Genomic DNA, 1033117 nt, shown 5'->3' on the forward strand with positions numbered 1-1033117 from the left:
TCGAGGTAAAATTTTTGTCCTCATCGGAAAACTTTCATAAGTTACGATTGAAATTCGTTATAAATATGAATCATGTTGTGTAACTGTGTCTCAAGAATGTCAAGAAAGGATGATTCAATCGCGTCGACCATATTGAAATTAACAACTATTTTTTCAAGTTTTTCAGCATTTGACTTCAATATAAAAGGGTTAACAAAATAATCAGAATCCATCCATAGAGAGCCATTTCGAAAAATTCCGAAGGAAAAGAGATTCATTCCATTAAAAAAGTTTCCCTCGAGAAATTTGGCTATTTTTAAATTTCGGTATTCTTCTGGGATATTGATTTTGAATCCAAAGCGTTTAGTCCCATTCAAGTTCATCTTAATTGTCGAAATATGTTTTATTTTGCCAAGGGAGTAAAACCAAGAATCAGGAATGATCATTTTGTAAAATTTTACTCCCGTGAACAGGTTCATGCCTGGCGCCGGAAATTGCCCCTGTTCGTAAAGATTCTTTGAGAACTTCGGAAAAACGTCGTCGTGAAAAGAAAACTTAGGATTGCTTGTAACATGCATTTTCTTTTTCCATGGTTGTTGGACAAATTCAGTCTCGATATTTTCTTTTCGGAGGGTTTCAAAAGTACCTTTTTAAAAGCTTTGAATAGTCAATTTTTTAAAACCCTCTCCTTTATCATATTTGATTTCGAATATGATGTCAAAAACACTGTTTTGAATAAGTATTTTCTCGTCATGAATAAATCCATGCCCAAAATATTCGCATTCGTCATTGTTCAAACCTTTCTGATCAGTATAGTAAGGATCATCTGCTGCAAACATTGTCGAATAACATTCTGATTTTTCTTCGTATTCAATAAGTGAGCCGATCCACTCGCGCCCAAGAGTAAGAAATTTTCCTTCTGCCTCCAAATGCAAAGAATAAAGTGTGTTTGAGAGATCGATACTTCTTGTCACGATTATTAAAAGAAGTTTGCTCATGTCAATCTTAAAGGGGTCCAAATAAAGAATGAAATTATTTTAAGTAATTATAAGATTTCAACCCTTTTCAAAGAAATCACATGGACTGGGTTCAACTCGCTTAGTTCTATGGGAATTTGAATCTCGTTCTTTTTCCAACCTTTCTCAAATTCTTCGTCCTTTCGGATTCTGTTCAGGGCCATTGTGGTCGATAGTTTAATGTAATGATCGCCCAGCTTGACGCTCATCAAGTAGAATACTCCTTTGAAGCTGACTGAAGACACTTTCGCGTTAAAATGGTTGCTAGGTATGAAACCCTGCGCTAACTTTACAAGAGTTTTGAATACATAAGATAACAGATAAGTGACTGCTAATGATTTCACTTCTTCTTTGAACCCTTCCTCAAAACGCCTTAAATTGTAATCAGGAGCATAGTAGTAGCATTTGTCAATTTTTGCAGTTGGACGGCTTTTTATGGTTAAAAATGACATTTCGTCTATTTTAAAATTGATCATATTTTCGACCATTTTCAGATGACGACGACTGGAAAAACTTTTGTTCCTTTCTCTTCTCGACGGATTTCGATGTGATGAGTTCCGATTGATGATCCGAAGTGGAAGACGAAAAAACCTCTTCAACTTGAGCTTCACACAGTTGATATTCAGTTGTAAAGACTTACATTGTATTCAGTCGATTCGGAATAAAGATCGAAATGGCTCCAGTTTCTGTCAATCTTTGCAAGTTTCCGAGGGCATCGACCAAATAATGCTCGCCATTGAGAAAATTGGACCCGGTAGACTTTAACGATTTCATTGATATTCTTTTCATTTCTTATTGCAATTTTTTAATAAAAAAATTAAAAACTCAGAAAACCGTTCATAAGGGAAAAAAGAATTAGAAATATCTATTCGTTTCGAGATATCACCAAAATCCGAAAAAATAATCGGAAATGTTTCTTTTTGAATTCTGTCTCGATTCGCCAATCGACCGTGTAAATGTTTAGGATCATGATGGGATCCGGTAACAAATCGAACACCACTATGCCATGTATTGTCAGTAAAAATCGAGCCAGCTACTTCATCGGAAACTGAGAAGCCTGTGGAATTTTTATGCAGATTGAAAACAGGAACAAGTTTCTGGCGCGATTCAAATTTCTCACACTTGTAAAATTGGCAAGGACACCCGTTCAAACAGTGTTTCTGAAATGGACAGACTTCTCCGGCTCCCTTAGCTGATCTTGTCAGTTCGAAACACATTGATTCACATGGAGACACCGGATAAGTCCTTGTTGATTCCAAGACGAGCGTTTTCGAGCAAAGATGACGGCAGACGTTTTGATCGTAAAACTGTTTCTTCTGGCAGCGGAGAAGATTGACTTCATTTTCTTCTCTTGTGAAATTAAGACCCGCAGTTTTTGCGTGCTCGATCATAGAAACCGATTCGGGAAGGGTAAACTCTTGAGTTTCATAGCACTGCTTCAACAAATGTCCACAGAAGTCCATTGTTGCTGTTCTAACGCATATCTTATAGTTTCGATGACAAGTCGTCGTCAGAAAAGTTGTTACTCCGCGTGATCTCTCCAAGGAATACAGGCGTAATACAATTTTTGGAACTTCTTACCCTTGGACGAGGAAAAAAAGGAACTGTTAAGGGTGGACGAGGAAAAAAAGGAACTTTTAAGCTTGGACGAGGAAAAAAAGGAACTGTTAAGCTTGGACGAGGAAAAAAAGGAACTGTTAAGAGTGGACAAGGAAAAAAAAGGAACTTTTAAGCTTGGACGAGTAAAAAAAGGAACTGTTAAGCTTGGACGAGGAAAAAAAGGAACTTTTAAGGGTGGACGAGGGAAAAAAGAAAATTTGAAATTGTGAATTTCGGGAGTTCATTAGAGAAATTCAAGGACCTGAAAGTGTACCTTGGAAAATACAAGTGAAAAAATTCTAGGTTTTAAATGTCTCTGTTGGAAAATCCAAGAAGTGGAAAAAAAGGAAAAAATGGGTTTTCTTAGGCCGGCAGGCCATTGGCTGCTGTTTTAGATCTACTTCATTTTGTTTGTTTGTTTATTAGTTTGTGTTTCTCTTGGAATGCGGTTTTATGAATAATTGCCTCTTTGTTTTATTGCCGCGTCATTATTACAGTGATATTACTGTTTTTGTAGTCATGAATATTCCGTGTTGCTCGACGTTTCTTAATTTAGTGTTCATTTTTTTTTTTTGTCTATTTAGTTTACCTAAAGTAAGTTGATTTGATTGCTGTGGTCTGATTGGCTCGCGTAAATTATTTTGGCTCTTTGATTGGAACGTTGTATTTGGTTATTTTAGTTATCGTATAACGCCTTTATTCGTGCCGCTCTTCTTCGTCTTGCTTCTTCAAAGCGATTTGTGAAGAGAAAATATCCTGCGGACAATGTCAGATTTACTAGTTTTGTTTTGAATTTTATTTTTTTTACCTTGTATTTCATTGTTTGAGCTGTCTATCGTCTCTGCTTGCACCGGCGAGTCTTAAAATATTGTTGGTGGTTGTTGTTTATTACGCGTTGTGTTTTGGTTGTCATATATTGTGTTACCTGAGTTTTCTGTTGGAATGATGTCGTTCTCCCCTGTTGTAATGCTTGGTGCCGAGTGTTGAGTATGAATTCGTGTGATAAAAGTGATATCTGTTTTATGGAATTTTGTCAGCTGTAGGCAATTCGGTTCTGGACAGCGAAATAATGGCGGCTTTGTATTTTTTGGGTTGTAACCTCCTTGTTGGTGACCTTACTATGGTTCTATACTGCCATTGTAAATGTTTGTAATTGATTAAAGAACCTGGCCTATTATACAGGTTAAGCAGCAAATGTGCTTGCAATTGAGATTAAAAACTTCGCGTCGAAATTCATTGTCAAACTTTGTTTTGCACACGTTGCATATATTCAAATCAGTGTTATTTTCGCTCATAAGTGATCTGAATTATGTTCGTTTATATGTTAAAGTTCTCGCGACAATAAATGAGTAAATAATGTTTATCATATAAAAATAAAAGGATTCAGAATCGTTTTGAAGTTAATAAATTTACTAATCAAGGCGGTAATTTCTTTCCATTCGTTTTAAAAACGCGGGAATCTCATTTTCATCCTCTTTGCATTTCTTGATTAAATTGGCCGCGTGTTTTTGATCTTCCGATGTTATAAAGCTGATTATCTCACAATTTTTTGTCTTGTTTGCCAGTCGTTCTATCCTATTCAATATTTTCATTATGCTTGAGGAAATTCTAGTTACTGCTGGGTGTAGTGCATAAATTTTTTCGGAAAGTCAAAGTTGACAATTTTTTCTTCCTTGATTTCAAGACCTCGGCTGATTCCGTTCGTTGCAATGATGATGTTTTTTCGTTTTGTCTATTAATATTATTAAGAAACTGATTGTATATCCCTTTCTGCGTGATGACCGCGGACAACTCTCATATTTTGTGGATATGTTCCTTAGGTGGGATTTGTTAACCTGTCACATTTTGTGCCGTCAAACCCTTATCTTATTCCATTCTCGCTTGCGGACATTGAAATGCTTTCTGATGATTTCACCGACAATCTGCCAATCGACGACCTTAATGATTCTGTCCGAGAAAAACCGGCTGAAAACGAATCCGCTGCGGTCATAGTCAAAGGCAGAATCATCCCTCTTCCGTATTCGATTCGTAAATTGGCAACCGAACTCAAGATGGTAACCACTTTTCTTCTCCACAAAATATGAGAGTTGTCCGCGGTCATCACTTGAAAAGAGCCGACCCTATTTTAAATCCATTAGTTTCTTACGTGAATGTCTCGAAGTTTTCTTTCTCGATGTCGGTGATTTTGTCCTCCGTGTATTGCCGTGGCATTGAATCCGTGAGTGACAAGTATCGTCTCGACTAAGTCCGCATTATATCTTGTGTTTGTTTGGATGAGGATCTGGTTGCCTCTGTTTTGATCACAAAGTTGAATTGTTCGATAGAGTTTATATTGCTGCTCTACATGTTCAAAGGTTTCTACTATTCAGATCAGGGCTGACATTTGGATGATTCACTTACTTACTCACTTAGTTTCCGCCTTTTGCAATAAGACTGGGTTGTATTCTTTCGTACAGATATTCGACTTAAGAGTGTCGCAGCATTGTCTTTTTTAATTGGTTACTCGAAAAATTATCTTTGAAGCCAGTGAGACATTTTTGCCAGCCCTGATTCGTAGATTTTGATTCTTTTTTTCACCAATCGACAAAAAGATATATTGTTCGTGTAGGAATCTTCTTGCTCGCTTCTGCAATTGAATGTCGAATGTTGAGGAGAAAATTGCTGTTGTTCTGGAATGACTATTCTTCCGTAGATACCAGTTGATTTCGTCAAGACATCTGTCTAACCCGTCATTAATCATAAAGTTTGCATCATCCAGTATAAGAAATTGACATCTTTCTGCTGGGATTATCATTCTTGATAGTAAAGTTTTTATTTGACCCGGGGTGCCGATCACGATGTTGCATCCTTCATAGATTTGTCGCGCTGTTTCTTGAATACTTAATGCAGATTTTTATAATTTACTATTAATTGATATTATATCATACTCTTCTCCACCGCACGCGATAATTGGAACGATTCCGGTGTTTTCTCCACAAAACTTGAAGCAATCTGTATATAATCGGGAAGCAAGTTCTTTTGTTGGTGATACGATGATGCAGTCTATTTTTCCGCTCGGTCTTTTTTTTTGTTTTTCATCGTTGGTTGACTTTAAATAATTGATGATTGGAATCATCATTGCTGCGGTTTTTCCTGATCCCGTTTGTGCGGTGGCCATCAAATCTTTTCTCTCGCTTAATATTTTGATTGCGTACTGTTGTATTGGTGATGGCTTTGTGTACAACAGTTGTCGTATATTGATTTGCATTTCTGGACAGAGATGCATATCGTGAAATGTTGGTGTGTAGTACTTTTCCGCGACACATTTGATTTTTTTTTCATTGACATCATATTCTGTGACATTTACCGGGAGATTTTCGTTGATTGTGAGCTTTGTCATGCTTGCGGTTTGTGCGGGGTCTTTTTGCAACTTATTATGGTAAGTAGGTTTGTCAATCGTGCTTTTTACCTTTTGTTCCGAACCCACTGACATGGGTCGGGAATTATTCGTGGCCGACGCTATCAAAAGTCTATTCATCTGAATTATTAAAATAATTGTCATTTGTGATCTATCGCAATAATCTGCTGCAGCTAGCTAAACGTGGGTTTTCATAGGCCGGGAGGCCATGTGATTGCATCTGCTGCCTATTGCTATCTGCTTATGCGAAAATTGCATTTTGTTTATCCAGTTCTATATTTCCGCGGCATTTATTGACATTAATGTTTCAGTCTTTCATTCAGCATCGTTCGTCGTTCTGTAATTTTGCATTTACATGGGTTACTTACTAATGTTTACCTTTATCAGTTAGTACGCGGTGTGATTCTTGTGTAATGATGGAGGCGATTTTCAACTTCTTCCAATTTCGTTTTGAATTTGTTGATTTCCATCACTTGATCTTTACGCTCGTTTAATGCGGATTCCAATTCTTCTTGGCTCATACCATTGCTTGCTAACTGAAATTAGCTTATAGCTATTTAATATACATGGTTTTATTACCTCGATATATATCATCCATCCTGAATATGCCTCACGCAATGTCCTCTGAAGGTTGTCGAATATGTCCAATATGTCTCGTTGAACAACCATCTCAAGATCACTGTCTGTTCCGATTCTAAATTTAATAGTGGAATAGTTCTTTCTTCTATGGTACCCAAAATGGTTAAGTTGCAATATTGTATTGTCAGCATGCTGATGCCATCTCGCTAGAGTATCCATTGATGGGAGCCCCTCATGCAAGATTTCCTTGGGTGATGCCATTCTTGGAGATTTAATCTAAAAATATTAGTTGAATCCATGGTTAGCCGCGTCTTAGTGGGTGGGTTTGAACAGGCTCATAAATATCCCATTGTGAAGCAGTGAAATCATCTGGTGTTAGGTCTTGTGATGCCCACTTTGACGATACCTCCGATTCTATTTTCTTTGAAACACACGCACCCATCTGAAGTCGGAAAGTTTTAGAATTGCCCCACACTTGATTCAGTGTTTTAATAAAAATAACCGTGTCTTTTTATTCAGAATTTGAATTAAGAAATTCTTGAGCTTCTTTCTTCATTTTGTTTACTTTTTCCCAAGAAACGATGACTTCGTTGACAGGATGACCGCTTTCATGTACCATTTGTTTTACTTCACTAAATTTTTTGTGAATTTTTTTGTAACTTTGACCAGGGGTGACTTTTGACATCGGGGTTTCGAGCAAAATGGTCTATTTTCGGGCATAAAGCGTTTGGTCGGGCATTCAGACGGCTCAGTCCTTAAAATTTGGCTGGGCAATAGCGGGCATTTTTGGCATTTTGGCAATTTGGTTTTTCGCGTGATGGGCGTTATTTGCCTCTCAAAAGCCCTCCGAAACATATTTTCTAGCTCCTATTTATTGAAATCCAATCATTAGTCCGATTTTTTTACTTAAAAATCAAGAATTATTGCCCAGTTGGGCGTTTGATACATTTCGTTACCTGCCCGACCGGTCATTTTGGGCATTTTCGGTTATTTCGGGCAATCTGGCCATTGGCCCGACCAGGTGTTTTGGCAACTTTGCTTGGCTCGGCTCAGCCGGGCTTCCGGACGGCGCGACTCTTGATCTTGATTCCGGCCGGGCACTCGGACGGCCAACCGACGATTTTTGCCTAAATGGTCTCTCCTGTGTTGACTTACCGGTCTGTGTTCCTTGCCATTCCTTGGATGTAAGTATCCATGAAGCGTCCATTGTGCCTTATTTGTGATTTTTCTCTTTTAAGGCCGATCGTTAACCGGTCTAAGTGTTTGATTTTGTTTTATAAAAACATAATTACCGAGTATGTTTTTCATTCCTTCTTTTTTGACCGCGTCCGATTGGCATTCATACTTGTTCTTTATCTTTTCGATAAGTCCTTCTAGTTCGTTCACATCATTCGTTATCTTTCCATTATTGTATCCTTCTTGCGCACGCACGACGCGCTCCATTTTACTGAATCTAATATTTTGTTTGTGTTTCCTTTATTCAGTGCGGCAGTGAATATGTTTCGTGGCAATTAAAATTATATACGTTTTAACAGTATTTTTTTACGATGCTGTTCCAGCCTTTTGCGTCTTGTTGGGCTTTGATCGCTTCCATCTTCGCTTCATTCATTTCTGTAATTGGATTCTTTATAATATTTAATCTACGTTTCATGTGATTGAATCCGTTGACCTTCATACTCGTCAATGAGATTTTTCATTTGTCGACTAAAGGCGTCTTCATCGATGTTTTCTTTTTTTTTCGCGTCGCGGAACTTTATAACGGATATCCAGATAAGCGTGTGATTTTATATTAAGCTGGATTTGCTAACGGTGTGGCATATGATTTGATATCCTTGACCCGTATAAGCATCATTGTTACTCTTTTGCACTTTACTTTCCATATCTCAATTCTCAGACGTGCGTTCGTTAGCGTTTTCTTTCTTATTCTTCTTACTATTTCTTTCAATTCATAATCCATTCTAAATTTCAACTTTGGCAATTTTCAAAAACCATAATCATAGCACAAAATGTAGTTAACCGACTATTATTGTTGTTCGTTTGTTAAATTGCCGCTTTTAAATTTTTTATTAAGAGAATCGTCTTCGCTCACGTTGATTTGAAGTGATCGTCATCTATGGTGCTGTAGATATGTCCTTAATAATTACTTTTTTGGAGTTAAATTTTTGGATACCATTATTCGATAATTCGCTGAGGATTATTCGAAGGTCCATTTCGTCCAAATCAAGGGCTTTGAAATCATGGAAGACATTTGCCCCTTGTTCATTTTCGTTGCTTAAGTTAAATGATTTATTGATTTATTTTTTGAATGGGAATTACTTGATAACAACAGATAGAACTCCGCTCGTACGCTGGGAGAATTCATTGCTCGTGAATATTTTAGGCGGTGACTAAATTATCTTTATATATATTTTTTAAAGTTATCACCTTTTTTGGCTCCTCCTTCACTATTTTTTCTTCAAACATGACCGTATTTATCGCTTCCAACATGAAGCAACTCATCACCGAGGGAAATTGATTATCAATTTTTCGGATGACGTTCACAATCACGATTGTTTTGCCTATGATATATTTTTTTCTGGTGCTAAATTCTTGATTACCGTTTTTATTAAGTCGGATTTTTCCAAAAACTTTGACTTTGTGGCCGATTTCTACTTTTACTAGCCGGTTAACGTCGACGAAGTTATAAATCCCGGTACTGTCGTCTAGAGTGATTAACCGCACCGGTATTTCATTTCGAGTTTCTTCCTAAATTTGTTTAAACTCAGTTTATTAATTTCTTATTACCTTGACGGACAAGACTGTTCCGCAAAAAACCGCAATGCCTATTTTCACCGGACGTCCTGCAATCACGTGCTGTCCTTCCGCGTTAACCATTCCTTCGCTTTTTAAGGTAGCGATGGTAACATGAAATATTGTTTCGGGTATGCTTTTATTCATTCTAAATCATGCACTTTAGAATGCCTTTTTTTTTCTTTTCGGATGAAGATGTCGATATTCTAATAGACGAATTGAACGAAGAGATATCAGTTGAGAACATGAAATTTATTCGTCGTGTCAAAACATCCGATCCTTCTAACATCGCGGAGCTTCTTTCCGATGAATCGCGCGGCGTGTATCTTGGTATGAAGGCAAATGGATTTTCTGATAATGGTAACTTCTTTCAAAATATATTGATGAGTAGTTTAGGCGTTAATGCTGGTTTGCCCACTGCTGTTTCTCTTTGTTCTTCAGGAGTTGACGGTAATTGACGTGTTTTCTGAAAAAAATAAAGTATATTAATTTTTTTAGGTCAGTTAAGTTCTGAAAGCCCAAACGATTGTGCGGATATGAAGAGTGCGTCTAATGCCAACACACAGGGTTTGAACTTTATTTATCTTTCATGTTTTTATTTTATTTTAGCATCTTCTTTAAGTACTCCGCGTCAGTCACCTTGTTGTCGTGAATTCGAGTTCTCTATGATAAATGAGGGATTTCTTGGGCCCTGGGAGGATGGCAATGGACCATGTACTTTTCACTTTAATTACTATAAACATTGGCACGAGCAGATTAAGTTGGCCGAAGCAAAGAAGGCCCCGAATAGATCTGATTCGATCGAACCTGAAGTCAAAGCTCGTAGGCCCGCGCAGGAAGATTATTACGATGACTTTGATGCTTATATGGACGAATTTGGTGCCGCTTATTCCTAATCATCTTCAATTTGGTTAAAAATGCCACAATAAAGTTTATCTACTTGGCAACAAGTTTTTACCTTATCGATGTAATTTTCACAGCTGTGTATTAACGCGGCTAATTTCTTATTTGTTTCAAACAGGTGTCCATATAATGCAGGAAGTCGTAGTCTGAAGTGAATGATAAGTATGGGCGTATGTAAGGTGGCGTGAGTTGTGCCGTGAGCAAGTTACGGTCACTCTGTGCCTGATTTTTAAGGTCGGTGCACCATTCCGAAGCCCGGGGAGTATTCTCCCAACTTCCGTGGTAATCACCTCCCTGTGTTATATAAAAATCATTGATACGTACTCCCTGAAGTGCTATTTTTCGATTCATATAAATTCGACGCGTCTCTTCTGTGAGTTGTTCGTAGCCTGAAATGAATGATAAGTATGGGCGCATGAAAGGTGGCGTGAGTTATGCCGCGAGCAATTTACGGTTACTCTGTGCCTGATTTTTAAGGTCGGTGCACCATTCCGAAGCCCGGGGAGTATTCTCCCAACTTCCGTGGTAATCACCTCCTTGTGTTATATAATAATCATTTGATACGTACTCCCTGAAGTGCTATTTGTCGATTCGTATAAATTCGACGCGTCTTTTTTGTGAGTTTTTTCGTAGCCTGAAATGAATGATAAGTATGGGCGCATGAAAGGTGGCGTGAGTTGTGCCGCGAGCAATTTACGGTTACTCTGTGCCTGATTTTTAAGGTCGGTGCACCATTCCGAAGCCCGGGGAGTTTTCTCCCAACTTCCGTGGTAATCACCTCCCTGTGTTATATAAAATCATTGGATACGTACTCCCCGAAGTGCTATCTTATTGTTCGTTTAAATTCGACGCGTCTTTTTTGTGAATTGTTCGTAGCCTGAAATAGATGATTAGTATGGGCGTAGAAAGGTGGCGTGAGTTGTGCCGCGAGCAAGATACGGTTACTCTGTGCCTGATTTTTTAGGTCGGTGCACCATTCCGAAGCCCGGGGAGTATTCTCCCAACTTCCGTGGTAATCACCTCCCTGTGTTATATAAAAATCATTTGATACGTACTCCCTGAAGTGCTATCTTTGGCTCGTTTATATTTGACGTGTCTCTCCTGTGAGTTGCTGGTAGCCTGAAATGAATGATAAGTATGGCCGCATATAAGGTGGCGTGAGTTAGTAGTTTTCCCGAAAGATATTCTTCTATGATTTTTTCAAGGGTTTTCACGACTCACCTAAGTGTTGGGAACCGCGTTGGACAAGCTGACACTCTGAACGAAGCGATCTGAGGCGAAGTGTTACTTTTGATCATCCTAACCCTTAATTCCCCTTTAATGCTATTAAGAACGCATGTGGGATGCCATTCTAAAAAAATTATATATCAGGCAGAGCTTTGAGATCCGATTATTCATGATGCATATTGAATGGCTTTTCAGTTATGCAGTTTCTTTTTACGGCGTCTTTCATGCGTCATTCTGAAACGTATATTATATTTCATTAAATTCGTTGATTACCTTTAAAGGTGGTAAATTTTCTTTTTCTGAAGAGTATGATTCTGCAACCAATGGAACAGTGTGCACGGCTACAAAATGCCGTCTAAGGTCTGCCTTTCTATTTGTTTCCTTCGTACAGCCTTCAGCCTTGCATTTGAATTTTCTACTTTGTGATAATTTTAGAAAGCAAGTTTTTTATTTACCTTTCTGTTTTGTGCTTGTTGTCGATGTGTTCCAGTATATCTTTTTTCGCGTTCGTCTTATGTCCGCAATCGGGGTATCCGCACCCGTACGGCTTCCAGGTTAAATGCATTTTTGCGTGATCTGCGACTGCAGAGAGCTTTTTTTTATTGTTAACGCAGTTAACGTGAAGGCAATGCCATCGGTTTGTGTCAATACGTTTTTCAAAGTATACCTTCTTGCCATCCTATTTTATTTATAAGTATTTTTTGGCTTAAGATTGGTTACCCATTCTATTGACGCTTTGGTTTGATGTTCGTTTTTTTCGGTTTCTATTTTGTGAGAGTCGTTAATATGTTTTTTCAAAGCATCTATTTTTTGGAAATTCAATCCGCAGCACCCGCATTTGTACATATTTTCCTTGAATATGCGCGTCATTGTGTGTGACCATATTTTTTTACCTTCGATTCTGGTGCAATTTTTGTACCGTCGACTTTCTTCTCTTTTCTTTCATTCAACAATGTATTGATGCATATTTCTGTTGTATTATTTTGCTCGCCCAAAACAAATGCTCTTCTGACATACAGTTTTTCTCCGCGTTCTTCCTCTTCCATTCTTAATATTCTCGAGGTAACATAGAGTTTGTCAATTTTTACGCGTCAGGTATTGTTTTTAATGTATCCATGATTGTAGCGTACGCAGTGATTGACTATTTTTCAGTCTTCGTAAATACGAGAATTCTTTCTTGGCGGTTCAATGTTCATGTCGCAGTTTGATTCGTTTTCTCCGTCTAATTATCTATATTAATTTAGTTTTGCATGTAGTTTTTACCTTCAACATTTTCGATCACCGCTTTGTTATTTGGTTTTCGAACGGTGTTGCGTCTAGAAGAGAGTCGAACCGAGAGCAGACCGGGTACACCTGCAGGGACATTTTGAGTGCTTTGTCGTGGAAAGTGTTCATCTGCTGTGCTTCGTGAGATGATCGCTGCGCCATTTGCATCGAATGTTGTTTGTTTGTTGCATCTTGGCCAAGGGCAGAAAATGTAAGGTGTGGTGCCTTGCTGGGTTTCAAAAGGTTATCAAGCTTCGTTAAATTATCATTTATACTTTTTGTCAAATTAAACCCTGATGCCTTCGATTGGTTTCAATGAGCTGCGCATAGCACAGGTCAAGCAGCTTATATGATAACATTTCAAGTTGATAACCTCTTGCTTGAAGATATTGTCGTATTGTCCGTCACAGCTTGGGCAGCGGTTTCTATCCGTTAGGGCAAGGCTGTCGAATATTTACGATAGCATTTGGTATAGAACAGATCTTTATGCGGACAAGAGGTCCCACTTGGGACGCGGCTTGATAAAGCGTGCTGTTGAGTTTAATAATCGTATCTTTGTTATCGTTGCTCCGCGTTTATTTTTTGTTGTTGGTCGAAATAGACATTACTGATTTAAGCTGATAATTGATGATTAGTTTTGTTATCTTCAGATAATTTGTGAATTTTATCTAGATAGTCGCGGAGTTTTACTATTTTCGTATTCGACAGCCATGCGGAAATGGATTGCTCATTATCTTAAAGTGCTTGTGAATGTTTGTGGTTTTAGTTTTTGGTTTGAGTGATTCGATTGGTTTATTTTTCAGGCGTGAGTGGTTTCAGTTTCTGTAAATACAAAGGTAACTTTTTTTTGATGAACAGTTAAAATTTTATTGATTTGCTAAAGTTAACTCGACAATTTGTTTCCAGTCATTAATCTCATTTAGTAGAATTGAGACTAACTCTGACTCGTTCCAATTAATCGCGAAACTAAAAAAACTTAAATTAAAAGATATTTTACAAAAACTCTCAATTACTTAAGAAAGCGATTCGTTGCTGGATTGACCTTTTCACATGTCACCAATGCGATTGCACCATTCCATGTTATAATCTCCCTCATTTTTGTCATAGTGGCGGCCTTTTCGAGGTGAGTAAGGCCTTCTGCTTTTGTTGAAGCATCTAGCTTGCCGCATAAATCATAAGCTATGCCGTGGAGTAGTTCTGAAGAATTCCCTCACTTATTATTAACGAAAAATTACCTTTTACGTAGTGACGACAAAGACTAAGTTTCAAAGAGCTGTTGTTTACTTTGAATGAGCACCTTGCGCAATTTTTAAGATGATATTCTATCCCGGATCTTCTGCTCGGGTTATCATAATGCCCCTGAATTATTTAAAAATAAATTATGGCTTTATAGCAACACCTGTAGGTAAAGCGTGAGTTCTTCGTTGATTGCTCTTTTTGCAGTTTCCCAGTGCCATTTTGATACCTTGTCGCTTTTCTCCGTTAATGCAGCTTTTATGGAATCAGTAATCCGAAATCCAGAAGACTCTCGATATCTTTCACATTTTGCCGCCCTAATCTTGTTTCTTTTCTCATTTTGCGTTCACTTACGTTGATAAAACCGCATTCATAGGCCATTTTGCACAAGGAAGGTTGCAATTTCCGAAGTTGAAGGTGTGGTCTTTAATCAGCATTGAGTATTTGTCGTCGCTTTTGTTTTGTAGCAGAAGACTTCAATTAGGTAAAATTTCTTTCTTGAATTTTACCTCATGTAAATTTTTGCATTCACGTCATGTTTGACATCTATGATTTCCCATATGTTTCGTTTCACTATGTATGGTAAGTTTGCCAAAAATGGCGATGGTTTTGGCTTTTCCGCGGCATAATATTCGTGAAAACAGTATTTTTTGAAAACATCCCGGAATTCGTGTATCGCGCTTTTGATCGCTGTTGAACTCGATAATTGCTGATACAAAATTAAGCGCCTGTTTTACTTTTCCTACCTTAAATCTGGTTGTTGGAGGCGTTATAGTATCTAGAAGCTCGCACAGGATAATGTTGTCATTGCCCGCAAAATTTACTAAAAATTACTGATTATATGGTCAATAATAAATGTTCCATACTGTACAATGCTCTTTTAGCATATTTTACCGCGATTTCTTTACTATTTTTTACTCTGATAAAGTACCCCCATCGTCTTTTGTTATTTGCGTTCCACGTGGTTGAATGACGTCCTTGATTTTTTTTCCAATTTGCTATGGCTCTCTTTACGTCGATCCATACTCCTTCCATTCTATGAATCAATATATTTATCGCATATAATTTTTAATGTCTAGTTGTCTTGCTTCTTCAAGGTTTCAATTTCTCGTTTCAGAAATTGGTTTTCCGTTTTCTCTTCTTGCAACAGTTCCCGCAATCGCCCGTTTTCGACGGCAACTTGTTCGCCTTCACTATTTTTGAACTAACTTGTGTTTATGTCTCGTGAATATACCTTTTCAAAGCGTCGATTCGTCGCTGAAGACTACTTGCTTTGCTGTTAATCTCCTTTTCCGCTAATTTCCGTTTCTCGATTTCTTTCGATGCTTCTTCGGCCTCTTTTAGTAGCTTTTCTATCTTCTCTTCCGCGTCTTTAAGATCGGATTTTTGCATTTCAGTGCCTTTGATCTGCTGGTATTAATTTTAATTTGTCTTCTCTTTATCTCATTTACCTTTGGTTCGGTGGAGTTTTTACTAGCTGCGTTTTCCTTTTGAGCTTCATAAAGTGACCATATAAGCGCGTAGTTGTCTCTTTCAAGGTCCGCGTTTCTGTACATCGTCTCAATGATGAGTCCTTCAGCTTTGTTGTGGGTGCAGATCCGATCGAGTATTATTTTGATGTTCTGAACTATAATTATGGGAGTGAATGATAATAATTTGACCTTAACAATTCCTATTTTTAGCAATGGAATTTTCACGACCGCGTCATTTTTACAGCTACTGCAATTCGTTTCGCTTTAATAAGTGGTCGTCATTGAATTTAAGTGCAAACAATGCGCTTATGATTGCCACTGTCTTGTTTGTAAACATGTTCGGCAGTGGATTTCTACACAGCACGTCGAAAGCAATAAGTTATCCATGTTGTCATTCTTACACTTGACACAGTAGCCGCCGAACTTTCTATTGTCCATTCTAAATTTTTAAGGTTCAGAATACGAGATTCTATTCATTGAGTTCATTAAGAAATATCCAGATCGACCGCAGAATTATTATTTTTTTATCTATTTCATTCGCGAGTTCATCCTTTCTTTCCTCCCAATAATGACGCTCTGTGTCCATTCGAGTAATTACGTCTTCCTGGTCAGCATCTTTTTAAGATATAAATGTCTGTTTATTAAAAAATTGTTTTCAGACGCTTTTCTGGGTACGCCATAAGCATATCAATCATTTTGTCATCCCATTTATCCTTTTTCAGGTTTGTTAATGCAAATAAAATGAAATGACTTGTAAACCTTATATAGTGTGCGCATTCTTACCATAACTGTAAAAGTGGCGTTGCAATCAGAGCATGAGCAAAAATATCACCAATGCTTCATTAAGATCAACAAAAATTATTCCCTTACAATTAATTTCAATAATGGAAATCTTATCTTGGATCCGAAATCTGTCCAAGTCGTTGAGTGGTTTTGTGATGTCTTCCGTCTGTTAGCGCTTCGTGCATGAAAAGGTATTTTCGGTGATCGTCACCTGTTCTATGATTCATTTTGAGTGCCATTATATGTCCGAAAGGCCTATTCTCGTTCATTCTTAAGTTTTTGTGTTCAGACTCAATCAAGTTTTTTTCATTACAGTCTGTTTAGGCAAAACGATGTCAGGTAAGCCTGATAAATGATGTACAATGTGTTGCGTGAAAATGGAATGACAGACCGTATAAAATGACGCGGATTTTTGTTGCCGAGCTAGATTGTTAGTTTTGATTTACATACGCAAAGAAAATGATGAAGGGTTAGACGCGGATTTTTGTTGCCGAGCTAGATTGTTTGATGATTTACTAAAGCAGAGAAAATGATGAAGGGTTAGACGCGGATTTTTGTTGCCGAGCTAGATTGTTTGATGATTTACTAAAGCAGAGAAATTGATGAAGGGAAAGATAACTGATGTTCTTGATGAAAATGAGACACGTAATAAGCGCATAAAGAAAAAAAGAGGGAGCAGAAGTGGGTTTTCTTCGGCCGGCAGGCCGTTTACTCTTCTGTTTGTCGAACAACGTTGATTGGGACTTTTCGTGCCAGGTATTGTGAGTATTCAAGGATATTTTCAAAGTCTCGTTTGCGCTTAATTTTTTTTAGCTTTTGATTTGATGATAATGATTACTTCGTTTTGTGGATAAAGTGGTGGCAGGAGATATGTTGTGACGTGTCGTAGTGTGTTCATTTTACTGTTTTTTGCGAGAATTATTCGTCCGATGAATATTTCACAAAATCCTTTTAGGACTTGTGGGTATGAGACTGGAAGTTGATTAAATACTGTGGGTTGCGCAGTTTGTTGCCCTTTTGCGATTGCAGCTTGGTTGCCCCTTTGCCCGCGCTTTTTCCTTATTTTTTTCTAGACTTGCTCAAAGTGATTGTAGGATTGGTTGATCCTTCAACCGCTCTTTAGGGGGCAAATTCCTGTGCAACCCACTGTAATTGTTATAATTAATACCTTTGCGATCCCAGCTTACTGCTGGGAGTCTGAATAGGGGTTTTCTGCATGTTTCGATGTCAATGTCGACGTCCATGAATTTTGCTGATGGTAAGGCTATCTATTTTTTTTTAGCTAGGTTAAATTTTTGTTTTTCTACCTGATAGAATTGGTAGGAGAAAAAGCCTACTCGTAGCAGGTTCTGGAGTCCATACTGTTGAATCGTCATCAGACAATCGTAGGTCATGAACATTGCGTATTCCATTGCGTTTCCTATTAATCTTGAGTACCGGAAGCAACATAAGAAGAGAATCCTGGCAATCAGCGCTTGTCGTTTTTTTGGTCCAAGAACCATTCCGTCCTTTGTTTTTATCCACTCTTAATTATAATTATTATTATGACGATTTTTGCAGTATACTTCCAGCCCGTGAGTAATTTCGGCCATTCACTGTTACTGTGTCAGTGAGTTCGAAGTGGTCATCCAGGTCCATGCTGCATACGACGTGCCAGAAAAAAGAATTTGTCGTCTTTGTTGTCTCCCGATTCGCATCCAGCGCTCCAACGCTCATGTAGCAATTTTTTCCATTTTCCGCGATTTCGTTCTATGATAAAGTAAATCTTTTTTTTCATCAATTTACTACCTTTGTTATTGACATTACATAGAAAAGGCTGCAAATTGTTGGTTTGTGCAGCCTGTGACTGTCGATTCCACGTTCCGAGTGAACATCGTTGATCGTACATAGTTTTTCGTCAGTGAGTGTGAACCACCAATTGTATACGGTCAGAATTGGCATACGATGGAAGAGAAATAGCAGTACAAATTTGTCTGCCATGTTAGAATATGCCGACGCCCTCTCCTGCTTGTTTGCCTTATAACCTTCTTCGTATTTGTTCAATTCCTCCCATCCGTACATCTCGAGGTGTTTTTCTAGTCCTTCTTCACATGATTGCCATAGCTCTGACAGCGTAGGTTTTGGTGGCAGAACAACTTCGACTAGGTCTTTTGATCGTGTATCCTCTCCGCGTTCTGGTTTGCGGTATGGCTAGTATGATTTGTAACAGTTATTAATTTGTAGAGTTTACTTTTATTCGAATTTCAACTTCGATTGTGCCACCTTCTTCGAAGACTTTTGCTGGCGAGTGTTCTCCAATTTTCATCTTCTGGCATATTTCGATGTCCGCTTTCGTGTTGTCTAGTGTCGTGTGGTAGGGGTTACGGTAAATATCGTCGTGTTCTTTGTATTCGATGTTCAATGAATTCAAAAGACGATCATGGTCCTTCGTAAAAATGGAGTGTTGGTATATGTCGTCCACCTTTTGTTTGAAATCGTTGTAATTGAATTGATGAAATGAAACCGGGAATCTATAAGCATTTTGGCAATTCCGCGTCAAATCATTCCTATTTTCCGCGTCTACCAATTGTTTGTGGATTGCAGTTCCACTGTTATTTTCCGCGGGGTTATGGATATACGGAATACTATTCGTGATTTGCCCGCTGGGTGTTTGAATAATCGCACTTGTTTATTGGGTTTGTTCGAAAAGCAAAATTCTCTTTTTTAAATTAGAGAAAGCAACTTTTTAAATTGTTGTTCATGCTTTTATTCGACAATTGAGCTTTTTCTTCTGAAATAATGTTTAGATTGAATGAGTGCCGCGTCCGGTGTGACTACTCCTTCTACTTCTGGAGGTATTTTTTGTTAATGATTGTAATTCAATTATAATAAGTGAAGAAGTCTGATGTTGGCACTCTTAGCGACAATGATTACTCTAAGAAGGCTATAATGACTGGGTGCAATCCAAAGAAATTTATCGACTCTATCCTACGTGTTGACTTTATTGCTGATGAGTGCAAGAAATCTGCTGTCGTCCAAGATTATATTAACCGAATTATTTCGATTGTTTCTAATCTGATTGTTTGCAACGAATATCTTGCGGAAGAATATGATCCGGTGAGACTTACATTGACATTAATTTACCGTAGATCACCTCATCGTCGTCGTAATTTGCCATTCTGAATATTTTTTTTATAGGAACGTAGAATTAACCATTCTTTCGTCAGCGAGATAATATTGGCAAAAGTAACTGAAGAGTTGGTTACAGAAATGGATCGTTTTTCCGGTGGCCCACCCGCAACTAAGTGGAGATTTGAAGTTATACTTGAACGCGGCCTCGTCCTCAAGGTGTTAATTATATTCTTTCATATCAACCCGTTAAATCTCACTCTAATAAATTAATAATTAAGAATATGAACCCGATTAAAATCAAACTTTGGGTAACGTCGGACGCGTTTGGAGGCAGTGCGAAATTGTTTAACGAAAAGAAAATTTCTGCATTGTCCGTGGACTCGTTGGTGCAGAGGGCTTTACGCGACCTCGATGATATGAACCGTGAACTTGGAGTGGAGCTAGTTTCGCGCGATAAAATTCCTCAAGAACTAATTGCTAATAACGATTATCGGTCGACAATTGACACTTTATTGTCTTCGAACGAGAAAATTTGCCATCTGGTTATCTTGATGATGTTCAATGGTTAATAACTATTTTTAGTTCGAATCTACTCGTTCTCACTTGAACGACCTTATGGCTGCAAATACTAAGGATATTGCTGCATTACTGGAAAAGCACAAAATATCCTTTCAATTGATGTCACTTATTGACTCTCCTCAAGCGAAGTCATCTAATGTGGTTTTGTTATCAGCTGATGGCGGCCTGAGATGTTTTAAATTGGCTATGAATGGCTGTGCTCAACAAACTAAGGATTGGTGAATAAAATATGTTTTTTGAGTGACAGGCTTTACTTTTTTTCACTATCTAAGCTTCCACTCTGGGCAGCCAAGGCTTCTATAAAGCTTGATGACAAAAGAAGTAAAAGGCGTAACGATCAACGACAGGCGGGTTGAAATTATCTTAGGCGTAAATTTTCCGACTATTGTGCCATCCGCTACCAGTTGCCGCTACCAGTTGCCGCACTGATCGCGATGAGCGTGAGGGTTAATAGTTCGACCAGCTCGGCAATTTGTAGAAGCGAAATATGCCGACAACTAGTAGCAGAGGGCAATTTCCTTAGATTTCAGTCTATAAGAAACCCAATGAAAAGGACTACGACGGTCAGAAGAGACGTAAGTTTGAGAAGCAATAGACAATTTTTTAACTGTTTCACAAATACGTATTCAATAAATATATTGCCGCGTGTATTAAAGTGTACAGTGTGATAATTGCCGCATTTGAAAGATAAAGGGTTGGTCAGTTAATCGAATTATTCGTCAAGCAGAAGGTAATGTTTGTGACAGCGTGTAGGAAAATCAACTGAAAGGGAAACAGTGAATTCTTTGTTGTTTGCTCCTTTCAGCCGGTATGTCCGAAACAACGGCACCTCGGGAACCTTATGTTTCGATGCAACTGGGTCCGTGGCGTGACGAAACATCCCGAAGACTCGCACCGCAAAAGTTCGCAATATGCATTCCGCGTCGTGTGCTTCCCATCCCCGATAACTCAGATATGTTGAGAACTTGTTTGGGGTATTGTGGAGGTAGTCACAATTCTCGATCTTCATAATCTCTGAATTGGGCATTATAATTTTTCGATTAAATCAATCTAACCTTTTTCGTATTTGTGCATTTCTGCTGTTTCGAATGTGCCGCGTCCTTCTTCCAGAAATCGGTCGCCGGGGTTTGGGTTTCGATCGCTTTCCGCGTAATCTTCGACGATTTTAAAGAGTTCTTCCCGCACGTCTTGATTTTCTTTGCAGTCGGTCCGCGTGCAATAAGGTATTTTACAACCTAAAATGAAGTTTCTGGAGAATCTGAAATATCCGGAAAAATTGAGTCTCGGCCTAACGAGGGTCACACTTTTTTTCCTTCATATATATTACCTTTAACCGATCTTGTAATAAGGTCCTCGGGGAAAATATCCGAGATGTATTCTTTTATATCCGAGTTGTTTTTGTGGAGATCGACAACCAGCGCCTTAATCTGCCTGTAGAAGTCTTTTTTGCCGAGCGTTTCTTCATGGAAGCATTTGATGTTTTTTTCCAAGAGTTTTGTTCTGAAATATTTTTTAGTTAGTTTTAGTCCTAATGTGTTATTGCATTAAGTTACGCGGCAATTAATTGATTTATTGTTCACCTTAAGTCGTGTGCTCTTGACATCGTTGGATTTCCTGCTTGAAATCTTCCGATCGTGGGGTTACCATCCCGCATCCAATCATGAAATTTTTGATAGACCGCAGCCGATTGTTCTTCTGTGATGTTATTGAGAAGAAGTGCTTCTTCTGTTGGGGTTAATTCCGCTGGAAGTGGTTGCGCCACATCATCGACGAGAGGGAGGCTTGCGTAATCATATCCACCTCGTTGATACATTGGGTCCATTGCCGCGAGTATCATCGTATAGTGGTAAAAATGCTTTACATAGGCTTTATCAATCGTTTTTTTACTACATTAATTAAGGATTTGGAGCCTTTCCGTAGCGTCTTCGACAGAGACCGACAAGATGTCGATGCTTATATCACCGGACGCTGGTATGTAGGATGCCTTGATGTTGAATTTTTCTAGAAGGGCCATGCACACTCCTACTTCATCCGCGTATCTTTTGAATTCTTCTGAATTCTTGTCCGCATATTTGACGAGAGGTGACCACCACACGCGCGTGTATTTACCCACAGTCGGGAAAAGGGGATGAAGTGCTGATTGTATTGTTTCCGCCTGATGATGTTTTCTGAATGATGAGGTATGTTTCCAAAAAGTCGATCGATTGTCCAGCATTCCGATGCCCAATCTTTCTAATCTATTATGATCTTTTTAAGCGTTTATACAAGCTAATTCAAAAATGTTATTACTTAAACAGAATACGATTTATTATTGAAAAACGCTTTCCTTGTCTTCGCCAGCATCTTGTCGACGCGTGTTCGAACGCATATCGATGATTTCCATGGAGAACGTTTCTGTACAACCGCTCGGCAATTGCTTTGAAAGATCCGATTCTAAAATCATTTAATCTTTGCTATTTTTGGTTATTTTACCTTCCAAGTATGCCGAAACTGATACAATTATTCGCGAAGTGACATTTGCCGCTTGTTACGCACTTCGGAGACATGCAGTGAGTATTTTGATAAGAAGCTCGTCCAAGCATCGCGTTTGCTTCGCAGTAGAGGAGTGGTACGAAGCGATTCCATAAAAATTGTGCAACTTCCGCGTCATATTTTGTATGTGTATTTAAGAAATACATATATTTCACGAGCTAGGAAATATTATTTAGAAGTATTTTTTTCGGGTACTACTTACATTTGTCGCGTTTTGAAAGTGAGTTTGATCATTAATTTCGCCGTTGTTGATATTGGAAAGTATCACTGCCGAGTCCATTTGATTACGCTCGATTTCCGTGCTTGGCGCTTGATGTGTTGCGTTTCTTTCCCAAAGTGTAGGTGCGACGCCTTCAACAGTTAATGGCTGTCTGAGCGCATCTGCTTCTCTCGGGTTTTCTCGGAGATAAGTTTGGAGTTCTTGAAGATATTCTTCGAACGTTGGCTTATTATTTTTCAGCTTGTTTCGGAGTCCGCCTGCGAGTTTTCTTATTTTTGAGTAGTACTCACGGATCGCTGCTTCGACGTCTTCCACTAATGGACCTCTGATGCCATTGATCGTGTGCTTTTCCGTCGTGTCAATTATTTCTCCGATATCGAAAAAAACTCCGCCCAGATATTTGGTAGAAAGCGTTGTTGCTGTTGGAACCATAGTGTCCTTTTCGTATAACCTAAAAAAAAAAATCAGTCACTTTTCTTCGGCCGGAGGCCTATTATTATTACCGCTGGCACGCTTTGACTTTTGATCCGATTCTTCCTCTTTTGAATGGCACGTTGTCACCGAGAATTGGGCTGTCCGCTATGTCCAGGATTGAAGCTGGTCCGGGTTCGATTACTCGTTGGAATCCTTAAGTTTTTTTGTTAGTGTGATTTGTGTAATTTAATTACCTCTGTATCTGTTGTCTGTTGGTCTGTCCCGTGTTCTTTCTTGTTTTTTCGCTGTTCTTCGGTTAACATTGTACCCATATCGTACATAGTTGTTTTCTGAACTGTTTGCACTTGATGAGCTTGTGTCGATTTGCATGTCTAGGATTGCGTTGTTTAAGTCAATATTGGCATTTTCGTTTTCTTGGTTTCCTCCGCCTTGGTTCTCGTCGCCTTGGTTGTCGTTGCCTTGGTTGTCGTTGCCTTGGTTGTCGTTGTCTTGGTTGTCGTTGCCTTGGTTGTCGTTGCCTTGGTTGTTGTCTTGGTTGTCGTTGCCTTTGTCGTTGCCTTGGTCGTTGCCTTGGTCGTTGCCTTGGTTGGCGTTGTCCTCGTTGCCGTTGTGTTGGTTGACGTTATTTTGGTTGCCGTTGTTTTCGTTTCCGTTGTTTTGGTTGCCGTTGTTTCCGTTGGTGATTGTTATGTTTTGAGTTTGGTTGCCATTATAGACGGTTGTTGTATCTACTGTGTAACGGGATCTATCGTCAGACGCATTCGTCTCATCGATAATCAGGTTGTTTTTCGCGCTACTATGTTGACTAACGTGACTTTCACCATCACTGTCAAATTCCGCATTATCTGCAAATCCAATGTATGCTTCGAGGGGTAGGTCGTCGTGTTCATCGTCTTGGAGTCTACCTACTGTTATATCATTTCGCGTTTCCGTGTGTGATGTCCTTTGCATCTTTGATGGATTAGCTGATGTCGATGCTGTCGATGGCACTTGAAATTTTTTGTTATTAAAATATATGTAATAATAAAGTACCTCGTTCCCGCTTTCTATTTTTGGTTGTCATATCAAGAGGCTCCGCGCACTGTAGATGTGGTACCCTTGTTCCAGTTTTCTGCCGGAAATCGATTTGAGCCATTTGATGCAAGTGGACGGCCGGATGCGTATTGCTCAAACTAGATGTTCCGGGAGTATCCGCTTCGAGGTCGTCTTGGGTAAGGTCGACAAAAACTTGTGGTGCCTTTCGTCTCCGTTTATTCGTGGTCACTTCCGGTTTTTCTTCTTGATTGATGGCTTCGCTCGTTGTGTTGACTGCTGCCGCTCTACCAATGTCTACTACCGCTTTCATGTGTCCCGAGTTTTTTTTTCGCATCATTGTGAGGTATGCCCCGAATTGTCCGCTGTAGTCTGGCCCGTGTACACTTTTAACTTTCGAAATCAAATTTCTGAAAGAGGTGTAGCTCCTTGTGTTGAACTTTCTTCCATGGACAGTTATTCCGTGTTTCATCAGAAAGTCCGTCACCGAATCTTTTTTTGTGATTATGAGTTTGCCTTTTATATATAATTTATAAGTTATTATTTATAAGCATTCTATAATCATTCCTGATGCCGTAGTGGTGTGTGTTATCAAACACTCTCGCATGGGTGAATTCTGTTTGCCGTAAAATACTCCGAAGGTAGTTCCTAGACAGGCGATATCTAGTTCGCTTGGTTTTGTCTTCATGAAGTTATGAACCAACCGCAATCCATTGATAAGCTTCTTAGTGACGCTTGATTTCTTGGACATGACTTCTTTGTCGCAACCGCGGATTGTCGCCCGTAATCTATGTTGAATTTGAAAGTTTATAGATCTTTGATTGAGTCGCATGCCCATAGATTCTGGATTTGAATATTGTACTAATTAGCCTAAGGGTAACTGCTTTGTTGTATATTTGTTGTTTTATGACCCGCAGATATATCGGGTCGTCTGAGCTGGTCACGGTTTACCGCGATACTTATTGTTGCCGCGTAGCTAGCTTTTCCCCCGTCTTTAGTAAATTGTTAAAATCCATGGACTTAAAGGTGGCATGGATTGGTATTGGCATAAAACAATATTACTTACATGTTTTCGAGATCTGTCTCTTGGAGTATCTCGTTAATCTTTGATGTTTCGTTTGGCTTAACGCAGGCCATTTTCATCATGTAATTGCAAAAGCTATTAATTGCTTTATATTGCTTGTCTCGTATGTCATTGACCTCCGTTGGTGGGATCTGACAAGGAGTCATTGCCAGAAGGTTCCGCGTGTACATCGATGTTGAGAAGGCCAATCCTTCTGTTGTGTACGAGTTGAGCAGCGCTGAAAGAACACGGCTACCTTCGTTCACTTTTTTTTGTTAGTATTGTTTATTGTCGCCTTTTAGTTTTAGTTTCTAGAATATGTTGTTTTTGTGCGATTTATACTGACAATTCCTTGGATGCTTTTGATTTCTTCATTATCCGTGTTGATAACCGACGCTTCAGAAGTAACCGTGTTGAAATACTTGTTTCGTTCAATGTTATGTTTTATATGTGTCTTTTTACCTGATGGAGAATATTAATGGTTTTATAAGTTCCTTCGTACATGACGTGTGGCGTTCCCGTTTTTTTAGCTGCGGCGTATACCGGTCGGTCATGGATTTCGTCAGCTTCTTGTCGGCTTGCTGTTTCGTCGAGACTATAAACCGTTCGTAGAATTTCTTCCGTCTCCTTGGACCGATTGGCACGAGTCCGAGAATTTCCTGCTCCTGACACAGTAGGGTAGCTAATAAGAGTTAAATTTAATTTAATATGATTTTAAGTGAGGGGACGCGTTTCGGCACAAAAGTGCTCGTTGTTTTATCTGTACTTGGGCTGGTGCAGGCACTTTTTGCCGAAACGCGCCTCTGGATTAAAATAACAAAGCTATAAATTTAATTTCCGTAGCTGGTTGTATCAATCAACATCATTTAACCTTCCTTAAGAAATTCTTATGATCATCATTAGTGATGGATTGAGTTTGATGCTCTTCGCATGATTCGTCATGATCCGCGTCCTTGAATAGTTAGTTCTGTATTTTTTTTTTAATTTTACCTCGCCACGAAGAAGTACCGCAAACGATCGACCAAGTTTCATCGTCCTTTTTTTCCGCAAACGTGTGCTTGCGGCGTGTCCGAAAATTGAACTGACGAAAATTCGCATTTTTCGACAATATGAAAACACATTCTAGAAATTTTTTTTTATTTCTAAGGTGCTCGAGCAATGAAATCATTTTTATTTTTTGATTTTTACTCGGTCGTCTTATTATTCTTGTGCCTTAGTATATAGTTAAATCATTAAGTACTCATTAATGATTAATTCTATCCTTTAAATTTTCCGCGAACTTCGTATTAAGCCTTTTTTTTAAATGATTTCCTCTTTCTTTCGTTATAATTATTGTTTTAACCATTATTTTTTTTTCTTTTTTTTTATAAATAAGGTCTGGGTATTTGTCTGTTTCTTTTTGGCACGGTTACAGTATATGGCTATGTAATAAATGCCTAAAATATATCTTTTCGACAATTTTTTGAAGCTTTTTGTGCTTTGCGCATAAAGATTTTTTTTCTAGAACATGTTGTTTGTTTTTTTTAGAAACACGCGATTCGGATTTTTTGATTTATTATAGTCTTGCTTTCAGGCTTGTTCCAAACATGCATCGTAGAAAGCCGGAAATAATTTGTAATTGTTCTTCGCTGTACTGCCATTTCTTTATATGGGCAATAAATCGCAAATTGGCCATCGTTGGAGGATAATTATGGCTCGCTTCTTTTAATGAGCGGGCGATTTCTTCTATTTTGCCTTAAAGTGAAAGATTACTTGTCTGGCTTGTATTCTGAACTTTACACTGTAAATGATTACCTGGTGTCAATGTTTCGAGGCCGACATCTTCAAGCCTGATTGGTTTTCCGCAGGCAATACATTCTGACATGATTTCCGTCACTCTAGCTAGTGAGATATGCTCCTTCAATGCAATTTGATTGAGCGTTTCTCCGTCCAGGTATCGTTTGTAGATTATCCAACTGCGCAACCGCAAGTATTTGCCCGCTTAATTTAATAATACTCATTGCGTTGAAATGGTCATACGTTTTTTTTCTGCCCATGTCTGCTCTGGGTTGGTAATCATCGCATATGTAACGTCTTCTTCTTCGTACATATCTTTATTGACTTCCAGTTCCGGGTATTGTGCTTTATACTTAGCCGTCCATATGTAAAAACTTCGGTACATTTTCGCCGCGGCTACCGTCATTCGTGGAATTTTACACACTTAATAAAAGTTATATTAATGTATGTGTTTCTTGCTACTTGATTCTTCTGTTGTCGGTCGCCACAGTATCACTCGCTCCAAAAGTTCTCTACTGAAGGGAAATGTTGGTGTTTTAGATTTCGCATATTCCCGCGTCAGTTTTTCCATGATGGAGTACATCATCTTTCTATAACTTTCTTCGTACACATCTTCTTTCGGTTTTTCCTTTTGTTGAGTTTGCGCAATTTCAACTCCGTCGAACACTGCGAGCTCTTGTTCATCCTTCAGTTTAATCTCTGATTTCGGATCAATCAGAAAATCACGTTCTCCTTTCGAAACCACTCGGACTGCCTTCATATCTGTTGTGAGCACTTCAAATATCACGATTAAGGGTTTTTTTCTACTTTAATGATTTCTACCTGTAATGAAGGGTTCTGATGCATTCCTCATGAAACTAAATCCGCGATCCGATACGACCATCCTTACCGATCCTTCGCCTTTATAATCGGCGAGATTAAGGTAATCGCCGAGGATGAGGGCTCTCGCCACCGCATAGTAATGAGCTTTCTACAAAATCGTTAATTATCATTTCCTATCATCTTACTGTTTTGTTGGTAGATTTTTTCAACGCTCGTGCCAGAACATTGGTAAAATTTGATTTTCTATCGCATTCAATAACTGCTTCCATAACGATAAGTGCTTCGTTCCGAATGCTAACGTAATGCTTCAGTTCTGCCTTGTAGTCTTTTTAGGGATTTATGAGTTGATTATGTTAACTGGATCTCAGAAACAGAAAATGTCCTCATTATCCTTTCTTTGTTTCGTGCATATTCTTCATTTTCCCTGAAGCAATGATCGCAACAATGTGGGAGACCGGTTATCTCCGATTCCTCATCTCGGTTGAAAACGTGAAGCAAGACCTCTCGAAGACATCCTCGTCGCTTTAAAGCATATTCCGCGTGAAGAAGTTCCAGATACTTTTGGATCTTATTTTCCAAAAGCGGCTCTTTGGTTGCTGTCTGCCGGTGGAATGGGGTGAGCTTTTTGTCAACAAAGATAGTAGCCGAGGCTTGGTCTCCGTTTCGTCCGCATCGTCCGCTCATTTGTGAAAGTGCCGAGAGAGATAATGGCGTTCCCCATATTACTAAAAAGTATTTTCATGTCTATATCTCTATAATCTTACCTGTCTTCCGCAATGTTCGGTCGTCGTGGCCCATGCCGAAAGCCACTGTGGCAATTATTGCATCGAGTTTGCCTTCGGTGAAATCTTTCACTGTTTTCCGCCTTTGCTTTTCTTCGTTTACCCACGGCTTTGTTTTATCCTCGTTCTTTTTGATTCTAGATGTTCTATTTAGGTTTTTCAGATGCAAAATCTAAGAATTACCCGAAATATTTTCCTATCCTCCGCATATCGAAAAATCTTCCAAGGTTTTCGAATAGGAATTCGCCTTCTGACTTCACATTGATGTAAATAAGAACTCGCTCCTTGAATCGATACAGTTGTCTGTCGCTTAATTCGTTTAATTTAATTATTTCATGAATTACTTACTGTACGACCTCGCCGAGTTCGAGAAAATTGGCCCTCCTTAAATCGGTGAACAATGCTTCCGCCGAAGCATGCTTCGTATCGCTTTTCTTGTTGGTTTTATTGAGTATTCTGTACGTGATATTTTTCCGGTCTGTTGTTCCTTTGATCAGCTTTGCCTATATATCATTTTAACGTGTAAAGAAATAAGTAATGACTACCGTTTTCATTCGAAGAATTTTTCTTATCCCCTTTTCTACGTGTTGTGTCGCAGTGGCTGTGCACGCAAGGAAAGGTACATTTGAGATGTCTTTGGCAAAACCGAGAAATTTCATTTCTGCTCGAAAGGAACTCCACTCAACACTCGTATGGACTAGAACAGTGTTATAATTTGATTGCTTTTTGTTTTTATTACTTTCGTCGAAAATAACCGCGTTTAGGGGATTTACGGCGTTAAGCATCTGCAGTACAAGATGGTTTTTGTTCAGACTTTCGGGAGATGCAAAAAGGACGCGGTAGTTCTGGAGTCGTGTTTTTTCCTTCCTTGCCGCCCATTCAAGAAAGTCCGTGTCCTTCAATTTGGTATTGCTGATGCCGGCATTATCCAGAAAAGCCATTAAGTCCGCACGAATATTATTAACAGGGAGCACTATAAGAGTGTAACCCTTTTCTTGAAGTGCCGCGTAGGTGAGAAATACAGCCGATTTTCCGCTACCAGTGCTCATAACTAGAAGCACATCCTTCCCGTCCAACATTGTACTGATCGCGTCATATTGCCAAGGTTTGAGGTTTTTGTGTCCGATTATCTCCTTGAATTTTCGTTTGACAGTTATGTATCGTTCTTCGTTTGATAACGATTCGTTGCGGTAATTGATTTTTGCGGTATTGCTTCGATTCGACTCATTAACCCCATTTTCGTTCATTCTGAACATTTATCTATTGTTAACTTTAGTCTTCTCTATTCACTCTTCATTCTGTCGTTAAGTTGCGCTTTTATATCCTCCATAGCCATCTTGAAACTTTCTGAAAAATTTATTTATTAAGCGTCTTGATTTCTTTGTGATTACCTTCACATTCCTCGATATTTTTTTTAATATCAGTAAGACTGGACCGCATTTCGTTTCTTTCTTTCTCCAATCTCTCCTGGTTTTTTTCCGCAATTCGCAATTTTATTGCGTCTAAGAAAAAAAGGTTATCTTCATCGAATTTTGTTTGTCTTACCTTTTTTGATCTGAGCTCGGACGGCTTCGAACCAGCCAGGTGCCTCCATGAAATTATTTGCGATGATTTTTTTGCATGAAGGACACTCTCCGGGATTTTCGATAAATTTTTCAGAACATCCTTATATATGACATTTTTTTTCATAATTTTTCCTTACTTTTGCAAAAAATTAGAAAGCATTCTTTGCACGTTTTCGACCCTTTGTCCGGGTAGATTTCACAAGAACCGCATAGAAAGAAACGTGCATTTGGCGACCGTGGCATTCTTAACGAGAAGATGTTTAATTTTTTGTATTTTAAATGAATTTTCGTTCGTTTATAAAGTTAAATATTTCACGGTTAAGCGCGTCTAATTCACTTTTTCGGCGGGATTCCGTTTTAATTGTCTTCCCATCATCACGCGTTGAGTGTACATAAAAATCGACTGGGTGCCGGACTTCTATTTTATTAAGTTTGCGTTGCGTTTCGTTTTGTCCTTTACGTTTCGAAAGATAATATGCACAAACTCGCTGGGGCCCTCCATTTCGATAAAAGAAATCCGCGGTTCCTCTGTTCAAAAGGTGAGCGTTTTCGATATCCATCGAGGTAATGTCTACAAACGGGCATCGTAGTCTTTCATCGTCTTCTTTTATTTTCGAGATGCAGCCATACGCTTCCTATTCTATTATTTGTATAAGAATGCATTGTATATCATTTACCGTTGAGTGTTCTCTTGAGGAAATCCAGTTTATCAGGTGATGATCGCGTTTAGCTTCGTCTTTTGTCGTTTTTTTAAAAAGATTTTCGTAAAGGACTGTGAGTTTTTCAGGTTGTACCCTTTCTTTGAATCATGAAATTTCTCAAATATTGAGACGTGTTATTTCGATGATACCTTCCCAATATTTTTCGCGAATGAGATGATATGTAACTTCATATTATTCGTCGTGTTCGAAGTATCGTTTTTGATGGAGCCGAGTAATTTTTGAATGCTTAAAGTAAAACTCATTGTAATAAATAACGTCGTCATACCATGGTGGGAAACTGTTTGCCACGTCAAAGAAATTATTCACTTGAACGTTTTGAATGTTTCTTTTATCCGTAAAGATGACAGTCACTAGCATTTCGACAGCTGTGTATAATTCTTCTGAATAGTAACCATCCGCTATTGTTTTTGTTTGTGGAATGATTTTTCGCCCAAACAAAATTTTGGCGTACGCTGAGAGTTCTTTTTCTGTAATTATGAATGTTTCCTTTTTTTTTCGCACTCATTGATGGTAAAAATGGGGATGACGAGTGGCTGGCTAAAATTAAAGGATAAGAGTCGAGCCGTCCGATTTACGGCCGAGTGGGTCAGTTTAGTGATTTTGAAAATACCCGAAACTTTTCCTTCCGCTGTATTTTACCGATTCCTGCCGGAACATTGTTTTCTTGGATTTCATCATTGCTGACAGCAACTTCGTAGAGACTGTTCATGTGGCTGGCTTGGGTCAGCGTTTGCTCTCGACTGTTTATAATCTACGGGGACATTTGATTATCCGCATTATGTGAGCAAAGGCAGACCCAAGATGCCCATGAATTTTTTGAATGTCCGCAATGTGTTCTTCCTTTTGAATCTCGATCTCACATTCCTCTATTCTCCCGTCGAGATAATTTATTATTTGAATTTTCTTTTCTTTGCTCAGAGATGCTATGCGAAATCCAAAGAGGTTGATTTCCGCGGCAATCAATTTCTATAATTTACATTTTTAATCGTTGCTATTGAAAGATACCTTTTTGGTTGTTTCTTCTAACATTGCCCTTGCCCCTCGTAGCAACCAATACACATAAGCATCCACCATAAGTGCGTGACAGTCGTTCTTTAAATATGAAATTTTTTTTCTGGTAGTCATAAACTGTGCAGTCAGCTACTAGTTGCCACCGTGTCGCATTTTCTAACCCTCGTTCTTCCCGCTATCAGCCCGATAAGGCCCTGCCAAAGGGACTTTGGTCTTCATAACTGGCTGAGAATGTGCAACTTACGCACGAGCGCTGAAGAAAACGAGCTTTCTTACTGTTTTAAGTTGAAGCGAGGGTAGCGATCAGTGGCGGATGACACAGTTTCATACCGAAAGACACCAAATAATGTTTTTATCGGCGATGAGTTTTGACTGAATGTATTCCGCCTTATCTTCTTCCGCTGAAGTTTGCATCTGATTGCACGCGTCTATTTATTTTTTTTAAATAAAATTGATGAGACTTTCACCATTGATTTTCTTCATCATTTCAAGTCGTTCCGACGAGTATTTAAGCATTTCTTTTTCTTTTATATAAACGTTGAAATTGTGATAATTGAAGCCAGCGTTAAATAGAGTAAATCTTTTATTAAATTTCTATTTGATAAAAGTCTAACTATGAGCTTCTATTAAGTAAGAGCTCGCGTCGATGAATAATAATGGTTTACTCTGAAAAGAGCTCGGCATAATCGATTAAGGTATTGAAGGCATCCTCGAGTACTGAATAAATGCGAGTCCTTTCCTATGTAAAGATGATCTTCGTGATAAATATCTTTAAAGTCGATTTCTAACAGAGACAAATGCGGATTTAAAAAAGAATATTCCGAACAGAGATGAAATATTGTCATTCTAAAATGAAAATCATTGCTTTATTTTTTAGAGTGGATTTGATTGCAGGATAGGAAGGGTTTCCATGGGAAACTGAAAATTCGGATATTTTTCTTTTGATTGGAGAATACTGACTAGTCTTGCACTGGCTAATGTTGGCGCTTTGGTACCGATAAATTGAATGTTCTCCCCGAAAAATGCTTATAGAGATTATTAGTAAGGTTCTTTTACAGTCATTACCTAGAAAATTTCCGAAAATTAAATCCCCGTAATGATTTCCGGGTTTGATGGACCATTCTTCGATGTTTATCCGCGCAAGTGGATATCTTTTGTATTTCCAACCTTAATAAAAAAAAACGAAAGAGGGTTTTTGTCGGCCGGAGGCCTTACCGAAGCCGAGCAGTTTTCCGTCGTGTACATTATTGATGACCGCTGCAAATTTGATCGAATTTTTAAGGTAATTCTTGTCGTTTTCTATTATTTTAATATGGTTTTTCAATTATGGATTACCTTCCAATCTGTTGCATTTGAATATAATTTGTTCGCAGTTTTTTTTATTTAGTAGTATTTTTTTTCTTCTTGATATTTTTTGAGAAATAATTCAATTTTGTCGTCGGTATTCTTTTCGTTTATTTCATTCATTCTAAGTGGGTATAATTTTAGGTTCAGTCATATGAATTTTCTCAGTTTCATTATATTGGGTTTATTTACAGTGTTGTCCTCATCGTGTTTGCGTTTCATTCTTAATGTCTTGTCAAACATATATTGCGGTAAGGGGATATCAGTTTTCTGTACCTTCATTATTCCTCAAATGGAGGTTCAGTCTTGATGTCTTTCTCCAAATCTATATCTTTCGGTTCTTCTTTCATTTCTTTGTCAAGTTGTGCTTCAGTCTTTATATCGTTCGTCACATCCTCATCTTTCAATTCTTCTTTCTTGATCCGTTCGTTGTACTCCTCCGGCTCACATGTTGACATATCCTAGATATTTTTAATTGACATTCTATTCTTGATTTTACCGAGTCACTGTCGTATTCATAAAATCGTCGCTCTTCTTCTTCGATGGCTAGTTTCCGCTTTTGTTGTTTTTTAAGCGCCTTTTTTGCCGATATCTGTCTTGGGAAATGTTCAGCGATGACCAGTGGGTCTTTGAATTCTTCGAAAATTGCTTTTCGTGCAATCGCGTAGTCAATTTCTGGTAATAGAATCCTTTGTTTATGATGATGATTACCTTGATTCTCGGAATGCTCCATTTTTTTCGCTATATTCCTGGCGATTGTGTAGAGGAAGTTTGAGCTGGCTGTTTTGATTCTGATAACTTTGTCTATCATTTTATATTTATTAAAGAGAACCTTCCTTTAGTCAAACACTCTTTTGCTTCTCTTTTAAAATCCATCAGTGGACTCGCTATTTTCATAATTCTTTCAACGCTCCTAACCGATAGTTGCGTGTGAAAGTTATCGCTTTCGTTACGGTTCTTACTCATTCTAAATGATATTGAAAGTATTATGCTTTGTGAAAGTTAGTCTCCATAGGTGTAAATCTTGGTTCGTTATGTTCGACGTGTTTGGTAGGTTTATCGTTTCCTAAAACGAATGATTAGTTTTAGCGCATGTAAAATGGCGTGAGTTGTGCCGCAAGCAACTTACGGTTTCTCTGTGCCTGAATTTAAAGGTCGGTGCACCATTCCGAAGCCCTGGGAGTATTTTCCCAACTTCCGTGGTAATCACCTTCCTGTCTTATTTAAAAACCATTTGATACGTACTCCCTGGAGTGCTTTCTCCTTGTTCGTTTAAATTCGACGCGTCGTTTTGGTGAGATGGTAGTTGCCTGAAAGGAATGATTAGTTTGAGCGCATATAAAATGGCGTGAGTTGTGCCGCAAGCAAGTTACGGTTTCTCTGTGCCTGAATTTAAAGGTCGGTGCACCATTCCGAAGCCCTGGGAGTATTTTCCCAACTTCCGTGGTAATCACCTTCCTGTCTTATTTAAAAACCATTTGATACGTACTCCCTGGAGTGCTTTCTCATTGTTCGTTTAAATTCGACGCGTCGTTTTGGTGAGATGGTAGTTGCCTGAAAGGAATGATTAGTTTGAGCGCATATAAAATGGCGTGAGTTGTGCCGCAAGCAAGTTACGGTTACTCTGTGCCTGGAGTTAAAGGTCGGTGCACCATTCCGAAGCCCGGGGAGTATTTTCCCAACTTCCGTGGTAATCACCTTCCTGTTTTATACAAATACCATTTGATACGTACTCCCTGGAGTGTTTTTTTTTTGTTCGTTCAAATTCGACGCGTCGTTTTGGTGAGATGGTCGTTGCCTGAAAGGAATGATAAGTATGGGCGCATGAAAGGTGGCGTGAGTTGTGCCGCAAGCAAGTTACGGTTACTCAGTGCCTGAATTTAAAGGTCGGTGCACCATTCCGAAGCCCGGGGAGTATTTTCCCAACTTCCGTGGTAATCATCTTCCTGTCTTATTTAAAAATTATTCGATACGTACTCCCTGGAGTGTTTTTTTTGTTCGTTCAAATTCGACGCGTCGTTTGGTGAGATGGTCGTTGCCTGAAAGGAATGATAAGTATGGGCGCATGAAAGGTGGCGTGAGTTATGGTATGAGCAAGTAACGGTAACTCTGTGCCTGAATTTAAAGGTCGGTGCACCATTCCGAAGCCCGGGGAGTATTTTCCCAACTTCCGTGGTAATCGCCTTCCTGTCTTATTTAAAAACCATTTGATACGTACTCCCTGGAGTGCTTTCTTCTTTTTCGTTTAAATTCGACGCGTCGTTTTGGTGAGATGGTAGTTGCCTTAAAGAGATGATAAGTATGGGCGCATGAAAGTTGGCGTGAGTTGTGCCGCAAGCAAGTTACGGTTACTCTGTGCCTGAATTTAAAGGTCGGTGCACCATTCCGAAGCCCGGGGAGTATTTTCCCAACTTCCGTGGTAATCACCTCCCTGTCTTATTTAAAAATTATTCGATACGTACTCCCTGGAGTTCTTTCTTCTTGTTCATTTAACTTCGACGCGTCGTTTTGGTGAGATGGTCGTTGCCTGAAAGGAATGATAAGTATGGGCGCATGAAAGGTGGCGTGAGTTATGGTATGAGCAAGTAACGGTAACTCTGTGCCTCAATTTCCCTTCTGTATTTTAGATAATTAGCTTGATTTGTACTCACTTGAGTTTGATTCTTTCGTCTTGTTTTCATACTATGCGACATCAGTGAGTGGCATGTTTCTTAAAAAGTACGTTTATTCACTGTTTTTGAGAGGTTTGCCTGATAAAAGTTTGACGGCGCAAGCTAACATATGATGGTTGTGGTATGGTGTCAATTAATTTTGAGCTGGGATACAAGAGAGCTGGAACAAGAGATTATCGTTACACATACTTATGCGGGGGAGAATACAAGAGGCTCGGAGAAGGTGCGTGGCGTGCAAGCTGACATATGATGGTTCTGGTTTGGAGTCTATTAATTGAGCACGGAGAACAAATTTCGTTTGAACAATGGATACTTTCGCTTTACATATAATGCGAGGGAGAAAACAAGAGGCTTGGGGAAGGAGAAAGGCGTGGCGGATTTAAATGTTTTTTTTTACTCTGTTGAATGTGCCATTATAAAACAAGGAAGTATAGAGGATTAGCGTCTGGAGTGGAGAGTTTACTTATTTTCTTCCTCGTCTTCGTCAACTTCTGTGATCGCACTCAAGAGTGCTGCGTTGTTGATTTCTTCTTGATTTCCATCCAAATCAATTTGTTTATCATCACCGAAGTATGGCGTTTCGGGGGCTTCTGCGCGTCTCACTTCGGCGATAATTCTTCTTTCCTGCGCATTTTGTTCCTCCTCGGCCGCGTTCTGTTGTTCTTCGGGAGCATTATCTTGTTCCCTCTCGGCCGCGTTTTGTTGTTCTTCGGGAGCATTATCTTGTTCCCTCTCGGCCGCGTTTTGTTGTTCTTCGGGAGCATTTACTTGTTCCCTCTCGGCAATTTCATTCGTACCGCTAGGTAAAGTTCAACTTTCAACATTTTAAAAATAAGTGGATTACCGTTGTTTCTGTTCGCTGTTCATCTTTCCGCGAATCAGAGCGTTGCTTGTTCGAACTTGGAGGAGTTCTTGGTCTTCCGGTCGCAGAAGATCGATCGGATACTTATTCGATTGAATTATGTCTGTCTATTTTGAAATTTACCTTATTCATGCTGTTTTTCACAGAGCAGAGCTCCGGAAAAAGTACCACGAGGATGTTGAGTGCATCACTATCTTTGTTCAGAGCTGCGTGATGCAATACAGACTCATTATCAATGTCGAGCTTCTTTAGCACAGCTGAATATTTTGACTTCATTTTCCGCAAGACATTGAGCATTTTCATATCGATCAGAATATTTGCTGGCATCGATTGTTTTGGCCAGAACTGAAAGATGTCGAAACCGTCGTCTTCGAGAATGTAAGTCAATTTCCGCTCAATTTCCATTTTTCTTCATCGGAGAAGTCGGCAACATCGGTAAGCGCGTGGTAGCTCCAGTCATGGCCGTCTCGTGTTCGTGCAGGAAGAAGTTCTCGCGGAAAACGATCCGCAATACGGGTGAATTGGGCGTATGGTGCGTATTTGAGAGCAACTCCAAGAATGTTCCCCTCTGCCTCGCCTCTGTAGTTCCAGGTAACAGTTGCATTCATGATTGTCGAGAGCATCTCGATGAGCCGATTCTTTTAAGTTTAACCGCGCTAGAGTTTTATTTATATAATTTTGTATGTTATCTCAACATTACTTTTTGAAATTGAGAATAACATCATAAAAGAGATCCGCTGTTTCTCCATAGCTCAACCAATCAAGAGCATTCTTCGACTGAGTGTAGACCCTAAACGTGTCGATGTCCCCTGTCTTAATGGCAATTTTGAGAACATATGCCACATTGCTGCCGTTCTGATCGCATTCCATCAAGAAGCGCATGATCTGATCCTGCATTGGAGTCTCGTAGAGATATCCGAGCCTTAACATCCTGTGAATCAGTTAAAAGTAATGGAAACTACGTTTGATAGGACTCCAATTTTCTGTCCATTAGTGACTTGATAGGCCAACCGTCGCCGCCAGATGCTACCTTCATTTCCGTCTTCATGTCACTTAGCACACATTTTAGAAGATGGAGCCGCTCGTCGCTTTCCCAGAATTCTATGGTGAATTAATATAAAATTGTTCTAACTTCGCTTCTTACGATGAATCATTGACAGGACCGATGGCATTTCATCTTGCTTCAACTTGTATCCAAACTCCTGGAAAATATCAATCATTTTCGCAAGTAGATATGGACCGAGTTTTCTTCCAAAAATCATTCCTTGGCCGACCACATTAGCCGCGTATTCTCTCAGGCATCGGTGTAAAATCGACTCGCCGTTAAAATCAAATGACGATCTTTCACCTTGTGCACTTTTTAGGAGCTCTGAATAGTAATGGAACTTTACGAAACTAAATTAATCTTCGCTACCTTTAAGGCAGATCTTTTGGCCCATGAAAGCCATTTTCATCGGAACTGTCCAAGCAGTTTCGTCGAGGACCAAGCTGTTCATGGAATCTTGCTGCACCAGGAAAATTGTTATGTCTTTCGCGTTGGCCTCTTTTACGGATTACATTAATTATTTTATAGAAAATACTGCCTTGACTAATAGTATTTCATGACAGAATATGTACTAATAAGTGATCCGTTACAATGGCAATGTCAAGAAGACTATATGCCCGCTGAGGTGGAAATCCAAGCGTTTGGTTAAAAGGAGCGTCGAAGGTGAGGCTGCACCAGTTCGCATTGAAGATTTGTATAAACTTCGCCGCGTTATCATATGTCAAGATTCCACGCAATCGCTCATCGAGCGCGTCGATATTTCGAACCATTCTGAATCATTGTTTATACCCCTTGATAGCTTGTAGAAGGTGTAGAAAGGGGTGCAGAAAAATGCCGGAAAGGGCTGCGGCAACGAACTACTAATAAATGTAAGCAATTGTTAATCGATCTGCCTATACAAATACAAAATGTTGTTTTTTATTATTTTACATATTTTCTACAAATGGCGGTGAAAGAGCTAAGGTCTTGCAGTTAACTCAAGCTAATAATGAGGTTGAGAATCGCAGTGGATTTTTTTTGTTATTTTTTACAATTTTTTTTACAAATGGCGGTGAAAGAGCTAAGGTCTTGCAGTTTACTCAAGCTAATATTGAGATTGAGAATGGCAGTGGATATTTTTTTTTTGTTTTTTCTTTCTTACAAACTTGCTACAAAACCGGTGAGAATCTATGATGTAGCGGTGGACTCATGCTCATTTTTGAGGTTGATGAGTTCTGTGCGCATTTCGTAGAAGTCCTGCTTCGCTTGAAGGAAGTCGATGACGTTGAGAAGAGTCCGCATAGGTGACCAGTCGGAAGTATCCTCAAGCTCCTCAAATCTCTTCAGATCATCCAGCTCTTTTTCAAGACGATCCATGCGCGGGAAGAATCTTTGTCGTGTTAAAATAATTTAAATAATTTATAATAATATAGATGTATTAACACTTAACTGGTTATTTCGCCGACAAGTAATTGTTTTCCGCCGATCGTCAAGTAAAAGTCTTTCCGTTTGATAATCGCTCTTCCCCGCGCGGTGATGCTCTCAGCATACTCGCGCAACTCCTTCATCAGAATCGGGTAAATGTTTCTTTCATTCATTCTGAAATTTGTTTATGCAAATTACTTTTGCATATTTTAAATATCTTTTAGTTAAAATTCAAAGTATCAGACAAGCTAACTTTGACTTTCAGTTTAACAAGTTTGAATGTTTTTTCGTGCTCCTTTTTCGCAATCGAGGCCGCCTTTTCTGCTTGGCCGCGTTTTATTCTGTATACTATCTCATCATGCACGTTTACCGCTTTTTTATAGCTGCTGATTTTACTATTCATCTTATTTTTATGATTATTTGATAATAACAGCTAACCCTTGACATAATCGACCGCGATTTCACTGCTCTTCATCACCTCAAGGACCTTCAATGTAGTGATTTTAATCTGCTCTGTTGCGTTGCTTTGAATCACGGCATGAAAGGCTGAAGAAAATGGTTTAGTTTATCTCAAAGGACCTACTAGACACTTACCATGGAATCTGCGATGTTTATTGATAGACATTGAAGGCAAAGGCCTTCTTATCTCTCTTCCTTCTTCTGTGCAAATCATTTGATGCCGGTTAAAAGTTTGAATAACTTCACGCTTATAATCAACGAGATCTATTTCCTTAGGTAAAAAATAATTGTTTACGCGGTACCTTTAAATTTTGACAGCAGTGATTCGCGTAGAGCATTTGCGTGGAGTGTATCTATGTTAAGGTCGCGTGCCATTGAGAACAGACCTTGATCGTACATCCACTTGTAGATCAAATCTTTAATCACTTTTCGTTTATCCTCAGGAAATAAGCCAAATTTTTCTAGGAGTGATGAGTACTTTTCAAAAATGTCATCTTCTTTGTTGAATGTGTCCGCGAGAAAGGTACTCTTAATTTATTTTAAAAAGGCCATGTTATGCCACGTGTATTATTACGCCTGATAATCCAACAGCGATTGAATATTCGAATTGTTTGTAGTCAATGGTAAGAAAGATATGATCTTCACCCGCAAAAATAAATTGCCGTAAACTGAGAAGAAGGGATCGTTATTTGTCTGAGATAAAGTAATGGTAAATGAAGGATCCCTTTACCATATGTTTGTCCATCAAGAAGAATGCACTTAGGATAATATTAATCTCAGAAAAGGGAAAAAATTACCTTGGAGAGACCCTGCAAATTATAATTGGACATGTAGAGGCGACCAGTCGAACTCAAAAAATTAATTCGTTTGCAATGCAACTTTCCGTCTTTTGCAGATCTTCTAGCATTTTTCAGTTTTTTCAGTACTTTACTTTATAGGTTGCATCAACATATAATAAGATAATTTACTTAGTTTTTTAAGAGCAACAATCCTAAAGGTGTTGTACTCTGCCACGATTTTGGTGCGTTCGAATTCGTCGAAGAAAGGACGAAATTTTCCCGTGTTTATGGTAGCATGATCACTGAGCCGCCTTTTTATACCGTCAGGAACGTGACCAGAGGGAATGAAGAAATCGCAAATGATCTTTCTGAGAACATTTATCTTCGAGTAAATTTCAGCAACCTGACTATCAATGCCCAAAGTCGAAAGTTCGTAACCTTTATTCACTCCATCCAGATGTAATACTGTATGTCTATATTCTATTTGATACAATTTAAGAAAATCTGGATTCTTCAATGATGAGTTATATGTTATGTACAGCGCCTCTAGTTTCATAAAAATTGAAGACAAATGCAAGGAGCCGCCATTGAAACCGCAAGTTTTTGCCGCTGTGTCAAGAGTCAGCTTGGCAAAATTAAAGGCATTACTATTCACTATCCAAAGCATGATTTTTAAGACAAAAATATTGTCAAATAATTTAAAAACTACTGAGTTGATTGAATTAATTTCCCAGATAAATATAAATCTGACTCGAGAAAAAAGGGCTTGAATAAGTTGATGGTTATTTGACTTGAATAAATAAATATTCTTTCTCGACAAGAATTTTATGTAAAGCTTGTCCGCGGCGATATGAACGAACGCGCAGTCCGAATCTGTTGGTAAATCAACTGTTTTTAAGTGCGCGACGTCAAAACAGTCCGTGATCAAGAGGCGCTCTGCTTGTTCGCGGCATTCAGCAATAACAGCATCAACACGAGATTTTTGCAGTTGTTCCATCTTGACTTTTAACTTTTTTTAGATGCACATCACAAGAATATGATTTGACTTATAAGAGAGTGTAAATGTGTGCAACATAACGATGGCGATAGGATAGAAATCAACTGCTTAAATTCTTTCTCAGGCAAGACCATTCTTAATATAATAGGGATAAAAAAGGAAGAAAAGTGAAGTGTACAAAGCATAGGCTGGAATGCGAAAATCAATTATTCTAACTAAGTGCCGCGGCAATTAAAATCAAGTGAAAAGGCAGTCAAGGTTTAAACTCGAAAGTCGTAGAAACGAATTCTTCCGCATTATTGGTATTCTGTCGACAAACTTCCGCATGATGAGGAGAATCGTGAATGCTCACAACTTTATACATTGAGATATCATAGAACTTTCTGAGTTACATCAGGATTCAATGACAGTGAAAGACAATCTCAAATCATATGTAACATTCCTTGTCGATGCACTTGTCAAGAGCTGGGTTCAGAAGCAGTAGTTTGCCACGCCAGAAGCACTCGCATCTGCTCTGTTGACAGGTCGCGCATTGAAGAAAGATGGCATTTTGCTTCAAATCATGACGATACCTGAACTCATTTTATGCAGAAAAATTAAGATTTAAAACACTCACACAACAGCAATGAAGAATTTGCCGAAAATTCGTAAAATGTACTTAACCCCCTCGCCGAGATTGCGTCCGCCCGTAATCATGATCAAAATAGGCGTTCCACTGGATCCGTGTTCTGACACGGAATATTTCGAAGGAACATCGCCAGCGACAGTTCCGTATCTCGGCGAAGCTTCTCTCGCGTACTCTTCGCCAAATTGTAAGCTAATTAGAAATTGAAAGATGGTTTTCTTGCAATTAAAAACCTAAACTCCAAGCGTTTGCTTCTTTCGCGCAACTCTCGCTCGACAACTGTCCGCGTTTCGTCTTCAGTCCAAGCGATACCGGGGCAACTGTGAAACCCTCGTTCATCCATAATCGTGTAGCTGCTTGGATCGGTAAACTAAGTATTATGAGAGAACATATGTATCACTTAAATTACCATTTTTAAAGTGGAATTGTGATTTTCATAATCGTCAAGAAGGATATGAGGTTTCAACTTCAGTGAAATCCGCCATTTGCATCGAAGACCGCTTGAGATCCCGTAGTCGCAAAAAACCCGCATATGGTCGCATCCAGAAGATTTATATGTCTTCCATCTATAAATATTTAAATAATAAAAAATAATAATGATTCTAAACCTGCGCGCGCGATAATAAGATTGACCATCATGAAAGACGTAGATATGGCTTCGTTGATGCATGTGAGAAAAATAAGATTTAATCGCAACCAACTTCATCATGTTCTTATAAAAATTAACAAAAGTGAGATAATTAAATCTTACGAGTTCAGTATGTGCAGTTGCACTGGAGCCGTGAAAACGAGAGAGAAAATTGCCCGCATTGAAAAGGTGTACCACGTCTGATTTTCCAAAATTTTGTTTTCTTTTAACATCAGTCACCGTCAAGTCATTGTCAGGAACATAGCAGATACCATCTTCTCCGCCAGGCATTTTCTCGAGTAAAGACTAAAAGTGTATAACCCACGATGGCGAATTATGAATACCTTGGAAGCATTGCCCTGAGCTATGAATCTCCGCGAATTACTTGGGCAATGGGCATTAGTCTTCTTTGTTTGAATGAAAGACTGAGCGTTACACAAGTCATCTTCGTTTCCGGAAGGTATACCCCTGAGAGAAATGATATCATCGATATCAAGTATATGCTTCATCGCATTCTCAGCAGTCATTGTAACCATCTAAAAGGACATTAGGAACAGTCTTAAATAAAGAGTTTTTGAATTTACCATTGGGATGGTGGAGGTAGACAGCTCATGATTTACGGAATGGGTGAAAAGGTTATTTCTTTCGCTCTGTGTCTTGATAGTCACCATCTATATGCTTATGAGAGAGAGAAGAGACAAAGCTGGATTATACCATTGGAATGCAAACCTGGCCATGAGTAACTTCATCGCCACTTAACGAAGACCCTTGACGACGATCACCCCCATCGACTTCCATATTCAATCATTCGATTACTAAAAAATAAAAGAAAATACAAAAATGCACAAATATTCTGTTGAGACAGCGAATAATGAGACTTTTGGATAAGTTATTCATCATCAGAGAGGGACTGTTCTCCCGACTTATAATCATAGACGTATTCTTCATAGTCATCATCGGTTGCAAACGATTGACCGTCATATTGCAGCGGCTCATCAGATGAGTCGCTCACCGCATCAGATTTCCGCGGGGAGTCGTCTTCGTAGTCGGACTCACCGGAAACATATACCTCAGAGTCACGATAGCCGCCTAGAATTTCATCTCCCTCTGAGTGATTGTCACCTTCGTCGCTCAGATTGTTTGCCTGGGTAGAATCATTGCACTCATGGCGTTTGTTGGACCCCGCGTCATCTTGCAGCTGCTCATCGGAAGAATCGCTCACCACCACCGCAACAGATTTCCGCGGGGGGTAATCTTCGTAGTCAGACTCATCAGAATCATATACCTCGGAATCACGATAGCTGTCCGGCATTTCTTCTCTCTCTGCGTCACTATCACCTTCGTTATTCCGATTATTTGACTCGATAGGATCATGAGACTCATGGCGTTCGTTCAGCTCCGCGTCATTTGCATACTCATCACCCTCGCCATGATTGCTATCGTCGTATTCATCACCATCTTCAAAATATTCGTCGCTCTCATACTCTGACTCTCCACATTCATCACCACTGTTACCATTATAGCTTCTATCACTCTCGACAGCTTCATCTTGATCGATAAAATCACGAAGTGATCCTTCAGAATCGGAATCATAGGATCTTTCGCTATCATCGCCCAAAGGATGAACATCTTCAATTGGTGAATCGCTGAAAGGATGCGAAAGAACCGAATCCATACGCATAGGAGAGGAAACTGGGGCAGCATGCTCATCAGTACAAATTTCATCTTGAGTGGGACATTCTTCAGCAAGCGTTTTGGAAGCGCCAATCGATGAGCAAGCTAAACAAATTTTATACAAGCCGCGATAAACACAAACCTTTCGATAGTTGCGAATCATCATTTTCCACGGATCGAGCCAAAATAATGGGCGCATCAACCAGAGACGAATAGGGATCAGGCGAGGCAAGCGAAAATTCACTCATCTGCCTTGACAGCGGAGATAAGAAAGTAGTGGACGAACTGGAAGAAGCCACACAGGTAGATTCGGGAACAGTCTCTGGGCTCTTCTGACTGCATGTCAGCTTTTTTGTCGCGGAAATAGCTGGTACATCATCAATGTGATCGTGAGAAACTACCGCGGAGTTGGTTATCTGCGTCTTTGAGGTGCGAGTTTTCTTTTTAGCCGCGGAAACAGCTGGAATGAATAAGTCATTAATTTTCTCTGAGGTAGAAGGAACATCGGGATTGAAGTCATCAGCTGCGGAGTTAGCTGTCATTCGATCATTCGCAATAGAAGAAGCAAGTTTTTCCTGAAATCCCGGACCAAGGTCAATCTCAGCATCATCATTAACCGAATGAGATACAGAATTGATAAGTTCTTCGTCAATAAGTTCTGCAAATTGTGACGTATCAACAGAGTCTTCCGGGCCAAAGCATTCAAATTCTTCCATTGGAATAGGGTTGATAGTCGCATCAGGTTTAAAGAGATTTCCAAGAGATGGAGGGGGGACCACAAATTCTTCCAATGAACCGCCAACATCTTTGACAATGGTAAGATCGCGAAGAATAGATACAAATCGATCAAAATCTCCCGGGGTGATAGTCTTGTCCTCCCGCATTGCAATCTTTTTCGACCATTCAACAAGACAATAAATGGTGTTAACCGAGTTCAGTTCTTCTGTAGTTTCATTTCGATATGTAAATTTGCCGCATGAAGTCTCGGTAAAATGTTCCTTCAACCATCGCGAATTATTTTCGATGTACGGCGTGATGGTTTTCGCGCGTTTCACAACATACCGCATGTGCATCCGATTAATTGAGCTTAATACAACTTAGGATGGAAAAGATAATCACGAATACCTGTGCTTCGCCTCATTTGAATTCGTGGTCATATCGAAGCCGACGACAAAATTCTTGTCCTTCTCGACTTCGTTGTACCATGAATAACTAAAAACTAAAACGCTATTTCACATGATATAGTTCACCTTTCCAGAGTCTCTCCGCTGAACATCAAAGTCCAGTATTCCACAATTTCATCCACAAAGTCATCGACCGATTTAGTTTTTCCATCGGGAAAGTAATACGATTGATCATCGTTCTTCTTCTTCTTGCCGGTTATTGCGAGTTTATTCCGCCATGAAAAACGCGCATGTTCGCCGATTTTGTGAATCAAGTTGATAACGATTCCAGGGTGGACGAATTTCTAATTACACAAAATGTAACAAATAACAGCAGTTATAACTTACGCAAGCCATCAAATGATTCATCGTCTTGTAATGATAGTTGGATAATCGTTTACGACCGCTGTGACCAGATACAAATCGCCGTAGATTACACCAGCTGTGATAATTACACGACAAAACCGGTGAATTCACGCATACGCCATGCTTCGCCGCGGCTAACTTGAACCCATTTTTCGCCGCAAGCTCCCTGTGCAATATAAGTAACGTAAAAAGAATAAAAAACTTACATATCGATCTTTAATTTAACCCGCCCTATTTTCTTGCCGCAAGCTTTGACATCAGTGAAGAGTTTATCGAATACACGCTCATAGAAAATTTCATCCCGTTGATTTGAATAGCCGTGCCAGCCTAAACATTCGTAAACGTATACCGTCAAAGAATAGCTTACATAAGATAGAGGCACACTTCTCGTCAGACACCCAAAAATCCAGAGAAATCAGATAGTACTGCGTGTAAAGACCAGCGGATTTAAATGTACCGTCCGCGCTGATGACTATGAAAATAGATGAAATTCACATATGAACAAAAATAAACTACCTTGACAATCTTCATTCCAGTAGATTGCAACGTGATGACGAAAACATCCCAGAAGATACTCCTTATGCTTTTCTTCGTCGAAAACCGTGACTTCTTTCATAACTCTCGCAGGAGAAGACCGAAACGATATCTTCATGTGCTTAATAAATTAATAAAGAGAAAATAAATTATTCCATACTTCTAGATGAACCGAAGGGCAGACGGTAGATTTTGTCTTCCAATTCTTCTGATTGCGATACTGAATTTTATTCCGGATTTGCGTTACGAAATCACGCATGCCATTGGGAGGGTTAAAGTTGAAAGTATCACAAAGAGTTTCAACTTCACGGTAAACATCAACAGTGTAATGCATCTTCGCTAAATCGGACATAACCCCCATCACAGCCGGCCGCATATCATTATCCTCATTGAGAGGCCTAAATATAAATAAAATAGGAAAATGCATTAACACATACTTGCAACAATGGGGTTTCGTGACACGACGTCTCGGAATTGCGTAAAGTAAGCCACCAATTTCTTTAGTCCTCTCCTGGTAAATCGTCAGGGACGTATTGTTCTTCGACTTTTGATAGACAATGCTGTCATCAAGAATAGCAAATTTGTAAGTTTTATCGCATTTTTTCTTCGATTCGTCCGCGTTCAAAAGATTTTGAGATTCTACAAATTTCCATTCGGAGATAGTCTTCTGGTCTTTCGAAATATAATGTACATTTTCTGTCCACGTAGATTTAGGATCGTAGTTTCCATCAGGAGAAAATGGACGAGAAGCCTTAGTTACATCGTAAACTTTATCGCGTTTGCACCGTAAGATGAGATAATAGATATCATCGTCATGATCGAAGTAGACTTGTTTCACCGCGAAAAGTCTGTAGCCATCATGTTCGCGAAGAATAAAATTCATCAGCTTGGACCCGTCAGAATAAAAACGGATTATCTGCGGAGGGGAAGATAAATACATCGTGATATCAGAGAATTTTCCAGCGATGAATTCCCTCCACTTCATAGCCTTCAGATTGTAGCAAGGAACGGGGGGAAGTTTAACAAATTCGCATGTTTTTTTAGACGGTTCAGCCAGCTCAGTTTCAACAGCGCGACGCGCCTCAAAGTAATCAGCACGCTGGGTACGGTGCCTATCGAGAACATCTTGATGAAAAACTTCATCATCTTCCCCTTGAAGATCATCAGTGTCTTCATTTTGAGGAGCTACACTTTCTTCGCTTTCAGAAGAAATAAGCAGCTCAGAGATATCCGCATGGTGAATGATAGGAGGTAGACGATCAACGGGCTTTTGTCCAACGGAAGAATCTTTCTTGCTTTGAACAGCGATACAGTTACGTTTTTTTTTTCTTGATGGAGCAGGAGTTGTGGTTGTACTATCGCGCACTTTACCAATAGATGACTTGCCGCTAGTAGATGTTTTTGTAGAATTCAAGGATCTTTTCGAGCCGCTTGACACCGACTGACCGGAACTACTCAGTTGACCATCGCGCGCTTTAGCTACAGGTGGTTGACCGCGAGTAGATGTTTTTGTAGAATGCGGGGATCTTTTCGAGCCGCTGGATACCGACTGACCGGAACTACTCAGCTGACCATCGCGCACTTTACCAACAGGCTGTTGACCGCTAGTAGATGTTTTCATAGAATGCGGGGATCTTTTCGAGCCGCTAGACACCGACTGGCCGGAACTACTCAGCTCATTCTTACGTAAAGGTGCAGGGGTCTTCAATCGTTCTTTCTTATGAACAACCCGTTTACTAGCATTAGATGATTCATTGCGACGCCGTTTCATAGTTTTGTCAACAGGAGCAATATCAGGTCCATAAATAATCTCATCCATAATCTCACCATCGTCAGCCAGAGCAGCCACTTTCCGTTCCTTCTTTTTGAAAGCACCAGATACAGTAGCGCTGACCGTCTCACCGAAGCTCTTTACTCGGGAAAAGGCACGAGATGCGACACTGCCGGAACCTTTCGATTTCGGCTTCTTAAAAAGCTTGTTCTTAGTAGTTCGATCGAGCTCAGCCTCATCAATCTTCTCTTGCAATTTGTCAGCCATCTCAACTCGTTTCATGCTCTCTTTGACGGTAGGAAAATTCGAGTAAACCGGCAATTCATTACTCGAAACTTTCTTGGGAGGAAGTTTGATAAGTTCATTCTTCGCAACCGTTTTCTTCTTTTTCGGAATGAGTACAGAGGAAACCGCGCCATGAGTTTTTTTCTTTTCAGAAACGCGAGTGGTAGAGGACGCGGCAGCGGTAGTAGTACCAGCACTAACAGTCTTCAAAGGTCGAGACGAGGCAGAATCAGCAAGTTCGCGGGGTTTGTTCTTCGTTACCTTACCATCCTTGGAACGAGGAGGCATCTGAGGACAACGCTTATTATCAACGCTATCGATCGTAGAAGGCTTTTTAGACTTGGCAATACTTCGCGAGGGTTTCTTCTTCAGTGGCTTTGCATCCTTGGAACTAGAAACCTTCTGAGGAACACGCATATTGTCAGAAGCACGCTGAGTCGTAGAGGGCCCTTTAATTGACGAAGCAACAGGCGGAAATTTTCTGTGGTAATCGGGACTATCAGGATCGAACCGCATAGGGGACTGGGAGTCAGCACACGCACGTTTCAACACGGACGAGATTGTCTCACCCTTATCCGGATTACGCACTACGGGCTTGTTTTCGCCGCCAGACAACTTATGCGGAACTTGACGATCCTTATTATCGCTTCCAGAATCGTGACGCGACGAAACATTGGACTCCATCAAGACGCGGCTCTTCACAGGCTGGATATTCTTCTCATTGACCGACTTAGGCGGCTTGGGCAACACTTTCATGTTGGTATCAGGACCCCGCTTTGTAGTCATAGTAGAAGACGAGACCACATCCGAAGCGAGAGAATTCTCGTCCTTCTTTTTGTCCTTACGCGACCGAGAAGTTTTCCATTCACCAGCGCATTCGTCACCGGACATTGTGATTTCAGACTAAACAAACAAAATATAAATTATTCGCATAAATATGTAATCTATTGTGACCAGGTATAATAACCGAGAAGACCATTAAGGAATACTATATCATTAGCAGAAAATGAATAGTTGCAGTGCGGACATCTTCCGGTAGTTAATTCAACAAGACAGCGAAAACATAGAACATGACAGCAAGAACGAAACCGCATTGGAAAATGAAATTGATAATCAAATACACCCATACAAATAGCACAGGATAACCGATATCGAATTGGCATTCTACACATGATATGATTAAACAAATTTATAAAAATAGATGAACACAATCAAGCAGAAGGAACTAGTTATTAATAAACCTAAATAACTGTCTCATCGATTCAGTATTAGTAAGAAGAGAATCGCGGCGAATCCATTCAGCAATGTACAGACCATCCTTACAATGGGTTTTGTTCGAAAAGTTGATATAAACGCGAAATAATATAAACCCATAGCCATGTAGAATTCCGGAAATGAAGATCTCGTAGTCGGGCACGAACATCAGCACTAAATAGCTAAATAAACTTATTACATACAAATCAACTTGCCTCAGTTCGGAAGTATGATTAATGAAGTTAACAAAATCCTGCTGGCAGTAAAAAAGAAGAACAGGATCACTCGAAATGCACTGGAAAAGCACTGCCAGGAAACGTTCAACTAAAAATGAGAAAAATAACTACAGGGAAAAAAATACCTGACTCAGAATTAAAAAATGAAGGACGACCGCGGACAGGAGGAAGAGAAATCGTTGGTGAACCATTTTGACCAGAGCCGAACCTTATTCGAATACCAAAAAATAACTAACATTATCATACTGCATTCGCTGACAGGCTTGACCTAGGTATAAAGCATCAAAAACACCATTCAGAATTCCATGAAGAAAGTTTGAATCGCATTCGATCAATGATGCCTAACCACATTGAAACATTTAAATAAACAAAAGCGTGCCTGATAAGATTCAATACATTCCGAATCCGCATAAAAATAACTAAAAACAAGTAAATTCATCTTGACGAGAACGTCGTAGAAGTCACTATCAAGATAACAAAACCAATAAAAAAGAAATAAGGAAGACTATGTTATCATTCCTGTCATCATTGCTATCGTTGATCCTGACAGCAAAGTGCTTGCGTGAGGCATAAGAAAAATAACGAATACCACCAGCAAGTAAATCACAAAACATTGGTACCGTCTAAAATAAAAAAAATTAATACATAACACACTGACGCGGGACAGAGCAGATAAACTTCCCTAAAAGGCCTACCGGCCTAAGGAAACCCTTCTTTAATATATATTTTTTTTTTAACAGATGCGTGAGAAATTACCGAACCCTATACAGCGTTCAAAAGAAGCTCAACTAACTTTATTGGAGAAAAAGTCGGACTAGGGCGCGGGAACCCAACACTCACAAGAGTGGGGAACTCCCCACGGCACCGTTTTTTTTTCTTTTTCAAGGGTTTTCAGTATCTCACCGCTCTTATGATTGAAAAAGTAACCAAAATCATGTGATTAGCGTTCCTTAGGATGAGGTTCTGTAGATAATCCTCAAGTGAGTAGCGCACGCCAAATCCTGTAGTGGGTAGCGGAGCCCTATTTTGCCACTATTTTGCAGAAGGAGCGCGATGGGCAACAAATCCTATTATGGGTAGCGACGAGATAAAGTGACCTACCCACTAGAGGATTATCTACTGTTATTGATAAGGAAGATCACACCAAAAATCTGAAAGAATATCCCGCGTCTGTGTCGAAATAAATTATATACAGTGATATTTTTGAATATAAATCTTCGCGTCTCACGAAGTTGAAAATGAAGAAAAAAGAAAATGGCAGAGTGAGAGAACAGTAAAAAGGTAAGTTTGACTTTGAAATAACTTTGATAAGAAGGGAGATGTTGTGAAATCGCAAAAAAATACAGAAAATAGTGATAATTGGGATTAAAAACAATCAAAAGAAATAAAACTTGTTGATCATATTCTCAAAAGTGAAAATACGCGCATTAATGGCGGAGCATTGCGCTAGTCGTCGGATCATGTCGGGCAGAACGTCCACACGTGCTTTTCCATCACCAGTATCGAATGGAGACGATGACTTACATGAGGTAATTAACGTTCTCAAACATGAAAAACTATGCATTAAAATACCCATTCAGAGTAATGATCGTACGCGTTAACTGAAGTCGAATGCTATCCACACTCAGATGTAATCCTTCTAGCCGCGTTAGTAATTTATCTACTTGGGACGCCGAGTAAAATCTATATACTGTTTCATTATCGTCCCTGTGTAATTACAATAACCTGAAGTCCGATTCTTCAATCTTCCGTAAATTCTCTTTAACTCTTCGCATCTTTCTCTCAGGAGTTATAAGAGCAAGGCCAACCGCGTTAATTTCAAAACGATCCATAAAGCCTAAAATTGAGACATTATTTACCATGGAATTCTATTCTAGAAACAAAAAGAAAAAAGAAACAGATATAAGTGGATGGTAATTCGCCAATAATCTTCAAGAAAACTGACTGGGGTTCACCCCAGCCCGCGAATTCGAGCGCATGATTAATCGCGGAAATTAAGAGAAATATCCTCGCTTTGGGTTTGTCACAATGAATTCATCAAAAAATAAACTTGACAAGCCATAACAGAACCACCAAAAAATAATAATAATAAATGCTGCACATCAGGAAATCCAGTCATTCGTCACGTGCATAAATTTACCAATGATCGCCCGGCTGGGGTTCACCCCAGCCCTGAAATGAATCAGACAATACCGACAGTGTAGTGAATCACGCGATACTGCTTATCTCATCCTTTGATATTTGTCAACGCGTGTTTTTCAGATAGAATCATATTTTCATGTTGAAAATTTCAACAAAAATGTGCGAAAACAACTTTAAGTTCGTAGCGAAGATATTTAAAGATAAAATAATCAGTATGTCTATGGGTAAATCAAAGTCTAGTATTTTCGAGCGGGGGTTAAAATAAGCTATCAGGTAAAACAATAATTACATTGTCTTTTAAAAAGTAAAAAAAAATGCAGGAGGAAGATGAAGTCAGTCGAGACTTACACCAAACCTTACTTGTCGCGGCTAAAAATCCGAGAAAAATAAAGAAAATGAATGCAGCTCAATTAGATGAAGGTATTTAATTAGTTTCTACTTATTCTAAAGTGAAATGAGTTCAAATCGAGAACCAAATCGGTATAATTAAAAACGAAAATATTCGGCCAGCTGCCAATCTTCTCAAGGGAATCGCAGTTATTTCTTCGGAAAAAAACATAAAACATCTAACCGACTGCAGAATTTTTCATGAGCAAATAAAAATGGCATCAAGAGGACAAGAACAGGAATTCGAACTCAACAAAGGCGGCATAAACATCAAAAGCTACAAAGAAATAGAGGAAGATATTAAAAAATTTGAGAAAATGAAGAAACGAGAAGACGCGGACGATAAATACAAGGTCGATCCGTCAAAAATAACTCTACGTGAACAGCCGGATGAAGAAATAATCTTCAATTTAGACGAAGAAATACAGGAGATTGACGAACAGGCTATTGCAGGTAAAACGTAAAAGTGAACAACTAGTAACGAATTCTAGAATTGCTACAAGAAGATGAGAAGGACGATGATTTTGTCGCCAATGTCATCAAGTGGAGACGACGCGATACGACTGAAATCAATGAATCGGACAGAGAAAGTAACAGAAGCGAAACAATAACGACGGAGGAAATCGACGAGTTTGATTTAGATGCACGGCGTTCCATTCAAGAGCGATCGCACTCAGTTGAAGAAGGCGGCCAATTTATAGAATACGCGGAAAAAGAAGATAATAATGATTTTTCAACAGAAGAAAACTCAAAAGAAAAGAAAACGGCCACAACAGATGGAAATCAAGACGGAAACCAACAGTCAACTAAAAATGTCACAAAAATGACCGAAAACGCGAAAGAAGAGATATTGGACCTGAAGACTAAAAAGACAACCAAGAGAGAAATTCCAAAGCTTAAAAACTTCAAAAATTACGAAAACGAACGAAATTGGGGCCAGGGGAAACAAAAAAAAGCGCGAGGAGAATGCCGGGTTTCCTATTCTACCATATAAACAGAAAGGGAAACGAAAAGAAAAGAGGCGGAAGCTAATCATAGGTAACGCAATAAACAATAACCCCCCCCCCCCACGCCTTCTCCTCTTCCCCGCACTCCCTAACTGTTTTGCCAAAATGACGAAGATAATATAAATTTATTTGAGACACGGAAACGCAGATAACTGAGGAAGAGCACATATCGCGTATCCTTGGCAAGCATGATGATTACTGCAAGAAAATGGACGATGAAGAGAATGAATTCAAAATAGTTGAAGAAAACCCTGTTCAATTATTCACAAAACGATGCACGCGTTCAACAACCGCAAAAATCGAGACGACTGACTTTATGATGGAGGGTATAAAATTGAAAAAGAAATCCCCGAAAAGAGAAACCGTGACGAAAAACTTGAAAGAAACCGTCAATGATGATGAATGGCAAGAGAATTTTCTTTCCGGGAGTCCACTAAGAGAATTCGAGAATCAGTTAGGGTCCGAGACAGATACACATTGTAGAATGCGCCGGGTAGCCAATCAAAAAGCGTTATTCGATGAACAAAAAAAAAGAGATCTAAAATATCACATGGCAAAACGAACCATAGAAATCAGTAATTTGAGAGAATCACTCGGCACTTATTCAAAATGTAACAAATTTGACAATTGTTCTAGAACTTACGCGGACCCTAGGAAAAGCAAGAAAGCAATAGAATAACAAAAAAATCGGCTGACATCAAAATCGGCGGGAGCAAAGAAGACATAATTGACTGGCTAAAAAAGCAAAACGATGATAAGCAAACAATCCAGGAATGCTATGAAATAAAACTTTGCAAGGCGAACCTTAATTCTGAAAAATTTTAGCCATTTTAGCCCGTTAAAGAGAAATAGTTATTTTCATAACATAACAGAACTATATAAAAAAGAATACCGATGGTAAACGAAAGAGTGCCGCCCGTTCATTCCACAGTGTTCTGCAATTACTGAAAGAAGGAAAAGTAGATGGCAAACAGCCAAAAACAGAAGATGGAGACGAGATAACCCTACAACTAAAGTGATTTCGCCAACTGTTTAAAAAAGATATGTTTCTTTTACTGCGAATAACTTCCTTTTTGATCCCCACTTTTCAGCCACTTTTCAAGCACAACAATTGTAATAAAGTAATCAATTAAGACAGTGAAAATTATCGGTCGAAAAATGTTCTACTGCGTCGGACGAGGATGGGAGGTCGCTATATCGGGGATCACTGATTTTTATTATAAATTATTTTTTTAACATAAAAAATCCCTTTCGAAGGCATTTTTACAGATGAGAATCGCTTCAAAAAGTCAGTTAAATATTATCCCGCAATCGATAACTTCTTCATATCCGAAAATGAAACTGCGGCTCAAAATTGGATGAAAGAACACTGTAAATCGGTAGAAGAAATTCTCAGTGAACAAAACAAGGACGTAAACAATGGTTTTGTCGGAAAAGGAACGCGTTCAGTTAATAATAGAAAAAAAGATCCATAACTTTCTTTAACGCAAAAAAGTAGAGCAAACAATATCCCAAATAGAAATATTCGACGGGAAAATCAACTGGAAAATCGAGGTCGGCGACGCAACCGGAGTCGTTCAAGTAAAGGAATTCATGAAACAATAAACATTTTGTTAGGGTGAAGTTACTCATGAAGTGGTGGAATATATATTTGGGATTAATTTATTCAAAAAACAAATCAACCCTGCAATATTTCACGAGATAACCGAAAGAGAAAGAGAAAAAGCGGAAAAAAAACTTGAAGAATTTTATGGCCTGATTGAATTATTGAAACTACCAGAAAAAATACTTATAAAATCCTTCACCAAGTTCAGTGACACTGTATAAAAACCCAGTAACAACAGAATTCCTTACGAATAAAAAATTCAGAATTCGAAAGGTAGACGAATCAGGCAGTCCAAACGCGGAAAAAAAACAGACGAGAGCATCAAAAGACGCGGCAAACAACGCGGAAGAAGATAAAAAGGGAGTAAGTATCGTTAACCCATTCCCATAGGCGCGTGGTATCATGATAGCTGAGAAAGTACTCTCCGGGCTTAAGACTGATACCACCGCTTGTATTGAAGCGCAAAATTGCTGAAATGAAAATTTCAGCGAATCAGCGCGCCATTTTCTTCAGCGACCTAATTTCATTATTCAGACCCCGCAACATCAACTCCGCAGTCACAAACGCGGAAAAGAAGAGAGAAACGCACTAGAAGACGAGGCAAACAACGCGGAAGGAAGATAAAAAGGGAGTAAGTATCGTTAACCCATAGCCGAAGGCGCGTGGTATCACGATAGCTGAGAAAACACTCTCCGGGCTTAAGACTGATACCACCCCTTACATTAAAGCACAAAATTGCTGAAATGAAAATTTCAGCGAATCAGCGCGCCATTTTTTTCAGCGACCTAATTTCATTATTCAGATCCCGCGACATCAACTCCGCAGTCACAAACGCGAATAAGAAGAGAGAAACGCACTAAAAGACGCGGCAAACAACGCAGAAGGAAGATAAAAAGGGAGTAAGTATCGTTAACCCATAGCTAGGGTCCGCACGCAAAAATCGACCACCTGAAATCTCTTGATTTTCAAAAAACGGCTTGGATAGTATGATAGAGCAACTCAAACTGAACATTTTTCATATTGAAAGTTTTTCACCGCCGCTGACTTTTCTGCCGGAAATAGTCAGGTTTAACACCGGAAATCGGTACTTTTTCATGTTTCTGGCCGGCTCACCTTGATCTCGTCGTGATAAGATATCGATAAGAGGCTCAAAAGAAAGCTCGTCGTCTGGGCTTTCTTCTGGCACCAAAAAAAAAAGTAGTCACTTAATATAAATTTTTGGCGCTAGAAGCGATTGAAGGTGCCCAGGATGCCCAAAAATTGCTCAAAATCACCGGAACTAGCGGGTTTCGGTCTAAAACCTCATGAAACCCCTTACATATTGATATCTTTCGATCGGATTTTTTCTCTAGACGAAATATTGACCGGTTGAGAGCTCAACCAACCGGTTCTCAAGCCAAAACCAGCCGGTTTCTCTCCAAAACCACGTGTTTTCTAGTACATATGGATATCTATCGAAAGGATTTTCTTTTCTGAGTACAAATTGACCGGCTCGAAGCCGGTTGAAAAGTCAACTCTGGTCAAGTTCGGTCGGAGGACCTCCCTGGTGGAAGACCAACCGCTGGAAGACCAGTATTTAAAATTTTCAATATGTGGCTATGCTCGGTCAATATATGGCCACTTATGGTCAACATTGGTCGAGTTAAGCCGGAGGACCCTCGGAGGACCTCCCTGGTGGAAGAAAATAAGCTGGAAGACAAAAATTAAAAAAATGAAATAAAATGCCTTGCTGGGCTAAGAATCAACACTTTCGTCGAACTTTGGCCACTTTATGCCGGAGGACCACCTGAGGACCTCTTTTGCTGGAAGACAATCTACTGGATGACCAACCTTTAAAAAAATTAAAAATCAATCACAGTTAACTCAGTGATGAAAGGCGCCACGCCGACCGAAAGCTATCAGGCCACTAAATTCAGTGAGTGACAAGGCAAAACCGTCCAGGAGAGAAGACAACATCTTTTTATTCGGCTCAGAAAAGAACGAGCTGCCGCGGGCAAACATATGGATATCTATCATATTTCGACAGATTTTTCGCGGAAATTTTCAACCAATCGGAAACCTTGATTTTTCAAACCGGCCAATGAGCAGCCGAGTAGCCGCCCACTCAAAATTTGTCAAAATTTTTATGTTGGTTTCAGACACGACCCCTAAAAATTGACCGGTTTAGATCTAAACAGCATTCCAAATTATCAACTCAAAAGTCTTCGATAACGATTTTTATAAATTTATTTTTGAACATGTTTCATAATTCTGCAGGTTGTCTTCGAGAAGATGGTGTTCTAATATTTTTCCGCTTTCTATGAGCTTTGAGTTAGGGATTTCTTTCAATAGGTCTTCATCTGTATCAGAATTTTTACTGCTTGTTCACGCCTTAACGGCAACATCGCGTTTAGCAGCGAGACCTTTCCTGGTGGATAACTACAAGTACTGTAAACAGTCATTTTTGCTCTTCTCTCATAAATATAGGAGGGGTTTTCATAAATTTGTATTGTTTTTGAATCTTCTTTGTTCTTTCTGAATATCAGTTAAAATAACGCTTTCAGCTAGAAAGAAAAAAAACAACTTGCCTTTTATTATGTTGGACGGTGGAAAAATGAAATTTTTTGTTTTTAGCATCCCTGTGAGCTCTGAGAGTAACCCATTGCTCATATTTTCCACAATGAAGATCCATCGAATTGAAAAAACTATCTTTAACTGGGGTCGGAGAAAATGATGAAAATGATTGGTTGATAGATTGTAGGTTTTTTGCACCAGTTACTTGTTACCAGTGATCAACGACCCAAATAGCTCACCGCCACCAATCCATTAAAATTTGATTCTCGAATCAACCGACTCACCTCTACCGATTTAATGCCTTTCCGACCCCGATTCTTCAATTTTACAGTAGACATCGTTGCCCTCACGCCCAGCGGTGATAGTGTAGTTGAGTGAGCCAATGGTGATCCCATTAATAGTTGCTAGCTAGGTTTCGAAATTGCGTGTTTACAAATTTATTTTGAAAAAATCGATAAATTAAATTTTTTTTTTGCGTTATTTATTGACAATCTCTTAATGTTTGTCTTTTATTTTTTAACTTATTCATGAATAAGGAAAATAACCGAGAATAATAAAAGAGATTATAAGTATAAAATAATTCGAGTTATGTTTAGAATTCAAGCAGATAAAACGACGCAAATCGCAACCTAGATGGCTAACAAGAGCAAATGCCCTTCATTCAACTGCTCGATTCGTTTAGGTATTTGAAGTGTCTGTATGCGATTACATTAAAATTCTTCCATTTAAAAATTCAGAAAACGTAATCGAAAATCTTTTGTAAAACCTCCCCATACTAGCTTTAGAGACGTCATATCTGTCTCAAAAATTGGTAGTCCCTGTGAACTTTTTGCGTAGAAGCTTCTGTACTTCAATGGCTCGGGCTTCAAGATTGCTGTGTTTGGCGAAATGTAATTCTTCGATGATATTTTGAATTTTTCTTCAGCGGTGCCGAGACCAAACATACTAGGTTGTTCAGGAGCAAAGATACCATAAGGAAATGGTCTTTTTTCGAATCGAAATATTTGTTGTTTTTAAGAACTTAGTAAATTATTATTTTATAAGCAAATTTAGAATTCCTTTATCTCTAAGAATAATGAAAAATTCTCTTTTCAATTTTCCTGAGAAGTTGGATTTCATACGATTTGTCGATACTTTGGACAATCGATTGCTGAAATGAAAATTTCAGCGAATCAGCGCGCCATTTTCTTCAGCGACCTAATTTCATTATTCAGACCCCGCAACATCAACTCCACAGTCACAAACGCGAATAAGAAGAGAGAAACGCACTAGAAGACGCGGCAAACAACGCGGAAGAGAAGGTATAAAGGGAGTTAGTATCGTAAAACCCATAGCCGAAGGCGCGTGGTATCACGATAGCTGAGAAAACACTCTCCGGGCTTAAGACTGATACCACCCCTTGCATTGAAGCGTAAAAATTGCTGAAATGAAAATTTCAGCGAATCAGCGCGCCATTTTTTTCAGCGACCTAATATCATTATTCAGACCCCGCAACATCAACTCCGCAGTCACAAACGCGAATAAGAAGAGAGAAACGCACTAGAAGACGCGGCAAACAACGCGGAAGAGAAGGTATAAAGGGAGTTAGTATCGTAAAACCCATAGCCGAAGGCGCGTGGTATCACGATAGCTGAGAAAACACTCTCCGGGCTTAAGACTGATACCACCCCTTGCATTGAAGCGCAAAAATTGCTGAAATGAAAATTTCAGCGAATCAGCGCGCCATTTTCTTCGGCGACCTAATTACATTATTCAGACCCCGCGACATCAACCCCACAGACACCAACGCGGAAAATAAGAGAGAAAAGCACTAAAAGACGCGGCAAACAACGAAGAGGAGAAGGCATATAGGGAGTAAGTATCGTTAACCCATAGCCGAAGGCGCGTGGTATCACGATAGCTGAGAAAACACTCTCCGGGCTTAAGACTGATACCATTCCTTGCATTGAAGCGCAAAATTGCTGAAATAGAATGACAGCAAATCAGCGCGCTATTTTCTTCAAAGACCTAATTTAATTTTCAGACCCCGCGACTTCAACTCCACAATCCAAACGCGAATAAGAAGAGAGAAAAGCACTAAGACGCGGCAAAAAACGCTGAAAAAAAGGTAAAGAGCGATTTTAGCAAGATAACCATGAAGTACTATTTCGCCAAGTGAGAATAATAAACCATAACTTAATACAAAAATAAATAATTTAATTTTTTAATAAGAACTAGTAAAATGATAAAAAAGTGGAACTTCTAGAAAAGTTTTGAAGATGACCTTGATTTTAACCAGCATATACCACCTGTATGCATTTTAGCAAACTCAAATTTGCAGAAAAAGCTTTCAGCGAATCAGCGCACCATTTTCTTCAACAACCTTTTACAATATTCAGACCACCCAACGTCAGCAGCACAGTCAGATACGCAGAAAATAGACAAACGAAGCAAGTGACGAGACATATAACGCGGAACAATATCTCAACAGTACTTAAGTAACAAAACCCTTTATTACGCGAAAACAAGCTAATATTTTAGACACAAAGGATGACAGTACCAAATTATAACGACAGTGACCTAGTAATGAAAGCAGTTGAAATTCTATTTACGAACACAGAATGGGGAGAAATCATAGCAAAAAAATTTGAAGACGCGTCAATTTCAAAAGAAAAAGCGATTGAATTAATAGAAAAGCATTTGCTATCAATAAACGAGATTGAAGAAACCTTGCTTGGAAACATAGCAGACTTTATGATAAAAGAACAATTAGATTTTGTACCAGAAACAGGTAAATAGGTCAAATTAACACAAAACCATAAAAAAATCCACAAGATGCGATAGAATGCTTAAATGCTGCCATGAAAAAATTCACACAGATGCAAGAGAAAATTATCAACATCAAAAAACAAATAACAGAAGGTACGCCTGACCATTATACAGTGTGCAACATCAAAAACTATTTCATTCAGAAACAACAAAACAATGAAGACATAGGCCTCCCGGCCGAAGAAAACCCTTATCTTGTTTCTCATGTATTACTTTTCTAATGGTGCACTGTTTCAAAGATTATTTGCCGTCACTTTGTTTTTATTTCTTTATAATAGCCTTACAAGTAACAATTGTAGCCCATTGACAGCATTCGGTATTCAGCAATGGGTCGGAAAAAGAATAAGCTTTATCCCGACGAATATAAGAAGCGGGTTCAAGGAATGAACCACACGCTGAAGCTTCGTGACAAAGTCGAGTACATTGCCACAATTTACTCAAGAGAGAGTAAATATAAAAGGTGGAGGCCTTCATGCAGATTCGATCGAATTGAAGAAGAATCAGACAAAATTTTCGCTGAAACCAAAGCCCAACTTGCCAAATATGTCAACGAACGAAAAACTGCAGGAAGAGTAAGAATATTACAATCAAATCATCTTGAAAAATATTCTTTCACTCAAAACAGAAACAGAACGCGGCTCCCACCTTCTTGGTAAACTCTTGAGATTCTTCAGCAAAGATGAATTGCAGACGATACTTGCCATTTGCAACAATCACCCAAACTACATGGAATACACAACTGATCTCTTGAATCCGTATAAATTTCCGCCGCTCAATTCCATCACCGAGCCAGCTGAAGAATTGCCCCCGAGTGAGTCCGAGAAACCGCCAGAATCCTTCAAACAACGCGAACTCAACCACACTGACGATAGTAGACTACATAAGTTCGGACGTGCAGTGTCACTAGGTAAAAAATATCAATCATCAAGTATTAAACTTAAAAATAAGGATTGCCGAAAGCCGATGGGAGAATGAAACGCCCAGAAGAGGGAGAAATACGGCCCATTATTCTTTCCGAAGCTACCTCTTGGGTAAAAACGAAAAAAGGCGGACGAAAGGATCAAATCAAATATCTATTCGTGCAGACCTTCGATTCCCTCCTGGAGCAGAATGACCACTTTAAGAAACTTCAAGAGAACATTAAAGCCGTCAGAGACGATCAAACGATACAATTTCGGTTCCACTATAATAGAAAAATCCGGTACCTATTGGGAGGACAGGTCGCCCCAGACGTCATCAAACACGTGATCAAACTCTTCGAGCCATTGCTATTTATAACGAGGGAGAGGTTTAGCAAAGGAATACTTCTCCAAGGCGGCAAACCAATAATCAAATGGAAGACCGAGAAAGAATTTCAAGAAGAAGTTCAATGGGCAATTAGCGACTGGCTTCAGATTATTAAGAGGGGTCACAGTGGAACGATTGAAGGAGAAGAAGAATTAAGTGACATCAATTTCGCGGCCCGCTCGGATCAATCAGCACTTCTAAGAAGAGTGAAAAGACGGCACAAGGAAAAATTAAAGAAAATGCTGGAGAAGTCCAAAATTTCGTCGGCTTCTGAAAAATCGTACGTAACTCAATATAATTGATATCACCTTCGAACGAAGACTTAAAAAAAAATATCATTTAGGCAAACGCAAGAAAAGGATAAGGACTCGGAAATCGATTCGGAAAGTTCAGAAGAGGAGAGTGACGCGGAAGATAATTCAGACGAGAATTCTATGCCGATGTTGACTGATATGGAAACAAATAAAGCAAGCATGGAGAGAACAAGACTCTGGCTTTTGGATAACGAACCACCAAACCTCAATTCGATTCATAACTCAAATCATGATGGTAAAAATATCTAATAAACATTCTATTAAAATTGTTAGAATCGGCCAACGAGCATGAAGAACAGGACTCGCCAAGTCAATCAAATACGTCAACTCCACAATTATGGAAGGAAGTGGACCCTAAACTACGCGCAAAGCTTCTCAGTGGCACATTACCAGGCGCAGAACCTACTAGTAGCCGACCATATGCAAAAAAAGCGGTTAATCTTTTTGACTCCGACGACAGCCAAAAAACTACACTGCAAAAAGACGGTACACTTATTGCCATTGAAATTCGTTTTAATAAATTTTCAAGATGAAACTGCCGGCAGACATGAACCAAATTCATATCCCACAACTCAACAACAGAATGAACTGGTCAACGTCAATACGGAGAAAAGTAAAAACACTACGACTACTACAGATGAAACGGCAGATGAGGAAAGAAGAACTGAAAAGGAGGATGAAAACATTGATGAAACGAAAGGACACCCAGAAGAAGGTACACTTATTCCTAGTGAAAAAGCTTTAAAATATATTCCAGATGAGACGGTAGAAAATCATCCACAGGATGGACCAGTTGACGAGCGCCCGGAGAAAAATTCAAACGTTCAGCCGCATACAGATACAACGACAATTGATGCCCAACGTTCTGGCACCACGAAAAAGGATGAACAGAGTGCAGCCGTCCAAAGAAGCAATTCGAAGTACTCTGAAGTTGCAGTCGCAAACAAGACCAATAACAACGAATCTTTCTGTGCAGAATATGACGGGGATCAAAAATCAACAAGGTACTGTGCAAATATTTCTGCACCAAATACGAATATGAGCAGGAATCACATATTATGAATAAAAAATAAACTTATATTTAGTCAAAATGTTGAATCAACAAATCTCCCAAAGCTTCAGAAAGATGCGGATAACATAATTGAAGAAGGCACGGAGAAAACGAACAATGCTCTTCAAGAAAAGTAATTATTTACCGCGTCAAACATGTACAAATTATTATTCAGGAACATAACCACGGCAAATGATGCGCAAATTTCTGGCACCAGCAATAAGGATGAACAGGGTGCAGTCGTCCAAACAACTATTGCACCTGCAATCAGCAAGTCGAAGTCTTCTACAGATGAAGTCGAAAACAAGACCAAAAACGACGGAGATTTTGGCGCAGAAACTGTCGCGGACCAAAAATCAACAAGGTAATTGAAAAGTAGTGCGACGATATTTCTGCAACCAAAAATAATATGAGCAGGAATCACATGTAAACGAAACGGAAGTAATTTTTATATTTAGTCATCGTGTTGAACCAACAAATCACCCAGAACGCCCGGAAGATGCGAAGAGAATCGAAGAAGGCACGGAAAATACGAACAATGCCCTCCAAGAAAAGTAATTAAATACCGCGTCAATTATTATTATAATTATTTTTCAGGACCGCAACAACGAGGAACGGTGCGCAAAATTCTGGAGCCAGCAAAAAGGATGAACTGAGTACAGTCGTCCAAACAAGCATTGCACCTGCAAACAGCAAGTCGAAGTCTTCTGATGATGAAGTCGCAAACAAGACCAAGAACGGCGCAGATTTTGGCGCAGAAACTGACGCGGGCCAAAAAACAACAACAAGGTAATTAAAAAGTTGTGCGACGATATTTCTGCATCAATAAATAATATGAGCAGGAATCAAATGGAATCGAAACGGAAGTAATTTTTATATTAAGTCATCGGGATGAACCAACAAATCACCCAGAACGCCCGGAAGATGCGAAGAGAATCGAAGAAGGCACGGAGAAAACGAACAATGCTCTTCAAGAAAAGTAATTAAATACCGCGTCATCATTTATCAAATTATTTTTAGGACCGCAACAACGGGAAACGGTGCGCAAAATTCTGGAGCCAGCAAAAAGGATGAACAGAGTACAGTCGTCCAAACAAGACTTGCACCTGCAATCAACAAATCGAAGTCTTTTGATGATGAAGTCGCGAAGAAGACAAAGAACGACGGAGATTTTGGCGCGGAAACTGACGCGGACAAAAAATCAACAAGGTAATTAAAAACTTGTGCGAGGATATTTCTGCACCAAAAATAATATGAGCAGGAATTAGATGGAATCGAAACGGAAGTAATTTTTATATTTAGTCATCGTGATGAACCAACAAATCACCCAGAACGCCCGGAAGAAGCGGAGAACACAATTGAACAGGACGTGGGATATACGAACGATTCTCTTCAAGCAGGGTAATTGAATACCGCGTCAAATATTTATAAAATTGTTATTAAGGAACAAAACAGCGAACGAAACGAGCAAGCAGACAGTCACTCAACCAATATCGACGCCTAAATCTGATTCATCGACAGACGAAGACGATTCTTATGAAATTGCGAAAAGAAGCAGAGAAGTATGGAAGAAAACGGTTACTGGGTCATCATACAATGACCGAAATGTCAAACATATCAAGCTTTCCGATGCCAACAGAAGAAAGAAAGACAGAGAAAATGATAGAGCGAGAACAAAGGCGGATAAAGAAAAGATAGAGCGAAGGCAAAAAAACAAAAAGCAACTACGAAGGCAGCCATGAAAGATTGCAATAACAAAAAGGAAGAATCAAAACCAGAGAAGGAAGAGAAAGCCAACAGAAAGAGAGAAAGGGGTAACGACCCGAAGGAGCAGAAGCGAAATGGAGAGAAAAAAACAAAGACCTCAGACGGTCAGAACGATGATGTAATTAGAGATAATTCACGTCCTCAAAAGAAAGAAAAGAAAAAACAGCCAGCTCCAACTTTAAAAAGGAATGCAGACAGAATGGACGATGGAAGAACAAGCAAACCCGGCCCAAAGAGCAAAATAACACGCGTGAAGTCACCTGAACGCAATAGATCGCCTGACCCCAGATTTTCATGAATGATTTGGAATATCCTCAAAACTTATTATCGAAACATTTTCAAATCTAAAAAAGCAACTAAATTTAACTTGTCACCGAATTCAAGAGCGAAAAAACGGAAACAAGTCAATCCCAAGCAAAAACCCCCGCAAATCAGTGAGAGCCCTGCGTTCATAAAAGAAGTTGAAAGTTATGCGGAAGGACGAAAGCAGAAAAAATAAGGAAAAAAATGCCCAGCATTTAACATATTTAAGATTACCTCTGCCCTTAAACAATTTCTGTAATAAAGAAAATGATCATATTATAAAACGATGTAAAAACAATCATTTGTTTTTAAATCACGGACTCCATCAAATTCTTTCTCAAACAGTCAGCGTTCACAATAACTTACAGAAAAGCTTATTTGCATGCAATGGAATGTAAGCAAATGCTCAGAACTCAGTCATGGTGACCTCTTACTCAAACTCTTGCAAACCATCAACATTCAACTATGAACTTCTATGAGAGAATGAAAGCCCCTCCAAATGTCTCGCGCGTATACTGACCATAACAGCCATGAAAGACATTCCATCAGCAACAATCGCATCCGACAAACATGATGACCTCGGAATCAAATAGGCGGCCTGCAAACGTTAGGTAGCGGCGGCTCAGCACGAGATAAATAGAAGTTGTATAAATTAAATTATCACTAGATCTTAGGAAAAGAATCGAGTTTGTTAAAACTTCTCAAAGGACGTCGACGAAACTATAATGACAAACTAAATAAAAATGAAATAAAAATAATTATTATGGGTTCTTATTTTAATAATATTTTTTTATGCATTAAATCACGCGGTAAAAACAACTTTTTCAACAATCAAACTGCGTTATCTTCGTCGGCTTATTAAGTAGATGCTAATATGCTTAAAAATGAATGCTCACGATGCTTGAAAATGTAAGGATTAAAATATTCAAGCGCGGTGTATGGACGAAGTTTGAAGACAAATCAATCGCAATCAATGCCACTCAAAAGTAACATTTGAAAGGAGTTAGAGGCCTCCCGGCCTACTTATGCCCAGTTGATTTTGCGTTATTTTTAGTTCGCGTTGCGGCTACCGGCATTAACAACCATTTTTTTCAAAGCAGACACAAAGAGCCTTTTCTATTCTGTACACATCTTTAATCTCACCGAGTCACAGAAGCAACCTAATCCCGCCCCGGCGATTTCTAACGATTGAACCTGATTCAAGAATTCTCATGAAGCGAAATCAAGGAAGAAAACGAAATCGATATTAATTACAGTAGAACTTATGCGTCACTTTTGCTTTCGGTAAGTTTAAAAACACCCGCAGTTGACGCGCGCCTTTGATTGTTAATTGGCCCGACTGTCCCAAACCGGAAAGATTTATAGGTGTCCCGAACCAACGGCTTTTACTGTATATAAACAGAAACTGATCTATCAAATTGTAAAACTGACTAAGAGTGATTCGTATCCAGAAAACCGTAACTCTATTCTAATTGTTCTTGTTATGTATATTTTTACGAAACTTATTTGATCCCTAAATCTAATCCATAAGAAACTCGAATCCAATATCGATAGCTTAGTTCATAAAGCCTACTTTTGATTCAAAAGTCTTGATACACCAGTATTCAAAAGCCAAGCAAACTTATCATGTTCCTGCGATACCTGATGATCAATATCACATCACTTATTTTTGCCGCGAAAGTGCTATTTCAACCCCATTTTTTAGACTGTGAAAGGCCTCCCGACCCTCTAAAAACCCGGCTCAGGGCCCGGACTTTCTTTCGCCCCAGTCAGATACCCTTAATTATTACACTAACACCCTTAAAAATATAGTGTAATTTCTAAGGTTTTTTTATGGTTTCTATATCTTCGTATTTCCGCGTGTTTATTATGCTTTATTATCGTTATATTGTGCGGTTTTTATTTGTATAAGTTTTAATCATGAAGAGGTACAGACGGAGCTGGAGTAGCGAAGAAATTTCAGAAAAAGTCTCTGTAGAAAACCACATTCAGACTGCTCTTTCATCCACATTCTCATTGTGCAGTTTTCTTGGCGAAACATCTTTCCAAAGGCGCATACAAGTGAACAGATATAATTCCGCGACTTAGGACGGGCTCGATGTTTCACTAAAAAATATGGTCAATTTGAGCAATTAAAATTTCAATTATAGGATTAATGATTTAAACCTGTAGACAAAAAAATCAAATTCATTTCTAGTGGCGGAGTAGCGGTGGAGTTTTCTTATCTGCAAAGCACCACCAATATTCGACCCAAACGCGCCAAGAAATTTCTTACCTAACGCCAGTAAATAAATGAAAAAGAACCTCGTAGGTTAAATGCGTAGGTTTTGCCGACGATAATTAAGAAAAATTTTCATCCAAAGTCAAAATGAATACATTTAAATCAATTAATATATCTGGCGTGGATATCAAGTTTCCATATGAGGCATATCCAGAACAAAGAGAAATGATGAAAAGATGTATCGACTCACTGAAAAAGAGGTTAGAAAACTTACGTATTAAATTAACCAGTTCAAGATGCCACGCGGTCCTAGAGTCGCCGACTGGAACAGGAAAGACAATCACGCTACTTGCCTCGGTACTTGCGTTTAAAGAATGGGCAAAAAACCAAGATGACTTCGACGAGGATGATTTACCGAATATAATATATGCTTCAAGAAAGGGTATAAAAAATTTTCGAAAATATATAATAAATAAAAACACCCCAAAAACAGAACTCATTCACAACTAACGCAAGTCGTCGAAGAACTAAAAAAGCTCCGGGATATATGCAAGTATCAATTTACGATGACTGTCATCGGAGGACGAAAAAATTTATGCGTAAAAAATGATGTGCAAAATATTGCAGACACTACGGATCAGCAGATTAGCTGCAGAAAACTGCGTAGAAACAATCTTTGCCCATACAAAAAAAAGAAGCGGATAAACTTGTAACAATTGGAAAAGACACAACAGAAGAGGAGAGTTGTACTACAACTAACGCAGAATTACTGATTTCATCAATGAATGAAATAATGGACATCGAAGAGTTAGGTGAATGGTGTAAAAACCCACCAGATATCGCAAAAGAATATATAGGAACCGGTCGACAATTTTAAAAAGAATGATCAAAAATTCACAATGGAAACCGACAAAGCGAATTCAGCAGAAGGGAAAAAAGTATGCGGGTATTACCTTTCTCGAGGAAAAGCTCGCAGTGCAGACGTTCTTCTGATGCCATACAACTACATTCTTGAGAAGAAGATAAGAACGAATAGCAAAATTGAAACGGCGCAGAAAATAATCATCATCGACGAAGCTCATAACGTGGAAGCGGTCTGTGAAGAGAGCTCATCGCATAACCTCACGAGAAGAATTATTTCAATGGCTAGAGATGAACTCGGTGAAGCGAAAATAAAATTCGACAAGGAAAAAGAATCTATCGACATAATCACAACTCCACGAAAAATAGAAACAATAATAAATGGTAATTCATCAATCATTAGCCGCAAATAACAAATTTAGGAATGAAAAAATTGGAGTTGGTGTACGCGCAAAAATACAACGAGTACGGAAAACAAGAGGGAAAGAATTTCGATATATCAGAACTTATCAATGACGCGGAAAGAAACGGACTTATGAGAAACACAAATGAGATATGGAAAAACTTAACGAAAAATGTCAGTGCGTATTTTGCATCGTCACAAAGAAAAACACATCTTTCGGGTAATAAAATCAGTCTTAAAATACAAGCTTACGCATAATCAAGGAAAAAATTTCGAATTATTCGCCTATATGATGGAAGAATTGATTTCGATCCGCAACGAGAAAAGACATCATGAGTAAGACGTTATGATAATAATTATGCTTATTGATGATTTAAGTTACAGAGCGAGACTATGCAAAGATAATAACGATAGATTCGGTTACAATCTCAATATCTGGTGCTTCAACGCGAAATACGCAATAAAAGATTTATCAGAGGTAAGAAACCCTGAATAAGTTTATAATCAAGAAAAAAAATCTAGGAAGGAGCAATATATAATCTTATCCTCACGTCGGGTACACTCGCACCAATGCAAACTTATGTAGACGTTTTGGGCCTCGACGAATCCGGCAAAAAAACAATTCAGTTCCAGAATCAACACATCATCAAAAGCGAACAACTTTTAGCTGTCACAATAACAGGATACGAGAAGACAGAATTCAGAAATATATACAAAAACAGAAACAACGACGATATGTTTTTGAAATATGCGAAAATCATCAGTAAGAGAAATCATATAGATGTCTTCTTAACTTATTTAGGTAAAATTAAAGAAGTTGCGCCTGGAGGATGCCTGATTTTTCATCCAACGTATAAACTCATGCGGAAATCACTGAATATTTGGGGAATAAACGATTACAGCGCGACATTCAAAAACATGTTCAAAGTCCCGGTTTTTGTCGAGCCAGAAAACAAAGAAGAAACGATAAGAGTAATTGAAAATTATGAGCGCGAATTGGAACACGATGAAAAACAGGGCGCAATACTGAACGGTGTTTGCAGAGGAAAGCTTTCTGAGGGGATAGACTTTAAGGACAGTAGAGCACGAGTCGTTATTGTAACAGGTAACGAAAATCTAACAATAATATATAAAATCACATGAAGGAATACCGTATCCACCAGTAGAAGAGCCACGAATCAAGGAGAAAATGGATTATCTGGACAAAAGAATAAAAACAAAGAGTGGTGAGTTATCGGGAAGAGAGTGGTATAAACAAGGAAAGTCATTGAAATTATAACGCATAGAGTGATAGATATTACCATGACAAACTTAGAGGCAAACAGAGCGGTAAACCAAGCCGTTGGACGAATTATCCGACACAAAAACGATTTCGGCGCCATAATATATCTCGATGCGCGATTTACAAAATATGATGGAGACCGAATTTTCAAATATATGCCGGAATGGATAAAGTGCAGTCACTCGGTGGAGGTAGGAAAGCAAATAAAATTTGATACAAAAACAATTATAGAAAAGTGTTAATGCGCCAGGCAAAATAAGGCAATTTTTTAACAAAATGGAAGCCTTACAAATACGCGGAAAGATAACACCTCCATTGCCATTGCGACAAGAACGAAAAACACGTAAAGAATGCCGCGTTGTGAAAGTAAAAGAAACGACAAGGCAAAAGAATCGACGATTAGAACTCGAACAAGAGGCGGATGAAAATACCATCGAATCACCAAAACCAGAAACCGGCACAAATCAAACATTACAAATATTTTCAAACAAGAAATCAAAACGAAAATTTGCAATTGAATACGGACCAACAATTATGAACAACTGCAACCGCTGAATTATAAAAAATAAATGTCAAGTTCTAGTCATCATGCGATCATTCAATTTATTAATTCACATGAACGCGACCAACAAAGTTTCAGAGAACGTTTTCCGGGGCGATAAATTCATCCTCCTCGTTTCCTCCTCGTTATCATAAAGCCAATGGCAAAAGTGCCCGCTGTAACTTACTGTCCAGGAGTCGATTAAAAATATTCATTTCCGCATCCGTCAGCATTTCAGAAACAACAATTTCATCTTCGATTTCTGATTGCCCGGTGAGCTTTTCGTACAAATAACGCGGCTAAAACAACCACCTATTTTATCATTCTCCCAGATCATGTGATTACAGGTCTATTTGTAGATAAGGTAAATCGAAAAAATAATAATAAAAAACAAACAATAAAATACAAAAAAAATAAAAGTTATGGTGTTACAATTATTTACAAAAAATATTCAGTAATCTTAAAAAACCCGACACAGCAGCAGAGAGAGGATCAGCTCATCTTCACTGCCTTTTGTAATTAACACGAGCTTTGTTGTTTTTGCAAGCCTTTTGAGGCTCTGCGATGCCTTCGTCTGCACCTTCTTCGAAGCACCAGCGAGTCTTATTAACGGTCGAAATAGTAAAATTTCTTTTCCGGTAGCTCCATGAAAAGGTTATTATGTGGATGGCGTGAATGCCGTATTCAACGCGGATAATTCATAAAGGTTTAGACGACGCGGAAATTTATTACGTTCAGGAAGTGTTAGCTACATCAGAAGAAGATCATTTTTATCTACCGATTAGTTTTTGTTTAATTAAATTCATAAAGAGGCAAGTTTATTTACCATTATGGTTTTTCCATAAGTTCAGTCCTTATTGATTTTCTACCGAAGAGTCAATGTCTTCTATGAGTTAACAGTCATCCATGCTTTATTTCGTCCGAGCCTTGTGAGGTTCTGCAAGCCTTTGATAGCTACACAGTTCCGCGGCAAACAATTAAATTTATTTTATGATTATCTTTCGCTCAAATATCCAGAATATATATAAGAATTTGTAAACATATATGGCCAAAAAAAATTAAATAAAAAAATCAAAGGTCATACTAAAATATAAATTATTATGACGTTTAATTAAAACCTTGTAAAGAACGCATTAGCCAGTCAGAGATAAACGCGAAAAAACGTAATTGTTGGAAATTCGGATAGTCCTGAACGAAAAGATATGACGCGGTAATAAACACAAACAAACACAACACTTAACAAAAAAGTTTTAACCCAAACCTTAGATTCAGATGTCTTTGTCTGAACCTTCTTCGATACTCCAGCTCTAACTGAAATTGAAGTCTGCGTCTGAAATCTTTACTGAAGCCGCGTAATAACACAAAGGTCAGATTCGTAGCCTGTTTCAACGCCTGTTTCAACGGCTCAAAATCCATCGCCAAAACAATGCCTCAGAAGGAACTGTTATGGTTTTAGAGACAACGCGGCCAATAAATGCAATTTTATCTATGCCATTATTATAATAAAGCAAAAATCGGCAACCTTTAAAAAATAAATAATCTATAAAAACGCGAAACAGAGGCTCTGTAAATAAAATCAAAGCTAAATTTGCAGAAGAACGAAAGAATTTATACCTATTTCTGCTCCAGAGTCAAATCATCTAAAGAGTCTTGCCTCTTCTACGAAAATCTACGATATTTTTTTTGTATCGATTAATTTTTGTTTAATAAATATTATAAAGAGACAGGTTTATTAAATCTTATGGTTTTTATTATTTAAATTATTATTATAATTTAATTAAAGCGGCATTAAGAAAAGTGCGCGAAAAGGTCTACCAATGGTAGATATTTGAACCAGCACCCAATTTGAAAATAATTTGAACCAGCTGGTCAACAATATGAGACAATAAATTTCCGCGTCCATCAATGGCATCATGACAGGTGTTGAGTTTCCCTTTACCCATCGAAGAATTAAAGATACCGGGATAGCTTCTTTCATCAAACACCGCATACATAGCCAGAACAGCACAACCAAGCCCAAACAAGCACAAGAGCGCACAGAAAATGAAACAACACAAAGAAAAGACCGAAAAAAAAACCATAAAAGAATAGTATCAAATGAGAATATATATATATACAGAAATAAATAAAAATGAGAAAATAAAAATAAATTCGGTTAATCCCAAAAACCCACGACTGGAGCATTATGACGAGTAATTTAACACACATAAACACAAAAAAAGTCCCAATAACCAAGTCAATAACCTGTGAGATAACAAGATGTCAAACACCTTAGAAGAGGATAATTTTTTTGTATCGATTAATTTTTGTTTAATTTAAATCATATAGAGACAGATTTATTTATTCTTATGGCTTTAATAATTTATGTCGATTATGACGCAGTTCATCAAATGAGTCATTGTTGATTTCAAGTTTTGAAGCTTTTTCAAACCAGATGTCTTACATCCATATTAAAGCGGCATTAATACACTCACCTCTGTTCCATTGACGCGGTCGAGTCTCTTCAAATTCGTTGATCAGTGTGCTACTAAGAAAAGTGCGCCAACAGGTCAATTAATTTCCGCGTCCATCAATTGCATCATGACAGGTGTTGGGTTTCCCTAAACCCATCCTAAAATTTAAAATGCCGGGATAGCTTCTTTAATCAAGTAAACCGCACAATATAACAATAAAGAAGCCAAATAAACAAACGAATATACAAAGCAAAAACCATAACAAAACCTTAGAAATAAAACAATATATATAATCTTAAAAAAATACTTATGAAGGAATAATAACAATTTTGTTTATACTGTTTCCAATACCAATTCTAACTGAATGCCTCTTCTTAACTGCATATCGCCCCCGTCTGATCCAGAGATGGAGACTCGCAAAGGCAGTCGGAATGGACATAGTCCAAGTCTCATAGAACATCCATATCCCGCAAATAACAAAGTAAAATGGCCAATAACGCATATCAGACTTTCTATCGATTTAGATCTAGTTGGATCTGTTTGCCGGAAATCTCGTTGACCGACACGCGGCACTGGGCGGCGCTTCTCGTCGCTAGAATTTCCTCGACGAACGTTTTTCTTGATCGGGAGCGGCCAAAACCCTTCATGAGGATTTTTTCACGCTTGACTTTGAACTTCTCCTTTGCGATCAAACCTCCGGCGAGCTTCAGCACCCTAGAACAGGTAAAGAAAGAGCGGGAGCTACCATTTTGGACTACCTCTTTTTGCCTTGGTCCATGCTGTTGGATCTGATTTGTACGCAAATCTGCGAGCTGGTAATCCACTGAGGCCGTTTACAAAAAGTATAAATGGATTAAATTAGACGTAACTTACCTAAGGTTGAACTCTAAGTGGAGATAGGAGAATCTGAGCGTCTTAGGCGCCGTAACGCTCGATCTGAAGCGCGCCTAATTCAGCGCCAAAACTGGAGTTCGTCTTCTCGATTCAGTGATTGGCTGAATCCTTTCATTTCCGCAGAAATGCATTTCGAGATCCTTCTGAAGCGCAAAGGAAAATTTCTAGACTTCCCTACGAGTGATCTGCGCGGGAAACGGGAAAGGGAACCCGGGGGCTTTCTCCACTTAGAGCTCAACTCTATGGTAATTCCAAATAACAAGCCGCGAAAAATTATTACGAGTTTAAAAATCAAAAAACAGAAACCATAATAAAACTTTAAGAATTACACTATATATTATATATTTAAAAAAAAACATATGATAGAATAATAACAGTTTCGTTTATAATGCTTCCAATACCAATTCTAATTTAGTGCCTCATCATAACCGTGAATCGCCCCCGCCGCATCCTGACGATTTTCAATAAGGATTTCTGAGTGAAATCCTGACCCCCCTTTTTTATTAGCTCATTGAAAAGAGCGTAAAAAGTTATCCCAGATTTCCCCGGAAAAGGATGAAATTTCCGAAGAAATAGCGTCATGGCACGTGACTGAAGTCCCAAAAGTACCAAAACTTTCCCGCCCGGGCATTTTCGACTCGTCTGAGCTAATAAGGTTTGTAATAGCTCAAAATGATCGTCTCTGCGAGCTCTTGGTGGGCATCAAGTTTTCTTCCCTCTTCAACCCTTTTTCATCCCTTTATCTATTGCTCGAAAAATAGAAATTCAAAAAAAAGGGTTGAAAAGGGATGAAAACATGATGCCCAGCAAGAGCTCGCAGAGACGATCATCTTGAGCTATTACAAGCCATATTAGCTCAGACGAGTCGAAAATGCTCGAGCGGGAAAGTTTGAGTTTTTTGGGACTTCAGTCACGTGCCCTCACATCATTTTTTCGAAAATTTCATCATTTTCCGGGGGAATCTGGGATAACTTTTTACGCTCTTTCCAATGAGCAAATAAAATAGGGGGGTAAGGATTTCACTCAGAAATCCTTATTGAAAATCGTCCCTGGCTATTAGCTGGCGAAACAGTCGACAAAGGACGAAGAGCCGCTTCCGTCGGACTGCAAACCGGAGAAGCCCAAAACAACTTCGCATTCCAGAACCATAAATTCCGAAGATATTCATGCATTCCCCAATCATACTCTACATTACACCGCATACATAGCAAAACAGCACCACCGAGCCCAAAAACCAACCAAAACGGTTATTACTCGTATGCGGTCCATAATGACGTACCTTAATAATAAAAGCCGCGAAAAATTATTACGAGTTTAAAAAACAAAACAGAAACCATAATAAAACATTAAGAATTACACTTTAAATAGTATCTTAAAAAAAAAACATATGATAGAAACATAACATAGCCAGAACAGCAGAACCAAGCCGAAACAATAAACCAACGCGGTTAATGACGCGTATATAAATTGAACCAATAAAAGCGCACAGAAAATGAAACAACACAGAGAAAAGACCGAAATAAAAAACCATAAAAGAATAGTATGAAATGAGAATATATATAAACAGAAAAAAATAATGAGAAAACTAAAATATTTTCGATTAATCCCAAAAACCCACGACTGGACCATAATGACGCGTAATTTAACACACAAAAACTCAAAAAAAGTCCCAATAACACATTAGGCCTACCGGCCTGAGTAAACCCTGATTTTTCTTATTTTTTTCCACGAGTCGTATTCACACCCTTGATTTTTCTTATATTTTTTCCACGTCCCATTTTCACAACCTTGAATTTCTTTTTTCCAAGACCCATATTGAAATGCTAGAAAAACTCTTATGGCACTCGACAAAAAATCAAAAAACGTTTCCTTTTTTCCTCGTCCACTCTTAACAGTTCCTTTTTTCCTCGTCCACTCTTAACAGTTCCTTTTTTCCTCGTCCACTCTTAACAGTTCCTTTTTACCTCGTCCAAGCTTAAAAGTTCCTTTTTTACTCGTCCAAGCTTAAAAGTTCCTTTTTTACTCGTCCAAGCTTAAAAGTTCCTTTTTTCCTCGTCCAAGCTTAAAAGTTCCTTTTTTCCCCGTCCAAGGCTGAAAAGTTCCAAAATTTGTATTATGCCGGAATACAAATTCGCTTAAATTTTATAATTTTCAAGGGGGAACGGGCCCGAATTGTTTCTTTTATGTTTTACAAGATTAATTATTGAAAATTCTCAATATTTTTAATCGGCGGACAACCCCCTAAAGAAGAAGTGTAAATAAAAACCTATGATCATAACAGTGATCCAAAATATAGAACCAAGCGAAAGATAGCTGAAAAGCTGGCGATCTGTAGCGTTTCCATGTTTTGCCAGGCTCATTTTTGCAGTCATTTTTTTCTTCCATGTTTTCTCTTTTTCCAAATCTTCTTTTTGGGTACGAATGCTTCGAATGGTCAAAATTTCTTCAGGAAACAAATAAACTTTCTTCCCTTTTTGTCTTAAAACACCAACACAGTCGCAATCGAGACACTTTTAAACAAAGTTCTTTTATCTTTGTTATCGAAACTTAAATTACCTGGATTTTGCAATGAAATATTGCAATTTCCTTATTTGTTTCTTCTTCCATTACTAATGGATAGGTAAACTTGATGAAAAATGAGCTCTTTTAAGAGGTTTTCTGTACATATTCTGAACCGTTAGAGCCTCCTCTACAAGCTCATAAAGTGGGCTTTCTCCAGAAATGGGGAGAAGAAAAGTTATGAGCCCTTAACCCAGATTGGCCAAATTTCGGGACTTTGGAAGGCCTAAAACCCCTCAGGGCATGAGCAAAACCCCCAAGTATGAATAGTCAAAATGATCCCCAGCTTCTGAGGATTCTAAAACTGTATTATATTCCCTGATTTATAAGCTCTAAAAAGAGCTCATTTTTCATCAAGTTTACCTACTAATGGACCATTAGCGATTTCTTTCTTGCTTACCAAAAATTTTGAAAGAAAATTTTTTATCACGTACAGAAGTTTCTGAGGCATATTCAAGGCATTCAGTTTTGCCGAATCTTGTGACATTTAAAAGGGAACAAAGGGGGAACTCAACTGTCATTATGCCAGACAAGAAGTCGTGAGTTGAAGATGGTTTTGGGATATTCTTGCTAGAAAGGTTCGCTTTTTCAAGTATATTTGTGGAAAATTTGCGAATGGAGGAAAATAAAACGACAATAAATCCAATTTTTCGAAGAAGAATCCAGGTAGCCTAAGCTTTTTTTTAAACATCAAACGTATTTGCTCAAAAGTGTCTCGACTGCGACTGTATCGGTGTTTTGAGAGAGAAAGACAACCATGTTTATCTATTGCCAGAAGATGTTCTGACAACTCGGAGCATTCGCACTCAAAAAGAAGATTATGAAAAAGAGAAAACATGGAAGAAAAAAATCACTGCAAAAATGAGCCTGGCAAAACATGGAAACGCGACAGATCGTCAATTTTATAGTTATCTTTCGCTCGGTTCTGCGTTTTGGATCACTGTCATGATTATCGGTAAGTTCTTCGCCGTAAAGAAAAACCTAGAATTATCCTTTCAGAATTTTCTAACATTTTCTAGCAAATTTTTATTCTTTGGAGAAATCACGCGGGGTGACAACTTTTCTGACCACGACTTGTCACCGAAACTATAAAAAATGCGTTCGAATGGCATCCATGGATTTCTGTGGACATTTGTTGAAGCAGTGCTATGAAACCCAAAAGTTTATCCTTCCTGAACCAGTTTCCATGATCGAGGAAAAACTTTCATCGGAAAACTTTCATAAGTTACGATTGAAATTCGTTATAAATATGAATCATGTTGTGTAACTGTGTCTCAAGAATGTCAAGAAAGGATGATTCAATCGCGTCGACCATATTGAAATTAAGAACTATTTTTTCAAGTTTTTCAGCATTTGACTTCAATATAAAAGGGTTAACAAAATAATCAGAATCCATCCGTAGAGAGCCATTTCGAAAAATTCCGAAGGAAAAGAGATTCATTCCATTAAAAAAGTTTCCCTCGAGAAATTTGGCTATTTTTAAATTTCGGTATTCTTCTGGGATATTGATTTTGAATCCAAAACGCTTAGTCCCATTCAAGTTCATCTTAATTGTCGAAATATGTTTTATTTTGCCAAGGGAGTAAAACCAAGAATCAGGAATGATCATTTTGTAAAATTTTACTCCCGTGAACAGGTTCATGCCTGGCGCCGGAAATTGCCCCTGTTCGTAAAGATTCTTTGAGAACTTCGGAAAAACGTCGTCGTGAAAAGAAAACTTAGGATTGCTTGTAACATGCATTTTCTTTTTCAATGGTTGTTGGACAAATTCAGTCTCGATATTTTCTTTTCGGAGGGTTTCAAAAGTACCTTTTTAAAAGCTTTGAATAGTCAATTTTTTAAAACCCTCTCCTTTATTATATTTGATTTCGAATATGATGTCAAAAACACTGTTTTGAATAAGTATTTTCTCGTCATGAATAAATCCATGCCCAAAGTATTCGCATTCGTCATTGTTCAAACCTTTCTGATCAGTATAGTAAGGATCATCTGCTGCAAACATTGTCGAATAACATTCTGATTTTTCTTCGTATTCAATTAGTGAGCCGATCCACTCGCGCCCAAGAGTAAGAAATTTTCCTTCTGCCTCCAAATGCAAAGAATAAAGTGTGTTTGAGAGATCGATACTTCTTGTCACGATTATTAAAAGAAGTTTGCTCATGTCAATCTTAAAGGGGTCCAAATAAAGAATGAAATTATTTTAAGTAATTATAAGATTTCAACCCTTTTCAAAGAAATAACATGGACTGGGTTCAACTCGCTTAGTTCTATGGGAATTTGAATCTCGTTCTTTTTCCAACCTTTCTCAAATTCTTCGTCCTTTCGGATTCTGTTCAGGGCCATTGTGGTCGATAGTTTAATGTAATGATCGCCCAGCTTGACGCTCATCAAGTAGAATACTCCTTTGAAGCTGACTGAAGACACTTTCGCGTTAAAATGGTTGCTAGGTATGAAGCCCTGCGCTAACTTTACAAGAGTTTTGAATACATAAAATAACAGATAAGTGACTGTTAATGATTTCACTTCTTCTTTGAACTCTTCCTCAAAACGCCTTAAATTGTAATCAGGAGCATAGTAATAGCATTTGTCAATTTTTGCAGTTGGACGGCTTTTTATGGTTAAAAATGACATTTCTTCTATTTTAAAATGGATCATATTTTCGACCATTTTCAGATGACGACGACTGGAAAAACTTTTGTTCCTTTCTCTTCTCGACGGATTTCGATGTGATGAGTTCCGATTGATGATCCGAAGTGGAAGACGAAAAAACCTCTTCAACTTGAGCTTCACACAGTTGATATTCAATTGTAAAGACTTACATTGTATTCAGTCGATTCGGAATGAAGATTGAAATGGCTCCAGTTTCTGTCAATCTTTGCAAGTTTCCGAGGGCATCGACCAAATAATGCTCGCCATTGAGAAAAGTGGACCCGGTAGACTTTAACGATTTCATTGATATTCTTTTCATTTCTTATTGCAATTTTTTTAATCAAAAATAATTAAAAACTCAGAAAACCGTTCATAAGGGAAAAAAGAATGAGAAATATCTATTCGTTTCGAGATATCACCAAAATCCGAAAAAATAATCGGAAATGTTTCTTTTTGAATTTTGTCTCGATTCGCCAATCGACCATGTAAATGTTTAGGATCATGATGGGATCCGGTAACAAATCGAACACCACTATGCCATGTGTTGTCAGTAAAAATCGAGCCAGCTACTTCATCGGAAACTGAGAAGCCTGTGGAATTTTTATGCAGATTGAAAACAGGAACAAGTTTCTGGCGCGATTCAAATTTCTCACACTTGTAAAATTGGCAAGGACATCCGTTCAAACAGTGTTTCTGAAATGGACAGACTTCTCCGGCTCCCTTAGCTGATCTTGTCAGTTCGAAACACATTGAATCACATAGAGACACCGGATAAGTCCTTGTTGATTCCAAGACGAGCGTTTTCGAGCAAAGATGACGGCAGACGTTTTGGTCGTAAAACTGTTTCTTCTGGCAGCGGAGAAGATTGACTTCAGTTTCTTCTCTTGTGAACTTAAGACCCGCAGTTTTCGCGTGCTCGATCATAGAAACCGGTTCGGGAAGGGTAAACTCTTGAGTTTCATAGCACTGCTTCAACAAATGTCCACAGTAGTCCATTGTTGCTGTTCTAACGCATATCTTATAGTTTCGATGACAAGTCGTCGTCAGAACAGTTGTTACTCCGCGTGATCTCTCCAAGGAATACAAATTCGCTAAAATTTTATAATTTTCAAGGGGGAACGGGCCCGGTTCTTTTAAAATCGGCCTTTTATGAATAATTCATAATGAATTGTTTCTTTTATTTTTTACAAGATTAATTATTGAAAATTCTCAATATTTTTAATCGGCGGACAACCCCCTAAAGAAGAAGTGTAAATAAAAACCTATGATCATAACAGTGATCCAAAATATAGAACCAAGCGAAAGATAGCTGAAAAGCTGGCGATCTGTAGCGTTTCCATGTTTTGCCAGGCTCATTTTTGCAGTCATTTTTTTCTTCCATGTTTTCTCTTTTTCCAAATCTTCTTTTTGGGTACGAATGCTTCGAATGGTCATAATTTCTTCAGGAAACAAATAAACTTTCTTCCCTTTTTGTCTTAAAACACCAACACAGTCGCAATCGAGACACTTTTAAACAAAGTTCTTTTATCTTTGTTATCAAAACTTAAATTACCCGGATTTTGCAATGAAATATTGCAATATCCTTATTTGTTTCTTCTTCCATTACTAATGGACCATTAGCGATTTCTTTCTTGCTTACCAAAAATTTTGTAAGAAAAATTTTTATCACGTACAGAAGTTTCTGAGGCATATTCAAGGCATTCAGTTTTGCCGAATCTTGTGACATTTAAAAGGGAACAAAACGGGAACTCAACTGTCATTATGCCAGACAAGAAGTCGTGAGTTGAAGATCTTTTTGGGATATTCTTGCTAGAAAGGTTCGCTTTTTCAAGTATATTTGTCGTAAATTTGGAAATGGAAGAAAATAAAACGACAATAAATCCAATTTTTCGAAGAAGAATCCAGGTAACTTTAGTTTTTTTTAAACATCAAACGTCTTTACTCAATAGTGTCTCGACTGCGACTGTATCGGTGTTTTGAGAGAGAAAGACAACCATGTTTATCTATTGCCAGAAGATGTTCTGACAACTCGGAGCATTCGCACTCAAAAAGAAGATTATGAAAAAGAGAAAACATGGAAGAAAAAAATCACTGCAAAAATGAGCCTTGCAAAACATGGAAACGCGACAGATCGTCAATTTTATAGTTATCTTTCGCTCGGTTCTGCGTTTTGGATCACTGTCATGATTATCGGTAAGTTCTTCGCCGTAAAGAAAAACCTAGAATTATCCTTTCAGAATTTTCTAACATTTTCTAGCAAATTTTTATTCTTTGGAGAAATCACGCGGGGTGACAACTTTTCTGACCACGACTTGCCACCGAAACTATAAAAGATGCGTTCGAATGGCATCCATGGATTTCTGTGGACATTTGTTGAAGCAGTGCTATGAAACTCAAGAGTTTATCCTTCCTAAACCGGTTTCCATGATCGAGGACGCAAGGACTGCGCCTCTTTTGTTCACAACTGAGGAAAATGATGTGAATTTTCGCCGCTGCCAGAAGAAACAGTTTTACGACCAAAATGTCTGCCGTCATCTCTGTTCAGAAACACTGGTCTTGGAATCAAAAAGGTCTAATCCGATATCACCCTGTGAGTCAATGTGTTTTGATTTGACAAGATCTTCGAAAGGAGCTGGAGAAATCTGCCCATTTCAGAAATACTGCTCGAATGGATGTCCGTGCCCTTTTTATGATTGCGAGAAATTTGAATCTCGCCAGAAACTTGTCCCCGTTTTCGATCTTCAAATGGGCTCAATAAGCAACACAACTATTAATCAACAAATCGCTCATGCAATGAATACGAATTTATATCAGAATCATTTTAGAAAATTCATCGGATCTCATCAACCTAAAAATTTACAGAGTAGATGGATAATTAGAAAAGACATTAAAAACGTACATTTCCAATTATTCTTTCGGATCTTGGTGATACCGTAAAACGAACAAATGTATCAGATTCTTTTTTTCAATATGAACGGTTTTCTGAAAATCTTAGTTAAATGATTTATTATTTTTTATTTTGGTCTTTGTTATGTAAAATTGAATTAAAGTCGTAAGCAACGAGGGCTGGATTATTTGAAATCAATACAAATAAAAACCATCTAAACACCCATATTTCGGGAATTCGGCCATCCTTATTGCTGAATAATGTGGGGTTCGATAAGTCAATCCACAATCCTCTGGTCACCAGGGGCGTCTCTATGCATTACCATTAACGACCACCTTATAAGCTGTGCTCCAACTGAATCTCAACAAGCTTGACAATATTCGGAATATTCGGAATAAACCAAATTATCAAATTAACCAGAGAGTTTATACTTTTAACCATAAGGGTTCGATTTGTTCGAGCCCTACAAATGGTGACTGAAGCTTCGAGCTGATGTCCCGGTCAAAAAGAGAGCCATCCATCACAGCCGTCATAACACTTCTACACTAGAGACACCGAAAACAACAGAATATAACTGCAACACAACAACACGACCAGCAAAAACTCACCAACAAAACACATTACCAAACCGCATCAGTCTTAGCCAGAACAAGAACCTTCAATACACACCAAAGGACACCACAAGTGACAAACCTACAAGGACACTATCACATGGACTTGGAAACTCGGTTTCCCTGTTGAATGAACACCCTGCTCATCCAAAGACAAAACTTCGTAAACTTCACCGTCCAAAGATCAACGTTGCTATTTAGCGGTCACCGTCAGCGAACACCGATTAAATTAACAGCGTAATTATCCCGTTGGATACATCCGCAGAGCTGCACCAATTGATCTTTTGATAAATTGTGATAATTACCACCAAACATACGCAGCAGCTTCTCGGTAATAAACCGGAGACAGCCATCAACGAAATCTAGCCAGAGAGGGGAAAAACATGGAACTTACGAAATTTGAAAGAGAACACTTGGAATTCGCTCCGACATGGCATCGTCCCTACGACTGCACAGAAGAAGAGGATCTCATTTCTTTTCGACAATTTGTGAGAGAAATCGAGGTTTTCAAAGAAACCTACAAACTCAAAGCTGATGCAGCAATATATATTTCAATGCTCCGATAAGGAGGAGAGGCCCTAAACATCTGAGATTGACTGCTACTTATCTGCCTCAAGTGACACCGACTCGGAAGATGATTCAAACTCGTATGTGACTTACGATTCTGACTCAGAATAATGAATTGGCTTGATTAATAAGATGAGATAAATACGATCTGTGATGAAATAAAAAGGAGGGATGAAACTGAAAAAAAAGCAAAACATGATGCCGCTCTTTGAGAGAATATTGAAAAGAGAATGCAGCAATGATATGATGAGCATAAATCCGAGGAAGTCACCAGAAAATCAAAAGAATTCGAAGGAAAAACCCCGGCCGGGTTCGGAAAAGATGAGTTACGATACGACCGCAGCTGAGACGCTGCGAGGGACCTCATATCGTACAATCCGAGAAGCAGGAAACGATATGACGGAAACAAATCTACTTCACTGGATGATACCAAGAATATGCGAGGTACAACGAGTCTACTCCATCCAAGTCACAGGTTTCTGATTTGAACATCGTAGTATATGAATGCAAATTAGCCCATCTATCGGCGCAGCTTGAGGACTGCAAATATGAGCCTTGAGCAGATGCTTTTAACATAGAAAACCGAATGTGCCGATCCAGCCGCTAGAATTGTACTCGCCGAGCTCCCCGTGATCGGTTACTTTGATAAGGACGACCCCGAAATTGGCCAACGCTATCTTATAGTAGTTGAGTCGGTTGGCTTCGAGGGGAAGTATTTGAACTTCTTATACTACCTTGAAGGTTCCCTTGTCTGTCGATTCTTCTTCTAATGCTTGTTTTAGTAATCGCCGCTTTTCTAAAGTAATATGCGGATTGGAGTTGATTGGCCAACATCACATTACCCAGCGAAGAAGGAACAAAACTTGCTCTCACTCCCTATCGATGCCGGCTCGCAGACCTGCCAAGCTCACTAATTCGCCACTTCGCTATGAAGCCTCAAGAGTTTCGCCGGAAACAAAAGGAGCTTGAAAAAGCATTTCCTCAGTTTACTTTTGCACGTGATCAGCTTCATCTGCCACGCAAAGCGGCACAGCGGCTCGAGCTCGAGCGAATCTTCTCTTCCCATCTTGCTAAGAGTTACATGAACATTACTACCAAATATCAGGAGCAGCTCGAGTTGCGCTGCAATCTTTCTGAAAATTAGTCGAATTTCGATTTTATGAAATCTGTCCAATTAAGAGTAGAGTAAATTGCTGAATCCTTGTTTGCTTTTAGAATCATGTCCCGACGAAGTCCAAAGCTTTCTGATCTATCTGATGATCCATAAAACAACCGTATTCCGACCGGAATTGTGAGGCCCTCCCGAATTGACAACAGGCAGTCATCTTCTTCAACCAGTGATGATGATGAAACAGAGAGCGTCATTCCTACGCCGGCCCCACGACAGTTATCAATCACAATTGATAATCCACCCGAAAGAGCTAGTCCTCCGGTCTTGGTGACCTTCAATGATGATCGTTCATCTAGAACTACTGGCTTTCCACGACAAACAGTTGCTATCCAATGGCCATTAACCAGGAATCAATTCTCTTCCAACCGTTTTTTGACATCTCGTAGGTTCGTTTCTCCTCCACTTTATAACAATCTTAGGCGATGCTGAAACTTTCCACGGCATTTCGATCGAAACTTTGACTAACTCCAGCAACAAATTCATCGCAAACCAACTATCGGCTCTTGGTCGGCAGCTACTATTGGGCGAGTGCCGTACTGTCTTCGAGGACGAAGATTCGATTCTTCTTTCTAGAATATTGTACGCCGATCTTCCCATCCAAATTGTAACAACCTTGTCGGGCGTTTTGCACGGCTGCTCCTGTCGTTACAACGGCCGATTCGACACTCAGATAAGTGGAAAGTCGGTTCGAATGTCCGTGACCGTCAACTTGTCATCCCATTGCTAAAAACGGAGATGATTAGCGACATGAGTAGTAACAGGTCAGTCACTGTATCAAATTTATTACGACTTTTCCCTACTCGTCGATTTAAAGCCGAAAAATATTACACCGGCAACTGTTTTTGCGGTACTCTCATGCTTCCTGTCCATATTCAATAGATCAGTAATAAAAGTTTCTTTGTTGATGTCTTTTTCATGCTGGTTTGACGTATCTTGTAACCGCTCAATCTTCTTGTTCATCATTGACATTTCCCTTAAATGCACAAATATGATTATTATATACCTATGAAAAAACGACCGCTCGTGCCGTTGGAAGAGATGGATCGAAAATTTTTCCATCAACTTTTTTCTCCCATTTGTGCCACTTAACCATTAATTGACCGGATGTCCCTGGAGGTCCGAGAATTGTGGGGTTCGATAAGTCGATCCATTATTCTCTGGTCACCAGGGGCGTCTCTATGCACTACCATTTACGACCACCTTATAAGCTGTGCCTCGACTGTGCCTCTTGTCAACAAGCTTGACAAGATTCGGAATATTCGGAATAAACCAAATTATCAAATTAACCAGAGAGTTAATATTTTGACCATCAGGGTTCGACTTGCTCGAGCCCTACAATAGGGCCGTTTTGGGGTGTTGAGATTTGTGTTGATTTCAAATTATCTAGCCAACGTTGCCATTAAAGGCAGCGTCAATGATTCTTAAAATTTCAAGATCAAAAGAAAGGCCAATCGACAAAAATTGTACAGGTCCCGTTAGAGGGAGGTGCCTGGAACCGACAAAAAAATCCCGACAAAAATTTCATTATTTTCAAGTAAATTTCAGTAGCCCACCATTATCTGCTTGGCTAAGGAAAGTCTCTCAAAACTGCCTTGAAATGTCCATTAAAGCCTATAATTTATAGGCTTAAAAGGCCATTTCTTCATTGTTTTAAGAAAAAACACTTCTCAAAAAACTTAAGAGTTATTTTTCTGAAGTGTCTTTTTTGAAAATTTTGTCGGAATTTTTATGTCGATTCCAGAAAATATTCCCCGTAAGGGGTTTTTTTAAGCGCACTCCCGTAAAGGGGTTAAGAAATAGTCAGTAAAATCGTTTAAGTCTACCGGATCCACTTTTATCAATGGGGAACATTATTTGGTGGATGCCCTCGGAAATTTACAAATATTGACAGAAACAGGAATTCGCTCGCTCTTTATCGCAAATCGACTGGAATTAATGTAGGCTTTCTCAACTAAATATCACTGATTTTAATTTTAAGAGGTTTTTTCATCTTCCATTTTGGATCTTCAATCGGAACTCATCAAATTGAAATTCGCCGAGAAGAGAAAGATACAAAATTTTTTCCAGTTGTCGTCATCTGAAAAAGGTCGAAAGAAGGTAACATTTCTGTCATTCAAAATACTTTTGATCATAACAAGCCGTCCTTCTCGAAGAGAGGATAAGTGCTTTTACTATGCGCCCGATTATAATTTACAACGGTTCGAGGGAGAGTTTGAAAAGCAAGTCTTACATTCGTGAGTGGCCCTCAAATTTGGGGATCCCAGTTCTTCTATTAGTAAATGATTTATTTAAAAGGAGCCTTAGCAAGGCCCTCAAACTCTGTCTAAGTTAGCGCAGGGCTTCATAGCTAGCAACCACTTTAACGCAAAAGTGTCTTCTGTCAGCTTCAAAGGAGTATTCTACTTGATGAGCGTCAAGTTGGGTGATTATTACATCAAATTATCAACAACAATGGCCTTGAACAGAATCCGAAAAGACGAAGAATTGGAGAAAGGTTGGAAAAAGAACGAGATTCAAATTCCAAAAGAAATAAGGGACTTGAACCCAGTTCATGTCATTTCTTTGAGAGGGGTCATGAATCATCAACTTCTAGTCACAACGATAATTTAATAAAAATACTCGAAACCCCTAAAAGATTGATATGAAGAAACTTCTTTTAATAATAGTGACAAGAAGTACCGAGCTCTCAAACACACTTTATACTTTGCTCTTGGAGGCAGAAGGAAGATTTCTTACTCTAGGCCGCGAGTGGATCGGCTCTCTTATTGAATATGAAGAAAAATCAATCTGCTTTTCGGCTTTGTTTGCGGATGATCCCTTCTATACTGATCAAAGAGGATTTAATAATGACGAATGCGAGTACTTTGGACATGGAATCATTCATGACGAGAAGATTCTCATTCAAAATACTGTTTTTGATATTATTTTTGAAATCAAATATGACTTAGGAGAGGGTAAGCTAACAAAAATAGCTAACAAAATATAAGCCCGAACTGTATAGTGATTAATAACCCTTTGAAAAGCAAATATTGAGCTCGAATTTGTCCAACAAAGATCTAAAAAGACAATGCACGTGACCAGCAATCCTGACTTCGCCTTCCATGACGACGTCTTTCCAAATCAATTCTTTAAGAAAGATTTTATCCAAAATCCGTTTCCACGTCCAGGCCTATACACAGGGGGAAACTTATTCAAAATTATTATTCCCGATTCTTTATTTTCGTCGCTAGACGAGTTGAATCATATTTCGACGATAAAAATGCCATTGATTAAAAATGCCACAGTGGACCGTTTTGGATTTCAAATTAATGTCAAAGACGAGAAACGAAATTTCAAAGAAACAAAAATTCTTGAAGGAAATTTTTTGAATGGGAAAAATCTTTTCTCTTTTGGGATCTCTCAAAATGGCTCTCTTTGGATGAATTCTGATTTTGTTGAAAAACCTTATATTTTGAGGACGAATGCTGAAAAACTTACAGAAATAATTCTGAATTTCAATTTTGTTGGTACGAATGAATCGTCATTTATCCAAATTTTTGAGGAACAGTTACATTGCATAAATAATAAAACAAATAACCCTCGCAATTATTAGCTGATAAAAGTTTTCCGAAGGAGATCAAAATTTCTTCTCAGTGATCAATTTCACCAGCCATGAAAATGTCACTGATAGAACATTACGAATTTTCAAGATGGACGACTTCACAATAATGAAGAAATTTTTTTTCGAAGAAGTACTTCCGTGTGACAACGATCCATGTGATGGTCTCGAAAATTGCACAACCCTCGTCGGGGGATGCGGGCAAGCGCCTTCTCGAAACAATCTGATCGAAACGGTGCCCGCCGCCGTCAACTATAAATTTTCTGCGGACGTTTATTGCGACCATAGCATGCCTTTTACAAACACACTGGGACATGACTATGACTTTTTAAACATCTTTCATGTGAGCTTAGAAACCAACCTGGACCCTGCTGGTGATGGAACTTTCGCACTCTGGCGATATCCCCGCGAAAAAAAACAAGCTCTCCTTTACTTTCAATGATTGGAGCTATGGAATTCAATCAACAGATTACTTCTGCAAAGACGGTGAGTGGACTACCTACTCTGTTGTCCTAAAACAAAGGAATGACAACCCGAACTACTTGCAGTATAATGTCAGCATCGATGGTTTAACAAAGAATCAAGGGACGTTCTTTTACAATCCGGTGACAACTGGCGATCTTAAAGTCTTCGTCTCTGACAACTGGAACGAAGCTGGCTCGGCGTTTTTCGTCCGGAATTTCTACTATCAGACCTTCGCGTTTATTAATAATGACTGCGTGAGCATTTTTGATCCTTGCGATGGAGTTGGGAATTGCTTAAACATTGTTAACGACTGCGAAATCGTCCCTAGTAAAAATAATTTTCTCACAACCATTCCGGCTGCTTTGAGCTACAAAGCGTCAGCTGAGGTCTTCTGCGATCATCGCGCGCCAATAAGCTCGGCAGAAACGGCAGTGCTCCGGCTTGGTACTGGTCGAAATTACGGTGCACCCTCTGATCGAGCTTTTCTTATTTTAAGAGCAGCAGTAAGCAATACTTTGCAGTTTGCTATCAATCATCCAAATGTCGGTGCTCATCAAAGTTATGTGGACTTTGTCTGCACTGACGGTCAATGGAGCACCTTTACTGTTGAAGTTTCGGATGTTGGAAACGAGCACTTGCACTACGCCGCAAGTATCGACGGTGCGACTGTCATGTCAGGATATTATTCTTCGCGCGGATCGAAAACTAGCGGCACTCTCTCAGCATACGTCGCGGACAATTTCTACGACCCTGCTTCTGCCTTCAAAGTCCGAAATTTCTATTACCGAATTCTTTAAGTATAAGGTTTCATTTATTCATATCCTATGTCCCCATGCATCTTAGTCACTCTTACTCTAAGTATCCTTTTTTTAATGATATCGCTGATCAATGATAAATAAATCTACTCATACCTGGAAAAAAAGCTTTCTGATTTCTCTGAACCTATCGCTGATAATAAAATCTGACCGTCTGACAAGGTAGAACAGACAAAAGTTATCGTTCGGGAAGCCGCGAAACCAAAATAAAGCAGCTCATTTTTGCCGCTTCCTAGAGAAAAAGAACAAAATATCTTTCGCTTGTGTGTTTCAGGTTTATTTAAAGCAGGGCAAATTTATTTTTATACAATGTTCGTTTTCGTCCGTCTTCCATCTCCATTTGCATGAAAACCATCCAGAAGAAGTCGACTTTGAGCTTTGATCCTCGCAGATTTCGCGTGATCGAAAATTTAAAGCAAAAAAGGGCGCGATATTGAAATTCGACAATAATGAAAGAATATTTACAATTTTGAAAATAATTATTTAGCGCAAAAACTTTTCAATCTTTGGCAATTTCTTTTGAATTTTATGATAAATTTATTTCAATTCGACGAAGAAAATCTTCGGCGATTTTACTTTTGATTCGCTATTTATGAAAAAACAGGCTTCTTATTGGCTCGAATTTCTTAAATGAAAATTCTTAATGAAGATTCAAGCCCAATTAAGAGTTTTTTTCTTTTTTCTTCTTAGATCTGAAATAAATTATCATAAAATAAACAAAAACTTATTTGCAGCAGCAGCAGGAATTGAGCGATAATATTTGTCTGATTAATGGTTCAATTTTTATTCGTTTTATTTGGTTATTGATAATCTTTTGTGAACCCGAATCTTGAGTCTTTAGTAGTAACTGCCTTTTACTGTGCATTCTGCTTTGACAGTTTCAGGATGCTGCCGCTCGTAGATTTTCAACTCTTTGTAAATGCAGCGCTTGAATTTCTTTCGATTTCCTGAAACAGAACATTTTAGAAACTTTTTTTCTGCTTTATCATTAGCTTCGAAAATGAGTCATGACTCATGACGAAAGTTTTTCATAAAAAAGGTCTGTTTTTTACAAAAATTGACCATTTATCGTCGGTCAAAAACACCTTTACCCCGTTAAATAGAAATTAAGGTCGCTTAAATATATAATCCGGCCATTAAGCCCTCCCCGAAAACACTTTTATCGCTTTTAGCTGAAAATTGCCTTTATCGCTAATTTGCCAAAATCCGCCTCTGTCAGCAAGAACCTCATCCCAAAATCCTTTTTACGAAAACGTTTGTCCCGAAAGAGCTGTCTCAAGAAACACTTAGTTCAGTTTGCGGTTAGTGGGAAAGAATTTCTTTTCTTTAAAAATTTTAATTGACAATTTCTTCCTTCTAAAGTTGTCAATGCTACTAATTGATATTTGCACGAGTAATTTTGTTAGAATAGAAGAAAGTGACAATTTTGAAGTAATCGTGTTCTTTTTCGTTCTAGTAAAATAACAACCGAGTTCAAATAAGAAAACTTCCGAAAGAAAGATTTTTTCTCCAGAAAAAAAGGGTTTTTTTAATAAAAGCTCTCTAAAAGAACGATAACAATAATATCCATTCGTGAGTTTCTATTAGTCCGATTGCATCAATCTCAAGAGCCTCCACTTTCGCTGCTTCCTGCTGATTTCTCACCTCTGAGCTCGAATTTTGCATCGCAATCGCTTCTACAAAGCAAAACCGCCATTGCCCAGCACTCGCCGATTTCTGCCGGGCAAAAGGGATCCACGACGCTTCCACAGTGACTCTGCCACTGAGCAGCCCACTCTGAAGCCATCATGTCTTCTTGCTGTTTCGCTCTCAAAGGAGTTCGCTTCTTTTCTCGGAGACATTTCAAAACGCCGTTTGTAAAATCCGCCATTAATTCTTCGCCAATTGCGCGTTGCATCGGATGTGCTTCCTGAAAACAGTACGAAATTAATTCCAGTCCAAAGCTTTTACACCGGAAATGGATTTTTCAGGTCAAAAACGACTTTGAAGCTTCATTTTTGGAGGTCTCGACTCTTTTACCCTCAAAATCGGGGCGCACTGGTTATGTCGCCGAATGTCGCCGAATGTCGCCGAATGTCGCCGAATGTCGCCGAATGTCGCTGAATGTCGCCGAATGTCGCCGAATGTCGCCGAATGTCGCCACTTATTTTCAAAATATTGGGATTATGAAAGAAAAATTGTTTTTTTGGCCTAAATTTTCAAAACAAACTTGTTCTAGAAACGAAAAAGGCGGAAATAGTAGGAGGCGCGGCAATAGAAGTGAGTCCAGCCCGACGAGTGAGTTTCCTACCACAAATCGCGCGGAGCGCTTCCTGGTCTCGTAATTATGCCAAAACAATTCTAGAACAGGTTTGTTTTGAAATTTCTTGGTTAAAAACAAGTTTTCTCTTCAAAAATCCTGGTTTTAGAAAAAGGTGGCGACATTCGGCGACATTCGGCGACATTCGGCGACATTCGGCGACATTCGGCGACATTCAGCGACATTCGGCGACATAACCAGTGTCGACCTCAAAATCGGGAAGGATGCAATTAGCCTGGGTCTCAGACCCAGGATTCATTTCAAAAGTGACGCCTGGGTATGAGACCCAGGATTCGTTTCAGAAGGGACGCCTGGGTCCTATACCCAGGATTCCTCCAGAAAAGTGACGCCTGGGTACAAAATCAGTAAAAGAGCAATAGAATAAGAAAAAGAGTACCTACTCCAAAAAAAAATTCAAAGGGAGTCTAGTATTTACTAGAATTAGGGTTAGTGTTAGGGGGCACCTGCAAAAATGACCGTAGGTAACCCTAAGTAACCATAGACTAGACCCCGGCATTTTAGGGCCTAAGGGGCGAAGCCCCGTGGCAAAGGGCACTCAGATTTGAATGTATTTTCAAAGAATCAATCAAAAAGTCTGAATAAGTGCTTGTCATTTGATTCTGTACCCAGGCGTCACTTTTCTAGAGGAATCCTGGGTATTGGACCCAGGCGTCCCTTCTGAAACGAATCCTGGGTCTCATACCCAGGCGTCACTTTTGAAATGAATCCTGGGTCTGAGACCCAGGCTAATTGTATACTTCCCAAAATCGCTCTTCAAAATTGTGATTTTTGTCAAAAATGTGCGAAAAATCTTACCCTTTCTCCCATTCCAAATTTATTTGGTGCTCTTCTGAAAGCATTTGCGATATTCTCAGTTGTGCTCGTCACAATTTGACCAAAAATAGAACTGCTGGCATCTGAAGGGCTATTAGTCGGTGTGTTCTGACAGGCTCCTGAGAATCCAGCGAGAATTGATAGAAGTTTCATCTTTTTGTTTTCTGCCTCTCTCTTCTTCAAATTCTCTTATTCGCGAAACTTTCAATGGGCCCTAAAAAGAAACAACTCTTTCGATAAATCGACGGTCAACACGAAAAATACAGCGAGTCGAGGAGCGATGGGATTTTTTTTTCGCGAGGGCGCTCACGAGCAGGCCCGCGGAGGTTTCGCGATAGAGATCCCTTTTTTCGCGAAACAAGAGAAGAGGGTTGGGAGAAGTTCAAATTCACCAGCGATGCGTTAAATCGATGATTAATCGTTTAGAATTTCAAGCACCGACGAAATCAGAATCTTTTTTGAATCAAAAAATTAAAAGAAGATAAAATTTCTCGTTTTTCAATCGTCCCGAGTTCTTAATTAAATTGAGGGTGCCCTTGTTCATCCCTGACTCTGTGCAGGTATTCCCTTGTTAATTCTTGAGCCACGTAGCTAAAAGAATGAAAAACTGGGACCCCTTTTTAGTAATAACGAAAAGGAAAAACTCTTCAGCAAGATTAATGTTCTATTTCAACAAGAATTTTTGCAGATGTAAAACCCAGATTGAGGGTAAAACTTATTCAGTAAGATGGTTTGGAAGATGTTTTGTTTTGGCGAGGAAAAGTTTCTTGCTGCTTTATTCTTCGGAGTGCGGAGGATAAGGCGATAAGTGCCAGAGTGCTGCTCCGGATTTTACTTTTGCGACAGCTGCTTCCGTACTCTCAACAAAAGAACTTCGACGCGCGAAAATTGGGCATCCTCTGCGCTTTAGAAGAACGACTGAGGAATCGACTGAAGAACGAAGCCATTATCAGATGAACCCTCAAAACTTGGGAAAAAGTCGAGCACACGTGTTTACCTCTTATCAAATTCAAAAAATAAGCGATAAGGGAAAAGAACAATATTTCGCGCGAAAATTGACTTTCGCGTTAAAAATTAGAGCAATCTTGTTTCTCTTCCTTTTTTCGATAAGAACGTGAGTTCACTCTTGTTTTCTTTCCTTTCGAATTATCAAAAAACTGTGGAAACAAAAAAGCCACAATTTTGTTGCAATTGAAAATTTAACTCGGGCACAGCTGATATGATTCGATTGCGGAAGGAGTTTTCCGGAACGAGCATTTTTTGCGCTTTTCTGGTTTTGCGAGAGAAGCGTTTTTTAAAACCAGAATGGGAATATTGAGTTAAACCGTTCGTGGAGAAAAATAAGGAGAATCCGGGTCGAAAAGGGTTCAAGAAAGAATAAGGAGCAGGTTTTGAGTGGCTCATGAATCATGATTCAAAATAGACTAAATGGAAATTTTCAACCAATCAGAAGCCTGAATTCTAGAAACCGGCCAATTAGGAGCCGAGAAGCCGCCCACGCAAAAATTTTCGAGGTTTTTTCCATGCAAAAATTTTCGATTCGTGATGACTCCCCTAAAAATCATTTAAAATTTTCCTCTTTTTCTTCCTTAAATTTATTCAATTGGATTGATTTCTAATGAGCCGGTCCGGAAAAATTGGCTTTTCTGATAATCCGACCGGGCGAGCGTCACCAAACTCATTTTAAAATGAACGTAATCGTATCAGCAAAATTTTTGATTTTGATCCTAAGAGGGCTCTAGAATCATTCGGAAGTTCGGCATCAAACATACGGTCTAAGAACTTCGCAAACGCGAGGAAAGAGGGACTCGCGGTTTATTTTTGATGGTTTCTTTGAACTTGAAAATTTTTAACTGAAACTCGAATTGAGACTTACTGTCAAGCCCCCTTGTCAAAAAATGACGATGATAGTGAAGAGCACGTACGCTGGGTCTTAGGCGGAGTTTAAGACGAAAAGCCGCGGTCAAGTTGACGTGATCCACGCGAAAATGATTTTGCTCAATTTTCGCATTTTAGCAGTCTTCCGCGAAATGCATCTTTTTCTTCTTCGACCTGAATAAAATCGCTTTAGAGGGCCCTCCTTGTCGGGTATTCGAGAATAACAGAAGCGCTTTATAAGCCAAAATTTGACGGGAAACATTTCCGGATTAAATTTATAATTTCAGAAAGAAGCAGCTTTGTATTTTTGACACAAAACAAAAAATCCCTTCAAAGATTTTTCATCTTTTTTGGGTCCTTTTTAAATAGTGGATCGCCCAGTCTCCCCGGTAATTTAAAATTAAACGCGATAAGAGACGAAAGCGGGTGTCGAATAACCGGTGAAGCTGCTGGAGAGTACTTTACCCTTAGACTGTTAATGAGCCCAAACCTCCTCCGCCGAGGACCTCCTGCCCGATAAAACGACACGTTGTCGTAATCAACGGTGTGTATAGGAATTCTACGAGACTCACTCGGAGCGATTTTGCCTGTTAGAGATATCACTGATATCATATCGGAAATAATTGCGGTTAGGGTTGAGATTATTTATGGTTGACTGCCAGCCACTTTCGAGGAGGGAAAAGATTTAAATGAATTAAAAAAACAATTAAATAATTAATTATATACTTCATAAATTTATTAATTAAAATAATTTTAATTTTAAAAAAATTTATTTAAAAAATTTTTCATTTTTTTATTGGTAGAATTTTTTTTGTATTTTTCGGAAATCAGAGTTTTGAAGGGTAGACCCTTAAGATTAACATATTTTTTGAAGATTTTCATGAAAAAGAACTTTCACTTTCTCCTGATTTTTAGAGGCAAATGAAGAATTTCGTGGCGAATGAAAGGCGCTCTAAGAAACTTTTGAAAAGTTAGATAAACGCTGTGACGAGCCTAAATTGGCGGCTATTATAGGATGACGGAAAAGCTGACAAATCCGACATGTTCCGGAAGTGCCAGTCCACTGCTGCTTTTTAGGATTTAGAATATTTGCCTCGCACTCGACTCAAATCTCTTCCGACACTGGATTTTGACCTAAATAAGGGTTTTTATTAAATTTTTAGAAAAAAAAGGAGAAAAATTTTGGACGTGAACGTTTTTTCGAGTTTTTGCTTGAAAGGGCGAATTTTATCAAGTTTAAACTCGTTATAGAATATTTTGCTTTGGCTGAATAAGCCGCCGTCCGTTCGCCTCTGATCGCGCTCGGCTCCGATTTATTTCCAAACTGCGCTTAGCCACGTTACGCAGCCCAGCTTTGCAATTTAATCGCTGCTCGCTTATTTTCGCTTCGCACGTTTTCGAATATTTTTTGTTGTTTTCGATTTCCAGCGAATTGAATTGAGCTCAATTTAATCTCAAAGAAAGCGTTTTTTTGGCAGCATATTTTTTGAAAACTCAGGGCCCTGACTCAGGTTTTCCTTAAATTCCCGAGTCGATTTTTCAAGTTCTGGGCCACTTTTATTAGAGCCTTGTTTTTGAATTCTGAATTCAGCAAGCATCGTGTTTACAATCTAAATTCATGAAATACACTTCCATTCTGGAGCTTTTCTCCTTGAGTTTTGGGATTTTGCAATCTCGCAAAAGCTTTTTTTACATGAAAGAATGAAAAATCTCTTTTCGGAACAGAAAGCGCTGCAGCTTGGTTGGCGGCCACAATCTGGTTAGGGACGAGCTAACGACACCTTCCTTGGCAAATTATTCTACGCCCATGACGCCCTTGAATATCCTTTCGTCGCGTTCTGATTTTTCCCTCTTCAGCGAAAAATTTTTTGAAAAAGCGACCGGTGAATAAAATTGCCCGAAAAAATTAATCGTAAGCAGAAACTTTTATTAAATCAATTTAATGAGGAAAATAAATAAACGTAACTGATTTTTTCTTTAATTATTCTTCTGGAAATTAGGAGGCGCGAATCCGTTCAGTTCAGGATAATACGTACAACGGTCAGAAGTAATTGTTATTGAGTACGCTCTTTGAAGAAGATGCCATTCACCCTTTTCCATAAGTCCTTCATTTGTTTTTTCGTTGACAAGGCAACACGAGGCATTGTTTGGTCCAAAATATACGTAATCTTTATTTTCTTTAAAACGTTCCCGAATTTCGCTCTCGAATGTGTAGTAAGGTCGGTTTTTTGGAATTATCACGATGGAATTAGGATCATTGATCAAATTGTTCATAAGAATATATTCATTGCTATTTTCACGATCGATTACCATCTGATGTAAGACGGGAGGTCCCTTCTCATAAAGACAAGCGCAGGTAACAGTTAATGGACATTTGACTTGAAAATTGTCATGGAGCAAAACTGAAAGTTCCTATATAAGATTCAAATCGGTATATATACCTTCTTCATATTCAAATTTCAAATTATTCATGGCTTGTGGAGGATTCGCTATATGTTGGATTATATTCCATCCACTTTTATTCACATAAGTTGGAAATTCCAATCGTTTAAGGAGCAATTTTAACTCGTGTGGTTGAAAGCTTTGGCTGCCGATTTCCGTTTTAACTCATAAAATTTAATTCACTACAAGTTAAAAAGAACTTTGATAAAGTGAAACTGTACACGGTTTAATTTTTTAGATTTCGACTTTGGTCATTATAATATAAAAATAGGCTGCCTTCCTTTGGTAATCCTTTTCTTCATCATTCGGATTGAGATTGAAGCCTGCCAAGCTGCGCGGATAAATAACCATTGTCAAAGCGTAAAAAATATTCTCTATCGTAAGAAATTTGCCATCGTGGTGATAAAGCCGGTAATGTATCTCATTTTTTAAGATTGATCCAAGAAGCAAATAAGAAAAAGACAGTGGCACACAAAGCTCGGTATCATCTGGTTGCTCAATAATGGCCTTTGGTAAATTTTCAATATAACGTTCATAGAATTTATCCAAAGAGCGTTTTAAGTAGGAAACATCAGTTGATTTTGTCAAATTTCGATCGTTTAAGCAAAGCTCCGGGAGCTTATGTGTTATTGTTACGATTCCGGTAATGCTTTTAATTTCGGCTTCTGTCGGAATTTTTGATAGCCATTTTGCATTAAATGCCTTGAAAAATCAATTAAATAGACATTTATTCTTAGCTACCATTATTTCTCTATGAACACATTTATACTCATGAGAATCCAATGGACAAAAAAGAAGACTCCAAGCTGTGACCCAATCGCAAAAAATAAAAACATAAATACTGTTGTTCGCTTGACCAGACCGGGATATAATTTGAGAGAGTGAACAAAAAGCAGGTGATCCCGAATCTAAATTTAACATCAAATTTATGAACTCAAATCAAGACTAACAAAGATATGACGAGTATCTATATTTGCTACCCCTTCTCGCGTATCCCATGTCCCGATAGCTTTTCCTTCCGCTGCGTTCTTCAATTACCCCGAAGTCAGTTATTTTTGGCACTCCATTTTTCAGCAGCACGTTTTCTGGTTTCAAATCTTTATGAACAATGTGAGCTGTTTCTTCAAGATATTTGGTTCCTCGAAGAACACCTCGTGCAAAATCCTTGCGGTCTTTTAGTGGCGGATTTTTCTTTAAGGATATAGCCGTTCTCAAGGCACTTTCGTAGCGCCAAAAGGGGACGATAAATTTTTTTCATTTCAAAAAGAGCCCTACCTAAAATTGCCTAAGAAACCCGATTCTTGTGTTCTTTTTAATTTTTTAATGGAAAAATTTCTCTCTAGAGCAATTTTAAATCTTACGATCACTTTTTCTCGAGAATTTTTCATTAAATCGGTCGAGTTTTTTTGATAAATTAAAAATTTGGACCTTTCTCTACATTCCTAGGGTCTAAAGTTTAATATATTCCAATTATTTATGATTCTAGAGCCATTTTTATGAGGCTTACTTGAGTACGCCGAAGCGTCAGACAGCGCTTTGGTTTGCTGCGCTGGGCGCCCTCCTCCATCGCGGGGTGAGGCGCGCATGTGAAAGAGCGCGCTGATTGGCCGAGCGCTCTGAACGCAGCATTTATGAAAAAGAAGAGCCAAAAAGAAGAAGACGCTAGAATGAAAATTTGCTCGGGTTTTGTAATTTTGAGGCCCTAGGAAGATAGATTAGCAGTTATCTATAATAATACACGGTTTAGTTTTAGCGATTTAATTGAAAAATTTCGAGAAAAAGTGATCGTAAGATTTCAAATCGCTCCAGAGAGAAATTTTCTTCGAAAAAAATTTTAAAAAACATCAGAATCGAATTCTAGACATAATTTTAGGTAGGACCTGTCTTGAAATGATAAAATTTTATCGTCCCATCTCGGCGCTACGAAAGTGCCTTGAGAACGGCTATATCCTTAACCTCTTTCTAAGATCTTCATCGCATCTTTCCATAATTGTTATCCAACCAAGACAATCTTCGCAATCAACATCGTCGAAAAGAAAAATTTCAACATTAGCAAATATTTTCACAATATTTTCATGGCAAGGTATACATCCACTTTCTTGATAACAAAATGCTCCAACGTCCATATCGTCATAACACCGCTGCTCGATTTCAGTATACTCAGAGGCGACATTGATTTTAGTTCTAAGCTTTATCATTGATTTATCATCCTGATCATCAACATAATTTTGAATTTTAGGAAAAACAGTCGATTTAGTAAAGAGCGCTGGATCAAATGCTTGAACTCTGACTGCAACATCAGAACCTTCAATCTTTTCGGCAACCACTATTGCTTCTCCTCCTGTTGAAATTTTTCTTTCTTCTGTAAAATCATCAAGATTCCAATTTCCTTCTTCAGGCTGCAACTCGGATCGCTTGATTATTTTATCCCAAAGATCGGTATCTTTTTCGAGAATTTTTCTTTGAAATAAAGTTCTTTTCACTTCAACGCCATGGAAGCCGTATTTTTTCAATTCGTTGACGCCTTTTTCTCTTGTATAGCACTGTTTTCTATATTTTTCACTCTCCCTCTTTTCCCACAACCATCCTTCAGTATCATTTTTTCCGGTATCAAAATATCTCCATTGAGCATCAACAGGACTTTCGAAATCAACTCTCTCAACAGATAAAATTAATCTGTCCTTATCGTTTCTTGTGGTTTCTCGTTTAAGTTTCGGAATAAATGTCTCAAGCCATATTTTAACGCTATCTCGTGACAACGAGGTAGGACTCATTGAAGAAAAGAACAAAAATGATAGACGATTTTTAAAAAGCGCACTTCAAAATGGTATTTGTTCCTCGTAATTATTAACCTGAAGCATATTTGGAAACCATGATGATCAAATAGACCTTTCTTATTCTTCTTTGATGACCCTTTCCTTTCAGGACCTTTCTTGGGTGTAGTCCTTAGTTAAAATTTTTGAAACAACCTTCTGATTTTAGGCGCGTTCGAAATGGAAATAACGGTCGGCAAAAATTTTTTTTTGTAAATATGATGTTGATAATATGATATTATTTATTTCTTATTCGCATGAAATATTTTGGCTCAGCTGTTATTGTTGTCAGTGTTTTGCTCCATTCTTGGGCTAAACCTGTTGCTTATCTGATAACACCGCCGACGTGGAGCTTTTTTCTACAGGTTGAAGCACTTTCTTAAACAATAAGAAAATAAACTTTCTCCTGCTTGTTTCGAACAACTGTTGGCTGACTTCTACTGTAAAAGTTACACAGATATAAATAGGGTCTATTTAGGTTTTTCCGCGTAGACCCTAGATATAAATGAGAATAAACTTAAAAAATAAAATAAAAAAGGAAGATCGACAAAAAAGACCACTTTGAAATAAATTGAACTATTTATTCCACGAAAGAAGTCACACCGTTGTTAAAATTGGATCAAGCCTCGTAGAGGTATTCGTGTTCAACATGAAAGTTGTGTCAGCGCCCAGTGAATCCACATTGTTCGTTCTTAAAATAAAAGGATCGTAAAAACTCCTTCCCGGACTCTTTCGGAAAGGGCAGCGTTTATTTTCTTAATTTTAAAGGAAAAAGGGGTGCTAGGGCGTAATGAAATCGCCTTGCCGACGTGTTCGTGAAAATATTGAAAAAGCGGAAATTAAAAAATTTTCGACTTCGTGCAAAAAATGCAACGCGCCTGTTTGACCCTGAATAAATATTGATAAACCGTCTCATAAGAGCTCAAAATGCTGAATTTCCTTTTTTTCCTGAAAATAAGGGAAAAACATGAATTCTTGCTTTACCGCAAAAATACGTACCCAAAAATGCCTCTAAATTGAAAATTCTGATAAGGGAAGAAATATAAGCTGATAAAATATTTTCTCTCGAGCGAGGGAAAAACAGTCGGATAAAGCTCTAGAATTTGACGTGTTCTTTCCGGGTACACGTGATTGCCAAAAAAAGGATGACCTCTTTCAGCTGTGGGGATGATCAAACTTTCGTTCTGTTTCACGAAAAAAGAGCTTGGTTGAAAAACTGAAAGTCAGCACAATTTTTGCTTTTCTGTGAGGAGAAAAATTATCTTTCGGAAAAGATAGCTCAGGGGTTACCGCTTCAAGGGCAGTAATGGCCAAGCCAACGACATCCTTTTTTTATCTTTTGAGGATGATGATGAATGAGCTACAGTCGTTTTCCATCTTTAGAGCGTTTTTCGGATGACAAGGGTTGACCAAAACGCTCTTAAGTTGGAAAATTTACGATCAAGCAACGATGACAGTGGGAAAAAATGATGCTGAAAATGCATAAAATGAGCTCTTTCCAAAACTCTAACAATGCATCCGAAGTCATTTTTACCTATTTATGATAAAATATTTTCGATCTTTGAATCAGAGTCACTAATTTCAACTAAGAAAAAGCGTATGAACCAGCTTTTTTAAAGATTTTTTCAGGTTGAAATAGACGTTATTCTGATTTGATGATTTAAAATACCCAAAAACGCTCTAAAGTTGGAATTTTTGCAGATGACAAAATATGGAAAATATTGGCAAAAACGCTCTTAAGTTGGGCGCTCTTAAGATGGAAAACCACGGTACGTTTTTTCTGTCAACGATATTGACTCTTGAAAAAGACTCAGCTCTTGCTTTACCCCTTATCGTCATTTCTGAAGTAATACTTTTAATGAGATGGTGATATAAAATAATTTTAATAATTACAGCAATTATCATAATTTCCTTATGAAAGCATAACTTCTCCTCTGTATATATTTTCAGTGATAATCGCCAAGGAAACACGTGATCGGACACGTATTGAGGCGAACATCATCTTTTCGCGTCATTAGGCCACTTTAGCTGTCATTTCTTCAGATTTTGGTGAGCCACTTCGATAAACAAACTTTTCAAACTCAAATCGAGTCGATTTTTCGGACGTGGTGTATACATTTTTCTCCGCAAAGATCAATTCGTTTCGCGATCTTTCTTTTTCTGAAAGTCAAAAAGTCGGCTTATCTTAAAGAACGAGCATGTCCGGTAGCATGAGCCGTGTGCAATACCAGGCTAAGGATCGCTACTGCTCCACATTTTTGCGGGCAGAGGATTCTTTGAAGCCCCGAGTTTATGTAATTTTCTTCACAAGGAGAAAATCCGTGAACCTTGAAAAAGCTCGAATGATAAAATGAAGTCTTTCTTTCCAACGTGTCTGGTGCTATTACAGTAATCGGAAAAGTATACATACTTAGCTATAAAGATAAGATATGCTTGTCAAAACTCACTGGCGATTACGGCCAAGCCCGCTGTGCGAATTAATTTCGCTTTGATCTTTTGACAGTCAAGTCAAAAAATAATCATAGGCAGTGACCGCGGAATCGCAATAACGGAACCAGCACGTGACTGATTTTTATTCATTCAGACACGTTCGTAGGAAGAAGACATGCTGCTTCTTCAGGAAATGTGCTGTTAGAGGTCGAGGACAAGTTTAGACAGCGAATATTTCCGCTTTCAAGGGGCAATATGATGGAAAGAAAAGAAGGGTCGCCTAAGTCAGTTCAGGGCTGAACGCCGTTTGAATAAATTCGCAGATTACCACGTTCGAAGTGGCGCGATCGGGGAAAGTGCGACTAAGTCCAGGCATCTGGAGAATTAACGGCGGATGATGCTGGAGCACAAATCGCATCAATGACGCACTCTGTCTGGATCCAGCACGGGTTTGTCAAGTTCGATCCAATTCTCTTTTTCTAGAGTTCGAATCCCTGTCGAAGTTCTGCTCAAAAACCTGTGTAGAAACCTGAGTAGGGGCCTGACACAGGTGGAGGACCCTGACTCAGGTTTCTTCACAGGTTTCCGAGCCTAAAAAGACATCTTTTGAAAGCTTCGTTATTTTTGAATACAGAATGAATGTTGCGATTGTCAGCTTTAAAATGGTTTCCCCACGCGAGTTCGGAATCTGGCGTCTAAATAGTTTACCGGGGCATAAACCATTATCTCGAGGAACGGCGGGGGCTCACTAAATTGCCTTTGCCTACCTTGCTCAGTTTGTAAGTGACTGTTGTTATACATTTTCCATAAATATTTGACATTCACTCGGGCCGGAAAAAGCGATTTGCCAACACGAGCACTTCTAAAATAAAAGACAAGAATTTCTTTTCTACGAATGTAGACTTTTCTTAAGGCGAAATTCGAGATTTAAGTCGATCACGTGATAAACGACCGATTACAGTCGTTTTCCATCTTTAGAGCGTTTTTCGGATGACAAGGGTTGACCAAAACGCTCTTAAGTTGGAAAATTTACGATCAAGCAACGATGACAGTGGGAAAAATGATGCTGAAAATGCATAAAATGAGCTCTTTCCAAAACTCTAACAATGCATCCGAAGTCATTTTTACCTATTTATGATAAAATATTTTCGATCTTTGAATCAGAGTCACTAATTTCAACTAAGAAAAAGCGTATGAACCAGCTTTTTAAAGATTTTCAGGTTGAAATAGACGTTATTCTGATTTGATGATTTAAAATACCCAAAAACGCTCTAAAGTTGGAATTTTTGCAGATGACAAAATATGGAAAATATTGGCAAAAACGCTCTTAAGTTGGGCGCTCTTAAGATGGAAAACCACGGTATTTAATTCGATCGATCAGCCGCTACGAAGAGCCTCGGAAGCGACGGAAATGTTCTATTACGTTATTATGATTACATTACTTCAGAACATCAAGGTCAGAAAAGGAGACAAACTCGATCGGGTAATATTATTCGGGTTAGAGACCTTGCGGTTTCCAACTCACCGCCATCCGGCTCAAAGTTACGTGCTTCTCGGCCACGTATACTTGAAGACCAAATTGAAATTGAAGACAGGTACTACCGGTTCTATCTCTTTCCGGTTGTTGAAGAACTCAAGTTTATGAATTTCTCCGAAAACTTAAGCCCAAATAAGCGACATCAAGCGAGCATTTTTTCTTCCTTTCATTCCTGGAGGACCCTCCTACTGGAAGAATTAATTCTTGAAAGAAGAATAATGATGAATAGAGAAGATTACGCTGATTTCTTGAGAAGATCGAAAACGCTTCGAACAAGGGATTTTTTTTCGAAACATGGTTAAGCAAGTGTTGTGAGCAGAAAATTAGCGATTTTCGCAAACGTCGTGGAAGGCTAGAAAATGAACATCCTTAAACATTCGCCTACATCCTGCCCACGAAAGTCAATCTTTTTTATGCCTAATTAAAGTCACATTCTTCTTTGCCATTTTTTTTTTCTCTGAAGAAATACAGTGGCATTTGGGCTATTTTATCTGTTTTCCTAAAAAACCACGATACCAATTTTATCGAAAAATTTAAAATAAAGTGTGTATAAAACGTATGTCCCAAAATTTTTATCAACCCGATTAGACGTTGATAAAAACCAGCTAAGGGTTTACTATCTTCTTGTTTATACACACCTTAGGTGTTTAGTATCGACATTTTAAAGCGTGTTCTTTTTGAGCTTCTGGGAGATAATGGAGGGTTCCAAAATAAAAATCCTTGCCTCTTGGGACCAAAAAAGGCCCTTGAGAAACGTTCTCCCAAAAAGTTCCAAAATGGAAATTCTAGATTTCGTAATGAAAAGCCGCGCTTTGATATAACGAGCGAGTTGATCCGAACTTTGCGACCGCGAATCTCTAAATCGACTTTTGATGATCAGCGACCTTGAAGAACAGGGCGCGCGATGCCACCGAGATCGACCAAAATTTAATCGAGGCTGGAGTACAACACGATTTAGACGGCCAAAAGTTGATTTGGACACGCAGGAAGAAAATTGGATTCACGATTCTCTTTGCGCAATCTGAAAAATGTATAAAATAGAAAAAAAACTACCGAGTTACATTTCTTCCAGCAGAGGGGGTCCTCCAGGGCACTTTTGAAAACGAAATCCGCTCTCTTGGTGTCGCTTATTCGGGCTTTTGTTTTCAGGCCAATCATCAAAAATCACCGGTAGTGAACTCTTTAAATTACCCTTCTGAAAGAACACTACTGTATTTCAGGCGACTATCAGTGATAGTCTATCACTTCTAAGTCACGTGATTGTGCCTCACGTTGTTGCTCTCAGAGGAAACTAGACTTGTCGGAAGCACAGCGAACTTCCCCTCCTCGTTAAGTGTCTTCCTCATTAGCGAAAAGAGAGCATATTCTTACTGTATCTCTCGATCCCGTTTGAGCCGTTTTTTTAGAAACTTGCTTTATTCGCAATCTGAATTAAGTTTGACGCTGATGACCCGCTTTTTCGGTTTCTTTCTTGCATTTTTTTGAATTAATCATTTTCAATGGAACGAAAGCAAAAAATGCTAAAAGAAATTTTTTCAAAAAAAAAAGATAAATTTTATTCCCCAAGCCGAGATTCAACGGTAACAGCGGTTAGAAGTCGATATCCTTAATCATTCGAGTGTCCTTAATTAGCCAAACTGCGCCTGTGTAACTCAAACCGGGCCAAGGTCATTATTCCGATAAGAACACCCGGACGTGAAATCAGAATCGCTGTTTTTTCGCCGAAGCAAAATCGCCAAAGCAAGAATTTCACGATCCCTGTTTTCTCAAAAAACCCACTTTGAACTCAGGCTCACGAAGCGGCTTGTTCAAAATTTACGATATTCTAATTTTCCAATGCAAGAATTTAAAATTGAAACTCATCTTCGGAGAAATAAAAGTTCATTTTTTAAATTCTAAATTTTTTGAGATATATTTTTGGAAACGTCTCTCGCTAAGATGGTCAAAAAGATTAACATGCTTTTGACGCTTTGAGCACATTCCAAAGGTTGTCCGTTAATGTTAATTGCTGACGAAAGTTCTGCATTGATTAAGTCGTAGTTCGAAACTATGTTGACGAAGAATTCGAGCGATTAAGCGACGAATTCAACGATTTTGTTTTACGGAAGGTTGTTATGTTGAGCCACGTTTTATCCGTAGTGCCATTTTTTACGAACTAAAGAACCCCGATTCTTGTAATCGAAAAAAAACCACAGTAAGTGTACTTTCCTCGTCTCCTTGTTTTTTATCGTGTTCACGCTTATCATTAATATGTTCGCTTGTATACGGCTTCGTGAAGCACTTTTTTCGCCCGTCCTTCAATTTTGTATAGTCGTGGTTTCGCGATAAGCGGCCTCTGATTTTGGAGCCACTAGAATACGTCGTTACTTTGTTTGGACAGATTTCAGCGCAGAAATTTGGAAAAACGCACTGGCCACCATCCAGATACCGACCACGTCAAAATAACAAAGCTGCAACCCAGGAAAGCACTTTTCAATTTTCAGTTCTTCTTTTTTTCTCGAAATTCTGGATCATCAAATTTTTCGTTCAAATTCTGCTTTGCTCTTAGTTCTAACTTAAACTCCGCACCCCAATTTGGTCATGGTTATTTTTTGTAGTTAGCTTCCTCCGTCTGATAAAAAGTTGCAATTCTATGTTGAAATTTACGGTTTCAAGCGAAAGTCGTTCCTGAATATGTCATCACTTTTGACACTTAAAACTTTTGCGCCCGTAAACATCAATATGAACCACTGAGGGTTAGGTTACTCGCCGGCTTAATTGAACATAACAAGTTCGGAGGAAAATTAAAGTGAGGAATCTAAAACGTCTAAATTTCCAGCGTTTTTTTATTATAAAAATCATTTGGTTTTTAGAATGATTTTTGTCAAAATTCTGGCTTGTCCGCAGTTTTTATAATACAAAAACATTTATAGAGATCCTTATGTAAGCTCGTCGAAAATTCCAAGTTCAAATTCCTCCGCTCAATCAACCACCCTTGACGTAAACTTACAAGCAGCTGAGCCACAAAAAGTCGCCCTCAGTAGAAGCCCAAATAAACGCTGTTCCGGTAACCACCCGCGGGTTCACATATTTCGCTTCTGAACTTGAGCACTTTTCGGTCCATTCCGAATTCCATCGCTCGACCGCAGCGAAATCAGGAATTCTGCGCAATATGTTTTTTGTTCAATAAAAATATTATTTTTTTACATTAGTTTTTGGCAAAAATTCTTGCTAGAAATTGCAATTAAAACTTTTTTATTGTCAGAAAGAATACTTAGGAAATGACTGGTCGAAGTCGAATTGTTTGTTCAGGATCAGAGGCACTGGACTGAAGAGGGCGGGCATTTGGAAGGGGAGCGCTAGAAATGATTTGCACACATTAGTCTCATTTTTAGTGAACCTGATGATCAGCATTCCATCGTAAGTGAGAGTAGATTCAACAAGCTGAGGATCGAGGCCTTCGGGAAGATGATATTTTCTGTTGAATTCTCGGCTGAAAGAAAATTCAGAAATACTCTTCCTTGATATCATCGGTTTTCTCTTACACAATATTGCTGTCGTTCTCAGACGATTGAACAGTCTTAGCCCGAACTTCAACTGCGGCTCCGATCGTTCGAATTGAAATGTCTTCTGGATGGAAATTCTAAAAAATTCGAAAAGGTAGATTTTTAAGCTCATACTCGGCAATCCATGGTCACGACCCAACGAGAACCATCAGCAGAAATTCGCGATTGGGTTTTCTCAGGAGCAAAGTCGCCAAGAGAAAGATTCGGAACAGGTGCAGCGGAAGGAGTTGAGCCCCAGTCTCGAAAAGGATCCCAAATGTTGTTACAGTGCTTCCGGCGATGGAATTTTAAAGGGATTAAAAATGGAAATTTTTGATTAAAAAATATAGGAAGAACTATTTTCATCCCGAAATCTCCCGTATTTTGAATTATGAAATCTCTCAAAAGTGCTTTTCCAATTATCTTCGCTTAAATTTTCCATCGACTTTTTCTTTTTTTTTCCTTTTTCACATTTTTGAGGGTCCTTTCCTGATAGTTTTCGCGACATCTTTCTTTATCAGAGTCTCTGTGGTTTGATCAGTCCCTCTTTCTGATTGAGTCTTTTGGGACTGAGTCAGCTTGAGTAGATTAACGTGGTATGAAAACGCGAGAGTTACAATCAGAAGACCCAGAGCGCTCAACACCTACTTAAATTAAACGCGCACGGCGGCCAATCAATCTGATAACGTTTTCTCGCTGCTGTGGATTTCGAAAACGAAATCATGGAGGAGAATCTTCGGTCAAAATGCGTTGAGTAAAATTTTCTCTCGTTCATGACTGTAAAATGACTTAAAAACAAGCCAATTTGAAGCAAACTCGTTTTTCTTGAGTCCAATCGATTATCGTTACATTCAGAGTTGGTAGAATCGCACACTAGGCCCAACGAATCGGATCCGATGCTCCAGTCTACCTCATTTTGAAAAAAACAGATCAAGTAACTCTTGGTAATTCCCGAAATTCTTTCAGAATTATTTCGTTCACGCAATTGGTTTTCTTTACCCGAAGTATTCGTCAAAAAGATGATCCAAAGCCTCATCATTTGCTGAAAAAATTACAAATATTACAATAATCGCAGTTATTCTCGAAAAATAATTATTTTTCTTTTTTATTACCTGTAGAAGATTTCACTCTTGCAAGCCTCTTAAATTTGTTTGTCAGCTGATTGTTTTCTTCAAATCGTTTTGGTCGGAAGTGAGCCGGAAAGAGTTGGCAAGAAATCGAGTTGAAAAGCAAGACAGTTCCGATAAAAATTTCATTTTGACTCCTTTTTTCGAGATACTCACTCATTTCACATCTCTTTATACCTTTTTCGAGTGCATGAATATTAAAAAATTGATGGAGAGATAATAATGGCGCTAATTAGCCATTAAAATGCGGGAAATCGCTTTCTTGAGTGATATTTTCCGTTCTGCATTGACCGCAGTTTAATCTGCTAATCTGCTGCGAAAAATGCTTCTAACATAGGTCATCCCCTTGTTACCAGGATAAACGTTGGCGAAAATCTGAATTTAGCAGGATAAACCCCAGGCAAACTTGCCCCCATGTTAGCAGGATAAACTTTGGCAAAAGGGCTCATTGTTAGCAGGGTAAACTTTGGCACTCAATTAACAGGGTAGCGTGAATCATCAGCGCTCGCCCAGGGCGTGACGTAACAGTTAGCCCGAGGAGGACTCAACCTGCTGGAAGAAAATGCCAATGAAAAATATATTCATAAAATCTGCTTGATGATTTCAAAAACTTTTGTGGGGCCGGAAATCGTAAAAACTGCAAGTGCAGTTTTCTTCAGCTCCTCGAGACGAGTTGAATGATGGGTCTAACTCTTGATAACTCTAAGGATTTACCGGTTTACCGGCTAGTTACCGGAAAATACGTTGTCACCGGCCGTTTTTGTTCTAGAAGTGGTAAACAGATGATCGACCCAGAAAATTGTTCCTTATAGTCAGTTCTACTGCAGCCTAAAAGATGAAAGTCGTATCATTATTCCGAAGAGAGTTATCACTAAAATACTATTTTTGGCGGAAATGGGACTAGAAATCAGGAACGTGCAGCGACAACGAAATTTATGCAAAATTTACTGTTTTTAATGATAACTCTCTTCGGAATAATGATACGACTTTCATCTTTTAGGCTGCAGTAGAACTGACTATAAGGAACAATTTCCTGGGTCGATCATCTGTTTACCACTTCTAGAACAAAAACGGCCGGTGACAACGTATTTTCCGGTAACCAGCCGGTAAACCGGTAAATCCTTAGAGTTATCAAGAGTTAAACCCATCATTCAACTCGTCTCGAGAAGCTGAAGAAAACTGCACTTGCAGTTTTTACGATTTCCAGCCCCACAAAAAGTTTTTTGAAATCATCCTTGAAAATTTCAATATATATTTATAAATTCAGTATTTAATACAAGTTAACGATTTTATCATTATTAATTTTAATTTTGATATTTATTCATATTTTTAAATTATTTATTTTTAGGGCTTAGGAGGGTAGGCACCAGAGTTGCAAATTTGGCTTTATTTTCGCTGAGCTGAGTGAGCTGAGTTGAGCTATTTTTACTGTATTTTAGTAGTAAAATTGTGTTGAAATCATTGAGCTGAGCTGAATGATTATCGACGATAATTTATCGTCTGAGCTGAGGAGATCAGTTCACTTTTGAAAATCACTGAGCAGTCTCAGCTCACTTAACTCAGCAAATTTGAAACTCTGGTAGGCACATTATACAGTATTACTAATACTGTATTAGAAAGCTCAGAAGCTGAGCTTTATTTTGACTATTGATAACGGGGTGATCTCGTACCTGGCCCTTTTCGGACTCTAACCATCTTTCAAGAAGAAAAATCTCCAAAGTTGATCCCGAGTGATCCCAGGTAACCCCAACTTGACCTCAGGTCAGCAATGATGCAGATATTATATCCAATATTAGATATATAAGATATTAGTCCCTACATTCTATAATGATATGGGCTATACTTCACCGAAGTCGCTTGATCTAATGAATGGCCTCGGAATCCTGTAAACAGGAACAGAGACAGGAACAGGGATTTTATTTTTGGCCCATTTTAATTTAAAAAATTATATATTAAAATTAAAATTAATAACATAAAATTGTTCACTTGTATTTCAAGCAGATTTGCTTCATTGGCATTTTCTTCCAGCAGGTTGAGTCCTCCTCGGGCTAACAGTTACGTCACGCCCTGGGCGAGCGCTGATGATTCACGCAACCCTGTTATTTGAGTGCCAAAGTTTACCCTGCTAACAATGAGCCCTTTTGCCAAAGTTTATCCTGCTAACATGGGGGCAAGTTTGCCTGGGGTTTATCCTGCTAAATTCAGATTTTCGCCAACGTTTATCCTGGTAACAAGGGGATGACCTATGTTAGTGCACGTTAGGAATCGTATCTTATGATGTAATCCTTATGGAACGTGGAATTTTCTTATCGCATTTGCCATACTTTTACGTATGAAAGGTGAAGCATGTTATCATGCTCAAGAAGAATTAGAGAATTAGCAATTTTATTAATATTATATTAATCAAGTCGCAAAATTGATATCGCCGATTCTTATGATTTTTAATTATATTATAAAAATATAAAAATTGAAATTTTCAAGGGAAAAATTTCTATGAAAATAAATTTCCAAAAAATTGAGAGCAAGAAAAATTTATGAAAATTCCATGTTTGTAGGTATTTACGAAAGTGCCGTTGGCTGAAAAGGTTTGTCCCTTCGCTATTCGCCGCCTGCTGATTCTAGCGTTCTGAATCCGCTTCGGGCACCGTTCTGTGGGTCAATACGAATAGTACCGCGCCTATCACTAAGCCGCTTTTGAACAATCTAGATCTCTCTAACATATCATTTTCATTTCAATTCCCCCCAAAAAGAGCAAAAAAAAGAAGAAAAAGAGAAACTTGAATTGTTTTTGATTTGACGTAATCATAAATGCGCAAAAAAGTCGATTTATTTTTGGCGCTTCTAAATTTAGCAGCAGCGCAAAAAGAATTTGAAAGCTCCAATAATGAGGTGTTTATAAATGCTGACGGTCATCCCATTGGAATCAGGTGCACTTTTGAAGATGGCTGGTGCCCTGGATTTCATAATCAGCGAAATAGGGATCCGAAAAATCACGTGAGTAAACCTTTTTTCCCTTCTTTTAGTTTATTCTTCATTTTAGTATATGGACTGGACAGTAAGCAAGGGAGTATCAGACTCGCCAGTCACGGGGCCAGAAGTAGACCATACAATGGGAACGAAAGATGGCCACTTTTTGCATCTGAAGGCGGAAGGAAACAGATTTTTGGCGAAAGGAGAATTGCTTTCGATGAATTTCAAGTTGGAATATTCGAAATACTGCGTCGGAATGTGGTATCACATGATGGGCAAGCATGCTTTTTCGCTGAATATTTACGCGACCATTCCAAGAGAGTAAGTCCTTGAAGATGTAGCCGGTTGTCGGAATACCGGAGGATCTTTCCAAGATTCCTGTCTAGTAGACAAGGGCCCCTTGTAAATGTTTTAGAAAGTTATTCAAAAATCATATTGATTATTCTTTTAGCAAAAAGCAGCCTACCCAGCAACTCTTGAAGGCATCTGGCGCCAAATCAAGAAACAAGGTATGCACTCAATAATTTCTCTTATCAAAGCTAGAAAATTAAAGAACAAGGAGATTTTTACTCAAAAAAATTTTTTTCAGAGCAACTGGCTTTACACTCAAAATGAAGTTACTGTGCCGCTTTATTCGCCTGAATATGTTAATTTGACGATTCATGGAGTAAGAGGACTTTCTTATTCTTCTGATATCGCTATTGACGATTTCTTCTTTCTTCCAGGTAGATTTCTTTTCCTTCTTCTTCTTCTATTTCTTTCAAGGGCCTTGTCCACAAGTCACGACAACAAAAGCACCACTACCAACGACCCTCCCTTCCTACGAACGAACAACCCCTCCAACTCTCTCACCAACAACAACGACTACAGAAGATCCAACAGAAAATCGCGAGTACATGCCATATTTCGTCACTCAACTGGAAAAATGCACGGTCAACGGAGTAGTAGAAAGCTACCTGCCAACACTGAGCGTCTGCTGCGGCGGGAAAATCTTGAGAAGAAGTTCTGGATCGAAATGCTGTAATGGAGTCCAGTATTTTAACCGAAAACAGGATTGCTGCGAAGATCAAGTGATCAATCGCGCCGAGAAGAGTTGCTGCGGAGGAGTCATCACCGAAAAAGTTTTCGGCGAAATTTGCTGCGGCGGTGAGAAAAGAGCCGAAAAAGAAAATGAAAAATGCTGCGGAGACAAAACTTTCTTCGATACTACCCAGATGGGCTGTTGCGGAGGAGAGACTTTTGACAGGTAAAAATTGAATGGTAAACTTGGTCGTAGTGAATTTTAAGAGCAACGGATTATTGCTGCGGCGACAAGATAATTTCGCTCGCAGATGAAAGTACCAAGTGCTGTGGAACTGGGAAAAAAGGAAAAGGTTCGTTTTTCTTAAAGTTTTCTTCTTCTAGAGCCCTTTCTAGTGGTCGGCGGGCGAGAAGGCTGCTGCAATGGAAACACCTACATGACATTCGAATACTCCTGCTGCGTGGACAAATTCATCTACCACAAAAAAGACGAAAGATGTGACGCCGAAACTGGAGTCATTACTCAAGTCTACTCGAAAAAAACTCCAAGTATCCAGTTTGGAGAGCGACACTGGTTGTTTTAGACATTTTTTTTTAATTTTCTTTGATTTATATTTGTTATCTGCCTCTGTAAAGCTAAAGCTATTATTCAATAAAGTTAATTGCAGTTAAATGTTTCTTTTATATAAAATATGGAAAAGGAGAAATTCTGTCGATATATTTGAAGAAACGATAAAAACGATTTGAAGCGCTTTATTTTTAATGAACCCGCGACAAATATGCCGGTAGATTATCTTGATCTTACAATCTAGACGGCGATTAAAATACAAAATCAAATTCGAAAAGACTCGGAGAAAATTAATTGCTTAGTCGTCTTCATTGAATATGGAAAAGAAAGGTATTGACTGTGAAAATAGATGTGGTTTGAGAGAATAAAAAGAGGACACATGGGATCCGAAAGTGGAGACCTGAATTTCTGATTTTTAGTGAGAAGACAATCGAGAGCGATGGTACCTTTTGACGGGTCATTTTTGGTTATTCCGGAGAAAATTCTGTAAGTAGTCGGTCAGGCCCTCATTGTCAGGGGTAGGGTCAGGGTTTGAAATCTGAAAATTTTGAGTCAGAGAAAGAAAAGAATGCGGGTTTTCTTAGAAAATTTTTAAGAGCAAAAATCGGGTTTTGTTTATTTAAAGATGAATTAAGGGTATCACTTCGTATAATTAACATGTCATACTCTTCGTTGATTTCATTGATTTCAGTCTTTTTCGATCAAAATTGAAAACCTCGAATCAGCATAAAATTAATAGCCAATTAATCTCATTTCGACAGCCACAATTATACAGCCAGTGTCTCGATCAACAAGCAGTTCAGAGACTGAACTTATCGCACATTTAACACATTATTCTTTGATGCAAAATCTGCAGCTCTGAGATTGCCATAACCGCAGAGAGGATTCAGGACCTGAATTTCAGGTATAAGAGAGGGCCAAGAATATCGTCAACCTTTCAATAGTCCATTCATTAAACATTGAGCTACTGAATCAGTACTGTACTGTATCAGATTGGATATTTTCGTCTAAAATTACCGAAAGATAAATGAGTAAAGTTTGCATTTTCCTTTAACTGTAGGAACAGATTCGAAATGGAATCGATTCAATTGAATGTTGGAAGCAACTGTATAAACCCTAATTCGCTCAAATCTGTGAGGTGTGTTTTAACTCGCCCTTTAGAAAGAATAATTTGCTCGTTCTTTTAAAATCACGCGATTTATTTTCAATCGCTCAAGCCGTTTTAATTGAAAAAAGTTGTTAGGGGCAAAAAGGCCGTGATTATTTTTAATCGGTTTTTTAATGCTCAAGTTTTTAATCTAACTAGTTTCTTACCGATTTAAAAGCACCGACGTTTGACGAAAGCAAGGTGCATTAAGAACAAGTGAAAATAGAAATAGAAAATAAATATTTTTCCTGTAGTAAAGCGAAGGACATGTCGGAGATAGAAAATTTACCAAAGGAGCTTGTTGATGAGATTCGGACGACTTTCAAGATTTTTGATCAGGACGATGGTAGGTTTCTTCGTTGATTTTAATTGATACCAAGTTTAGATGGTAAAATAACGACGAAAGAACTTGGTACTGTTCTTCGATCCTTGGGCCAAAATCCGACAGACGGTGAGCTTCAAGAGCTGATTAATCAGGTAGCAAGAGGTTTTCTTTGATTTTTTCACTCATTTTTTATTAAATCTAGGTTGATTACAATCGAAATGGAGTCATTGAGTTTGATGAGTTTGTTGACCTTATGATGAGGTAACTTGACTCATACTTTCTTCCCTAGTTGATTTTAAGGGACTACGCAAAAGTCGACCACGAGTCCGAAATCTCCCATGCTTTTCGCCAATTCAGCCCGGATATAAACTTCACGATCCCGATCAAGGAAGTGATCGACACGCTAGAAATCATCGGTATACGAGAATCTGAAATTCGACAGTTTGAAACAGAATGTTCTACCGACACGAATCGTCTTGCCAGAAGAGATTTTCTCGAAATGATTCATCGCCAAAATGTAAAAGAATAAAACTTACCACTGAAATTCTCGATTTGAACAATCAAGGAAGAGAACGAGAAAAATTACGATTTTTAAGTTTTATTGAACATTCAATGTTGGCAGTGAACTTTACAGCTAACAGTTATTTTTTCTATAAACAATTAATTATCAATGTACAGTGTGCAGGATAGTCATTAAAAGAATCATCTCAGGCCGCCAGGAACGGTCGGCTGAGGGGTAGTTGGAATATTGAAGAAATTATTGTTCCCAAGTCGTTTTTTCTCGGCGATGCATTTGATATTGTATCGGTAGAACCATGTTCGGTCGATGAACTGAAGTTCCTCGTCTCCCGGCTCTCGGTATTTTTTGTAGTCGTCCGCTGCCTTTTGCGTTCGGAAGCAGCTGTGAGAGTGACCAACACTGATGTTATCGCAGAAAGCAATTTTGACGCGACCAAGAGCGTCGAGGAAGAATTCTTTGTGGCTGATTCGCTGGAAAATGCCGTCGAAGCCGATGGAACGGATGGAAAGTGTACGGGCCATGTAGAAGTTTTGAATTACATCAGCGATCTTGCAAGTTGGGTAGGAGTCCAGAACGCCGTAGGAGCCGAAGGTTCGGTAGAGGCAATCACCTTCGCTTCCTCCAGAAAGTCGGTCGAATGTCGATGTGTAGCTGAAGATAAATTGTGAAGAAAAAATATGATTTTTGAAACTTACCCCCAATTGGATGCTCCTGCTTTCCCACCAACCAAATCCAAATCAGTCGTTTCTAGCACTTCTTTCATCCATTCGAGATTCGTGTTTTCAGTGAAGAAGAAATCATCATCGACCCAGACGAAATACTCCGTCGTCACCTAAAGCAAAATTTTGAAGAAATTGATCAGATTCAAAAGAAGATTGAAATGGCCCATTGGAGATTGAAAACTCAATCTGTCATATTTGGCGGTCGAACATCTCCCAGTTAACCCATTTGCGGTCGAATTACAACGCTCTTAGCCGCGTTTTGTGCCGACCGCAGCTTCTAATTTTAACAAAACTAGAATTTTCAAAATTTTCTTTCTGAAACGAAATTTTCGTCCAGAAGGAGAAAAGTAGGCAAAATAGGATTTTGGCCGTGTAATTTTTTTTCGCCAGGGCCAGGTGAAGGGAGGCTCTTTTGACATTTGAGGACAGACCTGCGGTCGGACAGGCGGAATTTTCCAGCAATGCCACCAGGGCAGGCTAGTTAATGTCAAATGTCAAAATGTCCAAATGTCATTTAAGATAAGGATGAATTAAATTCTTATTAGAAAATTATGATGAATTTTATGCCAAAATAGAAAGGATTTTATCGCCCTCTAAAACCCTTAATTTGAAATTTTAGTGATTCAAAACTCATGTCGAAATGTCATTAATAATGACTCATTAAAAATAAGCTGCGTATCATAAGCATATATCTAATTCTAATTTGAAAATAATGATGATTTTTTTGCCAAAAAAAGACAGTTTTATCGCATTTTAAAACCCGAAATTCGAATTTTATGCGATTCAAAAAGCTGCGTTTTTGGAGCTGATACCCTTAATTTGTAAAACAACAAAATATTTATAAGAAGCAGTGATAGGAGCTGTGCTTTGTTATCAAATTCTCGGCAAGCTGAAAACTCTACGCGGGCGATAACAAAATAAGCCAACGGAAAGGGATTTGGTGGAGGCGAAAATTTGGTGCACGGCGTAATTGATTTGCGCTTAAAATTTTTAACCAAAAGCCAGTTTTACGCTGATCCAAAGATAGGAGAATTTTCTTGAAAAAAGGAAGACTTTAAAACCCTTTTTCAAGAAAAAAAATATAGCAGAAAAAATCGTAATTTAAAGTCTTGAAATTGCAAAAATGCCGGAAAAATTGGAGTCATAAATTTTTCCCGGGAAGATGTACCACTTATTTCGCTAATGATATATTTTCACAACTTGGCAACCCTGCCTGTGAATATTTTCGGCGGATGTATTCACAGCTTGCGCGGCGTTAGATGTTTAATTAACCCGAGAGATATGCGACCGCCCGGTTGGTATACACTTTTTTTCTCAGGCGAAATTTTGCAAATTTGCGCCAAATATCAAAAGAAAATTGAGAAAAGACTGTTATAAAATCAGGATTTTGCTGGTCTTATCAACCCTGGCCAACTTTTTTTATAAGAATTTGATCAAACCGCAAAAGTGTTTTAAATTTTCTACTTCCCTTGCGCCGGATTAGCTTCAAGTATCAAATCGCTGATAGCGGGCTTGATTTTAAAAAGTGTGTAATCTCAGCCACAAGTATGGCGGCCGAGCTCGGATCGCATGTCGCGAAAATTTGACGGATTAGAAATATCGCTAACGCCGGATAAGACGGCTAACTTCGCTGCTTTGCAAAGCCCGGCGAAAGTCGGCGAAGTGATAAGATTTCCCGCAGAGAGTAATCCGGGGCTTATCAAGCGAAAGTGAGAAATTTGGCATAGAAAAAGAACTGACAAGGAGCTTTTCCGAGGCAATATTTTGGAAATAATGATAAAAAAAGCGTCAGAAAAGGTGATAAAATTCGAAAAAATAAAAAAATTACACTCATCTCGTATCAAAATCTTTCAAAACCGCAAAACTAGTACTCGAATCCGACGAATATTTCTAAAATCATGGCATTTAGCGATTTTCCGAGCACCTGTTTTTCAGGGCGGCCGCGATAATCTCGCCATGTCGAACCAGAGTCGGGATCAAAGTTAGCCACCTTAGTTAACCACCTGGTAAAACAGATCTGTGAGATGAGCCGTCCGCGCGCCGTTTCTTTGGGAACCGGCGCTGACCCTTTTAACCGGATAAAGTGATAGCGCTCCGGTGCGGTTTTTAATCAGCCATCTTACTCGACTTTCTCACTGATTCTCTACTGCAGAGCCATCTTTTCTAGAGCCAGGAAGGCGGCTTTGAGGCACCGCAGGACATTGATAAGGAAAACGCTTTTTATTTCCTGTAATTATCGTTTTTTAGCTTATCAATTTTGGCTTCTCCCGGTCTGGACCCGGAAACCTGTGTAGAAAACCTGAGTCAGGGTTTTAAATATCTTTTTTAAAAAGCCGCAAAGCGGCTTTTAAAATACAAAGCCGCAAAGCGGCTTCGAAATTTGACTTTCTTATCAATTATAAAATTGTGGCGCTCCATTTGTTTTGAATTTCAACAATAAAATTGATTTCAATAGAAGAGGATTTGCTCTAGAAAGCGACTGTTGTAGAAGTTCTTAATTCAGAAGCGGCACAAACAAGAAGGCCGCTTGAAAATGCTCAAGTGTCAAGGAGCTAACGAGATAATGCACTTTTCAAAGCTCATAATTTGTTTTGCTTTCGATCCGCTTTGAAAGTCCACCGCCAGCAATTGGTGGTGCACATTAGCGGTAACGAGTTTGTGAAATGGGAATACCAGGCTGGGACTAGTTCCGTCCAACTGACGCCGGTCGGCTCTGGAATTCGGAAAATAGCATTTTTGGATATTCAGTCTTTCTTTTTATGTCAGCGTATATTTTTGAGCGAAAATGGATAAGATAAAAGGGAGACATAAAACTGCGCGAATGCGGAAATGTTCTGTCAAAATTTCATGTCCCGCCCAGCTTTGAACCAAAATTGGCGGGCGCTGCAAAAAGTTATCCGTCAAAGACCCTTGCTACTTGTCAAAAACAACATATACTTTGAATTCCAAAAGTAAGAGACGTCCATTTTAAATCTTCTATTTCCATAAAAATCAATAATAATTTCGATAAAAATTAAATTTTTTTTTGAAAATTGAAGATTCTTGTTTACATTTTTGCTCAAAAAATATCTCAAAATTTTCACCTCGGCGAAAATTTTTTGCGGCCGAAAAGGCCCGGCTGTGTACCAATTCTTATCAAGTGGAACTGAAATACCTAGCGGTCAGATAAGGGACCGCTGCGATCGATTTTTCAAAATCGCAAATCGGAATTTGCGACTTTCGATATTATATCTATCGCACGGAACGAGTGGACGTGCGAGCAGATAAGGTTGAGGGGTCATTAGCCGGCTGCGGACATTCTTCAGATGGATGCCCTTGAAGGCTCTTCGCCCGAGAGAGTATTGCCAAAATAACAATTTTATACCCACAGGAAGCGGGGCCATATGTACCAAAAACGCATACTTCAATTATTTCAATTACTTCTTCGTATTTTTGTGCGAAATAGAAGTATACAGTAGATTCGTATCCCATAATTCTTTTTCTGTTCTTCTGTTCTTGATAACTTATCAATGATGAGCCTTTTTCTTATCAGTATTTTTTCTTGAAACAAAAAAGCGGATTTCTTATAAATATTGGATAACATCGATGATTTTTTCAAAAAAAAAACTTTTCGAAGTTGATTTTATTTATTTTAAGCCAATTTTGCCTTCCGAAAAATCGTTTTGCAATAAGTACAATTGGGCATAGTAAAACGGGTGCTGGGTTGGTACCTAAATCCACATTTTGACAACAGATGATTATGCAACGGCGATAAATCGCAGGTGCACCGCTCAAGCAAAAGCCCAAATAAAAGACCCGCATTGATGGTTGAAAAATGTATTCATCAAAACAAACAAAGCCCATTTCGAATTTTCGGCCACTTTTTTACCTGCGAAATCGCCAAGTTCTTTCCATTGTTGAATCCGATGCCTCTGGGCATTTTGAACTGGTCGACTCCTTTGATCCCAAGATCTTCATAATTGATCGAATCATCCGCAACAATGATCCGAACGTCGGGATAGACTTCTTTGACGCTTTTAATCAAATTACGAAGGCAGGGATAGCGGTCGAATGTTTTCACGCAGATCGTGACCGTGTCCGCGATGGAGCCACTTTTCGGATCCATCAGAAGAGGTTGTTTTGGGTATTTGATGTCGAGTGGGATTTGGGCCTTGTGAGGACCGTAGCGGATGGTGATGACGTCGGTGGAGCCTTTTGGGTCGTATTTGGTGGATTTGAAGGTAATCGAAGCTGAAAAATGTAAGTTTATATTTTGTCGGAAATATCATTTTTAAAAATTCTAGAGAAAAAATTTGATTGACTAGGTGGTTTTTTGGCAATTCTGATTGGTTGAGGCCGAAATCGAAGTACCAATGTATGAACCAATCAGAATGCTCAAAACAGGCATTTGACCACTCAAAAACTGTTTTTTCAATAATAAGTGATGGATCTACGTAAGATTTATTTTTAGAATTTGGACTGGATTGCCTTTGTCATCCCTTTCTTTTTTTCCGAGATTTTGATTATTTGAGATGGTTTGGTCGAATATAAATTCGCCTGTCATATTCGTTTGGAGCCCGTTCAACATTCAAAATATTCAAACAAAGAATTCCCCCGATCCGCGAAACTTAACCCATGGCCGGAATTAAAACGTTTAACCCTCGCTCTTACCTAAAGCCTCGTTCATCTGCTGCAGCGTGTCGGCGAACAGCGTCACAGTTAAGCTCTCTTCTTCTTGTCGAACGCCGGGAGTTTCTTGCAGCTCGATTTTGCCGTAGTGCGAGTAAATCACCGCGCAGACGACCTCCTGGGACCGCGAGTGACCCGCCGGTCGGCAGGTGCTTGGACCTTCGCTCGAGTTTTTTTCGTCGTCGAAAAGTGGGAGAAGTTCAATTGGCGGAATGGACAGCTTTTTCAGGGGCATGACTTCGAGGCTTTTTTCGGTTCGAAAATTTGAATTGAGAATGAAAAAAGTGTATTTTTAGAAATTTGAAAGTCATCCAAAAAAGTCGAGTTTTTTGAAAATTTGAGTCGGAACTCGAAAATTCTAGAGAGGGACTTCAAAGAGAGAGGACCGGTGGCTATGTTTAGAATTGTCAAAACATCGAGTGAGTGGTCCCTAAGGGCGTAGAGATCGGACCCGGATGATGAAGACTTTTGAGTTTTCGAGTGACTTTTCATGCTTTTGATGTTTCTTTTTTTATAAATTTGTTCATCAGCAATGTTTTTTTTTATAATTTAATCGGGAGCGTCAATACTTGAGACGATCAAGTATTTCCCTGGACGGAAATATTTTCAAAACCGAACCCATAGTAAGGATAAATAATTGGAATGTTCGAAGTGTAAAGAATTGTTCCATCACGAATCGGCGACTTTTTCGACGTCCTAAGTTTCCATTTCTCCAGTTGCGCGCTAAAAATAAATTGAATTTACGAAAATATAGTTATCATTTATTTTGAGTCTTCATATTCGCTGGATTTACGTAAGCAAACGATCAAAAATCATTCATGCATCATAAAAATTCAAAAACTCCAGTTTGTCTGAGAGATGTGGCCTAAACCTGTGATCATCCGTCGCTCGGCCAGGCTAATCACGCAGTAGCGTCGGCGGATTACCAGATCCGGCCCGGAATATCTACGGCCAGCGAATTTACAGTTTTTCTCGAAAACATAGAATTTCGCATTTCCTTCCAGAATTATTTTTTGAAAATTTTCAATTAACGACCGTTTTGGAGGGCGCCCTTCGAAGTTTGGCGACAAATATTTTTTCTGGAATCTGATTGGTTTATCGCCAAAATATCAAAATCTAGTTGGTCTGAAAGTTAACCAAAAATTTGAAGAAAATTATCAATTTTTGAGTCAAAATTTTACGATTCGCGCCTCGCTTACAAAAATAAAAGCCGCCTGCGGCTTTGAAGAGAAAATCCGAAAAGAAAAATTTGCGGCTTTTTTAATCAGTTTGTTTTCATAAAAAATTCTCAATTTTAACTGTAACTTACTTTCTTCTTTTGATAGCATCATCATATGCATCCGCCGTCAGGAAAGAGTTTCCAAAGTAATTCACCTTCAGATCCTTGTTTCCCTTGAATTCGGTCTTACAATCGCAAGTCTCGTCGCCGAAAGATTGCGGGAAACTAAGGAGGCTTCGTGTATTGCGCCTGATGCTTTCATCCGCGGCTCGTCGAGCAGCGGGCTTTTCCGGGAAGTTTTCGAAGTGAAGATTTGCGCCTTTTGAGAAAGTTTGATCAGCAGAAGAATCCTGAAAGGAGATTTCATGGAGAGTTGAAATCGAAATCTCTTTGATTCAAAACTGCGCTTGTTTTTGTGAAAACAAGAATCAAATCGGAAAACACAGATTTTTCAGCCTCAGAACAATTGCCGAACAAGTCGTGTTCCGCTTCCCAAAAATAGATTTACCCGTTTTATGGAAATCCATTATTAAAACTGTTTTCGACTGGAAATAAGATAAGGAAACCGACGCTCGTAATAAGCACAAAACTTGTTTGACTGTAAAAAAAGAACAGTAAGTCTAAATGGCTGAATTCTAGCCGCTGAAATGTGTTACGACTGTTTATACATCTATTTAGTTTACTTTAGATTATAGGCTATAATTTATAGCCGAGACAGCCTTTTGAGGAAAATAAGCCAAAAAGAAATATGAAAATAAAAAATAACGTGTTTATAAACAGCCGCTCCCCCGATGCAGGTTGGAAAATCCTCGTGGGATCGGAATTTTTCACACAAAATCGGGCAACCTGGGAATTTAAGATAGAATTACAGTGAGTCCCTAATAACGCGTGAAGGAATCTCGGTATTAGATCTTGTTAATAAAGGATGATGGAATGTTTTGACTCGAGATTTTGAGAATGGTCATTTGTCAAATGAACAAAATTCTAGTTGAAAATTATTTTCCTTTTTTCACGACAAATTGTCGAATGAAAATGAGGAGGTGGCTCAAACCGAAAAAAGAAGAGAATTTTGACAAAAATGAACGTTAGATTTTTGACCAATCAAATTTCGGTTTTCAGCCGGAAAGCCAATAAGATTTTAAAACTAGAATTTTGATAAAAAACTTATTTTTCTTTTCAAGCTGCCCCCCTGTTTTCAGGAGAAACAATAAAGGCCTCTTGTTAAGGGTGTCACATTGATATTGTTCGCTTACATTAAGGGACGACCACGCAAACAAATAACCAATAATTCCAGGAATAAAAACGCCAATAAATCGTTGAATTATTCTTTCGATCATTTCTTCTTACTGTAGCTCTTCGTGTAGCTCTCTGTATGTTTATTTTGCTCTGTTTTAAAGTACTGTTTTGTTTCACGACAAGTTCGCTTTGGGCTGTGTCATTGTCGCAAAAAAGTGAGTTGATTCTGTTTACACAAAAGATTCAAAAGCGCAAGAAAAAAATCGAGCGGTTAGCGGAATTTTCAGCTTGAACGCGTCGATCGTTGCTCAGGGGCCCCATGAGCGCGCGCGATAATGCTCACCAGCGCCACCTGTTTAGCGCAGAATTTAGACTTGCATGATAACTGGTCGGTTTTGCCATTATTTCAAGCTTAAATTTAATGAAAAAAAAAAGATATTTCTTTTCTCAAAATTAAGGGTATCAACTCGATTTCATAAAAAAAATTTTTCATGGAAATATTGAATTTAGCATACCCTTGATTTTTGCCTTGTAATGATTGCATAACGCGGTTTATGAACTTGCCAAAGTACAAATTTTATAACCAAGGCGTGGTTTATGAAAAAAATTTTTTTCAAACTTTCTTCAAAATGTTTCGGCGAAAAGCGACAAGTGCAAACCGCAGAGGTGTTTTTCGGAATCGCCGCTCGTGATTTGAAAAAACGCTCGACAAATGCCAAAACGATAAACGGTTTAGAATTTTCGCGCAAATGGGATTAGAAAGAAAAAAACGCCGGTGGAAGTCGTTTTTTGAGGACTTTCAGCTTTTTCCAGATTTTTTGTAGCTATGAAAGTGACACCCTTATTTTTAAATGAATTGAATGGCCGAATCATCTGTCGAAAATAAGAAAGAGAGCCCCTTAAGATTCTTCTTCGATCGAATTTATTAAAAAGAAAAAGCCGCTGCTCCGAAAACCGAGCGTGGGACCGCGCGAGTACCGGACGGTAATAGCTGCCAATTACCGCTTTCGAGGCCGATCAATCATCAATTTCTTTCACTAAGCGGCTTTAAATTGATAAAAAAAGTCATTGGTCGACCGCTAGATTCACCGTTTTCCTTCAAAAGACCATTTAAAAAAGTATATTTTTGGGAAAAACACCTTTTCGACCCCTTAAAATCGATCTTTTCAAAACAAAGACTTAATAAAAAACATACAAAATGACATTTTAAACTTAAAAGTACCAGGATCAAAAAGGGCTCTTATCACTGAGTGAAGCACGATAATCTGCTTTCCGATAACAATAAATTTTGGCACTCTCGCTGCCAAAAGCAACCTGTTCCGGAAGCTGCGGAATATTTTTGAAACGCGCGGGAAAGTTTTTGTTCCGGCTAAAAGGAAAACTAAGGCCGCAAGAAAAAGACCGAGTTATTTTGATTTCAACCCAATTTTCTAGTTTTTCTTTTGTCCGAAAATCCGGCTAGATCTTCTCAAATCAACGAGAGAGATGCATATCTTCAATATTCAAGAGCATCGTGGAAATTCAGTTAATCTGGAAGTCGCCCTTAATTTTTGAATTTTACCATGTTTTTATTAAATTTCTGATGAAAATATCAACTGATTAGAACCAGAAAAGGGTGAGAGCGAGCTGCAATTTTCCGCCCTTCATAAGTGTATCGCTGTGACCTTTTTTCTAGCTTCGATAAATCGGTTCATCGCCTGAGAGCTGGGCCTGGCATTCACACGGGCCCGGCCCGTCAACAACTGACGTCCGGCGCATTTGCCTTGTGCTTATCAGATTGGTTTCCATTTCGATTTGGGGATCATTTACTGTTGTATACTCTCCATAAAACAATCTTGGATAAGAAATCGAGAAGCCGCTTGCGGCTTGGAGAAAAAAATTAAGCCGCGCAAAACGCGGCTTCTTATTTCATAGCTCGAAGCCGCAAGCGGCTTCTCGATTTCTTATCAAAGATTGCTTTGAAAAGAAGAAGAGAAACGGATCATTAATTTTCAGAAATAACTGTAATTCAAAAAAAGGAAGAAAGGATGAAATTTCGCGGTTGGGTCTGGTCATGGCCAGTTATCGCGGCGCCAAGATGATGCTTCTCGGGACAACGGCCACTCAAAGCGTGTTTTGACGGGAAGTCTTGTCAATGGCGCTCTCACCAAGTGCCGACCAAGATTCGAAAAATATGATAAATTGACATTTACCAGCAACAACTGCATTGCAAATCTCTTTCTCGCGGATTAACTTGTCTAGCGCTAGAATCTAAGAAAATAACTGCGAAAGATAACAGTGAGCTTAGCTCTCTTGGCCAGCTGGGTCCACTTGCAGGTGTTAGTTAGGCTCATAAAATCCTGCTTAGACGATGTTTTCATTTTTGAGCCCGAAAAATGAAGACTAAAAGTTAAAAAAATATTTTGAAAAATTGAAAAAAATAACCAAAAAAATCCGTATTGAAAATTTTTTGCTTCGCTATCTGTCAATTCTAGAGATAGCAAAGACAAAAGCTTCTTTCTTTGATTCTGTAAGCACGTGATAGCCTGATCAGTAGCTCGACCTGTGCGTTGCTGAATAAGTAGCTCTCAGATGTGCGCGGCGGCGCATAAAATAGGATGAATAATCCACCTGTGCCCGCTTCTTCTGCGGAATTATCCGGAAGAACTTGAAATTTCCGCTTTTTTTTCTTAATTCCAACTTTCGTTTTTCGCGAAATTGGCGTCGATTTTATCTCACGCTTGTTATGAGGACGATTCAGGAAGCGATAAGTGAAGGAACTTTCCCACAATTGGAATGTCCGGGAGAAGGGCTCGCTTCTTGGGCTGATAAAATGTAGCAGGAGGCAATTAAAATTTTGCAAAAAAATGGTCTCAGATGATTTTCTTTTTCACTTGAAAAAGAAGGTTTTCGGGAATGGAATGCAACACTTGAAATATTCGGGTTTTTGTAATATTCGTCCATTTGCTTGGCCGTGCATTATTTGAGCAATACCGAGCTGCGAGGAGGAATGCGCCTGTTTATCGCGTTGGGACAGGTTTGATTAATTGAGAAGCCCTTGCGTCGCGGCAGACCGCGGCATCAACACCACCAACGCCGGTAGCGAAAACGTTGCATTTTTCAACACTGATTGATTTTCAACAATGATTATGATCGAAACGCCCGGCTGCGGTTTTTCAAAAAGTATGGTTTAAGAAGCCTTCAATCAAATGAATTTTTTTTTAATAAAAAAAAGAGCTCAGGAAACCGCTTTTTTAATCAACATGGTCAGGTGATAGCAAGGAAGAGTACAGCATTGCAGATCTAATCGGTGAACGAGCAACTAAAAATAACAGTAAAAAAATCTGCTTTCAAGCGCTAGAATCAAACCTCGCTGTCGTTCGTATGGCAATAGCGTCATTAAATTTCTCCTGTAATTACTGTACATTGCCTCGGAAGCAGAAACGATCGCAAAAAGCTTGAAAAAGTTCATTTTTATTTTTTTTCTCTTCTTGATGATGGGTCTAAGTGAATATCTGGCGCAGCTGTGAGCTTTTATACGAGAAAAATTAATCAACCTTGCGGTTCTTGTTTTGTCAATTATTTTTTAATAAACGACAAAAGCCAAGAAGCGTCATTGAACTAGCACAATAAATTATTGTCAATAATTGCTTCTGTTGGAAACACTCTGACTTTCAAAATTGCAGTTTAATATTCATCAACTCTTGATTTGGAGGTCACAGTGGCAATTTTTCAATAACTGAATCTTGGTCAGAAAATAGAGCTCATCTTCCGAAGTATTTCAGTTATAAATCGCTAGTTACTCAAAATATTGAAATCATAAAATAAACCGATGCTTCATTTTATTGATTTGAACTTTTAAAAACTTAGTCTTTCTATTCAGAATTTACTTTCCGAAGCGAAGATGCCAGAGTTTTCTGTCCTTTTTGATTTCTGGCAAAGATTGTTCGACCAGATTGATGGAAATAAAGCTTCAGAGAATGACATAATTGCGCTTACTCCTGCTAGATTTCTTCTTTTTGATTCAATTGTGGCCAAAGAATCAACAGAAAAAATCTTTGCTTCTTTGGATTTGTATCGAAATGTCAACCAAATGATTGATTCTTTTCCTCAGATCAACTCGATGCTTAGCGGGGAAGAAAAAGATCTCTTCGACAATTTTAGAAAACTGGAAGATGAGCTGTTCAGTTTAGAAAACATCGAAGACATGACTTACGTTCCTGGTGGCTACTCAGGCCTTTATCTCGCCGTGAATATGCGAAATAAGCCAACGAGGTATTCGCATAAACAAGTCGATGAAAGACTCCTGGAAGAGCTCATGAGTGTAGACATGGATAGAGGAACTCCTGCCAGCCACATTTTTGTCGTCGCAGCCTTCAATCATCATTTGGATCTTTTAACAAGCTCCTTTTGGAATAAATGTAATTTCAAGCACGCAATATTTGATTCATCAATTTTTCAGTTTCAATCGACTGGAACTATTCCATCGGGCGGCACACCGTGTTCATGGCGCCAAACGAGTTCATTCGCCGGATTCTCGTCAACAATCCATATTCAAAGGAAGATATTTATCAGCTGGTTCATAAGATGGATGATACGTACTGCATTCTCCTTGATCAAGTGCTCGAAACTGTTCCTTGCTCGAAGGTGTGCGAGATAATTTCAAAGCCAAATCTCGTCGGATACACAAGCGTATTTTACGCAACCAGGATGTGCTATCGTTTTACGAAAATGCTCCTTGACCGGTTACCTGAGCTCGAATTTAATCAAACTTGCTTCTTTGGAAACACAGTTGGACTAATTTTCACGCCCCTCATCGGCCGTATTCTTGAGCGAGGCATGAACCCCTTCATCATTCCAAGATATCGCCGAGTCCCGGAGAACTTCAACTTTGAAATTAAAAATTCAATGTTTGAAAAATACCCAGAACTCAGAGATATTCACGATCAGATTTTGAATCAAAAGGAAAAGTATTTTCTTTCGAGCCAATACGATGTTTTCAAGAAAGAAGTTCATGCACAAGCAGATATGAAGAAGCTGGAGCAAAAATTGGTAACAGGTTATGATAATCAAGCAGAGTTGCAAATTTTGATTATTTTTTCTGAGCTGAGCTGAGCTGACCTGAGTAAAAATTTCTCTGAGCTGAGCTGAGCTGGCCTTTTTCAGAGGTCATTGAGTGGAGCTGAGCTGAGCAGACTTTTTGTTTAAGGATATAGCCTGTAAAATTCAACTTTCGTAGCGGCTAAACGCGAGGTCGGATCTTTTCATTTCAAGTACAATCCTACCTAAAAATGGACGGAGAATTCAATTTTGGTACTTTTTTAAAAAATTTTACTTGAATATTTCTCTCTAGAGCGATTTGAAATCTTACGATCGCGATTCCTCGAAAATTTTTCACTAAATCGGTCGAGTTTTTTGGATAGATTGGTTCTTTAGACCTTTATCTACAAAATTGACGGTTTAGTTTTCTCTAAGTCCGAAAGAAACCGATTTTACAGCCATTTCCATGAGGCTAACTCAGCGCGCAGAAGCTATGAAAAGCGCTGCGCTCGGTGCTCGCTCTCTCGCCTCCTCTTTTCCGGGAGAGCGCGCGTGTTTTTGCGAGCGCTCTGATTGGCTACACGCGATAAAGCGCGCAGGGAAGAAAATCAAAAGCAAGAAAGAGGAGAATACTAGAATGAAAACATGACCGAGTTTGAGAGTTTTATTCCCTCAATTTTCTAGCTTAGCATCATGACAACAGAGAACACGGTTTAATTTTAGCAAATTAATGGAAAAATTTTGAGAAATCGCGATCGTAAGATTTCAAGTCGCTCTAGAGAGAAAAATTTAGGTGAAATTTTTATAAAATATACCAGAATTAAGTTTTTCGTGCATTTTTAGGTAGGATTGCTTTTGAAATGAAAAAGATCCGACCTCGCGTTTAGCCGCTACGAAAGTTGAATTTTACAGGCTATATCCTTAAGAGAGTTGAGCTGAGCTGAGCTGAGCGGACCCTAATAAGAGCTGAGCTGAGCTGATTCAGCTGAGCTGGGATGTTTTTTACTGTCTTTTGGTAGTAAAATCGTATTCAAATTATTGAGCTGAGCTAAGCCAAATGAAAGTTTTCTGAGCTGAGCTGAGCAGAACAGATCAAATTCAAAAAGAATTGAGCTGTGCTGAGTGAAAATTCTCTGAGCTGAGCAGATCAGATCATTTTCCAAAATCACTGAGCTGAGCTGAGCGACTGTTCAGCTCACTCAGCCAGCTCAGCTCAACTCTCTCAGCTCAGCAAATTTGCAACTCTGTAATCAGGATTGCCTCTTACAACATTTTATTCTTCCTGGTACGACATTGATGGCGAAGAAGCAACGCAAAGGATAAAATCAATGCGCTATTTTCCCGGAAAACTTATTCAAAAACAGAAAAACTCGGAGAAGGAGGACAAGGCTCCGTTTTCAAATGTCTCTGGCACGGAAAAAATGCTGCGGCCAAGTTCATCAAAAGCAAAGACGTCGATTTGGGAAAGTATGTCATGCAAAAAGGATCAGGCGGGGATAAGAGCATGGAACAATTCTTCACAGGCCAAGCGTCGGAGTTTTATATAGGATTGAAAATTGACCACCGAAATGTTCTGAAAATGTACGACTTTTTTCTGCAGCATGAAAATGGACTGAATGAATTTGTCATCGTCAGTGAGCTTTGCGAGAAAACACTGCTGCAGGATGAGTTTTCCATGAAGTCATTTATCCGTTATTTTCGAGAGGTTAATAAGACGTATTCTTTGTTGATTTCAAAACAATTTTTTAGGTAAATGCGGCAATCAAAGCAATCGGAGAACAAGGACTTTGCCATCGAGATATCAAGCCGCAGAATATCTTGCTCAAGCGAAACGAACACGGGATATTGTCTGTAAAAGTCGCCGACTTTGGACTGAGTGGATTTTCCGGAGGAACTCCTCTTTACAATCCGCCCGAGTCGACGACAGGATCGATTCCCTTTGCCTCGGATATTTACTCCCTTGGAATAACGATGCTTTTCACGCTCTTTGAATCAGACCTGGCATTCAAGATGTATCTCATGCCAGGTTTGCAAAAAGAGAATAATTAAATCATAAGTTCTTTTTTCTTTAGGAAATCGACCAAATATAAAAAAGAAGTTGGCGAAATTCAACTCCATTTCTTTCATATCAAAGATGATTGCTGATGATTACAAAAAACGCCCAACTGTAGACGAAGTTGATGATTTTCTATGTACAACAGGGCTTTGGGAAATTACTGCAAGTGATAGCATGAAGATCACTAAGGAGGATCTCGGAATATCCAAAGAAATTAATGCCATAACCTCAACCACTGTATTTGATCATCATAATACCCAAAAGTAAAAATAATTAAGATCGGTGGCGATATTCAGCGAAGGGCAGCAAAATTCCAAAATGACGCGTTTTCTACCTTGTTGTTTCAAGAAACAGCTACTAATGCAAACTCCTATTCGACATTCTTTCAAGGAACAACTGAAGTTTCAAAGATGATAAGTCGAACAATCCATGACCAAGTAAGCGCAAGATTTTTTCAATTATTTCATAGTTCAAGGGCGACTCTTTCAAATGCTGGGCTTTTGCGACAGCAAGCATGATTCGTTCATCGCTCAGAGAAGCGATCTTAAATTCGAGGAGGATCGACAACTTTGAGAAGGAAGAACTTCTTGAATCGATAAAGTCAATCGATCATAAGGTACTTTTAGTATACCTAGATAATGATTATGCAGAGTGCTCAGCTTCTCCGTTCGGAATTGATGATGAATGTTATTCCTACAAAAGTCCATGCAAATTCCGAAGAAATTCAGTCGGCGATGCTTCATCACGTCATGAGAAGACTCACGGAGCCGACTCTGCTCCAGAAAGAAGGTCAGTAGACAGTCTACACACACACGTAGGATAATAAAATACCAAGGCATCTTCATGCTTGGCTGTCTGCGAGGAATATTCAAAAAGCTTGAGCCCTTCGAGGTGAAGCTGAATCTCTTTGCTCATCCAACCGACTACGATCGATTTCCGGTTTGATTTTCTGACCCGTATAGGATTTAATTTGTTCTCTAGAAGAGTTTATCAGAAAGTGGCGTGGTTGGCGACTTCATCAATGCGCTTGAGGAGAAAAAAGTCCTCGTTTGCCCTGTTAGGTAAAAAAACAACGCAGATAAAAAAGTACAAAAAACTTAGGATGGGAAAATCGTCAATCAAACACGCAATGTGTCTATATGGATTCAACGAAGACTCTGATTTTTTGTTCAAAAACACGTCAAATGAAACGAAGACCATTGCGATTCCACTGACAAAAGGCGAGCCTAAAATTGGATATCACATCTGTTTTCAAGAAACGGTGAGCAAAACTGCGCCGCAATAAATTTCCTCAATGAGTACCATATTTCATCCTTGGTTAGGGCAGTCTGCGTTGTCTTTTTCTTTGAATCTGCAGCCCAAATTATCATGTCTTTTCATCATATTTTTCCAGACAAGGTCATTTACTCCACTGCAGTTAATCGATGGTTTAATCAAACAACTAATCACCCTCCTTTCTTCCTTAACTACGACTTGATTATGAGGTGCTTAGAATAAGAGAATTTTAAAAAAGCAGCAACTGAGAAAAAGCATGAATTTTTCGGATTTGGATCCCTGCAGCGGTAACTTTTTGAGTTTTAAATCAAGGAAGACACTTTTTTAGGAAATGACATGGCCGTCATCGACTATGATTTCATCGCGAAATCGGTGATTTCTGTCCTCGGAATCGCAGCTTTTATTGGAATTGGCGGCAACTTCTTCATATTGATTGTTTTGAGCTATTCTAGTTCAAAGAACCCTATCAGCATTCTTCTCATTAACTTGGCCGTGGCAAATATCGTTTTTCAAATAATAGTTTTGCCTTGTCAAATTGCCGTTTACTGGTTCCCTTATTGGAAATTGGGCAGAGTGTTGTGCAGAGTCTCGTTTTTTACCGAAGATATGGCCTCATCTCAGGTACAAAATCTTGATTTTGCCTTATTATCGACAAACATCAAAAACCATAAGCAATGAAGGAATTCTTTTATAAATAATATTTTGCGACTCATTTCCCTTTTGATTCCTATCAACTAAGTTTTTTCGCAACAGTGTTAGTGTGAGCAGCAGTCGATTGTCATCTACATTTACCCATTTAATATCAGTCCGCATTCATCCTTGTCCTGATCGCGCTTGACCGGTTCTTATCAATCGTCGGCGTCAACGGAAAACATAGAAGACTCCCCAACCCAACACTCCTCGTCACAATTTGCTACATCGTCTCAATCTCCGGCGCTTTTCCAACCTTCCTCGGAGTCGATCAATTCGAATTTTCCCTCAACCAAACCTCCTCTGGGCAAAAGTACTGTGGTCCTGTTGTGGAATGGTTCGAACGAGTCAGACTCATCAGGACAATTTTTTGCTTCTTTTTGCCGGTCATTTTCATAATTATTTGCTATATTCCGGTTTTGAAGAAAGTGAGGGATCATTTTACGACGATGGAAAAGAAGAATGTTTCGGGCAATAATTCTAGACCGAGGAAAAAAGTGCTGAGACTCATTGTCGGACTGATGACCTGCTTCGTCTTATCATGGCTGCCTTATCACATCGGGAAGATCATCAGTCACGTGGTTGATCCAGAAAAACTCGTCTGTAGCTCCTTTCACCTTTACTTCGTCATTCTATCCCAATCAATGGCTCAGATCGGCGGCTGCTTCGACCCAATAATTTATGAACGGCTTCTCATAAACGCTCATCATGAACAAATTACTTTTTGCAATTGCTCTTTCTAAAAAGCCAGATGATTAGTTTTTCTCATCAACAGAGTTTCAAAAAGATATCAGGAAAATATTAACCTGTCAGCTGTCTGGAATATCTAATTTTTCATCTGGTAAAGAAAAAAATAATCAGTTCACGTGGAGAATCATTTCTTTTTAGAGTTGGAGAATGGTTGCTACGAAAAACGACGCCTCTTCAGTAGAATCCGGAGTAGCTTCAGTAAGGACATTCTTTTCTTTCGAATCTGACAGTTACTTCAAGATGCGATGATGTCCCCAATAATCACTCCCTTCCAAAGTCGAAGAGACTCTGCCCCAAAGAAAAAGCAAGAAACCCCGCAATATGGCAGAGTTCTCTCCCCAATCGGTAAGCTCATCCCGATAATTGGTCAACTTCATCATCCTTTCTCAAGATTGTCATTCTGCAAGAGCTTCTCCAGAGGGCCCTAGAACCCCACCAAGGCTCCTGTCGATCAAAAAGACTATCACGAGGACAGAAACAGAGGTCAAAGTCTATGAAGTACAAGCAGATGATCTTCAAAAATATGAACAGATTTTGAAATCTGATCTGTAAACCAAACACCATAAAATACGAATAAGTCGTTTCAATAAATTTTTTTATCACTGTGAATGATCGATAAATAAAACTAAGCGGCATTTGTACTCTAGGCGACCTTACCCGGGAACTACTTATGCTATTATAACTACTATTTATGGCTACTGTAACAGCTAAGATACATATCTTCAATTCGGAACGAAACCGTATAAAAGAAATTTGTAATTATTAAAACAGGATAAACTCTTTATTGTCCAATATTTACAGAAAAATGAAAGAGATAAGTCTTGTTCTATAGACAGAGAAATTAAGCATGAAAATATACAGAGACTAAGAGTATTCAGATTGGGGAATTATGTAACAGGGAGGGAAAAAAGCTTGAGGTTTGAAAGCATCTCACGTTTTGTCAGGGCGACTGAAGCAGGCTTTTCTTCTGACATCTTGCAACGTGCTTGAAATGGATAACATCCGGCCTTTTGACGATTTAAAAGGGATTACATAAAAGTCGATGAATTTTGACAAGGGATTTGAAGAAATCAAAGACCGTTTCTTCTACCACAAAAATTTTCATTTTGCATTTTATCCATTCCTGTTTTTGTTGAAAATCATTAAATTTACATCACCAGATTCTTGTTTTTCAAAGATTCGAGCTTTTCACTTCTCCAATTGAACCAAGTAAGCCATCTTTTCGGATGATCTGGGTTTCTTCGCCCGTCATTACGACAAAGGTCATCCTGTCGCTCGATAACTTTCATTAGAATCTCCATTATTTTCGAAGTCGTAGTCGCAGTTTCGATTTGAATTCGGTAGAGGGAGGGAATTTCGGATGATTCAAGGGCGGCTCCTTGCTCAATCGCGCATTTTCGAAGTTTTTCCTGAAGAATAATTTTTAGGGATCATAATTTGCTTCTAGATTGAGAAAATTTGTATTTTTCCAAATTAAACGAGACGGAAAAAATAAATTTGAAAGAAAAAAAATTTCATTACTAAGGGGAAAATCTTATTTTTATTGACCATGAAATTTTATAACATCGTCGGGGTAATTGAATTTCTAGAGCTCCTTCTAAGACGAAGCAAATAAATCCCCATCGTTTTCATTCACTTCAAAGAGCCAATTTTGATTCTCTGTTATAAACCCAATCTTAGAAAACGTACCCCCTTTTGAGAAAATGAAACGTGTTTATTATTAGTTAATTTTGAGGACCTCTCACTTTCTTAAGCGTTCTTTCTTTCTTTATTTCTTATCAGATTTGAATATTCCATTTTAATTGCCGATCGGACGGCTTTTTTCCCCGCATTTGTTTCTTCAGTTACGTTTTTTCTCGATCTTTTTTCTATCAGATTTTAATTGTTTTTAAGTTCGCTCGAGCCCCAGAAAGAAGTTTAGCAAAAAACACTGATTGACCAATAAGCGAAGTCGGAGTACAAGAATCCAATTATCCACCTGGGGCTGATCCGTTAATAACTTACCTGTCGATCTTTATTGTCGAACACGTTCTCCACAAGAGTCGCAAATTTGGCTATCAGTCGACTGAAAACAAACGTTAGTTTTGACTCAAAACTCAGATGGACACCTGTAGAGTTTATTCAGATAGATTTTCACTTTATATATATTTAATTGGCTATGATTTAATTTGCCTTTTAGATAATGCAGCTAATAACAGCAAAGAATTAAACTTTGGACAACAATACCTAGGCTCTAGAATTAATACAGTCACGTTTTTCGATTGGAAATTGAATCAGAATGGTTTAACCTTTGGAGCCTTTTTTCATCCTTGACCAATCGGCGGATCAAATTCTCGATCCCCGGTAATGCCAAAAATGATGTTTTATAAACCATCATTATTGGTCAAAAAAGGCGACGAATTCCATAAACTAATAGCCTTCTGAAAACCTTGTTCAACCAGCCCTACTGACTATCAATTAGTAGCTCAATTGAGGATTGAGAACCACTCTGAACAAATCCCCACTTTGAAAAACAGTCAAAGCCTGGCTTGACTCCTCAAGCTGTTAATAATCGAGAGAGATTTGTACTCTTACCTTCGAAACGTTTTGTTTCCAGCTTTTTGTTGTCTCGCGCTGATGAGTCTTTCGTACTTGTGATTGACCAGTTCGATGAAGCCGAGTTCGCTTAATCGGTTTCGTTGCTTACCTCGATTCTTACCTTTATTTTTCTGTCTTCTTCGGGGTTCTAGAGCGAGTTTTCGAGAGGAAGGATTCAGCGGTCCGAAATCTTCCGTTGTTGGATTTGAGGTAGTTGTCGTCGTCGTCGATGTCGTCGTCGTTGTCGTTGTGGTAGTCGTCGTTGTGCTTGTGGTCGTTGTTGTACTTACCGTAACAGGCCTCCAATGCATTTTAAAACCATAATGCCCGCCGCTAAATCCATCAAAAAACACTCCAAATTGCCGCGAATCAATCTTGGTCCACTCTTGATACGGATTCTCCCCGCAGAAGACGCTCAGCATATCGTGACCAGTGTAGACTTGAATATTGTCGTACAAGCAATCTTCTGTCACTTCGAGCTTTTGGGGGGATAGAGCGCGGTTAATGGAACATGAGATGAGGGAAAATGTTCACATTGGTAAGAGGATGAAAAAATGATGGGAAAAAACGGGAGTTTCTTTTGGTGACTTATTTTTCTAGAAAAAAAAGGATTCTGAAAGCTTTGAAAAACTCAACAGGCTCTATAAAAATCAGGGCTGATGTGGTTTAAATTAGGTAAAGAAATACGATTCGATTACGGGCAGAGCGGTTGCCGGATGAGCGGTCGGACTTGGTCAGATCGCAGCGGGAGCTTATCGGCCTGCATACGTTGCCGATGTGGTCATAAACTGATTAGAATACATCAAAACGAAAAGAACTTTCGTTTTTTGAAAGGTTTTTTGAGAATGATAAGAACCCGCCGCGGGATTATCTGTTCGACCAAAAGCTCTGGGTACTCACACACACAGGGGTAGAAACAGCTGGTTGTGGTACAATTAGGGGGTACTATCATGACTCATGCGTGGCGAGGGGGACGAAGATAAGGAAAGTTCAAGTTGTCATTAGGGGTTCAAGGGACATCAAATAATGAATTCAAAAAAATTAAGGCCTTCTCGATAGTTAACTCGATTTTTAGGGGTTCACTTACTAGGGGGTATCTTAAGAAATTGCTTCAGCTCTCAATTTTCACCCTGGAAATTTTCGAGGCGAAAATGCGAATTGAACCCTTTTCCCCGCCACAAACTGACTTGGAGCTGTCAGTCTTTGATTTGATGTCTCTCTGATAGCTTTGAAGCTTTCTTTTAACCTTGTTCCGCTAGTGTCACTTTTTTGTCACTTGGTCGGTTCTCTAACCTCTCCTGAAGTCTCGAAACGCGAATTTCGATCTCTTCGCTGGCCGTCACGTTGTACATGCAGCTTTTTCAATGGTCAAAAATCTGATCGAAAAATTAATTGAGAAATTAGCAAAATTAAGGGATGAGTGTGGAGGGCGGAGGGAAGAATGAGAAGTAATGAGATTCGAGGGCAGAACCTCTTGACCGGAAATTATGGAATCAGAATTCTAAAACACGTGGCTAAAAAGCCTTTTTAGAGGGGAACATAAGTTTCGAATTTTTGCAATTCAAAAATCGGAAGGGGGTTATTTTAACAAGTTGTTACTTGTTGGTAGTACCAACTTGGTACTGATAACTTTTTAGCAAGTAGCTTGTTTAGGAATTCGAATATTTAGGGGAAGTAGATAGAGGTTCAAACGTAATTCTAAGCTGATAAACTAGGGGTTTCAATTTCTAGAGCTCTAAAGAAGAGCCGAAGAATATCGATTTTCATGTTTTTTTTCAAACAATTAACACATTTGTTTCCTTATTGTTCTTGAAAAGAGGGTAACTTATATCGCCTTTTATTTTGAAATAAATAAGGGTGTCAATGCATTACTTTTCTTTTTGAAAAAAAAAACTTAAAAATCAATATTTTTTTTATATTTTACGAAATTTCAGAAAATAAAAAAAATATATCAAAAATGAAAATTTTCATTTTGACCACTTTCCTAGTTCTGGCCATATAAGGATGCTCGCTTTCAAAGTATCCTTCATCGTCAAAACTGAGTCCGCACTGCGTTGGAATCGCTCCGTAGTAATTGTAATTGTAGTACGAATCGTAGTTTGAAAATAAATCGTCGTAATCCACTGGAGCTGTTCACACGTTTAATCAAAATGCGCTTATTATCGAAACATGCGGCACGCGCGAAAAGTCCACCCAAATTCCACGTTTTTCGATGCAGTTCTAGGGGCTCTGCTGGGGCAGGAAAATAAACACGGGCGGGGATCGCTAGTATTTCTTTTTATTAAATTATTTGTGATGGAACTACTAATTTGATGCTTTTATAAAAGATAGACACGATGTTCAAATTGACGAGTGAATAATTAATTATCATTATTTTGGAAAAATAAATTTGACAGAGGATACGCAAACTGTGGCGAAAACTGTTATAAAAAAGGCTCTATGAAAAGCCGCGTAGCGGCTATTTTAAAATCGAAGCCGCGTAGCGGCTTTGCCTGATTCTCTCAAATTATTCAGAGAGTACTTTTTCAAAGCCGCTCTGCGGCTTTCTTCTCAATAAAGCCGCTACGCGGCTTTACAAAAAGCTTTTTCAGGACCCTGATTAAAGTTTTCTATACACGGTTTCGAGCCAAAAAGTTGACTTTCTGCTCTTACTGCAACTTTATAATTGACCCCTTCTTTAAATTTCAAATTGATAAAAAGAAAGAAGAAGAAAAGAAGAAAAAGTTTCTCAGCGCTAAAAAAGTCAGTGCGCCGAGTACGAGCTGGGATCAGGTCGCGATTATGCGTCATCGGCTGCTCCGGTTTTTAAAATAAACCACTTTCGACCGACTCGATGAAAATGAGCTTAGATCCTCAACGGAACCCACTCTAGTTCCTCAAATATTTTAATCATAAATCAAGCATCATTTTCGAAGACTCGAGTCAAAAAATCAAAACGTCAGCGATACCTTTTTTAGATTACAGATCATTTTAAGTAAATATAAAATTAAACTATTGGAGTCTTCCGTGAAAAATATGCAGCGCCACGTAAAAAACGGGCGATTTTATTTATTATAGCTTTCGTGAAACTAACCGCCCTGTTCAAAAGGTTATTTTTACGTAACTAAATGGCCAAATCATCTGTTCATTTATATCAACACACGTAAAGTGTTCATCTTCAAGCGATTACAGTCAAAATTTTTCGAATAAGGGTTGATCCTTCCTTCGACGTACCGGTCTAGGTTTTGAAAAAATTAAGGTTTTGAGGAAAACAAATTTTTAAATTTTAAGGTTCACCAGTTCCCTCGGAATAAAAGAAGAATTTTTCGAGTCGAAACTAGAAATTTTTTAGCTGGCCTCACATACCGACAAAAAAATCGATAAATTTTGCGTGGGCGGGTCTCGATCGCTGATTGGCCGATCAGCAGAATCCGGGCTTCTTATTGGTTGTAAATTTCGACGCAAAATTTGTCGAAATTTTGTCGGTTCTGACCACTCCCCATTTTTTCTAGTCAAAAATTTCTTTAGTCAAAAAAGTCAAAAATGAGTGGCTCCTTTAATTAATCCCTTTCGTTATTATTTTTTTGATAAACGCGTTCCTTCATTTGTCTTTCCACCTGTACTCCCGAGAGTAAAAGTCGGCACTGCTTCTGTCGATTTCAAGCCAATCAGTCCAAGCAGAAAATTCAGCGCTGCGGATCTCATCTTCTCTCTCTTTCAAAAAACAATGATCGAAATAAAATAATCTTCAATTTTTTTAATTTTTTTTTATATTCAAATTCTGAAAATTGTCAAGTCGATAAAATCGAAGAGGAAACTATCATGAGCACTCACGATCCCGCGCAGCAAATAGCGCCACCTGGACCCGATAGTGCGCGCACACTTAGCGCAATTTTCATGTTTTCGGGGTAGAAGTTTTTAAATAATTGGAATTATGGAACACTTTTTCTTGAAAAAAAATGGGTACCCAAAATGACGAGATGTTTTGTGCTGAAAATTCTTATGAAAGTAGTTAAAATAAGCTGACTAGATTCGGAAAATTAAGGTTTTTTCTTGAATTTTTTCTTAATTTCGGGAGTTCACATCATCTGAGAGGGAAGCCTGTGCAAAAAACCTGAGTCAGGATTTTGAAAGATTTTTTGACGCCGCGGAGCGGCTTTTTTTTTGTTTAGCCGCGAAACCGCTTCCCAAAAACTAACAAAATTTCTTGAAAGAACATTTTAATAAAGCCTGACTCAGGTTTTTACACAGGTTCGCGAGCCTATCTATCGATTTTTCGAGAAAGAAGGGGGTCTACCGCAAATTTTGGGATCCGTGAAAATGCAAGTTAGCTCTAAAAGAAGCCGTCGTGGAAAATCTGGAATTTCCGCACGTGGAAGAGAAAAACAAAACCGCCGGGAAATACGTAACATATATCGCAGAAGACGAGAGCAAAAATAAAATTAGCTTCGTGCTTCCGGATTCAAACTCGATTTCGAACTAAGATTCTTTCCAACTCGATTCTTCTTGAGTAACATAAGCTTGTTATAAAGCCTGTGAAATAACCTTTACTGCACCTTGAATTACAGTAATTTACTTTCGAGCAAGGCGAAATAATTTTCGAGAAAATTCGAGAAATTCGAAAAAAATTCGAGAAATTCGAGAAAATTCGAGAAATTCGAGAAAAAAGTTTTAATGAAAAATGAACAATTTGAACACTTTGTTCATTTTTCCTTTTAAAAGGAGGCGATAAGAACTTTAGACGACGCTAGAACACGTTTTGGCAAAACAATCGCTTCTGGCAGATCGGACGTGTACCCGGCACTATCGCACTTGTAGTCCATATTTCTTTTCGTCGAATATTTATTTTCTCAAAAAGATAAGCCGTAATGGACCCTCACTTTTATTCAATTTATTTTGTGACACGCAGGCTTCATGGTGAATGGCAACGAAAAGTACAATTAAACTCGCACTGTCTTCTCCACAAACATCTTCTTCAAAACATAAACTTAAAGAATAAACTCAATTTTTTGTACGACTTGAACTAACAGTAAGCTTGGGTTAGGGATAAGGTTAGAGTTAAGGTAAGAGTTAGGGTTTGTGTTAGGGTTAGGGTTAGGATTCTTTTTAGCCCATCAGAGTCAATGGTAAGCTTAACTTTTTTCAGCCAATCAGGGGCCAGAATTCGGCTTAAGTTATTTTCAACCAATCAGAGGCCAGTATTATTTCCATCAACCAATCCCAGGCAAGCTAACCCAAGCCTAACCCTTATCTTACCCTACTGACATCACCCCCTTAATTTTCGCCCCCCCCAATGAACTTACCTTGAATGAATGGAATGATTATCAGCAAAATGCTCTGAATAATGCTGAAATTATCAATGTACTCTGCATTTTGTTGAACCAAGTGCTCATCGTATCCATGCTTCGCTCTTAAAAAATATTTCTATTTCTAAAAAGCGATAACTCCATCTCTGAGAATATTCTTTTTCGCAATTTTGTGGCGTGGTGAAACACTTATCGCGGATTCTGAAGAATTTGGCATCATTATTTTTTGCATCGCTTACCTCGATGCTAGAATGATTTTGAAGCATTCAAGCCATTTGATTTTGAAATTCTTGCATCAATAGACACTCGGCTCAACATCGTGGCCTCAAGTAGAAAGAAAAATAAAAAAGGTAGAGGCATGCTGTACCGAGTAAATAATCCGAGTGCTATCGATTTCCTTGAGAAGGCTGAGGAAGGTTTCTGTCTCGTCTTCCGAGTCGGATAAATTTTCTTCGTTTCTGGATGGTTTTGCTGGGTTAAATCTTTATGGGCTCGACAAATTGACCATTTCAACTCGTTTCTTCACCAAAAAACATAGCCGATTTCAAGCCTCGGGGCCTGTTTCAGCACAAAAAGTGCCAAGCGATCGGCAACAGGTTAACTAATTCATTAACCTGTCAAAAAAATCATTTTTGAAGACGCTGTCTAGTAGACAGGGTGACTTTTATGGTCTATGTTTAAGGGGTTGGTGGTCGAGAAAAAGGATTTTTTCAGCCTAAAAAACTCAATTTTTTCAAGAAAAATTTTTTTTTGTTCTCAATCTTAATAAGTTGTAAAGGGTTGAAATTGTGTGGGTGGCTTGGTTTTAAAAGAAATTAAAAAGGAAAAATGACCAAATCTAGCGTCAAATCGACCTGAAATCGCGGTTCTTGCTATTTTAGTCGACATTTTTCGATTTTTGGTCATTTTTCGCCTTTTTTTGAAGCCGATTTCCCTGCACCATGATTTTGACGCTAAAAATAGGTTGTTCGAGAAAAAAAATTACTGTAAGTTCATAAAAAAACTATAAGTTAACGCCGAAAATTAAAATCATTTTATAATTCTCGACCAACACCCCCTTAATATATTTTCAGAATAATCGCCCTGTAAACATTTGTGTATATAAACAAATTTCTGCATAAAACTTGCCCTGTCAGTTTTTCTCACGTTTTTAAACACATAGCTATGAACCAAATTGCCGAGCCCGTGCATCTATCCGACTTGATTTCGATCGCCATTTCGATCATATTCCTCTTCATCGAGAAAGAATTGAGCACGCAGAGCGAATAGTACATCGGTTCGAGGCCCGTTTTGCTGAACTCCACCGCTTTGCCTTGTTTGTTTTGGGTAAGCACCTTCACGATTCCCCCTTTTTATTGCTTGAGAAAGAGAACGTTAATTGCTTTCATGTTAACACGCTTTGTTTTCATCCAGGTGTCCAAAGAACGGTTATCAAAAATAATAATAAAACAGGTTATTATTATAAATTGTTCTTCGATTTTTCGATTGAGCACTTGGCAATTACGCTATATAAAGAAAATCACCAAGCTATACAGCCCGACAAATCTCTTTTTCAAGCTTTCCTGCAACGTCTTTTCGCATAGTCACCATACTCGTCCCTTCAGACATCAGCTGAACATTTACTGAAACATGAAATTATGAACGCCCTGGTTTACAGAGAAAAAAAAAGAAGAAGAATTGAAAAATGTATTCAAAGCTGGAAAATGATTTGAAAATATATCGGGTCTGTTTTCTGAACAAAAAGACAAAATGAGATTTTTGTGAGATTTATGCAATTTAAGGGTGTGGCGGTCTAATTGAATAAAGAGAGAATTTTCGGAAAAAATATTTTATAAAAATATGCAGTGTAAAAATATGTTAATTTAAGGGGGGCAAAATTAAAATAAACCCTAACCCTAGAAATACCGGTTAAAATGGAGGCTTTCGATTTTAACCACGTGATTGAATGATAGAATACGTTTTAATTTTGTACGTGGAAGTCAATCAGAAAAATATAACTGTTCGTTAATTGTCATTTCCTAACGTGTTTGTAAAACAAGACTAGACAGTTTCGGAAATAGACTTACACTGATAGTCCGGCTCCAACCAAATATAGTGGCATTTTAGACCCTTGTCATCCGAGTTTATCAAATATACTCCCAATATTTATCATAAACTCTAATTAACTCTGAGAAACTCAGTGAACTTTCTTGATCGATAATCTTCTTTCCATCGGTGAAAAATGATCGGGTTCGATTTCGATAATTTGTCAAAATCATCAACAGATCCAGAAGCCGTAAATATCAAAAAATGAATGAAGACGCGCATACTTATTATTTCTCTTTTACAAAGCGTTGTATTTATCGAGCTCCTCATTCAAAATCCTGCCATTTAAACAGAATTACTACTCAAACAAAACGTTTGGAAACTGTTCCAGCGCCAGAAAAGCTCGTACAGACCATTTTTTTTTATTAAATGAAAACGGTTATTTTTAAGACTCGAAGAAAATAATTGTTCAAAATTATTCATTATAAGAACCTTTCTTACAAAGTGTTTTTTAAAATATTTTAATAATTATTTCGATGAAATAATAAGATTTATTTTAATAATTATTTTTTAATAAATAAATAAAGAATATTTTAACAATTTATTTAAATATTTTTAAATAACTATATTAAATAAACAATCAGAAAAAACACCTCTTATTTCTAAAAAAAATGAATACACTCTATTAATAGATCTACTTGTTAGCACGATGTCTCAAAACAATCCAACAAATCGACATCGTGTAAAAAAATCGAAATTGGACTTATTGAACGAGCTTCTCCACGTTTTTCCAAGCTCTTTCTGAGCGAGGGCCCTTTGCTCTGAGCGGAAAAACGTCCGAAACTCATCCCCAAATCCCTTTGTCGTAAACAAGGAGCGCACTTTGTGAGCCAGCTGAATTCAATTATTGGAAAACAATAAACCAAAATACGCTTTCGAACAATTGATATAAATTAATTCTTTTCCTGAGAAATTGACCCTGAACGGATGTTGCTAAGAAGCAAGAAACCTGACGATTTTGATCTTTGACAGCTTTTCGCAGGGTTTTGTCGTCATTTCTGGCCATGAATTCTACAAATATGAAAGCAGTCTTGGCGGGTAGCGGTCTGACCTGTTTTCAAATATTGAATTTTTGAATTATTTTGGCTCATGGGTCATGATAAATATTAAGTGCCGAATATATGTCCCCTCTCCTATAAAAACGTATCTGCACTTTGATTATGACAGTTATCCAAGATGGTATTAGCCTTTATTTTGACATTTTTCACTGCCTCAACGAGTTCAAAATTTGCAGATATGTGGCAAGGTAGTTCTGTTATTAATTTGAATGTGAGTTTTATTAAATCAAAATTAAGATTTGATTTGGGCTCGCGAGGAAACAGATCACTGGCTGAGAACAATGAATAATGCTGACGACTTTATCAACCGTAATTTAGATTAATTCGTTTTTAAATGAGATCTCATACTTAGTATTCAGATGATTCATCACAACGAGGAAATTTCTTACAGAACTCCGTTCCGAACCGATTCAAAAGAATAACCTATGAATAAAAAGAAAAAAAGCGTTTTGAAATTATTTTATGAGATGAAGCACCGATATTATCTCCGATATCCGACGCCGCTGAACCGACCTATCGAATTGAGATATTTTGTTGTCAGTCATTTATTTGAAAAAACAAAGAAAAACTCATTTTACGAGGCATAAACAAGGCTGTAATACAAAATGAAGATGTCTGGAAAATAATATCCCAGAAAGAGATTTGGTAAATGCTCCAGAGAAAGTTAGACAAGAACACGATTTTGATTCAAATTGGCGAAAATGGATTGGGAAGAAAGTATCACTCCTTTCTTCTGCGCAGAGTATTTTTGCTGTTAGCGATTTTATGCTTTATCTCGGTCGGCTGGTTCTTTGCCCGCGGAAAACTCATTGTCGGATTTCAAGTTCGACTTGAAACTGGTCCCGAAAAAGTATCTCCGAACGGAAACAAAGAATCAAATGAAATCGACTACGATGCGACCCCAGAACATTGCGTTCGACAAAAAGAAAGGGCATTCTTGCTTTTCTGGGCAAAAAAATTAGATTTATTTCGCAAAGCCCATTGAAGAACGACTCTACTTTTTGAAAACCCACAAAACAGCGTCATCTGTTATTGAAAATATCCTCTACAGATATGGACTGCGAACGAACAAGACCTTTGGCTTTCCGTTGAATGGGGCTCTTATCTTTGACTACCGAAAGCCTTTTTCAAAAAGCATGATGTTCCCCTTGCGTGACGGAAGTCGCCCAGATATCTTGCAGCAGCACACGAGATATTCAAAGGAGCTCGCGGATATCTTTCCAAAATCCGACTCTTTCAGAATAACGATTTTTAGGTTAGTGAAATTAATGCTTATTTTCATTCTTTATGCAACCAGAGACCCAGGGACACTTCTTCCATCGCTGTTCGAATACTTTCCTCGGAATCCGCCTTTCAAAGAAGCCAAGACTGTGGAGAACTTTATTTCGTCGCCTGAAAAATACAGGTAATCCCTTTTCTTTTGAAGGGAAATATATCTGATTTTAGTAGTGTTGGTGCTGCCGATTTCGTGACACGGAATTCGATGACTTTTCAAATGGGATTCGAAAATTTTTTGAAATCTGAACCGACCGATGAGCAAATCGCTGAAATCATTTCGACAGTAGAAAACGACTTCGACCTCGTCTTGCTTTCCGAGTATTTACCACAATCGCTGATTTTGCTGAGACATCTTTTGTGTCTGAAGTGGAGCGACATTGCAACCATGTCCAAGAATATTTCCAAACGAAAGCATATTGAGGAAAGTGTGAAGGAAAAAATCCGACGCTGGCAGAATGTGGATATGAGAGTTTACGAAGCGGCGAACAGAACACTTTGGCAAAAGATTAGAGATTTTGGCGAAGAGAAAATGGCCACGGAAATGAGCATTCTGGAGAAAATGAATAGCGAAAATGCCGAAAAGTGCGTCAAGGGATACCGCCCGGTGAAAGAACTGGCCGTCGAGTTCCGTGACTACGAGCCGCCAGGACTGACCATCGAGGGAATCGACCTGAAAGACGGCTACTCAGATGTTTGCTACGACATTGCTTTGTCACCTTTTGCTCTGGCGATTGATATACTTGATAAACAATGTCAAAGCTCTCACGTAAGAATACTTGCGACAATTTCATAAAAAATTTTAGTTCTTGCGAAAATACATGAATATGGAAGACAGACCAAAGCGATTCAAAACTGATTGTAAAAAATAAATCAAAAAAGGACTTTCGAATTGAAAAAAATGAACTTTGGACCTCGGTAGAGAAAGATGAGTGAATGCAGAAATTTAACCCTGGCTCGTCAGGCGCGCATTTTAACAAAAAACGTTGCGCCATAACGGCTGCATTCTAGTTAGAGAAAATGAAATCTGCGTTAATTAGGTTGTACCACCGTTATTCTTTTATTTTGGCAAATAAAAGGGAAGATGAAAATTATGATTATACGCTCTTATCGTTTGCAAATTATGAATCAAAAGCAAAATGCGTTTCATTTGAATAATTATGGAATAATGATTTGAACGAAATCGTTGTTGTCTCATTATTTCCTATTTATGGCCAATCAGTTGAGCTATTTTGTTATTTTGCTTGTCACAAAACATCTTTTACCTTCTACTTATTCCCTCAATAACTCATTAAAAGGTTGAATAACGGCAACTTCGAGTGGTTTCACGTTTTTTGTTTTCACCGAGCGCACTCTTTGTTTTTACTCAAGTCAGTTGAAATTAACTCCACGTTAACGCCTATTGTTACCGTAAATATGAATTAAACGAGGGAGAGGTTGAGTTCCGGTTCCATCAATCAAAAAATGAAAGCGAAAGTTTTTGAGATATTTTTATTCTATTATTCTCTCAAAAAGTCAGTCAGTCACTAGAATTAAGTCTATTTACAGTGAGTATAAAAGTGAGAAGAAAGATAAGGAAAAGGTTTTGTTTCGCTTGGTCTGTTCAAAGTGTTGTTCAAAAATCGGTCATCCAGTGCACGCGATAGATCATTTATCGTCGTCGTCGGGATTTCTTGGATTTGTCGGGCTTGTCAGCTGGGGCAGCATCGGGTCCGGCAGCGGCGTCGGGAGCTGGGGGACCTTGTCCGGGAGCGCCAAAAGCTTGGGGAGCTGGGCCAGGGCCGAATCCTCCTGGGCCACCTGGTCCTCCGAATCCAGGACCGCCGGGGCCGCCGGGGCCACCAAAGCCAGGGCCGCCGGGGCCACCAAAACCAGGGCCGCCTGGACCGCCAAGGCCTGGGCCGCCTGGACCACCGAGACCAGGGCCGCCGGGACCGCCAAAGTCAGCAGCATCCTCAGCTGGAGGAGGGCCAGCAGGGAAACCGCCAGGGAATCCACCTGGGAAGCCACCGGGGAAACCGCCGAAGTCAGTAGCATCACCCTGAGGAGGAGGGCCAGCGGGGAAACCACCAGCGGGGAATCCGCCAGGGAATCCACCGAATCCACCGGGACCGCCAAAGTCAGCAGCGTCTTCAGCTGGGGGAGGTCCTGCTGGGAATCCACCGGGGAATCCACCAGGGAATCCACCTGGGAAACCACCGAAGTCGGCAGCGTCACCTTGTGGGGGAGGTCCAGCAGGGAAGCCACCAGGGAATCCTCCTGCGGGGAATCCACCAGCAGGGAATCCACCGAAATCAGCGGCATCGGCGGCGGGTGGGGGGCCGAATCCTGGGAAGCCACCTGGGAATGGGAATGGAGATGGGCCGAATCCCTGAGGAGCTTTGGGAGCTTCTTCAGCGTTGTCGGTCTTGTCGCCTTCCTTTGGAGGAGCGGGGAAAGCGCCGGGGAAAGCACCAGGGAAAGCACCGGGGAATCCGCCGAAGAATGGCTGAGCAGCGGGAGCAGCGGCTTCAGCGTTATCTGTCTTGTCGCCTTCTTTGGGTGGCTGGGCGAAGGGGAAGGCTTAAATAAACGATAAAGATTTGCTCTCGAAGGATACTTGCTCACCTGGGAAACCTCCGGGTTGTCCGGGGAAGCCAAATGGCACTGGGGCTGCTGGTGGTGCTTTAGTCTCTTCTGACATATCTCAAGTTATGTGGAAATGGATAAATATCATCGAATTATATGTTATTTTCATTTCCTGGCTATATTTTTAAAGATGATAAAAATTCTTGATTTAGTGATTCAAAACGGAAACGATTTTGCTTGAAAAAAATAATAGAAAAAGGAAGCCATTGAGTCTAAATTTTATTATCTGACATAGATAGAACTTTTTAGACATACCGTACTTCCATCATAGAATTTTGATGTCGATTTTTATGGAGAAAAGGTGGTTGTTCAGAAATGGCTCTTTGAGAAATGTGCATATGCTCCGGCGGTCTACGAAATAAAATTTGTCCATTTCAAGTCTCTTAGATAATAAGTGAAAAATGAAGCTTTCTTTAGCTTTTGGTGCCGTTTCTGCTTTTGAGCTTGCTGCAGTTACTCCCCCTCCCGGATGCCCGTAAGTTTCAAGACTCTTTATATTTCTATTTTGATTCTAGAGACCTTGATAAATACGAGATTTGCACGGCAAAATGCTCAGCCGATCTCGACACTTGCAAAGAAGCTTGCAACCCCGACGACTTCACATGTGCCAGTCGTTGTGATGCCGCTGCTCTCGATTGCAACAACGACTGTCCCTGCAGCAACGGTTGTCCCAGCGGCTGCCTAGGCTGTGAAAACCCTATTTGCTCGACTGACGGAGAGCACCTTTTGATCCTCAATACATACGCCGGTATGGACAATCAGTCTTTCTTGATCGAACTTGCTACCGACATCCACAAAATGGGCAACTTCAACTACAACATGGAGATCCACGACATTGAGGACTCCTGTTACGCTTTCATGAAGGGCGAGCACTGGTTCCTCGGTGGTTACTACAACGAGCGAATGATCGCCAAAGTCAACCTTGGTGGCTGCGCAATCGAGCCTCAACAGAAACTTCTCGCCATCACCCACGTTGACGGCTTCTGGGGATCTTGCTCTGTCTATAATGACCTAACCCACATGTGTTTTGATGCCAATGGCGTTGGTGGCGATCGATGCCAGACTTTCGACGGTGAAGAGGGAGGTCAAGCTGTTCTTCCATCTCGATCAAATGCTCCTCATGACTACACTGCCATGGCCGTCTATGACAACAAAATGTGGGTTGTTGGAGGATGCGATCCTGACGGCTTTGACTGCCATAATGTCGTTGAGTCATTTGACGGGTCAAGCTGGACTGTTGCCCCTAACCTACCAGTAGCAGAAATTTATGCTCAGACTGTTCTTGGAGATGTGAATGGGCTCTACTCTATTTCTGGTCGACCAAGCTCTAATAGCCAGAATGTAAGAATCGAATTCAAAAAAATCGTGAATACTTTTCAAGGTGTACAAATTCAATGGAAGCTCCTGGAGCCTTCTCGGTCTGATGTCTTCCGCTCAAGCAGACGCATTCTACTTTACTTCTGGCAAAATTGTCAGCAATGGACTCGCATATGGCGGAGAAGAGTAAATAAGGTTACGATTTTCCGGTAATTTATTTTTCTTTAAGCTACATGGAAAAGATTCAATTGAGCGACACTGAATTTTCCTCCGTCAACATTGGAGTTGCAGCAAACGGTGAAGTGTTCGATCTCTACTACGCGGCGATGATCTTGGTTGATGGAGCAATCTGTATGTAAAACATCTTCTCTCTTGACAATTCTTATGCAGCATAAATTTTGCTTAACTTTTACTAAATAAATAAGATATTCATCAATGTATTTGTAAATAATGTGTCATGCGTTTGTTATTTTGTCGACAATAATCGTTCAAAATTGGTCTTTGGGAAAAAGCAGATGGCAAGCCCGTCTCAAGACATAAACCGTCAATCATAAGTTTGTTAGACAATTAGACAATAAATTATCGTTGATAATGATAATTTTTGAAGCAATGAGCGCCGTTTCCGCTTTTGAGCTTGCTGCAGTCACTCCTCCTCCTGGATGCCCGTAAGTAAAAATGGCGGATAAAGATAAAATAGTAAATTGAATAAGTGACCTTGACAAATTTGAAATTTGTACGGCGAAATGTTCAGCTGATCATGATGCTTGCAAAGCTGGCTGCAGCTCGGACGATTTCACATGCGTTAGCCGGTGCGATGCTGCTGCTCTTGATTGCAGCAACGCTTGTCCTTGTAACAATGGTTGCCCAAGTGGATGCCTTGGCTGCGAGAATCCGGTTTGCTCTAGCGAAGAAGAGCATCTCATGATTCTCAACGCTTATTCTGCAATAAGGGATCAGGCGTTTTTGATCGAGCTTGCTTCCGATACTCACAAGATTGCCAACTTCAACTACAACGACTTTTTATTTGAAATTGAGGACTCCTGCTATGCATTCATGAATGGCGAGCACTGGTTCCTCGGCGGTTACTACAATGAACGACTGGTCGCCAAGGTCAACCTCGGTGGCTGCTCAATCGAGCCTCAGCAAAGTCTTCTCGCCATCACTCATGTCGACGGCTACTATGGATCTTGTGCTGTCTACAACGAAATTACACACATGTGTTTCGACTCAAATGGCGTTGGTGCCAATCGTTGCCAAACTTTTGACGGAGAAGACGGTGGTCAAGCTGTGGTCCAAACTCAATCAAATGCTCCTCACGACTACGCTGCAATGGCCATCTACGACAATAAGATGTGGGTTGTTGGAGGATGCGATCCCGCCGGCTTCGATTGTCATAATATCGTTGAATCATATGACGGATCGACATGGACCGTCGCTCCGAACATTCCTGTCGAAGAAATTTACTCTCAGACTGTTCTTGGAGATGTTTATGGGCTCTACTCAATCTCTGGTCGCTTCAATGGCCGAAATGTAAGATGAAGATTGTAAATAATTCTTCACCATGTCACATGTTTCAGGTCTTCAAATTTGATGGAAATTCCTGGTCGCTCCTTGGTTTGATGTCTGAAGCTCAAGCCGGTGCATATTTCTTCACTTCTGGCAAAATTGTTAACAACGGACTTGCATATGCTGGAGAAGAGTAAGTATAAAGGATTTGAGTACAAATTTAGTCATTGGTTTTATTTTATATGACTCTATTGTCATCTTTAGCACCATGGAAAAGATCCAATTGAGCGACACAAATTTTTCTTCGATCAACATCGATCGATCATCAAAAAAAAACTCTCTCTGCATCCGTGCGGAGTAAGCAGTTTTTGGATTTTTTGAAGCTAGAGAACTAAGTCACCCCCTCTGCTGGGGGTGAGGAATTATAGAGAATAGAAGTTGAAGATCATCTTTGTAAGTACACCTAGTTGTCGGCTGCTCTCAATCAGGCGTTAATTGGCAATTAATTTTAGCTCATTAGCTAGCCTCAGGGCAAAATTGCGTGCGTGGCGCTGACGCAGCGCATTATCGCAGCCAATCACGTCTCTTGAGAGCAGAAGGGAGGTCACGTACCTGTCTAGCCGACCGTGTTCGCCTAACATCTTATGATCTTTTGCTTCCACTCGTAATCTCCTCGACTTAGTCTGATCATCCCTCAGCAATCACTTTTTCATTAGAGTGATTTCTTGGTCTCACTCTTCTCAACTACCACCGTCACCTTTACTTTGTATTATTTTCCCTTTCAACGTAAACCTTATTAGTTAAAATTTAAAATTCACAATATAGCTTACCCCCGTATCACTCACGCTACCTGCTTGTTACGCTATTCACTTATCACTACTCTCGCTTACTTTATTTTCTTAATTCTATTCCTATTACTGTTGGAAGAGCATGTTCTTTTCGCCCATTCGCAGATGTTGTAATGAGTACAGAAGATATGCTATTTCTTTTCCCAGCTACTTGTAGCTGAAGTGGGTAGGAGACTACCACAAAAGGGCGAGCTGGGTAATTTAAATGCCATCGTGATCCCCTTTTGAGCGAGTATCAGGAGCTGTCTGTTCACAGAAACGTGCTCTACTCTGCTCTGAGACAAATTGGAGCCAGGACTGAGCTGTCTTTTGTTAAGAATGTGATCGTCCCGCTCTTTGTCAATCCGTGCCATGTCAGCAGAATTGCCGCGCTGTGGGATGGACGGAAAATGCACGTGAGGTTCATCGACAGATGTAAGTCGCTCACCTCCATTGTGTTTGCGAACGCATTTTTAAGCACAATTCCGCATGGCAAAGCCAGGAAGACAGACAGCCACAAAACATCATTTAGCAAGTTTGTGGAGAAACTCATATGGTGCCTCAGCAGAATTATTTCAGTCAGATCTTGCAAGAGGACTTGCGCAATTCTAGACTGTTCTTTGAAACTGTCCAAAACTGTTAATAAATCCTACCCAGAAGGAAACTCTACGTCTGTCTCTCAAGTTCCCCTGGGAGTTGTTATTTGCGTCCCACTTCTTGCTGACCTTAAAAATTTGGTCCTTTCAGAAAGTGATAAAAGCCATCACGTGATGGCAAGGGTTTTCTCAGTAACTAACTTAGTTCAGGCCTTGGCTCGGATTGTCGTTACGGGAGGAAACTCGGTTGCTGCCGGCGCAGAATCTCTAGCAGAAGCCATGTTTAATGGATTTGAAATTACCACTCTTGGCTCAGCAAAGCCCGATAAGGTAGGTCATTTACCTCTCGCGGAACTGATCATGAGTGGTTTTCAGCCCAAAAAGCCCCGCCAAAATCTCAAGCGGCCCAAAACGCTAGCCAAGCTGAAAACTTGGAGAAGTCGATTACGAAAGTCATCGATGATCGCGGCAACAAAGGACCGGCTCCGTCAAAGAGTGCGGCAAAGAAACCCGCTGCTAACTCTGCCACATCCAATTCCCAGGATCAAAGGGGAAATCGCCCTGCCCGAGGCGGTGGAGCAAAGCGTGGTCGTGGTGGAAAAAGAAGAGGTAGTTGGAATACCAACCCTGATGGTGGTTCGCGAGGAGGGAAGCGAAATGTAGGTAGCAAACCTACGTCACGCCCTCCGCCCAATAATGGAAAAACGAAACAAAATCAGAACCCCCTCGACGCCGCCGAAGCCGATGTTCCGGTAGCTGAAACAGTATCGAAAGACAAGCTTAACAGGCGCAAAGCCACAAGAAATAAGCTGAAGCCTACTCTTCTTAAACCCAAAATGGATGAAATCGAAGAGGACGTTAAGTTGAATCTTAACGAAGATGACATCGGGAGAAGCGATGAAGAGAATCTCACTCCTTTTCCGCAAGGTGGAACACCGCTCAAAGCGATGCCGGGTGACTCTCAAGACCTCTCCCCGAACACAGGTTGAGGAAGGCTCCTGGTGGTGGTAAGTTCTACACCAACGAAAGTGATGCCATCGACAAAGTACCGTACGCCGACTCTTTCGTCGGCGACGATGCCGCTTCCTCCTACATGTCCCTTGAAACCCCTACGCCAGTGGGAGAAACCAAGCAATTGTTTTCCCAGAAGGACGAAGGGGTGAACTATATGCTGGAATCAATTAGCGATCTTCTCCAATTTAAACACACCGTCAAGACAATAACCACTGATGAGGTGGCGTTTCATGTGGACAATCGTTACAAGCGATTCCAGGGACTGGCCCTCAACTTCATCAAAGCTAGCTCGGCTGGAAACGATGAACTCCTAATGGATATCCCTGCAATTTATCCACCGCAATGGCGGGAAGAGAAGTATAACGGTCATATTCTCACCAAAGTTAGCCTTTTGGTCTTTTACAACACGCTAAAACGGCTCGCAATTCCAACTGAGAATATCCAGACCATTATTATCCAACGTACGGATGGCACGATGGTCGAAGATGGCGACACTGATTGGAAAAGAAACTCCGATGCAGTGGTGCGTGGAGTAAGGTTTAAATTCCTATTGGACTTCATCAAATACATCTTCTTCGCAGTTAAAACGCTGCAGCTTTTTGATCCTGCCAGACTCATGGCAAACACCACTGCTTGGGCAACTATCTTCTCCATGCGCGAGTTCGATGGTCAGGGAAAATTTGTGATCAATAATGCTGATGACAAAGGGCTCTACAAGAAGATAAAATATTTCTTCACTCGCTTCAAATCCTACGTGAATAGCTCTCAAGCGCCAAACTTCACCTTCAAGGAACACTCGATGACCGTAGGTATCTTACCTATGGCGGAGATTTTCTCCTCCGAGCTGAAGAAAATGAAGTTTGTTAACCCGAATGTTGAAAGCTGCAAAGAAGCACTCGGAGTTGCTTATGATAATCACCATAACCCTCTCTCCGAAGACAACCTGGTCAAAAAAGGTCGAGGAAACCTAGGGAAGGCCTATCAGCTCATCCTGGACGCAATTGATAACGAGATCTTTCGCGTGGAAGGAAATGAGCTCTACAAGCTTGACGCCCGTCAGCACTTTGATAATAAAATTGAAGAGCAACGAAGCGGCCTGATGCGCGTCACGTTAGGAGACGCCAAAACTCTGGTGGAAGGGCGAAGCGCCGCCAAAGTACAGAGAAGTAAGATCCGTTTCTTGGGCAGAACCCTGAAAGCCGGAGCTGGTTCCAAATTCATGAACGATGCCCTGTACACCGCGTCGACAGCAGCTGGAGTGGTGGAGTGCAACCCTGAGTTTAGAAAGGTTGCTAATACTACCGAAGCTTCTGCCTCGAAACTTCAGAAAATGGACGCAGCAGCCAAGAAGTTGCGAATTGATTTTGGAAATTCTCAAAAAGATATTCGTAAAACCCTTCGGCTAGCGCAGAGAAACCAGGTAGAATCGTCCACCCTGCATTATGGAGGTGCTCAGGCACTGAAAAGCATGCAAGAACAAATGGTAGCGATACTCCAGGGGAAAGAAAAGAGCGACATTCTGGAAGAGGCGGCAATCAACGACCGCAACGTCAATCAACTAATTGGTGGCGCCAAGTTCATGGCTTTCAATACTAAATTGGAAGACACTACAAATGAACCCTATCTTGTCCTCAAGGATAGAGTTATCGACCGCCACCAAACTGTTGACCTGATGGGGAAAGAAGCGAATGTTGGTACGATCTTGAAGTCAGTCTTCGAAGGTGTGCCTGAGAAGGAGATACCCCAAGGAGAAAAAGACCTCCAACTAGCCATTCATTTGGATTCAGCCGTTAAAAAGTCGGACCAGCAAGCGTCAGATGAAGAAGAAGTCGATATCGACATGACGGAACTCGAAGAGCCAGAAAAGGCAAAGCCGGGACCTACCTTCGTATCACCTCCGAGTTCGATCCCCGGAGCCATTAATTCCAACAATGTGTTCGAATCTGATGGCCTACCTAGGCCGGTCTTGGATAAGTCGAGCTCAACCCTCAACATGGACGACATGGACGACGATGATCCAGGTTCAAGCTTTTCCATCACGAGTACGCAATCTCTAGCGTTTGAAATTCCCAATAAGAGTGAATGGGAGGCGCTGGAGTCAATGACCGATATTCCATTGAAGCTAATTGCCTCCACCCCAGCTAGAAGGCAAGGAATTGTGGTACGCCGACTGGAAACGGCGGGGTCTACAAGCATGAAAGTCATCCCCTTGGACGAATTCGACAAGAGTGAAGTTGCCAGATATTCAAGTCCACAAGACTACGTTAAAAAACGTAAGCCGCCGATGTTTGAATCCTGGGACAAGCTCATGCAGCTGGAAAGTTCCGGCGAAAGAAGAGTGGCCGACATTGAAAATGTCATGATGAAGCTCGCTAAGGTTCCGAAAGGATCCAAACATCAGCAAGCTAGAAAATGGATCTTTGTCTTAGCCGACAACTCCATCAAAATCTTCAAGCAGTTTATCCAGCTCTTGAAAGAACCCTCGGGAACTTGGACTAGTCTTGGCTTGGACCAGGACGTGGAGCAGATCGAGGACGGCTTTAAATTCAAAGAAGGTTCCGCTTGGAAAGCCTTTTATGAAGAAGTGAAATATTTTATACGAGCTTATGAACGACCGCAGTAAAAACTCGCAGATGTTCAATGCTGCTACCAACTACACTGTGCTTAACTGGGTTCCTAAACCAAGTGTGAGGGGGCATATTACATTCATCAATGGAATCGACGGCCTGGTGTCTAACAAAGGGCTGAAGTTCTCTCACATTCCAATGAGAGCGCTGTGTAGGTCCTTTACCTACTTTGTCTGTCGAGGCGATGGTATGAGAGCCACTTTTGGGCAAATCGACCATGGCCTGGCGGGCAATCATATTACTGGAACACCCGACAACGTCATCGTTGAGCCGGTAAGCCCTCTTGAAAGAGAGACAAGAGTTGAAATGGTTAAAAATCTTATAAAGTGTAGATATATGAGAGATAACTGCTCGGAATGGAATATACCAGTTGACGTCATTCTTAAAAAGGCGGAAACTGACATTTACCTTAAAGATTTTGTCACCCAGGTCAACTCTTTTCTGCTCAAGGATGTCACATCGATAAATTTTCATCGATGGATGCATTCCCCTGATTGTTTTAAAAATTTCAATCCTAGGGGAATTCTTAAACCGTCGGTCCATGAAGATGAAATTTCACGCAGCAAAGAAAAAATTACAATCAAATCACTTGTTAGGGAAAAGCGAGAGGCAATACTCTTGGCGCGTACAAATGATCTGTTAAAAAAAGCAATCGTCCCCTTCTCACCCTTCATCTCTTACAATATTCTCTCACCAATGGACTTCATTCACGCCTGCAACCTGCCCCCTGAAGTTACTCAACTAATGGAGGTCACGGACCTATCTTACAGAGGTAAGGCGTTACCTTCGAATGAAGACCCTTGCGAACTTGAGCGAAAAGTCAATGAGCACAATAATGCGCTTATAACTAAATCCCCAAAACTCAAGATTGTTTTTGCCAACCTGGGCAAAGTGGGTTTGGCAAGAATTCATGAACTCACGAATGAGCTCTTTGACATCCCAATCATCGTGCTCAGTGAAATGTATGCCGACCATGATCTCCTGTCAAACCGTAAGCACTGGCCGAACGGTTACACCATTTTCCTTCCTGATCCCTCTCCGACGGGCAATTTAGTGTTCGTCTGCCTCATAGTAAGAAATGAGATTAAGCTCATCCAAAGGCACTCATTAGCACAAAATCTCCTGTGCAAGTTGGACTTTAAAGGCACGAACCTTTGGGTTTGCGGCATATATCACTTCATCGATAACAAATTCGACGGATACGCAACCAAGTTCAATTTGGACAGGAGCGTCTTTCTGGACAGCTTACAGGCAGTCAATAACATCTGCAAGGATGAGCCACAAATAATTGGGGGTGACTTTAATAACTCAATCTTAGACCCGAGGAATCCTAAGGAAGAAAGGGAGGCCAACCTTATCCTAAATTCACTTTCAAACCACCTTATCCACTCGGGTATGGTGAGCTTTAGGAAGACGGTTGGGGAGAAAAATAGACTGATCGAGTCGGCAATCGATCATGTCTTCAGTAAAAACATTGTTCATCTTACAACAACTAATTTGGATTTAGTCACGAGACTCAGGGCCGATGGGCACATTGGCCTCAAATCCACTTTCAATGTTCAAGGGCCGGACGATGTTTACTGGGAAATTAGAAGAGTGCGTCTTAAGCCTGATCCTGTGACGTTTTATCAAGAATCCATGAAGGTAGATCACTTACTTACCAAAAATAGGATTCTGCACGATAGAGGTCTCCTCCCAGACTTTTGTATCACAAATGCAGGTGTGGAAGCACTAAATGAGCTTTCTGAAAGAATGCAGCCATATGTCGAGAAAGTAATTGCGGTTAAACCCGACAATCCGCGCAGATCACCTCTCGCGTCCGACTATTTAAAACATACTTTCGCGTTACAAGCTGTTTTAGTGCAATTATTGGCTGCTAGTTTCAGAGTTAGGAATAAGAATAGGGTTATCAGGCGGGTGCGTGAATGTATTAAAAACTACAACTGATCACAGCCAAAGTCAGGCAACTTGATCGCAAAATGCTTGTAGTTGGAAATGACTGTATATCTACAATTATTTCCCAAAATCAAGCCTGGAAAATCGCGCGCAGATGGATGAAAAATGCCTCCCCGGGAACTTTCGAGAAACCGGTTAATCTGATCGCTGACGAACTTCTAGGCCTCCAGCTATCAACGGTCCCGCCGTCGAGCGACAGGGGTTTTAACGCTCACCCAGTCTTGCCGCCAGAGAAACGTTTTCGGCTAACTAAGGTGAGCTTTCGCAAAATTAGCCCAAATCCCGCCTTCTTAGACTTCTATAAAAGGAGCAAAGCGAAAACCGCCGACCTTAAGGGAATTTCTAGAGAAATGACGGAAAAGCTGCCGCTCCAGTCGTTCGTCAACCTCATCCTAGAGCCCTTCCGCGATGGCACCACTAACTGTAAGTTTGTTGATAGTTGGAGGGAAAATAAGGTGGTACCTATTCCTAAGCCAGACGGTCGCGCCAGACCAATTACTGTTGTGCCTTTTCACCTGGGGCACCAGGAGAAGGCACAATGCGAGCTCTTTGCCGCATTTGTCGAGCATTATGGGCTTGTACCACGTGAACAATTTGGTTTTCGACGCAGTAGAAGCTGCGGTGGTGCAGCCTTTGCCGCCAAATTCGCCATCGACTCGCTTTCAGGGGATTTGGACGATGATGGTAAGTCATTGACCTACCCTGCTTGGGCAATGGTCAGTTGTGATGCCAAAAACGCCTTCGGAGTTATTCCACATGATAAATTATTACTTGCGTTGAGCGGAATAGTCTCCGAGGCGTTTTTGGCATACATCAAAGAATTCCTCCCCCGGAGTTTTAGAGCGGTTATGAACGGGTTTGTCAGCGACAAAAAGGTCTTACCCCCTTGGGGCCTTCCACAAGGCTCAAGTTTAAGCCCTGTCTTTTACATCTACTACTGCTCGATCCTCAATAACAAAATGATTATAGATCCAATTGATGAGGAGGCGCAGGAAATGGATGCTGAAATCGACTCACAAGTCGCTGAAGAAGGTTGCAAACCTACCTCTCACCAGCTGCTTGGCCTAGCGCTAAGCTCAGGTGAGCAAAAAGTCAAAATGGGTACAAGGCTGTGCCCGCACGGCATCAGTACTCATGTTGGCTTATCAGTTTCATTCGCAGATGATTACATTGCTATAGTTGGTGGATTCACGAGAGCCGCCACGTTCCGAGCAATCAAAACCTCCAGCAACAATGTACTCTGCGAACTGCAAAGAAGCGGAATCCGCACTGCACCCCACAAATCCAGCTTGGTCATGTTCTGTAAGTCAACGTTTTCGGAGCGGGACAATGCCCTAACAGAAAAATACTTTACAGATAAATCCGGCCAAACAGGAATTTCACTTGGTGGGGTTTTTGTAAAAACTTCAGAGAAGGTTAAGTACTTAGGAATCTGGCTTGAATCAGTCAATGGAACGGTCTCTTTTGACCTTCACCATAAGACGATTCGAGGCAGATTTCGAAATGTGGTGGAACAAATTAGCATACTTTTCGGTGCAATGCCCCGAGAGCTTCTGGCCTGCATTGTCAGAGCGCAACTAGGGGGCCTAGCCTTACATGGTGCTGATTATATTAACCCTCCAAAAAAGCACATGATGATTGGAATGCAAAGCCTCTATTCGAACGCCCTCTGGCAACGTAGGTCAGTGCCCTATTTTCTGGAGAGTAAACGTCTTGAGCTGAAGTGGAAAGATGCCCAATTTTTTCAAAAATTCAAGGAATCATTTCATGAGAGATTTCATGGCCATTGCCCTGAACAGGAGTTTATGGCTGTTCGAATTTTTGGACAAATCCCCCTTCACCTTATGTATCTAAAGCAAGCCACCATGTCCATCTACAAAGCTTTTCGGTACAACACTCCAGAGTTGCCCGCCGAGCTTGTGCGCTCTGCACTAATGGTCTGTAATAGATTTGGTGAACCCATTTGTAAACTGCCGGAGTTATTTCTTGCTGAAAGACTGGAACGGACTTTCATCGACCGCTCGAGATTTACGGAAGGTAGAATACCTGGCCGTTTAACTCGAAGTGAGCAAGAAGCAATCTTCGCGGCAAAAACCTTTCACCTAAGATTCTCAGCACTAATCGACACTGATGTTGTCGAGATCAAGTTCATCACCCCCAAGTGTAGTGCCGATGACCATTATAAGATCGATAAAAAGGCCTGGCCGTGGTACCTAGAAGGATTCTTTAATAGCCTACCTACTGACATTAGGAAAGCTTTTATCACCTTTAGCTTCGGCTCGGAGCTGAAGGCAGCATTAGCAACAGCACACTTCCATAATGAAGACAGCTTTGTTTGTAATGTATGCGTTCGACCAGTCGGTGTTAAACATGATAACGGACTTAGGATACCCCTCGTATTACACAACCCAGATGAACATGATCGCAACGCTTACGACTTGCTTACCAAAAACCAGAGAGCAGCAGGGATCCAAGCTCTCATTGCGTGGTTCTTTGCCACAAAGCAAGAGAGATTGCGCATCTCATCTGCTCTGAAGTTTAACAGCTTTTTCCAGTTAATGGACAAGATCTCTCTGGTGGAAGGCCTTAACAATATCATTAAAGGGCTACTCTTTGACCCGAAATTTAGAGAAGGGGTTAGGAAGGTAATTTACCTACAGGACAATGAACTGTTCGGCCCTGTCAACAATAAGGATTACTGAACTAAAACCTCGTTGACTAACTCCCACCTTCCTCGTTCTTGTTTAAGGGCCACTCGCGGATACTTTTGGTGGACTCAGTTGTAATTCAACCTCTTTTAGGCACATATATCGGTGCGCAGAGGCTGATGGCAATGAAACTTCGAATTCCACCTATATTCGTGGATGAAATCGCTCTCTATTCTCCATCATCGCGAACCATTTCCCTGTGGCCGGTTTTCGTCCTTCGCAGTCCTATCTTCACGGAATTACTCCAAGGAAAGAATATAATCCCGTCCGGCATGATCGACTCTCCAGAAAGGTCTACTGCATCGATCAGGAGCTTCGCTTCAACAGACCAAAGAGAGCTTCATCTTTACGCGGGCGCCTTCCCGAACTTCTTCTCCTCGGAGTTCGACGTAGCCGAATGGATTGCAGGCAAACCTTTGCTAGCAGACGTGATCGATGAGGCACCGCTTGAACTCGTCGACGAGTGGTACAATATCTGGCGCTCGGGTAAGCTGCTCAAGCTGAAAAATGCCAACAACGGTCGTCCGCTGGGCGATGCTGATGCGACAGCTCTAATTGCAAGCATGCTTGCGAACCAGAAGGAAGGTCCGGTACCTACCTTCGACCGCCGGCTTGCGAAGATCGCTGGAAGACTTGTCACTGCGACTTATGATGCCGACTTTGGTTGCCAACTCATTGACTTTGCCCTCCAATCGAATGATTTCCGCTTTGTCGACAGTCTCGACGCGTTGTGGAGATCAAACGGCATTAGCTGGAAGACAACTGAAGCTGTACTGAGCCGACCACTCGGCTGGCTCTGCCTCGACTCAATCAACAAAGCCAACCTAATTGAACAGGCAACCTCCCTGGTAACGCCGCTGTCTAGTCAAGCCATCGAAGCCCTAATGCGCATTACCTGTCAGCCGACAGTGTACGAGATGATCAAAGCGCGAGACCTCATGGCGTCGTCGCTCTGGGAGGAAGGCTTATCCGAAATGCATCAATTTCTCGCCAATCCGCAAAACTTCACCGAGGAGTCGCGAATTGAGCGTTTAGCGGCCTTCACAAATTTCAACGAAGATACCCTCAAAGTAGTCTCAGATGTCTTTGAAGCTAACATCGGGATGTCAGCTGTGGACTTCTTCGATGAAGCCATAGTCTGGGCTACCAGAAATTTCTGTCAGTGTGGAAAGGTGATCAACTCGCACGAAGCAACTAATGGAGACGACTTGGCTGAAGCAGCCTTCATGGCCAAAATGTGGGCGATGGAGGTTTTCCAGATCTCGTATGACATCGAAAAGAAGGACAAAGAATTCGACCACAGAGTCTTCCACAGAATCGCCGCTAGACGTGAGTTTAAAAATGCCCACCTCAGCTGCTTCTCTTACTACATCACTCGTGGCCTGGGACTAGTTGGTTGCTTCGGTTCGATTATGAAGTGGTCGACCGAAATTATAGTTAAACATATGTTTATTACCTACTTTACTAAAGCCCAGGCAATTCTCTCTGAAAAACCTTTCGGCAACTTCTCCAAATGGGCAGCAATTGCCACACTCCGTTTCTCAACACCGTTCTACGGTTCACCATCTTCAACCGGATTAATTTCGCACACGGTTGAGGAATTGGCTGAATTGGGAGAGGGCGAGTTACTTGAATGGCTCACCAGTAATATCCAAGGCTTGACCGTTCTGGTTACTAATCGGTCCTCGAACGGTCCAACAGTGCTCAATAACTGCGCTTTCCCAACTAGCCCCACTTTCTCGTCTTTAGTTATCTACAATAATGCCAAAAATCTGATTACGAGGTGGATCTTTATATACAAGCTCCAAAGTCCTCCGAGCCTAATGGCCTGGGGAAAGGTCGATTCCCGCGTTCAGACATGTGAGCTTTTCTCATATCGCCATGAACACCCACGGTAAAATTACCGCCGGTGTTAACACAACCGTTTCAGAGTTCTTCCCGGTACCTTCGGAGGTCGCTGACCTACTCCGGCACCTTCGTGCAGTCAGTGCTCCGGGGTTTTCCCACTGTTTGAAGAAGAGAGCAATCGAGCGGATTCAATCCCACAGTTGGAACTCTTGTCTCCGTGAGTTTTGCCGGCTCTTCAGGCTCTGGTAATGGCGAAGATATCTTCAATCGTTTTATTTAATCCCAATACTCTACGTCATTAAAGAATTTTACCATCCTCCCTGAAAACCATCAAATCGCTCTCATCTCCTTTTCCTCTTTTCGGTCAGGGTGACGGAGTACATTGTAATTACCGTAGCCCTTTATAAACCCTCGCTCTTGCAGCTGGACCAGGAAATGTAGTCTAAGTTATGCTTTTGTCAACCGTATTTTATCTTAAAAATTGTTTTTTTACACGCCCTTTTGCGTCCTTCCCAGTTTATTTCATCGTCCGGCCTTAAACCAGCTCCCTGTGTTTTATTTTAGCTTCCAGATTCCATAACTAACTTATTCTTTTTCTAATTTATTACCAACTATAAATAGCAATCACCCTAAATCAGGGTTAGGCCCCTTTTGCGATCTCTCCGCTAACCTTAAATTAAAACCAAATACTTCTGCTTCGCCCCTTTTTGCTGCTCGTTCTATAATTTACTCTTATGCCGCGCTAACTCACTCAAATGCATAAATAAAATTTCTTTGCTCAATTTAAGTAATACTTCAACAAAACCGGCAGTCAAGATTTCTGACTGTTGGGACGGGGTTTGCTTTTATTTGCATTTATTGAGTTATACTGGAGATCTTGCAGGTTTGCAAGTAATCGCAGGCACAGCTTTTCTTTAGAACAGGAGATTAAACAGCAACTGAACTTCCATAGGAATATAATGGTAGGTCAGTGTCATACCTCAATCAAGTGGTTTTCAAGATGCTGGTTTCGAGTAGCATAAAGCGATCTGGCAACGCGAGGGGCACATCAGATGACAGGGACACTGTGTAGGTGCGCCCCTGGCCAGAATAGTAGAAAGTGTTGTCAGTCATGTCGGGTGCCGTTCGTGGTTTCCGGGAGCTGACGATTCCGCCCTTTCGGTAGAATCCGACGACGGTAAGAGCAAATATGCTCATCATGCGCTGAATGCTGCGCAGAGGCCAACCTCGTGATTTCAAGTGACGGAATAAGGTGCTTTCAGCCACGTCTTGAAACTCAACGCCGTCGGCAATGCAGGGACCATGGTGATCTTATAAAATGAATCAGTTCAGTGTGAGAATTATGTGCTGTCTTGTCTTTTGCCCGGAGGTGGAGCAGGTCGTACTGTAAACTAGGGTATTGCGGGGTAGGTAACTTACATCTCTTTAAGCGGTCGATAAAAAGACGGTCCAGCTCTTTAGTTGTTTTGAGGGCATCCGGGAATTTATTTTTCCACTGCGACGAAAGCTTAATAGAAATTTGACAATCTATCTGCTTCTCGTCGAATAAACCTATTGCTTCAGCGTACCTGTAGCCCGCCAGGACCAGTTTCTTGCTGGAGTCGACGATCGAGAAGTCCTAAGAGCTCCTGCATAGCGGCTTGATTGGCGGAGCAGGTGGAGCTGGAGCAGTAAGGCACGGGGCAACCCTTCGCCATTGTCTGATAAAGGTGGGGGGCAAATACTTTATGAGCGAATCGTCTGTATGGGGAGGCAGAATCGTGCAAACTTCTGGCCAACTGGCTTAATGCGCGTGCTCGATCTTCAGGATCCATACGGACGTAGAAGGGGTTGTGGCCTATGTCTAGTCTGCGATAGTCATCGTTCAATTCGGTCAGATATGGCATGTCTGGGCGCAAAGGCCCGTCACGAGATAGTCGCTGACATCGTGCCACAAACTGTTGGTAAAATGCGTCCCGGTTTCTAGCATGAGATGTGAAACCAAGTAGAGGTAGGGTACCTACGTGTTGTCGATTGTGGTGGCGTTAAAAGGGAATTCTTCGTTCTCCGGCGTTAGTCGGGAAGGAACAACCAGCTCGAGTCGTTTTGGTTCGACGGCATTTAGGCTTTGGAAGTCAAGGCCAGAGTAGAAAGGGTCGCAAGGGATGATCTTAACTATGTACAGTCCAAGGGTCTTTACTCGAATCTCGGTCATGCTGGTTAGGTCGATTAGTAGATCAAGGGTGACGGGATTCAGCTTCACTCGAAATCCAAAATCAATTAGCAGTCCAGCAAGTTGATTAAGTTCCTCGTGGAGTGTTGCGTAAGCCTAAAACATTAAAAGTTTAGATCCATCCCGCAAGCTAAGATAAGGAGATAAGTCGCAGACTAACGCAAAACTTGTAAAGATTCTGTCTGACGATACCTGGTTAGCTGAACCACTGCGCATCTTCTCTAAGAATCGTAAGCGAAGGTAGGTGCCGAAATAGGGGAATAGTGCGTCAGTTCCACTAACGACAGACCCTTCCAGCATCCCGTGTCTCACAAGGCTGGGGTGTACAGGGGCCGCAAATAGATTGTCGTTTGCTAAGTTGATTCCGAAAGGGCCAGTTCTAGCGTTAAGAAGGGACAGGCCTGGAGTGGTGACCAGTTCGCGACATATGCGCAACTGTCCAGTGGAATGAAGATGAAGCAGCCGTGTAGCGATCGCGTGCAAGGTTGCAAGGCTGAAAGGATTAAATTTCTTTTCAGTTGATGATGAGGGACAGGGGTATAGCCCCGTACTTACAGTGAGGGGTAAAGCCCGAGAACGACGGTGGAATTGCGAAAACCACAACCTCCAGTTAGCTGGCAGACTTGTGAAGCGCAAGAGGGAATTTGCAACCCCCCTCGTGACAAACACTCAGTTGGTTTTGTTGTGCACCAGCTGCTGCTCTCGGAGCGAAGGGCAAGAGTATTCACAACTTCTGGTTGAAATTGCGAGGTAGGATGGTGAAGGTAGAAATATTAAGCCATCTTAATTAAACCTCGTAAGTCTCTATTGACTATAGTAATTGAACTATGGTATGTCTCTTACCTGTCTTAACCCGTCGATGGTTTTATCAGAAGGCAAATCGCCGACGTACAGATTCTGTGTGTCGTGTTGTAACTGGCGATCAGTTCGAGGATCATCGCACAGGAAGTGGTCCAGATAAGCCTTTGGCGCAAACAAGGGGTTTGAGAGTAGAGGTACATCCAGAAAGCCAGGAGTGTCGTGCAATGCGCGAAGTCCATCGGTGAAAAGAAGCTCGAAAAGATGTGCGTCCTTGGCAGAGTTTCCGTTTGGCATTAGAATAGTGATGTCGTTCGGAAAAGATGTGGGCAATTCCCTTAGCCATTCCATTATTACGCGCTCCTGGCCTTGTTGTAGCAAGTCAGCGAGTTTCTCCCTTCGTGATCCCGAGCGACTGTAGTCAAGCTTTACTTGAGCTTCTTCTGCGGAAAGTCGGTCGAGTACATCCTTCTCTGGTCCGTCTTGTTTGAAAGCTGCGGAGCCCTTAAAGCGGAGTTCAGTCTGATTGGTGTCGATGAGTGGCCACTGCTGGTCGTGTTGGAACGGCTGATCCAGCTCTGGAAGGGCTATAGTGTCGTCGAGGAAAACAGGATCTCCAGTATAAGCAAGCTGAAAATGTTCAGAGCTTATTGTCTGTGACTGTCGCGTAGACAATTGGGCGAGGTCGACAGCGAGTGAGCTTCGGTTTCGAACGACACGACGTGCCGGCAGAGTACCACTATATTCAGGAAGTTGGTCGGCTGATTGGCGAGATCGTGGCTGATTTGTTCGGCGGAAAGTGCTGGAATCGGGTAACTGGGTTGGTTGAATCGATGATGGAGGACACACCCCGTGCCGCTGGAGATGTTGGACGAGACGGGTTAAGTCTAAATTATCAAATGATTAGCAACGCCCCTCCAACAGTAGGTCACTTACCTGTGTTCGGAATCTGGAAACTCAGGGGTTCACATCCTTCGGGGCCAGTGACAACTATAAACACTCGTAGTGATTCCCCGGCATCGGCGTTTCTCGATGTACGCGAAGTATCCGAACTTGGGGTTGAAGGTCGTGTCTCTCCAGGTTGGTCAACAGGAGGCATGTCTTCAAGGTTGGCCTGGGGGATGGTCTCATTCGGTTCTGCTGGTGGATTTGGTCCTGGCTGATCAGCGGAATTTCCGGGATCTTCAATCTGCTCAGACTGTTGTGCGGCGGCGGCAGCTGCTTCTTCTGCAGCCTTTTTCGCTTTGGCTTGAATCTCCGCTTGCCTCGCCTCCTCTGCCTGTCTGGCTCTGAAGGTCTTGTAACGAAAAATTACAGCCTGTACATCGGAGCCGGTAGGTATGTAGAAGTCGGGTGTTGACTCCGTGCGGTCGATCGCTTCCAAAGCATGGTCGTAAGTCGGATCTTAAAGTGGAAAGTTTTCGCTTGATGAAAAAGTTCGGTCGCAGCCGCTTGACAATTGTCGCTAATGTAGGTCCCGTACCTGTTAGGGGAATCTGTAGTATGAAATCAGTTAGACTGGAATCGGGTAGTAGAGATGCGGGAAGGTCGCACACTCCGATCTTAAGTTGGCCCATGGAAACTGTTAAAAGTCCGATGTCGATTAGATATGCTCGGGCGTCAGCAGGAATGGTCAGAAGCAGCCGTAAGAACCGAGAGATCTCCGGTTTTTGCTGTGTACCAATATTTACCATGGTCTGGTTGGGGCCTGCCTCTTCCTCGCACTGCTCCCTGGTAAGAGTGATTGTTGTAATCAAAATCTGCAGGTGCGCATGGGTCAAATGGGCAAAGCGGTTCACAAATCGTAGGCCAGTCAAAAATGGCGTCGCTACATCAAGATGATAAAATGGCTGGTCCAGGACTTTAAGGCTGAATAGGTAGCAATTTAGTCAAATGATGGTAGGTTCTGGACCTACCTTGATCTCAAGCGTTGCACTTGGGAAGAATCCAGCAACTTCGAGCTGTTCTCAGCTCGCTGAAGTGTCTGCTGTAAGCCAAAGTCAATTAGGCGTGCCAGGATCAATAACAGGTCATTCATCAGGTTTGAGAGCATGCGTTGTTCGTCACGTTCCTGCTTCTCTAAATCGGTGCATTCTTCGTACTTCAGGTCGAATTGAACAAAGAGGTTCAATACGCCCTGCGCCAAAGGTAGGAAATGGACATGTGCCTCGACCACCATCACTCCGTAAAGGCTGTAGATGCTCTGGAGTAAAACGTACACATCGCGGGCTGAGAACTCGGCCGCGGTAGATTGGTAGATGGCCCACTGTGAAAAAATCAGCTTAAAAATTAGTCATTATCAATGGTGTAAAGTCTAAACATACCAGCTGAAAGACCTCTAAGTATTGCTGTAAAGCAATGGCATCGGAGCTGCAAGTAGTCCATCCGAGTGGAAGTCCAGGCTCCCCCGCTGAGTCGGGTACTGGTGTTTCCAACAAGGTTGGTGGTGGTTTCACAGGCTCAGTGCGTGTCTTGTTGGCAACACCGGTGCTGATCAGAGCCTGAGTGCCTACTTCGTATCGAGCAGGATGAGAGTGGGTGGTCGCAACTTCGTTGTAGAGCTCCTTAATCTTCGCCAAAGGGTCCGGTGTAGGCTCGTCTTGTGAATCCTGCTCGCTCTCGGAAGGTGGGTCCTCGACCTCCCTTGGTTGGTTGGCTTGGTCTGAAATGAAAGGCAACTAGTAAATCAACCCTTAAAAACTCGAGGCCTGTTAAATCACTATAAGATATAGCTATCACGATCAGAAAGATCTTTTGACATTTGGCTAAACTTACCAGAGGTTTGGGCGGTTGCTTGACTGAGTCGGGCGCTGCGTCTCATCTTCGCTGGTACAGCCTTTGACGGTTTGCTCTCCCGCTTGCGATCAGGACGTCGTTGAGACACACGTCGGAGTTTTAAATTGCTGCGCTTAGTTGAGCGGACATTAGCTAAGGCGCGTCCGACAGTCTTCTCACACGCGGGCCGTTCGTCAATGACAAGCTCACTCTCACTTGATAAGGCGGTTGCGCTACTGGCTGTCTCGGGGTCGTCGGCGTTATGTCCGCCGGCGGAAACCTGTGGCATGCTGGAGTATCCGCCCTCTCGTGGAGAAAGTAGGTCACTTACCTCCTCCTCAGTTAACTCGCCGAGAACCTAAAGATAAGGAGAATATTACTTCCACTAAGCGAATATTCTGACAAGTCTAGCTCGTTAAATTCTCTATAACGGTGGGATTGGGTTGGTACTTGAAGATGGATCTCAAAAACTTAACAAACTGGTGGCTCAATTGCGCGTAGGAATAGCTATAACTGTCCCCAATTTCAAATTCCTGCTTGTTTAAATACAACAAAAACGTAAATCGGAATGGAAAATGTACTTAACTTATTTCTCTGTTCTTTGTTATAAAACAATTACCTCGTAGCGACTGGTAGTTGGGGGATCCCCAGGGATCACTTGCTCAAAAATGAGCCGAGCAGTCCGCCGCGGGGTGATAAACCCTGAATCATCAAAATTGTCAAAATCCATCTGCGTCAGCTATCAGTGCGTCACTGTGGGTGGCACTTTTGCAACTGATTGGATTTGTGATTACCCCAAAATGAAAACACATCCTTAGGGGTGTTCTAGAAACTAGGTCACGTGATATATACAATCCCAAGCTTGTAGTTGGGAGGGTGGAAGTTCTAAGCAATTTCCTCGCGATTATATAAACAACCAGTTCTAGAAGCCTATTAGTTTATGATGACACTTGAGTTATCATAATAGGACGAGCAGGGAGGTAACTTACCTACCTGGCTCTGGCTAGTGGACTCCGTTGGCAGCAGAAAATGTCAAAAGAACCCATCATGGAAACCGGCGGGAGAAATAACAAAATAAAACTTGATTTTAAAATCTTAGGATAAGGTTAACTTAGTTTAATGAATTATTTTCTTAAAATGTGAATGTTATTTCTCCGTTTTTCCTAAAACTCCTCTCCCTACGTTGAACGAAAAGAGAACATTTACTGTTTCAACCTTCGTCATTTTGTGTTTCTTCCTTTGTTTATCTGTTATTTTACTTTACTGTGCTCATAACTGTACAAGTTACTGTTATTTTGAAATAAACAATCAGAAAAAAAAAAAAAAAAATTGGTGCAGCAGCAAACGGCGAAGATTTCGACCTTTACTACGCTGCAATGATTTTGGTCGATGATGCGATCTGCATGTGAATTCGAAAGAAGATATTTCTTCTAGATATATTTTTCTAAATATGCTTGAATAAAACAAACGGTCAAAACTAACTTTGTCAATAATTACTGACGGGATCATCGTTTTGCCGTTTTGGTTTTTCTCTTGAGAATACAACAGATGGGACAAAAAACTAGATTTATTTGAAATCTATCCGCTCATTCTCAAGAGATGAAGCTATTTGTCACTTTTGGAGCTGTGGCAGCGCTTGAACTTATTCCTGTCACACCACCACCGACATGCCCGTAATTGACTTATGATTAAAAATTAACTATTCGAGCCAAGTGATCTAGACAAGAATGAGATTTGCAGCTCTGCCTGCGCTCAAGAGCTCAATAACTGCAAGGAAGAATGTGACCCTGAAAACATAACTTGCTCAACTCGATGTGATGCGGAGGCTCTTGACTGCACAACTGCCTGTCCCTGCAATTCGGGCTGTCCAGGTGGCTGTGATCAATGCTCTGACCATCCAACATGCGAGTCTGGTCTTGATGAGTACATCATGATCCTGAATCCTTATTCTGCTCCTTACGGAGACGTTTTTCTGGTTGAGCTTGCAAAAGATGAAGTTCATCTTGGATCTGTCAATTATAACCTCAATTTTTATGACATGGAAGACTCTTGCTATGCTTTCATGAAAGGTTTGAAATAATCAAAGAAAAAGAATCTCACAAAATTAAGGCGAGCACTGGTTTCTCGGAGGATACTACAATCCTCATATGATCGCAAAGCTCAGTCTTGATTCCTGTTCAATTTGGCCAGAACAAAACGTCTTAGAAGTGACACATATTGATGGAGTCTGGGGCTCGTGTGCTGTGTACAATGATGTGACCCACATGTGTTTTGACGAGGAAAGCACTGGTTTCACAAAATGCCAGACCTTCGATGGAGAGAAGCAAGCTTTGCTCGATGTAGAGTCAAACGAAGAACATGACTGGGCGGCTATGACTGTTTATAGCAACAAGATGTGGGTTGTCGGGGGCTGCAGCGAAACAACAAATCGTTGTCATAACTTTGTGGAATCATACGACGGACGAGAGTGGTCGCTAGACCCTGCTCACAATTTCCCTGTTCCTGAGATTTCCGGGCATGTCCTTGTTGCCGATGCACGTGGAATGTACTCGCTTTCCGGCCGACCATTTAACCTTTCCCAAAATGTATGAAGTCATATAAAAAGTTAATTAAGAAATTTAAGGTCTACATGTTTAACGGCACATCTTGAAAACTTCTCGGAAAGATGTCTGACGCTCAGGCTGGTGCAACATATTTTACCTCTGCAAAGATGGTCGATGGAGGTTATGCTTATGGCGGAGAAGAGTATGCGTTTTTTGACCTTTAGCATCACTTAGTTCATTTTTAGTACGTTGGAAAAGATAACTCTGAGCGAAGAAAATTTCGACTCCGTTAATCTCGGAGAATCTCCCCTTGGTGACGTGTACGATCTTTACTACGCAGCTATGATTCTCGTCGATGGACCTGTTTGTGGTTCCGGCTTTTTATTTTAATAAATGAGAATTCGTTCTTTGAATGTTATTTTTATGAATTTGTTTTCTCTAATTTTAATTTATTTTCCTTTATAAGGAAATTAAATTTACCTGAGTTAATTAAAGTACCTGATATTGTCTGAGACTCTGAGTGATTAAAAGATGATATCAGAAAAGATGACGCTTAGTCGAGCTTATTCGACGTTCAATTATGAGTAAAAAAGAACACCGATGAATTCAGAATGATTTCAGACTCTGAAAATTGAACGTGTAAGAGTACTCTCAAAGCCGGAAGCGTGGCTCGTTGGTCTAGGGGTATGATACTCGCTTAGGGTGCGAGTGGTCCCGGGTTCAAATCCCGGACGAGCCCTGTTTTGGCACTGAAGACAATTTATTCTTTGAGAATGAACTTCCATCAAAAAAATTTGTTTAATAAGTTTGATAAAGTTTTCGTATCATTAACAGAAATGTACATTTTCGCAGCTACAGCCTCTCGTTAACAGCTTTAAACTGATGATTTTGTCGGTAATGAAGCTTCTTACTCGTATCGTTTTCTTTCTTGATGGAACGCAGGCTTTCTTATATCCACTTGAGACAGTTTGAAAGTCAAGATATCTAAAGCCAAGAATAAGTTCACATGTAACGTTCAAGTAATTTACCTATCTGGAGCTTTACAATGTCCAGCACAAGCTCCAAAGTCCACGTACTCTTCCTTGATATCAACGAATTCTCCTCCGATCGCGTACTCCAATTTCTTAAAGGCATGTTAAGAGATGATGATCAAATCAATAGAAAAGATAAATGAGTACTATCAAGATCTTGTTGAGGATAAAATGTGAAAGTCCCTGATCCCGCTCCAATTACCGATACTTTTCATTCTTAGCGATATCATAAAATCTAACCATGATAAATTTTGTTAAAAAATGCTCCAGATTATGAGCATGGAGGAACTTTAAAAGACCGCTGTATCGAACGATCTCTTACCACTTTATCAACAAGCATAGGAATCCTCTGACATCTTTGGCTTTCGCATTTGATTGGGTCCAACATTCCAATAAAACCATTATTGAAATTTCTTGGCAATCTGCTCAAATGTCCGTCGGTTTTTCTTCTGAAGCAATCATTAGGAACCAACGAATTTCCTCTTTCTCTTCCACAATCGATGATCTTTTCGAGCTCATCTATATTAAGTGAAAATGCAGGAAAGACAAGCGTCTGTGAGAGGATAAAAGACAGCGTCTGCATCATCCGTACGATTAATTTTAATTATTTATAAATATTATAAATTTTGCGGTTTTTTGATGTTGTGTGGGTTTATTGCCGAACAGTAAGATGTTCTTAAAGCACAAAAAAATGGCGCCATCATCTGATGCTGATATTCTTAGTGAAGAATGTTACGTTAATTTACCGGCAACAGCGCCTTTAGATATTTTTTGAAAATAAACGAGATGGAAAAAATAATCCAAACCTGCGATATTAATAGTCAATCAAGTGCATTTTTGCCGAAAGTCGGGAATTTTTTAAAATTAAGCGTAGAAGTTAGAATTGTCAGCCATAAGAGCTGACTTCATATTTTGAGGGAATCTTCTCGATGTTTTTCGACATCTTTATCATATGGTCCCATGGACTGGATCGAGTCCACGATGTCATAAATTGAGGCGTGACCTCTTCACCTGAAGAGCGTTTTCAAGTGGAAATCATGGGTGTGTCAATTATTTCCTGCAATAAGACGCTTCTGCGTCAATTTTCACTTCAGTCGTTTTATCGCAATTAGCTACCATAATACAGTAGTTAAGCCAAAGGCAGATATTCTTTCTAGATAAATGATCATTTGAAAAACAGCATTAATGATTCAAATCAGTTTTCATCAAAGATTTTCTGGTAAGATGTCGCCTTCACATATTCGGAATATTCGTTGGCAAAGCCTATAAGTTATGGGTTTACCGGCGTTTTATAAATTATGGAACTAGGCCAAGGAGAGGGCCGGCATTTTATCGGAGATTTCCGTGGGGGGAATTTCCATTTGTTCCCCAAACAAGCCTTTTTTCCAACATTCCGTTTGGTCCCCAAACAATTAACAATAACAAGCCACTTTTTTCGAATTTTTCTTTCGAAGGAGGGGTCAAATAAGGCTGGCAAGACTAATCGATCGATTTTCCCATTTCAAATCGAGAAAGAGAGGGGGAGAGAGGGCGAGAGCCAAGGTCAAATAGAGAAATTTGTATTTCAATTGCCCCTTTTGAAGCTGTCTTTGTCCAGATCAATTTTAGAGGGTTAATCAGTGACAAAAATCTGAACTCTTATACCTGCAGTTTTTTCTCTTTTCCTCGACACAACTCTTTTTAAAAAGGACTTTTTAAGATTTCAAGATGCCTCCACAGAATACCAGTTTAGCCGAAGGAGCCGTGGATGATGATGTTTCTTCTCACAAGTTATCGGTAAGAATTCGGGGTTACCTAAGCCTTTAGTTAAAAAAAGATATGACGAACTTTCAGAAGAATATTAAGAAAATAGGGAAATTATAAGTTTTATATTTAGTTATTGAAAAGAAGACGGGATGTGATGACGTCTGCAAATATTCTCTTTTACGAGTCTAGCAAGCAAGAGCTTCTTGTCGAGCGGGCAGAGGGACAGTGGATGTTCGACGAAGAAGGCAACCGGTATCTTGATCTGATCAATAATGTTGCCCATGGTAAGGAAGCTCGGATTTTGAAAACCAGAATTTCATTTTTCATTTTTCAAGTATTGAATTTCAAGCGATAATATCAACGAAGCCAATTTAAATTGAGTATCTTTGAATCAACGATAATAATAATGATAACCAATAACACCCTTTATTTCAGTCGGCCACTGTAACCCAAAAGTAACCGCCGCCGTCACCGCCCAGATGCAAAAACAATACACCAACTCGCGCTACCTCAACTCTGCCGTCATCGAGGTGATTTGGGGCTTCTTTCTAATCCTCAATACCATTAGTACTCCGAGCACTTGCTCAAGCATTTCCCGCAAGAGCTAAATACAGTGCTTTTCTGTAATTCGGGCTCAGAAGCAACTGATTTGGCGCTCAGATTGTCCAGCTATTACAATGGGAAGAGCGAGTATATTTGCCTAAAAGGTTTTATTTTCAAGAAAAACATGTTTAAATTATGGTCGAAGGTGGGTACCACGGGCATGTTCAATCTGCTCTCGACGTTTCGCCGTATAAATGGAAAGGGGGCGCAGTTAAACAACCAGAACATGTGCATGCTGTTGACGCTCCTGATGCCTTTCGAGGAAAACATAAAGGTAAGATCTGGAAGAAACTCTGACTGATGTAAAAATAACTCAAAAAGGAAACTACGCCGGAGAAGAATACGCAAAAGATGTCGCGGAAGTAATTTCAAGACGAGAAGGGAAAATCAGCGCGTACATCGCTGAGTCTATTTTGAGTTGTGCTGGGCAGATTCTTCTACCACCAGGATATCTCAAGGTTTGATGATTCCATTGTCTTCTCATTGCTCAATTTAATTGATTGAAGGCAGTTTACAAATATTGCCGGGAAAACGGAGTGCTGACGATTGCTGACGAAGTTCAAGTCGGATTTGGTAGAGTTGGATCGAAAATGTGGGCTTTTGAGCTTCAAGATGTTGTGCCGGATATTGTCACTCTTGGAAAACCGATTGCGAATGGGTTCCCCATGGCAGCGGTTGTGACGAGGAGAGAAATCGCAGAAGCGTACTGGAAATCGGGAAGCCAGTATTTCAATACTTTCGGAGGAAATGCTGTTGCTGCTGCGGCTGGCCTTGCTGTTTTGAAAGTTAGTTAATTTAAAAAAAAGCAGCTCCTTATTTTGAGTACTAGGAAATCGAAGAATCCAATCTGCGTCAAAATGCACTAGAAGTTGGCGAGGTATTCCTGCGCGGGTTCGAAGACCTGAAGCAGAAAAACGACATTATCGCCGATGTCCGAGGATTCGGCCTCTTCCTCGGAATCGAGCTGATCAATAGTGAGGGTTTGCCGGCCATGGAAGAAGCTTACTTTGTCAGGTACATATTGTAATTTCAGAATTGGAGACATCTTGATAGATAAGGAACAGGGGGAAATGAACATCTTTATCATGATCGGATGAGATTGAATTAAATATTTAAGAAATCGTCTCTTGGAAGACCGGGTAATCATCTCAGTTGATGGACCAGATGAGAATATTCTCAAACTCAAGCCGCCAATGTGCATCACGAAAGAAAACGCAGAAATGGTTCTCGAAAAGATGAACGCTGTTTTCAACAAGTTGAAATAAAAATCTGATCTCATGAACTCAAAGTGCTTTTACTTGACCTTCTACGACTTTATTCAGCGCAAACATTCGACGACATATTCGAATAATCGTCGTTATTTTTGTATTATCGAATGTTCGAGCCTTGCGACTCGCATATTTAAATGGCCAAAGTTCGAATCGTCCAATTATTATTGTAAATTTTCATTATGCGAAAGATTTTTCTTTTCCTCTTTTTCTACGTTTCTTCATTGTCGACAAGGGATACGATTCAATGCTATCATTGGATTGAGGCTGTTGCCCCGAGTATTCTAGAGAAATTTACCGGAGCGAGAAAATATTTCGATTTTTGCTCAATTATGGAGACAATCCTCCACAGTCAACTAAAATCCGGCGTCCACTCGAGAATTATTGTTGATTCACCGGATGATCAACTGTTCGTCTTTGACTGAAATAAAGACGTACATAAGTTACCTTATTAACAGTGGGAAAGATGCTGACTAATCTTTTTCACCTTGAATGCCAATTGGATTTTTAATGAATATTCAGCAACCCGCTTCCATAAATCACTAAAAGACAGCAGAACGCAAAATGCAGATTTTTATGTATCAACTTGTTCTTTTTGCCAGCAGCATCAGCCTCGCAGAGAAAGGCACGTGTTATAACTGGATTCAAGCTGTGTCGTCAGATATTCTAGAGAGATTTTCGACCGTCAGAAATTATTTCGACTTTTGCTTGATTATGGAGACGATTTTACATAGTGAAATTCAGTCCGGATATCATTCAGGAAAGGATGTTCTTTACCAGCGAGCCGATTAACCGATATATTGTTACTTCCTTCCTAGGTCTACCGACCGTATCTCCTGATTATCAATACGTGGTGTTTGAATAAAAATATTCTTCCTTGATTTTCATCTCGATTTTTTCATTCATTTATCATGATTTCAACTATTTTTTCAGCTTGATCGAGTTCAGCATTGAAAAACGTAAGAAAAAAAGATAAAATCAATCAGTAACGAGGTACAGTAGGATCAAATTGTTGATATTGAAAGTCCAGATTTGGCGTAATTCCATGGCTTCTCATGAAACTCGTGACTTGTTTTGGGACTTCTTTGAGCACTTCTGAAGCTAACCCGGCCATGTCAGGCGGTGAGTTCGGTCGACAAAATCGAGAAAAGGGGACGAATTGGACAATGTCACGTGCAGCCCGATTTCTGTGGGAATCAACAAGGACTCCGTCATCGCCATCCAGGCATTCCATGGTTGAGAAGTCAGCTTTGCTCAGTCATAAAAGCAGTTCTGGATGGAAAAAAGAAGGTCTTATGACGGTTCCTGAGCCAACGCCGACGATAATTATCGAAAGAGGATGATTTGATGCTTGAACGATTGCGTTGATTGTTGAGTCTACGTCCGTTATCGCTCCATCTGTGAGAATCAGCAGAACAAAATAGCTGAAAATAGACATAATTGAAGAGTCTAATTTCCTACTTTTTCCGTTTATCTGCTTCTGCGGCCATTCTCGACGCTTCTCTGATCGTAGGCGCAAAGTTTGTAGGACCGTAAAGCTGAACGGCGCGGATACAATCACGATACGTCTGCAAAACGCCGGTAGTTCCCTGGACAAACGGATTCTGCGGGTTGAGATTGCAGGGGAACATGTGCGAAACGCCAAGATTTGGAACTTTCGCGCCAAAGCCGTAGACTGGAAAGAGCTTGTCAGAATCGTAGTCTTCGAGGATGGAATTGACGGACCAAATTGCTGACTCGTACTGATTGAATCGATTGCTGCCAGAATTGTCGACGAAGTGAAGGGAGTTTTGACTTTTTGGGTCGCCATTTGACCCGGTAAAATCGATCGAGGTCATGCAGTTGATCATCAATCCGTGACTGATGAAGTCGAAGAAGGTATAATCGACTGACTTCTTGAAGTTCTTGAGCTTCGCACAGGTCTTGTCTTTGATTCCTTTCTTCTCACCGGAAGATGCCCAGTTTTCTAGCTCGTGACCATCGAGAGAGATCTGTCCGATGAGTTCTTGAGCCATTTCGCTTTTGCGATATCTCCGGGCTCATCGTTAATTGAAGGGAAATGATGGGCTTACCGGTAGAGCTGGATAAGTATTTCTCGACTGGGATCGCCATTATTGAGTTTGGCACCGGGGATTTCGACTTGAAACTTTGGATCTTCGGATTTGAGTTCTTTAGATCTGTATGACTTCAATACTAAGTTTAAATTAGTGATCACTGGCACGAGAAAAAAATCTCAATATTTATTTAATATCTCCGGTAATTGACAGTCTTAAAATAAAAAATTGTGAATAAAATTTTACATTTTATGATTTTCAAATTTTGAATGTTCCTGAAAACAAGCGTGTTGTCCGCATCTCCTGCACCTCTTCTTATTTCAAGAATCGTTCTCACTGCTTCTTTTCCTGTAAAAAATCCTTTCTTCGTTGGAACATTCTCAACGGCGACTGTGAATTGAAAGAGATCTTTGCAGGTACTCCGGTTCTCAGCGGTGATAATGATTTCACCATCGCGGAGAGATGAGTTTTTAGAGCGCGACTTTTTAGTTTTTCAATTATTTTTCAATAAAAATATTAAATAAAAAGATTTGAAAACTTGGCAATCTTCTGATATGTCTTCCACTAGAAGCGCCAATAATCTCCCCAAGCGTCGTTTTGCACTCTCCAAGCTCATCATGCCGATCTTTTCCCCTGTTCGTCCCATCGTCCGAGTCCATAACTTCAAAAACGACATTTTGCTTCTTTTCAAAAAAGTAGTCGACATCGAACTTCGTCGAAAACTCCGGGTTGAGTGAGTCTCTGACAATTTCCGTCCGAGCGAATTCTGTTTTACGACCGTTTTCTTCGAAATACATGATGACGAAGGGATCGGACTTGCTGGAGAAATCTTTGTCGGGTAGATTTCTTTACCGCTGTCAAAAATGATTAAACAATGTCATTCAAAGCGTATAAATGTCATATGTTTCATATAAAGGATCAATTACTCAGCAGAACTATCAAGTTTTAAAACCAACCATAAAAACATAAATTCAAAGACAATTTTCTTGTCTTCTGGTCTTTTTTACAACAGGAAAAGAGCGAGAGACAAAGCTTTCCCGAGAAAAAAATATTCAAGAAAAGAATGGATGTTATGCTTTTACTTCTAATTCTAGCAGGAATAGCGATTTTCCTCATTTTTTGCGTCTGCTGTTTTTATTTGAGAAATTCAATTGCACCAGAAGATGGTGATTGAATTTTTATCGACTGTTTGTTAATTAAATAAATAATATATTTGACAAGTTCCTGCATTTTATTGAAAGCTCCACGGGCTCACACAAATTCATAACTTTTCTCTTCTCAATAAAAATGAGTCCTTTCTACGGGGTTTCTATTTTTGTTTGATTTCTTTTGAAAATCTGTAGGGGGTCAGCCGTGATCGGACCAAAGGGACGAGTGACTCACAAATTTAATGAGAAGGGGAGATGGACAAGGGACAATAAAAACCGACGAAGCGATCAATGGATTTTTCTGGTCCTTTTCGAAAGCATAGGCATAAAAATCAATGTAAAAGTACGACTTTTTTCTGAAACATTTTTTTTTTGAACATGAAAGCTATTTTATTTTCGATGATGCTAGCAGAATCGTCATCTTTGACTTTGAGACATAATCGTAAAAGTCAATAAAACATTGTGTTTGATTTCCACAGGATGGTTTCTATAAATTTTTGAATGACAGATCGCTTCCAAACGCTCTTAGCTTCCACTGAAATTTCTCGGGATTGTTGTTTTTCACGGCTGCAAATGTCTAAAAAACATCATCAGTTAGTAAAAAGCTTCCAAAAAAACTTACAATTAGGTATTTTCCAGGCTTCAGGCTGAACAAATATCCATTATGTTTGTAGTTCTCCAGCTCATAGCCTTTCGACAAAGGTATTACAGGCAAAACCTTCTTGTCTCTCATCCTCTTTAAATCCTCCTTGTCGAATTTTCGGTCTTCATTGATTTTGTACACATCAAGAATGACTTGACTTTTGGTGGAAATGCTTGATTCTAGCAAAAACTGAAGCCAGACATATCGTGACTTCTGATTTGGATCTCTGCTATTCGTGCCAACATTGAATACGACTTGAGCATTGTATTTTGAATCCAAGAAAGCTTTGAAAATATGATTTGAATCTCTTGGTGAATTAATTCCAGAAATGAATTCTCCTGAAACGATGATCTCCCGATCTCTCGCCTCTTCTTTCGTAAAGATCCCGTCCTCATCGTTGATATCAAGTCCGGGTAAAGCGCAAAAATTGAATATCTCCAATTCTTTCAGCCAGTCTTCATAGCTCATCCAAAACGCACCATCATTGGCCTTCGTAAAGCCGATTCGTTTCTTTTCTTTCTTTCTTACTCTTCGCCAGTTTTCGCGATCATCGTCCGACCAGTTCCCAGTCCATTCTGTCTTTCCCCACGGATTGCGAAGCTTGATCATTGTTTGATATTCGCCAGTTCGAAGGATCATTTTTTCAATTCGGAGGACGGCATAAGCATGAGAAGAGACGAGCCCCTTGATGATTGTTGAATTGTCTTCCTCGTCCAAGTTTGAGCAGCAGATAAGCGAATGATTCTTGATTGCGAGGAGGACGTTTTCCAGTTCGATCTTTTTGGCATCTTCAAGATTCGAGCTCGATGGAAGGTTTTAATTAGCTAGGGTCCTAGCCTAGGGTTGAAAAAAAGCTGAGAGGGTAAGGGTTAGAGTTAGAGTTGTTCGTCACTTATTGGCTAACGCGATGGATACTTGTTTTTGATTGGATGAGAACCTCTTCGGGATAAATATTGATCTTATTAAAACCTCTTCCCTAAGATTCTTCATCTCGCAGCAAATTCCACCGCAGAGCTCTGTCAGCGACCAATTAGTATTTCCTCCTTCAAGCCTGTCATAACCGCCGTGAAATTTCGCATAAGCCTTTTCAACCAAAGGCACCCACCATTCATGATCCTTCGATTGCTCCGCGATCTTTTGTGGCAGGTAATCGTCGATCATCACTTTTTGCCACCCGTGGACGTCGTAAAAATTAAAATGGTACTTTCCCAGGGCATGAGCTTTTTAAAAATGAGGTCGCGACATTTCAACGAATAAAGGTTACCTTCATCAGAAGAGTTTTTGTCAATTTGAAGGACTTTAGAGGCGATATCGTCTTTGACTTCATTTTGATGTTTGTTTTTTGGTCCTCCCTCTCCTTCGTCGACTTTTCTAGAGTTTCAAAAAATATGTTCCTTGGCAAATTGGGAATAAAAGAAACTCTTCCTAACGTCGACAATGCTGACAAAAACCAACAATCGCCAAGCCGTCCCTGAATCACATCATGAGCTTGAACTCCATCTGACTGAAATTTCTTCATTGAAGCTCGAATCTTCATCGACGAAAGCCTCTCGCCATCCTTGACCTTGAAATCTTCATCGACAAATTTTCCTTGGGGCACGTCAGATTTTTTCTCGAATATTTTGTCACTGAGTTTTCTGGCCGGCGTTGATAGAAAAACGATTGTTTCTCCTGCCAAAGGTATTTTCAAATGAAGGTCTTTCAGTTCTTCAGCCAAGAAACCAGACTCGACATGATGATTCTCTTCAACCTTGAGTCCAAAAGATTCTCCTGCAAGTGGAGGAAGGTCAAAATCGTCATCGCTCTCTGAAGTGGTGCTCATATTCGATCGAGAATTTTTCAATCTCTTTGCTTGAAAACACCGGATGACGAATCTTTTCAGCCAAAGATTTATTCAAATACGAGCTTTTCTTACCTTCGCTTTGAAAATTCTCCATTTTTTTCCGCTCTTCTTTCATGAATGTTCTTTAGAAGAAAACAACTTTGTTATATTATGATTGAAGATGTAGACATTTTTTTCTATATCTCTATAAAATCTAAGAAAAACTAAGGTCAACTTTTTCTCAGATCATAAAATTAACGATCTTATAGATTTTTTTAGAGTTGTAAAAACATATATTTTTAAAAGCATCAGAAAGATAATGGACAATGTCTGGGAACCTGTCTGCTAGACAGTGTCTAGAAAACCAGACTTTCCTAACGGAACGGAAGCTTAAATAAAACCCTTTCAGCGAACTTTCTGAGAAGGAGCTGCGTGCACCACTCGCTTGGTTATCTAATTTATTTTGATTCGTCTTCATAATTAGCGGCTGTGGCTGGGCGCAAAATTTTCCGCATCGGCTTTCTATGCACAATTACCCGGACACTTGTCGGCGCTCCCAAATCTACGCATCAGTCGATTATCATCAGAGGAATAATCAAAGAGAATACTTTTTCAAGAAGAATTCATTGATCGATTTGGAGATGAAGAATGCAGGGTTATTGGCGTCCTTGTTGATTTCAGATTCTCGAGTTCAAGATTGAATCATGTTCTAATTCCAATTTGTTTATCAAGATTTTATCAAGAGAAGTACTAAGAGACGACGGTCGCATAATATTCTCAAATTCAAATTTTACTCGTATTCTCTTTTTAACCAATTTATCAAGATTTTTACAGAAATTCGCTTTATTCCATGCCAGCAAAAATAATGAAAAATATTTTTGAACTCGTCATCAGACCAAGCCTCTGCCTCTCACTTTCGCGCTGGGTCCCTTAGCTATCTCCAGCGAGATTCAACTTCTTACACTGTCGTTCGAACCCAATCCTGGCGCCGCTCCAAAGCCGGGTACGGCAGTCGTGGCTGCACGGAGGAACATGTGCTCTCAGAAAAACTCACCGCCGTGCGGGCCGGTCAAAATTCAACGCTGATGGATATTTGCGAGCTTCAAAATCGCAGTTTTGTCGACACTTGCAAAGATCTCCAATCGAGCTACGTCGTGACGGATATTGAAGATAAACAGTCGCCGCTGAACAATTACTGTTATGGATATGGAAATGATGTTTTGCCGAAGCCGGCAGGGCCGTTCATGGTGAAAATTGAATCTTGCTGCTGGGTCAATTTTATGAACGACTTTGGAAGATTGATTGGAAGCGGAAGTCCGAAGAAAGAAAGAAATGAGCTGAAACTGATTGCGAAGATCAATGAATTAGAGAACAATACTCCCCTGGTGAAAGTTCCTCCAATTTGGCGAATCATGTCCGGCTGTCCCGATCAAATCCTCAACTTGAATCCAGTCGACCTCGATGGCGATCTGATCCGATGCCGCTGGGCGACCGCAGAAGAGGCGAAATCAGGAAGCTATTGGCTCAACAAATCTGACTTCGTTACTTCTATTAGATTTTTTGTTTTACCGCAGTAATTGAATAATGGTTGAGCCATGCAAAATTCATGATTTTGATGAGTTCGCAAGTTTGACGCTGGATAGAGATGGCTGCAGGGTGATTTATGATGGGACGAAGGATTCGGCGAAGATGGGATACAAGCCGATTGCGGTGATGGTGGAAGATATTGATGATTCTGGGCGGATCCTGTCTTCGATTCCAGTTCAGGTATGGCCTTGGAAAGATACTGTTTTCGACGGCTTTTAAGTTTCTTGCGGAAGTCTGGATCCCGCAGCCATCGAAATTCGGCGGCAATATCGGACGAAAAGGAGGCAAACAAATCCCAATCTACAAATACCCAGATCCATACGAAGGCTTCCTCGACTACGAAGATGGCGACGACCATGATGATCATGAAGATTACTTCGAAGTTGACAACATTCGGGTTCGACGGCAAGCTGAAATCGACAGAACAATCACCTTGAATAATCCCCAGCAAAGTGGCGGAATTCCTGGGTACTGCGATGCAAAGCCTGTTCTAGTCTTTCCAAGTCCACCTGCTGGCTCGACGATTGTTGTGAATAACATGGTCGAAATAAAGTTGAAAGCGGAGTCGAGAAATGGAGATATCAAACGATTTTTGTACAACAAGCCAAGAGGTTAGAAATTAAATCACCATAAATATCAAATTTGATGGATGAATTGGTTTTCACTTTTCAACATCAGTCTGAGGTGAAAACTAAATTGATATTAAATTGGGTATAATTATTGATAATATCCAATTCCGGTAGCGTCAAGTCTACAAACACTATTCGAAACTCAAGTTTTAAATAAATATTTTATTAAGGAATGGACTGCACACCTGTCACAAAAACCGGGACTGTTACGTGCACTTGGACCCCCGCTCAAAGTCAAAACGGCATTTTCAAGTTTGCCTGTCTTTTCGGTTTCATTTTACTAGTTATTCTAGCTTCTGCTTCTGGGCAGATGATGTTAGAGGATTGACAACTGAGCGACGATGCATCAATTTGCGAACAGAAATCAACGATATCTACTCAATGATCGACTTTTATTTCGACAAGAGTGAGTTCAACTCTAACAGTTTCAGAGACTACGGTTGCACGGGAAAGGGAAACATGAAGCCAGAAGCGCCATCAGCAGGAGTTCCACTCGACGAAATCGATCACATGATCAACAACTGGAAGCACTGTACCAAATGTGCTCTCAAGGTCGATTATTCCCGTGATTTTCATAACTATTCGTGCTCTAGAAAGAAACAAGAGTCGCTTATGACTTCGATGAAATGACAAAAGAATGCATCAATCAATTCGGATCACTAGAACATTCTCTCTGCTCATGCGACTTGGACTTTGTTGAAAACATGTCTTCGAACATTGGAGACTTCAATCCTGAGTTCCTTAGTAAGCAATTTTTTTTTTGAAAAAAAGACTTCATTTCATTAGATTTCCCAAAGAACGAATGCAAGCCTTTCCCTCCCGCCTTCAGAACAACTGCAAAAGGAGCCTGCTGCATGTCTTCTTCAGGGGTTTTTTCATGGTACAATACTGAGATCCGCGAATGCTGCTTCAACGGACTAGTTCGTGACATTGGCGAATGCTGAAATCAAGGAAGAGATTTTCCGGCAATGAGCCCCCTTTTTTTTATAATTTTCGTTGAATAAATTTTCACTGTCCTCTTTTCTCTTACGTAAATGGATTTATTAACAAAAGATGATGATCTTGTCCTCTGGAAAACGAAACAACTCTCACGCTTCCTCTTAGATTGACATATACATAATTTCACCCAGCAATTTTCTCCGTCACTGGTTTTAAAAGCGCTGCATTTTTATGACGCGACGCCTTAAAATTGAATCTCTGATGCAATTTTGACTTTCAGCTTTGTCTTGTTTTTTTCATAACAATAATGGCGATTGTAAAGAGAATAATTTTTCTTCTTCTTTTTGAGAGTATTGAGAGAAACGGGGTCTTCGGACAGTTGATAGTGGAGAATGTCGTTTGTGGATTGGAATATCTCAAGTTTGAAATGGAAGAACGGCCCTGGGCGACAGAGAAATTCAACATCTTCAATGGACAAGAACAATGCGACTTCTCCCTCAGCACTGTCGGCAGAAATCTAGCAATACGCGTGCCAGTGGAAGAGTCGAACTGTATCAGCTACAGTCTGGCGACTCTTTCTTTTGACGCTCAGTTCACTTTCAAGATGCAAAACAACCTCATTATTTTTGCTCAAACTGGATTTATTACCTGCACTCTGGCGGATTTTGAAACACAGCTGGATTCTTCGAGTATTTCCGTGACAAATGAAGACACAGGCAAGTGCCCTGCGCTGATGAAAGTCGGTGGAGACTGCTTGGAGATAAATGTAGAAAACCAATGTTCTTCCCGAACAGAAGGAAAATGTAAGGAAGACGCTTCGGCTCCACAATGTGAAGACATGGAGGAAAATGAGACGTTTATTTCTTACGAATGCGTGGAAAAACCAAATGATTTTGACCCATCAGATGTCAACAAGGGCGACCCTTTTACAATCTCTGCCTGCTGTATATCTCTCGTCACGCCGTACAATCCCAACTTTGCTGATCCAAAATCAGAAGAGTACCAAGAGCTCTTGCAAGAAGTTAAAACCGCGGGGAGGACAGACCTGAACATCGAAAGCATCGATGTCTACGAGACAGAAGATGGCAAAACAATTATCTCGATAGAATCTCAACGATATCCGTGTTTTGGAACAATGAGCTGTCCTGACGAACTCGAGGATCGGACAGCTTTTTTCAACGACATCATCAACGAAGTTTTGGTAAATCTAGAAACGGCAACAACAAAAGAAATCACAAAAATTGGTAAAACGACCGATGAGTTCAAAAAAGATCTGGAAGCAGCAATCATCAACGAAGGCGGTATTCCACCACCCCCGCCGCCGAAAGAAGAAGAAAAATTTGTCGAACCAAAGCTAGAAACCGTCGAAGAAATTGTTGATTTTCTCGAGGATCCTGACGTGGGAATCATTCCAATGGACATCACGGCGGAAACGGTCACTGAAGAAGGAACAACAGAAGTCGAAGTTCGCCCGACAAAGGCGCCATTTAGAGAGTTTAACACAGAAAAACTTAAAGAAAATCTTGGCGAGCCGATGATTCAAACCATCACTGGTTATTTGATCTCTATTGACATCTGCACCATCGAAGATAACAAATATGAAAACGAGAAGCTCGCGAAGATCAGTGGTAACCCGCCCTTCCGTCTGAAAATAGATGGACTCACAGATGCTCAACAGGATGTTTTGCAGATTTCTGAGCAAGAAGACGAGTTCGGCCAGTTATATCTCTCCATAAAGATAAGCGATTGGGAGATTTTCGAGGAGAACGCAAGAGATAAATCGACCCTTACCGTTGATATCGAAGACAATGATGGTCGGAAGGGAAAAGTCCCAATTCTATTCGAAGCGTCTTCTCAATGCACTTCTACAGTCACTACAGATGTCACGGAAGTAATCTCTCTTGGCAAAGTCAACGTCCAGTCTCAATTCGTGTTCGAACGATACAACGAACTGGAGGAATCTCAAGAAGAATTAGGAAGATTTCTCGTTGCTGAGTACAACTCAGTCTTTTCCGGCGTCAATTCCATCGAAAAAATCACCTTTTCTGGAACTCGGCCAGTCTCGCCAGCTGCTGACGCGAAAGTTTGCAACACAACGAATCCATGCAGCGCTGCTTCGACACAGTTACTCTTCAGTGCGTCTCAGACGATTATCGCGGGAGAAAGCTTCATTGACGTGGTGGATAGAGGAGTTATCATCGTTGAAGCGTCGTTCAAGAAATATATCGAAGCGAAGAAAAGGAATGAGCTTCCAGCTTCAAGGAGGGAACGATCGGCGGAAGATGTCCCGGAAGTTTTTGTCAACAGAGCCGAATCTATTGTAAATGAAGAATACTTGTACTACTATTCGTAAGATAAGACACAAGAAATCCTTTCATCATTCATTTTCTAGCATTCCAGGGGCGATTTTGACAATTTACATCGTTCTCATCGCCTTTTTCTGGTACAACTATCAGCTTACAATCAGAACTGCCCATGGCATCGTCTATAACAACGGCGACTCTCTATTCATCCGCTTGATCGTCGTCAAGGGCTGCCTCCTTCTTCTCATTTCCATCGTCACAATCGCGCTTGAATCTCTCCGCGCATTTGATTACATCAATGGAAAATCCGTGAATTTTCGACCGGTTTTTAGCATCAAAGTCCTTCTCATTCTCCTCTTGTTGATTTCTGCCTTGGTCTTCGCGCTGAAAATCAAGGCGTTTTTGGTCTTCTTGGACGAGATCAGCAGCTCTTACGAGAAATTCGGATGCTTTGTTCCCAAACCAAGAAATTTGATTCAAATCGTAAATATGGTGCTGGTAATTTTTCTTCATGATGGCCTGTATAAAGTTGTTTCGTACTTTTTCTTCGCGAGGTATTGTATTTATGAAAAATTTTGACAAAAAAAGGGTTAAGATTTAAACCGCCAAATATTTGCCTGACAGTCATATATTTCGTTCAAATTTGCTTTGATGTCCTTCTTGGTGAGTCGTTTCTTCCAATTTATTGTTCTACTAGCAATATTTACAGTCATCTTGCCGCTCTTCCTACAGACCGTCATGGCAGTTTATAACACACTTGTGGAGCCGGAATTCCCAGCTAGAGGTTTGTTCTATCAAAAAACAACATTCGCTTATGTAAATTCTAGTGCTGAAGGTTCATATCAAGAAGGTCATCAGAAACCTCCTGATTTTCATGCCACATGCGACGATTTTCAACATTCAAGATGAATTCTTCGAGAAAATCCTCTTCAAAATCAAGGCTTACTATGAAACAAAACTCATCGCGCAGCATTATCAAAAAAGCTGGCAGAAGATTTGGGACATTCTTTTTTTGATCGTCGTCTTTGTCATTATCATAGCTTGGAGAATCGTTGATATTTTTCTCACGTAAGTCATTTTTATCGGAAAAGGGTTGAATAAACTTTTTAAGAATCATCATCCAAATATCTGGAATCGTCGAATTTGCCGTCGACGACAGATTGCCTGTCGACAAGATCAGAAAAGGAGAAATAAAATGGCGCGCGGCAGAGTTTTACGAAAGATCGCAAAAGATACGGTCTCTTGGATTCTATCAGAGAAAAATCACTCCACGATCGGGAAATGCAACAGATGAGCCAGCATATGACTGTGGAACTCTTTGCGGAGACAAGTAAGTTACCAAATGAATCGAAATGCTCATTTTTATTTAGTTCGTTCGCGAATGGCCTGGTGAAATTTATGGTCAACGATACAACGCTGTATGACGATTTCAAGCCGAGGATGAACTGCGCTGATACAAATTTGCAACTCGATGATTTATCAGCAAATTCGACGACTTTGCCTAAACTAGAAACATTTCCCAATCCCCTTGTTCCCGACGTTCCTGGTTGCTTGAATGAATTGGAAATACTCTACCTGGTTTTCCTTTTTTTGATGTATGGCTCCTTCGCCCTTCTCTTTTTCTACAGAAAACGGGTTTGAAAACATTGAGTGAAAAAGGTGCTCAAATTGAATTTAGATTGGAAAGATATACAACCTGAAAACAACCGGAATAATCGGCAAAATCTTTGGCTCAACGCGAGAAAAACTCTCTGAACACGAAGCTTGCAGAGATGTCGATTACATCGGAAAGAACCTGGATTCATTGAGCTCTGAAAAGATTGTAGAAATAACGAAAAAGAGCTAAATGAAAATTGGCTTCCAGAAGAAGGTGATTTGGTGCTGTAATAATTCATGAATAAATTGCTGTATAAATGTCTGTTTGTTTCTATTTCGACACACTGTTGACCAAAAGTTCGCCAATAATTGATGTTTCACTATTATGTAAATTCGTCTCGAAAATGCCCGAGGCAACTTTGAGAACTTCTCTTATCAGCCGCACTTATAACCGCGGGTGGCGCTTGTGCTGGGTACCATAAGGTCAGCGTAAAACTCCTGACCCCGAGGCATTTCGAAAGTGTTTAGCGCATAATAACGCTTTCCCAGCGAAAACGCAAGATAAGGATGAGGCCCGCAAATTCCTAAATCAACCGAAAAGAGAAAAAAATAATGGCACGAAATTCAAGCACAACGACGATAGCAATCATTGTTTTCAGTGCATATATTTTTGTACATGTTATATTCGACTACGGACATGTTTTCTTCGGGTAAGAACTGTTTTGGCGACAATAGAGAAGGATCGTTTTGACAAAAATAATCGGGCAGGTCCCGTATTTTGCACGTGCGTTTATTCAATTTATGTCGCATTTATTACTTAACGTTTAGAGCTTGTTTTTTATTCAATTTTTAATTTTTTCTTTATGAAAAAAAATTTTATCTGAAAAAAATTATTTCTGAAAAAAAAATTTTCTGAAAAAATTTTTTTCAGAAAAAAAAATTCTTAAAAAAAATATTTCCTGAAAAATAATTTTCTGAAAAAAAATTTTCTAAAAAAAATTTTCTGAAAAAATAATTTTCAGAAAAAAATTTTCTGAAGAAAAATTTTCTGAAAAAAAAAATTTTCAGGCATAAAAGAGAAAGAGATATTACCGAAGAATTCATGATCGATGTTTCTACCAAAAAGATACGAAAAATATCCGCGCCATCAAAAAAGAAGAAAACCGCTAAGAAAACAACTAACCCTGGAAAAATGGAACTGTACCATAAAAAACTCATAAAACCTCTGACAAATGAAGATAAAGAGAGATGGATTAAAAAGATCTGGGAAACGAATCAACTAGAAAGTCATGAAAATCGAGAGGAAGTGAACATTCTTTGGTGGTTTACGAACACGGGCAAAAGTGGGAAGAAACGAGAAGCGAGGAATTTTGACGAGTTCAAGGTAAGGAAACGAGTTTTTCGGGAAAATTCAGTTTTTAGGATAAATGTGGTCCCTGCAATCTTGTCACTTCTCGTTCGTTCGAAAAAACTGCAGATGCCATCGTTGTCAGCAATACTGTCATGTCCCACTACACTGCTCCTCAAGTTGCGAGACGCAAATTTCCAGACATGACGAGTCGAAATCTTTCACAAATCTGGGTCTTCGAGAACAAAGAAAGTGGGATAAAACAGGAGCACGAACCGAGGTATGTTATTATTGCGACTTTCACGGTCGGATTTAATTTTGACGATGCGTCTTATCTTGGCTTTCTTTGATTTCACGCTTTTCGTTATAAAAAAAGAAATTCTTCAGGACTATCAACCCTGAAGTAGACGCCGCTTACAATGCCACAATGTCCTATCGGACCGATTCCGACATCACCAGACATTTCGGCGATGCTGAATCCGTCATCGCCCAACTTCGCTTCGACGCAGATGGCAATCTTGTTAGCTCAAACGAAGATTACGCGAAAAATCTTATGAAGAGAAAATTTCCTTATGGTTCCGAATACAACACGGCTTGGTTTGTCTCCAACTGCGACTACACATCTGGCGCTAGAAAGAGATTTGCCTTTGGGAAGGAAATGATTGAAAAGGGACTAAAGCTGTATTCGGAAGGTGAGGAAGTCAGCGCTTACTTAACATGCTGACGGAGTTTGATAAGGTGAGTGCTTCGGTCACAAAACTGAGCGGCAGTTCCATCGAGGAGGATCGGCAGAGTTTCCATTGCAACGAGTCAAGTTTTATCTCGCTTTTGAAAATGCTTACCATTGTAACGACTACATCAGGAACGTTTCCAACTCCCCAAATTCCATTTTCTTGTTTACAAAAATGTTGAAACCAATAAGCGAAAAATTTTGGCGGAATTCTTTCATGAACGAGCTTGTCCCAGTCGTTTTCGGCCCTCATCCTGATGATGTCAGACGCGTTGCTCCACCAAACTCGTACATTCACTCAGAAGACTTTGATTCCGTTGAGGATCTATTGGAATACATGGACTTTTTGGACAAGAACGACACTGCCTATCTCGAATTTCACAAATGGAAAAACTTGTATCCCTCTGGGAAAAATCCCCACAGCAAATGCTTGCAGCATCTCGGCACCGTAAACAGGTAAAACATACTACCAACCCCCATTCATCAACTTATCATCATCTCTAGAACCATTTGCCTACTCTGCCGGTTGATCAGAGATCGTCGAGCTAAAAAGAGCGCGTCTCTTACAAATCCGTAATGAACTACTGGAAATACGATGTGCATCCGGAGTGCAAAGAAGATGTCGTTTTCCAAGACTACCAAACAAAAATCAGGCGGAATCGACTTTCCTGGATCGATCCCTTTTAGAATCTTTCAATTGACGAAAAATGCAATTAATTCTTCAAATATACTCAAGTCTAAGCGTAAAGAAAGTGTATTAAATCAAAGTCATATGTTACAATATCGTGTTGAAATGACGATAGGGGGCGGCACGAAAGCAATAGAATGAGAATAGAAAATTAGAAGTTGTGAGTTGGCGTGTTTCAGGTTGTTGAAAACTGACAGTTGGGTTCTATCAGAAAACGGGCTTCCTATTCCAGAGCGTGTAGAGTTTTTAATTGCTTTTTTTACAAGTTGGCCATCATGAAGAGCATGTCCTGGTCGTTGATGACCCAACAGTTGTCGGTGTGGTGGAAGTTTTCTCGGGTGGCTTCGACAGACATACCGCTAGAAAATAAATTGAAATCAAGGAAGACAAAATCAGTTTTCTTGCGAATCGAAAAATGGGTGAAAAATGACTTACCCAGAGGTGACAAGAGCAGTTTCATCTCCGTTGTCCTGGATGAAGTAGGAGTCATCTCGGATGAATTGACCAATGATACCTCGAGATCGGCTTGAGATTCCGGTAGTATCAGAGACGGCGAAGGAGAGATTCCTTTCGGAGGTTGCCCTTGATGATGAACATTGGTCCATCCTCGATCTGGACCTTGGTGTGCTCGTGCATACCATCGACGGTCCACTTTTCGATGAAGTTGATGTCTCCGTAGGTCTGAGCGCCAGTGAGTGGGTGAGGGTCGCTGACGATTCTGTCACCAAGGCCGGCGAGGTGGACGCCATCGATGTCGAATTCGAGGTGAGCACCAGCGGGAGACTGGAAGTGGATGGAGTTCATGAAGACTTTTCCGTTGTCGCGGGCCTTAGCAGTGGCGGTGATGGCGAGAGCGCTCTCGGGGTCGACGAGGAGGTTCATGTCAGTGCCTTCGGTTGGGTTGAAGTCGAAGCAAAGAGGCTCCTGGGCTGGTGACTGAACCATGAAGTGGGGGTCACCGTAAGCGCCGCCAGCTCCACCGCCGTATGCGTTGGTTGGCTCGACGTAGGGATCCATGGTGGTCTCGGGAGCGTCAGTTGGGGCATCAGTGGTTGGAGCATAGTTGTTGTTTTTGTTGTTCTTGTTCTTTTTTCTCTGGGCGGTAGCGAGGGCAGCAAGAGTGAGGGCGAAGATCTTCATGGTTGGCTTTTATCTAAATTATACTGAGTTAAGTTGAAGATCTTTCTCTGGGATATCAATCAAGGAAGCTTTTAAAAAGCTCGCTAACTTACCAAGTTCTGACTATTCTTGTCCGAATATGCCCATATTCAGTATCACCGGGCCTTATATCCGGCAATTAGGCCGTGCGGTGGCGCGCTCGAGCCGCCGCCGCCAAATTTCATGAAAACCACAGCCGTGCCAATTTAATTGACGCCTGTGTCGTCAGTGAAGACCTTTATATACTCTTAATGAGAAAAGAATGGAGAGTTTTTTATAATGAGACCGTATTATTTCTACTAATTTTTCAACTTCTGTATTGAAATATTCTGTATCGAGGATAACACAATGATTAATTAATGAAAATAAAAAATATGATTTCATTTTTATGAACAACTTTATACAAAGATATATTTATTGAACATCCTGTGTATTTCCAGGTTTGAAAGTCAAAGAAAAACTGTTTACAGATTAGCCATGACGTGAAGAATATCATCCTCGCTGATGACGAAGCAATCATCAGTGTGGTGATAAGGACCCTCCACAGCTCGGACACGGGCGCCGCCGGAAACGACAAGGGCTGTGTTGTCGCCATCTTCATTGACGCCGAAGTTTCGGAGTCGGTAAGAGTTTGGTCGCATGAATTGACCGATGAGACCTCGGCATTTTTGGGAGATTCCGGTTGAATCAGTGACCATGACTAAAAAGATAGTGAGGATTAATTGAAGCTACTGTTATTACCAGAGAGATTCTTCTTGGTGATATTGCCTTTGATGACGAATTCTGGTCCATCTTCGCCGACCTGGATTTTGGTATGGTCGTGGTTGCCGTCGAAGCTCATTTTTTCGATGAAGATCAAATCACCATAAACCTACGATAAAAATGAAATTAAGATATTTATTGATGCTTTGAATTTTCCGTTAACCAATTTTATCAATTTGAAATGAGACTCATTTATTGACTCAGTCACTATCTGAAATCTTGATGTAGTAAGAGCTTGAGCTATCTCAGATGAGATAATATGAATATCTTCCCGAAATAATCACAATTTACCTGATGTCCTGTAATTGGATGAGGATCGGAAGCAGTCTCATCCCCAAGTCCGTCCAAATGGACTCCATCAACGTCGAAAAGAAGTCTTGCTCCTTCGGGAGACATAAAATGGACCTTTGTCATGTAGTTGAGTCCCTTTTCGTTTTCGCCAGTTTCAGCAGTAACAGCAAGGGAGCTGACGGGATCGATGAGGAGGTTGAGAGTGGCACCCGATGGAGGGTTGAAATCGAAGCAAATTGGTGGTTGGTCTTCGTTTTTGATCTTTGAGAAAGGATTTAGTTCTTGAAAAGAGGGTGAAACTCACCATAAAATGGGGATCGCCATAAGCGCTACCATAAGAATTTCCTCCGTAAGGATTTCCGCCGCTGTAGTTATTCTTGTTTCCTTTTTTCTTGTTGCCGAGATCGTCATATTCAGACTCTACGGCAGAATCTTCGTATTCCTGAAAGATTCTTTCTATTGAAAACAGGACAAATTTACTACCTGGGCAAGAGTAAAAGCAAAAAGTGACCACAAAAGCTTCATCTTTTCCCCTCTCTCGAAAACTGACAAGAAAGCTCAATTGAACAGCTTGATTCGATTTTAATTTCTACCAAATAGACGTGTCTTCCTCTCCACGAGTTTACCAGTGGCCATTTTCCGCCTGACTCGGACTAAACAACTGTGGTCGCTGCGGAAAATCCATTTTTGAGAAGCGATCTTTCTCAAACCAAACGTGTGCATCTTCTTCAGGAGCTTCGGTAATTGCTATGACGCCACACTTTGATTTTTTCTATTTCTAGAATTTTAAATAAAAATAAGGTCGAATAAATATAATGATCGCGCAACAACGGATCCTGAGATTTTTGGACGTGCATGTCTGTCAAAGCCGCAACACCGCTTTTTTGTCGAATCAATTACCGCCTCGACATCTCAAGAAAATGATTTCAGGAACTAGCTCAGCGTAAAATCTCCCAATTACTTCTATCCTCCAGCGAAGAGTTTACCATCAGAATCGATTCCCTCCTTTCAGAATCGCGAAAAAAGAAGGTTTTGTTTACAATGGGAAATTGCTTTGGCCCTCCCTTGAGATTGGGAGCCGATCGATTTATTCGCAGTCTTATTTTGGGGCATCTCACGTCTCACGTTTTTGAATATCCAAAGAAATGATAAGATTTATTCTCATCCAAAACAGAGCTGGTAAAACTCGACTTGCAAAATGGTACACTCATGTAAGTTCTTACCAATTATGGTAACCATAAAGTTGTTTTAAATCTTGTTTTTATAATTTTTTTAAGAAAAAATTAGCGTGTTCCTATTTCAAAACCAATGAATCCGTTTACATTCCAGTCGGTCTCGGTCATTTGACGTATTTTTAGTATGATGAAACAGAAAAGCAAAAACTCATTGAAGATGTACATGCTCTCATTACAGTCAGAGATGCCAAACACACCAATTTTGTCGAGTTCCGAGACTTCAAGGTAATCCCTACGGTAGAAGGGATAAATATTTCGGTACAGAAGGAAAAGACTTTTTATTTCTCCCTAAAACCTTACCGTAACCTAGGGGCTCCGCCCCCGGGACCTCCCTTTAGTACAAGTACTTAGTTCCTAACCCTAAAGCCTAACCTAAGGTGCTTCGCCCCCTTGGGACCCCCCAACACTAACCAGAAATAAGCTTACCAAAAAATTTTTCCATACTACGATCCCAACTCTGGTTTCAGAAGTATTATGCCTTTTAAGGTGGTTTACAGAAGATATGCAGGCCTCTTTTTCTGCTTTTGCGTCGACGTAGATGATAATAATCTGATGCATTTGGAAGGAATTCACAATTTCGTCGAGGTAAATTGACATTGGTCGATTTCGATAGCCTTTATTGCTCATTCTATGTCTCGAATTTTGAAAAATTCGGTATAAAAAGTCGATATTATTAAAATGTGAAGGAGAATTTTCCTTCCCAGAATATTCACTTATTCCACGTCTTTTTAAAACCCAAACTCAGCAGAGTTTTCGCGCAAGAGCTGTCAAATAGTCTGATCAAACCGGGCGCACTGGGCTAACCAGGTTTCCCTCAAAAATCTGGCGTAAACCAATCTTTCCGCGATATTGTTTAAGCTCGCCGCCTAACAAACATCAGCTCAAGCCTAACACAACCGACCGCGTTGATTTTCTTGACTTTGGGCGAAATCAAGTCAAATAAATAATATTTTTGCTAATTTGCATCTTGATCGCTTTATTCCGTGGCGCCAGATTGCTCGAAAAAAGTTGTTCAAAGCAGATTTTTCTCCTTCAAAAATTCTTCTATAAAAGTCCGAAATTGAACTTGACTAGGAGTCAAAAATCGCAATGGGCGCAAATTGACCGCAAAATAACTCCGCACGAAATCGAATTAGATGTCGAAACTCAAACTTGAGCTGGCGGCTGAAATTTTGAAATTATCTGAATTTCAGGCTTTCAATTTTTCTTCAATTTTCTTTTTCAGGTGCTGAATGAGTATTTCCACAATGTCTGCGAACTCGATTTGGTCTTTAATTTTCACAAAGTCTACTCCGGTAAATATTCTCTACTACAATCACCCTGTTACTGTAATTTTCAGTTGTCGACGAAGCATTTCTCGCCGGAGAGCTGCGAGAAACAAGCCAGCAAAAGTTGCTGAAAGAAATAAACACCCTTAATTCTCTCGAATAACAGCACATTCATATGTTCTTCTTGTACCCAGGGATGTACCGATGATTCATCAAATATACTCACCTCTTTCGAAGTTACTTCTGTAAATTCCTTCATTTACAATTACGCATTGCTTGAAGTTTGCATTCAGAATTGGCTTCATCTGTCTGGACTCTGTAGCTTATGTCACTTTTTCAAAAAAGTTGACATAAATGGAGCATCTCGATCTTATCCTCGAGTTTTCCGCCAAAGAAATCGAAAAAGTAGACATTCGTCTTATTTCATAGTTCGTTGAATTGAATCAAAGGCAGAAAAAGAGAGAGATAAAAAAGGCAATAAACTGAGGACCAGCTATCAATAATACTAATTATAAGTACCGTTTATCATTATTGGAGCTTGAGATCCTTATCGCTTGGTTGTAAACTACTCGCTGATGGATATATAATTCTGCTTTTCCGTCCTGAAATCAGAAAAAAAGAACGAGAAAATGGGAGCAAACAACGGAAAACTCAGCCAGAAAAAAGTCAAAAAGCTGTCAAAGAAAACCGGCTTCACAACCGACGAAATCGCTACTTGGTACACTGGCTTCATCTCCGACTGTCCCTCCGGAGAGCTCACAAAAAAGGAATTTTCAAAAGTCTACGCTGGCTTTTTTCCTCATGGAGATTCTCGCGCTTTTTCTGAGTAAGGCCTTTTTTCGTGAATTTTTTCAATCAACCATTTAGGTTCATTTTCAGCGCTTTTGACAGAAATGGCGACGGGTCAATTGAGTTCTCGGAGTTTTTAGAGGCTCTAGCGATTACATCAAAAGGAAACTTCGAGCAGAAACTTGAGTGTAAGCTCTCACAAGTCATTTTTCTGACCTTTTTCCTATCGTCGATTTAAGGGGCCTTCAATCTTTACGACCTGGACGGCAACGGACAAATCTCCAAAAACGAAATGCTCCAAATCATCTCGGCCGTTTTCGCCATGGTCGGGACGCAAGCGAAAGTGAACATGACTGCGGAGGAGAAGGTGGACCAGATGTTCAAGGGGATGGATGCTGATGGAAACGAGGAGATTTCGAAGGAAGAGTTCTTTGCGGGGGCACGATTGGACAAGACCATTGTCGAAGCTCTCGGTGGAATCATCTAAAAATCAGGACATAAATGACTTTTTTTCTTTAAAATTTTCATCATAATTCTTTTCAGAGCTAAAATTTACTTGTCTTCTATCCTATCTATATCTGCTTTATGATTTCGTCAATAAAAAGTTAAAATGAATCAGTGCAACCCAAAAACGTCTTGACTAGCGCCAACCACGTCATCCTGCTTCACAAACAATTTCCCTTTGACTGTCGGGCTAAATGCAATAGCCGCCGAGTGACAGCTGCTTTGAATATTAAATTGCGAAGGGGCAGGCAACAGAGACTCAGTTGTCTCCACCGCGAGTTGTTCCCAGCGCAAAATTTGCATCGGATAATCATTTTTTATTTTAATAAGGACAGCTCAACGGTTAAGGTGATTAACTTGCTGACTCGGGAAAAAATTTAAACGTGGATTTCTAATTCAGCCTCCAGAAAAGGAAAAAAGATGCTGTTTTACTTGGATATAAGAAATGCTACAATTCATATAAATTCATAAACTTGTATTTAACAGGGAGCGTTTTGAAAATTTTTCTATTGGTTATCATGCAGAGAAATTTAATGAAATTTGAGGAGAGCAGTCTTATGGTTCTAAGTCATTTTGAAGTCATTGTTTTCATTGAAAAAAGTCGAATCTATTCATTGACAGGTCGTGTCGCTGGCATAGCTAGGTAGTGTCTGTACAAAGCTGCCATTTGTCGCCGTGCTCGTGCCCGCTGCTGTCTCATTCGGACCGTTTCCCGAACTCGTTGATGGAGCACAGCTCTTGAATGATAGTTGACAGTGTTTTGGACCCGGTTGAAGCCGATCAGGTCTCGTCTTTGCCGAAGAACAGCCTGATGATGTTGATGAAGTGGTGCGGAGTAGGTCAAAGCGACCAATGTCCAGAGAAAGGAATTTTTCTTCATTTTGGTAAAAAGTTTGTTTGTGAGTTTGTTGCGAAAAAAGTTGTCGTTTTTATAGGAGTCTGGCTGATTATGCTGACCTCTAGCACCGCGAATATCCAAGAAACGACAGTCATTTTTGACATTCCTGACCTGCTCAAGGTCTTAAAGAAAGTGACACTTTTTGACACTTTTCCGGTACTTTTTTAAAGATTTAAAAGGTCAAAAAATGAGTCCTACTTGTGCTTGTTTAGCGAGACGTATTTTTTACGTCAAACTTTTACGTCGCTCTCTGCGTTGATCTTTTACTGGACGTAACATAGATAAAGGTGAAAGTCTGACTGAAAAATGACTCAATGCTGACCATTAATTGTTCGAAATTATATTATACATTTTTAACCTAAAGAAATTGCTTACAATCAAAATTTTAGACTGAACCAGTGAGTGTGACGTAGATAAAGCCCCAACCGGTTAGAACACGTTCCAAACAAACAACATTCTCCTTATAAAAGAAAGAGAAACCCGACATTCAATCATTATCGAGAAAAAACTGAAGATGAATTTCACCTTTTTAGCCACTGTTTTGGTCTCCCTTGCTTCTGCCTGGCCTGGCCCTTACTACAATGGAAACTACTATCCGTACCGTCCATCCAAAGAATATGAAGAAGGAAGCGGCTACTGGAGATAAATTTGTTGAAGAATAAATTCTGATCTAAATTTATTTTATAATAATTGTATTATAAGATGTCTCCAATAATTCAATAAATATAAGAAAGACTTTCAGACTTTTTTTTTCAGATATTCTCGAATATACTTAATAAATGATTCTGTTATAGACGTTATATCTTAGGCAGGTATCTAAGAATCAGGATATTATTCTTCAAACCTGCCAATAACTCAATTTTGGCGCACTGACATCGCATTTATAGTCTTTTAACATTTGCATATCACATTTGTATTCCAAGGAATTGAGGGGAAAATGAGATTTTCGCGCAAACCGATACTTTTTCTCGTCATTTTCAGGTACTTAGCCTTCAGTATATTTGAATTATATCCCAGGTTAAGCCCAAGAAGCCCCTTTTCAAACAGCAAAACAACGAAATCTCGAACGAACACCGCCATATTCAGCAACTCTCTTGACCCCATTGCCTACAACACCATTCTAGAGCACCCGCATCAACACACTGACATCAACTTCAACCCTTTTCTATTCCTTGTCAGCGAAAACTACTTCAAATAAACATCAAGTTTTTGCATTTTCGATACATTTTGTCGTGTTACAGGCAGTTTGATAAATGATCTGATTTTTCTAGAGAGATTTTGTCAATTATTTTCGTCGTTTTCCTCGGACAGGCTGTTTTTCTTCATCGGTGCCGTCTTCTCCGGCCTTGGATTTCTTGTATTTTTTGTATTTGTAGAAGGCGTACTGAAAAAGAAAAACAGGAAGAAATTTGGTAGAGCGATGATTTCTTACCATTCCGAGAGCAGAGGCAAGTCCCATGCCGATGTAATGAACAATTCCAGCTCCGCTCTGAACGATAACCACGTCGTCGTCGATGTAGTCGTAGATATCATCGTAGTAGTCTTCGTCGTAGTCGTCGTTTTCGTCATCGATTGTGTAGCCCATCGAGTCGTAGACGCTGTCTAAGTTGTCGTCCTCCTCCTCATCGTAATCGTATCCATCATCGCCATCGTCGTATTCTTCAACGTCGTCGTCAACTGTGACATCATCGATAAAGTCGTAACCTTGGTCATTAAAGTCGACCATTGGGTCGTAGAAATCGCCCTTTGGCTCAGCGTCATCTTCAAAATCATTTTTTTTGAGAAACTTTTTATGGAACTGTTTATTACCTTGAATGAATTCGTAGTTATCCAAGCCAATATCTCTCTTGGCGCGATTGAGAATCTGATCAGAAGGTCGGTCTGTCAGCCCAGCGTTGCTCAAGCATAAAAAAGCGGTAATAAGCTTCATTTTGATCTACTATCGATGGGTTATCTGATGCGACTGATTGGGATAAGAGCCAAACAGATGAGTGTTCTAGAAGTTCCAGAAGATAAACGCGGGGTTTCATGACAGCTCTATGAATTCCTGACTCAGGTTTTCTACACAGGCTGCCGAGCCAAGGATGGTTCATTCTGCCCCTTCTAGATACTGTTATTTAACTTGTTGGGTCAAAAAATTGACTGTCAAATTCGAAATGGCATACGGGACAATTTCTGATGCAGATTTTCGCCGAATATTCGTCCCTATCGGAAGTGGAGATGCTCAGAATTCCGAAGAGAGAAAAATCTTAGTCGACCCAGAAGGAGATAGCTCAAAAGTTTCGATTGAAAAACTGCATTTTTGGGAAGATCTGACAGTAATGGCTTATTAAATTGAAAAGTTTGAAAATGATTGATGAAATGAATGAACCATGAAATTTAATAAGCGAAAAATTAGCGTCGAAAGAAAAGTTGTCCGGACCATCGTGGAGGAAAACGATAATGATGATGATTTGGGCGATTTCTGGTGTTTATGTGAACGCTTTCGTGGAAATTTACTTGCACGAGACTGTGTTCGGCCCGAATCAACTTGAATATGAGCCGCTTTGGGATATCTACGGTATTTTTTCTATTCAAGTTTTTTGCTGAATTTCCCTTCAGAGCTATTTGGCGAGGAAAGAAATGGAATCGATGGACTGTTTTCTTTCACCGAGAGAGCGATGCTTTTCTTCCTGATTTGCTATATCTTTCTTCTTGCTCTTAGCCCGAATCGCCAAGTTATCATTCGAAGATTCTGCTTCCTCGGTGGACTCATCTATTTTTACAGGCACGTGTCATGAAGGCTTATGATATTCTATTTCATTTATTTTAAGAGCGCTTTTTATTTCGGTAACAACTTTGCCCCCTACAAGAAAACTAGTTGGAGAATGCTCAAGACCACAAACTTCAGGAACGATTGGAGAGCTCCTCATACGGACTTTCTTCTTTGTTTTGACGGGCGGGTTCAAAATGAATCAAGATGGAAACAACATTTGCGGGTAAACACATAATTTTTCTTCTCACCTACTTAGATTTGAAGGGGTTATCTTTTCTCCGGCCATACATCGATCATCATCCTGTTCTCCCGATTCGTTTGCAACTATTCTTCAAAAAAGCTGCCAAGGAGCTTCAAATATGGACTGAAGGTGTTGGAAGTTTTGTCAATCGTTTGCATCATTCTTGCACATGAGGTTATCCGTTTTCCGGAGAAAGAATACACTACTAAAAAATTCAGCATTATACAATCGACATCATAACTGCCTGGTTCTTGATGACAAGAGAAATGTGGATTTATACTTCTTTACTACAAACTCAAGGTAAATATTCCATTTCATAGAAACAGATCGCTAGTCGCAATTCTACAGAACTTCTATGATGATTTTTTGAGCTCGATTTTAAGCGATTGTTTAAGATCATACAGCTTCTTACTCTACTAAGATTATGGTTCCTTTTTTTAGACGAAAATTTGAACGAAAATATCGCTCTTACAAATGTCTGGTGGTCGAGTTTCTTCGAATGGATCGAAGAGGACTTGCCTCGAGATGAATTCTACCTGCCGAAAGAAAACTTCTAGTGTACACTTTCTTGCATCAATATATTTTTTTAATGAACTTTAAATTTACAGGATTTTAATTTTTTTTCGGACTTTTGGCAGGAACATGGTTTTGAACTTGAGAATCTCTCAATGGCTCGGGAAGAAAACGGACGAGTCGGACTAGAAATGGATGAGAAAATGAGTTGAAGGGAGTTTCTTACCACTCCTTTGGGGGTTATGGGGCCGAATTGGTCTCTAAGCTTGCTTGGAGTTCTTGGCACCATGGTTGGAGTCTGCGTCATGGAATCTTCCAACGGGACGTTTAAAGATTTTTTCGGGCTAATTAGATCTAGCCCTGGAACTGGGCGGGACTTCTTGCTTCTTTTGGGAGTGAGAACGGGTGGAGGCTGGATTTTGATTGTTGGAACTGGCGGGGACGGCGGGGATTCTAAAATTTCTGTGAGTAAAAATGAAATTATGATAAACTAACTTTGTTCTTTCTTGATATCAATATACGGAGGTGTTGTAAGCTGGGCGAAAAACTTCGGTGATTTCAGCGATCCATGATCTGAACTTGAGCATCTTCTTTCTTGATCTTTTTCCCCATCTTCTTGTATTTTTTCTAGGTGATCTTCTTTAATATCGTCTCCCGGTTCAGCTTTGATCGAGTCCAAACGGTCTCTAGCAGAGAAAGACGCGGTATTATGGAGATGTTGCTGGAGATAGAGCGATTCGTGGTGGCCAAGGAAGGGTGAAGGGCTGAGCTGGCTGAAAAAAGCGAGCGGCGAAGTTGGAGACAGAGGAGCTGGGCTATGTTGGGGGATGAAAAGGCTTGGCCGCTCGAAGGAAAAATGTGTTGCGCGGATCTACGAAACTAATTGAATTATGATCAGGGGGAAGCCGTTACCTTTGGAGAAAGAGGAGGATGAGTTGCCGGTCGCTTGAAGTTGTCAACAAGTGTGTTTGAAAAAACAGCAGGTGTGGATGGAGTTGTCGGGGTGCAAGGAGTCAGAGTCAGCGCCGGTGCAAGTGGCGTCGCTGGTGTTAGCGGTGTTGCTGGAGACATGAGTTCTCCTGTCGATCCGACCATGGCATGATGTTTCTTTTTCCCGTGCGCGCCATGAGGAACTCCTTCGTGTCGAGACTTGAGATGATGGAAATCAAAGAGGAGTTAAGAAATTCCGATTTTACCTTTGCTCTTAGATTATTGATTGTCGCCTTGCTGAGTTGGACGATTTCTCGTATCGCGTTGTCGCATGGCTGACTTGCATGGTCTCGCATATCATAATACAGCTACCAAATTTACTGATGATAGAACTCAAGAATATGATCTTACCTCCCGTCGCTCTTTTGAAGAACCAAGTGATCTTTGACGAAAGTCTTCCAGGACATCGGGATATCGACTTAGCAGAAGTCGGATGCAATTCTTAGCGCAACATTTCTAGAGCTTACTGTAACTGACTAGAAATCATATCTGGATCATACCAATTCGCTCAGTTTTTCGACGGAATGAAGAGCCCGCCTCGCCTTTGGAGCCGTATTTCGCGTGTACAAAAAGTTCAACGAGCAGCGCAGAATCTTGACAATCGCCTTTTTACAAAACCGCATACCCGTACTTCCCAATTTGTCCTTGCTCTCCTCGACAAAGGCGATGTAAGCCCTTGAATAGCGGCGGCCATTTTCGATTTCGCCCTCTTCTTGTCGGACGTTTTTCAGCCGTCGCGCTTCGCTCGTGATTCCGATAATTTCATGAAGCTGCTGCGTCCTTATTGAACAATGAGCGAGACAGATTTTGCGCAAAGCATAAAAAGAATGGGTAAAAAGTAGATTATGAAAAACGTGGTCAGTTTCGCTCTGCGGCTGACCCAATTTACGGCGCGAAAATCCGGAACGAAAAGTTCAAAACTTTAAGTTTCAACTCTTTTCTCTCTTTTGCAACTTGTTTACCTCTTGATGGCGCTCTTTTCTGTTCCCAAGATACTTTTCTGAATACAACGACACATGCCATTCATCCTTCGATCAGTGCATTCGAGGATCCGTCGCATTTCTGGTGTTATTTGATTCTAAATGGACAATCAAAAATTCAGATGAATATGACATTTTTACGTTTATGAGTAAATTTTCCCATTCTTCTGTATTGTTTGCTGGATCGTCAAATTCGCTCATTCTTAATTTTTACTGATAAACGCGAGAAAAGTACATATAACATCATTAGCGCGAATGGAATTAAGGGGACTAAGAAGCACTTTTGCGGCTCTCGGCTTTTTTGAATTCACGTTTGAAAATTTCAACGCTGTATTTCATAAGGCTATATGAGTTGGAGCGTTTACTTTTATGAAATATATATGAACGCTAGTATATAGAAGGAAATAGGAGCGAGGCGAACTTCTCAAATTTATTCTGTCGGAGAATATGATGATCCCAGCTCGCTTTAATATTTAATCATATTTTGATTTTATGTCAAACTCGGGTTACGGGAACGACTTGTTTCTTTGGCTTCCTATTTCACGGATTATTGGGGCTAGCTGTCTAATTTTTGACTGTTTCAATGTCAGATCTACTTTTGTTAAATCTCTGATAGATCTTCTTTGATGAGCAATCTGTCTTTTTAATTATGGCCATAATTTATTATGAATAATAAATATAAAAATAATTCATCATTATTTGACTTTGATTTTCATTCTTTTTCGATTGATTGAGATTTTTCATATTAAAAATACTTAATCAGAACCGGTTTGAATTCTGAAAATATGCCCAGGTGTAGAGTAATAGCAAGAAGAATATTTGTACTGTAGAAAAAGAAGTAGCAATCACTATTCTCTTTGGTTCTCCGGCCGTCCAGGAACGAAGATTCTTCGAGTTTATTAAAAGAAAACGACACGGAATTGTGAGGCGCCATGTAGCGGCAGATCCCCAAAATCTATCGATAATTGATCATTGTTACGCATCACATATACACACACACATATTTCCATGAAGTTTTATTTGCCCCTTTATAAAGCGATTTAGACTGGATCAAGTAAACCGATCGAACTCTCAAAAACTCTTAAGAATTAAGGATATCATGACTTATTCCTTGTTTACAAAATGAAATAAGGGTGTCACTTTCTTAATTTTTAGAGAAAATAGCCAGTTTTGAGATATGTCTTGAAAATTTAGTGAATTGTTTTCTCGCCCACACCCTTAAGATTCTTCTCAGAATTTGACCTTCAAGGTCGGGGAAGGCCCCTAAATTCGAAGAATAAATTTTCTTAAGCTTGCAAAACAACTTTTCCTGATTGAAAAAGCAAATAACCTTGAAAAGTTCTGCGCGCTCAAAGTCGTATTCTCTTTGGCTAAGTTTTAAGTAGATGGAGAATGTGGCCGTTCAGAGCGCAAATATTTGCGCTTTTACGACTCCTTGGTAAAACAGAACATGGAACTAAAAATTTCCACCTTGGAGCTTCTCACGAGGTGGCCCGATTCACGCCAAAATACGACGTAGTTTGTTTTATTTGGAAGCTGCTCAGGGGAAAGTTTTGTCTTTACAGTCGTTCCAAACTACAGTCAAAAATATAAAATTGGTCAAGTCATTTTCTAAAGATTCATTAACCCTAACCCTAACCCTAACCCTAACCAAAGACTTCTAACTAAAAATAGCTCGAAATTGATAGCAAGGAAGAGATTTCAAAAAAAATAAGTGAAGCGAAAATGAGCTTTTTTTTAATTATGTAAGCAGTTACGTTTTTCTATTGCTTTGGTTTGCAATTTGACTTCCCGGAACTCTGGGGAAGATCCCTTCCGCCGATTCGCGTAAAGCCGCCACAGCTGTGAAATTTCGACGGTGCTCAGAGGCTCCGCTCTAACAACCACAGGGCACCTAACGTGGTACATAAGCACGCCAATTTCTGTTGTTAGAACATAACTCCAGAAAGTAAAAGAAAAATTGAAAGTACAAAGCAAAGAGCGAGATGAAAGTTTTCAATATTTTATCTGCTTACTCGGCCGTGGATGCAGCAAGACAGAATCAAGATAGGCTCATTGGTGGGCGATCTCCTCTAAGGTACTAGAACCGTTCTTTTAAAGGGCTTCAGAAAATTTTTTTTGTAAAATAATTCGCAAAATACTGAGTGAAAAAGTTACCTTTGATTTTTCATATCTGCTTTTCGAAATTTCGACAGCGAGATTTTTCGGCGATATTCTCTTCTGATAATGAGAATCTCTCGTCAGCTTTGAGATTCTCAAATAAATCCCGCCCTCTTGCCTTTTTTGATCACCAATAAACATTTTCCTGGTGGCGCTTGATAGCAAATAATTATCAACCGTCAAGTTTGATAAAGCTTGTCTTGTATTTAATCGGTGTTTTCAGCGACCTTGAAGACAATTCTCAGGGAATTTTCGCTCTTCTGGATGCGCTTTATGGTGAAGATCATGTAATTGCGAATCACTGGAAGGCAAAACTTCGACGAAATCAAATTCGCTACGCAAGACAGTAAGTGTATCAAAATCTAGAAGGAAGATCCCTTCGAGGGACTTTTGAGAATTATATTCATTTTCCCTTCCTAGCTTCGAAAACTGCGGCTCACTAAATACCTCTCGTAAGCGCCGTTCTGCCACTGAACTTGACCTTACCGATCCCGCCATAGTCCAGCGCGATGGAGATGATCATAAAGGTACACTAAAGCTTTTCATCAGCATACTTGTTGCATCATTACATTTTATCATCAGAACTACATGTAACATGTTTTCAAGTCATAAAAAACTTCATGAACCGATTCAAACGATGGGCTGGTGATTACTTATCTGAGGTTTGGTCAGGCTTTGAGTTCCTTCTCATTGTTTCTAGTGCCCAAGAGGGATCGCTAAGCGGGAAAAAGCACGAGCTGCCTTTTGGATGGGGAAGTTGCAGCAGCGAATTACCAGATACAGAAACCGTCATGGATGAAAAAGGCCGATCCAAAAAGAAAAAAAAATATTATTTCTATTTCTGTATATATGTTTTCTTAAATAAACCTTTCCTGAAAATAAGAAGCTTGTTGCCAGTTATTCTGAGACTGCTACTAATATTCTCATGCGCTTGAAATTTCACTGTCACGTGATTGTGACTCCAAATCATCAAATTTTCACCCTCGGAAATGAATCAGTAGGACCACTCGATCATTTATACAACAACGTTTTATTTTTCATTCTACTAGAACCCTGCCAAAAATGGCGCTCAAGTGCAAAAGAGTATATTCTGAAATAAATGACCAAAAGATTACCACCTAGATCTAGGATATATAACAAAAAAATCCTAATTATTCCTACAAAATGACAAGTCTCCTTCTTCCTACTTTGTGGTTTTTATTAGCAGTTGAGGCATGTAAGAGGGGCGGAAATCCGATCATCTGTGGGCTCGTACCAACCCATTGTACGTCCTATCGAAGGGAAAAGCTCAAAGGACATAGGAATCTATGTGCGGTCATGTCACAGCTGCTCTTTTATCACCAGGCGGATATAAACGCGTGTAGAAATTTATTCAGCAACACTTTCACAGAGATGATTTTGGTAAAATTTTACTTTCAGAGATAAGTCCTTATTTCCATATTTTAGTTCGCCTCCCTCTTGGGTCTCGCTTTTTGCGGCGAATATTGCTCCAACCCCCGTGTCGATCACACTCTCACTCCAGAAGCAGTCGGAAAAGACATCGCCCATGCAACCTATCGAAAAGTCTGGAAAAAGATTTCCAAAATCGACGAGATTCACTTTCAAGATCGCGAATTTCTCATTCGCTACGCTCTCGCTACCACAAATTATGGAACAAACACCACTACTGGTCAAATCTGGCCACTGACTCAAGACCAATTCGATGATACCAAAAATTTGTATTCTTTCCACAAAACCTCCATTTTGAACGCATTTCACCTCGACTGGAACCACATGCAGTTCTCAGATCTCGACGTCCCGCAATACTCTCTCATCTCTCTCATCCTCTACCTTGAAATGCAATCTTTCTTCCCTGCCCCCTTCGCCCAAGCAGATCAAGCAGCAACATTCACTGCTGTTACTAAATCAACTGTTGGTACTTTCTACGATGCTGCTGATGAGATTGCTGTAGAAGTAGACGGATCCTGCCTCGATAAAGAAATGGACCTTGTCTTTGTTGTTGACGAGTCTGGAAGCGTTGGTCCCTATAATTTTGAGTTGACGAAGGATTTCATCTTGCATCTCACCCATTGCTTAGATATATCAGCAGAACACGCTCGTGTGTCAGTCATTACTTACGCTTCTGTGGAGCATATTGACTTTAACCTTCACGATTACACCAATAGAAACTTCAGTGATGTCATCTCGAGCTTGACATTTTCAGATGGAGGAACAGCAACATACAGTGGTTTGGACAAAGCTCTAGAAGTCTTCAAAAACAGCCCAGATAGCACAAGAACGAAGACAAGGAACGTTTTGATCACTATTACAGACGGAGCCAGTAATAACAACGTTCTTACTTGCGAAGCTGCCGAACGACTAAAAAATGATCCCCTAAATATTCAATCGATCGCAATCGGAGTCGGATACGCGTGGGAACATGAGCTTCAGTGCATTTCTTCCTCATCCGACCATATTCATCGGCTAAACAATTTCAACGACTTCGCTGACATCAAGAGCATGATAATGAACACCGCTTGCAATGCTGAAATCGATGTCGTCAACGGAACAACTGGTGGATTTCTTCGGACTGCTGACGCGTCATATGGATCCGAAAGTGTTAATTTGATCCTAAACGGAACTGATCGTTTCGAACTTAATTCTAACCAGCGATTGACTGTCTACGGCTCTTACGAGTTTGCGAAGCCCTCCAGTGTGAGCAACGACTTTTCATTCGAATTCGATCATCATGGTCTTCCTTGGAACGAGACATGGGTAGAATACAACCCTCAATTCAGTGGAAAACTATTCCTCACCCTTGAAAATCTAGAGCCAGCAACCGCCGATTCAAAATTCGAAATTCGAATCATAAAGGATCCACCTGTAAATACGACCATTCCAGAACCGATTGACGAATGCATCAAGAACGCGTTTTGCAACATGGACTCTGAATGCGAGTGTTTCAGCGACTACGTGACTGTCGAGGACAGATGGGGTTCCGGATGGGGTCTCGACCAAGGATCAGAAGACCCTGGCTATTCTTGTGAAGCTCCTTGCCCAGTTGCACTTGAAGAGTCCGAAATCATCTGCGAGCCGGGTACACGAGGCGTGAAGGTTCCACTTTGCGCGCTACGACACGCTCATGTTCATAAAAATAATCTCTATATGGGTAAATTGCGATTCTTAATCGCAATGATTTATGCTTTTTTGTAGGAACTGCAGGATGTATCGGAACGCTGAATGAAGAAGAGGGAACAATTGATTTTGAAGATGGCCTGAATGGCTGCTCAATGGTTGAGAACATCAACTCAACACATATCTATTTCACTGGATTGGTTTACTCTCAAGAGAATGGTCATTCAGGAAACGCTATCGTTTCATTCGGACACGCGTTGGTGAGAGACTGTCTCAATAATAGAAAAGCATTTATAATAAATATATTCAGAAAATTCATGCAACTTGTGCATTCGAAAAGTGTATTCGTGCGCATGTAGACCTTATCGTTAATATTGCGATTTGGAACATCAACCTCGGCAAGACTGGCCAATTTACCACATCTGTCGCTGTTTACGATCGACCAGATATGGAGAAACCAGTTCCGTAGGACTCAAATTACACGATTATATTTGCTTAAAATTTTCTAGGTCTGACAAAGTGTTCGAAGGATTTGACGATGTTTTCGTTAATATAACTCTTGACGATACGACCGACTTTTTCATCAGTTTCAAATCTTGCGAGGCATATGACGACACTCTTGCTTCTCGTCCAACTTGGCCGCTCATTTCTGGCGGCTCGGAAGTGCAAGACTCGGGCTCACAAATTCTCGATAATTTCGGTAATTTCTGCGAAAAGAACATGAAAATAAATTGTTTCTCTAGGTACTTCGATCGCCTTCAGCTTCAAAGCCTTCGCTTTCAATGATTTCGACGCCAATGGACCTCCTGACTTCGGAGAAAACATCAAAATCGAATGTACTGTCTGCGTTTGCGATCCGAACCTTGATCAAAACTGCACTCCTGGCGCTCGAAAACGAAGAAATGCTGAAAGCAACGATAAAAATGAGTTCATCGTCTCCACAACTTTCAATCTTAACCAGTAATTATTTGTCCCTTCAACTGAAAACTCATTTTTCTGACACACGTAATCACATGTTTATAAACTGATACTTATTACCAACTCATTGAAAAAGAACAATAAACAATCAATTCTCCAAAATAAGGCTTTTCTATACTTGTTTTTCAAAAAATTGCAATAAAAACTGATTTTAACTCAAGAATGAACCACTTGAAAAATTTCCCAGTCCAGAAAAGGCATTGAAATTGTTATTTGAGGAGAATAAAAATCCAAACAGAGTCGGATCGCTATTGACTGAGATAAAAATTATTTGAGAAAGACGATGATAAAAACGCTTCTGGTAATTTTTATTGAGAAATTATTGGTTGAATCGACTCCTTTGAGAGAAATAACAACAGGTTTTGTCGAGACGAGTCAAACTCAAACTGTTACAGATATATCAGAAGTTACAGGGATGCGTTTCATCGAGATTTTGCATAGTTTTAAATCTCGAATAAGTGAAGAATTTTTTAAGTCAATATATATTTCATGCACCGTATACGAAAAAACGCTGATAGAAACTCTTTAAGCATAATTCATTTCAAAAACTATGAATATTTTCTTCTCAAGTCGCTCTTTTATAGTTACCTTCGTTACGCTTTCTTTGCCCAAGCAGCCGGAACCGTTGATAAGATAGAACTGATAAGAAAAATAAATCATGAAGAAATCCTACTTTCTTAGCAAGATTGAACCATTTTTAAGTAAAAAACGCGTAAAAGACTCAACAACTGTCATTTTTTCTTCGAATGCCGAAGATTCAACAACGGCTCAGGCTTTTACATCATCATTTCTATCACTTACCAGCGATTTTTCATCATCATCAACCTCGTCAGATTCCCCTTTAACAAGTTCATCGTTGTTTCCAACGACAGAAGCCTTCAGCACTCTTCAAACCACCAGTGCTCAGACGATCTTCTCGACTTCTTCGCTGATACCAACAACTGCATCAATGTCAACAGTCACTGGAATCACTTCAGAAATCACTACTGGAGAATTTTCAACAGAAAAATTGGATTTTACAACTGCAAATGTCACAACTCTCCCGCCGGAGGAATATACAACTGTGGAGACAAAGCATTGTACAGGAATGCTTTCACAAAATTACAAAAAGAAATGACCTAGCTGTAAGTGCCTCGGCAATCTGTCTAAAAACCTGACTCAGGGATCTGAGTGAGCTTTTATAGAACGCCGCACAGCGGCTTTATTCCGAAAAAAGCCGGCCAGGGCTTTTTATAAAAGCTGATTCTTGACCCTGACTCAGGTTTTTACACAGGTTGCTGAGCAAAGATGTAGACCGAAATCATTTGTGAAAACATTTTCAAAGGTTACGGATGCATCATTGGAATTATGACGGCAGTTTTTGCAGCAATCGCTATTATTCTAGCGTTTTCAAGAATACGATGAACAGATGATCTTCTTTCTTATATTTTTTCTATATTGCAATAAAGATTTTATTTTCCTTTCTTGACAGTCAAAAATGCCTCTTTGAAGATGAGTAATTTCACGATTGAAGCGGCGTTTTATGTTATGAAGAGGGTTAATTAGCGCAAATGTCATCGCGTAGCTTAGCCGCGTTTTACGTTCCAAAGCGAAAACGATATTCAAATAGAACTAGAAAGAGACACAAAGAGAGACTCAGAAAAGAGCCTCTCGGAAGTTGAAAAAGAAACAAAAGAGAGAAGCGATCGCGAATTTTTGAAATTTCAAAATGATTCGCCAGAGAAACTCTTCTTTAAGAATATTTTGTTTGGATTGTTAAAATAGATATTATTAAAATTATTTATTAAAAAAATATTAATTATTATTTTTCTTAATATTTTTTTCACCATTTCGGGTTACTTTATTTTTCAACAGTTATTCGGAAAAAAGGATGATCCGGGCAGGTCGTTCCGATCTCAGTTTGGTTGTGGCGCCTTTTGTTCCAATTGGCGGCGGCGCGCGGAAAAAAATTGAGAAATTCGCGGCGGCCGCCCGAAACCCCAAAAACCGAAACCGACTGGTTCATCAATTTTTAACACTTCCAAAGCGGCCACTTTTGTCTAGAGAAAATGCCAATGACAGCGCGCCGAAATCGATAAACAAACAAAAGCCGACTTTTCCGTTTTTTTTGTCGTATTCTAGAGATTTTGACGAAAAAAGAAGCAAATAAAAACGAAGACAAAATACTTTTTTACTGTTATTCTAGAAATAGTTCTTTGTCAAGGAATTTTGATTGATTTTAATCTAGAAATCGGCTTTTAGAATTGAAAAGCCGCTTGCGGCTTCGAGAAAAATAGCCGCGCTTTGAGCGGCTCAATTGTACTTTTTCTCGAAGCCGCAAGCGGCTTCTCGCTTTTTAAAGCTGAAAATTTAATTCGAAACTACCGATTTGTATCAATTTTGAGGCCGAAAGATGATCCGAAAATGAGCGAGCTCGGGAATGTTTAATTACTTTTTCGTTGAAACGGATAAGTATCGAAAAAGAGCGTAATTTCTCTCGCTTTGCACTTGACAGCTTTGCCTTTGAAGAATTGTCAAGAGCTCTTCCGGCTCACTTTCACTCATTTTTAGGCAGATTTAGTGAGCAGTGAAAAGACAATCAAATTTTACTCTTCTGAAAAACCGGACTCAGGGTCCTGTTTTTTGGAAACTTAGGAAGAAAACCTGAGTCAGGGTCTGAAATTTTTCAGACCTCGAAATTAACGGGTTTTCTCAGGCTTTTACACAGGTTACCCTGATAAAAGTCAGTTTTCACTGATAACTTATCAGTAACTGTTGAAGATAAGAAAGTTCTTTCTTTTCCGGAAGTGAGAACCCGGAGAGCCCCTTGATCCGGCTGACGCGAGATTTGAGCTGTAAAGACCCGAAAGTCTGATTTTTAGCACTTTTCCATTTTTGGGTTATGTCAATTGACTTTCCGGGTGGACATTTGACGGCAGTCCGAAAGAACAAATCTCGTTGATATCGCGATTTCCCAAGCGAAGATTCGAAGATTTTGAAAAAAAAAATTAAAAATATTTTTTGTTATTGACTTTTTTACTTCGTCTTTTTGAAGCCCTAGACGAAGAAAATGGTTTCGTACACGCCATACAGAGGTAAAAAAATAACGATAGAAAGAGTTGAATAAGCGACCTTCGTAAAAACGATGAGTAAAAAACGATCAAAGCCGAGAATGACTCGTATTTCCCGAAAACTCATTTTTACAATTTTCGTGATTCTTTCTTGTTCAGTTAAATTATATATTCATAAACTGAGCTCAACTTTTCTTACTTTCGAGTTCCAGAGGCCGGTTAGAATCTTATCGTTTTGGGAATACATTTTTTCTCACGCCAAATTGAGAGAGTCCAGAATTCCCGACGAAAAAGAGAATGCAAGAGAAAAAATGGGGGTTTCTTTTTGAATCTTTTTTCATAGAAATTTATTGTTAATTTTTAACATAAAATAGTTTCTCCTGCAATAATGGGTCATTTACACCAAGGCGCGATTGCTCAGGGAGATATCAAAAAAAGGGATGACGAGGCGCCGCACTTGCTCCCGGGCAAGGCGACAGGACAGAGGGTACTCTTCACAATCTCCTCAATCCCTTTCTCCCTGTGTGCAAGTGGCAATGAGTAAGCTCTCTATTTTTGCGCGGCCGAGCATTAGCAGCTCCTCTCGCCCTTGTAGCCCAGTCAGATATGAAAGAGATATTTTTCTTTCTACTCATTTTATTTTCCTTTCTACCGAAGAGATTTGGGCACAACTCGAAATTTTCAACTTGCGCCGTGTTGAACTCAAAAATCGACGTTGAAAAGCTCACTCAACAACGAAAAAATGATGCAATGAAAAATTGAAGATATTTAACTCGTCAATAACCCCTCGGCCGCAAAGTGCCGGAAAATAGAAAATAGGGCAGAAGGGGCCAATAAGAAGTTTGCACGAAATTTGCTATTGCGCGCTAATGGGTTAAAATATAAAAGGGTGTTGAACTTTGAAAGTTCAAATATTATTGATAAACCTCTTCTGACAAATGAGTCAATTACTTGGTATTTCATTCATTTAATCAATATCCAGGAAACTAACAGATTTAATGCCAATAACTTGAAGTTTGAGAACTGTTCTATGGTTTCTGGTCATTTTATGAGGACTGAAAGTTATCATTTTCAATTATATCATTTTCAAAAGTATTTGGAGAATCCTTTCCTATTTTCTCCGAAATGCTAAATCTCCCGAAATCCACACCGGCTCCAAAAATCACGCAAGATCGGCTGCTTCGTTCAGCCTGAGTTCACCTCAATACGAGGCCACTTGTTTTAAGAATGTGATTTTTCTCGTGCAAAATCGCCACCTGAAAAAAGAAAGAAGAAAAAGAGTGAACTTTTTGTTTACAAAATTGCCCGAATTTCATTTTTTCCGAGCTTTTCTTTTTTGCTGATTTTGAGAAAGGTTTCTTTTACGAGAAGGTTCCTGCCGGGTTAAATTATGTAACGCTTTTTCCGAGAGCCAGCTGTTGTCGAAATTTTTAAAATTTTTAACCTGATTGAATCTAACAGTCGTTTTATTTCAGATCACTCGGATCGTGTGGGATTGGAATTGGAAATGGATCCCGTGAATGAATATGGTAAGTTTGCCTCTTTAATCTTCAAGTAACGGGGAACGATGTGTTGAAAATTGAAATTAAGGATACCCCGCTGAGGAAGATCGTAAGTAAAGATTTTACGCGTGATTCATATTTTTGAATTTAACCAAAAGTTTGATCTTGCAATTAACTCATTTTTTATTGAAGTGATAATTTTAAAATTAATTATTTGCCATATTTTTCTCATGCAACGAATATGAAATCAACCCGACAATCAAAATCTGTCATGATAAACTTTTAAAAGATTATTTCCGGGATCATTAACTCGCTACTATCTACCGGTATCTATTTATTCCGTCACTTATCTGAAGACACTTGCTCCTTTAGGAGCTGAAGCTCGATTATTATCTCAGATAATTTATCTGGCAATTACTATTACTCCTATCCGCCCGTGTTTTGAGCTTCAAGAGCGCTTTTTTTCTGAAAAGAGGATGATCCGCTACGAGCCCAGCTCAGGGCGAAATTGGACGCTTCAGAGAGAATCTTTAAATACTAGAAATTCGGGCTATAAACAGATAAAGGCTTCAAAATGAACTTCTGTTAATTCTTCATTTTGAACAAAATTGAACAAGAACAAAATGTCGATTTTTTGACAGACCGGAAACACGACAATAAAAACTTGACTTATTCATTTCCCCGTTCAAAGTTTGAAAGGTGCCAGTCTGGGCTCCTTTGAAAAGGTTTTCCGGTTTTTGAGAAAATCTATTTTTGTTCATTTTGAAACCTTTGTCGAGTCGAGTTATTATCGGAGCAGATCGCCCCATGCTGTTGTAGAGAGGACTAGAATTGTTCATTACTGCCAGAAAACAGAGAGTTTTCCCAAAAGAGGAAAAGTACCTGAAGGTTAGTTCTTTATATTGTTTTCTTTCTGAGCGAATAAGATTGCTCGATTTACGGGATAAACCAATAAGAATTGAGAAATTTTGGAAGGGCTGAATTCGAATCTGAATTTCATCAGAACTGACTAACAACTGAATTATTCGCGTTTTTTGTCGAAAAAATCACCTCTCCGGCTTAACGCGTGTGCCCAACAATGGCAGGAATGCGCCGCGGGCCCTTTGTCAGGACGCATCTTTCATGAACCGTTTCTAAGTGATGTCTGTCCATTCTGCTTCTTTTTTTTCTCCAGTTTGTGGACTAGAGTCTAGCCCTTCTAGTAGCCCCTTTTTTGAAAAATCAAATAGGGCGTGGGAAATTAGCAGAAAAGAAAATCACTTGATAGAAGGAAAACTTTTTCAAGAGGATTTTCTTTGTCTTCAAGAAAAACTTTTTTTACCGAAAACGAATTTCAACCAGATTTGTTCATAAGAGAAAGGAGTTTTCCGGAAAAATGAGACGAGGTAAATTTTCAATAGGGTTAGGGTTAGTGTTAATTTTTAATTGACTGTCAGACAGAGCCAGATATAATCAGAGGGGTTAAATATTTCTCCAGTTGATGGTCAGTAAAATTGAGCAGCGACAAGTAAATGACTCGATAATTGGATTTAAAATCGATCGAGCTCAGAATTCGCTGAGTTTTAACGGAAGAAGTAATTGACCTATGATGAGTTGACCACTTATGTTTTCGGTAGTAGCTCAATTAAGAGTATTCCTCTTTTATTTCAATGAGTCAAAATGATGAGTCTACTAGTTATAGTAGAAGCCAATTAGAATGTTCCTTTCTTCATATAAACCATAGTTTTTTCCTTGGTTTTCTCTCTTAGGCTCGTTTTTGAGTGATGCAAAAAGTATTTTTCACATGTCAGTGTGTCCAAGTTTCTTGTTTTCTGATGCCCCTGTTTGATGTGTAGTCGCCCCTTCCACTACTTTTTCGCCTCTACTAGACAACTCTCTATCTTGCGAATTATTTACTTATTAAAAAACTATTACTTTGAGCAGCAATTTTGAGCTAAAAGAGTAGAGAATCCTGGGAGCGCGGAGAAGTGACACACTTAGCCTCAAACAACTGAAGTGAGGCTTTCGCATTTTCAAGGAGCTGAGTTTCAAGACAAAAGACAAAAAGTCGTTGATTTCTTAAAGTTTTTAATTATCATCGCTTTTTGGATATTTTCGCCGGTTCGAAAATGGCGAGTCCGAAAAGTGAGAGACTTCAAAGACGCCGTTGGAGCTATGCTTACGGTAGGAGATGCCTAGGTCTCTTCCTTGTCTCCAAGGGGTTTACTTCGGTTTAACCCGTTCATTCAGTTGAAAAGGCTTGGAATTGTCGCTCAAAATTGATTTTCTTTTGAGAGTTTTTGTTGACAAAAGCATAGGAATCAGTGATAAGCCCTCTGACTTCTGATCTTTTGCAAATAGAATGAAGGATTTAATGGATTTCCAGCAGTTTGATTTTTTGTCAAATCAGCTTCAGATGATTGATAAGTTGATTTTTTCCGTTTCAAATGCAGTAAAATTATCATGGCCATCTTTAATTACCTTTTAACCTTTCATAAAATCCTCATTCAAGGATTTTGCTTTCATTTTTTATTGAATTTTTCATTGAGAAATCAATGTCTCTTAACATTTTTTCTTCCTCAATTAATCAAATTATTATTTTTTTTTTCTCTCACGTTTTGAAAAAAAACTCTCACTTTCATCTGCGCCGCGAAATCAGCGCCAAGTGCATTCATGGGGAAATAAAGCAAGTTTATGATGCGCTCTTATTGCGCGTCTGTGACTTGGTTTGTGTGACGATTTGCCACATTTTTCGGCTTCTCGAAATAACTTACCCCTTTTTCGCTTTGATTTATCTTTGCTTGTAGCTTACATGCAGCAGGAAGAGGACTGGGATCGAGAGGGCCTTCTCGACCCTGCATGGGAAAAGCAGCAGCGAAAGGTACAGTACCGAAGATTCAAGAGAAACACGCTGGCTCTTTTTAGACCTTCACAGCTTGGTGCAATTCCCACCTTCGAAAAGCTGGAACTGGCATCGAAGCCATCGATGTCGACTTCCGAAATGGCCTCAAATTGATGCTTCTCCTCGAGGTACGAATTTTGCTTCCCTTTTTTGACTTCAACTGCCGCTTTTTAGGTTATCTCTGGTGAGCGACTTGCCAAGCCCGACCGAGGAAAGATGCGATTCCACAAGATCGCCAACGTCAACAAGGCTCTTGACTTCATCGAATCCAAAGGTACCTCCTTCAAATAATCAATCACCACCTTCATCAATCAATCAGGTGTTCGATTGGTCTCCATCGGTGCCGAGGAAATCGTCGACGGCAACGTCAAGATGACCCTTGGTATGATCTGGACCATCATTCTCCGATTCGCCATCCAGGACATTTCTGTTGAAGAAACTTCCGCCAAGGAAGGTCTCCTTCTCTGGTGCCAGCGAAAGACTGCGCCATATAAGAACGTCAATGTACAGAACTTCCACATGAGGTACAAGAGTATTTCAATATGAAATGATATTTGCATGATACATTATTGCAGGCTATGGCAGGATTTTATACAATAAAAGCTGCACGCGGCTTTTTGTCCAAAAAGATGATAAAAACTTGAACAAGTTTCTTTCACAAAATTCTATCACCAAAGACTGTTGCATAACCACTTGATTTATAGCTGGAAGGACGGTTTGGCCTTCTGTGGTTTAATCCACCGCCACCGACCTGACCTCATCCCCAACTTCCACGAGTTGCGACGGGTAAACATATTTTTCACACACATTTTGCCTCTTTCACTTTGCTTTTCCACGATGCGTGAATATTGAAAAGAGTATTTTTTATATAAAACATGCACTCTTAACCTCACATTTAACCACGACCACATTTTATGCACGCAAAAACAGAACATCCCTTCTTCGTATTGCCAGAACAGAATACGGAGGGGATGCTCTGGATCCATGTTTTGTGTGTTCGATTTGCTAACCACCTCGTCTTTCTAGCTGGAAAGATGGACTCGCTTTCTGCGCCTTAATTCACAGACACAGACCTGACATTCTGCCGAATTATGATGACCTCAGAAAGGTACTACCAGAATCCGATGACCAAATAGTACCCTGAGGCCACCCTAATCAAATCAGCTCCATCACCTTTCATAAGAAAAATAAAGAGGGGTAACCTCTTTCAGTCACAATCTTTGCCGAATTTCTGAATATGTTTTCAAAATCGAGAAGCTGTTTGTGATTGCAAGTAAACTAAATACCGCGCTAACCGCGGCTATTCTCTTTGCTCGAAGCCGCAAGCAGCTTTTCGATTTTTAAAACTGCTTCGGAATTTCCGGCAAAGAAAATCAAAAGCGAAAAAGCTGAGTGAAAACTTTTGCGATTGGTTTGCTTCATCAAAAAGTGAAATTTTGATCGAAAAATCTCACCTATTCACCTTGCCTTTCTACAAATTTTACAAAAATCTCAGGATGATCCTATGACCAACCTTAACTTGGCCTTCGATATCGCTGAGAAGCACCTTGACATTCCAAAGATGTTGGACGCTGAAGGTAAGTTTCAAGTTTTTTCATGTTTTGGTCCCCTTTTGGACATTTTGTGCGAGCGTGAGTTAACATTCGATTTGCCGTGTAGATCTCGTCGAGGTCGCCAAGCCCGATGAGCGTGCTGTCATGACATACGTTTCCTGCTACTACCATGCTTTCAGTGGACAACAAAAGGTTAATCCCTCAATTTTAATACGTATTTTCATCGTTTGCTTCTCTTCTACTTATACTTTCCTCTCTATTTTCCCTTTTCTTTCTCAATCTTTCTTTCTCCGCCAGATCTCGTCGAAGTCGCTAAGCCCGACGAGCGATCTATCATGACCTACGTCGCTGCCTTCTACCACGCGTTTGCTGGTGACCAAAAGGTTCAGTTTTGATTTCTTTGATTTGAATTGAAAAACACAATCGTTTTGTGGATCATTCTTAAATTCTTAATAACGCAGCTCTTCTGCGTTTCGGTTCGATCTTTTCTCATCTTTAGCTTTCTTTCTTTTTCTTCATCTTTTTCTGTCTCTTTCTTCCAGTAGTAAACGGCTTTCTAGGCCGAGACCGCCGCCAACAGAATCCTCAAAGTCCTCGACGTCAACCAGGCCAATGAGAAGCTCATGGACGAGTACGAGCGATTGGCATCTGACCTCCTCGCCTGGATCGAGCGAACTCGACCCACCCTTGAGGACCGAACCGTTGAGAACCAGATGTCCGACGTCCAGGCTCGACTTGACCAGTTCCGCGACTACCGACGCAACCAGAAGCCCCCACGATCCGACCAGAAGGGTGAGCTCGAATCGAGCTACAACACTCTCCAGACTCGATTGAGACTTGCCAATCGACCCGCTTTCGTCCCCTCCGAGGGCAAAATGGTCTCCGACATCGCTTCCGCCTGGAAGGGACTCGAAGCCGCTGAGAAGGGCTACGAAGAGTGGCTCATCGCCGAGCTCCGACGACTCGAGCGACTCGACCATTTGGCCAAAAAGTTCTACCACAAATCGCAGATCCACCAGAGCTGGACCGCCGGCAAAGAAGAAACCCTCAAGTCCGAGGACTACCGATCCTGCACCCTTTCCGAGCTCAAGGCCCTCATCAAGAAACACGAAGCCTTCGAATCCGACCTCGCCGCTCACCAGGACCGAGTCGAGCAAATCGCCGCTATCGCCCAGGAATTGAACGATCTTGACTACCACGACTGCGCCACGATCAACCAGAAATGCCAGGACATTTGCGACGAGTGGGACAGATTGGGAGAAGTTACCCAGCGACGACGACAGTCCCTTGAAAATATGGAAAAGATCTTGGACACCATTGAACAGCTCTACCTCGGTAAGATTAGCCTCCTCTTGCACTAATTAGAGCTTTTCTTAGAATTTGCCAAGCGAGCCGCCCCATTCAACAACTGGATGGAAGGCGCCAAGGAAGATCTCGAAGACATGTTCATCGTCCACTCCATCGAAGAAATCAAGGGCCTTATCCAGGCTCACGAGCAGTTCAAGGCTACCCTCCCCGAGGCCCAGAAAGAAAAGGATAACATCATCGGCCTCATGCGGGAAGCTTCCAAGATCGCCCGACAGGTATTTTGACTCTTGGCTTGATCAGTTTTCTTACTTTTAAGAACGAAATGAAAACAGTGGTATGTTATAAGACATAGGTGTAGATCAATCGATCTGGTTAAAAAATGAATCAATTTTTATCATTTCTATAGAAATCAAAAAGTATAATTTATACTCATGTAGGTGATAAAAAACAAGAGGTTCAATCATTGTTAATCTTTTAAGATACGTCATATCTGTACGGTTCATGAGTTGGTACACACGCTTAAAACAGAGCTTACTCTCTATCTACTCTCGTAAATCCTTCTCACTAGCTCCTCATCCAAAGATTTACTCATCAAGATAGCTCATTGGCACCCTCTTCATTTTCCCTTCGATCATCATTTTTTCAGTACGGCGTTGAGCTCGGAGTCAACCCCTACACAACAGTCTCCGCCGACAGCATCGAAGCCGCATGGAACGCCGTCGTCAACTACATTCCCCGACGAGACAGCTCGCTCCAGCTCGAGCTCGCCAAGCAGCAGCACCACAACCAGCTCAGAATCAAGTTTGCCCAGCAGGCCAATGCCATCGGCCCATGGATCCAGCAGAAAACAGAAGAAATTGTCGGCGTCGCACTTGAGATGGACGGCACTCTTGAGCAGCAGATCCAGAAGTTGAAGTCCTATCAGACTGCCGTTGAAGGTTACAGGAATGGATTCAGATATGATTGATTCTTTAGAGTTTGCCTCTCTAAGGGGCTTCTCGATGTTCGCCGTCTCCTTCATTTTCAAATCCATTCAAAAGACCAAAGGTCGAGGAGCTCGCTCACCACCACCAGGAAATCCAGGAAGCCCTTGTCTTCGATAACCCACACACCAACTACACCATGGAGCACATCCACGTCGGTATGGAGCATCTCCGAACCACTATTGCTCGAACTATCAACGAAATCGAAAACCAGGTGCTTCACCCCTGCAAAAGCGGTTTTAACTCGACTACCATTTAGATCATGATGCGAGACGCCAAGGGTCTTTCCGCCGAACAGATGAACGAGTTCCGTGCTTCCTTCAACCACTTCGATCGCGTACGTATTCGTGGATTGCAAATGAACCCGTGTTACAACTTGCTTTTTATAGGACCAAGACGGTATTTGTACTATTGAGGAATTACAGGGCTGTCTGACCGCAATTGGACACATTGTCGAGTCCAATGACCCCGTCAAAGTAGGAGACTTTTCTCTCTATCTTGCTCCTCCTCTATTTCCTCCTCGCTTTTTCTTTCAAACTTCCCTTAAATTATTTCTCTAATATCTTTCTATAGAAGAAGAAGGGCTACCTCGAGCCCGATGACTTCGCTGCTGTCCTCATTTCTATGGGCTACCAGCTTGTAAGCTGCGTTTTTCGAGTGTTTGTGTGGATTTAAACCCATTCAAGAGCTGTTTGACGCGACTAACATAATATTTACTCATTGAATCTGCGGATATATTCGCATAAGAAAGCCGCTTGCGGCTTCTGGATTTTTTCTCCTTCTCATCATTTCTAACTCCATTCCTTCTTCACTTTGCTTTTCTACCTTCTTCGGCTTTCCCGAGCCCTTTTCTTTACCATTTTAAGGGTGAAGCTGAGTTCCAGAGAATCCTTGCCATTGTCGACCCCACTGGAACTGGCCAGGTAAGTTTCTATCCATCTTTCAATCTCTTCAAAAACCAACCAAGGTGACTTTCCGATCCTTCATCGAGTTCATGACTCGAGAAACGACAGACAACGACACCGCCGAGCAGGTCATTGAGTCCTTCCGTGTTCTTGCTGGTGACAAGGTATGCTAAACCCTACCAGAAGAAACGCTAACTGCCGTTCTTTTCAGCCCTACATTCTTGAAGAAGAACTCAGACGCGAACTTCCTCCAGACCAGGCTGAATACTGTATCCAGAGAATGAGCCCATACCGCGGAGCCGATGTTCCACAGGTACAATCCTTAGGCCGCACATTTTCTTATCCTATCAATTCTAGGGCGCTCTGGACTACGAATCCTTCTCCACGGCGCTGTATGGCGAGTCCGATCTGTAAAAATTGCCCCGTTCTGAAAAGAGTTCTCAAAAAAAAACAAAAAACATCAAAAAATTCACCAGATAAAGAAAGAGATGAGAAAAGCAACACGAAGAGAAAGAACACCTCATCCCTCCTTTTCGCCCTGTTCCACAACTACAAAAACTACGATCACAAAAAGAAAAAACTGACAATGACAGTGATTGCGTTACCTATTATTTTTATTAATAATAATTATTTACTATTCTACTTCTTGAACAAAAAAAGTATGGCCTTTGCCAGCATGTGCACATTCTTATTCTTATCATTATTTTTAGAACTTACCTAAACAAGAAAGAAAAAAAAAATAACTCACAACTCAAAAAACTGAAAGCTTCAAAATAGCACAAATACCCAACTTATCTCTTCTTTTTTATTTCTCACTGTACTTTAAATTTTACCTATTTACTGCAACTTCACATCGAAAACAAAGTCACTTCTTTTCACAAAAAGAACACACACACACTCTCACACACAATTTTCACGAAAAATACTCCTTCTTTACTTCTTGTTTTGTATAATTTATAAAGAAAAATATTAATGATAAAAAGTTACTTCTTGATTTCTTTCAATTGTTGAGTTTTGCATGCGTCTTGGAAGATTTTGAAAGCGTAAATTGATTTGGGAATCCCGAATTGGGATCCTCGAGCAAATGAAATTAGAATAAGAACTGGCATGTTCTCTGAAACGTTGTTTGAAATTTCTTATTTTTCTGAAACCGTAAAATGGTTTTTTCTTGGAAACATTTATCATTTCTCGTGTTGGGGAATGCAGTAGCGATGGTGGTCGTTGTTTTACTTTAGAAACTTAGAAGGAACAACATATATGATCATATTTTTTGCCGCCTCAAAGGAGGCCCTTTCCTTGAAATTCGACCATGTTAGCTGCAGCTTCTTTCCGCGGCTGTTTTCGCTTTCAAAATCTTTCCAAGACTAATCGACTAATTCATCTTTTATATTGTTATTTTCGTTACAATCAAACAACCAATTTTGTTTTTTATGCAACAAGCAGCATAAACTTCCCGTTTTAGTTAAATTCTAGTCACATTTTGTTGTTTCAAATATCTGATATCTTCTAGCATTGTTTCAAGCATCCAACTCCTTTCCCAGCATTCGACAATTCTTATCATTCATCCAGCTTATCACTTGAGGCCCCTTCACATGTTTCCAAGCATTTATTATTAATATTACCTAACTAAAACTAGTCCCCAGCAAGTTTAACCAGTTTCGCACATGTTTCCGATTATTCCTTGTCAACTTCTATTCCTAGTGCCAAAAATCAGGCAATATGAATGCCCCAAAGTAAGAATCCAACTTGAAAACAAAAATCAATATTCTACTTTACGAAAAAAGTATTTCGACAATTCCTTTTAAAAAATTGCTTCTTGACAATCAAAGATAATAAAATATTTTTTGGCTTCTTAAATTTCTTTTACCGATCAAAGCGCGGCTTTTTTGCTCTCAGCCGCAAGCGGCTTCTTGCTTTTCGTCTATGTAGAGACTTGTTTAACCATTTTCAGCGGTGTAAAAGATGTCGATAGCGGCGGGATCGATGTTTAAATGGCTGGATTTGTTGGAGAAGGAATTCGATAGAAGCTTCGTGCAGCTTGATTTGTTGCTGGGAGAGGTCGAGGAGGAGAATAAACAAGTGACGAATGAAGGTACTTGTGTATAATTATCAATGGATATTTTAACCAAGAATTTAGGACGCGACAAGCTCGGAATCATCTCATCGTGCTTCTCCCAGTTGTGCCACAAAGCACAAACTCTGGCGCAAATGAACTGCAAATTGGAAGCTGAAGTCGTCAATTTGCAGACAGACTATTTCTCCAGCTCCGCGAAAACGAAGACAGAAAATGAGGAAAACGAAAAACTGGTATTACAACTTCACGAAGCCCAGGTAAACAAATTTTGAAATTATAATGAGATATTCGGAATAATTCTCATATTCCGCATATCATACGCGGACGCCATAAATTGTGTTCGAACTCAACTCTCATCTAAACGATCGAGACTTTGAGGATGAGGAAATGTAACGAAATGATTAGGATGTTATGGGACAAAATTACAGCCATTTTGATATTTTTAGTAGTTGACGGGAGTAAGTATCCCTCAGAACCCCGAAAGTGTTGTGTCGAACATCTATCGGGCCAGCCACAAATTTAATCTTGACTTTAGTCATTATCTGGACCGGTTATCATCCTTGAGAAAAGTAATACTAACATGACTACCCGTAGGTAGTGCAAGTCAGGATTACCCGTACTGATAAACGACTCCGTCATCAAAAAAGTCCCATTTCATCAGTTTTTCGAAAATCTTATGGTTTCTTCCATCTCAAATGAGTTAAAATCGAGAAGCCGCTTGCGGCTTCGAGCCAAGGAAATTCAAAAAGCCGCAGTAAAATCTCTAAAAAACTATTTACGCGAAGTTTTTTCTCTATTTTCGACTTACTCGGCGCGGCTTTTAGGCTGTCTCTCTGCTCGAAGCCGCAAGCGGCTTCTTAATTTTGAAGAGAACCTTCATTTATTCAATTCTTTGAAGAAAGTTTTCAGCTCAAAAACGCGAAAAACGAGGGTTTGCCAGTGGAGGAGCTGCACGCGAAAATCTCATCGGAGCTTGAAGAATGGAAAATCGATCGGCAAGCACTCAACAGAGCACAAGTTTCGGCGTCTCTATTTGAAGAGGAGAATCGAAAACTACACAGAGAAATACTCTCGTTACAGGTACACGAGAGCGTAAATTCAATGAAATTTAATGATAAATTAAAAAAAGGATGATCTTTTTGGGGCCCGACTGGCTTCGAAATATTTGGATAAAGAACTCGCTGGGCGAATTCAACAAATTCAATTGCTCGGGCGCGAGATTAAAAATAACGACTACGAGCGGCTTTGGAATCAGTTGGAGGCGGAGATTCATCTGCACAGACACAAGACTGTAATTCGCGCTTGCCAGGCAACCCTTGGCGATGGTCCAGGAATGGGGATTTGCAGAATTGGAAGATTATGTCAGTTTATTTACTGTTAAAAAGGGTTACATAGAGGGGGACTTAAAACAAGCCTATTAACTCATTCTATACGAATCCCTCCTTCAAGCTTCTCTAAACATGCCTGGAGCAGTAGGCGTTGTCCGCAGAGTAGTCATCAACAAACACCCTGAAGATGGCCTTGGACTTGCCATCGTCGGAGGGAAGCAACTTGGAACTCCTATTTTAAGTAAGTGCAGAAAATCTGTGCGGTTCTACCACACTTTGATCTCGAATCAGAGCTTTTATAAATAGTTTTAATTTCTTTCTTGTTTCTAAAAAAAGAATTAAAATTTGCCAGGGCGGTTTTAATTAGAGATCGCCTTCAAAATTACTGTCGAAGATCTCTCTCAGCTCTATAAAAGCGTCGAAATAAACAAAAGATCAAGAGAAGAAGTTTCATGAATCATGATGCCTGGACAATTGAGAAACTCGATTTGTCAATATTTATACTTTGCCGCTTCTCGCTGATGATTCTTCTGTAATTCTGATTTTTAGTTTCTGAAATTTACGCTGGAAAACCCGCTGCCCAATCGAGAAATGTCTACGTTGGCGATGCAATTTTGTCCGTTAATGGAATTGATTTGAGAAATTTGAAACACAACGACGCGGTGAAGATTTTAACCGATCAAGAAGGACAGGTAAGGGGAGGAAAAAGTTCCTTCTTTCAGTTCTTTTATTAGGTCGAACTGGAGCTCCTCTTTATTTCGCCGGAAGAAAGTGCGTCTTCGTTGACGAGATTGGAATCGCACGACGTTTCTACCTCGATGGGGCCAGCTGCCATGGCCAAGATTTCCGAAGCAGAGGCCGATGAACTGCCGGAAGTACCTTTAGGCTCGGATATTCGAGGGAGTCATCTCTAGAACTATCAATCTGAAGCGGGTTTAAAAGATATTTTTTGTCGATATCCTTGAAAAGACGACCCTATCGAAGAAGCAAAATCAGCCCTGGAGAACGGCGAAAATGAAAACACTGAGAGCCTGGCTCTTACAAACGATCCCGAAGTTGCATCCCTAAAATCCGAAACTGCCCCGCTAGACTCGATCCGTTCCGAAATCAATGAGATCGAGTCGCACTCTGAAAAAGATACCACGCCTATAAAAGAAGACTTCTAAAAGAGAGTCAAAATGCGTTGAAAAATCCCTAGTCTATCAAGTTGCTTACAAATTGGGGACCTCTTTGCAATATGTTTTCATTTGATTTCACAATTTTCAGCTATATTTATGTATACATACCTTTCTTTTTCATAATTTTTAAACTGGTTCGGTTGGGCGAAGGGGGGTCTACTTATATCTTTAATGGGCCTGCTACTACTAGTGGGGGTTTATCCTTCGAACTGACCCTACCCCATCTTTAGTTTCAATAATAATTAATATTAGATAAATCAAACACTTCTTTTCTGTATCATCATTCTTTTTTATCAAAGTATACCGGTTGACAGTAACAGTCACTTCTTTTTGCCTTTACAGTACAGCGTGCCTGCCTTCATGTTCGAGATTTTTCACTATCTCTTGTTTCTTTTATGCTTTATTGAAAGCATTTCTTCCTATCCCAACTCTACGACAAGTAATAAACAAATTCAAAATTCAACATCCAGATTTCAAGATGATTTTCTTTATTACCGAGTTTCTCATTCCTGACTAAATATTTTCGTTTTTCAGAAATCGGGCTCAGATGGGCCAAAGGACGTCAAGGCCGCAGACAGCAAGTGCAGAGGAGACCGCGGCGAGGAGGGCAGAAACGCAGCATCAAAAATGGCTAAGAGAACAGAGGGTATGCGAACATAAATTATAGCGTCGATTTATTGAGATCTCCCTCGCGATAAAAATTATCGTTGAAATCAGCAAAAATAAAATTTCAGGAACTCGTGACCCAAACAATGCGATTCTCGCAAGTAGATCGCCCTTGTCCAAAATGTAAAAAGATGCAAAGAGCTGAAGAATTTGAAACGCATCTTGTTTGTTGCCTTACCAAGCCTGCACTTGAGGTACTTAACCAGCAATACTCAATCTTCAACACTTGTTCAGTTCAATACTGACGTACTAGAAGTTGATCAAGGAGAATGTATCATTTGCTACGAAGATCTTCTCTCGCAACAAGTGATTGCTAGACTACCTTGTCTGTGTATTTTCCACGAACACTGTCTGAAAGACTGGTTTAAAGTCAGAGGTACGTTCATCAGAAATTAAGGGGCCCGCTTTTAATCTCTTTTTTTCAGAGGAGTGTCCGAGCCATCCATCTTCAGATGACTAATTCTATTTTTCCCACGACCAACTCGACTCTGGCTGCCCTTTCCTCGGCTGTCTGGCAGACAGTTATCTTCTCCACCTTCAAAAAAGAGAAACATACACACATACCACTTGATTAATTCGCCATTCTGTTCAATAAAAACAACGAAAAAGCGCAAGACCTTCCTCATTTGAAATTTCAGAAAGGAAAATCGAATGGAACTGAAGATCACGCTCAAATCGATCGTCCTTTTTCAGTGGACAATGTCGCTACTCGCGCTTTCTACAAATTGGTTGCCACTTGGATATATGCTCACGCAGTTCAGCTTGATTATTCTTGGAGTTTGGTGCGTCGTACAAAGGGACGATTCGCTCCAAGTCTTTTTCTACGCCTCCTGTACTGGAATTTCTACAGTTACTGACTCGATTCTTGTCGGAGCAAATTATCCAGGTAATATCTTTTTCTTGGTATTCCCGCTCTTACAAATTATTAAAGATGAATTGTCGGGCTTGGGGAAATTCGCCGCAGCAATGGCCATAATTTTCATAATCACGAAGCCTTTCCAAGCCCTGTTTTTGCATCAAATTTACAAGGAGAGAGGGGGACAGACTTCTTTTGGTAAGACCGCGTGTAGTATTTTTCGGGATACATTTATCTCTTGACTTTGTCCCGGAATTCGCTAAAAATCCTGAAATTCGGTTACATTTAAATTCTTATTCAAATATTCGTCGCCAGTGGTAGTCTGTCTATTTTTTCATGGAAGTTCGGAAGTTAAAAATAGACGGAGAAAAGACATTGTTTTATAGGAAATTGCTCGCTTATGACACATGTTATTCTATTCTGCTCTAGCGGTCATAAAATGATTTTTCCCAATTGAAAACTCGAAAAATTAATCTCGAAATCTGCAGACAAACTGTTGTTAAAATATTTCTTATGCCTACAAAGAAAACATATCCCTTTTAGGAAATATTGGTCTACCGGGTCTTTCATCGGCGTACGAGGATTTAGGAAGGGACGAAAATCATTTACATTTTTAAGTTTGCGCTCATGCTTATATCTTACTATCCTTTATATTTCTCCTAAAAGATTCACTCTCGGAAGAAGGCAGAGGCCACTACAAACCAATGAGGACGGTGGAAGATATTCAAGACTTGCCTTCTTATCAATAACTCCTCAACTTTTCTTCTGGTACTTTCTTCACGATCATTCAAATTTCTTCATTGTTCCCTCCATTTTTTCTGTCAAAAAAAACACTGCATGACATGTTATTTTATTTTTCCTTCTGTCCGAATAAAATATTCAAAGTTCTTCAAACACACCATGCTGCCGGAATTCTTCAGACGCTCGGCAAAAATTCCAGGTGATATTGTTTTGAGTCAGTATATTTACAAATAGGCAGAAGGTACAAAAGACAGGTAAGAAAGATAAGAAATCTCCGCTCTTTGAGATTTTGGCCCAGCAAATATTTAATATTCAAAGTAATACTTTTTGAAATTGAAGTTTTGAGGAAGTCATATTTTTTGTTTGTTGGTAGGTTAAGAAAGAAACAGTTTTTATCTTTTTGAGAAAGGAAATATCAGGTTTTTTTTAACGCTTTAGACGGCTCTAGAACTCGGCATCCCAGCCCGAGGTTTCGTCGGGAATCTTGGATAAGTCTTCTTCCTTGATTTTCTCGAAGTTGGACATATCGAAGGCGTTCTGAAAGAATTTGTTGAAGACCTTGTTAATTACAAGTAGATAGGTAGCCAAATTAGGGCTTAAAAATTGTATTTTTTTATATTCAAATTGGGACTATAAATTTTTATATTCGGTTGGGACTGTTTTATACTTGCGTATAAAACAAAATCATGTTTGTCTTTTTTTTGAGAATCAGAATCAGAATACCACCTTTCGATTTGGAAAAAAGTCAATCTCTTTTGAAGGTCTTTGGTCTGACCCGTCGAGCTATAAATTTTAGTTGCTGATTTCGTTAGTTTGAGAACTACGGATAAGGCACTGTACTGCTTTGATTATTTACCTTGATATCAGGCACGTGGGGCGCAACGACCTTGACTTGTTGTAGTCCTTCCCAGTCGAAACCTGAAATTTATTTTATAACATGTGAGAACCCGTAAGGAGAGACTAAGAAATAATTAATAAATATGATGTCTTTCGATAAAACTACTATGGGAATACGATAAACTATGCGACGAGTCGATCTCAAATGTTCATCAGTCTCATAAATTCGCTGAATTTTTACATTCTTTTGAGCTTTCTGCGGCTTCAACTAGGCTTAGATACGCCTGAAAGCTTATGGATTTATGAACAATGAAATTAAAGCCGCTTACAATGAATTTTCTTTACAAATTGCTTCATCGGATAAGTAGATACAGAGTTGTGTATTTATGCGTACCTTGAAACCATCTGTGTTTGCGAATATCGCTGATTCCAGCCTTTTGGTAACCGATTCTCTCGGAGGGCTCTTGGCGGCAAAGCGCTTTGATAAGATTTTCTGCTTTTCTGGAGATTTTGTAAGGAAATTGCACACTAAACAGATCAAATAAGAACTCAGAAGGATGTTGATTTTCCCGGATAAAGAGCCATAATAACCAAAACTCCAATTGCAATCAATATTGACAGATCCTTATTTGGAGCATTTTGCAGTTCGTTGAACTTGTACTTTTGTTTGGCCAATTCGACTTGACGTTTGCTCTGTACCTGTGGATTCCACGAAGAATTCCTTCATAAATTGCAAGATCATCTTTCGCTCTAAAGGGGGTTCTTTTCGACAGCAGTTCGAAGACCAGAATTCCAAGGGACCAGTAATCAGCTGCAACGTTGTGTCCAGTGTTTGAGATGATTTCTGAAAGGAATTTTTAAGGGAAGAAAAGGTTTGACCGTTGATAATACAGTTAATTATGGAATTTTTGGACATTTTTTGTCCCAAGATTTTCGCAAAAATGTCCAAAAATTTGATGCATGCTGTCAAAAAAAATGTCCCATCCAAATCGCTTAAAAAGTTTTTTGAGGAAAATCTCCATCATCCTCTGTTTCATTTTTCTTCTAAAGACAAAAAATGATCTAGGAGTACGAGATCAACCTTAAATCTCATCATTTTCAAAGAAAAAGTAAGATTTTCGATAAGAAAAAACGCCATATCTGGCAAAAAACGGAAAATTTTAAACTTTGGTGCAGAAAATGTCCAAAAATTTGATACAGGCACTTTTGAAAAGTGTCCCAAGAAAACCCCTTAAGGTGGTAGAAACAGCTTTTGAAAAAGCCGATTTTTGAACGGCGCCCAAGCTCAGCCAACCTTAGATTATTTAATTATCTCTTCGAATCTAGTTAGATTTATCTTAGATCTAAGAACATCTTTTTCTAAAATTATTTTTTGTTTACCCAGTTTAGCGGTAGAGAGCGAAACATCAGCCCATCTCGTCGAAAATGCCGATTTTTGCCCATTTTCAAGCAAGATTATCTCGAGTCATGTGATTAATCGAGAATTTCTAATCTTATTTTAAGAAAGTTCAACCCTTTTTCTAGGAGCATCTATGATTGAAATTGCGTAATCATGAAAAATGATAATGTTGCGAGGCCGATTGAAACTTGTGTCTCAAATTTTCAAACTTTTGAGTTTTAAAGACCATTTTTTCGTGATACCCTTAAGTTATGGTCCTAACAAAATTACTCAAGATGATCATGTGATCCAAACAAATCTATCCTTTTCGCGTTTATCCCCTTATTAAACGATTTTAACTGTCGCTAAATTTCGAAAAACTCAAATTTGCGCCAAAACTTCAACTTTTAAGGCAATTTTAAGGGCGTTTCAATATAGTTAGAGCACAGTTTTTGTAAAAATTATATTCTTCATGCAATAAGCTATCAAAACCTTCAAAAAAATTTTTAAAATTCCATCTTTGGCAAAAGCTGTTTCTACCCCCTTAAAATTGCAAAAATGTCCAAAAATTTGATGTCCGAAAATTCCATAAAAAACTGTAGTGAGCAGGGTAGAATTTGTGTTTGATAACTCGTATAATTTTTAACAGCCAGTAAAACCTTGCTCGCGTCTTTTTATAACCTTATGTTTTGCCAATCGCCGATTGAAATCGGTGTTGTTACATTAAACTAACGTAACAAGGTCGTACAAATATGACCGCAGATTGCGGTCCGTTACGATCATCATCGAGTGTAGACAGAGGTTAAATCAACAGAACTTTCAGCTTTTGTCCTTCAGCAAGGCACGTCTTATAGTTTCAGTTATTCGCGGTCGAACATTCAACTCACTACCGCCAAATTTGTGGGACGCATAAAACCAGTGTTCGTCCGATCCACCCGCAGAAATAACAACTCTTCGAATACACGAAACTTCAGTTTAAAAAGTAACCGACGATGAAAAGCAGAAAACTCCTCTTTTTGCTCCCAATCCTTCTTCAACCCACCAGAGGAAATCTACTCGACAACTTTACAGAAACAAGCTTGAATGATCAGTTTGAAATTGAGATGTTCTTTTCTCTGCTGAAAATGGACTTCAGACGAGTCAAACCAGAGCTAGAAAATAGCAGAGAATTCCGGAAGTTCGAAAGAAAAACAGGTGAGAAAACCTTTGTTTATATTAAGTTAAAACTTTACTTTTAGATCTATCAAGAGATTCTTCCAGATTTGCGATACTGATGATGATGATTTTGTAACATTTGCCGAGTACGATAATTGCAACAAAAGATACGACGACGCTCTGAGTAAAGAATTTCCCGAAATTTACAAAAATCATCAAGGTAAAAAAAAACATTGTTTCGAGGAAAGGTTATCAAGTTTCTTTTAGATTTTCTGACGGAAGAAGTGAAAGTTGGCATCCAAAACTTCCTCGACACCAATAACGACAAAAAATTCACGGCAAAGGAGCTCGCCGGCAGCTACTATTATATAACTCGCAAGTTTCTCGAGATTTACTTGCACCATACCTCGGCAAACAGAGACGGTTGGCTCTTGAACGAGATCCAAAGAATATTTGAGGTCAAACTCGTTTATATAACTCCTTTGTTTAGTTTGTATTTTAGGCGTTTACCGTCCCGGACAACTTTGATATAGAAAAACATGTGCCAATCTACCGTTTTGTGCCGATGAGCTTCAAAATCGTCCTAAACTCTAACTCCCGCTTCCGTCTCAACCGACTCGTCTCTAGAATCGACCCAAACAACGACGGTGCACTTGACCCTGCAGAACTGACCAACTTCTTTTTGAAAATAACGGACAATTTTTCAAAAATCATGAAGAAATTTCTGTAAATTAACGCTTCAATACTACGCTTCTACCTCTCTGCTCAAATAAAAGAAACAAAAAAAAGGTATACCTGGTGGAATGTACTCGGGAGTACCGCAGAAGGTCCATGTCTTGTGGCCAGGGAGGACTTTTTTCGCGAACCCAAGATCGACGACTTTGACGTAACCCTTACTGTCGATCATTAAGTTTTCAGGCTTCAAATCTCGGTACACATATTGTCTAAAAATTCGATCGAAAAAAGTGGGAAAATGGAATTCTTTGTTACCGTTTATGAAGATAAGCAAAGGCCTCAACAACGCAACCAACATAGAATCGAGCATTTGTATCGTTAAATGGGCCTTTAGTATGCAACAGTCGCCATAAATCGCCGCCAAGGTAGGCATCAGTAAGGAGGTAGACGAACTTGTTGTCTTTGAAAGTTTTGTGGAGGCCCTAAAGACTCCATCAGGCTTTGATTCAGCGAGGAAAGCTTACGAGAAGAAATGGAGAGTCGATTTGCATGAGGATGTTCTTTTCGTCCATGATATGTCTTTGCTGGCCGTACTGGACAACGCGCGCTTTTTGAATGCACTTGAGGGCGAATGCTCTATCCGGGACGCCATTGACTTGGACCAGCTTGACCATTCCGAATCCACCGGCTCCGAGAGGCTTGATTGTGTTTATTTACTGATAGCAAGGAAGAGACCATTGATTCTTACCTTGATGACTTGAAGTTGATCGAGGGAGACTTTGGCAATGTGCTGGTTGATAATTTTCGTGGGTCGTAAATCCTCCTGAAGGGTTAACTTGAGAAAACGCATAAATCACTCTCTTTTACATTTCTTCGGTATCAATTAGCTGCGAAAAATGATCAGCGCGATTAGCACTTTTACAGTTTTTCTTACCTCTTTTTCGACGGTGCCATGATCCGGGTCCGTAATGTCACCAGAAGTGAGGGATGACTCAGCGATTTGTCCTGGTTTTATGAATTTACAGAAAAAGATTCGAAATTGAGGACATGATTATTCATAAAAAATAATTATAAAAATTAAATAGAATTTCATGCAGCATGCCGAAGCGCGGATCAAAGGCGCTTGTTCAAGTTTCGTAAAAATTTTTACAAACATGGAGTCTCTTTTTTTATCATTTCTTACACAGATATTCACTTTTTGAATATTTGTTTCTTATATTTTTTATCTAAGATTTAGCTCTTTAGAATTTGAAAGCTTCAAAATGCATTTTTCTTATCATTTTTGAAACGATTTCGACCTGACATCGCGAAAAAATTTTACAGAACAATATAATTATTTTTTGAATTTTTACCTCCAGTGCTTTTGCAAATGTCTAAAAGAAGATATGATATAAAAATGAAGGTGGATCAAGGATGCAATTTGAGAATCCCGTGAAATTTTGCTGCACGCTACTGTAAAATAATTTTCTTTCATTTTTTTTAGATTGAGTTTCCCCGTACCGACAAGGTTCGTAAACGCAGTTCGATCCAAAGTGTAGCACTGTCAACGGGCTCTAGAATATTTTTGAGGGGATTTTTCTGATGCGGAAATTCAATGGAAATATTGAAAAATAGGACGTCTAAAAGGGCCCGGTCCTTGACGACTCCAACAGCATAGACATTCGCCATTCGGACATCTTCTTTGATGAGGGCAATTTCACCAAAGTATCGTCCCTTGCCATATCTTGCCACTTCCTCTTCGCCACCAGCCGGCTTGTCTTTCGTGATTCGAACTTCGCCGCTTCGGATGATGTAGAAAAGATCGCCAGTGGTTCCCTTAAAATTTTCAATACAGTTTTTTCTCTCTATTCAAACCTGTTTGATGATGCACTGATTGGCGTCAAAAGTTTCTTCTTCCAAGCAGTCGGCAATTTTTCTCAATTTTTCCTCGGAAAGCGCGTTGAGATCTTTGACAGCAGAGAGGGTCTCGAATCGCTCTTGATCTTTGTTTCGTCCAGCTGATTTCACAACTGTCTGGAAGAGTGTTCGCTCAAGCGACCATAAAACAACTAGAAAAGAAGTAGCGAGGATTGGGAACTGGAAGTTCAACCTTTTTCTGTAGAGGTAATAGTGGCAGTTCTTCGGCAGTTATACAAAATCGCCAATTCTCCAAAAAGACTTCCTGGGCTGAGAGAACAGACATCGACTTTATCGGGTCCGCTTCCCTGAAATGATTTTCTAGCGGCAATACTGTATGCTAGACTGTACCTTAGTGACTTTGACAGAACCCTGCTGAAGAATGTACATGTGGGTCCCGTCCATACCCTCGCGGATAATGTCGATATTTTCTTTGTAAGTTTTCTTTTCCATAGCATCGATGATCTTATTCCAGGATTATTACGGAACCAAGACTAAGGGTTGTCTACCTGGGTTACTTGGTCGCGCTGCAAATTACGCATAAAGGCATTGTTGAGCAAAGCCGCTTCAATAGCTTCGCGCTCTTCGGCGGCTTTCGCAATTTTCGGCAGTTTTGTCGGACTTTTGGAGGATTTCATGCGCGATCTTACGATCTTAGCTCGGTAAATTATTAAAGAAATTAGTGGAAATCCTCGTTCCTTGCAACTTTTTTACTAGCTTCGGCTGAAATGGCCGTTCGGAGACCTCCATCACGGACGTCGGCTGGAGGACCTAATGCGTTCAGCCTCTAGAAAAAAATGTTCAATTGATTGAAAGAATTTGCGAAAAAAATTCTCTCTTTCTAGGAATCGAACTCGCGACTTCCTACTTAAAGTTTTTCACTGGGAAGTCTCACCTTGATCTGATGATCCTTCTCGTCCATGACCAGGGCCATCTTCTCGTTAATTCTAACCATCTCGGTTTCTTTCTCCATCGAAAGATTCTGCAGCTGCCTCGAGAGATCCAAAATCTTATCATCCCTGCTCTTCAGCTCCGCGTCAAATTTGCTCGCATCTTTGCTCACCGACGAGACAGCTTGATGCCGGGCGAGTTCGCTCTTCAGCGATTCGTTCTTAAAAAATACTCATAAGTTCAACGTTACACACGCAGAAGGTGATCGTACCTCGCTCTGGCATTTGGCCAACTTGTCCTCGACTGATTGGAGTTTTTGGACGAGCTCCTTCCGTTCGGCGTCAGCACGGGCTGAAGACTTTTCGGCTGCTTCCTGGCTGGAAGCCAAGGCCTTCTCCAAGTTTTTGAGCTAAAATGGCAAACTTTATTTTCAGACTTTATTTTGAAAGATGAATAAAACAAAAAGAAAAAAATTCAAAGTGGATTATGGGAATTTGAGAAAAACCGGTTTTTATGAAGAAGAATGACTCAAATAAATCGTAAAAGAATAATAAAATTAATTTCAATTAATGATTTGGACCGCTACCTTAATTGTCAAACAATCAACTTTATCTGCAAACCATTGGGTCTGACTATCCATGTCTCTCTCTCTTTCCTCCTTTTTTCCTCTTTCTCTATGTCTCCTTCTCTTTTCCCGTTTTCTCTTTGTAAATCACATTATTCCCGTCTTGATAAAATTAAAGTCCTCCGCTGAACTCTTTTTTTTCTAATAAAAAAATAAAACTGAGCACGTGAGAATCGAAAGAAAGCGCAATCTACTCTTTAATCATCAAATTGCTTTTTTCGAGTATTTCGGTCTGGACACACTTGAGTAAGGGTTAGGGGAGACTGGTGACTTGTCTGACTAATTTAACAAAAGATTTCTCGACCTTTTAACTGTCTGTTGTTTAAAAAAAAAGAATCCAGGGTGCGATTGTAGGCGGAATCGATGGATTAGAACGTAACGTAAAACATAAAAGAAAGAAAAAAAAGGCGGGGAAACAATGTAAAAATCAAAGGAGGAACACACGTGACCGGACAAAGCGAAGGTCAAAGGAGACATGGAAGAGAATCGAGAGACGATTTAAACCGGGCGGATATAAACATGATAAATATGTTTTTGAAAATAAGTTTTCTTAGCGATTTTTAAAATCATACTTATCATTTTCTGGGACGCACAATCAAAGTGACAGTGTCACCCTTATTTTCGATTTATAAGAAAACTGACATTATTCTGCATTTCTCGGTAAAATAAGGGTAGCACTTCACAATTTCTATTTGTAAATTTCTCAACAAAAAATTTATACTGTTACTGTTAATTGAATTCACGAAAGCTAAGCTGAGTAAACAAAAACGAAAAATAATGGTGATTGAAAAACGCCTTGGCTCCAGAAAAGTCGGATTATAAAAAAGCTGAATCGGGTTTTCTCACTCGCACACCGTGAATAAACTCAAAATGCTTTTGGATGAGCAAAAGCGGAATGATGAAGCAGCTTCCGTTTTACCTGATTTGCTATGCTGTTTGCTGCATTCTAACATTAGAAATTTAAATAGAAAATTTTTCCATGAAGGGAATTTTTTCATGGACGCGGGCTCATTTTGTATTTTTGCTAAGGGAATTAAGGTTATCGATCAAAGGATGTTGTGCCCTTGTAAGGAGTTTCCTCACGAAAAAGATCGAAGGGTATTTAATTAGGATTAATGAAAGGTCGACAAATGAGCCCGTGTCTCTCTTTTGGCGAATGAAAATAATAATTTATTAAACTGGAGGAACGGCCAGTGGTGAATTTTTTAAATAATTTATCCGATTACCTTTTCCTCCATTGATGTGGAGCTTCCCGAAGCTTTCGTTTCTTTTGATGAAGACTCGCCTGTTGTCTGAAGTTTTCCTGAAAATAAGCCATAAGATTAAGGGTCTTTCAATAGATCGTCGATAAGCTATGCGTATAAATTATACGGTATAATGCTCCACTAGTAAGTTCAAAAGAAGCATCGAAGTTATCAATCATAAATCTTCGTGAAAAAGCATAAAAACCTTTCCCTGACTGTTCAGAACAATAATCCGCCTATAAATTAATTTTGTCAAAAAGCATATCTGAGATCTCTTCAAAAAAGAAGCGCGAAAACGAAATCAATCATGGCCAGTTTGGTAACCTAATGAACCCTTTCGCGCACCGCGAAGCTATTCCCTTTCATCCCCTTTCTTCTCACTTCCCGAAACTTCAAAACTTGGAAGATAATTACAAAATTACCATGAGCTTGGAAATTTGAACTTGGAAATTCTCGATGAAATAATTTCGCGAATTGGCGTTGTTAATTTGACGCAATTAGAAGAAGGTGTTGAAAAAGAGTGGATGAATTGTTGAAAGATTTGGAAGTCGAATCATGCCTCTTTCGAGCTGTCTAGAAGATTTTGAATGATTTTTTGAAGTGATCAGTATTATTTCATTTGAAACTGATGAGTGGCATTTTTAAGTAATCTCATCCGAAATAATTATAAAAAAATCCATGAAAAAATGAGTTTTCCTACTGATATGGTTTTTTGAAATTACTTCCCGTATTTTAACCCCTTTTAAAATGAGGCAATCTTCGAGTAAATCAATAACCTTTTCGCCTTACAGTCCAAAGTAATCAAACTTGGCAATGACTTTCTCTCTCTCTCTTTCTCAAAAGCTATTTTCACAGTTTGCTCTTCTGACAAAGAAAAATAATGTTCTCGTTCCCTGTCATAATCCAGCGCACTTAACACAGAGAAAGAGTCTATCGAAGAAAAGGTCTGAAGTCGTTTTTTTACTGGGGATGAAAATAATGATCTCATCGATTTTCCATATTCAGTTATTTCTACTACTGTCTCACAGCCAGAGGGATACTCAATCACGGATTTACTGGCTGTTGTTCTATGATAACACAACTTTTATCTGAACATGAAGAATGGGGGATTTTTGGAATCAAGGAGGAAAGATAGAGTTTCCCAATTTTAAGGGTTTTACTCCTCTAATTAACGGATTTTCAACGTAAAAATCATTCGGATCGAAAATTCCTTAAAATGGAGACATTTTTGATCATTTGAAAACCAATTAAAATTTAACTTTTCTTGATTATTTTGCCCTTTGAAATGGTTATATCGAATTTTTCATGGGTATCCTTATTTCGGTCAAAATGAGTCAAAAATAATTTAAAAAATTTGATTCTTATTGCGGCAAAACAAGAAATATTCAAACTTTAGTAAACAACACCTCATCTTCTTTAATTATTTATGCCCTAAGGCATTGTTTTCTTTCCCCTCAGGCGCGTGTATATAAATTACCTTGTGAATCCTTTTTCGACTGTTTATCCTTTCCCAGCCCGAAGAATTTCATATTTTCAACCCTTCTCTAAATCTTCTGCAATATCTCTAACGATGGATTCTTTTGGTTTTCAATTTGGGCACACACGAGTTCGGGGCCAGCAGTTTTTGGCTTGCGGGCGAGGCGGGCGCGGCGCGGCGCAACAAGGTTAAAATTGAGTGCGAAGGAAGAAAAAAGAGCGTTCGATTCTTTAATTCTCGCTCGTTCCTTCAGGTTGTCCCATTTCGCGTTTGGCGCTTAACACCCACGCACACAAATTTGGGCACACGCAGTAATCGTCTGAAATGATTTCGCTTACAGTCACAGTCAATGTCACTTCGATCTTGCAGTAACAGTGATTTTTAAAAGAATAGTTTTGAATACTTTTGAAAAGAAAAAGTGAAATCAAGGAAGAATTTCCTTTAAAAATTTGAGTTAAATCTGACCAAAATTTTGAAAAAAATTATCACGATTTTTGTCGATTTTTGTCCTCTTTTGCGATTTTCGATCGCATTTTTACGCTCTTATGAAAGAAAAAATGCTGATCTTTGACTGAAGTGTTTTTCAATCAATTTCATGCTCAAAGATCTGGGCGACAGGTTGAGCCGACCCAGGGGAGTTATAATTCACACTCATTTGTTCTAATTTGGATGGATTCGCCTTGATTCCGCCTTTGGCCGCGCTTGTTTGCCGGTGGTTTTTGGTTTTTAGATATTTTTTTTCGAAGGTGGTTATTATTTTCTCTGTGGGTTTCTTCAGAATTCAGATAATGGCTAGATCCAAGCGTAAAAAAGAAGAGCGAGCGTAAGTCACAAGATCGTAAACTTCGTGATAATTACTAGCCAAAACCGCTAAGGTGGAAATTGTTAACTCTAGCATAGATACCTATTCTAGATATTTATACATTCGAATCCCTGAAAAATCATTCAGACACGAAATTTGACAGAAAAAAGACTCATTTTTTAACCCTAGAAAGCCAAAAACTCCGCTTCTTTTTTTTCACTGCATCTTTTTCTCTTCCTTTTTTCTTATAAAAAGTAATAATCTCCATTTAAAATGGACCATAAGAAAAGATAGCGCACCGAGATGATCCGGCCAGATCACTTTTGAAAAGGTCTCTCCTCTCTTTGTGCCGCTACACTCAACTAAAGGCGAATTATTTTTGAAGCTCTTTCACCGAAGTTGATGGAGGCTCAATTTAATTTAGCTCATCAGAAAAGATGGAGGTGTAATTTTCTTCTTTGATCATTTTTTAAATTGAAATACTGAAAAAATTTTTGATTTTTGTCGCATTTTCTTTTGTCGATTTTTTTTGAAATCAAGGAAGAAAAACAAGCCGCTCAGAAGCCCAAAACAATCGCCCGCTGAAAAAAATGTCTTTTCTTCAGCCAAAAAACCGCAACGCTTGAACTCACAAAAAATAACTCCGGAAGCCCGAAATCATTTTACAACTTGTCACCTCTCCCGTCAATTACCACCACGTGGTAATTAAGGCTCTGTCGCTTTAATTTACCTTTTTCCTTCTTTCTCTCTTTGTCCTTATCCTCCTTGTTAAAGTAGGAGAACTTTTCCCAAATGTCCTTCTTTGTCATTTTTCTAAATCCGCGTTTACGATAGCGTGCTTCTCTTGTTTAGCGAAAAATGCGAAAAATGGTTTTGCGATTTGAAAAGGTCACTTTGATGAAAATCGATCCGAGGGTGAAAATAATTACGCTTCGGAGCGGTACTTGAGCTTTACGAGGATGATTTATCGTTGGCTCAACTTGTACAAGAACCTAACATGTGTCTTTTTCCGTCTTGTGGTCGACAGGTTTTTTCCGAAAGCGATAAAAATTTGGAAAATTTTCTTTTCTTCATCGATTTCGAGGCAAAATCGAAAAAAATTTTAAAAATAAGGCTGAAAATTAAGCCTTTTTTGAGTCCTCCAAAAATTTTAACCGAAAATATTCAATTTTCGTCAATCATAAAAAAATCGTGATTTGATTTCGTTTTACGAGGCAGATTTATTATAATCTTCTTCTGTTGACCTTAATCACAAAAATATTAATAAAAACATGATGCTAAAACTTGCACTAGAATAACCAAAAATGGTACTGACCATAAAAAGGCGAGAAAATGTTCTTCATTGATCAGATCAAAATCTCTTTGAAACAAACTCGCGGTCACGTGACGTAAACGATTCAGCTGGTACTAGTTACTTACTGGATAATGGGCGTCGGTGTAAGTTATCCAAGGACCTGGATTTGAACTAATTTTCTGCTCGAAAAAAGCTCAATAGAAAGCTCACACCGCCTTTTTCTAATAAAAAAGTGATACGATGTTCATTGAAAAGGAAATCCAGGTGAGAATTTCGAGCCCAAACTGAAGCTTTTGAAAGTCAAACCCAAAGCCGGCTCTTTTTCTAGCGATCTAGCGGATCATGAAGATTATTTCTTCAGTTTCAGTCGGAAGTTCCAATAAAGAATGACCAATTTTTTGGCAAAAACGATAGGTTAAATTTTCATGATCCGATCCAAAGGCGAATGTTTCTCCCTAAATCGCCAGTTCATCTCTTTTTCTACGAAAAACTCAAGTTTCTCTTAAATTGAAAGTACTCTAATTGAGATTGGTGCTTCCGAAAAACGCCCAAGCTCAGTAGAATCCAGCCCATTTATCAAAATACTCAATCGAGCGCAAAATTAAAATAAAGATTTATGCGCCCTCGATGTGCGTCACCAGCGCGTTCCGTTTCGTTTTTTCTGAACTCGAGGACGTAGATTTTTACGTTATTTAGGTTGATGATGGTCAGCAACCAGTGTAGAAAACCTGACTCAGGAGCCGAGAGTCCATCATTGATAGGAAAAAATTTTCCTTGAAGCATGAGATAATTAATTTCTAGGAATAATATTCTTCTTAATAAAATGATAATAAAAATAATCTATTTCGTTTTAATCAACAATTTCATGAAACCGTTTGAATGATGAGCCCAATCATTGATAGAAAATTCTAATAAAAATATCAATTTTGGCTATGGTCAATTTCAGGAGTTAAGAAGGTTTGGAGTAAGCTAAAAGGAGCAACTTTATTTTCCGGAAATACTCCAAATCGGAGCAAAATTTCAAAGCCGATTTTAAGGGTGTTGCAGAAATATTTAAGGGTATCTGAATAGCTCAAAAGAAAGCCCGGGCCCCGAGGCGCGTTTTTGCCGGGGTTTGAAAGGGCCGGGAGGCCCTTAACACCATTAAAATCGGCTTTGAAATTTTGCTCCGATTTGGAGTATTTCCGGAAAATAAAGTTGCTCCTTTTAGCTTACTCCAAATCTTCTTAACTCCAAAAATTGTGTCGAGCCATCAATTTTTGGATTAAACTGGTAATTTCATTGATTCAGAATGAGTAAACAATAAATCGGGCAAACCTTTGGAAAGAGGTGGTTTCTGTTGAGTTTTTGAATTCTCTTGTGCCTTTTCTGGCTGGACCCTTCAATGGATGATCATCGACCAAGTGAAAATGATCCTTAATTAACGCTCGGAGTTGATCCTAATTAGATCCAGTTTCATGAACTTTGACTGCCGCGTTTTCTACTTGATTTTTCTAGCTATTTTTTGATCCTTTTTTTCCTGTTTATTTGTTTATAAAAAAAATTAAGAGCGTTTTTCAAAATTTTCTTGTACAAAAAAAGCTTATCAAAAGATTAAATCTCTAAAAATAAAATATCGAAAAAGCCAGGTCATCCAATTCCTTAATTTTTTACTCTGAGTGCATCCCATTAGGTGTCATTTGCTAGCTTTTCACTCTCTTAAAAAATGACTCTTCAAGTTCGCCAACTATCTCTTTATATCGTCTCTCCCTAATTTGCCCGTAATCGTTCCTTGAAATTACGCCAAAATCGAAAGAAAAAAAAACTTAAATTGATTTAAGTTGAACGAAAAAGTAAAATTGAAATTCAGAGTTGCGTAAAGTGAATAATAAAAGATTAAAAAAAGAAGTCGCGGTAGACTACTTTTTTGATGAATCGCTTTGTTTCATTATTTACCGGCGATTTTTTTTTGAGTTTTATCAGCTTTTGTGTTTTTAATTTTTGGCTCCTGTCTGATATTCAAGCTGATTTTTGTCTCTGAATTAGCATTGTGACACCCTAAAAAATTATCAAAAAAGAAAAAAAAAAGAAATAGAAGAAACAGAAATTAATATCTGTTTTCAAAATGCTGCGCTCCAAAATGATTTCTTGCTTCATTAATTTCGAACTAGGGGAACAGCCTTGCGAAAATGAATTTCGCCGCAACTCGTCGAGCATTGGTTTTCTGTTCAGACAAGCAAACTGACAATTTGTTCCCTGTTTAATTTTTCAAGCTACACAGAGAGGGTGAACTTGACTTAGCAACTTATTCCAGATTTTTTAGAAAATGGCTTTTTAACATTGTGACACCCTTTTTTTCGTTACCTTTGCAATACTCGAAGTATTCATTAAATTTCTCTTTTGCCCTTTCCATCGAGCTGTGTTCCTTGAAAACACCACTACTGTTGTTGGCGGCGTAGTTAGCCGAGCTCATTACTCTCTAATCGCAATCCAATTTAAAAAAAAAAGAGATCTGAAACCGATTTCAGCTCCAAATCCGCTTCTTTCCAAAAAAGCCTCTTATTCGGAGAACTGAGAAAAGAGAAGGAGTAAGGGGGACCTGTGAGGGTGTAAATGGACGTAGAATCGTCTCGTTAGTCATGATTAGCTGACGACTTCACGGCTCCAGTCGGCTAGGGATCGATAGAAAACCTCGAACTCTCGGGGTCAACAATCGAACTTGATTAGAATAAACCAAAAAGGGAATTTTCAAAAAAGCCTCAAAACAGACACAAAGAAGGAAGTTCAGAATTATAGAAAATTTTGGCCAATCAGAAGCCTTTATTTATCCATCCGTCCAATCAGAAGCGCAAAAACCGCTTTTGACTAATTCGACCCTTTTTCTATTAAATTATTTAAAATTTGAGAATTTGAAAAGCTCCTGAAACGGCACGCTTTTATGTTTGTCTAACGATGAAATAAATTTGTGTAGAAGCGACGTCCGGCGGGAGGAGACCGCCATGACAACGCTCGAAGAGCAGCAGGGTCTAATAAACTGTACTGTGTTTGATGAGCGCTTTACTAGGGGGGCTTTACTGTTTCTGTCTGATTTTATGGCCCAGGAAGACCAACATGCTGTAAATTACTGTTGCAAGGTTAGTAAAGCTGCGTTTTCTTCAACAAACCGGGGTACCCTTAATTAAGAAAAATGGTCAAAACTGCATAAATAATGTCTTGTAGATTACCCTTCAAATTGCCTTATCCGTCAATCATCAATGAATGAAATACGAGAATATCGCCTGTGTGACGAAAATTGCCCCGGAGGCAGATCATTATTTGCCCAAAAGTCTGGCCGTCTCCGTTCCCCCGGGGTAATTTGATTTTATGGAACCGGAAAATCAAATCCTTAGCTTTTACTTGCTGAAAAATGTCGCCCCACCACATTTTCATTTTCATCGGAAATATTACTGTATGTTGGAAAATTATTTCTGTGCGTCACCAAATTTCTTTTTTTCGGTTATCATTTTGAATGACCGTAAAATGACGTTTCATAAGGTCGGGTTAGAATATCTCGAGGAGAATTATGATTGTATCGGAAATGAGTGCCCTGTCTGGAAAAATGGGGCGAAATTGGAATTTTGAAAGGAAGGTTCTCAAGTTTTAGGCTCTCAAATCATACCTGATGATCTTTTGGAAAGAATGCTCTTGAGTTCAGGCGGCCTCTGCACGACAGAAATCGTCTTGGTTCTCTTGATTCCAGCGTCCAGCGCAGAAACTGTTTTCTTTCTCGTACTTTTCGTCGGTTGGAGAACAACTGCCTTCTCGCTACGCGACAAATCATTAAATTTTCAGAGGCACCTTATGACTTTATTTTTACTTAAGCTTTCTATAGATAGAATGCATCAATAAACAAGGAAATTATTTGTTAGAAATTTTCAACCTCAGAAACAGGACTTTTTTCTTCTTTTTAATCGCTGAGTTGTTCATTTTGTTTTATTTTCTATCTTGGATCTAATTGGATTCAGAATTGAAAAGAACAGAGCGGTTCTTTTTGAAAAGATCGGAAATCAAAAAGAGAAGACGACAAAAAGATGTTTGGACAGAGGTAAGTCCCCGCAGCTGCTTGTCACTTCGCTAGAAATCTGAATGTTTTGCGCCTCCGAAAATACTCAAAAAGATGGCTTTATTGCCCTTACTGTTGAGACTGACGAGTACTACTGTGCATTCTCACAGTCAGATGGGGTCGTTTTTACAGTCAAATACAGCTGGACTGATAAGGAGCTACCTCGACCAAACGACAAAGTAATCAAATAAAATCATCACTTTGGAAAATCGAAAAAGATCAAGATATATTTCTCAAATTCTAAGGGTATCCCTCTTTCAGGGTCAAGAGGGCAGCGAAGGATACGTAGCCCCCTAACCCTAACCCCAACCCATTACTATTCTCGTAACAGTAACTACAACCGATTCTTGGTTTTCTTGTCTTTTCGCTTCCATCTCCAACTGGGGTCGACTTCGTCTTTGAAACTTTTTCTCTTGATGGAGGCATTTTTACCGTCTTCTTTTAAAGTTTGAATCTCTTTGTTGATTTCAAAGGCTCCGAAGAAATTTCTCTTTGTTTTTTGGTAAAGGAATTCGATTTCACAAAAGTGCAAATGCGAAATTACGATTTGGTAGTGCTCTAGTGGTAAGAAGACATTTTGAAGTTAATGTGTTTGAGGAGGAGTGAAAATTGATATTTCCCGAGTGTCCAAACCAAAAATCTCCATTGCGCTATTTTTTTATTATCAATGTTTGCTTGCAGCGCAATTGGCGCAAAACCAAAATCTAAATAGAAACGTACTACTTCCACTGTCAGAAGAAAGCACAACTACTGGAAAGGTACGAGTCAAACTTTTATGCAGGAAGAGATTTGACACAGAAGATGTCAAGACAAATTATTTCTCGCCGTGTTGGCTACAAAAGATGTCGATTTTTCTAGGATCCATGATCTTGAGAAAAAAAGACAAAAAGAAGCTTGCTAAAAGAACGGTAGTAGGGGTTATGATTCGAGCTAACCCTAACCCTAAGCCACGGAACCCCCCAAGGCCAAATCCAGGGGCCTCGCCCCCCTACGGAGTTCTCAGACCCTAACCCTAACCACCTGGTTTTGCTGAAATTTTTGATCATGATCTTTTCCCTTTTAGGCTCTATAAGAAAAATCTTCTATTTCAAAGCAGAACTCTCAATTACAGGAAATGACAATCTCGAGATTCTCGCCTGTTTCTTGCCTTGAAAAGAAACAGAAATTGATCAAGCCTGGGAAAAGCACTCGAGCTGCTTCCAGCTTAGAAAGTGCGCGGAGGCACCTGCGCTCTGTCATAATTTCATAAATCCAGTTCAAACAACCACGCGCCAACTGTTGCTGACCTGTCTGCTCGTATTTGGAAACTGCAATCATGGAAGAAAAAAAGACTTTCAATGAATTTTTCTTTTATTTACAGATTATTTGAACTTTTTATTTTGAATAAATGTTGATTATATACCATCGATATATATTATTTAAAAAAAGGGATTGAGGAGGGATGAGTCATTTTTCTTCAGACTCTGGTGTTACGTCGAGCATTGCATGGAGTTGCTCAGCCGAATGGCCGATTAATTCACCGAGTTCGCAGACGAATTTGTAGACATACCTAGAAATGAATTTTTAAAACCATAAAATAGCTTATTGATAAGGCGATTGGACATTTGATAAATGAACCATGATGAAGAAAATAAGCTATCTTTTACTCTACCCTCATGCGGCCCATTCGCCTCAAATATATTCTGATTGAAAATTTAAATTTATTGCTCAAATATTTTCTCGTTTGCCTACCGTCTTCCAGGAGTCTTCTCAATAATATTCTTATCGTAGTAATATCTCAATCCTCTCGATAATTTTTCATAATTCATCTTTGGCTTATTCTTCCTCACTCCCCATCTTCTTGCAACCTCATCGGGATCAACTAGAATATCGTTACTTTCAACTTCGAACTTCAAGAAAAGCAAGCTTACCCATTCGAAACTCCCAATCTTTGCCTGTCCAAGTGATGCAGTTTTTGGATTGTCGGTCGAGAAGCATTTCGACCAAGAATTGCCAAAGTTGAATGGGTCCTCCGGACGCATTTAGGCGGTTTTGGATAGGGACAATCAGCTAAAACCAGAGTTAATGGCTTTTTTCTTCTAAGTTCTCATGAAAACTCATGAAAAAATCGCCGCTTGAATTTTTCAATCAGATAAAAACAGCGACTCTTGTAATCAGTTGTTTACGATGTTGCGCTAATGGAGTGCGAAATTACCTGACTCTCTTGATTAGCTTTATTGGTGAGGTACTGGAAATGTTCCCATCCGATTTCTCCGACGAAAGGAGGCCAATTAGAGAGGAACTCATTTCGGCTTAGTCGAGATAGCTAGAAGAATATTGTTAATTGCGTATTGTCGTCATTTTGTTCAAAGAATATGTTATGTTCCGATCTAGCCGTGAATGATGAAGCGGATCGGAATTAATCAAGCTAACCATGTGTAATTATAGCTTGATCGGATAAATAAATATTAAGCTAGAACAGAAGAATTTACCTGTAAGCCGTCATATCCATCAATATGCACATATCCATGAATTGAGAATTCCGCTCGTACCCAATCTACCCACTGGGCTACCTGAAAAGGCAAGTTTTACGATCGAATGGCTAGAAAAAAGCTATTACCTGGTAAGAAGACCAATTGACCGGGTCCCGCGGGTGGTCGAATTTTTCCAAGAAGCCGGCGAAAATGAGCGAGATCGAGTGATTGAATTTTGCGGAGGAGCGGGGTGTTATAACGGAGCCCATTTGAGATGAAATGGGATCATCGGAGAAGCTGGAATTTTCATCGCTCGATGAACAAGAGCTAATAAAAACATGTGTAAATTGACATTATAAACGATGCAAGAATCTAAGTATACAACAGTGATAAAAATAAAATTCATGCTTTGATAGTCAAGTTTTATCGGACCACTTATTCACACCTTTGTTTTTTTTCTTTTACATCTTTATTAATATACGGTCCATATAATATGGATAAAACGATATGACGAGAATATCATTTATGGCGTAAGAAAAAAGATTCTTCGTTTTATTCGACTCAAATTTTCCAATTTTATGATTCAAATAATTCAAGGACTTCTTCTTTTTTGCTATGTTTTATTGCTATATTCAAACTCAAATGAGTATACGGTATAATTTATAGCGATAGAAATAATTAACGTGAAAATTGTGGATAAGTCGTCCCTATCTTTTCGCCTATCACGGTCGGTATAAAACATATTATTCATAAATTTAAAACTTACTTGAAAGAACAATTTGGAACCTCGTGATCCGAAAAATCCGGGGATGTTTCATTCGAGCTGGAAAATGTCTCGAACGAGCTGCCCATCATCGAATTCTCCAATTTCAGCGGACTCGGTCTCTTCACTTTTCTAGTGCTGCTTTTGTTAATAGGCTGCTCGGGGAACGGGTCATCCATTCGTTCCTTTTTGATGAAACCTGCATCCATCATCCAGAAGTTTGATTCTGGCTCTTCTTTTGATGAAAACTCTGAGTCCCACGGGCAAGGGACTAAATCTCCCATTGAAAAAGAAATTGAGTTGAATGAAGCGCTAGAATGAAGCAAATTTGGATGGAGCAATCTCTTATGAGGGCGGCGACTAGAACCCTCTTTTGAATAATTGAGGACTTCCTTTTTCTTTTTTTCTGGTTTTGTAAGTGGCGGATCCGATTTTTAATTTTTGATGGGCGAGACGTTCCATCGATGGCGCACCGTGCACGGTGGCGACCTCCTCCCCTTAATTTTCGGAACGGAACTGCATGGGAAATTGGGAGCGGTTTATGGGGAGTTATGATGACCTCTGGAATATACAAGGGGATGAACTAGAACGGCAAGATCTTGGGAAGAATGGAACGCAAAAGAATCATGTTTATTGGATTGATTGGAGAGGTAGACGATTTTTCCTAGATAGTCATGTTTGCACCCATCAAGATAGCAAAGCGTTCCTGGTCAACCTAGGGAGATTTTTCAGAGTTCTCATCTGATCATTAAATCTATCTTGGTACATGCGGAGACATATGCTTCGACTGATACTATACAGAATTATTTGCTTCATTACTATTATTATTATTTATTATTATGATCAAAAATGAAGCAAAAAATAAATATGTTTTTAGAAAACGAAACAAATTTTTGTGGTTTTCATAAAATTAAATTTAATAAAGATTAAGCGAAAATGAAATACAAAATTCCCCTATTCTATATCATATATAGACTATATGAATTTTGAAAGCTGTTTTCTAGCGCTTCGATTTCTGCCCAGCTGCTCTTCAATATTTTTCCGGATCGGGGCGAATAAGTGCACCTGGAGCTGGCCTCGCCCGCTGAGTGAATAATTTGGTTACAATAATAAACGAAACTGTTGATGGCTGTTTTTGCTCCCCCGCTATGCGTATCACTAGTTCGGTTGCACCTTCAAAATCAAGATTAATGCTCCTCCTTTTGTTCGAGGGTTTTTTATGGCACTCGAAAATGGAAAATGAAGGAGTACATAAAATGAATAAAACAGGTGCATTTTGTGAGTAAATCTTTGATGCACACACGCGCTACTACTCATAAAACTTCATCAGCTGATTGTTACAATTTCGGCCCGTTTTTCTTTTACAAATCTTTAAAACTCGATTTAATTTTAAATTTATCATTTCATCAAAAAATTATTTTGTAAATTGAAGTCATCTGAGTTTACAGAATTAAATATTCATCCCGAAAATGCGGCTCTTTTTCATCCCTTCATTTTAATTAAAGTCAACTATGGGAGATCTTCAGAGTGAAACGAGAGGAAAAGTATTTTGGGTCTTATTTTTGTTTGCCGCTTTGGGCTGGTTGATTGGGCTTTGGGAGCTGACTTGCGAATATGGAAATGCTCTTTTGCCGGATGTTTTTAGAGAAATCCCGATTTGCTGATTTTCTGAAATTTATTGAATAAATGAAGCGAGTTCAGCAATTTTGCCAGAGACAATCAGTTCAGTTGCTTTTTCCATATCATCGGAAAGGTAGCGGTCCCGGTCCATGAAGGTGATGTGTTCCCGAACAAGATCACGGACATTTGTGAGAGTTTCGGTTGAGGAGAATTGACCGTCTTTTTCTTTCAGATCAAATGCTTGGCAAGCTGCTAGGAGCTCAATTCCTAAACAAATCATTTTAGGGTCGAAAAATGGCTAAATTTTCTTGTGGAAAGTTGACTTACCTAATACATGCTCTGCATTCTTGACAACCTGCAAGGCCTTCCTAGCTGCCCAACCTCCCATGCTCACGTGATCCTCGGTGCCCGCCGAAGTCGAAAGAGAATCTGTCGATGATGGGTGGCAAAGTACTTTGTTCTCCGAAACGAGCGCACTAGCCGTCACATGCGACATCATAAAACCAGAATTGATCCCGCCTCATCAAAATATTTTCGAGAAAATGAGATTGCTATTCTTACCTTCAGGAGCCAGAAAAGCAGGGAGACCAGAGCAACTTGGGTTGCAAAGTCGCTCGATTCGGCGCTCGGAAATGTTGGCAATGTCTTGCACGGCGATTGCTAGAATGTCCAGGGCCTGGTTACGTAATGAGTAATTAAAGGATATTTTCGATTTTTCGATTTTACCTTCGCTGGATATTCTCCATGAAAATTACCGCAGCTTATTGTTCGATCTCTTTTCGCGAGAATCATTGGGTTGTCGGTAGCAGAATTGAGCTCGACGGCTAGAATTGATCGGACAAACTTGATCGAGTCCAGGGCAATCCCATGAACGGTAGGGACGCATCGGAAAGTGTATGGATCCTGGTAGTTTGTGTGATCATCTGAGAAGCTGTTCCGGCGGCTACGGGCGGATCCTCGGCCAAGGAGGCTTCGGAGATTCTAGAATTCTGTGTCCCTTGGATCTAATTCAGAAAACCTACCGATGCAATGATTGATTGACCCTTGTGCTTCTTAGCTTTGCGGATGGTATCATCGAAAGCATAAACCTTTCCAGAAAGAGTATCAATCGTCATGGCAGCAATTATATCCGCGCTTTTTCGCAGATTCTCTGCTCGAACAAGCGCTTCTGATCCGATGGTTGAAATGAACTAGGAAAAATGTGATTATTTCAAGACATGATTTACGAACTTGAGTTCCGTTGATAAGAGCGAGTCCTTCTTTCGGCTTGAGTTCTAATTTTGAAACATTATTTGCTGTCAGGACTTCTTCAGCAGGAGCGATTCCGGTTTTTGGGGAGTACATTTTTCCATAGCTGAACCTGGCTGAAATTTAAAGTAGTGTCAATGTTCTACAAGTGTTACAATTTATAGCAACAGCCTCTCGACACACGTTTTTAAAGTTTTGTGTTTTTGATTCAAGTTTACTTTATTCGCTAAAAATACCATCCTTAAAAATTGAACAATCTTACGGTTTGCCAATGATAAGATCTAGAGAAAAAATCTATGATAAAAAACACCCAGGACCCAAGAAGACCGAGCGCAATATGCGCCAGTGGGGCCAGATCACCACTAGCACCAACAGTCCCTCTCGCCGGAACTTGAGAAACTACACCAGAATTGAAGGCTTTGATCATTCGGGAAATCGTTTCTTCGGAAATTCCGCTAAATCCTTTGGCAAGAATATTGATCCTCAGAGCCATTAGCCCACGAGCTTGGCCAACAGGGATGCATTCACCGACTCCGCATGCGTGAGAAGTGATGAGGTTGTTCTGGAGTTCGACGAGGCGCTCGGGCTCGACAAGGACCCGGCAAAATTTTCCAAAGCCTAAAAGATAGAAAAAGTGATTGGAAAGAGGCCTACCTGTATTGATTCCATAAACAGTTCTCTTTTCATCGAGCACCTTATCAATAACTTTTCTAGCGCTTCGAACCGCCTCCCAAGCGCTCTCCGACAAATCAATTTTGCTCTCAAAGCTCTGAAGACTCTTCAGAGTCTCTGGTGTCAAATCATTTCCATTAAGTAAAACTGTTTCCATTTTTAGTCAACTCAATTGAGCTTTGAAGATGTTTTTGGGCAGCGAATAATTTTCAAATCGGAGCACGCCCACTTAGTGAAATAACGAGATCGCGAAAATTATGGGCGTTGGAAAAAATGTTGACTAGGTTTTGATTTGAGAATTATTATTCATTGGAGTCAGACTCGGATGTCGAGGCTTCCTACGTTAAATTTTTGATCAAGTGGGGTTTAATTTTTAAAATAACGCTCAACTAATAAGCCGTTTTGAATTAAAAAAAAACCGTTTTAAAAAAATGTTTGAAATTACTCATCAATATAAAAAGCATCATTTCTTGTTACACAACCGAAAATCTTTTGAAATTCACGAAAATCCAAATATTTGCATCCGTATTCCGATCCCCGAAAAGCAATAATTGAGCAAAAATGATCATCGTTAGAGGATTGAGAAAAGAAGATGAAAAAGAAGCATTTAAAATCTGGCGAGAGGAAATGATTTTTCAGTGGCCGCGCGAAGAATGGAATTATAACAAAAACGGGTGCACGCTGTTTTTCACATCTTTGCTTTTCCTCGTTGTTTTCACCAAGTTTTTCGACCTTTTTCTTTCGCTAATGCTTGTTGCTGTCTGGATTTTGGTGGTTCATCTTCATGGCTACAACACTGTGCATGTTTATCTCCGCTCAAGAAAAGACATGGGCAATCTTTATGAAAATCACCGAGGTCGATTTTTCGTAGCTGAAAATAGCGCGACTGGAGAGCTTCTCGGAACGATTCTTTGGAAAAAGTGCAAAGAGATTCCTTCTTGTTTGAAATCGAGAAAAACCGCTGATGATTTTATAGAGCTTGGATCGTTGATGGTCAAAAGAAATTGCAGAAAACTTGGAGTCGGGTAACCTTTTTTCCTCAAAATCACTCAATTCACTCCTAATTAAGAAAAATGCTCGTCAACAAAATCAAGGAAGAAGCAATACGACTCGACAAAGATATTTTCCTCGTCACTTCAATTCACAACCAAACAGCTGATCGATTTTACCAGAGAAACGGTTTGAAAAGAATCGCTGGAGATATTTACAGTTTCACTCGTATTCTGTATTTTTTTGCTTGGGTTTTTGATCATCGATCATTGTTCTTTATTTATGAAACAAAATAAACGCTTGATAATTTTTAGGATCTTGATTTCATGACTAATGACGTTTCTTTTATGTATGTCGAATTTTCGAACAAAACAACTTCTTTCTGTTTTAGCTGTCTTCGTATTGCATTGTATCTAAATATCGATTTCATTAAATCGATAAAAATTACTGTTTCTTACTTTCTTTTACCCTCTTTCCCAGATCTTTTCTTGTGCCAGGCGGCATTGATCCCCATCGTAGTAAAGTACGCAATAAAAGCAATGAAGAGAAGCCAAAAAGGTTGAAAATTGAAGCGAATTACATCTTTCTTCGACTTTTGTTTTTCTCGAGCTTAAAAAATGAAGGCTGCTCCTGGATCGCGCGGAATCCTGGATTGCGCGGATCCCGGATCGCGCGAATTCCTTGATCACGCGGATCGGGTGATTCAGGATTCTGCGCGATCCAGGATTTCGAAAAAAATCAGAAATTCAATTTACAATTTTGCTTTTCTTATCAAAAATGGCCAGAACTGTTGGTAAACCATGTAATTCTTATCTTTTCAATTCAGAAATGTAAGAATATCAAATAAATAGAACCTTCAACGAAGTCATCATTCAACTATTTTTAGTTGTTTGATTTCCGGGACCTAGTAGGCTACTTTTATGCGCAGGGATTAGCAGCGCGCAGGTTCCATTTAGAGTTGACAAATGGATTGCAGTCCCTGATTTTCGTCGGGACAGATTAGGATAAAAATTGAGAGCTATTCTTATTTAAGATAAATACTTTATCATCATTAACGATTTCCTTGATTTCCTTCTCTTGATTCTTTTCAAAACATTTCTCAAATAACTGTCTGTCCCTGCGAAAATCTGGGACTACCTTCCATTTGTCACCTCCGAATGGAACTTGCGCGCTGCTAATCCCTGCGCATAAAAGTAGGTCCCGGAAATCACACAACTAAAAATAGTTGAATGATGACTTCGTTGAAGGTTCTATTTATTCGATATTCTTACATTTCTGAATTGAAAAGATAAGAATTACATGGTTTACCAACAGTTCTGGCCATTTTTGATAAGAATAGCAAAATTGTAAATTGAATTTCTGATTTTTTCGAAATCCTGGATCGCGCGGAATCCTGAATCCCCCGATCCGCGTGATCAAGGAATTCGCGCGATCCGGGATCCGCGCGACCCAGGATTCCGCGCGATCCAGGAGCAGCCAAAAATGAAAGCTATAATTTATAGCCTATAAATTCAGAAAACTCACTGATGCAGGGATTAAACGAGAAAATATTTTGCCGGTCGAGACAAAGCTCCAAAGCAATTCTGTCATTTTCGTCAGCTCTCAAGCTTTCGCATTCGCACCACCATCCGCCAAAAGCCTCCAGAGATGTAGCGCATTTTTGAGAAATTTTTCCTGGACATTGATTTTTCGCCCTTGCTTTGAAAATTCCGATCGGACAGACTTGTTCAATGTGCTCAAGTCGTTCGAAACAATCGTGTCTCTCTGTGCACTGAGCGTAGGCAACTGTAAGTACAGACATTCAAAAAAGAAACAACTGAATCTTAACCATTGCAATCGGAGAACATCTCTCGATTGAGACAATCCCATGGTTTAAATTCCAACTCTTCCGGTACTCCCTGGCAGTTCTTCTCATGATTGCAACACTGAAAAGCCTTTTGAGTGATGTTTTCAGGAAGATCTGCGTAGAAAAAGTTGACGATCGATTCAACACATTCGGATTGTTGATTTTTGTCGCAAGTAGTCACATGATTCTTTCAAGGGATTTTATGGCCAGATATAATCCTAGATATTCCTTTAATTTTAAATCCCTTTCACAAAAAGCAATGTTTGGAGATATCCTTTATTCGCCCGCCACATTTCTCGTCTGCCAGACATTCTTCGAAAAAATCTCTGCAAGACATATCCACCGCTTCCCATTTCACTAAACTATTTTACTTTTTCTGACAGCTATATTATTCGTTTTACATTTGAAGCACATTTTCGAAAACTATCAATTTTTGCTCATTTTTATACCTCAAAGAATCATTAATTCATTCAGGGTTGAGCCGGGTCATTCATTAATGGCCCTCATCATCGTCTACTTTACTGTATGTCTTCACGTCTCGAAATTCTACATGCATGATCTTATATAACAAAATATAACACTCAATAGAGCACTTGAATTCCCCCGCCGGAAATTTTTATCGCTTTGTAAATTTTAACACAGCCCCTTTTTATGGCATTGACCGCTTATAAATTGAAAAATCTCGGTAGAATAGTTCATTAGATCCTGACAGGATTTGAGAGAGAACTACAGAAATATGAAGCTTTTTGTTCCGATCGGAACCGCTGTTGCTTGGCACAGTACTTATCAAGATGTCGAGCTTGGATCAGAGTCTGGTAACGAACCGCTTCCTTTACGAACTAAGCGGTCTTTTAGCAAAATGCCAGCCTGACCCAGATCGAGATTCGATCACTTCTGGCGAGTTCCCTAAAGGCTTCAAATGGTCCTTCGCAACTGCTGCCTACCAGATTGAAGGAGCTTACGATAAGGATGGAAAGGGTCAAAATATTTGGGACAAGTTTTCAAACGAAAACAATCCATGCCACGTCGAGGACTGTCAAAATGGAAATGATGCATGCAAGAGCTATATGAACATGGATCGGGATGTCGGGGTGAGAGAGCCAATTGAAGCGTTTATTTTTGACTGAAGAAATTAAGAATATGGCGAAACTCGGGATTGAAAACTACCGATTTTCATTTTCCTGGGCTCGATTGTGCCCAAAAGGAAAATGTGGCGTCACAGGAGGTTAAAATCATGAAATGGGTTAGATCTTAAAAATTGTTTCAGAGCACAGTGCCGCTGGAATCAAACATTACCATGATTTTCTGGATAAGTTGCAGGCTGCGAATATCGAGCCATTCGTCACTCTCTACCACTGGGACCTTCCCCAAGCACTGCAAGACGAGTACGGTGGTTGGGCGAATGAAACCGTCGTCGATGATTTCGGAGATTACGCGCGATTCGTCTTTCAAGAATACGGCGACAAGGTGGATTACTTAATGCGTTTCATTATCTGCGCAGTGTCAGATTATTTTAAATAACTCGGTTTTGTCTAAAAATAACACGCCGAATGAGTGCATCCAAATTTGATGCCAAAAGTTCACAGCCTTTTTAACACTATTTTCAGGTTAAAAACTGGATAACGCTGAACGAGTCCGAAGTCGTCTGCGATCTCGGCTACGGAGCTGGTTTCTTTGCACCGGGTCTGACCGGTTGGGGACCCCAATTTCACTGTAGACATCATACAGTCCTCGCGCACGTGAAAGCTTATCATATTTATGATTCTGAATTTCGAGCAAGACAAGGCGGTAGAATTGGAATCACGATGAATACCAACTGGTACGAGCCAAATTCAGGAAATTATTTGAAAAGACAATTTTGATTAATGAATTAATGCGGATTTTTCAACTTGAATCAAGACTTGCAAGCTGACAAAGACGCTAGCCAGCGATGGATGGACGATCAGCTTGGCTTCTGGGCCGATCCGATCTACCGCACTGGAGATTATCCTCCATCGGTTTTGGCGCGCATCCCTGACTGGGCCCTTCCACGAATGACGGACGAGCAGAAGAAGCTAAATCTCGGAACAGCTGACTTTTTCGGACTCAATCATTACACCACTTCTTTGGTCAAAGACTGCGACAACAACGGGGTACTTTCACAAACCCCCTTTTTTGTATAACTTTTATAAAAGAACAACTGCGGTAGCTCCTGGACCGGACTTGGTTGCTCCGAATGGCCCCAAGCTGGGTCTGGCTGGCTCTTCAGCGTCCCTTGGGGATTCCGTCGCATTCTTTCTTACATTGACCAAACTTATGACTCGAATAAGTACCCAATTTTCGTCACTGAAAATGGCATCTCTTCCCGTGGAAATGGAACTGATTTGAACCCAGAGCTGGATGACGCTTGGAGAATTCACCACTACACAAATTACATCGGTACTTGACAATTTTGCTAGCGTAAGAAACTTCAACTCGAGTTCAAAGGTCAAATGAAACGAGCGATTGAAGAGGACAAGGTCAACGTTCAAGTCTACACGGCGTGGTCACTGATGGACAATTTCGAGTGGACAACCGGCTATCACGAGCGATTCGGACTCATGTGGACTAATTTTACGTCTGACGAACGGTCTGTTAAAAAGTGATTATTGTTTTGATGCTTATTTAAAGCCATACGTACTTCAAAGACTCGGCAAGATTCTTTGGCAGAACAGCGATGACCAACTGCTTGAGCGTGGAAGGAGATACCTCTACCTGTCCCAAAGCGTTTTTGAACCTTGAATAAATTAGAAAAACTCAATTTTTGGCAAAGAAAATCGCTTGATTCTCTTTTTCCATTCTTTCGGATGTTTCCATAAATGTATTTTGAGGATTGATAAAGAAGTTGGTCCGCAACAATGATGAGTAAAAAAAGATATTGATAGTAAAATGAGCATGATACCATACATAGCTTTTAATTGAAATTAGTTAGTTAACTTTTTATCATCTTGAAATTGAGTCGGTCAATATTTGACTTTGAAACGCCACTCGAGCAGTAGTAAAAGAATATTTGTTTAGATTGTCAGGTTTCTGAAAAATATGCATGAAAAGATAGAAAGTCAGAAGATAGTTTTTTTTTTGCGTTTTTATTATATAATAATAAGGCGGAGTTTTATACAGTGTGATTGTTGGTTGTTTGATGAATGGGGAGGCCTATGTTCACGGCGCTAGAATACCTTTGTTTGATTTTCAATAGTAAGTGCTGAAAAAGGGCCAATAATTCAGGATTCAGATTTTCAGAAAGTGACAGAATATGTTTAAAAAAAAAGTTATTTTTTCATGACAGTTTTTTTTCTTTTGAACAGTTTTTAGTTTTTTTTTATATTTTGATAAGTTCTGGAGGAAATAAAAAAATGTTCATCTCTTAGGAAGTAATCTGTGATTCAGTTCTTTGTTACTTTGAAGAGGTATTTCTTTGAAAAAAATAGAGAACTTGGTCTTTAGTTTATAAGTTTTTCAATTAGAAAATGCATAGACTCGACTTTGATAGTATGTTTTTTGAAAAGTTGAAACCGATAGTGATTGATACTGATAGAAAATTGTAGTAGATAGTTGTTGATAAACAGTATTTTTAAAATAGATAGAAAAAGGTTGAAGAACAATGGATGATGAGCACGAGAGGCTAGGAGACGATCGATGATCCGATCATTTTTGCCTAACGCTTATAAATAGAATGAACCAATGGAACAGTTACTTCCATGACAGGCTCGTTACTGCCCCGTATAACTTGTGTAAGACATAAATCGAAGCTACTAGCTATTGATGGAGAAATGAGCCCGTTCCTTTGAGGCGATGTCAGCCCAACGGCCCTGGATTGGAACTGGTGACGCTATGGCTGGAATTTGAGGAGGCGACTCGACCAGATTCGGGAAGAGCTCTAACGTATTGGCTGGTGGAGGAGTCGGTGGGTGTACGATTGTCTGAACAACCGATTCTAAAAGCATTCTCTTTCTATATTTTACCTTTTCTACATCTTGGTGTGCTTGATTGTTGTTTCTGTCGCGATCGCGGCGGTCTCTTTCTCGTCTGGGTCCACCTCGTGGACCGTCTCGGTCGGATCCTTCTCGTCGTGGCGCTCGATCGCCCGTGTATCTTCTCTCTCGTCGCTGGGGCGCGTCTCCATCCCTTCGTGATCCTCCATTACCTCGCTGAAATCTCAAGTAAACTTCATTTATCAAAAAGAGACCTTACTTTCTGCGGTCGATTTGAATCAACGTCAGTGTCGGAGGTCTCCGATCTGTTATCCTTCACTTTCTTCTTGAATTCTACCGTTACCCAGCCGGGTTCTTCTTCCGAGTTTTCAGTTGTGGCGTTTTCTTCAGTGGCTTTTGGCGCTTCTTTCTTTAAAAAGACTTCAAAAAGGCTCGTTTTCTAGCGCTCTTTACCGCTGGAGCAGGTTCAGCTGGTCTTGTCTTTGCGGGATGTTGACGGGCGGGTGCAGTTTGACGGGGTTGTGTCTTTCTCTCAGGAGCTACTGGTCGAGTAGTTTTAGCTGATCCTCCTTTTTGAGAGTCTTTGTCAGATGATATCGAAGCTGGCTTGGGAGGAGTCGGGATTGGCTTCTCGGATGGGGGAGGAGCGGCGGGCTGGGTCTTGAACACTTCGGCCAGCGTCTTGCCGGTATTTGGCCAGGTTGATTTTGCTACAAATCGATGAGGTGAGGTTGGTTGGGTGGTTTTACCAGTTGTTGATGGCAGTGGAGCATCCTGTGGCGTGGGCTTTAGGTCTTCTTTCTTTGGCGCGGGTGCCGGCTTGGGTGATTTTCTCGTCGTTGGTCCTGCTACTGATGAAGATGGCTGCTTCTTCGGACTTTCGTTCGATTTTAGTAGGTCAGCTAAGGGATTAGTTAGAAGGAGAATAAGCCGCACTAGTCAAAAATGTTGCGGAAAGGGCGTCTTTACCTAGTGGAGGAAGGGACGGAGTTTCGCTAGATTCTACCGATGGTGGCTGAACGGGAGATTTCGCAGCCGGTAATGATTGATTCGGAGACTGATTTCCCAGGGTCGGAAAGTCTTTTGCTTCCATCGCAAATTGCGGCGGGGGAACGGGCTGAAAAGTCGCGCTCACTGCTGCTTTTCGGGTAAATATTTATACCTTTGGCTGCACTTGGGGGAGCGGCGATTTGGAAGAGGCACCGCCAGTGCGTGATCGATTGTAGTCTACAATTGATCATTTTATAATGGATGCTCACTTCTGCAAAAGTAAGCTTACCTTCGGGTGCGTTTCGAGTTCCACGAGGTCGACGAGCTCCCCGGGTCGATCGGGTAAAATGAATCGGAATTTCGGTCGGTGGAGGTACTGGGAAATTGGTTAATTAGCTGAAGAAGGATGTAAATAGGTACCTGGATGGCCATTTTCGATTCCTTTGCGGATAAAGGGTTGGTACATCGTTCTGAAATATGCGTTAGGGGCTTGTTATGGATGGTTTTTTTTATTTGAAAACACGCTTATTTTTGATGGAGATGAAAATAAATGTATTTTCACGCATATCCATCCATTCTCAAATCCGAAATTTAAAGACGGACGCCCTTAAACTTGAAGTTTTCCAACTATGGACCAACCATCTGGTCCGATGGAGAATAAGGGCGTCCAATTAAAGAGAGATCATCACGCGAGAATTCGAAAAAAGAGATAACAGTAGAATAAGTGAAAATATGAGTGTTAACCTGCAGAACACCGGCAGCTTATTCGGGTTACTGAAATTTATATTCGTCGGTGAGGATCTTGTGAAGTTGATTGTTAAACGGAAATGCTTCTACTTTCAAATTGAATTGTTACATGGTTACCGAGCGCGAGGCACTCGTACTACTGAGTAACAATGTTACAAAGGAAACAAAGCAATCAATAGTATCAACATGTTTTAATTTTGATAAATGATTGGATAAATATTTTTGAAATAATACATATATGAAGGATACTTACTTGTCTGCGGCAGCTTTTTTCGACTTTTTCTGGCGCAGGTGAGGAGGGAACGGCTTTTGGTACTAAGAACAAAGGTTTTAGTGATAATTTGTGATATATTTTCTGACGAATACATGCTCAAAAGCAAAAAGCCGCTAGCGGTTTCGAGTAAACCGAAGCAGCTCGGCTTCTTGAGTTTTTTTTTAATGCAAAGAAGGCGAGCAAAATCAATAAAAGTTCAGTGACCGAGGAAAACTATCCCTTCTTCAAGGAGAAATGCATTTTGAAATGAAAACAACAAATTATTTATGCGCTTGATAAGTAGCAGGCATCCTCTCTTGAGCAGCCTGTGGACAATGACCGTGGTGCCAAATTATACCTGAAATGTGGCAAAGTTCTGTATCAAGTCGTCGTTTGCATGATGCTGTCCCTGGCTTGCTGGTGGTCCAGTTGTCGAAACTGGCGGCGCTGGCGAAGGATACATATTGAAACTACCGGCCGAGTAGCCTGTCCAGCCTGAAAAAATGGAGGATTAATTCGGCGTTGAAAAGGTTGATTATTGATTTACCTTCGTGAACTTGCCGAGGGTGCGCTTGCTTTTGATAGTGGCCGGCGGAGATCTTTTTCATATGAACCTGAAAAGAGAAGTAACGAAAACGACCTCTAGAATGAACTCGTACCTTGAAGGAAGGTTCAGTTTTGCGCAAGTGCTCCATCGACTTCTGCGCGTCCTCAGCATGCGCAAATCCGACGTACCAGGTGGCATGACTCTCGCTTGAAGTTGCTAGCTCAGCACGGATTACAGTCGACGCGCCCTGTTTGAATTTTAGCGCAAAAGAAAGGGGTCTCCAATATACCTCGATTTTGAAAAGATTGAGAACTCGTTCCTCATCAAAGCCGATGGGAACGTCGCGTACAACAAGACGGAACTTTTCGGGGCCAGATTTTGCTCGAATCTTGAGCCCATAATCGTCAACCTTGAATACACAATGTGTGGAAGGTGTAGGGATAGTGTTTCACCTGAAGAACAGCTGATTTGGTCTGGACAAGAGTGGCAATATGCTGCTCTGGGTCGGCGACGTCTTCGATGAATTTTTTCACTTGTGCGAAGTCACAGAGAGTCATGATTTTGACGTAGTTCTGGAAAAAAGAAGGGAGTTATTGATCTGTATTCGGACTTGTTTGCTGCCAGCCTGATAGTCAAAATTATGAGTATTTAGCATCAAAAAGATGGTCGAAAATACAGTAGTTATTGAATGGCATTGACGGCCAGGCTGACAGTATAATTGTTCGAAGATAGTAATCCTCTTTGGTTGAATGAGCGTATTACCTCGTCGTCCATCTGGCTGCGCAAGTAGTGGTCCTGCACCAAGTTGTCCTGGCTGAAGTAATATTCCAGCTGGGCAATGAGTTGATCATCGCTCGACGATGAGTACATACAAGCTGGACAAAAATGGTCATCTAGAATTGATCGTTAGACAAAAGGGTTCGACGCCAGGAAGCTACAGCTACTCAAGCTTCTTCCTAGAACTACTTACTTTAAAAACATAACAAGATGTGATGATAGAATGATGAGAGAAGTACAGCTACTTAAATGTGGCGAAATGGTGGATTGCTCCACCCAACTCTTGTTCGATTCTAGAGTTGGGCAGAACACTAGCTAACATTACAACAAAAACATTCAGTGTTCATTCAGAGTACAATTCGGTCGAACAATAATTCAACCTCGAGGATAACAAAGAAAATGAAAAATGACGTGAGCAATTATCGACTTTTAGAAATCCGAGAGGACAGTTTTTTACTCTGATATGGACACATTGAAGCAGAATTATCCGACTGTTCCAAAATGAAGGCCATTTTTGAGGTCAATGTTCATCAAAAAATATAGATACACGTCAAATATAATTACGGAAAAAGTCATTATTAATGATCAATAATCATCGTGACTATCGATTGTCACGGGCCTCCTCCTCTCGGGAAAACTAATTCTCTTTACGCAGAATCGCATATATTTTATATTCATATTTTCAAGCGCGTACGTCATTTCAGATTATTATTCCGCCTTCGCGGGATCGAAAAAGGGTTGATTCATTTCAAGAAGACAACGAGGAAAACGGCTACAACATGCCATGCATCTGGATTCATTCTATCTGACTAGGGCTAGGACTTACCATTGTTGGAAGAATGAGCATTCGAAGAGTGGAGTGAAGGGCTGAGCATGTCCGTTCCGCGATCAAGGAGGAAGGAGTAGACCGCTCAAACCCAAAACGCGCCCGGTCCCAAAAGCCGGTCCGAAAACGAAAGAAAACGTCTAAACTTCAACAAGTTATTTTCTTTCCGTTTTCAAATTATCTGGTTGTGCAAAGTAGAAGTTTTCGAGCTAAGACTTTCTCGATAAAAAAAGGTCGCAAGATCTTTTCTGTTATCACAAAAATTCAGCATAATTTTCTAAAATTCAATTTCCAGCGATAAAGCACTTGAAAAAGATAAATTTGCGCCGGCATACGGAAAATTCCCAGCGCTGCGAAAAGCAAAAAAAACGCTCGTTACTAAAAAAAATAAGGAAAAAAGAAAAGAAGAGCAAATGCGAGGCGACGTGATAACGTGCCAAATTTGTTGAATAGAAAATTAAGCCAGTTTCTTCTCGATTGTCAGGTTCAATTTGAAGTTTGAAAATTCAAGTAGATATAATTTTGAAGCGAAAATGCCAAGTCCAAGAAGTTCAAGCAGAAACCTAATTTCACGGTTCTCGGAGCATTATCGGACATTTTTAAACAAGCAGACAAACTCTAAAGCCTTTCATTGAGATACCCTTAATCAAATGGTAGGCCAATCAGATTTGAGAAGAAATTATCGCAAAAATTCGAGTTATTTTTCGCAATTTTCGTCGATCCGAGCCACAACCCTAGAATTAATCGTAATATTTCGATGATTTCTTGTTCCGAAATGATTCTCTTGAAGTCGAAAATTATTTTATTTACTGCTTCTCGAAATTGAGAGGTCAAAAAAAAAAGAGTAGTTGTTAGTTCCTGCTCGTACGTTTAGTTTACCAACGCACTTGAGCTTCTTTTTCCTCCTTTTTTTCTTGTCGCAGTAGGCGCAAATCGATTTTATAATACATTTTCGAACATGCACCGTAATGCATATAAATTAGTCATTAAGGAGAGCCTGCGAAAAAAGGGGAATGCATGAAGCATTAATTGGTCATATCTAGCCCCCTCCCCTCTCACCCCCACCTCAAAAATTTCAAGAGGGGTGGGGGTTCTTGAAATTTATTTTATAAAATAATTTTGCCCGAATTTCTTCGAACAGGAAATTAACCCGAGCTCTACGATTTTCTTCATCAAAAGGGGAAAACATGAACCCATAAAAAACCAAAGATGGCCCTAATAATTACCCTGGAAAGAACGGAAAAATAAAAATTGAGTGAGTAAATTTTTCATCGTAAAATACACCGGCCAGGGAAAGAACTAGTGTTTGGTCAGGCTGGCATCCGTCCAGCGTAATTTTCAAAGGAAAATTAACAATTTCGAAAAAGAAACAAAATCTCCAAGCAAAATTTCATCAAGTTCAAAAACTTTCTTTGTAGCAAAATTGTCTGAGAGACAAAAAGTGATAATAAGAATATCTAGAGCTACATGTTATTTTCTAGAATTCATCAAAGTCTAATTTTCTAGAGTCTAGCTCTAGAATTTCGTGAAATAATCAAAATTAAAAGATAAAGAAATAATAAATTCGACACAAAATTTTTTTTTCGCTATGAAAACAAATATTTTTAGGTCAAAAGCCCTTCGCGCGCGGGAATTTTCCTTTCAATTTGTATTTTGGAGCCGAAAGTTGTTGTTTTCTTCGCAAAAATCTCTGGCAGAAATGAAGGTGGGGCATTTTTGGGGAGGAGGAAAACGGTAGGGGACGGAAAAACAAGGGGAATGGAAAGAGAGGCCAGGAGTTCTCTTTTTTTTGTAACATTATCACGCGCATGCGGCCAATGTGGCGGGCGAAGTGCGTAGGTGGCCCAGCACGGACCTGGTCGATACCTCAACGCGCCCCAAAAGGATCATCCGGCCACGGCCATTTTTTCTAAAAAAAATGCGGGAAAACGGGCTTGAAAATTTAAAAAAAGGGAAATTGAAGCTCATTTGCCGAAATTTTCGAACTTCAGTTTTTATTAAAATTTTTGAAGAAATTCAAAGCTGCAAAAAAAAAAACCATTTTTCGGGGTAGCGGCTCAAATCGACAAAAAATTAAACAAGAATTTGATTTTTGCGACAAATTTTCTGTCATCTGATTGGTAGAATCGCAGATGTGGACATCTGACTTGTCTACAATTGTCGCAATTTTGACCAAATTTTAGACGAATCAGATGTCCGCATTCGGCTGGTAGGCCAATCAGATCGCAGAAAAATTAACGTAATTTTTCTGTGTGGGCAGCCAATTGCCAACCAATCAAAAGGGTGCTCTCGCCGAGTAAGCGAATCAGATTTTAGAACGAATCTTTGGGTTTGTTCCAGCTGAATGTTTTCTGAGATTTTCATTCCTATTCTGATCTCTAAAAAATTGTTTCATTTTTACTTGCAAATAAAGGTCACAAATAGAAGAATGGGTGAAGAAAGCTGCTAATCGAAATAGCTTCGTTTTTCATGCCTACGCTGTTTTCGAGTTATATTTTTAGCAGCAGAAAAAAGGAGGAGTATATTCTCAATACAAAGTAGACGGGATCAATAATTGTCCGCATGGAACACGTCAGAATCCAGGAGTGAAAGATTTGGGGAGAAAATGACGCGATTTGAAATTAATGATTCTGCCCTCATTCAGGACTCGTCGATTATGACTACAATCGTCAATTGTAGCACAAGATAAAATAAAATCTATTGGCGAAAAATGTATCTTTATTTGCGTCCAAAGTTCGCCAATTCTGCATTCTGCCCTTCGATCGTGAACTATTGGAGTCTAGCCAGGCAAATAAAATATTTTGGTAATTTGCTGCACTCATCTGAAAAATCTCTGCGCAGAATTCAGAAAACAAAAATAATTTATCCCGAAAATGAAGAGAACAGTTCCACGCGCCTTTTCGCGGCGACCGAGATTTTCGAAAGAGAAGCATCTTGAAAAGTCGGCGCTGCCAACGATGCACTTTCAGGATAGTCTTCCGAAGTTGGGAATTCCAGAGTTGAAGAAAACAGAAATGAGGGTGGTAAATGCGGTGGAAGCTTTGGCCGGACATCCGAATTTTTCGAAGACTGCGATTGAAGATTTTCGGACAAAATGGGATGATTACATGAAAACAGGTTAACTTAGATTTTAAGAAAATCGCTCAAAATTGAACTTTTTGATCTTATTTTGAGAAATAACAAAAAATGTGACTGAGTAAGAAAATTTTTGATTAAGACGCTCAGAAACTCGACAAAACTCTCCGAGAAAGCGACGCAAAACAACCTGACACGAACTATGTCAACAAGCCCTGGACTCAAATGTATTTGGCCGACAGAAGGCCACTCCCATTCAATTACAATCCAGGGGTCGCCATTTGTGACGTAACTGGTCCCAATGATCGGCCAAACCAACTCGTTCGCGCTGCTCAAGTCATTTGGGCAACGACAAAGTATCATTTGACGATGAAAGATGGTTACATGGAGCCGGAACTGGCCAATTTCGGCGGCCCTCCGACCAGCAAAATGAATCTTTTGTCCCGAGCGCTTCCGAATATTAGAATCTCAAAAGGAAAGATCAAAAATCAAAGCTTGAAATACCTTCCTTATGCTCAAAACAACGCTTTTCCACTTGACATGGCGCAGTATCCTGATTTGTTGTTCACAACTAGAATTCCACAAAAAGGACTGGACAGAATTTATCACACAAATTGTCCTTCAAACCGTCACGTGGTTGTCCTTCTCAAGGAATAGGGTGGGAAATACAAGGGTTTCTTAGGTTTACGAAATTTTGATTGGTCAAAGCATGTTATATTGGCCTCTTATTGGTTGAATAACCCTCTTTCTCCAATAAGCTCCTTTATTGAGAACTTTGCCCACCCTAGCCGAAGGGTCGATTCTACAAAATCGACGCAATCACTCCTTCTGGTTTTCCAAGAGACGAATTAGAAATCTACGCCGATTTGAAAGAAATCCTCGCGCATGGAGAAAACCTCGAAAATGATGAAGCTTCCATCGCTGCTTTCACTTCTGCTGAGCGAGACAGCTGGGCGGAGATCAGGGAAGAAATTCTAGAGAACGATAATAACAAGAAAGCAATGGAGATGATTGACAACTCGATGTTCGTTCTAGCGCTCGATTCTAGAGCGTACCAATCAGCTGACGAGCTTCTCAGAGAAGGAATCGGCGGTCCAGGTTTGTTGAAATCGAAGATTTTCTTACTTGATTTCATCTTTTCAGCAATCAATAGATACTATGACAAATCCCTTACCATCGTCATTGGAGAATGCGGCATGCCAGTCATAAATTTCGAACACGCCTGGGGCGATGGAGCAGCGGTCCTGTCTTTCATGACGAAAATGAATGCCTATGTCAAGGATTCGCTGAAAAATGGCGACTGTATTCTTACGAATGACAACTGCTCTAGTGTAAAGAACAGCGGAAATCTGGAACTTCTAAGTTTCGAGCTCGATGAGAAAATAAAGACTAAAGCGAGAGAAATCGCAAAAGAGCATGATGCGAAAAACTCTAGATTGGAAAGCAAGCATTTGTTGCTTGGAAATGCTCCATTGACAAATGTCGGACAGTACTGGAAGGAGGGAGAGTAAGGATCTCTTTACACTGGCAGATTGGTGATTTAGTTTTCAGAGCGGAGAAGATCAAGGCCTTCAACGATATCAACCGCGTTTGGATGAAAAAGTGAAGATCGGCGCTGATGGATTCCTTCAACTCGCACTCCAACTTGCTGGGCGAAAATACTATGGACACCCAGGTTCGCTTTCTTTACCAGAAAATTGGTTCATCGAAAGACTTCAGTTTCCGCTTATGAATCCGCTTCGACGTCTATGTTCAAAATGGGCCGAACAGAATGCATCCGACCAGCAACAAAAGAAGCACAAGCTTGTTGCGAAGAATATCTTAGAGAAAATATCGACAATCAAAAATTCGCAGAACTCATTAGAGCTGCTATTAAAAGGCACAATCAGCAGACAAAGGTATTGCAGTTTGTCCTGTTCTTGAGCTCTAGAATGATTTAGGATTGCCTCGGCGGAAACGGTTGGGATCGGCATATTTTTGGACTGAGAGTTCAACATGGAGAGCAGCAAGTTCCGATGCATGAGGTTTTCGGAACAGAAGTTTTCGCGGGACTCTATGACTTTCCGATTTCTACCTCAACTCTCAACTCGGTAACATTGTTGAAAATATGCCTTGAAAATGATCTAATAGGATAACATTTCAACTGGTGGTTTTGGTCCGGTGACGCAAAATGGCTTTGGAATTGGTTATATAATCAGAAAAGATTGGATTGCTGTCACTCTTTCCGGCTTCAAGGTAAAGAAAAAGCTTGGAAATAGAAAAAACGGACAAAATAAGGACCAGGGAGCTGATGTTCAAGAATTCGCAAAACTCGTCGAAGAAGCCTTTCTGACAATGAAAACCGCAATCGATTCAACAATGGAGAGTTAAATTAGAACAAATTTTCTGTCTTTATTCAAAAGCTAGAATTCATAAAAAATAAATTAGATCAGTATCTTTCAAATGATGATTTTGAACCTTCCCAGGAGCAAATCAAATACGGAGAATTCTCTTATCAGTTGAGCCGCTTGACTCGAGCCTCAATTTGAATCACTCAATCTCGACCTCAAAGAGAGAACGAAATAATGCAGAGAAAATCGAGAAAGTCGGTGAAGATAACGACGAATGTCGATAAAGCAAGCCTTGGCGCAAACCTTTGGGACATTTGCTGTGGAATCTATCTGACTCTTGTTGGGGTGGTCGTTTTCTTCCTTGTTTTTCTTGGTAAGATTTCATAAAATGACTTATCTGACAGTTTCTCAGCCGATGGAATATCCGAAATCACAATATGCCTCTTTGCTGGATTTCCGATCGCTGCTTTGGGTCTTCTTCGACTTGTAGTGCTGCTCCCACGACGAATAGGGAACAAAATCAGGGCGATGAAAACCGCTTACGAATTGAAAATAGCACTTTTCTCTTGCTTCATCATTTTCGCCAATGTCATTTTATGTGAGTTCCTTCCCTCGATCGCCTTATATAAATCGATTTAAGATTGTGGAGTCACATCTTGTGAGGACATTTCCAATAAGGAAAGAGGCAATATTCACACCGTCGACGATTGGGCTAAGAGCTTCTTTCACCAGTCCAAAAAGCATCAAGCGGAGCACAGTTTTTGCCAATTACGATCGAAAAGCCATTTCAAAGAAGATCACTTTATAAATTGTCGAAGGAACTTTCCGACAATACAGAAGGCTGCAATGAAGCTTCATCCGGGAAATTTCATCTTGAACTTTCGGTTGGAATTTCTAAATTGCGTCAATAATAAAGTGGTCGTGAATCAAGATGGAATCTTAGGAATGTGATTTTCAATATAAAGATATTTCATATATGTTAGTAGTTAATCTTATAAATCAATAAAAGACTCTCTTGCCTGCACAAAAATCTCGAAGTTCTGCAGAAAATCGCTTCTTGAAAAATACAACAGCACTGAAACGATGAGAAAGATTCTACCCCTGCACTCTCGATCCTCAATTCTCAGTTACTTAAAAGATTTGACTTACTCATTGAAGTTGCTAATGATATCATCAGAAAAGTGGGTCGTAGACGCAGAAGGCAAACAAATCGGTCATAGATTAAAAAATAAGAAAACGAGGATTTATCCGACACTATTGGATGCTTATCTTGAAGAATTCCCGGGGAACCAAGACACAACAGTAAAATTCGACTACGAGGGCGTTTTCGAATATCAGGTGAAACTATCACAGAAGTCGAAAGGTTATATCAAGTTTGAAGGATATTGACTCATTTCTCGATGCATGTATGTTCATCGAAATTTTCACTTTTATCATTTGCAATTCAATCGTCGCTAGGCTTGTTCTCGCTCACCTAAGAATCAAAGATGCCCAGAAAAAGAAACCTGCAAGAACAAAGCTAAACACTATTTATCCTGTGAGAAATTAGCGATAGCAATTCAAATGTCAAATAAAATTATTCCAATTCTTAATTCTCACTAATGAGTAATTACGCGATTAGAAATTACGTAAAATCCAAAAATGTCGTCTTTGCCAATCGAGAATCTTTATCGCTCCCATAAATCCGCCAAAATTTATTAAAAGTAATTGCTATAACTCGCCGGAGTTACTTCCCTTTGACGCAGCGCGGGTCATTTATCGTCATTTAGCGCATAAGCCGCGAACGAAATTATTTTTATGATCACCATTTATAAAGCGCCGCAATGGCTTCATTTTTCATATCAAAACTAAAAAACCAACCAACAACACGAAAAATGAAACTTTTGTCTTCCTTGCTATCAGCAGCGCTGGGCGACATCTACCTCCACTTTCCAAGAGGCTCCAACAATCGCCTAAACGAGCATACAGAAAATCGAGCAAATGCGAATCGCCTCTATGACTCGGAAAACAACAATCAGGGAGGATACAATGTCGGTGACAAGACTGATCTTGAGGCAGAAGATATGAGCGGCCAATCGAAAGCTGTCTACTTCCAGTCGGGATCATCACCATCGGAATTGACGCTAGAATGGACAAATCAACACGGCTGTGGGAGAAAAGGGGCCAACGATGCGAATTGGGTCGACTGTTCGTACACAATCCAGTACATGTGCCAGGTAAAAAAACACTTTGCTCTCTTCTTTTTCTTTATGTTTTTAGCCTGTCGGCTCCAGTAGCATCCAAAACGGATTCGACACCGAAACATCCACCTATACTCCTCCGCCAGACATGGGCATGGAAAGCGAACAAGCATATCTCGACCGAATGGTCTACGATGCCGAGCGATCAGCAGACAAGGGCATCCACGAGTCCTGGCACTACTACGACAACTGCTACAAACGAGAGCGAAATCGAGGTCTCTTCGTTGCCGATCAAAATCGAAATCGAGACCGAGGAGCCACGCGAACTCGGCAAAACCCAGCTGGAAATCAATATGGCTACGAGTGCCCTGAAGAACGGGATTACTATCCTTACTGGCACCCTTCACCGTGGGTCGACATTGCTTATCTGACCTCAGAAACCGGACAGTGTCCAGAAATTGCGGAAAACTCTGGAAATCGAGCGCCAAAGAATCTTTGCGTCCAGTATTATGAGGAATCCGACATCAGAATGCCTTCCATGGCTAACCACGAGGAAGCCTGCTTAGCCGTTGGAGGCGAGTGGACAAGCTTTTACAACTACCAAGAGATCATCAACGAGATCGAATCGGAACAAGAATGCATGGACAAAGCTGGAGACATTGGAAAAGTCTACGGAGATGACATGCTCTGGGCTTTTCCTTTCTTTGACAATGAAATGGTAGCACCTGAAGAGAAATGCCTCATTTTCGCACCAGAAATAATTTGTCAGAAAGCAGAGTACACGAGAGCCAATCATCTTGGAAACACAAAAGGTAAAATTTTTATAGAAATCAACGACGAAGCGTAAAATAAGCAAGTTTCTATATTCATTCTACTTTCTAGCCGTTGAATCACCATCCTTCACATGGACTCTTCCGAATTTCTACAGCGAAGAAACGCGCGACTGCGCTCTTCGAGTTCGATACAACATCACAACCAACGATTACCCCGATGAGTTTGACTCTCGAAACACGGAAAGCTACTATGACATTCTCAAGCTTGATAACGATCCAACCGTAACAATGTTTGACAACCTCGAGTTGCAGGTAATTTTGATCGATGATGATCGATCGGCCAAAATTATTCAAAATAAAGGACACTTTAATACTAACCCTTGTGAACAAAGATGGTTTTAATTAAGACTTTTCGATGGTGATTGATTTGATTCAGCACTAAATTAGAGGACTCATAAACTAAATGAACTTTTTTAGCTCGCCATCAACACCGCCCAAGTGTCTCGAGTCTTCCAAGACCGATCTCATTTGTTTCAAATCGCCCCCCGTCCGGCCGAAGTTGATGATGACCGAAAAATCGTCAACGTCGGTGTTCGAGGACGACGAGGGAATATTGTTCAAGCCTACCCATCTGTCGAATACGATTTCTCTCCTCAGAACTTGGAAGTTACATCCGAAGATCTTGTCCACATCCAATGGGAGGGCAGCAACACTAATCCCGCTTCAGATGGCGAAGGTCGAGAACATACCGATAGAAATAACTGGGTGCCAATGGTCGTTCCTGGCGCCAGTATTCCATTTGGCGAGCCAAACCCTGGCTCTCCTGAAACCTTTTCATTCGTTGAAAACGGCGAAACAATAACTTTGGAGGCGAACCGATTCAACAACGTCCAGGCGAAGGAATTGAAAACTCTCTGCGAGTCGATTGACTCAACGATCCCAGTACCGACGAGTCAAGAATACAATGACGCTCTTGAGGCATTCAACAGAAAAGCGAATGGAAACTCGAGAGGAAACTTCTTCCTCGGCATAAGCGATGAAGAAGAAGAAGGAGAATGGCTCGACATGCACTCAGGTACAAAACAGGAAAGCATATCGAGGCCTTATTTTTGTTCTAGGAAAGCCCATCAGCTATTTCAACTGGCGACGAAATCGACCCAACAACAAAGATGGCGCCGAGCACTATGCTTTCATGATCAGCAACGGACAATGGGAAGACGTCGAGGAGGGTCGAACCGTCAGCGGCGCCATCTGTGTCCGACCCTTTGTTCCTAAAGAATACCAGCTTCCGGATATGATCGAAGAATGGGTCTGGACAAGCGTCGATGGAGTAGACAAGTCTGAAACTGATAATTTTTACGTCCAAATGGCTTCATCCGGGTAATAATGACTCTCAAAAGACAAAGGATTACCCTCAATTTAGCTATTACGGATGTAAAGATGACGGAACCTGTGATCGAGCACTCAACGACGAAGATCTTACGAAAATGAACGCGAAGCTGAACAACGCTCCAGCTCAGTTCCTTGGAAATATCGTCCGATTCAAGTCAGGAAATCATCAAGCCATGTGCACAAGAAACAACAACTTTTCTAACCGTGCTCAGAAGACTGATATTACTGTCATTTAAAATCATTATCTCTTCACATTTTCAGACTGTAACATCTTTTATGAACTGTATTTTATGAAATAAAAACAAATATTATTTCAAATATTTTGGTTTATTTATCTTAACACTCAATGATTGAGTCGCAAATGGATTTCTGTCTCATTTTTCTTCCTCGTTGCAGCAAGCCCGACTCTGGAATATCCAAACGCGCTTGAGTTCCTCTCAAAATTGAAAACCGAAGAACAATAATTTATCAAGAAATCTTAGTTTTGTTTTTTCGACATCATGTGACCGTATCTGAGTAAAAAAAGGAAGATTCTAAAAAAATTAAAAAAAAAACATTTCCTTCCACAAAAACTTCCATCTCTTCGTCAGATTTTTCAGAGCTACTCTTGACAGATGTACTCGCTGTTTCAATTTCACTATTTTCGTTGCATAACTCAACATCGAGAACAACTATGAAAATGATGAAAACTCATTGCACTGATATGTTCTACCTGGATAAAGAAACTGAGACTTCCTTATCTCGTTGAAAATTTTCCAGCCTTTCAATTGCCAAGCTTTTATCCCTTTTTGGCGAAAAGCAGCTAGCTCGTTTTTATGGTTCAATATCTCAACTCTCTTCTGAGTATGATCTTTTATAATTTTTATAAGGTCGACCAAGGATTTCGTAGGATTAGAGCATTTTCTTCCATAGCTTCCTTTTACATTTCCGGCAGAGCGATATCGGTATGTTACGACATACCGATGCTTGCTAACAGCTGGATACTCAGTGTATTTCGCAAAACCGACTCCAAGTTTTGTTGAATCTTTCCAAATCAGTTGAGTATAATGGCCAATCTTTCGCTCTTGATCGCGATCTTCTCTCGGCTCCTTTGTATAAAAATTAAGACAGCCATAATAGTCATTGATCTCCTCATAAAATGCATCGATTCCATGAACAACATCATGAAAAGGATGGGAGCTATGATGAAGTAAGTTTTCCCCAGCACCATGTGTCTCAGTAACGTGGCCAGTTACGTTCAATTTCGACTGCTCATTTGCTCCAGTTTGTGCTTCTTGACAAAGAGTTTTGCTGATTTTATAAAATAAATCAATTAACTGCCTAAGATACATACCACAGAACCATTGGCGGGGTGTCTGGATGAAAAGAGCGATAAAAATTATGCCGAAAGAGGGCTTCGATTTGGTATTCTTTGAAGCCCTCTTTCAAGTACTTTTGCCTTTCTCCTGGGTTTTCGCCCAGTGATAAAAGCCTTCCTTTGTCAAATTTCAAATGACTATTTCCATTCGATTCAGTTTGACATAGTCGGTCATGAACGGCGATCGCTTCTGTTTGAGCCCTTCGGTCTTGAACCTCATTTTTTGTTTGAGTGGTTGTATTGCTGTTTTTATTTGAACAAATTTGAAAGACAAACAAATTTTTTCGTAAAAAAGTCAAGTTTTCCTGAAAAACTCATCGAAATCATATTGATCGATCCTAGTCCCGCATTCAGAACTTTTCTTAATCTCTGTCTGTGCCGCTGTATCAGCCAATTCTACGGGCTCTTCGTAGATTTTCGACTGATTGCAGCCCATCGTGAATAGGGGTCTGAGACTGTCAACGAGCTTCCTAGGAATATTGACATTCCACTTCCGTGTGCTCAATTTTTTAAAGATCAATAAACGAGGTGCATTTTTGCTCTCGTCTTTTATGACCGAGCTTTTTTCAGACTTGCAAATGTCAAGTTCAAGAAAGCTAAGCCACTCAAGGTTTTGTCTACCACCGGGTGCTCAAACGTTGCCTCTGTCTCTAGAATAAAAGATCGAGCAGTCAATAAAAATGACAGAAAAATCAGTTCCAAGAAATGAGTAAACAAAAAAGCGCCTCACTTCCCGAAACACCTGCTGGTCGATTTCTTCGGTACCATTCTTCAAATCTCATTTTGTTGAATAAAAAATTTAAAGAGAATACAAGAAGACGCAGAATAATTCGCAAGAGCTGATTTCCGATTTAAAACTCGCCATTGAAAATGAACAGCAAGAGCTCCAGAGCTTCCTGATCTGCGGCTCAGAGACAGATCTTCAACAAGTTTTGAAAACTGTCAGAGTTCAAGGATACAAAGGCCTTCAGCGACTTCAATTGATTCAAATCGACATGAGCTCAAAGTCTTCAAAAGCACTGCAAGACTACTTCGATACGAGGCTCTATCCGCTTCAGCATTTGGAAATCATCAATTGTACGTTTTCCTCTGAAGACTCGGCTCAGTGTGTGATCTACAGGAAAGATTTAAAACCGTTTCCAGCTTATTTTATTGATTAAAAATTGGTTTATCTTCGAAAGCCTTCAAAATCTCCCCCTCGAAACTCTTCAGATAAAATTTCAAGCTTCGTTGATGTCAGAACATCGAATCTTTTGGAAGTGTTTGAGCTCGATCCGGACACTTACCGAACTTTCGCTTGTTTACTCGAGATTGACGGCTGATTCCTGCATTCTGCTTGCGAATGAGCTCAAGAACTTCAAAAACCTGACGAAGCTCGATTTGGAAGGAAATCCAATTCTATCCGTTGGCGCTGGAATTTTAATGAAACGGCTCAAAAGTTTTTTTTTTCAATCAAAAAACGGACGCAAAATTGAGCTCTTGAAAGACTGAAGAAGTCAACTTGACCTACTGGGGCTTCAGAAATTGCCAGATCGACAGATATTGTGAGACAAAAGACAGGCTTGTTCAAGATTTCGTCGAGAAAATATGCAAACAAGTTGTGTATAATCCGTTTTTGGAGACCATTGACCTCAGGAAAAATTCCAAAAGCGTAAAATAGACAATTAATAATCAAAATTTGAGAATTTCTTGAAAGAGATAATTGCTTGAGTGCAAGTGATTATACCGAAATTCTGGTAAGTCTGGTAGTCGATATTTTTTAAAGAAATATCAAATTGAAAATTGATATTTTGAGTAGCTAACAATCCTTTCTACTAGAAAGCAAATACTCAGCTCGGCGACTTCAAACCTTGCAAAATTCTCATCTGTGAACGAAATTGCGATTCTGAAACGTTTTCCACGCTCTCGGGACTTTCGAAGGCCTCGAAAAAGAGCAAAGGAAAGGGCAAAGGAAAGAAGAAGAAGAAAACGTAGCTTTTTTGAGTCTGCTTTATTTGTCAATAATAAAATGTCTATTTATGACTTTCCTAATTGTTGATTCTTATAGCAGCGATTTCGCTATTGAATTTCGTTCGTCCTGTCGTGTCTATTTTTGATGATGGACCATTATTGATGGTTGACATTTACCAACTCTTCCGACTGCCTGAAAATGATTTTTATGCATTTTTGCATAAAGAATGCTCGTTTTTCTTCCAATAAGCGTTTTTGTTGGGTCTAATTCGATATATTTTGAGTGAGTTTTATTGCGTAAGAGATATTCCTGATTTTTAGTGACGAGTCCGAATGCCTTGGAGCTTGTAGAGCTGATTTTCTTAACTGTCGGGTTTTATGCGAAAGCGAGTATTGCCTCTCCATTTGCCAGGCAAATTATGATCAATGCAATCAACAATGCAAGTCGACGGTCACAACAAGAGCTGAAGGAATAACAACAGAAATAACAACGTAATTTTTATAAATTCTCTCAGAAAGCGACAAAATTCAGAACTCAAACAACTAAATGTCAGCAAAACATTGCGCTTTCGGCTCATAGGATGACATATGAAGATGCCAATCATTACTGTTATAACTTGGGATTGTCTTTGTTTAATCCGCACAGTGATGAAGATGTCCAGGCGATGTTTGACCTAGGTTTTCTTAAAATTTTCGGTACTTATACTATTTTAATATTGAAGGCACTCAGATTCATTCCTACGATGTTTGGCTAGGGCCAAAACGCAGTCAAACCCTTCCCAGAGTAAGTTTTGCATTATCTGTAGTTCTATATTTATTACTCTCTAAAGTCGCCGTACATAAATTCTGATGATGGACTGGAAGCGGGGAACTGGAACGATGATCCTTGGACAGAGTAGGCATTTGAAACAAATAAGCTGATTTTAACTATCTTCAAGCCAATGTGACGAATATTATGAAAATGGTGTTGATAAAAAACGACACTGTATGGTCCTTCACGAGGATTGCTACAAACACCGAGGATGTGGTTATTTTCATTTTGCTCTTTGCGTCGATCCAACTCGGCCCCCATTTGTCTGCTGAAAAAGGTGTTCTTTTTGCACTCAGTATCTGTTCAAGAAGACCAAATAAAACATCAAAAACTGACGTTTGAAATTTGTCACATTTCAAGTCCTGTTTGCTCTTTGCTCGAGTGGCGCGATAGTTAAAGTTCTCAAATAATTACAAATCTGCTCAGGCATTCGTCTGAGTTCATCGAAAAATGCAGAGAAAATGGATCTACATAGCGATTTTTATAGTTTGCGCGCTTGGATTGGGGCTTGGTCTTGGTCTTGGGCTTGGGTTGAAAGATGATGAAGAGGAGGAGAATAAAGGAAAGGTCGTTGTAAATATGAAATAAAAAATTCTTAAGATTTCATTGTAAGACCTAAAAAAGACCCTATCTTTGAATTTCCTCCAGATCGCCCTTGCCAATCCGACCCGAATACTGGTTGTTTCAAAGAACAAGCAGCAGCTACTGACGATTCTCGATGCTCAAAAATCGCCAATGACATTTTGAACAAAGGTGGTTCTGCCGTAGATTCTGCCATTGCGGCCATCGCCTGCGAAGGAGTTGTGAATAGCTACCACAGTGGAATCGGCGGTGCTAGCTTCATGACAGTCTACGACGAGAAAACTGGCAAAGCTGAATTTTTCAACTGTCGAGAAAGAGCTCCCCTTGCAGCGTGGGAGGACATGTTCAAGAACAAATCAAACGAAGCGATGCATGGTCCTTTAGCGATCGCAATTCCGGGCGAGGTCAAATGCATGAAAGAAGCTCATGCTCGATATGGAAGTCTTCCGTGGGCAGATCTCTTCCAACCATCCGTCGATCTCGCGAGAAATGGCTGGGAACTATGGAATTATACTTATTACGCGATGGAGGACAAGGCCGATTTTCTCCAGGGAGATTTCATCGAATGGGCGGGCAAGAACTGGTCGGGCAACTGGGAGCCGTATCTGGACAGCCAAGGAAAAATTAAGAAAGTCGGCGATCAAATTATAGATGAAGAACTTGCCAAAACACTGGAAATGATCCAAGATGAACCAGATTCTTTTTACAACGGGACGTTAGCGGATTTGATCATCGAAGATTTGACCGAACTTGGAGCGATTATAACGAAAGAAGATCTCGTTAATTATAAGGCGTTGATTGCTTCACCTCTAGAATCAACATTCGGCGATCTTCAATTTTTCTTCCCCAGGGCGCCCTCAAGCGGTCCGATTCTTCAATTAATGATGAACATCATCGAGGGCTACAATCTAACACCTAATGAGAGACTTGATCATTTGGCAAATCATCGGATCATCGAGTCGATGAAACATGGCTACGCTATTCGAACGGGTCTTGGTGATCCCGAGTTTTATCCATACGACCAAGCTGATCTTGAGAAGAAAATTTCAGGTACTCATCTTCAAGAATACTTTTCTTCGTAAAATCTAGATCCGGATTTTATCGCCGCTATTCGAGAAAATATAACATATCAAACTCACGAGATCGATTACTACAACCCGATTTTCCAGGGCAAAGATGACCACGGAACCCTTAGGTATTTTTTCATTCGGTTGTAAAACGAAAAAATTTCTAGTGTATCAACGCTTGACAAAACCGGCCAAGCAGTAGCAGTAACAACTACTGTCAACCTATATTTCGGCTCAAAGCTGCGAGGTCGCCGAACTGGCATAACTTTCAACGATGGAATGGATGATTTCTCAACAACTGGTTTTAATAATGATTTTGGAGTTCCACCAAGTCCGATGAATTTTGTAAAAGGGGGAAAAAGATGTGTCTCATCGATGGCTCCTACGATTGCTGTTGATAAAAACACAGGGAAGGCCAAGGTACAAGATAGTAAAAATGAGCAATGCTGACCATTCTAGATCGTTCTTGGCGCTGCGGGAGGAACGAAAATCACGACCGGAATCTATCAAGTGCTTTTGAACAAGCTTTGGTTTGGCTATTCCGGCTCCGATTCTGTTCGAAGACATCGATTCCACCACCAGCTCGACCCGAATGAAATCAACTGGTCAGATGCCGTGGATGGAATTGACGGACCTGGCTGGGAAGAAATGATTAAATCGCTCGAAAGAGATCATGGACACAAACTGCGGGAAAAGGGACGAATGTGGGCTAGTCCTGTTGTTCAAGCTATTTTCAGGTAAGCTCCTTCTTTTTGCAGAAATAAATTTTTCTTCAAGAAATTCCGACGAAATAATCGAAGCTGTTTCCGACTGGCGGCATGCTGGAGTCCCCGATGGCTCGTGAAAGTGAAAACTTTGTTCTTATAATAAAAAAATCAATATATCCAGTGCCTATTTTTATCTTCATCAATTGAGCCGCTTCAATTTTTTTTCTCATGAGAAATTTAACATTTTTTATACTTTTCCAAGAATCTTTTTGCACTGCGAATGAAAAAACATACCAATGCGGAGAATGCACTCGGTCCATTCTCACCACAACTGACGATGAAACCCAAGAAGAAGCAGCATTTGAAAGAGAATTGAACGCATCCATTTTTCGAAACTGCCCGCCAACTATTGTCTTTTGCCAAATTTGCTTCGTGAAAATGTCATTTCCGGAGACTCTTAATCAAACAGACACTCCGTTTATTTATGGAATGGGGTGTATAAAGGACAAGAATGGGGTCTTTAACATTGACTTGCTCAAAAATATCGTCAATATCTCCGCGATAACAATGCAGAAAAACCGCTCGGAAACGACCATTCTCGAAGGTAAAAAAGAATTTTTAGGTTTTTTCTCATTTTTTTTCAGAAATTCAACACATCAAGCAGCATACAAACATGGATTATGGCTACACAATCGGGCAGTCGAAAAAGGCAACACTGACAATATGCACGAGCGATTTCTGCAATTTAAAAAGACTAGGTCCAAAAGCCCTACCAGAACTTGAACAACTTGAGCTCGCTGCAATCAACCCGGTGGAATATGAAAATCTCGGACACAAGCAATCGTTTTTGAAAGAAAAGGAAATTTGCTTCAAAACTTCTCACTGCTCGAAGCTGATTTACCGCCCGATCTACTTTTGGAAGCAACGAGTAAGGATTTTTTCTGCAAAAAAGTCATTTTTGTTTTTAGAAAATGCTAGAATGGAAAGGAAAACGAGACGCGAAGCAACCAAATCGACCCTACTGCAATCACACAGGATTTTGTCCGCTCATTTAAAAATTTTCCTTCTGAAATTTTTTTACCAAATCCAATAAGCTTTCTCCATGCTCATCAATCAGCAAGAAATGAGACGAAAAACCACTTGGATTATGTCACGCTTTTTCTCGATGTAAGTCGCCCATTTTTTATAGATTTGATCTAATAACTTCCAGGACGTCAAATTAACACGTGACCCGCTCTCAAATATCAGTCAACTTGTTGCCGAAGGTATAAACTACATTTTCCATCATAAAATATTTCCTTCAGAAATTTTTTACAAATCGACCGGTTGCATCATGAATTTCGATGTTGGTCAAATCGCGGCAAAGTACCACCCTTCGCCAAAAAGCTCAGCTGACAAAATTACTTTTCAAGTGCTCCTCTTCTTTCTTTTTCTTATTGAACTTTGAATGTTTTATTTCAAGCTTAACTTTAATTTGCAGGGTATTTTCGAATGAGATCTTCCCAGAGAAGCATGTGTCGTCTTCTGAAATTCTCTTCCATAAAGTAATCTAAATAAATGATAGAATTTCAAAGGAAAAGTGGGAATAACCGTCTGGTCCATCAATAATCATAGAGTTCATTCCCGGTTGGGCTTTTGGCCAGCTCTCGCCAGTAGGAACTGCTGGTTCTCCTCGAGCAAATGCGCCAAGAATCGACATCATTTGATGACTCATCTCAATATCGCTTTCAGTTCCATTTCCAGAGTGCATCGGCCATCCAAAGTAGAACATGAGATCATCTCCGTGCCAGGGCTCATTCCAGTCTCCCTAAAATCGTTAAAGAAAAGAATGAAGTTGGTAACTTACAGGGACTCTGACAGGATCTTGAATGTCCTCGGAAGGATTGAATCGGAAATTCGCCATGTGGAAGTCAGTATTTGTCTGTCCTAGAGACCATCCGTATTCGAGAATATATCTAACATATGCAGTGTCCATGCCAACATAAATGTACGCAGATCGCCACATATCAGTTGAAGCGCTATCTGGGTCTCCGTTTTCGAGGTAGCCTTCTTCGAGTTCCTCCCAAAACTGAGGGCTATCTACGTCAACAGGAAGAGTGGCAGCGAAGACAGGGGCGAGAAGACGCTCAAAGCTCTCCTTTGTTCGGATACTTGCGGCTCCCATGGCAATTTCGCCAGTCGTGCAGGTGAGGAAGTGCTCGAAGCGGTCTAAGCGGCCAGGTTTGCCCATGTTTTCCTGAATAAAAGCTATTATTGAAGCATTTTTCAAAGGCTTACCTTTGTTGGGGGATCGAGTAAAAATTCGCCATCAATGACTGGAGACCAATTGAATTGAACTACGGGCTCTCGATCTGAAGCTGCGACCAGTTCCTCAGTCGTCTTCGTCTTCAAACACTCTAGAAATCTTCTCGAGCTGATGTTGAAGTCTGTCAGACAACGCGCGTGCTGAGCAAAACTTTGCGCCGTATCAACTGGATCCTCATTCCAAGTCATCAATTGGCCTGAAAATTATTGAATCGACTTTTGATTGAAGAAATTTTTACCAGAAACAACCCCGACTCGTTTGAATAAGGGGTTTTCAATCGTTCCCGACATTGGAGAAATTGCTTGGAATTTGACGGAAATTGCTCCTGCAGATTGACCAAAAATAGTGACATTGTCTGGATCACCGCCGAAATTGGCAATATTATCATGAACCCATTCAAGTGCCATATTTTGATCTCGGACTCCCATGTTTCCTAGAAAAAAAGGCTTGACCAAGACAATATAAGTTGTCTTACCGCTGATGACATTATCTTGCATGGACAAAAACCCAAAAGCCCCGAGTCTGTAGTTGAGAACAACAAGGACAACATCAGCAGTTGGGCAGAGATACTTTCCAGTGTACCAATCTGGATGCCAGTCGCCAGTAAAAGAGCCTCCGTGAATCCAAACAAGGACCGGTTTCTTGTCATTTTGATAGTCTTGACTAGCAGTGTACACATCGAGATACAGACAATCCTCGCTTGTTGGCAGTCCCCAGCTCTAGGATAGATGTAAAATAGACCTTTTGTCATTTGAACTTACATCGTCCTGTGCGCAAAGCGGCTTCTTCTTCTGCGTCTCTAGAACTGTCCATGGAGATGGCTTCTGAGGCGACTTGAATCTTAGATTCTCAACCGGTGGCTGAGCAAAGGGAATTCCCAAGTACTCGTCAACCTGTTTTCCTTGATAGTAATCACGGTTTCCGATGATTAAACCATCATTGATGCGAGTCTCTACCGACTCTGAAAGGGCAGAAGTGGCGAAAACAAGAGAAAGCTTCATTTCTTTCTCTTTCGCTGACTATCTTTAGGCGTTTTATAAAGAATCGAATGAACTCGGCATCTGCTAGCTTTCACAGAGAACAGAAGATTGCGAAAGAAAATGTAACAGAACTCTGAGAAAAAGAATATACTGAACATAGAACAGCAGCTTGATCAACCGTAAAAACCACTTGCTTGCCGTTAAAATGAAATATCCGGGAACAATTAAAATAGTAAGTTCATTGAAGCAGTTCAAAAATTTGAATATTCAAACGTCATATCTGAATTTTGTTAACTTCCATCATGAATAAATAAGTAAAAGTTTATTCAAATTCGCACATGGACAACTCCATTAAGTCTTTTTTTATAACTTTTAACAGCTTAATTTTACAAAATGAGAATTTAAACAAGAACCATGAGAATTTTCTCTCTTTTTTTGAAATGTCTTTTTGCATGGCATACAACCGTTGTTTATCAGCACTACCCAGATGTTTCAAAGAACTGGGCTGACGCAGTTAAATTTTGCAGAGAACTGGGAGGAGGTGCAGAGATAGCCACAATAATAGATAATACTCAATTTAACGAAGTAAGCCCTTTTTTATCATAAAAAAATATTCGCCTTAAGTTTCTAGGGCTCAATATTCCTCGGACATGGATTGGAGGAACGGATGCTGCTTCGGAGGGAGTTTGGGTGTCTGCTTGTGGAGGTGAGATTATACTGCACTATAGAAGCCTTTTCTTAATCATTGCAGGTACCATTATTGGGAAATGGCGGCCGAATCAACCAGACAACTCTGGAAACGAAGACTGCTTGGAAATGTACTACGGCTTGATGAATGACCAAAAATGCGGTCATACTAACAAAGTGACATGCCAATTTCCAGAAAACAATTCAAACAATTATATTCAAGTTATTGGTGTGACTGGTTATCAGACTACAATTGCCTGTCCTGCAAATGAAAATTACTCAAGGAATGGGATGAATATTCTTTCTCAAAATTTCAGGTTTTTCTGCCGTTTACGATTTCCGGAGAAAAGGAGTCATGAAAGATACATTTTCAGAAATGATATCTTCGACTTTTTTTTGAAATATTCAAATATATATTTATTGAAACTGAAAAAATATTGGTGTTAGGTAAAGGCTGGAAGATACAGAAAACTTTGAGAAGCAGGGTTTTTTAAAAAATAGATAATGAGTTTACAGAAAATAAGAAGAATATTGCACAATGCTTGATGAGATACCTTAGACTTTCAATGGCGTAAGAAATAATAAAATTTGAGAAGAGCTGAGAAAAAATCATCAAAAATTCAGACGCGGTTCCTTTACTGCCTAGTTTAAAATTCGCGAGGTCCATGTGTAGTTTGACGATTTTTCCTGGATCTTTTGAGTCTTCGCCCGAATCTTTTTCTACCACTGGTTTTTCACTATTCAGAAAAAATGATAAAAAAGGCATTTAATAAAACCAGTTCCTAAAGCTCTGATCTCATAAGCTCGTCGGATTTGATGGGCGACTCTATGAACGGGCATTCGTCCGATCATTCCGTGTCCCATGCCCGGTATCAGAACTGTTCTGATTCTTTGACCATCTCGATTTGTTGAGTTGTATCTACGAATAGCGTCGATACTCGCTCTCATCGCAAGGAAGGGATTGACTGTGTCGGCGATCATAATGGGAACCCGCATTATTGGAGCTGCAATAACAAATTTGCATCGTCTGGATAAAGATTTATAAAAGAAAAGAAAAAAAAAATCGACCTTTGTCTATCCTTCTTCCCCGGCAACAAGATACAGTTTCCAACTAGCAGTTCTCCTCCATGATTCAACTCGATCTGCGCTTGAAGCAAAGCCGGATCAGCCTTCGCTGCTTTCATGAATTCCTCCTCGGGATCGACATCTGTCCAACCGAAAGAGTTCGTCATCGGCATTATGACCGCGTCCCAGCGTTCCTCTTCGAAAAGAGGGCCGCATGCGATCTCTACTTCTGGGCACTCGCGGAATTCTTTCCGAAGCGCAGTGACCATTTGCGGGTCATCATCGCGAAGTTTAAATTGAACACGCGCGTCTTTGTAAAAAATTTAGGAAGCGTCAGAAAACTGAATAATTCTACCTGTATTTGGATGAACAGGAACCCCGGGTTTGACATATTTGATCTGCTTCTTTTCTAACTTGGAGCCAAGCTCTCCCTTCCCCGCAAAAATATCATCTTCATAGGGGTCCGATCCAGAATCTGATTCCGTCTCTTCTTCCTCTGATTCTTCGGACTCTTCCTCTTCAGATGATGACTCCTCAAGATTTTCAACGCGTCTTTGAAGTCGAGGAGTGTTGAATCCAGTCCCTTGGAGGGGCTCTTCGATCGAGGATTCTGATTTGAGAATCGGCCGTGGCTTCTCATCGGATTTCAGGGGCTCTTTTTTTGTTGTTCCGTCTGAGACTTCTACTTCAGCAGCGAAGCCCACGTGTTTTTGCTCCTGAGGAGGCTCTTCTTTCTTTGGCTGAAGAAAAAGTAAAAAAATGTCTATTATTGACTAAGATCTACCGGTTCTGGTTTGGGTTCCGGCGCTTGGGGCTTTTTCTTGAGCATTTCGCGCCTGTTTATTTCTCTGATATCATTTAACTCTGCTTGAATCAGTTCTTCTTCAGCAAATGCATCGAGAAGAGTAGACCCAAGCATCTTTTGAACATCATCCAAGCTTTTCCCTGGCGGCTCTTTCTTCTTTTCTACTGGAATTGATGAAACAAGCGAATCTGTGTCAGTAACAGTATCTTGAACTACGAGCGGAGGTTGTTGATCGCTTGAACCGTTGGCTTCCCAAGCCCATTTTCCTTCAACTGTGGATGAAGGAGGAGGTGGAAGTTCTTGCAGCTTTTCTTCGGTTTCGGTGATTGTATCAGATTTTTCCGGCTAGAAAGCATGGAACTGGAGATGGAGAGAAGATTAACATACCTTGCTAGGCGGGAGAGGCGTGAGAACATGCTCAAGCTTGTCGAGAGCGGCGATTTCGGCTTCTTCTTCGACTTTTTTGGGAATCTCTGCCCCAGATTTGAAGTTGACTCTCACTCCCTGAATCGTGGCTGAGTGAGAGTTGTCCGACTCCACGCCGGTGTGGTCCGATTCTTCGCCTAACAAAAGATTTTTTATAAATTACATTCAAATAAGTACTCACCAGAAGCTTCAACATTTGATTCTCGCTCAACTTCAGGAGGAGGGATGACGATTATTCGTTCATCTTCGTCAAGACCTCGAAGGACTCCGATATCGATTCCCATTTCAAGGGGATCTGCGGGCTGTTCTTGCTCTTTCTCTTCTTCAACTTCTGGATCAGCCATTCCAAGACGAGAAGAAAACTTGGAAACAACTGGGTCTCCTCGATTCGGTCTAGTTTTTTCGGAAGAAGCTTCTTCTTGTTTTTCTGGTTGAGCTTCTTGAGAAGTTTCTGCTTCTGGAGTTGATTGTTTTGGCTTTTTCGAGATCATTGACAATGCAGCTTCGAATGATATTTCAGGACGTTCTTCTGGAAGAGCAGAAGCGACTGGAGGGTCGGAAAAAGCCATTCTGGGAGCTTGAGTGCTTTGAGATTGGATGTTTTCTTGCTGACTTTCAACTGGCGCAGCTTCCTCTAACGCTGGCTCTTCGGTTGTTTCAATCTGTGGCTCAGATGGCGTAACGATTTCTGGCACTTCATTGTCGGCATTTTCTAGGCTGATCTCAATCTGGTCTTGTTCGCCTTCTTCAACTTCGATCTCTCCATTGCTTTCGCCTTCGCCTTCGCCTTCGCCTTCTTCTTCATCTTCTGAGCTCGTCCACTCAACAGGAGGTCCTGTCAGAGTTTTAACATTTGACTTGGAATTGATCTGTTCAGCTTCCTCTCTTGGTTCTTCGTTATTTGGCGTCTGAGAAGGACTTTCATCGATATCTTCAAGTGCTTGATTCGCAAGTCGACCCACAAACCCGCCGGTTTTTAGTCCCAAATTGGGCTTCAGCATCCCTCCCGTTCGTCTAGACATACTAAAATAGTATGACTATGAAAAGATGACTAGTTTAATTCATGTCTAATAAGTATTGGCACATGGATAAGCATAGATGGTAACTGCGGATTGAAATATTATAATAAAAAAGTTAGCACCACGATGCAAATAAAACTAAAAATAGGGAAAATTCGATCGAATAGAATATTCCAAATTGCGAAGAAAAAAGAAAGATGCTGGTATTGAAGAAAGTACTGAATAAATAATAATTTTCTAGGTACAGTAAAGGTCAGTTGAATACTGTAGAATCACAATGATAGGTTGTCATGTTGCACAGCGTTTAACGTTACAGTAGGTAAAACCACCACCATTTTTGGGAGTAATTGCATTGTAGGTAAAAAGTCTTTAGTCGCGTAATCGACCTTTTGAGTTGACTGCTCCAAGTTCGGACTTTGGATCAGGATAAAATGTGGACCAGTAGCTCTAAAAAGCATATTGACGATTGAAATTAAAAGAGGGTTAACCTTGGAGCAGTCGGGAAGAGGCGATGAAGAGCTAGTTGTGCAAGTAGAAGCGATCGTCCATCCTTTTGCAAGAATTTCATCCGTCCAAGCGTTCAGCTCATGAGAAACGAAGCTAGAATTCCGCGCAAGTTGAAGCTTGAATAATGAAGATTTATCTTCCGTAGGAACGCCTTCAATTATCTTCTCCCAGAGCTAGATTCATGATGAAATTGGCGCAATAGAAAGGTAAAGACAAACCCTGAGGTCTTTCTTTTTATTGTTCAGCTCTTTGGACCCGCCATTACTCCTAGCAGCGTCCGATGAATCGATGGGTTGCTGGCCAAACAAGCCAAGAGGTGATACTAGAATCTTTTAGCGAGAATGACGAGCGCGTTCTTTACCTGTGAAATGAGTTCTTGAGCCTTCGATAAACTTCATCGATCTAGTGCCGCGGACATAAACAGACACGGTCCAGACACCAGGTCTGAGGGGTAAGTTCAGCGCTAGCTTTTCGGCTGCTACGACTTCTCCGCCTACAGAAAATAAATAAAAAAATATTCTACAAGCACGATAAAGCACCACGTTAAAGGATCACCGATAAATGTTCAAAACTTACCAAGCTCTCCTTCACAATGAAAAGTAGACGTTTTCGCCCGTTTCTTTCGCTTTTCTTCATCTGTGTTAGAAAAAAATCTGGTTAGAACACATCGAGTTACGAGACAGAGGCAGAATGATGAATAATCAAGCCTATCGTTATACCTTCTGGAATGTCCATTTCAATTTGATCAGCTGGATGGCCTGATGGATCCTGGACGATGGCAATCGCATGAAATTTTTCTTGGACATTATGGAAGCGGAAAGAAGCGTGCATTGGAAGAAGGGTTGAGATCAGCCCTCCTGGGTCGCGGAAGACCAGTTCTTTAACATCCCATTTTGTCCCGATCTACGAAAATTACTATTTCACCTTTTCTAATTGACCAACCTGTATTGAAAGAGGGATTTCAGGCTCCTTTTCTTTCGCTTCTTCAATTTTCTTTACATAAATCTCCCTTGAATCGCCATTTTCCAGCTCATATTCCAGCACATAACCAACTTCGCTCCTCTTTCTTTCCATATAAATGTTAACATTTTTCAACTTCGCAGATTCATCGAGCTTGGCAAGGCGTTTCCAAGACTTAAAAATGCTGAGTTGACCGTCTCTTGTCGCGTCAGCTTTAGAGGAAGCGAAAAATTTTTCGGTTTCTTCTGCGTTGAAGATATTTTCCCAGTAGGAAGAAATTGAAGGGGTTCCAGCGCTGTATTCGCCGTATACATCGGCTTCTACTTTATGCACTGCCTCCTGAAGATATCATTAGGACTGAAAAAGGGAGTAGATGGATTTACCTGTGAGACGAATTCTTCGAACTTTCTCGCGAAGAAAATTGGCCTGGTTGTCTTCAATCGGGACAGATCTTTTGGCATAAAATCGTTAGGAGAGCAGCCGCACCAGTCGACAATCGCTTTGTACTGGCACTTACAGCCACTAGAATCCGTGAGCTTTGAACCTACGGGCAAAAACATACCGGGCTCGATTCCAATTTGTCACTCGTATGTTGTTGTCTACGTAGCTCTCGCACCAGTGAGTGTTTTGAACGGCAGTATGGAAGAAACTCTCCGCTGGGAGGAGGGTGTAGTTGAACCATGTTTTCAGCTGCTCTAAGTTTTCGTCCTTCGAAAAGACGAGCCACTCGGAAAACTCGCGGTTAAGCGCGATCCAGTCAGATCCACCGTCGATTTCGATGCCTAAAACGAAGATGAAAGGCTGAAAAGACTAATTTGATGCAAAAAAATAGACAGGAAATGGAGAGTTATTTTATGGCTTACTTCCGGCTTAAAATCTTCATAAACAAGGTTCATAGCTTCAACTATCACTTTACCCTGACGAAGTGAAAAGACGCCGATATGACACTAGAGAAAAACGATCAAATCGACGGGTAAAAATAACCACGACTTTATAGAATGAAACCTTTCACTCTTTTTAGTAAAAACCATACCAAGGACCATGACAAGGACCATGACAAGGACAATGACAAGGACCATGACAAGGACAAATATAATGGCAGCGACAAGAGCGGCAAGGACCATGACAAAGATCATGACAAGCATAGCAAGGACAAGGATGGAAAGGACCATGACAAGGATCACGACAAGGATGGAAAGCAGGGGTCGTCTTTTCAAAGCTATTTTGACTTTTGGGGTTTAACACAATAGTTGGAATTGGATTGGATCCAATCCAAAAAGAGCTCCTATCAAACAAACTCCCTGGTCAAGTTTGAAATTTAAAATCAAAACTCTGGAAATCATTTGCTCAGAATAAAATAATTCAAGAAATTATAAAAGGTTTATCTCTTTTCATTTGCTCAGGCATTAACAAACTCCTTTAATTTTCTTACCTATTGGCGTTTTTCGTTCAGAAATTCTGTACATGTGATTGTCGCACTCGAAGAAAACGCGATCTAAGCCCTGTTTCGTGATGAATTTTTCCGGCTCCCGACCATGCGATTTCATAAAGTTCTTGTCTCGGTACTTATACAAGAATTGAACTAGATCATCGTTGGATTTGACAGGAAAATCGGCGAAAGAAAGGTTGATGAAGAAGTCCCAATTGTACTGCTTTTCTACCATGTCCGTAAGGCCGCGAAAGATGGTAGTCAAGAGACTCGTTCCTCCCCAGATCGGTGTTTCTCTCCAATCAGCGAGATAGATATTTTCATATTCTAGCGTCAGTTTTTTCAGCTCCGAATGAAGCCAATGCGATCTGGAATCGACGTGGAAGTAAAGAATGTGGTCAGTATGGTAGATGTTTTTCACTAGTCGTTTAATCTGGCGAAGAGATCTTCCGTGGACGATTAAAAAGTAGCAGATGCGAATTTTTGCTTCAGGATTCCGGGTAGTCACGGCCGGGGCCTGGGCGACTTGGCGTTTTTTATGCGGACAGGTACGTTCGATTCTGGAAGGAAGGAGGAGACCGGCTTTGTGGTCGCAATAAGCTGAGAAAATTGATAGAAATGAGGCATTTTGAAGAATCTACCTTTCTGAACTTTTATTTTACACTCGTCAGAAGCTCGCTGAATCGCAGACTTGGCATCGTTGTGTGTTACTTCGCATAAATCCCTGTCAACTTTTAACAAGTTCTCCGGAGCTGGTTTCTCAATGATATTCACTCGCTTTTCCGGCTTCTTTTCAGCGGCGGGACTTTCTGTTGATCGAGGTTCTTTGGCCCGTTTGGATCGCTCATTTGGAGAGTTAGAATTCGAATTCGAGTTTGAGTTCGGATCGAGCTGGAAAAGAGCCCAAAGCTGCAACGAAATGAAAATGAGCACGAGGCCGAGAAGAAGCCGCCGCCAACGAAATCGCATGTCAAGTCATTTTTCTTGGATTTTCAATTGAGAGTTTTTTCTTTGTAAAAAGGGCTTTTATTCGCAGCGAATTAAAAATATAGCAACATGTACGTTTCTTTTGATAAAAGTGAAGACAAAATCAATTTTGAACTCTGATAAAGCTTTGGTTTCACCATAGTACTGAAAGATTAGAAAAATTGATGGTTTTTCTTCTATTTTTTACAAATATATAATTTCAATCGCGAAATTTATTCAACAACAACAAGAAATGAACGAATAGAAAGGATTGGAATTTGGCGACTCAGCGACGGACGGAAGTGGCATCGATTTGGGTGAGCTGGGGACAAGTGAGCATTACTTTCTTTCTGTACATTTGGTCCTTGTAGATTGGATTGCGCTCGAGGTAGACGGTTCGCAGTTGAGGCCGTTTGGTCTTTTACGGATAGAGATCTACTTCAAAGATGACCTAGAAAATGGACGATTTACGCCGATTATTTTACGATGAAAACAATCAAAGAAGTGGGCTTTTGGGGCGTTTGATTCTTATCAATTGACATAAATACACTTGTACTCGACACTCAATATCAAAAATTTTTAAATGAAATCATAAATCCATTTATTCGTTCTTGAGAATTGACCCACGAAAAGTTTTTTTGATCTTGCAGAAGAAATTCCTCACTGATTCAAAATCTGTATAATGCTCTGGGCCCTAAAGTGCGGAAGTCATTGAGGCAACTTGGACATCTTTAAAAAAGCGCGACATTTGAATTGTTTCGAATAAATCATGAAATGAAAATATTTCGATCCGTTCCAATTTCTCAACTTCTTTCCAATCCTCAATCTTGCAATCATTCATCCACAAGTCTTCAAGCTGATCCAACCCTTCAAGACCTCCAAGGGTCTTGATAGGATTGCCACTCAAATCGACGGTGTCTAGGTCCGTGTTTTTCTTCAAATTCTTGATTTCTGTTATTCCGTTGTGTGCAAGATGCAGGCTCGTTAAATTCGGAAGGCCCTCTAGTCCTTCAATCTCGAGGATTCGGCAGTTTTGAAGGTCGACAAGGGATAGTTCTGGGCAAACATGAAGGTTTTCCATTTTGGCGATTTTGTTCTTGCCAAGATAAAGCTCCTTCAGTCGAGTTGAAGACATACAAGAGACTTTTAAAGATGAGGATGCTCTTAAACTCAGTCCTGAAGACCCTGGATTGCTTCCAAGTTTTCTATTTTTCGAATTCGATTGGCACCAAGCTCAATCATCGTCAAATTCGTCAGAGTCTCGATGTTCTCAATCTTTGAAATTTTGTTTCCTGCCAAAAACAGTTTTCGCAGTTTCGTCAAGTTCTCGATATTTTCGATTTTTCTGATGTTATTATAACTTAAGAAACCTTTTAAAACTAATCTCCTGTTTTCTCAAACCTAAGATCCAAGATTTCAAGATTTACGAGAGTCTCGATTCCCTCAATTTTCTTGAGAATATTGTCGTAAAGATCAAGTTCCGTCAGCGTCGTCAGCATGCTCAGATTTTCCATTTTTCTGATAAGGTTGTTTCGCAAACTAGCGACATTCAATTACTCATAATCTCGCACCAGTTTTATCTTACCATAAACATTCAACTTGATGAAGTCCTTCTAGGCCCTGGATTGTGCCAAGACGCTCATGTTCCAGATTGACTTCGTAGTCATCAAGTGCTACACCGCATTCCGCAAGACTCCATTCCTCTATAACAGAAAGTTTAATGAACGGCTTGTGGTTTATTTCGCATTTGGTTCGATCATTGAGAAATATTGGTGAGATCTTAGGACTTCAATGAATTTTAGGGATTCTGAAAAATGAAGCGTAAAAAAGCTGCTCACTAGGAGGAGTAAGGTTCAAAACAAACGATACAAGCCGAAAATTTGATTCATTTTTCGATAAATAATATTTAAAATGTCCTGCGATTTCAGAAACAAATTGTTTTAAAAATTGATTGATAAATAACATATCATATATTGCTTTGTATAATAATAACAATGAACTAGTTTCTTGCTTATGATAATTTTACAATTATTAAGCTTTGAGAAAATCGTGAAAGTTTGTGCGTCTTACCTTTAGCCTCTCCTTTCTGCGTCTTCTCATCATCCTTATCCTCACCCAACTCAGGACTCGGCGGCCTCTGAACTACAGCTTTCTTCTCCTCAGCCTCATTAGCATCTCCTCCTCCCGATTTATTCACAGCAATTTCCTCTATCTTCTCGGCAACATCGGACATTGCCTTTTTCAACCCTTGAAAAAAATTCTCCATTGTTTTTGTTGAAAAAGATATTTTTATTGCTTTGTTGAGAAAATATATAAATTTGTTCTGTGAAATAGAAAAGGAAAAAAGAATAAGAAAAGAGGATGTTTTAGATGCAAAACGCACTTGGTGAATATTGAACAGTTTGGCTTCGAAGTCGCTAGGGACAGATTCATAATGAGGCGATTCACAAATCGCTTTCTTGCGACAAGAAAAACAGGCTACAGGAATGGAGTTATAAAAATAAACCAAATTGGTTTCAAGGTATAAAAATATTGACAAACTGCTTTTTCGAGGGTCATTTTTGGCGGGAAATCAAAAAGTTTTCTTTCAATTTAAAGCGTCAAAAGTGACCCTTTTCCTTTTTCTTCAATTCGCGCAAACAGCAGCTAGTTGTTTCTGAATCTTGTCTTCGTTTAGCTTTATCTGCTGTCTTGTGTTCATTATTTCATGTTCTCGTTGCTCTGTCTCGCGCTGGAAGCGGTTCAGTTGCGCGTAAAGCTGGTCCAAGTTCGCATGTTTCCGGCTGAGGTTGAATTTAAGTGATATAAAATGAAAAAGTGTCCTACTTTTGAGCTTCATTCAGTAAAGTCGTATTTTTTCTTAGTTCAGCGGACCATTGGTCGTATTCGGTTTGCATGGAGTCCAGATCTTCTTGGAATAGATCTAGGAAGATTCATTAGAATCGGGCATTTTGAGAGGATGGTAAATTTAAGGGGATTTGACCAGTCCTCTGCAGAATGTGTACAGATATAGGGCCTATATTATAGGCTCAAATTAATTGAATCAATAGAGGAGAGCCTCGAATTTGATCAGAGTTCTCGTTAAACTTCTTTTATTGAGGAATTTTTACCTAAGACATGCGCGACAGGAGGCAATTGAGCAGTGATAGCTTGTACGTCAGCCTTCATCTTTCCTATTTGCTTCTCAATTTTCTTTTGCTCTGCTTCGGAGATTTTATTCGTTTTATCCTACAACACTTTTATCCGAATGAAGATATAAACTTTTACTACCTTGACGTTGGCAGCCTTTGACATATTCTTGCTCGAGTCCATGATATCCTGAACTAGCGCGCCGTGATCCCTTTCGGCCACAACAGCGCCCTTGATAACGGAATTTTCGGCTTGTACTTCTTCGATCTCAATGTTGTCGTCTTCTTCATCATCATTATCACGAATCACTAGAATTATTTGTAATGGACTTTATTGTGACAAAAGAAAAGGATTATGCTGCATATTATTTGATTCACACTCTTTGCAGTAAGAAAACTCTTCCAGATAATGTAGATATTCATTTCAAAGGAACATTTTTCGAAGATGGAATGCGAAATCCATCGGTCAACTACTATTTATAAAATTCATGGAGCGACAGCTGTTTCTGAAACACCTGCTCAGGCCATCTGAATATAAAAGAAAAAAGAATTCTTTCTGATATTATCGTCCTCAACATCGAACCAAGTTTAGAAGATCGACCGGGAACATATAAAAACGGTTTTTCGAATGGATAGCCAACTTTTTTGAAATGAAAACCACGAATATTTTCTCCAAGTTTAAGAAAGTGTGATATATCGATTATCAATGATAATTCCGATTTGAAATAAAATGAATCACTAATGTGCTTAATTTCGCTTGTATTGAAAACAGTCGAATAAAAAATTCTCTAACTTCATTCCTCTGTTCTGGAATAATCACTTACCATTCGGATTAACCACTGGAGGACTTGTCGCTTCAGGAGGTGGCTGTGTTCTCCCCTTATTCGTCGGCCTGGCAGATCCCGGTCGCGCTCTGGAAGCACCCTTAGTTGTTGGTCGAGCTGGCTCTTCAACTTTTGGCGGTTTTGAGTGAGATGATCTCTTCTTTTCTTCTTTATCTGAAATCATCAAATATTGTTGAAAAATAGAGCGCTTGTTTTTCATTAGTAAAGGTAATTTCTACCAAAAGCGTTTCTATTCTAGCGTAAGCAATTTTCCTTCTATACTTAAAAATTGTGTAAAAAATCATTTCAAAACCGCTGATTCAGAGAAGAAAAGCCTCAAAAACCAGCGGTTTCGAAACTTGCGCGAGCTACACACCAGTCTCAGGCACAGGCGGAGGTCTGCGGCGTTCACCTTTCGCGCTAGTCGGCCTCGCTGGCCGAGATGAGCGTCTTTCTCCGCGTTCTTCGCCCCGTTCTTCAGCCTTCTTTCGCTCCTTCCGCTCGGCGCGTTCTTTTTCTTTTCGTTCAGCTCGTTCTTTTTCTACAAATTTCGTATTAATTTACCGCTGATCGATGTTTTTTTTCGAAAAATGTCAAAATTGTCGTAAGTTCCTTGCTCTAGGCAGCATTACTGAGTGTCTCCCCGTCAAAGAAGATATAGATACAATATTTAGATCGGTACTTAAATTGAGAGCGAACCTGTCTACTATCCGCATTTCGAAATAACAACTCACTTGATAAAGAAAATGTTTTTTGAAAATGAGAAAATCGTGGATTTCTATTTGTATTTTCTCGGCGGAAGAAGGAGAATCGGGCCGACTTTAGGAAGCTTTGATTGTTGGATTTTCTCTTCCATTCAAAATAGAGGGGAGAAAAGAGAAATAAATGAAAAGGTTGACTGGTTCAGCCTTGATGAAAAGAGAAATCCAGTGTTGGCTCCAGTTAGGATCATTGACCTCAAGCAAATGAAAAGCAAGAAAAAGGTATTTTAATTGTGTGAAATAAGAAACTAAACAACTTCAGCTTCAACAGTCTCTAATCTCTAATAATCGGATAAGAAGAATTCCCCCGCCAAAGAAGTTAGAAAGACACATGATGGACATTATCTTTCGTAAATCAATCATTAATATATATTAATGAATATATTCATCTGGTGACAGTAAATAAGTTCGAATCTTAACTTACTCCTGGCAGAAAAATATAAATGAACGATGGGAACTCTCACCCCCAAACCTCCAATAAAAGATTTCATCCAAAATGAACTCTCATTTTTGATTTACCTTTTCGAACCCGGCGTTCTTCTGAAGTCTCCCTTTTCTTTGACCTGTCCCTGTCTCTTCGCTCGCTTCTGTCTCTCCTATCCTTCGAATCTTTCTTTTCCTCCCTTGGCTTCGATTCCGACCGTTTCTCTGACTTCTTTTCGCGCTGTTTGGACTCGTCTCGTGGCTTCTTTTCTGCTTCTTTTTCTTTCGAAGATTTTGAGCTCTTTTTCTCGGCTTTTTCTGGATTTGCTGGTTTTCCACCGGCTTGAATCTGCGCGACAGCATCGTCAGAGCTCTTTTTGGTCAAAATCGCCATCGCGATTTCTTGCAGGAGTTTGTTGGTTTGTTCTGCTTCTTGTCCAGCTACGATTTTGGCAGCTTTGACATCTACGTTCTTGCCACTGACGAATGAAATACAGTCGATAACGAGCTGAAGGAACTTGAGTTTATCATTCTTATCCGTGATCGCTTTTCCGTCGAGGAGTTCTTTTGGGAATAAACCGGTGAAAAAGCCGGTTTTCTTCATAAGATTTGTGATGATGTCATGGAGGAATCGGAAAGGAGGACGGCTGAGCAGCTTTTCGCTGGAAACATTTTGAATAAAAAGCGTTAAAAAAGGTCTTTTTGACGTTTTTCTCAAACAACTTACGTTAGGGCAGGCTTTTGGATGATTTTGCCCAAGACTTGTTGCGTTTTTTCGACGAAATCGGCACCCATGCTATAATGAAGAGGTTCAATTGATTTGATTAGGTAAATGTTGATTTGTCGAATACAGACGCAAGACAGAAAAAGGATTCAAAGATTGTTCAAGACAGAAAGAAGGCGCTCAGCAGCTGATCCGGGAGTAATTTCTCTTCGTCGAAGAGCTCTATTTACTTCGGATAAATTATTCATGACTTTTGGGTTTTTCTTGAAAGAGTCGATCAGCGAGAATTCGATTTGCGACCACATTTGTTTTTCTCTTTCAGTAAGGGTCAATAAATATATTTTGAAGCTTTGACATTTCTTATCTAGAAACCATAAGACCTCGAAAAAATCGATGTTGATATTTGCCAACCGCAAAGTTAAACTGATAAATGAAATCTACTAGATAGAGCAATTTTAAATTCACCTTATTCTGTAATATTTCCAGTTTTCATTCATACCGTTAAAAATATTTGCAACATCAAAACACTTTCGAAAGTATTGAAAGATCGACAATAAAAGACCCAATCCTTTGCTTTATTCTTAACTCCTGAAGCTCTCCGGAATTGATCATCTCATGCCTAAACTCCTGTAACAGCTCCCAAAGGTCATCAATTCCAACATTATTGAGCGAAGAAATCCTCCTGACTCTCGGCCGCCAGCATTTATATTTAGGCGTCATGAATTTCAAAGCACTAGTGTACTCTGCCGCGATTCTGCGAACAGCAGGCTTCATGTCTCCGTCGTACTTGTTCACAGCGACGATGTCTACAAGTTCAACGATGCCCCTTTTTATTCCTTGAAGTTCGTCTCCAGCAGATGGTGGTAGAAGCAGGAGAAAGACATCTACCATATCGGCTACGGCAATTTCTGATTGACCAACTCCAACTGTTTCTATAACAAATCTTTGAATTTTGAACTCATAAGAAATTCTAGCAAAACATCCTTACCGATGATTATATTTTTATATCCAGCAGCCTCGCACAAAACAGCCGCTTCATGAGTATTTCTAGCAACTCCACCAAGCTCCCCTCCAGCTGGAGAAGGTCTGATAAAAGCTTCTGGCATCACTCCTAAATTTTGCATCCTCGTTTTGTCGCCCAAAAGACTGCCTCCAGTTCTAGAGCTACTAGGGTCTACTGCAAGAACAGCTTCACATGAATCGACAATCGTTTCAAATACCCATTCAAAAATCTTATGTTCAAAGATTTTTCGATCCAATTCCTAAATTACTTCCTTGATTGATAATATGCTGCCCGGCAGCTTCAATAAACGTCGATTTTCCCGCCCCAGGTGGCCCTGAAAGCCCAATACGAAAGGTCTTCGAAATGTCTTCCTCCACCACGCCATTCTGCAAAAGCCTAGTGAGAATTTCCTGCGCCATCGCTTTCTTTTGCGCATTTTTCGATTCAACAAGGGTGATGCTGGAACTCAAGGACGCGCGATTTCCGGCGACTATGAAAATTTAAGACCGTGGCTTCTTTTGATTATATTTGATTACCAATTCCAGAATAGAGTGAGTCAACTCTGGCAGATTGTTTCGAAGACAAAAGTCGTCTGCTTGCACAACGAATCATTTTTGAACGCGTTTTTGATAAGTCCGATTTCTTAAAGCTCGCATGTTTGAATGAAATAAGCTTTTAGTTTAGATATTTATTCGTTTTTCTGTTAATAAAATAGTGTTGTGCAGAAGTTTGTCAAACTTTTATAATAAAATTGAAGAACCGAAATTATGGTTTATCAAGGGACAGAAGCATTTTCGTGGTTTTGGCGATTGAATTTTCAACTTTCTTTTTGTAAGCGTCGGCAGTGGATCGCGTTTGCTCAAGTTCTTTTCGCGTCTTTAGACAGGTTAATTGACTGTGGCGACTTCAGATTTCTCTAGAGAATCATTTCTCAACCTTTTCCTGAGCAAGTTCTTTACAAATGCTGTCCTGCGCATCCTTCATTTCTTCGTATTTTATCCGAAGCTGCTGATTTTCTCCTTTTCTCGATTCAGATCGTCTTGAACTTTCTTGGAATTTGTGTCTTTTACTCCTTGTAGAGCTTTAAGAGCTCTCGAAAGGCGTTTATTGTCCGCCTGCAAGTCCTTAATTTGTTGCTGCTCTGCAAGCCGAGCTTCTTTTAATTCGTCAATGACGATTTCTTGCTCCAATAAACTGAAGAATTTTCTCAAAATGGGAGCCAGAAAACTAATCGAACCTGTTTTTCAGAGCTTTAATTTGATCTTCTTCATTTTCTTTTCCCATTTTTTCAAGCTCCAAATTGGCAACATCTCCCAAAAGATCCAACGGATTCGTACCTGCCTTCGAGTTTTTCTCCGTTGAATTTTGAGTTAAATTGATTGCCGCCCCGCTGTTCTTTCCCATTGTTTTGTAGGGATTGTCCCATTCGTACGGGTCCTCGCCATTATCGAATGGAATGAGTGGCATGAATACCCTGAATTTGTGATCAGAACCAAGTATTTTTTATTTATTTTGAGGTTATTTCTGGCTCTACTGATTGTACTCTATGTTGATGTTCTAGTGCAGCTAATACCTTGGGCCAAAATCACAATCCTCCAATGGCGGTGGAATCATGAGAAATCATTCTCCTTAACCATTTTTATTCAATTTAGGAGCTCTCTCGCAGACATTTTTAAACATATCTTACCCGTCGGATTTTCTGGATTTCTTCTTGTGATTCCGACTGCTTGATTGCGAAGTTGTTCTCTCTCTGGATCTTGCCCTTTGTGAAGACGTTGGTGAGCCTTCTACTTGAAGATCGATTGAAACATCATCGTTGAGCTCATCTTCGATACTTGCCCGATCTTCTTCGTCAGATGTTAACTCCAACAAGTCCAGAATCGATGAGTCTTGATTCCTCGGTGGGTTGTTTTTCTTGACAATTTTGACCTTCGGCCCCTTTTTTCTGAAAAGATTTTAAACGAGGGAAGGAAAGAAGAATCGCCTACTTGTTTTTGGTACCCTTCGGTCGACCTCGTTTCGATATTCTTCCATCGGAGCTTTTGGAAGCTTTCGCTTCCTTCGTTTTGGCGTTGAAACCAATTTTCGGCTTCTCCAGATTCCCATTTTGATCCTCACCGGGCCATGGATAGACGGGAATGTCCCCTACAGGTGGTTTTTTCGATGCTGGTCCGCGATAGATTTTTATCGAAAGGACATTTGTTTCACTGAATTCAAATATAAGATATTTAAAGAAGAGAGATCGCCTTACCGAAGCATTTCTAAGACGAGATTTTTCGAGTGCGTCTTCACATTCGTTCCGTTGACATGGGTGATGACATCGTAGAGCTCTAGTCCGCAATTGGCGGCGAGTGAGCCAGGCGTCAATCTCGTGACAACTGTTTCTCCGAAATTGTCTTTGATTGTGATTCCCCATCTTTGGTTAATGTCTTTTTTGGGTTTAGAGATAAGTTGTTTTCATTCAATTTTTTTTATCGAAATTCTCTAAAACCTTTCCTCGGCGGCACATGTTAACCTCCATTGTCTCAGCTCTCTAAACACACAGTTGTCGATATCCGAAAATAATTTCAAGAATTTCAAAGTTCGACTTTGAAAAAAAAGAGTTTATGTTACGCTATTTGGAAACACGCAATGCTGAGTAAATAGCATCGAGTTCAAATATTTGTCGTCGTTCAAAATCGTACTCAGCCGGTTTTGACGCTTTACGACATAGTTTAACGATGCTACTCAACGATCGTAAAAAGGGATAAAATCTGCTTTTTAATCATTTTTTCTAAGAAATTTCGTAACAAAACCTCAATTTTGACATCTTCAAGCTTGATATCCGCCATCGGAACCACTACTTTTCAACTGTTTGAATTTTAAAAGTAAAATTGCTTTTATATCGACCGATGATTTGTAATAACTTTTCGCAATAAAAAAGGATAAATCAAAAGCCCAGCTAGTCATTTTCCCTCTTTCCCTTTCTCTCTTTGAACATAAACCTGACTACGAGTTATCATCGTTGATCGCACCTGGAAAAATCAAGAAAAAACCAAAAAGACTATTTGAATTTCGTTTCGACGGGAGTTGGCCTTATGCCGATGCGGTGTCTTCAAATAAAAATGCTCGTTGTCTCTGAAACATCGGCTCAATTTGACCTTTGAGCTTTTTGGATGATACGATTTTTTTACCATTCTTGAGCGTTTTATTTAATAATGATGATTGAAATTTATTTTTTTTTTGGGACGCGTTTCGGTCTCAGTGGACCTTCGTCAGCCCTAAGTACAAATTTTAAATGAAAGTTCAAAAACAGGAAAAACAGTCTCTCACCTAGAGTGGACAATTTCGAATGAAGGCAGAGATTGAAAACATAAAAACATAATTCGCTTTCGCGGGCAGATGTAATGGAGCGCCAGAAGAAAGCGAATTACAAATGCTCCATTACAGAAATTTAACTTCAGCGAATTTGATCTGCTTATTCAAGCAAGGATCATTTAACTTGATCGAAAACGCTTCACAAAGGACACGGTCTTTGTAGTACGGTTGGTTGGAGATAACAGAAATAAAGTTCTTTTCGAAACAGAATTTGGTTTTGATTAACGCTCTCGATGTAGTAGGCTTGTATTTTGGAGTGTCTGGCTCACTAAGATATTTATCATATTCCTCTCTGAATTTTGGACACTTCAAAGAGTGGAAAAACATAGGACTACGATAACGTGGCTCAAAATGTTCACGAATTCTAGTTCCAAGCTGTCTTTTTGTCTCCCCCTGGTAATCCGTTTTCCCACATGGACATTGGAAATGGTACACCACTCCACTTTTCTGCTCAATTGGTACCGGGCGCTTCCAGGTTGGGTGCAAACATTGTTCTATTCTCACTGTTTTCCAACAAAGTCTCAGAAAGAACTTCGGGGTAACTTTTTTAAGAATAGCACGCATTTTGCCGCCAATACTGTCGCACCGGGGACCAGTAAAGCTTGCGCAAAAATTGTGAACTATTTCCCCTTCCACTTTTTTATCATTTTTGGGCTTCTCAAGGAGTTTTATTTTATCATCGACCAAACCTGGTGGATATCCATTGAGAATGAATTTCCTCTTGGCTTTTCGGAAACCTTCAGTTTTGGCCTCTTCGCAGGATGAAGCATTTTTCACCCTATGAAGATGCCCAACTAAGAGACTGATCTTTTGTGACTTAGGAGCTACATTTGTGCGAAAATTGGGAAGGAAATCCTTCGAGGATTTCTTTTCATAATGAAACATCTCAATTCCATTCTTATGAATTCTGAATTCAGTGTCTAAATATGCAAGTTTGCCATCAACCATCTCTTCCTTGGTAAATTGGATATTTTTGTGAAGTCTATTGGCCTTTTCAAAAATATACTGTATATCCGATTTTTGCACAATAAGGGCACAGTCGTCCACGTACCTCCGGATAAAAATGGCTCTACCTTCTCTTATCAATTGATCGAAAAACGGGGTCTCCAAAGTGTGCATGAAAATGTCTGCCAAAATAGGGGAAAGCTTCGACCCCATAGCTGATCCGTCTTTCTGTCTAAAGAATCCATCTGGCGTGCTAAAGCTTGTAAGCTTGAAAAGAACAGTATCTACTAAATTTTGAAAATCGGATCTTGCCGGGAACTCCGAAACATGTCCGTCTTCTAATTCCTCCGGACAAAAATATGACTGTGGGTTAGCATAAATAAGATCTACTACTATTTTGCTTATTTCTTTAATGGGAAGAGAAGGAAACATACTCTTTATGTCTAAAGAAATAATAGTATGTTTATCTAAATCAATTTTGTCACGAATTTTAAGAAAACTGTCTTTAAGCTCAGCAGTATTCTTTAAATTCGCTAAGTAATTCGCTTTCTTCTGGCGCTCCATTACATCTGCCCGCGAAAGCGAATTATGTTTTTATGTTTTCAATCTCTGCCTTCATTCGAAATTGTCCACTCTAGGTGAGAGACTGTTTTTCCTGTTTTTGAACTTTCATTTAAAATCTGTACTTAGGGCTGACGAAGGTCCACTGAGACCGAAACGCGTCCCAAAAAAAAAATAAATTTCAATCATCATTCATGAGAGGTCAACACCGACAAAGTTTTATTTAATAATTTATTAAATAGAAAGGTTTCAGAACTGAATTGACAGATAATCAATGGGTTGTCAGAGAATAAGCTAATTTGTAAGGCTAATAAATGATCATCATTGAGCGAAAGTTGAATAGAGCTGATAGAAATCTTCGAAGATCAGAAGAGAGGACCAAAAATCAAGGCAAGGTCGAGTGGAACTTCGAGAATTAGATGTGGATTAGGGAAACGAAGTTGTCAATGCCTTCTTTTCCCTTCAAAAAGTCGATTTCAATGAGGCACAAAGCGCCGACAAGTGTTGCTTCAGTAGAGCCGATGAGTTTGACGGCTGCTTTCATAGTGCCTCCGGTGGCGATCAGGTCGTCGATGAGGACGATTTTGTCTGAAAAAGTATAAAAACTTTTAGCCATTTAGGAATACTAATGCATATTATCGAAGTTTGTGAAAATAATATACCGAAATAGAGAATGTGACCGGTCTTTATCAATGATAGATGGAGACGAAAATCTGTATTTAAGTCAATGTAAAAGTCGTTCTGGTGTTTCATTGAGCTTACCAGTAGCTTCTAGAGACGCTTTCTCAATCTCAACCACATCAGTTCCGTATTCAAGCGTATATTCCTGTCGCACCACTTCCCCAGGGAGCTTGCCCTTTTTACGGATCGGGACAAAACCGACTCCTAATCTAGAAGCCACGGCCATCCCTGAAATCAACCGTTTAATCGTCCATTTCTTTTTCTAACTTGCCCATTAAAAATCCTCTCGATTCGAGGCCGACAAGCTTGGTGCATCCTGGGAACTTTTCCCTGATCGTTTCTTCCAACACATCTCCGAGAAGTTTCATTCTTTCCGGGTCGGAAAAGAGCGGCATGATATTTTTGAACACGATTCCTGGTTTCGGAAAATCGGGATGATCCGTCATACAGTCATTTAGCTGCTTTAGCTTTTCTTCCATTCTTGTTTTTACGAATTAAAAAGGTGGCCATGTTGTTTTCAATGATTGTTTTATTTTGTATTTGAAGCAAAAGCGTATTATTTGAACTTGATTTTTACAATTCAATATTGAAAATCTGCGCAAAGGTAAAAAAACGCTGGTTTAGTTATTAGGCGCTACTTTGAAGTTTTGAAGTTTCAGAATGCACAACTTGAAAGAAAGAAAAATTACGATTTGGAAAACGATTGTGAGTTAAAAAATGCTACAGGGTATAAATTTATGATCGTGATTCATGTGACCGTGAAAATGTGATAATGGCGAAGTTTTTTCCAGTTGACAGACGATTTGTGAAGTGATGAAAAAAGAATGAAAATAGGTTTTCGTCATTCTACATGTTTTATGCTGTCAATCTGGCGATGACATCTGCGTAATGTTCATTAAGCTGCTTTCTCTTCAACTAAAAGCAAATGTCAAAAAGGAAATAGAAGGCTCAAGAATTACCTTGAAAGCATCAGTAACGAGACCAGTGTCAGGAAGCCAGCCAGCCTCGAAGCTTCCATCGATGTGAACCTTGTTGGGAATTTCCAACTTTGACAAGCAAGCGGATTTAGCCGTGGCTTGAATCTCTTCCATCATCTTCTTCACGATTTTTTCATCGTTGCAGATTTCGACGAGATCGCCCTTGACGCCGATTTCATCCGCCCATTCTCGCACAACTGATAATGGAGTTAAAATGGAATAAGAGAGATGACTTCTACCTTTTTCGACAGGACAAGCGATGGCGATAGGCATGAGAATAGCGCCAGAGCCGTAGATGACAACATTTGCAATAGCGGCACTGGTTTTTAGGGCGGCTTCGACCTTTCCCAAAGCGACGTACTCACCGTGTCGCATTTTACTTTAATCGGGTTCACAACGAAATTACTCGATTAAATTCTATTCTAAGGAATCGATCCTGTAAAAATCGTGAAACCGTAACAAAGATCCTTCTTTCTGTCGATAATCTTGAGAGCGCCATCATGATCCCATTCTCCAATATCACCAGTTCGGAAATATCTCAATCCATCAATCTCGCAGTAATCCTCAGCTGTCTTTTCTGGCATCTTGAAATAGCCAGCGGTAACATGAGGGCCACCGATGAGAACTTCTCCTTGAGCGGGTTTGTTTTTGATGGTGTAATTGCCTTCTTCCCAGTCAATCAGTCGGATTTCAGCGCAACCAAGAGGGGGTCCAACTCGGCCATTAGAGGTATCGTACGCGTCCTGAAAACGGAGAATGTATCAATGAGAAATTGATGGTGTTCTTACCTGGACTGCTCCAGCGGCGCAAGTTTCAGTCAAGCCGTATCCGATGATCAAAGGACAGGACATGCAAATCGACATGAACTGCTGAGTCTTAGCTTCGACTGGAGCTCCACCAGCAATCATAGCTTTCAATCGACCACCGAGAAGATCTCTTGTCTTCTTGAAGACTAAAAAGCTCCATGAAAAAAGGGCTGTCAATGAAAAACGTACTGAGTCTGTTGAGGACAGGAGAGTCGCCACCGTTTTCAATTTGATCCAATTTGTAGTTGTAGGCGTAGTTGAAAATCGCTTGCTTGAGTGGAGAGCCCTGCTTTACAACTTGGTCGACATTCTTTCGAATTCGCTCCAAAATTTCAGGGACGGCGGCCATCAAGGTTGGTCGGAGAGCACGAGCGTCGCCCATGGTTCCGGTTTTGATCTTTGCGCTCTAGAATTTTGTTTGAAGAAGATTTAGGAGAAGACTCGAAGCTGACCTTGTCGGAGAGCGTGAGCGGGCTAGAATATCCAATTCTTGAGCCGTTAAGCAGGACGGTATTCTCCGCTGCGAGCTCAAGAACGTGAGCAAGAGGCAAATAACCAATGTAGACATCATCTTCGAAAGAAATGCCAGAAAGCTTGATTCGAGAAGTCAAGCCTCCAATTGCGGCGCAGAGGTTTCTGTGAAGAATCATGACGCCTTTAGCTTTTCCAGTCGTGCCAGAAGTGTACATAATAACGGCCAGATCGTCTCCCGTGACTTCTGGACCTTCGAAAGTTGAGGCATCAGTTAGTGAAAGGGCTCCAAAAGCTGTGATGGTTATGGAAGCGTCAAGGGATTCAAGAGCTTGGAAAATTGATAATTTAAAAGTTTTTTAAAAATCAGTTTTACCAGGGCAAGGCGCGTTGTTTTCATCTTTGCAGTTGATGATATGCTGGAGTTGTCCCTGCATAGCATCTGCTACGGGCTTGACACACTTGGAAAGAAGAGCGTTGGAAGAAACCAAGGCCTTCGCCTCCGATTCCTCAATAGCTTCAATAACTCGATCTTCTCCAAGCGAAGCGTAGACAGTAACTACAGTCAGGCCAGCGCGAAAAGCAGCATGGGCAGCGATCATCCACTCGGATCGAGTTTCCATGTAGAGGGCGACTTTATCGCCTTTCTTGAGCCCAAGAGCGGCGAAACCAGCAGCGGCATTGTTGACGAGCGTTTCCATTTCGGAAAAAGTCTTGAAGTGGTAGTCGCCGTAGGTGTTTTTCTTGAATGTTCGACCGTTTGGCTGGACTTCGTCGTCTTCGGAAAGAAGCTCTCGTCGGCCGATGGCGAGTCGGGCGCCGAATCTAGCAGTGGCAGCTCGGAAGGCGTCGACGAGATTGTCATGTTTCTGGTCAAAGTTGTGGATGAGCACGGTGTTTTCTACGGCTCGGCGGACAGCGGGCTTGATCTCCCGGGACTTCAGGCGGCGGTTCATGCTGAGCTTTTATCGGATACTTTTTATTCTCAAATTTTATATTGTTAGTTCGTTCCATTATTTTCGCCAGATGTGGCCACTGGGTGGCGATTCTTATCAAGACAGTATAAAACTCAATCATAACCTCAACCATTACAATAAATTTTAAAATGAAGCATTCACTGTTTTGTTTTTGAGTTCACTACCGTTGTCAAAATTAGAGATCACAGATCCTTTACCTAGACTTAATTAAAACTCTTCACAAAATATTGAATTCCAAATGCAAAAGATGAATCCGTGAGCTTGAAATTAGCTGTTTTTCTTCCCATGATTCTCTTGATATTAATAAAATAACGTCAAGCAAAAAAAACTTCAGTAGATCCATTCACTGTTACCCGAACAAAAGAAAAGGGAAAAGTTAATGAAAGTGAGACTACTGAAGCATCAATTTATCAAGATTTAGTATCCGTTCCTTGTAGCCAGCTCCGCTTACGACGAACCATGGAATGTAAGTGACGAATCCCCAAGCAAAAGCAATAAGGTCTGCTGTGTGATGGACGATCTCTCCTACAACTGTCATTTTTCGATTCTTTGTCTGAAAAAATGTGTTGGATAGCAAGAGAGCTCGAGAAAAATATGACCGAGCTGGTCATGTGACGACAATTTTGTCACCAGAACTTTTCAAAGACTCAGACAGACATTTTGTCTTTTCAGTCGTTATATTTCTGTTCAGATAACTGGCAGTGGAACTAAATGAAATTCGGATTATGTGGCGCTTTTTTCAATTATTTTACAAAGCACTTTTTTAATGAAAAAAATCTAAGCTTCCTGAAGAGCTGCTCGTTTAGCTGGTGGCTCATCGGATTCAGCAGCTTTCGTTTCATCCCCTTCCAGCTTGTGCTTCGCAACAGCGCTTTCGGGAAGATTGGTTGGAGCTGGAATTGCTCCAGAAACTGGCTTGTTCTCCTTTTCGGTAGGAGGAGTGGCTAGGGGAGAGCTCTCAGATGTTCCAGGTTCTCTAGAAAGATATTTTTAATAGAGGCATGGATGTCAAAAATGTGAGTAAATGAAAGATAAATGAGTGTGTTCATGCGCGTACTCATGCTCTTGGTTCTTTCCCAATTTAATTTTTCCTAACTGATAAGTAATCTGCTGATGGGGTAGGATATTCTTCTTCAGCAACAGTTCATCGAGCGCATCCTTGAAGTCTCTGAAGACCCTCTTGAACTGGATGCCACAGCCTCTGCATCGCTTGCAATCGAGCATGTAGATGTCGCCCGTCTTCATGATGCGCACTTCGAACTTGCTTTTGAGGCTTTCGAAGCGCCAGTACTTCTCAGGAATCTGCTCGTGGACGGTGTACTGAGAGAAGTGCTTGAGCATTTTCGCGATGATTTCTTTTTTCTTCGCCTTTTCAAACCAAACTCGCGTGATTCGAGGAACACGAATCTGGTCGCTCTCCAGCTCTTTTTTATCGCTCGATCCGGCGAGCATTTTCGATGAAATCCTGAAAAAACGGCTTGAAAGGTTATAAATAGGGAGGAGCGTACTCATCGAGGGGTTGGCTAACGCTCGGCGTGGAGTCTTGAGTGGAGCTTTGTATATCGTTGAATTTGACGATGTACTTGAATGTGCTCTCTTCTCCTTCTTTCTTGAATTCGTCGAATTCAGTCATGTTCTTTTCGTCGCCGAAATGTTTCAGCATCTCTGGCTGGCTAAAATCATCGTGCTAGAATCGGTAGAAAAGGGGAGATCGCTGTTTACCTGATTGATTTGTGCCCCAGAAACTCCTGAAATCTTTCTCCACGGAACATTTTAATGCGCTCTTGGAACTGATACTTGAACGCAATGTCCTCCTTGTGAGTTGTCGTTAGCCTGAAATAACAGTTTCAGTTCCATTCATGGACCATTCACTATTCTATTTCTTACCATTTCGGTCCATTGACTTCATCAGCGAGCCAGGAAATCTTGGGTCTATCGGCATCATTATGCGTGAGCATTTTGACGATCATTTTCATCGCTGAAATGGACATGTTTTGCCAACACGGATCTTCGGTGTAATTATGCCGGCGGAAATCGCGGTAATCTTCGTCTATCTCCTGATCGGCGATCGTCCATGGAAGCATACCGGAAAGCATCGCAACTGAAAAGAACGAATCAATTGAAAGAAACTCGAAACTTCTACACAGATTGTAGAGCACAGAAACAAGTCTTACCTAAACAAACGGCCATCGACCAAATATCCCCCCTCAGCGGGAAATAATGCCCATCAGGAACGAACAGCTCTGGCGCCATGTAACCCTCCGTCCCCTGACGATGTTCCCTAACAGAGAATGATCTTTCCGATCTGCCTTTGTTTATGCAGGCTGTGGCCGAGCCGAAGTCGATGATTTTCAATTGACCGTCTTTTTCAAGCTTTTCAAAAGAAAAAATACTACAAAATCGCGATCTCTGTCTCTATTTGAAAAGCTCATTTCTCGTGTAAGAAGCATGTTCTCTGGCTTGAGGTCTCGATGCGCGATTTGTTTTTTGTGAAGGAAATTCATCCCGCACACGAGCTGGGCGAAGTAAAACTTCGCCTGGGCTTCTGGCATGCCCACATCTGGCACAAGTTTATCAAATAATTCGCCACCTTCTGCGTATTCCATGAAGATGAACATTGCTTTCACCTCATGTTCGTATCTGAAAAATATGTCGAAGCCGAAGGGCGTAATAACTCACCGGCTGTTGATGTATCGAATGATGTTGACATGATCCTTGACAGCTCTGTGAATGTTCTTTTCTCGCGTGAGCATTTTCTTCTGATATTCAGTCATTGCGTCGCAATTGATGATTTTCACTGCGCATTTGATTTTGCTTTTGCGATTCAGGATCAGCCGAACATCGCCAAAAGCGCCTTTTTATGGTTGAAAATTCAGGAAAGAAATGAAGACGAACCAACATCAGGGTGGAACTTTCGGACCGGGCAAGTCGGGCAAAAAATCGGGCGGGCGGGCAAATCGGGCGGCGCAGGGCTCGATTTTACGAGGTAAAAATCGGGCAAAGTCGGGCAATCAGGCAAAAATCGGCGCCCGGAAATATAGTCGGCGCCCGGAAGAAAAAATGGCATCTAATGGGACATAAATACTGAAATTTTCATTAAAAACGTCCGGTTTCGGTTCTCCATGAGTGCCTTTCTTCCTTCGGGATACAAATTAATCCTGTTTCTTCAATAAATTTACAAATTTTTTGGATTGGGGGTTGCCAAAATTTCCGGGCAAAAGTCGGCGCCCGGGCAAATCGGGCGGGCAAAAAGCCGGGCGGCAATCGGGCGGCGCCGACAAAAAAATTCTAATCGGGCGGCCAAATTCAATTTTTTTGCCCGAACGTTCCACCCTGCCAACATCTGTATAAAATACTGTTAATATACAGTGTATACGAAAAGGAGAGTGCTTCATCGAAGCGCTGAAACTATGAACACAAATGTTAAAATAAAAATTACAAAAGTAATTACTAAAGTAAAGAAAACCTTTTTCAACCGATTCCTTCTCCTAACTTTCCAATAAAGTCCCAATCCTCCAGAAATGGAGTCGGAATCCCATCCTTTACCACGCCAAAAATGTCGTCCGCCTTCATTGTCTAAAACGAAAAGAAAGCTAAAATCTATTTCTATAAAATCAGGCGGTAATAGCAAGGTTTTCTACAGCAGGCATTTCGGAATCACTCTCATAATCAGCAAACTGATCTTCGTCGTAAATCACTCGTATCAGCAAGGAGCAACTGAACACGAGATTTTCTCAAGATCAACATGGAAATGGAAATATCTAGAAAAAAACTTGCAAAAGTCTAGAATCTCGTTCCTTGGGCAGGTCGCAACTTCTTCGCCAATTTTCAAGTCTTCCAAGCTGATTTCAAATTTATCTCCACAGGGACAAGGGTAAGTGTAGATTTCTAGCTCTTCGTCGAATTCCATATCTTCTATCTCTATTTCATCGTGGTACACCGTCATTCTGAGAAAAAATTGGTTTATAAGCGAAATGAAATTTTAGCAAAAAAACTTAAATATGTTTTCGCTTCTAGAGAAAAGCAGCTTGATAATTTTCTGCCTTCGTTTTCTCTTTTTATGATTATCCAAGCCATTTTTTGAAGCGGAGGTTTTTCGAGCGCGCGTGAGAAAATTGGTCGATCGAAGCGCGGAGGACTTTTTTGCTGGAAGCGAGCGAGAAGGAGGACGCGCCCTTCCCCACAACTTTGAGAGTCCAAGAATTTTTGAGATAACAACATAATGAAATGAATATTTTTATTTAAAAAGCGAGCAGAGGTAAATCAAACCATCTCTTCTGTAGATACTTCTTCTTGTGAGTGTGTAACAGTCTCTTCATTCGTTTGGCTTCTACTGGGACGAGAGGGCTAAAGATGGTCTATATTTCCTTTTGCCATAAATTATGGCCCATAATGATAAACCTGAAAACAAAGTGTTGTCGAAGCCAAAATGAGAAGGAGAAGGTTCAGGAAGATCAGCGAATGCTTCAATTTTTGAAAGGGCACTAAGAACTTCCAGTCACGACCAGAATTCCAGGGGGCTGACCGGACTGACCAGAGTGTAATATGGGCAACGTGAGGTGCTAAGTCCGAAAGAATGAGGCAAGTGCAGGTGGGTAGGATTAGACACCAAATGAAGACATGCGAGGAATATTGACATTGATTCTTCCGCTTCAGTCCGAAAGTTATGAAGATAGGCAAATTTATCCGTCTTATTCCAAAGGCCAAAATTAATGGTACCTAAGTTGAGAGTACAGTCTTTGAGGGTTAATTCTGATGAACTGGTGAATGCCGCAGTAGTCCTGAGCACCTTATTTGAATATAAGAGATACAGATAATTGTAGCTTCAATTATCACTGATAGTCTATCAGAGCCCTGAGGACCTCAAGTTCGGTGGGCCCGTTCCATCTCCGTGCATTCATGGTAGCGTGGTGTCTAATCCTCCTTCCTTGAAGCTTGTTCACCTGTATTCTTCCCGACTTAGCACCTTACATTGAACATATTACACTCTGGTCAGTACGGTCCACCCCAATTCCAGGAGGACCCGGTGACAGCAAAAATGATCAAACCATCAAAGATGATATTTCCGCAAAGAAGAAGGAGAAAGATCCCGGTCTAATTCATTTGTTAAATATTTGTTTCTTTGGCTTTTTACCAAAATATAGAAGACTTTCTTCTTGACGATCAAATTTTCTTCTTGAGCACTTTGTCGATAATAAGAAATAAAAATACTTGTTCCAAAGCCCGCAGAAATCATTCCGACAATGGCAGTAGCAATGTTTGAAACCATCAAAATTATTCGAGCGTTAAAAATTGCGAAATGGATGGATAAGTAACTTGGCCAAACAAGGCTGACTAAAATCAGTTCTCACTTTGACAACCCAAAAGAGTGGTACCTAATAGTAGAATCCATTCAAAAATCCATACCAACGCAAGGAACTCGCGAAAAACGCCCATTTTCTTGAGAAATCATAAAAAAAACTTAAAACAAGATATTCGTTTATTTATTTGAATGCTCTGAAAACCTTATTTTCTTATTTTATTTCATATTTTTCAGTTTGTCTGGAGTAACGTTGGAGTCGTTAAAGATAACGTATCCGTTATCAAAGGCACAGTTCATCGAAGCATGTACTTTAGCTTTAGCTTATTTTTCCCAGCTCAAATAAGTCTCCTGTCATGAAGATTTTTTATTATATTTGATAGGCAACTCAAATTGAAGAGCCTCGATTTCCTCTTTCCCGCCACCTTGAAATCACACTGTCTCATCTGCATTACATTTGTTAAAAAAAGCCCGCGCGTAATCATGAAGCATTGAGCGTTCCAATTATCCATTTTTCGCGGAAACTGCCCGCCGGCGTTCAATTTTAAACCCTTACGATTGAACTATTAAACTGCCACTGGGTCGAAACAATGCTGAGCAAAAAGAAGCTCAAAAGCATTATTTTGATTTTGGGCACTTGGGCGTTTTTGAATTTTTTGCATGAAGGAATAGTTTACAAATTAAAGGAGAGAAAGCTAAGGAAAGAAACAGAAGTTCAAAAAATCGATTCAAGCGAGAAGGAAAATAATGAAAAATCTACTGTTGTTTTATTTACCTACTATCGCTCCGGGAGTACATTTACTGGAGAATTATTTAATCAGCATCAAGGTAATGAAGATTCTGAGCTAGGCCTACTTGCGGATAACCCTAACCCTAACCCTAACCCTAACGGCTTTTTTTAATGAAGATTGATTTTTTTTTCTTTCAGATGTTTTTTATCTCTTCGAGCCACTCATCCTGGCTGGAATCGAGACAGGAGCAGAAGACGTCAAAAAAGAACTGCTGATGCGAATTTTCGACTGCGACTTGCCGAGATACAGCGACTACAGTTCTTCGAAATTGCCTTCTTACGTGAAGGATAGTTGTGGGAGGAAGAACTTTTGCTTTGCTCATGGAACAAAGGAATTTTGCAAAGAGCCGTTTTGCCCAAACGATTTCACGAAGGAAAGGAAAATGTGCTCAAGGGGACCGTGCAAAGGTTTGTTTTTACTTTTTGAGAAAATTGTTATTTGCGGTTTTTTAGCGTTTTCTCGTGATGGAGATTTGATTCAAGAAGCGAATCGAATTTGCCACTCGAAACCGGTCAAAGCGATCAAGACCATCAGAATAACGACGATTTCGCCGTTTCTTGAGTTTTTCAACGAATTCGACTTTTCGCAAAATTTCAAGTTTGTTCTTCTCATCAGGGATCCAAGAGGAATGCTCAACAGTAGACTTAGAATTTCAAGAGTTCAAAAACACGAGAAAGACAAGGTAAGGACCGAAATAATTTTCTCCTCACCGAATTCTAGGGCGCCGAAATATCGAAAAAAGTGATAAAAATATGCAATCAAATTGTCGAAAATATCAAGACCATCACCTCCAGTCACTTTATGCACTCACGAACGATCATTTTACGATACGAAGACGTAGCTTTGGACCCCAAAAACTATGCAAAGAAAATTTACGAAAAGTTCAACCTTGATTTCACCAAGAATATCGATTCTTGGATCGACGAAAATACCCATCTGGATGGAAAAACGTCAAAGATGAATTTTTACGATACACATAGGTACGGCAGGAGTCAATAGGGGGATCCTTACGTTATTTTAAGGGAATCTGCGAAAATAGCTTTTGACTGGCGAAACGCCCATTCAAACCGAAAAATGCCTTACGAGTTTCTTCAACCGCTTCAGACGGGATGTGCTGAAATGCTGAGCCTAACTGGCTACAACGTTTTTCTTCAAAGGAAGAAATGTATAACGATACTCTTCAACCGCTGGTGCCAAATGAAAGCATTGACTTTTTACTTCATCTGTAAATTATATTATTCAATTAAATATTTAAACAAATATTCGAATGAAAGACTGCATCATTTTCCCTCTTCAAGTGTCGTTGACGTGCGTATTGTAACGGCATCTTCTAAGATTTGCTTTTTCCTTTTCTCGTGCGTATAAAATGACCCTGACGGAGTGAACAGCTAGAAGTCTGCATAAAATGATACACGGGCAGAACTGCGTTGCCTTAGATATTGAAGGGGGTTCAGAAGACAAGCCAATACGTATTGGCATAGTTAATTGTAGGGGAAGAGTGATTCTCGACGAAGGTAAACATCATTATATTGACAGAGAATAAGGTGATCGATCAGAAAATGACGATGATGCTGTTTACTGCAATGTAATCTGACCAAGACTAGAAGCATTGGTTAAAGATGTCATCAAAGGTCGTTACGTGATCGGGCACAATATCAACTGTGATGAAAAATTTTTCGAGACGAAGAATTTCTTTTCGGGAAAGAAAATTGATACCGACAAGAACGGTTGGGCTCTAGGAGAAAGAAGACTGTCATCGAATAAATACGGTCATAATCCCGTCGAGGATGCACAACTTTAACTGAAACTGGCTGTAGGAGACTTACCTCTACCACTTTATAATTATACTTTTAAGATCGAACATGGTCTGATCATTCCTCCGAATCAAATGACTATATCAGCTGCCTTGGAAAAAATCGAAGAGAACAGAAGAGCCCATGAAAAAACTTATCGACTATAACTATCTACTGACAAAAATCAACATGATCATGATCCACAACTATTCAATTATTCTTCAGAGCGATTTCTCAAGTAACTGTATAAGTTTATTAGGACGTGTTTTTTTTTCATTATTGTAAGAATATTAAGGATTATTTTAAGAGTAAGGGTATAAAGATAGATAAATTAAAAGCAGGGCCTCTTCATGATATTTATACAATTTGCAGGGATTAAGTGCTTATACATAGGGATTTTGTTGTTTCGTTTATAGATTTTATTATTACTAGGAATAGGGACACAGTTTATTTAGAAGATAGAGAGCTTAATTTAGATATGGTTAGTAAAATAGATAAAATTTTAGCTACACTTAGGACTAGATTCTCTCAACACAAGGATTTTTTTTGTTGGGACGACGTTTTGCTTGACACAGATGTTTTTCTCGACAAAACGTCGAATTGCGTTGAGAGAATGAATGGCAGGATAAAGCAAGCATTGCAGGAATCAAGGAGGATCAGGGCAATCGACCGCATCAAGGTCATAATTAGTGAATTTTCATTAATTAATTTTGATTTTATGTGTAGTTTTAGGAATAAGAAGCGCCCCATTAGTGTTAGATCATTGAATCGTCATAAGCGATGTCTAAAGTTAATTCAATTATTTAGGTTTAGAGTAGGAAAGGATCCCAATTTTAGTAAAGTTGTAGATACTATCCTATATTCTAACAAGACGGAGTAGAGTTTACTAGGTAATCCACTCATTCATCCCATTTTTGACTTTTTTGGCTGTTTTTTGACTGTTTTGGCTGTTTTGACTGTTTCTGTTTTTATAAATTATTTTTCAAATAAATTTATTTATCAGAATATAATTAACAACTTACTCTTATAGGAGATGGTTGACTTCTTATTGTGACTTCAATTGTTGATGCGTTCCCTCCTCTAAGCTCAAGCAGCGTTTTCTTCACCAGGTTTTTCGAGCGCGCGTGAGAAAATTGGTCGATCGAAGCGCGGAGGACTTTTTTGCTGGAAGCGAGCGAGAAGGAGGACGCGCCCTTCCCCACAACTTTGAGAGTCCAAGAATTTTTGAGATAACAACATAATGAAATGAATATTTTTATTTAAAAAGCGAGCAGAGGTAAATCAAACCATCTCTTCTGTAGATACTTCTTCTTGTGAGTGTGTAACAGTCTCTTCATTCGTTTGGCTTCTACTGGGACGAGAGGGCTAAAGATGGTCTATATTTCCTTTTGCCATAAATTATGGCCCATAATGATAAACCTGAAAACAAAGTGTTGTCGAAGCCAAAATGAGAAGGAGAAGGTTCAGGAAGATCAGCGAATGCTTCAATTTTTGAAAGGGCACTAAGAACTTCCAGTCACGACCAGAATTCCAGGGGGCTGACCGGACTGACCAGAGTGTAATATGGGCAACGTGAGGTGCTAAGTCCGAAAGAATGAGGCAAGTGCAGGTGGGTAGGATTAGACACCAAATGAAGACATGCGAGGAATATTGACATTGATTCTTCCGCTTCAGTCCGAAAGTTATGAAGATAGGCAAATTTATCCGTCTTATTCCAAAGGCCAAAATTAATGGTACCTAAGTTGAGAGTACAGTCTTTGAGGGTTAATTCTGATGAACTGGTGAATGCCGCAGTAGTCCTGAGCACCTTATTTGAATATAAGAGATACAGATAATTGTAGCTTCAATTATCACTGATAGTCTATCAGAGCCCTGAGGACCTCAAGTTCGGTGGGCCCGTTCCATCTCCGTGCATTCATGGTAGCGTGGTGTCTAATCCTCCTTCCTTGAAGCTTGTTCACCTGTATTCTTCCCGACTTAGCACCTTACATTGAACATATTACACTCTGGTCAGTACGGTCCACCCCAATTCCAGGAGGACCCGGTGACAGCAAAAATGATCAAACCATCAAAGATGATATTTCCGCAAAGAAGAAGGAGAAAGATCCCGGTCTAATTCATTTGTTAAATATTTGTTTCTTTGGCTTTTTACCAAAATATAGAAGACTTTCTTCTTGACGATCAAATTTTCTTCTTGAGCACTTTGTCGATAATAAGAAATAAAAATACTTGTTCCAAAGCCCGCAGAAATCATTCCGACAATGGCAGTAGCAATGTTTGAAACCATCAAAATTATTCGAGCGTTAAAAATTGCGAAATGGATGGATAAGTAACTTGGCCAAACAAGGCTGACTAAAATCAGTTCTCACTTTGACAACCCAAAAGAGTGGTACCTAATAGTAGAATCCATTCAAAAATCCATACCAACGCAAGGAACTCGCGAAAAACGCCCATTTTCTTGAGAAATCATAAAAAAAACTTAAAACAAGATATTCGTTTATTTATTTGAATGCTCTGAAAACCTTATTTTCTTATTTTATTTCATATTTTTCAGTTTGTCTGGAGTAACGTTGGAGTCGTTAAAGATAACGTATCCGTTATCAAAGGCACAGTTCATCGAAGCATGTACTTTAGCTTTAGCTTATTTTTCCCAGCTCAAATAAGTCTCCTGTCATGAAGATTTTTTATTATATTTGATAGGCAACTCAAATTGAAGAGCCTCGATTTCCTCTTTCCCGCCACCTTGAAATCACACTGTCTCATCTGCATTACATTTGTTAAAAAAAGCCCGCGCGTAATCATGAAGCATTGAGCGTTCCAATTATCCATTTTTCGCGGAAACTGCCCGCCGGCGTTCAATTTTAAACCCTTACGATTGAACTATTAAACTGCCACTGGGTCGAAACAATGCTGAGCAAAAAGAAGCTCAAAAGCATTATTTTGATTTTGGGCACTTGGGCGTTTTTGAATTTTTTGCATGAAGGAATAGTTTACAAATTAAAGGAGAGAAAGCTAAGGAAAGAAACAGAAGTTCAAAAAATCGATTCAAGCGAGAAGGAAAATAATGAAAAATCTACTGTTGTTTTATTTACCTACTATCGCTCCGGGAGTACATTTACTGGAGAATTATTTAATCAGCATCAAGGTAATGAAGATTCTGAGCTAGGCCTACTTGCGGATAACCCTAACCCTAACCCTAACCCTAACGGCTTTTTTTAATGAAGATTGATTTTTTTTTCTTTCAGATGTTTTTTATCTCTTCGAGCCACTCATCCTGGCTGGAATCGAGACAGGAGCAGAAGACGTCAAAAAAGAACTGCTGATGCGAATTTTCGACTGCGACTTGCCGAGATACAGCGACTACAGTTCTTCGAAATTGCCTTCTTACGTGAAGGATAGTTGTGGGAGGAAGAACTTTTGCTTTGCTCATGGAACAAAGGAATTTTGCAAAGAGCCGTTTTGCCCAAACGATTTCACGAAGGAAAGGAAAATGTGCTCAAGGGGACCGTGCAAAGGTTTGTTTTTACTTTTTGAGAAAATTGTTATTTGCGGTTTTTTAGCGTTTTCTCGTGATGGAGATTTGATTCAAGAAGCGAATCGAATTTGCCACTCGAAACCGGTCAAAGCGATCAAGACCATCAGAATAACGACGATTTCGCCGTTTCTTGAGTTTTTCAACGAATTCGACTTTTCGCAAAATTTCAAGTTTGTTCTTCTCATCAGGGATCCAAGAGGAATGCTCAACAGTAGACTTAGAATTTCAAGAGTTCAAAAACACGAGAAAGACAAGGTAAGGACCGAAATAATTTTCTCCTCACCGAATTCTAGGGCGCCGAAATATCGAAAAAAGTGATAAAAATATGCAATCAAATTGTCGAAAATATCAAGACCATCACCTCCAGTCACTTTATGCACTCACGAACGATCATTTTACGATACGAAGACGTAGCTTTGGACCCCAAAAACTATGCAAAGAAAATTTACGAAAAGTTCAACCTTGATTTCACCAAGAATATCGATTCTTGGATCGACGAAAATACCCATCTGGATGGAAAAACGTCAAAGATGAATTTTTACGATACACATAGGTACGGCAGGAGTCAATAGGGGATCCTTACGTTATTTTAAGGGAATCTGCGAAAATAGCTTTTGACTGGCGAAACGCCCATTCAAACCGAAAAATGCCTTACGAGTTTCTTCAACCGCTTCAGACGGGATGTGCTGAAATGCTGAGCCTAACTGGCTACAACGTTTTTTCTTCAAAGGAAGAAATGTATAACGATACTCTTCAACCGCTGGTGCCAAATGAAAGCATTGACTTTTTACTTCATCTGTAAATTATATTATTCAATTAAATATTTAAACAAATATTCGAATGAAAGACTGCATCATTTTCCCTCTTCAAGTGTCGTTGACGTGCGTATTGTAACGGCATCTTCTAAGATTTGCTTTTTCCTTTTCTCGTGCGTATAAAATGACCCTGACGGAGTGAACAGCTAGAAGTCTGCATAAAATGATACACGGGCAGAACTGCGTTGCCTTAGATATTGAAGGGGTTCAGAAGACAAGCCAATACGTATTGGCATAGTTAATTGTAGGGGAAGAGTGATTCTCGACGAAGGTAAACATCATTATATTGACAGAGAATAAGGTGATCGATCAGAAAATGACGATGATGCTGTTTACTGCAATGTAATCTGACCAAGACTAGAAGCATTGGTTAAAGATGTCATCAAAGGTCGTTACGTGATCGGGCACAATATCAACTGTGATGAAAAATTTTTCGAGACGAAGAATTTCTTTTCGGGAAAGAAAATTGATACCGACAAGAACGGTTGGGCTCTAGGAGAAAGAAGACTGTCATCGAATAAATACGGTCATAATCCCGTCGAGGATGCACAACTTTAACTGAAACTGGCTGTAGGAGACTTACCTCTACCACTTTATAATTATACTTTTAAGATCGAACATGGTCTGATCATTCCTCCGAATCAAATGACTATATCAGCTGCCTTGGAAAAAATCGAAGAGAACAGAAGAGCCCATGAAAAAACTTATCGACTATAACTATCTACTGACAAAAATCAACATGATCATGATCCACAACTATTCAATTATTCTTCAGAGCGATTTCTCAAGTAACTGTATAAGTTTATTAGGACGTGTTTTTTTTTCATTATTGTAAGAATATTAAGGATTATTTTAAGAGTAAGGGTATAAAGATAGATAAATTAAAAGCAGGGCCTCTTCATGATATTTATACAATTTGCAGGGATTAAGTGCTTATACATAGGGATTTTGTTGTTTCGTTTATAGATTTTATTATTACTAGGAATAGGGACACAGTTTATTTAGAAGATAGAGAGCTTAATTTAGATATGGTTAGTAAAATAGATAAAATTTTAGCTACACTTAGGACTAGATTCTCTCAACACAAGGATTTTTTTTGTTGGGACGACGTTTTGCTTGACACAGATGTTTTTCTCGACAAAACGTCGAATTGCGTTGAGAGAATGAATGGCAGGATAAAGCAAGCATTGCAGGAATCAAGGAGGATCAGGGCAATCGACCGCATCAAGGTCATAATTAGTGAATTTTCATTAATTAATTTTGATTTTATGTGTAGTTTTAGGAATAAGAAGCGCCCCATTAGTGTTAGATCATTGAATCGTCATAAGCGATGTCTAAAGTTAATTCAATTATTTAGGTTTAGAGTAGGAAAGGATCCCAATTTTAGTAAAGTTGTAGATACTATCCTATATTCTAACAAGACGGAGTAGAGTTTACTAGGTAATCCACTCATTCATCCCATTTTTGACTTTTTTGGCTGTTTTTTGACTGTTTTGGCTGTTTTGACTGTTTCTGTTTTTATAAATTATTTTTCAAATAAATTTATTTATCAGAATATAATTAACAACTTACTCTTATAGGAGATGGTTGACTTCTTATTGTGACTTCAATTGTTGATGCGTTCCCTCCTCTAAGCTCAAGCAGCGTTTTCTTCACCTTGTTCGGAAAAAAGACGATTCCTTCGATCGTTTTCATCACTGTTCCGACACAGAGGCATTCCAAGCGTTTCACTTTTTCCAGGAGAAGAAGTTTTTAAAAATAAATTCTAGATACTCAAGTATTTTTTGTTGATTCTTGAGCAAAAAAAAATCCCACGAAAAGAATGGCCCGAAATGCGGTTTGGTGGGATTGAAAATCCCATGACAACCGAGGTGCCTGTCGTGGGATTTTGAAAAACCCACGACAGCATATTTCATTTCATGGGATTAAAAATCCCACGACAGACACTTCAGTGTTCGCAGGATTAAAATCCCACGAGACCGCATACCACCGATTTCTCGCTTGACTTGATTGTCTTATTTTATTGATTAAACAAGGTCCAAGAAAAAATGACATGTGTCGATTCAAATCTTAGCTTTAATATGCGCCTGGCGTTTGACAAATAATCAAAAAACGAGCATCTTTTAGAGACTTTTCAGCTCTTGAATATGTACGTTTTTGATCATGAACAGAACTTTGAAATGATTAGGTAAACTTGATGAAAAATGAGCTCTTTTTAGAGCTTATAAATCAGGGAGTATGGGTTAGGTGTCCGGTGGTTTTCTATACATATTCTGAACCGTCAGAGCCTCCTCTACAAGCTAATATAGTGGGCTTTCTCCAGAAGTGGGGAGAAGAAAAGTTACGACCCTCTAACCGAGATTGCCGAAATTTTGGGACTTTGGAAGGCCTAAAACCCCTCAGGGCATGAGCAAAACCCCCAAGTGTCAATAGTCAAAATGATCCCCAGCTTCTGAGGATTCTAAAGCTGTATTATACTCCCTGATTTATAAGCTCTAAAAAGAGCTCATTTTTCATCAAGTTTACCTAGAAATGATTCTTTCCGAATCTTTCATCAAACCAACTGTATTTCAGAGGATGACGGGTGCAAGCTTACGAATCTAGGGGGAGGAGTCGTCACAGAAGAGAAAGTCAAAAAAGGAACCAGGGAAATTCTGATTTCTTGCGAAAGCGGCAGTCCAAATATTTCAAAGCTCATCTGCAGAGATAATCAGTTGTTTTTGTCGAAAAAGGATAAGGAGCCAGTTTCGAGCGATATTGAAATCATATGCGGTAGGAATCACTTTTTCTTCAAAAATAATTTTCGTTTTAAAGGTTCTGGCTCGAGTAAAGCCTGTTCAACAATCAATGACTTTTCAAAGCTCTTCAAAAAAGTCCCCGAGGAAAATTTCCAAGTCCTCAATATCACTGAAACAGCAAGTGGATCAACTGCACAGCTAGAATGCAAACTAAGCGGATACAAGTACGAAGCCACCTGCCAACCATCGAAGAAAAAGCCAAAGGTCAAACTTGTCGGAAGCAAAGCTGAAAAGAAAAACTTCAATAATTGCAAATAAATGATCAATCTCAAAAATAAAGTCAAATATTGAAATGAGGCAAATAAGTCCAGTCTTTCCTTTCTTAATTTCCCTTCTAAAGAGCTGGGTCGTCAGACAAAGATACGCAAATCGAGCAAAGATGGATCGGTCGCAATCAGAGAGCCTCTTTACCGATTCTTCTGCGTCTTTTGAGGAGGTTCCAGTGCAACCAGAAGATGTTGAGGTACTCAAGAGGTAAAACAACGCCTTTGAAATCAAGGAAGAGACCACTGACCTTTCAGAAACCAACAGGAATCACGAGAGAAGATTAACTCAATCGAAGGTCTTCCCCATCATCTCCGAGATATTTTTCATACTGTTTCAAATCAGCATTTTGAAGCGAGAATCAATCAGTCGCAGCAAGCCGAGCGACTTTTGGTTCTAAATCGCCAAAATCAACAATTTTCGATCGAGAACCGAAAGTTGAAAACCGCTCTTGAGGAAACAAAGCAAAGCTTGGCGACAGCAACCGTCGATCGAGATCATTTTTCTCGACGAAAAGACGAGTACAAAGGTAACTTTCTCATGAGGCCCTTTTTTAAATTTTTCAAAGCGGAGCTGGCGAAGATGGAGAGAGAAGTTGATGAATACAAAGAAGAAGTCAACGCTACTTTCGAACAGCAAAACTTGAACCTTGAAGCCATGGAAGCCGACTTGATAAAATTCAAGGAGAAAGCCGAAAGACTGGAGCAAGAAAACAATAAACTCAATCGAAAAATCGCTCAATTCAATGCCCAAGTTGCTCAAATGCACAATCTGACCATTCAAGCAGACGATGATCTCTAATTCTGACTCCTGACCTTTCACAGTATTTACTTTTCCGCCCTTGTTAAGAAATCCTGGCTCTATTTCGCTGTAATAAAAAGAAATAAATTCAACATTGGATCGCGGTCTCGAGTTTATAAGATGTCATTCCTGATCTATAAAGAAACGGCTAAGCCCGCGAAAATTTGGAAAAAAAAAACAGTAAAATGGACCGATCAGAATCAGAGAGTTATTTGAGTGAGGCAGTTTTTGCTGGGGTTTCTACTGAGTCTGATGATATCGACCAGCTTGAGAGGTACCACATCAACTCGGTTGATGCATTTAAGGCCATTTAGCGATAAGAACCGGTCAAGAGAGCTGATTAATGCGATGGACAACACACCTTTTCGGAATATGTTTCAGATGCTTTCTGACTTTCAATTTCAATCAAGAATCGACATAGCAAAGCTATCCCAGGACAAAATCGTCTTATCCCAAAGAAATATTGAGCTAGAACGGCAGAACAGAAAGTTAAAAGAGCAACAACGAAATTCCGCTTCAAATCAGCAAATGGTCATTGAAAAACTAAAAAAAGACCTTGCTAGCCAGTCGGAAAAGGCAGAATACTTCAAGCATCAGACTGAATTGAAAAAAGAAGAAAACGCTCAGTTGAAGATCAAAGTCGCATCTGTTGAAGCAAATGCCAATCAAATGATCAATTACATTAATTCCATTCAAAAATCTAAAAAATAAATGACCAAACTATTTTGAAAAAGACATCATATGACCTCAAAATAAAAAAGAAAAGTGCCCACCCAAGCGACGCCAGAAAAATTGTCAGCCACATAATAATCGTAAATCATTAATCCTCATCAAAAAACACCTTTGGCCTCCTAGTAAAGCAGGTTCTGAGTTTTGCGTCAATAAGTAAATCACGGTTTGATTATTTATTTGTTTCGGGGAAGAATTTCAAACTCATGTCCGATTGATCGTCCATTTTCATCAGAGTATGTTTCGGAAGTGATCATTCGTACGATCGCTTTTTCTTTTGTGATTTTTACTGAGACGAAACCGCCATCTTCTTGCTTAGAGCTCTAGAAAGAAATGAGTTTTGTCGGTTTTGAGATTTTTACATTTTGATTCGCCCAATAATAGTAGCAGATAGCTTCTCCCATATCATTTCCTTGTTTCTCGAATTTTGGATGGCAGCCTGATCGAGTCGGAATATCCTGGCCCAAGTACTGCTCAAATAGCATTGTTTCTGTATCATAATGGGCTCCTGCTCCTGTGGTAATGTAATGCACAGACCCTGAAAACATAGAAGAGATTCTATAAGAGATCCTTCCCCTTACCTGGCAGCTCAAAGTCGAGACCTTCTGGTTGAATCTTTGGTGATCTCGTTGCATGTTCATGTGTATGCCGGTGCCCTTGAAAATACGCTTGAACTCCGTACTTCTCAAAAAGCGGGTCGAGATGACGGAAGAGCTGATAGTCCCAGATGCCACCAGTTTCGACAATTTGATAATGTCCCGCTGCGAACAGATAGTCAACATCGCCAGAACTCTCAAGCTCGTTTTCAACCCATTCCCAAGCCCATTCTACGAGCTCGGGAAAAAGTGGGTTCAGTCGTTTTAGCTCGCAGTCCAAGTTGTACGGGTTTTTGCAGTTTTGATCAGTCCGATCTGGGCCTGGTTTCTTGCTACTGTGAATGCCAGTAAGAGAAGTCGTCTCAATCATGATGATTTTGACCTTCGTATCATCGGACGTTGTGTATTCGATGGTGTAAAAGAGATCTGGAAAGGTCCATCTGCCAGAGCCATGAGCACTGTACTCAATCTGCGCCCATCCATTCCCTTTTCGATCCCCTTCAGTATCTGCCGGTAGCATCGCCCAATCATGATTTCCCAAAGTCGGGTACCAAGGAACCATCATTTCTTGCGAATCATAAACCAGCTCAAATGTCCGTTCCCATTGTCGATCCCGAATCGATTCGACCCCGTTGTGGTAGAAATTGTCTCCAAGAGGGATGATAAAAGATGGCTTACTGTAGAAAAACTCTAGAGGAAAGCACTTACAGGATTCTCAATTGCGTAGTCCATAAGAGCTCTAGCGCCATTTAGTTGAAGATTATTCGTGTAATAGGGCGCGGGAAGGCCTTTTTAAGGCTCTTTTTATGTTCTCATAAAACTTGGGAAGTGACTTTTTATCATAATTTCAAGAGCCCAAAACCTCCCCAGTCACCCATCACGACAAAATCCATTTCCTCCGTCGCAACATTTTTAACAATTCGAAAAGTCTCTCTTGTTAGTCCATCTGAGCTCGTGAAATTTCCAGAGGGCGGTATGACCTCTCCAAAGATCAAAGTGAGAAACGAAGTCTTCAGAATCATTTTCAACGACTAGACAACTGAGGAATTAAGATGGCAAGTTCAGAAAATAACATCTGATTCGGGTCTCATGATTTTCGCTGTTTTCTTCCTTGATTTCAAAGAGGACAGCTATTTTTAGAAGAAAAGGATTAATAATCAAAGAAATCAGCAGAGCATTTCGGCCATTAGTTGTCAAACATCAAGTCCAGCGCGTAAAAATGATTTACGCCGAAGAAGCTTGTCGTGTCATAAACCCGTGCTAAAAATAATTTAGCGCGATGCACATACATAGATCGTTTGTTTTAAACGATGCGCTTGATCCTTTTAGACCGTATAGTGGCAATAAGGACATGGATCGTGTTCTTTGTCGATAAAGATCGTACTCAAATGTGGTTTGATTTTTTTGTTTCTGGGGGAGAGACATTATCTTGTATCATGAAAAATTATTTTCATGAATGAAAATTTTTCGAATTTACTTTTGTAAAGAAGTCAAAATTCTTGCTTGTTTATTTTTCTTCTGAGTTTGTTGAACTTTCAGAATCCTGTTGTGGAATGTGGCAACAATAAGAAGGAAGCACCCTGTGTTTTTTCTAAGCTCAGCTGGCTTAGCGCTCGCTCCCATGGAATTTCTCGCTGTTACAAGTAAAGCGATACTGTCAATCGAACCTCGCACTCGGCTTTTCTTTTCAATCAGAATGCCTGACTGTCGGGGGAGTCTAGACAAAATGCAAAAAATGACCCAGTTTCGCAATTTTTTCTTCGATTTCTCCAAAAATGATCGTTTCCGGGGACCCAAATAACCCTCAAATAAACCGACCGGATCTATAATCAAAATATCATGAGCCTCTTAGGCGTCAAAGAAAAGGAAGAAACGACTTAGCTTGGTACTACGGCTGTCTACTTCCTCTGAGACCATCAATACTTCCGATAATACCTCCGTGGTTTCATCAGGTGCTGCAGCGAGTATATCTTGAAACAGAAACAGGTCTAGATGGTGATTTCCGACGAAGGATGTTTCTGACGCAAATAATATTTTGAACTTTGAAATTGAAAAATTCCAATTTTTCTTCAAGATTCACCCTGTCGACCTGGGGTAGACGAGATCAAGAGCTCGTTAGTGAAGGAGTTTTACTGTAGTCACTCGTGGATTATCGCGTCATCTGACGTTGTTGTGCGAATTCCACGTTTTCAGCCATGAGGGTTCAATACATATCAACCTTCATCACCTTTGTCGATCATCAATTTCCAAGCGTCAAAAATAAAGCACGAACCCACTGACAAAAATTATTTTTCAAAAAGTAGGGCCAAAAACTGGTAGCTTTTCTTTATATTTTTCTTTTCCATCGAACTTTATGGTCGATACTGAATTTGTAACGAATGTAACAAATGTAACGAATGTAACGAGTTTGCTGACAATGTAACGAAAACGGAGACATGTTGTTTTTTATTAGCTGATTCTAGAAACTTTTTCTAAAAAGCGATCTTGGGGAGTTTCACTTTCTACAATAATTTAACATATCCAAAAGAGCAAATACAATATTTTATTTCAAGAAAACAAAGAAATCAAATATTCAAAAATTGTATAAAATGACCAAATTTTGGTCAAAATTTTCGCATATTTTTGTTGATTCTAGTCGCCTCTTTCTTTATTTATATTTTTTTGATGCATTTTCTAGGAGATTCTTGATAGAAACGGCTAGAATAATTGAAAAACGAGACCTTTCATTCAAAAAATGAATCATACTTAACAAGTCCGAATAAAACTTCCATAAAGATTTGAATATAAAAAGGAGAACATACTCATAATTTGATGTCAGAATCGAACAACACTCAACAGAAAAGCCTGGCAAAGTCGCGAGGGCGCTCCAGAAGTACTTCCTGCGCGAGCGCTAATAGCTTCAATAATTACCCTCGCAGAAATTCCATTCTTGAGAAATAAATCAGAGCACGAAACATGAAAACTTTACTTTTTGCAATTTTACTTTTTGAGCAGATTTTGGCGGGCAGCGAAAAATGGAAGCGAGTTCCGAATACAGAAATTGAAGTCATGGATTTCGACGGTCTTTATGGAAAGAGAAAGGCCTGTGGAATTAATCCTGTAAAGAAAACCCCTCCCTGTAAGTCATTTTCTTCATTACAGCCAGTCGACTGTTTGTCAAACAAAGATGACTTTTGGGCTTGAAGGATTTTGAGCAGATTAAAAGCTAATCCGAGTCGTAACTTTGTGCTTTAGTATTTGCCGGTGAAATGCGCCAAGTTCATTGTCACATCTATTTCTGTCGCCAGTCGGATTTTGAAGATAAGCTGGAAAAATGGAAATGCACGAGTTGTGCGGAAAATACTCCTGAATGCAAGGTAAATAAAAGAAGGCTTTATGTTGTTTTTGGAAACCATAATTGTAGATTTGCCAAGATTAATATAAATTTTTAAAAATTCTACCTTCAGTGAATAACCAATCTCACGACCCTCATTTTTATAGCATCTGTTATCCATACCTCTCAGTATTTTTACCTAGGAGAATTTCATATTCTGAATATATATCAAAATCTTTTAGGACTATCAGCTCCGGCGTCAGCGCCGAAATCTTTCCAACTCATCCCAAGCCGATGATCCACGAGACCGCCGTCACATCGCCCGTCGTTCGCGAAAACTAGAATACCGTCGGATGAAGCGTCTGGCGCTGAAAAAGAAACGCACTGAAGAGCGCGATGCGATAAAGCGAAAACGTGCCGAAGAACGGGCTGCGCGACGACGTCAGAAGAAAATCCTACGGTCTGGCAAGAAAAAATCAGCCACACAAGAAGCTTGAAGATTGATGAGAATTCATTTGCTCGTGAGATTATACTTACATGTGAAATACTTGGCTAATGTATAAATTTAACTGAAGGATAAATTAAATTTTTATGAAAATGCTCTCATTTGCAGAATTTTACAGAGTGATACCTTTAATACTAAAATCGGATTTGTCGCTATACCTTGATAAGTAAGTCCTCTTTAAAAGAGCCCTCTTTTGTAATTTCGGAAGAAAGTAAAAAACGCGTTCAACCTTCCAAAAACACGCCACGGTTGATTTTTAAAGAGCTGGAATTAATTGTTTATGTCATGCTGACTTGACCGTTTTATTTTGATTTATGTTGGAGATCATCTGCGATGAAAGCTGAAAATGCTCAGGCAGAAATCAAAAAAATAATAACCGACCCAATCTGCGCAAATCCAGCTCATCCACTTGAACAACTGGCGGTCTAGTTTCGCGCTCCCAGGAACATAATTACCGGACACGCTCTCCGGCGCCCCCTGAGCTTTTCGTGATACAAATTAACGGTCCCGCCGAGATTAATTTATTCTGTTACTCTCGATTAGAGAAAAGATGATGGTCTCTGTTTTTGCAATTTTTGGACTCACAGCCGCTTTTCCAAAGAAATTAAGTAAGCTTCAGCAAATTTTTACTATAACTGACGGACTTTTTTAGGGTTCGAAGAGAACCAGCAGAAACTTAGCCCAGCTGACGATTGTGGTCACGTGGTCCTTAGAGAAAACAGCTCTTCTGGATTCATCGAGACCTCACACTATTTCATTCGAGAGGGGGAAGATAGATTGAAGTGCAAATGGGATGTAAAAACAAATTGCCACGGAGGACTTTTTAAATGGCGATTTGATCAGTTTGATACCAAAGGACGGGACAACGATAGTTTTGTACATGATCGAGAAACATTTTTTAATTTATCAGTATTTTCGGCTTCAAAAAAAATCATAAACAGATAAAAAAAATGGGTGTAGGGCGGCTTCGTTCGCAATTTGCGAACGCCGTTCGTAATCTTGCGAACGCCGTTCGCAACGAAAAAAAATCTTGTTGTGAGTGTGCGCTTTGCGCCTTTTCTGGTAGAGAACTCATTGGCTTGGCAGGATCAGTCTTTTTCTACCGCTGGGACACATTTTGAAAAAAGTTGTGAACGATTTTCGGCCAAAAATTTTTCGATTTTGCGAACGCCGTTCGTAATTTGCGAACGCCGTTCGCAAAATGGCCCTTGCGAACGAAGCCGCCCGCCACCCAAAAATCAGACTTATGGGAAGGGCTCTGGTTTTTTTTCTCGAGAATAACACAATTTTGACCTTAAAAAAGACCGATCAAACGAAGTCCTGTACGATTCTATCTTCGAGACTCAAAACTCGAAATCCCCAGCGACCTCAGAATCAGAATCATTTTGCGAATCTGATTTTGTCAACCTGCATTTCATCGAAAACAAAATTTACAACTTATGCTCTCAAAATGAAATCAAGGAAGAAAACACAACCGACCCGAGAGATTTTTCTAAATGGAAAGTCGCGTTTGGAAAGAGCTTCAAAATCGACTTTCAGACGAGCCATTTAGTCTATGGATTCAAGCTCTCGTGGGAATGTGTTTAATCCGCTCTCTTTTATAAAAAAAACTGTACAGATTCTTTTAATAAACTTAATTTATAAAGGTTTATTGATCGAGGTACCAGGCAATTCGATTTTTACGCATTTGGGTTTGATCTAGTTCCGTTTCCAGGCGATTCAGGGCGCGAGAATAGATTCCCGATTTGTCCGCTACTTCGTTATTGCTGTTGTTCATGTCTTAACAACAGTCAGATGCATGTTTCTGATTGAAATAAACCTGGCGATTGAAAAATAAACCGACTTCTTGATCTTCCTCTGTTCATTTCTGAGTTATCCGGCGGGACATCTTGCCTCGAGCGAATTTTTCCTGCGATCTTCGCCATTTCTTTCTGCGTATTTGGGCTTGAAATTGCTTCTTGCGTCGCGGTTTGAATCAAGGATCGCATCATCTTCGGACTGTTGGCGATCGTTCGTTGGATACTGGAAGCGACGGATGATGGAATTTTGCTTTGGCCGCTTTGTTTGTGCTTTCTTGTCGGTTTCTATGTGAAAGGCAATTGAAATCAACGAGAAAAAAGAGAAAAAACCTGAGGGCTAAGGCTTCCAACAGAGTTGATAAGGGTCGGTAAGCTGATTTTCCTCTCCGGAGTCGGCGTCGTTATAGGCGTAACAGATGGTGTTGAATTCTGAGAACCAAGACTTGCTCCACTAGAACCGACTGGAGGAACAGGCGACTTTTTCACCAGCATCGATCCGGTTCTAGAACTATATTTCAACTTGAAAGAAAAAGGAACTAACCGGAGAACAGGCTGTTTTCTCTTCGGATATTCTGGCAAGCTCATTTGACGAACAAAGGTCGGTGGGTGGCTTGAATTTTGAGGAAAGACCTTTGCAACGGGCTTCGGTTTCACCTAATTTGATGATGAAAAAATAGAATGGATTTGAATTGTTAGTTTCATGCAAAAAATTTAAGCGAAGCGAGCTATTTTAGACGTGGCTTTTAGCAAAATCTCGAGCGGAAATCGCATTTTACCATGGGCCGCTTAAATGATGGAACAAGAGCAGTTAGATTTTTGAAGCTCACTGGAGGAACTGTGCTCTTCAGGAAGATGGGGATTAAAAATGATGAAAGAATGGGGCGTACCTTTTCTTTTAGCTGACGATAAATTTCTGTCGACCCCCGTTTTTGTTTGTTTTCAACGGAAAGGCTCAAGTCATTAATGGAATTGCCGAGGGACGAAATTGAGTACGACGCTTGTTTTTGCGTCAAAATGCTTATAAATGGATTTATGTTTAGCGTTGCCAAAGGTTGAACCTGGTTTCAGGTGCTGTTGGTGATCGCTGAGGACCTCGTTTCAGCGGTGCTGGTTGAGAATGATGTCTGACCATTTTTCTCGGGTTGAAGGTCACGTGTCCGAGGGATTGAGTCGCAGTAAATCGACAATCCGGGTCCATTTTCAACATGCCCTCCATCAGCGCGAGCATGTTGTCTGCGATTACTCTTTGGTAGCGCTCTTTCAGACGACTTTGGGCGGGGAAGCGGATTTCGCGAAGATTGGCGCCGCGGAAAACGGGATTTTGTCTGAACTTGGCCATTTGATCTGGAGGGAGGGTGCCGAGGATTTTTTGGACGCAGACTAGTTGGTGGATCTCGTTGTCGCCGGGAAATAAGGGTTCGCCGTCGGAAAGCTCGCCAATGATACAACCAATCGACCAGACATCAACAGCTCGGCCGTACTTTGAACCAAGAAGAAGTTCTGGTGCACGGTACCATCTTGTGGCGACGTAATCTGTGTACCTACGGATAAACGAGAAAAAGAAAGAGAGAGAGACCAAAATACCTGGAGCTTTCACTACGAGCAGAAACAGGGCGAGCAAAACCAAAGTCACAAAGTTTTAGCTTTCCAGTAGTGGAGATTAGGAGATTTTCAGGCTTTATATCGCGATGGATGATGTCTCGAGCATGGCACTTTTTCAAGGTCACAAAAATACTTTCTTAGGAAAGCTAAGAAGATGCAATTCAGAATAGCCTATTCTGTAATCAATCCGGCCAAAACCGACCTCTTTTGATGATTCGAACGGAAAATTTTTCAATTTCCTATCTAGTGAATTTAAAATTTCAGGACCCTTCCCATGCAACAGCTTTAATCAATTGATGCGCGTAAGATTTCACTGTAGATTGGCTCATTCCTCTCGGATTTTCATTCAGAACTTCAAGCATATTTTTCTCCACGAATTCGAAGACAAGGAAGAGTTTTCTTTTCCTCTTGAAAAACTCCAACAACTAAAACCTTTCAGAACTAATCAAACAATCATCTCAGACCTGGACAATATTTTCTTGCCGTAAACTTCTCAAAACCCTCAGTTCTCGCATCGTCGTTCTTTTGACTTCTTCATTTTCTTCCGAATCCTTGAACTGCTTGATCGCAACGACTTCATTTGTCTCGCGGTTTCTCGCTTTCCAGACGATGCCATATGCACCTTCGCCTACTGTCTCCAGCATTTCGTATTTGTCTAGGCGGGTGCTCCGGCACTATGAGATTTAGTAGTCTCAATAGCCTATTTTGAATAAAGTACCGTCGGAGTGGGCACCATGTTTCACTCCAGCTTCTGTTTTCCTGGAAATTCTAGGAGGTTCTCAACTGAACTTTTGTTTCTTTTAAATCGTCAACAATCTTCGAATTTATCTCTATTCTCGAAAAATGAGGTCGTTCTTTTTTGTTTCTCTTCGAAAAAAATGCACAAGGGGTTTTCGCCTAAATCGTAAAGTACTGCGGCGCTAAGCCAAGTTGCTAATCGAGAGAGGGGAAAAATTGCGTGCCCAGCGGACGAGTCACTTGTCCCCTCGGGCGAGAGGTCGTCAGTCCTCGCAATTTTCGCGCTTCTTCGGTTCCGGTCGGTTCAAAATGGGCTAGGGTTAGGGTTAGAGTTAGGGGCAGCTCAAAAGAGCATTGGATTCATTGGTGAAAGGCCCAATCCTTCTGATTATTTATCATCGTCGATGAAAGAATTCAATGTCATTTATTTGTTCAAATTCGTAAGCTTTCCATCAAATCGCGCTAATCTTCCAGCGAGATCTTCCTCCGCGGCGGGAGAGTCCTCCGCGCTCGACTCCATGGGATCAGCCATAAAATGCCATTTTCCCCAAGATTTGAAACTTCTGAATTTTCTATTTTGCATAAACAAGCTTGAAGAGAAATAAAGAATAATTTTTAGAAAGTAAATGGCATGAGAAAATCAAGAACGAATGGGAACGAGTTTGCGAGGAAATGCTTTTGAGAAATCGTTCAAGGATGCCTTCAGGTATGATTATTACCGTATAAGAAAATTTCCTTTTCGTTGACTGGGTATGACGCTGGAATAAATTCAGAGGAAATTATATTACCGTCGGTTTCGTAAGGGTCGGTAGCTTTTATTTGCGAAAATTTATTGTAATTTATTTCAAATTTATTGTTCCGGTTCAAAAACCAATATGTGTGATGACGATTTTAATAAATTTCCTGTAAAATTTATTTAAAAAATAAATCTTCACGGTACTCGCGCCGCATATAAACGTTCAGTGGCTCACTTTGGGATCCGGCGTAGAGGACTGATTTTGGCACCATCCACTGTAAATTAACATGAGTTTAAAGGAGAATCTTTTTGTTTTGACCTTTTTATGCTAATATTTTTATTAATATATTCAATTTGAAATCGTCCGTCAAATTGTTTCGACTCATCGTTTTGAAATCGTAAATACCGCGGATTATATTGAAATTTTAAATTGAAAATTGCAAATTATCGCGAATTTCCGAAAATTTGAATTTGAATTATCAATTTTATGAAAATATCTCTTTCAGCGGCCCTGTTTAATTTATTCAATTTTGAAATTGGTTTATTTTTTCTGAAAAATTTATTCAGAAACGAGTTCGGAGATGAGCCAATTTTCAATTCCCGTTCGATGGTCAAAGTCACCTTTAAATTCGCCGAACTGATCAGAAAAGGTGAAAACTGCCGCGTAAACCCGCGTTTTTTACGTTTTTCTTTAGCCGCGATTCGCGATGAATTCGCAACTTTCGACGCCAACGACATTATTTCGGTCCTGGACGCGCATTCTAGCGTCATTCGCTACGTTTCTGTAATTATGCCGCGCCAGGATCGGACTTGCTTCAACACAGTAGATTTCAATTACCGCTGCGATTCGCTGCTTGCTGAGCTGTATCAGAATGAGATTTTTTATCCAGAAAAGATTCAAATGAAATGGAGAATGATTGTTAGAAACTTTGTCGAAATTAATGGAATTCAGGTAAAAGCTTGTTAAAGCTCGAAAGATAGTGCTTCCTGGCTGAAAATAAGGGCGCAGAAAAAGATAATTTTAAAAACGAAAATTATTCAGTTCTCGATTATTTACGATAGAAGATGGCTTTTCGCGATTTCTTTAATGAATTCGCTTTATAATTCTTCAAAAAGCGGAAACTGCGATTATTAGATCGCTTATAATCAAAATTCAAAATTTGACTTTCAAATTGAGTGGCTCTCAAACGGCCAAATGATGTGTTCGCTAGATCCGTCTGAAATAAAGAATTCCCGAATAATTAAAACGGTCGAAATCCGGGTCAGATAGCGGAATTATCCGATTCGAGAGCAATTCATGATGCCGAGGAGTCCAATTTTGAGTGGAATCGGCCAGATTTCAATTGCAATCGTCCATGAGCTGAATAATTTTCGAATAGACACTGCGTTGACAATCTGTTTTAGTACATTCGAAACGATCTGAATCAAAATGAGCAGCCGAAGCACACGATCGTAACGATCGACGAAATTCTCTGCGCACCATGCTTGAAAACGACCCAAAAGACATTCGACCATTTACCCGCTTTAATTGTGATCCTCTTCATGTGCCTTTTTATTTATACTGGACGGGCGCTTCTTCGTACTACAGAAGGTTGAACAAACTACAAAATAATTCTCTTGCTTCCAATTTCTCATTTATCACTTCATGAACTATCTTTACATCTGTAGCTTCTGAGATTCGACTGTACATACTTACATGCTATCATCATCGAGATTTTTACCATTCAGAAACTTCTTCTTTTGAAAATACATCCATTCTTTGCCAAATTAAGAGCCTCCCGAACAGAAAATCTCAAGAAAAATGGGCTAGGAAGCACCCTAAAATACTCCGAAAACAACTCTTTTTAGAGAAATCTCTGGACAATGGTCTTCGGAGTTTTAAATTCAGGAGAACCTCCGCCTCAAATTCCTCCGAAATTCTATGCAGGCGACCAGTTTCCATTTACAGAACTCTATGGCTTTGGCGCGACGAATCCGAGCAAATCTACTCATCTTGTCCTAAAAGAGTAAGTCTGTCTGGAGATATCTAGGGCTATTTTGATATCTAGAAGCTAGAAATTACCATTTCTCTCCGGCTTGTTATGGAATCATTGAATAAATTTGATGATGAAACCGGTGATAATTCCAGATTCCAAAATGCTCAAATAAAGGAATAAACTCGAATCCCATTTTCAGAATTCTCCAGGCGAAGGAACACCTTCCCCTAAATTGGTTCTCCGACATCTGGAGTTGTATCGCTTCGGATCGTTCTCTGTTGATTCTTCGTTTCCCGTCGCCAAGGAATTTCATCCTTGGGTTCACGTATGCAACGCTGGACTGGATCGTCGACAGACAATCATCGTTCGGAGAATATGGACATCTCTCGCCAATGCGACCCGTGGCGATTGTCGTTGTTGCGAGTTTGACGCACAAGCGCGATATAGGTAATACAACTAATCAACATATCACACGGAATGTAGACATAAACCGTTAATGATATACGTCAACAATTTTGAAATTTAGCGACTCTCATTAAAAAACGCCTCGAATACCTACCAATTTTCATCACCACCGCGGAAGATTTTCTTCACAAGACCGCTTCGAAATCTCTGCTTCTCGATTCCGTCGAGAAAATCATCATTCAAGACCCTGCCGAATTTCTTCATCTTGCACCGATTCATCAAGTTATCAAACAAGTTCAAAGCGCAGTCCAAACAACTGATGGAATTGGAATTGAAAGCCTCAATCTTTACCTCGACTCCACGCGCGCTTTTCCTGAGTTTTTACAGTACTTTAATGCGGACGACTCTCTGTACATAACCGACAATCTCGTGGAGTCCCACGCTCTTCAAGGGACGAAAATGGTCGTTTCCAATCATCCAGTCATTCCAAAAGTCGCGAAAGATGCGTTTTTCGGGAAAACTTTCCCGGTTGAAATGTCCGATTTTTCAAAATTCATCGCTGCGCCGAAGCTTTCTTCAATTTCCGTTACACAAATTCCTCCAAACAGCCTGTCCTTCTCTTCCATTCTTTCATCGTCCCTTTCCTGTCCATTCAATCATCGTGACAAAGTGACAATCGCCGTAACAATTCCTCCATTCCTCGAAGAAGGAAAGTCGATTGTTGGTTGGCAGAAGGTTCACGATCTATACCTTCAAATTATGCGCGAGTTTCCGGATCAAAAGCTCTTTCCTTCTGATGTGCTTGAAAAGTTCAGCAAGGTCAATCACTGCCCAATGATGATAAAAAGAGGTTTTTGTGATGCTCCTTTTTTCTGCAGGAGAAAAGCAGGAGGGAAGGGCCCCACTTATCACAATCATTTCCAACCTTCAGTCGACCAAACAGAAAAAGACGAAACTTACATCGTCACAAAAATCAACGATCTGAACGAAATCACTGCCATTGCCAGCTCAAGCGACCTGCCAAAACTTCTCAATCTCTCCCAGAAACTCAAAAGCATCATGCCAACCGACCAGAACGCGAAAAAATTCAACGTCGGAAAAGACTTCGGCATCGGGACGCTCGTTTCAGTAAGCCACATCTTCAACGGGCAAAAAATTAACGCAAGAGGAAGAGTTGAACAAGTGGACATCAAGAGGGATAGATTTCATAATCGCATTTGCGCGTTGCTTCTGCTTGATACTGAGGAGATTCTTGAAGTGAAAGATGATGATGTCGAAATTGCAGATGAAGAAGTTTTTGGACTGAAAGCTTTTCCGTTGATTTCCACGAAAATTATCATCCCAGGTTAGTGTTTGGCACAAAAACCCGTAAAAAAGCCACAGTCATGGTTCTGTTTACACCTAAAACTGGTTTTTAGGCATGAAAAAGGTCTCATTTGAGAAATCAAAGGAAGCATGTCTTTTCATGATGAAACTACTCGAGTACAAAAACGAAAAAGTAAAGCTCAAGAAAATCGGATCAATCGATAACGGCCGAGTGGTTTACGCAGAGGATGTGCTCTTCCGCAGTGGAATTTCACTTGTACTTCAACTTGTGGAAGAAGGATATGGAATGATCGATGAAAGGGACAAGAATCAAATTCTGCAGATGCTTCGGGTGAGCCTTGGCAAAGCATCTGTTGGAAAAATAGAGACGGGAACTGCCGAACAAATTCCTTTTTCGGAAATCAAGAAAGAAGTCTCCCCGCCAAATGAAGAGAAGACTGGCTTCTTTGATTTTCTAAATGATGATGGAAAAATGACACCAGAAGAACAAATGAACGAACTTCTTAGGACCTTACGTGAGAGAAGCAAAACGACTGAAGAGAAGACATCATTTGATGGAATGCTCGAAAAAGAGCTGCTGAGAGTCGACCAAAATGAGAGCAAAGATGAAGAAGAAAAAACTAACGAGGAGGAATCAGAGGAAATGTCCACTGAGACAAGAATGCTCTCGGAAGTAGTAGTCGAAGTGGAGACATTAAATTTAGAGGAAGAGGGACAAGAAGTCAGGGATTTTTTCGGTGCAAGTCCATCGAAAAATGATGAGCAACAAAGTAAAAAAGCGAATTCACAAGGAGAAATGTCCAATGAAGCACTGAATCAACCTGAAGAATCAAAAGAAATTATGCCAGTAGAGGAAGAAGGTCTTGAGAAATCATCATCATTCGAAGAGATCGAAGCGCCCCAGGATTCGCGCGATACGGCTCAATCTTCAGAGGAGGAAACAATCGAGCTGATTTCTTTGGAGCCTCGAGATCTACCCGTTGATATTGAAGATCTTATTCCGTTCTCGATATGTAAATTGAATTTTGCCAGTGTCACAATGGAAGGAGCTTTTTCCGCGGCTCTTTGCGACTTGTCAGACGCCGAAAAAAGTGTGATAAAAAGATTTGAAGAAATGGCGAAGCTCGGCGAGTTCTCCTCGATACTGGACATAGCGGTCGATCTTCAGACGATTCTTGAGGATGATGAAGAATACGAAAATCCTATAGTGAAGCACCTTTTTGTCCTTCTTAGCATCAGTTTGCCGAAATGGAAAATAAAGGATGAAGTGGTCTCTGGCTTTTATACTTACATGCTCTCGAGAACGAAAAGGTTGGACGCTCCGTTGCGGAAGAAAATACTCTTTGATCTTCGAGAAATCTATCGGGAAAAGCCGAATTCAATGCAGAAAAGATTCATTTGTGAAATTTTGAAAGGATTCGAAGTCTACGATTTCGTCAATCATGAAAACGAGCATTGGCAGCTTTTGCAGTCGTATCTTTGTGAAGAGCAATTTCCTGACTTTGAGTGTTTCTTCGAGCTCTGGAAAGTAGCCAGTGGCAGAAAGGATACGATAATTACGGCGGAGATTATAAGCTGTGTGAATAAAGTTTGTCTGCTTTTTGCGAACTTTGGTCGAGACTTCAGCGATGAGCAGAGAACCGGATTCGGAAAAGGTACATTTTTATCGAAAAAGAAACCCCTTCATAAATGATTTCAGGCTTTATCGAAGACTGGGTGCTTCCCGTCATCACTCAACTCCTCTCCCGACCTTCTCTCCCCGAAAGCATCACTCCGATCTACAAACACGTAATAATAGTAATGAAGGAAACTTTGAAACGCTGCTGCTTTGAGCCAGTCGTCGAATTACTTGTTCCAAAAATCGAGAAATTGAAAGAACTCAATCGTCAATTCTCCAATGCAGAAAGAAACAACGATTTTGCTTTGAAAAGTGAACAAGGACTCGGACTCAATGGGATCTTCGGCGCTGTGATAAAAAGTGCAGTTCAGGCGAAGAAGATGATCGGTTTTAGAAACATGTCTGGCGCGAGTCCGGATCCAAACTTGAGAGAAAGAGATGGAGGGAGAGCTCTGTCTCTCAAGTGGTTGGAGCATCGAGGCTGGATTCAGCTGAAAACAGATCTGCCAAGGGAAGTGGTGCAAATTGAGTCGTACGATTTCCAGCTGATAGATGCGAAGATCCTCAGAGTTTTTATCAGGGATTCGAAGGGTCAAAATTTTAGGAAGGTGTTGAAAATTTACGCTAAAAGACTTTATATGACTCTTGAATCAAACTTTTCACACCAGAAAGTCAAACGATCGAATTGCTAGAAGTAGTCAAGAATGTGCGAGTTGCACCAGTAAGTGCTCGAGTGCTCAAGTTCCGAATCAACAAGTTCAATCGAGATAAATGGGGAAAAGTGAGCTGGCTGAAGGGATCGTTCTTGAGCAGAGATATTGAAGGAGCTTGGTCAGGTAAAACAGCAGCTCTCCATTAGTGAATACATCTTTTTCAAAGATTTCGAGAATACTGATGACGAAGAAGAAGATCTCAATGATCAAGTCCCTCCAGACGACGAGGATGAATTTGATGAAATCGATGGAGATGTCTCCGAGTTGGACATAGTTGACTGATGTTCTATCGCTTTCAGGGACCTGTTTCATAACTGCCATTTTTGTTTCCAAATCACAGAAATAAAAGCATTCACGAAACAAAAAATGAAAATATGGCGAGTTTAAACCATCATATTTCTGAAAGCTTTACTGAAAGGGAATGATGTAACAGTGTTTGATCAGTATTTGCCCTAGAAACTGGTATATTCAAGATCGTAGTCGATCAACGATCGATTATTCCATAAATTATTTTTTTTACCTTTCAAGACAATTGTATAATAATTGTATTGATTCAAGCGCCTGAAGGAAGCCCTTCTCTCCAAAAAAATCTCAGCTGCTCTCTTACGCCTTCCGGATGTGACCTGTATAAAAATCGGAATCTTTAAGTGTCTTCATCATACCTAAACAATCGGCAAAAAAACGATGAAAATCTTCCTCCTTCTCATTCTTTTCTCCTCGACCGACGCTCGAAGGTCCCTTCTTCATTACAAAATCATGCGTCTGAGACGAAACCTTGCTCAATTTCATACAGACCCAGCTATACTCCGAACCAGACAGAATCAAATAGAAACTGTTGATTCTCCTCCATCGTTGGCGCAAATGTGGTTTTAAATATGTTTGACTTTTGCCTGTTTCATAAGAATATTAAAAACAGCTTCACACGTAAATGATCGTATTGAATGTTCTTTTCAAAACTAATAGCAGCGGGAAAAACCTGCCAAAGCATAAAAATCACCGACTGCACTTCACCTCTTCTGCAGCTCTCTCGCGCCTTCTGGGATCATATTTATAAATCGGGGTAATCAAGGCTGTCCTTCATAATCTAACAAAAACAAAAATGATGAAAAAATTTTTCTTGTTCTTTCTTTTCTTTTATTCCATCGATGCTCGACGACCTCGTCTTCATTACAAAATCATTCGGCTCCGACAAAACCTTGCTCAATTCCATGCAGACGAAAATTTGCTCGACCGAAAATATCAAGAAGAAAGTGTTGATTCCCCTCCGTCTTTCTCGCAAATGTGGTTTTAAACCTGTCTGTTTGATTAATAAAAAAGATAACTTTTCAAATAAACCATCGTGTCCAAATTTTCTTGGGAAAACTCGCAGTTGAGAGAAAGAACGAAAGAATGAAAATTGCCGCGTTTTTTGCCTCGTTTGTCTTTTCCGATAATTGCGGAGATTTCTGCGAAGTCGAGCATAATTCATGCGTTTCCAATGCTTTTTGCGATAATCTTGACTGCAATTCTCAGGTGCTCCGTCTTTTTCGATAAAAATGGCGAGTTTTAAGTGTTATCGCCAATTCGCAAATTGCTTGGACGAGTGTACAAACGACAAAACAATTTTGATTCTGAAAACTCACTCGGACCCAGTTTGGAATCATTCATTCAACTGGGGTGGACAAGCTACTGAAGTGGATTTCACGTTTGGCAGCGGATCCCAAGTTACGTATTCATGCTCACTGACTTTCAAAGACGAGTTTTTTGTATTCGGCGGGTTGAACAATTACCATCAGATCTCGAGGGTCGATGGATGCTCCCTCGGTTAGCATCTGTATTTTTTCGCTTAAAAAAGGCCTTTTCAGAGCAGACTGAAGATTTGCTTCCTTTCAGATTTGACAATGGAATTTGCACAGCTGATTTTTCACAAGTTTATTTATGCTTTGACTATGACGCAAAGTTTACCTGTCGAACATGGAGTGGTCAAGAGAAGGGTTCACATTTTTTCTTGTTTTTGATGACTGAATAACTAGTGATGAACTAAGAAGCAGAATGAATTTTGAACTCTTCTTAAAAGCAACGAATTCGGCCAACTCTCCGACTCTCAAGATGATCACTACATCGGAGGAGTCGACATTGTCGGAGGAGAGCTCGTCAGTTTTGGTGGAAAAGGAGTCGCAAGCACTGAAATCTACGACCGCGACTCTCGATCTTGGAGCTTCCTTGACAACATCGACGATGAAATTTCATATCTTTTCTACACCAGCTCCGTGGTCATCGACGGAGGAGCAGAAATGATCGTTTTTGGAGGCTACACGAATGAAGGCTTTACCTATCCGAAGAGTACAGATCTGACTTGGAGACTAAGAGTCGACTCATCCGGGCAATACATCTGGAGGCGAGGAGAGAGACTTCTTCAGCCCAGAGATTCTCATACAGCAATCAGGAACCAGGCGATGATCATTCTTTGAGGCGCTTCAATGCCGCCGCGGTCAAATGGGAATTTGCATGATTACATACACCGTAGATGTTAATGTAAGAATCTGATTCCTATCAAATGATTGGCATTAGTAAAAAGGTTATATAAATTTATATAATCAATTTGACGAGCTCAAATTGGAATTAACATGATTTCATACCCCGTTCCAAGATGTCTGTAAGAATCTTAGTCTTATACAATCATTTGAATTATTTATAAATTCATATAAATTGATGTAACGAAAAAAAATTTATGAAATCATATTGTATGAATTCGATTTCAAAAGTCATAGTCTTTTGAAAGGTCTGGCAATGACATCTTCTTGATTGGAGGAATGAATGATAAGGTCATCTCAAGAGAATACCATCTGTAAGTTCTATGTAAAGAATAACGTAAAAATATTTTTAAGGCCCTTTGAACGAATTTCCTTCGAGAAAATCGAAAATGAGTGGCAGACCGTGCAAAATCTAACCGAAGAAACGTACGGAACAATGGTCTGGTATCCTGCGTTGTTTTCTGTCGAACAAGATTTCTGTCAATATTGAAATAAAAATGAGTTTTGTCTTGCTTATTTGCGTTTCTTATCCGAACAGAAAATATTTGTCCAGCTTTAAGTTCTGAAAATATTGAATCTTAGATGCCTGTTTTAAATTCATAGATGCTGCTTTTATATCTTTTTCATTTTTCTAGCGGTGGTTCATTTAGTGAAGAGTACAATAGCTTCCCAGAGAGATTTTACAGAGACCCTTGCCCGGATTCGCGGCCGACTGATCTCTGCAATGCGCTTGATGAGTATGTTTGGCGAAAAGACGATGCTTGGGATTGGCACTTTGTCGAGACGACCAACCAATTCGAAGGTGTTACTGGTTATACCTACAAGATGTTCTCGCTAAAATGGCTTGATAATTCTTGGTGGGAGCACTATGCTGATGGTTCGCAAGTTTGGCGTCATCTTGTGACCATTTGGGTGCCCAAAGATCTTGATAGGAGTCAGAACCAAGCAATGTTAGCGATCGGGGGAGGAAATGACAGAAGTAGACCTGACTACAATGCAGTAGAGCAGCAAATGTCTCGATCTCTTGCAAGAAAAGGGCACTAGAATCGACTGTTACTGTCTTTGAATAAAAATATTTGAGCTCTTTCATAAAATGACAAAATCGATCGGAGTCTATATCAATGCCGTTCCTAACGGACCGATGAAATTCTACTAGTAAGAGTGATTTTTCGAAGAAAAAACCAAACTTTTTTAAGTGATTGGGTTGAAAAAAGAAATGCTGACAATATGGTCTCGTGGTCTTGGAGAATGTACATGGAGAACACTCATATTCCAGAGCTTCTTTGTTGGCTTCCGGTAAGAAGCGATTGTACGTATAAATGCATCGAAATTTGTAGATGACAAAGGCGGCTCTCCGGGCAATGGATATGGCCGAAATCATTGCAAAAGAAGAGTTTGAATACACCATCGAAAAATGGGCTGTTTCAGGCGGCTCAAAACGTGGCTGGACAACCTGGCTCGTCGGCTCTGTCGACCCAGAGCGCGTCAATTTGATCGTACCCGTCGTAGCGACTGTAGTTGACTACGGGAAAGTGATCCACGCCTGGCTTCGAAATCTTGGCGGCACAGCCCTTGCTCAACTTGAGTATTACCTCGACCAAGTTATTGAAAACATTGATCATCCAAATTTTGCGGATTTCGGCGACCCTATCATTTACAAAGAAAGATTGACGATGCCGAAGCTGGTCATTCCTGCGACGGCAGACTATTTCTTTCACATCGCAGATACCTGGGCATTTTTCGATCGACTTCCGGGAGAGACTTATTTGAGACTGTTGCCAAATGCTGAGCATTCGACTGCGATATCTGGGCTTTCTACTCAGCACTGGCTTCTGACACGGCTCATAAAGCTCTTCTTCATTTCACATCGAAAAACGGTTTTAGAGCCTCGAACAGACCTTTCGAAATCTAATGCTTGCACAAATGAAAAACTACTCGAAAACTCCAAAAATGAGCTGGACCCGATCTTCTGATCCCGAAAGAAAAACTGGAAAGATTGTCGTTACCGTTAGTTTTAAATGAGTAAAGATATGTTTTTACGACCATTTCAGACATCAGAAATGCCTGTGGAAATATTCGCCTGGGTGGGTGATACAAGGGCAAAGACGCGGAAGGATTGGCGAATTTTCGGAGTCCGGAATAACGAGAAGTTCACGAGCTCGGATGAAAATCTTCACATACCTTACCCAGAGGTTTGGGCTAAAGTTGCCATAGCTTGCCCTTTAATTGGTGCTATTTAGTACTCAAACTCAACATCGCGAAAGAACTATCCAGAGCTAGAAAAGCTCCTCGAAAATATCCCCTCATATTCTTCATTTCCAAACATCTCCATCCCCAACCCTTCAGTTGACCCGTTCGTAGATCCAGAAGACATCATCGTCGTGAAAAACGCTCAACTTCAAGGGAACTTCTGGCATAAACACGCTGTCATTCCTCTTGGAAACAACCAGTTTGAAATCGAGCTTCAAGAAGCGCCCGATGCAAATCGAGCGTTTTTCGTCGAGGTCCGATTTCCCGGTGTTGATGGAGTTGGGCATATTGAGCTCACGACGGAAGTTCAAATTATTCCAGGTTTGCTTTTTTGCTTTTGCATTTTCTTTATAATTATTTCTAGAGGCCTTTGCGTTCCCTGAGTGCCATGGATCAGAATGCGGTGCTCTTGGACTCGTCTAACAATCTTTAGAGATTGAATAAATAAATTTTGTCTGAAAGTCAATTTTCTTAGAGCGCAGAAATAAGAATTAAAAAGAATAAGAAATGATCACAACAAGAAGTCATCTTACTTGATTTCAACATTCAGATTCGTCTTCAGAATAATGAGAGGCTGACGCAGTCGGGAATTGCTTCTTCTTCATCGAATTTCGCGTAAAAAGGCCGGAGCTGATTTGAAAGATTGGAATTCTAGAGTCGATTACGGGCGGATCCCAGTCGAGCGAATTGATGATTTTTGTCTTTGATTCCCGGATTTCCCACGCTTCAAAAATGTCTATTTTGAAATTTCGAGCATTTTACCTGAATACTCTCGCATGTATTGTTCTCCGTGATCAATGTGCCTGTCTTGATATTTTTCACAGGCACTGGCCATATACACAGATGACACAAAGAGAAAGATCCCCATGAAGAGAAAATATACGATCAGGATGATCTCAACCTCCGACTGAAAATAATAAACAATCTGGATTGAAAAAAAAGCTATTTTTTCATACCTCAAAGTCATCCTTCTCCACAAAATAATCAAAGGGGACTTGAACTCTTTCAACTTCCAGCTCTACCAGGGGTTCGAAACCGGACGATTCAATGTAAAAATCTTGAATGTTATATTCCAACTTCATCTTTGTTTTTTCATTTCATTCTTTTCTGAAAAACAAAGACTGTCACGTTCTCAAAAAGCAATCAATTTCAAGGTAAAATACTGTCACGCTAATTCTCTTGCAATTACCGCCTAAAAATCGGCAGGTCAAGGGCAGAAAATACTAGAATTTGGCAGATCTCCCTTCTTGTCTCTCTAACTCGTATTGATCTTTTTCGACTGGACACAAGGTTTGACAGTTTTTGACCGACAAACTGGATAAATTTTTGATTGCATACATTACCGCCGAATGATCTTTCCAATTTGTGCTTTCAGGTTCAACAAGAAAATGCTGAATACTTGGAATTCTTGCCAATTTCTCCCTCAAAAAAGCTAGCTTACAAATTTATGCCTTTATTTACAGAATGATACATGTTTGAGAAGAAGTGCTACTGGGGGTATCTGTTCTTGGTGGCTGTATTGGCGGCTCTAGAATTTCCTCTTTTTTGTCTTCTTTGGGTTTCTCCGGGGCTTTTGAAGCCTTTGTCGGAGGCGGAAGTGGAATGTTTAGTATCATTGACAAGTCAGAAATAGACAGATTTGTGATTCCTTCCGAGTTGCTCTTTGCTATCAATTTTTCAATATCGCGGATTTTCTGTGAAGGACGAGCTTGAGTTTGTGGTGGTCGAGATTTGATGAAGTGTCGTTTGTGGGAAGAACATATTTCGAAACAAAGCGGTTCGGTTTCCAGCTTTTTGTATGACTCTTCTGTTATGACTCCCAAATCAACGGATAAATTGCTTGAAATGCGCTAGTTTTAAAATTGGATCTAGATCTGTACCTTTGAAATAATGGATTGAGGCCTGATTTAATTTTCGTCCTCAACTCGTTGCTCCCTAATAATCGCTATAAAAATGAAAGAAGAAAACCATACCGAGAAGAGAGTATTTGACGAAAGTCGAGTCAACAGAGCCAGGGAGACCTTTGGCAGATTTGATATCAACATGAACTGTCAACTCTGATCCAATAATTTTCTGCTTCGAACAGGCCGGCCAAATTTTCACATCCAAGTGGCCAATTTCTTGAGCTCTGAAATCAAATATCGGGAGTCTTTCTTATCCCGATTTAAACCAAAAAAATATCAAGCGAATTTTCTTGCTTGATTTCAACCGGTTCCTTCATGCTCAAGAAGAAAGCACAAACTGCTGAGAAAAACAGTCGCTACTCCCAAGGTGTTGTGTTCCAAGCTGGAGCAGTAAAATGGATCGAGTTCGTAAGGAGTCTCGCCTGCGAGGTTGTTTGTTTTTGTTCTGGATAATTCGAACATTTCTTGCATTTCGAACTTTCTGAAATCGAAATTTAGCTTTTCATAATTCATTAATTTTTAGCTTTGAAAAGTTTATTTTATAAAATTTTTCTGAATTATTGAGGGAGTACTGAAAAAAGAGCTTTAGCAAAAGTTCGGAGGCATGTTTACTCCCGCATCCATTTTTTATCAATTAAGATGTTCTTGAGTAAATACAAACTGTTTTCTCAAAATGGCAAACCTGCCAAAATACAGACGCCATGTTGAGCTGCGTATCTAGAGCAACAATGTGCCGAAAGAAACGTTGTTAGGGTCAGAGACATCCAGATTAAGGAGCGCATGAGGGCAAACAATTCCGACGCAATCAAAGATACTTGTCTCTTTTATCGAAAAAAATCATATTTTTGGAAGAAAAAATGACCCTGATGAGCAACTCAGTTATTATTTAATTGAGACATGTCACATGATTCAAAAACTACAAAAAAAATAAGCCTTGAATGCGTGTTTGAGTTGTCCAGGAAGTTAGAAAGAAAAGTGCGACACACCTGTTCATGAAGTTCTTTTCTCTCATGTAGAAAGGCGCCTTGTCTCCGGTGATAACTTGGACATAGATTTCTGGAATGCCTGATGATTCTCCACGAAGCTGGGGGCCAACGAGCACGATTTCAAATCTGACGTCTTTTTCCATTTGCTTAGCTTTTTGCAAGGTTCTCGAAACTCGAAATTTTTTATCCAAAATTGAGCATTCAGAAACCAGTGCCTAAGGAATTCGCTTCTTTGACATGTGGGAGAAGCTTAACAATATCCTCCCTGAGCATCAAGTCCTCAGCATTGAAATCAAACATCGAATTCGTCCCCAAAGAACTTTTCGCCGCATAACTTTCTTGCTCCAATCTTTGAATTTTTTGATCAAACGATTTTCTCATCTTCTCCATTTCTTTTTCGTTCTCAATCAATTGCGCCTCAAGCTTCTTTTTCGCCTCATCATCTGCTTTTGACTCTGTTTTCGACGAGTTATCCGACGATTTCTGACTTTTCGCCGAAGAATTTCCCATTTTCCCGCTCTTCTTTCAAACTCTCTGTGTTTTGAAAAATTCCAGAACTTGAAATGTTGATATCTCAGTTTTTTCGTATTTTCTATTGTCTTCTTAGTTCTTCAGTAGTTGTGTTTGAGTTTTGATTTTGTCCATTTTGTCAATTGAGACTACTCTTGAGCGCCCAGGCCGATTATCCGTTTTGAGGATTTACGAAGTTCCACTTTTGTTTGCTCGAGTTACTGAGATTATTTGCTGCAAATTATCCGGTTTCCACAATCGAAGATCTACCGTTTTTATTTGGAAGTAACGAAAACAGAAGGTAATCAAATATTTTAGCCTACTAAAAAGGGGGCGCTCTGCAGAAATCGCCGAATGTCGCCGAATGTCGCTTAATGTCGCCGAATGTCGCTGAATGTCGCTGAATGTCGCCGAATGTCGCCGAATGTCGCTGAATGTCGCCGAACGTCGCCGAATGTCACTGAATGTCGCCGAATGTCGCCAAATTTTGTAAGAAACTCCTTAGAAAAGAGTTTGATTATCTCAAATTCGACGTATTCAGAATACGGTATTCTGGTTTTTCAACAACAATCAAGAACTTAAAGCCGATTCGAAGAACTCAGGAGATAAAATGAGAAGCCTCCTGACAAGCTTTCTATGTTTAATAAACATCTGTTAGTCTCGCCCCTAATCCACGGTCTTTTTGTTTTATTTGCTCGTTTCCACGCAAGTTTCAAGCGCAAAATAGCATCGTTCATCGCGAACTTCCTTCGCCGGAATAATTATCGAAGTATTATCGTTTCAGCGCGGGGCAAAAGTAAAACGACAGCGCCGGAAACACTCGAATCGAATCTAGCAAATATTCCTAAATCAGCAAAGTGTCACAGCTCGAGTATTTACTGTCAGCATGCAAAACAGAGAGGAAAACACAGTTGCTACCAGTTTTCTTTTTCTTTTACGGGATGTTTTCGTAGCGGCTAAGGGTTAGGCCCTCGGGGCAGGATAAACCCTTACGACCCTTAATACAGTAGCTGATAGTGTTTGGAAAGGTTTATATGTATCGTGTCTCCTCGGCATTAAAACCAATTTAATCGGGAATCTGCCAATACAAGACCACTAAAAGCAATTCAATTTCTTTTTAAACGGATTTCAGAGAAACCCAGTTCACTCAGAAAATAAAAAAGATGAAGCCGCTGAATTTTTTCCTCTTTTTTATAAACGTTGCTTTTGCAAAATCAGCCGGACAACATGGCTATGATATGATGAATGATGAAAAGATGAATTCGAAAATGTTCGAGAAAAACTTGACACGGATTTTCGATCACGATTTTTTGTCCTTTTTTTCGAATTTTATGGAAAATCCGAGATCAGGCAAGGATGAAAATTCGCTACTTGAACAAGATGATCTTCAATCATTTGAATGGTGACGACTTGGGCTCAATCACTGGCCAATTTTTATGATTTCCGAAGCTTGCTTTAGTGCTCTCTTCCTTGATGGCAAAAGGGTTTCTTTATTTTTCTTTTTTATTCCGTTCTTCAACTTGCAGTCGAAAATAATCATGAAAATAAAAATTTATTCGTGCATTGTTCTCATGTCTTCTCGCTCAAGAATCGCTTGTTATGGGTTTATATCATTTTAATTATCCACATGACTTTAAAGAAAAGGTCCTTATCACAATAAATGGTTAACAATTTTCAAACCCATTCCTTCGATTGCTTTTGTGTTTGCTCGAGCCTGGTAGGTCATATCGTTAACGTAGGTTCCGAATGATTTGTAGTCCTGGAAAATTTTATTATAAGAGATTATGCGATAGATGTGAACACTAATGTCGAAAAACGCGATAATTCGATGAGCCCTACATTTAAAAATTTCTATTTTTTGACGGAATTAAAGATTATGGTCTTTTTAAAATACTTTCCTTTTGAAGAACCTTCAAGTTTCCATACAAGAAAGTCGACTTCTTGCCAATATCCAACGCTTCTTTTCGCATTTTCAAATCACTGAAAATAGGTGTCCTCATCAGCCGTTTTCACCTAACCCTAACCTGGCAAATTGCTCGTCCATTTTCTTGACGACAAGTTCCCGTTGCGCAAGAGTGATTGGCATATTTGCTGATTTTCTCTGTCAGAATTTCACTCAGAGTCCTTTTGATAAATGACTAACTTATCAACGGAAAAGTCTGCACCTTTGATATGAGAGACAGGTCAAATCGTTTGCAGCTCGTCAATTCGGTGTCATCGCCTCCGAGGGGGAAGCGGGCTTCTATTCTTGTCTTACTGTCACAAGCAGTAAAGAGTCCTTACTAAGGATGACTAATTGAACCTTTGAAAACTCAGAAGAACTAGAAAAAAGGCTCTTTATCAGTCCCCAGATTTGGAGACAAAAACCTTAACCGAAAGGTTTATTGCTGAGATGACATTAAAAAGGAGATAGAACAGAGGCAAAAGTGTCAACTTGACTAAACTCAGAAAAAGGCAAGTCCATCTGAACAGCATTTTAGACGACTCAAATGGAAAAAGAGAGCGAAAATGCAAATTTTCAAACTAGAATCAGGGTAATTCAAATGATATTCAATCACACGGAAATCAAATTTTGTGATAAACAATAAGCAATAATTAAAGTGCCTTGATTGCGACTGCATCGGTGTTTTGAGAAGAAAAGGGGAGAAGGCGTATCTTTTCCCCGAAGAAGTCTTGACAACGCGAAGCATTCATACTCAAGAAAGAGATGTAAAAAAGGAGAAATCATGGAAGAAAAAAGTGACTGAACAACTGAGCCTGGCGAAGCATGGAAGCTCAACTAACAAGCAGCTTCGCAGTTACGTATTTCTTGGCTCTTTATTTTGGATAACAGTCATTCTTATTGGTAATTCTTTTTCAAAATAAATTTTTCAATCAGATCTGCATTTAGCCAATATCAAATCTCTTGAAAAATCCCGAGGCGTCAAAACCTTCCTTACTTCGACTTGTCACCGCAATTACAAAAAATGCGTTCAAATAGCAAGCATGGACTTCTGTGGCTATTTGATGAAGCAATGTCATGAAACACAAGAGTTCATCCTTCCTGAGCCAGTTTCCATGATCGAAGCAACGAAAAAGAAGCTCGAAAGCTTTTCGTCCGAAGAAAATGAAGTGAATCTCCGCCGCTGCCAGAAGAAGCAGTTTTACGACCAAAAGGTCTGCCGCCATCTCTGTTCAAAAACGCTTGTTTTGGAATCAACGAGGAGGAATCCGATTTCGCCCTGTGAGCTGATTTGCTTTGAGCTGACTCGATCTTTTGATGCTTCTGGAGAGGTTTGCCCATTTCAAAAATATTGTAAAAATGGTTGCCCTTGTCCTTTTTACGAGTGTGAGAAAATACAGTCCCGGCAGACAATGATTCCTGTTTTCGATTTGCAGGAAAGAAGGGAAAAAGCGAGAGTCGGAAATATTGAATTAATTACTCGCCGGTGGGAAGATTTGAGGAGAGATAAATCGAAAAATTACGATTGGGAATTTCCGATTGTATTTTCCGATTTCAGTGAAAACAGTAAACAAATAAGAATAAATACTTCAGATTCATTATACGGTGATAATTTATACCACTATGAAAGTTTTTCTCAATTTCATTCATTATGATTACTTACTGAAGTTCTTAACCGGTAAATCACGAAAAACAAAAAAGTCAACCGGTGCGACTTTTCTCAATGGCGAGCACTACCTGGTCGATGCAATTGGTAATATGATGAAAGTGAAAGAAAATGGCGATGCACCGGTTTTTTTACCTAGTCAGCTAAAAAGCATGTAAGCTCAATAAAGCAAATGCTCAATGTATGTGCCATTTCAATCTTAATTTTTCAGAGGATTCTTTGTTTTCCACTTTGGATCGTCGATTGGAACTCATTTTATTGAGATTTTTCTTGAAGAAGATGAGAAAAAGATCTTTCCTGTCGTCGTTATTTGAAAACGGTCAACAGAGCATGATTCTTTGATACAATTCGTTGTTTTGACCACTTAAAAGTTCACCAACAGGAAGAGAGGATAAGTGCTACTACTACGCGCCAGAATACAACTTGGATCGTTTTGAGGAAGCGCAAGGATTTATTGCGAGCAAGCATTTCAACGCAAAAGTTTCTTCTATCAGCTTCAAAGGAGTGTTTAACTTGATGAGCGTCAAGCTTGGGGATCATTACATAAAGCTCTCGACGACCATTGCATTGAACAAAATAAGAAGGAGCGAAGAATTGGAGAAGGGGTGGAGGAAAAATGAGATTCACTTGCCAGCAGAATTCAGAGGCTTGGATCCTGTTCATATTATTCCTTTGAAAAGGGTTTAAGAGATTTCGCTGTTATAAAATTTTATTCACTTCAAACTCGAAAAAGACAGATTCAGGAAAGCTTCTTCTGATTCTTGTCACACGAAGCATTGCCCTCTCCAACACACTTTATTCAGTGTTGCTGGAAGCTGGGGGAAAATTTCTCACTCTCGGTAGCGAGTGGGTCGGGTCTCTTGTGAAATATGAGCAAGAGTCCATCTGTTACTCGGAATTGTTTGCCCGGGATGATCTGAACTACACCGACCATTTTGGCCATAACAACGACGAATGCGAGTATTTCGGAAACGGAATTATTTATGATGAGATGGTCTTTATTCAAAATTACGTTTTCGGCACCATTTTTCAAGTCGAATTCGATTTCGAAAAAGTCCAGCTCGAATTCTTTCAAAAGAACTTGACGGAGAAAATACACGTGACAAGCAATCCCTTCTTCGCTTTTCACGACGATGTTTTTCCCGCTTTCGCCAAGAACACAATCTTTCAACCAGAATTTTCACGCACGAGCTACTATCACAAAACAATCATTCCGGATAACTTCTTCTCTTCTCTTGAAGAGTTCAAGCATATCTCCACTCTTGAGTTGGAAATGGAAGGCAAAGAAAATTTCAATTTCATCTTACGCGCTCAAGATTCCAAAGAAACCAAGGTTTTTGAGCTGCAATTCTACGATGGAAAAGTTCTCATCCGCTCTGGAATTTTTCAAAATGGAACGGTTTGGTTCGAATCTGATTATTTTGTTGGGCGATTTATGTTCGAATCAGAGGGGGAAGAATCGGAGTTTCGGATCACTCTGCATCATTTGTTCAATTCTAGTGTTGTTGAACTTCTTGATAATCCAAAGAAATATGGTGGAAGAAAATCGAGAGTTGAAATAAGTGGGCTTGACAAAATCGAAGACAGGAGAGTCCGCGTTTTTAAAGTTGATCGCGAAGTGATGATTAAAAATATTATTTACTCCATTACCGATTTGAAATCAAGACAAATAAATGTTTTGCGTTCCGATACTTTTGACGAATACGCACCTTTTTCAATTTTACCTGCTGATGGATCTACAAATAGAAATTTCCGAATTAAAGCTCCTTTTGGCTATGCAGGAGATGCTTATTGGGAAGGCTCAAAACACGCGCTGGTAAGGGATCGACTCTATATTTTTGGAGGGCATCATGATGCGACTGTTGCAAAAGGGTGTATCACAAGTTCTGATTGGATAGTTGGCTGTGGTTCGTATAAAGTAAGATAAGACAATCAAGCAAGCCTTAAAATTATGTTTCAACAGATTGCTCGATTAGATGGATGCTTCTTTACGGAACTGAGTTTACAGCTTTCTTATGAGTACTCAGTTATTTTCGGAGGCCATGCTGCTTTAAGGATATAGCCGTTCTCAAGGCACTTTCGTAGCGCCGAAATGTGACGATAAAATTTTTTCATTTCAAGACAGGTCCTACCTAAAATTATGTCTAGAATTCGATTCTGATGTTTTTTAAAATTTTTTTCAAAGAAAATTTCTCTCTGGAGCGATTTGAAATCTTACGATCACTTTTTCTCGAAATTTTTCAATTAAATCGCTAAAACTAAACCGTGTCTTATTATAAATAACTGCTAATCTATCTTCCTAGGGCCTCGAAATTTCAAAACCCGAGCAAATTTTCATTCTAGCGTCTTCTTCTTTTTGGCTTTTCTTTTTCATAAATGCTGCGTTCAGGGCGCTCGACCAATCAGCGCGCTCTTTCACATGCGCGCCTCACCGCGCGATGGAGGAGGGCGCCCAGCGCAGCAAACCAGAGCGCTGTCTGACGCTTCGGCTTACTCAAGTAAGCCTCATAAAAATGGCTCTAGAATCATAAATAATTGGAATCTATTTAATTTTAGACCCTAGGAATGTAGTGAAAGGTCCAAATTTTTAATTTATCAAAAAAACTCGACTGATTTAATGGAAAATTCTCGAGAAAAAGTGATCGTAAGATTTAAAATTGGTCTAGAGAGAAATTTTTCCATTTAAAAAATAAAAAGAACACAAGAATCGGGTTTCTTAGGCAATTTTAGGTAGGGTTCCTTTTGAAATGAAAAAATTTTATCGTCCCCTTTTGGCGCTACGAAAGTGCCTTGAGAACGGCTATATCCTTAACTCTTGAAGGTGGCGATCAAGGTTCTCATGAAAAATTTGACGTTCAAAGTCAGTATAAAGAAATAAAGCTCGTTTTAGCTATTATTTGTTTTGGAAGACCAAAACCACCTAACCATTTGTCTGAGAAGGGGTACTGTGAAATATTCGACGAATTTACAGTAAAGAAGACATTTACCAAGATAAGACAAGTTACCGACAGCTCTCAATTGGCGCTTTACAACGGGCGTCCTACAGTGATCGGCGAATATGCAACTGAAGTGGAGACATATACAAAAAAAGGAAAATGGACTCGTTTGCCGAATCATCCGAGGTTGACCAGTAAAAAAAGTTTTTTATTAAATGTTAGAACGATTGCTTGTTTTTCTGCGATCGGGCTGCCTTCAGGAAGCCTTTTAACTATTAGTGGAGAGGATTATGAATCGCGGTACTATTCTAAAGAAATTTGGCGACTAAAGAATAACAAGTGGTCTTTGATGGGCTCTCTTTTATATGTAATTTAAACTTCTCTTTTTACCCTCTATATTTTTTATTTTTTAAGTCTGTAATTCAATCATCAGCAATATTAATGGACGATTCCGTCTTTGTTTTTCCTGGCTATTTCGATTACATGGACATTTATAATGGTCTTCTTGATCGGGGCTATTATCCTGTTCAAAAAGTCACTTTAGGAAGAGTTAGAATTGTTCAAAAATGTGCAAAATTCTCACATTTTATTTTGTTTCTGTTTTAATCCTCAATCAAGACTCAAATGAAAATTTCGTTTCAACGGAAATAATTACTGCTGGCAATGAGAATGGAGTCTTATATCCGATGGTATTTGAAACGCCTGTTGGTTATTGTAGTCTGTAGATTCTAAACCTTTTGAAGATGATATGAGCAAATAAAAGTCATCAATTTTAAGTTTTCCAATTTATTCAGAAATATGTTTCTTTAAATAGAATACAGATAAAGACAGGTAAACGAAAATAACTTTAGCTCGTAAATTTAAAAGAAGGATAACTGTGATCTAAAAGTAAAATGAAAAGCCAATGAAAATATTTCTAGGCGGCAATATTCATGTTCTTCATCCATTTCTGCAGCTCGATTCCTTCTTCCTTCGTTGGCTCCACCGAATTTCGGTCTTTCTCGTTAGCATATTTGGCCTTCATTTCCTCCAGTTCCTGTCGAAGAGAAGCGTTCGTCTTTTTCTCCTTCTCCAGTTGTTCCATCAAGCTTATTTCCGACTCACAAGCTTGCAGCTAAAAATCCATTTTTCCCTTCAAAAATCAGCTTCAATTCTACCTTTTTCTTCGTTGATTCCCGCGCGCCAAGAAGAGCGAATAGTTTCAGCTCTAGAATCTTGTCCTTCAGCAGCTTTTTCTGATCCTCGACGTTTTCTCGCGCCTTTTTGTACCTGTTTCTTTCTTCTTTGATTGTTTCGTTTTTAACCGAAAGCTGGGCGGTGACATCGATGAGTTTCTTTCGCATAAAAGTGTTGACTTCGCTCTCTTCCTCGAGTTTTTTGATCAGATCGGTTTCGCATTTCAAGGCGGCTTTCTTAATTTTACGATGAAAATTGAGCACCATTTTGAGTGTCATATTGTTTAATAAACCCTTTGGACTCACCTCTAAAGTCTTCACATGTTTGTCGAGCTTTGAAATGACTTCTTTGAGCTCTTTTATCGCAGCTGCGTGGTCCTTCTTCGTATCAGTGTAGAGCTTCTGGAAGTGGCGCATCATTTTGAGACAGCACTGAATGAAGATATTCCCTGTTTTCTGAAGATGCGCTAGTACCTTTTGATGCTGATCAATGATCGCGTTTTTACCGATGGATTTTTCTGCCAGAGTCATGCAATCGTCAATTGAACCAAGTGCCTTCTCGAGAATCGAAGTGATGAGGTCCTTTGACTCGGAATCTGGCACAGTATTGTTCACTCTTGCTGATCTGAGTTGAAAAACTGAAAGATTACGCTTTCTTCTCAATTTTGTCAACTCAGTTCCTAGTTCGAGGAATTCTTCCATCCTCTCTTTGTAAATTTCGATCGTATCTCTGAGGTTCTGCTCGTCCTGTTTCAATTGTTCCTTATGATCAAGATAGTCACTCTGCATTTTGTTTAAAGCCGCCTGCATCTTTCTTTCTTTTTCTCTCTTTTTTTCTCTAGCTGCGATAAAATAAAAATGAAGAAATGACGAAAGGTGAGAGAATCTTTTTAGCGGTTCTAGAAAAAATCTCAGAAGAAGAAACCTTTTGTGGTCCCGGAGATTCTAGAAATCAGGAGGCATTTTGAATGAATTGTTCGAGCTAACCGACTCTAGTCCTGACTTTATCAATAAACTTGCTCTTATTTATAAACACTTATTCATTAATTTGTTTTCGGAAGAAAAAGGTCAGTATTTTATTTAAGCATACAGAAAGTGCAAAATTATGGAAATGCATTTTTATAAATATAGATTTTTGAGCGGCGTAGTAATATTTTTGAGAATCATCGAGTGTTTATAGCGGCGCTGGAATTTGTATGTTGTTGCATAAATAACTCTTCATTGTGGAGCGAAATCTTTTCATACAGGGGACTCTAGAAATTCAGTTAAGAAATGGGGCAAAAAGGAGCCTCCTATTTAAGGATAAGCGTCTGTACGTACCTGCTTGATTCAAGTCCAATTTGAATCGAAAACTCTTTGGGTCGATGTACTCATCGTGAAGTACCAGAGTCGGTTGTTTTCTTACAGTAACGATGAGCTTGTAATCCGACTGTATAATCTCGAACGTCACTCCCGCTCGAATTCCGGAAAGAAGTGGCTCGTCGCAGGAAACCGACCAGGCGGCGTTGTCCAGCAGATGGCCGGGATAAGTTATCGAAGGCTGAGGGGAGAGATATTTCGCGAGAAAGCCGCGGGGGCCTATGCCGTGGCGGAAGCAGAAAGAAAGGTGGTCGAGGACGTCTTCGCGAGTGTAGTGCTGATGCTGCCTAAGGAGCAGGAATAATAAGGGGAAAATTGAGAGCTTTCTAGTACCTCGTCGTTCTAAGATATTTTTGCATGCTTCTCGCCATCGTTGGCCACAATTCTTCCGCGACTTCTCTGGCCGAGTGATTGCTGTTGATGTCTCGGTGGACAACGGTGAAGGCATCGTCGACGGCGCACTCAAGTCTTGAGCGGCGTTTTCTGATTCTTCGCTCTCGCTCCACCTAAAATTCATGATCAAAAAAGGAAAGAAGAGAAGGCCAACATCATGGAAGTATCGTTCATTCTGGCCAGCATCTCTTCTTCTAGCAGCGGCGGTTATGATCGCTTTTGCGTCTGCTTCTTCATCTAAAAGTCCTGATTAAGATTTTCTGTAGCCGCATGCGGCTTTTTTGGCCGAAAAACTTGATGAAAAAAGGCGAAAATAATCAATTTTTCATACCTGGATGATGATTTTCTCCCGTTTCGTCGATGTTGTAAACTTTGAAAGAGCTCGATCTGACCCTGTAGCTGCTTTTTGAGCGATACTGTAGCGCTGGATTGTACAGTGGAAAGTCTCGGTAGTATTTTTGAAGAACATAAGCGGCTGTAGCTTGAATAGAATTTGCCCCAGCGTTGTAATATCGTGTATCGCCATCTGTCGATCTATTTTTCGCGTTAAAACGACTGTAAATCGCTTGACCGTATCAAACCTGGTGACTTCTAGCAAGTAAACTGTATGTTTGCATCGCAGGTACAAAATCACCAGCCCGAGATAGTGAAGAAACAGGAGGACATCGACATAACAGCTGGTAAAGACGATGATGGGCGCGTAGTCCCACTGGTTCCAGTGAATCACTTTGAAAGCGTAGAAAAGCCAGAAGATTGAAATAACGGCGAAAGAAACTGCTGAAACGAGCAGGCGGTAGAGATTGATAGATGGTAGCCGCGCGATTCGCGTTTCTTTGAAAGGTTTCAGTTTCTATTCAAAAAAGTCGAGAAAGCCGCTTCTGGGATCAAATATAACAGTTATTTTATAGTTACTATAAAATCTTTCCTGAAGATAGATAAACTGCAGTAGCAAACATCAGAATCATCAGCTTCACCGCTATTGCTATTAGTTGCCCTTGAAAACCTAAAAAAAAACATGAATTTCTTGATCTGAAACGAACGAATTTACCAATATCGGTGAAGTTTTGAGAGATTGGCTCATAATCGCCCGGAATTTCCGTTTCAAAAAGCTGCGGGATGAATTTCGGCAGCGTCAGGAACAAAATCGGAGAAATGTAGACAAAAATCGTGAAGGTGACTGTCAAGAAGAACTGAAGCGAGCATCTGGAACAGGAACGCGTCGGAGCGGAGCGGTCGATTTGAAATTTTAGCAGGTCTTTGTTCGAAACGATGGAAGTGGCTTCCGATGTCGCAAATGTTTCATTTTCTCCGGGGTAACGAGAATCGGCCTCTTCATTTTCATTTTCTGGATTGAGGAGATTTTCGCAACTGTTTTCTTCAGATGCACTTTGATTTTCTCGATTTTTGGGCTTTCGGCGGGGCATTTCTTTTTCTTTCTTTCTCGAATTACATTTTTGAAATCTGAAAAGATGGAATTCTAATTCTAGCGCCAGGCGTTGCCTCAAATGCTCTTTTGTGGGTAAACACAGAGGTTAGTACAGACAAAAGGATAATTCAATACAGACTGACGTCATGGAGCTTTTCCATCACATTTCAGGGAAAGATAGCTGCATCTTCATTATTGAAATTTTAATCGTAATATCATTTTAGCAGAAATATATCTATTTCTTACTGAAAGGCTTTTCTTAAACTTTAACCCGAGGAATTTGTTTCATTTTTTTTATTTTCAATTGTTCTTCTTTTTCTTCATTCTGATTTTGTCTCTAGAAAAGCAGCGATAAGTGCAAAACACATCAATTTGAGAAATCTAACACGGCATTTCCCGCGGCCCTTGGCTGGCGGCGGAGGACTTTTCTTTCTTTGCGGTTCAAGCTCTCCCACCGCGCTTCGGAGGACTCTCTTCCGCTGCGTTAGCTCCTTAGTTGCTGGAAGAGCTTTTTCTTCGCCAAAATGTCATCGGTGGCGATGGTAATTTTGAGTATCCATACAGAACCGACGGGTTAGTTTTCTGTGCCGAAGATGTGAACGCAAATCATGTTGATTTTATCGAAGATGTAGTTGTAAATAATAGGCGGCTTAATGTAAGAGGAAGCGCTGCTTTTGTGCATGCTGACTATCCTACTCATCTTCAACGATTGTTATTTGGTGGTCAATTTAGCACAACGCATGTCTTATCGATAATCCCAAAAGAAGAAAATACCCTTGTACTTGAGCCACTCGTCGATCTTATTGAAGATGAACATGTGAAAGAAAAATGGATGATTCCAGCTTCTGCGAATGTCGATTATTATGGAAATCCTATTCTTGAATACGGAAAGAGCAAACACGAAGGCGTAACCTGTGCGGATTACACAATCTGTTCTGGGAGGAACTTTCTTATCGGAGGTGAAATTACCCGCAATACAAAGAGCAGATCTATTCTTGAGTGGACTGAAATAGGATTCTCTACCAGTAAGTCACCTTTCTATCGTTTATTTTTCGAAGAAATATATTAAAATAATTCGCCCTTATTTAAATAAATATGAAAAACGGTAAATTTCGAGTTTCAACAATATTTAAGTTCAATTTTATCTCATTTACGGTCGCGCAAATACCGCGGCAGTCAGTGGAGTGAACCATCTATGCAATGGAATATTTGTTATTGCTGGAGAAGGAAATACCCCTTTTGATACGGTTGACCCGTTCGGAAGAGTGACATCAACTGAATGCTTTGATGGACAGATTTCAACGATCATTCCAGAAATGGATATTTCGAACATTTTTTCTGGGCTACATCGACACACAGCTGTGATTGTCAGGAAAGATGATCAATCTGGAGATGATATTTATGTTCTAGGAGGTAGAATTCATGATACTCTTTGAGAAAATATTTTTAAAAGGGGTTGCAATGTCGAGAAATGGAGGAAGTGCCTCCTCGGTTGATAGAATTATTCGATTTCGAAATGATGAAAATCAATGGAATAATGCTGGACAGATGCTGAGAAAAATAGCTGGTCACAAATCATTTGCTTCTTATCCTCAATCTACTGGAGTCGATAGTTTTGGCTACTTCAACATTTTCACGATCGGTGGCGAAGGTGGCAATGATATTCCAATGCAAAGATGTGACGAGTACGGTTACTGCTATAAAGTCGAAACTGAAACTTTTGACAATCGAGTTGGAGCAAGTATCATGCTTTTCAACGCGAACGAATTTAATTTGAACTATCTTCCTCTCTACGAGGATCACTGTCCCTGAGTCTTTTCGAAAATCAATACAAATCAGAGTGATACAAAAATTTTCAATTAACGCAATTAGCCTCAACCTTCTTCAATTCGTTCAAAGCGATTTCAAAAAGAAGAAATGAAAGGCGCTCAGATTCTGTTTTTATTTTTCACTTCAATTTTCGCATATGAAAGAGAAAAAAGCAACACGGAACTCTTTTATGATCTCATGCAGGGTTACGACAAGAACATTCGCCCTTTCTATCTCCAGAAACCGGTGAAAGTCTCAATTGATATTTTCATGAATTCCTTTGGAAGTATCAAGGCTGATGATATGAGCTACGCAGTGAACTTGAATTTGCGCCAAAGATGGAATGATCCTCGACTTGATTTTAGCAAGTTGATTCGGGACAAAAGAGGTAAAAAAGAGCATTTGGCAGTTTTTTTGCGAAAAAATTTTTGCGAAATTATCTCTGCGAAAGTTTTTTTGTGAAACTTATTTTTGCAAAATTTTGATCAAAAATCTTCGTTGATTTCAATTTTTTCCATTACCAGAATCGATTCCCATTGATGCCTCGCTGCTGGACCGCTTGTGGATGCCCGACCTCATTTTCACTAATGAAAAATCGTCGCGTTTCCACAATGTGACCACTGAAAACAAATTGATGCGACTCTCCAAAAACGGCGATGTGTACACTTCTGTAAGTAGGTTCATATGGGATCATGGAGTTTCATATTTTGATAAGACAAGAATCAGTGTTGTGATGGCAAGTATGATGAGCTTGGAAAACTTTCCCATGGACTCGCAGACGTTATATGAAGGGGTCTTTTCAGTTCGAAGCAAAGAGGCTAAGAGGCCATTATCTCCTTTTCGCAGCATAGACCCGTTAAAAAGATGCAGCTAGAATGCTTCACGCGGCCGGATAAAGACATCCAGCTCGTCTGGTCGCCCCAAAATCCCTTCCAATTCAACGCGAATCTCTCCCTCCCCGATTTCGACTTCGGCTCGTGTTCGGAAAAGAAGCTTCAGCAAGATCTTTTCTGCCAAATTTTCAACACGCGATAAGACACGAAGAAAATAACTCTGACACGATGCGATAAGAGCTACGAGACGGGAACATACAGGTAAGCACATTCAAGAAGGAAGGACTTGCTCTTGAAATTCACGATGACGCAAAAGAATTGAAGAATTCTTTCGTAGTTGCATTGAAGCCAAGTTTCCACTCAAACGACTGCTTGGCTATTACATCATTGGTTTGTATGTTCCTACAGGCTTGGCTGTTGTTCTCTCTTATTTATGGTAAAAATCGACTGATTTTTCGGATCGAAAAGCCGCTTGCGGCTTCGAGCAAAAAAAAAGAAAGCCGCGCTTCGCGCGGCTAGGTTTGATTCTGACTCGAAGCCGCAAGCGGCTTCTCACTTACAGGATGTGATAACAATACTCAAAACTTTTGAGTCAAAACCATTTTTTACCAAAAACAGCTTTCTTTCTGGATCGATCCAAAAAATGCGCCCGCCAGAATCTGCATTGGAATATTCGCAAATTTGACGGTGAACAAAATGGTCGTTGCGGACAAAAACCTACCGGCCGTCTCATATATTAAAGGTGAGAATCAAGAAGAGGTTAAAGTCTGGAGAATAAAACAACCGAATTTGAAGCACTTGACATCTGGCTGTTCGCATGTCAGCTATTGACGTTTGTGGCTTTGGTAGAGTACGCCGTTGTGAATGTTCAGCTAAGGAAAGACCGCTTCAAATGAAGTAGATGGTTTATCTTTCATTGAAAAAGGGGATGAAGAGGGAATAAAAAGAGATGATCATTTATTGATCAAAAATATTCATTTTTAATTTTTTCTTTTTTGAAACTGAGTGAGGTTATGTCTGTGAATAAAAACCTGTCTGTATTGAGCAAAAAGTAGGATTGCCCTCATTAAAAAACAGACAGATTTAGCGCTTACATTTTCATTGAAAAAGTCGAAAAAAGAATGGAAGTCGAGGACCGCGCCAAAGCGAAAAAGCTGCAGGAAGAAGCTGATGAACGATGCCAACAAGAAGCGGAAGAGGAAGAACAGGGCCTGGATGATACGACGTTATGGCTCATGGACATGGTAATTTCCGGGTTGAGAGGGCCTTTCACTATTTTGATTTTTTAGGTCGGAGTTCGTCCCGAATCCACCCGTCGAAAAGCCACCCCGATTGTCTTTAAAATCACGGACGCTGAAAACATCGACCGAAAATTCAGAAAAATCTTTCCAGCTGCCTGTGGTCTATTCAACATCATCTACTGGGGATACTGCCTCAATCAAGACTAAAATACGCTGTTCAATAAACCTTTTATCGCAACTCGTGTTTATGTTTTACGTGTGTTACGTATTACGACTTGTGTCCGCTAATAACAATGTTAACAATAAAATAAATTTGCACGTTTTTCAAAGCTGTCATCCAAATGCTTCCTTTTCGCTATAAAGAATGTTACATACAGACGATTTTGGCTCCCTAGGGAAAAAGGGGTGGCAAAAAAGGAGAATCTGGATTAGAGGATCAAAGAAGAATCTTTCTATTCAGACCCAAAGCTTAAGGGGTACAACCTCTGATGATTCGTCATAAGCATTTTATAGGTACACCCTTATTTTTGATGAAAAGAAGAAGTAAGGGTGTGACCTTGTAAATTTTAATTGATAAAATTATTCCTTTTTAGGATAAGGAGATTGATGAAGGGATAAGAAAAAGAGTTTACGTCCGTCAATTTTTTTGTCTACTGTCTGACCTCCGGAGAAACGAAATCGCCGGGAGCTGTTCGGACGCGCCCTGGGTGGCACCCTTGACACAAGGTCAGCGGTGATCCGCACAGAATTGTTTTTCTAGTACGCGGCCCTGCCCTCGGGTCCGATACACAGAATCGCGTTATTTTTACGAAAATCAAAAATCATCAATGTAATATTTCCCCTCAAAATTTTTATAAAAAAAATTATCCTTCTGAAATCTCCAAAGGTCATTTTTCTTCCAACAGAAAAGCTCTCGAATTTAAGCACGGTAAATTAAAGGAAAATGAGCTTGACCTTGAGGGACCTTACGGTTCAAGAGGCATTTAGACGATTGCTGATCGTAAATCCGCCAAATAAACTTAACCCGACTAGACAAGGTTAAGCCTAGTTCATATTTCTTCAAAAAAGATATTCACATGTTGAAAGGCCGAATTGAGCATCAATTCAAGCTGCAAAAATGTTCATAATACCATTAAATAAATTTGGTACGGAATTTGCTCGTATACATAAATGGGTTAACTCAAGTCTTTTTTCGGGGAACCGAAAAGAATCCGATGATTTTGCCGAAATTTTGGACAAATTTCTCGACAAATCAAATGTCTGAATTCGATCGGCAGCCCAATCAGATTTCAGAAAATAATTGCTGCAAAAATTCAGATTTTTCGTCTCATTTTTCGTCGATTCGAGCCATCTACCCGGATTTCTCACGACCTAAAACGACATCCACCAATTCTATTTTCTTCAATTGAACCATCTCCTGAACCCTCTCACGTGGGTTAGAAGGGCGCGTTAACCCGCTGCCGCACGTTGAACTTGATTTGTGTGAGAATAGCGGGCGAGCGGGGTGCCGCGCGCTTTTTTTCTGTCAATTCCTTTCTTGGCCCGCTCTGGCGCCACCTGGCCCCATTTCGAGCTCGCGTCGCCAATTCAACGACTCGAAAAAAGAAACAAGCAGTAACAAAATTAGCGTCTTTCAAAGTCTTAGAGAAAATTCTGAAGCCAAAATTTATTTTCTTTTCGTTGAAAATTATTTTTTGAATCAGAGATTTGCCGATCGAATCTGCTTGGACAAAATCAACGACGAAAATTGACCGAAAATTATTAAGGGGACCCCCCGCGGAAATTAAAGAAGAAAAGTAGACAAGATCTGAACATCTAAACTGAAGGTAAGACACAATTTTGACACAAAAAATTTAATTTTTGCTTGACAAAAATAGGTGTGAAGGTTGGTTTCTATGGTTTTTATGGGGAACATAAAATTTTTTTTTGATTTTAAATATTTTAACGGATCAAATATTTTTCGAGAGGGACCTTTTTTAACGGATTTACACATCGAAATTTTCGATTCGAAAATAGGGTAAAAATTACTTTAAAAATTATTTGGTCGGCTGTTTTAAAATAATTTTAATAAATAATTTATTATTGATAATTATTATCAAATATTTGTATATTTTCAAGAAAAAAAATTGACTCTAGAATTTTTTTTATAATTTTTCTTTTGAATTTTAATTTTTGAATTGAACTCGGATAAATATTGCGAAGAAAAGCTGTTTTTACGCAAAAAGTTCAAAATCAAGATTATTCTGAATGGAAGCTCGAAATTGGAAAAATAAAGAATGGCGTTCTTGTTGAAACGACCGTCGGGCGCTCAACGAGGCGTCGGCTTTGAGTTTGTTTATCCAGTAAGACCGCATCCGCAGAACAACGAGAAAGCGAAAGAGAGCCACATAGATTATTAGTCTCAGCTCTTAGGTCTCTGGATCGACCCTATTTCTATTTTGCGGTTTCTTGAGAAAGGAATACTCAAAAAGAGCGCAAAGCAAACTTTTCATTTTCGTTCAATCGTGTTTTTTTGAAGAGAAAAATCGAAGAAAAAACGGTCAAAAAAGGTATTTTCTTAAACACAAAATGCTCGATTTAAGGGTGTCATTATCTTAAAATTTCGATTTTCGCAAAACCAATGGGTACCCCCTTAAAATGGAAGCAGTTTTGGTCGGATAATATTTCAATAAAAGCCGCCAAAAGTGCGGCTCTATTTTTGTTTCTCAAAGCCGCAAGCGGCTTTTCTATCATTTTTGAAAAATTATTCTTTGGCTTTTGTTTTGCTAGACTTTTGGTAGACATTTTGCATTGTATTTGTCTGTTGGTAGACAGTTGTTTACTTGCGGATTAAATACAGTACTTCCTTTAAGTACTTTTTCGCGTCATTGACACATTTAAACATCAGATTTTCGAGAAAAAGGAAGCGCGATTTTGAACTTTACAAGATCGGGAAGATCAACAAAGGTCAAAAATCAAGTGCACACCCTTAATTCCAAGAAGAAATCAAATATTCCAAAATCATTGCGATCTATCCATCTATTTGCAGAGTCTGAAATACAAAGAAAAAACAAATGTTTGAGAAATGAGAACATTAAATTTCTCTTTGCTTCCATCGTTCAGTGGAAGCCACAATTCGCACCTCGCGTAATCTCTCTTTTTAGTAGTTTTTTGCGCGTTGCGTTTTTTCTAGCATTCTCTTCTTTTCTACTATCACGCTCGAAAATCGCAACAGTCCAAAAAGGGAAAGTTGTGTCATAATCTCTCAAGAACAAGTTATAACTTATTGATCGTAATGAACAGTATTTTCTGTCATCGAAATCGAATTTGACCGCAAACAAGAGAATTGTTTGATAAACTTTCGTTCCTCAACTGAAAAAGAAAATGTTTTCGGTCAAATATTCTATCGCACTATTTTTACCGGGTTGATTCTTGGCTTTTTTTTTAAATTTTCTGCAAAACTTAAGAGAATAACTCCCTTATCTTGCATTTCTTTTTTTTTGTGAAAGAAATGAGGCATATAGTTACCGGTTTCACTCAGTCTGATACTTCCATGCTCTTTGCAAATCAGAAACCAATATTTTTGGTGGCAGCCAATCAGAAACGAACCTTACCTCTTAATCTTACTTTTACGGTAAGGGCCTTACTCCACCAAATAATTCTCCCGTTTTTTTCAAACTCAAAATCGAAATTGATGTCTCCTAAATTCTAACTCCTTAATTAGGTATTGTTCCCACTCAAATCTCCAAATTCATTTCACCGCGAAGGCACCCCTGTTTTCCTTGTCTAACTTATCTTCCCCAACCGATTGGCAGTACATTTCCATCTATCTGTAATAGAAGTGTTGTTTTCACCTGCACTCTGAATATTAAGATCTCACGCGAGCCCAGAGCCTCGGTACACAAGCATACAAGCATGTGGTCTGTATGTACAATTAATTTTTCAGGGAACGAATTGTTTTCATCAAACTTTCAGCGCTCTTTCTTAGCAATTGCTCTTTCTCCTTTTTGAGAACGAAGCGTCAAAGATAAATTATTCAATTTTTTTTCTTGAAATGAAAAAAAAAAGAATATTTGCCTAATGGAAGTGATCTTGAGTACTTCTATTGTAGACTTATTATTGTAAAATATTCTCAAGTTCTAATTTAAGAAGCTGATACCCTTAATCAACATTTTTCATTAGGTTTGGGTTCGGATTAAGACAAGGGTTCTCATAAGGGTAAGGGTTAGGATCAGGGTTCGACCGAAATTCTGGTCAAATTTTAGACCAATCAGATCTCTTCATTTTGCTGGTAGGCCAATCAGATTTCATGAAAAAGGGATTTTTTTCATTTTCTTTGTCAGGGTTAGGGTTAGGTTTTGACCAAATTTTGGTCGAATTTTAGACCAATCAGATTTCCTCAATTTGCTGGTAGGCCAATCAGATTTCATGAAAAAAAGAGATTTTCTTCCCATTTTCTTTAACTGAAAAATCCGTATCTCAAAAAAATGACCTCCCGTATTCTCACATGACCGTATCGCGCATAATCAAACATCCTATCACATGAGCCACTTAATTGACAATATTAGCTCTTCATTCAAAAACGGACTCGTTCACCAGAGTTCAAGATCATTTATCGCTTATTTTCAACTGTCAAATTTGGAGATTCAATTTCCTTTAGAGAACCGCAAGATTTTACTTTATAGCAAGCCGGGATGATTTTTTTTATTTCTAGCGGCGAATAATAAAACACTCAATTTTACGAGAATAATGATAATAAAAAGCTCAGCGGTAATCTTCGGAGAAATTAATGAATTTATCATGTTGTTGCTCTAAATAAGCGAAAAAAAGAAAGAGCGATCAAAGTTGATTGGATAAGTTTTTGGATTATTTGAAAGAGTAGACCTTTTCTTTGGCAAAAGAGGCTTGGATTAAAAGCATCGAATTTCAAGTTTTTTGAGATTCAAGGTCAGCTAAAGCCCGTCAAAGCTCGACGCCGATCTCATTTATTCTAACAATCGATTATCTTTCAAATAATGCTTTGTCTCTCAGTCAACTAAAATAATGAAAAAATACGGGATCGCCAATCTCGAATGGCGGCTCGAATCCTGAAAAAAATGTGACGAAAATTTTGAATTTTCTGAAATCTGATTGGCCTATGGGCCCAATGCGAAAATCTGATTTGTCAAAAATTTATTTTAAATTTTGCGTTCAGAGGAAATTGATTTCAGTTTTGGGTGTCATCTTATGACCTTAAATTAGGCTCTCCCTATGTTAAATATTAAGGGTGTCAAATCGTAAAGCGCAATTTTAGCTTTCTTTCTTTTCGATCTTTATGAAATTGAAAATTAAAAAATCACGAGATATTTAATAAAATCTGGTGTTTTCTCGACATTTGTCGTTTCGGAATTGTTGGTATAAGAAGAGATTGAATCTTTAGAAATATCATTGCGTCCGCTCTATTTTCACAACATATCGTCGGTGAAGCTCAAATATCCAAAAACATTTGCAAATATTAATTATGCGCTTCAGAGTTTTTGAAACAAACAGAAAAGATATTCTTTATTCTCCGCCTTTTTTTCTGTGTTTTTGGGCAAAATATAATCATCTTTTTCAAAATACCGAAAATGCTCAGAAAAGAATCTGAAATCGGCTTTTCGAAAATGGCCTGTTATGGCCTAGTATAATAAACTTACTTGAACAAAGGCGTGGTCTTTTAAAGAGGGAAAAGTCGATGATTTCTGAGCTTAGATCGAACCAAAGCGCTGTTATTTTACGACGGGACCGCGCGGGGCACCGTAAAAGGCATAAAATAGTTCTTGACAATGGTCAGCACAGAGCATTTTTTGACAGATTCGAATCATCCAAGAGAGAATAAGATTATACCGTTTCACATTTTCCTTTTTCATTTTCCGTTTACATCGTCAGAAGTTATAATAATAAGTTAAACAAATAGAGAATCTTATCTTTATCTTAATTTTTTCTGAAGTGATACCCTTATTTTTTCATGAAGAAAAATGATTTCTCAGAAATCATATTATATTTTTACATTTTCTTGGGAAAAATTAATTTTCCTTGAATCTGATTGGCCTACAAGCCGTATACGGGCATCTGATTGGTGTAAAATTCAAGTTCAAATTTTGAAATTAACAATTGAAATTAAACGACAACATTTCAAAAACGAAATCGAGAAAAAAATAACAAGATATGGATAATAGGGATAAGAAAATAATCCAACAGTCATAAATCCTTAAAAAACGTATGAAAGCAATAAAATCAGTCCAAAGTCGTCATCAATTTAATGAATTCAACGATTTGGCATTAGATTTCTCCAAATATTGTATTTTGCCAGATTCCAGAAAACACGTGACTTGCCCGAGAAAAGTGCAATGACGGCACTTTCAGTTGGAAAAGGAGAGCGAGTGCCCGTCTCAGCAGGGATCAGACTCTGCGAGAGGCTCTCGAGCAACAGATGTTCTTTTCAATATTTGAAAACCATCAAGAAAAATAGCGCGCTTTAAACGCCAGGCCCATACAACCACATACAAGTTCAGAGACATTCCCAATCCACAGAAATAATATCCAGAGAAAATAGACTCTCAGAAAATCCGGTTAAAATGGAATAAAGGCAGCGTTCAGTCCTTGAAAAAGAGCCAATTTCGACTAAAAAAGCCGCAAACACCGGTTTTTTGGGTTAAAAGAGTAAAAAAAAGCCAAGAATAGAGCATTTCTAGCCAAAAATTAGAAAAAATTTTTCTTGACTCTAAAATTTACGCTTTTTTTGTCCAAAAATTGGCCAAAATGAGACTTTTATAGACGAAAATTTTCAGTTGAAACCAACTCTACCAAAGTAACAAGGATTTCCTGTTATAAACAAGTAGAAAAACACATGTTAGCCAGTATAAAATAAACCCAAAAGTGGTCCAACCTTTCCTTTTTCACGAAACAAAAAGCCATTTTTTGGCATTTACGTATTTTTTTTGTTGAATACCTTTTTTACGAGCAAGCCTAATCATTACATAATCCAGTCTATTTCCCAAGTGCTTTTCTACAGGTAGTTATTACTCCTATTGTATCCTGTAACTTCTTGAGAATTCGACCATCTGCCCTTACTCGGCAATTTTCTAACTCTTCATTTTTTTCAGAAAAAAACCGGCAAGAAAAACAAATTCAATTCAAAAGCGAGAATAGAAGCGGCGAAAAATGAGCAATGGAACGGCAAAATTAAAATTTGGCGAAATAAAGAAGCTGCAGAAGATTCTGGACAAGAGCCACGAAATCCACGGAAAAGGGAATTTCCCGACCATCGAGGTGGAACCTACAGCGTTAATTAAGGTAATGGCATTTTTCGGCATCGTTAAAATTGCTGAGTACCGCGATCCTTGTGTTTTTGACGCGACAATAAACCTAAATTATGACAACGGGCAAGATTAATCTTGTCTATAATTCATTCTTTCTTTTACTTTTATTTTCAAGTAGAAAGATTAATTTTTAAGGGTCTTTCTCTTAGGCCGTTTTCGAAAGAATTTTCAATTAAAAGAATTGCACCTGTACGAATCGACAGAAAATCCGACAAAAAGTTCGAATTTTCGCCTCAATTTTTATCTCGAATCTGATTGGCCGACCGGCTGAATGTGGACATTTGATTGGTCAAAAATTTGACGCAATCTTCGGTCAAAATTTACGCATTTTTTGGTCAAAATTATCGCGTTTTTTTTCCATTCAAATCTTCAGTTACCCTTTTCACTTATTCTTTCATTTAGTAAATAATGTAATTAAGGATATTCATGCAAAACTGGGAGAAGCTGGCATCACGGTGGCGCACGTCAAACTGAACGGCTCCTGCGCATCGCACATCATCAGCCACGGTAATAACCGTTATTAATCCAGAAATAGGGGAACAGCTCGCATTCGACTTTGGATTGCGACCAGACTCATTTATATTCACTCGCTTTTCACTGCGCTTATTAGTACTGCTTTCAACTTTCTCGAATCAGGAAACAAGCGATTAGTTTTTGGATCAGCTCCCAAGCTCTCCCAAACCGCTTTCGTTCTCGGTAAAAAACTAAAAGATGTTTTAAGACGACGATATCGGCTTCAAGGACATTGACATAATTTTCAATTTGGCATCCACTATCGATCACCCCGCCCGGGACCGATTGAACGAATCGACCACCTGTCGAACCATCAAGAAACGTAAAAGGACGAAAGAAGAGGAGCAGCGATGGACAACAGTCCGGGTAAGAAAAGAACCCTTCAACTCCACCCTTTTCTAATTGATCTCCCGCGACCGCGAAATAATCGTTGACTTTTAACTTTCAATTTATTCCACGAGGCATTTTTCCAAATTCTCCAAAACTGCCCGGAAGTGGCATTTTTTGTCTTTAATGCTTCTGTTTAGGATACGGTGATGAGTGTGCTTTTGTCGTATTTGCCAAAGGATATTCGCCGCGATCGCCTGACGACGGACATTATGGTATCGGCATACGTCAACAAACTCATCAAAATCTCTAATGAAACCGACAAATGGTCATTGATATCGCTGTCGAATGAAAATGGTGAGTTAAAAGAAGAATAGACACCAAAAATAAACCTTTCTTCAGACATTCGTAAATTACCATAGTGACACCCTTAAGGAAAAAGAACGATTGGGTTTAAACTTAAATTGGGAAACCTAAAAATCGATTTTCGGAGTCAAAATTGTAAATTTCTAAAAAAGTTTAAACATCCCAATTCTTCAAAAACCGATTGCTATTTTTCCTTGCGCCCGAGAATCTAGTCATTTTCGCCGCCTCTTGTTATTTTGAACAAACAAGAGACAAGTTCAATCAACTCCTCAGTCCTTTCAGACCAGAGGGTTTTATTGGCCCAAGAATATATTTCTCGCGAACATTGTCTTTTGATATTTGAACCGCCACTAGCGGTTTTTAGGGCACATGAAAATGGGGTTGAAAATTGCGTTTTTCTTCAATTTTTGATAAAATTGTTTAGGGAGAAATTTGGAACTGAAATTTGTGGAATCAATGAGGAGGCAATTCGAATTTTCCGTCGACAGGTATTTCCTACAGTCCTTCTTTATTGTGAACTGGAATTCTAGCTTTCAAATCACGTTGGATTCGTATTTAACCTACACGTCTGTCACCGACAAAATGGACGCGAGTTTCTTTCCTCTCATCGAAGTCGAGTCCGTTTTTGGTTCTTTCGAAGAAGCAAGGTACGTTTTTCATCCCTTTTTGACCCATAAGATGGGTTCAAGTTGAATTGAGAGCTTCCAATCTATTGCAAAACCACTTTGCTAACACAAAGTCTGGGCAAAGTTTTCTGTGTATTGAATTTAATTCAAGAGCAGCTAGAATCAAGATCGACCATCGATCAAGTTGTTTCTGTCTCAAGTTTATGGCGCAGTTTCTTAGCCCCAAAGATCCGGACAAAGCTTTTCTTTTGAGTCAGGGTCAACCCTTTTTTATTGACATTTCGCGGTCAGGGCGAAAACAATTCACCCTCGTCAGGCTGGTGGAAGCGCTGATTCCGCGCTCCATTGAAATTATTTTTTGATTTTCTTGATTTTCAATTAATCATCGCCATGGCTCAAATAACTAACTTTTTCTCCTTTCAGAAGTCACTTAATAAACCGAAAAATTGTCACCCGATCGCCCGAAGAAATCCGCGGCGGCGGTCTGCTCAGATACTGTAATCTCCTCACCCGCGACTTCACCGTGGAAGAACCTGCTGATGTTCAAAAGCTCCAGTCAATTGTAAGATCGAATTATTCAAATTGGCGCTAGAATTGGCTTTTTTAGATGTGCTCGCGGTTTTTCATCGATTTCCCGGAAATTGAAACGCAAACCAGGAAGATTAAAAGCTATCTTGCCGCGCATTTCAACAGTGATGATGAACTGTCTCTAAGGTAAGCCAGAACTAGGCGGTTTTCAACCTCAAATGGAACCTGTTCTTGAGTCCTTATCACCATGCTCACTATGGTCTTATCAACTTAATTAGGTTCAACTTCATGCTGAGCTTGCAGGCGGTCGTCAACGATAGCACAATTTGTTTGATGTCGCAAGAACGCCAGGAAGTCCTTAATCTTATCATGAGTCTAGCTCAGCAGGTAATAAAACGCTTACTCTTCTCCCTCTTCATTTTTTTCTAGACGCTTTCGGACATTCTTATTCAAGAAGGCTTCACAGTTCAATTTCCGATTCCCGAGCCACCGCAATACGTTCCCGTTTCGACCCACGTGATCGCTCACGTGACAACTCAGGATGTGGCGGAACTTGTCTCGGATCCATCTTCTTCTGGCTTGTCGAGCATCAACTCAGATGACCTCGATCTTGTGAATGATCTTTCGCGCCCGTGCTCAATTTCATCCGTCACTTCTGAATCTTCAGGAATCGTCATGTCGGCAAGCTACTCGAATTACTCTTCTCCATCTCCTGTCGAGGTAAATTCCCATGTTGATACTGATGGCATAATTTTCAAAGTAGAAGGGATGGGTATGGCCCATACCGTATGGGTTCTATCAACCAATCAGAGGCCAGAGAGCTTAAAGAACCCCATACCCCCCATCTTTCACCTTTTGCCTATCTTCCTCCTTATGCTTCAATTTCTCCTAACCCTAACCCCTATTTCAGGAAAAACAAAAGCTCTTATCAGAAGAATGCTCCGCCGAAGTCAGTCCAAAAGTCCAAATCTCCGAAAAAATGACCTGTCCAGCTAGTAGTCAAAGTCAAACTCGCCCAGTCCAAGTCGCACCAGCGATCAGTCAAAACTAATTAACCCAAAATGTCTAAAATGTCAAGAAAAAAAAGTCTACTAGTTCGATTCTTTTTATTTAACCCATCAAAACTGCTGCTGCACTTTTTTCTTTAAAAAACAATTGAATGTCAAATATTTCAAAAACGAAAATAATCATAATTTAAAAGTTACTGTTGCGTGCCCACATTTCTTACTGTACAAATCAACTTTCTTTTTTCTCCTTTTCTTTTTTCAACCTTTCTTTTCTCTATATAAATACTGTAAAAATGACAAATAACTAACTTATTTAAAAAATGCTCCTTAACCATCTTTTTGGTGCCACAAAAACATAGATGCAGTTTCTCTAACCCACTTTCTCTCAATCTGTATTTTTATTTTCCAAAAATGTTCAATGTTGCATGAAAAATGAAAAATGAAAATATTACTTTTTTTTTTATTTTTCTTCAACTCGAGCTGTAGCGTTCAGAAAGTTCCCCAAGTTCAAAAATGAAACACATGAAACTTTGCGATTTTGAATTGTAAAGAAACATTGTGAAGAAAATCTAACTTACTTTTTATCAATTATTAACTTATTCTCGCCAAACAACAACCTTATGAATATACTTTTATTTAATACAGTTTTCGCTAGAAAAAAAACTCTGTAAAAACAAAACTGGCCCTGAATGTTGCTAAATAAACTACATAACTTGAATTATTCTCATGCTTATTATTGAATAATATTTTATTAATAAATAATGTTTGGGAAAATTATTCCAAGAAAGAGAAAAAGAAACATACATGATACAAAACAGAAAATTAAACAGACAAATTTCAAGTTGGTCATTCCTTCAGGTTTGTCTTTTTCGTCTTTTTTGTCAATTTCGTTTTTCTCCTCATCAAGAATTTCCTTCGGCAAAAACTGACTTTGTTCACAAGTCGAAGAATTGATTTTTCCGACCCGAGTCATCATGTGATCTTTATTTTTGCAATCTTGGGCTTTTTCGGCAAGTTTTTCATTTGCGTCTTTCAGTTGAGAAATTGTTGCCTTTTGCTTCTCACTCTCGATCGTCATTATTATGATCTTTTCTTCGAACGCTGAAATCGTCAAGTTTTGATTTTCTGCTTGATTTTGAAGTTCTTCAACTTTTTGAACTAATTCGTCGTTTTTAGTTTTTATCTCGAACTGCTCCTTTTTCTGATTCATCAATTCTGTCTTGTAAAATTGCAATTCGTTTTCGATCATCATTGAAATCTCTGATTTTGAAATGCCTAAATAAATAGTCTCAAATCGGCTGAATTTTCAGTCAAAGATGTCCGAAAAGGGAAGCGATCCCTTAAAATAAGATTTAAAAACAAATACCTTGAACATTTTGTGGGACTGTATCTTTTTCTTTTTCATAAGAAATGAAGCTCTCAGAGTATTGTGACGACTTTACCGACATCTCTTGGCTCGTATATCTCCTGGTCAAACGAGGCGAGAGAAAGTTTCTCTTGTTGCATTTACGATTTTTTGTATTTGCTTTTATGACTGGTTCTCTGAATAATTAACCTGCTGAATCACAGAAAATTTTGACTTGCTTGATTCTCTTTAAGTCCTTATCATCTGAAATTCTCTTTTACCGTCATCAAGTGTTTCTTGTATGGTTTATTCACAACATTTGATTTTTGATTTTAATGAGTAAATGAAATTGTGAGCAGAAAAATTACTAAACCTCTTATTTTTATTACGCCGACCTTATGTTATCAATTCTGAAAGTTAAATAATCTACCTTTTGATATAAAATGCTCAAAAGAACTATGAAAACAATCAGGGACACGATCAGTGAAAGAGCAAGAACAAGACAGATAATTGAATATTTGAGACCGTGGAAGTCACGGTTTCTAAAGCAGCTTTTTAGGCACAGCATCAACTTGTTGGACATCTTGGATGGTTTTTCAGTCTCAAGCTCGTCTTTCTGATCATCGAGAGCTCCTGCCGCGATCAGCCCAATCTCTTCCTGAGGAACACAGATCGCAACGTTATTTGGTTTCTTCGAATATTGGAGATTAATCGCTTCTTCAGTCAGTTTCTCATTTTTCTCCTCTAACTGCGTGATCTTTGATTGTTGATATTCGTTCTCAGTCGTCATCACTTCAATGTTCTCTTCGAAGGAAGCAATCGTTAGCCGTTGAGTGTCCACCTGATTTTCTAAATCGCCAATGGTCTTCGTCATACTAGCGATAGTCTGTGTCTGCTCGTATTGGTTTTTCTCGAAATTCACGAGCTTCGTAATGTAGAATTGTAACTCACTGTCGATCATCTTTGAGATATCAGACTTGCGAAAGCCAATCGCTTAAAAATAATATATTAATAAAGACACTTGTGATGCAGAATCTGAAAGAATTTGACTCCCAAAAGTTAATGTTGAAATTACCTTCAAGATTTTTGGAGACTCTATCTTTCTCTTTTTCGTAAGAAACAAGACTCTCAGTGAAGTGCGAAGTTCTCGTTGACATTGTTGTGATCGCGAATCTGCCGATTCCCTTATTTGGAGATTCGCCTCGTGCACCTGCTGTTCATAACTTTCGCCGGCGCAAGCCTCGTTTTCTGTTCACTCTTTAACTTGAAAACTAGCCTAATATACGCTTTTATAAAAACCGCGGATAATTGCTCTCCAATTCTCTTGCAAGGCAAATCGTTACCACAACATACTGTTACCAGGAAAAATCGACCCCACGGTCCTACAACACCCATTCCCAGCCAGCCATCTAGAGAAGCTAATTTGGGAAGAAAATCATCTTGGTGGACCAATTCGCCGAGAGGAAAACGCAAGTTGTGGTTTCAGCCAATCACGTGGATTAATCCTGAGCGGGAATCAAACCCTTCACGGAGGTCACTCAGCAATTTCGAAACCTATCGAAATTGAAATCTGAGTGCACCAATAAGGTAACGCCATTCAAAAGAGTCACCTAACTGCTTTTCGCCATGTCGCTCGAAACTCTCAAATGGATCCGAGAAACGATCGCTGAGCTAGATGAAGAAATAACGGCGCTCAATTCGCCAAATTCAGCAGCCACAAAAGAGAAAAAAGAATTACAGAAGAAACTCAAGGCAAAGCTGGACATCGCCATCGACGGGATCAAAGTGGAAGGTAACGAGTTAACAAGAGAGCAGGCAAGTGCGATCAAATCCGCGGAAAATGCCCTGAACGAATTAACATACAGCGGGCGAGATTTCGATGAAACATCGGTGTTCACTTCCAAAGTAACACAAATTTACGAAATTTATATCGCCGATGACCCAAAATTGCACGAAATCTTCGCGTCAAAGGTTAAGCTGCGCTTCAGCCCTTCAATTTACTCGCGGCTTAAAAACGCAACAAAATCGACGAAAACTTGGATTGAGCTGCGCGAGTGGTTAAATTTAACATACGATTCGGGATTATCAGCGCTGCAACTCTTAACAAGAGTAATGGAAACGCAATTCGACGAAAATTCACCGTGGAAAAAGTACGCGCAGGACATAGAAGATCGTATGGAGCCGGCTAAAGCCGCTATTTGCGCTCAAATCCGCCGAACCAAAATGAAAAAGAACCCGGGCACACAAGAAAACGACGATAGTAATGCTCCAACCGCGGATGACATATTCGACTTCGTTTCTGCGAGCATTATCGCGGGGCGATTGAAAGTCACGAAACCTTCGGTGCATGCACACATGGCCAATGAATGGGCTCAAATCTCAGATGCTCAAACAATCGCGACAAAAGTCGAATTCCTGATTTCTCAAACAACCAATCAGGGCGGATCAGTATTTTTCGCACGCCAGAGCCAGAAACCAAAGTCAAAAATGCCAATATGCAAATATTTTGCCGCGGGGAACTGCAGAGTCAAAAACTGCAGATTTCGTCACGAGAAACCTAAACGACAAGAAGACCGCGGTAAGAAGACCAACACTTTCGTTGCTCAAGCAAATGAAGAAGAACGTCTACCAGAGGAAAATGAAGCGTCGGTTTTTCTATAAATGCTGGTAATGAGTGCGAATTATCAGCATGCTTATCGTGCAGCACAAATATCACTAATTCTTTCTTCAACACAAAAATTACGCTTATGATGAATGGATTTACACTAAAAGTCACTGCATTGGTCGACAGCGGATCTGACAAATGTATTTTGCCAATGCATCTCCTTCCATCGTCACTTCACAAGTTTATCGAGCCAACTTCAATGGAATTCCGCGGATGTGGAAGAATAAAATCAATTGGTAGGATATCCGCAATAGTGAAAGCTCACCAATCAAATTACAAATTCCGCGGTGTATGCTTTTACATCGTGAGAGAAGGTTTGCCGGCAATCCTCGGCAAAGATTTTATCATAGGACACTCAAGCAGCGAGCACGGAAACTTCAAAATCGCCGGTTATGGAATGGAAATAATGATTCACTCTGGCCGAAGGGTCCTATTCCCTTGGTCAGAAGTCAACGCGCTGTTTAGGATGGAAGTCAGCAAATTAACGACGCAGCAAAAGGTGGAACTACTGGAGAAAACGAAAGAACTAAAACTCGACAACACTATCTTCAAAGGTGAAAATTTCGAACGATTCATCAACATCCTCTTCCGAAAGCAAAAGTTTTCAAAGGGCCAAACGATAAAGTAGGCCTGTTTTCGGAGCAAGTGAGGATCCCGACAATCCCTGGATTAACGAAAAGCGCTCGACCGCGGCCAATAGCCAAACATCTGCAACCGAAAGTAGATGGTAAGATGGAAACGATGCTCAATGGGAAGATAATCGAGGAGTGCCCCGACGGAAAGGGTTTTCACAGTCCACTAGTCATTGTCCCTAAAAAAGACGACGATATAAGAGTATGCTCCGATTTCAAGTCCGGGCTTAACCAGTGCCTCACAGAGGAGACGGACATCTGGAACGTGCCAAATATAGATTGTTTGTTTGCGGACATTGAGACTGGAAACCACATCTTCTCTGACATTGATATAAACGCGGCATATTGGAACATGGAAATCCACCCAGACGACCGACATAAAACGAATTTTTATTATAAGGACAAGCTGTATCAGTACATCAGAATGCCGTTTGGAATGAAACACAGCGGCGACGCATTTTGCAAATGTGTCGCAAAAATGCTAGGGACGGTGAAGCTACAAAACAACTTCAAAAGCTATGTGGATGATATATTGCTACATAGCCGTGACGAAGAAACGCATCTTCAGGTCTTGGAGCAGGTTTTGGATGCCTGCGAAAAATTCGGCGTCAAGCTGGGGGGAAAAAAGTGCAATTTCGGCCGGCGATCAACAAAATTCATGGGCCGACAAATTTCCGCGGAAGGGATAAGCATCCCAGAAGAAAACATGAAAGCAATAAAGGAATTGCAGCCACCGCGGAACAGGAAGGAATTAATGTCAGTCCTCGGAACCCTTGGTTGGTGGAAAAGCTGGATCTCATGCAACGTTGGTGACCGAGTGGCCATCAACTCATTCAGCTCAATCGTCAAAGAAATGTCTGTGCTGAACAGGCAAAATAAACCATTTCAGTGGAATGACGACGCTCAAGCGAGCTTCGATAACGCAAAAAGGATCTTGGCAAGTAATAAGGTATTTAGTCTCCTGATTTTTCTCGACCATTTGTGGTCGTTTGCGATGCATCCAAAGTGGCTATTGGAGGAGCCATTATGCAAAAATTCGGCAACAAACAAAAACTGATCGCCGTTTATTCGAAAACACTGTCGTCAACAGAATCGAAATGGTCAACGACGGAACGAGAAGCTTTCGCACTATTGATGACAATCGAGAAATTTTCATATTATTTGGAGGGAAAGCCATTCTTATGCCTCACCGATCACAAAGCTTTATGCGCCTTGGACAAGAAAATAATGGCAAACGACAAGCTCCAAAGATGGCAAGATCGACTCAGTAAGTTTCGATTTACAATTCAGTACATTAAAGGACAAGACAATTGCCTGGCAGATATATTGTCACGACCGTGGCACAAAGTCTGTGCGAAAAACGAAAACCAAGCGACGAACTGGCAGGAAAATTCTACAATCCGGCCGGAGAGAGCGACCTCATAATTTATATCCCGTCATGGTGCGGTGGTGAAAGTTTACCACAGAAAATGCTCCTCGAAAACAAAGAAGTCGCCGCGGAAATTTATGCTTTAAAATCAGCTGCCACAGGAGTTCTGAGCGAAAACGTACCTATCCTGGAGCTGCGGATAATTGAAAATGCTCAATCAGAAGATAAACTCATAGGTACAGTAAAAACTTTGTAGAAAACAAAATATCCGCGGAAAAATGGCAAGTCCCAGATAGTCTTTACGGCATAGAATCATACAAACGCTGGTCGAAAAATTGGAAATCCATCCGGAGAGTAAAGCCTTGACGATCAACTGGGGGGAAAAGAAGTGCCTTGTGCTTCCCAAAAGCCTTATTCCTCACTATTTAAAAGCTGCTCATCACAAAGCGCACACCGGAGTTGATCGAACAAGGGAATTGCTATCATGGTCGTGGTGGCCCGACCAATTGGACGATATCCGCGGATTTGTCTCAAGTTGCGACATTTGCCTGAAAAGAAAAGGCCAGGACATGCAGAAAGGTAAACCAGATATGCAGACCCTTTACCGTGCCAAGCGACCATGGGAAATCATTTATGTCGACTTTATACAACTCGAGCGATCGAAAACCGGTAAATCATACGCATTAACCATTATGGATGGATACAGTCGTTTCTTGTCAGTTTATCCGACTGCGAGGTGCCGAGCAAGTGACGCTGCTCGCCAAATTATGCGTCACATTCTATTGTACGATTTCCCGAAGATTATCAGCAGCGACCAAGGTAAACATTTCCGAAATGAAATGCTGAGTGAGCTTTGTCATTTGCTTGGAGTCAAGCAGAATTTACATGTTCCTTATCGCCCGGAAAGTACTGGATGCCTAGAGCGATCGCACCGTGTTCTCAAAAATGCGTTATATGGAATCGCCTTGGAACGAAATCTGTGTTGGGAATTAGTTCTACCATCAGTGGTGAGTACTATGAATAAATGCAAAAATGTGGCAACGCGCGTCTCGCCATTCGAAATTATTTACGGAAGAAAACCTTCGTTCGACGGAATACAAATGGCCGAAAACCCATCCGCGGATTCTCCAAAAACGTACGCCACTGAAATAGCCGCGACCCTAAGCCGCGTCCACAAGCTCGTCGATTTAGCTCAATCGGAAGCAGACCTCGTCGCTAAAAATAAGGGAAAATCTATAATTGAACCAATAACGATAACCAAAGGCGACAGAGTTCTGCTAAAAAGACCCATGTCCGCGGAAACGAAGGAGAGCAAGGGCGCTTGGAATGGACCCTTTGAAGTGGTGGACACTAATGGCGTTATAGTTCGACTGGACATTAGTGGAAAGCTCAGTTGGGTACACCGACATCACTGTATTCTCTACAAGGACCGTCCACAGCACCTGGACCCGGATTATTGCGGCCAAAATCAACCCGAGAACCCCGTTGTTAAGAAACGACCCGACGCTGAACCGGCCTCATCGTTCACCGAAAGATATCCGCGGCGCGCCCGGAAAAAGACTGTACCTTTCCAAGCAAGATCATAACAAATCATTTATTATCACTATTTGATCAGAAAAGACAACGAGGAGGCTTCAAGTCGACGAACCCGCTCTCGTCACCAACTTGGACTCTGCGTCGGTCAACCTTCACGCCAGTCGAATCTGGGGGATGTTGTGATCGCGAATCTGCCGATTCCCTTATTTGGAGATTCGCCTCGTGCACCTGCTGTTCATAACTTTCGCCGGCGCAAGCCTCGTTTTCTGTTCACTCTTTAACTTGAAAACTAGCCTAATATACGCTTTTATAAAAACCGCGGATAATTGCTCTCCAATTCTCTTGCAAGGCAAATCGTTACCACAACAACATCTCAAAAAAATTTCCTTTTTCTCGCGGATATGCTTCTTCAGAACCTGTTATACAATTATGAATTCACCACATTCGACAAAGTGCCGCCGTAATACGTACTATTTAATGACTTATGAGTAGGTTTCAGACTAATTGCCCAGGTATTTCATTTACATCGGAAGTGTTCGCTGACCTTTACCATGAAAAATAACAATTATTCTAGCTTATGGGGAGCCTTTTTCTGAATAAAAAATACAAATCAGGAGTAAGCGTTTCCTCAATCACGAAAAACGGAAGTTAAAAAATACTCACTCGCCTTCAAATTATGATTTTACAATGGCTTTCCCTTTTATTTACGAGAAAAGATGCGAAACCGGCTGAACCGGGGCCAAGAGAATTTGGAAAGATCTGGAATTTTCAGTGGAAATTTTCATTGAATAGGGATGAGAAATTTATTGGCAATAAATTATTCCTAAAAAATTGAGTTTTTCAATGATCATTCCTCTTTTTGCCAACAATAACAAAAGAACCTACGATTCCAGAACCAGTTATTACGGTGGGACCAAAAATCGAGAATCAAAAAGAAACTACTCCTCCTCCTCTTGCTACTCCTCCGCCTGTATTTTCGCCCGGTTTCTACCGCGGCTCCCAGAAAGCCTTCCCGTCATTTCCTGGTTGCAAGCGGCCCTGTTCGGGTGTCGGGGAATGTGCAGCGCATATTTGTGATGGGTACTGTTGTAAGAGAGACACGCAGGCATGTCCGGAACAGGCCCGTGCTCTTGTAGGAAACGGATCAATCTTTGTTTCTAGTTTTTAAAGTACAAGTTAACTAATTTTGATTGAATAACAGTGAAGTGTGTTATCAATATTTTGATCTCAACGGAAAGAAGGAACAACATATGAGTGTATTACGTGGTTTGGGAAAAGGCTTAAGAGATTTATGATGTTTTTTGACTTAGCGAGCAACCAATCTGAAAGCCTTTGAAAAGCGATCGCTCTGAAATGCCTGCTCCAGAGCTGACCTTTGTTCTTGGCCCAAAATCAAAACCATCTTGGGCAGAAGAGTCTGAGTCCTCTTCTAATGTTGCTGAAATCATAGAAGACTCCTGCGCCTGCTCCGTTGAAGACCTTCCCTCTGAAGCTGGACAAATGAAAGCCGAGTGCACCAGCTCTAGAAATGAGGGCGAATGCAAATGTTCATTTTCTTGCAAAAATTCTCCAGAAGCAAAGACAACTGTGGCGACCTGCAAGCTGACTCATTCGAGAGTTGGTGTTTCGCGATATTTGAACCTTGAATCAGAAACGGAACTGGTGCTTGATCAAATTTATGATTTCGACAAAAACAGCTCGATGGAAAAATTTGTCAGAGCGGAAAGACTGCAAAAGGCGGATTATATCTGGCAATATCCCAAGCTCGGCTTTATGGTAGGACATTCATCTGTAGAGATCGGCGTAAAAGGCGATTTCTAGTGCGATGAATTGGACTGCAAAATGCGAATTACTAGCAATCTTCCTGAATTCCGATCAAAAACGAGTTTTGTTGATTCTGACACTCCAAAGGCAGCCGCGACAAAGAACCCTGTTTTGTCAGAAGAACAAGGTTGGTACTTGACGTTTTCTGATGAGTTCAACAAAAAAGAGCTCAACAAGCTGAAATGGAGCGGGGTAGATCATCATCGAGGCTTTTTTGACGGAAAATCTGTGGGTCGTTACAGGCATTGTTTTTCATTTCCTCTTCCTTGATCTCACTAACAATGAAAATACAAAAACAGCTGGTACTGGCGCGAGAGAAATCTCAATTTTCGAGCTGGAAAGCTCTCCCTCGGCTTCGAACACGACTGGACAATGCATGATAAAATTGGTACTCCAGTTCTTTCCTCCGCCCATATCAATTCCGACTGCAAGTTTGCGCAGCAATACGGCTTTTTCGAAGCTCGAATCAAAGTTGTCTATCCAGAGGGCCGGCAATCTGCATTCTGGTTGAATTCGAATTACGTTAGAAGCTCTAGAATTGAAGGAAAATGAATGAAATTAAGGGAACGCTGGGAAAAGGCAATACTTTTGAAAATTTTGTACCAACTGGAAATGCGTCAAAAGGTGAGTTGCACCGAAAAACCGTCCTCCATGATTTCAGGCGCTGAGATCGACATTATGGAGGCGAACTATAAAACTGACGCGTACACAACCAACATTCACTGGGACGGATACCATGAGCATCATAAAACTTCTTTCGGAAAAGTGTGGACTTGGAATGACCAGGGAAAACGAACCCTTCTCACTGATCCGATAAAATATCACAACTTCGGGCTCAAATGGACTCCTGATGCTATTGGTAATGAATATAGTAAAGATAGTTGAGGTTCTTATTTTAAGAATTCTACTACGACGGGAAAAAGAAAAGAAGAGTGACTGATAAAAACGCGATTCCGCACACGCCGCTGTATGTAATTTTGTCAGGGGGAATTTTCGACTCAACCTGGAGCGATGGAGAAATCAAGGCTGCTGAGTTTCCGGATTATATGCTTGTAGGAACGAGTTTAAAAAAAGGGACCGGAGTTGATGATTGATTTTTCGACTCGTTGAAAGATTGGGTTCGGGTTTACCAGCATCCCGATTTCGAAGATGCTGTCGATCATAATAATCTTTAAAAACTATAAATTGTCATTTTTATCGAGTTTTCTTTTTTTATTCTGAAATTAACATGTTATAAAAGTTCAGATGAGAATAAAACCAGCATCATCAAACGAACGCTTCTTTTGTTTTTCTTTCCGCCACTTTTTGCCATTTTCCGTTCACTTTCACGCGTTTGATCGTGAAATTCTTCTCTAGAAGAATTTTATTCTTCTTCTTCTCTTTTTCTCTCTCCTCTTCCCTCTTCTTCGCTAATTTTTCTCGATGACGTCCATCTCGGATTGCGAGAATGCAAATTTTCAACCAGCCCCACAAAGCCAAGACCACAGAGCACAGACCACCCATCAGAAACATAAAGAGACAAAACCAAAGAAGCCATACGTAAACAAAAATAAGGTCCAAATCCAATTAAAAATTATTACCAAAACTACGAAAAAATCACTCGCGGAGGAATCATTTGAGAGACCTCGGAGACCTCTTGCTCTGAACCTCCCACCTCGAGCTGCCATTCCATTTATAAGAAGAAAAAATTTTATAACTTTCATCCTTTCGCTGCTCCACTCGTTTACGTTAGTTATCAAAGCCGCGTTCTCAGCCTCTCCAGCGATTTTGAATGACGAATGATTGGATTGAAGAAATGGAAAAAAGAAATTCTAATTGGGAGATTTTTTATTTGCTTTTTCTTATTACGTAACACTGCTTAATTTTAGGTTTAAATGCTCTGACAAAGCGATTTCAAAGAAAAAGCTTAAGGGGGTAGAAACAGCTTTTTTCGAAAAAAGGCGATTTTTGACTGGCTCTACAGACGAGAGAATCTTAGATTGTCAAAATTTCTCTTCGGGTTCGGACTGATACATCTTAGATCTAGAAACATCTCACTTGAAATTTATTTAAGTCATCCAATTATTGAGTAAGCGGGCTCGGAAGCAACTCATCTCTCCGAAATTCCCGATTTTCGCCAATTTTCAAACTCGAATAACTCGAGTCACGTTATAGCTAAACAAGTTTGATTCATATTTTTGTGAAGTTCAACCCCTTTTCTAGGAGCATTTACGAGTAAATTCCCTTAAAATAAGTAAATTTTATGTTTTCTTTTATGCGGCTACAGTCCTAAATCGAGAGAGCTGTTTCTACCCCCTTAAGGGTACCTGGGTCGAGATGGCCATCTTTGAGGGTAAATTACTATCCTCAATTCTTAACGAAAAAGCTCCTCAATAGCTCATTCAACAGATCTATCCTAGATCTCGGATCGTGACAGAGCAGTTTTTTCGATTTCAAAAATTTTTTTCAGAAAAAATGCCCTCAAAGTTGGCGTCTCGGCCTAAAATGGCCAACTTTGACGCTAAATTCAGGCGAAATTTTTCATACAAACATTTTTTTTCTTTATGGATACATAAAGTCTAAAGCCTCCTCTTCAATCGTGACAGAACAGATATTTGGATTTCAAAGATTTTTTTAACAAAATTTTCAGAAGATTGGTCTAATCTTCACAAATTCCGCATTTTTGCTCTGTAAGCTTCCATTTTCCCCGGTTTTGAACTGAATTTAATTTTCTTGGGAAATTTTAAGCTTCACTACGATGTTAACCAGGCCATAAGCTTTCATTTAAGCCCATAATCAGCAAAATTGGAGATGAAAAATTTTTCGTCAAAACTTGAGGCACTAGCATTTCCAATAGATTTTATACTTTACAGTGGTTTTTGACCGTGAAAACGTTTAGATAGCCATAGGGTCATTATAGAGTTTTTTGTTCCTCAGAACCTGAAGAATTCGATTCTTTGGTCAGAAAATGGTTTAAGGGGGTACCCAAACTCGACCTAGGGGTAAAAATAGGTTAAGGGGGTAGAACTAGGTTTTTCGAAAAAAGCCGATTCTAGACCGGCGCTCAAAGCCAGGAGAGCTTAGATTTTAAAATTCTCTCTTTGGCTGAAGATAGAACAAACCTAGATCTAACAACATTTTTCTTAATTTTTTTTTTCGTCAACATATTTTGGCGTTAGAGAGCGAAACTTCGACCCACCTCTTCGAAAGTTGAAATTTTTGCATATTCGCGTCCTCGAATTTCTCGAGTCACGTGACTACCCAAAATTTTTAAATCTCATTTTAAGATTATTTAACCCTTTATCTAGCAACATTTTTGAGGAAATTGCGTAATCATAAGTAAAAAAAGGTTTTTGTTATTAAAAGGTGCCTCCCAAAAATCACGATTTCTCGAAAAATCAAGTTCTACCCCCTTAATGCAGCAATAATGCTCGCGATTATTTTTATTGACCAGCTAAAGGAATATTCTCTCCGGACTCGTCTTCTTTCTCGTCGGTTTTATCAACGCTGCACCAGCAGCAACAGGCGATAAGAACGAAGACAGCAGCTATTCCAGCAATCCATTCCTAGAAATTTTTAACAATCATTTTCATTTGGGAGTCATAATTTACCCAAAATTCGGCGATAAAATAACCCGAACCGTTACCACCAGATCTTCCTCTTCCTCCTCGGCTACCTCCACCTCCTCTTCCTCCTTTGGCCGCCACAAAGTTCTGCGTAATAAAAAGAATGAAAATTTGAATGCTTTTTGTATTTTTTCTCATATTTGAATTCTCCTGTTTTTGATGGAAAAAGAAAGCTTCAGTTGACCGAGAAAATGAGTTTATACGGTATATTTGTTTGAAATCCCAAGGGTCAATAATAGACCGTCTATTAGGCGGTACTTTCAAATTCGTGCTTATTCATCAACTCATCCCTCTCTTCGAAAAGAACGTGAAATGATAGATGAGAAGCTCGTCAAAAAAGATCGAAGAATTTTGAAAAAATTATAATAAATTTATTTATTCACAAATTTGAAAAAAGTCGTTTTTTTATAAATTGGCTTCAAGAAGCATCTTGTTCCTCATTTTTCTTTCGTTGCTCTTTTCAGTAATTTCTATGACTCGTTTGATATTCGCGCATTTTCGACCGAGTCGCAAGAGTTTTTGGTTTTTTCGGCAAGACCCGTAGATGTGCTCGAAATAGTCGCCCAAGTTTTGGCAGAGTGAATCGATGTCGCTGATGTTCAAATCGCAGTTCGACCCAACCAACGACTAAAATAAGCAATTATTCACAAATGAAGATGATCTTACTTTATCCGGATTGACGAAATCCTTCAAGCACTCCCTCTCGTTCTCCGTCTCTTTCGCCGCTCTAGAACCATGCGCTGCATAAACTGCTTTGACCCGAACAGCCCACTTCTTCATCCTCGATCTGGCGGTCTTGTTGATTCTCCTCTTGATCGCGCCTTTGTGAAGATGCTGCTTTGTATATCGCGGGAGATCAGTTTCGAAAGCCTTGTCGATTGCCGCTAGAATTCCAGCGTTCAGTTGTGGGTTGGAACATTTGTCGTCGAATGTGTCATCGCATTCCCATTCAAGAGAGAAGCCGGATGAGTGGATTTGCTCGTCGGAGAGGAAGTTGATTTCCATTGTTGGGTAGGAGACTCGATTCCAGAGAAGATAGCCCAAAGACTGAACGACTATTTAGCCAATAAGATTCAAGAATAAAACACATAAAAAAGCTGAATCTATTCACTTTTCTCATTTTGGCGCTAGAAACATACCCTTGGGTTTCCGGCGTGTTTTCCATTGTCAACATAAACGTAGTCGTCGAAATCGCCCGTGATGAACTCCTCTCCTGGATGCCCCGGCTCCCTATCCGTGTCCCACTGGCACAGTCGCGGCGTTTTCTCACCTGTACTCTTGTCGCCGTAAAATACCTGAACATGATCAAAAGAGCACATCCACCACTTGACATTGTCCGACTCTTCCTGATTCTGATAATACTGCTCGTAATAATAGTCATTTTCATAAGTATCAGTATCATCTTCAATTGAGAAGGAAGTGAAGCGCCATTTCAGGGCTGAGCAGGAGGAGTCGATCTTCCAAGTGCACCTGAAATTTTCAGTAAGATAAGAGCTTTCATAGCAAAACAAGACTTCCAACCATCGTCCTGATTTTCGACCAGAAAAAAGCCAAATAAAAAATTTTGTTTGAAATTTTGAAATTCTAGCTTTACTTGGTATTCATCGGGTAGGGATTTTTTGTAGTGACTCTTCCAGCTGTTGAGTCTTCGTTGATTTCAACCTTTCCGCATCTTTTTGGCTTTGAAAGAGGCTCCAGGATGAAATCATTTTTCATAATATCACCTAAAAAGAGTCTTATTTCTTGGACACCATAATGATCATTAGTGTAAGAGGAGGCGGTAGATCGAAATCTATCTTCATTGAGAAATGATACTAACACTTTATTGAGACTACAATCCAAAGACTCATCAGTTTTCCTACCTATAAAATCTCTTTCATCAGTTGGTTCTCCCATTCTTCCGAGACTGATCGTCTTATTCGGCCTCGCGTCGGCATGACTGTACAAAATTGTATACAAAAATATCTTCATCTTAGTATCTTTAGTTCCCAAAAAAGGATGAAATTCAAATCTGTCAGCAACGACTTTTTGAATTTTCGACTAAAATTTTTTTTGATAAATCTTCTTTTTGGCTGCGACTTATATAGACGTGAGGATAAACCTAGCGGCGGCTTAGCTAGAGCGATTCTAGCGTCAAAAATTCGCGAATCCACAGTGCGAAATCGGCGGTTTGTAAGGGCAATCCGTTTTGAAAAGGCAGAAATTCAATTCATATGTTGAAAACTCGCACACGTGGAGTGATAAAAAGAAACCGCTAAAACGGAAATTCGGAAATTCAATAAATGTTTCTTGACCAACTTTCTTTAAAAAGTTGCATCTCTAGCCGGAATTTTTCCGGAAAATCGGAAATTCGAGAAAATGGCGAGAAGGAAAAGAAAAAAGGATGAATTTTAAGAAATGTTCAAGACAGATTCGTTCATTTCCGGCCTAAGGAGACAAAAAAAGACGATTTTCTTCGTTTTTTTTTGTAGAAAGACGCCCTTATTTTTTACGATTTCTGTAAAAAGAGACCTTTCTTAGCCCCCTAAAACGTTAATTATGAAATTTTGAAGGAAACAAGGGCCCAAATATATATTGTTATCCTCTTACCACGCAAGGGTGGCGAATTAAAAATTTTAACCGACAATGATCCTTCCGTTTTTGCATAAAAATCATCTTCACAACCTAAAATTGGACTCAAAAAGCAGCTTAGGAAGCTAGAAAAGAAGATTTACAACGAATTCAGGCCAAATTTGATCATTTCCGTTCAACAAAAAAAAAACATGGCAAAGGTTTTCAGAGTCTGTGCTGAAAAATACAGTATTTACTTTGCGATAAGAAAGAAGTCCAATTTGCCCCAACTACCGCCAAGAATTTGACTTTGAGACTCTGTGTGAGAAATCCCTGTGTTTGAATAATTGCTGGATTATTTGCACTGTGGGGGATTTTGAAGACCGAGTGATAACTATCGCCATCTCCCGCCGAGGCGAAGGCGATCTCAACAAGACAATAAACTGTTGAAATGGCGACGATTGGAGGGCAAATTCGTGGAAGTAGTTTCAAACTGATTTGGTGCTATATCCGGGTCTCGGCTCGAAAACCTGAGTCAGGGTCTGTTTTCCGGCTTATTTTACAAAAAAAGCCGCTACGAGGCTTTTCATGAAAGATTTCTCAGACCCTGACTCAGGCTTCTACACAGGTAACTGTGCAAAGATCCGAGAATTTTGCCTTTGAAAATTTATTGGATAAAATTTTCACACGTTAGCAAAACTTATTTCCAAAAGCGTATAAAATCTGAGCATACTAACGGGCAGCAGGTGCATAATTTGGTAACTTGCGCAATCAATTATCAAATGAACGGGTAAGCCACCATGGTAATTCGCGGTCCAGACCGGTTACCCTTCTTTTCTTTTAGTAGCAAGAAGGAAGTGTACAATATACATTGCATAAACAAACTAAATCTCAGTTTCAGAGGAAACGAAAAAATGAAAGATTGAACTTGAAGTTGGATCATCAAATGAGGCCCGAAATGCGAATTTTTGTTTAAAATTATTCGGTAGAACCGCTAAGGACTGGTTAACAAGATCCTTGACAATTTGGCGACCCAAATTGAACCTGAAAGAAGTTGTCTGCGATTTTCGAGTCAAAAATGTAAATCGAGAATGTCGTTTTTCCAAAAAGTTAATATGGTGACACCCTTATTTTCTTTTGCCAAAGGATAGGTTAGACCCTAAACTAGCTCCAAAAGAAATTTGATTCTGAAATTTCGACTCGAAAAAATACTGCTAGAATTTTCTGGGAAAGAGTAGTGTGAATTAACTACTGTATTTACATTATTACGACTGTCGCCAAATCTCAATCTGCTTCATTTCCGATCTAATCGAATTATCCGAAACGGTAGAATACGCATCTTCAGCTCGCTGCACCTGGCTCAGGTACCCACAGTTATGGTGACCCTAAAATTTTCGCGCGATTTTACGATAGCGAGCGCGATAAGAAACGACTGGGATCAGATTTTGGGCTTTATCCGAGAAAAGGTCGAATAAGGGGATCCGGTGCTTATTTTTGCAACTGTAGAAGGGAATCGACTGTAACTCAGAAAACTCTAGTGTATTGAAATTAGCTGAAGATCATTCTCATCGAAATATTTTCGAAATTTCACCGAAAGTTTTTTCGAAATTTTACCGAAAATTTTTTCGAAATTTCACTGAAAATTTTTTCGAAATTTTACCGAAAATTTTTTCGAAATTTTACCGAATAGTTTATCGAAATTTCGCCGAAAATTTTTTCGAAATTTCACCGAAAATTTTTTCTTAGATGAAAAAGCCTCAAGCGGCTTTTCGACTATGAATCCTTCTTTTAGTGTTTTCAAAGCTCAAAAATCATCAAATGAATTCAAGGGCCACTTTTATTCTTTTTCCTTTTTCAGAGAAAATTCTAGGAACTAAAATGCATCGACAAAAACTGAATCGAGATAAGAGAAGTCCGTGATGATCAAAAGCGTTTCAGGTCGGCGCCGCGGGGCAAGGTCAAAGGTCGCACACCTTGCGCGGCGCATCAAAACCCCGCTTACTAGCAAGGTTGAAATCAATTTGTACTTTTTCGGTTTTCTTTTGCTTTTGACACTAGCATAATGATGCCCTAGTTTTATAGTTTTTGATCTTGGCTCTTTTGAGTTTTAAATTCTTTGAAATAAATATGTTCAAATAAAATTTTATGAATACTTCGAATATACAGTCAAAAAAGGAGGGAGAAGACACCTGATCGCGGAAAGGGATGGATTTCCCCCAGTTGACTAGGGATTTTCTCCGAAGCAGACGCCACAAGTGCAAACTTCTGACAAGCCCGCATGATTTCAGGATTTGCACCTCCCGGAGAATTTTCTTTGATTACAGACTTCCTTTTTTCAATTGCAAATAACTATCACGAGAACTCTCTTAAATCTTTGTCAAAAGAAGAAAAAGATGATTAGATTTCAAAATGACATTTTTCTTGCATTCATACTTTCTTTATTCTAATTAATAATTAGTTATTATGCTTCGTTAAAATAAAATTGTGCGATTTTCATTTAAAAAAAGCATTATTTATTCGGTTCTGAAGAAAAAAATGATAATTTGAGAGTTGAAATGGCTAAAACCAGTTTTTAGGATGATCTTTTTACAAGTAGTTCGATTATCTCAGCATACACTATATTTTATGATTCATATTTTAGAAATTATGAATCTAAGAATAAATATTCGTAGTCAATAAAAATGTAGACGCTTATCGTATTAACAAATCTTTCCCCCACTTACCTTAGTGCACCTCCCTTCTTTCCAATCATCCTTCGCAATCTTTTCCCTCCAAGATGGCGCTGTGCCCCGCGCCGTGCCCAGAGGCGCGCTCCGAACTTGATAAAACTCAACCCTGAGCTTCTTGTCAGCATAACCTCAATTCACAATCCAACCATCAAAACAGAATAAAAACCTCAAAGTCAAAAACAATTTTTCAAAAAAACTCCACAGATACTCGAAAAACAGAAAAAATGCAGTATCAACAAGCACAGAGATATCCTCAGCCACACTCAGCTCAAGGCTACGGCCCAGAGATGAGCTTCAGAGAGAACTTTCGATCTATGCCAGCTAAAGGTAAGCTTCAGTCACTTTTCAATCCTCTTCTTGAATAAGATTTTTCAAGGAAAACTTTTTAAAAAAGCTGCTAGCGGCTTTTGAGTCAAAATTTTCTTCTAAAATTGAAGCTTATCAAAAAAGATTTTTTTGATTTCATTTTTTATCGTTCAAAATTTCGATCCATCTAACCCGATTTTTCAGCTCACATCGAGATCATCCCTTGCAAAGTCTGCGGCGACCGCTCCTCCGGAATCCACTACGGCATCATCACCTGCGAAGGCTGCAAAGGCTTCTTCCGCCGATCGCAGCAGAACAACGCCCGATACAACTGCCCTCGCACCGGAAATTGCGTCGTCGACAGAACCAACCGCAACCGCTGCCAAGCCTGCCGACTGAAGAAGTGCCTCGCCCTTGGCATGTCCCGAGACGCTGTCAAGTTCGGCCGAATGAGCAAGAAGCAACGAGATCAGCTGTACATGGAAGTTGTCAAGCACCAAAACGCCGAGGCTCAGCAGACTCCAATGCCAGACTACTCCAATGTTCCACAGCTCCAGATGCCTTACTCAGCTTCTCAAGGTAAAATAAAAAAAAATCAGCTTAAAAGAATTAAATCAGGAAAAAACCTAACCTTCTTATTCAGGCTCTTACCCAGCTCACCAGGCACACGCTCACGCTCAAATGGCTCAAGCTCACCAAATGGCTCAACTTCAAGCTTACCAGCAAGCCCAGCAACTCGCCGCCGCCCAGGGCCGATACTACCCAACTCCCACTCCTTCCTACCCGTCCCAGGCCGAGCTCGACGAACTCGTCAAGGACATCACCGCCGCTTTCGCCTCCTCCACCGAATTCGATCGACGTGAGATTTATGCTCTTTGCCAGGGATCTGTTTACACTGACAGCGAAATTGAGCACTACCAGGAACTCGCAGAGGTAAGACTCAAAGTCGATTTTAAGTAAAAAAAGGAAAAGCCGCTTGCGGCTTTTTCAATCTAAAGTTTATCCTCAAAAGCTTCCCTTTAAAATTTTCTAACCCTTCTTTTTCCAGGACGAGATGTGGGGCCTTTGGGCAAATACCCAAGTCGACACCCTCTTCCGCTGCTTGGAATTCGCCCGCGGCATCGGCGCCTTCAACTCGCTCGAGGAAGCCGACAAACTCAACCTCCTCCGATCCGGCGCGCTGGAGATGATCCTCGTCCGGATGAGCCGCGAGATCAACCTCGGAAACATGACTGCGATTTGGAACAAGAAGTTCGCCCCTGCCGCCATGTTCAACGCACTTGGTAAGCAAAGAAAAGAGTACTATCGACCCAGTTACAAATTCCCATCGAGCTTCAAGGGCGATTCCGATCTCGGTGGGCGTTCGCGACTCTATTATACAATATTGACTCAGGCTCCAGCCGAGATTTTCCACCGCACCGCGAGATTTTTATCATCGCCAAGGGAGGGCCGATTAGGGCGATTCCCAGAAAATTTCAAATTTATCAAAAGTCACCCGCTTCTTTCAAACACAAAATTGGTCCTTTTCCCAATCCTCAGAAAACCTCAAGAAAAAAACTTGACTTTCATTCTTGATTTCTAACCCTCCATTTTAGGCTGCGAAAAACTCATCGCTTCAATGTACGACGCTGCCGCAAATCTCGCCCGCCTCGCACTTTCTGATGACGAGTTGGCTCTCTTCTCCGCTGCGGTCCTCCTCTCATCCAGTAAGTCCCCACAAAGCCAACCAAGAGCTCTATTAACGCACCATCTAGATCGACGCGGACTCGTCGAAACCCACAAAATCGCCGAAAAGCAAACCCTGATCATCGCAGCTCTTCGATCGAAGCTCATGCAGCGCGGACAGAATCCCTTCCCCGTTGTTCAAAAGGTAAAACAAACTCGAAATCAAGGAAGACACTTTCGTCAAAAGAAAAACTCTCAAAATATTTTATCAACTTCTTCATTTCAGATCTCCGAGATTCTCCCCGAAATGGCTCGAATCAACCAACTTCATGCCCAGCAACTCTCTTCCCTCAAACTCGAGCACCCAACTCTAGAACTTCCTTCAATCTACACCGAGTTGTTTCTCCTCGAGCACGCCTCCGCCACCACCATCGCCGAGCTCACCAAGGTCACTCCCTCCGCCACCCCAGAAGCCCCAGAAGACTTCACTCCTCACACCATCTTCGCGGACTTGGGCGACCTCTCTGCTCAGCCCGGCAGCCACGTGACCTTCGAGAACCTCGCCCATCTGGCATCGGCATATGTCGGCGGACAGTTCGAGTTGGCCGAGATAACTGTAAGTTGAATTGAAAATATCGGTGGATAGATTTTTAACACTTGCTTTTTTAGTCCACTGGGTCAGGCAATAACGACTCGGACTACTCCAGCTGCAACTTGGCGAACTCGACTGGAATCGCTTCTTCTGACTCTGATTCCGGAACTCAAAGGTAGAAATGGCACATTTTATTCAGTATCTCATCCTTTCTTTCTAGCCCCGAGCGAAAGTACTCCACCGAGGACGAGCTCAACATCAAAACCGACTTCGACACCGACAGCACCAAGCTCTTCCACAGCTTAGAGACACTTTGCCAGTCGATCAACCCGGTAAGACCTCAACTTTTATTTACAAAATTCTAACTCTATCTTCTCAGTACACTCAGCAATAATGCTGCAATCCAACACGCGCTTCCAGTTAATTCAAATCCGCTCTTCAACTTTATTTTCTTCAACAGGATTGTTCCTGAAAAAAACTCTCTTTCGTTGTAAATTTTATCCTATTTTTGTACATACAATCACTGCCTGTAAATATCACAATAAAATTATAAAACAAAATCTCAGTCATGTGTTTTTTTCGACTTGTTTAGCCTCAGGACTGTTGCGCCTCGATTTAATGTGTCGATCTAATTCTTGCATACTAAGCATAAAATTCAGTCTTTAATCAAATTAAGTGATTGATTTTCTTCGTGCGGCCTCAGTGAATTTGCCAAGTCCCACCTCAATATTCGAAGATCAAGAAAAATGAGAGACAACTTGATACTCCTGCCATGTTACGCCATTTTTCACCCTGTGCAAGCTAAAGGTGGACCAAGGTGGACCAGGGTGGACGTGGAGGAAAGGGTGGAAAAATGGGGGTTAAGTGGGGCCTTTGGAGAATGGGTAATTACGAGTTGTAAATTATTCGTGAGTATTTAAGGAACCTGTTTAAAATGCCCTCAGGGTACGAAATCACCCCTCACTATCAATAGTCAAAATGATCCCCAGCTTCTGGGCTTTCTAAATCTGTATTATATGCCCACCCTACTAAGCTAGAAAAAAAGCTCAATTATTAGTGATTTCCCCTACAGATGACGAAGAAGACGACAAAAAAGACGATCAATCGGATGAAAAAATCTATGGTACTTTTGCAGAGCCTCAATAAAAATAAATTCTTTCCGATCGAAGACTTCATTTTCTTTTGCTTATCAAAGATTTGCTTATTCTATATTCGCTGTTATTTTGGCCTAGAAGACATGGAAGAAGAAAAAATGAGAGGTTCTCTAAAAATCACTGTATCTTTACTTCTCTACGTTGACTTTGTTCAAGCGAAAAGAGGACGAGGAGGAGGAAGAGGTGGAAATGGGACTTTTATATTTGTTGGAGATTTTGAAGGATGGGTAATTCACAGTTGAACTTAATTGCTGACACTTTTCTTCGTATAGGAAAGTGTTTTCTTTGTTTTGGCTACCTTGATTGTTGCTTGTTTGTTCAAATGTTGCTGGGATTGCTACGTCTCTGGTCTCGCAGACAACAAGGAAGAAGACGGAAAAGAACCCGAAGAATCGGCAGAAAATATTTTGCTGGAAGATCAATAAAGACTTTCAAATTGACCGCCAAAATGACGTTCTTGGAAAAAATTCCTTCTTCGAATAAAATTAATTACTATTACAATATTGCCAATTCTGCATAAAAATTCTTCGCCAAGCCTCGCTAAACCTGCAAAGCCGCGCGTCTTTGTACAAAAATCAACGAAAAATGAGATATTCTTTCAAGATCATTTCATTTTTCCTCTTCTTCAGTTTCGTTCAAGCAAAAGGAGGCCGAGGAGGAGGAAGAGGTGGAAAAGGTGCTATTCAACTTGCAGGAGCTCTCGAAGGATGGGTAATTCACAGTTGAAGTTTATTGCTGACGCTTTTTTATAAATAGGAAGATGTTTTCTTTGTCGTGGGTATTCTGAGTCTTGCTTGCTGTCTGCAATGCTGTTGGTATGGCTGCCTGAGTCTTGCAGAGGGAGTTTTGAAAAGTCTCGCAGAAAATAAAGAAGAAGGCGGACAAGGAGACGAAGAATCGGGGGAAAATATTTTGCTGGAAGATCAATAAAGACTTTTAAATTTGCCGCCAAAATTTAATTCTTGCACTCTCTGCAGAAAATTTCTTCTCTAAGACCCACAGGCTATGAATGAATAAAGAGGAATCGTGACCAAGAAAACTTGAAAAATCGATTTAGAATGAGAAATTCCAGCAAAATACTATTGCGACTATTTCTGCTTTTTCATTCAATTCATGCTACAGACTACAGAAGAGTGGATGCAAGAAAAGAAAGCTTATTCGGCCTCGGCGAAAATATGGCGTGGGTAAAGGAAAAGAAAGTTTGGTCATTTCTCTAAATTCTTTTATAAGGATGGTTTGATTATGGTTGCAATCATTTTGACAAGTGCGTGCTGCTGTCAGTGCTGCTGCTATGTTTGTGGTTTTCTAGTGGCTATTTTTGGCGACGAGGAAGAAAACGAAAACTCAGGAGAAAATATTCCGTTTACTGCTTGATAAAAAAATTAAACCAAATAAAAGTCTATTAATAAAATGATGAGTGAACCATCGATGATGATAATTTACATTTTTGGAAAGTCGGGTGTGCCCTTTATCGACTTAGAGGCGTCAACCTGGAAAAAGAGATATAAAATCAGAAATCTCAAGCTCTAAACTTCATCATCTGAAAATCAACGATGGCCGAAGCAAATCCAGAGCTAGTTTGTGCTTATAAAAATATCCTCAAAAATATCGGAGAGGATCCAGAAAGAGAAGGGCTCTTGAAAACCCCGGCGAGAGCGGCAAAAGCGATGGACTTTTTCACAAAGGGGTACAAAGAAGACATAAACGACATTCTCAACGGGGCGATTTTCACCGAGAAAAACGATGAAATGGTGATTGTCCGGGACATCCGACTCTACAGCCTTTGCGAGCATCATCTCGTCCCATTTTTCGGAAAAGCGCATGTTGGATACATTCCAAATGGGAAGATTATTGGTCTCAGGTGAGTTACTTTTTATGACTTGTTATTCTGATTGATTTTTTCGTGTTCAGCAAAATCGCCAGAATCGTCGACCATTTTGCCCGAAGACTTCAAGTTCAAGAGCGATTGACTCGTCAAATTGCTGAAACTCTTGAAAAAGCACTGAATACTAGTGGAGTCGCAGTCATGATCGAATGCGAGTAAGCCAAGAAAATATCTATATCAGACCCCTGCTCGATTGTATAATTATCTATTGAGAATTTATTTAAATCAATCATTTCAAAGGCATATGTGTATGACAATGCGCGGCGTGGAAAAAGAAGGCTCAAGTACAGTGACGTCCTGTATGCTCGGCTGCATCAGAGAGGACCAAAAATCTCGGCAAGAGTTTCTTTCACTTGTCAAACACAGATAACCACTTTTGTTTCCCAATTTTTTCTTTCTTTTGCTGGAAAAAAAAGTCTATTAATCGACCAAAACCAACTTTTTTCTTGATGAATGAGCATAAATTTACCAAATATGATTTCAAAAAGCAGCATTTTCTTTCTCTTCTGGACTTTTCTTCTCCCATTCGAGCACTTGAGATGTATCACGTGACGGTGAGAAGGCGCGGCTGTTCTGAGATCCTGGCGGAAGCGATGACCGGAAAGCACTTTTCACATATTTACAACTTGGCACAAAAACACAAAAAGTACTTCCAGACAGCAAATAAATCAAAAAATCAAAAACAACTCTTTCAGAATAGATAAAAATTCATTGACCAACAAATGATTATTTTTCTAAGCATTTTGATAAGTTTAACCAAAGCAGAGACACAAGAAAGAAGCCAGAAGGATGAGTGTCTTGATGGATTTAAAAAAGGGCCTTTTGGAAATTGCGAGAAAATGACCAAATGCGAGAAAAATGGTCAAGGTAAAAAGTACACTCCGAAATACTTCCTACTTTGATTTTCTAGTCTGCCAATGGAAATGCGAAGAAACGGAAATCGGAGCTCGATGCATTTGTCCACCCGGATATTGGCAGTTTCAAGACACTTGCCATGACGAAAATGAATGTTTTGGCCGCTCTCCTTGTGGCGAAAAAAGTTCCAACTGCTTGAATCTTCATGGCCGAAGCGAATGCCTACCTGAACTAGAGTGCCCTGATGATTTCAGGCTTATTTCTTACTCTCGAAATTCATGTGAGAAACCTCTCTTTTTGCCTCCAACTGTTTTTTTCCTTTTAAGATCCTGCAGGATGCGAGCAGATACAAGGAACGGGCAAAAATTGCACTGACGAATTTTTCTGTCAATTTTGGTATGTTTCTTTCTTATTTTAAATTCTCCATTTTCAGGCGAATTCGACAACAATCAGGGGAACTTCTCAACTATCCTTCTCCGCGAGACCAACTGGTTGCTCGAGTTGAATCCTCTGAAACATTTGGTCGGGGATCAAGATACAGGTAGAGTTTTTCTCGTTGATTTTTTCCGAGCATTTGTAGCTACGAAATTTTGGAAGTTGTTGATCGAGATGGAAACCAAGCATATGATTCCGCAGCGATTTTCATCAAACAAAGAAGTGAGAGAGTCGGTCGGGCGGAGATTCACTTTCTTGGTAAACCAGCTTTCGAGGTATGAACTGAGCGGAATTCTGGGGGCAATTTATATTCAGGGCCCGGGAGTTTCAAGGCGAATAAAGCTGAAATACACCGGCAGCAAACTCTACCGAGGGATCAGCAAAACAATGCGAGTGGAGCTCATTGAGATACTCGTTTATGTCTCCGAATTCGATTTTTGAACTCTTTTCCACTTTCTTTTTCTTTCAATAAAGTTCAACATTCGACCGGGCATAAAATTTCTGTATAATTGAATCAATGAGAGATGAAATTATGGTTTTCATAGGAATTTATTGAAGGAAAGCGTTCCACATGAGCATAGTGAATCGAGCAAGCTCGACCATGGAAGCAGAGAACGGATCGTCGTCGGTCTGAGATTGGGCCCAGGCGGCGGTGACAGCAGCAACATGCTCAGCGTTTGGCTGCCAGCCGTACTCGGAGAGCATCTCCTGCATCGCCAATCGCCAGGCTCGGAGTTCCTGGAAAAAAATAAAGGGAGAAGAAATTAATGCTACATACAGCGCTGTCCATCAGTCCATTTTCATCAGCGTCGAAAGCTTCCAAAACGACAAGGGAGTCGATCGCAGCAAAAGCAGATTGAGCGTATCGCCACTCGTCCCAGGAGAGATCATTGCTCTCGTCTTGATCGACGTAGTACCAGTACTAAAGCGGATAGAAAGGAAAGAAAAAGGGAAATAAACGCACCTTAGCGACGATGCCAGCGCCTTGGTCGAATCCAGAGTTGGAGGTGCCCAAGTATTCGGAGATTCGCTTACCACAGCTCTTGAATTCCGGGATGGAGATGACATCATCGCCGTTCTCGTTGCAGAAATTCCAGGCTGGCTCGAAGAAGCTAAATATCAGATTGATTCTGTCCATTCTTTGATAAGAATAGTTCTTACCTTTGTGGCTGAGCATTCACAGCAGATGAGAAATCCCCCCAGTTGCTCTCTGTGAATTGAAAGACCTCAACAGCCTTTTCCCACCAGGTATTGACCAGCCATTGTTCGGTGGCACCGGCAGCGGCGAAACTGGTCAAACCGAGAAGTCCAGAGGCAAGCTTCATTTTTCAAAAAGAAAGTTTTTATGACAGGAGTTCTCTCCAAGTGAAGAAAAAGGAGCGGCCGGCATGATTTTATAGGAAACTCAGGTTGTTTATTTGCTTCCAGAAGCTTCTGAGCAAACTTTTGGTAGATTCAATAAACTCGTTGAACTTGGTCCTAAGTACAGAACTCCAGGGTACAAACTCCTCTGACCGTTTCGAATGTGATTTATCAAATTCTGTCCAGAATTGTCTTTATTCTGTTCTGTTCGTTATCTGACCCTTTGGGGAAAATAGAAGAAAAATCGAAATTCTCATGATTATTTATTTGTTAAAACATGCTTTTCTGAATATAGGACAGGCAGGAAGATAAAATGCAAGCGAAGTTATAAATAGAAATTATTCTTTCGGGTTGTTGATGATTCCGAGGAAGAGATTCGTATCTGTAGCTCTGTCTGTAATGGCAAACACAAACGGTCTATCGATTGTTACTTCGGTGAGGGAGGAGAATCGGCCACCCCGAGCTGATGGAGCAATTCCGTTCTAGAGAATTTTTTAAGGGGGTTCATTTTCGGAAAAAATTTACCTTCAAAACTGCTCCGATTTGCAGTCCAGCTGATGCTCCTTCAATATCCCATCGTAATCGGTTTTCTTGGAAGACCTGAGAAAAAATCATTTCATTGTTATTTGCGTTTATCTTACAGTTGAGACGGAGAGTCCTTGTTGATCAGTGATTCTTGAAAAATCAGCGATGAGTGGCTGCGAAATTGTGGTCATGCCCAGGTCGAAGTAGGATTTGGTGAGATCGGTTTTCGTTGTTGTTGAAACTTAATTATTGACATTGGTCACTTTGACGCGCTTTTTTAGGAGTTTATTTTTGATGAAATTTGTTGATTTCCTATCAATATGTCAATACGGAAAAAGTCGGGCATGAATTTCAGGGGTAAAAATTATGGTGCTTTACGGAAAAGTGAGATTACCTTTAGGAAGCTTCAGGAAGACCTCGTCCAACTTGCCATCGACCAAGTGTCGCCAATACGGGAGCCACATTCCGGACATTGTCATAATCGCATGAAGTGGCAATTGATCGTTGGGGACGATGATATTCAGCTGGATATTCGGGTCTTCCATCGGCAACGTAAGCATTGTTGGCACGAAATCATCGTTGATGCAGTCCTCGTAATCGGGGTAGTCGTTGCAGTTGAGAATGAAGGGTAGAGCTGTTTGAGTCTGCATCATTTCAACGGCAGTTCTTGAGCCGTCGGGGAGATAAAATGGCGCCATTTGAACTCGCTCATCGAATTTTACCGCCCATTTGGAGTTGAAATCCATTGAGGACAAGAAAAGCATGCTTGTTGATTCGTCAAGGCTGCCTTCTGGAAGGGTTGAACCAGCCCGACCAGGTCCAGCTGACCATTGGTTGATGATTGCCCGAGAAAGCTCGGGGCTTTCCGCGAAATCGACCTTGAAAACGTTCGATTTTGTCGACTGAATTCGGCGGGCAAAGTAAGCGGTAGCAGGGAAGCTGGAATCGAGGAAGAGAGCATTACGCATGGTGATGTTGTCGATGCATTGGAAGCGGTCGGAGAGGTATTCGATGGCTTCGATGATGCCGGACTCGGGGAGTTTCAGGGCTTCTTCGATTTCAGCCTGAAGAGAAAATTCGTTTTTTTTTAGTCAAATCAAGCATTTTATTCGATGAAGAGTTGGGCATAAACTTACCTTTGTTTGTCCATCAGCTCCTTCATGCAACAATCCGAGTTGAACCACCATCGTCACAGGGGAAACCATAACATTCTACAACGAGTAGAGCTCGCTCTCCATCGCGAGTTCTTGGGCCAATTTCGGACCAATTATGTTAGAAATATGCGAAAATGTGGAAATAACTGGGGCCATGCTCTGATCCAAGTCGCATCTTTTGGGACTCTCTTCGACGTAGCCAAAGCGGGATCGTTCGTCCTTTTCATATTTTTGGCCGAAGCAAGTGGCGAAAAGCAAATTTGAAATTTTCATATTGACCGATTTTTTTGTTTTTTTTTTCTCTTGAATTTGACGCTTGGCGGAGATAATAGAGAGACGTGTGGACTTTTTTAAAGCTTTCTCTTTTTCTGCCAAGGGATTTGAAAAGCGGGCACAGAAGGGGACGGGGGATGAATAAGACGTAAGGAGCCCCCTCAATCCCTTTCTTGAGAGTCACCATGCCTCCAGGCGCTTCTGACGCCATTCCACGAAGATGTGGATATTTTTAATCCTGCTCAAGTGCAATATCTAACATAAAAAGAAACGTCCTCTTCTGAGCGAAGCACTTAATCTGTTTTTCATTAGAATATTACCGGTAGCATTACCGACTGTTTGTTTTGTCGCCGTCTATAATCAAAACGTGCTTTTGGCCAAGATTACCACTAAGCCTTTTTATTTGAACGAGCAATTTGAGCCAAGTAATAGTTCAAAGACAAAGACAAACGTTTTAAAATTTTATAACGTCGAAGAGCGCTTTATCTAATCGCAGAAAAATTACGAGATTTTTGTTTCAGAAAAGTATCGTGTTATTTTTCAGTAACAAAAATTGAGCTGTTTGACGAGATCGGGGGAGATCCTTAAATGCTGAGCGGGCAAGATTGATACCCTTTTTTCATCAAAATGCTTTTTATGTATCTCAGTATTGCAAATTTTGCCATATTTTCGCTGAGCTGACCTGCGTGAAAAACTCTCTGAGCTTAGCTGGCATATTTCGGAGCTCACTGAGCTGAGCTGAGCTGAGCTGCCCTTTTTCAGAGGTCATTGAGCTGAGCTGAGCTAGGCAGACCCTAATTAGAGCTGAGCTGAGCTGGGTGAGCTGAACTGAGCTATTTTAAACTCAATTTTTAGTAGTAAAATTGTATTGAAATCATTGAGATGAGCTGAGCTCAGTGAAACTTATCTGAGCTGAGCTTATCAGAACAGATCATTTTTGAAAATAATTGAGCTGAGCTGAGCTGAGCTGAGTGATAATTGTCTAAGTTGAGCTGAGCAGATCAGATCATTTACGAATATCACTCAGCTGAGCTGAGCTGAGCGACCGCTCAGCTCACTCAACCAGCTCAGCTTAATCAGCTCAACAAATTTGCAACTCTGATGTTTCTTAGAAATGCCCTGTTGTTTATGTAACGTGTATTCAAAAACAAACCAATTTGATCTGTCCATAAATCTGACCAAAATCCGCTGCAATAAAAAAAGCTTCACCTCAAATCGCCCAACTTCTAAAAATTGTGCAACAAGTTCAATTTTGAAGGAAAAAGAGGCGGAGCGAAAAACTGTTGCCAAGGGAGGATAACTGAGCTTTCCAGGTGCGAGAATCGGTTTCTCCTTTCCTGGCCAAGGATGAAGGCGCTCAGACAGTGATCATACAAGTCTTAGTCTTGGACTTATTTTGACCGACTTAGATTTCCCGCAGGCTCGTTAGACAGTTAGATGTTGTTTTAAGAAAACCTGCTTGGTTATCAATCAAATCAAATTATCCACTAGAACTCTCAGCCGAGATGAGCTCAATCAAAACTTCCGGATTATAACCATCGCGAGTTCTCTGATTGAAATCATCTCGTTTACAAGAAATATGCGAAAAAATTCTATCCAGAAAAAAAAAGAAATTTCTTTGAACAAAATTTATTTCATCAAACACCGGTGAATCGAACTGATTTGCGCTAGTACTCTGTATTCGTGCATGGACAGGACAACATGCTCTTCAAAATCCAGTCGTCATCAACATTGACACCTCCAACGAGTGTCATCAGATTTGCATCGAACATCATTCCGCTCACGAAATTCGCATCTTTTTTGAATAGAACTCTCCAAAGATAGCCCGTCTCATTGTCGAGGCTCTCGACTTGCTCAATCGGATGACCCAAGGAGACCCATGAAACTCGAACATCGAATTCGATCACGAGGAAATCTCGATCAGACCAGTTCAGGCCATTCAAACTTTTTCAGGTTCAAGATAGACTCATTGAAAAGACAACTCATAAAAAATTTGAACCCTTCCTGTAATTTGCGCGAATCCGGAAGCAGTTTCGGCAAGTCCAAGAGTTTTCAAAGAAGATTTGATTTGTTGTCAAAGCTGTGCATTCTGGATCCTTATTTCGCTCGCACAGGCTTGCCCCCGAGGTCGTTGTTGTCGAACTCGATGTCGTTGAAAGTGTTGTTGTCGTTGCAGTTGTCGTTGTCGTCGTTGTTGATGTGGTGCTAGTTGTTGTCGTTCCAAATTCTTCATCAAAAATGCAGGAAAGATCCTTATGGATACCGGGAATGTATCGGACCTGGATATTCGGCAGAGAATCATACGTAGCTCCGGTCATTTTGACGATGAATTTCTTTCGCTCACCAGCCAAAACGGTATCAGAGGAAGTATACGTTGAAATTCGTTGAGTCTCGGAAGTCGTAACGTTTGTTTCCCAGGACTCGATTGCGAGAGATGCTGGAGGATCTTCAGCAAACCAGAGGACAGCAGTCTACTTTTAGGCTTTATTTTTTAAGATAGAAGGCGTAAGAGAAGCTGTATCGCCAAAAAATTCTAAAGCCCTGATCCATTCGTCTAAATCCATTCCAGGCTCGATTCTGACTCTGAGAATAAATCCGTCGTCCCATTGATAAATCGTGCTTCGAGCGAAAAACTGATTGTTTTTGTACATTCTTTGGCATGCTGGAGCACAACTAAACTATAATAAAAGACTGTTCTCATAAAAACTCTACTAGAAAGGGTTGACTGGCTTCCAATTGCCACTTTGCTTGCATCTAATCTCGATGACGTTTTTTTGGTTTTTGTACTCTTCAAGGTGACCTTCTGCCGCTACGGGATCTTCTTCCTTGATAATCATATCGTATCCATCATCGCAGGAGATCCAGCACTTTGAGTAAAGCTGACCATCGTGACCGCCAGCGGTGCAACCATCGTTTCCAGCATCGATTGCTTCTTGTGTCAATTTGATCACAGCTCTTTTGACGGTTCAATGATTAAGTCAAGCATAACAAGAGTTTTTGCTTATTTGTTGAGCCGAGTCCTATCCCAAGTTTCTTGCCAAGGAGGACAAGTAATCTGAGCATAAGCCAGTCCCAAAGAGCCTTAAATATATTATCTCTCAATAAAAAAAAATAATAATACCGATGGAAAAGAGCCTCATCCTTTTCTCTGTTGTCGAAAAATCAGACTGATCAGAATTCGAAAAATAGAAATCGCCGGTAAATGTTCCGAGTCACCACGAACCGCCTGATAGAAATCAGCGTCACTAGTTTTCATCAATTTGTGATGACCACCCATCAAGTTCGTGATTTGAAGGTTATTTTTGATGACCTCAATAGAAAAAATCTTTTTTTTTTCTAGTGATTTTTCGTTAAATAATTGAATCAACTCTGTTCCCCGAAAAAATGGGATTTTTGAAACGCGGCCACGTCAACATGGAATTGTTTCAAATTAACAAAACCACGCTCTGAATAAAAGTTCTTCATATTGAATTTTCCTCGTGCATGAATTCGAAATTTGAGCGTTGAAAAATTTGTTTACGCGGCGAATTTTCCACATTTTGAAAATTCCGCTGCTTGAAAAAATTCGATAACGATGATTGAAAAGAAAATAAGGCGAATCAAGAATTTTAGAAGAAACTCAAGAAACCAGGTCATCTTGAACTTCGCGTTATCAATCGATTTTTGCAGAAAAAGAAACCTCAAGAGAGTCCAATGCACCTGAAACCAGTCTGATAGACAAGGTGCAGCTCGCAGCGGGTAGGATCATGCGAAAAGGTCTCAACTTGCGGTTCGTGCTTTTCAAAAATCAGAGAATTAATACCAGTTTTGAACAACGAAAACCAGTCTCACTGAAATTCAAAACAGAATTAATCCCTATTACAAATATATTTGGGAGGGGTTCAGCTCGGGTTAACATTTCTCAAAAAAATTAAATTTTAACGTAGATACGCGAATGTACAGTAAATTTTCTTGTCGAATATTCATCGTGACATTCACATAATCAATCAAATATAGACTACCTCGAAACTAAGGGTGTCTTAAAGATAAATCGAAATTTTGTCAAAATCATTGTGGCAAAGAATAAAAATCTTCTTGGAAGAAATTCTGTCTAAGACTTGTTTGTTTTGATTATACTTAAATCAAGTTTGTAAGTTAGAAGTGTACCTGAAATTCAACAGAATTTGTGAAAATTAATTAAACAAGAAGAAAAACCCCGTGACCGCAGATTGCGCGAATAGTGCGCCGCGCGCCCTCTCGCGCGCCCTCTGAGTATTCCGGACTCATTTATAAATGAAACCGGATCAACTGAAAAGTACTGAAACTGGTACATCAGTTTGAGATAGAGTCTTCCTTACAAACTTTCACAATGAAAGCAACTTTTCTTATTTTTTCGTTGGCTGAAGGGCTCAAATTGAATGGAGGTGCTGATATTAGAGGTAAAATACACTTCTTTTTACATTCAAAAAGTATTGTTGATCACTAAAAACTCAGGGATAATTATTAAGATAAAAAGAACGGAAAACCGTAATACTCTTTCCAGTTGTTTTGTTTATAAATTTTCAAAATCCGATATCGGACTCGGTAAAAGATTCACAAAATTTATCACTGTGTGTAGCGAGCAATAGATAATTCTACTAAATGAGGTACTCATAGGGAGTCTACCGGGTACTTCAAATTAAGCTGCCAGAAATGACTTCTCCGATGATTCTATTAACGGTTTCTCTTATTATCCGTTCGTTTCAGAAGAACTCCCTCGTGACCGCTATATTATCCTTTCGATTGATAAGCCCTTGATATCTTTCTTCTCAAAGAAAGATGATCATAAACTGTTTATTACCCCAATCCCAGCAAGAGTTGTGTAATCCTCACTTTTTTCTTAGTACGCTCAAACACGCGGACAACGCGGCAAATGGAATCCTTGGCGGCTGACATGTTCAACAAGCAACTCGGGTCGAGCAGCTTCACGGCGGATAGTTGGACCGACGCGTTCATGGAGTACGGCTGCTACTGCAACAAACTCGTCCAAGGAGGAGGGCACCTGCCGGGTGTTGATGCATCGGATATCAATTATGACAAGCATGAGAGTCTTTGCATGGGTAAGTTAGTTCACAAAAAATGATAATAAGGGCATCTGTTCGAGAAATAAGGGTATCTATTAGACAATTCCACGAGCCATAAACTTGGGTTTGCGTAAACAAGGGGGTAAAGCTTGTCTTTGATTGGTTGACGCAGAAAATACTGCCTTCTGATTGGCTGATAAACTGATAAATTGACTTCAAAGTGAACTTGTTCCGATTTCACATTGTCGATAGTAATGAAAGTCCAGCTTAGATTGATCCCCTAAGTCAAATATACTCATTTTAACTGAACCCAACAGTAATCTCCTGGATTCGTTTTTGATCTTTTAAGCGGTCGACTTATTTTTCCACCGGAAAGAACACGATCTATATACGGTTTAAAGAAAAGGATTACATCTCAGCTGTCTTAGAAGTTCCATTTAAAAAAATTTGAAACAAAATCCAAAGTCCGCGTAAAAACCATCAGCTGTTGCCAATTTTCCGCGCATTTTCCCCACGTTTTGACGCGCTTTTTCAGACCTCTATGCTTGCTACAAGTGCATCAACATCGACTACGATCACAATGGAACATACGCCGCGACAGTAATGGAGTACACTGCCGAAGTCACTGCTGATGGCGAATACACATGTCGTAAGTTCAAAGCCCCTGGGTCAGCCCAAAAGCTTATTTTGAATTCTAGTCGACCCCGAAAATGACAGCGACAATCATCTGGACAACTGCCCTCTTGATGTTTGCCGATGCGACAAAATGTTTGCCGAAAAAATTCTTGAAAATTATAGAAGATGTAAAAATGGAGAAACTGAATTTTGCCTGAAAGATCAGTTTCAACACGCGAACGGTTAGTTTCCGACAAAAGAGCTCATCTTCAAAATTGTTTCAAGGTTTCAGCGGTGACCAATGCGAAGATGTTGGGGAAAAGAAAGAAAAGCACGATTCTTGCTGCGGACGTTACCCGAACAGGAAGCCGATGACGACGATGAAAGAATGTTGCGATAATAGAATCGTCGATTATGGAACTTGCTGATTTACTGGTTTGCCGAAGCAAAACTGGGGAAAATAATTTGCCAAATATTATTCTGTAAATTTGAAATAAAAGATATAACACTGATCCTATTTCTGTTTCGGGCCGAAACTTTCGGCTGGTGGAAAAGGTCATGCTATCATCAGGTCCGCCGACCTCACTTGTTGAGGTTAACGCAATCAAACAAAAATATGTGCTGATTCAGCAGTAAATTTTATTAATGGCGAAGCTCGGTAAAAATTTTGAGCTGTGAACCGTCATTTCTAAAAATGAGTATCTTAGGAAAGGTTGCAGATTAATCGAAGTTTCCAGAAATCTTTTATATTTTTGGCTTATATAAATGAGTGAGAGTATTTGAGAATATGATTGTAACACTATTCAAGGATTAAAGAGATTATCTTGGTTTCTTTTAGCACTTGTCGAGCTCTTTCTTTTTCAGGTAATGAAAATGATCTTAGTGCTTACCTCAGGCACTTTCTTGGTCTTCAAACAAGTCTATTCAATGATTCTTTCAAAATTTCAGGAGTTGCTTTCGGCTTTCCTTTCATCGAATACGAGCTCAAAGCTCAAGGAGTTTTCTACGAAATCGAATGTGCCAACCAAACCGGCGATGTTTGGGGTCCAGAGAAAACTCTATGCAACGACGCATTGAAATTATACAATACTCTTTTCACTGTTGCAACGGTCTTCAGCATGGCTGGCGCTGTTTGCGTCGGATTCATTCTCGACAAGCTTGGAATGTTCTGGACCAGAATGATTTATTGTTCCATAACGACTCTAGGTAAAGTGGGTAGAAAATATTCTTATCAAAACATTTTAAGGTTATATGATGATGGCTCTCTACAGCGTGAATGAGCTCCTGATATTTCCTGGGCTTACATTTTTGGGCTGGTCAGGAATCGCTCTTCTAGTGCTTAATAATATAGGCGCTTCTTTTATGGGAAAGTACGCGGGAGTGTCGATTATTATCTTTTCGGGTACTCTGGATGCTTCTAGTGCGACATTTTTGATGACCAGCAAATTGACAAATACATTCGGAAAGGATCGATTTTGTCGACGCCATAATTCTTAAAACAGCTCTATCCTTCAAAGATCTTTCAACAATGCTTGCATTTTTGGCAATTTCTTCGATAATTATTCATTTTCGAACTATCTTTATGATGCCTTCCGGACTCCCGGACAAAGAATGGGCACAATCGGAACTTTTTAACTCAACGATTGCATCAAAATTTTGCAAAGAAACCATGAAAGCTTCGATTAAAAATCGAAAATCGGAAGAAAAGGAAGAGGAAAAACAATGCAAGCCGAAAATTCCTCTGAAAAAAAGTTTCATGCGTCCAAGTTTTTTGGCTTTTTTGGTCGTTTACGTGATATATAATACTCGAGTTAAAGCTATTCAAGGTAAAAGATGACACTTCTTTCATTTGATTCATCATTTATGCCTTGAAGGATGGATCTATCCTTGGATGGAATGGTCGTACGCAAAGGTTCCGGGCTCCTCTTCGGAACAGATAGACTCTCACGTCGGCCACCTTCTCGAAATCTATGGATTCTTGCTTTTTGCATCTCCAGTCTTTGCTGCTCTACCTGAACTTTTTAGCTGGATTGCAAGCAAAATAAGAAAAAACGGATTTCTGAATGCAGATATGATTTCGTTAACGATTATAATGGTCTATTCTTCTGTTTCTTGCGCGGTTTGTTCTGCACAAATGACTTATCGAGTGCGCATTTTAAAAGATAGCAATATCCTTATTTCTATTTATAGGCGATAGATTTGGATGATAATGCTAATGCATATGCGCTTATTGTCATCTTTTCGATAGCGAAGACGATTGTTTACGCCGCCCCTAATATGGTAAAGCTTATTTCTCCGCTCTTTTTTTATTCGATCCTAGTTCTTGTTCTACATGTTTCCCGCTGAGCATTTCGGTCCTCTATATGGACTTCTCACCGCTCCTACACTCGTCACCATGTGGTTAATGGACCCACTCTTTCGACTAATTCTCGGCGACTCAGATAGCCTCGCCGATGCCGATTTTTCACCAGTTTCAATCGGCTTTGCAGTTATTTGCGGACTCTGTTTGCTTCAGGTCGTTTTACCGAAAATCGGCCTTATTTCAGCGGCGAAAAAGATTAGCAAAGAAAAAAAGATGGAAACACAACGCGATAATCGAATTGAAAACTAAGATTTTTAACAACAACATGCAATAATCAAAAACTAGTGTGAATATTTTACCAAAAGAAATACCCTTTAGGGACCACCCGCAGCGAGTTTGCGCGGCTTTTTAATAGCGCAAGACTTTTTTAGCGCGTGCTTTTTATGTTTGTCTTCTTGACATGTGGTTTCTTCATGAGACAGTTTTATTTGTCGTTTTAACGAATCCGTAAATCGTAAAAAAATCACGCCACCTTTTCGCAAACTATTTAGAGTTCAAACTTTAGATTACTTTCAAATTAACAATTGTCCTATTTTGATAATTTGATAAGTGAACTTCTGCTTTAAAAATCATCGCAAAAATGAAGCTTTAATTCCATTCGAATCTACAACAACTGCTCAATCTTCTCTTTGATATATGACTAAATATTCAACAATAAAGTGTCTCTACCATAAAATAAAGAATTAAATATAATAGTTCATATTTTCATAGTTAGGTTTAGTTTTAGCTGAGTGCTCCAATGATAAAACAAAAATCTTTTATATTTTTTTTCAACGTTTATTAAAAATGAGATATGAATTTAAAGCAGGATTAGTTCTGGAGATTCAGAGCGTCAAAAATGTGGAAAAAGTTGTTTGAGAGCAAAGGCTAGCGCATGCAACATGAGTCGTGTCACATGATGAAGGAGAAGACCAGCCTTTTAGTAAGGATTAAATCTTTGGTGAAGCATTTCCCTCTGTTTCGCAGCGAAGGCAGACCTTCTTCGCGAACGTGAAGGTCGAGAAACGATACGGAACTCGCCCATCCTCGGGATCGTTCGATAGAACCCTGGTCGACCAATATTCAGCGCATTGTTCATCCGATTTTGGTACAAGCCGTCAGAGAAAGCAAACGCTAGAAGAGAGAAAAATGATAGTTTCATTTTCTATTTTGGATTCAAATTTTATTCTGAGAAAATCTCCAGAAGGCGTGATATTTATAGAAATCCAAGTCGTAAAACGTAGTGTGAAAAATACCAGTTACTCACTTATGCTTAGCGTTTTACCAAAAGTAACTTCCGAAATCTGCCACTCAAAGATTTCCTCCCTTCTCAGGTGTGTCTTGAACGAAAAATATTCTCTAGAATCATGACTCTTCTGAGTAAGTTTGAAGAAATCTCTTGCAATCATGACTCATAACCGCCATAGTCTTAAATTTATTTTCGGAAAATTTCCTTTTTTGGCTTGATTTCTTCCCTTTTTATCATTTCAAAGGGCATTGGGCCATGCAAGAATTTTCTGCGCCGCCTGGAGTACTCGCCCGGCGGCGCAATACAAGGTGTAAATCAGTTAAAGCATTATTTTTCTTTAAAATGTCCCTAGTATTCGAGCTTTTTGGCTTTATCGGAATTTGCTGGTTAGCATTTATAGTCAATTGCCAACTTGAAATTTATGGCTTCAAAAGAGCGCTTCACGAAAGAGAAATGGAGCTTCATGGGTTTTCTTGTGAAGAGATAAGGATGGAAGGAGCGGACACGATTTCGATTTCTTCTGATGGGCTTGCGTTCATGACGTCTGGGTTGAAATATCCGCCGCTCGACTCGCCACCTGCTGATGGAGGGGTTTTTATGCGTTAGTTCTTTGAAATAAGAGATTGACAATTAACGAAGTTTCAGTGGATTTGACGACAGACGACCTTGATCCCAAAAAAGTCGACATCATGGCCCCCTTCGATCCCTACAAATTAAACCCGCATGGAATCCGCGTCTACGAGCCCGGAGACGGACGAATCCTAGTCTACATCTCGAACCACGGACTTGGACTTGACAAAGTCGAGAAATTCGAATACTCAGTCACGAAGAATCAGCTAAAATGGATCAACTCTTTCAAGCAGAAGAAGGAATTCTACTCGCTGAATGATATCGAGATGATTGCTGAGGATGACTTTTTCTTCGTTAACGACCAAGTAAGTAAAGCTCCTTACTTGTACTCATGTGAAAATACGTATAAAAGGTCAAGACAAATGCTTTGACATGTAACATTTCCACTTAGAAGCTTCAGGAAGAACATGTTTTTTTAGTACTTTTCGACTCGTCAGCGATTCTTGCGCTTTTTGGAATACCACTCATTTATCCGACTCGGCTCGCTTGGCTACTGTAACAAAGGCAACTGCCAGCTGGCAACCAAGCACAATCTTGGCTACCCGTCTGGACTTTCCATCCGAACAACGACCGACGAAAACGGCAAGTTTCGAAAAGAACTAATCGTCGTGGAAAAACGCGCGTTTCGAGCTTCAATTTATCATTTGGATCCATCCAACGGCTTTGTTTTTTCCCACACGATTCCGTTGCCCGCGAATATTGACAATATTTTCAACGACGGGGAGGATATTTATTTTGCAGGATCGCCGAGGGGATCGAATGGGGATGATTTGGTAGAAGTGATCAAATTGAACAAGAAAAATGAACTGGAGACGATTATCTCCACGACTCTAATTAAGGGTATGTGAACTTATTAGACAAGCGCTTAGAATTATTGAATAATATAAAACCTATAATTACGAATAAACCATGTTTTTAGGAGTCACAAGTTATGCTCATTTCGAAGACAAAATACTTTTTGGAACCCAAAACAGCAATCTTCTTGTATGCACACGTGATTAGTAAAATTGAATTAAAAGCTGTAAAATAAAAAAAATAATAACAAACTTTTTTGCTGACTTCAAAATCGGAAAGAGTTCATTTATCGCAAGAAATATTAAATTGGATGAATACGGGATAAAATTTTGTATCTCGAAATTGCGCAAAGAACTTGTGAAAATTTACATCTGTCGGCCCGGCAACAAGAATGAATTGCGGGAAAAGAGCAGTTGCAGAGAAAAATTACGATGAAGCTCACAGCGGCAATTTTGTCGCTCGCTCGGGCGGATCTTTGGCCGGCAAAGTGGAATCCTTCCGCCTCTCCATCGACCTGTGGCGCTGATGATGCTGGAGATCCGGATATCGGCGGAGCCTGTATGGAGGGCACTGATTGTTGCTTCGTTTGCCCAGATCCTGGCAAAAAAGAATACCGAGTTCCACTAATTGAATGCGGGGACAAATTCGCTCCCAACGGATGCGCTGGTCAAAATGAACAAGGATGCACTTGCACCGCTATGACTTTCGAGGAACAGATCGAACTCTTCTCAGGAAAGGGTTTATTTACATGAGAATAAAATACCGGTATCTCAGCAGTAAAGCCCAACATACGGATCGATCCATTTATTCGAAGCGGTTTCTTCCTTGATTTCAGTTTGTCCTTCTTCTCTCGAGATTGGCGATGAAAGAACATCGTTTATGTAAAATATATAAAAAAGAAAAAAGTTCATTTTTTGATTTTTTCGGTCAATGAGCATTTCACGCTGAATTTGAAAAGAAAAAATTTTCAAATTCGGCGACCTTTTTAATTCTCGCGAATTTAAGTTTTCAAGTGACCCGCTGATAAGATTTCTTATTCCATATTCATTTCCTCTTTCTTTCGAAACGTGTCCCTCAGAACCTTTTCAAAAGCGGACTACATCTTTGACGATGATCTTCGCGTCGACCCAAGTCCCCTGAACGACTGCAAGCAAACAGCAACTCACGACTGTGACACTCTCGGCGGCCATGTTGATTCAACCAAGACCTGTGCTTCTGCCATGGCTAACAGCGTCCAGAACAAGGACGCCCGACCCAACGATGGAAAGAGAAACATCATGCAGACAAACGACGGCTTTGCCACTCTCGCTGGAGCGCACCAGCACATGACCTACCACATCGAAGAGCCGCTCAAGGATCAGGTTGGAATTTCCATCGAGCAGATTTTCAATGATGTCTGCACTACTGGAAGCTCAGGGGACATAAAAAACTGTCTTGCTCTTCAAGTTGAATTGAACAAAGTCCAAGTTCGAATCGACGGCCAATTCGCTGCCCTTGACAATGTTCTCGAAGATCTTGAAAACAGAAACAACGCTCTTCTTTCCCTCCTTGCTAAGTTGGAAACAGAGGAAGTCGACAAGTGCCCTAACCGAGTCTGCCAGTGCGAGCCAGGATACTACTGGGATCCCGATCAAGTCAAATGCGTGAAATGCATCGGTGTCATCGTCGATGGAGTTTGCGAGGAATGCCCGAAGGATGAGTTCTTTGATCCCGAGGTTGGGAAGTGTACCAGCTGCCGTCATGGATACGAACCCATTTGGATCAATTTCCCAGATGGACCCCAATGCCACCCAGAGCATATCGGAGACCACGATGAGTGCTGCCGCGAATGTGATCCCGAGGAAGAAGATTGGAATCCCGTCTTCGGTCGATGTATGCCAAAGATCCGGGAGGCCTTTGGAACTGGAGTCGTCCTCCTTGTTGGCGGAAACGACATTTATCAGGAAACAACTGATGCAATCGTTTTCTGTCCTGGTGCAGTTGACGAAGATGACATGGAATTCGTCGGAGATGTCATTGATAACCAAGCCTACAAGTCAACCATGAAAGCTCATTCCGCCACTTTTAACCCCTTCTACTACAATCAGACTGGATTGAACAATGCCTACTCAAGATTGGTCTTTGGTGGTATTGGCTCAGAAGAGGTCGTCAGAGCTTTTGTCGATTCAGAGTACCAAGGAAATAACCAAGGTCTTGCCGAACGACCATTGGCCGCTTATCTCCTCGAAGAAGGAGAAGAAGTAGACCCAGATATGTGGCACATTCCATCAAACGTCCAGCCTCGACAAAATGGCGAGTCGGGAACCATTACTGAAGTCGGTAAGAAACGACATCGAGGAATTTCCTGTCGACCTGATACCGCTTGTTTCCCCGACAACTTCCTCATCGGCGGTCAAATCGATGGATCTCACGCTTCTCGAGCTCTTTACAGATGGGATATCCGCGGCTTTGTTGACAAGGATCCTGATGCGTCGAATGGTCACATGGTCGCATGGGACGCTGCTCCGCCACTGATCGAAGGAAGACGAGATTTTGCCGCAGTAGCCTTGGGAAGAAATGATCGATTCTGCAAAATGATTCTCGTCTGTGGAGGAGAAGGGTCCAAACCCACTTCAGACCCGACTCCGAACTATTTGAAAACTTGTGAATGCTTGACAGCAGTCAACGGCGAAAATGAATGGGTGAAGTTTGCGCATGACCTGCCTTACCCAGTAAGAGAATTTTAAAGACTTTTAAATGACCTGACTTTCTAGACTATTGGATCAGAGCTCGTTGCTGTCCTCTCTCTCCCGACTGAAGATAACCCCGACGCTCCTATCGAAGAAGACATCTACCACCTCGGCGGTGATCAAGTCCGAAATTCTGGCCCCGTCCCCACCAATCTCATTCGAAAGCTCACTGATTCTGGCTGGCAAGATATCGCTACGATGCACCACGCTCGAGGATTCCACCGCTCCTGGGTCAGCTACGGATGGGATGCCGTCCCGAGTTATGAGTTGCCTCTGATTTTCTCTGTCGGAGGCGATGGAACCTCAGTCATGGAATTAGAGGTTTTCGACGTCAACTCTCGCTACAGGAATGCTCTCGAATTTCAGGCTTTACGCACGATAATTGATAAGAATTTGATTCGAAAACACAAAAAGTGATCCATTGGAAGATGAAGCTACTTTCGATCAGCGATTCGATTTCGACATCATGGAATTCGGCAACTGTCAGTTCGACCTCGACCAGCTTCCATTCTACAATGATCCCTGCGCAGACTCTGAATACTGTATTGCGTAAATAAATAGCATTTGTCCGCAAACATGCATTCTTCTTCGATTTTTTATATAAAAAAAAACTGATGATGATGATGTTGCTCAATTTTTTTGTTTTTTACCCCTTTGTTGATTTATGGTCAAATGAACTCGTTCAAACAGTCCTGTTTACGACCTTGAAAGTGTTTTTATCGGGAAACGCCCCTTGCATTTTCCTTTCTCCCCTATTTATTGTGCATTAAGTCTCGTGCATTGAACATCACTTAGAATTTCAAAATGACAAATGAAAATTTTTCGGATGATGAGGATGAGTTTTTATCCGCTGATGAATGTGAGCATGATCTTCGAATTCGAGAGCGGGTCGAATTACTCCCTTTTAAGGAAAATCAAGTGGAAATTAACCGAAATCCAATGATTATTCAAAATTTTGCCAAGAACATCTATGTATGTAACGAACAACTTTACAAAGATAACCAACAATACCGGACCCTCTTTAACGGCGATTTTTGTCGCCTCTGCTCTCACTTCTGCAGCATCGTCTTATGTTACTAGTAACATTGCGAACGGGAAAATAGGTGAGTCTCTAGCTCATAAGATTGGGAACTTATATATTTATTTCAGAACTCTTGGAGAAAGTGATCGATGACTTAACCCTCATGAACAGTAAGACAAAGAGTTCGCTATTTGTGAGTCGCAACATCTTTGTTTAGCAAATCTACTCGAAGAATTGCGGGAGAGTTCTCAAGCTATCGCTCGGCTCACGCTTCAAAATAGTTTGTTCTTTCAATCTTTGAATATTATGATAATCGTATTATCATATCATTTAACTAACGTTTATGATGGATTCTAGATAAACGTTTCTATTTAATAAATTTTATTTACAAGACCGACTGATGGAGAAAGTTGAGAAACTATCGAAGAAGAAAACGATCGGGCTTGGTAAAATTCTCGCCGGCCTTATTGCCGGAAAACTTGTAACTTGCGTTATTTGAATCAAGATGCAGATCTTCCTGTTCATATGAAGAATTCTTCCAGTCAATAAAAATTTATTTGTTTCTTTATCAAACCGAAAATTGGAGAACATCTGTATTTTCTATAAACACCCTCATCCGAATATCTCTCCCCAGATCATCAAAGCAAGTTCCATATCGTGCCCCGCGGGCGTTTCTCTCAGTCGTACTAAGAATAGCCTTTCATTTCTCTTTCTATTTTCTAATCATGTCTTTCCACCCGTTTTCGTAGAAAGAGAAATGCTAAGAAAACTCTACCACAACCTCACTCCAATAGGATGGTTTCTCGCCTTCATTACCAGTTTCTGTTGGAGAACAACTCTTCCGGAAGATTCAAAAGCATAAAACCAAAAGAAAAGCTTCTTCTTGTCTTTCCGATAATTCCGACAATTGAAAACTATGAAATGGTCAACGAGCAATTTTGCGGCCTCCTTCGCGAAAAATACGGACAAATCGGCAACGACCTCGGCATTGAAATCAAAACGCTGTTTATTACTGAAGGAACAACAATCACCCAACAAGCAGCGAGAAAAGACTGGAATGTAATCAACAAAATAAGCAGTACAATTGGAATCAAAATGGCCTACGCACCCGATCATATTTTTAACTTTTATCGAGACTTGAAAATTCAAGAAGATCCGCTCGACTTGCTTCGTTTTTTGCCCAAAAAAAGGATCGATTCAAACATTCTGCTTCTCAAATCCGCCAAGATGTCAATGGAGAAAGAGAATATCAAACTGCTGATGGATTCGATTAAGTCATCAGGAGTCGTTTGCGTCAGAAACTGCGGAAGACCAGAAGCCCTTGGACTCGACCCTCTTTCGCTCGAAAAACTCCGAGCGAAACTACCAGTCGTCAAGCCACAATTCCAGCCCAGCGAAACTCGCTACCTTCTGAAAGAATTCCTGACCGCAGCGAAAAAGTTTTTGACCCGCTCTCACAAGATCATTCCTCTCTCTTCCGCCGTTACAGTCATCGCGAACGAAAGGGCCCAATTCGGCTCGTATTACAAGCACGAGATGCCGGAATATATTCAGGCGTCAAATTTGACCTACTGGATGATTTCGGATGAGCTTGCTCCGCAATACAAGAAGAATGTCCCGAAAAAGGAAAACATTGGGTTCCTCTTTTTGCCGGAAAATATTTCGAAGACAAAATGCAACGAGGCTGAAAGCGAATTCGTCTATTTGATCAAAACAGGATTGGATATATAAGACTTTCTTCTTTTTCACTCTTTTTTTTCATTTCAAATGATGATCGTAAGGAATTTGAAAGCGAAAAAAGCTCTGCCATCTTTCTTTAATTTCATTTATCTCCTCGACGAAGTGGCTAAATCAGTTGGTAATAATAATTAATTGATAAAACTTAATAATATCCTGCTGAACTTACCGGTAATCATCATTGATAAATTTTTCTAAATCATTTTGATTTTCTGGAGAAGATTCTTGAATCAAATTAAATATTGTTCCAAAAGACCTACCAGTAAGCTTTATGATCTCTAAAAGCTGGCAATATGAAGACGAAATCATAAATACAGTAAATGTCGCAAAAAACCTCATTCAATTATTTGGACTACAGTCGACATCTACAGTAGATGATCTACCCTTTTTATACGCGATAAAACCGCTCGATGAAATGTAAATGATGAAATGATCAATCAAGAAATCATTTTATTCGCTCATCACCTTAATGCAAAATTGTTCAAAACCGTTCGAGAATAATGTCTATTCGAAAAATGTACCATTATGTACCATTAACGTCAAGGGCTAGTCAAGTTGGAATATTCTTATTTTGGACAGAAGGTTTTTATCTACATTAAAATCTGTTCTTAATTTTAGAATCCCTATTTGATCCTCATAAATTATTTTTTTTAATGGAAGAAAAAATTCAACGTTTGATCGTTTTCTTTATTATTTTTCTGCCGAAAACCTGTCATCAACGCGATGCGAAGTCGAAAATTATCCAAAAAAAGCGAGAAACGAAGTAATGGAGCGATTCGCAACCCGGCGAATGTTCAAATCCGATGAATCGTTCAAGGCCAAAAATTATTTTTTCATACTCGGATCTGACTCTGATGGATCTGCTTTTAGAGACGACAGTTTTCTCCGCGAAGAAGCTGAAAAATATCAAGACATTGTCATTGCCGATTTCGTCGACACTTACAACAACCTTCCGACCAAAACTCAGAGCATGTATGATTTCGCTACGACTTACTGTAGCGATTCTGTTCTCTATTTCGTCTTTCACGATTCGGATACAATCATCGACAGTCGCGAACTAGAGCATCGAATGACCAAAAAAGTCAGCTGGGAAAGATTGAGCACATCGTCTAAGAGGACGATAACAGGTCTCTCATCTCTCAAGGACAATTTGGATGTAAAGACAGATTTCCAAATTCCTTTCCTGAGAAATATTTCGGAAGAAGAAGACGGCCATGGAGTTGTTCACGAAGCTTTGGGAAACGAGAAGGGCCAAATCTTCTGTCTAAGGTAAATTTTATGAATCACGAAAACTCTTCAATACTTCCATTAAGGCCGACAGGATGGAATCACAACGCGAAAAACACGGAAAAATACAACATCACGCAATCAGAATACCCACCCTTATTTCGTCTTCCCGAGTACTGTAATGGCCAGGGAGCGATTTTAAACAGAATTGCTCTCGAAAAAATCCACCAAGTTTCGAAAGTTACCGAAATGGGCAGCTTCAGAATCGAAGACATTTACTTCACTGGCATTTTGCGGGCCAAAGCGGGTATTCAAGTGCCGGAGCGAGTTTTGAGCTTTGACTCGGAGAAGATTTCTTCAAGAGGAAATTTGATGCATACGTTGCTGCTCTTTGCAAAGCATAATTCAAAAGATGCATTTAGTGGAACTAGCCCTGTTCTTCAAGGAATGGTTTTGAGATTAGTACGCTAGGGTTGACAAAATTTTTCGAGGAAAAAGGGATTCTGGTCTCTTATTGGGCGACGAAAAATACACTGACATCTGATTGGCTCAGGGGACCCGGCCCCCACACTCCGAGTTGTCTGCCAACCCTAGTCATCAAGCCTCTTTTCGTGTAAGATCATTCTCAAAAACCAATAAAAGACGATAAACTCATTTACGCAGCCGCATCAGGATTTTTCCCTCAAGTGCTCATGAAACGAAAAGCGACAGAAGACTTTGAAACGGACCTCAAAGTCGGAGATATCGAATCAGTTCTTGGAAATCAACGAGATGCGCTAGAAAAACGACTTGAGTGGTTCTATGAGCAAGAGAGAAAGAATAAAAACTTGCATCTTAAAATTCTCGACTGATTCTTTCTGAAACATATTTAAGATGACAACTGCCCAGATTTTGAATCTAATAAAAGAAAAATTATGATCCTGACTAAATATCAACTTCTTTCCGGTTACGCATGAAGAGCTTAATCTTACCCTTCATTTTTTGAATCAGAAATCATTTTCTTATGTTATTTTCCTGTAATTTTAGCGATATAGTCAAATTGAATCGTATCATTATTCGAGAGTTCGAATTTTCCATTCAACAGAAATTCAAAAAAAAAGAATAGAGGAAGTCAAATAAAGCCCTTTTTAAAAGCTTTTTTTAAATAAATTCTTTGCCAAAAGAGAATGCTTTTGAAGTCTATTCTACCATCTTTTGCTTTGGGAGCATCTGTAGCAGACTATCTCGGGGAGAACAAGCCAGTTGCGATCATTGATGAATTCGAAGTTCAAGGCGATCAAATTGAGACATTTCTAAATCTTCACTTTTCTATCTTTGACGAGGGCTACCAAAAGGACTCTGGATTTATCAAGTAAGAACAGAACATCTTTTTCATTAAAAATTCTTTGCAAGAAATGATGAGTTTGTTGATATGTCGTCCGACTTTGAGGCCGAGAAGATGTGTACAGTTGTTCTCATGAGCTACTGGAACAATGAAAAAGCAGCTGAAGAGGCAAGAGCTGATACGAAGCTTGAAAATGAATTCAATAATGCGGTAAATCTCCATTTCCTAAATTTTTTTAATCTCATAAATGACTATCAGCTCGAAAAAATGGGAATATCATCAAAAGTAAATGGTCAATATCCGAGAAATATGATTTTCTCCATCATCGGACCTCCAGCGTAATATCTTTTCAACTCAAGAATCACCTTAAAATAAACCATTAGCGAGAGTGGATCACCAACTCAATCAAGGGAGATCCTCTTTGAAGATGCTTTTTCATCAAATGCTTGGAAAACGAGTGCTTATCCTTACAAGATTCCCGGTAATTTGATGCAGCAATACATCGATCTTGAGTCTGAGTATTGGGGAACTTTCAATGGCGGCTTTTCCTTCTATCAGAGGTTTTTGCTTTGAGAGAGAACTCCAACAATTTTTTTTCAAGAAATTCTGAGTTCGTCTCAAACGATTGCGATTTGACTTCGCCAAACGAGTGCTATTATTTAAATCTGAACTTTTGGTCAGATCGAGAGGAAGTCAGCAATATCAATGGAGTACGTCCCTTTATCGAGAAGATCAATATAATGAAAATTTAAGACGGAAGTAGGCGAAGTTAACGCAGCTTTCAACAAAGCAGCAGCGGAAAGAAACATCACTTTTGAATACGTTGGCCCTTTTCCAGGAGCAGGAACCGATGGTCTCGCAAATTTGAATGGAAGAAAGACTGAAGATCCTCGTGAAAACGATACTTCTCAAACAATCGCGTCAATGAGCCTCCTACTTTTAACACTGTTATTTTCTTGATTATTTATTTTCTCTAAATCTGGCATAATCAGAAATGAACTTTGTCATATTCGTGAAATTCTAGTTTTGTGGATCCATAATGATCTTGCAGGCTTTGCCGGACAAAAGCGCATCGTAGGCGGTTTTGAAGTCGGACAGGGGGACTCGATGAGAGACAGTCATTTCTATTGAGGTTTAATGAAAAGGAAGATGATAGTGATGACAGACCTGGTTGAACCTTTCCACTTTCGATCAATTTTTCGCACTCCTCCCAAGTGTGGAAAATCTTTCTTCCGTGGACGCTGTGAATCTCCAAGCTCTTGAAAATCAGATCGGGCAGGGGATCCTCAAACGTCACTGCCGACTTAGGCAGGCCAACGAGGCCGAGTTTCCCGCCTTTTCGCATGTATTTCAGACATTTTGACAGGGTCGGAGCATGCCCAGAAATTTCGCAGATTCGGGGAATTCCCTCGCCATTTGTTGCTTTCATGATGGTTTCGTGGAGGTCTTCTTTTGTCACATCAATCACTAGAATCAGTTTTAAAGGAGCAAATAAATAAATAAATAAAAAAGAAGGTGTGGACCCTTATGCTTTGAATTATGTAACTATCAAAGGGTATATTTACGAAGTACTTCTATTTGGGTCAGAGGACCAAAATCTCTACTCCTTGATGTTTGTTTTTATGGCCTCTATTTGTCGAAATTTGTTGCACTCAGAAGAGACAGTACTTGAATAAATCACAGTCCACGTCTAGAAAATGAGCTTTTTCGGGACTTGCAGTTTGCGAAAAATTATAAAAGCAGCACTTTTGAGCATTTTTGCTGTTTCGGCGCTTTTTGGAATAGCCCTAGCAGCTGGAGTTACAACAGTGAAAATAACAGAGGATAAAACTAAACCCGAAGAGATAACTACTTCTATTCCGGGCTTTCCGGACGGACCAGAAGGAGTCGATTTTGCCTGTAACGGCAGCGCTAGAATCCCGATAGATAATATTCTTTGGGAGAGAAATGATCTTTACCAAGGAGAAAACTCAGGCAAAAATCGATTCTTTCCGACAAATCGTCTTAATTTCTTTTAGATTATGCCGATTGGTGCATTTTCATCCCGTCTGCTCCTCGATCCCGACTTCCATACAAAGCCCAATGCGCTCTATACGATGCTTTACCCATTTCAATCCACGACGATCTCACTCAAAAATCCTTTGAAATCGCAAAATCAGACATCGATGATATTCAAATCATCCAATTTGGCGGCGAAACAAATCGAAGAGGGGAGTTTTCCTGGTTCGACGGAACGTAAGAAAAACTTTTTAAGAATCGTTTTCATATTTCAAGTTTAGAAAGATTGATTTTATGGAAAGTGAACTCGCAAGCGGAACTGGCGAACTCTACCTTGACTCTGCCGGATGGGAGGTCAAATCTGTCATGCGAAATGTCTCCGCTCACTTTGCCTGCTACGTTGATCAAAAAGCTCTTACTACAGTTACAAGTACTGCTTCCTCCGCTTCTACGAGCTCATCCAGTCGACCAACTTTGTCCCCAACAACGACGACATCGAAAACGACTACCACACCGCTGCTAACAACAACGACAACAGAGGAAATCACGTTAGGATGGAGCTATTGCGATTCAGGTACCGTAGACTCTTCTGATTGTTGATCGAAAAGTCAATAAAATCAAATTCCAGACGCTGACAAAACAAAAATTCTTTGGACAACAACGCCCATTTACGATGGTGCAAGTGATCAGTTCAAAGACTGGTGTGTTTACATTCCGAGAGAGTCTCGTCAATCTGGACTATCAGTAGACGAGCATTGCGAGCAGTTTTTCGGATCTGGTTTATCAATTCATGACCAAAACTTGCAAAATTCCATCGAAAGAGGTAAACGAACCTATATGTAAATTTTGATAATTTTTAGTTTTTCGGGAATTTTCTGAAGTTTCTGTAATTTCTGTTGGCGGCAAAAAAGACGCAAGAAATGAAGACTTCTACTGGCAAGATAACAGGTAATTTGAAAACAAAGACAAAATTCGAGATAAAATTTAGCGATGTGGATTACAAGAAGCGAGAACTGAATGGATTGACTGTTGGAACCGGAGAACTGGTTTACGCAAGAGCGAACTTTCAAAACGGAAATTGGGAGCTCACAAAAAATGAAAATACATTGAGCCATTCTCATTTTGCTTGCTATCAGAAGATTCCGGAAAAAGAAGGCTCCGCTGAAATCATAGAAGACTACTTTCAACCACTTTTTTGAAAAAAAATCCGTTTTTTTTTTGTAAATAAAAAAAGACTTTTTCAAATCATTTTTTACCTCTATCCGCGCCCATTTTCTCCGCCAACTCCAATTTATCAGCAATCACATCCGCCGCATAAATCTTCTTAGCTCCCATTCCTCGGGCACACGCAATCGCCAGCAATCCTACCGGGCCGCATCCGATTACGAGAAGGTCCTGGCCAACAATGTCGATTCGCTCTAGAATATTGTGGGCGACACCCATCGGTTCAATCAGACAAGCTTGTTCGTCGGTGATGGATGAGTTGATTGGGTAGAGGTACTTGGAGCTGACATTTGACAGCTCAGAGCAGCCACCCTTAATCCAAAGATATTCAACTGGGAAAAAGGCTCCTTTACCTGAGTAGTTCCTTTTCCATGCCCATATTGCTTCATCTTATTGCAAATATCACCCCTTCCTGCATCACACATGCAACAATTTTCGCAGTAAAAATGGTTCTCCACCGCTACTCGCTGCCTGATTTTATGAGTCGCTTCCGGGCCGCATTTGACCACGATTCCGACGGCTTCATGACCAGGGATGAAAGGCAAAGATGCGATCGTTCTAGCTACATCATTCCATTTCCACAAGTTTATGTCTGATCCACAGACCGAAACAGCCGTTACTTTTATTTGGCATTCGTCTTGAAAAATATTTTGACTCTATTGCTTTCGCTTATTTATTTAAAAATTGATATAAGAAGATATTTTCGAAAACCTCCAACAGGCTCATCAATGGGACAATTTTCGTCGAATTCAAATCCCTCAGCTGGGTCTCTTTTGATTAACGCTCTCATTTTTATTGCTTTGATTTTCTTACTTATTGACCCCAGAACCGAGTCCGTGATTGTTTGCCAAGGGCAAATGCAACTACGCCTACAGATAATTATTAAATAAGACCTCCGATAGAAGCAATACCCCCGTCAACCCTTTCACGATCAATCCAAACACAGAAGGAGCAGTTGCTCTTAGGTCAATGATGATGATTAATTTTATTTCCTGCCTGAAAAAGTAGAGCCTCTGATTTGGCTTCATTATATCCAGATGCTTCATTTTATCCAAAGCTTCATCCTATCCAATTACTTCATTTCATCCAAATTTTTTTTTGGATAAAATGATGCCTTTGTATAAAATGAAGCTTTTGGATAAAATGAAGCCAATTTTCAAAAAAATCAGAATTTGGATAAAATGAAGCATATGGATAAAATGAAGACAAAATGTTATCGGAAAAATCTGTGGATATAATGAAGCTTTTGGATAAAATGAATCTTTGGATAGAATGAAGCGATGGATGAAATGAAGCAATTGGATAAAATGAAAACTTCATTTTGAATTTCATAAACTGTTGACTCAATAAAGCGTTAGAATGAAAGGAAGCTCTTGATAAGAAAAATCAGTTTTTGAAAAAAAAAAATATAATCCATACTTCATAGCGGCGTTATTAAAAATGACTTTTTTATTGAAAGTTAGATCCTGAGTCAGGCTTTTTACACAGAAAGCTTTCATAACTCACGAACTATTGAAGTCATTTTCGTTTTAAAAAATTCATTTTAGCGACAATTCTTCTTCATCAAACGACCTTAACATCGGATCATCGGATTTCCACGGTTGCGAATGCAAAAACACGCAGTCCTATTACGACATTCGGTTACGCACCAATCGAGCTACAGTAACAGACTGCAGTTACAGAGGGCCAAAGTAACCGAAAAGTAGATTTCATCATCTGTCTCTTCGTTTTTGGCTATTTCTTGCAGAAACAATCTCCATGCTGATGAGCACTTCGATCCAGATCGTTTCATTCTGTATTTTTCAATAGAAAAGTCTTATTTGATGAAACAATAAATAGTAACGTCTTCGTTGTTTATTAATAAAATTCGCTAATAACAGCACATACTATCAATTTGAACATAATCATAAAAAATTTTATTGAATTCAAGCAAGTAATCTAAAGCCAAAAAGTCTCTAGATGAAAAAATTATGAGACGTCGTGGCGCTCAGACTGTAAGACTGCGAGACTATAAAAATTAGCAAAAAGTCTCTAGATGGTAATTTATTTCTGATGCACGATCAGAAAAGATGTGAAAAGAGAAAAATGCTGTCTCAGGTCAGTGTCTATATCCAAACGAATCCGAAAATTCCAAAAATATTTTTTCCGGGAATCGTCCGAGTGGGACGCGGACTTTTGGTGTAAAAGGGCCTTTTCTTGTAAATTTGAAAAACACTTTATACGCCAAAATAACATTCCTTATTTATTTTTTCGAGGTGGATGATTCTTTTATCGTCATTATTGAGCGTTGAAAATAATTTTTTCAAGAAAAAATCAGAATTCGGAATTTTTAAAAATTTGTTTTTTCCATAAAATTGTTCCTGGAGTTTCTTAATGATTAATTAACGTATGAGATGACGTAAAACATGCTTAACTTTTGTTGAAGATAATTTCGTTACGTCTCTCTAGAAAAAAATCCTTCAAATTAACAAGAAAAGGCAATTCTATAATAAATTCTTGTAAAGGGGACGGAGAGGGGGGTCGACGAGAATTTTCAGGGTTGATCGTTATTTCGCTTATAAAGATAATTCTTGGTGATAAAATATAAGATGACAATATAGGGACTCCCGGAATATGTCGCGAATGTCGCGAATGTCGCAAATGTCGCAAATGTCGCGAATGTCGAAGCAAAAAATAAAATTGAAAACAAAGACATTCTAGAAAATAAGAATTTCCGAATCCCTCGGAACAGTAGGGGCGTGAAAACAGATGTGTAACCTGCCAAATCAAGGAGTTTCCTACCAGTTAACCCGCGGAGCGGGCACTTACTTACGATGGTTTCAATATTTCAATATTTCTCGTTTTTACGAAGTTCTACCATATTTTATGACTATTTTCGATAATTCGGCAATTTTGTTATTTTATCTACCGTGGGCGAGAGATATCACGACGGAGTCTGAGGGCCCGGGCCGGGGTTTTGAATATTTCGCGCACATTCAAGTATTTTCCCATGCCTAATGGAGGACTTTTATCTGGTGGAAGACCCAATTGATGGAAGATAGGTCTAACCTAGACTCTTTAAGATTATTTAATCTTTAACTTATAAATAGATAAAAATTTTAAAAAATCTTGATCATGTGACTCTTGGAGGACCCCTGGAGGACCTTTTCTGGTGGAAGACCGGCCTTCCTGGAAGACCCTTAAAATTCAGCCCCGTTCCATGATTTTTAAATTTAAGGGCTTGACGGCCCTTCGGGCCGTCTCAGCCCCGTTCCATGATTTTTAAATTTAAGGGGCTTGACGGCCCTTCGGGCCGTCTCAGCCCCGTTCCATGATTTTTAAATTTAAGGGGCTTGACGGCCCTTCGGGCCGTCTCAGCCCCGTTCCATGATTTTTAAATTTAAAATGCTTGACGGCCCTTCGGGCCGTCTCAGCCCCGTTCCATGATTTTTAAATTTAAGGGGCTTGACGGCCCTTCGGGCCGTCTCAGCCCCGTTCCATGATTTTTAAATTTAAGGGGCTTGACGGCCCTTCGGGCCGTCTCAGCCCCGTTCCATGATTTTTAAATTTAAGGGGCTTGACAATGGCTGGGAACTCCGAGGTGATCAATCTCAGTCCCCAACCCCGCCCACACCCATCGTCTTTAAAATTCAAATTGATCAAGTTTTCAATTATGTTATGGTTTTGAATATATTTTTTAATTTAAAGATTTTCTTTGATTATTATTTACAAATTATTATTATTTAGTTTATTTATTATTAAAACAAAATCAAAGTTATAAAAATTGAAGGAAGAAGAAGTTTCTAAGGTCAATTATTGAGAGAGGTGAATTGTGAAAAATGTTTCTAGACGGGGGGTTGTTGTTGTTCTTCGCGGAGGACCCACTCCCACGTGGCGCAAGATGCGCGCCAAAAAGAGCAAAAAGATTGGGACGAGAAAAACACGCGCAAATGCCCCAATCTATTTCGCTCTCCGTCGTGAAATCTCTCGCCCTCGGTAGAACAATTGCTGTTTTTCGAAATTGCGACATTCGCGACATGGAAGATTTATATTATAAATATATGTAAATATAAATATAAATAAATATAAATATAAATATATGTATAATATTTTTATATTATACATTAACTAAAAATGTGCTGGGGTCCGGATGTGTATATATAGCATAAAGTAAAAGGCCAATTTCAATAAGGAATCCAAATTCAAAATCCTAACCCCCCATGTATTCATGCTCGTTGGAAAGAGCGTAAAAAGTTACGTCAGAAAAAAATATTTCTGGTGAAGAGCTATCTTTTTCGGAAAAAATTTTGAAAAAATCGGAAGAAAAATTTTTTTCTAGAGTTGGATATTTCGTATTAAACTCTACCTCGGGTAGGTCAAGGCGATCATTTTCGTGTATTAAACTCAAATTTTCCATTTGTGGAAAAAAAATGAGAGGGGAACCAAGGTTTTGGACTTTTGGAACTTCAATCACCCGCCATGACGTCATTGCTGATGACTCAGCCTCTAGAAATATTTTTTTCTGACGTAACTTTTTACGCTCTTTCCAACGAGCATGAATACATGGGGGGTTAGGATTTTGAATTTGGATTCCTTATTGAAATTGGCCAAAGCTAACCCACGCTCATTTGGGGACCGTATATCGGGCCAGGTGTTCACACCAGACTATTTTCAGGAAAGCTCACCCACGCTCATTTGGGGACCGTATATCGGGCCAGGTGTTCACACCGGACTATTTTCAGAAAAGCTTACCCACGCTCATTTGGGGACCGTATATCGGGCCAGGTGTTCACACCGGACTATTTTCAGAAAAGCTCACCCACGCTCATACACCCTTAAGAATAAGACAAGATAAATTTTATAAGATAAATTTCAAGTTTTCAGCCATCAATAGACTCCTGCGAACCAAAAAACGGTTGGTGTCACGAATCGACAAAAATCCCGACAAAATTTTGCGTGGAAATTCTCAACCAATCAGCAGCCTTGATCCGTCGAATCCTGTTGTCGACACGATGCCGAGCCGTAAGCGGAAAAGACCGGTTTCTTTTGCAAACTGATGTATTCATGCCTGTTTTTTATCGAAAAAATATAATTGAAATATTTTAATTTATATCTTTTGATGTTTCTTTTGTTGAAATTTCTTACTTTTATTTTAAACAGACAAAAAACAAGGACAACAAGCAAAAATGTTTATTTTAAGTAGACTCTAGTATAGTCAGAAAATATTCTTGATTTTAAAAATTCATCGTCGAGTTCGCAAGGTACATTATTATCGAAAGTTAGTGTTAGGATCGGTATTTCGAAGCTTTTTGCTCGTGCCCGGGAGTGAGCAAATGAAGAAAATGAGGAATTTCTGAGTTTGCGAAAATATGTGAACAAATACGTAAGGACCCGTTGTTTGCGGAATAATAAACGCCTCTGATGCCTCGTTTTACTAGCTGCACTTGTTTAATTAGACAAAAAGAAATTCAATAGATTCGTTCGGTATCGGGCGAGAATTCAATTAAAAACTTGAAGAATTACTGAGTGGGGGTCGAGTAGAATATCAAAAATAAAGACAAGTTAAACTGTTTTTTCACCTGAAAAATATCGCTTCATTTTATCCATTTGACTCATTTTATCCAAGAACTTCATTTTATACAAAGCATCATTTTATCCATTTGCTTCATTTTATCCACTTTTTTAAACGTTAAAATACTAGCTTCATTTTATCCATTGACTTCATTTTATCCAAGTCGTCATCTTATCCAATAACTTCATTAGATACAAATGCTTCATTTTATCCATTTTCTGAATTTTTTGAAAAATGGGCTTCATTTTATCCAAAAGCTTCATTATATACAAAAGCATCATTCTATCCAAAAAAAAATTTGGATTAAATGAAGTAATTGGATAAATTGAAGCTTTGGATAGAATGAAGGTCTTGGATATAATGAAGCCGAATCCACGATCAATCCAAACACAGAAGGAGCAGTTGCTCTTAGGTCAATGATGATGATTAATTTGATTTCCTGCCTGAAAAAGTAGAGCCTCTAGTTTTTCTGTTTTATTAAAAATGGGTTTCCTTGACTATTTTAAAGAGACTCTGTCCAACTGCATCAACAGGGATGCGGAGAAATGGATCGAAGAGAATTATCAAGACGTCTCAATTGATAAAATCCTAAAAGTACAATTTTCAATTCGGCTAGCTGCGCTTGCTTATTATTCCAATGTAAAAAGTGTTAATATCTTATCCAATTCATTCTGTTTTAAGCATTTTGCCTGCCTCGACAGTGTTTCTCTAGAAAAGAACAAAAATGATTTTTCCAAACTTTTGCCTGAAAAAATGATTGGGACTGAACTCGATAAGGCATTGGATCAAAAATCTTCAATTATGCCATTGGCATAATGCCAATGGCCCATTGCAAATCGCGTCGATTTTCTGTATTTTGAATCCGGTTTCAGTCATCTATGATTTCACTGCTAAAGAGATTCGAAATTTTCGACTTCGAAGCTATTCGAGACGACAGAACCGGTTCCGATGCCATCTTAATCTTCGCAAAAGACAAGCCTGTCGATAATGTTGAGGGAAAAACCTATGCCATTGTCACCGTCTGCGGGACATTCGAGCTGCAAGACGTCTGGCAAGACATCAAGATCTCCCAAGTTCAGTTTGAAGAAACAGAAGCTCGCGCACACAGCGGATTTTATGAATGCTTCCAAGCTCTGAAGCCGGGAGTTGAAAGCTTTCTTGATAAAACTGTCGCTGAAAAAACGGTCGACGAAATTTTGATTGTTGGGCATTCACTTGGTGGCGCAGTCGCCTCTCTTCTCGGAGCATCGCTAGGATTGGCTTAGATTTTTACAATTTTTAATTTTTTAACATTTTTTTAAATTGATATAAAATCAAAACCAAAATTTGAGCACCGAAGTATGAAGGGGAAAATTTCCGAGTAGTGAGTGTTGGTGCTCCGAAAATCGGAAATAAGGCTCTGCAAGACTTGTTCAAAGAAAGGTTCAATCATACCGTTCTATTTGAATATGCATTAGTTGTATTTGAAGAGTGAAGAAGCATGTGCGAGTCCGACTAACGAGCGATCTTATAGTGAGAATGCCAAATCTTCTGTATTGGTTCAGGAAAGCCTTTTTTTGAATTGACGAAAGAAAACCTTCTTCAGAAATTCAGGCGAAGACCACGACCCGACTGACTTCCCCATTTTTGACGAGTCCGACTTTCCCATCGGAAGTCATTTTACTCATCGTGTTTACGTCGGGCTGGAAAAAAATAAAGAAATTATTTTTAAGAAAAAGTTCGGAAACGCTGTTCAAAAGGCTCAAAAATATCTGCAAGCTCAATAAAACAGGAAATAGATGACAAGAACAATCAGTAATTGACCTTTATAATCAGAATCAAAGAAAAAGAAAAAAGTGAACTGAAATGATCAAAAACAGAAGCAGTTTCGAAGCGGATGAATGATCCGATGAATTCGAGAAAATGACGATTTCCCCTTGAATTTCCCTCAAATCAACGTCATCCAACAGAAATGCAGATACTTTTATGCTTTTTGAATATTTTTCCAAATTTTCGTCCCCTATGAAGATGGCTTTCCGGGTCGTCAACAGCTCTTTATTCCCTGAGAAGGATTAGTTGAATAAGCTTTACTGCAAAATTTACCAATTTGATTCTGGCAATCAGATTTTGCCTGGCAAAAGATCTCGTCATTTTTGCTGCACGCTCCAACAGATACTTCGAAAATGACTGTTTTCGAATTGGCGAAGGAAAAACTTTTCAGAATAATCGTTTTTGCTTCCTCATCAATTGTGACAATTTCTTCAACTTCTTGCAGTGCGCATCCGTTTTCAATTAAGGAAACGGAGCTTGATAAATCGCCAGAACTTGCGGTAAGGGATTCAATTCGATAGTCGAGAGAGTCGACGAGTTTTTCCGGCTTGATAAGCATAAGTTGACCAAGATTCAAGTTTTTAAAGTTCGAATGATCGCAGGCACCAGTGATTTCAAGAGAGCAGATTTGAAGGTCGAAAAATGATCTTGATTGAGAGGAATTTGACGAGACCGTGATTGCAGTTGTGTCCAGCGCGATTGTTGAGTTCAACAGGTCCCCGTTCTTTAATATTTTTTATGCGTTTAGTGGTATTCAGCGATGGCTCGTGGAGAAACTCATTAACCCTGCTTTTTCGACTCAATAGCCACGCCCGTCGGTAACGTAGCGTGTGGTAACTCATGATCATTTCTTAGTTACCTCATGTCAGGGGCCATAAATATATTGATGGGGTAAAAAACAAAGCCTTTAAAATCAAAATTGATAAAAAAAATACCTGGAAACTGCATTCAAATTCTAATGCAGCAGTTTCTTCCTTTTCTTTTAATTTTGAATATTCTCCAGTCTCATTGACATATAAATGTTCTATCAAGGCATTTAACTTCCATCGATAGCTAAATCTGTCCCAAAAACCAGGCTGCACTTCCAAGTACGATCCGCACTCTTCGAACGGCAGAATAATTCCATCTTCGGTGAAATATTCAGCGCAATTTTGAAGAGAAAAAGTTGTGGAATTGTCAAACTCGCCGAAAAATTGGACCGATAAATAATTGCTTCCGAATTGAAAATTATAACAACGCGGATTTAATGATATTCTGAATTCATCTTGCCCGCATTCAAGTTCGAAGATGTCTTCTCTTTCACAAGGAATATATTCTTGAGTTATAGTCGCAAGAGTCGATGTTTGCGACGAAAATACTGGTTTGAAAAGGAGGCTCTCGATAAAAACAAGTATTTTCATGGTTTTTAAAAAAGCAAAGATGAAGAGAAAACCGAGACGGAAAATATGATCAATCATTATAATCGTAAAATTAAGCCGATCCCAAAGGAATGAGCTTATTCAACTCCTTGTCTATTGACATAAAACCAGCAGAAACCAGCAAAAATCAGCAGGCTACTCTCGTAGAGCCCGGTTCGAAATCGTACTTATGAGCGAGTGAACTGGAACGATACCTATTGACCCTGTCTTTTCCAGCTGTTGGTGACGCCCGTTATTAAGGATATAGCCTGTAAAATTCAACTTTCGTAGCGGCTAAACGCGAGGTCGGATCTTTTTCATTTCAAAAACAATCCTACCTAAAAATGCACGAAAAACTCAATTCTGGTATATTTTTTAAAATTTTCACCTAAATTTTTCTCTCTAGAGCGACTTGAAATCTTACGATCACGATTTCTCAAAATTTTTCCACTAATTCGCTAAAACTAAACCGTGTTCTCTGTTGTCATAATGCTAAGCTAGAAAATTGAGGGAATAAAATTCTCAAACTCGGTCATATTTTCATTCTAGTATTCTCCTCTTTCTTGCTCTTGCTTTTCTTCCCTGCGCGCTTTATCGCGTGTAGCCAATCAGAGCGCTCGCAAAAACACGCACGCTCTCCCGGAAAAGAGGAGGCGAGAGAGCGAGCACCGAGCGCAACGCTTTTTATAGCTTCTGCGCGCTGAGTTAGCCTCATGGAAAAGGCTGTAAAATCGGTTTCTTTCGGAATTAGAGAAAACTAAACCGTCAATTTTGTAGATAAAGGTCTAAAGAACCTATCTATCGAAAAAACTCGACCGATTTAGTGAAAAATTTTCGAGGAATCGCGATCGTAAGATTTCAAATCGCTCTAGAGAGAAAAATTCAAGTAAAAATTTTTAAAAAAGTACCAAAATTGAATTCTTCGTCCATTTTTAGGTAGGATTGTACTTGAAATGAAAAAGATCCGACCTCGCGTTTAGCCGCTACGAAAGTTGAATTTTACAGGCTATATCCTTAATCCTGGTCACAAATTCTTCGATACTAAGTTTACTAAATCAGAACTCAGTTCATCAAACTAAATAAAGAAAAATATTGATTTTTTCATTATGAGCAAGAAGTAAGTTTAAGGGGGAGTATCACGCTTTTTTGAAAGTCGGTATTTTAATAATCTGTCTCGAGATTCTTGTAGCTTAGGCCTTGACTAACAAAAAATATATTGAATTTTTTTCTTATTTTTCAGAAAAAGTACCCTAAAAATGACATTTAAAGTTGTTTACTCGCGCCTAGTGAAATTTTCCCGCGACATTCTGGATGAATTTCTTTTGCCCAGAGTCGTTTATTTCTTCATTTTTATGAATATTTTCAATCAGAGATAAATGTTTTCACAAGAAAATAGCAAAAAATAACCTATTCGTCACTTTTCACTGCTGATTGATTTCATGAAAATCTGCATTTTTGGAACCACTTCCTCAGACAAAAATTTTGTTAAGAATTTTTTGAGTTTTCAAATTTTCCTTCAAAACAGCCCTAGAGAAGGGGATGAACTTTCTAAAACCAGGAGCGACTTTATGATCGAACGTTAATTTCTTAGAAAAATTTCAATCCTCCGACAGGCCAAAATCGAGATTTTGTGAAGACGGGACTCAGTCTCAGCTCTCTACTGCGAAAACTGCTTGAGTAAATGAGAATCCGAGAAAAACAGCCCTAGATATTGGTCATATCTAACTACTCGAGGAAGGATTTATTGGATACCTAAGGTTCTCTGGAAATGAGAGCAAATCTCCGACCCCCCTTTAGCAGAAAATGCGTGATACTCCCCCTTAAGTTATTATTATATAAATATCTTTTATATTTTCTTAATAATACTTTTTTATCAATTTAGGTCGCATTTCAAAAGGAGATCCGAGCCCATCAAGATGAGCTCAAGGAGCACCCGGTTTACGAAAGCATCGATAGCCTAAAAGGCCTTCGACAATTTATGCGATTCCATGTCTTCTCAGTTTGGGGAAACATGAGTCTTGTGAAACGACTTCAAAGGGATCTTCTTTGTATGAATACTCCGTGGACTCCACCAAAGACAAAACAAACGGCTTCGATCATTAATCAGGTAAAAAAATGATTATTGTCGTTTAGGTATAACGACTCCTTATTTTCAGTTGACTCCTGGAGAAGATTCAGCTTACGAGCTTTACGTAAAAGCTATGAACGAAATCGGATCAGGAAGGTTTAATTGTCCTAGATAGAATATTTTCAAAATTAACAAATATATTGAACCAGTGGAAAGACTCTACCGAAGTCACTAAACTTGTTTCGATGATCGAGCGGGGCCAATCTTACGAAAACGCGCTAAACTCTCATCAATCCGTTTTCGGCGATACGATCCCAGAAGCAATCTACGATCAGCTCCGCGAGACCTTGCGAATCGCCGAGAAGGGAAGCACTCATGAAGCGATGGCAGCACTTCTCTACAGCGAAGAAGAAGGGCTGACGATTCTCTTCCAGGACTTCCTCGACAACAAAATTTTTTCAAACGGAAAAAAATCAAACTCGCTTCATATTTATCTCCAGAAATACATGCATCTTGATCAAGAAAACTACCGTCAACATGCTGTTGCTGCCGTTAGGTTCGAAAGACAAGGAGATAAATGAAATAAAGATAATTTTTTTTCAGCGAAATTTGCGGCAAGGACGAGAAAAAGTGGAGTGAAGCGACAGCTGCGGCGAAAAGCGCGATTGAGATGAAAATTCACTTTTATGGCGAGATTTTGGAAAATCTGCCAAAGGTCGAGAAATGGCAGCAACAAGGCGCGGATAACCCTGCAATGAAAAGGTCAAAATGAGAAGAGAATATTTTATCTTATTTTTGATTAAAGGATGCAAATGGTCCAGTTCTGGAATATGTTCGCGAATCCAAATATGTTCGATGAGTAGACTCGATGATTATATTAGTTTATTGCTTCTTTACTTACCTGACCTTAAAGGCTACCTATCAAATAAATAATAGACAATTCTCGTTCTCAAATCCATCTCATTGCAAAACGTGTGAAAAAACCCAAATAACCGGCAAAAAAATTCCCAGACAAGTCTTAGATCAAACATAATTCTATTCTGTCTATCAAAAATGACCGCCCTTGCACCCCGCTCCCGCTGAGAAAACCGATTATAATTACACTCCCAGTCTTGCATAAGTAATCATCTGCGCCTTTATAACCGATCTCGTCGCTCCACTCCTCATCCAGTTTTTGAAAGAACCAAAAAGTAAAAAAAACAAAAATGAAACTTTTCAAGTTTTTTTCCGTCGCCGGCTTCGCTGCTGCTCAATCGTCTCCTTGCACCTTGATCACTGCAACTTGCGATCACGAGGGCTTTCATGTTGTCCTCAGTGACACCTGCCGATCGACCGACTACTCAGGCGTGACTGTCAATGAGGTTTATGCTTCCGGATGGACTCAGAACTCCACTCTCCCAGGTACGTCACTAATCAACAGAAAAATATGAAATTTTTCGAGTCAAAATTGAATCCCCTTTTCAGTCTATGGCGCTCCAAGTGAAGCTCCATCAATGTGCCGCTTTTCCGTCGACCCCGCTGAATCGACACAGTACCTGATGGATTTCTCCTTCCTCGAGTGCGGCACTGACTACCCCGACTCCACCTCAACCGATTTGGTCTACCGGAACACCATCCAAGCGAATGAGTACTACTCCGACATGCTCATGGGCGCCAAGATCCGCTACATGATCACGTGCACTGGCGATCGAGTCGCCGAAGTGACCAGTCAGACTGGCGACATCACCGCTGAAACCGAGTTGGTGACGACTGATAATCAGAACAAGCCCGCCAGCTGGGTCGACAACATTATCTCGATGAAATTTTACAACGATGCAGGTTACTCCGCGGAGATGTCTGGCTCTACCAACGTCGTTCCCTTCGGCCACAACGTCTACACCTCCATCGAGCTCGACAACACCTGGGCCGACATCAACGTCAGAACCACCAAATGCTGGGCAACTGAGTCCTCTGACTCAGCGTCGTCCCCTTCTTTTACGATCTTCGAGAACTCCTGCCCAACTCTTCAGTGGGTCAATGTTGATGACTCGACAAATGGAGCTTCGGAAATTTCTCGATTCGACTTTAGATCGTTCAGATACCCCGGAAGCAATCAGATCCATCTTCATTGCGAGGTCTACATCTGCCACGACGACGCCACCGATGTCTGCACCGTAACTTGCCCCTCCTCCCGCCGTCGAAGACGACAAGCCGACTTCGATTCCGACTTAACCACCCTCGCAAATGGCACCATTATCCAGGACAACGGTCTTCCAGGTACTTTTGAGTTGCACATAAAAATTATCTTCATATATTTTTTTGTGAAAAGCTCACAAGAGACGCTCCGCTCGCTCGAACTCGCACCACCGCTCGAAAAGCCCTTCAACAAATGAATTATTATTTTTAGCTCCTAAGATTCTCTCTGCTACAATTGATGTTACCGACTTGGAAACTCCCGTCGAAGCTCAACGGTAACGCTAGCAACCACTTATTTTTTAACCGTTTTCTAAGGGTCCAAAACAAGGTCGATCGACTTTCAGAGCTGCTTGGAACAACCCGTTCGGAATTTTCCAAGCTCGCCCGAGTCATCAAGAAACTCCAGTCAGATGTCAATACCCTCTGAAAATCTGGAAGAAAATAGCCGAAAACGTCCCCTTCTCGAACTTTATCCTCTAGAACAATTATCGCTGTTGTCTCGTCCTACCAATCTGAATGTTAATAAAATAATCAACAAAAAAAAAACTGCCGGCTTGATAAAATTGACTTTTTGCACGTGACCTTACTAAGGGTATCGATCAAACTATGATACATGTTCTTTATTATATCAGATAACTTTTCATTTCAAAATCTTGGCAATTCGATTGGCTCTCCTTCTTCTTCCGGATGAAGTCTTCTTAGATGCTGCTCCATGGTGTCTTTTCGAAAGTGCGTGTGCGAGCAGAGACTACATTTCCATCGAGAAATGTGATGCTGCAGATGGTGTTGGTAGTCGCGCTTGAGATTTTCTTTATTGCTGAGTCCGTAGTTTTCAGAATTGATGAGCAAGTGGGGGCAGATTTTACATCTGAAGTTTCCATCGCCTTTCCCACGTTTTGGGACAGTCTCGATGTTGCGAATATGAGAAATGAGAAAGCCGACGTCTTCTTCTGTAACCTGGTCAACCTGGATTCAAAAATGATGATCAAAAATAGAAGATGGAAAGTTACCATTTGGCTGTTTGTCAACGCCTCGATTATTTCGTTGACGCGGTTTTGATTGTCAACAGCGGAGTTGCAAGGTGCTCCATAAAAGTCCAAAAATGTTCGAAATTGCTCTTCGTCAACTTCGACTAGGCTTTCGGAAAACGGTCGTTTCAGCTTGATTTTTCGGCCACTGGAAAGGATAAATAAGATCATATGTAAAAAAAAAAGATTTTGTGTCATTTTGTTCGAATATTTTTCTTACTTTTTTGAGGCACTGATGACGGCATGTAAAAATGGGTCAATCGAAGATTCATCCCTTTTCTTCGACTCTGGTTTTTCCGGAAATTCCTCCTTATCGTCTGGTTTTTCGAAGAACTGTTGGAGTAAGGATCCCCCTTCCAATTGCTGAAGCTCAGCATCAAGAGCAGAATCGTCTGGTTTTTCATCGAAAAGTCCTGAAAACAGACATAAGATAATATTATAAGATAGTTGTTATCAAATAAAGAATATTTTAAATAAATACCGTATCTTACCGTTCAACTGAAGCTCTAACTGAAAAGTATCAAGTTCATCCATATTTTTATCTTTCGTTTTTTTTTGATAAGTTTTACTTTCTAGCTCTTCTGACTCAAGACATAACAAGAGGCGTACTTTAAAAAGCAGCGAAACGATCTCGTTAAATTTTCCTAGCGAAGGAATCGCGGGTTTCCGCCGCGGTAAGAATGCATAATCCAAATAGAAATTAGTGTTTGATCAAACAGTGACAGAATTATGAGACAGAGTTTCCGAACTCTCTTTTTTTTCCCGTCATCGCGACGCCGTCGAAATAATTATTTCTTATTTCTATTTTAAATGGATATTTACCAAACATGATAAATCAATTTGTCCTTCTCGTTTTACGATCGAAAAAGTTTAATAATCCACTTTCGTAAAAATAAAATAAATTTGATTTTTTCGTAAACGATTCAGATAAAAAAAGGGAAAACTGACAAACAAAAAGTTCTAGTTACGCCCCTGCCTTTTCAAAAAGAAAGTTCACAATGGCAATTTTTAACGAATGAGTCGCCTCTCTTATTTATTACGGAGAGTCGAGGATTGCCGATGTTGTGCAGGGGATTTGTCATGTATTGACTATCTCATGAATTGAATCGCGCTAACAATATGTAGGCATATAAATTATATGATAAAATCTTTATTAAATCAGATAATTTTTCATCTCAAAATCTTGGCAGTTCGATAAGCCATCCTTCTCCTTGATGGATTCTTCGAAGATGTTGCTCCATGGTGTGTCTTTGAAAGTGCGTGTGCGGGCAGTGACTACATTTCCATCGAGAAATGTGGTGCTGCAAATGGTGTTGGTAGTGTCGCTTGAGGCGTTCTTTACTGCTGAGTCCGTAGCTTATAGAATTATCGAACAAGTGTGGGCAGATTTTACACATGAAGTTTCCATCGCCTTTTCCACGCCTAGGAACAGTCTCGATATTACGAACGTTCGCAACGAGGAAGCTGATGTCGTCGTCCGAAACCTGGTCCGCCTGAATTCTAAGATAATGATCAAGCGATGAGGTTAATGATTACCATATTGATATTTGTAAGATCGTCGATTATTTTTTTGACGCGATTTGGATTCTCAGCCACTGAGTTGCCATTGGTTCTAGGAAAGCCCCAAAATAGTCGAAATAGTTCCTCCTCATTTTCGAGAAGGTCTAAAATAATTTTTATTTAATTTTATTTCTAAGAAAGAGCTCTTTTTACCAGCCATCATTTATCGAATGGATCTCGTGGAAAAAAAATTATAATTCTAATTTTGAGAAAATGAAATTGATATAGCGGCAATAAAAACAAAAAGTTCTACGCCCTAGTATTTTTAAAGACCGTAATACAATGACAATTTTTAACGAATGAGTCGCCTCTTTATTTTATGATTTGTTCATTTTGCAAATTTTCCGAAGTTTTGGATGATTTCTCGCCAGAGTTGGGGAGGCGTATGGAGGGAGAAGGTGACGGTGGAGATTCGAGGATTGCTGATGTTTTGCAGGGCATTTGTCATGTTTTGAATTTTGTCCACGCTCAACTAAAATGGATTGTATTGAAACCAGTTCCTTTATTTTTGACCCGGTCGTTACCTTGACGCCAATTGATTTTTCTCGTTTATGACTTCGATCTCGCTTATCTGTTGTTTCCAAATGCATGTCAAAGTGCCTTAAAATTAAGCTCAGATTATAAACGAAAGCTTGAAATACTTTTCTCCGTATTTGTTAATTCGAATTGGCGAAAAACCCTTCACTTTGACCAAGCAATCTGGAAGATCAACTTCAGCGTACGAGTTGGACTTCATCATCGGTGGAATTGGCTGGTCGAGAAGGCCTCCCATCTTTTGCTTCGGGAGTTTGATAACATATTTTGGGCTTTTATTTTTTCCTGCGCCGAAGTTCTCGATCTTGATGAAAATTTAAAGGAAGCTGACAAATGGCACCACCTTGAATGAATCTGATGTTGTAGCACCAAAAACATTGTCCATTGCCGCAATTTGAAGGTTGATCTCATTAACTGCGGCACTGATGTCTTCCTGGCTCTTGTTCAGACTCGATCGACTGAAGATTTTATTGCATAAATTCTTTTTTTATCAGATTAAACCTGTTGATTCTTTTAATCGCGACCAACTCTTGTTGCGCTTCTTTTTTGATCATCTTCTTTTTCTTCTGTCTTTCTTGCAATTCCTTGAGCTCATTCTTCGGATCGACTTCTTCGGCTATTTCTTCGTCGCTTCCGGAGGATGGCGCAAAGCTGCTGGTTGAAAGAAAGCTGTGGTCATTTCGGGTCATTTGCTGCTTTCCATAAAAACTGCCTTCTGTTTCGAGTTTTCGGCCAAGAGGGGATTTTGCCCGTCTCGATCCTAGTAAAAAATAAAACGAGAAAGAAAAGCGCTGATACCAGGAGTGCTGAGCAAATCAGGAGTAAGAAGGCGATCAGCATTGATTTGTGGTGAAAGGCGACGGGCTGCAACAGGTGAACGGCCACGTGACTGAGTTCTAGATGCGACGGATGATTTTCGTGAACCAGGTCTTCTCATGACTCACAGGACAGAACAATATAAAATCAAAATTGTATTTACATTTTTCATTTTTTTCAAATTTATATTCTAACTCAACACCAATCGTTTAAGTAAAATATAATAGGTTTACTTTTACCATTTAGTTATGGTTTTTGAATCATTTCCTTGGAGATCTAGATCTAGAACGTATTGTCGGGTTGTGGGGGGTACTCATGGTCACGTGAGTCTCCATTTGCTCAGGATCGTAAAGAGCAAGCCCTCGAACTCGAGTTTCTGTTGGAATCATCATCATGTCCTTATTTTCGGATAAAAAAGAAGAAGAAAAAAGAACGATCTGATTACCGGGAGGACAATATGGGAATTCATGGCTGGACAGTTCTCTCTTTCGGAAATCAAGGGCGCGACAGGAGATCAAAAAAGTGTTGGCCTTGCGGTTCTAGCCACGGAGCGAAAGGAAAAGTTTTTGATACGAAGGGCGCTTATCACTTAACCCAAGCACTTGTTGATCTTCAGGCGTCAAGGCCAAGTATTTTTTTGAAATATAAATCAAGCGCTTATCAGTTCTCATAAATTTTTAACTATGGATCGTCTTAGACAAATAATTGCCACTTTTAAAAAAATTTTAAGGGCGTCTAGAAGTTGCCAGAAAAATATTTGATTAAAGCATTAAGTCATGCAATGATCATCTTTATGTCAATAAGATTTTCAAAAATATAAAAAACCACAAGAAAAAACGAAGAAATTCAAAATGTCAGAAACGGAAATTCAACAAATGCAGAAATCTTTAACCCTTATCTTGAAGAAACTAGAGCTGGCAGAAAAAGAAAGAAACGATTTGAAAGAAGAAAATAAAGTCATGAAAGAATCGAGCGAAAAATTGACGGAAAAATATTTGGAAATCGAAGGTAAGTTATTTTTTGAAAAATTTTATTTGAATGCCGGTAGAGAGGCATTTTTTGATGACTTGTGTAATTTGGCGCACTATAAAATACAGCAATGAAACCGGTTGATTCTTAAATAGAATAACTTCAATAATGAGTTTTTTAGGAAACCAGTCGATTCTGCAGAAAAAGAAGCAAATAGACGATGAATCAACCAAAAAGATCGAACTGCTTTTCAAGAAAATCGACTGGATACACAATACTTACAACAGCAAATTTCAGTATTTTTATTAGCGAAACGAGAAGCAAGACAGGGCGATTGCGTCGCTGGAGAAGAAAAACAAGCAATTTGCGAGACGAATAAAAGACCTTGAGGAAGCTCTTGCTATGATGAAAAAGAAATTCTCCCGATGGGAAAAGTTTCAAATCAAAAAAATTTAGTTCGAACGAAAAAACTGAAACGAAGAATGAAGCTATTGATAAATTGTACAGTGTCTGAAAGAATTAAAGAAGCGCATGATCAAATCTCATCCATACGTTTTTTCATTTGATTATGACGGCCATAAGCTCAGCAAATAGCCCGTGGTTGGCTTCGATACTGTTTTCAATAAACCAAAGTTGCGCATCTATCAGTTTATTTGTCAATTAATTGCAGCCTTGTTATTTAAATTCCAATGTCAAGAATTCATAAATATTTGATCATTGAAGATTTTCGCGTAAGCCGCGGTTTAGCTCTCGAAAAGCTCAGAATCTGAATGTTAAAAATACTGATCGAACTGTCCCGGAATGAAGTCAACAGTAATTGGAGTTTTTCTTTTTGCTTCAGCTCTAGGAGTTATGATCTTTTTTATTCAGCGTTTCGATCAAAAACCTATCACAATAACAAAAGAGGACGGAAAAGGTGAGATATCAACTAAGCTTGTTTAGTTTAAAATCTTTATTCTTAAAGATTTTCGACTGAAACAACATAGACCAAGCTTTCTAGATATTCTACGAAGATCTTTCTCTCTCTGCCTAAATTATGATCATCCAACTCACAACTTGTGAGTCAAAATTCCAACTAAATGTTTGTGAAAGAAGTTTTAAACTGTATTCATCATTCAGTTTTTTTTTTGTCAAAAAGAGAAAGCGATTGATACAGATTTTTGTTTGTTTATTTTTCAATTGATTTTTCCGGTTTATTTTCTTGGACTTCTTGCAATTTTCTTCGGGCCAGTTGGATTTCCAGCCACAAAATCATATTCGCAGTCATAATTGTATCTGAACACGAAATCTTCCGGGCACATGTTCCATTCATCCTCCGCCTTCAGCACAATCGTCTCGAATTTCTTCGACTCGACAAAAGAAGGTTCTCGCCCAAGAATCCAGAACTGAGTGTTTGTATGAGTCGCATTTAGGCGATAACAGTTCATTCCAGCGGCGTACTCGTCATAGTCAGTGTCAAGGACCCCTGAATATTTAATCATAAGAGCTTTTTTGCGGTGAAAACTTGGGTAAGCCATCAAAATTACGGATTCAAGTTGCCTCAGCAAAACTGTCAGGGGATCAGTCGTGTCAAAATGATGAAAAGAATTTTGGTAGCAATTTTTCTTTTTTGTTTTTCTCAAGGAAGAGTCGTTGGTCCTGATGGGTGGCAGCCTCTTCGGCTACGATCCTACGAAAATTCGGAAGAAGAACCCCAAGGTATGTTTCTTTGGATTTAACTGATAAAAGGCGATATATTTTCATAAAAAGATCACTTTTTTAACCTTTTTTTAAGATTTTTTAATGAGAGAAGATCATGGAAACTTTTTCGATATTATTCGAAAGTCACTATCCCTGTGCGTTAACGACGACCACCTATACCACTGGTAGAACAGACTATGATAGGCTTCACCGTTACACTGTCTTCTACTTACAGTAATTTGGATAATACGGTGCGTCTTCGGGCGTGTATTCATCAATAAAATCGACAAATAGCAAGTTGGGCGCTGTTCGTTCAAAATCTTGATACGCATAGCCAGTTGTCCATGTTTTCGCCCAGAGCCCGTCTTTTGTTGGGTTGATCGAAGTGTTATTCACGTCGATGCGGGACTTTTCGGCGTCGAAATCGTAGAAAAGCTCGATGCATTTTCCGTCCGATCCGTCTGGCTCATTTGGCAAATATCGCTCTAGAATTGGGCTTATGTTTATTTAACGATGAAAAACGGGCTAGGAAAATTCAGGCAGAGAACAAAATTCTAGAGCCCCTTTTCCTGGATACCCCGCAAGATTCCACCAAATGCCCGAAAACGCTTCCGCATTGAAATTTTCTATTATCGGCGGAACTAGACAGTCCTCCGTTGTAGTCCTTGCTAGCGCAACTCCGACAAATCCTGCGACTCTCAACATTCTTATCAATAATTATTACGAGAAGTCGATTTTCAAAGTTTTTGTATGGATTGTTACGATTGTCGAGCGTAAGAGATGAACTGAGTTTCGAAAGTCGACAAATGTCAGGGGTCATTTATTCATTTTCGCGTGACATTTTCAACACAGTAAGAAAAAACTTCTATCCGATTCGCTTCACGATCTTCTTCACAGTGCCAGTAGCCTTGTCATAGATTCGTCGGACGATTCTCTTAACTTCATTTTCTTCTTCTTCTCCCTCATCTTCCTCAATTTTTTCAATCTCTTGGATTTCCTGAACGTCCAGAAGCATCGCTCGTTGATTTTGCAGGATCTTAAAAGGTGTTAGTTTTTACTCTGATTTTTCCCATACTTGAATGAGATTCAATGTCGTTGTTGTTGCTTTTGCTGTTGTTGTGGTGGTGGTCGTTGTCGTTGTTGTTTTGGGACAATCGACCGCATGTGGCCAGTTGCAGATTTGGAGCTTCGGGTCAAAAACTGTTCCGCTTGGGCAGTTTTTGATGAATGTTCTTCCATGGGCGCAATGGTAGAATTTATTGCATTCTGCGTGCGGGAACATGCCTTTTACTGATTTCGATATTTTTCAATAGAAATAAATTTTTAAATAATGAACCAGTCCTGAACCCTTCGAGCTGCAAAAATTATCTGCACTGATTCCAGCAATGATAAATGTCTAAAATGTTGACTGTGAATTGTCATTAAAAGAAATGCTTACCGAAAATAATCTCATTTCTCTTATTTTTTTCTTGTTTGACTCGTTTTAACATAGACGGTTGGTTTTTATAGAAAGCGACACTTTGAATTTTAAGTGTCTCTCCAAGAAAATAAAGTACTTCGAATTTCGTAAAAATTCGAATTCAAGACAGTGGAAAATAAATCAGTAGAAAGAGTTTATTTCTAAAAATCTCTTGTTGTTTGTAGAAAAAGACAAGTCTGACGTTTCATCAACGCCGACTTGAGTCGTTTAAGAAGTAAGAATATGTACAGAACTGCAGCGCATAAAAAGCTGGAATCGGACTTTTTAGATGTTCCAATCGGGCGGGCACTCTCCAATGTTGGCCAAAAAGTATTCTTTCTTTGTAGGGTTGCAGCATTGCTTCACGGCGTCGTGATAGATTTTCCTAGAAAAAAACATAATTAACGAAGGGTAGACCCTTAGTTTGACTCACTTAGGTCCCGTAGAAGGCCCGCAGCATTTTGCATCATCATCGTGCAAATACATTTCCGTCGTCTTGTCCCCTCTTCCCATGAAGTTGAATCCATCTCCAGCCACTCCCATCGGTCTGAAAACTGGTAACGCCAAATCAACCCGAAAAGAACAACCTCATTCGGGGCTCGCTATTGAAAGAGAGCTTTGGTTTGTGATGGCATTTTGAGAGGTCGTGATTTTCGCTGGAGAATTGAGAATCGTAAAAAGGCAGGGCTTGTTTCAGCTCTTCAGCGAACTAAAAATTTCTCTAGAATTTGAAAAAATAGGAAAATTTGGCTCAAAAATACAAAGAAAAAGAATAATTACGACAAAAATTAAGGTGAAATTTTAGACCTATTAGATAACCGTACTCGCCCGCTAGACCAATCAGATCTCACAAAAAATCTTCCCAAAGAATCGAATTTTTTGCATTATGCCGATCTTTTTGTCTGATACCTGTTTATCACATTCGCATAAATGTCTGTTACAACTCTTCACTGGATTCATACAGTAAGGCTGATCGGACAAAAAGCCCAATTTATAGAGCGCATTTGGTCCCTCCAAATTGCACTCGCTTCCGTCCTCAATCTGCACGCATCTTTGACAGTCTTTGTAATTTTTGCACGCTTGGTCGATCGGATCGACCGCGGCACCGTGTCCTGGAGTGGCGAGGCCTTTTGGGTCGAGCAAATTGCAGTTGCATCCGTAGGACAAATACTGGTCCGCGGAGGTTTCCGGAATGTAGTACTCTAAAAGGTCGGCTAGGTTAGGATACTTAAGTTTGAAGTCGATCGCGGTAGAAGTGACGAACATCGACGAAGCCGCATCTGGTTGATGAAAAAGAGCGAGGGAAAATGTCAGCAGGTCTAAAAATGGATAAAATCTAAGTTGGAGAAGAAATCTTACCTCTCATATTGAAATCTCTTGACGAAAAAGCGGGAAAAGGATGCGAAATATCGGACGAAAAATGAATCGGAAAGTGAGTGAAATCGAGCCGCGCGCTCTGATTTATCATGATTTTCCAAGGTGCGCCACCTAGAGCGCATCGAGCGATTTTCGCGCGCTCGCTCTTCTGCGGATTTTTCAATGAATTAAAAATATATTTGGAATAAAAAAATGATCCATAAAATTACTAGATTCTTGACTCTAGGATTTTCTTAGGTAACAAACACACATGTTCCTAAAATTGCCGATTTAAGAAAAATGCATAATTTCTATTTTCTTCGATATTTGGCCTCTCTCTTTTAATTTTTTCAAGAAGCAACTCAAAAATAATATGCTGTTGAGTTAATTCGTGATCTAAAATATTTAACTTTTTCAAAATATGTGAAAATTAGAAGTTATTTTAATCAGGTCACGTGTTTTCGCTGAAAATTATGCTTCGAAAGGATCTAAAAGTGGCCCGAACTTGAACATTCGCTACGCTTTGATATCGTTTTAATATCTTAGCAAAATCATGTTTTTAAGTCAGCAGATTTGCCCCTTTTTCGAGAAAGAACCTTCGGAAAGCACGTATTGAGCTGGCTTAGATTTGATCCCGAATAAACGTTTAAACGGATTTGCGCTCAAAAGTCCTCAAACAACAAGATTAATTCAGGGAAGAATCATCAAAAGGGCTTTTTGACTAGGTCGTAATTTCCCACCGATTTTGGAAAGAGATGCGATCCAGAACTGACGAAAACGTGCTCTTTATCACGCCACTCTTGTTTTCGAAAAGAAGTGGCTATCTTCTTGATACCGCAGTCACTCGCCAAAAAAGGGTCTAGGATAGCAAGTGAACCAGACCGATCTTTGTATTTTTCTTTTGAAAAATTAATTTCTAAAAAAAAAATTTTTGAAAATATTTTTTGTTTTTAATTTTTTTATTAAAAAAAAACCTCGAAAAAACAGACAAAACCAATTTTTGGAAATGAATTTTTGGATAACCAATAAGATTGCTGTATTTGGCCGACCGGCCAATGAAAACCCTTTCCATAAAAATCTGTTCCAAAAATTTGTTCTACCCGAAAAACCCTAACCCTAACCAAAAGTTCAAATTCATTGCCCGCTTTCTCGAGCTCTAGAAAATGCAATTTAAATATTTGAATCGTGCTAATGACGAAATTAGCGAGGAGCACTTTTTCTTCCATTCATTTTGTCTGATCCTCTTACCGCGCCGACCTCGTTCTCCACACACGTAATTACGTTTATTTGAAAAAGATAATTGACGCAGTGATGAGCCTTTTTCAGGAAGCAACGTTGAAATTAGTGCGTTATTGAATAAATTGAAAAGAAAAATTTTCTTGAAAAAAAAATGCGGTAACTTCTTTGAGTCGAAAAAAATCTGTTTTTTGAAAAAACTTCTTCAGAAAAAATATCCTTTTTTCTAAACCACATTTTGAATCAATAAAAGAGCGTGGAAAAATTGTAAATCTAAATTTAATTGAGCAAAAATGGCAATTTCCCGGTCTTCCTCGCCGCGACTATTTTGGCAAAAGTGATAAGGAATTCTAATGTCGGCTGGGAGCGACGTTTTGAGGTTCAATGAAGCTTCAAGGCTCCGCTAAAGTGACTGGCTTTTGACAAGGGCGAAATTTTAGGGAGCCGCGGAGGATTTGAATTGAGAAGGTACCGGCTTCGTTTTTTCACGTTTTGAGTTTTAAAGGGTACTATCTTCGATTTCCTGAAAAGTCAAAGTCAATTTTATTATAAAAAGAAAGGAATCAAAAGAGTTGGTTGAGCCAGTCCAAAAATCGGTAAGCCGAGTTTGTCGCTGTCGGTCGAACTGTTCTTCGAATCCAATTGTAGGTTCCCTTGAAAGCAGCAGAAGAATACACCCCGGGAAATCCTTCCGAAGCGCAGCCATTTCCCCACGAAACCACTCCGACAAGCGACGCCCGTCCGTTTATTGCGCAAATCAGTGGCCCGCCAGAATCACCCTGGCAAGAGTCGACGCCTCCATCCGTCAAGCCATCGTCATTGTTGTCGAGTTTTCCGGCGCATATCATTTCCGATTTGAGATCGCTTGCTCCATAGTTCGAATTTTCAATGCAGTAATCTTTCTCCATCACTGTAACGTGAGCTTGTTTGAGCTTGTTGGAGACTGTTCCAGAAGACTGAGTGTTTCCCCAACCGGCGATCCAGCAATCTGATCCTTGTTGAGGCAGATGGTCGGTAAGGCAAGCGATTTTGACGCTTTCATCGGGGTCTGAAGCGATGATGTCTCCGGAGAGTTTTACCAAGCAAACATCGTAGCGTAGATTTGAAGCTCTTTTCAATGGTTTTTTTTTCTATTTTTTCGTACCTTACTTTTTACGATTTTGTTCAAAAACCTTTCCGATATCTTGGATGTTTGATGATTTTCGACGATCGAAGGGTAAATTCTCTAGAATCGACGGAATTCTGTGAAAGATCGCCAAAAGTAGCATCGATCGAATTCGCCCCGTCACAGCAATGAGCAGCGCTAGAAAAGTATGAAACGAAAATCTTCGGGATTCTCTTACGTCAAAATCCAGTTATTGTCGATGATAGTCCCTCCACAGAGAGCTTGTCCTGCGTCAGTTTCAACAGTCAATCTCGTTATAAAAGGCCATTGATTGTTCTTAGCGTTGATTCCTCCGACAATTTTCGTAACATTTACTTTTGGCAAAGTCTTTCTCTCGAAGTTCAACTCGTGGCTGCATGTTTCAAGGTTCGGAAGATTGTCCAAATTTGTCCGAAAACAGGCCTGAGCCAAGCCGATGAGGAAAAATCTGATCATTTCGGGAGCAAATGAAAAGTACGGTGGCTTTTGTACTTCTGCGAATGTTGATCCGGAAGTGCTAAGAATCGAGACAGTAAGAGTAAAGCGACAAGATGGAATCGGAAACACAAAAAGTGATGTTTGCTGACAACCGTAATAATTGAAAAGCTGATTTTGAAATAAATGACGAACTTAGGGAAGACAAGTTTATTGAAATCCCACTCAGAAGTGTCCAAAACGACTCAAATCGTCTCCACAGCAAATTATTCGTATGAATGAATTTTCAATAAAAATCATTTTTGAAGTGTTACTCAATAAGTTCTACCAACTCAAATCCCCTCAAAAACCCTCTCAGCTGGCGCTCATCCCCCATTCAAGAATATTTGCTTTATAAAGTGACATTTTAATCTCTTTTGCGCAAAAACGGATTAAACCTGCTTGCCTAGACAAATTATTTTCTTAAACTTCTCAGCTAAAATTTACCACCTAGCTTTTTTTTTCTAAAATGGAACTTTTGAATGAAAAAATGCCGGTTTTTTTTCTGATGTGATAATAAAAAAGGATGCCTCTTTTGATGAAAAAGTGGAAACGGAATTTTTTGTTTTGGGAATTTTTCACTATCGGCGCTCTTGTTGAATAACCCTTGACGATAGTTTTGTTTATAAAGCAGATGCACGTTGTTTTCAACCTCTAAAAAGGGATGATTGCTTTGATTTGGGAATTTTGAGGTTAAACGCGATCGGTGAAAAACCGGATCTGGAGCGTGTTTCTTCGACTTTTAAGAAATTGCCTTATCGCAATGAGGCAAGTGAGTGAAGAATTTAATTTCGTAGTGGCTGGATTGGATCAGCCCGAAATATGCAGAAGTGATTTTCAAGAGGCGGCGATTGCAAAGCTGGAGAACAGAGCACCGTGTCGATGCCAGTGTAAATAACATTAACGGATCTGCTTATTTGGGACACATGCTCACTGATAGATGCGCAGTTAGAAAAATGATTTTGAAGGAATTTTATTCCACAGAAAATTACGTGAAGGACCAAAGCGATCGACCGTCCGTATTTCCTGACAAGGAGATATAACGATCATTATTGGGTTTATACCAACCTTAATAAAAACTTAAATAGATAAAAATAAAGAAAAATTACCCCTCTGACTATTATCAGCAGGTCGGATTCTGTAGTAACATCTGTTGTTTTCCTATTTTTTGTTTAAGTTTTTTGATAAATATAATATTATCAATTAGAGATAAGTTAATTAGAAATATATAGCTTAAAATTTATCTTACACATCTTTCAAAGTCGAAAAACCATATGTATCCAAAATTTGCATCGCTATCGCGCCTTTTGTGATATATTCTACTTTGATTATCATCTTAAAGATAATTAAAAAAATAAGAGCTTTATGATTGCGGTACTTTTGTTTTAGGCAGCAACACAATTTCTTGCGTTGTTACATCCGTGGGTTTCAATTATATAATGATGCTTTTCTTCTGAAGCAATAAAAGAAATAGCATGAGAGTTTGAATTCGTCACCATGTATTTTTTGTCATAACCATCAAGACCACATTTAGCATATTTCTAAATGAAAATAATTTGTTAATAATATGTCGAATAACAAACAATACATTTGTAACTGCAGCTTTTTTTTAAACCCGATTGATGGTGACCTGCAGTTTGGCTTACCATCATGTTCCAGAAAACAAATTTTCCCATTACTACAGTCTTTTTCAAAACAAGGATTGTCCGATTGACAAAATCGACCATATAAAAATTCTCCCTTACATAAACATTTAAATGAACTACCATCAACCTGTTATTGAGATCCATTTTGACAGTCAATATTATGACAAGGATCATACTGACAATTTGCCCCTGAGTATCCTGATGGACATTGGCAGGTGTACGAATTTTCAGAAACTGGAGTACATGAGCCACCATTTTCACAAGGATTAGTATCGCAGATAGAATTTTCGCAATTTATACCATAGTATCCATTTTTACAAGAACAAGAATAACCATGAGCAGTTAAGATGCAACTTCCTTCGTTTTCGCATGGATTTTCAGTGCACAAATGTGTAGAACAATCTGTCTCTGCATGATACCCTGGCCTGCAGTCACAGATATAACCAGCACCATCAATCGAACAGATACCTCCATTGAAACACGGATGGGAGCTGCAAGGAGTTTCGCCACATTCTCTTCCAGAATAACCTTCCGGACAATCGCACTGATAAGTTCCATCTTCTATCTTGCATGTTCCCCCATGCAAACAAGGCTCGTCAGTGCATGGAGTTTCTTCACAGAAAGTACCGGAATAACCCGGTTGACAAGAGCATTCAAAACTAGCATCGATAATAATGCAAATTCCTTGATTTTGACATACAACACTTGAACATGGTCTTATCTCGCAAGTCTCGCCTGAAAATCCGGGAGGACAAGCGCAAGAAAAGTCACTTGACGGGCCATCATCGGTAAAAGTACAAATTCCGTCGTTTTCACAAGGAACTGAAGAACAAGGATTTAGTTCGCAGGTCGGCCCATCGAACCCGGGCTAGCATGAGCAGATGAAAGAACCTTCGTTAACAGTGCATTCTCCTCCATTTTTGCAAGGATTGTTAGTGCATGGAGTAATATCGCAAGTGTCGCCATCATATCCATCAGGACATCGGCAATAAAAATCATTCGATGAGCCATCCTCTTCATAATCACATATTCCTCCATTTAAACAAGGGTCATTTGAGCATGGATTTATCTCGCAATTTGTCCCAGAGAATCCGTTTCGACAAGCACAAATATATGAGCTACCAAATATGTTACAAGTTCCTCCATGTTGACAAGGTTCGTTTGAACAAGGCGTTGATTCACAGTTTAATCCGTAATAACCATCAAAGCAATGACATTGAAACAATCCGTTATTTTCGAAGCTGCAGTTTCCATAATGACACGGATTTGATGAGCAAGGAGTTATTTCGCAATTTATCCCCGAGAAACCTCTTTGACAATTGCATTTGAATGAGCTCCCAACAACTTCGCAAACACCATCATGATGGCAAGTCTCATTCGAACAAGGATCGTTTTTGCAAAATTCACCAAAATATCCATAAGGGCATTTACATTTAAATGAATCGCCGTTACCGGAGTTTTCGCATATATTTTTTGACCAGCTGGTTGTGATTCCGGTTCGTCGCGGTTCATGCCCGGAAATAGGTCAAAATGTAGAAATATGTATATCAAATGAATTCATTTTCAAGAGCGAATCTTTTTAACATATTCAGAAGTTCAACCGCCCGGTTATAATTGCGGTTCATGGTGGTTCATGGTGGTTCATGGTGGTTCAAGCGCAGAAATGAACTAAATAGCAGCAATATGTATATCAAATTGAAACTTATATTAAGTACATTCTTAAAATCATTGAATAAGCCCGAATCAGTGTAAATAACATTAACGGATCTACTGAATATACACGCATTTTGATCGTCGAGCAGTTAGGTTTTTTCCATTAACCGCATAACATTTTATTACATATATTTTGTAATAGCGAAATCAACTGAAAAAAATAGTAGTTTATAAAAGTAATTTATATTTTAATAGATTCGTTGTTTTATTCCGGGGACGCGTTTCGGCACAACAATTCGCTATCGCGGCAGGTGAATGGAGCGCCAGAGACAGCGAATTTTTATTTTCTGTTTTCAACCAGCGTTTTCATTCGAAATTGTCCACTCTTAGTTGAGAGTACTCTTCCTTTTTCTGAGCTGCAAAATTAATTTCTGTACTAGGGAAGATGAGGGCACTTTTGTGCCGAAACGCGTTCCCGGAATAAAACAACGAACCTTTTATTATGAGAACTATAAGACAATTAATATTTTGACAGTCAAAAAAAGAAAAATTAAATGCCAGAAAAATACCAAAGAGCTTTGTTGTCATCATTTTCTGATAAACGAATATCGCTTTCACCATACCAACCTTCAAAAAGAAAAATTAAAGATCAAAATTTTATCAACTATCATTCAGTAATTGTAAGCGTTGCGTGCCTAAGCCTGCAACCCGGATTTTTTGATCCCTTGTTAATTTTAAAACAGTTAAGTTTATTGTTATAAAATGAAAAAAAAAGAAATAAAAAATCCGGCCTTTTAAACTTTGGCGGGCAAGGATTAGATGTCTTACTTCTCACAGAATTATCAGCTGGTCTTATGAAGTAATAGCAACGCCTCGAGTCCTATAAAATTATAATGATTAATTTGTTGAATTTTCTACTGAAATAGGTGGAAAGTGTTATTGATATCATTTTACTTACGCAATCAGAAAGATCGAAATGCCAGATGTATTCAAAATCGGTTTCATGTAAAACATTATCAAGAATATTATGATAAACATAGCTCTCATTCTCATCTTAAATATCTTTTAATTTTAATGATAAAATAATTTTACTTTTTTTATATGTTGCAACGCATCTATCGTCTCCACCACATCCATGAGTTTTGATGATGTACTCATGTTTGTTCTCTGTTGCAACAAAAATAACCTCATGAAAATATAACTTCGTCATCATATAACTGTCATTATTCGAAGACCACCAGCAAACAGCATTTTTCTTAGAATTAAAATTTTGTTTGAAAAGATTTGCTCAAAACTGATACATACCTTGGTAGCCTTATTGTAAAAGCCAATATCAGGATCAACACATTTTGCAATATCATATCTATCAAGAAAGCAAATTTTATCTCCTTCACAATTTTTTTCAAAGCAAGGATTATCAGACTGACATTCTGAACCGTACCATCCATTTTCGCAAAAACATTCACGTTTATAATCTTCAACCGAGCAAGATTGATGATGATCATTACAAACGTAGCCTTCGCAAGGGTGGGTTCCGCAGTGATGTCCAGAAAAATCGCCCAAGCAAGTGCAAGAAAATCCTGACTGGGTTTTTGCGGGTTGACAAGTTCCGTCGTTATCACATGGATTCGGATCACAAATATATTCTTCGCAAGTTTCTCCAGAATATCCAAGGAGACAGTCACATTGAAATTCTTTCGATGACCCGTCTTCTGTGAATCTGCAAACTCCATCATTTTGGCAAGGATTGGAAGAACATGGTGTTGTTTCACAAGTTGGCCCTTCAAAGCCATTTTGGCAATAACAAATAAACGAATCTCCGTTAATTGAACATTCTCCTCCATGTTTGCATGGATTGCCTGAGCAAGGTGTTTTTCTGCAAAAAGTTCCCGAAAAACCACTCGGACATGAACAAACATAGTCCGAGCCCATGATTTCGCATGTGGAATCATTTTCGCAGAGATTATTCGTGCAAGGAGTGATTTCACATCGGTTACCGTCGTAATAATCAGGACAAATGCATGTGAAAGAATTTGATGACCCATCTTCAGAAAAATACAGGTTCCACCATTTTCACAGGAATCTGTAGAGCAGGGAGTAATATCGCAAATGATCCCCTCAAACCCATCTTGACAAGTGCACAAGAAGGAATCTCCGCTAACAGCGCATTCTCCTCCATGTTTGCAGGGATTCTCCGTACATGGTGTTATCTCACAAGTGTCTCCAGAAAAACCTGGCTGGCATTCGCAATTAAACATGCTCCCATCAACCTCGCAAATTCCATCATTTTCACAAGGTTCCGTAAAACAAGGATCTTCTTGGCAAAATTCTCCAGAATATCCATTTGGGCACTTACACTTGTATGAATCGCCGCTTATCAAGCATTTGCCAGAGTTTTCGCAAAGATGCTCATCGCAGGGAGTCACTTCGCAATTCGTTCCTGAATAGCCTGGACGACAATCGCATTTATAAGAGCTTTGATTGACTGAGCAAACTCCTCCATGATAGCATGGTTGAGAAGAACACGGAGTGAATTCGCACAACTTGCCATAGTAACCTTCAGGACATTGACATTGATAAGAACTTCCATCGATTGAACAAACACCATCATGTTCACAAATGATTCCATCACATGGGTCATACTCACAGCGTTCACCTTTGTACCCATAAGGGCATTTGCACGAAAAAGAGCTTCCATGAATAGAACATTTTCCGCCATTTTCACATTTATCAAAGCAAGGATCGTTTTCACAATGCTCTCCAGAATAGCCATAAGGGCATCTACAGAGAAAAGAATTACCTTCTATTTTGCATTTTCCGCCATTTTTGCAAGGATTTGAGTCACAAGGGGTTATTTCACAGTTTTCTCCAGAAAAGCCAGTTTTGCAAGAACATTCATACAAATTTTCAGAATCATTTTCGCACCCACAACTTTTCAGACACTCTTTAAATTATTTATAACCTTTACTCGATAAAAAGCTTACTTTCGTATTCTCCGGCACAAATGGATAGACAATAATCAGTCTCACATAAGGGTCGGCATGAAATAAGATCATTACGACAACGGTTATTACAATCGCTCGCCTCGCAAAAACTTTCAGACGAGCAAGTCCCATTGAACAAGCATGGATTTTCATCGCATGGGCTGATTTTTGGTGGAGAAGTCGTGCTGGATTGAGGAGTTGTTTTCGATTGACTCTTCTCTTTTACATCCCCGTAGATAAAAGGAAATCCGATTGCAATTACAGTCAGAATAATTGTCACTAACGAAGTCAATATAAAAAAAAACTTCACGAAATTTCAATTCTATCTTGAATATTTTTGTCTCTGCCTTTTTACCTGTAGTGAAAGAAATCGCAAGTTTTTGGTGCTTCATTTCAAGAAAAATTCTTCTTTTTCATAGCAGTGTAATCTAAGAGAAAACGGAAGTTTTGGATTGAGTTCTTTGAGTTCTATTTGTGAACTCATTTCATTTCATAAACAAGATAAGAATATATCTTGACTTTTGTTGACATATCTTCAAGAAGAAGACAACGACATGAGCTGCAAAATGTTTTATCGAGATGAAGAACCGTTATCAAAATTATTGTCTCTCGATCTCTGACAAACTGTTTGGTTAACAAGACTCTGCTCAAAACTAGAATTTTCCAGATTTGGATGCCCGTGCTAGACTGAGATGATGACGCGAATGATTGTTGGGAACAATTTAATTCGATTTAAATTATTTACAGAGAGAAAGGGCAAAAATGATCAAAAGATTGATTCAAAAATACAGTATTTTAAATACTGTATGTATTATCCATTATTACAATTTTTCTCATTGCATAAAGCTCCACAGTGGCCCGGATTGCATGTGCATGTGAACTCTCCGTTATCTTTAACGTCGCACTGGCCATTACCCTTGGCTTCACATTTAGTGGGACTCTTATTGTCGCATGGAGTAATTTCGCAAAAATCACCAGCAAAATAATCCAGACACTCGCATTCATACGTACTTCCAGTTATTTGACAGTCAGCACCGTACAGACATTTATTTTCAGAACAAGGTGTTAAGTCGCAAGTGTCTCCAGAATATCCTTCTGGACAAGAACAAGTGAAGCCATCGCCACCGAGAACGCAGGTGGCTCCATTAAGGCAGTTGTGATCATCGCATGGTGTTTTTTCGCAATTTTCCCCCGAGTATCCATTTTTACAAGTGCATTGATAATTTGGGGATGAGCCATCTTCTGAATAATGGCATGTCCCGCCATATTGACATGGTCCTGGAGAACAAGGGGTTTGATAACATTCGTTTCCGGAAAACCCATCTTTGCACTCGCAATGATATTTTCCGTCTTGAATTGTGCAAATTCCCCCGTGATCACAAGGCTCGCCTGTGCATGGAGATATTTGACAAAATTGTCCAGAAAATGGATCAGCACAATCGCATCGATATCCCGAACCGACATCTGTACACGTAAAGTCATTCTTGCAATCATTATTTGAGCAAGGAGTTATTTCACAATGGACGCCTGAATATCCCTCGAGACAGTCGCATTCATAAAAATTAGCAGATCGGTCATCTAATACTCGACATGATCCACCATTTTCACAGGTGATATCGTCACAAGAAGTTTCTTCACAAAATTCACCAGAGTAGCCATCAAGGCAAATGCATTCAAAGTTGCTTGATAATCCCTTTTCGTCGAACTGACATGTTCCGCCATTATCACAAGTGATGTCTTCACAGGGAGTTTTTTCACAAAACTGACCATCAAATCCGCTCATACAGGCGCATATAAAGGTGCTACCAGTGACGGAGCAACTTCCTCCGTGTAAACAATCGACAGAAGAACAAGGTGTTTTCTCGCAATGCTCCCCATAATAGCCATCAGGGCAAGCGCAGTTGTACGTTCCGTTATTGAAGAAAAAACAAGTTCCTTCGTGAAAACATGGACTTGTTGTGCAAGGTGTCGTTTCGCAGTTGTCGCCGGTGAATCCCGTATTACAATTACAAGTATAACTCGGAAGATCAACGATGCAACTCCCGTGATTGTTACAAAGTTTGCGGTCTCCTTCATGACAAGGGTCATTTTCGCAAAAATTTCCAGAATAGCCAGGGTCGCAAATGCACTTATTTTCATTTCCAACGATTTCACAATGGCCATTTTCGCAAATGTCGGGTTTTCTACAGCCAGTAATTTGACAATGCTCGCCAGTTAAACCAACTGGACACTCACACTGATATGATCCTTCAGGCGGCAGTTGACATTCTCCTCCATTTTCACAGGGATTGGTATCACATGGTGTTATTTGACAAAGATCTCCATCGTATCCATCAAGACAAACACAACTGAATAAGTCACCATCAACCGTGCAAGATCCTCCATTAGCGCACGGACTTTGTGTACAAGGCGTTATTTGACAATCATCGCCGAAGAATCCGCTATCACATTGACATTCATAACTGTGTTCTTTAACAAGACATACTCCATGACCATTGCAATCGTTTTCCACTCCGTCTTTGTGACAGGGATCATGCTCACAATCTTTCCCGGTAAATCTGTTTCTGCAAGTGCAATAATATTCGTTTTCGCCGTCGGCAGAACAGGTTCCATTATTTCCACAGGGCTCATCCTTGCATGGATCAAAAGACTCAAAAGTGAAAGATACTGAAAATGGCCGAGTTTAATTGGAATAATAATTTCGTGATTTATATAATTTTAGAGCGATAGATAAATTATATTTGTGCGTTGTAATTTCAAGATTTTTTTTGTTGATTCAAATTTTATTTAGCGAACATCAGCCATTTTCAGTACCTTGGCGGAAGTTGTAGTTGGACTCGTCGTTGTTATCGATGAAGTTGTCGCAGCAGTTGTCTTAATCGAAGTAGTAAGCGTGGTTAAAGTGATTGTTGTTGTTGTAGATAGCGTCATTGTTGGCGTTGTTGATGTTGTTGTGCTTATTGTTGTTTTGGATTGCGTCGTTGTTTGGGTTGTTGATATTGTTGTGCTTGTTGTTGTAGTGATTGTTGTTGTTATCATCATGTTCGTCGTTGTAGAAGTTCTCGTTGAAGTTGCCTTGGTGGTGGTCGCTGTCATTCTTGTTGTTGTTGTAATAATTGCAGAAAGAGTTGTACTTATTATTGGTCTTGTAAAAGTCGTTTTTATTGCAATCGATGTTGTCGTTGATCTCGTGCTTGGAGCGATAGTTGAAATTGAAGAAAAAGTTGTTGCTAGAGACAACGTTGTTATTTTAGTCGTAGTTGTTGACGTTGTTGTGGTTATCATAATTGTCGATGTCGACGACACAGATGTAGTTGTTATTGAGGGAGATGTTGCTTGTGTTGTTGAATCTGGGGTTATTGATGTACTGGTGAGTGAATTTGTCGGAGTTACTGAAAATCTTTTATGATTTCAGTAAAAATTAAAGGTTGACCTGGGCTTTTCGTTGTTGATGTCGAAGATATTGATGAAACAGTAGAAATTGTCGGTAAAGTAGAAGAAGATAAAGCTGTTGTCGATATTGTCGAATGAGCAGAAGATGAAGATGTTGAATGTGCTGAAGTTGACAGCGTATTTGTCAAAATTGTTGAAGAGGTCGTTGTTATTGTTGACGGATTTAACGGACTTGACGTGCTTGTGGTTGAAAGCGATTTTGAAGTTCTACTCGTTGTTGAAAAAGACGAAGTAGGGCTATTTGCTTCTATTGTACTTGTTGAAAGCACCGATGGAAAAATAGGCATAGGGACTGGTGAGAAAATAGGATTTGTTGAAACTGTTGAAGAAGGTGATAAGGTTGTGCTTGATGACGATGATGACGTTCCGGTATTTTCGCAAAGATTTCCGTAAAAGCCATCTGTGCACTGACATGTAAATGAGCCATTTTTCAATGTACACGTTGCTCCATTTTCGCAAGGCAGCGAGTCACAAGGCGTTATTGCGCATCTGTATCCGGAAAAACCAGCCATACAGGAACACTCATACGTAGCGTCACAAGAACAGGCTGTTATACAATCTTAAAACGGAATTGTTTTGTAATATTTCTTTATTTTGAACCTTCATGTTGATCATCGCAAATGGTGAGGCAATATTCAGTCTCGCATTTTAGCCAACACTTTGATTTCTCATTTTTACAAAAGCTCATACATTCTGTAAGGGTACAGTCTTCGTATTTTAAGGAGCAAGTGCCATCATACAGGCATGGATTAGGATTGCAAGGGCTGATTTCTGGCTCAGAAGTCGTCGTTGATGAGGGAGTTGTTTTAAGATTGTTCTTTTTTTGGTCGATTTTTCGATAAATAAAAGGAAATCCAACAGCAATAACAGTAAGAATTATCGTTACTAAAAGAAATTTTATGTCTTGATTTCATTTTTCAAGATAAAAAGATATTGGAAACCTGTTGTAAAAGAGATAACAAGCTTTTGATGCCTCATTTATTCAATTAACCCTGATTTTCCTCTCTTTTTCATCGTTGTCTCCAAAAAAATATTTCTCGAAAAAGAGTGTTTTATCAAGCAGCAAATCCTGTCACTTTGTTTATGATATTCTTCCGATTGATATGTTTGATCATTTTGCTGCATAGAAGACGACCCTGGAACTTGCGCTTATCTCAGGGATATCTTAGTTTATTTATGATTATTTCGAGATTGTTCAAATAAAGACTAATTTTTCTGCGTTCTTTTTTGAACCAGAAAAAATGATGACCTGGTGATCTTCAAAACAGAGGTTTTCCGATATGCTGTTGATCTTCAGAGCAAATTATTCTGATTTATCATCAAAATAAGATTTGATAGTTTACTTTATTTTTTCTGGAAAAAAAATCAACAAAGAAAACTTGATTTTTAAATATTTTATTTTCTTGAAAATATCGCAGGCTCAAAATATGAGTAAAGAACTTAGACAGTTAAAAAATCTGTTCAAACATTCACAATATTGGAGTAGTAAATTGTTCTCGGGCGGTAATGTCCAGAGAATCGTGGCTGGTTAGCAACAACTCGGTTGTATCGGTCTCCAGAGTAAAATCGTCGACCGGAAATGAATCGGGCTGAGCAGATCTGAGCGAGAATGGCGAGGATGAAGAGAAAGTTCATTTTGTTATTTTTTAGATAATTTGTCTTTTTTTATCAAGATGAGGATTGAGAGGCGAAGACGCGCTTATATATTTTCAAAAGAAGCACTGATTCGTGGTAGAAGGGAGCCATCCTCCTTGATTTAGGAGTCTTTGAGTTTCCATTCTTGATTTCGTAGCACGAAATGACGCCGAAAGAACATCATCGAACGTAGAGAGGGGTTATCATTCGAGCCTTTGATTCGAGCCATCCAATATCTCTAGAATCAAGGGTAGTGGTTAGGGTTAGGGACTTGGAACTCTCAAGGGGCCTTCGCTCGAATGATAACCTTTTACTACCCCATCGAATTTAGAGCAAATTACTGTAGTTATTAATACCATTTTTTCCTTTGATACTATCAAATTGATACTGTGGATAGAGTTCCAGATGATCGAGGGACAAATTAGCTGATATCTTCACAAAAGTTTTCTTATTGCTTTTTTATTGTTCAAAAATTCCGAAAAACTGTCACGGTGAAATCTGACGATTTTTGAGCTTCTTCGCCAGCGAGGAGGCTTGCAATTAGTCTGGCACGCCTTGTTTTGAAGTCTAAAAAACATGTTCTAGAGATTTTTTAAGGAAAATAGAGGCTCGAAGGTAGAGAAAGTTGGCCACTTTCCCAAATGAATTTCTCTATAAAATCAGGCGCGGAGCGCATCCTAGGCCCAAGGATGCTTAGTTCAGAAGAAAAAATTATTTTTCCCGAAATAAAGTTGAGTTCTGGCCATTAGAAATTTCTAAGGAATTTTGCGAAAAATCTCTAGAACGTGTTTTTGAGACTTCAAAACAAGGCGTGCCAGACTAATTGCATACTTCCGCCAGCGAGCTGCTTTTCGAAGTTCAGTGTTACAAAAATTCGATTCTAGCGATTAACTTCCAAGAAGACAGGTCGCTGTCAAAATTTCAGCAGCAAAATATTTTTCTCATTCCATCTTAGCGTCAAATCTTTATTCATCGGAGCTTTTGTTATTTTTTGAAGTTCATTTTTCAATCTTTATCAAGAAAAAAAAACAAGGTACATGCTCCTGAGCTGCTTTTTGCTGATAGCTTTTGTTTTTATCATTGAGTAAAGAAGTCTGCATGACAAAAAAAGCAAAAAATGTTTTTTTTGGTTTCATTTTTATTACTATGGATTCTTAGCAATGCCGAAATCTGAAGCAGAGAAAAAGTGACGATTCAGACATTGACGATTGTTGGGTAGTAGATTCGGTTGTAGTAGTGTCCTGAAAATCGAGGCTTGTCGGCGAAAACTCGGTTGTAGCGAGCTCCATCAAATCTTCGGCCGGAAATGAATCGGGCTGAGCAGAGTTGAGCGACAATGACGAGGAAGAGGAGGAAGTTCATTTTCTTGAGTTTGAAATAGAGGTTTTTTTTATTATTTATATTATTGGTCTTTTTAGAAAGATGAAGAATTGGGGAGAGGAGGTGATTTTATATTTCTTGCCGAAGCACTGATTTTCGCGTACAAAGGACATTTCCTCCTTCGTCGATCAGTCCCCAGTCTTGATTCTTTGCGAAACGGAATCCCTTGACTCAGATTTAATTTATTCATTTTTTGGTCTAGTCGATGTCTTGTTGTTACGAATAGATCAAAGGCAGATTCTTCTTGCAAATGAGGATGAGAATTTTGATGAAGAAAATTCTCCCTCATTATTGATGAAAACTATTGTTGAAACTGCTCGAGGCAATGTTTCCAATTCTTTATCGCCGAAAGCTTTCTGTTAGTGAATAAAGTCCGTGTTATGTGTTATCACCAAAAACACTTAAAATGCGAAACTCGCGAACCCTCCGACCGTGCCCGCGAGCGCCCCCCTTGATTAGGTAAAGTAATGCCGTGTGTAGCCTTCGACTTTTTTTGGTGCTCTCACGATCGCTAAATTCGGAGATATAATAACTAGTTCAACAAAAAGCTCATTAAAATCAGGGCATTTTTTTATTTAATAGATGCAGAAGATAGAAAAGTAAAAAGAGACTTTGAAGAAACAAGAAAAATGATAAAGAGATCCATCTTTGTCGAGTTTTTGACGGCGCTGGCGATAGGGTAAGTCGACCTGGAACTTATGCAATCTGTAGACATTTTTTTACGATAAAGTCGGTCGATTTTCTGACCTGAGTCGAAGTATTTTTTACGCATTTGATGATTTTTCCATCAAAATTCATCTTTTGTTTAGATATGTTGTCGGTCAAATTCTCTCATTCACGCTTCTCAAAGATGCTACTTGTTTAACAAGGCAAGGATTTATTATTTTTTTAAGATTTTATTTATTATATTATGAGAATTTTTTATGTATCTTATTCTCATGCTCTTAATAAATATATATTTTCTCTAAAAATAAAAATCCTTTGAAACAGTCGTTTTCTTTCCTCCGAGCCCTTAGGCGACGCTTCCCGCCTGCCTGTAATTGGCGAAGAAGTCAAGAACTCCAGTGCAAGTGGCGCGGGGTCAAATTCCAAATCTGACCATGTGAAGCAAAAAGTTCACAAGCGCCCGAAACGAAGAATTTTCATCGCCATTCATTCCACCCCAGAATATCTCAAAACCCGAGGCCAGGCAATTAAAGACAGTTGGTTGCAAGAAATAGACGAAAGAATCGCAACTGTAAGATTTATTTCTGCCCCCTTGGAGGGCTTCCCGACTTTTACACTGCCAGATGTGAACGATTACGATTACCCGCCCCAGAAGAAGTCTTTCAAGGATCAGGGATAAAATTCAGAAGGAAAGAAAACCGCTTTCCGGGTCGATTTAATGTTGAGAAAAATAACCCTAACCCTAACCCTAACCTAACCCTAACCTAACCCTAACCCTAACTGCTGTTTTTAAATCCTCATAAAAACGGCGCTTCTGATTGTAAGACGGCTTTTGTAAACCCGCAATCTTGTTTCTCTCCTGACAAGATTATCGTTCCGGCAGATCTCAGATTCCTGTCGAAATTTTTCAAATCTGAGAGGCGCAAATGACAGTCCAATTATCCAAAGTTTCCACTTGCGCAAAGCCTAAAATTGCCAAAATATCAAGTTTTCTGCGTACGAAAGGTTAACCCTGTATGAATCATATCTCATCCCTTACCAAGCTCTTGGCGTATTTCGCAAGCATTGCTGATAAATACGATTGGTTCATCAGAGTCGATGATGATTTGCACATGCAGTTTGATCACTTGATAAAGTTTTTGTCGAAACTGGATCCGGACGAGCCGCACTACATTGGAGGAACTGGATTCGGAAGAGATGCAGATGATTACATTCCTCATGGCACGGCGTTTTGCATGGGCGGTAGTGGGGTTTTATTTTCCCATGCGCTTATTACGAAGCTAAGGCCGTATTTGACCACCTGCATTAAGGTAATTGAAAGCTAGGATCGACAAGCCCCACCCGACACCCGATCGAAAACCGACGTTTTTGTCGGGTTTTTGTTGGATTCAATTTATTTGATTTAACTTCAGTGTTGTGAAAACCCGACGAGAACCCGACAAAGACCCGATAAAAACCCGAAAAATACCCGACAAAAACCCGAAAAAAATCCTACAAAAACCCGATAAAAAACCCGACAAAAACCCGACAAAAACCCGATCGGAAAAATCAGAGCTCAAGAAAATCCGATGAAAACCCGATCCGGATTTCGGGGGCATTTGTCGATCCTAGATTGAAAGCTTTAAAAATATTGAATTAAATGGCTTCTTGTTAAAATATGCCCAAAAAAGCCTCTCAAACTTAGAAAAAAGCTTGCTGAAATACTGTTTTTTACTCAAATTCCTTATCTTTTGCCGGGGACGCACAAAGAAATGCTGATAGCATTCTTGCTCCCATTATGGCTCGGGGCCAAAATTAGGACTTTCCCAAAATACTTGTTTTGGGTGAAAGGGAATGAAAAGCGCGTCCTGAGAAGCGGGCGCGCCGCTGTTATCTAGACAAGTTGTCCCACCGCACATTTGTACCTAGCGATGTCCCGATTAAGGGTCGCTGCGGTGGATAATTTTCGGAATAGAATAATATTATATGAGGGAGATAGTGTTTTCACAACGATTCGATGCGCTCGTCTTTCCAAATTTGAAGAAATTCTGAAATGTCAGTGTATGAAATTGAACCCTTCGAATTTGAATAATTCGAAATTCTGACAGCTGTGACATTTATTTGAGACCTAATTACAGCTCTAGAATTTAATGACCGAGCATGAAGACGTCGAAGTCGGCCGCTGCATTTGGACCCACCTGAACATCGACTGTACTAAATCCTATGAAACGAATGAGCTCCTCCATCAAAATTGGAAGAGCCATGTGGCGGCGGGAGAAATTGGATACAAAAATGACATTGACGCGGAACTGGATCTCGACGAAAAAGTGCTTCATAGCTCGATTACGCTTCATGCAATTAAAAATCCAGTCTCGCAGATAAGGGTCAGAATGAGGATTTTGCGACACAGGAATGGTTTCGTTATTGAAAAATATGGTCAACAAGAAAACCATAATATCGACTTTAATGATTGTGTACATAATTTTTTTAGATTGGCAACCATTGAATATAAACCATCAGTCCATATGACTAATCGATTCCAATCTTTATGATATTGAACAAGTGTTGAGCAGCAAACGAAACCAAAAAAGGGCAAAACAATTATACGGACGAACTCAGTCGATACGTGAGCATATGCGAGATCTCGGCTCTATACGTATCAAATCTAACTTCGAAAGAAAAAGTTTAGACGGCTGCATTTGGTCATTTATTCACAATCTCGAAACACGATGGACCGTAACTGATTTTACTCTTGGCCCGATTCCGCATTTTCAAGTTCATAAGCCCTGGCTGGGCATGTTGAACAATATCCACGAGGAATACAAGCACATGTTACTGAGCCATCAACTCTATCAATGTATCAATTCGTGAGTCCATTTAAAAAGGCTTGATAATAATTTTTTTTAGAGACAGAATCGCGTTTCTCCGCTCCCGATCATACAAAAACCAATGGGAACCGCAACTATTCTCTCGAAAATTCTCCGACTCAGTTTTCGTCCACGAGCAAATGCTCCTCCATGATCTCGTCCGACAAGATCCACGAACAGTCACTTTTATCGTCCCCCTCTTTGGTCGTCTAGACAACTTCAAGCGCTTCGCCGGCGTCTACGGACAAATTCTCGAAACGGATCAAAATGTTAATCTCATCGTCTCGCTGTCTGGGGAAGAAAGTGAACGGGATGATATAACACACATCCTGAGGGACACAGTCGGTGCGGAAAACATGGTGGACAAGACAATGGTGGTCTTCTGCGACATTCCGTTTCGGAAAGCGAATTGCCTTCAAAACGCAATCAACGAGCTAGGAATCGGGTCGAGGAAATCGTTGTTGATTCCGAGCCAAGTGCGTCAATCGCATTGTTGTAGGAATCAGGAGCGCATGACTCATTTCAAATTTGAAAATCGTCGCTGATCTTTTGGTTCTTATTTTTTATAGTATTGGTATGATAATAATGACGCCTGGAAAAATAAGAAAAAGAAATACTTATTTTTTCGATTTCTCGTCTTTTGAAGCACTTGAAAATTTGCCGGGCTAAATTTTGAGCACCTTTGTTATGGTCTTCAAAATTTTAGAATGATAGAAGGCCTAACCCGATAAAAGGAGATGATGATTTGTTCTTCGTCTACGATGTTGATCTAGTCGTCGATGTCGAATTCATCGAGAGGATAAGAAACATCGCCCAGAGTCATGTTTACTTCCCAGTGATTACGAGCCAGTATGAAATTGCCAAGGAGAAGGAGCCAAAGATATCTGGAAACGATGGCTTCTGGAGAGAATGGGGCGTCGGACCAGTTGCGATGACAAAGGAACGGGCTGTATTTTGATCATGAATTTTCCATATTTTGGAATCACGAAAGAGAATATCATCAAATTTCGTTGATCAATCTAAAAGCCTATGGAAACAGCAACTGTACAACCAAACTGCCGGCTACAATCAAACAATTTCCGGCTGGGGCAACGAAGACACCGAGTTATACGAAAGCGTCATCGAGCGGAGACTCCCATTCATCCGCGCTCGTGACGAAGGCATCTTTCATCCCTGGCACGACAAGAACTGCCATGGACTCTCGAAGGAAACAGGGCAGTACCGTGCCTGTGTCAATGTCAAGAAGGATCATGTCATGGGAATAATGGATCTGGCGAAGAGATATTTGAAAAATGAAAGCACTCTTTCTTTCTTAGAACTTGATGAATAAATTATTGACACGGTGCTAGTTTGAAGCATAGATTTTAGTTTTGGAGGTGGAAAACGATACTAAAGAAGACTGAGCATGGTTTCCTTTGAATGTAAAAAAAAGTCTGCAGAATTATTTCCAGTCGTTTCCGTTTCATTCCAGCCAAACCAGTCGTCTGGGAAAGAGACTTTCTTGTCGAAAAATGCCTCTCCTTTTCCGCACATTCACCAGGAGAAAAACAGGGAGAAAAAAGCACTGGATTTTACGGATTTCGAATGTCTATGTCACTTGCTTGCGCAAGCATCCCCCAACTTTCGTTCTCTACTCTTCCTTTGGACAGAAAAACAAATTCCGGAAAGCTTGAGAAACGTCTCAATGCCAAGACTGCTTCAAAATAGCAAAGCGCAATGCTGTTTATTAAGCCAATTTTGATTTGATAATGATGAACGAATTAACCATTTTTTCAGTTTTCAGAAGTCAGAAGGTCAGAAACTAGTTGTCATCCTGACTCCCCGTTGTGCGTCTTTTCTTCTCGGCAAGCGTATCGCTAAGTAGACGTCCCAACGGGCCCCACTTTAGAAATTTATCAGGAAATAATTACTCCCCGCTTTCCAGAGCTTTTATGAGGCCCAGGAGGACAGATTCCCGCTCAGCTGAGATTTTCGTCTTCTGAATGATCAGTCGCTTATTTTTCAAAGAGAAGAAAATGCTCGTTTTTGGCCTCTTTTCGATTTTTACTTTTGGAGTTACTAAAGGAGAAGTAGAGATTGAAAAATTTCTTAATTTTTCGAGCTCGTCGGAGAGCTCTGAGGATTATTCGGAGGTTTCTGATGCTTCTAGCGAAAGTTCAAGTGATGAACCAGAGGAAAAAGGTAGGCTTTGAGCTCCAGAGATAGATTTTGGACATGTTTTTTAAGGAATCCGGCCGGATAAGACTTCTGATGACGAAACAATAATCGTCAAGTCAGGATATTGCCGAAAATGCGAGCGCTACGGGGGCGTTTGTATTGAAGACAATGTCGATTCATCTTTTGACAGCGCTTCGGATGATGAAGATCAGGCAAAGAGGATGATCTGTTCGTGCAAGTTCATGGACTGCGACCCGGAGTTTCTCGACGAGGCTGTTTCCCGACCTGTTTGCGATCAGGAATGGATCATTCAAGAGCTTTTTGTAGGAAAGGACATGAAAAGAATGAAATTTGATCAGAAAATGATCTCATGAAAGAATCGAGTAAAATACGAGTCATTGTGTCTTTTCAAACTCACTCGTTGTACGAAACAAGAAAATCTCAAGCAAACTCCTTGCAGAGGAAAACCAGCTAGAATCGTTGTTTACTCAAAGGTACATTTCTTTTTCATTATGTAAAATAGCATTTTTTGAAGACTGATGAAGACTACATTTCTTCCTACTCTGAAAACCCGCTGGATTTTTACGAAACAGAAGATTACGAAGAAGTGATTCTTCCAAAACCAACATCAACCAAGTCGACAACTACCACTCAAAAATCCTCAACAATCGAAGCTGAAATTTTGACAACAAAAGAAGTCGATCCTGGAATTTCGGAAAAAGACAGAACAACGGCTTTGATCATCGGAATCGTCGAAGGACTTGCATTTGTAACACTCGTTGCTGTTCTTACAGTCAGGTATTATTGGTCCTTTTTTGCTGTTATAATCATAATTTTGAGCTGTTATCTCGCCCAACAAGCGAAAATAAATCGCCATGAGCCGCTTGATTCTGTCGAAACTGCACCACTTACTCAGGTTCGTTGACAATTCAGGGCCCTTCTCTTGACAAGAAACAGTTCCTTTACAATCAATTCTAGCCTGACAAGAAGCTGACAAAAATCTCAACAATTGATTCCTCCATTTGATTCTCTCAAAATGCCTGTACTGAAAAATCCTCGTTAAAACTGACAAATAAAGATTTTCATGTATTTTCGTGATTTATTATTTTTGATGAAGAAAAACGGCAAGATTACAAATTTTGAATCGAAAAAGAAGTGAAGATTTGATAGCTTTTTAGGCAGTTAAATAAGAAGAAACATCGACATAATTTTTCAATGAAGTGAAAATCCTTCGTCGATTACAGGTGCGGTCCCTGTAGTAGACCCGTCCGCAAAGTGGATTTTCTGATGAGGTTTTGGTCGGAACAAGTACTCGTGATATTTTTCCTCGGCTGTCTGTGGCTGTGGTCTTAAAATTCAAAATTACAGTAGCTGTCTAAATCAATCGGAAAAGAAAAAATCATGCTTGTAAGAGAGGCTCTGTAACAAAAGCTTTTAAGAGCTTCTGTATCGATTGTGGACAGTCCATTATGCTTAAAATAATAAAGAGCTTTTCCTTGCGTAAACTAAGACTGGAGAAATTATATTAATTAATCACGAGCAGGAAAGACGTTTCGCATATCGAAATGTAAGAGAGTCAGAGTGATCGTTATTTTTCAAGATTTTCGAAGGACTTTTCTGATCGTTTCAGAAAAAAGAGGCGCTGTTCATTTGGATTTATCACCTAACTGTAAAATCAAAACTCGCTGTTTTTTTAACAAGGCTTAAGGATATAGCCTGTAAAATTCAACTTTCGTAGCGGCTAAACGCGAGGTCGGATCTTTTCATTTCAAGTACAATCCTACCTAAAAATGGACGGAGAATTCAATTTGAGTACTTTTTTAAAAATTTTTACTTGAATTTTTCTCTCTAGAGCGATTTGAAATCTTACGATCGCGATTCCTCAAAAATTTTTCACTAAATCGGTCGAGTTTTTTCGATAGATAGGTTCTTTAGACCTTTATCTACAAAATTGACGGTTTAGTTTTCTCTAAGTCCGAAAGAAACCGATTTTACAGCCATTTCCATGAGGCTAACTCAGCGAGCAGAAGCTATGAAAAGCGCTGCGCTCGGTGCTCGCTCTCTCGCCTCCTCTTTTCCGGGAGAGCGTGCGTGTTTTTGCGAGCGCTCTGATTGGCTACACGCGATAAAGCGCGCAGGGAAGAAAAGCAAGAGCAAGAAAGAGGAGAATACTAGAATGAAAATTTGACCGAGTTTGAGAATTTTTTTCCCTCAATTTTCTAGCTTAGCATCATGAAAACAGAGAACACGGTTCAGTTTTAGCAAATTAGTGGAAAAATTTTGAGAAATCGCGATCGTAAGATTTCAAGTCGCTCTAGAGAGAAAAATTTAGGTGAAAATTTTAAAAAATATACCACAATTGAGTTTTTCGTGCATTTTTAGGTAGGATTGCTTTTGAAATGAAAAAGATCCGACCTCGCGTTTAGCCGCTACGAAAGTTGAATTTTACAGGCTATATCCTTAAAAAGGATTTACACTCTTTCTAGATATATTTCAGAAAAAAAAAGAGCAAAAGAATTATTTGAAAATGATTTGCTGAAGCCACGCCGAATTTTGGCTAAAGAGTGATATTGAGAATTTATGAAGAAAAATGAAGAGGACTTTAATAAAATTATTGGACTCGTGATAGTCTTCCTTGTTTTATTCTTGGTTGGATTTGTTGCGATCAGGAATGCATTGAAATTCAAAAATGAAGACAGTATTGACATTGTATACTGTATTGTTGAACATTTTTTCAACGCAAAAAAGTATAGTTCAATTTATTCTGCCTATCTGCTTGATTGGATGTCCAGCTCTTATTTATTACTTAAAATCACGCGAATAAATGAAAAATGACATGCTTACTTGATGACTGTTATTTGAGGTCTGTAGTTTGACGACTGTGGATCGCCAGATAGTTCGGCAGAGTGCAGGTAGATAGGTTGATGTGATGATTTTGTGATGACGCGAATGATAGCTGAAATTGGATTAACTTTCAAAAGAAAAATAAAAACCATAAAAGATACAAAAATAATTTTTTATAACTATTTTTTAATAATAATTTAATTGAGATTAACACTTGAAACCCAACAAAGATTCTAGATTATTCAATAGATAACGTTAAAAAGGTGGCCTATTTCAAACTCAACTTACGCTTTTGCTCAGGAGCATGGAGAATCTTCTGCCCATTCTGTTTTGTATGATATTGACTCTGATGAAGCATCAATTCTTTTTCACTTCTGAAAAGCCCGAGACAGGTGCTGCAAGAAATTAAATCATCAGACGCTCTCGTAAAAACGGCTGGGTCGACAGGAGCTGGAGGTTCAGCAACACTCTTTTCATGCACATTCTTTTCGTGCTCCTTGACTTGAGCATGGCTTCGAAATTTCTTGTTGCAAAGTTTGCACTAGAAAAAGTTTTCGGCTAAAAACGAAAGGGGGCTTTACCTGGGGGACATTTCGCTGAGGTCTTTTCACTGGTTTCGGATGTTCGTCGACCTCTTCTTCAGAGCCAGAATTCTCGTGACTCTGGTTCGTTTCGTTGTCTTCTTTTTTCGGATCATCAGAGCTCGACTTTGAACACTTTTCCATCTTGAAACGTATTTTTGGCACGACTTCTGAATCTCGAATTCCCTCCCTGAAACAGACGATTTTCTATTCGATATTCAGAGCGACTTACTCTTGACTATCAGAACTCATGATCGGATCGATCTCGACATGATGAATAGCGATTCCATGGACGATGCTCTGTCCAAACTCCTGAAATGTCCGGCCGCAAAGTGGACACGTAAAAGGCTTCTCTCCTTTGTGGGTGTCTTGATGTTTGGCGAGCTCCTTAGTCGTTTGAAAAATTTCGCCGCAGAAGACGCACTCGAAATCGTCCATTGGAATCATTTTCTTTGAATCCACTTCTTTCATTTGTTTCCGAGAGCACATCAATGGTGAAATATCCTTAAAAATAAAAAAAATTCCGACCCTAGAAACCGATTTCTACACGAGAACGATCTTAAGGATCTCCCGTTGCTATTTATTTGAGACCGCGATCATTCAAGAAAATTGTATTGGCGAAGTCTACCCTCGAATTTTTTGATGTTAGGCAAAACAAAAAAGTAGCGGTTCAATAAAAAAATGAATTATGTTTCTACTAAAAATCCGCTCTTTCAAGCAAGAAAAAGTTCAGAAGAACTTACTTTTCCATGAATTGAGCTTCCATGATTGACGAGATTATTCATCGACTTTCCCGTGACGCCACATTCCGGACAATACAGCGGTCTCTTCTTACAGTGACGATAATAAATATGCCGCGCCAAATTGGGCTTTGTCGTCAACTTGAAGCTGCAGATTTCGCAGCTGTACAGACTTTTCTCCATTTCGAAAAATACAAGAATTTATTTTATTTTTTTCTGGGACTCTCTCTTTTCATTTCTTTTTTTTTTCTCTGTCGCGATCGATCGCTGGTCGAGAAAAAAAAGGGATCCGGCGATCGGCGGCAATCGATTCGCGCTCTCAAGCTCAAGGGAATTTGAATTTGATGAAGTTGCGGTCGAAATGAATCAACCCGTTATGAGTCAACAATGTAACTACTACGCTGAGCAATTTGAAAATTACACACTCCTCAGAATAAAAAAAATAAATGAGCATCCACAATTGAGGATTTTCTTGAGAATCTTGAGAATCATTTTTAAAAAAGCTATAAAATTACTATAAATATTTCTTGGCGAATTAGAAGATAAACCCGTTAATGAATGGTAACTCTCGCTTTTTATTTTTTTCTGAAAGAAAAGTTGATAGAGTTGATTCGATTGATTATGTTAACCAAGAGTTGTTTCAACAAAAAACATGCCCTCAGCGCCCTTGTCAATTAGCCACAACGTTTTTATGATCGTGTTTAATCATCACAAACTTTTCTCTTACGATGCTCCGCTAATCCTTACAAATCATAACTGATATCTCGCCAAATATGCATGAATTTCTCTTCTGTCTGAATCGAACTCCTGCTTGAACAACGGTTTTTTTATCTGATGTGGACTGGTTTATTTCCCTAATCAAAGAATAACCGGACAGTTGTATTTAATGCTTGTTTTAACAGTTCACTTGAGGACGCTCCAGCTGTGATCAGGCAACTGTGACTTTCCCCTCCAATCGCCATTCTGCCAGCGCTAGTCTAGCCTGATGTTTTTCAACGCTCCCGAAAAGCTCATCTCAAAAACTGACTCGTTTAGCGAAATGAGCCCGGGGCGAATCAGAGGCGCGTTCCTATCTCGGGCACGTCTGTCTCACGAGCCTCAAGTTCCCCTTTAAAAAGGAACCTTTCTAGCCCTTGACGAGGAAGCTTCGGACGCATCTGATTCGTTAGGCGGCGCTGGCTGAGGAGCTCTTGGCTGGGGTAATTTTGATGGAACGTGCGTCGGTCCTCGTGAAGAGGTCTAAATGGATCTTGAATTATTCCACAATCAGGGGGGAGCTACTAAAATTGGGTGCGTTCTAGAATAGGGAAAGGCGAGATAGAAGATAAGACAGAGTTGTGACAGCTTAGTTGTCGTTGTTGTTGACCCAGAAGGCGTCTCCTCGGGAAAGACCGTTGTGGATGTCGTTAGCGGTATTGGTCCATCGACTGACTTCGTTGACGTCACCAGCGTATGGCATGTTCTGGGCACGGGTGTAGCCAACGCACTTCTCATTGGTACCAGAGTTGCAGGCAAGGACGATGCTTTGGACCTCTGAAAGAAAAAGGATTAAAATTTGGAGAAGTGATTATCTCCCACTGAGGGGCTAGACTCGCGAATTTTGATGTTAAAACCCAAGAATTCTCGTAACTTACGGGCAGCTGAGAAGAAAACGTTGGGGAACGGAGATTCGAATCCAGTGGGAGCTGTCTTGTCAACAGTGTGACTGTAGGCATACTGAAGCTGAGCCCAGATTTCTTGGATGGTACCGTACTGACGGAGATGGAATTCGTCGTATGTTTTCATCACATTTTTGATGGTCAAGACCTTGCCACAAGTGATGGCAGAGTTGGAGCAGAACTTCGCGCAGTAATGGTTAGCTGTGCCCGAAGGTCCGTAGACGTTATTGCAGGCATCGGTAATAGTAGCCTCGAGTCGACCTGAGTGATCGTAAGATCCGTCAGTTCCAGTCACGTGGTTCTCATCGATGATGATGCTGTGGACGTGCTTTGAGCAATCAGCGCTCAAGTCAGAAGAAGCACCTGCTCGGAGAGCGTGGCAGCTGTCCATAGCGGAAACGTGATGAGGGAAGGTGATGGTGATGGTGTCGACAGCGTACCAGAAGTAGGAGTCGGCCTTGTTCGCCTCGGTAGTGCGCTTGGCTTCCTGGAAACCGTGGCCGAACTCGTGGAGGGTTCGGACATTGAATCGGAAGTCGGCACCGAGCTGGTTGTGAGGGAAGGAGGAGATAGCAACACCGGCAGCAGCAGCTCCAGCAGCAGCAAAAGCGGGAGCAGATGAGCCCGCAACGAGTTTCCAACTGTCACTCGTTGTTGTCAAAGTCCATGTTCCCTTGGAATTGACGTATTGTGCAGAAATGTCGTAGGTGGAGGCGAATGGGTCATGCGTGTAGGCACCTTCGGCTGCGATAGCGGTGTCAGCGTAGGTCGAGACGAAGTTCAAGTAGCCAAGACCTTCGTAGACGGGATTCGCCATGACGATTCGGAAGCCGTTGACGGCGTTGTTTTCTTTGGCGTAGATGTGAGCGTTGAAAACGTGGACCCAGTGAACCTTAGCGCCTTTGCTGCTGCTGTCGGTCCAGGCAAGGTTGTGCTGAACGGAGTAGGTCGCAGCTGAGTAGCTGAAGTCCTTGACTTCCCAGAGGCAGCCAGAGTGACGGAGGGAGTATCTCCAGTCATCGGCCATGAAGCCGTGGTAGGTATTAGCAACCTGTGGACCAGTTGGACCTCGATTCGCTGATGCACTGGCAACGTGGTGACCGTAGTGGTACTTGGCGTCGGGGTTGTTGTTCTGGTAGCCCCACTTGTGTGGCTCGACAGCGTCGACGGAGTGACCGGCATCGCTGATGTCGATGTGGTTATCATCCTCGATGAATCCATAATGACCGGAAACAGCTGACTGATCGGAACCGTATTCCTGTTTGGAGGAATCGAATTTCGATCCAGCGGAGAACTCGTTTTCATAACCATACTGGTGGTGGTTGCCTGCATCGCCGATGATGTCTCCTCCGGGTGTGGCGAACTTGTTGTCGTGGTTCATGTCTCGCATGGAGTTGGAGTTCCAGCAGGACAATGCGTACGCATCAACACCACTTCTGCCATAATAGCCGGCGTCGTAGCCTTGATTTTGGCTGTAGCCACTGTCGTAGCCGGTGTTGAAGTTGTAGGTAGGAGCGTTGTAGGTGTAGCTGTCGCTCTTCTCTGCAGCTTCGTTGTAGTCGTAGGTATAGTCAGCTGTGTCACCGGACTGGCCAAGGGCAACGCCCAGCAAGCCTGCACTTATCTTCATCCCAGCGAAGCCTGAATAAAATTTATCAAAAAATCTCTTTTGAAAAATAACGAACCTTTTTCTTTATCAGAAAATCGCCTTCGAAACAGGGAGCTCGCCTGGCGATTTAAGGACCACCGCACAAATATATTGCGCCGCGAAATGCACTGGCAACGTCAACAATTATAATTACTCGGGTTTTTAGAAAATCATTTGTTTGGAAAAGAAAAGCGACCGGCGTTTTTAACATCATAATCAAACTTTATTTTTCAGTTTCGATTTTATTTATTCCAGCAAGGCAGTTTTGATCTGAATTGATAAAAGCATTGAAGCCTGATTGTTGGTTATCATCGAATAATATCTTATAAATTCGATGAACTGAAGAAAAACCTCAATTTCTCGAGTTTGAAGCTCTTTCCAAGTCCCTTTTTCACTAAGGTTTTGTTTAAAAATATGTTTTTTTTTCATGACAAACCTTATTTTCTCAAGTAAATCGGCAAAGTCTCGATAAGAAAATCTCTTGAGAAGCTTTTCCGAGAACATGGCCACCTGATTGATATGAAAACATGTCAGCACATCAAATTTTTCTTTACAATTTTCAATAGAAGCTCCTTTTTCAGCCAGTTTTTCCACAGAAAGAAACTTTTGCAAGTTTGAAGGAGAGTCGATATTGTCAGAAATATTCTTCAAATTTGAATAGAGCAAAAAGTCGAAAGTTTTTTGATCAGCAAAAGCAACAACTGGCTCGACATAAGTGTCAATTCCGACATATCCGACTTCCCCGCTCACTTTTTGGAAGTATTTCGGAAAATTCGCGAGGAAATTCGCGGATATGAGGTTTATCAAAAAACTCAGCGCAATTTTCATCTCTATCTTTTTTTTTCTTTTGACTTCCGCTTCGCCAAAAAACTCAAGTTTTAAGCAAAAAAATAAGTTATTAATAATAATTGATGATTTCATCTAGACCCAGAAAACCTCTCAAACAACATAACAAACGATGCAAGCTCGTTTTTATTATCACCAAGAAACAACGAACTCACAACAAATGTTATGCTTCCGTCTAATTCGGGCTCTTTTCTTGTTTCGGTTTTAGACTTATTTTGGTATTTATCCTCTCAACACATTTTTTCAAACGGATCAGACTATTGGAACGCTCTAGCGCTACCTTCATGATAAAGTACAACTCTCAATCAAATTGTTCACTTCAATTTTTGAAAAAGAGAGAAAAAGAGACTTTTCTTCAATTTTCTTCTTTTTTAAAATTTTGTGTTTTTTTGTCTTGAGCTCGAAAAAATCTGAAAAATGAAACTTTTTCAATTGCTCTGTTCTTCTTTTTTGACTGTCAATGCACAAGGGGAAAGCACAGCTCTGTACTACAAGGATGTAATTTCACAAGATCTCGATAATTTTATTCTGCTTTGGGAGGATAAAAAATTTGGCGGGAGAAGCTATCCAAAGAACCATCATTTTCATGGAAAAATCAGGCAAGGATACATTTTCTTCGATAGAAAAGGTCTAATTTCAGCTCATTTCATGACTTTTGTAGTCATTTTTGACCAAAAAAATACCCAAAAATTTTTTTGGTCAAATTTGGCCATTTTTGATGCTTTCTTTTTGTATCATTTTTAATAGAAAAGACAATCGAATGCGAAACCGAGTTTCCGAACTCAAAAAGCGAATGGACCGATTCTACAACCCCACATCTTGCCAGAAGCCGTGGAAAAACCAGCCTGCGAAAATTATGGAACAGTGGTTTTCCATCATGGACAACCATCCCTGCAGAGTGGCACAAAATATCGCTGAAGGGATTAATACTTGGCTTCATAACTTTGGCTGCACAGGTTGGTCTTTTTCATCAATGATAATGGCGATTGCGCACAGCCAAATTTTTTTTCTGAAAATTTTGTAAATAAAAATTCAAGATGCGATCATTGAAAACGTCGAGATCTTCTTCGACACCGAAAACATGACCTCCCGAAGAAAGAATCGAATCATCGGCCGTCGAGTTCAGAGCATAATCGACAACAACTATCTCATTTCCCGAGCTCCATGCAAGAGGCGATGGTACGAGCCCGAAACGACAACTTCTGGTGCAACCACTTCGACAGAATACCAGACGACGACGCAGACGACAACGACGACTACAAGTTGGCAATCAACGAGTCAATGGTGGACGACAATTTGGTCCTCGAGTACTGCTAGTACACCTTGGTAGATTTTAACCAACAGAAGCTTTTTTATATTCCTTGTGCAATTGATACATTTGCTAGCTGTACATTTCGCTTTTTCTATTTCAATAAATCATTGATCCCCCTTTTAAATTGCTGCATTTTTGGTAGTTTTTGATAATGAAAAGTTAGTCAGATTCTGAATTTATTTGCGCCCTGCATCAAAAAAACCAAGGCCAATATTTACTCTTCTGAGCGCTTGCTCTCTGAAAAATCATCTGACAAAACGCAAATTTTCAGAAGAGAGAGAAGCAACGAAAAAAAATGTTTCGTTTTTACGTTACATTTTGCGAGAGACTCTTTCTGCTCTCGGTTCAGTGCTTTATCTTGCTCATTTTTACATGTTTCCTTTTTGAGTTTTTCAAAAATGAGCAGATTTTGACCGGAGATGCGAAGGTTTTGAAGAGCACTGGGTTCAATATTGCGCTTTTGTCGTTTTTGATGAGTAGTTATATTCATTTGGGGAAGGCGATGTCGATTTTCAAGGTGCTTTTTACTGATTTTGAAGAAGGTAATACGGACTGGTTTCATAGTACTGATTGATAATTATTTTCACCGAGATTCGTAAATTAAAATGCCTATTTTCAAAACTCGATACCTTTTTATGGTGTTTTTTTTGCATTTTTAGAGCTGACGAATCTCAGAAGAATATTCGCAAGACGGTGTCTTATCATTTGTTCAATCTCAAAAACTGTCGTTATTCTTCTTATTCTATCTGGTATCTGCATAAAGGAAGAAGAAGAGAAGGGGTTCGAAATTTTCGGAACTCACTTTGATATGGATGACCCATTCATTATTGATGAAAATTCAGATTCGGACGAGCAAAGTATTCCAGAGCTCTTTGCAGGTAAAGCTTTCGTGATTAATTTATTTCGTGATATTTATTTTTGCAGCGATTTTGACGATGATTGTTCTTTTCCTGTCAACAATACTGTCGACTAAAATTGTTATTTTCAATCTATCAAAGGCTGCTTTCGGGGACATTCAAGCGCTGGAAAATGAGCTCAATGTTATTCTTTCAGGAATGATTCGATTTCTATTCAAGGAGATCATAGAGCGGACATCATAAAAATTTATTTTAAGGACCCCCCCATCAAGATGCAAAAAGTCAAAATTTTCAAAATTTTTTTGCTTTTTTGGGTTGTTTAGACCACGAGGAACAACTTTTATACAGAAAATTTTTTTGATCTTATAGAAAATTTTGGCAGAAATTGACTTCAAAAATTGAAAATTAACATTTTACATTTGATAAAAATCTTTAGTTCGCTATTTTTTAATGGTTATTAAGGGTATACCAACCATAAAAACTATTTCTATCATAAACACTAGTAAAAAAACGCAATTCAGGGCAATTTAGGCAATAATTACTGAAAATTTAAATCTGGAAATTCGTCTAAGATTCGACTTATAAAATTTTAAAGGGGCTGTTCTCCTTAAGTTCGTAGACAAAAAACTCTCAAAAAGCAAACGGTCGTAGCTTAGGGCCTTAACTTTACCATGAAAAAAAATTAAGGGTATACCCCAACGAAAACCCCCAAAAAAACGTTCACTAAGCAACTTTACCTTTAACGGCCTGTAAAACCTTAAATTTGGCATCGAGAGATCATCTTAAGGGGAACGGTTGCAGAAGAGGGTTCGATCTAAAGGATGCAATTAAAATTAAGGGTCTAGCTAAGATAGTTTTGGAGAAAAACTTTCACTAAGATGCCCTATTTTCGCGATTCTTGATGGGGGGGTCCTTAAGATAAAACAACTCTTTAATTTTTAGTTGAAGTTTTGATAAACTAAACTTATCTTATCACCAACACTTTGCACCAATACTTACTGTAATGAATGATGCTAGTTCTTAATTGAAACTCAATCATCTTCAAAGATCTTGAAAACGTAATTCCTGAAGTCAACGATGAACCGCCAAAATACGACGAACTTGCTCGAGCAGAAACTCCCCCACCTGAGTATTCTTCAATCAATCCTACCAGTAATGCCAGTACCTCTTTGCCATGAATTTATTTATTTTCAAAAACATATGTACAAATAAAGTAAGATAAAAATATACACATTTGTCGATTTTCAAAAGACTTTCTTCGTTCTTCTTTTCTTTTAAAAATCATAAAAAAATACTTACATATCTACAATGACGGGCAAATCCCTTCTTTTCCTGAAGGAACCCGTAAGACCCGAGGGAACCGAGTCTCTCCGGCGGCGGCGGAAAACCACAAAGGCTTTTTTGTGGTGAAATTTCGCGTGAAAAATGAATGAAAAATGAGATTTTAAGGACAACGATCATTAAATTATTGGATAATTGAGTCTTTGATTTCCAAATTTCGACCAATTCCTATTCCGCATATCAAAAGACCGAGACAAAGAAGTCCGCCACTCAAACTCACCATTTTCAGAACAGCAATTTTTCTTTCAGGACTTGTTGGTAGCTTTCTGAAGCTCAAAAAGTCTTTTCTTTTGAAGAAAAATTTGTAAACAAAATTGAACTGTCCTTGTGATTTTCGACTTCGTTAATGACAATTGGCCCTAGTGATAAAACTTGGTTGTCATCGTTGATTGCAGCTCGCCGTTTTCTTCGATTTTGAGACTCAAGACAGCTCTATAAAGTGATAGAAATCGATCAGAATCTTCCTTTTCTTACCTTTATACAGTTTTCAAAGCAAATAGAAATGTCGCAAAAGAGATAGACCCTCTGATATCCGGCAAAACCAAAAACTTCCGAGGTAAATCGCGCTTGCGAGCTCTCCCCGTTTTCCATAATTTTGACGACTTCGTTGTCAGCACATCCATCTTGAATGAGATCGAATTGAATCGGATCTTGCGACGAGTTGGTCGGACTCGCCCAGCAATTGTTAATTTTTAATTTTCTTAGTTTGGCTTATTCCATTTTTCCTACATCAATAAAAAACACTATCTCTCAGATAACAATCGACTTTTTCAGCCATGCCTGTAATTGTCTCCTTCTTCTGCGTCGACAAGGAACACGCCTACATTGAGAATCTCGTTTGTATTTACAGTCACTTCGGATGGAAGGGGATTTGTAAAGGTTCCGTCTTGATACAATACCATAGCTTCAATTTTAGTCAAAAAAACTGCTCATTTTTCTCTGAGTGCGAAAATATTGTAAGTTTTGTTGACTTTCCTGTTCGAAAAACACCCTCGCCGGATATTGAGGGAAACTGAATCATGCTGAAAAGAAAAATTAACATTTAACCATAAATTCAGTTTATTACAGATTTTTAATGATTTTTAATTTTTTTGGTAATTGATTGCTAATTATCAAGTTTAGTAACATCTCCCACATTAACAAAAATAATACATTACATGCAATAACGCTCATGCAAATCTTACTTGATAGTCTGATTGCTGAAATAAAAGAAAAATAAATGAAGATAGAATGAAACAGCCTACCTTGCGGATTGATCCTCAACATCAAAATTGAATCCCGTCCTTAGATTCGTGTTATAAGAGCACTCGATTGGAAACACATAATTCTTCCCAGAATACATCACAATTCTTTTGGGATCTTGCTCCATCAAGTTCACTTTGAGAAGATTTGAATACGTCACGTGAGTATCATTCGTCTGAAAATAAATTGATAAGGCCCTCCTTTCGATAATTCCGATGGCGATTAAATCTCCGCTTTTTTGATAGTTGCAATTTTGGAAAATTTCCGGAAAGCGGGCAGCCCTTGTCGGAAAATGTCTTTCCCGTTAGAGCGCGGTGAGCGAGCTGTCTCTGGGTTGGGACTCGTGTCTGTGGCGGTTTCACGCTCCAGATCGGGAACATTTTATGGAACGACCGCCGCGTCTTGACAGATTTTTGTCCAGCCTGTGCAATTTCAGTTTTGCATTTGAGACACCGTACAACTTCGATTTAAACTGTCTCGAATGATTTGTCTGTTTGAATTTTTTCAAAAAACCATAAAATTTTTTTCGATTTTTCGATTTGGAGAAAATTTCTAGATCTGATTTTCGAAGACCCTTATCTAACCCCGAACGCGTTCCGTGTATCAGTAGTTATGACTACTAACTTATAAGATATAGAATTAATATGACGCGCTTTTTTTAAGGTGGTGGAAGATTTCTAGCCCACTTCCGCCATACCGACCCTGGAACACCATACCTTTTCTGAATCAGCAGAAAATTTTACACACTTTGACCCATTAAAATTCTAGAAATCTCCACTTCCGGTCGATTCTAGAGCCGGAAGTAGGTGCAATTTATTGATAAGGCAAGCAAATGACCTATCAAATTGAAGCTTAGATAATTTGAGGTCATATGAAAGACAAATTAGATCGAACCGCGGTTGAACCGACCGGTTAAACCGACCGGCAAAACTTGGAAAAAGGCATAAATTTCTGATTTTTCTTTCAGTTTTTAGCCTTCGATTTGACCGTGGCCGGGATTGATTCTTCTCTCAGATGATAGGAAATCTTCTGAGAATCAATTTGATAGGGCACAAGTGGGCCAAACTCAAAAATTTCGTCAACTTCCGGCTCTAGAATCGACCGGAAGTGAAGATTTCTAGAATTTTAATGGGTCAAAATTCTTGAAATTTTCTGCTGATTCAGAAAAGGTATGGTGTTCCAGGGTCGGTATGGCGGAAGTGGGCTAGAAAACTTCCACCACCTTAAAAAAAGCGCGTCTATACACTATCAAACACCAATAAACAATTAACAAGGGCCCTCTCACCTGTCTGTTGAAGCCACAACTGCCCAAACTGGCCCTGTAAAAATTGTGCGTTGACGATTCCCAGCTCTGGCAATAGCTTGATTCCCAAAAGCCATCAATCCTAATCCTCAAGTCGCTGAAATCTTCAAGCAGCAAATTTCGATCCACAGAAATGTCAATTTTGTCCACGCTGCAATCAACAACGAGAGGTTGTGCTTTTTCTCCTAAATTTCATGAATCATGAGTCAGAAAAGTTCGAAGAAAAGATGGAAGTTGGCCCTCCCTGTACGTGAAAAGAGGCAATTACAGTTGATTGAACGTTGCGCAAAAAATGAGCGAGGCGATGGGAGATAAGATCCGCTGCTCTAAGACAAAGGGATGAAAAAGAATAAAACCGTTGGCGCTGGGATTTCCGCCTACTTCAAAAAAGTCTTAAAAGTTTTAAAAGTTGCCATGTTTCAAAAAAATATCCCGCTTGGAAAAAGAAGAGATATAATATCTCAGATATTACAGAATCAGCGATTGGAAAAAGTGGATACGTCAAGACAATAAAATAAATTTCCGGAGCGGTCGAAATGGAGAGTAACCAAGAACCGCAAGGAATAACACACATGAATTTGAACAGAAAATACTATCCTCGAAAAGCTACGGAAACTGCCTTCTATTGGCAACAAAGAAAATAGGGAATAAGAGCTAATTTTTGGACTGAACCAAAAAATAGAGGTGCATTTTTGAATAGCCAATAAGATTGTTGTATTTGATCTACCGGCCAATCAAAGCCCAGATCCTGAAAATCAAAACCATTTTTTCTCGTAAATGAAAAAAATAGAATAAAAAAAATTTTTTTATTCAAAATTTTTATGTTATTTCCTCGATTCTTAATCGTGATCATTACGATTAAAATATAGTACTTTCGATAATATTGACAAATTTCTTCTGAATGAATCATTTAATTGTCCAAAATTCTTACCAAAGAACTCTTTCTCATTAACTCTCTGCCCAAAGAGCGGAACTCCAAGAAATGCCGAGAATTTCATCCCTCCAAGAATCGTTAATTTCTTCAAATCCTTTTCATCAAACTGAGATATTTCTTATTTTCTTCTTTTTATCTCTCTTGATAAAACTCGATTTATTTCAAACTCGATTTCGTTTTTCTGATATATCGATAACTTATATCAGAGAGAAATTTTTATGTCCGATTTTTTATGTCGCAAAAACGCGAAAAAATCAAAGCGCACTTCAGTGAGTGAGTGAAATTGCGCCACCTCGCGAGAATCGCGCGGCGCTCCTTTTTTCGCTATTTTTCGGAGTTCAATTCAAATTCGCCGGTTTTTCGCTTTTGAAACCGGCAACGGGTAATTGAAGATAAGTGAGGGAGAAATTGCTCGTTCACTTTCTCTCTGTAATAGTTTTGTTCAATTGAGCAACTGAAATAATGGACTGATAAATTGGAACTGAACATTTAATGCTCACATTTATTTGGTTTTGACGAAAGGGACGATTTTCAAGGATAATAATTTTAAAACATATGATCTTGGATATCGAAGAATTTACGGACAAGCATCTTTTGTTCTGCTTCTGGCAGCATCCAGAACTCGTCTTCAAGAGTTCTTTTTTCTTCGGCGGTTATCTGAAATAAGTTTGAAAATATCTATTCGAGATACATACAGTAACTCATTGTAAAAAGTAGTTCTCAAGCAGTTCATTAGATTCTATAGCGGGAAAATGAACTAATGGGTCAGTTTTAGCGTAGCCAAATGATGGGGTCCTTGGGTGAGATCGCTGGTTTTGATTTGCTGAGGTAAAAAGTACTCACTTCTTATTGGCTGATTGGACCCCTCAGCCCCAAACTAAGGGTAACGCTCACAAGTCCTAACCCTAACCCTACGTTAGTCCTTTTAGGGTTAGAAATTGTCCTTCGCTATTAGTTAACTGTACCTTATGAGAAGAAACGACGGCAGAAAACATGACTGTGAATAAAAATTTTCTCAAAATATTCATCTTTGCAAGTAAAATTTTTTCTTTTTCGCTTTGTAAAGAATGAGGTCGCGATCTCCGTTTTATAATCGCAGAAGAGAATGAATAATTCTGATGAAGATCAACGCCTAGAAATTAATTTTTCAGAAACCAGTTACAAGTTTTGCTGTAAAAAAGCGAGTACTTTTAAGAAAACGTGTGAAAAGACCGCAATTGTGGCTCATTTTGGATGGCAATGTCGGTCAGACAGATCAATGCGGTTTTAACAGCTCATCTTGCATAAGAAAAACACATATTTGACTCCAAAAAAGCTTCCTTTGGTACAGTAAATTGTCAAATCCACGTGAGCTAAGCTTTTGGCGAAAAATCTAAAATCGTTTCTACCCCCTTTCCTCATCTCGAAGACACGAAAAAGGCGGCTGACACGAGGTCTCTACAAAATTTTTATTCAGATGTTTGGCGCATTGGGATTAAGGTGATGACATGCGAGAACATGACAGCTTCCGGTAAACGAAAAGCTTTGATTTTTCAGTCGGCAAAAAGCGGTGATAAAAATTTTCTTTTTCGTCAAGGTGGGGCGAGTTTGCCCCAGTTTTTAAAGAAAATAGCAACGTGATACCCTTATTTTTTTGAAAAATAAACTTGCCTTTGATATTTTGATTTTTATTTAAATAAATATTTCACAGCAGCTAAAAATCATGAAATATTCTAAATGGCAGCTCAAATCATCATTATCAAAATATACAGATAAAAACTAGAATTCAACTCCTTCGTCCTCAGCTTCAACATCGACTTTTTTGACGGAAGCGGCGGAAGACAAGGAGGAAGTCTCAACCGTCGGTTGAGAATCACTGCTCTTGTTTCGGAAGGAATCAGGATTGGCGTAGAATTCTTCGGCTTCTTCGATTGTTGTCAGCATTGGGACGCCAAGGGTTTCAGGGAGGAAGAAGACTGAATTTTTTATCATAATAGGGTAGAAGTAAACCACTGGTTTTGTTTTTTCTCGTATAAATTAATCAATATTTATGTGCAAAAATATATAAAATTTTACTAAAAAAGAGAGCATTTGTGGTTTTTTCAACCAAAGAAAATCCGGTTGTAAATATTCAACTCTAGAAAAAATAAATGATCACCTGTGATAACTTGCACAATCCCAAGTGCTCCGAAAATAACAAACGGGAGCCAACTCGTCGTCTTTCCAAGTCCATTAATAATCGGCGCTAATATGCCTCCAATTCTTCCTCCCGCAGAGCTCAGCCCCACTCCAACTCCTCTAACCGGCGTTGGGTACATTTCCGAAGCGTGGACGTAGACGATTCCAAAAGTGCCGGCGACGCCAAATTTTCCAACGACGGCGCAGATCATTTTGGCCGTCGACAGGCCGTCGTTATCGGGATCATCGATGAGGAGGAAGTCGAAAACGGCGGTCAAAAGGCAACCTAGATTGATTTTCTTATATTTCAAAAAATCGAGAAGCCGCTTGCGGCTTCGAGCTAATACCGAATAACTTATTCGGAATAAGCCGCGCTTCGCGCGGCTTGATTCTTTTTTTCTCGAAGCCGCAAGCGGCTTCTCGGTTTTTGTCTATAATATCAGGGTATGAATTTTTAATGTGAGCCCCTTTATTTATTACTTGATAACCTTATATAGGCAATCAATTAAAAATTGAGAAAGAAGAGTGTTTCAAAAATAAAGGTTGGATTTATTTCAAAATAATATCTTACCGACTGATCCAAGCAACATTGTCCAAACAGTTCCATATTTTCTTCCTATTTTGGGGTGATCGATAAACAGCGGGAGTAGAATGTAGCAAAGAACCTCAACTGCTCCGTTGATAAAGTTTGTCATCAGGAGGGAGCCACCGAGATCGCCAGCGCCAAGGCTTAATCTTTTCAAACGTTTTTCAAATGTGATTGTTGCGGTTTTAGATGCTTTATCAAAAAGGGGGCAGCTAGAACTGAAGGTTCAATCATTTCATTTAATAAACGCTTTCCCATAATACACCAGCGTCGTAGCAAACCACTGGTACATTTCCACAATCGTCACGACTCTCATTTTCGGTGGTTTGAAGAGATCTATTTGCGTGTAGACTTTTCCATCGCCACTTTTTGCTGCAGTTTTACAGAAGCTTCTAGTTCGTCTAAGAAATCTTCGGTGCAGTTGTCGACTTTCAGGCATTTGGCGATTTTCGCTGTCTCGGATCTAGAAGATGGAAAAGGGGTAGAAAAAGGGGTTGGTTACCTTGCTTGATCAAATTTTCTTGAAGAAAAGAGCCATGCGATAGAAGTAGGGAGATAGAGATAAATTGGAATGTAGAGAAGTGGAGCAATGAGAATGACGATCATTTGATCCTGCCAATCTGCCAGCAAATAACCAATCAAGGAGAGCAACATGTATCCAACGGAAAAGATTCCCTGAACAGTTTTAGGGGTGCTTCTTTCTATTGAAAAGAGTACCTGGGTCAAACTGCCAAACCAAGTCCTGTATTTCGGCCCAACAATTTCCATCGTGAAAACAAACGAAGCCGTCCCAGCTGAAATCGCGAAGAACCCGCTGAGGAATCGCAGCGCTGCATAAGTCCACATTCCATTTTCATGGTATGGGATCAGCACCAGCGGCAAGCTTACAGCGCTTATGCCCATCATCGCGATCAGAGCTGCGAGTCTTCTTCCGATCTTGTCCATCAACGGTCCGAAAATGAAGACGCCAAAGAAGAGGCCACTCATGAAGATTGCTGAGATCGCGGAGTCGAGTTCCTTGTTTTCGCAAACGAGCTCGTACTCGGTGGAAACGGTTCGGGTGAATGTTGAGTTGTCGAAAATATAACCGGCATCGCAGCTTTCTGTTTTCAGATTTGGTTTTTCATCTTTGAAACAACTAAAAAAGGGCTCTTTCTTAATCTCTTCATTTGAGGACCATAATAACTGACAAATAAAAAAAAAAGTTAAAATTTCTTAGGAAAATCCGAATGAAAAAATAGAAGTAAATATTTCATTAAATATATGTTCGATAATGTTATTAAAAGAAGAGAAGCCCGAAACTGTAATACTTGACAAAGTCATCAGTAAGATCTTGACAGATTGAGTCAACATTAGCATACTGCATACAGCTATCTTCTGGCGTAAATTCGAGACCTTTTTCGTAGTCAATTACATCAGGAAAAAGTTCATCCGCCGGCGCCCGACATCGATAATCCGGAATTGCCTGCAAGATGACTGATCCAACCTGGACCATTCCAGCGACAATCCAACAATAGTTCACCAGGAGAAACCAGGCGATTTGCTTGCCTGAGACTTGGGGGAGACGAAGAAAGACGTAGTCGAAACCAAGGTCGTCTCGCTCGAGTTTGACATTTTCCAAGCCATTTTCTGAATATGATTTCAAGAAATAAAGCTACGTTTGGTTAGAAGAAGGAGCCATAAAGATAATTTCTGACTGGTCTTTCTATATTAAAACGAAGAGAGATGTCGGAAATATTTACCAAGGTCAAGAAAAGTGTTCATTGCGTTCACTGATTTAAATATAAAAATGCTTACTTACTGTTTAGACTGATAGAATCATCTTTTATAGTTATAAATATAATAATAAATATTTTATCAATATTTAATTTATAATTATAAATGAATATTTAGATATCTAACTACCTTTTCTGCCATCCTCTTCTGGGTCAATTTTAGACGATCCTCTGCCCCTCATTCTCGATCAATCAAAAATATATTCTCTATCTTCTGCCCTCTCTCTCTAATAAAACATCAACTTATTGTATCTCACAAGAGTCGATCAATTTGCTCTTACAACTCCGCGGTTCCGAAATCAAATATCCGAGTAAATGCTCCTGAGATGCTCGAACTTTACCCGCTCGTCCCTGAGACAGCGGCAGAGGTCAGTCGTATTTGGTTAGAGCAATTAGAGAACTCATGGTAGTTTTCCATTTTCTGGTTTAATTCTGGGACCATGCTGTTGTGTGTATTTACTGACAGCCCGGGAGACTCTTGAGGTCGAGTCCCAAATTTAATTTGCTGAGAAAGGCCTTTGAAAAACTCAAGTGTTTCTTTCAAATCTAAATTTTTCAGGGCAAAATTACCTGCGAATTTGAGAGGTACAGTTTCGCTCATTTCATCGTCTTTTCTCTCTGTCTTCTTCAATTTTTTCTATTTTGTTTTCCAAATATAGCTTTTTTCTCTTTATGGAAGATAATGAAAGTATTATATTTTTATATCCCAACATACTGCCCAAGGGTTTATTTGAAATTTGTTTGTTGATGCAAATGTCTGAAAAGTGCACTTGGAACTCATGATATCACTAGACAGACTTGATGATGCTCAACAATGCTCTTGTCAATCTCTCTTTCTCAATTGCGTTTCAGTCAGACAGCCGTTACAGTCTGTCCTAAGGTCAGTGTCTCTTTTTGATTTTGAGCGTTCTCTTCCTTGATTTCGAGAGTGATTTTTTCCATTTCCTGATTTTTTTCGTTCGAGAACTTTGTTTCGAATTTCCGAAAAGACCTCTTTTAAACTCAAAATTTTATATTGAAAAAATACAATACATTTACTGTCAGTTAAATCGAGTTGTCAGATTACCCCGCCCAGATTTGAAATCATGCTTGTTCTGTTTTTTTCAATGCTAAAAGAAATTTTTATTGAAGTTTAAGAACCAAAGACATTTTTCTGAAAACAAGCAGCTTCTCCTGGTGGAGTAACGATCACATTTCCAGGGGGTGAGAATCGAGCGCAGACGTAGATCTTTCCAGACTAGAAGAAAAAAAAAAGAAATAAAATCCTCCATGATGAGTTTTTGTCGTACCTTTCCCTGGGATGCAGAGATGCCGAAATTTTCAGAATCAGCCCAGACGAGTTGAGTGAAATTTCCAGATCCAGGTTGCCAGCCGGGAGTGTTGAAGTTGTACTTTTCTTTGCCGCCGTACCAGGCATCTACTGCGCCGGAGAGGGAGAAATTCGGGCCACTAGAAATTTATTTATTATTTTTATAAAAAAATTTTTTTCTTTGACAGTGTCAAATTGACACGGAATGTCCGAAATGAAAAGTGTGATGATATACAACATATTATATGTTACATATATCAAACTTAAGCAAAATTGTTTTAAAATTAGATAAATTTTCACTTGAAAACATCAATATGGTTTTTGAAACCTGTATGTAAAAAGACATTCTCCTTGATCCTCGGCATTTCCACTTTCTGCTTTTTCATTTTTCGCCATTTTCTTGGCCCATTTTTCCGCATCTTCGACCAAGTTCTTGTCCAGCTTCAAAGGGTTGACTTTGTGGTTGCCTCGAATTCGGTTTATTTGCTCCAGCACTTCTTTTTGCTCATCTTTTCCTTGAAAGAAAAAATTAAAAAATGGCTAGAGAGGCGGATAGATCTTACCGGGTGTCTTGAACTTTTTCGGTTGGTTGCTTTCTTTTACGATTTTCAGAGTTTTCATTGCTTTCTCGAGCGATTTGTCAGCCTTCTTGACATTTTGCTTGAAGCACTCTTCCTCGCCAGGTGGAGTCATGATCAAATTTCCCGGAGGCGAGAATCTGGCGACGACATAAGTCCATCCAGTGGAAGATTTCGCTTGAGCGATACCGAATTTCTTCGTTTCCCGCCACACGATTTGAGTAAAATGGCCCGTATTCCCTTAAAAAGCGTCTTACAGTCACGTTTATTCGATTTGCACAGTCGTCAAATCTGTCAATTTCTATAGTAAATCTCAGTTCTTTCAATATTTGCTTTCCGGGCGACGTGCACTTGGCAAATTTGCGATTTAAGCTTATCGAATTCGATTCAGGAAATATTTGCACGATGATTTTTGTACCTGAGAACTTATTTTTCTTGAACGAGTAATCTTTTTCTTCGCCATACCATCGGTCGATCGCCTTGACGATTTCTTGCTCGCCGGTGTGGCCGCTCAGGTTTTCGCCCTAGAAACGATAAAAAATAAGGGTATCCCTAGGATATCTTAGTTAGGTCGAAAATCCTATTTCGGCTGATCCCAAGTTAGGCCTCTTCCGGAATATCCCGAGAAATCCTACCTGATTTTCTCGATCTTCTCGTGGACTATGCTCAAGTCGATCTTTAGCCGCAAGTTGAGCCGCCCACTTAGCCGCGTCCTTGCAGAGATTTTCATCAAGCTCAAGTTCATCAGCTTGATGAACTTGTCGGTAGAGGTTCACCCGCTGGAGACATTCTAGAGAAAATATAAAATCACTTCAATTAAAACAAATCATGCATAATAGCCGCGCGCGGCTCTTTTTTCTCATTTTTCACTGAAAAAACTTACCTTGGGCTTCAACAAGATTCATTACTTTTTCTTTTTTTTCTCCTCTTTCCGGAATTTGAAAACTGGTGTTTCGTCTTTGATTCTTCTTATTCGCCGTGAGGTACGACAAATATATTGCGGATTAAATATTTGCTGCCGACGTAGATCTTTCTTTCTGACGAAAGAATTTTTTTATGAAAAGCGTCGAGCTCAAATGCTGATTCTACTCACAAAAGCACGGGAAACGAGCTTCCGCGGCGGTTTCAGAAGACTAGCTGCGCAATAGACTGAATCAATTGACAATTGTTGATCGAAGGAGTTTTCAAGTTCATGAATGAAATCAAGGAAGAAAAAAAAATTTAAACTGGAAATTCTTGAAGAAAAAAAAAGGTTAAATCTTGAACAAAATCGAATCAACTTCCGGGCTCCGAGAAGGTGATTACAAACCTTGATGCGCGTTGATATCCCAGATCTAACTTAATCCCTTTTCTTGACCCGGCAAAAAGGTCGGCGCTGTTTTCTTGAAATTTGCGCGTTGCGCCATTACTTCCGCTTCGTTTTGTAAGGAACGTAGCCCCATAATAACTCAACACGGGAAAAGCTTGTATCGACCAGTTTTCCCATCAAATAAACCTAGCTTTATTACGCACTGAGAATCTGGTCTTGAATTCATTAGTGGAATCGCACCGGTGCCAAAAAACTTCGATCTTTCAATTGAATAATTTATTTTTTCCTGTTTTGAAAACCTGAGTCAGGTTTCTCAAACGTTCAAATGAAAAGCCGCATTGCGGCTCTTCTTATAAACAGAGCCGCAACGCGGCTTCGCCAAAACTACCATATTCGTATTTTTTCTTTGATTTCGTCGATCCTGACTCAGGTTTTTTACACAGGTTGACGAGCCTGTTGATTGGTTTCCGAAAGCAGCCATTCTTATAAGAGTTGAACCTGGTCGCTGAGGAGCTATCACCACATCATCCCCACCCATCTGGTTATACGCGAGCTGGGCTATTGTCAAACAAACATTGCTAGCTGCGTTTCTAAAAGGCTACGTATCCTCGGAGTTACGTATCCGGCTGGGCCCTGCTTCCGGTCATTATGTCCGTGCATTTTTTCGGACGTTTTTAATCGACTCTGGATGAGATTATCATCTGACCTCGGCCAAATAAACTTTACACCCTAAAAAGTCTCAAGAGTTTTCGAGACTTCCGTTTTTCAGATTTTTACTTCTTTATTTAATAAGTAACTTCGAGCTTCTAAGAAAGAATTTTCTTAACAAAATTCTCAAGACGACTCGTGACACATGCTCAACAAAGGGGCTTATAATGAATATTCAAATGAACATCTCTTTCGAAAATGAACAGAAGACTTCGCACAGTCAAAAACAAATTGACCTTATCCTGTTTTTTCGCATCGAAATCGACGGTATTTCCCTTTTACTGTGAATATTCATTGTACCAAGAGGTATAAATGCGGCTTAAACCAGTCAAAAACAGAAAATGAAAGCATTTTTTGTTATTTTTTTTTCCTTTGGAGTTCTTCTTCAACAGGGGCTTTTGATATTTTTGAGGGAAAACTTTATGATAAAGAACATTATCATAACAGCATGAAACAGTATATGATCGCAAAGTCAGAAAAGGAAAAGCTAAGACAGTTGCAAGAAAATTACGAATTCCTGCAGGTATCTTATCCTTTTGAAAGGCTGACTATAATATGTATTTTCAGTATTTGCAGAATCGGCGAAAAAAAGTTCAACTTTTCAAGACATCCTGTCTTTGTAACCAGACAAACCCTGCGACTACTACTATTATTGTTAAAGTTATCTTCTGATACTTTATATAATAAATCCTGACGAACGTTTGCGATTTTTTTCTTCCATCACGAATGAGTAAACATATTTGCTAAAAAATAATTATGCTCTCAAATTTATGAATTATTATAAATACAGTGATATCTAAATGGACCAGACAAGCATATCTAATGAAAATGTCAATTTGAAATTGACAATTTCAAAATGGATGATTTCTTTGAGAATAGGTATATTGAGGCTTTTTTAATGTTTTCTGCTCTTTCATGAAAAAATGGAAATGAGGGCACTCATTTTCATCGTTTTTATTGTACAAAATTTGAATGGAAAGAGGATTTATTATAGTGACAGTATGAGGCAGTATATAAAGACAAAGCAGCTGAGAAGAAACTACGAATTCTTGAAGGTACCTTTCATATGACTTTTGATACTTTACGCCTTCGGTAACTCAGTATCTTCAACAGCGGCGAAGAACCCTTCGATTTATGAAAGAAACTAACTGTCTTCTTTACCCGAGCATTTTCTGCAAAAATCACTACTTTCGCTACATTCTCTAAAGTTGAAATCAACAGAATAAAAACGAAGCCTTCTTCGAAGCGCAATCTATCAAGATAACGAATTTTTCACGGTCTTATTCGGTTTTGCAAGAAAAAGAAAACCTCATGTCCGAAGTTGATCGAAGAGAGCGAAAAGCTGCTGATGGAGCGCTCCACCTGTCACACTCGTAATGATAAAACTGGCGCGGCGATTTTTGCTGAACTAAAATGAACGAGCTTTCGAAAATTTTACGCGAGAAAAAGAATGAACTGACGAATTGGTTTTCAGAATCGAATTTTCAAATAATTTTTATAAAGTTTTTATGTAAAAAAGTTGAATTTCTTTAATAAAAATAGGAAGCTCTTTTTGGGCGCTTAAATTCTACTCCGCTCAAATTCCGCTCGGCTGAAATTTTGCTCCGCTCAAATTCAGTTGTTCTAGAATTTTCCTCAGCAAGAGCTCAGCTCGGGTCAAAAACGGCTCAGCTCAAATTTTACTCAGCTCAAAAGTCGCTCAATTTTTTTTGTAAAGAAACTCTTTAGTTAGCGTTTTTGCTTTAAAATTAATGGCTCGGTCGATTTCTAAAACTCAAAACTCTGCATTTCAGAAAGCGGAAAGTTGAAATTTCCAGATAGAGTCGGAAACAAGAAAAATCAACATAGCCCTTCCGGCTTATTCTATATCATATGTAGTTGCATATCTTGAGACGGGGAACGAGTTTTCGAAGCGGAAATGCACCGACAGCCGATTAGCTCAGCTCACACATTTGCAAAACTTTGCCAGGGCAGCTGCGCGAGATAACATAATTTTTAAAAGGTGAGAAATTTTATCGAGCGAATTATTCATTTAAATATATTGGTAGAGCAAGTTTTTTAATCACGTTTCTTTGCTGAAAAAAACGATTTTTGAGGGTTCAAATGATTCGTGAGCTATAAGCGATTTTTAAGCAATGAGCGGAAAATGAGCGGAGCACTATAAGAGGGATGAGCGGAAAATGAGCGGAGCGATATTTAACCGAGGACCGGAAAATGAGCGGAGCGGTATTTGAGCGATGAGCGGAAAATGAGCGGTGCGAGAAATAAAACTTGTGGCTTCGACAAAATAAGTTTAAGTTTCTCCGAAGAAAAATTGCTTTCTGTTGGCTTTTTAGATCTGATTTTTCAGTTTTCAAAAGAAAAATATTCTATGAGAAAAGAGTTAATTCTCGCTCTTATCCAATTGCGGTGGTGAGGCCAGATTTCCGCGATTATTGTCCGAGCAGTTTCGCGTGTTACCACATTCCCAGAATGCCACCAGCAAGAAGATATATTTTCAGAGCTTTCTTTTTGGCTTAGAATTGCCGAAATAAACAGACGCAAAAATTTTTGTTGTGAAAAATTTTGCGGAAATTTTGAGAATTTGGCGGAGATTTAGTGGATGCGCGAAGCACCACTAGATTCCGCGAGCAGTTTGTAAACTCGCTCACGTTTTACGAAAGCTAGAACGTGTCCCTTCCTTACGAAAGGGGGGGGGGGCGAAGAAAAAGCCTGATTACGAATTGAACCGCTAAAAAATTCTCAAGAAAACAAGGCAGCTTGAAAATAATCATAGTCATCAACGAATTCGCTAACGATCATTTCCAACGCTCTTGCGTTTTGCATAACTTCCCCGTTTTTCACCGCCCATCTGGATGTCTTTTTGACTCTTTGACGCGTTTTTAGCGGCAATTGGTAATTACTGAAATGAGGTTCTTGAAGTTTGGGTTAAATGGACCGAATTGAAGAGGTAATATTTGCTCGTTGATCTTTTAAATGTTAATAAAAAGGAAAAGACGCGGGCCGGATGGTGTTGAAGCGAGAAAATACGTTGTTAGGAAAGAAAGAGATTTATGAATAAATGCCTGTAAAGAAGCCGTTTTTTGAAGTTGCTTTGACACCAAGAAAAGATGAAAAGATAAATTAAATATCAAAAGCGCTAGAATTATTTTTTATCTTGATAAAGCTCTCCAAGTTCGGATGGAACTCTGAGAAACACAGATACAAGTACGAGCTCCCATACGAGCCTTACCAGCTCTAGAAACGAGAAAGAAAAGCAAGATGAAGCAAATAATGAGCAGCCCAAAAGTCAGTTTCCTCCTATAAATGCCCAGGTTTATCTTACCGCTTTCTTCCTTTATAACTTTTCGCTCAGAGAAGTTGTACTACAACCCCTCATCCTTCCGACCGCGGAGCTCCCACCCCTTGTCGAACCCCTTATTCCTGGTGGTCTGATAATCAATCTGAAAGCCTAATTTCCGACTGGACCAGGGAAGGTGCCATCTCTCGCGAGCCAATCATCCAGGAGCACATCCAATACGTCAACGAAAAATTCAATAAACTGGAAGAAAACATCATCGAGCTTAGGAACGGTCTCGATAATAGAATGAGGAAAATACATATTTTTTGCTGAAATTTTATTTTCGAGTCTGCGAGAGAACACAAAATGGACAGCTCCAGCTCGATAACAATAAATTACGGCGGGAACACTTGATCATGAAGAGGAAGTTGAAGGAATGTACAAATTTGCAGGAGACGCATGTTTTGAATATGAATGATAAGGATTTGGAAATAACTGTGCTTAGGTAAAGTCCCACAGAATCGATAATTCCCCAAAAAATAAACCCAAAAAAGCTTATTTACTTTCAAGAGAGGATCTAGGAAGAGTTCTAGAGCGCCTGGTCGATGTTGAAAAGAAACTCGAAGCTCTAGAAGAACCAAAGAGCGAGGAGAATCAGCGTCTTTTGAAAAAATGAATACCAAAAGCTCCATAATCTCAAACAAGAAAAACGGCCAGCAAAAGTGATCAAGCTCTAGAAAGAGCTTCTTTTCTGCTGTCTGACATGTTCCCGGCAATGCCTGAGCAAATAAAGCGCCAAGGATGAAATGGCGATTTCGTCAAATAAAATAATTCAAACGTGGTTGATAGAAACACGCCGGATGTGATAAGAACCGACTTTGCCAAACATTCTTTATGCGCTAAAAGGGACAGGCGACAGGAATATTTTGACATATTTTATTTCATGGTTTCTTTGCTTGATACGAAAGTAGAGGGCGGATCAAACGTGAGTTTTTCTAGTAACAAAAAATTTCTAAGATAATCAATTTCAAAGATTGATAAGAGACATTTTATATCAAGATTTTTTTCATTTCTAAGTAATAAAATTATCCAAAAAGAGGTTCGTAATAATCGAAATCTGAAGAACCCTCAGGCTGATCCGTCGAAGTTGAAGTAAAAGGTGTAACTGTAGTTGTCGATGAAACCATTGTCGTGGTCGTACGCGTGGAAGATGGTGCAGCTGTCGTTGTGACTTTTATATCGCAGTTGCCAAGCATACAGTTTTCAAAGAGCTCCCATGCGTTTTCATAGCAAAGAGGAATCAGATTTTCATCGTGAATATGCTCACATTTTAATTGTTCATTTATGTACCGGCTTTCGCACTGCTCCTGGCAGTGGCAATCAGATGCGCAAGCCATGTGGCGATCGTTTGCTTCATTTTGCATTGTTTTGCTCGATATGGCCACTTAGAATTTTTTGTCGAAAACTGAATTTAATCATACCTAAGTTCATGGCAGTATTCAAGGTCGTTTTTATGCTGCTCATTACACACTGCCTTGCAATCCACGCATCCTTCCAAGCAAGTTGCTACATCTTGAACTTGCTGACACTCAAATTGACAAAGAGAAAGCTGTCTCTGAGGGGTAGAATCTGCTTGGAAAAGGAGAAAAAATGGTAGATATGGTAAACGCATTTTCTTATTGTAGAACTGAACAGACATGGCGATTTTTTTTCATCAGAAAAGAGTGATATTTGCAGACTATTAAAAATGAAGCCAAAATGCGGTTTGCAATTTGTATGCAATTTTTGATAGGAATTTTTACCGTTTTATTAACCGTTTCCATACAAAAGAAAAGATTTTTAGTAATCAAAATTTGACGGATAAAAGCACCATGGTATTCCGTGTTCACCGTTGCTGCCCTCGTTGACTTTTTCCCAGCAGCAATTTGACTGGCGACATTCAGGTTCCCTAAAGAACTCTTTTTGTCAGACTGTCGGACTTTTAACTTACTTGATTCCATAATATCCGCAATCATTTTTCAAATCATTGTCAATAACGCATTCTTTTTCCGAAGGCTTTGGGCCTCTTATGCAAGGAGGATCGCCTTGGTAGTTAGGACACCATCTACAACCACGATCAACGCATTTCTGTTCCGGATCATTGCCGCTATAGTCGGTCAAACAATCAACTTTCAGCTCACTTGGGCAGTTGCATGATGTGCACATATTTTGGAAGTTTCCATAGATACAGGCGTGTTCCCCATCACGTGGACACCAGTGACAGCCAGATGACTTGCAACTTGTTTCATCGTATTTGTTGCATCTGACTCTATCAAGACAATCGCAGGTGTGACAATTTTGTCCAGGAATTTCCATCCCTTCTGTGTAATAGCACCATGGTTTACCATCAGGCATTTGGCAGAAAGTACAGCCTTTCTTCAAGCATTCATTTTCATTGTTCCCTCCATAATCCTTCTCAAGACATTCAATCGCAGAACAGGAAGGATCACAGCCGTTGCAAGATGTTCTTGTTGTAGAAATTGTCGTTAAAATTGATGTCGTAGTGTGTCTTGTTGTACTCTTTGATGCAGTTGTTGTCGTAGTTGTTGTTGTGGTCGGCGGTGTTGTTGTGCTGGTCGTAGTTGTAGTTGTAGTCGTGCTCGTTGTGGTTACGGCTGAAGTCGTAGTTGTTGTCGTAGTTGTTGTTGTACTTGTTGTTGTACTTGTTGTTGTTCTCGATCTGGTTGTGCTCGTAGTAGATGCTGTTGTGGTTGTCAGGATTGTTGATGGCGTAGTTATAGCTGTCATCGTCTTTGGTACTATTGTTTCAGTTTTGATCGAAGTCGTTGGCTCACTGCTAGTTGTTATCAAAATTGTTGTTGGTAATAGCATCTCATTCGTAGTCGCTATTGGCGTTAAAGACCTTGTTGTCGCATCTCCCAACGTTGAAGCCGAGCCGAGCCGAGCCGTTGATGTCGGATTTATATCTGCGGTCGTAGTAGATAAAATCATCGTTGTAGAATGGGCTGTTGCAGATGTTGGCTCTTTAGGCGTCGTTTTCGCTGATGTTACACCGGTCGTTGTGAGTGCAGCTGTTGGCTTTGTCGAAGTTGTTGCCGATGTTGTCTCAGTTTTTTCCGTCTGTTTCTCAGTTTCTTCTCCCGAGCTGACTGTACTTAACGTTTGCTGTTGACTCTCCGTGGAGGTTTGAAGCTGTTCTGATTCTATCGGCTCTGTTTTATCTTCAGGACTAAATTCTCTTCTCGCGAGGAAAACAGGATTCGAAAGATTCAACGATATTCCAGCTAAAAGAACAGCGAAAAGGCCAATCTTCAGAAATCTTACTGTACGTTCTCTCATTTTTTAAAATGCTTAGTTCAAAAGTTCGGGAGAACAGAGGCACGAATCGAGAACGATAGGAACTTGTTTGAGAACCTGATTTAACACGCTATCTTGATGGTTACTAAACAAAATCGGATTAGCGCAACACGATAAATACTTTCCATGTTATTCAACTACCTGTCTGAAAGAGGAAATAAATCTACGCAAGAAAGTTTCTTTGAAGTCCTAGGAAATGCCGTCTTTGATCCTGGAGAACTTTGGACAGTCTACTTTTCAATCATTATATAATGCGAAAAAAACTCTTTTAGGGTTTTTTCAGAGAAAAATTTTCATGACGTTCAAAAATTCGCTTATACACATACTCGCAAGTCAGTACTTTATCTCTCCTCTGTGTTGAATTTTTCATCAAAGGGGCCGCAGCGATATGCTCAACGAAAAAAAAAGCGAATGAAAGGAGGCGTCGTAAGAGATTGCTTATCGCCATTTTCACAATAGTACCAAAGCCGTCCCTTATCAAAGCTCTTTGTGTAACTTTTTGCTTGGTACCACGATCATGGTCTCTCTTTTTTTTGTTCATGTTTGACGCAGTTTAGAATGGCAGATTCTACTTTAGTTGGGAAAACTAAACGAAGAACCTGTGTTGAAAACCTGAGTCAGGGTTCTGAAAAAGCTCTTTCAAAGCCTGACTCAGGGTTTCTTCATTGAAGCCAACCAACGAAGAAACAATGAAGAAAACCTGAGTCAGGCTTTTTTCGGGACCCTGACTCAGGTTTTCTTCATTAGTTCCTTAGTCCAGGGGCTGGAGATACCATTTTAGAATATCACTTCTTTTAAAATCTTTATCAAGGTGACCACTAAACAAACTGAAACTCAAGAAGTTGCAGAATTTGAGGGATGCGATTCGAAACAGATAACGAGCGAGTTAATATCCGGTGATTTATGAAATGTGATGCAACTTGCTCAGCGAATCTTTCTCAGAACATTTTTCATAATTTTTTTCAAGACTTGGCGGAGCCGAGATTGTAGCTGATGATTTTAATCTTTATGAGAGGCTGAGATGAGATTTTGATGAAAAAAGAGAGGATGTGAAAGTTTTGGGTAGCATCATCTTTCCTAAGATTCTAGAGTTTTAGGCGAGGAGAAGGAGCTCTGAACTTTGCTTTCCAAGTTTGAGACAGAAAAACGCAAAGGTCAATTTTCCTGAAGGGAAATATTCATTATCTCGGTCGCGAAAATTTCAGCCGGATTCTCAGCAGGATCATGAAAAAAACGAGCATGTAAGAATGCGCCGCGATCTGGGCTACATGGCTCAGCGGCTGACTGAGCGAGTGCGGACGTGGCTGCCCAATTGATCGACGATCAACCAGAATTCCAGCCTTATTTTTTTTCTACCAGAAAATTTAGGGCGCCCTTAGTACTTCGAATTGAATTGAACTCGAGTTTTTCAGAAATGAATAAAGACCTTCAATTCGGGAAAAAAGCTCCAAATTTTTCTCGCTTCGAAAATTATGAAAAGCTGGATTCTCGTAATTACTACCGCTCATTTAATCCCATCAGCTCCATATGCTCGAAACGCTCTTTCTCGTCACTCTTATGACGAGATATTCAAAAACAGTTCTTTCTGCAGATTTAAAATTTCAGTCCAAAAATCTTCGAATTTCAGTTTTCTAGCGCTCGATTGATCAATTTCTCGGCGTCAGTTTGTCGCCCCACCCTTCTAGTGCTCTCCCATGTGCTGTTTTTTCACGGGTGAGAATCTTCCCAACTGAGGAATTCTAGAGACTCGTGTGGCAAGCCGCTTATCAAGAACTTTTTACATGATGGACATCTTTTTTTCTCTTTTAGAAATCAAACCCTAAAAAAATTTTTCTGATGAGAAACTTCAGTTTTTCTTCCCTCGAATTACGAGCTCTCCCCAGATAAATCAGTATCGGGCGAGTAGAAAAGCCGAAAAAGCGGCAAAATATCAGCTCCTCCCGGATTAACGCCTGCCTTCTGATATGGCTAAATGCGCTAGAAAAAGAAGAGCCGCCCAGATTTGAATCACGTTGCCATCAAAAAACGCTTTCGGGAATTTTTCCACCAACGTTTCTGAATTTAAAATCTGAGGATCGAAAAGAGATTTTTTTTCTAAAAGAAAAGTTGTTTCTATTGCTGAAATATCTTGGGTAAACCCTTAATTCTCAAGAACCATTTAGAGGGTCCTAGAATGGCATTTCTCAAGAAATCCTGATTTTGAGGAAGAAAAAACATAAGAATTCAATCAAATGCGCCTGAAATGCGGCTCAACCCAAATTCCATTTTTAGAATTAAAATTCTAGGGCGCCAATAGTAACTCTCGTAATTGAAGGCTAGAAATGAAGTTCGGATGCCTTGAATAGCTTGAAAAGTGGTGTTCTATGGCATGATGAAATATATATTTTTCTTTTTTATTTCTTTATCTGAGCAAAGTGTGGGGCGCAGAGTGTTGATCTTCCTGGGAAGAAGGGTTTTCCAATTTTCGGAAAATTGGCAGTCGGACGCTGGAGCGAGCCCCGATCAGCTCAATTCAAAACTTCTTCTGCCTGAACTGTTGAGCAAGTTTTCTCTCTCAGCCGCGGTTACGTCGGGTCATCTGAACATTCAGTGTTGTTGGTCCTCAAATTTACTTCATGTATTGCCTTGTCCATTCTTACTAACGATTCCTTTTTTGGCTACAACTCATATTAAGATGAAAAGGAAACGAAGTTATCTTAGCCCAAGTTGATTTTCCTTGGTTTGCAATAATATGCTCCACCTGCTTTCGGCTGAGCCGACATGCAGCTCATGCGATTTTCATAAAATGTTTCAAACATGCAAATTTTGAAAATGCGCGTCCACGCTGTTCCAGTTCTTAGCGCGCGGCTTTTTGATCGCAAAAGAAGCGGTCCCAAATTGGAGTTTTCACGCCTGTCGGATAAACAAACTCCCCGAAAACAAAACATATTCAAGCGCGAGAAATGGGTCGCTAGGCACAAGGAAAATGTCAGTGCATAGTTTCAAGTCTATCATAACAAATTCTTGCGACATGAAGACTTTTAATTTGAAGACCTGAAAATCTTCTGTAAATATTTCACTGATTTAAAGGTGCAAGTCCTAAGCTGGGCTCGGTAACATGTGTGGAAAACCTGATTCAGGTTCTGAAGAGCTAAAATGGAAAGCCGCGTAGCGGCTTTTTCAAAAACGAAGCCGCAAAGCGGCTTCGCCAGTATGTTAAAATATATAATAATGATTGTATTGCGAAGCCGCTTTGCCGCTTCGTTTTTGAAAAAGACGCTACGCGGCTTTCTATTTTAGCTCTTCAGAACCTGACTCAGGTTTTCCACAATGGTTGCCGAGCCCAGGTCCTTAGTAAGGGCTATATTTGTTAAAAACAGATCTAGAATCATCGAACTGGCTTCTATTTCTCCTTATTTATGTTTCAGATAACCAAAAATGTACCCAGATACAAAGTTATCAGTTCTGCCGATGCTAGTAGCGTAAACTCTTCGATAAAAGAAATCGTTGCGCGAATCGATTTTCGGTAAAAAAGCTTTGTTTGTAGCAAAACCGGGCGGTACACTTGTTCGCCGCTGATTAGAATAACAGCAACTACCGAATGCTCTCTCGAATCTTCAGAAAAAAAGGAGAGCGAAAGAAGAAGTTTTGGAAATACCGAGGACATCAGATTTGCGGAAAGAAAAGACATGAAAATAACGCTTGGTTAGAACGTGCTGACCGCTTTCAATTGAGCCCCCGGAGAGGTCAGAACTTGAGGTTGGTAATTGAAAGCGCAAGAAATTGTAAAAACTTGAACTCGATCAAGAAAATCAAGAAAAGTTCAACACAATCAAATTTATACTCAACTCAAATATCAAACTAACCGCTTGAGATTGCCCTAAAGTAGAATTTTTTCATGAGCATCTCTTGAATTTTGAGAATTTTGACGAAAATGAGAATAAAAGAAACTTTCATATATCTTCTTCATTTGATTATTTCAAGCGAAGGAGCGGTTAAAGAGAACCGCTGTCCGTAAGTTTGAGATATTATCTAGTCCTAACCCTAACCCTTATCAAAATCTAGTGATGAGGACTTGCAAACAGAATGCAGTGGATTCTGCAGAGTTGATTATAATCGATGTCGTCTTCTTTGCGAAACGGAATACTGCCAGTCTATCTGCGACAGAGAATATCAAAGTAATTATTCTTTCCAAGAGTTTTTTATTTCATTCTCTTTTCTGAGATTGCCAAGACAATTGTCCATGCGGAGCAAATTGTGAAGAAGGATGCAAAGACTGTAACCATCCTCTCTGCTCATCAACAACTACTGTTTCGACATGGACAACGACTTCACAAAATAGCGACCCAGTTATTTTCTCTTTAGTTAAAATTTAAGTAATTTGAAATAAGAGCAATGACTATGTCTTGGTAATTCCGACGTATTCGGCTCAATCATACATATTTTCCGGCGATGGAGAGGTAGCCAGGTCTGCTAGCATTGATGTTCCTCGTGATGATTATGCGGCACTGAGCGACTTCGCTGTCGTGCGAGGAGAATTCTATATTTTTGGTGGGGACACTGATCATCACAAGGTGAAGAAAATAAACGGTCAAAGACCTTGATTTTGTCAAGAAATCGAATAGCAGAAGATTTTGATAGAAATTTTAGATCGCGAAACTCGAAAACTGTCGATTTTATGAAATGCCAACTAGACTTTTCTACGGATACGATGTTGCTTCTGCTGCAATTGATATTGATGGCGGTCAGCGAGGTTTCAAATCATTTAAAAAAATCACTAACGAGTTGTAGCTCTTATCTGCTTTGACAATGACACTTTTTCTTTCAAAAACTGCGAAATATTTGACACAAAAACGTCGGTCAGTTTGACACAAAAACGTTGTCAGTTACAGTAAGCCAAGCGACGAATTTTCCCGGCTCCTGGTTTTCATCAACAATCGCGACTAAATAAAGTTAATTTGAAATGTATATTTTTGGATATAAAAAAGGAGACGTACAAAGTTCTAGAAAAATGAGTCGAAAAACTACGTCAGTAATTATTTCGCGTGAAAATAGCCTGGCTGACTATCTAACACCCGATGACTCGAGAGGTCAGCGAATATTATTTTTCCAAAAACATGATCCTCAATTTTCACACTAATCATCCTAATTTTTCGTCAATTCTTATACCTGTTGGGTCGGAAAGAGAAGGAAACACGGGGGTCAGCGTGATAGCTGGAGCATTGTCATTTTTGTCGAGGACGGTTAGGTGAAGCGAGGTTTCGGACGAGCGCGGCGGGAGACCGTTATCAGTGGCAGTGATTTTCAAGGTGATGCTGAAAATGAAGGGTTAGAAAAATGAGATTTTTTATTTGAGAACTGAAAATGAGGTAGTAGGGGGTTATCATTCGGGCTGCCCCTAAGCCTAAACCTAACCCAGGGGGCTACGCCCCCCGGGACCCCCCACCTAATGCCTAAACCAGGGGGCTTCGCCCCCGGACCCCCTTTAGAGTTCCCAGTCCCTAACCCTAACCATTAGCTCAGATTCTAGAGATATTGGTTGGCTCGAATCATAGGCCCGAATGATAACCCCTCTCTTCGGAAAATGATGCCCCTAAAAGATGGAATGAATAAATTCCAAAGAGGCACGTGATCTAAATTGTAAAATATCTAAGCGGCATTTTTGATCAAGTGGACAAATGTAAAACCTATGTTATTCCGTGATTATATGCGCCATGTGCGCCCGCTTGAGAAAAATAAATTGCTCGTTATGCACCCTACAACAGCAGGTTAAGCTGTTTCTAGAGCTGCTTTGGAAGACAATATTGATTACAAGAAGCCTTAAAAATAAGGCTAGGGGAGTTTTCTTTTGTGCCAATCAGAGGCCCGTATTCTTTACTCCAGCCAATCAGAAACAAGCAAAATCTAGGGGCCTCCACTGTCCGAGCCCCTGAGTTTTGGGGTCAAAAATCTGCAGTTTCATAATAAGATTTCATTTTTTAGGTCTTCTAAAATTGACAATTTAGTTAAATTTGTAAGAGCAAGAATAGGTGTCCCTAAGTTTTGATAGCTCGACTGGCTGAGCGCGGAATCTCCCCTCAGTCGCGCTGTCCCAATCCGCCATTTGGCTAAAGGGATGAGCTGGTGAACTCAGGTGCGATTTGTTATAGAAAATGCTCTTCCGCAGATTCAACCCATTTTAGAATCATTTTCTTACCTTGAAAAGTCGTGTCGATGAATTGTCTTTTTGACCAATAATCGACCGGTGAGCGAGTCGAGTTCAAAAAGTCTCTTGGCTTCGGTCGGATCGGAGGAGACGATGCGGTATTTTAGGTCGGAATTGACGCCGACATCGGCGTCGTAAGCTTCGAATTTGAAGATTTCGGATCCGATTGGGAGGTTTTCTTGAATATCCAGGTTTTTGACTCCCTCAGGAAACTGAAAAAAAGGAGTTTGAAAGGGATGAAAATTGCCTGAAATTTCAACAAGCAACATATCATGATACAGTTAATTGTCCGATAATTATGTAAGAAGAAAAAGAAGGTCGGTTAAAGATTTTTTCTTATCAACTAACTGAAGCCTAAAAATTTCCAGATCAAAGGCAAGATAGCGGCGGGGCGATCATATGGCCTCTTACGGAAAAGATTTGGTTCTAATGACTGCTCATAAGTGCCTCGACTTTGATGGGCTATAATAAGGAGTGGACCCTTATTATGGCATTAAGGGTAGCTCCAGTTAAAAACAAACAGTCATTTTTCTTTGAATTCTTCTGTGTGAAATGTGAAGATTTGTTCAAAAGTTATGTTTACAAGCTGTTGGAAATATAGTTTTACAGAGGAAAAGGGACACCCTTAATTTGCGGCGAAAAAAGTAGTTTTGAAGTGCTTACCTTTGGTGTGTTGTCATTTGAATCGAGGATATTGATTTCCACTTGGAGGGAATCGCGTTTGCCACCTGGGTCGGAGACTTCGAGCCGCGCTAGAATTTCGTATTTAGAAAAGTGTTTACGCAGCCTTATCATTTTCTTCGCAAAAAATGGAGAAAATATAACATACCCCTGCCCACGGACATTCTGTAGTCGACTTTAATTAATGTTTTCAACGATGATTTTAGCATAAAATTCAAGAAGAAATACAGCTATTTTATGGTTTCCAATAAATTTAACCCATCGAGTCAAATTTTCAAATTCAGACAAAGTCCCGTAGAGTCGGATTTGTTTTAATGAAACGTTGAAATAAAAGAGTCAAAAAAGTTACTGTATTGAGAATTTGGTGCATCAGAAAGAAAATTGAAAATTCGTTAGGGAAGGTGGCCTCTAATTTAGCTCGCTCCAGAGCCATGGAACGCTCAAGCAACAACCTATTATTATCCTCGGTGCGATGTGTTTCTAACCCAGCGGCGCCGTTTCCGCCGCACTACTACGGAGCGTTCCTTTTCCGCCAGTCGGTTAAGGGGGTTGCATCAAGCTCTTACCTTTGAGAAAGCTGGTCGATTCCCGATCGAGTTGCTGAGTTGGCACTAGAAAGAGACGTTCGCCTTCGATTTCGACTCGGAAAAGGTCATCGGGGGTCAATTTGTATTTGAGCTTCTCTTGGTCCAGAAAATCACCGTCCGTCGCCGCCAAATCAGAGATTTCAAATCGCGCGCCAACTGGATACGACTCGGGAACGGAGATTTGAGCCAAAGTGCGAGGAAATACTGGAGCAAAGTCGTTTCGATTCTTGATCTCCAAAGAAAATTGGATCGTTTCGTAAGTATTTTGAGGAAGCACAGCGATCTGAATACAGAGAGTTAAAAAAGGATGAACATGATCAAAAATTTCCACAGAGGGGGAGGAGAATTCTAGCGCTGCTTTCTTGATAAAAATTGTTATCAAGAACACAAAAACTGCGGCAAGCAAGCCTCAAATCTGTGTTAGAGGTTTATTCACGTTCCATAACTTTTTCTAGAAAATGGAAATTGATAACGATCAATCCAAGAAAATGGCAATTTGACCGAATGGGTTAATACAAAAATATAAATTCTGTTTTTTTTCGAATTTTGCCTACTCATGATCAGGAGGATCTGAGTAAAAACCTGACTCAGGCTTTTTTGGGATTATCAGAGCCTGACTCTGGATTTAACAGAGGTTCCTGAGCCCATTTTTGACCTCAAAAAGGCAAATTTTGCGCGTATAGGTTAATTCAACATGAGGAGAAAATAATCTGATAAGAAAGAAAAGGGACATTCTTGACGTGATTGATAAGAAAAAAATTGGCATAAAGCTTATTCGATGCATCCGGCGCGCGCTTCTGGTACATCGCTTTTGCGGTTTCCGATCGCCTCATAATTGCCACTTTGATTCGGATAAAATGCATGGCAACTTGCAGATGCGGGGCAATGTTGCACAACAGTAACAGCTTTGAGACAGTAACATTACCTTTGAGAGAACTTTGCAAGGAGCAAAGTCGCAGAGTTCTTCGAAGTCGAGATTTTTCGTCAGAGCAATTTCGCCCGATTGAGTCACTTCAAAAAGATCACCATCTTGTGACTGAATTGAAAATTGGCGCGGAGCACCAGACCAGCGGAAAGCGTCTGTCAGACTGAAGAGGATTGTTCCCTTTTGCAGACCTTCTTCTGTTGACGCCTTAAAAATTTGATGAAAAAAAGTTGACTTCAAACGGTCAATCGGGCATTTGAAGCCGCGCGCGGCTTTCGAGCTGATAAAAATCAAGCTGGGTCGACTCGAAAGCCGCGCCCGGCTTTTTGGTATTAAAGGTCTCCCCTAGAATTGAGGGGGTAGCTTACCTTTATCCACTTTCCAGCGCCATCTTCTCCCTTCTCCAGGTCAATTTTCGTCTTTGCCGAGATCCAGGGCAGTAACCAAAGCCACAGCCACATTTTCTGTGATGCTAAAATAACTTTTTAAACCTTGCTAAACAAACTTTTTCTCGAAAATCGAAAGTCGATTTTGATAATTTTTATTTCGAGAGCCCGCTGAGAGTAGGTCGATTGGACTTGGAGTATCTTTTCGTTGATTCAAATTCAATTATCAAATTTGTGATTTTTTTCTATTGAAAAGCTCTTGTATAATTTTATCGATTTTGGAAGGTGTGATCGCTTGAAGAATCTCGTGCTCCGGAAATTCGAAAAATTGAATGTTGTGATTCGATTTTTCAATCGATGATTTTTTCAATTTGTGATGTTCAAAAAATGTCTGAGTGATTTAAAAATCAGAGGAGGGTATTTATAGCGCAAACACGGGGAGTCATGGAAATTATGATCTGATGCATTTTTTGAATTTTTTTTTTTGATAGCGATTTTTCAATAGAATAATTTTGACTGTAAGCACGGTATCTTAGGATAAGAAAATGCAGCTATGGATCCAAGGTTTTTGTCGTGGTTTCTCGAATTCAGTGAGGACATACAAAATATCAGTTTGCATTTTTGGAGACAAATTTATGGTTTTTCATTTCGCAAATAATGTAAAAAAGCTCCAAAAGAATTGAGTTTCATTCTGTTCTCCGTAAAAAGGCGTATTTCTGAACATGTTGGCCAATGAAATTTTAGAAGATAATTATTCCAAGGAGTGGCCTCGTTAGAAAGGAACGTATATCATTAAGGGCATGCATATCGATTACGTCACACAACAACTCTCGTGTTAGAAAAACGCGACTTCCAGAGACTTTTCGAGCAGTGATAAATCGAAGTGATAGATATGCGCCCAAAAATGTATGGTGCAAATATTTGCTCCTCCCAGTTGTTTCTAACTGGGGTGGCTGTAAAACACTTTCAGGGTTACGCAAATAACGCGACGACTTGCTGACATTCTCACCACTTTTTAAACTGTATGCAGAAGCTTCCTATTCTTATACAGTTTTTTCAATTTACACATTACTTGACCATAAACAGTGTCAACCAAAAATCGAGAAGCCGCTTGCGGCTTCGAGTGAATAAGAAAAAGAGCCGCGCTTCGCGCGGCTTAATTCTTTTTTACTCGAAGCCGCGAGCGGCTTCTCGATTTTTTTGGTTGTTAAAAAAAGACACTGTTTACGGTCCAGAAATGCTAGAATTGTGACAATTCTGGCGTAGAGGGACTAAGACGGGTTAATCTGATAGAGTCACTGTGCATTTTTTTTACAAAGTCTTAGCCGAGAAAGAGATTACCGCGGGTAAACGTAACTCTGATCAGCTTTGACCCACAAGACCTTTATTCGATTCCGCTGATTTCCTTTAGAAGCGACATCTTCTATCCGCCGTAATTTCAATTCTCTTGAATAAAAATTGAATTAACTACAGTAAGAGTTACAGTAGCAACATTCAATCAGTCAAAGTCCAACAAGTACGTTTTCATCTCAAGTGCACGCTTAACCGCTCCATAATTCCCTCTCAATGCGAACTGGTGATAAGGCGCAGCGGGAGATGTTTTCTACTCGATTGATAAGAAAGACAAAGGTCTTTATCGCAGTTGTGCAAAGTATGCGTTTTGGAGTAACGATGATGCGGCCTGGGAGTGTAATTAAAGTGGATTAATTAACTAACAAGGGGTTTTGCAACAAACTCTTGTTGATAAAAACCCTCTTTTTTGGGCCAAAATTGGTCTTTTTAGTCATTTTTTTGCATCCTAAAAATGACCAAATCGCTCCTGGAAGTCTTATATTCTCATCCGCTATCGAGTGTTTCCCTCAGATTTTCGCTTCTCATCAGTTTTAAATCTTATCAGCGGCTCCGGTGATGGTATTCCGTGACGCCTCCGGTTCCATAAAAATGGCCAACTCGACCAAAACTATGTTCCAGCCCCGGGATTTAATACGTCACCTTGTGGGCGCCCGCATTCCAATCAAATTTGTACCTTAAAATCACCGATAAGCGCATTTTGTGGTGATAAGGCCAAACATAAAGAAATCAATCTTAACGGAAGTGAACCTTACCCAAGCGTGCTCAATGAAAACTCGGCAGGGGTTTATCAATCGGAAGGAGGAAAGAGGAGATAGAGAAGTGATGGATAAATACGCAATATTTTGAGAGAATCAGGTGATAAGAAGGAGTGAAATTTCGGTATTTTTTCAACGATAAGATTAAAATATCGACGCTTGGGAAACTTATTGACGCGATACCCTTAACCCTAGTCGGCCTGAAACGGGAGAAAATCAAGTTTAAGATGTTTACCCCCTTAAAATTAAAAATGTATTTCTAACACATTTTTAAAAGAGAAGTATTCAAGCCCAATCCGCATCATTACCATTTTCGCTTCCCGATAAGAAAAAACAGCTAAGAGGCTCGGTTTCTTGACTCACGTTTGTTTGCCATAACTCCAGGGTTATGTTTGACATGATTTTGTGCAAAATACAATTCGTGTGATTTCTCCCTCTTTCCAAAATATTCTTAAAACGTGTCAAATCAACGGATAACCAAGGCTCAAGAAAATTGCAATTAGAGATTACAGGTGTAACTGTTGCATCTCTAAATTACCGAAAGAGCTGTTTACGCTGACCATAATTTTGCAGCTAAATGATGTCGCGAAAATATCATCGCGAAAATCGCCAAAATTCAAGAAAAAGTGAAAATCTTCCAAGGCGCCTGAGTCAAAAACCACAGCGTCATACTACACAGCTTTTGAATGTATAAATAAAAGGGCTCGTTAATAAAATTTAGACCTCAGCTAGTGTGGAAATTATCCCGGCCGCACTATGAAATTCAATTTATTCCGGAGAGTGGCCACAGTATGTAATTATTCTGACGAAAGTAAACTCCAAAATCCAGAATTTCAATAAAAATACCGTTTTCAAAGGATCAAACGGTCTATTTAAGGAGGTGGGGAGCCTTATTGACAATTTCGAAGGAAAATTTTGATAAAATGAAATAAGGGTGTCACTTCCCTATTTCAGCTGAGTATTTTTTCTTTGGTTGAGCTTCTTGTTTGAAGCTTTTAGCGGTAGAATGTGTAAGATCTTCCACATTAGGGGCAAGAAAGATGACGTTGTTCATTAGCAGATTTTCGGAATTTCGACTCAAAATCAGTGCCCCTCATTATCAAGTAAAACAAACTGTTCTTCATCCATTTCACAAGCAAGGGAAAGCCACGTCTGCATCACATAAGCTCCCTTCCCGCCAACTCCGGCTCACTGGCAGTGATAAGCCGTTATCGCTCGATAACTCGTTCATCGCTGCATTGATGCGCGTATGGTACCAGAAAAATCTGCCTCTAAATACCCGCATTCGTAATTCGCGACATTTCAAATTTGAAATGCGGAATTTGGAAATTTAAATTTCTAATCAATCCACCTCGAAATCCGCAGCGAGCGAGTGCTTCATTTTCAGCAGACAGCGAGGATATTTATTTTTCAAAAATTTCGAAGATTAAGGGTCTACGCATTCAATCAACCAATTTTTTGAATTTTTAAAGAAGCCTTCTCCTTTTTTCTCCGGAATTTGGCTCAGAAACCTGTGTCAAAAACCTGAGTCAGGGTCGAAATTTCAAACAAGATTGAGATCAAGACCCTGACTCAGGATTTCTACACAGGTTTGAGCTCAGGGCCCAGAACGGTTTACCAGTGAAAAATTCAGGTTTCTTTGATTTCTTGAAATTATTTCCTGCTTAGGCTAGTAGTTCAAACCCTCGATACTCATTTCCTCAACCAATTTGGCCTCGGAATCGCGATCAAAAGCCGCCGATTTTCCCGCCGTCGGAAGGCAAAGTGCCCATTTCAACAAAAATTGGAAAATTTTCTCAAGAAACCTTAATTGATACCAGCATCGATCCAGACAGCTCCAGCTCAGAAAGTCGCACTAGAAAAAACTGACATGTGAACTGACGATGGTCACGGACAGCTTTTGGACATTTCGGAGTTTTCCGATTTTGGATTGAGAAGCACGTGACACGCGTCAAAAGTGTGTAAAGCAGCGGATCAAGCACCTACCGTAAACATACTTTTACAAATATTTTTAGGAGACTTGGATTGGAACCAGGAGTTTTTCAAGGGTTTATTTACATCTGCGCCTTCTATAAGAAACCTCCTTTAGGACCCTGACTCAAGTTTCTACACAGGAAAATGAGCAAAGAAAGAGCTCGAAAAGTCGTCATTTTCTGCCGAAAAAGACAGTCTCGGTTTTTCTTCTCGGAAAATCTGTAAAAAAGCTGCGGAAAGATTCAAATTCCGCGGTCAGAATTTAGTAAAATCGAATTTTCACCCAACTGGCGCATTATTTTTTCCCTCTCTTTTCGTCTCTACGGCTCTTTTGGCCGTCTGGATTACGTGTAACCGCGGGCGCAGGGTCCGACCACAATCCCGGAGCATTATTTCGACTCGATTTGACCGACCGGTTCATCACCCGCCAAACCATAACGTGCTTATAGCGTTTCACAAGGAAAAAAATCACTGAAGGAAGGATAAGGAACACTGGCCAACGCCAAAAAAGGACGGATTAGGGCCAAGGCCGGGGCATATCGGCACCAGATTATGAGCTTTTTTTGAGAAAAAAATGCAAAGCACAAAAATTTCTCAGAAATCTATCTTTTGCAACCTGTGTAAAAACCTGACTCAGGGTCCTGAAAAGCTAAAATTCCCATCTCAGGACCCTGAGTCAGGTTTCAACACAGGTTGGCGAGCCACTGATCATATTGTCTGGTAGACAAGGGCTCCTTCATCGATTTCTCCTGTCTACTAGACATTTTCAATAATTCCTAAATCCTTAATTCTACAAATGATTGATTCAAGAATTTTTTGAACAGTGTGTACGGAAGGATCAAAAAAGTAGTTAACAAGCTCTGATCGAACGGATTTGGGCACACTTTGCTTGATTAAAATTGATCCCTTTTAGAACAATGAAGACAGACTACTGGTACACTGTTGCCAAAGAAAAAAGAAACATGATCATAAGTTGTCCCAGGATTTGGGGAAACGCGATTTTTTTCTCGAAATTGCAAATTTCATTTTGTTTTTTAGAAAGTTATTTTTTGATTATTTTCCTTCTGCGCAAGAATCCTCCAATGTGGTCGCCCTATCTTCACCTTTATTTCGTTTCCAAGTGGTCACCTTATCTTCTCCTTATCATCTCCATTCGCGGAGAAAATATAATTTTGGAGCACAAAGAAATTGAAAAAAAAATCTTCATTTGAAAAATAGAATATTCGCGTTTTTTGTCCCAGACGCAGCGGGAGGCCAATCGCCCGGAAGGGCGAGAACACTGGGCCATCAATCGCCTGCTGTGTTTATCGACAGATTTTTACTGAAATTTGCTCACACGCTGCTGGGGTAGAAAAAGGGGAACCCGCTGCGGGGGAAAATTTAAACCACGCTTAACTTTATTTCTTTATTGGAGGTATGAAAAAATCAAACCAATTGTCGGCTTGGCAACCTGTGTAAAAACCTGAGTCAGGGTCCTGAAAGATCTTTGGTGACAAAAACGCGAAGCTTTTAGGACCCTGACTCAGGTTTTTACACAGGTTCCTGAGCCCACATTCGGGGCTATTTCGGGGATTTGTTTTGATTCGAACCAGGAAGTACTTGATTCGAAAAAAGGATAAACTGATGAACTCCTAATCGTCCACTCTTTCGCTTGTTAAAAATTGATCGCCTCGCTCGTCACTTTTGTTTTGCAAGTGATTACTTGAACATTTGGAGAAGCTGCATAAATTACAGTCGCCTCGATCAGTGATCAGTGATCAAAATTTGAAAAGCCCTATTCACCATTTTCTGTCTCCCATTCGACAGGCTCTCTTTGAAAAGCATTCATCCCTTCTTTCAAAAGAATAAGCATCAATTCACTTTTTTGATCAAGTTCTTTTAATAGCCCTGAAGCATCAAAAAAACGAGCTAATCTCATTAAAACCCATTTTTTGCGTTCTCGGGGGAAGTTCAATACTCAACCGCTAATAAGACTGTAGCGAAGATCAATTCTAACAGAATTTTGATTCTTTTCAAGGGCTGAAAATATGGCGCACTCAGCATTTATAATAATTAGATGCAGAAAGCTGAAAAACTGAAATATCGAGTTGAAAATTGAAAAATGATGATGGTGATAAATTATCTCAGCGGGATTTCAAAAATGAATTTTCTTAACAAAGGGTTAGGTTTAGATAACAAAATTGAAAATATATTTTTGAAATTTTATTTTTTGTCTTGATTTTCAAGCCGCACGCGGCTTTTCTGATTATATGAGCTTTTTTTAAGAAAACTGAATTTGGGTCAAATTCGAGAAAAGCCGCGTGGCGGCTTATTTGAAAATAAAGCCGCAAAGTTTATTCATAAAATGACGGCTTCATTTTCAAAATAGCCGCTCTGCGGCTTCAATAAAAGCTTCTGAAGGACCCTAAGTCAGATATTGAGACATCTAGAAAGCGGGCTCTCTTTTTGATAGAAAATTACTGTATAAAAATGTTACTTACTGTTAATTCTTCTGTTAAGTGTCCAAGGAATTCAAATCTCTTTCTTTTTTCTTCTTATTTGTTTTATTATTTTTTCTTATTTCTTCTTTTGTTTATAAAATCTCTTCGGATAAATGAAAAAACACCAGTTTAACTTGCTACAAAATCGTTTTCAAGATGGTTGAAAATTTTCCTTCTTGATCCTTATTTTTTTCAATCACACGATGATCGGCGTTCAGAGCGCGTGGCGCGCTCCGCGATTGCTCCACAGCGCCATCTTTTGCGCAAAGCGGGGATGAATTTTCGGGTGCGCTGCGGGAGAGATTTGACAAAATGTGCACGCGTTGTAGCCCCTAGCGCCCTCTGATAGTGATTTTTGATAATATTTTCAACAAGGGTTCTATAATTATAAAAATAAAAATTATACTGTGATATTTATCAGTATCTTAGGACGGAAAGAATTTATCTCTTCGGAATAATAGTTAAAATCGACTATAAATGTATTCATAATTCCATATTTTTATCGAAAATTAGCCACTTATGGTAACCTTATAATTTTCTTTTCTTTTGACTAAAGTCAAAAAAGAAATTTTTTAACAAAATATCGAAAGGAAAAAAGACCTGATTGTTGATGATAAAGATAGAAAATGATAATTTTTAAGTCAATTTTTATGAAAAATATCGCATTTTCCTAACCCCGAAAAGAGCATCTCAAATTCGCCAGCGTCTGATCCTCCTTCTTTTTCAATTCTCCGTCGCGGGGAGAAAAAAGGATGAGATGGAATTTCAGCGCCTTTAGAAAACTTTACCCTTTCTTTCTCGGGGGTCTTTGTTTTGGGAAATTTGAAATTTGATTGAATTCATTAGGCATGAACCAAGGCGCCGCTGCTGCAGCGCAGTAAATTGATCAAAAATTAAATCTTTATCGTTCCGATAAGCAAAAAACGGCGGGGATAACAGTTTTTATTATTCAATTACAATTTGGTAATTCTTGGTCTTCTTTATTTTTTCTGGAGAAAGCAAGTTCCAACGAGGATAAATTTAATTTCTTCTTTTCTCCCAGGGTCAATTTATCCTGAATTCTTTTGAAATTTCAGCTTATTTTTGGTTTTTTGAAATTTTTTACCTAAAAAATTGTGGATACAATTAAGGTGACCCCGTCTTTTATAATATAAGTTTTTCTGGGCTAGGAAACCTGTGAAGAAAATCTGTGTAAAAACCTGCGTTGAAAACCTGTGTTGAAAACCTTTGTTGAAAACCTGTGTAGAAAACCTGTACTGAAAACCTGAGTCAGGGTCCTAAAAAGCAAGAAAATGAAAAGATAGTTCTCTAGTTGACCTTGTCGTTATCTCATTTTATTGGCAGCGACTAAAATGAAAAGATTATGAGATGTTTTATTGCGAAGCCGCTTTGCGGCTTCGATTTTAGCTTTTTCAGGACCCTGACTCAGGTTTTCCAAACGACTTGCCGAGCCTAAGATTACTGTTTCCTACAGTAAGCTTTACGGCTTTTTGGGATGACCCTCGGTTCGCCGGGATTTTCCCCTCATCCTCGGTTCGCCGGGACTTTTTGGCCCGAATCCCGGCGAACCGAGGATGACCATTTCGATGTCTCTTGAACGCTAATTTTTGTTGATTTTGCCGTTTGGGAATGTTGTGATCGTTCACAAAGTACAAGGTAGACATAGAATATAATAAAAAATTATTTACTGTAAGAAATTATTTACTGTCCCTTACCTAGGGGCTCCGCCCTAGGTCCTAAAATGCCGGGGTCTAGTCTAGGGTTACTTAGGGTTACCTTCAGTAACCCTAACTAACCCTAGCCTATCCCCTCGGGAGACGTTGTTCTGTCATTTTGCCCAGTGCCCCCTAACCCTTACATTTATTTATATGAAGTGAACGATAACAGGCTCGTTCTAGACCTATTTCGCGAAATTTTCTAGAACAATTTTCACCATCCTCGGTTCGCCGGGACTTTTTGGCCCAAATCCTGGCGAACCGAGGATATCCCGGCGAACCGAGGGTATCCGGCTTTTTGGGCAAAAAGTTTTCAAAAAGATCGATAAGGGCTTTGCCCAGCAGGAGCTGAAAAATTTCATCAAACACCCTCCCCCACCCCGTGACTCAAAAATCTTCAAAGCCGTTCCCGCGCAATCCGTTTGATTGTGGTCCTTCAGAGAAGAAAGCAATTTTGCCTTCCTTTCCTGCAGCGAAAAATTTGCGTCCGCGTGAACGCATTTTCCCATAAACCCCATATTTTCGGTGCCCTTGTTGTTTTTCAAGAGCGGGCGATATTTTGAGAGGGCGATTTTGGAAGAATAAGTTTTGATAAATATCGGGGGCGGATTATCTAACGCGAAAACGGTTTTGATTTCAAGGGTCAATAATTCTCCTTCTTTGGGAATGAAATTGAGCATCAATATTGTTGAAAAATCATGTGGAAAAGACAGTCAGCTCCGAAACCAGTGTAGAAACCTTAGTCAGGGTCCGGAAAAAAGCCTCAACTTTCTATCAAAGCCTTTTCAGAACCCTGACTCAGGTTTCTACTCAGGATTTTTGGACATGATTAGCAAGACCCCTTTTTTCAACATCTCCATCTTATTGTTCTTAATTTGCAAGAGCCACTTAAAATTTCTCGAGCAAAAACAGGTGCTTCGAAAAAAAGAGGGAACTTCGCGGTCGAGCGAGCCCAGTTGGCTAATGTGTGAATTTCTCGAGGAGCGACTTATGCAAAGTAGAGATTGTGTTTTGCGAAAGTATTGTTTACTAAAAAATGCAATCCGGGTCACGGAAGCTCTTGTCCAGCTGGTTTTTTGAGATGTGATTTTTTCTCTGTTTGCTGCTATTTTTTTTTTGCTGTTTATGGCGATTTGGAGCAACTTGATCGCTATCTACAAGGATGAGTTACAGTAGCACTTACTGTAAACATCGAAAAAAGGAGAAAAGAGCCATTTTGACGAGGATTTCGTTCAAATTATTGAAGAACCTTCAGGGCAATTAGCCCGATTCTCGAGCCGACATTTCTACCCGCGGAAATGTCTTTTTGGGAGTGATAAGAAATCCGCGTTGGATACCGTTTAGTAGGTTATCGCTTCAGAGATCCTCTTCTTTCTAGTGAAAGATCGGAAGCGAGCTAAATCGAGCTAACGAGCTTAGTCGTTTCCGGCGAATCGGATCTCGGACAATTCGACTGCTCATCACCCGCTGCGATTATTGGTGATAAGGGAAGGGGCCTTCCCGACCGGGGGAGTCGTTAACCTCTGGGACTTGTTTGAGCGGGATTTGCCTTAGAAGTTATATTCAGAACTTGCTCTAGAAAACAGGAGAAAAAGAAACAATCGATTATTTTCCGATGATTATGCAGAAAAAAGTAGTTGGTAAGTAATTAAATATACATTTAAAAAAGTGCCACGTTATAATTATGTTCCGAGCCATATTTAACGTATTGGACACATGTAATGCTGTTGGCGGAACAAAGCGGAAGTCGAATGACGCTGAGTTATATTTATAGAATTCTCAGAGTTTCGCGAGCTTTGGCGAATTATGCTTTTAAAGATTCCTTTCTCCTTTTTTCAAAAGCATAATTCGGCATTCGGTGGGTGTATCTAACGAGTTTATCCCGTTGACTCGATGAACAGTGTGTGCACACGGCGATCACCAAAAACGGATTATGCGACCTGTGCGGAGATTTGCGACGAATATAAACGCCAATTTCCCACTCAGAATATTCGCAAGTTCGACTTTGCTCGTTTTCGCTGACTCTTGTTTTGTAAATAATTCATTATTCAAAAGGGGCTTCTGACTGTTTCTTCCTACAGTAAGGCCATTCAATAAACCCTGAAAAAAGATTGCCAAAAAGTTGGCAGAATCGCGCAAAAGGGTTAAAATCGTCTAATTCAAGAAGCCAATTTGCCCGACCCAAAAAAGATCACGGCCATAAATTCATTCACCGATTATGAGCTAAAATTTGCAGATCAAATACTTCTGGCTTGGGCGGGAGAAAATATTTTCCCTCAAAATGTCAGCGCCGATATCTGAAATGTCCGAAAATTTGAGGTCAATAGAGCATTTCCGAGCGTGACGCGATTACGTTATCCATTCCGGTGCAAACAATAAGAAATTGATATCACCTGCGCTTCCGGATTTCGGCTTCGATGCGAATTGGTAATTGTATTTTGAAGGAAAGACAATTTCAGCTTGAATTATTTATTATCAAGTAAGTAATTGAACTGTTCAATCCCAACAACTGAGATTGTCGCATACTGTTCTGTTGTAAGAATCAGGATTGTCTGCCAAAAATTCCATGCAATTTCTTGGTCCAATACTCTCATTGAAGTAGCTAAAATAAAGTTATTTGTAAAGAGTAATTTGTAAATATAAAGTATATCAATTAGTAATATAGTATTTACAGTATTTAATCTGTTTATAAAAAGAATATTTTTTACTGTTTATATAAGTAAGGGGGGGGGGTTCGACGAGAATCGGGATTTCCGTGACCAAAAATGCGGGAAAACCGGATAAGATTGGGAAAATCTGAGGATACTGTTGGCGAAAACTAGAAAAAAAATTTGCCGGAAAAAATCGGTCGAAAATCCCCTGAAAGTAGGGGCATTTTCGCGAAAATGCACCGAAAATAGCCATCTTTTTACATTTTTCTTAATTTTAACCCCTTAATCTCATTTTTATGAATTTTTTTAGGGTCAAAAAATTCGGGATATTCTGAAAATTCTAAAGATATAAGTTTCATACACTGTTTATGATATAAAGACTATGTGAACAAGCGAAATTACGATCATCCCTGAAAAATTTCTCGACGCCCCCCTTAAAATAAAGAAACGCCTAGCGCTAAATTTTGTCATTTACCAATCTTCGCCACAAGTAAAGCAATCCTGAGGCCACCCTGGACAAGTCCTGCCATAATTTATGCCACCAGTACAGTCACCTTATTTAACTTTCATAAAAATTTATAAAGAGGTATTTACCTGCTTTAATATTCTCGCAAAAATTAACGCATCCTTCAGTAGACCCATTAAACCATGTCGTGTAAGTGACGTAAGGAGGTGTAGTTGAAGTCGTTATTGCGGAGGTTGACGAAGTTGTTGATGAAGAAGTTGAACTTACGCAAGGGCATTCTCGCATTTGAGCAATCTCAATATTTTGGCAATCTTCATAGCATGAAATGAATGGTGGGCATCCTTTCATACATTCATTCTTATAATTAAAGAATATTTATTTTTGCCTCCGAGAAATTACATGATCCAATATGGCATTATCCCGACAAGTTTTGTACTCTTCGTTATCTTCCTCAGCGTTATCGCATCGCGAGCAAATCTCATTTTCGCAGCCTTTGCATCCAACAAGACAATTTTGACCACAGGGACAGTATGCCTCGCAATCTTTTATTTAAAGTCGATTGGATAAAGAAATTTGCCTTACTTGAAAAGGTGGAAAGGCAGAAGCTGTTACAGCTTGCGCTATCACAACTTGCAAGACACCCAAGGTAGTTAAGCCGACATGATGTTACACACTCATCATACAATTCCCGATCTCTTTAACATACCAATATAATAAATGCTTAAAAAAGTAATCACTTACTGACAAAACTCCTCTCTAAGATGGTCTTGAGGCTTCGATTCAAATTGTCCAAGAAAAAAGAAAACGAAAATTCTCATTTTCTAAAATGTTTTGAACAATTTTCGCTCCTTTTTATTAATAAAAGCTCTTAGATTAAAGGACTATAAATTTTTCTTGTCGAATTTTGCGTGATGAAAAGAATAAAACTATCATTGAATTTCATTGGAATGGTTTATGACTCCTTCAAGTTGAGAGGTTCCCAAAGATTCAAAGGAGAAAAGAGCCCTGATAGATTTGGTTTCCTATGAAATGTTATAATTTGAATAATATGATATTATTAATATCTATATTTTTGCTCCTTTATTACTAGTAGGTGAGATTTGAAAGTTGTAAATTTTATTGTAAGTTAAACGCGTCAAAAATATACGAGATTGTCGTTATTCTTATCTTCGTGCTCTCTGCTCTGAGATATTTTACGACAGGCCCTGATCTCCGCTACACGTTTTTCTGATCCGACGACAGAGAAATCGTTTTACTTTTTCAGCAGAAAATACACTCCAGGGAATTTATTCACACTTCCTGTTTTCGGCCGCTTTTTGGTCTCTTAGGGTCATCTGGCCAGACTGGCGCCCACGTGACATACAAAAATTTTGGAAAGAGAAAATTTGAAAAAGATAAATAAGAAAGCGAAGAAGTTTTTATGGAGAATTGTAATACGAATTGCACAGAAGCGTGTTCCCTTACTTTCAGGAAGGAATGAAAAAATTCTTTTTACTGTTAAATTTGTGCTAAAAATCGAGGAACCGCTTGCGGCTTCTAATAAAACTAGGGAAAAAGCCGCGCTTCTCGACTTTCAGGAACAGTTTTGATCGGAATTCGAGTCGAAAATGACAGTATGGGTATTAAAAATGACGATTCTCCTTGTTGATTTCAACAAATTTTCCCCCTCTTCAGTACTGGTTGAGTCCCTAAAGTCGACCTACCAGGACTGGATGGCCGAGCGGTCTAAGGCGTTGGATTAAGGCTCCAATCTCTTCGGGGGCGTGGGTTCGAATCCCACTTCAGTCAAACCTTTTGTCCATTCCATCCCTTAGCCCTTATCTCCACAGCCTCTCAATCTACCTTTACGAGCTTGCATGCTGCCAATGCGAGAGCTTCGAGAGTTTTTGCGAAGAAGAGCGCTACGGGTACACTGAGTTCTATCGCGGGAGCTACGCGCGGCTTTGCAATCCGAATCAATTTCATGAAATCTGCGGGGATGAAGTTAGCGATCTGCCAGTTTTGAACAATCCAGCTTTGTATGCTAATCTTACGGATAATCAAGCGAAGTTTACGAGAAAAGATGAAGCAGCTTGTCCCTATTTGAAATCTTTCGATGGAACGAGGAACTATGATGAATGGTTTCACTTTATTTATCCTGCCTGCCCACCAAGGTAGAACTTATGTTCTTTGAATTTTTTACTTCTTGTTTGCAAAAGATATTTTTGTCTAAAAAATCATCAAAAATAGATTTTTAATAAGAGGATTCGTGTTCAAAAATTAAAGAAAAAACCATAATTTGTAGAAATTAAAGTTTTATAAGTAATTTTTATTTCGATTGATATTGAATCTATTTAATTAGTTGTATTAGGATATATTATCTAAACCGAAGTAGAATCAATTCAAATTTGAATATTTATTACTAGAACACTCTATCGTTCTTTACAGACTTTTAGCGCGTTCGGACTCTCCCGGTCGCAGTGACGCGCTTTTTTTAAGGTTGTGCAAGTTATTTCTCTCACTTTTTCAATGAAATGCCCAGAACACCATATATATTTGGAATCAGTAGGAAAAATCTAGAAACTTGACCTTTTTAGTTTTTCGAAAATCACTTCCGGTTGCGATTCTAGAGCCGGAAGTTGACGAAATTTAGCAGTTAAGATAAAATGAGACCTATTAAATTAAAGCCCAGAAAATTCTGAGTCATTTCATAATCAATTCAGTCGAAAAAAAAGTCTCAACCCCGGTCAGATCGACCGGTAAAATCATGAAAGGAGGCATAAATTATTGAAATTTTCTTCATTTTTTACCGGTTAGTTTGGCCGCGGTTCGGTTAAATTCCTTTTCCAAATAACTAGAAATGTTCTAAGCTTTAATTTGGTATGTCACACGCATGAATTTCCTAGAAATCTCAACAACTTCCGGCTCTAGAATCGTAACCGGAAGTGATTTTTAAGAAACAAAAAAGGTCAAGTTTCTAGATTTTTCTTGCTGATTCCAAATATATATGGTGTTCTGGGCATTACATTGAAAAAATGGGAGAAATAACTTGCACAACCTTAAAAAAAGCGCGTCAGTACGACTCTTCCTACTGGACCCTTTCTTCCATCCTTCCTTCTTCCTGCCTCAACCTTCAAGTCTCGTATCTCGTCATTTTCGCCATCCTCGCAACCCTCATCACCATCGCAAACGTCCTCGTCATCCTCGTCCTTTCCCGCGACAACTTCTATCACAACTCCTACGGCGTCTACAAAATGAGCCTGGCAATAGCAGATTTGATGATTGGCCTCATTGTCCTCCCTTGTTTAATCGGGTTGAGATTTCATGTAATGTTCAATGTCAAACTTCCCTGGCGAGAATATGGACAAGTTCCGAAATCAGCGGATTATTTCAATCAAACGACGCTCGATGTTCTCGGTTTTTTCAATATTTTTTCGCTTTGCATCTCTATTCTGACACTGACGTTTTCAAGGTAAGACAAAGAGGGTGTAAAACCGAGAACCCCTATTTTTATCATAAAAATCTACTAGTTTTGATCGATATTTGGCCGTCCGATTCCCGATGAAATACAAAAATTCCGAAACAGGCGTCAAAGTCTTGACGATCGTTTCAATCAGTATGGTTTGGATTCTCGCTCTCTTCCTTGCTATCACTCCCTGGCTCAAAGGTGGAATGCGCTACGTACTGGGTCCGACACAGATGGTCGTCGGAGTCATTCCTGGAGCTGATGAGAATTTTCCGTATACTTATGTTTGGACGGAGATTTTCTATGCTGCGATCATTGCTACGCCACTGGTGGTGGTTTGGATTGTCAATTCTGCTACGATTTGGGAAATTATTGGCGATGATTGCTGCGCGTTTTTCAGGAAAGAAATTAAAAGATGAAGTCGCCATGAATACGGGACTTTATCAAAATTTTTATACAAGGACACTGTTTTGTTGCGATGGAAGATTCTGCAAAACTGCTCCAAGAGAGAGCCGAAGACCATCTGCCTTTGGTCACGTGCCGAAAAAGCATCAGAAGCAAACGTTTGAGATCAGAATCGCGAAGACATTTCTTTCAATGACTGCGGGTAAGTTTTTTAAAACCATAATAGACCTTTTGATGAGAAAAGTTTATAACAAATGCGCAGAAGGTTAACTCGATTGTTATTTTAAAGACTCGTCTGTAGTTGCGTCATTAGGACTGCCGTGTATTAGGACTCAAATTTGATTTTAACAGATTCTTTTTGAAACACGATTCCTTCCATAAATGATAAAAACTATTTATAAGCCTTTACTCTTTCACTTCTTCCAATGGGCCTGGTCAATCTCTGGTTCTACCTCGACCCAGAATCAACAAATCCTCATAGCCTCCACTTCAACCCTCGCCTATCTGCTGCTCGCGAATTCTTCGACCTTTTCGGTAACTACCTCATCCATTTAGCAGTACTGTCAGAATTTCTCTAGCTGCCTTTTGCCTTTTTGGAAATTCGTTTCATAACTGCTTGATTTATACAATTAGAAGTCCTCGTTTCAAGGTAAGGATCTTCTGAAAATAAACCCTTTCAAAATTGCATTTAGCGTAACATGAGCGAAATCTGGCAAAATATCCGAATGTGTTGTCATAAAAGAGCGCAGCGCATAAGAAGATCATCAGTTTGGTCAATTTTGACGGAAAAGCGAAAGTCTTTGAGCTCAATCACGATTCCCACTAGACTGAGTGGCAGCGAAAGTTCAGAAGAAACAGCGATCAAGGTAGCGATTCTAGCAAGTTATCGGCCAAAAAACGATTTTTAGACAATAACACCTCCCAGCAAAACTTTCAACTCCGATAGCCTTCCTTTGAGCATCGCAAATTTACAACTGCATCAAGCCCGCGAGAAATAAAACATGAACAAAAATAATAAAGTTAGAATTTGTTTATTTAGTAATCAGGTCGAGAAGAGGGAACAACAACTGCTTGTTCATCGAAATAACCTTGGTAGTGAATTTCTGTCGAAATCATCATTCCCTCGTCTTCAGGGGTCATTTGCTTGATTCTCAGTTCCGCCCAGCGTCCATTTTCATCGATGGTGATTTTTGATCGGCTTCGGAGAGATGCTGGAGCGGAGTCATAGTAGGAAAGCTGCCTGGACTTGAACAACGAATACATTTTTCCGGAGAAAAGGAAAGCTTACCTGGCCAATGTAGTTGGCAAAGACTTCACTGTTGATTCGCCAGTAAATCTTCAGCTCTCCATTTGCAGCGATGCCATTAAGCGGGAACCAGCTCATTCTAGCGACGATTGTATCTCCATTGCTGATGCGAATATCCAAGTCAGATTTCAGCGGATTGCATTCTTCAGCTTGGCAAGGCTCGGATTTTGACTAGCAAGAGCTTTCAACTAGCAATAGAGCAGATAGTAAACGGGAAATTTTGAAGCTCTGCCTGTACGAGTTGTCCTTTATCGCCACTAGTGGAAACTGAAGATGCTCCACGAGCCATTTCGTCGACCTCGCAGGTGAGAGACTCTACTCCAGGTTGGCAGTTTCGACGTTTTTCTCTGAAAGGCTGAAAACATTACTTTCAATCATTTTGCCGAAGACCTACCATGGATCCAGTAACAGGATTGATGCAAGTAGCAGAACAAGCCGACCATTCACCCCACTCGCCCCAGGAAGGCTGTAGCCCATTTTCAACACATTTTCTCTGATTTGCCCTAATTAATCAAAATTGGTTAAAAAAATACTTTTTGTTCTTACGTTGCTGGATATTTTTTCTTGCAATCGACGACCAAATCATACAATCTCTGGCCTCGAATTTCCTCATCAACAACCTCGTACGCCTCATTCGCATTACAGTCCTCTTCGATGCATTCTCGTTCCCAGTTTCCATCTTTGGTCTCTTCAAAAAACTGCCATGCTCGTCGAGTTCTGCTCAAAAATGCATTTGCTTCTTGACTGTCAGCGAGAAATGGACTTGCTGAAACTCCAGCGAGAATTGTCGTCGAAATTTTCTACGAATCGATCAAGAAAAAGTATGAAAGAAAAGAGCCTACCATAGTTCTGATCTCTAGTTAGGTTCTGAACTCAATGATCCGTATGAGGACCAAGGTCTGATTATTTGTTTTGTCTGAGTGATAGTTCAGTAGAACATCTTATTGACAATTTGACTGTTGATCCTGTTATCTTCATGTGACCATTCTTGAGAATCTTTCAGATCGATTTTGGAACGAAATTGAAAGATATTGTCAGTCTGTTGAGTTATATTTATTGCAGTGTAGTTCTGCTCGCTTCTAGCAATTGTACTCCTTTCTAGAGGCATCCCAGGCATTGATGACCTTATTCCAGTTGCCATAGCCTCGAGAGGGCTTCTGACAAACGCTGTCGAAAATGGTCGCTCCATCATAATATGTTTTGGAGAAGGATTCGACGGACATGAAGTTGTCAGCTAAAATTGAAATGAAATTTTCCAACGGATTTCAGAAAAGGTCTACCTGAGGATTGTTTTTGGCCAATCTCATTTTTTTGCTCGTAAACCCACGAATAGTTGTTGTTTTCGGGCCCGTTAATTATGGTTAAAGATAAGTCGGTCCGTTAAAATTACAGTTAACTTTTGTAAGAGGACTTTTGACCAGTCCCTGTGTAACAAAATGCATGCCAGTAAAACTCTGGAATATCGATTATATTCTTTGTTGATGCAGGCCTATAGTTCATTGACCCGTACAATCCATAAGTTCCAACAATGATCCAAACATATTCATCTTCTATTTCTCGTTCCATGAATTCCCTGACCATGCATTCGAGCTGATTCCAAGCCCCCTTGTTGAAATCGCCGAATTGTGGGCTGACATTGGTGAGGGTGAAGGTAGAGTTGGCTGCATCTTTCACTTGGTTAAGCAGGGCATTTGGCATCAGATGGCCCCGGTCGATGCTTAAGTCTTGAGTGTTCCCCTTGTAGTCTTCGTCCTGAGTTGGTATCATAAATAATAACAAGTAATAAAGATGCACCTGTGGTTGCCATCAATCACACTCATTAGGACTCTTAACTTCGTCAAGATTGCAATAAAAAGAGGTGTCAGATGGAGGAGTGTTAGTTCCGCAAAGACCCTTGCACATCTTAAGCCAAACTGACTTAGGTCTTGGCTTGGGACCGCTGTTGGCAGGTATGAATTTGTCAGGTCTGGGGTAGGATTTTCCATTCTTCGTTCGGCTATTTTTACGATAATAAAGAGCCGGAAATGGGAAAATAGGGGGTTCACCTTATCTTGATGGCGGAGTAGACAGGCAAGTTAGTGTCCGTGTTGAATAGTGTAGCGAAGTAGTGATCTTTCCCATAGTTATTTTGACAGAGTCTTTATTGTGGTTAAGGACAAATATGATTGAGTAAAGTAACCTTCTTATACAAGTTAACTTGTTAAAACACTTTCAACACGCTTCCTGACTGTTTTACCACTTTGAGCTCCGACAAGCATATTTTGAAGAGGCCATTCTGCACCAGGTCTGAAATAATCGGGACCACAGTTCACTGGGGTTTGCAAGCTGCTTTCTGCAGAAACTTTGTCCTGCTTTTCATTCCTAGTTACAGCTGGCATCCCATTTTCAACACAGTTACTTTGACTCTCCCTCGTATTGTGTTTTTCTTTACAGTCATTTAGCAAATCGAACAATCTATCGCCTTGTTCCTCATCGTCAACAACCTCATACGCCTCATTTGCGTTACAGTCCTCCTCAATGCACTCTCGCTCCCAATTACCGTCTTTGAGTTCTTCCATAAACCCCCAGGCTCGTCGAGTTCTGCTCAAAAATGCATTTGCTTCTTGACTTTCAGCGAGAAAAGAGCTCGCTGCTACGCTTGTCAGGATTACGGTTGAAAGTTTCTAAGGGCCCGTAAAAGAAAAATAGTAAAAACTGACCTTACCATGATCTCTTAAATGAGCTGAAATGGGAATAAATTCGAGTAAGAAGAGTCTGATTATTTGCTTCTGAACGACTGACTAAACAGAGGAACTGTTTATTTACAACTGGTTAAACTGGAATGAAACATGCGTACTGAGTTGATCAGATGAGTTATGAAACGGCATTAGATCAAATTGAAGGTATATCCAATAAATAATTTATTTTGAAATAAGTAATTTTCAATTGATAGAACTTTGCAACACATAATTTGTATGTTCTGTATAATCAGGCAGATTGAGTCAAGAATTTCTACAGTTCAAGTCGTTGAGGGGATGAATTTAACTATTGAGGCATCCTCGGAGGCCCTGGGCGACGGACATGATCATCGCGAATGAAGCGCCCATTGTCATTGCTTGTCTAAAAAAGGATGAGCTTAGGGCTCCAGGATTAAAGTCCTCTTACCGGCTGGTATTCTTTACGAGAGCCATTCGTCGCTGCCCACCAAAGAGTCCCCCAGCAAAGCCAAGAACAGTTCCAGCGGCGCCACCAACTCCGCAGCCCATGATGCCGCCCATCATGATTGACTGAGTGCAGGGGCTCATTCCTCCGGCCTGGCTCATTCTAGATCGAACAGGACCATGAGAAAAATTGAACATAGAGTTGATCTAGTAGAAAGGCAGTAGTAAGTCGTGAAAGAAAATAAGGAAAAACTTGGAAAATGTACATGTAAACTTGCACAAAAAGAAGATGTCTTGTTGTAACTTTCTAGCTTTCTGAAGGCTTCTCATTTGTTTCGACAGGAGGTTGGTCCGTTTCCATAGCTTCTGAAGATGATGCTTCTTCGGTTTTCACCGCATCGCTAGAAGCTGCGGCTGGAGCGGCAGTTTCTTCTGGAGCCTTGGGAGTTGGGGTTGCTTCTTCCTGGGAAACTGGTTCAGCCTTGACTGCTTGTGATTGAGCTTCCATTTTGGCAGGTTCTGAAGCTAGAGTTGGCACTTCAGCTGCTACTGGTTTATCAACGTTTCCAACGAGCTGATTCATCGCGGCAAGAGGATTTTGCGCTACAGGAGCAGCGGAAACTGGAGCAACAGGAGCTGAAGCATCTTCGGTACTGACAGGCTCTGTTTTTGGAACATCGAGAGCTTGACGTTTAGTTGGAGCGGGAATGTTCGTCTCCATCTGCTCCAATTCTGCTTCGTTCGATTCCGAGACGCCGTTATTTTCCGTCTTGATTTCTTTCTCTTCTGCTGCTGCTTGTTGCTGAGGTGGATTCTTCGCAGCTTCTTCAGCGGCCAGTTTGGCTTGTCTCTCAGCTTCAAGTTTCTTGAGACGAGCTTTTTCTTCTTCCTCTTGGCGGCGTTTTTCTTCCTCTTTTTCTCGCTGTTTTTTGAGGTCTTCTTGCTTTTTCTGAAAAAACGGCTCACCCTTTCATTCAAAGTAGCGGAAACCTACCGTGTATTCTTTGAAGTATTCTTGTGGAGTCATTTCTGCGAGTCTTTTCCACTCCTAGAAATAATTACAGTCATTATTTGACGAGAAAACAGCCGTTTACATTTTCAAGATCTTCGGAGTTCTGCTCCCATCGTCGCTTCTTTGCTTCGTGTTCCTGTTTTGCTGAATCGATGTCGTCTTTTTTCTGCGCGATGCTGTTCGTCAGGCTCTAGAATGATATTCTTAAAGGGTCTTTCATGAGTGGTTTACGTTTCTGTGGTAGTCCAAGGCTTGAATCTGGTCCGCGCGCATGATTTTCATGTGATTGTTGACATTGTTGTCGGACAAAATCTCCAGCATGTGGTACGTATTCCGGTGATATCTGAAATTCTGGTAAGGAAGGGACAGAAAGAAGGAAGTACCTCATGGCATGAACTGCTCGATTGCTGCAGCTGTTGTCATCTGTAGCGACATCGTCGATAGGCTCCATGGAAAAGGTCATTTCGTCGTCGTCTCGGACTTCTGCCGAATCCCAGCGTTGTTTTTGCTAAAAATGACTCTTATTCCCGCTCAAAAGGAAATCATTTGGCACTTCAAAGGCCTGAGAGTCAAACTCCAGTAGGTTCTGGAACCTGTGAATTAACCCGAGTCCTGTTTTGCCAAAGATGAATATTTTTCGACAAAGGTTGCTTCGCTCCGCGCTCAAGAAAAAGCTGAATTACCTGAAGATAGTTCTGATACTGTGGCGAGCTGTAGTATCGCTTAACAAGCTCATGATACTGCTTCTTTTCTGAAATAAAACAGTCAATTCGAAATTCAAAGAAATACAACAGACCCGCATCATATCCTTGAATAAAAGTCTCGCGTTCCTCTTCCGCCGCATCGCGCCACATCTTCGCGATGAACTTGGAGATCTCCCACATCTTCATGTCCGGATTGTTCGTTTTCACCGTGTCCCAGTGTTTCTGAGAATATCTGACAAAGGGGGCGACTGGTTTCTCCGGCATCTTCGGCGCCCGTGGAGCTCCGTTTCGTCCTCGATGGTGGCCAGGAGTGAAGATGATCTTTTGCTGAGCAGGGTGAGCTGGGGGAGCGTTGCCGCTAAGGTACGCTGCCATGGAACTGTTGTCATTCTTTCGCGGCATTTTCAATCTGAAAGGATTCGATTTAGGTTTACTTAAATCTTTGCTCTTTCGGAACCATAACTCAGGTTTCATGTGATTGTATAAAGAAGAATAGATTTTCATTAAATGTATTAAGAATTCAGTTCTTTTAAAAAGTCGCGAACAGTTTCAGTATTTCTTTTTTGATAATTATCCGTTTCAGATAAAAGAGCAATTTTATATGCTTCATCTGCTTGCATCCCTTCGTCGTAGATAAACTCCTGTAAGCCAGGGAAATTCCTGAGAATGAGGACTAATTCTTGGCGGACTTCGATAGGGACTTCCGCTCGGCGAGAGAGAAGGAAAATAAAGAGCTTTCGTTGATTTATCGAGCTGCCCAGGGGGATGTCTTTGAGCAAGTGAAGTGTGTAGAGAGAGAAAAGCGGGAAACGTTCCAGGTATTCAACGAAATTCTCCATCGCGAAGGCTCCTTTTGTGTAGGCTTTCTTGAGATCAGAATTTAGTAAAGTTTTGCGACAAGGTTCCTTCTGATTCAATTATAATTATTTCAATATCGTTCCAAACAGTGCGATCCCTACAGAAGCTAAGGTTTCATTTTTCGAGGTTTCTTACATCAATCTCTACCAATTAATCGTATTCTGAAGCGAGTTATGGCCTCCAGAATCGGTTTTATCCGATACGATTTCGATCTTTTCCTGATAAGCTAGTCCCCATCTTTACATCTTCAGTTTTAAACTCATTGACGACGAAGTGAAGAAAATTTCTGGCAGCGATAATTTTGAACTTCAGCTCCTCATCTTTCTTTGACTCAATTAAAATAACCTTTCCTAGAGCGAAAGTCATGATATTTTCTTTGCTTCTTTCAAGAAAGATCGGCTTTAGTTGTTCATAATCGTAGTTTTTCTCGATGATGATTTGAATGAATTCTTTTGCCGCTGATTCGCCGATTTTGAAGAGTTCGAGTTCTTTGAGGTAGTTTTCAACGACGTTGTATAAAATGCTGACAAAAACGACGGAACTAGCGAGCCAAAACGACCAAAAAGCTCGTTTCGCCGTTGTCGGAGCTTTTGAATACCCTGCGACGTCCATGGCGATTCGCTGTAATCCATGAACTCTTGCTTCTTCGGAAGGAGTTAATTGACGATTTTTGACGGAGGCTTCTGTCAGGAGCTTCGGATCCTGGACACGGAATTTGGAAGGGATGAGCGGGTTCGAACCGATTGTTGAGAAGCGTTTTGAGATCCGAATACGATGCATGAGTTCTAGGAGGTGGAAATGAAAGGACTTGGAATTGAAGAATAGTTATAAGTACAATTGATAAGAAAAGTATAATAGAATTGAATAATTCAGTTTTACAGACAGAAGCTTTTGGGTTTTATTGATTTTACAGTAAGACAAAATTATACACCTCGTCCTGCTAGTTGTTCAGAAGCTCTCTCAAATCATCATGGTATTTTTCGACGTATTCGTCGATCTTTGGAAACTGCCCTTTCGGCGAGAAACCGAAGTAGTGTGAAAACACGACGACAGAATGAATCGAACCGTCCATCACGAAAAGATCGCTTTTTCTACCGTTCCGCAGAAGACGAGAGTGGAACATTTGTCCGTCGTTTTTGAGCACATCGCAATCGCAAACGGAAATTTTGCATTTCGGGAATGATTTCAAAGCGCTTTTAGAGATTTTTTATCAAGAGAAACGTATTTACAGTGGTTACCCATCTTAAGAGGCCCTAACTTAAGAGGACTTTTGCGTCAATTTGGCTAATTTTGTCATCCTAAAAAGTTCCAACTTAAGAGGACTTTCTTGATGATTTTTATTAAATTTCGGGAAATAAAGAAACTCGAAATCTTTGACTGCTTTTCTGGCCATTTTGAAGACGATGGCTTTGCAAAATACATAGATCCTGTATCTCTTTGTCATCGGGGAAGTTTTCATCGATCATTTTTCGTAACCATCTCGCGACTCCACGAAGTCTCATTTTATATTGGCGTTTCGGGTATAGTTGCTTGATTTTTTCTTCGAGCTTTTGCATTGATGCAGATTTCTTCTGCGTGAGTTGGTATTTGTGCTTCGTTTTCGATGACAGGATCGTAAACCTTTTGTTATAAAGGTTTGTAAATGTACATTTCGGAATATCTTGTCCATGCTCTTTTCGATAGAGCTCATTTACAGCCTTTTTAGCATTTCTTTTGTTTGCACCTTTCACCAAAATCTCTGCATACTTTTTTTTCTCGGCCATCGTCATGCGAATTCTCTTTTCGGACATGTTTCCAGCAAAATATTTTTCGAGGAATGAACAAGTTAAAGTTAAAAACATAAGTGCGCGCCTTGTTCTGGAAACAATAATCATGATCAATTTTTCCATCAAATGTCCAAATTTTGACTTCAGTAATGCTGCTTAGCTTCGACATTAGTGAGAAAAGAATTTTAAAATATGTATTCCTAAATTGACTCGAAATGTTCTAACTTAAGAGGACTTTCTCTCAGCCCTTGTCATCTCAAAAGGCCTCTTAAGATGGATACCAACTGTATATGCGAAAAATGATCAATAAAAACCTTCCTGTCAGGAATGATGAGCGGCGTAAAAAGCGGATCTACCATCAACTTCGACCACTTTTCCCTCAATTCTCTCTTCTCCCCCCTCAATTCAGAACCGTCACAGCTTGATTCCCTCTTCTTCCAGCCTTGAAGCTCTTCTTGATCGAGAAAGTTGGACGGATCAGAGTACGAGTTTTGTTCTTCCGTAAATTGGGTAAAATCGAAGCACTCATTCTTCGATATCATTTTGATCTTCCAAGGAGTGACTTCTTCGCCGATGAACCAGAGGAGAAAGTGGGCCATTGCGTCGAAAGTTAAGGGCGGGTAACGACGATTCCGCAGCTGACTGAAAGTAGAAATGAGATAAAGAAATCGAAAAGCCGTTTTCCCACGATTGTTTCCTTTACCTTGGAGTATCAAGAGGTCCACCAACCGCAGGATACATCAAATGAATCCCACTTGCCTTAAACTTCGAGTTCCTGATCAGCATTCTGTACCAAACTTCAACCGACATGTATCCGCCAGCGGAGTCGCCGGTGAAAACGATATTCTCCGGGTCAATTGAAAGTTTCGCCGCATTTTCAAAAATATACAAAGCTGCTTCGTAGCAATCTTCAACGGGCGTCGGGTAGGGATGTTCTGGAGCTTTTCGATATTCAGGGCAGATCACTGAAAATAGGAATAAGACTAAGGTCGAAGAGCTAAGGTAAGCGGGGTCCTCGATATTTCGATTTTATGCTTGTTTTGAGCCCTAACCCTAACCTTACTCACCGGTAACAGAATTCGCAACAGCAATAGAACTCACAAAGCTTCTGTAGAATCGGACTTGTCCAAGTGCAAATCCACCACCATGAAAATAAACGACGGCTCCTTTGTTCTCCAGATTCTCCGGCCTGTAAACGAAGATCTTGAAGTTTTCCAGCTCAATTATTTCTTCGTCACATTTTTCGCGTAATTTGGTGTGTTTGGCTGTTGCTAATCGACGGCGAGCGAGTTCTGATTTTGGTCCAAAGCCGAGTTTCATCAGAAATTGAATGATGGCTTTTCCGCGGACTCGGGCTAGCAGGGCAAAGTACATCATCGTGGAACCATCGGCGTTGGGAGGGACGAGACCGGGCTCGTAGAAGAAGTAGAAGATCAGGCCCTGGAAAATCCCGAGAATTGGCGAATTGGCGAGCCACCCTCCCGAGAGTCCGATAGCGAGACTGACAGATTCCCTTTTCATTCTACAGTTCAAAGATTGTGATCAGAAGAACGCGTAGTGCACTGTAATATATTAATAAGGGGAAATCGCATGATAAGCAGTGAAAAATATCACTTCTTCCTATCAATTTTCGTTTCTCTTATTTTTTTCTGCAAATGTCGGAAAATCTTCGAAAAAATTGGGAAAAATTGAGAGCAAGCGTTGAGGTCCTCCGCGTTAGTTGAAAAGTCCTCCGCCCACGATTGGTTGGCGGCGCGCTTTTGATGGAAAACAGAAAAAATAAGAAGAATGCGCTTGAAACTCAAAGCGGTCTAATTCAGTAGAAATTTTAGTTCTGTTAACTTCAACTCCTTTTTTTATTGAAAAAACTCTCAATTTTCGAGAATTTCATCAATGCTTGATTTTCCAAATTAAAAAATGATGATAATTGAAAAGGATAACGAAGAGCTATTCTTTGCTAATAACAAACATCAGATGTGCAACAACACAATCTTATTTACAATCAATAAAAGTATTTTAGACGGTCGGAAATGATATTTCTCATTTATTTCATGTCTAAATAGCAAAAGATTAACCTCGCGTTTTTATCATAGCATGAAATAGCATAATGCTTTTAATTTAAAAGTCTCTGTAAGCCTGCAGCGTTGACGATTATTTCTGGGATTACTTTTGCCGCATAACTTATGCGGCATAAGTCTCATGTAAATTTTCATAAGACCATGTATGTCGTTGCTTCTCCTGGATAACATACGGACAAATTCGCGAAAAAATGTTATGAAAAATTCTGAACTTTGAAAAAAAGCTCGATCATCTGCGGGAATTTTTGTCATCCCGATGTCAGCTCGCACGGTACACTTATCTTGTTATCTCTAAACGTTTTAAAATGGCGGATCCCAGAGTTACACCTTAGAATTAGAACTCAATGTAGACATGCGATAGCGTGAGGTGCACTTGCTCTGCGGCGCCAAGGTCGCGCTATCAGTTCTTTATAAACTTTCGGGTCGAAGGAAAACCATCAGATCTTTTTGATAGAAAAAGATAGAGAAAATAAAAATGAAACTTTTTGCTCTCGCTGCGACTCCGGTAAATACTTTTTTTATTATTTTTTGCAACGAAATTTTTGGAATATTTTTTGAACAAAATTTCAGGCTTTGGCGGAAAAATCCGCTGATCCGACTCCCTGGTTCATTTCTCTCGAAGACGAGCCGCAAAAATTCGCGGAAGAACCCTACACTCCCTACTGTTTGACGAAAGACATCAACGGCGAGCTCAAAGCTATCACCGAAGCCAACTTCTGCGACGGCGTTGCTGATTGCCCCGAAGGAGAAGATGAAGACGGCCGACTCGCGATTTGCAACCAGCCGACTACTGAGAGCGGCTGCTGCGCGGAAATCAAGGTCAACTGGAGCGGAGCAACTTGCTATGCTCTCGACACTTACAGGGACAAAGACCGATATTTCTGCCGAGAATACTATCCAAATGGAATCGACTTCATCACCCGTGAGCTCCGCTGGGAACCCTACCACGGCTGGTTCTACACCGACTTTGTCGGCAACTGGGGCTACTTCGCTGTTGGCAACTGGCAGCACGACGCAACTTGTATCGGTGAGCACGGCGAGTTTGAAGATAACTACAGCTGGACAGGATACAATTTGGCACTGAGCTGCAACGATGAAGCCCCAGCTCCTCGACCAGCACCCTGTGCTCATCATACTTGCCCGGACAACAAGATGTGCTCGAATAACTTGGATGTCGAAGGAGGATACGAATGCGTCAAGAGAGACAACGTCAGAGATCAATCCTTGAAGAGAATCAACACCATCGAAGGACACATTCAGGTAAAAATTCAATCGTTAACTATCGTATTTAAATAATCTTTTCTAGAGACTTTACGACTCCGTGACTGGAACCAGAGCTGGTGACCGATTTATTTTCCGAATGAATAAAGTCTTGACCTGGGCGAAAAACTCCTGGACTGGCGAATCCTGCCACGAAGGCGCTGCTGAAGATGCTGAAGATGTCAACGTCTTCTCGAAAGACAACATGTGCAAGCTCAATGGTCAAATCAACTCTGCTCTGAACAGCTGGGCGAGAAATTTCGCCTGCTCTGGCGACAAGGATTACTCGAGGAAGATCATCAAAGCAGCGAGAAAAAATCGAAACTTCTTCGATGTCAAAAATGATTGTTGATTCTGTTGAGCTTGATTATTTGAAAACAAGAGCTTTCTTATCCGAGGACATTGCTCTTATTTTGACAATAAAATATGGAAAAGAAGGATAAAAAGAGAGAGAGGAAATCAGATGAAAATTTCAGCATTCTTGATCATTTGGAACAGTAAATTCGATTCGACAGGAAAAGATCCTCTGAAGATCGCAGCTGACGTCATTCCATTTCTCCCATCCGTAGCTCTCAATGCAATTTTCATTGCTATGGGCGTCGTTGGGCTCGCCAGAGTTCCAGTTGTAAACGGTGCTTTCAACGCCGGTCATGGTAAACCATTGGTTTCCGTTTTTACGTTCGATTCCAAGCCACTCACGTCGACCATTTTTGACAGCGTGGTAAGCTTCAAGCTCTTCTTCGGTCATGAAAAAGGAAACGTGGCCTCCCTCGGCAACACATGTAGCCTCAGCGGTGACGAAATCGACTTCGGCAGTACCCATGTTTCGGAACTCCAAACAGGTTTTTAGCTTATTCAAATGTTAAAAGAAAAAATCGATGGTGATAAAATTTACCGGTGATTCAAGCTCAGAATCGTCGCACTGCTCTGACCCAAGAATGGTTCTTTCCACTCTGCAAGAATAGGCAAACATTTGATCAGGAGCACACGATCTGTCATTCCATTTGTGTAACGGGTTTGAGGCTGGGCGGCTGTGCACGCAATTTTCGTCGGAGTGCAAATCATTGGGCTCGTTTTCATCCCAATCGTAAACTGGGCTTTCAATACCCGTGAGGGTCAGCCACTTGTTGTCATCGCTGCGGTTGATTCCTAACCATTCATTGCGATCTTTCTTATGTTCGTAGTAGAACTCGAGCTCCTTGTCACTCAGAAAGAATGAGACGTCTCCATCAATAGCTCGACAACCGTCAATGGCCGTGTCGTAAGAGACCTTGTCAGTTCCCATGTCGAGGAATTGGACACATTTTTTCTAAATTTTTTGTTAATGTCAACAGCTAAATTTCAAATAAAAAGCTAAACTAATTCGACATACTGGCGATGCCAAAGTTGTCGTTGTTGTAGTGGTTGTCGTGGTTGTCGTGGTTGTCGTGGTTGTCGTTGTTGTCGTGGTAGTCGTGGTAGACGTGGTCGTTGTCGTGGTGGTTGTAGGCCATATTTCCGGACAGTCTTCCCAGACGTTAACAGTTGAGTCAATTCGACAGCGAAACATCTCGTCAGCCCAAGTGCACTCGACATCGTTCCACTTATCTGGAAAGCCATACATTGTAGTTGCACATTTTTGGCTAGGCGTGCTCGGCTGGTTCTTGTACCATGAGAAAATGGTTGCCGGCTCACCAGTTACGGTCGCCCAGCCACTTTCAAACGTGTCGTTTCGAACGATTCCTAGCCACTCTCGCGTCGCTCCGGGTCGATCTTGCCAAAGTTGAAGCTCTTTTTTGTCATTGAAAAAGGGGAGATTGCCACCAATTGACAGACAATAGTTCTGAGCGTCCTTTTGCTTTGATGTTGTATAAGGAGAAGTTTCGAAGGAGAGGCACGACTTTGTTGCGATTTGGCCAGCTTGGCAGATTGCATGGTGTTTGTGATTACAGTCTTCCTGTTGAACACTCCACGCAGTATGTCCAGCGAGCGACTGTTGCACATAGCACACCGTTTTATTCGGGAAGTATAGCCATGAGTAGTCAACGTTGTTGATCATCATGCTCTTTGCAATGCCGCTCTCATAGTTAGCTAGCCACATGTCTTTCAAGAAGCAGTAGGCCCGTGCTTGATCGTAAGTCATCTTTTCATCAGAGACATGAAAAGAAATTTCTTGGTCACGGTTCATGTTCTTCCGGGCGATGGTTGACATTTCATCCAGGGCTTTTTGAATTGCTTCGTATGCTTCAGCGCTAGAATCGTCAACACATGCGTAGGACTGAATCCATAGCTCAAGACGAGCGACAAGAGCTTCAATGTTCGATGATGGGCTGGCCTTTTCGTTGAAAGCAATGTCGAAAGTGACTGGTTCGAAAGTTGGGCTTGTAATTCCGGAATTGCAACTACCACCACTTTGGTAGAATCCCAAGATCTTTTTCACTTGGTCGTACTTTTGCTGAAATCTTCTGCCAAGACCCTGCTTATCAAAAGATTCACCGACCTGGTAGGCAAAAACGTCGCTTTCTCTGAAAAAGTCGAGGAAATCGGCCCGGCCTGAGCTTTCAAGAATCGTCAAAAAAGATGAAATTTTCATTTTCTACCGGTATTGACTGGCTTACAAATATCGATATATAAAATATCTTATTTGTGATGCACTAGAGAGGATGATACTATGCCCTCCTCAATGTCCTTTTATAGGGTGGGGAGTAGAGATAAAGCTCTTAACAATGTTGTTACATGGAACTTAGACCGGGTAAGAAGCCCCGTTATCAAACTTTTATCGCAATTTCGTCCGATAATGGGAAGTACTTCTTACCCCCGAAGTCTTTACTTGGAAGGAGAGTTCGCTCAATAAGATTTTTGAAGACTGCGGACTTATTGATGTTTTTCTTTTTTTATTACCTTGCGGAAATAGTTAAATACGAGCATGAATCGTCATGCATCCTGACAACATAATAACCACCTATAAATTCGTCTCTACATGCGTTAAATCTAAAAACTCACGAGCTTGCATCTTAGAAGAGAAAAAATCATGCTCTTGAAATTGTTGATTCTTTTTTCCATCGAAGTTCAAGCCGGTTACTTTGACCTCCAGTGCAGCAGAACTCATGCCAAATTGACCCTCAATACTGACACTTTCAGTTCAAGTAGCAAAGATCCTTCGTTTGATTCTGACCTGGTCGGGCTTTACTTGAACTCGGAAAGGAAAATGCCAGAGAATATCACGGAAGACTGCAAGCTGGAGAACAACATGGAATTTGCATACAACAGTTCTTGTCTTCATAATTCGACCAGTAGGAAAATCTTTGAGAGGGACAAAAATAAACTATTTTTAGCGTCTTCGGCTCCGGTTTATTCTGGTTTCATAATTCAATACGGAGTGGTTGATGACTCCTACATCTATATTTCAATTGATGAAGATATTGAATGCAATGAAGATTCATGGGACAATTATGTTCACCCTGACAATGCGATACAGTCCAAATCTGGTAAATTAAACCCATTTTTCAGCTCTGAAAATTATTCTAGAGGTCCAATCTTCAAGTCTTAAAGCAAACGGAACATTTGAACTGACTCCGGTTTTTAACTTGACGATCACAGGCGGCGACGGTCTTGGAGAGAAAATGACTGTAACAGCGACGAATCCATACGACTACAATTTGATCATTGACAAGTGCGATGTTCTGCTACAAAGCAAAGATTTCACGATTATCGAAAATCGCAAAATGACTTCAGTAGGGCTTGCTTTTGGCGGAAAGATGCTTTCCGAAGATTCTTTCGAGTTCAGACGATTTTCGATTTCGATGAATGTTGTGGACAGCATTGATGTCGCTTGTGATGTCACCTTCAAAAAATAATTTTTTTTTCAAAAAGTTCAGCTTGATCATTTGTCTTTTGAAATTGCAGAAGTTAATAAAATTCGGATTTATTCTCAGTCAACATGTTCGAGCTCGTTCCCTTTCGTTTGTCTTGACTCAATAAAATACTCAATATTTGCTCATGAACGGTAAAAGCGAAGTTTACAATTTTTTCTCGATTTTTCCACGCCCATTTACTAGAGTTTATGAAAAATGAAGAGAGAGAGCGGAAAAGTTGATTCGATAGAAATGAAAGAGAATACTAAAGAAAAGGGCGAGGAAGAAAAGGAAGTTGAGTTGAAAAAGAGGGGAATAATTGACTTGTACAAATATGCAGATGGACTTGATATACTCATGATCGTCATTTCTGGCTTTTTTGCGATCATTGCTGGTCTTCTCGTTCCCGCCGCCTACATCATTTTCGGCGACATGACCGATACCTTCGTAGACTTTGGTTTCCTCGGCGATTGCTCTGACGCAGAAGCTTATGAAAAATGCTTTCCAGGAAATTTCACAGAAGATCTCGACCTCGACCTCAACTTCAACTTCACAATCTGCGAATTCGCCGTTGAAAACTTCGACTACTTCCACGACTGCGCCAAAGAAGCCGTTGGAGGGTGCGTTGCGGATCCAGACAATGCCACACAGATTTGCACGCTTCTAGAAGACTTTGACAATTTTGACTTTCTCGGAACAATGACAGAATACTCTCTTTACTTCTGCTATCTCGCCATTGCTCAGACGCTTACTGCCGCTTTTGCTACTTCTTTGTCCATGTTTTCCGGTAAGAAACAGTTTCAAAGCCCCCTCTTTCAATCCCTTTTTCAGCTCAGCGCCAAGCAAACCGGATCCGAAAAGCCTACTTCGCCGCAACTCTTCGCCAAGAAGTTGCCTACTACGACACCGTCGATTCTGCCGTTACAGCACAAGCGATGACTCAAGAATCCAAAAAGATCCAAGACGCTATCGGCGAGAAATATTCGACCTCTTTGAAATGTCTAGCGTCCTTCGTTGGCGGTTGCGGTTTAGGCTTTTACTATGAATGGAAATACTCGCTAGCGATTTTCGCTTTCCTCCCAGCTATTGCTATTTCTGCTACTTTGATGTTCATGGTCGACAAGAAAATGCGCCGAGTTCGCGACGCTTCTTATGCCAAGTCAAATACTGTTGCTGAAGAAGTCTTTTCTGGTATCAGAACTGTAGCTGCTTTTGGCAAAGAAATTTACGAACTTAACAGGTTCAATTCGTCGCTAGAATTGTCGAAGAAAAATGGAATCAAATTTGCCCCGTTGAAAGGGCTTGCGATGGGCTTTTTGCCCTGCGTGATGTATGTCATGTTCGGCTTTGGATTCTGGTATGGTGGACAATTGATCCTTTTTGAAGGCTGGACGGTTGGGGAAATGTTCACTTGCTTGCTTGTCGTTCTCATTGGCGTCACCCTTCTTTCCCTGTTTTTCACGAATCTTGAATATTTCACCTCCGCCATCGTTGCAGCCGAAAAACTGTACCATCTGATCGAACGAGAATCGACCGTCAATTACGAGTCATCCGCAGGCGCATCTGTTTCGGAAAAGTTCGAGGCGGCCATAGAAATTAAAAATTTATCGTTCAAATATCCGACTCGCGATCAAACTGTTCTGAATGGCATTTCGATTGACGTCAAATCTGGGCAAACCGTTGCGCTCGTTGGCGAATCTGGCTCTGGAAAATCCACTGTGATTCAACTTCTTCAACGATTTTACAATTATGAGCATGGGGAGATCCTCATTGGAGGGAAGAGAATTGAGCATTATTCGGTCCAAGAGTTGAGGAACCAAATTGGGGTGGTTAATCAAGAGCCGATTCTGTTCAACAAAACTATCGCGGAGAACATTCGCTTGGGATGCCCCGAAGCGAGCGACAAAGAAATAGAAGCAGCACTAGCGGAGGCAAATGCACTTGATTTCGTCAAGAAGCTGCCCGAAGGAATCCATACGATGGCCGGGCAGCAAGGAGGACTGCTATCTGGTGGTCAGAAGCAACGAATTTGCATCGCTAGAGTTTTGGTAAAGAAGCCCAAGCTGGTTCTTTTGGATGAAGCAACTTCCGCGCTCGATTTGAATTCAGAAGCGCTGGTTCAAAAAAGCTTGGAAAACATGGGAGTGAACAGAACTGTCGTCGTTGTTGCCCATAGATTGGCGACAATAAGAAATGCGGATGTTATTTATGCCCTGAGGGATGGTAAAGTCGTTGAATACGGGACTCACGAAGAGTTGATTAAGAAAAAGGGATATTACGAGCAGTTATGTATGCTTCAAGGAATGGCTCAAGAGCAGGGAAAAGAAGAAAAAGTCAAGAAAACGGAGATTGTTGAAAAAACGAAGAATGAGAATGAAACTGACTTCGGCATTGATTCAAGAGACATTTACACAAAAAGCGTTTTTGCTGAATTGATGAAGTTGAACAAACCAGAGCTATGCTACATTATTTTTGGATGCTTTTTTGCTCTCATTGCTGGTGCTGTTGAGCCATTCTTCGCTGTGGCTATCGCTGACTTTATTTATGTATTTTCGGAGAGTAAAGACGCAGATGGAAACCCAATTACAGATGAAAAACGGGAAGAAGAAGTGCTTGTCTGGGCGTTAGTCACTGGTGGACTTGGCGTTATACTGATGGTTACTGTTTTTCTTGGTAAGAAATCTTTTCTGAAATAAGGACCTCAATTCATTCCTAGAATACTCCTGCCTTGGAAAAGCCGGAGAAGAGCTCACTTATCGAGTCCGTTCTCTTACCTTCCGCTCCATCGTCCACCAAGAAATGGCCTTCTTTGACCAGGAAGAACACACAACTGCACAGCTTCAAAATAAACTCGCCACTGATGGCGACGCTATTCAGGGCGCTACAGGGACGAGAGTCGCAAATGTGATAAAAAATTTCATGACCCTACTCGTCAGTTTAGCGATCGGATTTTTCTTCAATTGGATCATTGCTTTCGTAGCCATCGCGTTCATCCCTTTGATTGGCGCCTGCCAAGTGGTCATCAATAGAATGCTCAGCGGAGCTGGAGCCGAGGCAGAACGAATCGCGTTCGAGTCCGCTCAGATCATCGCTTCGGAATCAACGAAGAATATCCGTACTGTAACATCTCTCCAGTGCCAAAGAACGCTCAAGAACGAGTTTGCTAAGAATCTCGAAAAACCAGCAAAACAGCAGAGAAAGAAAGCAATTGTAGTCGGTCTTGCGATGGGCTTTGCCGATTCATCCCTTTTTCTAGCCTATGCGAGTTGCTTCTGGCTCGGAGCCTGGCTAATTGACAATGGAACTTATGAATCAACTGAATTCGACAACATATTCAAGGCTATGATGGGAGTCGTTTTGGAGCCATGGTTTTGGGCCAGAACACGGCTTTCATGGCGAATTATACTGAAGCGATCCTAGCTGGGCGGCGATTATTGACGATTATCGAAAGTAAGCCTTCAATAAATGTGGAAAACTGTGGTGGGGGAGTCGAACAACTTGAAAATTGCCAAATTAAAATGCAGGAAAGTGATTATTTTCCTAGATTTTGAGTCTTTGAACGGTTTAAATCACATTCTCAGAGCATAAATTTCGCATATCCAACGCGTCCAAAAAATCAAATTCTCAAAAATTTCGAATTGGAGCTCAAACCTGGTGAAACCGTGGCTCTTGTTGGTGAGTCTGGCCAAGGAAAATCGACGATGGTGCAGTTGATATTGAGATTTTATGACGCTGATGGTGATATTTTAATCGACGGAGTGCGACTCAAGAGCTTGAATATTTCCTACCTGAGGTTTTTTCTTCTCCAAAATATCGAAAATCGTATGTTTCAGGTCGATGATTGGGTTGGTAAGCCAAGAGCCGGTTTTATTCAACGGATCTATTCGAGAAAACATTCTTTACGGCAGCCAAAACAAAAACATTCCAGAATCGGAGATTGAAAAAGTCTGTCAACAGGCAAATGTGCTAGAATTCGCGGCAAAAATGGCGAATGGACTGGATACAAATGTAGGAGAACGAGGAGGAAAGCTCTCTGGAGGGCAAAAGCAGCGAGTGGCAATTGCGAGAGCGTTGATAAGAAATCCAAAAATAATGCTCTTTGATGAGGCAACCTCGGCGCTGGATAATGAGAGCGAAACCATCGTGAAAAAAGCACTTGATGAAGGAAAGGGTACTCGACTTTTTAAAGAATATTGAAGAACTAATTTGAATACCCACAAAAGCTCGGAAAGGCAAAACGTGTCTCGTGATCGCGCATCGTCTTTCTTCGATTTCTTTCGCCGACAAAATTGGAGTTTTGAAAGAAGGGAAGATCATCGAGTTTGGCTCGCATGAAGAACTTTTTGCCAAGCGCGGCGCTTATTTTGAACTGATGCAAAGTCAGGTCTAGATTTTCCAATACTGTTACTGTATTTAATAAACTATCACTACTGATATTTTTCCTGAAGATAGTTGATAGAATGAAAAGCTTTCATTTTATGTTCGTATTTTTCAGTTTGAAATGTTTGTATATATTTTTGAAACGGAAGTCTTATGAGCATAAGATCTTATTTTCCTTAAAAATCATTAATAGAAAATAAATGACAGAGACAAGTATTGTTGATTTGATGAAGAAGATCATCGACATCTTCAACGAGCATGCTGGTGGAGACAACAAACTTGACAAAGAAGAATTGAAGCAGCTGCTTATTCAAGGTAGAGATGTTCGTTCATAACATTGAATTGTAAGATAAGTCTACTTGGATGACCCCTCACTTTTCTCGTCCGAAGAAAAGGCGCAAGAAGTCATGAACGACTTTGACAAGAATTTGGATGGGAGCGTGACTTTCGAGGAATTCATCATGCAGATGGCTAAAATGTCTACCCAGTTCAAAGATGACAGCGAGGGCAATTCCAATTCCAATTAAAACGAGATGCTCCCGCTTCGTTTTGACTGTCGGCGAAATGCTTGTTTGCTACAAATAAACGCTTTGATGAATGGTTATTTTTCTACAGAATAGGTTAAATACATCTAATCTTTTCCGAAACATTTACAAAGCGAAGCTGCCCGGGCCTAGAAATTAGATTCAAACAATGTTTATAACAAAATAAAACAATCCTTGAGCTCCAAGGCCGCAAGGTATATGCACCACTTGTCAAGCTTGTACTTTTTGAACCCGGGCCTTCCAGAGCTCAGAATAAACTTTTTTCAACAGAGAAAATTTTGATCATTTCAACAGAAAAGAGAAAAATATAAGAAGCAAAGCAGGGCTCAGGAAGCTGTCTAGAAAACCTGAGTCAGCCCTCAGAGCTAGAAAAGGAAGAGGATTCGAATAAAAATAATGGCGAAGCCGCTTTGCGGCTTCGTTTTTCGAAAAGCCGCTTCGCGGCTTTAAATTTTAGCTCTCGTTGGATCCTGACTTAGGTTTTCTAGAAAATTTTCCGAGCCTAGGAGCAGTGAAGACCATTGGTTGAATTAATTTTCCTACAAAATCATCAGCTGCTAGATACAGTATCAACAATGGTAATAAATTCATCATTTTATATGTTTATCGTTTTATCGGAGCATGTTCAACCTGTCAGGTTGCCGATGATCCCTGTCTTCTTTTGGGACATTTATTGAAGTTGCAAAGGCACGTGGCTCTTTGGACAAAATAAAGATGATAAAATAAAAACACTCCTTGCCTTTTTCGCTATTCGTACACACAAATACAATAATATGTTTATTAAGATTCGAAAGATCAGCGAACCATGAAGGGAACTGGAAAATAGACGGACTATTTCAACAAAATTCAGCAAGAAAGAAAGCTTAAAACTGAGAGAACGATGGAAGATGCGGAGATGTTGGAGGGAGATGGTAAGAATTAATCCGTTTATGTAATTTTTCAAATGTTTTGAAGCGATCAATTTGCTCGCTTTTTCGATTGAGACGAATATCGCGAGGGGACATACGACCGAAAGGATCGAAAACGAAGAAATGACGTTGATGAGTGAACTCAAAGAAAATGCCTTGAAAATTTTCATCCACAATTAAATTTTATTATTATTTAAAACGAGACAAATTTTAAGCATTCGAAGACCACAAATGGTTGATCATTCTTATTGGCGTCGTTCAACTCTTGCTGATTGTTGTTTTCATTATAAAGGTTGGAAACCTTTGAAGATGTTTAGTAAGATAATTTTTAAGAACGTGATTCAACTCATGGCAAAACGAGCTCTTGCAAGGAGAGTTCCATCAATTCGCGTCAGGTAAAAGATGCTTCATTAAATATGGTTGTTTTGGCGGTTCGAGAAGACAAGTGTTAAACATATTTCTTTGCTAGTGTGGTGCAGCAAATCGACATGCGGGAAGAGAGTATCCATCTTATGCCGTCTAGTTCTCTTCAGTCAAAATCTTCCTTATGAGCTTCAATTCTTTCCTGAGCTGATGATACAATATGTATTCAAAATTTCAAAAAGCACAAGTTGAAATAAAAAATATCTGATTAACCTTTTGATATGCATTTTAACTGAAATTGAACAATGATGCTAGCCGATTCGGGATCAAGACAAATCCCAGCATCCATTTTTCAGTCATGCTGATTGAAAAAAGAGCACCAAGCTGAAAACGAGAGATAGTACGATAGATGGTAAACTTCAAAGATAATTTCGTGTACAAAGATTCGAAAATTCAGTGAAGTATGACGGGAACTGGAGAAGAGACAGAAAAATTGCCAGTTGGAATAATATTGTTTCACGAAAAGAAAACCTAAAAATAAAAGATATGGAGAATGTGGAGATATTCGAAGAAGAAGGTAGAATCGAATCAATTTATGTAAATTTTGACTGTTTCAAAGCCATCAATTTGCTTGCTCCTTCATTTGAGCTTAGCTCACCAACGGAAAGTACGACGACAGAACAACAAATAGTAGAGATGGGTATTATAACTGAACTCAAAGGCATGCTTCAAAAATTACGGTCCTTCCAAGTGTTTTGTTTGAGGAGGAGCTCCTTATTCAAACTCATTTGTATATTCAAAATACCAAGCATTTGTAAGAGCTAAAATGGCTTATTATATATATATTTTTCCAATTGCAATCGTTCAAGCCGTGCTGATTCTCATTTTCATTCTCAAGGTAAGATGATTTTGAAGGATCAAGATTTAGAGGAAATTGTCTGTTTATTTCAGCACGTGATGAAATTTCTGGCGAAACGAGCAGCTGCTAAAAGACCTCAATCAATTCGAGTCAAGTAAAAAACATTCTCAACTCATTTCTAGCCTTATTTCTAGCGTGGTGCAGCAAATCGACCTTGGCGAAACCCAAAACTTGGTCTCCTAGCTTGCCTTTCTTCTCAGCTCCTCTCATAAAAAAAGCAACTCCCAAAAGCACAATATGAAAAAACACTAATAAAAAGAAGGTAGCTGATTAAAAATTCTCTTCTTTCTTAATTCTTTTTCTTCCTGCCCGTCCATAATAAAGTTACCGTCCATTTATTGCTGCCCTCTCTTTTGTACAGTTAAGATATTTCATTATTGGGTAATAAGAGCTCAAATGAGAAAGATATGACAGGTGGCGGGGATATTAGACCTGTGGTAATCGCCTTTACGCCGCGAGAGACGTGACTTGCTCCCACAAAAGCGAAAGAGCTTAAAGCTCAACTACTTACAAATAGAAATAAACACATCTACAGACGAACAGAGAACTCGAAATAAAAGAAAAGAAAATGGACCAAGAAGAAGAGCCAGGTAAAATTGCCCGTTGATTCATTTTATCATTTATGATTTTCTAGCAGATTTTCTGACTGAATGAATATTTTGTCAGTCAGAATTTCCGGGCCAGGAATAAAAATAAATAAAATTCTTTTGAAAGAACTTTAATATCGAAAGCTGAGAATTTATTAAGTTGGATATAGGAGCTAAAATGTTTCTGCGAGAAAATTAACCTTCAAAGGTTCCAATTTGACTTTTTCCTAATTGCCAATCAGTGATTGTATAGTCTTTTCTACAGAATGAAGACTTCAGTAAAACCTAAAGAAAAAGCCTGTAAATGGGAATTATTAATTATTCTTCCTTGCCCCCGAGTTAACCTTCATTTCTCCTTCAGTAATCACAAAAGCAATGGTCGAAGATATGCAGTATCACAGGGACATCGAGCGGACCGTAAGTGCTTCACTAATTAATTTGCCCTAAAAGCATTGCTTAGCTCTTTTCTGTCGCCGCAGAAGACCTCGTTGCCTTCGTTCAAGCTCAATATCATCAAGGTAATTTACAATTTAACAACTTTGATTAAGTATTTTTCAGATTTTCTGATGCATCAAGAAGGCCCGAATCCTTTCCGCCGCGAATCTTCCTGTGTCATAAGCTAAGAAAAAAAGCACTCGCCTTATTGAATTATAAAAAAGATCCGTTTGTCTTCATTTATCCTTTCAAATAAACTCTTGTTGATTAACTTTGCCTTGCTCAAGCCGAAAAAACTTTTCCTATTAAAAATTAACGTCTTTATAAATAAAATATTCAGAAAAATGCTGAATTACTGTTTTGATTAATCATTCATTTTTCAACCGGAAATCATATTCAATCAAGTGGTTACTTAGGCATATCATTATTTTAAACGAGAAAAAATGGATGTTGGGCGCGTTGCAGGTAAAACAAAGGGATCATTTGTCACTTGCTACAGTAGTTGATGTTTAGCGTGCATGGTAAAACCTGCTGAATCTAAAGTCGAGGAAGCCCAAGATGCTGGATATTTCCAACGATTAAAGAAACAATACGAGCTGCTGTCCAAAGCAATCAATGATGCCGGCAACGCAACTGACGATGCTGAGGTCTTCTTGGGCGGCGTTGTCGACGAAGTCAGGGCAATTTCTCAACCCTAAAGAGGCAGGCTCCTTGAATAAATCATTAGGAGCCAAATAACGCTGTTTTGTCATTATTATCTCTTCGAAAAATGATTAAATCTTCAAAAAATGGCACTTGAATTGAAACTAAACCCCCAGATGATAACAAAATGATCCTGCAGAAAACCCCCAGATAATAATTTTGCCGGTTGATAGGAAGCTAATCGGCTTATTCCCCCTTTAAATAAAAACTTGCAAATATATTTTATGCATAATTGACTAAATCAGGCAAGGTTTCATTGGTAGCATAAAAGTTGTAGTCGCTTAAGATACCAATAAACCTGTGCAGTTGATAATTTTATGAAGGCAATTTATTTCGGCTACGATAAGAGGAAGTTGGAACTAGAGGTAAATAAAAAACAGCTTTTTTGAAGAGAAATTTTCACAATAATTGAAAGAAGACGAGAGTTGGAAGGTAAAAAGAGCTACGAAAGAAAATTCGTTGGAACTGGAAGAAAATGCAAAGAGTTTCTGAAAGAATTGATTTTGCTACTAATGAAGAAAAAAGGTTAAACGCTGACTTCTCCGCCACGAGGGTTGAGGCGTTTTGCCTGCCACCAGACAAAGCCGAGGGGAGCTACGCAGCTGAGGATCATGATCGAGCCGGCCATTCCCTCTTTCTCGATGACTTTATTATTGAACTAGAAATATTAAACGAATAAAAATACTGAAAAGACCTCTCTTTACCTTGTAAGCAGTATGAAGAATGCCAAAAATGCCGCCAACCAGGGCAAGAACGATTCCAATAAGGACGTTCGACCACTCCGTTCTGCCCCAGTTGAAATGCTTGAACGGCCACATCCACTCGTTCCATTTCCAGGCGAAAATTATCAAAGTAAAGAATTGATAAACCCAGCTTAAATCATTAAGTAAGAAGGCTTATTAGGATTACTCAAAAAAGAGCCGTTTCTGACAATCAAGGGGCCGCTTGCTCGCGAAGCACGGTAATTAAAATCGAAGCCGCAAGCGGCTTCTCGATTTTTACCTAAAAACTTACATCCAGTTGCCGCAGAAAATTGATATTCCATACAAATTGCCTCCTTCGATCCGATCAAAATTAATTTCCAAAATGAGGGTACCAACAAAAGCGAGCAGAAAAGTCAGGAGCTTTGTGCATCCCTGAAGAGTGAAGCAGAAGGCGAGCAGGGTGTGGAATGCGAGCTGGATATTGCACATTCTAGCAGTAAAAGATATAATTTCTGTTAGGAAGAAAGAGCAATAAAATACTCTCTTTGTTGAGAGCTTTATGACGCGGTAAAGGAGTACTGGAGTAACTCAAGCATGAAAATAAGCGTTTTTAAAATTAGGAATATAATTTATTGATGAAGGAATCGACGGTCGGAGCCGGCAGCCTGTGTAAAAGACCTTGAGACCTCAAAGGATCCCGAAACAGTTCTCAGGATCAAAGCCGCGAAAGGGCCCCTCAATAAATGCTCTATGAATCTGAGAGCAAAGCCAATTCGATGAGCCTGACTAAGGTTTTGAACAGAGGCTGCCGTGCCCAGATTAAGGATGAATTATGAATATGAACTTGCGGAAAGAAAGCTTGCATGCAGAAGAATGATTGAATTAGCGGGGGAGAAAAGAGACTTTGATCTCTTTGGAAGGGTTGGCTAAAAACGCCGTTGTTCGTATTTTCTTGATGTCGTCGACAAAATCGCTTGGAAATTGCACTTTGAAGTTTTTCAGAATTCGCATCAAACCCAAACGCGCTAAAAACCATGAAATTAGCTTCAAAGGGGAGTTCCTTACATTGCATATGAGCAAATCGCATTCCAACACAATTTCTAGGCCCAACGCCGAAGGGAATGAAAAACGGCGCTTTTTCCAACGCAGGATTTTCAATCCATCTATCTGGCCGGAATTCGCGCGCCTCTGGGCCCCAGTATTCTTCAATTTCATGGAGGTAGTCGACTGGTACTTCGAGATTGCTTCCTTTTGTTAAGGGAATGCCGTTGATGACGACGTCGTGGTCACAGTAGCGGAACTGGAAGATTGCTGGAGAAAATAGACGCAGGCATTCGTTCAAAACGGCGATCAGGAGAGGCAATTTCTTTGAGTTGAGATTTTCGTACTCTTCTGGGACGTCTTTTACTTCCTAAAATGGTCAAAAATTATGGAAAAATTGTCGAAAATGGTTTGATCAAAAGCACGGTTCACTGCTTTTTTCGCTGGTAGCCCTTGATAATTTTCTATTTGTACCTCATAGAGTCGCTGCTGAAGCTCTTCGTCCTTGCAAATATTGTAAATCGCCCATTGAAGCAATGAAGCGCTGGTTTCGTAGCCAGCTCCGAAGAGAACGAAGATCTGGCTGATGATTTCATCTTCTGTTAATCCCTTTGTGGCGTCCTTTGCATCTTCATCCGATATTCTGAGCTTTTTGAAGGCGCTGAGAAAGTTTCGCTGCTCCGTTTCTTGAGTGTCCGCCGCGAGCATGGACTTACAGTAGCCCGTGAACCATCTATGAGATCTACCAATTTGATTCATTAACTCAAAGAGTACCTGATTGCTTTGCTTGCATAGATTTTGATATCCAGCTTGTCGAGTAAACTTCCAAGGCCCGGGAAAATGAAGAGGAGAAAGATCTGAGGTCCAGGAGTAAGAATTTCGTTGAAATATTTCAATTCTTTCGAGTTGTCAAAGTCCTTGATCGAAGCCAAGTCCATTTGGAATCCCATGGCGGCGGCTAAAAACGCATCCATCGTATATTTCCCCGACACTGTTCTCGGATTGATGCTTTCTCCGTTCAAATCTTTGATTTGTTGGACAAGAACATCAAGTCGTGATTTCGTCACTGCCATCATTTTCTCAAGCTGAACGTTCGAGAAGCTCGGTGAGACAGACTGCCGAACTCGTCGCCAAATTTTGGGGTCAGCAAGTACATCCATCATTTTGCTCATTTCCTTTCGAAGGGCTCGACAAAATGTATACAAAACCTGATTCAGGATCCTTAGAACGCTTTGAAAATAGCCGCGAATCCTCATTCATATCCTGGTTCGTCTATTCAACATTATTCCAGGACCCTGACTCAGGTTTTCTTCAAAGGTTGCCGAGCCCAGCCTTGCCCATTCCGAAGGAGCCAATGTCAGGCTGTCGATTTGTGAACGAGCCAAAGTGGGTCGTGAAAATCGGCGTCAGAAGATCAACATCAACCGACAAAACGACCGGAGATAGAAGACGATAGAAACCAACTGTTTTTCTATTCTTGGCACGAAGCTCTTCATCTGCCAACTCCACCAGGCCGTTTTCACGAGCGTAGTGGCCACAAGTTCCGAAGGTTAAAAGAGAGGGAGTGAGGATGGGGATTCCCCAGTCGTTCATCGCCGTCCATGAGTACCGAATGTAAGCGTAGCTGAGAGCAGTTGTTCCGAGAGAAATCTAAGAATACATATAGGTGGTTCCTAAGACATTATTTCTGCCAGTTTCTGTACGCCAAAGAGCCGCTTGCGGTTCCGAGCAAATGAAAATTGTGTTCAAACATTTACTCCTCGAAAAAAGGAGATTGCGTTTTCAGAAATGGATGGTAAGGATAGTACCTTGACCCAGAGAGGAGGGTTTTTGAGCTTCTCCGGAATCGCTACATTTGAAATTTCTTTTGGAAGGCGACTTGACAGCCCCTTGATCTCCTTTGAAATCGAGTCAAAAATCCCGTCCATCCGATTTCTTGAAAATTTTGACTTTTTAACCAATTGATTTCACTGATGTTGAAAGTTCAAAACTACCTGGTTAATAATTAGTCATATTTTTAGGATTTGGAAATGCCTATTTGTTCGAGAAAAGCGTGCAAGAAATGAAAACAACAAGAAGTTTTTGGGTCAGTTTCGCGAACTGAAAGTGCAAGCATTTATTATTTTTTTTCAATGATGATCGGCGTAAGTTGATACAGATGGAAAACAAAAAATAGCAAAACTTTGGACTGTTTTGTTTTTCTTTACGTTGGAGATAGATAAGGGGCAGTTGGGAAAAATCTTTTATTGGCTGACACTACAGCAGTGTCAATTTTCCTAGAAGAACTTGGCGCAATGGCTCTAGTATGGCTATTCAGAGTGTTTTACAACTTGTTTCTTGATTTTACTTCATTTGATTTCGATTCTAGTTAAACACGATCCTGATGCCTTGCAGCACCGCCTCGTCCGCCGCCTCGCATTGATCCGGGAGCGTCGTAGCCGCCGTAAGCGCCTCCGTATCCACCACCGTAGCCTCCTCCTGGCTGTCCCCAAGCTGGAGCGCCTGACTGGCCACCACCGCGACCACCCCCTCGGCCGCCGCCTCGTCCTCCACCGCGGCCTCCTCCGTAGCCGCCGTATCCTCCGCCATAGCCGCCTAAAACATCGTTAACCCTTGCTCCTCCAAGCTTTATCACCGAAGTCCTGGCCGTATCCACCGTAGCCTCCAGGAGCTCCATAGCCACCAGGTCCGCCACCGTAGCCGCCTGGACCACCGTAACCGCCATAACCTCCACGGCCGCCTCGTGGCATCTGGTTCTTTGGCACTCCTTCTTTGGTTTCGCATCGTTTTCCGTCGATTTCGTGGTAGCGATCTCGGCAGGCAGTCTTCATGACGCCGTCGCGTTTGAAAGTAACGAAGCAGAAGCCTTTGTAGTTACCGGTTGCTTTGTCGACTGGACGGTCGACGACCTCGACTTCGCCGTATTTGCCGAAGTAGTCCTGAAAGTCGAATCAAAGTCAAGCCCATAAAGCGAGAAAACGGGTTTTTCATATTTTTACTCGAAAGCTTCTCGATTTTAAACGCTCTAATAAGCCCTAGAATTATTCCTGCGGGAAATTTTACCTTGATAGTCTGATCGGTTGTTTCAGCAAGAATACCTCCGACGAACATCTTTCCATCTCGTCGCTCGGCCTTTTTGGGATCGATCTTGAAGAAAAACAGTTAGTGACAAGCACACTTGACAGCGGTCTACCTTTTTGCCGTCAAGGATATGTTCTGGTGTGGCCAAAACAGCATCCACAGAGGCGGAATCCTCGAAGAGAACGAATCCGAATCCACGGCTTTGCTGGGTCATTGTGTCGATCTGAAATACAAATGACTGTAAAAAGCTGGATTCAGGGGTGACTGCACCTTGACAGCAGCGTCTCTCAATCCACCGAAGCCTTCGAAGTAGGTTCTGAGAGATTCAGTCGTTGTTGATCGCGAAAGTCCGCCGACGAACATTTTGAAATCGTTGCTGATTTCAGAGCTAGAAAAGTAGCGCTAGAATTGACACTAGAAGCAGGACTTACTTTTGGATGAGCTTTCCTTCTTCTTTGCCCTCTCCTCCCTGAGCAACGGGCTCAGCGGGAGCAGCAGCAGTTCCATATGATTGCGCCTCGCCGGCGTACTCGTTTCCAGCAACGGGAGCAGCACCGTTCTGGGCAGTAGGGTCCGCGCCGTTGTAATAATCTGCCATTTTTCACTACTTTTTTTTTAAAGCTGAAAATTTCAGTGTTAGAGTTTGAAATATAGAGTTTTTGAAAAGCGAGAATCAAAATTGAAGCAAACTAGGTTGGGCACAAAGTTTTAGAAAAGTGAATTTTGATTGGTTGAGAGACCAAATACGGGCGTCTGATTGGCTAAAGACCCAATGCGCCCAACCCAGGACAACACAAAACGTAACTGTAACTGTAAGAACTGTAAGATTACTGTGATAAACTGTAGTACTTTAACGACGGATACTGTAATATACTGTACTGTACTGGCGATAAACGATAAGATAGGTAATAACGATAATAAAAGACGGATTTTTCCACAACTTCTCTTCTTTTTTGGCTTTCTAGATTACGAATTCTACTGTAGAATAAACTACTGTAAACTCTCTAATCTAGACTCGGGCTGGAACGATCTCGATCTTGTTCTTTGCTTTCTAACTGTACTGTCTAGACTCTGACTGTAGTACTAGAGCTATTTTTCTGCAACTTTTTGGCAAATCTAAATAGTCCGTTAAAAATGCTAAAATGCGCTAAAAAGAAAAACTTGAAAATATTCATCCTCTTTTTTGGAGACATACCTGTCATTTCAAATTGCGATTCGTTCCGATTGAAACAGAAAAACGAGCATTCATTGCGCGATTTTTCAATTTGAACATTCTGAAAATTCTGGATCAAAAACCTTGAAGATAATAAATAAAAGGAGGAAATTAATTAATAAATTGAGAACGAAAAATTGGAATTTATATTAAATCCGCGTGCTTTTCAAAAATATCACGGAAAACCCGCTCGAAAATTAAATATTAAATTTTATGGATAATTTTAAAATGAAATTCCAATTCTTCTAGTGAAATTGAGTAGTTCAGTTCTTCCAGCAAATTCCATTTTCGTCTCGAAAATCCCTCTCGGTCCTCTTTTTTTCGCGTGAAACGTGTCATTCGCGCAGTGCCGCGTTGAAAAAAAGTTCGTGTGCGTCGCCACCTACGCGCGCGCTCGGGCCAAAACCAATCAGCGCGCGCCGTTGTTCTCTGCCAACGCGACATCCACGAAGCTTGCTTCAGCTCTGGCTACGGGGCTCAAAAAACGGCCCAAAACGGTTTTTCCAACAATTTTTTTCAAGAAATCTGAATTTTTGCGACTGAACAAAGAGAGAACAATAATTTGAAGAATGGCGGTGAAGTTTTTAGAAGTTATAAGGCCATTTTGCAATGTCCTGCCAGAAGTTGAGAAGCCTCAGAGAAGGGTAAGCACGAATATCAGTATTGAAGCAATTTTCCTCAATATTTTCTTTTCTTTCATAGAGAAATATAATAAAATTTGCTGATCTATTTATTAAAACTAATTTTTAGACGAAGGAGTCGACTTATTTCGTAAAAGTTCTTGCTTCAACAGTATACTGTTCTAAAATAACTATTGTTATGAGCGTGAATCTAGCTTTTCTTTTAAAATTAGACGTTTTCATTCGAAAACCCTCAAAAATCCCGGCATCTCGTAAATTCAGACGGTTGACTTGCCCCGAGGAATCTTAAAATCTCTCAAAACTCATCCTTTTCTTCAATAAAACGAATCAATAATCATGTTCTCTTTAGATTCAATTCCGCGAAAAAGTTCTCTGGACTGCGATTACCCTCTTCATCTTCCTTGTCTGTTGTCAAATCCCGCTCTTTGGAATCATGAGCTCCGAATCTGCCGATCCTTTTTACTGGATCCGAGTCATTCTCGCTTCCAATCGTGGTACCCTCATGGAACTTGGTATTTCTCCCATCGTCACTTCTGGTTTGATCATGCAGTTGCTCGCGGGAGCTAAAATTATTGAAGTTGGTGATACCCCTAAAGAACGGTAAGACAGAAAATAAGTTATAAAACCCACAATCTCCTAGGAAGTCTCTGAAAAAGGATCAACAATGAATTTCTAGAGCTCTTTTCTCTGGCGCCCAGAAACTCTTTGGAATGATCATGACCCTCGGCCAGGCTGTCGTCTACGTCTTGACAGGAATGTACGGTGACCCCGCTCAAATGGGCACTGGAATCTGCTGCTTGATCGTCATCCAACTCTTCGTCGCCGGAATGATCGTCCTCCTCCTCGACGAGCTCCTCTCTAAAGGCTACGGTCTTGGCTCCGGTATCTCCCTCTTCATCGCCACCAACATCTGCGAAACCATCGTCTGGAAGGCCTTCTCTCCCACCACTGTCAACGTCGGCCGAGGAACTGAATTCGAAGGCGCTGTCGTTGCTCTCTTCCATCTTTTGGCAACCAAGCAGGACAAGGTCCGAGCTTTGAACGAAGCTTTTTACCGACAGAACTTGCCAAACTTGATGAATCTCCTTGCCACCGTCCTTGTTTTCCTCGTCGTCATCTACTTCCAAGGTAAAGTCGAAAAGAACTGAAATCAACGGGATTTCGGCCTCCAAAAATAACTAATACTCACCCATATTTTCAGGTTTCCGAGTTGACCTCCCCATCAAATCCATCCGATACCGAGGCCAGTACTCCACCTACCCCATCAAGCTTTTCTACACTTCCAACATCCCTATCATCCTCCAGTCCGCCCTTGTCTCCAACCTCTACGTCATCTCCCAGATGCTTTCAACCCGATTCGCCGGTAACTTCTTCGTCTCTCTTCTTGGCGTTTGGGATGCTGTAAGTAAAATTCACTTTCCAAGACTTTCTGAAAGTCGAGAAGCTGCTTGCTTTTCTGTTTTTTTATTCCTCCTCCTCAACCCTTCCTTTCTAGACCGAAGATCGACGAGGCGGTTCTCACCCAACTGGCGGTCTCTGCTACTACCTCTCTCCTCCCGAATCGTGGAAGAGCGTCACTAGCGACCCAATGCACGCCGTTCTCTACGTCATTTTCATGCTCGGATCATGCGCCTTCTTCTCCATGGTAATTTTCTTCCTTCATTTATTCCTCTAACGCTATTTTCAGACCTGGATCGATGTCTCCGGCTCCAGCCCCAAGGATGTCTCCAAGCAGCTCAAGGAACAGGGCATGGTCATGCGAGGATTCCGTGAAAGCTCGATGACTCACGAACTCGGACGGTACTTCCCTTTTATCCCTTTGAACACTCTTTTTACTGGTTGTTTTAGATACATCCCCACTGCCGCTTGGTTCGGAGGAATGTGCATTGGTGCCCTCTCAGTCATGGCCGATGGTCTTGGTGCTATTGGATCCGGAACCGGTAAGATATCAGCGACACTAGAATTCCGATTAAAAAGACATTCAGGTATTCTTCTTGCCGTTACAATCATCTACCAGTACTTCGAAATCTTTGTCAAAGAGCAACAGGAGCTCGGTGGAATGGGCGGCATGTTATTTTAAGGTAACCTACCTCATTATCTTCATTCTCTAATTGCGCTTTTAGTAATTTATAGAATACTCAAAAAGAAAACTATTCAAAAATTCGAAAAACAGACTGCTTCATTCATAGTGTTCACAGACGCCATTTTCTGTTCATCACTTTAGTTATCAATTCCTCTTTATGTGCAATCCTGAATAGGCTGTCCGACAACCTTCAACAAATAATAATGAGCGATAATACAGATTTTTATTATTGAAAGCTGCGATCGTGTTTATTTTATGCAGGAAATACAGGGTGTTTGAAAGGACTTATAATAACGATGGGGAAAAGCCTACCTATCAGTTATGGTCACAGTCTTGGTCAGGAGAACTCCGATCCCGACCACCTCCTCCTTAGGCTGAAAACAACGAAGACTATTTGAAACCATTTTCTACGTTTCGCTATTTTTTAAACGCAATGTCTTATCATTACCTTTCTTTTCCCTTATTATTTAGAATTTACGAAAAATGGGTCTCTTGAAACAATTCAATTTGCAAATCACGACGAGTCCCCTTAATCCAGCATTTTCACGTGCAAGATCATTTCGCCAAATTAGTCCGTTTTCGTGCCCGGTAATGCGCGAGGCCTGGCAGCTGCAAAAGACGTAAAAATGAAGAAGCAAAAAACGAACAAGTGTTGTTCTACAGTAGATCTTCTTCATTCCTCCTGTCCGCTTATCAACCAAAAACGTACTACCTAAGGGGCAAGGTGGTTCTCAAATATGTCCATCGTTGCCTATTTTATGAGCTGTTTTCGGGGAAAATATTTGTAAACGGGATGTTTAGGGGAAGTGGCGCTATTGTCTGACAGACAGGACAATACAAAAGCCAAGAAATTTCACAAGAATAGACGAAAAAAGGTTGACATTATGCCGTAAAGTTTATCGCTAAAATGATCACTTGGATTTATTATGGGACTGCAGTGACGCTGAATTAACGATATTTGACGCAAAATACTGATTGAGAACGGACTTTTAATGGTTCTTTTATATTCACTCCTAATAAGATAATAGCGCTTCCTAATTGAGAACACGAATCAAAAATGTGTGATTGAACAAACAATGATTAGATTTTTTGTATTTTATAAATTATAATAAGCGATTATCAATTATCATTTATATGTTTAGCGATTGGTTGAATTTCTAGAGCTATTAAAGTTCAACTTTTTTGGTAAAAACCATTTTTCTTTTCAAAGAGGTATCTTTCTGAAATTAATTATCGTCTTTTTAATTGAAATTATAAAACCTTATTTTATGAGTTTTTTGAGTTATTTTGCACATTATCTAAAATTTTAATATATCGTAAATGATAATTGCTGATTTTATTCTTTTACTTGTTTGTTAAATCATACGTATTTTCAAACTTACTAACAATCAACAAACAAAGCTTCTTAGCATCCACCCCGAAAATAAATCCGCTGATAACGCTCGCGCGCTAAAAATACCCCGCTTTATCGCGAGAAAGCTCCCGGTCGTAGCGCCACCTGCCGAGCGCTGGATTCTAGCTGCGCGCTGATCTCCCTTGCTTCTCCACTCTCAAGTTCATCTTTTGAATATTCTCCCTTTTTGTTATAGTATCGTGGATTTTGACCAATCACGTGGTCAATTCTCCCTTTACTAGAAGTCAATCCCAAACAAACAACCAAGTTCACTTAAAAGAGAATTCAACCAAGCCAAGAGATAACTTTAACCCGTCAAAACCAAAATTGACAAGAAAAAAAATCAATCAAACTTCAATTTCAAAAATTTCAAATTCAAAAAATACATAGTTTTACAATCTTCATAAAACTAGAATAAAAAAAAACTCGACGAATTTATTTCATAAGGAAATTTATTCGGAATCTTAAAATTTCAATTTTAAAGGATCTTAGATAGAGCTGCGAAGAATTTGCTACATTCGACAGTCGTAGAATATTCAGGAATGGATCAGTAAATTTTTTTTCATGCTATTAAAACGACGGAACTTTGATTTTTCAGGGCAATATCGCGGTAATCCACTTTTCGGACCCAGAATTTCCTCATTTTTTTCAAGAATAGGGTCGGTTAACTGTCTTGAAAACCTGAGTCAGTGTCTAAATTATCTTAAATGAAAAGCCGCGGAGCGGCTTTTTTTAATCGAAGCCGGAAAGTGTCAAAGCTAGAATTTCAAATTTGATGCGAAATTTTATTTTTTAAAGCTTTCTTGGGCTTTTTTCTTAAAAAAGCCGCTACGCGGCTTTTTGTTTTTGGGTTAGTCAGAACCTGACTCAGGATTTCGTCTCAGGTTGACGTGAAGAGATCTGATAGGATGTTATAAAAGCTGTTTTTCAATATTTTTTTCGGAAAATACCTTGTTTGCTCAAAGCGCCGGGACGTGGAGGTCAAGAATAAAGCGTTCACTTGTTGTTGATACCCTTAACCCGTGTAAAGGGCATTACATCACCAGATCCGCGCGGTACATGGGGATTGACATTCAACACTGTGAAATGTGAACATTGCACCTGCCCAATCAGGGCGACCCAAAGAAAATTGGATTTGTTTGTATCTTGATTTTAGCAGTCGGGCACTCCCTCTTAGTTTATTCAGTTTATGAAGTAACGTGAAGTATAAGCGCTTTTTCAAAAATAGCGGTATTTTGAAAATCCCCCAGGGAATTCCTCAGCCTCCAGAATATCTTTTAGAGATGCTCAATTCAATAAAACCACAGAACGAATTCCTGTCTTTCAAAAGCATTCCGTTGCTTCATAAATATTTAACCGCTTTTTTTCTATTTTTCGACTTGAACCAATTTCAATCCCACAATTTCATTTTCTCGTTGAACGCGATTTTCTTGGTGAAAATTCGAAAAATGGGAGAAAATTGATTGATTAAAATTTTATCCCACGGTAGCGGAGGAAATGAAGTTTTGCTCTTTTGGAATTGATTCTTCGGCCTCCTCGGTTTTTGGTAGCGAGAGTTTGGTAACGGACGTCGCGAAACCGGTAACGGAATTTTAACAACACCTTCGAGTTATGAATTGTTCAGTTAACCCACATGTTTGGACAAAAATAGACATGTTCTACCGTTACAAGCTCGTTTTAGTATATTCCGCTTTGCTGGAAAACCTGTTTTGAAACCCTGAGTCAGGTTTTAAGGACCAAAGATAAAAAGCCGCTCTGCGGCTTTTTTTATTCTAAAACGAAGCCGCGTTGCGGCTTCGCGGCATATTTCAAACCTGAGTCAGGTTACCTGACTCAGATTTTCTACACAGGTTTTTATGGGGTTGATACCCTTAAAATAAGAATCAAGAAAGTGCCGATGGAGGATCATATGATGCATCGGTTGATATTATCTCGGAGATATTATTGCAGCGCACGTATATCGATAGACATGTTTGAAGGATAAATGTCCTTTTCGAGTTTTTGGAAGACGAGGGAAAGATAACATTTGTGGAGCGCGTGGCGCTGACAATCTTGACATCGCCTCACTCTAGCCCTCATCAACATCTCAGAAAAGTTGAAGCGCCAGGTGCGAGTCGCAGCGAAGATCGGTTTTGACAATGTCGCATGCATGTATTGAGATATCAATACATGTACATGAAGATAACAATGGTTTTGATGCTCTCATAAGCGATTCTAGCTCGAAACGTAATAAGGGTAACCCCAATCTTTATATCGAGGAGTAACTGTATTAATGACGTGAAAAAGCTTACTGTCAGCCCTTGTAATCTTTATCTGATATCATTTGGGCTGAGCAAAGAGCAGTAATTCGCGTCAAAAATCGGCTTATATCGGTAACAGAATCCGGAAACGTAAGAGTGGCTCAGCGACTTATTTTAACCGAGCTCTTGAGTTACGCCTAAACCGCAAAAAAGTATCAATTCGTTTTGTCTTTTTCGCGATTTTTCAATTTTCACGTCAATCATCCCTTTTTTTCCTTCAAATTCAGCAGTTTGGTGGAGCCACGCCGGTTGACAAGATGAAAGCGAAAGAAGGTAAAATAAATTTTTGATGGCCGAGTATTAATTTGTCGATTCGTTCCGGTGTATTCAAGCAGCAGTACGAAACCGCGTTCCGCTTTACTTCGGACCGCCAATTTCCAACCGCTTCTCAAAACAACCGCCAGCGTCTACCACGGTCACCTTAAATGCTTTCTCAGTTTTATCGTGCAAAAGACAAATCTTTTGAAATTGTTTTCTTCATCCCATCGTTTCCCATAAGTTTCGGGCCATAAGATCTGCCATTAAAAATTACATTGAATATTCATTTTGTGCAATTCTAGTGCAATTTGACATTCTCGAGATTGTCGGATATTCACATTGGTTTCGTTGGCACAAAAACGGTGTAGAAGCGCGGATAAAAGGGATGTCGGTTTGGAAGATAAGGCATTAAATTGTAGATAATGGCTTTCTAGCGCTAAGAATTACTTAATTTGATTTCGACAAAGCATCATAAAGGGGCAATTTCAAAACTCTAATTGTAATTTTACTCAATCTTCAATAATGATCTTCACCAAAAATTATGTACAACCGTGTTATTGTGGACCGAAATTTAAATTTGATGTAGTACTTAGATCTCAATTTTACATAACAAGCACTTCATGGATATTTTTTTTCGATAAGAATTGGAATAAAAGAGTTGAAAGAGGAAACTCGGCCGATCGAATTTCAAACGAGCCCGTCAGACCGCTGATAAGAGTGGAAAGTGAGAAGATAGCCGCACTAGTTTGATAATATTTCTTCCGCTAGAGAAAGTCATAATTACGACTTGTAAAAAAGAACGATCATTTCACAGTCTCGCTCCATTTAGAAATTGAAACCAGCCACAAATTAATCGTTTTGGGCTCAACTCAATTTTGAAAAAAAAAAATCTTTATCGATGTCGCTAAAATCAGCCGACCGCAGTTATGAGATAATTTCAGCGCTTCAGCCGTCAATGTGGCAACGTTTGATTTCACGTTCTGTCAACTAAACGGGTTCTTCAAAATTTAGACTCGCAATTTTGGTGAACGAATTAGACGATAATTTGTGTTTTTGCTTTTTTAAATACGACGAAATTGTAATAAAAATATTTTCGTTTATTTTTTCATCAGTCATGTTGTCAAACTTATGGCGATAAAAACTATGAGTAGCCATAATCCGAACATGCAACAAGAAGCTGTACAAAAAAATATGCACAGCTTCAAACAGACATTTCCTTCGGGTTGGGCTTCAGGCTCTTCTGATTGATCTAGAAATTCATTCCATTTCGGCCTTTGCTCGACATCGGCGCCTCCAATCATTGTTTCTGTTGGGGGGCTCGTTGCTGCGAATTGATTTGATGGTTCTATATCAACAGCTAAAAGGGTCAATCAGGAGGATCAAGGGTTTGCAACTTGAAAGTACCTGTATTTTGGGCCGCTTCAGGTTGGGTTTGAGCGGGAGTAGAGAAAGGAGAATATGGTTCTGTTGTCTCCTGAGGTGCTGTTTCAAAAGGAGCAAAGGCCGGGGCTTGAGCTAGAATTGGCGTTAAATATATAAAAATCTAACTGTAAACCTGATGAATCCCCATAATTATACGAGGAAAAATTTCCATATGAAGCCCAAGGATCATCTTCCGACCCTTGATTTGTGGAAAAAGACATCTTCAAAACTAAAGTGATCAAAATGTATTTTTACAAAACACCTTGGAGCTCTAGAAAATAAGAGACAAAGAAAAATTACTGATCCAGCAACAGACCTTTTCAACCAGAAAACCGTACGATATCGTACTTTTGAACGTCGCCCCCAATATCGGGAGTTAAACCTCTTTTTCTATAAAAAATAAAAATATAAAAAAATAATTCAAAAAGCAACTTGAGAATTTCAAAGCCTTTTTCTCATTTGGCAAAAATTTCGAGCTTTTTTTGAACGCGCGGTTGTGACTTCAAAAAACGGAAATAAGTACAACTCCAGTCAAACTCCAGTAAACAAAATGAGACAGACAAGAATGCTTTTGGCATTTTTGATGATACAGTCAGTCAGTGGACTAGCAGTGGAAAGAAGTATAGACGACAAAGACTACTTGCTCTTATCAGGGACGGTTTCGACGAGTATTATTTTCGGGAAATTTAATTATCAGGGAAGAATAGCCTAATAGGGGAAATGAGGTTTGCGTATCTTGTCGGCAAAATAGACACATGCATAGATCAACACACGTTTTTGGTTGAAAAAAAGGTTCAAATCTGACGTTTTTTCGCAATTTTTAAAGTAGGATTGAATCTTTTAGAATGAGGGCAAAACTTTTTTATCATGCAAATAAGGGCGTCACAATGATAACTTTGTTTTATGGGAAAGATCTTGGGTGGTATCAGGACAAAAAATTTCAACAAATTTTGCGTGGGCGGCTATGCGGCTTCTGATTGGCCGGTCTGACGAGTCCAGGGTTCTGATTGGTTGAAAATCTGCTTGAATCGGCTTTTTTTATTTTAGCTTTTTTAAGACAAAATGTAGATTGCTAGAAAAGAAGAAGTTCAAAGTACTAGTCATGTGTCTTTGTATTCATTTGTCCTGGTAGTCGCTTCTAAATCGAGCGGGTGCAAATGCGTGATAAAAAGTGAGCTGAAATTGCAAATGTGGTCAGGTGCGCGCGGTGCTTGTTCTCGGGGCCCGCCGTTCTCGGAATTGCCCGACCTTTCCAAATTTTTAATATCGGCGCCGCTCTCACATCTAACTCAGAATTATTAAAAAAATGTGACGAGAGCAATATTGCAGGGTCTTAGATATTCCTTTACGAAGTCATAGAAGGCTTACTCATAAATTTTCCGTAGAAAAGAAAAAAAAGATAAAGTCGTCTTTATTTTTTTAAAAAAACTTTTGAGCTGGGCCTTGTCATGACGAAATAATATAATCCGCTTGGATCCACTCGTGACTTTTTTGGGCAAATGATTAAGCCTCTCCGGAAGCTCTTGATTGACCCGCCCGTTTTCTTTTCAATTCCACGTCTCTTGAACCTTTTTGACAAACGAATTTGAGAAAATTCAAATTTGTCAATAAAAAACAGCTGACAATCGATAAGCCGCTTTCGGCTTTGAGCAAAAATTGTAATAGCCGCGCTATGCGCGGCTTTTTTCATTTTTAGCTCGAAGCCGCAAGCGGCTTCTTGATTTAAAGCTGTTATTATTGACAAATTTTAAGGGTGCTACCTTCGATTTCCCTAATTTTACGATCATTGGGGAAATCAAAGGTTGTCCCCTTAAAGCAGAATAAGAGCTTTTAAATTATTCCTGTATATATCTGTATACATTACAGGCGATTCTAAAATTGTCAACTGATAGTGGCCACTTAAGAAAAATGGGCCGTATTTATGAAATTTCTTGGGCGGAATGCATGTCAAATATCTGAAGTGCTTGAGTTTTACAACCGGTTCTTCAAAATATTTGGCGCCGAACCAAGTAGAGTAAAGTCAGAGTTGGGCGGCCGCGGGCGATTTCACTGTCTTTTTTTCACGGAAAAAAGTAACGTCACACGTTATTCAGAACACTAAAGCCGGCTGTATTAAGTTACATAATTATTTGGCAATTAGGGTTGGTAATTTAGCGCTGAAAGTGTTGGTTCAATAAAAAAAAATTGAAATTTTAAGCCGAAAATTGAAGATTTTCGTTTCAAAAATAAAATTTTTTTTGCGCCAATCAGATCATTTTATTCAAAAAATTATAACAAATTATTAAATTAAAAAAAATTAGAAAAATTTTAATTTCGAAAAGTTCATTTTTCTCCTTATTTTTTAAGTTGTAAGAAAAGGTTCTAAGCGCGAGTTGCGCAAGAATGTTAAAAACACTCAGTAGCGGTTTTGTCGAAACCTGCGGCTTCAGAATCGGACCTGGCGGAGTCAAGCTGCCCGACTATCGACCAAAGAAGCACCAACGATCAAGTAGAGCCACTTTACAAACTCAATCCCAAGGCGCGGATTAGAACACACGCAAATTTCCTTATCAAAGCAGATGTATTTCGGTGCCATTAAAAAGGGATGAACTTTTTCTAACAAAATTTGGAGGCCACGTTTCAAGAGTTATACTTTTCTTTTTGTAAATTGCCAATTGACCTTCACGGGGCTGCGATTTATTCGAAAATTGCTAGTTTCGAGACGAAATTTGCAAAAGCGTTTTGTTCTCAAGACCATTTTTAGACAATTTTCTATGCATTTTTTGCAATTTTTTTCATGAAGGCATAATCTGAAAATCCATATCCACGTTTTTATGAGCGATGTGGATTAATTTTCCCGCCTGAAATCTCATCCCTTTTCATCACTCTCAATTTTCACATCATTTTTAATCCCATTCGAAGCTATTCATTACGCCTGTTTACATTTGGGGTCCGTCGAGCCAGCTTCAAGGACTAAGGGAGTCAATCGGAGTTGCCATTCGATTGAACAGAACTCTTCTGCTCCCGCCGTTTCTGACGCACAATTCGGACCCGATTGGAGGAGACAAACCTGTACCTGTTGATGTCAGACTTGATATTCCAGAACTGAGGTAAATAAACAAAAAATATGATGAACAAGCAATTTATCAATAAGAGTTTTTTATCGATAAAAAACCTGAGTCAGGGTCTAACAGAGCTCAAATGAAAAGCCGCGTAGCGGCTTTTTTAAAAACGAAGCCGCAAAGCGGCTTCGCCAGAGTTTTTTTAACATATTTGCGAAGCCGCTTTGCGGCTTCGTTTTCAAAATAGCCGCTACGCGGCTTTTCATTTGAGCTCTTCTAGACCCTGACTAAGGTTTTCTACACAGGTTGCCGAGTCCAGCCTCCTCTTCCTTTAAAATCTTTGTCATGAGATATTACCAAGCTCTTTTTGTGATCTCATGTTTCGAATTCTCCTGTTTGAAGGAATGAGCCGCAGAAACAAGTGCTCGCAAAGTTTTTGCACGTGGCGAGTGTAATTCTGGTTTTCGTGAATCAAAAATTCGATTACACAAGTTGACAGTGAAAGAAGCTCACTTAAAATTGGAAATTCTCGCGTTTTTAATCAAAGATCATAAATAATGAAATTTATTCAGAAAGCTGATTTCGATTGGATTCACCGAGTCTCTGACCTGTCGCCAAGCTGACGTCGTGTTTTCTGCGCGCGGAATTTACCAAAAGCCAGATGACTCGTTTCCAATGCAGGAGCGAGTAAAACGGATTTCCGCCTTTGAAAAAGCGACCCAGATGGAAGTGCTGAGACGAGACGAAGCCCAAAGCAGCGACTTTCTTGAAAAACCGTTTTTGGCCGACTCGATGCCAAGTCCAAAAAGCCCGAAGCTCAGTGGAGCGGGAATGCAGTTCAGGAATGTTTCGACAATTTTTAAAGGTGCTTAGTTATCCCAGAGCAAAATTTAAATGATGCTAAACATCAGACTTAACCAGGGGTCTAAATTCGCAGTGCGAATTCGCTTTATTGCGAAGCGATGCGAAGCGAAGCGAATTCGCTTTCGCTTCGCTTCGCACTGGAGAGCAGAATTCGCTTCGCTTTCGCTTCGCAAAAATTCCCAAATTTTCGCATAAATTTTCGCACAGCAAGCGACTTTGCTGTTCGGAAGATTCTTTATCAAAGAGTTGGAGAGGGGCATTATTGATGCCGTTATAAATTCAAGTTTTCTCAGTCTTGTCAAGACGAGTCTAATGGTGGGTCTAACTGGATACACGACGTTTTCAGCATACCGACGTTTTCAGCAACCGACGTTTTCAGCATAACGATGTTTTCAGCGCCGCTGAATTCGTCGGTTTGCTGAAAACGTCGGTTTGCTGAAAACGTCGTTTTTCACCTGAAAACGCGTGGGCGTTTAGAGAGGCAATCATTTTATCAAACTACATCTGTAAACGATATTTCCGTAAATCGTAAAATAACATAAAATCGATGTAATATTAATGAATCATTTACAAAAGATTATATTTAATAAAATTATTATTTTTATCTTTTTCAATATTGATTTATCATTATTTTCATTGTTTTAAAACAGATTCACGAAACTTGATAATACGTTTATACTGTAAACTTTCTGGTGATTTATAGTGACTAATGATTATTATGATAATAATGTATTAGGAAGTAATTTAGCTAATTCTTACTTTTTTCTAAATAATGCATAATAACGTTTTCTAAATAATGCATTCTTAATGACTCATTTAGAAATGCTTTTAAACTATTAACTAGCCAATTAAATTGCGAGAACCTCGCCTTTAGATCCATTTGGTTTGAAAATTTCGTTCCGGCAAACGCCCACGCGTTTTCAGGTGAAAAACGATGTTTTCAGCAAACCGACGTTTTCAGCATAACGACGTTTTCAGCGCCGCTGAATTCGTCGGTTTGCTGAAAACGTAGATTGCTGAAAACGTCGGTATGCTGAAAACGTCGTGTATCCGGTCTAACTCTCAATAAATCCAAGGATTGACTGGTTATCAAGCTGGTTTTACCCCGGAAAACACGTTGTCACCACCCTTTTTTATTGTAAATAAGCTAGAATATTTTTTGAATGATCAGAATGATCCAGGGGTCTAAATATCAGCCGAAATCCTAGTGCGAAAGCGAAGCGAAAGCGAACCATTTTTTCAAATTTTTTGCGAAGCGAAAGCGAAGCGAATTCTTCGCCCATGTGCGAAGCGAAAGCGAAGCGAAATATCATTGAAAATTGCGAAAAAAAGCGAAAATTTTTTCGCTTGAATTGAAACGCATTCTCTGGCCAGAATCTTTAGCAATCAGCCACTCAAAAGCAAAGATGATTTCAAAAACCTATTTTCGGGGCAGAAAATTACAAAAAAATCTGTTACTGTACTTTTTTCAGCTCGTCAATATAAGTTGAATGGTTGGTCTTACTGATGATAATTCCAAGTTAGTAATAAACTCGATAGCAGAGGTGACCGTTCGGGCATCGGGAAGTCGGGGAATACGGACGATTTTCGGGCAAAATGTGTTCGGCCGGGCATTCGGACGGCTCAGCCCCTTAAGTTTGACCGGGCAAAAGCGGGCATTCGGGCATTTGGGCAATTTCGGCACTTTCGGGGAATTCAGCGCTTTCGGGCAGTTGGTTAAGCCCGCGCCGAGAAAAATTCTTAACTTTCGCATTCTTTACAACTATTTTTGCTCTCTTGCTCCTCTAACTAAATCAAAAGCCTCTAGAAACTTATTTCTCTAGCCCTTATCTATCGACGATTTCTTGCCCGAATGGGCACCCTTGCTCGATAGGAGATGAGATCATCTTCGATTCTAGATAAGCCCTGTTCATAAAGATCATTCTGATCATTCAAAAAATATTCTAGCATACTTACAATAAAAAAGGCTGGTGACACCGTGTTTTCCGGGGTAGGACCAGCTTGATAACCAGTCAATCCTTGGAATTATTGAGAGTTAGACCCACCATTAGACTCGTCTTCACAAGACTGAGAAAACTTGAATTAATAACGGCATCAATAATGCCCTTTTCCAACTCTTTGATAAAGAATCTTCCGAATAGCAAAGTCGCTTGCTGTGCGAAAATTTATGCGAAAATTTGGGAATTTTTGCGAAGCGAAAGCGAAGCGAATTCTGCTCTCCAGTGCGAAGCGAAGCGAAAGCGAATTCGCTTCGCTTCGCATCGCTTCGCAATAAAGCGAATTCGCACTGCGAATTTAGACCCCTGAATGATCTTTATGAACAGGGCTTATCAAGAATCGAAGATGATCTCATCTCCTATCGATCAAGGGTGACCATTCGGGCAAGAAAACGTCGATTGGGCATCCGAAATTCGGATTATGCCCGGCCGAAATCAAGGGCCAAGAGTCGCGCCGTCCGAATGCACAGTCGAGCTGGTGATGGGATTTTCAAGAGATAAGGGCTAGAAAAATAAGTTTCGAGAGGCTTTTGATTCAGTTAGAGGAGCAAGAGAGCGAAAATAGTTGTAAAAATGCGAAATTTAAGAATTTACCTCGGCGCGGGCTTAACCAACTGCCCGAAAGCGCTGAATTCCCGAAAGTGCCGAATTTGCCCGAAATGCCCGCTTTTGCCCGGCCAAATTTAAGGGGCTGAGCCGTCCGAATGCCCGGCCGAGCACATTTTGCCCGAAAATTGTCCGTTTTCCCCGACTTCCCGATGCCCGAACGGTCACCCCTGATATCGAGTTTATTACTAACTTGAAATATCAACAGTTAGACCCACCATTCGGCATATATTGACGAGCTGAAAAAGTACAGTAACAGATTTTTGTAATTTTATGCCCCAAAAATAGGTTTTTGAAATAATCTTCGCTTTTGAGTGGCTGATTGCTAAAGATTCTTGCCAGAGAATGCGTTTCAATTCAAGCGAAAAATTTTCGCTTTTTTCGCAATTTTCGAGGATATTTCGCTTCGCTTTCGCTTCGCACATGGGCGAAAAATTCGCTTCGCTTTCGCTTCGCAAAAAATTTGAAAAAATGGTTCGCTTTCGCTTCGCTTTCGCACTAGGATTTCGGCGGATATTTAGACCCCTGACTTAACCTCTTAAGGATATAAGCTATGAATTTGAACTTTCGTAGCGCCTAAAAGCGTAGTAGGATCATTTTCATTTCAAAAGCAATCCTACCTAAAAATGCACGCAAAAGTCAAATATGGTATTTTTAAAAAATTTTACTGAAAATTTTCCTTTTAGAGCGATTTCAAATCTTACTCTCTCGATTCCTCGAATTTTTCCCACTAAATCGGTCCAGTTTTTTCGATAAATAACTTCTCTTAACCCTTATCTACAAAATTGACGGATCAGTTTTCCCTAATTCTGACCGAAACCGATTTTAGAGCCATTTCCATGAGGTTTACCAAGCGCGTGAATAGTGTAAAAGCGGCGCGCTGGGCGCTCGCTCTCTCGACTCCTCTTTTCCGTGAGAGTGGCGCGGTTGAGCGGAGCGCTCTGATTGGTTGCAAGCGAAAAAGCACAAAAAGAAGAAAAACACGAGCAAGAAAGAGGAAACGCTATAATAAAAATTCGAAAGAGTTTTGAAATAAAAGCCCGTCAATTTTCTAGCTTAACATCATCGAAATAAAAGACACGGTTTAGTTTCAGCAATTCAATGGAAAAATTTCGAGAAATCGAGAGAGTAAGATTTGAAATCGCTCTAAAAGGAAAATTTTCAATAAATTTATTTTTAAAAGTACCATATTTGAGTTTTGCGTGCATTTTTAGGCAGGATTGCTTTTGAAATGAAAATGATCCTACTACGCATTTAGGCGCTACGAAAGTTCAAATTCATAGCTTATATCCTTAAGTCATGCTGGCCCATTTTGAGCTCCAAGAGAAAAATAATTGAGGAATAAAAATTTGGATGAACGAAAATCCGTCAAATCGTGATCATGTAATCTCTATCGGTCCGCTCAGCGAGCATTTTTTCTAAATAAACTTTCAAGTGCTAATTCGATTTTCATAAAATAAACGGGATTATCGATCTTCACGATGCTATCTCGAGCCTTTCGCCTCGTAAAAAGTGATTATATTTAGCAAAAGATTCATTTTTTCAATGATTTCTGATTGAAAAATCACAGTATTTTAGAATCAAACTATAATTAAGAGTAGCTCTCCTGTTGAATTGATCAATTAAACCTCGTTTGTTGTTGAAACAGGCGAAAGTTATCGCTCAGACACTTTGCAGAGTGAATACAACTCGACTGATACCTGTGCCACCTGGTTGTTTCCATTCAACAACTACAAATATCCCGTTGTTTGGTCAGCAAAAGATACCCCTCTCACCAGCGGCGAGCAGTTCTTCTATCAGGTAACTTTCCAGAATAATCATAATCGGGCGGCACTGGGCGGCACAAGGCGGCGCTATTCAGTTATTTCCCAATTTGTTTTTCGTTTTTAGCAATTTCCCCTTACCATAAAAAGCCGAGTGTCTACTGGAAATGATCCTGTTTTGTGGAAAATACTCCAAATGTATCTATATTTATACACAAATTCTTTGCTTTGAGTCAAATCTATATAATCGACTCTTTTTAATTGCATAAAAAGCCGCCTCTAATTAGTAAAGCTCAAGGTTGATAAATTCTAATAATGAATTTAAGATCGTCCAACACACCCGAAAGCCAGAGTACATTCGACAAATGACCACTCGGTTCATGGAGGAACAACTCAATGGACCATACGTTGCGATGCATTACAGATACGACGCGATTGAGTGGTCAAATGTCTGTGCTCGGCCGCAGAAAGGACGAAAAGGAGAAGTCTGCGAAATTTTAGAAAAAACTGGCTCAAAGGGTAAGATGAAAGGAGGAAAAGATGGAAGCTTAATTTATTATTCAGGTCTTGCCCTTGCGCTATCTCGTTTTATCTTGCAAACTGGCGCCTTTATCTCAGGCCTCCCACCGAGATCCTCCGTTATCTATGTCTCGTCGCCCCCGTCTGAAGCGCGAAATATTCGTGAAGTCATGAATCTTGCTGAAAAGATCTTGGAGGGAGAAGGTAAAGCCCCCTTTATCAAGCCCTTTTCTTAATTTTTTTTCAGGCTGGAACATCAAAATCGTCAGTACACTAGACACGACTAAATATCTCGAAGAAAACTACGGCAACTGTGGTGTTCTGGGAGATTTCAAGTCCGAAGTGATAAGTCTAGTTGAGCAGGAAATCGCCTACCGAGGGGATTATCTGCTTTTTTCGGAGCTTTCAGGTAACAAGCGATTTTCAGAAAACGAAAAAATTGGACAAAATTCGCGCATTAGATCAGATTTTATGACATTATCAATTTCACGAGTTCGATTTCGGCTCAAAATTATTCAAATTTTTTTTTTCTAAAAAAATTTCTCTAAAATCGACCGAAAAAACACAAAAAATTTAGAAAATTTTTTCATAATTTTTTCGAAAGATATTCGTTTTTGATTGGGCGTAAAAGGAAATACTGATTTTTGATTGGCTCAAATTAAATTTCAGGCTGGTCGGCTAATGTACGAAAGGAGCGAATCCTGGATGACAAGTATTTCAACGAAATGTCCGTGATCAAGCTAGTAGAGGACTTTGGCCCAGCCAGTCCCAACTACAGTCACGCCGCACTGTACTCAAAGGTGGAAGAGGAGAAAAAGCGGCTAGCGATGGAGCAGATTCAACTAGCGCAGAAGACGCCGGCGGATTTCGGAATTCGACAAATTCAGAATTCCTAAACGCGGGATTTGTTTTGCGCTAGAATCATGTTCAACGAGAAAATTCAAGGGAAAAGGGTTTAAGACGTAGATGTGTATCGAGCTCTAGTTGTTTTTGTTTTTGGAAAATTGCAGTTGTTTTCTGGGAAGCATCAGAAAGAACTTAAAATGCACTTAGAACGTGAAATGAACCGCTCAAGTGATCGTTTTTTAATTCTACTCCCCTGAAATTATCCTTTTCTTTTGTGGTCGCAATAATTACACCTCCCAGTTTTTCGAGCGTTTCAACTTTCAGTTTTCGAATAAAAAAAAACGCTTACGAAGATAACTTTCCCGCTCGAAAATGCCAAATTTGATTGTATTTTTGAAAGTTGGTACTTATTTAAGGGTATCACCCTCAAATAGAGAGTCACAAGTGACCATCTTTTAAAACCAATTTTATCACGGTAAAACATAAAGATTTGAAGAAATTTGCTCTATAAAATTGTTGTTTTTCAAGTGCTACCTCCTTAAGATCCATTATAATCTTAAGGGTATCTCCCTTATTCGCGGCCTCAGCCACTCTAAAACAATCAAACCACGTCAGTCTCGACGCATCTTTATCAGAACTATCATTTTTGAACACTTTTTCCAGCAGCAAGGTAGTCTTATCTCAGTTGATGCAACAACAAGCTCGTCATCCCCATTTTTCTCTTGTACGTCCAGCAGGGACAAATTGGCTCCACTTGAGGACTCTCGCTCTGGAGCGTCTTGCAAAGCTCCTGGAATTGTGGGAACCTGTTTTACACAAAAACGCAAGGAAAAACATGGCGCCCTTTGTTTCTTGCCCAACTGATTTTTCGGTTATTTTTATTTTCAACAACAAAATAAGGGCCTACAGTATCATTGTCTTCCAAAAAAACCCTTGACAAAGCACTGTACAGAAAAACGCCTGAATCTCGTCCATTCCTTCTCCTGCTCCCGACCCGCTGCTGCCATAATCTTCAACATCTTCGACCTCAGAGTACAAAATGTTCTCAAACAAAAACACACAAAATATTCCTCTATCTGTAAATATTCTTTCTTTCTCCTCAATTTTTGAAATATTCAGATTTTTTTTTCGAATATTTCAAAGTTTCAAATCGGTCCATAATTCCAAGTAAAGGCAGAAAAGAGTTGATTATGCCGAGCTTGGAAAGGCTTTTCTTAAAAATCAAGAAGTTTTGACTGAAAAATTAGCCACGTGATCGTTTTCGCCGAAAGTCGACAGTTTTCTCAAAGTTTTCTTTTTGCGCGAATCGCTAGAAAAACCTGGTTTTTCAAGGCAGACGACGGATTGAGTTGGCCCACTCCGCACGTGGGGCCAAGGCACAGGAGGTGTCAAGCCGAGAGTCAATAGATGCAAGGGACCACGCCGCCGGGGCGAACTCCTGCAGAGTACGGTTCCGGGCAAAGTTTGGAGCAAGTCCCGGTGTGGGACCTTCAGTAAACAGAATCAAAGGTCACATTGAGCGCGAGATCAGGATCAAGCTCATCTCCGGATAAGACCTTAAAGTGAAGATAAAGACGACCAAAAATAAAATTTGATGAAACTACGCCATAGACGGTAATCAGGGGCGTAGAATCCGAATCTTTGGTCGAAAAAGACTTTTAATGTCAAATGAGCCAAGGGCAGGAATCTTTACAACAATTACTGCCCTTTTTCTGCCTTCTGTTTGAGTCTTTAGCTGCAAGTTATATGTCGCAACTGTCTTTTTAATTTTCAAATCGGAAGCAATTAAGATTGACAAACTTTTATCAAGCAGCTGATAGAACAAATAACTAATTAAGGAAAAGATTTAATAAAAGAACTTCAAAAAAATGACGCTCAGGATCCAGAAAATACTAGATAACCAAGGGCAGTAATCTTTACAACAAATACTGCTCTCATAAGAAATGAGCCTCTCCGGAACTAGGAAATACTTTCAGAAATTAAGGGCAGTAATTGTTCTAAAGATTACTGCCCGTGGCTTATTTGTCATTAAAAGTCTTTTTCGATCAAAGATTCGGATTCTACGCCCCTGATTACCCTATTGGGCGTAGTTTCATCAAATTCTATTTTTCGGTCATCTATATCTTCATTTTTAGGGCTGATCCGAGGATGAGCTTGATCCTAATCTCGGGCTCAATGTGACCCTTGATTCTGTTTACTCAAGGTCTCACACCGAGACTTGCTCCAAACTTGGCCCCGAACTGGACTCTGCAGGAGTTCGCATCGGCGGCGTGGTCCCTTGCATCTATTGACTCTCGGCTTGACACCTTCTGTGCCTTAGCCCCACGTGCGGAGTGGGCCAACTCAATCCGTGTTTCCCCGTTTTTCACTTGATGGTTCGTAAAAAAACCCTTTTCCTGTAAATATTTTTTCTCGCATTTTTTTTCTTTTTCGGGTTCAGAAAAGTTCAACAAAAAATTTTCGCGCCTTGAAAAAATTATTTCGAGATTTAAAATTTTACAAGTCAAGATGGCGCCCTTATCAGCTCAATTTTTACTGATAAGAGAAATAAATTTAATTTTGAACTTGAACCCGTTGCTTCAGAAAAGGCTGAAGCAATTTCTTTCATTTTCAATTTCGTCTTTCTTTTTTTAACAAAGGGTTGAATAAAATTAACCCTTTGGAATTCAATCGTCCAATAAAATGGCAGATAGAAAATCTGGTTATCCATTTGCCGGACTTTTTCTTTGAAAACTGAGACAAGAAGCAAACTCACGAGGGCATTTTTCTGCCGATGTCATTTTTCATCAATTTTAGTCCTGTCAAGTCACGTGAGTGAAAATTCAAAAACTTCAAATCAACTACAAATCCGCCCGGAATTCGGGAGAAGCCCAAAATCCGTTAAAAACCAGTCTTTTAACTGTCCGAAGCCAATTCAAAAAGCCCTCACGTGACCAAGACAGAAGCCATTTTTGGTGGAATAAGATATGACATCTGTTATGTACACAAATTCAAAAACCCAATAACTTAAATTTTGAACCAACAATTTTGCGATCATAGATTCTTTCTCGGAAATATGCAATTTTGAACGTATTTAATTCTAGCGTAAAAGTAAAGAGCTTGGACTAATACTTTTTATGCTGTACGAATAAATAAAACAAACATTCATCATCATATATTTTATTGAAAAGGAAATTGCCAAGATTTAGTAGAACTCTTGTCGTTGAATTTCAGAAGTAGTGCGGATCATTTCTACGTTGATGTTTTCTTCGTTTACAACTGGTCCTAAAACCGGTTTGAAAACAGAAAATCGGACCGAAACTCACACCATCGCTGACTTTTTGGTACTCCTCTTCATTTTCCTCTTCTTCCGGCCAGTGAGCAGAAATGACAAATAAGTAGCAAAGGGAACCAATAACGCCTAGATTTGAATTTAAGAAATCCTTATTTACGCATCATTTTTACCTCCAACAAGAGGAGCAACAAGTGGAATCCAGAAAAAGTGCCCAGAACCTGCGATAGCTTCGGTTCCGTACATGATCAGTGAGAAAAGTCGTGGGCCAAGATCTCGGGCAGGATTGATGGCTCCACCACCATTTGCTCCGTATGACAAACCTAGGAATATTGACTGTATAGAAAGATCTTTGAGAGCTCCTACCGATTGTACAAGCAGCTAGGCCAATAAGAAGTGGGGCAGCTCCACCAGGATTGGCATTTCGGTTGTCAGTGACGCTGAAGATGACTTTGAGCGGTTCTTTTTTTTTGTCGAGATGGAATTATTTGTATTTTTATGTCAGAAGAGAGCCGGTCCTGTAATAAGGATCCAAGTACCAATAACCTGGTCAAAGAAAAGATTTCCAGCTGAAATCTCGAAATCTCCCGTCGGCCAAGTAGCGTAAAATCCGGTCAAATCATGCGAAGAAAGATTCTTGTTCGAGGTCAAATACTCTTCCTCGGCCTTGTATGCACCGTAAACGAAGAAACAACTTGAACGGTTATTTAGATACCAAATTTTTAATAGAATCTTACCTCAAAAACGCCCCCATGATCTGCGAAATCGAATAAAGGAGAAACATAACGGCATTTTCTCCCGCTGTTTTTCCGAGTCTCCCCAACGTCGCCATCGCAATCGTCACTGCTGGATTCACATGTCCTCCAGAAACACCGGCAGAGGCGTAGATTCCGAAAGCCACGGCCAAACCGTAGGCGAAGCAGACGGCGAAAATTCCTGTCTCTTTGTAAGCGCCTTCGTGGACAGCTCCGTTTCCGACGAGGCAAAGGATGAAGGTGCCGAAGAATTCAGCAAGACAGATGCGGATCATCGGATTTGAGATTCGGCATTTTTGTTTGATCAGCGCCTCTAGAAATAATCATCAAGATTTCAACCTTTCTTCGAGTTCCAAGAATAAAAAATTTTCTATAAGAAAAATTTTACCAAATGACATCTTCTCTAGAATAAAATGAAATTTGGACGGAAATATTCCCGGCATAGAGAATTGAGGTCATCAAGTTTATTATTTTGTAAAGTGCATTCGAAAGTGGAGCCAAATACTGGCATGAAATAAATGGTATGCAGCGTGGAATTCAAAAAGCAAATAAAAAAATGCGAATAGCTCCTCTCCCATATTGGCATATTTTAAGTTCAACCTTCGTTTTTGTTCGAAAACTAACAATAATTGAGCAAGTGCGGGAGCGCAAAAGATGACGCCATGGAACGGCGTAACATTGATTGACCGAGCGGGTGCGACAAGCGTTACATACCAAGACATAAACAGATTGCCCTTATCCTTTAACGGACTTCGAGCTCAGCAGCCCGAGGAGATATCAACACCAGCTGCATTTTATTTTCATTAATCGCGCTTGTTATGACACCTCATTCTTCTAGTCTTCTCGTCAACGATTGAGAAGAAGAAGCCCTAACTTGGCATTTTCTTCTCAAGAAAAAACGAAGAACGACACTTTTTTCTATCATTTTAGCTTGATAAAGTGCGCTTCAAAAATTCTGACCGCTGTTTAAATCATCAAAAATCAATGCTGCTAATGGATGTTGATCTCCGCGAATTCTTCATTTTTCAAAACTTTAGTTGAGAGTAAATGTGGCCGCAAGATGATGATCCGATAGTAAGACTAGTTTTCTTGTATTTTTATATCTATTGATTCAGTCGCTCTGGTATCTTCTGTATTTGACAGTGCTTGGGCTTCTGTACATCTCGTCCTATCTCATGTTTCTTATCATCAGAGCAGCTTGTGGATACGAATTCGAGGTGCTGTCCATGTCTTCTTCTTTTCGAGAAGATTTGCTGGAGAAGAAAAAGAAAATTATCATTTCTGTCAAAAAATAAAATTATTTTTTTTTCTACCAAAATGACGAATTTTCAAAATTTTGAAAGAGATCTTCAATTTATGTAAGAGACTAAAGCTTAGATCTCTGACTCTAAGGTTGTTTAGTTGTCGAAAATCCTTTCTTCCGGAAACATCCGAACTCGACATCAATCCTTGTCTGAACATGACATTGGACGGGCCTTACGATTTTAGGTGAGCAAGTTTTTTAAACCCCGCATTCTTGAAATTTTAAGCTGCTGGGATCTCAACTTCGAGGAATGTTTGGCATATGTAAGTTCCGAATTCACGGCGATCTAAGCTGATAAAGAGACAAATAAAATTTTCAGACCCTTGTTGCGATCCTCTTTGTTTTCAACATCGCCCTGATCGCCCGTTGCATTAAAATAACCGTCGATCCTTATGCCAACGGGTTTTTCACCTTCAGTAAACAGAATCAAAGGTCACATTGAGCGCGAGATCAGGATCAAGCTCATCTCCGGATAAGACCTTAAAGTGAAGATAAAGACGACCAAAAATAAAATTTGATGAAACTACGCCATAGACGGTAATCAGGGGCGTAGAATCCGAATCTTTGGTCGAAAAAGACTTTTAATGTCAAATGAGCCAAGGGCAGGAATCTTTACAACAATTACTGCCCTTTTTCTGCCTTCTGTTTGAGTCTTTAGCTGCAAGTTATATGTCGCAACTGTCTTTTTAATTTTCAAATCGGAAGCAATTAAGATTGACAAACTTTTATCAAGCAGCTGATAGAACAAATAACTAATTAAGGAAAAGATTTAATAAAAGAACTTCAAAAAATGACGCTCAGGATCCAGAAAATACTAGATAACCAAGGGCAGTAATCTTTACAACAAATACTGCTCTCATAAGAAATGAGCCTCTCCGGAACTAGGAAATACTTTCAGAAATTAAGGGCAGTAATTGTTCTAAAGATTACTGCCCGTGGCTTATTTGTCATTAAAAGTCTTTTTCGATCAAAGATTCGGATTCTACGCCCCTGATTACCCTATTGGGCGTAGTTTCATCAAATTCTATTTTTCGGTCATCTATATCTTCATTTTTAGGGCTGATCCGAGGATGAGCTTGATCCTAATCTCGGGCTCAATGTGACCCTTGATTCTGTTTACTCAAGGTCTCACACCGAGACTTGCTCCAAACTTGGCCCCGAACTGGACTCTGCAGGAGTTCGCATCGGCGGCGTGGTCCCTTGCATCTATTGACTCTCGGCTTGACACCTTCTGTGCCTTAGCCCCACGTGCGGAGTGGGCCAACTCAATCCGTGTTTCCCCGTTTTTCACTTGATGGTTCGTAAAAAAACCCTTTTCCTGTAAATATTTTTTCTCGCATTTTTTTTCTTTTTCGGGTTCAGAAAAGTTCAACAAAAAATTTTCGCGCCTTGAAAAAATTATTTCGAGATTTAAAATTTTACAAGTCAAGATGGCGCCCTTATCAGCTCAATTTTTACTGATAAGAGAAATAAATTTAATTTTGAACTTGAACCCGTTGCTTCAGAAAAGGCTGAAGCAATTTCTTTCATTTTCAATTTCGTCTTTCTTTTTTTAACAAAGGGTTGAATAAAATTAACCCTTTGGAATTCAATCGTCCAATAAAATGGCAGATAGAAAATCTGGTTATCCATTTGCCGGACTTTTTCTTTGAAAACTGAGACAAGAAGCAAACTCACGAGGGCATTTTTCTGCCGATGTCATTTTTCATCAATTTTAGTCCTGTCAAGTCACGTGAGTGAAAATTCAAAAACTTCAAATCAACTACAAATCCGCCCGGAATTCGGGAGAAGCCCAAAATCCGTTAAAAACCAGTCTTTTAACTGTCCGAAGCCAATTCAAAAGCCCTCACGTGACCAAGACAGAAGCCATTTTTGGTGGAATAAGATATGACATCTGTTATGTACACAAATTCAAAAACCCAATAACTTAAATTTTGAACCAACAATTTTGCGATCATAGATTCTTTCTCGGAAATATGCAATTTTGAACGTATTTAATTCTAGCGTAAAAGTAAAGAGCTTGGACTAATACTTTTTATGCTGTACGAATAAATAAAACAAACATTCATCATCATATATTTTATTGAAAAGGAAATTGCCAAGATTTAGTAGAACTCTTGTCGTTGAATTTCAGAAGTAGTGCGGATCATTTCTACGTTGATGTTTTCTTCGTTTACAACTGGTCCTAAAACCGGTTTGAAAACAGAAAATCGGACCGAAACTCACACCATCGCTGACTTTTTGGTACTCCTCTTCATTTTCCTCTTCTTCCGGCCAGTGAGCAGAAATGACAAATAAGTAGCAAAGGGAACCAATAACGCCTAGATTTGAATTTAAGAAATCCTTATTTACGCATCATTTTTACCTCCAACAAGAGGAGCAACAAGTGGAATCCAGAAAAAGTGCCCAGAACCTGCGATAGCTTCGGTTCCGTACATGATCAGTGAGAAAAGTCGTGGGCCAAGATCTCGGGCAGGATTGATGGCTCCACCACCATTTGCTCCGTATGACAAACCTAGGAATATTGACTGTATAGAAAGATCTTTGAGAGCTCCTACCGATTGTACAAGCAGCTAGGCCAATAAGAAGTGGGGCAGCTCCACCAGGATTGGCATTTCGGTTGTCAGTGACGCTGAAGATGACTTTGAGCGGTTCTTTTTTTGTCGAGATGGAATTATTTGTATTTTTATGTCAGAAGAGAGCCGGTCCTGTAATAAGGATCCAAGTACCAATAACCTGGTCAAAGAAAAGATTTCCAGCTGAAATCTCGAAATCTCCCGTCGGCCAAGTAGCGTAAAATCCGGTCAAATCATGCGAAGAAAGATTCTTGTTCGAGGTCAAATACTCTTCCTCGGCCTTGTATGCACCGTAAACGAAGAAACAACTTGAACGGTTATTTAGATACCAAATTTTTAATAGAATCTTACCTCAAAAACGCCCCCATGATCTGCGAAATCGAATAAAGGAGAAACATAACGGCATTTTCTCCCGCTGTTTTTCCGAGTCTCCCCAACGTCGCCATCGCAATCGTCACTGCTGGATTCACATGTCCTCCAGAAACACCGGCAGAGGCGTAGATTCCGAAAGCCACGGCCAAACCGTAGGCGAAGCAGACGGCGAAAATTCCTGTCTCTTTGTAAGCGCCTTCGTGGACAGCTCCGTTTCCGACGAGGCAAAGGATGAAGGTGCCGAAGAATTCAGCAAGACAGATGCGGATCATCGGATTTGAGATTCGGCATTTTTGTTTGATCAGCGCCTCTAGAAATAATCATCAAGATTTCAACCTTTCTTCGAGTTCCAAGAATAAAAAATTTTCTATAAGAAAAATTTTACCAAATGACATCTTCTCTAGAATAAAATGAAATTTGGACGGAAATATTCCCGGCATAGAGAATTGAGGTCATCAAGTTTATTATTTTGTAAAGTGCATTCGAAAGTGGAGCCAAATACTGGCATGAAATAAATGGTATGCAGCGTGGAATTCAAAAAGCAAATAAAAAAATGCGAATAGCTCCTCTCCCATATTGGCATATTTTAAGTTCAACCTTCGTTTTTGTTCGAAAACTAACAATAATTGAGCAAGTGCGGGAGCGCAAAAGATGACGCCATGGAACGGCGTAACATTGATTGACCGAGCGGGTGCGACAAGCGTTACATACCAAGACATAAACAGATTGCCCTTATCCTTTAACGGACTTCGAGCTCAGCAGCCCGAGGAGATATCAACACCAGCTGCATTTTATTTTCATTAATCGCGCTTGTTATGACACCTCATTCTTCTAGTCTTCTCGTCAACGATTGAGAAGAAGAAGCCCTAACTTGGCATTTTCTTCTCAAGAAAAAACGAAGAACGACACTTTTTTCTATCATTTTAGCTTGATAAAGTGCGCTTCAAAAATTCTGACCGCTGTTTAAATCATCAAAAATCAATGCTGCTAATGGATGTTGATCTCCGCGAATTCTTCATTTTTCAAAACTTTAGTTGAGAGTAAATGTGGCCGCAAGATGATGATCCGATAGTAAGACTAGTTTTCTTGTATTTTTATATCTATTGATTCAGTCGCTCTGGTATCTTCTGTATTTGACAGTGCTTGGGCTTCTGTGCATCTCGTCCTATCTCATGTTTCTTATCATCAGAGCAGCTTGTGGATACGAATTCGAGGTGCTGTCCATGTCTTCTTCTTTTCGAGAAGATTTGCTGGAGAAGAAAAAGAAAATTATCATTTCTGTCAAAAAATAAAATTATTTTTTTTTCTACCAAAATGACGAATTTTCAAAATTTTGAAAGAGATCTTCAATTTATGTAAGAGACTAAAGCTTAGATCTCTGACTCTAAGGTTGTTTAGTTGTCGAAAATCCTTTCTTCCGGAAACATCCGAACTCGACATCAATCCTTGTCTGAACATGACATTGGACGGGCCTTACGATTTTAGGTGAGCAAGTTTTTTAAACCCCGCATTCTTGAAATTTTAAGCTGCTGGGATCTCAACTTCGAGGAATGTTTGGCATATGTAAGTTCCGAATTCACGGCGATCTAAGCTGATAAAGAGACAAATAAAATTTTCAGACCCTTGTTGCGATCCTCTTTGTTTTCAACATCGCCCTGATCGCCCGTTGCATTAAAATAACCGTCGATCCTTATGCCAACGGGTTTTTCACCTTGCAAAATTCAATTAAATTAAACACAAGGAAAACCACGGAAAAAGGCTCAATTCACGATTACATCGGCGTCGGAAGCTACACATCCGTCACTCCACTCCAACGTTATGCATAAGACACTCTTATCTTTCCGAATAAAATGATGAGAATTTAATTTATTTATTAACAGAATTCGGACAAATGAAAAGTTGAAATCGTGAAGAATCGCAGGTATGAGGTCAGTGACGGTGGAGGAATATTTTTTCTTGAAAATCTAGCGCGATTTTCCGAAGGTTTTCAAATCTGCTACGGTGTCGGAATGCGGACTTATTTCGCTTTTTTCGCTGAAATTTTTTGATGAAAGATGGTTTTTAAAAAGATGCTTTACCTTTCCCTATTGCTTTCGCGGCCATATAGACCAATAAAGGAGCCATTTTCTTAGAAGAAAATGTTAAAAAAGTCTCTTTTCAAAGTTTTTCTTCATGAAAAAACACGATTCTTGAAGAGTACCTGTATAATGTCTTGTAACACCACCTTCCGCACCAAATCCCGTGATTGAATCCGACTCCGAAGATACTTTTCTCAATTCGCTGTTTCCATATCCCGCTGAGTTCTTATCAGAGCTAAAATTTTTTGATAAGAAAATTTCTTCCGCTGAAAAATTGTTTAGAATTTTGACTTTGACTTTGACTACAAAAGTTAAAGCGTGTTAAAATGCTGAAAAGGTGCTCCATATTCTAGATTTTGTCTACATCTTCAAGTTGTGCGAATGGTTAGAGTTCTAGCCCAAAAGAAGTCTTTTGGCTTCTACGGAAAAATAAACCTGTAATCGCGCGCAGACTCGGTTTGAGAATTACTGCGGCTTACGCGATTCGAGTAAATCATTGGTAAGTCCTTGTTGTTGGCCCGGTAGCGCCCGAAGCTGATTTTTGTCAAGAAGATTTGATAAAAAGGGAGTTACCGAGGAGAATGAGGATGGAGGAGGTTCCGGTCTTCGATGTTTTGTTCAGGGTCGTCGATGATGAGTTCTTGCTTTGTTTGCACTGAATATATGAGCTATTCGAAAAAATTTTCAGAAAATACCATAAAAACGAAGTTTATTATATCTATTAAAAAAAATTGCGCATTATCGTCGATAATTTATCGACAATAAAGACATTTCATATTTCTGGACTCCTTGTCGGTTCAAACGATCTCGTACCTGGATATTTTCCTGACTTATTATGCTGGACAAAGCAGACAATGATGATCAAAAGCAGAGTCCCACCGGTACCGACGAGGACTGCAACAAACCACAAGTTTGTTTCAAGATTCGGTCCATCTTAAAAAATTTTAGAAATCTCATTGCTAAAGACCTAAACTCATACCTTCAGTAGAGAACTCAGCAGTAGTGTTTTCAGAGTTTCCATATTTATTCGAAGCCATTATGACAAGAGTGTAGTTTTCTCCTGGTGGAAGCCTAAAATTTCCCTGTCATGTTTTTTGTAAAAAATTTGAATCTTACCCGTCTAAAAGGAAACCAGGTCGTTTTCGATGGGTCACTGTCTCTTTGCTCCAGCCAACTCCTTGGTCCGAATTCCGATTTCGATACTGAAAGAAAGATGATTTTATTTATTTTCTGCCGATAATTCTGATTTTCGCTTTGACAGATCTCCTTTTTTATGCACAGAGTTCTAAGCAAAAAAGCCATCATTAGCCGCAAAAACGACTTTCGCATCGATTGCCACCGGCAATTTTTAATTAAGTTGCAACTTCCAACTCTTGCTTATGCTTTAACGCTTACCAGAATCGTGTAGTTGTTTGGCTTGATGTAGGGAGTCTGCTCGTTTTCTTCGTAAGACCATGTGATGTTGACTCCGCCAGTGGTTTGGGCTATGGATACATCTGTAGGAGCAGTTGGGCGGGCCTCAGCGATCGAAATGGTTGAAACTGAAATAACGCCAGGAACCTCGCCTTGCCCAGCGCTTGTTTTGGCATATAGTTTGATGTCATATTTATGATTTGGCTTCAAGTTTGCTACGTCCATTCTTGACTTGCTGTATCCAGCTGATTCCTGAGCGACGGTATGATAATTTTGACTGCCAGGATTGTCGATTGGGAGACCATCGGCTTGGTAGATGTATGCGGTTATTTGGCCATTTGGATTTTTTGGCTGTTTCCAGACAATATTTACCTGAAAATTATTAATTTCGATTATAGAACCAAGAGTTTTACCTTGTCTGGCCAAACCGACATGACCTGCAAATCCACTGGCGGCCCTGGTCTATCTTCCAAGGTCTCTTTGTCAACAAAATTCGAAAACGGCCCGACTCCAGCGCTATTGACAGCAGCAACTTTCATCCGATATTTCTTCGCTGGCTTCAAGTTGTCCAACCTCAGACTCTCTGATTTGGCTCTGACTTCATTTTCCGACCCGACCATGTTGTTTTCATCATCGTCGGATTCTTTGTATTTGACGATGTATTCGACGATTTTTCCATTGGCCTTTGATTGTTGGAGAGCGTTCCATTTGAGCTCCAAGAACGTTTTTCCTCTGGAATCGACAGAAAGTCCAGTTGGAGCGGAGGAAGGAAGATCTTCGCCAGAAAAGAAAAATTGGCACTGCGGCCGGGGTCCGACTCCCTCGCTGTTTTTACTGCGAATTCTGAGACTGTACCGCTGATATGGTTTTGAGACACCAGAGATGGCAAACTCCAAATTTGGGGAAGCAAAAGTCTCCGTTTTCCAACTCAGCCCATTTTCGCAAATTTCGCAATTATCTGGATTTGGCTGGGCGCAGTATTCGAGAACATATTGAAAATCAGGGCCGTTGTAGTTTTCAGGAGGAATGGCATTCCACTTGATAATGAGCTCTTTTGGGGCCTGTTGCGATGGGAGATTGAAGGTTGGGTTGATGCTTGGCGGTTTCGGCTTTGTCCGAATTTGACTTGAGCCGGCGTCATCGGGCATTGAAGGGGAGGAAGAGCCGACAGGGTTGTGCGCTTTGACTCTGACTTCATAAAGGGTGAAAGGGACGAGCCCGCTTGAGATAAATATTTTTGTTTCTTCATCTCGCTGCCTTTATGCTTTTCCTCCTTCATCTTTTCCCAGTTTCTCAAAGTCTTTCCATCTTCCGCAATTTTCGCAAACTCCACGGTATATTTATTGATTTCCGCATAATTATTGAATCCTGGTTCGAGAGAAACTTCCACCCCTTTGTCAATATTTTTGACATTGATATTCATCGGCGGTTCTGGCGCTCCTTGGACGACGACTTCAACTGTTCCTTCTGCCTCGTCATATTGTGTTTTGATTCTGACTGTATATTCTCCTCTGTCGGCAAAGTCAGTTCTGTTGATGACATAATTGCTTTGAGGTTTGTATCCGCTTCGGCTGGCAAGGGTTGAACCTTTCTTTGTCCAGGTGATTACGTAATCGCTGATTTGACTGTCTGTGTCAATTTTTGGCTTGAGTTCGAGCTTATCGCCCTTGTTGATTGAAATCTTTTTGCGAATGGAAATCGACGAGCTTTTGAGCTTTTTGACGTTGAAATAAATTTCTCCCGACCCAAGGTCATTTTTCCCGGTACAACTGTAGTCGAGAACATTTTTAACATTTTCAACAATGCAAATTTTCTTTCCAGCACATGAACTTGGCGCATTGTTCCAGGAGAATTCGGGTTCTGGAAAGCCGAATAAGGAGCAGTCCATTGTCAATTGACGGCCCTCCACGACATAGACAGTTTGACGGGAGGAGGATGAGCTTGAGTCCGATGAGAGTCGAGGGGCTTGTTCTGAATTTTTGATGAAAGATGAGGGTATTTTTTTCTATTCTTACCAATGATAAGAACTCTCACAGCTGTTGCAATGTTTCCAATTGAGTTTTCCGCCTCGCATTGATACGTCGCCGAATCGGTCTGTTTAGCTGCTTTTACTGATAATACACTTGTGGTTCCAGAAACTGTTATTTCTCCATCTTCAGATCTGAGCTCTTCTCCATTTTTCTTCCATTTGATCGAGGGCATCGGGTTTCCTGATATTTGACACTCGAGGTCGACTTTGTTGTCTCGCTGCGGATAGACGATTCGGTCCTGAGGAGTTTTGACAAAATTGGGCGCTTCTTTGATTGACATTTCGAAGTCTTTTACATCCAGCCCGGCTTTGTTTTTCGCTAGACATCTATAAGTTCCGCCCATTTCAGTCGTAACGGATTCAACGACAAGGGAGGAGTTTCTCTCCAAGAACTCCATTCCCGATGGAAATTGCTGCTCTTTTCCATCTTTCATGTACTTCCACTGAATATCGGGAGTCGGTTGTCCGGAAGAACCGCACTCGAGCCTCATTGATGCGCCGATTTTGATGCTTCGAGATACTCTCTTTTCGTCGTTGTTTGCAAAAATCTTCGGCGCGCGATTTCGAATGTTTTTTGGATCCCCAGTGACGCTGATGTAGTAACTGTCCCCGGCGTAGAAGTTCTCGGGAAATTGAGGATCGTGGCCCATGCATCGGATGCTCAAATCGTTGTCTTTTGAGATCATGTTGGAGAAGAACAGGATATCTCCATGGTTGAGAGCTGTTAATCGTCGCATTGCACGAACAGGGATTGTGGAGAAGTTGCCATAATTCCAGACTCGGATGACTATGACTTGGCTCAAAAAGAAAGCGATTAACAAGTAATAAGGATCCCGTCAACTGAAGAACCCTTATTAGATTTTTATGAGCCCAGTTCCTTCAGAACCAGATGGAAGGGGTGCATTGCAATTAATATTGAGCGAGTCGCCAAGTTCAACAGTGAGGCGCTTTTGTGGAGCTGTTTGCCCGGTTTTGCGGAATGGGAGCTTGACTCGAATGGGTTCGCCAAAATCGGATCCGTAGTCGTTCTTGACTGTGCAGATGTAATCGCCGCCAAGTCGACCGGGGGCTTCGGGGTCATATGAGACAGTGTAGAAATCTAAATACGGATGAGTGGGAAAATTTGACATTTTTGAAAAGAAAGCTTTTTCGACTTCAATAGTAGTCATCGAATTTCAATAATCCACGAGCTCAAAATCACCAGAGCGAGGGATAAATTGAAAACAAAAAGCCATCAAGGGCAAGAAAGCGTCTTCCCTTGGCATTGGTTTGACATGGGCAGATGTGCCGGGTGACATGGGTGAATGATAAATTGCACCGAAGCGGCTCACCTTGACTCGCGATGTTTAAAGACCCGTTCCGATCGATGCTGAAGCTTCCGTCTTCTGCCACCGAGGATCCGTCCTTTGTCCAGCTCACTTCTTTTCCCTATTTTTTGGCGTCGAGAATTTCAATTATAAATTGGATATGCAAATAAAATCTTAATTAACCCTTGAAAAGTATCCAAAAATCAAGTTATCCGGACCAATGAGTGCACTTATTACATGAATAAACCAAAAACCCGCCCGAGTTGTACTTTCTTTGATAGGTATCGAGCCCGATAGCTGGACAGAAATTGGCAGGCGAGCGGATTTAGAGATTAAAAATGCATGAAAATTGCTCATTTACGCCAGAACACATATGCGACGCGTTATTGCGCACGGCCATTGATTTATCAGCGCAGCGAGGCACGTGATTTTCCGCCGGCAATTCAAATTTGCAAATTTGCAAATTTTGAATTTTTGTTTTCAGAATTTTATTGATTTCTTCCCTTGGCTAAGTGATATTTAAATTTCCCCACGGGTTATAACTTAAATAACTTATTTGCGGCCCGCCTGTTTGATGACGGGTTAATATTTAAAGTTAAACTAATCGGTAATCAATTTTTGAGCTGAGCAACCTTTTTTGCAAATTTTAATCAAGCTCGATTATGATTAAAATCTGAATGGCCCAAAACATCAAAAAGGGATGACAATAAGGATAACTGTCATCAGTTCTTCAACGCCATTCCTGAGAGCTGGCACTGTGTTCACATGGGAGGATAAGTGGTCTTCCTGGTTCAAGGTTCTCAATATTAATAATTAAAATTGACAGCTTGTCATTACTGGAGATTAAGGCACGCCTTAATAATTCGCTTCGATCTTGATTAACTTGTAAATTTTTAAGGCGGGATCAATCTTACGCCCTATTTTTAAAGATGAAATTAGAACAAGTTTCCCAACAGAATCTTATCAAAAAAGAACCTATGCCTTGAACCATGGGAAAAACTCTTCCGGGAATTCTCTCAATCTTCGGCGGTTTCGCTACCCATTCCGGCAGATCTTCCATTTTTAGCGCCTCTATTTTTGCGATCATCCAAAATGTCCAAATTTTCCATTTCATCTTCTCTTTTTTTCTCTTTTTTTCTTTGTTTTGCTGTTTTTCGTTATTCTCTGAAAAAAATGAAATGATCCCTTTTTTGTTAACGAGACAAAAATGAACAGTAAGAGGCGTTCATTATGCAGGAGTTTACGACCCTAAGGCAAGCCCGGTCGGCGGCGGTTGATTGATCACTAGAGTAATACCGACTAAATTATCGATCCAGAGTGCATTAGCTCTTATTTTGCAATTTTCGATAGTGAACTACGACCTCTCTTACAAATACAGAAAAAGGATGATCACCAAAAATAAAATCAAGTTAGGTCCGAACACGAAATGGGTCCCTAAGGGACTCGGAGGAGGCGACGCTAGACTGCCAAGTTATTTTTCGACAATGCGACGCAAATCGGATTAAATTTTTAATTTTGACGGAATGAAACCAAAAAGAAATCATGGGTCTTGGAATTTTCTCGGAAGCAAAAGGCGTGTTCTCTTTAATTCAACTTTAAAATTGTAAGGAGGCTATCTTATTTTTAAATACCTTTATTTTTTCTTTATCGAAAAAAGCTCTTATCTTGGGTCAAAAAATCTGTAGGTCGATTTATCTCGGAGAGTCTGTAACTTGTCCACGCAGTTGCATCGCGTCATCTATCGCTTCTTTATTTTATCGATTTTTCGCTGCTCCACCCAGGCTACCGAAAACTCAACCCTGCTGCGCCCGACTGCAAATATGCTCTTTGTTCTTGTTGAAGTGATTTTTAATGCTTAACCTACCTGCTGATAAAGTGAAAAGATCAAGATTATGGAAAAATATAAATTGCCTTTATTGGAAAATTCACGAAGAAATCAGTTTGTTTCTTCAGTTGTTTCTTGAATCTCAGACTGGTTTTCGGTCTTGTCGTCTTCCTTGATTTCAGTCTTGTCAGAGCTACTTCCAAGCTCATTGTCAGTCTCAACTGGGGCAACTTCGCTTGATCTACAAAAGCATTAGAAATGATAGAATAAAACCTTCTTACTCATAGAAGAAAAAGAAATAAACGCCTCCTGCGATTCCAAAAACGCCAAGAGGAACAAAAATAGAGGTGCAGATAATCATGACAAGGTTGTCTTTCTCACAAGTATAATCATCATAAACAATTGGTGATGTTTCCTCATCAAAATCCTTTCCAAAAATTTTCTCATCGAAAACTCCCTTATATTTGTCGTTTCCGCATCCATAGGAGCACTTATAAGGGAAATAATTATCAAAAATGTTATTTTAGGAAATACCCGTGTTTCACAACTGCATTCAAAGAAGCGCTCTTTAGTTTCATCCTTTTCGGCGGTGCATTCATCGGGGCATTTGACTGTTTCATTGGGTTTTGGGGGCTCCAATTTTTCGCATGAGTGCGTATCTGTTGGTTCTTTTGCAATAACATCATATGAATTTTTTGTTGTGCTGAACGACAAACATTGATATTCAAGAGATTTGTACTCTGGCGTTTGGTCTGTTTCCTCATCACTTAAAACTGAAGTTTGTTTCTCGAGAACTAAATAATTGTTAGTCACGATCAAAAATCTTATATCTACCATAATGATTGTTTCCGCAATGAGATTTTGCTATTTCATTTAAATCATCATTGCAAATACAATTTCCATTTTCACATTTATTATCTTCAGTGCATCCTTCGCCAACAATATCAGAGTAAGAACCTTGAGCTTCTGCTAATTTAAAATATTCCGAATCCGATTTTGTCTCGTCTTTGACAATGGTAAATTCATCAAAGCACTGCCAATATTGGGCAACAAACTCGCCACCAGTATTTTTGCATTCTTTAACTTCGAAGAGCCGATCAAAGCAGGTTTTTGTGCATGTATCCTCAAAAAAATATTTTATCTTGTTATAATAAAAATTTTACCATTTCCTTCTCAACAGGGAGATTTTTGATCAGACATTTTTCTCCTGCTTTAAGACTTCTTCTTGCTTCAGTTTCCCACTTTGCTCCGGGAATCGTCAGACATTCATCAGAATCCGCAACAGCACATTCACACTGATATGTGACGATTTCATTATTAGTTTTCTTATCACATGTATGAGTTCTTGCACCACATGGAAGCTGGGCGATTTTCTCTCTTTCACAAAATCCATATCCATCATTTGAAACTTTGCAATTGTCTTGCTTATAATCGAGAATTGGTTTACCCTACAAAGAGAATAATAAAATTTAGATCATTAAACACGTCTTAACCTCGTAACAAGTATTCTTGACACATTGCTCAATATCTGCACATTCATTTGTGTATGAGGCTGCTGAGCATGTCATTGTTGCAACTTTCCCCGACGGATCCGTGCAAGAGCATCCTGAGCTTGTAAAACCGCCTGTGCATCCAAATTCATCCAAAGCGTCTCCATCTCCAGTTTTCGTGTATGTATTTACTATTGAAGATCCGTCGAAAGTCAAGGTATACTCTTCGCCCGATTTATATCCGCAAGAAGGCGTCTGGCATGTGTGTGAAATCTGATTGGTGGTATTGCTATCGATGATTTTTTTGTTGCAGCCATTAAAAGGGGCATCGAAGCAAAAAATGGTGTCTGTGACAGTTTCAGCCGCATCGATTGGGTTTTGATGAGAATTTGGACAGGAAAATTCAGAAAGTAATTTTCCGGAGCATTCATAAACACAAGATGTGATAAGATCAGCATCATCAGCTTTACCATCAGAACAGCCAAAAGGAGAAGCTGGACAAGAAGAAATTGTCACAGCATTTTCGACAGTACAAGTTATCTCTTCAATAGCAGTATATGGATTTCCATCACTACCATCTGGATGAGCAACGACACAGCCGCTAAAAATGGTTTCGGGCGTTTCTGTTTCTGAAGCAGACAAAATCTCCTCGCATGTCTTTTCCTCGAAAGTTCCAAGATTCAGGTCTCCGAATTTCCCATAAGTTTCGCTAACACATTTGAATGTTTCGGTAAAGGTTGCAGAGCCCTGAACGCATGCCAGAAGCCCGAAAAAATTTAATCGTCTCATTTTCAAAAAGGCTTTCTGAGAGTAAGAAATGGAATTGAAAAATTACAAGTTTGTTGCGCCAATTAAACAAATAGGGCTCACTTCATGATACAGACGTCAATTTATTTCTTGAAAACTTGCTTTGTAATAAGATTGAAAACGATGTCGAAAATTTTTTTACAGAAAACATGAATTTCTTTTCAAAATGTAATCATTGTTCCAAACATGGTCATTTTTGATTGCGCACTCTCTAGTACTCTTCCGGTACTCTTCAATCAAATTGTTTTGGCAGCTCCATAAGCAACATTCGCCAATTTTTGTGTCTCCGTCAAATAGTTGAAGCCTTAAGATAAAAAGAGAAGCAATTTATATTTGATACCTAGCTCCATTAACATCATCGCTTATTGACTCGTAGCATCTTTTTTGAGTGTCATCATTATAGAACAACGATTGTTTCTGGCAAATAAATTTGTTCATATCCTTTATCGTTGACCAAATATCAGTGAAAGAATCCGTAATTGTTTCATCAGAAGATTTGCCAGAAAATTCAGCTGGTGCGGCATGTTTTTCAATTTTGATCGTGTCTTGCAGAATTGAAAATATTTACAAGCTAAGATTTAGTTCTAAGTGATTTCCATTCTTTCCAAAAAATTCATGTTCTGCAAGTTTTAACAATGAAGCATCTGTTGCTGCCACCATAATCGGAAAACGTGCATCAGAATTACCGATTGATCGCATCACATAACTATCTGGACTTGTATCTTGTAGATGAATTATCTTGACACTTGGGCTTCTACGTTTTTCTTCTGCATAGATATCTTTTATGAAGGAGATTGTTTGCTCAAATGTAGGAGTTGTTCCTTTGCTCTCGGTGATGTGAGGATTGAGAATTGAGAGCTTGATTATTTCTTAAAAAGCTTGACATTTTCTCAAACAAGAAAGCGGACAAATAATAAAGATCTTTACCTAAAGCATCTTCCAGTTTAGTTTTATCAGGATCGTTGACTCCAAAATTGATCTTTGCAGTGTCGAATAACTTTGTCAATTTCATCGATCTTCTTGGCTTACTTAGTCCATAGATTTGAATTCTGCTTCGAAGTAGCTTGTTGTCAATGTTATTTGCGTCCCATTTGAATTCAAAGGCTCGCAGCGCTTCTTGAATCAGAACTGTGTAGTGGCTCAGGTACAAAGATGTCGATTGCTGAGAAATGTCGATGGTAAAGATCAGATTTAGATCTTCTTTCATCGTGCAAGTATGCTGGGTAATCTTTATTTCTTCGTTTGAGCCAGATTTGACACCAGGAGATCGACAAATATCCTCAGTGATCTTTTTCGATAGTTGGTCGTGGAAATCGTCCCCAACAATCAGCATTATTTTACCAAAATATGCCCTGAGAGAGAAATGAATAATTTATCAAACAAGGAGGAAGATTTAAAATATTTTGGTATCCTTAGGCAAGAAAGTCTTATTTCGTAACTACGGGAGAAAACTTTCCTACAGTATTTGCCGATAGCGATTCCTATCGCCGAATTTGTTTAATGAACTTGCCTGTTGTTTGTTTGTCCGTTCAAAATACTGCTTCGTCGATCGCCCGTTTCTATGATTACTGTAAATACATCATCGCCAGACGACCTTCCGAGCGTTCTTTCGCCATTTCCCGTATTTTCTCGTTCTCCGCTGTTCAGCTTTTGGAAACCCTCTTGTGTCGTTAGCAAATAATAAACAGGCTTGAGCGTTGAATCCGGATCAGAAGTCATTCTTGCTGTTTTAACGGTTGACTCAAATGAGAAAGCCGCAGCGGCTCGATTCTGGTAAAGAGCGGAATTTCGAATTTTCTTTCGCGCAAAGAGGATTTTTTGTAGAACTTCTTCGGATGTTTTCAGATTCTTGAAGCTAAGATCTCGAGAATCTTCACCTCCAACATATCCTTTTAAAATAATTAATGATTGAGAATTCTGATAAATCTTACTCAGGCTGATAGCTGAAAAAGTAGAGCTTTCGATAATCTGCATCACCGACTCCTCCAAATGAACTCTCTCATCCACATCCACTCCCGCGTCGATATAGAAGTTCAAATCCACCAGGTCGTTGCACTTTTTACCCTTGACGACATCAACATCTGGCGATTTGAAATCATCTTCTTTGCAAATAACCTTCTCCAAATTATCATAAAATGCATTTTTATCCTCTGAGAAGAAGTAGTTTTCGACATAAGGAGACATCACTTTTGTCCAGCGAGGCTCTTCCGCTGCTGTTTTTATGATTGAGATACTGTACTCAGGAGCTTCGGGGAGCATTTCGTCGAGATTTCCAATGTCATCTTCGAAACTCTGCCAGTTCAAGTCGAGCTTGGACTCGTCGATCAGGAAAATGACCTGGAATCCGTTTGGTTTGTCAAGCATTTGATTATACTCGCTTTCGGACTGCTCGACGCACATATTGAGTGAGTCACCCTCGGCGCTTGCGCTAGAACTGGCGTCGTAGGAATCGTAAGACCCGTAGTCATCATAGACACTACGACGTTTTCGATAATAGTTGTACTGCCCCTCACCATAACCATACTCTTGATCAACACTGTCATCTTTATTCAGGAAGTCGATACTGTACTATCAAGCAAATACTGAATTCCCTTGACAGTTGCTCCATCAAAATGATAATTGATTGGCAGGTTTTGATACCGCGTAAACAGTTATCGAATCCCGTTCCTATGCCAGAATCGTTTTCTATTCCGCAACCACCGTAACTACCGAATTCGTTCTTGAAAGACTCGTAGCCGCCGAGTATCGACAGCGTGTTGAAATATTCTGACCAGATAAAATCAACTGGATCTGGGTACAAGTGCTCAAAATACTGGAGATTTTGGAAGAAATTGTCGCGGTCATTGTTGAAAAGAATGTATTTTTCGGTATCTTTTATGCCGACGAGGGTGATTTGGGCTTTTTTGGGACAAGAAATTTCCTCAATATTTTCTGAAAATGAATATTTTCGTCCATTCCTGAAGGTTTCAACAAACAAAGAGAATCGGAAATAATGTTCACGAAATCCTTGTTCAACTTCACGACAAAAATGACATTATCGGACTTTTTCTTCTGATCACATTGAATGATTTTTCTGTCCTCACAATAATCCTGAAGAGTTTTACTGCCTGCTTTGAAAGTAGATGTCGTCGTAGTCGGAGCCGTTGTCGTCGTAGTCGTTGTTGTTGTCGTTGTAGTGCGGCAAGTACGTAGATTTGAGAGGTAGTGTTGATAAGATTCTGGACTTTCTAGAATTCCGATATCATTCAGTTCCAGAAGCGACTTGATTTTGTGAACATCATCAGAACATTGTGACTCTAGAAAGGTATTTTATACAAGAGATTTTTGATGCTATCCATACCAACAATAGGCAAATGGTTGATATTGAACTTCTTGTTGGGTACAAAAATCGTGAGTTCATCCGGCTGAAGCGCTCTATCATCGACCTTGAATTTGGGATTTGAAATCTGTCAGAAGTGCACGTCAAATATTGGCACCTCATATTTTCGTTTCAAATCCCTGGCTTAACGAACTCGGAGTCAATGTCTCCAATTGTGATCACGTACTTCATATCTTCAGGTTTCTCCGGCTGGGTATTTCCAAATCCTTCAGCTTCGACCTTTTTCAAAACCTCATTCAAGTCAATTGGCTCTTTTTCCAACTCCTTGCTGATTCCCTTTTTGAGCTTGTTCATCGAAAGATAGTCCGTGTATTTTCCATCTTTTTGGAAAAGACGAACGACTCGTTGTTCCTTTTCGTTTTCAATTTGAACTTTTTTGGCGAATCTTGCGATGTCTTTTGCTGATCGAGTAACTCTGCTTTCTGGAACCTTTCTTTGGCTAAGCAGAAGGAGTGGGAAATACAGGACTTCTGTGAATATCAAAGGCAATTCCTACAAAAAGTCGACCTTGCTGAACCCTTTCCTGAGCGCCAATAATCAAGTCAATCGTTGAAATGTCCTTCCTGATGTCTTCAATGCTCGCGCCGAGGTTAAAGCAAACAGCCTCTTGAATATGATTCAAGTTTTCGGCGGAAGGAGATAGCGAGTCAAGTCTGACAACACCGTCAACAGCAGAATGAAACGCTTGAAGGTCCTTGTCGAAGCTTATTCTGTATTCGTATAGCGACTTCTCCATAATAACGATTCCTATCGTCTAATAAGTAGGATATTTGGAGACAACATAGGTAAAAAGAACGAATATCGTCAATTCTATCTTTCAAAGTCAATGAATCCTTGCCTTGACTTTTGGTTTCTGGGCGTAAACATTCCTCACGTAGGAGTACCTACGGTCCGGCTGACCTTGTGCGCTTCTCGCTAGAGATAAATCTTAAAATTCATAAGTCCTTATTTTTATGACCTCTTACCGTAGTGAAACATGAATGCAATTTTTGGGACAAGCGGGCTAGGTGGATCATTTGAGTCAGGACAGCTCGCCAGCTCAGCTGCTCGAAAAGCGCGCTCGTAAATGTCTCGTCTTTCATTTGTCAAAGCCGATTTTGATTTTTGCAGGATTCGATCAGAGTTGAAATACCAAAACGGCTTGTCGACGAATTCCGTCTTTTTCCACTTCTTAGGGTTCGAGTGTCCTTCCATCACATGACCAGTGCGGACATAATTCATGTCTTTGAGAGCCTTTGTGATCAGTTTTTGCTCGTCCTCGATTGTGAGAAAAGTATTCGCTTTTTGAGGATTGTCGTAGTCGACCAAAACTTCGAAAGCGTCGGAGCACTTTGCCTCGGATTTCCGAACAGCGCGGATTTCTTTTGGCTTTGGTGGTGGAGTCAGGACTGGGTAGAGCTCTTCAGCAGAGGATATTTCGCAAAGTCGTTGCTAGAGGAATTTATGATTTGTTTATTTTCGCCTCTGCTTTACCTTGATCATATCTTTGACTGTATAAAGACGCTGCCAATTTGTCGGTTGGAAAACAAGGCAATGATTTTCAGAAAGCTTCAGAAGCTGGCTTGGCGAAAACTCTTCCGGAGTAACTGAAATGACGAAAGGAATGTCCTCTGGATTTGCATTTTCGGACCAAAAGCTTGGGGTCAGCTGATCGCCCTTATCAGCAAGTCGATGACCGGAATGAAAAACGATAGCTACTTTTTTGTTTTCTTTGTTTTGGTCAAGAATTATCAGCTTGAAAAATGAAAACAAGGACTCTATCCAAATTTGACCTTTAGCCTGGTTTACTTCCATAGAAAGCTCGCTCAAACAAATTCAGTTTTTGATCTGTCATCGAGCTAACTGGAATCGAACCGCCGGGAGTGAGCTGTACTCTGTCGATGAGTCCTTTTAAATTCTTCGCGCCTCTAGAAAATCCTCGCTTTTCGGAAAGACTCTGTCGATAGTGAAAGGGAAAAATCTTCTGTTGATGAAAATTTCTCCTGCTATTTGACCCTGGCATCCAGTCGACCAGCTTTTTTATTAATTTCTGTTGATTTCTAAGCGCTTCTCTGTTGTCATGACCAGTGTCGAGCATATATACGATGTCCATTTTGAACTGATTTCCGCAAAAACGAAAGTCATCTTTTGAGTAAGTACTGTATCTCGCATTTGATCCTCCATAGAACAACAAGAATAAACTATTAAAATGCTTCATATTTTTTCTTTCTCTATTTGAAGATTCTGCCGAGAGCGATTTTAAAGGGGATGAATTGATCAAACAAATAATTCGTCTTGACTTTGAATCTCAGGATGTCTATCTTCTGAGAATCTTGACTGATGAGTCATCAGTGATGACGGGGGTCTTTGACATAAGCGGCAGTCTCCAAAGCTCGACAAAAATGGACAAATGATAATATTGAATGCTTTTTAATCGTCTTTCTTTTTGTGTATTGAGAATCAATTTATTCAGTCAGGACTTGAACTTTGTCAGCGAAGCACTCAGGTAAATTAAAGTAAAAAGCAAGAAGCACTATTCAGTTCAGATTCTTTCAATTGCAAGCATTCTACAGAGGGGACGCGAAACTCGCTGATTTGGTTGTCTTTGCAGCTCCAAACGCAACAATCGCCCACCATTTTCATTCCTTCAATCAGTCCAAACCTGAAAATAAAATTGATGAAGTCATCAAAAAGCATAGAAAACCTAGCTTTGGAAGTACCGATTGGCTCATAGCATCTTTGGAGACTTTTTTGATTGTAAGAAACTGGTTGGTCCTCGCAAATAAATTCATTGATATCTTTGATTGTCGTCCAGATATTATCAAAAATGTCAGTTAGATGTGAAGTTTCACATTTGGGCGTATTTTTGATAATGATCGAAGTTTCTTAAAATTGAGATAAAACAGTCTGATCCGCTTGACAAAAATTTTGTCGTTTATGTTTTATCCCTTCCGAAGTCCTCTTTTTCCGCCAACTTTCTGAATTCCATGTCCGACGAAGCAACAAGAATGGGCAAGCTAGCTTTTGGCTTTCCCTTTGCCCTCGGCACAAGTGTATCTGGAGATGTATCCTGCAGGTGAACAATTTTAATGTTCGGGTAGTTCCTCTTTTCCGAAGCGTAAAGTGTCTTCAAGAATGAAATGGTTTCGTTAAATTCAGGGGTCGGTCCTTTCAAATCGCTTGAATCAGGATTCGTGACGCGTACATTTATCGTTTCTTTATAATTGCTCAAATAAAACATTCTTTTCTGCCTTTTTTTTGATTAATTTTGAGCAATTTCCTAGGGCTAGCTGTAAAGTGGTCTTATTTTGATCGCAAACCGCAAAATCCACCCCCGTTGGACTTCTTTCTTCGTCGTAAAAAGTATCAAACAGCAATTTTTTCTCCAGTACGCTTCTTGGTTTGTTCACTCCAAAAACTCGCAGTCGACTTTTCAACTGTTTGTTGTCAGGATTATTTGGATGCCATTTGAACTCGAAGGCGCGGAAGACTTCTTGAATGATGGCAGTGTAATGGCTTTTGTAGTAGAGAGACGATTGTCGAGAAAGATCGATAGTGAAGATCAGATTGAGGTTTTCCTTGAAAGAGCATGTATGATGCGGTTCTTCGTAGTTGTCGTCATTGCAAGATCGAGAGTTACAGTACTCGTTGTAGATTTTTTCTGAGATTTTTCGATTGATGTGCTCGCCGCCGATGATTGCCATGTTTCTTAATAAAATTAGTACGACTCTATTTTTTTGACTTACGGATCACTGTTGCTGATAAGACTCCTCATCTCCGGCTTAAGGTCTTCATCAATAATGAATGTACGGCACGTCAATACTGTCGAGTTGCAGTTCATCAAAGCATCTTCATCACCAAAAGTTCTCTGAGCAACCCTGCATTTAGCAATTTCTTCGAATCGTTCCCCATTTGTCAAGAAAAATACGGAGGGTTTGATTGCGGCATTCGGATCTGAGGTCATTTCGAGTAATTGGTATGAGGATTTTAATTGGCTTTTGAGAGCGTTGCAGTCCTTGAAAAGTCGCGTCTGTAATTTTTCGCGAGCATGGAGAATTGAATCGATAACATCTTGAGTTGAATTGAGATTTTGAAGTGAAATTCATTCGATTCCCCGCCAATATACTCTTTGAAATACTCGATTATGGTTTTTTTAAAGTTCATACTCAAATTGATCTTCTCAAAAGTCGAGCTTTCCACAATCTGCATCGCTGCTTCTTCCAAAATCGTCCGTTTTTCTAGCTCCACTCCACCATCAACTAAGATGTTCAAGTTCTCCCTCGTGTTGCACTTTTTGTTCTTCACCAAATTGACATCTGGCGATCGGAATTTCTTCGCTTTGCAAAGTGATTTTTCCAAGTTTTCAAAATCCACTTTTTCTTCAGAAACATGATAGTTTTCAACTTCTTTTCCAACATTTTGCCACCACCAAGGTTCTTCTGAAGACGTTTTGATGATAGACGTTATGTAATTGGGCAGATTTGGGTTCAGAGATATTTCCTCTTTGATCTCTTTCTTGAAGCTTTTCCAATTTGGGTCAAGTTTTGTCTCGTCGATTAAGTAGACAAAATGGAAGTGATCGCTTTGGTTGAGGAATCTGCCATATTCTTCTTCTGTCGCAACATATTCGCAGGTCGATTTGTCCATTTCAGAGGAAGAATCGAAATTAGCATAGTAACTTGACTCTACGCTTCTTCGTTTTCTCGATTCTTCCGGGCTCTTTTTGAAGGATTCAACAAAAGATTGGTAGTAGGAGGTTATCATTCGTGCTGCCCCTAACCCTAGACCTAACCAAAGGGGCTACGCCCCCGGGACCCCCTCACCTCAGGCCTGAGCCAGGGGGCTTCGCTCCTCTGACCCCTGTTTAGAGTTCCCAGTCCCTAACCCTAACCACTAGCCCAGATTCTGGAGATCTTGAATGGCTCAAATCAAAGGGTCGAATGATAATCCCTCTCTACGATAAGATTCGTCCTTTCCTGATAATATGAGTCCGCCAATAAATCTGAGTAACCGTATTCTCCATAAGGATCATAATCTGGAAGACCCCCTCTCACATCGCATCCGTCAGTAAAACCAAACTGGTTATCAAAACTTTCTTGTCCGTCAAGAATATAAATCGTGCTGAAGAAATCGTACCACTGAAAACTCGACGGATCGGGATAAAAACTGTCAAAGAACTGAAGAGAATCGAAGAAATCATTCCTTTTTGATTGAAAATAACATCTTTTTCATAATTATTTGCTCTTCTGTTAGACCAATCAAGGTTATTTTTGCTTTTTCTGGTCTTTATAAAGCAGTTTATGCTTATGGTAAAGGGGTAAAGACCGTTCCTTCGGGATCCAATAAGCAAAGTCCATCTTTTATAATTTCGGAAAAATCATCATTCATTTTTGCCACAAAAATGATATTTCCCGATTTTAAGTCTTGTTTGCACTTTACAATTTTTCGTTGATAACAATACTCGTCCAGGGATTGATGACTAAGTTCGTGGGGACTAGGTTCGTGGGACTAGGTTCGTAGGTGGTTATGCCAAAGTATGCAAGATGGGGTATGGTTTCCTTTCTATAAGGAACAATGTGGTGCGACTAGGTTCGTGGGACTAGGTTCGTAGGGGTGCTAGGTTCGTGGGTTTTGAAATTAGAGATTTTTCTATAAGTATTATAAGTATTATAAAAATTATAATTTTTTTTTATAAGGAACAATTGAGTGCGACTAGGTTCGTGGGACTAGGTTCGTGGGTTTTGAAATTTTTTTTTATAAGGAACAATTAAGTGCGACTAGGTTCGTGGGACTAGGTTCGTGAGTTTTGAAATTTTTTTATAAGGAACAATTGAGTGCGACTAGGTTCGTGGGCTAGGTTCGTGGGTTTTGAAATTATTTTTATAAGGAAAAGGAGGGTGCGACTAGGTTCGTAAGACTAGGTTCGTGGGTTTTGAAATTTTTATAAGGAAAAGGGGGTGCGACTAGGTTCGTGGGACTAGGTTCGTGAAGACTAGGTTCGTGAAGGTTAGGTTCGTGGGACTAGGTTCGTGGGACTAGGTTCGTGAAGATAAGGTTCGTGAAGACTAGGTTCGTGAGACTAGGTTCGTGGGACTAGGTTCGTGGGACTAGGTTCGTGGGTTGTAAAATTGGGTAAAGTTGAATGGTAAAAATGACTTTCCCACCCCCCAACCCCCAAAATAGGCCGCTAGGCTCTTTAACTGAGTTTCTATGTTAGCGCTGAATAACAATGGTTGCCTTAGAATAGAAACCCACGAACCTAGTCCCACGAACCTAGTCGCAACCCATTTTTCCTTATAAAAAATTTTAAAAGCCACGAACCTAGTCCCACGAACCTAGTCGCACCCCATTTTCCTTATAAAAAAAATTTTAAAAGCCACGAACCTAGTCCCACGAACCTAGTCGCACCTCCCTTTTCCTTATAAAAATAATTTCAAAACCCACGAACCTAGTCTCACGAACCTAGTCGCACCCTCCTCTTCCTTATAAAAATAATTTCAAAACCCACGAACCTAGTCCCACGAACCTAGTCGCACATAATTTCTCCTTATAGAATAAAAATAATTACCAATTAAAAACCCACGAACCTAGTCCCACGAACCTAGTCGCACATATTTTTTCCTTATAGAATAAAAATTCTAACCAATCAAAAACCCCCGAACCTATATTTAGATAGCAATATTATTTTATATGATCATATAATTACAATACATATATATAAATATATATAAATAAATATATACATATAAATAACACTTAATCATTATAAATAAAAATATACATAGTAAATAAAAAACTCACGAACCTAGTCCCACGAACCACGTTTTCAAGCCAGCCACCCACGAACCTAGTCTCACGAACCTAGTCCCCACGAACTTAGTCATCCCACACCTCGTCCAGTGTCGGCAGCGTTGCCTGTTTCATTGACTTCGGAGGAACAGTTGTGGTTATTGCTCTTTCCGTTGTAGTTGGGCAGTACCCGAGGCCGTAGACATATTTTTGATAGGCATCTTTGTCCAAAATTTGCTCGATATGCTGAATATCATAAAGCGGCCGGATTGTTTCGAGTGAGTCGACACATTCTGATGCGTTCTTTTGAACAATCGCGAGATGGTTGATGTTGAATTTTTGTTCTGAACGAATGGGGAAAAATTGTCAGGAAGAAGGGCTCTTTCTTCTGCTTCCAATTCCTCAAAACTTTGCGGTTCTATATCCCCGATTGTTATCACAAATCTGTCCTTTTCCGCATCATCTCCGTCTTCTTTAATTTGCCTCAGTGCATAATTCAAATCGACTGGCTCCTCCTTCAATTCCTTTTTTATTCCCTTTATCAACTTGTGCTTCGAAGTGTAGTCAGTTGCCTGTCCATCTTTTTGAATGAGTCTCACGACTCGTCGTTTCTTACCATTTTCTATTTCGACTTTTTTGGCGAATCGGGCAATTGCTTTTGCTGTCATTTTTTCTTTTTCAGGAGATGTCTTAGAAAGGTTTTTGAAGGGCGGAATCAAAGAGGAGAAAAATCATTGATTTCAACCTTTTTCCTGTTCGCCAATGATCAGTTCAATCGTCGAAATATCTTTCTTAATATCCTTAATACTTGCACCAAGATTTTCACAAACAGCTTCTTTAATTCTTTTCAAGTTATCCCGATTTGCATCAAGTGAGTCTATCCGAACAACTTGATCTACAGCAGCATGAAATTCACGGAGATTCTGGTCGGTTTTGTTTTTATGGTCAAAATTGACTTTGTCCATAATGACGATTCCAATAGTTTTGACTTTTGGCTTCTGGGTGTAGACGATTCTCGGGCTTGAATTGAAAATTGGGTCTTTATGTGGGTTCACAGTAAATTTTCGATAAAAAAAGGTTATCCTCCTTGATTTCGGAAAGGATAAAAATTTTCAAATAAACTACTTTTTTGGTCATTTTTCAGTATTTCAGAAATTTCGGAACCTTCCCTCCTCCGCTTCTGACATCCGGAAATCCAGATTCCAGAGCATAATGAAACACAAACGCAATTTTCGGACTCAGCGGGCTTGGCGGGTCATTTGAATTCGGACAGCTCGCAAGCTCAGCCGCTCGAAAAGCGCGCTCATAAGCGTCCATTTTTCCATCGACCAATGCTTTTCGCACTTTTCCGCCGCCAATTCTGTCAGTGTCAAAATACCAAAAGGCCGATCAACATACTCAGTCGTCGCCCATTTTTTCTTCATCGAGTGTCCCTCCATAACATGCCCAATTCTTCTGTAGTTGAAGTCTTTAAGCGCTTTTGAGATGAGTTTTTGCTCGTCTTTGATGATTTGAATTGCGGTTCCTCCGTTTGGATTGTCATAATCGACCAAAACTTCGAACTCGTCGGTGCATTTCGCTTTTGATTTTCGAAGAGATCTGATTTTTTCGCGGCTGGCGGAGGAGTCAGCCCTGGGTACTGCTCTTCTGAGGCGGAAATTTCGCAGAGGCGTTGCTGAAAAACTGGCTTTGATAATCAAGAAAATGGCTTTGGAGTGTACCTTGATCATATTCGTAACGGTATTAAGTTTCTGCCAGCTTGTGGGCTGAAAGACGAAGCAGTGGTTTTCAGAAATTCTCAATAGCTGGCTTGGCGAAAATTCCTCTGGCGTAACTGAAATGACAAATGGAATGTCCTCTGGCTTCTTTTCCTCGCTCCAAAAACTTTCTGCCAGCGCGGATTTTTCATCAACGGAGCCGATTCCAGAGTGCAGCAGAATCACCACTTTCTTGTTCTCTTTTCTGCCGCCGGAAAACGCCATGGAAAATAAATCAAGGCTCTTGTCCGTCAATTTGTCGATCGGAATCGTTTTGCCTGGGTTGAGTGTGATTCTGTCAATTTTTCGCTTCAGAGTGGCGTATTTCTGGGTGAAGCCTGGAACTTTTGTTGTTTCTTTATTGAAAGCGAAGAGTTTTTGCTGATGGAAATTCGTTGCGCGGTTGGTTCGAGGGATCCAGGTTGTCAAGTTTTGAAGCATTCGTTTTTGATTATCAAGAGCTTCTGAATTATGACTTTATTCAAGGGTTGGGAATGGAGGGTCAAAGAGGGTTTGCTCGTCTGTGATTGGCTGACGCGTGAAATGCCGGTTTTTGATTGGCTAAAAGGTTAACGCCCGCTTTAAAGAGGTCATTATTCAGAACTTACCTTGATTATCGTGCCCTGTATCGACCATAAAAACAATATCCATTTTAAACTGATTTCCGCAGAATCTGAAATCATCTCTCTCCGCCCTCGCGTGAAATAGAAGCAATAAAAATCTAAAATTCATCATTTTTATTCTGAAAAATTCTTACTCATCTGTTTATGAAGTTGGAAAAAGTCCTGACCAAACAAATATCTGAGTTTGACTTTCCAGTTCTGAATGATCTCAGAGGATCAAATTTTCCCTGATAAGTAGCATTGAGAATCTTCATTTTAGATTCTCAAAGCTTTATTTGGAAAAAAAATTATTTTTGAAAAAAATTTTGTTAATAACTATCTAATTAAAATGCCATAAAATATATATGAATAAACTTAAATTTAAAAACTTTATCACCGGCGCTGCTGTCGACTACTCCGAGGGCGCTCGCGAGCTCCATCCTCCGCGCTCTCTGTTCTCGGCTCGAAAAGGTTCGAAAAGGACCCCGTTGAGCCGAATCGCGCCTAAAGAACTTCCTCCGCGTTTATTTTTCGCACCTATTACCTTTTTGGGAAAGAACCTAAGAGAGAGAGAAAATTAGAGAGTGTCCAGAGAAGAAATCTGTGATTTTCACACTTAGAGATTTGAAAAGTGCTCCGGCCAGAAGATTGAGAAGTTTTTGAAAAAAGCTCGTAAGTTCAATTTTATTTTTAGATCGTTAATAATTAACAAATCTATTTTTTGAATAATTATGATAATTTTCAATGAAAAATTATTTTATTTTAATATTTTAAAAGAAAATTTTTTTAATTTATTAAAAGGCAGGAAAAAGCCATTTTACTGTCCGAAAATGCCTCTTTCAGTATAAATTAGGTTATTTTTACGTAATGATTCCTCCTCATTTTGGAAAATCGCCTTGACTTTTTCGCTCAAATTTCGCTTTGCGTCATCAAAAGGCGCTTGACCGCGTAAAACGTGGAACCAATCTACTTTATCGGCGCCAGTCTCTTGAGGAATTCCATCTTCTATCTTTGCTTACTTTTGGCGGTCATGATTTTGTAGTAAAAACAGCCTTTCATCCTTGAAGGTCACGTGTTTATAGCCATGGGACGTCAACAGCCAGATAGAGTTTCGCCGATATCGGGCTGTTTTGACTCTCGCCGCGAACTCAGCGAATTTCTAGCGTCTTGCGTTTATCAAGGGTGTCTTTTTGATGATACCCAATCTCAAAGTCACTTCATTTCTAGCTGTTTACTGCTCTCGTTTGAAACTCGGTTATCAATAATCCTGCCACGTTTTTGCTGGGTTGAAAATCTGATTTCTCTTTCGCCGAGGAAAAAATCCCTTTTTATGGTCAATTTATTGAATCATTTTCAAAATTTATTTTCATAAAATTATTGTTGCAGAGAGATAAATAACTTTTTTCTTTGTTTTCGAAGAGAGAGAATTACCATGATGTAATTGATTTCATTTTATGCAAATTTCTTTCATTATGAGTAAAAATAACAGTAACAAAGGTTTACCGATAAGCGTTAAGTACAGTCGGATCCATATCTTGTTCTTCTTTTAGCTCCATTGCCCCTTTGAGCCACAATTGCAGACCTCTATCTCCCTCTCTTTTCGCCGTTGAAAACATCTGTTTGTATTTACCTGAGTGACTTACTGTATGCTAACGGACCTGCACCCGGCACTAAATTTGCCCTCCGAGAGTCAAATTATGAAACGTCATAAATTTCAAATTTGCCGCTGCCAGTTTGGACACTTGAAGGAACTCCCATGTCTCAGAGCAGAATGTGTTTTTGTTTTTCAATTGCCATGGAAGCTAAATCACTATTCAAGTGAAAACTGCAAAATCAAGAACGTTTGCCCAGCGAGCGATAAAAGAGGACTTCAAGGTCGGGAAGGGTAGGAAAGCGATAGGAGGGTAAATAGATCGGAAAAAAAACGTACAAGTTTTTGAGAGCCGCGAGACAACAAAGATTGGAATAAGTAAATTCAAGTGCGTTGATAGTCGCTTAGGGCCAGTTGTCAAGGGGAATCATCCAAAATTCGAAATGTTCCAAGAAATTCCGAAAATTCCAGCAGTCGAAAAATCGAGGGCAAACAACTTGGAGACGGTCGATTTGGGCTTTTTATGGTCGAAAATTATTGAAATCGCGGATTTTTGACCAAAAAATCTTTCAAAATCAGCATTTTCGGGCATTTTGTTTTGAATATTTCGAAAATTTTGATAAATATTTATTTTTTTTATTCTTGATGAATTTTTTTCTTTTTCTTCGAGAAATTTTGGGATAGCGTCTAGAACCGACAAAAAATTTCGACGGTGAGCTGATTCCAGGCTTCTGATTGGTTGAAAATTTCCACTCAAAATTTGTCGAAATTTTTTTGTCGGTTCCAGACACCTCCCGGAAATTTGGGCTTTTTTTTGAGCTGGTTCAATTAGGACAGTTGCGTGACGAAAATTTTTGCGTTGAAAAACAAGTATTTCTAACCTGTGGTTGCGTGAAATCGAAATCGGCGCGTGCCCTTTTCTGGGTCAAGTCAGAGTGTCTTTGACATCTTTGTGTTAATAACGTTTGGGTCACCACCAAACCTGGGTTTATACGCTGAAGAGATCGACCGCGCCGTTTTTTGGAGAAAACTTGTTTTAATATTTGTGTACCGACAGAATTTACATTCGGTTACGTATCGTTTCGGCTTCTTGGAGAGGCGATTTATTTAATTAAAAATTATAAATATTGTTTAACACAATTTATTGCATACAAAATGGCTTTTTTCGAGGAGGAAATTAAAAAAAAGCGATTTAGGTTAAAAATGGTAGATTTGATTTAAAAAATTTCGCCCATGATCGTCGATTTTTCCCGGTTTCGAGGCGAAAATAAACGATTTCTGGTCGGTTTTCTGAATTTTGCTAGACTATCTTCGATTTGTGGTTAGTTCAAGATAGAAAAAGACATAAAATCTATCAAAATTCGACCCGAAATGAATCATTCTGTTGAAAAAATTGAGTATTTTAGCAAAAAATGAAATTTCTTTTGAATTTTCCCAAGAAATCAATGAATTTTCTCACATTTTTGTTAATTTATGATCGAATTCTTGGGCTTCTATGGCCAAAAATACTGAAATTCGTCCTCCAAAAGCATTAGTTTTTTCTCAAGAATTCTAAAACCCGGAAATGCCTTTCCGAAAATCACTCACGTTTTCTCCCTCAATCTCTTATTATTGCTCGACCGGATTCGCTTGCTATTTTCTAAATAGCAGCTTTGAAACAACTCGCAGCCGATCATTAGACTTAAATTTTTGAATTCATCAAGAAGTCGGTTTCTATTACAAAAACAGTAGTTATGTTTAGATAAGTAGCTTTTTGTTTTAAAAATATTAGCATGTAACTTTCACGCTTGATAACTACCACTGGCAACTTGATGATCACGTAGTCTTTTTTGAACACGTGCTTGTAAATAGAAGACCATCTCCGAGACGCTTCTTTAGCCGGATCGGCTTAGGTAGGCCACTTTTGGCGATTTTCGATGATTTTGCCCGCTTGGGGGTTAAGTGCTATTGTGGGTTAAAATACTGTGGTTGGGAAATAATAAAGATGATAATGAATTCGATTTATTCTTGTGTAATCGTTTCGCCAAATCGCTTTCTTCGGGGTTTTTCAAATCTTATGCTTGATAAAAATCAATGTCTTTGGTAAAAAATATCAAGCTACCAAGATTTTGGTTAATTGAACTGGGCGAAATTTTGGCTGCGCTTGTTTATGGCTGAGTTTGTGGGATGAGCGATCCCGCCAAGGCGGTCAGACGATTGGAACTTGCGTCATGAGCCGTACCCATTAATCTTGTAATTATTTCTAGAAATTTGTCAATATGGGCAATCGATTCTTTAACTCTTGGACATTGTCAACGACTTCTTCGATTTCTTGATCGGTTATCAGCAAGAACATCGGATATCATTCTCTACAACCTTAAAATTCGACCTTATAATTATGGTTTTGAAAAGTTTTGGGTAGGTTTATTTTTAGTCACAATGAAATTCGATAACATCTGACCTCTATTAGACGATAAAAGATTAAGGGTGTATCCCAGCATGTCAATTCTCGCTTCTCCTATAAGATAAGCGTTTCACAAACCCGAAACGTATTACCTCTTCTTCACGTTTTCCAACACGATTTTTAACAGAGATAAAGACAAAAACCTTCAGCTTGAGAAAGAGAATTTCGATAAGAAATTTTAAAGCAAAGAGCGAAAAGTTCATTTGAGCAATTTGTAGTCTTGTCTCAGCGGGACAGCAAGACAGAGAGAAGAGCTCTTATCAGGAGCTTTTAGAAACTTCTCCTTGAGCTCCTCTCCCATGTGCAGAATTCCGAACGACGTGAGATCGGAATTCAAAGATGACTCGGGCGAAATTCAAAGTTTGGAAATTGACGCGTTTTTCGAAGAATTGAATTAATTTTTTCTTGAAAAAGAATGTTCAAGAAAAATTTGAAATTTTGAAAGTTTGAATTTTAGAACATTTGTGATGAAGGACTTTTTCTTTTTCTGAAAATTTTGAAAACAATCTTAGTTTCTTTTTCTGCTTAGTGGGCTTTTAAAACGTTCCATTCTGGCAAAAACTAACCGCGCTAATCTGTTGAGGGAAAATAGATTACGGACAGGTTCTTTCACCAAGAGTTATATAATTGAGCGTCTTTCCGATTCTTCTTCATGTAACTTTTCTTTTCGGATAAAAAGAAAATTCTAAAAACTTATCATATTGATCCCCTTATTTCATAAAGCTTAAATTCTGGTCCAAAAGGGTCAAGAAAAAGGGTCGACCCTAAGGGTGGCGTCAGGAAGCGACAGAAAATTTTGACAAATTTTGCGTGGGCGGCTATTCGGCTAGTGATTGGCTTGTTCGCCAAATCTAGGCTTTGGATTGTTTGAAAATTTCAACGCCAAATTTGTCGAAAATTTTTGTCGATTCCCGACATCTCCACGATCCTTATTTATTCAAAATTGATTAAGGGGGTCACTTTGTTATTTTTTCAATTTATTTCTTGATTAACCTGCTTACAGGTCCTTATCCTGTTGTCGAATTATGATTAATTAAATGAGCTCTGAGTTTTGTTTTATCAGCGAAATCTATCAAAAAGCATAATTTACCGGAATCAAAGCCGCCGAACTACAAATACACAGACACTTGATTAACAATCAGCACCATTCTCATTTTTAATTAAATTGAGTGTTTACATAAAAACGCGCGCTAGAAGAGCAATAAGGGTGCCTAATAGTGGTTCACTTCTAAAAATCAACGACGCGAGTGGCATTTGCATAATTTTGTTTAGCTTCGTCCTCATTTTCTAAATGTTCGTATTTGACACCGAAAATGAGATAGGATAAAAACGACGCCATAACAAAATTCAACACCGTTAAAAATCACCTAAAACATTTAAAAAATAATGTTTCTACATTTGTTATTTATTAAAGAAAAAAATTGAAATTTAACATGGTGATACCCTTATTTTGCTCATCAAAAATAGCCTCACAAAAATTATGTATTATTTAATAAATTACTTAAAAATATGCTTGAAAATAATAAATAATTAATAGTTGATGTTGATGTTCATTTTTGATGGGCAAAATAAGGGTATCACCATGTTATTTTCAATTTTTTTCTTTTGTTTTTTACACTTCAAAAAAAGTAACTGGACATATTTTTTCTCCGAATATCTTATTCAATCTAACCAGACAAAATGAATCATACTTTCGCCACGTGAGAATTTTTTCATCTTCTGTAAACGCTACTTCAACTCCTAAAAAAACATGTGCTCAAATTAACCCCCACCCCTGCATGTAGCATGGGATCTCAAGTCTTGTATAACAATTCTTCAGAGCATTCTTTATCTAACATTCTTTTGCCCATACTTGAGAAATATTTGGAAGTATTGTACTTATTCGAAAGCAATTTCAGACCACGTGGACAAAAAGGAGGATGTTTTTTCCCTGCAAGTGAAAATTGAGTGGGGTCAAGACTGACAAATTGAGATTATCAAATCTGAACTGATAAGGGTAGAAACAAAGCTGAAGGGGATTAAGAGAAGAAGCAAGCTTTGCCCTAGATTTCTCGAAGAAAAAAAGTTGATTTTTCTGGTTTGAAAATTTTTTGAATCGTAAGAAAAGATCTTCTAAAAACCTCGAAAATGAACCTAAAGGATAATACCCAATACAGCAAGTAACAATATTGGTAATCGTCTAGAACCCACAAATACCATTTCGCGGCGCCACGAAATGACAGAGAGGGGAGGAGACTCGGGGAAGCCGTCTTCCCAGAATCAACGCCAACTCGCTCAGAGAGAAAAATCACGGGACAAACGACAAGACTAGCCAGCTCAGCTTAAACCTATTTCAAGTTTATTATGTATCCGGAGATTCCTCGTTTTAGCCCCTGCTGCGGAGCTGGCTGATCCAATCATTTTTGGAAATGAAAAAGGGAAATTTCATAAAACACGCATTCTCAGTAAAAACTCAAAAAACAAGGACAAAAAAGGAGGCAAAAATCGTTATCATCTATCATAAGCTAGTGACACCCTTATTTCATCGAAGCTCTTTTGTAAGAAACCGTGCCGATTCAGTTATCATGGCAAATTCAGTGAACGATGTTCGAGTGATCATTTTTTATGTTTTTCGATTTTCTGCTCCACCTAAGCGAATTGGCCCCCGATTATGACTGAATCATGTATTATCCCTCCCCTGGTTCTCCTTCTTTTATAAAATCCCCGTCGGAAAATTGCGTGACCCAACGTGGCTTTGAGAAATTAAATCATGTTTTTGCGATATCATGTAACGAACGAGAATGAAATTTTTATAAATTGTTTAGATAGGAGATTTTAGATTTTATAAAGCTGTTAGAAACCCGCTAGCAATTTATAAACGAATTGGATCGAAGGAAAAAAATCTTGAATTGGTTTTGACCATAAGAGTATTTCGACTATTATCCTATTATTGTATATTGAAAGCCGCGTAGCGGCTTTTAGAAAAGTGAAGCCGCAAAGCGGCTTCGAAAAATTATTTTTCTAATTATTTTGTAATTTCTGGCGAAGCCGCTTCGCGGCTTCGTTTTCAAAAAAGCCGCTACGCAATATTTCAATAAGAAAATAATAATTTCAATAAGAATCTTTAGACCCTGACTCAGGCTTTTACACAAGTTTTTGTGCTCAAATTAGAGCTGTAGACTGAATTTTTGCCAAAAATAAATGAATTTAGATTATTCATCCAATTTTAAACTCCATGAAAAACGCGTAAAATCCGCTCTTTTAGCATTGCGGAATGTCACCCCTCTAAACAGGAAGTGGACATTTGCAGTCAGCTCAACGTGTCTGAGCGGGTTAAGGATGTCCCTCGTTCACGTGATTGTTTGAATTGCTCCCTCTTGGGCTGGAGAAAATGCAATTAACCCGTGCAAGAATCGGCGAGTAAGGAGCTCCTCGAAATTAATTCAGCCCTGGAGTAATTTCCCCGACCGCGTTAAATTTCCGATGATTTAACTCTTACGTGGCCCCCGTTACTAAACCAGTGACTTTTTCGGGTTAATGACAGATTATTTTTTTCACCGAAACTTTTCGTTGAACGAAAAAAAGATGCTCTAAAACGTGATTCTGAATTAAAATGAGTCTAACTCTATTTCTTGGTTTTCAAATGGAAAATTTTTAGATTTGAATTTCTTCGTCATTTTTCATGCGTGTGCGAAAAGGTTTTAAAAGCCACAATTTGATCTGAGAATGACACCCAATGACGGGCAGAGAAATTAGCCGTAACCAGCCGCGCGGCACCCGACAATTATCAATTCATAATTTTGGCCAGAGATCGTTTTTCTAAGTCGTAATTGTTGAAGCTTTATTTTTGGTTGAGAAGCCTTTATTACTGACGCTCAGTGCTGTCGGACCCTTAAATCGATATTTCGCTCAGTACAGTCGAGAAGCCGCTTGCGGCTTCAAACTTTTAAATTGAGCCGCGCTGAGCGCGGCTTTTTTAATTTTAACGCCGGAACGCATATACGACCCATTTTTGGGTTATACGATTTTGCTCATCAAAAAACCCATATTATATTTGATATACGCATATAATATGACCACGCTCAAGTTATATTTTTGTAGCTTAGAGTCCGGTTATAATATATAAACCCGGAATATTATTCTCTTTATGCCCAAATCGAGACAATATTCGGTTAAAAAATGGTCAGAAATTGGCAAAAATGGCCATGCGTTCCGGGGTTAAAGCTAAAAGCCGCAGGCGGCTTCTCGATTGAACAGAAAAAAAATTCGAAATCGACCACTGATGGCGCTCTTCTCCAAACAGCGCCACCGAGCGTCGAAGATTTCGAAAGCTTTTCGTCTTTTTGTAAAAACCTAGTGAACTTGTTTTAGGTCCGAAAAAAAACGGAATGAGTCTTGTGTTATGTCAATTTTCGGGGTTCGTTGTTTCATCAAAAAACTCGGAAGCGCCTTTCACGCGGTTTTCGTGACTCTTCTAGTGACTAGCGAAAAGGCTTTTTTAATAAGGTCAATTAGCGATTAGGAGCTCCAAAAATTAAAAATTACGGAAAAAGGAACTTCTTAAAAAGGGGGAAAATAGACAATAATTAAAAAAGAACAAGTGATTTTGCTTTGATTTTTTGTGTGTTTTCGAAAAAGCAAAGGAGCAATTAGCAGATTTCAGGGAAGCAAAACATCATTTAATTAATTACCGCTGCGGATGTAAATAATGAAACAATCTTTTGAATCATATTTTCAGGTCAAAATACGAATGTAACAACAATAAATGGAGTTTGTGTTACGACTACAACGAGCTCGCCGGTCCAGCTCTCAAGAACCTTCCAAGAACAAAACTGGTCAAAGTCGCCCGTCAAAAAATCAGAACTCGAAGAGACCAGCAACTGCTCAAAAGTCGAGGAAAGATTTCGATGATGTCAAGAGCGACTCAGAGGTGCACAGACGATCCAATAAAAGTTCAAAGGTAAAACCAACTTTTTTATGATTTACACTGTATTTTCAACAGTAATTTTATCCCAAGTCGTCAATCTTGGGGACTGGGCTCGGCAACCTGTATAGAAAACCTGAGTCAGGCTTTGAAGAACTAAAATAAAAAGCTGCAAAGCGGCTTTTTTAAATTGAAGCCGCAGAGCGGCTTCGCATATTTTTAAATCACAGAAGAGTGATTTTGTTTCGAAGCCGCGATGCGGCTTCGTTTTCAAAAAAAGCCGCTACGCGGCTTTTCATTTGAGCTCTTCATGTCTCAGTTTTTTTACACAGGTTGTGGTGCCCAGCTTTTGGAGGAGCTGTGTTTGTAGACTTTTTTTAGTAAAGAAAACGGTTGTCAAATAGGCAGCTGGGGATATAGCAACAATCTAGTTAATTAAAATTTGACGCTGATCAATTTACACTCAAAACTTCCCCCGATGAACGGATGCGTTCAAAACTTACGTTTTCAAGTCCCTTGATGACGCAAGAGACAAAATCGGAGCTTATCGTATTTCCGCAAAATAGAAAAAGTTACCCAGTTTCAATCAAATGAAATTGAGTTTGAGCCGAGTAAATTTGCGTTAAGGCTTCTAAAAAATCGAAAAAATTATTATGTTTGGAACATCCTTTTTCTTGCGCGATCCGTAAGTTATGGAAATCCTCACGTAGAGATAAGCATCATACAAACTCAACCGCCGTAATTCATCGTTTTTCTCACTCCTTGGTTTGAAAAATTTTTTGTTGTATTTGCTGCTAACAATTTGTTGGAAATGGAAATAAAAATGAGAAAAATTAAGTAGGCGGCTATTTTGCCCGTGATTGGCAAAAAGATCTAATCCAGGCTTTTTATTGGCTAAAAATCCGAATTTTCTCGTAATTTTTTTGAGTCGATTGACGCCGCTAGCCGGATTCTCAAGGTGATAAAACTAGTGAAATTTTTTAACATTTGTTCAATTGAAAATCGATAAAAATATTCACCACGATTCCAAGTAATAATTTGATTTATGATTCTTATCTCTCAAAAAATAAAAAATCGTGAACCCGATGAACTACAGTAACCTGAATTATGAACCGTGAGGTACCCCAGACCAGCTGTTGTATAAAGCCCTTTGCGAAAACAAAGTTCTGAGGCCAGAGTGCCCTTAGAAATCAAAAGCCACAGCGTGAGTCCACGCTTTGAATTTATAAAAGCTCTTCATAAGCTTTTCATTACTTTTTTCTTTTTTGAGTTTCGTGAATTGAATTTTCATTCTTTCTTCCCCTTTCTTTCGATTTTGAAAAAAATCTTGAACTCGTGACCTGAATTAGATTGGATTAGAAAAGCTGACTGCGGCGTTTTTGATAAGCTGGGTCGAGCTTTGTGTTATCTAAATTCGAAGTGGTACTACTATTCGACACGTGATCTATCAAAGAGAGTCAGCGAAAATTTTTCGAACACGCGGAAAGCGGTTAACACGCTTGATACCTGCCACTGCGAAGGTACAAATTTCGGTCGAGCAGATAGCTACATCACCGGCTACAAACGATCAGATATCCATTCTGGATAAGAAGAAAAAGCGGCTCAGAGTTTTTTCACTCCTCTAAAACACTCTAAAGAGGGCCATTTTTCTTCTAAAAATTTCTTCTTCGAACTTTTAAAATTGTTCGAGAAAAAACGTGAAAAAAGGGGGAGACTACTAGAAAATCAATTTTCGCTGAAATACGCGACGAGCCGTGAAATTCTTCTGTTCTAAAGCTTACTTCGGCCAGGTAACGGTGACATATTTTGGGGAAGAGAATCCATTACGAAAACGCCCGCGTCGCCTAAACAGACTTATTCCGTACCTCCTCAAGATAACAATTATTTTTCAAGAAAAAATTTAAAATCAAGATGTTTTTAAGGCTTTATTTCAAAATTATATTGTTAAAATTAAATTTAATATTTATTAAATTATAATTTTAATTATTCTTTAAAAAAAAATTTTTTTGATTTACTTTAGATCACGTGAGGTAGCACATGAGGTTTGTGATTTCAGTTCGAGTCTGAGAAATTTCTTTTCTCGGCGGGAGAGATCAAAGGCGAGCCCCCGCCGCTCTGAAAATTGAAAGCTGGCTTTGTCCACTTCCGTGAAATCGAGACAGACCCTGGGAGTCGCAAAATCCGAGCCATTCTGAAAAATAGAAAATAGAAATTTGTTGTTTCTGCTGATTTTTTGTTGTTTTCTGAGAAAAAGAGCCGAAAATTCAGAGATTTTTTTAAGAAAAAAAAACGAAAAGACCGATTTTCAAGGTAAAAAAATTGTAAAAAAAAAATTTTGTTTTCGTTGGAAAAAATTTTCTTCTCGAAAATTTACGCTTGAAATTATACAATGAACAGATTTTTAAACGAAGATCGGCGCAGTCAAAAGCACGAACTCATAATACCGAATTCCAATGCCGCATTCTTCGAGATTATTTTAGAGCGCTGAGGTGCCCATACTTGAAAGGTTATGTATTCATCACGTGTATCGCGACAAGGGGCAGGCCTTCTTTTCTAGCAGTTCAGTTCGTAGATTCCTTTATCGAGGTTTTATCTATTCTAGGAGAATAAAGCTAAGAAATGTGAGAAAATAAAGTGGAACTTACTGAAAGAGGGGGAGATTTGCATATGTTAAGAAATGCAGACAGGTGTTGAAAATTATAACCAGAGTGACTCCCTTATGAAATTCAAAAAGAAAAAAAAAATGGAATGTCGCGAACAGACCAAAAATGCGGACTTAACCTATTTATGCAAGCGCATTTTTGGATAACCAATAAGACCTCTGTATTTGGCTTAACGGCCAATCAAAACCCTGGTCCATAAAATCACTTCCATAAATTGGGTTAGCACAAAAATGCTACAAATAAATCAAATTTTCGCAAAAAAAAATTATGAAATCTGATTGGCCCACGCGCCAAATTTGGTGATCTGATTGGTCTAAAATTCAACCAAAGTTTGGTTTCGTTTTTAACCCTTTTCTCGTTGATCCTTTAGTAAAATATTCGACAGTAGCCGATTTAAACTGTACCAATGGATAAACCGCCTGAAAACTTTCAGTAATCAGCCACTCAAGCGGGCCTTGAGAGCTGTGTGAATGAGATAAGCTAGCGCTATTATCCTTTATTAAAACAGAAAATCAAAATCTCAAATTTTCAAGCTTCAAAACTTTCAAGCGCTCACAATTTGCCGGATGCGGCGTTGAATCAGCAGATTTTCTTAAAGACACGAAATACAGATGTTCAAAAAAGGGCTAGAAACGTAGCTCAAATTTGAGCTCGGCGCAACCGCAAGTTCTAATCTGCTCGCAGTTGCTGTCAGCTAAGATAGACCGCCCTGTAAATTGCTTCCGAGCTGCCCATAACACTATGCTACACGTTTTCGAGCATCAATCAAATCTGTCACATGAAAACTCGCATCTTCTTGCATTTCAAAATGGCGAATCAAATGAGTGACTTTCGTTAAAAAAAAACCAGGTTGTCAGAAAATTTTGAGTGTTTGTTCAAGGAATCCCTTGAGAAGAATCGTCGTCAACGTAACAAAAATACGAAAAAGGGGATCAGGCATTGCCTGTCAAAATATTCTTGCGCAGAGTTTTTGCGTTTTTCAGAAATTTTCGCTCAAAGAAATTTGAACTCAAAAAACATCTCCTTCAAATTCGCCTTTGAAAAAGCTTCAAAAATCGAGAAGCCGCTTGCGGCTTCGAGTCAAATCATGATTATGCCGCGCGCGGCTTTAAAATTCCTTTTGGCTCGAAGCCGCAAGCGGCTTCTCGATATTTTTAGTCTATCCAAACAAGGAAATTTTATGAGGTCAAATTTTTCGCGCGAATATTTCTAAAAAGTATTCTTATCGCTAATTTATCCAAAATTTCGCGTGAAAAGCAACAGTTTTAAATCTTGATAACATCCCGTTATCCAGCGCGGATCAATATCAAGTGCGTGCCCTGCTAAGATTTACTGCCCAAGGCGCCAGCGCGGCCCTATTCGCCGTCGTAAAATACGCGATAACTATCGACCCAGCTTATAAAAAATATGACTTTCATGGGCAATTTGCGTGCAAGCGGAGACAGCAACGATCATTTTTGAGCAGACTAATTGCAAAATGCATGAATCGGTTTTGAAATTAGCGTTTTCAAAGCGGAAAATAAATGATGCAACTCACGAGGAGTCAAGTTCAAAATTCTGGATCATCCAGGTTTTCTACTAAAATAAGCCCTTATTCAGTGAAGAAAGTCGAGAAGCCGCTTGCGGCTTCGAGCCAAACAAAATTTGACCCGCGCGAAGCGCGGCTTAATGTCTTTTCGCTCGAAGCCGTAAGCGGCTTCTCGACTTTCTTCGCTGAAGAGGGGCTTATTTTTGCGGAGATTGCTGGAAACCATTTTTCTGAAGAGTTCAAACGCGATGTGTATAATTAGGTTAGCCAAAGTGGGCCCGATAAAAGCCGCCTCCTTGAGTCCTTGAAAATTATATTTTCCCTCGCAGCGGGGTTGTTTCTTTTTTATGATATCTCTTTTGGCCCTTGACCGTTTTACCGCAGCGCTGTGCGTCCTGCCGCGTGATCTCCCGCTGCGTCGATTCAAAAACTTTCCAACATACCAAACCAGGCGCCTCCTTCTTTTTTATTTCTTCTTTCCGTATTTAATATTCTGAAACCGTTGATTTTTATTCAAAAGAGATTTTCAAGGAAGAGGATCTTTCAGCGAAAATCAGCTTTTATCGAAAATTTAGCAAAGTGACACCCTTATTTTTTTTCCCAAAAAATTAACCCGTCGTAAAAACCGTAACGCTGCGGCGCGGCGCTAACGGGTTAACCCCCCTTTCACGCATGACCTCAAAAAGAAAGATCGAAACATGCCCCCTCGCCTGTCCTCGACGGATTTACTCGCTTCCGGCCCTGTTTCAACAAAAAGATAATTGACACCCTAACGAAAATTTGAAAATTTGAAAATTTCCATTTTTTGCTGCTGAAAGAAAAAGATCCGAAAACAGTGAAGAAAAAAAAAAGAGTGAAACTACTTGAATCGAATTGTTTTGACAGAGAAGAGGGCCAAATCTCAGAAGAGGCTTGTTGAAAAATCGCTTTGTCTGAAGTAAAAGATCACACACGCCTGAGGGCGAGAGATTGTGAATGTCGGAAAAGAGGAAATATATTGACGAAAATGAGGGGTTCTTCAATAGCAGGAATAAAAAAGTAAGTTCTTACTGGTTCCCTACGTCTCCTTCTTCATAAAAAGACGCGACTATAAATTTTTTTCAGCCAAAAAATTCTAGATGTATTTTTGAAACCCGTAAATCTGTCTAAAAATAACAATTTATTATATTAATTATTTATTTCTTGTGTGTTTTCCTTTTTTAAACTGAATAATTTTCTCAATGGACCATTGAAAATGGGTGCTAAGTAATATGAAAAAAGTACAATTCTGACGGTCAAAAGTGCGAGTAAACAAAAAAGCTCGTGAGAATTCCGGTTCTTGAAATTTTCAAAGAAAACGAATATTCACCCGTCCACATTTCTGGACTTTTCACGCGAGTCGAAAATTAATCTTTCTATAAAATGGAGAATCCTTGTTTCTGAATTCCTTGAACGAAAGATTGGACAAAAAACATATGTCCAACATTTGCTGATAGACAAACAAAGTTGATTGATATTTTCAACCAATTTATAGAAAAGCCTTTTTCACGGTGCTTTTGAAGGTCTTTTGACAAAGAGTTGGTTCTATAACGTGACACTTGTCTTTTGCTAATTGCGTGAATTTTCTTGAATTTTTGGGAGATTGAAAAAATGTTTGGGAAAACGAGGGAGTCTCTTAGAGACGTTCCGGGTAGTAATGAGTCTTTTGGTTTTCTAAGCTTTTGAAAAAATCAGAAAAAAACAAAAGTTCAAATTTCCCAAATTTTTTCCAAAATTTTCAGAAAGATCATTTAGATTTTTGGATAATTTGATGGCCCTTGTTAATGAAAAACCCTTCTAAATCAATCATTCCCATCGCCCGAAAACAAAGCGGAGCCGCCTTAAAATATACTTTAAAAGTTTAATCCGGCTTAGATAGAAAGGCTCCCGTGCGGCGATCCCCCTTGTCATCGGCTTACGTGGCACTGTGTGCTTTTTCAGTGAGCTACTAATCACGGGATAGACAGAATTGTACATGGGAAAAAGTAAAAACACATGCTACTAGTAGAACATGATACCAAAAGATACATTTGACCAGTTGGATAACACCTTTTTTGGGGGAACTAAAATGTGAAAAGCGATCGACTTTTTCAGAATTCAAAAGCTCCAAAAATCACGTGACTTTTTCCCTCGAGCTCAAAAACCAATTCACAAAGGCGCTCATATTTGTAGCCCAAAATCAGCTGCGCCGAGTTTCCGTCAATTTTCAAAGGTCAAAAGGGGCAATAAAACGCTAAATATTCAGTAAAAACTATGCTCAACTGAATTTGCTCTTACGTAATGGCTTGACTGTATTTTGACAGAAAAAGAGAGGATAACGTCACCAAAGCGAGGCAGGCAGTCACATCCAGAAGGGAATTTTAATTTAGATAAAATGCGATACTGTCAAAAATGCGAACAACACAGTTTACAGATACAAGCAGATACAGGGAGAAGTACTGTTTTCGCTCGTTCTAATTTGAATTTTGCTGGAACTCGCTAAAATTTTAGTGAGAAGCGATTTCTTCCCGAAAAATGGAATTCTTCCAGCAAGCGGGGTCCTCCACCGGGACCTCCGCCGCTGAAAGAAAAAGATACCGCCTACTTTTATCGGTATCTTGGAGCTCGATTTTCAGAAGTGTGCTTGACTCTTTTGGGTTAATCGATCAATGTATAATTTTTCTCCGGGCGGGGTAATTTTGTATAATCAAGTATCGATGCTGCCCCCACCTGAAACTACTTAAATGACACTGTTACTGTCTAGATTTATTACGTGTTCAAGAAATTTTTAATATAATTGGCTGTCCACATCAGTGAACAAGATAAGATCCAAATCGGAATGTGTTGTTCGCCTCAAAAGGGATGAAAATGCAAATGGCTCCAATTTTGGTAAATTTCGGCGGTCGGATGACGTTGTCCGCCAGAGCAACCAGCGCACCGACTTGTGGTAAAATCCAAGAAGACGGAACCACATGGTGGTTCCTCACGCTCACGCTCACACAACACTTGCGTAAACTTTTCGGTCATCAGCGGGGTAAATCCTTAAAATGAGGGATCAGGGGAAACATCAAACAATGGATCAAAAAGTTGGGTCCTAGCTCAGGAACCGACAAAAAAAATCAAAAAAATTGGCGTGGGCGCTTTCTCGGCTTCTGATTGGCTCCTTGGCCGAATCCAGGCTTCTGATTGGCCTGCTAGCCGAATCTAGGCTTCTGATTGGCCTGCTAGCCGAATCTAGGCTTCTGATTGGCCTGCTAGCCAAATCCAGGCTTTTGATTGCGCTGCTAGCCGAATCCAGGCTTCTGATTGGCCAGCTAGCCGAGTCCGGGCTTCTGATTGGCCTGCTTGCCGAAATCAGGATTCTGATTGGTTTAAAATTTCGACGCAAAATTTGTCAAGTTTTTTTTGTCGGTTCCTGAAACCTCCCCGCTCAGTTCTCGAGGAAATGGAATATGCCACCTTTTATCAGAAAATTTGAGAATTTCTCAAGATTCTCGCCAGTTAATACTTCCCCCTGCCCTCGTCTGACTTCCGTCATTCTCAAGCCAGCGCGTCCAGGTGATCAATGAGCGAGGCTGGTAATTATCTGTGTTTTTTTCTGACGGGGCGCTCGAGTTCTCCTCTTTTTGAAGATCGCAAAATTGATGCTCTTAAAATCATGCGCCCCTTATTTTCTAAAAAGCGCCAAATCACGAAAAATTTAAAAGAAAAAAAGACGGCGCCAGTAATTCCTTTTGTTGAAAGTGGCGAATTTGCTCGACAAATACGGATTTTCAGAAATACAAATTTGAGACCGTTTTTGAACTAAAAATAACAAGAGATTTTGAATTAAATGTAAAGTATGGAAGATGAAGAACAGAAAAAGAAATCAGAACAGAGAAATTAAGAAAATCTATAGGACGTTTAATTTTGAAGATATTCATGGCGCTCTCAAGGTACATCTTTCTTGGGCGAAGACTAGGGTTAGGGTTAGGAAGGTTAACTGGTTGGCGCTTCTTACGAAAAATTGGTCGAAATAGGTTAAATTTCGAGCGCATTTTGGTCTTGTCGGTAGAAGTCGTCATTGATTGGTTCAAAAGTAAATTCTGTTTTTTGATTGGCCAAAAATCCTTAAATTTTAGCATCAAACAATTAAGAAAACTACAAGCTAAGATCCTTGTCATCTTTGAACCATTATTTTTCCTTAAAAAATTTTTTCGATTTCTTTTAAAAAATTCTAAAAAGCAAGTTTTTGGAGTTGCCCTAGTACATGAATCTTTTTTCATAAAAGAGTATTTGCAAGTATATGAAAAAACCGCGAGTGACGACAGGCTTGCGGAACTGACTAGTTCCTTGTAGACGGGCCGAACCAAAATAAGGAAGTAATAAGCTAGGAAGTGACAAAAAAGGAAGTGATTTTTTTGAAATGGGTTTTCATTGGCCGGTAGGCCAAATGCAGAGATCTTATTGGTCTTCAGAAAATGCACTTCCTTTTTTGTCACTTCCTAGCTTATAACTTCCCTATTTTAGTTCGTGCCGTAGACAGGGCCCAGTCACTTTCTTCAAACAATGTGCAGCTGCATTTGTATTTTTAAATTGTAAAATTCAGATAACCAGATGAACAGCCTGTTTTCTTAGTTTATGAATTTGAAGAAAATGAATTCCTAAAAGTACTAAAAAGGGACAAAAATCAAGCTGGGAAGCGATTAATCACTAAGCTTACGGAAGCGCTCAAAAGCTCAATGACTGGCGCCGGAAACAGATTTATGGCGCCGTTCCACTAAATTTTCGGCTCTTGAAGCTTTCTAGAGCTCAAGTCCATTTCGGGAGGATTTTAATACTTTCACATTGAAAGTCAAGTAGGTAAAATTTATTATTCGAAAAATCATTTCCCACAAGTACTTATCTTAAAATATGCATTTTTTCTTCTGTAATTTTCCTAAATTGTCGGTATCAACGCTTTTAAGGTTAACTAATTTTTTGGAATTTCATAAAAATTGAATAAATTCTGAAGCTGAATTTTTAAGAATAAGAGTTTCTTGTTAGAGGATAAGGAATTCGAATCAGATAAGATTACGACCTTTTCAAATTATCGTGCTGAATTACCACGTTTCAGAGGCTCTGCCGACTCCTAACAGGATCAGAATCATCAGCATAAATCGAACAAAAAATTATTCGAAAAAACCATAAAGAAAAATTAAAAAGAAGAAAATCGCAATTTTTAAATGACCTAAAATTTGATTAATAGCAATGACCAAAATCATCGATATCCTTAATCTTCGTTAAGCATTTAAGGACCCCCCCGTCAACAATTTTCCTCAAAAAATCGAGAATTTCAAAAAAGCCATATTTTCGCTTTTTAGTGGTCCTGGAAGTTCAATTTATCATAAAAACTTGTTCGGAGCACATTTTGACCAATAAAAATCTAAAATTATAGCAAAATTGGGACTTTTTCGTCATTTTTCGCCAAAAAGTCCAATTTTCAAACGCGATTTTGAGGGTGTTAGAGTCGAGATAGACCCCCAAAAAATGAAGCCTCAAAATCGTTTTTTGACCTGTAGAATCCATTTCTGGGGTCAAAATTCTGAAATTCCGAAAATAGATTTTTCGAAAATTGTTGACGGGGGGGTCCTTAAAAAACGCATCTTTTCCATGAGAAACAACAGTGAATCTTCGTAACCGTCACGACTTCCTGTGCGCTAATTGCACAGCTTTTGAAGTCAACTAATCATTTTTCATGGTCAGCTCCTCCCGCCTCCATGTCTCCAAATTTTGCATTTTTATTGCATGCATCGTAGCTCATAAAAAGTCTGGAATGTCACCCTCAATTACTCAAGGCTCAAGGCTGGTGGCACCCCTTTTAAAATTAACTCCAGCTGTCGAAAAAACAATTTCTGGACTCGAAAATTAGAAATTGGGTAATTGCCTCGGGGCGGGTAGGGGTAGTATTCCCTTAAGAATTTTATATTTCAAGGGGAAAATTGGCGACTTGTCAAAACCGACTTCGCGCATAATGGCTTTTTGATTAAATTAGTTTTCGGGGGGATATTGGGAGACTCCCAGTATTGGAAGCGACGTAAATTGCAGCTATCACTCAGCGGAGCCGCGTTTTGAGCTCAGGGGGATTATATTTTTAATCGATTTTTTCTTTTTTTTAGGGCTCTATGAAATTTGAGAAAAGTGGAATGAAAATTTTAAAAACCACAAAAATTCTTAGAATTTATTTTTTCATATATTTTTTGACTGTCAATAAAACGGCTTCTAATCAAATTTTTTGCTTTTGAACACATGTAATCGAATATCGTCGATTTTTTATGGATATTTTTATGATAATGAACTTTGAAGTATTCACTTCGGAACTTAGAAAAATTAACCTTAAACTTTAGGCGCGATGCAATGCTGCGATTGAAATGACGAGGCACTCATCTGTCTTCGTCTCGTCCGAAATGCGCCGACCGCGGAGCGCGAAAAACCCGCCCTGTACATTTTCGCGAATTGCCAACTTCGACGAGGGAGCCCTCTCCCGAAACTCCTCCCTGGAAACGACTTCGTCCGCCAGCTTGAATCGCATTTCCAGTCCGTTTTCATCCAAGTAAGTGCCGTTCTCTTTGTAATTGATGAAGAGCTACAGTCATTCAATAAATGACCTGTGTTTTGCAACGCGTGGCCCCCAACAACGATAAGATTTCCGGGCAAACAAAAATGATGTTTATAAATTTGTCGGAAAAAATAATCAACCACGCGCCAATTGCTAAAATCATAACTCAATCCAATCTGACAGTTACACCCTTATTTGTAGCCAACGTCATTCCCTGTCATCGTCAAATCCAGATTCTGGACTGTGCTCCCTCGACTTGAGCGATATTTCCCTCAACGGAGCGAGCAGAAGCGACATTTCTAGAGTCAGGAGTTCCGATGATGTTACAAAAAGATGCCTAAAGGTAAGAAAAAACTGGATATCCGGTAGGAGAAGATTGCATTTTGGACATTTTAATGCGCGGCTCTAATGAATAACTCAAAAAGCTCTAAGTGGCGAATGAAAGGGCAGATATATGACCGGAAATGTCAAAGCCGGCGATGCGGCTTGCTACCTCGTGGCTCGAAAATTACGCTACTGAGGGTTTTCTGGAAGGTTTTTTGGAACTTCCGATTTTCAAACAATTTGAATTTGAACTTTGTCCATTTGGAAAGAAGGGGGGTCTTTAGAAACAACAGTAACAGACAGTAATAAAACTTGGTCTAACAAAAAAACACTTTCAGGAAATTGGCAGTCGTTCAACCTCAGCCCTTGGCTCCGTCACGCGACACGATGTCCTTCCAAGGCCGCTTTCAGGTGAGCAAACTCGGGATACAGCAATCACTGATTGCCTAATCCAAAGCAATCTGCAGCGGCTTCCGAAAAAAAGAATGACTCTCGCTGGGTTAAACTGGCTGGAGCAGGGCCAGAGCTCTTTCCGGCGGGGGCGAATTGACTTTTCATACTTTCTTGATCACCCGCTATTTTTGGGAAGAAAAGAAGGTTGAATTTACAAAATCGAACTTTCGAAAGTTTAAAGAATTATTATCAAAGAAAATTATCTTCCGTCCGAAAATGAGCATTTTTTAACAATTCTTTTAGTTTCGTCCATGCCAAACACATCCCGCCACCGATCCTCGAAGACATTCCGCAATTCCGTCAAAATGACTCGTCAAAGTTCCGCCACTCTCCCGGGCTGGGATGTCTTCCCCAACCCTTCGAATCTCCCTCTACCGTAAGTCACCCCTTCTTGCCCTTTTCCTGATAAGACCTCCCTCTCTCAGAATAAGAAAAAAAGGGAGAACGTCTGAATCGAGATCGGAAACCGCAAGTGTCAGTTTTTATCAACCACAGGGAGGTGGATAAGAATAGACAGCTTCGTGTACATTTTTTTTCAAGATCATCCTTTTTTCCAACTCAAAAGGGTATCACATCGTGTTTTCGTGTCTTCCTGAAAAAAGAAAATGCTCAAGAAAAAATTGACTAGTTGTTTGAGTTTCAACCCTTTTTTGAAACATAATCCATTCTGAAATTAAAATTCGAGCAATTTCGCTGTCGCACGGCGATTTTATTTTTCTCGCTTCGCCCCGTTTTCATTCTGAAGATGTGGCGTTATTTGGACGCGGAATTGATGAAACTAACCAACCGATTTAGAAAAATTGACAAACGAATTGAAGAACTCGTTCACACTGAGAGGGAGTACGTCAAGAGTTTGAATTACATCGTCAAGGTAAGACTGTAATCTCGCATTTTTAAAGATGATAAAAAACGAAAAGCCGCTTGCGGCTTCGAGTAAAAATTTGAAGCCTTGTCCTGCGCGGCTTTTTTTTTAATCTCGAAGCCGCAAGCGGCTTTACGATTTTTACAATCTTTTTGAAAAAAGCCGTACAAATATAATCAGTTTTAAAGAAGGGGATAAAAAATCGATTTAAGGACCCCCCCGTCTGCTTTTTTCGAAAAATCTTATTTCGGAATTTTTAAATTTTGACCCCGGAAATGGATTCTACGGGTCAAAATAACGATTTTAGGCTGCATTTTTTGGGGGTCTATCTCGACTCTTACACCCCCAAAATCGCGTTTGAAAATTGGACTTTTCGCCGAAAATTGACGAATTTACCCCAATTTTGGCACAAATATTGATTTTTCTTGGTCAAAACTTCTTCTTATCAGTTTTTCTCAGCAAGTTTAACCTTAGAACGCATTATGAACAAAAAATATGGCGATTTTAAAAATTTCCATTTTTCGAAGGAAAAAGCTGACGGGGGGGTCCTTAAAAATTTGTTGATTCTTTCTAAAAATGTTCCTTTGTAGCATTATATTCCGGAAATGGACCGAGCCGACATTCCAGCAACGTTGCGAGGCCACCGGTCAACTTTGTTTGGCAATTTGGCGAAGCTGCGCGACTTCCACCAAAATCAGCTTCTTCCCCAGCTCGAGCGTTCCCACCAATTTGCGCATAGAATCGCTCCCATCTTTCTTAGACACGTGAGTACCACCCCTAAATGACTGTTTTGAACATATTTCTCCCTTCTAGGAGTCCGAATTGGACATGTACGCCTACTACGTAAAAAACAAGCCGCTTTCCGACCGGTTAATGGCCGAATCCGGCAAGTTTTTCGCAAAGAAACAGGAGCAAATCGGCGATGCAATGGACTTGGCCAGCTACTTGCTCAAACCGGTGCAGAGATTGACAAAGTACGCGCTCTTCTTGGACGGAATCTCGAAAAATTTGACGAAAACAGCCGATAAGGAGGAAATTGATAAAGCCAAGAAGCTGATCGAATTTCAGGTACGAAAAAATTATCAAAAAAGCGAGAAAAGTGTGAAATTCAGAAATCAAAATGTTTTGCAAAATTCCAAAAATCACTAAATTTCATTTTCCAAAAGTAAAAATTATCAAACTCCGCGAAAAAACCCCGCGGTCGAGATCAAAAAAAGTTTCTCAAGAGAGTGCTGTAAAATTAATGCTGCGAAAGTTATTCTAACGTTTTGGATTAGTCGACCTCTAGCCTTGAGCTTTTTGACGAGCACCGCGGTGCTGGGTTAAAAATTAAAGAACACGTAAATGAAATTAGTTTTCTTCTTTTTTTCGCCACCTGGTGAAAGCGAAAAGTTAAGAGAGACAAGAAAATTGTGAGCAATTTCGATTGTCAAAAAGTCGAAAGTCGAAATCTGAATTGGCCACTTTGTCTGATAAGCAACTGAATTTATTCGCGAAATAAGCACTTATTGACATTTTCGTTCGATAGCCAGTCATTATCGACAATTTTTAGAAAGTCGAAAAATATTTGAATTTCTTTCCAATTTTCCAATTCGGAAGTCAATATTACTGTGTTTTGGAGATTTCTCAAAACAAAAAAAAAATCAAAAAAATTTCAGCTGCGCCATGGAAATGATCTTCTAGCGATGGACATGATCCGAGGATGCGACGTTGATCTTCGATCTTGCGGAAAACTCCTCCGCCAACACGAGTTCATAATCACGATCGGACGGCGAAAAGCTCAACGAAGAATCTTTCTCTTCGAAAAAGTCTGCCTTTTTGCCAAGACGAAGAAACTGCCAAGCGGAGATATTTATCAATACAAGAACTCTTGGCTCGTAAGTCATTGCTCAGCAAAAATAAAATTGAGATGACTAATGATAATCGTTTTCTTAATCGATACAACCACGGTTTAAGATTTGGCCGAACATGTTAGCATCGGGAAAAAAGATAATAATTTTAACGGGAAAACGGCGATAAGAGCGTGCGCCGCCGCATGGAACAGACGGATACTCGGAAACAGGGATGTACATTTTCTAAAATTTTCAACTGCGGTGCGGTGCGAACTGCGATTTTTTTTTGACGATTTTCTGCGGTGCGAACTGCGAGATTTAAAATTTTCTCTTCGCAGTGCGGCGCAGACTGCGATTTTCTGCGATCTTCGGAAAAAATTGAAAAATGCGGTAAATTCTGCGATTTTCTGCGAAACTGCGGAAAATAAGCTGAAACTGCGCTTAATTCTGCGATTTTTTGTGAAAAAATGCGAAATTTTCTGCGAAATGCGATCCGAGTGAAAAGAGTGGTCATTATTATGACGGGCAGAGTTGCATTTTTGAAAATTTTTTCTAAGCTAAGCAAGAGGGCCGTCTCAGCCCCGTTCCATGATTTTTAAGTTTAAGGGGCTTGACGGCCCTTCGGGCCGTCTCAGCCCCGTTTCATGATTTTTAAGTTTAAGGGGCTTGACGGCCCTTCGGGCCGTCTCAGCCCCGTTCCATGATTTTTAAGTTTAAGGGCTTGACGGCCCTTCGGGCCGTCTCAGCCCCGTTCCATGATTTTTAAGTTTAAGGGCTTGACGGCCCTTCGGGCCGTCTCAGCCCCGTTCCATGATTTTAAGTTTAAGGGGCTTGACGGCCCTTCGGGCCGTCTCAGCCCCGTTCCATGATTTTTAAGTTTAAGGGGCTTGACGGCCCTTCGGGCCGTCTCAGCCCCGTTCCATGATTTTTAAGTTTAAGGGGCTTGACGGCCCTTCGGGCCGTCTCAGCCCCGTTCCATGATTTTTAAGTTTAAGGGGCTTGACGGCCCTTCGGGCCGTCTCAGCCCCGTTCCATGATTTTAAGTTTAAGGGGCTTGACGGCCCTTCGGGCCGTCTCAGCCCCGTTCCATGATTTTAAGTTTAAGGGGCTTGACGGCCCTTCGGGCCGTCTCAGCCCCGTTCCATGATTTTTAAGTTTAAGGGCTTGACGGCCCTTCGGGCCGTCTCAGCCCCGTTCCATGATTTTTAAGTTTAAGGGCTTGACGGCCCTTCGGGCCGTCTCAGCCCCGTTCCATGATTTTTAAGTTAAGGGGCTTGACGGCCCTTCGGGCCGTCTCAGCCCCGTTCCATGATTTTTAAGTTTAAGGGCTTGACGGCCCTTCGGGCCGTCTCAGCCCCGTTCCATGATTTTAAGTTTAAGGGGCTTGACGGCCCTTCGGGCCGTCTCAGCCCCGTTCCATGATTTTAAGTTTAAGGGCTTGACGGCCCTTCGGGCCGTCTCAGCCCCGTTCCATGATTTTTAAGTTTAAGGGGCTTGACGGCCCTTCGGGCCGTCTCAGCCCCGTTCCATGATTTTAAGTTTAAGGGGCTTGACGGCCCTTCGGGCCGTCTCAGCCCCGTTCCATGATTTTTAAGTTTAAGGGGCTTGACGGCCCTTCGGGCCGTCTCAGCCCCGTTCCATGATTTTTAAGTTTAAGGGGCTTGACGGCCCTTCGGGCCGTCTCAGCCCCGTTCCATGATTTTTAAGTTTAAGGGGCTTGACGGCCCTTCGGGCCGTCTCAGCCCCGTTCCATGATTTTTAAGTTTAAGGGGCTTGACGGCCCTTCGGGCCGTCTCAGCCCCGTTCCATGATTTTAAGTTTAAGGGCTTGACGGCCCTTCGGGCCGTCTCAGCCCCGTTCCATGATTTTTAAGTTTAAGGGCTTGACGGCCCTTCGGGCCGTCTCAGCCCCGTTCCATGATTTTTAAGTTTAAGGGCTTGACGGCCCTTCGGGCCGTCTCAGCCCCGTTCCATGATTTTTAAGTTTAAGGGGCTTGACGGCCCTTCGGGCCGTCTCAGCCCCGTTCCATGATTTTTAAGTTTAAGGGCTTGACGGCCCTTCGGGCCGTCTCAGCCCCGTTCCATGATTTTAAGTTTAAGGGGCTTGACGGCCCTTCGGGCCGTCTCAGCCCCGTTCCATGATTTTAAGTTTAAGGGGCTTGACGGCCCTTCGGGCCGTCTCAGCCCCGTTCCATGATTTTTAAGTTTAAGGGCTTGACGGCCCTTCGGGCCGTCTCAGCCCCGTTCCATGATTTTTAAGTTTAAGGGGCTTGACGGCCCTTCGGGCCGTCTCAGCCCCGTTCCATGATTTTTAAGTTTAAGGGCTTGACGGCCCTTCGGGCCGTCTCAGCCCCGTTCCATGATTTTTAAGTTTAAGGGGCTTGACGGCCCTTCGGGCCGTCTCAGCCCCGTTCCATGATTTTTAAGTTTAAGGGCTTGACGGCCCTTCGGGCCGTCTCAGCCCCGTTCCATGATTTTTAAGTTTAAGGGGCTTGACGGCCCTTCGGGCCGTCTCAGCCCCGTTCCATGATTTTTAAGTTTAAGGGCTTGACGGCCCTTCGGGCCGTCTCAGCCCCGTTCCATGATTTTTAAGTTTAAGGGCTTGACGGCCCTTCGGGCCGTCTCAGCCCCGTTCCATGATTTTTAAGTTTAAGGGGCTTGACGGCCCTTCGGGCCGTCTCAGCCCCGTTCCATGATTTTAAGTTTAAGGGGCTTGACGGCCCTTCGGGCCGTCTCAGCCCCGTTCCATGATTTTTAAGTTTAAGGGGCTTGACGGCCCTTCGGGCCGTCTCAGCCCCGTTCCATGATTTTTAAGTTTAAGGGGCTTGACGGCCCTTCGGGCCGTCTCAGCCCCGTTCCATGATTTTTAAGTTTAAGGGGCTTGACGGCCCTTCGGGCCGTCTCAGCCCCGTTCCATGATTTTTAAGTTTAAGGGCTTGACGGCCCTTCGGGCCGTCTCAGCCCCGTTCCATGATTTTTAAGTTTAAGGGGCTTGACGGCCCTTCGGGCCGTCTCAGCCCCGTTCCATGATTTTAAGTTTAAGGGGCTTGACGGCCCTTCGGGCCGTCTCAGCCCCGTTCCATGATTTTAAGTTTAAGGGGCTTGACGGCCCTTCGGGCCGTCTCAGCCCCGTTCCATGATTTTTAAGTTTAAGGGGCTTGACAAAGGCTTTGAACTATGAGTTGATCAATCTCAGTTCTGTCCCCAACCCCTCCCTCACCCATTATTTAAAAAATTAAAATTATCACTGTTTTTAGCTCAATTATGGTTTTGATTTAAAGTTTGATCAAGTTGGGCGAACGGCGACTTGGACAAACGGAGACCATTCTTACGACGCCCTATTTTTCGTATATTTCCAGTAACACACAAGAGAAAAACTTGAAAAATTGCTGGAAAATGACCGCAGAATCCGCAGTCTGCGAACTGCGAGATTAATCAAAAACTGCGGAAAATGACTGTGGAAAAATCGCAGTTTTCGAAAATTCTGCGAAAACTGCGGACTGCGGTGCGATGTGCATACGTGTGCTATGACTGCGCTGCGAAGTGCGAATTTCCGCAGTTCGCAGGTCGCACTGCGAAGGTTTCTGCGATTTCCCCACTGCGAATGTACATCCCTGCTCGGAAACAGTTCTGAAGTCCGATGCTTATGAAGAAAATTTAATTAGTGGAATTTTCGGTTCAGCAAAAAAGAGTTATTTTTGTAGAAAAATATTTTTCTCATACAAATAGCAAAGAAAAACGCGAAAAATTCCCGATCTTTTTGCAATGAAAATTTTCAGACCTCAGAAATCGGCATGACTCCTGTCCTAGAAGAACCCCTCAAATTCGAGCTCTGGCACCGCCGCCGTAATCGTGAAACCGTAAGTCTTTCCTTCTATTTCCGCAACTGAGCTCGATTGAGCCCGATTTCATCCCTTTTATCATTTTTAACTTCTTTTTCAGATTACTGTGCTTCCCAATTCGGCGATCGTAAAGAGCAGTGGATCAACGAGATCAACGCGTTGCTTCTTTCTCAGGCGGCGCAGATTAGAGGTGATTCATCCCTCCTCACGTGATTGACGATAACGTTCGTTTTAGACGCTAGAATGAAGGAGCTAGCGGAGCTCGGGGTCGGAGCCAAACCATATCTGAACATCGAAGGGGCAGATGCAATTACAGACAGAAGCATTCATCTTTCAAGTGAGTCTTCCTTGATTTCGAGTAGCGATTTCTTCTTCCAAAACATTCTTCTCAAAACCAAAACCGTATTCTCAGATATTCGACCTCGCATGCGAAACTCAGTCGCGGTATCTTCCTTCGACCACCAGTCCAGCAGCGTTTCCTCCCCTCGCGACCTGCTCAAGCGCCGCCCCAACTCCCTCGTCTCAACTGCCTCTTCCTCCGAGAGCACCTCCTCTCCACACCTAATCAACACCCTCAACCTGCATCTTTTCTCCCCCGATTCCTCTTCCTTCTCCTTTCCCTCCGCTCAACTCTCTCCCCCTTCCGCTCCAGCTCCTTTCCGCTCAGCTCCGCTCCGGCATTGCTCGGGCCGAGCGGGTGTCGCTCCGCCGCAATTAACGAGCTTACAGGAAGACGAATCTGATCTAGAATCGGATGCGCCGCAGACTGTGAGGATCAAGTCTTACAGACAATACGAAACAACCGTTTAAACTACCGGTATATTTAACGAAAATTAATTTAATTAAATAATAATGTAGTGACTAACAGTATAAAAAAATAAAAGATAAAATAAGGGGCGTCCCTAAACATAAAAAAACTCTCTAAAAACCATTCCACCAAGAAATCCTATATTGTACAAAAAAAACCTTTCCGTTAAAAAACCCATTTTAACCAACCCTTGTCCATTCGACCAATCGACCAAAAAACGAAGAATACTCTTTGTGAAGAAAAACTCTTCTTATCTGCAATGATGAAAAAATCCAAAGACAATCAAGTTCACTCTATCTCTTTCTTGGAGAAAACCAGCTCCGACTGCGCGAAATTCTTCGCGATTTACAAAATCTGTACAGAAAACAGTAATAAACGAATATTTCGAGTAATTACGACTTCTTTTTTATTCTATGTTGAAATGGTGAGACAGATGATCGTGGAGCTTTCCTCGATTTATACATCGATACTGACAGTATTGACAAAACAAGAAGATGTTTTCGTGTACGTTCAAATGCTTCCTGATCTCGGATTTGAAGCGAAATGTGTACTTGCATGACTTGTACGGACAAAGATGAGTTGCATCCGCCGATTGCTTTCTTTTGTGAAAATTTACTTTATGAAAATGCAAATTTTTCTGCGAAAACGCGATGTAAGAACAGTCGACATAATCACACGGAATATCTCGATAGCCATGCTTAGAGATCATGTGATCGACGAGGCACTTGGTCCCTTGTTTCGTTCTGAAGCGACAATTTCTCTCGCTGCAATTGATTTCTGCCTTTTCTTTGTCCTCCCAGTAGAATAAATCTCTGTGTTCGTCGAAAAACTCGAGATGATCTTCTGGAAGCTCAAGTGTCTCAACACAACTGGAAAGGGCGATTTTCTTGATTTCTTTTGGAATAAATGCAATTTTTCTTCAACTTTTCTCTTTCTTAACGCTTTCGCCTTAGGACATTCTTTGGTCTTTCTCCATGACGCCTTTGGGCTCGCAGAAATGTTGACTGGTCTCTGCTCATCTTTAAACACTCTTGAGCATGTTGAAAGAAAATCCTTCAGTTCTTTTGAATAAGAAACAGGGAATTTTCCGGGATTTTGCTTCGAATTTTTCATTTTTACTCAAGGAGAAATTCTCAAACCGGAAGAGTGGGACCTCAATAACTTCCGCTTGGTTTTATTTTGAATAAACAAGAATAAGGCACGATGTCTTTTTCAAGCTTTTACGTATTTCCTTTCAAATGAACATAAATTAAAATTCGATTCAATAAAAATGACTCGGCTTTGATATTATTGAAACGGTTTCAATGAAACCAAAGTTTGTGGCCTCGCCTTCCTTTAGTAATTCTCATAATGAATTGATCATTTATTAAAGTTTATTTACAAGCATGGAAGAATCAGTTTACCAAATTATCCGCTGAATTTCGTCTTCGCTTTCCCAAATCACTTCTTTCGTCTGAAAAAGTAAACCCAAGTAGCTAGCAGTAATAAATTCCAGAGGATTTGAAGCTTGTACGAAAGTTTCTGCGAGAAAAGTAGAACAATCGTGAATGGAACCATGAAGTATCGAAATTCGAAGAGTTTCTTTGGAATATAAGTTATGAGAAGCAGAATGTCTTAAGACTAAAGTAAAGACTCTTTACCTGAGGCACAACAGAAGCAGCAGTGCAGAGCCAGAATGCGAAATTCCAGAGAAAGCTTCGAGGAAGCAAATAAGTGACACCAAGAATCGAGGCTCCGTAAACTGGGGCTAAGAAGGTTCGATATTTGTGAAGATAACGCCACGCGTAGAAGCAAAAATGACGATTGTCGGCAAGGTTGTACGGGTGGACGACGTCGAAATTGGCAATGATAAGATATGACAAGACTGTAAGAGGATGAAATTATAAAGATTAATTGCAGCGGAGTTTACTATGATTTCGAAAAGATAGATCTTCCCTTTATTTTTCATCCCTTTCCTGAGAGAACTAAGAGCTTCAAAATATTTCTGTAAAAGAACTTGAGAACATCAACCAAATTCGCGAGGAAGCAGGGCAACGCGAAGATACATGTAAAAAGCGAAAAGTAGAGCAGCTGAGCAGGGTTGAAAACGGCAGTGTGAGCATCTTTATCGCCAAGAACTATTGATCCATTGACTTTCAGGAAGATAAGGAAGGCTCCGGCGCAGGAAAAGAGAGGAAACGTGTAGGAGAAGATGTACTTCAAAGAAGCAATATCAAGAAAAAGCCTGAAAATGAAAGCAAGCGACTACCAATCGCGAAAGAAAACCTGTAAAGAAGATGGATTCCGACACTGGCAACTTCTTCCCAAAAGTATTTTCTCCAGGGCTTGATTTCTATTGCTAGAATTTCTCGATCGACGCCTCTTATTGCTTGCCCTAGAAATATGCTTGCCTTGTATCAAAAGATTCAAGTATTACCAGTGGGTGAGTTTGAGTACATGAAGCTAATGCAGCTTGTGAAGAAAAGCCAGACGATATTTGTCTGTCGGAAGAAAAGTGAGAGCATTCCAAAGAGCGACGCTAGAACGATGCTACCGCCGAAAAGTGATGAAGTGAATAAAACTAACACCAGAAGTGATGTCATGTCTGTGTAGAAGAGCAATGAGAAAGTCACTGTCAGGGGAAGGTAGCCACGGCAAGAGCTCTCATCCAGTTCGACTAAAATTTGTTGACGAAATTAATGGCTTTCTGATACCTTTGATCGTCCATATAAATGAGCGCAAAACTCCGTCAGGACGTAAAATAAAACGGGAAATAAAAATGCATTCGTCATTCGAATGTTTTTCGCATCGCATTCTGTTTCTGTGAATAAATTAAGCACGCGCAAAACTCCGAGAGAAAGAAGATACGGGCCAGGAGGCGTAGTTATCTTCGGATCCCAGTAGGCAAAATTCCCTTCGCAATAACGCTGCGTTGCGGGAATGTGGAAGATTTCATCGATCAACGGATAAGGGCAAATTTCGTGAATAACTTTCGCCAAAGCGGCGGTGAGAGCCGCGACTATCCCAAAAATGAGCCGCGTTCTCGACATTTATTGAATTCTCTGAAAATGAAAAACTGCCTCATTTCATCAAAAAACAGTCGTGTTTTGGAACTCTTAGAAAAACGATCAGAAATGGGCAGTAGGATATGATCAAGCAAAACAAGTTTCTTGGATATCGTCTGTCAATAGTGTTCCTTCTCCCTCTAGAATCAGCTCGCTTGAAGGCCTTTTCTGAGTATCAAATTATGATGGTTAAAAGTGATATTATAAAGATTTGAACCCGTGACAATCCTCGTAAGATCCGTCTGGCAAATATCGGCGTACAATTATCGGAATTTTCTTCACTTTCAATTCTAGACCTTCAGTTAAAACAACAGTTTATTAAGTTGTCTACCTTTGAGCGCGATCGCGAGAGGGTCAGTCTCTCCTCTCAATTCCACCATCACTGGAGCGTTCATCGCAATCTGCAGCGCTCGTGTTCCTAGAATTCGCGCTCGCTCGTATTTCGTCATAAACGGCGTCTAACTCAGGTTTTCAGAAAGAAAAGGAGATGAAGTCTTACAGTGATCCGTTCATCCCTCGGCACGGCTCGTCCGCCTTCAACTTCTTCTCCGGTCGTGATGAATGCGTCGCCTCCAGCATCGTCCCCAGCTCCAGTTTCTTCCATTGGATCGTCCAGGTCGTATTGTTCTTCTTCATTGTCCGACATTTCAACGATTTTTAGCGGGGCTTTCTAAATCGAAGAATGGATAGTCTGTTATTTTTCTGATTATTGGGATGATTGAAGGCAAGATGGTTCAGTTGATTCAGTTAATTCAGAGTCAATTAAAAAGGAAACTAAATTCAAGATTCGAGAAGCTTCTGAATCTTCCCAGATCTAACTCCAGCGACAGTATCATCCCCTCCGCCAAAGAACTTTTGATTGATAAAGACTCTTGGTACACTTCTAGCGCCCGTGATTTTCTTCAATTCATCCTGGATCGCGTTCATATCTTCAAACTATTTTAAACGAAATAACGAGAAAGGAGGCCTACCTGGGTTGGACTCGATTTCGTACGCTTTGAAGTCGATTCCAGCTGACTTGAGTGAGTTTTTCGCATTTGTGCAGAATGGACAAAAGGTTTTGCTGATGACGACAACTTTGTGCGAGTCGATCGCATTTTTGACGAAGTTTGACGCAGCGCTAGAACTCATTATATCAACCCGATTCAATTAAACATCAATTTTCATGCAATAATGATCTGTGATTGTTCAAGTTAATTACACTGGATTCCCCGTTTTACTCGTAGCACCACCCATTACCGAATCTGTCGCATGTACAACCGCTTCTAAAAAGGACAAGTTAAGCACTTTCAGCGATTCCTGAGAACGCAAGATTACGAGATGAGCCTAAAACAAACGTAAAGAACATTCTATTGACCCCCGGGCGGTATCGATGAGGGTATTTTAACTCAGGAGGAACTTCCTGAAGTAGAATATTTATAGAGGAAAAATGAAGAGCTATTTGAATATTTTTGTCTTATTGATCATCGGAAGTGCTCATGCAAAGCAAAACTACTCTTTATCTTGGAGACAGTAAGTTTTAAATATAAAGAGAATCGACCTTATTTTGGGTTCTTTATAAACTGAATATCAAAAGGGATCGTGTTCAAAAGTTCGTCAAAGAAGCTATCGAAGAAAACGACGTTGTCGCGTTTACCAAATCATACTGTCCTTACAGTCACCGAGCCCGAAAGGCCCTAGCCTCTGCTGGGATAGACTTCAAGCACTACGATATTGACAAGATGCCTGGTAAGTTAAGTACTGATGAGTCTTGTTCCAAGATCAATTTTAGACATGAGAATGATTCAAGATGAGCTGCAGCGAATAACTGGAGCTAGAACTGTACCAAGAGTGTTTATTCATCAAAAATTCTATGGAGGGGGGACCGATACTGCCCAGGGAGTAGCATCTGGAGAAGTTCAGTCTTTAGTTCAAGGTGGAAAAAAAGAGTGAAATAAATTAACCGTATAAATGAACAAAACATTTTTGTTAGAAAATCAGATAGATACCGAGATAGGTATGATTTCATCATCTTTTATTAGAAAAAAAGTGCAGGAGACAGTTGAGATGGACAGTTAATGAGAGCAAAAGAAAAGAATCAGTATTTCGGTCGATGAACTTCTTTTCCTGAAGCCGCATCAGATTGACGCTTCTTGAGGATATTGTTGATCTTTTGAAAGTCTTGGTCGAGCTTCTGCTTTTCATTTTTGTTGCCTCGGTTCTTGCCTAGCTTGCCCCTATCGACGTTTTTCTGGCCGTACTGGAACGCAGCTTTTGGTAGGGCTTCTCGTTTGGCCATGTAATCGCCGTATTTTTCTTCGTCTTCGAAGTCGAATCTAAAAGTGACGATGAAAAGTCGAAGTTGAGCCGTTCTTACCTGGTCATTGGGCCTTTAGTACTCTTTCCAACATCCATTTTTGTAATGTCCGTTTCCTCGTCGGAGTCCATTGTCACCCCTGAGACCTCGTACTGCATCGAAGGATAGCACTCAGCATACGAGTCAGGAACTTGGTCACCAAAAGAAACTCCGTCTTTCCCAGTTCGATCGACTTTGGTCTTTTTCTTGTCGTAAGCGCCAGCGAGTTTGGTGATGTCTTTGAGGGAGACAGGTGCATCGACCTAAAGGAAAAATGAAAATCATAAGATGCAAACTAGCTAAGGATCACGGTCAAGGGTCTGTGCATTATGAGATTACGATAAATTCCTGGTACCAATTTTCAGGATAATTTTTTGAGGACGAACCGGTAACAAGCAAGCGCTTACAGCGCCTGTTGGTTCCGTCCAGTTTAAATGAACGAATTTAGAGCAAAAAGAACCCGTTTGAGGGGCTAGACATACCTGCTCGTCCTTTTCGATGTTGTCAAAGTATTTGGGCTTGTTGGACAAAAGTGGGCTGTTGCTTCTTGATCTCGATCGTCTTCTGCGTTTATCCTTTGACGTGCGCTTTGAACGATCTCTCGATCGAGAACGTTTTCTATCCCGACGATCTCGTCGATCTCTGGAGCGCGAGCGGGATCGACGACGGGACGATTTTTTCTTTTTCTTTTTTGATTCATCGTCACTTTTTGGCATTTCCTGAAAATTTATTAATCTAAGGATTCAGATGACAGAAGGTACCTCATCCTCATCGCTGAAAATTTTAAAATCATCAGCTGGTTTCTCGGTCTTCACATCAACCTTAGACTCTGGCTCTACTTTGTCCAAATCGTAGTCGAGCTTCTTAGTCTTCTTCTTTTTCGTTCCAGTTCGGATGTAGTTCAGAATCTGCGTCAGCTTGATGATCACAGCATCGTTGGAGGTCTTGGACAATGTGTCGGACATATCAGGACATTCAGCTTTTGATCGGAGCAGCGTTGTTGGAATATCCGATTCGGCGTATTCTTCGTCAAGTTCGAAAACATACGCCATTCTTCCTAGAAATAATCATCAAAAGAAAAGCTTCGAGCTTCGAGTAGCCAACACTTAAATCGCTCGAATACAGTACCTTCAAGGAAGTTATCAATATTCTTCGGCTTCGAGTTTTCAAACAACACATGATTGATCTTCTTCGCCATCGGATGACGAATAGCCATCAAATCTTCCTTATCTCCAAGACGTCTGTCAGACTTCGCTTTTTGCTCTTGCAGAGCTTCTTCAATGGCAGCTTCATCTTCGTCTTTTCGGCTTTGTTCGGCGCGGATCTTTTGGAGAAGAGCGTAATCGAGACCTTTGACTAAATGGGTATGCGCCAAATCACCACCGAGGAACTTTGACTGCTCAATCAGCTGTTGTTTCTTGTCTGCAGCGCTGGAAAATGTCGAAGCTAGAAGATCGATTAAATCAAACACGAAAAGTCGCCATCTTACTGAATTTATTCTGGAATTCGTTGAAGCTCTCGGAGCTGTTTCCATCCCTTCTCTCCGCCGCTCGATCTCTGTACTTCGCTCCCGGTTCAGTTCCAGCTTGAGCTTCCTCATGCTCCCGCTGCAGCGAACTGTAGATCGCTCGCTTTTCCCGACGCGCGGCTGAAGCAGCGGCTTTCATAAAAGCATCTCCAGGTTTTTTGACACGATCCACCCATCGGGTGATCTCAGGTTCGGCAATTTCTTCTCGATCCATGTACATTTTTCGGAAGTAATCATTGTCCCTGGGCATGTCTTTTTCGTACTCGCGGCGCTGAGCTCGACGCATTTCCCATTCTGTTTCTTTTTTCGCTGCATCTCGCTGAGAATGACTGTAAGAAACGGCTCACGCGATGAGTTTGTGCTCACCTGAATGTCAACAAGCATTCCACGAGCAGCGAATTTGTCGATGTGCTTGTGCGTCCGAAAATTCGGATCATATTCGACATGGTTCACCATTTTCTACAAGCAAAGAAAGATTAACTTTTTAACATTCTCACGAGTTTTTATTGCACAAACTGAGGTCAATTTGAATTGGGAATGGCAGGATCGTAGAAATGGAAATTATAAATTTCTGAACTGTTTTGTTCGCGAAGTACGCTGATGACGAAGGGTTGATGCGGGTGGAAAATGTAGACAACTTGCGCTATAAATCTAGTTTAATATTTGTAAAAACATCGAAACTTACAGTTTTTATGATGTGAAGAGAAGAAGATCGGGTCAATGTCGCCTCCGAGGGCGAAAACTTGACTATTGCAGCATCTAAAATTCGTGAACTTGAGATCAAAAGTGTAGAAACAAACCTGCAAAAGAATCTGATCGGCGATTCCGGCAGCTTTCTTGGCTTATAAAAGGAGGAAATGAAAGTATCATCGAAAGAGAACAAATCGACGCGCATATACGGACTGGGCGTGTGAACCTGCGGCGGTGGAGGACACTGCCATAGAATGTGCTTGATCGCTTCTGCCCGACTACCGTACTTGGCCTTCTCCAATTGAGCTTTGTACTTTTCACGGGCGGATTTTGAATGAATCGTGCAGGTTCGAAGCAACTTGTATTTTGATGGTTGGCTTTGGAATTCCATCGTGTGTTGGAAATCAATCATCACTTTGTAGAAGCTTTCGGATATGTTTTCTTTGAGGGTTGATTATTTTGAAATTTTTATTCTCCGTTTTAACGTAGCTAACTTCCGTCGACATAAGTTTTCAGAAACATTTGATCAATCACTAGTTGAATTTTGAATTAATAAAATTAGAGCATATACGGATATTATGGTGTCTTAAAAACAATATTTCACGCCAAAATTAAACAACCCTAGTTCCTGTAATTCCAAGAATCTCGCCAGAGCTTATCTCAAACATAACAAAAAGCGCGACACGAGACGGAAGCTGACTTCTCAATTGAGGATTGCTTACTGGACTGACGGCTTCCAAAATCGTCTTTTCCGCAGCGAGTTTGATCAGAAACGTATCATCGTCGACGAGATGGATTCGCCAGATCTTCAAGTGGCGTAAGAAGGAAAATTGAGACCAGAACTTTTCGTGAGGCAGATTTTTGAAGAGAAACGTCAAGAGTTTTTGTTTGAAGCTTTTTTGGGGTAGAAAATGATCGAAAAAGAACTGGAAAAGGAGTTCAAAAGCCCCTTTCGGCTTTGAAGAAGCAGCAAAAATTTAGTCATTTTTCGATAATTTCATCCCTTTCCTTGTCAAAACCGGTGATTTCCCGAGCGTCTCCCTGAAGTCTCTTCTATATTCTGGATGCATTCTGAGCAGTTCAAAGTCTCCTGGATAGATGACTGCTCCAATTTGTCCGTTCTTGACGACTCGGCCATCCGGAGTGATTTTAAAGAGGTAAATTTGTTGTTGATGAAGGCCGAGAATCGCGAGATTGTCGTTGTGGACAGTGACTCCTTGATTGTTGTAAAGAACGACGAATTCGTGGCGCATTTCGAAGTAGTCAGACACCACCTGAAAGCGTTTCTTTATTGGCTTCTTTCTTTGAGGACGTTCTTACCCTCAATTTATCCTGATAATCTAACAGGTGAAAAGTATAGTGCTCGTGTTTGATACTTCTAGCGTCGTGAGGCGATCCAATCGTCTCGTTCGAGTATTGAAAGTCTCGGAGATCCATTCCTTCTGTCATATCGTGTTGCTCGAAACTGGCGACGAGGAGAAATCGACCGACGAAGAGGGAGAATTCGCGGTAGATTCGCTTGTTCCCATCGCGAAGGAGATTGTAAGTGTGGACGTGTTGGAAGGCTTTGGAGAAGGACTCGGATCGGAGCTTCGAAAAAGTGTGTTCCAGTCGAATGTTTCTGAAAAAAGAGGTCAAAAGAAGCCGACAAAGCTGCTGCTACCTGGTTCTATCATGAATCGGCGGCTGCCCTTCAAACTTCTCCTTTTCATCCCGAAATTTCTGCCTCGTTTTGACCACACTGTCGCTTCCCTTGAATCTGAACAGTTCCACCGAATGGTCCCCCAAAGCAATCATATATTTTCCGCAGGGACTGAAGCGTTTTGGCGAGCAGTTCTGAGGCACGATGATTTTTGTGAGACTTCCATTTATCGGAATATTCTGCGCGAAATTTGCGGTTGGAATTTTTCTACCGATTGAACGATTTCGTAATCGCCGGACAAGGCAGTGGTGATTATTCGCATTCTGAAAGAAAAATTAAGATTATTTTTTTTCGAAAAATCTAGAGCTTACGATTTTTCTGTTTTTGTCGATAATAGACTGAATCTCTGGTGACAACTTCTTTTCCATTTTTCATTCTTCGAAAATCTCTACTTTATTGGTTTTTCTCGGTCATGAAAATTTCTCGTTTCGCTGGAGGAAACGGCGCGCGCTCTAATTGGTCAGCCGCCTGGATGATGGATCGGTCGAGGAAGAAGATTAATTGAGAATGAAAGATTGAGAAAGTTATTTATTTGATCACAGGTGAAGGGTCAATTCATGCAGACTGTAAACAAAGTTTTTGACAAGATAAGAATCTTCTTCATATGTAAAATAGAGAATATTATATCAGCCCAATAATACGGCTTACCGGACGAAATTTCGGTCACTTTTTATTTTAAATAATTTATTTCAGTAAAGAGGCTTGCAAACGTTCTCGCAATTCCAAGTACAAGTATCAACATCAAAGACGCCAGTTTCAGGGCAAGAATTGTGACAGTTTCTGTCACAGAAAGTAAGAATTTCGCGGTCTTTGCACATTTTTATTGAGCAAGAATTTCCATCTCGAACCATTGATCCGCCATCGAAATGAAGTCTTTCAAGATATCCATTTGTCTCGTGTTCGATGTAGCAACGGGAAGAAAGAACTTAATTTTCAATCATTTTTAGTTTTGATTTTTACGAAACCTGGAATAAAGAGCTCGCCGATGAGATCCGGATTCTGGTTCTGGCAAAATATTCTTTGAATGAATTCATTCGCTTCATGAATTTTCTTCATCTCGAAGTCCGAGAAGCTGATAGGTCTTTGGCTGTCGACAAGATTCAGTTGATCCTCATTGTTGAAAATCCAGACTGCGTTCTTCAGTGGAGCTGGGTTTTGGCGGCCATTGTTTGTTGGACTTAAATTTTGTTGCCTGTTTTTTCGGGATGAAAGATACCTGGAGCTGATCATGATAACCGAGAACTCGTTGTCCTTTCTCTCCATCGCAAAAATCTGGTTGAAAACCATGTGACTTTGGACAAGACCAGATCTACTCTGCTCTAGAATCACGTTCAAATGCTCCTTGACATCGTTGAAATCCGTGAAAGTCTGGACATAATCGATTGAAATTCCTTTTCGAGTCCCCTGGATGATGGAGAGTTTCATCCTCAATCTCAAGGGCATAAGGGCTGTTTTACTGGTTAAAAATTGGATAAAAAATTACGATTTTTATCAAAGAAAACCAGTTCCTTGATGAGCTTCAGCAAACTCGTAGATGACGTCTTGATAGTACGACCTTGAGGCTTCCTGGATATTGTTCGATATGTCAATGTAGAAGTGAACTACAGCATCGTCGATTTCACAGGGTGGTAGGATTGTCTGAGATGAACAAACAGCGCTTGGGACGATAGCGCCTGTCACATGAATGATGTCTTCGTGGATTTTAACGACGGCGGAATTGATCTTGTTTCTGTCATCGTCAGCTAAAAATATCTTTGAGAGAAGGTCTTTTAGGACCTCAGATTCTTTCATTTGAATATTATATAAGAGAGGTATCACTCTTATAAGGCAAAAAAAAAACAGAAAATATTTATTTATTGACAAATTTATGGTTTTTCATATAGTCGTAAATGTAGACTCTACATGATATAGAAAGCTTACCTGGTAAGCTCATCGTCGCATCTCCATTAAAACCACTGTCGATTTTCTTGACAAAATCAATCAATTCTTGCGCCTCAAACTCGTCCATTCCGACTGTGATAAGCTGAATCGGGCTTTCTCCCAACGTTCTTGCAGCGCCTCCAGCATGAGAATGGGACACGACCGATGGAACTTCGCCGACAAAAGCGTAGATTTTTGAGGGAACTTCTAAAGTGAGTTGGTCGGTTTTTACTCGAGCAAGAGCGGTCTTTTCGGGGGCTCAAAATTTAAGGACCGTAAAATCATTTAATTATTGATGCTTTTATATATTTTAGAACCGATTTTTACGGATGAAAGAAATATTTCCTTAGGTTAAAAATCTTCAGCTCAAAAATTAGGAGCCCTGTTCTTGAGTGGAAAATTCTGATCATCAAAAGACGAAACCTTGATTTTAACGGATTCCGAGAAGGTCGCATTCAGATTGTTCATATACTCCTCTAGAACTTTCGCATGATCAATATGCTTATCTACCATGACATAAATCACTCCTGCTCCTTCTATCGTCTGCGGCAAATTCGGCATGATGACCGGCTCAGCTAGTATCGTCTGTTTTTCCCGAAGAACTTGGCAGATGAGGGATGAGACGGTGCATGAAAAATGCTCGATTGATTCGATGTTGAAATGCCAGGCGCCGGAATCGCGGTAGTCGAAATCCTTGCCTTCGATTTCGATAAAACCAACGAAAACACTTTTATGACGGTTAGTTGTAAAATTAAATTTGAACTTCTCGTTAATTTTATGTTTTCATTAATGAGATTGAGGAAGAGATGACACCTTCTTCTAAGATTGCGAAGCAATTCGGTGATGTTTTTATCGATGATTTTGATTATAGAACTCCCCGATGAAGACATCTTAGTTCCTCGAAAATCGCCTCAACAAACTGCCCGAAAGTTAGTTTTCAAGAACGAGCAGAGAAAAATTGTTGAAGAAAATCCGGATTTACAATTCCTTCAGAAAAGCTATCAATTCACGAAGAATTTTCAAGTTGAGGTTTTGTTTCTCTCCTTTCTAATTATGTCGGTCCTGCTTAACTTCTATCTGATCGCTCTCAAAATTATCAAAAAGAAGGTTATCGGGGTAATTAAATTTGTTGACATTTTTTCTTTGAGAAAGACTCACGAAGCAATCGAAAATAATCTGCTGAAAAGAATCTTAACCTTTCCTGTCACTCATTTTCGCACTTGTCATGAAATCATTAAATCTCGGGCCCGCATCCCAACCATCCTCGAAGTTGATTGCTTCTGGGAAAATCAAGATGATTTTAGTCTGGTCCTTCATTTCCGCAAGCTTTTCGAATCCTTTTTATTCAAGGCTCAATATCATCTATTATTATTTTTTCCAAAGTATAAGGCTTCGAGGGAAGTCTAGAGCGGCTCAAGTAGAGCCTTTCCTGGAATCTCTTTATCATCATCTGCTTCTCTTCGACGCCTGTAAGCATAATAATCATCAGTAGCTATAAAATCAGTTTGATCATAAGCATCTCCATATGCATCTTGATAGGAGTTTCCATAGTCTCCAAGGGAAACAGGCTCATTTTCGAATCTTCCCTCCAGGATATCAGCTCTTTTCTGGACGTCGTAAAACAGCTCTCTTGGGATTTCAGAGTAGTTGATTGAAAATCCGGATGCAAAAAGAGCCGCGACTTCTTGAGGCGTTTGTCGGATGAAAATTACTTTTTCGTTGATGACGAGTGTGAGGGTGACGCCCTCGTTTTTGTGGTCGAGTGCAGTTGTGAAAATGATGGTGTTTTGGACAATCTCTTCAAGTTCTTCATCAGTTCGGCGATTGGCATGGATGTAGATAAGGACATTGACGATTTGGGAGTCGGATTCGACAATGGTTTTGCAGACAGTTCCGTGCGACTTTGGACGCATGCAGATCGGAGTGTTCAGAACCTTGGTTTCGATTGTTGTTTGAATTGAAACCGGGGTAGTTGTTCTCGGAGCTGTCGAGGGCGAGTTCGATGTTGTTGCTTCTTCCGGACAAAGATGAGCGGCAAAAGAACAGTGCAGACTTTTTCGCGTTTCATGAAATTTCATGATTTCATAATAAAAGTTATGTAATAAAAAATCGGGTCATTGACCCAAAGATTTTCGAGAAAATATTTCATAATGATTATTTAATATCCAAATTGACGCAGTTCCAGATTCACTGTCCAATATTTTTTCCATGATCTTGTCAAGATAAGTCTATCTGAGCACTCTTACAACCAACAAAGGCTATGGAATTCTTGACAGCACATGTTTGAGGGACAAACTTCAGTTTGGTACTATAAGCTGCTCGACTCGCGCTCGAAATCAAAGAGAGTTTTGTCAACAGAAAATTATTGACCTATTTTGACTTGCGATCATGGCGAAACCGCGTGTTCGATTTTTGGAACATGTGGCCTTCATTTCTGCTCCAGACTATAAGCGAAAAATTAAGGTTTGTTTCATAAAAAAATGAAAATAATTTATTCCTCAGGTGCCTTGGGACAATTTGACCAACGAAGAAAAATGCATCGCGAAACTAGAACTCAACTTTTTCAAAGCCACCGAAATGATTGTTCACCCGAAGAGTCAGTCGAATACGTCTATGATCTTCATCGAACCCGCAGTCCTCCAAAAAATGGCGAAATTCAAGAAGAAATACAAGCAAATGATTCAACAACTACCCGTTTCTACTCCATGATTTTTTGCGGTTAAAAATTGGCCAAAAAGATATAAAAGTATAAATTCTTTCTAGAAAGAATTTCATACAGTTACTCGACACAGTTAACTGCGAAAGTGTCACTCCCACGTGCTTTTTACGGGCGACTTGGGTCAAACATATTTGCATGTCAATAAAAATTTCTAAACATCAAAACGCGTTCCTTTCACTATCCTCTGGCTCAAGAATGATCGCATATTGCTCGATTTCTTCTTTCACATTATCGTTCAAACTTTCATCAGGAACGAAAATTGCTACAGTAGAATTTTCGTCGACAGATCTTCGTTTTCTATAATAATAATAGTCGTCCGAAGCGTCTTTTCCTGACACATAATCGTCATAATCTGGAGTTGGCGCTAGAATCTTTGTTGGATCGACACCTTCAAAGGAAAGAGCCTTCAATTCTTCAACAAGTGTTTTCGCTAATTCGTCGGAAATTGTCCCGTTGAATACAAGATCTTCGTTGAAATACAGAGCGAGATTTTCAAGCGACAATTCTGTTTTCAATACTGATTGAAGAAGAGCTTCGAGTTTTGCAGAATAGTCTGTTGTTTCAAGAACTTCAATGATCAGGGTCATCGACACTGACCCACTTTCCACCGCGCAGGAATCGTATTTGATTTCACATGAATCGAAGAACGCTGGTGCTTCCGTTGAACTCGTTTTTGAAGTTGTTAAGTCAACAGGATCCATTCCAGAGCTTTCAACATCGTCACCAGAGCTTTGATAGTCTCCAGAGCCGCTTCCGCTGCCGTCGCCACTCCCACTTCCAGACAGTTCTTGTTCGAACTCCTGGCAGAAAAACTCTTTGATTTTGCATGGGAGGCCGTTCGAGATCTTGACTTCCTTTGATCGTGAGTCACTTCCTTGACTGAGAGTCAAGACGTTCGAAGAAACTTTACTGTCTCGTAGACTGTTCATGAATTCCTCAGTTTTGATTTCCTTGGCTTTGACCAGCAAGGAAAGACCTTTGATGTCTTCCATGACAGTTATTCCGTTGACCTTCATTGTGACTGAATAAAGATTGGACCCATTGTCGTACCCTAGAATGGTTGAAACAAGATAGTCAATCTGGCGTTCGAATTTAATGAAGTTTTCCTTGATGTTCCAGATTTCTATCAAAACTGATGTCGCGGAGGCATTATCGCAAAAAGCTGAGCCTGATGATTCTGGTGAAATGCATGGGAATCGGTAAAGTGTATAAATAGAAAAAGTTGGGTCGTTGATTTGGAAGAAGTTTGCGACTGTTGTCGTTGTTGTTTTTCGTGATGGCGCTTTCGGCAGTGTGGTGGTTGATATGTTTGAAGAAGTTGTGTTAGTGGTGCTTTTTCTGCTCGTCGTGGAAGTGGACGATGTTGTCGAGGTAGTTGTTGTCGAAGTCGTGGTAGTTGTGGTAGATGTAGTTGTAGTCGTTGTCGTACTTGTTGTCGTACTTGTTGTAGTTGTTGTTGTAGTCGTAGTAGTGGTAGTTTTCGTAGATGTAGTTGTAGTAGTTGTTGTCGTACTTGTTGTTGTCGTTTTTGTAGTTGTAGTAATGGTCATTGAGGCTGTTGTTGTAGTGGTTGAAGAAGTGGTGGTTGTCGTTGTTGTAGTTGTTGTGGTAGTTGTAGTTGTAGTCGTAGTCGTAGTTGTAGTTGTAGTTGTGGTGGTTGTTGTCGATGTGGTCGTCGTTGTCGTTGTCGTTGTCGTGGTGGTTGTCGTCGTAGTAGTTGTAACAATACAAAATTGCGAGAATTCATCATCGTCAATAGACAGTATCTTACAAATACTATCAACAGTTGAATCATCAGCAGCGCTTCTCCGTTTTCGTGTGCCATAAAAGTCTGAACCATATGTCGAGTCATAATTTTCGTTTGAATTGTAAAAGTCCCCATCGTCTGCACTTGTTGCGTAGAAGCCATATGCATCAGATGCAACTTGCACTGTTGGCGACTTCTTGAGAACAAATCGGTCGAACTCGGATGGAATCTGGTCATTTTCTGAAGCGAGGATGAAATATCTTGGCTCCGGATCTGCCTCGCAAATGAGCTTTTCCAGCTCTTTTTCGAGATTATCGAAATTCACGGGGGTTAGTTTCAAAAGTGAGTAATGCTTTCCGAAAGCTTTTTTGAGATCATTTTCCATCGATGAACATAGTTCTGAAGAGTTTTGATCATAAACAGCCAGGACATAAGAAGACTCATCGATTTCTTGGTGGCACTGAGGATCGGATCGACAAGTTTCATGCATCTGAATCGCGTCTTTCCATATTGTGGCTTCTTGGTTTATCAAAGCACCAGATGTTTCATAAATAAAACTGTCTTCCAGCACCGTCAAGTCCATGAAATGCTTCAATCCGTTCAACTGAAGGGTCTTGAAGAATCCGTTTTCTCCTGGATTCTCGATCAAACAACCATCGAGTTCATAATGAGTCCATCCGTTAAGAATGTGATCAGGAGTTGCTTCAATTTCGCTCGTCAAGTTTTCCAGTCCTTCTCTGTCTGCTAGATACCCAAAAGAAATCAAGACGAGCTGATCTGGCTCAACTTGGCCAAGACGAAGATCTTTCGTCGCCAATCGCTTGATCATGTTCTTCGGGAAAGTAAATTTCTCCGGATCGTTCGAGTTCGGTAAGTCTGTATCAAGCCAAACGCCGAAGGATTTATAATTGTCCGATGTTATTTGAAGACCGTTTCCAGAGAAAACGAATTCGATCTGGAGATTTGTCTTCATTTTCGAGTGAAGATCTGCCAGAATCGATTCGAAAGCAAAGTTGAGATCAAGTGTTTCGGGGATGAAAGAAGTCGTCAAGAGATAGAGAATGATCTTCGGCGGGCTGAGCGGAATCGGGGTTGGAATGTTCGTCGCGATTTGACCCGCTTGTCTGCAGATTTCTTTCCTCACTGGCTCAACGAGATCATCAAGGTCAAAACTGTTCTTTACGTTGTAAACTCGCCCCTTAGTTTCTTTTACGTATTCGCCGAAATTGTCGATTTCTCGGCTTTTTCCAAAAGTAACTCCGATGATTGGATGATTTCGCATGTCAGGGCTGATCCATGAGTTGTCACGATTTGAACTCACACGAGACTCATCGTGGATTTCTGAGATCAGGTCGAAAGTTGGGAGAATATTGCGCTTCTGTGTTTCTGAGAGGGTTCCAAACAAGATGATGGAGACTTTTTTCGCACCCTGGAAAATGCATTAGTATTTTTGTGCTTGATGTAAGAATATAAAGATATTATCTTAGATATATCAAAATTTGACTTTATTAAAATTATTATTTCAAGACGAATCATTTAACGTAGATGACACTTATCAGTTTGTTTCATTTTAGCCATAAAATAAAGTTAGAATTTGATATGATAACTCAATCGCAAAAATTCTAAACGGATTTGTTGATTCATTTGTGAAGATATTTTGAAAAAAGTAGCGCGATGTCGATTTTATATCAATCGGAAATGGTTCATTCCCTTTGATAAAAATCTCAAGACGATAAAATGGTTCGATCAGCAGCTGTTTTGAACCGAACCAAAAAAGGAACTAACCTGACGAGCACCATTTTTCTGCGAAAAGAACTCATTTTTGTTGAGCAGCGAAAGATCATGCAAGAAAACTCGGTATTCATAAGTTGAGTTTTGAGCGGCAATTTCCTCATCGATTCGATCTGAGTTCGTGAAAAATTTTGAGCCTTTGTATTTCCTCAAAAATGCATGTTCGAAACCAGTGTCTCCAAGAGACCCAATCGAAACTGTCATGTGCTTTTCAGAACTGACAAAGCCATCCAAAATCTTTTCAACGAATTCTTTCTGGTTTTCGATTGTATTTCCCGCTGATTGAAAACCAATAAAAAGGTCGATTTGGGCGCAACAAATTGGAAGACCTCCAGAACTGTGGTCCTCAGCGATACATTGTTCATCGGGACTGAGGGTTGGGAAAGGTTGAGGGAGAAATGGGACGATTTCGTCTTCGATCGAGCAGATTCGGCTTGCTGAAAATAAAAATGACCGATTCTTGAAAAAATAGCGGAGACCTACCAATATTTCCAGCAATATACTGAGCATCATTTATCTCCCACTCCGGCATGAAAAAGACTCGGTCGGAATGACCCGCCAGTTTGAACAATTTTTCGATGCTTTTCGTCAAATAATCAGAAACACCAATCGCAACGACAAAAACAACAGGCTCGTCAGAAGTTCCTTCCCAATATACTTGAGTTCGGTCGATTTCCGTTTCGGGTTCGTTTTCTGCGAGATGTTTTATCACCACAATTGCTTTGTTTCGGCCAAGGGAGTCTTTGAACCAAGCTTCAGCAGCTTCCGGATAAAAGCCTTCATAAAAATGATAGCCGCGATATTCTTGAGCTTCGCTTTTGAGTCCATCGATTCGGTCGCAGATTCCTTCTTGCGATTCTGGCTCTGTGAATGGAAATTCTAGTCTCGCATGATCTCTGCTGATCGGTTCAACGGAGATTCTAGTGACGGAGGTGTCGAAATGCGAAACGAGAGATTTGGCGAAAAGACGTTGCCATGCATGGTCGACTTTTTGAACTTCGCTTTTTTATATTGAGGAAAAAATTTGATGATAAATAAAGAAACTTCAACTTTGGTCGAATACAGTTATTTATTATTCTGAGGGCATAATTGTAATCGGATGCATGATCAAATTTCCTCGAAGAGAGATCAGATAAAAAGGTTCATTTTTACAAACTATCTTTCAAAAATTTCAAATGATAGCGTTTCCAGATAGTGTTAATAATTTTGATTCATTTGATGAATCTTTTCTCGAAGAAAAATATCCGCAAAAATGACCAGTTTTTTGATTTTTATATCTAACGGCAGCTGTTTTACCTGATGCTAATTGCAGATAAAGTGCTAAGAGGTACGTTAACTTAATCAGATATCAGCTGATCATAATCCCAATACAAAAAATCAAATTATGTCAATATTTCCTGAAAGCATCGAGAGCGATAACAATATCAGTTTGCATCGAACACGTTCCATTTGTAAAGCAAGGTACCTCAAAATCAAATTCATCTTCACCTTCCAAATCCACCGTTCTTCCTTCTTTCACTGTTTCTCCTCCGGTTTCTTTGCAGATTTCCGCAAAAACAGGGCTGAGGAAGTTTTGCAAGTCGGTGAACTTCTTTGTATTGTGGACGAGCTCGGGTGAGCTGGCGATTTCAAGAAGCTCGGAGTCCACTGCTTTGTTCACTCCAACAGCGACAACGGCCAAGTCTCCTGCTTGACGAAGATTTTCGCCGACGATTTTCACCGCATTTTCACCGAGGTCTTTGGATCTTCCGTCAGTGACCACGATCATGATTTTTCTTTGAGGAGTTTTTCTAGATTAAAAAAGAGAAAATCATAAGGAGATAAAAATTAAGAGATAAGAGATGATTTGTCCTCTTATTTTTGCGAAGATTAATTTATAATAAATCTAACAAGGTACTCGACGTCAAATCCGCCAATTTTTCAATTCAAATCACGAATAGGGTTAACTCTTCCTGACATTTTCCCTTGCTCCTCTTTCCGGGGAAAACTCCTTCTCCGCAGCATATTTCATCGCCGTTCCCGTCAAAGTTGAGAAACCAGAGTGATACTTGATATTCGACAGAACCTTCATGAACTCTGTTATCTCTCGCTGTCCCTCTTTATCATCAAATCTAATGACTGGCTCGACAACATCGGAATATTGCAGAAGGCCGTAGTTCATGTCGCCTCCATGCTCGAAATTGATCTTGACGAATCGCTGGACGAATTCGATGATGCTTTCCCAGCCGGCTCGTTTTGTTGAATAACTTCCATCTTAAAGTTTTGACTAATATTTTACTGGACCTTGAACCCTTTTCGGTGGGCAATGCAGGACAACCATTTGAAAATTATGTTTATTCGGTAAAAATACATTTTGATAATTTATAAAAACTTAGATGAAAAATGACATTTATGGTTCTTTGAATATTTCTTCCTCACCAAGAACAAAGAAAATATCCGCTGATGGATGCTCAACTGAGCATTCTCCAACTTGATCATGAATATCGTTAATATCCACGGGCGGTTCGACGACCTTTTCTTCCACCGAGAGGCAAATGTCTTCAATAATTTTGTCGACGATATCTTGCTCCAAAAGCGATTCAGAATCATCAAACTGGTAAATGTCGCCGTAGGGATCCATTTTGTTCGCCTTCTCATATTGCGCTTTTTCGCCAAGTTGGACGGAAATATAGCTGATTTTCTTGCGTAAAAACGTTTCATGGACTTTTGCAAGGGAAGATTTTGGAAAGTTCTTTTCCGCCTTAGAAATGACCTGAATAAGAACTCTATCAGCGTTCTTTGCTTTGAAAAATGCGGAGATTTTCATCGCTGAGCTCCACGGCTTTGCGCTCGCCCAAGAAACTGACGGGGGAGGAACGCGGAGTTTCAGGAATTTTTTGACGATATGGACTTTTGGAAGCTTTGAATTCGCAAGGAATCCCATTGGACCTTGAGGAAGAGGGACCAGCTTGCCATTTTTGCCGTAAAAGACCACACCGACGGCTTTCAAATGTTAAAAATTGTTTTATCACTTCACATTGAATTCTCAATTTAAAACCCTTAAAAACTATTTCAAAGTCCGGTTAATTCAATTCAGTTGAGTTGCCCTAATTTCGAAGGAAACGTTACCGATAAAGTTCTACCCTTACACGTTGGAAAATTAATTTTCCAATGGAAATCTTAGATTTTTGCATAATTTATCCACTATTTCTATTAGAATTTATCGTTGCTCGTCCCCAAGACTCGCTGATATTCCGTATCAATCCTGTTTCTTTCCCAATTTATTCAGTTCAATCCTTTTGAATGCTCCCGCCCGTGCCCGCTTTGCCACTCAACGCTGCCCAAAATTGTGTTTCTTCCACTTTTCTTTCGCTCTCTACTGCCGCCCACTGGGCCGTTTTTCCTGCGATTTTCATTTTTTCTAGTGTAAAAATGTTCATGTTTTCATCTGCGAAATTTCTGTTGCCGTATCTTGTCCGCGTCTTAGGTTATTTAGAGGTTTTGTAGGGTTTGATCATTTTGCTATCATAGTTAGGTCCGGTTTGATGCTCTTTAGACACCCTTAATATCAATCGATTTTAATAATTCTTTTTTTGTTCAAGAGTTTAATATCTAGACTTGTATCGCTGAAAGTTTAAAATGAATCGAACATACAGAACGGTCAGAAATCGCCTGTAAAAGAGCGCAAGAAACACATAAAGCGCGGAGCGCGCGAGCAAAATCGCTCGGCGCTGGGGTTGTCTCCCTCCCGTCATGTCGCGGCGCATTTATACCACGCGCGCTGCGCAGCGGGCTCACTTCAGTTTTTCAACAAAAAACTCGAATTTTACAGTTTTTTCACCGACAACTAACCAACTCCAACAACATGCCAGCTGCCAAAGCCGCAACCAAGAAAGCCGCCCCATCCCACCCACCATACAAGCAGATGATTGCTGAAACCCTCAAGGGTCAAGGTAAGAAAGAGAAACATTAGAAAAAAAAGAGATTTTAAAAAGTAAAAGCTACAAGCGGCTTTTTTTCAAGAATTTTGAAAGCAAAATTAATTCTATTTTTAGGCCGAAAGGGACTCTCCTTCATCGCCATCTCCAAGATGATCCAGGCCAACCAGAAGGGACTCGGTCCCCGACACGAAACTTCCCTCAAATTGGCCCTCAAGCGAGGCATTGAGGACAAATCCCTCGCCAAAGTCAAGGGTGTCGGTCTCGCCGGTTCTTTCAAGCTCGCTGCTCCTGTCAAGCCCGCTCCTGCCGCCACGAAGGCCGCTCCCAAGGCCAAGCCTGCCGCCAAAAAACCCGCCGCGAAGAAGGCTGCAAAGAAGCCCGCTGCTAAAAAGTCTCCCACCAAAAAAGCTGCCGCCAAGAAGCCAGCCAAGAAGGTGACCGTCAAGAAGACCGCGGCCAAAAAACCAGCAGCCAAGAAAGCCGCGAAAAAGCCAGCTAAGAAGACCGGCAAGAAGTAAAGTACTTCTTCTAGAAAAAAAAAAAACAAAACGAATTCGCGACCTCAGGAAACGAAATAGTCTCGAAACGACTCTTTTCTCAACTGCCTTGAATACCCCTTGTTCTACTCTGTTCATAATATAAATTGCGCAAAAACACATTTTAATAATAATAACAATAAAAATTTACAAAATCAAAATCCCCTTGATTCACTATTATTTTTCGCAAGGCATTTAAAATTTAAACATTTCCTGGTGCATTTTTTGAAGAGGAAATTCTCAACCTTTCGATAATTTTTCTCGCAAAAGCCAAAAATCTTTTTGGCCCCTTTCTGTCAAGCTTGTAGCTGAAGTAAGACATGTCGAGGGCGATGAGGATCTCAAGCGGACGATCCAGTCCGGAACATCCACAGTTCTCTTCATCGAACGAGTTTCTTTCACCGGGTGCAGCTGGGCAGTCGTTACGATTGTCGCACACTTTGACGGGGCTGACGCAGGTGATTCCGTCTGCGCATGTGAATTTGTTGCTCGCCTCGCATTCGCCTAAATGGTGAGCTGCGCGAGGGGCGATCGTTGTCGTTAGCTTTTCTGCTTCAGTTGTCGTTGTTGTTGAAGTGGTAGAGGTCGTTGTCGTCGAAGCTGTTGAGAAAAAGAGCGGCATGTCCATTCCCGATCGACCTTGTTTCCTGCGCCGAGATGTTGTTGTACTCGAGGTTGTGGTTCTTGTCGTTGTTGTTGAAATCGTGGTGGTTGTTGTTTTAAGCGTGGTTGTGGTTATTTTCTCCGATAGCGTCGCTAGAGCGTCTTCATCTGGAATAGACTGAGTCGAAATCTGCTGAGTTGACAGACTTGCCAAAGTGACCTCTGTTGACGTCGATGCTGTCGATGGCAACATTGTCGATGTCACCGGTTCAGTCGACTTTGCAAGTTTGATCCGCTCAATCGTCCGGCAGAGCTGACTTCCTTCTTGGAACAGGATCTTGCCAGCCATTTGGCTTCTTGAGCGAGACTCAAAGTATTCTAAATAATTTCCAGTTGATGTTGCTTTTTCTCGGACAAAATCATAATCGCTCGGTCCGATCACTTCAACAATGTCCGCGTCTTTCAGAACAAAGTTTCGAACATTTTGGAACCAGTCGGGATTGCTAGAAAAGAGGATGATTTGCCGAGTGTAGTCATCTTCGTTTCTCGGTTTTCGGAAAACATCGCGAAGGACGTAATAAAGGCGGCCTCGGAATCGATTGAATTCGTGGGGATAAAACCATGCTTTGACGAGTTCGTCGAAATGCTTGTTTGAAACGGGATTCGTAACTCCATTGAACTCTCCAAACATTCGATAAGCCAAGTTTGTTTGATGATCGAAGACTGCTACGCTTGGTCTTGCCAAGCCATCTTCAATGAGCTGCGAGTTAGAGAAGCCTTTGAGGAAGTTTGCTGCGATTTCAACGGGTTCATCATTATTAAAAATATCGACATCAAAGAGAAAGATGGTCTTGGTCGGCTTTCGGCAAATGAGAGGGTTGAGCGTTGTCGTAACTCGCTGAGTCTTGTAGCGTCGAAAGTAGGGATCTTCTGTAGTTGTTGTCTCTGGGGTTTTATGCTCGAAAAGTTTCACAGCAATTTCATCAGCAAGAGCGGCGCATTCATCTTCGCTCTTGTAATTTGCGTCTTCGAAGATATCCATGATAGAAATGAGAGGCAGTTTATCGGTGTAAAATCCGGGTGGAACTTTGAATGTTAAAACAGGGCCAAGGTCTTTGAAGGTAAACATTCTCTTCCGCTCCTCATTATGGACCTGAATGCTGAAGAAATCATCGTAGCTCAGTTTCCACTTTCGCTCGTCGATATTTTCGTAGAGGAATCGCTCGACTTCTTCTGCTTTGAAGACTGTTCGAGAAATGTATGAGCCCTCGTGGAAGAGATAAATTCGGATTCCTTCGTTTTCGTCGGAATAATCTGCAATATTTCCGAGGAAGGCTTCTTGACAGTCAAACAGTCGACGATTTCTTTCCAGGGTGAGATCTGGTCGCTCGATAATGAACATTGGTTGTTTTGGTAGGTAAAAAGGCATGCTTCGTCTTGTTGTTGTAGTCGTAGTTGTCGTGGTTGTCGTGGTTGTCGTTGTTGTAGTGGTCGTGGTCGTTGAAGTCGTTGTAGTAGTGGTTGTTGATGTTGTAGATGTTGTTGTACTTGCTGTTGAAGTTGTTGTGGTTTCAGGGCAAAGGTTTTGCTTGAAAACATCAAAATCAACGGTCTCCCCCTTCATCAAAAGTGCCATGGCAAAAGCAATAGATTCTTTTGACTCTTTGATTTCACTTAGGTCTTTGAACGTCAAGATGATAGTTTTGTCTCGCAAAGCATATTCAGTAGAACTTGAACAGTCTGAAGCTCCTATTTCGATAAATATAGCTGGATAGCCGATGTCGTCTACCCAAAGCTCGTCAATGATTTTTTGAGATTGCCCAGGAGAAGTCAGAGCTACAATGATCTTCTTTGCGTGGCCGAATACTTTGACTTTATGGTCAAGAGATAACGAAGTACTTCTTCTTTGCCGCGAATTTCGAGGAACGAGGATAAAATACTCATCATTGAATGAAGGATCGTTGCTCGCAAGCGCTTTAAGTTTTCCGCCGATATTGCTATTTGTCAATTGGTCTTCATTGTTTTGTGTAAAAGTTTGAAGTCTGTCTTTGAAATCCTCTTCTGCGAAAATCTGAAGACCGTTATTTGTCACAAGTGTGCCTGTGGTTGAGAATGGAATCGAGTCGGTGGCTAGCTCAAACAAATCAGAGAATAAATCTTGATTTTCTTGTGATGGGGTTTCAATAAGGAACAAAAATGCTCCTGATTTGGATAGGATTGTAGTTGTTCTTGTTGTGGTTGTCGTTGTCTTCGTAGTAATCTTAGTAGTAGTAGTAGTGGTAGTCGTGGTTTTAGTTGTCGTAGTCGTAGTCGTAGTCGTAGTCGTAGTCGTAGTCGTAGTAGAAGTTGTCGTTGTCGTAGTCGTAGTCGTAGTCGTAGTCGTAGTCGTAGTCGTAGTCGCAGTCGTAGTCGTAGTCGTAGTCGTAGTAGAAGTTGTCGTTGTCGTAGTCGTAGTAGTAGTAATAGTTGTCGTAGTCGTAGTCGTAGTCGTAGTCGTAGTCGTAGTCGCAGTCGTAGTCGTAGTCGTAGTCGTAGTCGTAGTAGAAGTTGTCGTAGTCGTAGTCGTAGTCGTAGTCGTAGTCGTAGTAATAGTTGTCGTAGTCTTAGTCGTAGTCGTAGTAGAAGTTGTCATAATCGTAGTCGTAGTCGTAGTCGTAGTAATAGTTGTCGTAGTCGTAGTCGTAGTCGTAGTAGAAGTTGTCGTAGTCGTAGTCGTAGTCGTAGTCGTAGTCGTAGTCGTAGTCGTAGTCGTAGTAATAGTTGTCGTAGTCGTAGTCGTAGTCGTAGTAGAAGTTGTCGTTGTAGTTGTGCTTGTGGTGGTGGTTGAGGTGGTGGTGGTAGTTGTCGTTGTTGTCATTGTGGTAGTTGTGGTAGTAGTTGAAGTTTTTGTAATTTGGTCAGTTTGTGCTGTCGTAGGGTACATTGTAAATTCAGAGTCGTCAAGTTGTGTTGTGACGGAACTAAAAATGATTTCTTGCGATGTAGAGAGTAAGACATCCTCTGTGGAAGAAAGTTCTGGAAGACCTTCAGTAACGAACATATTCTCAGTTGCAGCTCTACATTGAGCCATTAGCTTGTCTAGCTCGCTGAAATCTTCCAAATCCGGTAGTTCGAAATATGAACAATCCGCACTTCCTCCAGTCGAAGTGGTCATTATCGATGTCATTTCCGTCGTATGGACAAAATCACCACAATAATCACGATGAACGCAGCGTTTTTCCTCTTCGCTCCAGAGAAAGTCCTCTTCTTCGCAATGCGGATAGCACCCTTCCACACAAAGGGTTTCATAAGGAGACGGAAAAGGATTTTCACAAGACGGAAGGGAGTTACCGCAGCACTCATAGTGAAAGACACAATCGTAGTGATGCTCGTCATAAGCCTCACACATCATCGGACAAAGCCTCTCATCTCGCCAAATGTGACAGATCTCCTCTTCAATCATCATCGCATTTGAGCATTTCTGTCCGTACGCTGACAAGACATCACAGAAATCAGGGCAAGTAAGGATATAAGACGCTTTGCAATTGCAAACAGCAGCTACACACTCGTCGAGATAGTCTTCATAATCAACGTAGGCATGGCAAGATTCAAATCGATCGCCGCCAAGGATTCTCTGGCACAAGGATCGGCCCTTATCATAACAAGTTGGCTCTAGATTTCGTTTTCTGCGGATGAGATTTTCTGAACTGAGACTTGAATAGCCAACATCCGACGAGCACATGCCGTGAGTAACATGATCTTTGGCCTTTTTGATAATAACTGTGTTCCCTTCATCGAAAAGAATCTCAAAATCTTTCGCAAAAGATACCTTCTTGTATCGACCAATACGATCTGTGACCTGGTTTTTGATTGGAATTCCGTCAAGCTCAAATTCTTCATTTTCCGATAGTCTCATCGGAGTTGTATCAAATGAGATGAGTTCTAGATTTTTCATGCCTCGTATCGACTGCTTTCTTCCATCAAAGCCAGTTATGAAGTTGTTTTTGATAATGCGGCACTCGACAAAAAGTTTTTCTTCCTCCGAACATGACCATTTTTGATTCTCGCAATAACAAGTCTGAATCGTATTTCCGAAGTCTGAAGTAATTTGCGTCGAAGAATTTGTCGGGAACGATCTCCCGCGGGAGAAACAACCACATTCTGACGATGGGATGCACTGTTCAGCATCGAGAGAGTAATGATGGCCTTCTTGGCACTTGCAATCAAGATCAGAAAGCTTTCGATTATAGAAGAGATCTTCGCATGTGACCAAATCATCTCGAGAAGCAGGAAGCATCATTTTTTGACATTCATCGCTTTTTGGCTCATTCGGAACGCAGAAGATCTCACCCTCGAGACACTCGCATTTGTGGTCGTTGATCATGTGATGCTGCCCCGGCGCCATGATATTTCCTTGATGATAGCATGAACAGTCAGAAATCGAGGGAACACATGTTTTGTTCAAGTCCATAAATGAATCTTCAAGACAAAAACACGCTTCAATGTTCTTCAATCCGACTTGCAAGGAAGGGCAGCTGAACAAATCCGCGTTTTCAACAGATCGAAATGACATGCCGAATGGGCACGAAACCAAACAATTTGTTCTCTCTCGCCAGGAAGAAGAAATATCGAAATTTTCTCTGCATCGAACCACAATCTCTTCTATGATTTCACAATGATCGTCTGTCAAAGAGCATTTCATAAGCAAGTCATCAGCTTCTACGCATCCATTTAGCTCGAAAGATTCAATAAATTCCAGGCATTTGTCCGTTCGGCTTGGCAAACCAACGTATTCTCTGGGCTCGAACTTGACAATTTTCCCAATTCGCCAGAGATGTTGAAGATTTTGATGAGTAAAATCAAAGCCGACAGCCTCTTTCGAATCATTGCAAAGGCCTTGGACTTCAAGCTTGTTTGGGAATCTTAATTCAAGTTTTTTCCGCGTTATTTCAATCTTGAATTTATTCTCGAGCTCTAGAATTGCTTTCATCCCATCAGCCCAGAACTTGAGATTTTTATGAATTCCCGTTGTCAGTAGAGGAGCATGGTTGACACTGACAAGGCCGGGTTGAACTTCGATTGTGTCGTTTTTGCTTTTTATTCGAAGATTTTGGGGGCAAAGGAAGCTATCGCACTCTTCGAATTCTGCTGAAATCTGAAAGTCATGATTTTTCGCCAGCAAGAAAGCTCCCGTGTATGTCAGATGAAATGATCTTTCATGGAATTGTTTCAAACCGCCAGCTTTGGCGAATGAGCACGTCAAATCGCAAGGAAGCTCGCTGCAATTCCAGGCTCCATCTTCGCAAATGCATTTTGAGCAGTCGTTCTGGCGAAAATCTCCTGGTTGAAAAATTCTCCCGAAGTAGTCACAGTTACATTCAGATTGCTTGACGCATTTGTTCAGGCTTTTATCAAGAACAGACCCGGGTGGGCACGAACAATGCTCGGAAATTCTAGAGCAGTCGCCTTTCTTTTCCCCAGAGCATGTTTGAAAGCAATCTTGGGAGAGATCCAATTCGAAGGAATCTTCGCATTCTCTTACACACTCCCCTGGTTCATTCGCGATTTCGACTGCATTTCCGCTCGCTTGGCAATCTTCAAGAAAATCCTCTCGAACAAGGCAGCTCCAATCGTCATCCGAGGAATATTGGCAGAGTTCTTCGTAGTCTTCGACTTTGAGTTTCAGCCGACAATCTTTAAGACTCTTCGCTCGAAGAAACGATTCGCAAAGCTGATTTTCTTCTGCGAGATTGCTTCTGCTGCTGATGCTTTTTGACCAATGCTGAAAAATTGCATCATTGTTTTGGGAAAAACTCGGCGGGTTACAAAGACCGACTCGTTTTTGCCGAGAAATTTCTTCGAGCTTGACCGAATTTCCGTCAAATATGATCCTGATATTTTCGTTATAGATGACCAAATAGCCGGGCATGATGTAATGATGAAAATGCTTCATTTCCGCGATTTCTGTGTCGATTTTGAGGTCTTCCTTGATTTCAAATATTTGATTTTCGTAAATTCGCAGGATATTTTCTCCGTTATGGAAAGTTATTTTGAAGTCGACATCATCAAGAATCGTGATTTCAGCAGATTTACTCGGGTAATCCAGCTTATTCCCAGAAAAGCTCTTCAAAAAATTCCTCGTCACATGACAAGTTCTTCCTTGATCATGGGAAAGGTGGCAGAATTTTCCGGAATATCCATTTTTACAGATGCACTTTCCACTCTCCGAACAGTCGCCATGAAGACAAGGAAAATCGCACGCTCGCAGATCGCATATTTCACCTTTCCAGCCAGAATGACAGATGCATGTGTCGAGGGAGGGATCAAGGCCTCCGTTGTAGCATTCTTTTCGGACTTGTTCACTCGTAGTGCAATTTGGCCCAGAAAAACCAAGGGGACAATGGCATTTTCCATCGATCAGTTTGCCACTCCCGCAGACAGAGTCGTCCGGACAGACGGAGCTCGCTAGAGCAAGTAAAGCTTAATTCAAATAAGAAGATAAATAAGAATTAAAACGAACCTAAACGCCTCATCGCTGCATTCTCTCGTCTGATTGTGAAAGATCAGACTGATCATAGGCACCGTTTTTTGTTTGTAAATAAGTTGAGGAAGCAATTTCAAAGTTGTTGATTTGAACTCTTGCCGGGTGGAAAACCGGTGAAAAGTCAGTATTTCTCCGAAAATGTTATTTGCCCTAGTTAGCAAAGCTGAGAACCAAGATGAACAACCAAGTTCCTTCCTTGTGAGCTTGTTAACATATGTACTGATTAGGAAAAAGCGAGACTGAATTTTTGATGGCAAAAACTTGCTGGGTATAAAAGCAGATTCGCTGAAGCAGTTATATAATTCGACAAATGCGGCTTTCAACGGTAAGAATTTTTGATAAACTAAAAATCATCATATGTTTTAAGGCTCTCCTCCCTCTTTTTGCAGCTCAAAACCCCCCGAATTCGAGCGCTCTTGGGAGCAATCATCAAAAAACAAAATACAAGTCGACATTCATCACCCTCCTTCATGTCACCCCTGCTCCGCCCGAATTGAAATTGGGAAAAATGCATGAAGAAACGAGATACAAATCTCAGTTTATTCGACTGTTCAAATATTTCAGCGGCAAAGTTGATCAGGAGAAAGAATCTGGAATCAAAGAAGCTCTTCGAGCTCAACTTGCAAGACACAAAAATAACAAAACTAATCAATAAATTCATCATATTTTTTTCTGAAATAAAGACAGTAGTTTTAAAAGTCCTTAAATTTGAGAAAGAGCTATAAAACTTGAATTATATAAGTCTCACAAGACCGATTTCAAAACAAGAAAATGTAGAAATTCAAACAAATGGTTCTATAATTTCTATGACACAAAAGATGCGCTCTTCCGGAGACTTTTTGGTGGCAATTCATTCTATTCCGCTGTCTGGAATCATATTCGGGAACGACCTTAAATTTAGGGAACCGAAGCGAAAGAGAGTCATTCTTCGGGTTCTTCAGGAGATTTTCGGAGATGCGAATAAAATTCTTACTTTTTGCATATTTCGTTCGCGCTGAGTTGATTTGCGACTACGGCGAAAATTGCGATCGACTTTGCGAAGCTGATGTTTGCGACTATTTTTGGAACATCGAATATCGTTATTCAAATTCGTGGCAAACCAATGGTCCCTGGTGGCGAAGTTTTCCACTTTTCTTTAATGAGACGGCAGATCAGCTGGAGATTCCTGAGCTGAAGACGGGATACACGCAGGGTGTTACTATCGACTCGATTGTTGGGGAAGATGGGGAAAGAAAGAGGCCAGAAGACAATTTAGACGAGCTGTTTTTCATCGACGGACATCGTAAGATTGTTTCAGAAGAAATAATCAAAAAAATTTTTAGCTAATAGAAGAGTAATCACCGTAAATGGCCAGTTCCCTGGTCCCAAAATCCACGTGAAAAAGGGCTCAACAATGCGAATCACCATCAAAAACCAGTTGCAATACGAGGGAGTAAACATTCACTGGCACGGCTTGCACATGATCGACAACTTCTGGAACGATGGAGCAATGTTTGTCAGTCAATGTCCGATTCCTGCAAATACCGAGTTTACCTACATCGTTCGAGCAGATAATTCGGGAACGCATTGGTGGCATTCTCATGCAGGAACGCAACGACTTGATGGCCTCTTTGGCCCCTTGATTGTTCTAGAACCAGAAGAAATAGAACAGAAAGTTACGACTATCCCGCTAACAATCGGCGACTGGTACCAAACTGATTCGATTTCATTCATTGCCAACGACCCTTTCCGGCTTCGAATGAACGAATATCCGGGCAACGGGCCTATTACTTGTGCAACGCCTTATCGAAGCTTCTTTGGCGGCATGAAGGTCACGGGCTTGTTCTGTTTGGACTCCTTTGTTGTCAATGGAAGGGGGCAGTTTCGTTTCCAAGAAGGTTCTTATTTTTAATTTTTATGAAATTATTTGATCTTTAAGACACTTCCAAGGGGATGTTCTCGATCGGCGAACGATATCTGATTCCAGAAGATGCTGATTTCATAAAGCTCAAGGTGATAAATACAGGATTTGAGATGTTATCTGCTGTAACTCGCCTTGATGGAGAGACATTCAATGTAACAGGATCGGTCGCAAAAATATACGAAAATGTATCTTTTAAACCAGTTGACTGTAACCGAATAAAGCTACTGACGGCAGAGATATTGTCCTAGAAGAAGGAGATGTTCTTTTCCTCGGCGTTGGAGAAACGTATGATCTTCATATCCCCTTATCACTCTCCGAAGACAGTTTCTTCCTTCGATTCTGGCTACCTGTCGACCACATCGGACAAGAAGAAGATAATCTTGTTCATGAACCATACTTGGATATTGAATTCAAACGAAGTGAGACAATTCCGGAAGGAGACTTTCAAACTGAACTTTTCATGAGAAAACCGGATGATGCAGTCAAAGAAAATTTGCATTCCAATTCTGCTGACGCTCCGATTTGGCTCAATTGTCCATTCCCGGAAAAGGATGTTGTTTGCAGGACTATCTCAGGACTGGGCTTTAACCATTGAAAATCTTTAACTTTTTCGTGATCGAGCCAAGAATAGATTTCAAGCGCCTTCTACCTTCAGACTACAAGTTCAAAGGCGAAAAGACAATCAACCTACCCGAAAATGTCTCGCCAACAGATGAGCCCGATGTCATTATTAATTTCCATGTCAATTTCATGACGGCCGGATCAAGTGTGAATGGAATCCATTTTAAATATCCTTCCGCTCCATTTTTCAATGGAACTGATGTTGACTCTATTACGAGGTGTACAAAAGAAGAGCTGGAAGGTGCTGGGGGCGTCTGTACTCAGGTAGGAGCGGAATAACGTGTTCTTTTTTTACCTCTTTGCTCGCAGATCATGTCGGCAAAAGTCGGGGATCTGGTTGAGCTCCGCCTCTCCAACTTAGAAAAACGTGATGATCTCAGGACTTTCCACAGCGTTCACATGCACGGATACGAGTTTTTCTTGATGGCGACTGGATATGCTGAATATGATGCAAATGGAACGATAACTGGCGACAACCCAGACATAACTTGTGGCGGAGGAGATCTTTGCCCATTCGTCACTTACGATGAGCAAGTTTTGAAAAAACAACGGGAGGAAAGAGGTGCATTCATTGCGAAAAACGCGATTTTGGTCCCGCCACAAGGATACGCAATTGTCCATTTCAGGTATTCATCATAAAGGTATTCATCCTAATATTTTTTGAAGAGCTTCGAACCCAGGAATTTGGCCGATTCACTGTCACCAGGGAGCGCATTTGATCGGCGGAATGAGCGCTTTGATTGAAATCAAGGATGAAACGCTCAACCGCCCGTACAGCTATCTTCCAGAAAACTTCCCGCGATGCGGAGATTTCAAACCTTCTGGGCTACCGAAGATCAATCCCATCGACTCCGGTTCCCCCGCCATCGAAATCTACTCGCTTTTGCTTGTATTCCTTCTTCTTGTTCAATAAATTCAGCTAACATCATCATTGTCATTTTTTGCAAAAATTCTCTAGATGATCTAGAGAAATTTGACTGAAAACAATGAAATTTCTTGGAAAAATTCGAGAATTCTCATGTTTTGCTGAAGGTTTTTTTCTCTAGATACCGGTCTATCCTCTTATTTTCTTCATTCTTTTTCTTCACTTCGCACCTCGGGGTACTTGAGGTCCGGGAGAGATATATGAAAGGTAATAATTTAATTCTTGCGCTTGAACTTTACTTAACTTTAGTTTTTAGTTTGAGATCAAATCGCAATCAACTTATTTTACCAAGGAGTTGGTAGCACATCCTCTTCAACTGGCTTGCTGTTCGCCCGTTGAACATGGATGTATTCAACGTCACTCGTGATTCGATCGAATCAAGAATCGCGAAATCAAGAAAGCCAGAAGCGAGGGAAAAGACATTTACGCTGCAATGATCCAGCTTTCTGAAAACCTGTAAAATTCCCGATCAATATTTGACCTGAATAAAATCAATTTCCCTTCATTATCCGTTGTTTTTCTGTCTTTTCAGCAGGAAAAATCTCGTATTTTAGACCTGACTTTATTGTAGTCATTTTAGAACGTCGCTCTTTGAAAACGTTTCTTTTGAAATTAACCGTTTACGGCCGTTAAAAAACCAAGATTTGTATAAAAGAGGTCAAATTCTTTCTTCTGTCTTATTCTTGAAAATGAAGTCCCGATTTTTTTATTTTTTGCTGCTTTTGGATCGCGGAAACTCGGAGTTAGTCTGCGACTTTGGCCAGAGATGCGACAGTTTGTGCGAGGCAGAAATCTGCGAGTATAACTGGGAGGTCAATTATAAGCTCTCAAATGTATGGACAACTCTTGATTACCAATTTGGTGAAGAGGGATTTTGGCGGGGTTTTCCTTTGTTTTTCAACGAGACATCTGATCGACTTGAAATTCCAGAGCTAGACACAGGACTATTCCAAGAGATTGTGATCGATTCAGTGAGGGACGAGAACAATGAGCTAAAAAGACCGGAAGACTATCTTCACGAATTATCGTTTATCGACGGACAAGGTTGACTTTATTTTCCTCAAATAAGAAGCAAAGGAATTTTCAGATAGCAGAAGAGTGATCACAGTGAATGGCCAATTCCCCGGGCCGAATATCAAAGTGAAAAAGGGCTCGATTCTTCGAATCCGGGTACGAAACAAATTACCCAATGAAGGGCTTACACTCCACTGGCATGGGCTTCACATGATTGATAATTTCTGGATGGATGGAGCAGCTTTTGTCAGCCAATGTCCCATTCCCGGGTTTTCCGAGTTCACCTACGTCGTCAAAGCTGACAATTCGGGTACGCACTGGTGGCATTCTCACAGCCATGCGCAGAGGATGGATGGTCTTTTTGGAGCACTGAAAATTTTTGAGCAAGAAGAAATTGAGCAAAAGAAAACATCGATTCCCCTGACTCTTGGTGACTGGTTTCAAGGGAGGCTTTTTTATCTCATCTTGATTATCTTTCTTCAAACATTAAAATTTTTATTTTACGAGCCTTTTTGACAGAAGATTCTACAATGTTCGCGGCGACGTATGCTTGGGGACGAAATGCAGGGCCAGCTCCTGGAACTTGTTATACGCCGTTTCGAAGTTATTTTGGCGACCTCAAACTCACAAGCATGTGTCTTGATTCGTTCGTCGTCAATGGACGCGGCCAGTATAGAAATCAAAAGGGTTCGTTTTTTTGACTTTTTTTGCTGATTTTTAATCTTGCTTCAGATCCAACAAAGGGCTTCTTTTCAATCGGAGAGCGATTCCTGATACCTCAAAATGCTGAATCCTTCGAGCTCAGACTGATTAATTCTGGCTTCGAAATGCTCTCAGCAGTCACGAGACTCGATGGAAGATCTTTACGAGTTACTGCCACTGACGGGCGAGACTTACAGTCCTTGGAAGGAGATGTTCTCTTCCTTGGCGTCGGGGAAACTTACAATATCGAGGTAGATATATCGCCTGAAGCAGAGAGCGTTTTTCTTCGATTTTGGCTTCCGGTCGATCACTTTGGCCCTGAAGACGAAAATGTTGCTATTCATGAGCCCTATTTGGATGTTGAGTTCAAACGGGATTCTTCTGTTGAAGAAGGAGATTACAAAAGCGAGTTGTTCACTCGAAAGCCTGATGATGCTATTCTCAAAAATAGCCACGAGAATCAGATGAGCAACCCAATTTGGCTGAACTGTCCTTTTCCAGAAGAAGGAGTCGTTTGTAAAACTCTATCAGGTATAATTTGTAAATGAACTGATAAAAAAACCCATTTAGACTTCAAAAGACTTCAGTCATCTGATCATAAATTTGCCGCCGAGAACTCAGAAAATGTTCCTTCGGAGTCGCTGCAGTTTGATGAACCGGATGTTATTCTCACTGTACATGTCAACTTCAACACAGTTGGGCCGAATGGAGGAGGAGGAAGAGTGACCCTCAACGGGATTCATTTCGTTTACCCATCTGTAGGGTAAATCACTAATAATTGAGATTCCCTCCCTTGTTCAATGGAACTGAGGACAAGTCGATTGTTCAATGCACGGAAGAACAAATGCAAGGAGCTGGCGGGGAATGTACTCAGGTACCCTAACACAGAAAATATAAAAAAAACAGCATCCTGCTCTTTTCAGATTTTGACCGCGAAGGTTGGAGATCTTGTTGAGCTGCGCTTATCGAACCTGGAAGAGCGAAAATCGCGAAGAACTTACCACAGTATGCACCTTCATGGATATGAATTCTTTCTGATGTCGATGGGATTTGCTCAATACGCAAAAAACGGGACGATCATTGGCGACAATGTAAATGTCAAATGCAAGAAAACTCCTTGTGCTTTTCTCGATTATGATGAAGAAGTACTAAAAAGAGAGCGAGAAGAAAGGACCTCTTATATTGCCAAAAACTCCATTTTAGTTCCTCCGCAAGGCTACGCAATTGTCCGATTTAGGTATTTTTGAAGGAAAAGCTCAAAAGAAAATAAATTTTAGAGCGTCAAACCCAGGAATCTGGCCGATCCATTGTCACCAAGGAGTGCATCTTGACGGCGGAATGAGTGCATTAATCGAAATCAAAGACGAAATTGAAAACCGGCCCTTCAGTTATCTACCAACTAACTTTCCGAGATGTGGGAACTTCGAGCCAAAGGCTTTTTCGGAAAGTTTCGATGGATCTAGTGCTGATTCTCTGCATCTGACATTACTTCTTCTTCTTATTCTGAAAATATTTTCATAAATAAAATACTTCTGTCTCTCAAAAGTTGGGAATCCCGATGCATCTTTGTCCCCTTCAAAAAACTTATTCATCTTCATCCGACCGTAAAATAATGACCCCGATTTTACGGCTCGACTTTTGTGCCTTTTGGATTTAGCGGGCAAATTCCGCCAAGCACCAACAAAAGTGACAAAGAGTCTGAGAATTCAAAGAAAAACATGACTTTCGTTGAGAGAAGCGAAAGTAGAACTTCGTTTCGAAGGAGAATTTCAACGAAGGATCAAGGAAGATCAGCTTCAAGGGCGTCTTTTCGTGGAAGAGTTTCTACCAGAGGAAAATTTTAAAAAATTATAATCCTTACTATATATTTTGTATTTTGTTTCTAGAAAAAGATCAGAAAAACCAGAAACTTATCTTTATTACGAGCTTAAAACGTAACTTCTGGGATATTACTAAAGCATTTAAAATATTGAAAAGAACCAGAACCATCAGCTCATCCCTCTGCCGCAGCATCTACCTCTTCCGAGCCAGCCCGCGGAGCATGGAATTCAAAAGCCGACTACATGTTCACCTGCATTGGCTATGCTGTTGGGCTAGGCAATATCTGCCGCTTTCCGTATCTCGTTTACGAAAATGGCGGAGGCGCGTTTGTATTTCCTTATATCATCATGCTCTTCATCGTTGGGATTCCAATTGTGGTGCTAGAAACGACACTTGGTCAATATTCTTCAAAGGGACCGGTGAAGATTTGGTCGTTTTCACCGATCTTCAAAGGTTGTGGGTTCGCTCAAGTCTTGCTGATGTTTTATGTCGGAATCTACTACAACGTCATCATCAGTTACGCCATCTTCTTCCTCTTTGCCAGTCTCGACGGGACTTTACCTTGGGTCGGATGCGATAACTGGTGGAACACTCCTGCCTGTGCTACTTCGTCATCGAATTGCTTGGTCAAAGAATCCTATTTGATGCAAACACTTGGGAATCCGGGTATGGCGCTCGTTTCCGAACTGAACAAGAACTACAAAAAGGATTATATAAATGCATGGAATGACTGGGAAGTTAACCTTTCTCCTGATAATATTACCAGTTTGACGAATGCGGGACTTTGGAGCTCGGATATTGAATGCAACGCTGGTATAAGTTCAGGTACCCATTTGTCATACAAAAACCATAAAAACGGTCAGAATTTATCTACCCGGTTCTATTTTTTGCTTTCAAGTTTGATTCGCCTAGAATAGCCGCTATAGTAATTGGACGTAGCCGACCGTTATAAAATGAATAATAACAATATAAATAGAAAAAGTGTGCCAAATCAATTCTCTTATTCTATCCAAGCGTCGTCATCATCATCCCCCGCCGAAGAGTACATGAACGAATACGTCCTTGGCCTCACGGACCAAATGACCATCGGGGGTGGCGGCATTCGTTGGCAAAACACTCTCGTTTTCATCGCCTCTTGGGTCCTCATCTATTTAGTTCTCATGAAGGGTCTTCAAGAAGCTGGTAAAATCATCTGGTTCACAGCGATGTTTCCATATGTCGTCCTCACTTGCTTTTTGATAAGAGGCTTGACTTTGGATGGCGCCGGCTTGGGGCTCAGCTATTATCTCGGAGCTGAGTCTGATTTTAGGAATGGGCTCTAGGACTTTTGAATATCTTTTGATGAAGAAAATTCTAGAGCTCAAAAAAGCGCTCTTATAAAAGGCGCGACTTGGAAAAACGCAGCGACTCAGATTCTCTTTTCGCTTTCCGCGGCGCAAGGTGGCATGATCACGTTATCAAGCTTCAACTCGTTCAAAAATGATAATATCACCGATTCGCTCATCATTTGCTTGATAAACTCTGCAACTTCAATTTTTGGCGGACTCGTAGTTTTCTCAATCTTGGGTTTTATGGCTAAAACGACGTCGACGAAGATGTCAGAAGTTGTTAGGTCCGGAATGACGCTTGCTTTTGTTTCTTTTCCAGGTAATTCTAGCGCTCCTTCTTTGGTGGTAATTTTCATTCAGCTGCGATTGGTGAAATGCCGGGAGCATCAATCTGGTCGCTCATTTTCTTCTTTATGGTTCTCCTCCTCGGCTTGGATACTCAATTCACCGTTGTGGAAATCTGCACTACGGCCCTCTTTGATATGTTCCCTAACAAACTCGATCACAAAAAGCACAATTTGCTGGTCACTGGCGGCTTCTGTGCTACCTTCTGTATCCTTGGCTTGCCCTTGATGACCGGCTCTGGCATCTATTGGGTTACTCTGTTGGATACTTATGCTTCTAGCTGGGGGTTGATTGTGATTGCCCTGGTGGAACTTGTTGCAGTGGCGTGGGTTTACGATCTGGATAAATTTATTGAGCATATGAAGGAAATGCTCCCAGATGATTCGCCGGTCCATAAGTTTCCAGCGTCATTTGGTTTCTGGAAAATTATGTGGAAATATGTCACACCGACGAGGTAAAGAAAAAGTGAGAAATGAAGTGTTGGAAATGATTAAGTCTCGCTATAATTCTAACCTGGTCAATAATCGACTACGAGCCTGCCCGCTACGGAACCTTCATCTTCCCCGGATGGGCTCAAGCAATGGGCTGGATCGTCCTCCTGACCGCACTGCTCATCATCCCGATCATCGCGTTTCGTCAAGTGCAAAAATCACCCGGAGAGGGACTCAGAGAAAAGGTCAAATTTGCCTCGAAACCGACTGAAAAATGGCAGCCCGGCGATCCGAAATACAGAAAAAATCCGCCCTTGGCGACTGATCCTCGAGAAGACGACGTTTTTATAGTTCCAGAAGAAGCTCCTCGGAGTCGGCAACTTTCAACTTACTGTTGATTTTTTTTCCTAATACTGTAAATGCATTTATGAAATAACGATTCGTTAAAACGAGTCTTTCTCAAAGCAGCCAGCTGGAGCGCTCTCGAGCAGAAAACGCTTGATTCTACCACTGAGAAGCTTTGCCGAATTAAGATTTTTCATGCTTGGACTTTCTAGTAGCGATAAAGAATTTTTACTTGATCAAGTCTTTCGTCTGAGATAGATACCTACATTCTTCATATTTTTGGGAACGTGTTACTAATTATTTATAAAGACGTAGTCTACCGGTTATTTCTTTCTGTTCGAATGAAGTTCAAAAAGTAAATTCTATCGAAAGGAAATTTATCTGCTTAAAGAATAAGCTGCCCAGACATAGTCCCACTAGCTTTTTTCGGCAGCGCTGGAAAAGGTGAAGCAGAGGAAGCATCATTAAAAAAGAGCAAGATCGGAGACTGCGCTGTCGAGCTGTCAAAGAGGAAGTCGTGCCGAGGAGTCCCACAAACCGGCTTTTTCACCGAGAATCGTTATTTTTCTTCTAGAGAGCACTCGCTATGGCGATCGAAAAAGAAAACGAAAAGATAAGAGCTGCGCTTTTTCAAACCAAAGTCCGGGTAATTTTAATTTCAATTATTTGGATAATAAAGTTCTCTATATTAAAAGTGCCTTGATTGCGACTGCAAAGGCGTCCTGAGACTCAAAGGCAAGAAATTGTATCTGCTGCCCATAGAAGTGTTGACAACTCGAAGCATGCGCACTCAAGAAAATGACATCAGAAAATTGAAAATGAAGAAAACATGGAAGAAAAAGGTCACCGCGAAAATGAGCCTAGCAAAACACGGAAATGCCACAGATCCGCAGCAATACAGCTATCTTTCTCTTGGCACTCTCTTTTGGGGCACTATTATCCTCTTAGGTACTTTTAAAATGATTTTCAAAATGAAATTTCTCTGAAATTAGCGAATGTCGCCTCTTTGGAAAAATCCCGCGGCGTCACAACTTTTCTGACTTCAACCTGTAATCGAAACTACAAAGAATGCGTGAAAATTGCTGAAATAGATATCTGCGGCCATTTGATGAAGCAATGCTACGATACCGAGGAGTTCATCCTTCCTGAACCCATTTCTAAAGTCAAAAAGCCGAAATCTGAACCTCTTGTTTTCACGGAAGAAGAAAACAAAGTGAATCTGCGCCGCTGTCAGAAGAAACAGTTTTACGACCAGAATATCTGCCGCCATCTCTGCTCGTATACGCTGGTATTGGAATCAATGAGGACTAAGCCAATCTCGCCCTGTGAATCAATCTGTTTTGAATTGACTTGATCTTCTGGAGCCGGACAAGTCTGCCCAACTCAGAAATATTGTCAAAATGGATGCCCTTGTCCATTTTACGATTGTGAAAAATTCCAGTCCAGGCAGAAATTTATTCCGGTTTTTGATTTGAAATCGACTTCAACGAGGTTTATTTCGGATGTTGTGGGAAATCAGTCGAATGCTGACCTCGGCCTTATAACAGCTCGCTGGAATAAAAGAGAAAAGGAAGAGCCAAAAGTCCCGAAATTTATTTTCTCCGATTTCAATGAAAATGAGAAAACTTTTGACCTTTATGAATCTTTTATCCCTTATGGACGTTTTTTTATCAAATCCATTTCCGTTTCTTTTAATTTTTTAAATTCAAAACTAAAATTCTAAAAACGCAAAAGTCTACTGGCGCTACTTTTCTCGACGGGGAGCACTATTTGGTCGATGCTGTGGGAAATTTGATGAAAGTGAAGGAAAACGGTGATTTACCATATCTCATTCCGAATTCACGTAAACGAATGTACGGGCGTTTATATTTTCTCAATTTTTTTCATGTTATTTTCAGCGGTTTCTTCGTTTTCCACTTCGGCTCGTCGATAAGCACCCACCATATTGAGATACGCTTTGAAGAGAAAAGTGCGGGGAGGGTGCTCTTGTGGCACTTTCGTCATATTTGCCTCCTGTGGCACTGTCTCTCCTGTGGCACTGTCTCTCTTGTGGTATACCACAGCAGGCGCAAGTGCCACAGGAGAGACAGTGCCACAAGGGAGACATTTTCAAAATCGTTGACTATCAGATTCTCAAAATGATAATCTTCCTGAGGGAATCCGCCGACCCAGCTCCACGTGGGCGCCGTTTCTAATTTTCTATTATAATCATTAAAACTTTTTTTGATTTGGATTTATTTTTCTACGTGGACGTGATTTTCTATGAGCTTTCATTAACATTAAGTAAAATATTCATATCTTATAGTTACAGTGTGTTATGGCGAAATGGAAATTGGATGCTCCATATTAAGGAGGGAAACGGTCGGTTACAATACCAATTGGTATTCCAATACCAATTTTGGTATTCCAATACCAAAGTCGGCAAAAAATACCAATTTCTCAAAATTAAAAAATTGGGTGTGCGCTCCGCGCCTGTATTATACGATACTTTAGGAGTGTTTTTAATAATTTGTCGGGCAAAAAAATCCAAATTGTCTAAAAAATTTGGTATTGGAATACCAAATTTTGGTATTGGAATACCAAAAAAGCTTTGGTATTGTAACCGACCGTTCCCGATTAAGGACACATAACTTTAAGTAATAATATGTATAATATGTAACTGTTAGATACATAAGTTACGATGATGAAAATAGAAAATGGAAACTGGCGAGGCGCGCGCATGGAGCTTGGTCGGCGGATTCCCTTAGGAAGATTATCATTTTGAGAATCTGATACTCAACGATTCCGAAAATGTCTCTCTTGTGGCACTGTCTTTCCTTCGATTGAATTCGATTGAAGAGTTCTAGTGCCAATTTCGGAACTTCCGGTGCCATGAATTGCCTTGCGGACATGACCCAGACCACTCGATATGGGGGTCAAATGAAAGCTTAGCTTCTGGACTTTTAGAATATGTGTCATAAGACCCCTCAACTAAGCTAGAAAAAGTGGCCAAATTTTCATCTAATAAGCCTAGGTATACCACAGCAGGCGCAAGTGCCACAGGAGAGAAAGTGCCACAAGCGAGACAGTGCCACAGGAGCACCCTCCCCGAAAAGTGCAACAATCTTCCCCGTCGTTGCTATCTGAAAAAGGTCGAAAAAGATAATTGATAAGCATCGCTATTCATCCTTTTTGACCGGTGAATAGTTCTCCATCTTCAAAAGCCGACAAATGTTACTACTACGCTCCGGACTACAATTTAAACCGTTTCGAAGAGGCCCATGGTTATATTGCCAGTAACCACTTCAACGCGAAAGTCTCGTCAATAAGCTTCAAAGGAGTATTCTATCTGATGAGCGTGAAAATGGGCGATTATTACATCAAACTCTCTCAAACAGTTGCATTGAATAAGATTCGCCAGAGCGAAGAACTTGAGAAAGGCTGGAGAAAAATGAGATTCAGCTGCCTGCAGAACTCAGGGACTTGGATCCCGTTCATGTTGTTCCTTTGTCAGTGGTTCGAATTAAGAATCGATTAGATAGAAGTAATTTCTCGTTTGAACTCATAAAAGAATGACATGGGAAGACTCCTTCTTATTGTTGTAACCAGGAGTGTCATTTTATCGAACACTTTGTACTCGTTGTTGCTGGAAGCAGAGGGAAAGTTCCTGACTCTTGGCAGCGAGTGGATCGGCTCTCTGGTTAAATACGAACAAGAATGTATTTGTTATTCGAAGTTGTTTGCTGATGATCATCACTATACAGATCAAATTGCAGTGAGCAATGACGAATGCGAGTATTTTGGCAATGGATTCATCAACGAAGAAAGGATCTTTGTTCAAAGTTACGTTTTCGATGCTGCATTCGAAATCGAATTTAATTTCGGAAAGGATTTAACGAAATTTTAACGAAAAGATTTTTTGCTGAAGCCTTCTTGTGAGCAAGTTTAAATAGGGAAGCCATGTTTCATCCTTGATTTCATCGCATTGTTCCCTTGTTTATCCCAGCAGTCTTTTCCCGAGAGTAGCCGAATCTGGAAAGTTTTCAAAGGTTCTTGAAGCTGGTCCGTGAGCGCATGGATAAAATTTCTAGATTTTTAATAACAGAAGAAAGACTGCGTTGCCGTGGTGATCAATGGAACCATTTGTTGAGTGTCAAGGATAAACGAGGGCACAATCTCTTTTATCATTAGCAAATCCAAAACAGAACAAGTTGAAGTCGAGTTCGTGCAACAAAAATCTCAGAAGAAAATACACGTTACGAGCAATCCCTTTTTCGCCTTCCATGACGACGTTTTTCCATCTTTTTCAAAAAATGCCGTCCGCCAGCCACGATTTCCTGCTTCAAGCTTGTACCACAAAACAATTGTTCCGGATAAATTCTTCAACTCGCTCAAAGAACTAAAACATATTTCAACTATTGAGCTGGAACTCGATGGAAAAAAGAAATTTCAGCTTGAAATCGATGTTGGAACTGGCTTTTTTAAAGAAACGAAAATTCTTCAATTCAAATTTTTTGACGAAAGGACTCTTTTGCGCCTTCGGCTTTCGAAAAATGGCTCGTTTGGGATAGAATCAGATTTTTTTGACAAGTTTTTTATTCAACAATCAAAGAAGCAACTTGATTTCGTGTTTTATTTCAATTCAAAAGGGTCTTTTATTGAAGTTTTTCAGGAAAAGATTGATTTTAGTTTCAAAAGACTCAATTTTAAAATAATAAAATATTAAACTCAATAAAAAGGCAAATGAAGAAAAAGCTCATTCAAAAGTAAAAATAACTGGACTTGAAAATGTGGAAAACAAAAAATTCCGAATTTTCAAGTTGGAGCAAGAAACCAAAATCAAAAATTTCATTTTGAAATCTCGATTTGATTCTCAGATAAATGTTATTTTACCGGATCGTAATGACATTCTCAAACACTACGCATTAAAGCCTGATGGTTCAAAAAACGAAGAAATATTCGTCAAGAGTCCATTCGATTACAGCGGTCACCTTTCTCAATACGTTCATGCTTCGAGACACGCACTGATCAAAGGTCGTCTGCATATTTTTGGGGGAGTTTTTGATAACAAAAAGGTAATAAGATGAAGAAAATAATTTCATATTTTTTATAGATTGCCCGATTGGATGGCTGCCGATTCACCGAGTTGGCTTTTCGACTGTCGTACAATTTCGACATTGGTCACTCTGCTCTTTCGATGGAAGAAGGCAGCAAAGGTGAATTTAATTTGAGCGTTTTATTTTTAAAATTAAAAAAAAAATACATCAAAAATTCAGTTGCGAGTAAATTTGAAAAGAAAAATAATTAAAAATAATTTTCAGCGATTATTTGTTTTGCTTATCGGATCTATTGTCAGTCATTTGATGACTTTAAAGTAGAAAATAAAAAAGAAACGAATATTGAACACGAGTATGGAGAATTGGCCCTGTACAATGGCCGCTTGATTGCAATCGGAGGAATGGAGGCAGAAGGAGCAGTTGAGGAATTGAGCGAAAATGGATGGACAGTTTCAAGTCATCTAACTCATCCATTGTAGACATTAGCGAGAACTATTTATTGAATTATTTAAGATCGATTGTCTATTTTTCTGCGATCGAACTTCCTTCTGGAAGTCTTTTGACCATTGGAGGATGGGATGTAAAGAGAAGGTCTAGTGAACGATTGTTGAATGAAATCTGGGAACTGAAAAACGATAAATGGTCGAAAGTCGGTGAAAAACTTTCGAAGGTTCGTAAATTTGTCGATAAAAAATTTGTTTGCTGTTTTTTTTTCATTTTTATACTTAAGGCTGTTTTTATGTCTTCATCAATTATCTTGAAAAGCAGCATCTTCGTTTTTCCTGGCCGTCTTTACGAAGATGACTCTCCGATTCATAAATTTGATCTAGGTCAAAGTTTTCAGTTTTCTACAATTATGATTATTAAACAAATTAGAAAATTTATCTTCAATTTTTTAAATTCGGAGCTTTAAAAAAGACTCAGATGGAAAAATCATTCAAACTCAAGTCATGAACTCAAGAGAACAAGTTTTATTTCCGATTGTTTTTTTGACACCTGTTAATCACTGCACCAATGACCTCATTTGATGAAACTAAACCAATTGTCGGAAAATATAATTTTGGAGAAATAAATTACTAATCGACTAATTATAGAGCCGGAAGTAGACCATTCGACTCAGAATTTTCTTCTCTTTCATATGAGAGTCTCATGTAAGATAATAAAAATGAGTAATCTATTAGCTCTGGCATCTATTGCCAATAGACTATTGGGTTACTCTTTTGGATAATTATGCTTCTAGCTGAGGGTTGATTGTGACTGCCCTGGTCAAGCTTGTTGGATGATTAGCCGGTCCATAAATTCCCAGCGTCCTTTGGTTTCTGGAAAATAATGTGAAAATATGTCACACCAACGAGCCTCGTTACGAGGTAAAAGAGAAGTGTAGCTTTGAGGAAAATAGTTCAGTCTTGCAATAATTCTTGGGTCTAATAATTCTCTGGTCAATAATCGACTACAAGCCTGCCCGCTACGGAACCTTCATCTTCCCCGGCTGGGCCCAACTTGGGCCGCCCAAGCAATCGGCTGGATCGTCGTTCTGACCGCACTGCTCATCATCCCGATTATAGCGTATCGTCAAGTGCAAAAATCGCCCGGAGAAGGATTCAAAGAAAAGGTAAAATTTGCTTCGAAACCGACTGAAAAATGGCAGCCCGGCGATCCAAAATACAGGAAAAATCCGCCCTTGGCGACTGATCCTTGCGAAGATGACGTTTTTATGATTCCAGAAGAAGCTCCTCGAAGCCGGCAACTTTCGACTTACTGTTGATTTTTTTTCTAATACTGTAAATGCCTTTATAAAGTAAAGCGAAATGAGTTCAGAAGGAAAAAAATGAGCGATTTACTTATTCAGCAGCTATAAATCTCCACGGCTGTTGCGAGAATTGCATATTAACTCGACATAAGATACGGAATATAAACCCACAAATAAGAACATTATCCCAGTTCCGAATGAATATGAGATTTCTCAGGCTTTTTCTTTTTGTTTCTTCTGAGGTTTTTGTTTATGGAGATGCTATTGGTACGTTTGAACAAAAAATTATGAGAAAGAGTTTTTATTATGAAAAATTCAGGTTTTAATCGACTAAGAAATAATGTGCGGAATTTTAATATCATGCGCGAGAGGCAAGTTTTTTCATCTTCCAATTTCTTAACAACATTTTTTCAAGATCTCCATCAAGTTACAAATTCACGATCAGACGACCAAACTCATCAAAAAAGATGACTCTTGGACAAAAAGCCTATCTTCGTGCACTCAAGCGATTCAATGTAAAGTAGGCGTAAAAAAGTTTATTCATGCCGTTTTCAAGTAAATTGTCTGGTTATCTTCAATTTGTTTTGCTCGACATAGAGCTGAATAAAATGCTCGCAAAGGGCTTCAACATCGTCGATTCCTGTGTTTTCGGAAAAGCCATATTCGGAAGCGTATTTGATCATTTCTGAAGAGATAGGTTAGGGTTAGGGCTTAGCTTGGGGTTAGTGTTAGGGGGCTAGGGTTAGGGTGAGGGTTAGGGTTATCACTGTAAGTACCTTGTAAGCAATCAAATCGAAATTTATAAAGATCGGAAAGTCTGTACTCCTCCATCATTTTGTTCGTATTCGCCATTGGCACTCCGATACTTTGTACTGGGAGAAAAAATAGACCGAAAAAGTAGAAATGTTTCAGAACCATTTTTGTGCCGCAAAAGTTTATTCGTTCGACAATTTATATTGTTACTTAGTGAGCGGCTCGTCTGCTAGCTTTTGAATATTGATACTTTTCCATGGCCGCGTATGTTAGATAAGCGAATTATTGAGTGGAATATTCAAAATAGAAGTGGTTTTTGTTGTCTATAATTATTCGAATTAAAGCCAAAAAATTGACCTTTTAGGCTAAAAAAGTTTCAGCAACAATAACTGATCAGTTTTGAAATAATCCAAGAAGTTTTTTTTTTTGATGAGTTGTCTGGAAGATAAAAAAATATTATTGAGAATATATCTATTTTGAGCGGCAATTCGGACATGCTCGAATAGATAACGCGCCCATATAATCAACTTTTTAAAAACAGGACGAAGCATAACTCACAAGGAAGAAGAATCCACCACCACGACGTTGATAACATATAGAAGATTTTTAAAAGTTTTTTCAGCTTTTCTTGAAATGTGCAAGGAAGAAATCAAAAACGAGACTCCTGGTAAGCAAAAATCCAAGAAAATTAAAAATAAATTGCTTCTATTAAGGGGGTAGAAACAGCTTTTTTCCGAAAAAGCCGATTTTTGACCGGCGCTACAGACAAAAGAATCTTATATTTTCAAATTTACTCTTCAGGTATAGATAGATACATCTTAGATCTAGGAACATCTCTCTCGAAATTTGTTTAAGTCATCAATTTTTTGAGTAAGAGGGCTCAGAAGCAACTCATCTCGCCAAAATTCTTGATTTTCGCCAATTTTCAAACACGAATATCTCGAGTCCCGTGATAGTTAAACATATTTCATACTCATTTTTGTGAAGATCAACCCCTTTTCTAGGAACATTTATAAGGAGATTCCGTTAACATAAATAAATCGTATGTTTTCTTATGTGTAGCTACAGTTCAAAATCGATAAAGCTGTTTCTACCCCCTTAAGTAGTGGTTGCTTTACATAAGCGGATGTTAAGACTTGCATTTCATGATTACCATAAGTTATCATAACTTGGTCCATAATGGTCCATAAGGGTATCTCTTAACTTTATCATTCAGTGTGTTTCATTTGCGGCGCCCAATTCGTTAGCATGGAGTATCTGAATCTCCACATCACCGACGACCATGGATATTTCGCTGGAATCTGAGCCACTTTTCTGCTCTCCCCCTTTCGATACATATTTCTGCTTTATGTATACAATGTAATAAATCTTCGCTTTGAAAATTCAATTCGAAATTGCTCAATCACCGTTTCTCCCGTTCTCCTCCGTTTCAAAATATTTTCAAATTAACACAACGCTCCAGAAGATGAATTGAATAAATGCTTCACGTTTTTTTGACTCACTTTCGAAATTCTCAAGCGAGAAAGAAAAATAGAGAAAATTAAGAATTTTGCAGGAATGTTCAAGAGTGCAATTTTCGGTGTGGCAGCTGTCTTGGGTCAGAGTCAAACGACAGTCAAGGAATTCGAATTCGGGAGGATAAGTGTGGGAGGCGGATTTCAGGAATGGATTGACCAAGGAAAGATAACCTAAAGCTCTCTCTTCGATAAAACGAAACTTAAGGTTTATTCAAGTTAAGTCGGTTCGCGCTTTTGAGCTAGAAAACGATTTCATAACATGTACAATTCTTTCATACGGTAAGTTACTCATTAGGAATGTCACTATCATATTCACTGTCTATCGTCAAACCATAGGCAATTGGTATACCTTATCAATTCTGAGATTGTTTAAAAATATAATTGTGAACTATTTTTCCTTAGCTTATGATGTTTAGGAGTCACTTTTCAAAAAATCCTCGTTCGCGACCGAACCAGCATTTTCGACGATGTTTTGATGGGCTTTGACAACATCGACGACTACCTCAAAAACAACGACTACGTTGGCGGAGTTCTCGGCCGCTATGCGAATCGAATCAAGGGCGCTTCTTTCTCTTTATACGGCCAGACGTACTATTTGAACCCGACGAGTTGGGACGAAAATCACATTCACGGTGGAACTTTTGGCTTTGATAAAGTTGTCTGGTCGGGGAACAAATTGACTAATGGGGTTGAATTCTTTCATTCTTCCCCTGACGGGGATGAGGGATATCCTGGCAAGCTCGATACGATTATTACCATCCGCCTGAATCAGCACGAAATAGATGTTACTTATGAAAGTAGAACGAATAAGCCGACCCATGTTAATATCAGCCATCACTGGTATTTTAACATGAATGGACATATGAACTGGGGATCGGTTGATGACTTGAAGCTCATTGTTCCGACAGGTCATTACATGAAACCTTATCATATGCTTAAAATTTCCTTCTAGAGACTTATTTGGAAACTGACGAGGAAAACATCCCGACCGGTCGAGTCATGCCTGTCGAAATGACCCCTTTTGACCTCCGATCCGGCCAATTTCTCACACAAAATCTTTTAACCTCCGTCCCCGGAGGCCATGGACTGGATCTTTGCTACACTTTTCCCGACGACAGAAAACTCAGACAGGTAGCGATTCTTGCGGCTCCCTACAGTGGAAGATTGCTTGAGCTGAAGTCGACAAATCCGGGGATGCAAGTTTACACGGCGAATTGGGTTCCGGATAGCGTTGGAAAATATAATATTCCCTATGTACGTACTGATTAAAAATTCAAAGTGAACATGCCACTGAGCAATTTTGCGTGAAAGCTAATTAAACATTTTCAACTGGTTGGTTTTCGCTCTCACGTGGGTCTTTTTCAGGGTAAACATACTGCTGTGGCTTTGGAACCGCAGTTCTGGCCAGACTCGCCCAATCAGCCGCAATTCCCCTCAACCTTGTTGGTACCTGGCCAGTACTACAAGCAACAGACGACACTGGCTTTTTACAGAATCTAAAATGAGGCCACATCTTTAAATTGCGTGAATAAATGACCAAGACGCCCTTTCCCTTTTTAACGGATTCTATATATTTTATTGACTCTGAAGCTCTTTTTTATGCTACTTTACAATGCAGGATAATTAAACAACCAGATTTACTATCAAATAAGACTTGTACGTCAAACAAGAAAGACTCTTCTATGGGGACTTAATTCTCTAATGTGGCAGTTTGTAGGACAGATAAGAGAGAAATGAGTCGGTCGGGGATCGAAAAATGCTTGGGATTGAATAAACCTATGTCTCTTCTGGTGGCTATTCCTTATCTTGTTTTAGTTATTCCAATAACTTTTTTGAATAGCATTGTGTTTTGGTAAGAGTTTAAAGACTCATTATACATTGATACTTATAATTTTAGGGCACCAATTTTTATTGTGCGAGCGATAGTTCATAAATGCTTTCAAGCGAGTTTGAGAGTAGTTTCTTTCAAAAATGCTTCAGGAAAGGTTCTATATTGAATTAGCATCATAAGGGCCATTAAAAGTGGATCCACTGAAAGTGATTGCAAATCTATGCGGGACCATTGTTTTCATAACTTTGTATGCTTTGCAGATGACCGGTGTAATCGACGATCATTATATACAGAAGGTTCCGCTGCTTCTAGCGTTTGTTGGGGTGAGTTTTTGTCGATCGGTTTGGTATTTATTTTTTCTAGTATTTCAAGATTCATATTTCTGTCATGCTTGGATTTATATCTTTTATTTCGATTGGACCTTGTTATTTTATCTTACTGCAGTTCGAGAAAAGAAAGAATGATATTGAAGACACATCTTCTCTTGAGTTTGGTATTGAAAAAATCAGCCACGAAAAAGACGGGAGAACCGAATCAATAAAAATCTTTGGAATCAATAGAACTATCTTCATTTTGGTTGCTATTCCTTATTGTGTATTTTTCATCCCGACTACCTTTTTGAATATCATTGTCTTTTGGTTAATCTGAAATTCTTTTTTTTTAAGAATTCATTCTTTTCTATAGGCCGCCAGTATATTTTGCACGAGCGACTCTTCAAAGATGTTTTAAACTTCCTTGGAAAGTGGTTCAGTTCAAATATATTTCAGGAAAGGATTATTTTGACAGCCCATTAAGGCCCATAGGACGAAGAAAAAAATTGTATCCTGACAAAAAGTTTTTGCAAACTTGATTGGAGCCGCCTTTTATTCTGTTCTCTATGCATTGATGTATGTGATGTATGCATGTCAAAGATCTTCATCAGATGAGGCAGATTCGAAAAGTAGTGACTCTCCTTGTATGGTAGTCAGAAATTTAATTTCTTTATTTTTGAACAAATTTTAGTCATTTTATGTTGTGATGACCTTGACGATTGCGATTTCATCTTTCTGTTCGATTGGCCCTGCTTTCTTCATGATTCTGAAATTTGCGGAGGAAGATAGTGGTGGTTACGAAGACATAACAACCATTGAATTGGATGTTGAAAGTCAAACTGATGAAATAATTGAAGAAATAGACGAGATTGACTCCAGTTCCAGAATTCAGCAAATAAGTAATCAAGTGGTCTTTATTGATGGTGTGGACCCTGAGGACCAACAATCTGAGAGCTCAATTGGAACATACAGAACAAAGACGACTGTGTCGAAAAATGGTGAGTTTGTTCAAGAACCATAATAAAGAACCGATTTCTTAAGCATTCAAAGAGGAGATCGAAAAAATAAACAATCACGAAAAAACTCTTGAACAATTGTCATTCGAAGTAGCTGCCCTAAAAACAATCGTAATCAACCTGTCGAATTCCAACAAAAACAAAATGTCTGAAAATAAATCTACGTCTTTTTAAGAACTGGGTTGAGCGCTGCAAATTCCTTCCAGTCAAGCAAGAATTTCGCATTCTCATTAAGCCGGCCTCGCGCTGTCTAATGAGTTCGCCGGAACAAAAATATACATGTGACATTTTCTCTCGCTACAAGTTCTAAACTTCTCCCGCGAAAAGTTCAATCTCGTCAAATAAGAATTATTTTTTGTCAATTAAATTTTGACCTTGTTGGATGAAAATAAGAATGCTTCGCTCAAATTTGGGCTCGAAAACTGTTAAAACCTGAGTCAGGGTCTTAAAATAATCGAAAAAAATTTATTTTCGAAGCCGCTGCGCGGCTTCGTTTTCAGAAAAAAAGCCGCTACGCGGCTTTTCATCAAAAGTTTTCCTCAAAGAAAAGCGCCATTTGAAGTACTTTTTGTCCAGGAATTACTTTTATTTTTATCCGAAAAAACACTTTTTTTGTCTGAAAAAAAAGTCTTGGAAAAGACGCAAGAGTTTCCGTCAGCCATGATCAAAACCGCAATTTCGTGGTCGGAGAAAAAGTTCTTTGTGGCTAATCAAATCAGACGCTTTGTTTAATAAATGAAACTTGGGTTTAAAAATCTTTGTGAAAAGCAAAGTTCTTCAGAAAAAGGAAAAAGGGGAATAAAATGATGTTACAGATTCTTATCGTGAGTTATTGTAAGGCGTCGGTTTCTGGCTTATCAGAAGGAGCTACTAATCGCCCGAGCCGTAACATGCTATCACAACGTGACGCCCTTAGAGAACTACCCAGTTCGAACGAGAACCAGGATCTTCAAGACGAAGATACAAATACTGTTTTCGAGGAGATGAAAAAAGAGCATTTTCCAATGGTCGAATATCTTGACAGGAAATTGTTGAAATTTCGCCTTTTTGAATCCTCGTTTTCGAGCCGAAACCTTCAACAATCAAAAAAAGTTTCCAGCGCCATCAAAATGTCCACCAATTAATGTCCGCCTTGGCAAATATCAACAACTGGGATCCTCTTCATGACGACAATTTGATCATGTTCGCGAATGAACATGTAAGGATACCTTTTCTTGGTGGAATAAAAATTTTTAGTATTACAAGAAGCCCTCGGGAATGGGCCGACTGGAGAAGCCAAAGTATCATCTGACCCAAAAGATGAAGGAATTTTACGAATTGTACAAGAACATGAATGAGCTACCGGATAGTCCGCATAAAGATCACTGAGAAAAAACACTTTTGAAAATATACTGAAATACGAAAACATCTCTGTGACAATAAAAGCTAGAAAAAAATGGAAAAGAAAATCTACTTTTTGATTATCATTAATTGTACGGCCGAATTAGTCATCGTTTGACCGGGAGGTAACCTAGAGATGTGTGACACAGGGGTTGACACGAGCGGGCGCGCGAGAGTCGTTATTACGGAGCCAGCACGAGCAAAGAGCACCGTTGCTCTCCAAGGACGCTGTATTTTTTTTACTTTCTAAGTCCAATTTCGACCTACAACAATCGTATTTTTAAACAGGGCTGGAATAGAGAAACGGAAAATGAAGCTGTTACCGGTTCTACTGCTGGGAATAAATGCAGATGAAAGAGCAGAAAGAAGACCGAGAAGTCCAAAGCTTGAAGGGTGGATGGGAAAGAAACATCATGTCTTGTCAAGGTAAAATTCGAACGAGGCTCATTTCGATGATCTCTGATTTCTTTTTTCGGTTTCAATTTTTTCTTGAGTATTTTCAACTTTTTCGTCTTCCAATAAAATTAAAAAATATTTTTGTAAAAACCAAATTATGATTTTCTTGGAATTCGGAATTTTTTTAATAATTTTTTGTTCAATTTTTCAATTTTTAAAAATCTCCTTAAAATGCACGTAACGTGATCTACCATCATTTCTAAATAGTCTGTCATCGATTACCGGTCCGTTATTACGCGTATTTACGGAGCTCAAGGAGCCTCTAGCATTACCAGCATATTTTATGATACGATTTGAGAGAACTACGTAAGCGATGATATAAATTCCATTTTGTTATTTTTACAAAGTCAGCGGCAATTACGCGCGTTTATTTTTACTGAAAATATAATTCCTTCTGAGCCAGGCTTTTTAGAGAACAGAGAAGTTTACAGCTTTAGAACGTTCGAAATATGCATGGAAAGTTTTTGGCTTCGTAAAATTAGGGTATGAATAAAATATAAGTTAGGGTTAGGTTTTGGCAAACCGTTTTGCTAGGATAGTTTTTATCGAAATTTATTATTGGAGTTGAACGACTTATTCTTTATAAAAGAATAATGTTTATGAAATTAAAAATTTGCAGAAAGAATAACTCAATCGCCGATCGAACAGTCGGATAGTTGTGGTGACTCTTTGAATAAAAAAACAATTTCACAAATTTGAAAATTTTGTCTTTTAATTTCTGATAAGACATGAGACGAAACCTATTTTCAGAAAGCAGTATGTCTCAATGTACGAGCCCCAACTCAACCCAGACACCTTCCTCGACGATTCCGAATTCTCCGCCGAGCAGATCCGCGACTTGATCAACAACGGACTCGACATCGAAGTTGCCAAGCTCTTTCCAAATTTCGACGACGACGAAGTAGTAAGTCAATGAGTTTAGTCAAAAGTTGAATTCCGAATTTCCGATTTTTCGAATTTCTGAACTTCCAAATTTCAAATTTCGAAAGTAAAAAGAGAGAGATGCAAGTCGGAGCATATGCAAAAATGCGCCACAAGGGCCACTTGAATTCCAGCTTCGAGCTTATCCGGAATGAAAAGTGCTTTTTTGAGCAGAAATTTTGAGCGAGAACTGCAGAAACTTTTTAGAAGCGAATATTAATTGAACCCTTTTAGCGAGGTACGATCGCTCTCAACTACGCCCGATGGCCAAAAAACGAAGATGGCATCGTCGTCATTCCCTTTTCCTTCCAAGAGCATTTCAGCAAGAAAGCCGAGTTCAGAAAGCACGTCGAAGAGATGAACGCCAACTTTGGATGCATCAAGTTTGAGTACGTCCCGACCAATCGACTCCAAGAAACGAACTTTGAAAACGGTCTTTTGATCACTCACGCTTCCACAACCCTTTTCGACAATGGCTGCAAATCCGCCATGGGTCTCAATCCCGGCTACACATCCGACAACGGCTCAATCACCGCTTTGGGAGCGAAGGAAGGCTGGCAGTTGATTATTATGGACGACTATTGTATGACAAGAGGCACTGTGCAGCACGAAATGATGCACGCTCTCAGGTAAAGACTACCACTGCTCTTTTTGACACCTGTTCCCACGTTCCTAAAAGTGGAGAGGGGGAACGAAGGGCTTCTCGAAAGAACTGCTGTCTATGCGGTTTCGAAGATTTTCCCTCAAAATAATCATCAAAACCTGTGTTTTTTTATAACAAAAATTATGTTTTAAGAACTTGTAACTTACAAGTCGAAACGAACTTTTACCATATTTATTTTAGTATCAAACACGAACACGTTCGTGGTGATCGTGACGAACTTCTGCACATTGACATCCAGCAAATTTCCGAAGAACTTCCTGGCTTCGAGTACAACTTCCACAAGATCAAAACTGAAGATTGGGGTCAGGCTCCATGGCCGTTTGATTTCAGATCTGTGATGAACTATCCATCGAAAATTGGAAATAAGGTGAGTCTTCTTCTTTTCGTTTCTTGAAAACCATATCTTCTTATCCCCTGTGGTCCACACCCTTATTTGCGGACACTTTTGAAAGGCTGACTCAGTAAAGGCGAGACAAAGTAGAACGGGCTTTTCGGCTGGGTCAGGGAGATTAGGAGAGATTAGACTGACCTCTGATTGAAATGCTCTTGACGGGCTGTTTAGGGTCGCTTGGGGACAGTTTTGTCGTGTTTTTCTTTGAGCTGCATATTTTTGACGTGACGTCAAGGTACTATTGGCTGGTCAGATATGAACGCACTCAAGAATTTTTTCTGATAAGAAAAGAATTTCTCCTGGCAATAACAAGAGCTTCTTGGAGGAAACCGATCTGAGTCGATTTTCAGCCAAAATTTTTATCCATTTTTCTTTAGAAACTGATCACCACTCACACAGGCCAAGAGTACTTGCGAAACAATGTGCGCCACTCTAGTACCGACGCCCTCCAGCTCCAATGGCTTTACTGCGCCGCTCAAGGAAACGAGGACAGCTACGAGTACACTCCATGGACATATTGTCAGGAGCCCGATCCGTTTGGATACACTCAGCCGATCTTGAGGAGCAGAATTTGCGACGGAATCAAGGATTGCTTCGATGGAGAGGATGAAGATGGAAGAATGGGCGAATGCAATAAGCATGGAAAAGAAGAGGTAAAAAAAAATATTTTATTAAAAAAATTTTACTTCTTTTATTATTTTTTATTATTAAAAAAAAATTTTATTGTTTTTTGTTATTTAAAAAAAAAATTATTTTTTTATAACTTTTGATTATTTTGTAAAAAATATTTTATTAAAAAATTTAAAAAAAGGAGAAATATTTTATTATAAAAACATCAAAGAAGGGACTTTTTCTTGTCTCCGCAAAAAGTAGCTCCTGATCTCTTTCTGCCGAAAGATTAACCTATCATCTCATAATTAAGATAGGGCACTTACCGCAAAATATCGATAACACTACTTAGCGCTTGTCGCAATTTAACAACCCTCGAATCATCAATTATTTTCTAGGACTCGACCGACGATGGCTGTTGCCGCAACATCTTTGTCGTCCGTTACAAAACACGTTACCAGTGCCAGGAGTCCGAAACGAGCCCAAAACACAACGGGCACGTGATGTACGACTGCTTCAATCCGGACAACGGGCAGATGGAAGAAATTAAACTCTTCTGGGAAACGAATCTCCACGGCGGGCAAGGAGCTGGTTGGGTCTTTGGCTTCCCCGAATGTGCTTCGAGAAGCCATCAGTGCGAAATTGCGAGAGCGATGAGTGATAATTTGGACACAATGGAAGGCAAGAGCTATCGAACTTTGGTAAGAAAGATGATGCTTTTTCCCGATAAAATGCTTTCTTAGTCAATGTCCTGGGCCGAAATTGAAACTCCAAGAGGAATCGAATCCGTTCGAATGCCCGCTCAAGGTGGCGTCGACAGATGGATCATTGGCGATCTTGATCACTGTCCTCCCATTGGCTCGTACGATCCTGGATACGTAAATGAGCTCCGAAATTTCGTCGTCGATTTTGGTAAGGCAAATTCTTGAAGACTCGATTCTAGCGATCTTTTTAGATAACGTGATCAACCCTGGCGACTTCGTCACTGTCTACTGCATGGACAACGCTGCGGAAATTACGACTACTACTGAAGCTCCAACAACAACGGAAGCAACGAGCTCTTGCGAAGTCGACCGATACGAGGACAATACGCTCGCCAATGTTCGAAACTTGAACAACATGCTCAAGAATGCGTCGAAAAACTCATCCCACAAGGACTTCAAAAAACTAATCAAGGCTGAGTAAGTTTCGAGGAATAAGACAACGGGGCTGGTATTCATGTTTATTTAGGATGGGCATTTGCAAGGCAGCAGATAAGCTTCTCGCAAAATCTCTGGGCAAGACCCTGAAGGGTTGCGAGGTTGACTTTGTTGGATTGGACACCATCAATGCTTTCAGCTCATCTCTTTGTGGATTCAGCCCCGGACCCGATCAGCATGAAGTTACCCAGCTCAGAAATGTACGTCACCCTTTTCGAGGCCCTTTTTATAAGTTTTTTGTAGCTCTGCGAAGATTTGAAAATCTACTTGAAATGGAAATTCTCTGCTTGTGGCGAGCTTATCCACAGTTTTGCCGACAAATTGAAGAAGGGATGCAACAAAATGGAGAAGTCGCTAAAGAAACTTCCTCAATATGATCCCGATGCTGGTTTGTTTTGAATATTTTATCGGATATTTAATTATATAAAAGGTTCATATTCATGTATATAATTTATTTACTACCCCTTTACTTATCAAATTTCAGTCGATCGAAATCTGATTGAGCCTCCAAGTGCTCTCCCCAAACCTGGCTACAATGATTGGGAAGGAGTCTTCTTCAAGAAATAAACAAATGGACATTTGAAGATGCAATAATATGAGATTTTTCTATGTACCAATTTTCCCAACTTTTTGTTATTACTTATTTGCCTGTACAGATTTATTTGTAATGTTTGAATAAACAATTTTATATAAAATGACACTAAGGTTGTTTTCTTTGCGCTCTTAAATACCTTGCGCAGCGGGATACGGGGGTTTGATAAGTAGCAATTTTTATCGCACGGGAAACATGGCGGAATTTAAGCCTTAGAATTGGAGTTTTTCGAGCCCGATAAGCTCTGTAATAAGTGCCACGCGGCTGCGAACAGTTCCATGTACTCTCTGCTCAGGATGCTTTTCAAGAAAATAAGGCGGGAAAGCACTTGACTAACCTTCTTTCAAGAAGGAACCATGCTCTAACGAGCCTTTTCCTGTTATGGAAATACGGTCTTAAAGATGATCGTAAACATCCCACGAATACGTTCCTTAGTAGTCATCTTTGAGAGTCCGAGAGTGACTTTTCATGGGTTGTGAATTTAAATGTCTTGTAAAGTAAAGTCTAAATTTGAGTGTCTTAAAAAGTAATTAAAAGAAGAATTTTCCCATCTATTTTCCTAAAGATTCCCATGATGACTTTAAATATAAGCTGTTTCTCGAAAGAGCTTTCAGAGGTTAAAATCTTTAATTTCAATTTCAGCATTTTTTCTAAGAGATAATTGTCTTGCCCAAAATGGTAAATCGGTCCAATAAGCAAAGGAATAAAATCAATCCGGAAATCGAGATCACGTAAGATCTAATAGAATCAACTCATTCTTAAAGAGCCTAGTGATAACATCATTATCGTCAATAATCAAAATGCGGAACCAGAAGCTGGAAAATGCAATTTTTTGAAGAAATGGTCGACGAAGAAAATAGTGATCGTTGGAATTCCCTTTTGTTCCATCGTCATTTTAGCAATTTGTGTCCCTTTGATTCTACTTTCGAACGAGAACTCGAATAATAATGGCGTTGCGACAACCATAACCTCGATTATCCCAACAACTTCTTCAACAACGACAACTCTGACTACTCCCACAATACCGACTACTTCTACGTCGATATCATCGACAACAACTACAAAAACCACTACTTTTATGACGGAAACAATAGAAACTACCAGAATGGCAATATTAACAAGTCTTACATCTTTACCAATAACAACATCTTCAATACCAACGACTTCAATAGCAGCAACGTCGACTTCAATGAGAACCACGACGATCACGACAGCAGCGACAACGACAGAAGCAACAACAACAGAAGAAACAACAACAGCAGCGACAACCTCTACAGCGGCGATAATCACAACCATTCTTCCATCAACCACACTTTTTCCACTATCAACAACGGAAGAAACAACTTCTTTCTCGTTTTCAACGATCTGGGATTATACAACTTCATTTTTCAATGAAACAACAGCAGAAGTATCAACCATGTCATTTTTCACAACCGAAATGACAACAGCATTAACGATGAATTTAACGACCACAACAACCAAAACTACAACAAATACTACGACAACAACCACAACAAAAGATCCCGGACCAAAGGAAAGATACCAAAGGACATGAAATGAAAGACTTATATTTTTGCTATCTCATGGAGACTGTTACCGTATTCGAAGCATCAGAATATGCAAGGAATCGGCGTACTTACACTCTAACCGAAACTGGCATTAGAAAATTCAACACTTATGGGTTTGGATCTAGCTCGAATAATAACGTTCACAATATTTATTACTCTGGTGGTGCAATTTTACGCGGAAAATTTTATATTTTCGGTGGGCATGTTGATCCATATATAATCCGTCGTCTTGACGGGTGCTTATTTAGAACAATGTCGACCAGACTTCCCTACAAAGATGTTTCAAACCATTCTAAAATTAATGTACTTATATTCGGTATCATCGGAGTATTGAAACGAAAAAAGACACGAAACTCATAACAGTGTTGTCACTTTGCAAGATGATTCAAAAACACTCATGTGCTTTTACGATTGGTATACAAATAGATTTGACCATGACCACTGTCTCTATTATACCGGTTCCAGGGCAGGAATAGAACCATATAAATCAAATTATCGGCATTGGTATGCATGTGTTGCTCATTATGGAAATGATATTCTTGGTAATCTTAAATACGGAAAAATAAACATATTTTTAATATATAAAGCTGTCGGAGGCAAACAAGACGATGGTAAATACAAAGTCGAGTGGAGAAGTGGATCAAATGGTAGATGGTACACTACAACAGCTCTTCCTACCTTCTAGTGAGCCTCATCAATTATTTTTTTCTGCTGAGATTTAATTTCAGCGATGCTCACATGAGCACATGTATTGGGTATCCGGATGCAGTGATCTCGATTGGGGGTTGGCACATTGGAAGAGAAATTCTTCTTTTCAAAAATAATAAGTGGACCTTTTTAGGAAAATCGCAAAATGTAAATATATGAAGCTCTTTGGAACCAACAACATTTTTATAGGCCCGACGACTTGGAGCCTCAGTCAATTTTGGAAACGTTATTTTTACAATAGGAGACAAAACCATTGAAAAATTCGAACTCGATGAGTCTCACAATACTTTTGTCAGCAGCCCTGAGACAATTTATTGGTCTGTAGAAGATGGTTGGTCGGCTATTATGTTTAATTCAAAGTTTGACACTTGCGTCTAAAGAATTTTGAGATGAAAGATCGAAATATATTTCTTGTTTTTTTTATTCTTTATTGAATCGAAGGCAGGATGGAAATGGAAATCTGAAAGTCTCTCATCGCTTTTTTAATTATGTGCTGAGTGGAGGTTGATGATGGGCTGACGTGTTTTGCGCAAAACGACCGCTAAATTTGTGTTCTCAGATGACAGCACGAGGCGAGTCCTGTCCAGCTCACTCCTGGCGTTATCTTTTGATACGTCTAGGAGGCGCCTCTAGAATTTCTGACTCTTCTTTCGTCTCCACTCGTATCGTCTTTTTCCAGCTTTCTTCTCTTACGCAAGGGACAAATTGCTAAAACAAAGGGTCATTGACTCCAACTTTCTTAGCGCTAGATTTATTTTCTGTTGAAATTCGCTCTAAGAATAGAGGCTAAGAGGCTATCTAAAGCCTCTTTTCGAGATAACAATCTTTCCATGGAGTTTGTTATTAAACCGACCATACGAAAGCTACAATGGTTTATCTTACCTCAAAAACTTCAGTGGTCGTTTTCGTATTTTTCCTTCCAAACTGCGTTCCAAAATCAAACTCGCTCGAAAACGTCTCGTGAAAAGTGCGATGCTCAAAAAACTCGCCGTCAAATTCGTCAAATCTTCCCGTGAAAACATTTTGAACTTGTGGCTTCTTTGGACGGGCAACAGGCCGTTCGCGGAAAACGTTTGAAGAGTTGAGATTATATGACTGAAAAAAAGTTGTTTTTGGGGGCCGAACCAAAATAAGGAAGTAATAAGCTAGGAAGTGACAGCGTAGGAGCGAACAAGAAAGTATCATACACGAAAGGATCAAATAAGAAAGTATCATACATGAAAGTATCAAATTAAATAGGATCATGCATTAAAGGATCGAATTTTTTTGGAACCAATAAGATTGCCGTATAAGGCCTACCGGCCTATAAGAAACCCATCCTCAATCATTTTCAAATGTATGCCCGATCCAATCTTGCACGATACTGGCTTGGATCTTCCATTATAATTTGATCCTTTCGTGTATGATACTTTCTTGTTCGCTCCTACGCTGTCACTTCCTAGCTTATTACTTCCCTATTTTAGTTCGTGCCGTTTTTGGAAAAATGTTGAGTTTCGTAAAGAAGCAATGGAAAAAAAGTAAGCTGATCGTCGCCAGGTGAGTTGGAAACTGATCGAATTCCAGCAAGCTGGCATTTTATCTTCACGTAACGTAATTACGCTTAGCTTCGAGCAAGAGTTAAGCCATTCTGGCGAAGGCCCGTCATTTTCTCTGAGAAAAAAATGTGCGATCTATGCTATCGAAAATTCCTGACATTTTCAAACAGCCCCTTTCTGTTCCCAACAGGGCTGAAAACTTACATTTGCCGCCGAAAAGCTTTCTTTTAGCCAATCATCTTTGGAATTTTCTGAAACTCCGGATGATCTATCCGAGTCATCGTCAAAATCCATCGGATTACGCAGATAGTCTCCGACAGGATCGTAATCTTCCATGATCGGACCGAGATTTTCTCTATTCATCCAGGCCGCTACTTTGTCCGTAACAATCATTTGCGTTTCGTCAAGTTTCAGGGAGTTGTTGATGTCTACTTCGATTTCGTCGATGTTTTCGGGGGTTTGGCGACCTTCGGCTTTTTCGGAATCGTCGAGGAATTCTTGGAGAGTGATGGTTTCGGCGGGAGAGGTAATGTTGTGGCTGATTTTTGGTCGGGAAACGATGTCTTAAAAATTTTTATTGATTGATTTAAAAGAACAAGAAAAAGAGGAAAGAGAAAATATTATCATTCATTATTATTAATGATAAATTCGTAAATATCACGCAAAAATGAAGCTTTACGATTTTTGAAAATAAAATCTAGAATTGCTTGAATTTAGGGTCAAACCAAAATTTTCAGGCAATTTTATGGTTCAGGGTTTTGATTGGTCGGTTGACCAAATACAGCAATCTTATTGGTCATTCAAGAATCCACTTCCGTTTTTGGTCTACTCTAGAAATTCTAGAAGAAAATCTTAGTACAGATTTCTGAATCAAAATTGGATTGAATTTTCGAACCTGAGGGGCTGATATAACCAGTACTAGAATCAGCATCGCCGATTTTATTATTTTCATTTTCTAGCGTGAGATCTTCTTCGTCGATACTCTGCATTAACGAGTCTGTAGTTGTGATTGTCGTGTGTGTTCCTGATCTGTGAAGTCTCTGGAGACTGGGAGATCTGATTGCGATGCTGGGTGATGGAGGGATGGTTTTGCCGGTAGGGTCGCTGATTTCGCGACGGATCGACATTGGGGATGGATTTGGCGAGGACATGGTCGGGAGAGAGGATTGTCCGAGCGTTCTTCTGAAAAAAGGGGTTGAGAAAGGATTGCTTTTGTGGCCTTACCTGATGGTTGAGGGAGTCCCCTTTTCATAAAAAGTCGACAGCTGTTTCAACCAAGTTGCAGGGTTCTTTGTTTTCGTTGTTTTGAGGCCGAGGATATGATTATATGCTTGAAATATGGTTATGCTTCGATTTGGTCAAAATCTGTCACCTTTGGTATCAGACTCGTACTTTTCTGAAATCTGAAAATAGGCGTCCTTTGTTGGCTGGACAATCATATCTTTCAAATTTGAGCTCATAAAGACGTCGGAATTCGCATCTTTTCCCTGTTTGAGGTTTTGAAATCAACGAAGATTTACAGTCTCTGGAGAACCTCTTGAATTTTTTCGAAGAAAAAGAGATTCAAAACCAATGTTCCTTATATACAGTGAGCTTATCCCCAACGAGTGTCACGAAACGAGTTTCCCAAATTGGCAGCAAAACTTCAAGCGTTGCCGAAACAATTTCCTCGTCTTTCTTCATCTCCTTTCTATCCGGAACGTAGGGCGGTAGTTTTGGCGGACAAGAAGCAGCATGCTCGCTAGAAGCAGAAGTAAGTTTTGACAATATCGCCAAGATAAAATCTGTAATTTCATAAATCACCGCTGCGAGGCGACTTTTACGAGTGACAATTTGCGCTTCCCCACTAAGCTATCGCTCTTGATGTGAGCTTTATGACTGTCATTTGTGTAACATCGAGCAAACACAGATAAGTCCGCAATTCAAGCGATTTAAGATTACAATTTAATCCTATCAAGAATTTCGACTCAAGAAAAATTGGGATGGTGTCTGGAACCGACAAAAAATTTCGACAAATTTTGCGTGGAAATTTTCAACCAATCAGAAGCCTGGATTCGGCAAACCGGCCAATCCGGAGCCGAGTAGCCGCCCACGCAAAATTTGTCGAAATTTTTCTGTCGGTTCCAGACACCATCCCGAAAAATTCGCTATATTTCGGAAAAATGAGCTGCGAAAAAGAACTTACTGAAATGCTTTGAGCCATTTTTCGATTTGATAAAGGACGTGAAAAAGAAGTCTTCTTGATGGTTTTCTTACATCAATAAGCGATATATCTTTCCGGAGTTGAAAATAATTTCTTTGAAGACCATGATATTTTTACGAAAATTTCAACACCTGACATAACCAGTTTTCTCCCTTCTTCTTGCAATTTCCACATTGAATTGCTTGAGAACAATCGATTTATAGCTTCTGAGACCCTCGATTGTATTGACTGCATTTGCTTTCTTCTCGTTTTTCTTTTCTTGCGATTTATCCGTGTCTTTGTACAGCTCAAATATTCCAAAAGAAGTTATTGCGGCGATTCTTTTCTTCATTTTTCTCTTTTTCCAACCTTGATTTTCTCGATTTTTGTCTCGAAAAAAGACCCACCTTTGGTGTTGGTGTCGTAAAGCATAATCTTCTCCACCACCAGATACTCGCACATCGACCCTTGATCGCTATCAGTTGGGCAATTCTCTACCATCTTTGCTTCTTCTTCAAAAATGCGCTACTGAATAATTCACTGTAAAAAATAGTTTGGGATGACTAATTAATCCACTGCATGAATAAGCTCGGACCAATTCTCGATTCCTTTTTTCGGAAAGCGTTAATTCTCTCCTTAACTTCTAGCGCTTATCGAGAATTACCTAAAAATTGGACAAAAGAAAGTGAAAAGAAAAAGTTCACGAAAAAGGTCATCCTAGTTGGATTTTCACGGATGAAGGAATTTCATGATTTTCGGTTGTAAAATTGAATTCAACGAATGAATCGACCGGAAATACGTGATAATGTACATTTTGAGCAATTTTGAAGAGGAATTTCAAGATTTTTTTTGTTACTTTTTATCAACTTACTTTTTTTCTTTTTTTTGGATTTTTCAAAGCCGAAAAAATGTTCTCTTCGTTGATTTCGGGGGAAATTGTTGTCAGATAAAAAAAATGACTATCGCTTGAATGTTGGATTAGATCGTTTTTTGTCGAGGCGGTGTTCAGTGTTGAGGGGTATTCTTGTGTTATGTTGACACTATTCTGCAAATAATGAACGCTGGCGCATTCAAATCACGGATCGGAATGGCGCCGCGGGTCCAATCGCTCCTGTACGGATATCATGGTTTTATTTATGGCAGCTTGGGAAAAATGCATCGGAAGATGATGGTTGAGGAAAACTTTATTCATCTTATTGCTTGAGTAAACCGATAATGATAAACTCAGATAATTTCGTAGTGTTTCTTTGGCAGCCTTGCCCCGCTTTTGTCCGTCTACTCAGTAGACTCTACTGTAAATTCAGCGCTGATTCAGTTTCAATTGATATGAACCGGCCGCTTGACTGAGGTTTTTACCCGATTGAATTTACTCGTTAGAGAAAAATGCACATCTGAGAATAAAAAATGAGGGATAAACTGGAGAAGCGAATTGTTGGTTGAGAGAATTCTTTAGTTCTTTTCCGTTTTACAAGCTTCTTTGTAAATATTGAATTTGATCGATGGTATTAATCTTAGCAACTCAAAAAATTTTTTTTCAGAAAAAAAAATCGACGCTTGGTAGAGAGACAGATTCGACTCATATTTTCAGATTTTTATTTATTTTCGTTAGTTATGCAGTGGGATGAGAAAGACTGGGTAAAATGATGACTTTCTGGTTTGAAAATAATAGTGAGTTTTTAGGAATATCGAGCTGAGGGCGGAAAACACCTTGTTGTCGTGAATCATTCTCTTCATAAAATTCTCCGTTTTATAAAGGTTCCGGTCGGTGTAGAGCGAAATCTCAACGATGAGAGGATTCAAATTGAGAGAAGATTGAACTATGAAAAATATGTAACTGTTCGATTAGTATCGAAGAGCGGCAATTTTATTTTTTTTCAGGCCCCTTTGTTGAGTGAGTTCGAAATTCACACTGATTCTGGAGAGTTGGTGTTTCTCAGTGCTGATTTTTGTGACCCCTTGTTCGCAAGAATTGATGACGACAGGCCGAATGCTCGGTAAGAAAACATTTATTAAATTCAGCATCGATTTCTTGTAGAAAACTTTTGGAAGTTCCTCGAGGACCAAGATATGCAGTACTTCAAGATGATTTTACCCAGAGTAACTCCAGTGATTCAAGTTTTGCGATCGAGATAAAGCCAAAAGTAGAATAACAAAGGCGAATTCTTTATAACCATTTCTAGTGCGCGTATGTTCAGCCAAATCTTCGATCTTGTCAGTTCTGCCTGATGCAACTCGAGCATCTTCTCGACGGGAGAGATGTTAATTCAAGATGCTTCTACTGCTCCGCTGACTTTTTCTCCTCCGATCTTAGTCGGAAAAAGTTCGCCTTCAAAAATGTATGCTTACAAGATAATTTTTTTGTCCTAAGTTTTTAAGCTTCTCGAGAATCCTCTCAAAGACCTGCGATTTTTCAAGGACGGCGAATTAATTTTCTCTATGGATACCCTCGAATATGTTGGGAAATCAGGAAACGATCGATTTCATGAAAAGATGGACGACTTATGCGGCTTTACGGATGCCCTCGAGAAGATCATTGAAGATTTGTGCAATTCTCTCGGATCCAGGTATATAGGACCCCTTTTGTGAAGAGGATATGATAAAGTTTCTCAGTGAAAATGACGAAAAATGCCTTACATCAACATTCAAAAATAAACGTTCCAATCCAATTGCTATTTCATCCCCATTGGGTCCCTTACGCGCCATTTCTGCCCTTCAAAAAACAAGCACACATACTGCCATTGAAGCTTACGGTATCGCAATTAATAATATTTTTTTTAAATCATATCAAAGAAAGTTATAGGCGACTCAGCAAAGAAGATCGACAAAAATTGACGAACCCATCTGAAGATTGGATCATCTCCGCAAACAAAATGGACAACTTTACGGACATTGACATTGCTCGTCGCCACTTGATCTCAAAGACGTTCAAGGATTGTAGTCTAATGATCATTTTTACTCCAAAAGAAAATGTCGAAACGAAATTTCACTTTGAAATCATTGATCTTGATTTGAAGGAACTTGATTTTCTGTCACTAAAGATAGAGCTATCAACATTTTATCCATAAAAAAATCACTAATAAAGCCAACGAAAAAGTTCCTAGAGCACAAGGAGAAAGAAGATGGCCTACTCAAATTGAAAGAGGATGAGACCATAGGCAATTAATTTTTCTGAAACTGACACTCTGATACGCTCATAATTCGCGTTACTCTGTTGAAATCTGGCAGACCGTTCAATAAAATCTCGACCATTTCTACCGGAACTCTTGAGGTGCTCCTTTGTGTGTCTCTGACGCTAATCTCAGTGGCCATTCAGGCCTTGAAATAACAAAAATATTGTAAAGCACAAATCTCACTTGTCATTCGCCGCTCAATCTTTATTAAGAGAATTCTTTTCCGACAACCAAAAACGTCCCTTTTCCGATCCTTTCGACCCACAAAGGTAAGATTCTAGCTTTTCTTTTCTTGAATTCTCATTGTTGATTTCAAGCTCCATTTCCCTTGAAAAATGAACGATTTAACGAGAGCTTTCAAATTATTGAATTTATTTTCAGAAAGCGATTCAAGCCGCTTGAATCATAAAAAATCGTTACTACGAAGACAAGGGAAAAATTAAGTCCTGTTTTGTCGTGAGCGATTTTATTGCGCGATTTATTTGAAAAGTAGTGAAGACAAGAGAAGATGCTAGAACCACTGAAAAATATCGTCGACAAAGTTCTCAAATACTCGACTCCTTTTGGGCATGCTTGGAGCGGACTGCTATTCTTTTTTCGATTATTGCCGACGCTGACGATTGGGCAAGAGATTTTTGATGATGAGCAGGAGGAATTTGTCTGTACTTCTGGACAGCCTGCTTGTACAGAGCAATGTTACAATGAGTTTTCTCCTATCAGGTAGAAAGGGCGGAAAGTGCACAGTTTTTTGTTTTGGGTATGAAACAAATTTGGTTGTTAGAGACAGAATTGCAAATTTGTTGAGCTGAGCAGTCGCTCAGCTCAGTGATTTTCTAATATGATCCGATCTGCTCAGCTCAGCTCAGACGATTATCACTCAGCTCAATAATTTTCGAACATGATCACTTCTGCTCAGCTCAGCTCAATGATTTTAACACAGTTTTACAACTAAAAATACAGTAAAAAACAGCTTAGTTCAGCTAACTAAGCTCAGCTCAGCTCTAATAAGAGTCTGCTCAGCTCAGCTCAACTACCTACAAAAAAGATCTGCTCAGCTCACCTCAGCTCAATGACCTTTGAAAAAGGGCAGCTCAGCTCAGATCAGAAAATTTATCACGAAGGTCAGCTCAGCTCAGCTCACCAAAATAGACCAAAATTTGCAACTCTGGTCAGAGATGAATGTCTTATTTTGTTCAATTTAGTCACCATCGATTATGGTCCCTTCAAGTGCTCGTCACAATCATTCCAATTCTTCTCTTCTCATTTATCGCCACCCAAGTCCAAGCCAAGCACAAGCTGTACTCTGCCTACGTGAGCTCGTTCGAAGAAAAACAGAGCAAATCATCGGCAGCGTCCAAATCCGCCTCAATGTTGTCTTCCGATCATGACAGATTTATTTACGCGCAGGCGAAGAATAAACTTTCCCATTATGAAGTCAAGACGGTAGATCATCATAAAACTTTCTCTCTCTCATTTTTTTTTTGGCTCAGAAGCGAAATCTCGATGGCGAAGAAGAAGAAATCATCTGGCACCCGGATGTTAAAAGATCTTACATTCTTATCAGGTACATTTTTCCACGAAAATCCCTCAAATCAGCTTCTAGCTTGGTAAAAATCTGCATGGAGACTCTTTTTATCTACCAATTGTACTTACTGCAAATGAAACAAACCAAAGCCTCCGGGTTTTTCAATCGAGAAGTTTGGCTCATCCCAGAAGAGTACAAATGCGATGTCGGGCTTGAAGATCATTTTGCTTGCTCTGCGGTAGGTCTTCATCTTCACCCCTTTTTTCTTTATTTTCTTCCAGGACACTGATGTTCCCTGCTACGTTTCCCGCGCTTGGGAGAAGCGAATTTTCGTCATTTACTACATTATCGTCTCTATTCTTTCATTCCTCTTCCTTGTCTTCGACATCGTCTTCGTCATTTACCGAATCGCCGTGACAAGAAGAAGAAAGAAAAATACCAAGCGAACTCTTCTAGTGCCAAATGATACTGATGACCGCGTTTCTGTATCGTAAGTACAAAAATAAGATGCTCTCAATCCAAATCGTTCTAGATCAAGACGGGCGAGAAGCCAGCCAAATTCAAGAGCTCAGTCTCATCCGCGGCTCAATAATCTCTCGCGATCTACCGAAGATATTTTGCTCAATCGAAAAGAAACAGAATTTAAGCCTTTTGTTCCCAAATAAATCAAAGCCAATTTGTTCAAAAATCTAATTTATTTATTTTTTTCTAGCAACCAGTTCTCGTTTTTATGTTTCCATCTCACATTTCTTCCTCTGAAAACAATCGTTGAATTCGAAAAATTTCTTTGAAACGAATTACCTATAATTTCAATTCTTCGATATCGCGCACTGTCCTCGTGAATTCTTGATACAGTCGGAGGTCTTCTCATCGTACGAGATCGCTTCTCCACACCCTTGAATCGTCGGTAGGTCACTTGCTCCCCTCTTTTTTGCTCCAAAAGATGGCCCTGGATTTTGTCACAAGCCGTTATCGCACAAATAAGAATAACCAGCGCAAAAATCGCACCTGTAAATCATTTTGTTTTAAGAAAAACTGACTGTAGTACCTTTCAATCCATTCGCTCGAAGACTGTAGCAAAAGCTTCCATAATTTTCAATCTCTCTCTTTGCCCAATTTTTCTCGCCACAAATGCACTCGTTTGGGCTCACGCAATAATTTCTCGACGAACTAAAATAGGAGTTTAAAAGAAAACAGAAGCAAGAGATACTTACTTCGTCGGCCCAGCGCATTCAATCTGGCAAATTGGCTCGGTGCAATCGCCATCGTCTCCGTTTTTCCATCCAAATTCGCAGCCATATGGACATCTTCCTTCTTCACTGCACGCTTCTCTTGCGCAACGCCCGCTGAAAACAATCGTTGTTGATTTCAAAGTAAATTTTTTCTTACCAAATATTTTTGCAATTATCCCCATAAAACCCAAACGGGCAATTTTTGAGATTATTTTCTTTTATCTCGATCAAAAATTGAAATCTTAAAAATTTTTCCTCAAAATTAAAAAAAAAATTTTTGAATCGATTCCTAGTATGATAATTCGTTGATCTCTCAGACTATGAATCTCTTTTTCAATTTGACCTTCTCCGCTAAAATCGCATTTTGTGGGAGAAAAAATAAGAATAAAAGAAAGAAGCTTCATCCTTGAAAAAAGAGGGTCGAGTCCTTTTTGACTCTCATTCTACTTCCTGCTCCCGGTAAACAAAAAATAATAAGTTTCATCAAAATAAAGCTTCAACATAGTCTATGTTACATAGAGCGGTCTAGCGGCTTTCATAGAAAAAAAGGCCGCAGCGCGGCTTTGCCAAAATTATCATCAAATCAAATTTGAAGTTCTGACAAAGCCGCGCCGCGGCTTATTTTTCAAATGAGCGAAAATATAAAAAAAAGTTCTTTCGTAAAGGATATATCAATTTTATGATTACTCATTACCGTGGATAAATATTTGCGCAGTGCGAAATGTGAAATTCCTTTTGTCAAACAAAATATGTTTCCCACCTTGTCCAAAGAAAAATAACAGGAGGACTTCGCTTTAGCTAGAAAGTACGAAATTTGTGCAATTTCGTGTCTTAAAAAGTAAAAGAAAAGTGATAAGCTCGCGCAACAGGAGAGGCGAGACCTAACGGGAACAGAGAAGATCAAAAAAAGTTTTTAAGAGGCAGAAGATAGAAACATGGCTGGACACGGGTTTTCCATGATTTTCGACGGATAGGAAAAGGATGATAAAATTATGCATCAAAATTTTTGTGAATGATTATTTATTATAAGATAAAAGATTTAAAAAATTATCCTATTATGATTATAAAATTATTAAATTATTAAAATAAATTTATAAAATTTAATTAAATAAATAGTTAACACACAAATAAATTATTGAAAAATCAAAAATATATGATAAGAAACCTGCTTTTATTCAGATTAATTTGTTTAATTTTTCTTTTCTAAAAATCAGTTTGTATGTGGAAACCCTTAATTTTAGAAAGGAAAAAATGATGAAATTCCGTATCGAAAGATAAGGTAGGCTTTGCTAAATAGAACTTTCTTGACCTACCCCCTTAAACATTTAAATATCCTTCGAAAAGTTGAGCCTGGAAAGAAAGATCTTTGATCGGAAGAAAAAAATGTGGGCCGTCCTCGTTGCTATCGCAAACTTGCTGTACCTCATCATCAAGGTACCCGTTTCCTTTTCGACCGCTGGGCGGTCATTTTGACCTTGAATGAATATTGTCACCGTCTTATTATGAATTACTAGCTTCCTCTGGATAATCCGCTGCTGAGCCTTATACTCGCGCTGGGATGGTTTCTTTACTTGAAAAGGTAAGACTTTATAGCGACAGATTAGATTTAACGCGATAAGCGACGCTTAAAAACCACTTCCAGTAACCGCGAATTTGTTCTGTTTCTTCGCGGCCAAAATATAGAAAATGATTTTTTGAATGTCAAATAAAGCACCATAAAACTCAAAAATTATGAGATTGTATGCTTTTTTTCTTGAGTCAAACAATTGAAGGGAAAATTTTATACCTATTGAATAAGTGTTTTTTAAAAGAATCCATTTAATTGAAGAAAATTCTAATCTTACTCAAAAATGATTAAGGCATGAGCTTGAAAACAGCGGCCCAATCGTAATTGCAATCCAGCAGCAGTTATCCCAAATCTTTGGAACGAAGATCTCTTCGAAAGAACTTCCATGGATCGAGACAACTGTAACTCATCTTATAGGAAAGTAACCATTCGTCAAGCCGCTCTCTTCCTTGATTTCAAAGAGGATTCGTTTGATTTCGATTTTCAAATTTGGTTACGCAAAAGACTGGCCAGTACTGCATCCACCAGTTGGATAGCCTGCGTCTCAGATCAGGATTTTTCATCGGCGGATGCGAGGTCAATCAGAGCTGGGTAACGGAATGCTCTGCGCAGCGGACAAAATCGCTGATTCTCCGGGGACGGTGAAGGCAACGATTGAGGTGGATATTCGCCACGTGAAATTTCATGGAGACTGGCGCGGGTTCGTACGTCTCCAGGCAAATTTTCTGGTTTATCATGGACGAGAAACTGGCATGGATGTTCAGCTGAACAAAATATCAGGTAGGACAGAAATAAATCTAGCTTCTGATTGATCCTTAGTGAGCTCGAATGTTTCGGAAGATGTTCCAAATATCGATGATGCTGTAGTAGCTGCTCTTTCCCGTGGATTCCAGATAAACTCGACAGGGTCAAGCTCACGTCAGCTTACTCAGCAGGACAATATGAACACGAGTCAATTATCGCTTGATAAGTCCAACACCTACAGCTCTGGATACAGCTCGGCAAGATACTCGCAGAATGAAGTTTCGGGTGTGAATTCAAGAAGGTAATGTAATGTACAGTTAATTATGGAATTTCTGGACATTTTTTGTCCCCCATTTTTTCCCGAAAATGTCCAGAAATTTGATACAGAGCCTTGAGAAAAATGTCCCAACAAAATTGCTTATAAATTTTTCGAGAAAGAAAAATTTACGATTTTTTTCAAATAAATAACTGAAAAACATTAAAAGAAACGCGCTGTAGCCGCCTATCTTATCATATCATAAGAGTTTCGAATAAACACAGCTCTTTATAGATGAAATTGGCATCAATAACTCAAGTTTGATCATAAATTAAGATGTGGAAGATATCTGCTGAGAAAAAATGTCCAGAAATTTGATACCCCCTCTCTTTGAATTTGTCCCCAGAAAACCCCTTAAAATCCGAAAAATGTCCAGAAATTTGATGTCCAGAAATTCCATAAAAAACTGTAATGATAATTATCATTTGTTATTACATTTCACGTAATTTGCCCAACTGCATATATTTATGAATAGTTTAAATCACCGTCTGGTTACTCTTCAATTGCCATATGATATAATTGTATACTTGTTTATGGTTTTTGCCTTCAATTTTCGTTTCAAGGTTGATTTCCGAAGAAGAATCTGGACGAGAATCAAGAGCAAGCAGATTCAGTGTACGAGACGACGAGCAAACAAAATCAAACCGTGAGCGAAAAATCTCCAGAGAAAGTCGCCATTCTGTCAAAATTCAAGGTTCGATCCTGCATTCCTTCTCTTTCGAAAGGTTTTTTAGAGCGAAATGACGCTGCTCTTTCATCACAACCTCCAAAACCCAGTCGTGCTTCGAGAAACTCAACGAATTCCTCGAGAACTCCGAAGAGCTCAAGGTCGTCGAGGTCGTCGCACGGCGCGTCTAGCAGACGAAAAGCGGTGGAGACTGTGAAGATTTGTCCGGTCAGAATCGAGCTGTATCACGAGGTCCATTTTTAATTGAATCTTTGCATTAATTTCATTCTAGTGGGACAACATCAAACCCCGTCTGAACGTAACCTACGGCTCGAAAACTGTCGCCTTCGACGGCATCCAAAGTGAACATGGCGAGTGAGTCTTGTCTCAGAAAACGTCGACTTTCATAAATCATCAACTTTTTCGCGCAGCAATTGCACATCATAATCTTTCAGCAGCTCCGTTTCCCATTTATTCTTGTTCAGTGAAATCTTCGATTTCGACACTTCGTCGCCTCTCATTGCGGATTTCAAAAATGACGACGTCGTTGATTTGAGTCTTACTGTAAGAGATCAGGAATGGCCTTGGAAAACTACGGAAGTTTACTCTGAGACATAAGTAAAGGCATGTCAAAGGGAAAATGGCTGTCTATTGGCAAAGGAACTGTGGACCTAGAAAACGTCCGGGACAACTCAATAACGCTAGAATTGTCGGACCCAGAAGAGACTATTTGTGAGCTGACTTTGAAGGTCAAACGATCCAAACCGTAAGAAGTCCAAAAAAGGAAGGATAAAAACCAAGTCTTTCAGAAAGTCGGAAGTAATTTTCGACGACCGGGTCCAATTCAGCCCGTCCCGCCGGACCGACATTTACCCAGAATCCCAGGCCAACTCGACCATCAGAACTTCCATGGCAATGACAGAATCGAGCATGGACGGCGTCGAAACTGACCAAAACACGCTAGAAACCTCCCACAACGGTAAGTCGCACTCTTGCCAGGTCGTATTTGTTGACTCCGACCACAAATCAAACTCGTGAAAACAGCTCCAGCTGGGCGACGCTAACTCAAAATCACGCAGTAAGGAAAGGGTGTAAATAAACACCACTTTTATATAGAATGGGGACGGGAGAATCAGGTGATGACAGGGGCTTGATGGGTGATGAATTCAGTGATCGAAGTTCGTTTTCTCAAATATAAGATCTAACAACCCATTTTCTTTAGATCACGATTCCTGGATCGATCAAAATCTCGTTGATGAAGTCTGTCGAGTACATAAGCTTCCCTCCGACCGACAAAACGATACTTCAACGCCTATTCCTTCCCCACTCGCCCGAGGCGATGATCTCCGGTCAACACTCCCTATCGCCCAAAACTACGGAAGCGACAATCGACCGCGAAAAATGTCCCTCCAGGATGTCCCAAAGCAGCAAAATCCCGTAAGCCGTAGAAAATCAGATGTAAGAATATTTCCTTCCGAAATTTTCTTCGAAATTAAGTTCAATCAAGAAGTAGTTTTTTAAAATGAATGATTCTAAGCTTGATTTGCTGCAAATTCCGACAGAAAATAGCAACAGATTTCCAGCATCTCCGAAAACGGGAAAGTCGGGTTTGAAGAAGTTCTTTGGAAAGTTCAAGAGGTCACGACCTGGCTCTAGAAATCGCAGTGAAGGTACGATAAGACGAAATTGATAAGAAAAAATGACCATTTCTGGTTATTTTTGGCCAATTATTGCGCTTAAAGGCCAAAATAATGTCATTTGACCGATTAAAAACTATTCTAGAGCTATATTTTTGTATTCTAGTGACTACACCGACAATTCCACGAAAATAGAAAAAATGTCTTTGATAATTCTGTGCCATAATTTATCTACCAAAATTCTGCTGTACAAAGTGCATTTGTAAATGAATCTTGACCAAAATGACCAAATAAAAAGAATACTCCGTCTCAGCGACAATTACTCTCGTCGAAAATTTTCTCGAAAAAGATGATCCTCAAGGTGCAACAAACAAGTCAATATTTGCAAAAACAAGCTCTTCAAAAAAGGGCAAGGTCTTAGCACGGTAAAAATTCCCCACACGCGCCTAGAGAAAAATAACAAATTTGACCTAGTTTTTTGAAAGATGAAAATTGTTTCCGCCATTTTAGCAGCTTTAGTGAGGGGCGAAGATGAAGAGCTAGACAGAGAGGCGAAACAGTATTATCGAAATCAAGGAAGAGTGAAATTTTCGATCAGCGATCACTTTTATTAGTTTATAAATTGATCTCAAATAAGGATACAATTCGTATAATCAGCAATATTACCCGGGAAGAAACATAAATCGACGGCCAATTCAGAATTTCCCTAATTATGGGTACGTTTCTTAAAATTTTCATTAAATATAAAAACCATCATTTAATGTCTTACTCAATGACATTGAAGGCAGTTCAAATGTTTTGGAAGCTAGATAGTGTTCATCGGAGAGATAAGAAAATTTTAATATATACAAAAAATTAAAGTAATATCTTTATGGTTTCCTTAAGTTTCTCTAGAAATCAATATCCTTACCAACCCTACCCACCGCGCTACAACTCCTACCCTCCATATCCTCGTAATCCGCAGCCACCTCCTTTCGCCAACCCTCATCCCGGATGGCGCCACTACAACAACCGAAACAACTTGAACCAAGAAGCATATTCTCATTACGACGATTTTACTGGATATCAAAGTTATCCGTATCATCAGAATGTCGCTCAAAACACAAGGCCAGATTCATCAGCAGTTCGACTTGCTAGACCAGGAGAAAATGCTATTCGGGTAAGAAATGATATCCCTTCCTCCCTTATTTCTTTCAGGCGGGGAGAAAAGTAAGACCTCCAGGAGAGCGAGACGAGCGACTGGTCAACCCAAGGCTTCAATACATCGAAGATCAATATGCTCCACAAGAAGAATATGACGATTCTAGCTACTATGAAGCCAGCTATGCTTCGTCCTATGAACTTTCAGAAAATGAAATGGAAGGAAGCTCTCAAGAAAAAGAAGATGCCCTCGATGGTAAGTGAATACTTCCCGTCTTTTTCTCCTTAATTCTTCTAGTTATCCCCCTCGAAGACCTGAAAACCCTCTGCGGTCCAGAAGGATCAGCAACGTCTCATGAAGAATGCCAAGAAAACCGCCCAGATCATCCAGAAAATCCCGATTTAATAGGCCTCCCAGACTTGATGACAAACGCAAAACGAGTACAAGAAACTCTTCACCTGGACTACGCCGATTTGAGCAACTTGGCTTGCGCTCTTGAAGAGGGTTGTTTCAGCAAAAGTGCCTATCGAAAGACCCCGAAAATGGCGAGAAAACTGCTCAAGTTCACGCAAATGATTTCGAACATCGGCGACGCGGACTTTCTTTCGCCGCATAATTCTAGCGACTGGGAGTATCATACTTGCCACAAGTAAAATTTTTCAGCAATAGGAAGATCCTAGCGTTTTTTAGGCATTATCACTCGATGAGTACTTTTTCTGAATATTCTTTGCTGACGACAAACATGAAAGATCGAGTGGCGCACAGTCAGAAAGTCAGTTTTTGTCTGGAAGACTCAGAATGCAAGCCCGGCGTTTCGCAAAAATACCACTGTCTTCAGGTAAATACAGTACCTGGCTTAGATGGACAAAAAAAAGCTGCGCCCGATGTGGGACTCGAACCCACGACCGTTGGATTAAAAGTCCAACGCTCTACCGACTGAGCTAACCGGGCTCTGCGCCCCGCTCGATATTGTGTCAATTTGAAAAACAATCAACGATTTTTAGGAGCAAGCGATTAGCCCTGGCTGCTCGGATGTGTACGTTTCTGGTGTGGATTGCCAGTGGATTGATGTTACTGATGTCCGACCTGGGAGTTATGTACTTGTGATTGAGGTTAATCCGAATCGACTCGTGAAGGAGAGTAACTTTATCAACAATCGGATGGAATGCGACTTATTTCTACAGGTAAGGAAGGAGAAAAAAATGCCTTCTTCGATTAAAAATTCTAGAGGAGCAGCGCTAAAGCATCAAACTGCAGAACTCTTACGTGACTCCAGAACACAATAATAGCAGAATACTGTAAATAAAATCTTCAGTGTCTTCATTATTGTACCGTTAGTCTTAGCCGCTAGAATAATCTGATGCAGAATGAAATCCGTCCTGGATTCTTACAGAAACTTGCTCAGGGGCGGCCCAAGGACTTGTGTAAGTAGCAGTAAAGTGGTCTACGTAGGTTGATGCGATGTCGTCGAAAGAGGTCGTTGTTGTCGTCGTGGTTGTTGTCGTCGTGGTTGTTGTGCTGGTAGTTGTCGATGTTGTTGTTGTCGTCGTCTTTGTTTTCATCGTCGTCTTCGTGGTTGAAGTTCTCATTGTTGTTTTCAAGCTTGAAGCTGAAGGAATCTTCTTCGTTGTGCAGATCGGATACGCAATGTCACACTTTCGGACAAGGTAGAATCTTCATCGAAAATTTTTATGATAAGACAAATCAAATTGAAAAAAACCTTATATTTTTCCCATCTGGATAGTACAAAACATTCTTCATGTAGCCCGACATCCTTGATTTGTAAAACAGAGCGTTTGAATACTTGTGAATCCAAGATGGAGGCCGGGGAGTTTGGTCAGTTTTGAGCTTCGGCAAAGTTTTGCATTTTCGCGAGCCCTTTTTGAATCGCATTTTGAAGAAGCCGACTTGCTCCAAATTCATCCAAATTGGTGAGCGGAAAGAAAGACCGGAGCTTCTGTAGATTTTCTAGGGCAAACGATGAGTCACTTCGATATTTGAATTCAAACTAACCTGCAGGAGCAAATTTCTCGGTTTTTCAACGGGAAGAAAAACATGTCCTCCTGATCGTTGACAAAGCTCATCAGCTTCCTCCCTCTTCACTGGAAAATGCGATCCTTTCCACAAGCAATAGCCGCCAATCTCTGTTCCCCAATTCGGGCAGTCCGGGTTCGTCGAGTCTGGCCGCGGCCTTGGGCCTCTCGAAAAATCATCCGCCGAAGCAAAAATGAAAAGAAATAACAACCTACTGGTTAGTTTCATCTTCTAACTCTCTTCTGAGAAGAGGCTTCTCTTTGATTTTTATTTGTTAGCACATCAGGTGCGCTAAGCAGGATTCTTCAGAGCAGATAATTGCCAGATGACAATTGAGCTCGTCATAAAACTTAACCACATGGATTGTTTATGAAGATCTTGAGCGGCAGTTAAACTTCAAAAATATGCTGATAAACGAGAAGGAGAAGATGATCAGTTTATTCATCAGTTTATAACATGATATGTTTCTTATGAAAAACTTAAATAATGCAGCTAAATCTCTAATTGTCGTTTTTGACAAAGAGAATCGGTCGAAGCCTCGGTGCAAATTTTTATGTCGCAGTCTACTGTCAAAGAATCGTTGGCTAAAAAAAGGTTGAGAAGAAAAGGTTTAAAAAATCGATGAAAAAATCACCTTCGTCCGTGAAAAGATGAAAGTCGAATGCTGTTGTTTTGTCGAATTTCGCCTTTTCAAGGGTTTTTTTCGCTTCGAACCACGGAAAAAATCCAATGAAAAAAGCCCTGTTCCTGTAGAAGTGATGCAGAACCTGGGACCATAGCTCCGTCTTTGATCAAGTTCAAAGTCATGATGCCAGTTCTCAAGTCGCAATCCTCAAGAGCTGATTCGTGTTTTTTGATGATTTTTCTTTTTCAAGGATTCATTTTAAATTTGAAGATTGTTCGATTTTTATGATCTTGAAAACACTTGGCAAATTTATAGTCGCCATAGAAAGTCGGTTCAATTTTGACATTCACTTCTCCTCCAACTCGTTTTTCTGAGTCAACGACCAAGCTAGGAATAATTATTAGACAAGAAAATGAAAATGAAGATGGGATTTATGCGATGATTTTATTTAATTGCGATCAAATTGCTGCACAATCGCAATAAATCGTATAATTATCTTGGTAATTGTCGCAAGATAACATCATTTTATTGACTTGATAGTTCGAAAATTTAATTTCTATTTTATGGTCTTATCTTTCGATAAACAACCGTGTTTTCCCAATTTACCTCGCATTAAATGTCGATTTCAATTCAGATGCACTCATCGATTCTTTCAGCATTTATTATCATGTCTTTGTATCTTCAACATGTTACTGTTTTACATCTGTCCATGGGAGCTTATAATTATGTTACTATCTATTCTTTGAAGATGTCAGACATCTCATGTCTTCATGGTTTGAAGATCAACCTAATAGGGCCTATTATAGGAAAAGAAAAAGAAGTTCTGTCTGTCTTTTTGAAATGCTTTCCTGTTATATTCATGATGATTCTATTCGGCGCGGTCATATTGAAGTCCAAATCAAATTCACTAAAAGCAGTTTCATCATGAAGCCGATTCGGGCTTCCCCTACTTTGCCAAGTCGCAGTGAACTTCTTGCTGGTCCATGACCGTCACATCGATTTCTGGACTCCCAATTTTCATTCGATGATTCAGGTATGAAATCCGGCCAATTTCTTATTAAAGATTCAAGCTGCTTCCTTCTTACAGACATAATCAATCAAAAACTCAGTCAAAAAAGTCATTTGAACTATAAATTGAACCGGTCCTCCAGACGCAGATGTGGTAACGTTTCCAAAGCACGAGCTGTACTGAAAGCTTTGCCAAAACGTTTGATCTCTTATGAAGGAATCAAGAGTTTTTCAATCGGAAAAAAGGAGCGCATCAAAGAAAAAAAACCTTTAGATTTCAAAACCTTCACTTATCGCATCAGTTACTTTGCAGTCATCGTGAACCTTTGATATATTATGTGGAAAAAGAGGGGCAAGAAATAATAGTCATACCGCTGATTCGTCGTATACGCCCGTTGTCAAGTCTACAGTTCCAAGAAACATCGAAGTAATCGTGCTGTTCATCGCGGCAAAGTCTTCAAAAAGACATGTATCGTTGATTTTCATGTTCACTTTTGCAGTTCTTTCGAAGACATTTCTACTCTAGGGGTTGAAGTCTTTTAGCAGTGGAGTTAGGTCTTTTGGCCAATCAGAGACCAGTATATGTTGCTTCAACCAATCACAGAAGAGCAGAATCCTCTATGACCCCCTTATAGGCAATATTCTACCTCCGCGAAAGCGGAACTCTAGAACTTTCCTGTGTCGGTTTGACATTCGATCGTAACCAATTCGCACAAAGATGATGACGCAGTTGTTACACTGAAACGAATTTGGATAAAATTCTTTGTTTCTCAAAAAAATTTTTTTTTCTTGCTCTTCTTTTTTTCCAAATTTGCACTTTTTAATACAAGGTCGATGGTTACCTGAAAACAAGGAGGAGAGCCCTCATTTCCGCCTTTTTTCCTTTCTCTCTGTTTCTTCCTTTACTTCTGCTATTTTACAACTGAGCAAGCATATTTATGAAGAAACCGCCTTTTCAAAAGATGGAAAATAACGACGCAGAATATAATTATGACATGCATGTCGGGATTACGCGAACACTTATTTCTCCAAGATTTATGTTCATAATTATGAGTGAAGCCTGCTGATGCGATTTCGTCATAAAAACGCTGTAAAAAATCGCCAAGATAGATGGATAATACTGTAATTGCGCGAGTTATTTCTTGAGAAAGCATTTTAGCAGCTTTGCAAGTATCAATTTGGAATGAAAATCGTTAAATTATCCGGAAATGACCTCAACTGAATCGTGAATAGGGCATTTTTATGATAACTTATTCGTGAGAAATGCAAAAAAAAAATAAAATTGAGACCCAATTTCAGCCCTTTTTCACTATTATTAACTGAGAGAATTGAACCCGGGCGGAAAAAGATAAAAATTAAAGTTTAAACCTTTCCGGAAAAAATTATAATTTTGAGTGAGCAAGCGTATATGATAAAAGAGCGACAACGTGGGAGGAGAAGGGTTAGTTTAGGAATCAGAGAGGGCGGCCCCGAAAATGTCCAAACATTGACAAGTGACTTTAGTAAGCAGAGCGCGGATGCTCTCCAGATAACAACTTTTTTTTACAATTTTCTGCATCCTCTTTTTCTTTCCAGGATTAGCTCGAGAATATCATTCTTTTCAAGCTTCTTGCGGAACGTGATTAAAATTGATAAATGAGGCGATTCGTCAAAGTTGGTATTCTAGCGTGTGAAAAATCTGCATGATCAACCATACATGACAAACACAAAATTTCGCATTTCAATAACCTGACGACCCTTATTTTCAAGAGAGACTCAAGAGGAAACTGTCTTGGCAAGCTTCTTTGTCTTCCCTTCTTCTTGCTTGCTGGATTTTTCGGATGGTTCAGCCTTGGTGGCACTAATATTTGTGAGGCCCCGAATCCCTACACCCTGAAAGAGGGAGAGACGCTTGTGTTGACTCCTCCACTTCGGTCAATTTGTGAAAGCAGAGGTAGCGATGGGGGCTGCAGTCGAAAGTATTTTTATGATGACAATCAGCACTGTGAATGTAAGTCTCTATTTTATTCGGCCAAATCAAATATTTTTAAGTAACAATCAAATCAAATGGAAAGCCAATTACTTACAGCATCAACTATCTCGATGTAAGTCCTGATTGCGGTGACTATCTTCAAATTGAGCACTCTACCATTTGCATGACTGGGGTAAGAGATATGAAATATGTGACATACCCGGTTACCAATTTTAGGCCAATAACGATTTACCGGATGTGCAAACTGGTGAGACAGAACTTCAAGTCCTCTGGCACACTGATGCCATGTCTTACGATCCAAATGAGTACTGGCGCGGATGGCATGGATTTGAGCTCGCTGTTGTTGCTGGAGAGTCGACTGGTAACATCTTCAGTCACTGACCATTTTTATCATTATCTAGAATCTCGATCAACCATTCCCGCTGACTCTCCTGAGAAACGAGAAGAATCCTGGAAGGCACTTTCAAACGAAGAAAAAGAACATAATCTGGAAGAGAGAAAATCTCGCTACGAAAATGTTGTCCGATATTAACATCTTTATTCAATATTAATTATACTCATCATTATTTTTTTTTTAAAGAAGATCAGTAAGCCTCTTATATTGTTGAATTCTTGAGTCGATGACTTCGAAAGGTTGGATGTCAAGTATTGCGCGTCAAGTAGTTGTAGTCCGCCCCGCCGCCGTTCACAGAAGTCGAGAGTAGCAATTTGCCTTCTCAGGGCAGTTAGGCCGAGTACCAATTCAGCTCCTGAAAAATCGCAAAATCGGGCACTCTGCAAATAATTCATGCCTTCGCGCAGCTCAGTCTTTATTCACCTGAAATTTCGAAGCGCGCTAGAAATTTTCAAATAAGTTTATTTTGCAGTTTTTTAACAAGAATACTTCGAAAATCACTTCTGTGTCTGGAGAATTACCGAATATCCGACCAATTTATCAGCCCAGAGTCAGGACCGCTTGCTTCGGATTATGTGGTTTTGGATATTCTTGATAGGCGCTCATCCCCGCAAATACGGAAGAGTCTTGGCACTAGAATCACGTTTATAAAAAGTCTAAGACGAGAAAAATTAACTTTTCAGAAAAAATACTGAAGAGAGAATGACCTTGTTGGAAAATTCGAATTTTCAAAGACCATAATTTTTGAAAATATTCTTTTTGATATAAATTTGCTAGTTACTGTATTTGTTTGAGAAATGTTTATGAGGTATTTCATCATCCAGATCAATAGTCGGGCTATGGTTAGGGTTGAAGGTCAAAAAGCTTGATGATGAACACATTTACAGTAATTCCGAAGATGAATAAGGCCACCTTGGACAAAAATGAAGAAAAACGCTCTTTCCAGAAAATAACAGATTTCAAAAAACCATAATTTTTGAAGATATTCTTTCATTTTTGAATTTTTAGCAATCGAGGTCGGCGAAAATAAATAATTTTTAACAATAAGTTGAAGTCGCTTAACCTCTAGATAAGAAAAATTCAGAGAAAACTGTGAATCTCGCCTCACGTTAACCTAAAACATCTGCCCTCTAGAATACGTCAATATGATAACGATATTTCCACTTTGCATAATTCTGCTAAGCCTCAGAGAGAGGGCCAAATATTCAGAATTTCAAATGCTCTCCTCGTTGGAATGCGCCCACTCCCGAGTGGAATCAAAGTGCGCGAATACTAAGTGCTTCCAATGGCGAAAAAATCCAGCTAGTTTAGCTCGAATCGCCGAATTCCGGAATTTGAGCGCGCGAAAATGTTCCACCCGCCAATGTGTAACGTTGGTTTGCGATGCGGTAAGCCAGAAATCGAGGGTTCCGAGGATAAACTGATGTACACGCTGCGGATTCCTGAGGTTAAACGAATACAGATGCTAGTTTTTCTCAATAAAAAATTTCAATTTCAGTCTATTTTCAAAAGAACATCAAAAGACTGGCCTCGGCAACTTATGTAAAAAGCCTTAGTCAGGGTCAGAAAGAACTGAAATGAAAAGCCGCGCATTGGCTTTTTTTAACATGAAGCCGCAGAGATAATACCAATATTATCGACATAAAATTCTGGCGAAGCCGCTTCGCGGCTTCGTTTTTAAAAAAGCCGCTGCGCGGCTTTTCCTTTCAGTTCTTTCAGAACCTGACTCAGGCTTTTTACACATGTTGCCGAGCCCAGTCAAAGGATTTTCTAGAGCTTTCTGAAAGCTTGATGAACTGAAGAGTGGACAGCTTTAGATGTTGATGCGGTTTGTTTAGTGGATGATTATTATCGCCTGATCCGCGACACTTTTGGCGGCGATTTTCGGCTAAATTCGCCTCGGAGATTGGTAATTGGCGGCTTTTGGGTCGTACACCGCGAGTCCAGGAAGGCGCCTAATGACAACGTGTTGGGCGGATTAGGACGCGCAAGTGTAGTGACCTCGGACAACAAACTCGATCCTTGGGAGCGCGACCTCGCCTCTCCAATTTGCCACTAGATGCAACTGTTTACCACAACGAAAAAAAAAACAAGGAGATATCAGAATGGAGGCCTGAAGATTGAAGTTACTCTCGAAGATTTTCAGAAGAATTTGAAGTGAAGCCGGTTTAATCAATCGGAATCCGATTCGGATGATCTTGAAAAATTCTCTATACAACTGAACCGGAAAGAGGAAGCCCACCTTACAGTAGATTTCATCTTTTATTTTAAAGTCGGAGCAGTTTTCTTTCGGGCATCTTTTTCTTGATCAACAAGAATATTTCACTGTGAAATATCTTCTCGTTAGATCAATGATTTGTCTTCGCAAGAAATTGAAAATTGATTTGATAGATAATAAGAACCCCTTCTCAATGAGAATCGCCCTTTACAGTCATTTAGAATCCCTGGCGGTAGAAATTAAAAGCACTTTTGGGAAAGAGAAAAATAGAAAGGCACGTTAGGTCCGCGAAATCTGGCACTTATGTTGTCGTCATATGTCCCCGTTATCGGGATATTTTGGTTGAGAGTAATCGTCCCTTGTGGCGCGATAATGTTGAAAAAAGTCTTGCTTCCATAACAGAAAAATTATCACACTCTTTCACTTGTTTTGTGATGGAACTTGCGGGCGATGACGGGCGGGAAAGATTGGGAAAAGAACTGTTATATAACAAAGAATCGTCGTTTTCGGCAATTTACGGAGTGGTACCCCCTTAAGACGGCTTTCTATTCGAAGAAAAAACGCGAACACGTGGAAGAACCATCGAAAAAGTGAAGAAAACCCGTCTGCATGGACCAAAAATAGCTTTCACACTTGAGCCAATCGAGAAATTTCTAAGCGATAGGCTTTTAAAAATTTTAAGTTCTCTGTTTTGTGTGAAAATAGGAGCTCGAGCGGCAAATTCTTGAGCAGGATCCGTTCAAGTCAAGTGTCCGCTCCCGAAAAAAAGACGTGGAAACGCATTTTGGACGTCACTTGAAAAACCCGATCTTTTGTCGTTTTCCGCGACCGGTGTTTTTTTCGGAAAAAAAAGGAAGAAAAATGGGGTTGTTCCCAAAAATTAATGAATAAAAAGTGTTACTAGAGCTAGAATTTGAATTTTGGTTATTGACAAACTTGCAGAATGTCTCATTAGATGAGTGATCCGCGATAAGTCCAAAAACACAAAATCCTTTGTAAAACCCAAGTCCCGGATACCGCCAGTCCTCATAAACAAGAACCCAGCATCCTCCCTCTTTTTTTCATTGTTCACGCTTTTTGCCGAAATTTCCGCTACGTTGCCGCAGCGCTGAGAGCGTATTTTTTATTGCGGCTTGGGTCTCGAGTTTTCGAGTCGAAATCGATCCACGTTTAATCTCAGAATAAAGAGCTCCAGTTTCTCGATAGAGAGTGCCACAAAGTCCAATTTTCGGCTTTAGGTGACCTAAAACCGCAATTAACTAAACAAATCCACTCGCAAATCTGACTTGGCGCTTGCTGTGCTTTTTTTGATCAGATTTTCTAAGCTCGGGATACCCTTAATTCAAGACTTTCCCCAATAAAACGATCAAAAACGACCAATTCTAGGGACAAAATCAACAATTTTATCTAATTTTCGAAAAAATTTTACGGAGGGGGGGGGGGGGTCCTTAATTCAAGATCTTTGAGCAAGAAATTCTGTATTTTTTTCTCGCATAAAATTAACATGCCAAATAGACAATGAGCGATAAGCAAGAATCTTGACTTAGAAAAGAAGAAACACGAAACTGAAGCCCGCGCGGTAATGCTTGACATTTCGAGCCAAGCGATCTGGCTTCCTTCAGTTCCGAGTTATCAGATACACTCAAGGCTCGATTGAAGTGGAGGACCCATCACTTTGTTGCACGGAAACTGTCAGATTGCTTCTGACGCCTTTTTTGTCAAGACTAAGGAAAGCTGAAGACGACGGTTTTCAGAAGTAAGGACTTTTCAAATTAAAAATTTGACTCAATTGAAAACTCTTTTTTGGAAACTCCTAAAATTCTGAAGCCGGTTTGAGTCTATTTATGATAGTAACTTATTAACATTATCTATAATGAGCAAGTTGGACAATAACTTGGAGAGCATGACAATGCAGGTTCGCGTCATCAATTAATTTTTACGACAAAAGCTTCTCGCGATTTTCTCAAAGGGCGTCCGGCTCTTTTCCAAAATTCAGGATAGAGAAGAGAAAAACAAGAGAAAATGAAGCTTTTTCCCATTTTTCTTTTCGCCTTTTCTTTTTCACAAGATGATACTACTACGACAAGAGCAACAACCACTACAGAAAAGACAACTACGACAACCACTGCAGAAAAAACAACTACGTCAACAACAACAACAATAACAACAACAACAAAGTCAGATGATCAAACAGAGAAACAAACAACTACCACAACGACTGCGACAACAACTTCTACCACGACAACCACAACCACAACCACACAGACTTTCGAGCCACATGAGATGACGATCCCTGAGCAGAAATGTTGGGTAAGAATCCTTTAAGCTGCTCAACGAAGAATATGGCTAAAATATCATTTGTTAAATTTGCTTTAGAATTTTAAAATATTTTTTAGATGACAGAATTGGAAAGCTACGCAACAGGATTCTGCATCAAAAATACTCAGCCGCATCATTGCAATTTTGACGAAACACAGCCAATCTACCCGCCGATTGTCACGCATATAGGCTGCAAAGAAGAACTGATGAGTGGAGTTTCGAGATTGGGAATTTCAGTTTTCTTCACTTGTCTTTCGATCCTCATCGTCATCTTCATCAACTGGCGATATGAAGAAATCATATGTAAGCAACAAAAACGCCTCTTTTCTCAATCATTTTTCTAGCTTCGAAAGCGTACACCTATGCTCGAGTGGCCTTGATTCTTCTTGTTTCTGTAACGATCGTGGCGACCTTCATTGGAATGAAAAATAATGAGCCGCTTCATCGAAGAGTCCCTTCAGGAATTTTCTCTGCCGTTATGAGCGCTTTCTCTGTCCTCCCTGCTGGATACATGATGTTTTTGCGAGCCGAAGCAAGACATGTATAGAACAAAAATATGACAGTTAGAATAAAAATGATGATAATTTGATTTTCCACTATTTTTCTTCGTTGGAACAAAGGCAATTTTCATTAGCAATTTCACGTTTTTAGAGAAGATCGGTCGTCTTGTTGACTAATGAGCTCGGGTTTTCCTGCTTAGTTCAACTAACTATCGGCAGTCGTTAGTCAAGCGATAAGGCCCAATCCTCAGTTGCATCTGATAACGGCACACTGCTCAGTCCATTTTCGGCAAAAGTGCATCTGTTATCTTATTAGCTCGTACATGCATTTCCGTACCGTTTTTAGCGGTTAAATAGTGTATTCTTCAAGGCAGTCAAAATAAAATATGAGTTCGTTAATGAACCAAGGTCAACCTTTATTTTATAGTTTTTTTTAATCGCTTGGAATTGTCTTATTAAAAAAATTAAAATGATATAATCTTGCTAAATTAGAGTGTTATTTTTTTAATCAATTTTGTTCGCTCAGACGGAAAGATAATAATTTAATTCATACTTTATGATCTCTATCTTTTTTTTAATAAAAAAATAAAGAAATTATGAGATTATATTTTTCCCGATAAGGTCGATTTTCTTACACGCTGTTTGGTCATAATTGCTTTCAAGATTCTTTTGTTTTATTTTGTAATGAAACAAACTTTGCTTGGTCTTTTCTTTTCATGGAGCATACAGAAATGCACGAGCTCTTGAAATGACTCAAATACAGCATCGAGTTCTATTCGACATTTTTACGTCATTCGCGAAATTCTTCCGACCCCGCGATAGGGAGGCTGAGTTATTTTGCGGATTTTCGACTATTTCTAAACCGATTTTCGTAAGCAAACTTCTTATTTACCATTTTCCCTCCTGAAAGTTTGAAAATTCCTTATCATCAATTTTCCAAAACACGAAAAAACTTCTCAGATAAGTCTAAAGATAGCAAAAAGCGTAAGTAACGTTGTGACAAAATATTTTTAATCCCTAAAGCGCCTTCTCTTGGGAAACTTTCAAAGCCCCACCCCGTACTATGTATATCCCCTATTATGTTGTCTGATCTTCTTATCAGCCCAATGTTGGCACCAAGGGCCCGGGCTCTTATCGGCCTCTAGTCACTAGAGTCTAGTGCGGCATGCTGACTTTTGGTGCAATTTCAAGGAAGAGGGGGACATTCAAACCGATTATTTTCAACATAAAATTCAAAATCAATTAGGATTTGAAAATGATGGATTGTTCAGAATAATTACTTCTTATCTTTTGAATAAAATGGTGTAAAAAGATAAAAGGTATTGCGATTTCAATATGAAAATTATCAAGATAAGCCTCAATTATTCGGTATCATTATCTCAATTAGAGAATAAAATGAATAAATTTGATATCAAAAAACAGCTTTTGAACCGGCAAAATTTTCCAGATAATTCTTCAAATTACAAACATATTTTCAAATGCGCCAAAAGTTCATTTGCCCGTTTTTTGCCCAATTTCTGGAACCTGGAAATGTAAAGTGAGCTAGAAAAAATGATAAATTCGATGATCGAATCGTTCAATTTGCATAAGACGGTGATGCAAATCCTTGCTCTTCGACAAACTTGCTGCGGTTCTCCGGTGACAGATCAGACAGCAGTCAATCAAAAAACAAGATGCCAAGTCTGCTCACAAAGTTGCTCAACCCGCTGTTTGAATTTCCAACAGTGATGGATAATCGGCTCAAAAAGAAGAGTCCTTTCTCCAGTAAAAAAGGGGGAATAGAAATGTCCTTTGTTCTTCCGCTTCTTGTTCAGGAGAAATTATGAAGGAAGGGGAGGAAAATCCGGTTCTGAAGTGAGCTAACAAGGGTCACTCGTTGTCGAGAAAAGGTTAAATCCGCGAGATTGCGTGAAAATTTGATTCGAGGATTATGAAACAAAAGCTCTTTTTTTAACTAAATTTTGGATAGTTCAAAAAGTTCAAGTTTTTATTAAAATTGACGATTTTCTTCCCGAAAAAATATCATTTTCGTAAAAAATAAGGGCGTCCCTTCGTTAACCTAAAAAAGGGCTTGAATACAATCTGTTCTGCTGAGAGCTCTGCTTGTAATTAATAACCTCGGTGCACGTTTTTGAACCTCATCATTTTCAGCTCCTCTCTTTTTTTAATCAATCGAAATTGCCGATTCCGGTATTACTTTTCACTCTCTTCCATCATTGTTTGTTCAAAAATTTGATGAAAACAAATTCATGTTGCAGATAAAATGACACGTGTCTGGACTCATCTTTTTGATCCTGAGAATCAATTTTCTCGAATAAAAAAATTCTGCAAAAATTCGAAAAATTTAATCACAACTCTCTTCAAATATGCATGAGAACTAATTCACGTGAAGCCGCAATTATTTCGCCAGCGCTTCGAAAATTGAAAAAAGTCGGTTTCCAAAATAAGGGGGGGACTAATTTCTGGAACCGGTCGAATTTTAATACACGTAAGGGAAACCGAATACTGTATTCGGAATACATCCCACGAAAAGCGATAAGGGTTTATCCCTCGCTCAAACCGTTGATTGATGAAATAATCGACTGGTGCAGCTTCGGCTCATCGCATCGATAGTTCCAATTAGTTCCAATTAAAACCATGGAAAGAACTGAAGATAAATAATTTAATCATATTGTTTATCGAACAGATTGTCTTTGAAAATAATCCCGCTAGAATGATTTGCCGGCATTTTTAATCAAAGTTTTCTTCTTGGCTCATTTGGTTGATAGGTAATTTGATACGGCATTAATCAGCCATTTATTTTGAAGATAACTTTTTGGTAAAATTAAAATGAAGAATATTTAACCGGCTACGGGTAGTTGAAGTTCAAGTTTTGAGCTTTTATAAATTCGAGAGATCTTGATTGAGTTAGTCTTGTGCGTAGATAGAGCATCAAAGAGAAGTCTATCAGTCTGTAATATCTGCTACAGTAGGAGAATATTTTTTAATTGGCCTCCCTGATCTGGCTCGCTGACAATAGAGTAAAATTGATAGGATATCAAAGATGCTTGTCTGCCGTTAGAAAGACACATTCACAGGCTGTCTGGAAACCAGTGGAGAATTAACCGACGATTATCTTTTCGGACGAAAGAGTCTTGAGAAGAAAATTGGAGAATATTTTTTATATAATCATAATGTTTCTTCTGATGAATATTTGGGAGAGCGGCTCGAATCAAATTTAAGACCAATCAGATTTGCTCTTTCGGCCGGTTGGCCAATCAGATTTCACTTAAAATAATTGTAGCAAAAACATGATTTATTGGACATGAAAATGTTATAATTTTCCACTGAAATCCAACCTGCCGAAACGACCAAATCAAAAAAGAAGCTTTTCAGTCTTCTCGAAAATTTCAAGGAGCGCCCAACCGACGGGCCACTTGACGCGATCCCAACACTGGTCCTTTTGAAGCACCAAGGGTTCGACACTTTTGTGGAAAAACGCGTTAACACGCAATTATCCGAAATTTTACCGTCGATTTTTCGTTTCATCCAGATCCTTGACGGTCGAGTGCGATAAGAAATTTCTGGTCTGCAAAGCGTAATATTGTTGTTTGCTGATTGCCAAAGTGCAGGAACGAGCTTATCAATTGAATTTTGTTTATTGAAAATTTTTATTTGAATAATTTTTTTTCAAATTGCTAAAAAATTTTTTCCGATCTTTCTTCTTTCACGTTTTCTTCTTCCTTTTTCAAAGTTCCTCTTTTGGCCACTTGTATTTGATATAAGGTGCTTTCGCTTGATCCTCCGTCAACTTTTCTGAGTGTCCTTGTTTCCGGAAAAATCCCTGCGACTTCAGTAGATCGATCAGCTTCTTCAAAAACCTGTCAAAAAGTGGGTTCAAAGCAATATTTCATACCTTCTCGGGGAAGTTAGAAATATCCATTTCGACCAGAACATCCTTAATCCGCTTGTTAATCCCTTAGTACGTGGTTTTTCAAATCCGAGCGGAAGGGAAAATCCCTCTCTTTGGTTCATACCTTGTAAGAATTGTGGAACTTGATAACAAGCTTGCTTGACCCGTGATTATCTTTAAATCCAAAGTTTTGCCAGAGGTCCAACTCGTTTTTCACGAAATCTGGCAGCTACGGCCTTGGCTCGGCAACCTGTGTGGAAAGCCTGAGTCAGGGTCTCAAAGATCCTTATCGAAAATTTCGACTCGACAAGCCGCGTTGTTTGAGCCTTCGTTTCGCGGCTTTTCGGGTCGAAAATTTCGATAAAGATCTTTGAGACCCTGACTCAGGCTTTCTACACAGGGTGCGGAGCCCGGAGCTACGAAAACAGTAAGAAACAGTACTCAGAACTTCCCCTACCCAGATATTACAATTTTTGCATCCTTCAATCCACGCGCCGGCAATCTCTGTTTCTTCTGGCGGCAGCTTACTCTTTTTTCTCCTGCTTCTTATCTTCCCTTTCTTTTCAATATTTTCATTCGCCTCTTTCTGCGCGAAAACAGTACCCAGGTTTATTACAATAAGTGATAGAAGGAGGATAAATTGCCGCATTGCGGGGAAGTTACTATCGCACTAAAAGTAAAATGAAAGGCGAAAGAGAGAGGCGAACCGGACTTTGGTGATTTTCGCAGGAGTTGAGGATCCGGGAAGATGACTCAGCAAAACTTAAACTGATCAAATCCCTCCATTCTAGAGCGGGCAAAGGGTTCTGCATTCTTTAAGGGGAGCCTCAGCCAATCAGAAGCGAGTATTTTTCCTTCAGCCAATAAAAAGACAAAAAATTTCCCACCTACATATTTTTCAGCCAGATTTAATCTGAGATTTGAGTCTTCCATTTTTGTTCAAGGTTCAAATGAATAGTTATCATTGATAACAAAAATTTCAAAAGAGGTGCTTTCGGACAATATTAAACGCTTCACAATGTCGATAAGAACAATCATAAAGACACTATCTTTCTGACAGATAAACAAGTCAGCCTCAATCATATCCAATTCGTCCTGAAATGATAATGAAAATTATCTTCAAAGAGAGTTTTTTATCACTAAATAGGTGTTTTCTTCGATATCATTTTTTGTTAAGATCGAAAAAGTAAGTTAACCACAAATGTTTAAAATTCTTTTTCTTTTGAATCTGAAATTTCACAATCTATCCGCTTCGAAAAAAAAAATCGGGCTGAGATCAAACCGCCACTATGTTATCTCCTTCTGACCACATAGCACACTTCGCATATAAAACATACCACGCTCAGCCCCGACAGAGGGATAACATGCTCCTTCGGCGAAAGAACCGTGAAGTTCGGTCTCTCTTTCGTAATCCGATTATCGAACTTTTTAATGAAATGATTGATTCGGCGAAAAATCATGGGAACTTCAAACAGGAGGTGACTTGACTTGCTTTCTTTGAATTCTCTTCCTTTCAAGTGCTTCAAAATCAACAGCATCGGGGGGATGCTTCTTGAAATTCTTGAATCAAAACTGAATCCAGGGTGAAAGTTCAACTTACAGGCCTTCGTCCTTGGGTCGGCAAACTGTGCAGAAAACCTGAGTCAGGGTCGGAAAAAATGCTCAGATGAAAAGCCGCTACGCGGCTTTTTCTTTAAACGAAGCCTCTAAGCGGCTTCGCAAATTTTACTTTTTCAATCATCCAAAAAATTTTGGCGAAGCCGCTCCGCGGCTTTGTTTATAAGAAAGCCGCTATGCGGCTTATTATTTAGGGATTTTCGAAACCGACTTAGGTTTTCCCGCCGAGCCCAGCCTTCATAAATGCAGTTAAATCTGGCTCAAAGGGTTCAAAAAGTGAGGAAACGGCACTTGAGATAATCCGGTAACCTTTGAGCGACCCTAAACAGTTTGCACAATACCAACTTGTAAGGCTTTTTCGAGGTCTTTGAAGCTTTTGTGTTTCTCTTAAGAATTATGTGGGATGAAAAATTTCTAAGGAAATCCGAAAAAATGAGGAATAAATTAAAGATGAAAGTGAATTTGCAGCGGATTTATGCAAAGAGTGAATGTTTTTAAACAATTAATTCAAAGCCCGCGGAATTTGTCATTTGTGATGTCGCGAGCTCGATTTTGTTCAAACAAAGACGTCGAAAAGCTCAACACCTGGAAAATCCAATTCCAGATCCTTATTTTTATAATCAATCTTTGTCAAAAAACATCCTGCAAAATAAAACATATATGCATAAAAATTCATCAAACAAAAAGTAATTTTTTTATAAATGAAAAAATAATTTGTTATTTTATTAGAAATTAATCAGAATAACAATAAATAGGGGAAGTACTGATTTTCTTTTTCAATCTTTGAGTCCAAATTGAAGCTGGAGCTGACGAATTCTTCGAGCTCGGATGCCACCATCGGAGACTAAAAAATCATAATTGAGGTTGAGTTCGGCTGACAATCTAACCAGAAATGATAGTGCGCTCTCGAACAGCAAGCCCAAGACTCAATTTCGGCGCATCGAGAGAGCAGTACGTATACGGCTGGCGAATTTCGTCCGAGTTTCCACAAGAGCACTGGAATCCTCCGAGTGGAAGACGGATCACTTTCTACAGAAACTTCTATAGAGATCTTATTGTACTAAAAGTTGCTTACGAAATTATGCTCGTCATGCTTTGAATGCATAAAACAAGCGGGGCAGATGTACATGTTGCCGTTTATGTCACAGTCCCGGCAGAACATGACCATGTCACCACTGTTCAAAATAACATTGCAGCCTAAACTCAGTTATTCATCCTCAGCATTCAACTTTTTAAGGATAGTACCTCCCATTTTCAAGAATTTTCCAGAAATCTCTTGAAGCTCAAATGAGCTCGAACTTTCCGACTAAGAAGAATATATAAACGCCCTTTTCCTACATTCAGGAAAAAAAGAACTTTCGAAAACACCTTGATATTTAATCACGTGTTCCAAAATGCGCAAAGGCATTCAAAAAGAAAGAATCATAAAATGATAACAAGACCCTTAAAATCGCTAAATTTGCAAGTTTCTCCAGTTTTGACGATCTTAAGGGTATAGACATCGATTTTTGTCGGATCTCCAATTTTTATTCTGACCACATTGCATCTTGCATCTTGTGCCCAAGCAGCTTGATGAGCGAGTACTTTTTCGAGCCCCAGAATTAAGCCTTTCCGTGTGGTGAAAATATTAACCTAGGCAAAAATAATTACCGCACGAAAGTCTCACGATACCGCGGCTCAAGGTACGACCCAAAACCAAACGTTCATTTCGACGAAACAAAATGTGTTTTTCGAAGTTAAGCCTAATGCAATCTTCGTCCGATAAGGAAGATTTGCTTTGGAGTAGGGTCAACGCCCGAAAAAGTGAAATTTCAAGCAAAAAATTTGTTTTCAAAAAGTGAGACTTTGACTCATTATCTCCTTTTTTCTGATTATTTCTTCAGCCAACTCGGAGTACGTAAGTCGCTGGCTCGCGTAACTAACCCTTTCAATCGTAAAAACTAACACTGTCGTCAGGCGCCCTGTTCTAAAATCAATTTCGCACGGCTCCATTTGACCAGATCATCGCGATTCTCGAAAAAGGATTTGCAAAGGAGCAAAGTTATCACAAAAACCAGATTCCAAGGAAAATCATTTAATCTTGATCAGCTTTACAGCGAATTTTTGAACTCTTCAATTCAGTATTATCAATCAAAAATGTCATGAGAACGGGTCGAAAACCTGTGAAGAAAACCTGAGTCAGGGTCCCAGAAAACTGTTCATAAAAGCCGCATATCGGCTTATTTTTCAACGAAGCCGCGCAGCGGCTTTGCAAGAATTCAAGATAGAGATCAAGAGGATTATTACACAGACCCAGACTCAGATTTCTACACAGGTTTCTGTCCTCTTTCTCCTGAAAGCCGACTTCTCATAAGAAAAGTCCAATATTGAAATAATTTCTACAGATTCTTAACTCCGCAACTGGAATCAAAGCCACGTCAACTCTAAGGGCCAACCGATGGTGGATAAATCGGCGATTCACCAATCAGTGGCGGGCGTCATGATGACGTTTCGACAATTTTCGAATTCCAGTTGCGGAGTTAAATTTTCTTTTAAAACCTGGATTTTCTCCTTTCTACCTAATGCTTCGGATATAAACTCCCTCTTTCTCCGAACACATGCTCCTCCAGCCGATTTTCCTAATTCACGTAACTCCACCCCACTTCTAGCGTCACTTGATAATCCCATTGCTGCAAATACTATCGGAAACGGCCGCTCCTATCTCTTCCCAGCCCGCTCGCGCCACCTAGTCCGTCGCTATCGTCAGCGCGAGAGTCTGACTCTGTCGCGATCGCTCAGACTTTTCCGCTCAACAGCGCCACCGCCGGAAAATGGCCGCGCTCAAAATTTCCTGCTGATTTTCTTCTTTTCTAAAAAATACACTTTTTTGAGTAGAAAAAGACACTTATTATATAACAGAGAATTCGCAAATAGAAAACTAGAGATTTAACCTGTTTAACCCGCCGCCGCAGAATTTTCGTCTCGCCCACGTCGTGTTTAATTTTATAAATTTAAGTCGTTATATATTTTAAATAAGGAAAAATGTGTTGCATCACGTGGGACAGACAGAAAACAATCTGGGCGCTAAGAATTCTATCAGAAGTGCTTTTCTGCTCAGGAATGGTATCTGTTGTTGCTGCCTTCACGCTTGGGGTAAGTGAGAATTTCCAAAACACACGATTTTGACGACAAGATTTTGGACTCGAGTTATTTGGAAAACCAAATTTTTTGATACTTAGGAGCACATCAAAATATTTGAGTTGAGGGCCAAAAAACGGTGAATTTTGGTCTGAAAATCATTCATAAACAAGAGAGTCGGGGCTTTTATACAAACAAAGCCGCAACGCGGCTTTGCAAAATATAGCTCCATGTTATTTTTTGTTTTATTGATTGGTCAAAAATTTGTTTAGTTTTTGATCAAAATTTTCGAATTTTTGGTGAAAGCTAAGATACCCTTATTTTCGACTCATGCAACCTTAAAATAAGGGTATCTCAACTTAAATTCTATGAAAAAAGTCATGTCAAATCTGGATTGTAATATTACCCAGGATAGAACTTTTATTGCACATCATAATTTTTTATGCAACATCCAAGAATGCCATCCCTCCCGAAAACAAAAATAATTCTTCATTCTTCAAAATTATGGTTTGAAAGTGGCAATCCGTTAGAACTCTCGTTCAGCTGCCACATTGTGCCTATCTGCATAATTCCGCCAAATTCGATCTTTTCTTTCAATTTTTTTGCAAATTGAAACTTTGAAAACTTTCGAAAGAAAGCCCAATTCATCTTTTACCACGTAAGAGGTGCTCTAGAACGTCTCCGGCCGCGGTTTTACCCGGTGCGAAATTTCTGATTGCGCTGATTTATGGTTTGATTAATAGTTTTTTGAACAGTGTCCAGATTTGGGGCGATTAACTCGCCGCGACCAGAGTTTGGTTTCTCTGACGAGGGAAGAAAGAGGCGCAGAAATTCGAGAGATTAGATAGTCCACAAGATTCGCGAGATTATCTAATTTTTAATGATGCTTGGAGAAAATTGAATTGAGCTTTTTGATTGAAAAATTTAAAAAAAAAATATTTTTTTGAAAAAAAATGCAAGAAGATAAAAATTAAAAAACTTTCCCAGCAACAAAATCGCAGCGAAAAAAATCTTGGCTCACTGAAAAAAAAAGATTCCAAACGAACATTCTTTTGGCGGAGAGCTCGGTTTTGGAGATCCGCGAGTTAGAACACGTTGAGCCAAGAGGAATGCATATTTTTGCGAAAGGGTCTTATTTCGGAATTTGCGCCTCGAAAAGGTGAAAATGGGAAAGTGGCCCGACGGTCGGAACTTGTGCCCGGGCGGGATTCCTTGTTTTTCATTTCTATAATTATAAGTTGGACTCAGAAACCTGTGTAGAACCCTGAGAAAGGGGTCTTTAAGATCTATAATAACAAGCCGCAAAGCGGCTTTTTTTTAATACGAAGCCGCTTAGCGGCTTTTCAAAGCAATATTTACAGTGATTTAAGGGTACTACCTTTGATTTCCAGAATAATGAAAAAATTCCGTTCATTCGGGCAATCGAAGGTAGTACCCTTAAATTCAATAAGCGTTAAGTTCTTGCGAAGCCGCTTTGCGGCTTTCCATTCAGGATTTTTTGGACCCTCATCTGGTTTTCTATATGGGTTGCCTAGTCCAGAAGTCACGTGATAAAACAGGCTTGAAGGGAAGAAATTATTATTACGATAATTCTAAAATAACCATTTTTGGATAAGAGCACGTTGCTTCCGTATTTTCAATATTTAGCGATAAGCAAGCTAATTCAAAGGCTGAAAAAACTCCGTCTTTTTTTTCGAAAAATTTGACTCTTGAACTCGGGATTTCTAGAGCTTCAATCATCCCCTCTTTTTTGAAAAACCTCCAGCTTGAAAAATACACAGGGCTTACGTAAGCTCTAAGAACAATATTTTCTCAAAGCGGTAAAAAACGCGCACGAGCGTGATAGTTAACAGATTTGATAAGCGTTTTAGAGCTCTAGTAACGGATCTTTGAAGTTGATATCTGATGGAAAATTTACTTTCCAACCCTTCAAAAAAGTAGCTTCAATTGCCGAGTATCTGCAAAATCGGAGTTTTCAACTGGAAAATTATCCAGCTATCCGAATAATTATATCTTTGTTTAAGGGTACTCTCTTCGATTTCCAAAAGTACCAAAATATCTGTCAGTTCCTGACTCAGGTTTTCTTCACAGGTTGTCGAAAATTTTCTTTTAAAATAATGTTAATTTCAACAACTTAAAATAACAAGAAAAACATCGCGAAATCGTCTTTTTGACCAAAATTTCTCGTCAATAAGTTGTCCAAATCGTTGATTAATTACTAATTAGTTCGTTCCAGTACATATATCAACCAGTGGATCAATGTTTTTTCTGGTCTATACAACCTGCCATAAAAATACAACAGAAGTCGACAGGACGCTGCCCAATTTTAGCAGAAATTTGCGTTCCCCGATAAGAGTAGAGTTAAGGGCACCCCGTGAGAAAATATTTTGTAACTTGTCAAGAAGATAATGGAACAAGAAAACAGAAAAGAAAAGGTTCATTTTAGAGAAAAAAGCAATCAACAAAATATGCAGATTTTTTCTTGAGAAAGAAAAACGATTGCATAATTAAAAAAAAAATTCTCAAAAAAAAATCCGAAAATCATCATTTTCTGAAAAAGAAATGAAAAAGGCAAACAAAGCTGTTTAGTAAACAAAAAGATTCTGACGGGAACGGGGCTCTGAACTTTTGGCAATGTGGGAAGCAAAAGGTCTTTCCGAGAAAATTAACTGTCCATGTAAATGGAATTTTCGACATGCCCAGCACCGCCCGTTCCAGCGTTAATTCGGCGGGAAATTGTTATAAAATAGAAGTTTTAAGGACTTGCTCAATTAACAACTTTGGCTCAAATCATGAAAGTGCTCTAAAAGTAAGCTCAGAAGGTAAAGAAGCCGCAAGAATTTATCCAGCGGCGCGGGGCTAGAAACGCGCAACCACAGCACGAAACTGATAAGAAAAAGGAAAGAAACCGTAGTCGCGGGAGTAGTTATATCACTCGTCAGTAATCCCTGGTTCGCGCATCTAAATCCGCAGCCGAGCCCAACAGCTGAGAGAGGCGATAAACGGACAAGTACAGCTCCAGTAACAAATTAGCTAACAGATAGGCTGCTTTAACTTTTTAGGCGATGGATAATTGAGGCGACACTGGAAAAGTCGGCGAATGTCACCGAATATCGCAAAATGTCGCAAAATGTCGCCAAATGTCGCTGAATGTCGCTGAAGATCACCAAATGTCGCTGAGTGTCGCCGAATGTCGCCCCTCATTTTCCGCGACATTCGGGAATATTTTTCGACATTCAGTGACATTCGGCGACATTTTGCGACATTTGGCGACATTCTGCGACTTTCCTAGGGCGCACCGATTATTGGATCATTAAAATGAGAATTTATTTCATGTTAAAATTGGCCTTCTTGTACAAAGAGATTTATTTTTGGAAATATGTAATTTTCCGTGAATTTAAGTGAAAATCCTTTTGAAGCATGAAATCTTCTAGCCTCTTGTAAAAATCTTGGCTCTTTTAAAAAAACCCGATTTTGTATTTTTCGTGTAGAAGGGATTTTGAAAACTCGATCAAATCGTGCCAAAACTAAGCCTGTTACAGGAAACCGCACTCCATCAGCGCGCGTGACGCAGGCTTTTTGCAACTAGTTTTTTCAAACTAGAAAAAGAAAAGCTCCAGAGCTGGTAAAAGGATGCTGGAAACACGATTTTTGCGATTGATGAAATTGAGTTAGATTTTCGCGACAACGCCAATCCCGGCGGTGTTCACGAATTAGATTTTTCGGGGATACGTGGGCTTTCGCTGATTTCGCGCTCGTGAATTTTTTACTGAAATTTTTGAAAAATTTTGATTTGACAAAATTACTATACAAATAACGAAATGACTCAAAACTGACAAAAATAGCCTCTAAAAATAATGTTTTCTCCGATCGAAATTAAAGAATGCGCTGATTAACCAACCTTCTGGCCACAAAATGCTTTTCGATTTACACATTTAACTGGCGAGAGTAATTTTTCGAATTCGACGAGCACGATAATCGACAGCGATCAAGCCCCAGCCGACCACAGTGACTCGTGCTCTTACGCCGCCCGAGCCGCGAAAAATAGTTTTCGCCAAAACCAAAACTATTTTTTCTAAACGGAGATTATCCGTCTTGCTTAAACCTACAGTGGCTTCTTTGTTAATTTCAAGAAAGCCCTTGTTTGGGGCAAAAATTGAGATAACTGACGTGTTCAATGAATTTTTGAATAAAAAAGTGAAAGCATTTATTCCAAAAGAAAACAGAACAAGAACCTCTTGACGCTTTTGAAGCTCTAGAATCAGCGATCAATCTTCTTTTCCTTCGTTTATAACGACGTGCTTCTTCAACTGGCTTCGCATATCCACCTGTTTGCCCTTGTTGCCAAGCAGAGTCTTCATCATTTGAGCGACAGTGACCTTTATTTTCGATGAAAAAGAGCGAATTTAACAATTCAGAAAAGAATCAGCACTTTCTACTTTTGGATCGAAACATTCCATTTTATGTAACAACCAGGGCTTAAAAAAGCTGCTGTGGGAAATCTACATCTAAAAGAAGAAGCATGTCTTGGTTAGCTAATCGCCCTGTTATCACCGATTCCTTGACACGTTTCAGCGCTGGCTTCTTGAATTTCGCTAAAAAAGCTGCAATTTTTCGTTTAAAAATATCAAAAATGATGATTCATCATCGAGGAAAGGGGTTAGGGTTAGAATGAAAGAGGGGTTAAGGCAAATTAACCCCCCGCCGGCGGTGTGGATCAAAATTTACCTTTGATATCCTGAATTCGTTTCTGGAGCTCTATAATTTCCCTTGCTTGTTTTTCATGTTTCGTCTCGAGATCGTACTTGTTGTCGTCGCATTTGTCGCACATTCCTTAAAACCGCCCGTTTTAAAAATTTTGAATTTCCGGACTCCTTTGCTAATTCCCGAATTAATCTTTCGACCCCGCCTTATCTCTCTCCTACCGTGCAAATCTCGGCAGAGCTGTTTCAGCGCTTCCTCGTCCAGAGAATCTAAAAGAAAAAAGGATTTGAAAGTTGAAATAATTGAAAAAGGGGCTTACCAAGATCGGGGAAAGCTGGGACTCGCTCGGCAAGAGCAGCTTCTCGTTTCGCCTGAGCTTCTTGTTCTCGCTTGGTGGCTTCGTCGAGGGCCCATTTGATCAAGGAGCATTTCTTCATGGGGTTTCGTAAAAATGGATTTATGAAATCTACTATTCCGAAAATTCTCTAATAGTCTTAAAATTATATTTTATTTATTTGTTATTTTTAAAATTTTATTCATGAAATTTATTAAAATATGAATTTTATTATTCAAAAATTTTGTTAAGAAATAATTTTTTATTATATAAAATAAACAATCGATTCCAAATTCTTATTTTTGATTTTCGAAACCTTCCAATTGTTGCATCCTCAGCGGCGAAATTCGCTGGTCGTATGGCAAACTCATCTTTCTTCTTCCCGCCATTTTTTGTTCTTCTTTTTTCTTTTCTCCCTAAAAATCTTAGTGACCAGCATCTGGATGTTTTATCTTTTTCTTCCAATTTTCGATGATTGGACTGATCATCTCATGATCGAATTTTTCACAATTTTTGGAATCTTTTTTGTAAATTTATTTTTCCATTTTTAGAAAAAAACTGGCAGCTGCTGATCCACTTTTCTAAGTCGGATAGCTGCTCTGGGTTTTAAGGAGAGGCAGGCTGCGTCTTCTCTAAGCTGAGGCATAAAAAATGAGGGATTATGAATAAAGCCGCGAAAGTGGTGGAAATCATTTACGCGTCTTACGAGTGGTAATTAGAGCTGAGCGTGAGAAGTTGCCCGAGATGATAGCTAAGGGACTCTACTCTCGAACTCACGTGGCTTTTTCGACTCACGTGTATACATTTATAGAAACCTTGAGATTTCTAGAGCTGATCAAATCGGGATTATTGGTCATAAAAGTGGGTCAAAAATTTTGACTCAAAACTATCAATCGAGAAGCCGTTTGCGGCTTCGAGCGAAACAACGGTTAAAGCCGCACAAAGCGCGGCTCATATTTTGCTTCTCGAAGCCGCAAGCGGGTTTTTGACTCGAAATTTCGACATATTTTACGAAAGACATAATCTTACGAAAATATCAAAAAGTTAAAATACCTTATGAAAATCTCTCTTTTCCTCCTCAAAAGGGTCAAAATCGAAGTCCTTTGCCGCGCGGCGGCAATAAAGGAAGTTGCTAGGTTTGAGCTATAAACACCTGCTGCTGGATTAGGCTGGTTAAAAATCGTTTGACTCCTCCGCAAGATCACGAGTAAATTTACTTCTTCGACGTTTGGCGACAGTATTAGGACATATATCACTCATCGCTTCTCAATTATTTTATTGGCCCTTTTTTCTGTAAAAATTTGGGATTAGGGTTATTCTAAGGTTTAAAATTTGAGGGCTTTTGAGGCGAAAAATGGGTCGAAATTAAATATTTTGAGTTAAAAATTTCAGTTTTTACAAAAAATTGCTCCAAAATTATTTTTTAATTTTTTAGAATTTTTTTCCAAAAATTAACAAATTTATTTTAGCAAGGATCCTGGAACGTCTACTCCCTCGTCGCCGGCCTCTGCCTCTTCCTTTTCGCCGCCATCTGCTTGGCCTCCAGCTTTTGTATACAGTAAGTTTGAAGTTAGCCCCTTGAATTAGAAGAATACTGATCGTTGCGAATTTAGAATTCAAGACTCGAAATCTGTTCATAAAAAGCTGCGGCGAGTTTTTTCCGAAAATATCTTCCTCCGTTTATTTGTCAGAACGGTGAATTTCTCACCACTAGAGATTCAACACGGAACCGAAAATTGCTACCTCACGTGATTCTTTTCGAGGCTAGAATTGTATATCTAACCGGTTTGATTTTTTCTCCTTCCGTTGTTGACTTTTGTTTCCATTAGAAATAAGTTTTGATATTTATTTGAGACCTAAGACAGGTCTGAAAGTTTCCAAATGAAAAGCCGCGTAGCGGCTTTTTCAAAGACGAAGCCGCGAAGCGGCTTTATAAGAACTTTCCGTTCCTGAGTCAGGAATCCTGACTCAGATTTTCTACATTTTGTTTTTCCCATCAATTTTGTAGAAAAACTGAGTCAGAATCTAAAAGCTATGATAAAAGTTGTTACTCAAATCCTGACTCAGGGTTTGAACTCACAGGTTTCTGCGCTCATTTTCGGTGAGAGTTGTGTCTAAAATCCACTTTCACGGGTGGTTGACTTATGCCACGTGTGTCGGAAAAAGAATGCAAGAAATGTTCTATTTTTTATCAAAAAATTCCCCACCTGCTCTTTTCTACTCAACCTTTTTTCTTTCCTTTATGAATTTTTTAGTGATAATTTTTTTGGAAAGGATTTCTGGAAATTATGACTTCTTCTTGTCTTGTCCGACAAAAAGAATCAACCGCGAAAAAATGTCCGACAAGAATCAGATAATCAAGATGAGATTACCTTAGTTCTCATTTCTCATTTTGCAATTTTTGAATTCAAAAACTGATCTTAGAAATTTTCGATTCAAATTTGTAAACTTCGATCTTTGGCAAATTTCATGGCTAGTAAGACTAAGTGATTCAATTGCGGAAAAAGCAGGAAACCGATCACGTGATTGCCGAGATTTCTAGCGACGAGCTTCTATCAAAAATTAATCCAAGAGCCAAAATAGTCCTTTGATTTCTTGTTGCGCCAACACACGTTTTTTTGGGAGTCCCAAAATTGAGGGCGAAATCGGCGTAAAAATCAATCCCGGATTGGCCGAATTCCGGTTTTCCGAAGAAATCGCAGGAAAAGTTCGTCTTTTTCAAGTTGATCTGACCGAGATCAGCCCAGGTCAAGAATGGGTAAAAGTAAGGCTCGGTTACCTGTATAGAAAACCTGAGTCAGGGTCCTTAAAGAGCTTGATTGAAAGCCGCATAGCGGCTTTTCTAAATATAAAGCCGCAAAATGCCTTCGGCAAAATGACCAGTTGAATGTGTCGCGAAGTTTTGAGGACCCTGACTCAGGTTTTCTACACAGGTTTCCGAGCAAAAAACAAAAACAGTAAAACGAGACAACGTAAGACTAAGACGCTCCAGGTGAAAATTAGTTGCACAAATCGTGAATTTTAATTTCGCCTCTGAGAGTTTCCACTCCAAAGTCGCCGTTTCTAAAAAGAGCGGCGACATTCGACATTGTCAAAATTGAAAATTGCGACTTTGAGATGTTCTAATTTTCAAAATTTCGTTACCTTCCTCGCGCGGAAATTAAGGGGCTCTCGCTGTTTTCGCAACATGAACAAATTGACGGTTGGAGAGATGCACAAATCGATGATTAATGGACTTTTTACGCGATGGATTGTGTATTAGAAAGATGTTCATTTTCTGTCGTTTAGATGCTTTTATGAAAAAAGTACAGAATCCTGAGTCAGGTTCATAAAAATTTTTATTGAAAAACCGTAAAATCGACTTTTGGCAAAGCCGCTTCGCGGCTTAGTTTTTAAAAAGAAAGCCGCTACGCGGCTTTTCATTAAAATTCTCTTGACTCAGGCTTTCTATACAGGTTCTTGAACCTGCTTTTTTGTTCTCTAACCCTAACCCTAACCCTAACCTCAACTAAATAATGAATGAAAATTCATTGCAAGAAAATCGAATTTTTCAAGCATTTTCAAAGAAATTGTTTTTGTCAAGTCATGTTTTTTCTTGACAAATGCGCGTCAGAATATTTTCAAACGAACACGTGATTACAAAAACTTGAGGCTTACCTTCTAACGCAGCTATCTCGGTATCTTGTCCGCCCAAATCATTTTTGTTTACGCTCAAACGAAAACAAACCTCGTCCCGCATTCAACAGCTTCTCAAAATAAGCTTTCTAGAGCAGAAAAAAACCACAGAGGAGGATTTTCGGAAGATTCGTTTTTTGGCAAAAGTGCTTTTGAAAATAATCAAATTCTTTTTTCAGCAGCGACGAAGCAAAAACAATGAAAGAGCCGGTGCGAACAATCACACTCCCCTCCGGCGCCGACTTTGAATCTTCCTTCGTCCAGTCCGTGATAAACGGACATCGCTTGGAAAGCGCCGATACTGGAAAACACAAGTTCCCCTCGATGAAATCAATCCCTGTGGATTCCCTCGCTACAGACACAGACACGGATAGATATTTTTGACTCGAATTTTTCAGCAAGCAGGAAAATTATAAAAAATATTCAAATTTTCATTAAAATAAATTATTTTCAAAAAAAAAAAAATCAAAAGAGGAAAAAGCCGCTTGCGGCTTTTACGAATTCTTCAAATAAAGAAACGCCGCGTGCGGCTCTTATTTTTAATGCTCAGTTAGAGCATTATTTTTTCAGTTATTTTGGAAGGCATCCTTTTCTAAAAAAAAAGCCGACTTCCCTTTATTAAATTGTTGTTTATTTTATTTTTGCATGGCATGTATCATTTCAATGCAGCGATCAGAGTGCGCAGGAAGCAAACAGGAAATCCCAGCTTTCCGTCACAGCGCATTCTTCCCCCGAGTGCAAGGGGTCCAAACTGCGCTTGATAAATAAAAATTCCTGATTTTCATCGGGAGAGTGGAGATTCTCCACTGGAGAATTATCCGTCAAGATCTATTGTCAATTTTAATAGTTTACTTCCTCTCTGAATAGTTTATTGCTGATATGTTATCGGAGACATTAGAACAAAAATGAAGACAATTTTCCGATCAAGAAATTTCGATCGTAATCAGGGACCATTATTTCTAAATTATCTGATTATTCATTATCCTGATTATCTCGCTCATTCAGATAATATTTGCCTTTGTCCACTTTTTTTCTACGATTTTCACCAAAGATGTAGATTCAGTCCATTCTTTTTATCGAATTGATACACATACCATGTGAGCTTTCTTTTTCAACTTTAATATAATTACTTTAATTATCTACCAGATAATTTAACATGATCGACTATGCAAAACATTCTTTAGTGATACAAACAAGCAATTCTAAAATATGATGGACATTTATGTTGATCAAACTTCAAATAGAAAAGTTGTTTCGAGCATTTTTGAACAAGTCATTTACTATCATATTTTGAAAACATATATTTTGGGCTCTAAAATGAACAACTTTCGTCGTATTTTTCCATTGAAAAAATTGAAAAACAGATTTTTGAGAATAATTTACAGCCCTTTACATACGGGTTTTAAATTAGATTTGATTTTATTTAACAAATTTTTGCTTAAAAAATCAACCTAAAAATGTTAATATCGAATCTAAAACCCTTTGAAAACAGGACAGGGTCTTAATTTTTTTCTTACTCGTTTATTTTCTCAAATCAAAGATCGTTTTTTCAAGGAAAGATTTTTTTTATTGACCCCCTAAAGAAATGGGCTAAACTTAGTTGTTTTAAACCTGGAGCATTTGAGCTTCGTCGATTTTTGACTCGCTGTTGATCATTTCAATTAGCCCATTGAAAGTTATCCAAATGTTGCTTCCAAAGCACGTCGCGCGAAGGTTATTATCATCTCATTTTTGTCTTCTCTAGCCCCTTATTTTCCTGAACCTCAAATCTAAACAAAGCTCTAGAACGACCGAATGGAGGTGATCAACGAAGATGACCAGATGAGCAATGCTAAGACAGCTTCTAAGTTGTCGGATTCAGGTTCAAAAACGCAGAAAAATCGCGAAAAAAGGCAAAAGAATGGAAATAAAATGGATTTTTCTAGCGTCGGATGAAGGATTCAACTCGGGAAATCAATCACCAGAGCCAGAGGAAAGTTCCAGAAGACGAGATCGAAGAAGAAATTTCAGAGACGGTGAGAAAGCTCAAAATAAGTCCATTTTTCGGATCAAAAATGACACTTTTCTGGACCGATTTTTTCAGAGTCGAAAAAGCGCCGCCGAAACCGAAAGGACAACAACCCAATTTCAAAGATCTAAGCTCCTGTTTGATGATTCTCTTCCATGATTCCAAAACTGGAAAAACGAAGAGCAGTAATTATCTTCTCCAAAATGTACAATTTCTACTTCTACTACTCGACAAGCAGCTAACTCGCACCAATCCAAGCAACGAAAAATCTAACTGTACATTATTCCTCTAAAAAGTATTTGATGAAAAACAAAGAAAATTTCATCAATTTTCTGTAATCAAAAGTGATCGCCTCTAGAATATCGAGAAGGCATCGAATTTCTAATAAAAGTTTAATTATTCTGTACCATAAAAAATACTCTTTCGTGTTTTTGAACTCGTAGTAAGGGTACGCTAAAGGGCTCTTTCTTTTTTTGCGAACTGGCTGTTATTTATTTGCTCGAATTATTGAGCAATTTGAAACTGTTAATTTCACGCTTCGTAGTCTTTCTGGTGCTAAAGAGTCGCGATTATATCTGTTAGATTCCGGTGAAATGTAATTAAATGTTTTCCAGAATTAGTAATTATGAACCAAGAAAAAGCCGAGGGCGATTTTTATTCTCAATATTTTTATGCAGATTATGCAGAGCATTATTATTTCAGCTACTTTGAAAGACACATTTTCTTTAAAAAAACGGAATACCCTTTTAAGAATCTTGGTTATTTTATTTTCGCGTTCGATTATCATTTCAATGCAGCGACCAGAGTGTGCAGAAAGAAGGCAGGAAATCCGAGCTTTTTTCCCCAACAGTTTTTGAAGGACAAAAATTACCTTATTTTCATCGGGCTAGCGTATTTACGCTTAAGCAGCTATTCCCTTTTTTAATTGTTTACTTCCTATCAATATAGTCTATTGCTGATACATTATCGTATATAATTATCTCGAATATATTTTACATTAAACCATTCAGGTAGAAAACAGGGACTTCTAATGTTCAGTTATCTTTGAATTATCTTGTCATTCTCCATTTCTTCTTCTATTATTTTTATATATTTATCGCAAATATTATCGCTGCAGTCTATGTTATAACCGCATTGATACACTCATCATGTGAGTCCATATCAAACGCGCTATGAAATATCGAGAGCTTACTTTTTCGATTAGTCTCCGTTTGCCAAAGTCGCCGTTTGCCCAAATTGAGAAAACGGCGACTTGGGCAAAAGGCGACATTGGCGAACAAGACCACTCTATTTTTTTAAATTACAGTTGGTTTCCTATTTTCCGGAGTCCACTTTTCCGGACAATTTTCAGATTTTAAGGCCTTTGAGTGGGACACTGCAAAATCGACGATGGTCCAATTTTCCGGACTTTTTTCAAATTTTATTGAGAGGTTATAATTTTTTTTGGGAAAATAGAGGCAATCGACGGCTGAATTAAATTCTTTTCGGGCGCAAGTGGACCTTGTTGGCGAGATTTCCATCAATTGTCAGAAGCTAAAAGTTTACTCCGTGGTAAATCGACTTTTAGACTGAAAAATGTCTGTTTCTCGAAAAAATTTAAGTAAACTTGGTGGCACATGCATTTTTATCCGGTGACAGTCACCGGGTGACCCATTTTTCCGGACATTTTTTCGAAGACCAGGGGACAAAATTTGTCCGGAAAAAAGGAAACCAACTGTACATATAATAACTGCAATCATCTGTCAGATCATTTTACAAACAAGCAATTAAAAAAAATAGACATTTCAATTAATAAATCTTCAAATAGAAAAGTTGTTCCAAGTTTTTTTGAACTTATCACTGACACATTACACTTATCATAATTCTGGTGTTTTATTTAAAAAAAATATATTGACATTTTTATCTCTTTTCATTCGTTTGAAAACTGAGAAATAGTAATCAACGAAGATGACTAGATGAACAATTGCACAGCTTTAAATTTGTCAGAAAATGAAATAAGATGAAATTTTCTAGCATCAGATGAAGGATATAAGTCGGGGATCAATCACCAGAGCTAGAAAAAAGTTCCAGAAGACGAGATCGAAGAAGAAATTTCACGACTAGAGTGCGACTAGAGGCAGGAGAGACTAGAGGAGGCAATTAAACTGTACAATTTGCGCACATTTCTTTTTTGATTGAAGGCGTCTTACGAGACGGTAATGAGAGGAGCTCAGCCTGTCGTAAGAGCTGCCCCCTATATCGATAGTATAGCATGCTCTCTAGCACCGAGAAGATTATGAAGCGTAAAAATAACAGTTCCAGAAAGCTATATAAATCGAGATCCCTGAACCTTCCAGCACAGACAATAACAGTCAGTTGAAAAAAGAGCCTTTTCAAAGGAAATCTTTTAAATCCGGTCAAAAATGATGAAATCAATGCTCTTTGGTCTCTTTGCCGTCGGATCCGCTTCTGTCGACCATTTCGGCAAGATCCGAATGCCTCGATTTGAAAAACTGGTCGGTTCGGAGGTCGATTTGGCTGGCCCGATCGCCGTTGACTCGGAAAAAGACTGTACTGACCTCTGCCGCGTTGCATCGTTCTTTGCCAGTCCGACACGACAATACGATGCCTACTGTGATTTTGCGGATATCTACGCTGACGGACAATGCTTTCTCTCTGAAATTCCAACATTGCAAGAATTCATCGTCGACAAAACTGGCTCCCGTGCACTTTCCTGCCGCGCTCTTTGCTCCTTCATGTCCGACTGCATGGTTGTTCAGACCGAGTCAAAAATAACGCGACGAATGACCTCCCGAACTTGCTCCTTTTTCAATGGATACGTCGAGGTTCAACGAACCAGGTTTCCCGTCGAAGTCGAGATGAAACAGACCATGTTTGAAAAATACATCCAAATGTGAACTGCTGACCATATTTCCCCTGTTCTGTTCTCTTTATTTCATTTACTATTCTACTTCTATCTTATCTTATTATCTTACTTATCTGAGTAAAGTTATCTCATGCAGAAAATCGCGTTTGCCAAATTCACCCTGTCAACACAATAGATAGTGTCCTTCTCTTAATGTTCTGTCTGGATGATGCCTGAGCTGCTTTGGTCTGTAAAAAGGGATCAACTGACTGTTTCCGGTTCTATTGTTGTATTTGCTTGTGTGTAAGTGGACAGTTTGTATATAGTAATTGAATGACTGTATAACTGACTGACAGCGTTAGATGGTTGGCAGAGTCTTATATAGAGTGGTGGTTGCTATGTGTTATTCAGTAAGATGTTGTCTTGGTTACAGTTCAGAATAGATCAGAGTTGGGACACTACTGTATCCCTCCCCTCCTGTCTAATTTTGAGAGCATAATTTAACTGAAGGAAGGGGTGGTATTTAACATTACTTCTTTGCTTCATTTCTTCAATACATTTCTTTGCTTCTGCTGTTGCATCATTTTAGTAGCGTAATAAGTGACTGAGTAAATATATGTACACGCAGTTTTCAAGTTTCATTTCAGTACATAGAATTTTTAGCGATAGTAGAATAAAATTTTTTTTTTTGTAGTTTTTTCGGTTTTTTGTAGATTTTGATTTTTACATTGATTGATTATAAAGATTTTTATCTTAGATTTTTTCATGAATTTTATACTTTTTTTTTTTTTTCTTTTGATGTTTTCTTTTTGCTGTGACTCGTTAGATGTTGTAGCTTCGTGGTTGTGGTTGTATTGGTTGTGCTTGTACTGGTGTGTTAATCGAGCTGACACAAGGTGTGCCGATATGCTGATTCTCTAATTGTGATGTGAGTTCCTCGATTCGCTTCTTCAAATCCATTATAACATAATCTTTCTCGTCGTGTTTGTACGTGATATTGTCCGATGTAATAATTAGCTGTTCGATTCTTGTTCTAGAAGTGGCGATGAGTTGTGCTTCCAGTTGTTTTCCAGCATTTGCCTTCGCTAATACTGTGCCGCTTTCGATTGCATCGCCTTCTTCATGCAATATTTGCCATTGCATGTTTTTAAATCGTTGAGTGTCTTTTGGTTCCAATTGATCTTCTTTCTTCCACTCACTATCTCCCCATTTTTCCCAACTCTCTGATTTCCAAGAGTGTTCGTTGGGGGAATTTCCCCATACCTTATCAGTTCTGGAACTGGTGACTTGGGAGTTCCAGTGGCTGTTTTTCGGGTAAATCTTTCTCTTGTTCATCTTTTTGTTATTTCTGAAAAACTTTGAACTGATTTCTTCTTCTGAGCAGTATCGTGGCTTCAACCGTTATATATATATACTTGTATTGACTTTGTTTCCATGGCAGACTGTAGTTCTTCTTTTCATTCGTGATTTCCGTTGAATTGTTCTTGATTTCCCTTCCTTCGTTGATTGTTGATCGCCGCGCTTTTTCCGCAGTTGGTTGCTATCGTCGATTTCCGATTTCCGCTTCAATTGTCCATCGTCGTTGCGTCGATTTCCTTTTTCCATTGTTCGTCGTCGCCGCGCAGATTTCCGTTTCCCATTGTTCGTCGTTGCTCCGTTTCCAGGTGGTGACATCCGCTTTGGTTCCGTTCCGGTGTTGACTTCTCCATTTATCGTCAAGACTTCTTCCGTTCTGTTTCCAGGTGTTTCCATTGTTCCATTGCTCGGTGGCCGCTCTCATCAGTCCGCCTAGCAACGCCGACTGTATTTAAAGTGATCAAAATCTGTCGATTCATCAAATTTTGAAGTTTAAAAATTTGTTGAAATTTTGAAACCATTATGCAAAGAGAACTTTTGCGCAAATTTTCCGAGTTCGAGATCCCGCGTAATCAGCAAGAGGTCGATATTCGCAGTTCGTTCCGGGCCACTGGATTTACCATTCTTGGGGGCATCTCGTCGGCGGATGAGGTGATTTGCTTTTTGGAGGCAGTCTTCTGTTGGGATGACTATCACGAATCTTTTGTGATTGCAGAGGTATTGACGCACAACGAAGATGGGTCCTATTCCCGCCGGTATCGAGTCTGCCCCTATGGTTTGGCGGATTCTGTAATTACGTCGCTTCTTCTTGGTCTTGGTGGAGCATGCTGCATCAATTTTACAAGGTCCAATTGGCATAAGATTTTAGACTACTCCTTTTTCAAGGAACATTGCTATTGGTTCAATCTTCAGAGAGAACTGGGAAGTGATTTGATGGCTGCAACATACTCCACTGACTTGTTTCGCCAGCTTTCAGTCTACTTCTAAGCCCTCTGTTTCTTTTGTTTTTTCGTAGAATATAGAATATTTTTGAACTGGTGTTTTACAGTTATTTGCAGGAAAAATAAATTTATGCATTTGAAGGTTAACAGTACTGATTTAGAATGGGTAAGCATTGAACGGGTAGGTAGTTGTTACTGTAATTCGTGTGAGGTTAGAGAAGTGTAATTCTTGGTACAGTACTTTTTTGCATTAAGCATAGCTAAGTATGAGTGACATGATAGGTACGACTGTAATAATGTGTTAATTACTGTAATTAACGTGAGATAAGCAATGTGAAATTTGTGGAGAATTCTGATTTTCAGGTAAATATCAAGGGTATTACTGTAGTTATTCTGGTGGTTACTAATGAGTAGATGGCGATTTACAGTGTGTTAGCAGGGTTACAGTATTTTGGCCTTTCGGCATCTTTTTTCAAAGAAAGTAGTTATAGTGGTTCTTCTTATCGGAACATCTTTTGCTTTCTTTGTGTGACTGTATTAAAATTTTATCTTCGCTTTTCTAGAGCGTGATCTAGTTCCTAGTCCTGTGAGTTTATTTGTAGAAGTTAAACAGCATTTCAGGAGGTTTTTTAGTAGGGTTAATATAATGATAAGTATAATGATGATAGTAGTAGCCTTTTCAATTTTTCCAAAATAATATTTTATTTTTGAGTGATGCTGAGATGGTATCATATTCATGACTTTGTTATTAAATAAAGGTAAAATTTGATCGTCTTGGTTAAAAAAGTTTTTTCCAAATTCAACGGGTGTAACTGTGATATTAATGTTGGTAGGTTTTTGTTTTTCAAATAAGCTAGCGGGCAAGAATAAGGAGGGATAACAGTCTACTAAAATTTCTTCGCCCCTTATTTTATCCGCGCTTATGAAATTTCGACCTTTAAACAGCTGTAATTCATTTGCGATATCATTTTCTTTTAGAATGATCTTTGATTCTTTGTGTGTGCTGATTAATATACCTCTTTTCGCAAGAGATATGTAACAAGTCTCTTGCTGTCCTTTGATTGTTAGTGGGTAGCATGTTATTGGAAGATCACTTTTGGAGTTAATCAGAGCTCGAGCGCAAATTCTTTCATGTGAATCATTGTTTAAATTTGTAAGCTTACATGATATTATATTTGTTGATTCGGAGCAGTGCTTTGCTGTGATTATTTCCATTATTTCTTGATTTAAAAATAAAAATTCTGGAATTTTCGGCATCAGATAATCATTATTATTCTCTAATTTCGGTGCAACGTTCATACGAATTGGTAGGAATGAACTTTTTTTCAGCTAATGGAATCTGCATGAAGTATCGAAAAACTAATTTATACGCTATTTCTGCATCTTTGAAAATTCCGATTAATTGAACTCGATTTTTGTTAAATAGATATAAACAGCTCGTTGTTATGTAATTTTTTGCCGAATTCAATTTTTTACATTTATTTAGAAAAGCGTTCAGAATTGTTGTGTCGCTTATATCTATTAGCTGATTTATCCTCATTAAGAATTTTTCAATATTTGCATTTACTATTTGACTAATTGTTGATTCTATTATTTGTGATTCTAGCTTACATGTTTCTTCAGCGATGACAGTTTCGATGGCAACTGTGTTACTTTTGATATGCTCTATGTCTTTCTCCATACTTCTAATTTCTTCCTCTTCTTTTTGTTTAAGTGAACCTCGGTATAAGTGTTCCATTATAAGTCCTCCTATTAGTCCTGATGCAACTGCTACTGCTTGTCGTTTGCCACGTCTTCGTGCATTTATAGCTTTAGGGTCGATTGAATACCATCCCCAATGGGTAGTGAGCTGATATGTTGGGAGGCCTTCTTTTTGGAGATAATTCTGGAAAATATTGCAAGCTTCTTCTGCCAATTCTATATGTACTACAAAGTACATGTTCTGTTTGCTCATTGGTTCGTGGGGAAGCGGGCATGTAATGCTGAAGTAGTCATATGCCATTACTGTGCAGTGTTTCCCATACATGGCCGTATCTATGTAGTCTTCTTCCATTGCTTCTTTTTCTTCGTCCGATAAGTAAATTACTTTGATATTATACTCGAGATTGTTTTCAAGCCAATCGTGGCCTTCTTCAGTGTTGAGCCAGGCTCTTTCTTCGTCGTTCATACTCATATGGATACCCACCTCTTCGATAAGCATTTTGTTTTTTACTACCATCCAAAAGACATTTGTTGGTTTGCATTGAAGTCCTATTTTTTCTAAATCGCTTTTTCCCGAGTTCAACACATATTCCTTAAAGATGTTGTGTGTTGTCACATTGTTGACGGAGTTGAATGGTGTCCATTTCAGATTTCTTCGTATTAGTCTGTAACCAAAATTGTAAGTCCTTCCTGCTGGTAAGTAGTTTGTGATTATCGTTTCTATCGTATTATTTACTTCAGTTCCTCTGAGTGTGTAGGGTAGTGAAATTAATGGATTTCTGTCATCTTGTTTGACAGTTTCTATTGAGCCATCTTCGTATTGTATTTCTGGCAATTTTGGTGGTTCTGCTGTTGGTTTTGGGCTGCTTCTTCCGTAAACTTCTTCATCATGTTGTAAATTTGTATTTTCAAGGAATGTGTTAAATTTTTGAAGTCCTTTTGCTTGAAGTCCTTCGTGCTTCGCGTGAAGGTCGTTGCAGTGGTAGTTTTCGCACGTAAAATAATTCTTGTTGTTTCGCAGTCTGTCTATGATACCGTGGGCTATGAGAACGTTGATTGATTTGTAATCTTCAGGGTCTTTGAGGCAACTTTTAATGTCTGGTTCTGATACATGTGGGAACTCTATGTGAAGATTTACTTCTGTAGTTTTCGAGTCAATTTCTATAATTAGATTTTTGTCTATGGGTTCTACAAGGGTATATGTCGCGTTATTATAAAATGCATTTATGGGAATACATAAGATGAGTTGTAGTATTATTATTTTCATTGTTTGTAGTTAACTATCTTTCTCTGCCTTTTTCCTCTCCTTGGATGTTCTCTTGTATAAGGTCTCTCTCCCTCTTTATTTTTCTGGTTGATGATATCTATCAATGATTTAAACTGGCTGCTGTCTGCTTGTAACTCGGTGTTTCTATTAGCTTTTCCGTTTGGTTGCTGAGTTACGCTTCCTTGTTCCATTGTCATTGACTTTTTTGTCGTACTTCCTGATGTTTGTTCCTTTTCCATTCGTCTCACTTCTTGAATATTGTCCTTGTCTGGAGTTGCTTCCTGATTTCCATGGTGATTTTCTTCGTCTTCCGATGTTTCTGAGTCGATTTCGAGGAATTTCGGAGTATATCCTTCTTTGTTGTTTTCATCTTCTTCTGTTATCTTTTGGATTGGTAATGGTATTCCAAATTCATCTTTTAGTAGTCCAACTTCTTTTAGTTTCTCTTCTGTTTCCTTATTCAGCTTTAGTCGTCTTAGCATTTTCTCATTTCTGAAGATCTTCTGTCCAGTTAGAAGATTTTCTAACTTTACAGATCCTCTATTATTTTCATGGCAAAAGTAAGGTCCAGTTGTCTTCTGACCGTGTCCTAACGGGCTGTAGTCCATGGTGACAACGACTTGTCCTCTTTTTATTTCATCTTTGTTGATAGTTCCTTGATTTTCGATGTACTTTATATATTTGTCATTGCCTACTTCCATGTGATACTTCATTAAGTTGCGGTTCCATATTTCTCTTGCTTTTTGCCGATCATCATCGCTCAAGTCAGAATATTTTTTCTCCAAGTCTAAATTTGTTCCGAACGATAGAATGTGGTGAGGCGTGATGTTTGTTAGTATTTCCATAGGTGTTGCCCATTTGAGATTTTCTTTCGGCTTCGAGTTTAGACTTCCAATCGCAAGGTTCAAATGCTCCACGTCATTGAATCCTTCTTCTTCTGCTAGTTTCTGTGTTGCTAGTATGTGTTTTCGAAAAGGTTTGTGAGTTCTTTCTACTGCATTTCCTGGTGCATTTAAAGGTGTGATTGTGCTATGATAAATGTGGTGTTGCTTCAAAAATTGTCTAAATTCTGCTCGAAATTCTGGACCATTGTCCGTTAGGACTTTCGTCCCTTCTCCTAGGCAATAACGAAATATGAAGATAAGCATGGCCTTTTTAACGCTATGTGTTGTTTTATCTTGTATTGGAATTGCATCGAAAAGTTCCGTGAATTTATCTAGTAGACTCAGCGCAAATGGTACGTCCGAGTTTCTTTTTAGAACAATAATATCTATGCAAATTTCTTGAAATGGCCTAATTGATGGAATCGTTTTTCTACTCGAAAGTTGTGGCGTTCGCCTTTTCCGCATTTGGCATATAAAACAATTTTGAACGATTTGCCTCATTATTTTTGATTTTTTATGGACATGAATTTTGTTTTTTGTGAGCAACTTGTTAAGTGGTTTTTCACTACTGTGTCCAAAACTGTAGTGAAATGTTGTAAGTGTTATGAATGCTTGTTCTTTTGGTAGAATGATTTTAGTTTCCTTATTTGGGAAGATTTTGTGTAATATTCCATCGATGTTTTCGTATTGGGCTTCTCCTATTTCCCATATGAGTTTTCCATTTGATTTTCTGCGTACATCAATGCAGAATCCATCTTGTTCCTGTGCTGCTTTTATTTCTTCTTTCGTGAATGAAATAGTACTTGGATGTTTGAGTTTGACATCTTCCAGTATTTTAATATTATTTAGCTTCTCTTCTGGTAGTACCGCATTTGCCCATTTTGTTATATCTGCTGCTTCGAACGTCGATGTGTTTGTGATTGCTCTGCTAAGTCCATCCACGCAGTTGATAAGGCTGCTTTTTGCTGATACATATCTAATTTCTAGATTTGGCATTTCCATAATGCACGCGAGTGCCTTGCGAACTCTCGTTACCGGTTCTTTCTTTGCTGTCTCGTTATTTTCCAATGTCATAAGTGATTTATGGTCGACAAACGCGTAAAGTTTCCTCCTTGTATCGATAAGATCTTTGAAGTACGTAAGTGTTTCATCAGTCCGACCATTTCCCTGTTCCTCGATGAGTCTAGTTGTAAGTGTTTTGCAAAAGCTCCCGATCCATAAGCAATTGGCTTTATATTTTTAACTTCTTCGTCATTGACTTCGGCTAGTCCGTACATGCAACCATAGCCAGTTAGTGAACTGTCGACGGCTATAATGTATGATTCTCCTATTTGAGGTAATGCATGAAAGAGTTGATTTGAATTTCTGATGTTTTGTTTCAATTTTTCTACCGCTGTGTTGACTTTTTCAGATCCTTTGAATTTCTTGTTCGAAACTTCATCCATTAGGGGTTTTAGAATATTCATTGCTCTTGGTATGACTCTTGCGTAGAATTGCACAGATCCCAAATACTTCTGCAAATCTTTTTGTGTTTTCGGCGTTTCTAATTTGATAAGTCCTTCGTATTTTGATTTGATCGGTTTTATTCCTTCACTATTTAGTCGAAATCCTAAGAATTCTACTTCGTTCGTTCCAAATTTGCATTTGTGTATATCCAAGATGATGTCGTTGTCCAAAGTTGTTTTGAGAAGCCATTCCACAGCTAATCCAAGTGTTTTTCAACTGCAATGAGAATGACGTCATCCAGATAAGTTTCTATTCGAAAGTCATTTTCAAATCGTCTTGGTAGCTCGTAGACTTCATGGATGAATTGACTAAAGCATGCTGGTGCTATTGAAAGTCCTTGTGAGCACTTTTTGTATTGAAGTAGTTTCTTTGGTGTCGGAAATGCTGTGTATTTGCGGTCTTCTGGAGCGATTGCAAGGGTAAAGTAACCCGACTTCATATCTACACTGATAAATTTGATTGGTGATTTCGGGTGCGCGCGTTGAAGATCTCCAATATTTATCGCGATGCTATGAAATAGGCTTCGAATGCTTCGTATCGGCCATTGAGGGACGTTTAACAGTGGGTTTAGCCATAATCTGAAGTTCGTGACCAATCGATATTTGTTGTTCTTTTTCTTTATGATCATCGATGGTGATGTCCATGAACTGTTGCTGTGTTCGAGTACGCCGCTCTTTACCAATTTCTCAAGAAAATCCATAATTTGGGACTCCTCGTTATTTGGGAATTTGTAAGGTCTTCTTGATTCTGGACGTCTATTTTCCATGTTCTCATTGAATTCTAGCTTTATCAAATAGTTTTTGTTGAATCCCACATCATTCTCTTGTCTCGCGAACACAGGATGGTATTTTCTCGTTTTCTCCAGAATTTCTTCTTTTATTTCCTCTTCAACTTCTGCTTCTCTAATTTTTGATTCTATAAGTGTTGCCATGTTATTTTGCCTTATCAGATTTGTCCTTTGTCTCTTCCATGACTCGTATTCTCTTGAGTGTTGTTCTAGTTCCGGTCTTGATAACATGTCTGCTCTTATGAGAGTGTTAATTGTTTCCAATGTTGAATTATTTTCTGCGATTTCTCCAAGAATAGTTTTTTCTTCAATGATTATCGATTTCCAGCTTTCATTTATTCCATATAATGTTTTGCTTTCTCCATTAAGTACATCGAATTGTATTCCGCATTTTTCCATATCTTTGCTTTTGTCGATAAGTACCTCACCTTTTATGTTTTCATTTATTTTCAGGGAAAAACTTTCTTTTGGACCTATGATTACTGAGGTCTTGTTAGTTATTTCGTTCTTATTCTTTCTTCGAGTGGTTTTTACTACGATGGTATCTATTTCTACTATTTCTGTTATCTCGTTAATCTCTAGTGGATTGAGTTCAATATTTATTCTCGAAAAGTTAATGTCCAACATCCTTATTAATGGGTAACCTAATATACAGTCGAAATTCAAGTTGGCGTCTGTAAGAAATAGTTTCGCCTCTGGTACTTCTAGATCCAAGCACGGGAAATAAATATTAGGCGTAATGTGATCTGATATTTTATCTAAGATTTTTCCATCTCCTCCTTTAATTATGAATTTTTCACATGAGTTTGTTATTGAACTGTGACCTATGTTTCTTCTTTTTATTAAATTAAGTGATGATCCAGAGTCAAGCAAAGCGTTTACATTTATATTTACATTTTGATTAAGTTTTATGATTATACCGATAACTGGTAGTCCTTGATTTCTAGGAGCTGTTTCGGTCATCTCTTGAGTTTCCTCGATGGTTGTCCTGGTTGTATTGTCTCAATGCTGGACAGATCCTCACAGGATGATTGCCTCCACAGTTATAGCATGATATTTCACGTTGCTGTTGGTTGTATCTCGGATTTCGGTTGTTTTGGTAACCTCGATTTTGAGTTCTTGGCTCAAAAGTCTCCTTTTTATTTTCTTGCTTGTTGTAATTCTGTACATTGTAGCCCTGACTACCTTTCTTCTCCCATTTCCTCGTGTTGCTATGGTTTTGCTCTCCGTTGTTGTCGAACTTCCTCTGGTTGTCATAGAACTTTCTTTCCGGCTTCCTTCCTTGATATCCGCCCCTATTATTCGGATAACTATTGTGTGGCTTCCTGTCTTGTGTGGAATTCTTTCCTTCCTGTCGATTGTTGTAATATTGGTTGCCGGTTTTACGATTTTTATTGTGCCTTTCAATCAGATTGTTCACTTGGTCGATGTTTGAATGAGACAGGAAGTCTTCGGCGCTTTTGATCAGTTGTTCACCGGAAAGGTTTGAGCTGAGTTGCGCAAATACGCGATCTGTCGTAATTTTCTTCTTAAAGTTCATATCAACGTAGCTTCTGACGGCTCTTTCGTCTGGGAATAGTTTCAAGCATTTCATTTCCATGTTCTTGTAGAATCCTCTTGGCGTGTCTTTGTGTGGATTGAATACTGTATTTTCGATGTCGCGCATTCGTGCTTCAGAGCTTTTCCTTGTTATGGTGTCGATAGCACTTTTGAACCTTTTCAGGGTTATTTTGTGATGTTTTTCCTGGTAATCCGTCAGGAGTGATATGAGACTTTCCTTAACTCCTCTGTTGTCAATTGCTGACAAAAGGATGCTACTGATTCTTTCTTCTTCAAGTTTTTCTTTAGTGTAAAGTCGTATTTGAAATAAGCTTGATTTGTACCAGTTTGGTAGGTAATCAATCTCATCGTTCTGAGTGAATTTCGTCAGTCTAATATCTTTAATATTTCCTTTTGAATTTCCCTCTGTGTCGATGTTATTTACTTGTTCTCCTTCGATGGTTGACGGGTCATCATCGCTTTCTTCGCTTGTATAGTCTGTTTCACTGTCTGATGTTGATTGTTGCATACTAGTTAGATTCTTCAAATTACTTCCTATTTTATTTATCGCTTTTTTAACTCTTCCACTTGCTGATGACTGGTTTTGCTCTTCTTCTGCTTCGACCTTCATTTCTTCTCCTTCTTCGTCTTCTTCTTGGACAACTGATATTTCTTGTTCTTCATCATATTCTTCTTCTTCGTCAAAAAATTTGAAGTTGCTTATTTCTTCTGGGTGCTTACGCTTGTTCCAAAGAATGTTCATGTGGTTTTTCAGGGCTCTTGAGTCACATTTGGTCTCTTCATTAAAGGCTTTTATAGTTGATACGTTTTCTTTAGCGTGTTCCACTACTTCGCTCCAATCATAAATTTTCTCTTCTGTATGCTTTTTCAACCAGTCGATTGTTGGACATGTGAGAACGCAGTAAATCTCGTCTGTTTCTTCTTCACTTATTTCCTTTAGTGTGAACACCGCCGCGATCGCATGAACTTGTATTTTCGTATTGGACGAAAATCTTTTCTTGAAGTATTTTTGTATCCTTCCACATTTTGATCCGCATTTTTAATTTTTAGTGCTTTGCATAGATGGATAATGTGTCTTTCTGGAATTGTCGTTGGTTTGATTTTTATTGTATTAATTATGTTGTAGGTACTTTCGTTATTTTCTATCCTTGTGCTTGACAGCAAGGTTTTCTCCTTCATCGTTGCACGTAGGTTCGTTTCTCTTCTCTTCAGTCACCAAGATAGATAGTGTCCTTCTCTTAATGTTCTGTCTGGATGATGCCTGAGCTGCTTGGGTCTGTAAAAAGGGATCAACTGACTGTTTCCGGTTCTATTGTTGTATTTGCTTGTGTGTAAGTGGACAGTTTGTATATAGTAATTGAATGACTGTATAACTGACTGACAGCGTTAGATGGTTGGCAGAGTCTTATATAGAGTGGTGGTTGCTATGTGTTATTCAGTAAGATGTTGTCTTGGTTACAGTTCAGAATAGATCAGAGTTGGGACACTACTGTAACAAGACTTTTTCTCCCTTGCCGTCATTTATGCCAAGTTATTAAAAAAATATTAAAAAAATCTTGCAAAAATAGTTCTTAAATTACATGTAAAGGAAAAAGTCATCAAAAAGGCAATTTAAGGGGGAGGTCGACGAGAATCGGGATTTCCGTGACCAAAAATGCGGAGAAACCCGATTAGATAGGAAAATTCTGACTTTTCGGATTGAAAGAAAAGGGTTTGAAAAATTAACCGGCGAAAAGCAGAAAAAAAAAATTTTGAAAAATATTTCAAAAATTAGGGTTGAAGTGGGGGTGTCTCTTGACCAAAAAATCTCGAAAACTGAGTTTTTTTTCTTCATCAAATATAATTTATAAATAGTTTAGACCCTTAAAAATTAACCGGCGATCAAAAAATTAAGGAGTACTTTCATAAAAAAATTTTTCTTATTGATTAAAAATATTCGATTTTCGTCAAAATATACATTTTTGCCGATTTTTTCATGGAAATTTGTGCGAAAATCACAAAGACTCGGATTTTTTTTTAAATGATTAGTCAGAAATCATTTTAAAACAATGCCTTGTGCATGATAATCAGTTTCAGATAGTTTTTGGACGAAATCACCAACCAATTATTTTCAAGAAATTTCAGTTTCGGGACTTAAAATCGAAAATTTTACATTAAAAAGTTAACAAATTGAGAAAAAGCTAGGGACCAAAAATACTCCTTTTCTATCGAGGAATCCAAAAATATAATCAAAATTTTAAAAAGGTGAAAAAAAATTTCTCGACGACCTCCCCCTTAAGGGGGTAGAACTAGATTTTGGGAAAAACCGTGATTTTCGGGAGGCACTTTAAATAAGAAAAACCTGTTTTTACTTATGATTACGCAATTTCCTCAAAAACTGGCTGAACTATCTTAAAATGAAATTTAAAAAATTTGGCTAGTCACGTGACTCGATAAATTTGACGACGCGAATACGCTAAAATTGCGATATTTGAAGAGGTGGGTTGACGTTTCGCTCTCTAGCGCCAAAATGTGTTGACGAAAAAAAATTTTAAGAAAAATGTTGTTAGATCTAAGTTTGTTCTATCAACAGCCGAAGAGAGAATTTGAAAATCTAAGCTCTCCTGGCTTTGAGCGCCGGTCTAGAATCGGCTATTTTCGAAAAACCTAGTTCTACCCCCCAAAAAAGAGGACTTTTTTTACTTTCTCATCCAAGGCTTGACATCCAAGCTAATTAATACCTGACTCAGATTTCTACACAGATCGCTGAGCCCATAATCAGAACAAACAATATCTTTTTTATAAGCTTGCTTTTCGCAAGTCATTCTATTCAGATGAATTTGTGGCCTTTTCTCTTCAAAAAGGGTACGCTGTCAAAGAAAAACGACAAAAAAATCAAACAAGGAAATTTTAAAAGAGCAAATCTGTCTCAAAAAAACAAGAAAGAAAAAATGTTGAGAGAAAATATTTTTCATTTATTCAAAAAAATATTTTATCTACTAGTACTTCTCGTTGGTTTCTTACTTCTTTTTCAAAACTCAAAATATCTTAATCCTTTGAAAATTGAGTTAACCTCAAACAAGGTAGTAAGCTTTCAACGGTTGAATAGAGCTAAATCAATCAAATAATAAAATTTTTGTTTGGGTCTTCTTTATTTTCGCATTGGATTCTCATTTCAATGCAGCGATCAGAGTGTGCACAAAAAATGCAAGAAATCAGAGCTTTTTTCCCCAACAGTTTTTGAAGGACAAAAATTACCTTATTTTCATCGGGCTAGCGTATTTACGCTTTAGCGGCTATTCCCATTTTTAATTTTTTACATTATATATTTTATAATATATTATACATTAAACAATTCAGGTAGAAAACAGGGACTTCTAATGTTCAGTTATCTTTGAATTATCTTGTCATTCTCTCTATTATTTTATATACTTATCGCAAATATTATCGCTGCAGTCTATGTTATAACCGCATTGATACACTCATCTTCTGAGATCTTGATCTAGAGGTCTAGAGAAATTAGCTGAAGTTACCCAACCGTTCAAAGAAATAATTGTTGCACTAAAACCCGATAATCCTAGAAGATCGCCTTTAGCTTCTGCCTACCTCAAACATACTTTTGCACTTGAGGAAAGGCTCCTATGGCTCGTGAATCCTGCCATTAGATTTACTAAGAAAAGGAAGGTTATAGCTAGGTTAAGGAGATGTATTTATCAAATGAAATTACTAACGGCGAAAATTAGACAACTTGATAAAAAGATGTTAACGCTTGATAATGATACCATCTCCACAATAATTACGCAGCAACAAGCGTGGAAGTTGGCCAAAAGATGGATTAAAAACCCCACGGCGGGATCGTTCAAAAAATCTATCAACGGAATTGCTGACGACCTTTTAGCGTTGCAGCTCAACACCGTGCCGCCAAAAGAGAACGTGCGAACAGAGTCCACCCAATTCTCCCCGACGCAGAGAAATTCAGGATTCCAAAGGTCAGTTTTAGAAAAATTGGCCCATACCCGGCGTTCATCAACTTCTATAAAAGTTCGAAAACTAAAACTATGGACTTAAGAGGTGTATCGCGTGGCATGGCGGAGAAATTACCTCTCCAAGCGTTCTCGAACTTGGTCCTCGAGCCATTCAAGGATGGTACTTCCAAAGGTAAATTTATTAGCGATTGGATTGAGAATAAAGTTACGCCTTTACTGAAGCCTAATGGCTCCCCCAGACCTATTACGATTACGCCTTGGCCTCTCGGGCTCCTAGAAAAGGCTTATAGTGAAGCCTTTATCATTTTCATGGAAGATAAAAAAATAGTTCCTTCGCAGCAGTATGGTTTTCGTAAATACCGTAGCTGCGGCGGAGCGGCTTTTGAAGCAGCGTTTGCCGTAAACTGCCTTAGCGGCGGCGAAAACAAGGAAGGTAGGTCGCAGACCTTCCCTTGTACGGGCATGATCAGCTGCGATGCCAAAAATGCGTTCGGGGTGGTCCCTCATGATAAGTTCCTAGAGGCACTTAGGGGGATCGCCTCGAACGCATTTGTAGAATTTATTGCCGCGTATCTGGTACGTAGCTTTAGGGCGGTCCTGAACGGATTCGTCAGTGATAAAAAGGTGCTTCCCCCTTGGGGACTGCCGCAAGGCAGTTCCCTCTCGCCTCCCTTTTATATTTTCTATTGTTCGACCTTTAACAATAGTTTAGTAGTCGATCGGGAGGATTCAAGCACGAGGATGGATCAAGAAGTTGACGATCTGGTCAATGAGCAAAGCTGTAATCGAGAAGATCATCAGCTTCTAGAGCTCTCTCTAGCTTCAGGTGACTTGCTTATGAAAATGGGACGCAGAAAATGCGATCACCAAATCAGCATGTCCACGGGCATCTCACTCTCGTTTGCAGATGATTACATCCTTCTAGTGAATGGCTTCACCATCTCCAGCACTCTCAGATCTTTGGCGAGCTCTGCGAACTTGGTCCTGGATGAAATGCAAATATCCGGCATCAAAACGGCGCCGCACAAAAGCAACTTGATTATTTTTGGTAAGTCCGAACCAATCAGTCAAGACGCTCAAGTGATTAATAGCTGGTTCACAAATGATAAGGGGGAAAAGGGTATCATCATGGATGGTACTTTTGTAAAGTCTTCGGACAAAACTAAATACCTGGGCATTTGGGTGGAAAATAAGAACGGTCGACTCTCTTTTGATCTACACCACAAGGTCACGAGAGGTCGATTCAAAGCCATATCAGAGCAGATAAGTGTTATTTTTCATACAATGCCACTAAATATGCTTGCAAACATTGTCAGAGCGCAAATGGGCGGAGTCCTCCTTCACGGGAGTGACTACATTAACCCACCTGACCGAATGACTCTTGATAGTATGCAAAAGATCTACTCGAACACGCTCTGGCAAAAGAGGTCTCTGCCCTACTTTCTCCTAGACAAAAGTTGGAGTTGAAAGATAAAGACAGGCTAGCCTTTGAGGCTTTTAAAATGCGTTTTTACGACAAATACTTCAACTTTTGTCCTGAGGAAAAGTATTGGGCAGTCTTTCTAGCTGGGCAAATCCCTTTGCATTTCATGATAATGAAGCAAGGGATTATGAGCATTTATAAAAGTTTTCGATATCAGATACCGGAGCTACCAGCCAAATTGGTTAGGTTAGGACTTATGATCTGCGATCGTTTCGGCGATCCAATTTGTCCCTTACCGGAGGTCTTTTTATCAGAACGACTTAAAAATCAATTTATGAATAACTCCAGATTCGGTAAAAATAGAGTCTCCGGAATTCTGCTTAGAAAAGAACTTGAACTAATATTTCTGGCACAAGATTTCTACCATCGTTTTGTCGATCTATTGGACACTGACACAATCGAAATTAGGTTCATCGTTCCCAAAAAGGACCTGGAAAACCGTTTTAAGATTGATAAAAAAGCTTGGCCTTGGTATCTAGCTGAGGCATTCAATAGTCTGCCGAATTACACGAGGAAAATGTTCGTTAATTTCAACTTTCCAAGTGTACTCAAAGACACAATCAAGAACACACATTTCCACGAAGGTTACACTTTCAAGTGTGATGCCTGTACTGGGCCAGTCAATGTATTATTCGAGGAAGGTATCAGACTTCCCTTAGTACTAAACAGCCCGGACGATTGGGACCTAAACAGTTATGACTACAACACAAGGAACCAACTTGCGGCGGGTACTGCTGCACTTATTGCATGGTTCTCAATGTCAAAAATTGACCGCCTAAGAATTGAATCGCCTCTGCTTTTCCACCAATTTTATATCCAAATGTGTAAAATTTCTCTACAGAAGGGCTTTGGTGGAATAATAAGTGGTCTTCTTTACGATAAGAATTTTAGGCATGAGATTAGGGAAATTATCTGGATTTTTGATAAGACAGCGTTTAAAGACCATTGACCCAAACCGCTCTACCCTAGGCACTCTCCGATAAATTCCGACTAAAGACAAAATGGCTAACCCATTCTTTTAGCGACGAGTTTTGGCGCTCAAAGACTTTTGGCGGTCAAACAATCAATCGCGCCCATTTTCTGCGATGAAATTGCCCTGTTTTCGACACGGACAAAAACGACCTCGCTCTGGCCGCCTTTCATCCTAGCCAGTCGTTTCTTCACGAAAATGCTCGACGATAAACCGATTACTCCCTCCGGCCTAATTGACTCTAAACCCTGTCCACCTCCGAGCATGAACATGTTCTGCGAATCTGACTGTCGGCTGATTGATCGCTATGCAGCCCGTTACGATGAATTCTTTCAAAATGGGTTAGAAGTCGTCAGATGGATTCTCGGAGAGCCAATATTCAAAAGGTTCCTGGTAGGAAAATCTGAAGACGAGACTCGAAAATGGGTTGAGTCATGGAAAAAGGCCTGATCTTCAAACTCCACGACCCGACAATTGGCTTGCCAGCATGGTCCTATCTCAACGAAGCATGTGACTCCCTTCTAGGGAGCATCCTGTTGAGAGATGAACCGAAGGGAGGTTACACACCTTCCTTTGACGCTCGGCTCGCAAAAATTGCTGGTAAACTCCTCTGCGCAACATATGAGTGTGGAGAAGGCGCCCAGTTAATCGATCTCGCGCTGCTGTCGAATGACTATCAGCTACTGGACGTTCTGCATGCAATGTGGCAACTGAACCCAATCCGCTGGAAGACAGAACAATCGATTCTTCTGCGTCCATCCGGCTGGACTTCGCTAGATGCGATAAACAGCGCGGGTTTGGTAGCACAAGCAATATCCATTCATTCTGAAGTATCCGGACTAGCGGTTGAAGCAATGGCATGCATAGCCTGTCACCCAACCTCATACGAAATAATGAAATGCCGGGATTTGGCAGAATACTCCTTGGCAGACAGCGGACTCAAGAATGCCTCCAAGAAGTTAGCAGAAAATGGGCTTGTTAAGCCAAAAAACGAGCTCGCGACAATCTCCAAGTTCCTCGATATCGGAACTACGCAATGTAAAGCAGTTTCGGATGTTCTCGAGGAAAATCTTGGGATCACGTTATATGACCTTATTTCCGAAGCAATCACCTGTACGGCAAAGAACGCTTGTTCCTGTGGCAAAGTCATCGCAACCGCGGCGAAAGCCGACGAGGACTACATGGGGATGGCCTTCTTCACCGTCAAAAATGGCTCACTGAAGTGGTGCATGACATTTATGTAAATGAAGAAAATGGGAAGCTTTTTAAGCTAAACCTTCTTCAAAAAGTAACGGAGCGTAAGTGCAAGCTACTTCATATACACTGCATGGTTACTAAACTCACCAAAAGCTACAGCTTCCAAAATCCTTCGGGCCGATTGTCCAATTAAAAATAGAAGCGATAAATCAAGCTTCCATTTATATAATAATGGATCTTGCCAAAAACTGCGTCAAAATCGCCCCTCCAGTAACTCACGCCGATTTTGTCATTAAAAACGTAGCAAAAAAGCACAGCCCGTCCTCAGACAAACCTATTACTCTTCAATCTTTCCCTGTAGTCAGACAGAATTGGTTTTCATAACGCCGCAGAACTTGAATAAAGAACTTGAAAGAGTTCGGGAAATTTCTAAGCTAAATTTGCAATCAGCACTTAAGAAAATCAATGAATCTGCGCGTGATTATGATTTCCAGATATACCAGACTTACTCATGTCTCTCAATCTTTTATGATCATCAATTGAACCAAGTGGCAGCGGATCTCCTCTCAGCGCCAGACCTAAACGGGTTGGCGAATCGGGAGGGATACTCGGCCTCAGACTTTCGGCATATTGATTTTCATAAGTTAGCAACTGATCTTAAAAAGGCAAACAATAAAACCTGCCTTGGAGCATCTAAATTTAATCAGCCCTTTTCAGAACCGATCTGTGAACCAAGGGAGGTCACAGACCTTCATCGGTTCCTGGAAAGTCACTGTAACGCCGATGCAAATCTATCCCAAGAGCCAGAAGAATGCAATCTTTACGATTCTCTCCCTTCACTCGATCTGGTTCAAGACTAACAAAGACCCTTTGAATAGCTGCCTTCGTTAACTCGTAAGTCATCTGCTGTTCTTTCATCTCAAGTGGTTATTCTTCCCCTATAAAGTCTACTCGTTTGCGCTTTTATAAAGCGTCGACAACTCCGCAAGACACCTTTTCAGCGTATTTATATTAAAAATCCACCGTGTTATCTCCTTGGATTACACTCATTCTCGCGTTTTGTTATAAAAATCTCCTTCCGTTAATACAATCTCTTCTTTTCTACTCTAGTTCTCCTCAGCTTTATCATGCCCTGCTTTTAATCGTTTTGTTTACTACACAATCACACCGTTTACTAGATTCATACTCTCCTGTTCTTGCTCAATAAAATAAAACTTAATGATCAAGCGATTTCGCTGACTGGAATTGTTGGATTACGCAACAAAAACTAGTCATCTTGATAAGTCGTTGACAAATCTTATTTCCAAGTTAGAAGTTTATTTAAAATTTGGAAGCAGAACAGAGGCAAAATTGCAAAAACAGGAATCTTAAGTGTGATGTTCACTTGGGAAGTTATGTTTCTCCAAGTAAAGTCGTGGTAAAACTAGCCTTAGCTTAGTTTGGTATGGTAAGTGTGGGCCCTTCCTTAGAGTCGACACCAGTTGTCTCCAGGAGTAAGTATCGGGCACTCAAAGCCAGTGGGATATCGTGTGCGAGTGATATTAAATAACTTTGTCCAGAGCTAGAGTAGTAGAAGGTATTTGTAGCGTTGTAGAGACGTGCACGTTTCTTTCGTTTACCGGATCCAGGCTTTACGTAGAAGCCAGCGACGACGCAGCAGAAAAGCGGCAATAGTCGCTGTAAGTCCATAAAACTCCAACCCAATTCTTCCAATTGCTCCAGAAGAGTTGAGCGAGGCACAGAGTCTTTATATCTTCCCCCAGGAGTGTACGCTGGACCAAGATCCCCTATAATTCGTTCAGTAAATAGTGAGCCCCTATTTCTCGACTAAACTGTAAGGATACCTACCTCTCACAAGATCTGCCAAGGTCTGTTTATGCAGCTGCCCATGGGTAGTTTCGATGTCGGGGAACAGGTGATCCCACTGGGATTGTTTCTATTTTCAATTCAATGAGAATCAATGGAGGATTAAATCTTTTACCTGTAGTCCTCCAGCCTCTGCTTCCCTGACTTTTAATTGCTGCAGTTCGGATAGCAGAGTGCGCATTGCGTCCTGGTTAGCCTGACAAGAGTTATCCGTACATAAGGGCACGGTACATCCGCGCACTTTGGTCGGGTATAGGTGAGGCGAAAGGCCATAGCGAGTGAAGTCGACAAACTGAGTCTCGGAACGGTGCAATGCTTGAACGAAGGATCGTAGGGCGGATGAGCGGGAATCCCATGACATGCGAAGTTGAAATGGATTCTGACCACTTGGCAGAGCCATACGGAAACAATTAGCCTCGCGGAGATACTCAGAGTTGAAAAGAAGTGGCCCTTCGTCAGTCAGTTTGGTGATGCGGTCAGAAAGAGCTGTTTGAAAGTCGGAAATATTGCTAAAATAAAAGTTAGAAGCTTAAAAACTTTGCTATTGGCGAAGGTAAGGGCTTGACCTACCTTTCAGTTATGCTGCTAATGGTAAAATCCGATTCGTAAGCAGTAGGGAGAAGTCGTTGTGGCACGGGTGAAGTTGAATAGCGAGTTGGGAACAATTCGTTTAATGTAGATTTCTCGCTCGAGCTGTACTCAGGGCTGGAGACAATCATAGCGCGGACGAAATGGCAAAAAGCGGAAACTTGGTCATCAGTAATGTTGGTCAATCGGAGATACAGATCGCCGTTTGAAGGAGAATACATTACTTCGAATCCAAAATCAGCTAGTAGTCCAGCTAATCGGTTAAGGTCGCGGCAATACCGAATAAACTCCTAAGAAATATTAATAGGGATCAGGTTTAACAAGATGCAAAATTAAAATGTAATCAAGCTTAAGTACCTCAGCATTCTGTTCATTCTTCATCACATCTGGGAAATGCAGGGACAAATATTCACCGAATACGGGTAAAAGCGGGCTGATACCGCACACAATGTTGCCTGTCGTCATCCCTGCCTTTTTCAACGATTCATGAAGGGGGGCAGCCAAGATATTGTGACAATGAACACTCCGTTCCATGGGGATCAATCTTGAGTTCAAATGAGCAAGGCCAGAAAATGAAACAGTCTCGCGTGCAAGGCGAAGCTGGGAGGTAGCTTGAAGATGGTCGAGTCGGGTTGCTATGACGTGGAGTTGAGTAAGACTGGGCTTAAATTAGGATTACTTGGAGAAAAACCTTGCTTACGCTGAGTTGTAGACGCCACACATGATGGTCGAGTGGCGCATTAAGCAAGCTCCACTCAATTGGCAAGGCGGATAGGTGCAAGTTGCAACAGGGCCTCCTGCTCGCTGATAGTTGTTTGATGGGTCAGTTGAACACCAGGTGATCGAATCGCTTTGGAGAGCATACTGATTCACGACCTCAGTTTGTAGTTGATAGAGAGGATGTTGATAAAAGAAGTATCCAAGAGCCTTTAAAAAGTGCTAATAAGATGTCGCTAGGAAGGTAATAGACCTACCTTGCGCAAGAGATTGAGAGCGGACCCACCGGTGAAGCCGGCGAAATGGAGATTGTGCGCCTCAACTTGTAACTGGAGATCCGTCAGCGGGGAAATCATTAAGATATGATTCAAGTAATCCGTTGACATAAATAACTTCTGACAAAAGATTGAGGCCCCCAAGAAATCCATTCGGTCATGTAAAGCACTTAGCTTTGTAGTGTAGAGAGCGGATACGTCGCCTTGAATGGTAGGATTGTATGAATCCAAATCGGTAATCTGTAAAATGTCAGCCGGGATCGCGAGCAATTGATTGTTTAAGATCTTTTGGTAGGCGAGAACAGAGGCTCTTTTCAACTTTTCGGTTAGAGTCTCAGCCTGAGGATGGCTTGGGGTCTGGGCATGTTCTCGTTTTATACGCGATTGGGCTGATTCAACTGTTGCGTCCAATTGCTGGATCAGTGGATTTTCATGAAGTCCAGATGAGCCTGAGAAGCAGAGAATAGTGTCGTTGGTTGCCACCAGACCATACTCTGGCTTGTTAGTAATCTGTTCTTCATCATCCATGAGGGTTGTCAAGGGGTGATTGGCCAAAATGTCGGGCTTAAACGAAATCGGTGCTGCTTCCGGGATATTACTTTCGGCTGTAACTGATTGAAGCCGGTTCTCCAATAAATCGAGTAGCAGAGTTGAGCTTGCTGCTTGATGCCCAGGACGGACTGCAGGTAGAGGGCCGCTGTTTTCATGGACGGAAGTCGAGTGCCTAGTCGCTCTTGCTGGATCTCGGCGGAGGATGCTGGTGACGGGAATGTCCGTAGTAGGAAGCGCGTCAGTGGTTGAAATTCCGGTCTGAGTGGTGAGTAAGCTCAGCAGAGCGTTCTCATCTAAAACATGTCCGTCAAAAGAGGAAATACTGAGCAGAAATTAAAAGAAAGGTAGGTCACTTACCTTCCTCAATTAATCTGAAAACTCGGGGACGAGATTGTCCATCAGCAGTGAAGACCATGTAGAGTCGACCACCACGTCGGATAGTAGCATTCATTAAGGAAGATGAATCGCTGCTGCCATTGTCTGAAGGAGATGGTGGCGTGGAGTGATCTCGAGCACTTGACTCGTCATTTGCTTGAGGCTCCGGGGCATCATTACCGGGGGGAGAATTACAGGGCGGATTTTGTTGCGAACTGTTTTCTTCAGTGATTTCCTGGGTGGCTTGTTGAGCAGCTTACTCGCGAGCCCTTGCGGCTCTTCTTTCCGTAATATACTCTTCGTACAGTCGGTGAAGGTCAGACAGATCCTCTTCGCGGGGAATATAGAATGGAGATTCGACAGCAGTTATGGACAACTCGGAAATATTCTTGACTCGGTCGGGATCTACTTTTGAGTTGAGACACTTGCTATGGGGCTATAAACTAAAGTACCTTGGAGGGTCAAAGCTTGCAGAAAGTCCACAACGTCTTCTGTTTCCAGTTTGGTTGGGGATAGTTCATAAATGCTGTGGATGATTCCTAATTCCGTCAAGACTTCTCGAGCCTCGGAGGAAAGGTTCAATACCAGGCGGGAAACGCGAGGAATCGCAGTTTGCTCGGTTGGTTCGGGAGAGTCGAGATCAGCAGGGTTCAAAGTCCTATCGAACTCTGAGGCAGTTGTGCACTGTTGCTGAGAAACATGTATGGCGGATAAAAGCACTTGCTGATAAGCGCTTGTAAATGATGGTGGTCTAATGACCTTTCGCAAGCCAGTAATATAACAAGTGCTGATGTCGTTAGTACACCCTTTGATTTGAAACGGTCGCAAGCTAAATAAAAAGTAATTAACGGAAGGGCAAAATCACAGCAGGAAGGTCGAGGACCTACCTGGTCTCTTGACGTTTGATACATCTGGCGTGAGCGATCACGTCGGAATTTGTTGCTGGCTGTAAAGTTTGCTGCAAAAATGCGTCAATGGTGCGTGCGAAAACCAAGAGCAGGTCATTCACCAGTTGTGAATAGGTGCGTGATAAGCGCTCTTGAACCATGTCCTCGGTGTCTTCATTACGGGTTATCATTGCTGCCATGATCCTCTGGATTGTGCTCAGGACCAATGAGTGGAAGTAGCGGCGACCGTCGTGAACAAGGTTACCGTAAAGGCAAAACATCGAGTATAGTAGGCGCTCCACATCCGTTGCAGTGAACTTCTGGCACTGAGTGGTGTAATAAATCGCCCACTGGCCAAAAACAAGCTGAAAAGAGGGGATTGATCCTGGAAGTCTTTAAAATTAAAATTATAATTAAAAATGAATTAGGGAATTTCAATTGTGTTAAAGTGTCAAAATTTTAAAGCTCTGTAAGCTTTATAATTTACCTGAAAGAAAATCTCTACGAAAATTCGCACGGAGGTCGAATCAGGGGCGCTGGGTTTCCATCCGGGAGGCAGACATGTTCTTTTCCCAAACCTGTCGAACTTAGTCTCGCCAAGCAAGGTTGGTAATCCATCTCCCTTCGTAGAGGAGATGATCTTGTCGCCAAGGGAGACGGTCCTATCCTTGGTGGAATGGGAGTCGCGAACCTGTGCGTATAGGTCTTCGACAACAGCCAGTGAAGGCGTCACGAAGTTATCAGAGTCGTCCGACTCGCTGGCGTCGGTGGAAGCTGACTCTTCTTCTAAGAGGAGATTAATTAAAGCCCGAAAACTAGTACTATTCTTCTCTAAATTAAAGTTATCTAAGAAAAATTTTGTCCAACGACAGATAGGGACAAACGAAAAATTAATTATTACAAATTTTACCAATAATTATATTGTACCTAGACTATCAAAATTTCACTAACCTTGAGCCTCAGGGGTCCTTCAAACTTTCCTCGTTTGGAACGTGTTACGCGTTGGTTAGGACCAGGTACTGGTCGTGGCTGCCTACGTCGTCGGTTCCTCTTGCGGGGAGTTGGGGTCGAAATTGATGATAGCCGAAGGGTACGTATAGGAGTACTCTCAGTGACCTCTTGAAAGGAGGGAATACTCTTTTCGCAAGTAGGTCGAGGATCGGAGATGGGCTTGAATGGGGCTAGGGCCTCACCAGTCGGTTCATCAACGTCCATCTCTTGCTCGTCTTCGGAAGGGGTTTGCGGACGGCCGGAAACTGGAGGAGCAATGAGAGCCGTAATCTGCTCCTCGGTGTATTCAGCCAAAACCTGAATACAGTTAGTTTCCGTGAAATCTGTATTATAGTTTGGTTAGATTGTACTACTACTTCTCTTGAAGAATAGGTAGGTCTCGGACCTTCCTCTACTTTAGAAACTTTCTCATGTCACTTTCCGAAATTGTGACTGGCTTCAATAGAAGCAAGTAGCGGCTCAGAAATTACTATACCAGGAGAAACAAGCTAAGTGATCCTGGATTAGAAAACTCAAGAAAAATTCATGAAAATACCAAAATAGGCAAGTGTCATACTTCAAATAAAACAGGGTTGCGCATGAAATGATAAATCCTGATTGAAGTTGAACCCGGATCCAAAATGGCGTTGACAAAACTTACGGAATAAGGAGATGACACATCCAATGGGTCGGAGTGCGGGTACACTGCGACCAGTCGTGCGGTCCTTCGTGGTACTTGAAACCCTTCAAGGCCAAATTCCAGAGTTTCTTCGTCGTTTGGGAGTTGGGGGTCCATGACGTCCGGATAAATTAGCGCTCTGCTAATCGGGATGCCAAAAAATGAACTGACTCGAGTTTTTGGGAAATCGGACTTGTAAACAGATCCTCAACAACATTCTAGAAACGAGGTCACGTGATGGAGACTGGTCCATGGGGTTCTGATTAAATCCAGCCCTTGACCCTGGAAATGCAAACTTGAGCATCTCAATAATAACCCATTCTAGAGAAAAACCTGTCTATTTTTATTTTATTTATTTTTCAAAATACCCAAATAGATTCTAAAAAATCTTTGATTTTTAAGTTTATCTTAACTTTGCAATACCTTCTCTGCAAAATTGCAGCTACATTGGACAAGGCCCTTGAATGCGGATTTGAAGGTAGGTAAGGTACCTACCTTCATCTCTACTCCTCTTGGGCCAGCAGAATAGAAGAAGATGAATCAATCCAATCAACTGGGTACCGCGCATACTTTTCTCCCGCTTGGCTGGATGATCCTACTCTTCTGCCTTTCTACGCAAGCATATTTTTCATTCATTCGCTATGAAATCATTATTTTTATATTTCTTTATTTCTTTTGTTTCTTGTATGTTCTTTCTTTTCACTTGCACTGTGTTACAGATTATTGTTCTTCTTACAATTATCTTTGAATAAATAATCAGAAAAAAAAAAAAAAATGTGAGTCTATATCAAATGCGCTATGAAATACCGAGATCTTATTTTTCGATTGGTCTCCGTTTCCCAAAATCGCCGTTTGCCCAAATTGAGGAAAGGGCAACTTGGGCAAAAGGCGACTTTGGCGAACGAGACCACTCTTCTTTTTCAACTTACATATAATAACTGCAATTATCTGTCAGATCATTTTACATAAAAGTTTCCGCCGAAAAAATTTTTTGTAGTGATACAAACGACTAGTTTTTGAAACAAGCAATTTAAAAAAAATAGACATTTGAATGAATAATTGCTAACACAACTTCTAATTTGTCAGAAAATGAAAGAAGATGAAATTTTCTAGCATCAGATGAAGGATTCAACGCGGGGATCAATCAACAGAGCCAGAGGAAAGTTCCAGAACACGAGATCAAAGAAGAAATTTCACGACTAGAGTGCGACTAGAGGCAGGAGAGACTAGAGGAGGCAATTAAACTGTACAATTTGCGCACATTTATTTTTTGATTGAAGGCGTCTTACGAGACGGTAATGAGAGGAGCTCAGCCTGTCGTAAGAGCTGCCCCCTATATCGATAGTATCACATGCTCTCTAGCACCGAGAAGATTATGAAGCGTAAAAATAACAGTTCCAGAAAGCTATATAAATCGAGATCCCTGAACCTTTCAGCACAGACAATAACAGTCAGTTTTAAAAAAAGAGCCTTTTCAAAGGAAATCTTTTTAATCCGGTCAAAAATGATGAAATCAATGCTCTTTGGTCTCTTCGCCGTCGGATCCGCTTCTGTCGACCATTATGGCAAGATCCGAATGCCTCGATTTGAAAAACTGGTCGGTTCGGAGGTCGATTTGGCTGGCCCGATCGCCGTTGACTCGGAAAAAGACTGTACTGATCTCTGCCGCGTTGCATCGTTCTTTGCCAGCCCGACACGACAATACGATGCCAACTGTGATTTTGCGGATATCTACGCTGACGGACAATGCTCTCTCTCTGAAATTCCAACATTGCAAGAATTCATCGTCGACAAAATTGGCTCCCGTGCACTTTCCTGCCGCGCTCTTTGCTCCTTCATGTCCGACTGCATGGTAGTTCAGACCGAGTCTAAAATAACGCGACGAATGACCTCCCGAACTTGCTCCTTTTTCAACGGATACGTCGAGGTTCAACGAACAAGATTTCCCGTCGAAGTCGAGATGAAACAGACGATGTTTGACAAATACATCCAAATGTGAACTGTTAACCATATTCCCCCTGTTCTCTTCTCTTTCTTCTGAATTAACATATATAAATCTGAAAATAATATTTGCCAAATTAACCGTGTTTACACAAATTTTTTTCTCTCTATTTTGCCGTCATTGATGCCAAGTTAATAAAATAAAAAAATCTCATAAAAATCACTTCTAAAAATGTCATTTCGGGCGATTTCGGCCCAAAGAAGAGGACTTTTTTAAATTCTATCATCCAAGGCTCGCCATCCAAGGAGGCTTATTAATGTAAGCTTTAAGGACCCCCCCCATCAAGATGAAAAAAGTCAAAATTTTCAAAATTTTTTTGCTTTTTTGGGTAGTTTAGACCACAAGGAAGAACTTTTATTCAGAAAATTTTTTTGATCTTATAGAAAATTTTGGCAGAAATTGACTTCAAAAATTGAAAATTAACATTTTACATTTCATAAAAATCTTTAGTTCGCTATTTTTTAATGGTAATTAAGGGTATACCAACCATCAAAACTATTTCTATAATAAACACTAGTATAAAAACGTTATTCAGGGCAATTAAGGCAATAATTACTGAAAATTTAAATCTGGAAATTTGACTTAGATTCGACTTATAAAATTTTAAAGGGGCTGTCCTCCTTAAGTTCGTAGACAAAAAACTCTCAAAAAGCAAACGGTCGTAGCTTAGGGCCTTAACTTTACCATGAAAAAAAATTAAGGGTATACCCCAACGAAAACCCCAAAAAAAAACGTTCACTAAGCAACTTTACCTTTAACGGCCTTTAACGGCCTGTATAACCTTAAATTTGGCATCGAGAGATCATCTTAAGGGGAACGGTTGCAGTAGAGGGTTCGATCTAAAGGATGCAATTAAAATTAAGGGTCTAGCTAAGATAGTTTTGGAGAAAAACTTCCACTAAGATGCCCTATTTTCGCGATTCTTGATGGGGGGGTCCTTAAGGGTGTTTTTCCTCATTTTTCGCCAAAAAGTCCAATTTTCCAACGCGATTTTGAGGGTGTTAGAGTCGAGATAGACCCCCAAAAAATGAGGCCTCAAACTCGTTTTTTGACCCGTAGAATCCATTTTCGGGGTCAAAATTTTGAAATTCCGAAAATTGATTTTTTCGAAAATTGTTGACGGGGGGGGTCCGAAATGAGAAGCCGCGTAGCGGCTTTTTACAATACAAAGCCGCGAAGCGGCTTCGTCTTAATTCTAGAATATATTCAAATAATTTATTTTATAATCAAAATCAGATTTCTACACAGGTCGTCGGCCCCAAAATCAGAACAAAAACCATCATTTTTATAAGCCTGTTTATAACAATTATTTTTCCGATTGATTCTGAGACCTCTTCTCTTCCAAAGGTTATTCTGTCAAAGAATAACGCCAAAAAATCAAACAAGGAAATTTCAAAAGAGCAAATCTGTCCCAAAAAAATCGAGAAAGAAAAAAATGGGGAGAGAGAATATTTTTCAGTTACTCCAAAAAATATTTTATCTTCTTCTTGTTCTTGTTGTTTTCTTGGTTCTTTTTCAGAACACAAGATATCTTTATCCATTGAAAATTGAGTTAATCTCGAACAAGGTAATAAGCTTTCAACGGTTGAATAGAGCTAAATCAATCAAATAATAAAATTTTTGGTTGGGTCATAAATTCTCGAGTACTTAAGTTTTTACGTTTTACCACATTACCTTTTTCGTAAAAAAATGAAATTTTCGCAAAATTATTCCCTGATTTTCAGTCATCTACTGATTGTACTGTTTTATTTGATTGTAAATCAAGGATATCTTTCGAATTTAATCGATGATTTCTCCGAAAAAACGGATTTTTTTCAGGAAGAAACTTTTCAAACTGAATCAGTCAGAGAATTCGCGAAGAAAAAATTAAAGGTAACATATAAAATCGACTTTTATTGACTCAGTGAAGTCCAGTTATGAAATTTTGCTCAGGTATGTAATTTTAGATTTTCAAATATTGAAACAGCAGGGACCGAAAAATTGAATATTTTTTTTACTAAAAAAAACATGCGGATAATTTGTCAATATCCTCGGGCTGAGAATCTTAGCTATAAAAGCTTTTTACGCAAAACTATCTTTAATAGTCTGTAATTTTGAGCCTCTCCGCTGGAGAATAACTGCATTTTAGCGACTATAAGTTCGAAAAATAAATATATTTTGATTCTAAGTCTAGTTTTGATTGTTCTTTTTTACCTGACCATAATTAAAACAGAAATTTCGACGCTTATCCATGGAATTTTTCAGGAAGAGAATATTTCGAGCATCAAAACCATCTCTCTTGAGAGACAAAAAGAGGGAGAAGAAGAAATAGTCAAGAAGAATCAGGTTGAATAGTCGTCAAGAAAGGGGTACTTAAGTGCTATTTTAGATGATTATTTACAACCGCGTCCCGAAATGCGGGTCGACAACGACTCTTGCGATCATCGATTCTTTGAAGAAAAAGCTCAAATACAAAACTTTTAACGACATTGCTCCTAAAATGTCTCACCGAATGAAAACCGATGAAGAAGAACTCGGTAAACTCGCCTCATCTAAAAACTTGCCTTAAACCAATTTTAGCGCTGATAAGGAAAATAACGCAGCTAGAAAAGCCAATGATCTACATTCGGCATGTATATTTCCTCGATTTCGACCGATTCGCTGTCGAAAAGCCCCTGTACATCAACATCGCGAGAGATCCTGTTTCGCATTTCATCTCGAAGTTTTACTACCATCGAAATGGATTCGCCGGGGAGAAGAAGAAGAACTACGAAAAGTGGAAATATGAAATGCCGGACGATCAACGATCAATGACTTTAGAAGAGTGTGTTCAAACTGAAGCAACGGAGTGCAAACGACCTTTTTTGAGCCTTATTCCTTTCTTCTGTGGCCATTCGAGGTATGTATTGAGATGTTGACTGTCATGTTAATCGATGTTCATATCGGTGTGAAATGTGTCTAATAACATGGGAGTAAGCCACATAGTCTCAAGAAAAAGCTAGGTATTGATCCTTCAAAATTAAAATTATTCAAAAACCACGTGAATTATATTCATTCAGTTTGTACCATGGTCCATCATCCTGCATAGGGTCCGGCATGATCGGAGGACCTAATTTTTCAAAAGCGAAAATCTTATAGTGTTAAGAAAAAAATCTGGTGGGAATTAAGGGATTCGAATACGGCGAAAAAAATGATAGTGCCAATATTCTAATTCACCGTCGGAATCGCCGATTTCTCTCGGTTTTTCATACTTATAATGGCTGCACAAACTTCTCTTTTCCAAATTTTGATAAATTCAGCCCTAAAAATCACAAATCTGCATAAAAAAATCCGTCTCAGCCCCGTTCCTTGATTTTTAACTTTAAGGGCTTGACGGCCCTTCGGGCCGTCTCAGCCCCGTTCCTTGATTTTTAACTTTAAGGGGCTTGACGGCCCTTCGGGCCGTCTCAGCCCCGTTCCTTGATTTTTAACTTTAAGGGCTTGACGGCCCTTCGGGCCGTCTCAGCCCCGTTCCTTGATTTTAACTTTAAGGGGCTTGACGGCCCTTCGGGCCGTCTCAGCCCCGTTCCTTGATTTTAACTTTAAGGGGCTTGACGGCCCTTCGGGCCGTCTCAGCCCCGTTCCTTGATTTTTAACTTTAAGGGGCTTGACGGCCCTTCGGGCCGTCTCAGCCCCGTTCCTTGATTTTTAACTTTAAGGGCTTGACGGCCCTTCGGGCCGTCTCAGCCCCGTTCCTTGATTTTTAACTTTAAGGGGCTTGACAAAGGCATTTAACTCTGAGGTGATCAATCTCAGTTTTGTCCCCAACCCCACCCACACCCGTTTGCATAAAAATGAAAATAATTCCTATTTCTTAGTTTGTTATGGTTATCATCTTAGAAACCTTTTGTTTTTCTTATAACGAAAATTAAAATTTTTCAATAATTATGAAAAAAATCATGAAAAATTATGAAAAAAAATATTGATTTTAGGGGAATCGATCTCACCACCTCTTGCTTTTCAAGCGAGAGCGCTAACATTTGAGCCACCAAGGGAGGATCCTGGCAGTTATAAAAATCGCTATGCGGAGCTGACCAATCAGAGCGCACTTGGCTCTCCATTCAAATTTTCATTAAACTCCTGAAAAGGGTTGAATCGGAGGTTTTTGGAGAATCAGTGACCTGAATTGAATTCCTTGGTGTCGAATTAGTGGAATCGTGAATTTTCATTGAAATTAAATTTTTGGTCCTAATCATGCCGGACCCTAATCCTGCAATTTTCTTGCCTCAGTAATTTTGTGGCCCATCAAAAGGCTCCTCTAAAAGAGCTTTGATGGTGATATCCGTGGTTGATAATTAAATATATAAAAATTATCTCTCATGATAAAGTTTTTGGTACTTTAGTTCTTACACACGTGATAAAATTGAGATAAGCCCGTTTTTGAAACTCATTGTTTTTTCAGTATTTGTCTGAAACGAGGAAAAGAAGCAGTAGAAATCGCGAAAAAGAACATTTTAAAAAGCTATGCGATTGTTGGAGTTACGGAAGACTTACCCAGCACGATGAGAGCCTTTGAAATTGTCGCTCCTGAATTTTTCAAAGGAGCATATCACTTGATTGAAGAAAAAGATGATAAACTTCATGAAAAGTAATTATTTCTTCTTCTTGTCAGTCTTATCCTCAGAGTCGGCTTCGTAGAGTCCAGCCATCAAAGCTTTTCATGAGCCCAATTATCCATTACCAGTCATCTCTTAGAACGAAAACTGCTGACAAAGAAGAAGCAACGCCAGAATCGCTCGAGTACTTGAAGAGCAAATTATCCCGAGAATATGAGCTGTATAATTTTATCAAGAAGACATTTTACGAAAGAATAGAAGAATTTAAGAGAAGCGGACTTTGGTAATGATGTTGTTGAAGATCCAATTGATGAAACTCGAAGATAATCTACGAAAATACCTTTTCTGGTTGTTTCAGAAATAAAACTGGTTTTTTTTATCATTTTTATCGCTTTATTGGGAGTTTTCACGATTGACTAAACGTTTATTTGTCGCTGCTTTAGTAAAATTAATATTGCTGCATAATTTCTGCGCCATAATTTATGATAAATTGGTATCAAATAAATGAATTAAGACGGGTCTCTTTGACAGAATCGCGTAGACAAGCAATCAACATAATTTGAAAAATAAGCAATTCAACCGTGTTAATAACTGTTGTTTGTCGTTTAGTCGATGCTCAAAAACGTAGATACAGTGTCTCGAATGCGTATTATGCCGATTTATTAGAGCTTTTTCGTCGAGACCATTATTATTATGTGAACATTATGTATTCAAGGCTATCGATAGCAGCAACAAACTTCAAAGCTCAGCCTCGATTTTCGATAGTTATCAAGTGGAGGTTACCATTGCCTTATGCAAGCAGCTCTGAAAATAACGAAAGTACATTGTTCTAAAAGCACTCATCCCTAGGCTTATAAGATGAAAATTCGGCCCTTTTTTCTAACTTAGTTTAGGGGTCGTATGACACAGTTTTAGAAAGCCCAGAGCCTAAGCTTTCATTTGAGCACCATATCAAGGGGTCTGGGTCATGCCCGCAAGGCAATTTATTGGACCGGAAGTTCCGAAATCGGCCCAAGAACTCTTCAATAGGATTTTTGAGTGCCGGTAGTCATTCGAAATGGTTCGAGAATAGGTGCGTTAGAAAGCTCAGCGTCTGAGCTTTCTATAGAGCCAATAAAATACTGCTGCCATGCCACCTAGTGGCCACTAGGAGCGCTAGAAACTCGAATTCTGCCCTGGAAAAGGGATTTTTACACTAGAAAATGTTCATTTGGTCGAAATTTCAGGCTTCTATTTTTGAGTAAAGGCTTCTTAGCCCTGGCATGGCGTTTAACGGTGGTCAAACCGTCCGGTTGAGACGAAGATTATTGCGCTTCCTCCCTAAAAATCCTCAAAGGTCACTATTCTAGCGCCTCTAGCGGCCACTAGGTGACAGGGCAGCAGTATTTTATTGGCTTTTTAGAAAGCTCAGACGCTGGGCTTTCTAACGCACCTACTCTCAAGCCATTTGGAGCCAGTACCGGCAACCAAAAATTCGATTGAAGAGTTTTAGTGCCAATTTCGGAACTTCCGGTGCCATGAATTGCCCTGCGGGCATGACCCAGACCACTCGATATGGGGCTCAAATGAAAGCTTATCTTCTGGGCTTTCAGAATATGTGTCATATGACCCCTCAACTGAGCTAGAAAAAGTGGCCAAATTTTTATCTAATAAGCCTACTCATCCCGCCATTTCTTCCTTCTCGATAACTTAATTTTATCCAGTAGTTATCCATAAGAGTTTATCCAGGAACTCTTGAGATTGAAAAAATATTTTTCTAGGAAAATTAATATCGTCGCTTTTGTACTGAAAATAATTCTGAATAAAATAACGCGAAATTTTCTTATAAAAAATTTATTCAGGAGAAAAAATTCTGAATGTCGTTCAAGTTGTAAAAAAGTAATATACAGATAAACATCAAAATTTTCAGCAATACTTCTTATTCATCTTTTCGAGCCATTGTGGCCATCTCTTCAGCGGTCGCTTCTTGATTCCATCTTTGCATGCGTAGTTTTCTGTCCAAAGCTTTGCTACGTCCTCAACCAGCGTAGCTTGAGTGCAAAGGTCGGTGGAGTTGGAAGCGGTCGCCACAAAGTCAATGAAGTCGGAGCCGCCGTATTTCACCGAATCGTAAGGCTCCACGCAGCTCAGCGAATCGTCGTTTGTAGCGAAAATCCGATCGAGTTTGGAATATCGCCGAGTGAAGAAGCGGTCGGTTCTGGTGCCGAGGGCTTTTAGGGGATTGACAAAATTTAAATAAAAAAAAAATATAAGAAAATTAACAAAATTAACAAAAATTGAAAAAAATAACAAAATTGAAGATTCTTAATTGCCAATCATTCCTAAAAGATCCATCATTTCCATTGCAAAACTATGGATTTCAGTCCTCGCTTCTGTTCCGGTCATCACTGCTGGCTTCGTCGTTGTTGTCGTCGTTGTTGTTGTAGTGGTCGTTGTGCCGGATGTCGTCGTTCCAGAAGTCGTCGATGTGAATGTCGTATAGCTGACCGTTGTGTGGGTTGATGTTGTCGACTCAAACGTCGTTGTTGGGATGAAAGAAGTAGTTGTTGTTGGAAGATCTGTTGTTTGTCCGTTGACGAGAGCTAAAACGGTGAAGAAAAGCTTCATTTTTAGCTCGTTCTTGTTTTCTCTTTTCGAATTTGGTGCTTCCTTAATTTTGGACCGGGCAATTTATAGAGCGGTGCTTTAGCGCCCATTCCCGTTATCGACAATATGAATCCCGAAAATTCTCTTATCAGAGGGCTTTCTACGGACTTAAGGGATCCCCCCCCCGATTTCGACAACTTTGACTCCGAACTACTTTTTTTAGGGCTGAGCTTTTAACATGTATGAGGCCTCATTTTGAAGCCCGTTTCTTAATGAAGAAACTCTAGTACAGAAATTAATTTTCATAAAGGGAAACACCATGAAAAGACGGGCTGAACACATTGATACTCACGAAAAACCCCATTTTGGGCCATTTTCAAAATCGAACTAGTTTTTTCTGCTCTTAGATAGAGCCCTAAATCAATAACAACTGTCTTCCTTGATCTCTGATCTACAATCTCTAGTACAGGCATGTGATTCCGTCAAGGATTGTAGAATTTTTCTAAACAAGAAGTTTTTTAACTGATTTTTGCCATTTTTTGAGTTTCTTTGTTCTCTAGCGCCTTTGAGTGGTTAGATATTTTATTAAATCTAATTTTTTCTAATTCAGTTTTCTTTAAGCTTTCTAAAGAGCCCTTATTCATCTGATTATGTCGACTTTCAAAAGTCGAAAAAATTGCGATTTTTTTCTAAGTAAAACTTTTCGTTAAAATAAGCCATTTTCAAAGCTGTGTCACGGCTTACCACGTGACGGACTTCCTTTGACATAATATATGAAAATGATCGTCAGACAACGGAGATTCCAAAAATATATCACATAAAAGCTCTCGATGATATTTTTCAAATCGGGAGGGGATCCCTTAAGCGGCCCAGAGACCAGCGGACGGGCTCGGTTCCGGATTTATCTACTACAGCGAAAAGGACTTACCGGGAATGTGCTGATACAAGGCGATTAGATACGTTCGCACTGAGATTAACCGTGAATAGATCATTCTTAGGGATTCTCTGTCGACCAGTTCTTCTAGAACTATTTTTGTTCGCCGGTTAAATCACATTTTTCTTATAAAAAAAGAGAGAAAATGAAGGTTTTTCTGTTAATTTTTGCGTTTTCTTTCGCATCGGAGTCCGTTAAAAGCTGCAAAGATTTGGAAGTTTTGGAGGAAAATGGCGGAGGTAGAAATTTTTTAGTTTGAAAGCCTCATTTTTTTTTTGTAGAAATCGACGGAAAGGACATTTTAATGATGAGACAAAAATGCCGCGTGGACAAAAAATACGAAGAAAGTCTGTCGAAGGGGAAGATAAGACGATTACTCAGCTCCGTGGTTACTTCTCTTCAAGAACTTCGAAAAGACTTCGTGGTAGCACTTACTTTAGTGACAGGTTTTTTAATTATAAATTTTAAGCATACAAGACGAGTAGAATGTGGCCATTGGGAACAAGTGAAGAAAATTTCGGAGATTTTGTTGAAACTCGACGACAAGGAAATTCCCTCAATTGATCAGATTTTTCCTTCTTGATTCCTTTTTGATGAAAATATGAAGTTGATAGAAACGCTGCCAAAAATGCAAGATGATCCGACAGACCAGATCCTTGGCCTTGCGAATCTGCTCATACACATGCACCAAACTCTTGAAGAGAAAAATTGCGCCCTCTCTGGACAAGTCGACCTCAAATTGGAAAAAGGATATTTGAAGAAACTTGTTCAAAAATTGCATGAAAGCCAAGGCGAAAATGAAAACATGAACGACCATTTTCAGGAAAAGTCATCAAAATTATCAAAACTTTTATGAAAAAGAAAAACTCCATTGAAACTTCTCAAAAGATACGACGAAAGAAGAATAAGCCAAAATTCGGAGCCTTCAAGCAATTTCTTCTTGTTGTATTTTTGATTATTTGCGCGATCATTGGGTTTTTCGCTTATAAATGCAACAAGTAAGAAAATTTGAAAAAAAAATTCTTTCTGCATTGCCAACTTATTAAAGGTTTATTTTGTAATAAAATATATTTGTTTTTTTTTGTTTGCAAAAATTATCATGAAAAGGTGTTTTTCTTCTTATGCAATTTCAGTTGAGTAAAAGTCGATTTACTTTAGTTGCAACACGGATCGTCCCTAATCAAATATTGTAAAAGCACTTAAAATTATGCTTACACAGGCTCCACTGCTCGATCTTTGGACCAGCCGAAGGCGAAATATCCGAGAGCAAAGCCAAGGCAGGTCGCGAAAATGAGCCAGGTGTTGAAGTACATCACGGCGAGCATTAGAGTGTAGGAGATCCAGACGTTGACAAAGTGGAGGAGGGAAGCTCCGATGTGGCCAGGGCCGAAGATTCGCGCGATGATTCCTTCTCGTCGTTTTTCGCGCTTTCCGGTGGCGATGTTGTGCTCGAGAACCTGAGTTTATTTATGATAAATTATTGTTTTTTCGATAATATTTAAGATAAGTTGCGAATGGAGGTCTTTTGTCACATGAAAAAAGGAACCTTCTGTTAACAGACTAAATTTTTCACTACGTTTGAACCTTCAATCCTTCGTAGAAAAAGGCCAGGAAGAAGAGCGCAAATCCAGCTTTCATGTGATCGTTGGAATTGTGCAGCATCCAGTCTTTGAAGAGAAAGCCGTGGATCATTCCTCCTTCGTGGAAGTACATGATCATTCCGTGATCCCCGTGACCGCCGTGATCCATCTTTTGTTTTTGAAATTTTTAGCCTCTCTTGTGATGATTTTCAACAAAAACAAGCTGTTTTATAGTATGTGGTTAAATATTAAATCTTTTTCTGGCCTTGAATAGTTGTTTGACTTACGTATGTTTTCCATTTTCTTGACTTCGAAATCAACCCAGGGTCATGAAAGATGTTTGACTTAAGAAAATATCCCGTTATATAACATGACCGAGTTTCTAGTCAGGAATCCCTCGACCAATAAATTATCGGCGATAATTGACAACTCAACATCTCTCAATGAGGAGACCTCGTTCTTGTTGCGCAACGGAACCCTGCTAACAAGGGTCTGCTGGAAGTCAATAAAAAGACTCTTATCTTGACTTGATCCTCACATAAATTCTGCAAATAGTACTTCCGCATCACGAGAAATGGCCTCGATAAACAACCAAAGAAAGAAGCTTTATTTTAAATGTCAGCAGAAAAATTCAGGAAAGCTTGCCATCCCAGGGAATAATCGGATAACCAGACGCATATTTTATCGATCCTTTTTGGTACACATCTCCTTTGCTTGGCTTCCAAGTCAGAACCTTCTTCGCCTCAATTTGCATCGCTTTCTGTTCGTTGCACATTTCCCATTGCTCCACCGCTCCACCTGCTTTGTTTAGTTCCGATAGTTTCTTCGCTTCTGAGATAGCGGTTTCCGGAAAATTAATGCTCTCAGGGTCAGATTTTGTTTTCCGATGAAGCGTTTCTACTTCGCTGGGGGAGAAGCCAAAGACGATGAAATCTTCGTAATAGGCTCGGTACAAGCGCTCGAAAATTTCTGTCGGAAGGGATTCGAAAGCGTCATCGAAATTTGAGCGGTGCGCTGATTTGTAATCTTTTTTAAGCTCCTCTAGGTCATCCACATCTTGTAAAGACTGAAATAAGGTCTTCAAGTTTGAGATTCTCAAAAAATATAGAAAAAAAATTTTTTGTGAGATTTTTATGGTTCTTCGAAATTTGAGCTTTTTCCTGATGGCAACGAAAACTTTTGCTTTTCAGTCATTCCATTGATCAAAAACGGGAGTTCCTCGTGCACATTTTCCAAATGCAAAATCTTCTCAAACTCAAACATGCACGGCGAGCAAAAATACCAGAAACTCCTCCAGTGCCAATTTCTGAACGAGTCGTCCATGTCGTCCATTGACAGATATTTCGCGAAATTCTCAAATGTTGCGTTGACGAGTTTGTCTTCAGGGACGCTGGTTTGGAAGTATTTCAGGGTTGGCCAAAGTTCGCTGAGGTATTTTTCTTCTCGATCTTTTACGTCATCTGGGCGAAATCCGTGCTTTTCCTAGAACTGGAAATCAAAAGCGAAATTAAGGTAGGAGCAAATTTACTTTCAAAGCTTCGATGAAATTTCCAGTTCGAAGTTTGTCTCCCCACGCTGAATACAACCGCTCAAAAGGATTCCGAACGATCGCGAATCGCAAATATTCGCTAAATTTATCATTTTTGTCGAGATAGTCTAAAGTCGTAACGGCACGATGATGAAGCTGCTTGTACACCAAGGGGGCTTCGAAATCATCAGCGGTGCCGTTTTTGTAAGCCAATGGGGCGAGCGCTTTACTTAGCTTTTCATTTTTTGTTGAAATCAAGGAAGAAAATATGAAAAGAGAAAATCATCTCCTTTCCGAGTCGACGATTTTGATTTTGAAATTCAAAAAAGCCTTTCCTCGATGAAACGAAGTCGTTCCACATTTAGGCACAAGACATGCTAGAATTTTGTTGTCGGCAAGATCGAAAAGGGAACGCGAAAAGCCAGGAAATCGCGGCCCACATTCAGATGTCTCTTCGACATCTTCTAGAGATGCTTCAAGATCATGAACTTTCTTGTGGAAATCGAGGAGTTCGGAAAAACTGGAATTCTTCGATTTCTTGAGTCTGTAAATTTCGCCTTTAACAGAACAACTTCTCTGTAGTATTTTCTTTCTTCTTTCAAACAACTTCTCTAGCCGCGAATTTCGCAAGTAGATCTTTAAAAAATTGAAGCCAAGAAAAGCGAGTAGGAATCCAAAAGCGTACTCCAATCGACGCTTTCGGATCATGGCTTTTTGGGTTGTTTTTCTTGGAGAATGAAGATTTGAAAATCCTGCACGTAAAATGCCTTCAGGCACGATCGATTCTAGATTCCTTCTGTCGTACTTTAAAGGTCGTTCACTGAACTTTCAGTCGTTCTCAAAAGCGCAAAAATATTTTTTCACCAAGAATATTTCTTAGATAAGGGGTCATTTTCAGGTTAAAGAATCATTTTGCGTATCAAACCTTCCAATCTCGAATCGTTCTATAAACGTACAAAACCGCAATCTCATGTTCTCCTTGTCTCCATTTCATTCCTTCCCTATGACTAGCCAAAGCGCTTTCTCCCAAAACTCCACGGCGGTGAAAGTTTCAAGTGCCCGAGCTCCATTATCGCCTCCGTCGGGAGCAAAATTCTTCCCATTCGGTAATGCTCCTAATAATCATGTTTCTTCGCCTTATCAGCCGTTTCGTTTGATTCGGTTTTCGCGAAGTTCTGACTATAAATAACGCAGTTTTGGTTCCTTGGTAAAACAAGCGAACATTGTTGTTGGCAAAATTGGATGAATACGCGGATCCGGATCGGGAAAGGGAGAGAAAGGGAGTACCAAACTTCCGAGTGAAAATATGATCAGGAGATTAGTAAGAGATGATAGCATTCGCCAGGTTTTCCGTGATAACAAATTGACGAATTAACCACGTTAGAGGACTTTTTCATCAAAAGCAAGGACATATGGACCATATGATATGGTCCATATCATATGGACCCTTCCTCTTAAATACAGTAAGCAAACTGAAGTACCAGACCCCCTGCTCCAACCGAATTAGGAACGAGCCTGCCCAATAAGCCGGAAACTACTGATACTAACAGTTTATTATCTTCTCGCTGAGAGCGGTTGCAAAAACGAGGCTAATCTTTGGCGCAGATCGATTTCAGTGAAGTGAAAAAATTTAGTAGCTTGACCCGGTATCGCTCGATATCTGCTCAAATAAAATCGCAGGAAGTAGGATTTTAATCTCCCACGGTTTAATCACGGCCAAGATCGGTTCCGGGCTGATGATGAGATATTTCCGTTTTGGCTCGAGTACTTCTGAGGGCTCGAGCGTATAAATGAGAAATGGAAGAGCCAATTAAGGGTGTCAGTAAATTAAAGGATAAAAAGAAAGAATCTCTCTTTCTTGACTCAGAAACCTGTGTAAAAACCTGAGTCAGGGTTTTGAAAGAGTCTTTTTAGAGACGAAGCCCTCTCTTACAAAACCCTGACTCAGGTTTCCAACACAGGTTGCCGAACTCAACTCTACACCCTTAAATCTCCAATTCCTTTTGGCAATTTTTGTCTTGGAAGATGCTTGATTCTAAAATGTCACCGAAAATGTTTGAAACCCAGTGTCTAAAACAAAATGTCTCCAAGACTTCCTTCTTTTCCAAAATAAACAAAATCGTTTCAAAATTCCAATTTTGTTACTTTGATCAAAGCGTTTTCGCCGCGACTTGGCGCGTTCTAAATTCCGTGGCGCCGATCAAAGTTCTCCGGCACCATAAATGACCCCACGGGGCCATTTTAACCCGCCGCCGCGAGAATTAACCTACTGTATCACACGCGTAATTATTACACCGGTACCGACGGGAATGGATGTTAGCGGAAATATAGGGATTTCGGAATAAAAAGACGCATTTTTAACAAAACTAACGAAACAAAGCATGAATATCGAATAATAAGATTTTTACTATAATATGATTCAAACTATATAAATAATTTTTCTTATAATACGAAAAAACCTTCATAGTTTTTATATTTCCTTTTTAGAAAAAAACAGAAATTGCAAATAGAATATTCCTGAAAAACCATAAATATAATATCATTCGTGGTTGTATATACTTTTATAGAAAAGAAGTATTGATGAGAAAAAATTAGAATGACTAAGTCTTAGAATCCCGGCGTGCTTTTAAATGAATATTTAAAGCAATTGCTTAACCCCACATCTTAATTTACTGATTTCGGCGATTCGTTTTCATCATAAAAATATTCTTTCACAATCATGTCTAACAATCTTCCTAACAATACCCCTTCCTCAAATATCCATGTTTACCAATTTTTTCATCACCCGATCTATCAGTCCATTGTTTCCCTCATTTCCCCTCAATTTATGATTAGTATGTGTGCCAAGTGGCTCCCCTCCTAAATCATTATCAACCTCCCGGGTTACCATTTTTTCGAAGGGATGAGCAAATAGCACCGTAAATAGTCATTTGACTTGGAAATAAACATAAGAGCATTTTTGTTATTTAGCCTCTCGACCGAAATTTTAGGCGATTCTTGAATAAGGGAATCAGGGCCACTTGAAGCAATCTTCAAATTTCAAATTCAACAATTTATTCCACAGAATCCAATTTTCCGCCTCAAAATCTCCATGTTGAATATTTAAAGAAGGCTTAAAACCAACTATATATCAAAGAAAAGGGGCGTCTGGCAGATGGATGTCCGAAGAAATCGAATTTCGTGCAAATTTGTACTCTTAGTTCGGCATATGTTTCTGCTTTATTTTATTTGCCCGGTTGCATCATTCTTAAACGGAGTCAGGGGCACTTGAACACAGCGTCCGAAGATCTGACTCCATCCACTCTTCGCGCTGGCTGGTACTCGAGCAGGGTTGATCAACCAGAAGTGGATCAGGATATTGCGACTTTTAAGCACTTTCTGGCAGAAAAAAGTGAAGAGCCCAGTTTAGAATTTTGGCAAACGGAAAAAGTACCAAACCGAGGGGACGACGCTCCTCCTCACTGATGTTTTGAGTGCGGGATATTGCCACTTTCCGGGATCAAGAAAACGAGCGTTTCCGGCGGGGAGAAGAGGGAGAGCTTGAACTTGGGAAGAGTTTGTTTGTAAATAGTTTAATTTGGAATCTTGACCTTCAAAAGAGCTCGGAAATTGGGAGAAACCGAAGTGGCATAGACTCTATGCCGCATAGAGTCACAAAGTTGATAAATTAATTGAAAGGTAAAGAAGCTTTGCGGCTTCATTAAAAAAAAGCCGCTGCGCGGCTTTTGTCGAGGCTTTTCAAGAACCTGACATTGTAGGTTATTAGATAAATAGGTGGGTACTTAGATAAATAGGGTTCCTGGAAGCTCTCAATCATTTTCTTTGTAAGTTTGGCAAGTGGTGAAGATTTACGATTTGTACTCAAACTCGTCAAAAAAAAAGTAGCATCGCTCTAAAACTGGCCTTGGCGCGGCTCAACGGCGGATTGTGAGAGACAGATCAAACGAGCGCGCCGACAAGTTGGATTGATCCCATAAAGGCCACGGCTCAGCCAGGGCGAAATTTATTTGCGCTACTTTCGAGCAATGCAAATTTCAAAAAGCTATTAGGCAAATTTTAAAAAAATAAAAAAAAAGAAACAAAAATAACAAAATTTTCTCAAAATAAAAATTTTGGCAAACTTTGAGCAAAAAAATGCAATTTTAAATTTCAAGTCCACCAAAATGCTCCAAGACGCGAGCAGCACTTTGATATAAATATAAACACACCTGCGGCGAGAAGAGCTGCTCATCAACTCGCCACATCAAAGAAATAATATATTTTCAATGGACTAGAAAATCCACGGTTTGAAACTTCTTCGTTTCAGTTTTGAAAACAAACGGCGTCAAAATCAGAATCCACCGAATCAAAGTGTGATTTGAAGTTTTTTGAAGGGGAAGTTTTGTAAATAGCTTTTTTGAACCTCTTCGAAATGAAACTTTGTTTTCAGCTCATTTTGCGTTTTTCTCAATTTTTTCAAGAAATATGAGTTATCACGATAAGTTGAACCCAAAAAACTTTTTTGTAATTCTATTAAAATTCTTTGCTCTTTTATGGTTTTTCCTGATCAGAAGTCATTAGGAAAAAGATCTTCCTTCCATCTTTTATTAAAATTTTCAACATCCAAAAATCTTCGTCAACAGAGAAAAAAGCCTCAGTAGTCGGATATTTCTGACAAAATGGCCGGTTTTGGTCTGTTTTTTGGCAATATAACCCCTCACAAACCAACCGCCCAGGCCATTTTTAGATTTCTTCATCACCAACTGCAGAAATCGAGCCGAGAAGATCAGCTGAGCGCGCTGAAAGCCGCGTAAAATCGCACGCGCGCGCGTGTTTTAGCGCAAGTTTTGCGCCGCAGTAACTAGTTGGCGCTCTGGAGCAGCGCATGCGCCGCCGCACCAGCGCTCAATTTTCTCTCCTTCTCCAACTTCCGAATAACGCCCCGTGTTGAACTAGGAGTTAGAAAATCAAACTTTTTGAATCAACAACTAAGAAGAAAGAATCTTTTCAATTTTTCAGCTCAGAACTTTCAAATAAGAGAGAGAAAAAATAACGAAAAATAGAGATTTTATGAAGAGCTGAAGTTTCCACGAAATCGAAAATGAAGATCATCAGCTTCCTTCTTGGGCACATTTCTTTGGCTGCCATGTGCCCAAAGAAATGCCAGTGCCCGGGGCAAAATGGTCAAAACGGCCCGGATACGGCGTTTTGTCTGGCAAGGAATGGGGTTTGAACAAGTTTAAAAATTTAAAATTGAACCAATCTCCGAGTCAAATCGACAAGGGAAATAACAATATTCGAAAGAAGAGCATAAAAGATTCAAGAAAAGATATCAAGTGCGTCTCAAGATCCACTCAAGGTGATGGATCTTGTTCTCCAGCGTCAGTTTTAACACGTGCTCTCTTTGTCAACCATTTTGTTGCTTTGTTCAAAAAACTCGATCAAGAACCAATTCCAAAAATGAATTATTCTTAATAAAAATTTTATGCTCCATTTCAAAAAAATTAATAAGAAATTTCATAGAAAAACTGTCCACCTTTATTTTTCATTAAAAGCAGCCGCTCGCGGCTTTTTTGGGTAGAAAAAAATTTGCTTTTTTTCAAATACTCTTTTTTCCCACAATTTTAACCCCTTGACAGCACTGGTTTTCCAGACATCTCCCGCTCCCCCGACTTGAAAGATCTCTACATTGGAAACAACCTGGAAAAGCTCCCTCCCTTGGCAGACCAGCTTCCTAACCTCCGCCTCCTGCACCTCGAAGACAATTTGATCACATCCCTTTCCGACTCCTCCCTCCCGCTGAGTCTGAACGACTTGACCCTCGACGGAAATCTGTTAGAAAAAATCGACGTGGGAAGTCTACTCGCTGATCATCCTAATCTGAAGCGGATCTATATTTCGAGGGTAAGTCTTTTTTTTTCAATATTGAATCAATTTTCTGAAGAAAATTTTTTTGATGATTGAATTTTTTGATGAGTTTTATTTATTGATTTAGGACCAGAAATAAAAACGTAACACACTCAACTATAACTCGTAAATACTTCAAGTTTCCCCACCCTTCAGCAAAAAAAATCTCCCGTTCTTTACGAGCGCGATCTGTCAAAATCATTTTCGCCAAATAATAACCGTGTAATGGGGCGGCAGGACGGGACGCGTACAAGCCCATATTTCTGTCAGTTTTTAGTTATTAGCGGATAAAAACGGTCATTTTCCGAGTCGTTATTGTTGTCTCTAACGATTCTTATTAATCGAGAAGCCGCTTGCGGCTTCGAGTATACAAACTAGCCGCTCTTAGCGCGGCTTTTTTTTTCAGAACTCGAAGCCGCATGCGGCTTCTCGATTCCTAACAACCGGATATCCATGACATAAGGATATCTAAAGGGATACCCTTAAGAAAATAAGGAGCGAAAAATCTGTTTAGAAATTGATAAATCGCGATTTTTGGCGAGGGATGACTGTGCAGCTGAAGTAAATATTTAGCGCAGATTATACAACTCCCAACTTGCGAGTTAGTCAGCGTATAAGTAGATGGACTAATCAAATCAGAAAGGATAATTAAATGCATTTGTTTGACAGAAAACGTCGGGAAGAATTTAACGCGAAAAAAGCTTAAAGTTTAAATATTTGAGACTCTTTTTTCTATACTGAAATTTTGTAAATATAATATAAGGAAGTAGGGTGCGGTCATGAGAAAACCACCCTCGCTCAAGCTCTCTTGACATTATCCTAAGGCATCTTACTATTTTGACTCCTTACTGCGGCGGCGAGACAAATTATCCCAAATCGAAGCCATTCGGCCATTCATAATTTCGCGTGAAAGGGATTTTCTGAATAGTTTATGGCCTCGCTCTGAAAAGACCTTGCGTTTTAATGATTTTTAATGTGGCCAAATTAAACTTGAAAGCTTCTTTCTCTCTGAGAAAAACGGTAAAAAAGAACGGTTGAGTCACAATAGCCTGCTGCTTGTTCTTCTTATCAGTATTAGTGCTCAAGCGCGCAAAATAAAAATTTCGAGCGATAAAAAAACGAGCGCCCGGCCGAGAGGAGCATCATCCTCACTATCTTTTTGTAAGTTGTATTTAAGATACAGCTTGGATAACAAGGGTTTTTTAACCGTACCATTCGGGGGTTGATTTTTATCAGAAACCGCGCCTCGCCCCGTACGCCCGTTATCATTTCTGCCCGTTTATTTGGCCGAGTGACTGCCCAATCGTGAAGAAACGTTCATTTTTTTAAATAAAGATAATATATAATACAGAACTTGTCAAAATATTTAAAATTTCTTTTCTTTGAAAGCGAAAATAGTCAAAATACATCTTTTTTTATAAAAAAAATCCTCGTGGCCTATCAAAAACCTCGAAATTAAATTTGAACCAATCAAAACTCACTATTTTAATTTTTAATAAAAATGTTTTTTTTTTAAATAATTTATTCATTCTTTCCAATTTATTTCTTTCTGTTCTCAAAACTGCCACTTTTATTGAATTAATTATGCAGCCACATGCCTCAGGGCAAGACAAGATGTACAGTAAGCAGAAATCAGAAATCCGGAGAAATTCATTCTCTGAGTGGCTTAATTGGCCTCCATACCGTGGCGTACTGTCAGAGTTTTGAATAAATTATTTCCAAAAAGCTTGGCCGCGTGCCTAAGCCAACGGCCTCAGGCTCCTACTGTGTGCCCGAGGACAAGATTTTTTCTTCATGAAATGGGCGATAAACAGTTTTCTGACAGCTAGTATCATAATCATTATCCGCCCAAAAATATGCAGAAAATATCCTTATCAGAGCAGACCTATCCTCTTATGCTCTCCTCATCCCCTGCTGAGCTTTTTCTGATAAAGGCTCATTCTAATCCGTTTTCCTCGATTTTTTTTATGAGCCTAACAGCTGAAGCAAATAAGAAACGATTTCCTCCGCGGCAATTGAACCTTTATTAGGGCTCGGAAGGACGGGGGAATTGGCACGCAAAGGTTAAGGGTGTCATCGACGATATAGTAAAATTAGCGAACTTTTGGCGGAGCACGCTCACTTAGACTTTTCACTCACTTGGACTCGCGCTCATTCTAACCCGCGCTCATTTGAACCCGTCGGTCCAAGTGAGATTTTGGTTCAATCGAGCGCGAGTTGAAGTGAGCTTTACATTTTGCGTGGGCGAGGGTACTGTATTCTCAGTGGACAGTCTTACGATAGTTTTTAGAATTCGTTTTTTTTTTAATTTTCATAACTGCGGAGTAAGAATTTTTTCTGAAAACTTCCAACCGTTAGTAACAAGAGCCTTTTGTCAATAGGAAGTAACATACCTGAAAAACACTGAAAAAGATTGAACCAGTTATATTTAATGCATAAACGTTATAACTTCAGTTAAAAGTAATCATGAATCCAAATTTTATATTAATCTGTAAAACGAAGGTTAACATTTTCCAGGAATTCATTAAAAAGAAAAAGATTATATAATTCTAGAGCAAAAATAACTTTCTAGAGTTTATAAGTCAAGTTTACAAGTGGGCAACCGAAATTTTGTTCTGTTTTGCAGAGACTAAGTCTTGTAGACAACAGACACCTGCAGGAATCCAAAATTATAAAAATCTCCAAATTATAACCCTTTAAAATTGTACAAAATTATTTGAGAGTATCAAAATGATACTGCTATCGAAAAGCAAACTAAAATATTTCTCGATCATGTCACCCGGTGAGAGTCGCAGGATTCATTTTTAAATTCTTTTTTTTTTTTAAGAATTTTTTTAAGTAATTTTTGCACTCATTCTAACTCCTCACTCTATTCAACCAACACTCTAATTGGCCGACGAGTTCAAACGAGCGAAGAGTTAGAATGAGCGCGAGTCCAAGTGAGAGAAAAGTCCAAGTGAGTGCGCTCCACTTTTGGCAGGAGCAAATATGGTTATTTATCCGGCTCAAATAAGGTCTAAAAGCGACTCCATTAGGAGAGGCTTCCCTTTCATCCACTAAAAAAACCTGCTTTATTCCCAAGGGCCAATCAGATCTTTTGATTTGAAATTTAGCTTAAAACTGACTAACAAAATAATTTCAGAATCGTCTTTCAACCCTTATCGGCGAATTTAAAAATCTTCCTCAACTAATCGAGCTGAAAATGTCCGACAATTCTCTCACAAAAATCCCCGATTTCCGAAAAGTCCCGAGCCTGGTCCTTCTTCACCTCGCCAATAATCTGTAAGTACTTTAAGCTAAAGTGTTTTGGAGTAAACAGAAAACTTGTATGGCCTACTTTGCATTGCGTATTACATTTACAAACATGGAGTTATTTTGGAGATAAGTCGGGTGGATAAGCTCGAGAACCGTAAACTGACCCGGGTGTATCAAAATAACTAGAGGGAGAGGATGATATTGGAGGTGGGAAGGGATTATAAAGAGGGGTTGGAATTATCGGGATTTTGAGGCTGTTTTTAAGGGTCCTCCCTTCATTTTTAAAGATTTTTAAATGAAAAAGGGTTCAGATTTTCTGAATTTTGAATGTTGTTATTTTCATATTTATGTTTTTTTCTGAGCAAGCGCTGCAGATGGAATATTTTCTAGGGAATGCTTAAATTGGCGTGTTGCCCCGCATGTTTTAAATATTTTAGCGTAACACGTGTAATTCTGCCTGTTCCAGTGACCCATAACAATGACGACATGGGTTTTCGGCCTTGGCTCAATTTTCCTTTCTTTATCAATGATACCTTCTTAAATCGTTTCTAGCGGCAGAAGCTAGATTGGTAGCAAAAGCGAACTCCTCCTTCTGCTTCAAAACGGAAAGCGATAAGGTCCTCTTACGGAACTTGACACTCGCGACCGTCGCCATGGAGGAAGGGGAGGGGGGGTCCCTTAGTCGAAAATTGCCTCGGCTTTTCTTTATTATTTGCGCCGCGTAAATATCACTTCCAACTCGCAAAGATCCAAGGTCGACGATTTGAAGCCTCGACTAGTCTACTATTGACATGTTAAACTTGATCAAAGCGCCAATCCATTTTACCCAGTTGAGACTCATTCTAGAGGTCCCAGAGGCCGGGCTCACTGAATAAGCGTGTCAAGCTAGTGTTTTCGAGCTTCCGCACGGGCTGATCAATGATCACCAAACACAATGGATTTATACATGGTTTGAAGGGCGAACAAAGCGAGTTTTCTTTATCTCTTGACAAGTTTTATTTTGTGTTAAGGGCCTACTATCAATAGCAATAAAATCTAAAACAAAATCGTCCGAAAAGAACCGCATTTCCTAGCGGCAAAAAACACCCGGAAACGCGGAGAAGAAGGCATTTCCTCGATCGGGTTCTTAAACCCTTACGGCGTGGCTTTATTTCTGAACCGCTTTGCAAGATTCGGTGCATTCCGTTCAAATAATTATTTACCGCACCTTTGCCCCTTGGAACACATTAGGGTGCCACTGGCGCAAATTGAGCTTTGCGAACTTTTTTTTTAAATGAAGAAAAATTCGAGTCATCCTTCTTTTTTCGATCAGTATTTCAGAACAATCTATTTCAGCTAGCTTATCCTAAAAATAGTTTCCCGATTGTGGCGACTTTAACAAATTTGGCGAGAGAATTGGCGACACACTTTGTCCCCGCGAGTGTTGTATAAACACGACTTTAACTATATTTACAGCTTTGTTGTGGAATTAAGGGTAGTGGCTTCCATCAAGCCGGGCGGCCTGCTACATTCGTGAAAATTGATCCAATATTGTCAGCATTCGGGGGCCCGCTGAAGGCGGCGCATTAATCCGATTTATTATGCTCCTCGGAGCGGGATAAAGTGAAATAAGGCGGCGGAAATAAGGGAGAGCGGGCTTTTTTGTGCAAATAAAAGCGGGTTGAAATTATCCCTGGGAAAGATTGTAGAAAATCAGGGTTATTCTGAGCCTGAAAGACCCGGATTTGAATACAGTCTGATTTTGGTCTTTCTTTGATCTTTCATTTTTCTAGCGTTGTTTTTATGACCTGATGTTCGTTATTTGCATTTGGCTGAGTTACAATAACTCTTTATCTTTTTCATTTCCTGGCTGCGCGGCCGGACTCGGAGGCGCCGGATGAGTAGATCCGCCATATTGTCCCCACTTTGGGCAAATACGTTCATTTTCTATTCCAGTGCGCCAGGCAATGAATATGCTCATTTTTCCCCGGTCCCCGGTCCAGGGACTTCCAATTTCTTGGAATGACAGGTGCCCCAACTCGAGTAGCTGAGTTCCTGAAGCACTGGGCTGCTACGACGCTACTGCCAGGTGCTCTTGAAAGTTTAGTGCTTCAATTTTCAATTTTGAGCAGCGCACGCAACTTTATTGCAATAAGGCCTAAAACAACCACAAAAACCACTTTCCAGTCAGAACACGGCGAAGATTTGCATTTTGAGAACTGCGATTTCCGGCTCGAAAAATATTTGTTTCGAGCCGAAAATACGAAATTCCAGCTTCAAAATCATTAAAAATCAGCATTGATTCTGATTGATTATTTTTAACCCAGCCGTAAGACGAGCGATTTCCGCTGGGAAGCATGTGGTTTATATATTGTTTTAAATGAGCCCGGACGGAGGTATAATTTTGAGATTGAATTCTAGCTTCGCGACGGGATGACGCGCAGAAATGAAGAAGTCGCACGAGTCTAAATGACCCCGAATCGGTTTTAATTATAAACGAAATATGATCAATCAGCAGATTTCGTTCTCATCATCATCATTTTACAGTTCCCTCCGATTTTTAGAAAAGCGAATTTTTGGGAAAGAAAATAGAAGATAAAAGTGACTTTTAAAAAGTCCAAGTTCCGGCAGGTGAAAAAGATCAGCACTTTGAAAGACCAACAAAGCCAAACTGTCGGACACTTGCTTTTTTCTGCCTAGAAAGTTGGTGAAATTTTCAAGTGACAGAGCGCTTATCTTGAGTACCGGAAGGCGGGCGGGCGCGAATTCAGATTTCAAAAGAGGTTCACCGAATAAGTATCAAACAGGCTGCACCTGAGAATACGGCCATTTCCGGAGCAGATTTTCATATCTAGAGCCTTTCACTTTTTGATATGCGTGCTCTCTAAAAACTCGCTTTCCGGCTAATTGAATCGGTGATCTACCTGCTTCAACTCGTGTTATTCCAATTTTTGATGCGTTTTGCAAACATCACCTAACACGAATTCGACCGGGGCGACCTCCGTGAAGAAGTTTATTTTCATTCCGACACGCGCCAAAGAATCTTTCGAGCCTTCGGGTCAGCTGGTATTTGTTTCATAGGGAAGCCCTTATGTAAGGGAACAGGGCCATTGTCAAGTTGCCAGTGGTGGCAAGTGCGAAGTGCGAAAGGAACAATAAGGTGTAAGAGGATTTTCGAGTCGGGAGTCGACTATTGTTGACCTCGATTTCCGGCTCTCATGGCCGCTTTTTAAGGGTCTGCCACTGACTAGGCCTCTCAGAAAGACCTGCAAATATACCATGTAAAATTAAAGCTAATTTGAACAGATTTCCCATCGACGAAATAATAAGCCTGGTGGATATTTGACGAGTTTTGTCTCAGTGGGGATGAAATTTACAAAATCACGTGACGCGCGGGTTGATTTATCACCCGAAGTTCGTTATATTTGAGCCTAAATTTCCTCACTTCCTAAATCGATTCAGAAAATCTGGCCCAATCTGTTTTTATTTAACCTTTTTTCGCTTTCGGTTGAAAATTCCAAAGAAACGGAGTGGGTTATTTTTTCATGATATCTCAGGTGGAGCCGAGGCGTTATCAGTGAGGCGTATTTTCGGAGCTTCGGAGGTGATAAGCAGCTGGATCAGAGAGTTGCTGCAAAATAATGCGCGCGGATTAACCCGTTGCTGCGCGCTGATTCAATTTGGCCAATTCATGAAGGACACCGGCGGTAATCCAAGGGGATAACGGCAGGTTAAAATTTCAGAAGTGATAAGAGCAGCATGAGATGACGTTTCTCGTGAGTAGATAATTAGTTAAAAGCGGCTTTTTTTACCAAACTTATCCGGTAAAATCGTAATTACAAGCAAAACTTAGCTAAGTATCTTTCTAAAACTCGGCTCCCCTGGAATTAAGGGTCCCCTGCTGCGCCTAATGAGCCCAGCATGACGACAGCAGTGTTCAGCTAAGCAACGAGTGTGCCCTAATGAATATGAATGGGAATTATTCAGCAGAATACAGTCTTTTCTGAATAAAAGCTTTTATGTTTCTTTTTCCCGAAGAATCTTGATAAATTATTCATCAGCTTTAGTACAGAAGCATAACTGTACAAAACAAGGCTTGGGCACGCATGCTGCCAAAAAGCAACCCGAAGCAGCCGCAGGTGGAAATCAGTGTGCCCAAATATTTGACTTTGATTTCGAATCTGTCTCCTACTTGCGTATCACTTTTCCGCGCAAATATCAAATCGTCTCAGGGCACAAAATCGACATTCAAAATCGGCCCGCTTATCAGCCTATAATGCAGATAAAGTGACAATTCGCTCGTAAATTGGGTTTGTCAAAATTTGAAAATCGCGTTCCGTGCGAAGTTGCGCACTTCCTCCTCGCGCATTAGATTTTATAAAGGCCAATTCAACCCAGCCACCCTTAAAAACTCGAAAATGGATGTTAACCCATTCTTTGCGTGAGACACAAATCTGACTTTGCGCATTCCTTCGCAAGCACAATTAGAAGCGAAAACCTCGTAAAGGGGCTCAAGCCAGATTACTCAAATGCCGTCTGCGCTAATTGCGGGGTACCGCGGCGGCCAAACTGTCAAATTGAAATTTTCAGAGGTTGATGCATCGCCTCTAGAAAGCACAAAAGGGGCAGTTCTTAGAGGAGGGATAAAAATTTAAGTCGGTGTTGGTTTTCAAAGCGCGTGAAAAGAAACGCGGTTGGTAGTGAATTACCGATTTGTACATCGCCCTCTTTTATCGCTTCTAAAGCGTGGTAATCCTGATCTTTTCAAATAGAGATCAGCCCAGTGAGCTCAACACGTGATCGGGTGACCAAATGAAAGAAAAAGATAAAACACCCTTTTTGAAGTTTCTTGCCAAAAAATATATCTAACGTATTGCTTCAGAATCACTTCGATAAACGGCAGTATCCTTCGACTTCCAAACCTCACCCATCTGGACCTCTCGGGCAACGCCATCAAATCCGTCACCAGGCTTCGTCTTCCTTCCCTAATGGAGCTGAACCTCGCTCGCAACTCCCTCAGTTCGCTCGACGAAAGTCTTCTGAATTCCCGCGAGCTTGGCTACCTCCAGATCGCTCAAAATCCGCTGGAAAAAGTTCCTGCTCAGCTTTTTCAAAAACTCTCGAAACTGAAAAACCTCGACGCTAGCTACACCAAACTCATGGAGATTCCTCAAATTCCGGATGATATGATTGTCAACGAGCTTCGTCTCACCGGTGTTTCCCTGAACTGCGACTGTGACATCCTCTGGCTGACCCAGTACGCCAGAGATCTTGGCCACGTGACTCTTGGACTGAACGAATTGACTTGTGGAACACCAGCGAGGTTCTCCGGCATCCCAGTCGTCGATTTCAACCCTTTGGAATGCAAAGTCGATTCCGATTCCGACTCGAGCTCCGAAGAAGATCCTTGCCGAAGCTGGGAGTGCAACTACGGCGCTCAGTGCGTGATTGAAAACAACAAGCCTAAATGCGTGTGCTACGATGCTTGGGGTGGAGAGCATTGCGAGCAGCTTCTGATTGATACGGCCAAAGTAACTGATTTGCCAGCGAAAATTGAAGAACCAACCATTTGGGTGGATGATGTTGGACCGGCTTTTGTCGAGGTAAGAATCGAAACTCTTTGTTGATCCTCACCACGTGATAAATTTCTCGCCCTTGGATAAAATTCCATCCCCCGTCCGGTAATCAAACTAATCCCGCGTTTTCTTCCCCAAAAAATTTGAGATTCGCCAAAATTGAATACCAAAAAGGCACTTCCGTCGCGGACAATTCCAATTCGTTATCGAACATTTGTCGCGTGGTTTTGATAACGCTTCCGGGATTAAATTTTTCGGGGCCATTTTGAAGCTGACTAAAATGTGCATTTTAGGTGTCTTTTGCGCGATTGAGCTCGACCAGGGCGACTTTGAAGCTTTGGATTGCTGAGGAAGATGTTTTTGTGCCTTCTACTTCTGATGTGATTGATTCAGACATCACCAAGTTTAGGTAAGATGAAGCAGAGGCTTGAATAATGCAAATAAGGGATGATAAGATCCACAAGTCGGATCAAAAATGAATTTTTGGAAGAAAGGGCTTTATGCCTAATCTTATCTCCAAATGGTACTGGCCAAGTGGATCGTGCTTGAAATAAAAAGTGCCCGAAGCTGGCCCAGCGCCAATCCTTTTTTCATTCTTTTTCGATTTATTTTCTGCAAAAAAAGAAAAATGAAACATGTTCCGCGGTTAGCAGAGGGTTCAGATTTAGGAGTTGATTTATTTTGCTGACATTTTTGAGCGTTATTGAATTTTCGCGGAGCAGCGCGAATCAATGGAACATTATTTGCGCGGCTTAATTAAAATCAAGAAAATCACATTTCCCCGATTACCATTTCTGATCCTTCAATCAGAGGCAATCTAATTTGGATTTATTGCTAACAAAATCAAACGAGCTTTCAGAAGCCCTTTTTCACCTTTAGAAAGAAAGCCAGAAATACACAAAAAAGCCGCGCGCGGCTTATAACGATAAGACCCCGTATAGAAACTATTGACGAGTTATAACCCCACTGTTGCATATTTAATCAGATCTGGCGATGCGTGAATTTTTCATCGATCATTTTTTCGGACAATACAAGTTTTTTTGCGCGAGATGAAATATGCAAGGGCTCTCTAGTTGTCGGCCTCGTCGTGTAAATAAATGTTCTAATAAGCTTTTGTTATTGCCGTGCCAAATGGAGGATATTAAAGTTGATTATGAAAGTTGATATTAAGTTCTCCCTGAACTCAGTTGCTTTTTGTATAATCTTGTTGTCAAATGCAAGCTGTCTACCAGACACTTTTTCTTTCGACAAAATATTCACCGATCATTTCAGATACGAAGATCTCCAACCCTCTTCCGAGTACAAGCTCTGCATTAGCACCAACGGCCCCAACTCTTGTGCCATCTTCAACACTCTTCCTTCTTCCACCGAATTCCTCGAAATCGAATCCACGCTCGAGAGCGAAAACAACTCTCCCAACACTTCTGAGCAAAATTCCTCGACGTCGGAATTCATCGGCGCCGCTGTCGCTGCTGCTGTTCTCGTCGTTGTTGTCATCTGCGTCGGCGTTTTCATGAAGCGAAGACAGTACACGGAAAAGGCGCAGAAGTCTTCGTATTCCGGAGCGTCGGGAGAAGAGTGCTCGACTTGGAGATACGCAGGCGCTGGAGGAATGCACTGCCCGAGCACTGACAGATCTACGAACAACATGACCCCCGAGTCCGTTCCCTACAGCTCCTACACCGGAAACACTGGTGGCTCCGAAAACAACTACGCGGAGGTCTGCACTAACTACCATCTCTCGCGAACCCCTCATTTCGCCTTTGAGCCGGCACTTGCTCAGTCGACTCCTCAGCGAACCGAACCGCGGTCGAACCGAAGCGAACCGCAATTCTACCACTATCACCCAGATGAAATGTCCAAAACATTCCACGGAAATCAAAACCACAATCATCACAATCAATCAAGACCACTGTACACTCATCACAACAATACAAATGGATATTACTGTGCATAAACTTTAATGGAAAGTGTTAACATATATACATATATATATATTGAAATTTCTGTAAATAAAGAAGGATTTAATTCTTGATTCAAAAAAATATGAAGCTTCATTTCAAATTGTCGAATAAACCTGCGATCTATCAATAAATTGATAAAATCGCCAAACAGTATTTGCCTCTGTGGTCAAGAGTAGCTGTTGATATTTTTGATGTTTTCATTCTGTGGCTCTGAAACCCACAATTGAATGATTCGGGAAAGTGTTGCTCTCCGCCGCAACTGACCTTCTTTTTTATTAGGAAGGCGTCATATTTATTTAGACGAAAATATTGAAAAAACGACTGTCTTAATTGGGGTTAACTTTCAATCGGATCTTCTTTGAAAACATGGATTTGTGATCTTTGAAGAGCAAATGAGCCCATTTGATTACGCGGCTGGAAATCTCCTCGGCGCGCGCGGATGATCACGAATTATTTCCATATAAAGGGGTTCAACCCTTCATAATGCATGTTGAAGGTGTTCCGCATGGGCAGGAAGCCAAAAATAAACAAAACAGGGTGGAATGGAAAATGAAGTTGCATGATTCTAATTATTCGACTTTCGCCAAAACAGGATAATGCTGTTGCCACGCGTTTCTCTTGGTAAGCATTTATAATCGCAAAAATACAAAATAAAAAAGGTCAAAGCTACAAATTTCAAAATGAAGAATACAAATTCAACAATCTTTGGCCTCTAAAAACCATGAAATTTTCCTCCGACAGCGGCTTTGAAAGTCGGCATCGATGAAAAAAAGGAATCATGTCCGTGGAACTGCTAAATTATGCAAAGCAGGCCGATCATTGACAGTGTGGTTTGTGTTTTTGCGAATTTCACCCCTTTACCGGCTGCGCCCCTTGAAAATATTCCGCTTAAATGAGCAGCCGGACAATCCTTGTTTGCACGAATTCAAGTCGATTTCGACCGAATCGAACTAAATAATCATCTCGACCTGAATTTTCTTTTAAAATTTATTTCTCAAATAAAAAGGCATTTTTCTCAGTAGTAAAATCCTTTTCCCATTTTTCTCTTCTCTCGTCTTCTGCACCCAATTTGAAGGATTCCTCGTTGTCTCCAAAGCAATTCTTCCCGGAATCGCAGCACTGTCGGCAAACGCTTGTTGCTTTCTGCCACTTTCTTGGTTTGCATTGATGTTCGGCGAATCTTCCTCTGAAGTTTTGAGACTTATTGGCGAGACATGCATCAAGCGCTTTGCAGCCCATTTTGACCGACTCTACTTTCGGGCCTCTTTTTCGAATTTCGATCTGGCAAGACTGCTCGTTTTCTTGGCACTCTTGCGCAAAACCTAAAAAGAATCAGCTCTATAATTTTCGAATGAGTTATTGGTTACCTTCAGAAGAGCATTCGTTATAATTTCTGCTACTGCAAGTCATGCAAGTTAGTCTTGAAGACATAAATTTGAAGAGAGCATCATGACTAGCTGTTTCTGGCCCAGATGAATTGGGTAGAGGTTTTTCTATCTTGGTTTCTTCAATATTTCCAAATGCGTACAAGAGAAGCCCTCCTAAAATGGGATTTCAAAGGCTCGTCATTTGAGAAGCTCTGTTCATTTCTACCTTCAATTTGACCAAGACTTTCCTTTTCGTCTCCATTTTTCTTTGCTCTGGCAATAATAAAAACGAAAATTGACAGAAATTTCATCTTTTTTTTTCGCAAAATCAGTATTTTTACCCAACTTCCACGGGGTCTTATATGCACTCATAGTTTGAGATAAGCGCAATAAATCCCAGCTGACACTGCTGATATGGCTCCAATCGACCCAACGAACTGAATTTAGTTCGTTAATTTAGAAAAAATTTCATGTGGATAAACGGATTATTCTAACATAAACTGCTGACGTTTTACTTTTTCTAGCTCCATTCATTCCTAAACAACGGGTCGTAGACAGTCACATCTCAAAGCAAGACATTTAGACATTGCCAGATGACGTTTTAGTACAGTCAAAGATACAGACATTAATCCAATTTCAAATTCTTTAATTCGAGTTTTTCTCCTTTTCAAATTGGTATTTTTCGCGACAGAAAAAGATAATTATAATATCGAGAATGAAAACTAAAAAGCAACTTTCTTCGTATAAAGCCCCTGCTTTTCTGTCAAAATTATCAAAAAGAAAATTAAAAAGCCAAAAGAAAAAAAAAACGATGAAATTTATATTTTTCTTCTTCCCGCTTATTTTTGCAAACAACGAAGAAAACTGCAGAATCGCTAATCCAGATTGGGACTACTACAGCCAAGTAACCCATGTTTTTGGGATACCCATAGTGGCAACAAGAGAGGTTCATCCTTCAGCAATAGCTCTGACCTGTAAATACTTCGAATTCCTGATCAAAGACAATCAAGAAATCGTCAGGAACCTCCAACGAAGAAATCACAAGGTGGTCATTCTCGGCCGACGACAAGAACTCGCCCGAGATGTTCCAGAATACCACGGGTACGAGAAAAAGCTGCACAGTAGAGGAGTCGGCGGGACAAGACATAACCCAGTTACAGTCATTCCCGAAGAAAATGTCCTTTGCCTGAAAGAAGACAAACAACCGGGAGACATCATCCTTCACGAATTGGCCCATGCAATCCATCTTGTCGGAACTCCAAGGGGTCTCCTTCAAAAAATCGCCAGAAGCTACAGGCATGCAGAGAGATACAATCTCTTTCTGTACAATTACGCCGCAGAAGATCCGCGAGAATATTTCGCCGTCGGGGTTCAAACGTTTCTCAACAAGTCACCAGCGGAAAATTACGCGACATTTGATCAGCCGCATCGAAGACCACTCAGAATCACGAGAGATCACCTCTTCCGTAACGACAGACATCTCTACTCTTTGGTTGAAAATGTGTTGCTTAAAAAAGAAGGCTGGAAATTGCCGAAACGATGCGAACTTTGGAAGAACGGAATCATGGACCCAAACACCTTGGTCGATTCTTTTGATCAGCTTTTATAATTGCCTGACATTCAGTTTTACTTCTCTGTAAATAAATTAAAAATCAGAAGAAGCAAAATTTATTCATTTAGCCAGGGCAGATATTGCATGACTCGAACATAAACACCAGGCGAATCAGCAAGCCCGCATCCGATTCCCCAGGAGGTAACGCCAAAAAGCACCGCTTTTCTGTCATCAATGCAGACCAATGGCCCGCCAGAGTCGCCCTGGCAGCTGTCTTTGATTCCTTCTCGCCAGCCAGCGCAGAGCATTTTCGTCAAATCAAGGTTTTTAGATTCCAAAGTTGTTTTGCATTGCTGATTATTCCAAATTTTAATATCGACTTCATTCAATTTATGATTGATTTCTTTGTGCGGCGAAAACGATGTCTTTCCCCAGCCGGCGATGAAGCATTTTGAAGAAGAAGATGGTATTTGAGTTGAGCTGTCTGGTAGACAAACTGGCTGGTTGATCATTTTCGGCGATTTTTTGAAATCGAGGAGGCATAAATCATCATGAAAAGCATCCGATCTGTAGTTTTCATGAATTTTGATGCTTTGCGGATTCAAAATGATTTCATTTTCTTCAAACAAAAGGGCATCTTCTTCGTTCAAATAGATCCTTATATTTTCAAGATCATCTTCAAAACCATAACAACAGTGTGCTGCGGTCAGAATTCTCGTTTCTGAAATCAGGCTTCCACCGCAGCGACGATTTCCAAACTCGATTCTTACTATCCACGGCCATCGAGCCAGCGTTGTTTGCTTGCCGCCAAAGATTCTTTGCGAGAACGTACCTTTCGAGCAGGATTCGAGATTATCTGGAAGTCCAACCGGCGTCTTCGAAAACACGATTTCTTTGCGAGGCTCGCAGGTCCAGTTCTGAATCTCTTCATCGTAGATTTTATTGCTTTTTGCTCTTCGCCAGTGGCAAATTTCTTGCTTGTCAATTTTCCACCTGCAGCGGCATCCGACCAGAAAGGTTTTCCTCCGTGGCGGCATGATCACGTGGTTGCTTTCTTTGCAAGTATATTGACAGTTGAATATCCCAGTTGTTGCGGATTTGCGACACTTTTTAACGAGCCCCTGATCTTTAGGGACGATCGGGACGCAAGGGCGACAAACTCCAATTTGATGATTCCACTGGGTCTTTTTCAGGGGATCTTGATGCACTTTGCAGTTCACCTTTCTCGGACCACTAAAAAACTTTTAAAAATCTGAGTTTAATCATTTCCTACCCATAATGATCGAACTCTTTTTCGCAGAAAATCTCGCAGCTTGGTCCAGTACATCTCAATTCTCCATGTTTGTCTCCTCTTATATCGTTTTTTGTCATGCACTGAGAATGATGTGCCCATTTACTAAAGGCAAAACTCAAAAATTCGAAAAGAAAAAGCAGCATTTTCACAAATTTCAAACTTAATATTTTTCAGATTTCTGGCGTTCGGATTTTTATATGTACTTAGGGTGCAGAAATGATCAGAGAGACCGCGCATGTTAAACAAATTCTAGCGCCTTGATTATAAACTGCAGTCGATACATAGATTTTATGACTCAGAAGAAAACCGACGACTACCCAACTCCAAACACTTCGACGACATTTTTTCAAAGGTCAGAGGGATTTTCTCGGCGACTGTTCTTTATTCTTCGCTTCAAGGATTCATGACAAAGCGAGAGAAAAAATGAGAGTATTTATTCTTTTGCTCGGATTTGCTGCGGCGTTTTACGATACTGTAAGATAACTGTAATTGTATATTTATCTTATGAAAAATGTAGTACATCAACTATGACGAGGAGAATCAAAACCGCTCATTTGCTTACTGGGAATGGAGTATCCGAGAAGATCAGGGACACACCCTTATGCCTGCGATGGGTAAAATATCTATTCCGGAGTAATTTCAACGTTCTTTCAGTTCGCGATTTCGGACCGACTGTTCCATGGGCCTGGCAACGACCAACTTCAACCGAAGCGGGGGCTTTGACGAATGGAATTTCATGCGTTTTCGCTGTTTTTCTTGCTCTAAATGCACTTCTTTGAATAAAAACAATGAACGTATTGCTTCTATCATTGAAGTTGCCGTACTTTTCGAATATCAAGGTCTTGATGACCCTGGGGCAAGATTCTTGACTCAAGAAGATAGTTTTTGTATTTTATAGCAGGAAAAAAATGAAGGAAAAGAAAGGTAAAAAATCGGAGTTGAACAGAAGATTGAGAATAGAATTAGAGTATGATCAGACGGGAGCCCAGTTCGAGGAAATAAACCCGCCGCGACGAGAAGGGGCACCTTGTCTTGGTTTGTTCATTTGATTCATCATCGGCGGAATAGCTAGAATTTCAATGAGACCTTGAAGCAACAAAATGATCTCTATTTCTTAACACCAAACAACACAAATTCTTACCACCAAAATATACACCAGATAAAGATTGAAGAAAAGGTAAAGACTATTGAAGAATAAAGTAAAGAATGCCAGTTCAATAAAGCTTCGGAATTTTAAAATGAGCATCAAAAATTTGGATTCAAATAATGAGAGAAGAATAAATTAAGTTTTAATTTCGAATCCTCGTATCAGATGTCCAGCTGTAGCCCAACAAGGCGTCAGAAAAGGAGCACTGGGAGAGTTCGGTCACCTCGCTAATGTAAGAGCGTTTTCTACTGGTTGAAGATAAACCTTGGCCGTTTGAAATCGAGCCGTTGATAATTTGGGGAGCTGCCGATCGCCAGGATGAAGCATTTGCGCCAGGCACTAGAAAAGATGCTTAAAGGGGGAAAGAATACAAGATCACTTACTGGTTACACTCTGTAGTTGCGTATTGGACTCGACGAAAGTCTGGCCCTGCCGATGCGTTCCATCAGCGTTCAAATTTGCGCCAAGTTCGTAGCCAAAGTTCGCCCTCTTTTTCGCGTTACGGCCCTTGATAAATGCTGCTGCTTCACGGAGAAGTTCTTGAGTTGCTCTTTCGAGGAGATGGCGTTCTTCTCGAGGCAGGTCTTTTGGAATTGGGAGAACAGTGACTTGAAAACGGATTCAAAGGGTATTAGATAAAAAAGGAAAAATGATTGAGATCCGTTCCTCGAGCGTCTTCGGCAAAATCTTGGCCGGTGCAGACAACTTCATCTCGTCCACTGTCTCTTTCTCGTCGATTTTTCTTGATACGCTGTTCCTTTTGCTTTTCTTCCGCAACTCTATCAGCGTTCAATCGCCTGTCAACCTGTTTCTTCTGCTGATCGAACTTCAATCCCGTCAAAATTTGGTTCTAAAGACAGTTAAATTCCTGCTAAAGAAGTTCATGATCACCTTGAGAGTTCTCGCAACAAACATATTGTCGATTTTAGCTCGCTTTTTCCAAGCTCCGACTCCAGCGACTTGCTCGTTGACGGACTTTTTCTGGATCTCTCCCATAATTTCAGCGATCGCGGTGTTGTTCAACTCTTCTTCGTTTTCAACCACGGGTACTTGCAGCTCTAGAACACGAATGCATCCTCGCTTCCTTCCGATTCAAAAACTTACTGTCAATGAATTCATCGATAACTTCCGTGTTGCTCCATTTGCAGACGCCTTCTTCAACCAAAGTCATCCTGAAATTACTTTTTTAGCAACTCCCAAACCATGTTTTCTCACCAATAAGTAGCTTCAGAACTGAGCTTGGTGTCCAATTTGTACTTATTCACGTCTTTCATGATTTCGTCCAGCGCTTTTTGAGAATCCTCATCGTCAAATTTTTCCAACGCAAATCCATCATCCTCGATTTCTATGGAGAAAAATGAGTTTTATAAATTGCCGTCGTCGTTTTATCACCTATTGGTTCTGTATTCATTTTGATTTTCCCCTTCTTCATGCTTCTAGCGCTCTCTTCCGGCGAGCTTTTTCTTGGTCCAACAGAACTGGATTTGACAGTTGTAAACTTTCCAATAGGAACTCTTTTCGGGCCAATCATTCCAGTAGGCGTTGGTCTTCTCAGTGTCCTCGGCTGCATCGCGATCGGGATTTTGACGTTGACTTCGATTGGCTTTTCTGGCTGGTCGTCTTCTGAGTCGCAATCCATGTCCGATTTGGACTGGTCGTCATCGATTGTTTCTTTTCGGAGGACAAATGAGCCTTGAATTAATAATTAAAAAAATAGGAAAATTGAAAAACGCGCGGAAAAAGAGATAAGCGAGAGAATCAAAGCGAAAACGACAACTACTGAAACCTCTTCTATCATATTTAGTCGACACACCGGTGGTCGGAAACGGTGGAGGTGTTTTCACCCCATCAGGCGGCAGTGGACAGGATGCTTCTTCGCGAATAATTCGCTTTTCTTCGTTTTTTCGTTTGTCCTCCGCGTTGATTTCTTTGAGTAGATCTTCTGCTCGTGACTCTAGAATTCGTTGTTAAAAGTTAAGTTGGCTGAAAATGAAGAAACCTCTGGAACTAGAGCTGGATGAGGTATCGTCTTCCGAGCTCAGCTCAACGGTAGGGATCACTTCTGCTTCATTTAGCGAATTAGAATTCGCGTTGTTGTTCTTGTTTTCGGATGATTCCTCCTGGGGATCAGTTTGTTGGACAAGAGCGTCGAGAGGAACGTCATCATCTTCGTCCGATAGAACTATTGTCATTCACACTTAATAAATTCGAGCATCAGAAGATGAATAAGGTGCCCATGTCATATGGGACAGCTGACAGAGTCGAGAAGCCGCTCGCGGCTCCGAGCAAAAAATGAAAAAGCGCGGCTTCTCGATTAACTAGCCAGATATTGCCCCAAAAAATAGGAGAAAAAAACGGTTTTAGAAAAATCATTTATTGAATGAAAAATGTGGGATAGTTTTTCTAGCAGAAAAAAGAGAGGAGGGTAAGAATCACGTACTCTTGATTTGATCTTTGACAGAAAAAAAGGAATGCGGAAAAGTATCAATGTTAGATTGGTTGATGAGGTGCACGCAGATTTTTGGATGATTTGAGGTCTACAGTTTGAGTTTCAATCTTTTGAGCTTGAAACGGTTTCGGATACACAAAGAGTCAGGATTACAAAAGAGGTGTAAAATTCGGTCTGTAACAACTGTTACTGTAATCAATACAGCAGTGTTTTTCGTCGTCTAAAGTCGTCTGACAGAACGTTTCGTCTTGTCGGGAGAAAAGAGCTTGCGCGTGATGGGCTTTGGATTTGGGCACATGCCTTCGCCGTGTGTCCCGCGGCAGAGGCAGCAAAAGACGCGAGAGCAGGAAGAATGGATGCAGATGCCACGGCCGGTCGTCGTTTTCTTTGCGTAGTTTTTGCAGAAAGGGCAGTAGGCGTAGATTTGCTCGCCGTTTACGAGAGAAGCTGAAATCATAAGATAAGAATACTTATTTAGATTCAAACTAAATAGGAAACAAAAACCTGACTCAGGCTACCTGAGGCTGGGCCTGAACCTGTGAAGAAACCTGAGTAAGAGTCCTATTCTAGTGCGGCCCCAAATTACCTTTGACTCTCGCCCAATGTTCCGTTTTCCTCGTCACTGGGCCTCGCAGAACAGCTGCAGTTATGGGCGAATGGGTATTGAGCGACTTTACAGGCGACATTTTTGGCGCCCTGTTCGCGAAAGAATCTCGACTTTTCAGCAGCGAAGCAGTTTTCCAATTTGGAGAGCGATTTCTGTTCAAGTTCTTCTTTTTAATTCTCATTGCTCGCGCATAAGCAGTCAGTGTTTTCTTGTGGCGGCGGGTGATGAACGTCTGCCACGATTTTGAAACTTGCGAACACTAGAATTGGAATTGCCCAACTTGAAACGCTGGAAAAAGGAGACTTACATTGTGGATATCAGGAGCTTCCAGAGCGCCGAAGATTTTGTCACGGATATGGAGCAAATTTTGATCTTCTAGTTTTGCCAAAATATCGAAAGTTTGAGGCGTTTCTTCTTTTTCTGGAGTTCTTGGATCTTTTGCAGGCTGAGGATTTCGTCCCTTGATGCCCTCTGGAGAAGAAAACTGTAAATGATTAAAATCTTATTCAAAAAGAATAAACTTACCATTGCGATTAAGTTTTTAGAGCAAACTTTGGCCGGACTCGCAAATTTCCGCGCTCTATCGCGCAACTCCGGCGTGTTTGGTTCTGATCCCATTCCTTCATCTTCTGAAACACTCATTCTTTTCGACCGGATGACATTCGCGAAGACAGGATTTGAAATTTCAGCGCTAGAATTGGCCTCGTTTCCTTGCATTTTCTTCGGCGAGTTTTTGAAAAACTCTGCTGTTAAGTTTTTCTTTCCTAAAAAACGTCAGTAAGATTTTCTTCAAAAAAGGGTTTACCTTTGTCTATCATTTCTTCAGTCAAACCACGTGACTTTCGAGTTCTCATGCGATCACTAAAAGTTGTTATCCTCAAGAACGAAATTCTATAGCTCACCATTCAGGAGTAATGAAGAGTTTTCTGATGCCAGAGCTGATCTCTGACATTCACCGATTTTTTTCTCGAGTTTTTGATTTTCAATCTTTTTTTGCTCTTTTCCTCCTTTCAAACTTGAAAAATTGATTTTCGTCCCCCGCGATTTCGCATTGTCCGCGCTCGAAGCGTGACTCATCAATTCCTGGCTTTCTTACTCATTTTCCCACAGAGCGCGCCATTTTTAGAAAAATTTAGAAAAGATGCTGAGAGGTGGGCTGAAGCAGTTTTCGGCGCTAGAATTGTCGAAGAGAAGCATTAAGAGATATGCCTGGACGCAGAGAAGACTGGATGTTGATGGTGCTCAAGGATGGGATCATGAAGGGTGAGTTTATTTTCGCTGTGGAATTTCAATTGTTTGAAGATTACAAGAAATCAGATTCGTGTGATAAGTTGCATTTCAGATTCACCAATGTCGACCGAAATTTAACCCGTTTCCACCAGGACACAGCGATGCCAGCCGTGGACGGAGCCACAACTTTTGAAACTGCCGCGAAAGTGCTTGGAAATGGCTGGGTCATCCATAAAGTACCCCTTTCTCCTCCATTTTCTATTCATTTATTTCAATTTCAGCGATCGGGCATCAACAAGAAAAAGTACCGACAAAACGCGACTGGTCAAGAATTCGCAAAATACATGAACCGACGGGTCGTTGCCTCGAATCATCATCACACCATGGCGCACAAGCTCATTCCTCCGAATCAACTCAGACAGCGATGGACAGTTTCCGACCCCTTCAAAGGTACTTATTTCAGTAAAAATTGTATTTTTAAGAGAATTTATACAGACCGCAGGAAAGATATTCTTTAATTAAATATATAAATTACATATAAATACATATTTTTTTAAAAAAACCTGTTATATCAATAAATGGTATTAACTTTTAATGACTCACATTTTGAAGAATCGTTGAAAAATGTCGTTAAATAATTTACCGCTTCATTTTTACAAATTTTTCTGGTGTCCGATGTGATCCACCGCGCTTATATCCCCGAAAGCCAGCTGATAGAAATCTGCCTAGTACATCTCACCCGGCCTTAGTTCATTCCTAAAAGGAAAGAATCTCACCATCTTGTCCACCCTGCCTGCGACTCCGGCCTTTTCCTCTTTCTCATCACATTTTTTACGCGAAATCACGCTCTTTTCAGGCTACGACGACGAAGCGCACATGTGGTACGTTCCAGAAAACATCCCAGTCGAAGATCCAATTCCAAAAACTGCCGAAGAACGCCGCCAACTCTACGTTGCGAAGAAACAGTGGCCAACTCGAGCTCCATGCGGCCGATTGCTAGAAAAAGCAGAGCGACGATCGGATACGACGATGCACGACACCGGAAAACCAAACCCGAATCATAACACAGATCGGTCTTCTGCGCTGAATAGATTTTCTTTCAAGCATAATATTTCGCTGTCTGACTTTCAAAATTAAAAATATAACTCCACTGAATCCTTCCTAAACATCTTCCCTACAGATTGTTGTGACCGAATTTCGTTTGAAAAAGATACTGTAAGCAGCAGTCATGGATTTCGCGACCAAGTACATGGCCGCCAAAGGCTGGACAGCGGGCGACGGTCTTGGCAAAAACAGACACGGTAGAAAAGATCCAGTCAAGGTAAGCTTCTCCAAGGACAAATTGGTTCTCTACTCGCAATTTTAGGTGAAATATAAATTCGACATCAACGGATTGGGACACGATAAAGCGGAATCGGACAAATACAAATGGTGGGAGCGAGCTTTTCAGAGCGCTTCGGATGCTATTCAAGTTGGAAAAGGTTAATTACATTTGCATTCATCTTCTTCTTACGATTCTCTTCAGACAACAAGATTGAAAAAGTCGAGGGAAAGGAGACAATTGTTTCAACTTCCAGACCAATGAGCAAATCATTGAATAAAGCCTTGCTCTACGGCAGTCACTTCGTCAAAGCGGTAAGACTGAAAAGCCGTGGGAAGCGGTCTAAAAATGATTTCAAGGGAGTGATGAGCGGCGGTAAATTCACGAGAGAAGAAAACTCCTCGGATTCAGACTCGTCGTCCGACTCAGAAGACGAAGCAACAAAAGGAAAGATCGTGGAAGTCTCCGACGAAGCCCTTTTCGCCGCTTGTGGAGGAATGACGGGACACAAGGGTGCTCGGCACGGAATCAACATGACGGCCAAACTGGCCAGAATCAAGGAACAAGAGCGACTTGGCCTGGAAAAGATGAAGAATATGTACAAGAAGACAGAAGATGCGGCGAAAGAAGCAGAGAAACAAAAAGAAGAAGCGTTCAACGAATCACTGGTACTTATTGAAATCGAGAAGCCGATTGCAGCTTCGAGCTTCAAGTGAAAGAAGCCGCGAATGCAAGCGGCTTATTGACTTCTCGATTTTTAAACATGTTTTATTAGGAAAAGAGCGCGAAAAAGAAGAAAAAAGCTAGAAAGTTCGAAGAACCTGAAGTCGAAGAAAACATTCCAACAAAGCGAGTCAAAGTCGACGAGGAAAATAATGAAGAAGAAGTCGAAGAGTCCGAAAAGCCGAAAAAGAAAAAGAAGAAAAGCAAGAGCAAGAAAGAGAAGGAGGAACAAATGGTCGAAGAAGTAGAAGCTGAGCTTGAAGGAACGGGTTTTCGAAAGAGCAGCTTTACTCTTCAGTTTTTTGTCTTATTCAAAACTTGAAAACCGCGTTTGAAGAAGTTTCGTTAAAAAAGAAGAAGAAAAAGTCGAAGAAAAAGAAAGTAATCGAGAACGAAGAGGCAGAGGAAAATGATCCTCAAGAAGAGAACAGCGAAGAGCCCAAGAAATCTAAAAAGAAAAAGAAGAGCAAAAAGCAAGAGCTCGAATCGGAAGTAGTAAAGGAAGTCAAAGAAGAGGACGATTCTTCAAGTTCAAAGAAAAAGAAGAAAAAGAGAAAGAAACAGAAAGTCGAAGAGTAAATATTTTTCTCCCTGCAACTCATTTCAACTCTGTTTTATATTGAATAAAAACATGAATGAGTTAAACCTTGAAAAAAATTCCGGATTCAGAAAAAATCTGTAATTTACTATCAGCAATTGCTACAATTTACAAGTGCAATCATGTTTCAAAAGTCACTTAGGATCGTTTTTTTTCGAACTTCAGCGTCATTTTACGTTTTCACATTGAAATTTTTATCGCCCGTGCAAATTTCACTGGCTTTTTCGTTCGTTTCGCCCTGGAAACGCCCCGTTCAATTCACGAGAAAATGATATTCTTTCGATTTTATCTTGCTCTAATCCCTATCTTCGGTGCAATCATCAGATCTTGCCCTTCGTTTGTCACCTAATTTCCGCTGCCCTCTACCCTTTTTTCAGTGATCAGAACGCATCCGACGAGTGCAACGGAAAATGTCGAATGATTTACACAAATTGCCGTACCTTTTGCGAGACGATTTCCTGCGAAGAAGCATGTTCCGATGAATACTCTTCTTGCCAAGACGACTGTCCCTGTGGTGCGAACTGTCCTGAAGGTTGTGTCGGCTGCGAGAGTGAATTTTGTCCGAAGAGGAAGTATTTGACAGTCATCGGGGACTACTATAACGAGCGAATGAGCTATGTTACGGCAACGGATGGATCTTACAGGGACGGATTTTGATCTTCTTATCTGAACATTTGAATTTTACAAATTTAATGGGCCGTTATCAAGAAGCTTTAGTAGGGGGTCATCAGTTTGGCCGACCCTTTCTATAAGCCCAGGGCTGCACAATTGGATTGGAATCCAATTGGTTTCCAATTCCAATTGGATTGGATTGGTAAATTGGTTGGAAAAAAGGCGGAAAAATCAGGGTCTGTCCAATTGGACAGCCCTTCCAATTGGAAAATGGGGGTCCAATTGGCAACTGGTCGCCAATTGGTAAATTGGCAAAATGATTGGATCAAAGCACCTCTTTCCATGCGGAAATGCCAGATTATGCTTGAATCAGTGCCCCAAACGACCAGTTGGGCAATAATTTTCGATCTTAAAGTCAAAAGAATCGGACTGATGGTGGGATTTTCGATAGATAAGGGCTATAAAAATAAGTTTCGAGGGACTTTTGATTCAGTTAGAGGAGGAAGAGGGCAAAAATAGTTGTAAAGAATGCAAAAATTAGCGAAATTTAGGAATTTTCCTCGGCGAGGGCTTGCCCAACTGCCCGAAAGCGCTGAATTGCCCAAAAGTGCCCATATTGGCAATATGATATTGCTCAAATCATTTGGGCCAAATGACCGAAATGCCCGCTCTTTCCCGGCTAAATTTTAGGGGCTTAGCTGTCCGAATGCTCGGCCGAACGCTTTTTCCCCGAATGCCCGATGCCGATTCGCTTAAAAAATTCTCTCGTTTGTAAATTTTAAAGGATTATTTTAAATGAACTCTTTAAAAAAACTGAATTTTCCAATTAAAATCCGATTTTCCATTGGAATTTGGCTGTCCAATTGGAAAACTCGTGCCAATTGGAAGCAAGATTCCAATTGCCGATAGGTCCGCCAAATTCCAATTGGAAATTGGAATTGGATTGGAGTTTGGTTGGATTGGCAAAATTTGGGTTGGATTGGATTGGCAGTTGGTTGGAAAAATCCAAATTTTTTTGCCAATTGTGCAGCCCTGATAAGCCTAACCTAGGGGTCAAAATCCGCGAAAGAAACGATACTTTTTACCGAACACCTTCCGTTTCTCCAACTGATGGCTACCTCCACAACGCTGGATACGCATTCATAAAGGACCAACTGTACATTTTCGGTGGAAACACCGACGAGTACAAGATCGCCAAACTTCTCGGCTGCGAATTCAAAGAATTGGAACTAAAGCTCCTCCGACACTTCCGCGCGAATACTGGCACGCTTCAAACGACTGCTGATCATTCTCAAGTGTTCATTTGCTTCAGTTGGGCTGTTGGAATGTGTCAAATCTTCGACGAAACAAGCGTGGTGGAGAGCAGCTACAAATCAGCGCACGATCATAAATACGGCTGCCTGGGATTGTATGAAGGATCGATCATTGCTGTTGGCGGTTATTCCGGGAAGAAGGTCGAGTTTTATCGACCATCTGGCTGGGAAAATTCAATAGTAAATGGGTTGACTCCAGAACAACAGCTCTACAAAGGGCTTCGAACTAAAGCAGCGGTTTTATTTTGTCTGCTATAAAATCCAGCTCTTTTTCAACCCCGAAATAGACCATCCGCGAGAACTGAGATATCAAACTTGTCTGAATCTTCCGGAAGGTGTCTTGACTCTCGGAGGCGGTTGGGCTGGCGAATACTTTTCCGACATCTATATTTTCAAGCAAATGCGATGGAATCAAGTCGGCCAACTTTCATCGGTGAAAGAACCTGCTTTGAATTAGCTTTTTATTCAATTTTAGCCAAAACGATCCGTCACTGCTTATTTCCTTGATGACCACATTTTCTCATTTCCTGGAGATGTTCTGTAAGCTGTATTCGAATTGTCACTTATTAACTTGATTTTAAGACCTCTTGATGTCGAAAAAATGAGCTTCAACGACAATTTGGTCGACGACCGAGTGATTCTGTTCAACCATACGAATGCTGTCACGCATCCAATTGTTTTTGAGTCTTCTGTTGATTTATGCAGATGAATAAAGACATACAGTGAATGAAAATTTACGGAAACTGACAACCAGACGGAGAAGCGTCTCGTAGCCATGCGCGGGTAAATGATAGAGAAAAAGCACGTGAAGACTCCAACTGGTGCGCTTGGTTTCAGATAGTTCAGAGTAAACGGCAAACCGGCTAAAATTCTGGTGTGTCATTATTCGATAACAGCCAGGCGGTTTGCTACAAAAGTTGCTTCCCAGCGCGAACGCAGTGGAAGTACACAATTCTGAGGAATTGCGGAATATTGAATACCGAAAGGAGACGCCTCAAAGGTCCGGCCTCTCTCTCTGAATTGATCTTTATGGTGTCTGTGTCGCTGGCCTCGAAAAAAAAATTGACGACTCCCCTTTTTCACTTCAGCTTGATAAGAGTCCCCTCGATCGATATTTCACACAATTAACGTCATTATGAGTGACTGTTTTTAAATCAAAAATGTTTATTAAAAATATAAATCAATATTTTATGAAATCATGATTTTTTTGAGAGACTCTGATCAAACATCTTCAATTTTCAGTTTTTTGAATCAGTACTCCCAACTTGGGAGTCCCAACAGAGATAATAACATGACCGATTGAACCTACTTTTGGTGAATTGTTAGTTTGAACTTTATTCGTTAAAGTTGCCCCTCTCTTGAGATAGGGCAGTGATTTAGTCGTTTTTAGCCTCAGAGTCCAGTGCTCTTATATGGATTTTAATCATAGTATGATCATCCGAAGAAATTCATATATGCCTCATCTTCAGCTTAATCCCTGTCGTTCACCAATAACCCCATATCTCCTGTTAAAACACGGTTTTATGGTGCTTCGGAGGAATATTATAAATTCTGAACTTACGAAGCAAGCAGTATTTTTCTGAATCAAGAAATCAACGCTTTATTATCCCATTAAACTGTTTATAAAAGAAGTAGCTTTGACAACAGGACTTTTGCCTTTCTCATGTGGAGCTTCAACCTTCGCGATTACTTCAGGATTGCCAAAGATGATCCCGCCGAATTCGTTTCGGTTATCAAGCAAGTCAGCGCTCAGCAGTGCCTTGCAAGGATTTTCAAGAGAAGCAAAATGTGGGAAGATTGTCTGATTGAATCCTTGGCTTAATGTTTCCAGTATTCGCACTTGTATGAACATCTTTTTAGGTTTATATAGAGTCTTCTGAGCGTAATTATGTTGCATGCTTAACTATCAAAAACCTTTGAACGGCAACCTGTGTAGAAAACCTGACTCAGGATTCGTAAATTCTTTAATGAAAAAAGAAGCCTCGCAGCTTTGAGGCCTTGATTCCTGACTCAGGTTTTCTACGCAGGTTTCCGAGCCTAGACCCTAACTCATTTAATAAACCTTCCATTACTACCAAGCATGCTTCTGTAAAAAGCCAGGGATGTACCAGAAACAAGCCCGTTCAAAAGTAAAAAGAAGCGATTCATATTTTCTTTTTCTCGAAAAATTGATTGATTGAATTGATGCATGTGTTCTTTTTATACATCAGCTGTGAATATCTGAGTTGTTTTATTTGCATATTCAGGCGTCTTTGATCAAGGATGAACAAGAGGTACCTTGAGCATTCATATCTGCTTCATATTTTATGACATTTGATGCTTCTAAACGTGGCTCGACGCAGCCAAAAAACAAAAGGTTTGAGTGCTTGATCCCTGTTTTTCTTGGATCGCTTCAAATTCTCAATTATCGTCGTTCTATTTTTTCTTTATTTATTTACAGTTTGATCTCACAGGCACTTTTTGCAAGTAGTAGGACAGGCAAAGGAGATATATTTCTTGCCACAGTCGGATTTTAGATCTTTGCATGCGTCGTCAATATCTGGCTTGAAATCGCACTCAACGGGGAATTTCGCGTAATTTGGATTTCGCTCTTTTTGGTGGTCGAAAATGAGCTTCTTTGCTTTTGGATTATTCGTCGAGATTGTGAGAAAAAAGACTTTGGAAAGCTTCATCTTTTCGGTTTAAAATTTTATCAATTTTGAAAATTCTAGAGCTGGGGACGCTTATATAGAGGGAGGGGGAGGAAATTCTTGAGAAATGGTAGCGCTGGCAGAGCGTGACAAAAACGCCCGAATGTCCGGGACAACGGTGAAAAGCTGTGGCTTTTGGCGGCAGGTTCCATTTGCGGGCACGAAATCGTGATTTTCGACCAAACCTCTCAAGGGAAGTTTTTCGGATGGGGCGAGAAATTGAAGATTCTGAGATTTCGCATTTCCGTGATTTGAACTTTGAGAAAAGGCTCTTGCTTATTCTTGCTCACAAGTTGCAGCTTTTTACGGCTCACTAGTGTTATTGCTTCTTTCATCTTTTTTTCACAAGATGCAAAAAGAATTGGGGATCAGAATCTGATACGAATTCATCAAATTGCGTTTTTTGATTCGCGACATCGTAAGAAATACACTTTCAGGTTAGCTTTCTTTGTTGATTTCATAAAAAGACGAAGCTTTATTTTTGTTTTCCCTAATCATCTAATTCTAAAAAATGCCTTGTACAACGGGCATGCCGCATGCTGCATGCAAAAATGAGCAGAAAATGCCCGGAAGATCTGGGCCAGGACAATATTGGAATTGGTCCACTCTGAATTCTTTAGAATCCGGTAGCGGGCCGCGCGGATCGCCCTGGGAAAATCCGACGCACCCACGCGCCACATTTTTTTAAAAAGAGAAAAATTAAAATTCTTTCAATAAATCTGTCAAGGACTCTTCCCAATTCGATAAATTTTGACGCAATAAACACTTTTTAGTAAAATATATGAGTTCATTAGTGTGTATAATTTACACAGTATAAATCAATGAATTGTCCGATCTTTATTATCTCCGAGTCTGAACATCCTGCTGTGCCTCTTATCCGATTACAGTAACTCATCAATCTGACTAACATTTCCTCGCTGTTCTCTATCCTCGTGATTCTATTCCATTTAGGCCACGAAATTTTGCTCATTTTCGCAAAATTCCAACTGGCCATTTCTCATAGTACGCCCAAAACGTTCAAAAATGTTTTCTTTTCAGAAATCGCCAAAAACTAAATGACTTATCGACGGAAAGAGATCGTTGCCTGAAATCCCCTTATCTTCCTTTTCCCCTTTTTTTATTCAAAGAGGAAGAAAAATGATTTCTCCCTCGGGATACGAACCCCTTTCGTCGGAAAACGAAAAGCAACTCGAAAGTACCGAACTCTCCGAAGTAACGACTAAAGAAAATGAGAACGAAGAACGAAGAAAAATGCTAGAATCGGGAAGAAAAGAAGCGATTTTACATGAACCCGAAGTTTCGATGATTCAGGAAGCGATTTTCAAAAAGCTCGGCTCGGCAACCTGGGTAGAAAACCTGAGTCAGAGTCCTTAAGAGTCTAGAAAGCTGATCTCTGAATCAGGTTTTCTACGTCGGTTGTCGATCCAAGTAAATATGAGGCTGTTCTTTTGAAAAGCTACGCTTTTCGGCTAAATTCTAGAATATTTTGCATAACGCTATTTATGGTGTTTTCTTAGTAAATAAATGTTCAGTTTGAAAATCTTTAAAAGCGCGAGAGCATGTGTTCAATCGCTTCAGAAATGTTCATCCCGTTCTTCTTCGCTGGCGTGGGAATGGTCCTCGCAGGACTAGAACTCGACAAAGTCCAGCACTGGACCAGCTTTCAAGAAGTTAACGGACTCTACATTCTCGTTCCTCCGCTGCTTGGACTCAAGGGAAATATTGAAATGACGCTGGCTTCGCGGCTTTCTACTGCAGCGAATTTGAAGATTCTGGATCAGTGGGATTCGCTAAAGAAGATTGTCTTTGGGAACTTGGCGCTTTGTCAGTGTCAGTTACGGCGTTCAAACTCGATGAAATAAACGAAAAACTTTCGTTTAATCTAAGAAAAGATAAATTTGAACGCTATAAAAGGCGCTGGTGGTTTCGTTTCTTGTTTCTATCGTGGCGATTTTATTCAACTGGGTTCCCACTGGCGAATTCGACTTGAAAGAAGGCCTTCTTCTGACGTGTTCGGCGATGCTGACCGCCTCTCTTGCTTCTGCTGTGCTGGGAACAGTAATGGTGCTCGTGGTCATTGTCAGCTTGAAAATGAAAATCAATCCAGACAATGTTGTGACTCCCATCGCCGCTAGTTTAGGAACTGGTTCATAATCTCGAGTCGAAATTCTCGACTTTCCAAGACTAGAGAGACAAAACTGAACCGAGAGAATAGGCGACTTGATAACTCTCTGGCTTCTTGCGGTTCTCGCGCAGTTTTTCTACAATTTCCCGGACGGAGAATTCTTCGTCATGCCACTAATCTGCGGAATTGGCGTTTTGCTCATTCCGTTTTGGGCCTGGATTGCTTACAGAAATGAGTATACTAATGAGGTGCTAACAAACGGTTGGGAACCTGTCATTGCTGCTATGATCATCAGGTCAGTCCGAGCTTTCATTTGCTTTCTTTAACCTTAAATTCTAGCTCTGGCGGTGGTTTCATCCTTGACCACGCTCTTTCTTCAAATCCTGGCGTAGCTGTGTTTGCTCCTCTGATCAATGGTGTCGGAGGAAACCTGGTAGCAGTCTTTTCAAGCCGTTTGTCAACGAATCTACATTTGAATTGCCAACGAGGGGAGCTTCCCACCGAATTTAGTACGGGCTGCGTTCATCCGTGCTTTCTTTTCTGCGGAACGAACAATCCGCAAGTCAAGGCGGCAAATGTCATGCTGCTTCTAGGTAGGAAAGCAAAAGGAGAAGCCGTTTTATTGTAAAAATTCAGTTATTCCGGGACAGCTGGCCTTTCTGAGCGTGATCAACTTGATCGAAGCTGGTCACGTGGCCATAACTATGCCTTTCGTGGTTCTTTATCTTATCGCTTCCATGCTACAGGTACTCGAATTCTCGTGTCAAATTCAATCATTCACCTAGGTAATAATTCTTCTTCACATCGCCTGGTGGCTCGTCCATCGCGTCTGGTCTTCCGGAGATGATCCTGACTCCGTCGCGATTCCCTATCTGACCGCTTTTGGCGATCTCATTGGCGTCGGCCTCCTCACCCTTGCCTTTTCAGTTTTACCTTCTGTATAAAAAATTGATACTATTTTTTCCTTGTATAAAACTCACCTACTTTCCTGTATGATTTTAACTACTTTCCTTCGCAAGTTTCAAAGTACGCTTCTTATCTTCTTAAAAATACGAAAAACCCTGATCCCAAATACCGAAAAATGTCTTTCTTTCTGTAGCTACCCAGACCAACGACTTCTATTTATGATTAAATCTTTCGATAAAAATATGCGTCTTCCTCGATTTCATAGCGTAAAAATGAGTAATTCTCCTTTTGAAAGGGTAGATTTGCTCGATTTTCGATTTTTCATGGTTGAAATATTCCGTTGAATTGAGCGAGCTAAAGTTAAGTGTGATGAGACCATCGAAGAAATAAAATAAAGATGCCAGCGCAGCTCTGAGCCTCGGCCCGTGATGGAGAGTCGCTTGAGCGTCCTTTGATGCTCAATTTCCGTGGTTTTTCAAGAAAGTGCGCAGCAGGGGCTCAACTTCCAACGCATCCGTCAGCTCGAGAAACAGGTACTTTTCCATGCACACTATTCTTTATGATAAAAACAGCGATAATTTCAGTACGTGCATATAATTTTGCTAATTTTGTCTTAGAACGCGGGACATGGATTTCAATTTTAGATACAGATGTAATTGATCTTGGTTGTTTTGACTTGAAAATTAAGTTTTATATAACTCGTAGTAATAACTTGTAAATTAGAAATTTATTTGTTTATATTTCTGGCCTTCCCATTCAAGTTGATTGATTGATAATATGCTGATTTTGTTGTGTTAAAGATTATAACATCAATAAATACTCTTGCGACTGCCAGCAGTGCCAGCTGAAAGTTACATATCACAGGGAAAATTTCAATCATAAATTTGAGATTAAAACAGTTGCCGGTATAAGTTCACATGGTGTCGCTGGCTCTTAGCATAATCAAGTACGTGTATCTTAGAAGAATATTCATGTGCCCCTCTAGGACTGTAGTCTCTTTCGTCAGCATATCTTTCTTCATCTCCCCATCTCATGAATCCTAATTTAATCAGTATTACTGACGTGAAATGCATGACTCACGACGGTCGTAACACTCCTTTCACACAGCATATCTCCCCTTTTGCATCAAGCCATCGTCATCGTAAAAAATCGAGAGAATGCTAAAATGGGCAAAAACAAGGCGAAAACGGAAATCTCATAAACCAACCGTCGAGGATTTTTCTTCCATTTCGTCCGGGCTCACGAGACAATCAATTTACATTAGCGCTGAATATTTCTTGAGCCTTTATTCAAGTCCCTTATTTCTCAAAATCTAACTCTTCAATCCGCCCCGCCCCGAAAGATCTCCAAATTTCCGGGTCCGCGATTTTCATTATTCAATTTAAGTACTTCCGAAGAGCTCCAGTCGTCCAAAGAACTCTCGCCACTGAGTTACTTTCAAGAAGATGAAAGCACACGCGCCTGGGGCGACGAGCTTAGCGGAGATCTTCTCTACACCATCATTCTCAGACGAGTCAGATACTCAAAGAACTCGGATGAAGGCTTACAGTGGGAAACTCAAAAGGTAATCACAATTGCTTTCATAAAGTTTTGACACCCTCAGGTTCGCCTGCTGAAAGCTGGAAGTCTTGAACGACTCGTCGACCACCTTGCTGCTGCTTTTCTCCACGATGATGTCAACTTCTTGTCTATATTTCTCTCAACCTATCGTACTTTTGTCACTCCCCTCGAGGTGAGAAAGGTCCATCTTCCCTCCTCATCGTTTAATTCAGGCTTTGGATATGCTTATCCTCCGCTACGAAAATTTGTCCAACGAAGAAACGGCCAAAACACTCGCTCCAAGCGTCGATTCCAAGGAATCATATTCCAAGTCGGATTGCGAAGCCATCAAAGCCTCCATTCTTCGCGTTATGGAGCTCTGGATTGAAAGACATCCAGAGGATTGGCAACAGCCGCCAAAATATGTTCTCGTGCAGCAGACCCTCAAATTTTGTAATAAATATAAGGTAAGTTGAAAGACGAAGAAATCAATTTGAAAGTTGATACCTTAGTCGGAGACAGAAGATCTTGAACGCAAGACGCGAAAAACGCTCCACGATGCTCGACGAAAGCAAAACAAAAATGTAAGCCCATTATCACTCGCTCCAACAAAAGAAACCGACCTGGATAGAACTTCTGTAAATAAGGCACGGCTTGAATAACGAAAGAAATAAGTTGAAATTCTGAGACGTAATGCCAGCTTTTCAATCTTGACGAAACAGTATCTATGGCGAAATGACGCTTTAGTATCTTTCAATTTCAAACCCTTGAATCAAGGATGCTGCTTTATTTTTCCTCCGCCACATGTCCGAAAGCGACATCGCCAAAAGTCTGCTTGCTTACGACGTCCGTCTCTTTCGCCGCGTTATTCCTTGGCAATGTCTTGGATCTGTCTGGAGCCGGCGGGGTACGGGCGCTGAAATCTCAACCGTTAAAGCAACTGTCAAACAGTTCAATCATGTTGTCTATATTGTCCTCGCTACGGTTTTGTCGCCCTGCTTGAGTGTCAGTCAGAGGGCGAAAATTGTCGAAAAGGTACACTCTAATTTAAATGAAGAAATGGAGATGCTTTAGCCGGGTCTCTTCGCGGGATCTACAATTGAGAGTATTTTACTCCTGATTGAATACTCTCTTCACCCACCTCTTTTCGACCTTCCTTTTTCTAAAACTCCTCCATAAATCCGTTTTTAGTGGGTAAAAGTCTCCGAAGAAAGCCGCGCGTTGAAGAACTTTTCCTCCCTCCGAGCCATTCTTTCTGGTCTTCAAACTCACGCCGTCTATCGCTTGAAGAAAACCTGGGAAGCGGTTCCTGAGCCTGTCAAGAAGAACTTCGACAAGCTTCACGACGAAATGAAGTCAGAATCAAAGTCTGATCATGAAAGCTCAAGTGTTCCGTATCTCGGGACTTTTTTGCATGATTTGATGATGTTGGGTACGTTTTCATTCGTACTTTACTGATAATAATCATGCTTTTTAAGATACGGCCCATACAGATCTGCTAAAAGGCTTGATTAACTTTGAGAAGAGAAGGAAAGAATTTGAGCTTTTAACGATGATTTCTCTTCTTCAAATGGGATGCGAAAAGCATGAAAAACAACAGCCTTCTCAAGATTTTGAGCAATTTATTTCTCTTATTCAACCGCTTACTGATGAACAAGGCTTCGAGGTAAGCTACAACTGATATTCCTTGATGATAAACGGCAAATTTAGCTGTCCCAAATGGCTGAAGGCGGAGGAAAGTCGCTAGAACAAGAGCCTGTGAAGTGGGGTTCCCTCCTTCAGCATAGTTTCAGCACTTTGATGGACGATTCTGATTCCGACACCATCTCCGAGCCCCATCCGAAAATGGCCTCAAGCGCGTTGCTCGACCTAAAGTCTCCCCGTATTAGTACCGTCTCTCACAACAACAACTCGTCGAATCCGAGTGGCCTTGCCTCGCCCACCAACGCTCGTCTAAATTCATCCTCGACTCTTCCCCAAAATACGAGCCAATCCTAGGTCTAGGATGGGGGGTGATCGCTGGAGATCCGAAATGAGGCGCTCGAGATGAATCACCGATGAGTGGAGCGCGGGTTGTTTGGATCTCCAGAGCGCGGAGATCGAAGCTCGATCTCCAAATGAATCCCAGGGGTTCTGTCGATCTCCAGTTTTCGGTGATCGGAGCTCTGAATTTTCTCGAGCATGGATTTTTCTCGATTAAATTCATATTTTGCAGAGACTTTGCGGGTCAGTATCTCAGAAAATAATAATTTCTAATGCTAATCTTCAAGAAATTATCGCTCACCCACCGAGCTGAGTCTTTGGAAATTGTAACCGAACCAATTTTAAAATTATGTGATTTCAAGTGTTCAAAAATTTTGAAAACCATCTTATTGAGAAAAATACTCGAGCAGAGATAGTAAATAGTACAGTTTTTATCCAAAATTACAATCCATGCACTTGATTTGACAAAAGATTTGAAATCTACACTGGAGAATAAGTATTGCCTGAGATTTTTAAGTTGATCCGGCAGTCGCTTCTGATATCAGTAGGCTGGCAGAAGATTGTTTTAAAGTGACTCATCCGACTTCCGGGATAAAAAATTTTTGGATCTCCAAGAAGTGGAGATCGAGAGTGGTGATCGATCACCGCAATTTCGGGGTGGAGATCCCGCGGATCTCCACGCAATCGGAGATCCAAACAACCCGCGCACCACTCATTGGTGATTCCTCTCGAGCGCCTCATTTCGGATCTCCGACGATCACCCCCGATCCTAGACCTAGAGCCAATCTGCGTCTTCCATAAATTATGTGATCGTCAGAATCACCGTGCAGGATCCGTTGATCGATTTAAACGGCGTCAATTACAGATGTATCCGTGTATCAGAACATGATCGCGTCAAATCTGTCTTGGCACTTGGCCTCGCGAAGCATAATTTAATCCACGAGCTTCCGTCCTGTTGGAATTTGATTCAGAAGCTGAAGAACAAAGGTAATTTCTTAATCGAAGGCTAATGTGTTGAATGAACAAGTGTTCCTCAGGGCCCATCACATGATCTCCACATTCTCACAATATGTTTTAGAGCTGCCCCTGCCCGACAGCACAAATGTTTTTCACGCAATGGACAAGTCTCTCCCAGACGGGCAGCTGGAATTCATTCTCAGAAGAAAAACGCATGACGAAATTCACGAGGCCGAGAAGCTCCAGAGGCAGAAAAAGTCGAAGCTTTACGGAGCGCAGACGGCTACTGTTTCCGGGATGACGATTCCTCCTTCTCTTCTTTCGCCTTTGCCGGGGAAGGCTCAGGTAAAGGTCGAGAGGAAGGAGTCTGTAGCGCAGAAGATAGGATCCGTTTCTATGGCTAACCTAGGAAAGGTAAGTTATCCTCAAGAAAAGTCAAGCTTATCAATTTTTTCAGGAAGAAACAGCGAAAAACGGCAGCTCTTCGGTGAAATCCAAGTCATTATCAACCATGACAAGCATAACTCGAACAAACAAGTGACCTCATCTCTTTCTGTGTATCTGAAAACTACTGAATCCCAAAACACCAATTTGTGACCTCACAAACCAGATAAGGCAGGTTTCAAACCTCCTGTCTATTTATTATTATTAATTTTATTTCATTTCTATTTTTACCTTTTCATCAATTTTCAACTCGTGTTTATTGCGATCTTTTTTTCTGTAAAATTCGCTTAAAATCATCAACCCATCTTTGCCGGTATCTTTTTATTAATATTATTATAATATTATACCTACGACTAATTTATAACTGGAAAAAACAGGCTCCTTCTTACAGCAGGTATGCAGTATCTATTAACTTAACTGAGCCATAATCCAGGAAGGAGGCTTATCATCGCACCGGTGCTTTTTTCGCCAAAAAAATAACTCTCATTTAACTTTGAAACTTCTTCTTTTCTGTGAAACTTTCATCTTTCTTCCTTCTCACTCCATTTCTCCCCAAACTGAAACCTAACTGAAATAACAAATAAACAATTCCAGAGTTCAAAATATTCAAATTATTTCATCCAAACATCTTTTTCTGTGAATATTTTTGAAGAACCTAACTTATCACTATTTCTGCCGGTACTGAAAACCCTGAAGTACGTACTGATCTTACCTAAAGTTTGCTTTTCTTTTCTCATTGCTTTCATTTGGAATATCATTAAATGATTATTCGAATTTCAACCCTTTTACGTGTACCTTCCCAAGAATGGAAAAACAGCCGAATAAAAATAACAACGCAGTCAAAAAATCAAGAGCAAAGAAAAAGAAGCTTTTAGACGACATGAAAATAAGAAAGGAGCATCTCGAAGGTACTATCATCCTTTCTTCTGGCAGACGATAATCATCGGGTTTAGAGGATTTGGTAAATCTTCAGCACGAGAATCAAGTCTGCGACAATGATATTTCGATGCTTGAACAGCTCAACCAGAAAGATCCTTCTGAACTGACGCAGGAAGAAATTAACTACCTGAATGAGCAACTCTCCCAGCTCAATTAAAAAATCTTCATCCTTCTTCTTCATTTTCAATTTGTGCTGTAAATATACTGCCGTGGAAATAAACCGAAAAATTCTCAATTATTGTGTTTGAAACTGAGTTTGACGCAAAAGAGCAATTAATGATCAATCAAGAAGAGTTATTAATACAATTCAATAAATATCTGAACAGAAATGCGCAAAAACTTTAGTAAAAGAATTTTCTTCTCTTGAAGTTCAGAAATTTTCTTATATAAGCTAATAAAATTGACGCATATTTTATGCTGAATATTTCCTTTTGTTATATGACCATTTTTTATTAAATTTACGCTCGATCATATCAATTTGATATCATGATCAATAACTTATTGACAATAAGACCGAAATTATTTGAAAAATCAAAAAGTTATTTTGTTGCATAAGCGTACTGTAACTTCTCAACTGTCTTTGCATGTTGTTTGCATGACAATCAGGCATCCTTCTCGTGTGCGAAGTTGATCAGATGTCTGGTTTAAAAATCTTGATTGAAAATAGAGAAATGTTGGAGTCCCAGTGCCAAAGCAATTATCAAAAGATGGATATCTTGTTTGGGGTATTATAAATACTGTATTTATTGTACCGTTAAATCCCGCTCTTTTTTCTTATGCAAGCATTCTATTTCTACCTTCATTAATCTGTTATATGATTGATCGAAAATCAGTCATTTTAAATTGTTCAGAATGTCCATAACAAAAACGGCAGAGTGGGCAAAACTGGCCGAGTTAGCCAAAACCGTCGGTCAGTCCTCTATTCGCGAGGCCTTCCAAGCTGACCCCAGTCGATTTGACAAGTTCAACATGAAACTGAACGAAGAAGGCAACGATTTTCTCTTCGACTTTTCAAAGAATAGAATTGACGAAAATGTCATGGCGGAGCTGAGGAACTTGGCGAAAGTAGCGAATGTTGATGCCATGAAGAAAAAGATGTTTGGCGGAGAAAAGATCAATTTCACGGAAGATAGAGCGGTTTTTCATGTTGCTCTCAGACATCAAGGTAGATTGAAGCTCTAGAAAATGTCGGTAAGACGATGTTTTAGGCGATGAAATGTCGACCGGAGGCAAAAATGTCATGCCCGACATTCGCGCCGTCCAAGCTCACATGAAAGAGTTCTGCTCCGAGATCATCAGTGGCTCTTGGACGGGCTTTACCGGCAAAAAAATTGAAAACATCGTCAATATTGGCATTGGGGGTTCCGATCTTGGTCCTTTGATGGTCACAGAGGCTCTGAACAGGGCTGCACAATTGGATTGGAATCAATTGGTTTCCAATTCAATTGGATTGGATTGGTAAATTGGTTGGAAAATAGGCGGGAAAATCAGGTTCTGTCCAATTGGAAAGCCCTTCCAATTGGAAAATGGGGGTCCAATTGGCAACTGGTCGCCAATTGGTAAATTGAAAAAATGATTGGATCGAAGCACCTCTTTCCATGCGGAAATGCCGGATTATGCTTGAATCAGTGCCTCAAACGACCAGTTGGGCAATAATTTTCGATCTTTAAGGGGGGGGGGGGTCGACGAGAATTTTTCAGGGGTGATCGTAATTTCGCTTATACTCATAACCGCGATATGAAACTTATATTTTTAGAATTGTCAGATCCTCCCGAATCTGTTGAGCCTAAAAACATTTCATAAAAATGAGATTTAGGGGCTGAAATTGAGAAAATTGTAAAACAAATGGCCATTTTTGACGCATTTTCGCGAAAATGCCCCTGCTTTGAGGGGATTTTTGACCGATTTTTTCTGGCCAAAATTTTTTCTAGTTTTCGCCGCCTGATTTTTTCAACCCTTTTCTATCCACCAGTAGACTCTAATTTTCCCTATCTAATCCAGTTTTCCCGCATTTTTGGTCACGGAAATCCCGATTCTCGTCGACCCCCTTAAGTCAAAAGAATTGGAGTGATGGTGGGATTTTCGATAAATAAGGTCTAGAAAAATAAGTTTCGAGGGACTTTTGATTCAGTTAGAGGAGCAAGAGGGCAAAAATAGTTGTAAAGAATCCAAAAATTAGCGAAATTTAGGAATTTTCTTCGGCGAGGGCTTGCCAAACTGCCCGAAAGCGCCGAATTGCCCGAAAGTGCCCATATTGCCCAAATGTCCGAAATGCCCGCTCTTGCCCGGCCAAATTTTGGGAGTTGGTTGGAAAAATCCAATTTTTTTGCCAATTGTGCAGCCCTGCTCTGAAACCGTTCAAAAATCACCTCGGAATTCATTTTATTTCAAATGTTGACGGGACACATGTCTCTGAAGTTCTGAAGAAGTTGGATCAAGAAACGACTCTTTGTATAATTGCTTCAAAGACATTTACTACGCAAGGTGAACATTTTAGAACATCCGCTAAAAAGGTGGTCTTTGAAGCTTCAAATGATCTTGCCGATCAAATGTATAGGCTAGATAGGTAGAATTATTTGATTCCCTTTGAAATTAGCGCGAGCTTTCAAAGAGTATTTCAGTCCACAAACGAACTTAGTTTTTCAGAGACAATCACAAACGCGAATTCCGCCAAGCGCTGGTTCCTGTCGAAAGCTCCTGAATCCGCCATTGCCAAGCACTTTGTTGCGCTTTCAACGAATAAAGAAAAAGTTGCAGCTTTCGGGATCGACACAAAGAATATGTTTGAGTTCTGGGACTGGGTCGGTGGAAGATACTCGCTTTGGAGCGCGATTGGTTTGTCGATTGCTCTGTCTGTTGGATTCGATAATTATATGCAGCTTCTGAAGGTAGTATTTCCCCTGTATATTCATCAGGATTGAGGGTCTTTCCCATTGAAGAATCTGTCGATAAGGGTGAATTAAGGGCGCCGCTTCCATGGACCAACATTTCCTCAATGCTCCAGCGGAGTCAAACATTCCCCTGACCATGGCTCTCCTTGGCGTCTGGTATTCCAATTTCTTGGGCGCCGAGTCCCATGCCATGCTCCCCTACGACCAATACCTGCATCGATTCGCCGCGTATTTCCAACAAGGGGACATGGAATCGAATGGAAAATACGTCCGAAGAAACGGCGATGAAGCTGACTACCAAACCGGGCCGATTATTTGGGGAGAACCGGGTACAAACGGACAGCACGCTTTCTATCAGCTCATTCATCAAGGAACCAGGTTTCTTCCTATGATGATGATCTTGAGTTTCAACCATTATCTTCAGATTAATCCCCGCAGATTTTATCGCAACTTGTAAGAGCCACAACAACCCGACTGGAGATGGTCTTCACCACCGGCTTCTTCTGGCAAATTTCTTGGCACAGACGGAAGCTTTGATGCTCGGCAAATCAAGCTCAGAAGCCAAGGCTGAACTTGAAAAGGCAAACATGCCGGCGGAACAGATCCAGAAGATTTTGCCGCATAAAATCTTCAAGGTATTAGTACTATTATTTCTCAATGATTACCCTTTTATCTAGGGTAATCGACCAACAAACTCGATTCTTCTCTCTGAACTCAATCCCTTCACGCTGGGCCAGTTGATCGCCGCATACGAGCACAAAATCTTCGTCCAAGGCATCATCTGGGACATCAATTCCTACGACCAGTGGGGAGTCGAGCTTGGCAAGCAACTTGCGAAGCAAATCGAGCCCGAAATTCAAAAAGGAAGCACAACTACTGCCCACGACTCTTCGACCAATGCCTTGATCAATTTCATTAATGCTAGAATGTAAAAACTTTTGCCAAAGAAACATTATTTATTCACCAAAAAAGACCTTATTTTATATATTCAACAAAGTTCAGAATATCAGTTGCGAATATATTCATCAATATTTATACTATTTATTCTTCTAGTATTCTATCAAAGCAATCCAAATTTGGTGCCTTTTTGTCAAATTTTTGATTCTTGAAAATTTCTAATTGTGTGTTTTTTTCTCTGTTCGAACATGTATCTGTCTCTCTCTCTTTCTCTTATGTGAGTTCCATATAATAAAGTATGTATTGCGAATGAACATGTTCCATTTGATTCTTCATACTCCATGATTCAGTATGAAAACTCAATTTTTGAAGCAAATGAACCGAATTTAAGTCTTGCTTTTCCTCAGGGAGCAACTCGCATCGATTTCGAGTCACAAGAAGAGAACTAGACTCGAGGGCATCTTATAGCATGACCAAGTGAAGAGGCATACAGTCATACCGTTTTTATTTCTTACGGCAAAGATATTGAGATAGCATGGGAAAGGTAAAGGTCAAAGATTCAGGTTTTCATGGAAAGAAGCTCAGTTGACTCAGAGAGCTTCCCCAGAGCTCTTGAATCAGGATCTACGGGATTCTTAGTAGGGGAAAGGAAAGAAATGACGAAGCTGGGGAAGATTAAGTAAGAATCACTGAAAACGGTAAATTTTTCTCCGCAGCAGAAAATATAACACTTTATGGCATCATCCTTCAGACTACCCAGATTTTTTTTTGCGAAACTTGACGGAAAAATTGTCTTTTTATATTAGAAATTTTTGATATTTTTGAGTATGAAGCCGTATTCAATTTGTTTTGAAGCAGTAGCGAGGCGAAATCCAAGTAATCAAATACCAATATAGGTATCTCTTCCCAATTAATATTGAAAAGGGCAGTCTGCTGCTTGTCCACGTGACCTTGAACCTGGCTTGGACGTCTTGAATAAGGCGACAAGCTTCGTGCGTCAGCTGCTTTTGGTCAAAATACGCGTTTTTGTATGAATTTTCATCCGATTGATCATTTTTGTTTCTTTTCTTAAAAAATTATTTTGTAAAAAACATGGGAAAGTCAAAAAAGAAAGCTGCAAAGAGAAATTCCCCGATTGACCAATTCGAAGTCATCGATAATTCTCAATTAGAGCAATTCCAATCGGTAAGGGTTTGGTTTTTTCTAGTACTTCTTTTGTTGTTTACACTTATTTTCAAAAAACCGATAATAAACGAAAAAATGGACTTTTGCTTTTGCTGCAATTCGCAAAGCTCGCAAGAGAGAAAGATTGAGAAATTTTTGGCGCAAAATGAGGCTTTTATTCATCCACGATCGGTTTTTCTTGAAGTAAAGATATCCTTTTAAGCTATCGCTTAAGGAGGGGGTCGACGAGAATCGGGATTTCCGTGACCAAAAATGCGGGAAAAGATAAGCAAAATCTGGATTTACGGGTGAATAGCAAAGGGTTGAAAAAATTAACCGGCGAGAAGTAGAAAAAATTTTGGCCAGAAAAAATCGGTCAAAAATGCCGTCAAAGTAGGGGCATTTTCATAAAAATGCACCAAAAATAGTCATTTTTTTTACATTTTTCTTAATATCACCCCCTAAATCTTATTTTTATTGAATGATTTTAGGCTCAACAGATTCGTGAGGATCTGTAGATTCCAAAAATATAAGATTCATACACAGACCATGTGTATACGCGAAATTACGATCACCCCTGAAAAAATTCTCGTCGACCCCCCCCCTTAATTAACTAGAATAATAAAAACAAAAACAAAGTGCAATTTTCTTTTTAGAATGTGTCTAGATTCAGAAAAATTTTAATCTCTGTCTTCAATTTTGTTTCGAATATAATATAGATATAATTATATTGTTGAAGACAGAGATAAAAATTATTCTGAATCAAGACACATTCTAAAATAAAGATGTCCTTTTTTGAATATTTGTTTTGTATTTATTGTTCTAGTTTATTTTCGATGATATGGAGAAATCAAAGAAATTGATATCCTTTTATCATGCTCGTAATTACTCTGCGTAATATATTAATAATAATATTATAAAGAAATAATAAATTATTTCAATTTATCGGCAAACTAATCGATTAAAACGAGATATTTTTGATATCTTTTGAACTTCGAGCAGAATCGAAATCATTAATTTCAAGCATGAGTTGATTCCAATATTCGTTATCAAATATTTACAAGTCCGTAAACATCCTTTTAGAAATGCCGGTTTCGCAAGAGTTGCATCCAGGGCGATTTCGACGCTGCAAGGAAAATGATCGAAGAGAATCCGTCGATCGAGCGAATTGTCGACAAATCCGGCTGGAATGGATTACACCACGCAGCCGCGGAAGGCCATTTTCCGATAGTTGAACTGTGTATTCGGTCAAATTTCAAGGTAGGGCGAGACTTTCTGTTGGGAAAATAATCCTCTACTTCAAGATCAACGCAAGGACGAAGGAAGATGAAACAGCCTTGTTGTTGGCGTCGAGGAACGGGCATCAACATGTCGTTGATTATTTGATCAAAGAGAATGCCGATGTCTTTGCCATTTGTAAGTTAGCAGGGTCCTTTCTTTGTTACCTCTTTTTCAGCAAAAAGCGGACAAAACGCGCTCTCCGAAGCAGCAAGAAAGAACCGACCCCTGATCACATCTTTGCTTCAAGATGCGCTTCAAACACCACTGGCTTCCAGCACACCACGCGAGGAGAAAAAGAAGAACTCGGAAGACTTTTCTCTTGTTGGGACAACTAATTCAGACGTCGATTATATAAGGTTATATAAGGCGAACAAGACATCTTCTATTCTATCTGTTAGAATAGAATAGATATGTCTTCTTTTAGAAGATATATGACGCAAACTTAGAAGATAAGTATTCAATTGTTTTTCTAGGAAACAACTTGCTGAAGCGAAGCAAAAACTGACGGACAAAAACAACGAAGTGACAACCTTAAAATCCGAAATCATCGAGCTGCACAAAGAACTTGACCTGCGAACTGAACAAATTGAACATATGAAGGGTCATTTTTCCCGTGAAGCAGCTGAGAAGGAAATAATGATTACGGTATGATTTGGCTCTCATACTCTCTTTGAATTGGAATTTTTGTTTAGGAAATAAAGTCAGATATTGATTTGGTTTCCTCTGACGTTGAACGAACTAATGCCTTGCTTGAGACAGAGACAAACTTCAGGTATTTTTTGGTTGAAAATTATCATAACGAAAAATCTGGAAACTTCGTCCAAGCTGTGGTTTGTTATATTTTCCTCCACCAACATCTGTTAATATCCGGTCTGGAAAGGACGAAAAATGCCAGAAGAAGTCATGCCCATTCGTTTCCATATTTTAGAGAGTCGCTGGAGGAGGAGAATCGCAAGCTGATGGACATCCTGCTCCGACGAGAAGAGACAATAAAAAGACTCGAGGTCCGGGCTCGCAATGCTCTAGAAATCTCTATCAGAGCCGACGACTACATCAAAAGTCACTCCTCAAGTTCGGGCTGAAATTTCTCTCTTCTTCACTTTTCTTCTTATAGCACTTCTTTTCTTAGTAGTCTATCTTTTCCTTCTCTTTCTTTTCATCCCTTTTTCTTGATACGAACAGTTAGAATCCAGCAATAAGTCGCTCGCTGCCGAAAAAGAAGAACTCCACAAGCAAGTTTCAGACTTGCTAGCTTCCAAAAAGAATAGTTATCCCGGTAAGTTCATTTTTAATTACGATCAAACCAACGCAATATTAAAATCATGATATTATCATAGTTTCTTCAATTGTTTACGAAAAACAGAAAACTAATAAATTTTATCTAAGAGCTTAAAAAAGAGAACAAAATGTTACGGGATGAACTTACCGATTCCCAAACGCGCAATCAACTTCTCGAAGATAAGGCCAAAGAATGGAAGGCGAAGCTTTTATCAGATGAGCCTGTGAAACGAGCAAAAATAATAACCCCGGCTGCGTCAGGAGATAATGAGATGATGATGGCTGCGGAAGCGTCACGGAAGATGGCCGAGCTGAAAAAGGAAAATGAATTTTTGAAGGTAATCAAAATCAAAATTACAATAAACAAAAGCTGTTGATCATATAAATTTCCATTTTAGCTCGCGGCTTTTGTATCTTATGTTATTACTATTCACATCACGAGAGCAATATTTTTTTCAAAAAATTGAAAATCCTGACACAATATTTTCAGAATACATTAACGACGGCCACCGAGAAATCGAAATCACTAGAATTCGAGCTCTCAAAGCTCAAAACCGAATCTTCCCTCGCCCAAAAATCCTCCGAATCCGACCTTCAACGAATCTCCTCCGAGTTCACGATGCTAGAAGACCAGCTTCAAAAACTACTGACCGTGAAAAATGGTGAAGAAAAGCACTATACAAAGAGTCATTTATCAGAACCCTCATTTATCGATAGCGAAAGCGAAAAAGTTTTAGCACTAGAAGAGCATGTGAAACTTCTCGATCTTGAGAACGCTTTTCTAGCGCGGAGAATTAACAAGTTAACTTCAGAAAAAAAGCCAAAGTAAAACGAGTCTCTGCGAAAGATTTTTATGTACACAGTTAAAATCTGCCTGTAATATTTTATTAATAAAAGCATCAAGAAAAACTTTCAAAAACTTTTCAAAGCTCACAGTTATTTGTATTGACATTAGCTGCCCAGTCGCAGATGTTCCCATTCCAAAGAGTTCCAGCAGCGCAAGTGTTGATCTTCGTCTGCCCGAGTTGGTAGCATTGGTACCATTTCTTGCACTTGCAGTGGCGGTAGTTGCCATCAGCTTTTCCTTGACAGAAATTGGGGTCGTCGGCGCATGGTGCTTCTGTTGTTGTTGGCTCCATTGTTGTCCCGTCGGTTGTTTCCGTCGTTGTGGAGGTTGTTGTGGATGTCGTCGAGGAGGAGGTCATGGTCGTTGTTGTTGCACCAAAGTCTTCATCAAAAATGCAGGAAAGATCCGTATGGATTCCTGGAAGATAGCGCACTTGTATATTCGGTAGATCGCTGTAAGCAGCACCAGCTACTGTAACAACGAATTTTTTCCTATCTCCAGCGGCAACAAAGTCATAGGAGTTAAAAAGGACTACTCGGTTGTTGAGGCTTGTGGTGATTTCTGTTTCCCAGGTCTGGAAAGAAATTGATGCTGTTGGCTCTTCGTTGAACCAGAGAACGGCGGTCTTTTCTTAGGCTCTAGAATTCGACCAGGAAAATTGATTTGGCTCCTAGACTCAGACTAGTAAACTAGAAAAAGGAAAAGTCGTAAATTCTCATTCATGAGCCCATCTCCATTCGTTCAAGTCCATTTCCGGTTCGATTCGGATTCTCAGGATAAATCCCTCGTCCCATTGGTAGATAGTCCGCATGGCAAACCAAGGATCGTTCTTGTACATTCTTGGGCACTCAGGAGCGCAGCTGAAATCTCTGTTACGCTGAATATTCTTTTAGAGAATATTACTAAAATGGATTGGCTGGTTTCCATTTGCCGCTTTGCTTGCATTGAATTTCAACGGTATTTTTCTTGTTCTTGTATTCTTCGATCAGTCCGTCAGAATTGACGTTTTTGAAGATCATATCGTAGCCATCATCACATGACAGCCAGCACTTGGAATACAGTTGTCCCTCGTGACCGCCAGCAGTGCACCCATCGTTTCCAGCATCGATCGCTTCTTGCGTCAGTTTAATCACAGCTCTGTAAAATTGGCTTCTTACAGATTTCTCAGCTGCTTAACCCCTCGATCTGAACCCGTTCCTTTCCCATGTATCTTCCCAAGTTGGGCATGTTATTTGAGCACTTGCCATCCCAAAGGTACCTAGAAATTCAAGATCTAGGAAAAATTTCTCTCTTTTGCAAAAAACCTATCGAAAAGAGCTTCATTTTTCTCGATCCAAATTTTTTTTTATTAAATCAGACTGATGTCAAAATCTTTCATTAGAATAGAACCCGTCCGGGCGTAATCTCCGATATTTATGTTACGATAAGTTCGAATTGAAACCGTTTCGGAGTATCCCGGCTAAACTTTCCCATATAATAGCAAGAATATAACGTATTTCTTGCTGGTTCCTTATTGCAAGCTATATTTTTAGAGCTAGTTCTCTTTAGAAAGTGCCTGTTTCCGTCTATTTATATCATTATTTGAATCAAAATAGCTCTTTTTCACGTCAGTTTATTCGTTTTTGGAAACGAAAATGTCAAAATCGACAATGAGAAAAGCTTTTATACTATTTATTGGGAGAGAAATATTTGCAACAAGTGTTCGATGCCAGGAATATCCAGAAAAGGGTCTAAATATAATTAATTTTCTCCACGATTTTCAACAAAAAAGAGCCCTTGAAAGAACTTAAATGTCCAGGAGAGCCTTTTCTCCGGCTCAAGAACTTGATTACTCTTGAAGAATGCTTTGAAGAATGCAAAAAGATTCCGGCATGCAAGTTTTTCGGAAGCGTTTCCGATCTCACCGAAGGTAAATAAAACAAACTTCTCCTCACTAACGACTAAGGATTCATTTCTATGTTTATGAATTGCATCGGCACGGACAACTGCGAATATGACTTTGGTGATTGCGATTTGTTTTCTGAGCAAGCGTGTTCTGAATTTGTCGAAAGCCGACCCGTTGTTCTCGTCGAAAAAGAAGGCTGCGAGGAAGTTTCGTTGGAAGAATTGAGCTGCTACGGTCTTCCGCCTTTTGATGAATCGTTGGATGAGACTGAGGTAAAATTGAAATTTCCTTCGTGTATCAAGTCTTTCTGCTTGTTCTGAAATTATGCTACATGTATATTCAGTATCAAGGCTACGGATCGACGGGTTGTTGGATCAAAGCTTCAGAAGACGCACCATGTCAAATTAAGAACGATGCTTGCTTCACTATCGGCACCGTTTTATCCATTCATTTACACTTCAAGAATTTTCATTCAAATTCATTTCTTTATCGGTTTAATTAAAAGTTTATCAAGGTGAAATTTGTGGATAAACCTGAAAGATTGCGATACCAAGTCTAATTTTCTTCAAGCTTCGTTGAGGGCTGATGTGCTGATGGCTGATAATCATAATACTGAAGGAACTGTTTCTCAAGATATTCGAGCGATAAAATGGCGATGTTTGCCTTGGAAGTAAATTTTAAGCCGGCAACTTTAATCGAATTTTCTTGAGATATGGATTCAAGAAAACCAACTTCAAATAATCAACCAGTTCCACTCCAACCTTGAAGACGTCGATAATTGCTCTGACGACATGTACTCTGCCACTTTTGATGAGTCAACAAACGAATTCCATTTTGAAGTCGATCGAGCTTGCTTTGAAACTGCCCTTGGTAATGCCTTTATGAATGATCAAATGCGATTTATATGTAGATAATTACGGAACGCTGAGCTTTGGAAGAAATTTTCGATTCGAGGTTTATTCTGATGAAACTACTCAAGCAGGAAATCGGGTCGTAAAGATCGAATTATAAGATGATATTCCGGAAAAACATTGTTTTTCCCGTAATAATTGTCTTCGACCGAGATGTCAGATCAAACAATTTTCTTCCTGAGCGAAAACAAGATCGATATTCGATTCACGTGTTCTATCGCCACAAGGTTTTTATGACTATTTTTCACTTACAACTTCAACTGTCTGAACTCCAAGACAAAATATGTCTTTCTTTTGATGATTCAACGAGGAATATCAACTTTATTTCAGGATGGAGGCAGACTCACAAGACGTCGAAAAGAATTTCAGCTAAAAGTGCATCTGTGGAAATGTTTTTACAAAAATAAACAGTTGAGAACAGGAAATTCTCTAAGAGAAGACTTCTTTTAAAATTGTTAATGAGTTTTTTGAGCAAAGTATCATAAAAATATAAAATCGATCTTTAGTCTTCAATCAAGACTTTTGATTAAAATTCATAATTCTCAAGAAAAAGTTGCGTTCCCAGGTGATTGTAGGAAAATTTTCCTACGAGCAGTCAGTCGGTTCTCCTTCGCTTTTATCGCTTTGCAAATTTGCATCAAACTCATTTTTAATCGACCACTTCGAAAATTCAAGATTTTCCCGGCACAACTGTCTAAAACTCAAAGATGGGCAAATCTGAAGAAGCTGAGGAAAAAGCACCTCCATCCTACCAAGAGAATGTCGAAGTTACAACTATCCAACCAACGTCAACAAATGAAATCCAACCGGTAATCGTTCAAACTGCGCCTCAAGTGATCATGACGCAGCCGAAAACTTGGAAGAGACCATGGCAATCGATCAGTTGGTGTGATTCTGAATGCTGTCTCGCATGCTGGTCTGATTATTAGCGATTTTATTGTTTGCGATTTTTTTTCTTTAGGGCTTTGCCGTGCTATTTTGGGCGGGTCTACGCGAAATTCGAAGGCGAAGAAACCTTTTGCGGAAAATGTTGCCTGAGTAAGTTTGCAAGAGTTAACCTATTAAACTGATTTCAAGGATGTTACTGTCCCTGGTTTTGCTGGATTGGGACTGAAATGGCTCTTCAGAATCGAATCGCGGCTCGGCAAGGAGTTCAAGGTAAAACAATCTCTTCTCGTCGAAATTTCTAAAATTTTCGGATTTTTAGCTCCAAATGCGGGTTGCCTCGCTATGTACTTTTGCGAACCATGTGTGCTGGCGTCCATGTACTACGAACTCCTTGATAACTGAATTTTTCTTTCAATACATGATAACACAAGCTCACAAGTTTCTGTTACTAATTGTAGGAAAAGAATTTTCCTATAACAAGAAAGTCGGCTACCTTTCAAATTGTCTTTTACTACAGTGCAAATCTCAATCAAGCTCAATTTTTATGAGCCACTTGACGAATTCCAGAAAAATTCGGAAGAGAAACGTTCTTAGATCAGAGAAAAATGGGCAAATCTGAAGAAACGGAAGAGAAAGCTCCTCCAACGTACCAAGAAAATGTCGAAGTAACGACCATCCAACCAAGCTCGAGCAATGTCATCAATCCAGTTGTTGTTGAAACTGCGCCGCAAGTGATCATGACACAGCCGCGGACTTGGAAGCGACCATGGCAGTCGCTGAGCTGGTGTGATTCTGAATGCTGTCTCGCATATTGGTTTGATGTCTTTGTTTGTCACTTTATTAAGAATTCTAGGGCTCGACCGTGCTATCTTGGACGCGTTTACGCAAGATACGAGGGAGAAGAGTCCTGTTCTGGGCAAACTTGTCTGAGTAAGTCAAATTTAGCTAAAACCTCAAACTTATGAATTAAGGATGCTGCCTACCTTGGTGCTGCTATATTGGTTCCGAGATGGCCCTCCAGAATCGACTCGCAGCCCAGATGGGAATTCAAAGTAATGTTTTCTTGGTTCAAACAAATCTCTTAATGTTTTTCATTAAGCTCCTAATGGCGGCTGCTGTACCATGTACTGGTGCGAGGCTTGCGTTTTGGCCTCCATGTACTACGAGCTCACTGAAAATTAGAGTATTGATGATGATGTCAGTAGAAAAGCTTTATTTTTTTCAATTTTTGTTAAATTTTATTTTAAAAAATACATTTAAAAATCTATCAAACAAGCAATTAGTTTCTTGTCAGCATTATAAAAGAGAGAATCTGAGATTCTAATTAGGAATATGAAATCGATCCACATACAAGTCTATTTCTATTTGTGAAAGAATAGTTTAGACAAAAAGTAAGTTTTTTCCAGATCTTCAAGTCTCAAAATACGTTTTTGATCGAGAAACAACTTCATTTTGATGTGCTGCAAAAATGCCTATCTTGGTTATTTCGTGCTCTTCTTTGTCATTCTTTCGTAAGTTCCACCGACCAAATATGACAATTTAAACATCGCCAAAGACTTGTTGCGGTCTCGATAGTTTTGGAAAATTTTTTTCACCGCGTTGCCTCGCCTTGGGAAGAATTTCTTCGTTCAATCAATACTTTATCTGTCGCTCTTTCTCCCTTCACAGTTTCATATGCTTCTATAAGTGTTGCCTGCTGTTTTCTATATTTTTCAAAAGCCTGGAGTTGCATAAATGTCAGCTGGAATTGGGCTCATAATATAAGGCACAGTATCATTAGCGAAACTACTACTGTTTAAATAAATTCAATCGACGAAGTTTTCTCTTTTTAGAATTAAATGAATAAAAAGATTTCTCTTTTTAATAATTGTCGAATTGTCAGCCTAACTAAAGAGAATCAACATCAATCCAAAATATGCCACCTTCTGCAGTACAGAGAGTTCTCTCATTCGCACTCGAGAGAAATTTTACTCAAGACTTTTTATTGAAAATCTACTTGAAACGGTTGCAAAAAAAGTCTCTTGAATACAATGTGCTCCAAAAGTTGCTGTGATGGATATTTCGCGTTTGGTTGGACCTTTCTTTTGTAAGTTTCAATGATAAAATTTTTCGTTCTATTGCATTTTTGAAGGATCGTTGGAATCCTCATGATGGTCGAGAAAATTGTTGACGACGAATCGCCCTTCCAAAAATACATTGATTTTATTTACACATCTCCTATTTCTCCTTTTACAATTTCCTACACTTCTTTCGCAGTTGCCTGTTGTTTTGTTATTTTTCCGAAATATCGGAAATGCACTAAAAACGACGGGAGCTCGAATATTGAACAGAGTATCAATAGAGAAACAGATGTTTAATGTCATTTTAATCAGTTTTTGAGCGTAATTCGGACTTCGAAGAGACATCTCTTTTCGACTTGTCAGAGTTGATTTGTCAGCAGTATCCGAGAGATCCTGATTAAGAATTCAAAATCGACCGAAAATATGTTGCTAATTAGAGACTCTGTAGTACATCGAGTGTTTCATCTTCTTATAAACGGGAAGAGAAAATCAGCTGTATTTTTAGTCGAAATAAATTTTTATTCTGAAAAGAGACGAAATCATTTTTGAATGTGCTGCAGGCGCTGTTGCATCGGATATTTCGCTTTTGGTTGTACCGTCCTTCTGTGAGTCTCAAAGACAAACGAGTTTGCTTTACATATTTCAAGAGTTGTTGGCATTGTGGTTATTTGCGAAAATATTGTTGACGACCAATCGCCTTGGAAAAATTACGTTGATTTCATTAACAGTTCACCCTTTTCGCCTTTTACTCTTTCCTACACTTCTTTGACTGTTGCTTGCTGTTTCATTATTTTTCCGAAAATCAGGAATTTCCTTAAAATCGACCCGAATCAAGATTTTGGGCACAGTATAATAAACGAAACAGATGTTTGATTCTTATTAAAAACAAAGAGAAAATAAAATAAGGATCTCACGAAGTTTGCAAAACCTGAGTCAGGGTCTGAAAGAGGTTGTATGAAAAGCCGCGTAGCGGCTTTTTAAAAAAGAAGCCGCGAAGCGGCTTCACTAAAAGTTACATCTGAATCGATTGTTTACTCTAGCGAAGCCGCTTTGCGGCTTCTTTTTTAAAAAGCCGCTTTGCGGCTTTTCATTTAAGCTCTTTTAGACCCTGACTCAGGTTTTCGCGCTCAGCTTGCTTATCTCTCCTTGGAGACATTTCGTCTGAAAGTTCAAATACAGTACAGTTCTGAGCACAGGAAGAAATGAAAAAAGCAATAAACGAATTTGAGTACAACCTGACGATCGCAGAAGAGTTCCGTTAGATTTATGGTCCCAATACCTCCGACCACGTTCACCCCGGGCCAAAGGTCAGGAAACGCGCCATTTTCTGCAGCGCGCTAGAACTTATCGCTATTTCTGCTAGAAATATTTCAGAAGAAAGAAAAAAAGAGAGATGATGTTTTATTTACTGATAGGCTTCGTTCTCAAAATCTATCTCAAAAATTGAAACAAAAATTGAAGAAAAAAATTGCGAACGAAAAAACAAGGAGGAAATATTTTAATATTCATTATTTTTTGGCTTGTTCGACTTTTTCAAAAAGAGAATGAAGGAATCTCTGAAGAATCGACAGAAACAAACTTGAGTCTTCCGCCTGGATTCGTGGTTGAAAGCCGGAGAAACTCGATTTTGAGGAGGAAATCTATTGATTTATCCAAGGTTATCCTGTCTCCTGATCTCGACAACCTGCGTGGAAATCCTGAGTCAGGATTCGAAAAATCGTTCATGAAAAGCCGATCTTTCAGACCCTGACTCAGGTTTTCTACACAGGTTGGCGAGCCGAGTCTGTCTCCCAAAAATCATGTCTCATCAACTTTTTCTAGGTGATGGATCAACAACTGGCCCTTCGGATGCAAAAATTACACAAGAAATTTGCGAAACAAGCGACGGCGCAGCACGCTTTTGACCTCCCAAACATCATCCATCAGCTGACTAATGCCAAGGATAACTTTTCCGCCAACCGCAATTCTGTTCCTCCAGGTAGTTTGACCCACCCTCGCGAAGAGAAAGAAATTCTAGGGATGCGAAAATGGAGAAAAACAACGGGAACCCGAGGTTCAATAAATCTTCGTGCGCCAAATTTTGAAGAAAAACTCGATGGTAAGACCTTTATTAGAGGCTTTTAACAATGCTTCTAGACCTGATAAGGGCATCTTCTCAAAAGTCGCCGAACTCATTACTGTCAATTCTGTACAATGCAGAAGACGACGAGCAAGATGATGATTCATCGAGTATCAGAAAAGAAGCTGACAGGGAATGTCCGGGAGGAGTCGAAAATGAAAGGGTTTCTAGCCAGATTTCTGGGGACAACCTGTGTAGAAACCTGAGTCAGGGTATACAAGATTTTGTAGTTTCAGGCCCTGACTCAGGATTTCTTCACATGTTGATGAGCCCAGACTAGGGGGGTCTCTAAAAAGATCAATCCCGTAATAATTCTCATTTGACTTCTGCAAAGATAAAATTATCCCGTCTATCCCGCGAAGAATTAGCGCGCATGTTCTGATGTCAAAATCCCGCAGTGACAGAACTTCATAGCGAAGCACCTTAAGGTGCCAACGCGTCTTCCTTTCGACACAGTCATAATCAACTCATCCTTTTTAAGCTCTAGAAATTTCTTCAAATAAACTCCATTTTCTGAATTAGTTCTTGAGATTCTTTTGAGGTGTTCTTAATTTATTTAGCGGAGGAGGAGGATGAATTTACAGCTTTTCAAAGTCGGACTTTTTGAAGTGAACTGGAGTTGGGTCGGATTCGGCGCAGATTTCGAAGTCTTCTTTGAGGTCGGTTCGGATGCCGTTCAAACTGAAGTATCAGTAAGAGGCAAGAAGAGGGCTTCGAGTCGAAAACTTACGGTTCCTGAAGACAAGGTTGCGCCTCAAATGTACTCTCGCATTTGCCCTTTCTCGCCCGAGTTCGTAAAATCCTATCTTCGGCATTATTCAAGCAGCAACTCGACCACTCCGACCAGTCGAGACAACAAGCTCCCTTCAAATTGACAATCCGCAAGAGGAGACAAAAAGAAGGTACCTTGTCGCAAATTTTCAACTCCTCGAGTTTTTGAATGGCGCAAATCTTTTCGTTTCCAGTGCACTCACGAGTTCGCTTCGTTGTTCCTAGACCACAGGTGGAGGAACACTCGGCCCACGCACTCCAGTCTGTCAGGGTCGCTAGGAAAACATGGATAAAGTTCATAATTAATTGGCCACGATACGTTCCATTCTGTTTTGAAAAAGGTCGGAAGCCATGTTCAAAAATTTCTTACATGACTGATATTTTGATTAAAAAAAAGTTATTTTACGACGCAAAAACTAAAATTAAAATCAAATTCCTTTTCCTTAGGGTTAGGGTTAGGGTTAGGGTTAGCGTTGGTTAGGATTGTGTCAGCCAATCAAAATGGATGTTCGAAAATTTTTCTTTATTGAATATTCAGATTATGCTATGTTGATGAAATTTCTCGAGGATTTCTTATCAGAACTGTAATTACTTCAAATTATCCGAATTATTCAAGCTCAACATCAATTAAATTCAGTATCTTTACATCTATCAGCCGGCTTCACACTCTCTCAATTTTACCTCAATCGTATTTATCACAGTGATATAATCACAGATATTGAGGATCAAATCTTTTGATTCAACTTGAGTTTAATCGAGTTTTTCAAACAAAATTACCAGTATCATCGAGTTTACGATCAATTATAAAGCAATTAAATATTATATATTGACATTATCATGAAGTTCATTTCTTAGTTTCATCCTATTTTTATAATTGAACAAGGATTTTAAGGACCCCCGTCAGCTTTTTCCTTCGAAAAATTGAAATTTTTAAAAACACCATATTTTGAATGCTTCCTCAGGTTAAACTTGCTTCATAAACTTGATAAGAGGAATTTTTGACAAAGAAAAACCAATTTTTTTTGCCAAAATTAGTGCAAATTTGTCAATTTTCGGCGAAAAGTCCAATTTTAAAATGCGATTTTGAGGGTGTTAGAGTCGAAATAGACCCCAAAAAATGATGCCTCAAAATCGTTTTTTGACCCGTAGAATCGATGTTCGACTCAAAATTTTAAAATTCCGAAATTTTATTTTTTGAAAAAAGCTGACGTGGGGGTTAAAGAACTCAAAATTAATTGAATTCTTTAATTTCAAATAATCTTACCAGAAACTGCAGATAAGCAAATAATCGCTGCCTTTTTCATTTGATTCAATCAAATTTCTCTCTTGACAAAAAGAAGAAAAAATCAAAAAGCAGCTAAAAAAATTCCCCGAAAGTATTTTCCAGGTTTTTTTAATTTTTTTCCATTATCGCGAAATCTTATAAATCAAATAAGACACGCAAGAGCGCCCCCTGAGCAAGCGGCGGCGAAATTTCCGCGAAGTTGAGATTTTCGCTAATCACGTGAGAAAATAAGCGCTTCAATGGAGGACGCATCATGCAGATGTCATTCTTTTTATGCTTTGGGAGTTCTGAAAGATCATCTTTTATTTTTCACGCTTGATATATTCAATAACAGAAACGGTATTTTCAAAAAAGGGATTTTAGAACTGCATGTCTCAATATTATCAGGTGAAAAGTTTTCACTGAAAACGGCTAGACGAGTAGGAAGATTTGATTGATTTTATTGAAGAGGGTTTTATCTGTCAGATGATCTCTTTTCACGTCAATTAATATAGAATCCAGGGCTGGTAAATTAGCGCACTATTTTCTCTCGAAGAAAAAAAAATTAGTGCACTAATTTTTTTTTAGAGACATTTTCGCGTCTTTCGCGCCTTTAGTGCACTAAAATGACACTAATTTTTCCTCTTGGGGAAATTAGTGACTTTTCGAGAGCTGATCAGCACTAAAGACGCGAAAAAAGAGGCTCTTTTTCATCATCCAATGGGCTCTTCCCGGATGATAGTTTCATGGAAGACGATTTCTGTCAGGGAAGAATTTCTTCAAACTGAAACTGCTAGATATTTAAAAATCAATGCATCATAAATATGACACAATTTAATTTTTAAAAAATCGTTTTCAGCCCCCCCCCCCCACCAAATTAAGTCAGCTAAGGTTATCGATCATCCTCTTTCACCTGAGCGTATTAGTTCTTTGAAACAAGTACTTTTCAGTTTTGCGAAAAAAAATATATTTCCAGTGTCCTAATTTAGTAACAAAAATGTTGAAAGGAATAAAAGTCAACTTTTGTTGGAAATTCTTTTTGTCGAATATTTTAATGATGAGCTAAGATAAGCTTTGCTAGGAAGGTCTTCTCCTAATTTTTTCGCAGGGCCATCCGCAGCTGGATCTTCCTGCTTTTCTTCATTTTTGCCTTTCTTCTTCTTGTTATCGTCCGACAACTTCTCATCGCTGTCCTCAACAGTCTCTGAAGCTGGAGCAGCCTTGACTGATACGTTCTACTTTCCGGGAACGGTCGGACTCATTACCAAAATTTTTGGTAACCCATTACCAATTTTCGGTTGTCGATTATCAATTTATATTTATTTTTTCGCCAAGTTAATGAATAAAACACCCCACAAGTTTTCTATTTTACAGGCGCGGAGCGCACACTCGCTCGTTGACCTTTTCCCCTACTTTCGTGGTCTAAGAGCTCTTCTCAGTACCTTTATATAATTCTTTATTCACAGAATCATATATATTTGATAATTTAGAAGGGAGGTCTCCTCCCAAATTCACGCTTACTTGATAACTGCTAATGAAGAACTCCTCCCAAAGTTTTTTTTAGTTTTCTAGGATATAGCAATGCTATATTTTAAGAGTAAAATATATCAGGAGTAAATCTGCTTTCTGAATTATAAAGTAAGCATGAACTTGGGAGAAGATCTCCCTTCTGAATTGTGAAATAAATATGATTTTGTTAATTATGAATTATATTAACAATCTGCACAAGGCTGCTCCTGCTACAGACTTTTGAGGACAACGAAGATTAGTCGAACGACGACAAGAAGAAGATTGACAAGAAAGGGAAAATGCAGGAAGAACAAGCTTCAATAAAAAAATTAGGGAGAAGACCTCCCTTAGAAAGCTAATCTTAGGCTAAGAGTTTAAGCTTATCATTCAAATCAAGCACAGAAAGAGTTGCAAACGAAAAATGAATTCTATTTTTCCCTATATAATATAAGCTATATTTGTTACTTTAAAGAAAATTAACAAATGGATTGATAAAGTCTTTTTTGACTTTATAATAAAATTCACGCCCTCGATTACCCAATCCACTTTATTGAAACTCTTTGAAATTCTAATATTAACGAAGTTTGAAATTCTCAAACTTACGTATTCTTCAGAATTAAAGAGCCCGCGCTCATTGGCGGGCCAATCAGCAGCCCTTATTTTCGACACTTTTCGAGACACACGCGAAAGAGACGCGAAAGTCACTATAGTCTCGACAAAATAAATTCGCGCACTAATTTTAGTGCACTAAAAATTTTCGACAGATTTTAGGACGCGAATTTACCAGCCCTGATAGAATCAAGCACTGGATAATTTCTGATTGACGACATATTTATAATTTGATCATGGCCCATGATTCATGGGTTCTCCCGCTACCGATATGTCCCTTTCCAATAAATTTTATTTGAGTCCAAAGAGTAAATTTTAGAAGGAAAAAAGTATGAATCGGAATAGTACCTATCAAGGATGGAGGTCCATTTTTATGGTTGAAATCGCCTTTATACGGGTATCTAAAACATATTATTAGACATCAAGCATTACCAACTCAAATATATGGGAATTCAGCCTTTCTCAACTTTTTGTAATGACAAAAGAAGAATTGCTCAAATTCATAAGAACTGGAGCATACGCATCTGCAATGATTTGAACAAATATTATATTATTATATTATCATATAAAGATACCAATTTGAGGTCCTAATTATAGATTTTATGGCCGGCCTTATTTCTGAATATTGAGTTCAGCTGCCATTTATTCACGGCCTAACGATTCTCAGAGATCCGAATTGTCAGGACCCAACTCAGCTTTTCTGGCCTTGATTGGTTTCCTTCAAATAAATGGAATTAACCTCGGTGCGAGCACTTTACTCTTTCTAAAATTCGACTCTGTGCTGTCCATTATTTATCCGAGAAACTTTCTTATTTGACCGTTGTGATTCGCCGTTTAAATTTTCGATTTTCGGCGAAGATAATGACGGAATTCTCCAAACTGTGAACGAATCGACGTCTTTTAGAACAACAAATGCGCTCTCGTCAATTTTATTCGAACAACAAATTAAGCGATTTGCGACGTTTTTTTAGCGGAAGGATGGTTTAGAAAATCCTGCAACTCTCGGCTCCGGGCTAATTTAGAATAGGAGAAAGTCCAAAAGGAAAATGATGATTATTGCAGAATCCTTGTTTGAGTTTTCTAACTAAGGCCTGTCATGCTCGATAGTGACGGTTTTTTGCAAATAGTGAGACTTACATAATACGATCTTGCCCTATTTCATGTAGACATAGACAAAGTCTAAGTTTCGTCAATCTCAGAATAACAATTGAGAAATGAGTGGGTACACGCTTTCGTATTTGACGGACAAATTGTCGCCTCGATTTTCGCCCAAGAAAAAGAGAAGAGTTTTCATAACGCATTTCGCTCAAGGAGAGAATTTTACAATTTTCGAAGGTCGATTCCATAGTGGAAAAATAGAAATTCTTGACAGAAAGAGTGAGACTTTCCGCAACAGCTTCGACCCTCCATGAACTGGAATTGTTCCTCGAGGAGCGATTCCATGTTCAGACCAAAGTCTTCTTCAATTCCGCCCCTCTTTCCGAAAGGGAGTTCTCCTCCCTCCCGATTGACGCAAGATTGACCGTCTCCCCAGTTTCCAGAAGCAAGAAGAATCGGTCGAAAAGACTTGAGCACTATGTTCAGCCCCCGGAAGGAATTATTTCCAGACTTACCTTCGACTTGTTCAGGCAAAGGTACGAGAATCTATTGAATAGATTCTATTCATCGATCTTTACCTCCCTCTTTTCTAGCGATGATGATCTTGCTTCCTTCAAAATTTCAACATCTTTTGCGGATCATGCGATGAGGTAAGCATTCGAAATGAGTAATAGAGCTTGTTGATCTTTGATCTTAAAATTTAAAGTTACGACTTGCATATTCCTGGACTCAAGCATTTGATTTATCGCGCTGCAGGACTGCTGTCTTCTGTGTTTCGAGTTGCGGGAAGAGCTTTGATTGGCTTCGGAGCAGCTCTTGAACAAATTCTGTAAATCGCATTCTGTAAAGAATAAAATGAAGTTCAAATGGCGGAAGTTGGCCTTGAGAAATTCGACTTGATTATTATATTTTAAGCAGCCACACCTTTATCTTTCCATCAAGAAAAAGATGAAGCAAATGGCATCATTTCCATAAAGAGTGTTTTCCTACAGCTTTTAAGCCTCCTTATCTAATCCGGCTTAGTTGCATCATCATCGGTAATTTCTTCCTCCTCCTAGAAAGCACCCGAGCAGACTATTACACAACCCACAGCTTTTGTCCTTAACTTCCGTTGGTCATTGAGTTTCGACTTCGAAAAGCAAACCCTTCAGATTTTTTTAAAATCACTTACGCTTTCTCCTCTCTTTGTCTTTTCGATACGAAGACGGAGAAAGAGAGAAAGATTTTTCAAAAACGATAATATGAAAAAAGAACTTGTTCATGTGGATTGAGGGAACTTTGAGGTGGTTTTTGATTCTTGCCGCGAATATACGAAGAGGACAGACGCAGTGCCCGCAAAATGAATTGGTCGAGGAGCTGAGTGGAGTGATAAGGAATGTTTGAATTTTGAAAACGTGAAATTTTTTTTCAACATAACATAGGCAGAAATACTCAAAAAAGCTACTCTACATATAAAATCACACTATATGTTTGATATATATATTTCAAAGAATCATATCGGATGATATTCAACGAAGCACATTTAAATATTTACATTTGTATACGTAGCATATCAGTATGTAATATTATCACATAATATCGCTTGTTAACGAGTGCAATGTACAACTAAAACATGACTATTATATATTCTATCGACGACGTTTAAAGGTTCCTAACATGTCCAGCTCACCTAATTGGCCGTCAAATTATCCCGATGGGCTTAGGTACGATAGCAATTTTCGATGACGAAATGAGCATGATCATATCTATTCGTTCAGCTGCGGTTGGAGGATAGGAGAGGAAGGGTACATCGTTCGTGTCCGGTTTACAGCTTTCAATGTAGAAAACGATAATGCTTGTCGATTCGACTATATGGAAATTGCTGGGACAAGATATTGTGGGACAGAAATCCCGGATGTCGATGGATTCATCGCTCCTTTGACAGTGAACTTCGTTTCTGGTAGGAAAATGAATGACTTCATTTATGCTTCGCAATCATCAATTTTTAGATGGCAGTGTAAACCGAGAAGGCTTCCAGCTCTTCTACTTTCTCGAAGAACGCAGTGGCTCTGGAGATTTGATACCAGGACCGGAGTAATTCCAAGCTTTTCTCTGCTACTAAGTCGTGATCATCCACTTCGATCATGGACCCAATTACATCATGGCAGGCGTGTCAGCAGTAAAGGACTGAACTTAGAGCGCCTTTTATTCCGATAAGATGCTGATCCTTTCTTGTTCGTGGATTTTGATGAGTCAGGAATGGGTTCGAGGAAGTCAGATTCTCGTGAAAATAAATACATGTACTCAACTGTAGATAATAGCAATAGGATGTTTTTTATGCGAAGACGAAATATATCTTATTAATTAGATAACATGTCTAATTTTCAGCCCAAAATAGAAGAATTAACAACTATCTCTGCTGTCACAACTGAAGAGATAACAACTGAAGCAATTATTGAATTGACAAGTTCTTCTTCTTTTGAACAAAATTGCTCGATTGGAAATTTTACATTTGATCCAGGAAAAGATCAAACAAAAAAAGGATAAAAATTCCCCCGTTTTTCTTGATCAGACTTCAAAAAAGGAACGATTCTTCTGGTCTCTTGCCCGAATTTTCCATCCTTTCAATCGCGCCACATCTGCACGTCCTTTCATTTTTTCGATAAGCCACTGCCCGACTGTGAGAAGACGAAGAAAATCCTGCGTTCGACCGTTTATTCGCTCGCCAGTTTGACGTTTGGCTTTTTGGAAAACTAAATAATATCGTTTAACTTGAGTTTTAGAGCGCTTTTTGGCTTGGCGACCGTCTACTCCTTCAATTCTATTTATACTCAGACGTTGCTTTATGCTCTTAATATTCATGAAATCAGGTAAGCAGCCTCAATTTCGGGTTAAGGGCTAGGGCTAGGGTTACTGCTTATGGTGAGGGTAAGGGTAAGGGCCTTCCAAATAGGGATCCTTACTTAGGGTTGATTTATCATTATGAGAGCCTTAATTTGTGGGCCCAAAGTTCAAAGAACCCCTAGATAAAGGAATTCGATAAAGAAAGTCTGAAGATATTTAAAACTTATTTTGTTTGAAATCTTGATTTCAACCAAGAAAAATAAACCCAAAATCAGCTTCGTGGAATCATGCGCTAAGAGAATGATTTCTAGGACTTTAATTTTGACGCGCGTAGAAACTCTCTTTATTTTTAAAATTTCAGAACGACTCGGATTCGCCGCCTGGGATCTCAAAGCACGATGAATCCTCTCAAACATCTACCTCGTCACAAGTAACTGCCTCTTCCTGATCTTCATCTCATATATCTCGCGATTTCGACGACGTCAATAAAGAATAATACTTATTTTAGATTCAAAAGCCGATTCAATCGCCGATTCAGATGAAACTTTTCCGCATCATCCAGCTTTCTTTGTACATATGGCTCAATTTAAAATAAAGAAAATTGACGCACTATTCAGATGTTTGATAATTCTTTCAGTTGCTTTATCTATATTCGCTTCAAAAATTACCGTTAACGGTCTGTAAGCAAGATGTTTATCATCATTCATTCCGAACTAACCTCTCTGTCGTCTGTCTTCTAGAACTGTTTGTTTCCTAAGTAGAGAGAAAAATAAAATAAGCAGTTTTGAAGAAGAAAATGGTGAAAGTACTGAATACAAACGGCATTTTGACGTTGAATGACTTTGTTCACGCGCTGCGGCATGGAGTTATTCTTGAGCAGATTCAAAGGGAAATGGATAAGTGCTCCTTTACCGGCTCCCTTGGATGTCCACAGGAACGGGATCATTATTTTCGATGACGAAGCTTCAGACTATGGATGATAATTTGAAGAAAATAGACATCTTTTTAAAAAACAATTAAAAACCCTTCCTTTGATTTGCGTTTTTAATCCCCGTCTGTCAGCTTGAATCGTGCGCTCTCGACTCTGACCATCGTGGAATAATTATCCGTCCAGTTTTTCGATTCGGGACGAATCCACCATGCGAGGATGTCATCATCCAGGAGGATACAGTCATTTGCCATCGCAATCCAGAGCCAACTCGCCTGAACAGGAAGCACAAGAATCATCACCATCATCATCATCACGTGCAAAAGATAACGCATCAGCACCATCATCACCATAAGAAGTCTTGTCCAAGACGAAAAGCTCCTGTTCGAAGTCAAAGCATCACAAACAGGAATTAGTTGTTAAAGTTGCTTCTTCAGACTCTTCTGAAAACAAGAAATTCAAATCCCAGTAAGAATATTTTACAACTGACATACAGGGGCTTCCAACCTAGTCATACGAATTATTCTTCTGATGAGGCCTGTTCCCAATCGATTTATTACACCCCAAGCCACGGTTTGCGATATTCAACTTCAAATAGCCCAAAAATAATAAATGAATAAAATGAATTCCATTCATGAGGTAATAGAATTATTATCCGACTCGCAAGTTTTGATCTCGACAGAGAATTTGTTGACCAAACAAGAAATTTCAATTTGATCTTCGATTTTGATCATAAATTATCCGGCTCTTTAGAGCAGAAAATAAAAGAGCCCGGCAGTTTCTTAATTATTCTTTATCTAAATTAAAATTTCAAAACAGCAAAACCCATCTCCAGATCTCCCAGAAACGTCATTACCATTCGACAATCCCACCCTTGCCCGCATCGAGCCCGTGCATCATCAAGACAGCGATTGGAACAGTCAAAAATTGAATATGCAAAGCGAAAGATTCAATTCGCCAACCCTGAAGTTGCCATGGTCAAAACCCTGTCAATCTGTGAGCCGGAAGAGATTGAAATCATGGAAGAAAATCCAGTCAAGGAGAAAGAAAGCGACATTCTTACTCCTCAAAAACTAGGGAAGGGATCCATTTCTTAGAATGATGGTTATCAGAGTTTATATAAAATTGAGAAGCTGAAAAAAAAAACGAAAATTTTCTCAAAGGATTGAGAATTTTCGTCTAGACATGATGAATATATTAGCTATTTTTGATGCCTTTCTCTGTAAATGATCCCGTTCAGCTGAGAAAAAATCTGGTAATACTCAGTCCGTCAGGCAAATATATTCAAACGGAGATGGAAAAGAACAATGCGAGCAGGAGAGACGGGATACTGTTGATGATGAACACCAGGAGACGCAGTCACCAGAAGCAGCTGCAAGCCAAATTCAAGAGGCAAAAAGCCAGCAGGATGATGTAAATGAAGATTCACCCAAGGAAATCATTGATCCTTCGGGGATGAAAAATAGCTTCACTCAAGTTACGAACAGAGACGATATTATTCTAGAAGAAAATTGCTGTAAATCAGTCCAAGTAACTGACCGATTACACCAGGTAATCCCTCCCTTCTTCTTTCAATAAACGACATTTTTAAAGGGCCGAATGTTTCAGTACAACGAAAGCGATTACACCGTTTCTTCACGAACACAGGATACTCTTCCAAAGTCCACTTTTCGCTCCGAGGCTTACCAGCCAGAAGAAGAGGAGGAAAATAGCTCATTAGCTTCGGACGAGTGCTGTAATTGCTGTGGCGAGGTAGAAGCGCCGCCGAAGCGAAAAGACTCACTTCAAAGAAAAAACTCGCCGCCGCCTGTGCCACCTCATCGGGTTCATTTGGAATCTTGTGAAGCAAAGGGCATGACGGGCAGTAATGGCAAGTACCCGACTTGCTCCTGTGGGTACAAATGGGAACGCGATTTCATCAGCACTGATGATAGCTCTATGTAAGTAGCCTCATATTTCTTCATATTTTCATCAGATTTTGAAGGCTCTCTCGTATTGGCGCTCGACTTATCGGCTCAAGAACCAGCAATTCAGGAAATACATCTGTATCCGAAGGCGACTACTGTATCCATGCAATGGAATGAGAATGAATCATCAAAATATTCAAGTGCGCCATTTCTGAAAATCTTCTGAAAATCAAAATTTTAACTCTATTTATTTAATAAATTTTTTACAAAACGAAAAGCGCTGACCTTATTATCTTGTGGAAAAAATCTTGTCCGTTTCTTCTATCAAGCAAAATTGACAGCATGGTTAGTCCGTTTCAAATTCTTTAAGAGCAGGGAATGAAGGGAAGATGGGTTTTTATTCTGTATATGTAAGTTTGAGCTGTTTCTGTTGGTCAGAGTCGATGATGAACAATCTGAATTCAGCATCTATCTCCTTGGAATGGCCGAGTTCACGAGGCTAACTGAAGAAAACTCGTGAAACCACGTGTTCAGAATACAAGCAGAAAGTTAAAAATTACAAAGAAAATTTAATTACTCAAAAAACGTGCTTCAAAAGAATACTAAGGAAATGAGGAAAATAAATATTGAAACATTTAATGAAAAACGTCTAATAAAAAAAGAACTTGTCTATTTAAAGACGTCTAATAAAAAAGATAGGTCTATTCTTAGAAGTCTTTAAAAAAAAATGGCCATTTAAAGACCTCTAATAAAAATAAATAAAAGGTGTATTATATCGCATCATCTACAAAAAATTGAGGAAGCAATAAAATAGGTTTTTACCAGTTTGGATATCACAAAGAATTTTGCAAACGGCTCACATGGAGAAGGGACCGAAACATGAAACTCTCCCACGAGTAGGGAAAGAAAGAATATGCCGTTCTAACAGATAATTCTAGTCATTTTATTCATCAAGGCTTCATCAATTTGATCGACTTGGGATGCAAACAACATGCTATTGATGAACTGCACAGGTAGGAATAGCCTAGACATGACGCGGTAAACTCAAGAGATAGAAATCGATGCTCACAAAGATAATTGCTGTATATTATATGCAGTATATTATTATATCACCAACGTAGCAGCTATTTTACATAATTAAGAGAGTCGATCGAGCGAGGCCTGGTGAATGAATACGTCGAGGCATGGATAAAGATATCAAAAGTAAGACAATTTCTTTGAACATTTTCTTTGAAGAGTTGTACTCTTAGAGTACTGTTCATTTATCGAATCACGTATTACTGTGACGTTTTCATGGGGAGGTGTCTGGAACCGACAAAAATATTTCGACAAATTTTGCGTGGAAATTTTCAACCAATCAGAAGCCCAGATTCGGATCACCAGCCAATCAGCAGCCGAGTAGACGCCCACGCAAAATTTGTCGGAATTTTTTTGTCGGTTCCAGACACCAACCTCTTTTCGCTCCCTGCCGATGAAGGGTGAAAGGAGGTGGTGGCGCTCAGAGTCTTGCCAACTTCTGTTTTCAAGTCTGAGTCAAGTTTAGTCTGTCTGATCACCAAACGGTCAACTCACGTGAGCCGCCGGCCACTGTATTAAAGTATTTCCTTTCACATTTTTTATTTCCAGCTTATCCGACTCGGCAACTTTCAAAACGCCCAGTTCAACGTCAGCGGCCATTTTCTACGAGACATCATAACGTAAGAAGCATTTTAGTTGTACTTGTCGGTAAGACTGATTTTCTTTCAAGAAATGTGGTGGAATTTAGCGTCTTTGCGTATACAAATTATGTTGAAAATTGCATGGAAGTGGACAAATGGAGCTTTGACAATTCATTTTTGTACGTTGGTTCAGTAAAAAAAAGGGTTGAAAATCGAAACAATCGGCATTTTCAACCCCCTAAAGATCCGTAGCGAGTACAGTTGGATACGGAAATGTCACGCCAAAAACTGAAAATGGCCGAAAACTGACAATTATTCTCGCAATCATCGGCATTCCCGTTTATGGTATTCTCTTGAGCAAGATCAATTCTCAAGTCGAAAGGTGGATTTTTCATCTAAAGGAGAAAAATAAAGAAAAAAAATTTATCTTCTCCCGGAAGTCGATAATTTTCCTTTATATCGTTTTTGGAATGATCATCTTCGTGATTTTGCCGTCGGTTATTTTCTCGTTTGTCGAAGAGTGGACTTATTTGGATGCGATTTATTTTTCAATCACGACCATTTCAAAGGTAAATTTACCATTCTAGCGCTTTCCGACCCCCACTTAGATCGGTTTTGGCGATTTCGTTCCTTCGACAAGTCCACCTGACCGATACGGAACAACTATCTTCAATCAAAAGCTCTGTCTTCAAGCTCTGATTAATCCCTCTCCTCGTGGCGCTAGAATGGCTGAAAATGGAATGCCCTACCTTTGCCAGCAGACAGTTTGGCCGAAGCATATCGAAATTATTTTTACGATTTACAGAGTCATGATATTCTTTTGGATGCTCTTTGGAATTGCTTTTACGGTCACTGTTGATTCGGCTTCATATAAACGATTGTAGACCTTACTTGAAAGTACAAGATAAAGATAATCCTTTCTGGGTTAGACCTACCGGGGGGGGAGGGGCTCCCAAGGCTACGGCCCAAAGGAGCCTCCCCCACTCCCCCACCCCTAGGTAAAGCCTTAGGGGGACCCCCTTTCCCTGAGTGAGGAGCAGCTTACGGGGTTTCCCAAGGCTACGCCCCCAAAGAGCCCCCACTCTTAGTAAAGCTTTAGGCCCTAAGGCTTAGGGGGACCCCGACTCCTTGAGTTAAGGGCAACCCTTCTTCTAGTAAGGGGTCCCTACTGATATTCGTGAAGCCAGAATAGTGAGTCTTACTGTTCATTTTCTCCGATCAAATCTCCAAAAATGGTTCCCGTCTGCCTTCATCTCTACGGAAGAAAACGAGCCGACCGTGTTCAAAAACTTACTCCTAGCCGCTCAGAAGCCGCTTGGTGACATATCAAATGGACTTGGTGAGCTTCAATTCTCAGCTTTTTGCTTTATACATACTTTTTAGCGTCAAAGCGAACATCAGATGAAGCGAAGCCTTGTAACTTGCTTGTAATTCAGAATAAGATGTTGTGAAATAAAATGATGAAAATATAGGGAGGAGCTTGTTTTGAAACTCAAGACCGCAGAAATCTGATTTAATCTGCAGCTCTGAAATCCACCCCAGAATCCCAGTTAGCAGAGTTGGAACCAGTGTTCCAATTTCCTTGAGTAAGAGAAAAAATTGAAAATGAAGTTTGCATCTTTTTTGCTTTCGACGGGGCTTGCGGGACCTGCGAACAGTCCACCAAGTAGCATCTTGACGTTTGAAATTGAAAATGATCGAGTCGGACGGCGACTGGAACATATCGACGGAGGGGAAAACTTTGACTGGCTTGCTCCTCATGCTGGCCCGGTTTATGCTCCTGGGACTGAGGTTTCGCTCCTTTTGTCAAGAAAACAAGAAAATCGACTGAGAAAAAAGCTTTCAATCGTTGGTCAAGAAAATTTCAACTCATCTCCTCTTCAGCCACAACTCGACCGAATCTTCGACAATCTCGGCGTCTCAAGATCGACTGAATTTGACTTTTTTAAATATCACGATTTCAACGAAATCGAGTCCTGGCTCCTTGATGATGTCAGTTCAAGTTCCCTGGCGAAAGTTAAATCTGCAGGAAAAACATTTGAAAATAGGGACATTTATGTTGTGACAATTGGAAGTGATAGCCAGCCGAAGATCACTGTCGACTGCGGTATTCATGCGAGGTACTCATAAAAGAAGAGACAATAAGATAATATCACCTTTTATCGTACTTTTAGAAATCATTAATTTTGATAGTTATTTCTTTTTATGACTAGTGTAATTTACCGATAATCATCAATTTTAATAAATTTTATCTTCTTATCTGTTGCACTAAAATTGGTTTTAGAGAGTGGGTCTCTCCAACAATGTGCCTTTTTCTTATCGATCAGTTGATAAACGGCGACTATCAGGTAATTTTTCACTCTATCATATTATATGATAATTCATATATTTGAAATATAATATTTCAATATTTCAAATTTGAAAGCATCAATGACTATTTTTATTGAAGAAAGAGGTCTTTTCAAATTGAGTCTCAAAAGCATGAAGATATCCTTTTTTGGAAAAAGAAAGTCAATTTCAGACAGAATTTCCTGACTGTCCGGAATCTAAATCATTACATGTCTGGCATAGGAAGAACTATTAACCGAATTTAGTATATGCGGGAGGGAATCACTTGGGTGATATTTCCAGTGCTCAATCCAGACGGATACCAATACACGTGGTCTGATGGCGGCACCAATGCTTCGAAGCGTTTTTGGAGGAAAAATCGACGCGTCAATGGTATGGAAAAATTTTATATGAACGTTCAGTTGTATTTGATCACGGGTTGCACCTCATCCTTGAACAACTTTTCTTGTAGTCTTTCTTGTTTGACAAGCGATTACTGATCCTCTTTTGCGAGGGGGTATTACATCAGGCCCTCTTCACGAGGTTCAAATATCGAAGTAAAACATGAGACAGAATTGAGCGTCAATTCAATGACCTGACGAGAATCAGGAAGAAACTGGTAAAGAACGTTCATGTTCAGCGAACTTTGGGAGTTTATGATTAGGCTGAGGATGTGTCGTAAGCAAAGGGACACGGTAAATCGGAGGAGAATAATTCTGATGCGAAAGCGGACGGGGAATTTAATGAGCTTAATCCGGGAAAATTAACTTATTAAGTTCTATTTTTATCGCTTTCCGTATCTAAATAGAAAAAAAGGGTCGAGTTCAAACTGAACTAACGATTTTTTTTACTTTGCTGATAAAAAAATGAATTAATTCTTTGAAAAAAGCTCATTTTGCTAGACCAGCGCGGTCCGAATTGCCCCGGATAATCCGTTTTCAGACGGCTCAAGCTGTATCGGCGTCGATCTGAATCGAAATTACGATGTTCGTTGGAATCAGGCAGGAACGTCTAGGTAAAGAATCGTTCCCTTTTTTTATTGTGAAGCAAAAATTTCCACAATCGCAATTTTCAGCTCCCCCTGTTCATTTACATACGGAGGAACAGCCGCTTTTTCTGAAGCTGAATCGAAGGTTAGAGGAGAATTTTCAACTTCAAATGATTTATTATATAAAACAATATTCTTCTCATATTTTATCCTATAAAATTATAAAAATTATAAATAATATCACACATGATACAATTTCAATTCTCATGTCTCTCCGTCAATTATGAAAATTCTTCCATAGAAATGAATGATTTTTATTATCAGAAATTATATAATTTATAATATAATATATAATATATATATATATAATATATATATAATATATTATATAATATAAAAGAAAAATTTGAAATTTCCAAAAATGATAATTTCCAGGCTCACGCTGATCATGTGAATTCCCTAGAGCACGTGGGAGCATATCTGACCTTTCATGCTTATGGCACGCTGCTACTTTATCCGTATTCTGCCAAGCGCTCCTGGGAAGGTAAATTCTTCTTCGAGGAAGTGCGCTTATCGTGGATTTTCAGCGGACAATAGGGAGGAACTCGATAATCTCGCAAAAGAATATTCTGACAAGACAAAAGCCGTCAACAACGAGTTTTACAGGTACGAGACGATTTAAAAAGTTCAAAAATATTATCCACATTTGCAAATCTTCTAGAGCTTGAAAACCATAAAACCAACAGTTCGACATCCTTTTCGATTTTTCGTTGCACCAAAAACATTAAGTTATTCAAGACGAAGTCTATTCAAGACCTAGTCGATAGATCAAACGAAAATAAACAATTAAATATTTGCCGGCCCGAAGTTGGGGTTCATTTTCTAAGAAATCCAGTTCATTCGATCGTTGTCTATTTTCTCCGAAAGCACGTCTAAACCTAAGTGACTCAAAAAAGAGTCGTTGTCAAGAGACTTCTATTTTTGATGTACTTCTGGCATATCTTTTGGCATGTCGTCTGACTTTTACTACTGAAGAAATTTAGTAACAGAGTGATTCTTTGGGAACTCGGCTGGCTATTTTGAAATCAGTTTTCTCAAAAAATGATGCTCATTATGGAATCAAAAGTTCCCAAGAGCCGGCCTTTTGATTCCCTCGTGATTATCAAAACGAGCTCTTTATTCAAAAAGAGTCGTCAATAATAAAATTAGTTTCGAAATTGAAATTGAAATTGAGTAAAATCGCAGATGGTGAATAAACTCATAAAGTGCCACCATGTGAACTTTCTCAACTGTAAAAAGCCGGTCCTTGAGAATTCGATCGAATATTATGAAAACAAGGAAGTGTTCCATTTTAACTATTGATGAGATTATTTCAAATAATTTCTCAATTTAACTAAGATCAGCGTCATTTTTCAACTGATTCTTTCCATGTGATTATTTAAGCCACTTTGAGTTGAGAAAATTAGTTATCACGAGTGGTCGTCATTTGCCCAAGTCGTCATCTGCCCAAGTCGTCATCTGCCCAGGTCGTCATCTGCCCAACTTGGGCAAATGACGATCTTGGGTGAAAGACGATCTGTAATTGAATTTGAAAAAAGCTTTTCTATGTTTCACAGGAACGGACTCATCACTGTCAAAGTCCGGAAGTCCGGTCGATATATTTTAATAGCAAAGACTTACTCGATTAGGCCTCGATCAGAAAAAGACTGAGAGAAAGTCCTTCATAAAAAATCTCCTGCATACTGTACCATACAGTATGGTCCAAACTTGGAGCTAGCTTCCGGAGGAGATTCATAACTTTTCTCTACTTTTTCAAGAGTTATTACTCAAGTTCAAATGTGAGCCGAGACTATGCAGCTGAGTTACTCGGCACGAGTACCCTTGGTTCCACTTCAACATTTAAATTCAATCAATTCAAATAAAATTTCATCCAAAGTTCGAACTAAACACAAAACCGACTTTAGCACCATTTTCCGGCGCTAAGAGTCAGCAAAGGGGGATACGCGTTGGCAAAACTCATTACACCTTGCTTTTCGATACGGTGCTAAAGTCCCAGATTATAGCAGATAAGATTGTTTTCTCAACAAAAACTGTCGAATTTTTACTGATAAAACGCCAACTTCCTGTGAGTACTTTTTTTGCAAGTTTTCAGTTAGTTTCATCTTGCTTCATTTTTCTTAAATTTTGAATTCAATTACATCGTCATTCACCCAGGTCGTCATTTGCCCAAGTTGGGCAGATGACGATCTTGGGCAGATGACGACTTGGGCAGATGACGACTTGGGCAAATGACGACCACTCAGTTATCACATGGAACGTAAGTAAAATCCAGATGAAACTAGTTCGTTAAGTGTTTCCATTTGAGTCCACCTTATATAAAAATTACATAAAGAAATAATCCACCATCTAGTTTCGGAGAAGGGGCCGAAATCTTTGGAGAAGTAGCTGGTGGATCTGATGATTGGGCGCACAAATCCGGAATTCCGATCTCTTATACCATCGAACTCAGGTATGATTCTCCTCCAACGTCAATTGAGACGACTTCTTCATCATTCAGAGATCGAGGAACTTATAAGTTTGCCTTGCCCGAGTCGATGATTGAGCGAACTGTGAGGGAGAATATAGAAGGCGTTTCCGCAATTTATGAACACGTGCTCGCCAAGGCTGCGGGACAGAAGACCACGAGCACGGTCAAAACAACATTAACGACGATGGAAACAACAACATCAGCATCGGAGGAAGTTGAGACTGATATTGATCACTGCCCCTGTTTAGGTCCGGGTTGAGAGATATGCTCAAGATTCTCGTTGACCATCGTAAACCCGTACTCAGACTCGATTTTGTCGGAAGTAGAGCAGTTCAGAAAAGACGTAGCAATTACTTGCCTCAACAAAGAAAGTAAGTAAAGCCAAGAGTTCAGAAAATCGATCTCTTTCCCTCTGAAATCATTTATTCAACTCTATGCTCGTTTTTTCCTGGCAGAAAGAATCATCGGAAATAACTGAATATTTTCAGCGGCCACAGACGCTAAGGGTAGAAAACCGACTTATATCCAATCCCAATGCGGAAACAAAAAACCAATAGCGAAAAAAGTCGTCTGCATCAAGAAAAACGGCGCTTGGATCGCGAAAAAGAATCCATTTAAAAAGATCATCAAGAAAAAATGCTGATTTTTTGGACAAATCTGAGCCATTTAATAAATCTTCTTTCAAGTCATTATATTGTTATTATTCTTATTAGCAAGGAAAATATCCTCTTACCGGTCTTTCGATGCGACGATTCTGAAACCATCTTAGACGATCGTTCAGGCTAGCATTTGCTCTCATAAATCGGCGTGTTCAGATGTGCCACCTTTGCACCTATTACGCATGCGGCATGCAGAAGGCTTTGAAATCAACCATACTGACAATAAATTATTATCAGTCTGGTCTCCAGACTCTCGACCGATAATAGCAGCTCGGCTTTTCTAGCCTTCCAATCACAAGCTTTTTTCCCGGATTTGAGCCAGCTGTCACCGGATATTATGCTCAAAATCAACGTATGATATATTTCGACTTTTGACGATCTCCTCACATGAGTTTCTCTCGTCAGCAAAAGAAAACAAGACGAAACCATCGTCATCACCCGAGAATGACCGAAGAAAAAACTTCAAGGAAATAAATCTATTAAATAAGCTATAATCAATTGTGACATCAGCACACTCTCAAATCTCCCACACGGAAACCACCAAAACTATTAGCGTCAGAAAAAAAAATCAGCCGTCAGACCTCGCCTATTCGTAGTACGTCGCTCTTCGCCCAGTTCACGACGCGCCACCTAGCCACCTATCCATATAAAAGCATCCGGCTTTCCGTTGGTTAATCATAACTTCAACAAAAAATACCACAATCAAAAAAAGCAAAAAATGAACTTTTCCGCCCTCCTCTTTTGCACCTTTTTGAGCTCGATCGAAGCATACGCCCGGCTCAATGTCAACCGAGGTTTCTACGATCGCAACACCCGCATGGTCGACAAAAGCCCACGAATTCGAAGAAGCCCGTACTCCTACTGCATCGACATGATTGAAGCTGAAAACCTCGGATTCGAGCTCTCCGTGAAGGCGCAAGAATTCATCATGATCTGCTCGCACAAATTCAACCTCGAGCGCAAAAACCTCAACTACCGAATGATGGCATTTATGGAAAGAAATCCCAACAAACCTTATGTGTACCTGTCCTAAAAAGAACGAAAACCGAGCAATATTGCTGAAAAATGTTACTGTATAAATGATCATTTCTGTACCACAACTTCATGTTCCTGCCTCTAGAATTTTTTCCAATTCTTCTTATCCGTTCAAAAATATGTACATTTTGATTTTGCAATAAAATTGATAAATATAAAACTTTGTTTTCTTCTTTTTTTTCGGGTTGTTTTTAAAAAGTACTGTAACTAGGTCATTGCACGGAAAAAACTTTTCTTGTGCGTCATCAAATATCGCAAATGCAATTGTCCTTGATCCTTACGTCCATTTTAAGAGGCGGGGATTTATTTGACAATATTGAATTGGAAGCCAAACAAACATTGACGCACTTGCGTGGTCCAAAATGACCATGATTCGATATTCAATAATAGTCGTTGTTGTTAGCCATGATTATCACGTGGACAAATCGAACAAAAGAGAATCAATGATCCAGGATCATATTCTCAATCAAGTTCAAACTGAATCTTTTCATTTACATTTATTATTTCAAGAAACAATTTTCATTGGAAAGCACGAATTCGCCCCTTCTCTGGGTTTTTCTAGAGTACCCTCTCGACTATCGACTATTGAAAGAGTTGTGAAAAATAGGACTTACTCACTTCTTCAAAGCGTTATATGAAAAGGTCGTTTCGGAACCTTCCAGTCAAAGTCTTTCCGTAAATTCCGCAAGGTATTAACAAGGAAGACTTCAAGATGACTATACGGTATAGTCTATACCTAAAACACTGTAATAATGATATTATCAAAACCATGACGAAAAGGGCTTTCAGTGGAAGAATCAGACGAAGATGATCCTTTAAAGATGATATCTTTTGATTTTATCAAAGAAATTCTTCTCGTTATTTTGATTAAATCTTTTAAATTTAAATTTCAGAAAATACATTTCAAGAAAGGCTGATATGAAAGTTTTTCTTTTTTTTTATAAGCGTAATTATACTGAAATTATGCATTGATAAAATCAAATTCTTAGCTTTCTACTTTCTAAAACCCTTCATGGGAATTGGAATATACATATATTTTTGAAGAAATTCAATTGTAAACCGAGCTAACTGATCAATCACGGGTACGATCGTGTTGTAACTCTAGCTCTCTAGCGCGTGTCACGATTCATATAAAGCTCGCCATCTCCAATTTTCATCAGTCGATCCCAATTTTTGATAAACAAATATTCTTGATCTTCAAAGATGAAGCTTTTTGCTTTGATCTCCTGCGTCTTTGCCTATTCCAGGGTGAACATCAACACTCTCGAATCCCAACAGAAGCGAGTGTTGGAAACGAGAGCTCCACATCCTTACGAGATCTGCCGAAGATTAGTCCAGTACGAAGCGCTCGGATACCAGCTGCCAAAGGAAGTAAACGTGTTCCTCAACAAATGCGCACGAAAATATGGACTTGAGCGAGATGAGATGGCAATTAGAGTGTCACAGTATCTTTCTCAACGGCCGCATGATGAGTACTACTAGACGGATTGAAACCATTCTTCTACCTTCAATGACGATGATCCTTACACTTACGATGTTCTGTACAGATCTGATTGATCGCTTTTCTTATCAAAAAATTCTGAATAAAAATATGAGACCATTTGAATATTTTAAAAATCAATTCTTGTCTTTTTATATATAATATATAATCATATTATATCATATCATAAACGGCATATACGTGCATATAACTTATATGATATAAGGTAAATCATTGATATGCCCTTCTTTATTTATATTACAAATATTTCGTCCAAAATTGTCTGGACGTATTTTTTCTCCTGTAAAATGTGAACCAAATATATCATATATAATATTTAATATGATATCATATCATATGAAGGAAATAACCTCATCATCATTCAACGAAAGATCAGACATTTCATGAAATTATGTAAAACGGCCGATGGAATTTATTACTCAATTAAACCTCAGCTACTAGAATTTCTCCGCACAGGAGAAGCTCTCATCATGGCTTGAAGAAATCGTTTCTCTAAAAATTCAAATGAAGGATTTATCGAACCAGATTCATACTGTTATTTTTCGGGCGCTTCTGGGAAATTTTCTGGTTTCTCCAGCCGTTGTAAGTTCGATTCCAGTAGAGAAGATCGCGTTTCTCGAGGGTCTTCTCAAAGCCTAACGAGCAATTTAATTTTTTATCTTTTTTTTTTAATTCTTACCATTTACGAGGGAAAGGAAGAAAATAAGATTGAAAAGGGAAAAATTCATGTTTTCTTTTTTCTATTTGTTCCTCGTTTATTCTTTTATTCTCGACTGGGGTATCTTTTACGTCAGGTGGTTTTATAGAAGGTTATCTGCTTGAATAATTGATCAAAGAGTACAGAATCGGCCACAGGCTGCGTCCTCAAGTGCAGCTCATGTCAGACAAGCCTGATTTTGGGGAATAATGGGTCAGCGATTTGCCAAGTTATTTTGAGAATATAAAAAGATTAAGGGAAAGAGTTACCGTCGATGAACCCCTTTTTCGGGGCAAAAACCTCCATTGGAATTTAAAAACAGCCGCTATGGAAACCAAGGCCCGGGCTCAATGACCCTTCAGCCCGATTCATTCATGATTATGATTTTTACGTCCGAAATCGCAAGTGCTCTTCATTGACAAAAGATGAATGGAAAATTCTTCCGCCCTTTTTGCCACCGCCCTACTGTGCAAATCTCGGCCATTATAAAACCACACCCTTCTGGGGCATTTTGTATCACTAAATTCCAGAATTAATTTTATAATATGAAAATTTTTGCTCCACTTTTGGCTGCATCAGCAAATGCTGCCACGTGTGTGGTTTGTGAAGAGACGACAATTCAGGAAATGATTCTATATATTGACTGTAGAAGCTAACTTATCATCATAAAATCATTGAATAGACGATCTCGAAAGATTTCAGTACAGTGAAGAACCCAACTGGTCACTTAGATGCACTCAATGGATGTTACGGCGGTGGTAGTGGAGTAGAAACTGGAACATGCGATGGAACTTGCTTTGCTCTTTTCTTCACTTACAAAGGTACCAATAGTATTGGTTCATCGAATAACATAATAAGGACTCGACGGAAATGGGGACACTTTTTACGCCAATCATGCTGAGCGAGGATGCAAGAAAACAATTCAAATTCACGGAAAAGACGTTGAATTCCCTAGCGCAACTAATTGCGCCGACACTTCGAACGGATGTGCAATCACTTTGACAAAAGACAACTATGGTCTTGGGAATCAAGGAGACATCAAGGGCGTTTACTTTCAGTCGACAAATGCGATAGCGATTGGCACCAAACCAGGAAACGGATCTCCAGGTTTCTCGGGCAGTGATTCCGTTCAAAACGCGCCCATGCAATGCCTCCAATGCTCGTCTGGCCTCTCTCTTCCATCCGTAAAAATAACACCGTGTTATATATTTTCTCATAATTTTTCCATAAGGACGCCAGATGTTTCGACGGCGCCAATGCCGTGAAGGGTCATTGCTCCGATTTCCGATCAACAAGCTGTTTTTCGCGAACATCCTGGTATACTGCTCCGAAGGAATCGACAGATGCGGAGTATAAGATGGCTGAGCGAGGCTGCTCTACCGTTCCAGCTGATGAGGCGAAGAATCGGAAGATTTCCTACTTCATCGGGTTAGTCTTCTTCCGCAAAAAACAATTTCAATCCCCTCTTTAGAGAAGTTCCCCGAGAGCCAGAAGTCGACTACGAACTCGAGCGACGAGAAATCACCGAGGAATACTGCGACACAGTCAACTGTAACGATTTCAAGCCAACAGAAAAGTCCACCTCGGGCGCTGCCGCTTTCTCGACCCTGACGTCCTTGTTGATTGCACTGGCTTTCAACAACTAACAAACCCGACAACAATACTTTTTACAAAAATACCACTGCACAAAATTCTGATTCTTCCTTGATTCCCACCTTGACAAGTCCATGAGCTGGAGACGAACGCTGATGACGGGACAGAAAGACCTGTTTTTTATGTCTTTTTCCTGATGGCTTTACCTGCTCTGACGATATTGAATAAATAAATGGAATTTTGACAAGCTCAGTTCCTCTCAGACTATAACAACTCAATAAGTAATACAGAATCGAAGAGTTTGGCAGCTGAAAGTCAAATACCAAGAATGCTAATGCACTTCCCACTATTCAAAATATTTATGAGCCTCCGATATATACAGGTATTCTCGATGAACTAACCGAAGAAACCACTGAACATGAATTTTTCTAAAATATCCTTCCTCTTCTTTGCTTTTGCTAAGGGCTTTTCAGTCTACTTTCTCAACAATATTTTCAAAGAATGCGAACAAGGTAAAGAAGAACACCTTTTTCTTCATACTTAAATTTCATTCAATAGTAGCATTTGCGAATCGAGTGGCTGCAGACGAGGAAATCGACTTCCAAAAAATCTTCAACGAGTGTAATTCAATGATGAATAATTTCGTTCTTCCGGAAAATTTGAAAGAAAAAGACCCTCAATTTTCCCGCAGAAAATGATAGAAACTCGCCAAAATGGCGAAATTAATAAAACTGAAAAAATAAATATTTTGGAAACCGCTTTGTTGAGAGTGTTGTTTCGCTTTTGATATTCTCATTCGTAGTTTAGAACTTGTTTCTTTATCAAAACAGCCATTTTTTATCTTCTTAGAATCTCCTTATTGAATTTTTAAGCACCCACGGGTATAAATCGAGCAATAATCAACAAGAAGTAAAAAGAAATGAATTTTTTTGGCCTTATCTTACTCTTTTTCGACGATGCTTCTTATGGCTTTCAAGTTTACCGGCTAAACAAAATATATAACGAGTGTGCATATGGTAATTAATTGACATTTTCGGATAATGCCATTATTTTCAGAGGTCTTTTTGGATCATGTCTTGGCAAATGAAGAAATTGACTTCCAAGCAATCTTCAACGAATGTAATACAATGCTCAAAAACTACTTCGTTCCAAAAGACTTGCAAAGTATGCAACCGACGGATTCGCCAACTGACCCCTGACAAATGAATACATGAAATATCTACCGATGAGATGGTAGTGAAAAATTGTTTTTCTTTAAAAATACATTTCCATATTTTTCAATCCAAATTTGTCTTGCTGAAAAAAGGGTTTCAAAAGCCAATTTATTATTCAAGTGGCATAAAAAGACGCCGAGAAGACTCCGGTCAGGAAGAAGACAGAGTGTTAAGTGTCTAAATTCTCCGCTATGTTCATCAGCGTAAAAACAAAAGGAGAGAGGTACGAGTTCATGCATAATCAATTTGGGCGGCGTCATTAAACCGCCCGCATAAATCTGTAACTTCGTGAGGATACTGCCCCAGGGGAGTGGAGTTGGCGTCCCCTGGCGACAATGCGCCGCAACATCTTTTCCATTTCTTTACATTTGATAGACTAAGAGCTCTTCTTTTCTCTGATTTATCGAAGGAAGCTTATATAGAGATAACAGAAGCTGAAGATTATTTAAAAAAGAAGAGTCAATGGGTAACAATGGCTCCACAGAAAGTAATGACTCTGGATACGTATCCGCGAATTCGGTAAATTCGATCAACCCCCTCTTTTTTCCATCTTACTCTCCCTAGATAAAATCTGTGTATGATTCATTCATTTTCTAGGGAGGAAAATTTCCGTCAATCTACCCAGTTCAAATTCTCAAGCAGTCCGTCTCATTTGCTTCCCAAAAACGATCGAGTTCTGCGGGAGAAAGTACCTGGAAAAAAATTGTAATATTTGACTTACCTTTGCTTTTTCCGTCAACTGCTTTTTGAAATTATAATAAGGCAGGCGGACGAAAACGAAGATCTAAAGTGATTCCTTCGCAATCGATGCCCGAGAATGTGAAAGTTGTCAATAATTACGACCTCCACCGAAATCGACCACCGAAGACGAATTCTTCTTACAAAATAGAAGTGGAGAATCCGCATTACGAGATGAGTGCGAATTTCGCAAAATCCTGCTCAGTATCTGGCCTTGCAGCCATCCACAAGAACATAAATTTGAGTCGTCTGCCAACATCAAAGACGAATTATAATCTCAACAAGCATCCGTCAACTGTCAAGGAATCGATGCTACAGATCATTCTCGGAATGGGCCTGAAATTCAGTATTATTAACATCGAAAAAGAAAGTGACAATGACCGGAAGTACCAGTGAAATGCTCCTGTGCCTCGCAAACTTTGTCAACTCAAGGTCAGCCTTTTAATTCAAAAATATTGACGCTTGAATAACTCGATTAAAAGATCCGAAATATCAATAGAAGCGGATAAAATGGTGCTATGGCTTCGCAACGTCGACCGTCACTTACTTAATCAGGGTACGAGCTGAACCGTTGCAGAAGCGACAGTAGTGTAATTGAATTAAGGCTGGCAAGACTGTGTGTTTATCGGCCCGACTGCACTTGTGCTCATGTTTCTGCGAAAGGGGATGCAAATTTAGTATTCAGCCGAATTGATAAACACATCTTCTCGTTCTGAAACGATCGATTAGTATTCCTCCAAAGTTAATAAAAATTGACCTGCCGCGGAGGGACCCAAGACTGACAATCGAAGACATAAGAAAACGATTATTAACTTATCTGTACATAACTTACAGGTAAACGCCTCTATCTTAATCTTCCTCCATCATTTTTAAGCTACGCTGGCCCAGAAATCTCCTACCCCGTTAAACCATTCATGTGCTTATCGACAGAATCGTCAGATAGTTTTTGGAATAGGTGCCTTCATTTGAGCATACGAAGCAGTGACCAGGTACTGACTAAAGATAAAAATCATCTAGCCTTGTTTTACTAGCTCCTGAGGCTTGCTACGGATCCTAACTTCTTTGCCAGGTGCTTTCGGGAGCTGAAATTGTACCAGGAAAGGGTCTTTTACTTTTCTAAAATAAAAGTCCGTTAACTTTATATTGTGGCGATTTGGGAATTCCTCTTTGACCGAGTCAACCAATGCAATTGCAAATATATCTTCAAGGAAAGACCCTTAGCTACAGGGAGAACCAACACGGTGACAGGTGCTTGCGAGTGCTGACGAAGCGATCTGACATTTGAGTGAATATTTAATGCTTTGCAGTGATCGATCATGGTGAAAATGGACGCTCTGTGGCGATCGTATAAAAACAGATTTTTTGCTGCTCGATTTTCAATAAAGGCCTCTCGACAAAATCAGATAATTAATACTTGATTAGTCGACGATAAGTAACAGCCCTGGCTATCCCAGTTCGATTTTGAGTTATTTTTTTCAATTTTAATTTTGAAGGAACTATAAAAGCAGCACATAGGATCAGTCTTGGTTGTTGAAATCTGAAGGGAAAATACTATATCGAAATTGCACAAGTGTAGATGGAGAAGAAAATAATAAATAGAATTGAAATATGAATTGAAAGAATGAAATCATCAGGAGTAGTTGGAGAAATTCATTTTGAGCTCGATCTTTGGCTGGGCGCCATCACGGGACTCCGCCAACGCTGAATGTGCATTTTGCTGCGCCCGCACGCTTTTTTCGACGATGAGTTTGAACTGACTGTCGGACAGGAGCACCCGTTTTACTGAAAGACGAGGTAAAGAAGCGACCGGGATATGGGTGGGATTTTTACCTGTTTGCGAATATGAGCCAGAAGCAACTGTGAATAGCTGTAGAACTTCTTGGGTTTTGATTTCCTTCTGCAACAAGTTGAAGAGAAGTCGGACGTAGATTATCTTTTATGGGGCTAGTAAATACGCTTCATGATGCCCTGAAACCCAAAAAAAAGGATTTATTGAAGAGGATCTATTTTTTTCAATATCTACTGTATCCGTATGTTGTGCCCATTCCTGTCCGCATTCATTATTTTCAGCAAATTGGGCAAAAATCTTCATTGCTTCAAGTGTATCCCTTGGAGACATGAGATTTTCCCAGATCAGTCGGCTTACATGGCTTCCAACATCATTTATCAAAACTAGACGCAATCAGTTTCAGACACGAACGATATAAGTCTTTTTATTACCTTTTTCAAGCCTTTCGTCTGCTTTTTTGAGGCAGGTCTGGATAAGTTGGACTGTCTGCGCTTGAGAGTCTTGTTTACCCAAGCCGTGGACGAACACCTTGCAGAGATCTTTGAGATGAGCCGTGGATAGTTGGAGATGATAGTTTGCAATGAAGAAGGCGGCAACGGTGGTGGATAGATTCACCGAGTGTTTATGTACAGGCAGATCGCAGTAGCGCATTATGATAGAGTGAACTATCTTGTCATCAAAATTTTTGACGATCCCGAGAATCGAGACAACAGTAGATACTAACGAGGAACTGTATGGGAAGCGGCAAATCGTGAGGCAAAGGAGGGATGACAACGCGTACGAGAGGATTAGCTTATCTGACTCTTCCTCCTCCACGAGGTTCTTGAGCATTTGCGTAATGAAGCCAAGGGATGCATCAGAACACGATTTTTCCAACGCACATATGGTAGTTTCTAGCGCAAATTGTCTTTTATAAGCTTTCAAATGATACGTTTTTACGATATTTAGCTGTTTTAACGCCGAAACGCAGGGCGACCAATTAATTGGTACAAGGCTCTTTAATGCCTCATAAACCAACTTTTACTTTACGCTAGAAAAAAATGAACCCCCACTTATGGAGCTACTTTTTATCGAGGAATTCGATTCCGGTGTCAAAAAAATTCTTTTTTGAAAATTTTTGATTTTAGCTATTGAACGAAATTTTGAACTCGGATATTTTTTTATTCTTTCAACAATAAATCGCCATTACGTCGTCATTCGACACATTTAGAAATACGCATATTTACTCATATTTATGTTATGATAAGGATATAATATGGGGATGAAATTGAAGCTAAGCGTCTGAGAATTTTTTATCTCTATCATTTATTCAGTAGACTTATCAGTTTCATTGTTAAAAAGGGGTAAAAGGGCCATACCAATTAATTGGTACGATCTGCGTTCAACCTTGAAAAAATTTTATGCGTTCCGGCGTTAAAAGGCTTTCCTGAGATCGTCGTTGAGCTTCACGGAAGAAATGATTCTTGTCGATATCTCCAACGCCTTTTCTGTCAGTTTTTCTTCATTTCTAGTGATGATTACTCTATGAGCAACTCTCAGAATGTCCTGCAAGATGTCCATCTTTGATGAAAGCTCGTCGAAGTGAATCTTTGCCAGGGCAGAGGTCGCATGCAGCGCGTCTTCAGCAGAAATACTCGACGCTGGAGCTAGAAGAGTTTCAACAGCGAGTCCAGTGATGAGTTGGACGATTATTTCGCGCTCATCCGCTTCGTTCCAGTATTCGTCCAGTTTTGTCAAGATTGCGACTGCGTGAGCGATAGAATTGCATATTCTAGCGAAATAAATTATGAATAATAGGAAAACAAGTACCGTTGCTTAGATGATTTGGCCAAGAAGGAGATCCAGATCTTCTTCAAGTCCGTCAATTCTACACTGACCAAGTTCAACATTCCATCTGGCGGCAATTCCCTCTCTGGGCCAAATTTAAACCCTCCCGTGGCTTGCTCGGCGGCAGCGATGTAAATATCTGCCCAAGACATGATGCATGCTTCGTCTTTCAGCTGGCACATTTTCGGCGACGCGTGACCTTCTTTTGTCGGGTATCGGATCAAATCGAGGGAGGAAACCATCAGTCGGTAGACGCGCTGGATATCGTTGGTGCTTGACGCGACGCCAGAACTGAGCCACTTTGCGGCGACGCTAGAAGCTTGGACGGAGACGAGAGGCAACGAGTCGCTAGAAAAGGCAGGGCGAAGAGCAGCGGAGATATTTGCTTGGTACTGCTCAAGAAGAAAGCTTCCAGCGACATCCGGGTCCATCGAGTTTTTGAAAAGATCGATTAAACTGAAGTGAATTGAGTTTTTTTCGTGGAAAAAGAGAGGCCTTACCGTTCTAGGGAGGTCAAACCGGCGATAGAAAGCTGCGTGTTTGAGTCCGTAGCGGCGATGAAAAAGCAGCGGATCAGATCTGACAAGTGCGTCACTAGAAATTGGCTCTTATCTCCCTTTTCTTGTCTGCATAATTCCAAATCGAAGTGCGCTCGGTGACCAGAATCCACGCAGTGTTCCATGATATTGCTCAAAATCTCAGCTGCGAAAACACGTGTCCTCCAATGCGGCTTTTCTTTCTTCTCGCCTTCGTTCATCGTCATTTTCTCCTCGTCGTCTTCTTCTTCTGAGTCTTCTCCGAGGTTATTAGAACTTTCATTGACAGCAGCATGGGATGCTTGAAAGACTTCTCGGACAAGAGCGATCCAGAAGCTTGTTTTTTCCTCGATTCTTGCTGTTAGGAGGAGATTTAGCGTGTCTCGAACCTGAAAATAATCGTAAAAAAGAGAGTCAAGGAGCTTCAAACCTGATTTAGCGCGATTCCATCCGGTATTTCGAAAAGATCAAACAATTTGCTCTCAATTCCATTGGGATAGATCCCTTCACAGAGGATTGAAACATCTCTTGGGTTTCTTTGTGACAGTTGCCTGATACAACCGACGGCGACGGATTGAAGCTGTGTGTCGAGATTGGAGTTTAAGTACTCGCAAAGACGGGGGACGATTCTTGAGAGATTCTCTTCCTTTGGAACAAACATTTGAAGACATTGGGCACAGGAAATCGCTTCTTGAACCGCTGTTGTTGATTCTAGCACGGCTATGCAAGCTCTTATCGTCCTAAAAAGCGATAAAATCGGGCAAAGGGGGAAGGTTTACCTTAGGGAGTCTTCATCCATTGACAATTCCGGGCCAATGACAGTAATTAACGCCTGTAACAACTTTGACAAACACTTGACATTCTGCATGGATGAGTTTGCAGCAAGCAGTTGATCCAAAACGCAATCCACCGTCGGTTCGATAAAAGATGTGTAGTTCGGGCCAACAGCGTCGACGACCAAATACAGCGCGAATGTCGCCCAAGTCTGAACCTGCCCAAGCCTGGCATCATTCGCGATGGAGAGAAGAATTGAACAAGTCGTCCGGATGTGGGAGTTTTTTGCACCAGTTCCGACAAATCTATGTAAATCGCCCAAAACGAGGCAGAATCCCGACTTTGCCGCTTCCGTTGATTTCGGGTCCTTGATCTTTTCGAAGGACAATTGTGCGAGACTGTTGATCAAATGTGGGTTCAATTGCGCCAGCCGACCAAGGCCGGATGAAGCTACGCACTTGACAATCGGGCTCGGGTGAGAAACGAAGGAGATGAGCAACTCCGCGGTGGCTTTTATAACTTGTTCGTCGCCAACAGTACCTTTGAGTCTGCTGCATTCTTTGAGGGCAAGAGAAAACGCTGCTAGAATGTTGACTTGGATAAAAACCCGGCGATCTTTTCGAACTTGACGGAGGCATTGAATGAAGTGATTGGCAATTTGCGCTCTGTGTTTGATCGCGGAGAGTGGAAATGCCTGGCCAAAGAGGGTACAAGCTTCGTCTAGCAGCTGATTCTGGAGAGGAAGCGGTTCGGGCATGTCTACAGACTTGGTGATTATGCTTGATGCTGAGTGCTGAAGACATCCTAGAGGCATTTTGCATGTTTGAACGATATTCCCGTCCGATAATAATTCTAGATCTTGGACGTCCACTAATGAGTCGAGCAAGGATGTGGTGTATAATTCGTTGGATTCGGCCAGAGTGATGTCGGAGACTAGATGCTTGAGAAGATCCGAAAGGCTATGTTCCCACAACTCTCGCGGACAGGCTGAAAGGGTCGAATAAAGAACCATTTTGTAGTAATGAACGACGGAAACAAGGGGCTGGCCGAAGGTTGAAACGACTTTTGCGGTATGCGAGAGATATTCTAGCGCCGCCCGGAGAATTCTCACGATCGTTTCAGACTGTTTACTGACTAGTTCTGGATGTTCTTCTACAAAGACCTTGAGCGCTTTGAGTGCTCCAGATCGGGATTCGACGATGAGACGAACTTGATCGCAACTTTCTAGCTTTTGCTCTTTCAAATACGCTCCTTTGACATCTCCGCTCGGAAACGACGCCGAAGCCTGACTCAAAATTGTTGAAACAATTTCGTCACTCGTTTCAGGAACTGAAAGAACACCACAATACAGTAGCCAGGCGCCAAGGAATTTCGAACGAGAAGTTGCGGCATCTGCGGACTTGGATTTCAAAAGATCATGGGCATTTTCCAGAATGGGATTAATGTGGCATGATTCGATGACAGTATGGCGGCACAAGCCGATCGAGCTCAAGTTGGCGACCAAAGCGCATGTGTGGCCTTCCACGGCGATACGATTAGACTTGAATTTGCACAGTCTGGAGACGAGAGTGTTGAAAATTGACCAGTGAAGGGAAGGCTGGGACAGGGCGATTTGCCGGAGACACCAGGCCGCGGAAAGACGAGCCATGGGAAGCTCGTGGCAAAGAGTTGATTGAAGACCAGTTGTTACTGTTCCGTCGGAAAGAGAAGGCAAGGAGGATGATTGAAGAATGAGCGTTACAGAAGTGATGGCTTGAGAAGCAAGGGAGAGGGCATAGCCGCTTTGGATATCCGGCGAGGCGCAGTGGTCGCAAATGAACTGGCCCAGGACCTTCATCGCTTGAAGCTGCGCCTTTTCAGGCAGTAATTGGCCCACTGTTTCGAAAAGGATCCTCCTTAGCTGGCGACAAGTGTACAGTGCTTCTTGGTGACTCTGGGTCGTTCTTGGCTCCATCGCAATGCCCAAAATATGCCCTAGAAACAGCGTTGAGTTTGACTCAAGCCAATTCGATCCCAATCCTCGAATGAGGAAGACATGCGCATCTGCGATTCCCAATTTGACGATAGAAGGCGAAATGTCTTGCTTGAAAATTTCGCGCTTTTGAACGCAAGCTCCGGTAATAAACGCCTGTCTGAAGTATCCGAGGACTTCTTGGAGCGTTGGTTTTCGATCCTTTTTGTTGTCTGGCGGGAGTTTGATGTTGTTGTTGAGCGCTGAGAGGGCGAGATTCGCGATGAGGATGGAGAAGCTTTTCGTCCGCCCCTCGTTGGTCATGTATTTCGCGGCGAGAGAGAAGAGAGCTTCGAATTCGGACTGGACCAGCAGGGCTGGGTAGAACTTGGCGAGTTGTGATAGGCAATCTGCGGCGCTGCATCGAACATTGACTTTTGAGAGTTAAAAGATGTAGTAAAAGGTTCCAAAATTAATAGAATTGGTATTTAGGGCTCATTAGAAGTAATAAAGAAAAAAATTGGTAAAGATTTAATAATTGGGGGATTATGGCGTCTTGTTCCGAATCCAGAATTCAGAAAAGTAACGACTTCTTTAATTCAAACTCTGCCTGAGGAATGTGTCATGTAAGGCCTGACAGCTTTGTAAATCTTCGCATGAAACATGGAGGCTGAATTCTCCAGTCCAGAAAGAACCTTTCCAATCGCCGTTAGGGTCTCGCATCTTGTCGCTTCGCTCACTTTCAGTCCTATCAGTAACGAAGAGATCGTATCCATCATGCAGGATCCGAGAAGTCTTCCGAGCTCTTGAAAGAGCGTTCCGATCACTTCTAGCGCAAACAATCGCTGGCCATTTGATTCTTTCGCTTCTGGCTTCTTTTGCACAAGATCTGCGCAAGTAATAACCACCTGGTAAGCGCCAAAGGGGTTTCCCTTACTGTACATTCTAGCCATCGCTTCCGCTGTCAGACGACGAACGGGAGGGGCTGCATTGCAAAGGAGAAGGGCATCCAGTTCTTTTGTCAACTCGGGCTGGCATTTTCGGACGATTACTGGGTCAGTTTGTCGAAGAAAATCTTGAACTTCAGTTAACCAGTCGAAAACTAGCGAATGTCTTCTGGCGTCCGGCAATCGACTGAAATCAAATGAATGATTATTTAAAACTTTTCTTGAAAATAAATTGTTAATTTATTTACCTGAGATGTTCTTTATTCAGACTGGGAGGCTTTTCAGCCGCCATTTCAATATTTTCTTTTCCAACAGGAATTCTCTACTACGTCTTCATTTTCGAATCTCGATAGCGAGAATTTCCAATTTTGGGCGCTACTGGCCAATCGCGCTCGCGTGAGATTCTCTTTTCTTCAGCGCGGGCACCTTTTTTCGGGAAATGGCCGGGTAAATTCAGGTAAATTTTGTGCTTGATATTTCTGGAACTTCTGGAATAGAAACTGAACGATCACTTTTAGGACTCTTCTTTATTGTAAAGGGCTAAGGCTGACATTTTAAAAAAATATTTTTTCAGAGCTGAGCAGGGCGACTTCAAAGCCAAGTTGAATTTGTCAAATCTTTTTCCGGGCTCTAGAAAATGCCGTTGCTCTTTCCACAGAAGCTCAATGATGACTTCTAAAATTCTTCTTTTTATTAATTTTTCGTTTGCGCTTATTGGGAAAGAGAGTATTTTAGACTTGCGGATTATAGATAGGCCTCGGACGTAAAAATCCATCACCTCGAAAACGCTTAGGTACCTGCAAATTTCTTTGTGGAATGTCTAGAACGGCTCATTGTGAGTCTATAAAACCAAAAAAATTGAAAAAAAAATTTCGATTTTCGGCTGAAAATTCGAAAAGTTGTGAGATTTTTTGAGTAGGTACTGGAAAAGTGCTGATTTGACCCCGATCCAGTCAGATTTCGGGGTGACAAGTAGCATCATTAGAAAGCTCTTGAAATTTGCTACAAGAAACTGCAATAAAAAAATTGTACCCGAGCTTCCTGTGTTGAGTTATTTGAGGTTGAAAGCGAAGATTGAGGCCAGATTTCACCAAATTTGCTAATTTCTCGCGATTATTTTGTAATTATTAATGTTATGGTATAAATACTTGAACGAATGTTCTTACACACCCTTAGTGAGTCGACCGGTCGCCCAACCGCGTGGTTAACCAGCCGGTAACCGCGGCCCAACCAGCCGGTTTTCCTCAAGAATCATCGAAATAACCATTATAATGTATGCTTTTTGAATATTGATCAATTGACGATCATTTTGTAATGGCCACTTATGGTCATCTTTGGTCAACTTTGGTCTAGTTCGGCCGGAGGACCCTGGAGGACCTCCCTGGTGGAAGACCCTCCGATGGAAGACTAATACTTAAAATACTCAATATATGGCCGCGCTCGGCCAGAATATGGCCATCTATGGTCAACTTTGGCCACTTTATGCCGGAGGACCCCCGGAGGACCCCTTCTCCCGGATGAAAATCTACTGGAAGACCAAAATTAAATAATGAAATCGCTTGGGCTAAGAATTGAAACTTTTTTTCAATCAGAGAGCCGACCCGAAGGGGAGCCCTTGCCCGTTCATTTATTTTCAATCAGAGACAGGGCAAAGCCGACCCAAAGGGGACGCCTTGCCCGTTCTTTTTTTTACAATCAGAGTCGGGGCGAAGCCGACCCGAAAAAAAAACCATGCCCGTTTATTCTTTAAAATCAGATTCAGGGCGTAGCCCTAATCAGCCAGCCGTTTCTGTTAAATACCAACATGAATACCATTTTCATTATAAAATTTAAGAATTATAAAATGTATTCAGATTAAAAACAGTGTTTCCGATCTCGATATAATTGTATTTATTTACTCAAAAAACTAATTTAAAGGGAGTTGAAAATGACCAATCGAGTTTATTTCAATTGTAATATCGTACTTATTCAGAATCATTTATAGGTAAGAATGTCATTCATAGATGGCCATAAACTGGCCAAGCGCGGCCATATATTGAGTATTTTAAAAATTAGTCTTCCATCGGAGGGTCTTCCACCAGGGAGGTCCTCCAGGGTCCTCCGGCCGAACTAGACCAAGGATGACCATAAGTGGCAATTTACTGGCCGAGCAAAATGATCGTCAATTGATCAATATTCAAAAAGCATACATTATAATGGTTATTTCGATGATTCTTGAGGAAAACCGGCTGGTTGGGCCGCGGTTACCGGCTGGTTAACCACGCGGTTGGGCGACCGGTCGACTCACTAAGGGTGTGTAAGAACATTCGTTCAAGTATTTATACCATAACATTAATAATTACAAAATAATCGCGAGAAATTAGCAAATTTGGTGAAATCTGGCCTCAATCTTCGCTTTCAACCTCAAATAACTCAACACAGGAAGCTCGGGTACAATTTTTTTATTGCAGTTTCTTGTAGCAAATTTCAAGAGCTTTCTAATGATGCTACTTGTCACCCCGAAATCTGACTGGATCGGGGTCAAATCAGCACTTTTCCAGTACCTACTCAAAAAATCTCACAACTTTTCGAATTTTCAGCCGAAAATCGAAATTTTTTTCAATTTTTTGGTTTTATAGACTCACAATGAGCCGTTCTAGACATTCCACAAAGAAATTTGCAGGTACCTAAGCGTTTTCGAGGTGATGGATTTTTACGTCCGAGGCCTAATTATAGAGCAAACGGAAGAGAATGTGCTTTTAGAGTGGAGAGAAGGCGTAACGCTTGATAAATACTTTATAATTATTTACAAGGAATATGGAAACTACGAGTACGAATACGTAAGTTCAAGCTTGGGCTCAGCATGATTAATTGAACTGTAGCTCAACGAACAAGCCGTCGAAAAACCCTTTGCAAATGTGGTCGGTCTCGAGCCCAATACATTCTACAAATTTGGCCTTTACGGAACAAACGGAACAGCTGCAACTAGAGGCGCTACTTCTTGGATTGTCGCCCGAACGCTTGGTGAGACTGTCAGACAATTTCCAGGGACTTTGTATCCGGACAACAGTGGTTTTGCTTCCTTGGTTGTTTTGCCTGACTCGTTGGATGACTGGTGGGACCAGTGTGCGTATGTTCTGACGATAGATCTTCAGGTAGAATTTCCACTGATAAGGAAAGAAGGAGACTTTCTAGTGTCCGATTAAATCAATCGATTTCGACGTCGGAGAGTCCGTGGTCGTCATTGAAAGAGGAGAAGAAGAGCTCGTCTTGGCTTTCGGAAAAATGGCGCTAGACTCTGTTTTCAGAGTGCACAAGAAGTTTCATTATTTTGTGCATGTTGACCCAGACCATTGCAATATTACATCGTTGGAGGACAAATTTATCATATGTAGGTTACTAGAGTGTGACTTTTAGGCAATAGTTTTTTCAGCGAGAAATGATGACTCGGTGGGGATCATGAACGAAATAATTACAGTTTCAGAAGAAGCAACTTGGCCAACTGAAGCTTTTTATGAAGGGATAAGAAAATGTTTAGATAATAAGTTTTACGTATTATCTAAATTTACGTTAGCGTTATACGTCTAAGCTCGTTACATATTTAAAATTTCTGACCAGATTGAATTGAAGTAAATTTAAAGTCACTACTTTAAATAATAATAAAAAATATGGTGTCTATTTTTTCATGAAATCTTCATGAAATCTATCTAAGAAATGAACTCGTTCTATGCTCTTTTTGAACCCCAAAATATCCTCAAAAAGCCTGCCGAAACCTGGGTCCGCCTCGTCAGTATAGATTTGAAGCCTTATCAAGTGTCTGTCTGCCCTCCAAAGATCCTACTCGAGAGTTCATCAACGCTATCTCAAAACTGTGCAACATCTGTCAGCCTCACTGAAAACGAACTTGGCTGGAATTTGGACTTTGAAGCAAACTACACTTCTGGAATTTGCGAAGCGAATCAAGATCGACTCTGCGAAACGCGACTCTTTCAAACGCATCTTTGGCAAAACGACTTTGGAATTGGCATTGTCGAGAATCTTTCGTGCTCTGTGCGCATTGATTTTTATGTCGAATTTGCTGTGTTTTTATTTTAATTAAACAGTTGCTCAATGAAATTATAAAATATTCACAAAAGGAAAAGTAACTCGATCGATTTTGCTTGTCAATCCAGGATTTCTGATAAATAATTAGTTTTTAATTGAAGCCACGGGTTTTGTTTGGAGAGTGGAAGACTGATTGAAGATCCGGTTGAGCTCCTCGTTGATGTCAAGTTTGAAGGTTTTCATTTCCGCTGCCAGCTCTTCTAGTGGACTGTCGAGCGCTAGAATAATATGAAAGTCAAATATGCAAGGTTTTCTATTGAATTGAACCCTTTGAAAGAAGAAAGAGTTAATTTCTAAGCAACTCAAACTTAGAGAAAAAGCTGAGTCAGTTTCAGAAGAGCGTAAATTAAAAGCCGCGTAGCGGCTTTTTTCTTAAACGAAGCCGCAAAGCGGCTTTGCCAGTATCGAGAAATAGATTGAACCGGTAATGTTGCGAAGCCGCTTTGCGGCTTCGATTTCTAAAAAGCCGCTACGCGACTTTTAATTAATGCTCTTCACAATCTGACTCAGGTTTTCTGCACAGGTTTCCGAGCACATGCTAATTTATTAAAAAATCTTACCAGTTTTAATTTCCATATTTCTTTCTTCATCTTCCGGATTCGTCTCTGGCGGCGGTGGAGGCACGAAAAACGGTCTGCCATCCTTATCTCTTTGAATGATTCTTGCCATTTTCGCTTTGAGGCATTTTCTCGAGAAAAGAATCTTTGTATTCAAAAAGTGAAAAGAAATGAAAAGAAATCGGCGACGGGCTTCGGCGCGGTCGTCACTGCGGCTCGGCATTCGCCCGATCGATCAGTTGGTGTGAACGCGGTGCCACGTCCTGGCGCTTATTACTCTACTATCTACTCTCTTTGCTCTGATATTAAAAAAAAACAGCGTTCAAAGTCAATGACACAAGCTCAATATCACGGGCAATGGGAAAGGAAATTAATCAATTTTCGGGAATGACTCTTTCCCGAATCAACTTCACTTTTATCTGTATGAAAGAAAGGCTTTATTTACTGTAAGAAATTTTGAAAGCAAAAAGCGAAGAAATTTACATCGAGTCGACTTTTTCTTCCAAAACGTCCAAAAGCGCTGAAATCTGCTTGAGTCGCTTCTGAGCGTTGTACACAATGATCATCTTCCTGTCGATTTCTTCCATTACAGACATGGCACTGTAAGCTGGGCTCGGCAACCTGTGTACAAAACCTGAGTCAGGGTCTACAGATCGAAAGTGAAAAGCCGCGTAGCGGCTTTTATTATAATTTATAAACGAAGCCGCGAAGCGGCTTCGCAGATATGACGTACTCGATTTATAACTAATTTCTGGCGAACCCGCTTCGCGGCTTCGTTTATAAAAAAGCCGCTACGCGGCTTTTGATTTTAGATTTGTAGACCCTGACTCAGGTTTTCTACACAGGTTGCCGAGCCCAGACTGTAAGCCTTCTTGACCGCGTGGTCACTTGCTTCGCCAAGTTCCGAGGCAAACTCGCGCATTGTTTGAGTTGTGGGAGAAGGTCCTCTCCTCTTAGGCATAGTAACTGGCTCGAATGGCGGACAAAGTCCCCGGAGAAGTAGTGCAGTGGTAGCACACCGGTTCATGAACACGGAGGTCCCTGGTTCGACCCCAGGCTTCTTCAATACTTTTCACTCGCCTTTGCCTGATCCTACAAACTGGTGAAGACAGTGGGTTGTCTAGGTAGCCAAAACAAACCCTAAGCTGAGATTGACAAAGGTTCACTCAGTAGCTCAGGAGAAGCTGAAGGTTGGGAGGGTTGGTAGGCTTGTAACGGTTGGGGACCGTGGCACCAGACAAAGAACCAAAACCCAAGGCGGCATATGTAAGACGAGTTGTTAGAGCAGTTACTAGGGGGAGTTGTGGGAGAAGGTCCTCTCCTCTTAGGCATAGTAACTGGCTCGAATGGCGGACAAAGTCCCCGGAGAAGTAGTGCAGTGGTAGCACACCGGTTCATGAACACGGAGGTCCCTGGTTCGACCCCAGGCTTCTTCAATACTTTTCACTCGCCTTTGCCTGATCCTACAGAGTCGTCGCAACTGTTGTCGCGGAGCTCTTGTCCAGCACTTTTGAAATTTCCAGGAGAGTTTCTTGCGAAGCCGACTGAAGTTCGTCCATTTCTTTTTCGATCTTGAGCATTAGCTCGGATGAAGGGCGGCTCGGGCTGCGAGGAGTTGGGGTTGTCAAAGAGGCGGTGAGGGATGAGCTGCACGAGGAGTCGGTTTGCTCGGAGATGGATAGAGCATCGACGCCAGTTTCAACTAAAATTTTACTTCAAAGGTTTATGAAATAAAAAATGAGCGAAAATAATAAACAAATATTATGTCAAAAATATATCAAAATAATATTCAGCTGTCTGGCTTACCAAAAATATCCATTATTCATAGAAGATTACGCTCCGTTTCGTAACTTTGGACGCTTGAAAAATGAAATTCTCTGTCTTCAAAAACGTGCGAAGAAGCACTGCTGATTGGCCGGTCCGAACGTCCGAGGAGTAAAAATCAATTTTTTATTTAAATTTTATGATTGCTTCAAAAAACAAGATCCACATCGGAAATAAGACGATTCAAGCTTGGGTTTCAAAGGCAATCTTACGAAGATTTCGCGTAAGAGAAAATCTCATTGGCCAATAGTATCGATGGAAAGCTTGGTTCCCGAGGGCGAAGATGGGAACGCAGATACAGATTCAAAGAAGACTTCGCTAGAGACATTTTTGGTCAGAACAGAGAAAACGGAGTTTGAAAGGATGAAGGTTCTGGTTGTCGGCGGCGGCCTCACTGGTGGAATGATTTCATATTTTTTGAGAGGAGTGAAGCAGTTCAAAATTACTTGCTGGGAAAAGGTAATTGATCAAAATCAGTACTATCAACAAGTATTTTAACTGTTGTTGTAAAAACTTTTTTAGACTCATTTCCTTGTTTTAATCCCGAACTCTTTTCAGAGTCTGTCACAGAAAAAAAAATTAAAGAACCAATTTATGAGTCTTATTATGGTGTTTCCCTTTGTTAATTTTCCCCCTTGTTCACAGGATAAACGTCAGCAAAAATCTGAATTAAGCAGGATAGACTTAGGCAAACGGTTCCCGAGTTAGCAGCATAAACTTTGGCTAATTGGGTCTGAGTTAGCAGGATGAACTTTGGCACCAAGTTAACAGGGCTGAAGGAATCACCATTGTTCTGCCTCACGGCCTCAGTAATGATTCACCTACCCTGTTAACTTGGTGCCAAAGTTTTTCCTGCTAACTCAGACCCAATTTGCCAAAGTTTATGCTGCTAACTAGGGAACCTTTTGCCTAAGTCTATCCTGCTTAATTCAGATTTTTGCCGACGTTTATCCTGTTAACTAGGGGGTGGTCTATATAATATAGCCTATATTAAAGATAATTTAGTCTCGAGGATTGGGAGGAAGAGCAGCCACAAAAAGATCCAACAAAATCTCCGGTTGCCAAGCTGATACTGGTCTCCAGGTATGATAATTATATTTTAATCGCTTTGAAATCGATTAAATTTTTTAAGTACCTAACCCGATATGAGAAGAGCGCGAGGCATGATAATTTATACGATTTTCTTTCCGGAAAAGGCTTGATTTCAAAACTCGATGTGAAGGACATTTCTCACATGAAAAGCGGATCTGAAAAGATGCAACACTACAAAGCTGTAAATGGCAGCAACACCATCGCGAAGGTACTTTTTCTGAATGAGTTTCGGGTAGAATTGAAATTCAGACTCTCTGGGAAGAATCAAATGCGGAAGTCATGAAATTGCAAAAGCTGAAATCACTTGATTACTCAGAAGATGGAGTTGTTGCCGAGAATGAAAAAGGCGAAAAGGAAAAATTCGACCTCGTCCTATTGGTAACTTTTCATCCCTTTTCGAACCAATGACCATGTTTTTTCAGACGATTCCTGTGCCGCAAATTATCAGGGACATTTCATTCACTCCTCCGATCGAGAAAAATGCAAGAGAGCAGCTTGAAAAGGTCAAATTCTCATCCCGATTCGCGCTGGTCTACTTTTTTGGCGACAACTACGATATTGACAGTAGAGTCGCAGGAAGTTACGCAGCGAACAAGGATGATCCAATCGTTTACTGGCACATTGATGGTGAGTTCGATTTTAATTCGGGATTTTATCGGTTTTTAGAGGCGAAAAGATTCGGAATGGACACAGAGAAGAATTTCCGGACAATTATGTTTCACTTCAAAAAGGGGCTTTATTGCGATTTAACTCCTGCAGAAGCCCTTCCGAAACTTCAGGAACATGTAGCCCAGAGCTTTCCAAAACTAGTACGAAAAAGCTTTTTATCACGTTTTTCTTACACCCCGATTTTAGCCCACCCCGGCCGAAGCAGTCCCCCATCGTTGGCTATTTAGCCAAGTTGATGAGAAATTTCCAGGATCAGAGGTAAACACTCAACTTCTACTGGCTTTGTCTAACGAGCTTTTTCTAGGGATATTTGTCCCTGAATGACCAGATAATAATTTGCGGCGACTCGTTTGGAACTCGAGGAAACTTCGATGGATGCGCCGAGTCTGCAAGTCAAACAGCTGATCATATTCTTTCATTACTGCCAAAAGAAGCTGAAATTTCAACGGAAAAGGATAAATAAAGATACTTTCAAAACATGATTCGGCTTTTGTCTCATCCAAAAATACCATCTTTTCTCCATCAAACAAAATAAAAACCTCAACCGCGCGGTTGAAAAAGGTCACTTTCCCGACCCCCTTCTCTTTCTCCCAAAAAACTTCTTTTTCAAAACAAAAATGACGGAAAAAGAAAGCGCCGGGAATTTCAGCAAAATCAGCTCGGTCAATTTACAGTCAGAAAGCTACGCTACTGTCACCGACTTCACAGAGAATGACTCAAAATCTTCCTTTACTTCTGCTTCGGAAATATCAGAAGAAGATTCTGATGGAAACGTCCTTTTCGTCCAGGAAAAACCGAAGATGAACAAGATCGAGCTTGGGGCTTGGAAAAATGCGAGCTTGAACGATACTTCTTTTCTGTCAGAAGAGTCGGGCAATGAAGACCCAGTGAAAGAAAGCTTTGCGTCGATTGATCACGCGGAAATGGTCAGATTGAGATATGAAGCGAGGCAAAATGATCCACCAAGAATCAACAAGGTACGCCCTTAATAATGTCCCCCCCTTTTTCAATGCAAAAATTACATTTTCAGCCGACAATTGTGCAGACTTCCACTCTTCTCTCCCAAATATCCGAAAGCCCTTATTCCCTCAACCCTCTATCAGAAGAAAAAGAGCCCCCAGCGCAGGTCAAAAAGCCGCTGAAAATCGACAAAGTCGTTGAAATCACCTATCCAAAGGGACAAAAGCCACTGAAGCAGTTCGGCCGAAAACCTGTCATTCCAATTCAAGATCCAAAAGAGCTCCTCTTTGACATCACGAAAGAAGCAAGAAGAGAGTCAAAAGTCCAAAGAGAGAATGGTGGGAATGTCGAAGCAAAGAAAATGTCGATTCCGGGGAATGAAACGGGCATTGATTTTACAGGAATTCGGTCAAGAAATTAATGAGTTAATTTATTAGCAGAATTTTCGTGAACAGGGAAAAAGGTTATGCTCAGAAGAGAAATTTGAACTAAAAATTGGTACAGTAAGAATTTTTCGCGAATCACTTTTTAAGTGGTCGAGAGAAAGTGTAGGAGTCTAAGGAGTCTTCGTTGAAGAAATCTTCAACCTTTTTCAGCGCCTTTTCTTCGTTCAATTTCGCCTCGAACAGGATCTCTTCCATTTTTGAAATTTCCGACACTTCCTTCAGCATCAAGTCGCGGAGAGCAATAAGTCCTTTTGGAGAGTTTGTGCTGTCCATAAGATCGCCGAGACTTTTGAGCTTATTTTCGCGCTCTTGGATTTTGTATTCGTAGTTTTTCAGAAGTGGAATAAGGGAGTTTTCGAAGAGCGAGTCGTTTGAGCTGTTGTCTTCTGGCTGCGAGAGGATGAAGAGCTTTTCTTGCTTTGAGAGTTTGATTCGTTTCGCCATTTTTTAGTTAGTTGGTTTTTGTTGTTTTATTTTTTGATGATGGTTTTCTAGAGCGACGGATTATATACCCGCGCGCAGGGGTAAACAGATGGCGCGGGCCTTGGGCCAGGTGAGATCTGCCCCCAGGTGATCATTGAAATCAACGATCTGGAATCAATCTCATCATTGAGATCTCAAAGGCTCTTCCATGAATTCTGAATAACAAACAGACAAGCATTATTATTCCGAGTAGATAGCATTTGAAATTTCAATTACAAAAGTATGCTTCTTTTGAATAATGCATTTTCTTGACCGAAAACAGCAATTTACCGGGAAAAACTTGAACAAGAAAAGCAACAAATCGAAGAAGCGATGAAGCCAAAAGAGCCGAAGAAAGAAAATTCAGCACCAGAAAGGACTGTGAGCAAAGTTGGGACAAACATAGGAAGAGTCATTTACGATCACAGCTCGGGGATCGAAACGATGGTCAGGAATCAAAGCTCTTTTAGCACGAATACTCTGAAGCCCCTGATTTCGCGCCAAGAAACCATCAGGAATTCGACATATCTGGAACAAATAGAAACTTCCGAGCATCGAAACCTCGGTTTTATCGTAAATTTGATACGATTCATTTGGGCGACGTTTAATTTTCTCATCATGGGTCTTGGAATTTGCCTGATTGTTGGAGGAACATGGGCGTTGTTGAGACTTCGATTGGACAATATTCAGAACCCGCTTCGAGTCACGAGCGAGCCGCTCTTTTTTGTGATTATTCTTGGCTGTGTTCTTATTCTAGTGAGTTTTGATGGAGCACTGGCTTTTTTCAGAGGAAATACGCTTATGATTACTGTTCATGCTTGGCTCCTTGTCGGGCTTTTTCTCGTAGCAACGTTATGTTCCATCGTTCTTTGGAGCTTTTCAAAGACGATCAAGCAAATTCTGATTACTGGCATTTTCGACTTGCTTTATGAATACTCGCCGGATAGAAAAAGCGTCCAGTTTATTCTCGATTGGTATCAGCAGGAGTACAAATGCTGTGGAGTGCTTAAGCCAGAAGATTGGGAGCTCAATACTTTCTTTTGCAATTTTGTTGATCAAGCTCATGGTCTCTGTAAACCGCCGAATTCTTGCTGCAAAGGTTAGATTATCAGCTCTAGAAAAGTGAAAGACGCTTTTGTTTTCAGATTTCGTTCCCTGTACTTTCGAAGAATCTTTCAAAAAAGGCTGCTTGGAAAGAACGGAAGAATTCTCCGGGAAAATAATCGCCATTCTCAGCATTATTTGGTCCTCGATTTGGCTGATTATGATTCTGCAAATTCTATCGTCCAAGTTTCTCAAGCGAAGAATCCGTCTTCACGAAAAATGGAAGGAAACGTATCAAGATGCAAAGTTTCATGCGATTGGGGAGGAAATTAAGATCAAAATGCAAAGTCTAAATTGAACGGTTTTTTTGCTGGATTTCAATAGATCTGTAAATAAAACGCCAATGTCTCCTAAACGGCCTTGTTCTGGGAAATTTGATTTGTCAATATTTATTCGACCGGAACACGCCCGGGGCAGTAAAATTTTCATCCTGTAGCTGACCCGTATTTTCGCCGCTTTACCGCTTTCCTCCATGATTTCAAGCCGACCGGAAGGTCCGATGACTTCGAACAATCTCTGCAAATAAAGAATCGATTAAACTTTGTTACGAATCTCTGCGTAAGCTCGTTGACAAGATTTTCTTCATTTTTCTGAGGCGGAAGGCAAATATTGCCAGAACAAATTTTTCTATTTAAAAAATTGAAAACTTCGATTTCGATAAGAAGAAATCAGAAGCCCTTTTAATGAGCGGGTTAATTATAAAGAGAATTTTCTGGTCCTTTGGAGCTGTTGCTGAACTCTTTCTATTCTCAGGTAAACTGAATTGTTACGTAATGTACTGTCTGTAAATTGACAGTTAAAACAGTAAAGAAAAGAATAAAGTATATTTTACAAACTTCGTAAAAATCGGAACTTCCGTGACGAGAAAAGGAAGATTACTTTGATCTGACCTAACTGATCATACACTAAACTTCTAGTATAAAAGCTTCCCGGAAGAAGAATTTTTACATAAATCTAGGTCAAGGACGGCACTATTTATTGAGTCGTAATAACTCGTTTAAAATACGCCTTTTTAGTCTGAAAATTTTATTTTCAAAAAGAGCAGGGGCGGATATTTTCAAATCAGATGATTTTTTAAAGCTTTTTTTAAAAAATCTGATTAATAATAAAGTAAATTTAAAATTGGCGATTTTGAATAAAAATTTATAAAAAAGACTGATTTGATTAAATAATGTCGATCCTTGGGCAGAAAAATTGAAAAGAGATTTCATAAAAATTGGAAAACAAAATGAGCCAGAGGATATTATGGTTTGTGTCCGTTTTGGTGGAGGCCATGCTTTTTGGAGGTTTATAAATAAGGGGCGAGAAATAAAGGGTTGAAGGGTCATTTTCTTAAAATTATAAGTAATAATTTAGGTGTCGCTTTTGGCTTTCCTTTCATCGAATATGAGCTGAAATCAGAGGGAATCTTTTACGAAACAAAATGCTCAAATGGAACAGATGACATTTGGGGCCCTGGAAAGAAACTCTGCAACGACGCTTTGAAATTGTACAATACGTTGTTTACTGTAGCAGTGGTTTCCTGCACGATAGGAGTGTTTTTGACTGGATTTATTCTGGACAAGATCGGGATGTTTTGGACGAGGATGTTTTACTGCACCATTACGACTCTAGGTAACAAGATTTTTTTATCTTCGAGCTTTTCATCAAATTATAGGCTATGTAATGATGGCTCTTTATACCTCCAATGAGCTTTTGCTTTTCCCCGGTCTGGTCTTTCTCGCTTGGTCTGGCCTTGCATACCTGGTCATCAACAATGTTTGCGTCTCAATAATGGGCAGATTCGCTGGAGTCTCCGTTATCATCTTTTCCGGAACGTTTGATGCTTCTAGCGCTACTTTTCTCGTCCTCAGCAAAATGACTGGCACTTTCGGGAAGGGGCAAAATTTTGTTTGAATAGATTTTTTTCCGCGAAAATTTTTGACCTTTTCTGAAGATCTCTCGACGATGCTTGGATTTCTAGCGGTTATATCCGTCTTCATCCATTTCAGAACATTCTTCATGATGCCATACGCAATGCCGGGCAAAGAATGGGCCGAGGGAAACTTTTTGCGGTCGAATATTGTGTCCAAATGTCAGAAAGTAGGCGAAAACTCCGAAATCAAGGAAGAAAAATCGGAAAAGAATGAGCCTGAAAAAGAGAAAATTCCGTTGAAAGAAAGCTGTCTCAATCCGACATTTCTCTTATTTGCCACTGTTTTTGTTGTTTATTCGACGAGGGTTAAGGCTCTCCAAGGTGATTATTGGCGAATAGCGGGATAAATGATTTTCAGGCTGGATCTATCCTTGGATGGAATGGTCGTACGCCAAAGTCCCGGGAGACGGAGCAGAAATTGAAGCACATGTTGGAAATCTCCTCGAAATCTATGGGCTGCTTCTTTTTGCCTCGCCACTGTTCGCCGCGCTGCCAGAACTATTTAGCTGGGTCGGAAGCAAGTTGAATAGAAATGGAATTCTCAACGGAGATATGATTTCTTTGACGATAATCATGAGTTATTCAGCCATAGCGTGCTCGGTTTGCTCGGGTCAGATGATGTATCGGGTAAAAATAAAACGTATAGGGCTTGATGAAGGGTTCTTTAGGCGAAGGATTTGGACGATAATGCGAATGCATATGCGCTGATAGTGATTTTTTCGATTGCGAAGACGATTGTTTATGCTGCTCCGAATATGGTAAGTTCAAATTTTACTGCAAAAGGCACATTTTTATTTGGTATTCAGTTTCTTTTCTACATGTTCCCTCCTGAGCATTTCGGCTCCCTCTACGGCATCCTCACGGCTCCTGGAATCGTCACCATGTGGTTCATCGACCCTCTTTTCCGCCTGATTCTCGGCGACTCCGAAAGTCTTGCTGATGCTGATTTCGCACCAGTTTCTATCGGATTCGCCGTGCTTTGCGGAGTTGGTCTCGTTCAAGTCTTTTTGCCGAAAATTGGTCTGATTCCGGCGGCGAAAAGAATGTGCAGGGAGCGACAGATTCAGTCAGAAAGAACGAATGAAGAATCGCATGGAATTGATAATAAAGGATTCGAGTTGGAGAAATCAGAAGATATGTTTTGAGGAATTCTTCATGTTCTTCTACTGAGCTGTCTCTGTACATAAATAAAACAGTATGAAATTAAGTGGATACGTCATCTTTAGCGCCTACAAAAATGTTTTCTGAATAACTAACAGTAATATTGACGAAAAAACACGCTGAAGACAATGTTTTTCGCTTTAAAAACGCATTGAATTCGATTCAAATCAGATTCAGAGTCGCTGCACTAGAATACAAAAATATGTTGATTTTTCGATTGTCCTTTCTTATATCAGGCATATTTTCATCTTGGACATTTTGGGATGATATTCTCCCCAGCGAGGAAGTCAGATCGGTTTTACATAATAACGGAACGGATGAAAAATATTTTTTTGAGTTTTTTTTTTAAAATTCGAAATTCTAGCAAATAGAATATTCAACATCCGAGAGTAAAGACAACACAGAAGATGGCGATGTTGAGGGCTTGAAAGAATTCATCCATCATTTCGCATCCAAATTCCGAAATCTTTGATGATTGATGCTGGTTTTTGTATTTATTTATGTTTTTTTATCAAAATAAATTTGCATATTTTTTGTATTCATTTTTTGTTGACTTCGACATTGGACTTTGGCGCGCCTTGATCAGTGAGTCCTTTGATTTCCACGTGACTAAAAGAAGTACATGAGCAAATAATTCAACTCAAAGAGTCCTTACTCAAAGAGCTTTGCCATCAGCGCTGCTTCGACAAAGTAAACCAACAAGTCGAACCACCAGAAAACGTTTGCTGCCACAGCTGCTCCGCTCTTTCTGCAAAAAGATGTTTTTCGGAAATAAGGGGATCACCTACGAAATGGTGATTATAGCAGCGGCGAAGGCAAAGTGGTAAAGAATGAACCACATGATTTTCTCCAGCGTTGGCATTCCACTCCACGTAAAGCATTGGCACTTATCTTGAATTATCAGAGCTGGCCACCAGAATAAACTAGAACTGTTCGAGCGCATGATAAATACGGACATCAGACCTGATGATAGAGACGGAAAAGGCAAAAGCCCAGTTAGACGGAAACCAGCAATTGCCATTGTGGCAAACAGCTACCAGGCAGCAGATGAATGCGATCAGCTCGAAAATGATGTGAAGAGCCCATATTTTGGTTGGATCAGAGGTCTAAATATCAGCCGAAATCCTAGTGCGAAAGTTTATGATCGATCCATTTTTGGAAAGATAAAATGGGTTGGTTTCAATCTGATTAAAGTAAAAACATCTGCATTCGACAATAAATTCAGAATTTTTTTTGAATTATCATAGAAAATGAAACATCAGTTTTTCCAGCACACATTTGATTTAAATATGGCAAGAACTGTTTTTTAATGTTAAATAATTCAAATAAATAATCAAACCAAAAAGCCTAAAAATGAGTTTCTGCTCGACCATCTTCAACTCTCTTCTTTTTCTCTTATGTTTGCACTTTTCGAAGCGTTCAGTGTCCCTATGAAATGACTTCTCAGAATGGCCTTCTAGTTGGCTTTCTGTCAAACGCTACGAAATTCCTCCGGACACTGGAAATCCCGATTCATGAGCTGTAATAAAATAAGATATCTGTAGCGGATCACGTGAGCTTTCCCGCTGAGCGCAAATTCTGGAAGAAAAGATGAAGATTAAATTAATTCAACGATTGTCAGAGCTAAAGATAATTTAATTTTCGAATATTTCGGTAAATGTTTTTTGAAATCAACAAGGACTCATTTCTTCTGTTTATATTTTTGGAAGTGCGATTCGTTTTGGAAGATCCCCAAAAATAAAAACGAAGATCCAAAATCTGGAGAGCCTATTTGCTTTGCAGTTAAATAAAATTTGTATTCTCACCCCGCCCTGTGCGTCTTGTCTTGGCAAATACGTTTCTCTAAATTATTACGATATTTGATATAATCGAGAAAAGAGGCAGAGAGAGCATGAATTTGAAGCAGGTTTCCGAAGATTTTGAAAAGAATGGATTGGCGGTGGTGAAGGGCTTCGCGAGCGCGGAAGAATGCGAAGCGATGAGGGATGAAATGAAAAAGATTTGTGAGGGGTTGAAGGCGGATGAGATTCATTGCTTTGAAACCGAATCAGGTTTGTTTTGAATTCACTCACCTCTTTATCTTTCTAGCGAACAATGATTATTTTATGAATTCGGGCGACAAGATCAGGTTTTTCTTCGACCCAGCTGCTTTTGATGACCAAAAGAATCTGAAATCTACCGCTTTTACGGAAAGGGTTAAAATTCAAAATTGTTCATTTCAGATCGGAATGACTATTTCACCGAATCTGGCGACAAAATCCGCTTCTTTTTCGACCCAGACGCAAAAGCTTCCAAAGACGAGCTGGTCAAATCTGCTTTCACAGTAAAAAGAGTCAAAATATTCAATTTTAACCCGATTTTAAAAGTCGCTGAACAAAGTCGGTCACGCGCTGCACACTCACCCTGGGGTCTTCCATGAAATCGTAACTGCTCCAAAAACGAAGGAAGTTTTGAGAGCGATCAATTTGAAAAAAGTTTGCGTTCCGCAGAGGTACCCATCTATGGGCTCTCTTCTCTGCGATACTTAAAAATTTCAGTATGTTCATTTTCAAACAAGCGAAATTCGGCTCCGCGGTCCCACCTCACCAAGACAGTACTTTTCTCCATACAAGCCCGACTCAGACTGTCGTCGGTCTTTGGTTGGCTCTAGAAGATGCGACGGAAGACAATGGATGCCTTTGGTTCATTCCAGGTATTTTCGATCCTTTTTTTCATTCAAAAAACAGCGATGAAGGGTCCCACAAGCCGTATAAAAACGAGTCAAAGAGAGAAAAACTGGACCATGCTTTTATGAACCGCGTCCCCACTTCTGACGGCTCTGTCAGGACAGAATACAGGCTTGGAACTTCGAAAGAATATTACGAATCGTGCGACTTTACCTGGATCCCAGCTCAGGTTCGGCTTTTTCGAGCTCAAAAGAGTCATCTTTTCAGGTGAAAAAAGGAGACTTGGTTTTGATTCACGACATGGTCCATCACAAATCCCTGCCAAATCACTCCAACAAAAGCAGGAATATCTACGCCTGGCATCTTTTTGAATCATCTGAGGCTACATGGGACTCGGTAACTACAGTAATTCATTCTACAGTCGTGTTCATTTTATTCAGGACAACTGGCTTCAGTACCCAGAAGGAAAATCTTTCATGGAATTCTCTACAGAATAAATTACTTGTTTGCTTTTCGAAGAGCTTTCAGTGCCCAAGAATCCGTCATGTGATCCTCGATTTGATACTTTTCAAAAAAATATTCAAAAAATGACTTTTGCTCAAACTCGAATTTCTGTCGCAGGTTTTTCGGAGTGTGAGGAGAATTGAGCTTCACAGGGCTTTCGGGCAAAGAGCTGACGAAATTTTCGATCGCGCGGATTTTTTCGATATTTGTATCAACCCCTCTAGAATCGGTTTAGATGAAATGAGACTGAAGAGAAGCTTACGTTATATTGGTACAAGATGCAGTTTGCCGGGATCTTCTTCGTTGGAAAATTGTGCTGGATTCTTTTGTCGATAATTTATGAAAACCATCATTTCTTAAAATTTGTCGAAATAATTACCGTATTTTTTCTTAGCAAACCTTCTCGTAAAAAAGCTCATAAGTAGATTTTCTCTTTTTTCTTCCTTGCAGGCTTTTCTCCTCTTTTTTCTTTCAAAAAATAGTCTCTTGGAGGAATAAATCTACTCAGAAGAGCACTTGAACATAAAAGATAATAGTTTATTTTCAAACTATCAAAATTTGAACAGTCGCTTTCCAAAAACAACAGGGAAAATGATCATCACACCTTGCAGCGCAATAAAAGTGTAGAAAATGCCGGTGAAGCCTTCTTTTCCAAAGGTGCTTGGGATTTCTTGAAGGCCGAGGATTGAAAGGCTTGAAGAGATAAGAGGGTGAAGAGCTCGATTTTTTACCTAGTGATGCCGAGGAAGAATCGTTGGATTCCAATCAAAATTCCGTAAAATTCTTCCGGAAAGAGGAATCGGCAGAAGACGGGGGTAAGAGTGTAGCCCCACGAGCGATAAATGTTGTAGACGAAAATGAGTGGCAAGAGCATGTTTTCATCAAAACTAATTTGAAGGAAGCCAAAAACGATTCCAACGAGGAGATTCAAAATGATAAAAATCCAAACTCCGAGAAGCTTCCCAAATTTCAGCGGTCGACTTTTGATGCACTTTGCAAAGCCATCCGAGACAAAGCCGCAAAGCATCGCGAAAAACGCAGCTGTCCAGGCATACGCTCCGAAATCATCGACGTGCTGTTTGTAATTGTCGCCAGCGACGAGTCTTGCATACGAATTCCAAGTGAAAATACAGTTGAGTACATTCATATTCAGCAGCACAATCCAAACGACCATCAGGATATAATTTACGTCCAAATAATGTTCTTTTACATTTCCTCTTTTTTCGGCTACTTTTTCTTTGATTATTTTAGCTTGAATTTTCGACTTTTGGTGATTTTTGCCGGTCATTTTCGCGAAAAAGCTCTGCGAAAAAGTCGAAGAAGCTTTGTTGAATCTCATTTCCGGGAAAAGAAAAATCGAACGAATCCAAATGGGAATTGTCAGCAGCAAATTGACGCCAATAATCCACTCGTATGAGAAACCATTGTCGAAAGCGATCGCTAGAATCCTTGAATTGAGAGTTTTCAAAGGCGCGTGTTTTATTCTACCTGAAATAAGAGCTTCCCGCTTGAAACAATCCCTGGCCAATGACTAGGACGAGCGCGCCGATCTTCGGAAAAAGCACGGACATCATCGAATTCGTCAAAACGAAGGAATAATTTCCCCAAGAGTACAAATACACCGCCGGGAAGACGAGCCAGTTAACCTGCGGCGTGAATAAAAAGCAAATCAGCCCCAAAGTCACGACAATTGAGTCCTTGCTCATATCAGGCATTTTTTCATCGTGGTCATTTTGGGATGATATTCTTCCCAGCGAGGAAGTCCGATCGGTTTTACATAATAACGGGACGGATGAAAAATTTTTTTGGAGTTTTTTTTTAAGTTCGAAGTTCTAGCAAATAGAATATTCAATATCCGAGAGTAAAGACAACACAGAAGATGGCGATGTTGAGGACTTGAGAGAATTCATCCATCATTTCGCATACAAGTTCCGAAGTCTTTGATGATTGATGCCGATTTTTGTATATATTTATGTGTTTTTTCTATCAAAATAAATTTGCATAATTTTTTGTATTCACTTTTTACTGACTTCGACATTGGACTTTGGCGCGCCTTGATCGGTGAGTCCTTTGATTTCCACGTGACTAAAAGAAGTACATGAGCAAATAATTCAACTCTCAACAAGTGTCCTTACTCAAAGAGCTTTGCCATCAGCGCTGCTTCGACAAAGTAAACCAACAAGTCGAACCACCAGAATACGTTTGCTGCCACAGCTGCCCCACCCTTTCTGCGAAAAAATCATATTCAAAAATAAGGGGATCACCTACGAAATGGTGATTATAGCAGCGGCATAGGCAAAGTGGTAGAGAAACAATACAATAGAGGAGAATACAATACGTTGTTTACAGTGGCAGTGGTTTCCTGTACGATAGGAGTGTTTTTAACTGGATTTATTTTGGACAAGATCGGGATGTTTTGGACGAGGATGTTTTACTGCACGATTACGACTCTAGGTAACAAGATTTTTTATCTTCGAGCTTTTCACTAAATTTTAGGCTATGTGATGATGGCTCTTTATACCTCCAATGAGCTTTTGCTTTTCCCTGGTCTGGTGTTCCTCGCTTGGTCTGGACTAGCGTACTTGGTCATCAACAATGTTTGCGTCTCAATAATGGGCAGATTCGCTGGAGTCTCCGTTATCATCTTTTCCGGAACGTTTGATGCTTCTAGCGCCACTTTTCTCGTCCTCAGCAAAATGACCGGCACTTTCGGGAAGGGGCAAAATTGATTCAAATTGAACTTTCATCAGAAAATTTTGACCTCTTTTGAAGATCTCTCAACGATGCTTGGATTTCTAGCGGTTTTATCCGTCTTTATCCATTTTCGAACATTCTTCATGATGCCATATGGAATGCCGGGCAAAGAATGGGCAGAAGGAAACTTTCTGCGGTCGAATATTGTCTCCAAATGTCAGAAAGTAGGCGAAAACTCCGAAATCAAGGAAGAAAAATCGGAAAAGAATGAGCCTGAAAAAGAGAAAATACCGTTGAAAGAAAGCTGTCTCAATCAGACATTTCTCTTGTTTGCCACTGTTTTTGTTGTTTATTCGACGAGGGTTAAGGCTCTTCAAGGTACTCATTGGCAAATAGCGGGTTGGGAGATCTAATTCTAGGCTGGATCTATCCTTGGATGGAGTGGTCGTACGCCAAAGTCCCGGGAGACACGGCAGAAATTGAAGCTCATGTTGGAAATCTTCTCGAAATCTACGGCCTGCTTCTTTTTGCCTCTCCACTTTTCGCCGCGCTGCCAGAACTTTTTAGCTGGATCGGAAGCAAGTTGAATAGAAATGGAATTCTCAACGGAGATATGATTTCTTTGACGATAATCATGAGTTATTCAGCCATAGCGTGCTCGGTTTGCTCGGGTCAGATGATGTATCGGGTAAAAATAAAACGTATAGGGCTTGATGAAGGGTTCTTTAGGCGAAGGATTTGGACGATAATGCAAATGCATATGCGCTGATAGTGATTTTTTCGATTGCCAAGACAATTGTTTATGCTGCTCCGAATATGGCAAGTACAAATTTTACTGCAAAATGCACATTTTTATTTGGCGTTCAGTTTCTTTTCTACATGTTCCCTCCTGAGCATTTCGGCTCTCTCTACGGCATCCTCACCGCTCCTGGAATCGTCACCATGTGGTTCATCGACCCTCTTTTCCGCCTGATTCTTGGCGACTCGGAAAGTCTTGCTGATGCTGATTTCGCGCCAGTTTCGATTGGATTCGCCGTGCTCTGCGGAGTTGGGCTCATTCAAGTCTTTCTACCGAAAATTGGACTGATTCCGGCGGCGAAAAGAATGTGCAGGGAGAAACAAAATCAGTCAGAAAGAACGAAGGAAGAATCGCATGGAATTGATAATAACGGATTCGAGTTGGAGAAATCAGAAGACATGTTTTGAGGAATTCTTCATGTTCTTCTACTGAGCTGGCTGTGTACATAAATAAAACAGTATAAAACTAAGTGGATATGTCATCTAAAGCGCCTACAAAGATGTCTTCTGAATAACTAACAGTAATATTGACGAAAAACACGATGAAAACAATGTTTTTCGGTTTAAAAACGCATTAAATTCAATTCAAATCAGATTCAGAGTCGCTGCACTAGAATTCAAAAATATGTTTCTTTTTCGATTGTCCTTACTTATATCAGGCATATTTTCATCTTGGTCATTTTGGGATGATATTCTCCCCAGCGAGGAAATTCGATCGGTTTTACATAACAACGGGACGGACGACAACACAGAAGATGGCGACGTTGAGGACTTGAAAGAATTCATTCATCATTTTGCATACAAGTTCCGAAATCACTGATAATTTTTGTATTTATTTCTTTTTTCATCAAAATAAATTTGCAAAATTTTTTGTATTCATTTTTTGCTGACTTCGACATTGGACTTTGGCGCGCCTTGATCGGTGAGTCCTTTGATTTCCACGTGACTAGAAAAAGTACATGAGCAAATAATTCAACTCAAAGTGTCCTTACTCAAAGAGCTTTGCCATCAGCGCTGCTTCGACAAAGTAAACCAACAAGTCGAACCACCAGAATACGTTTGCTGCCACAGCTGCTCCGCTCTTTCTGCAAAAAGATGTTTTTCGGAAATAAGGGGATCACCTACGAAATAGTGATAATAGCAGCGGCATAGGCAAAGTGGTAAAGAATGAACCACATGATTTTCTCCAGCGTTGGCATTCCACTCCACGTAAAGCATTGGCACTTGTCTTGAATTATCAGAGCTGGCCACCAAAACAAGCTAAAACTGTTCCAGCGCATGATTATTAGGGTTGAAAAACCTGATGATAGAGACAGAAAAGGCAAAAGCCCAGTTAGACGGAAACCAGCAATTGCCATTGTGGCAAACAGCTACCAGGCAGCAGATGAATGCGATCAGCTCGAAAATGATGTGAAGAGTCCTTATTTTGGTTGGATTTTATGATCGATCCATTTTTGGAAAGATAAAATGGGTTGGTTTCAATCTGATTAAAGTAAAAACATCTGCATTCGACAATAAATTCAGATTTTTTTTGAATTATCATAGAAAATGAATCATCAGTTTTTCCAGCACACATTTGATTTAAATAATTCAAATAAATTATAAAACCAACGAGCCTAAAAATGAGCTTCTGCTCGACCATTTTCAATTCTCCTCTTTTTCTCTTATGTTTGCACTTTTTGAAGCGTTCAGTGTCTCTATGAACTGAATTCTCAGAATGTTCTTCTATTTGACTTTCTGTCAAACGCTACGAAATTCCTCCGGACACTGGTAATCTCGATTCATGAGCTGTAATAAAATTATATATCTGTAGCGGATCACGTGAGCTTTCCCGCTGAGCGCAAATTCTGGAAGAAAAGCGGAAGATTAAATTAATTCAACGATTGTCAGAGCTAAAGTTAATTTAATTTTCGAATATTTTTTTAATTAAAAATCTAACCGGTAAATGTTTTTTGAAATCAACAAGGACTCATTTCTTCTGTTTATATTTTTGGAAGTGCGATTCGTTTTGGAAGATCCCCAAAAATAAAAACGAAGATCCAAAATCTGGAGAGGGTATTTGCTTTGCAGTTAAATAAAATTTGTATTCTCACCCCGCCCTGTGCGTCTTGTCTTGGCAAATACCCTTCGCTAATTACGATATTTGAAAAATAATCGAGAAAAGAGAAAGAGAGAGCATGAATTTGAAGCAGGTTTCCGAAGATTTTGAAAAGAATGGATTGGCGGTCGTGAAGGGCTTCGCGAGCGCGGAAGAATGCGAAGCGATGAGGGATGAAATGAAAAAGATTTGTGAGGGGTTGAAGGCGGATGAGATTCATTGCTTTGAAACCGAATCAGGTTTGTTTTGAACTCACTCATCTCTTCATCTTTCTAGCGAACAATGATTATTTCATGAACTCGGGCGACAAGATCAGGTTTTTCTTCGACCCAGCAGCGTTTGATGACCAAAAGAATCTGAAATCTACTGCTTTTACGGAAAGGGTTAAAATTCAAAATTGTTCATTTCAGATCGGAATGACTATTTCACCGAATCTGGCGACAAAATCCGCTTCTTTTTCGACCCAGACGCAAAAGCTTCCAAAGACGAGCTAGTCAAATCTGCTTTCACAGTAATAAAAGTCAAAGATTTCAATTTTAACCCTATTCCAAAAGTCGCTGAACAAAGTCGGCCACGCACTGCACACCCATCCTGGGGTCTTTCACGAAATCGTCACTGCTCCAAAAACAAAGGAAGTTTTGAGAGCGATCAATTTGAAAAAAGTTTGCGTTCCGCAGAGGTACCCATCTATGCGCACTCTTCTCTGCGATACTTGAAAATTTCAGTATGTTCATTTTCAAACAAGCGAAATTCGGCTCTGCTGTCCCGCCTCACCAAGACAGTACTTTTCTCCATACGAGCCCGACCCAGACTGTAGTAGGTCTTTGGTTGGCTCTAGAAGATGCGACGGAGGACAATGGATGCCTCTGGTTCATCCCAGGTATTTTCGTTTATTTTTTCATTTGCAAACACCGATGAAGGGTCCCACAAGCCGTATAAAAACGAGTCAAAGAGAGAAAAACTGGGCCATGCTTTTATGAACCGCGTCCCCACTTCTGACGGCTCTGTCAAAACAGAATACAGGCTTGGAACTTCGAAAGAATATTACGAATCGTGCGACTTTACCTGGATCCCAGCTCAGGTTCGGCTTTTTCGAGCGCCAAGGAGAAAATTTTTAGGTGAAAAAAGGAGATTTGGTTTTGATTCACGACATGGTCCATCACAAATCCCTGCCAAATCACTCTAACAAAAGTAGGAATATTTACGCCTGGCATCTTTTTGAATCATCTGAAGCTACATGGGACTCGGTAACAACAGTAATTCATTCTACAGTCGTGTTCATTTTATTCAGGACAATTGGCTTCAATACCCAGAAGGAAAATCTTTCATGGAATTCTCTACAGAATAATTTACTTGTTTGCTTTTCGAAGAGCTTTCAGTGCCCAAGAATCCGTCATGTGATCCTCGATTTGATACTTTTCAAAGAAATCTTCAAAAAATGACTTTTGCTCAAACTCGAATTTCTGCCGCAGGTTTTTCGGGGTGTGAGGCAGGGCAAGACTATTTGCATTCTTGAAAAAATTCACGAAATTGCCTGTGAATATTCTTTTTCGAAAAAGAAATGCGTGCATATTCATTTTAGCCTATTCTCACGCATATTCACGAAATTTTGAGCGGACGGGGATGGGGCTTCAGTTTGGGTGGAGCCCGCGAGCTGTGAGCCTAAGGGCCCGATTTGATTGCGCCGCCGGCTCGAAGCTCGACCAATGGGAGAGCGCAGTGTTCGCGAATATTTGAGATATTCACGAATTTTTCAAAAATTCACGGAAGATATTCTTTTCCATTCATTTGAATATTTTCGCGTCATGAATATTCATACAGCAATAAATAGTGAATCTTCGGCAAAAAGAATAACTTTGAGAATGCAAATAGTCTGGCCCTGGTGTGAGGCGAGTTGAGCTTCAACGGGCTTTCGGGCAGAGAGCTGACGAAGTTTTCGATCGCGCGGATTTTTTCGATATTTGTATCAACCCCTCTAGAATCGGTTGAGATGAAATGAGACTGAAGCGAAGCTTACGTTATATTGGTACAAGATGCAGTTTGCCGGGATCTTCTTCGTTGAAAAATTGTGCTGGATTCTTTTGTCGATAATTTTTGAAAACCATCATTTCTAAAAATTTGTCGAAATTATTACCGTATTTATCCTCGCAAACCTTCTCGTGAAAAAGCTCATAAGCAGACTCTCTCCTTTTCTCTTCCTAGCCCGTTTTTCTCCTCTTTTTGTTATAAAAAAAAGCGTCTCTTGGAATAAATCTACTCAGAAGAGCACTTGAACATAAAAGCTAATAGTTTATTATCTTCAAACTATCGAAATTTGAACAGTCGCTTTCCAAAAACAACAGGGAAAATGATCATCACGCCTTGCAGCGCAATAAAAGTGTAGAAAATGCCGGTGAAGCCTTCTTTTCCAAAGGTGCTTGGGATTTCTTGAAGACCGAGGATTGAAAGGCTTGAAGAGTTAAGAGTGTGAAGAGCTCGTTTTATTTACCTAGTTATGCCGAGGAAGAATCGTTGGATTCCAATCAAAATTCCGTAAAATTCTTCCGGAAAGAGGAATCGGCAGAAGACGGGGGTAAGAGTGTAGCCCCAGGAGCGATAAATGTTGTAGACGAAAATGAGTGGCAAGCGCATCTTTTCATCGAAACTGAGCTGAAGGAAGCCAAAAACGATTCCAACGAGGAGATTCAAAATGATAAAAATCCAAACTCCGAGAAGCTTCCCAAATTTCAGCGGTCGACTTTTTATGCACTTCGCAAAGCCATCCGAGACAAAGCCGCAGAGCATCGCGAAAAACGCAGCTGTCCAGGCATACGCTCCGAAATCATCGACGTGCTGTTTGTAATTGTCGCCAGCGACGAGTCTTGCATACGAGTTCCAAGTGAAAATACAGTTGAGTACATTCATATTCAGCAGAACAATCCAGACGACCATCAGGATATAATTTACGTCCAAATAATGTTCTTTAACATTTCCTCTTTTTTCGACTACTTTTTCATCAACAATTTCAGCTTGAATTTGCGACTTTCGGTGATTTTTGGGGAAAAAAGAACTTCTCCACGCACTCGCTGGTCGAGTTCTAAAAAGGGCGCACGAGAGGCGCGAGGGTGGAGCAGCTGAGGCACACGCGAGTAACGCGGTAGGAGATGGGCACTCCCGGTAGGATATGAGGATTATCAAATTAGCCAGGTGTTATGTGCGGTAGGATATGAGGGTAAGCAATCAGCATGATCCCAGGTGTAAAGCGCGCGGAAGTTCTCTCATCATTGTCATCAAATGACGGAGAATACAACTGGATGCAATTAGATGTCGCCAGAAGGGCACACATATATATATCATTCGACTCAGAATTTTCTCATAAAGATGGATTTCACAGAAACCGTCGCTAAAATCAAAAGTGTGCCAAGATATGCTGGCTCTAAAAATAAACTTCAAAACAAAAAATGAGTTTCAGATTTGAATTCCTTGCAATTTGTTACCCTAGAGTAGATTTAAATTGAAAAACAACTTGTTCGAAGTATAAGGTCTAGAAATTATCATCGTTGATTTGGCCCACATTTGTTGCTCATACTGGGCTACTTAGCTTCAATCTTGTCTCCTACCGCGTTACTTGCGTGTGCCTCAGTTGATCGACCTCGCTACTCTCGCGCGCCCTTTTCAGAGCTCGACCAGCGAGTGCGTGGAGAAGTTCTCTTAATCCGATTTTTGCCTGTCATTCTCGCGAAAAAGCTCTGCGAAAAAGTCGAAGAAGCTTTGTTGAATCTTTTTTCTGGGAAAAGAAAAATTGAACGAATCCAAATCGGAATTGTCAGCAGCAAATTGACGCCGATGATCCACTCGTATGAAAAACCATTGTCGAAGGCGATCGCTAGAATCCTTGAATTTAAACTTTTCAAAGGCGCGTATTTTATTCTACCTGAAATAAGAGCTTCCTGCTTGAAACAATCCCTGGCCAATGACGAGGACGAGCGCGCCGATCTTCGGAAAAAGCACGGACATCATCGAATTCGTCAAAACGAAGGAATAATTTCCGCAAGAATAGAAAAACACCGCCGGGAAGACGAGCCAGTTCACCTGCGGCGTGAATAAAAAACAAACCAGCCCCAGAGTCACAACAATCGTCAAAAGCGCTCTTGCTTTGAAAATTCCCAATTTCTCGATCAAAAATCCCATCAGAAGAACTGAAACGTTCATTGAGAAGCTTCCAATTGTCCCTGCCGCGGAAAAGAAACTGTCTCGCTTGCTACAATTGATGATGCCGCTACTGGTGATTGTGGTTGAATTTGACAAGGGATCGCAGGAACTCTCGAATACTTGGAGGGCTTTGAGAACTTCCACGAGACTTGGCCAGCCTGAAACCGAGAACTGACTCTGATTTCATTTGTTTCTTACCCATAATCGTTCCGAAAAAGACGAAGCCTTCTACAGGCAAAGTGGCTAATAGAAGCTTATCAGATATTCGCCCCATTTTCTCTTTGAAAAAAGTGTACTTATGCCCTTTTTTTAGCTCTGTCTCGAATTTTACTAGCGCGAATTGAAAAGAAAAGATATCAATAAAACTGTTATGCTCTAAAAAAAGCTGTCTATTTTTACGAATAAAGTGCTTTGAAAAAGCTTCTTTTTTCATTTTTTTTATTTTGATTCTCTTGATGTTTATTTCATTATTTTCACGGTGTACTTTTTTTAGCGTTTAACATTACTATTGAATTATACAGGAGAATAATGCTTATGAAAAAGCAGAAAGGGAGAAGCGAAAATCTTTTTAGAATTCAGAAAGTAATTTGGTTATTTGTTGAACTTTGAATAAAAAAGCGCAGTAGACTCTGATTCATTTCTTGAATATCCTTTATTTCTATATGACATGAAAAAGCAGCAGAAAAGAGGGTGTAGAATAAATGATTGCATATTTTGGTTTTGGAGACTTTTTTTGAAAGCCGTTAAATTTGATAATTTTTATTTGAGAATATTCGAAAAAATCGAGAACGAATAGTATCTCGTTTTTGTGTGGTGATTTGTTTTATTCTATGCACGCAATTTTTATAATATTTTTATTTAAAAGGAATCGCAGTTATTGTTTCTTGTAGAAGTAAAGAAGGAAAATGCACGAGCCCAGTAAAAGCGCCATTTTTGAATTTTTGAACGTCGAAAAGCTGTTTTATGAACTGTAGAGAAAGCTTTTAGCGCACTAAAATCATTGATCAGTAATGATTCTAAATCTACCGTGGACATATTGATCGATACTGTGCTCGGAAACCTCTGTAGAAAGCCTGACTCAGGCCCTGAGACAAGTTTTTTTTCAGAAAGTCTCGGAACCTGACTCAGGTTTTCTACACAGGTTGCCAAGCCCAGAGGCGATCTGAATTGAATTCCGGAAAAGGGACTTACTATGAAGCATTCGTGAATCCATGCGATGCGCGCGGAAGTTACTGCCTCCATCGTAGCCATTGAAACCGCTGCTGCCATCGCCGTTGTTTGGACTTGGACTGGAGCCGCTGCTGCCCCCGTCGCCTTTGAAGTTATCGTTTGGTAGAATTCTCCTATTGTAGCGGTACACCTGATTCACATCGGCCTAAAAGGAGAGTTCGTTCTTGTTTACAAGATGTTATGGCTCAGACATAACATGATTCAGGGATAGCAAAGTATGAACATAATTTACTCATATAAAGCTATATCTAACCTCGTTAACAACTTCTCGAAGCGATAAAATCGAGTTGAAGAGCTTAAAAAACTTTCTGCCTTTTCCCTCTGCCCGGGCTTTTGACATGAGCGCCTTGATGAAGATCTCTTGGAGGAAGTGAATCACGTGGCGCTGCTCCATCGTCAGCCAGTCGTTTCTGTCAGAAGAAAAGACGATCTTGTGCAAAGGATTTTGAATTAGCCTGCAAAAGCCAAAAAATCATCTGATGGATTCAAAATCCCGTAGCAAAGCGGCAACAAGAGCATGATCGAGATCATCCCCACCGATGGCCTTTATTTTCATAGCGCAGGCGAAGTATTCTTTGAATTTCTGCTTCCAATCATCACCGAATTTACTAAAAAAATAATCGATAAACTTTCTTTACAGCGTTAATTTTACCTCATGTCCTTGATACTGTAATTATTGCCAGTAACGCCTGTAATATGACCGGCAGACTCGGCCGTCGTTTTCGTCCAGCGGAGAATGACGAGCTCCATGAAACTTCGAGTGACGAGAGTTTTTCGTTCCGTCTGGTTGAAGTGATTTCCAACATAGGGCAGTACGCTGATGAAATCAACGAGGACTTCTACGTGCATCGTCAGCGAATCTCGGATGTGATCAACGCAGCGCAACTTTGACCAGCCATTTGTCGGTTGCTCCCAACGAGTCATTGCACCAGTATTTTTCTCGGCTGTTATTGATGCTAAAAATGGTTGGTATTGACGGTCCTACTCAAGAAAAAGACGGTCTACGAGAGAAGAGCCTGGGCTCGGCAACCTGTGTAGAAAGCCTGATTCAGGGTCTAAAAGAGATCGAATGAAATACCGCGGCTTCATTTTTAGACCCTGACTCAGGTTTTCTACAAAGGTTGCCTGACTCGAGACAAGAGTCTAGACATGTTCGATGTCTAGACATTTTCCAGATTAGTCTTTTTTTCTTACCGACACTTCCACTTCGCAGATGTCTGTTGCTCGTGTAATCGTTCCAAAACGTCTTGACAAGTTCGAGCATTGTTGAGTCATGCGGACTTGCATCGATCGATCGAATAGTCGATGATGTCGATGGTTTGTTCCTTGAAACCAAGGCGCTATCGTTCTCGCCCCGACTGCCACCCGCTTTTCGACAAGTTCGACGGTCGTTGAAGCTCTGCGTTCCTGAAAAACACGATTGAAAACTACCTGGCTAATTCAAAATTACTTAAAAAAAGTTTGTCCGAAAAAAAGTTACCCCTGACAGATTGAGTCCCAAGCGAATATTTACCTTGAACATATTCAGCTCTCATTCCAGCATTTAAACAGGCTTCGAGGCGGCAGTGTTGACATTTGAGCATTATTTCCCGCGGAGTTAGGTTCGGCGCGCGGTTGATAATCACCTCCTTCAAGAAAAAATAATCGTAAATAAAAAATAACTCGCACTAACGCGCTGGCAGGTCATGTTGCTGAGTGAAGCGTTGTTTTGAAGGAGAACGATGCGGCGGAAGAATACGCGGCAGGAGTCGCAGCTGATCGCATTGTACTTGATTCCCTGCGCTTTTCTGTTGCAAATCGCGCACTGAAAATAGCGTTTTCTTTCCAGATAAAGATTAACAAAGATGAAAGCGAAATTAAGTCAAAAAAAAAGTCGAAACGGATTGATGAAAAAGAGGATTTCTTTGTACCATAAATTTACTTCGTTTTTAGCATTAAATTTGTTGATAATTTTTTGGAGGTGGTGCTAAGGGCGTAAAAGAGATTATAGAAGCCACGGTTATTACGTAATAACCCGCAAATAAATGCAAAAATTAGGTCAAATGGCGAAAATAGACACTGCCCAATTTGCAGTGCGAATTAGTTTTTCGATATATATTGTGGACTCTTTTCTTCAATATTAAGATTCAATCTTTACATCTTATCAATCATATAATATGAGATAATTAACCACAAACAATCTATTAAGATTTTAGTCAAGAAGAAAAGCGTGTTCAGTATTAACCCTCATTCATCTTAATTATCTTCAAAAGCAAGCCACAGAGAGGCAATTAAATGAATAAAAGAGTAGCACTAAGGAGAAAGCTACCTTTTCGTCGCTAAAAAGCTTTTTTCCTCTGGTCTTCTTTTTTTTTGGCGGTGAGCTTCCGGCCTCAGCTCCTTGTTCTGATCCGTTCACTTTGGTTAGCGTGATGACTGATGGCTGCTGAACCATGGAAGGGCGGATGAAATTCGGGGAGAGGGATTCTGGAGAGGAATGGTTGAAGAAGCCACCATTTGTGTGCTCCATCTAAAATAGCATACTGTAAATTAAGGATTATTTACTCGATACAGGAAAACCGGTTAGGTTGTCAAAAAGAGCAGTCAATAACTGATCTCCGCGACTGGTGCAGAAAATCTGAGTCAGGTTTTCATGTGGCTTTTTATATAAAAAAATCGTTCAAATCCTGACTCAGGTTTCCTACACAGGTTGTTGAGCAAAGAAGAGGAACAAGACTCATCAGGTTCCCGTTCTTCTGCATATTGGTACGGATTCCTGTCTTCTTCTCAAAAGACAGGCTCCTTAGACTCAAAATATACTCCTCACAGTTACGTTTTATTCTGAATATAATCCTGTAATTTTTCTCCGAAGATGAAGAACAATTTATCGATTTTGACGAATAGGTTAAAATCGATATCAGTACACTGTTCAAACATGCCCATTTGCACTTACTATTTTGTCTTTCTGATTGTCGTTCTCTTCTGTGCTTCGTTCTTTGTGTTCTCAAATGGCTGAATTTCGTTTTTGTTCACATTGATTTTCGTCGATTTCGGTGCGTATCGATTTGAAACAGCGAGTCAAGTGCGATTCAAATTCAAGTCTGAAAAACAAACTCGGTTTTTAAAGAAATTATTTTTTCTCTTTATCAAAAAATTAAGGATATACACCCCCTTAAAGATCTTACTTTTACTGATAAGGATGTCACTTCATAAAAATAAATACAGTCCGATAGTTCCTTTTTTGGGCGTTACTTTTTTGTGGGTTTTCTCGGATCAACTCTGAGTGGCGTTGGTTACTGTTCTCTAGTTTGTGGTTTCTCTATTGGCCAACATAATGCTTCCGCAAGTACAAAAAGGGACCCTTCCTGCAACACCATTTAATATACAAACATTCCAGCGAGCCTTGCGGGCAAAAGAAATCGCTTTTCGATACTCGACTAAGTCTCATCGACAAATGGGTGGAATATCTTCCATTTTCATCCAATAAACTGTCAGATATTCCGAACAGTCGGTCTCGGCTATTCCGAAAATGAGAAATGGAAAAACGTCGATATTGAAAGTCAACATCATTGACCATCGTATGTCAAAAGCGGAAATGTCAAATGATTACAAGTTGAAAGCTTGATTGTTTTTTTCTTATAATTTCGTAAATTATCATTATCATAATTCTCTTTTGACAAATTTTGACTCCTGGTATGCTTTTTCTAAAATCTTGAAGCAATAAAAAGGAAAAAGAAACGGAAAAAATGAAATATTTTGAATAAAAATGAATATTTTTCTCTTCAAAAATAAATTATTGATTGAATGAAAGTACTGAATAATAACATTATATAGTAATTACATAATAAAAAGATGATATCCCTGTTAATATTTCCGTTCTAGCAACAAAATACGAAGTCCTTTTATCAAAATAGAGTTGTCTCTTGAAAAATATACCGATATGATCAGACATTCTAATGAAGAAAGGGTCAATAGTTAGCCAATCACAATTTTCGACGCTCATAGTGGTGGCGTAATCCCGCATTTGAGTGAAGTTTTATCGGTATTTCGCGGGCTAGGGTTTTCTTCAGATTCGGAACTTTCAAATGAAATCGCCATAAAAAAAATTTTTTCGAAAAATTCGATTTCAAGATTTTTACAATGGTGACATTAATAACCGAAAAATTCGAAGATAGAGCGAAAAATTGAACTTTAACCCCTTTCACACTTTTTAGGCTTGAACTTTAGACCACCCTCTTATAAATGAAAATTATGGCAGAAGAAATTCAGGGGTTTCGCTTTGAAAACTGCTCTTTTGATGAATTCGCTTCTCTGAAGGAGTCTCTTTTTCCGATGTTAATTTTTGCTCGGCGTCGGGTGCCGTCCCAATTTGGCGCAGCTCAATACAACGCCCACGCAAGCCAACAGAGAGCGCTGAACGACCTCAGTCGCCAGCTCAGTCCAACTTGGGAGCCAAACTCAGCATTCCAAAAGTTCAATGAGCATTTTCCCTTCACAAGTGTTGGGAAAAACTGTGAGTGGCATTCTCTTTCGAGTTTGGGAAGACGAAATTTATCATTTGTAAATTCCTTTTTCCCGTCAAAATTTGATAGTTATGTCACTTACAGTTTTATTAGAGTGGTGACTCAAACTGACACGGCTGTTTTGGAGGTGCCAGTTTGAAGCATCACAGCACATCTGGCCTCGGCAACCTGTGTAGAAAACTTGAGTCAGGGTCTAAAGCATGTAAAGTAAAAAGGCGCTACATCCTTCAGACACTGACTGAGGTTTTCAACACAGATTGCCGAGGCCAGCTGTACATTAAAACCTCAATTTATCAGATTTTCTTTCCCGAAGCTAGAAAATCTGATAAAATGGTTACCTTCTATTTTATTCGCCTCCCGAAAAGGGGGTCTTGACATAATTTTAATTATTCAGCATCACTCGCTGGCTCACTCTATGAATTAATTTCAGCTTGTCGACAGTCTGTGAGACTCGCTGTGTCAGTCCAAAAAAATCTGGGCCAAATCTGAAATCTCTGCCATCTTTGAATCCGCTTCTGATTTTCTTCACCCTCGAGAAACTAATGATTTAACAATGTAAAAAATACAGAATCTCTTCAATAATTTGCACTACTATTTTTGAGGCCGCCCTCAACTTCCTTTTAACGAACTAAGAACTAACAAAAGATGAATAATATCAATATAATGACAGTTTTCAGCCTAGAATGATAAGGGTGTCACTTTGCTTTTTGATCAAGATTCAAGAAAATTATTAAAAGTCTTCAAACTTGACAAAAGAACAAGACTAAAAATTTGATAATTTTCTGGAATATTGATCAAATATCAAAGTGACACCCTTATTATATCTTCCTCGACGCTCTTTTTTTATCGCCGATTTCAAGTTACAAATCTCTGGAATACCAAATACGCGTCGCTATTTTCCGATCTAATTTTAACTCTCTTAATTCGCCCAGAAAGTTTTTGGAGGTCTAGAATATCTGACAAATTTATCCAGCGTCTATTTTTCTCGCTGAAGTCAATTTAGATGTTCCATTGGAAAAAAATCGATGCAAAGGAGGAGTGAGACCCGTTCAGCTTTCAACTCATTCTCATTCGGCGCTTTTTTCTTTATTCCGATGCTTTGTCCGGTCGATATTTCCAAGCTGCTTTCGCCTGAAGCTGATTTTCTAGTTGAGCGACTTGTGCTTTATCTCCGACTGCTACCTGCGTTCGAACCTTGTCTTTCTTATCAATGAAAAAATTGCTCGGATCCGCCAGGCTGCATCGACGATTTTCAATCAAGAAGGTGAATCACGTGTCTTCTGATCCCCCCATTCAAAGATTCTCAAATCCTTTTGGCATCAAAGAAATGGGAAAGAAAGCTGAAACAAAATCTAAATATTTGCCCCTCCCAAAATTTCAAATTTGTGTTTGTTGCGGTAACATGCTCAAGAGGACAGTAAATTCACAAGAGAAGAGATTCAAGATTCAACTTTGAATGAGATTTTTACCGTTTTTGGGCTTTTTCGAGCTCTCTCGAGCTTGCTGGCCGATTGATTTGAACGGAGATACTCACATTGGAGAGCGTAAGTTTCATTTTTCTAGCGCTAGAATCTCCCAACGCGCGAAAAAGGTGGTGCCGATAAAAGGCGAATTCTGGCGATAAGGGTCACGGAAAACGCCTCAGGCTTCATTAACGATTCAAGAGCCATGATAACTTGATATTACGCGTAAAAACACTGCCGATATCAGGAGGTTGAAAAAAGATTTCAAATTCTTTAAATTCAATAACGCGGTCGCGTCAGACTTTCAGCGTTAAAATTTGATTGAATGATCTTCAAACTTTATGCAAAACAGGAAATGTCGGAGATCCGGGCCCGTTTTGTTGCCTAGAGCGGTGTTTTCAATGGAAGGTTCTCTTCAATGTGGAAGCCTAGATTGAACTTGACGCCACAATTATCAAAATTTGTTTTTTGAAAAAAATGTTGTTTTTCAGTAAATTTCAATTTTAGATGGATGTTATGATGCGCCAGTTGTCATTCATGATCCTCATTCACCCGCGCCCAAGGATCTTTTAGGATCGAGCTTCAGAGGAGTACCTCCTCTTAGTTAGAATTCCAGCTAAAAAGCCCGCAAAAAGAATTTTGCTTCGTCAAATGCAAAGAAAAACATGATGAACTTGGACATTGGACTCATGCTTACGTTGCTTTTATGCCTGAAAAAGGCCCGTTTCTCCCTTCTTTTACCTCGACCCCTCCCTTTACCTTTTAAAGAAACGCTCAAAAGACTGTCTCGTTGATTGTATTTGCATCAAAGAAGAATCTCAGCGAATTTGGGCTCTGACTCTCAGCATTTTCGGCGGAATCTGTGTTTGCGCAAAATTCTTGGTAAAAAAAAGCTTTAGCCTTTAAAAAAGTCTTGTAAAAAGTAGTCGTGTAAAAAAATCGTAAAATAAGACTTACCGCTAAGAGCAATTCATAACACGTCTTATAAAGCTGACAATCAATCGTAAAATTAAGATTCTGTTCCCTACTGGAGGATTAAATTGATTGACATTTATAGATGTACTTTGGCTACAAAACCCAAAAAGCCCTGAAACCACCTCCCCGCGAATCCTACGACGCTTACACCAATCCGTCCTTTGAAGCCGCCCTGCTGCGCGAAATAAAAATGGAGCAAGAAAGAAAAATCGCCGAGCGAAATGAAGAAATTTCACAAATTTCCAAAAAACTTCTTGCCCGTCGCGTTTCTGTCTCGCAGCCTCCAGTATTTCCTATTTCGATTTCGAGAAAAATGGAGGCGTTGGACGAAGTTTCCGAGGAGGATTTTGAAGGTCTTTCTGAAAGTGAAGAAATTGCTGAGAAAACAAAATTTTGAAAATAAACGCTTTGAAAAGTCAGAAAAACGCGGTTGTTTTTGGTCCAAAGAGGTTAATTTGCATGTTGCAATAGGCAATAGAACGCAAGTTGCAATTTTTGACTTCAAATCGCCCCCGGTTATCGCTGACGATCGGTACAAGCAAGTAACTTGAGTCAGTCAAATCCGCAGACACACAAAATGAAGCTTTTCTCTTCTTTCGTTCTTTTCGCTGGTTTTTCCGCGGCTGATGAGAGTCTTTGCTCGGGAGGACAAGTTCGGGAAGAACGATGCTGCTCTCAAGAGACCTGTGATCCAAATGAACCAATATTAAGTGTTTCAAATGGACGTTTTTGAAATCGGGGTGTGGCAATAGTTTTTATTTTAGAGAAAGAACGGAAAATTTGAGCCGCCGGGAGCGCGGCTTTCTTGTCTTTATACTCGAAGCCGCAAGCGGCTTCTCGATTTTAAATTTGCTAAGTATTCAAAGTTTTTCAAGCTTTCTGCTTTCAACTGCTTCTGATGAAGTGCATAGTTGATAGTCAAAAGTGAAACACGAAAAAGTGGTGCCTCAGCGTTTTGCCCGGCGAGAGATGTCCGAGTGCATGCGTCTGTCCCGATGGAATGAAGTGGGATAGCACAGCAAGGCCACCCAGATGTCTTCATTCCTGTGCAATTCGAACTTGCGGAGACAATGAAGAGTTCAAAACTTGCGGAACTGCTTGCGAACCAACATGCCAAAACCCATCGCCTGGGGTATGCATAGGGTCCACACGCAAAGAGGCCAATTTTCGGCTTTAGAGCCGAATATCTCGAAATTCGCGTTTTTCTCTAGATTTTACTATTACGCGTTCCAGTTTTTTTTATCTTTTCTTGACCAGAATTTCAAGGGCTACATTTTTCATATTGGTGGTTTTTTCATAGAATCATGCGGTCACCGATTTTTTCTTTGCGTGTGGGCCCTAGGTATGCACCGAGCAGTGTGTCGAAGAATGCCAATGTCTCGAAGGATTCGTCAGAAACGACGAAGGAAATTGCGTGAGAGAACGAGAATGCACCCCAACTTGTGGAGAAAATGAAGAGTTCAAGACTTGCGGGACTATGTGCGAGAAAACATGCTGGTCGCCGAATGAGAATAAAAAGTGTAACAAGAAGTGCAACGAGAATGTGTGCCAGTGCAAGGATGGCTTCTTGAGAGAGAAAGGCGGAGCTTGTGTTGAGGCTGGAAGTTGCAAGCCTCAGGCGAGATACAACTGCAAATTCGGAGACTTGGAGTTCATCGACCGCTACTCAACCAAGAAAGGACTTTCCCCACTTGCTCCGGGAAAGAGCCAGGTCTTTATCTGCAAGGACAAGAAAAACAACAGGAACAAGAAGATCAATCTTACTTGCGGCGAATCTGCGGATAATGTCGGAAAATTTGATCTCAAGAAGGATTTGAATCTGTACTTTGATCACTGTGGAAGTGGTTGCTCAATGGATGAGATTCAAGAGCTTCTTGGGGCGACTGCGGAAAGGTAAGTTTGAGAAACCATAATAAAATGAAAAATATTTTGGTTTTAAAATTTCCTCGAGGAATAGATTTTGAGTCACCCTTTAAATTTTCTCTGCTGAACTTTTTCAAAAGTTTCTTTTACTTGACTATCATTCATATATCTAAAAGCAATTGCGACTCCTTCGAGCCAGGCGCCAAATGCAAGTTCTCCTGCATCTCCTCCTCGACTGGCAAAAGATTCTCATCGAAAAAGAGCTACAAATGCCTCTGCAAGGACGAAGACGGCAAACGAGTCTGCTCTTGGATCGGCAAGTTCAAGAAAGACACCTTCTTCGCTGCTCAAAACGGGGAGCCTTCCAAATTTTCTTGCGCGTAAAACAATAAACTCTTCCTTGATTTCAAAGAATAAACTTTTCTTCTCCTTCTATTACCCGTTTTTCATTAAAAGATTTAGCGGTTTATGAATGTCAGTAAACAGCTCTGATCAGTCTTAATCGAGCAAAATGGATTAAAATATCAGTCTGTCGATCGAAGCGGATTGGTTTCGATGAGCATTAGCTCCGTTTCTCCGATCATGGACACAAGAGAAGCCCATGTCCTTCAAGTTGATCAAAACGCTTGAATTAAAATATGAACTGATTTTTATTGCGGCTTTGGTGATTTCTCTCGTCGTTTTCAACGGATTTTGCTTATGGGTAAGTCTAAAACAAAGTCTCCGAAAATGACTTTTTTGAGTATAATCGCCACGAGGACCGGCTAGAATGCATGGATAAATGTCTACCGAGACACTGCATTCCAAAGAAACATCCAGTGTACATCACATTTGCTGAAAAACGACAGAGAAACCACTTGAAAACTTCTGTTCTCGTGGCAATATAAATATTAAAAGGCCTCTTTTTGATAACAAAGAAAGGGAAAAAGAATTGAAAAATAGAAATTAAGGGTTTGACGACTATCAAAGCCTTTATGTGTCTTTTTATTTACGAATTTGTTTTGGTACGTTTCCGAATCGTGACAGAGGAAATCCATCTCGGCACATTTTCTCCATAGTGACTGTCGAAGCTACTGTCAAATCGCTCAATTCGATGAAGCTCGAGAGTGTTTCTTGTTTTCTTAAGGCTCTCCACTTTCTTTGTTCCGTTGCTCGGTTCCTTCCGCTTATTCGAGTTATAATCATCCACTTTCGCTAATCCCACTTGCTGGTCGTGAATTTTTTGGTCAGCTTTTTCAAACTTTGGGAGGCGGGACTCGATTGTAGGAAAAAATGAAGAAGGCTTTTCATTTTTCTGAAGAACTACAACTGGCTTGGGCTCGTTTTCGGGAAGATTTTTCGTCGAAGAAATCGGAGGATTCGGAGGTCTATCGGAAAGAAGGATGAACAGTTGATTCTTGGCTGTTCCTGCTATACCTGAGCCATTTGACCGTAATTTGATCAGCAGTAAGACCCCTTGTTGGAGGACGAAATAAGATACGCTCTGAACATACTTTTTCACCATCGTCATTCGCTTGGTCTTTTTGAAAGGAAAATTCTGATGGTCTTTTCCTTCGGTTCTTTTCTGGTGCTAAGAATTTGTCTTTAGAAAAATAGAACCAAGCCTTAGTTTCGCTAGTTTATCGAGAAAAAGCCGATAAGTTGTCGGAACAAAATCGGCCATCTTTGCCACTTCCTCCTCGTTGATTTTCTCCCCCAACATTTTGTGTTTTCTTCTTGTTTCTCTCTTACTTGGGAATGGAGAAAGCATTCGATTAGCATTAAATCTTTTATCGCTTCTCAAACATCCGTGTATCTTTTCCTGATCCGCGCAAAGTCAAAAATCGACGATTTGACTTTGGGAAGTGGATGTATTTGCGCGATTTCAATTCCGCTCCTGTCTCCGCTTTTCTTTCAATTTGTTGTAAATGAAAAAATCTGTGGCCACAGACATTCTATTCCGATTTTCTTCTCTCTCTCTCTCTCTCTCTTTTTTGACAGTTAGAAAAACAAATCTTCTAGTTCAGGAAGTTGCTTCAGGCTGGTTAATGTGGGAATGAATGAGGATTTTCGGATTTCGCTGTCTTGCTCAAGTGTTTGCAAAGAAGTTAAGGTAAAGGATTATCGGCCGGGCAGGTCTTGGATTTTCCTCTCAATTTGTTTGACCAGGACACAATGAAAAGCAAAACTTCAAAAAGAGCTCAGGGCTCCCGCCCCAGGGCCCTTTATACGTCAAGAATCTGGACATAAGTTTCTGCTGAAGTCACACTGCCTCATCTCTGTGCTGGGCAACCTGAGTCAGGATTTACTGAGCCCAGCCAAACTGAATCAAATATGCATGCGGAAAGAAGGGCAAACGAAAAAAAATGATTTCTGAATTTTCGAAAGTTTATTCGAGGCATTTAGTAGTAGAAACATCTGACGGAAAAATACGCTTCTTATATACAGTTAATTATGGAATTTTTGGACATTTTTTGTCCCATGATTTTCTCAAAAATGTCCAAAAATTCGATACACGCTCCCAAGAAAAATGTCCCAGCCGAATCGCTTAAAAAATTTTTTTTTGAGGAAAAACTCGATCATCCTCTTTTTCCTCCTTCTTCCAAAGACAAAAATATTCTTGGGGAACGAGATAGACCTTTAATTCTATCTTTCTGAAAGAGAAAGTAAAATTTTAAATAAAAATAAATGTCAAATCTTATGATATAACTGTTTTTTCATTGTAGAATAAAAATTTTGGCGCAGAAAATGTCCAAAAATTTGATACAAGCACTTTTAAAAAGTGTCCCAAAAAAACCCCTTAAAATTGAAAAAATGTCCAAAAATTTGATGTCCAAAAATTCCATAATAAACTGTATATTTTTTTGGAGAACAGAGGATGAGAAGAATAGAGGAGGAAAAATATCTTTGAGATTTGTTTTATCTTGTTTTTTTTTTGGTTGAGAGAGAGCAAGAAGAGATTTAGAACAATGAACGGGTAGGATGAGTGTTGTATTTACTTGAGTCGGTGTTAGTTATAATTGGTTACGAACAAAGTGGGATGAACAAAAATTTGCTGGGTTGAAAATGAAAATGGTATTGGTTGGGGCTCAAAAGAGCGCGGAATTGAGCTTTCAAAGCAGCAGCAGAATCATCATTTGCTGCGACTGTTGCGCTTTTTTTAACTTAGCGTTGGATTTAGTATGTAAGTGATCCTGAGATTGGCTATTATCAAAATTAAAGAGAAAGAGAGAGAGGCAGACACGTTTTCATATCTGATGTGTATGTATTTTCAAGAAGAGTTACTATTATACAAGAGTGAATTTAAAAATAACTTTTTGCTTGGACGATCAAAGCACAAAATTGGGGAACACCTTTTATTTTGAGTTGAGCTTCAAAAGGAGCAAAATATCTCGAGGGAGCTACCTATCGGGTAGTTTTACTTGCTGGGTTGGGTACATTCTTTGTTGGGTTTATTGGGCTCTGTGGAGATTTTTAGTGGGGTTTGATGACTTTTGATTGGCTCGAAGAAGAAATAATCGCCTCTTATTGGGTGAAAATCCCACAGAGCCCTAAACCCTACAAAAATATGTACCCAACTCAGGTAGAATTGTGAAAAGTATATTTGATTTTTTGTTTAAGGAACACATGGAGTTTTTTCATTTTTTTTGGGTTCCAGCGTGGGCCCGTCCTAGACGCCAAACTTTATGATTTTAGCCCCTTGTACCAGCGACCGAGGGCGTGAAAAAATCCAAGACGCCCTCGGGCGAGTAGAAGACTTCTATCAATTTAAGCCTGTCGTGAGACTGATCTTCAGCGGAAATTTCTGAAGGGGGTACAGCCTTCTTTCAGGACGGCGCTGGAATTTTTCAAGTCGAAGATTTTTGCAATAGAAGAAAAAAAACTTGGCTTCCAGAAATAAAAAAGCCGTGGAAAAAGTAGAAAAAACGGTATAAAAACTTGCGAGGGGGAGAAAAAAGAGGAGTAGTACAAATAGATAACAAAAAATAACGGCTTCCCGCTAATCTAAGGCGAAATCGCTTTCCTCTTAGATGAAGCGAAGGGGGTAGGTTTTTAGGTACAGCTTGTGACTTGGATTTGGATTTTTGTCTTCTTTGAAAGGGGGTGAAACTTGATGGAACGAACCAAAAGAGGGGGATGATCCAGTCAGAAGAGAACGGGATGCTACTCAGCAACGAACGATTTCCGCGAAGGTCTGAAAAAAGGGGTTGAAAAGCAATCCTCATATTTCGCTTTCAAAAAGCTTTAGAACTGGATTCTTTGACTCACCATTTGTCCGAAAGGAATCGGCTCGAGTTGACCATGATTCAAGAGTTTCTTGACGCTGGAGAAGATGTCTGCTTCGGTTTCGTCTTCCTCCCCGCGCTGGATGAGTCTCGAAATGAGCTTGAGCTCCATCTTGGCGTAGGGCTTCAGAAGACTTTGCGCCTGCTGGATGGTCTGTGTGTCGGTCGAGTAGCCGTGCAGCGCGAGTAAGCGACGAAGACGGAACATTCCACGGCCGCCAAATGTGACCATCAAGCATCCGAGGGCGACTTCCATGTTTGGCAACTTTGCGAGTTTCCAGCTGAAATAAGGGGTTAACTTTTTGTAGCAAGGAGTTTATTGTTGCGAAGAGAGGACGCCCTTTGGCCATAAAATCATGAAGAAGAATTTTAGCCCTTCAAAAATCGAGAACTTACTCTTCAAGGCGTGACACTAAAAATTCCGCGATCGTGATTCGTTTTTGTTGACTAGGGAAATCAGGTCCATTTCCGACAATATCCATGAAGGCGTACAAGAAATCAATCGAAGTCGACTGGTTGATTTGCCAGTCCAGTTTTGAACAGACGAGCAGTTCCATTCGGAGAAGATCTTTGCGCGAAAAGGTAAATCCGGCTGCCTGAAAAAATGTGATGAAAGATGAGAGGAAGGAGAGGATAACCAAATATGTTTTTATATATTTTTATACCGTTATTTTACCGTGCAGAGGGAGCGAGCGAATGATTCTCTGGCTTCATCTTCTGTGTATTTAGCAGTTAGACTGAGGCAAGCGGCGGCGAGGACCCGAACCAGTCGGGTCCGAACTTTTAGAACGTTGAGGACTCGGTCGAAGACGCCGAAGCAGAGCGCTACCGTGTCTGGAGACATTTTAAGCGACTCCCTAGAAGAGTAATTTAGATATTTATCTTGAAATTATCCGGAATTTCGCGCGTTGAAATCAAGGAAGAGAACTTACGCGACATCGGAAATCCATCTGCAGGCGGTCTCGCGATCTTCGACCGAGACAAAGTCGGCGTCGGAGCTCTCGCTGGCGGCTTTAACATTTGATTCGGCGGCCTTCCAGTCCTCTCGCTGCTTGGCGACGATCGCCTTGAGGTTGAGCGCCAGACGCCGGAGCGGAACGGAATCTTTGTTTGAGCGGGCCTGAAAGCGAAACATAAAAAATGGAAAAAATTTCAAGACCAAAACATTTCGAAGAAAATTGGTTCAAGAAGGATAAAGGTCGGATTAGCAAAAATTGCTCATCAAAAAGGGAGGTTATCGGGTTCATTCTCTTCGCCCCAGAGCCGGAGGCAAATACCTGTCATAAAAATATTAGGCAAAACTTAATTTACGGGCTTTAGAAAGAATGACCTTCAGTGCGTCTTTTCGTTGAATATATTTTTCAAAATTTTACCTTTTCAAAAGTTAAAAAGTGTCCCGAACGCATAAAAATCTCTTTGTATCTTTCTGATTCTCTTTCGAAGTCGAATTAAAAAAATGGAAACGCTTATTTCTACCGGTAGCCGATCGAAGGTAGGGTAATCGATATGTTTTCTGATGAGGTGGCGTCTCTATTCGGTATTGTCGGCAAGGAGGCGATGATTCACAGAATCACCTCGTTGCGCATCAGAGCATCGAAAACCATCCAAAAATGGTGAAAGCTTTCGTAAATTTATTACGAAAAACTCACTCAATATAAATCTATTGATGAGCCTTTCCCTTTTTTTTCTGAAAGGAGAGTTGACTCTATTTCCGGTTCATAATATTGGCCTTATTTCCCTCAAAAGTGACCCTAACTGTAGGTTTAAATTTTTATCCAGGACGTCATCAAGACGACACGAGTCTAGAATTTTCCACTATTCCGTCACTGGAAATGACAAAAGAGGGGATAGGCATTGACGCAAAGACTATTGAAAAATCGCTCCATTGTAAATAGCAACGCAAGAAACAAGGTGTGACGGGGTCAGAGTTTGCTCTTTCATATTTGCTCGTTCGGATTTGTCACATGATTTTATGGCCGAACAAGAATTACCTGTATTTATAGAATTAAGGAGAATCAATATTGAAAAATTGGCAATATTTTTCGAAATGAGGCCTTGTTAGGGAATTCCAGCCAGTCGGAAAAGAGTATTTTTATTGACAACCAATCAGAATAAATCGAAAAGAGGGAACTTTAAAAAGTTCAAATCTGATTGATTTTGAATAAAAATTGCGTTCGGAAACTGTTTAATAGAGTTCAAAAGGTCAATAAAAAAATCGCATAATTGCGCCGTATAGAAACGTCTGGAAAAGAGCTTCTAAGGGTCATTAAAACAACACGGAGTGCAGCTTAGGGAGATTGAGAGCCTTGCGCAAGATTACCCGGGCTTACAGTAGAAACTACTCAATTACACCGGTCTAAATTGCCCCGAATTAGGTCAGACGCTGAAAAGTCAGATCGGAAACCAAAAAGGGTTCAAAGCAGGGGCAAAGGTCAACTAAGCGCGCTGGCAATCGTTAAAGCAAACCACTCAGAGGATTGTGGATTCGGGATTGATGACTTTGTTTTCAGAATATTAATCATTTCACCGGGACAGGTAATTTCGAGGAAATCTGACCGCTATTAAAAGCGATAAATCACCAGGAAAAATGCTGAATTCCGACTGTGACGGAAGAATTATTACTAAAAATCGAGAAGCCGCTTGCGGCTTCGAGTAAAGAAAAAATACAAAAAAGCCTCGTTTCGCGCGGCTTCATTTTTTCATTCTTCGAAGCCACAAGCTGCTTCTCGACTTTTAGTAATAACTCTTTAGTTACAGTCGGGAAAATCTTCAAAAAAACACGCTTCTTTATTTATCTCTTCTCGAGACATTAAAATATCCTTCTCTCTGTCTCATTTCTTTTCTTCATCTTTTCACCTCTCTTTGATCAAAATTACTGTTACTTACAGTGTAAGATTGTCGATCGGATGTTCCGGTCGTCGAAAAGGAAAAAGTTCGTTTCATTCAAAGTGCTGCTCTGGCGGGTGTGGCCACGTTAGAGCTTGAAAACAGGCTCTGGCCCGAGAGGAGATGAAGAGAGAAAAAGCGCGTGGGTGGCACAATACGAGCACGGTCTATTCCGACCGTCTCCTTTCTTTATTCGGAAAGACCTTGCTTGTTGTCGAAAAGAATGAAAATAAGATGTTATTTTTGGCGGAACGACAAGATCCATTTTTGTCTAAAGACGAGCGCGAAGAAAAATGCGCGAAATCGAAAGCGAAAATAGGATAATCTGCCCGCGAGGAGGGCAGATTTTTCGCGAACGCGATATTCGTTTTTTTCATAACTTTCTGGACTTCCGAATTTCTTTTTACTCAAGATCTTGGCTCGGCAAACTCTGGGCCAGGGACTGAAAGATCTCTTATTTAAAGCCGCGTCGCGGCTTTTTTTTAACAAAGCCGCGAAGCGGCTTCTACGGATTCTTATAAAGGACCTGAATTAATGATCTGCGAAGCCGCTTTGCGGCTTCGTTTTTAGAAAAGCCGCTACGCGGCTTCTAATAAGAGAGTTCCGAGATTCTAAAAACGAGCATTGAAAAATTAGAAAATCTGATTTTAGCCACAAAATCTGATTTTGCTAGATTCTCTTAGAAATCCAAAATATCAAGTCTTACGCGAGAAAACCATCATATTATGACCTGGCAAACTTGACAAAACTTGTTTCCTTTTTAAAATTACCGAATTTCTGAAAACCGTGACCGCAGTTTGTTTACTCTAAAACAACGGAACAATAAACAAACCACGATTTTCAACCACAATTGAACCCTTTTAACCTATTTTTAAAACTCTAACTTACCATTGAAAAGATTCTCCTCGACTTGTTTGAGTTCTTCTGAGGCAGAAAATGGCATGTCCAGAATTCTGCCGAGATGTTATGCGTCCATGATTTCGATTATTTTCTACTCACTCTAAAATAGTAAAATGGTAATAAGCGATAACTAAATTAGTTTCTCACAATAAAAACATCATAAAATCAAGAAGGCAATTCTAGAAGATTAACTCGTAAACAATCGTAAAAACAGAAACATCTGACCTTTTAAAAATTAAAAATAAAATATATATTTTTTAATAAATTGGATTCCTGATGATTAAATTCTATCTTCGTTTTTTCTTATCAATCTCTAATTCTCGCTTATTCTTCCCGATTTCGGCTCAAAAACTGGCCCCGACTGGATCTCGGTTTATCCGACCCCGCTCTCCTCGAAAAAAGGGAGTGAGTAGGTTGCGCGCTCAGCGAATCAACGCGCGCTTCGAAACTCCCTGCTGCGCCCATCTGAGTTATTTTCTGCGACAGTAGACGTCTGCGGCCCGAGGGCTGGTTTTTACGTAATTTTGGGGTTTTCGTGTTGCGCGAATAATTTAAATGCACGCTTTCGTCAGTCAAATTCCTCGTGTTTTTCGAACTGCCTAAATAATTCCCTAATTTAATTTCTTCTATCCTAACTAAGGTTTCTACTCATTTCTCTGCGGCTAAACTCGAAGCCGCGTGCGGCTTTTTTTACCGTCTTTTTTGCCAGGTTTTTGTTGAAGAAAAACTTGTCGATATTATTGGACTCCCTGGGGAGCAGGAAGCTCTCTTATTGAGCGATTTCGCGCCCAGATTTTCACAAGTTTATTTGACGAGAAAAAAAACTCGCCTTTCATTTCAAAATTTTACTACTGTTTGACTCGATCTTTCAATTTTCAAGATTTTCTTCGAAAAATTTTTGGATTTCAGAAAGCTAAAATAGACGAAAATGGATGACGATCTCGAAGCGAAAATGAAAGAATTGGACGAAGTGCACAAAGTCATCAATTTCCTGAAGAACTCGTCGGAAAACAAAGAAACGCAGGAAAAAGCGATGGCGGCGGCGGACAAGATCTTGAAGAAACGAGAAGCGGCAGAGACGAAAACGGTTTTGAACAAGACGAAAATTACGAAGCCAACAGATCCGAATGCGGGAATGATGGCGGCGATGGCGGCGGATGCGGAAAAACGAGCGATTGAGAAGAAAAAACGAGAAGAACAGGCGAATAAGCTCAAGGAAAGAGGCGTTTTGATGATTTGGTAGTTGATCTATTTGTTGCATCTCAAAACCCTCAAAAAGGAAAAAGGAAATGTCGCTCTGAAAGAAGGATTTCCCGCCGAAGCCGAAATGCATTACACCGCCGCTTTGGAGATTTGCAAAACGACTCCTGCAATTTGGACGAATCGGGCGATCGTCCGAATCCGCCAGAAAAAGTACAGAGAAGCTATTGAAGACTGCGACTGGGCATTTCGCGCGAGCAACGACAAATGCCACAAGGCGATGATCAATATGGGCAATGCGCACATGGCCCTGGGGGAATTTGAGAAAGCAGAAGAGGCGTTCAGAAAATGTATCAAATTGGGGAAGAAGGAATTGGCCCACACCTATCTAATAAAGTTGAGCGAGAAGAAGGAGCAAATGGAGCAGAGTAAGAAATTCATTTTTATTTGAAGTTTCTTTCAAGAAATGCTTCAGAAACCGCTAGAAAACGACAACTAGAAGAACTAGACAAGCTTCAAAAAAGTGAGTAAAAAGTCAGCTCTTAGAGATCCCAGGCTGTTCCCTTATTCTTTTATATAAATAATTCTAGCCCCACAGAACACTAGAAGATCTAGCGAAGATGGAATCGCCCACCGATCGGACTACATCATCGACCTCACTAAAGGTCTCCTCACGAAGGGCAAAGACTTGGAATCGTATCTCAATTCTTTGGAAATACTGGAACTCGCCCTAGGGCGACATAAACATCTGGTCTACGATTTCATCGAAGCAGGGGAATGGAATTCTTCAAAACGCCGGATGGAATCATCATCGAAAACCGAGCACAAGAGCGTTGGATCACGCTGTCGCCAGCAGATATTGCCAAGAATTCTAGCGAGGAAAATGCTTGTATTTCGATCATTTGGCGTTTGTTTGGAAGTAAGACCCTTTCAATAACTCTTCTTTAACTGTCAATTACAGTCACTGTCCGATACGACTACCCAAAAGGCGAAGAAGTGATGGATGACTCAGCCTTTCCGGACATTTTATTGGGCTCGCTGAGCGGCGGAAACGACCAAATACGAACCAGCTGTTTACAGACAATATTCTTCTTTTCCTCCATTGAAACGCTCAGATCAAAGCTCGTAGTTGTTTTTCATCGAACGGGAAATTTGAAGAAGTTTACCGACGCGATTTTGAATGGGGATGGCAACTCAATTTCTCTGTCAATGCAGGTAAATTTATTCACAATCAATTTCGCCCTACTTTATTTAATCCAAGAAAAGATCATATTCTATGAATTAAGAATTTTTTTATTTTTCTTCTTTGAACGGTGGTTTTTACTTCTGTCTCTTGAATACGAAATTTCCACATGATTTGAGTTTTTCAGCTGATCGTAGATATTGTCCTGAAAATTCTAGGAAGAGTTTAAAATGAGAAAGATTACGTAAAGCTCTTGATTAATGTTTCCCATTGTCCATTTCGACCTCAAGAAATGCATCGTTGTTACTCTCGTGGGTTGTTTCATCAATTCCTAAAGCGGAAGGTTAGTTTTTACCTTCATTTTTGACGGTACCTGATAGCCAGTTTCACGGATCAAAGGATTAATAAAGCGTATCGTAGCATAAACTTCACAAAGCAAGAAGAACTTCATTCTTCAGACTGCTTTCTATGCTTATCTCTGAATACCAGATTTCTGGGTCAGATTTTATTTCATCTAAAGGCGCGTACGATTCCCAGCCATGAATGTTAAATATGGCAAGCGTATGCCACCGTCCCTTTTCAATTCATTTCATCCCTCATTTTAACCCTTCATCGCACATTCATTGCGTCACAGTATTTGACCGACTTTAGATCATCACAAACTTGACGCGAATGGGCGATTGTCGTCGACTTTTCCGCGACGATTTCAGCAACACCATTCAACCAACATTGATTAGCGTCCTAGAAAATTACGAGTCGATGGAGTCGGAGACGGTGGCAAAAGTGGTCTCAGCAATAACGAATATGCTCAAGGATGATTTTATTCGAAGATGTGTTGTTTCAGGTAGTGGGAATGATTTTATCAATAGTTGATCTTGCTTTTAGCCGACATTATTTGGACATCAGTTTGTCGCGTCCTGGCTGAGGCTCCAGCCAAAACCAAGGATGATATGGACATGCTGGCAAATCTGCTCGGCTTCCTCCACAATATGTCCTTTGACAAATCTAAAGTCGTGATAGAAAACGCCCCAAAAGTCGCTAAATCCATAGAGCGATGCATGATCATCAAGTCGAAAGATGACAATGTACTGCTCCGCTGTATCGGTCTCTTCAACAATATCTGCACAAAGAACGCCAAATGCTGTTCAATCATAATCAACTACACTGAAAAGCTAGTCGCTTGCTTGAGCCACAAACGAAGCGAAATCAGTCAACTCGCCGGCCGCTGTCTAGCTTGTATGGCGGAGAAAAGTGACGATTGCTGCTTACGAATTGTGAAGGCAGATGTCGGACTCAAAAAGGTCAGCAAATTCTTAGAATCTGAAAACGACGCTGAGCGGGGAAATGCATCGCTTCTCGTTTCCAAATGCGCACCTTGTATTCAACCAGGTACTTGTTTGTCGTCATCTTTAAAGTTCAGCTCGTTTTTCAGATCCAATTCATTTGATCGAACCGCTTCTGAAAATCGTCAATACTTCCTCATCTGATCATGTTCGAAAAAACGCCGCAATTGCCGTCGGAAAGCTTTCACGCGACTCTCCAGAAGGCCGAAAAGAGCTTCACAGATGCCACGGGCTTGAAATCCTCACTGCCCGCCTGAAGAATGTCAAACTCTAGTGCCCCTTTTTCGTCACATATTTTTCACTATCATTTTTCCTGCCACCTTTTCTATATTTTTCTACAACTAAAATACCTATTTTTATCAAAGAGAATCATGAAAACTCTTCCTTTAGACCTATCAAAGAAAGAAAACAAAGATGGACTGGGATATTCCAGAGCCAGAGCGTCAAAAATACACCGCCATCTTCCTACAGCTTTCGGACAACGATCAAAATGCCAAATTATCAGGTGCTCTTGTCCGCCCCGTTTTGATGAAATCAAATTTGGACATTGCCAAACTGGGAAAAATCTGGGGTCTTGCCGATATTGACAAAGATGGGAGTTTAGACAAAGATGAATTCATCGTCTCTATGTACCTAGTGTACAAATCACTAACTGACGGATCTGATCCTCCTGAAGCTCTTCCGGCGAAGATCATCCCTCCTTCAAAGCGACCCAAATCCGCTGCCCCGCCGACTAGACCACCTCCGCCAGCAGCGAATTACAGCGCTTTATCAGGCCTTACCTTGGACGATCCATCAGGATTCTCTGCTTTCGACGCAGCACCTAAAGCTCTGGGAGCCCCTCCAGCTGCACCAGCCCCACAGGAAACCTTGATCACTCCTCCTACTCCTGCCTTTTCGGCCGACTTCAGCAATTTTGGCGCCGCCGATCCAGCTTCATCACAAGCCCCCGCGACGAATCTTCTCACAGGGTCCCAAAGACCTGCTGTTCCCGCTGCAGAGGTGCCATACCTTGTCCCAAAAGATAAGCACGCTTCATATGGCCAGATCTACGACCAATCGCACGACCCTTCCACTGGAGTCATCAGTGCGATGGCCGCAAAGGACGTATTTATTCAATCCGGCTTGCCCAATTCGACCCTGGCGCAAGTCTGGAATCTGGCGGATACGAATCAATCGGGCTCGCTAAGCCGTGATCAGTTTATTCTTGCGATGCACCTTCTCGCTGCTGCGCTTCAAGGGCATCCCCTCCCTTCTAGCGCTTCAGAAGCGATGATTCGCGCGTCAAAGGGAGATTTTTCGGACTTAGATCATGTTGGAACATCTACTCTTCCACAGACGCGATCAATTCCTCAGGTGGCGCCAGAACTTCAAGGCCTGCAGAATGAAATGAGCCAGTTGCAAGCAGAGCTGGATCTACTCGAACGACAGGTTGAAGCGCTCAAGGGAGAGAAGGATAACCAATCCTCGACGATGAGCCAGTTGCAGAACGAAATCGATCAATTCACAACCGAACTGACTCAAGCTGAAACCAGCTTGGCCGTCGCAAAGAACGAGCATAGCTCGGTCGAAGCTCAGCGAGTCAAACTCGTGCAGGAAGGAAATGAGCTGAACTCGAAGTTGGCCACGGAGCGGGGTTCTCTTGCTGAACTGGAGGCGCAGCTGAGGGAGCTGAGCATGGGGCCAAATCCGGCGGTCATTGAGCGTCAGAGATTGGAGGGCCTTCAGGTTCAACAAGTCCAGGCTGCACTTGAGCGGGATAATCAGGTTCATAAACTTTCGCGTCACCAAATTTAACAAGCGTTTTAGTTCAAATTGCTAACAGAAGTGAAAGCGGAGCGATTACGAATGGACAAGCTTCTGGCCGATCTGGAGGAAGAAAAAGCAAAACGCGACAGACCGAAATCCAAATCTCCGACTCCCCAGCTCTCGCCGATGACGCCCATTGACTCGAGTCACGTGCCTGTGTCCATGTCCGCGACTACCCTCTCCGGAATGAGTGAGTTACGCAATGATATTTTGGATGATCCCCCCGAGCTAGGTATACCAAACAAACCGTTACGGCGTTGTTGGTATTTATTCAATATTCAAAAATCATATTCACATGTTGTATTCATACAGATTAATCTCTTGGTATCTGTCTTGGCTACAGCTCGTGCTTTTTAGGACCATGAGCTTAGAGAGCCTAACTGAGAATAATAAGAGTCCTTTTGATCTCAAAAATTCCTTTTCAGGATCAATATCACCTAACACCACTCCCGCCCTGACCCCAGTGTCTGCGGCCTTCGACAATTTAACCCCACAAGGCTCCGGTCGGGGCAAGTCCCCAACGCCCGAGTCAACGGCGACGCCCGAAAGCCACCTTTCCGCACTTGAATCCATCAAAGCACTAAACACAGGCGGAAGCCTCCAATCAACAGGTCAAGCCAAGTCACCGTCCGCTACAAGTTCAATCAATCAAAAATGTCATTCTAACTCTCCTCCTGCTAATCAGCTTCAATCAGATCTAGCTGCACTAGGCACAGATAATTCTGCCGAAAATAATTCAGGCACCAGTTTGATTTCATCTTTTGATTCTCAATAAAAATCTCAATAAAGCTTCAAAATTGAAATCATGGAAGACCCATTTGGAGCTTCAAATTCAGGGGCCGACCCATTTGCCGCCGCACCAATGCCCAAAGACGATCCCTTCGCCGTATCCGCCGATAAACCGACCGATTTCGACCCCTTTGGAAGCGGAAACGACCCGTTTGCCGCTCCCCTTCCGATCCCTTCGACGGGGTAAGTATAAATATAGAGCAGAAATCATCAGAAAACGCCTTGAATGTCACGCAAATTGAAAACAAGATCAACAATATCAAAATTAACGAAATGGTAGGTTCTGATTGACTTCAATTCAATCAGCAATTCCGGTGCTAGTAGAATACCGGTGAAAAGTGCTACAGTAAGAGATAGTGAGAGTGAAACCTTCTCCTGTGTGCCATTTTTATTGACCTGGTGTTTTTCTTTTGAAACTGTCATAATTTCAAAGCGACAAGAAAAGACTGCTTTTTATTGGTTGATTTGCAAGTTTGGGCATTTTGATTGGTTGAAATTTTCCAGTCTTACTTTGTCGCCTAGCAATTATCGACGATAAAAGCAACCTTTTTGATTGAAGAATTTCAAGTATTTCAACCCTTTTTTAGACGGCAGATCCATTCGGCAGTGGAGCCGACCCTTTCGGCGCAAATACATCGAACGATGTTGACTCTGATCCGTTCGGAGATGATCCCTTTGCTTCGAAACCGAACGGAGTAGCAAGCGACGATCCCTTTGCCACTTCTGACCGACTCGTTCAAAATTCTCAGAAGAGTTCAACGCCGCAGAATTCCAGGGAGCGGGACGAAACGCCAGAGACGTTTTTTGTTTAGCTGAATAAGTATGAAAAAGTCTTTGATTGACAGTTTTTTGCACAAAAATTGATTGAAAAAAGGTTAATTCTTGATTGCACGAGCACCCCCTTGAAAGTGATCCCTGGGGCAGTGCGTTTGGTGATTCTGATGCGACATTCGGGAATTTCGATTCTTCCGAAAAGAAGGTTAGTTTATGCTCTGTTCTTTTTCCACTATTTTAATGTGTCTCAGACAAACCAGAAATCCAAGTCGGTCAGCTCTACCATGCGTCGTAGAGTAATTCCGACTCCTGAGCCCGAGGAGGGAAAAACGCGTCGTGAATCTACGAAAAGAGTATTTTCTTCGAGCTCTTATCGAAAGAAATAACACAGACACCAAAAAAACGATCAATTAATAACTAATTCTAAGTTGTAAAATACGCACAATAAATTTTCTCAATCAGCACGGTTCAAATTCAATGTTTAAAAGAGAGCGCTCTCCAATTTATTTTGGACCAAATTCAAAATTTTTCATCTTCAGGTCGCCCCGGCGCGTCCACCACCGGCTCGTCCGGCCCCTGCACGACCTCCTCCACCCGGTGGCTTTTGAAATCACTCCATCACACAATCTCAAATCCGAAAGAAATCCTATCATTCTACTACAAGTCTTGATTCATGTTTTGATACCTTATTCTATTCAACTTCCTTCAGCACCTATTTTCTTCGAATTCTTCTATTCTATTTCCGACTTAGTTTTAATATATTTGCGACTATCCTTCTTGTTTTATGTTTTTAATATTACTTCATACTATTTAAATACAGATTTAAACAGCTTAATAATCAAGATTATCCAAAGGCAAACTTCACAAAATATTGTTGAAGTTTTCTGCTTCTTGTTCTTTGTTATAGCAACTGAAGCTTTTCTGGTTTCCCGTTCAATTTCGCATCTGAAAAGCAGTCTGAATTTCCAATTTTGCATTTGCAACTTACTATGTTTGAATTTCCGCGCATCAAGTCTTTTCCAGCTGGAGAAAGTCATGTACAAAGTCGAAATTTGAAAAACAAAGATAGGAGCATAAACCCAGCTTCGCAGCCGAATCATGTTCGCTCCCCAGAGAGGGCCGAATATTGCACTCATGTTTTCAACGAAGCATCGCATTCCTTGGTAAGTAGACTTGTTTTCTGAAGTCGAGAAATCGGAAATGATCGTGGCGGATGCAATGATAGTTGGGGGAATGCTGAAGATAACGAAAAATCCACCAATTGCCAGTCCTGGACCTACAAACCAATCTCTGAAAAGGGGTAATTAAAAGGAGCTCCCATTGTTTTTGTACCTAAAATTTCCAAAGAAAAACATAAGCGCGAATAAACTCGACGTCCCCAGATTCAGCGATTGACTGAAAGCAAGCGCATATTTTAAATGAAATTTGTAAGAAAAAACCACGGAGATAACGTAGCTCAAAAGAGCAGTGAATCCAACGACGGTGAAAATGATGATGATTTGACCCTGATTGAGCCCAAGATAATCTCGAAAAATCGTGCCCACAGTTCCTTCCAGCATCGACTGATAGAAATAAATTGAGAAAGAACTCATGAGGCAAATGATGATTGGTTCGGCAAGGAAGGGAAGGCTGCCGACTTGTATGAATTCGATTTTTTCATCTTTCTTTTCATCATTCTTTTCGTCGATTTTTTCTTCCATGATTTCAGCTTTTTGGTCAAAGGAAGGTTCATTTCGAAGAGCGACAAGGCCAGTTATTCCTGCAACGATCCAGACAATGAAAATGAAGAAGCCATATCTATTCAGCTCATCAACTTGATGACCGAAGAAAATGAAGTCATCCCATGAAGAGATCCAAAAACCGCTAACCATGGAGCCGAGAATGAGTCCGGCTTCGCGTTGGAGAAGACAGAAACCGATCAAAACGCCGCCATTTTCCCCCGCATCGAGCGCTACTCTGCCTATTATTGCTCCATATGCGCCATTGTTGACGCCTTAACTTTTGATTCAATCAATTTGGAAGCTTTTTTTTCCGACCTGAAATAATGCGGGCGAAAATAATCCAGCCAATCGTTCTGTAAAATGTGAAAATATAGTAGCCTAGTAAGCCACAACTAATTGCAATAGCATACGTCCATTTTAACGATTGAGTTCTATCAACAAATCTTCCAAAAACAATCGAAACGGCTAGCGAGGCAAGATAATACAGTCCAACACAGTAGCCCATGTATGCCTCTGGGGCTCCAATCGATGTTATATACGCATTTAACGTAGGTACAATGATTCCGTATTCTGTTCCAAGGGCTAGGTACCAAAAACACATTCCAACGTAAAAAATTTTGTTCATCCTTTTTTCTCTATTGAAGAATTTTGTGAAAGGAACGGAGAAGTATAAATTGGCAAAATTGAGTTTATTAGTTTGTTTCCGGTTCGATCAGCTCGGCAAAATGGGACCATCTTTCAAATGGCCTATTTGAATGAGGATATAATTAAAGGAAAATGATTAATTGTATTCGGGAGCAGCGTCTGTCCAGATTGAAGAAAGATTTTTCTATTTATTCATCGATTTTTAGTACAGAATTTCATTTTCGCAAATTGATCTTTTGACCCTTTTTCGCCTTCATCAAGTCATTTTGTCGCACTCGCATGCCCTTGATAGTCAGCTTCAGGTCAACTTGTTGCAGCTCAAGGTCGTATTTTGACGCCTCCAGGGTTTGAAGCCATTCGTAGAACTCGACGACCTTCTCCTGGAGGCGCTCGCCGCTGAGATGGTCGATGTTGAGTGGTTTTCTTCGCTCGGCGAGGATCTTCTTTTTCTCTTCTTTTTGGGCCGCGCGTTTGCCCTTGCGCATTTTCTCCATTCTCGCTTGATAACCACTTGGAAAATATGCTTGGTTTTCAGCTGAAGACTTAGTTTTTACCCGAAATTCATCGACATTGCCAGCATCAGCTCTTTCTTCCGATCTTCTTCTGCTTTAGCAGCGGCTTCTGCAGCTTCCTCCTGTCGTCTAGCTGAACAAATCTTATTACAGTAAGTCGCCCTGCAGAGCCCGGTTAGCTCAGTCGGTAGAGCGTTGGACTTTTAATCCAACGGTCGAGGGTTCGAGTCCCTCATCGGGCGAGCTTTTTATAAGCGTACCTTCCGCTGCTCTTGCTTCTTCTCGCTCTTTTTCCTTGATCTGGCGGATTCGGAGCTGCTCCTCTCGGGTCGCAATTCGTTTGTTGATCATTGTCCTTAAATAATTAGATTCAATGGGAAAATCCAACTGTACTTCAAGTTATTCAGCTCCTTTTCGTCCTCTTCTCTCTGGACAAAATGCGAGCTGATTAATTTTTCAAGCTCAGCCAGATCTTTTTCCATTCTGACTCTCTTGAATTCATCCAGTCCATCATCTCTCTTTCCTTTTTTCGATCCGATTTCAAAGTTGGAAATTACAGGAACAGACATTTTTTCGTTGTTTTTTTGTTTGTTTATTAAGACTTGCTGTACTATTTTGATGCGTATTTAAAAGATTGACAAGTTGAGAAGAGGTTTGATATTGACAATTTGGCAGTTTTAATAAAGGTGACTTTGAAATCTTCGAGATTTTTATTGAGGGATTAGTGAGGGCAATTTAGAACAGTTTTTTCCCTTGCAGACAAATTTTAAGATCTTTGTCCACAGAAAATTATTGCCAGTGTATACCCTTAGTCAGAAGTTGTTTATTAAGAAAATTCTTTTCTAGAGTCTTTGCTGGTGGTAAATAAGAGCTGCCCGTAATGGTTTTCATACCAACATAACGATCGAAGTCATAAGAGAAAATGCTCTTTCGCTGTGGATCAGCTTGGTTTGATGAAGAACTAAAGCATCGACTGTATGGAAAACTCGTGGCAATAATTGGTAATTATTACTGGTGCGTCCTGCGGTATCGGCCTTTCAACTGCGATCATGTGTGCTCAAAGGTAGAAAATAAGGTTGCTCCCTTTCAATTCTTTCAAGGGGAGCCTCTCTTCTCTTGCTCTGTCGGAATGAGGAGAAAATGTCCGCAGCGGCGAAAGAAATTCGCCAAAAATCAGAAAATCCCAATGTCAGAATCATCGAAGTTCAAATGGATCTTGCCGATGTGAAGACAGTTTCAAAAGCAATCAAGGAGATCAAAAATCAAGAGTTGAAGATTGATGTTCTCGTGCTCAACAGAATGTTTATATAACATTAACTCGATACAAGTGGTCAATCATTACAGTCACTTCTACTTGCTCAACGAGCTGTTGGAGAATTTGAAGGTGAATTTTGAAAAAGAATTAAAGAATTAAAAAAAAAGAAATTTATCAAAGTGACACCCTTATTCAGGGAACCGAAAATGATCCAGCCAGAGTCGTTGCACTTTCAAGCAAAGCTCATGAAACAGCTCTTGGCGACGGCAAATTCTGGAAGATATATTCGTCCCCTGACGAAATGGTGTCCTCCCTCGGAACTGGAATCAAAAACATCGGAGTGCAATCATACTGCGAGTCGAAACTGGCAAATATTCTTCATATGCGAGAAATGGCCAAACGCTATCCAGCGATCAAGTTCATGTCTGTTCATCCTGGAATCGTTAAAACGAGCTTTTTTCGATTTTCGACCGAAAGTGAGTTCAAAGGAACTTTTGTCGGATGGTGGCTGAATACTTCCTTTGTCCAGTGGCTGCAAAAATCACCAGAACAAGGTTTGATCTTGAATCTTAAAAGCAAACTTTTCCATCAAATTTAGGAGCTCAGACTTCAATGTACTGCATCTGCTCTCCTGAAGCCGAAACCGGACATTACTACGCCGAGTGCGCTCAATCGAAAGTCGCGATCAAAGGAAAAAGAAATCTTGACGAAGCTCAGGAAGAACTCTGGAACCTATCCATGAAATTCGTCGAAGAAAACTGTCAATTTCACTGAGTTATAATTTGCTTTCTCATATTCCTTTTCGCAAAAAAGACGCAGTAATTATTCGAAGTCGCAATTATCGTCTGATTCTTTCGCCCGATTCAAAACTTCGTCTCGCTGTCTAAATTAAATTGTCTCTATATTCGCTCCTACGATAGACGTTTTTGAATAAACAAGTTGAAATTCTGATAAAAATTCAAAAGAGAAAAAAATTCAAGGCTACATTTTTTATCATTTTTATCAAGGTAAGATTGAGGGTAAAGATAAGGGTTAGGGTTAAATTGGTATCGAGAATCGAGAGTTGAGAAATAGAATTAAAATATTCACGAGTTATTTCGAATAATATATATTAAAACGATAGGAAATTTAAGGGGAAAACCGCGATTTTAACCGCCCGGTTCATCGCGGTTGACCGCGGTTAATGTTTTATTCGACTAGAAATTTTAGTAGAGGTCGATTGATACCCATATTAGGGGAGTTTGAAGGAGAGGGGAAAACCGCGGTTTTAACCACCTGGTTCATCGCGGTTGACCGCGGTTTATGTTTTTTTCGACTAGGAAATAAGTAAAAAGTCAATTGATTCCCACAGAGGTTCGAGCTGACCCCATAATGGAATTTGGCTTTTTCCTTTTTCTAGAAAGTCGCCTCTTTCTGCAGAAAAAGTCGTCCCTTCTCTGCCCCGGTCCACACGTAGCGGATAGCTGGGTCATTCACCGTCGCCAGTCTGTCTGGCTTGGGACCAGTCGTAATGCCAAGCCGGGCAAGGTGACTCCTACAGGACACGAGAGACCCTTAACCAAAAAGAAGGCAGTAAAGAAAAGAATCCTGCAAAGCCGAGTTTTCTCCATTTTCGCAGAGCGTGTATTTGTAAGTAAACATGGTTTTATTTTTCGTCGTGCTATAAAACCGTAAAAATTGAGTAAGAAACGTAAAGAATAAGAGAGAAAGAGACAGGGGGAAGGAAATACGTGAGCGCTGGGCAACGTGAGTAGACAGAGACGAGTCGCCAAGTTCAAGAATTTTCTGTTTTCAAAAAAGAGTGAATTCAATGAAGATTATTTCCTCCGCACGGTGGCGCTTTTTTTAAATGAGCCGAATAACCGGAAATACCAGTTGACCCCTGATATCAATGAAAAAAACGACGTTTTCTGAAAACCTGGATTTACCAAAGACCTTGTTTTACCGAAAAACTGTTTCCCGAATCGGGCGGAAAAAGGGCTTTTGCAAAAATCGTCCGAAAATCTTTCTGTACTTTCCAAGTTATGTTTCCAGAGGATTTTCCGCAACAGCCCTCTTTTTAGCCGGAGGCGGGAAAACAGTTACAGTAAAACAAGGTTTTTGGTAAATCCAGGTTTTCCCAAAACATCGTTTTTTTTCATTGTATGCACTACTGAGGTTAAATAGCACTAATAAAGTCTTTGTTACAGTACTGTCTCGTAGATATTCTGATCCGCGGAGCTGTTTACTGTAAGCTAGGGCTCGCCAAAAAAAAGTCGAGGTCGATTCTCCCCTACGAATTCTGCTTTAAAATGATCCCCGTTCTTTCCTGATTCGAATGATATGTTTATGTCGGGCATAAGTCTTGGGGAAAAAATTCTAGAGCTAGGCAGAAATTCCAGTTTTTGGGACTTCAATCACGTGCCATGACGTCATTTTTCGGAAATTTAAATATTTTTTCAATTTTTCTAGCGTAACTTTTCTTCCTCTTTTCAATAAGCTAATTGAGTTTCTTTTAGAGGTAAAATCAGGATTTTACCCTAAATTTTTTACTCAAAATCCCTGAAATTCACCATTTTTCGGCCTCGTTTCAACCTAGAAAAGCTTTAATATCTCGAGTTCCCCATGCTTTCCCGAGCCGGCAAGGTACTAAAAAGAACCGCAATGCTCTGTTCTATAAGAGTTTTGTCTCATATCTGGGGAGAATCGAAGAAAACTACTGAAAAATATTGAATTACTGATATAAAAATACGTCAATTTTTGATTTTTTCTCAAAAAAGACATTTTTTTCCTAAAAAAATTCTTAAATGGAACCCTAACCAACACTGATTATTAAAGCTCAGACTCTCAGCTTTATTTTTATATCAAAAATTAGTAGATTCGGGAGGGTTTCTTCGTTAATTTTTTCGTTTAAGCCATCAGACCCCCAAAAGAGCCATTTTTATCGAAATTTCGCTCTAAAATTTTTTTGCCTGAGTTTCAGGGTATGGTTATATGGGGAGTTTTGGGTTTTAGAACATGGGGAACAAGAAAAACATAACCACTGGGGACTTCAAAATTTCATGGCGAGCCCTACTGTAAGCATAACTAAAGGAAATCCTCCATCTCTTCAGCGGTTAAAACGTGAGTTGAATGAGACGAGTCGCAAAACCCAAGTTCACGATTTCTCACCTCCAGTCGAACTAAGATAAACGGTGCTAACGAAAGAAAGGGTTTTCATTCCCCTGGGTTTTCACAATGTTCATCTTTATAATGAACCTGTAAAAGCGTTTTACCAGCAGATGGTCTTATGATTACAGGCGTTATGAAACAGACGATTTCGATTTTTATTCTGACGTGAAATATGATCGATGGGCGCTACTGACGTCGTAAGGGAGTAAGGCCCGGGATCTGACTCCCTGAATCTCACCCTTTCTTCTTTTCAAAAATCGAGGGTTTTCAAAAAAACTTCTTTCTTTTTTTCCTCCGTTTTACGTCTTGTATTTACGGCTAGTTGAGTGTTTAGTCGTCGACAATTTTAATCACCTTTTTTGATCACATTGTGACGGAAACTCAGATATTAACGAAATCAGAATACAAAGAAAAAAAAAAGACGAAGAAGCAAGATTTTCAGAAAAGAGAGATCAAGGAAATTCGGGCACAGAAAAAAAGATTTTTATCAGAATCAGCAATTTGTAGGAAAAAAAGTGAAAATTTTATATTTGCCAATTAAATTTTGCAAATGACGTCAATAACGCGAGTGCGGCTTCGATTCCTAGGGTCCGCAAGGAGTTTTTTGAGGGAAAGAGTTGAGGCGTTCTGGAAATAATCGATAATGGTGTTCCATACTGACTTTAACAGAGGTTTTTAATGATACTGTTTGGTGTCTTTTATTATCAATCTATTAATAAAAAAAACCTAAAAAAATAAATTGATTTCGTTAATTTGAGAGGGCCGAATATCGGAATTCGATTTGCTGAAAAATTCATGCAAATTTTTTGATAAGATATCGTCACTTCGTAGTTCTTCGCCTCAATACAGAGCCCTTAATTTGAACTTCAAATTTTGTCTAAGTTAGCCATCAAATCAGTGCAGAACTCAAACTGCATAATTGCGCTCACCCTACGAGGGAACAGCCCTCCGGGCGAGCGTTCTGTGTGTGCACGCCTGCATGTGCTGCATTGGCAAAGTGACGCTACAGGCAGCATTACTCACCGTTCAGAGAATCGCTGATCGCCTTAGGGCAGAAAAAAATAAAAACGTGTGCCCAAAGATAGACTCGGCGAGTCGCATCAGCGCTCTACCCAAGTGAGCCTGCTTCAGACGCGAAGAATGTCACGAGACTTCATTCCGATTTTTAACTTTTGGGCACACCCGACAACGACAAGTCACCTCACTCACCAGCCTACGCCAAGAGTTACTGAACATTTTACGGGACTGTAAGAACAAATTCAAGAAGACAAAAAAGGGCAACTTACTTGAAAATATTTTTTATAATTATTAATTAACAATTATTATTTTTTAATTACAAATCATTCTTGATGGTTTTATCAAATAAGGTGAGATCAGCAACCTGTGTCTAAAACCTGAGTCAGGGTCTGAAAATGATATTTCTGATTTTCAGACCCTGACTCAGGCTTTCTACACAGGTTACCGAGCTAAGCCGTTGAGGTTTTGACTCAAAACTTTTGAGTAAATGTCCTTTATCGCGCCTCTTTTTAACGAAATAACAAGCTATTATTTTATTCGAATAACAAGCTATTATGACTCATTAGTAACATGTCTTTTCAAGTGAGTCCTGCCCAGAAATCACCGACTGCCGAAATCCCTCAGGAAGAATATCCCCATCCCAGGTACTTCCTTATCGCTAGACAAGACCTTTAGACATGCGATAGAATGTGTCTAGATCCGTGTCTGGGTAGAGGGGAAATAGAAATTCCATAATGGAAGGTATTGATTCTTGATCGCTGGTTTGTTTTTCACTCTCGTTTCTGACATTTGCTTTTGCTCCCCAGAACGTAAAGAACGTAATAAAAGAAAGGAACTTCTTAAATTTTCAAATTTTTCAAGATCTCAGAAGATGTTCAGAAGTCAATTTGATTTTTTGGTAAAAGTATTATTTCTTTTCAAAACCATTTTCCATTGTTGATTGAATCAGCTGGTAACTCTAGCTGATTTTCTCAAACTCATCGAATTTTGAAGTTTGAGACAAGTGGGCACCAGTGGCGCCGGTCGGTCTGGGGCCGCTGGGAAACAAACGAGGCTTAATTTTTTTCGCTGGCCAATGCGCTACTGGCTTTAATCTTAGTTGTGCTTAGAGTTAGTCGCCGCGCTCAAGAATTATTTTTTCACTATTTATAGTTCACTTTTTTGTTACTTTGCTGCTATTTCCAGAAAAATGGATAAAAAGAGCTTCTGCAATTAAAAATGACAGGTTTTAAAGTGTAAAATACGGCTAATGAGCTACGTAGAGAGACAATTAAAGAGTCAGCGTGTCAGAATTATTGCGGGAAAGTGTATTTTTAAGGCTAGGGTGGTCGATTTGGCCCAAAGCAGGGCTCATAAACTCTGGACTTGTGAATGCCAGAGTACCCTATGATAGCTTTTAATAAAGATCTATCCTTGATCTTCTGAATTACAGAAGCTTTTTCCGTCATCTCAAGAAAAAAGCCACTTCCGGTGCCTTCAAAGTTGGCATCTCGGCCAAAATCGCGAAAATAGCCCATCTTCAGGGCTCCAAAACTCCAAAGTTTGCATTATGGTCCTATCAGTTCTTACTATTTTTAGATTTCTTAGACCCTAATCTTAAAATTTACAGAAGGTTTTTCTTATTTGATAGTTTTTTCTTTAGAAAATTTTTCAATAAACCAAGGTACCTTTTTTTGACTATTCATTCCTATAAAATCCCCTGCGGGCATAGCCTAGACGCCACAAGCCCTACCCTAAATGAATGTCCTTAGTATTAGCTTTCCAAAAATGTATCATATGCCACTATTGTAAAGGTTTGAAATTTCAAAATATTTGGTTCACTTTCAAAATACACTAATTTTCTGCAGCTTTAGTCGCAATTTCCGGGAGTTCGAGTAGAGATAGCCAAAAAGTGCATAAGGAGTTTTTTGCTCCAAATTTTCTGAGGAAGCCAAAAATGCAGGTCAAAAAAAGAACCTGAGACTTGGCCAAAATCGACCACCCTAGCCTTAACACCTTCGCGCTTGGGCTAAAAATAGCTACGCAAAATATACACTATAAAAAAATCGTTAATAATAAATATCAACAGAAGCGCCAGATTTTCTCATGGCAAAAAACCAATCCAGATTTTTTAGCGCGAAGTGGATAGTCTCTCCCGTCGAATATCGAAGCTCATCGAAGAAAACGAGCGAGTACTAGTTGGCCCGCGCCAGACCCGCCGCCGCAACTCCCTCGGAGTCGAGTCAATAGCCGCCCTAGGCGAAGCTTCAATTCGCGACGAGCTCAAAGCGCCCGGTGGAAAATCGCCCAGGAGGAAGTCTTCTACTGGCTCTCTCTCCAATTCCAGGTGCAAAAACAGTCCGAGAGCAAGCATCAACCTCTATTTAGGCGATCTTCAAGAAGCGGTCCTTGGAGATACGAAGAAAGAATTCTCCAGCTCGGCTACACTCCCTCAAAGTTCAATTCTTCTTTTAGTAGAAGAAACTCCCTGCCGATAGATTGCTCACCAGTTGGGCAAGCTCCGTCTTCTTTCGTAAGTTTTTGCCTATTTTAGACCCTCTTTTGGCTTGAAAACCTGAGTCAGGGTCCTAAAAAGGCGACTTTTCATAAAAGCCTTTCATAACCCTGAGTCAGGTTTTCCACTCAGGCTGGAGAACTTAGGATCCTGTGGTCAATCAAGTTGAAAATTAGAACCATTCTGTTTCTTGTTTATCGTATGCATGTTCCAACAGAGTGATTAATTTGTTGTGTTCAGCGGAGCATTCCGACGGTGCTCACGACTCCCGCGGCGCCCCGGTCTGGCCGCCGTGCTTCGCTCCCCGCCATCTCGGGTGGCTCCTCCGCCTCCTGCCCCATCACCCCGCGCTGCCTTTTAGAGATGCATCAGGAGCCTGAGCTCGGCGCCTCGGCGGCTGCACTCCATCGACCGCAGGAAAGGAGGACACCACCAGAGAACAACTAATAGCCAAAGCATACACAGAGAGCTAGAGTCATTTTTTCTTTTATTTTTCTTTTTAAACTTTCTAACCTCCAAAATGAAGAGATCGAGCGTGATTCAACTGAACCCTGAATTCGAAGCGAGTCGAGATTCGAGGGATTCAAGAGACTCACGGTATTCGATGAGAATGGAAAGGGATGAAATGGACTCGACGGAAGAAGAGATTGACATCGACGTAGTTGGTGAAGATTCGGATAAAGAAGAGGACCAGCCAATTTCGGATGCTCAGGCGAGGATTTTTCAAGCACCATAATTTTTTATGTAATTCGCTCCATGTATATTTATTTTCTCTTGGATTCTTGATTCAACCTGAAAAGTAGATCTACAAAATTTCCCGAACTTCTTTAGTGCTCATAAAAATTCCACAAAAGAAACTCCAAGCCACCCTTAGCCGAAAGCAATCAATTCTCCGCCGCTGGGAAGCAGAAAACGGACTTTCCAAGGCATCGATTCCTCCAGCGTCAAATCATTCTACTGATCATAATGAAAATGGCTCCTCCCGGACCAGCGCTAGAAACACCCCCGAAGCGATGGAAGTCGAGAATCACCCACCCACGATAACGATGCCGCTTCATCCTGCGTTCAGAGAAAGCGCTGGGCAAAAAATCGGAGCTAGAGTCAATGCTGATATTTTTTGCACGATAGAACAGGTAGAATTCTTGCAGAAATAAGCGCTGAGCTAGATTTGTAGATCAAAAAGCAAGCAGCTGCCCAGCGAGAGCTCTTAGCAGAGCAAGGTTCATTCGTCGCCCCGCAGCTCAACGGGGGGCAGCCTGTGATGAGCCACGTGACCCGGAACGACTCGGCGCCAAACGCAGTCGTTCAACTCAAGAAAACCGTCTCGCCCACTCCATCTGATGATCAGGGATCGCAAGAAAATGATGTACAGTCTCTCGAATCGAGTCATGAAATTTACATTAGTTCAGGAAAGCAGACCGTTTCGATGCAACGACTGTGGAGTTGGATTTAGAATTGCTGGTCATTTGACAAGACATTACAAGTCAAGATCTCATCTTACCAAAACCATGACTAGTCCGCCTGCTTCCTCTCCTTCTCCCGTAAGTTGAAAGCTCTTTATTCAAAAAAAAAATGAGCTCGGAAATACCAAAAGTATCCTTCCGGAGGCCGGCTTCTCTAGAAATGATTGATGATGATCGTTCTGATTTCAGGCAGCCAGCGAGGCGTCGTCCTCGATGCAAGCGAGTCCGTGCACGACGCCGAGTCCCGCCAAGTCGCCTCCCATCGCGCCCGAGCACCAAAGCGGCTCCAGACGCTTCAGATGCGACGTGTGTGATATTGGCTTCAGATTCCAGGTACTATTTTATCTTCAAGAATTTTCGCCTTTCCTAGGGGTTTTGAAAAGATACAAAAGAAAGGGAATAAACTTAAGGGTATCAATTTGCTATATTTTTTTGGAAAATAATTTTCAATTTTTCAAAAATATTTTCAGGGCCACCTCGATCGTCATTTGCGTTCAACAACTCATCTTTCCATGGAAGAAGCTGTCCGTCGCAACACGAAAGAAAATTCATAAAACATGCCCTTATTACAAAAAATACGCAAATCAAAAAACCAGCCATAGCAATTTAAGGGTTATCAACCCGTTCATCCAACAATCTGAAAAATCTGTCCGTGCTCACTTTTTTTTTGATATTTTCTACTTTTTTTTCTTGCCATTTCGGCGCTGCTTTTTACGACGTTTTTAAAGTTCACTGTTACTATTGAAATATTAAATCATAATACAGGCTCACTATAAATAAACAGTGTCTTGGAAAGAAGTCATTTGTCAAGTTAGGAAAGAAATCAATTGAAATCAAAATTGGCGAATTTCAAGGGTTTTTCTTCGTTTTAAAATCTCGTCATTAAAATCGGATCATTCACAGGATACCCTCTTTCTCCATGAACAAATGGAGGATTCAGGTAGAAGGGCAAATCTAAAAAAAGCATGATCCCAAAAAAATCATTGGCACGTCCCTGATGTCCTTGAAGCAACTGTATTTGGCTCATTTCTTCCGTTTCGTCCCTAATTTTCTCGATTTCGACAACAAAAGTGCCAAATCGCTATTGCCGTGATAAATATTATTTATAATAATATAAATATATATAAATATATATAATTTGTCTTAAAGACAAAAACGCCACCTAAAAGTACACCGATCCGACTCGTAATCCAGTTGTCTTGTTCATTATCTTCAGTCATTTCGCCTTTATGATCTCTTGAACTACCCCTAAGAACTAGAATTCAGCGAGTTTTTTGGGCAAAGTCATAGAAAATAATCGTCTAAAGTTTATTCTTTATTTTTTGTTGGACCCTTTGTTCGTTTTTCTGAGGAAAAAGGAAAAAAAGATATCATGATGTTCAATTTATTGAGTCAGAAACATACGAAGCAAGTTTTTGTTTAATCGTCAAAATCGCCAATTTATTCATGTACTCATCCAGCTCATTTCTAAGCTCTTGAATGTGCTGCCTCCGTCGAACTGAGATTCTTATCAGACTATTTTTCAATAAATGAACTGGAGAACATCACCTTTTCTTGCTTTTCAAATCTCGAGAGACGGCTCGTTTTTCTTCAATTTGTGTTTCCATGCCGATGGCTTTGTCTGGGTTCAGCCGGTTGTACATAAATGCGAGAAGTGCCATTTTAGATTCAGTAGTGCGCTCACCAGAATCGTCGACGAAATCGTCGCAGTTTCCTGTGATTTCGTACTTGAACTTTGTAACTGAAAAGATACTCAGAATTTTTAAAAATTCAGGTTCGGGCTGGGGTTAGGGTTAGTTTCGTGGTCGATTCGTGGGTTTATCCTTAGAGTCGAAGATAGTCGACAAAAAATGGAAATTCGAGCTCAAATCGGCAATTTTTAATTGATAATAATGATTTTATATTCGAAAATCGAAGTTTCTTTAGTTTTTTTTCCTTGATTTTGAGCTTTTCATTTTTGTTTTCACAAACCTGGAAAATGACAGTACCATTGGTCATATAATGATTGACTTTTAAAAGATCAACAGCAGTTATTATATATATACTCGTAATTGATCTTAACCTCTGAACCTGAAAGCTGTGGAGGAAAAAGAAGCAATAATTAGAAATACAGCTCTCTTCATTTCATGCACTGGGTTCTGAATCTATTTGAATCGTAGGAAATCAGGTATCGACCACTTCTTTTCAAGTAGCGCACACTTTATCTATTTAACACTAGCAGGATGTCACAACAAATTCACTCTCTTACTCGCGAAAAACATCAATAAATTCATGGCCAAAATGATAAATGGTACCCTTTCAATTTTTTGAAAAAAAAATATGCAGTTTAGAGTCGACCTTAGTCAGAAATCAATTTTATTAAGTGACATTTGCGCTCATAAATTTATCTTGGATTTTCCTCGAAGAGAGCAGCAATCTTGCTAAGAGAATATGAAAAGACTGTCCTTTATATTGTTACTTGCAAATAATGCAAGTTCTCTAGAATATGCAAATCCTGATTGTTCATAAGTCGTGAAGACTCAGATTATTTTTTAAGTCATTATTTATATTCAAGTGCAGCAGACCTCGATCTTGCACGTGAATGTGAGAAAATTTGTAATGATGAGGCGATCATGTGCTTGGATCAATGTCCAAGTTGTCAACGACAATGTACTGCTGAGTATCTAGGTATAATTGGGTTCTTTTTTCTTTTTTATTTTATCAATAAGACTGCTCCGATTCTTGTCCTTGCTATGACTACTGTTACAATGGCTGTGATGGCTGCGAAAATATAATCTGCCAAAACTGCTTAGAAAACGGAAACAACCAAGTCTACTTCGAGCAATGTATTTCAAAAGCTTCCGTAACACTTGATTCTTGCACAAAAAACTGCACGTTAGAGAAAACATGCCACGATGATTGTCTTTACAAATATGCAATTGATTCTCAGCTTTGCCCCTGTATGAAAAATTGTCCTGAAGGATGTCCCTGTAAGAATGGATTTGGATGCGAGAGAGAAATAACAGTGATGTGCCAAGCTTCGGAAAATAATTATAATGTCGAAAACGTGACAATTGTAGATATCGCATATTCAATATCTGAATCAGGACAAAATCTGGTGAGCCATTTCTGATAGCATAAGAAACAATCTCTTAATTTAAGGGCCATAAATTTATTGCTTCACCGATTGAAGGATCAATAAAAATTTTGGATGGATCTGGCCACGCTCTTTTAAATGGAGAAATTTATTTCTTTGGGGAGATCATGATCCTTATCAAATCGCAAAATTAGTCGGATGCGCCATTACAAAAACATCAAATCGTCTGAACAATGTGTTTCATTCACTTTATGGATCCCATACAACAGTTTTAAGTGCAAATGAAGAAGTGGTTATTTGCCAGGGAGCAACTTTCACACCAAAGCATCTTATTTATGGAACAAACGATTGCGAATCATTCAATGGAAAAACAGGAACTAAGATTCCCAGTACTTTGGCAGGCCATACCGGCGGATGTATGGCAAATTATCAAAATGAAGCTACTATAATTGGATCACCAGTACTCGTTGAGAGTTTATCTTTGAGGTATAATGAGTAATATTTTTGGAAAGACTTTGTTCGCGTTTTACTAACTAAAATCAGGAAAATAATTTGTAATAAGTGGTTGGAGGTTCCTGGAGAATTTTCCTTACGGGTTTATTGCTGGCCATAGTTGTGCGTCTGTTGATGGAAATGTTGTTGTTGCAGGTGGACTTTTAACTGACACCAATTTGGAGACCCTCGATTTTGACAATGTGTTTTTGCTCAAAGGTGGAGAATGGTTTGTTATCGGAAAATTACTATCGGTAGGAAACAAAATCACCTAAAATTGAACATAAACTTCAGAAAAATTTATATTCTTCAATGTTTGTCCTCGGTCATCAGATCTTTATTGTCAGTGGACTTGGAAATGATGAAAAGTATGTTGTGCTTGAAATTTTCTCCTTCGCATTCCATTAGAGTAAAATTAACAAATTAAATTAAAAATCATGTTTCAGTCAAACAGTTGAGCGTTTTGAATTGAAAGGAGATTCCGTCATTACGTCCGAGATTATGAACGAACACAGCGGAGCTTGCCTACGACCTGTTCTTTTCGAATCCTTACCAAATGAGTGCAGAGAGCCATGTCAAAACTTTTGTTACGCTTATCCTTGAATTATAAATTTATCAGAAATATCAAAAATTTTTTGATTGTTTAAAGTGTGAGAAATGCATAAATGTTGATCTTTAGTTTTTGTGGCAATTGAGCTGTGTTAATGAGCGCCTGATTAAGCAGTTTAATTGCAGCGCGGATTACCCGTCGCCAGGCGATCAAACACAGCTTCGTTGCATATATCGATGTAATTAGGATTGCTCCTGGGATTTCACCTTTCAAGGAACTCTTTTCCTCCGCCTCCAATTCGATTATAAAAGATTTTCCTTGCTATCAAATGGTATGAGAGATACATGAGCATCAGACAGAACGATGGATAGGAAGGAGTTTTTTTAGTTTTGAAGACATAGAAGAGAATTTTTAAAAGCATATGAAAACTCTTGTAAAGACGACTGTCTGTAATAAGCCAAACTCAGTCGATCCCATTTCAAGATAATGGCGATCATCAGCTCAAGGTACGTCCGACAATCACTTCTTTTCTGAATTGCTCTAGAATCTCGTGACTCCAGCGCTAATCATCAACCTGATCGCATTATGCGTAAATATTCCACAATTCATGACATGGTATCCGTGGCTGTTTTACCTGACGATGACAGTCGATGTTTTTTGCTTCATAATTTTGTCTGTTGATCTTGTCCATCGATACAAGCTTGCCTCGAGATCGAACCAGATGACGGAAGGTCCGAGGCTAAAGAAGATGTTTTTCTTTGATGTTTTTCTCACTGTTCTGATTCTTCTATCGGCTTTGCTTCAGGAAGGGCTCTAGAAAAGAAAAGATTATTCCTCGTCATTCTTAAGAGCAAATGAAGGGAGTTGAGCTCGTGGATAAACTTCTAGCAGAAGAAAAACGACCAGTTGAAGATGAAATTTCAAAGAAATACTTTTTCAAATTCATCCGGCGAACAATCCGCGCTCCACGCCCTGGGCTCATGATTTGGATTTGGCGAAACTGCACTCCTCTCCGCTTACCCCAGTCATCTTATAATCTGATTGTCAAAAAAGCGGGCCAGCAAATTTGGGGCGTAACGCTGTTTTTGCTTTTCTTTCTTGTTTTCTATGGAATACTTGGCGTTCAATTATTTGGCAATTTTGAGTACCATTGTGTTCGAAGAAAATCAAATCGAGGAGAGAGTCAAGAAAAGTATTTCAAACGACTTTTGGAAGGAGATGTTTCGTATGGAGATCTTGCCATTCCTGATCGCCACTGCAGCCCTTTCGCCAAGCTTGGAGAACAAGGGTCCTGCCCGCCAAAGCTCACCTGCCAGAAACTTGGCCTTAACGCAACTCAACGAGGCTGCACCGGCTTTGAAAACATCATCACATCCGTCAAGACCGTCTACGAAGCTGCTAGTCAGGAAGGGTGGATCTATTTGATGTACAATACCACAGATGCGTATCCGGTTTGGCACGGCTATGTTTACTTTATTTCCATGATTTTCTTCCTTGCTTGGCTCGTCAAAAACGTTTTCATTGCAGTTGTCATCGAGACGTTTGCGGAGATCCGAGTTCAGCTGAACAACATCTGGGGCAGCTCTAGAAGGGGAAAAACGGATTCGGTTGGCCCAACTCCCGCCGAGTATGAACGTGCAGGAGGTGTCAGGCCGAGTGAAGGAGATGCAAGGGACCACGCCGCCGGTGTTCACTCCTGCAGAGACTGCTCCTGGGCCAAAGTTGGAGCAAGTCTCGGTGTGAAACCTTGAGTAAACATAAACTGGGGGCATCTTGAGCCAGAGATCATGATCAAGCTTCGCCTGGATGATCTTCAAAAATGAAGATTTGGAAGACAGCAAAAATGGAATTTTCTGAAAAATTATCATCTAGGGTAAAATTTATCGCTGATCACGATAATGAAGTCGTTTTTTGTTATTACTGTCAAAAATTCAAGATGAATCTCGCTCTCGAGTATCCAGATCTTGATCGACAGGCCCCTCTTGTTCGTAAATTCAGCTAGAAGAAATCGTTTGTTGACCACTGAATTTGTACCGGGATGAAAGAAACTGATTCTGGTGATGTTCATCTTTGGGCCATTTTCTCTCGAATGCTTTTCTTCTCAACGGCGTCTTTGACCTGTGCGCCCCAATGTCATAACAATATCATAGTTACTTTCAAACCGGAAGTAATTAAGATTGTTACTTTGATTCAAGCAGCTGATAATAATTGGAAGTGATCTATTTCGAAAATTTATCATCAAAAGACCTTAACGATAGCGCCATCAGAATCAGTATCAAATTTTACGCTGTCATGGAAGTTTTCAGAGAATTCTAATTCTGAGTCTTCCATATTTTCAGTTTTGAAGATCATCCAAGCTAAGCTTGATCATGATCTCTGGCTCAAAATGCCCCCAGTTTATGTTTACTCAAGGTTTCACACCGAGACTTGCTCAAGCTTGGGCCCAGGAGCAGTCTCTGCAGGAGTGCACACCGGCGGCGTGGTCCCTTGCATCTCCTTCACTCGGCCTGACACCTCCTGCACGTTCTCACTCAGCGGGAGTTGGGCCAACCGAATCCGTTGTCACCCCTCTAGAACCCAAATCGAGGAGAAACCTCGGCAGCCAGTTTTACACGCGGTGGGGCCAGATATGACAACTCTAGAACTAGTCGACGACGATGAAAATGACGATGATCATCCTTCTTCGCTTTCGCGTTTTCGCATCTTTCGTCATTTGAAATTTCGCGCTCGGACACTCGACAGTAAGTGGTTCAAGCGATCGATGATGGCGATGGTGAGCTGTTCAGTCATGATGGCGGGATATTATGACACGACAGAGTGGAAAGAAGAAACTGACAGAATTCGGGTTGGTTTGGAATGTTTTTTCGTCATTGTTTTCCTGATCGAAGCGCTGGTGAAAATCAAATTTCTTGGCTGGAATTACTACATGAAATTCAGCCTTCATCGATACGAGCTTTTTCTGGTGATCATCGGAACAGTTGGTCTTCCTCTTTCCCGACTTCAAGCTTGGTCCCCTTATTTTCGCTGCGTTCCTGTTCTCCGAACTCCTCGATTGATCCGCGTTTCAAGCCGTTTAGAATGTTTCATCGCGAAGATCTTCGGCCCAGGGAAGAAGATGGTCCTCTTACTTGCTGGAAGTCTTTCGATTATTCTCTGCATGGCAATGGTTTCTATGCAGCTTTTTGCTACAGACACTTGCGAGCCTCTTTCGACAGAACTTCATCGAAACCATTTTTGCGATTTTCCAAGAGCGGCGATGGCCATGTTTCAGATTTTGACGCAGGAAGATTGGGTTGATGTGATGAATCATACGAGCTCTGGAACTTCACAGCCCTTTGTCATCATGTATTTTATTTTCTACCATTTCTTCGCCACAACAGTTTTACTCTCTGTTTTCGTCGCCGTCATCCTAGACAACCTCGAGCTCGAAGAAGAATTGAAAAAGATCAAACAATTGAAAATGCGACAGATTTCTGCCGACAAAGGCGAAAAACTACCATGGAGAATCCAGCTCTTCAATCGTTTTCCGAATCGGCCTCAAATGGTCGAGTCAGCAGCACAAGTTGGAATCAAGCTTCGGGCTTCAGTGCTCGCTTCGTTTATTGAGCGGGAGAATGCAACTCCTCTTGATCAGGTTGGTTTTTCCCGATAGGGTCTTGACAAGAGTTCTTTAGATGAGTGTTCACCGAAACAAGAACAATAAAAGAAAAGTCAAGTCGACAGGCGATCCGATCAAAGACATCATCAACAACGAAATCAACAGAAGACTTCTAATTGGAAGACGAATGGAAGAAGCAAATCAGCAAGCTCGTCAACTCTTCCGCGCGGGATCGAATCTCAAATCCTCCGAACTGACCGAGCCAAGCGCGAATATATCCCGCCAAGCTCCTCAACACCGCAGTACGAATTTCCAACTTCCTGCTTCGGCTGACAATCTCCGCTTACTCCACCATCGAGCGAAAGAAGCGCGAAACAGAAAAGCGAGAATCCTCCGAGAGCTTGAAGAAAATCATCCGTTTTTCGACAAGCCGCTTTTTATCATCCCTCGACACGGGAAATTCAGAAACTTTTGCAAAAATCTCGTCGATGCTCAATACAACGCGAGGGACAAAATTTCAGTCGGGTCGGGTTATTTCTCCATTGGAGGCTTCTCGTTGTTGGAGCTGATTGCGTTGATTCCGTATATTGATTGGTTTATGCTTTTCATGACGATTGTATCGACATTGTTTATGCTTACGGAAAACCATCAAAACCGACTCATTGACAGAAATAATTTGGAATTACGATTGATGGAGTGGATATTCTTGACATGCATGACATTGGAGCTTGGAATCAAGGCCTGCGCAAAGGGATTGATTTTCACTCCGAATGCGATTCTAGCGAGCGCTGGTGGTGTGATCGACCTACTCGTCTGGATCGGGAGCATTGGAACAATTTTCCTCCCTGAGCATGTTTCATCCCCCTCCTTCGGCTACAAGCTCCTCTGTCTACGGTGCCTAAGACCTGTGAGAATTTTTAAACTTCTCCCTCCAGTTCGAAAAGTTGCAAAAGAATGCCTCTCTGGATGGAAAGAAATTCTCATGGTTAGTGTCATTCTTTCCGTGTTGCTTTTTGTCTTTGCTGCTTTTGGTGTCGTGCTCTTTGGAGATGGAAAATTGAAGAAATGCAACGATTTCACGATACATAGCGAGGCAAATTGCACCGGCTTCTTTTTCCAAAAAATTCTAGTTTCGAATGAGCTGCATTTGAATAACGACATCAATCCGAGAAAACTAATGGTGCCAAGGGCCTTTGTTAGCCCGCGAAATTTCAACTTCGACACGATGGAGAACTCAATGCTGACGCTCTTTGAAGTCTTGAGCCTCAAGGGTTGGGTAGAAGTGCGAGATGTGATGATTAACCGCATCGAGCCATGGTGGGTTCCGCTGATTTATATCCATATTTTTGCCATCCTCGGTTGGCTTATCGGGCTCACGCTCTTCATCGGCGTCGTCGTGGCGAACTACAACGAGAACAAAGGAACCGCTCTTCTGACTGTTGATCAGCGACGCTGGGAAGATCTCTCCCGTCGGCTGAGGATCGTCCAACCTCTTCATCAGCCACCACGTCCAGAAGACGAAGGCGTTCGTGCCCGATGCTACGACATTTCGCAGCACACGACTTTCAAGAGGACCATTGCTTTTTGCGTTCTAGCGAATTCTTTTCTCCTTTCGCTCAAATGGGAAGGTGATGAAGCGAAATTCCTCGCCTGTGGACATTGCGCTATTTCCGTCATTTTCATTCTAGAAGTGATCATCAAGCTGATTGGAATGGGATTCAAGGGCATGTGCGAGAGCTTTCGAAATTTAGCGGACATGTGCATGGCGGTTCTATCCATTCCCTGGATGATTGTTTATATTGTCACTTATGAGACGCCAGGGATTTTGCCAGAAACTGGAAAGGAGCTGGCCATTTCTCATGCTCCATTCAATGCTACTTCAGGTGCAATTAGCACGATGGATTGGTGGAGAGAGTCGAACTACAAATATGGAGTGACGCTGATCTTATTTCGATTTTTGTTTATTTGTGGCAAACATGTAAGTTCTTTTTAATTTTTAAAACATTTAATTTCTTCAGAATACGCTGAAAAATCTGATCATGACGATCGCGGTCTCTGTCTACAAATCCTTCTTTATCATTCTCGCCATGTTCCTCCTTCTCTTGTGCTACTCTCTCTTGGGAGTCCTGCACTTCGGAAGCGTCAAATACGGCGAAATGGTCAATCGACACGCCAACTTTCAAAGCGGTCCCCGAGCAGTCATCACTCTCTTTCGAATCGTCACCGGAGAAGACTGGAATAAAATCATGCACGACTGTATGGCCGAAAAATACTGCTATCCGTCGGGCAATCGGGATTATTGGTTGGGAAATTGCGGCAGCTACGCGTCGTCGCTGTTCTTTTTCTGCTCGTTTTATGTCATTATTGCGTATATTATGCTGAACTTATTGGTGGCTATTATTGTGGAGAACTTCTCCTTGTTCTATTCGGCTGAAGATGATACCGGAATGCTCTCACAGAATGACATTAGAGTCTATCAGGTGCATTTACTTGATTTTTCTCTTGAAATTTTCCTTTTCTAAGCAAACTTGGAACATAATCGACATCAAACGAAAAGGCCAAATTCGAGTCAAATACCAAGTTCGTCTTCTACTTCGGCTTCTTCGCTTCCGACTGACTGTAAATATCCAGGACAGGTTACTGTTCAAGCACATGTGTTGTGAGCTAGAACAAACATGTCGCTCGGAAATGGTGTCTTTTTATGAAGTTTTGATGATGATTGCTTACCGTTCAGTGGACATAAGGAAATCCCTGCAGCTGGAAGAATTGATCCAGCGAGAACAGCTTGAAGCTACCATCGTTAAGGTTTTAGAAGAAGCTAGAAATGCTTCAATTCAATTAAGAAAGATCTTTTTAAAGCCGATTAAAGACGAAGAAGTAGCAAAAGAAACGATCAAAAACTGGCTCGAGCGCTGCGTAAGAAGAAAACGAGTCCATCGAAAATCGACTGGAAAGTTCGAACATCCCAACGCTCGAAATATCGATAACGTCCAGCGACCAGTAATTGTCGAGAGCTGTTCGAGCCCCAGTGGAATGGATCAGCTGTCGCGACAAGAAAGTGTTGATGGGGAACGACCAAAATTGTACCGACAAGAGTCTTTGGCGATTTCTGGCGACTCTGTCGAAGCGAATTGGATAATCAAGAATCCGTTTCAAGGGCGACCTCCTCCGCCACCAATTCCGACTGATATTTCTGATTGGTTCAATAATTTGAACTTTGACGATATTTAAAAATTAATAAATTTATATGTATACATGTACCCTCCCCGCTATCTATCATCTTCGAACTATCGATAATTTTTTTTGTTTGTGAATTTATTTACAGTATATAAATAGCAGCAATGCTCGTAAAATATTGATAAAATGCATTTCTATATTGCACGGCAGCGGGCCATCCTTTGGCGTAATTGAATGTCACGTGCATATATTGTCGACTCTGACGGTTTCGCTTTGCTCTTATTGATGACAAATCGCAGGAGACCCGGCCAGTCGACGGCGAGCTGAACATAAACTTCATCCTTTGTGACCTGCTTTCTCATTCATTTTTAAAAGCTGATGTCAATTTTTGCAAAATTGAGCTCTTTTTGGATAAAAACTATCCGAAAAACGCCGAATAATTGATTTTCAGATCATAAACTGACACTTCTGATTGGTAGTCATCAAAAGGTTTCGGCAATTATGAAGTTTAATTTATGATAAAGGTCAGTTTCGATCAATTTTTGTTAAAAAATTCCAGATTATTTATCAGCGACTCATTTTCTGGCTTACCCAAATAATCGAAAAAAATAAACAGGCAAACGGAATTCCCAAAAACAGCAGGGCAGTAACTGATGCAGCATTTGAATCTTGAGACGAGCTAAAATCAAAGGTTAATTTCAGATTCGTTGAAGAAAGTCGGATTCTAAGAACCTTAGCTGTTTCTTTCTCAGCGACCAATTTAGGTCTTTCCTGTAAAATGCTGGGTTGAAATCTCTTTGAAAAGGGCGTTTTAGAAAATCGTTTTTTCGCTAACTACTGCAAAAAATTAGGTGCGCGACATGATTCTGTATTGAGAGCTCTCAGGGCTGGAACTACAGTTCTTGAGGGAGTTTTGATAACTTTGCATATTTAAATTGCTGGAACATGTTCCACTTTCGACTTCCGAATTTAAGCTTTTGAAGAGCCTTTTTAGGTTATCGTACTGACATCCTCATTTTCAGGGTGAAGGTTAGGGCCAGGGTTAGGTTTAGGGTTCGGCTTTTAAGACAGGGTCCTAATTTGGAGTCAGGCTTGGGTGAAGGTTAAGGTTCGTTACAGTAGAAATAGTACTAAGAAGATGGAGACCTTCCATCATCCCAATTAACGACCATACACCGGTGAAAGAAGGCCTAACCCTTGGTAACGCCACCACTACGAGTTCCTAAGCTTGTGATAGGCTGATAGTGGTGGCGTAACCCAGGATTTGAGTCTGCTTCCACCGGTAATTTTAGTAGAAGGGGTTATCATTCGAACTACCCCTAACCCTTAACCTAGCCCCCGTCAAGAATGCATAGTGCCTAAACCTAACGACAAGCCCAGATTCTAGAGATATTGGACCGCTCGAATCCTATGCTCGAATAAAAATTCCTCTCTACGGAATTTTCAGGCCCCATACTCATTGATAGAAACATATTTTTTCGCCTTTCCCATCATTTTCGGACTCTCCGATCATGTACAAAATTGAGTCATCTAATCTTTCCATCGTTATAACAGTAGGTCTCTCCTAGCTATTAGCTTTTCAAACAATTTGTTTCTCTAGCTTTTCTTCTCTTTCAATTTTGATTCTTATTAAATTTTTCGGATTTTGAATTAAAAATTCAAGTTTTAGAATAAAACGGAGTTTCTGTTCTTTCAGCTGATTTCTGCCCAGCGTGCCGGATTCAAATTCGATAATGAAAAAAAGGTTCGCGAGGACGATTTCGTTTTAGTGGACGTTAATTATGGACGATGCACGCGCCCGACATCAGAGCTGCTCTGACTTTAGGGGCTCGTGCTCAACACGAGTTTGATTCCGTATTGCCGAATACTGCTGCATTATAGATATTCACAGCCCGCGCTGCGGTTTGATTTGAAAGACGTAGAAGATGACTGAGCTGCGAAAATAATTCGCATAAAACTTGTCGTTGGGGTTCAGGAGGTGGAGGTTAGGGTTAGTGTTAGTCTTTGACGTCGAGTCTAACTTGAGATCAATGAAAACAATTATTTCATAAACATGAAAACCTCTTATTGAAAATACCTTTCAAAATGGTGAATCTCTCGAAAAAAACATTGAAAAAGGACTGTTTGGCCGTCTATCAAAGAATCAGTAGAAAAATCAGTTGCTCAATATTGATAGTGGGACCATTTACCATATGCAATCTGAATACAGTCGCTTTCTTTTTTACCTCCTTTCAAAAGTCCTTTTTGATTCCTTAGCAAAACTTTCTCCTTCTAACATTTTCTTTTCTTTCTGAGTTTTTTCATTCTTATATGCTAGATATCTGATTTTCTTCAAATAAAGATCTACATATTGGTTTCTGCTATTGACATCTACTCATCTATCGACTCGTTATTGAAAATGTAAATGTAGATATCGAAAATTTTAGATTGATATTTTGTCTGACAACAGCCGCTGTCTAAAAAGAACGAAAATCGAGGAAGAAATCTTCGAAGAAAACCGCTTCTCTACCTGATATAAAGCTCTCCAACAACCCCATTTAAGCTAATACCATCAATATCTCTCATTTCTCAGCTCTTGATGGTCGTTTGCTGAAGCAAATAAGAGCCCCTCTTTGGCAGGTTGTAGCCGCTTTTAGGCAATACAAAGTACCAAGGTACTTCATTTACCATTCAACTATTGTCTATCGTTGAAAATTGACAAGTCCGCTTCTCTAACCCCATTCTATCTGTTACAGTTTCGCTTCAAAGTGACTGTAATTGACAAATATAAACGTTTCGGCAATCAAAAAAAGCTCGGAAATCAAGGAAGACTTATGCAAGTTGGAAAATCTTACTAGTATGGAATCGGTTTTCCACGAAACCAAGAGCTCTGTTCTCTTTTCATTGTTGTCTTCAAAAATAAATTGACTTGTTCTGAATCAGTGGCCAATTTTTTCCGCAATGAAAATGATATGATGCATGCAAGCAAAGGTGCCACATTTCGATTTATGCTTAAAAATTAATACCTCTTGAACATAAATTTGTCAATTTTTCGCTCGTCCATTTCTTCCTCTTAAAAACTATATTTATTTTTTGTTCTTGGATTCTGTGAGTGGGGGGAAATGAGACACCGTGTTAATTTATTTACGTTATTATTGGCAGAACGTTAAATTCGGCCATTAAAAAGAGGGCAGACAAATAAAGAGAGAGACTCGATATAGATTAAATTCAATTGCATTTATTAATAATAAACTGTATGTAGAAGTTTCTTCATTGAACTTTCAATTTGAGCCACCAAGAAGAAAAGAAACAAGGAAAACCCAGGGTAATCAGCTCAGCTTGTAATCAATAATTTTAAACTTCAAAAGACCCTTGGCCAACTTGGTTCGATTTCATTCTGTCTTGTTCTGGCAATGACCTCATTTGGCGCAACACTTTCAAGGTGCCCCCAATGCGCTCTACTGATTGGTGGGCGCGACGAGATCATCCGTTGGGGCTCAGCCAGCGCGAGTATGGCCCGATTCGCGTCATTGTTGCGCAACTACTGAGCGAAATCGATCCTCGTGATTGGCCGCCGGATCAGCCTGGGCTCAAGTTGGCTCGGTTCCAAGCCCCGGACGAACACACCAGAATGATATTTTCGAGTTCGAGACAAAATCACCTGTTATAAAAAAAATCGGGGATTAACGAGTTCCAAAAAGTGAGAGAAAAATAACAAAATAAGCGAAAATGTCTTTTATGAACATTTTCAAACAAGCTTCAAGGAAAGGGCTAATAAAAGATACAATAAAAGAAACTCAAAAATAAGGTGATAAGATAAAGCTTTAAATCTATGGAACTACACTTAGAAAGATTGAAGCCAGATTTTTTAGGATTTATTAAACAAAACAAAATTATAATCACAGAAGTCTTCTCACGAACTTTTTATACGATTCCAAGAAATAGTTTTTAACCCTTGAAAAAGAAAAGTTGCGTACAAATTCTCCGACCAGCTGCTCTTCGATTCCATCGTCGTGCACCGGCTTCAGCGAGCCGAGGCGGAGACCATTTTCCGGGTCATTTCCGGCGGAGAAGAGGTTGTGACACCAGCGCACATCGCGAATCAAGTTTTCGGTCGTAAAGCTGAAGTTATCGCGCCTGTGATTGAGAAGCTCTGCGTTCAGGTCACCGGTAAGTCCGAGGAAAAAGGAGATCTTCCTTGATTTGAATTTGAAATCAGAAAAGACGAACTCATGAGTTTCTTAAGGAAAGAATACGAGACTGAATATCGACGATTTCGCGAAGATTGTCGGAGGAGACGATGAAGAATCTTACGAAAACATTTCTTCTCAGGTAAACCTCAGTTTAAACCGCCAATATATCTATTTTTCAAGACCCAATTCGATATCTTCGACGCCGACAAAGACGCCACCATCGACATTCGCGAGTTCCAGACTTGGATGATGAAGCACGGAAAATTCCTCGACCGGGAAGAGCTCGAAGCCATCATTAAATCCGCCGACGTCGACAGAAACGCCGTCATCGACCGAACCGAATTCCTGCAAATTGTGTGCAAAAAGATCTTTGTCGATCAGCTGCTCGAGAGGAGGCTGATTCAATGATGATGCATTGGAGATTTTTAGCATTTAATTTTTGTCAGACTCTGCACTACTTTTCTTGATGCCTTTTCTGTTCAATTTTTAGAAAGATACCAGTACAAATAAAGAAACATTTGCAAATCTTCCGCAATCTATCGCTGTTCATGTGACTACTCTCGCGAGCTTTTTCGAAAGATCGTAGTCTATCCCTCCGACATTTACGTGTTCGAAAATAATCCTGAGGATAATGGGTGGTAAAGATTTGAAAGAAAGGTAACTTGGATTTGGAGAAATCTTCGAGACCTTTGAATTCAACTCGCAACAGTTTTCCGTATGTAAGCGTGTCGATCTTCATAAGGACAAATTTGCATAGTAGACGAGAGTACAGTCGGCTCAACTTCTGTAGGGATAAGTGAAGAGCATATTTGTAATAAATTGATTTAGTCAATTTGTCCTCTATCTAAAAATTGAAAAATAAGCTATTAAAATGAGTTTTATGATGCCTTAATATTTACAAAATTTTTAAATCTCTACTTTTCGTGAGCAAAAAAAAACTTTTAACGAAACAACATTTTATATTAAAATATTTGCATCCTGTAAAAGACGAAAAATCTCACGCAGATCAAAAAATACTATATTTCAAATATAGTATTTGTCATAAGAAGAACTCCACTTAGCCAGACCTTCAGTGGATTTTTTTATTAATAAAAGTTTAACCATGAAAGTTATCGAATTTTCTTTCCATTGAAACCGCTTGGAAGTCCCGTTTCTGCTCGTAAACATCATTCCACGTGTTCAGTTGAGAAGGTCGCGCTCGTCGCCAGCTGATCCAACGTCAAAAGTCACCGGGATTACCCCTTCCTATAAAACCGACCCGCTTCTGCTCCTCAACTCATTACAAGAAACACAAAGAGAGCAGCCACCAGCTTTTTCAGAAAAAAAAATTGGTCGAGATCGAGCATGAAATCGCGTCTTTCGAAAAGCGCAAAAAATGAAGTTTTGCGAAAGAACGATTCATTCTAGCATTCGACACAAGCGACAACAAAAATTATCAGCTATTTCAGCTTTTCTTTTATGTTTTTAACGAGATTCTTCTGAGTTTTTGAAAGAAAACCTGCGGCTCTTTTATGGCTTCTTTTTCATCTTAAAAACATAGTTTTGTCGGTAATAAATCAGCTTTAAAAATAGAGCTCTGCGTCTGATCGGAAATCGCCACTTTTCTTTCAAAGCTGATGAGCGACGGAAATCTCGGTCTGTCTATTTCTTGAAAAAGTCGATCTTGGCTACACTTTATTTGTTGTAAAAGTCAAGACGAGAATCACAATCACGCAGATCAGGGTCACGATTAAAATGGCGATCATTTTGAAGTTTCTCCACCACAATTTCGTCTGCGGAGGAATGAGGGGAAGACAGGAGGACTTTGATCGTTCGCGCTTTTCGGGGATGTCGATTGAAGTGTGGATCAACTCGTGAGGGTAGGAGTTCAGCGAGGAATTGTTCATTTTTACGATGGCTTCATAAGGCTTTTTCGGGGTTTTATACTAGATTCTAGAACACTCGAAAGCAAATATCAAAGATTCTCCTCCAGAAGGATGGAATTGATAAGAGTTCAAAAGAATTGTGGGAAACCCGTTCCGGAGGCGGTGGGAAGCTGGGCCTGATGCTTCTATTCAGACTGCTATTCGGATTTCGCGTCTGGCTGCGATTATCTTCGTTGTAAACTAAATTGAACCTTGTTCGACACTCATCGAAATCGATGAAGATTGCACCTGTGTCATAAACATTCTCCTCATCCCCATCGTTTCTCATTAATTCAGTGTAGACGACATCTTCTAGCTTTACTTGTATGTTCATTTTTCTCGTTTCTAGAGCAGATGGACATTCTGGAGAATCTGGAGATTCTTGAGACTGCTGAATTGTCGAATTTCGGTTGGACTTGGTTCGCTTTGGTTTTGCTGGAGCTTTTGGCCTCGAAGAGGGTTGGGAATTGGAGAAGACAGGATGAGACTGGTAAGAAGTGGAGGGTGATTTTGGTTTGGAGGACTGTGGTGGTGGAGGAGGGGGCATTTTCTTGAGCGACGATGACTTTGAGGGATGAAATTGATTGGATAGTGCGATGAAAACACCATATTTTTGAAAAACTCATTATAAATTTATATTCAATCAGGCGGTGTTTTGTTGAATGAAAATTTCTACGTCCGAAATATAAAAGAAAGAAGAGGCTTGCACTAACGATCGTTAGTATCTGCATAAATTAGTTTATACAAAATGATCATCTTGATATCCCCTTCCTTTTGCATTTCACTGAATCCCGACGAGTTTCTGTCCAAATTTGTCCTCGCTGTCTTCGGAACTTTTCTTTCAACAGCAGGCGCTCCTCCCAATTTTTGAATTCTTTGCGCGATGCTCATCCCCTCCATTTCGCCAAGTCCGGTGCTGTCAGAGTCCGACTCGATCCCGGAAGAGCTGTTGCTCGATGATCTGCTCAAAGTCGGCGGAACTCGCGAGATTGAAGACTTCTTCTTTTCGCGGACGAGGCTGTTCCATAAATAAATATGCTCGCTTGGCAAGAGTCGGGTGCTGAAATTAAAAATTGATTTCTGCTACCATACTATTCAATTCGTCAGCCTTTTAATAAGTAAAGCAAACCCTTTTTTGAGACGGTGATTTATCTCGTGATTGCGTTTTTTATTATTCAATTTGACAAATTAACATTCGAAATAAAAATATTTGCAATTGCATCTTCAACTTTTGAATGGATAAACTTTGATGAATAAACTTCAGCAAACTTTTGGAAAAAAAAAACTCATTTTATTGAGATAAAAATATGGTTTAAGGGCGTCAACATCGATTTTCGGCTAAAAATCTAGTCGACTTAACTTAAACCTAACCGATGTTGACACCCTTAATGAGGTTTCTAGTCTATCGTCGGAAACCTGTGCACAAACCTGAGTCAGGGTTTTCAAGACCCTGAGTCAGTTTTATACACAGGTTTTCGAGCCAAAATTTCTGTGGTTCAAACCCTAGCCTAGAAATTTTTTTGAAATTTGGCAAAAAACGGGAGAAAATGCTTTGAAATTCTTACTTTTCAAAAACTTCATCTCCAGTCCTCTCATCACAAGTCCATTGAATGCTTATCATTCTTCGTCTACTGTACTCAAAATCTTCTAGCTCAATGTTTTCCCAGTTACTGTCTCTCTTTTCCGTCTGCAAGTCCTCAAGTGCGAGAGGAGCTTTATCCTCCATTTGACTCCTCTCGCGCGCCCTCCACTGCCGATTCATCCTTTTTTAGCTTTTCTTTTTGACCGCGAAAAAAGGAACTTTATTTTTAGGACTTTGTTTACGAAGCGTAAAAAGTAGTTTGGTTATTCTGAACGGAACGCGCCGTTTTTGATCAAGGCAAATAAATAGCGATCGTTAACTACGGGAGGTCGTTTTTTTTTTCATGAGCATCAGCAGGTCTAATTAGCGCCGATAGAAAGCGATAGGGTCGATAGATTCAGCTTGCTTGTTTTTTTAATTTGTCTTGTAGGTCTTAGGTTTGGGACTGACAGATGCAAATGCACAATAATTATAGTCGTAGATTGCTGATAATACTTCCGAAGTTCGAGCGATAATTGTCAATTTTCTCATGAAAAAGAGGAGAAAACTGCATTTATCAGACCTTCGCTCGCAGCTGAGGAAAAAGCAGCCCAAGGAAAAACCTGAGTGAGGGTCCTGAAAATTTTTCAGTGAAAAAACAAAATGAAAAGCCGCGTAGCGGCTTTTTTGAAAATGAAGCCGCAAAGCGGCTTTGCTTGAAAATATATTTGATGAAAATTTTATTTTTTGCCCTCCTTTTCAGCTTATTTAGGACCCTGAGTCAGGTTTTTTCCAAGCTCAGGCTCGTGGTAAATTTTCAATTTCCTTTTTTGTCTTGAATAAGATTATCAGGAAATGCGCCTCTTGAAAACGAGCCAAAAATAAAAGTTTTGATAAGGCAATTTTCAAAATTTCTGGATCAACACTTATAAAAATACATCTTCACACAGTGCCACTTGCTAACTGCCATCAAAAACTGAAAATACCTTTTTTATCGCATTGCGGTAATCATTATTTACGTTATTATGATTTCAAAAAAATATAGCCGCGATATTTTTTACTCAGTTTCATTTTTGAATTATTTCAATGAAAAATTACCTTTTCCAATTAGAGATTTTCCCAATTAGAGCTCTTAAATCTCAAATCTCTCTTTTATCGAAAAAAGTATAAGATAAAAAAATGATTTGAGAGACAGATTCTGAGCAGATCTTTCAATTCCTCTCGTTTTCAAAAATCGAGTGGAGCGGCTCAATCTGTTCAGAATCTCCAGGGAGTCTCCGTTCGATCCCTCCCGGGGGTGATCTCACTCTCTTTTACAATCCGACCCAACCTATTCATCCCTCTTTTGAAGTCATTATTCGATTTGCGCTTCTTCATGCAATTTTGGGTTTTATGGAAGTTTTTAAAAGCAGAAAATTTTCATTGAAAATAAACAAAACTCCTGTATTGAAAAAAACAGTATTTTAAATTATGAAACGTGACTTCAAGATAATATTCTTCTAGCGCATGAATCTCCCTAAATTTCGATGATTTCATAGCAGATAATCAATGAATGCGCTAATAGTAGTGAAAAATCATCAGAGAATTTTCGATGATTCGGCTCTAGAAACATGAATCATTCTTTCAGAATTTGCAAACCACAAGATAGTTTTTGTCAAATCTTATAGATAATTTAATATAGATTAGCTAATGACCTGTCTAAAACATCCACAGCGCCACATTTAGGGCAGAAATATGCTTTTTATCATCAAGTTAAAATAAATGACTGATAATAGCATTATTATAATACAGTAAAAGAAAGTTTGAAAACTAACAACAGACCAACTATCAGTAGGAGTCTTGTTACAGGATGACTTTATTTTCGTAAAAATTTCAAATCAAGGATTTTTACTTCCGGCCGCTCAAATTCATAAATGATCAAAAAATGTTGCCTTTTTGCTATTATTAATTTCAAGCAGCTTCGGTCTAAGAGACATCATCAAGTCCGTCAACTCCTCAATAACCGATGACTTTCTCGATCAAACCCTCAACTACGGATGCAACTGTTTCTTCGACGCGAAATGGCTGAAAATGGGCGAGGAGGGCTTTGGATTCCCAGTAGGAACTCGAGTTTTCAATCTTTATTTCGCGGGCTGGAAATGACGATAATTGACTCTTGATTTTTCGTCGAAAAGCACCGTAAAATGGAATGATCAAAGAAACCGCACCTTAGACAGCATAATAAAAACTTGGACACTGCTGATCCAGCTTTCTTCTGAAAAAAAGACCACTCGGAAAAGTGTCTTTTCAGGAAATATAAAAATGATATCATGAAGATTGATCATTGATTTGAAACTCGAAGAAAGACGCGTACGACAGTCATTGTTTCCGGCTCAAAAAGTGCTACCAGAAATTGATGAGTACGCACGGGCAAGTGGTTTCGAAACGCATTTGACTAGGGTTAGGGTTAGGCCGTTAGGGTGAGAAAACCATTGAGAGTGAATCATGTGATCCTCAATTCGCCTCGTATAAATTCACCAAAACCGATTCCAATGAAACAATCTGCTCTTACCAAAATGGCGAATGTTCCAATGCCGTTTGCGAATGCGACCTTGCCTTTGCCTCTTATTTTTCCCTCTTTTCCTTGGGTTTCCGGGAACCCTATTCGAGCCATTCCTCTGCGGAGCAAGGTGCTTGCGGCTGGTACCCTGCTATCTACTGCAACGCGCATCAGCCGGCGAAAATCCCAAGACCGCCTTGTTATCCCTTGGAAATCCCAGGATTTTCGATCAATTATCAACCTCTAATGATCAACGAAGCGGTCGGTTTTTGTGATTCTAGAGGCGACAAGCTTTTTCAAGTAAGCAAAGAAGAATGTCTGGTTGACAATAATTGTCAAGTAAATCGATCAAAATTTTGTATTTTATCAGCTGGGAAAAAGCTTCTGTGCGGGTTCTTTTTTATTGCTTATGGTTTCTTTTCTTTGCCACCATGCAAGGCAGCTGAGATAACTGGGCAGACGGAACAATAAAGCGTCTCGTTGATTTAATATTATTTGATGATTATTTGAGTTTTTATTTGATGACCTCTTTCATCAAAAATAAGTTCAAACTTTTAGCTCAAATTCTTGGAGGAAAATTTGGTGGAGAATGTCAACATGTTTAGCCGAACACTTGGTGGCAATTCGAATTATAATTTGGAAAAGGTCTACTTTTGGCTTCCCTTTGAAAGGATTGTCGATGAAAATGGGGAGTTCTTCTATGTCTCCTTGGTGGAAAATGGGTTGAGGAGCACTGCGGATTTATCTGAAGTAGGGCTCTTTTTTCATCAAAAAGAAAATCTTTTTCTAGCACTACGGAACACTCATCAATGATTTCAAAAAGAAACGCGTCGCAAACAACGAAAATTGCCTGGTCCTTCGCGTCACTGCATCGTCAATCTCAATCGCTCCTGCCAACTGTGCCTCGACTGTTCCGTTTACAGCTTGTTCGACAACAGATTGTCAAGTCAGAAATCAGGATGTCCTAGGCTCGGATCTACTGGATTCGAAAAACTCTGAATCGAGTGCTTGCGAAGAAGGCTGGCTGGAAGATGGAAAGAATAACTGTTTGAAAGTTTTGGCATATGAAGATGGTATTTCGGACGAATGTATGATACACTTGCAGAAGCTGCTGTAAGCCCTAACCGTTCATTTCAGGTGAATCTCAGGGAGCATCAATGGATGTCCTCTTCCAATTGAGCTACTGGTTTCCTGATATTACAGTCACTCATATCTACAATCAGCCAAATGAAACATGCACTGTAAGTTGATTGAACAAAGCACATTTGAAAAATTCTTCTTTTCAGAACATCAAAAAATATGAAGACATCAACATGTGGGAAATTTCTTCTGATGCCTCTCTTTGTGGCGAAACTGTGAATTATGTTTGCGAGAAGCCATCTTTAGTAGTTGAGCAAGAAATCGTCCCTGACGCGTCTATACCAGGAATGATCACAGCGCAAATGACGGGAAATTACCACAAAGAAAATATTCTTTCCTGCGAAGAAAATTGGAGCCCGACTGGAACTGGCGAATGTCTCAGGAAATGATTTTAGAAAAAAAAAATGTTTTTTTGCGATATTCTGGTAAAAAAATCATCATAAGATTTTTCACAGAGGGGAGAGATTTTGAATCTGCCATATCATTTTGCGGAAAACAAGGAGGAAAGCTTGCTGGCTATCCGGAATACATGAACAACCAGCTTTTGAAGAGTCTTGAGCAAATCGGAGCAGCATACATTGAGTTATTTTTCGGAGATTTTCTACCGAGAAAAATTTTTTTTCAGCATTGATTCTGACTCCTCTAGCCAAATGACATCAACAATTGGAAGGATCATTGATCAACAGCTTATTGAGGAGACTATTGCAAGGAATCTCTGTGGGGTACTTACTACAACCGAAAATTCGACGATCATTGCAGTTGATCTGGGAGTAAGCTGTGATGAAGAAAGACCATTTATTTGCGAAAAAGCTGTTTCTAGCGAAAAGCGAAATTATTTTTCGTTTTTCGTTCTTTTATTTTCCCTTTTTCTTTTCAAATAAATGCCTTGAGTTCCATTATAAGGAATAAACTAAGAGCTTCTTGATCTGTTTTATTGACTGTAATTTACAGAATCAGAAATGCTGAAATAAAACAAGATAAATCATTGATTGACCTTTCGGATTAAATTTTAACCGCTAAGGGGTTGAAAGCTCGCGCTCGTTCGAAATTAGTATATCGACCTGGCAATTGCTTGTCTCAATTAAAATTGAAACAATACCCGTTCGTACTCTCGTAGAACGAGAGTCTCGGGAAAGCTTTTAATTTTGACCTCTGAGAATTCACAAAAAAGAGCGATCATCTTTTTCAAATCAATGCTCACACCCGACACCTTGCTTTGCTGGTGAAGAAAAAAAAATCAATCGACAAGTAGTTAAAGTAGATTATCCGAAGAAAAAATAACAAACACAATTATTTTTTCCTCAGAAGAGAGAAATCAGATCTCCGAAAGAACAGAGCGCAAAACACAAGATTTGAAAACATGATTACGGAAAGAAGAGGAAGATGGATATTTCTAGTGCTGATGATGATGCTGTTGACTTTGGCAGAGGTTTGAAAAAATGAAAGAGTATAAAAATTTCAGGTAAAAAGAGCCGAAAAAATGCGGCTTTTGCTTCTCGAAGCCACAAAAATGCGGCTTTTGTCTCTCGAAGCCGCAAAAATGTGGCTTATGTTTCTCGAAGCCGCAAGCGGCTTCGTTATCATATTGACAAATAATGGATGTGTAAAGTTTTGGCTCAAAAAATTATCGAATCGGTCGACTGAGCTTTTTTCAGCTCCTTTGTACCAACCTTTTATATCAGGCTCATGGTAGCGTACCGAAACTAACGACCGCCTGGAAAGTCGTTCTTTACTCGATATGAATGGTCTGAGCTTGAGCTGAAGCTCATCAAAATGATGATTTATTAAACACCTTTCTTCTCTAATTCAGAAAAGTCAGACCCTCTCAAAGGCGGTCTCGTAGCACTGGCAGCGACTGTCGGAATAATCATCGTCAGCTTGATTGTTTTCCAGGTTATATTTCTTGACAACTTCGAGTTCCATGAATAATTGAATGACTTTCAGAGCGTCACGAAAAGCAGCATCTTTTACATTCCTGACTCATTCGAACCTGTCCATTCCAAAATATAAAGCGTCGATTGTTCAACTTAGAAAATGCTTCCATGGGTATTACACTTCTAGAACGAAATGATGAGAACTGAAATACCGCACGAAACAATTTCTAAAGCTGAGTATTTTTTTCTGCTTCAAGACTGATGAAATCAACAAGGAAAATACGAGGGAAACATTTACGGTCTTTATATAAAGAAGCTGAGCAGCTTTTTTCTCTCAAACAAAGCGGCTTCGCCAGATTTTTTAAAATTCATTGAAATGGTAATTTTGCGAAGCCGCTTTGCCGCATTGTTTGAAAAAAGCCGCTGCGCGGCTTTTCATTAATGATATCTTAGACCCTGACTCAGGCTTTCTAGACAGGTTTTCGAGCCAAGAAATAGTGTAGAAATGGACGAGCATCGGTATTATTGAATTCAAGCCATATTTTGTTCGTCAATTCCTTGTTGATTTCAACGATTTTATTCTCTCAATTTTCAAGTTGAAATATTCTCTACTCGAGGAGTAAGTGATGACAACTCCGGCGTTACTCGCCGGTTTTATGCGCAGTGACAAGCATCTGCAAATTTTCACAGAATTATAAATTTTTCTTGAGATTAGCGTTTTCGTCGCTCGGAGGCCGTTTTGTTTAAACACGGGCACACCGACGTGCAATGTTTGAGAGCAAACAGAAACTCAAACAGGAATTTGAGAAGAGTTAGCGTTAAACATCGGCTGGAATTTGAACAAATGCCATCCTCCCAGCAAGTTTTTTGTCGAGGGCGGCTGGTGGTGGAGTCATGCAAATGGAATTGAAGCTTGAACGAGGGGCGAAATGAGCCCCTGAGCTCGGCAGAATGAAAAGAGAACCTGAGTCAGGGTCTGACTAATCTTTACTGAAAAGCCGCGCACCGGCTTTTGTTTTAACGAAGCCGCAAAGCGGCTTCGCAAAATTACCATTTCATTGAATTTTCGAATACCGCAAAAGCCGCTTTTCCTTTAAGATTTGTCAGACCCTGAGTCAGGTTTTCTTCACAAAAGGCCGAGCCGAGTGGCCCCCCTTCCTAGCTACTCAAGGACAGAAGTTGAAGCAGAAGGTCAAGTTTTTTGCCTCCATATTTCGTTCTCCCCCAACTCATCTGTCTTTTTTTTTCTTTTCCATGATTTTCTGCTTCCTTCATCAGAAAAAAAATTTCTTTGGGAAAGAGATCATTCATATCAAGAAAGGTGTTAATCAGGAAGAGACCCTGTGCGCTGACGCACACGACTCAACCTAAAAAAGCGTTTTTTTCCTTGCTTTCAAGAGAAAAAAATGGCGTCGCAAGAAGAGCTCTACGGAAGCTTGGATCTGGACCGACACGTCCAAAACTTCAAAAACTGCCTTCGAGTTCTTCTTTCCGACGAGCGATTGCTCCACGGTGGCAAATCCATCGAAACTGAAGTGATTGACAAATGCTCTGTCGCGTTGAACCAAATGGTCGAACTGCACTACGACAAGCGACACTTGAAGGATGTGCTCAGAAGAGGGCGGGAAGAAATTGACTTTTTGAAGAACAAAGTTCGCGATTCCAACACTCTCGTCAATCACCTGACCAATGTACAGGGAGTTCATGAAGAGCGAATTGAAGATTTGACCACTCGACTGCGAAAGGTATATTCATGACTTTTTCCACAAAAGAATAGAGAACTAAAGAGAAGACAATAATTGTAATATCTTTAGATCATTTTTAAATTAACGAAAATAATAGAATGTGGAAATAATTTTTTAAAGTAATCACTGTATAAATGAGTGACCACCGATTCATCTCTCAACAATTCATATAAGGAAAAACAATCAAATGTCGACAAAGAAGCCAAAATCGTCAACATGAACAAAAACATCGAAAACATCAAGGATCAGACCAAACGCGCTGAGACTTCCTACAAGGTTCCCCCTTCTTTCGCTTTCTTCATGCGCAACCTTTTCTAGGACAAAGTCAAGTGGATCGAAACCGACCAGATGCGAATCTACAAAGATGGCCGAGCCACGCTGGAGCGATTGGACAACGAGAAAATTGCGCTCAAGAACGAATTCGAAGATGCCAAGAACTCTACCGCCGGTCTCAAGGTCAGTAAGAAACTAGAAACACAAGCTTTATAATCATTTTAGGCTGCTTTGGAAAATGCGAGAACCAAGCTTTCGGATGCCATCGACGTAAGTCATTTATTGAACGTCTTTTAGAGAGTCTTTTTTCTTCTAGGAATCGGTCAGTATCAGTGATTTCGGATAAGTACAATGATTTTTGCATGAGATAAGATATTTGCTAAGATTTTAATTTTAAAAGTTGCCGCTCTATTTTCTGCATGCTTGAGATTAAGGGAATGACGCCCTTAAATATTTCGAATCTATGAAAAAACATAACTTGCATGAATTATTGCTCTTGATACTTTTGCGCAAATGAGATTACGCTTAAAAAAGTTGAAAACCAGGACCTTATGAAAAATTCTAGAACATCGATCCAGAAGCCTAAAGTCCCTTTCTTTCTTTCATTCTTTCAGGAGGAAACCCCGGCGCCCGATGTGGATGGAGCGCCACTTTCAAAATCAATCTTTACGCGTTCTTAGTTTTTCCAAGCTTTTCTAATAAAATCAACTGCACAGAATCCTCCTCAAAGCCTTCAAGTAGGGAACCGTCATGAGTATCCTACTGAAAAATAGTCGTGTTGAATTTCATGCAACTTTATTAATTTTTTAATTGAAATAAAACTAAAGCGAATGTATGGCAAAATTGATCATAAAGATTTTTCCTTATCGAAAAAGAAATAGGTCAGTAAGTTTTGAATTAAGGGTAAAGGCTGCGTTAAAATGAAGGTTGTCTGTTTCGTTATATTTACTTTATATTTTTTGAACTGTCATTTTGAAGAATCAAAATTTATGAATACTTTGAATAAGCACAGTTTTTTTATATATTAACAAAGTGTAAGATAGAAGAATGAAGAGTTGAAAACTGTTACTGTTAATTGAAAGATTCTAGCGTAAATGTTAGTTTCAGTACGTTTTGAAATAGGTAAAATCGATTTTTTCGTAAACAAAAAGAAACTGCCGGAAATTGCACAGATAGTCGGTGGGTCGATAGATGAAGTACAGTGATACTATCTGTATCGGATAGTATGGATAGTAAGGGAGTCGAACTTTGAATGTCTTTTAGGTGAAGAATGTGTTAGTAAAAGCACTTTCAGGTCAATTCCACATGTGGAAGCGTCGAATCTTATTGGTTAGTTTTTGAGCTTTCTTATTGGCTGGAAAAGATAGGACTATCTACAAAATAAATAAAAGGATGGATAGGAGTGATTGGTGTCTTCATTTTGTTTGAAAGAATGATCAAATCAGGTTTGGAGCGACTGTTGGAGCGAATTTTTATACTGTATGAATGAACGAATTTATACAAGTTGCGTATGTTTGCGGATTTCGGAAGGAACGTCGATTTCGTTTAGTTTGACAGAACTTGGAACGTATGGGAACTCGGGCTGGGCCACGTAATTGAGGTCGCGCTGGATGACGCCGGGGTTTTTAGCGATTTTCGCCTGAAAAAAGGTTAAAAAAGAGAATAAAAAAGAGACAATCGTACCTTGATTATGGCTAGAAACTTTGATGGTACACGCTCTTCGTACTCGTGAACAGGAGTTATCAGCTGCAGAAGCTTGAGGACCTTGAAACAGGGAGATAAACGATCATCAGTTTTAAGGGGCGTACCTGTGCTCCAGTGAGACTTTCGCACATAGCCAAAAGGTTGTCAGCATCTTTTTCGTCCTGCTTTTTCACCTGCATCAGTTGAGAAGCCTAAACTCGCGCTATACCCTTAATAATTACGCCTTCGCCAACCTGGACAAGAGGGGAGAGCTCCTTGAGCATGTGCTTGTCCCTCATTTCCCTTCTTGAGAGATACTCTTCAATCTGCGAGACATTGTAGCGCAATTGCATCGCTTTTGTCCAGTTGCATAAATCTCTTCGAGCTGAATTGAGAGAATTGCTTAGCGAGCTCGTAAACCCTTAATTCCGCCTACCACATAATTGATTAAGAGCAATAGAGACAATATAATAAATAAGCTGTCGACAAATCTGTTTGATGACAACATCGTCAGCACCAAAGGAGGCAATGAGGTCTAAGGAAGTACCCAGTTCGCGGATGAGGTCCTAAATGGAGGTTAGAGAATAGTTAAGACTAGAAGTTTGTTAATTTGCTAGTGAGATCATGCGTTGAATCAGTGATTTGAGTTGTCAAACGACCACAGCGAAGGAAATCATTTGTGAATTTCCTTCAGAAAATTAAGGGGGTAGGCTTCCTTAGCAAGATACTCAAGAACGCCTTTTCCAAGAACTAATGCTATTTATTGAAGCTTGAATTGGCAAAAGCTCTGCTTGAAAATCGTACTTAAGGATGTCTACCTCCTTAAACTTCATGCAAATATGAACACATCGATTCATGCCCATAATTACTGAAATGGAGTAGCTCGGCCTGGGGAGCGGCGTATGCCCAGTTCGCTGATAATTTCGCTTTATAATCAATACAAGTTTAGTCAAGTTATTATCAATGAAATCACACAAACAAGAATTGAACAAAATAACAACAAAAATAAAATTGAAAAAAACTTAACCTGGACGGCGAAGGGTGACAAATAATTGTACTAGAATTAGAAAATGGAAATTTTGGCTGAATGAGAAATTGGTTGATTTGAACCTGTTAGACATTTGTCAAGTATAATTACGTTTTTCTGCTGAACGGTTAGTATATCTTGATTTTAACTTGACGAATAGGTACCTCGATGGACTTGCCAGAGTCACTCCCGTGGAGGGAATCGTGATCGAGCATGGCAGAGACGACAAGAGGTTTGAGCTTTTCTTGAAGAAGAGAAATCGTGTTTTTGTACAAGGTTGTTGCTGTTTCGGAGAAGAAACCGCGGAATTCTGAAGGATTTCATGATAAAATGCATGTAGAATTTTTACTAGAATATGTCTTGATAGCTATCATAAAATCAGTGACTGTGATGTTAGATACACTATATATTCTCTACCTAAATCTATTGATACCTTGTTGAACCCATAAAAATTTCAAATAGACAGCTAGAATCTACCGTAGATTTCAATATCTGATCCTCTAATTTACCGTTGATGTCGAAGTTTTTAAGGCAGTGTGAGTTTTGTTGTGCATCATTCATTAGAGACGAGTCAGCTTCACCAGAGTACTGATAGATCAAATGAGTAAAGCGTATGGCGACACACGTCCACTGGGCGATTCCTGGTAAGCTTCGGTTGTGTCGTTTTCCCATTCGTTTTAGGCCGTTGATGATCGCGATCAACAACTCTTTCAGCATCGCATCGTCGTTACTTGCATCAGTGTGTCGAAGCGCCATGAAGAGGAGAAAAGCTGCGCCGCATCGAGGAGAGCCGATTTTGTTGCCACTTTCGAGAATGGCATTGACAACGGAACCGAGATCGCGAGCTTGGAAGACGAGGATTCCGTCCGAGGCTTTCTTTGGTTGTCGGTCGATTTCCACTTTTGTTGATATTGCGCTTTTGGAGCCGCCCAAGCCGAACCAACTTCTAGCGCTGGTTTGAGGAGCACTAAAGATATCATGAATCGAAGAGCTAGATAAAAAAGGAACAACACTGATTTAAACCAATCAGAAGCCAGAAAATTAAGGGTATGGTACGCGCACAGGGTCAAGTCTCAGAATCGGTTTTTGACCAAATATTCTGAATCCCCATGAAATTCTGACCAAAAAACTCCATATAAGTATTAACTCTATCTCAACCCATTTTTCCACAAATGCAATTGAAAGTGGCGAAAATTAGTGCATTTTGGCTAAAAGGCGGAAATTATAAAATTTTTACTATTTTTGGTCGTTATGATAGGGTGTCATATGATACCTTTTTGGAAAGCTCACGTTCAGGACATATATTTGCGATAAAAACGGCGCCTATTGGGCTATGCCCGCAAGGCAATTCACGGAGCCAAACGGACGAAAAATAGGTACCTTCGTACTTTAAAATTTTTTACATAAAAAATTTTAACCAATTGAAAAAAGCTCGTGTAATTTTTAAGATAAGGGTCTGAACTTTACTATGAAAAAGTATTGGAGGGGTTTACTATCGTAACTTCAGAGGAGTGTTTCTCTGAATATAGGCTTATTTCGCGTTTTTCGACCGAGACGACAACTTTGAGCCACCCGCACGTGATTTTTTTGTTAGAATTTAGAAAAAAGCTCGTGTAAATCAGAAGATCTAAGATCGAACTTCATTTTAAGCTATTGTACACTCTCCCAGCATTGACAGGGCCAGAGAAGTGTTCCTCTGCTTTGGGCCTCCGCGCGTACCATAGCCTTAAGTGTTAGCCAATCAGAAGACGACAAAACCAAACCGCCAAAACTAACCTTGGTGAGGCAGAATTCCTAGTATCATAATCCGATACTGAAATATCATCTTGATCCTGACTATCGTCAAAGGACCTGACACTAGGAGATGACGGAAAGAGCGGGCTTCCACTATGACCAGCTTGCGTGGCGAATTCATTTGCCTTCTTCTCCGCGCTTCTGAGTTTTTTGTTTAACTTTCTGCATAGTTTCTCCAACCGCTCATTCGTGTTCGTCAACCGAGAGATTTCTCCCATTAGGCTTGAAACCTGCTCTGACGAGCCCATTTCCTGGCCGTAGAGCTTTTCTTTCGTTTCATCGAGATCAAGTTGCTTGTTCATCATTTCAGCTTTCAGCGTTTCAAGGAGAGTCATGTCGATTTCGTCCGTATTCATCTCCGTCGAGCGCATCCTTGACTTTCTCTCCGCTTGTTTTTGCTGCTCTGCCAACTGCGCTTCTTTCATCGATTCCAAGTCCTTCATTAACAACTCGTTCTTTCTGATCATCACGACATCAGCGCCTCCGCCTTCCTGAGCAGCGTCGGTCAAAGCTGTCAGCTCGCCATTGAGCTTTTCGTTTTCAGCCTTGACGTGGGCGAGTTCGACTTGAAGAGTGTCGTACTTTGCGGTCACCTCGACCATTTGGTCGGCCTGTCGATTTCGAGTGATTTGGAGCTCATCGTTCAGGTTTGCATACCTTTAGTTGGTTTTTTATAAGTTATCTATTTACAACCATATTCATAAACTCAGGCTTACGAGCTGGGAAAGAAAAATTGAGGCCATAGATGAGTTAAAAAAAACATATCAATAATACTCCTAATACTCTCCTTGTCATCATTCAAAAGCGCACGCTGGGCAATTAATAAAAACAAAACCGTTTCCTTTGATTAAGCGTATTCAACTCTTGCTCCTTCTCCATCAGTTGAGAAGAGAGCAGTTCGGCCGCACCATCACTTGTTCCTTGACTTGCTTGGCGCCTGTACTCATTGACCTTTATCTCGCTCTCAGACCGCAGTCGCAAAAGATCATCGTCCAAAGTTTTCGCTCTTTGTCGCAACTGATCACTTTCCGCTTCAAGTTCAATCTTGACTTTCTGCGTCTGTTCTAATTGATTTTTAGCAGCCATCGTTTGTCGATTCGCCTCTTCGAGTAGCGCCTCTAGTTCCTGAAAAACGCGTTGAAAACAGAAAACTTGAATAAAAAGAAGCTGACCTGAATTCTAACGTCCTTTTCCGCCGACTCCTTGACCAGATCGTCTCTCTGATTCGACACTTGACCAAGCTGGGCCACGATTTCCGCCGCCTTTTCATCACTGAGCTCGCTGCTCTTGTCAGCTGAAAAGAGATTATTCAATAGCCCCTCTTTTGAACAAAGATGAAACCAATCCAGTTTTCGATTTCACAAATTACTACTGACCTTTAGCGAGTTTTTCTTCTAGCTCCTTAATCTTTGCCGCTTTGTCGTCGCTTTTTCGCTTGAGTTCCATGATTTTATTTTCAAGACCTTTATTGAGCGATTTCATCTTGTTGACATCACGTGCTTCTGCTCTGAGAATCCTGTATCGTCGACGGGCTACTTTAACACGCCACAAGCACTGGATTCGGACGATTCTTCTGATATTCAGTACAAATAGTTTCCTGGCCTGATACATTCGCCAAACCGACTGAATCAGCGTAGCAGCTTGCTCTCGCTTGAGACCAAAAGCGGCCTGCATTGCGAACTTCTTCCTGACTAAGCTCTGGACATAAACCGTGCCTCTTCTCAGCTTTTCGTACATGATCCTCGCCTTGGTCATCATCCACCAGCTCTGAATCTTCGTCGCAGCAGCCTGTTCCCTCAGCTCTTGAAGCTGTTTTCGAGCGAGGAAAGCTCGGGCTGCAGTTTGAAGCTTGATCGCAATTGCTCGTTTTTTCAGGTACTGTCGTCGGTAAATGAACATCTTGATGAACTTCTGGATGATCGCTGCCGAGTGATTCAACCTGTCAATTCTCCATTTTTCCATCAGCGCGACCTGACCGGCTCTGAAGAAGATCTTCGTCTTCCCGAAAGCGTATTTATCTTCATCGGGAATAAGTCGGGTAAGCATCGCTTCGCACGCTTTTCTCGGCTCCATTTTCGGCTCTTTTCCTCGAAGAAGAACGCGGTAGCGAGTACGGAAGTCTTTGTACGTCCATCTTCCGGGAATCCAGCTGCAGAAAGCCGCACTGTCTCTAGAACACCACACGCTCGAAGTTGCTCGACCGAACGCGATGGCTCAAAAGTAAAAACGGCCTTTTCGTCGTTCGGCTTGATACAACGCACGTAATGAGGAGTCGTTGCGTTCAATTTCTCCATCAGGCTTTTCAAACTGTCCGAAAACTGTCGACCAACAGTTGCTTTCAGCGATTTTGATCGAGCACCAGGCCGTGTTGGTTTCTTCGACGGAGGCGGCGCCTTTTCTTGGAACAACTTTGCAACGAGATCAAATTTCGACCCTTTGAGAATCGCCACTTGTTCTTCATTGACTGCGTCGCGGTTTTTGGACACAAAATCTTCAACTTGATATGTGACATCGTCTGCAAAGTGCTTGATAATAAACGCGGAATTTGACGTTCTTGGTTTGTCGAAATTCTTGTGTTTCTTCAAATGACGGTTGTACAAATTCATCGCCCAGCTATCATCAGAACCCTTTGGCATCTTGCACTCCTCATCGAGCAAATCGAGGACTCCGAGTTTTGCTTCGATCAGATCAATACATGGTTGATTGTCGTAAAACTCGATCTTCGTCCAATTGAGCTTTTCTTTTTGGTACTCTTCTTGTTCAAGTTTAAAGACGTGCTGGCAGAACTGCTGCTGGAGCTTCTCATTAGCGTAGTTGATGCAAAACTGTTCAAAGGAATTGACTTCGAAGGTTTCGAACCCGTAAATATCCAAAACGCCGATAGAATTCGCTGATTTCGACTTGGTTTTCAGCGCTTCATTGACTTGACCCACGATCATTTCGAATAACTTCGCGTAAATGAACTTTGCGAGGGAGTCTCGAGCGCTGATGGCTTCTTCTAGCCGTAATGGTTTATCAAAAACATCGGTGACAGTTTGAATTCGTCTGTGAATAAGCCACTGGCAGAGCTGCGAGCTTTCGACGCCCATGAGCGTGCAAACGATTCCGAGAGATTTCTCAGCTGGATCGAGAGAGGCGGAGTCGTTGCCTGACTCTGTCATCTCGATGTTGCCAATGTGAAGGATGGCGGCGAGGACGCGAAGAATGAGACTTTGCTCTTTTGAACCGACGCCCAGGAGAGTAAGGGCGTATTGAGTCTCGCTGAATTCCTTGGCATCGTCAACGTTGTCTACTTCTAGGCATTCTCCAGCAGTGAGGTAGGTGAAGTCGGTCACTTCTTTCAAATGGAGGGAGGCGAGCTAGGGGTCAAGTTAGGAGGGAACACGTGAATATATAGTTGAGCTACATAAAAATGATAAAAAACTAAGCATAGGCTAGAGTAATCAACATCTAAGTTAATCGCGTGCAAGGAATGAGGATGAGACAAGTGGCTAAAAAATGAGATAAGATGGATGCATCATTTTTGAACCTAAATAAAACACCAAGGAAAAGGACTGATTGAATGGTTTTTGATTGACTTTTTGGCATTCACGATTGTAATTTCACCTCTCTTTCAATGTCAGGCGGAAATCTGACGATCTGAAAAACTAACTAATTTTCAGGATCATCAGAAAATCGAGTAATCAGGGAGCACAAGAAGATACGAATATATCTTCAAGAAAATTGTAATCAAATTAAAAGTAACTCAACTCAAAACTCAATAAAACTCAAAGCCGGAAGAATACTCACTCGGCGGTTCCACTAGGGAATGAGGAATTAGTTTTTTTATAGGAAAAATCAAAGGATAAATAGCAAAAGGATTAATCTTAAAGAGATACTCATAGTTTGGTAGAGCATTAACCTTTGTTTTCTAAAGAGTGTTAAATAATTAATCATTTTTTAAGACGATAGAGGTAGAATAGGTACCTGTGGATCAGTTTGAGCAGCAGCCACAAGCTGGTAAAATATATGATAGTTTCTTTCATTCGGTCCCGGTCTGACAACACGAGATTTTTCCAGCAGATAAGTTCGCATAGCCGCCCCGGTTACTCGATGCTTCTGGTCGAAATCAAGCTCGATGTATTTACCAAAACGGGACGAATTATCATTCCTCGTCGTTTTCGCGTTTCCGATGGCTTCCATGATCGGGTTGCTCGCTAGAACTTTTGTCTCGACATTGTCTTTCCCCGAAGTAGGGCCGGATGATCCTCCAACTTGTGCGAAAAACTTCATGGAGAACTTTGCAGACACGGTTTTTCCTGCGCCCGATTCGCCAGTGACGATGATGGATTGATTCTTCCCGAAGCGAGTCATATTTGTAAAGGCCGAATTGGCGATTGAATAGATGTGCGGGTCGAGTTCTGCGTTGTCCCGGGTTGAATAGAGCTCGATGAAATCATTGTCGTAGATGGGACATGCTTGGTAGGGGTTGATGGCGACCAGGACAATTCCACAGTAGGTATACACTTGTTCACGATGAACAAACCGTTCCTAGACATTTGATAAGGAAAGAGAAAGGGGACTTACAAACCTTCAAAGAGTTTAACACAGCCGGTTCATGAAGAAATGACAGCGCCGTCAAATCATTCTCTGCCAATAAAACATCTGGATTACGCAAATGCGGCTTCCCATTTTTCTTGAGGTTGAACTTATGCACATTGTACTCGTCGTCATCATCTTCGCTGTCTGAGCCGGCGTCATCCTCGCGCTCGAAGATGACATTCACGTGATCGGACTCTGGATCAAGATTTTCTGCGAGCTTGCAGGGGCGCCAGACTGTTTCGGCATCGGGGATCCAAACTCGCGCTCCCTAAAAGAAAATATAGGGGTACAGTCAACCGCAAGAGCATACCTTGACATAAAGAGCTTCAAGATCTGACTGAGCTGGCATTGTTTGATAAAAAATAGCTTCTTGATTTGGTACGATTTCGATTAAAAGCTCCTTTTACAAGAAAACTTTAAAACACATCTGAATGAAAAAGGTAATACAATATTCAATGAATAAATTGAGCTACTGGATCAGTAACAGTAGTGATAACTGTACTATTTTGATACATAGAAATTGAATTTCAAAGTACTTTTTAAAGAAGTCATTTTTAAAAGCTGTAAATGATTGATTTGTCAGTACCCAGGATCTGTGGCGAGTTTCAGTTTTAAAATAGAAAAAAATGGCTCGACTTTGATGAAAATTGCAAAATTTTTCAAATAAATGAGTGATCAAAGAATCTTTAGCGGCGGCTTCGAGAAGACGTCGAACTTCCGTACTTCTTCTTCTCATACTCTACTTGACGCGCCTTTTCTTCTGAAAAGCGGGTTCATGGACAGTTTTGGTTTCGAATAGTAGGAAAAACTGGAGGTCGTAAAAGTGAGTTTCACACGGTAGTATTTATCGACTAAAAACGATGATCCATCAACACTTTCGATTCATGGTTAATTGAGTCATCATTTACTGAGCTTCCTGGTTTTGAACAATTTAGGGTTTGATCCAAAAATAAATATAGTGGCCCTCTTAGTACATGTATTTTCTTCATAAGTTTTATTGGAACCTCCTCTTTGCTTTATTGACCTCGAAGTTATCGATCTCTCGAAGACAACAGCGTTTTTCGTCAGTTAATGAACCGCTCCTAAGCGCTTGTTCTCCTGTCTGATGCGTTCCATTTTCGCATCGAGCTCATCCCTTCCCCTTCTTCTCGAGTCCCTTCCACTATCTCGTCTTCTTCTAGAAGGGGAATGATCCCGTGAATACGATCTTCTACGTCTTCGGTTATCTCGACTTCTGCTCCTCGAAGATCTTCGTCGATTTCGCCGATTTCGTGAGCGAAGACGATCTCGATCTCGGTCACGATCTCTTCGTTCATCTTCGTAGCCGTCGCTAAAGATAAGCTCGGATTAGAGAAAAAGAAGCATTGTGGCTTTATTTACCTGCGCATTTTGGACTTCTTCCAGACTGCATCGTCGTCATCTTATAAAAGAAAAATTGACCCCTTGACACTTGTTGATGAATTATTTATGAAAAACAATTTGAGGGTGATCAATAAAGAACTTAAAAGTGTCCTGTTTCTGTTTTGATAGACGCACTTCTTAAATTACTTGTTTTCCTATGATAGATTTTCCCTTATAGATTATCTTCGCTCGTTAAACCCCTTCTTTTCTTTGTAAAATGATTACCTGAAGAATTCTTTACTGTAAATTTCTCATCTTCGCTGGAGGAATCTTCTTCGGAGACAATATCTTTGGCAGTTTGAAAAACAGCACGGCTGAAAATGAGTTAATTAACCCGCTTCTCAAACTTGATCTCTTTCGATTTTCTCTTGAGTGCTCTAACATACTAAGGGCGTGTGATGCAAATGTATTCGCTGCTGTAATATTACTGTTGATATTACTTGTCGACAGCCGAAATTGGCCCCTGGAGACATGAAGGAGAACATGCCTCTAGGAACAAAAACAGCGTTGTGTTTTCCCTTTTGTGGAAATTCTAGCGCTAGGAAATGAAAAACGACATGTAGGCCTATTGTTTGGGCACGCACTCATACACACTTTGGGCACACAAATTTCCATTGAAGCGATGCGTAACCAGGATAATTAAAATTGATCGATTTGTGATTGCATAGCGCTTGAGTAATACAAATGCAAATCAAAGGCGAAAATTAAATATAATCTCACCTTGAATTTCGCCGCTTCTTGGAAACTTTCTTTTGATTCCTGTGCACAGTGGAGACGTCCAATTCCAAGTCGCTGTTTCCGTCTTCTTCGCTGCTCGTGTTCGGGTTGATAATCAGCTGATTTGGGTTGGTGGACTTTTTCGCGCTGTCGTTTTTCACGGTCCGAGTTATTTTCAGAGCTGAGAAGCTTTCTGTCGAAAGTCAGGGTTTTTAAAATATTAATATTTTAGATACTCAAACGATTTTCTTTATTGAGCTTTGTTTTGAGAGCTGGGCTCGATAACTTTTGTAGAAAACCTGAGTCGAGTTTAAAAAATCTATTATAAAAAACCAAAGTTAGAAACCCTTGTCGATTGGGCAGCAGGATCATCATCTCCAGTAACTGGCAGTCGGCGAACAATCGTCTTCGATGAACTTTGAGGTAACTGGGAGTCGAGGGCCGAATCATGACGTTGAAGATTCGAAATTGTTAAGGATAAGCTCGATGCTAAGGCAGTGGTGTTTTTCAGCGCCGGATTTATGTGCACCTTGGGCGACTGTTTCTTCAACTTTGAGCGAAGGTCTAATGGAGGTCTTCTTTTGGATGATCTGGGTAAAAAGGGTTGAAGAAATCAGTCAAAGGGCAAAAATGTACTTTTGTGATAGTAACTGCTTGCGCATCGCTTCAAGATCTTCTTCATCGGAGCTGCTATTATTTCCATTTTCGCCGTTTTCGGAGTTTGTTCTCTTGAATTTTCCCAGCGAGCCTGAAAGAAAAAAAAAATCAGAATTCTAGTCAGTCGTTTATTTGCTTTTGAAACCAAAAGCCTTCTTCTCAGGTGCGAAAATCAAAGAAAGACAGAAGGGGGAATGATTTGACACTGACTTGCAGCATCTAAAATCTATGTAGAAAATCCGAGTCAGAAACAACTTTGTCTCTCATAAATGGTTATAAAATAAAATTAAGGGTGCCTCTTACCTAAAGCAGCATTTCTCAGGGCTTCCAGTCCGTCCATTTCTTCGCTAGACTCTTCATCTCCGGACTTGTCCTTTTCATTTTTCTCCTCCTTTGAGCTTTCTGGCGATTTGGATCTCGATCGGCTTCTGCTCCTGCTTCTGGTCTCTTCAAGAATCGATTCATGCGTTTCTTCGTCGCCAGAGAAGTCTTGGAGTTCTTGCTCGAAGCTGTTTTCTCCCTCCTTTCCCAGCTGAATTTCATTATATTCAGAATTCCTTTTTCATTTTACCATATGATCTTGACTTGAAGAATCAACTCTTTCAGGCGACTGTTGATAACCAACTTTTTTCCACTTTCCGCTAGTTTGGGAACTCTCGCTTTTTCTCCTTGAATCGTCGTTTTTCGTAGAAGCAGCGTATTCCGAGTTCATTAGCTCATTTTCTAGCTCTGCGTCAATATCTTTTTGGGTTGAGAAATTTCGACCGAAGAAAAAAATGACGAAAATGATGCATAGAAATGGACACATTCATCCTCTTGCGGACATAGTCATACAGTGGGTTGCGCAGTTGGTTGCCCCTTTGTGATTGCAGCTTTGGTTGCCCCTTTGCCCGCGCTTTTTCTATTGTTCCTTTCTAGACTCGCTCAAAGTGATTGCAGGATTGGTTGCCCCTTCACCCGCTCTTTAGGGGGCAACTACCATGAAGTTGAGCAATAAAGGGAGATAGGAGAATCTGCCCATGTCTGAAGACATGTGGCGGGAGATATTGGCCCGGGACATGGGCATTTCTGAGCGCGCCTAATTTTGGGAAGAAGCCGCGCAAACCCTTGTCGGCTCTCTCATTGGCTCAGACCCGTTTACTTTCCAGATTCTGTTCTTCAGAATCTGGAGATTCTTCTAAACCGCCAAGCAAGTGGTTAAGAAATTTTCTAGACTTCCCCGACAGTGATTTGCGCGGGACACGGGGAAGGGGGCCCAGGGGCTTTCTCCCACAAGAGTTAAACTTCATGGTACCTGCGCAACCCACTGTACAAAACTAGGACTAGCGGATGATTCATACTTCTGGGCCAGAAGATCTGGCCAAGAAATTATGGGCATCTGTGTAAAAAACCTGAGTCAGGGTTCTGTAAGAGCTTTGATAGACGAACGCAGGACCCTGACTCAGATTTTCTTCATAGATTGCGGCACCCTGACTATAATAATTTTAAGAGTATCACTCCGGAAATCATCGTTTTCTCAACCCTTTTCCCAACTCATCAATATTCTCCTTGGAGTCGCCCTCCAGGCTTTCTAGCTCCATATCAGACATTCTACAAAACAATCGATGAAAAAAACTTTCTATTTTTAGCGTTTTATTTTCAGTAAGATTCAAATTCGTCAAGTTTTGAGCAAATTTTTATAATAAGAAACATGTCCACAGTAACACGTGAGTCGAATTTTCTATTTTTTCTTTCAATTTGAGCTTTTTTTTCTTTCGAACGATCATTCTAGTAGTCGGTCCATCGGTGGGAGCAAGTGTTGCAGCAGTAGAACAGCTTCATCGACATGGTTTTCACCAACATTGACTGGAAGAAGCAGACGCCGCGGTTGCCGCACTAGAATGAATGGTTGAAAGGGGATCACCATTTTAGCACTTCGAAAAAGTGCACTTACGGATGGACACTCATGCGAATCAGTTCTCGGAAGAGCAGGATCTTGCGATACTTCAGGCACGATTCCGACCAACTCGTCCATCTTTGAAATCAGCTTGTTGACGTAGATACACGGGTTCTCCGCTAAAGAATGGTCATTTCATGAAGAAGGGAAATGAAGAAAACCTTCAGATTTGTAGCCACAGTTTCGGCAGCAGTACTCAAGTCGTTTTTCAGCTCGATTTTCTTTCGGGTACAACATGTTGTTGCATTCCAAGCAGAAGAGGATTCCAACGGATTTTGGGCCATCAGCTTGGATTTCTGCAAAAGGCAGTCTTTTCGAAGGGTTTTCTTTTTAAATTAAAAAAAAAATTTTCTGATCATTTTAATTTTCAAATAAATTGTGAAAAATTAGCAGTAGTTCAACCCTTGGCCATCAGCAGTTGTTCCCTGAGTCGCCATCTTCTCTGCTTTTCTTTCCTTTCAACCCTTTTTTCGTAAAACTCGCTCTTTCTTCCACTTTTCTCGGCAGTGAGTGCGATCGGGCGCAAATTTCAAATTTCTCGATTTCAAACTCGCGCGCTCATTGGCCAATCGGCACAATCCAGAAAAAGGCTCGAGCCGCTCTGAGCGAAGAGTGAGAGGAATCGATTCGAATTTTATGGTTTTTACGAAGAGAAATGCACGAAAATAACGAAAGAACCGAAGAAAAGAGCAATTTATAAGTCAAAAAATTATTTTACATCAAAATATATCACAAAAATGGGTTTATTTTCGGTCTGTTTTCGTTAAATCAGAAAGAAAATTGATTATTTTTATCAAAATTTTCGCCTTTTTCATGATAAATTTCCCTATTTCTCCATAACTCTGGGTTTCTAGAAGCTTTATCGCCTTTTAATTATATTAAAGTTTGTTATTCTGGTGCACTTTATTTCCACTTTTCTATTTCTTTTTACTCATTTTCGTCCCTCTATTTCAAATTTTCATCTTCAGAATGCTTTCCCGAGCGATTCTCCGAACATCCGTTCGAGCCACTCCTCGACTAGCTGTCCCATCCGTCCGGGCCAAGGTAAAATCCCTCTCTTTTTATCTGCCCTTCAGCCTCTTTTCAGTCCGAGATGAGCGTGATGCAGTGGCTGCAGATGGAGCCCAAGCTCGAACAGGTCATCTTCGTTCTCATGGGAGGCCTTGCTTTCATCGTTGTCGCCCAGCTTTTCGGTGCTTCTCCACCAACTGCTCTTCCTGCTGGTGCTCCTACTGTAAGTTCTCCTTCCTTATTTTAATAAACAACGAGTTTTACAATTCAGTACCCCTGGGAAAACCCACCAGCCGTAGCAGACTCCCCCTTCGGCGCCCACCCCGTCGAGAAGATCGTCATGGAAGAGCTCGGTCTCTCTAGCTACGAAGAAGCGAAGCCCTACCTCAAGGCCTGGTGGGCCGAGCAGCTCGCTGAAATGTCCGAGGACGAAATCAAGGCGCTCAAGACTAAGTACCGACTCTGGCAATAAGTTAAACATCTGCGTCTTTTGGCCAACTTCAGCAAAAACAATAAATTATTCGGAATATTCCAATTTCCAAACAACTCAAATTTAGAAATAATATTTTGTTGTAAAATTGAGTCTTTTGAACGAGGGATAAGCTTGAACAGTGAGAACAAAAGAGCACATTTGTGATTTTTTAGGAAATAGGAAGGCTGACTGGTAGAACTATAAATTTAAAGCAAGCAGTTATTGTTTCAGATGAGTTCAGGCGAGCGTATTCTTGCAATAATGAGCATGAAAATAGCGAGTGAGCTTTTTTGCTGTTCATTCTTCGCGGATTTCTTCGAGTTTTTCGGTAGTTGATTCTAGCCAGCTCTGAATATAACAATTACTTTAGGAGTATTTTTACAGAAGGGAATTTCTTCAGCTCATTGTTCCTTGAAGAAGCGCTAAAAAACCGAGGAGCCACTTGCGGCTTTGAGAAAAAAACGAAGCGAAAGACGCGATAAGCGCGGCTAATGTCCTATTTGACTCGAAGCCGCAAGCGGCTTTTTGGGTTACAGAGTTTCTTCAAGGAAAATGCGCTGCAGAAACTCTCTTCTGTAAAATCTACTTACGGCTCCAACATCTTTTAAGTTTTTCTCCTCATCGTCATCTTTGGAGTACCAGCTCATAAAGCTATCCGTGATAACCGAACGCATGGATTCAAGGAACGGTGGACCACTGTTGTTCATATTGTTCGGAATTCCTTGCGAGATGTTCTTGTACTCAGGCGGTGGCGTTCTGGTCCCGCTGTTGAGCCATCTTCGCATGGTTCGCTTGTAGCTTGGCAGCGATGTTGGTCCAAGTTGACGACCCTCGTCTTCGGGTGGACCGGGGTAGTTGGCCGTTGCTGTGTAGGGAGGACGGTGTCGCCGGGAGGAATGGCCGGAAGAACTAAAGGAACATGTTAGGCCGAAATATAAGGAGACTTTCGAGTAGAAAAAGAACTTTGCCTTGTGCTCACCGTCCATCGGTCGTCGCATTCGGATCCTCTCGGTTGAAGTAACAGAAGCAGAGGATGATGACGATCACTATCGCCATCAAAACGCCCCAGATCGCCCAGAATCTCGATCCTTCTTCATTCATCAAGTTGTTTAATCTGAAAACTCCTCTCAAACAAGGTTTTCATCAAAAGAATAGGTCAAGAATTGTACTTCGTAGATACGCCTATTTATGAATTTGCTCGAGTTGGTCCATTTTTAATTGTTGTAGTGATAAAAATCGAGCAGAATCATGAGATCAAGCTGCAAGACGGACTTTAAAATTTGTGAACTCGAAAATAAGATTAACGGCATAGGGTCCAGTTCAGACCAGAAACAAACTGTCATCATCAAGTCCGATTTTAGCACAAAATAACGGACGGCTCATACTTTAGACCCGCAAATTCAATCCTTGGGGGCTGTATTTTAAGAAATACCTGTATTGAATGATCGGAGCATTTAGCTTCGTCATTTTTATTCTATGTACAAAATCTGCTCTGAAGGTTTTTTCAACTTGTCATTATTTTTCGCTACGTCTTCAGAGAGTCGTAAAATTGATTTTAATTAGAAAACAACCTTTTGTCCGGCTTCTTATCTAGGTCACTACTGATGATATAACGGGGTGGAAAGACGCTTGAATTTGAACTTACTGTTGTATTTTTTGCGTCGTCGTTTTTTCTTCTTCATGGCTTGATTCTTCGATAAGTTCCTTGATTTCTTCTTGCATTCAGTTTTTTAATAATTTTCTGAAAAGATAATTCAAAAACGCAAAGATTTCTGGGGACAGGAAATTATCGCTACAGTAAGTAATTACTAAATTATTAATGCGTCATATTCAATCAATTTGGAGCAAGTGTGAGAGCTAAAAACCTGCTACAGTGGCGTTTGCGGTTGCCTCCCTGTTGGAGCGTCCCTCGTTACCTCCCTATCCAGACGCTCTTTTTCTAGAAGGGCGCATTAAATCGAACCAGAAATCGTCCCGCGTTGCCTCCCTCTCTAGACGCGTTTGGATAGGGAGGCAACCGCAAACGCCACTGTACGCCGTTTCCTTATTAGGAAGCCTTGAGGTCGGTCATTCAGCTATTGTTCTTGGGCGTTTAGGAGTTTAAGACTTTTTGGATTGGAAACAAAGGGGGTGTTTTGACCATTTTGGACGGTAATTCGGAGATTCTGGTAAGCAGTCGTCTTCAGAATTAAGGGTGTCTTCGGGCTAACTGCCTTTCATATTACTTTCATTTGAACTTTAAGTTCAATAATTCGTTAATAATTCTAGTAATACTAGAATTATTCTTATTGAATTAGACCAGGTTCAGCACTATCCCTAAAAGAAGCAAAAACTTAAACAGAAAATTAGTTTGACGATTTCCGAAATCGACGAAACGAATGGTTTTTTCTTTATTTTACAATTATTGATTATCTTTAAGATAGAAAATACTTTTTAATTAAAGAAATATTTTTATAGCTTTCCTTGATGATATTCATAAATTTGTTTCTTTGTCAATTTTTGATTTTCTTACCTGTTTGTGAAAAGCCGCAGGAACAATCTTTTTTCAGAGCTCTTTGAGAAAAAAGTTCAAAAGAAGCTTGGGATAGACGGAACGAGACTACGGGAAGGCTCTCTATTGAGAAGCGCAGCGTCACTCGGCCAACGGCAGAGCGCTCCGCGGCCAATTGACAAATCGAACTCAGCTCCCACCCCACTCGCTCCACACGCCCAGAATACACCAGCACCACTTTTACTACGAACAAGCGTTTTTTCGAGCTTGTTTGTTTCAAATATCTTCTAGTTATCATTACCATAATTGATCAAAGTCATCAATATAAGCTTAATTATGACGTCTTACTGTAAGAAACCATGAAAAAACACCTAAAACTATACTGTAGTTTCAAGTCAGATGATGAAAATCGAGAAGCCGTTTACGGCTTCGAGTCGAAAAAAATATGAGCCGCGCAAAGCGCGGCTTTTTTCTCGAAGCCGCAAGCGGCTCCTCGATTTTAAACATTAATCTGTTATTAAAATTGAAAGGTCAATAGGTGGCTAATAATCGGATTTGGCAAATCTAGATTTTTCGATCTACTATTAAAAAATCAAGCATAATTCCTTCGCTTGAGAATCCTGGGATCTCCCGCTGCGGTTTAGCACGGGAAAGTTCAATGAGTTGATAAGACCCTGAGAGTATGATGCTCCAATTGTGTAATTTTTATACTGACATACGCGGTTTTACGCATTTTTTTCTCAAGAATATGATGCTTTCATCAAAATATACTTTGTTAATAATTTAATAAACAAATTAATAGAAATATTATTTTTATAAAATGCGTTGATTATTTCCACTAAAACATGCTAATCTCACATGACATTGACCTAGACCAAAATTTTTCGAATTTTCGCCCTTGAGCTCTATCACGTGGATTTCTTCTAGTTTCGCTCAATAACCCTTTTTCGATTACCAAAGCAACAAAAACAAAATGGAACTAATGTCGTGTATTCGTAAAAATATGGAGCCAGAAGTTGCGCCAAATTATCCAAGAAAGGATGCAGATTTTCTAGAGAGACTGAGGACTTTTGAAGACATAGAAGATTTTCCGATTTCGAAGGAGAATGCGGCGCTGGCGGGATTTGAGTTTATTGGACCGGATGATAGACTAAAGGTTCCGACAATACATCTAATATAATATAATATAATATAATATAATATAATATAATATAATAAGTTTTGTCAATACTGCATTTCAAATACATAAATTTTATACAAAAACCGTAACAAAGTAATAATATCTGAAAATTTATATTTTTTATTTATTGTCTGTTGCTGGTATCTCAGAATAATTAAACATGATAAACGCATCCCGAATAACACGCTTGTGTGAACCATTCTTTACGCAACAACCTATAAATTTACAACAACAGATTTAGTATAGATACTATTATAAATCGCTTTCATTTGGATGGAGGGACAATTGTCCGCACACAAGCCATGAGGCGCTGCACTACACCGCGCTACTAGCCAAGAGATGGGGGCGCAACGGAGCGCGCGCTGATATCAAAATCATCAGCAGGGATCAAAGTCTTTGATTCAAAGAACATTTCTCGTTGTTTTGAATATATTTATCTAGTACTAATTTAAACAAATAATTATAATTTATCACCTAAACAAAATGATAAGGAATGGAAGCTGTCCGTCATTTTCCAATTTAAAACTAAATAGTTATGAGAATTCCCATAAAAAGTATAATAGTGTCAATTTTGAAAATGCACCGAATTTATCTATAAAAAGGACTTTTGGTTCTTTCGTTTTTTTTTCTCATACGATTTCAGTGCGTCTACTGCGAGGGACAACTTGAATCCTGGGCTTCAACAGACGATCCTCTCAAAGCCCACATCGAAAACTTCCCAACATGTCCATTCCTAATTCCGCTTCTAACCGTCCCACAGAATCCGTCAAAATCATCATACGACGAGCGAGTCGCTAGTTTTTCATCTTGGGGACGAAGATGTCCCTCTGCAGAAGACCTCGCTGCAGCTGGTTTTTATAAATCAAAGAAACGCGGCTTTCCAGACTCAGTAAGATGTTTTTACTGTGGCTTGCCGCTGCATTCGTGGGAAGCCGGCGATTTGCCATGGGAGGAGCATGCAAGTTTAGTTCGAGATGAATTGTGAATTATTCAAACAAAAAGTTCTTTCTTTTTCCAAGTTTTTATTTTGATGGAAAAGAGAGTTTATCGAATTTTAAAAAAGGTGGCAGCCTCACTGCGGCTTCTTGATTCAAGTAAAGGGATATGGGAAAGTTCAAATACACCTCACCAGAAGGCTAGGGCTTCAGATAATCTGTGTAGAAACCTGAGTCAAAGTCTGAAAGATCTTTATTGAAAAGCCGCGCAGCGGCTTTTTTAAAAGGGAAGCCGCGAAGCGGCTCCACAAAATTACAAAAGCAATCTATTTTAAAGAATTTCGAAGCCGCTACGCGGCTTCGTTTTCAAGGAGCCGCTGCGCGGCTTTTCATGAAAGATCTACTTGACCCTGACTCAGGTTTTCAACAAAAGTTACCGAGCGGTTCGAGCCCAGGCAGGAGGTATTGAACTTTCCTTGTAAGCTTCATCAAATATGCCCGTAGAAAACTTGAAATGATCAATATCGCCGACTCTGAAAATGACGCCAACGAAAATGAAAACGATGAATTGATAAGCATAGGTATGAAGTTCAATATCAACTTGCTGATTGTTCTTTTTTTTCTGAAGAAAATGTGGAGAAACTTGACCGAGAAGAGCTTGAACGAGTCTGTCTGTCTTTAGGCCTCCGTTTGAGATGTCATTTGCACGTGACTAGAATTGATCATTTGCAAAGACGGGTTAATTAATACGGAGATAAGCTGCAGAAATGTCGTGCAAAGTCTGTCTAGTGAAGAAAATAAGCGTGGTCTTTGTCCCTTGCAGGCATCAATGCTGCTGCTCAGGAATTCGGTTTCAGCGAAAATAACTTTCTTCAACAAACAAAATTGATAGTCTTCCAAGTCGACAGATTTCATCAAATATTTAACCCGCTGCAAAACCATAATCCAGAATGTGCGAAGCGCCTCGAAACATGCCCGATCTGCCGCGTTAGATTAAAAAGTTCGATTCGCGTTTTTACTTCTTGAGCCATTTTTACTGATTAATAAATCCACAAACCCAGATAAATTATAGCAGGCGATAAATTACAAGGTTATAAAATAATTTATTTCGCAAGATTTAAAGAACTGAGCGGCAAAATTAATTTTCTTCAAAGTAAAGAATGAGGAAAGTTCAACCTTGTCGTGCCATCCATTTTGCGAATGCGTCTTCGTCATCGTAGTCGAAACTTTTTCCCGGTTTTCAAAAATTCGATTCAATTTGGCTAAGCTTTGCTTAGCCCTGCGATTTCCAGGGAAAACCGAGCTTAGCTTAAGTTATCTATCGGCCAGCTTAGCTCAGATTTCATACCTGCTTAGATTTCTTAGCAACCTTTTTAAGCATAGCCGAGCTTGGGAAACGCTTAGCCGAACTTAGCCAAAAATAAATAAAGCAAAGCCAATGCTTATCATTCATAAGCTTTGATGATTTTTGATTAGCATTGACTTAGCTCTATTAATCTATGGCTTAGTTCGGCTCAGCGCCTTCCAAGCTTGGCTATGCTTAAAAAATAGCTAAGAAATCTTAGCAGATATGAAATCTGAGCTTTGCTGACCGATAAATAACCAAAGCTGAGCTAGCATTTTGATAAGGACAGAAAATATAATAATAGGCAACCTGAGCATTGCTAACCTCATGCCCAAAAATAATGATGAAATTTAGCAAAGAATGAAAGACGGTCAGCTCAGCTAGACTAAGCTAAGCTGGATTCGTTGCATTGCAATTTCATCAAGTTCAAAGAAAGAAAACCGGTTGCCTATAATCCAGGGGTTCCTCAAAAGTCTGTTTGGCAAGTTCTGGTTCATCAAGTAAAAACTCCGCCATTGCATCGACAAACGCACTATTGACAACTGAATGCTTCTTTTAGTCGTTAGCAATTAAAAACAATAACGGCCTTTGACCTTCGAGGATTTCAATATTTAGTGGCATACATTTCTTTTTTACTTATACTCGACTGCACTCAAAGCCGATAAATTCAATCGGCAAATCGGAAAATCGTCAAAAACAGGTGCCTTTAGATTCTAGCCGATTGAATAAAGGGTTTATGAGGGTTCAAAAAGAAAATCAACTTATTTAAAATTGCTAGAAAAAGCTGCGTACCTCCACTTCCAGTTACTCTTCCAGCTGACATCGTTCCTGGATTCTTTAGGTCCTCTTCTTCATCTTCGAAATAATCATCAAACTGGTCGGTAAATGATGCCGGAATCGCAACTGTCATTCCGAATAATCCTGCTTTTTCGGTTAAAAATTTTTTTGTTAATAAATATTTTCCGACTTTTTTAACCGCTTTCCTAACAAAAGATTCATTTCAAAAAAATAATAAAAATATTTAACTTGACGAAAATCAGCTCTGACTGGAAAAAAGGTGAAAGCTCGAATAAAATGAAGCAGCGAAAACGACGGTTTTTCAACTCAAACAGCGCCGACTGGATGCTCCTTTGGGAATACGCTGGAGAATATTTTTTTTCAGAATATTGTCTGAAATTGAGATGGATGTCTTGCTTGGTTATTTTGAACAAATTTCAGTATGAAATTTTGAATATACTAGAAATAGGGGTTCCGATTCGAAGGTAAAATAAGGGTTCAAAATTTGGCCAAAATTTTTGAATTCGAGCGAGCGACTGGCTGAGCGAGATTTCTCAAAAATAGGTTGAGCGAGCGGAGCGACTGAGCAAGCGGCGTTTGAGCGAGATCGGAGCGAAGTCAGAGCAAAATCTGAGCGAAAGTTTGAAGAAGATGTTTCCCGAAAACCACATTTGATATGAGTTGGGTTATTAAAGTATATGTATTTGTTTGAAATATGAGAGTCTGGGACATTCAGACTGAACTTACTTTATTAAAATAAGAGTTCATCAAGAAAAATTATTCCCCGAAGGTCCCATGCTTCCTAATATCCCCTCTCAATTACTGTCAATTTATGGGTTACTGTTGGTGTCTCAAGTCAGCAAAACAAGGTTTCCAATTCGGTCAGCCAATTTTCGTGTGCAAAATTTGATTCTGAAAAAAATGAGTCTAAATGACTACATCTAAATGAACCACAGTTTTTTGCCGCAAACTCGCATGTTATCTCATTAAAATGAGGCTTTTCCAAATTGAATAAATATCAAGGGAGCTGGTATTTGAAAACCACGTGCCAGATAAATCCACAATCTTTATCAATTATTCCCATTTTAGCCGATGATTTTCTTTTCTCCACAGACTTTTGGGGGTGGTTGAACAAGGCTGTGAAAAGGCTTTATTTTTTAATTCTGTAAAAACACTGGGAAATCATGGATCAACTTTTACGGTGAATAATGTATTCTTCAGAAGCAAAGAAAGCTGTATCAAATATGCGTCAAAAACGCACTGGGTTAGATCCAAAATCGCATCGTTTTTCTTATGTTGGCCTACTGTAAATAAATCGCTTGATAAATGTTTTCTTTTGCAATAATTTATTTAAAATAAGCAAACAACGTCTTATTGACGAGCAAAACATGTTTTTCCAGAAAACAAAATCGAATGGGCAAATACACAGGCTTGAATAATTTTCGAATAATTTACAAGTCGAAAAGTCAGAGCTCGATAACATCTCGATACGACGGGTCCGTGTGGATTTTTTTGGATTCTTCGATTGTCGTTTCTGGTTCTTCGTCATCACTCAATGTTCTGATGTATCGAGCTAAAGTTCCATCTACGCGGTCCATGAGAAATCGCTCGAACTCGAGTATGTCTCCTTTTGAAGCTTCATCAAGGACCCTGAATTTTCCTTTAGGGTCGAATCGGGTGAAAACATCGAAGAAACCTTAGCTTCAGAAAACATATAGAATTTCCTAAAACGAGACATAGAGCTTAAGCTTTCTACATTAGGAGTTTTTGACAGTGCGCAGTCCGAGCCTTAGATTAGCCTATACACTCCTGGATCTCGTTAAAATATTAAAACCCCTGACGATGAGCTTATCCCGAAACGATCCGAAATTCAAACTTTCATATTCTTTATCAAAAATGTATATTTTTTCTTCTCATTAATTCTGCGCGCCAGCCAAATGCGTACCTGTAGTATTCAAGACGATCATTGACCTTGATATTGACGTAGGGAAATTCGGCTTTTAGCAAAATCTGATTCATGAGCAATCGCGCCGTCCTCCCATTACCGTCGACAAAGGGATGAATGAATGTAAGCGTGTGATGTGCTAGTGCGCTCTGTCTGATCGGATGCAGCTTTTTGAAGCGATCGGACTGGAGAAAATTGGTAAACTCTTCCATCATTCTTGGGACAGCTTCTGGAGGAGGGGGCGTGAAGGAGCCGACGTACACTTGGTGAGTACGGTACTCGCCTCCGTTGTCAGGATCGCCCGACATGACCCGGCGGTGCATGTTGAGAATGTGGTCTTCTGTGATTGGAAATTCAACAGTTCTAGAATCAGGATTAATTCTATCTTGCAAGGCTCATGGAACATTCTGATTTTTTGCAAGATTAATGACAAAAACAGGCATTTTACCGTCGATAAAACAATCAAATACAGCATTAAGAATACAGTAATGGAAAACTGGCTTTTCGTTCTTACCGATTTACATATCGAATCGCTGCTTCCATTCCAATCACTTCTGCAAGCTCTGTCACATCAGTTCCAATCGGCGCTTTACCGGTAATCAAAACATCTCGAACTTGTTGAAATGTCAGCGTATTCCCCTCGATTGCAATCGTATGATAAACGAATTGGTAGTAATCGTCGTTGAGCGTTTTTGTCAGTTGAAAGTTTTCCTGATGCGAAGAATATTTGTCGAAAAGCAAGTCTTTCGACGAGTCGATGTTTTTGAGTTTTGCTTGATCCACTCGCAGCGCCAGTTCTTTTGTCTTTTCTCGCATGATCAGCGCTAGATCATGGCCAGGATCTTGCTGTAGCGCTCTTGAAATGTATCGATCAGCTTCTGCAGGTTGATTTTGATCGACCTTTACTGTCCCTATTCTGACTAGAATCTCCGGATCCTTCGGATTGATTCTCTGCGCTTGATGAAGAAGTTCTAGGCCTTTTTTGATCTTCTTTTCTTTGATCAATTTGTCTGCTTTTGTGAGAAGAGCGGTTACTTCGGGCGATGAACTTTGTATTTTCTGAGTACTGTCGGAAGATACAGTTGGAGAGGGAATGATTTTCGGAGGCGTTGGTGTTCGGACATCACGTGGGCAAATTTCTTATTTACTGGCTTACAATCATTGAGTATCATTGAGTAATTGATGTTTATAACGAGTCCCAATACATCAATTATTATCGTCATCCCCAGGGCTTTGGTGGAGGAGGTGGTGTTTAGTGTTTAACCAATCAGATGCAGCATGTCGCCGGTGATAGGTACGCTCTGACACTCAACCGCTCAGAACTAGAACTCACCCCTACCAAAGCGCAGCTTACCTTTGCGCATCCCGTAGCATAGTTCTCGAGAAAAAAAAGAACGCTAGAAAAACATGAGAGAAGTTATTTCAATGCACATTGGCCAGGCTGGAGTCCAGATGGGATCCAGTTGCTGGGAGCTTTATTGCTTAGGTAAGATTTTTTCCGAAAACGAAGAAAAAACTTGGTTTTAGAGCACGGAATCGGCGCTGATGGAAAACTCATCGATCCTGACGCAAAAAAAGACGACTCCTTCACCACTTTCTTCAACGCTACCGGAAGTGGCCGACATGTCCCCCGCGCTATCTTCATCGATCTTGAACCCACCGTCGTCGATACCGTGCGACAAGGCAAGTACGGGCAAATGTTCCACCCGGAGCAGATGATTTCTGGAAAAGAAGATGCTGCCAATAACTACGCTCGAGGACACTACACGATCGGAAAAGAGCTCATTGATGGTGTTCTCGATCGCACTCGAAAGCTGGCGGATCAATGCTCTGGTCTCCAGGGCTTTTTGATCTTCCACTCCTTCGGCGGCGGAACTGGCTCTGGTTTCACCTCCCTTCTCATGGAGCGCCTCTCTCTCGATTACGGCAAAAAGGCAAAACTCGAATTTGCGGTCTACCCAGCGCCGCAGATCTCCACAGCTGTTGTTGAACCCTACAACTCCATTCTCACCACTCATACCACTCTTGAGCATTCTGACTGTGCTTTCATGGTCGATAACGAGGCAATTTATGACATTTGCAGGAATAATCTCGGCGTTCAACGACCAAGCTACGAGAATTTGAATCGACTGATTTCTCAAATCGTCAGCTCGATTACTGCTTCCCTTAGGTATGCATTCTACCTCTCGAAAAATTGATCCAACCCTTATTTTCAGATTCGATGGAGCTTTGAACGTCGATCTCAACGAATTCCAAACCAACTTGGTCCCCTACCCCCGAATCCACTTCCCTCTTGCCACTTACGCTCCCATCATTTCCCAATCGAAATCGCAGCACGAAGCCCTCAGTGTGTCTGAAATCACCACTGCTTGCTTCGAGCCAGCAAATCAAATGGTCAAGTGCGATCCTAGACAGGGCAAGTACATGGCTTGTTGCATGCTCTACCGAGGTGATGTTGTGCCTAAGGATGTCAACGCGGCTATTGCTCAAATCAAGGTTCGATTCTAGAGTTACTTCTTTCTGATCATTTCTGTTCTAGACCCGCCGAACCATTCAATTTGTCGACTGGTGCCCAACCGGTTTCAAAGTCGGCATCAATCACCAGCCCCCCTCCAGCGTTGATGGCTCTGACATGGCCTCTGTGAAGCGAGCGGTGTGCATGTTGTCAAACACGACCGCTATCGCCGAAGCTTGGGCCCGACTTGATCACAAGTTCGATCTCATGTACGCCAAGCGAGCCTTCGTCCACTGGTACGTTGGAGAGGGCATGGAAGAAGGCGAGTTTGCTGAGGCTAGAGAAGACATGGCCGCGCTCGAGAAGGATTATGAAGAGGTCGCTCTTGACTCGACTGCTGAGGGGGAAGATGATGAATACTAAGCCTGTAATTTGAGTTTTGGAATAAAGCTCTCTCTCTCTTTGAAAATCTATGATTTTTGTAAGCCGTTCCTTTTTGAAATCGTAAATAAGGCAGAAGCCTTTTCGAAGGGGAATTTCTTTCTTCGTTTTTCATGTCTGTTTTTTCATCTCTCAAAGTCATAAATGACTGGTAAAGAATCAACAATGACATTAAAATTATCACATGCGCTAGAATTTTGTGCTCCATTTAAGTCGATTTTCTCTAACTCTGAACTTGGATTATTTCGAAACAAGATGTTATTGGTTGATTGAATCGGCCAATCAGATTTTCAGCAGATGCGGGTGACGCATGGTGGCGTAGGTGGCCTTTTTGCAGGTAGATAGGCCGTTTTTATGCGATTTTAGGCAGTGGACGGAGTAAAGGTTGCGTTTTTCATGTTTATTGGTGTTTTCTGCAAATAAGTGTTTTGCTTCTGATGAAGGTAAATGTGCAAAATAATAATTTTCTCATTGATTTCGATTCAGCTGTTGATGGTTTCTTCGATCCAGTTTACATACTGTGACACTAGAAAAATATGATCTCTGTGTTCTTTTTTGGAAGTACCTTTTGAATAAGTCCCTGGCCAACTCGGATCCCCACAGTTTTTCGCAAAGGATGAGACGCCGTAAATGACCGGTTTGTTATCCAGGATGCAGATTAGCGAGGCTCCCAAGTCCCCGCCACATGCTATTTGAGGATCTTTGCGGACGAAACTGGCGCAAAAATGGACGTTCCAGGCGAAATTTGACGAAGAAACTTCAGAACGACGGCAATCTCGATCGTTGATGATTTTCACTGAAATTTATAAAGCTAGACACTCCACACATTTCAAAACTTCACATTCCATAAGATTTTATAATCCTCGGGAAAAGTCAAAAATAAATACGAATTCTTTCTCGAGAATCGAAAATTATGGTTTCTTCAAATTTCCTACCTTCAACTTCGCTGGGTGTCCTGCGGCTGTCAGCTTCATTTTCGTCCATGTAACTGCCAAATCCAGCTGTGAAACAAAACTCGCCCGCATTAACATGATTGTCAAAATCAGGCAGACACGCTTGTGTTGTCGACAGCGCTTCTTCGCCAGAAAAGAACATGTTCTTTTCGGAATAAACGAGACACAAGTCATTCTTATCGCCAATATTCGCCTTGACTGGCGAGTAGTCGGGATGGATCGTGAAGTTTGACGACTTTCTCTCCACCTAAATTTCTATTTTCAGTCGTTTTCTTTTGATTAGAACTTACCAAGTCTCGTCCTAGAAAAATTTTCGCCTCGGCTTTTTCCGTATTCAAAATGTCAGTACAGCATTTGCCGCTTGTGAGAATGTAGTTTTCGTGAATAATCGAGCCACCGCATACTCTGTTCTTTTCCACTGTCACGATCTCGTCGATGACGTCATCATATTCATATGCTGCATTTGTCGTTACATTTGCTTCAACGATTTCTAGGAAAAATGGTCAGTTTCTCTCTCTCTTTCTCTTTTTTTTTTCTACCTTGAACAGTCGTTTTGTAAGTTATCTTCACCGCCCAGGACCAAGGCGTATCAATGATATCTCCAGTGCCGTTGCAAGGCGTTAGTCTTCGAGGAATACTCCTAAATGGAATCTCCGTCGTTGTTTGAATCTCGGTCGTTGTCGGCTCAGTTGTTGTGGAAGTCGTCGTCGTTGTTGTTGTTTTTTCGGTACTGTTTGAGTTGTTGGCCGACTCGTTCGAGGGTGAGGTAGAATTTGATTGAGAGCCTACTTTTTTGGATATATTTTATGAGAACAATCATTCTACCTGATGATGAGTCGTTTTGACCGTCAGTGTTTTCATTGATGTTTTCCGGAGCAACACCAGATATGATGGCTGATACCCCGAAATAGACTGCAACGCCGATTCCTCCACCAATAATGAGGACTAAAATGAATTATCCGAATCATCATCTTGGCTAGGAGACAGAGAAATTGTCTATTAGACGGGGATCGAGCCCTGCCAATACGAAAAAGGGTAGCTCTTGTTGATTTTTGAGTCGAAAAATTTTGGTGTCAATCAAACAAATCATCAAATTTACACAAAACACATCAAAACCCAACCCTACCTAGAGCAAAAATAAGCAGAAAAACTTTCCCATTGGCAATTCTTCTTGATCTGTTTCTAGCTTGTGCTCTTTCTCCAGCTGCCGTCTGTTCGTTTCCATTTCTTGTTTCTTGATTTTCACCTTTTTTCTTCGCTCTTCCCTTCTCTTTTAAACTCTCGTCATTTGGCTGCTCTGGCGAGCTAACATGAGGCTGAGCCATTTTGAAAAATTTTTCAAAGAGTAATTTTGTTTATTAAAAACATTCTGAAAAAAGCAGGCGCTTTTCTTGCTGAGTGTGAGGTGCTGAGAGCTAGAACGTGGAGTACAATTGGCGGTGGTGGTGTTTAAGCGAGCTAGCGCGCCCCCAAGCGCTTTTTAATTTATATGCTTAAGATTTTCATAAACCAGAAAGATGATTACGCAGACCTTGCTTTTTGGACAAAAATAACGAAAAAAGTAGTTGAAATAGAAAAGAGATAAGAAGATTGAAATTTTAATTAGCAATTCAGGCTTTTTAGCAAATATCATCTGTGAAATGTTTTTCGTAGTTTGTAGTCATATTCTTGAGGATCAGTCGAGACTTGGAAATGGCGTCTTTTGACGGTCTTGATTGTGATTCATCAGCTGCATTGATGTACCTAATGTTGATCATTATACTATTGATTATTACTTTTCAGTTAGTTAAGTTCTCTTCACTGAAGATGGTCTTTTGACCGAAATCGATCTGCAATAAAATCCCTTACTTCATTTATCAACTTGATGTCATTTACAACAAACATTGTTAAATAACCAATATTATTGTTTTCAGCTTAGAGCTCTAGAATTAATCGTGTTGCTCTTATCATTGCGGGAACTTTAAATCTTTGCCACAAAATAATGGCAACGTAAAACTTACTTTGCCACATCTTCTGTGGAATATCCAAAAATCACGAAGTCGAGATAAAAATGTCGGTACAGTTCTTCAACCGTTTTTCTTGGGATCTTGCTCCAATGAAGCTCATCTTGTCGTCTTTCATGATCTTTTCCAGCACCGTTCGCTCCTTCTTTTCCTTCTTCTAACGAGTACTGCCCTCCTATTTCGAGCTCGCTGAGATTGATAAGCTCTAGAATCTTCGGGATCTCTTCTTTGCTGTTTTCAAGGTGAGTTATCAGCTCGTATTTGATGGCACAAGGAGAACAGAGGTTGAAAATCGTCGTCCAGTGATGATTCATCGCTTTATTTCCTGGATTCGCAGCGACATATTCTGCAAAAGACTCAAAGGAAGTCCGATATCCCTCGGGAACTCGATTCTCCGCCTTCCAAAATGGTCGGCTCGCATTTGCATAGATTTCATATATTTGATTTCTTGAAAGTATTTCTTGCTTATCCCGCCAGCCAGAGTACAATCGCGCGAAAGGATGTCGAACACTCACGACTTTATATTTTCCAGTGACGATATTTTCCAAAGAAAGCTGCTGAGAAGTTGCTTTTCGCAAACTTTCTTGATTGATTCGTGGCATCGTTCCGTAGAGCTCGAAACTGGGCTCGGCAACTTGTGCAGAAAACCTGAGTCAGGCTAAAAGACGCTTTGCGGCTTTGCTTTTTAAATGCCGCTTCCTGACTCAGGTTTTTGACACAGGTTGCCGAGCTCAAAAGCAGAAGGCCTGTCCTTTTCTAAAGATTATTTTACGATCGGACAAGAATTTGACAGAAAAGTTTACCTCTCAACATCATTTTTAGCCTTTCACTTTCATCTTTTCCTTTCGAAACTGAAATATAATGGAAATCGAGGGCTCTTTGCCAATTGGAAGTTCCACACTTTGGGGGTAAACAGATTATCAGGTCCATCGAGTCGGTCAAGTTGAAGACATTTGATCGAAAAAGAAGATTTGTCCTGCAAGTTTTTTTCTGCGAATCTGGCAGAGGTGCAGTTGTATCGTAAATTGTCTGGTGAAGAGAGAATAATTCCTGAAAAGTAGTCGAAGGATTGAGAAGCATGTTGCTGATCAAAGGAAGAATTCGACAAGCTCGATTGAGGATGAGTTTTCTCTTTGCGAAGATTTCCTCGAGATTCTGTTCTTTGTTGATTTTTGCTTCTGGTTTTTCGACATTATATTTTTTGTAAACATTCGCAGCTCTCTGGGGATCGTCTTGATTATCATTTGACGGATTATCGTTCTCTTGAAGCTCTTTCGTCAGATGCCGGAAATTGACCAAAATACTGAGGTGAAGAGTAAGAAGGGATAGCAAAAAGAGAACTAAATAAACGAGCTTTTGATGCTGAAAATCCATTTAAGATTCGTGACAGACATATTTTGAAAAGAGATTTCTCGCTTGTTTACAAAATATTGTCCGGCGAGCAATATAAATTATATTATATTATATAATCCTATCTTCACCGTCTCCAAAAACGACCCGAAGCCTTTGAGAAAGACAGTAGCTTCCGGGAAGCGGGTCGCTATCTTCTCAATCAATGGTTGTTTACTGAAATAACCACGGTAAACAGGTCATCTACGTCATTTGCCTTCCGATAAATTTGGAAAAGCTCAGATTTCCGAATTTTTGACGTTATCTTCTTTCAAAAAGAAACTGACCCGATTCAAGAGGCGTTGGAAATTTCCATCGCTATGAACTTTCTGCTTACGTTCGTTCCATTGTTTGCCAGTACAATACACGCCAAATAATCTTCCTTTGTTTGATTATCCAGATTGACCATATAAATACCACTGAGCGAAGGTCAGTAATCATAATCAGAACTTTCATACTCTGAAAAAAAAACAAAAACCAAAAATGGGAACTATAGACTTTTTGATCGAAAACGAGCTGCTTTTGAATGGCGATGAGATTTCCAATTTTCTTGACCAGAATGAGGTAAACAAGAATCTTTCGATTTACACTATCATTTTTCTGAGATTGAAAACAAAAATGAAATCCGAAAATCCTTCGCCCGATTTTTGGCCATTCAGACCAGAAAAGTCGATGTCGAAAAAGTCCACTTTTCGAGCGAAAAAATGATCAACCTGACCACTTCCATCTCGTCTCTCGCATCCTCGTTTTCTTCAACATGGGAAGACCTTATCAAAGCCCTTCCCTTCGAAAAACTGCAAAGCTTCATCAACCCGAATATCGTTCCGAAAATCGAAGCCATGGAAAATCTGCTCATTAACTTCAAAATCGACGTGGACAAGTTTCTAGAAGAAAAACGAGCCAGCTTCGCACGATTGCACTTCCTCAGCAATCAGGAAGTTTTGAACCTTTTCGCTAATGGAAACGATAGTGAAGCAGTTCAACCCTTTTTCGAGAAGCTTTTCGAAGGAATAGGGAGAGTTGAGTTTGATGAAAACTCACTTATTGTCTCGATGATTTCGAAGCTCGGCGAACGAGTTCCCCTGGCCGACCCGATTTCGATCAAACAAAGTCCAGATCTTTGGCTCGCTGATTTCGAATTTTCAATGAAAAAGACCGTCAACTTGGCTATTCTAAAAGCATACGAATCATTCCCTTCTTTTGAAAACCGCATTGATTGGATAAAAAGCAACCCAGCTCAAGCATCCATCGTCGTCACTCAAATCAAGTATGCCGAAGCCGTCGAGTCCGCAATCGCCAATCAATCCCTTCCTGAAGTTCTTCAAGACATCAACAACCAGCTCTCTGAACTCACCAAGGAGACTCTCAAGGACCTGAATGCAAAGGAGCGCATGACGATTCAGAACATCATCATCATTTCTGTCCACAATCGAGATTTGCTTGCAGAAATGATCGAAAAATCAAACCCGCTTCTTTGGCAATCCCAGCTGCGATTTTACCTTGAATATCAGCAAGTCGTTGTCCGAATGATGACTTCTGAGAACGAGTACGGCAACGAATACCTCGGCAACTACAGTCAACTCGTCATCACTCCGCTCACCGATCGCGCTTACCGAACCATCATCAACGCGAAACAACACTTTTTCGGCGCCGCTCCGCAGGGACCAGCAGGAACAGGAAAAACAGAAACCACCCGTGATCTGGCTAGAGCTCTCGGCAAAAACTGCGTGGTAATCAATTCTTCCGATCAACTCGACGAAAAAAATTGTGCAGAGATTTTCAAGGGAGCCATTGCTAGTGGAAGCTGGGTTTGCTTCGATGAATTCAATAGGATTCACAATGAAGTGCTCGTCAATGTTGGTGAGCAGCTGAAAATGATTAAGGATCATCGAGAAAGGGGAGCGGAAAGAATTGAGGATTTCTGTGGAACGAAAAATGTCAAGGAACGGGTTTACTTATCTTTAAATTTCGAACACCATAATTATAAGAATTTTATTTGTTGGAAGTATTTTGAAGTGCTATTTTGATTGAAAATCAATTAATAAGAGCTCCATCGTATGCTAATGCGGGCGAAAGTTCCATCTAGATATTTAGATTTATTATAATACCACTAAAATACAAAGTGTAGCCAAACCCCTGTAAATTTGAGAAAAACCCGCACAAAAGCTCTGTAAGGACAGTTTCATCGCCGTAACAATGAATCCAGGATACGCGGGAAGAACTGAACTTCCGGACAATCTGAAGCCCTATTTCCGACCAATTTCGATGATGGTGCCAGACTACGCACTCATTGCTGAGATTATGCTGTACTCGTCGGGCTATCAGACTGCTGATGTTCTTGGCAAAAAATTGACGCTGGTGCACAAGTTGTGCTCTGAACAGCTCAGTGCGCAAGATCATTATGATTATGGAATGCGAGCTGTGAAGCATTCAGTAACTCATGCCAAATCCCTAAAGCTTCTCTACCCTGACCTCGATGAAACAACTCTCTTGGCCGACGCTCTTCGATCCCTGCACTTCAGCAAATTGGTTGAAGGGGATTTCCCGCTCTTCGGAAACATCATGAACGACGTCTTTCCCGGCCATCAAGCGCTCGACAGAGACTACGATGAGTTCGAACGGGTCGCTTCTGAAGTCTGCGCGTCTCGAGGTCTCCAAGCCACGGAAGATTTCATCGCGCGCCTTGTCTTGACTTATCGAGCCTTGAGAGATCGCCACGGAATCATGATCATCGGCAAATCAGGCACTGGAAAGACAACTCTTCTTAGCGTCCTCCAAGAAACCCTCTCCTCGCTGAACATGAAAGATCACGTGCAAGACGGCCAGAAAGTGCAAGCAGTCGACAGTGAAATAATTTTCATCAAGACGATGACCTGCACTGAGCTTTATGGATACCTCGATCCGATAAGCAAAAAGTGGAATGAAGGAAAGCTCACGGAAACCTTCAGAAAATTTTCAGAAGAGCAAAATGATGGGCGACAAAAATGGATGATCTTCGACGGACCAGTTGATGCAATCTGGGTAGAAAATCTTAATCAAGTTCTTGATGACAACAAAAAGCTCCCCCTCGCTAATGGAGATGTGATTCCAGCAACTGAGAACATGCGCTTTATTTTCAATGTCCAAGATGTGAAATGCGCTTCGCCAGCGACCATTTCTCGATGTGGGATGATTCAAATGTCCGAACAGTTCGTTGATCCTCTGAAAACGAACATTGGCGATCATACGATTGAGAAAATTTTGAAAAAAGTGAAACAGGAGCAAAAGAATTTGATCTTTGAGTCTCGTTCTCAATTAAAAGAACAGATCATCAACGCCATAGATACAAAAGTGCATGTTTTGACGCCTTCGTCTACTCGAGAACAGATGAAAGAGATCCTCGCTGAATCGGCAGGACCAGATGGAATCGTCATAATCGACAATCTCAATCATCCCTCCAAAGAATGCTATGGAGCTCAACCACCTCTTGAACTTCTTCGAGAGTATCTGGACAATAACATGCCGAAAAGATTCATCGCTTTTTATGATCGCCAGGGTCTAACAACATCGCCGGCTCTTCTCCGTCATTTTGACATCATGGAAGACATCTCAACCATCATCAAACAAGAATATCTAAATCTGGAGAAGTTAAAAGTTAAGCTTAATGAGCAAAGAACCAATTTGAAGGGCGAAATTCTGAAAGCCATCGATATCGACTTCCTGAAAAACAAATCCTTCTTTGCCCAAATGACAGAAGAAGACGAGTTTTACTACTCTTCTTTGATTTTCTCCCTTTGCGTCTTTCACGCAGTCGTCACCGAAAGAGCTAATCATGTTCCTCACGGCTGGAACATCGCTTATGCTTTCAAACAAGAGGATAAGTTTCGAAAAATGTTTTCAGGCCAAAAAATCACTTTTTAACTGTGAGTGCCATCTTCACCGCCGTCTCAAACCGAGTCGAACGGTATATGTATCTCTTGAAAATTCTAGAGTTTCGGGTACTTCCGGTCAAATTTACGAAATTCTAGTTTTCCACTGCCGTTTTTGAAACAGAAATGATACTATGGCATATAGCATGTCAAAATGACCGCTAGGACGTGAGGAGTGTAGGGGTCTCAAAAAACTAGTACTTTTGCAAAGAAAAGTACCTAAAAATAATTATTTTGTGATTTTTTGGCACTAAAAATATCAAATTTCAAGAAATTTTCGATTTAAATGTAGTTTTCATTGTAGATTTATTTATAAGAGATAAAACTTGATTATCCATTTGCTTTCTGCCCGAAAAAATTAATAATTGATATTTTTAGTGCTAAAAATCACAAAATAATTATTTTTAGGTACTTTTCTTTGCAAAAGTACTAGTTTTTTGAGACCCCTACACTCCTCACGTCCTAGCGGTCATTTTGACATGCTATATGCCATAGTATCATTTCTGTTTCAAAAACGGCAGTGGAAAACTAGAATTTCGTAAATTTGACTGGAAGTACCCGAAACTCTAGAATTTTCAAGAGATACATATACCGTTCAACTCGGTTTGAGGCGGCGGTAAAGATGGCACTAACAGTTAAAAAGTGATTTTTTTGGCCTGAAAACATTTTTCGAAACTAATCAGAGGATCTCGTCATTTCCCTTGAACAGCTTGAATCTCTTTCTTTAAATTTCAAGGAAAACAACTTGATCAAACAACTACAACACGTTGAAATGCTTCGATACTTAATCGGCGAGTGCAACTATGGCGGAAGAATCACAGATGATAAAGATCGCCGACTTTGCAATGCGATTCTCGAAGATTTCCTGTTCGCAGATCTCGGGAATTTCAAATTCCAAGTCAGCCGGGACTTCTTTACCGACTTGAATTCTGAACAAAAGGCAAGAGCGCTTGATGAGATTCTCGCTGGAACTTCTGAACTTTCTCTCCTTGGACTGAGTGAAAGTGCCATTCGTGGTCAACCACTTTGCTCTGCTAAAAATATCTTTGAAGGGTTGACTGCATTCGACCATTATCTCAGAAATGTGGAGTTTTCACCTGTTTCCACTGATTCTCCTTTTTCCACATTCGTTGCCAGCGAACAAGAACGATACAAAAAGCTAGTCGAGCGACTTCTCTCCCAGCTTGAAGATTTGGCCAAGGCAGTCAATGGTAAAATTCTCTTCCGCGAGTCTCACAGACGAGCGCTTGCGTCTCTTGCTGCTGGTGAGCTTCCTCAAGATTGGAAAAGGATCAGTTTTGCGAGAAGCGCGGAAAACAAAAATTTTGAAGATTTTCTCGGTGATTTGAAGGACCGAATTGAGTTCATCAACAACTGGGCGGAAAAGGGAGAGCTCAAGAGCTACGACTTGTCGAAAATGTTCTTTCAACAGGTTTTTTTATCTTCTTTTATGTTTTTTATAAGGATTTTTAGGCATTCTTCACCGCAGTTTTGCAAACTTTTGCGCGCGCCAAATCAGTGTCGATTGACGAAGTCGGTTTCGATTTCCAAATGCTGACTCCATACGAACCAAAGGAAGGTGTCATGGTCTCTGGGCTTTTCGTCGTTGGAGCAAGCTTTGATATTGGAAAACAGCATCTCATCCTCAACAACGGTAGGGAAAACCATTCAAACCTCATTTTTATTTATTGATTTAGGATCTATCTTCAACTTTCCCGAAATCTGGCTCAAACCCGTCCTCAAATCAGATCTTCCAAAAGACGGCTCATTTTATGACTGCCCAGTGTACAAGACTCCAGAGCGAAAAGGAGTTCTTTCAACAACCGGACACTCTATCAACTTCTTGATGATGATGCGCATCCCGATTCCAGCTGATGAAAACGCTTCATCTTTTGTCAAACGAGGCGTTGCGCTGCTCTGCTCAAAGAATTAATTCTTCAATGATGGCTCTTTCAAAATCTATCTTTTCACTAAAATCTGTCAATTTTTATCAAAATAGATATTGATAGCGCTGATTATAAATCTTTGACTGCTTATTTTTGACTCAGAACTGAAAATCATTCGATGATTCTTATTCTAATTATTTATTTCAAATCATCAGGTTAATTTTCGCTTAGCAGCATAATGATTGTGTCCTCGGCATCTTCATTGCAGGCAGAAAAAGCACGCCTAACTTTTTCCTCTTCGAATCCCATCTCAATCATATTTTATCATTATTAAATGATAATATTATTACCGCCATAATTTGATCAATAAGAATATCTGCTTCAGTTTTGCTTGAGTCTCCTTTGCTAACTGATCTATCCTTTGCTACGATCCACGATGGATCCTGAGTTCGTCCAGTTAAAGTGATTGAATAGGCCTGAGGAAGAAGATACCACTTTTCTTCTTTCATCTTTGTTTGTGAAATCTTCTCATTGACCAGCGCAAAGAACTCTCCATTTGGCCCGTAGTAGATAAAATCATTGTAGCATTTGCAACAATCACTTGCAGTTTCAAATGAAGCGTAATATTGTCGTTTGGCAGGAATTCGGATTTGAAAAGAAGAATGAGAGACGAGAGTGTTTTGAAGAACGTATTCGAAGTTTTCTATTCGGTCAAGCACCATTTGATGGAAAATCATATTTCCATCGCACTTGAGATAGGCGCCGGTAACTGTCAGAGGACGAGCAGGGCTCGGCAATCTGAGTTGAAAACCTGAGTCAGGGGCTAGAAGATCTGTAATGGATAGCCGCATAGCGGCTTTTTGAGAACGAAAAATTTCGCTATCTGAAATAGTAATTTTGCGAAGCCGCTTTGATGAGAGATCTTTCAGACCCTGACTCAGGTTTTTTACACAGGCTGCCGAGCCCAAAGGACGAGTGAATACATATTTTTCGTGAAGAAGAACTTATGAATAAAGTAATATTTAATTTAACCTTCAAAAACCTCTTTGAAAATCAAAATCTGCGTTGAGATTGCCATCATTGATGATGTCCCATCCACTTTTATTCAGGTAAGTTTCCTGTTTGAGTCTTCGAAAAAGCATGTCTATATCATTCAATTGAAATTCTTGCTCATCTTTTATTGGATTGAGATTGAATCCAGCCAAGCTTCGAGGATAAACAACCATCGTAAGAATTGTGAGAATGACTTCGATTGTGAAGCATGTATCGAGTTTAACAGTTTCACAATTTAAATCGTTTTTGATTGCCCATCGAAGTAAAACAGCGGCTGAAATTGGAACGCAGAGATTGCTTTCTTTTTGATCGAGAATATTTTTCGTCAAATTTTTGAAATCACAATTGACGTGTCTTGAAAATGTTTGCTTCATATCAGCCATCGCGTAAGATTTTGTTAAATTGGGATCATCGAGAGAAACATGAGGGACATCTTTGAGGGAAACAATTTTCGATACTTTTTGAATTTCCTCGATGGTTAGCTTCAAATATTCGTCTTTGACTTTTTGATCAGCTTTAAAAGGACGCGTCATCGATAGCCATTCAGCATTACAGCTCTTGGGGTTTTTTAGTAAGAAGTTTTTCTCCAAATTAAAATGTGCTCGATCATGATTCATAGTCTTACCTTTAGTTTTCGCTGGATGACATCTTTTTCAACATTTACGATTGGATTAAATTGAAGACTCCACGCAGATTTCCAGTCACAAATTATATAAGCGACTAGCTTGAAATTATCTGAATGCCCTTTTGGGCATAGCTGATTTGCTGTCGAAAAAGCAGCAGAGCCAGCAACTAAAACGAAAAAAAAGAGCTAAGCAACTTATAAACTTACGTAAACTTCTAAGATTTTGGTATTTGCTTCCTCTTCTACTGTATCCCATTTCTTGGTTGCTTTTTCTTCCGCAATAGTCAATCGCAATTCCGAAATCAATCCACTTTGCTTTGCCATTTTTAAGAAGAATATTTTCTAGTTTCATATCATAATCAGAGTTGCAAATTTGTTGAGCTGAGTGAGCTGAGCTGGGAAGAAGTCGCTCAGCTCAGCTCAGTTATTTTCGAAAATGATCTGATCTGCTCAACTCAGCTCAGCTCAGACAATTATCACTCAGCTCAGCTCAATAATTTTCGAACATGATCAGTTCTCCTCAGCTCAGGCCAGCTAAGACAAGTATCACTCAGCTCAGCTCAGCTCAATTATTTTAAAACAATTAAACTTCTTAAAAACAGTGAAAAACAGCTCAGTTTAGCTCACCCAGCTCAGCTCAGCTCTAATTAGGGTCTGCTTAGCTCAGCTCAGCTCAACTTCCTAAAAAAGGTCTGCTCAGCTCAATGAGCTGCAAAAAAGGCCAGCTCAGCTCAGAGAGCCTTCACGCAGCTCAGCTCAGCAAAAATAAACCAAAATTTGCAACTCTGATCATAATGAGTAATTCCAATTTTCTCCATATAGTGCTTTCCCTTTTCGACTCCTATTGCAATTTTCTTCCTTTCTTCAAGACTGAGATCTTCTGCCTTGAGTCTGCTTCTTAAATCGCTCTCGCATTTTTCCATGATTGTTATCCAACCGAGGCAGTCTGTTTTCCCAACATCTTCTTTTAAAAAAATCTCCACATTGCAAAAATGTTTAATAATATTTTCATGAAAAGGAATAGCGGAATCTTCATTTGTTTCTTTGTTTTCCGCGACGTCATAATCTAAATTATAAAAATAAAAAAAGCAAGATATTGTCAAAATACCAGAAGAAAGATGAACGTCAAAAACAATCTCATCCATTTTTGACGTAAAAAGTGCAGGATCAAAACATTGAGCTCGAACAGCAACTTTCAATTCTCCAAAGATTTCTTCGAAAACAATAGCCTCTCCTCCAGCTGCGATGACTTTTTTCTCCAAAGAAGAATCGACCGTCCATTTTCCATGTTCTTCTTTAAGTTGCGATCGTTGAATGGGTTTGCCTTCGAGACCAGGATTGCGGTCGAGAATTTTCTGTTGAAAATCAGTTATTCGCCAAATATCGATATGATCCGGTGTGTTTTTCAAGACATCCTCATTGGAAACTTCTCCCCATCCCTTCTCAAAAACAACTTTGCTAAAATCGCCACAAAGGGGATTCGTCTCGAAGTCTACTCTCATTACGGATAAAATAAGCCTGTCCAAATCATCTCTACTCGTTGTTCTCTTCAGCTTCTGTTTGAGAACTCCCAACCATTTCTCAACAGCATCTCTTGTCAATTCTTTAGGGTGGCTCGGTATTTTCATTTTTATGAAAAAAAATAAAAATTTTTATCCACGGCTTTCAGACTATAATTGCCATTGACTTTCTTATTGACTTTTTTGATGGTGTGCACACTTACTTTTACACAAAGATCCTATTTGATAAGCAAATATACCGCCAAGGAAAAATATAAAGAATAAACTCAGTCTCGTATATAAATTATATTGTATAATATAGCGTATATTTGACTACCGATAAAAGAAGGGGGCTGCCTTGGACCAGAGCCCGAATGAGCGACACCGTGTGAGCGTATTTCGCTTTTTCACTCAGGCGGAGGACCCCGCCTGCTGGAAAACTTCCCTTATATGAGAAGAAATATCTTATCGAAATCTTGGATTTTTTTATTTTTTTCCTTCTTTATGAGCTGGTTTTCATGCTCCAAATGCTAAAACTAACCATACCAAGTTCATCTGGTAACTTATAAAATCTGTGCGCAGGCGGTTGTGCCCAACTCTCCAGGGAATCGGCTGCCTACTCATAGGTCGTTCGCCGCCTCCTCCAGTCGATCTCGATTTTCCTCCTTTTTCTCGCTTCTTCTAAAATCCAAGCATTTCCCCGTCGCATTACGACTAGTATAAAACAAAAGAGAGAGAAAGAAGAAATAAAGAAGAATTTCTTAACGGCCAAAAAAGCAGAAATCAAGGATGAGTTCTGTGAAAGTGGCCGTTAGGGTTCGACCCTTTAATAAAAGGGAATTGGACAATAAGGTAGATATTAAAATAAATAAAAATCTAATTGACATTTACGGCCGATCAATCTTGAAATAATTGCAAGTTTATTTTTTAAATTGACAATTTAGGCAAACTATTGAGGAAAAATCATAATTTTAGGGGTCCAAGAGGGCGCCTAAAAATATATCAATTCTCGGTTGCCGATTGAAAAATCTCGAATTCCTAAAAATTTTAATCGCAAGAATAAAGTGAGTCTCCATCAAATTTCAGGCCGAAAACATCATTCAAATGTCCGACAAAACCACCGCCATCCAGAATCCAAAATGTCCCGACGACTTAAAATCATTTTCATACGACTATTCCTACAACTCCCATGATCCAAAATCGTCTGACTTTGCCGACCAGGAAAGGCTTTTCTCGAAACCGAAGACGGTGATCGATTTGTATGGCTATGTTTTAAAAAACATGTCAGACTTGGAAAATTGCTTGATGCTCTGCAGATGGGGCGAAATCAATAAAACAGATTTAATATTTATTTCGCGCGTACCAGGCCCTATAAATGGATCATTATTGCTTTTTGTGGCGAAAAATTTTTTATATAATCATTTCTCTAGATTTAAAGTTCAGAAACCAGAATTAGGGTTTGGTTAATTTATTTGAGAAAATTCTATTATCGTCGTTGACGAAGTTTCATTTTAAATTATTTTCAAAACTGCAACTCGTAGTAGCTCAAAACTGCCGCTTTGCGCCGCCTAGCGCCGCTCAGTGCCGCCCAATTTTGCAGATATCTAAGATTTCGGCCCTCATTGAAGAATTTTTTTGTTTTCTTATCGTCACTCTTATTCTCGTATATTAAATAGTCTTATCATCAGAAAATGAACAACAAATTATTAAGGTTGTGACTAATAGTCTTTGTACCATCAGAAAATAATCAACAAATAATTAAGGGTGTCTCGTAGTTTGTACCGGGCCGGGCGGCGCATTCCAGTACCCCAAATTTCTTTATCAATATGACTGTATATTTAATGCTCTATTCTGAAAAGCCCTGAAAAGGAAAAAGTTTACCGCGATTTGGGAGACGAAATGACCGCTCATTCTTTCAACGGCTACAATGTGTGCATCTTTGCTTACGGCCAGACTGGCAGCGGAAAGAGTTACACAATGATGGGCACTCGCAGCGACCCGGGACTGATTCCAAAACTGTGCAATGAATTGTTCACGCGGATAACAAGTAATGCTCAGTCAGTGAACTTCTCCGTCGAAGTAAGCTACATGGAGATTTATTGCGAGCGCGTGCGGGATTTGTTGAATCCCAGCTCTGCGAATAAAGCTCTTCGCGTGAGGGAGCATCCGATAATGGGGCCCTACGTGGAAGGTCTGTCAAAACTCGCGGTCAAGGACTACACCGACGTCGCTCAAATCATGGACGATGGCAATAAAACTCGAACTGTCGCGGCGACGAATATGAACGCCACTTCTTCCCGCTCTCACGCCGTCTTCTCCCTCATCTTCTCCCAGCGATCTCCAGACGATCCGAAGAAAATCAACAAGGTTTCGAAAATCTCTCTCGTCGATTTGGCCGGATCAGAGCGCGCCAACTCTACCGGCGCTTCCGGAACTCGACTGAAAGAGGGAGCAAATATCAATCAGTCGCTGACCACTCTTGGCAAGGTCATTTCCGCACTTGCTGAGGCGCCACCAGATGTTCAAGGATCGACGAAGCGGAGAAAGAAGGAGTTCGTCCCGTATCGCGATTCTGTCCTAACTTGGTTGCTGAAAGAATCTCTCGGTGGAAATTCAAAAACTGCCATGATTGCGGCGGTTTCTCCAGCAGACATCAACTACGAAGAGACTTTATCAACCCTTCGTTATGCTGATCGAGCAAAGAGAATTCGCTGCCATGCCGTAGTCAATGAAGATCCAAATGCAAAACTTGTCCGAGAGCTGCGAGCGGAAGTGGAAAGATTAAAAACTCTTCTTGTTCAGGCAAATCCGGAAATAATGAATCCACCTGATGAAGAGGACCCCGCGCCAAAGAGTTCTAGAGCCGAAGCCATGATTGAATCAGGCCCTGATGGCGCAGAAGATGAGCGAGAAAAGACCCTCCAAGATCTGCAAGAATCCGCGCCGAAGAAATCAACGAGCCAATTGGAGATGTTTCTGGCTACTGAAAAGGCGGCAGAGCGTCGTGGCTCGGCGACACAAACGAGTCCCCAGGGAACAGGCGAGACGCAGGTTAAAAGTTCGCTGAGTTGTGCTGAGGAAGAAGGAACCACCTCGTCACCGGATTTGGAGACTATTAAATCGATCGCGGCGGGAATCGATACCATTACTCTGGCAAAACGGTCTAGACATGCTTCTGTCGTAGATGGTTCAGATGCTGATCAGCAGGCTCAGACAATCAAGGTCCTAAAGCAACTAGAAGAGTCGGAAAACTTGATTAATGAGCTGTCAGAGCCGTGGGAGGTCAAATTGAAACGATCGGAAGAATTGAGGTCTCAGCGAATGGCGATATTGAAAGAAATGGGCGTCGCGCTTAGAGACGACACTAGTGTTTCCGGCGTCTTTTCACCTAAAAGCATTCCTCATCTAGTAAATCTCAATGAAGATCCATTCATGTCCGAGTGTTTGTTGTACTATCTCAAGGTCAATGCAGTGACCTACGTTGGCACAGCTACCCTTCCTGCTGATATTGTTCTTTCCGGCACTGGAATCACCTCCAGACATGCTGTTTTTGAATACGTTTTGAAAGACGGACATGGTGAAGTTTTTCTGTCAAGTTGTCCGGAAGCGAATACTTTCGTGAACGGGCGACTTTTGGAAGGTCGAATGAAGCTAAAAACCGGCTCTAGAATCATTTTCGGCGCTGCTCACGTCTTTCGCTTCGTCCATCCGACGGCGGAGAATTGTGATGAAAGCTTTGTCGATGATCTCCCGCCGGATGAGCCCGATAACCTGGCAGAAGTCGACTGGGAATACGCGACGAAGGAAATCATGGATCAATGGGGAATCGACCTGAAGGCGGAAAAGATGGAGATGCACATGAAACTTCAAGAAGCACACAGTAAGCTTGAGGAAGAGCAGGAGCGCGCCGCCATTGCACTAGAAATTCAACGAGAAGAGTACGAGAAGAAAATCAAATCGCTTGAATTTCAAGTGAACATTGCCCTTTCTGAAGCTCGTGGAGTTCTTGGGTGGACGCCGAGGCAGATAAGATTGGCAAAGTACTCCTGGGACAAGTGGCGAAAATATCAGTTTACGTCGCTGAGGGATCAGATTTGGGGACACGCTGTTCTCATCAAAGGTTTGTTCGTCTTGTAGTCAAGGGGTAAGATGAGTTCTAGAGGCTAATGCGATTGCGGCGGAGTTGAATAAACAAGTTGAATTCCAGTTCTCGCTTTTACGTGATGGACTCTACACGCCTATTCCCGTAAGGATGATCAATATTTCATGGATCTTTCAATCCTATTTTAGAGTGACATCACCACTCCGAATCCAGGTCAATCAGTTCTTGTGGTCGAAGTTCGCGACAAGTTACACGGAGCACTTCATTACTGGAGCCTCGAAAAACTTCAGGTGCCATCATTGTCAAAAAATCTTAGGTAACCAAGATCAGGTGCGACTTGACGGAATGCGAAAAATGTACGAACTCGCTTCTGAACCAAATGCTGCGAACAAAGAGCCGAACTTTCCAACCAACTCTAGAAAAAGCTCCATCGCAAGTGATGTTAGCATGCCAGTCACTCCTAAACGAGGTGAGAACTCTTGAAGCAGCAAAATTTCAAAGAATCTAGTTCTGGAACCAATCGTAAATCCAATGCACCAGTTGCATCCTGACGATGGATCCCTTGAACGACCACAGTGGCTGAGATTGGTAGGAAGATTGAAATCAGCTTCGATGAGCTGCTTGAGTGAAGCTGGAGGGCGGCTTATGTCTCCGAGGTAAAAAATTACGAGAACCATAAGTAATATTTAAAAAATATATATCTGTATTTTTTCAATCAAGAGCTTACTGATTATCATATTAAGCCAAATGTCATGAACATCGTAACCCTAACCCACCAAAAACACCACCTAAAGATTTTCAACCCCTTGTATTTTTTTCAGTCGAATATCTTCCTACGGAAAATAGTCAAACAAGAAGTCTCTTAGAGATGTAGGGTTAAGACATCATCCGTAGAAGTTAGTTAATGAATATTTTCTGAGTTTAAAAAGAGTTGGGAAGGAAAATTAATTTAAGTTCTCCGATCTCGCCCCATGTACCAATGTCACCACAAATCGACATGGCGAACAGTGCAACTGGAATGGAAACTGCACTTTTCAGCCTCCTTTCATCATCAGGTACCAATTCCTTGCTCAATCCCAAATTATCCCTCAATTCCTCAGATGCTTTTTACGATCGAACTCCGTGGTTCAACCCTATTGGCCGAGGATCTCAGCCCCTTTATCACTTGATTCCGTCGGTTCAGGATCAAGAAGAAATGGTCAGCTTCCAACATCGAGTCCGTATAATTTCTGGTCATGGGGAGCTCAAGGCAAGTCCTCATTGTTTTCCTGGACTAATTATTTCTGTAGGGTGCCGTGTTGATTAAAACCGAGAGTTTGCCAAAAGCTGAAATCGCCAACGTCGGCTGCATAATTCTCCTTGGTGACGAGGCTCTTTCCGATGATGGAGCAGAATGGTCTCCAGATAATGGCTCAACTTTCAGCGGAGAGGAAGAGCTGAAATTTCCGATCGGTGAGCGGGTGATTGAAGGCTGCAGTTCTCCGGAAGGCCAAGCAGCGCTCTATGAAGAAGATGACGACAACACTACAGTTTGGGGGCTCCGATTGACGATTGAAACGCTCGATTTGTTACAAGAGGAGTATTCTGATGCTTTCTGTCAGTTTACCATTTTCGGCCGATGCGAAGAAAGCTGGTCTACGGAACCAATACCAATAACAGGTTTGGAGATATTCAGACTGGGGGCTTAGATCTTACCAATTAAAGCTGGTTCTGCAACTGCAAACGCGACCTGGGAACTGGCAGTGCGCGCTGGTTCGGATCTTATTCGAGCTCTTCGAACAACTTCCATCGTTCTTGAAGTCTTTGGGCACTCCAGCGGATCGTCCATTCCGCCATTCCCGCATAGATTTACAGATCCGGATCCTGCAATCTCATTTTTACCCGCTTTCTCGAAGCCAGTTCCTGTTAGCTCTCTTTATGGCCCGGGAGGGATCAATCAAGGTGGTCAAACTCACAGGTACTTTTTTATGAATAAACTTGAACTCCAATAAATGAAACTTCCAGCCGACACGATATTCTTGCTTGGTTCGAGCTTTTGGAGCTGGACGTATCTGGCGATTACAAAGCAGTCCCAGTTGAACATGGTCCAGAACGATCCAGAGGAATGTTTTTGCTCCACCATGGTGTTCAAAGAAAAGGTAGGCTATTCAAGGGATGGTGTATTTTAACATTATTCAGTGGCACTGACAATCACTCACGAATCCTCCGCGCATCTTCGCTGGGCAGAAGTTTGCGAGGTCGTTGTTGGTCGAGTTCGAGCCAGGGAAGATGGACAAAGTGGAATGGGCGACATGCCTCTTTCGCTTCCTGTGACGACTAGTATGTGCTCTCAATTTGGTGGTGATCGAACTTGCTACAGGAATGGTTCTCATCGTTAAATGTTTTCAAGCTTATTTTTTCGATCGATTGAAAACCCAGGAAAAAGGGTCGAGGCTGTTTGGGACTCGTCGTTACATAATTCGGATTTGTTGAATCGACCTGGTGGACAGATTTGGCTCACGATCTCCGCCTATGTCGATCTTCAACAGTGCACTCAGCCTGTCTGTATTTCCCGCGATGTCTGTGTTCAAGTTTTCCCACGTGACGCGCGACTTGGACAATGCAGATCGCTACGCCAGGTAAATTGGCAACAAAAAGAATAATTGATTATCGAGTCTTTTTTTAGCTTCTGTCGCCTAGAAATGGCATCCCTGCTCCAAGTACAGACGCAAATCGAATCTCGAGCATCTTCGAAATTTCCCTCCGTTACCAAAATCTATCTCCTCGCTCCTCAAGACCCATTCTTGACACAGCGAGTCAGTATGTCAAGGGCGAGGAATATTTAACGAGGTCAGTCAATACCTTTTTGCTGATAAGGCTGAACGCTGATCTAGTTGGCGGCCGAAATGGGACGGGCTCATTTTGGAACATCAGAATCTTTTGAGAAGGCTTCAGCATTTACAGGACTTGGAGAAGATCAGACACTGGCTACATGCGAATGATGTGGATTATCCGGTTTCGCAGCGGGGGATGTTTGGGCCTACCTGTAAGTGTCCATTTAACTGCTTCTCTGAAAGTTTTGGGCATCAGATTCTTTACCAAAAACGTCAATTAAGGTCAACCCGGAACATTTGAACCCTTCCAAGCCGACCAAGAACTCGACGAAGACAGCTACACCCGAGAAGAAACCGCCACACTGAAGAAAGCCCTCGGATTAATGTTCCACAAGTTCCCATCTGTCTTCGTCCAGAACTCGTATTTCGCGACGTCTAGCAATTGCCAATCGAATGGAGGTAAAGGTGCTTGAGCGGATTTGTCTTAATTTGTATAATTAAAAAGACGGAGATTCAGGTCTGGCAAGCGTCGACTCGTTGCTGTCGAATTCGCCTAGTCTGTCCTCGATGAGATCGCGAGCGTCGGATTTTACTTCAATGTCTTGTCTTACTATTCCGCTTGATGAGGTATATGATGAGGCATTAAAAATGCGTCTAATGCTTTATTTCTCCAGCCCTTGGATCCTCCTCTGAGCTCTCCAGGAGTCGGCCCAAGCACTTCCTCAAACAACGTCTCAAACCAAACTCGCCAGATGATCCCCTGCGTCGAATCCGTGGTCATGAATCCCGTCATCTCGCGGCGCGGCTATCTCCTCGTCCTGGAACAGGGCTCCTCGCACTGGACACGGCGATTTGTCGTTGTCAGAAGGCCGTACTTGTTGTTCTACCGATCGGCACGTGACCCTGTCGAACGATCAGTCATTAATTTATCTACCGCCGTGGTCGAGTACTCAGCCGATAAACAGGTAAACACACTAATCAATACAATAAGGCTTAATTAGCTTATGAAAATTTCAGGACGTTTTCCGAACGCCGTATATTTTTGCTGTTTCGACTCAAGCTAGGGCTCTTTTATTGGCAGCAGGGTCAGAAGCTGAGGCTAATGGATGGTTGTATGCTTTTAATCCACTTCTAGGTATGAAAGTAGAGACCGTAAATCGGATTTTTTGGTGACAGTAAGAATTTTTTTTCTAAATTATTTCCTCGAGAATTACATCCTAAACTCAGTCGTTCTACTTAGGGCTATACCATGATCTTATTTATTAGCTGCAAGTAAAAAATACTACGAAATGGGCCACTCGTCAAGACTTGCTGAAAAGTGATGTTCTTCTGAAAAATCGAGTTCAATATAAATTGCGCCTTTTCTGTCCTGTGAATATACACTTTGAATATAACTGTATTTGTCATAAGTCTGCTTTTATTTAAACTTTATTATTTCAAGAATTTTATTATTGATGCCATGAGAATAAATATTTTGCACTCATTTACCTTTGTAATGAATCAACTAAATATCTAGGAATCTGAATAAGTGAAATAGGTTTATCATTGAATGAAATCCTTTAAAAAATCCATTTTTGAAAAAATTCCATGGTCTTATGGTGTCCAGAAGAAAAAAGAGGCTCGAACTTTGAATTGATATTTCTGAATGGAAAAATAACATTTGAAAATATACCCCGTCGGTCGTCGATCACGTGTCCACCTGAGTCTCTCTCTCTCTTGTCTAGTAAACTCAACGACGAGTGTGGTAGCTTCGATTTAGCTGGCGTGGGCGCCTTTGACGGCTACTCCACACGAATCCGGTCGTTTTCAGAGACCGAGGCCAAGATCGTCGCTACAGAAATCTTCATCGACGAAAAATATATTTTTTTTTGAAAATTTTTTTTATTGTCGAAATTTCGTTGAACGATCAGAAATAGAGAGAAAGCCGATAAAATTCAACTTTTTATTTGAATCTGGGAAAAATAAAAAGAGAAGAAGAGAGAGCCAGTGCTGTAAATTGAAAAAAGCTCGACTAAAACCAGTAAGTTGAATGAAATTCCTGAAGCTTTAAATTTATTAAGAAATCATTATTTTACAAATTTCATATTTCATTTCTATTTTATCAGAATGAAATAGCGTAAGCTTCATTGAACTACTTCATAAAATAGACTCGATCAACTTATCCATAAAATTAGTCAAGTTTTATTCAGACGAGTTTTCTCAGCCGAAATCCGTTTGAAACTCCCATAATTCTGTTTATTTGACGGCCAAAGTAAATTTGAATTATGCCTGGGTGTGATTATTTTATTTCCTCTCAAGTCAAACATTACGAGAATGACCTACTTCCTTAAATTGCCCTTCCAATTATAATTTCGAGAAAATAACAAAATTTTAAGCCTGACCCCTGAATTCGTCATGGCAAACGAATCGATCTCCTGATAGAAGAAAAGAAATTCTTTTGAAAAATGAGCGTCACAAAAGCCGGAAGAAATCCTGGTTCTTTGCTCCTTCTCGTCGAAAAAACTCAGGTAAGACCATCATCGAATTTCGTCTTGGAATTTCAACTTGATTGACTTCACTTCCTTCGAAGAAGTTCACATATAATTCTTACGTCGTAAATGTTAAAAGAACCATAAGTTTAATTAGCTCGAGACTTCAAACGATGACTCGTCAGATAGCTCAGAAGATGAGGATGACAACAACGAGGAGACCATCAAAGAACATCAGCAAATAAAAACGCAAAAGTAAGTTCATCTTTTTTCCCAATCTCGCCAACCTGTGTTGAAAACCTGAGTCAGGGTCTAAGTTAGAGCTACGTAGTTTTTGTTTAAGTTCTTTCGGACCCTGACTCAGGTTTTCGACACAGGTTTCCGAGCCCTGTATTTGACGAAAGGGTCAAAAATTAGTTCTCAACCCTTTTTTGTAAAGGCATTTTTGAAATTTCTAATCTTCAAATTCCCAAAACCTAATCACCTGAACTCTGAAAAGCGGCGCCACGCTGTGACCTCGCCCTGACCTTTTGTTGTAGTTTTTCGACGCAACAAAAACCGTGTCGCTTCAAGCCCGTGAAGCTCGTTCATCAGCTCAATGGAGGTTCCTTACTGTCTCCTAGTCTTCTTGATCTTTAAACTCCTTTCTAGGTCGCTGGACTGGGCAGGATAAAACGCTCGAGCCTGGATACCAAATTCCAAACGCCTCGCGGGAGAAGATGATCAGACGGGTCAAGCGCGAAATCAAGCAACAAAAACCGGCTACGGCGAAAAGTAGAACAGGTAAGGAAAGAAGGGGTTTATTTTGGTCACGATGAGGAAGGGGTATCATGAAGTAATAGCTCGTCGAGGATTGTTGATTCGCATTCTCGGAGGATTTTTTGAAGGTCGTGATATGACGATTCTTGGATCTGTTTCCTCAAGCCCTCCTGGCACTTCAAATTCTCAATAATTGCCTACAAAAGAAAGATAATCTCTTTCTCGTTGAATCACAGCCGGATTTGGCGCAGAGTTTGGTCACAGACAATTACCTTTTCTAAACATGTCTCGCCAAGTTTACAATCTCTGACATCCTCTCTTGTCGTCAATATTTTCGCGTAATTTGCGCACTCACCCACTTTGATAATCAACAACGAAGTGAGTTTTTCTGATGAAGGGCGCATTTTTTTCTCTGATGAGAAGGGCGAAAACTTGTCCGCTTGAGACCGTTCTCAGGATGCTTGTCAAGTACTCAACAAATATTTGCCGACAGCATTTACTGTAAAACGTCTCGGAAGCTTTTTATCGCTTTTCAGATGAGTTGCATTTCTGTTGAAAAAATTATGTTTGAAAATCAATTTTTCAAGGGCCGAAATCAAGGAAGAAAATTCATCAAAATCTTTATCATTTTTTCAGACATCAAAAAGATGATCGAAACTCCATCTTACCAAATGTTCTCCGTGCTAACCGTCATCCCCGATTTCGCCAAACCAGTCGAGCCAGAACGAAAAAGCGCCGTCGCATCTCCAGTGCAATCCCCCCTCACCGTCGAATCAGAATCGCAATCAACAACGATTGACTTCAATCTCGACAATCTCGACGAAAATGGCAAGAAAGTTTCGAGCTTTTTCGATCAAATGAAGGCGCAGACCTTGAGTCTAATGAGCCAGTATTCGAGGGAAATCCAACATTTGAGGGACAGCATAAATTTTTATAAAGAAGAACTAGAGATCGTCAAGAGCTTCATGACCGATGAGCAGAAAATTCAACTAACACAACAGCTGGCAGAGCGAAAAGCCTACAGGTAGAACCGCTCTCGCTCTTGAATTCTCTAACCGATCAATTAAGATCTCGAACAACGTCCATTTCTACCCACCCGCCAACTCCGATGTCTAGCAGACATGTGTCTTCAAGCAGTTATACGTCCGACAAACATTCAGTTCCAGCAAATAACACTCTGCCTCAAATGCAAAATCAAACTCCCTTATTTCAATACTCACCCACTGAAACCGTTTTCCTCCCTCCACAGTATCCTCCAACCCATCAACCAACTGAATAGAAAATTCATACTTTTCGAGTCGAAAAGAAACTTCGAATCGAAAAAATTTTTTCACCGCTTTTTTTCTTCACTTTTTTCCTCCTTTTTCCCTTATTATTCAAAAAAATCTCACAGTTCATCAAGTTAAAAAATCAATGTATTCCAAGTTCCACATTCAATTCTATCGCTCATTTTTCTTGTTGTTACTTTCCTGCTTTGAGCTAACCTTGCGGATGAAACTGCCGTGTCGGGAGCGCCGACATTGCATACTAACCATGAACAATGCTCTTCAATAAAATTATCAAAATAAAAATTCTTATTTTTTTGGCCCAAAAATTGAAAAATAATTTTTGGCCCAAAAATTGAAAAATTTTTTTTTGCCCAAAAAATAGAAAAAAGATTTTTGCCCAAAAATCTAAAAAAATTTTTTTGCCCAAAAGATTGAAAAATTTGTATTTGCCCAAATGATTGAAAAATTTGTTTTTGCCCAAAAATTGAAAAAAAAATTTTTGCGCTGATAATGAAAAAAAAATTTTTGCCCAAAAATTGAAAAAAAAGAAATTTTTCCCCAAAAGATTGAGAAATTTGTTTTTTTGCCCAAAATTGAAAAAAGAAATTATGATTGTTTAATTCAGTATTTCATTTTTAAGTCCTTTGATTGTCTTTTCATTTGGCTACGGGAAGGAATCTTCAGTTGAGATTTGCCAAGCCATAACATTTTGCCAAGCGCCAGCGAAAAAACTCCTTACTCTTGCTTTTCGAAAACTACGCTCTGGGGTTTTTTTTATTTTGAAGAAATGCCAAGGCAGGTTTCTACGCACCAAATTGAGAATTCTCCGAGACCGTAAGTCAGAAATAGAGAAAGACAGTATTTATTTTTGAGAAACAGAGGAAGAGCGAATTATCAGCAGTCGCCGGCGGTGAAGAGGAGGGAATCGAGAAGATATTCTGAGGCGCAGCTGGAGGAAATTATTCATGGACTCAATAATGAGTAGGTATTTTCGGGGCAGTAGGGGGTTATGATTCGAGCTGCTCCTAACCTAAGCCTAATTTAGGGGCGATCCCCCCCGGGACCCCCCACCTAAGGCCTAAACCAAGGGATTTATCACTGATAACTTATCAGAATATAGATGGACTTCTGTAAGAGCAAATAGTTCATTTCATAAGAATTTTCTTTACCATCGAAACTGCTTGGTCTATTTGGCGATTTTTGAGCAATAAAATTAATAGTAAGGAAAATGTTCTTTGGTCGAATGGTGGATGCTAAGGGACATGTCAGTTTTATGTCTCTGGTTGCATATCATTAATTCGTCTTATGAACTTTAGTTTCTCTCAAAACCGGATGAGAGCTAATCAAATTTATTGAGAAAAGAAACCAGCAATGCGTTACGTAATTTTCTGTAAAAAAGCTTCCGGAAATCATCGGAGAGTTTTTTCAATCTTTGATGCTTAAATTATTTTAGAAACGAGTCCAAGCCAAATCAGCGCCACTCCGGAAAGACGGACAAATCTTACAAGTCCGGCAAAAGCAAAAAAGCGAAGAAAAAGAAGAAAGTAGAAAAAGTATCTGAATCAGAAAACACAGTCTTCAGGGAAGTTTTCCTCGAAAGAAAATGACCTTTAGGTTTTTTTTCTGTTAGAAGGAAGGTCGTTTGGGCGCATAATTATGCTGGCTAAGCAAACTCTTCTTGAACTTTACATTCTGTACGTTGATCTGACAGTAGACTCCCGTTCTCATGATTGAAATTATCTTGACTTGTCAGTTCTTGAGCTTCAAGAGTAGAGAAACTGTGAAATGAAAAGAGTTACAATTGTGGAAACTGGTAAAAGCAGTAGCGAGGCCGAACAAGATGACGAAAAATACTCCTATAAAAACGGATCAAAATGATTCTTTATATAAAAAGTTTACTTTAATAAAATATATCCGGGAATAGAAAGAAATCGAAAGGCAGAAGAGCTTCTGTCATTCGCCCAGCTTCGTCGAAAACCAGTTCGACTCGAAAAACTAGATCAAAACATGCAATGACCTCTTCATCCGATTCCTCTGACGGATCTTCGACCGACTATGAAGACCGTGATCAAGAAGCTCGTCGACACGAAAAATGTAAGCAAAAAACTATGAATCTCAACCTCATTTTCTATCAGATTTGAATTCGTTCATGGACGAGGACCAAGAAGACGACTTCAAAGAATACACGACGAAAACAAAGAGCAAGTGCTGGACGAGCTTTCAGGACTTTGTCGAAAAAATCATCACGAATCCGACGTATCATAAAATCTTCTTACTCCTTGTTGTTATCGACACGACTTTGGTTTATACCGAGGAAGGGGATCAAATAGGGAGTAATCGAAAACGAATATTTTCTATGCAACAATTCATCAATCAATCAGTGCAAAATTTCGTCAGTCCAAAGGCAATAAAAAGCCGCGAAATTTTATAGAGAAACATAAAATAAAAATGCCAAATTTTGCTGAATTTCGTTTTATCTTTTTTTTCGAGAGAGTCAATAAAATGATCCTCAAAAGCTTCTTATTGGAATGATGGCTGAAAACCTCGATACTTGCGATTGTCCTAACGCTTGCGAAGATTGGTGCCTTCTTCCACCAGAAATTCCCACAAATTCAACGGAATCAACAAGGTTTCTTCAAACTTTGCCTTTCAATGGATCTGATGAGTCCAGTGGTGACGGATTCCTTACGACTGAAGCATCAACAATAACAACAACAACTGCAACCACAACCACAACACTACAACCAACTCCACCAGGAAAATTGAAAAAAAAGCGAGAATTATTTTCGAAACTCAAAATTTTATTTTCGACAATTTTTTTCATCAACTTAACAGGAAATGAATGTTGCAAGTACCAACGACTGCTGCAGACATGGATACGAATGGGATACACAACTTTTGCGCTGCTTTCACTTTTCTTCATCGAAACGATTGTCAAACTCACGGCGCTTCCTCATTTGCTCTCCCGTAAAATGGAAATTGCCGATGCTATGCTTGGTAATAAGAAGCCCTTATCGAACAACTACTAAACGAACTCTTCAGTGATTGTCTCTTGGATCATGTGTTTCATCATCGTCTTTACCCTCGAAGAACCCGATTGCGAAGGAGATGGAGGCGATAGTGGGGGAAATCTCAACGGAATGAAAGGAGTTGTCATGCTTACTTTTCGAATGCTCAGAATTTTTAACGGCCTCGCGATGCTTTTCGCGAATTTCTTCGAAGGAAAGATCAGACGATACCAAGAAAAGATCAAGTTCCAAACTCAGATGCTCAATCAAAGTCAAGAGGAAAAGAAACGACTTGCAACAACTGCGCAAAAGATCTTACGAGACAAACAGAACTTGCAATTGCAGCTTCAAGCAGTCACAATGTCTTACAACCGTTTGTTTCAAATCCTTAGTAAGAAATTATCAACTGTTTCTAGAAGCGACTCAACAGAACCAGCCACCGCCAAGAGGGCCTCCTCCAGCAGGAGGATCATTCCAACAGCCAGCTAGAATGCTTGCTCTTCCAACCGTTCATTCGCCAATTCCAGGAGGAAACACAGACGACGAAGCTCTAGAAAATCTCATTGAGCACGAAATCACCGCCGCTGAAAGCGCTCTCGCCTCAAACTGTAATCTCCCCAAAAATTCTCACCTAACCATTATTCTAGCGACGCGAGTGACTGAAATAAACGACACGGAAATTCTCCGAGAAAATCCACCCTCCTTTTTGCCACCGATTGCTCAAGGAACAGGACCATCTGTTATCATCACCCCTCCATATGTCCCCGTTTCCAAATCTCCTCGACGAAGCAAAAAGAAGGATGAAAAAGGTACATCACATGACTTTTAAAGATCACGTTACTAAACCCCTCTCATAGCTACATTGGAAGTGCCGCAAGAAAATTCTCCTCATCATCGAAACACAAATCCATTTGATCAAGATTGATTCCCCTACCTCAATTAACTTTATTTTTGTATATAAAAAAACATCATTTTATAATAAAAAAAGTTGTCTATCCAAGGGGCGTGTATCCAAGCAGTTCCATCTGGCATGACACTCTAGTTGCATTTCCGTATGTTCCAGTGCACTTGGGGTAAATGATGATTGTCTTTGTTTTGACCCTGGATAAGACAGGAATCGTAAAGATCTTGTTAAAAGTATTAGCTCCCGGAAGATCAGTCCCAAGTCCTAGCCAATTGTAAATCGTGCTTTCTTTTCCATTTCTTTTTCAGGGCTTTTTCTTAGAAACCTCCCCCCCTCCAAAGAATCAAACATGAAGCCTCTCCTATCAATATAAGCAAAATCAACCGCCGAAATCAACCCATCTTGTCCTTGTTCATTCAAACAAATGAGCTGAAGGCCGCATATTATTTTTCTTTCCTCGAGTTCGATTCTCAGAGAGATCAGATCATGAAGAGTTCCTCTTGAGCATTTGCAGGTGAAATTCCAATCTTTTCTTGTTACAAATAATTCATGTCTTGTCGAATCTTTTGTGGAGAAAAAGTTGGATTTGAAACATTCTTGAAACGCCGATTCTTGGTTTTTCGTAGGGGGATTCTGCCGTCGAGACGAAAATGCTCTCATCCTTGATTTCACCGCTTGTCAACCCTAGCGGCCTTCCTAGATCAATGTAGCTCCCGTAAAATTCCATTTGAAAATGCAGCGCGTTTCTGCCAAAACCGGCTTTTGGAAAAACCTTGATGGCAGAACACTCAATCGGCTGGTTCAGTCGAGTTGATTCGAGACAATCGGTTTTTGAATTTGCTGTGATCTGGGACTCGTACTTTCGCCAGTCGCCACGGAGGGAGAGAAAGGCGATTTGGACGGATGTTACCATCATCAATGAACCAGCTTGAATTTCAGGAGATAAGAAGGCGAGAGACTTGATTATCGTTGGACGGCGAAATGAGACTTTTAGCCAAGGTTTTTCAGACGTTGAGTTCCAGTTTGAGAATCCTAATCGAGGCGCTCTTAACTTTGGTTCAAAATTTTACCATTAATTACAATGCCTTAATAGTTTATCCCTGAAATTGTGGCTAAGATTGTGATGCCTTGATACCGAGTGAGTTTTTTTGTGATGCAAATGGGCACCATAAATGTCGCAAATATAGTATTACATAAATATTTTTAACTTGAGGGAAGTTTGATTCTAGTTGTAAAATTTTATCACCGGATAGAATGCGTTGTAGGGTCTGTGAAATGGAAGACGAACAAGTATATTGAACCCTTATCGTAACTCCGGCGCTGTAAAATCCGAAGCTTCAATTTGATCATCCGCAATTTCTCCCGTGCTCATTCCAAGCGGTCTCCCGGAGCTCAAACAAAAGTCCAACTTCAAATTATTCGCCGATTTCTCCGCATTAAGCCGCGATTTCGTCCGATTGATTGATTTTTCTATGTGCTCAAGTCGTTCTGAAAGCTTGGTCATTTGCGAATCAAGGAGGGATTCGAGCTCGTCAATTTTTCGCAGCTTGGAACAGTCGTTGAACGGCATCTTTTTGAGAAAATGTTCGAGGTTGAACGATCTTGATTTTTTTCTTGAGAAGGTTTCTTCGGCTGGAAGCTGGTAAAGATTCGATTTTGTTCTAAAAATTGACCAAAAGCAAAGAGAACCGATTCTACCTCAAATCAGCGAGGGAGTCCTCCATGTCTTCAATCCTCATCACCATTTCCTCCAAGCTCGCCATCTTAAACTTCCTCAAAACCGCCGACATTTCTCTATCAAAAGTTGAAATCTGCCCTCTCATCCCCGCCGTCAAAGTGGTCTTTTGAGAAAAGAGAGATAAGTTGGTGACTTGTCGGATGATTTCTTCATTTTTTGTGAACCCCTCTGTTTGGGTGGATATTTGCTTGTTGATGATGGATGTTTCCAGCGCTGATTTTGATTCGAGCTTTTCTTCCAATTCATTGATTTTGGAGATGTAGGATTCAGACTTTTCTAGGAACGATTTTTCCTTATCAGCGTTCTAGAGGTAGAATGATCACGTGGATATTAACACTGTCGTATTGAAAACCACATTTCTAGAGCTCTTTCCTGAGTCTTGAATAAATTCTCCAAAGTGCTTACTCGCTCGACCAGCTTTTCGACCAACTCATCATTTTTTGATTCGAAAACCGGTTTCTCAACCAAAGATGATTCAGAACCAGAATCTTCATCCGACGGAACTTCAAGTTTTACCTTTGTTTTCTTGCTAAACCAAGATTTTTCTCGATCCATATTTTTGAAAATTATTTAAAATTTCAATTTCAAAAGTAAGATTTTAAAATATTTATATCTTGAGCTTTCCGATTTGAAAACAAGGGGCAATCAAGGACACTTCAACTAAAAGTCTTTTCTTCTTTGGTTCAAAAATCCCGGTCTGAAGCTTGAGCCTTGTTGACCTGTGTCAAAGAATTCAGGATGTGGGCAGAACTGCTTATCCAACTTTTGACTTGAGGTTAATTCTGACGCGTCCTTGGTGAATTTTGCCCCGAAAAAGTAATTTTACGGAAGAGTCAATTTTACAAGAATCAACAATTTTCAATTTTGCATCCTCTAAGAGGATATGTCTATTTCTTTTTCGTTACAACGGTTTGTAATGTATACTCAGGATTACTAGTTGGCCAGCGGCGCAAGAATCGTGCGCCGGTTTGATATGCCTCCAAATAATTTTTATTTTTCCATTATACAACCCAGCCCCTTAAGATGTTCGCTCGAAATTATTAGCGAATGAACATTCCAGAGCGATTGAAGTCTACTTTTGGTCGTTTTTCTTTGTTCTTTTTCAATAAGCCTTTTTTATATCGAAATTTTCGAGTCGAAAATATATTTCTCGACTTATTAGCGAGAATAGACGTCACAAAATCATTCGCGCTTCGTTTTTCTTCGATCAAAAATTCGCATCAAAGATCCTTCCTTCTAAAGTACATGATGGAACCTTGTGAAAGCTAATTTACTCCCATTATTGTAGAATTAATTTTTCATGTGCGCACTCAATACCTTGTTAAAGAGCAGGACGACTGGATTCGAAACTATCAGACTATCAGAATGAGAATCCTGAATTCATTTTTTCTTGGATCAGTTTTAGCAATGGCGAGGACGAAAAGGGTCTCGCTTTTTGATGGGCTCGATAATTGGACTGCTAAAAGAGCTGAAGCAGACGGTAGATAACTTATTACCTGGGTAAAAACCTGAGTCAGGGTCTGAGCGATCTTCAACAAAAAGCCGCAAAGCGGCTTTTCAAGACGAAGCCGCAAAGCGGCTTCGCAATATCAACATTAAAATATTTTAAAATTCAGGAGAAGCCGCCTTTCGTTCAGACCCTGACTCAGTTTTTACATTGGTTGCTGACCCCAGCGCTGATTATCTTGAAAAAACTTATTCTATAATAAAAATTAAGGACGAAAAACGGAAAGCCTTCTTGCTGCCTTGGACGAAGCCTATGAAGAAATGATGTTCAAAGAAATTTTCGACAATTTTGAGAGAAACGGTCAGTTTGACCCTTTCCAGCTTAGCTACTTATAATTTTGAAAAAAAAAAATAAATAACCCTGATGACATCAGAGAACACTTCCCTCTTTTGACCTGCTAGAAATGACTCTAAGCCGACGGGAAATCAAGACTTAGACAATTAATTGAACATTGATAGGGATTAATTATGTAAACTTGTACCTACCACCGGTATAAAGAGAACAAGGAGATGGTCGTTTGAAAACTTTTGGATGAAAATTATTCAATTTTTTTTCTTTGTGAGCCTTTTTGGCTCAATTTTGCCGAGAAAAAGAAGTTTCTCCTTGCTTCAAGAGCTTGAAAAATGGGCGACTTACAATGGTTTATTGCTTTTTTATGTCGTTTTTTGGCTTTTTTATCAAAATTTTTAATAAAAAAGCTCATTTTGGACTAATTTTTTGTTTTTTTTTATGTTTATTAATCAAATTTATGTGAATTTTTTCATAAAAATATAAAAATATAAAGAAAAAGACCCGCAAATTATCGATATTTTAGCAATGAGTCAACCGAAATATGTAAGAAGACAGAACTTCAACCCTTTTTTAATGATATACTGGTAATAAAATAATGCACTTTTCAACACATTTGTGCGGTTCCTTCTCAGCCCGGGTCAGATTCTTGTTGCGGCGAGTTACACTCATCCCTTGTGCGAGCAGATAAGCATTTAAAACTTGGATTTCGACTAATTCTATAAAAGCGGCATTTTCGCAGGAAAAGAGAGAAATCGAGAGGGGGAAATTCGAAAGGAAGATGGCGATTTTTCTAGTTAAAGAAATGGTCCAAAATTAATAAAAGCGAAAAATCGATGTCTTTTTTGACCGTTTGTACAGTCATGACAGGAGATGTAGATTGCGCAGGGACAGACGCAAATGTCTACATTAACCTTATGGGCGATAATGGAGAAACTGGGCGGATAAAGCTTGCTAAAAGCCAGACCTTTTTGAATAAGTTCGAGCGGGGTCACGTGGACATATTTCAACTTGAATCGATGGATATTGGAGAGGTAACATCATTTTGCCCCTCAAAAAGATTCATTTTTTAGCTCGAAAAATTGGTCATTGAACACGACAATCGAGGAATCGGCAGGTAAACCCTTTTCATGTGAAAGTTGATAATTGAACTTTTAAAAGTGCTTGGTACTTGGAGAAGATCACTGTTACCAAAATTGGTTCATCTATTAGGCGTGGCTCAACTGATCCATTTTGAGAAGCGTTTCGCGAAAGAATCCTTCTGAGCCGGGATCAGCGTCAAACCAGGAGCCCCAGAGAAGGAGTTTTTAGTTCAAAAATGGCTTCACAAAGTTGGCGATATGGATACTACTATCGTAAGTTTTCCCACAAAAATTTTTCACGAGAAGGGTCGATAAGAAAGGCTGATTTTCATGCCCTAATTCGCAAGCAGACGGTTTAACAGTAAAAATGGTTTGATCGAAGATTCTTATCATTAAAATTAGGAAGATATAAATGACCAAAAATCAAGTTTGAGTGCAAAAATGAAGCAAATCCATTACTATTTATATAAAGAGCAATCGGTCTTTGAGTTAAGAAAGTAACTAATCTGTAAAGAACTAGTCTGTTTGAAGAATGAATGAATTAATCCTCTTTTTGAAAATATCGCCTTGGGCAACAATCTGATCCTTCAAAATTCTAGCTCACCCTCGAACCGTGACGAAGAAAAGCGAAACTCGCGAGATAAAAAAACCATTTCAATGCTGCTGATTCATCGGCTTTTGTGCTCCGAGCTCTACTTTAGACAATAAAAATACTTTCTCACGCTTTTTTCTGTCCCTAAAATAAAGAGAGATGCATCAGAATACTCGAAGAACTCAGAGATCTGGCAGATCGGGAAGGTCGCAAAGAAGCAGACCTTACAATACTTATGTCAGGCTGGGCTCGAAAATTTGAATAGAAAGCCTGAGTCAGGCTCTAAAGAACTTAAATGAAAAGCCGCGAAGCGGCTTTTCAGAAACGAAGCCGCAACGCGGCTTCGCTTTAATACTCTTGTCTATAATTAGTAATAAGCGGGTTTTCGTGTAGGCTTTTTATAACCTGACTCAGGTTTTCTACACAGGTTTCCGAGCCAAAATGTCAGGAGGGAAGAATTTGCAAGAATTCCTGGCGTTTTTGATGAAGAAGAACACCTCCTACGATCCCCAAAAACTCCCTAATTGCAAGAGCATTTTCAGTTTTCTCGACACTCCTTGCTTTGATCTTTCTTTTAAACATTTTGCGTTTCAAAAACACGCTTTATTATTTTGGCAATCAACCGCTCATTTTCAATGGAGAAGGAGAAACACTTGTTAGATGGCAATTTACTGTTTCTGTCGCGCTTTATTCAGGTAAAACGAAGAGCCATCTAAAACCCTTTATAAAATTCAGTTGTATTTTTGGTGGCTGGATTAATTCTGATAGCCCAACTTTGTTGCGCTGAATCTTGGGCTGCGTCACGCGGTTTTCTCTTGTTCTTCCATTTTGTCTTTATGGTTGGAAATGCTCTACCGCCGATTTTCATCATTGTCTGGCTGGCTTCGGAGAATTCGCCGAGCAGATACGACCATACAAGACGTAAGTTTTTTCAGCCCTAGAATTGACAGGCGTGTACGAGAGGTTGTAAATTATACTACTATTTGACCGACTTTCCTCTTAATAAAATAAATCGATTCTTTAAGAGTTTTGAGCATTTTATAGTGTCTGATTTTGATCAGATTTTTAGCCGGGCCAACAGCAACAGGACTTTGCGTGGCGAGTATCATTTTTGGATTTATTGCTTCTGCGCTGATGGTTCTCAGGAAAAAGGGTTGAAATCTGGTCTTTTAACTTGACTTTTATAAACTTCCGAGCACGTGATATTCGTTGGGAAACGAAAAAAAAGCAGAATAAATTGATTATTTAATAATATGACTCGATAGAAAACCCCAATCAAAGCTGTTGCTTAATCAAATTTCCAGCGGAGAGGAATTCCCAGCAACAGGAAGGTTCAAAAACGTGACCGTCAAAATCGTTGAATTTATTCAAGCTTTTTCAATATCAAAATCCTCAAGTTTTGAACAAAAGTTGCCGAGTCCAGATCTGATCTTGGAGCTTTCTTGAAGTGACAACTTGATATGACATCGAATTCAAGTTGAAAACCTTAGAAATACTTGAATTTCAGCGAAAGCGTTTTTGAACCAAACAAAGGATTACATTTTCGATCCCGATCATACGATGCGAAACATGGTAAATTCCGAAATTAGGCGCGCCTATTTTTAAAAAATAACAATTTTAATTTAATTGAACACGAATGTTTTATGTTCACAAAATAATAACAGAGAAATTGCGGTTTTTCTTAGTTCGCAAAACTGCCACTCACGTTGGCCAAAAGTCGAGTGGCGAAAGAAGGCGACAAGAATTCTAGAGCCGCGAAACACTTTTTATTTATTTTCATTTTTGAACAAAAAGTGGATTTTGAAAAAAAATTTTTCACTTTTTTTCAAAAAACTTGCGAAAAATGAAAAGCGAAATGAATTTCTAAAGGCTAAGCTCCAAAGCTCAAAATGTGTTTAGGGAAATGAGGGTTTGACTTTTGGAGGTAACAACACGTCGCGAAATATTCAACATCCAGACGTTGGTTATGCGCTTTCGAACAGGTGCTGACGCGGTGAATCCATTTTTTCGTTAATTCTGAATTTACTGACTGTTTACTTTTAGACTCTGAGTTCAACTGCTGCCGTAAATGATCACTTTTCACTGCCAAAGACTGTTACCATTAACTGAATTCCGAAAAAAAGTATTCAATAATTCAAAAAAATATATAATAAATCAAGAGAAATATGTTTGATTAAATGTGAATAAAATTTTTTTCAGGGAAAAATTATTTTTACTTGACTTACTAGTACTTACATTTGATAATTACCATTTGGTGAGTAGCGTGACATCTGTCCTACACAATCCGAGGGGCGCGCTACCACACCGCTCTGCAGACTGCAGCAAGCTACTACACCCTAGCGGGATTGATGACTAAGTTCGTGGGGACTAGGTTCGTGGGACTAGGTTCGTAGGTGGTTATGCCAAAGTATGCAAGATGGGGTATGGTTTCCTTTCTATAAGGAACAATGTGGTGCGACTAGGTTCGTGGGACTAGGTTCGTAGGGGTGCTAGGTTCGTGGGTTTTGAAATAAGAGATTTTTCTATAAGTATTATAAAAATTATAAATTTTTTATAAGGAACAATTGAGTGCGACTAGATTCGTGGGACTAGGTTCGTGAGTTTTGAAATTTTTTTTTATAAGGAACAATTGAGTGCGACTAGGTTCGTGGGACTAGGTTCGTGGGTTTTAAATTTTTTTTTATAAGGAAAAGGAGGGTGCGACTAGGTTCGTGGGACTAGGTTCGTGGGTTTTGAAATTTTTTATAAGGAAAAGGGGGTGCGACTAGGTTCGTGGGACTAGGTTCGTGGGTTTCGAATTTTTTTATAAGGAAAAGGGGGTGCGACTAGGTTCGTGGGACTAGGTTCGTGGGTTTTGAAATTTTTTTTATAAGGAAAAGGAGGGTGCGACTAGGTTCGTGGGACCAGAGTTCTAAATTCTGAAACTTTTGAGCTAAGCTAAGCTAGCTAAGCTGAGGATCTCAAAATTTTCTCCTAAGCTAGCTAAACTGTGAGCTGACACTCTCAAAAAATTGCTAAGCTAGCTAAGCTAAGCTGAGGTGTTTTTTTGCCTCAGCTTAGCTAGACTAGCTAATCTAGCTGGGTCAAAAAAAAAAGTAATTTTTGTCGATATAATTTCCTGTTTATCTTATTTTTTTTCTTCTTATTGGTTTTTTGAAGATATTCATTAATTTTATTAGCGTCAAGAAATATAATTTTTTCCCCCTAAACCATTTTTTGCATGAAAATTTCAATTTGAAATAGAAGATAATTTTTAACTCATGCGCGCAAATCGATCTAATATGATGCAGCTAGGGCGGTAAAAACCAAAAAAAGTACATCACTAGAAATGAGATTGATGGCGCTGTCTGTTAGAGGTTACATAAATATTACAATTACAGACAAAACGGACAATTCCGGAAGTTTTTTTCTCGGGAAAAAACGCCAAATCTCCGGAATTGTCCGAACTCGACTTGAAATTTTTTTTGCGTCAGAAGTGCCTTTTTTAAGGGTGTCAACCAGAAAATGGGCTTTTTTAGTGCTGCACAAGGCTTTTTTGGCCCTTCTATGATTTCTTTTTTCCTTTTTATTTGAAAAAGGTGGCTCTATATAGAGAATAGGCCTCTCAGTTGAATTTTTTGTCTTAACTTTCCGGAATTGTGCGCTTGCAAAATTTTTCCAATTTCCCTCAAATCTCCGGAATTGCCCGTTCCGGAATTGTCCGTTTTGTCTGTATATTATGTCGAATGTTATAGAATCGGCGATGGAAAAGTGAATTTTTTCTACGGACCTCAAAGAAATTCGATATGATCCATGAGTTCATATCAAGGATATGATATCAGTATACAGTACTTATCAATTTTTCTTGTTCATGAAATCAGAAATTTCATCTAAGATTCAAGGATAGAGAGTCTCTATTAGAGACTGTTAATGAAGTAGCACGAGCAATTTTTAGACTCAACCCAGCTTCTTTTTTGGGTGTCCAAAGCGATCGGGTCCGGGAGTGTCTAGTTGAGTTTTTTTTCAAAAAAATTGCTGGGGACAACATTAAAAATAAATAAGCCGTCGACCATGCCAGATCTTGACTAAAATATTGCCAATAAGTGTGAATCTGCGGGAAAAATTCGCAAAAAGCGTGGGTTTTTGAGGTGGTTCAATCATGTCAGCTTAGGGGGCCTAAGCTAGCTAGACTAGCTAAGCTGAGGGCCTAAAAATTTTCTCCTGAGCTAGCTAAGCTGTGAGCTGACTGTTTCCAAAAATTGCTGAGCTAGCTAAGCTGTAGCTGTCAGCTTAGCTAGCTTAGCTAGCTCAGCTAGATTAGCTCACCAGATTTAGAACTCTGCGTGGGACTAGGTTCGTGAAGACTAGGTTCGTGAAGACTAGGTTCGTGGGACTAGGTTCGTGAAGATTAGGTTCGTGAAGACTAGGTTCGTGAGACTAGGTTCGTGGGACTAGGTTCGTGGGTTTTGAAATTTTTTTATAAGGAACAATTGAGTGCGACTAGGTTCGTGGGACTAGGTTCGTGGGTTGTAAAATTGGGTAAAGTTGAATGGTAAAAATGACTTTCCCACCCCCACCCCCAAAATAAGCCGCTAGGCTCTTTAACTGAATTTCTATGTTAGCGCTGAATAACAATGGTTGCCTTAGAAGAGTTAATGAACCTAGTCGCAACCCATTTTTCCTTATAAAAAAAATTTTAAAAGCCACGAACCTAGTCCCACGAACCTAGTCGCACCCCATTTTCCTTATATAAAAATTTTTAAAAGCCACGAACCTAGTCCCACGAACCTAGTCGCAACCCATTTTTCCTTATAAAAAATTTTTAAAAGCCACGAACCTAGTCCCACGAACCTAGTCGCACCTCCCTTTTCCTTATAAAAAATTTCAAAACCCACGAACCTCGTCCCATGAACCTAGTCGCAGCTCCCTTTTCCTTATAAAAAAAATTTCAAAACCCACGAACCTAGTCCCACGAACCTAGTCCGACATAATTTCTCCTTATAGAATAAAAATAATAACCAATTAAAAACCCACGAACCTAGTCCCACGAACCTAGTCGCACATATTTTTTCCTTATAGAATAAAAATTCTAACCAATCAAAAACCCCCGAACCTATATTTAGATAATAATATTATATTATATGATCATATAATTACAATACATATATATAAATATATATAAATAAATATACACATATAAATAACACTTAATCATTATAAATAAAAATATACATATAAAATCAAAAACTCACGAACCTAGTCCCACGAACCACGTTTTCCAGCCAGCCACCCACGAACCTAGTCCCACGAACCTAGTCCCCACGAACTTAGTCATCCCACACACCCTAACCTAATCCTAACCTAACCTAACCCTAACCTAACCCTAAGGCTAGTAGCTTGGTCATGCGTTGTGTGGTGGGGCGCCTCTCGGCTTGTGTAGGACAAATGTCACAGCTCCCCCATTTGATTAATTTATAAGGAATAAATTGAGCTCTACGAAGAGTGTGGGAGATCACAATATTTCATCGAGGGTCTAAAAGATATAAGCAGTTTATTTAGATATTCACGCAAATTTGTATCGAAAAATATAAATTAATCTAAGCAAAAATGCTTTTATGGTTTTCTTCTCACGAATTAATACAAAGTCGCGAATAATTTACCGATTCTCCTATAGATAAGAATAATTTAAGAGAACGCCAACGGTTTATGTTTTGAAATACTTTTCTAAAAGAGATATGGTGAGTATCATCATTCGTTTCTATAAAGAAACCGCAGCGCTACTCTAAGAGTACATAATTTTATTTACGAGTGGTCGCAACCAACTTGCGATCAATCATTTGAGCTTCTGAGCTTGGCTTAAGTTTACGCGCTATAAACAGCTACTTAAACTCCTCTTCTCCTTCTGATAGTGGAAGAGGACTTGTGAAGACACAGCTCTCAGTCCAGCTTTTTTCTAGAGTCGAAAAAAACGAGGTGAGTAAAAAATGATTTTAGAAAAATTTTAAGCTGAATCAGCGCCGGAAACTGGTTACGAGTTCCATTCAATAGCGAATGTTTCTCACCAGTTAAACGATAGAAAGTCAACTTTTATTCTTTGCCGTCAAAATTTGACGATAATTCAGACAAAGATAATTCAACGATGCGACAGGCAGCCCAAGAAGAGCCAAAGGGACAGTTCGAACCAAAGGTAAGCTTGCCGGGTGAAACTTTCATCATTCTCTCATCGTAATAAAGAGCCCCTCATACACTCATGTATAAGAAGGACGATATCAGTAGAGGATAAGTGTAGGGTGCTATTTGGCGTTATGGCTAATTATGGCGGTATTAGTCGGGCACCCACAAATAAGAGTACTTTTTATTGGTGAGGAATTACTAATTACCGGCTGGTTACCGGAAAATACGTTGTCACCGGCCGTTTTTGTTCTAGAAGTGATAGACTAATGTTTGACACCGGAAATTGTTCCTTATAGTCAGTTCTCCTGCAGCCTAAAAGATGAAGGTTGTATCAATTCTCTGAAGAGAGTTATCACTAAAAACAGTAATTTTTACTAAAATTTTGTTGTTGCTGCACGTTCCTAATTTCTAGTCCCATTTTCGCCAAAAATAGTATTTTAGTGATAACTCTCTTCAGAGAATTGATACAACCTTCATCTTTTAGGCTGCAGGAGAACTGACTATAAGGAACAATTTCCGGTGTCAAACATTAGTCTATCACTTCTAGAACAAAACGGCCGGTGACAACGTATTTTCCGGTAACCAGCCGGTAAACCGGTAAATCCTTAGAGTTATCGGGAGTTAAACCCATCATTCGACTCGTCTTGACGAGCTGAAGAAAACTGCACTTGCAGATTTTTTACGATTTCCGGCCCCACAAAAAGTTTTTTGAAATCATCTAGGGTTAGAAAAAAAGGAAGAGAAAGGGGGGGGGGCGCGATATCAGAATAACACTTACTTTATTCAAGGCCTTAACTTTATCTTGAAAAAGAAATTAAGGGTGTACCTCAACTAAAAACCCCAAAAAGCTTGCTTCTAGCAACATTGACTTTACCGGCCTGTATATCCCAAAATTTTGTGTGGAGATAATATGGGAAATATTATGGATAGTATGTGTTGTAGTTTAGTCGAGGGGTTGATCTAAATCTTGAAATTAAGGGTGTATCTCAGATAATTTCGGAGAATTACTTGCTTCTAGGAGGCCATTTTTCGCAATTCTTGATGGGGGTCCAACAAAATGAGAACCATCTTCTACCGTCATCTAATTCTAACGAATTTCTAGCACTATGCGATTATGGCCATCGTTGCTGTTTTCATGCTTTACCTCTACCGAGACATTCTGACTGGCGATTTCTAACTGATTTACAAATAAATCATCTTTCTTTTTTCTTAGATTTTATTTTATAAAAACTGATACAGCAGTTAGTTATGTACAGCAAACAAAAAGATAGAAAAGCAAGGAGGGATATTCAAACAGATTTTTTGCAGATTTTTTCACAAAATTTTTCTTCACTTGGCCAGAAATTGTTTGCTTCGATAAATTTTGTGTTGAGCAAAAAACTGTCAAATATCACGTGACCAGCGCATAAATTTGAGAGTTACAGTATTTACATAAAATTAGAATTTGAACGAAGTGTGGCTAAAATTTGAATTCATGATTAGTTTATGTCTATAAACAATTTCAAAATGAGCAAATTTAAAATAAAGGATTTGTTAGCTTTATAAAGTGTCTTTTCGGAAGACTTTGACGCCGTCGCACTCGTGAGTTTGGGAAGAATATGGCTTGATGTTTGGGTAGGTTCCACAGCAAGAATCCCTGAAGAAAGGAAGTTAGGGTTAGGGTTAAGGTGAGGTTTGATTTCTTACTTGACAAAGACGGCATTTTCCATCGTATTTCTTCCAGCATTTTTCGGCTTTTTGCAGAAATCATCGTATATGTTCTTTTCCTTCAATTCGAGTATTCTAAGCTCCAGACGCCAAAAGCAGCAGCGAAGTCATTCGAAAACTTTTGTCGCACTCGCAAAGATTTCTCTTGCAAGCTTGTTTGCCAGTTGGTCCTAGGGGAAAACGGTGAGGAAAAGGAGGAAGAAGGGGCCTTACTGTTCATGCAGACGATTTCGCCCTTGATGAGCCTGGCTTTGTAGCGGGTAGAAACAGGGTCGCAAGCGTCCGCTCCGTATTCTTGCTTCAGGCATGTGTGGCAATCTTGAAGCTCGTGGCATGATGAGTCGATAGCGTCCAAAGATGCTCCCTTTTTCAAGTTCAAAAGAAAGAACGGCTCAGTTCGAAGGAATTGAGGGGTTTTGGAACTGTTCCTGTCCAGAAAGATTCTGGTTGAGTGGATAATCGGGCCAGCAGTGGCAGCCGTAATTGTTCATCCTTTTAGAAAAGAGCGCCGGCTTCATCGGTTTTCCATTAGGCATTCTGGCCGCATCCGAATTTCGCAGCTTGGAAACCAAAAGAGTCAACCTCTGGGAGCGGTTTTTTGATCGCGTTTCGCCTTTTCGGGTTCATAAAAAAAAATACTTTTAGTCTCAAAATTTTTCAAATGAGCCCATTCCTGGACCACCTGGGCCTCTTCCTCGGCCAGTTCTGAATAAAGGAGAGTCGAATTGAGACAGCTCCGCGATGAGTTCTCTGCTTTCTTCGGAGTCTTCATAGCAGACGCCGTCATATTCTAGCTCTCCCGCGTCACATGGAATGTCAGCTTCCTCGACTTCCGCCTGTCGCTTTGTTCGGGAAAGAACTGATTCCTCTAGAAATTGGTTTTTATAATTGGGTTATCGATTTCTGCTTTAAAATATGGATCAGATTTAGGTTTAAAAAATTTATTTTATTATTTCTCAAATAAACTTATACAGAAAACACCAGTTTGAAACATTCGAAAATTCAATTATGGTTTCTTACCGAAAACATCTGTCGCCGCGGCAAAAGCAAAAAATGAAGCCAACAATCTCATTTTTCTTTTCAAACTTTTTTTTTCGATTAAAAAATGAAGATCTGTTTTTGTCAATTTGAAAATTTCAATGTAAAATTTTGTTTTGAAATTCCAGAAATATCGAGTTTAAAAACAATCGTGCTCGGAATCACGGGCGCCGTTCGTGAGTTTTCATGATCAACAAGGGTGCGCGCGCCCTCCTGCGGAAAATGAATGGAAAGTTTAGAATTTGCACTTTGCGTTTGAGGATTTTTTCTTTATTTTGAAGTTAAAAGAAGTTTTTTTTTTAAATATTTGGAGAAGAAAAGTGTTGAGATATCTTGCACTTGAATTTTCAATCGAGTCAATTTTAATATAAGATGATATTTTTTTTATTTACAAATTTCAGGACCCTCTTTTCTTTCCAGAAAAATATTTGGGTCCTTTTTATATAAAATTATTTCAAAAAATGAAGGCCAGCAGAAATGAAAAATATTCAACTAACAAGAAATCCAGCTTCAACTCATTCTCTCTCCAAAATATTGGTTGAGCGGTTAAAAGCGTGTCTAGCAGACGTTGTCAATAAATGAACGAATGTGGTATCACAGAAGCGCCCGGGAGTATCCGGGCAAGTCAAAATGGGGTTTAGAGAAGGGAGAGAAGGACGAGTTTGTTGTCGTCCATGCACATGTGTTTGTTCGGATTGTAAGGGATGATTTTCGTGTTGTAGGTTCCGCAGCATTGAGTTCTGAAGAAAAATTTAGATACAATGCAAAGTGAGCCTTTCAGTGGATTTCTAGGATGATTCATCGAGCCATCAGCCTCCTGATTGGCCGTTCTTTGATCGACCAATCAGGGGGAAGGAATATGGTCTTACTTGAGAGAACTGCTGGAAGCACTGCTAGAAGAGCTTGCTGAGGCATCAAAAGAAGACTCAAGTTTTCCATTTGAGCCTCCTCCGTTGGAACCGTCGTCGGAGAAGAGAGCAAGAGAATCAGCACTAGAATCAGCCGCTCCGATCGCTCTCGGTCCATTGCGGTGGCAGATCGAGTCATATGTTCCTGCTTGTTTCAAGTTGTCGTTGTCAGCCTGCCACTGGTCCCAATGATTCGCGAAATTGATTGCGAAGACTTTGTCGCATTCGCAGAGGCTTCGTTTGCAAGTTCCTTGGGCTGAAAAATCGCATTATTTTCCGAAAAAGATCGGAAAAAGATAAACTTACGATCTTTGCAGAAAACTTTTCCATCCTTCAATCGGGCCCAGTACTGTGTATGGACACTATCGCATTGTTCATTTTCTCCGAACTCGTTTCTCAAGCACATGTGGCAATCTCTCAGGTGTTTGCAGCCTTCGTCGAGCTTGTCCATCGGATGACCTGAAGACAAAATTAAGGACACGTGTCCTTTGCGGCGAGGAAAGGGCCCTGTTGCAAGGTTACCTTTTCCGTTGAGCTTTTTGTTCTCTGGGTAGTCGGGCCAGCAGTGGCAACCATAGTTGAACATTCTTCGCGAAACTTGATCGATGTTGATTCGGACGCCATCGTGGCCATCTCTTCCGAACAAAAGTCGGGCAAGGACCATCGTCCATTTCTGATGCTGTGAGATCGCCCTGAAAACCATTTATTATGAAAGTAAAATCACTCGAAATTACCTGGTAAGTGAGTTTTTCTCCGGATCAGCTTCTTGGATCTCTAGCAATTTGTTGATGTTTTCATCTGTATTTTCAAAGCAGATTCCATCGTACATCACTTCTCCCTCCTCACAGCCAGGTACTTCAAGAGCTGGGGGTTCTTCAGCCTGGCGACGCTTTCTTTCAAGTCGAGTCTCGTAGTTTGCCATGACGTCGTCTTAAATTTTCAATTTAGAGGTTCCTTTCAGAGAGTGTTTTCAGGAAACTAATCTACCAAAATCTTTCTTCTACTCCATCAAAATCAGCCGCAAGAAGCGGTTTTTTCTTCCGCCAAAAAAATGGCTTTTTGTTCAAAAAAAAAATCTCTCTTTTTTTTGCTTACCGAAAAGATTGGCTGAGGCAGAAACGGCTAAGCACTGAAATATCTTCATTTTTCTTATTGTTTTTTTCTTTGTTCTTGTTTTGCTCTAAGAAAAGAAAATAGCGAAAATATTACTTTGAAAATTTTTCGCTTATTTCGGCGGAGAGAAAAACAGAGCTTGAGGAATGAAGCTAAAAAGCGAAAATGGTTATCCGAATCGTGTGGCGCCGCAATACAAAAACACTAGAACGCCGTTCACGAGAAAAACTCTATTGACCATCTAAACAATCTAACGGCGTAAGCATTCGCTTCAACCCTGCTTTTCTACGCACTTCACCAAGCAAGATTATTGTTTTTCCTAATCAATGATTATTTTCTTGAAATTAACGATTCGTTATTTTTCCCCACAATTCAATTACATCTATTATGAATTCAATTAAATAAAGATAATTTTTGATTGAATAACAAGACAATTATTTGAACTCTGTCTTACGTGAATTATTCGTGCGTGGAAAATTTGAGTCAGGTTCTGAATGGAGATCCGAGTGGCTAAAAATCTGAAGAATCTGTTTCAGGCAAGCTTCTCCGAGCCAAGTCTACTTTTTAATAATAAAGCTCTCCTACGTACTTTTCTTCTTAACAAAACTCCTGAAATTTTCTCAAAACTAATAAGTTGTGAAAACTCTTTATATTTCTATCATAATTCAGGTTTCTGGTGTCTAGAACCTAGACTCTAGATTTAAGAAATGAATGAATATTTTTTTTATTACAGTAAAGGCTGTCTATTAACATGCTTTTTATTTGAAAATAAAATGATGCTTTTAGTTTTAACAACGATTATTTTGAGTTATTTTGACTGGTTAGCGCGAACTTGTGAACGTGACTATATTGAATTTATGGAAGTTTATAGTGTATCTTTTTATTTAAAAGTTCTGACTCTTGATCTCTTAAAGATGACGAATTTTCTTGAAAATCACAGAACTGTGTCTAAAACGAATCAATTTGCCCTTGACGGCGGCGGGTTAAAAAGGTTAATAAATTGTGTTGGCGAGGAGACTACTTTAATGATATCGAAACTCGTTTCAATAATATTAAGACCAAATTCCAGCGCAGAGTTTCAGAATTTATTTAGGAATTCAGAGATAGTGAACTGGGGTTTCTTCGTAAATCAAGTGCTTCGCCGTTTTGGTGAACAAAGTATTTGATGTGTTTTTATCTTGTTGATCGGCTCAACATCGGAATTGAATAAGCACCAGCAAATTGTTAGCTAAAATTATCTTTGTTTGGAACAATAATTTCGCTTTCCGTTTTCCTTTTTCCTCATCCCTTGATGCAAAATAGACTGAATTAATTGGCCTGCAGTTTTAAATACGAGCTAAAACGGTTACACACAGCAGCTACAGTTGTTTTAATTACAGTATTAACGAAAATATAGCAAGAATTTCGGAAAAATCAAAAAAATTCTCAAAAACTTATGAAAAATTTGAAAAAATGATCTTTTTTTCAATTTTTTTTTCGTTATGCGTCTGATTGAGCCGGGCTGAATAGGTTGCCCTAGTAGCGCGCCTGTGCGAAAGATTTTGCACTTGCTAGTACAGTCACGGCAGCTGATTCATACCTTTGCTCGAAAATTGATAAGAGCACTCGCCTTCAGTGAATTGCAAGTAAATTTGGCGCGTTTTTCCTGCGATTTTGAAGAAGAGAGTTTATAAGAAAATCATTTCTTGAAAATGGATCGTCGGCAACGGGTAATTACAAAAACTTTATTCAAAATCTCTACGTTGCCGCAGAGTTTTTTACATTTTTTAATAAAAATGAAGAAAATTAAACAATAAAACAGAAAAGTTTCTTTTAACTGCTTTTTCTTTTTCATTTTTGCCTCATTTTGGGAAGATGAAGATTTTTCATTTTTCATTAATTTATATGATAAAGCAGCTGCATTCAAGATGGAAAGATCAAAACTGATGAAGTAAGACAGATTTTCTAAGATCTTTTAGATCTCGTTAATTATTATCCCTTTGAAATTTGCGGAAAGGAGATAAAATCGCAGATGTTAATTTGGAATTGAAAAAAATTCTTTGTGGTTTTTAGAGATGAATTTAAGCAATTGAATATCATTTTTCAGAAGTCGAAACTCACCGCTGACGCCGAGCAAAACAACCTCATCGCCAGTTTCGAGCAGCAACTCGCCGAGAAAGAAGCGAAGAAACAAGCTCGTCAAGAAGCCGAAAGAGCTCGTGAATTCGAGCGAGAAAAGAAACGCCGAGAATTCGAAGCGTTTCAGCAAGAAATCAACGCGATCTGCGACTCCGACGAAGACACAACTCCAAAGCCAAAAGTTGTTGAAAAAAGCTATGCTGTTCCGATTGCGATTAGTTCGGTCAAGGGAAGATGGGACAAAGTCGAGCAAGATCGAAAGAAAGCTGAAGATGAGAGGGCAAAGGTAGGAAAGAAGGCTCTAGAAAATTTTTAGTCTTTTGAAGATTTTGAAAGCAGCTCATCAAGTTCCAAAGGGATCTAGCTCGGCTAACATCCTGACAAAATTACAGATTTTCTCGGTTAGTTACAGTGAATTTTCATCCCATTTTATCCCTCATTCTCGAGCTGCATTCCAAAAGTTCCAAAACTAGCGAAAAATGTTCATTTCGACTGCCATAATTTCTGATTCATTTTCACGGAAAAATCATAAATCTCATCTTCTATTACAGTTTTTCATGGCCTATTCTAGAACGAACGAAAGCAACGAATGGCCAAAGACGCCCAAGACAAGAAAAAGCTCCAAAAAGAAGAGCTCGAAAAAGAACTCGCCCTCGTCGAGTCCGGCGAGTCCACCCGACGCCGAACGGTTAAAAACACCGCGAAGCCGAAAAAACTTCAAATTTCCGAAGATGACCTCATCAAAAAAGCGGAAGAAGAGCGTCTCAAGAAACTTAGGCTCGAGCGAGAAAAACGAGAAGCAGAAGATCGAGAGCGAATGGCGTCTGAGCGAGAAAGACTGCAAGACGAAGAGGAGGATGAAATCAAGGAGGAAAATCAGAAAGTTGAAAGAAAATCAGTTGTGCCAAAGAAGTTAAACTTGACGATGACTGATTTGGAAAAACAGCGAGACGAGCAATTTCGAAAACGAGCTGAAGAAGAGCGGAGAAGACGAGAAGAAGCCGACAAAAAGCTCTTCGCAGCTGAGCGAGCCCGACTTGCCGAAGAAGACGAGGATGTTGCTGAAGAAATGTCGAATGAGAGGAAGGAAGAAGTGAAAGTGGGAAAGATTCAGCTGGATTATGACAAGATTGTTTATGAAAACAACAAGGCGAAAGAAAAAGAGCTGGAAGAGGAGATGAAAGGCAGGATGAAGCAGTTCAGGAATTTGAGGCAGCAATCGAAGGCCTATCAGGAAGAGGATTACAGACAGCGAGAAACTCAGGTATTTTACCGACTAGACCTTCGTTTATCGATATTTTTAAGGCGCGATCAGAATCAAAAGCCACCGTCAATGTCTCAAAACTCGACTCAAACAAACTCAATCTCGACAAACACTTTGCCGAATCTGAAAAAGAGTCCGAAAGAAAACTTGCCGAAGAAAAAATGCGCGAACTCAAAGATGAGATTCGTCAATTCAACGAAGCCAAGGCGAGAATGATGGAAAACGAAATGAAAGATCTTCTTTCGGAGCAAAAAGAATGCGAAGAAAACCAACCGGTTGTCAAAAAACTCGACGCGAGCAAGGTCAAATTCGATAAAAACGCTGATGAAAAAGTTGCGAGAGATGCGGAAATGTTAAGACTCGAGAGGATGAAAACGCTGAAGGCGGAAATGGTCGCTTTCGAAGCTCAAAGAAAAGAAATGGAAAACGAATTCGATGTCCTCCCGAACTCAAAGGAGGAAAAAAGTAAAGTTGCTGTTGGAAAACTCGATTCTTCGAAGACCCAATTCGATTCTCTTGAACAACAGAGGGCAGAGAAGAGACTTCAGGAGCTTCAAGAGCAGAGGATGAAAGATCTTCAAGCTGAGATAGATCGGATGGAGGAAGAGCGCGAAAAATTCGATGAAGAGGAAGAAATGAATGGTAAGAGTCCTCTTTGACCGTTTCTTGTTCAAAATTGTAGGTGAAGATAAGAAAGAAGAAGTTCAAAAATCAGCTCCAAAGAAGCTCACGACTGATTTCGAGAAGATGCAGCTCAAGAAACAGCTAGAAATCGAGCGAGAAATGAAAGATCAAAAGATGAAGCAAATGCAGGCTGAACTTGAAGAGCTCCAGGTTTCTTTCTCTAAAAAAACGATTCACATATTTTTAAGAAAAAATGGAATGATGAAGAATCTGAGGAAGAAGAGGAGAATCAGGCTCAAAAAATCATCGTCGAGCCCGGAAAATTGAACAAGCAACAGCTTTCGTTTGACAAGGTTTTGGTTTGAATGTCTTCAACATGATTTTTATGAAACTTTGGAGTCCAAAGTTTTTCTAATTTGGTCTGTCTGTTTTGTTTTTCTTACATTCATATTTTCATTAAAACATTGCCATTCGAGATGTCGACCGCGATGAGCTCGGCGGATCAGATGCGTTTGAAATACGCGCGCGATCAACAACTCAAGGCGGAAACCGATTGCTTCCGAGATCTGAACAAGATCCAGGCCCTTGTTAAACACATCATCTCATATCTCATCATTGCCATATGAAAATTGATTTATTCATTCATGTATTAACATCTGGAACGGAGCAAGAACTCAAATTGCAAACCAATTCTCAGCGACATTTGTACGAAATGACCGAGCATCGGCCGAAAGAACCGGTAAAGAAGATGAATTCTGTTTCGAAGTTTGAGAGGATGCAGCAGATGCAAAGAGAGGAAGAAGAAAAACGCCTGGAAGAACTAAGGTTTGTTTCAAATATAGAGCTTACTGACACCCTTATCATCTTTTATTTCTATTTTAAGGATGGCGAGAGCCTTAAAAGAACGCTCAGAAATGATCGAAGCAAAAGAACGCGAGCTAAGGGAGGAAATGGATGAGCTAGAAGAGGTCTTTCTTTTATCGAAGCTACGACCCTTAATTTTTCTAGGATTCTTATTCTGACGAAGATGATATGAACGGATCTCCAGCATTCCTCGAGCCGCTAGAAGACATCACGCTAAACGAGGGAGACAAATTCAAACTAACTTGCTCTATCGCTGGTTTTCCTCAACCAAAAGTAGGTTTTGGAGAGAAAAAAAGGTGTCGAGAAGTTTAGGTGATCTGGTATCATAATAAAATCCCCCTGCCAAATGGAGTTGATTATCAATACAAAGTCAAGGGAACTTACTACTCGCTTCATATGGACGAAGTTTTCAGAGAAGATGAGGGAACTTATGCAATCAGGTTTGTCATCATTTTTGGATGGTATTTAAAAAGGTTTCAAGGGCAATAAACGACAAGGGGATCGACATGTG

General features: G+C 40.0%; 215 protein-coding genes, 30 long non-coding RNA genes and 4 other non-coding genes across 283 annotated transcripts in view; 132 read left to right on the plus strand and 117 right to left on the minus strand.

Annotated features, from left to right (window-relative positions):
- The first annotated feature begins 19031 nt into the window (after window positions 1–19031).
- Window positions 19032–20215, plus strand: LOC145699766 (uncharacterized). The gene is made up of 5 exons (XM_081777030.1): window positions 19032–19081; window positions 19120–19343; window positions 19425–19574; window positions 19637–19900; window positions 19941–20215. Exons 1-5 carry the CDS (start codon window positions 19039–19041, stop codon window positions 20157–20159), a joined length of 900 nt encoding a protein of 299 aa, XP_081633156.1. The 5' UTR covers window positions 19032–19038; the 3' UTR covers window positions 20160–20215.
- Window positions 20216–68340: 48125 nt separating this feature from the next.
- LOC145697695 (regulator of telomere elongation helicase 1 homolog) lies at window positions 68341–70542 on the plus strand. The gene is made up of 9 exons (XM_081774910.1): window positions 68341–68686; window positions 68725–68925; window positions 68969–69041; window positions 69084–69183; window positions 69228–69468; window positions 69508–69810; window positions 69851–69931; window positions 70021–70178; window positions 70219–70542. The coding sequence occupies exons 1-9, from the start codon at window positions 68341–68343 to the stop codon at window positions 70540–70542; spliced, it is 1827 nt and encodes a 608-aa protein (XP_081631036.1).
- An 18924-nt stretch (window positions 70543–89466) lies between these two features.
- Window positions 89467–92572, minus strand: LOC145697381 (uncharacterized). Its single transcript, XM_081774575.1, has 3 exons — window positions 92313–92572; window positions 90842–91106; window positions 89467–90144 (listed from the first exon to the last, which is right to left on the minus strand). Exons 1-3 carry the CDS (start codon window positions 92481–92483, stop codon window positions 90035–90037), a joined length of 546 nt encoding a protein of 181 aa, XP_081630701.1. The 5' UTR covers window positions 92484–92572; the 3' UTR covers window positions 89467–90034.
- Window positions 92573–96782: 4210 nt separating this feature from the next.
- Window positions 96783–98188, minus strand: LOC145698716 (uncharacterized). The gene is made up of 3 exons (XR_014133943.1): window positions 97601–98188; window positions 97392–97558; window positions 96783–97352 (listed from the first exon to the last, which is right to left on the minus strand). It is a non-coding gene; the product is annotated as an uncharacterized LOC145698716 (long non-coding RNA).
- An 8459-nt stretch (window positions 98189–106647) lies between these two features.
- LOC145699639 (heat shock protein beta-6-like) lies at window positions 106648–107370 on the minus strand. The gene is made up of 4 exons (XM_081776910.1): window positions 107090–107370; window positions 106955–107052; window positions 106810–106902; window positions 106648–106768 (listed from the first exon to the last, which is right to left on the minus strand). Exons 1-4 carry the CDS (start codon window positions 107318–107320, stop codon window positions 106684–106686), a joined length of 507 nt encoding a protein of 168 aa, XP_081633036.1. The 5' UTR covers window positions 107321–107370; the 3' UTR covers window positions 106648–106683.
- Window positions 107371–110793: 3423 nt separating this feature from the next.
- LOC145698814 (uncharacterized) lies at window positions 110794–112683 on the plus strand. The gene is made up of 7 exons (XM_081776034.1): window positions 110794–111075; window positions 111122–111372; window positions 111503–111560; window positions 111641–111776; window positions 111817–112297; window positions 112339–112424; window positions 112468–112683. Exons 1-7 carry the CDS (start codon window positions 110890–110892, stop codon window positions 112653–112655), a joined length of 1386 nt encoding a protein of 461 aa, XP_081632160.1. The 5' UTR covers window positions 110794–110889; the 3' UTR covers window positions 112656–112683.
- A 1370-nt stretch (window positions 112684–114053) lies between these two features.
- Window positions 114054–114640, plus strand: LOC145697696 (neo-calmodulin-like). The gene is made up of 4 exons (XM_081774912.1): window positions 114054–114132; window positions 114172–114263; window positions 114314–114372; window positions 114412–114640. The coding sequence occupies exons 1-4, from the start codon at window positions 114054–114056 to the stop codon at window positions 114638–114640; spliced, it is 459 nt and encodes a 152-aa protein (XP_081631038.1).
- Window positions 114641–114707: 67 nt separating this feature from the next.
- Window positions 114708–122700, minus strand: LOC145696772 (beta-1,4 N-acetylgalactosaminyltransferase 2-like). Its single transcript, XM_081773857.1, has 7 exons — window positions 122494–122700; window positions 121331–121590; window positions 120640–120744; window positions 120004–120266; window positions 119222–119583; window positions 115327–115463; window positions 114708–115282 (listed from the first exon to the last, which is right to left on the minus strand). Exons 1-7 carry the CDS (start codon window positions 122575–122577, stop codon window positions 114814–114816), a joined length of 1680 nt encoding a protein of 559 aa, XP_081629983.1. The 5' UTR covers window positions 122578–122700; the 3' UTR covers window positions 114708–114813.
- Window positions 122701–131082: 8382 nt separating this feature from the next.
- On the plus strand, window positions 131083–132818 carry LOC145697697 (galanin receptor 2b-like). The gene is made up of 6 exons (XM_081774913.1): window positions 131083–131113; window positions 131155–131447; window positions 131633–131863; window positions 131942–132119; window positions 132507–132611; window positions 132658–132818. The coding sequence occupies exons 1-6, from the start codon at window positions 131083–131085 to the stop codon at window positions 132816–132818; spliced, it is 999 nt and encodes a 332-aa protein (XP_081631039.1).
- A 304-nt stretch (window positions 132819–133122) lies between these two features.
- On the minus strand, window positions 133123–135795 carry LOC145697698 (uncharacterized). The gene is made up of 4 exons (XM_081774914.1): window positions 135700–135795; window positions 134841–135322; window positions 134271–134331; window positions 133123–133675 (listed from the first exon to the last, which is right to left on the minus strand). Exons 1-4 carry the CDS (start codon window positions 135793–135795, stop codon window positions 133415–133417), a joined length of 900 nt encoding a protein of 299 aa, XP_081631040.1. The 3' UTR covers window positions 133123–133414.
- Window positions 135796–139692: 3897 nt separating this feature from the next.
- Window positions 139693–140488, minus strand: LOC145697699 (uncharacterized). Its single transcript, XR_014133892.1, has 4 exons — window positions 140453–140488; window positions 140368–140417; window positions 140126–140232; window positions 139693–139809 (listed from the first exon to the last, which is right to left on the minus strand). It is a non-coding gene; the product is annotated as an uncharacterized LOC145697699 (long non-coding RNA).
- A 3672-nt stretch (window positions 140489–144160) lies between these two features.
- LOC145697700 (galactosylceramide sulfotransferase-like) lies at window positions 144161–145418 on the plus strand. Its single transcript, XM_081774915.1, has 4 exons — window positions 144161–144526; window positions 144569–144676; window positions 144718–145315; window positions 145353–145418. Exons 1-4 carry the CDS (start codon window positions 144408–144410, stop codon window positions 145416–145418), a joined length of 891 nt encoding a protein of 296 aa, XP_081631041.1. The 5' UTR covers window positions 144161–144407.
- A 622-nt stretch (window positions 145419–146040) lies between these two features.
- On the minus strand, window positions 146041–147267 carry LOC145697171 (uncharacterized). Its single transcript, XM_081774331.1, has 3 exons — window positions 147154–147267; window positions 146794–147108; window positions 146041–146544 (listed from the first exon to the last, which is right to left on the minus strand). The coding sequence occupies exons 1-3, from the start codon at window positions 147227–147229 to the stop codon at window positions 146198–146200; spliced, it is 738 nt and encodes a 245-aa protein (XP_081630457.1). The 5' UTR covers window positions 147230–147267; the 3' UTR covers window positions 146041–146197.
- Window positions 147268–147562: 295 nt separating this feature from the next.
- On the plus strand, window positions 147563–148927 carry LOC145697273 (uncharacterized). The gene is made up of 4 exons (XM_081774457.1): window positions 147563–147649; window positions 147690–148515; window positions 148556–148677; window positions 148721–148927. Exons 1-4 carry the CDS (start codon window positions 147576–147578, stop codon window positions 148848–148850), a joined length of 1152 nt encoding a protein of 383 aa, XP_081630583.1. The 5' UTR covers window positions 147563–147575; the 3' UTR covers window positions 148851–148927.
- Window positions 148928–149146: 219 nt separating this feature from the next.
- LOC145697701 (uncharacterized) lies at window positions 149147–150358 on the plus strand. The gene is made up of 3 exons (XM_081774916.1): window positions 149147–150021; window positions 150069–150190; window positions 150262–150358. Exons 1-3 carry the CDS (start codon window positions 149413–149415, stop codon window positions 150356–150358), a joined length of 828 nt encoding a protein of 275 aa, XP_081631042.1. The 5' UTR covers window positions 149147–149412.
- Window positions 150359–168957: 18599 nt separating this feature from the next.
- Window positions 168958–170297, plus strand: LOC145697702 (uncharacterized). Its single transcript, XM_081774917.1, has 5 exons — window positions 168958–169031; window positions 169072–169427; window positions 169468–169943; window positions 169982–170103; window positions 170147–170297. The coding sequence occupies exons 1-4, from the start codon at window positions 168958–168960 to the stop codon at window positions 170006–170008; spliced, it is 933 nt and encodes a 310-aa protein (XP_081631043.1). The 3' UTR covers window positions 170009–170103; window positions 170147–170297.
- Window positions 170298–170568: 271 nt separating this feature from the next.
- On the plus strand, window positions 170569–170640 carry TRNAP-AGG (transfer RNA proline (anticodon AGG)). Its single transcript has one exon. It is a non-coding gene; the product is annotated as a tRNA-Pro (tRNA).
- A 1968-nt stretch (window positions 170641–172608) lies between these two features.
- On the plus strand, window positions 172609–174572 carry LOC145696467 (ethanolamine-phosphate phospho-lyase-like). Its single transcript, XM_081773512.1, has 9 exons — window positions 172609–172708; window positions 172809–172962; window positions 173114–173208; window positions 173247–173385; window positions 173427–173555; window positions 173603–173739; window positions 173788–174066; window positions 174111–174295; window positions 174399–174572. Exons 1-9 carry the CDS (start codon window positions 172640–172642, stop codon window positions 174544–174546), a joined length of 1335 nt encoding a protein of 444 aa, XP_081629638.1. The 5' UTR covers window positions 172609–172639; the 3' UTR covers window positions 174547–174572.
- Window positions 174573–175494: 922 nt separating this feature from the next.
- On the minus strand, window positions 175495–177100 carry LOC145696884 (copine-1-like). The gene is made up of 4 exons (XM_081773991.1): window positions 176887–177100; window positions 176622–176734; window positions 176011–176580; window positions 175495–175973 (listed from the first exon to the last, which is right to left on the minus strand). The coding sequence occupies exons 3-4, from the start codon at window positions 176562–176564 to the stop codon at window positions 175808–175810; spliced, it is 720 nt and encodes a 239-aa protein (XP_081630117.1). The 5' UTR covers window positions 176565–176580; window positions 176622–176734; window positions 176887–177100; the 3' UTR covers window positions 175495–175807.
- Window positions 177101–178154: 1054 nt separating this feature from the next.
- LOC145697704 (calpain-9-like) lies at window positions 178155–180331 on the minus strand. Its single transcript, XM_081774918.1, has 6 exons — window positions 180310–180331; window positions 179825–180245; window positions 179659–179765; window positions 179332–179614; window positions 178374–179196; window positions 178155–178328 (listed from the first exon to the last, which is right to left on the minus strand). Exons 1-6 carry the CDS (start codon window positions 180329–180331, stop codon window positions 178239–178241), a joined length of 1746 nt encoding a protein of 581 aa, XP_081631044.1. The 3' UTR covers window positions 178155–178238.
- Window positions 180332–181797: 1466 nt separating this feature from the next.
- Window positions 181798–183443, plus strand: LOC145697262 (uncharacterized). Its single transcript, XM_081774439.1, has 6 exons — window positions 181798–181983; window positions 182024–182414; window positions 182603–182684; window positions 182726–182984; window positions 183026–183176; window positions 183219–183443. Exons 1-6 carry the CDS (start codon window positions 181801–181803, stop codon window positions 183374–183376), a joined length of 1224 nt encoding a protein of 407 aa, XP_081630565.1. The 5' UTR covers window positions 181798–181800; the 3' UTR covers window positions 183377–183443.
- A 4427-nt stretch (window positions 183444–187870) lies between these two features.
- Window positions 187871–189925, plus strand: LOC145697705 (alpha-(1,3)-fucosyltransferase 4-like). The gene is made up of 6 exons (XM_081774919.1): window positions 187871–187980; window positions 188339–188654; window positions 188693–188898; window positions 189006–189310; window positions 189357–189804; window positions 189853–189925. Exons 1-6 carry the CDS (start codon window positions 187883–187885, stop codon window positions 189923–189925), a joined length of 1446 nt encoding a protein of 481 aa, XP_081631045.1. The 5' UTR covers window positions 187871–187882.
- A 161-nt stretch (window positions 189926–190086) lies between these two features.
- Window positions 190087–191299, minus strand: LOC145696427 (uncharacterized). 2 transcript variants are annotated; one of them, XM_081773461.1, is made up of 3 exons: window positions 191269–191299; window positions 190472–191189; window positions 190087–190395 (listed from the first exon to the last, which is right to left on the minus strand). In XM_081773461.1, exon 2 carries the CDS (start codon window positions 191174–191176, stop codon window positions 190580–190582), a length of 597 nt encoding a protein of 198 aa, XP_081629587.1. In that variant the 5' UTR covers window positions 191177–191189; window positions 191269–191299; the 3' UTR covers window positions 190087–190395; window positions 190472–190579. The 2 variants fall into 2 exon arrangements, with proteins under 2 accessions (XP_081629587.1, XP_081629588.1); XM_081773462.1 differs by having other exon boundaries at window positions 190472–191199; window positions 191269–191287.
- Window positions 191300–191590: 291 nt separating this feature from the next.
- LOC145697230 (inter-alpha-trypsin inhibitor heavy chain H3-like) lies at window positions 191591–192879 on the minus strand. Its single transcript, XM_081774405.1, has 5 exons — window positions 192731–192879; window positions 192552–192689; window positions 192248–192508; window positions 191936–192065; window positions 191591–191894 (listed from the first exon to the last, which is right to left on the minus strand). The coding sequence occupies exons 1-5, from the start codon at window positions 192770–192772 to the stop codon at window positions 191659–191661; spliced, it is 807 nt and encodes a 268-aa protein (XP_081630531.1). The 5' UTR covers window positions 192773–192879; the 3' UTR covers window positions 191591–191658.
- A 400-nt stretch (window positions 192880–193279) lies between these two features.
- LOC145696441 (AP-2 complex subunit sigma-like) lies at window positions 193280–194978 on the plus strand. The gene is made up of 5 exons (XM_081773480.1): window positions 193280–193458; window positions 193606–193707; window positions 193969–194067; window positions 194708–194777; window positions 194822–194978. Exons 1-5 carry the CDS (start codon window positions 193393–193395, stop codon window positions 194911–194913), a joined length of 429 nt encoding a protein of 142 aa, XP_081629606.1. The 5' UTR covers window positions 193280–193392; the 3' UTR covers window positions 194914–194978.
- A 326-nt stretch (window positions 194979–195304) lies between these two features.
- On the plus strand, window positions 195305–196157 carry LOC145697785 (neurocalcin homolog). The gene is made up of 3 exons (XM_081774996.1): window positions 195305–195576; window positions 195618–195727; window positions 195779–196157. The coding sequence occupies exons 1-3, from the start codon at window positions 195380–195382 to the stop codon at window positions 196024–196026; spliced, it is 555 nt and encodes a 184-aa protein (XP_081631122.1). The 5' UTR covers window positions 195305–195379; the 3' UTR covers window positions 196027–196157.
- A 1981-nt stretch (window positions 196158–198138) lies between these two features.
- On the minus strand, window positions 198139–198884 carry LOC145699338 (uncharacterized). Its single transcript, XM_081776604.1, has 3 exons — window positions 198751–198884; window positions 198374–198702; window positions 198139–198325 (listed from the first exon to the last, which is right to left on the minus strand). The coding sequence occupies exons 1-3, from the start codon at window positions 198869–198871 to the stop codon at window positions 198227–198229; spliced, it is 549 nt and encodes a 182-aa protein (XP_081632730.1). The 5' UTR covers window positions 198872–198884; the 3' UTR covers window positions 198139–198226.
- Window positions 198885–199343: 459 nt separating this feature from the next.
- Window positions 199344–199721, plus strand: LOC145697706 (uncharacterized). Its single transcript, XR_014133893.1, has 2 exons — window positions 199344–199501; window positions 199543–199721. It is a non-coding gene; the product is annotated as an uncharacterized LOC145697706 (long non-coding RNA).
- LOC145697467 (phosphatidylcholine:ceramide cholinephosphotransferase 1-like) lies at window positions 199714–200538 on the plus strand. The gene is made up of 4 exons (XM_081774676.1): window positions 199714–199919; window positions 199961–200111; window positions 200156–200237; window positions 200379–200538. The coding sequence occupies exons 1-4, from the start codon at window positions 199891–199893 to the stop codon at window positions 200492–200494; spliced, it is 378 nt and encodes a 125-aa protein (XP_081630802.1). The 5' UTR covers window positions 199714–199890; the 3' UTR covers window positions 200495–200538.
- On the minus strand, window positions 200505–202621 carry LOC145697466 (uncharacterized). The gene is made up of 9 exons (XM_081774675.1): window positions 202562–202621; window positions 202403–202518; window positions 201941–202220; window positions 201792–201896; window positions 201647–201748; window positions 201363–201599; window positions 200946–201321; window positions 200677–200903; window positions 200505–200635 (listed from the first exon to the last, which is right to left on the minus strand). The coding sequence occupies exons 1-9, from the start codon at window positions 202619–202621 to the stop codon at window positions 200603–200605; spliced, it is 1536 nt and encodes a 511-aa protein (XP_081630801.1). The 3' UTR covers window positions 200505–200602.
- Window positions 202622–204370: 1749 nt separating this feature from the next.
- LOC145699315 (uncharacterized) lies at window positions 204371–205456 on the plus strand. Its single transcript, XM_081776581.1, has 5 exons — window positions 204371–204497; window positions 204804–204926; window positions 205001–205107; window positions 205187–205242; window positions 205281–205456. The coding sequence occupies exons 1-5, from the start codon at window positions 204406–204408 to the stop codon at window positions 205377–205379; spliced, it is 477 nt and encodes a 158-aa protein (XP_081632707.1). The 5' UTR covers window positions 204371–204405; the 3' UTR covers window positions 205380–205456.
- Window positions 205457–205951: 495 nt separating this feature from the next.
- On the plus strand, window positions 205952–208772 carry LOC145697244 (uncharacterized). Its single transcript, XM_081774421.1, has 6 exons — window positions 205952–205981; window positions 206027–207728; window positions 207773–207954; window positions 208005–208159; window positions 208204–208394; window positions 208438–208772. The coding sequence occupies exons 1-6, from the start codon at window positions 205973–205975 to the stop codon at window positions 208656–208658; spliced, it is 2460 nt and encodes an 819-aa protein (XP_081630547.1). The 5' UTR covers window positions 205952–205972; the 3' UTR covers window positions 208659–208772.
- Window positions 208773–213189: 4417 nt separating this feature from the next.
- Window positions 213190–222544, plus strand: LOC145699382 (alpha-actinin-1-like). Of its 4 annotated transcripts, none has more exons than XM_081776650.1 (19): window positions 213190–213251; window positions 213313–213333; window positions 216011–216084; window positions 216129–216233; window positions 216280–216379; window positions 216425–216629; window positions 216810–216891; window positions 217601–217682; window positions 217765–217850; window positions 218219–218993; window positions 219036–219241; window positions 219613–219909; window positions 220005–220163; window positions 220209–220286; window positions 220339–220425; window positions 220816–220872; window positions 220917–221018; window positions 221066–221167; window positions 221212–222544. In XM_081776650.1, exons 1-19 carry the CDS (start codon window positions 213230–213232, stop codon window positions 221266–221268), a joined length of 2697 nt encoding a protein of 898 aa, XP_081632776.1. In that variant the 5' UTR covers window positions 213190–213229; the 3' UTR covers window positions 221269–222544. The 4 variants fall into 4 exon arrangements, with proteins under 4 accessions (XP_081632776.1, XP_081632777.1, XP_081632778.1 ...); XM_081776651.1 differs by lacking the exon at window positions 220339–220425 and adding an exon at window positions 220523–220588; XM_081776652.1 differs by lacking the exon at window positions 216810–216891 and adding an exon at window positions 217132–217213.
- A 264-nt stretch (window positions 222545–222808) lies between these two features.
- On the plus strand, window positions 222809–225897 carry LOC145700417 (Golgi-associated PDZ and coiled-coil motif-containing protein-like). Its single transcript, XM_081777681.1, has 8 exons — window positions 222809–222946; window positions 222992–223185; window positions 223838–224008; window positions 224058–224257; window positions 224376–224497; window positions 224806–224948; window positions 224991–225141; window positions 225226–225897. The coding sequence occupies exons 1-8, from the start codon at window positions 222817–222819 to the stop codon at window positions 225420–225422; spliced, it is 1308 nt and encodes a 435-aa protein (XP_081633807.1). The 5' UTR covers window positions 222809–222816; the 3' UTR covers window positions 225423–225897.
- A 43-nt stretch (window positions 225898–225940) lies between these two features.
- On the plus strand, window positions 225941–226708 carry LOC145700419 (E3 ubiquitin-protein ligase znrf2-like). Its single transcript, XM_081777684.1, has 4 exons — window positions 225941–226080; window positions 226169–226294; window positions 226335–226476; window positions 226526–226708. Exons 1-4 carry the CDS (start codon window positions 225982–225984, stop codon window positions 226558–226560), a joined length of 402 nt encoding a protein of 133 aa, XP_081633810.1. The 5' UTR covers window positions 225941–225981; the 3' UTR covers window positions 226561–226708.
- An 11-nt stretch (window positions 226709–226719) lies between these two features.
- LOC145700418 (type-1 angiotensin II receptor-associated protein-like) lies at window positions 226720–227844 on the plus strand. 2 transcript variants are annotated; one of them, XM_081777682.1, is made up of 4 exons: window positions 226720–226986; window positions 227032–227154; window positions 227500–227542; window positions 227621–227844. In XM_081777682.1, the coding sequence occupies exons 1-4, from the start codon at window positions 226752–226754 to the stop codon at window positions 227703–227705; spliced, it is 486 nt and encodes a 161-aa protein (XP_081633808.1). In that variant the 5' UTR covers window positions 226720–226751; the 3' UTR covers window positions 227706–227844. The 2 variants fall into 2 exon arrangements, with proteins under 2 accessions (XP_081633808.1, XP_081633809.1); XM_081777683.1 differs by lacking the exon at window positions 227500–227542 and having other exon boundaries at window positions 226721–226986; window positions 227623–227844.
- Window positions 227845–227908: 64 nt separating this feature from the next.
- LOC145700420 (cGMP-dependent protein kinase 1-like) lies at window positions 227909–243932 on the minus strand. The gene is given in 23 exon segments (XM_081777685.1): window positions 227909–228234; window positions 228554–228615; window positions 228929–229062; window positions 229234–229378; window positions 231863–232011; window positions 232058–232224; window positions 232267–232440; window positions 232491–232501; window positions 232504–232565; window positions 232677–232747; window positions 233095–233115; window positions 233243–233557; window positions 233597–233790; window positions 233832–233946; window positions 233990–234103; window positions 234148–234259; window positions 234337–234425; window positions 234534–234749; window positions 234801–234938; window positions 236074–236100; window positions 236381–236457; window positions 243609–243754; window positions 243870–243932. Coding segments are annotated over 23 exon segments (2679 nt in total). The 5' UTR covers window positions 243917–243932; the 3' UTR covers window positions 227909–228141.
- On the plus strand, window positions 231037–231818 carry LOC145700565 (uncharacterized). The gene is made up of 4 exons (XM_081777856.1): window positions 231037–231089; window positions 231151–231287; window positions 231335–231525; window positions 231570–231818. Exons 1-4 carry the CDS (start codon window positions 231037–231039, stop codon window positions 231795–231797), a joined length of 609 nt encoding a protein of 202 aa, XP_081633982.1. The 3' UTR covers window positions 231798–231818.
- Window positions 243933–245451: 1519 nt separating the features above from the next.
- LOC145699054 (GA-binding protein alpha chain-like) lies at window positions 245452–247685 on the minus strand. The gene is made up of 7 exons (XM_081776304.1): window positions 247272–247685; window positions 246652–246832; window positions 246524–246604; window positions 246247–246357; window positions 245963–246101; window positions 245784–245913; window positions 245452–245601 (listed from the first exon to the last, which is right to left on the minus strand). The coding sequence occupies exons 1-7, from the start codon at window positions 247550–247552 to the stop codon at window positions 245499–245501; spliced, it is 1026 nt and encodes a 341-aa protein (XP_081632430.1). The 5' UTR covers window positions 247553–247685; the 3' UTR covers window positions 245452–245498.
- Window positions 247686–248928: 1243 nt separating this feature from the next.
- LOC145697041 (histidine ammonia-lyase-like) lies at window positions 248929–250987 on the minus strand. The gene is made up of 8 exons (XM_081774176.1): window positions 250791–250987; window positions 250454–250754; window positions 250119–250242; window positions 249911–250078; window positions 249615–249869; window positions 249450–249564; window positions 249216–249407; window positions 248929–249155 (listed from the first exon to the last, which is right to left on the minus strand). Exons 1-8 carry the CDS (start codon window positions 250963–250965, stop codon window positions 248944–248946), a joined length of 1542 nt encoding a protein of 513 aa, XP_081630302.1. The 5' UTR covers window positions 250966–250987; the 3' UTR covers window positions 248929–248943.
- A 3345-nt stretch (window positions 250988–254332) lies between these two features.
- LOC145697707 (uncharacterized) lies at window positions 254333–256415 on the plus strand. Its single transcript, XM_081774921.1, has 9 exons — window positions 254333–254459; window positions 254500–254735; window positions 254782–254869; window positions 254912–255111; window positions 255252–255479; window positions 255528–255776; window positions 255819–256062; window positions 256111–256252; window positions 256294–256415. Exons 1-9 carry the CDS (start codon window positions 254381–254383, stop codon window positions 256406–256408), a joined length of 1581 nt encoding a protein of 526 aa, XP_081631047.1. The 5' UTR covers window positions 254333–254380; the 3' UTR covers window positions 256409–256415.
- Window positions 256416–257414: 999 nt separating this feature from the next.
- On the minus strand, window positions 257415–261875 carry LOC145697708 (uncharacterized). Its single transcript, XM_081774922.1, has 18 exons — window positions 261735–261875; window positions 260894–261024; window positions 260584–260703; window positions 260421–260540; window positions 260244–260378; window positions 260132–260198; window positions 259943–260079; window positions 259585–259646; window positions 259329–259358; window positions 259005–259054; window positions 258874–258960; window positions 258757–258821; window positions 258564–258711; window positions 258344–258496; window positions 258048–258304; window positions 257854–258003; window positions 257625–257810; window positions 257415–257582 (listed from the first exon to the last, which is right to left on the minus strand). Exons 1-18 carry the CDS (start codon window positions 261781–261783, stop codon window positions 257415–257417), a joined length of 2115 nt encoding a protein of 704 aa, XP_081631048.1. The 5' UTR covers window positions 261784–261875.
- A 2682-nt stretch (window positions 261876–264557) lies between these two features.
- Window positions 264558–267235, plus strand: LOC145697709 (carnitine O-palmitoyltransferase 2, mitochondrial-like). The gene is given in 10 exon segments (XM_081774923.1): window positions 264558–264851; window positions 264952–265463; window positions 265598–265907; window positions 265953–266245; window positions 266248–266316; window positions 266361–266484; window positions 266529–266707; window positions 266750–266899; window positions 266940–267044; window positions 267087–267235. Coding segments are annotated over 10 exon segments (2079 nt in total). The 5' UTR covers window positions 264558–264607; the 3' UTR covers window positions 267180–267235.
- Window positions 267236–268994: 1759 nt separating this feature from the next.
- On the plus strand, window positions 268995–271798 carry LOC145696865 (protein DD3-3-like). The gene is made up of 6 exons (XM_081773968.1): window positions 268995–269355; window positions 269399–270131; window positions 270202–270404; window positions 270570–271167; window positions 271211–271472; window positions 271516–271798. The coding sequence occupies exons 1-6, from the start codon at window positions 269014–269016 to the stop codon at window positions 271718–271720; spliced, it is 2343 nt and encodes a 780-aa protein (XP_081630094.1). The 5' UTR covers window positions 268995–269013; the 3' UTR covers window positions 271721–271798.
- Window positions 271799–273546: 1748 nt separating this feature from the next.
- Window positions 273547–274001, plus strand: LOC145697710 (uncharacterized). The gene is made up of 2 exons (XM_081774924.1): window positions 273547–273602; window positions 273647–274001. The coding sequence occupies exons 1-2, from the start codon at window positions 273547–273549 to the stop codon at window positions 273999–274001; spliced, it is 411 nt and encodes a 136-aa protein (XP_081631050.1).
- Window positions 274002–275074: 1073 nt separating this feature from the next.
- On the plus strand, window positions 275075–275875 carry LOC145699656 (uncharacterized). Its single transcript, XM_081776926.1, has 5 exons — window positions 275075–275283; window positions 275324–275469; window positions 275514–275575; window positions 275622–275686; window positions 275730–275875. Exons 2-5 carry the CDS (start codon window positions 275373–275375, stop codon window positions 275872–275874), a joined length of 369 nt encoding a protein of 122 aa, XP_081633052.1. The 5' UTR covers window positions 275075–275283; window positions 275324–275372; the 3' UTR covers window position 275875.
- Window positions 275876–276140: 265 nt separating this feature from the next.
- On the plus strand, window positions 276141–278134 carry LOC145697711 (glutathione hydrolase 1 proenzyme-like). The gene is made up of 6 exons (XM_081774925.1): window positions 276141–276169; window positions 276216–277234; window positions 277274–277379; window positions 277419–277671; window positions 277711–277988; window positions 278029–278134. The coding sequence occupies exons 1-6, from the start codon at window positions 276141–276143 to the stop codon at window positions 278093–278095; spliced, it is 1752 nt and encodes a 583-aa protein (XP_081631051.1). The 3' UTR covers window positions 278096–278134.
- A 1285-nt stretch (window positions 278135–279419) lies between these two features.
- Window positions 279420–281264, minus strand: LOC145700467 (carboxylesterase 1C-like). The gene is made up of 7 exons (XM_081777736.1): window positions 281025–281264; window positions 280739–280982; window positions 280502–280696; window positions 280236–280459; window positions 279805–280194; window positions 279549–279765; window positions 279420–279507 (listed from the first exon to the last, which is right to left on the minus strand). The coding sequence occupies exons 1-7, from the start codon at window positions 281262–281264 to the stop codon at window positions 279428–279430; spliced, it is 1590 nt and encodes a 529-aa protein (XP_081633862.1). The 3' UTR covers window positions 279420–279427.
- A 1065-nt stretch (window positions 281265–282329) lies between these two features.
- On the minus strand, window positions 282330–285245 carry LOC145699210 (uncharacterized). Its single transcript, XM_081776472.1, has 7 exons — window positions 284408–285245; window positions 284188–284363; window positions 283780–284145; window positions 283351–283735; window positions 282999–283305; window positions 282707–282957; window positions 282330–282644 (listed from the first exon to the last, which is right to left on the minus strand). The coding sequence occupies exons 1-7, from the start codon at window positions 285225–285227 to the stop codon at window positions 282421–282423; spliced, it is 2529 nt and encodes an 842-aa protein (XP_081632598.1). The 5' UTR covers window positions 285228–285245; the 3' UTR covers window positions 282330–282420.
- Window positions 285246–285284: 39 nt separating this feature from the next.
- Window positions 285285–289150, minus strand: LOC145696219 (xylosyltransferase-like). Its single transcript, XM_081773217.1, has 11 exons — window positions 288783–289150; window positions 288145–288741; window positions 287275–287494; window positions 287096–287234; window positions 286695–287051; window positions 286472–286655; window positions 286329–286388; window positions 286114–286245; window positions 285971–286074; window positions 285734–285925; window positions 285285–285692 (listed from the first exon to the last, which is right to left on the minus strand). The coding sequence occupies exons 1-11, from the start codon at window positions 289108–289110 to the stop codon at window positions 285615–285617; spliced, it is 2391 nt and encodes a 796-aa protein (XP_081629343.1). The 5' UTR covers window positions 289111–289150; the 3' UTR covers window positions 285285–285614.
- LOC145699816 (uncharacterized) lies at window positions 287596–288068 on the plus strand. The gene is made up of 2 exons (XR_014134089.1): window positions 287596–287685; window positions 287734–288068. It is a non-coding gene; the product is annotated as an uncharacterized LOC145699816 (long non-coding RNA).
- A 14-nt stretch (window positions 289151–289164) lies between the features above and the next one.
- Window positions 289165–291669, minus strand: LOC145696220 (uncharacterized). The gene is given in 6 exon segments (XM_081773218.1): window positions 289165–289515; window positions 289894–290218; window positions 290278–290467; window positions 290509–290646; window positions 290693–290810; window positions 291178–291669. Coding segments are annotated over 6 exon segments (1089 nt in total). The 5' UTR covers window positions 291374–291669; the 3' UTR covers window positions 289165–289393.
- Window positions 291670–291726: 57 nt separating this feature from the next.
- On the minus strand, window positions 291727–295039 carry LOC145696238 (uncharacterized). 3 transcript variants are annotated; one of them, XM_081773240.1, is made up of 8 exons: window positions 294971–295039; window positions 294340–294905; window positions 293472–293600; window positions 293060–293233; window positions 292378–292544; window positions 292218–292335; window positions 291934–292030; window positions 291727–291890 (listed from the first exon to the last, which is right to left on the minus strand). In XM_081773240.1, exons 1-8 carry the CDS (start codon window positions 295036–295038, stop codon window positions 291734–291736), a joined length of 1476 nt encoding a protein of 491 aa, XP_081629366.1. In that variant the 5' UTR covers window position 295039; the 3' UTR covers window positions 291727–291733. The 3 variants fall into 3 exon arrangements, with proteins under 3 accessions (XP_081629366.1, XP_081629364.1, XP_081629363.1); XM_081773238.1 differs by having other exon boundaries at window positions 293060–293227; window positions 293436–293600; XM_081773237.1 differs by having other exon boundaries at window positions 293436–293600.
- Window positions 295040–295116: 77 nt separating this feature from the next.
- On the minus strand, window positions 295117–296152 carry LOC145697712 (methylmalonic aciduria type A homolog, mitochondrial-like). The gene is made up of 3 exons (XM_081774926.1): window positions 295956–296152; window positions 295530–295899; window positions 295117–295282 (listed from the first exon to the last, which is right to left on the minus strand). The coding sequence occupies exons 1-3, from the start codon at window positions 296089–296091 to the stop codon at window positions 295117–295119; spliced, it is 672 nt and encodes a 223-aa protein (XP_081631052.1). The 5' UTR covers window positions 296092–296152.
- A 485-nt stretch (window positions 296153–296637) lies between these two features.
- LOC145700837 (uncharacterized) lies at window positions 296638–299166 on the minus strand. 2 transcript variants are annotated; one of them, XM_081778163.1, is made up of 7 exons: window positions 298985–299166; window positions 298467–298503; window positions 298222–298399; window positions 297959–298177; window positions 297658–297915; window positions 297208–297444; window positions 296638–297164 (listed from the first exon to the last, which is right to left on the minus strand). In XM_081778163.1, the coding sequence occupies exons 2-7, from the start codon at window positions 298489–298491 to the stop codon at window positions 296966–296968; spliced, it is 1116 nt and encodes a 371-aa protein (XP_081634289.1). In that variant the 5' UTR covers window positions 298492–298503; window positions 298985–299166; the 3' UTR covers window positions 296638–296965. The 2 variants fall into 2 exon arrangements, with proteins under 2 accessions (XP_081634289.1, XP_081634287.1); XM_081778161.1 differs by having other exon boundaries at window positions 298955–299166.
- Window positions 299167–301075: 1909 nt separating this feature from the next.
- LOC145700838 (adenine phosphoribosyltransferase-like) lies at window positions 301076–302026 on the minus strand. The gene is made up of 3 exons (XM_081778164.1): window positions 301786–302026; window positions 301596–301742; window positions 301076–301421 (listed from the first exon to the last, which is right to left on the minus strand). Exons 1-3 carry the CDS (start codon window positions 301991–301993, stop codon window positions 301249–301251), a joined length of 528 nt encoding a protein of 175 aa, XP_081634290.1. The 5' UTR covers window positions 301994–302026; the 3' UTR covers window positions 301076–301248.
- Window positions 302026–304768, minus strand: LOC145700836 (long-chain-fatty-acid--CoA ligase 4-like). The gene is made up of 8 exons (XM_081778160.1): window positions 304145–304768; window positions 303750–304099; window positions 303487–303703; window positions 303280–303443; window positions 302950–303234; window positions 302731–302869; window positions 302474–302688; window positions 302026–302429 (listed from the first exon to the last, which is right to left on the minus strand). Exons 1-8 carry the CDS (start codon window positions 304722–304724, stop codon window positions 302370–302372), a joined length of 2010 nt encoding a protein of 669 aa, XP_081634286.1. The 5' UTR covers window positions 304725–304768; the 3' UTR covers window positions 302026–302369.
- A 621-nt stretch (window positions 304769–305389) lies between these two features.
- LOC145697713 (serine/threonine-protein kinase Chk1-like) lies at window positions 305390–308691 on the minus strand. Its single transcript, XM_081774927.1, has 11 exons — window positions 308519–308691; window positions 308387–308462; window positions 308222–308321; window positions 307425–307599; window positions 307179–307385; window positions 306920–307107; window positions 306633–306846; window positions 306468–306578; window positions 306254–306418; window positions 305803–306210; window positions 305390–305721 (listed from the first exon to the last, which is right to left on the minus strand). The coding sequence occupies exons 1-11, from the start codon at window positions 308689–308691 to the stop codon at window positions 305523–305525; spliced, it is 2016 nt and encodes a 671-aa protein (XP_081631053.1). The 3' UTR covers window positions 305390–305522.
- Window positions 308692–310496: 1805 nt separating this feature from the next.
- LOC145697714 (carbohydrate sulfotransferase 1-like) lies at window positions 310497–312156 on the plus strand. Its single transcript, XM_081774929.1, has 6 exons — window positions 310497–310872; window positions 310973–311242; window positions 311288–311517; window positions 311556–311815; window positions 311858–312060; window positions 312134–312156. The coding sequence occupies exons 1-6, from the start codon at window positions 310635–310637 to the stop codon at window positions 312154–312156; spliced, it is 1224 nt and encodes a 407-aa protein (XP_081631055.1). The 5' UTR covers window positions 310497–310634.
- Window positions 312157–312238: 82 nt separating this feature from the next.
- LOC145699699 (uncharacterized) lies at window positions 312239–312964 on the plus strand. Its single transcript, XR_014134066.1, has 3 exons — window positions 312239–312349; window positions 312392–312648; window positions 312691–312964. It is a non-coding gene; the product is annotated as an uncharacterized LOC145699699 (long non-coding RNA).
- A 2432-nt stretch (window positions 312965–315396) lies between these two features.
- On the plus strand, window positions 315397–316983 carry LOC145699081 (carbohydrate sulfotransferase 1-like). The gene is made up of 5 exons (XM_081776329.1): window positions 315397–315773; window positions 315874–316143; window positions 316189–316418; window positions 316457–316716; window positions 316758–316983. Exons 1-5 carry the CDS (start codon window positions 315536–315538, stop codon window positions 316963–316965), a joined length of 1206 nt encoding a protein of 401 aa, XP_081632455.1. The 5' UTR covers window positions 315397–315535; the 3' UTR covers window positions 316966–316983.
- Window positions 316984–317156: 173 nt separating this feature from the next.
- Window positions 317157–317864, plus strand: LOC145699698 (uncharacterized). Its single transcript, XR_014134065.1, has 3 exons — window positions 317157–317249; window positions 317292–317548; window positions 317591–317864. It is a non-coding gene; the product is annotated as an uncharacterized LOC145699698 (long non-coding RNA).
- A 1546-nt stretch (window positions 317865–319410) lies between these two features.
- LOC145698923 (uncharacterized) lies at window positions 319411–320903 on the plus strand. The gene is made up of 4 exons (XM_081776162.1): window positions 319411–319750; window positions 319793–320250; window positions 320298–320569; window positions 320609–320903. The coding sequence occupies exons 2-4, from the start codon at window positions 320069–320071 to the stop codon at window positions 320839–320841; spliced, it is 687 nt and encodes a 228-aa protein (XP_081632288.1). The 5' UTR covers window positions 319411–319750; window positions 319793–320068; the 3' UTR covers window positions 320842–320903.
- An 840-nt stretch (window positions 320904–321743) lies between these two features.
- On the minus strand, window positions 321744–323519 carry LOC145697472 (tartrate-resistant acid phosphatase type 5-like). The gene is made up of 5 exons (XM_081774682.1): window positions 323029–323519; window positions 322875–322954; window positions 322152–322839; window positions 321933–322108; window positions 321744–321893 (listed from the first exon to the last, which is right to left on the minus strand). The coding sequence occupies exons 1-5, from the start codon at window positions 323186–323188 to the stop codon at window positions 321747–321749; spliced, it is 1251 nt and encodes a 416-aa protein (XP_081630808.1). The 5' UTR covers window positions 323189–323519; the 3' UTR covers window positions 321744–321746.
- Window positions 323520–325101: 1582 nt separating this feature from the next.
- On the plus strand, window positions 325102–326080 carry LOC145699297 (uncharacterized). The gene is made up of 3 exons (XM_081776567.1): window positions 325102–325284; window positions 325401–325522; window positions 325722–326080. Exons 1-3 carry the CDS (start codon window positions 325122–325124, stop codon window positions 325974–325976), a joined length of 540 nt encoding a protein of 179 aa, XP_081632693.1. The 5' UTR covers window positions 325102–325121; the 3' UTR covers window positions 325977–326080.
- A 1413-nt stretch (window positions 326081–327493) lies between these two features.
- LOC145696490 (cyclin-dependent kinase-like 5) lies at window positions 327494–330256 on the minus strand. The gene is made up of 11 exons (XM_081773535.1): window positions 330104–330256; window positions 329850–330059; window positions 329653–329810; window positions 329368–329517; window positions 328842–329324; window positions 328671–328800; window positions 328560–328625; window positions 328325–328437; window positions 328114–328285; window positions 327804–328068; window positions 327494–327763 (listed from the first exon to the last, which is right to left on the minus strand). The coding sequence occupies exons 1-11, from the start codon at window positions 330119–330121 to the stop codon at window positions 327633–327635; spliced, it is 1896 nt and encodes a 631-aa protein (XP_081629661.1). The 5' UTR covers window positions 330122–330256; the 3' UTR covers window positions 327494–327632.
- Window positions 330257–330715: 459 nt separating this feature from the next.
- Window positions 330716–332602, plus strand: LOC145696818 (uncharacterized). The gene is made up of 4 exons (XM_081773917.1): window positions 330716–330829; window positions 331427–331509; window positions 331555–331811; window positions 332264–332602. Exons 1-4 carry the CDS (start codon window positions 330774–330776, stop codon window positions 332453–332455), a joined length of 588 nt encoding a protein of 195 aa, XP_081630043.1. The 5' UTR covers window positions 330716–330773; the 3' UTR covers window positions 332456–332602.
- A 5678-nt stretch (window positions 332603–338280) lies between these two features.
- On the plus strand, window positions 338281–339347 carry LOC145697715 (uncharacterized). The gene is made up of 4 exons (XM_081774930.1): window positions 338281–338409; window positions 338448–338700; window positions 338742–338886; window positions 338954–339347. Exons 1-4 carry the CDS (start codon window positions 338287–338289, stop codon window positions 339345–339347), a joined length of 915 nt encoding a protein of 304 aa, XP_081631056.1. The 5' UTR covers window positions 338281–338286.
- Window positions 339348–340490: 1143 nt separating this feature from the next.
- Window positions 340491–342083, plus strand: LOC145697716 (autocrine proliferation repressor protein A-like). Its single transcript, XM_081774931.1, is given in 7 exon segments — window positions 340491–340565; window positions 340607–340706; window positions 340748–341309; window positions 341311–341417; window positions 341462–341602; window positions 341651–341981; window positions 342025–342083. Coding segments are annotated over 7 exon segments (1362 nt in total). The 5' UTR covers window positions 340491–340503.
- A 1034-nt stretch (window positions 342084–343117) lies between these two features.
- On the minus strand, window positions 343118–344693 carry LOC145697717 (uncharacterized). Its single transcript, XM_081774932.1, has 5 exons — window positions 344551–344693; window positions 343870–344045; window positions 343634–343813; window positions 343541–343595; window positions 343118–343499 (listed from the first exon to the last, which is right to left on the minus strand). The coding sequence occupies exons 1-5, from the start codon at window positions 344691–344693 to the stop codon at window positions 343118–343120; spliced, it is 936 nt and encodes a 311-aa protein (XP_081631058.1).
- Window positions 344694–346711: 2018 nt separating this feature from the next.
- Window positions 346712–347212, minus strand: LOC145697718 (uncharacterized). The gene is made up of 3 exons (XR_014133894.1): window positions 347085–347212; window positions 346957–347040; window positions 346712–346817 (listed from the first exon to the last, which is right to left on the minus strand). It is a non-coding gene; the product is annotated as an uncharacterized LOC145697718 (long non-coding RNA).
- A 5174-nt stretch (window positions 347213–352386) lies between these two features.
- On the minus strand, window positions 352387–353765 carry LOC145698588 (uncharacterized). The gene is made up of 5 exons (XM_081775797.1): window positions 353460–353765; window positions 353254–353399; window positions 353086–353211; window positions 352762–353016; window positions 352387–352718 (listed from the first exon to the last, which is right to left on the minus strand). The coding sequence occupies exons 1-5, from the start codon at window positions 353587–353589 to the stop codon at window positions 352521–352523; spliced, it is 855 nt and encodes a 284-aa protein (XP_081631923.1). The 5' UTR covers window positions 353590–353765; the 3' UTR covers window positions 352387–352520.
- Window positions 353766–353840: 75 nt separating this feature from the next.
- On the minus strand, window positions 353841–356023 carry LOC145699215 (vang-like protein 2). The gene is made up of 8 exons (XM_081776478.1): window positions 355580–356023; window positions 355457–355534; window positions 355113–355362; window positions 354863–355065; window positions 354686–354768; window positions 354472–354644; window positions 354100–354425; window positions 353841–354032 (listed from the first exon to the last, which is right to left on the minus strand). The coding sequence occupies exons 1-8, from the start codon at window positions 355953–355955 to the stop codon at window positions 354019–354021; spliced, it is 1503 nt and encodes a 500-aa protein (XP_081632604.1). The 5' UTR covers window positions 355956–356023; the 3' UTR covers window positions 353841–354018.
- Window positions 356024–357964: 1941 nt separating this feature from the next.
- On the plus strand, window positions 357965–358801 carry LOC145697719 (glycine receptor subunit alphaZ1-like). Its single transcript, XM_081774933.1, has 4 exons — window positions 357965–358154; window positions 358291–358436; window positions 358482–358568; window positions 358631–358801. The coding sequence occupies exons 1-4, from the start codon at window positions 357965–357967 to the stop codon at window positions 358799–358801; spliced, it is 594 nt and encodes a 197-aa protein (XP_081631059.1).
- Window positions 358802–361455: 2654 nt separating this feature from the next.
- On the plus strand, window positions 361456–371244 carry LOC145698819 (terminal nucleotidyltransferase 5C-like). Its single transcript, XM_081776038.1, has 12 exons — window positions 361456–361666; window positions 366944–367133; window positions 367579–367666; window positions 367881–368038; window positions 368200–368356; window positions 368790–368853; window positions 368896–369012; window positions 369415–369553; window positions 369599–369705; window positions 369798–369906; window positions 369949–370239; window positions 370430–371244. Exons 2-12 carry the CDS (start codon window positions 367002–367004, stop codon window positions 370568–370570), a joined length of 1503 nt encoding a protein of 500 aa, XP_081632164.1. The 5' UTR covers window positions 361456–361666; window positions 366944–367001; the 3' UTR covers window positions 370571–371244.
- Window positions 371245–383863: 12619 nt separating this feature from the next.
- Window positions 383864–385581, minus strand: LOC145697268 (uncharacterized). Its single transcript, XM_081774447.1, has 5 exons — window positions 385365–385581; window positions 385097–385226; window positions 384642–384972; window positions 384169–384549; window positions 383864–384129 (listed from the first exon to the last, which is right to left on the minus strand). Exons 1-5 carry the CDS (start codon window positions 385471–385473, stop codon window positions 383908–383910), a joined length of 1173 nt encoding a protein of 390 aa, XP_081630573.1. The 5' UTR covers window positions 385474–385581; the 3' UTR covers window positions 383864–383907.
- Window positions 385582–388926: 3345 nt separating this feature from the next.
- LOC145700157 (nuclear receptor ROR-beta-like) lies at window positions 388927–391883 on the plus strand. Its single transcript, XM_081777413.1, has 10 exons — window positions 388927–389108; window positions 389292–389666; window positions 389731–390020; window positions 390136–390370; window positions 390683–390793; window positions 390842–390957; window positions 391039–391368; window positions 391422–391519; window positions 391565–391676; window positions 391724–391883. Exons 1-10 carry the CDS (start codon window positions 389006–389008, stop codon window positions 391736–391738), a joined length of 1785 nt encoding a protein of 594 aa, XP_081633539.1. The 5' UTR covers window positions 388927–389005; the 3' UTR covers window positions 391739–391883.
- A 2148-nt stretch (window positions 391884–394031) lies between these two features.
- On the plus strand, window positions 394032–394778 carry LOC145700160 (GTP cyclohydrolase 1-like). Its single transcript, XM_081777415.1, has 3 exons — window positions 394032–394359; window positions 394410–394538; window positions 394624–394778. The coding sequence occupies exons 1-3, from the start codon at window positions 394052–394054 to the stop codon at window positions 394751–394753; spliced, it is 567 nt and encodes a 188-aa protein (XP_081633541.1). The 5' UTR covers window positions 394032–394051; the 3' UTR covers window positions 394754–394778.
- Window positions 394779–395051: 273 nt separating this feature from the next.
- LOC145696844 (uncharacterized) lies at window positions 395052–396159 on the plus strand. The gene is made up of 6 exons (XM_081773943.1): window positions 395052–395250; window positions 395294–395518; window positions 395565–395634; window positions 395672–395779; window positions 395819–395948; window positions 395989–396159. The coding sequence occupies exons 1-6, from the start codon at window positions 395106–395108 to the stop codon at window positions 396112–396114; spliced, it is 804 nt and encodes a 267-aa protein (XP_081630069.1). The 5' UTR covers window positions 395052–395105; the 3' UTR covers window positions 396115–396159.
- Window positions 396160–396203: 44 nt separating this feature from the next.
- LOC145696845 (uncharacterized) lies at window positions 396204–397049 on the minus strand. Its single transcript, XM_081773944.1, has 4 exons — window positions 396835–397049; window positions 396638–396785; window positions 396452–396595; window positions 396204–396411 (listed from the first exon to the last, which is right to left on the minus strand). Exons 1-4 carry the CDS (start codon window positions 396996–396998, stop codon window positions 396223–396225), a joined length of 645 nt encoding a protein of 214 aa, XP_081630070.1. The 5' UTR covers window positions 396999–397049; the 3' UTR covers window positions 396204–396222.
- A 259-nt stretch (window positions 397050–397308) lies between these two features.
- LOC145696413 (plasminogen activator inhibitor 1-like) lies at window positions 397309–399137 on the minus strand. Its single transcript, XM_081773444.1, has 5 exons — window positions 398697–399137; window positions 397955–398624; window positions 397677–397801; window positions 397561–397635; window positions 397309–397517 (listed from the first exon to the last, which is right to left on the minus strand). Exons 1-5 carry the CDS (start codon window positions 398763–398765, stop codon window positions 397374–397376), a joined length of 1083 nt encoding a protein of 360 aa, XP_081629570.1. The 5' UTR covers window positions 398766–399137; the 3' UTR covers window positions 397309–397373.
- Window positions 399138–401464: 2327 nt separating this feature from the next.
- LOC145697720 (uncharacterized) lies at window positions 401465–402127 on the minus strand. Its single transcript, XM_081774934.1, has 4 exons — window positions 402109–402127; window positions 402002–402068; window positions 401700–401942; window positions 401465–401660 (listed from the first exon to the last, which is right to left on the minus strand). Exons 1-4 carry the CDS (start codon window positions 402125–402127, stop codon window positions 401465–401467), a joined length of 525 nt encoding a protein of 174 aa, XP_081631060.1.
- Window positions 402128–403298: 1171 nt separating this feature from the next.
- On the plus strand, window positions 403299–405137 carry LOC145699532 (uncharacterized). The gene is made up of 5 exons (XM_081776801.1): window positions 403299–403405; window positions 403850–404065; window positions 404565–404678; window positions 404728–404886; window positions 404930–405137. Exons 1-5 carry the CDS (start codon window positions 403336–403338, stop codon window positions 405070–405072), a joined length of 702 nt encoding a protein of 233 aa, XP_081632927.1. The 5' UTR covers window positions 403299–403335; the 3' UTR covers window positions 405073–405137.
- Window positions 405138–408568: 3431 nt separating this feature from the next.
- Window positions 408569–409890, plus strand: LOC145699318 (serum paraoxonase/arylesterase 2-like). The gene is made up of 4 exons (XM_081776584.1): window positions 408569–408835; window positions 408880–409169; window positions 409284–409704; window positions 409784–409890. Exons 1-4 carry the CDS (start codon window positions 408577–408579, stop codon window positions 409864–409866), a joined length of 1053 nt encoding a protein of 350 aa, XP_081632710.1. The 5' UTR covers window positions 408569–408576; the 3' UTR covers window positions 409867–409890.
- A 200-nt stretch (window positions 409891–410090) lies between these two features.
- On the plus strand, window positions 410091–412956 carry LOC145697722 (uncharacterized). The gene is made up of 4 exons (XM_081774935.1): window positions 410091–410397; window positions 410752–412370; window positions 412413–412729; window positions 412797–412956. The coding sequence occupies exons 1-4, from the start codon at window positions 410091–410093 to the stop codon at window positions 412939–412941; spliced, it is 2388 nt and encodes a 795-aa protein (XP_081631061.1). The 3' UTR covers window positions 412942–412956.
- A 2956-nt stretch (window positions 412957–415912) lies between these two features.
- LOC145697724 (beta-1,3-galactosyltransferase 5-like) lies at window positions 415913–417224 on the plus strand. The gene is made up of 3 exons (XM_081774937.1): window positions 415913–416415; window positions 416460–416839; window positions 417016–417224. The coding sequence occupies exons 1-3, from the start codon at window positions 415913–415915 to the stop codon at window positions 417222–417224; spliced, it is 1092 nt and encodes a 363-aa protein (XP_081631063.1).
- A 188-nt stretch (window positions 417225–417412) lies between these two features.
- On the plus strand, window positions 417413–418708 carry LOC145697725 (uncharacterized). Its single transcript, XM_081774939.1, has 6 exons — window positions 417413–417724; window positions 417766–417907; window positions 417956–418035; window positions 418081–418257; window positions 418299–418407; window positions 418451–418708. The coding sequence occupies exons 1-6, from the start codon at window positions 417540–417542 to the stop codon at window positions 418655–418657; spliced, it is 900 nt and encodes a 299-aa protein (XP_081631065.1). The 5' UTR covers window positions 417413–417539; the 3' UTR covers window positions 418658–418708.
- LOC145700158 (L-threonine 3-dehydrogenase-like) lies at window positions 418656–421723 on the minus strand. Its single transcript, XM_081777414.1, has 5 exons — window positions 421631–421723; window positions 421273–421556; window positions 420952–421231; window positions 418865–419164; window positions 418656–418821 (listed from the first exon to the last, which is right to left on the minus strand). The coding sequence occupies exons 1-5, from the start codon at window positions 421707–421709 to the stop codon at window positions 418718–418720; spliced, it is 1047 nt and encodes a 348-aa protein (XP_081633540.1). The 5' UTR covers window positions 421710–421723; the 3' UTR covers window positions 418656–418717.
- On the plus strand, window positions 419395–420894 carry LOC145700584 (uncharacterized). Its single transcript, XM_081777879.1, has 6 exons — window positions 419395–419671; window positions 419716–419932; window positions 419977–420269; window positions 420324–420518; window positions 420556–420643; window positions 420684–420894. Exons 1-6 carry the CDS (start codon window positions 419395–419397, stop codon window positions 420892–420894), a joined length of 1281 nt encoding a protein of 426 aa, XP_081634005.1.
- Window positions 421724–432942: 11219 nt separating the features above from the next.
- LOC145696837 (ZP domain-containing protein-like) lies at window positions 432943–434439 on the plus strand. Its single transcript, XM_081773939.1, has 4 exons — window positions 432943–433145; window positions 433209–434000; window positions 434131–434194; window positions 434235–434439. Exons 1-4 carry the CDS (start codon window positions 432950–432952, stop codon window positions 434344–434346), a joined length of 1164 nt encoding a protein of 387 aa, XP_081630065.1. The 5' UTR covers window positions 432943–432949; the 3' UTR covers window positions 434347–434439.
- Window positions 434440–434537: 98 nt separating this feature from the next.
- On the minus strand, window positions 434538–435892 carry LOC145698980 (uncharacterized). Of its 2 annotated transcripts, none has more exons than XM_081776224.1 (4): window positions 435770–435892; window positions 435168–435360; window positions 434930–435095; window positions 434538–434885 (listed from the first exon to the last, which is right to left on the minus strand). In XM_081776224.1, exons 1-4 carry the CDS (start codon window positions 435774–435776, stop codon window positions 434565–434567), a joined length of 687 nt encoding a protein of 228 aa, XP_081632350.1. In that variant the 5' UTR covers window positions 435777–435892; the 3' UTR covers window positions 434538–434564. The 2 variants fall into 2 exon arrangements, with proteins under 2 accessions (XP_081632350.1, XP_081632349.1); XM_081776223.1 differs by lacking the exon at window positions 435770–435892 and adding an exon at window positions 435439–435597.
- Window positions 435893–436820: 928 nt separating this feature from the next.
- On the minus strand, window positions 436821–437978 carry LOC145697726 (uncharacterized). The gene is made up of 6 exons (XM_081774940.1): window positions 437840–437978; window positions 437543–437801; window positions 437385–437499; window positions 437149–437345; window positions 437032–437107; window positions 436821–436979 (listed from the first exon to the last, which is right to left on the minus strand). The coding sequence occupies exons 1-6, from the start codon at window positions 437976–437978 to the stop codon at window positions 436836–436838; spliced, it is 930 nt and encodes a 309-aa protein (XP_081631066.1). The 3' UTR covers window positions 436821–436835.
- A 740-nt stretch (window positions 437979–438718) lies between these two features.
- Window positions 438719–439459, plus strand: LOC145699786 (uncharacterized). Its single transcript, XR_014134081.1, has 2 exons — window positions 438719–438865; window positions 439008–439459. It is a non-coding gene; the product is annotated as an uncharacterized LOC145699786 (long non-coding RNA).
- A 2101-nt stretch (window positions 439460–441560) lies between these two features.
- LOC145697727 (endochitinase-like) lies at window positions 441561–441959 on the minus strand. Its single transcript, XM_081774941.1, has 3 exons — window positions 441945–441959; window positions 441854–441902; window positions 441561–441796 (listed from the first exon to the last, which is right to left on the minus strand). The coding sequence occupies exons 1-3, from the start codon at window positions 441957–441959 to the stop codon at window positions 441561–441563; spliced, it is 300 nt and encodes a 99-aa protein (XP_081631067.1).
- A 153-nt stretch (window positions 441960–442112) lies between these two features.
- On the minus strand, window positions 442113–443384 carry LOC145698525 (uncharacterized). Its single transcript, XM_081775724.1, has 5 exons — window positions 443325–443384; window positions 442875–443284; window positions 442553–442674; window positions 442399–442512; window positions 442113–442350 (listed from the first exon to the last, which is right to left on the minus strand). The coding sequence occupies exons 1-5, from the start codon at window positions 443329–443331 to the stop codon at window positions 442251–442253; spliced, it is 753 nt and encodes a 250-aa protein (XP_081631850.1). The 5' UTR covers window positions 443332–443384; the 3' UTR covers window positions 442113–442250.
- Window positions 443385–445087: 1703 nt separating this feature from the next.
- Window positions 445088–446157, minus strand: LOC145697728 (trypsin-like). Its single transcript, XM_081774942.1, has 3 exons — window positions 445901–446157; window positions 445735–445860; window positions 445088–445667 (listed from the first exon to the last, which is right to left on the minus strand). Exons 1-3 carry the CDS (start codon window positions 446155–446157, stop codon window positions 445121–445123), a joined length of 930 nt encoding a protein of 309 aa, XP_081631068.1. The 3' UTR covers window positions 445088–445120.
- Window positions 446158–449823: 3666 nt separating this feature from the next.
- LOC145697729 (uncharacterized) lies at window positions 449824–455554 on the minus strand. The gene is made up of 9 exons (XM_081774943.1): window positions 455273–455554; window positions 453284–455090; window positions 452459–452737; window positions 451599–452418; window positions 450780–451545; window positions 450567–450729; window positions 450433–450527; window positions 450303–450354; window positions 449824–450101 (listed from the first exon to the last, which is right to left on the minus strand). Exons 1-9 carry the CDS (start codon window positions 455552–455554, stop codon window positions 450025–450027), a joined length of 4341 nt encoding a protein of 1446 aa, XP_081631069.1. The 3' UTR covers window positions 449824–450024.
- Window positions 455555–460608: 5054 nt separating this feature from the next.
- On the plus strand, window positions 460609–463783 carry LOC145697730 (chondroitin sulfate synthase 3-like). The gene is made up of 6 exons (XM_081774944.1): window positions 460609–460902; window positions 461716–461986; window positions 462261–462438; window positions 462479–462914; window positions 463145–463387; window positions 463478–463783. The coding sequence occupies exons 1-6, from the start codon at window positions 460609–460611 to the stop codon at window positions 463766–463768; spliced, it is 1713 nt and encodes a 570-aa protein (XP_081631070.1). The 3' UTR covers window positions 463769–463783.
- Window positions 463784–464343: 560 nt separating this feature from the next.
- LOC145697731 (uncharacterized) lies at window positions 464344–465666 on the plus strand. The gene is made up of 6 exons (XM_081774945.1): window positions 464344–464619; window positions 464665–464918; window positions 464973–465089; window positions 465131–465393; window positions 465436–465511; window positions 465574–465666. Exons 1-6 carry the CDS (start codon window positions 464421–464423, stop codon window positions 465619–465621), a joined length of 957 nt encoding a protein of 318 aa, XP_081631071.1. The 5' UTR covers window positions 464344–464420; the 3' UTR covers window positions 465622–465666.
- Window positions 465667–465694: 28 nt separating this feature from the next.
- LOC145700023 (uncharacterized) lies at window positions 465695–469076 on the minus strand. The gene is made up of 6 exons (XM_081777289.1): window positions 468764–469076; window positions 468253–468524; window positions 468021–468210; window positions 467728–467980; window positions 467440–467551; window positions 465695–465943 (listed from the first exon to the last, which is right to left on the minus strand). Exons 1-6 carry the CDS (start codon window positions 468941–468943, stop codon window positions 465808–465810), a joined length of 1143 nt encoding a protein of 380 aa, XP_081633415.1. The 5' UTR covers window positions 468944–469076; the 3' UTR covers window positions 465695–465807.
- Window positions 469077–469582: 506 nt separating this feature from the next.
- LOC145696585 (uncharacterized) lies at window positions 469583–472175 on the minus strand. The gene is made up of 3 exons (XM_081773649.1): window positions 472104–472175; window positions 470395–472059; window positions 469583–470293 (listed from the first exon to the last, which is right to left on the minus strand). Exons 2-3 carry the CDS (start codon window positions 472046–472048, stop codon window positions 470106–470108), a joined length of 1842 nt encoding a protein of 613 aa, XP_081629775.1. The 5' UTR covers window positions 472049–472059; window positions 472104–472175; the 3' UTR covers window positions 469583–470105.
- Window positions 472176–473247: 1072 nt separating this feature from the next.
- LOC145698795 (uncharacterized) lies at window positions 473248–474334 on the plus strand. The gene is made up of 3 exons (XM_081776017.1): window positions 473248–473511; window positions 473660–473868; window positions 473950–474334. Exons 1-3 carry the CDS (start codon window positions 473330–473332, stop codon window positions 474240–474242), a joined length of 684 nt encoding a protein of 227 aa, XP_081632143.1. The 5' UTR covers window positions 473248–473329; the 3' UTR covers window positions 474243–474334.
- Window positions 474335–474490: 156 nt separating this feature from the next.
- On the plus strand, window positions 474491–475310 carry LOC145699612 (uncharacterized). Its single transcript, XR_014134049.1, has 3 exons — window positions 474491–474766; window positions 474884–475102; window positions 475149–475310. It is a non-coding gene; the product is annotated as an uncharacterized LOC145699612 (long non-coding RNA).
- A 2028-nt stretch (window positions 475311–477338) lies between these two features.
- Window positions 477339–480107, minus strand: LOC145697733 (uncharacterized). Its single transcript, XM_081774946.1, has 4 exons — window positions 479899–480107; window positions 478950–479152; window positions 477667–477839; window positions 477339–477444 (listed from the first exon to the last, which is right to left on the minus strand). The coding sequence occupies exons 1-4, from the start codon at window positions 479963–479965 to the stop codon at window positions 477339–477341; spliced, it is 549 nt and encodes a 182-aa protein (XP_081631072.1). The 5' UTR covers window positions 479966–480107.
- Window positions 480108–481568: 1461 nt separating this feature from the next.
- Window positions 481569–483764, minus strand: LOC145697734 (organic cation transporter protein-like). Its single transcript, XM_081774947.1, has 6 exons — window positions 483362–483764; window positions 483152–483319; window positions 482899–483107; window positions 482630–482793; window positions 482039–482344; window positions 481569–481856 (listed from the first exon to the last, which is right to left on the minus strand). The coding sequence occupies exons 1-6, from the start codon at window positions 483629–483631 to the stop codon at window positions 481660–481662; spliced, it is 1314 nt and encodes a 437-aa protein (XP_081631073.1). The 5' UTR covers window positions 483632–483764; the 3' UTR covers window positions 481569–481659.
- A 159-nt stretch (window positions 483765–483923) lies between these two features.
- Window positions 483924–485121, minus strand: LOC145697735 (uncharacterized). The gene is made up of 2 exons (XM_081774948.1): window positions 484990–485121; window positions 483924–484273 (listed from the first exon to the last, which is right to left on the minus strand). The coding sequence occupies exons 1-2, from the start codon at window positions 485018–485020 to the stop codon at window positions 483924–483926; spliced, it is 381 nt and encodes a 126-aa protein (XP_081631074.1). The 5' UTR covers window positions 485021–485121.
- A 401-nt stretch (window positions 485122–485522) lies between these two features.
- On the minus strand, window positions 485523–487346 carry LOC145696776 (uncharacterized). Its single transcript, XM_081773864.1, has 7 exons — window positions 487190–487346; window positions 486942–487096; window positions 486725–486830; window positions 486292–486546; window positions 486057–486243; window positions 485709–485868; window positions 485523–485656 (listed from the first exon to the last, which is right to left on the minus strand). The coding sequence occupies exons 1-7, from the start codon at window positions 487209–487211 to the stop codon at window positions 485552–485554; spliced, it is 990 nt and encodes a 329-aa protein (XP_081629990.1). The 5' UTR covers window positions 487212–487346; the 3' UTR covers window positions 485523–485551.
- Window positions 487347–493442: 6096 nt separating this feature from the next.
- Window positions 493443–495006, minus strand: LOC145697736 (uncharacterized). Its single transcript, XM_081774949.1, has 2 exons — window positions 493594–495006; window positions 493443–493551 (listed from the first exon to the last, which is right to left on the minus strand). The coding sequence occupies exons 1-2, from the start codon at window positions 494940–494942 to the stop codon at window positions 493443–493445; spliced, it is 1458 nt and encodes a 485-aa protein (XP_081631075.1). The 5' UTR covers window positions 494943–495006.
- Window positions 495007–499226: 4220 nt separating this feature from the next.
- LOC145696779 (protocadherin alpha-2-like) lies at window positions 499227–510470 on the minus strand. The gene is made up of 8 exons (XM_081773867.1): window positions 510286–510470; window positions 503706–503809; window positions 503338–503544; window positions 502392–502695; window positions 501808–501896; window positions 501136–501356; window positions 500109–500254; window positions 499227–499882 (listed from the first exon to the last, which is right to left on the minus strand). The coding sequence occupies exons 2-8, from the start codon at window positions 503796–503798 to the stop codon at window positions 499800–499802; spliced, it is 1143 nt and encodes a 380-aa protein (XP_081629993.1). The 5' UTR covers window positions 503799–503809; window positions 510286–510470; the 3' UTR covers window positions 499227–499799.
- Window positions 510471–514496: 4026 nt separating this feature from the next.
- LOC145697737 (uncharacterized) lies at window positions 514497–515402 on the minus strand. Its single transcript, XM_081774950.1, has 3 exons — window positions 515246–515402; window positions 515127–515205; window positions 514497–514602 (listed from the first exon to the last, which is right to left on the minus strand). The coding sequence occupies exons 1-3, from the start codon at window positions 515400–515402 to the stop codon at window positions 514497–514499; spliced, it is 342 nt and encodes a 113-aa protein (XP_081631076.1).
- Window positions 515403–516823: 1421 nt separating this feature from the next.
- TRNAL-AAG (transfer RNA leucine (anticodon AAG)) lies at window positions 516824–516905 on the plus strand. Its single transcript has one exon. It is a non-coding gene; the product is annotated as a tRNA-Leu (tRNA).
- A 2083-nt stretch (window positions 516906–518988) lies between these two features.
- LOC145699288 (uncharacterized) lies at window positions 518989–519975 on the plus strand. The gene is made up of 5 exons (XM_081776559.1): window positions 518989–519169; window positions 519370–519501; window positions 519546–519616; window positions 519660–519833; window positions 519876–519975. The coding sequence occupies exons 1-5, from the start codon at window positions 518989–518991 to the stop codon at window positions 519963–519965; spliced, it is 648 nt and encodes a 215-aa protein (XP_081632685.1). The 3' UTR covers window positions 519966–519975.
- Window positions 519976–519987: 12 nt separating this feature from the next.
- On the minus strand, window positions 519988–521295 carry LOC145699290 (uncharacterized). Its single transcript, XM_081776560.1, has 6 exons — window positions 521116–521295; window positions 520820–521073; window positions 520668–520776; window positions 520506–520628; window positions 520256–520444; window positions 519988–520212 (listed from the first exon to the last, which is right to left on the minus strand). Exons 1-6 carry the CDS (start codon window positions 521116–521118, stop codon window positions 520003–520005), a joined length of 888 nt encoding a protein of 295 aa, XP_081632686.1. The 5' UTR covers window positions 521119–521295; the 3' UTR covers window positions 519988–520002.
- A 549-nt stretch (window positions 521296–521844) lies between these two features.
- LOC145699291 (uncharacterized) lies at window positions 521845–522418 on the minus strand. The gene is made up of 3 exons (XR_014133994.1): window positions 522319–522418; window positions 522068–522269; window positions 521845–522025 (listed from the first exon to the last, which is right to left on the minus strand). It is a non-coding gene; the product is annotated as an uncharacterized LOC145699291 (long non-coding RNA).
- Window positions 522419–523158: 740 nt separating this feature from the next.
- LOC145698715 (uncharacterized) lies at window positions 523159–525539 on the minus strand. The gene is made up of 8 exons (XM_081775927.1): window positions 525222–525539; window positions 525109–525176; window positions 524809–524933; window positions 524657–524768; window positions 524508–524615; window positions 524408–524461; window positions 523418–524362; window positions 523159–523372 (listed from the first exon to the last, which is right to left on the minus strand). Exons 1-7 carry the CDS (start codon window positions 525529–525531, stop codon window positions 523721–523723), a joined length of 1419 nt encoding a protein of 472 aa, XP_081632053.1. The 5' UTR covers window positions 525532–525539; the 3' UTR covers window positions 523159–523372; window positions 523418–523720.
- Window positions 525540–526927: 1388 nt separating this feature from the next.
- On the minus strand, window positions 526928–529278 carry LOC145697738 (arylacetamide deacetylase-like). The gene is made up of 4 exons (XM_081774951.1): window positions 528821–529278; window positions 528457–528718; window positions 528039–528395; window positions 526928–527180 (listed from the first exon to the last, which is right to left on the minus strand). Exons 1-4 carry the CDS (start codon window positions 529272–529274, stop codon window positions 526928–526930), a joined length of 1326 nt encoding a protein of 441 aa, XP_081631077.1. The 5' UTR covers window positions 529275–529278.
- A 998-nt stretch (window positions 529279–530276) lies between these two features.
- LOC145697290 (uncharacterized) lies at window positions 530277–531531 on the plus strand. The gene is made up of 3 exons (XM_081774475.1): window positions 530277–530336; window positions 530402–531091; window positions 531138–531531. The coding sequence occupies exons 1-3, from the start codon at window positions 530307–530309 to the stop codon at window positions 531441–531443; spliced, it is 1026 nt and encodes a 341-aa protein (XP_081630601.1). The 5' UTR covers window positions 530277–530306; the 3' UTR covers window positions 531444–531531.
- LOC145697289 (macrophage mannose receptor 1-like) lies at window positions 531445–533719 on the minus strand. Its single transcript, XM_081774474.1, has 3 exons — window positions 532464–533719; window positions 531987–532400; window positions 531445–531941 (listed from the first exon to the last, which is right to left on the minus strand). The coding sequence occupies exons 1-3, from the start codon at window positions 533661–533663 to the stop codon at window positions 531564–531566; spliced, it is 1992 nt and encodes a 663-aa protein (XP_081630600.1). The 5' UTR covers window positions 533664–533719; the 3' UTR covers window positions 531445–531563.
- Window positions 533720–535131: 1412 nt separating this feature from the next.
- Window positions 535132–538442, plus strand: LOC145698896 (ATP-dependent translocase ABCB1-like). Its single transcript, XM_081776132.1, has 3 exons — window positions 535132–535711; window positions 535756–537597; window positions 537641–538442. The coding sequence occupies exons 1-3, from the start codon at window positions 535141–535143 to the stop codon at window positions 538342–538344; spliced, it is 3117 nt and encodes a 1038-aa protein (XP_081632258.1). The 5' UTR covers window positions 535132–535140; the 3' UTR covers window positions 538345–538442.
- A 66-nt stretch (window positions 538443–538508) lies between these two features.
- Window positions 538509–539145, plus strand: LOC145699224 (ATP-dependent translocase ABCB1-like). Its single transcript, XM_081776487.1, has 2 exons — window positions 538509–538717; window positions 538758–539145. Exons 1-2 carry the CDS (start codon window positions 538626–538628, stop codon window positions 539119–539121), a joined length of 456 nt encoding a protein of 151 aa, XP_081632613.1. The 5' UTR covers window positions 538509–538625; the 3' UTR covers window positions 539122–539145.
- Window positions 539146–540377: 1232 nt separating this feature from the next.
- Window positions 540378–540925, plus strand: LOC145699889 (uncharacterized). Its single transcript, XR_014134104.1, has 3 exons — window positions 540378–540427; window positions 540635–540760; window positions 540804–540925. It is a non-coding gene; the product is annotated as an uncharacterized LOC145699889 (long non-coding RNA).
- A 50-nt stretch (window positions 540926–540975) lies between these two features.
- LOC145700370 (uncharacterized) lies at window positions 540976–541359 on the plus strand. Its single transcript, XR_014134197.1, has 3 exons — window positions 540976–541049; window positions 541091–541152; window positions 541227–541359. It is a non-coding gene; the product is annotated as an uncharacterized LOC145700370 (long non-coding RNA).
- Window positions 541360–541634: 275 nt separating this feature from the next.
- Window positions 541635–542361, plus strand: LOC145699824 (uncharacterized). The gene is made up of 4 exons (XR_014134090.1): window positions 541635–541697; window positions 541740–542018; window positions 542072–542133; window positions 542174–542361. It is a non-coding gene; the product is annotated as an uncharacterized LOC145699824 (long non-coding RNA).
- Window positions 542362–542506: 145 nt separating this feature from the next.
- LOC145699749 (uncharacterized) lies at window positions 542507–543341 on the plus strand. The gene is made up of 4 exons (XR_014134072.1): window positions 542507–542629; window positions 542988–543043; window positions 543087–543144; window positions 543185–543341. It is a non-coding gene; the product is annotated as an uncharacterized LOC145699749 (long non-coding RNA).
- A 743-nt stretch (window positions 543342–544084) lies between these two features.
- On the minus strand, window positions 544085–545073 carry LOC145696303 (uncharacterized). The gene is made up of 3 exons (XM_081773317.1): window positions 544778–545073; window positions 544468–544636; window positions 544085–544421 (listed from the first exon to the last, which is right to left on the minus strand). Exons 1-3 carry the CDS (start codon window positions 544954–544956, stop codon window positions 544290–544292), a joined length of 480 nt encoding a protein of 159 aa, XP_081629443.1. The 5' UTR covers window positions 544957–545073; the 3' UTR covers window positions 544085–544289.
- A 26-nt stretch (window positions 545074–545099) lies between these two features.
- On the minus strand, window positions 545100–547448 carry LOC145696302 (cytochrome P450 3A29-like). The gene is made up of 6 exons (XM_081773316.1): window positions 547317–547448; window positions 546841–547158; window positions 546283–546683; window positions 545983–546241; window positions 545533–545878; window positions 545100–545492 (listed from the first exon to the last, which is right to left on the minus strand). The coding sequence occupies exons 1-6, from the start codon at window positions 547434–547436 to the stop codon at window positions 545350–545352; spliced, it is 1587 nt and encodes a 528-aa protein (XP_081629442.1). The 5' UTR covers window positions 547437–547448; the 3' UTR covers window positions 545100–545349.
- Window positions 547449–547609: 161 nt separating this feature from the next.
- On the minus strand, window positions 547610–549853 carry LOC145700024 (heterogeneous nuclear ribonucleoprotein A/B-like). The gene is made up of 8 exons (XM_081777290.1): window positions 549785–549853; window positions 549021–549210; window positions 548860–548977; window positions 548702–548812; window positions 548572–548655; window positions 548144–548447; window positions 547889–548103; window positions 547610–547817 (listed from the first exon to the last, which is right to left on the minus strand). Exons 2-8 carry the CDS (start codon window positions 549185–549187, stop codon window positions 547809–547811), a joined length of 1008 nt encoding a protein of 335 aa, XP_081633416.1. The 5' UTR covers window positions 549188–549210; window positions 549785–549853; the 3' UTR covers window positions 547610–547808.
- A 428-nt stretch (window positions 549854–550281) lies between these two features.
- Window positions 550282–552761, plus strand: LOC145700021 (protein transport protein Sec61 subunit alpha-like 1). The gene is made up of 9 exons (XM_081777288.1): window positions 550282–550446; window positions 550793–551043; window positions 551120–551571; window positions 551645–551844; window positions 551939–552088; window positions 552131–552243; window positions 552292–552383; window positions 552429–552524; window positions 552567–552761. Exons 1-8 carry the CDS (start codon window positions 550372–550374, stop codon window positions 552521–552523), a joined length of 1428 nt encoding a protein of 475 aa, XP_081633414.1. The 5' UTR covers window positions 550282–550371; the 3' UTR covers window position 552524; window positions 552567–552761.
- A 4798-nt stretch (window positions 552762–557559) lies between these two features.
- On the minus strand, window positions 557560–558124 carry LOC145697371 (uncharacterized). The gene is made up of 3 exons (XM_081774563.1): window positions 558033–558124; window positions 557882–557992; window positions 557560–557834 (listed from the first exon to the last, which is right to left on the minus strand). The coding sequence occupies exons 1-3, from the start codon at window positions 558118–558120 to the stop codon at window positions 557590–557592; spliced, it is 444 nt and encodes a 147-aa protein (XP_081630689.1). The 5' UTR covers window positions 558121–558124; the 3' UTR covers window positions 557560–557589.
- A 61-nt stretch (window positions 558125–558185) lies between these two features.
- On the plus strand, window positions 558186–568878 carry LOC145697739 (uncharacterized). The gene is made up of 10 exons (XM_081774952.1): window positions 558186–558548; window positions 560325–560417; window positions 560801–560988; window positions 561513–561805; window positions 566056–566207; window positions 566497–566689; window positions 566735–566893; window positions 566937–567098; window positions 567359–567651; window positions 568488–568878. Exons 1-9 carry the CDS (start codon window positions 558450–558452, stop codon window positions 567583–567585), a joined length of 1566 nt encoding a protein of 521 aa, XP_081631078.1. The 5' UTR covers window positions 558186–558449; the 3' UTR covers window positions 567586–567651; window positions 568488–568878.
- A 1834-nt stretch (window positions 568879–570712) lies between these two features.
- LOC145697741 (aquaporin-9-like) lies at window positions 570713–571869 on the minus strand. Its single transcript, XM_081774953.1, has 6 exons — window positions 571544–571869; window positions 571316–571500; window positions 571173–571268; window positions 570980–571129; window positions 570843–570935; window positions 570713–570799 (listed from the first exon to the last, which is right to left on the minus strand). Exons 1-6 carry the CDS (start codon window positions 571834–571836, stop codon window positions 570720–570722), a joined length of 897 nt encoding a protein of 298 aa, XP_081631079.1. The 5' UTR covers window positions 571837–571869; the 3' UTR covers window positions 570713–570719.
- A 3093-nt stretch (window positions 571870–574962) lies between these two features.
- On the minus strand, window positions 574963–575502 carry LOC145696373 (aquaporin-9-like). The gene is made up of 4 exons (XM_081773396.1): window positions 575423–575502; window positions 575230–575379; window positions 575093–575185; window positions 574963–575049 (listed from the first exon to the last, which is right to left on the minus strand). Exons 2-4 carry the CDS (start codon window positions 575300–575302, stop codon window positions 574970–574972), a joined length of 246 nt encoding a protein of 81 aa, XP_081629522.1. The 5' UTR covers window positions 575303–575379; window positions 575423–575502; the 3' UTR covers window positions 574963–574969.
- Window positions 575503–575555: 53 nt separating this feature from the next.
- Window positions 575556–576207, minus strand: LOC145697742 (aquaporin-9-like). Its single transcript, XM_081774954.1, has 3 exons — window positions 576198–576207; window positions 575792–576122; window positions 575556–575748 (listed from the first exon to the last, which is right to left on the minus strand). Exons 1-3 carry the CDS (start codon window positions 576205–576207, stop codon window positions 575556–575558), a joined length of 534 nt encoding a protein of 177 aa, XP_081631080.1.
- A 1474-nt stretch (window positions 576208–577681) lies between these two features.
- On the minus strand, window positions 577682–582115 carry LOC145696374 (neural cell adhesion molecule L1-like). The gene is given in 11 exon segments (XM_081773397.1): window positions 577682–577846; window positions 577891–577939; window positions 578013–578125; window positions 578464–578545; window positions 578704–578823; window positions 578870–578961; window positions 579007–579092; window positions 579286–579675; window positions 579717–580271; window positions 580274–581274; window positions 581319–582115. Coding segments are annotated over 11 exon segments (3309 nt in total). The 5' UTR covers window positions 582070–582115; the 3' UTR covers window positions 577682–577776.
- A 100-nt stretch (window positions 582116–582215) lies between these two features.
- Window positions 582216–583436, minus strand: LOC145700027 (uncharacterized). Its single transcript, XR_014134133.1, has 3 exons — window positions 583375–583436; window positions 582664–582753; window positions 582216–582431 (listed from the first exon to the last, which is right to left on the minus strand). It is a non-coding gene; the product is annotated as an uncharacterized LOC145700027 (long non-coding RNA).
- Window positions 583437–584529: 1093 nt separating this feature from the next.
- On the minus strand, window positions 584530–586743 carry LOC145696957 (uncharacterized). The gene is made up of 6 exons (XM_081774080.1): window positions 585958–586743; window positions 585628–585912; window positions 585299–585587; window positions 584999–585258; window positions 584746–584954; window positions 584530–584705 (listed from the first exon to the last, which is right to left on the minus strand). The coding sequence occupies exons 1-6, from the start codon at window positions 586741–586743 to the stop codon at window positions 584576–584578; spliced, it is 1959 nt and encodes a 652-aa protein (XP_081630206.1). The 3' UTR covers window positions 584530–584575.
- Window positions 586744–587325: 582 nt separating this feature from the next.
- Window positions 587326–592338, minus strand: LOC145697743 (uncharacterized). Its single transcript, XM_081774955.1, has 11 exons — window positions 591614–592338; window positions 591106–591571; window positions 590979–591055; window positions 590637–590894; window positions 590264–590569; window positions 590102–590186; window positions 589642–590057; window positions 588693–589329; window positions 588272–588650; window positions 587689–588113; window positions 587326–587630 (listed from the first exon to the last, which is right to left on the minus strand). The coding sequence occupies exons 1-11, from the start codon at window positions 591932–591934 to the stop codon at window positions 587326–587328; spliced, it is 3675 nt and encodes a 1224-aa protein (XP_081631081.1). The 5' UTR covers window positions 591935–592338.
- Window positions 592339–599765: 7427 nt separating this feature from the next.
- LOC145697473 (puratrophin-1-like) lies at window positions 599766–627164 on the plus strand. Of its 4 annotated transcripts, XM_081774683.1 has the most exons (14): window positions 599766–599939; window positions 608019–608240; window positions 618758–618963; window positions 619171–619312; window positions 619632–619704; window positions 619990–620122; window positions 620542–620617; window positions 621199–621372; window positions 621422–621676; window positions 622267–622485; window positions 626219–626299; window positions 626382–626471; window positions 626517–626618; window positions 626694–627164. In XM_081774683.1, exons 2-13 carry the CDS (start codon window positions 608046–608048, stop codon window positions 626526–626528), a joined length of 1656 nt encoding a protein of 551 aa, XP_081630809.1. In that variant the 5' UTR covers window positions 599766–599939; window positions 608019–608045; the 3' UTR covers window positions 626529–626618; window positions 626694–627164. The 4 variants fall into 4 exon arrangements, with proteins under 4 accessions (XP_081630809.1, XP_081630812.1, XP_081630811.1 ...); XM_081774686.1 differs by lacking the exons at window positions 599766–599939; window positions 608019–608240 and adding an exon at window positions 610389–610514; XM_081774685.1 differs by lacking the exons at window positions 599766–599939; window positions 608019–608240 and adding an exon at window positions 613143–613433.
- A 1267-nt stretch (window positions 627165–628431) lies between these two features.
- LOC145700822 (dol-P-Glc:Glc(2)Man(9)GlcNAc(2)-PP-Dol alpha-1,2-glucosyltransferase-like) lies at window positions 628432–630015 on the minus strand. The gene is given in 7 exon segments (XM_081778146.1): window positions 628432–628542; window positions 628545–628670; window positions 628730–628953; window positions 629045–629313; window positions 629355–629463; window positions 629506–629745; window positions 629783–630015. Coding segments are annotated over 7 exon segments (1122 nt in total). The 5' UTR covers window positions 629883–630015; the 3' UTR covers window positions 628432–628488.
- A 127-nt stretch (window positions 630016–630142) lies between these two features.
- On the minus strand, window positions 630143–630799 carry LOC145700824 (DNA-directed RNA polymerases I, II, and III subunit RPABC2-like). Its single transcript, XM_081778147.1, has 4 exons — window positions 630633–630799; window positions 630465–630591; window positions 630357–630423; window positions 630143–630296 (listed from the first exon to the last, which is right to left on the minus strand). The coding sequence occupies exons 1-4, from the start codon at window positions 630777–630779 to the stop codon at window positions 630221–630223; spliced, it is 417 nt and encodes a 138-aa protein (XP_081634273.1). The 5' UTR covers window positions 630780–630799; the 3' UTR covers window positions 630143–630220.
- Window positions 630800–630846: 47 nt separating this feature from the next.
- Window positions 630847–631992, minus strand: LOC145700826 (uncharacterized). Of its 2 annotated transcripts, none has more exons than XM_081778150.1 (3): window positions 631373–631428; window positions 631105–631253; window positions 630847–631062 (listed from the first exon to the last, which is right to left on the minus strand). In XM_081778150.1, exons 1-3 carry the CDS (start codon window positions 631384–631386, stop codon window positions 630914–630916), a joined length of 312 nt encoding a protein of 103 aa, XP_081634276.1. In that variant the 5' UTR covers window positions 631387–631428; the 3' UTR covers window positions 630847–630913. The 2 variants fall into 2 exon arrangements, with proteins under 2 accessions (XP_081634276.1, XP_081634275.1); XM_081778149.1 differs by having other exon boundaries at window positions 630850–631062; window positions 631335–631992.
- On the plus strand, window positions 631297–632071 carry LOC145700825 (uncharacterized). Its single transcript, XM_081778148.1, has 3 exons — window positions 631297–631645; window positions 631710–631861; window positions 631905–632071. The coding sequence occupies exons 1-3, from the start codon at window positions 631563–631565 to the stop codon at window positions 632063–632065; spliced, it is 396 nt and encodes a 131-aa protein (XP_081634274.1). The 5' UTR covers window positions 631297–631562; the 3' UTR covers window positions 632066–632071.
- Window positions 632072–632130: 59 nt separating this feature from the next.
- LOC145700821 (protein Red-like) lies at window positions 632131–634462 on the minus strand. The gene is made up of 7 exons (XM_081778145.1): window positions 634363–634462; window positions 633958–634315; window positions 633597–633914; window positions 633230–633525; window positions 632951–633187; window positions 632490–632731; window positions 632131–632448 (listed from the first exon to the last, which is right to left on the minus strand). The coding sequence occupies exons 1-7, from the start codon at window positions 634450–634452 to the stop codon at window positions 632211–632213; spliced, it is 1779 nt and encodes a 592-aa protein (XP_081634271.1). The 5' UTR covers window positions 634453–634462; the 3' UTR covers window positions 632131–632210.
- Window positions 634463–634491: 29 nt separating this feature from the next.
- On the minus strand, window positions 634492–636862 carry LOC145697744 (DET1 homolog). Its single transcript, XM_081774957.1, has 7 exons — window positions 636700–636862; window positions 636350–636651; window positions 636007–636307; window positions 635693–635960; window positions 634797–635127; window positions 634682–634755; window positions 634492–634639 (listed from the first exon to the last, which is right to left on the minus strand). The coding sequence occupies exons 1-7, from the start codon at window positions 636754–636756 to the stop codon at window positions 634518–634520; spliced, it is 1455 nt and encodes a 484-aa protein (XP_081631083.1). The 5' UTR covers window positions 636757–636862; the 3' UTR covers window positions 634492–634517.
- An 81-nt stretch (window positions 636863–636943) lies between these two features.
- Window positions 636944–637832, minus strand: LOC145696301 (uncharacterized). The gene is made up of 3 exons (XM_081773314.1): window positions 637605–637832; window positions 637354–637565; window positions 636944–637313 (listed from the first exon to the last, which is right to left on the minus strand). Exons 1-3 carry the CDS (start codon window positions 637829–637831, stop codon window positions 637078–637080), a joined length of 675 nt encoding a protein of 224 aa, XP_081629440.1. The 5' UTR covers window position 637832; the 3' UTR covers window positions 636944–637077.
- Window positions 637833–637879: 47 nt separating this feature from the next.
- LOC145697745 (uncharacterized) lies at window positions 637880–639625 on the minus strand. Its single transcript, XM_081774958.1, has 4 exons — window positions 639505–639625; window positions 638732–639006; window positions 638309–638555; window positions 637880–638130 (listed from the first exon to the last, which is right to left on the minus strand). Exons 1-4 carry the CDS (start codon window positions 639623–639625, stop codon window positions 637880–637882), a joined length of 894 nt encoding a protein of 297 aa, XP_081631084.1.
- Window positions 639626–641185: 1560 nt separating this feature from the next.
- LOC145697746 (uncharacterized) lies at window positions 641186–646333 on the minus strand. The gene is made up of 5 exons (XM_081774959.1): window positions 646054–646333; window positions 645862–645901; window positions 645049–645566; window positions 644560–645002; window positions 641186–644203 (listed from the first exon to the last, which is right to left on the minus strand). The coding sequence occupies exons 1-5, from the start codon at window positions 646331–646333 to the stop codon at window positions 641186–641188; spliced, it is 4299 nt and encodes a 1432-aa protein (XP_081631085.1).
- A 174-nt stretch (window positions 646334–646507) lies between these two features.
- On the minus strand, window positions 646508–647543 carry LOC145697747 (uncharacterized). Its single transcript, XM_081774960.1, has 2 exons — window positions 646984–647543; window positions 646508–646818 (listed from the first exon to the last, which is right to left on the minus strand). The coding sequence occupies exons 1-2, from the start codon at window positions 647486–647488 to the stop codon at window positions 646508–646510; spliced, it is 816 nt and encodes a 271-aa protein (XP_081631086.1). The 5' UTR covers window positions 647489–647543.
- Window positions 647544–648361: 818 nt separating this feature from the next.
- Window positions 648362–649176, plus strand: LOC145700831 (histone H1-delta-like). Its single transcript, XM_081778156.1, has 2 exons — window positions 648362–648497; window positions 648600–649176. The coding sequence occupies exons 1-2, from the start codon at window positions 648410–648412 to the stop codon at window positions 649001–649003; spliced, it is 492 nt and encodes a 163-aa protein (XP_081634282.1). The 5' UTR covers window positions 648362–648409; the 3' UTR covers window positions 649004–649176.
- A 7849-nt stretch (window positions 649177–657025) lies between these two features.
- Window positions 657026–659585, plus strand: LOC145697748 (uncharacterized). Its single transcript, XM_081774961.1, has 7 exons — window positions 657026–657429; window positions 657470–658024; window positions 658066–658293; window positions 658371–658610; window positions 658682–658935; window positions 658981–659297; window positions 659338–659585. The coding sequence occupies exons 1-7, from the start codon at window positions 657102–657104 to the stop codon at window positions 659582–659584; spliced, it is 2169 nt and encodes a 722-aa protein (XP_081631087.1). The 5' UTR covers window positions 657026–657101; the 3' UTR covers window position 659585.
- A 700-nt stretch (window positions 659586–660285) lies between these two features.
- On the plus strand, window positions 660286–662844 carry LOC145697749 (uncharacterized). Its single transcript, XM_081774962.1, has 5 exons — window positions 660286–660640; window positions 660684–661116; window positions 662096–662186; window positions 662236–662549; window positions 662590–662844. Exons 1-5 carry the CDS (start codon window positions 660286–660288, stop codon window positions 662831–662833), a joined length of 1437 nt encoding a protein of 478 aa, XP_081631088.1. The 3' UTR covers window positions 662834–662844.
- Window positions 661081–662158, plus strand: LOC145700830 (uncharacterized). Its single transcript, XM_081778155.1, has 3 exons — window positions 661081–661297; window positions 661343–661843; window positions 661883–662158. The coding sequence occupies exons 1-3, from the start codon at window positions 661141–661143 to the stop codon at window positions 662077–662079; spliced, it is 855 nt and encodes a 284-aa protein (XP_081634281.1). The 5' UTR covers window positions 661081–661140; the 3' UTR covers window positions 662080–662158.
- A 420-nt stretch (window positions 662845–663264) lies between the features above and the next one.
- Window positions 663265–665683, plus strand: LOC145696758 (sodium- and chloride-dependent neutral and basic amino acid transporter B(0+)-like). The gene is made up of 5 exons (XM_081773844.1): window positions 663265–663958; window positions 664148–664430; window positions 664491–664780; window positions 664822–665260; window positions 665302–665683. The coding sequence occupies exons 1-5, from the start codon at window positions 663376–663378 to the stop codon at window positions 665633–665635; spliced, it is 1929 nt and encodes a 642-aa protein (XP_081629970.1). The 5' UTR covers window positions 663265–663375; the 3' UTR covers window positions 665636–665683.
- A 3455-nt stretch (window positions 665684–669138) lies between these two features.
- On the plus strand, window positions 669139–671665 carry LOC145697750 (uncharacterized). Its single transcript, XM_081774964.1, has 7 exons — window positions 669139–669408; window positions 670301–670636; window positions 670675–670777; window positions 670883–671093; window positions 671132–671288; window positions 671349–671448; window positions 671537–671665. Exons 1-7 carry the CDS (start codon window positions 669139–669141, stop codon window positions 671644–671646), a joined length of 1287 nt encoding a protein of 428 aa, XP_081631090.1. The 3' UTR covers window positions 671647–671665.
- Window positions 671666–674848: 3183 nt separating this feature from the next.
- On the plus strand, window positions 674849–676157 carry LOC145698895 (galactose mutarotase-like). Its single transcript, XM_081776130.1, has 4 exons — window positions 674849–674917; window positions 675055–675546; window positions 675591–675892; window positions 676004–676157. The coding sequence occupies exons 2-4, from the start codon at window positions 675114–675116 to the stop codon at window positions 676136–676138; spliced, it is 870 nt and encodes a 289-aa protein (XP_081632256.1). The 5' UTR covers window positions 674849–674917; window positions 675055–675113; the 3' UTR covers window positions 676139–676157.
- Window positions 676158–679402: 3245 nt separating this feature from the next.
- Window positions 679403–684093, plus strand: LOC145698829 (uncharacterized). The gene is made up of 11 exons (XM_081776051.1): window positions 679403–679602; window positions 680383–680536; window positions 680788–681182; window positions 681398–681584; window positions 681986–682261; window positions 682616–682918; window positions 682961–683129; window positions 683173–683398; window positions 683448–683616; window positions 683660–683804; window positions 683901–684093. Exons 1-11 carry the CDS (start codon window positions 679487–679489, stop codon window positions 683981–683983), a joined length of 2223 nt encoding a protein of 740 aa, XP_081632177.1. The 5' UTR covers window positions 679403–679486; the 3' UTR covers window positions 683984–684093.
- A 2607-nt stretch (window positions 684094–686700) lies between these two features.
- LOC145699069 (uncharacterized) lies at window positions 686701–689302 on the minus strand. The gene is made up of 6 exons (XM_081776319.1): window positions 689192–689302; window positions 689044–689149; window positions 688715–689001; window positions 688024–688382; window positions 687167–687379; window positions 686701–686992 (listed from the first exon to the last, which is right to left on the minus strand). Exons 1-6 carry the CDS (start codon window positions 689277–689279, stop codon window positions 686885–686887), a joined length of 1161 nt encoding a protein of 386 aa, XP_081632445.1. The 5' UTR covers window positions 689280–689302; the 3' UTR covers window positions 686701–686884.
- Window positions 689303–690146: 844 nt separating this feature from the next.
- Window positions 690147–690534, minus strand: LOC145697751 (uncharacterized). The gene is made up of 2 exons (XM_081774965.1): window positions 690409–690534; window positions 690147–690370 (listed from the first exon to the last, which is right to left on the minus strand). The coding sequence occupies exons 1-2, from the start codon at window positions 690500–690502 to the stop codon at window positions 690147–690149; spliced, it is 318 nt and encodes a 105-aa protein (XP_081631091.1). The 5' UTR covers window positions 690503–690534.
- Window positions 690535–693356: 2822 nt separating this feature from the next.
- Window positions 693357–695361, plus strand: LOC145698745 (gap junction beta-2 protein-like). Its single transcript, XM_081775963.1, has 7 exons — window positions 693357–693440; window positions 693553–693891; window positions 694374–694614; window positions 694662–694735; window positions 694775–694934; window positions 694978–695186; window positions 695229–695361. Exons 2-7 carry the CDS (start codon window positions 693680–693682, stop codon window positions 695359–695361), a joined length of 1029 nt encoding a protein of 342 aa, XP_081632089.1. The 5' UTR covers window positions 693357–693440; window positions 693553–693679.
- A 381-nt stretch (window positions 695362–695742) lies between these two features.
- LOC145700301 (uncharacterized) lies at window positions 695743–696234 on the minus strand. The gene is made up of 3 exons (XR_014134189.1): window positions 696086–696234; window positions 695911–696042; window positions 695743–695866 (listed from the first exon to the last, which is right to left on the minus strand). It is a non-coding gene; the product is annotated as an uncharacterized LOC145700301 (long non-coding RNA).
- A 1037-nt stretch (window positions 696235–697271) lies between these two features.
- LOC145700098 (uncharacterized) lies at window positions 697272–697920 on the plus strand. The gene is made up of 3 exons (XR_014134152.1): window positions 697272–697362; window positions 697443–697507; window positions 697788–697920. It is a non-coding gene; the product is annotated as an uncharacterized LOC145700098 (long non-coding RNA).
- Window positions 697921–697997: 77 nt separating this feature from the next.
- LOC145696903 (uncharacterized) lies at window positions 697998–701166 on the plus strand. Of its 2 annotated transcripts, none has more exons than XM_081774009.1 (11): window positions 697998–698275; window positions 698315–698540; window positions 699119–699249; window positions 699290–699474; window positions 699515–699597; window positions 699708–699796; window positions 699856–699988; window positions 700032–700201; window positions 700445–700680; window positions 700760–700892; window positions 701026–701166. In XM_081774009.1, the coding sequence occupies exons 1-11, from the start codon at window positions 698065–698067 to the stop codon at window positions 701052–701054; spliced, it is 1626 nt and encodes a 541-aa protein (XP_081630135.1). In that variant the 5' UTR covers window positions 697998–698064; the 3' UTR covers window positions 701055–701166. The 2 variants fall into 2 exon arrangements, with proteins under 2 accessions (XP_081630135.1, XP_081630136.1); XM_081774010.1 differs by having other exon boundaries at window positions 700445–700659.
- A 151-nt stretch (window positions 701167–701317) lies between these two features.
- On the plus strand, window positions 701318–703285 carry LOC145697343 (protein-lysine 6-oxidase-like). Its single transcript, XM_081774534.1, has 7 exons — window positions 701318–701575; window positions 701754–702018; window positions 702057–702255; window positions 702298–702649; window positions 702691–702838; window positions 703005–703184; window positions 703229–703285. The coding sequence occupies exons 3-7, from the start codon at window positions 702216–702218 to the stop codon at window positions 703268–703270; spliced, it is 762 nt and encodes a 253-aa protein (XP_081630660.1). The 5' UTR covers window positions 701318–701575; window positions 701754–702018; window positions 702057–702215; the 3' UTR covers window positions 703271–703285.
- Window positions 702879–702951, minus strand: TRNAK-UUU (transfer RNA lysine (anticodon UUU)). Its single transcript has one exon. It is a non-coding gene; the product is annotated as a tRNA-Lys (tRNA).
- Window positions 703286–703338: 53 nt separating the features above from the next.
- LOC145699425 (uncharacterized) lies at window positions 703339–704291 on the minus strand. The gene is made up of 3 exons (XM_081776700.1): window positions 704014–704291; window positions 703721–703968; window positions 703339–703674 (listed from the first exon to the last, which is right to left on the minus strand). Exons 1-3 carry the CDS (start codon window positions 704260–704262, stop codon window positions 703341–703343), a joined length of 831 nt encoding a protein of 276 aa, XP_081632826.1. The 5' UTR covers window positions 704263–704291; the 3' UTR covers window positions 703339–703340.
- A 495-nt stretch (window positions 704292–704786) lies between these two features.
- On the minus strand, window positions 704787–705848 carry LOC145699896 (uncharacterized). Its single transcript, XM_081777158.1, has 4 exons — window positions 705610–705848; window positions 705508–705566; window positions 705266–705308; window positions 704787–705046 (listed from the first exon to the last, which is right to left on the minus strand). Exons 1-4 carry the CDS (start codon window positions 705678–705680, stop codon window positions 704905–704907), a joined length of 315 nt encoding a protein of 104 aa, XP_081633284.1. The 5' UTR covers window positions 705681–705848; the 3' UTR covers window positions 704787–704904.
- Window positions 705849–705926: 78 nt separating this feature from the next.
- Window positions 705927–706163, minus strand: LOC145700494 (uncharacterized). The gene is made up of 2 exons (XR_014134215.1): window positions 706040–706163; window positions 705927–705991 (listed from the first exon to the last, which is right to left on the minus strand). It is a non-coding gene; the product is annotated as an uncharacterized LOC145700494 (long non-coding RNA).
- A 6072-nt stretch (window positions 706164–712235) lies between these two features.
- Window positions 712236–713118, plus strand: LOC145699381 (uncharacterized). Its single transcript, XM_081776649.1, has 3 exons — window positions 712236–712561; window positions 712648–712873; window positions 712915–713118. The coding sequence occupies exons 1-3, from the start codon at window positions 712274–712276 to the stop codon at window positions 713115–713117; spliced, it is 717 nt and encodes a 238-aa protein (XP_081632775.1). The 5' UTR covers window positions 712236–712273; the 3' UTR covers window position 713118.
- A 3650-nt stretch (window positions 713119–716768) lies between these two features.
- LOC145699873 (uncharacterized) lies at window positions 716769–717619 on the minus strand. The gene is made up of 4 exons (XM_081777125.1): window positions 717420–717619; window positions 717087–717191; window positions 716966–717007; window positions 716769–716920 (listed from the first exon to the last, which is right to left on the minus strand). The coding sequence occupies exons 1-4, from the start codon at window positions 717609–717611 to the stop codon at window positions 716798–716800; spliced, it is 462 nt and encodes a 153-aa protein (XP_081633251.1). The 5' UTR covers window positions 717612–717619; the 3' UTR covers window positions 716769–716797.
- Window positions 717620–719269: 1650 nt separating this feature from the next.
- LOC145699775 (E3 ubiquitin-protein ligase UBR1-like) lies at window positions 719270–719872 on the minus strand. The gene is made up of 4 exons (XM_081777039.1): window positions 719825–719872; window positions 719655–719776; window positions 719467–719608; window positions 719270–719423 (listed from the first exon to the last, which is right to left on the minus strand). The coding sequence occupies exons 1-4, from the start codon at window positions 719829–719831 to the stop codon at window positions 719356–719358; spliced, it is 339 nt and encodes a 112-aa protein (XP_081633165.1). The 5' UTR covers window positions 719832–719872; the 3' UTR covers window positions 719270–719355.
- Window positions 719873–721423: 1551 nt separating this feature from the next.
- On the plus strand, window positions 721424–733022 carry LOC145696344 (uncharacterized). Its single transcript, XM_081773366.1, has 7 exons — window positions 721424–721711; window positions 728204–728292; window positions 730589–730772; window positions 732099–732122; window positions 732195–732270; window positions 732335–732424; window positions 732493–733022. Exons 1-7 carry the CDS (start codon window positions 721601–721603, stop codon window positions 732546–732548), a joined length of 630 nt encoding a protein of 209 aa, XP_081629492.1. The 5' UTR covers window positions 721424–721600; the 3' UTR covers window positions 732549–733022.
- On the minus strand, window positions 725879–727815 carry LOC145698760 (troponin I, cardiac muscle-like). The gene is made up of 7 exons (XM_081775980.1): window positions 727788–727815; window positions 727055–727150; window positions 726720–726831; window positions 726622–726669; window positions 726425–726529; window positions 726256–726291; window positions 725879–726074 (listed from the first exon to the last, which is right to left on the minus strand). Exons 2-7 carry the CDS (start codon window positions 727121–727123, stop codon window positions 725965–725967), a joined length of 480 nt encoding a protein of 159 aa, XP_081632106.1. The 5' UTR covers window positions 727124–727150; window positions 727788–727815; the 3' UTR covers window positions 725879–725964.
- Window positions 733023–763517: 30495 nt separating the features above from the next.
- LOC145699214 (uronyl 2-sulfotransferase-like) lies at window positions 763518–766743 on the plus strand. The gene is made up of 6 exons (XM_081776477.1): window positions 763518–763682; window positions 764055–764135; window positions 764179–764326; window positions 764370–764688; window positions 766231–766416; window positions 766524–766743. The coding sequence occupies exons 3-6, from the start codon at window positions 764179–764181 to the stop codon at window positions 766669–766671; spliced, it is 801 nt and encodes a 266-aa protein (XP_081632603.1). The 5' UTR covers window positions 763518–763682; window positions 764055–764135; the 3' UTR covers window positions 766672–766743.
- A 3302-nt stretch (window positions 766744–770045) lies between these two features.
- LOC145700026 (uncharacterized) lies at window positions 770046–770451 on the plus strand. Its single transcript, XR_014134132.1, has 3 exons — window positions 770046–770143; window positions 770186–770328; window positions 770374–770451. It is a non-coding gene; the product is annotated as an uncharacterized LOC145700026 (long non-coding RNA).
- A 495-nt stretch (window positions 770452–770946) lies between these two features.
- Window positions 770947–771667, minus strand: LOC145698796 (protein SLC31A2-like). The gene is made up of 3 exons (XM_081776018.1): window positions 771489–771667; window positions 771120–771361; window positions 770947–771080 (listed from the first exon to the last, which is right to left on the minus strand). The coding sequence occupies exons 1-3, from the start codon at window positions 771651–771653 to the stop codon at window positions 771059–771061; spliced, it is 429 nt and encodes a 142-aa protein (XP_081632144.1). The 5' UTR covers window positions 771654–771667; the 3' UTR covers window positions 770947–771058.
- A 6484-nt stretch (window positions 771668–778151) lies between these two features.
- LOC145697752 (uncharacterized) lies at window positions 778152–789691 on the plus strand. The gene is made up of 6 exons (XM_081774966.1): window positions 778152–778327; window positions 778631–778895; window positions 782041–782180; window positions 787015–787735; window positions 788002–788117; window positions 788981–789691. The coding sequence occupies exons 1-6, from the start codon at window positions 778152–778154 to the stop codon at window positions 789663–789665; spliced, it is 2103 nt and encodes a 700-aa protein (XP_081631092.1). The 3' UTR covers window positions 789666–789691.
- A 968-nt stretch (window positions 789692–790659) lies between these two features.
- LOC145697753 (uncharacterized) lies at window positions 790660–791354 on the minus strand. Its single transcript, XM_081774967.1, has 3 exons — window positions 791266–791354; window positions 791040–791213; window positions 790660–790994 (listed from the first exon to the last, which is right to left on the minus strand). Exons 1-3 carry the CDS (start codon window positions 791348–791350, stop codon window positions 790660–790662), a joined length of 594 nt encoding a protein of 197 aa, XP_081631093.1. The 5' UTR covers window positions 791351–791354.
- Window positions 791355–791832: 478 nt separating this feature from the next.
- LOC145696315 (uncharacterized) lies at window positions 791833–792689 on the plus strand. Its single transcript, XM_081773329.1, has one exon. It carries the CDS (start codon window positions 791851–791853, stop codon window positions 792646–792648), a length of 798 nt encoding a protein of 265 aa, XP_081629455.1. The 5' UTR covers window positions 791833–791850; the 3' UTR covers window positions 792649–792689.
- An 18-nt stretch (window positions 792690–792707) lies between these two features.
- On the minus strand, window positions 792708–793962 carry LOC145697754 (serine protease 33-like). Its single transcript, XM_081774968.1, has 2 exons — window positions 793865–793962; window positions 792708–793824 (listed from the first exon to the last, which is right to left on the minus strand). The coding sequence occupies exons 1-2, from the start codon at window positions 793960–793962 to the stop codon at window positions 792708–792710; spliced, it is 1215 nt and encodes a 404-aa protein (XP_081631094.1).
- Window positions 793963–794171: 209 nt separating this feature from the next.
- On the plus strand, window positions 794172–794671 carry LOC145699785 (uncharacterized). The gene is made up of 3 exons (XR_014134080.1): window positions 794172–794359; window positions 794403–794499; window positions 794540–794671. It is a non-coding gene; the product is annotated as an uncharacterized LOC145699785 (long non-coding RNA).
- An 85-nt stretch (window positions 794672–794756) lies between these two features.
- LOC145696424 (uncharacterized) lies at window positions 794757–797225 on the minus strand. 7 transcript variants are annotated; one of them, XR_014133806.1, is made up of 11 exons: window positions 797032–797225; window positions 796846–796986; window positions 796425–796724; window positions 796248–796377; window positions 796137–796204; window positions 795924–796090; window positions 795699–795882; window positions 795416–795640; window positions 795193–795371; window positions 795027–795129; window positions 794798–794953 (listed from the first exon to the last, which is right to left on the minus strand). XR_014133806.1 is itself a non-coding variant. In XM_081773457.1 (11 exons), exons 1-10 carry the CDS (start codon window positions 797222–797224, stop codon window positions 795224–795226), a joined length of 1539 nt encoding a protein of 512 aa, XP_081629583.1. In that variant the 5' UTR covers window position 797225; the 3' UTR covers window positions 795024–795129; window positions 795193–795223. The 7 variants fall into 7 exon arrangements, 3 of the variants coding, with proteins under 3 accessions (XP_081629582.1, XP_081629581.1, XP_081629583.1); XR_014133804.1 differs by having other exon boundaries at window positions 796819–796986; XR_014133807.1 differs by having other exon boundaries at window positions 794908–794953; window positions 795027–795237; window positions 795282–795371; window positions 796819–796986.
- A 165-nt stretch (window positions 797226–797390) lies between these two features.
- LOC145696731 (F-box only protein 43-like) lies at window positions 797391–799157 on the minus strand. The gene is made up of 6 exons (XM_081773815.1): window positions 798991–799157; window positions 798894–798949; window positions 798614–798852; window positions 798396–798572; window positions 798068–798347; window positions 797391–797928 (listed from the first exon to the last, which is right to left on the minus strand). The coding sequence occupies exons 1-6, from the start codon at window positions 799038–799040 to the stop codon at window positions 797702–797704; spliced, it is 1029 nt and encodes a 342-aa protein (XP_081629941.1). The 5' UTR covers window positions 799041–799157; the 3' UTR covers window positions 797391–797701.
- Window positions 799158–799181: 24 nt separating this feature from the next.
- On the plus strand, window positions 799182–800473 carry LOC145696732 (uncharacterized). The gene is made up of 4 exons (XM_081773817.1): window positions 799182–799351; window positions 799431–799554; window positions 799600–799768; window positions 800175–800473. Exons 1-4 carry the CDS (start codon window positions 799230–799232, stop codon window positions 800453–800455), a joined length of 696 nt encoding a protein of 231 aa, XP_081629943.1. The 5' UTR covers window positions 799182–799229; the 3' UTR covers window positions 800456–800473.
- On the plus strand, window positions 800462–802018 carry LOC145696733 (G patch domain-containing protein 4-like). Its single transcript, XM_081773818.1, is given in 6 exon segments — window positions 800462–800639; window positions 800685–800799; window positions 800844–800953; window positions 800999–801307; window positions 801415–801663; window positions 801666–802018. Coding segments are annotated over 6 exon segments (1152 nt in total). The 5' UTR covers window positions 800462–800546; the 3' UTR covers window positions 801942–802018.
- Window positions 802019–808127: 6109 nt separating this feature from the next.
- Window positions 808128–809862, plus strand: LOC145700732 (solute carrier family 41 member 1-like). The gene is given in 6 exon segments (XM_081778055.1): window positions 808128–808409; window positions 808468–808721; window positions 808791–808995; window positions 809040–809293; window positions 809337–809446; window positions 809486–809862. Coding segments are annotated over 6 exon segments (1257 nt in total). The 5' UTR covers window positions 808128–808134; the 3' UTR covers window positions 809645–809862.
- A 661-nt stretch (window positions 809863–810523) lies between these two features.
- On the plus strand, window positions 810524–815309 carry LOC145697755 (ral guanine nucleotide dissociation stimulator-like 1). The gene is made up of 12 exons (XM_081774969.1): window positions 810524–810552; window positions 810993–811170; window positions 811210–811338; window positions 811379–811612; window positions 811658–811792; window positions 811923–812180; window positions 812337–812577; window positions 812624–812811; window positions 812856–813130; window positions 813907–814115; window positions 814207–814499; window positions 814543–815309. The coding sequence occupies exons 1-12, from the start codon at window positions 810524–810526 to the stop codon at window positions 814624–814626; spliced, it is 2253 nt and encodes a 750-aa protein (XP_081631095.1). The 3' UTR covers window positions 814627–815309.
- An 8-nt stretch (window positions 815310–815317) lies between these two features.
- On the plus strand, window positions 815318–815895 carry LOC145700731 (uncharacterized). Its single transcript, XR_014134222.1, has 2 exons — window positions 815318–815437; window positions 815483–815895. It is a non-coding gene; the product is annotated as an uncharacterized LOC145700731 (long non-coding RNA).
- A 425-nt stretch (window positions 815896–816320) lies between these two features.
- Window positions 816321–819570, plus strand: LOC145696655 (glucose-6-phosphate isomerase-like). The gene is made up of 7 exons (XM_081773727.1): window positions 816321–816633; window positions 816677–816861; window positions 817814–817952; window positions 818115–818356; window positions 818433–818737; window positions 818784–818994; window positions 819037–819570. Exons 1-7 carry the CDS (start codon window positions 816321–816323, stop codon window positions 819289–819291), a joined length of 1650 nt encoding a protein of 549 aa, XP_081629853.1. The 3' UTR covers window positions 819292–819570.
- Window positions 819571–820291: 721 nt separating this feature from the next.
- Window positions 820292–823882, plus strand: LOC145699143 (uncharacterized). 4 transcript variants are annotated; one of them, XM_081776396.1, is made up of 11 exons: window positions 820493–820624; window positions 821504–821680; window positions 821725–821836; window positions 821877–822057; window positions 822175–822346; window positions 822394–822473; window positions 822630–822772; window positions 822873–822977; window positions 823088–823317; window positions 823470–823641; window positions 823792–823881. In XM_081776396.1, the coding sequence occupies exons 1-11, from the start codon at window positions 820517–820519 to the stop codon at window positions 823806–823808; spliced, it is 1497 nt and encodes a 498-aa protein (XP_081632522.1). In that variant the 5' UTR covers window positions 820493–820516; the 3' UTR covers window positions 823809–823881. The 4 variants fall into 4 exon arrangements, with proteins under 4 accessions (XP_081632520.1, XP_081632521.1, XP_081632522.1 ...); XM_081776394.1 differs by lacking the exon at window positions 820493–820624 and adding an exon at window positions 820292–820441 and having other exon boundaries at window positions 823470–823882; XM_081776395.1 differs by having other exon boundaries at window positions 820492–820624; window positions 822630–822705; window positions 822902–822977; window positions 823470–823882.
- A 659-nt stretch (window positions 823883–824541) lies between these two features.
- Window positions 824542–825154, minus strand: LOC145699705 (uncharacterized). The gene is made up of 3 exons (XR_014134068.1): window positions 825131–825154; window positions 824730–825084; window positions 824542–824686 (listed from the first exon to the last, which is right to left on the minus strand). It is a non-coding gene; the product is annotated as an uncharacterized LOC145699705 (long non-coding RNA).
- Window positions 825155–825613: 459 nt separating this feature from the next.
- Window positions 825614–826270, plus strand: LOC145697756 (uncharacterized). The gene is made up of 4 exons (XM_081774970.1): window positions 825614–825735; window positions 825772–825983; window positions 826055–826147; window positions 826226–826270. Exons 2-4 carry the CDS (start codon window positions 825783–825785, stop codon window positions 826268–826270), a joined length of 339 nt encoding a protein of 112 aa, XP_081631096.1. The 5' UTR covers window positions 825614–825735; window positions 825772–825782.
- A 1059-nt stretch (window positions 826271–827329) lies between these two features.
- Window positions 827330–827925, plus strand: LOC145700099 (uncharacterized). The gene is made up of 4 exons (XM_081777354.1): window positions 827330–827538; window positions 827584–827660; window positions 827700–827780; window positions 827830–827925. The coding sequence occupies exons 1-4, from the start codon at window positions 827330–827332 to the stop codon at window positions 827910–827912; spliced, it is 450 nt and encodes a 149-aa protein (XP_081633480.1). The 3' UTR covers window positions 827913–827925.
- Window positions 827926–828107: 182 nt separating this feature from the next.
- Window positions 828108–828798, plus strand: LOC145699793 (uncharacterized). Its single transcript, XM_081777055.1, has 4 exons — window positions 828108–828324; window positions 828364–828440; window positions 828482–828562; window positions 828610–828798. The coding sequence occupies exons 1-4, from the start codon at window positions 828116–828118 to the stop codon at window positions 828690–828692; spliced, it is 450 nt and encodes a 149-aa protein (XP_081633181.1). The 5' UTR covers window positions 828108–828115; the 3' UTR covers window positions 828693–828798.
- Window positions 828799–831061: 2263 nt separating this feature from the next.
- On the plus strand, window positions 831062–832176 carry LOC145697758 (uncharacterized). The gene is made up of 5 exons (XM_081774971.1): window positions 831062–831227; window positions 831392–831548; window positions 831588–831668; window positions 831707–831852; window positions 832171–832176. The coding sequence occupies exons 2-5, from the start codon at window positions 831395–831397 to the stop codon at window positions 832174–832176; spliced, it is 387 nt and encodes a 128-aa protein (XP_081631097.1). The 5' UTR covers window positions 831062–831227; window positions 831392–831394.
- A 53-nt stretch (window positions 832177–832229) lies between these two features.
- LOC145699258 (ectin-like) lies at window positions 832230–833866 on the minus strand. The gene is made up of 4 exons (XM_081776519.1): window positions 833725–833866; window positions 832596–832735; window positions 832420–832553; window positions 832230–832370 (listed from the first exon to the last, which is right to left on the minus strand). The coding sequence occupies exons 1-4, from the start codon at window positions 833762–833764 to the stop codon at window positions 832268–832270; spliced, it is 417 nt and encodes a 138-aa protein (XP_081632645.1). The 5' UTR covers window positions 833765–833866; the 3' UTR covers window positions 832230–832267.
- A 3190-nt stretch (window positions 833867–837056) lies between these two features.
- On the plus strand, window positions 837057–837773 carry LOC145697759 (uncharacterized). Its single transcript, XM_081774972.1, has 4 exons — window positions 837057–837128; window positions 837202–837476; window positions 837534–837590; window positions 837647–837773. The coding sequence occupies exons 1-4, from the start codon at window positions 837057–837059 to the stop codon at window positions 837771–837773; spliced, it is 531 nt and encodes a 176-aa protein (XP_081631098.1).
- Window positions 837774–838596: 823 nt separating this feature from the next.
- On the plus strand, window positions 838597–842827 carry LOC145697760 (uncharacterized). Its single transcript, XM_081774973.1, has 8 exons — window positions 838597–838643; window positions 838698–838879; window positions 838929–839013; window positions 839703–839789; window positions 841527–841741; window positions 841932–842242; window positions 842285–842631; window positions 842676–842827. The coding sequence occupies exons 1-8, from the start codon at window positions 838597–838599 to the stop codon at window positions 842773–842775; spliced, it is 1374 nt and encodes a 457-aa protein (XP_081631099.1). The 3' UTR covers window positions 842776–842827.
- A 3028-nt stretch (window positions 842828–845855) lies between these two features.
- LOC145698768 (carboxypeptidase B-like) lies at window positions 845856–850760 on the plus strand. Its single transcript, XM_081775988.1, has 11 exons — window positions 845856–846376; window positions 846541–846604; window positions 846851–846977; window positions 847527–847599; window positions 847660–847717; window positions 848008–848116; window positions 848160–848238; window positions 849983–850081; window positions 850130–850347; window positions 850405–850470; window positions 850588–850760. Exons 1-11 carry the CDS (start codon window positions 845862–845864, stop codon window positions 850740–850742), a joined length of 1563 nt encoding a protein of 520 aa, XP_081632114.1. The 5' UTR covers window positions 845856–845861; the 3' UTR covers window positions 850743–850760.
- A 3776-nt stretch (window positions 850761–854536) lies between these two features.
- On the plus strand, window positions 854537–855821 carry LOC145697761 (uncharacterized). Its single transcript, XM_081774975.1, has 5 exons — window positions 854537–854590; window positions 854674–854812; window positions 854850–855175; window positions 855223–855419; window positions 855463–855821. The coding sequence occupies exons 1-5, from the start codon at window positions 854537–854539 to the stop codon at window positions 855635–855637; spliced, it is 891 nt and encodes a 296-aa protein (XP_081631101.1). The 3' UTR covers window positions 855638–855821.
- A 1748-nt stretch (window positions 855822–857569) lies between these two features.
- Window positions 857570–858214, plus strand: LOC145697762 (cyclin-dependent kinase 5 activator 1-like). The gene is made up of 3 exons (XM_081774976.1): window positions 857570–857968; window positions 858019–858092; window positions 858141–858214. The coding sequence occupies exons 1-3, from the start codon at window positions 857913–857915 to the stop codon at window positions 858212–858214; spliced, it is 204 nt and encodes a 67-aa protein (XP_081631102.1). The 5' UTR covers window positions 857570–857912.
- A 596-nt stretch (window positions 858215–858810) lies between these two features.
- LOC145697763 (HEAT repeat-containing protein 5B-like) lies at window positions 858811–865768 on the minus strand. The gene is made up of 11 exons (XM_081774977.1): window positions 865609–865768; window positions 865024–865547; window positions 862468–864847; window positions 862119–862428; window positions 861653–862077; window positions 861135–861608; window positions 860743–861096; window positions 859757–860232; window positions 859584–859708; window positions 859367–859469; window positions 858811–859318 (listed from the first exon to the last, which is right to left on the minus strand). Exons 1-11 carry the CDS (start codon window positions 865650–865652, stop codon window positions 859167–859169), a joined length of 5367 nt encoding a protein of 1788 aa, XP_081631103.1. The 5' UTR covers window positions 865653–865768; the 3' UTR covers window positions 858811–859166.
- A 5172-nt stretch (window positions 865769–870940) lies between these two features.
- LOC145696551 (uncharacterized) lies at window positions 870941–872055 on the minus strand. Its single transcript, XR_014133814.1, has 2 exons — window positions 871807–872055; window positions 870941–871702 (listed from the first exon to the last, which is right to left on the minus strand). It is a non-coding gene; the product is annotated as an uncharacterized LOC145696551 (long non-coding RNA).
- On the plus strand, window positions 871915–874055 carry LOC145696550 (renalase-like). The gene is made up of 8 exons (XM_081773610.1): window positions 871915–872283; window positions 872830–872907; window positions 872957–873124; window positions 873166–873294; window positions 873339–873543; window positions 873583–873725; window positions 873772–873843; window positions 873890–874055. The coding sequence occupies exons 1-8, from the start codon at window positions 872080–872082 to the stop codon at window positions 874046–874048; spliced, it is 1158 nt and encodes a 385-aa protein (XP_081629736.1). The 5' UTR covers window positions 871915–872079; the 3' UTR covers window positions 874049–874055.
- A 3007-nt stretch (window positions 874056–877062) lies between these two features.
- On the plus strand, window positions 877063–879625 carry LOC145697773 (equilibrative nucleobase transporter 1-like). The gene is made up of 7 exons (XM_081774984.1): window positions 877063–877310; window positions 877914–878171; window positions 878215–878437; window positions 878494–878639; window positions 878831–879099; window positions 879141–879230; window positions 879279–879625. The coding sequence occupies exons 1-7, from the start codon at window positions 877241–877243 to the stop codon at window positions 879615–879617; spliced, it is 1395 nt and encodes a 464-aa protein (XP_081631110.1). The 5' UTR covers window positions 877063–877240; the 3' UTR covers window positions 879618–879625.
- Window positions 879626–881466: 1841 nt separating this feature from the next.
- LOC145697184 (phytanoyl-CoA dioxygenase domain-containing protein 1-like) lies at window positions 881467–882819 on the plus strand. The gene is made up of 7 exons (XM_081774349.1): window positions 881467–881684; window positions 881856–881956; window positions 882000–882124; window positions 882171–882325; window positions 882368–882528; window positions 882567–882695; window positions 882740–882819. The coding sequence occupies exons 1-7, from the start codon at window positions 881525–881527 to the stop codon at window positions 882794–882796; spliced, it is 888 nt and encodes a 295-aa protein (XP_081630475.1). The 5' UTR covers window positions 881467–881524; the 3' UTR covers window positions 882797–882819.
- Window positions 882820–883354: 535 nt separating this feature from the next.
- Window positions 883355–884518, minus strand: LOC145697774 (uncharacterized). The gene is made up of 3 exons (XM_081774986.1): window positions 884292–884518; window positions 883535–884251; window positions 883355–883496 (listed from the first exon to the last, which is right to left on the minus strand). The coding sequence occupies exons 1-3, from the start codon at window positions 884516–884518 to the stop codon at window positions 883355–883357; spliced, it is 1086 nt and encodes a 361-aa protein (XP_081631112.1).
- A 993-nt stretch (window positions 884519–885511) lies between these two features.
- Window positions 885512–886703, plus strand: LOC145697775 (uncharacterized). Its single transcript, XM_081774987.1, has 3 exons — window positions 885512–885875; window positions 885917–886185; window positions 886227–886703. The coding sequence occupies exons 1-3, from the start codon at window positions 885587–885589 to the stop codon at window positions 886701–886703; spliced, it is 1035 nt and encodes a 344-aa protein (XP_081631113.1). The 5' UTR covers window positions 885512–885586.
- A 413-nt stretch (window positions 886704–887116) lies between these two features.
- Window positions 887117–887877, minus strand: LOC145697186 (uncharacterized). Its single transcript, XR_014133862.1, has 4 exons — window positions 887596–887877; window positions 887421–887555; window positions 887288–887380; window positions 887117–887241 (listed from the first exon to the last, which is right to left on the minus strand). It is a non-coding gene; the product is annotated as an uncharacterized LOC145697186 (long non-coding RNA).
- Window positions 887878–888438: 561 nt separating this feature from the next.
- LOC145697185 (phytanoyl-CoA dioxygenase domain-containing protein 1-like) lies at window positions 888439–889818 on the plus strand. Of its 2 annotated transcripts, none has more exons than XM_081774350.1 (7): window positions 888439–888632; window positions 888670–888769; window positions 888947–889072; window positions 889119–889273; window positions 889314–889474; window positions 889512–889640; window positions 889685–889818. In XM_081774350.1, the coding sequence occupies exons 1-7, from the start codon at window positions 888473–888475 to the stop codon at window positions 889739–889741; spliced, it is 888 nt and encodes a 295-aa protein (XP_081630476.1). In that variant the 5' UTR covers window positions 888439–888472; the 3' UTR covers window positions 889742–889818. The 2 variants fall into 2 exon arrangements, with proteins under 2 accessions (XP_081630476.1, XP_081630477.1); XM_081774351.1 differs by lacking the exon at window positions 888670–888769 and adding an exon at window positions 888804–888904 and having other exon boundaries at window positions 888948–889072.
- A 782-nt stretch (window positions 889819–890600) lies between these two features.
- LOC145699497 (uncharacterized) lies at window positions 890601–891498 on the minus strand. The gene is made up of 2 exons (XM_081776769.1): window positions 890882–891498; window positions 890601–890842 (listed from the first exon to the last, which is right to left on the minus strand). Exons 1-2 carry the CDS (start codon window positions 891322–891324, stop codon window positions 890698–890700), a joined length of 588 nt encoding a protein of 195 aa, XP_081632895.1. The 5' UTR covers window positions 891325–891498; the 3' UTR covers window positions 890601–890697.
- Window positions 891499–893041: 1543 nt separating this feature from the next.
- Window positions 893042–896936, minus strand: LOC145699046 (oxysterols receptor LXR-beta-like). The gene is made up of 10 exons (XM_081776296.1): window positions 896747–896936; window positions 896123–896323; window positions 895487–895618; window positions 895328–895442; window positions 895009–895221; window positions 894467–894770; window positions 894314–894422; window positions 894068–894244; window positions 893776–893959; window positions 893042–893575 (listed from the first exon to the last, which is right to left on the minus strand). The coding sequence occupies exons 2-10, from the start codon at window positions 896321–896323 to the stop codon at window positions 893568–893570; spliced, it is 1443 nt and encodes a 480-aa protein (XP_081632422.1). The 5' UTR covers window positions 896747–896936; the 3' UTR covers window positions 893042–893567.
- A 4386-nt stretch (window positions 896937–901322) lies between these two features.
- Window positions 901323–903050, plus strand: LOC145697260 (uncharacterized). The gene is made up of 3 exons (XM_081774437.1): window positions 901323–901886; window positions 902097–902647; window positions 902794–903050. Exons 1-3 carry the CDS (start codon window positions 901755–901757, stop codon window positions 902999–903001), a joined length of 891 nt encoding a protein of 296 aa, XP_081630563.1. The 5' UTR covers window positions 901323–901754; the 3' UTR covers window positions 903002–903050.
- Window positions 903051–905841: 2791 nt separating this feature from the next.
- On the minus strand, window positions 905842–910770 carry LOC145700019 (uncharacterized). Of its 2 annotated transcripts, none has more exons than XM_081777286.1 (6): window positions 910657–910770; window positions 907815–908002; window positions 907559–907739; window positions 907279–907478; window positions 906866–907163; window positions 905842–906791 (listed from the first exon to the last, which is right to left on the minus strand). In XM_081777286.1, exons 1-6 carry the CDS (start codon window positions 910657–910659, stop codon window positions 906765–906767), a joined length of 897 nt encoding a protein of 298 aa, XP_081633412.1. In that variant the 5' UTR covers window positions 910660–910770; the 3' UTR covers window positions 905842–906764. The 2 variants fall into 2 exon arrangements, with proteins under 2 accessions (XP_081633412.1, XP_081633411.1); XM_081777285.1 differs by lacking the exon at window positions 910657–910770 and adding an exon at window positions 909769–909892.
- Window positions 910771–912505: 1735 nt separating this feature from the next.
- LOC145696526 (tetratricopeptide repeat protein 12-like) lies at window positions 912506–914740 on the plus strand. The gene is made up of 5 exons (XM_081773575.1): window positions 912506–912787; window positions 912830–913083; window positions 913703–913895; window positions 913937–914440; window positions 914484–914740. Exons 1-5 carry the CDS (start codon window positions 912646–912648, stop codon window positions 914666–914668), a joined length of 1278 nt encoding a protein of 425 aa, XP_081629701.1. The 5' UTR covers window positions 912506–912645; the 3' UTR covers window positions 914669–914740.
- Window positions 914741–914763: 23 nt separating this feature from the next.
- On the plus strand, window positions 914764–918629 carry LOC145700587 (uncharacterized). The gene is made up of 8 exons (XM_081777882.1): window positions 914764–916161; window positions 916204–916393; window positions 916629–916975; window positions 917116–917175; window positions 917273–917338; window positions 917580–917765; window positions 917900–917971; window positions 918306–918629. The coding sequence occupies exons 1-8, from the start codon at window positions 914809–914811 to the stop codon at window positions 918372–918374; spliced, it is 2343 nt and encodes a 780-aa protein (XP_081634008.1). The 5' UTR covers window positions 914764–914808; the 3' UTR covers window positions 918375–918629.
- Window positions 918630–920346: 1717 nt separating this feature from the next.
- Window positions 920347–921244, minus strand: LOC145699359 (troponin T, cardiac muscle-like). Its single transcript, XM_081776629.1, has 4 exons — window positions 921038–921244; window positions 920905–920999; window positions 920687–920777; window positions 920347–920642 (listed from the first exon to the last, which is right to left on the minus strand). The coding sequence occupies exons 1-4, from the start codon at window positions 921211–921213 to the stop codon at window positions 920348–920350; spliced, it is 657 nt and encodes a 218-aa protein (XP_081632755.1). The 5' UTR covers window positions 921214–921244; the 3' UTR covers window position 920347.
- On the plus strand, window positions 920814–920886 carry TRNAK-UUU (transfer RNA lysine (anticodon UUU)). The gene has a single exon. It is a non-coding gene; the product is annotated as a tRNA-Lys (tRNA).
- A 407-nt stretch (window positions 921245–921651) lies between the features above and the next one.
- LOC145700589 (retinol dehydrogenase 11-like) lies at window positions 921652–922722 on the plus strand (the record flags this gene model as incomplete). Its single annotated transcript, XM_081777883.1, is given in 5 exon segments — window positions 921652–921707; window positions 921745–921940; window positions 921942–922028; window positions 922096–922453; window positions 922498–922722. Coding segments are annotated over 5 exon segments (873 nt in total), but the record flags the coding sequence as incomplete, so codon positions are not given.
- A 573-nt stretch (window positions 922723–923295) lies between these two features.
- On the plus strand, window positions 923296–928256 carry LOC145696746 (uncharacterized). The gene is made up of 3 exons (XR_014133823.1): window positions 923296–923528; window positions 926650–926710; window positions 928181–928256. It is a non-coding gene; the product is annotated as an uncharacterized LOC145696746 (long non-coding RNA).
- A 773-nt stretch (window positions 928257–929029) lies between these two features.
- On the plus strand, window positions 929030–930579 carry LOC145696745 (uncharacterized). Of its 2 annotated transcripts, none has more exons than XM_081773830.1 (6): window positions 929030–929267; window positions 929410–929693; window positions 929735–929926; window positions 929970–930101; window positions 930213–930356; window positions 930494–930579. In XM_081773830.1, the coding sequence occupies exons 1-6, from the start codon at window positions 929081–929083 to the stop codon at window positions 930575–930577; spliced, it is 1023 nt and encodes a 340-aa protein (XP_081629956.1). In that variant the 5' UTR covers window positions 929030–929080; the 3' UTR covers window positions 930578–930579. The 2 variants fall into 2 exon arrangements, with proteins under 2 accessions (XP_081629956.1, XP_081629955.1); XM_081773829.1 differs by having other exon boundaries at window positions 929031–929272; window positions 929415–929693.
- A 4524-nt stretch (window positions 930580–935103) lies between these two features.
- On the plus strand, window positions 935104–940970 carry LOC145700594 (sodium leak channel NALCN-like). The gene is made up of 7 exons (XM_081777889.1): window positions 935104–935878; window positions 936481–937775; window positions 937816–939554; window positions 939651–939717; window positions 939758–940219; window positions 940263–940538; window positions 940599–940970. Exons 1-7 carry the CDS (start codon window positions 935122–935124, stop codon window positions 940968–940970), a joined length of 4968 nt encoding a protein of 1655 aa, XP_081634015.1. The 5' UTR covers window positions 935104–935121.
- A 3376-nt stretch (window positions 940971–944346) lies between these two features.
- LOC145700595 (uncharacterized) lies at window positions 944347–945579 on the plus strand. Its single transcript, XM_081777890.1, has 4 exons — window positions 944347–944498; window positions 944860–945065; window positions 945142–945227; window positions 945269–945579. Exons 1-4 carry the CDS (start codon window positions 944347–944349, stop codon window positions 945494–945496), a joined length of 672 nt encoding a protein of 223 aa, XP_081634016.1. The 3' UTR covers window positions 945497–945579.
- Window positions 945580–946749: 1170 nt separating this feature from the next.
- Window positions 946750–947589, minus strand: LOC145698777 (uncharacterized). Its single transcript, XR_014133949.1, has 2 exons — window positions 947242–947589; window positions 946750–947193 (listed from the first exon to the last, which is right to left on the minus strand). It is a non-coding gene; the product is annotated as an uncharacterized LOC145698777 (long non-coding RNA).
- An 8-nt stretch (window positions 947590–947597) lies between these two features.
- Window positions 947598–948821, minus strand: LOC145698776 (uncharacterized). The gene is made up of 2 exons (XM_081775998.1): window positions 948558–948821; window positions 947598–948052 (listed from the first exon to the last, which is right to left on the minus strand). The coding sequence occupies exons 1-2, from the start codon at window positions 948752–948754 to the stop codon at window positions 947701–947703; spliced, it is 549 nt and encodes a 182-aa protein (XP_081632124.1). The 5' UTR covers window positions 948755–948821; the 3' UTR covers window positions 947598–947700.
- A 2217-nt stretch (window positions 948822–951038) lies between these two features.
- Window positions 951039–952621, plus strand: LOC145700596 (uncharacterized). Its single transcript, XM_081777891.1, has 5 exons — window positions 951039–951392; window positions 951651–951842; window positions 951883–952180; window positions 952230–952333; window positions 952379–952621. The coding sequence occupies exons 1-5, from the start codon at window positions 951339–951341 to the stop codon at window positions 952619–952621; spliced, it is 891 nt and encodes a 296-aa protein (XP_081634017.1). The 5' UTR covers window positions 951039–951338.
- A 2837-nt stretch (window positions 952622–955458) lies between these two features.
- LOC145700020 (uncharacterized) lies at window positions 955459–956842 on the plus strand. Its single transcript, XM_081777287.1, has 5 exons — window positions 955459–955851; window positions 956026–956127; window positions 956170–956307; window positions 956350–956394; window positions 956739–956842. The coding sequence occupies exons 1-5, from the start codon at window positions 955513–955515 to the stop codon at window positions 956802–956804; spliced, it is 690 nt and encodes a 229-aa protein (XP_081633413.1). The 5' UTR covers window positions 955459–955512; the 3' UTR covers window positions 956805–956842.
- Window positions 956843–957027: 185 nt separating this feature from the next.
- LOC145700018 (unconventional myosin-Va-like) lies at window positions 957028–961294 on the minus strand. Of its 4 annotated transcripts, none has more exons than XM_081777282.1 (9): window positions 960611–961294; window positions 959344–959801; window positions 958999–959144; window positions 958677–958721; window positions 958244–958373; window positions 958062–958192; window positions 957933–958019; window positions 957808–957888; window positions 957028–957763 (listed from the first exon to the last, which is right to left on the minus strand). In XM_081777282.1, exons 1-9 carry the CDS (start codon window positions 961228–961230, stop codon window positions 957620–957622), a joined length of 1842 nt encoding a protein of 613 aa, XP_081633408.1. In that variant the 5' UTR covers window positions 961231–961294; the 3' UTR covers window positions 957028–957619. The 4 variants fall into 4 exon arrangements, with proteins under 4 accessions (XP_081633408.1, XP_081633407.1, XP_081633409.1 ...); XM_081777281.1 differs by having other exon boundaries at window positions 958677–958733; XM_081777283.1 differs by lacking the exon at window positions 958677–958721 and adding an exon at window positions 958835–958864.
- Window positions 961295–962443: 1149 nt separating this feature from the next.
- LOC145700017 (unconventional myosin-Va-like) lies at window positions 962444–965654 on the minus strand. Of its 2 annotated transcripts, XM_081777277.1 has the most exons (5): window positions 965520–965654; window positions 965199–965477; window positions 964595–965158; window positions 964235–964267; window positions 962444–963987 (listed from the first exon to the last, which is right to left on the minus strand). In XM_081777277.1, exons 1-5 carry the CDS (start codon window positions 965556–965558, stop codon window positions 962590–962592), a joined length of 2313 nt encoding a protein of 770 aa, XP_081633403.1. In that variant the 5' UTR covers window positions 965559–965654; the 3' UTR covers window positions 962444–962589. The 2 variants fall into 2 exon arrangements, with proteins under 2 accessions (XP_081633403.1, XP_081633404.1); XM_081777278.1 differs by lacking the exon at window positions 964235–964267.
- Window positions 965655–966294: 640 nt separating this feature from the next.
- LOC145698669 (uncharacterized) lies at window positions 966295–969583 on the minus strand. The gene is made up of 9 exons (XM_081775884.1): window positions 969513–969583; window positions 968556–968725; window positions 968288–968516; window positions 967964–968075; window positions 967691–967917; window positions 967331–967535; window positions 966836–966924; window positions 966590–966629; window positions 966295–966539 (listed from the first exon to the last, which is right to left on the minus strand). The coding sequence occupies exons 1-6, from the start codon at window positions 969571–969573 to the stop codon at window positions 967531–967533; spliced, it is 804 nt and encodes a 267-aa protein (XP_081632010.1). The 5' UTR covers window positions 969574–969583; the 3' UTR covers window positions 966295–966539; window positions 966590–966629; window positions 966836–966924; window positions 967331–967530.
- Window positions 969584–969611: 28 nt separating this feature from the next.
- LOC145698674 (DNA-directed RNA polymerase II subunit RPB9-like) lies at window positions 969612–970458 on the minus strand. The gene is made up of 4 exons (XM_081775890.1): window positions 970329–970458; window positions 970082–970230; window positions 969918–970039; window positions 969612–969859 (listed from the first exon to the last, which is right to left on the minus strand). Exons 1-4 carry the CDS (start codon window positions 970355–970357, stop codon window positions 969752–969754), a joined length of 408 nt encoding a protein of 135 aa, XP_081632016.1. The 5' UTR covers window positions 970358–970458; the 3' UTR covers window positions 969612–969751.
- A 363-nt stretch (window positions 970459–970821) lies between these two features.
- LOC145698673 (uncharacterized) lies at window positions 970822–971460 on the plus strand. The gene is made up of 3 exons (XM_081775889.1): window positions 970822–970964; window positions 971008–971154; window positions 971203–971460. The coding sequence occupies exons 1-3, from the start codon at window positions 970890–970892 to the stop codon at window positions 971401–971403; spliced, it is 423 nt and encodes a 140-aa protein (XP_081632015.1). The 5' UTR covers window positions 970822–970889; the 3' UTR covers window positions 971404–971460.
- Window positions 971461–971482: 22 nt separating this feature from the next.
- Window positions 971483–974056, minus strand: LOC145698672 (uncharacterized). Its single transcript, XM_081775888.1, has 5 exons — window positions 973916–974056; window positions 973049–973144; window positions 972383–972517; window positions 971994–972312; window positions 971483–971751 (listed from the first exon to the last, which is right to left on the minus strand). The coding sequence occupies exons 2-5, from the start codon at window positions 973123–973125 to the stop codon at window positions 971701–971703; spliced, it is 582 nt and encodes a 193-aa protein (XP_081632014.1). The 5' UTR covers window positions 973126–973144; window positions 973916–974056; the 3' UTR covers window positions 971483–971700.
- A 760-nt stretch (window positions 974057–974816) lies between these two features.
- Window positions 974817–976076, plus strand: LOC145699357 (putative inhibitor of apoptosis). Its single transcript, XM_081776626.1, has 2 exons — window positions 974817–975050; window positions 975718–976076. Exons 1-2 carry the CDS (start codon window positions 974868–974870, stop codon window positions 976057–976059), a joined length of 525 nt encoding a protein of 174 aa, XP_081632752.1. The 5' UTR covers window positions 974817–974867; the 3' UTR covers window positions 976060–976076.
- Window positions 976077–977780: 1704 nt separating this feature from the next.
- On the minus strand, window positions 977781–978388 carry LOC145697776 (uncharacterized). The gene is made up of 2 exons (XR_014133897.1): window positions 978147–978388; window positions 977781–977896 (listed from the first exon to the last, which is right to left on the minus strand). It is a non-coding gene; the product is annotated as an uncharacterized LOC145697776 (long non-coding RNA).
- Window positions 978389–979597: 1209 nt separating this feature from the next.
- On the minus strand, window positions 979598–981440 carry LOC145697777 (protein adenylyltransferase Fic-like). The gene is made up of 4 exons (XM_081774988.1): window positions 981431–981440; window positions 980591–981215; window positions 980077–980439; window positions 979598–979781 (listed from the first exon to the last, which is right to left on the minus strand). The coding sequence occupies exons 1-4, from the start codon at window positions 981438–981440 to the stop codon at window positions 979598–979600; spliced, it is 1182 nt and encodes a 393-aa protein (XP_081631114.1).
- LOC145698670 (tubulin alpha chain-like) lies at window positions 981405–982973 on the plus strand. Its single transcript, XM_081775886.1, has 4 exons — window positions 981405–981562; window positions 981604–982246; window positions 982293–982572; window positions 982616–982973. The coding sequence occupies exons 1-4, from the start codon at window positions 981484–981486 to the stop codon at window positions 982952–982954; spliced, it is 1341 nt and encodes a 446-aa protein (XP_081632012.1). The 5' UTR covers window positions 981405–981483; the 3' UTR covers window positions 982955–982973.
- A 386-nt stretch (window positions 982974–983359) lies between these two features.
- LOC145697502 (uncharacterized) lies at window positions 983360–985330 on the minus strand. The gene is made up of 7 exons (XM_081774715.1): window positions 985052–985330; window positions 984751–984870; window positions 984465–984710; window positions 984216–984415; window positions 983908–984172; window positions 983538–983768; window positions 983360–983498 (listed from the first exon to the last, which is right to left on the minus strand). The coding sequence occupies exons 1-7, from the start codon at window positions 985248–985250 to the stop codon at window positions 983455–983457; spliced, it is 1305 nt and encodes a 434-aa protein (XP_081630841.1). The 5' UTR covers window positions 985251–985330; the 3' UTR covers window positions 983360–983454.
- A 6582-nt stretch (window positions 985331–991912) lies between these two features.
- Window positions 991913–993245, plus strand: LOC145697450 (dynein axonemal heavy chain 12-like). The gene is made up of 3 exons (XM_081774657.1): window positions 991913–992657; window positions 992699–992879; window positions 992923–993245. The coding sequence occupies exons 1-3, from the start codon at window positions 991998–992000 to the stop codon at window positions 993156–993158; spliced, it is 1077 nt and encodes a 358-aa protein (XP_081630783.1). The 5' UTR covers window positions 991913–991997; the 3' UTR covers window positions 993159–993245.
- A 58-nt stretch (window positions 993246–993303) lies between these two features.
- Window positions 993304–995141, minus strand: LOC145697778 (uncharacterized). The gene is made up of 6 exons (XM_081774989.1): window positions 994997–995141; window positions 994790–994956; window positions 994154–994721; window positions 994064–994114; window positions 993462–993994; window positions 993304–993420 (listed from the first exon to the last, which is right to left on the minus strand). The coding sequence occupies exons 1-6, from the start codon at window positions 995139–995141 to the stop codon at window positions 993328–993330; spliced, it is 1557 nt and encodes a 518-aa protein (XP_081631115.1). The 3' UTR covers window positions 993304–993327.
- A 379-nt stretch (window positions 995142–995520) lies between these two features.
- On the minus strand, window positions 995521–996376 carry LOC145697779 (uncharacterized). The gene is made up of 2 exons (XM_081774990.1): window positions 995898–996376; window positions 995521–995855 (listed from the first exon to the last, which is right to left on the minus strand). The coding sequence occupies exons 1-2, from the start codon at window positions 996289–996291 to the stop codon at window positions 995521–995523; spliced, it is 729 nt and encodes a 242-aa protein (XP_081631116.1). The 5' UTR covers window positions 996292–996376.
- A 623-nt stretch (window positions 996377–996999) lies between these two features.
- LOC145697780 (kinesin-like protein KIF1A) lies at window positions 997000–1004688 on the plus strand. The gene is given in 20 exon segments (XM_081774991.1): window positions 997000–997140; window positions 997375–997536; window positions 998158–1000408; window positions 1000449–1000534; window positions 1000579–1000680; window positions 1000721–1000859; window positions 1000899–1001046; window positions 1001345–1001445; window positions 1001491–1001639; window positions 1001680–1002049; window positions 1002095–1002347; window positions 1002395–1002528; window positions 1002569–1003008; window positions 1003056–1003219; window positions 1003264–1003415; window positions 1003486–1003668; window positions 1003709–1003830; window positions 1003878–1004168; window positions 1004221–1004338; window positions 1004470–1004688. Coding segments are annotated over 20 exon segments (5484 nt in total). The 5' UTR covers window positions 997000–997077; the 3' UTR covers window positions 1004526–1004688.
- A 324-nt stretch (window positions 1004689–1005012) lies between these two features.
- On the plus strand, window positions 1005013–1008016 carry LOC145697085 (uncharacterized). 2 transcript variants are annotated; one of them, XM_081774235.1, is made up of 7 exons: window positions 1005013–1005223; window positions 1005579–1005710; window positions 1005835–1005926; window positions 1006211–1006275; window positions 1006323–1006454; window positions 1007067–1007454; window positions 1007499–1008016. In XM_081774235.1, the coding sequence occupies exons 2-7, from the start codon at window positions 1005648–1005650 to the stop codon at window positions 1007707–1007709; spliced, it is 951 nt and encodes a 316-aa protein (XP_081630361.1). In that variant the 5' UTR covers window positions 1005013–1005223; window positions 1005579–1005647; the 3' UTR covers window positions 1007710–1008016. The 2 variants fall into 2 exon arrangements, with proteins under 2 accessions (XP_081630361.1, XP_081630360.1); XM_081774234.1 differs by having other exon boundaries at window positions 1005014–1005223; window positions 1005829–1005926; window positions 1007499–1008014.
- A 477-nt stretch (window positions 1008017–1008493) lies between these two features.
- Window positions 1008494–1009274, plus strand: LOC145700255 (uncharacterized). Its single transcript, XR_014134181.1, has 3 exons — window positions 1008494–1008532; window positions 1008578–1008679; window positions 1009152–1009274. It is a non-coding gene; the product is annotated as an uncharacterized LOC145700255 (long non-coding RNA).
- Window positions 1009275–1010536: 1262 nt separating this feature from the next.
- LOC145699372 (uncharacterized) lies at window positions 1010537–1011678 on the plus strand. Its single transcript, XM_081776643.1, has 5 exons — window positions 1010537–1010695; window positions 1010741–1011079; window positions 1011123–1011314; window positions 1011354–1011515; window positions 1011564–1011678. Exons 1-5 carry the CDS (start codon window positions 1010581–1010583, stop codon window positions 1011629–1011631), a joined length of 876 nt encoding a protein of 291 aa, XP_081632769.1. The 5' UTR covers window positions 1010537–1010580; the 3' UTR covers window positions 1011632–1011678.
- Window positions 1011679–1017271: 5593 nt separating this feature from the next.
- On the plus strand, window positions 1017272–1017967 carry LOC145699801 (uncharacterized). The gene is made up of 3 exons (XR_014134084.1): window positions 1017272–1017512; window positions 1017553–1017738; window positions 1017887–1017967. It is a non-coding gene; the product is annotated as an uncharacterized LOC145699801 (long non-coding RNA).
- A 4697-nt stretch (window positions 1017968–1022664) lies between these two features.
- Window positions 1022665–1024177, plus strand: LOC145697021 (uncharacterized). Its single transcript, XR_014133844.1, has 3 exons — window positions 1022665–1022769; window positions 1022919–1022983; window positions 1024073–1024177. It is a non-coding gene; the product is annotated as an uncharacterized LOC145697021 (long non-coding RNA).
- Window positions 1024169–1025817, minus strand: LOC145697020 (uncharacterized). Its single transcript, XM_081774155.1, has 5 exons — window positions 1025698–1025817; window positions 1025344–1025545; window positions 1024891–1025283; window positions 1024657–1024847; window positions 1024169–1024606 (listed from the first exon to the last, which is right to left on the minus strand). Exons 1-3 carry the CDS (start codon window positions 1025747–1025749, stop codon window positions 1025070–1025072), a joined length of 468 nt encoding a protein of 155 aa, XP_081630281.1. The 5' UTR covers window positions 1025750–1025817; the 3' UTR covers window positions 1024169–1024606; window positions 1024657–1024847; window positions 1024891–1025069.
- Window positions 1025818–1025983: 166 nt separating this feature from the next.
- LOC145696724 (uncharacterized) lies at window positions 1025984–1027888 on the minus strand. Its single transcript, XM_081773806.1, has 6 exons — window positions 1027719–1027888; window positions 1027358–1027553; window positions 1027146–1027315; window positions 1026930–1027082; window positions 1026585–1026879; window positions 1025984–1026455 (listed from the first exon to the last, which is right to left on the minus strand). The coding sequence occupies exons 1-6, from the start codon at window positions 1027765–1027767 to the stop codon at window positions 1026353–1026355; spliced, it is 966 nt and encodes a 321-aa protein (XP_081629932.1). The 5' UTR covers window positions 1027768–1027888; the 3' UTR covers window positions 1025984–1026352.
- A 1466-nt stretch (window positions 1027889–1029354) lies between these two features.
- LOC145698921 (uncharacterized) overlaps window positions 1029355–1033117 on the plus strand; it is a 3842-nt gene continuing 79 nt past the window's right edge. Inside the window, exons 1-12 of one of the 4 annotated variants that reach the window (XM_081776158.1) lie at window positions 1029355–1029445; window positions 1029823–1030140; window positions 1030181–1030255; window positions 1030426–1031118; window positions 1031160–1031760; window positions 1031801–1031952; window positions 1031991–1032095; window positions 1032440–1032567; window positions 1032626–1032710; window positions 1032751–1032879; window positions 1032919–1033046; window positions 1033088–1033117. The exon at window positions 1033088–1033117 is cut by the window's right edge and continues 79 nt beyond it. In XM_081776158.1, coding sequence (XP_081632284.1) covers window positions 1029428–1029445; window positions 1029823–1030140; window positions 1030181–1030255; window positions 1030426–1031118; window positions 1031160–1031760; window positions 1031801–1031952; window positions 1031991–1032095; window positions 1032440–1032567; window positions 1032626–1032710; window positions 1032751–1032879; window positions 1032919–1033046; window positions 1033088–1033117 — 2462 coding nt within the window. In that variant the 5' untranslated portion in view covers window positions 1029355–1029427. Of the gene's footprint in view, window positions 1029446–1029822; window positions 1030141–1030180; window positions 1030256–1030425; window positions 1031119–1031159; window positions 1031761–1031800; window positions 1031953–1031990; window positions 1032096–1032218; window positions 1032420–1032439; window positions 1032568–1032625; window positions 1032711–1032750; window positions 1032880–1032918; window positions 1033047–1033087 lie in introns of those variants that run through there. The other 3 variants (XM_081776159.1, XM_081776160.1, XM_081776161.1) reach the window with 3 other exon arrangements.

The sequence above is a fragment of the Oikopleura dioica genome, chromosome 2 (assembly GCF_907165135.1).
Source record: "Oikopleura dioica chromosome 2, OKI2018_I68_1.0, whole genome shotgun sequence".
NCBI lineage: Eukaryota > Metazoa > Chordata > Appendicularia > Copelata > Oikopleuridae > Oikopleura > Oikopleura dioica.

Excerpts from the sequence above, each read along its gene's own strand:
- LOC145699766 (XM_081777030.1), top strand. The coding sequence starts at position 19,039 with ATGAGTGCCGCGTCCGGTGTGACTACTCCTTCTACTTCTGGAG. Across the intron at positions 19,344-19,424 it reads TTGCGGAAGAATATGATCCG|GAACGTAGAATTAACCATTC; the intron begins GTGAGACTTACA and ends TTTTTTTTATAG. Across the intron at positions 19,575-19,636 it reads AACGCGGCCTCGTCCTCAAG|AATATGAACCCGATTAAAAT; the intron begins GTGTTAATTATA and ends TTAATAATTAAG.
- LOC145697695 (XM_081774910.1), top strand. The coding sequence starts at position 68,341 with ATGGAAACCGACAAAGCGAATTCAGCAGAAGGGAAAAAAGTATGCGGG. Across the intron at positions 68,926-68,968 it reads AAGAAAAACACATCTTTCGG|GAAAAAATTTCGAATTATTC; the intron begins GTAATAAAATCA and ends CGCATAATCAAG. Across the intron at positions 69,811-69,850 it reads ACGAGTCGTTATTGTAACAG|GAATACCGTATCCACCAGTA; the intron begins GTAACGAAAATC and ends AATCACATGAAG.
- LOC145697381 (XM_081774575.1), bottom strand. The coding sequence starts at position 92,483 with ATGAAACTTCTATCAATTCTCGCTGGATTCTCAGGAGCCTGTCAGAAC. Across the intron at positions 91,107-92,312 it reads AATTTGGAATGGGAGAAAGG|GAAGCACATCCGATGCAACG; the intron begins GTAAGATTTTTC and ends TACTGTTTTCAG. Across the intron at positions 90,145-90,841 it reads TGCAAAATTCGAGCTCAGAG|GAAATCGAAAGAAATTCAAG; the intron begins GTGAGAAATCAG and ends GTTCTGTTTCAG.
- LOC145699639 (XM_081776910.1), bottom strand. The coding sequence starts at position 107,320 with ATGAAAATAGTTCTTCCTATATTTTTTAATCAAAAATTTCCATTTTTA. Across the intron at positions 106,903-106,954 it reads GAGAACGACAGCAATATTGT|CCGAGAATTCAACAGAAAAT; the intron begins GTAAGAGAAAAC and ends ATTTTCTTTCAG. Across the intron at positions 106,769-106,809 it reads GATGGAATGCTGATCATCAG|CGCTCCCCTTCCAAATGCCC; the intron begins GTTCACTAAAAA and ends AATCATTTCTAG.
- LOC145698814 (XM_081776034.1), top strand. The coding sequence starts at position 110,890 with ATGCGCAAAAAAGTCGATTTATTTTTGGCGCTTCTAAATTTAGCAGCA. Across the intron at positions 111,076-111,121 it reads ATAGGGATCCGAAAAATCAC|TATATGGACTGGACAGTAAG; the intron begins GTGAGTAAACCT and ends TCTTCATTTTAG. Across the intron at positions 111,777-111,816 it reads CGATTTCTTCTTTCTTCCAG|GGCCTTGTCCACAAGTCACG; the intron begins GTAGATTTCTTT and ends ATTTCTTTCAAG.
- LOC145697696 (XM_081774912.1), top strand. The coding sequence starts at position 114,054 with ATGTCGGAGATAGAAAATTTACCAAAGGAGCTTGTTGATGAGATTCGG. Across the intron at positions 114,133-114,171 it reads GATTTTTGATCAGGACGATG|ATGGTAAAATAACGACGAAA; the intron begins GTAGGTTTCTTC and ends TACCAAGTTTAG. Across the intron at positions 114,264-114,313 it reads TTCAAGAGCTGATTAATCAG|GTTGATTACAATCGAAATGG; the intron begins GTAGCAAGAGGT and ends TATTAAATCTAG.
- LOC145696772 (XM_081773857.1), bottom strand. The coding sequence starts at position 122,577 with ATGATCGAAAGAATAATTCAACGATTTATTGGCGTTTTTATTCCTGGA. Across the intron at positions 121,591-122,493 it reads TTGCGTGGTCGTCCCTTAAT|GATTCTTCTGCTGATCAAAC; the intron begins GTAAGCGAACAA and ends ATCTCCTTTCAG. Across the intron at positions 115,283-115,326 it reads GCAGGAGCATCCAATTGGGG|CTACACATCGACATTCGACC; the intron begins GTAAGTTTCAAA and ends ATTTATCTTCAG.
- LOC145697697 (XM_081774913.1), top strand. The coding sequence starts at position 131,083 with ATGAATTTTTCGGATTTGGATCCCTGCAGCG. Across the intron at positions 131,114-131,154 it reads GGATTTGGATCCCTGCAGCG|GAAATGACATGGCCGTCATC; the intron begins GTAACTTTTTGA and ends ACACTTTTTTAG. Across the intron at positions 132,612-132,657 it reads CAGAGTTCTCTCCCCAATCG|ATTGTCATTCTGCAAGAGCT; the intron begins GTAAGCTCATCC and ends TCCTTTCTCAAG.
- LOC145697698 (XM_081774914.1), bottom strand. The coding sequence starts at position 135,795 with ATGATAGTACCCCCTAATTGTACCACAACCAGCTGTTTCTACCCCTGT. Across the intron at positions 135,323-135,699 it reads AACAGATAATCCCGCGGCGG|CTCGAAGTGACAGAAGATTG; the intron begins GTTCTTATCATT and ends TCCCCCCAAAAG. Across the intron at positions 133,676-134,270 it reads TCGACAATAAAGATCGACAG|GAAAAACTTCGAAAATGCGC; the intron begins GTAAGTTATTAA and ends ATTATTCTTCAG.
- LOC145697700 (XM_081774915.1), top strand. The coding sequence starts at position 144,408 with ATGATGTTCCCCTTGCGTGACGGAAGTCGCCCAGATATCTTGCAGCAG. Across the intron at positions 144,527-144,568 it reads TTCAGAATAACGATTTTTAG|AGACCCAGGGACACTTCTTC; the intron begins GTTAGTGAAATT and ends TTATGCAACCAG. Across the intron at positions 145,316-145,352 it reads AACAATGTCAAAGCTCTCAC|TTCTTGCGAAAATACATGAA; the intron begins GTAAGAATACTT and ends AAAAAATTTTAG.
- LOC145697171 (XM_081774331.1), bottom strand. The coding sequence starts at position 147,229 with ATGTCAGAAGAGACTAAAGCACCACCAGCAGCCCCAGTGCCATTTGGC. Across the intron at positions 147,109-147,153 it reads ACAACCCGGAGGTTTCCCAG|CCTTCCCCTTCGCCCAGCCA; the intron begins GTGAGCAAGTAT and ends CGTTTATTTAAG. Across the intron at positions 146,545-146,793 it reads CCCCGCAGGAGGATTCCCTG|GTGGATTCCCTGGCGGTTTC; the intron begins GTGGCTTCCCTG and ends GTGGCTTCCCAG.
- LOC145697273 (XM_081774457.1), top strand. The coding sequence starts at position 147,576 with ATGAAGCTTTCTTTAGCTTTTGGTGCCGTTTCTGCTTTTGAGCTTGCT. Across the intron at positions 148,516-148,555 it reads CAAGCTCTAATAGCCAGAAT|GTGTACAAATTCAATGGAAG; the intron begins GTAAGAATCGAA and ends ATACTTTTCAAG. Across the intron at positions 148,678-148,720 it reads CTCGCATATGGCGGAGAAGA|CTACATGGAAAAGATTCAAT; the intron begins GTAAATAAGGTT and ends TTTTTCTTTAAG.
- LOC145697701 (XM_081774916.1), top strand. The coding sequence starts at position 149,413 with ATGATTCTCAACGCTTATTCTGCAATAAGGGATCAGGCGTTTTTGATC. Across the intron at positions 150,022-150,068 it reads GTCGCTTCAATGGCCGAAAT|GTCTTCAAATTTGATGGAAA; the intron begins GTAAGATGAAGA and ends CACATGTTTCAG. Across the intron at positions 150,191-150,261 it reads CTTGCATATGCTGGAGAAGA|CACCATGGAAAAGATCCAAT; the intron begins GTAAGTATAAAG and ends TGTCATCTTTAG.
- LOC145697702 (XM_081774917.1), top strand. The coding sequence starts at position 168,958 with ATGAAGCTATTTGTCACTTTTGGAGCTGTGGCAGCGCTTGAACTTATT. Across the intron at positions 169,032-169,071 it reads ACACCACCACCGACATGCCC|TGATCTAGACAAGAATGAGA; the intron begins GTAATTGACTTA and ends ATTCGAGCCAAG. Across the intron at positions 169,428-169,467 it reads TTGCTATGCTTTCATGAAAG|GCGAGCACTGGTTTCTCGGA; the intron begins GTTTGAAATAAT and ends CACAAAATTAAG.
- LOC145696467 (XM_081773512.1), top strand. The coding sequence starts at position 172,640 with ATGCCTCCACAGAATACCAGTTTAGCCGAAGGAGCCGTGGATGATGAT. Across the intron at positions 172,709-172,808 it reads TTTCTTCTCACAAGTTATCG|TTATTGAAAAGAAGACGGGA; the intron begins GTAAGAATTCGG and ends TTTTATATTTAG. Across the intron at positions 173,740-173,787 it reads TACCACCAGGATATCTCAAG|GCAGTTTACAAATATTGCCG; the intron begins GTTTGATGATTC and ends AATTGATTGAAG.
- LOC145696884 (XM_081773991.1), bottom strand. The coding sequence starts at position 176,564 with ATGGCTCAAGAACTCATCGGACAGATCTCTCTCGATGGTCACGAGCTA. Across the intron at positions 175,974-176,010 it reads GAAGCAGATAAACGGAAAAA|CTATTTTGTTCTGCTGATTC; the intron begins GTAGGAAATTAG and ends GTCTATTTTCAG.
- LOC145697704 (XM_081774918.1), bottom strand. The coding sequence starts at position 180,331 with ATGGAGAATTTTCAAAGCGAAG. Across the intron at positions 179,615-179,658 it reads CAAAAACTCTTCTGATGAAG|CTCATGCCCTGGGAAAGTAC; the intron begins GTAACCTTTATT and ends ATTTTTAAAAAG. Across the intron at positions 178,329-178,373 it reads AGCCTGGAAAATACCTAATT|ACATTTGCAGCCGTGAAAAA; the intron begins GTAAGTTTTTTT and ends GATGTTTTTTAG.
- LOC145697262 (XM_081774439.1), top strand. The coding sequence starts at position 181,801 with ATGGTTGAGCCATGCAAAATTCATGATTTTGATGAGTTCGCAAGTTTG. Across the intron at positions 182,415-182,602 it reads TTTGTACAACAAGCCAAGAG|GAATGGACTGCACACCTGTC; the intron begins GTTAGAAATTAA and ends TATTTTATTAAG. Across the intron at positions 182,685-182,725 it reads AGTCAAAACGGCATTTTCAA|CTTCTGCTTCTGGGCAGATG; the intron begins GTTTGCCTGTCT and ends TAGTTATTCTAG.
- LOC145697705 (XM_081774919.1), top strand. The coding sequence starts at position 187,883 with ATGGCACGAAATTCAAGCACAACGACGATAGCAATCATTGTTTTCAGT. Across the intron at positions 188,655-188,692 it reads GGAATTTTGACGAGTTCAAG|GATAAATGTGGTCCCTGCAA; the intron begins GTAAGGAAACGA and ends TTCAGTTTTTAG. Across the intron at positions 188,899-189,005 it reads AAACAGGAGCACGAACCGAG|GACTATCAACCCTGAAGTAG; the intron begins GTATGTTATTAT and ends GAAATTCTTCAG.
- LOC145696427 (XM_081773461.1), bottom strand. The coding sequence starts at position 191,176 with ATGAAGATCTTCGCCCTCACTCTTGCTGCCCTCGCTACCGCCCAGAGA.
- LOC145697230 (XM_081774405.1), bottom strand. The coding sequence starts at position 192,772 with ATGAAGCTTTTGTGGTCACTTTTTGCTTTTACTCTTGCCCAG. Across the intron at positions 192,509-192,551 it reads ATGGCGATCCCCATTTTATG|ATCAAAAACGAAGACCAACC; the intron begins GTGAGTTTCACC and ends CCTTTCTCAAAG. Across the intron at positions 191,895-191,935 it reads CACCAAGAAGAATCTCTCTG|TCATGGTCACTGATTCAACC; the intron begins GTAATAACAGTA and ends CTATCTTTTTAG.
- LOC145696441 (XM_081773480.1), top strand. The coding sequence starts at position 193,393 with ATGATAAGATTTATTCTCATCCAAAACAGAGCTGGTAAAACTCGACTT. Across the intron at positions 193,459-193,605 it reads TTGCAAAATGGTACACTCAT|TATGATGAAACAGAAAAGCA; the intron begins GTAAGTTCTTAC and ends ACGTATTTTTAG. Across the intron at positions 193,708-193,968 it reads TCGAGTTCCGAGACTTCAAG|GTGGTTTACAGAAGATATGC; the intron begins GTAATCCCTACG and ends ATGCCTTTTAAG.
- LOC145697785 (XM_081774996.1), top strand. The coding sequence starts at position 195,380 with ATGGGAGCAAACAACGGAAAACTCAGCCAGAAAAAAGTCAAAAAGCTG. Across the intron at positions 195,577-195,617 it reads GATTCTCGCGCTTTTTCTGA|GTTCATTTTCAGCGCTTTTG; the intron begins GTAAGGCCTTTT and ends TCAACCATTTAG. Across the intron at positions 195,728-195,778 it reads CTTCGAGCAGAAACTTGAGT|GGGCCTTCAATCTTTACGAC; the intron begins GTAAGCTCTCAC and ends CGTCGATTTAAG.
- LOC145699338 (XM_081776604.1), bottom strand. The coding sequence starts at position 198,871 with ATGAAGCTTATTACCGCTTTTTTATGCTTGAGCAACGCTGGGCTGACA. Across the intron at positions 198,703-198,750 it reads TAACTACGAATTCATTCAAG|ATGACGCTGAGCCAAAGGGC; the intron begins GTAATAAACAGT and ends ATGATTTTGAAG. Across the intron at positions 198,326-198,373 it reads TTGCCTCTGCTCTCGGAATG|TACGCCTTCTACAAATACAA; the intron begins GTAAGAAATCAT and ends TTTCTTTTTCAG.
- LOC145697467 (XM_081774676.1), top strand. The coding sequence starts at position 199,891 with ATGAATCAAGATGGAAACAACATTTGCGG. Across the intron at positions 200,112-200,155 it reads GCATCATTCTTGCACATGAG|CATTATACAATCGACATCAT; the intron begins GTTATCCGTTTT and ends TAAAAAATTCAG. Across the intron at positions 200,238-200,378 it reads TTCTTTACTACAAACTCAAG|ACGAAAATTTGAACGAAAAT; the intron begins GTAAATATTCCA and ends TCCTTTTTTTAG.
- LOC145697466 (XM_081774675.1), bottom strand. The coding sequence starts at position 202,621 with ATGAGCGAATTTGACGATCCAGCAAACAATACAGAAGAATGGGAAAAT. Across the intron at positions 200,904-200,945 it reads TGATATCAAGAAAGAACAAA|AATCCCCGCCGTCCCCGCCA; the intron begins GTTAGTTTATCA and ends CAGAAATTTTAG. Across the intron at positions 200,636-200,676 it reads CCATAACCCCCAAAGGAGTG|TCCGACTCGTCCGTTTTCTT; the intron begins GTAAGAAACTCC and ends ATCCATTTCTAG.
- LOC145699315 (XM_081776581.1), top strand. The coding sequence starts at position 204,406 with ATGAAAGTTTTCAATATTTTATCTGCTTACTCGGCCGTGGATGCAGCA. Across the intron at positions 204,927-205,000 it reads CAAATTCGCTACGCAAGACA|CTTCGAAAACTGCGGCTCAC; the intron begins GTAAGTGTATCA and ends TTCCCTTCCTAG. Across the intron at positions 205,108-205,186 it reads CGATGGAGATGATCATAAAG|TCATAAAAAACTTCATGAAC; the intron begins GTACACTAAAGC and ends CATGTTTTCAAG.
- LOC145697244 (XM_081774421.1), top strand. Across the intron at positions 208,160-208,203 it reads GATATGGAGAAACCAGTTCC|GTCTGACAAAGTGTTCGAAG; the intron begins GTAGGACTCAAA and ends AAAATTTTCTAG. Across the intron at positions 208,395-208,437 it reads ACAAATTCTCGATAATTTCG|GTACTTCGATCGCCTTCAGC; the intron begins GTAATTTCTGCG and ends TTGTTTCTCTAG.
- LOC145699382 (XM_081776650.1), top strand. The coding sequence starts at position 213,230 with ATGGATCCCGTGAATGAATATG. Across the intron at positions 213,252-213,312 it reads GGATCCCGTGAATGAATATG|GATACCCCGCTGAGGAAGAT; the intron begins GTAAGTTTGCCT and ends ATTGAAATTAAG. Across the intron at positions 220,164-220,208 it reads TCAACGAAATCGAAAACCAG|ATCATGATGCGAGACGCCAA; the intron begins GTGCTTCACCCC and ends ACTACCATTTAG.
- LOC145700417 (XM_081777681.1), top strand. The coding sequence starts at position 222,817 with ATGTCGATAGCGGCGGGATCGATGTTTAAATGGCTGGATTTGTTGGAG. Across the intron at positions 223,186-223,837 it reads TACAACTTCACGAAGCCCAG|CTCAAAAACGCGAAAAACGA; the intron begins GTAAACAAATTT and ends GAAAGTTTTCAG. Across the intron at positions 224,498-224,805 it reads ACTTGGAACTCCTATTTTAA|TTTCTGAAATTTACGCTGGA; the intron begins GTAAGTGCAGAA and ends TCTGATTTTTAG.
- LOC145700419 (XM_081777684.1), top strand. The coding sequence starts at position 225,982 with ATGGGCCAAAGGACGTCAAGGCCGCAGACAGCAAGTGCAGAGGAGACC. Across the intron at positions 226,295-226,334 it reads TTACCAAGCCTGCACTTGAG|TTCAATACTGACGTACTAGA; the intron begins GTACTTAACCAG and ends ACACTTGTTCAG. Across the intron at positions 226,477-226,525 it reads AGACTGGTTTAAAGTCAGAG|AGGAGTGTCCGAGCCATCCA; the intron begins GTACGTTCATCA and ends TCTTTTTTTCAG.
- LOC145700418 (XM_081777682.1), top strand. The coding sequence starts at position 226,752 with ATGGAACTGAAGATCACGCTCAAATCGATCGTCCTTTTTCAGTGGACA. Across the intron at positions 227,155-227,499 it reads AGGGGGACAGACTTCTTTTG|GAAATATTGGTCTACCGGGT; the intron begins GTAAGACCGCGT and ends TATCCCTTTTAG. Across the intron at positions 227,543-227,620 it reads TCATCGGCGTACGAGGATTT|AGATTCACTCTCGGAAGAAG; the intron begins AGGAAGGGACGA and ends ATTTCTCCTAAA.
- LOC145700565 (XM_081777856.1), top strand. The coding sequence starts at position 231,037 with ATGGACTTCAGACGAGTCAAACCAGAGCTAGAAAATAGCAGAGAATTC. Across the intron at positions 231,090-231,150 it reads AATAGCAGAGAATTCCGGAA|ATCTATCAAGAGATTCTTCC; the intron begins GTTCGAAAGAAA and ends CTTTACTTTTAG. Across the intron at positions 231,526-231,569 it reads AGATCCAAAGAATATTTGAG|GCGTTTACCGTCCCGGACAA; the intron begins GTCAAACTCGTT and ends TTTGTATTTTAG.
- LOC145699054 (XM_081776304.1), bottom strand. The coding sequence starts at position 247,552 with ATGGGAGATTTAGTCCCTTGCCCGTGGGACTCAGAGTTTTCATCAAAA. Across the intron at positions 246,605-246,651 it reads TCAATTGGTCTTCTTACCAG|GTAGCCCAGTGGGTAGATTG; the intron begins GTAATAGCTTTT and ends TTGCCTTTTCAG. Across the intron at positions 246,102-246,246 it reads AAGCTAATCAAGAGAGTCAG|CTGATTGTCCCTATCCAAAA; the intron begins GTAATTTCGCAC and ends CTCTGGTTTTAG.
- LOC145697041 (XM_081774176.1), bottom strand. The coding sequence starts at position 250,965 with ATGGAAACAGTTTTACTTAATGGAAATGATTTGACACCAGAGACTCTG. Across the intron at positions 249,565-249,614 it reads ATGGAGAATATCCAGCGAAG|GCCCTGGACATTCTAGCAAT; the intron begins GTAAAATCGAAA and ends TTACGTAACCAG. Across the intron at positions 249,408-249,449 it reads TGCTTTTCTGGCTCCTGAAG|GCGGGATCAATTCTGGTTTT; the intron begins GTAAGAATAGCA and ends TATTTTGATGAG.
- LOC145697707 (XM_081774921.1), top strand. The coding sequence starts at position 254,381 with ATGAAGCTTTTTGTTCCGATCGGAACCGCTGTTGCTTGGCACAGTACT. Across the intron at positions 254,870-254,911 it reads AAAATGTGGCGTCACAGGAG|AGCACAGTGCCGCTGGAATC; the intron begins GTTAAAATCATG and ends AAATTGTTTCAG. Across the intron at positions 256,253-256,293 it reads AATTTTACGTCTGACGAACG|CCATACGTACTTCAAAGACT; the intron begins GTCTGTTAAAAA and ends GCTTATTTAAAG.
- LOC145697708 (XM_081774922.1), bottom strand. The coding sequence starts at position 261,783 with ATGCTCAGCCCTTCACTCCACTCTTCGAATGCTCATTCTTCCAACAAT. Across the intron at positions 259,647-259,942 it reads AGAACTTTGCCACATTTCAG|TACCAAAAGCCGTTCCCTCC; the intron begins GTATAATTTGGC and ends CTTTGTTCTTAG. Across the intron at positions 259,055-259,328 it reads AAGCTGCCGGTGTTCTGCAG|AACGATGTACCAACCCTTTA; the intron begins GTTAACACTCAT and ends CGCATATTTCAG.
- LOC145696865 (XM_081773968.1), top strand. The coding sequence starts at position 269,014 with ATGAAACTTTTGTCTTCCTTGCTATCAGCAGCGCTGGGCGACATCTAC. Across the intron at positions 270,405-270,569 it reads TTGACAACCTCGAGTTGCAG|CTCGCCATCAACACCGCCCA; the intron begins GTAATTTTGATC and ends GAACTTTTTTAG. Across the intron at positions 271,168-271,210 it reads ATGGCTCGACATGCACTCAG|GAAAGCCCATCAGCTATTTC; the intron begins GTACAAAACAGG and ends TTTTTGTTCTAG.
- LOC145697710 (XM_081774924.1), top strand. The coding sequence starts at position 273,547 with ATGAGTAAACAAAAAAGCGCCTCACTTCCCGAAACACCTGCTGGTCGA. Across the intron at positions 273,603-273,646 it reads CCTGCTGGTCGATTTCTTCG|AGAATACAAGAAGACGCAGA; the intron begins GTACCATTCTTC and ends AAAAATTTAAAG.
- LOC145699656 (XM_081776926.1), top strand. The coding sequence starts at position 275,373 with ATGACATATGAAGATGCCAATCATTACTGTTATAACTTGGGATTGTCT. Across the intron at positions 275,470-275,513 it reads CCAGGCGATGTTTGACCTAG|GCACTCAGATTCATTCCTAC; the intron begins GTTTTCTTAAAA and ends TTAATATTGAAG. Across the intron at positions 275,687-275,729 it reads AACGATGATCCTTGGACAGA|CCAATGTGACGAATATTATG; the intron begins GTAGGCATTTGA and ends ACTATCTTCAAG.
- LOC145697711 (XM_081774925.1), top strand. The coding sequence starts at position 276,141 with ATGATGAAGAGGAGGAGAATAAAGGAAAG. Across the intron at positions 277,235-277,273 it reads TCTTGAGAAGAAAATTTCAG|ATCCGGATTTTATCGCCGCT; the intron begins GTACTCATCTTC and ends CGTAAAATCTAG. Across the intron at positions 277,672-277,710 it reads AAAACACAGGGAAGGCCAAG|ATCGTTCTTGGCGCTGCGGG; the intron begins GTACAAGATAGT and ends TGACCATTCTAG.
- LOC145700467 (XM_081777736.1), bottom strand. The coding sequence starts at position 281,264 with ATGAAGCTTTCTCTTGTTTTCGCCACTTCTGCCCTTTCAGAGTCGGTA. Across the intron at positions 280,983-281,024 it reads CGCTTTGCGCACAGGACGAT|AGCTGGGGACTGCCAACAAG; the intron begins GTAAGTTCAAAT and ends CATCTATCCTAG. Across the intron at positions 280,697-280,738 it reads GCAAGATAATGTCATCAGCG|GAAACATGGGAGTCCGAGAT; the intron begins GTAAGACAACTT and ends CTTTTTTTCTAG.
- LOC145699210 (XM_081776472.1), bottom strand. The coding sequence starts at position 285,227 with ATGCTGAAGCCCAATTTGGGACTAAAAACCGGCGGGTTTGTGGGTCGA. Across the intron at positions 284,364-284,407 it reads ATCAAATGTTGAAGCTTCTG|GCGAAGAATCGGACCACACC; the intron begins GTGAGTACTTAT and ends ATCTTTTGTTAG. Across the intron at positions 282,958-282,998 it reads GGGAAGAAGGATAGACAAAG|ACGATGCAAATTTGTTATTG; the intron begins GTCGATTTTTTT and ends ATCTTTATCCAG.
- LOC145696219 (XM_081773217.1), bottom strand. The coding sequence starts at position 289,110 with ATGCGATTTCGTTGGCGGCGGCTTCTTCTCGGCCTCGTGCTCATTTTC. Across the intron at positions 286,246-286,328 it reads TCATTGTGAAGGAGAGCTTG|GCGGAGAAGTCGTAGCAGCC; the intron begins GTAAGTTTTGAA and ends TATTTTCTGTAG. Across the intron at positions 286,075-286,113 it reads CTCAAGAACTCATTTCACAG|TATCACCTCTTGGCTTGTTT; the intron begins GTAAAGAACGCG and ends AAAAGATTCTAG.
- LOC145696238 (XM_081773237.1), bottom strand. The coding sequence starts at position 295,038 with ATGGGTGCCGATTTCGTCGAAAAAACGCAACAAGTCTTGGGCAAAATC. Across the intron at positions 293,601-294,339 it reads AGAACGCCGGGTTCGAAAAG|AAAAAGAACGAGCTGAACGA; the intron begins GTAAATCAAAAA and ends CGAAATTTGTAG. Across the intron at positions 291,891-291,933 it reads TTACTGAATGAAGCTCAAAA|CCGGAAACATGCGAACTTGG; the intron begins GTAGGACACTTT and ends ATTCAACCTCAG.
- LOC145697712 (XM_081774926.1), bottom strand. The coding sequence starts at position 296,091 with ATGCAAAATTTAGGAGTGATGCCAGAAGCTTTTATCAGACCTTCTCCA. Across the intron at positions 295,900-295,955 it reads ATATAAAAATATAATCATCG|AAACAGTTGGAGTTGGTCAA; the intron begins GTAAGGATGTTT and ends GATTTGTTATAG. Across the intron at positions 295,283-295,529 it reads AGAATAAAGCAAAGGATTGG|AGAAAAACAAATGTGGTCGC; the intron begins GTCTTTTATTGT and ends CCTTACTGAAAG.
- LOC145700837 (XM_081778161.1), bottom strand. Across the intron at positions 298,178-298,221 it reads CTCGTCTTAGAAATGCTTCG|TGAAACAAATGTCCTTTCGA; the intron begins GTAAGGCGATCT and ends ATTTGAATTCAG. Across the intron at positions 297,165-297,207 it reads ATTAAAGCTCTGAAAAACAG|TTTATTGGAGCAAGAAATCG; the intron begins GTTCGATTAGTT and ends AAAATTCTTCAG.
- LOC145700838 (XM_081778164.1), bottom strand. The coding sequence starts at position 301,993 with ATGGAAGAAAAGCTAAAGCAGCTAAATGACTGTATGACGGATCATCCC. Across the intron at positions 301,743-301,785 it reads ATCGAGAGGATTTTTAATGG|GGATGGCCGTGGCTTCTAGA; the intron begins GCAAGTTAGAAA and ends GGTTGATTTCAG. Across the intron at positions 301,422-301,595 it reads AGCGTCTCTAGAAGCTACTG|ACAAAATCGTCCTCATCGAC; the intron begins GTAAGCTCAATG and ends ATACTTTTTCAG.
- LOC145700836 (XM_081778160.1), bottom strand. The coding sequence starts at position 304,724 with ATGAACCGCCGCCTGAAGTCCCGGGAGATCAAGCCCGCTGTCCGCCGA. Across the intron at positions 304,100-304,144 it reads AAACAACGCGCCTTGCCCTG|CTCTTGAATCCCTTGACGCT; the intron begins GTAAAACTGATT and ends CAATTTTCCAAG. Across the intron at positions 302,689-302,730 it reads CGCTTGTCCTGTCGAAAAAG|TTGTGCGAGAATGGGCGGAT; the intron begins GTAGAAGTCATC and ends CTCCATTATCAG.
- LOC145697713 (XM_081774927.1), bottom strand. The coding sequence starts at position 308,691 with ATGACGGTGTACCACGATGAAATAGAGATAGAAGATATGGAATTCGAC. Across the intron at positions 306,847-306,919 it reads GTCGATGGCCGTTTGTTTAG|TTGCGATGCTTTCCGGTATG; the intron begins GTAAGACTTGTT and ends CGTTCTTTTCAG. Across the intron at positions 306,419-306,467 it reads CTGGGGCACAAATCAATCAG|CCAGCCAGAGATGCTGAAAC; the intron begins GTAAACAGCGAT and ends CGATGATTTTAG.
- LOC145697714 (XM_081774929.1), top strand. The coding sequence starts at position 310,635 with ATGCTGAGCAAAAAGAAGCTCAAAAGCATTATTTTGATTTTGGGCACT. Across the intron at positions 310,873-310,972 it reads ATTATTTAATCAGCATCAAG|ATGTTTTTTATCTCTTCGAG; the intron begins GTAATGAAGATT and ends TTTTTCTTTCAG. Across the intron at positions 312,061-312,133 it reads ATTGACTTTTTACTTCATCT|TGTCGTTGACGTGCGTATTG; the intron begins GTAAATTATATT and ends TCCCTCTTCAAG.
- LOC145699081 (XM_081776329.1), top strand. The coding sequence starts at position 315,536 with ATGCTGAGCAAAAAGAAGCTCAAAAGCATTATTTTGATTTTGGGCACT. Across the intron at positions 316,144-316,188 it reads CTCAAGGGGACCGTGCAAAG|CGTTTTCTCGTGATGGAGAT; the intron begins GTTTGTTTTTAC and ends GCGGTTTTTTAG. Across the intron at positions 316,419-316,456 it reads AAAAACACGAGAAAGACAAG|GGCGCCGAAATATCGAAAAA; the intron begins GTAAGGACCGAA and ends ACCGAATTCTAG.
- LOC145698923 (XM_081776162.1), top strand. The coding sequence starts at position 320,069 with ATGAGGCAAATAAGTCCAGTCTTTCCTTTCTTAATTTCCCTTCTAAAG. Across the intron at positions 320,251-320,297 it reads GATGTTGAGGTACTCAAGAG|AAACCAACAGGAATCACGAG; the intron begins GTAAAACAACGC and ends CTGACCTTTCAG. Across the intron at positions 320,570-320,608 it reads ACGAAAAGACGAGTACAAAG|CGGAGCTGGCGAAGATGGAG; the intron begins GTAACTTTCTCA and ends AATTTTTCAAAG.
- LOC145697472 (XM_081774682.1), bottom strand. The coding sequence starts at position 323,188 with ATGATTCTGAAGACTTCGTTTCTCACTTTGATCTTTGGAGAGGTCATA. Across the intron at positions 322,955-323,028 it reads CGTGATGGGTGACTGGGGAG|GCCTTCCCGCGCCCTATTAC; the intron begins GTTTTGGGCTCT and ends AGCCTTAAAAAG. Across the intron at positions 321,894-321,932 it reads ATTATTGGGCGAATCAAAAT|AGCTCTAAGCAAGAAGATGG; the intron begins GTAAAAATCTCA and ends ATTTCTTTCTAG.
- LOC145699297 (XM_081776567.1), top strand. The coding sequence starts at position 325,122 with ATGAAAACTTTACTTTTTGCAATTTTACTTTTTGAGCAGATTTTGGCG. Across the intron at positions 325,285-325,400 it reads TGTAAAGAAAACCCCTCCCT|TATTTGCCGGTGAAATGCGC; the intron begins GTAAGTCATTTT and ends TTTGTGCTTTAG. Across the intron at positions 325,523-325,721 it reads AAAATACTCCTGAATGCAAG|GACTATCAGCTCCGGCGTCA; the intron begins GTAAATAAAAGA and ends AAAATCTTTTAG.
- LOC145696490 (XM_081773535.1), bottom strand. Across the intron at positions 329,325-329,367 it reads GCTCGTAGTGAAAGCTCCAG|GTACACAGATTACGTCGCCA; the intron begins GTATTTTGGTCT and ends GTTTATCCGTAG. Across the intron at positions 328,438-328,559 it reads CATCATTTAAGCGGCCCATG|GTGAAACCGAAGCCCGTTGC; the intron begins GTAAAATGCGAT and ends TCATCAAATTAG.
- LOC145696818 (XM_081773917.1), top strand. The coding sequence starts at position 330,774 with ATGGGAACGAGTTTGCGAGGAAATGCTTTTGAGAAATCGTTCAAGGAT. Across the intron at positions 331,510-331,554 it reads CGCCGAACTGATCAGAAAAG|CCGCGATTCGCGATGAATTC; the intron begins GTGAAAACTGCC and ends GTTTTTCTTTAG. Across the intron at positions 331,812-332,263 it reads TCGAAATTAATGGAATTCAG|TACATTCGAAACGATCTGAA; the intron begins GTAAAAGCTTGT and ends AATCTGTTTTAG.
- LOC145697715 (XM_081774930.1), top strand. The coding sequence starts at position 338,287 with ATGAAAATTGCCGCGTTTTTTGCCTCGTTTGTCTTTTCCGATAATTGC. Across the intron at positions 338,701-338,741 it reads GGTCGATGGATGCTCCCTCG|AGCAGACTGAAGATTTGCTT; the intron begins GTTAGCATCTGT and ends AGGCCTTTTCAG. Across the intron at positions 338,887-338,953 it reads AAGGGTTCACATTTTTTCTT|CAACGAATTCGGCCAACTCT; the intron begins GTTTTTGATGAC and ends TCTTCTTAAAAG.
- LOC145697717 (XM_081774932.1), bottom strand. The coding sequence starts at position 344,693 with ATGGAAAAAGACGTCAGATTTGAAATCGTGCTCGTTGGCCCCCAGCTT. Across the intron at positions 344,046-344,550 it reads GAAAAGAACTTCATGAACAG|AAAGTTCGAAATGCAAGAAA; the intron begins GTGTGTCGCACT and ends TTTCGATTTCAG. Across the intron at positions 343,500-343,540 it reads CTCAATCCATTATTTCAAAG|CAATTTATCCGTTGATTTGG; the intron begins GTACAGATCTAG and ends GCGCATTTCAAG.
- LOC145698588 (XM_081775797.1), bottom strand. The coding sequence starts at position 353,589 with ATGCAGGCGGCTTTAAACAAAATGCAGAGTGACTATCTTGATCATAAG. Across the intron at positions 353,212-353,253 it reads TCATTGATCAGCATCAAAAG|TGCTGTCTCAAAATGATGCG; the intron begins GTACTAGCGCAT and ends ATCTTCATTCAG. Across the intron at positions 353,017-353,085 it reads AACATGTGAAGACTTTAGAG|AAAGCCGCCTTGAAATGCGA; the intron begins GTGAGTCCAAAG and ends CGTAAAATTAAG.
- LOC145699215 (XM_081776478.1), bottom strand. The coding sequence starts at position 355,955 with ATGCCCCGCCGAAAGCCCAAAAATCGAGAAAATCAAAGTGCATCTGAA. Across the intron at positions 355,363-355,456 it reads TGCAGTTTATCTATCTTCAG|AAACGCGAATCGCGCGGCTA; the intron begins GAAAGATTTTAT and ends AACCTTTCAAAG. Across the intron at positions 355,066-355,112 it reads TACTTGCTAGAAGTCACCAG|ATCGACAGATGGCGATACAC; the intron begins GTTTGATACGGT and ends CGCGAAAAATAG.
- LOC145697719 (XM_081774933.1), top strand. The coding sequence starts at position 357,965 with ATGCAGGGTTACGACAAGAACATTCGCCCTTTCTATCTCCAGAAACCG. Across the intron at positions 358,155-358,290 it reads GTTGATTCGGGACAAAAGAG|AATCGATTCCCATTGATGCC; the intron begins GTAAAAAAGAGC and ends TTCCATTACCAG. Across the intron at positions 358,569-358,630 it reads TATATGAAGGGGTCTTTTCA|ATGCAGCTAGAATGCTTCAC; the intron begins GTTCGAAGCAAA and ends CCCGTTAAAAAG.
- LOC145698819 (XM_081776038.1), top strand. The coding sequence starts at position 367,002 with ATGAGCAATGGAACGGCAAAATTAAAATTTGGCGAAATAAAGAAGCTG. Across the intron at positions 367,134-367,578 it reads AACCTACAGCGTTAATTAAG|GATATTCATGCAAAACTGGG; the intron begins GTAATGGCATTT and ends AATGTAATTAAG. Across the intron at positions 368,854-368,895 it reads TTCGAATTTTCCGTCGACAG|CTTTCAAATCACGTTGGATT; the intron begins GTATTTCCTACA and ends CTGGAATTCTAG.
- LOC145697268 (XM_081774447.1), bottom strand. The coding sequence starts at position 385,473 with ATGAAGATATTTTTGTATACAATTTTGTACAGTCATGCCGACGCGAGG. Across the intron at positions 384,550-384,641 it reads AACACGCCGGAAACCCAAGG|TCTTTGGGCTATCTTCTCTG; the intron begins GTATGTTTCTAG and ends ATAGTCGTTCAG. Across the intron at positions 384,130-384,168 it reads ATTTCGTCAATCCGGATAAA|TCGTTGGTTGGGTCGAACTG; the intron begins GTAAGATCATCT and ends TGCTTATTTTAG.
- LOC145700157 (XM_081777413.1), top strand. The coding sequence starts at position 389,006 with ATGCAGTATCAACAAGCACAGAGATATCCTCAGCCACACTCAGCTCAA. Across the intron at positions 391,369-391,421 it reads TCGAGTTGGCCGAGATAACT|TCCACTGGGTCAGGCAATAA; the intron begins GTAAGTTGAATT and ends TTGCTTTTTTAG. Across the intron at positions 391,520-391,564 it reads TCTGATTCCGGAACTCAAAG|CCCCGAGCGAAAGTACTCCA; the intron begins GTAGAAATGGCA and ends CTTTCTTTCTAG.
- LOC145700160 (XM_081777415.1), top strand. The coding sequence starts at position 394,052 with ATGGCCGAAGCAAATCCAGAGCTAGTTTGTGCTTATAAAAATATCCTC. Across the intron at positions 394,360-394,409 it reads GGGAAGATTATTGGTCTCAG|CAAAATCGCCAGAATCGTCG; the intron begins GTGAGTTACTTT and ends TTTCGTGTTCAG. Across the intron at positions 394,539-394,623 it reads GCAGTCATGATCGAATGCGA|GCATATGTGTATGACAATGC; the intron begins GTAAGCCAAGAA and ends ATCATTTCAAAG.
- LOC145696844 (XM_081773943.1), top strand. The coding sequence starts at position 395,106 with ATGATTATTTTTCTAAGCATTTTGATAAGTTTAACCAAAGCAGAGACA. Across the intron at positions 395,251-395,293 it reads ATGCGAGAAAAATGGTCAAG|TCTGCCAATGGAAATGCGAA; the intron begins GTAAAAAGTACA and ends TTGATTTTCTAG. Across the intron at positions 395,949-395,988 it reads TTGGTAAACCAGCTTTCGAG|GGCCCGGGAGTTTCAAGGCG; the intron begins GTATGAACTGAG and ends ATTTATATTCAG.
- LOC145696845 (XM_081773944.1), bottom strand. The coding sequence starts at position 396,998 with ATGAAGCTTGCCTCTGGACTTCTCGGTTTGACCAGTTTCGCCGCTGCC. Across the intron at positions 396,786-396,834 it reads GTGAATGCTCAGCCACAAAG|CTTCTTCGAGCCAGCCTGGA; the intron begins GTAAGAACTATT and ends TCTGATATTTAG. Across the intron at positions 396,412-396,451 it reads ATGGACTGATGGACAGCGCT|GAACTCCGAGCCTGGCGATT; the intron begins GTATGTAGCATT and ends ATTTTTTTCCAG.
- LOC145696413 (XM_081773444.1), bottom strand. The coding sequence starts at position 398,765 with ATGGTTTCCCCTGTGACGATGGTGGTTCAACTCGGATTGTTGCATGAA. Across the intron at positions 398,625-398,696 it reads GAGCTGATGGACAAACAAAG|GCTGAAATCGAAGAAGCCCT; the intron begins GTAAGTTTATGC and ends TTTTCTCTTCAG. Across the intron at positions 397,802-397,954 it reads CTTCCTGAAGCTTCCTAAAG|TTTCAACAACAACGAAAACC; the intron begins GTAATCTCACTT and ends TCAATAATTAAG.
- LOC145697720 (XM_081774934.1), bottom strand. Across the intron at positions 401,943-402,001 it reads GAAACTTGGGATAGGACTCG|AGCTGTGATCAAATTGACAC; the intron begins GCTCAACAAATA and ends AACCGTCAAAAG. Across the intron at positions 401,661-401,699 it reads AAGCCAGTCAACCCTTTCTA|TTGTGCTCCAGCATGCCAAA; the intron begins GTAGAGTTTTTA and ends ATTATAGTTTAG.
- LOC145699532 (XM_081776801.1), top strand. The coding sequence starts at position 403,336 with ATGAAAGCAACTTTTCTTATTTTTTCGTTGGCTGAAGGGCTCAAATTG. Across the intron at positions 403,406-403,849 it reads TGGAGGTGCTGATATTAGAG|TACGCTCAAACACGCGGACA; the intron begins GTAAAATACACT and ends CTTTTTTCTTAG. Across the intron at positions 404,066-404,564 it reads GCATGAGAGTCTTTGCATGG|ACCTCTATGCTTGCTACAAG; the intron begins GTAAGTTAGTTC and ends GCGCTTTTTCAG.
- LOC145699318 (XM_081776584.1), top strand. The coding sequence starts at position 408,577 with ATGTCCCTAGTATTCGAGCTTTTTGGCTTTATCGGAATTTGCTGGTTA. Across the intron at positions 408,836-408,879 it reads TGATGGAGGGGTTTTTATGC|TGGATTTGACGACAGACGAC; the intron begins GTTAGTTCTTTG and ends ACGAAGTTTCAG. Across the intron at positions 409,705-409,783 it reads CTCCACGACTCTAATTAAGG|GAGTCACAAGTTATGCTCAT; the intron begins GTATGTGAACTT and ends CCATGTTTTTAG.
- LOC145697722 (XM_081774935.1), top strand. The coding sequence starts at position 410,091 with ATGAAGCTCACAGCGGCAATTTTGTCGCTCGCTCGGGCGGATCTTTGG. Across the intron at positions 410,398-410,751 it reads CGAACTCTTCTCAGGAAAGG|CGGACTACATCTTTGACGAT; the intron begins GTTTATTTACAT and ends CCTTTTCAAAAG. Across the intron at positions 412,371-412,412 it reads CGCATGACCTGCCTTACCCA|ACTATTGGATCAGAGCTCGT; the intron begins GTAAGAGAATTT and ends CTGACTTTCTAG.
- LOC145697724 (XM_081774937.1), top strand. The coding sequence starts at position 415,913 with ATGGAGCGATTCGCAACCCGGCGAATGTTCAAATCCGATGAATCGTTC. Across the intron at positions 416,416-416,459 it reads GGCCAAATCTTCTGTCTAAG|GCCGACAGGATGGAATCACA; the intron begins GTAAATTTTATG and ends ACTTCCATTAAG. Across the intron at positions 416,840-417,015 it reads AATGGTTTTGAGATTAGTAC|ACGATAAACTCATTTACGCA; the intron begins GCTAGGGTTGAC and ends AACCAATAAAAG.
- LOC145697725 (XM_081774939.1), top strand. The coding sequence starts at position 417,540 with ATGCTTTTGAAGTCTATTCTACCATCTTTTGCTTTGGGAGCATCTGTA. Across the intron at positions 417,725-417,765 it reads AAGGACTCTGGATTTATCAA|AAATGATGAGTTTGTTGATA; the intron begins GTAAGAACAGAA and ends ATTCTTTGCAAG. Across the intron at positions 418,258-418,298 it reads GGCTTTTCCTTCTATCAGAG|AAATTCTGAGTTCGTCTCAA; the intron begins GTTTTTGCTTTG and ends TTTTTTTTCAAG.
- LOC145700584 (XM_081777879.1), top strand. The coding sequence starts at position 419,395 with ATGAGCTTTTTCGGGACTTGCAGTTTGCGAAAAATTATAAAAGCAGCA. Across the intron at positions 420,270-420,323 it reads ATGGAGCTATTGCGATTCAG|ACGCTGACAAAACAAAAATT; the intron begins GTACCGTAGACT and ends ATCAAATTCCAG. Across the intron at positions 420,519-420,555 it reads GCAAAATTCCATCGAAAGAG|TTTTTCGGGAATTTTCTGAA; the intron begins GTAAACGAACCT and ends GATAATTTTTAG.
- LOC145700158 (XM_081777414.1), bottom strand. The coding sequence starts at position 421,709 with ATGAGAGCGTTAATCAAAAGAGACCCAGCTGAGGGATTTGAATTCGAC. Across the intron at positions 421,232-421,272 it reads ATGGAAAAGGAACTACTCAG|GGTGGCTGCTCTGAGCTGTC; the intron begins GTAAAGGAGCCT and ends CTTTGGATTAAG. Across the intron at positions 419,165-420,951 it reads GAAAATGGGCGCGGATAGAG|TGATTGATGTGACAAAAGAA; the intron begins GTAAAAAATGAT and ends AACTGATTCTAG.
- LOC145696837 (XM_081773939.1), top strand. The coding sequence starts at position 432,950 with ATGAAACTTTTCAAGTTTTTTTCCGTCGCCGGCTTCGCTGCTGCTCAA. Across the intron at positions 433,146-433,208 it reads TCAGAACTCCACTCTCCCAG|TCTATGGCGCTCCAAGTGAA; the intron begins GTACGTCACTAA and ends TCCCCTTTTCAG. Across the intron at positions 434,195-434,234 it reads ACTCCCGTCGAAGCTCAACG|GGTCCAAAACAAGGTCGATC; the intron begins GTAACGCTAGCA and ends CCGTTTTCTAAG.
- LOC145698980 (XM_081776223.1), bottom strand. The coding sequence starts at position 435,481 with ATGGATGAACTTGATACTTTTCAGTTAGAGCTTCAGTTGAACG. Across the intron at positions 435,361-435,438 it reads GTTAGAGCTTCAGTTGAACG|GACTTTTCGATGAAAAACCA; the intron begins GTAAGATACGGT and ends GTCTGTTTTCAG. Across the intron at positions 434,886-434,929 it reads CGTTGACAAACAGCCAAATG|GTTGACCAGGTTACAGAAGA; the intron begins GTAACTTTCCAT and ends TTTTGAATCCAG.
- LOC145697726 (XM_081774940.1), bottom strand. The coding sequence starts at position 437,978 with ATGAGAAGACCTGGTTCACGAAAATCATCCGTCGCATCTAGAACTCAG. Across the intron at positions 437,500-437,542 it reads GCGATTAAAAGAATCAACAG|TCGATCGAGTCTGAACAAGA; the intron begins GTTTAATCTGAT and ends TAAAATCTTCAG. Across the intron at positions 437,346-437,384 it reads CAACATCAGATTCATTCAAG|ATCGAGAACTTCGGCGCAGG; the intron begins GTGGTGCCATTT and ends ATTTTCATCAAG.
- LOC145697727 (XM_081774941.1), bottom strand. Across the intron at positions 441,797-441,853 it reads TAATTTTTGCAGCTCGAAGG|TAAAAGGCATGTTCCCGCAC; the intron begins GTTCAGGACTGG and ends TATCGAAATCAG.
- LOC145698525 (XM_081775724.1), bottom strand. Across the intron at positions 442,513-442,552 it reads AATAGCGAGCCCCGAATGAG|ACCGATGGGAGTGGCTGGAG; the intron begins GTTGTTCTTTTC and ends ACCAGTTTTCAG. Across the intron at positions 442,351-442,398 it reads GGGCCTTCTACGGGACCTAA|GAAAATCTATCACGACGCCG; the intron begins GTGAGTCAAACT and ends GTTTTTTTCTAG.
- LOC145697728 (XM_081774942.1), bottom strand. The coding sequence starts at position 446,157 with ATGATCAGATTTTTCCTCATCGGCTTGGCTCAGGCCTGTTTTCGGACA. Across the intron at positions 445,861-445,900 it reads GACAATAACTGGATTTTGAC|CGCTGCTCATTGCTGTGACG; the intron begins GTAAGAGAATCC and ends ATACTTTTCTAG. Across the intron at positions 445,668-445,734 it reads ATCAAACATCCAAGATATCG|AGCTTCAAATCTACGCTACG; the intron begins GAAAGGTTTTTG and ends ACCATTGAAAAG.
- LOC145697729 (XM_081774943.1), bottom strand. The coding sequence starts at position 455,554 with ATGACAGCGACCACCACCAAGGCAACTTCAACGAGAACTTCTACAACG. Across the intron at positions 450,730-450,779 it reads TTTACAATAAGGCTACCAAG|AAAAATGCTGTTTGCTGGTG; the intron begins GTATGTATCAGT and ends TTTAATTCTAAG. Across the intron at positions 450,355-450,432 it reads ATTTCGATCTTTCTGATTGC|GACTCGAGGCGTTGCTATTA; the intron begins GTAAGTAAAATG and ends ATAATTTTATAG.
- LOC145697730 (XM_081774944.1), top strand. The coding sequence starts at position 460,609 with ATGAATCATATCTCATCCCTTACCAAGCTCTTGGCGTATTTCGCAAGC. Across the intron at positions 461,987-462,260 it reads GATTTTGCGACACAGGAATG|ACGGCTGCATTTGGTCATTT; the intron begins GTTTCGTTATTG and ends GAAAAAGTTTAG. Across the intron at positions 462,915-463,144 it reads CGTTGTTGATTCCGAGCCAA|AATGATAGAAGGCCTAACCC; the intron begins GTGCGTCAATCG and ends TCAAAATTTTAG.
- LOC145697731 (XM_081774945.1), top strand. The coding sequence starts at position 464,421 with ATGATCAGTCGCTTATTTTTCAAAGAGAAGAAAATGCTCGTTTTTGGC. Across the intron at positions 465,394-465,435 it reads GTTGCTGTTCTTACAGTCAG|CTGTTATCTCGCCCAACAAG; the intron begins GTATTATTGGTC and ends CATAATTTTGAG. Across the intron at positions 465,512-465,573 it reads AAACTGCACCACTTACTCAG|CCTGACAAGAAGCTGACAAA; the intron begins GTTCGTTGACAA and ends AATCAATTCTAG.
- LOC145700023 (XM_081777289.1), bottom strand. The coding sequence starts at position 468,943 with ATGGAGAAAAGTCTGTACAGCTGCGAAATCTGCAGCTTCAAGTTGACG. Across the intron at positions 468,525-468,763 it reads GAAGCTCAATTCATGGAAAA|GATATTTCACCATTGATGTG; the intron begins GTAAGTTCTTCT and ends TTTATTTTTAAG. Across the intron at positions 467,981-468,020 it reads CTCAGCGAAATGTCCCCCAG|TGCAAACTTTGCAACAAGAA; the intron begins GTAAAGCCCCCT and ends AACTTTTTCTAG.
- LOC145696585 (XM_081773649.1), bottom strand. The coding sequence starts at position 472,048 with ATGAAGATAAGTGCAGGCTTGCTGGGCGTTGCCCTTGGCCAGTCCGGT. Across the intron at positions 470,294-470,394 it reads CGTTTTCTTCTCAGCTGCCC|AGGTCCAAAGCATCGTCCTT; the intron begins GTAAGTTACGAG and ends TTTTTCTTTCAG.
- LOC145698795 (XM_081776017.1), top strand. The coding sequence starts at position 473,330 with ATGAAACTTTTTCAATTGCTCTGTTCTTCTTTTTTGACTGTCAATGCA. Across the intron at positions 473,512-473,659 it reads CATTTTCATGGAAAAATCAG|AAAAGACAATCGAATGCGAA; the intron begins GCAAGGATACAT and ends CATTTTTAATAG. Across the intron at positions 473,869-473,949 it reads TCATAACTTTGGCTGCACAG|ATGCGATCATTGAAAACGTC; the intron begins GTTGGTCTTTTT and ends TAAAAATTCAAG.
- LOC145697733 (XM_081774946.1), bottom strand. The coding sequence starts at position 479,965 with ATGAAATTCTCGGCATTTCTTGGAGTTCCGCTCTTTGGGCAGAGAGTT. Across the intron at positions 479,153-479,898 it reads TAATGAGAAAGAGTTCTTTG|GAGAAAAAGCACAACCTCTC; the intron begins GTAAGAATTTTG and ends CATGAAATTTAG. Across the intron at positions 477,840-478,949 it reads GTTGTGGCTTCAACAGACAG|ACGAATGATACTCACGTGAC; the intron begins GTGAGAGGGCCC and ends ATTTATTTTCAG.
- LOC145697734 (XM_081774947.1), bottom strand. The coding sequence starts at position 483,631 with ATGAGTGGCCTCTTCTTTGGCGTCTTCATTTTCGGACCGTTGATGGAC. Across the intron at positions 483,108-483,151 it reads CTTCAAGAAAATTTGATCAA|ATCCGAGACAGCGAAAATCG; the intron begins GCAAGGTAACCA and ends TCCATCTTCTAG. Across the intron at positions 482,794-482,898 it reads ACGACGCTGGTGTATTATGG|ATTAAGCCTTGGCGCTGGCG; the intron begins GAAAGCGTTTAT and ends ACGTTTGAAAAG.
- LOC145697735 (XM_081774948.1), bottom strand. The coding sequence starts at position 485,020 with ATGAGCGAAACTGTACCTCTCAAATTCGCAG. Across the intron at positions 484,274-484,989 it reads TGTACCTCTCAAATTCGCAG|AAAATGGCTTGGAAAATGTC; the intron begins GTAATTTTGCCC and ends AATCATATTCAG.
- LOC145696776 (XM_081773864.1), bottom strand. The coding sequence starts at position 487,211 with ATGAATCTTGTTGAAGCCCAAG. Across the intron at positions 486,244-486,291 it reads GAAAAAGTTCAAGACACCCG|GAAAAGATGAGCAAAAAGAA; the intron begins GTAAGATCTATC and ends TTTTCTTTCAAG. Across the intron at positions 485,869-486,056 it reads GAATGTCTTTTTACATACAG|TGGCCCGAATTTCTCCCTCT; the intron begins GTTTCAAAAACC and ends ATAAATTTCTAG.
- LOC145697736 (XM_081774949.1), bottom strand. The coding sequence starts at position 494,942 with ATGAGAGAACGTACAGTAAGATTTCTGAAGATTGGCCTTTTCGCTGTT. Across the intron at positions 493,552-493,593 it reads TGCGGATATTATGGAATCAA|GGAACCTGAATGTCGCCAGT; the intron begins GTAAGTTAAAAG and ends AGAGTTCTTTAG.
- LOC145696779 (XM_081773867.1), bottom strand. The coding sequence starts at position 503,798 with ATGTGGCTGTGGCTTTGGTTACTGCCCTGGATCTCGGCAAAGACGAAA. Across the intron at positions 500,255-501,135 it reads CATCGACACGACTTTTCAAG|CATCACCTTGAAAATCACTG; the intron begins GTAAGAAAATGA and ends CTTCATTTTCAG. Across the intron at positions 499,883-500,108 it reads TTCTCTTTCCGACCCAACAG|TCGCGATTGTTGATGAAAAC; the intron begins GTATAAGAATTG and ends AACTTTATTTAG.
- LOC145697737 (XM_081774950.1), bottom strand. The coding sequence starts at position 515,402 with ATGCGAGAATGCCCTTGCGTAAGTTCAACTTCTTCATCAACAACTTCG. Across the intron at positions 515,206-515,245 it reads TTGCGAGAATATTAAAGCAG|GTGACTGTACTGGTGGCATA; the intron begins GTAAATACCTCT and ends AAGTTAAATAAG. Across the intron at positions 514,603-515,126 it reads TTTACTTGTGGCGAAGATTG|CTACTTCAATGAGAGTATTG; the intron begins GTAAATGACAAA and ends ACTTTATTTTAG.
- LOC145699288 (XM_081776559.1), top strand. The coding sequence starts at position 518,989 with ATGAATACGGGACTTTATCAAAATTTTTATACAAGGACACTGTTTTGT. Across the intron at positions 519,170-519,369 it reads ATTTCTTTCAATGACTGCGG|CCTTTACTCTTTCACTTCTT; the intron begins GTAAGTTTTTTA and ends ACTATTTATAAG. Across the intron at positions 519,834-519,875 it reads CAGAAGAAACAGCGATCAAG|ACAATAACACCTCCCAGCAA; the intron begins GTAGCGATTCTA and ends AACGATTTTTAG.
- LOC145699290 (XM_081776560.1), bottom strand. Across the intron at positions 520,629-520,667 it reads ATCCTGTTACTGGATCCATG|CCTTTCAGAGAAAAACGTCG; the intron begins GTAGGTCTTCGG and ends TAATGTTTTCAG. Across the intron at positions 520,213-520,255 it reads TTGCCAACTACATTGGCCAG|TCCAGGCAGCTTTCCTACTA; the intron begins GTAAGCTTTCCT and ends TCGTTGTTCAAG.
- LOC145698715 (XM_081775927.1), bottom strand. The coding sequence starts at position 525,531 with ATGCCGCGAAAGAATGACAACAGTTCCATGGCAGCGTACCTTAGCGGC. Across the intron at positions 524,462-524,507 it reads ACTCCGAAGATCTTGAAAAT|GAGTGGAAAAGACTCGCAGA; the intron begins GTAAACGGCTGT and ends AATTATTTCTAG. Across the intron at positions 524,363-524,407 it reads AATACTTCAAAGAATACACG|AAAAAGCAAGAAGACCTCAA; the intron begins GTAGGTTTCCGC and ends CCGTTTTTTCAG.
- LOC145697738 (XM_081774951.1), bottom strand. The coding sequence starts at position 529,274 with ATGAAAAGGGAATCTGTCAGTCTCGCTATCGGACTCTCGGGAGGGTGG. Across the intron at positions 528,719-528,820 it reads TGTTGCGAATTCTGTTACCG|TGATCTGCCCTGAATATCGA; the intron begins GTGAGTAAGGTT and ends TCCTATTTTCAG. Across the intron at positions 527,181-528,038 it reads GATCATTTTTCGCATATACA|CGCTTTGAAATCATTCCCGA; the intron begins GTTGGTATCCAT and ends AATCTCTAAAAG.
- LOC145697290 (XM_081774475.1), top strand. The coding sequence starts at position 530,307 with ATGAAACTTTTTGCTCTCGCTGCGACTCCG. Across the intron at positions 530,337-530,401 it reads TTGCTCTCGCTGCGACTCCG|GCTTTGGCGGAAAAATCCGC; the intron begins GTAAATACTTTT and ends ACAAAATTTCAG. Across the intron at positions 531,092-531,137 it reads CCATCGAAGGACACATTCAG|AGACTTTACGACTCCGTGAC; the intron begins GTAAAAATTCAA and ends AATCTTTTCTAG.
- LOC145697289 (XM_081774474.1), bottom strand. The coding sequence starts at position 533,663 with ATGAAAATTTCATCTTTTTTGACGATTCTTGAAAGCTCAGGCCGGGCC. Across the intron at positions 532,401-532,463 it reads CGACAACTTTGGCATCGCCA|AAAAAATGTGTCCAATTCCT; the intron begins GTATGTCGAATT and ends CAAAAAATTTAG. Across the intron at positions 531,942-531,986 it reads ATTCTGAGCTTGAATCACCG|CTAAAAACCTGTTTGGAGTT; the intron begins GTAAATTTTATC and ends CATTTGAATAAG.
- LOC145698896 (XM_081776132.1), top strand. The coding sequence starts at position 535,141 with ATGAAGAGAGAGAGCGGAAAAGTTGATTCGATAGAAATGAAAGAGAAT. Across the intron at positions 535,712-535,755 it reads TTCTTTGTCCATGTTTTCCG|CTCAGCGCCAAGCAAACCGG; the intron begins GTAAGAAACAGT and ends TCCCTTTTTCAG. Across the intron at positions 537,598-537,640 it reads GATGGTTACTGTTTTTCTTG|AATACTCCTGCCTTGGAAAA; the intron begins GTAAGAAATCTT and ends ATTCATTCCTAG.
- LOC145699224 (XM_081776487.1), top strand. The coding sequence starts at position 538,626 with ATGGTGCAGTTGATATTGAGATTTTATGACGCTGATGGTGATATTTTA. Across the intron at positions 538,718-538,757 it reads TTGAATATTTCCTACCTGAG|GTCGATGATTGGGTTGGTAA; the intron begins GTTTTTTCTTCT and ends CGTATGTTTCAG.
- LOC145696303 (XM_081773317.1), bottom strand. The coding sequence starts at position 544,956 with ATGTGCAATATCCAGCTCGCATTCCACACCCTGCTCGCCTTCTGCTTC. Across the intron at positions 544,637-544,777 it reads ATTTTCTGCGGCAACTGGAT|CTGGGTTTATCAATTCTTTA; the intron begins GTAAGTTTTTAG and ends TAATGATTTAAG. Across the intron at positions 544,422-544,467 it reads TTCTTCATACTGCTTACAAG|TTCAATAATAAAGTCATCGA; the intron begins GTAAAGAGAGGT and ends TAATATTTCTAG.
- LOC145696302 (XM_081773316.1), bottom strand. The coding sequence starts at position 547,436 with ATGGACGGGATTTTTGACTCGATTTCAAAGGAGATCAAGGGGCTGTCA. Across the intron at positions 546,684-546,840 it reads GCTCCTTCGGAATGGGCAAG|GAAATGAGCAAAATGATGGA; the intron begins GCTGGGCTCGGC and ends GCCCTTCGAAAG. Across the intron at positions 546,242-546,282 it reads TATGCAAGCAAAGCAATCAG|ATGGTTCACGGGCTACTGTA; the intron begins GTACTCTTTGAG and ends TAGATCTCATAG.
- LOC145700024 (XM_081777290.1), bottom strand. The coding sequence starts at position 549,187 with ATGGCAGATTATTACAACGGCGCGGACCCTACTGCCCAGAACGGTGCT. Across the intron at positions 548,978-549,020 it reads GAAGGAAAGCTCATCCAAAA|CTCTGAAATCAGCAACGATT; the intron begins GTAAGTCCTGCT and ends CTACTTTTCTAG. Across the intron at positions 548,813-548,859 it reads TGAGAGACGCTGCTGTCAAG|ATCGACACAATGACCCAGCA; the intron begins GTGCAGTCACCC and ends TTTGTATTTCAG.
- LOC145700021 (XM_081777288.1), top strand. The coding sequence starts at position 550,372 with ATGGCGGTGAAGTTTTTAGAAGTTATAAGGCCATTTTGCAATGTCCTG. Across the intron at positions 550,447-550,792 it reads TTGAGAAGCCTCAGAGAAGG|ATTCAATTCCGCGAAAAAGT; the intron begins GTAAGCACGAAT and ends TGTTCTCTTTAG. Across the intron at positions 551,044-551,119 it reads GGTGATACCCCTAAAGAACG|AGCTCTTTTCTCTGGCGCCC; the intron begins GTAAGACAGAAA and ends ATGAATTTCTAG.
- LOC145697371 (XM_081774563.1), bottom strand. The coding sequence starts at position 558,120 with ATGTCTTTTTCCACAAATCAAGGGTCGGAAGATGATCCTTGGGCTTCA. Across the intron at positions 557,993-558,032 it reads TAATTATGGGGATTCATCAG|CTCAAGCCCCGGCCTTTGCT; the intron begins GTTTACAGTTAG and ends CGCCAATTCTAG. Across the intron at positions 557,835-557,881 it reads TGAAGCGGCCCAAAATACAG|CTGTTGATATAGAACCATCA; the intron begins GTACTTTCAAGT and ends TGACCCTTTTAG.
- LOC145697739 (XM_081774952.1), top strand. The coding sequence starts at position 558,450 with ATGAGACAGACAAGAATGCTTTTGGCATTTTTGATGATACAGTCAGTC. Across the intron at positions 560,989-561,512 it reads CTTGATATTCCAGAACTGAG|AAAGCTGATTTCGATTGGAT; the intron begins GTAAATAAACAA and ends AAATTTATTCAG. Across the intron at positions 566,690-566,734 it reads AGAAAAAACTGGCTCAAAGG|GTCTTGCCCTTGCGCTATCT; the intron begins GTAAGATGAAAG and ends TTTATTATTCAG.
- LOC145697741 (XM_081774953.1), bottom strand. The coding sequence starts at position 571,836 with ATGATCCGCATCTGTCTTGCTGAATTCTTCGGCACCTTCATCCTTTGC. Across the intron at positions 571,130-571,172 it reads CCTAGCTGCTTGTACAATCG|GTTTGTCATACGGAGCAAAT; the intron begins GTAGGAGCTCTC and ends CAATATTCCTAG. Across the intron at positions 570,936-570,979 it reads TGTTGCTCCTCTTGTTGGAG|GCGTTATTGGTTCCCTTTGC; the intron begins GTAAAAATGATG and ends ATTCAAATCTAG.
- LOC145696373 (XM_081773396.1), bottom strand. The coding sequence starts at position 575,302 with ATGTACGGAACCGAAGCTATCGCAGGTTCTGGGCACTTTTTCTGGATT. Across the intron at positions 575,186-575,229 it reads TGTTGCTCCTCTTGTTGGAG|GCGTTATTGGTTCCCTTTGC; the intron begins GTAAAAATGATG and ends ATTCAAATCTAG. Across the intron at positions 575,050-575,092 it reads GTACCAAAAAGTCAGCGATG|GACCAGTTGTAAACGAAGAA; the intron begins GTGTGAGTTTCG and ends AACCGGTTTTAG.
- LOC145697742 (XM_081774954.1), bottom strand. Across the intron at positions 575,749-575,791 it reads ATCATGGGGGCGTTTTTGAG|TTGTTTCTTCGTTTACGGTG; the intron begins GTAAGATTCTAT and ends TAACCGTTCAAG.
- LOC145696957 (XM_081774080.1), bottom strand. The coding sequence starts at position 586,743 with ATGAGACGATTAAATTTTTTCGGGCTTCTGGCATGCGTTCAGGGCTCT. Across the intron at positions 585,259-585,298 it reads TTGCGGAAACAATCATTATG|TTCTCGAGAAACAAACTTCA; the intron begins GTAGATATAAGA and ends ACAATTATTTAG. Across the intron at positions 584,706-584,745 it reads TATTTCTTTTTCTTCTATGA|ATCAAGCGAAGTTGCCCCAG; the intron begins GTAAGAAGGTTT and ends ATGCTTTTGTAG.
- LOC145697743 (XM_081774955.1), bottom strand. The coding sequence starts at position 591,934 with ATGGAAGTAAACCAGGCTAAAGGTCAAATTTGGATAGAGTCCTTGTTT. Across the intron at positions 591,056-591,105 it reads TGCATTCATGTTTCACTACG|CGAGAAGCGCACAAGGTCAG; the intron begins GTAAGAGGTCAT and ends ATTTATCTCTAG. Across the intron at positions 590,187-590,263 it reads TTGACTCCGAGTTCGTTAAG|GTCGATGATAGAGCGCTTCA; the intron begins CCAGGGATTTGA and ends CCCAAATTCAAG.
- LOC145697473 (XM_081774683.1), top strand. The coding sequence starts at position 608,046 with ATGGAGTTTGTGTTACGACTACAACGAGCTCGCCGGTCCAGCTCTCAA. Across the intron at positions 608,241-618,757 it reads GATCCAATAAAAGTTCAAAG|GCGCGATGCAATGCTGCGAT; the intron begins GTAAAACCAACT and ends CTTAAACTTTAG. Across the intron at positions 621,373-621,421 it reads CTCCCATCTTTCTTAGACAC|GAGTCCGAATTGGACATGTA; the intron begins GTGAGTACCACC and ends TCTCCCTTCTAG.
- LOC145700824 (XM_081778147.1), bottom strand. The coding sequence starts at position 630,779 with ATGTCGGACAATGAAGAAGAACAATACGACCTGGACGATCCAATGGAA. Across the intron at positions 630,592-630,632 it reads CGAGGGATGAACGGATCACT|ACGCCGTTTATGACGAAATA; the intron begins GTAAGACTTCAT and ends AACCTGAGTTAG. Across the intron at positions 630,297-630,356 it reads GACGGATCTTACGAGGATTG|GCCTTCAAGCGAGCTGATTC; the intron begins TCACGGGTTCAA and ends TACTCAGAAAAG.
- LOC145700826 (XM_081778149.1), bottom strand. The coding sequence starts at position 631,369 with ATGGGTGGTGCTACGAGTAAAACGGGGAATCCAGT. Across the intron at positions 631,254-631,334 it reads AGTAAAACGGGGAATCCAGT|CGCTGCGTCAAACTTCGTCA; the intron begins GTAATTAACTTG and ends AATGAGTTCTAG. Across the intron at positions 631,063-631,104 it reads CGAAATCGAGTCCAACCCAG|ATATGAACGCGATCCAGGAT; the intron begins GTAGGCCTCCTT and ends AATAGTTTGAAG.
- LOC145700825 (XM_081778148.1), top strand. The coding sequence starts at position 631,563 with ATGAAGAGCTATTTGAATATTTTTGTCTTATTGATCATCGGAAGTGCT. Across the intron at positions 631,646-631,709 it reads TACTCTTTATCTTGGAGACA|GGATCGTGTTCAAAAGTTCG; the intron begins GTAAGTTTTAAA and ends GAATATCAAAAG. Across the intron at positions 631,862-631,904 it reads CGATATTGACAAGATGCCTG|ACATGAGAATGATTCAAGAT; the intron begins GTAAGTTAAGTA and ends GATCAATTTTAG.
- LOC145700821 (XM_081778145.1), bottom strand. The coding sequence starts at position 634,452 with ATGGTGAACCATGTCGAATATGATCCGAATTTTCGGACGCACAAGCAC. Across the intron at positions 634,316-634,362 it reads GAATGCTTGTTGACATTCAG|CGAGATGCAGCGAAAAAAGA; the intron begins GTGAGCACAAAC and ends AGTCATTCTCAG. Across the intron at positions 632,449-632,489 it reads ACTAAAGGCCCAATGACCAG|ATTCGACTTCGAAGACGAAG; the intron begins GTAAGAACGGCT and ends CGTCACTTTTAG.
- LOC145697744 (XM_081774957.1), bottom strand. The coding sequence starts at position 636,756 with ATGGAAAAGAAGTTGTCACCAGAGATTCAGTCTATTATCGACAAAAAC. Across the intron at positions 636,652-636,699 it reads TCGACAAAAACAGAAAAATC|AATGCGAATAATCACCACTG; the intron begins GTAAGCTCTAGA and ends TTTTTCTTTCAG. Across the intron at positions 634,640-634,681 it reads CTCTTCACATCATAAAAACT|CGCAAGTTGTCTACATTTTC; the intron begins GTAAGTTTCGAT and ends CTAGATTTATAG.
- LOC145696301 (XM_081773314.1), bottom strand. The coding sequence starts at position 637,831 with ATGCCCTTGAGATTGAGGATGAAACTCTCCATCATCCAGGGGACTCGA. Across the intron at positions 637,566-637,604 it reads GTTATCATGATCAGCTCCAG|TCCAACAAACAATGGCCGCC; the intron begins GTATCTTTCATC and ends ACAAAATTTAAG. Across the intron at positions 637,314-637,353 it reads CGGCGAGCTCTTTATTCCAG|TTCTTTCTTCCCGTTGCTAC; the intron begins GTTTCGTAAAAA and ends TTGAAAATTAAG.
- LOC145697745 (XM_081774958.1), bottom strand. The coding sequence starts at position 639,625 with ATGAAGGACCAGACTAAAATCATCTTGATTTTCCCAGAAGCAATCAAC. Across the intron at positions 638,556-638,731 it reads CGGAATCCGTTAAAATCAAG|ACCGCTCTTGCTCGAGTAAA; the intron begins GTTTCGTCTTTT and ends GCCCCCGAAAAG. Across the intron at positions 638,131-638,308 it reads TGCGACGATGAGCTTACCAG|CTGACGATGACAGAAACAAG; the intron begins GTAAGCTTTCTA and ends AGATATTTTTAG.
- LOC145697746 (XM_081774959.1), bottom strand. The coding sequence starts at position 646,333 with ATGATCGTGGTCACTGACGGAAGATCCAAAGACCTCGGTGAAAATGCG. Across the intron at positions 645,902-646,053 it reads AAGAACGGTGGATTTGGAAG|TTAACGTACCTCTTAGCACT; the intron begins GTGAAGATGAAT and ends TATCTGATTAAG. Across the intron at positions 645,567-645,861 it reads TTATCTGCAATTAGCATCAG|CGAAGTTCAAAAAGTCGACC; the intron begins GTAAAACAGCTG and ends AATATAAAAAAG.
- LOC145697747 (XM_081774960.1), bottom strand. The coding sequence starts at position 647,488 with ATGGGATTCCTTGCGAATTCAAAGCTTCCAAAAGTCCATATCGTCAAA. Across the intron at positions 646,819-646,983 it reads GGATATTTTCTTTGTTCTTG|ATGGAAGTTATTCAACAAAA; the intron begins GTGAGGAAGAAA and ends CAAAACTTTAAG.
- LOC145700831 (XM_081778156.1), top strand. The coding sequence starts at position 648,410 with ATGCCAGCTGCCAAAGCCGCAACCAAGAAAGCCGCCCCATCCCACCCA. Across the intron at positions 648,498-648,599 it reads TGAAACCCTCAAGGGTCAAG|GCCGAAAGGGACTCTCCTTC; the intron begins GTAAGAAAGAGA and ends TTCTATTTTTAG.
- LOC145697748 (XM_081774961.1), top strand. The coding sequence starts at position 657,102 with ATGCGAATAAAATTCTTACTTTTTGCATATTTCGTTCGCGCTGAGTTG. Across the intron at positions 658,025-658,065 it reads GCAGTTTCGTTTCCAAGAAG|ACACTTCCAAGGGGATGTTC; the intron begins GTTCTTATTTTT and ends TTGATCTTTAAG. Across the intron at positions 658,936-658,980 it reads CTGGGGGCGTCTGTACTCAG|ATCATGTCGGCAAAAGTCGG; the intron begins GTAGGAGCGGAA and ends CTTTGCTCGCAG.
- LOC145697749 (XM_081774962.1), top strand. The coding sequence starts at position 660,286 with ATGAAGTCCCGATTTTTTTATTTTTTGCTGCTTTTGGATCGCGGAAAC. Across the intron at positions 660,641-660,683 it reads ATCGTTTATCGACGGACAAG|ATAGCAGAAGAGTGATCACA; the intron begins GTTGACTTTATT and ends AGGAATTTTCAG. Across the intron at positions 661,117-662,095 it reads TTAAAATTTTTATTTTACGA|ATTCCCTCCCTTGTTCAATG; the intron begins GCCTTTTTGACA and ends CTAATAATTGAG.
- LOC145700830 (XM_081778155.1), top strand. The coding sequence starts at position 661,141 with ATGTTCGCGGCGACGTATGCTTGGGGACGAAATGCAGGGCCAGCTCCT. Across the intron at positions 661,298-661,342 it reads CCAGTATAGAAATCAAAAGG|ATCCAACAAAGGGCTTCTTT; the intron begins GTTCGTTTTTTT and ends ATCTTGCTTCAG. Across the intron at positions 661,844-661,882 it reads CGTTTGTAAAACTCTATCAG|ACTTCAAAAGACTTCAGTCA; the intron begins GTATAATTTGTA and ends AAACCCATTTAG.
- LOC145696758 (XM_081773844.1), top strand. The coding sequence starts at position 663,376 with ATGTTCACCTGCATTGGCTATGCTGTTGGGCTAGGCAATATCTGCCGC. Across the intron at positions 664,431-664,490 it reads AGCTATTATCTCGGAGCTGA|AGCTCAAAAAAGCGCTCTTA; the intron begins GTCTGATTTTAG and ends AGAAAATTCTAG. Across the intron at positions 665,261-665,301 it reads AAATATGTCACACCGACGAG|TCTCGCTATAATTCTAACCT; the intron begins GTAAAGAAAAAG and ends GAAATGATTAAG.
- LOC145697750 (XM_081774964.1), top strand. The coding sequence starts at position 669,139 with ATGGGAAGACTCCTTCTTATTGTTGTAACCAGGAGTGTCATTTTATCG. Across the intron at positions 669,409-670,300 it reads GGATCTTTGTTCAAAGTTAC|GCAAATGAAGAAAAAGCTCA; the intron begins GTTTTCGATGCT and ends CTCAATAAAAAG. Across the intron at positions 671,449-671,536 it reads GATTCATAAATTTGATCTAG|ACTCAGATGGAAAAATCATT; the intron begins GTCAAAGTTTTC and ends GCTTTAAAAAAG.
- LOC145698895 (XM_081776130.1), top strand. The coding sequence starts at position 675,114 with ATGGGCTTTGACAACATCGACGACTACCTCAAAAACAACGACTACGTT. Across the intron at positions 675,547-675,590 it reads GAAGCTCATTGTTCCGACAG|AGACTTATTTGGAAACTGAC; the intron begins GTCATTACATGA and ends ATTTCCTTCTAG. Across the intron at positions 675,893-676,003 it reads GAAAATATAATATTCCCTAT|GGTAAACATACTGCTGTGGC; the intron begins GTACGTACTGAT and ends GGTCTTTTTCAG.
- LOC145698829 (XM_081776051.1), top strand. The coding sequence starts at position 679,487 with ATGAAGCTGTTACCGGTTCTACTGCTGGGAATAAATGCAGATGAAAGA. Across the intron at positions 681,183-681,397 it reads GAAATGATGCACGCTCTCAG|TATCAAACACGAACACGTTC; the intron begins GTAAAGACTACC and ends TATTTATTTTAG. Across the intron at positions 681,585-681,985 it reads CATCGAAAATTGGAAATAAG|AAACTGATCACCACTCACAC; the intron begins GTGAGTCTTCTT and ends ATTTTTCTTTAG.
- LOC145699069 (XM_081776319.1), bottom strand. The coding sequence starts at position 689,279 with ATGAGCTCAAATTTGAAAGATATGATTGTCCAGCCAACAAAGGACGCC. Across the intron at positions 689,002-689,043 it reads GGGACTCCCTCAACCATCAG|AAGAACGCTCGGACAATCCT; the intron begins GTAAGGCCACAA and ends CCCTTTTTTCAG. Across the intron at positions 686,993-687,166 it reads CGACCACTGAAGTTTTTGAG|CAATTTGTCCCTTGCGTAAG; the intron begins GTAAGATAAACC and ends CCTTTGTTTTAG.
- LOC145697751 (XM_081774965.1), bottom strand. The coding sequence starts at position 690,502 with ATGGTAGAGAATTGCCCAACTGATAGCGATCAAGGGTCGATGTGCGAG. Across the intron at positions 690,371-690,408 it reads TTACGACACCAACACCAAAG|GTTGGAAAAAGAGAAAAATG; the intron begins GTGGGTCTTTTT and ends GAGAAAATCAAG.
- LOC145698745 (XM_081775963.1), top strand. The coding sequence starts at position 693,680 with ATGCTAGAACCACTGAAAAATATCGTCGACAAAGTTCTCAAATACTCG. Across the intron at positions 693,892-694,373 it reads AATGAGTTTTCTCCTATCAG|TCACCATCGATTATGGTCCC; the intron begins GTAGAAAGGGCG and ends TGTTCAATTTAG. Across the intron at positions 694,615-694,661 it reads CCCATTATGAAGTCAAGACG|AAGCGAAATCTCGATGGCGA; the intron begins GTAGATCATCAT and ends TTTTTGGCTCAG.
- LOC145696903 (XM_081774009.1), top strand. The coding sequence starts at position 698,065 with ATGCGAGGTCAATCAGAGCTGGGTAACGGAATGCTCTGCGCAGCGGAC. Across the intron at positions 699,797-699,855 it reads GAGTCTTACTGTAAGAGATC|AGGGAAAATGGCTGTCTATT; the intron begins AGGAATGGCCTT and ends AAGGCATGTCAA. Across the intron at positions 700,202-700,444 it reads GCTAGAAACCTCCCACAACG|ATCACGATTCCTGGATCGAT; the intron begins GTAAGTCGCACT and ends CATTTTCTTTAG.
- LOC145697343 (XM_081774534.1), top strand. The coding sequence starts at position 702,216 with ATGGAAGGAAGCTCTCAAGAAAAAGAAGATGCCCTCGATG. Across the intron at positions 702,256-702,297 it reads AAAAGAAGATGCCCTCGATG|TTATCCCCCTCGAAGACCTG; the intron begins GTAAGTGAATAC and ends TAATTCTTCTAG. Across the intron at positions 702,650-702,690 it reads GAGTATCATACTTGCCACAA|GCATTATCACTCGATGAGTA; the intron begins GTAAAATTTTTC and ends AGCGTTTTTTAG.
- LOC145699425 (XM_081776700.1), bottom strand. The coding sequence starts at position 704,262 with ATGAAACTAACCAGTAGGTTGTTATTTCTTTTCATTTTTGCTTCGGCG. Across the intron at positions 703,969-704,013 it reads CGAGAAATTTGCTCCTGCAG|AAAATCTACAGAAGCTCCGG; the intron begins GTTAGTTTGAAT and ends CGTTTGCCCTAG. Across the intron at positions 703,675-703,720 it reads CCAGATGGGAAAAATATAAG|ATTCTACCTTGTCCGAAAGT; the intron begins GTTTTTTTCAAT and ends TTTTCGATGAAG.
- LOC145699896 (XM_081777158.1), bottom strand. The coding sequence starts at position 705,680 with ATGAAAATTGGGAGTCCAGAAATCGATGTGACGGTCATGGACCAGCAA. Across the intron at positions 705,309-705,507 it reads AATCATCATGAATATAACAG|AATCGATGAGTGCATCTGAA; the intron begins GAAAGCATTTCA and ends AAATGCTGAAAG. Across the intron at positions 705,047-705,265 it reads AAATCGACATTTAATGCGAG|CTTGGTCGTTGACTCAGAAA; the intron begins GTAAATTGGGAA and ends AATTATTCCTAG.
- LOC145699381 (XM_081776649.1), top strand. The coding sequence starts at position 712,274 with ATGAAGCTTTTTCCCATTTTTCTTTTCGCCTTTTCTTTTTCACAAGAT. Across the intron at positions 712,562-712,647 it reads TCCCTGAGCAGAAATGTTGG|ATGACAGAATTGGAAAGCTA; the intron begins GTAAGAATCCTT and ends AATATTTTTTAG. Across the intron at positions 712,874-712,914 it reads GCGATATGAAGAAATCATAT|CTTCGAAAGCGTACACCTAT; the intron begins GTAAGCAACAAA and ends TCATTTTTCTAG.
- LOC145699873 (XM_081777125.1), bottom strand. The coding sequence starts at position 717,611 with ATGCGGCAATTTATCCTCCTTCTATCACTTATTGTAATAAACCTGGGT. Across the intron at positions 717,008-717,086 it reads AGTTCCACAATTCTTACAAG|GATGTTCTGGTCGAAATGGA; the intron begins GTATGAACCAAA and ends AAGCGGATTAAG. Across the intron at positions 716,921-716,965 it reads TTTCTAACTTCCCCGAGAAG|AAGCTGATCGATCTACTGAA; the intron begins GTATGAAATATT and ends AGGTTTTTGAAG.
- LOC145699775 (XM_081777039.1), bottom strand. Across the intron at positions 719,609-719,654 it reads AGCATGACGAGCATAATTTC|AAAGTGATCCGTCTTCCACT; the intron begins GTAAGCAACTTT and ends AAGTTTCTGTAG. Across the intron at positions 719,424-719,466 it reads AGAGCGCACTATCATTTCTG|TCTCCGATGGTGGCATCCGA; the intron begins GTTAGATTGTCA and ends ATGATTTTTTAG.
- LOC145696344 (XM_081773366.1), top strand. The coding sequence starts at position 721,601 with ATGTGTTGCATCACGTGGGACAGACAGAAAACAATCTGGGCGCTAAGA. Across the intron at positions 721,712-728,203 it reads TTGCTGCCTTCACGCTTGGG|CAAGGATCCTGGAACGTCTA; the intron begins GTAAGTGAGAAT and ends AATTTATTTTAG. Across the intron at positions 730,773-732,098 it reads ATTCCCTCGCTACAGACACA|GCTTCCAAAGCACGTCGCGC; the intron begins GACACGGATAGA and ends TATCCAAATGTT.
- LOC145698760 (XM_081775980.1), bottom strand. The coding sequence starts at position 727,123 with ATGGCGGGAAGAAGAAAGATGAGTTTGCCATACGACCAGCGAATTTCG. Across the intron at positions 726,832-727,054 it reads CGCTGAGGATGCAACAATTG|AAATGCTCCTTGATCAAATG; the intron begins GAAGGTTTCGAA and ends AACCCCATGAAG. Across the intron at positions 726,670-726,719 it reads CCCAGCTTTCCCCGATCTTG|ATTCTCTGGACGAGGAAGCG; the intron begins GTAAGCCCCTTT and ends TTTTTCTTTTAG.
- LOC145699214 (XM_081776477.1), top strand. The coding sequence starts at position 764,179 with ATGATTATTTACAACCGCGTCCCGAAATGCGGGTCGACAACGACTCTT. Across the intron at positions 764,689-766,230 it reads TTCTTCTGTGGCCATTCGAG|TATTTGTCTGAAACGAGGAA; the intron begins GTATGTATTGAG and ends TTGTTTTTTCAG. Across the intron at positions 766,417-766,523 it reads GATGATAAACTTCATGAAAA|AACGAAAACTGCTGACAAAG; the intron begins GTAATTATTTCT and ends GTCATCTCTTAG.
- LOC145698796 (XM_081776018.1), bottom strand. The coding sequence starts at position 771,653 with ATGGATCACGGCGGTCACGGGGATCACGGAATGATCATGTACTTCCAC. Across the intron at positions 771,362-771,488 it reads TTTTCTACGAAGGATTGAAG|GTTCTCGAGCACAACATCGC; the intron begins GTTCAAACGTAG and ends AAATAAACTCAG. Across the intron at positions 771,081-771,119 it reads GATCGAGCAGTGGAGCCTGT|GGACGATCCGTGTTGCAACT; the intron begins GTAAGCATAATT and ends ATATTTGATTAG.
- LOC145697752 (XM_081774966.1), top strand. The coding sequence starts at position 778,152 with ATGCCAGTGCCCGGGGCAAAATGGTCAAAACGGCCCGGATACGGCGTT. Across the intron at positions 782,181-787,014 it reads CTTCACCTCGCCAATAATCT|AATCACTTCGATAAACGGCA; the intron begins GTAAGTACTTTA and ends GTATTGCTTCAG. Across the intron at positions 787,736-788,001 it reads TTGGACCGGCTTTTGTCGAG|GTGTCTTTTGCGCGATTGAG; the intron begins GTAAGAATCGAA and ends TGTGCATTTTAG.
- LOC145697753 (XM_081774967.1), bottom strand. The coding sequence starts at position 791,350 with ATGAAATTTCTGTCAATTTTCGTTTTTATTATTGCCAGAGCAAAGAAA. Across the intron at positions 791,214-791,265 it reads AAGTCTTGGTCAAATTGAAG|GAGGGCTTCTCTTGTACGCA; the intron begins GTAGAAATGAAC and ends ATCCCATTTTAG. Across the intron at positions 790,995-791,039 it reads TAACGAATGCTCTTCTGAAG|GTTTTGCGCAAGAGTGCCAA; the intron begins GTAACCAATAAC and ends GATTCTTTTTAG.
- LOC145696315 (XM_081773329.1), top strand. The coding sequence starts at position 791,851 with ATGAAATTTATATTTTTCTTCTTCCCGCTTATTTTTGCAAACAACGAA.
- LOC145697754 (XM_081774968.1), bottom strand. The coding sequence starts at position 793,962 with ATGACAAAAAACGATATAAGAGGAGACAAACATGGAGAATTGAGATGT. Across the intron at positions 793,825-793,864 it reads AAAGAGTTCGATCATTATGG|TGGTCCGAGAAAGGTGAACT; the intron begins GTAGGAAATGAT and ends AAAGTTTTTTAG.
- LOC145696424 (XM_081773455.1), bottom strand. The coding sequence starts at position 797,224 with ATGACAATAGTTCTATCGGACGAAGATGATGACGTTCCTCTCGACGCT. Across the intron at positions 796,378-796,424 it reads AATGAATACAGAACCAATAG|AAATCGAGGATGATGGATTT; the intron begins GTGATAAAACGA and ends TTTTCTCCATAG. Across the intron at positions 795,641-795,698 it reads TTTTGCCGAAGACGCTCGAG|TCACTGTTCTCCCAATTCCA; the intron begins GAACGGATCTCA and ends TCCGTTTTCAAG.
- LOC145696731 (XM_081773815.1), bottom strand. The coding sequence starts at position 799,040 with ATGTCAGAGATCAGCTCTGGCATCAGAAAACTCTTCATTACTCCTGAA. Across the intron at positions 798,950-798,990 it reads CTCTTCATTACTCCTGAATG|TGATCGCATGAGAACTCGAA; the intron begins GTGAGCTATAGA and ends AACAACTTTTAG. Across the intron at positions 798,573-798,613 it reads CTAAAAACTTAATCGCAATG|TTTTCTTCTCCAGAGGGCAT; the intron begins GTAAGTTTATTC and ends AATCATTTACAG.
- LOC145696732 (XM_081773817.1), top strand. The coding sequence starts at position 799,230 with ATGCTGAGAGGTGGGCTGAAGCAGTTTTCGGCGCTAGAATTGTCGAAG. Across the intron at positions 799,555-799,599 it reads ATGGCTGGGTCATCCATAAA|CGATCGGGCATCAACAAGAA; the intron begins GTACCCCTTTCT and ends TTTCAATTTCAG. Across the intron at positions 799,769-800,174 it reads AGTTTCCGACCCCTTCAAAG|GCTACGACGACGAAGCGCAC; the intron begins GTACTTATTTCA and ends CGCTCTTTTCAG.
- LOC145697755 (XM_081774969.1), top strand. The coding sequence starts at position 810,524 with ATGGTGTCGCTGGCTCTTAGCATAATCAA. Across the intron at positions 812,181-812,336 it reads GGGCGAAAATTGTCGAAAAG|TGGGTAAAAGTCTCCGAAGA; the intron begins GTACACTCTAAT and ends ATCCGTTTTTAG. Across the intron at positions 812,812-812,855 it reads CTGATGAACAAGGCTTCGAG|CTGTCCCAAATGGCTGAAGG; the intron begins GTAAGCTACAAC and ends CGGCAAATTTAG.
- LOC145696655 (XM_081773727.1), top strand. The coding sequence starts at position 816,321 with ATGTCCATAACAAAAACGGCAGAGTGGGCAAAACTGGCCGAGTTAGCC. Across the intron at positions 816,862-817,813 it reads GTCCTTTGATGGTCACAGAG|GCTCTGAAACCGTTCAAAAA; the intron begins GCTCTGAACAGG and ends TTGTGCAGCCCT. Across the intron at positions 818,357-818,432 it reads ATTATATGCAGCTTCTGAAG|GGCGCCGCTTCCATGGACCA; the intron begins GTAGTATTTCCC and ends GGGTGAATTAAG.
- LOC145699143 (XM_081776393.1), top strand. The coding sequence starts at position 820,517 with ATGGACTTTTGCTTTTGCTGCAATTCGCAAAGCTCGCAAGAGAGAAAG. Across the intron at positions 822,058-822,174 it reads TCAGACGTCGATTATATAAG|GAAACAACTTGCTGAAGCGA; the intron begins GTTATATAAGGC and ends TTGTTTTTCTAG. Across the intron at positions 823,318-823,469 it reads AGGAAAATGAATTTTTGAAG|AATACATTAACGACGGCCAC; the intron begins GTAATCAAAATC and ends CAATATTTTCAG.
- LOC145697756 (XM_081774970.1), top strand. The coding sequence starts at position 825,783 with ATGTTTATGAATTGCATCGGCACGGACAACTGCGAATATGACTTTGGT. Across the intron at positions 825,984-826,054 it reads AATCGTTGGATGAGACTGAG|TATCAAGGCTACGGATCGAC; the intron begins GTAAAATTGAAA and ends ATGTATATTCAG. Across the intron at positions 826,148-826,225 it reads CTTGCTTCACTATCGGCACC|GTGAAATTTGTGGATAAACC; the intron begins GTTTTATCCATT and ends AAGTTTATCAAG.
- LOC145700099 (XM_081777354.1), top strand. The coding sequence starts at position 827,330 with ATGGGCAAATCTGAAGAAGCTGAGGAAAAAGCACCTCCATCCTACCAA. Across the intron at positions 827,661-827,699 it reads TTGCGGAAAATGTTGCCTGA|GATGTTACTGTCCCTGGTTT; the intron begins GTAAGTTTGCAA and ends ACTGATTTCAAG. Across the intron at positions 827,781-827,829 it reads GGCTCGGCAAGGAGTTCAAG|CTCCAAATGCGGGTTGCCTC; the intron begins GTAAAACAATCT and ends TCGGATTTTTAG.
- LOC145699793 (XM_081777055.1), top strand. The coding sequence starts at position 828,116 with ATGGGCAAATCTGAAGAAACGGAAGAGAAAGCTCCTCCAACGTACCAA. Across the intron at positions 828,441-828,481 it reads TTCTGGGCAAACTTGTCTGA|GATGCTGCCTACCTTGGTGC; the intron begins GTAAGTCAAATT and ends TTATGAATTAAG. Across the intron at positions 828,563-828,609 it reads AGCCCAGATGGGAATTCAAA|CTCCTAATGGCGGCTGCTGT; the intron begins GTAATGTTTTCT and ends TTTTTCATTAAG.
- LOC145697758 (XM_081774971.1), top strand. The coding sequence starts at position 831,395 with ATGGATCAACAACTGGCCCTTCGGATGCAAAAATTACACAAGAAATTT. Across the intron at positions 831,549-831,587 it reads CCGCAATTCTGTTCCTCCAG|GGATGCGAAAATGGAGAAAA; the intron begins GTAGTTTGACCC and ends AAGAAATTCTAG. Across the intron at positions 831,669-831,706 it reads TTTTGAAGAAAAACTCGATG|ACCTGATAAGGGCATCTTCT; the intron begins GTAAGACCTTTA and ends CAATGCTTCTAG.
- LOC145699258 (XM_081776519.1), bottom strand. The coding sequence starts at position 833,764 with ATGAAAAAGGCAGCGATTATTTGCTTATCTGCAGTTTCTG. Across the intron at positions 832,554-832,595 it reads AGTTGAAAATTTGCGACAAG|GGAGCTTGTTGTCTCGACTG; the intron begins GTACCTTCTTTT and ends GTCAATTTGAAG. Across the intron at positions 832,371-832,419 it reads CAACCTTGTCTTCAGGAACC|TTTGAACGGCATCCGAACCG; the intron begins GTAAGTTTTCGA and ends CTGATACTTCAG.
- LOC145697759 (XM_081774972.1), top strand. The coding sequence starts at position 837,057 with ATGAGTGGGTACACGCTTTCGTATTTGACGGACAAATTGTCGCCTCGA. Across the intron at positions 837,129-837,201 it reads CGCCCAAGAAAAAGAGAAGA|AAATTCTTGACAGAAAGAGT; the intron begins GTTTTCATAACG and ends GTGGAAAAATAG. Across the intron at positions 837,477-837,533 it reads TTCGACTTGTTCAGGCAAAG|CGATGATGATCTTGCTTCCT; the intron begins GTACGAGAATCT and ends CCTCTTTTCTAG.
- LOC145697760 (XM_081774973.1), top strand. The coding sequence starts at position 838,597 with ATGTCCAGCTCACCTAATTGGCCGTCAAATTATCCCGATGGGCTTAG. Across the intron at positions 839,014-839,702 it reads GATTTGATACCAGGACCGGA|AGCGCTTTTTGGCTTGGCGA; the intron begins GTAATTCCAAGC and ends CTTGAGTTTTAG. Across the intron at positions 842,243-842,284 it reads TAACTGACCGATTACACCAG|GGCCGAATGTTTCAGTACAA; the intron begins GTAATCCCTCCC and ends ACATTTTTAAAG.
- LOC145698768 (XM_081775988.1), top strand. The coding sequence starts at position 845,862 with ATGAAGTTTGCATCTTTTTTGCTTTCGACGGGGCTTGCGGGACCTGCG. Across the intron at positions 850,082-850,129 it reads TCTTATACCATCGAACTCAG|AGATCGAGGAACTTATAAGT; the intron begins GTATGATTCTCC and ends TTCATCATTCAG. Across the intron at positions 850,471-850,587 it reads TACTTGCCTCAACAAAGAAA|CGGCCACAGACGCTAAGGGT; the intron begins GTAAGTAAAGCC and ends GAATATTTTCAG.
- LOC145697761 (XM_081774975.1), top strand. The coding sequence starts at position 854,537 with ATGAAAATTTTTGCTCCACTTTTGGCTGCATCAGCAAATGCTGCCACG. Across the intron at positions 854,591-854,673 it reads CAAATGCTGCCACGTGTGTG|ACGATCTCGAAAGATTTCAG; the intron begins GTTTGTGAAGAG and ends ATCATTGAATAG. Across the intron at positions 854,813-854,849 it reads TCTTTTCTTCACTTACAAAG|GACTCGACGGAAATGGGGAC; the intron begins GTACCAATAGTA and ends TAACATAATAAG.
- LOC145697762 (XM_081774976.1), top strand. The coding sequence starts at position 857,913 with ATGACCGGAAGTACCAGTGAAATGCTCCTGTGCCTCGCAAACTTTGTC. Across the intron at positions 857,969-858,018 it reads GCAAACTTTGTCAACTCAAG|ATCCGAAATATCAATAGAAG; the intron begins GTCAGCCTTTTA and ends CTCGATTAAAAG. Across the intron at positions 858,093-858,140 it reads CCGTCACTTACTTAATCAGG|GCTGGCAAGACTGTGTGTTT; the intron begins GTACGAGCTGAA and ends AATTGAATTAAG.
- LOC145697763 (XM_081774977.1), bottom strand. The coding sequence starts at position 865,652 with ATGGCGGCTGAAAAGCCTCCCAGTCTGAATAAAGAACATCTCAG. Across the intron at positions 862,429-862,467 it reads ATGGATGAAGACTCCCTAAG|GACGATAAGAGCTTGCATAG; the intron begins GTAAACCTTCCC and ends ATCGCTTTTTAG. Across the intron at positions 859,319-859,366 it reads TGGCTCATATTCGCAAACAG|TAAAACGGGTGCTCCTGTCC; the intron begins GTAAAAATCCCA and ends CTCGTCTTTCAG.
- LOC145696550 (XM_081773610.1), top strand. The coding sequence starts at position 872,080 with ATGGAAAGCTTGGTTCCCGAGGGCGAAGATGGGAACGCAGATACAGAT. Across the intron at positions 873,125-873,165 it reads GCAGCAACACCATCGCGAAG|ACTCTCTGGGAAGAATCAAA; the intron begins GTACTTTTTCTG and ends ATTGAAATTCAG. Across the intron at positions 873,726-873,771 it reads CCCAGAGCTTTCCAAAACTA|CCCACCCCGGCCGAAGCAGT; the intron begins GTACGAAAAAGC and ends CCCCGATTTTAG.
- LOC145697773 (XM_081774984.1), top strand. The coding sequence starts at position 877,241 with ATGAGCGGGTTAATTATAAAGAGAATTTTCTGGTCCTTTGGAGCTGTT. Across the intron at positions 878,438-878,493 it reads ACTGGCACTTTCGGGAAGGG|ATCTCTCGACGATGCTTGGA; the intron begins GCAAAATTTTGT and ends CCTTTTCTGAAG. Across the intron at positions 878,640-878,830 it reads TTGTGTCCAAATGTCAGAAA|GCTGGATCTATCCTTGGATG; the intron begins GTAGGCGAAAAC and ends AATGATTTTCAG.
- LOC145697184 (XM_081774349.1), top strand. The coding sequence starts at position 881,525 with ATGAATTTGAAGCAGGTTTCCGAAGATTTTGAAAAGAATGGATTGGCG. Across the intron at positions 881,685-881,855 it reads TTGCTTTGAAACCGAATCAG|ATCGGAATGACTATTTCACC; the intron begins GTTTGTTTTGAA and ends TGTTCATTTCAG. Across the intron at positions 882,529-882,566 it reads TTACCTGGATCCCAGCTCAG|GTGAAAAAAGGAGACTTGGT; the intron begins GTTCGGCTTTTT and ends TCATCTTTTCAG.
- LOC145697774 (XM_081774986.1), bottom strand. The coding sequence starts at position 884,518 with ATGCCTGATATGAGCAAGGACTCAATTGTCGTGACTTTGGGGCTGATT. Across the intron at positions 884,252-884,291 it reads GCGGGAAGCTCTTATTTCAG|GATTCTAGCGATCGCTTTCG; the intron begins GTAGAATAAAAC and ends TCTCAATTCAAG. Across the intron at positions 883,497-883,534 it reads TTCTTCCTCGGCATCACTAG|CCTTTCAATCCTCGGCCTTC; the intron begins GTAAAAAATCGA and ends TATCTCTTCAAG.
- LOC145697775 (XM_081774987.1), top strand. The coding sequence starts at position 885,587 with ATGCTTGGATTTCTAGCGGTTTTATCCGTCTTTATCCATTTTCGAACA. Across the intron at positions 885,876-885,916 it reads GAGGGTTAAGGCTCTTCAAG|GCTGGATCTATCCTTGGATG; the intron begins GTACTCATTGGC and ends ATCTAATTCTAG. Across the intron at positions 886,186-886,226 it reads CGGGTCAGATGATGTATCGG|GCGAAGGATTTGGACGATAA; the intron begins GTAAAAATAAAA and ends AGGGTTCTTTAG.
- LOC145697185 (XM_081774350.1), top strand. The coding sequence starts at position 888,473 with ATGAATTTGAAGCAGGTTTCCGAAGATTTTGAAAAGAATGGATTGGCG. Across the intron at positions 888,770-888,946 it reads CTGAAATCTACTGCTTTTAC|GTCGCTGAACAAAGTCGGCC; the intron begins GGAAAGGGTTAA and ends CCTATTCCAAAA. Across the intron at positions 889,475-889,511 it reads TTACCTGGATCCCAGCTCAG|GTGAAAAAAGGAGATTTGGT; the intron begins GTTCGGCTTTTT and ends GAAAATTTTTAG.
- LOC145699497 (XM_081776769.1), bottom strand. The coding sequence starts at position 891,324 with ATGGTCGTCTGGATTGTTCTGCTGAATATGAATGTACTCAACTGTATT. Across the intron at positions 890,843-890,881 it reads TTCTTCCTCGGCATAACTAG|CCTTTCAATCCTCGGTCTTC; the intron begins GTAAATAAAACG and ends TAACTCTTCAAG.
- LOC145699046 (XM_081776296.1), bottom strand. The coding sequence starts at position 896,323 with ATGGAGCACACAAATGGTGGCTTCTTCAACCATTCCTCTCCAGAATCC. Across the intron at positions 895,222-895,327 it reads GAGAGCTGAATATGTTCAAG|GAACGCAGAGCTTCAACGAC; the intron begins GTAAATATTCGC and ends CGTGTTTTTCAG. Across the intron at positions 894,245-894,313 it reads ATGCTCTTGTTGCCGCTTTG|ATCGTCTTTTCTTCTGACAG; the intron begins CTACGGGATTTT and ends CCTTTGCACAAG.
- LOC145697260 (XM_081774437.1), top strand. The coding sequence starts at position 901,755 with ATGAAGTGGGATAGCACAGCAAGGCCACCCAGATGTCTTCATTCCTGT. Across the intron at positions 901,887-902,096 it reads GCCAAAACCCATCGCCTGGG|GTATGCACCGAGCAGTGTGT; the intron begins GTATGCATAGGG and ends TGTGGGCCCTAG. Across the intron at positions 902,648-902,793 it reads CTTGGGGCGACTGCGGAAAG|CAATTGCGACTCCTTCGAGC; the intron begins GTAAGTTTGAGA and ends TATATCTAAAAG.
- LOC145700019 (XM_081777285.1), bottom strand. The coding sequence starts at position 909,825 with ATGAAACGAACTTTTTCCTTTTCGACGACCGGAACATCCGATCGACAA. Across the intron at positions 908,003-909,768 it reads CCGATCGACAATCTTACACT|GCCCGCTCAAACAAAGATTC; the intron begins GTAAGTAACAGT and ends TTTCGCTTTCAG. Across the intron at positions 907,740-907,814 it reads AGATGGATTTCCGATGTCGC|GGAGTCGCTTAAAATGTCTC; the intron begins GTAAGTTCTCTT and ends TTACTCTTCTAG.
- LOC145696526 (XM_081773575.1), top strand. The coding sequence starts at position 912,646 with ATGGAATTCTTCAAAACGCCGGATGGAATCATCATCGAAAACCGAGCA. Across the intron at positions 913,084-913,702 it reads CAATTTCTCTGTCAATGCAG|ATCATCACAAACTTGACGCG; the intron begins GTAAATTTATTC and ends GACCGACTTTAG. Across the intron at positions 914,441-914,483 it reads CGCACCTTGTATTCAACCAG|ATCCAATTCATTTGATCGAA; the intron begins GTACTTGTTTGT and ends CTCGTTTTTCAG.
- LOC145700587 (XM_081777882.1), top strand. The coding sequence starts at position 914,809 with ATGGACTGGGATATTCCAGAGCCAGAGCGTCAAAAATACACCGCCATC. Across the intron at positions 916,162-916,203 it reads CACTTGAGCGGGATAATCAG|TTCAAATTGCTAACAGAAGT; the intron begins GTTCATAAACTT and ends CAAGCGTTTTAG. Across the intron at positions 917,176-917,272 it reads CTTCCGATCCCTTCGACGGG|GTTCTGATTGACTTCAATTC; the intron begins GTAAGTATAAAT and ends ACGAAATGGTAG.
- LOC145699359 (XM_081776629.1), bottom strand. The coding sequence starts at position 921,213 with ATGTCTGTTCCTGTAATTTCCAACTTTGAAATCGGATCGAAAAAAGGA. Across the intron at positions 921,000-921,037 it reads AAGGAGCTGAATAACTTGAA|GACAATGATCAACAAACGAA; the intron begins GTACAGTTGGAT and ends TAATTATTTAAG. Across the intron at positions 920,778-920,904 it reads AGAAGCAAGAGCAGCGGAAG|CTAGACGACAGGAGGAAGCT; the intron begins GTACGCTTATAA and ends AGATTTGTTCAG.
- LOC145696745 (XM_081773830.1), top strand. The coding sequence starts at position 929,081 with ATGAAGAGATCGAGCGTGATTCAACTGAACCCTGAATTCGAAGCGAGT. Across the intron at positions 929,927-929,969 it reads AGGGATCGCAAGAAAATGAT|GAAAGCAGACCGTTTCGATG; the intron begins GTACAGTCTCTC and ends ACATTAGTTCAG. Across the intron at positions 930,357-930,493 it reads ATATTGGCTTCAGATTCCAG|GGCCACCTCGATCGTCATTT; the intron begins GTACTATTTTAT and ends AAATATTTTCAG.
- LOC145700594 (XM_081777889.1), top strand. The coding sequence starts at position 935,122 with ATGATTTGGATTTGGCGAAACTGCACTCCTCTCCGCTTACCCCAGTCA. Across the intron at positions 937,776-937,815 it reads ATGCAACTCCTCTTGATCAG|ATGAGTGTTCACCGAAACAA; the intron begins GTTGGTTTTTCC and ends AGAGTTCTTTAG. Across the intron at positions 939,718-939,757 it reads TGTTTATTTGTGGCAAACAT|AATACGCTGAAAAATCTGAT; the intron begins GTAAGTTCTTTT and ends TAATTTCTTCAG.
- LOC145700595 (XM_081777890.1), top strand. The coding sequence starts at position 944,347 with ATGCGCTCTACTGATTGGTGGGCGCGACGAGATCATCCGTTGGGGCTC. Across the intron at positions 944,499-944,859 it reads CCTGGGCTCAAGTTGGCTCG|AAAAGTTGCGTACAAATTCT; the intron begins GTTCCAAGCCCC and ends CCCTTGAAAAAG. Across the intron at positions 945,228-945,268 it reads ACGAAAACATTTCTTCTCAG|ACCCAATTCGATATCTTCGA; the intron begins GTAAACCTCAGT and ends CTATTTTTCAAG.
- LOC145698776 (XM_081775998.1), bottom strand. The coding sequence starts at position 948,754 with ATGAATCGGCAGTGGAGGGCGCGCGAGAGGAGTCAAATGGAGGATAAA. Across the intron at positions 948,053-948,557 it reads GGAGATGAAGTTTTTGAAAA|CACCCGACTCTTGCCAAGCG; the intron begins GTAAGAATTTCA and ends TTTTAATTTCAG.
- LOC145700596 (XM_081777891.1), top strand. The coding sequence starts at position 951,339 with ATGATCAACGAAGCGGTCGGTTTTTGTGATTCTAGAGGCGACAAGCTT. Across the intron at positions 951,393-951,650 it reads GAGGCGACAAGCTTTTTCAA|CTCAAATTCTTGGAGGAAAA; the intron begins GTAAGCAAAGAA and ends TCAAACTTTTAG. Across the intron at positions 952,181-952,229 it reads AGATGGTATTTCGGACGAAT|GTGAATCTCAGGGAGCATCA; the intron begins GTATGATACACT and ends CGTTCATTTCAG.
- LOC145700020 (XM_081777287.1), top strand. The coding sequence starts at position 955,513 with ATGGCGTCGCAAGAAGAGCTCTACGGAAGCTTGGATCTGGACCGACAC. Across the intron at positions 956,128-956,169 it reads GCGCTGAGACTTCCTACAAG|GACAAAGTCAAGTGGATCGA; the intron begins GTTCCCCCTTCT and ends AACCTTTTCTAG. Across the intron at positions 956,308-956,349 it reads ACTCTACCGCCGGTCTCAAG|GCTGCTTTGGAAAATGCGAG; the intron begins GTCAGTAAGAAA and ends TAATCATTTTAG.
- LOC145700018 (XM_081777281.1), bottom strand. The coding sequence starts at position 961,230 with ATGGTCGAGGTGACCGCAAAGTACGACACTCTTCAAGTCGAACTCGCC. Across the intron at positions 958,193-958,243 it reads TGCTCTTAATCAATTATGTG|CTCGAAGAGATTTATGCAAC; the intron begins GTAGGCGGAATT and ends CTCTCAATTCAG. Across the intron at positions 957,764-957,807 it reads AGTTTCTAGCCATAATCAAG|GCGAAAATCGCTAAAAACCC; the intron begins GTACGATTGTCT and ends ACCTTTTTTCAG.
- LOC145700017 (XM_081777277.1), bottom strand. The coding sequence starts at position 965,558 with ATGCCAGCTCAGTCAGATCTTGAAGCTCTTTATGTCAAG. Across the intron at positions 965,478-965,519 it reads TTGAAGCTCTTTATGTCAAG|GGAGCGCGAGTTTGGATCCC; the intron begins GTATGCTCTTGC and ends ATTTTCTTTTAG. Across the intron at positions 964,268-964,594 it reads CTGCTCAAACTGATCCACAG|ATCGTCAGATTTCCGCCTGA; the intron begins GTACCTATTCTA and ends TTAGTTTTTCAG.
- LOC145698669 (XM_081775884.1), bottom strand. The coding sequence starts at position 969,573 with ATGTCTGATATGGAGCTAGAAAGCCTGGAGGGCGACTCCAAGGAGAAT. Across the intron at positions 968,726-969,512 it reads GGAGAATATTGATGAGTTGG|ATATTGACGCAGAGCTAGAA; the intron begins GAAAAGGGTTGA and ends CAACCCAAAAAG. Across the intron at positions 968,517-968,555 it reads CTTCAAGTCAAGATCATATG|CTGGGAAAGGAGGGAGAAAA; the intron begins GTAAAATGAAAA and ends AATGAAATTCAG.
- LOC145698674 (XM_081775890.1), bottom strand. The coding sequence starts at position 970,357 with ATGGCGACTCAGGGAACAACTGCTGATGG. Across the intron at positions 970,040-970,081 it reads CTGTGGCTACAAATCTGAAG|CGGAGAACCCGTGTATCTAC; the intron begins GTTTTCTTCATT and ends ACCATTCTTTAG. Across the intron at positions 969,860-969,917 it reads ATTCGCATGAGTGTCCATCC|TGCGGCAACCGCGGCGTCTG; the intron begins GTAAGTGCACTT and ends CATTCATTCTAG.
- LOC145698673 (XM_081775889.1), top strand. The coding sequence starts at position 970,890 with ATGCTTTCCCGAGCGATTCTCCGAACATCCGTTCGAGCCACTCCTCGA. Across the intron at positions 970,965-971,007 it reads TCCCATCCGTCCGGGCCAAG|TCCGAGATGAGCGTGATGCA; the intron begins GTAAAATCCCTC and ends GCCTCTTTTCAG. Across the intron at positions 971,155-971,202 it reads TTCCTGCTGGTGCTCCTACT|TACCCCTGGGAAAACCCACC; the intron begins GTAAGTTCTCCT and ends TTTACAATTCAG.
- LOC145698672 (XM_081775888.1), bottom strand. The coding sequence starts at position 973,125 with ATGCAAGAAGAAATCAAGGAACTTATCGAAGAATCAAGCCATGAAGAA. Across the intron at positions 972,518-973,048 it reads ACGACGCAAAAAATACAACA|ATTAAACAACTTGATGAATG; the intron begins GTAAGTTCAAAT and ends AGGAGTTTTCAG. Across the intron at positions 972,313-972,382 it reads AATGCGACGACCGATGGACG|TTCTTCCGGCCATTCCTCCC; the intron begins GTGAGCACAAGG and ends ATGTTCCTTTAG.
- LOC145699357 (XM_081776626.1), top strand. The coding sequence starts at position 974,868 with ATGGAACTAATGTCGTGTATTCGTAAAAATATGGAGCCAGAAGTTGCG. Across the intron at positions 975,051-975,717 it reads GACCGGATGATAGACTAAAG|TGCGTCTACTGCGAGGGACA; the intron begins GTTCCGACAATA and ends ATACGATTTCAG.
- LOC145697777 (XM_081774988.1), bottom strand. Across the intron at positions 980,440-980,590 it reads GCGATTCGATATGTAAATCG|AACTGTTGAATTTCCAATCA; the intron begins GTAAGAACGAAA and ends TCCTGATTCTAG. Across the intron at positions 979,782-980,076 it reads GATCGTCTTGAATACTACAG|GGTCCTTGATGAAGCTTCAA; the intron begins GTACGCATTTGG and ends AGGAAAATTCAG.
- LOC145698670 (XM_081775886.1), top strand. The coding sequence starts at position 981,484 with ATGAGAGAAGTTATTTCAATGCACATTGGCCAGGCTGGAGTCCAGATG. Across the intron at positions 981,563-981,603 it reads CTGGGAGCTTTATTGCTTAG|AGCACGGAATCGGCGCTGAT; the intron begins GTAAGATTTTTT and ends ACTTGGTTTTAG. Across the intron at positions 982,247-982,292 it reads TCGATTACTGCTTCCCTTAG|ATTCGATGGAGCTTTGAACG; the intron begins GTATGCATTCTA and ends CCTTATTTTCAG.
- LOC145697502 (XM_081774715.1), bottom strand. The coding sequence starts at position 985,250 with ATGGCTCAGCCTCATGTTAGCTCGCCAGAGCAGCCAAATGACGAGAGT. Across the intron at positions 983,769-983,907 it reads GACACCCAGCGAAGTTGAAG|TGAAAATCATCAACGATCGA; the intron begins GTAGGAAATTTG and ends TATAAATTTCAG. Across the intron at positions 983,499-983,537 it reads GCCAGGGACTTATTCAAAAG|TGTCACAGTATGTAAACTGG; the intron begins GTACTTCCAAAA and ends ATATTTTTCTAG.
- LOC145697450 (XM_081774657.1), top strand. The coding sequence starts at position 991,998 with ATGCTTCGATACTTAATCGGCGAGTGCAACTATGGCGGAAGAATCACA. Across the intron at positions 992,658-992,698 it reads CGAAAATGTTCTTTCAACAG|GCATTCTTCACCGCAGTTTT; the intron begins GTTTTTTTATCT and ends AAGGATTTTTAG. Across the intron at positions 992,880-992,922 it reads GCATCTCATCCTCAACAACG|GATCTATCTTCAACTTTCCC; the intron begins GTAGGGAAAACC and ends TTATTGATTTAG.
- LOC145697778 (XM_081774989.1), bottom strand. The coding sequence starts at position 995,141 with ATGAAACTAGAAAATATTCTTCTTAAAAATGGCAAAGCAAAGTGGATT. Across the intron at positions 994,722-994,789 it reads TCATCCAGCGAAAACTAAAG|AGCTGTAATGCTGAATGGCT; the intron begins GTAAGACTATGA and ends AAAAACCCCAAG. Across the intron at positions 993,421-993,461 it reads TTATTGATCAAATTATGGCG|ATGGGATTCGAAGAGGAAAA; the intron begins GTAATAATATTA and ends AATATGATTGAG.
- LOC145697779 (XM_081774990.1), bottom strand. The coding sequence starts at position 996,291 with ATGAGAGTAGACTTCGAGACGAATCCCCTTTGTGGCGATTTTAGCAAA. Across the intron at positions 995,856-995,897 it reads TGACGTTCATCTTTCTTCTG|ATTATGACGTCGCGGAAAAC; the intron begins GTATTTTGACAA and ends TTTATAATTTAG.
- LOC145697085 (XM_081774234.1), top strand. The coding sequence starts at position 1,005,648 with ATGAGCGTCACAAAAGCCGGAAGAAATCCTGGTTCTTTGCTCCTTCTC. Across the intron at positions 1,005,711-1,005,828 it reads TTCTCGTCGAAAAAACTCAG|CTCGAGACTTCAAACGATGA; the intron begins GTAAGACCATCA and ends AAGTTTAATTAG. Across the intron at positions 1,007,455-1,007,498 it reads GCAGAGCGAAAAGCCTACAG|ATCTCGAACAACGTCCATTT; the intron begins GTAGAACCGCTC and ends CGATCAATTAAG.
- LOC145699372 (XM_081776643.1), top strand. The coding sequence starts at position 1,010,581 with ATGGGATACACAACTTTTGCGCTGCTTTCACTTTTCTTCATCGAAACG. Across the intron at positions 1,010,696-1,010,740 it reads AATTGCCGATGCTATGCTTG|TGATTGTCTCTTGGATCATG; the intron begins GTAATAAGAAGC and ends CGAACTCTTCAG. Across the intron at positions 1,011,516-1,011,563 it reads CAAAAAGAAGGATGAAAAAG|CTACATTGGAAGTGCCGCAA; the intron begins GTACATCACATG and ends CCCCTCTCATAG.
- LOC145697020 (XM_081774155.1), bottom strand. The coding sequence starts at position 1,025,749 with ATGAGATTGTTGGCTTCATTTTTTGCTTTTGCCGCGGCGACAGATGTT. Across the intron at positions 1,025,546-1,025,697 it reads CGCGGCGACAGATGTTTTCG|AGGAATCAGTTCTTTCCCGA; the intron begins GTAAGAAACCAT and ends ACCAATTTCTAG. Across the intron at positions 1,025,284-1,025,343 it reads CCAGGTGGTCCAGGAATGGG|GCGATCAAAAAACCGCTCCC; the intron begins CTCATTTGAAAA and ends AAAAGGCGAAAC.
- LOC145696724 (XM_081773806.1), bottom strand. The coding sequence starts at position 1,027,767 with ATGAAGATATTTCAGTGCTTAGCCGTTTCTGCCTCAGCCAATCTTTTC. Across the intron at positions 1,027,554-1,027,718 it reads TGCCTCAGCCAATCTTTTCG|ACGACGTCATGGCAAACTAC; the intron begins GTAAGCAAAAAA and ends TGAAAATTTAAG. Across the intron at positions 1,026,880-1,026,929 it reads AAAAGTTTTCTGCAAAGATC|CCCAAGGAACTTGCAAACGA; the intron begins GTAAGTTTATCT and ends GCGATTTTTCAG.